Source organism: Cervus elaphus, chromosome 24 (assembly GCF_910594005.1).
Source record: "Cervus elaphus chromosome 24, mCerEla1.1, whole genome shotgun sequence".
NCBI lineage: Eukaryota > Metazoa > Chordata > Mammalia > Artiodactyla > Cervidae > Cervus > Cervus elaphus.
This window is the reverse complement of record NC_057838.1, coordinates 50,243,691-51,391,917: the sequence shown is the minus strand read 5'-3', so window position 1 is coordinate 51,391,917 and position 1,148,227 is coordinate 50,243,691. Positions and strand designations below refer to the sequence as shown.

The window sequence follows — 1,148,227 nt, the reverse complement described above, 5'->3', positions numbered from 1 at the left end:
AGATCAAGGAAAGGGAAAAAAATATTGCTGGAGACAGTGCATTGTTTACTTCATGATATTGAAAAAGACAAGGTTTTTGAGAAATTAGCATTAAGTGCATAGACTGTGTCGTTAGACCTAAAAGACAGTTTTTTCCTCAGTTTTATTAAAGTATCATTGACAGACATCACCATATAAATTTAAGGTTTACAGCATAATGGTTTGACTTACATTTATTGTGAAATGATCACCACAATATGTTCAGCTAACATTCATCTTCTCACATAGATATAATAAAAATAAAAGAAAGAAGAGAGGAAAAAAATTATCCTTGTGATGAGAACTCTTTGTTTTACTTTCTTAACAACTTTGCTATATATCATACAATAGCATTAGCAGTAGTCATGTTCTCCATTACAACTCTAATACTAATTTATCTTGTGACTGAAAGTTTGTACCTTTTGAACACCTTCCTCCAGTTCCGCCTCTCCCAAACCCCTACCTGTAGTAGCTACAAATTTGATCTTTTTGTATGAATTTGGTGTGGGGTTTTTATTGTTTGGGTTTTTTTTTAGATTCCACATATAACTGAGATAGAATTTTGCCTCTGTCTGACTTATTTCACTTAGCATACTGCCCTCAAGGTCCATCCATGTTGTCACAAATAGTGTTTTCTTGTGTTTTTAATGATTGAATAATATTCCATTGTATATATATCCCTATATACATATGGATATGTATGTATATAAAAACTTCTTTATCCATTTCTCCACTGATGAACACATAGATTGTTTCCATGTCTTCCTATTGTAAATAATGCTGCTATGAACATGGGAATGCATATATCTTTTTGAGTTAGTGTTTTCATTTCCTTTGGATACATTCCCAGAAGTAGAATTGCTGGATCATATGGTAGTTCAATTTTTAATTTTTTGAGGATCCTCCATACTGTTTTCCATATGGCTATACCAGTTTACGATCCCACCAACAGTGCACAAAGGTTCTCTCATCACATTCTTGCCAGCATTTGTTACCTGTTGTCTTTTCGTTGATGTCCATTCTAAAAGGTATGAGGTGATACCTCACTGCAGTTGTGATTTGCATTTCCCTAATGGCTAATGATGTTGAGTACCTATTCATGTATCTGTTGGCCTTTTGTATGTGTTCTTCGGAGACATTTAGAGGACAATTTTATGAAAACTTTCTGTGGGTTGTGCCATAATAGCACTTCTTCATAGCAAGTATCTTTACTTGAAATTACAGTCTCTATTTACTTGCCTTTCTGTTTATCATCTATCACCTACAAATAAAATGTGAGCCTCTGAAGGCAAGAACTTTGTTTTTGTCTTATTCAGTGGTAAGCAATCAATAAATATGCTTAAAAGAATGACTATATTATTGCTACCAAAGCAAACAGGGTAAGTACTAGAAGGGCCCAACATTTGTATTGGGTTGGCCAAAAAGTTCATTTGGCCAGCAAACTTTTTGGCCAACTCAACACCACTCGTTGCATTCAGCTAAGCCATAAAGTAATGCTCAAAATTCTCCAAGCCAGGCTTCAGCAATATGTGAACCGTGAACTTCCAGATGTTCAAGCTGGTTTTAGAAAAGGCAGAAGAACCACAGATCAAATTGCCAGCATCCGCTGGATGATCGAAAAGATCGAAAAGAGAGTTCCAGAAAAACATCTGTTTTCTGCTTTACTGACTATGCCAAAGCCTTTGACTGTGTGGATCACAATAAACTGTGGAAAATTCTGATAGAGATGGGGATACCAGACCACCTGACCTGCCTCTTGAGAAACCTGTATGCAGGTCAGGAAGAAACAGTTAGAACTGGACATGGAACAACAGACTGGTTCCAAATAGGAAAAGGAGTACGTCAAGGCTGTATGTTGTCACCCTGCTTATTTAACTTATGCAGAGTACATCATGAGAAATGCTGGGCTGGAAGAAGCACAAGCTGGAATCAAGATTGCCGGAAGAAATATCAATAACCTCAGATATGCAGATGACATCACCCTTATGGCAGAGAGTGAAGAGGAACTAAAAAGCCGCTTGATGAAAGTGAAAGAGGAGAGTGAAAAAGTTGGCTTACAGCTCAACATTCAGAAAACTAAGATCATGGCATCTGGTCCCATCATTTCATGGCAAATAGATGGGGAAACAGTGGAAGCAGTGGATAACTTTTTTGGGGGGGCTCCAAAATCACTGCAGATGGTGACTTCAGCCATGAAATTAAAAGACACTTACTCCTTGTAAACAAAGTTATGACCAACCTAGACAGCATATTAAAAAGCAGAGACATTACTTTGCCAGCATAGGTCCGTCTAGTCAAGGCTATGGTTTTTTCCAGTAGTCATATATGGATGTAAGAGTTGGACTATAAAGAAAGCTGAGCGCCAAAGAATTGATGCTTTTGAACTGTGGTGTTGGAGAAGACTCTTGAGAGTCCCTTGGACTGCAAGGAGATCCAACCAGTCCATCCTAAGGGAGATCAGTCCTGGGTGTACATTGGAAGGACTGATGCTGAAGCTCAAACTCCAATACTTTGGCCACCTCATGCAAAGAGTTGACTCACTGGAAAAGACCCTGATGCTAGGAGGGATTGGGGGCAGGAGGAGAAGGGGACGACAGAGGATGAGATGGCTAGATGGTGTCACCGACTCGATGGACATGAGTGTGAGTAAACTCTGGGAGTTGGTGATGGACAGGGAGACCTGGCGTGCTGCGATTCATGGGGTTGCAAAGAGTCGGACACAACTGAGCAACTGAACTGAACTGAACTGAAGCCATAAAGTGAAGCAGCAAAAGTAACCCAGCAATAACTTCTGATTATCACAAAGCTTAGGACCATCCTGATGTGTAAAAACCCTGGTCATCACACACTCTGCTGCTTTAGTCAAACACTCCCAACAGCTCACAGGACCTACAAAGAAATCTTTACCATGAAAACAATTTCAAAACTGGAAAGGCCTAGAGGTCTGAGTGTTGAACCCTCTACATAATTCATCTCAGCCATATATTGCAGTTATAATGCAGACTTTTGGAGAAGAATCTTAGGGGTATTTTTTTAACTGGAAAAAATCATATCTAATAGGAAAATATAGTATTGGAATAAAGAAAAATGATGCATTGTTTTTGTAACAGGAGTATAAAAAGGTTGGGAAACTCAGCTGTACTCAGATGTTCCTGCCTCCTTCACAAATTTCTCACCTCATAATCACTCAGCTTTTTGACTGCTATTGGAGAATTCTGATTGTTAATAAGAGCCACCTGAAAATTCTAAAATTTTCCCCTATCTTTTTCTTTAATTCTCTCATCATATTTATCCATTTGTTGTTCTGTATTAGATATATTCTCTGGATAGATTTGTTCATCAGATATTTAGAGAGTAGTCTATTCCCTATAGTTAGTGAACATATGCATGCTGTCTCCTTTTAACTATGCCTCATAAATAATCACATTTAATCCTTCTTAGTGCCATCCTTTGCAATCATCTTCCAGTTACCTAGAACATAAGGTGCATAAAACTAAGCTCAATGTCCAAGCTGTGATCTCACTAGGGTGGCTCAGAGATAAGCTATGATTTTTCATCACTCTCCTTCAAGAAATTATGCCTCTAAACATATTCCCCTGGTTTCACTGCAGCTTTAAAGGCATTTCTTCATTCTAGAGGATAAAATCCAACCTAAGCATTTCTTAAAAATTAAAAAGTATATTTCCTTAGTAGAGAATTTACTTCAGAATGGGATACAACTACAGTTCAGCTTATTTTTTCATGGATTGAGGGTTCCTCTGGGTCAGTCACTATGCAAGGGGACAGGAGTCACCAGATAATCAGACGCAGTCCCTGGTGTTATATTTCATTGGAGGCCATAAACACATAAATAGGTGAGCATATCAATATGATACAATAGAAGTCAATACCAGAATGAATCAATCCTGCTACATACAGTGGAGGAGAAAGGGGGTTCTAGGCAGAAGCAAAGATAGCATATGGCAAGTGCCAGAGCTCAGACACAGTAGATTCACCAGGCCCAAATCTAGAATGGAGTTAGGGCAATGGGGAAAGAGGCTAGAAGTGTCCCAAGGGTCAGCTTATGGGAGTTGGATAGGCATCCTTTTTAATTTGCCATAAGAGCAACTGAGAGCCTTGTAACTATTAAATAAATTGCTAGACTTGGAGGCAAAAGAAAAATTGAATTTGATGAATACTTATTGAGCACCTACTGCGTATCAGGCATTGTTCTAAGTGCTAGGGATACAGCAGTAAATAAGTCATAAAAAACATTTCCTACTTTATGGAACTTCTAGTGGAAAAGATAGACCATACACTAGTAAAAACAATTCACGATATGTCATAAATTTTGATTTTTTTAAATGCTATGAAAAATAAGCAGTGTGAGGGACTAAATGATGGATGGCCTTCTCTTGGATAGGGTGGTCAGGAAGGCCCCTTTGAAGAGGAGTCACTTGAACAAACATCTCAGTAAAGTGAGGAAGCCAACCAGGAGAGAACCTATGGAAGAATGTTCCAGGCAGAGGAATCAGTGTAAAGGCCTTAAATAGGAAGAAGCTTGACAGGGTGAAAGAAGAGCAGGGAGGCCCATGTGGCTGGAGGAAAATAAATGAGAGGAAAAGTCATGAGAGATTAGGTCAGAGGTCACAAGAAGCCAGACTGTGTAGACCACGGTAAGGTCTTCAGGGAAAATGTTGAACTATTTCATAAATATATTTGCCAGGCGGTATATATGGAATGATCTATTAATATAAACAAAAGGACTATGTGTTACAAAATTGTCACGATCCATAATCACTCATCCAAAATTCTGTGGACAGGTCACTTTTGAAAATTAATGATTTTTTTCTTTTTCTTTTTTTTTTTGTTATTTGAAAGGTAATATATGCTCATAGTACCTAGTGTTTAACATTCCTGGAACAGTCTTGGGATAGCACCCTGTCATCAAAGATTAATACTTCTGCAATGAAACACATACAGGATAAACAAACACTATAAATACCCCCATTTAGGTCAGCCTTTTGGTTTTCAGACCTTTTTGGAATTCAGAATTACAGATATACGAAATTGTGGATTTGTGCTTACACGTGTATGGAAAACTGCTGCTGCTGCTGCTAAGTCGCTTCAGTCATGTCTGACTCTGTGTGACCCCATAGACGGCAGCCCACCAGGCTCCTCTGTCCCTGGGATTCTCCAGGCATGAATACTGGAGTGGGTTGCCGTCTCCTTCTCCAAAGCATGCATGCATGCTAAGTCGCTTCAGTCGTGTCTGACTCTGTGTGACCCTATGGACAGCAGCCTCTGTCCCTATGGACAGGCTCCTCTGTCCACGGGATTCTCTAGGCAAGAATACTGGAGTGGGTTGCCATTTCCTTCTCCTGAAAACTTCTGAGAGCATCCCAAATGTCTTTGAACAATGATTGGAGCAATAAGATGGGATTGGTGGCATAAGTATCTTTTATTTACTTTATAATGTTTGTTTTTTGACTTCTGAACTTTCTTTTTTAACCATACATTAGTTATGTCATTGAACTAATACTTGTTTAAATTAAAAATAAAATGTGGATGTTAATGTTTTTGTTCATGTAGTTTTTGGGTAGTCAACAATATGGATGGCATGAAGGGAAAATACTTTAAACAAAAATGTAATAGAAAAGATTTCAAATATACATTACAAAATTGCTTTTAAATTTGAGTATTTTAGTCATGACATTCGCTTTTACTGTGTCCTCTGTATGCTCTTATATTTTCATTTTTAAATATATTTATGGAGAGAGTCATAGTATCAAGATGATTTTGTAAGGGATAGGAAAAATCTGTTTTAAACGTATTTTTTAAAATTTATGGTAAATCATATTTCCTCATGTTTCAAGAAGTTTCTTCTGTTTCCATATAGAACATGGTCCATTCTCAGGACTTGTGGTTGTTTTTGTTTTGTTTTTAAAGCAAATCTGTGGGGGTTTTGTCTGTTTTGATAACAGAATGTCATGCTTGTGATAAATACTTGCCTGAAAGAGATTTATAATGTACAAGCCCCTAAAATATTTAGACATTTTAAAATTGCAATTTGCAACCTCCCTATTTCCTTCCACTCTCCCCCAAAAATTCAGAGAGATGTATTTAACAGAAGCCGTGTTTCATGGTGAATGTTATTGGCTGTGTGACTGAAAACTGTAATTAGCCATGCCTCACTGATTCATACATGAATCGTTTTGAGGTTTTTTATTCCACTGGAATGTTAATGAACATGAATACAAAATACTCTGATTTTCTTTTTATCTTTGTAAAGTACATATGGTAAGGGGGGAAATTATTTAAAATAATTAATGAAAAAATATTTGGTGTATATAACTAGATCCTTTATTTTTTTGAATAGTAAATAAGACTGCATAATTTATTGAAGCCTCTTCTCTATGTACAATGACTTTACATACATTAATTTAAAAAACTTCAGGACCCCTACCGTGTAAATGTTAATAAAACCCAGGAGTCCTAACTTTACTGACCCTTCACTTTAGTTTTCAGATGAGACTCTAGCCGACTAAGGTGCCTCTACATCTTTGTCAACAAAATATTCATGAAACCAACATTCAGAGTTCAGATGTCGTTTATGAGTAGCATTCTCTCATGAACCTAGTTGAAAATAAAAGTAATTTAGGGAAAATGATATTTCATCACTGCCTTAATCTAGGAGGGATTTTCTTATTGAGAAAATTAAACCAAACACAAACTGGAAGTATGACTTAACTGGGCCTGCTTCTGCATTTAGGGTCACCAAAGCATACTGTAAATGGAAATCAGATTGCTTTAGAATCCAAGAACAAACTCTACTTTTGACCTTTACAAAGCTCATGATGTATATGCCCACAAAATAAACAAAATAATTTCAAAGTAAATTCGTTGAATGCACCTGACCTTTGAAACAGAGCAGATGATGTTAATCAGATTTGTACAACTTTAATCTAGCTCAGCCTCCATCTCTCCATGTAGTTTTTAAAATATCATAAAGAAGAGTCTCACAAAAGGGAATCTTTCAAATCAGAATAGATTTAAAAATGGAACAGGATGTACGACCTTGCTTCAAACAATGAAGTACAATTCAGACATGTAAGCAAGTGAGCATTATGACGGTAAACCAATATACTATGCTCTTGATGAAAAGTGATTTTTTTAAAGATATTAACCTAAGAACACTGTAGGCAGTTCTCCATATTATGATAAATACAGTTTGAGTCCTGATGATGTATAAAGTACCTTTGGGGAACTTTGAGTTGAAAATGGCCTGCATTTATATTATATTTATATTATATTTATTATTATATATATTATATTATATAATATATTTATATTATAAAAAGGTGTTCCATCTGATCGTTGCATCTGTTTTTCCCCAGCCATATCATTTCTGCGTTTTGGACCTCAAATGTTTGAGCAGTGGCTTTTCTACATGTTGAGTAACTTGGTAGATGCATGCTTATCTTCCCGAGATTACCTCCTTTGGGTAACCAACCCTGGCCTGTAACACAGTAATCCTTCTTAATCCAAAGTGTCTCTAGTGGGACTAATCACATGTGTTCCTTCCCAAAGGAGCAGGTGAAGGGGGTATTCAGAGGAAACAAACTTGGCCAAACAAACTACTTGGCCACACGATTGGTTAAGAGATCTGCTTATGGCCCAAGCGGAGCCAATTTCTTCAGAGACCATTTCATCAGAGACCATGAAAGATGGGCCCTCCTTTTCTTTGATCACAAGTTATACCATATTTGCTATGTGGGGCTGCTGGCTATCTTGCCCACCTAGGAATTAAGTCAAACAGGGACACACAGAAATGGAGATGAAAAGAGCCCAGGTGGTATTGCATCCCAGACTCCATCTTTACCTAAAGCTACCCCTTGGATTTGAAAGTTAAATGAGACTTGTCTTATTGAAGTTGGTTTGTGTTACGTTTTTGTTACTTGCAGCCATAACTAATTCATAAAGTTCAGCTTATAGATAAACTCTTAAACTAACCAGAAAAGGAAAGTGAAATGAAAGATTAGCAGATTGCTTTAGAAAGTCAAGAAATCCAAACATCAACCTCTGCTCTACCAGCACCAAAACTGTGCAAGAAACACAGTGTAGTCATCTGAAGAACTGGAGATATTTAGCCTAAAAAAGAAGATTCAAAAATAAATTTAAAAAATAAAAAAATTTTAAAATAAAAATTAAAAAGAGAAGACTCAAGATGTTTTTGCTGGGCTCAACCATGAGAAGATCTATTTTGTGGAAAGGGAGTTGAATTCATTCTGTAGAGTTAAAACTCAGACCCACAAGTGCTTGTCACTGAGAGGAATTTTCTATTCAACATGAGGGATAAATTTCTAACAACAAAAGTTATCATGGAAAACATAATGAGACCCTCTACCAGCAACAACACTTCTTTTGCTAAATGAGTGGTCGGACAAAGTGACATCTAAAATCTTGTCTAACTCTGTGATTCCCTGATTCAGTCAAGGTTTGGTCATGATGATTATATTTGTAATTTGTCATAAATCACCTCAACCTTTCAGCAAATCAAAAATCAATGAGTCAATTCTACAAAAGGAGGCATAGAGGAAGGAAAGTGTCAGAGAAGATTTCCTTGAGGGGATGATACTTGCAGTTTTAAATACAAATGGGACTTGGTTTATATCACACAAACCATGAAACTATTTGCCCCTGTAATAGTTTACTTGAAAATATTAAATATATATATATATATAATGAAAATATATTAAAGAATACTATTGTAAATAAATAATTTTCCATGTCTTTTCTTAAATTTTACTTACTTATTTATTTATTTTTGTCTGTGCTAGGTCTTCCTTGCTGCCTGGGCTTTTTTCTTCTAATTGCAGCTAGCAGGGCTATTGTCTAGTTGTGGTGCTTGGGCTTCTCAATGGTTGTGTCTCCCATAGTGTGACGCAGGGGCTTAGTTTCTACGCAGCATGTGAGGATCTTCCTGGACCAGCAATCGAAACCATGTTTCTTGCATTGTCAGGTGGACTGGCAGAATCCACCACTGAGCCACCAAGGAAACCCTCCTGTGTCTTTTGAGTATGTTTTGAGGCATATGCTGCTGCTGCTGCTGCTAAGTCACTTCAGTCGTGTCCGACTCTGTGCGACCCCATAGACGGCAGCCCACCAGGCTCCGCTGTCCCTGGGATTCTCCAGGCAAGAACACTGGAGTGGGTTGCCATTTCCTTCTCCATTGAGGCATATAGCTCCCTATAAATAAGCATTAACAAAGCAATTATTTCTAAACCCTCTCAGCCAATGAATGTGAGCCTCCACTATTGCACTTTACCATTCAACTTTGAGTAGAGTACCAGTGTTTTGAGTACTAGAAATTTATTTTATATCCTTAAAAGCATCTTTGACATGCAGTGCTTAACCATACGTAACTGACAGCACCATGCTAAAATGCAAGGACTGAAGTTCAGGGTGCCTTCAAGAAGTGTTTGAGAAGACAGAATCAGGCAAATTGGGACTTACAGATATCTTTTTGGCACTATGAAGGGAAGTGTAAACTCAGCTGTAGCCAAGGAGCTTCAACAAAAATTTTATGAAAGTTACTTAGAAGAAATTGTTGTCGGAAGGCACATTGAGATTCAGGAGTTTAACAGAGAGCAGAAGTGTAGCTGCCATGTGAGGGCTGGAACAGGTCTCCATGGGGACCATGATAAGAAGGTCTAGTACAGTGCTGATCACAGTAGCACACTTTCATTTACAGAAATGGAACACTCCATCCATCTCCTGCCTTCTCTCTAAACAGGCTTTGTGAGTGCCGCAAACGAAGAGGGGAAAGGCATTCAAGAAAGAGTAGCATGTGGAAAAGAAAAGAAATGTGAAGCTGGCATTTTAGAGAACTGTAAATAACTTAATTTTACTCAAGAGGAGGATATGGGAAAGAGGGTGAAAATGAGACTGGAAATGTAAGCAAAAGATTATTATGGAAGGGCTGATAAAATTCCCTAGACCAAGGACTTGACCTGCTAAAGGATGGGGGACCAGTGATTGGCCTTAGTATGCAAGTGATTCGATGAAGTTTGAATTTTAGGGAAAAATCTTTCTAGAAGCACTGTGAAGTCTTAATTAGAATTGGGATATGGCTCCAGGAAGATCGGTGAGGAAGTCATTGTTAACATTTAGACAATTTTTTGACCTGACAAATGACTAATAATAATGATAATAATAATACTCACCTCAGTTAGCATAATAAATGGGTAAACTTCCCAAAAGCTATTTGAAATACGCAAGTCAACTAAAAACTTTTTTCTTGTGATTAACCAAAAGATCATACCCTCTGACCCAATCATGCTATTTCCGGGAATTGACAGTTAAGAGAATAGAGGTGCAGACAAAATTATATGCTCAGTGATGTTTCTTCTCACAGTTTTCTTTCTGAAAAATTAGAAATTATTTTAATATTCAACAAAACAGCAATGGTTAAATAAATGAAATAAGCTACTGTCATTTAAAATGTTCAACAAAACAGCAATGGTTAAATAAATGAAATAAGCTGTCATTTAAAATGTTTCTAAAAATGTTCAATGACATGGATAATTGCCGAAGGAATACTATTAAATGAAAGTTCAGAGAACAAGATTAAATATATGGTATAAGCTCAGTCTTCAGAAAATTATATACATTTGAAAACTGGGAAACACATAAAACTGTAATTGCTGCTTATCCTCAGGTGGTGAAATTATTGATGATTTTCATTTTGAACTTTCTATCATTCTGTATCTTTGATTTACTCTCATGAACATGTATTACTCTTGCAAACAAGTGTAAGGTTGAATCGTTTGAAATCACCTTCTGTGGACTGAAGTGTACCCCCTAAGCCATTCATATGTTGAGATCCTACACCTTGATGTGATGATATTGGAAATCAGGTTTTTGAGAGATAATTAGGTTTAAATAAGATCATAAAGTTGAGGCCTGCATGATGAGATTCAGTTCAGTTCAGTTCAGTCACTCAGTCGTGTCTAACTCTGCAACCCCATGGACTACAGCACGCCAGGCTTCCCTGTCCATCACCAACTCCCAAAGCTTGCTCAAACTCCTGTCCATCGAAGCAGTGATGCCATCCAACCATCTCATCCTCTGTCATCCCCTTCTACTCCTGCTTTCAATCTTTCCCAGGATCAGGGTCTTTTCAAATGAGTCAGTTCTTTGCATCAGGTGGCCAGAGTATTGGAGTTTTAGCTTCAGCATCAGTCCTTCCAAAGAATTTTCAGGACTGATTTCCTTTAGGATTGACTGGTTTGATCTCCTTGCAGTCCAAGAGACTGTCAAGAGTCTTCTCCAACACCACAGTTCAAAAGCATCAATTCTTTGGTGCTCAGCTTTCCTTATAGTCCAACTTTCACATCCATACATGACTACTGGAAAAACCATAACTTTGACTAGATGGACCTTTGTCAGCAGAGTAATGTCTCTGCCTTTTAATATGCTGTCTAGGTTGGTCATAGCTTTTCTTCCAAGGAACAAGTTTCTTTTAATTTCACGGCTGCACTCACTGTCTGCAGTGCTTTTGGAGCCCCCCAAAATAAAGTCTGTCACTGTTTCCATTGTTTCCCCATCTATTTGCCATGAAGTGATGGGACTGGCTGCCATGATCTTAGTTTTCTGAATGTTGAGTTTTAAGCCAGCTTTTTCACTCTCCTCTTTCACTTTCATCAAGAGGCTCTTTAGTTTTTCTTCACTTTCTGCCATAAGGGTGGTGTCATCTACATATCTGAGGTTATTGATGTTTCTTCCGGCAATCTTGATTCCAGCTTGTGGTTCATCCAGCCCAGCATTTCACACGATGTACTCTGCATATAAGCTGAATAAGCAGAGGAGGGGACTTCCTGGTGGTCCTGTGGTTAAGACTTCATCTTTCAGTGCAGGGGGTGTGAGTTTGATTCCTGGTAGGAGATCCCACATACCTCTCAGCCAAAAAACCAAAACATTAAAAAAATGAAACAGTATCATAACAAACCCAATTAAGATTTTGGGGGGAAAAAAGGAAAAAAAGGAGAAAAGGAAGAGACACCACAATACTTTCTCTCTGCATGCACTCAGAGAAGAAGTCACATGAGCACAGTGAGATTATGGCCACCTACAAGTCAGGAAGAGATCCTCACTGGAACCCAACCATTCTAACACCTTAATATTGCACTTCTAGCATCCAGAACTATGAGAAAATGAACCACTATTGTTTAAGCCGGTTAGTCTATGGTTATGGCCACTCAAGTTGATGAATACACTGTTAAAACTGACTCCAGAAAATGGCAATGCCATATATGACTCAACCTACTTAAAAGAGAAATCAAACAAGAGATAGTCATTGAAAATGCCCTTGAAATGGATGCTAAGGATCAGAACTAAAGCAGTAACAATAAAGATGAAAATGCAAAGGATATTAAGAGAATCTGTAATTTCATGATGGAGTAGTGTTAGTGAATAAGAACATCTAGAAAATGAATCCAAAGTTTTACACTAAGAAACTGGGTGACAGCAATGGTATTCAAGACAAGGAGTACTCAGAAAAACTGTTTGGGAACTCGCCTCTAAAATGCCCCACAATAAGTCCATAAATCCAAAATAACTCGTTTAACAATAGAGTTCTAAACATGTAAAAACTGATTAATCACATTAATGCTTGGACACATGACAGAAGAAAGGAGAAATAGAATGCAATGGACTGAATGTTTTTGTCTCTCCAAAATTCATATATTGAAATCCTAAGTCTCAGAAAGTAGGTCCTTTGGGAGGAAATTAGGACATAAGGGTAGAACCCTCCTGATTGGGATTAGTGCCCTTATAAAAGGAATTCCAGAGACCTCTCTAGCCCTCTCTTTCCATCATGTAAGGTTACAGAAAGTTGGTAGTGTGCAGACTGGAAGAAAACCTTACAGGACCCAACCATACAGGCTTGTAATCTTGGACTTACAGCCTCCAGAACTGTGTGAAATGAATTTCTGTTATTTATAAGCGACCCAGTTTATGACACGTTGTTACAACAGCCTGAACTAAGACACAGAAAATGTAATAAAGAGAATCAGTCCATTTAAGCCTGAGTATATAGACCATGATGTCTGGTCTCTAGTATGGTACTAAAATAATCCTATAAATACATACACACACAAACACACACATCCCAGATTTTACAAAACTAACTCATATTCTTTTCATCCCAGGGCTCAATGAAAGATAGAAGGAATTTGTGAATTTCTGGAATACACAGTAGGCCTGATGAGAATGAAATCAGAAAAGTCTGGGGTGCTCTTCAGAGATAACTTTATTAAAAATTAAAAAATTCTAGCCAAATGTAAGCAAAGGTTCACAAGAAACCTTTCTGTCTCTGGGTAAAACCACAAAAGCTGAGAAAAAAGAGGCAGGAAGGCCACCAAGTTAATCCACTGCCCATCTAAGGAGGGATTGGATCTTGCAACTCTCATTTGCTAAAGTCTAGTTTCATTTGACCTCTCTTCAGCCACCCAGCTCTCATAGCATTTGGTTCAAAGACTACCTAATTAGGTACAACAAATAAGAATTTCCGTTCCAGAGTGTGACTGGTTTTTCTTTATTTTATATCATTTCATAATTCACTTTGATATTCCTTGTACTACTTCCATAAAATTTGCAGCTTTCAAATAATGGAAGGTAGTTAGCATTATCATGTACATTCCATTTAACTAAATCATAGTTGGGCAGCTTTAACCTCTTTTAAAAAGAGATAGAAAGGTTATCTTTGACCTTCTATCTTAACTGTAATTAAGATATCATCTCCAGTGTTTCCCTCTAGCAAATCAATAAATAAAATATGAATTTATACAACAAATTCATTCATACTGAAAAGTAAATAACAGTATTTTTCATCATTCTTTTGCAGTCAAACAGAAGGACTCCTGGCTGTGTGACCTTTAGAAAAACATTTAACCTTCCTATGCTTTGGCTTTCTAATCTGTGATAGGGCAATAGTTCCTATTTTTAAGATTGTTTGAGGACCAGTTGAGATTATATGACTCTCTTTCTACAATACAAGTAGTATTATCTGTAATATCTCTCAGGTATGAATAAAATTACTTGGATTTCCTTTTTCAAAAAGAGTTAATATTTCATTAGTGCCTCATCACCTAAAACCCTTATGAAAAGCTTTTGTCTGTTGAATTCTTTTTAGATTTTGAATTATGAGCAGCTACTGAGTTGCAGCTTCCCAAGATGCAGTGGGCAGCATCATGATAGGAGGTGTGCAGAAATATACATGTATGCACATGTGCATGACTCTATATACATATACATATATTTGCATATATGCGAAAACACCAACAATGGAGTGTGGTGAAGAAAGACAGATTTATACTGAAGCAGATTCAGTTCACTTCAGTTCAGTCGTTCAGTCTTGTCCGACTCTTTGTGACCCCATGGACTGCAGTACTCCAGACCTCCCTGTCCATCACCAACTCCCAGAGTTTACCCAAACTCATGTCCATTAAGTCAGTGATGCCATCAACCATCTCATCTTCTGTTGTCCCCTTCTCCTCTTGCCTTCAATCTTTCCCAGCATCAAGGTCTTTTCCAGTGAGTCAGTTCTTCATATCAGGTGGCAAAAGTATTGGCGTTTCAGCTTCAGCATCAGTCCTTCCAATGAACACCCAGGACTGATCTCCCTTAGGATGAACTGGTTGGATCTCCTGGCAGTCCAAGGGACTCTCAAGAGTCTTCTCCCAACACCACAGTTCAAAAGCATCAATTCTTCAATGCTCAGCTTTCTTTATAGTCCAACTCTCACATGAATACATGACTACTGGAAAAACCATAGCCTTGACTAGACGGACCTTTGTTGGCAAAGTAATGTCTCTGCTTTTTAATATGCTGTCTAGGTTGCTCATAACTTTCCTTCCAAGGAGTAAGCATCTTTTAATTTCATGGCTGTAGTCACCATCTGCAGTGATTTTGGAGCCCAAAAAAATAAAGTCTGACACTGTTTCCACTGTTTCCCCATCTATTTGCCATGAAGTGATGGGACCAGATGCCATGATCTTAGTTTTCTGAATCTTGAGCCTTAAGCCAACTTTTTCACTCTCCTCTTGCACTTTCATCAAGAGGCTCTTTAGTTCTTTTTCACTTTCTGCCGTAAGGGTAGTGGCATCTGCATATCTGAGGTTATTGATATTTCTCCTTGCAATCTTGATTCCAGCTTGTAATTCATCCAGCCCAGCCTTTCTCATGATGTACTCTGCATATAAGTTAAATAAACAGGGTGACAATATACAGCCTTGACGTACACCTTTTCCTATTTGGAACCAGTCTGTTGTTCCATGTCCAGTTCTAACTGTTTCTTCCTGACCTGCATACAGATTTCTCAAGAGGCAGGTCAGGTGGTCTGGTATTCCCATCTCTTTCAGAATTTTTCACAGTTTGTTGTGATCCATACAGTCAAAGGCTTTGGCATAGTTAGATTACTTGTATATTTGTCTATTTGGTTGTTCTGGTTTGGGGAAGACATGGTTATTCCTGTATACAGCCATTGTTGTTTAGTTGCTAGGTTGTGTTTGACTCTTTATGTGACCCCATGGACTATAGCTCACCAAGCTTCTCTGTCTATGGGATTCTCCAGGCAAGAATACTGGAGTGGGTTGCCATTTCCTTTTCCAGGGGATCTTCCTGACCCAAGGATTGAACCCGAGGCTCCTGCTGTGTCTCCTGCATTGCAGGTGAATTCTTTACCACTGAGCCACTGGGGAAGCCCCGTATACAGTCATAACTAAGAACAAAAATGGTTCCTCTGTGAGCTGCCCTTTCTGCTGCCAAAGCATCTATTGCAGACAGTTTATTCCTTTGTCTCTTCTCTTTACAGTCTTATTTCTCATTTCCCTGAAAGAAAGCTTGAGCTACATTCATGAGGGGCAGAAGAGTGAACTAGGAGAGCTCAGGCTCTGAAGCCCCTTTGATTTGTCCTCAAAAACAAACACTGATACTTACTAGCTATAAAACTGTGGCTAAGTTGCTGACTTTATCTGAACTCAGTTTACCCTTTTGCAAAATGGAAATAAAGAGACAACTCACCTCCATACAATTATATTGAGTATTCAATGTAATAACATATGTGAAACACAGGGCCTAGCGCACAGTAAGCCCTTAATGAAAGGTGGTGGTGGTTGTTGCATGAGACAGGATTTAGGCTCCAGCTGTTACAATGAATAACAAAGACCCAAATATAACAAAGACTTAATTAAACAAGACAGAATTGTATTTCTTCTCACACAAAACTGACATGAAAACTCTGTGGCTCCCCCCCCCCTTTTTTTTTAAGGTGGAAATACACTTTTATTCAACATAGGTTCTTAATTGCTATTTTGTAAATTTATAAAATCTTATTTGGATTTTATAAATTTCAGCCTTTATACCCCTCCTTTGTCTCTCTTTTTTAAAATTAATTTTATTTTAATTGGAGGCTAATTACAATATTGTGGTGGTCTGTGGCTCCTTTTATCTTGTCTTTTTGCATAATGAAGTGGTAGCTTCCTTCTCTGAGTTCAAAATGGCTACTCCAGTTTCTGCCATCTTGTCCACATTTCACAAAGGGAAGGTGAAAAAGGTTGTGTAGTCATGTGTTCATCTATTTTTCTAACTATACATTTTTATGTAATAAACAAACAAAAAAGTGACGTAGAATAACAATCAGTCATCTGTCATGGATTCTGCACCTGCATGACAAGCCATCACGAACGGCACAGCCAGGATGGCTTGTCTCTTTGTTCCACAATGTCCAGAACCTCGTCTGGGAAGAATCAAGTGTTGGGGGTGAGTCAGTGGGTAAGGGTTTTAGTCATCTCTAGGGCTTCCTAATTCACATCTCTGACAGTGGATGCTGGCTACCAGCTGGGACCTCAGCTGAAGTTATTAGCCAGGACACCTCCATGTGGCTTCTCTTTGAGTCAACTATACACTTCCTAAGTGTATAGTTGCTGTGTTCTAAAGAGAGCAATTCAAAGAGAACCAGATGGAAGCCTCACCTTTTTTATGATCTTGCCTCAGGCATAAATAAATAGCCATACTTCCACTGCAGTCACAAACCTGCCCAAATTCAAGAGGGGGAACATAAAGCCCACCTATCAAAGGGCAGGGTGTCAACGTCACAGTGAAATGAGATCATAGAGATAGGAGATTGTAGTGAACATTTTTGGGAATACAGTCCCAGACAATCAGCCTGTGAATGACACAGCAACTTTATGGTAGTTACTATTTGTTCATTCATTCTTTTAACTGATACTTTTATTTATTTATTTAGCTGTGTCAGGTCTTAGTTGTGGCTTGTGGGATCTTCCTTGCATCATGCCAGATCTTTTACTCCAACACATGGACTCTAGTTGAGGTACACAGGTTTAGTAGTTGCAATGCATAGGCTTAGTAGCTTTGCCAGCATGTGGGATTTTAGTTCCCCAACCAGGGATCAAACCTACATCTCCTGCCTTGCAAAGTGGAGTCGTAACCACTGGACCTTAAGTTAAGTCCCTTAACTTATATTTTTTGAGTGCCCGCAATTGTGAGGCACTGTTCCAGGTTCTAGGGATACAGGGTGAACAAAACCAAGTCCCTGCCCTCATGGGTAAATACATTCTAGTGGGAGAGACAGACAATGAACAAATATATAATAAACTGTTGAGTAGCAATGAATGCTGCAAAGAAATTAAAACAGAGTGAAGGTATGGAAAATGACAGCATGTAATGTTATTAGATAGTGTGGTAAGAAAAGACTTTCTAAGGAAGTGACAGGTGGACAGCGACCTCAGCGGTTAGATGGACCAGCCATGCAAGAGCTGGGAGAAGAAAATTCTAGGCAGAGGTCACTTCCCAAGTAAAGATCTGAGGTGGAATACGTTTGGCTTCTCGTGGCCCAGCAATGTACACATATACACATGTACTTCTCATAGTACATAGACACATGTACTTCTCATAGTACACATAGGAGTGGAATATAAAGATTCTGTAGATGAGAATCAGAGCCTACCAACAAGAAGTTTGTTTTTGTTTTTTTTTTAAAGCTCATTCTGGCCACTATGTGAGAGACTAAGTGTGAAAGTAGAGGTCATTCTAGTAGTCCAAGCAAAAGGTGGGAGGGTCACCTTGGAGATGAGAAGAAGTAGCAGATTTGGAATCTGTTTGAAAGGTAGGGGCAACAGGACTTATTGATGGATCAGGTGTGTGGTATGAAAGATAGAGGAACATAGAGGATGACTATTAGGTTTGAGGCTCTGGTTTGCAATGGAAGTCTCCATAGCACATCAAAGCTAGAGGCAGTATCATACAGTGGCAGTATCCTATGCCTTGATACAGAGGCTCAAGGTCAAAACATAAAGATTGAGACAACCCCGCAGTGACCTTGAGTTCCTTCCATTCCCACCAAGCAAGGTCAGAACCAGCCCCACACACTGAAGTTTAGCTAGCAGAGGGAGGAACTACGCCTCTTAGATGAGGAGAGAAGAAGGAAGCAAAGGAGTGGGCTAGGAGTATGAGAGACTATTTTTGCAGTAGCAGTGGCACAAAGGAGTCAGGCCACTCCCAGAGCAAAGCACAATGGAGCCCTGCAGAAATCAGCCCTGGGAATTCTCTCAGAATCATGGCCTTTGCTCCATTTATGCCAGGCACCCAGGGGGCACTCCATAAACACCATTGACCACAAAAGTGATGTTGTTGACTGGGCAGCACTGCCACTCATTTGACCAATTATTTATGATCGTTCAGCTGATTTCCCACTCTGGTAATAGTCTTCAATTTTACTGCAAACACAATTAGGGCACCCCAACACAAATGCTTTACCACCACAAAAATAGATCTTACCTCCCACTGGATACCTTTATGCACTAAATTTGTGGCTAACAGACCCACTATCAAAGTCCCAGGCAGTGTTCTCCTGCCTGCAGATGACGATGGTTGTAGGAAAAGTCAGTAGACTGAGGTCAGCCATACCAGTGTAGGACGGAATCTACATTTTCATTTTTAGCAATCTTAGTCCATCTACTTCTTTCCCACCATTTTATTATAACCTCCTAATATATATACACATTTTTTTCTTTCATTTCAAATACCAAATCTCAACTGATCCAGAATGGCAGAGTTCTTACTATTTTTGTGCTCTCTGTATGTCTTTCTCTTATGTTTCACACTCAAGTCAAATTGAGGAGAAAAAGTTTGAAATTATATAATTCTTTAAAGTCATAAAACTGAATCTTTTTCTTTGGAATGTCTCTTTCTCCCTTTCCAGATTTCCTCCTAGTGTTTATTTCCTTGGTATGCTTGTGAAATGTTTCTTTCTTTTTGGCTGTGCGTGGGCTTTCTCTAGTTGTGGCCAACAGGGGCTACTCTCTCTAGTTGTGGTGCTCAGGCTTCTCATTGTAGTGGCTCCCTTTGTTGCAGAGCACAGGCTCAAGAGCTTGAACTCAGTAGTTTTGGACCATGGCCCAGTTGCTCCAAGGCATATGAGAATCTTCCCAGACCAGAGATCAAACCTGTGTCCCCTGTATTGGCCAGCAGACTCTCAACCACTGGACCACCAGGGAAGTCCCTGGAATGTTATTCCTTGATGTCAAAATATATTGCAGCTTAGATCCTACACTACCTTTCTTGACCAGCCATAACTGACAAAAAAAATAGAATAAGACAAGTGCAGATCCAAAAGGCTGGCTTCCCTTTGGGCTAGAGTGCACCCACCCATTTCTACCCCAGACCCTTTAATTCACAGATAACTAGGGAAATCAACCTCCTAATAATAATTCCAGAACACATTTCAAACAAGAAAAGAACTGTGAATTCTCTAAAACGTAATATCTAGGGCCAAATGGAAAAAAAAATGGGGATAATCCAAAAACTCTCAATTGGCACAGCTAATCAATATTTGATTTATATTTCTTTGAGACATTTAAACCATAGATTTTCTTCCCTTCCTTTGAGATTTCTCAACAAACTCTGCAAAACTACCCTATGTGTGACAAATAATCTCAACTATTTCTCCAGGATGGATGGTCTAAGCTTCACTAGTTCTCATTTAACTGTTTTTGGTTTATTTTTTAGAACGATAATTAAGGAATACCTATCTCATCAAAATTGGCTTATTAGTATTTGTGAGTGAATAAATAGCTGATTGACTCTCTAAACTTAGAGACTGAAAGCTTAGTGGTTTTAACAAATTGAGACTCTAATCCTTACCCTCGCCTTATTTCCCTCCTACCCTGGAAGTAACTCTTAATCTGCTCTACTAGAGTCTCATTGCCCTTTAAACCATGTTTCAATTTACACATTAGTCGCATGTCAAAATAATAGCTCATTGGAAAAGACCCTGATGCTGGGGGGGATTGGGGGCAGGAGGAGAAGGGGACGACAGAGGATGAGATGGCTGGATGGCATCACCAACTTGATGGACATGAGTTTGAGTAAACTCTGGGAATTGGTGATGGACAGGGAGGCCTGGCATGCTGCGATTCATGGGGTCACAAAGAGTCGGACATGACTGAGTGACTGAACTGAACTGAACAGAACTGAAGAAAGAAAACAGAATCAAAGTATGATTTCCACAGTCTGTTGTAGTTTTTAAATATGTTCATAATGTTTCGATTGGGATGGACTTGTGACTCACTTTCAACAAAGAGAATATGCACAAATGTCTGTGTGTGACTTTCTAGATCAGGTCATGAATGTCATTGCCGCTTCTACCTTGGATTACTTCCTTGGGAAGCACCCAGTTGCCATGGCATAAAGTCACTCAAGCAGCCATGAAGAGTATTCCAAATGACAAGGAACTGAAGCTTCTTATGAACAGCCATGTAAATGAACCATCTTGGAAATGAACCTTCCAGCCCCAGTCAAGCTTTCTAATGGCTGCCGCTCTGGCCAGCGCCCTCATTGCACCATCATGAGAGACTGTGAGCCAGAGCCACACAGCAAAACTGCCCCTGAACTTCTATCCCATAGAAACTATGAGATGATAAATATTTATTGTTTTAAACTGATAAGTTTTTGGATAATTTGTTATGCAGCAATAGATAACTAATATAATGATTATTTCACTGATGCATTACCTCTTCCCTATTTGATCATGCATTCAGTTCAGTTCAGTTCAGTCGCTCAGTCGTGTCCAACTCTTTGCAACCCCATGGACTGCAGTACGCCAGGCCTCCCTGTCCATCACCAACTCCCAGAGCTTGCTCAAACTCATGTCCATCGAGTCGGTGATGCCATCCAACCAACTCATCCTCTGTCGTCCCCTTCTCCTCCTGCCTTCAATCTTTCCCAGCATCAGGGTCTTTTCCAGTGCGTTAGCTTTTTGCATCAAGTGACCAAAGTTTTGGAGTTTCAGCTTCAGCATCAGTCCTTCCAGTGAATATTCAGGATTGATTTCCTTTAGGATGGACTGGCTGGATCTCCTTGCTGTCCAAGGGACTCTCAAGAGTCTTCTCCAACACCACAGTTCAAAAGCATCTATTCTTCAGTGCTCAGCTTTCTTTATAGTCCATACATCTTACAGTTACCTTTCTATAAGCCCCTCTAGTCATGACAGTTGACTATGGCACAGAATATCTGTGCAACATTTAATTGATTAAAAAGTATATGCAAATCTGTGTATTTGTTAAATTAGAAAAATATATATTTTAAATATTTATTTGGCTGTGCCAGGTCTTAGTTGTGGCACCCAGGATCTTTGATCTTCCTTGTGGCATGCAGGATCTTTAGTAGTGGCATGCAAACTCTGAGTTGCAGCTCATGGGATCTAGTTCCCCAACCAGAGATTGAACCCAGGCCCCCTGCATTGGGAGTGCAGAGTCTTAGCCAATGAACCACTAGGAAAGTCCCCTAAAATATTTTTTAATTATCATCTCTCTGATAGAAAATCCTAATAATAATTATTGTTGTTCAGTAGCTCAGTCATGTCTGACTCTTTGCAACCCTATGGATTGCAGCAAACCAGGCTATTGGTTATCAATGTGTCGGAGGCAATTATGTTATATTTATAAATTCTATATAATTATACATTAGAAACTACATTATAATTTTATGTTATATGTTATTAAATTTTTATATTATAAAATTATTTCATTTCACACTCATCACAGCCTTTGCAATTGGCGTCTTTATCCACATTTTATAGAGGAGAAAATTAAGTCTCAGAGAAGTTGAGAAACTCAACTGCTTAATAAATGACAAAGTTGGAACTCAAAATCATATCTTGGAAGACCACATTTCATGCTCCTTTTTTATGACCACCTGAAGATTCCTACTTTAAACTCTCCACCTGATGAAAGAGTAACCCAATACATAATATGTGACTTTGAATTTAAACACATAACTTATCAGACAAGGTAACTCACAGTCTTACAATAACACAGTAATCAAGAGCCTAAATTATTATATTATTGTCTTCATCCAGTTAGATTATTTTTGCATCCTTGTTAATGAGTTTGAACATATCAAATGAATGTGGGAACTGTTCTTAGCTGCCCCCAAATTTACCTCTTGCAGGAAAGAAAATTCTTTTACACTTTTAATGAGCTTACTGGTACCACTGTTAACCAATTTCATTCTCTATTACTCTCATATAGACTATAAAGATATTAGCAAGTTGTTGGGAAAAATTAATTCAAACATCTAGATCATGAATGATAAAATAATGTTTCTTTAGAAATCTATCTCAATTTCTGAAATAAGCTATATGGAAATGCACTAAAATATATGGATGTTTTTTTCACCATCAAAATGATCCTTCAGTTAATTCTGCTCAAAGCAAGAATAAAAGTTGAGATGCTGGTTAGAATATTTTTTTCTCAAACTACTCTATTTTTTTTATATCAAGACTGACAATTAGCAATGGTTTCCTACATTCACTATGTTCACTGGTGAATTATTTTCTATAATTTATAAAAGAAGTAACCCAAAATGAAGTATTTCTAGAGAGCTATATTATTGTGTTTGTTTTCCTAACTTCACATTTTTTAATTGAATCAAAGACTAAATGGATTTTTAAACTTTTTCAACAATGGATCTCATTGTCTTACATTTTTATTCACACAATTCTTCATACTAGCAGATTTTTTTCCGTTCATATTTTCAGTTTGACACTCCAGACTGTTCAATTTGTTGAAAGACAGAAGACTTAAGAAACACATTAATTTGTTTTTCTGAAACTGTGGAGCGCCTATAGTCTCCTTCTAAAATATGCATAATAAAAAGTACATTAGTATTTCTGGGAAATAAAAAAAATTTCCAAGTTTAGCTATTAGGCAATTTCTTCTGCATTTCTCAGTACAGGAAAAAAAAAAAAAAAACTTAGTAACTGGAAGATCAAACTAGGAAAACCCAGTTATTGTATAGTAAATCCCTCTTCCATTCTACTTGCAACTGGTCATTTAAGGACATATACCATATTACATTTTGCTCTGGATTATTTATATAAATGTCTATTTTCTTCCCCAGAACATTATAATCAGTGTATAAGCAGGGCTCTTCTTTCAAAAGTTTGGATTTTCTTTAGATCCTAACTGATATGTAAAATTAAATATCTCTCAAATTAAAAAGATCGTTTTTAGACATTTAGCCCTGTAGGATTTCAGATGCAATGTTAACCAAAAAAAGAAATGGAATTGGTCTCTATGTGAAACTTTTGAAATTTGTTACTTACCCATTCTTCAAGTCTCTATGGTAGATTAAATTATTGGTTCCAGTTCTTCACTCTCCTATGATAGAATTAACCACGTAAGTGTACATTTCTCTTTTGTACATTTCTCTCCCACTGTGAGTGAAGCATGCTTCTCTGTTGTGTTGATATCACATTTGGGTCATTGGCATACTTGCTTTTGCCAGCGAAATGTTAGTGGGGGTCATAAATGTGGTCCCATAAAATTGGCTTGCTTCTTACATTCTTGCTATCCATCATGTAAGGAACATTCTAGGGGTAGATTCTGTTTCAAATGAGGATAAAAGAAATGTGGAATAAATTTGCACCCAATATGTAGATTGGAACCAAGGTCAGCTAATGCTGACCAAGCACAGCAGAACCTTAGCCAAATGTCAGTACATAAGCAAAACAAAATTAAATGCTTGCTATTATAAGTGCTGAGATTTGGGAGAGCTTGTTACACAGCACTATCATAGCAATAACTATCTGTTACAGTGTCCTCCCATTAGTTATACTGTCTTCATTGAAAAGATTAATAAGTTAATACATTTCAAGCCCTCAGTATGTATTGTTTACTGTTATTCTGTCTAGCCCTAGGTATAAGTGATAAATTGAGAGACACCAAACCCCAAATGTGCAAAAGTGTGTTGCCGGCTGCGCTGCCCAAGTAGGACTATCCACACTTACTCATAGTATGATGTAGTGCATGGCGCAGCTAATTTCAGAGACAAATGAATTTTATTACAGGCAAACTGAGATGTAGTACAGAAAACAAAAATCTAAGTACAACCTCAATTACTGAGAAGTGACTTTCTTAAAATTACACGCAAAAACATTTTGTAAGGGAAATAGAGTTAAAAGGTGGACATTGATATGACTTCATCTAAATAGCAATTCAGCTTCAATAATCTAGCTACAATAAAATGAAGAGTTAATTTCTATTCCTGCTGTGCCCAAAGCCCAAAGATTTATCTCTATAGTTATCTCGGCATTATTTTAAAAGCGAAAATGTTGGAAACAATATAAATGTACAATAGGGAATTAATTAAATAAATTTTGATATAGATATAGAATGGTATAGTACAAAGCCTATTGCAGAAAAATGTTGCATAATATAGACACATACCCATTAATATTGCTTAAGTGAAAAAAACTATAAAATGTTATTTATGGTTTGATTCCAAATTTTTAAAAAAACATACATTCAAAATGTGAAAAAAAATGCTCAAGTTCATGCCTTTATGAAAAATGCAAATTATAACTAGATAAAAAACAATTTTCACTTACTGGATTTCCAAAGATCCAGAGGTCAATAACACATTATATAAGAGGTTAAGAGAGACGGTATGTTCATCCATTGCTCATGAGAACTATAAATTGCTGCAGTTTTTATAGAGGATAACTTGGCAATATCCATAAAAATTACAAGCATATCTAACCTTTGATTCAACTATCTAAATTCTAGAAGTTTGTCCCCAAATACACTTTTATTATGTGCAAAGTGATATATACAACAGGTATTGTAGATTGAATTGTGTCCTTCTCAAAAATTTCATATTAAAGTCCTAAACCCACTACCTCAGAACATGACCATATTTGGAGATAGGGTCCTTAGAAGGTAACGAAGTTAAAATGAGATCATTAAGGTGGGTCCTAACTCATTATAGTGCATCCCTGTGGCTCAGTTGGTAAAGAATCTGCCTGCAGTGTGGGAGATCCAGGTTCAGTCCCTGGGTTGGAAAGATCTTATGGAGAAGGGAATGGCTTCTTGCCAGTATCCTTGCCTGGAGAACTACATGGAATAGAAGAGCCTGGCAGACTACAGTTCATGGGGTTGCAAAGAGTCAGACATGATTGAGCGACTAACACTAATCCATTATGGCTGGGGTAAAAACAGGAAATTTGAACACAGAGGCACACATGGAAGGAAGATGATGTGCAAAGACATAGGGAAAGATGGGTATCTACAAGCCAAGGAGAGAGGCGTGGAGCTAGATCCTTTTCTCAGAGCCTTCAGAAGGAACCAATGCTGCCAGCACTTCAATTTTAGATTTCGAGCCTCAGAACTCTGAGATAATAGATTTCTATTGATAAGCTACCCAGTTCACTGTGCTTTGGCCCAGCAGCCCTAGTAAGCTAATGCACAAGATCACTCATTGTAGAATTACAAAAACAGAAGATTGGAAACAACTTAAATAACCATTAATAGGGAACTGACTAAATAAATTATATATCTGCATTATATATGTAATGCTATACATCATTTTTAACAGAAGACATATTGTATTAATATGGAAATATCTCTAAGATAGATTATAAAATGAAAAAAAACAAGGCACAGGACAATTTGAATATTAAGCTACTATTTGGGTTGAGGAGAAGGAAAATATATACATAAAGTTATTTAAATCTGCTTAAAGTATCTCTGCAAGAAGAAAGAACAGAGAACATTGGAGCCTCCATGGAAAGGAGCTAGAGAACTGAGGTTCTGAAGGAGGAAGATTTTTAATTTTCTAACATTTTTATCTTTTGAATTTTGATCCACAAAACTGATTCAGATACAATCCATGTGTATGTGTGCATGTGTATACTATATTAGAGAAATTAATTGAAAAATACAAGCATGTAATCTTAAGGCAGTGAGATGCAAATGTTTTTAAAATTCTTGTCTTCTTTTTACTTAAAGTACTACCCTGGCAATTATATAAATGGCTATATTTTTAAAATATTATGTCACTTTAAAATAGGAACATACAAACAATAAGAAGAGGACTGTTTTGTTTTGCTTTGCTTTTTAATCAATATGGTAGCTGGAAGTACACTAATATAAGTACTTTAGGGAAAAACCTCCCAGCCATATTTTGGCCTGAGAAACAGAAAACAAAAACAATATTAAATAATTGTCATGGTTATTATAAATTCCACTTGTACTAAATCAAGGAGAAACTTTTTCTTTCAATAGATACAAGTACAACAACACAGCTTAATTCATTTGCTCAAAATACATAAAGTGAAAGTTGCTCAGTTGTGTCCGACTCTTTACAACCCCATGGACTATACAGTCCATTGAATTCTCCAGGCCAGAATACTGTAGTGGCTAGCCTTTCCCTTCTTAGGGGATCTTCCCAACCCAGGGATCAAACCCAGGTCTCCTGCATTGTGGGCAGTTTCTTTACCAGCTGAGCCACCAGAGAAGCCCAAGAATACTGGAGTGGGTAGCCTATCCCTTCTCTAGTGGATCTTCCCGAGCCAGGAATCAAACTGGGGTCTCCTGCATTGCAAGCAGATAAACCATTGTTCATTAGGATGCCACTAAAATAAAGCTGACATGCATATACTCTGAAATTTAGTCTACTTAGCACTACTTTTTTTTTTTTTTAGCACTACTTTTAATCTAATACAACAAGTGTAGTAGTAGTGAGAGTTGGACTATAAAGAAAGCTGAGTGCCGAAGAATTGATGCTTTTGAACTGTGGTATTGGGAAGACTCTTGAGAGTCCCCTGGACTGCAAGGAGATCCAACCAGTCAATCCTAAAGGAAATCAGTCCTGAATATTCATTGGAAGGACTGATGCTGAAGCTGAAACTCCAATACTTTGGCCACCTGATGCAAAGAACCGATTAATTGGAAAAGACCCTGGTGCTGGGAAAGACTGAAGACAGGAGGAGAAGGGGGCGACAGAGGATGAGTTGGTTGGATGGCATCACTGACTCGATGGACATGAGTTTGAGCAAGCTCCGGAAGTTGGTGACAGACTGGCATACTGGAGTCCATGGAGTCACAAAAAGTCAGACGCGACTGAGCAACTGGACTGACTGACTACAAGTGTGAAGAAATAGAAGTCTTACCATATGTAAAATACATTAACAAACTGTATCATATCTGATTGTCTCTCAGAAGAAAGAAATAAAATCGAGGGCAGGTAGTTGAGCCCTTATCAGTTCATTAATGAACTAGCAAACTCTTCTGTATAACAGATAACACCACAGGGCCCACAGTGCTAAAGCCAGCAGTGATACAATTGTACATGGAGCAAAACAGTTCCCACAGGCACTCTCTAAGATAAACCGTGAAAAAGAAAACTCTGAATAATGTGAATTTTAATATTGACTTTGAAAAGATTTCATTTTTCTATAGGATAATCTAGGTCAGCAAAAGACCTTTACAGTTTTGCTAGTATTAAAGGTCTATAGAAGGAAACTGCTTTTTTTTTTTTTTTAAAGACGGCACGATGTGTATTCTCTTGATTTTACAAAGCAGACAACATATCATTCATGGCCTCATATTTATCTTTAATATGCAGCTATTCAAAAACGAGGTAGTCCAAATGGGTTTTTCATTTGCTGGGTTAGAAATAAAATCTTGTCAAACTCAGTAGAGAATTTACAGAGCACTAGGTAAGATTAGTTTTGCATTACAGGTAGATTTAACGTCCCAGTTTCTTGAGTCAGATCCAAATGCTTCTCAGTTCTTCTTGTCCCCCTATAGCAACTGAAATAAAATTCTTGGTTGTATTTCAAACGAGAAATATGTATTGATATTTGATACTGGGCTTCCCTGGTGGTTCAGCTGGTAAAGAATCTGCCTGCAGTGTGGGAGACCTGGGTTTGATCCTTGGGTTGGGAAGATTCCCTAAAGAAGGGAACAGCTACCCACTCCAGTATTCTGGCCTGGAGAATTCCATGGTCTGTATAGTCCATGGGGACACAAAGGGTAGCCTGTATAGTCCATGGGGTCACAGAGTTGGACACAACTGAGCGACTTTCACTTTCACTTTTCTCCATGAGGATAACAGAGCCAAAATCATGTTTCCATAACTCCCAGTATTATGAAGAATATTGAAGTATCTGGACTGTGCATAATCCCAGAAATCACCTTGAGCAACAAGAGGAAGACTCTTCCAGTGCACTTTGTCATGGTTTTAAAGCATGTGTACAAGTTTTTTGACACTCTTCCCTTAAGAGATGAGGGTCTGGGTCCCCTCCTCTGAATCTGCACTGCTCTTAGTGATGTTGTACACACAAGAATGCTGTAGATATAGTGCTGCACACTTATGAGGTTAGGTCGAAAAGGCCACACAACTTCTGCTTTGTTTTCTAAGGATGCTCATTCTGGGAAAGTCAAGTGCCATGTAAGAAATCTGACTGCCTCTGAGATCACCATGCAGATGCCATGTGTAGGCAAACACAAGGTAGACAAACTTGCTGAGCTCCCAGGCAGTAGTCAACATCAACTGCAGCTGGATGAATGAACCATCTTGGATGTCCTGCCCAGATATCTTTGTCCCAGCCAACAACTGACTGTAATCACATGAGAGATCCCCAAATAATAGCTGCCCAACTCAACCCTTCCCTATTTCCTGACTCACCCAGTAATGAGCAAAATAAAATGATTGTTTTATGCTACTCAGTTTGGGGGAAATTTATTACAAGGCTGTAACAGTCAGAGTACTGCTTTACACAAACTGAAAAAAATAGATAATGGTTCAGGCTTTTAGTGTGTATAAAATCTAGGATCAGTAATCAACCTTCATTCTCTAAAAAGCAGTTGTATCTTTCCAGCTCTGATGCTCCTGAGTTCTCAATATTCCATTGGTACTCAAATCTAGAGTTTAGACTGGGCTAGAAAAGATTGGGCTGAGATGCCAATAACTTCAAGAACAACTATTGGTCTCATTTACCAGCCAATAAAATTGATTATACATGAAAGCTGAACAAATGCTACTTTAGCAAGAAATCAGCACAGAGGAAGCCATCGTTCAGGATATGCTCAAGGGTCTAAGAATATTGACTAGCTAGAAATACCTCACTTGAGCAGAGACATTACTCTCATGTCTTTTCTTATCACTTAACGTTTTCCATTCTCTATCTATATTATTCAAGGTCAGAATAAAGTTGGGGGATTTTTTTATTGGCCCCAAAGTACAGCCATTTCTAAGTACACAGGGCACATCTAGAGATGGCAGAGTTTATGACAAAATTTAGATAATGGCTCATGGTTCATCCATATAAGTGTTTGTTGCAGGACATTTAAAGCCCCAAACCTAGATTTATCCTGCATAAAAGTGGGATGGCTAGATAGATTCAATGAGCTTCACTTCTCACTTGATTTGCCAGTGAAGCTAAGAACTTCCAGAGATGGGTGAGCATTTTTAAATGATAAATGACAAAGCACCTTGGCCACATCCATTTAGATAACCTTTATACAGCGCTAAAATGAACTTGGGCAAAATAGACTGAATTTTACAGTTCTGGGTCCAGTTCACTTATGACATTTGTCTCATCATAATGATAAATTTTCAAGCAGATAAGCAGAGGAGCCAAACCTGTGTCTCGGCTACAAAGCAATTTTAAGAATCTTCCCTGAGTTGTAATATTCTGTATGAATGATGTACTGCTTCAAAGATGTTCTCTTGCAAAGAAAATTCAGATTTCTTCTTTACAGACATTTTAATGATTTTTAGTCACATAACCTCTTTTTAGATCACTTTTTCGACATATAATGTGAAATTCAAGTTATTGGTTAAAGACCTTATTCAAAATTATTCAAAAAAAGAGGTTAAATTTACAAATCAGTTTGGGTAGTTTCTTTGGTAAACTTGCAGATAAAGAGCCCTGTGTGATACATGCTAAGTCACTTCAGTTGTGTCCGACTCTTCGTGACCCTATAGACTGTAGCCCGCCAGGCTCCTCTGTCCATGGGTTCCTCCAGGCAAGAACACTGGAGTGGGTTGCCATGCCCTCCTCCAGAGGGTCTTCATCACCCAGGGACTGAAACTGTGTTTCTTGCATCTCCCGCATTGGCAGGCAGGCTCTTTAGCACTAGCGCCACCTGAGAAACCAGGTGATGTGATATTTATTACCTGCTTACTGCCCTTAATAACTCATTTATTGAGTGCCTATTGGATGTCCTTGATAACTGATGAAAGATGAACATATACTGTGTTTTCCCGACCTGCATTCACCTCTCCTTACACTGGCAACAGAACCCTTATTTTTACTGGGGGAAATTACCCTTTCTTCATTCATATGCCATACATTTTGCATGGCGTAGACCCTGCTCCATCCCCTCCATTTCCACATGTAGATATGTATATAAGCCAGGGCTTGCCAATCAGAATATTGGGAGTAGTGAGGGTATCACAAGTGGTTAGTGATAAGTAAACAGTTCCTTCAGAGGGGTAGATGCAGGTGAACACAGGATGAATTCCATGGAGTGTGGAATTCAGGGGAGGGGTGTGGAGAAAGGTAAGGGATGGTGGCCTTGGATATCTGCTGAGGAGTCTGGAATATGTGCTGGGAGCCATGTGACAGCTTTCGACAGGGAAGATAGGAGATCGTAGATGTGTTTTTGTAAAGTAACTCAGTCTGCATTGTGGAGAATGATTTTTAGGGGCCCAAGATAGAATCAGGGAGACAGTTGGGGAGAGAGCTGTAGTTGTCTCAGTTGTGATCATTATGTGCTGAACCAAGGTTCTGATATAATGGGGAGGAAGAGAAGAAATGTTGAGGTGGTAAAAGCCGGCTGTGATTGACTAAGGAGGGGAGTGAGCGGAGGAAGTATACACAGGCTGCTTATTTACAAACCTTGAATTTGTTGTCAATCTCTTGGGGTGGGACTCATGTGTGGTTCTTTTCAGTATCTCTCATTTAGGAAGGGCTTGTTTGAATCCAATATAATGGGGTGTTTAGGAGACCAGATTCCAAAGCCAAATAGCCTGTGCTGAGTCCTAGCTTTGCCAATTACTGATTGTGTGACTTATGCCTTTGATGCCTCAGTTTCCTCATCTGCAAAATGGAGGAGATACCTGTAGCTACCTCACAGAGTAGCTGGGCATATTGAAAGAGCTATTCCATGTGTAATACTTAGAAGAGTTCTGGAACATAGCAAGTACTCTACGAGTGTTATCTATTATTATTAATATAGTGTACTTGTAATATGTGACTCATTGGTAAAGAATCCACCTGCCAAGCAGGAGACATATGTTTGATCCCTGGGTTGGGAAGATCCCCTGGAGAAGTAAATGGCAAGCTACTCCTGTATTCTTGCCTGGAAAATTCCATGGACAGAGGAGCCTGGTGGAGTATAGTCCATGGGGTCACAGAGTCAGACAACACTTAGTGACTAAACAGCAGCAGCATATTTTCAATAAATATTATAATAACCAATTGACATTACCCCCAAACACATATATTCCAGGGGAAAATAAAAAGATGTTTTTTGACATGATGTTTATCTTGGTTATCTGCTTCTTGGTGCTGAAAGTTACAAGTTACTTTCTGCATATACATGTATATATATTATTATTATTATTTTAGCAAGAAAAAAAAATGACAGAATGAAAAAATAGCTGCTAACAGGCCAGAGTCAAATTGGGAAAAGCAAGAAGCCAGAAGGCAAAAGCTGAGGCACAAGCTATTTAATATCTTTATTAATGATCTGAAGCACAAAGTAAATTGTACATTATTCTTATTTGCAGAAAATCATAAACAGTGAAAAATAGATCAACAGTACAGAATAATCTAGAGACCTTGGAGAGGCACACACGTTTAAGTGTGATGAGTTCAATTTACAAAAACATAAAACAATACACTTTGGGGAAAATACAGTGAAGCACAGACATAAACTGAGAATTCTTCTAAAGAGCAAAAAGGCTTAAGAGGATTTGGAGATGAGAGTTGATAACAAATTCACAAGAGCTTACAATGTGCTGCTAGTAGCAAAAGAAAAAGGCAGGGGAGGTAAATAGCAGAGGAGAAGTGTGAAATTACTGAAACTGAGAGAACAGAATAATACTATGCAATAATCTAAGTTATTCCAAATCTCCCCATGATTTTCCAATTTCTGGTTTAGAAAAGTACCTAGCAATATATCCCTCACTATGAAAATGTATGTCTTCATCTCTGTATTCCTGAAATAGCAAGGGAACATAAAAAATAAGCCTGAGCAAATGGAAATAAACAAGACTCTTTTCATAGCGGAAATAGGGCTCCCAGATATTAATGAAACTTGTCCTTTAGTTTAAGGAATTTGGGTGAAAAATAATGTAGCACTATTAGAAGCTAGTTAATGTCTACAAAGATGTAATTATTATAGACATTGGGTTTTGCCATCATTATCTATAAGGGAAAAATACATTGCCTTCATTTATTTATGTGGTCAGCAAATTTTATTGAGAAATAATATAAATTATAATGAAGCCAGATGTTGTACAGTGCATAGAGATCAAAAATGAATGACATATAGTTTTTCTGTAAGAACCGTGCCCTTAAAGCTGTTCAGCGTAATCCCATGTGGTGAATCTACTGCCAGACATACAGACAGGAATAGAGCTTTAAAACTGCATGGTGGGGACAGCAGCACAAAGCTAAGGTAGGAAGTGCTCTAAGCAGCAGCAGGTCTAGGCTGAGAGATGTGAGAAGTAACACTGAAGAACCACCAGCTCCTTAAGGAGTCACTGAAGAGTGTTAAGCCAGGAAGGATAAGAGCAGTTTGGGGTTTTATGGGGGTCACTCTGAGCCAGCATGGAGGCTGAATTTGAGAGAAACAAGTTTGGAGATAAATGACATCTAAGTCCCCAGGTATCGGGTATTACGAGTAACATCTGGTGTTTTTACCTGTGCTGTGTCCATAGTGGACACCTTCCTTTGGTAAGAGCAGCTTCATTTCTCCTGGGGAAGATCTTCCCCACTGGCTTCAGGCTTGATGAGGAGATGTGGGCAGAAGACTCAGGCTAGGCTGACCATACTCATCCTTTCTCTCTCCCCGGAATTTGAATCATGAGGCAAGGGACAAATGAACTGAAAACAAAGGGAATTTCTTTACCCCTACAGCAATGTCCTCACAAAACTCTTTTCTTTCTCCTACTTCCCCCGCACTCCCTTATTGCCTTTCTGTGCCCCTGCTGGCCCCTGCATAGGCCTCAGCTTTTCCCCCTGGATTCTGAGACCTGCTTCTTTAAGTTTTTGGTTTCAGTTAGCCAAATTCCCATTCTGTTACCTGCAACTAAAGGAGATAAACTAATAAAGGTCTGAGAAATAGTTAAAATAACCAGGGCACAGAGGCTCCCCTGGTGGCTTGGTGGTGAAGAATTTGCCTACCAATGCAGGAGACACAGGTTCAATCCCTGATCTGGGAAGATTCCACATGCCACGGAGCAAGTAAGCCTGTGTGCCACAACTACTGAGGCTGCGCTCTGGAGCCTGGGAGCTGCAGCTACTGGGCCCATATGCCACAACTGCTGAAGCGCGTGTGCCTAGAGCCTGTGCTCCACAACAAGAGAAACCACTGCACTGAGAAGTCTGCACACGGCAGCTAGAGACTAGCCCCTGCTTGCTGCAACTGAAAAAAAGCCCATGAAGCAATGAAGAGCCAGCATAGGCAAACATAAATAAATAAATAAAATTATTAAAAAAGAAAAAATAAGCAGGGCATAGTTTCTATGTTTCAAACTATTCTTTATTAAGAAGTAGGGCTAGGAATATACATATTATACATATATAGTTATATATATATATACACACATATATATAGCTATATATATATATAGTTTCTAAAAGAGTATGTACAGTTTCTAAAAGAGCATATATATATATTATATATATAATATATATATATATATTATTTCTGAAAGAGTATGTACCAAATTGCAAACATTACAAAGTTCTACAACTGGCAGAAAAAAAAATAGCAAGCATTCATAAACTATTTCAAATGCATCATCCCAAAAAATTATTTGTGAAATTCCTGTTTTTAAGGCACAAAGTAATTTAACTTTCAAAGATATGGGTTTTTCCAGCTAGCATTGGAAAATGCTTAAAGCTCTACTCCAAATGCCTTAAAAGCATATTGAAGGGACATGTAAAATCAAGGCATGATATTAGAACTATTGAACAGTGGGCTCCCCAAGCATTTTCCCTTAGGGAAAATAGGTAGAGTACTTAAAATTATTTTTTCCATTAGGTATAGAAATGAATGAATTTGAAATTATTGAGTATGCAACACTGCAGCACAGAGGAATAATGTTCTGGAAGTCTTACTTAAATTACTGACATCAGATATTTGAAAATGAATGACTATGAAATCTGCCTACAGGTAAGACACCATGTATGCAATTATTCGTTCAATTTCAAGTAGAGAGACATGCTTTTAAAAGCTTAAAATGAAAAGTTTTTTAAATTACATTAGCCATTGTAAGTATAATTGTACAATCATGGACACAGGGCCCTTCTCTTTCTCTAATAATTGGATATTTTAAAGTGAGAGTCACCCCCACTCAGGAGTTAAGTACCAGCAAGATATGTAACATCTGAGTACACTCTTGTTTAAAAATCTTTAAGGATTCTCCATTTCCCTCAGAACTAGTTCACACTGTTTATATGTAACTTTCAAGGATGTCTGTCAATTAACAAGATCTTTCAAATTTCCAGCTGAGGCATTGACCAAAATGTGTTCAATCCTACTCTACTCTCTGCCCCTGGATCCTTTTCTTGTGCCACTGTTTCCATCTGTCTGTCTGTACAAAGCCAGTCAGTCCTTTAAAGATCACCTTTGAGTTTATCTCCTCTACAAAGATCACTGTAGCCATCAAACCGCCCTGAGCTCTTCTTACCAATCACTGGTATGGATCAAACATCATTTTGTGTCACTATTTTTCTTTTTTTCTTTGATCATATCATGTGACATGTAGGAACTTACTTCCCCCAACCGGGGATCGAACTGATGCTCCCTGCATTTGAGCACGGCATCTTAACCACTGAACTACCAGGGAAGTCTGCTATCTTTCTTGTTACACGTTCACCTATCATTTCCGTGACTAGAGCATTTATTCATTCATCAAATATTGCCTGAATTCCTACTCTGTGCAGACATGGTCCTTCATACAGAGAATCCAATAGTGAGCAAATAAGATATAGATACAAAAAAAAAAAGATATAGATACATATAATCTGGTTGGGGAGAGAGATGGGAATTGATTTTTTTTATTACTCAAATAACCAAACAGTTGAGAAAGAATTTTATTGTATCCATGAAGATAACTCTAGATTCAAGTGACAAAATCTTCACCTCAAATTGGCAAAAACAGTTTGGACATTTGCCACCTCTCAGGGGACATCTGACAGTAGGATGACTCCACCTGCTTGCAGGTGTCTCAGCGCTGCCTACCTCTTTCTGTGGTCTCCATCCACCAGCTGGCAGGAGAGCAGCATAGGAGCTGTTGGAGGCAGCTCATTCTGGTCAGCAGAGGCAGAAAGATACTGTTTCCTTCTGAGTCCTCTCCTTAACAGCAAGAAACACTCCCTGCAGCCACCTGGCACACATCCCTTTCCGTTTCATGGTCCAAAACTTGGTTATGCACCCATCCCTTAACCAATCCTTGTCAAGGAGATTCACTGTGAGATGGGAATAAGGTCATACTCACCTGAGTCACACAGGGAAGGGCAGATACCTGAACAAAATTCAGGCTTCTTTACCAAGGAAAAAGTTTTAAATGAATGGTGATTAGGCAACTATCTGTGCCTGATGGCAACTATCTACCAGCCACGACTCGGTGCCATGACAGGAGGAAACGTGATGTCATGAGAATAGCACAGAACAGGACATAGACTGCAGGACTGTGGACTGAAGTGGTCAGATTCACGAGAGATACAGGAGGTAAAGTTGACAGGCCTCAGTGAATCGGACAGCACGGTAAGAAGGATAGCAGCTTCAGAGATGACTTCCAGTCTTCTGGCTTGCATCTACCTGGAATAAGTCAGATAGAACTGGGGCCATTTCCCAAGCTAGAAAACACTGGAAGACCAAGTTTGGAAAATAACTTAGTTATTTTGTTGTATGCGTGTGCCTTATTAGCCTTTGAGACATCCAGGAAATAATGTCCATGAAGCAGTGCGGTGTATGCATTTGGAGTTAGGGGAGTGATCGGGCTGAAGAGGTAAATTTGTGAAACATCTATTTGTTACAGGCCCTTGAAGCTGTGGGCATGAGTAAGATTTTCCAGACAAATAAAGCGAAGAGAGTAGGGGAGGTGACTCAGGACTGAGTGTGGAGGAGCCTCAGTGTTTAGTGGCCGGAAATAAAAACAGCTGAAGGGGGATAGAGAAGGAACTGCCAGAAGGCAACAGCACATGCCCTACGCAGGACGCGTATATCGTATTTCTTCACTGACTATGGTTACTCTTTCCTGCTGCTGCTGCTAAGTCGCCTCAGTCGTGTCCGACTCTGTGCGACCCCATAGACGGCAGCCCACCAGGCTCCGCCATCCCTGGGATTCTCCAGGCAAGAACACTGGAGTGGGCTGCCATTTCCTTCTCCAATGCATGAAAGTGAAAGTGAAGTCGCTCAGTCGTGTCCAACTCTTAGCGACCCCATGGACTGCAGCCCACCAGGCTCCTCCGTCCATGGGATTTTCCAGGCAAGACTACTGGAGTGGGGTGCCATTGCCTTCTACTCTTTCCATTTAAACTCAATTAATGATCATCACAATTAGCACCTTTGAAAAGTACTGTTATGCTCAAATTATCTCCACTATACAATTTAGCACTTCATTTTACCCATATGCATTACAGCTGTATAGAACTGCACATCTACTGCATGCTTCTGTTTATTTCCCAGCCAGACAGTGAACTCTCCATTGGCAGTGACCAGCTCTTATATTTTATTTCCTTTGTTCTCAAGATTATAACACAATTTTCTTCCCACAGAAGTCATTCAGCAGATAATTAAATTAATTCTAACACATCCCATACGTTTCTTTTTATTTTATTTTTTGGCTGTGCTGCACAGCAGGCAGAATCTTAGTTCCCCAATCAGAGATGAAAACTGTGCCCCCTGCAGTGGAAGCATGGGCTCTTAACCCATGGACCACCAGGGAAGTCCTTCTTGTACATTTATAATGTCCTTCATTCTAGGCTATGGAAAAGCCTTACTCTTCTTGTTCTGAGTTTAGTACCAGGCCTACCTGATGGTACAATGTAAAGAACTAAGATGAGCAACCAACCAGTCTATCTCTCATGCATACCCATCACATTCCCAATATCAAAATTATCAAAAGGCATTTTTTTTACTAACTATGCCTTTGCCATTTAATCTGCAGCTTCTCATTATTTTTCTAATAGAATGGTTAATAATTTACAAAGTACAAAAATGAAGATTGTGCCTTCCAAGAAACATGACCCCTCCCTTTTTTAACTTGATAAGAATTGCTAATAACATTAGACTGCTGTCAGTCAAGCTACACCATTCTAATTTTATGCTCCTAAAATGCATTAGAACTCATTTCTTCTCTGTCCCTTCAATGGCCAACTTTTCAAATTAATTTTACAAACTCGATGCATAATGACTCTAGGCCATCCCACATTTAAGAAGCTGAGTCTTAAACACAACCTGTGGTCATTCAGTCAACATCTGTCCACTTTGGCATCTCCAGTGGAGACATAATAAAAGCAGTTGTCTCAGGAACCTTAGAATCATTTTAAGTAAAGTAACAGGAAAATCCCTATTCAAATGGGCAACATAAAAATGTCATTGTCTGAATATTAAGAGGGAAATATTTTCACTCCAGTCATCAGGAAAACAGAGGAGACATGGTAAGGTCAGCAGTGAAGAAGAGTTAGTGACCACTGCTATCAGGTCTTGCCATGAAAATAGCCAAGCCAGAAACTCCAGAAGAGTTCTTGCCAAGTCTGTTGAAATTCCATAGCAATATCTCTGACAGTTTTCAGTAGGAAAAAAAAACAGAAAACTGCCCCGCATTTTCATCATTTGTAAGGACACAAACACAAAAGCGCAGGGTTTGTTATTGATGCTTTGTTGTTTTTCGCTCCCTAAGCCGTGTCTCACTTTTGTGACCCCATGGACTGCAGCACGCCAGGCTCCTCTGTCCTTCATTATCTCCCAGAGTTTGCTCAAATTCATGTCCACTGAGTCTGTGATGCCACCCAACCATCTCATCCTCTGCCGCCCCCTTCTCCTTTCACCTTCAATCTTTCCCAGCATCAGAGTCTTTTCCAATGAGTCGCCTCTTCGCCTTATGTGGCCAAAGTATTGGAGCTTCAGCTTCAGCATCAGTCCTTCCAGTGAATATTCAGGGTTGACTTCCTGAATATTGACTGGTTTGATCTCCTTGCTGTCCAAGGAACTCTCAAGAGTCTTCTCCAGCACTACAATTCAAAAGCATCAATTCTTTGGCACTCAGCCTTCTTTATAGTTCAACTCTCACATCTATACATGACTACTGGAAAAACCATAGCTTTGACTACACCAACCTTTGTTGGCCAAGTAGTGTTTCTGCTATTTAATACACTAAGTTTGTCATAGCTTTTTTTCCAAGAAGCCAGCGTCTTTTAATTTCATGAATGCTTTGTACCAACCTGTACATTTACCTGCTTTGTATCCTAAAGTTCTGTGCCCAGTAGGCTATCAGTTAGGCTGTCAATCAATCTGCACACCAATATTGAGAGCCTTCTGCAAGTCCATGTGGAGAGGAGGCAAGGCTGAGGAAGCAAGCTTTCCAATCTGGCACCTTTCATTAAATTCCAGAGTCACTTGTCTTTGTCTCTGTATTAAAAGAAATGATTTCATGTCCAGTCCCTCCTTGAAAAAGTGACAGAACTCAACTATGCAATATTCATTAGCTCTTTTTGGCAATCCCATTAAGCTAATGGAAAATCAGGTACATTTATATGCAATTATTAGATATTGAAAAATTAGAAATGTCCAACTTCTCTTTTTATAGCACACACATATTTCCAGGTTTCACTCTATGATTGTGAAATAAACACATGCAGCTGAGACATGTCTATAACCCATTGTAGAACTGGCAGGCTTTCAGTTTGCTGCATTTACATGCCATGTGACAAGCAGTCAGCTGGAACTGCTTTTGTTGGTCTAACTTTCCTGTACTTTTCAAGCAAAGCTATGCAATTACTAACCCCAAATTTATCCATAGTAGAAGGTTTGAGGGGTGTCCTGAAGTGGGGAACTGTGTACCATTTCTATACTTCTTGTCATGGCCACCAAAAGGGCAGTGATTGAGAGACAGGTCTGCATTAGTGGTTAACAGTGCTCACCTTGGAGATACCTAGGGTCACCCAAGTGACTTAGAAGCATCTGCTTCATGTGTCTGAGCCTCAGCCTCTTTATCTGTAAAATGGAAATAATATTAGTGTGAAAGCCAGGCACATTAGCTTCAGGAACAAAAGTTAAGAGGATGCCCAAAACTCAGACATCAAGGAAAATCACATTTTAATCCAATATTTTAAGAAATCAAATTGAAAGTCTACAGCCACATGCTTTTTTTTACTTAATTTATTTATTTTAATTGAAGGATAATCTCTTTACAATATTGCGTACAGTCACCTGTTTTTATACATAAAGTTTTATTGAAACAAAGGCCAGCATTAGAGTGAAACAAGTGAGTCAGGGTCATGCAAGTCCAGGCTCAGTTCTGTCTTTATTTAAAATGTTGACATTTTGTTTGGCATGATTTGTAGACATTGATTATGGGTTTTTTAAATACTGTCTTAAAATATGATTTATCTCAGTTACTGTTTTTCAACACTCACTCACTTGACTGTAGCCCCAGTTGTCACTAGCACCCACCCCCTGGTGTTACTGGAAAGACTGAATGAGACAGTGCCTCTAGATATTGGCTGTTGGCCACTCTTGTGACCCATTGTTCTGTTCCTCCTCACTCCCGATCTTCTTCGTCCACCCCAACTACAGTGCACAGGGTTCAGATGTGCTGACAACTCCCCACCTCAGGTGCCCAGCCTCTCTCCTTCTCTATCTGAGGCTTCTCTCCCACAACAGAGGCGCTTACATAGCCCTGAGTGAGACATTCAGAGATGCCAGAAATTTAATGCCTCCAAAGGGAACCCTCAACCAATGAGAACAGCTGGTTGGTGGACAAATAGGCCATGGGGACTTCCCTACCAGTTCAGTGGTTAAGACTCCATCCACATTTCCAACGCAGGGGGTGCTCACTTGATCCCTTGCCAGGGAGCTAAGATTCCACATGCTGTAAAACATGGCCAAAAACAAAAAATAGGTCCTTCATTATATGGAGGTTTCTTCCTACAGGCTGTTCACAAGTAGGACTAGGGTGAAACAAGTGAGGCACTGTCTCAGGAGCAAACTTAAGGGGGTACCCAAAAACTCAGTATCAGGATAGAGTTTTTCTTTTTTTTTTAATTGAGGTATAATTGACATATTAGTTTCAGGTATATAAATAATCATTAAGTATTTGTACACATCACAAAATGATCACCATAAGTCTAATTAATATTCCTCACCATGCATAGTTACAAAAAATTTTTATTCTTGTGATGAGAAGTTTTAAGACCTACTCTCCTAGCAACTTTCAATATGCCTTGCAGTATTATTAACTATACTATGCAGCGCATTACATTCTCCGTCTTATTTTATAATTGGAAGTTTGTACCTTTTGACAGCCCTTCACTCTTTTTTCCCATCCTTCACCATCTCTGACAACCAACAATCTTTTCTCTATATCTATGAGCTTGATTTTGTTTGGTTGTGGTAGTGGTTGTTGTTTAGATTCTATATAAAAGTGAGATCATATCATATTTGTTTTTCTCTGTCTGACTTATTTCACTTAGCATAATGTCTTCAAGTTTCATCTATTAACACATATGGTGAGATTTTATTTTTATGACTGAATAATGTTCCATTGTATGAATATACTGTAACTTCTTTATCCGTTCACCCATTATTGGACACTTAGATTGTGTTCATGTCTTGGGTACTTGTCAATTATGTGGCAATGAACATGGAAATATATATATCTTTACAAGTTAACATTTTTGTTTTCTTTGGACAAATACCCAGAAATGGAATTGCTGTTTCCCAGGTGGCACTAGTGGTAAAGAATCCAGCCACCAATTCAGGAGACCTAAGAGACACTGGTTCGATCCCTGGGTGGAGAAGCTCCCCTGGAGGAGGGTGGGGCAACCCACTCCCTTATTCCTGCCTGGAGAATCCCATGGAGAGAAGAGCCTGGAGGGCTACAGTCCATGGAGTTGCAAAAAGTTGGACATGACTGAAGTGACTTGCCATGTCCCATGGTAGTTCTATTTTTAATTTTTTGAGGAACCTCCATATTTTCCATAGTGACTGTGCCAATTCACAATCTTACCAATAGTACACAAAGGTTCCCTTTCCTCCACATCCTTGCCAACACTTGGTATTTTCTTTTTGATAATAGCCATTCTAACAGGTGTAAAGTGATATTTCATTGTGGTTTTGACTTGCATTTCCCTGATTATTAGTAATGTTGAAAATATTTTCTTCACCTGTGTGTCTTCTTTGAATAGAAGTTTTTAAAATATTTATTTATTTGGCTGTGCCAGGTCTTATTTGCAACATGCAGGATCTTTAGATGCAGCACACAAACTCTTACTTGGGACATGTTAGATCTAGTTCCCTGGCCAGGGATCGAACCCAGGCCCCCTGCATTGGGAACTCAGAGTCTTAGACAATGGCCAACCAGGAAAGTCCCCTTGAATAGAGTTTTAATGCAATATTTTAAAAGTAATGAACCATAACATTTAAGGACAGAAATTAAGATTGATTTGAGGTTGGTGCAAGTCTTACACTCCACATCCTTTCATCTCAATCCTGAAAGTAGAGCTAGAAATTTAGAGTTTCAGAAGTAATATAAGAAAGAAGTGAGGAGAAATAATGAGGGAAAAACTAAGCTCCAACATGCCAGGGATTCTCTTCATTTTCCAGTCCCAACATCATAACACATTTCCCTAACAACAAACTACTCATTACATGTGAAAATTATGACTGCAATGTTTTTGCAAAGCAGACAATGAGGTGTAATCAAACACATTTAGCCCCCAAAACATTTTTTCCCTTCAGCCAAAAATCCTTTTTTACTTCCTTGCTAAGAGAAGAAAACAAATTCACATACGTGAAGCAAATGAAAGGTCTCCATGTGTGTTTTAATTACTTAGTTTCTCCAATTCAACCTAGTTTTTAAAGAGAAGCCAAGTAGAGCCTGTCAAGAGCACGTATGGTATGCCTAGTTCAGTGGATGTTGAAAGTGCTAACTCTTTTCTTGTTTATACTCAATGCCTGACAACTTACGAAAACCTAAACATAAGATTTTCCTCTCCACAATCCTTCACAGTGGCACAAGATTTTAATATTTTTCTTGTTCTCGCCAGTTTTACCTCACTCTGACATGGAGCCAAGTGCTTGGGAAAAATCAGTGCTTTTGCTGCCAAGGAGATCGGAAGGGCTGTTTGGAACAGAGATGCATGGGAAATGTAGTTTGTTTTATATTTACCTCTAAGGTTTCCATAAAAAACATGTTATCTTAAATAATCCTAGAGGGCTTGGAATGTAAAACATATATATGTGTTTGCTCTGTCAGAAGTGCGGCATCTTTGACTTCTTCTAGATCTTAGCAGTTTCCTGGGAGAACCTACATCCATTCACGTAGCACCTCACTGAGCTCTTTCTATTCAACCTGGGACATAATCTTCCTTGCTCCTCCACTTGTTTTCCACTGCTGCTGCCTCCATGATTATGACACAACCAGCCAGCATTTCTTTCAACTCAGGATATTAGCTTCATCCTATTTGCATCTAAAATCTGAAGACACATTCCCGGGAGAATCCATGCAGAAAGCACTGATGAAAGTCAATAATAAATAAGACTAGTTGTGATGGCCCACTAAATTCAGCAGTCCTCTGGTAACCTTCCTGAAAATAAATGCAGGTTGTAAAGGGGTGTTTTTTTCCCAAATAAATTTCAAAGTATTTCAGTCAAACACTCAATAAGATATTAAAAGATGAGCAAGATTTGGTTTTTCTTCTTCAGCAAATATCATATACTATTAAGCTACATTAACTTGGTATAAAATGAATCCCATTTTAATACAAGTTAGATATCAAAAACAAATCCTTTTTTCTTTTTAGAGAAAGGTGAACTTTTTTTTCCCATTTATATTTATTAGTTGGAGGCTAATTACTTTACAGTATTATAGTGATTTTTGCCATACATTGACATGAATCAGCCATGGATTTCCATGTGTTCCCCAACCCTATCCCCCCTCCCGCCTCCCTCTCCATCCCATCCCTCTGGGTCTTCCCGGTGCACCAGCCCTGAGCACTTGTCTCATGCATCCAACCTGGGCTGGTGATCTGTTTCACCCTTGATAGTATATTTGTTTCAATGCTGTTCTCTCTGAACATCCCACCCTTGCCTTCTCCCACAGAGTCTAAAAGTCTGTTCTGTACATCTGTGTCTCTTTTTCTGTTTTGCACATAGGGTTATCGTTACCATCTTTTTAAATTCCATATATATGCATTAGTATACTGTATTGTCTTTATCTTTCTGGCTTACTTCACTCTGTATAATGCGCTCCAGTTTCATCCATCTCATTAGAACTGGTTCAAATGAATTCTTTTTAATGGCTGAGTAATATTCCATAGTGTATATGTACCACAACTTCCTTATCCATTCATCTGCTGATGGGCATCTAGGTTGCTTCCATGTCCTGGCTATTATAAACAGTGCTGCAATGAACATTGGGGTACACGTGTCTCTTTCAGATCTGGTTTCCTCGGTGTGTATGCCCAGGAGTGGGATTGCTGGGTCATATGGCAGTTCTATTTCCAGTTTTTTAAGGAATCTCCACACTGTTCTCCATAGCGGCTGTACTAGTTTGCATTCCCACCAACAGTGTAAGAGGCTTCCCTTTTCTCCACACTCTCTCCAGCATTTATTGCTTGTAGACTTTTGGATAGCAGCCATTCTGACTGGTGTGTAATGGTACCTTACTGAGGTTTTGATTTGCATTTCTCTGATAATGAGTGATGTTGAGCATCTTTTCATGTGTTTGTTAGCCATCTGTATGTCTTCTTTGCAGAAATGTCTGTTTCGATCTTTGGCCCATTTTTTGATTGGGTCATTTATTTTTCTGGAATTGAGCTACAGGAGTTGCTTGTATATTTTTGAGATTAATCCTTTGTCTGTTGCTTCGTTTGCTATTATTTTCTCCCATTCTGAAGGCTGTCTTTTCACCTTGCTTATAGTTTCCTTTGTTGTGCAAAAGCTTTTAAGTTTAATTAGGTCCCATTTGTTTATTTTTGCTTTTATTTCCAATATTCTGGGAGGTGGGTCATAGAGGATCTTGCTGTGATTTATGTCAGAGAGTGTTTTGCCTATGTTCTCCTCTAGGAGTTTTATAGTTTCTGGTCTTACATTTAGATCTTTAATCCATTTTGAGTTTATTTTTGTGTATGGTGTTAGGAAGTGTTCTAGTTTCATTCTTTTACAAGTGGTTGACCAGTTTTCCCAGCACCACTTGTTAAAGAGGTTGTCTTTTTTCAATTGTATATTCTTGCCTCCTTTGTCGAAGATAAGGTGCCCGTAGGTACGTGGTTTTATCTCTGGGCAGTTGGAAAATTAGTCTTAAAAGCAAGTGATAATGGGCTCTAACCCTATATGCAAAGCAGAAAAAGAGACACATATTTACAGAACAGACTTTTGGACTCTGTGGGAGAAGGCGAGGGTGGGATGTTTCGAGAGAACAGCATCGAAACATGTATATTATCTAGGGTGAAACAGATCACCAGCCCAGGTTGGATGCATGAGACAAGTGCTCGGGCCTGGTGCACTGGGAAGACCCAGAGGGATAGAGTAGAGAGGGAGGTGGGAGGGGGGATCGGGATGGGGAATACATGTAAATCCATGGCTAATTCATGTCAATGTATGACAGAAATCACTACAATTTGTAAAGTAATTAGCCTCCAACTAATAAAAATAAATGAAAAAAAAAGCAAGTGATAAATTAGTGTTATAAAAGTAAAATCTGAAACTGAAGAAATTGACTAGATTTTTTTAGAAGATTGAACAAACATGATCATATTGGAAAAACTTGTATTGGTTGCTTAGTTTTTGTCCTGTCAAAATCAGAATTTTGTTGTTGTTGTTGAATCTGTGCATATTATGCAAATTAGCCAAGGGTTTTGTTTTTGTTTTCTTTTAATTAGCTGGTTTAACTATCTCTTTACAAGCAGCAAAGCATTATGTGCATGGTGAGTGTTCTAATGTTCCTTAGTTTTCTCTGGGAACCTTGTGAGAATCTGGGAAGTGGTAGAAAGCTATCCTGGTGCATAGTAATAATTAGTAATAATTGAGTACTAAGATGATGCTGTGAAAGTGCTGCACTCCATATGCCAGCAAATTTGGAAAACCCAGCAGTGGCCACAGGACTAGAAAAGGTCAGTTTTCATTCCAATCCCTAAGAAAGGCAATGCCAAAGAATGCTCACACTAGCACAATTGCACTCATCTCACATGCTAGTAAAGTAATGCTCAAAATTCTCCTAGCCAGGCTTCAACAGTACGTGAACCATGAAATTCCAGATGTTCAAGCTGGACTTACAAAAGGCAGAGAAACCAGAGATCAAATTGCCAGCATCTGTTGGATCATAGAAAAGTCAATAGAGCTCCAAAAAATATCTACTTCTGCTTTATTGACTACGCCAAAGCCTTTGACTGTGTGGATCACAACAAACTGTGGAAAATTCCAAAATAGGAATACCAGGGCTCCTGACCTGCCTCTTGAGAAATCTGTATGCAGGTCAGGAAGCAACAGTTAGAATTGGACACAGAACAACAGACTGGTTCCAAATTGGGAAAGGAGTATGTCAAGGCTGGATATTGTCACCCTGTTTATTTAACTTATACGCAGAGTACAGCATGAGAAACGCTGGGCTGGAAGAAGCACAAGCTGGAATCAAGATTGCCAGAAGAAATATCAATAACCTCAGATATGCAGACGACACCGCCCTTATGGCAGAAAGGGAAGAACTAAAGAGCCTCTTGATGAAAGTCAAAGAGGAGAGTGAAAAAGCTGGCTTAAAACTCAACGTTCAGAAAACTAAGATCATGGCATCTGATCCCATCACTTCATGGCAAATAGATGGGGAAACAGTGGAAACAGTGGCTAACTTTATTTTGGGGGGCTCCAAAATCACTGCAGATATTGAGTGCAGCCATGAAATTAAATGATGCTTACTCCTTGGAAGAAAAGCTATGACCAACCTAGACAGCATATTAAAAAACAGAGACATTACTTTGCTGACAAAGGTCCATCTATACAAAGCTATGGTTTTTCCAGGAGTCATGTATGGATGTGAGAGTTGGACTATAAAGAAAGCTGAGCACCGAAGAATTGATGCTTTTGAACTGTGGTGTTGGAGAAGACTCTTGAGAGTCCCTTGGACTGCAAGAAGATCCAACCAATCAATCCTAGAGGAAATCAGTCCTGAATATTCATTGGGAGGACTGATGCTGAAGCTGAAACTCCAATCCTTTGGCCACCTGATGGAAAGAACTGACTCATTGGAAAAGCCCCTGATGCTGGGAAAGATTGAAGGCGGGAGGAGAAGGGGATGACAGAGGATGAGATGGTTGGATAGCATCACTGTCTCAATGGACATGAGTTTGAGCAAGCTTCGGGAGTGGGTAATAGGCAGGGAACCCTGGCGTGCTGCAGTCCATGGGGTCGCAAAGAGTCAGACACGACTGAGCGACTGAACTGAACTGAATTCAGTACACTCAGCACCTTCTGTGCATTACCTCATTTCATCTTTCTAACAACTCTCTGAAGTAGATAGTACTATATTTTCGTTTCACAGATGAGAAAATTAAGAACTAGGGAGGGAAAGACACCAGCATATGCTCACCCAACAAGGAAGGGGCAGAAGAGTGAGTCACAGTCAGGTCCACAGAATAGCATAAGCCCATGTTCTTATATTCTGTACTCAATTGCATCTCTGTTTTCCTTCATTAATTCTCAAGTAGGTATCGATGGTGAACTATAAATAAACTGTGTGCTATTTGGACTACAAATAAATAGGAAATGACAAGCTGAGAAGTATTGCTGCTCTGTTCCCTTTCCCTCTCTCTTCTGCTTTCCCACTTAAGAAACCCAGCCAGGCCATCTACTGCATGCCAATTGTGTTGTCACTCCCTCATATATTTCCTTGAATGGTTGCTGGAAAGTAAAATGAAATCATCATTCGGGCACAGAAAGGCAATTTAAGTGTAAACAGCCCAAATAGGTAATATTGATCAAGGGAGCTAAATGTAACATGTATAACATGAAATACTGTACATGGGAGGGTTAAAAAGATGAAAAGCAATCACCCAAAGTCTAACTTGCACACAAATGCAAATTATTCTACTCCTTAAGTGTTCATGGAAGAGTGGATCAAGGAAATAATGCATTTTTGCTCTCAAGAAGCTCAGACTCTTGTTGGAGAAACAAAACTCTCCTGGATGAAACTGTTAAGGGAAAAAAAAATTATTCAGTCATAGTTCAGTACCAATAATAAGTGTTTCAGAGGACTCTGGGTAAGAAAGAAAATGTGGTTAATAATTGGCCTCAGTCTTCTAGTTTCTCCAAGAAAACCCTAAGTAAACCTGGACTCCCGCCAAGAGGTGATGGAAATCAGTCAGTGCCTGCTTTCAAAAATGGCATTTCTCTGCCAGAAACTTCAGGTCAATAAAGCACTAAGAACATCCTGTTGTGACTCTCCAAATGGTTGTCTTCTCAAGATTTGCCTCCACAAGTGGCACCCAAGGAAATAAAAGCAACTATGAGTGTCATCAACATTAAATAATAATATGGCCAGGTTCGTGGTGGTGCTGGCTCTGGTCTCTAGCACCTGTGGGATTTGGACATAGACCAGGGCATCCTGCCGCACCTTCTAGATGGCTCATGAAGGCAGGGTCTGTGTCTGGCTCGCTCCTCTGCCCCCAATGCCTGAGGCATTGCCTGGCATACAGGGGGCTCTCAATAAATCAACCAAATGAATAAAGCTACCCAATCCAGTGGAAGACTAAAGACTAGTTTGGGGACAGTATTCACTTCTATAGATTCTTCCTATGTCTTTATGATTCTTATTTCAAGCAGAGAACCAGACTTTGGGCTTTCTTGTCTCAGGGGAGATCTGAAGGCAGCAGCAATTCCTATCTTGTGTGGAAACCCAAAGTCACTGAAATGATTATTGTGGGTTTTCTGGAGTTGGAGGGGAGAGGGAAGCATTTGTCAGAGATGATGGGGAAGAGGACAAATGTTGGGGATCCTTTGTTTGGTTGGGATATAAAGCCTAACCATGACAGCATTCTGGGAGCACTAAGATCTCAGAGAGTCCTACTCTGGGATGCTTAAGCAGGCTGGAAGCTAGGTGCCCAGGTTCCACCTCTGCCGCAACTCTGGTGCCTTAGCCTGAGAAGGTCCTGCAGCATAATAGAATGGTACCCCATGCTCTCTTTAAGACCATGGGAGACCTTTGCACAGCACCCTTGGTACAGGGTGGTGGGAGGGAACATGGGGGAAAAAACTGTTCTGGTAATGACTGAGGCTGAAATTGGACCAACTATGGCAGGATGAGAAAGCTTAAGCAACGATTTAAGAAAATCATGGAATGCAATCATTCTTCCACATGTGAGATTATAGGTGGCAGGTCATGACTGCCATAGTCACTTGGTACACAAATTGCAAGCATGTGTAAAGTCCTCTGCTGCTGATGCACTTCTCACTTGGTGAAGCCTGACAAGCTGATAAAAGTCACTTAGCAGGAAGAGCAGCCACGCAGAACTGCGCTGGGGCATGGGGATGCCATCGTCAGCTCTGCTGTGGGACACGGCTGCCGGGGGCCTGGCTTCAGTCTCACAGGGCTCCAGTTTGGAGCATCAGGGCAGGGTACCCCACAGGAGGGAATTTATGCTTTAGCATTGCAGCCATTCCACTGCCTGATGATTGGCACCTAATTAATGCTAATAATGAGGCTTCCCAGGCCTCTCAGTGGTAAAGAATCCACCTGCCAATGCAGGAGACACAGATTTGATTTTTGGGTTGGGAAGATCCCCTGGAGAAGGAAATGGAACCCACTTCAATATTCTTGCCTGGAAAATCCCATGGACAGAGGAGTCTGGCAGGCTACAGTCCATGGGGTCTCAAAGAGTTGGACACGACTGAGCGACTAAACAACAACAACAACAATTAGTGCTAGTAATAACAACACAACCAACAACAACGATGATGAAAATAACAAAAACAATAATAGTGATAATGTTGCTGAATTCATACTCTTGCCAGGGAATGTACTCATCTCTTTACATGATCAGTAAGGTGAAAAACAAAAAAAAACAAAACCCTCTTATGTTACCACTTTACAAAGGAGAGGAGTAGTTTTATCTCCACTTTGAAGACCAGGAAATGGAGACTTAGAACTGCTTTAAACTCACCCACAGTCCCAAATAAGCAGATAGTAGACCTGGGTTCGATTCCTGGGTCGGGAAGATCCCTGGAGAAGGAAATGGCAACCCACTCCAGTATCCTTGCCTGAAGAATCCCATGGACCGAGGAGCCTGGTAGGCTACAGTCCACAGGGTCGCAAACAGTCGGATATGACTGAGCAACTTCACTCAAAGACAGGATTATGATCCAGGCAGTCTGATTCCAGAGCTCCTGGTTTTAGTTACTACAGAAGATGCCTTTGCTTTTAGTATGCAGTAATCAACAAATAAATAAATGTTGATGTTCAAAGATGACCCCAGGTTCAGTGTAACGTACTTTGCAAACTACAAAGATTGACACAGGTCAAACATGCCATGTCCCCTGATTCCCCAGTTTCCCATGAAATGCTGGTGAGAAGGCAACCACTATCCACCTTATCTCCCTGCCTCCAGGTAAACTCCCTTTGGTCTAAAGGAATACTGTTCTCTATCCAGACACACACTGCAGCAACCAAGGGGGCGTTCTTCCTCCTATGAACCAGACCACTCAGCTTTAGAGATTTCCAAGAGGGGCTGGAGTGTGGGCTTGGGGTAGTTCCCCTGGGAAGACATATCACATCTGCAGGAAGGAGGTAGTTTAAAGTGCAAACTATAACATTTTATATTAAAATATAAAAACTGCAATATTATTTATTTATAAAAATAAAATATTTTTTGAAAAGTACAAATCACATACTGCTTTATAACATATCCTATGTGAACGACCCTATGGAAAGACTCTGATGCTGGGAAAGATCGAAGGCAAGAGGAGTAAGGGGTGGCAGAGAACAAGATGGTTAGATGACATGACTGACTCTCATTTGAGTGGACTCTGGGAGATAGTGAAGGACAGAGGAGCCTGGTGTGCTGCAGTCCACGGGGTCACAAAATTAGCGACTAAACAACAACAAAAACAACAAGAGCTAACACCTCTATGAGAGGAGCCCTTATCTTAGTTTGGGTCCTCAAACTAAGACTTTGTGTGAAAGTAAAGGAAATGGCAACCCAATCCAGTATTCTTTCCTGGGAAATCCCATGGACAGAGGAGCCTGCCAGGATACTGTCCATGGGGTCACAAACTGAGTCAACTCAGTTGGATGCAACTGAGCAACTAAACAACAAGGGAAGAGGAACCCTTATTTAAATTTGGGTTCCCAAACTGAGAATTTCTGTGAAAGTGTTAAAGTGTTTCATGACTAGTAGGCATGGAGAGAGAAATGAGAAAGCAGAGTAGGGAAGGGAAGAAGAGGAAAGAAGATTGTCATATAAGCAAAGCCTCCTCTCAAGGAGGTGGTTCACCCCTCAGAGAAGCTCTGGAGATCATGTATGTCAGTGATTCTCAAAGTGTGGTCCCCAGACCAGCATCATCAACATTGCCCAGGAATTTGTAAGAAGTGCATATTCTCAGGTCTGCACCCCTGGTTGCTAAATGAGAAACTCTGAGGTAGGACCAGCATGTTGGATTTTACCAAGCCCTCCTGGGATTGTGATGTACACTAACGTGTTGGTCTAGGACACCTCAGAGTTGTCCGGATCGGGCAAGGGAGCCAAGAGTGTTCAGACCTCACAGCTGTTCATAATTAGTTCTGTGCTGGGTGGCGGAGTGGAGGGAATGTGTAGTGGGAGAGAAAACCCACCAGCAGCAGGTGGCAAGAGATTCAGAGAGACTCGGGGTGGGGGAGGTCCCTTCTTTTCAAATTGGTCAGTGAGGCAGTGTGACTTGCCCAAGGCCACACAGTTTATCAGTGCCAAAGTCAAGATTCAAGTCTACTTCCATGTGACATGAGAAACACTACACTGCTTTCAGAGGGCATGAATGAAAAAATTGATGGGCAGATACCACTGCATCGGCTCAGGGGCCCCTCCTCTTCTCTCCCCCGCCCCCACCTCCACCCCTAGCTCTTTTCCTCAAGTAAACACTCTCTATGAATAAATCAGTCACTTAAGTTTAAACTATCAATGAAGTAAGTAAGTGTATCTACCTGCCTATCAGCGATAAAGCTGCATCCCTTATTTAGAGTCTGCCGTGGTCTCTACCCTATCAAATTGGTGAAGGAAGAAGAACTTTTTTCTTAGTTTGGAAGTGTGAAAAAGACATTCTAAATACAATACCAGAAATAGAAAGGCTTGCCTTCTAGTCCTACCTGTAGTGGGACCTATTTATATACTGATGAGAGGAAACATGTAAAATGAAGATTATATAAATTGGTTTTGCAAGTAATCCAATATAGCTGCTTGGAAAGAATCATGATCTATGAAGATTTTCTAAATAATAACCTTTGTAGTGCTAATGTAGCAGCAACCGAGGAAACTGGGAGAAGAGTTACTTCATAAATGTGGATTATTGATTGACAAACTGCATGAAACATGTAGTGCAATTTTTCTCAATTTGGGTTTCATAGGCACCCCAAGAGTTCATAGACTTTACATTGCAGTTCACATGTTACACAAGTATTTTATATTTTCACCTAAATTATAGTCTAAATTGCTATGACGTTTCCTAGATGAAAGACAGTTTAATAGAATTAGATTCCAGTTTATCCGTGGTGTTTCTGTAGGCAGCATCCCAAGATTTTCATCTATATTTTCTAAACAGAGTCCATACAATACTCAAGCATGGGAACCACTGTGTGGTGGCTTAGACAATTGCTTCTCAAACTGTGGTCCCTGGATCATCAGCATTGGCATCTCTAGGGGATGATTAGATATGTAGAACTCAAGGCTCCCTCCTGCATCCACGAATCAGAATCTGTACTGGGTTCCAACCCAGACAGTGCAGGGGTTAGATCCAGCTCCAGCACTTAACAAATTTTTATTTAACCTTTTTCAGGCTGAGGCTGTAACTGAAGATAATAATGTAAAATCCTATTTCATATGTTTGCTTTGGGGACTAAATGAAAGAATGAACATAAAAGTGTCACTCATACAGTATAACCCAGTGCTCTCAATAAATACTAGCTATTGTATTTTCATCAAAACAATAAGAAAGAATAGAAAAATGCTTTATCAGAAAAGTGACTTTCTACTTCAGCCAATAAAATGACGCATCTCCAACAATGCTTGTGGCTGACATTGCCTTCAGTGTTCGAAGAAGAAATGCTCAGATTTCCTACTAAGTTGTTAATGGATGATAGACTCAATATTGATTTGCTTAATGGCAACGTGAAACCTAATAGCTTATCAAATTCTTGGTGTAGTGAAAGTAGATTTCCAGAAACAGCATTTAAGCTCTGCTTCATAGAATGCTCTTGTTTGATGGAGAAATGAGGAGAGTAAATTGGAAGTTCTCTTACTGGCAAACTCACATTCAAGACAAGTCCATACAATTCATATTTACATCTTTTCTTCAAAACCCCTGCAATATTGACTCATTTTAAAACATGACGTCAAGTCAGATTCAGTGTGACTGAAATTAAGCCACACGGACAGCCTCATCATGTCATTAAGCAACTTCTCACACAACTTGTCCTTGTAGTCATTGAACAATTGCTAATTTCCTTGCTTTGTGAGGAAGCCTGTGTTGCTTTCTCAGAAGGCTCATCCTGGTAACAAAGGAAATTGTGTATGACGGTGATAGAAATGGTCACAATAGTAACTTTTGTAAGAATAGTATTTCATTATTAGTCACACTGTGCATTTAAATTTGTTTTCTTCTTCAGCATGCCATTTGTGTTGGTGTTGGCTTCCAATAGCTCAGCTGATTTCAGCAGTAAAGGGCTTGGTTGGAACTTTGCTTCCTTTTCTAAAACCAGGCTGATAAAAAAAAAAAAACATGAAAATATCTCTAACTAAAAAAGGATTTTAGACCAGTCTGTGATTAGAAGCTGAGCATCTTAAAAGCTGAGATAGAAGCTTTCTCTTCTTTGTATCTTTCAGTCTAACCACCATGTTTACTGGATGAACAATGGAGAATCATTGAAAATCTAGGTGCATGGGCTTTCCAGGTGGTGCAGTGGTAAAGAATCTGCCTGCCAATGCACGAAATTCTAGGTGTATTTTGACATTATTTTCATCTTTTTCAGAGTGCATAAGAATTATTTTAATATTTCACTTTTGCAGGGTTACAGGGGAATAATTCAGTAAACAAATTAGCAATGCTGAACGTAAAGGTGAAGATGTTTAAAACAAGCATCTTTATTCATCAAACACTAAAAAGTCTAAGGGTTTGTTCTAGATTAAAAGGAAACCAAAGAGACATGATAACTAAATATAATGTGGGATCTTCAGTTAAATCCTGGATTGGAAAAAAAAAAAGGTGGGGGGTCGGGGTTATGACCCAGAAAGGATATGACTGGGACAACTGGACAAATCTGCATATGCACAAAATACTAGATGGTCTTAAATTAAGGTTAAATGTCCCAAATATATAGTCATGGCATATTGTCCATTATGGACGAAAATTTCCTTGTTCTCAGAATATGACTCTTGAAGGATTTGTTACAATGTCTGCAGCCAATTCTCAAGTGGTCCAGAAAAATTATGTATATATACATATATACCTTACACATACACACATGCACACACATTTACAGAAAGATGTATTACAGAAAAACAAAGAAAGCAAGTGTGGCAAAGTGCTAACAACTGATGAATCTAGATGAATAGTATAAAGCTGATTGTTGTACTACACTTACAGATTTTCTCTTAGAAACAAAAGGTAAGGGTGGGAAGTCCTTGATGGTGAAAAGCTTCAAATCTGTAGGGAGAGAAATGACCAAAAAAACCAACAACAACAACAACCAAGATCTGGTAATTGGGTAACAGTAGAATATGATGATCTGAAAGTATAAGAAATCATACAAAAGATTTGTGGAGACAAAAGTATCCACATGTGCTCGCTTCGGCAGCACATATACTAAAATTGGAACGATACAGAGAAGATTAGCATGGCCCCTGCGCAAGGATGACACGCAAATTCGTGAAGCGTTCCATATTTTTTACTAACGCATATATATGGAATTTAGAAAGATGGTAACGATAACCCTATATGCAAAACAGAAAAAGAGACACAGAAATACAGAACAGACTATTGAACTATGTGGGAGAATGTGAGGGTGGGATATTTCAAAAGAACAGCATGTATACTATCTATGGTGAAACAGATCCCCAGCCCAGGTGGGATGCATGAGACAAGTGCTCGGGCCTGGTGCACTGGGAAGACCCAGAGGAATCGGGTGGAGAGGGAGGTGGGAGGGGGGATCGGGATGGGGAATACGTGTAAATCTATGGCTGATTCATATCAATGTATGACAAAACCCACTGAAATGTTGTGAAGTAATTAGCCTCCAACTAATAAAAAATTAAAAAAAAAAAAAAGTATCCACATAAGATGAGTCTCCATAGAAACTACATTAGATCCTAAATATATATTTTATTACACAGAAGAAAACACCTTAAAAATAACAGAACTAAACTGAGATAATGTAAGACTTCTTATGGAAGCACCAGAAATAGTCATATAGTCATTCAAGACAAGAGAGAGGAATAGATATCTTGGACTTGTTTTCTTAGATGAGGAGTCCATAGACAGAGGACTGGCAAAGCCTTCAACCACTCATGTCAAGTGACTGACATCAATTGCATAACCTCTTGCAAAAATGCCTAGTCCCACGCAATCACTAAACTTATTAGCTCATAAGCTTTCTAAACAGAAGAAAAGATCCAATAAATCAATATCATTTCTCAAATTCATCTTAATAATGGATGTAAATCTGACAAATGCTTCTTCTATTCATGTCTGTTCTTGTAAATTGTTTTCAGATTGAAAAAAAAATGATCAGTCTATTTCTTCTTTCAGTTACATTTTTCAAAAATCATTAATATGCAATATAATAGACTGGTAATAGGTATAGGCTCTGAAGTCAGGCTATTAGAGGTTGAAATTTACTAGCTATCAGATCTTTCAACCTGAATCTTCACATCCTTATCTGTAAAATGGGAAAGAGAAATACCTGGAATCTCACAGACTTCCTGTGCTAATTTAAAGTGATGCTTTGGGGACTTCCCTGGTGGACCACTGGTTAAGAATCCGCCTGCTAATACAGGAGACATGGGTTCAACCCTGGTCCAGGAAGGTTCTGCGTGCTTCAGGGATCTAAGCCGGGGTGCCACAACTACTGAGCCTACACTCTAGAGCCTACAAGCCACAACTACCAAAGCCCACATGGTGCGGACTATAGGCTTTGGAAGTGTGCTAGCATCAGCTAGCATTTATAACTCATTTCAATGCATCTACATTCACATATTTTCTAAGGCAAAAGACAGGAATATTTAAGGGCGACACAGGGACCCTGGTGGTCCAGTGGTAAAGAATCCGCCTTCTGGTGCAGGGAACTTGAGTTTGATTCCTGGTCAGGGAACTAAGATCCCACATGCCTCAGGGCAACTAAGCCTGCGCACCACAGCTAGGGAAACCTACCAGATGCAACAAAGAGCCTGCACATTGCAATGAAGACCTAACAAGAAAAAACAACAAAAAAATATCTCTACACATAGCAGAATACCTTGCCTGTGGTAAAAAAGACTAGCAAGAATACTAACTCATAATTATCTACCTGGCTGCCATATAGAGTGGGAGAAACTACATAGGCTTTGGAGTTTTAGAAACCTGAATTTGAATCTCTAGTTGCTTCTCTTTCGCTATGTGTTCTCTGGCAACTACTTAAGATCTTTCTGGTTCCATCTCCTCATCTGGAAAATAGGAATAATATCACCTTCCCTACACTGAGATGACAAACTGTACATACAATGCCTGTCCTACTGCAGGCAATCAGGAAATAGAAACCATAATCATTCTCATTCGACCAGCCTACTGAGCAGAAAAGCTTATCCAATAACAAGTATACAAAATTTTAATAATAGTAATATATCAGATAGTCTCAGATATAGTCCATAGCCACTGCAAGTGTTTATTAAAGATCTTGGTAACTGACTTTGTAAACACCGTAATTGTTTCATTTTGCTTGGGCCCGTTTTTTAAGTGCACTCATCACAAGGGTACAGCTTGATCAACTTTTCCAGAATACATACATACACATCCATATACCCAACACCCAGGATCTTCATCCTATAGAACACATTCAGGATCTTCAGGACCTTTCCAATCATTACTCAACCTCAGGGGTAACCGCTACTCTGACTTCTGTCTCCACAGTTCAGTTTAGCCTATTCTTGAAACATGTAAATGTAATGGTACAATGTGTGCCCTTTTTTTGTAGTAAACAGTATGTACCCTTTTTAAAACACATTCAAATTCCCAGCATGTTTCTAATGAGGTATATCCCTGGGCTCTTCCCCTTTGTATTATTATTTTTTTACTTGTAATTGGAAACCCCTTGTCTTGGTTTCATATTCACTTGCTGTTTGCTTTCAGATCAATTTTCTGGACATGCTTTGAAATTAATGGAATGCATCCAACCATCTTTCAGGAACTAAATGATAACTACTTGTGTTGTTCTATTGAAAGGAAAAACATGGGTGTGGGCATTCAAGTACATCCTCTAGAAAAAGAACATACAAGTGGCTGGTGGGTGCTATTATATAACCAACAGGCATATTCTGTTATACAAGGTTTAAAGAATAAATGTTTCCTTTTGGGGAAAGGAAAGCAAAAATCCAGTTGTGTAGAGTTTGGGGAACAGAATTCACAATATGAAGAAGATATAACTCCAGGAGATGGCTGAAAGGAGATGACTTAGAGAAGCAAAAGAAGCAAGAATTATGGCAAAGCCTTCTAAATATAAAATAGGATCTTATGCCCAAGAAAAAAATAAAAGGCTACTTTTGTGAAACCAGGGTTGAGAGCATATTATGAAAGATGCAAAGTATAGTGAATATGGAACTACTCTCTTGTCTCTGCCTTTAACACAAAGAATGAAGCAAGTAGGAGCTCGGCAAGATAAATATTAATGAGTCTCTGGGAGTATCAAGAAACGGAATTAATAAGAGGCAGGTAAAAGAATACTTATACAATTTAAATATTTATAAATCAGCAGAGCTGGATGAGATTCATTTGAACACATTCAACAAACTGGCTAAGGCAGGACATACTTCCAGGACTAGTGTTTGTCGGTGGAGACTTATGTACTGGGGAAATTTAAGCAGGCTGATTTAGTGTTGAAGATAAAGCAACCAACAGCAGATCCAGGAAAAAGTGGGCTAGTTAACGTATCCAAACTACCAGTTAAAACCTTAAATGAAACCATAAATCAGTCCATGAGCACCTTGAGGAAAATAACATAGTAAGTAATAGCCAGAGAGGTTCATAAAAAATAGAGCCTGTCAAAGCAACTTAATCCATTTTTGGATATGCTAAGAAATTTGGGGAAGGTAATGGATGTTACAGACGTCGTTTAGGGAGGCCCTGCAGATACCACCAGACCATTCATTCTGGACCTATCTCGTTGATGCCGTTGCTGTTGTTCTCACACTTCTCAGCAGTGAAAGGCAGTGTCACTTGCACATTTAATACGTGGGGATAGGACTGTCATTTACACCCTGTGATACCCCAGCATGGAATTTAGTTATTGGGTAAATGCAGTCTGCATCTAAAAGTACAGAGTAAATGAGAATGAGAATGAGAGGTAGAGATTATACTGGAACAAACTGGACTGACATCTTTTGGAAGAATTGTGTGTGTGTGTGTGTGTGTGTGTGTGTATGGTGTGTGTCTGCAATTATCAGCATAACTGAGGCAAAACCAAATGTTTTTCTTTGAATTCTCATATCATTATAAAAAACATAAAAGAACGTTGAGAAAAGACCCTATTAAAAAAAAATGTGCAGATCTGATCATATCAGCAGGTCCTGCTGAAAGCAAACATTGACTTCTCATTTCTCTTAGACCAGAATGCTTAGCCTGCCCAAAAGGTCTGCCTAGCTGGCCTGTACTTACCTCTCAGCCTTCCTTATTCCCTACTCCTCTTCCCCCTCCTCCTCCTCCTTCTGGGCTAGCCAGTTCCCCTGGCCATCTTTCAATTCTTCCAAGGCAACATGTTATTCTTGCCTCTGGGCCTTTGCAGAGTCTATCCCTTCTTTCATTTACTTATTCATTCTTCAGCTTTCTACTCAAATCTCACTTGGTGGAGTGGGAAACTTTTTTAACCTCTCAGACCATATGGTTCCCACTGTAGTTTGCTCTGATAAAATTATACATCCTTTGCAGAAGTGTTTGTTTTTGGAATGTTAATTTAATACTTATTTTAAATAATTAATATAGTCCTTCCCTGCTAGACTATAAGCCCCACAAGAGGAGGGACTGACTAGGAGTTTTTTTCAAGATTGTATCCCCAAGACCTAGTACAGTATGAAGCACAATATCTGTGATCTGATAAAAGAAAAAAAAACTAGAAATATATACACAGAGGAGTTCCCTTCATAAAGAGTTAACTGGAAAGAACATCTCTCCATCCTGAATATTATAATATTCTCCAGTCTTCTTTTCAAGTAGAATAATGGGGAAAAGTCTTTAATGAGGGTCTTGTTGACAGAGGTGTAAAAACACGAGGCAGTGAAAACTCAAATTGTTGAATTCTACATTTGCACATTATATTTACCTCTGATGTGTTCCAAAATTTCATTTCATGGTGATAATGAATCTGTGGGAAATTAGCATTCTATCGCTCTTCACATAAGAGTGTTAGTGAAGGTTTTCCAAGCCCCGTATCATGCAGGAAACGAAATACTTTTCGGGTAACTAACTTTGTAACACATCCTTACTGCTTCAACAGTGTTCATCTTTACACCTTGGAGGGATGGAAACCTAGAATTAGAGAGAGCCATCAAGTTGGAGACAACACTTTGTTCCAAAATCAGTCACTGATGGGGAATTTTCTCCTTTTAAAATAACGCTTGGATTTGAAATTTTAAAAAAAATATGAATTTGTAAGTTCATAAGGAACCAAATGGCTGTATGTGAGGTTTTGATATAGTCAAGGTCACACAGAAATTAGTGATCCAGCGGAGACTAGAATTCAGGCTTCTAGATTCAGTCTATTGTTCTTTCACTAGTTCCTTCCTTCATTCAGCAAATGAGACCTGAAGGGCTCCCATGAGTCTGGCACTGTGCTAAGCACTGTGGAGACGGAGATGAAGGATCTTTCCTTGTAGAATTGAGAAGTCAGAGAAAGCAGGCAAGAAGGAATGATTTCAGTACAGCTGTGATAAATGCTGCTTGGAGCTGCATTGGCTGGAGCCCCAGGCTGAATGCTCTCGGTGCTTCTCTGACTTCAGCTGCGACTGTGGTGGACAGCTCCAAGCCTGCTGGCGGCTTCCTGAGCAGGAGCTCGCTTAGCAGGGAGGGATGTGACCGCCCTGAAGGGCAGCCCTCAAACAGAGGATGCTGCAAGTTGGTGGATAAATGTCCCATCCTTCAGAAGGACAAATCTGAGGGGCGTTCTACGCAGTGCTTCAGAGTCCCCTGGAGACTAAGCCTCAGAGGCCACAGCAATAACCAGCTCAGTAATGTACCTTTTCTGGCTTTTTGTCCATCCGTGGCTCACTCTCTCCATTCCTCCACTCCTGCTCCCCAAGATCACCTTCCAAACAAGCTCCCTGCACCCAAGCCTTTGTTTCAGGCTCTGCTTTTAGAGGAGTGGATACCACCACATAGTAACAGTGAATGAGCATGTGAACAGGTTAGTGAATGCAGAGGAAACATGAGGGCCAAGGTTGCAAACTGCAGCACCTTTTGTTGGCTGTCCACAAGGTCACTGTCTACAGTGCATTGGTTTGTGTGTGTGTGTGTGTGTGTGTGGGTGTGTGTAAACCTCCTTGAAGATCATGTTAAGTGTTGAGTGTGGGGATGTAAGATTGGAGCATCCAGGTCAGAGGTGAATTGCTCTCCTGAAGAAACAGATACGTATGTGTGGGAGGAAGAAGATTCAGGAGCAGAGAAGGCTGGGCTGGCGCACCCGTGGCCTAGATAGGAAATGGATGGAGAGACAGAAACAGTGAGCAGAGGAGAAGGTGTCAAAGATCTGGGTATTGAGGACTGCTTTTGGTAGGAGTGTTGTGGTGTGGTATAAAATCCCCTGACCTTTCCCCAGGCATAGACTGGACACTGTGTGCCTCCCAAGCTGTTGGGACCACGCTCACAGGACATGGTTGCAGAGTCACTTCTGTGACTCCACTCTGAGCTTGTGGGAATAACTGTTGCTTACAAGGATCCCTACCAAACAAAGGCCGCTGAATGAGAAATCAGAGGACAAAGGTGGAATAAAATGTATGGTGAGAGCTTTTCCTTAGGCTTTTCTGTGAAAACTAGTGCTTATTTGCAGGTCATGCCTTACAGGACTGGAATAAAGATTTAGCCTCAGGGAAGTAGTCCCAATCAACTGAAACTGGATCTGGTCATTCCCCTACAATGCTTTCTGTCATATTGAGATGCTATCTGCATCGGAGCCCCAGCACCCAGCATGGTACCTGGCACACAGTGGTACTCAATACATATGTTTATGAAACACAACTGGAAGAAAAGGAGGAAGGGAAATAATCAGTAGTTAAACAATTAATGCATCATCAATCAAAAGATTTTAACACTGAAAAAAAAAAAAAAAGATTTTAACACTGGTGGAAACTCAGGATCAATGCACAGAACCCAGGAAATCAAATCTTCTGAGGACAAAGACAATAACAATTAAGGATCTCCTTGAACCCTGCGGTTGGAGATGGCTATGGGGACTGAGGAGTAGGTGGAGGAAACACTGTTCCTGTGAAGAAGGTAGAAAAGGTGATTTTCTTTTCATTCAGAAAACATCAGTGGATAAGACGATGCTCTCTTATTGGTAACGAGACATGGGCTTCTTTCCAGAGAGTGACAGAGATCCTTCCAGCAAATCTTGTTGTCTTTGATGTGAGCTCTGCTGAGAAAATACCTTCCGCTGAGCAAGGATGGGAGAGAAATTTGAAGAAGGTGTTTTATGTTCTCCTTGCATCTTTGATGTACACAAAGGATTTAGTCCTGGAAGATGAAGACTTTATCCATTTTCTTCTTGCTAAGGAGAGCTTTGTTCCATGTTTCCCTGTTGGGTATGATCCTGGTGAGCAGGTGACAGATAATTATAGGATTTTCTCATTATCTAAGTAACCATTACACAAGTTCCCACAGGCAACATGTTGCAGAGAAAAGCAAAAGTCATTGTAACACAAAAATATTTACTAATAAACTTATCATTTATAATAATACCTCTGACTAAAATGTGCCCTGTCAATTACAAATATCCATGTTACACTATAAATTCAAAGCAAATTAACTATGAAGACAATCTCAAACTCTTTTAAGGGATACAGTTTCATAAAGTCAATCAAGTGATCTGGGAGAAGCACTCCAAGTACAGGCAAAGCTTTTGGCAAATGACAAATCAGCCTACTTAAACCAGTTACCGTCTGGTGGGGGGCAGGCTGGGGGGCGGAAATAAGGGGGATGACACAATAGCACTTCAAAAAGAAAATAATTGAACAGCAGAAAATGATACCATTGGGGAAACTGACAAACCCAAATATGTACACCAGATGATCTCCATTATGAACTTATTGCAAAACTTAAACATGAAGTGAAAGATGTCATTGAACTGTTATAAAATTTGTGTTGAAAATTATGCCCTCTAAACTCCTGATTTATTCACCTTAAACATTAGTTCATACTTGTGATTATAAACTTTAAAATTATTTATCATATTAAAGTGGGGTTTTAAAAAATAATTTATTTATTGGGCTGTGCCAGGTCTAAGTTGCAGCATGTGGGATCTAGTTTCCAGACCAGGGAACAAACCTGGGCCCCTACACTGGGAGCATGGAGTCTTAGCACTGGACCACCAGGGAAGTCCTAAAATAGAGATTGTTAAATGATTAAAGTAAAAAAAAAAAAATCTTTAATTTTTTCAAGTTAGAGTTTGAATCAAGTCTTTTGCCCTTGCTATTTACTTGAAAAATTGGCCCCTGTATTAAATGGCTTTACTTTTTGTAGTCTATTCCAGGTATCAATTATCCTTGCAGGAAGACCTCCTCTTCTCATGAATCTCTCTCCTTCTTCCTCCTGTAATGTGACTCCCTTAATCAAGTCCACCATTGTTTCTCACTTGGATTATTATTAATACAATCACCTCCTATGGCTCCTGCCTCCTGGCTTGCCCTTCTCCAGTTCTTCCTCCTAGTTGTAGCCATATGGCGGTTTCTAAAATACAAACATGAGGATGGCACTCCTCTACTTGCAGTCCTTTTAGGCGGCCCATCTGCCCACTGTGTGCACGTGTCTTAGCATATCTTGCAATGCCTCTTTCCAACATCCTCAGCTTCATTTCCAGCATCCTCTTCATTTCAGCTTCTCATCATCTCTAATGTACTATCATGCCACAGATCTGGCCGTTGCACAAGCCTAATGCCTACTCAGCTTTCAGTTCTCACCTTAGAGGTCAATTCCTCCAGGAAGCCTTCCTAGATCACTTGGGTCTGATGTGTCTCCCTTGTGGTCAGTCCCACAGTATCCTGCACTAACTGTACCGAAGCCCTTATGAAACAATATTATTATCAGTAATGGATGAGGGCACTGGAACTGATACTTCAAGAATCTACAGCTCAGCATCTGGCCCAGAGTACACATCTTAGTCCCTGTGTGTGTGTGTTAGTTGCTCAGTTGTATCTGACTCTTTGTGACCCCATGCACTGTAGCTCACCAGGCTCCTATGTCCATGGAATTCTCCAGGCAAGAATACTGGAATGGGGTGCCATTCTCTTCTCCTGGGGATCTTTCCAACCCAGGAATCAAACTTGGGTCTTCCACATTGCAGGCAGATTGTTTAACATCTGAGCCACCAGAGAAGCCCACTCTTGTCCTTAGTGTATGCTTAATTAAAGGAATGAATGAATAAGTGTAGCACCAAGCAAAGCAAAACAAAACAGTGTCATGAAAGCAGTAAAGCCTTGCAATTAAATGAGACATTTCCAAGTCTGGTAGGTAAAGAATATGAAAGTTAAGACATCAAAACTCTTCCCAGAGGTAATTTCTGGGAAGTATGATTGGGACAGTGCAAAAAGAGAATTTTGTTTTTTTACTTTATATACCAAACAGTTGATATTGCTATAAGAATGCATTACCAGTATAACAGTTTTTTTTTTAATAAATGCCCATAACCAAGTATTTACTGTTAGTTATTAAATAGCCTCTGATCTTCTTGTCAGACATGACTTAGAGACTAAAAAACAACAACAAAATCTTCTTGTTTTTTTAATTTTATTAGAGTTGATTTACAATGTTGTGTTAATTTCAGGTGTACAGCCAGGTGATTCAGTTATACATATACATGTATGCATTCTTTTTCAGATTTTTTTTCTCATATGGGTTATCACACAATATTGAGTAGAATTCCCTGTGCTTTACAGTACTTCCTTGGTGGTTATCTATCTTATATATAGTAGTGTGTGTTCATTTGTAAGTCTGTTTCTGTTTTTTAAGTAAAAATTCATTTGTGTCATTTTTTTCAATTAGATTCCACATATAAGTGATATCATATGACATTTGTCTTTCTCTAACTTACTCCACTTAGTATGATCATCTCTAGGTCCAATTGTGTTGCTGCAAATGACTTTCAATTTTTATGGCTGAGTAATATTCCATTGTGTATATATAACACATCTTCTTTATCAACTCCTTATCAATTCCTCCATCGATGGACATTTAAGCTTCCATGTCTTGGCTACTGTAAAAATAGTGCTAAAATGAACACTGAGGTGCACATATCTTCTCAGATCATGGTTTTCTCCAGATATATGCCCCGGAGTGGGATTGCTGGATCATACAGTAGTTTTTAGTTTTTTGGAGAACCTCTATACTGTTCTCCACAGTGGCTTTACTGATTTACATTCCCACCACCAGTGTAGGAGGGCTCCCTTTTCTCCATACCCTCTCCAGCATTTATGTTTGTAGACTTTTTGATGATGGCCTCCTCTTCTTAATTTGAATAGTTCCATTTGTTAAGCTTTTTCTAACAAAAGAAAAAAAGAGAAAAACTTTAAAATGAAAGCTATCCTAAAGAAACGAAATGTTCTGAACATTTTTAGCTTACCTGTATAAAATGTTTATATAAAATCTTCACGATTTCTGCTTGTCATGGAAAGTTTTAGGATGTTCTGAATAATTGTGTGTAATGAAAATTTAATCTTGTTTCTTCAAGAGAGTGCAATTGACTTAGGGGGAAGAATATACATTTGGAGGGAAGGAACTTTTACTTTTCACTGTATTATTATTCTGTACTATTATTCATTATTATTATCATTCTCTACTATTCAAAAACTTTCTAAGAAGCTCCTATTACCTTTATAATAAAATAAAAACTAATTAAAAATTTAAAAGTGAATATTGGCAAGCATTTTATGAAGCTTTTAAAAAATACATTAATATTCCTGGCAACTTTGCAAGGTAGATATAGTCAGCATTTTAAAGATGAAGAAACCTAGGCTACAAGAAGTTCTGTGACTTGTTTAAGGTCAAAGTGGTAATAAGGGGCAAACTGAGGGCTCAACCCCAAATCTAATTATAACACAAGATATAATTCTTTAAAAATGTAATACACTGTATCTTCTTGTTTTATTAAACAAGTAAATAGTAGTTTGCTAGAGGATAAGTGTATTACTTTAGGGATGGAGAGAGATTTATTTTCTTAGTTTAAGGCAGTAGTAATGCTTAGGGATTCAAAATAAATGTTTTCCTTGACCAAGGTACCAAAGAGGAATCATATTAGCTGCCAAATTGAAAACAAATTTCCTCCTAACATTCTTATTAGTATCTTAAACCTTATCATATTTCCTAAATATTCTTTCTCATCTTTACCAACAACAAAGCCTTAGACATAAAGCCTTAAATATAGGAAGCAATCAATATTGACTTTAAATTTGTTAAAGTATAAATGTGTGTGTTTTTATGTACATGTATGTGTGTTTTCATACAAGTATGTATTTGTATAGCATAGAAAATATATATACCAGATTTAAATGTTGTTATACTTCACTAATGAAATTATAAATGTTTTAATTTCTCTGGAATTTCCTGTATCTGTTAATTTGTCTAAAAATGGACAATTTACTAATTTGTAATAAGAAGAAAAAAGAGTGGGGATTGTTACACAAGATAATGAGATTAATTATAAAGTCATAGTAATCATGTATACTGGCTCAGGAATAGACAAACTGACCAAAGAAACACAATACAAAGTGTAGAAATACACACAGAAATTTGATATATGAGAGGTAATATGATAGCCATGTGGGATCAGGGGAGGAGGCGAAATCATTCAATAAATTGAACTGGCAAAAAAAAAACATTTATCCATAATAGAAAAATATGATTTTGGATCCCTAACTCAAATCATACTCAAAAGTCAATTACAGACAGAGTAAGGACTTAAATGCCAAAGGGAAACAGAAAAGATTGAGAGAAATTCTTAAATTAGATATAAAGAGTGCTAATCATTAAAGAAAAGACTGATAAGCTCAATTCCATTAAAACTAAGAACTTATGCTAAGAATACCCTAAAGAAAGTGAAAAGGCAAGTCATAAGCAGGGAGAAAATACCTGCAAGGATACAAACACCATATTAGTCAGGGTCTCCAACAAAAAGGAGATGTGTGTACATAGGAGATTTATGACAGGAATTGGCTCACACGATTATGGCAGCTCAGAAGTCTCACAATCTGCCTTCTGCAAGCTGGAGACTCAGAAAGGCTGGTGATGTAATTCAGTCTGTTCTTGAGGGCCTGAGTACCAGGAACCTAGATGCCTGAGAGCAGGAAATGATGGATGTCCCAACACAAACAGAGAGCATATTTTCTCTTTACATCTTTATTCTATCTAGTCCCTCAAAGGATTATGTGATGTTCATCCACCCAAAGAGGGTGATCTTATACTCAGTGTATGCATTCACATGCTAATCTCTTACAAAAACACCCTCACAGACACACCCAGAAATATTTTATCAGCTATCTGTAAATCTTTTGGCCCAGTCAAGTTGACACATAAAATTAACTATCATAACCACCAACAGATTAAAGTACAAATATATCAAGTACTTCTACAAACCAATAGGAGAAAGCAAACAAATCAATAGAAAAGCAAGAGACATGAACAGACATCTCACAGAAAAGGAGACATTTATGGCCAATTAATACAAAAAGAGGCCATCAACCTTATTAGTAATCAGAAAATACAGATCAAGATCAAAATACCACTTTATACCTAATAGCTTAAGAAAGGGGCTTCCCTGGTGGCCCTGGTGGTAGAGAACCTGCTTGCAATGCAGGAAACCCAGCTTCAATCCCTGGGTGTGGAAGATCTCCTGGAGAAGGACACTGCTTTTAAAAAAACAACGAGAATACCAAGAGTAGGGGAGGATGTAACTCAACAGGAAAGCTTACACATTCTGGTGGGAGTATACATTATTACAGTCACTTTGGAGAATAATTTCATATTATTTGGTAAAGCTGAACATTCATTTATCTCCAATCCAGCATTTCTACTCCTGAGTGTGAACTCCTGAGAGAAAATCCTCTTTGTGTGCCCATGAAGATGTGTTTGAGAAGGTCCACAAGAGAAGAACTCTTCATAACAGCAAAAAAAAAAAAAAGAAGAAGAAAGAAAGGAAATTACTAAATTGCCCACTGATAAGAGAACAGATAAAAGTAAGTATCTAACATAGCCATCTGGCACATAGTAAACAATCAATAAATGGTAGCCCTTACCATTAGCCCTGAGTATGAGTTTCATCATGCTAAACACAGCAATAATAATACCTATTTTACAGTAACATATAAAAGATTAAATGAGAAACAGATGTAAGTCCTTGGCACACAGATAGCATTTGACAAATGTTACTGCCTCCTTACGGATCTGGGTGAAGTTTGGGAGCTATCAGCTTGGTGACGGAAGAGTGTGCATATGTGATGCTGCCCGGCAAGGCCTACCCTTAGCAGGCTTCCAAGGCTGCCTGTTTTTGTCTTGAAACATAGAGTATGCCTACTCCATGTCTGGAAACCACCTTCTGACGCGGTATTTTATACTATTGTTTCCATTGTACTGAGCCTTGAGAGGTAAGATGGCTTGCCTCAGGTCATCCAGCTCAGAAGCAGATATGGATTTGAATTCAGACTACCTGATCCTCAATATCAGCACCCTCTGTGTACTAAGTCGCTTCACCTGTGTCTGACTCTGTGTGACCCTATGGTCTGTAGCCCGCCAGCTGTCCATGGGATTCTCCAGGCAAGAATACTGGAGTGCACTGCCATTTCCTTCTCCAGGGGATCTTCCCAACCCAGGGATTGAACCAAAGTCTCTTACTTTTCCTGCTTTGGCAGGCAGGTTCTTGACCCCTAGCACCACCTGGGGAGCCCACCAGTACCCTCTATCAGTTTCCAAATGCTACCAGATCTCAACATCACCTCTAACAGAAAGGCAACATAATCTCAACTGGCAGGGATTCCAGAACCCTTCTTCTAGTTCCAGTTCCTGTCCCCACCTGAGGGGGACAGTGTGTGTGTGTCTGCCTGTCTGTCTGTCTGTGTTGGGAAAGGGAGAAGACCCAGTCTTGACAACCAATGGGTGACCCTGGAGCAACTGTCAGGTCGGAAGAGCAGAGGTCACAAATGGTTAATGGCATTATTCCCCGAAGGGCACCAGAAAGTCAAGTAAACCATTCTTGACCTTTCAGAAGCTATTATGAGGAAAACATAAAGAAACAATTCTGTGGGCTTAATGAAGGAACGCTGTGAAAAGTGTAATGGGCTATTTATGAACATCTCAAAAGCATCATATAATTTGCCACAATTGGCAGTCTATTCTCCAGCAAGGCCAAGCAGTGTGTTGCTCCTTTAGGCCCAAAGTGCCTTGGCAAAGCCAGGACCCCACCTCCATCCTTTCTCTAAAGCCGAGGGTGTCTATGATTTAATTTCTGAGGCTTAAACAGCAGCTGCTGAAACGAAATGTAGCACTGGCTCATTCATTTCCCCCAAGTGCTAAAATATGTTTTTTGCTTCAAAATATAAGCCCTATTCTGGTGTTGGGTTTTTTTCCCACTACACACACAGAGTTCTTCTTTTTAAAGTTACATTTTCAAGCAATTAGTTTATTCTATCGACTCAGCTCTTCATGACTTTGGTGGGGGCTGGTAGAATAGTGAGGTGGTAGAGTACTTCATTATTTTTAAAAATGGTTATTGGCCATGCTCGGCTCTCATATTTCATTCCCAGTTTCATAAGGGCATTTAGTATGCAATGTCTCCGAGTAAAACCATCAGCTGCCACATTAGCACAATGGCTCTTTGGAGTCGTAACAGTCGACCACAGAAATGATCCGTGGGTTACATAAGTCTATAAGGTCCAATACACTTACAGTTTTTAACCCTTCTCCATTATTTATTCCTCATTAGGCTTCCCCCTCCCTTTTTTCTGCTCTTAAATACAAATGCAAAATTAACACCCAAAGCCAGGAAGAGATACACCAAAAGTATGTTTAACCAGAGCTAAGAGAAGGCTAAGAAAATGATTCTACAAAAGCAATGATTTTCAGCTAACTCTGACCTTCAGCCTATGTTGTGTCCCGGCAGAGTTTCTGTTCACATTTCATATTGCCTCCCAAATAGAGGAATAGGTGACTTTGGATGCCAGGATTTCTAGCTTTTTGTAGTCTGTTCTGCAGTCTGGGGAACTGTTGTGTGACTTCAGTCGTGTTCCTAAGGTGACTATTAAAGATTTGAGTCTATTTCAGATTCCCGGCTGTTCTAAAACTGAGTGATAAAGGTAGGAAGCAAAACTGGTAACTATGTATTCTGATAACATGAGCATTTGTAATCAACTTACTTAAAAGGTTAAAAATGGTTACTGGCCGTGTTCAGTTCCCAGATAGAAAACTTGGTCTTAAGATGCCAGAGATCAGTGGGCAGAGAGCAAACTGAAACATCCTCAGTGGCTCGAGCTGGGCCAGGACTAAGAGTCCAGGTTTGCTGAAGCCATAAACAAAGGCAGCAAAGTGATTTAATAACAGAAACATGTCCCAGACAACTGTCACTGCCCATATTTGATCTAGATAATTCTTCACCAGTTGTATAGCCTTGCCCTTCACTTCTGACACCAGAGAATAGATTGTTTTCTTAGAAATGGAATATTCAAGTGAAAGGTATTTTTAGACATCTGTAGAAGTGCATCCACTAGGAACAGAGGGTTGACCATCAGCATTTATCATCTCTCCCTGTCAAAACCCAATACATGATAGTGAAAGAATGAACCCATAACCAAGACAAGCACAGAAAGGAGGCCATCAGTGAATAAGGGACCTGGAGAAATTCCTGATGAATGGGTTGAGGGTAGGAGACTGTTGATGGACGAAGGAGGAGCAAGGGAGTTGCTACAGAGTTTGCAGGAGGAGACACCGGAGAAGGGAGACATGACTTAGGGGAGCCCTAAAGAAACCACAGTCAGGATGGGCTGAGTCAGCAGAGGCTAGGAATGAGAAAGAGGTTGACTGAAAGTATTTTTGGAAGGACTATTCCCATCGGCTCCCTCTCTCTCTTTCCCCCTTCCCAATCCTGCTGCAAACAGAGCAGCACTAGGTTGATGGGGCAACTGTGGCTCCCACACTCCCCGGCAAGTCCTCCCGTCCCCAGGCAAGGAAAGCTGTGTGGCCCTCCTGCTGCCACTTTCCAACTGCAGTATTTTGCCCCCAGGCTGAAAAACTAGAGATTCTTATCTAAAGAAGCTGAACAACTGCCTAAAGAGGAAGAGATGCTTGGGCAGATGCAGGTCCTACAGTACAAAAGTACCTTTTGGCATTTGGGAGCCTTGCTTGGAATCCACGCCCACACTGCTGAATTCATTCTCTCCCTGAAGTGAAATCAGCCCAGCAGGAATCCTTGTCCTTATCCTCAGAGCTTCCAGGAAGGCTGCCCATTCAAAGGCTAACAGTACAGAGACCTACCCAGGCCACAGACAGTAGTCATCCCTGAGTTCATCATCAGCGTCATCACCATCATCAAACACTTACTGAACACTGACATCACTCTAAGATCAAAGTGTTAGTCACTCAGTCGTGTCCGACTCTTCGCAACCCCACGGATTGTGGAAGCCCACCAGGTTCCTGCCCATAGGATTCTCCAGGCAAGACTACTGGAGTGGGTTGCCATGCCCTCCTTCAGGGGAATCTCCTGACCCAGGGATCGAACCCAGGCCTCCTGCACTGCAGGCAGATTCTTTACCGCTGAGCCACTGGAGAGGCCCAATAGAACTGTGGCAGTGTTTTTTTTAAAAAGTGTGCTCCCTTAAAAAAATTAAACACAGAATTATCAACTGATCCAGCAATTGCACTCCTGAGCATACACCCGAGGGAACTGAAAGGAAGGGCTCAGGCAGATACCGGCACAGCCATGCTCACAGCAGCATTACTCACAACGGCCAAAGAGCAGAAGCAATCCAAGTGCTCACTGTCTGAAGAATGGAAGAATAGAATATGGCATACACATACAGGGAAATACTACTCAGCCTTAAAAAGGAAGGGCATTCTGGCATATGCTACAACCAGGATGAACCTTAAAAACATGACACTAACAGCCAGCCACAAAAGGACAAATATTGCATGACTCTGCTCACGTAAGGTACCGAAGTATTCAAATTCATATAAACAAAAAGTAGAACGGTGTTTGCCAGAGGCTGAGGGGTTCGGGGAATAAGGAGTCACTGTTTAATGGGCACAGAGTTTCATCTGGAGAAGATGAAGTCCTGGAGATGGGTGCTGGTGATGTCTGCACAGCACGGTGAGTGTATTTAACACTACTGAATCGTATATCTAAAGATGGTAAGAACGGTAAACTTTATATGTATTTTACCAATAAGAAACCTAACAACAAACAAACCCACCCAAAATAATACAATTATTGAAATGTGGGCTCATCTGTTAAATATATGAGGTATTAATAGATGAAATAATATATATTGCTTTAAAATCATGTGGTGAGGGGAGAGACTGAGGAATGTAAGGGAAATGGAGGGTGAGGGATGGGGAGCTGACACAAGACTGTCCAAATACAAAATCACCGTTAACTGTGATGGTATATATGGGTGCATGATATGTGTATACTGCTTTGTGTATGTTTGAAGTTTTCCATGAAAGAAAACAAACAGTTCATTTCATCTGACACACTGCATGGTTTGCAGGATCTTAAGTTGCCTGACCACAGACTGAATTCATGCTTTTGGTAGATAAAGCACAGAGTTCTAACCACTGGACAACCAGGGAATTCCCTTGAAAAATCTCATCCCAGTAGATAACAGGACAGTAGCTGTCATCATATTTATTAAACTTTCAAATAGAGACAGGGCCATGGAAGGAAGCTTTCCTCTCAGCCCATTCCACGATGCTCCTGAGAACATACCCAACTGCTCACCAGTAAGGATTTCACCCTCAGGGTCCCTTAGAGAACTCTCAGAACCTTTACTATCAGCAGCTGCCCACCCAAGGTGATTTCAAGGGTTGGGAGAAATAAAAAGTATTTCCTTCTAGTGAACTACCATGTACAGAAAACTGTTTCATCCTGTAATACAAAAAGGAAAATGGCAGAGAAGGTCCACATCAAGAATCTTACCTAAAAGGTACATCTGCTTCATGTCACAGGACTCATCAAGTCAACAGAAACAACAAAAAACATATTTAAACTATAAAATTAAGGAATCCATGTTGCTGTGAATGTATTTTTTCTGAGCTTTCTCTCTTTTTCACACACACACACACACACGCACGCACGCACGCACGCACGCACGCACGCACGCACGCCATCTGCCTTGGCCAAGCAATCACAATGAGTTGGGAACTGGTCACATAAGCAAATACACGCTCTACTCCTTGCTTCATTTATTCATGGTTTAACAAGTATTTGCTGAGTACCATTGGTAATTAAGGCACAGTATCAATACTAGGTGCTAGGTGAAGTGCAGACCCACTCAGACCCTCAGAGCTGATATGAAGATCAATTGAAATAAAAACATTTGAGATCGAACAGATCCAGAAAGAAGCCTTTATCTATTTAGCTTTGCCCGGTCTTAGTTGTGGCATGAGGGATCTTTAGTTGTGGTATGCAAACTCTTGGTTGCAGCATGTAGGATACAGTTCCCTGACCAGGGGTCAGCCCCACACAGCTTGAGGGCGATGTCTTAGCCACTAGACACACCACCAGGGAAGTCCCCAGAAAGACTCCTGTTTTGAAGCTTCACTTACCTGATTAAAGGCAGACACTCCTGGAAATGAGGCTGTCATAAATACCCTCTGGGGCAGCTTCACTCTGAAGAAGGAAACTTAGAGCGGAATTGCCACAAATCTTCTCTTGGGGTGGTTTTACTAACTAGAAAGAAGTGGGAGGTGAGTACTTGCACCTGCATTAACAAACATAATCACAAATTTTCTATCTCCCATTTTGTCTCCTAAAAGCCCATCTGTCTTTCCCAAAGAAAACTCATTTGTTCTTCCCATTAAATCTTTTGTCTCCCCTCCCTTTCCCATTATTCAGCAAATATATAAACCCCTATCTTCGGCTGTTTGTTGAGTCACATTTTTTCTGTTAACTCCCACATCTATAAGTGAATAAAAATCTGTCTTTTCTAATGCTAATCTCTGTCAGTTTAATTCACAGGCCCTCAACCACTGAATTTAAGAGGGTAGAGGAGAAGTTTTTCCTCCCTGACAGTGACAAAGACAGAAAAATTCTGGCTCTCATGGAAACTGCATTCTATGAGGGAATATACACAGAAGGAGCAAATGCACAAATATTTATTTACATTTTGTCATTATTGCCTAATCAAATAATGGGTCAGTTAAGAGTTGGGTTCACCTAGTTAGCCTCAGTACAAGAAAACAATATGTTAATACTGGAGTCTGTTCTGATCAGTTGGTACCTATACCTAAGGATGGGTAAAATATGTACATCATCATGGTCTAGAAAAGCCTCTCCAAGGAATGATACTTAGGCTGAGTCCAAAACCATGAAGAAAAAAACAGTATTAGGAGATGCGGGGAGGCGCATTCTGAACAAACGGAGGAAGGGAAACATCACATGGGACATGGCAGTGTTTGTGTGTGTAGAGGTCAGAATTTGTGAGGGTTACCACCGAAATCATGATCCTCTGTGATGGGTGAGGGATAGAGGGTGGGAGAAACTCACACTTACAGACAAGTAAAGAGAGATTTAAAGTTAAATTGAGAGTAAAGTTGACAGAGGATATCCAAGATCAGAAGATCAAGTTAAGCATTAAACAGTAAATTCAACAACAAAGACCTGATGGTAGCTACTGACATCAATTAGAAAGTAGGGGATTTCCCTGATGCTCCAGTGATTAAGACTCCATGCTTCCAATGCAGGGGTTGTAAATTCAATGCCCCTACACCCCCTAAGAGGGGACTAAGATCCCACATGACTTGTGGTGCAGTATAAAAAAAAATAGAAGTAGAAGCTATCTTACCCCATAGAAACTAGGGAGGGTTGAAAGGCTGGGGGGCAGGGACGAGTCCTTATAATTGTTTTGGCCACTTCCTCCCAAGGCCTTACAATTTCATCCTATAGTTGGCTTGAATCCTAAGGAGGGGCCAGATGAAGCTGAATCCACAGGCAGAAATATAAAGTTCAGGTGCATTTATCAAGCCATGCAATATGGTTCACAAACATTTCACCCACTGTTGTGTTTTGGTTTACTTTATAGGAAGAATATAGAAAGGCAGATTCACACATTAACTTCAGGACTCAAGAGAAAGAATATTAAAAAGTAAAGTTTCATCAAGTAAATAAAGTCCTGATTTCCCCTGGAGACAGGTCCTAGAAGCCTAGACTGTAGGCAGGGCTGCTTTATGCCATATATTTACATGCAGCATTGGGACAGAGGCCACAAGAACACAACTCCGTTGTTCCTAGAGTTCGGTTCATAGTTCTTCAGTGAAGACCTGGGCTTACTTTTTCTAAAGGAGAATGAATTTTATGTCATCCTCCAGGAAATGCAATATTTAAAGTTAACCTTATCACAGGAGGAATTCCTGGGAAAATATAATAAAATCCAACAGTTGGTGGATTCAAGCTGGAGGTCACCCTAATTAAGACAGTAAAGAGTAAATGGAATGCAAACAATCCTATTTCACACTGAACAATTCAACGTGGGGAATCATTTTAACATAATGACTCAAGGGTAGATTACATTCCCCCATGCATAGGCACAGCCCCCATTGACTGCCAGAGGAGACACTGATGCATATCCAGAAACAGTTTGAGACCTAGAGGCTGGTGAAATAAATTGTGTGAATCAATTTAAAATGCAGCCAGATGTTTTTTTTTTACTCCAAAAATGAAAAGACAGGGGTGGGATGGGGGTGGGATTCCACAGAGCCCACGTGGCAGAAGGCTGAGGCATACCCAGTTTTAAAGTCAGCCATAAATTGGTGAACTTGACCTCTTTTCCCATCTTGCCATCTTTTTATTCTGTTTAAGGAAGAATGCACATTAATAAACTATTTCATTTTTAAGCATTTTGGGAGGCCTCTTCATTTTAAAGCACTCTGAGGAAAACAGAGATGGACTGACCTGAATGCTGATCTCAAGAAGTTCAAAACTTGGCTAGTAAGAGAAATGATCTGTATGTGTACAAGATTAAACAGGGAGACATTCAGAAAATAGTCACAGATGTGTGAATAAAGTTGCCTACAGGGATTTCACGGAAGCCATTATTGTAGTGAAAAACTACTCAGTAGAGAGTAGTTAAGAGTCATACTTTTTTAATCACTCCCTATTACCTTTTCTTTTGGCCGCACTGCTTGGCATGCAGGATCTTTGTTCCCTAACCAGGGATTGAACCCTTGCCTCCTATAGTGGATGCACAGAATCTTATTAAAAACTGGACTGCCAAGGAAGTCCCAAGATTGATACTTTTTTTTTTTAAGTACCTATTATTAATGATGGAATAGTTTGCAGCTACTATATTACTGTAGGAAAAAATAATTAAGGACTGGAAAACTGTTGATGAAATATTAAGTTTAAAAATAGCTAACCAAAAAAAAAAAAAAAAAGCTAACCAAATACTATGTACACTACACTCCATTTTTGAAAGAAAAAAAATATTTTTGTTGACGCAGTCCAAACACAGGTTGGAAAAGAATTTCCAGACACACAGCATTTCAGAAGGGAGTGAGTTTATTAAGAACAAAGAGCAGCGATAAGGTGGGTACTGCGAGCACAGTGGGCCAACCTCCTCACAGACCAGGAAGAGTCGACTGTTTTCGTGAGATAATAGCCAATTTTTATAGCCTCAAGACAAAGAATTTTCCTCCCGGAAGCGTGGCATTAGGTGATTTGTTAAGGGGCTACAGCATGTTCACTGGAGTGGGCATCTTTGCCTAATTAGAGTCAGGAAGCTTATTAGGGATGATCAGGGGCTTTTAGCAACAGTTACAAAGGGACTGAGTTAGCTTTGGAGGTGACTTGGTTCTGGGCTCCATTTCTGTGGTCTTGGTACAAGGCCTCACACCTTGGCCTGGGGAAGGACTCAACAATTTTTACATTGGTTTCTTTGTACAAGGAAGAAACAAGTATTTATTTAGAGAATATTAACAATGCATGTCTTCTGGTGGTATCACTGAGTGGTTGTTTCCTTTCTTTTTACTTTTTAATAAAATCATCTATATTTTCGGCAATAAAAATATATTATTTTTGAAAATTAAAAAAGAAAAAAAATCAGAGTTATAGGGACAGAAATACAACACAGAGGAATTTACAAGAGGGAGAAAATGTCAGTGTGTTTCAACAAGGGTCCTCCCTAGTGGAGTTGCTTGAGCCAACAGAATGAGACCCAAGTTCAGTTCAGAAGAAAAGGTAAGTTCCAATCTTAGATCAAAGAACAAAGAGGGGTGAGCTCTGGCTCTAGAGCACATGCCATCCAGAAGGGCCTGGGTAGGGCTGCTTTATAGAGTTCTTGTTCCTGGGGACGGGGCAAACTTCTTGTGGCTTGGGCGCAGAGGAGGGCACAGGCAGGCACGACTGTGTGGCTTGTGGGTCCAGGTTACAGTGCCGGGCGCAGCGTCTCTGCACACAGCCCATGCTGCCATCCTGAATTGAGCGTCCCGTGACTTCTGCACACCCTCAGCTGAGGGGTCGGCACAGCCATTAAATGCCAGGAGCTCTGGTCTGAAGTGCTGGGGGCAAGGCCTCTGCATGTGGCCCCCTATGAGCTAGTGAAACTAGACTAAGCACGAAGGAAAAGAAATAGGAAAAAATGTCAGATTTTATTACCCAAATTCTACTTTTATTTTCTGGAAATTGTTAATGGGCTTTGCCAATGACAAATCCCTCATGTGGCTTTCGTCCTGCTCCTAATTCTTGAGGGGCTCTGAAGTGAAGCGGTCTCCCGTAGCTGCTTCCTGCAGTCAAATTTTTCCTAAAGACACTGGTATCTAGCTCTATAGCATGTCTGCAGAGCACTCTGACACTATGCTCACTGCCAGGCCCTTTATCTCCCTGGCCACATCTCTGTTGTTTTCCAGAAGAGAAACTTCAGATTACAGAGAGGTTTGCAGAAGCAGTTAGTCAAGAGTGTCCGTTGTTGCCCAGGGTTCTCTCTCTGGAGTTTGGTGCTTGGTGGTGGCGGGACAGCGGGGGGTTGTCTCTTCACTCAAGTGCTATGTCCCCACGGAGTGAACCTCAGTGGCTTCAGGACAGAATGGGTGATGGGATCACAAGTGGAGCCCATTCCATCCAGGAGTGAGCAGGTCTTGCCGGCCGATGGTTTGTCAGGTTGGAAGCCACGTGGGGCCAGACTGGTGGGTGCCAGAGCGCCTGGTGACCGTATTCCGTGAGCATTCATGGTTTCTTCTACCTGGAGGATACACCTGAGTTGTTCCATTGCAACAGCTCTTCCTTCTCTTGGGCTTGGGTAATGGGCCTGCCACACAGGAGTTTAGAATATCATTCCCCTACTGATCCCTTAGGTCTTTTGCTAAAGCTTCCCCAAAGACAGTGTGGGAAATTTTGAGCACTTGAGACAGGACTCTCCAGTGGTACTGTTGTTTCCCTGTGTGTCTGACTCCTGCCATTCAAAGGCCAAAATGTCTTGTCACTCTGGGCTAATGGAATACAGAAGACGATGTCCTTTTTTTTTTAAGGTTTTTTTTTTTTTTTTTTTTACTTATTTTCGGCTGTGCTGGGTCTTCATTACTGCAACAGGGCTTTCTCAAATTGTCGGCTTCTCATTGCAGTGGCTTCTCTTGTTGTGTGGCACAAGCTGTGGGCACTTGGGCTTCAGTAGTTGTGGTACGTAGGCTCTGGAGCACAGGCCCAACAGTTATGGCACATGGGCTTAGTTGCTCCACAGCATGTGAGGTTTTACCGGACGAGCAATTGAACCCGTGGCCCGTGCCCTGGCAGGTGGATTCTTAACCCCTGGCCCACCAAGGAAGCCCACAAAGGCATTTTTTAAATGTAACACAGAATACCAGGTCCCTGTGGACCGCAGAGCAGCCTGTAGGGTGTAGATTGGATGTATATCCTCAGTGGCTTTCAGTACCATCCAGTATTCCCCACTGCGTTTCCTTACAGGGAGAATAAGGGTATTGCAGGCTGATTGCCATGGTCTGATAAGGCCCTAACAGGGGCAGTGCCCAGCAAAGCCTCTTGATGGAGAAGGTACTGTTTTTTATTGGATCATGAATGTACTTCTCCAGTTACACAGATCAGAAGTGGTAAGTGGGATATGTACCTAGATGAGCCCGCCTTCTCCATTGGGAACCTGCCTCAAAAGGAGGTAGGTCCTTTGTACTTTTCCTGGCGGGTTGTTGGACCCTGGCTGGTAATTAGTACTGCTTTGTGTAGTTGCTTAACTGGGCTACGGCAGAAGGGACTTGTACGGAGGGAATCCCTGGGGCCTAGGGGCCAGGTTGGGACACAGGAAGGAAGAGGGTAGGGAGGGAAGAGCAGGAGAAGGCTTAATGAAGATATCAAGAAGGATCTCAGGGGGAGGGTCAAGCACCGCTATTACTGCAGTGGAGGAGAGCCCACATCCCTTTGGATTTTTTTTCTGGTGTGCTGCACAGCATGTGGGATTTTAGTTCCCCAGGCAAGGACTGAACTCACAACCTTTCCTTGCTTTGGAAGTGTGGAGTCCTAACCACTGGCTCACCAGGGAAGTCTGAGAAGGCCACTGTTCTGAGGCCATAAAAAAAGACAGACATAGACAATTTCATCCCATTTTTTGTCTTTGGCATAGCAGGTCCAACTGAAAAACAGTGTTTATTAGAGACCCATTAATGGACCAACTTTCCCCATCTCCAAGCCCCATACTGGGGCCAAGTGGTAAAACATAGGAAGATAAAATGTTTTGGGGTTGAGGGTAATACTGGAAAAACTCCAGTTCTGCAGGATACACCCCAAGGGGCTATCCTTTCGTATTGAAGACATTTGGTTTCCCATATCTTAGATGTTCTGTTTTTGATATGTTTCCAACTACTGGTTAAGGGCGGGGGCAGCTAACGTTATAAGATTTGGCCCAAATAAGAATTTAGGTTTGTGCTCGCTTTGGCAGCACATATACTAAAACTGGAACGATACAGAGAAGATTAGCATGGCCCCTGCGCAAGGATGACACGCAAATTCATGAAGCGTTCCATATTTAAAAAAAAAAAGAATTCAGGTTTGATCAGGATGGGGAATACATGTAACTCCATGGCTGATTCATGTCAATGTATGACAAAACCCACTGCAATGTTGTGAAGTAATTAGCCTCCAACTAATAAAAATAAATGAAAAAAAAAAAAAAAAGAATTCAGGTTTGGGAAATTTGGAACCGGCACCAAACTGTTAATGGATTCCTTGAAAGACGCTTCCAATATAGGAAGTGTCCAAATGTCATGAACTCCGATATAACTGGGGTCTCTCCTGAATGTATAATGGCACGTGCTTGAGACAGGCAGAATGTCCCACAGTAGGTGAGACAGGACTGCCTCTTGGCCAGAGCAGCTTAGCCACATTAGTTCCTAACCAACTTGGTCTGTTAGTGGGTGGCACACATGTGAGAAGTGGGGGTCTTCTCTTTCCTCCTTTTAGCCAAAAAGGAGGAATTCATGGACTTCCCTGTGGTGAGAGCTAAAAGTACATGGAGTTCCCATGCGACACTCACCAGATCACTGGGGCAGCTGGTATTCTGTGTTGATACTGGGAGATGTACCTGTGGAACTTTGGTTGATAAAGAGAAAGGATCATCCCAGACAGGGAGAAGAGGTCAGACGGTGGATGTTTTCTGTTCTTGCCAGAAGCTCACAGTGTTTCTGGATGACGGGGTTCCTGGTCTTGCAACCAGCTCACAGGGCTCCCCAGCTCACTTCAGTGAAACCAACCTGACCAGAAGAGGTCAAGTTATGGGCGAACCTACTTTGGGAACCTTTTGCATTCAAGCGTCCCTGGTGCCTTTTCTTCAACTCAAAGCCAGCGTCCTTGTTTTGTTTTGTCAGGCGGTCCTAATTACCTGGGATTTTCCCAGTCTTATCTCCTAGCTCACAGGTCTGGCCACCTTCCTTTACCAAACTGAGACTGACTATGGAGAATGCTATTGTTGGCTCCTGGAGGTCTGCAAGGTGGGCAACAAGCCCCGACGTGGCAACTAGTGCCTTGTGCAGAGGACAGCACTACTGGTGAGGCAGAAGCAAGACTGCCATGGCTCCTCACGCCCACAGGTCCCATCATCCCCAGGTATCTTATCGCTGGGAGGCCAGCCAGACGCAGCAGGGAGACATGCCTGAGTTTCAGTCTCTGACCCCCAACAATGCCACAGTATGATCATCTCAAAGGAGTGCAGTCCAGACGACTCTAGGGGCTATGCTGTATGAGAACCACACCTGGGTATCAGGCTGCTGGGCAGAGTTGTTCTGAACTTGGCTAAAGACTGTTGCTGTTCTAACCTATCAGAGTGTACTCAAAGACCAGAGGCAGTCATTCCCAGGCGAACCTTCAAAGCCTACACCATCCACGGACTAGAGCCGGGAGCTCCAACGAGCCCAGAGCTGAGTGGATCGGTACAGATGAAAAAGCCATCTGGGTTGCCACAAGTTGATCCTTTTGGGTCAGGTCCCAGGGTCCTCCTGTCTGGTGTCATTCGAGCTAATAAAACGAGTCCAAGTTCCATTCAGAAGCAAAGCAAAGTTTTATTCTTTGATGATCAAATGGAGAAGTGCAAGCCTGAGCTCAAGAGAACATGTTTTTTCCAAACGGCCGTTGGCAGGGCTGCTTTATAGGGTTCTTATAGTGGGGAGAGGAGGATGGAGTTCTTGTGCTGCTGCTCATGGCTCCAGATCCAAATGATAGGTGCAGCATCTCTGCCATCTTCAAGTGTTGCGCACAGCGTGTCTGCACAGGGTACACCAAGTTTAAGTGTTAGGCGCAGCTGTTTTGCACTAGGAACTCTGGTCTGAAGTGCACTTGGCACCCTGTGAGTTAAGTGAAACTAGATTAAGCACAAAGGAAAAGAAAGAAAAAAAGGTTAGACTTATTTTGATTTCCCAGATTCTATTTTAATTTTTTGGAAATCATTAAAGACCTTTGCCAGTGACAAGCTGAAATGGAACTGGGAATCAGGGATGGAACTGAAGGATGTCATGTTGGAGCTGGTTCAATGAAGGAGAGGCAGAACTGAAGGCAAAATGTCCAAAGTTGATTTCTCTCACCAAATTTCCAACCACTCCTGTTCTGTGGCCTTACTATAGCAGTAAGTAGGCAGGGCCACCGTGCCACAAGTGTTAGAGGGCACCATCTACGTTGAGTCCATGTACATACTCCTCGAGTTGTACAACCTATATAGCCCAGTGGAAAAACTAGCTCCTTTTAGAAGTTACGGCATTGCTCTTACATACAAGCAAAAAGCAAAAGAAATCCAGCCAGCCAGCCAGGGAAATTCCAGTCACTTTATTGGTCTAGATCTGCAGAGACTAGGATTCCAATAAAGATGCCTCATGGGCATCAGGCAGAGACAGGCTTACTGGGTACGATTCTGGACTAGTCTCCCCCAGCCCCAATTCCACAGCCAGCTACATAGGCTGCAGCGTTCCGAGCAAAATGAAATGTGAAATCCCTTCCCTTTCCAAAAAGCAGGGGGAAAATGCAAGTTATTTGAAAAGACTCAGAATATACCACTGTAGGATAAATATAACTTTGAGCTGAAAACATCTGAGAATCAACAGATGCAGGAAGAAGTTTTGTTTGTGCTCTCATTTTCTTTCTAAAACAGAGGCTTCCAAAAGAACTCAACTGCCAAAAACCCTCCTCCAAGGGACATGTCCTGTATCAGGGGCAAACAGTGACTCCTGTCGACTTTAAGGAAAAATGCACACCGTCAAGGGTTGTGAGTTTAACTTTCCTGCAGGGGCCTTACGAACAGCTATCACCTGGGAAACAGTCCCCCGTTCACTCTGCTCCAAAGAGGCAGGGAAGCAACCAGCTTACCTATGTTTCTGGGCTAGTGAAAACATGCAGTCAAGCATTTTTCTCTGTAAAAGATTATAGCCAGTTACAAAAAACAGACATCTCAAGTTAATAAGTTTAGTGCTTTTGTACATATGGCAAGATGCACAAATCTGGGTTCATTAGAATACTTCCTGAGATACACATCTAACTTTGGAAGGGGCTGGTCTTCCAAAACACAGGGTACCTCATCTTGTTTTTCATCCTAAATTCCTCTCAAGGGGCTTTGTTGGTCAGCAATATGATAAGATGAAGTTAATAATATGATAACTTAATCCTATAGAACTGGGTACAAGCAACCAGAACTCTTTGATCTTCTCACCTCCTGTCACCAGGTGAGAAAGATGGCACTAGGGTAAGAAATTGTATAAACAGGCTTTACAAAAACAAAGCTAACCTTCTATTAATTCCCCCCCCTCCATATATTTCTCTGTGCCTACCATTTACTGTCCCTTGAAATCCTAACCCTTTTCCTTGTAAAGATGGTATATACACCCCAAATTCTATCCATTTCTTCATTATAGTTTTCTGTGCACTTCGGTATATGTATGTGAATAAAGATCTATCTTTCCTCTTGCTTAGCTTAACCTGTCTCTTGTCAGTTTAATTTGCAGGCCTCGAAGCACTGAAGCTAACAGGGAAGAGGAAAGGTTTTCCTCCCTCCCAACGATATTAAAACATAAAACTCTTTCTTCCTTCTTTGGTTTCTCTTTTGCTTTGTCATAGTGTCTTTAGTTGCTTCTTAGTGCTACTTTATATAAAGAAATTTAAAATTTAAATTATTAACATGAATTGTACCATTTACCTTTATATTGTACAGTGTAGTTTTAAGTGCAAATATAACTGCATTTGTGCAAAAATCACTGAAATTATACAATTTATATTTTGTAGCTCATTCATGCATATGTATTTTATTCTTATAAGAACAATGGAAGAGCTGCACAAAAATAACTCAACTGTTTTATATTTTACTTCTTAATGTTCACATATTCTATTAATACCAATACTCTCTACCATGACTTATGGATGACTAAGGAAGGACTGCTAAGAAAAACAACTATGGATTGCTCATCTTTCCCTTTCTTTTTCTGTAATTTTTGGAATAAGTGGTTGGATGATACAGAGAAGTAACAAGAAAAAGAAAGGATATGTTAGGGTTCCTTGGTCACTTAGGTCTCTTAGAATGCCACAGCCTTCTTTCTCTGTCAGAAGCAAGTTCGATTTGAATGAAAAATGTGGCCTCAGCCTCTACTTAGTCATAGATGTAAACCACTTACCTTGTAATGGTGTTGAGTCTCACTGAACTCCCACACATCCTTGGTCCATCAGGATTCTGTGTTCATGTGGCTCGTCTGGCACTATGTGCAAACGCATGGCAAGAAACTGAGGACTGCACACTGCACTATCCCCTCTGCTCATGTGTGCGTGCCCCGGTCCCCACGGACTGCACCTACAAAACATAAATTCAAATGTACAATTATTAAGAATTTTCAGGATGATTTCAGGGCCATAGACAGTTAAACCACGGGGCCCTTTTCAACAGGGCACCCTCTATAACTGCACAACTACATGTGGCTAGTAGTTACCATGTTAGATAGTACAGGTCTACAATACATAAGGAATTCTTTCAATTCAATAACTCCTATTAGGTTCAATACCTGCATTAGGAAGATCCCCTGGAGGAGGAAATGGCCACCCACTCCAATGTTCCTGAAGGGATAATCCCATGGACAGAGGAGCCTGACAGGCTACAGTTCATGGGGTTGCAAAGAGCTGGACACGAATGAGTGACTGAGTATGCACACAATGTCAGTTCCTGTAGGAAAATGGGTAAAGGATATGAATAGGCAATTTACAAAGAGAAAGTACTACTAAGATACAAAAAGATGCTCAAAATTATTACTAAATTCAAAAAATCAAATTAAATCCATGAGCCCAGAAAAATCACAAAGTTGGACAATGCTAAATGTTGGTGGGGATACAGGTATAAGGTGTCATCATTAGCTGGGGGTTGGGGAGGATGGACAAGTGCATACATTATGAACAGTGACTTAGTCAAATTAAATACATGAGAGCAATTAATTCTGCTGATAGCTATTTATCCTAAAAAAACAGACATTTCTTTTTGTGTTGATTGTCTTCTCCACTTGACTATAAGCTCCATTGAGAGCAGGGACTTTATTTAGGTCATCCAGCTCAAGTGGTAAAGAATCTGCCTGCAATACAGGAGACAAAGGAGGCTAGTGTTCGATCCCTGGTCAGGAAGATCCCCTGAAGGAGGAAATGGCAACCCACTCCAGTATCCTTGCCTGGGAAATCCCATGGACAGGAGAGCCTGGCAGGCTACGGACCACGGGATCACAGAGTTGGACATGACTATGATTCAGAGCACATACCCTGTCAAGTCCAATGTAGGGATCAGGGCTGGCACACAGTAGATGCTCAATAAGTACTTGCAAAATGAATGAATGAACGCTGCAGTCATTACAGAAACCCAGTGAAGCATGAGTTTTACAAATGAAGAAAATGAAGCTCAGAGCTACCATCATGATTCCAACATCGTATGTGCAGCTGGAGGCAGAGTTGGCATTAGCAGAAGGTCCAAAAGGCTGACTCCCAGGCATCATCCATTTATTATTTCAACATTTCTTACTGCATATCTCAGGGAAAATCAGCCTACAAGTAACTGGAGAGAGGAACTGCACAATCACAATTTCAGGGTTTAAATTTGAGCCTATCTCAATATAGAAAAAGTCTACTAGGTAAGGCTTTCCTCTAATGCCTTCCTGAGTTCTTGAGTGGTGCCTTTTCCAAGAGTTGCTACTTTTTAAAAAAGACGAAAAAGGGATACAAGGAAAGGGAAAGATAGGAAGCTATCTAATAGACTTAAGGTTTTAACTTTACTGCACATATTCAGCCATTCAGAAACAAAACAGGCAGACTCAGACAGAACCAATTCACAGCTTTATGTTACAGCTTTAATGTTAAAAAGGGTTAACATTTACCCGCCAGCTTGTTTGCTTTTTGCCTTTCACTTTCTCTCTGTAGTTTTGATGAGTTATCTTTTGAAAATAGTTTGAGTACTTGCTTCAGTTTTCTCAGCTCTTTTTGGCGATCCTTCCCTTGGCAGGTCGCACCTTATTTGGGTCTAAGTACTCACTCTACACCTTCTCCACCCGCTGTTTCATGAATCAAGTGTTAACTAAGTTTGTAGCAAAACAAATCCATCTGGAAATTGGCATTTATATGATGTGTTCCTAAAACTGCTGTTTATTATTCCTGGCGTGTGCGCGTGTGTAAAAAAACTCAGAATAATTTAAAGCAGGAAGTGCTGAAATGGCTGGGTGTGCATTTAGAAGCTGGAATGCATGCCATAAGGGGAGGGCATACACGGAGAGCTCTAAAGGTTGAATGACTATCGTTGGTATCAGGCATGCTAAATATTTGACCATTTTAACTAAACACTGTTAGTCTGAACATGTTCTATCTTCTCTATTTACTAAAGGATTATTTTCCAATTGCAAAAAGGATTACAGTTATACCAAGTCAAAATACATAGCCTCTTTTCTTCATTAGTTAATTTATTTATACCCAGCCCTGCTTATGGCAAGAGGATCTGAACTAGCTCAAACACGGTGTGATGGACTGGATTATCTGGGGAAGCATTCTTTTCCTATACTGATTCCTACTTCCAAATGGATAACAGTACTAAAATTAATAACAAAATAATGATTCAGAATCACTAATATCCTCTGAGTGCCTACCATGTGCCAGGCTCTTTGCCAAGTACTATCCATATATTTTCTCATGCAGTCCTCACAACAAACCAGGAGTAGACACTACTTTTGACTCCATTTCATTGATAATAAAATGAAGTTTAGAGAAATAGAGTGAGCAACAGCATTTATTATAATGTAAGCAGTGAAGATGGGAATGAATGCAATCCTGTTCCAGGAGGTTTCCTCCCTACCAGCCCTATTCAGTACAGTCCTGGTTGAAGATGTCCTGGCTGGAGAAGAAGTTCATAATCATTCACTTGAATCCAGGGGACGCTTACTGACAGATTAGAGGAGAAGGACAACTAAGGCTGGAAGTACAGAGACAAACTGTGTGGTTATCTCAACTTGCTCATATCCAGGAATGAGCAATATAACACTGTGGGAATATAATGTGGGAATATAACAAGTTCCCACACACAGTTTTCCCCATGGCATCTCTCTGAGATTTCAAATAGTGAGCACATCTATTATACTGACCAGTCTATCCCCTGGAACATTTGTGTTCGATGGGTATTTGTTAAATGAATAAATATACCATTGGGTTCACCAACTCAGAAAAGAAACCTTCCTAGGAGGTGAGTGTCTAGAGATACTACCTTCAGGAATTAAAGAATGGAGCAGGAAGACAAGTGAATTTCCCTCTAGTAGACAACTTCTAAGAATAAATGTTTCATATTTCAGTTTCTGTGGGTCAGAAGCATCCAATTAATGCCTGTATTCCGGACCCACAGAAGTTGTGAAATATGAAACATTTATTGTTTCAAATAGATAGGTTTCAGTCTAATTTGTCATGCAGCAATAAATAACTAACACTTTTCCTGATAACTTCGACAGTAAAGAATCTGCCTGCAATGTAGGAGACAAGACCCAGGTTCAATCCCTGAGTCAGGAAGATCTGCTGGAGAAGGGAATGGCAACCCACTCCAGTATTCTTGCCTGGAGAATCCCAGGGATAGAGGAACCTGGTGGGCTTCCCCAAGCATGGGCTTCCCTGGTGGCTCAGATGGTAAAGAGCCTGCCTGCAGTGTGGGAGATTCAGGTTTGATCCCTGGGTCGGGAAGATCCCTGGGAGAAGGAAATGGCAACCCACTCCAGTATCCTTGCCTGGAAAATTCCATGGACGGAGGGGCCTGGTGTATAGTCGTGGAGTTGTAAAGAGTTAGACTCGACTGAGCGACTTCACGTTCACTTTCCAATGTAACAAGGACTATGAAAAGGAACTGAAGCTATGGAAATGGTATAAGACCATTTATAACTGACCTGTTTGTTATTTCCTGGCTGATTTACCCAGAGTAATTATCTGTAAACATCCTTACAACAGAAAGGGACAATGTGCTTATTTTCAGAGGCAACAAAAGGGAGAGGAGGCCTCAGGACCTTCAGTCCCATCCCACAGTCAGTCCTAGGAAGAAAGGACACTCAAGAAAATGAGCATGTCATCACAGCTTCGGAAAGGGAAGATAGCCAGGCATAGGGAGTATGTCCAAGAGTAACAATTAACTCTATGGAAAAATTCATCCTGGTTTCCAAATACTCTTTAACCCTGAAGTTGGGTGATGTATCAACTGGATTAGGTTCAGCTATGTAAAACAGAAAGCTCTCAAGTAACACAGGAAAACGAGCTTGCTTCTTGGTTACCTAGAATTCTCACATAGGACGAGGTCATTTGAGGACTGGTCTAGCAGCTCAGGGATGTCATGCAGGTCCAGTCTCCCCCCATTCATCCCTGAGGAGATGCCAAGAGGGCAGCCCCACTCTCCCAGTCCAACATGACTGTTTCATTTCTGTGTGTACATTGTCATTCTTACAACAGGATGGAGAAAAGGGCAAGGAAGAGCATACTCATCCACTTCAACAGACCTCCTAGAGTCCCACGTGACTCTTCTGTTTATTTCTTATTGGCCAGAACTTATTCATGTGGATGCCGATAGCTGTAAAGGAGGCAGTGAAATGTGTCCAGATAAACATCAAGGTTCTGTTACTAAAAGCAAGGGGAGGCCAGAAGTAACCTTTGCTATAGGTAACAGGACTGTCAGAGCAGCAGATGGCTTGTTAATTCTAAGATTTCTAGGATCTGACACATTTCACATTTTCAGTTCTCTCTCTCGCCTTTAATTCTATCAAACAAGACTAGACACCACTCTCTTTGCCCTTCCATCTTCATACCTCTGCCTCTGCTGGTGCTGCTGCTGGAGTCCCAGCCCCCACCATCCATATTCATCCAGCAACACTGTCACTTCTCCTGTGATTCTTTTCTCAATCTTCTCCCTCTTCTGAAAACTCACAGCACTGATTTGTACTTTTATCCACTTACTAGAGGAAATAAATATTACCATGTGCTTTTCAACTACTAGACACTCTTGTCGGGAATGCAAGTATGAATTAGGTAAGGACCCAGCCATTGAAAGAATGTTTGGTGAGAACAACTGATAAATGTTTGCTAAATGACAAATGACTAATCTGCCTTGAAGCCTCATGCCAAGAATTGATTATATATGGTTTTCATAGTCATATGCATTATGAAGGATGAAATGTGGCCCATGTGCATCTAACCGAATGGGATTTCTTTAATACCTCCTGTGTGTTTGGTACTGTGTTTTGCACATGACTCGTCCATCCTACACTCACATGTTTAACAATGTGGCTGACATTATGCAAGGTGCTCGGCATAAGAAGAAATGCCTGATCCTTTTCCCTTAGAAACTCAGGGAATAGACAAATGAACAGATTATTACAACCTGTTGCAATAAAGAACTAGGCTGGAGACACCTATGGAGTGATAACAATATGAAACCTAGCCTATAAGGGGCAGAAAGCCCCCATAAGAAAGTGGCATTTAAATCTGAAAGATAACTAGAAAGTGGCCAAACTCAGAAGAAAAGGGTTGAGGGAGCATCTCCTCCAAAGGCCCAGTGGTGAACAACAGAACATGGGGCATTTATGGCACAGTAGCATGGAGAAGGCAATGGCACCCCACTCCAGTACTCTTGCCTGGAAAATCCCATGGACGGAGGAGCCTGGTGGGCTGCAGTCCATGGGGTCGCCAAGAGTCGGACACGACTGAATGACTCCACTTTCACTTTTCACTTTCATGCATTGGAGAAGGAAATGGCAACCCACTCCAGTGTTCTTGCCTGGAGAATCCCAGGGACGGCAGAGCCTGGTGGGCTGCCGTCTATGGGGTCGCACGGATTCGGACACGACTGAAGCGACTTAGCAGCAGCAGCAGCAGCAGCATGGCCCCACATCAGGATTCCAGGTTGGGACCAATAGGAGGTGAAGCTGGAGGTGTATTAGGTAGACAGCTGTATAAAATCAGTAACGAACTGTATTTGATGTGAATAACGGTCACCCAAAGTGTGTCTTAAACAAAAAATTATATTTTTCTATTTAATTTTTAACTTTCTCTAGCATTATTGAGGTAGAACTGACAAATAATTCATATTTAAGGTATACAATGTGATGTTTTGACATAGATATATTATGTGAAATGTTTACTAAAATCAAGTTAAATAACATATTCAACACCTTACATAGTCACCCTGGTCTTTTGGGTGAGAACAATTAAGATACACACTGCTAGTAAATTTCAAACATACAATAAATACATTATTATCAACTATAATCACTCTGTTGTACATAAGATCCCCGGAACTTACTATCCTGTATATCTGAAGTTTCATATCCTTTGGCCAATTTTAAAAGCTTCAATTTTTTTTTTCCCTAGTATAATGACTCCCAGGTTAGGCAGTTTAGAACTGATATAGAAGCCTGATGGTGCCACAAGGGACTCAGGGCCCTTCTGTCACTCAGCACAGCATCCTTAGGACATACTTAATCCTTGTGGTCAGAGGATGGTCATTCCACCTTCAGCATCTCCTCAACCACCAGAAACTAGGCAAGAAGCATGAGGCATTTCTCCCTCAGAGCTTCCAGAAGGAACCAAGCTTGCTGACACCTTCACTTTGGACTTCTAAATTCCTGAAACGTGAGAGAATAAAGTTCTGCTGACTGTACAACTGAGTCTCTGGTAATCTGTTACAGCAGCTAATACAAGATTTAAATAAATGTTAAGGAGACTAAATCAACAAGACTGAGTGGGCATGAAAAAGATTCCCTGCTTTCTGGTTTGGCCAACCAGGCAAATGGTGGTGCTTTTGCTGAGGTGAGAAAACACAAGAGGAAGGACAGAATCGGAAACACAAAAAAAGGTTCAGCTGTAGACAAGTTGCTTTGGAGACGCCTAAGGGACACGGAGGCGACAGGTCGGGATGGAGATTAGATGCAGCAGCACCTGAAGCCATCAGAGCGGATCTTGCCTGCAAGCTGCCTAAGACTCTTCCAGAGGGATGAGACTTTCACGTGTGAAGTGATTCAGGAACACCCGAGACAGTGTGTACTAAAATGCCCAAATGTGGAGCATAGCTATTTCAGGAGGCCTGAATTGGGGAAAATTAATGTAAGGTGGAAAAAATGGCCCATGATTCTATACTAATGAGCAAGGTTGTTTCATTTTTATTATTAATTGGCACAAACGCACATTAGCCTCTGACCAAACAGGCTGTACCGACTCGAGAGGATGGTTTTCATCATATGTGTGGATGCTCGCAGAATGTTAGAACCAGAGAGGACACATCCTGTTCAACCTCCTCCCCTCACAGATGGAAAAGCAGAGACTCTGAAGGAGAAGCACTTGCCAAAGTCAGTAAAGAAGATCAAATAAGATCCCAGCACAGGCTTGACCTCCACCCTGAAACTCACTTTAGAAAACAAATTGTGAAAAAAAAAAAAAAAAAGAAAACAAATTGTGAAAAACTTTATCTGAAGGAAAATGATGCAGGGTTTGATGTATAAAAGTCGAATGAGGAGGAAAATGAGCAGATGAAAATACTGTCAGGCTCCAGAGCCAGAAACACCTGGTTTCAAACCCAAATGTAATCAGGGCATATCTGTAAGAATGCTTTTGGGTTTTTTTTTTTAATCACAAAGATAAGATGATTATTGGTTGGCACAACTGAGTAAGTCCAGTGGCAGGGAAGACTTTGAGTGTGGTTTAAGCAGGGCTCCAGTTTTGTTTCTGCTGCTAAGTTTTTCTCTGCCCTTCGCAGTTTCACTCTCAGACTAGTTTCCCACTGCAGCTGTACCTGACTGCATCTCACCACCCAGAGCACACAGCAACTGTACAGAGGTACACTGAGGACAGAGAGCAGGGGTGGTCCACGCATTAACTGTAGACAATCTTAAAACAGCAGTAAAACCAACAAAATTAGATCTATTATTATCATTACAACACAGAGGCCTTTTGACACAAGGTGAGTAATGAAGTGCTCCTCCCACCTAAGCCAACTGCAGCCACACCCAATGCGTGGCACCCCAGTGTAGCTGTGCCCCAGAATTTCCAGCACAAGTCAAGAGAGCCATACTCACTGTAGATTAAACCACCTGCCTACTCCTAAACCCAAGTGTGGCCAGTGAAAGTATGGATGTGCTGACTGGCCTAGTGTAAGTTACAGGCTGATTCCAGAGATGGAATCAGCTTTCCCAAACTCCTAAAAGTTCCCAGTTGAAACCTAGAATGGGTGAGATGGGGAAAGATGAACAGAGGCTGGTGAAGAAGCCATCAGATGTTCACCACACCTTGTGACCTTAAGAAAGGTCACGAGTCTCAAATATGTGCTAGATACTATCTTAAGAGTTCCACATGTAGGTATCAATACATTCTAACCCAGGATAGCTATTCTGATTATCTCCACGTTATCAATCACAAGCCTAACAGAAAGCAAACAGCACACTTAAGTTAAAACACTTTGACAAGGGCTTATTTGCAAAGAGACTATTTACAAAGGTGTAGGCTGTATGTGATCACGATGGCATGACCACTCACCTAGAGCCAGACATTCTGGAATGCGAAGTCAAGGGGGCCTAAGGAAGCATCACTACGAACAAAGCTAGTGGAGGTGATGGAATTCCAGTTGAGCTATTTCAAATCCTAAAAGATGATGCTGTTCAAGTGCTGCACTCAATATGACAGCAAATTTAGGAAACTCTGCAGTGACCACAGGACTGGAAAAGGGCAGTTTTCATTCCAATTCCAAAGAAAGGCAATGCCAAAGAATGCTCAAACTACTGCACAATTGCACTCATCTCACATGCTAGAAGAGTAATGCTCAAAATTCTCTAAGCCAGGCTTCATGAACTTCCAGATGTTCATGTTGGATTTAGAAAAGTGCGTGAACCATGAACTTCCAGATGTTCAAGTTGGATTTAGAAAAGTAAGAGGAACGAGAGATCAAATTGCCAATATCCGTTGATCATCGAAAAAGCAAGAGAGTTCCAGAGAAACATCTACTTCTGCTTTACTGACTATGCCAAAGCCTTTGACTGTGTGGATCACAACAACCTGTGGAAAATTCTTCAAGAGATGGGAGTACCAGATCACCTGACCTGCCTCCTGAGAAATATGCATGTAGGTCAAGAAGCAACAGTTAGAACTGGACATGGAACAACAGACTGGTTCCAAATCAGGAAAGGGGTGGGTCAAGGATGTATATTGTCACCCTGCTTATTTAACTTATATGCAGAGTACATCATGAGAAATGCTGGACTGGATGAAGCACAAGCTGGAATCAAGATTGCTGGGAGAAATATCAATAACCTCAGATATGCAGATGACACCACCCTTATGGCAGAAAGCGAAGAACTAAAGAGTCTCTTGATGAAAATGAAAGAGGACAGTGAAAAAATTGGCTTCAAGCTCAACATTCAGAAAACTAAGATCATGGCATCTGGTCCCATCACTTCACGGCAAATAGATGGGGAAACAGCAGCAGACTTTATTTTTCGGGGCTCCAAAATCACTGCAGATGTTGAGTGCAGCCATGAAATTAAATGATGCTTACTCCTTGGAAGGAAAGTTATGAGCAACCTAGACAGCATATTAAAAAGCAGAGACATTACTTTGCCAACAAAGGTCCATCTAGTCAAAGCTATAGCTTTTCTTTTTTTTTTTTCATTTATTTTTATTAGTTGGAGGCTAATTACTTCACAACATTGCTTCAAGTAGTCATGTATGGATGTGAGAGTCGGACTATAAAGAAAGTTGAGCACTGAAGAACTGATGCTTTTGAACTGTGGTGTTGGAGAAGACTCTTGAGAGTCCCTTGGACAGCAAGGAGATACAACCAGTCAATCCTAAAGGAAATCAGTCCTGAATATTCATTGGGAGGACTGATATTGAAGCTGAAACTCCAATACTTTGACCACCTGATGCAAAGAACTGACTCCTTGGAAAAGACCTAATGCTGGGAAAGATTGCAGGCAGGAGGAGAAGGGGACAACAGAGGATGAGATGGTTGGATGGCATCACCGACTCAACGGACATTAGTTTGAGTAAGCTCTGGGAGTTGGTGATGGACAGGGAAGCCTGGTATGCTGCAGTCCATGAGGTCACAAAGAGTTGGACACAACTGAGTGACTGAACTGAACTGAATTGAGGCTGTGTGTTAAAGAAGGAAATGGCAACCCACTCCAGTATTCTTGCCTGGGAAATACCAAGGACAGAGGAGCCTGGCGGGCTATAATACATGAAGTCACAAGAGTCAGACATGACTTAGAGACTAAACAACAAAAGCAGCTTGTTGAGTGTAGAAAACTATGAAGGAGCACGCAGGGACCTAAGAATAGGAGCAACAGAGCTGTCACCACCCTTAGCCCTACAGGGACAAGGGGAGGAAGGAGTTACCGGAAGCTGAGAAAGAGAGGAAGATGTAAAGAGATGGTCCCAGAAACTTGACAGAAGCCATGGCATTTGGCTAAAAACACAGTTAACCCAAGATTCACAGCAAGAGAATCTAGGAAGTAAATAATCTCCCCTCATTCCTCTTCCTCCCAGCCATGGTGGGGGCTGTGTGCTGGTCAACCTAAATAGGAAGCATAGGATGCCACAGCCTGCCGATGACAGCAGACAGTCTCCTGGGTGGAAATCAGAGCAGAAAGGGTGAAGAGTAGATTTGGAGGGACAGAGAAATAACATCTAACCCATTCCATTTTACAGATGAGGAAATTGAGACTGGAAAGTTTAAGTTATTTTGTGTGGTCCAGAGCATATACTTTTTTTTTTTTCTTTTCTTTTTCTAGCTTTACTGAGGAATACCTAGCAAAGAAGAGCATATTCTTTTAATCACTATACTATGTAATCTCCCTGAGCAAATAAAAAATCCAGGCAGAGTGCCATATACATAAAACATGCTTCACAGATGTTATTTTTCCACTTCATTTTAGCCTCCACTGGCAAAGAGAAACCACTGATAAAATCAGAGTGTCCAGATCTTCCCCCCAGCAAACCAACTAAAGCTCCCTCCCAGGGAGTCAGCCCACATCTCACAGTCCACACAGTTCCAAAGCACCGGGGAGGCCACAATATAAATGTAAAAGACATGCTGCCTTTCCTCTCTGCATTTCTAAACTAACTTGAATCACTGGCTGTACCACAAAAATAAATCAAAACGTGAGAGTCTGTGAACAGTTGCCATTCAAGGTACAGTTGAACTGTTACACGATGTACAGGGTAACCAGAGGCACACAGACCAGGCAGACAGGGTGTCTGACAACGTGCGCAGACGCCGGCAAGCAGCGCCTGCACGGGCCCGCTCTAAGAAAATCAAAGCATTTGACTGGCTTCTTCTTAATCCAATTCATGCTCTTGCTTCACTCTTGTCAGGAAGGTGGGTGGCAGACATTATTTATCATTCCAGTGTCACCAGTGGGCTCAAAGAGTGACATGATTTACCTATCATCAAAGGAGTTTTCAAAACAGCCCAACTCCATTTGACACATTCTTTTCAGCAAGCCAAATATGCTGTCGGTCCATACCTTGAATGTGTCAATATTATTTGCAAGCGACACCCACATCCCCATCCCATGTGATAGAGTTAGGTTAGTCATTTGAAAGAGTTGATAGGGAGGTTATTCAGAAAAGAGGAATGCTGGAAAATTTGTACTTTGGGGGCTACGCATCACATGGATGAGAGGCTGATAATTATAATGCTGATACGTACAGGAGATGGCTGCAGAGGGTACCTCAAGTGAGTGTGCGTATGACCCCACTTAAGGCTCAAAAGCACCCCAAGAAGGGGTACTACTGTCTCTATCATTTTACAGAACAGGAACATGAGTCCAGAGAGATTAAGTAACTCACCTGGAGACAGGGTCGGACTCTTGGACATGCAACTTTAGAAGGGACCAGCATTTGGTTCAGGGCTCCACTGTAGCCATCATGAAATTCCTAATAACTTCTGAACAAGGGGACCTGCATTTTTATTTTGACCTGTATTTTATTTACCAGGCCCTGCAAATAATGTAGCAGGCTCTGCTTGGAGGCATCTATCCTATAAATACCTACAGGTTGTCCCAAGAAGAGGGGGATGGCAAGATGTTCAGGTCCCTGGTCTCACGAAGCTGCCATTCCACAGAGGGAGAAAGATGACAAAGGAACAGCAAGATAATGACAGACGGTGAAGACTGCTATAAAGAAAGTAAACAGGGGGGTGAGATAAAGTAAACGTGGATGGGTAGGTGCTACTTCATGTAGGGGGATCACCTGTAAACAGGTAGCACTTAATGAGACCGAGACTGAGAAGGAGCTAGCCTGTCAGGACCCAGAGCCAGGCTCAGAACAAGGGGGTGCAAACAAGGGTGAAGGAACAAAGGAAGCAGGAGCGGGACACATGTGCAGGGGTCCAGGAAGAGTCCTCAGGGACTTCACTGGTGTGACGGGAGCTCAAGTGTGGATAGTGAGAGGAGAGGTGCAAGTTGAAGTGAAGGATTAGGCAGAAATCGTATCATTAGGCTTTTTAGGACAAGATTAGGAACTAGGATTTGAAGCTCCTGCACTGTGAGGTTAGCAAAGCATATATTAATCAAGGGCATGAGACAAGGGGATGCAATTTTAAGATCACGCAGGCTATTGTGTGGAGAACAGATTAGATGAGGGCAGGAAACACAGGAGTAAATCACAACTATAAGCCACCAGCACACATCATGGCTTCCAACAGAACCAGTTAGACAGAATGGGAGGATTTCAGGAAGGGCTCCAGAGAATCTACATGAAACTGAATCACATTTCATGTGCATGTGTGTGTACTTGCACACACATGCACACTTATAAGTCATCTGGAGAATCCACGTATAATTGATTCACATTTCATATGAGTATAAAGATAAATTTTAAATAAAATGTTAAAAAAACAAAATATCCACAAATATATCATATTCCAAATTTACATTCATTAACTTGTGAAGCTGGATTAACTCAAATTTGTATATTAACCTGAGATTTAAAATTCCTTTGCTATCTCTGCTTATTAGAGGAGTCTCCTAGGATTACATGATGAGATAATTAACAACACCATCACTATTTAAAAACATTATTAAGTGCTTCCTAATACTGTATGACCTGAACAAAATAAACAGGATGCTGCTGGGACCAACAGAAAATTGTATCTCTTATCCTAAGTTCGCAATTTCACATTTGGTGATCCTGAGCTTATCACTGGCTATTTTTTAAAAAGTAAGATGCTATGTATTTAAAGGCATATATTTGTTTTGTATTCTTAAAGAATGATTTCTCTATTTAATGTTGACACAGCAAATGATAACACTGACACATAAGGCAGGTCCATTCCTAAAGTTGCACATATATTCACTCATATAACCCGAAAATAGCACAAAGACTCTATTATTAGCCCCCTTTTCACAGATGAAGAAACTGAACTACAGAGAACTTAACTCTTCATATTAATAACCGAATAGCAACGTTGCATGTGTGTGCTCAGTCGCTCAATTGTGTCCAACTCTTTGTGACCCCATGGACTGTAGCCTGACAGGCTCCTCTGTCCACGGTATGTCCAGGCAAGAATACAGGAGTGGGTTGCCTCTTCCTCCTCCAGGGGATCGCCCGACCCAGGGATGGAACCTACGTCTCCTGTGGCTACTACATTGGCAGGTGGATTCTTTACCACTGAGCCACCTGTGAAGCCCCAAATAACAAGGCAGCACTGCTTATAAGCAGTCGTTTCAGAAGAAACACTCAGGTAGTCTAGTTGTAGAGTTCATGCTGTAAAGTGTAGGTGGGAAGATACGGGTGGTAAACTACAGCCCAGAGGCCAAATCTGGTCCTCTGTTCTTGTAAATAAAGTTTTATTGGAACAGCCACACTCACTGGTTTACAGGGTGTTCAAGCTTGTTGTAGCAAACCTGATTTCGCTACACCAGCAGAGGTGGACTGTCATAGCAAAGATAATATGGTCCAAAAACCCTAAAGTACTTACTACCTGGTCCTTTCTACAGGAAAAGTTTACTGAACCCTGCCCCAAACTATACTGCATGTGCTACTTGTCAGGCGCTGTTCGAGCACCAGGGACGACACGCACATAGAACAAATGAGACTCCTGTTCTCATGGGGCTTATAATTATATAACGGATTTTGTAAGATTGTATGTGTGGGTGTGTGTGTGCGCGCATGCGCTTGTTTGTATATGGACACACGCAGGGGAGCAATAGTCTGCTGCTATAAATTTTGACCATCCAAATACAGATGATCCCTTACATTTTATGCCTTTGTTTTTAAAAAAAAAAAAAAAAATCTAGTAGTAGCAAAGCCTTGGGTGTCTTAGAATTGCTTTGAAAGGGAAAACAACTGATATCATTCTAGGGCCTTCTGTCACAGGCGAGTTACAAAGAGCATGGCTCTGACACAGCAGAGTGATTCTCATGTATAAAGTACACCTGCCTATTAGAACTGTACAGCTGCCTTGTTCTTGACAAGTATGCCAATAAAAGGCTAATTAATAAAAACAAAGATTGCTAAAATTGATAAATGTTTATAATAACCAAATCTGAGCTTGCAACTGAAAAAGGAAACCTGGCTAGTACTGCAGGAATTAAAATATTTCTCAATCAAAACTCTACCTGCAAGATTTATTTTTTCCTTACACCCTTAGTAAGACGCTATTAAGATTTTGTGATTGTCAACATTACCATGGCAACCTGTTTGAGAAGGGATGCAAAAAGATGCACTTAAGGCTTCTCTATAGCTGATACTCACCAATAGTGCTCATCTTTGATTAAAAGGGTGAAGTACAAATTCTTGATGTAACCAGTATCCTATGCCAAAGAACTTGCTCTTTTTTTTGGCACATTATCAGATAATTAAGAAATTCATTGAATTCCTAATACGAGCTGAATCCTGGTAAAATTTCACACTTGTAATCAAAACGTGGTGAAAATACATCGATAGAGAATAGTTTGCTGATCATATTATCATAATTGTTGATTGATAGATGACATTAACAGTCTAAACACAGATTTTCTTCTCTCTTTAAAACTGCATTCTTAATTCTAACATGTGGCCTTACCTCATGAATTTTGAAGCCACTCATCTAGAATTTGTGATTCAAATTCAATCAGAATGTATTGAGTTCCTACCAGGTGCCTTCACAAGCATCTTTTATTGAATTCTCTCAGCTATACAACCATTCTTGGAAGTAGACATTATCACACCTATTTTGTAGATGAGTAAATAGAAGCTCAGAGAGGCTAAGTAACTTGCCGAAGGTCACCCAGTGAGAGAAGGGCACAGCCAAGAGTCAAATACTACTCTGTTTATGATACTTTCAGGCCCAAGCTAATGTCTATCATTCATTCCTCAGCATTGTTTTCTTAATAGACTATTGATTATATATAGGACAGAGGAAAGGGCAGTATTAAAATAAGTGAGACAATTATTTTCAAGAAGCTCAAGCTCTTTAACATCTGACACCACTATTCAAATCCCTACATGTTTGATGATTATAAATAGTTCTCTTACTTATTAAACCTTGAAACAAACTGTGCCGAATATTCTTCAGTCGTCCCTTCAGACACACCCTCCATCATTTTCCACCCTATTCCATGCTAGGGGAGGCCTTTCTTGCCCTCTAGCTTTCTTGCGGGTTCAGTCAATGGACAGCACCACAGAAGATCAAAGGACAGAAAGCAAGTCAGGGTATTTATTCCCCTACCTTCCTACAAGTTGGCAGTGGCTTCATTCCTTTGATAAATGTCAAGCACCTTCCAGGCCACTTTATCCTCGAGCTGTAGTTCTCACCAGGTTTCAGCAGAAACTGTCTACTTCTGTGCCTCCAGGCCTACAGGGTAACAGTACTTTCTTGCCACTGCTATCCTGGGGTGCTTCACCATCCCTTGTGAGTTTCCTTTAACCCAGCCTTTTATCGACAGTCCCTTCACTGACTGCTATTCAATCAAGGCTCTTCAGGTAAGACCTTCGATTGCTCATTTAAGATCTTTCCTCTTTTCTAAAACAAGCATTAATGCTATAAATTTTCCTCTCAGCACTGCTTTTGCTGTGTCCTACAAATTTGATATGAATTCTTTTACTCAGTTCAATGTTTTATTTCCCTTGAGGCATTCTTTTTCAACCACAGATTATTTAGAAGTGTGGTGGTTTAATTTAAAATCGTTGGGAGATTTTTCTGTTATCTTTCTGATACTAGTTTTCTGTTCCATTTCTGGTCAAGTTCATTCCACATGGTTTCAGTGCTTTTAAATTTATTGAGGTTTGTTTCATGGCCCACATATAGTTTATTTATTATATGTACCATGAGAACTCAAAAACAATGTGTATTCTGCTTCATTGGATAGTGTTCCATGTATGTCAGTTAGATTACTGGTCAGTGGTGATGATGAGTTCTTCATCCTTGCTGATTTTCTGTCAAGTTGCTCTATAAATTTCCAATTATAATCATTGATTTGTCCATTTCATGTCTTAGCTCTATCATTTTTTTTTTTGCTTATTGTGCAGCTCTGTTGCTTTGGCACCTCAGTAATCACCTGGTGGATGGGGCTCAGTCCCTTAGTCCATTTTCATAGGTGGGAATAAGGATAGGACAGTAATTTTTCAGTACAGCAGCTGTTTTCTAAAAGATTTTTGTCTTGCTAGGCTGCCCTTTTCCAGTCTTTTGGGTAAAGAAAGCAGGCTTTTGTTGGGGTTCAAGTTGCCAGTTTCTTTGGCAGCCTGTCTGGGATGTGGGGGACAGAATAAACAAATACCCAAAACCCAGGGGACTCACTGCCATGTTATTATTTGGGTCCTGAGGTCTCTAGTCAGTTTGCCTTTCACAGTATTCTTATATATTCTGTATATTTGTAACATAATACATTATAATAATGATTATACATATATATATGTAATTTACAATATATGTAGTTAGTATTTATATAAATGTTAAATTACCTTATTTCTAGGATTTTTAGTTATACTAAGCAGAAGGAATAGGACAAAATATGTCTATTCCATCTTCCCTGAAGCAGAAGTCTTCAGGTCAAGTAGTTTGAAACAGAAATTTTAATATGGGAAACTAGTTACAAAAGGTTGGATGAGCTGAAAAGCTAAACAGTGAATAAGGAGACCACCCAAAGATCTGCAACAGCAGAAAGTGGCTTCTACCATAGGACTAGGGGTACACATAGAGTAGGTGTTGTAATCAGAGCCTAAAGGTTGCAGCTGCCCAATGGGAGACTGGACCACAGAGGGAAAGGACTGTCCAACAGAGAGTCTGAAGGAGCTGGAGACCAGTTATGGACTACCCCCAACCCGAGGAAGAGACAGAGGGAGAAAAAATACATTGGCTTCTCCCCTGACATCTCTTCCTCAATAGCCAAAACAGCTGGAAGCCCCATGTCGGAGGAAATGTCATTCACAGGAGTTAGAAATCTTGGACACTGTGTAAAGAAGGGTGAGTCAGGGGGCAAATATGGAGGCAAATAGATGCCTGGCACAAAGATGAATATAGTTATTTTAGAGATGCCTTGGATCTGAAGTCAACAATCCTTAAGAGAAGTATGTGCTAATTGCAAGAACATAGTAAATATCTCAGAAGCTATAAGTATATATTATTGGGTAGCCTGTGTGTGTCTGGAGTAGGAGGAAAACCAGCCTAACATATCCTAAAACATCCAGATTATTCCTTAAAATCCATCCACTTTACTCTGGCTATAATGTCGTAGCTTGAAAGATAAGCACAAATATTTATTCTTGTGACTATGCTATCTTTAGACTCTGGTGTTCTGATAACTGGGGAAAAATAAGCCCAAAGGTATTTCTGTGCCCACCTCAGTAATTATTCTTTATTGGGCCAGACGTCTTGTGATGTGTTTTGTTTTTTCCATTCATTAGTGAAACTAACTACCTGCATGATAGTTTTCATGCACGGAGATGATCTGAGTAGAAGCTGGCTATGTTTCCCTTTCAGTTGGATACATGAACTTAAAAAGGGCACTAGAAAATGTTCTGTTTGAACAGGGAAAAGTTTAACAAATAGATGTTCCATGCCTATGAGTAGATCAGTCCACAGACAAGACCAACAGATTTTAGATGGACAACTACCACTGCATCAGCAGTGTTAATTTGGTGACAATCCATGTGAAATGTCTTGGAAAGGGTCTGGTAGAAAGTTTAATTCAGCAGAACCATAAAGTTAACAATGAAGAATGATGAGTGGAAGAACTTTAAACCAAATGTTGTAAAGAATACATTCAAAGAACCCATTTTAACGAACAACTACTGTATCCATCTAAATTCTTATCCTTTCACTATATTTTGAGAATATATTTCTAAACCTGGGAGACTAAATCAACATTCCTATATGATTATTTTATAGCTCAGACTTCTTGTTACACTTCTCTCAACTGTGTGTGGGGGGGGAAGGGTTGTGTAAGAGAACTTATGTACAAGACAATAAGCTCTCTCTATTCTCACAAATGAGTAATTGCCTTGACTGTTTTTCCCAGTTAGTATAGCAACCTAGAGCTGACTATACTAGTGTTAGAAGACCAGTACATAAATTATCCTTCAACTGTCATTCAAAACAAATATCAAGACAGAACTAAATATCAGGCAGGGGGAAAAAAAAGCATGGTATGCATGGTTTAATAATAATATACAAGGATAGCCAACACAGTACTTGAATAAGATGGAGGTGACAAAAGTCAATTAAAATCCTGAGACAGTTTTTGAGATTTGGAATATTAATTAGCAAAAGCAACAACAGAATACTGGCATAAACAGGCACATATTTTGAAATCTTGTTTGTAGTTCAAGAAGCCTTTTTTTAAAGAGCACTTGAGAGACTGAAAAGATGCATCTAGAAAAGAAAGCAATTAAAATAATTCAGAACTGGAAGACTTCAGGTCAGTCTGGCACATGTAATACAAAAGGATATGGTGGTCAGCAGGGCATACCAGGAAAACTGCTAGGACAGCTATTTCTGTGGGACCCGATAGTGTTTATTTTTTTCTGGCAAAAGCCACTTTAAAAACACAAATCTGAGAAAGTCCGTTACAAGCCTATAGTGTTGTAAACCATTATGAATTGCCTCTTTCAAGCATAAGTGAAAGAAAGGCCATTTCTGCTCTGGTTAAGCAAATCATATTTGTCCACAATAGGATTAGAGATGCCACACACTGGGTAGTTTGGCTCTATTTCTGTGACAGGATGTCTACCCTGCAAAAAGAAAAATAACTAACATCTTTCAAGAGCCTTCTTGTATACCAAGAACTACAGTAAGCTTCTCAATGCACTCATCCTTCCAGAATGTAAACTACAGGAAGGCAGGGAAACGTGCTTGTCTTAAACATTATTGCACTCTTACACCCAGCACATAGTAGGAACTCAATATATATTTTATCAATGAATGGCATTTTTTTCAAAAGTTGAATTTTTATGTGTTTATCACTTCTGCAATCAGGAAAAAATAAACTGTGGTTTACTACCTCTTGATAGTCATGCCTTTGTGTAAGTCCCTCTCCTTGAGGGTGGGCTGGATCGACTGGCTCACTTTTAACAAGAACACAGTGAAAGTAATGGAATGTCACTTCTGAGATTAGCTTAGAAAATGACTCTGATTTCTGTCTTGTCCTCTACTGCTCTTTGGCTTGCTTATTCTGATGGAAGCCAGCTGCCATGCTGTGAGTCACCCTACCGAAGGGTCCATGTGACAAGGCCCTGAGGGAGGCCCCTGGCCAACAGCCAGTGAGGAAATGAGGCCATTAGTCCAGAGGCCCCTGAGGAACTGGATTCTGTCACCAATGACATGAGAGAACTTGGAAGTAGACTCTCCAGCCTAAGTTGAGTCTAGAGATGACTGCAATACTGGCCATGAAATCTTTTGAGACCCTGAGCCACAGTTACCCACCCAATCCATCCCTTAATACCTGACACACAGAAACTATGAGATAAAAAGCACTTGTTTGAGCTGATAAGAATGCATAATTTATTACATAGCCATAGACAGCTAATATATAAATCTATAGGAAAACATCTTCTGTCACATTTTCCATTTTCTTCCCCCTAAGGCAATGTCATTATCTACTTTCTGCTCTTCATGGAATTACTTCTGTCTCTCAAAAATTGACCTGGCAATGTGGTAACAGCTGCTCCTTCCAAGACCAAAAGATGGAGGCTGTATTACAACTGAATGTTTTCTTATTTTAATATGGTACCCTAGCATATTTACAAAGGGAGTTTTAAACAGTTCCTGGAAAATTATAATTAAATCAAAGTTCAGAAGCTACTTTAAAATCCATTAAGTTTATTCATTAAAACACTGTACATATCACAATGATACTAAGTGTTAAAATTGATCTTCAGCCTCCTTCCTATTGAAGTTAAAATAGGTTCTCCCTATCTAGTTCCATCTATGGTGTAATGACATCCATCTGTTTTCTTCCTAATAGCCAGACAACAGCTGTACAAAAGAGTCCTAAGGATTCACACCAATTCACCATTCCATTCTAAATATAGTTAACACTCTGTTGTCTGGCCCCCAAATTCCAATAATATGTATACATTACAGCTTACTTGCACGTTGCCAACGTATAACCCTTTAAATTCTGTAAGATAACATCTGATACTACAATGAAAGCATAATAATTTAACCTTTGAAACTGGAAGGGTCTTATGAGTTGCCATTATGAATAGAAAATATTGTTTTATTTCATTAATGTGGGTCTCTTATAATGTAGCTTTATCACAGGCCTTTTGCTTATCTCCCTGAACTATAGATATTCTATTTTATCCCCCCGGGACTATCTGACATACAGTAGAAACTCAGAAATATATGCCTAATGATTTAATACATGAACTCCACCCTCATATCTTCATTCAAAGATATTTCAGCATGGTCCTAGCTCTCAAGAAGTGACAAGACAGGGGAGGAAATACACAAATAACAATGACAAACTGAATAAAGCAGTAATAAGAACTGCTTTGGGAACTATTCAAAATGATATTAGGAATTTATTAAAAACACACAAATCCCTGGACCCCAGCCTCCAGGTGAATTTCTAATTTCATATGTGAGGGAGCTGCAAGCAAACTTTTCTTTTCATTTTTCCTCCCTACTGTTTATTTATTTGTTTGGCTTCATTGTGGGATCTCCAATCTTTGTTGTAGCACGTGGGCTCAAGTTCTCTGACCAGGGGTAAAACCTGGGCCCCCTGCATTGGGAGGATGGAGCCTTAGCCACTGGACCACTGGGAAGTCCTAGCAAATTTTTTCTATAAAACAGCCATAGAGTAAGTCTTTGAGGCTTTGCCAGCCATATATTTCTGTTGCAGCTAATCAAAGCTACTACTCTAGTGTGAAAGTGTCTGTAGACAACAGATAAGTGAACAAACATGGCCATATTCCAATAAAACATTATATGTAGACATTGAAATCTGAATTTCAGAAATTTTTCATCACACTGTTCTTTAATGTTTTTAACCATTATAAAAATATAATAACCATTCTTTGCTCCTGGACTATACAAAAACAGACAGCTGGCCGTATTTGGCCTTCAGGCCATAGTGGAAAACCCTTGGCACAGATGAAAGAGCACAAACTCTGGAATCTTGGTGATCTAAATCAGTATTCCACCTCTGAGCCTTTCTAGCGGGGGACTTGGGCAAGCTACTTCCCCATAGGCACCTGTCTCTTCACCTGAGAGATGAGAGACTTCAGTAATATCTAATTCATCCATAGGATGACAAGAAACTTGAAGACCAAAAAAAAAAAAGAAAAGAGGGTAAAAGGCCTGTCTGCTAAAACAACAACTGTGCTACTTGAATTATCATAGTAAACATGTTTTCTTTTAACATGCCAATCAGAGAACTAATTTGGACATGGGATTTAATTAAATGCAGTTGGCTGCATCACTAATAAACTCCTCTCTCTTCATCATATTCTATTACACAGTAGTCACTTCTTTTTGGCATTTGTTATTGTAATGTGATGAGACCTCACCATACGTGTCATGGAGTGCACCAGGCAGCATCTTTTATTTTTATATGACTAGGTTTTAATGGGATTTTACAATTTAGCTCTAGGATGTCTAGCTTGCCAAATCATTCAGCAAATGCTAAGGAAATTGTCTTAACTAGCATACTGCAAGTAAATGGTTCAATTTAATATATCATAAAAATAATAAAAAGAGGAAAATAAAATGGATAGGAAAAAAAACCATTTTGGAGAAAAGCCTAGTTTTCTACTGAATTAAGATGTTAAGAAACACAGTTTATCTTTTATTTCTTCCATTTATAGAGGGAGAAGCATTATAGCTACTGTGATCACGATTCCCTGCAAACCTCTCCCCTCCCAAAAGACACGTTCTTAGTTTAATCACATTTACTTTACACCAGGCCTGACAAGTAGTCAGTCACCCAGCCTCTTTTCAAAATCTTTCCCTGATAAAGAGGAGTCTTAAAGGAATGCTTTAACTCAAGGAAATGAATATCTAAATAACAGAACGTTAAGCATTAGACTACAAGCAAGTATGCAGTGGTGAGGGTAGTGAGACAGTACAGTTACAGGTAGAAAGTAAGCCCACTTCTGTTATTTGCGGGACCCAGGGAAGGAGCACAAACGGAGAACACATAGCATGTTGAAATATTTAGAAATTATAAATCAAGCAGCATCTCACCCAAAGTACTAGGCCCAATATCTAGGTTTCGCCCTCCAGCCTGGATATTAAAAGCCTGCTGGACTGTGTAATAGCACAGATATGCTGGGCAAGACAGGACGGAACCTAGACCTCGGTTCCCACCCTGGACTTCTGAGTGGTAACTGGACTTAAACACCATTAGAACTCATGATCGAGTTCAGCAAGGCCACAGGATACAAGATCAATGTGTAAAAATCAATGATATTTTGAGATACTAGCAATGAAAAATACAAAGCCAAAATTAAGAAAGCAATTCCATTCACAGTAGCATCAAAGATAAAATACTTAGACATAAACTTCTTAAGTATCAAGTGTATACTCTTTAGGAAACACTTTTGAAAGAAATTAAAGAAGACCTAAGTAAATGGAAAAGACATTCCGTATTCAAGTATTACTAAAGTAAATACTGTTAAGATAGTAATACTGTCTAACTTGGACAGATTCAATGCAATCCATATCAAAATCTCAGCTGGCCTTTTTTGCAGAAATCGACAACTTGGTCCTACATTTCACATGGAAATGAAAGGAACTCAGAATAGCTAAACCAACTTTGAAAAAAGAAGAGCAAACTTGGAAGATTCAATTCTCAATTTCAAAATTAACTATACAGCTATAGTAATCAAGACAGTGGTAATAGATGGACAGATGTATAAAGCAATAAAATAGACTTAAAAATCCACAAGTGTAACCTCAATTGATTTATGGTCAGTTGATTTTTCACAAGAGTGCCAAGACAATTCAATAGGGGATATACTTGTCTTTTCAACAAATGGTTTGGGGATATTCACCAAGTAAAGAGGTTTAATCCCCACAATCTAGAAAATCTGACTCAAAATGGATTACAGAACTAAACATAAGAGGTATACTATGAAACTTTTAGAAGAAAATATAGAAGTAAATCTTTATGACTGTGTTAGGCAAAGCCCTCTGAGATATTACATCAAAAGCACAAAAAAACAGAAGAAAAAAACAGATAAATTAGACTTCATAAAAAATTAAGACCATTTGTGCTTCAGAGGACACCATGAATAAAATGAAAAAGCATGGACTGAGAAAAAAATACTTGCAAATCATATATCTGATAAAGGACTTGTGTTCAGAATATATAAAGAACGCTTACAAATCAATAATTGAAAAGTAATGCAATTTAGAAATGGGCAAAGATTTTGAAGAGACATTTCTCCCAAGAAGGTATACAAATGGCTAATAAGCATTTGGGAAAATGCCCAATATCATTATTCATTAGGGAAATACAAATCAAAGCCACAATGAGATACCATTTCATACCCACTAGAATGGCTATAACCAAAAGACAGAAGAAAGATAATGTTGGAACCCTCAAACATTTCTGGTGTGAATATAAAATAATGCAACCACCATGGAAAATATTTGGCACTTCCTCAAAAAGTTAAACATGGAGTTATCATGTGACGCAGAACTTCTACTCCAAGGAAGCCAAGAGAAGTAAAAATACATGGACACACAGAAACTTGTACATGAACGTTCACAGCAACAGTATTCTTAATAGCCGAAAGGTGGAAACAACCCACATGTCCATTAACTGAAGAATGGACAATGGAATATATGACAATAAAAAGGGGTGACATAGCTGTACGTGCTATGACATAGATGAGCCTTGAAAACATTACGTTAAGTGAAAGCAGTCACAAGATACCATATATTGTATGATTCCCGAAACAGGCAAAGCTCTAAGGACAGATACTACATTAGAAATTGTCTACTGCTGAGGTGGCTGGGAGGAAATGGGGAGTGACTGCTAATAGATACAGGTTTTGTTTTGGTGTGATGAAAGTTTTCTAAAGTTGATTGTTGTGATGGTTACACAACTGTGAATACACTAAAAACCACTGAATTGTACATTTTAAATAGATGAGTTGTATGATACGTGAATATATCTCAAAAAGTTGTTTTAAAAAAGCCCAAAATTATACCACCCAGTTATCTGAGGAACATGGTCTGTCTAGACACCTGCTTATTTATGTATTCATTAGATCATCAGATGTTTACAATTGCCCACTGTGTACAAAGTGTGAGACTGGGACTTTCTGTGGGCATGAAACTCGGTGTCTTGCTCACCCCTGTCCCTCGTGTCTAGAACTGTGCCTAGCGCAGAGACTGTGACTTTCTCCCAGCCCCCACCTCCCACGCTTGTGAGATTTGTCTTGCATCCTCAAAGGTCATTCTCTTCCTTAGTTGCCATACATTCAACTGTTTACTCAACTTTCTTACAAGAGTGAAAAGAAAAAACAATCTTCGTGCCTGGATATTTGTCATATGTGGGATCATTTAAAACTCGGTTCTTCTCTTGCTTGTGTCTAACAGTGGAACCAGCAGAAACTTTGGGGATGTCCACTACAGCACACGGGCAAGGCAGTCAGAGTTACTGGACACTCAATAAACTTCTCTTTGTTTCCCAGAGAATATGAAGGATGGTAATGTCCTCCTCTCGTTGGAAGGCTGAGCACCACCAAGTAGATGAGGTCCCTTGACCCCCACACTACACACCCAGGCCCATGAGTTCTCAATGTTCTTTAACTTAAATCCAAAGACAATCTAACTGATCTAGGGTAGAAACCAGAAAACTTTTTCATAAAGGGACAGACATCACACATTTTAATTTTTTTTTTTAATTAGTTGGAGGCTAATTACTTCACGACATTTCAGTGGGTTTTGTCATACATTGATATGAATCAGCCATAGATTTACACGTATTCCCCATCCCGATCCCCCCTCCCACCTCCCTCTCCACCCGATTCCTCTGGGTCTTCCCAGTGCACCAGGCCCGAGCACTTATCTCATGCATCCCACCTGGGCTGGGGATCTGTTTCACCATAGATAGTATACATGCTGTTCTTTTGAAACATCCCACCCTCACCTTCTCCCACAGAGTTCAAAAGTCTGTTCTGTATTTCTGTGTCTCTTTTTCTGTTTTGCATATAGGGTTATCGTTACCATCTTTCTAAATTCCATATATATGTGTTAGTATGCTGTAATGTTCTTTATCTTTCTGGCTTACTTCACTCTGTATAATGGGCTCCAGTTTCATCCATCTCATTAGGACTGATTCAAATGAATTCTTTTTGACGGCTGAGTAATATTCCATGGTGTATATGTACCACAGCTTCCTTATCCATTCATCTGCTGATGGGCATCTAGGTTGCTTCCATGTCCTGGCTATTATAAACAGTGCTGCGATGAACATTGGGGTGCACGTGTCTCTTTGAGATCTGGTTTCCTCAGTGTGTATGCCCAGAAGTGGGATTGCTGGGTCATATGGCAGTTCTATTTCCAGTTTTTTAAGAAATCTCCACACTGTTCTCCATAGTGGCTGTACTAGTTTGCATTCCCACCAACAGTGTAAGAGGGTTCCCTTTTCTCCACACCCTCTCCAGCATTTATTGCTTGTAGACTTTCGGCTAGCAGCCATCCTGACTGGCGTGTAATGGTACCTCATTGTGGTTTTGATTTGCATTTCTCTAATAATGAGTGATGTTGAGCATCTTTTCATGTGTTTGTTAACCATCTGTATGTCTTCTTTGGAGAAATGTCTGTTTAGTTCTTTGGCCCATTTTTTGATTGGGTCATTTATTTTTCTGGAATTGAGCTTCAGGAGTTGCTTGTATATTTTTGAGATTAATCCTTTGTCTGTTTCTTCATTTGCTATTATTTTCTCCCAATCTGAGGGCTGTCTTTTCACCTTACTTATAGTTTCCTTTGTAGTGCAAGAGCTTTTAAGTTTCATTAGGTCCCATTTGTTTAGTTTTGCTTTTATTTCCAATATTCTGGGAGGTGGGTCATAGAGGATCTTGCTGTGATTTATGTCGGAGAGTGTTTTGCCTATGTTCTCCTCTAGGAGTTTTATAGTTTCTGGACATCACACATTTTAATCTTGAGGGACACACATCTAGTCTGTGGCTACTTTTTACTACAACACAACTTAAACAAATGGGAATGGCTGTTGCTCCAATAAAATTTTATTTATAAAATCAAGCAAGGGCCCTAGAAGCCTAGTTTGCCAATTCTTGGTCTTGGGAGCTCTGCACTGTCTTAAAACCAATACTTCTAATGTGACAAGGTACACAGGTACACCACCTTGTAAATCTGTAAACCACCTTGGTATTTTTCTCCTATCCTCCCTGGAGTGGAGGCGAGCCTTTGTATTTTGGAGAACTCAGAGCTGGAATCTTTGTTTTTAAAAACCTTCATATCACACAGCAATATAATGATGTTTATAAAATAGCTGATATTTACTAAGTGCCAGGCACAATGGAAAGTAATCTTTAAGACAAATTATCTCATCCTCACCACAACCTTCGGCAGTAGGATTTATTATCATTTCCAATAGCTAGAAAACTGAGGCTTAGGAAGGTCCAAGGCAAAATAGCTGTGGAAAAAGTTAACAATTTCAGCCTGGGCAGAGCCTATGATTTTAACTACTACACATACTGGGATGCGAGAACCTCACTGTGGCCCAGGCATAGATTTTCAAACACTGAAGGGAAGGAAAGTAATCTGATCCCTTAGACAGCTGGATCCTCCTAAAATCAGGGAAATGGAAGGGCTCACTAAAGACGAAGATGCCCCATATTCACACAAACCCATGGGTAAGCAAAGCTTTGATGGGGTGAGTATACAGGACTGAGTATCAAGCTTAATGGTATTGAAAGATGGTATGAAGCTCCAGTATCGAAGTCTGGCATGGCAAAAGGGGATGAGGGGTATCTTCAGAGTTTCCCTCCCTCAAATGAACCCAGGTTAGGGAGAAGTGTAACAGTCACTACTAACTGGTTTTTCTGGACACTGAAGTGCCTGGGACCATTTTCCAGCCCTGAGAAGAGGGCTGAAAACAATGCTGATTAAACATCATGCCAACTAGATTGCTGAGGTCTGAGTTAGACCCAGTTTAGTTGGGCAAACTATAGAAATATGTTTCCTTATAATGAAGGATCACAGAACAAATGCACACTACAAAGTTTGGGGGTCATGAAGATGAATGATAAAGAGATGTTATCTGGTGACTGAACAAAAGGTAGAAGGTTTAAGTTTCTTACATGAAAGAGTCAAGTAAGTCACTGGAGGAATTAGCTTTGATGAGGTAAGGAGGTGATGTGAATAACCTATTTCAATCTTCATGAATCATACCAAGAAGTTATTCAACACTGTCCTTAGCACTCAGACCAAACTTGATTTCTGCTTCTGTGCTAGACAATATTAGAACCAAACTATAAATAACTTAAGTCATTTGCTCCAAGGAATACCTGCTCCTGGAAGATAAGACTCAAGTAACTTACAAAGTCAAACATCGTGCTCATCAACATTTGCTTTAAAATTTCATCTTGTACCCACCAACACAAAATAAGTATCCCACAAAACTCAGCCCAATTCCAATCAGTTTCCACCTTGCAAGTCTTGCCTTAAAATCATCCAGAGCTCTATAAAATAGTCTTCTCTGATCTTACCTTTCTAAGAAACTTGTAAGATTCTGTGACAGTGTCCTCCCTACTACAGTAATTCTAATAAGTTAATTTTGCTTGATCAACAGATGTTTCTGGTGGTCTGCTGAATCTTCAGTCAACAATCCAAAATGGATAAATTAAACAGTTGTAGGAAATGAGTGTTGTTACATTTAGATATGGCTTCCCTGATAGCTCAGTTGGAAAAGAATCCACCTGCAATGCAAGAGACACCAGCTCCATTCCTAGGTAGGGAAGATCCGCTGCAAAAGGGATAGACTACACACTCCAGTATTCTTGGGCCTCCCTTGTGGCTCAGCTGGTAAAGAATCTGCTTGCAATGCGGGAGACCTGGGTTCAATCCCTGGGTTGGGAAGATCCCCTGGAGAAGGGAAAGGCTACCCACTCCAGTATTCTGGCTTGGAGAATTCCATGGACTGTATAGGACATGGGGTCCCAAAGAATCAGACACAACTGAGAGACTTTCACTTCACTCTCATATTTAGATATATTAAAGTCATCACCTAAAAACAAAAATGGCTGAAAGAGTAGTGAGGAAGAGCAGAGGAGGGGGCAACCGCATTTCATGTTCAGTCTTTGATATATGAATTTGTTTCAAAATGCGTGCATATTACTCTGATTGTTGTTCAGTCACTCAGTTGTGTCCAACTCTTTACAACTCCATGGACTGCAGCACACCAGGCTTCCCTACCCTTCACCATCTCCCGGAGCTTGCTCAAACTCATGTCTCTTGAGTAGGTGATGTCATCCAAACATCTCATCCTCTGTCATCCCCTTCTCCTCCTGCCTTCAATATTTCCCAGCAACAGGGTCTTTTTGAGTTGGCTCTTCACATCAGATAGCCAAAGTTTTGGAGCTTCAGCATCAGTCCTTCCAGTGAATATTCAGGACTGATGTCCTTTAGGATTGACTGGTTGGATCTCTCTGCAGTCCAAGGGACTCTCGAGAGTCTTCTCCAACACCACAGTTCAAAAGCATCAATTCCTCAGTGCTCGGCCGTCTTTACGGTTCAACTCTCACATCCATACATGACTACTGGAAAAACCATAGCTTTGATTATATGGACCTTAGGAGGCAAAGTAATATCTCTTTTTAATAATATGCTATCTAGGTTGGTCACAGCTTTTCTTCCAAGGAGCAAATGTCTTTTAATTTCATGGCTGCTGTCACTGTCCACAGTGATTTTGGAGCATAAGAAAATAAAGTCTGTCACTGTTTCCATTGTTTCCCCATTCTATTCTGGACCAGATGCCATGATCTTCATTTTTTGAATGTTAAGTTTTAAGTCAGCTTTTTCACTCTCCTCTTTCACCTTGAACAAGAGGCTCTTTAGTTCCTCTTCGCTTTCTGTCATAAGGGTGGCATCATCTGCATATCTGAGGTTATTGATATTTCTCCCAGCAATCTTGATTACACCTTGAGCTTCATACAGCCTAGCATTTTGCACGATGTACTCTGCATGTAAGTTAAATAAGCAGGGTGACGCACTCCTTTCCTTGACGCACTCCTCTCCCAATACTGAAACAGTCCGTTGTTCCATGTTTGGGTCTAACCGTTGCTTCAGTTACCGTTGCTGCATACAGATTTCACAGGAGGCAGGTAAGGTGGTCTGGTATTCCCATCTCTTTAAGAATTTTCCACAGTTTGTTGTGATCCACACAGTCAAAGGTTTTAGCGTAGTCAGTGAAGCAAAAGTAGATGTTTTTCTGGAATTCTCTTGCTTTTTCTATGATCCAACGGATGTTGGCAACTTGATCTCTCATTCTTCTGTCTTTTCTAAATCCAACTTGTATATGTGGAATTTCTTGGTTCACGTACTGTTGAAGCCTAGCTTGAAGGATTCTGAGCATTAGCTTGCTAGCACCAGCATGTGAATGAGTGCAATTGTGCGGCAGTTTGAACTTTCTTTGGCATTGCCCTTCTTTGAGACTGGACTGAAAACTGACCTTTTCCAGTCTTGTGGCCACTGCTGAGTTTCCCAAATTTGCTGGCATATTGAATGAAACATTTTCACAGTATCATCTTTTAGGATCTGAAATACCTCAGCTGGAATTCCATCACCTTCACTAGCTTTATTTGTAGTGATGCTTCCTTAAGGCTCACTTGACTTCACAACCCAGGATGTCTGGCTCTAGGTGAGTGATCACACCATCATGGTTATCTGCATCATTAATACTATACTTTATGTATAGTTTCTCTGTGTATTCTTCCCACCTCTTCTTAATATTATCTGCTTCTGTTAGGTCCATACCATTTCTGTCCTTTATTGTGTCCATCTTTCCATGAAAATTCCCTTGGTATCTCTAATTTTCTTGAAGAGATCTCTAGTCTTTCCCATTCTTTCGTTTTCCTCTATTCTTTGCATTGTTCACTTAGGAAGGCTTTCTTATCTCTCCTTGCTATTCTTTGGAACTCTGCATTCAGATGAGTATATCTTTCCCCTTCTCCTTTGCCTTTTGCTTCTCCTCTTTTCTCAGCTATTTGTAAAGCCTCCTCACACAACCATTTTGCCTCTTTGCATTTCTATTTCTTGGGGATTGTTTTGATCACTGCCTCCTGTAAAATGTTACAAACCTCTACCCATAGTTCTTCAGGCACTCTGTATATCAGATCTAATCTTTGAATCTATTTATCACTTCCACTGTATAATCCTAAGGGATTTGATTTAGATCATACCTAAATGGTCTAGTGGTTTTCCCTACTTTCTTCAATTTAAGTCTGAATTTTGCAATGAGTTCATGATCTGAGCCACAACCAACTCCCGGTCTTATTTTTCCTGACTATAGATCTTCTCCATCTCTGGCTGCAAAGAATATAATCAATCTGATTTCAGTATTGACCATCTAGTGATGTCCATGTGTAGTTACCTCTCATGTTATTGCAAGAGGGTGTTTGCTATGACCTGTGTGTTCTCTTGGCAAAATTCTTTTAGTCTTTGTCCTGCTTCATTTTGTACTCCAAGGCCAAACTTGCCTGTAACTCCGGTTATCTCCTGACTTTCTACTTTTGCATTCTAGTCCCCTATGATGAAAAGACATTATTTTGTCAACAAAGATCGTGTAGTCAAGGCTATGGTTTTTCCAGTGGTCATGTATGGATGTAAGAGTTGGACTATAAAGAAAGCTAAGCGCTGAAGAATTGATGCTTTTGAACTGTGGTGTTGGAAAAGACTCTTAAGACTCCCTTGGACTGCAAGGAGATCCAACCAGTCCATCCTAAAGGAGATCAGTCCTGGGTGTTCATTGGAGAGACTGATGTTGAAGCTGAAACTCTAATACTTTGGCCACCTGATGCGAAGAGCTGACTCATTTGAAAAGACCCTGATGCTGGGAAGGATTGAGGGCGGGAGGAGAAGGGGACAAGAGAAGATGAGATGGTTGGATGGCCGACTCAATGTACATGGATTTAGGTAGACTCCAGGAGTTGGCCATGGACAAGGAGGCCTGGAGTGCTGCGGTTCATGGGGTTGCAAAGAGTCGGACACGACTGACTGACTGAACTGAACTGATGATGAAAAGAACATCCTTTTTTTGGTGTTAGTTCTAGAAGGTCTTGTAGGTCTTCAAAGAACCATTCAATTTCCACACTTCAGCATTAGGGGTTGGGGCATAGACTTGGATTACTCTGATACTGAATGGTTTGCCTCGGAAATGAACCAAGATCGTTCTGTCAATTTTGAGGTTGCACCCAAGTACTGCATTTTGGACTCAATGTTGACTATGAGGGCTACTCCATTTCTTCTAAGGGATTTTTGCCCACAGTAGTAGATATAATGGTCATCTGAATTAAATTCACCCATTCCCGTCCATTTTAGTTCACTGATTCCTAAAATGTCACTGTTCACTCTTGCCATCTCCTGTTTGACCACTTCCAATTTACCTTGATTCATGGACCTAACATTCCAGGTTCCTATGCAATTATGTTCTTTACAGCATCAGACTTTACTTTCACCACCAGACACATCCACAACTGGGTGTTGTTTCCACTTTGGCTCAGCCTCCACTTTGGCTCAGCCTCTTCATTCCTTCTGGAGCTATATCTTTGCTCTTCTCCAACAGCATATTGGGCACCTACCAACCTGGGCGTTCATCTTTCAGTGTCATATCTCTTTACCTTTTCATACTGTTCATGCGGTTCTCAAGGCAAGAATGATGAAGTGGTTTGCCATTCCCTTCTCCAGTGGCCCACATTTTGTCAGAACTCCCCACCATGACCCATCTGTCTTGGCTGGCCCTCCAGGGCATGGCTCACAGTTTCAGAGTTAGACAAGACTGTGATCCATGTGATCAGTTTGGTTAGTTTTCTGTGATTGTGGTTTTTATTCTGTCTGCCCTCTGATGGATGAGCATTAGAAGCCTGTAGAAACTTCCTGATGGGAAGGACTGGTTGTGGGGAAAACCGGGTCTTGCTCTGGTGGGCAAAACCATGTTCAGTAAATCTTTAATAGAATTTTCTGCTGATTGGTGGGGCTGTGTTCCCTCCCTGTAGTTTGGCCCTAGCCCAAACTATGGTAGGGGTAATTATATATTAAAAAATACAAAACCATTTAAAAATATTAGTAAACAGTAAGGCAGTGGCTAAGAGGCAATTTCCCTAACTTTTGTATAATATCAGGAGAGCTGACATTCTTTGTTCTGAATTTAGCCCTGAAAACATAATACTGAGCTAACAAATAAACATTACAAGTTATGTCCATTCCTGTTACACAAACATAAAAGTCACAGTATAATAGGCATGTTTTACAGGCAGAGATGAGGCCAAGAAAATCAAAAAGATAATTGAAAGAGTCCATATTACCCTTCATCTCTTGCAGTGGGACTTCCTAGGTACTATGTCTTATGAATTGACCTAAACAAGTTTGGGACTGGGTTCCCCTTTGCCTGCCTACTCCCAGCAAGAAAATATCACAAAGGAAAAAGTCATTTTTCTTGTAGGACAGACCATTTTCCTGAGCCCCAATTATTTTTTAATCTTAAACCTGAGAGAGGAAATTACCTTTTTAGATCGGAAACTGTAGTTTCTGCCTAGCTCCACTTTGAGTTTACATATGAAGTACATACTCTGCTATGAGGTGGTACTGGGAAGGCTGATGGGAGAACTGAGAGGGGGTTATGGAAGTCATTTAAGGGATCTCAGCAGACCAAATGCAAATACATTGCAGTTCAAAGAATAAATAAGTGTGTGAAAAACTTCCAAAGTCCCTGCTACAAAAAGTCCCAATATAGTACTTCACACATAGTGGGCACATCATAAATCTTTGATGATTAAATGAATCAACAAAATGTTTTAAATTTTTTTTTTCATATTTAGAAAGCATTTTATTTTAGTTTAAATATTTTTTTTCCTTTTTCTTTTCTTTTCTTTTTTTTTTTTTATTAGTTGGAGGCTAATTACTTCACAACATTTCAGTGGGTTTTGTCATACATTGATATGAATCAGCCATAGATTTACACATATTCCCCAATCACACTTAAGCATTAGAGTTTTCTAAGCCTTTTAAAATTTCTTTTAAAAGTTGAGAAAATATTTATTTCTGAGAAGTATCATAACACTATCTTAGGGAGATACAAACTCCATATACAATTTTATTTAAATACACACACACACACACATATATATATATCTCACTCCATAAGTAGGAAAAATCTCTAATGCAACAATCCAAAATATTAACTGTAATTTCCTTTAGGATTAGACAATATTTTTTTATTTTTACTTTTACATCTTTTAATTTTTCTATATTAAGCATACATTCTTTGAATAAGAAGGGAAAACTATTTTAAAAAGAAAAATATTTCTATAGTAACTCTTTACTTAGCAATGGAACTAAGACCTTCAGAAACATACTGGATTGACCACTTTGCCTATCAACAATGTGCTTAACACCACAAGACAACTTTTTTTTCCCTCAAATTTTTTCTCTGCGTGGTGAGGAAGTTCCTAATTCACAGAAAAGGAACTTGCAACTCTACCTCCAAGAAGAAACCAGAGAAGAAAAAAGCTCCATAGCACAGAATCCAGGAAACAATGAGGAACTTGTTTAAGGCAGCATATACCTGACACAAGGGAGCTCTTAACAATCACACAGGGTTGGAAACATTGTCAAATGATCTCATTAGTTTTATTTCATCTGTTCCCTAACTCATGAAACTCATAATAGTATATTTCATATTCAGTTTCTATAAAAAGAAACTTTCTTTAAAACATAAATGGTAGGTATCATGGAATAAACAGATGCTAACAATTACAAGAATAGTTAATGTTTCTGCATGCCTGCTATGTTCCAGGCACCATGCCATCTATTGTGCACACCATGCATGCATTATTTCAATTAATCCTCAGTGCCATGAAATAGGTACTATTATCCATCACATCTGGAGATAAGGAAACACAGAATAAGGAACTCACCCCAGATCACAATGCTGCATGGAAGAGGAGTCTTCAAACCCAGGTGTAACTGCATCTCATATTCCTAATGATTAAGAGTCTTAGTTATTTACTATTATTTTTCTCTTCTTGTACCACAAAAAAATGTTCAGAACATGATATTAGACATTTCTTTCCAAAAACTGAGGAGAAAAAACACAAGGTTTAAGCATTTAGCAACCTCGAAGTCGCTGAGTCGTGTCCGACTCTTTGCGACCCCGTGGACTGTAGCCCACCAGGCTTCTCCATCCATGGGATTCTCCAGGCAAGAATCCTGGAGTGGGTTGCCAGTTCCTTCTCCAGGGGATCTTCCCGACCCAGGGATCGAACCCAGGTCTCCCACATTGCAGGCAGACACTTAAACCTCTGAGCCACCAGGGAAGCCCGTTTATCCCTTTATCCATGTTTTCTTCATTTTTTTTTTCAAGAAAGTGATGCTTTGAGGGATGGAAACATGCTAAAATTATTCTTTTTAATCTGAAAAAGTTAGCTGTAAAATGATACATGATCATTTCCACATCATTTTTTGTCTTATATTTTATAATGAAAAAAATACATGCCTTGGTATTTCCACCATTCTCAAGGCATCCGATATAGAGAACTGTGTAGGCAGAAAAATACTCCTTCTGATGAATTTACTGCTTCAACTTAACATTTAGAATGTAGTGGAAAGAATCAATAGGCATATACTCTTCTTGGGAGCCGTAAACATTTATTTAAACAAACTCAATGTTCCTTTTGTGTATATTCAACACATAAACAATTTGAAATTGACTAGAAAAGGAACTATACTCTTAAAAATCTCAGATGAAACACTAGTGAATGGGAGAAGAACTATATGACAAGAGCAGCATTTATACACTGCAGGAGCATGAGTTTTTCTATTACCTGATATTTGTACAAATGTGGTAGGTCAGTTTTGGATAAAATGTTAGAGCAAAGAGCAGTAGTTCACAACCTCAAGGCCCTAAAGAAAAACAGAAACTCATTACCTCACATTTCAGGGAGTCTGCCTGCTCTGGCATCTGAGAATCTATACTTGACAGGTGTCCCCTGGGATGGGGATGCAGGTGGCACATGATTCATACTTCCAGAAATACTGCTATGAATAACAGCAAATAAGAGCATGGGCTCCAGAGGCAACTGTACCAGTCTGAACCATGGCTCCCCACTCAGGCACAGAGTGTCCTTAGTTAGGCAGCTTAATCTCTCTAAACCTCAGTGTCTTCATCTGTGAAATGTGAGGACAGCAAGAGTATCTTCCATACTTGTGAGAATTTTTAAAAGGATTGTACAATATCTTATCTATCTTGAGATACACACACACACACACAGAGAGGCAGAGAAGGGAAGAAATTTCCCATACTGCACAACAAAAAGTAAATGTTCAAGAACTGTATCTTGCTGATATTAAATTACTGTTCTAAAAGAGGAAGCCCCAAAGCTCTAAAACCTGTGTTGTCATGCTCTCTACATTTCTCAATCTCCTCTCGGGGATACTGAGTCACCTTCATATTTTCTCTTAGTTAAATCTTCCGTGAGTATTAATTCTAACTCGCTTTGATTGTGAGGTGCCAGCATTTTGTAAAAGCACCATTAGGCATTCAAACAGTTCTTTCCATATTTCAAAATATTAGAAAATCAGGACAATCTATGGCTCAATTTAGCCTTACTTGGTACAATAATTGCAACTGGTCTCCCTGGATCCAATTATGCTATGAGTAAAATAAATCCCAGAGCACAAAAAACAGATTAACTAGTGATCAAAGTACTGTGCAGATATTTTCTACCAAGATTATTCTATATATTGTTTGATTTGTAAAGGACACACATATGCACACAAGAATAGACACTCAACTGTTTCTATTATCTTTGAATAATACAATAGCTGCATTCCATTTCTAAATCTTATAGAATTTTTGCCTAAAACATTTTGTTATAATTTGTATTATTCAGCAGAGAGGGTAAAAATGTTTTAATTTTTATTGAAATTCAAGTTTCCAGGGGAATTTGTGTTTTTGACCTTTTTATTGATAATATTCACGCAATTAAACGCACAAATCTTAAGGGCACTGCTCAGTGGATTCTAACCAAGTTAACACATTCCTGTAACCACTAGTGAGGCTGAGATTTAGAAAACCAACACCTCAGAAAGCTCCCTTACTCCTCGAAATCACTACCTTCCCCACAGTTCAGTTCAGTTGCTCAGTCGTGTCCAGCTCTTTGTGACCGCATGGACTGCCACACGCCAGGCTTCTCTGTCCATCACCAACTCCCAGAGCTTGCTCAAACTCATGTCCATCATGTACCTTCCCCACAGGTAACCACTAGTCCGACCTCCATCACCAATGATCAATTCCATTTGCTTTGGAACTTCAAATAAATGGAACCAGAGAGTGTGCATTTCCTCTACAACATTAAGTCTGTGAGATTCATTCATATTTTTGCTTATAACAGTAGTTCATATTTTTATCATCAATATCTAGTGTTTCACTGTATAGCTGTGTCACAGGTTATCTATGGACATTTCTGTTTGGGGCTATTTTGAGTAAAGTGACTCTGAACATTCCTGTCCATGTTTATTTAGCACATATGTGTACTTAAACTGCTGGGTGGTAAGTTGGCTTACGTGCAGTACTAGCTTACACTGTCAAAAAAAAGTTTACAATGATGATCTTAACAATTTATGCTCCCACTGACAGAGTATGAGAGTTCCATTCACTCAGCCAATTTTGCTATTGTCTGTCCTTTCCATTTTAGTTACATTGGAGGATGTGCAGTGGTACTGCATTGAGGTTTTAATTTGCATTTTTCTCATAAGTGATTACATTGATCATCTTTTTCTTGTCTGTATTGGACATCTCAATATTAGCTTTAAGTTCCAAGTTTTTGCTTATGTTTGTACTGAGTTGTCCACCTCTTTTTATTTTTAGTAAGTTCTGGGGCACTAAGGACAGCTTCAGATTTACAGAAAAGCTGATATGAGAAAGATGGAAAGTGATAGGATATGCAAACACTAAAAGAAAGGTGTTTACCTGTAACAGTGGTAGACAAAGTTTGATCCAAGAACTATTACTAGAGACAAAAAGCATCATTTCATAATGATTCAGAGATAATTCAAAAGGAGGATATAACAATGTCAAATTTGTTACGCCTCATGTCATAGACTCAAATACACAAAAATGAAAACAGATATAAGTAAAAGGAAAAATAGACAAATCCATAATCATCATAGAGATTTTAATACATTTTTCTCAAAGAATTTAGTAGAGATATAAAATATTTGAGCAATACAATTAACAAACTTGCCTGTGTACATATGTTTGTGTTGTATACCATGCACCAAATACAAAATATACACATTCTTTTTCAGGTGTACATGGAACATTTATTAAAATAAACCATCCACTGAGTCATAAAGCAAGTATTAACAAATGTCAGATTATTCCTTCCAAAACCCATAATCTCTATCCAATCATAAGGAAACTATCAAAATGAAATTCAGGGACCTTCTACAAAATACCAGCAGATACTTCTCAAAACTATGAAAGTTATAAAAACAAAGAGGACTGAAAAATTATATGGACCAGGGGAAACCAACGAGACATAATGACTAAATACAGTTTGTTAGCCTGGTTTGGATGATGCAAGAGAAAAACAACAGTATAGTTCTTACATTTAAGGCATGTCTCTTGTAAGCAGTATACAGTGTTATTTTTCACATCCACTCTGACAATCTTTGCTTTTAAAAATATCTCACTCATTTACAGTTAACATAATTACTAACATTGGGTTGACCGAAACATTCATCTAGGTTCTTCTGTAAGGTGGTACAGAAAACCCAAATGAACTTTTTGGCCAACTCAATATTTGCATTTTTGTTTTGTTTTTTAATATTTGCATTTAAACCTACCGCCTTACTATTTGTTTTCCATTTGTCCCGTCTCTTTTGTATTCTTTTTTTTCTGCTTTCTTGTGAACTTTCTGACTACGCGATTAATTTTTATCATTCCATATTATTTTTTAATCAGATTGTTAATTATACATTCTTTTTTGTTTATTTAGTATTTACCCTAGATACTGCAACATATATCCAGGACTTATTACTCTACCTTAAATTAGTAACCATACCACGTCCTAGATAACGCAAGAATCTTACAACTCTTCAATGACCAATACTCCTCTCCTGCCTTTTGAGCTACTGTTGTCATGCATTTTAATTCTGCACATAGTTTAAACCCACTGAACCTTATTGTTTTATAAAGTCAACATTTATTTAGACTTTTAAATATGTATTTACTTATTTAGATACATTTATCTTTGCTGTTGCTCTTCATTCCTTCCTGCATTTCCACCTAAGATCATTAACTTTCTGCTGAAAAACACCTTGTAGTGATTATTTTAGTGTGGGTTTTCTAGTAACAATTTCTCTCCATTTTTATTTGAATGAAAATGTCTTTATCTTACCTTCGTTTTTGAAGGATATTTTCACTGGGCATAGAATTTTTCTTTGGCAGTTATTTTCTTTCAATTGTGTATGTACACATCACTCTTTATCCAGGAGCTCTCATCATTTCTTTTGAAAGGTCAATTGTCAGTTTACTGTTGCTCTTTTAAAGGGAATTTATCTTAGATTTTCTCTTTATAGGTGTCATCACATTTTGCTATGATACTTTGTATTTATTTTGTTTGAGGTTTACAGGCCTCCATGAATCTGCAGTGTTATCTTTCTTTAGTTTTGAAAGATTGTGGCCAGTTTATCTTCAAACATTTCTTCAGCTCTACTGCCCCTCTCCTTTATTTCCATTCATTTTATTCTCTGCACTTCTTACTTAGTATTTTCTACTCTTTTATTTCCCATTCATTTTATTCTCTGCACTTCTTACTTAGTATTTTCTACTCTTATTTCTCATTCATTTTACTCTCTGCACTTCTTACTTGGTATTTTCTACTTACCTATCTTCAGCTCACTAATTCTCTATTCTGCTGTGTTTAATCTGCAGTTAAACATATCTTTTGACTTTTAATTATTTCTGCTCTACAACTTCTATTTGGTAATACTTCCACAGATGCTAACTTTATGGTAACAGTCTCTATTCTTTATCTACTTTCTTTAACTTAATAATCCTATTTATTTCAAAATTTTATTTTTATTAACCACAATATCTGTGTTACATACAGGCCTATTTTTCTTGTTATTTCTTTATTGTTTTTCTTGGTCATGCCCTTGGCAATAAAAGCACAGAGTACTAACCACTGCACCACCAGGGAATTCCATAAAAGCCTATTTCTACTGTCAATTTTTTTCTCTTAGCTTTTGTCATTTGGTCTTATTTCCTGGCATAGCTGGTAATTTTGGGTTGAATGCTGACATTAAGCATGAGTGATTTCAGAGACTGTGGATGATGTTATATTTCTCCAGAGAATATTTTATTTTCTTTTGCCTGACAGGCAGGAAACCTTAATCCAATCAGAAACTGAAATAATTAGAGGTGGTGTTTAAGACTTTGTGAGGCCTCATCTATTACTAATTTACCTCTATCATCAGCTGTAATACTTCAGAGGGCTGTTTTAAAAGACTGAGGAATTTACTGGGATATATTCTCCTTGGCAGTTTCTAAATTGTAATGTTTGTCTCTCCTTAGAATCAAAAGCTAAGATGACCAAAAGCTGTGATTATTTTTTTAGTCCCTTAGCAACTACTTTTTGGTGTTTCTTAGCCTCTCACTCCACTCATGCCCAGCTTAAGAATTAGCTAATTCCTTGAAGGGAAATTGCATAGAGAATTCTGGATCACTTCTCTCAAGTTCCCATTTCTTCAGATTTTTGGCTCCTTAAATCTTGGCTATCTAAATAGCCTTGAAGTTAAGTTTGAGGTTCCCATTCCAGTAATATTGCTGTCTCTGCTTTCCCTATTTCAGTTTCCAAGTCTTACAAGGCAAATAAACAAAGGTTCTAAAGGTAAAAGCATCAGTAAATGCAGGACTCACTTTATGCTTTTCCCTTCTTTTTGAGATGATCACTCTTCAAGTTTTAGGCACCTTTATTGTCTGATGGCTTCAAACAGCTGTTATTTTGAATTATACTGAGATTTTTATCACTGTTTTCAGTGGGAAGGTCAAACTAATGCTAGAGAATTTGGTTTTAGTTCACCTTACAACTAACTCAACCACTAACAAAACTGAAGTCAGCCTCTGAATAGGGTGATATCATATCCCAGTTTGTGTGGGATGGTTCTGATTCATGGCTTTTATTCTGTAACAGTGATTACCTGTGCCCCCTTTCATGTTCAAAAGTGTCCAATATGTGCAGTAAATTATACGATCACTTTACCTTCAAAGGTGATTTTTATCCTTTTTCCTGCCTCCATTAAAATAACTATTAATTACTTATAAAAGAATGCCATGATTAAACAACTAAAAAACAGATATTTCATATGTATTGTTTGTATGACTGTGAAGAAAGCTGAATGCCGAAAAATTGATGCTTTTGAACTGTGGTGTTGGAGAAGACTCTTGAGAGTCCCTTGGACTGCAAGGAGATCCAACCAGTCCATCCTAAAGGAAATTAGTCCTGGGTATTCATTGGAAGGACTGACACTGAAGCTGAAACTCCAATACTCTGGCCACCTCATGCAAAGAGTTGACTCATTGGAAAAGACCCTGATGCCGGGAGGGATTGGGGGCAGGAGGAGAAGGGGATGACAGAAGATGAGATGGTTGGATGGCATCGCCGACTCAATGGACATGGGTTTGGGTAGACTCCAGGATTTGGTGATGGACAGGGAGGCCTGGCATGCTGCGATTCATGGGGTCGCAAAGAGTCAGACACGACTGAGCAACTGAATTGAACTGAGAATTAGCATTTCTTCTACTTACTTGTATGTCTGACACATCATTCTGAAGCCAAATAAACAAAAAAAAAGGAATTTTTATTTTTAAAGATCAAGGAGATTTCCATAGATTCAATAATCAATCCCAATGTCTAAAACCATAACATCATGCATGTAAACATAAACATACATATAAATACAATGTGTTCATTTGCAAAAATCAACTTTTTTCTATATGTATCATTTTCATCGTCTTTCGGGACTAGAAGAAACCGTAAGATGACTGAACTCTGCCATACATTCCTTTTACAGAAAAAGACACTGAGGTCCCAAAAGTTAGTTTAGGATGACCTAAAAGATTTGTCCAGCATCACAGGTATATTCTGAACTGTCTTGGCTTCTAGTTCAAAGTAGTTACACTACTTAACCCAGTGTTTGTGTATCAGCAGAACCTTCCTGCTCCTATAACCACCAATACCTCCCATTCCTATATACTAGTATACAAGGATAAAAAGACTTGGGAATCCTTCCATGTTGGGATATTAAGGGCAAGATTTGGACCTTTCATACTAGGATATAAAGGGCAAAAGCTCTTCCTATGAATTTCATAAAGTAACCATTTACATTTTATTCACTTAGTGTTTGCCAGATTACCTATTGAGTAGCCCCCAAGGATTTGGAATTGCAGATGGTTCATTAAGATTCTTCATTTATTTCAAATAGAAGAATTCACAGAGTACATGATTTATTAGGTAGCTGCAGCAGACACATCTGGTGCCCTGAGTCACATCCACTTACACTTATGCCTGATTTTAGCCAGGCTGAAGTAGATAATTCAATGCAAGCTTAGATCTGTTTCCCTGACAGCATCTCACCTACAGCCAACTCTGAGTATCCTTACTTTCTGTCCTATGACTCTCTTGCATGTTGGTGGGAGTTTTTGTACATGCATGGAAAGAGCAGGGGCAATCTTAACCAATGAACAGGAGTTAGTGAAGACTTAGTAAATAAACACTCCTGCCTGCAAACTATTGTAGACAATTCTGAGACTCATTCTTCTTAGGATGTTCATGTGCTTCCCAGGATGTTTCCGTGGAATTAAGCCCTGTTGCCCAAATATCACCCTTATGTTTCTCCTTTTTCTTCTCTCCAATCTCATTCTTCCTGCTCCCTCATTCTTGCCCCCTCCCTCAACATCACCTCTCAAATATATTCACACACACGTCTTTGTGTCAAAGCATGCTTTTGGAGGAACCCGTTGGAGAAGACTCTTGAGAGTCCCTTGGACTGCAAGGAGATCCAACCAGTCCATCCTAAAGGAGATCAGTCCTGGGTGTTCATTGGAAGGACTGATGTTGAAGCTGAAACTCCAATACTTTGGCCACCTGATTCAAAGAGCTGACTCATTTGAAAAGACCCTGATGCTAGGAAAGATTGAGGGCAGGAGGAGAAGGGGACGACAGAAGATGAGATGGTTGGATGGCACCACTGACTCAATGGACATGGGTTTGGGTGGACTCCAGGATTTGGTGATGGACAGGGAGGCCTGGTGTGCTGCGGTTCATGGGGTCACAAAGAGTCAGACAACAACTGAGCGACTGAACTGAAACTGAACTGAAACTACATAATGTTCACAACCTATAAATTCTTCCACTTATAAAATGTCCCTATTTCAAACCCCTCTCAACTTCAGACTCACATGTGAAGACTACTCCTTAGCTTCTATTTCTATGCCAGGTCTTCCTAGACAGTAAAGGATAACTATAATGAATGTGTTCTATTACAGTGCCATCTAGTGGCAAGGATGAATCAAAACTCATGGCATCTAAGTGACCATCCTGTAAATACTAAACTTAAAAGGGTAATTTCATATTATACAAGAAAGATAGATGTATTAAAGAGCAGGCAATCTTACAGTTCCATTGAAGGTCAAAAAGATAAATGTTTGTGACAGGGTATTAAAAGGTTGGGATAATTTTATGATATGTAGGTAACACAAGCTAAAACACTGATAAAGATAATGAAATCTCATGCATGAAAAGGCAAAAGCTAATCGCCAACAAGGTCAGGTAGAGGTTTACCTCTGTGTTTTGATTTAGCTGAGCACAAAGCCATATTAAACATACAAAGTTGGTTCACACAGCATAGAAATCTGCCCCAACAGGCAGTGCTTAAGAGATCTCAGGACAGAAATCAGAAGTAACACTAAATAATGATTACAACAATAACAATAACAACAACAGCTACCATTTAAGGAGTACTTACTATGTTCCAGTCCCTATGCTAAACATTTAATCCATGTGGGCTCATTTAATTTTTAAAACAGCCCTATAAGGTAGGTACTACTGATACCTTCATTTTTTAGATAAAGAAAAATAGGTTCAGCAAAATTGGTGAAGTTCTCAAGGTCACAGACCCAGTAAAGAGCAGACGGAGATTCAAACCTAGTTTTGCCTGGCTACAAGATCTGTTCTTTTATCCAGTTCACATTTCACGCTGCATCAGAAATGATGACCAATTTTATGCCAAGTACATTGTGGGTGATTGTTATCAATAACAACCTCCCATTTTACAGACAGAGTGATGAAACAGGCATGGTTAAATACTGCTCTAGGCCACCTGGACATCAGTGACCTGCCTGAACTAAGATTCTTTGGTCATTAGACTCTAGTCAAAACACATATTCTTTCTCTTGACTGACTTCTGTCAGCAATTAATTTATATCCCTAAGCGAAAGATCTGATGGCCTTATCTTAGATTGTGTAACTAAAAATGCTATTATTAGATAAGATACTCTACGGAACTATGGAAAAAAATCTGTCCTAGAGAATTTAATTGTGTGCCATCTTCTGGCAGTGAGTTTCATAGTTCAACCAAGTTTTGGATAAACTAGAACTCAACGGTCAGGATTTATGGTCCCAGTAGTTCATCCTAACACAAGAACCAGGGACAAGATGGACTTATCATCAAAGGGCATATAGACCTTGATCATGGCCAAAAATAGAATCTTCTCGGTTCTACAGGCATGTCTCACGGAAGAAAGAAGAGTATGCGTTTGGATTCTGCTGAACAATCATCAGTACAGCCTTGGCTAAGATATTCAACCTTTGGGGGCCTTAGTTTTTCACCTTTGAAGGAGAAAAATGAAACTAACTTCACAGAGTGGTGGCGGTGGTAAATTCAACCAACAATAACATATGATACATAGTAAAACTTAAATGGTTTTCCTTTTCCATCCTTTCTTCATTTCATAAACATGTTTAAGCTGCTTAAGAAAATAGTCTCAAAAAATGTTTTCTCTCTTCTTCCTTCCTCTGGTTCAAAGAAGAAAAGTTCTTGCAGCAATCTGAATAGTGTAAGGACCTAATAAATAAATACTTCTGAAATACATGGGCTTGCCAGTGGAGGAAAATTTAGCAATATCTAACAACTTATAAAGGCAAATACTATTTGATCTAACAATTCTACCTGTAGGACTCTATCCTACACATAAATGATTTATGGGCAAGGCTATTCACTGAAGGATTAATTTAAACAGCAAAATATTTTTTAAAATCTGAATGTCTATCAACAGAAGATTGCTTACATGAATTATGGTACATGGTACATCAATACAAGGGTACAATATGCAAATGGAAAAAAATTACAGGATATATTTTTAAGTAATAAAGCAAGGTATAGAACATTATGCATAATATACTACTACTGTATAAAAAGAGAAAATAAATATAAATTAGTGTTTGTTTGCATGTGCACAAATTCTAAAAAGACATCCCAAAAATTGTGGTTTCTAGTAAGCAAGGTGAGAGAAAACTGGATCCATGTGTGAAAAGAAAGATTTCACTGTATTTCACCTTGTTTAAATCAGTAGCAAAAATTTAATAAATTAACTACATTTAAAACATGTTTTGTTTGGGCTTGTACCCACTTCCAACAGCTAGTAAGATCTTAAAGTCTGCCTCCTTATCTCATATAGTTTACAATAGAGAGATGGAAAAACTGAGCCATAAACTACCAGATTTCCCCATAGTTTTTTTAAAACGTGAATTTAGCAAGATTATAGAACATAAGGTCAATATATAAAAATTAATTTATTTCTCTATATTAGTGACAATTAAAATTTAAAACACCATTTGTAATAACATAACAAACGTAAACACTTATGAGTTTAAGGGGGAAAAAGTACAACCTATACACTGAAAACAATACAATATTGCTGAGAGAAATTAAAGAAGGCATAAATAAATGAAGAGGCATACCATTTTCATGGATTAGAAGATTCAGTATTACTAAAATGTCAGTTCTCTTTAAATGAATCTAGATTCAACAATCCTGATCAAAATCTTATCAGGATTTCTCTTGTGGAAACAGACAAAGTAATTTTAACATTTATTTGGAATTTCAGAGCTTAGAATACATCTTTAAAAACACTAAATTGAAAGACTCTCATCTGATTTCAAGACTTACTATAAACCTACTGGAATTAAGACAAAAATAGCAAGATAATTCAATGGGGGGGATAAAAGAGTTATTTCAACCAACTGTGCTGCATCAAAAGTATACTGTATGGGAAAAAATGAAATTCAACATCTGCCTCACACTATTCACAAAATTTACTTGAATTTAGTTGAAATGAAAGACAGACCTAAACATAAAACTAAATGATGATACTTCTAGAAAAAAAATGTAGAATACCTTCACAAATACCTCACCTTTTGAAGTAAGCAAATATTTCTTAGATAAGACAATGGAAAAGCATTAATCATTAAGAAAAAAATTAGTGAACTAGGCTATAACAAAATTTAAAACATAGCTTTTCAAAAGATCATGGAGAGAAACTGAAAAGGCAAACCTCAGATTGAGTGAAAATATTTAACAAAGATCTCAAATAGAGAATAAAGGTATCAATGAACTGCATACTTTACTAAAATGATAAACTGTATGTTATGAATATTTTAACAATAAAGGCAAAACAAGGAGAATATATACAGCACTCTTAAATCTCAATAATAAAAGATGCTCAACTTTATTAGTGACCAAGAAGATGTACATTAAAATCACAAGAAATGCTACTGTACTCCCCATAGGATGGTTAAAATTAAAAAGACTGACAATACCAAGAGCTGGCAAGGATGCAGAACAACTGCTACTTTCATACCTTGTTGCCGGGAATGCAAAATTGCACAATTTCATTATGAAAGGGTTTAGATGTTTCCTTAAATTTTAAATATGTATCTAAACCAAGTTTTCTCAGACTCAACACTACTGAGATTTTTGGTCAGATGGTTCTTTGCTATGGGAGCTGTCCTGTGCACTCCAAAATGTCTTGAAGTGTTCCCGGCCTCTATTTGTCTGATGCTACTAGCACCTCCACATTCATGACAAAAATGCCCCCAAACACTGTCAAATGTCCTCTAGAGTGCAAAATTGTCCCCAGCTGAAAACCACTTAGCTATTCTATGGCCAAGCCACTGAACAACTTAGTTACTTATTGAAAAGAAAACATATTTCCAAAAAGAGACTTGTGCATAAAAATCCGTATCATGTTTTTTCTTAATAACTAAAAAAAGAAAACCAGAAATAATCCAAATGTCCCTTAACAGGTAGGTAAATGGATAAGAAAATTGTAATACATTCATTCATACAGTAGACTAACTCATGAATAATGTTGCTATGAACACTGGTATACAAGTATCTGTTTGAGACTATATTCTTAATTCTTTGGGGTGTTTACCTGGACGTGGAATTGCTAGATTACACAGTAATTCTTTGTTTAACTTTTTGAGGAGTCTACAATAACTTTCAAGAATATAAAGGGATCTGAGATTTTTTAAAAGTTGAGAACTGCTGTCCTAGAACATTCCAGCTTTGCCTGCATAATTTCTGCTTGTATATTCAACATAAAGACAGGTATCATCTGCTGTGTTATGAGGCCCTCCTATGTGTAGCTTATGCATACCTTCATCTTGGCTCTTGGTATGCTATATTTTAATCACTCTCCCCTCTCTAAACTATATATTCTTTAAGGCTGAGATTCAGGTCTTTTCTATTTGTGTGTATACCCAATGTCTGGAACGTAATAATGCACAAGAAGTATTTGTGACATATTTTTGAAGGAAATTAAAGATGATTATTTGAAATGTTCTATAGAAGAGGATGGATAAAGATTTCACTCATATGTCATCTCTAATTGCCTAGTAATGGCTGCCTGCAGGTCTGTGTTGAAAAGGATCCTGGGGTCATCTACAGGCTTAGCAGGAAGGAAGGCAGAGACTAATTAGCAATGTTACTGAGATGTGGAAAAATTCATACTTACACTAGATGCTAAATCCCCTCTCAGTTCTAACATTCCATGTAGGAAAAGCAATTATTTTTGCCTTCAAATCTCATCCTTATTAATTTAGTCTAAAAATCTGATACCTCTTTTATTAGTAAATTAAATGTGACAATGTTGCAAAATCCACTAGATAAGAAACACAAATATTCCCTTTCAGTCTGCATCCCTACCCCTGGATCCTGTCAAGATCAAAAGCCCCTTATAGAATTCTTCATGGATTTTTACAAATACATCAACACGATTTTATGATAATATGAGGTTGTTAGATTTGAAATGACTCATACTGCTTTCATCTGGGGACTCATGCCTTACCCAAGTAGCATTCAGAGAAAAATATATACAGCCTACGTTTTCATTTTATTTCTAGTTTCATGTCTTTGGTTTTATTTATAAAAAGCTACACATTGCTAGAAAATGAAAGTCATTCCACTGTATTATTACATTATTTCTTCAATCTCCTTTTACAGATGGACAGCTATTGGAGTTAAAGAAATTACTTGCTAAGATAAAAAAATAATAATTATGAGTTAGAAATCAGAGGATACATTTGAATGGGGAATCCGAAATCATTATGGCCTCCATTTCAGGAAAAAATGGGGGGGAGAAATCTATAAATTAAGTGTGGGTACATTATCATTCACATAGTTGACATGTTGATAAATCACGGTATTAATTTAATGACACTGACCCAAAGATGTTACTCCCAGAAAGAGCCTTTCATTTGTGCTGTTTAGATTTCTGCAAAGATGACTAGGCCTCAGAGAATGAGCAATGTACTTATCTTAAACTCACCCTGTATGGTACAGAAACACTAAATGAGGAATTGAGAATTTCATGACAATCTAAATGATGCTACCTTCATAAAGGAAAATTTTTTTTTCTAATTTCTTGAGGATAGGAAAGAGCAGCAGGAATGCTTTTTCCATATGCATATGTGTGCAGAAGAGCTAATAAACTATGACTGTGATAGAAAACAATTTTGCAGCCAAGGCACAAAAAAATACCACCTTGAATTTTACAGCACTTTTTGCTTTTTAAAAACATGCTCACATTCATTATTTCATTTTATCCTCCCAAGAAACCTGTGAGGTAGGTAAGTCAAGTTTCATTATCTCCTAGATTTATCTAACTCTTGCCACTACTACTTTATGACATGGTTTGTGAATCCAGAGAGAAGAATTCCTTGCATTACAGTCATAGTAAATGACTCAGAAGAATTAGAGAAATGAATTAACAAATATGCATTACGAGGGACAGGGATGCTCTTTCTTAACTTGGGAGTTGACTTTCCCTTATAAATATTCTACCAGTAAAAAATTAGCAATAAATACATTTGTCCTGGTGTATTGCAGTGGGGATTTTCAGACAAACCACAGTTGAATTGCCAGCACAGCACAGGGGGATAACTATATAAAAAGTGACCCCCCATGACTATGTGCAACAAAAGCAATGACTCTTAATTTCTTATCCTCTTTCTCTTTTTTCTTACTTAACCCTCTTTCTGGCCTTTAAAAGATCAAAATCTAAGAGAAGAGTAGAGGAGCATTTTAGGTAAGACAATGCAATGAATAAAAATTGCCACTGTATAGACAGAGCCCATGATTCTATTTAATGTAAAACTACTATACATATTATTTATTCCATGCCTTATTAGAAATACAAATGAACAGCACTTATTTAATTCTAATAATATAGCAGGCAGACTAAAGAAATTTGCTTATAAAAATACCACCTCAAAGTTTGTTCTTCTATCACAGTGAGGATGGGGAACACATGTACACCCATGGCGGATTCATGTCAATGTATGGCAAAACCACTACAATATTGTAAAGTAATTAGCTTCCAATTAAAATTAATAAATTCATATTAAAAAAGAAAAAAGAAAAGCATTTCTTTAGGAGTTGGGATAGAAAGAGGTTTTGGTCAGCTCTGCTTATCAGTATAGCCCGTTCACTTGTTTATCTTCAAAGCATTTCACCTCTGTGTGTAAAGTAGAGGGGCCACTGCATTCAGAGGTCTCTGCTCTAGACCCCCTAAGCTCTGACCCCCACAATTCCCTCTCACCAAGTTCATATCTGAGATGAACATGGCTAAGAGACTGTCTATACTGGGTCTTAGAACCAAACTCAGTTTTTCTGCTGATGGCTTATATTTTTTAGAGGCAATGAGAATGTTATGTGATCATACTATATAGTAAGACACAAAGTTAAATTTGACAATATTCCAGGAAGCCTTCATGAACTGTTGTTTTTACCTGTAGTTGAAAATATCTAGCCAAAAGGTTTTCCTGCTCCTCCCCATCAGCTCAGTCTGGTTAGACAATGCTGTTTGGACACAGTGCAGCTAGAACTTTGTTCTTGTTGGCAGCAATTCACCCCTAAACAATGAGAGGGGAATGCTATCTTCTCTCCCTTCCTCACCCCTGCTATGCTTCAGAATCTAGTGATTAAGGCCTGGGATTTGTGTTCCAGCACCTCTCCTTTCTGACTTTAGAAAATAATTTATGTGGGCATTAGTTTCCTGATTTGTAAATGAGGATTCTGAAAGGCCCTGCCTCATAGGGGGTTGTGAGAATAAAATGAGGTCATCCTTAGGGCAGAGTGCCCAGAATGTTGTAAGTGCTCAATGTTAGAAGGGTACATTTATATAGTTAAAAATGTGGTTTTTCTCGATCCTGACAGCAGGCAACCTTAGGAGAGGTGAAATTTGTTGTTGTTGTTCAGTTGCCTAGTCGTGTCCAACTCTTTACGACCCCATGAACTGTAGCATGCCATATCGCACTGTCCTTCATCATCTCCCACAGTTTGCCCAAGTTCATGTTCATTGCATTGGTGATGCCGTCCAGCCATCTCATCCTCTACCACCCTCTTCTCCTTCTGCCCTCAACCTTTCCCAGCATCAGGGACTTATTTTCTGACACCTTTTCAGACAGGGTCCAAGGTCAGTATGTATCTATAGTGTTGACTTCTGAAACCATGCTAAAATATAACACTGCTTTTTTATACCCTTATGTAATCAATTCTTTCCTATCTCAATCTTCCATTGTACCTCACGTTCAGCTACATGTCATTCTACACAATTGTCCTGTTCATTATTTTGTCCTATCTCAGAGAATGGGCACGCGAAGAATGGAGATCTTATACTTAATGTTAGTTTCTGCTACTCTAGCTCCACTAGAAGTTCTTACACTGATTACCTAAGATTTCCATGGTGCCCATAACCAAAATATTTTTCAGTCCTGATTTTCCTGGATCTATTTCTCCATTGTACCCAACTGACTACTTAGGGTTTCTTGAAACCTTCAAGAAGCTACTTTTACCTAATGCTCCTCCTACCTCCCTCCCTATTTTTTCTTCGCCTTCTCTGCCCAACGACCAAATATCAGTATTCCCATTGGGCAGCAGCTTAAAAGGAAGAGGCAGTTCTGTCTGTGCTGATGTAGACAAATTTCTAAAGTATCTCATGAACTTTTAAAAAGAGATGCTTTCACTTATCATTGGCTTTCTATGCTTATTTTTATATAACCCAACCATGTATATTAGTTTTGTGGGGCTGTTATGACAAAGAACCATAAATTGGGTGGATTAGCAATACACAAATTTATTTTCTCATAGTTCTGTAGGCTGGAAGTCTGAGATTAATGTGTCAACAGGGTTGGCTCCTTTGGGGAGGCTCTGGGGGAGAATCTCTTGCTTGCCATCTTCCTAGCTTCTAGCCCTTGCTGGCAATTCTTAGCATTCTTTGGCTTGTAGATTCAACACCCCAATTTCTGCCTCTGTTGTAATATGGCATTCACCTCTGTGTGTGTCTGTGTCCAAATTTTTTCTTATCTTACAAAGACACCTGTGACTGTATTAGGATCTTCCCCCTCTGATCCCGTATGACTACATCTTAACTTGATGACACCTGCAGAGAACCTATTTCCGATTAAAGTCACTTTCACAGGTCCTGGGGGTTAGGATTTCAACATATCTTTCTGAAGAAAACAGTTCAACCCACAACACTATGCTTAACTTTTAACTGGTTTAAAATGTTAACAGAGGTAATCCAAGCGGTGGGTTTCCACAACTCATTTTCAATTTGTCTTCTCTGTGTCTTGTATATTTTTCTTAATCTAACAAATATTACACATATACACGCAAATATTGATACCTACATATGCATGCATATATACTGACATAAAATAATTAGTACCTTGTAACTTTCTATCCTTGGGTCACCTGGGTCTCCATTCTTGGATCCACTTCCTTTCTACTCACTCAGCAGTTTCATCCATTCTCATGAATTTAGCTCTGGCCTGTGCACTGAAGACTCCAAAATCAATGTCTCTAGCCCTTTGAAGGGTTTCAAATATGTATCATTTAATATGTCCACAACAAAATTACCACTGGCTTTTCCTTTCTTGTCCTCCTTCTGTCCAAACCAGACACCAGGGAGTCCTCCGAGGGCTCCTTGTCCCTCAGCTCTCACATCCAATCAAGCACCACTCCGCTGGTTCTTTCTCACTGACATCTCTCAGTTCAAGTGATCCTCTCCATCCAACTGCCGTTGCCTAAGTCCAGGCACTCATGATCTCTTACCTGGACTATGAAATCGCTTACTAACTGCTTCCCCTGCATCCAATTTTAACCCTTTAAAACCATCACTTTCAGGTTAGGCAGAGGTAGTTGTACACGTGTGTGTTAGTTGCTCAGTCTGTCTGACTCTTTGCAACCTCTTGGACTGTAGCCCGTCAGGCTCCTCTGTCCATGGGATTCTCCAGGCAACAATACTGGAATGGGTAGCCATGCCCTTCTCCAGGGAACCTTCCTGACTCAGGGACTGAACCTGGGTCTTCTGCACTGCAGGCAGATTCTGTACCATTTGAGCTACCCAGGAAGTGCCAGAGTCAGATATATGAAATGCAAATTAGACTACATTGCTTTGCTGCTTAAAACCTGTGTCCTCTAGCTCCTGAGTCTGCACACAAGACTCTCCATCACTGTCCCCCCGACGCCTGTAGCCTTGTCTCCTGCCTCTCCTCACTTCCCACACTCACTACTAACATCAGACGGCTTGGTAGTTCTGCTTCCCACTCCTCCTCTGCTGTGCTGGTCCCTCGGCCAGCAAAGTCCATCCTTTCTCTTTAGGATGCATTCCCGGTGTACCATGTCTTCCGAGAAGCCTCGTTGAAACCCAGGTCAAGGAGTGTTCTTAGTATGTATGACCAGAGCACCCTGTGACATTGCTCTTTTAATCTTTCCCATATATATCAAACGCCAAATTTTATGTCTGTCTTTCTGACTGTAAGCAGAACAATGAACACCAATTATTTCAACCAAGTGTCTACAGTGTCTAGTCCAGTGCCTGGAATGAAGGAGAGGCTAAAAAAATGATGGTTTAGTGAACAAAGGAAGGCGTTTTACTATTCGGGAATTTCCACAAACAATTAACAAAGGAATAAATTACCATTTAGTTTTATGTTAATAAAACTTATTAACACTTATTTTATACAGAACAGGGTCTCTTGACCTTGGTACTATCTCAAAACACTTATTTTATACAGAACAGGGTCTCTTGACCTTGGTACTAGTGACATTTGGGCTCAAATGTCTCTATTTTATACACTTATTTTATACAGAACACTTATTTTATATAGAACAGGGTCTCAAAACACTTATTTTATACAGAACACTTATTTTATACAGAACAGGGTCTCTTGACCTTGGTACTAGTGACATTTGGGCTGGATAATACTAATACTAATACTAAGCATCACAGAACGTTTAGCAGAATCACTGGCCTCTACACACTAGATATCTGTAGCTCCCCAATTCCAAAACTATCCCCTAGTATCCCCAGGTGGGAAAGGAGGGACAGAATTAACCCAGCTAAGAGGAACTAGTGTAGATTGATATTTAGTATAGATCTTAAATTTTATAACATCTGTGAAGGCAGGATTTCCCATAACATTTTATTTGATCCCAAGGGATATCAATTATTCTTTGTAACAGGAAATCTGCCACTGTTTATTATATGTTTTTAAAGGCATTTAAATCAACTGTATGTAAAACTTTAAAGCATTTTTCCAATATAATTACCTTGTAAAAAGATGAGATCATGTCATTTGTTGTTCTATAAAAATATAGGTTTGCTTCAAAAAAAAAAAACATATATGTGCTAATTCTCATTTGGAAAGAAAAGATGCTATCCTCTGGCTGTGAGAGAAGGAAGGAGAGAGAGAGAAAAGGTATAAGGGAGGTGGTGAGGGAGAGGCTTGTTTTAATTCAAAATTCAGGTGTTTTTTTTTTTAATGTTAACTCCCAATTTCCTTTGCTCTCTTCATGATTCTAACCCACTGTTATTGACCAGGGTGGTCAACATTAAACAAAGAACAGTGAACTCGATTACACAGCCTAGTCAGGCAAAGGTCAATCCAATATTCCAATTGACAGAGTTTCCAATATTCAGAGTATTCTACTATTCATAAACACCCTGAACATGAAAACTGTACGAAAATAGTTTAGAAATTCTGAGGCAAGGGGAGCACCTCCTATGGCCAGGAACTATAGATTTTTTTTTTTAATGAGCCACAGATATGAGCTCTCTTCTCTGAAGGTTTATGGCCTAGTAGGTGGATATAAAAGTTAATGAAACAGTCACAATGATGGGGGTATAATTAGAAACTGAATAAGTGCTATGGAGGAAAATAATTGAGGAACATGACCTGAACTTAGGGAAGTGACACAAGATCTGAAGAAGGAATCGGAGGAATTAACTAAAAGTGACAGAAGACAGCCAGCTGCAGGTGGAGGGGGTAGCATAAGTAGGTGCCCTTGGCAGCAGGGAGCACGTCAGAATGCAGAGAGAACAGAGGAGCCTGACGGAGCTGGGGAGCTTGGCCAGGGCAGCCAGGTAGGACCTACTGGGCCATGTCAAGGGTAGATAAGATACAAAGGCCATCAACTGACATAGATGAAACAAATCATTCTGCTGTGGTGTAGAGAATGTATTGGTAAAGCAGAGCAGAGAGGATGCATGGAGACTAGCACCAGCATCTTACCAAATCACTATTTCTTGAAAGCTCAGGCAAAAGAGTTGCAGTTTTACAGCAGGGATGAGCCTTGAAAACACGATGCTGGACTTCCTTGGTGGTACAGTGGATAGGAATGCACCTGCCGATGCAGGGGACACGGGTTCAGTTCCTGGTCCGGGAGGATTCCACATGCCGCAGAGCAACTAAAGCCCATGCACCAAGAGTCTGGGCTCTGCAGCAGGAAAAGCCACCGCAAGGAGAAGCTGATGCGCTGCAGGCAAGAGTGGCCCCTGCTTGCCACGAGAGAAAGCCTGCACACAGCAACAAAGACCCAGTGCCAACAAAAATAAAGAAAACACAATGCTAAGTGGAAAAAGCCGGTCACAAGAGGCCACAAGTTGAATAACTCCATCTACATGAAATGTCTGGAATAGGTAAATCCATAGAGACAGAAAGATCAGTGGTTGTCAGGGGCTGGGGTGAGAAGGGACAGAGGAGAATGCTAGTGGGTACCGAGTTTCTTTATGGGAAGATAAAAAATGTTTTAGAAATAGATAGTAACAAGGGCTGCACAACTTTGCTAATATACTGAAAACCAATGAACCGAACATTTCATAAGGGTGAATTTTATGGCATGTGAATTATATCTCAAAGCTGTTACCAAAAAAAAAAAACAAACAAACCTCCTATTATGCCATGGGAGAAAACAACTTCTAAATCTCTAAGCAAAAATAAGGTAAAGAACTGACTTTTTAAAGTCTTTAATTTTAAAGTCATGTTTTTTAAAATGCTTCTTGCATTCTAAAATTCAATGAGCCAAAATTTAACAATTATATTGAAAAAGGCATTTAAACACGAACAGCTGATCAATGATTTAGAGAGAGAGCCTTATAATTCCAAAATAGTTTTTTTTGTTTGTTTTTTTAATCTAAAAGCACCAGCCACTGGGAATTAGATCAATTGGAATTTTACTATTTTTGTCAATTCAGTCAAATAATGGATTTTAACTTTCAGCACGATTTTAATTTTCTACCCAGACAGCCACTTAGCAGATAGGTGATATCAATCCTGATTTCCAACTTCAGCTTTCTGTATGAATTTAATGGGGGAAATAATTGTGCAAGAATGTGTTTTAAAATACAAATCTCAACTACCCTATTATTACATTTACAGCTGATTACCATGTGAATTGCTTTTATGCTATGCTAGAATATCACTAATACTGCTCTTTCAAGGAGTACAGTATGAAGTAAAGGATGTATGCAACAGCCTCTAACAACGATGACACTGGCTAACACTTAGTTTTAAATTCACATTTACATTAAAATTATTATCTAAGAAAAAGTAACATGTGGGGCATTTTCTACACCAGGACTCTTTTTGGTATATGTGAAAATACAACTCAAAACAACACAGTGGAAATACAACACACTGACTTTCTTAACTGCAAAGTTCAGTGGTGATGCTTCCATCAGGCACAGCTGGATTCAGGGCTCCCAGGCTGGTTTTCTGACAGACTGGTTTCATTTTCAGACCCAAAGGTTGTCCCTCCTGATGGCAGGATGGGAGCAGCAGCTCCCCCCGATGCTCTCCCGCATTCTTAAGAGAAGACTCACTGTGGCTGCCAGGTTCTAACTGAACCCTGCGCTCAGTCTTGGACCACCCACCACACACAGCAGGATGGAGCATGCTGACTGACTCACGCCCAGGTCACACACACAGAATCCCATTCCAGCTGTACAGACTGACAACAGGGGGAGAATGAATCCTAGGTCACACACACAGCCCTGCAGGACAGAATCCCATTCCAGCCGTACAGACTGACAACAGGGGGAGAATGAATCCTAGGTCACACACACAGCCCTGCAGGACAGAATCCCATTCCAGCCGTACAGACTGACAACAGGGGGAGAATGAATCCTAGGTCACACACACAGCCCTGCAGGACAGAATCCCATTCCAGCCGTACAGACTGACAACGGGGAGAATGAATCCCAGGTCACACACACAGCGCTGCAGGACAGAATCCCATTCCAGCCGTACAGACTGACAACAGGGGAAGAATGAATCCTCCGGGTAGGGGTTTGGGGGTGGGAAACAGCAAGTATTGCTACTAGAAAGAAGGATAATGGAGACTGGAAGGGAAAATAACAAATGTCCCCTTCAAAGATGGGGCCATTTCCAGTTAAAGATGGGCCAACAGATAGGGCATGGGGAGGCAAACTGACAATGAGTTGGGAAGTACAGTGGACCCTTCTGAGGGTATCATCACACTGGTTTCCCTCTCTGAGAATTTTTCCATTTGCCTCATGGTTTGAACCAGATTCCTTCTATTTGCCCCTCCACAGCCACTCTGCATCCTTCAAGCCCTGCTTTCTATTCCAGAAGCCTGAACTGAAAGGATGACAGAAACAGTTTCTGGACCCTCTCTCTGACTTTTTGGTTGGGGTTGTTAAGTGGGGAACACCTGCAAAAGATCTAAGGGAAGGAGGAAGGGATCCTTTCAGTCTTATTCTATCCCTCAACCAACCATCATAGCTCCTCCCGACCCCTATCTTCATGGAGATATAACTGAAATGTGACACTGTGTAAGTTTAAGATGGACATGATGATATGACACACACATCTATATTTCAAAATAATTACCACAATAAGGTTAGTTAACATATTCCCCACCTCACATAATTACCTTTGTTGTTCTGGCAGTGGTAGTGAGAACACTTAAGATCTACTTTCAAGTATACAATATGGTATTATTAACAACTGCCACCATGCTGTACATTTCATCCCCTTTTATGACTGCCCTCTATACACAAACTTTTATTCCTAGCTCTGGTAACCACTCCCCAGGTTGTCCTTTTAGGCCTAGACATGATCAGGACTTCTAGAATACTACATTATTCTTTATGAGTTTTCCTAAACCATGCCCAAAGCTTTGAAAATTGTCCCATAATTAAACCCTCTTTGAATTAGCACATTTGAGTGCACCATCTGTTTCCTGCTGGGACCCTGACAGGTAAGTAATAAACATTGCAGCCATATTCCTTAATGCATGACCTCAATTTACATATTATTCTGAATTCTCACATTTGTTCAGTGAAATAGGCATTCTTAATCCTATTTGATCTAAAACGGAACAGAGGCTCAGAGAGGTTAAGTACCTTGACCAAGATCCCAAAGCTACTAAGGGACCCAACAGACACTAGTCTAATTTCTCATTCTGCATGTCCAAGATACATCATCTGTGGCCTGGATCATGACTTCCACTCTTGCCTTCTTATAGTCTTTCTCCTCACAGTAGCCAAACACCACCCAATAGGTCTGCCAAGGTTGTTACCACATGTCAATGAAATAACAAGCAATAACAGTAAAGTGCCTTACAGATTTAATAAATTAGCTCACTGAATATATATGTATGTGTGTGTATATACGTGTGTATGAGTGTGTGTGTGTGTGAGTGAGAGATCGATCCTCCGACCACTTTCAGAATCAGACTCCTTGAAGATGGAGGATGTGGAGGAGACTTTGGAGGAACTGATTCTAGGGATCCAATCCTTCTGTACTCAGCTCACCCATCATCTTCTCCTGGAAGTCTTTCTGATACCCCTAGAAGGGTGAGATACCCACTCTAGGCTCCCATAGTATTTATCCTACCCCAGCATTTATCCCATGTTATATAATTATTATTTGCTTTCCTTCTTTTATCCCACATTCTGCCCCATTGTAATTGCCCCTGTGTTTCTCCCTTTCTAGAATACAAACTTCTAGAAGGCAAGAGTCATATCTATTATTTCTGTATCCCTAATGTCTGATATATACCCTTAGCTAGGTGCTAAATAGGTATCTGTTAAATGAGTGACAATATACTTCTGAACAAAACCCATGACAAGGAGTTTCCCAAGATGGGCTGTCAGGGACAAGATTGAAGGGATTCCCTCAAGAGGAAGAAGAGAAACTGTGACTGTTGAGATGACATCTAAACTCTAAAATTACATGATTCTGGATAATAGAGCTCCACAAATTACAGGAACTATGTTTCTTTCAAGGGGTAACAGTTAATAATTTTAAAACCACCTCATGTCATTTTTGCTAACACTGATCAAATAACAAAAGATAACTGTAAATAATAAAACCTAGTTTTTCACTGTTGAAGAAAAAGACTATAATGAAAAATCTGATGGAATTTTAATAAGATCTTTAATGTAGTTAACAGTATAACACCAATGTTAATTTCCTGGTTCTGATCACTACATTACAGTTATACAAGATATTAACATCAGGAGAAGCTGGGTGAGGGATAATGAAAACTTTTTTTCAATTTTCTAAAAAAATTTTTAAATTTACTTTTGACTGCACTAGGTCTTTGTTGCTGCACATAGGCTTTCTCTAGTTCTGGAAAGCAGGGGCCACTCTCTAGTTGGGGTGCTCAAGCTTCTCATTATGGAGGCTTCTCTTGCTGCAGAGCACAAGTTTTAAGGCATGGATTTCAGTAGCTGCAGCTCAGCGGCCCTAGAGTGTGGGCTCAGTAGTTGTGGCCCATGGGCTTCATGGCCCTGGGGCAGGTGGAATCTTCCCAGACCAGGGACTGAACTATGTCCCCTGCATTGGCAGGCAGATTTTTAACCACTACTAGACTACCAGGGAAGTCCGAAACTTTTTTTGAACTATTCGTAAAACTTTTCTCTAAGTCTAAAATAAGTTCAAAATTCAACTGTCTCTGGTACATTCTTTTAAAGTCATACTCTAAGAATCTAACATAGGTGATAAAATTTCACCAAGAAGTACATGGGGGTGTAACACCTTAACAGCTTTCTGTGTTACTCAGGATGACAGAATTTTACAGTTTAAACTAAATCTTGGCAGTCCCAGTCCATTACTCTACTCTTGAGGGAACCCCCTCAGTATTATCCCTGACAGCCTAAAGCCTTTGCTAAAATGTCTCCAAGGACAGCAGTGTACCTCTATCCTAAAAATGAATTACTGGAAGAACAGCTTGAATTGTTGGAAAGATCATCCTCCTTTTACCCACCAAAGTGAAATTAGCCTCATGTTGACTCTCTGGACCCCACATGGTGACCCTTCAGATTCAAGAAAATAGTCAGCATCATTCCAACCTGTGGTTTTTCTTCTTCAAACAAAACACCCCCAATCCCTCTCCAGATGATATAATGATGTTTTAACAGGGGCCACTGATGCTTTGATGCAGTCATTTCTAAACTTTCTTCTCAGCCACAGAACTCCTCATCAAAGAAATTCTCAGGTAGAAGTGAAAGTTGCTCAGTCATGTCCAACTCCTTGCAACCCCATGGACTGTAGCCTTCCAGGCTCCTGTCCATGGAATTCTCTAGGCAAGCCCCTCATGTAGAAGTCAGTATGTAAAACAGATAAAACTTCTCTGCTAGAGGTAGTAGGTGAGAAGACCTAGGGTTATCTGATCTCCTCACCCCTTCCCTTCCCTAGTGGTCCTTAAAGCACAACTGTTGGAACATTTAAAACCTCCAGAATATAAACTCTTCCTTAAACCAAACTCTTCCTTAAACCAAAGGTATGAAAGAGCATGGGCACCTCAGAAACCAAGGCAGGGGTATAGGGAAGATGTTTTGACTACATGCTTTCTATTGTCTCCAATTATACCACATGGACAATCCCTGACTTACCTGTTGGGCCACAAGTGGTAATGATCATGACAATAAGAACTAAGACTTTATATGTATTAACTGAAGAATCCTATGATACAGATCTTAGGCATATCCCATGTTATAAATGAGAAAACAAAGGCCTAACATAGATAAACCAACTTATTCAGTAGAAGTGGTAGAACTGGATTTATAACCTGTATCTCTCTGACTCTGAACTATGCCCTTAACTGCTGTATTCTCCTGCCTCTCAGGAACAGAAATCTTGAAGGATTATGGGACTCCAGCCTACTCATCTAGCATCCTCACCTATACAATCGTCACTTTACAACCTGGAATCATCCTGGAGTGGATTCACTAGGGAATCCATTGTAAATACTCTACTCCTGACATCAAGCCTCTGCAATATAATCTGTCTCCCTTTCTTCAGACATATTTCAATTCTCAATTTAACAATATCATCTTGGAATCTGAGGTCCTAAGGATTAAGCATTCTTGGAATGGTCGGTCCATACATAAGGAAGGGTCATCTATAGATACTCTTATGCTAATGCCCAGCAGGGAAATGGTTTGCAAGGAACCCAAGCACCCCATGTAGTTCTGACCTATCGCTGTTTTATGCTTTTACACAGGGCAGATGCTCGGTGAGCCTCAGTATTCAGACTCTCCTCCTCAGGTAAGGGCTGGGATGGTGTTCATTTGTTGTAAATGCCCTCCTGTGTTTCCTTTCGGTGGAAACCCCCTACCTTAACACTTCAGTATTTGGCGTTTGCATCATCAGACCTCACTTTCCAAGTTCCACCCCAGAGCACATACTTTGCTGAGCCCAGATAAATAGCATACTAACAGTTCCATGTGATCCTAGCCAGACCAATAAGACTCAATATCAAGACGTGTTGGAACCACTGGAAAAGACATGTCTTTTCCCTAAGACCTCTGAGTTAAGAGATTATAAATCTAGTAGCCATCTTGTTACCAGGAGACTACCAGCTCAATGTTGAAACCAAAGAGAAGAAAGCAAAGTCAAGATATGAAACAGATTTCAGAAATCTTCACTTCAGACACCACATCCAGCTGTGCTTAGGGATGGACTCATTATATTTATGTGAACTAATAAATTCCCTTTGTAGTATAACCCATTCCAATTGGAAGTATGACCTTTGAATTCTCTATAAGCCTCTCCTGCTCATCCTTTATAAAATTATAACCTTCACCATACCATGGTGCTCCCTAAACCCCTTCCTACACTTATCTTTTTTTCCTAAGCACTTATCTAATACACTACAAGCTTTACTTATTTGCCTCATTTATTTTCTGTCTCCCCAACTAAACTCCATAAAGGCAGAGCTTAGGCCTACTTGTTCATAGCTTACCTTGAAAGGAATGACCCCAGAATATAGCAGGTACTCAATAAATATCAATGTTTGTGAAATGAGTGAGTGAGAGAACCTGGAAATCAGATAGTTCTAAATGGTTTATATGGAAATTCTCTTTGAGCATTATCAAGTCAGGATGGAAGCTTCCCCTGTGACCAAACATGAGGCAATTTCTCTTCTAATTTCAAATATATATTTAATAAGCATGTATGGAGCACTTATAGCTCATCACTGTGCTAAACACAAAGATAAATACAGTCCCCACCCTCCAGTAGCTTCCAAAGTGATGCTACTGTCTTGCATAATAGCCAGTTGGAGAAGCACCAGCTTTCAAGTATGAACATCCTTCCAGAGGAAGGCAAGGTAGTCTCTGGCCCTCTCCTTCTCCCTCTCCCATGTTTATAGGGTGATCTACAAACTCGAAGTGAAGATTCACAGATATCCCAGTTTGGAAACTGTGAGACAAGCAAAAAAGGGAAAGATACAGCTTAATTAAGGAGAGAAGAGGAGAAATAATAATAATAGAATCTCATCAAGAACAGTGGAACTGACTGTCGCTCCTCATGAGGACTGAACCGGACTCCTCTGGGACCTAAGACACCTTAGCCCTCTGGTTATCCTGTGGTTTCCTCAGCGTCCCCTAGAGTTCTGCTGTTGGCAAAACTCAGCCTTTCTTAGTCAATCTCTGTTTCTCTTGGTTTGCTTGCTCTCACATTCACGCCCTCTTTCCCCTCTTCTTTCCCCCCCTTTTCTTTCCTCATTTCCTTCCTTTCTTCCCTTCCTCCTCCCTCTCACTCCTACTCTTCCTTCCTTCCTTCACTTGTTTGAGTTATAACTGACATATTTTAAAATTCAGCTTGCTGAATTTTTACATATACACACATCTGTCAATTTATCATCACAATTAAAAAGTAAACATATCTGTCATTCCCCAAATTTCCTAAATCTTTTCTTAATCCTCTTTGCCTCTCTCTACTTCCTCTAGCCATGCCCATGCAATTGCTCACAGACAGTACAGGTTGTGGTTTCTAAACTTTCTTATAAAAAGAATCATGCAGTATGTACTCATTTGGTTTCTTTTACTCAGCATACTTATTTTGAGATTCATCCATGACATTGCCTATAGCAATATTCCATTCCTTCTTCCCTGTGGCCTGACAGTATTCCACTACAGGGACATACCACAGTTTGTTCATCCATTTACCTATTGATGGCTATTTGGATTGTTTTTAGTTATTTGACTAGCAATGAATAAGATTTCTACGAATATTTGTGTACAATCTCTGTATAAACACACATTTTTGTTGTGATTCAGTAAATACCTGGGATTGGAACAGCTAGGTCTCATAGGAAGTGCTTGTTTAAACTGTTAAGAAACTGCTGCTGAACTCTTTTCCAAAATGGTTGTACCATTTTACATTCCCACCCAATGTATGGGAGTTCTAGTTGTTCCACACCCCCACCAACATTTGTTATTTCAATCGTTTTTTAACTTTAGCCATTCTAATCAGTGTGATGCTACTTACTTGTGGTTTTAATTTGCATTCTCTAGTGAATAATAATGTTGAGTATCTTTTCATGTGCTTAATTGCCATCTGTACATCTTCATTGCTGAAGTACACATTCAAATCTTTTGCCCACTTTATTAGGTTATTTGTTTTCTTATTGTGCTTTGAGAATTCTTTAGATATTTTGGATATAAATTATTTCCCACGTATGTGATTTGTTAATATTTTCTCCCACTCTGTGGTTTACTTTCTCATTCCTTTACAGTAGAAGAAAATCATAATTTGATGAAGTCCAACTTATTACTTTTATTATGGTTCATGCTTTTGATGTTATATCTAAAACATACACTGAACTCAAGGTCACAAGGTACTCTTTTTTTCCTCAAAGAAATTTTACACTTTTTGGTTTTACATTTAGGTCTATGGATCATTTTCAGTCAATTATTGTATATAGTATGAGGTATGGTTTGAGGTTTATTTTGTGGCACATGGATATACAATTGCTCTGCAACAATTTGTTGGAAAAACTGTTCTTTCTCCATTGAACTCCCTTTTGAGGGGCCTTTGTCAGAAAATCTATTAATCAGATATGCTTGGGTCAATTTCTGGAGTCTGTATCTACTTCATTAATCTACTTATCTACCTTGGCTTCAATACCACACTGTCTTGATTATTATAGCTTTACAGTAAATCTTACAATCAGGTATGTTAGTTTAATTCTATTTTTTTTTTTATTTCTTTTGGCTCTTAAAACAATCTGCTGGAATTTCAAATGGGATTACAAAGACTATAGTTTAATTTGGGGAGAATCAGCACTTTAATAATGAATCTTTCAATTCATGTTATGGATTCTCTCTTCATTTTGTGTACCACCTGTAGTTTCTCTCAGCAATGTTTTATAGTTTTCAGTATACAGATCTGTAACATCTTTTGTCAAATTTACCCCCTAAGTATTTCATTTTTCCAATGCAGTGTAAATAGACTTTATTTTGTAATTTTAATTTCCAGTTGTTTGTTGCTAGAAGAGTTTCTTTTTGTTTCATTTCTATTTAGAGCAGATCTTAAAAAACCAAGCCATTTCTTAAGGCACTGGCCCAAGTTGTTGTCTGAGATGTGGAATGAACCCAGTCTAGTCAGCTACAGCTAAGAGTGCAGAGTCATATGGTACAGATCAGGTACATATCTTTGCTCACCTCAGGGATGGTCCAGGGTCACTGACCCTCACCAGGATTGGCCCTTGGTGAACCCATTTCATACCCTGTGTTAAATGACCACAAACAAATCAGTAAAATGATGAGAACTAAATGTTAATTCTGTCCTTTTAAATTTTGCACAGGAAACTTATATGGCTGTTTGGGAGGGCCAGCAAAAAAAGAATCTTGCATTGGAAGTCAAGTATTTATTTCTGTTGGCATCTCTAAATACAACCATATGGTCCTAGAGGCCAGAATGTTACAAATTCCACCTACTACAGGAAGATCTAAATTCCTAGGAGACCATATGTCTAATGATGTATCCCAGCCCCTTAATTTACACTCTCTTTTACAATAAACTCTGCTTTAACTGGTCTGCTAAGCTTAGAAGGCAGCAAAGTCCAAGGGATGCCCAGGGTAAATGGCCAGACTTAGAACTTTGTGACCATACAACTGCCCACCAAAAAAGGATATCTTGAGTCAAATACAATTTTAAAGGAAGGCATTTTTAAGCCGAGTTTTCTTAGTGAATTATGTTTTTCAGCACATGCTTATGCCTTTTTTTTTAATTCTCATGCATTCATTCATTTCTTCATTCAGCAGTTGTCCATGTAAAGCTAATGTGGATCTCAATACTACGGTGGCGGTAGGGGTGGGAGGTAACACCAAGATTCATAATGCAGGATTCCTGTTCCTAGGTAGGGAAACACACAGACCAGTACAACATGAATAAAGATACAAAGTGGAATATTTGGCACCGTGATTTGTAAAATATAAGGCAGTATTTCAATGTCTGTTATTTCACAGCTCAGAAGCAAAGACAGCACTGTAGAGAGTTGAGAAAGGCCTTCTGGAGAATGGAGGGAGACATGACCTGGTTCAACAGATGCAGAGGAGTTCCTTAACTGGGTGAGAGGACAATGTCTACCCAGTTCTCCAAAGAGCTCAGTGTACTGTGCTGGAGGAACACTGAGAGGAGGATGTGGTAGAGGGATGTGATCAATCACATGTTCAAAGATGGCCACACTCCTCAGCAGGAGACAGAATCTAATTCTCTCCTTGAATGTGAGTGGGCTTTTGTGACTGTTTCAACCAGTAGCAAATGGCAGACACAATACTACTTGGAAGATTCAGTCATAAAATTCCATGTCTGCCCTTTTCACCAGAACACTCTTGCTAGAGCCCTGAGCTACTGTGGGAGAACTCCCAGAGCCCTGAAGGTGCCATGCTACGAGGAGGCCCAGTCTACTTGATCCACAGACTGCATCGAGAAACCCTGACAAAGAAATGTCTAGCTGGCCCTCAGATGCTCTGGTCCCAGCCACCTCTGACTGCAACTGCATGAAACACTCGCAGCCAAACTGCCTAGCTGGGCCTTTCCCAAATTACTGACCCAGAGAAACCATGACAAATAAAGAAACAGCTGTTGTTGTTTTAAGCCACTAACTTTCAGGGTGATTGGTTACACTCAGTAATAGATGATCAGAACAATGAAGTAAGAAGTGACGTGGCTGCTTTTATTTTTTGTCCTTTCATGTCAGATATGGGCTGACTGGGATTTGATGACAAGTCTGATTCCACAGTGCAAAAGAGGTAGTTAGAATACACCCAACAGTAGAAGTAGTATCTAGATAATTGGTCAAGAAGATGGTAGAGGAAGAGGCTTTACAAAGCTTTGGGGACAAGACAGAACCACCACTGAAGCAGGTTGGCCTCACACACAGGAGGCAAAGGCAGAGAATCCACTACCCAAACCCATGCCAAGATTACACGAAAATAAGCAAGTGAAGCTTGAGGAAGTGTGACCTGACACTGAGTTATGAAGATCTAGTTACAGTGTTTCTCCCAGCAAGGGATACAGAAGGATCTCAGAGCCTGGAGCAAGATGGGACCTTTGACACCACCTGTGTGGATTAGATGGGAGTCAGATCAGGGGAGGTGCCAATCAGTTTATTTTGTTTCCAGTCAGCCCAGATTAACTGCCTATCCCACTCTACCCTACTTCTCTACTTGGAGAAGGAAATGGCAACCCACTCTAGTATTCTTGCCTGGAGAATCTCCATGGACAGAGGTGTCTGGAGGGTTACAGTCTATGGGGTCACAAAGAGTTGGACATGACTGTGTGACTAAGCACCACTCTACCTATCCTCCAGCAAAAGGAAAAAAAAAGAGGCCAAAAGACCAAGTAAGAAAGTAAGTCTAAGAAAAAAAGAAGGTACTATGCAAAAAGGGAAGATATTATGGATGGCATTCTGGTATAGTACACATTCTCCAAAAAATCAAATTAGGTAACCTATATTAATTTGGCAACATGCATCAAAACATTTCAGGCAACATGGCCAAAAACATCTTTAAAAGAATAGAATGCAAACATTTAAGTAACTGAAGAATGATCAATTTGATCAAATGTTTACAACAGCTACATTCACACCTTAAAAGGGGAACATTCAACAATCTAATTGTCCAACAGATTAGCAAAATTACAGAATAGTATGCAACCTGTTTTGAAAATTACATTATACAACATGAGAAAACACTACCAAAATGTTGTTTAGTGTAAAATTTTTCCTCAATAGCACATTCTGGGCCTGTTCCTTTAAAGATACCTGTAAGAATTCCTCATACCAGTTGGTACTCAAGAAATGTTGGTTCCCTAAATGAATTCTATAGTTAATTTTCAGTGAGGACCTATTACATGCCAGGCATGGTTTTATGTTCCCTCCACATAATCTCTTTCACCTCCACATAATCCTAGGAAGTAGATACTATTACCATCCCTGTTTTGAATGGGTGAAAATAGTGGCAGAAGATTAAGAAATATGCCCAGTAAAATGGTAACACTGGGGCAGCTAGGGACACACAGTCTGGATCCACAATACAGTATTGTCTCTTAAGCTAGAAAACTCCTAAAATAAGTAATCTTTGAAAAACTAAAATTTAGTTTTGTCCCCATCAAGACTTTATTTACCCTCAATCATCAAGAAAAAAAAGTAGTAGTAATATTCACTAGGTCGCATGATTATTGGCAACAAATCTTTCAGAACTAAGAGCAGAGGGAATGGTAACCAAGATTCCAGAATGAAGAAGGAGAAGGTGGAAAGATCCAAGTATATTCATTATTTACATGTTTTTCATTTTCTTCACTGGCCTGGGGAAATAGAGAAAGCAGAAGGAAGGAGGATAAAAAGGAAAGCAAATCTGTTACTAGGTACTTTGGAATCATTACACAGGAAAGATATCAGTAAAAACATTTTAAATGCATTATCTTGGGGTCTTCTACTTGCAGATTCATTTTATCTCCCTACTTATCTGTATGCATTTGTTTCAGCACCGATTACACTGGCGTAGTTTGTCATAAATTAATTAGGTCTGTTCAGGAAATTTTAAAAATCTTACCACCAAGAATTAAGATGAAATGAGAATAAAGAAACAGCTGATCACCGTCCCCTCAAGAGACTATCTCATGCTGTTTCTCAGTTGTTTCTAGACTCAGGTTAAGACCCCCAACTCGAAAACAGGATTAGTGCTACATGCACATTTGCCGCTTGAAATGGGGATGGCGCCAGCAAGTCGCTATTTCCCTCTCACACCTCCCCATTTCTCTGTCAGCATTGGGAATTGGGACCGACTTGAGGTGTGGGTGGTGGAGAGTGGTAAGTATTAACCAAAATTACCCCTCCCTCAACTTCTGCATGGCACTCACGCATTATTATGCCACCCTAACGCTCTCCATACCGTCCAAGGGGAGAGCATATGGAGCCTTGCAATATATTTTACTTCATTTCTCCCTTCATTCTCACACTCAGAAAGAAACAGGTAAGGTTAGATAAAATTGCTACTTAATAAGGTGTTACTGAGTGTGTAATTGCTCCCAGAGTGTTTTTAGAGTGATAGTCCGCCGGTAGGAGCCAAGTTTGCTATAAGGAAGCTCGCTAAACTGCCCAACGACTGCAATTCCATTCATTTGTGGTTGAGGAACACACCAAAGATTAAGCAGTATCTTTTACTAAAATACTTTTCCTCCCACCTCATTTCAAACAGGTCAGCAAATTCAGAAGTTCAAGGTTTCAGTCCTTAAGTTGCGAGGGAACAGGTTCTGAAGTCATTGCTAAAGTGACTTCAGAACCTCCTTTCTAGCAGCAGAAATTTACTAGCAAGCACATGTGATCTTCAACAGGGCTGCAAGCAGAATCAAGGCACTGTATAATTTTTTCAGAGCTTAAGAAATCTTAAAGATCATGATTGCGTTCACGTGCCCTATTTCACAAAGTAGGTCACCCAGCTGGAAGTGGATGTTAGTTCTGCTGTTAACTTACTCCTCTTCCTATTTTCTCCCCAACAGAGACATGGCAGACCCAGAACAATGTCGTGGTGGGCGGAGGGATGGGCAGTCTGACTTGGCAGGTAGGCTTCTGCTTAAATTGACACAGTTCTCACTTGGCATTAAAGTTTCTCTTGATGAAAACCGTGCCAATTTCAGAGCCTCAGAAATGGTTTTAGCCCTTCCCCACCCTCCCCCACACATACCTTGTAGCTTTAAGCCTTTCCTTCAAAGCTCTGTCCAGAGGGTACCAGGTGGGGACTGTCCAGACCTCCCCATTCTCCTGCTGGACGCTCTTGGAGGTGGCGTAGAGCTACCCTACAATCCCTGAGTTTTGGTTTCCTCTTGAATGTGTCTAAATTGCGCAGTTCACATCAAGGTGTTCATCAGAGAAGCACCGCCCGGAAACGGCAGCTGTTTCCTCACTTCCGGTCATGGGACTTTCACTTCCGCAGGAGATAACGTAGCTAATCACGTCGCGTTCACCTGCTTTCCCAGCGTCCTTTTCAAAGTGCTTTGGTCAGGAGTGCAGGAAAAGCAAGGAAACTCGCTGGTATATCTGCATGTCTAGGTAACGGAGTCTATGAGAGGCCTCAGCTTTTGCGGACTCCTGTCAATTTCCGGGGAGTCAGATGGATTTAGGGACTAGGACTACAGCCTCGCCACCCACCATCTTTCCAATCACTCTAAAATCTTGGAGGAGCTATTTTTTTCTGCTTTGGGAGTTTTCTCCAGAGCCTCCACTCTGGATTTTATTACTTTAATTTAACCTCCTTTGTTCTGTTGCTTTAGGTGAATTATTTTTGCTTATTTTTACAGTGGCACTCGAGGCTATACCCCCTGCGAAAGTTCACCAAGGTCAGGACCCTCCTGTTCATTTCATCTTTGCAAATGCCATGGACAGTGTCTGGAGTAGGTAGGCAGTCTACAGCTATTTGTAAAAATGAGTAATTGTGAGGTATTCAAAGGATATGAATATCTATTTTTTTAGTCTCCACAAAGTGAGCTATGAAATTTGAGAGGGGGAAGGGGAGGAGGTGGTCTAGTGATTTGCTTTGTACATTTTACTGTTTACATTTACTAATATGCATAATTAAACACTGTGTGTCCATGGAAAGAAAAAAAGTGATAAGTCATGGTAATTGGAAAGGCCTGATTACAAGTCTCTAAGAGTGAGAATGTTCACAGAGGGATCATGAGTTAGCAATTCAGCTGTTGCCTTCTAGTTCTTCATTTATAAGCAGCAGAAAACTTTGAGTAAATAGCTCAAGTGAAAATGGGAGGTGGAGGTTCACTGTAATGCTGCAGAAATCTCACAGAATCCAAGAAGAGGAAACAAAGCTTAGTTAAACTGTATGCAGATCAGAACAGGGAGAACAGAAAAACCAAGATTTCTTGACAAGAGTTTTCTCATTTCTTCATCTCAGAGTCAGCGCCTTCACCTTTCTCACACTTAGCTTCCTCTGTCTAGTCATCTTAGGCAATATCCAGCAGTGATATCCTCAGATTCCAGATTATCTGGGGACTCTAGTGCTCATCTTCTATGACAACCTCTCTGAGAGGGTATGTGAGCAGCCCAAATCATCTGACTTTTTTAGTGTTGCCTTAGAAGTCATAGATAGGTGGCCAGCCAATGGAGTGGCCATCTTCAGGTCAGATGTTCACCTCTAGTCCAACCTGCAGGCAAGGAGGGCAAGGAAGGAGGAATATATATTACCTAGAAGGCTTTATGAGTAGATTAGACTATGAAACATATCTAGTAGTTTTATATTTCTAGTAGTCTATGAATTCCTCAGTTTTAGAGGTGGTGTTCTATTCTTTGTATGCTTGGCTGGTACATAGTAAATATTCAGCAACTATCTGATGAATGACTGAATGATGCATGGATGAGACTGACTGTCCATTAAATTCTTTGAGATACCATGAGACACACAAGAGTATTGATAATCAAAAAAACACAAAGAAAAAAGACAATAACAAGGGTAGACAAGGATGTAGAGAAGCAAACCTTCATACATTACTGGTGAGAAGATAAAATGATGCAACTTCTTTGTAAAACAGTTTATAACTTTCTTAAAATATTAAATATAATTTAACATATGACACAGCATAGTCATTTCCAGGTATTTAACCAAGAAAACTGAAAAAATACATCCATATAATGGCTTGCACACAAGTACTCATAATAGCCAAGAAATAAAAACAACCAGTGAGTGGGTAAATTAAATATGCCATTTTCATACAATGGAATACTATAAAAATGAAGTGCATATTATTAAGTGTTACAATGGAGGTGAACCAAAAAATATCATGCTGAGTAAAAAAAGACAATTACAGAAAACCACATATTATACGATTCAATTTATGTGAAATATTCAGAAAAGACAAATCTGTAGAGACAAAATAGATTAACAGTTGCCGAAAGGTGGGGACGGAAATAAGGAGCAACCGCAAATAGGCATTTTTTGGAGAGTGATAAAAATGTTCAAAAATTAGATTGTTGTGATCATCACACAGCTATAAATTTTCTGAAAATGATTGAATCATACATTTAAAATGAGCAAATGTTAGGATTTGTAAATTATACCTCAGTAAGCTTTTTTTAAAATCCATGGAAGAAAAATTGGCCATATAGGTTCTGTAAGATAAAGCCCTTTGGCTGATCCTTAATTATATTTTTCTCTGTTTTCTGAATAGTCTTGCACCCAGTCTTCTGCTGGTTTCACATCTTCCTATAGTCTGGCTTGTACAGAAATGATCGTAGCAGAATCAGAGTGGACAAACTGGTTTGAGCGGACAAACCATTCATTTGGGGCTATAAGGAATAATGAAATTGTGTTGAGATAACATCACTAACTAAAGCTAAGATAGTATTTTTTATTGGAATATAATTGCTTTACAATGTTGTGTTAGTTTCTGATTTTACAACAAAGTGAATCAGCAATATGCATAAATATATCCACTCCCTCTTGAAACTTCTTCCACACCACCTCCATTGACTGTGGTAGCTTCTTCTTCATCTTCATGGCCCAGATGACCAGTAAAACCTTTCCCTACAATATAAATAATTTATTCATCTGGGGAGGTATTTTACACACTGTTATTATACGGACCATTTCCTTGCTCCAGAAAGTAGAAGCAGCTGGTCATTTCAAGCATCCATAGAGACTATAATATAATTGCCTAATACAGAATGCCACATTACTGTATATAGAATGCACATTACATTCTTCACCAATATATATCATGATGCTTCTATAATATCTTTAACATAAATAATCTTTCCATGTAGAAGAGTTTAAGCCTGAAGATGACATAAAGATGTGAAAGTAAAAGTTGCTCAGTTGTGTCCAACTCTCTGTGACCCCATGAACTATACAATCCATGTAATTCTCCAGGCCAGAATACTGGACTAGGTAGCCGTTCCCTTCTCCAGGGGATCTTCCTAAACCAGGGACTGAACCTAGGTCTCCCCCATTGCAGGTGGATTCTTTACCAGCTGAGCCACTAGGGACATATAGATGTAGAAACAATCAAAATATTAATCAGTCACCATTCATTCCCTGAGTGGTAAAGGAGGATGATGTTGAGTAAATACTGATTTTAAAAATAGCAATATCACATCTAGATATTTTATAGATACTTTTACAATTCAATTTTTAAAATTACTCTTATCCATTCAATTGGCTGTAATTCCAATCTTGCAACTCAAACAGTGCTTGAATACATGATTTGAAAGTAAAGAATTACTCAGTTGTTCTGTTCTTTCCACCCTTTGCCACAGAGTGTTGTGCTCTAAATTTTTTTATAGTTTTTCGTAATTTCATGGATGAATCATAAATTATGCCAGGTATGATATAAAGAATATTGACATTTTTTTTTCTTTTTGGTCACAACACACAGCTTGCTGAATCTTAGTTCCCCTGACCAGGAATTGAACTTGGACCATGGCAGTGAAAATATCAATTCCTAACCACTGAACCATCAGAAAATTCCCTAAAACTGACTTTAAAAATAAAACATGTTGTGAATGCCCTAAACAAGTTGATTAGTTGGGTTTTAAAATTTTTAATGCATATGTAATTCTGAAAGAGATGGGAATACCAGAGCACCTGACCTGCCTCTTGAGAAACCTATATGCAGGTCAGGAAGCGACAGTTAGAACTGGACATGGAACAACAGACTGGTTCCAAATAGGAAAAGGAGTACGTCAAGGCTGTATATTGTCACCCTGCTTGTTTAACTTATATGCAGAGTACATCATGAGAAATGCTGGGCTGGAAGAAGCACAAGCTGGAATCAAGATTGCCGGGAGAAATATCAATAACCTCAGATATGCAGATGACACCACCCTTATGGCAGAAGGTGAAGAGGAACTAAAAAGCCTCTTGATGAAAGTGAAAAAGGAGAGTGAAAAAGTTGGCTTAAAGCTCAAGATTCAGAAAACTAAGATTATGGCATCTGGTCCCATCACTTCATGGGGAATAGATGGGGAAACAGTGAAAACAGTGTCAGACTTTATTTTTTGGGGCTTCAAGATCACTGCAGATGGTGATTGCAGCCATGAAATTAAGAGATGCTTACTCCTTGGAAGGAAAGTTATGACCAACCTAGATAGTGTATTAAAAAGCAGAGACATTACTTTGCCAACAAAGGTCCATCTAGTCAAGGCTATGGTTTTTCCAGTGGTCATGTATGGATGTGAGAGTTGAACTGTGAAGAAAGCTGAGTGCTAAAAAATTGATGCTTTTGAACTGTGGTGTTGGAGAAGACTCTCGAGAGTCCCTTGGACTGCAAGGAGATCCAACCAGTCCATCCTAAAGGAGATCAGTCCTGGGTGTTCGTTGGAAGGACTGATGCTGAAGCTGAAACTCCAATACTTTGGCCACCTCGTGTGAAGAGTTGACTCACTGGAAAAGACCCTGATGCTGGGAGGGATTGGAGGCAGGAGGAGGAGGGGACAACAGAGGATGAGGTGGCTGGATGGCATCACCGACTCAATGGACATGAGTTTGAGTGAACTCCAGGAGTTGGTGATGGACAGGGAGGCCTGGCGTGCTGCGATTCATGGGGTCGCAAAGGGTCGGACATGACTGAGCGACTGAATTGAACTGAACTGAAGTATGCATACATAAAGATGCGTTCAATGTGTATGTTTGTATGTTCTTTACTCAACTGCTCCAGATGGTATGATATGGGTCCCTCTAAGATTTTTTTCTCTGATGGCCAAATTGAGCCAGTAAATGTTTGGTTAATTCCTATGATGAGCCCCATAAAGGGCAGTCACAGATAGAAAGGATAGTTAAGGAGGGAACAGATAGTTAAGGAGATTTTTTAAGGCTTAGAGTAGAACCTAGAGTCAAATAGAACAGAAAAGGATTAGCATCAAAAGAGAGTGAAAACCCAAAAGTATTGGTCTCAGTCGCTAGAAATGCACAACAAAAATTCCCCCAAAAAACAAAAGAAAAAAACAAGAGTTGAGAATTCTTAAATGCAAAGACAAATAATAAAATGTTTCTTAATTAACCAGAGCACCTTGAATATATTGATTATAACTTAGTAAAATAATGAACTTGTACATCATAAATCAAACAGAACATATTCCTTAAGGCATGATGCATGGAAAACAATGGAATGAACTTATTAAAAAGTTCATTACAAAAACAAAAGTATTTCAATGGTAAACTGATTATACTTCCTGTTTATCATATGATCTTCCCAAATGAAATAGATCTTGAAACACATTTTTCAAAAGCCTAGATACTGATCTTCCTACATTAATGGAAAATGAAGAAAGGAAATATATCAATCAAGCCAAAACATTACATGACTTAATGTCTTAGGGACATAATGGAATTAGAAATAAGTCTGTAATTGAGGTGTCCGTCTTTAAGGGTTAGTATTCAAGATATTTATCTTTATCTTATTGTGTTTAAAAGATACCTGAGTTTAAAATGAAAGAGTTGGAAATAATCACATTTTTTGAAAACAGAAACCACTTTTAAATAGTATGGGAATGGAGGAATAAGTATTTGAGAGTTTGTATACTGTAAAATGGCACTAATTTGGGTTAATGAGTATAAAGCTGGTCTAAATTAGTAAAATGTGAACATAAAAATATGTGAAAAGAAAACGTTTTTCTAGTACATGCCCTTGAAATGAAAAAATACTAACAAAGTACTGGGCCTGATATTAGCGCTAGTTTAATTGGTATATGAGACACATTTGTAACTGTGCATTAATAGCTTCTTTTCACCTGTATTAATCAACAAGTTTTTACTAAGGTCCTTACTCCATGCCCACAAAATGCTGGGCAAGACATCAGTGAAATGTAAGAGAACTTTGTAAACCTGGCTTTCTTAGGGATGATTTATTGAGTAGCCCACCCAATCAGTCAAATATTTATAAAACAGAGACCCCCCAATATTATAAAAGAAGCTATTTCATAAGCATTGATAATCATTGGCATTTGTTGCACGTGTACTACCCTTCAGTGGTACTTACAAGAACTGTTATGGAGCAAACAGTCCTTGAAATATTTTTAGTCACTTGGTGTCTTGGTGTCTTGGTGTCTTCTTCAACTACTGCTTGTATGCCTTTAGGAACAACCCTGCTCCATTCTAATTTACTGCTTACACTCTCCATTATAATGGAAAACTGCATAGTTTCCCATTTTATTTTCATCTTAATAATTTTCATTAGTTTAATCAAATCATGATTTAATTATTTACTGATAAGTTTATTTTTATTTATTTTCAAAGTAATAATTATAACGATAACAACAGATATTCCTATATGATACCAGCCTCTATGTTAACCTTCTCTGATGAACATCTGACTTTTGTCTACAGGCATCCATTTCCTTTTCTTTTGAAAATAGCATTTAGATTTCATTTTGCTTGATTTAGGTGAGTGGACTTGTGATACAGGTTGGCCTTCTCAAGATATCCCATCTCCCCAATTATGGTCATTAGTCAGGGCTGAGCCAGATTGATCCAAGAGATTTGCTCCCTGTCTTGATGAAACTTTCTGGAGGGAGATGATCTCCTTCTACTATGATGACTAGCTATAAAAATAATAATGAAAACTTGGAAAGTCTCATGAAAATGAAGCTAACACAGAAGAAAGCAAAAGCTAGATATGGAAAAAGAGGCTGAATCATGACAACATTAAGTCCCCTGGATTCAGCTGTACCTGAAATGCACTCCTAGAGTTTTCAGTTATATGAGCCGTTATAACCCCCTTTGGGCTTATGCCATTTTGGGTTCTATTTCTGACCCTTGCAATTATAAATACCTGCTTAATAGACATTCTCTATTTCATTTATTCTATCATTGTCAGGAGAAGATGTTGTATCAATAATTCTCTATATTTTAGGTATCAGAAATCTGAGCCTCACAGAGATTAGGAATTTTGCCCAGTGACCCAGCCATTATGTGATATAGTCATTGCTGCTGCTGCTAAGTCGCTTCAGTTGTGTCTGACACTGTGCGACCCCATAGACGGCAGCCCACCAGGCTCTGCCGTCCCTAGGATTCTCCAGGCAAGAACATTGGAGTGGGCTGCCATTTCCTTCTCCAATGCATGAAAGTGAAAAATGAAAGTGAAGTTGCTCAGTCGTGTCCGACTCTTTGTGACCCCATGGACTGCAGCCTACCAGGCTCCTCTGCCCATGGGATCTTCCAGGCAAGAGTACTGGAGTGGGTTGCCATGTCCTTCTCCAGATATAGTCGTTAGACAGACTCAAATCCATGAGTCATTAGACAGGCTCAAATCCATGTCTATCTAACACCAGTGTCCATGTTCTTAACCCCTGCAGCCATCTGCCTTCATGCTTCATTTCTCTGTCTCTTTAGCATTTAACACAACTTCTGACATATACTCAATGTTTTGTCAATGTTTTATGAACTAGTTGGCATTAGAGGAGAAAGGAACAGACTTTCCTACCTAATGGACAAAGGCATATAATAAAATAGCATGAAAGAAGGTAAATTGGAGAGTGGAAGATTTAAAGGAGTGAGGAATGTAATGAGACAGTTTGACTACAGCAAAAAGTTTTGGAGAATTCCTGGAAACTGGCCCAGTTAAATCCTTAAAAAACAATTGATTCTCAAAAGTGGGTTCAACATTTACGCAAGCTAGCTTATTTATCTGATTCGTTTACTTTATAACCCCACACTTCATAGATAATACAAAAAAACAGAATGGCTAAATTTGCCCAAATTCCTAACAAGTAAAATCAACTTATTCTTCTCCATATTTAAGATAAGCTTTCCACTCTGTTACTGTATTATGACATAGCTTTTTTTTTAAACTCACACTAGTTAATGATCCTGAAAGAAGCTACTTTTTGCTCATGTTCCGAAGGCTGTGATGCTTATCTGAGAGCAGGTCTCTCACAGAGTTGAAAGGGAACTCATCCCTCAGATATGCTCTGTGGAATTGTGTAGCAAGATAAGAAACAACCTCTTAGATGGACATGTAGACAGGTCTGTCCTAATTAAATAATACCCCATGTAGCCTCTGGTTTAATCATATCACCAAATGCAACACAAATATCACTTGCCCCAACATAAAGACAGATATGTGAGGACCAGCGCTGTGACATGAGGAAAGAATGTGCAGTGTGAGAATGGCTGCTAAATTATATCCATGTCATGGATCTCTGCCAAGGATGGCTGAGAAGCCTTACCTATCTGGTTCACTCATCCTTTGCAGGTCTAAGTCCATTAGGCAGATGATGGGGGAGTGAGACTAAAGCAAACTGAAGATATTAAGGCTCCATACATCCATGAAAATGGATGATTGCATGGAGATTTCATCCCAAGTGATAGCCTGGAAGGCAAAGTACTCATTGAAAAACTCCATAAATTGTCCTTATTATTTAGCATATGTAAAATATGTGTAATCATACTTGTAGTTTCAACTCACTGAAGCTTGTTGTAGTCAAGCACTTTGCTAAGCATCCTGCATTCCTTATCCCATCCTCATGACTGTCCAAGGGTTTGTTGCTGCTGTTAATCATGCAGATTCCAGAGCTAGGGAGGATGAGGCTCAGTGAAGTCAGTAACTTATCTAAGGTCACACAATTCATAAGTGATGGGGTTGAGGTTCAATCTTATGGCTGGCTGTCTCTAGAACGAGGATACTTATTCACCATATTATACAGCTCCTATGAAAGACTGCACAAAACATTAAAGATATCCTCTGGAACGTAATTTGGTTCAATTGCATTCCTTTTACTTTTTTTTGTTGTGGTAAAATATACATAACTGATGCCTTATGTGTCTAGAACATGAATCATCAAACTTAACATTTGAAGGCCAAATCCAGCCCTCCCCCTGTTTTTGTATGGCCTATAAGCTAAGTATGGCTTTTGCATTTTTATATGGTTGTAGAAAAATCAAGGGAAGAATATTTCACGACACATGAAAATTATATGAAATTTGTATATAGAGTCCATAAATAAAATTTTGTTGGGAAGCAGCCACACTCTCTCATTTACATCTTGTCTGTGGCTTCTTTGATGCCACTGCAGAACTGAATAGCTGTGAGAGAGACCACCACACACGCAAAGCAGAAGATATTCACTCTCTAGTATTTACAGAAAAGTTCACTGACTCCTGCTGTAAAGTAAGGTCACCGCCAGCCTCGTACTGTTGTGTGAGCCCCCCAAATTTAAGCTAATGGGAGTTCGATCTCTATCGCTTTCAACAAAGTGTTTCCCCCAAAATATCCTCTTGATGTGAAGGATGAGACACATGAAAGTTAGAAGGACCAAGTGACTGGCTTGGTCATATAGTTGGTGACAGAACTGAACCTATATCCTCTTAGCCCGCTGCTGTCTAGGCTGGCTTCATGGGTGTACACCCGTACAGTTGCCCAGGGTCCTCCCTCCTCTCACTGAGACAGTTCTGCACTTGGATTCATGTGCTGTTATCTTTTTAATTAATTAATTAATTTGGCTGGGTCAGATCTTAGTTGTCGCCTGTGTGGTCTTAGTTGCAAAGCATGGGTTTAATTGCCACTCAGCATGTGGGATCTTATTTCCCCAACCAGGGCTCAAACCCACGTTCCCTGCACTGGAAGGCGGATTCTTAACCACAGGACTGCAGGACGTCCCTTTGCTGTTGTCTTAATCTTGAGGTTCTTAATACATTTCAAATGAGGAGTCTTGCATTTCATTTTATACTGGGCCCCACAGATCATGTCATAATGCCACCCACATGGCCTTCCAAACCCTACAAACCTTACTGTTTCCTAATCCTATTCTATGTCCACAGTACAATTTTCAATCACCTGAGCACATTCAAATTAGAAGAAGTCACAGTGTAATGCCTCTACGTTTTAATGCCAACATAATTTATATATAGTTGAAAAAACACATTTTCCTACCTTTATATACAAAATTATGTTTCTCCAGGATTCAAGTAAAATAGCTAAACTTTGATTTTTCATGTGGTTTAGTCATTCTCATCACCATCATTGTTTTGTATTTATTTTTGTATTTCACTTATACTCTGAGAGTGGTATGGCCCAAGAAATGGATTCAGTGATTCTACAAGTTCATAAATTGTAAATACAGTTTCAAAAATTGTGCCTGTTACGGAAGCATCTGTCTGCAGTGATACTTAAAAGGAAAACATTTATAAAGTGCTTAGATATCTCTGTAGCAGGGCAACGTGTGGGTCAAGAAATTTACAGCGCAGGGCAAATCACAAGCCTTATTTGCCTAGTCAAACATAAATCTCTCGTCCAAAACAATTGGGGCCACACACACACAAAAAAGAACCCAAGAAATGTAAGAGAAAGAACAAGTTAAATTACATAGTACAATATTGTCCTCCATTTTTTCAAACATTGGCCTATTCAGGCCATGTTAGGTTTTTATGTTTCTCTTTCTCTCTCTCTCTCTCCTTTCTTTCTTTCCTTATCACTTTTGCAACTTTTACCATTATTGTAAATTACCAAAGTAATGTAGGATATTTTTTAAGTAAAGGTAAGGAAAAATAAGAACATAAAACCACCCATGGTTTTACTACCCAAAATAGCCATGGCTAACATCAACTTTTCCATTGCCAGTGTTTAGAAGATGTCCTTTCTAATCAACTTTCTATACACAAAACTTTAGAAAATGAAATCTCACTGTATACACCATTAGGAATGGACTTGTGAGCATTTCCCGATGTCTTCATTCTTCTTCTTCATTGCCATTTTAATGACTACAATGTATATCACTGTGATAGTTAATTTTATGTGTTAGCCTGTCTGGGCTAAAGGGATGCCCAGAGAGCTGGCAAAACATTATTTCTGGGCCAGTCTGCGAGAGTGCTTCTGGAAGAGATTAGCATTTGAGTCAATAAGCTGAGTAAAGAAGATCTGTGCTCTCCAGTATGGGTGGGCAATCATGCAATCTGTCGAGGGCCCGAATAGAACAAAAAGATGGAGGAAGGGCAGATTTTCTCTTTCTCTTCTTAAGCTGACTCATCCATCTTCCCCTGCCCTCAGACATCAGAGCTCTTGTATCTAGGGCTTTCAGCCTTGGATTGGGAATTACACCGTCTGCTCCCCTGGTTCTCAAACGTTCTCCTTCAGACTAAATTATACCACCAGCTTTCCTGATTATGCAGCCTGAGATAACATATCATGGGGCTTCTCAGCCTCCATAATCCTGTGAGGCAAATCCGACAGTAAACTGCCTCTTACATATCTATATATACCCTATTGGTTCTGTTTCTCTGGAGAATCCTAATACAATCACTTATTTAACAGATTCCCAATTGATGGACATTTGGGTTGTTTCCAATTTTCAGCCATTCGAAACAGTACTGCAGTGTTCAGTATAGTACTAATAGCTATGTCGATAACTATACCTGTGTTTCTTTTTCTCATTTCATGCACTGTGCTATGCTAAGTCGATTCAGTCATCTCTGATTCTTTGCGACCCTATGTACTGTAGCTCACCGGGCTTCTCTGTCCATGGGATTCTCCAGGCAAGAATACTGCAGTGTGTTGACATGCCCTCCTCCAGGAGACCTTCCCAACCTAGAGAGCGAATCTGCGTCTCTTACGTCTCCTGTATTGGCAGGCGGATTCTTTACCACTAGCACGACCTGGGAAGCCCCTTTGTTTCACACCAAAGGCCGAAAGAAATGACCCTTAATCTATGTAATCAAACAAGTTTTATTTTGGCAACACTATTGACAAGGTAGCTTGGATGAAAGTATATATTAATATAATACTAAACAGTTGCATAACATAGTACCTACCTATAGTACTTGCCCAACAAATGGTGGCTGTTAAGAATGCCAAGGTGAAACTTCCTGATGATTCAGTGGTTTAGGACTCCACTCTTCCACTGCAGGGGCCGAGGGTTTGTACCCTGGTCTAGGAACTGAGATCCTGTATGCAGTATGGTGCATCAAAAAAAAAGCTCCAAAAATGGGTAACCTTTCTGACATCAAACTCAAAGAGCCACTTTTCTCAGCTGCCATATAAACTTTGACATAGCATTTTTAAAAAGCAATTTAAATGATTGTGTTAAACCATTCTTCAGGAAACAGGTTCCATTAATTTAGTATTTATGTGAAAAAAAGATTTCCTTCGCTCCACCTATATTTCAGTATCATCCTCCTCCTAATATTTCAAGATTAAGATGAATCTATTCTTAACTCAAAGTACATACAAAACTTACAAACTTATGGGGACATATTACATGCAAAACAGAGTTCACTATTGCTCTTTTTTTAATGGATTGTGATACTTTTAGAAAGAAAAATCCAGTCACATCAATAGAAATTAATAAATGAGGCTTAGGATTTTCACTTTTAATGTTAAATATATCTAAAATATTTTATTATAACTGACAGATAATTTTAATTTTTGAATTGGATTAAGCATTGTTAGTAAGAGGGCTAAATGTCTTCCCTATGTGGTTCAATATCCTACAAAGGACTTATGTCTTTTAGACTTTCAAGTAACCAAGCTTTCAACCTGGCAAATCTTCATTTAGATGTTAGCAAAGACTTTCTATAATCACAGGTTTCTGATGAATGTCTAAAGTAATCATCACTTTAGGCACATTAAGAACTAGTTTGGAGGGTACTACAGCCTAGTGATCAGCTTGTCTGTGTGCATGCTAAGTCGCTTCCGTCGTGTTCAACTCTTTGCGACCCTATGGACTGTAGCTCACCAGGCTCCTCTGTCCATGGGATTCTTGAGGCAAGAATACTGGAGTGGGTTGCCATGCCCTCCTCCAGGGGATCTTCCTGACCCAGAGATCAAACCCACATCCCTTATATCTCCTGCATTGGCAGGCAGGTTTTTTTTTTTTTTCACCACTAGAGCCAGCTGGGAAGCCCAGTAGTGCTCAGCTTAGGGCCTGGTATGTAGATAACAGTTAAATTTTTTATTAATGAATAAATGAGTGAGTCTATGTCACCAGGTAATGCCCTTGACCACTAACATCCAGGAAAGTTTTTATTCCTTCTCTTTATTTATCATCACCATTGATTCATAACTTCCCTTGGTTCTCTCATCTGTAAAATGGGGATAGTAATACTGCTTTGCATAATTGTTGTGGATATTCAGTAATGTAGTACCTGTGAAGCACCTGCAGCAAGCTTGGTACTTGATAAGCCCTCAACAAATATTAGCTGTGTTACATTAACAGTAGGACAGTCATCATCATTATCATTAACAGCATCATCATCATCATTCTGGAATGCAAATGCCATCTGTCCTGCTCTCTTTGCAAGCAGGTTTGAGTCTTATTTTCTCTCTGAGAAGAAGGTTATTCGACTACAGTGGAGTTTCCAATACCTTCCCCACCTAAGGGCATGATGTGGAAGAGAGTCAGAATGTAAGAGCTGGAGGAGAAAGGGAGCCCATTATCTTGGGAAAAGCAACAAGTTCCAGAAAACCTTGGCCTAGTGTATGGGGAAAATGAACTTAGTAATTACAACTGTTATGAAACTTTCTGTTTTATAGAGCTACAGGCTAGAAGTGTGCAATAAAACAACTCTGAAGTATCAAAACATCACTTTGGGTGGACTGCCAATGGATTATAGACATGACTTTTATATTGAGAGGGATTGTCTGGCATTGAATCGGAAGAACTATATGGTTTGAGCAGCAGGATATCAGTAGCTAGTTTCGGCTTAAATTTTTAAAAAATCGAAAGTGGCAAGTCAGTACAGCGTAAGCAAAACCTAAGAGATTTGTTATGTACAGTGTAAAGTAAGAGAGAGTTCTATAAACATCCAACTCTGGAGGAAAATGCTGAAGATTTTTATTTAAATCATTTCTTTCAGCACACTGAAACTTTTCAAGGACTTAATTGATTTTTCGGGAGACATTTAACATTACAATCTGTAGGGGAATGTTTGTCAAGTTAATTTAGGAGGAAATTTATCATAAAAGCTCATTTTTCTAATTATTGAGGGGAGAGTAAAAAAGATTGCATGTTGGAGAGAGACATGGCAGAGGCCAGTTTAAAAAAAAAAATCTCTCCAGTTTCCTAACACAAAAGGAGAAAGGAAGTGCAGAATTGTCCTTCACTGAAAGCCACACCTGTGAAAATTAATGAGAACATGGCATTGTTATGTCTGTGAACTACTGATATTTGATAACACCTAGTTCAAAATGGAAGCAAAAGCATGCACAAGTTTTAGCCATTATTTGGGCAGCTTCCAAAATTTAGCTCGCTGCTCCCTCTCCTCAAGACAGTCTACTGATCCACTTGCCATTCAAGTTCTAAAGTCATATTTGCAGCAACCATGGCCATTTCTTATCCACAAGAATGAAACATATACCAAATATACAGTAGGGAGGCGAAATAGAGTTATGTCTTGGCATTCTTAGAAGCCAAGTGTTCCTTGTTTAGTCAGGTAAATTACGAAATAGAGGAGGTTATTAGTACTAAAACTGAACACGAACAATCCACCATTTCTCCCTGGAAATTTTCAAAATGGTTTTTGGCAATGAGTTACTCTATTCTAACAAAGAGGAGAGTTCTGGGCCTTGTAAATGATGTTGTTATACCTGTAGGAAGCCATCTTCAAGAAACAGACTTTTATAATATTAGCACATTTGAAATGTTATGATTGGAGTCTAGTCCACCTTAGCTGGTTAGTTCAGTCGCTCAGTCGTGTCCGACTCTTTGCGACCCCATGAATTGCAGCACGCCAGGCCTCCCTGTCCATCACCAACTCCCAGAGTTTACTCAAACTCATGCCCATCGAGTCGGTGATGTCATCCAGCCATCTCATCCTTTGTCGTCCCCTTCTCATCCTGCCCCCAATCCCTCCCAGCATCAGGGTCTTTTCCAATGAGTCAACTCTTCACATGAGGTGGCCAAAGTATTGGAGTTTCAGCTTCAGCATCAGTCCTTCCAGTGAATATTCAGGACTGATCTCCTTTAGGATGGACTGGTTGGATCTCCTTGCAGTCCAAGGGACTCTCAAGAGTCTTCTCCAACACCACAGTTCAAAAGCATCAATTTTTTAGCACTCAGCTTTCTTCACAGTCCAACTCTCACATCCATACATGACCACTGGAAAAACCATAGCCTTGACCAGATGGACCTTTGTTGGCAAAGTAATGTCTCTGCTTTTTAATATGCTATCTAGGTTGGTCATAAACCTAGGGGGTTAAAAATGGAAGGCTTTTTATGTGACAGTCTTGTATACCAAAATGTCCTACAACCAAACCTGTTTGACTGGAGATTCATCCATTGACTTCCCAGTCTTTCCAGACTGTCTGAATGACTGCTTGATTGCAGCTAATTAGCTCAGCTTCAGCCAGTACATATTCACGTTTCCAGCCCAGACTCTTCTCTCAGTGTTGGGGAGAAAATAAGAATTCTCTTTTTAAACTCTGACTAATCTCGCTGTTACCAACCTTACCTCCTTGGATCAATCCTCCACAGTGCCTTCAGAGATACCTTTCTAAAATATAAATCTGATATTGTCAGGACTCTGTTTTAAAAATCTTCAGCGGCAAACCACTTTCTTACTGGATTAAGTCCAAAATCCTTATAATAACCATTTGTAAAAACCTATATTCTGGGCATTTTATAAACATTTCATTTAATAGCATAACAATTACAGTATTTTTATAAACTACTAAGCAATGATTTTTTAAATTTCTCTTAAATGATGTGCCCTGTGACTTTTCATCTAATGAGTAAATGGCTTCGGTTTTTCATGAGTGGAGCAGATACAGAGTAGAGCAGTGGATTTCAACCGGGGATAATTCATCCCCCAGAGAACATGTAATGTTCAGACATTTTTGATCTCCACTACTGGGAAGGGATGACTCGTCTCTAGTGAGTGGAGACTAAGGATGCTTCTCAACATGCTACAGTGCATAGGACAGCCCCCCACCCCGACCCCAACAAATTATTGCCCAGTACAAAATGTGGTTAGTGTTGAGGCTGAGAAACCCTGAGCTAAAACAATAAAATATATTGCTCAGCTATGACCATGAAATTTGGGTTTGGAGTTTCATGCTACAAGGGTGGACCTCAGAGGCTAATGGTTGGGTCCCTCTGGGAATTTCCCTTTGCTTCATTCAGGGTTACGGTGAACACTAAGGAAGGAGTTGAGACTATGTTGCTCCAATATATATGGCACCAATATATATGGTGGGTCAGAATCTCCAGATAAGTCAGGCAGGAAAAGAAGGCAGTGTGCCTGCATGTTCAGTCTCTCAGCTGTGTCTGACTTTTTGCGACCCCATAGACTGTAGCCCACCAGGTTCCTCTGTCCATGGAATTTTTCAGGCAAGAATACTGGAGTGGGTTGCTGTTTCCTCCTCCAGGGAAAGAGGTCAGAAGAGTTAGAAAAAAATTAGAATGGCAAAGGAACATCTCATATGGGTGGGGGGGACTCCTCACTTAACACAGTTAGGAGCATTCATTGCTGTAGGCTCTTATGAAGAACTTGGGGGAACTGAGAAGCCATCCCTCTGAGAGCATGCAGTGACAAATTCTGCTCTAGCTAATGGTCTGTTTCTACATTCTTTGCCATTTAAGATTCTTACATCCTCCAACTTCATCTGTTGGTGTTTCCATTAATCACCGTCTCTTTAGGACATGACGCACCAGTGAAACAATGATTTTTGGAAGCTAGGCTGAGTTGAGAAAAAAAGGCAGTTCTAAAATCTCCTTTTAATGTATCAAAGATTAAGCATTAACATTGGACTACACATTTTTAACAGAAGCCATAGGAACCTGGAAATTATGATATGACATAAGGAAATTTCCCAGCAACCCAGACAGGCAATGAGGGGATTTTCATAATAGGGGAATCTGGAACTAATGTGGAGATAGAGGAAAGGAGGTCAGTGGTCAGGCACAAGGGTGACTTCCCTTCAGGATCAAGAGCTTGGATGGTTTGGGTGAAAGGCAGTGAAAATGCCAGAGAGCATTAGGTGGGAGCTGAAAGTTTCAGGGATTTGAAACCCAGTTCCTTCTTGTCATTCTGGAAGGAGATCATTTTCAGCATTCTTCTGACAAATGTACAACAGTGGAAGAAAAGAAAAGCGTGGCAAGGTGGTGGCAGAGATGGCATGGGAGGAGTCCAGATGTGTCCACATGCACCTGGTGAGGAATACAAAAGGATAACTAGATTATTCTCCAAGGTTGAGACTCAGCAGTTCAACAAGAGTTGACTTTATAGAAGAGGCTAGGAGCGGACAACCAGACCAGGCACTCAGATGCAGGATGTTGCTGAGATTCAGCGGACCTGCATCAAGAAAGCACACATCAGCATAGGAAGGGAGGAAAACACACCAAAGAAAACTAACCAAAAAAATAAAACAAAAGTTTTACCATCTCTCAACTTCAATGACAGTTACCAAGTGGGACCAAGGAAATCTTCACGAACCCAACAAAGTCCTGGAAGGACCAGCCTTGTGGATTTGCAATCCAGGAGTCAGTCCATGACAGTGCATGTAATACATATACACAGGCACCAGCTTAGGAGAAAGAGGAAGAAAGGTAATGTTTTGAGAGAACCAGAACTGAAAATCTATCCAAATGTCTAAGCAAAGTTAAGCAAATGGGCACTCGAGAATTTTAGATAAATTATGGGAAATAAAGAAGCTATTTTCTTGGTATATCTAAATTATAGTTGTTAAAATGTTGATACTCATTTCAGTAGAAAGCTCTACAGATAGAATTATGAGGAAACTGGAGCACAAAAAAATAACCTAACTTGCCCAAGTTCAAAGAATCAGTATGTGGAGGAGCTCTAACTCCAAAGACAAAGGATATTTCCACTGTGCCCTCCTTTAACATAGCATCTCAGCAGACCCTTGGCAGTCTGGCTTTATTTACCTCTACAATCTTCATAGTCCCTTTGTTTCAGTCACGGGATTATTTCTGAAACATGACATGCATTTTTCCTCCTTCATGCTTTTAAACAAGTTTTCCCTGCTGCTTTAATGGACTTCCAAGCTACCTTTTTTTTCTTCCCCCTGTTGATTTTCTCTTCCATACAACTTGATACCTTTGAGTAGGCTTGAACCCTCTTTGTTGGCTAAAGGTGGAAAGTATTGAGAAACCTAGATAGTATATTGAACATCAGAGACATCACTTTGCTGACAAAGGTCCGTCTAGTCAAAGCTATGGTTTTTCCAGTAGTCACGTGTGGATGTGAGAGTTGGACCATAAAGAAAGACGATCACTGAAGAGCTGATGCTTTTGAACTGTGATGTTGGAGAAGACTATTGAGAGTCCCTTGGACAACAAGGAGACCAAACCAGTCAATAAATCATAAAGGAAATCAGTCCTGAATATTCACTGGCAGGACTGATGCTGAAGCTGTGAAGCTCCAAAACTTTGGCCACCTGATTTGAAGAACTGACTCATTGGAAAAGACCCTGATGCTGGGAAAGATCGAAGGCAGGAGGAGAAGGGGATGACAGAGGATGAGATGGTTGGATGGCATCACCGACTCGATGGACGTGAGTTTGAGCAAGCTCCAGGAGTTGGTGATGGACAGGGAAGCCTGGTGTGCTGCAGTCCATGGGCTCGCAAAGAGTTAGACATGACTGAGTGACTGAACTGAACTGATTGAGAAAAAAGCTGACAAAACTTAGTTCCCCAAGTCATTCCCAGAGAGGACTGCTGTCTCACCCAGTTCAGTTTCCTCTGGGCAGAGGCTGCCATGTCAGCAGACAAGACCACCTACGTTGTTTTCAATAGCTTCTACCATATCAGCAGAGTCTGCAGATCTGGTGAGTTCTCAAACTCAGAGAGGTGGATCAGTCATCCTGTTTAAAGCTCCACCATTCCCTTGATAGTCATCCTGCTTCTTCTGGATCACATGCCTCCTCAATTTCTCCCCAGCTTTCCTTCACCATGAAACTAGCCAGCCCACCAACAATTTCTGTTTATCTGTTTCCACATGGCCTTTCTCCTTACAGTGTCAGTAATATGACATGAAAACCCCTCTAACCAGGACAATCAGAAATGTGTCAGTCAAATCCTCTGCTTCACTTGGTTTATTTCCCTCTGGCTCATCTCACTCTCATGGTCACAAGAATCTAAACACCCCGCAACCTCTTCTCCTACTGACCTTCATGAGGTCTTCCTACAACTACTTTGATCAACTCTTGTTCTCCTAAAGCCAATTAGGTTAGTACAACACTTTCCAAAAGAACTTGCTATGGTGATGGAAAATTTTGTGTCTGCACCATCCAGTATGGGACCCACTAGCCATATGTGGCCACTGAACCTTTGAAATGTGGTGACTGTTATCAGGAAACTGATTTTTTTATATTTTAATTAACTATAAATATAAATAGCCATCTGCAGCTGGTGACTACAAGACTGAACAAATACAAGATTGGAACCTCTTTGACCAATGTAACATAAAAAATATTTCCTAGCATATATTCAAAGCACTCATGATATATTTATATAGGCACTAGCCAAATATATCTTACATACTTAATACTTAACCTACAATATTTTCCTTCCTCCAATACAGTAAATTTTCCTTTTCTTCAACGATAACTATCAGCTATTCAGTTCAGTTCAGTCGCTCAGTCGTGTCCAACTCTTTGAGACTCATGGACTGCAGCACGCTAGGCCTCCCTGTCCAAACTAACTGGAGTTTACTCAAACTCATGTCCATTGAGTCGGTGATGCCGTCCAACCATCTCATCCTCTGTCAGCCCCTTCTCCTCCTGCCTTCAATCTTTCCCACTATCAGGGTCTTTTCAAATGAGTCAGTTCTTCACATCAGGTAGCCACAGTATTGGAGTTTCAGCTTCAACACCAGTCCTTCCAATGAACACTCGGGACTGATCTCCTTTAGGATGAACTGGTTGGATCTCCTTGCAGTCCAAGGGACTCTTGAGAGTCTTCTCCAGCACCACAGTTCAAAAGCATCAGTTTTTCGGCACTCAGCTTTCTTTATGATCCAACTCTCATATTCATACATGACTACTGGAAAAACCATAGCCTTGACTAGACGGACCTTTGTTAGCAAAGTAATGTCTCTGCTTTTTAATATGCTGTCTAGGTTGGTCATAACTTTCCTTCCAAGGAGTAAGCATCTTTTAATTTCATGGCTATTATAAGTAAGCAAAAATTATCCCCTAAGCAAAGCTTCCCTGTCACCACTATGGATGCAGTCATCACTCTAAGACTCAAACATCATTTTATATGTATGTATCTGTCACAGAACTCCTCACAGTGTATTAGATCAGTGTTTACATTTTGATTCCCCCCATCTCTAACAGAATGTAAGCAATGATCTTATATGCTGTCCCACCCCTCCTGTTATAGGGTTTCCCTGGTGGCTCAGTGGTAAAGAATCCAATTGCTAATGCAGGAGACAATGGGTTCGATCCCTGGGTCAGGAAGATCCCTTAGAGAAGGAAATGCCAACCCTCTCCAGTATTCTTGCCTGGGAAATGGACAGAAGAGCCTCGATAGAGGAGCCTGGCAGGCTACAGTCCATGTGGTTGCAAAAGAGTCAGACAAGGCTTAGCGACCAAACAACTACTATTAGAACGTGTTCTCTCAGAAAGAGAAGAGAGGCTTTTTTATTCCTCTTGGATTCACCAATACTTAGAGCAAGTGTGGACATAGGAAACATGAAACTCTCTGATGAGTAAATGAATGAAAAATAACTAAAGGCAAGATAGGTAGAAAGGTTATGATTTTTTTTTTTTTTTTTGAATGAACACAGGAAGGATAAAATCTAGCTGGGGCAGAGATAATTAAAGTATCATCTGTTTTATGTCTTTTTTTTCTTCCACATTTCTTTTTATGGGAGTCACTGTGATCTATTTGAGAGATGATGTAGAATTCTAATTGCCAATGAGAGCTCTGTGGAGGCCAGCATTAAACAGTATTTGAGTTGTCACTTAGCAAATGTTGGTAATAGATGGGAGACAACATGCCTGGTGGAACTGTTCTCACCACGGTTGTTATCTGCTACACATACCAACCCAAGACATTTCTCTGCAGACTTCTGAGTCACAGTTAATATACTGGAGTGTTACCATCACTCCAGCCCCCTGTAATCCTTTTCTCGACATCGCTTCAGTGGTCTTTTAAATGCAAGTGGTATTGGGTCATGTTCGTGATTAAAATCCACTGCTGCCCAAACTCCTTAACATGAGTTGCAAGACCCTGTGTGATCTGATACCCAACTCAGCTCTCTACCACTCTAGCCTTTTTTAGCCTGTCTTTGCCGAGTTCTTCTGGCCTCAGAGCATATGCTGTTTCAATTCACGCTCCCTAGAATTCTCTTCACTCTCTTTTTTGCCTAGTTATTGTCAGCTCGGACATCACATTTCTTGATGCCTGGACAAGGCTTATTATAAATCACACCTACCTCTCCATATTAAAAACACTCATCACTGATGGTTTTACATTGTATTTGTGAGTATTTGATACAAGTCAGTCTCTACCTCCAAATGCTTAGATCCACGGAGACATGAGTATGTTTACTTTTGCTCCTAACACTGCCTGGCACAAAGTGGACACCCAGTAAATGTCTGTTTAATGAATTAATGAATGATTAATACAAAAAAAAATCTCCCTTAAGAGCATAAACCCAACAATTAAATATTGTTAAAGATCACGACTCAAGTGCCTAAAGATCACAAAGGTTAGGTCCCTGATAAAGAAAAAAAAAACATACCAATCGTGGCCTGACTTTTTTCTAGTAAAAGACAGTAATGACTCTCAGGCAAAGGATAAGGTTCCAAGATCACTTAACAGATTCTGTCTTATTCTAGGAAGTGACTCACCTGTGTGTGCATGCTAAGTCGCTTCATCCGTGTCCAACTTTGTGACCCCGTGAACTATAGTCCACCAAGCTCCTCTGTCCATGGAATTTTCCAGGTAAGAATACTGGAGTAGGTTGCCATTTCCTACTCCAGGGGAGCTTCCCCACCCAGGGATTGAACCCACTTCTCTTATGTCTCCTTCATGGGCAGACAGGTTCTTTACCACTAGTGACACCTGGGAAGCTCTCACCTAGAGGTCACTAAATCAACACACCACATCACCATCTACAGTGACCAGACAGATGCTTCCAGGGATAATTAGAAGCACTGATGTTAAAATATCCACAAATTTTCATTGTGGAATTCACTTCAGGTGTCAAGGATATGGACCTTTTAGCTTAAGTGTTTCCTGATCATTAGAACAAAACAAGAGAAATGGCAAATCCCACTTTTCACATTTTGCATCTGGTTTTGGATATACTATGAATTTTGTAAACATACAGTAAAACACATTGATTACTTACTGACAGTCACTCATTCACTCATTCATCAACTATTCAGTGACTCATTAATATTGCCCAGCCGTGGTGGACACACAGGGACACTATGTCTGGTCTCATGGTGCCTACACTCCAGTGGATGATAACAGCTAACGTTTATTGAGTGAATGCTCTCATTCCAAGCACTGTGCTAAGAGCTTTATATGCATTACCTCATCTTAATGTTTCTGCAAATCATGTAAGTTAATATATGGGCATTAAGTTAATAAGTGGGCATTTTTTTGTTTGTTTGTTTGAAGACTGCCTAGAATCCACAGTTCTTAACAGCAACTGTTTCTCTTGAGAAATTATTCTTCCCAGAGACATTCTCTAGTTGGGACCATTAGACAAAGGCGCCATCCTCCCCAGCCAAGTGTCAAAATGTAACCCAGACTTCTAAACCAAGCAAGTGCTCCCTCCCTGGAATCTGAATATTGGGCAGGGAGAGAGTGAGATGGAAAGGGGCTGCATTCAAACCAGACTTCTTTGATTTAGACATAATTTGGGCTTCCTTCTTCTTAATGTCCTATGCATGCTGCCTTCAAATCCATGATATCATCATAATTAACTCTTCTTACATAAGTTAGAGCCAGTTTCTGTTGCTTATAACTCTAGAATATTAGTTATCACTGAAAAGTTGACAAGATGGGTTGAGAAATGTATCCAAGTTCATACAGCTGCAAAATGGTGGGGTTAGGACAGAAATAGAACTAGAACTCCTGCAGTCTGATTCTAGAACTCTTATTCTTACTGGAAATTAAGGTGCTGTCCATAGGTGCCGTGGCTCATAGGGTAAGTTCCAGCAGTTTCTATGCTGTCCTGTCTTGATCGAGGTTTTATTACTGTACCACCATCAGCTCTTAGTGGAGTCTCTGCCTCGCACCCTTGTTTGAGTGTTTGAAGGGACTTCTAGAGCAGAACATGGAGGTTTCCTCTATGCAATAGACTGGTGGACATTTGTGAACAGGACTAGCCAGAGTCTCCAAGACACAGACTCCTGTCACTTCAAACTGGACACAGCAGCAGATGAGCTGGCCACTGGTAGTCGGTAGTTTCCTCTGCATAGCACCCAAAGTGACCTTGGAACAGAATCAGCTACAGGTCTAGCTGATTCTAGCTGAATGGAGCCTCCCTCTCCTTTCCCCTGCTCCCTAGCCAGAGGTTTATCAAGTTCTAGGGAGTAGAGAAACTCGCTCCGAAAACATGCACCTAAAATCTTTGAGCCATAAGTCTCTTTCTCTGAGTATTAAAGTCTTTGCTGCAGCTTCCAAAGTGAGTGAGTCAAGCCCGTGGGAAGAAAAAAGCCTTGGAGAATAGCAAGGAGGCACAGGGGGAGGAATAACTACCAAGCCAGGGTTATAATCCTGCCCCATGACCTTAAGGACCTTGTCAACTCATGAGAGGAAGAAACATACATAAACACATTGTTGGAGTCCAGTGAAGAATCCAAGAGCACTTCTTTGGCTGTGTTGGCTGTGGATTTCTCATGCATACAATAACAAGTTTCTGGCTTCCCCGGCACATATGCTTGAGCAATGTGTTGCTGTGTCTCTGACAGTTGGTGACATTTCCTTTGCAGTCAGTCAGCAAGATTCATACAGAAGCTGTGTGTCCAACGAAGAAATCAACATCCTGAGTCCCATATTGGCTGTTAGTCATCATTTGTACCTCCATCCAAAACACACTCATTGAACACCTACTGTGTGCTCAGCCCAGGAGAAACAAAGACGGATCTGAAGCAGTTCCTGCTCCCTCAAGGAGATGACACATGTACTTAAATAACTATATTACACAGTGATATTATTAATTAGAAAAACTGCAATTAACATTTAATTGTGCCAAGAACTACTCTAAAATATTTTGCGTGCAATATTTCTTTTAACCTTCATAGTTGTTATGCTATTATACCATTTTATAGATGAGAAGTATGGAGAAAATGTGTAATTTCCCCAAGATCATACTAGTACAATAAGAATGGGGGCAAAGTACTTCTGGATTCCGGGGCAGAGATGTTTGTCACATAGAAGAGTAACAGGAAGATTTTGTAGGGAAGACAGTGTGTGAACTGGTCCTGAAACTCTATCATCTATTAAGCTGGTGTTAAGGAAACATGATCATATTTCTATTGTGATTCCTACCCTCAAGAATCATTGTTAACCTACATTCTTCATCTGAAAATTTCTTTTAAATCTGCTGGTACTGACAACAGACTTAACATGAAGGCTTTAGACTTATATTGATCTTTTTTTCAAAGCTTGAAAACGTTCATTCTATTGTTCTGCTGTGTTTGAGATCTGAGAATTCAGTAAATTGATTAAAAAATTAACACAAAGTTAGAAGATCAATTGAAAAACTAATACCTTGATGGATTTATCTATTGGCCACAGGGCCATTCAACAATGAGGATCTTTCCATCGGTGAGACTCTGGACATAAACCAATCCATCACTTCCAATTTAAAAATGAAAGAATGAAGACACATAGAAGTAAAAGAGACTTGTCCAAGGATACACTCAGACTTTATATAAGAGCCAGGACTGGCACCCTTGCCTTCTGATTTTTAATCCAACATTCTTTTTTATTAAAAAACAGTAACTTAATTTACTGAAGTATAATTGAAAGACATAAAATCATATATTTTAAAGTGTACAACTTGATCCATTTTGACATGTGTATCACCTCTGAAAGCATCACTAGAACAGACATAAATATTTTCATTGTCTTCAGAATTTTTCTTATGCCTCTTTACCCCTCCCTATACCTCCATTCCCAGGCAACCACTGATCTACTCTCTATCACTATAAGTTTTCTTTTTTGGGAATTTTATAGAAATGGAACCATACACTATGTGCTTTTTTTTTTGGTTGGCTTCTTTTACACACATAGTTACTCTGAAATCCTTCCACGCTGTATGTGTGTCCATAGCTCATTCCTTTCCAGTGCTGAATAATATTTCATTAAGTGACTATAGTGCAATTGTTCAGCCATTCATCTGTTAAGGTACACTTGGGTTGTTTTTTATTATGAGCTGTTGTAAATAAATCCATGGTAAACATTCCTGTACTTACGTTCCTGTAAGTGTTTGTATGGACATATGCATTCATTTCTCTTGGACAAATACCTAGGAGTATGGTGGTTGAATCGTATAATAACTGTGTTTACCTTTTTCAGAAACTACCAAACTGCTTTCCCAAAATTGTACCATTTTACATCCCCACCAACACTGCATGTGACTTCTACATGCTCCCCGTCCCCTCCAACATGTAGCACCAATTTTCTCTTCAGTATTATTTTTATTAGCTGATAATGATTCCCATCACAACTGACTAGTAAAGTCTTTAATGCCCAAGTAGAGGAATACCTTTCAGCGTCTGAGTTCTGACATGATTTTCTTACCCCTCGCCCTTTTCATTTCTCTCCTCATTGGTTTTGGTAGGATAGCCTTTGCTCAAATTGAGTAAAAAGAGTAGCTTTTTTTAGAGGAAAGGTCAATGTGAAAAAGAGAAAGCTCTGACTTTCTTAGAGGTGCTCCCCTTTGGTGAATATGAAAGCTTGCTCCCTCAGCACACAGGAAGAGTTTTGCATTACCACCAGACTGGAGCTAGGAAAAGCTCACTGACCTGAGGCTAGGAGTCTAAAGGGTCCAATGACGAGAAAAAAGAAGCAGGGAGACCAATGAGAAGGCTCTCCATATTCCATTCTGGTAGGATCTTTACAGACCAAAAGGTAACCACCTCTTTCCTTCTGGATGTCTTCTCTTGGTTATCCCTGTAAGAAATCCATAAATACCTAGCATTAGTTATTGAATCATAACAATTACTACTAAATTAGCAGAGACCTCATGCAGGAACTGTACTAAGAATTTCACATTCAGTATCTCATTTTCTTTCTCAAAACAACCATGCGAGGTTGGTACTCCAAATCTTATTTGACATATGAGGAGAGTGAAACAGAGATGTTAAGTGACTTGTTCATGATCATCAACCTAGTAACTGAATAGAATTTGAACCTAGTTCTGACTGATTTCAGAACCCAAGTGCCTAACCACTCAACCACCTTTTTCAATGACTGAATATGGATGTTGTGAACATAAGTGAATAGTAAATGAGTATGACCCCCCACTTCCAAGTCTAACCCTCAATGAGTTTATTCTGTAGTGTCATGGATTGATTGCAGGCATTGCATGCCAAATATTCAAGGAATTTCTGCAATCCTTAAATGTTTGCCAAGAATAGGTCCTTCATGCTTTCTAAAAAATTCTGGAGGGAAGGGAAAATCCATATTTAGAACTTCAGTTACTAGCTGCATCGATCTTTTCTGCCTACTCATTCAAGCTTATATTTCAGAAATTGCTGTAGTTTTTTCCGCTCTGTGTACCCCTGCCCACAATGTTCAGTGATTCTCCACTTTTGATATACGTATCTCACCTGGGGAGCTTGTTAAAAACAAAAATGCCAGGGCTTCACATTCTGAGATTCTCATTCCATAAGACAGGTTTTGAACCCAGCATCAGTATTTTCAACAGCATCCTACCTAAATAGAGAGGCAATTGTTACTTTGTAGCTGCCATTATCCATTTCCTAACCTAAAATCAACCCAATTTTATTTGAGAGAATTACTTCTATGCTGGGCTTGATCCCAGTGGGAGGGTAAATCCAGGCACTCACTCTCATAGAAGCCAAACCCCTTTTCCCATCGGTTGGTTTTGCTAAGGAATTTTCAGGTAAACTAAGGTTAGCCAATCATGTGGCCTCTCGCAAGACTTTGAATTTTCAGGGAAGAAAAAAAATGGAAATGTTGCAGCTCAACAAAGATGTCCTGTTCCATCCAAGAGTTTCCTTGAACCTAACTTGTCCCACATCCTACTTGCCCAAATATCTTTTCAACAAATATTTCCTGCTCAAGTTACCCAATCAGTTTCTGATTCTTGCAACTAAAGTGATACTCTGTTAGTATCACAACTTTCACAATGCAGGTTGTGAAAGAATTCATAGAAATATTAGCAAGAGGAGAAAAGAGAGTTTTTATTCACTTTCCAGGAGAAGAAAGGGACAAGACTCATAGAGTGGCATTTGCACTAAAAGGGGGGTTTGAGTCTTGTATTGAGCTTCAAAGGGCAAAATGCAGGAAAGGGGGGTAGGTTCATCTCTATTTTGGTCCACAGTAGTACTCAGCTTGCTGTGTCCCTATAGCAAGTCATTTTTTGGAGAATAGACTTGCAGTCTTCAGTAATTTTCTAGTCCATGAATGTCTGAAAGAGGCTTGATGGTGACTCTTGCCCTGTTCTATTTTGAATAATGTTAGATGCATTGACATGTGTGTGTTAGTCATTCAGTCTTGTCCAACTCTTTGCAACCCCATGGACTGCAGCCCTCCAGGCCCCTCTGTCCATGGGCTTTTCCAGGCAAGAATACTGGAGTAGATTGCTGTTTCTTTCTCCAGAGGATTTTTCCAACCCAGGGATCGAACCCAGGTCTCCTGCATTGGATGCAGACTCTTTACCATTTGAGCCACCGGGAAGCCCAGGGGTCTGCATATTCCATGATAACTCTGGAAAGAGATCCAAAGGCCAGCCTTTGAGAAATATGGCCTTTCATTTTTAGTACTTCTCTACTTGGTCATTTTGGAAAAGGGTGTGTAATCAGTTCTGGCTATCTGTAGCCATCATTCCCACATGAGTAAACTTGTCAAATCTTTTCAAAAATAAAAGGATACCCAATGTTCACAATATTTTAATCTTTTTTTGTTGTTGTTGTCTTTGTATATAGTAAGGATCCTTTTTTTTTTTTCTTTTGCCGTGTTCACTCTTAAATAAGAACTCCAACATGCTGTTCTTAGGCTGACAAACTCACACTCTTACTAGCTTTTCTCTGTTTGTGCACATCAGGAGCTGCTATTATGCTAAAAGTACAGAAACCAAGTGGACATCTGACAACCCACTAATTAGCTAGCTGGTGGTGTGTTGATGTAGGCCATGACCTCTAGGAACTGACTGCAATGTGAAGATCTATAGGAAAGCATGGAAAACCAAAAGAGTCATGTTATTAGCAACTCCTCATGAAATGATGACATTCCAATGATAACAATAGATGCTAATTGTTCCCCAAAGGAAGTTTCTATGGTAATGAGCACATGGTCACAGATTTTTGGCTAAAGAGTTAGTCGTTGCAGAACAAATTGTAGCAGAAAAGAATAAGGACTGTGACCCTCGTTTCCCCCAGCTAAGGCGATCTTCTTTACTTTTGTGTTATGTACTGTTGTTAACAAACTAGTTCCGGAGACCGCAGTTATCTTGCTCTTCAGAAGAATGAGCTTCTGGTGGGTTGTGGACCTCTGAGGTTTGAGCAAGGGGCGGGGTGGGATGTAATTATTTATTTGGTAGTGCCAGGCCTTAGTTGCAGCACTGGAGATCTTCAATCTTCATTGTGGCATGTGGGATCTTTAGTTGTGGCTTGAAAACCCCATAGTTCTGGCATGCGGGATCTAGTTTTCTGTTCAGGGATCAAACCCCAGCCCCCTGCTTTGGGAGCACAGAATCTTAGCCACTGGACCACCAAGAAAGTCCCCTCTGAGGTTTTTGACTGGCCACCATCTTTATTTTTCCCCTTCTCTGACAGTGACATCCACATATGCTTCTGGGAGACCACCGTTTGCCCATCATAGTCTGTGTTTGTTCAGTGAAGGTAACACCAACTTATTATTTCCAAGAATGGGAATAGAACCTAGGCCTGGCTAGTCAGGGCATTCAACTTCCCTGGCCAAAGTGACTGATTCAAGATAGACAGTATTGCACAAGACAGACCAGTGACCCTCTTGGGCTAGAGCCTTTGGGAAGATGGTGCTTTCAGCTGAGTTCATTAAGCTAGTTAGACCCAGGCCATTTTTGCCATCAGGAAGGGAGAGCCAATTTCAGAATCAAATCAACTCAGAGAAAAGCAGAACCAGGAGACTGAGAAAGACATATTCCTGATATCATTGTACGAATCATTGAATCCAGCCATGACTGAGGTAGCTCTACCACCTGGCGTTTTCAACTACACCAGCCACCAAATTCCTGTTTAATTTTGCTTAAGTTATTTTTTAAATGGGTCTGTGTCACTTGCAACTACAAAAATCTTGAGTAATTCACGTGAGAAGCAATATATTGACCCCCTCCCCAATAAAGACTATTTGATGAAATTGTTCTTCTATCCATCTGGATCTTTCTGAACTACTCTTTCTGGTCTAGGGGGAAAAGTGGTATAGGCATAAGGGAAGGACAGGAAGCTCTTATAATTGAATTCTCCTGCTACAAACACTTTCCCACACATTTCCTAAGCTCTTCAGCAAAATCTTGTTTCCTTGCCTTCCTTCTGCACAATGTTTTCAAATTCAGAACATATGCTGAAACATTCCAAATGAACTTGACTTCTGCTGTTTCTCTCTCTAAACGAAAGCATTTCATTTTGTGTGAATGACTGGCCTCCTCATCACCTGATGCCTTTCTTCTGGTTGTGTTTTTCTGTAAGAAGCTAGAACAGCTTCCTATGAGGCCAAGGTCATTAAACCCATCATGGCCACCCAATACCTCAGGCAAAGTCTCCATCAGAGTGAGTCACAGAGAGAAGACTCAGAGAACACAGGTCAGGGTCACCTCCTTGTATCTATCCTAATGTGCACATTCCACTTCTTAATGCATTCACACCCCAGGGAGGGACACTAGATCTTTGATATTTAATGGCTTTTCTGATGTGATGAGATGAACTAGTGAGTAGTCCAACATGCCTCTCTAGTATGAAGTTATAAAGTCAGTTTGCAGCTCATCACCATTCTTGACCCCTCACAAGTAATTTTTTGCCATATCCTGTGATTTCTGTGAAGAAACTTAAAAGTGAAGCTCAGAATGCTTTAATGAAAACACAAGCGGACTTTCCTCATGATCCAATGGCTAAGACTCCTCAGTCCCAATGCAGGGGTACCCGGGTGCAATCCCTGATCAGGGAACTAGATCCCACCTGCCGCAACTAAGAGAGCCTGCATGCCACAAAACAAAGATCAAAGATCCCACACCTGCAACTAAGACCCAGCTCAGTCAAATAAATAGATAAATATTAAAAAGAAAAAAGAAAAGAAAAAGAAAACACAGGGGATTTCCATACCTCTGGACAACAGTTTACTTGGCCCAAAGAGCATCTGCTTTACATACATAACAAAAATAAAATCTAAAACCTTGTGGAGAACGACTACAGACGAAGAAAAGATTGGGGAAATGTGAAAGAAAAAATAGTAAAATCTGGCAAAAACTGGACTGGGAATACAAAGAAAAAGACAAATTAGAAATCATGCTGGAGTTTGTTGCTCAGGAAGCTAGACATAAAGTAGAAAATAGCCATAAATTAGAGCTCACAAATTTAAAAGTATTGCTTTCATTTCTTTTACAAAAAGAATGCTGTTTAATTGTAGAAACAGAAATTCCCTATAATCGCACTGCCCAAAGATAAACACAATTAAAACTTTAGTGCATTTCTTTTTTTTTTTTTTTAATTGGGGTATAATTACTTTACGATGTTGTATTAGTTTCAGCTATACAACAGTGTGAATCACCCGTATGTGTACATATATCCCCTCCTCCTTTGCCTCCCTCCATCCCTCCCCTGTAGGTCACCATGGAGCGCTGAGATGAGCTCTCTCTGCTATAGAGCAGCTTCCCACTAGCTGTCTATTTTATACACTGGGTAGTGCATTTCTTTTATAACCAGACTTACACACTGGTTTAGAAAGCTATGATTATGTTAGCATTATTTATTACAACCTGTTTGTTTAAACATAACATTTTATGATCATTATTCCACATCATTAAAAATTCTAAATGCTACTTTTAAATTTTATTTTTTCAGCTAATTATTCAACATCTCAGATATTTGAAGAGGCATAAGGAACAATGCCATGAGCACCCTATACCCACTCCCCAGCTTAAGAAATTAATTATTACAAACTCAGTTGAAGCTTTCTGTATAAACTTCTGGAGTAACATTCCTATCTTCTCTCCACTAAGTATGGAGTTTTTCTGGGTGCATAATGTTCCCTCATAGAAATGTATCATAACCTCTACATAATCAATGTAGCATAATAAACCATTATTTTTCTTTTAAATTTTTTAACTTTTTATTTTGTATTTGGGTATAGCCGATAAAGACTGCTGTGATAGATTTAGGTCAACAGTGAAGGGACTCAGCCATGCATACATATATAGCCATCCTCCCCCAAACTCCCTTGCAATCCAGGCAGCCACATAACCTTGAGCAGATTGTAATGTACTGTACAGTAGGTCCTTGTTGATTATCCATTTTAAATATAGCAATGTGTAATGTCCATTCCGTGGATGAACCTAGAGATTGTTATATTGAGTGAAGTAAGGCATACAGATCTATTCCCTGGTGGCTCAGAGGTTAAAGCATCTGCCGCAGTGTGGGAGACCTGGGTTCGATCCCTGGGTCAGGAAGATCCCCTGGAGAAGGAAATGCAACCCACTCCAGTATTCTTGCCTGGAGAATCCCATGGACGGAGGAGCCTGGTGGGCTACAGTCCACGGGGTCGCAAAGAGTCGGACACGACTGAGCGACTTCACTTTCACTTCAAGGCATACAGAAAAGGAGAAATATTGCATGACAACACTTATATGCAGACTCCAGAAAGAAATGATACAAATGAACTTACAAAACAAAAGCTAATTAACAGTCTTAGAGAAGGAATTTATGGTTGCCGTTGCTAGGGAAAGAATGGGGGTAAGGGACAGTTAGCGAGTTTGGAATTAACCAGTTTTTTATTGCTGTTTTTCACAATTATGTATATTAGTGCAAGAATATCATTAAATATACATTTTTTACGTACACATGTGTCATTATTTCAGGCTTCTCAGGTGGCACTAGTGGTAAAGAACCCGTCTGCCAATGTAGGACATATAAGAGATACGAGTTCAATCCCCGGGTTGGGAGGATCCCCTGGAAGAGGGCATGGCGACCCACTCCAGTGTTCTTACCTGGAGAACCCCATGGACAGAGGAGCCTGGTAGGCTATTCAGTCCATAGTGTCACAAAGAGTCGAACATGACTGAAGTGACTTAGCACTCACACACGTGTGATTATTTCCTTAAGACAAATTCCTAGAAGTAAAATTGCTTTTGCCCAATAGTAAGAACATTTTGCTCCATATTGTTAAGTGGCCACCAAAAAACGTTCGGACTCAGTACACCCCATCTCACCTGAGCATTGTCTGAAAAAGCTTATGAGATAGCTGCACATGGAATACTGGGTAAGCATCATAAATTTTGTTTCTATACTGTCTTTTTACCTGGCCTACAGAGTGTCTGTTTCTGGGCACAGGTTCTATACCCAGCGCTGGAGATACCAAAGTCAATAAAGGTCTGTCAGTTTAGCAGGGAACAGCGCTGGAGTGCGAGGCAGATGTGGGTGCTGGAGAGGCCGCATAGCAAAGTGATTAGAGCACCGCTGTGGCAGCCAGGCTTCCCACTCGGGCAAGTTATTCTGCTTCTCTGGGTCTCAGTTTGCTTATCTATGAAATATAGGGACAACAAATCAAACTTGTCCAGTATAACCCATAAATCTAAGTCTGAAATTGAAAGTGAGAGTTGCTTTGTCGTATTGGACTCTTTACAACCCCATGGACTATACAGTCCATGGAATTCTCCAGGCCAGAATACTGGAGTGAGTAGCCTTTCCCTTCTCCAGGGGATTTTCCTAATCCAGGGATCGAACCCAGGTCTCCCACATTGTAGGCGGATTCTTTACCAGTTGAGCCATAAGAGAAATCCAAGAATACTAGAGTGGGTAGCCTATCCCTTCTCCAGGGAATCTTCCCAACCCAGGAATCGAACCAGGGTCTCCTACATTGAAGGTGGATTCTTCACCAACTGAGCTATGAGAGAAGCCCCAGTCTAAGTCTAGAAAGACACAGTGCACAGTCCCACTTGATTGAAATGCATGTTACTAATTCACATACAGGGGCTTCGCAGGTGGTGCAGTGGTAAAGATTCTGCCTGTCAATGTAGGAGACATGGACTCTTCGCTGGGTCAGGAGGAGTCCCTGGAGTAGGAAGGAGCAACCCACTTCAGTATTCTTGCCTGGAAAATCTATGGACAGAGGAGCCTGGTGGGCTACAGTCCATGGAGTGCCAAAGAATTGGACACGACTGAGTGACTGAGCACACACACGTACACAACTCACCTACATGCCCAGCATCTTAGGAGAAAGTAAGGGACCGAAAGGAAGGGCAGAGTAGCAGGTCAGAAAATAAAAACAAGAAAGGGAAGATGGGCAGGGAGGAGAGCAACAAGATTTCTGCTCATGGCACAAAAATTCACTTACTCTACTAAGTTAGGGGGCCCAGGAAACGCCCCATGACAGTTCTCCTGGGTCCCTGCCTGTGTGGCACCCCCAAAGCAGATGAGCTAAATGCTTCATGACTGTGATCCACTCTGCCTGCCTGAGGCTTCCTCTGAGCCATGCAGAGGCAAGTTACTACAAGGGCTTTGGATCCCATGAAGAGGAGTGTGTACTCTGCTGACAAGAAGAAAGGAAAATATGCCCTCTCGTTGCACATCCAGTGTAATCTCCCACGTACCATCACATAGAAAGAAAGCAGGCTGAAGACAATATGCTGCATGTGATCTCATGTATATACATGTGAAACTATCATTCATTCATTCATACAGTAATTCATTCAAAAGTCTTTATTGAGGCCTTGTTATGTGCCAGGCCCTGTACTTCCTGCAGAATATGGTCACTGTTGTAGGGGAGTTTCCATTCCAGTGGCTGAAACTGACATCAATATCTTATATACGTGAGACCACTTGAATTTTTTCTTATGTAACGATTAGGTATTACTGGGCTAATACAAACAAATTTTTTTTTTTTGCTTTTGGAATATGAATAGTCTGCAGCAGCTATTAAGACAGAGATAGAAGAAACAAATGAAAACACAAAACAAAGCAAGAAATAAACCAGATCATGGGGGTGAGAGAGGGGTTCAAGAAGGAGGGGACATATATATACCTATGGCTGATTCATGTTGACATATGGCAGAAACCAACACAATACTGTAAAACAATTATCCTCCAACTGAAAATAAATAAAAATAACTGAATTTAAATAAATAGATAATCCAGGTCAAAGAATACTAGGAAAAAACCCACAATTGAAAAGAAAGCAGGCAGTTTAGGAAGGACAGGGGATTAAAATGAATCTGCTGTTGGTAAGAATCTTGTTTAGTGATCTATTCTAGACCAGCAGTCAGTAAGCGTTTTCTTTAAAGGGCTTGATTGTAAATATTTTAAGCTTTTCGGGCTACCCAGTTCCTGCTGAACTGTTAATATTGTACTCAACTCTGTCATGGAAAGGTTGAAGCCAGTCAGCAACAATACATTGATGGATTGGCTTGGCTATGTTCCAAAAAATCTTTATGAATGAACATAGTGATTTGAATTTCATATGATTTTCACGTGTCATGAGATATATTTCTTCTTTGAATTTTTTAACCATTTAAAACTACAAAAAAATCTTTCTTAATTCCTGAGGCAGATTTGGTCTATGGGCCATAGATTGTCATCTGCTGATTTAAACAATAGCCCATTCCATGGGTACTCCAAAATACTTTGACCAGATCCCCAGCTGGTGACATCTAGATCATTTCCATTTTTCCCTATTACATGCAGTGCTGTGATGAGCATCCTTATACATATACCTTTTGCATCCTTGAGTGTGTAAATAACTATCTTCTGTCTCTGAATCCATGCCTGTGTCCCCAGCAGGAGCCCATCTGAAAAAATTATATGGGAGGGGTTCTTAAGACAGTCCTGCTGAGCTCCAAATGCTAAGGATCATAATGGCTCTTTTATTCACTAACCTAATAATTCCATTTTTAAAGGGCTGTCAAACTGCCCAACATGAGTTATTTCCTGTGAAACCTGCTGCTCGTTTTCAGAAATCCATCGTCCTCTGTGTTTGCAGAATTGTCAAGATGGCCTTCACAGTTTTCTCCAGGAGGCTGTCAGAAACTTCAAGTCCACTCTCCAGTCCTCCCTGCCTCACTGAGAGACCCCTACCCACAGCGTCTCTCACCAGGCTCCTCACCCTGCCTTCATTTTAAACATTCAGTCAGCTTGACATGAGATTACCCTCCCACTTGCACTGTGACTCAAATGCTTGGATAGGTGTTTGGTACATTTGTAGATTTTTTCCCCCAACAGTCCTCAACTTCTACTTACATATATACAGCAATCACCATCGTGTCTACACAGTTTTCAATTTTTTTCCCTTTGTTTAAATCACTTTGTGTTTTTCTTTCCAAAAGGTATATTTTAAAATTATTTTTGCAAAAGGAATACCAGCTTGTTGTAAGAAAAACAAATGCAAGCTCATTAAACTTCATGAAAGTATTAGTTGCTCAGTCATGTCCAACTCTTTGTGACCCCATGGCCTGTAGCCCACCAGGTCCATGGAATTCTCTAGGCAAGAATAGTGGCATAGGTTGCTATTCCCTTCTCCAGGGGATCTTCCGGACATAGGGATTAAATCTGGGTCTCCTGCATTGCAGGCAGATTCTTTACCATCAGAGGCACCAGGGAAGCGCTCACCTTCATAAAATAGAATGTAAAAATTTTCCCTTCTCTGTCCCACCAGTAACTCCCAACCCCAGAGGCAGCCATTATTCTCAGACAAACTGGGGCTTTAGCAGGATAACTCCTTATCTTTGTGAACTCAGACAAGTCACTTAACTTCTCTGAATCTTAAGGTCTCCATTTGTAAAATAGGAGTGATGATTCCTATTACCACAGATCTGAATCATACTTGTGCAGTTTAACCCATAGTACAGTGCCTGACTGCAGGGAATGCTCAGGAAACAGTAGCTACGTTAGTATTCTTGATAGTTACAGCCTTACGTTATCATTCCTCTGCAAATGTGGTCATAATTTTTCAACATAGCATCTGATTTTTAATGCAGATGGCATCATTCTGTGTGTGTGTTTAAAAAATTGTCAGTTAATTTATCTGGGACATCTATCTCTATTTTGGCCCCATCAGGTCTTAGTCGGGGCTTGCGGGACCATTCTTTGCAACGCCTGAACTCTCTAGTTGCAGCAGGCAGCCTCGGTATTTTCGGTACTTGGGCTTAGTTGCTCTGCAGCACGTGGGATCTTAGTTTCCCGACCAGGGATCACCCCAGCGTCCCCTGTATTGCAAGGTAGATTCTTAACCACTGGGACCACTAGGGAAGTTCCCTGGGACATCTATCTTCTACTTTTTAATACATTATAGAATACCAGTGCATCCATTACTGGCTTAATCATTTCACTATTGACAGTTATTTAGGCTTTCAAATTAGGCTCTCAGTGCTGAAAGGAACATTCTTGAACACAAAGGTTTGAGTTTCAGTGGGAGTGTTTTCTCAGTGGAATCTCAAAAATGGAACTGTTGTGTCCATTTTTAATTTTAATAGTTATGACCCAAGGCAGTCATCTGTTTCGCTCCCAGAGTATTTCCAGCTTTCTGCCTTCCAAGGCCTCATGGGGCTGCACCTCCTGGTCCCTCAGCCAGTAGAAAGGCTATGTGACTTGATCGGTAAACTGTGAGTGCAAGGGACACATGTCATCACCATTCTATTGCCAGTTTGAAGCCTTGCAGCCATTCTTTATCTTCTGCCACAGTGACCAGCAATGTTCCAGATAGTGGCTGCTTCACCAGCCTGAGTCCTGTAGTGAGGACAGTGTGGGACAGAGCCTCAGCTGACTCACCAAGAACACCCAGAATCATTGAGAGGTAAATGTGTTGTTTCAAACCACCGTCATTTCGACTGTTGGTTACTGTGTCATAATCTGATTGACACATTGCCAAATTTCTCTATGTAAAAGTTTTTTTTTTTTCCAATTTACACTTGTACATAAAGTAAGTAAAAGAGTCTCATTATTGTGTACTCCTTGTGCAATTTTTCTTAATTTTACCAATTTTTCTTTTTGATTAGTCTTATTAGATATGAACAGAAAAAACGGGGTTTAATGCCTTAGACACTTACCAAAGCTTTATTAATTTCACCCCCTCCTTACTTGTTAGCAAATCCCATTTTTTTCAAAAATACCCTACATGCTAATATGTAACTAAAAGTCCTGTTCATACACTTTAATTGCCTTTTCCCTCCACATTGCCTAATTTCCTTTGTCAGCCTCATCTTAAATTTGCTAGCCTTAATAAGTGTGTATCCCATCCATATCTCTCCCCACTACCTTGATTTTCACAACATATTTTCCCCCCATAGAGAAATGAGGAGTCACTCTATTTTATATGTGACTGTCTTGAATGGTCCTTTTGAAAAATTCACTCTAACTCCATACCTCTTACCATTAGTCTTCATAAGATGGAACAAATTTAAGTGTGAATCCAGACCCTGGCAACTCTTTAAGAACCAGCTCAAATGCCACCCACTTCTTTAAGCCTATCCTCTATCATCCCCAGCTCAAGGCAAGAACTCCCTCTATCATCCCCAGCTCAAGGCAAGAACTCCCTCCTCGAAATACCCGTGATTTTTCTATATCTCTTTCAGGTCACTCACTTTGTTGAACTGCAATTAGAAAAGTCTGCTCTGTGAACTGACCCTTCCTGTGTCCCTTTTGAAGCACATTATTCACTTACATGTAAGTAAGGTATTTTGCTATCACTGCATTACAAAGTTGCATTATTGAGTAGCAGCTCTCACTAAGAGAGAGGGAAGGCAAGTGATCAGAACACAAGTGCGAAGGCAGGGTCTTCCAGAGAGGTATTTGGGAAAAGCCTCAAAGCTTTAAGATATGAATGCTCTCTCAAACTCCCAGGACATTCTTGTATTTGTCTCATGGAAATTATTCTACTGATAAAATCCAGGAAGAGAAGAAACAGAGGGTGGATTTTATAACCATTGGTGTCTAAACAAAGTCTCCACCTGGATGTGTCTACCTCTGGCTTGGGAGGATATAGTACCAATGTGAACTTACTCAGGCCAATTTGCTTAAGTACAAACTACTAGGTTTATTTAATAGAATGTAAGTTCCAGGAAGGGACATAATAGTTGTTCAGTAAGTAGTTTTTTGGTTGGAGTATAGTTGCTCTACACTGCTGTGTTTGTTTCTGCTGTACAGTGAAGTGGGTCAGCTATGTAGATATACATATTTCCTCTTTCTTGTACCTCCCTACCTCTGCTATCACACTCTTCTAGGTCTTCGCGGAGCTTCGAGCTGAGCTCCCTTTGCTATATAACAGGTTCCCACTAGATATCTGTTTTACACATAGTAATGTATATATGTCAACCCTACTCCCCCAATTTACCCTCTCATTCCCCCACTGTGTCCACGTGTCCATTCTCTACATCTATATCTCTACTGCTGCCCCACAAACAGGCTCATCTTTCTATATTCCTTACATATGCATTAATATACAGTGTCTGTTTTTCTCTTTCTGACTTCACTCTGTATGATAGATTCTAGGTCTATCCATATCACTACAAGTGACCCAATTTCCTTCCTTTTTATGGCTGAGTAATATTATATTGTATATATACCACATCTTCTTTATCTGTTTATCTGTCAGTGGACATTTAGGTTGCTTCAGTATGTCTTTTAATAGTTAGAGGCAGGTAAGTATAAACTGCCTCCCCCAAACCTTGCTGCAATAAAGGTATATCCAGTACTAAGTTCAATCCCACAGACATTTATTAGATAAGTATTTATCAGCAAAGAGGCACAAAACAGTCAAATAATCTCTATGCTTGATAACATCCCTGCTCCCTGTTCTTTAATGTGTTCCAATCATTCTTTGCATGACAAATTCTCTTGAGATAAACACACGTTCTTGAGGAAAGATTCAGTAAGCTTCCTAGAATCATCAGGCAAACAGAATCATCTCACTCAGTGAATGGAGATAGGACCATATTAGAGTCAAACCACAGGCATCATTTTGAAAGTTGAAGGATAAAAGACTCACTAGAGTTGTAAGTCTTCTTCATGTGAGATTGAGAAATGTCTCTAAAATATTTTAGCCAATCTACAAATCTTGAGCACCAGTCATTTTACTCGTGAAGACCCACTTCTAACATTGTTATACTAATTAATGAGACCTTTGGTATTGGTCAAGGATAAATATAGTTAAAGCACTTGTGATTAAATTCATCTGGAGTGCAGTCTTATGAAGAAATGCAAACTGGCCAACTCTGGAACACATTCCCAATCAGAGACTGACTGCCCCTAGGGTGTAGCTTAAACTAATCAACCACATGCTTAGATCATACTATTTCAGCTAGCATAATGTAAAATCAATTACAGGCACCACAACACAAGGGGTCACTCATGTCAGATTCTCAAGCACAGAAATTAGAGTGTTTAAACTCAGCTTCCGAAACCAGGAGGAGATGAACAATAGGCTCAGTAGGCACCTCTCTGTTTGTCTCTGGTCATATTAGCTTTTGTGACTGTGAAATAAAAAGGAGAATTTGATACACCAGGAAGACAGTTCTCCTGATAGATTGACTGTATATAATGGAAACAGCTAAGAGTGAGCCTCAGCTCTCTAGATTTCTCAGACTTTATCCCATATGTTTCTTCCCACCCCCACCACCCCATCTCATCACAAACTCTGGAAGATTTCTAACACACGGCTCTAAAACTGGGGATACAAGGCAGTAGATGCTTTATTCCTTCTTCATTTTCTGTAAGAAGGATGTAACGGAGAACAGACCTTCTGTTGGCCCTTCACTAAACTTGCTCCTTCTCACCCCATGTGCATCTCCCCTCCCCAGCACAGATGCGAAGTTGATGTCGAGGTAGAAGAAGTGGCTCTGGTGCTCCTCTCCCCTCATCACTCCTCACAATGAAGGATATACTTCTTATGTCCATGGTATTTTGTGCAACATCTAACTGTACCCCTAAAATTCCTCCACCAAGCCAAAGCTCAACATTTTAAGGTGCAAATGATTGCACATGGCTTTCTATTATTCCTTCAGTATTTACATAATGGCTTTTAAGTGTTTTTAAAATGTGTTTTAGGTCAGTGTTAATGGATAAAAAAGTGTTGAGTGGTAAGGCTCTGAGCATGTATCTAGATTTTTTACAGTACTTCTTATGGAAATAATTTCCCATTATAAATCTTTGCACTGTTAAGTTGCATTTTCCCCAAGATACAGACTTGACATGTGATACAAACTCCCTGTCTTCTCAGGCAAGTCGTCTCTCCCCATCAGAGTGTAACAAGAGCAGGATCTACACCTCTTTTTTTTTACACCTCTTTTTAGCTTCGTGTGTCCAGCTTCTAGATCAGTGTAGGTCCTGATAAAATCAGGATAAAATCAGTGTAACACAGCAGGCCTTCAATATGAATTTCTGGGCTTCTCTGGTGGCTCAGTGGTAAAGAATCCGCCTGCCAATGGAAGAGACTCAGATTCGAACCCTGATCCGGGAAGATCCCACATGCTGCAGGGCAACTAAGCCTGTGCACTACAACCTTGGGCTCTAGAGCCCGGGAGCTGCAACTAAAGAAGCCTGTGTGCCTAGAGCCCACGCTCTGCAACAAGAGGAGCCACCGCGACGAGAAGCCCCAGTCCCTGCTCTCCACAAGTAGAGAGAAGCCCATGCAGCAATGAAGACCCAGTACAGCCAAAAATAAATAAATAAAAATACATACACGCCAGTCAGGATGGCTGCTATCCAAAAGTCTACAAGCAATAAATGCTGGAGAGGGTGTGGAGAAAAGGGAACCCTCTTACACTATTGGTGGGAATGCAAACTAGTACAGCCGCTATGGAGAACAGTGTGGAGATTTCTTAAAAAACTGGAATTAGAACTGCCATATGACCCAGCAGTCCCACTTCTGGGCCTACACACTGAGGAAACCAGATCTGAAAGAGACACGTGCACCCCAGTGTTCATCGCAACACTATTTGTAATAGCCAGGACATGGAAGCAACCTAGATGCCCATCAACAGACAAATGGATAAGGAAGCTGTGGTACATATACACCATGGAATATTACTCAGCGGTTAAAAAGAATTCATTTGAATCAGTTCTAATGAGATGGATGAAACTGGAGCCCATTATACAGAGTGAAGTAAGCCAGAAAGATAAAGACCAATGCAGTATACTAACACGTATATGTGGAATTTAGAAAGATGGTAACGATAACCCTATATGCAAAACAGAAAAAGAGACACAGATGTACAGAACAGAATTTTGGACTCTGTGGGAGAAGGCGAGGGTGGAATGTTTCAAGAGAACAGCATTGAAACATGTATATTATCTAGGGTGAAACAGATCACCAGCCCAGGCTGGATGCATGAGACAAGTGCTCAGGGCTGGTGCACTGGGAAGACCCAGAGGAATCGGGTGGAGAGGGAGGTGGGAGGGGGGTTCAGGATGGGGAATACATGTAACTCCATGGCTGATTCATGTCAATGTATGACAAAAACCACTACAATATTGTAAAGTAATCAGCCTCCAACTAATAAAAATAAATGAAAAAAAAAAAGTGACAGACTATGAAGCATGATAGTAAATTGAAATAAATCAGCCACATTGATCATGAAAAATAAATAAATAAATAAAAATACATAAAATTATAAAAAATATGAATTTCTAGAGTAGGTGGATGGATACTTATGTGATCATGAGCAATTGGGGGCTGTTTTTGCTTAGTTGGACTGTGATTCTGCATATAGACTTACCTTTGTTCTGAAATTATTTTCACAGTTCAACATGTTTAACTGTATCCTAAGTGCACATAGAAGTTAAGAAGTGTGGTTTATTGTATTTTTCTCCAATACTAATTCTACATTTTTATAGAAGTATGGTAAGCATTATGTCAACCCTACATTATTTTTGCATAAAATTAATTCAGTGTAGTTGCCATTTTTTAAAAAGACTCCAAACTGTGAGGAGAATTGGTAGCTAAGCAATTTTATAACTAGAGGAAACCTTGGAGATTATTTAGTAATACTGGTTTACATCTATTGTGTACTGACTATAGTAGAAGGCTTTGTGCTAAATACCTTACAAGCAGGGTCTCATTTAATCCTTTTTCTTTTTGCCTCAGACTCCAAAACAGCACTATTACTGATAATATCCTTATTGAAAATGTTCATGATAAATTTTTGCATTACTTTTGGTTTTTAAAATACAGTATTAAACCATTATTTGTCTTGACTGCTGAGTGTTTGGCATCCCCTTACATTTTGCACTCTATTCCTGGCAACAACCTTAGAAGGTGAGGACTATTATTTCTCCCTTTAGAAATGAGAACCCTGGAAATCAGACTAGTTACAATTGCCCAAGGCTTATAGGTGCCAGTAATGGTGGAACCAAGATTGGAACCCACATGATCTACACATATCAGCTCTCAGCCACATAATTTCACAGATGGGAAAACTGAGAAGCAGAGAGGCATAAGAATATTTGGAGTCACGTGACAGCTCTGCTGTCAAGCCAAACTAGAGCCCAGAGTTCCTCCCCTGTCACTGAAATATAGCATCATGAGCCATTCACTGTAGATGCATTGTACTTATTCTCTATGCCACACCAGGCTGCAGAATTTATTCTCTCAATAACTTTACTAAGCATCTCCTAGCTACTGCACTCTATTTACATGGTATAATGATGGCTGACTTCCTCGGCAGAGAAGCTAGGAAAAGGAAGTCTTGGAAGGCATTTGCCCATTACTAGAAAAAGGAAGTCTTAGAAGGCATTCATTTATTCATTCACTCTACTGTGTGATACACAGTGGAGTAAGATTCAAAAGGTTCATTGACAAAGGACACAGATATACAACTGAAAATTTGGCATAAAGTATGATGGCATCACCAAATCAATGGACATGACTTTAGGCAAAGTCCGGGAGATAGTGAAGGACAGGAAAGCCTCACGTACTGCAATCCTGGGGTTGCAGATTCGGACATTACTTAGCAACTCAACAACAAAATGATAAGCACAACCATGGAAGGGTTCAAAAGTTCCGATTCTGTCCAGAATCTGAAGTTGAATAGCTTCAGTAAGTACCTTCAGAATTTAAAACACTGTGCTAATAAGATTAAGAGAATGTAAGATTCTCTGCCTTGGAGGAATTTATAGTTGACTTGAAGAAAAAGATCATATGTACATATGTCCTGTATGTACCCGATCTCTAATTAGGTAGTTGACACTTTTAAGAATTCTTGCAGTTTATAGCACTTACCTGTCACGCAGTCATTCATTCTTTCCTTCATTCATTAAGAATGTATTGTGTAAAAAAAAAAAAAAAAAAAAGAATGTAGTGTGTGCCTACTTGTGTCAGGCGTTTTTTTAGGTATTGGGGATACAAGCATGAATCAAATGGGCAGAGCCTCTATTCTCAAGAAGTTTTATAAACAAAGAAACTAGCTTTGTATAACAATGAATACCCAGGGACTACCCTGATGGTCCAGTGATTTAGAATCCACCTTCCAATGCATGGGACACAGGTTCAATCCCTGGTCTGGGAACTAAGATCCCACATGCCACGGGGCCCCTAAACCCAAGCTCCACAACTAGAGAGCCCTTGCACTGCAACCACTGGACGTGCATGCTCTAGAGCCTGTGTGCCATAACTAGGGAGAAGCCTCTGCACCACACTGAAAGATCTTGATGCCACAACTAAGACCCAGTGCAGCCATATTAAAAAAAAAAAAGCAATAAATACCTAAAAATGGGCAAAGAGACAGTGTGGTCAAGGAAGTCTTCTCCAGGCATTGATGGTTGAGCTGAGGCCCAAATAATAAGAAAGATCCATCCAGTGATGATGTGGAACAAGAGCAGAGGAAGCAGCAGATACAAAGACTAAGTGAGACTGACCGTGGCTGTGCCAGTAGGAGGATGTGAGTCGCTTGGCCAAGTGCAAATCTTTGCAACCCCAGGGACTGTAGCCCACCAGGCTCCTCTGTCCATGGGATTCTTCAGGCAAGAATACTGGAGTGGGTTGCCATTCCCTTCTCCAGAGAATCTTCCTGACCCAGGGATTGAACCCAGGTCTCCTGCATTGCAGGCGGATTCTTTACCGTCTGAGCCACCAAGGAAGCCCTTGGTAAAAGCAAGGAGGAAGATAAGGTAAAAAGATAGACAAGGACCAGACCCCATGAGGCCTCATAGGCCACAGTAAGGACTTAAGATTTTAGTCAAATTTATCCATCTTATAACTGTTCAACATCTACCCTCCACACCAGAAAATAAGATCCCTGAGGACAGAGCTTTGTTCCTTTTATTCTCCATGACATTCTCAACACTCAGAGTAAGAAATGGATAGAACTGGTACTCAATGCTTATTTGGGGAAGAAGGAAGAATAAGCAGAAGTAAATCATTTAGAAATTGTGTCATTATGATTGAAATTGTGGACACCTATTCCCCCCCTTTAAATGTTTCTTTTGACTTATTTATTTTTAGCATTTTTTCCCCTCAAATGCCAACTTTAATCATCATCTGTGTCTCCATGTGCAAAAATGATACAAGACAGTTCTTGTAGGGTAGTAAGGTAAGTGTGCTCACTGAAAAGTCTAAGCCTTAGCATTTGACTTAAGTAAGAAGATGCATGGTCTGCTCCAACATGAGGTTTTAAGAATCTAGCAAATATTCAACCCTATGTATAATGGCCAGGCTGTTTGAGCCTAATGCAGTATGCATGATGGTCAATACTCACCTTAGAATTCCCCACCAGGCTGGATGAAAATTGCATGGGAATCTTCTTCCTCTTAGTTGTCCTGCTTTCTCCTCCTTTTTTTTTCACAGTTTTGATCCCTAGCAAACATCTTGTATGCAAAGTTCTATCTTTGCATCTGCTTCTGGAGAACCCAACTGGTAACATTCCAGATGCTTGGGCCATTTCCTAGCACATGGATCATAAACATTCAAAAACATTATTATTATTATTATCATTATTATTATTATTGGCCCTAATGAAGGCGAGAATAAAACTGCTTGCTTGTACTCAATATGATTTTCTACAACGGTACTGAGATTAAATTTTTTCAGCAGCGTTGCCAGGAATTTTGAACCTAATTCATCTTCACTCTCTCTCTTTCTCAGAGTGCATGTGGATTCATTTATTTATTCTAAACCATGACTGACTACTATGGGCCACCCTCTGAGCTATGCCAGAAATGAGAATAATACAACCAGCCTTGCAAGGCATTTTAATTGGCCTCAACTAGACACTAAGGTGAGTGTGGGACTTACTGCCCTCAGTAAGTGATCTTGTAAATGTTTTTTATCCCTGAAACATGGACCCCAATGAGGAATGGAAAGGAAGCAGGGGTTCTACAGAATGTGATAACAGTAAATTATTCTACCTCTGTTGACACAAAGAGAAAAGTTATAGTCAGCCAAGATAGATACATCTTTTACCACCTCCCTTGGTTTTCTCTCAAGTTTATGCATAGAGGAAGCACATAATTCCCCAAGCAGATGGAAATTCTGGTTTCAACTATGGCCAAACTGATGAAGAATAACATGGAAATAGGCAAGAATATAGAAATACAGTGGGAAGAAGAAAAAAAAAACACTTCAAAGGCAACCAATTATTTCATTCTATCATTTCATAAGCATGCTGGATGCAAAGGCCAGCTATGATGCTGGCTGTAAGAGACACAGAAATAAATAAGACAGCTCTTAGCCTCAAGAAACTCAAGGCTCTTAGACACTGAGACCTATATAGACTTACACTGTAGATTTCTAATGGGTGTGTAAGAGCATCACATATGCATGAATATAAGGTAAGTTTTCATTTTCTCAAATGGTTATCCACCAAAATGAAGAGAGTTGACATGTATTTGAGTCCTTATCAAGTCTCTCAATATAGGACATGTGCTCAAATATTTTAATTTAAAGAACAAATTATTAAAACAGAACCAACTTCAACAATGTTGGTTTGGGTTGATTATGGAGGTCACCTGAGAATGTTTTTTAAAACAAATTAAAAGACAGGAAAATTTAAGACAGATTTAGAAAGTATTCCTAAATGTATAACTTCACAAATCCAAAAGTTATATTATTTATAAACAAGTCTTTGAGAATCCATTTTAGAAAGCAATTCAGGACTTTGATTTCAGCAGGGCAGACACTAAATAAACAACACTGCTGAATGAAACGGGTAAAAAGCTGGATTAAAAATATAAAAACCATCTGTTTAAGTGCTTTGCTGGACTGGAATGGAAAGACAGATTCTCCAGAGGCCAAGAACAGAAAAGCAGGGTTCCTGGGAAACATTCTTCTGAGACTATAGACACTGATTTTTGGCAATAAAAGCAGTTCAGAGTGAGTTCCTGAGGGGATGGGGCCGGGGGTGTAGAGGGGTGCTGATTTGGTGTACCAGGTGAAGGTGTATAAAGTAGAGACCCAAACAGCCTGTACTTTCGGTGCAAGGAGCAAGGAGAAATAAACCTGTGTACTGAGATGAATTAGAAGAAAACAGCTCTGGGTGAGCAGGGAAAAAGTTCCCCTGAGAGTCTCTAACTACAAGCCAGCCTTCACCTGGGTTTGCAGTCTGCATTACACCTGTGTGATCCAGCAACACTTCCAGAATAAAATTAAACACAAAATAGGACAGGATAATTTAAAAAACTGTGTCTTTTCATCCTTAAAACTACAATAATTTTTTAAAAAACATTCAGTTTTTGTTACACAGGTATACTTAACTATCATATTTTTTTAACTATCATATTTTTAAAAAACAGAAAATACAAAAAGAAAAAAAATATGTGAACAGTTTTCAGGAAAAGCTATGCATTCATCTGAATGAATAAGAAATCATAGAGAGTTTTAAGGACGGCAGCCAAAGGTAGCTATGACAGCAAAATGTTGAAAAGTAGCTTCACATAAAAAATAACTGAACTATTTTCCTAACTGTCTTTTTTACTTTTTTTTTTTTTTGCCCTTTCATGTGAGAAAAATGAGATAAAACTTTTGGGGATATTTTGGAGCAAAGTGAAATGATGCTTCTTGTTAATTTGCTAAATTAATAAGAGTTCATAGTTTTCTTTAATTATATCAATATTCAGGCTCACCAGAAATAATAATAGACTTATCTGGGCACTGGGGAAGCATTTAACACCAGAAATATCTCAAAAGCTTGTATAAGACAAATGAAGAAGAGGAAAAGAAGTTAGATCCCTACATGTATTCAGGCCACCAGGGATAATTAGTATAAAGGGAATAATTACCTTGACATATCCGTGTTTTCCTCTGATAATTGCACACTTTCAGATATTCAAATTTACTTTATTTGTTCAAAGAGAACCAGTGAAGGCCATAAAGCACATTATTTAAATAATCAGGCTCTGAATTTCAACCAAATGGATTTTTTTTTGCCTCTATTACATGTTTTGCCCACCCTTCAACATTTTTTTTACAGACATTCCTAATATATATAATTTCAAGTAATTCAGGCATCACCATAAACTTATCTATTGATGGACAATGAAATGAGGCTAATGTTCACCAATGCCTAAACAATTTGTAGCTCTATTCTGAGGACATAGCTTGAAAGTCTGGATGGAACTGTTTTAAATCCAAAATCAAGAGTCTCAGCATGATTCCATTCAAACTATAAAAACAGGTCTGCGTAGTATTTCATTAAACACAAAGATAGTTCTTTAATGAATTAAGATTAATCTTATCTTTCTGATGGATGTCTTCAATAGGAAAAGCTAGAGCCCACCCTCTTAATCGGGCTCTTTGTGTGTGTGCTCATTCGTGTAGAACTGTTTGCAACCCCATGAGCTGTAGCCCACCAGGCTCCTCTGTTTATGAGATTCTCCAGGGAAGACTACTGGAGTGGGTTGCCATTTCCTCCTCCAGGGGATCTTGCCGACCCAGGGATCGAACCCACGTCTCCTGCATATCCTGCATTGGCAGGCGGATTCCTTACTACAAGCACCACCTGGGAAGCACTTTATCTCTAAGGCAGTCTAAAATAGGTTGGTGGATGACTGCTTTCTAACTAAAGCCAGACATCTGACCACACTCACCAAAACTTGCCAAAAGGTGTATTGCACTGCAATCTGGGGAAGACCATGAAATGAATATGCCTTGAAATAGAGGCAGTTTGGAGAGAACATATTTTGGTTGCCTTCTCCACATACCTTCTAGCCTTCTCTCTTTAAAAACAAAAACAAACCCACAAACTTCTCAGTCATGAGGTTTGGCTGAAATTGAACTCTCCTAAGAATCTAAAGACAGGCTGTTCAACCTGTGCTTCCTTCTCCCAGCCGGAGTGACTGGTTTTTTGGAGGAATTCTGAGAAGAAAGTGTCCTCTCTTTTCTGGAGAAGCTACTAAAATAATTCTTTCTCCTCTCTGCTAAAACAGAAAAGTGTGGGCCGTATCCCTGCTTCCAGCCTTTTGTGGACATCTTTAAATGAAAAGCCTTCCCTGGCGGGCCAGTGATTAAGACTCTGTGCTTCAATGCAAAGGGTCATGGGTTCAATCCCTGGTCTGGGAACTAAGATCCCACATGCCGTGTGTCATGGCTAAGGAAATATGAAAGAAAAAGAGGGGGGACAAAAGAAAGTGAAGATGGGAAGGACAATATGGAGAAACAAAAAGAAACTAGGCCCCTAGTGCTATGAGTGAACTACTAGATCAATCTATACCTGAAGTTTGCACTACTACTTTTCAGTTAAATAAGCTGGTAAATTCCCTTTATTGTTTAAGCTAGTTCAAATTGGACTTGCTGTTACTTGTAACCAAATAATTGCAAGTAACAGATACTTGTAATCTAATTAATTATTAACAGAAGCTGAAACCAGACTAGAAGAACCTTAAAAAAAACCCACAGAGTTGAATAAAATTATCCAGATTCAAAGCTTAGACAGTATAAGGCATTTTACTTGACAAGCAAATGTAGCCTGATTTTTAGAAAACTTTACTTTATTACAATGAAAAGATTTTAACACTAGCATGTAGAAAAGTCTATTACTGCTTATAAAATGGCACATTTTGTTAAAACATTTTAGTTCACTGTGGAAAAAAGAGCTGAGGCTAATACCTAAGTCCATTCACAATGCACGGGCTGTGAAGAAGAAAAAGAACAAGTGTATAATTTCCTCTATCATCTCCATGGAAATTTGCAGTCTCCTTCATGAAATGTTTAATCCAAGAACACTATTTTGTTTTGTTTTTAAGAAGAAAGATAAGAATTCACAGAGATATTCTTTGAACAACCAAGATAAAACAAAGACTGTTTTGTTTTTTTGGGTTTTTTTGTCTGCTTCGTTTTTCCCTTTTCCTACTGAATACCACCAAAAAGTAACACATTTAAAGGGAATTTCTTTGACATATCGTATACCAGGCTGTCTGGCCAGTGTCCACCACCTGACCCCTTTTCTCTATCCACCTGGTTACCACGCCGGATTCCTGGCAACTGTGGTTAGCCCTGCCCACTCTTGTTGTTCAGTCACTCTGTCATGTCCAGGCTCTTTGCAACTCCATGGACTACAGCACGCCAGGCTTCCCTGTCCTTCCCCATCTCCTGGAGTTTGCTCAAACTCATGTCCATCGAGTCAGTGATGCCATCCAACCATCTTATCCTCTGCTGATCTTCAATCTTCTCCTCCTGCCTTCAATCTTTCCCAGCATCAGGGTCTTTTCCAGTGAGTCAGCTCTTCGCATCAGGTGGCCAAAGTACTGGAGCTTCAGCTTCAGCATCAGTCCTTCCAGTGAACACCCAGGACTGATCTCCTTTAGGATGGACTGGTTGGATCTCCTTGCAGTCCAAGGGACTCTCAAGAGTCTTCTCCAACACTTCAGTTCAAAAACATCAGTTCTTCAGCGCTCAGCCTTCTTTATGGTCCAGCTCCCACATCCGTATGTGACTACTGCAGAAACCGTAGCTTTCACTATACAAACCTTTAGATTTAGTTTATTAGTCCTGAAATGCATGTCCATTCCAACAAGTCAAGGGTCATCTTTAGAAATCTGACTTTGGAACTAAGAGAATGTCAAGTTAATTTCTTCCCTGTGACTAGTGCAGAAACCTATAAAATCAGTAGGACTGAGTGGTCATTCTTAACCATACAAACTGGAAAGTTAAGAAATCAAGCTTACAGTCACATACTACAATAAGAAGAATTCAAAGAACAAATAGTTGCTGAGTGCTTAGTAAGTAGCAGGCTCTTTGATAAGTCCTTTGTGTGCATCACTGCTTATTGCTAAGAATCACCTTTGAGGAAGCTGCTATTATATCCATTTTTTTCAGGTGAGCTCACAGAGTTAAGTAAACTGTTCAAGATCAGAGTTGTGTCAGAGCAAAGATTCAAACTCAATCTGTCTTCAGAGCATTTGCTTTAAACCACCACATCCCTTCTCTCGTTCCATTTTGTGCCTGTTTCAGATGTGTGTCTCTCTTTGCATGCTATAAAAGTCACTCAGTACTTCTGTCATAGACTCTCCCATTTTCTTTAGTTTAACGTGGCTTCTGTTTCATGCAGCCAAAAATGTCTTAAGGAGCACATTAGTGACAATCAGACATCAAACATTTATAGTTCCTAAGAAGTTGATAAACAGTGAGTAAACAGATAAATGAACAAATTAATGTCTTATTACCAGAAATCCCCCTTTGCTGCGGGCTACTGGACACTGTAATTCACAACAACTTCAGACTCAGATTCTCTGAGCAGTGCTTCTTATTTGTGCCCTGTATAGAGCAGATGCTCCATCCCTGGGCATTTCAGTAGTAGGTGGATAATTTCTTGGAAATTAATCAAATTCTTCATGTTCTTAAGAGGTGGCGGAGACGATACCCTCCTCTGCAGTCTTGACATTTTGAAGGACAGATGCAGGACTCAGTCAGTAGTTAGAATCCAGGAGGAAAAAGACAGGTTAAGTTTTTGAAAAATAAAACCATCTTACTTATGGCAAGGTTAACTCAAGGCTGAGAATTGAGCTTTGGAGGCAAGCAATTCTGATTCTGAACTCCCACCATCTCCACCCCTCGCAGCTTTCTGACATTAGATAACTTTCCTAATGTTTCTCTAACTGTTATGCATTTTTAAAGTATTGCTTTGGGAATTTAAAGAGTACGCCAAAAAAGAACAAAGAAAGAAATAATAATGAGCAATACTTACCCCAGAACTAATTGCCACTACATCTTGGCTTGGGGCTTCCGGGGTGGTGCTTGTGGTAAAGAACCTGCCTTCTAATACAGGAGATGCAAGAGATGGGGGTTTGATTCCTGGGTCAAAAAGATCCCCTGGAGTAGGAAATGGCAACCAACTCCAGTATTCTGGCCTGGAAAATTCCATGGCCAGAGGAGCCTGTGGCCTACAGTCCATAGCGTCGCAGAGATTCGGACATAACTCAGCACATACACAAACACACACACACATCTTGGCTTATTTGCCCCCATTTTCCATGTTTGCTTTCTAGGTTAGTTGGTTGACTCAAAAAAATCACAAAATGATGTTCACAAAGAATGATATGTGTTTGATATAAAGAATATAAACAATGCAGGAAAAAAAGAAGGAAGTTTATTTTAATCACACTAAATTTCACCATCTAGAGATTATTATTGTTTACATCAGGTGAGCAATATTATGGACATTTTTCTATGTATGTACACTGAAAGGTTGGCTATATAGATAAATCGTTTGAAAAATACTTTATTAAAATCAGATAGTTTCAATAGCTTTTAAATAAAATATTTGATTTTATTTGACTTCAATAGAAAAAATAAACTAAGGGAGCATTAGAGGAATTATTATAAGTAATTTTTAACTTTTAATTTTCTTAGCTTAAAAGCCTCAAATTCCAGGTGATACTTATGTAAATATCTCTACACTCCCTCACATTTATGTTTCCTAAATTTCAGAAGAAATAAGACTTTCAGATTGTCCCATGGTATATTTTTTTTAATTATGGCAAATTGTACATACCATTAAACTTACCATTTAAACCACTTTAAAGTATACAGTGGCATTTAAAACATTCGCAGTGTTGTACAACCACCACCTCTTTCTAGTTATAAAATATTTTTATCACCTCAAAAAGAAAATCCCACAGCCATTAAACATCCATTCCCCACCCACCTCCCTCTAGGAGGAAGGATAGGCTCTCCCCCAAATATCTCCTCAAAATAGTGATGGACACAGGAAAGTACAGAAGCCCCTTTCCTCAATATTGCTGGTTAATAGGTAATATTAATAATTCAATCTGACAAATATTAACTCATTTACTAAGTGGTCGTTGTGAGCCAGGCACTGACTCTGCATTTCACACAGTTCTTGAATCCTCACCATAACCCTACAGTTCAATAGGCAGTATGATCATCCCTTTCAAGTTAGAAAACAGGCTCAGAATGGGCTTGCTGCTTCTCAGCAGGTGGCCTAAGTAACGTTTAAATACATGCTCAGTCTGATGCCAAACCCATGCTCTTAACTCATACACTATCGGCCCATAGCTGAACTTCCCAAAAAAAGCAAGTTTTCAAGCACAATACAAAAATGAGTTCAGGAGAAGACGCCTCTGAGAAACTAATTTGAGTATATTGACAAGGAAGAAGTGACATGAAATGTCGTTAACCCTGATACGCCCAACCCATGAGCTTCACCAGAAGTTAGATGGTGCAGGTCAAATTGCATTGTCTCCAAATACATAATACCTGACATAACAACGTTCAATCTCATCTCTTTCCAACATATTTCAACATAAATAAAAACAGATGTAATCATGCTATCTTTTAATCATTTAAGCCACATTCATGGACCACTACTCTGTGCCAGGCACTGTGCTGGGCAGGTGACACTTTTAAATCTGTTGAAAGATGATTTATCCCACATATTTAACTATTAGATATGCTGTAAGTTTCAGGAAGACCAGTTGTAAGTTTTATGAGGACCACTGAATGTGCTATAGTCACAGCTTTCTTTTTGAGGGGCTTGGTAATTAGATACTAGGAATGAAATTAAAGAGGAATTTGAGTTAGTATTTAAAACTCTTCTCAGTATCTCCATCAATATTATTGTAATTTGATTAATCCTTATCCCTTTTCTAATGCAAAAATTAAATGTCAGCTATGCCTAAGAATGTCACATTAAAAAAATATCAAGTCAGTATGGAATAATTCAAGCTTGTTATCAGAATGAGACTACACGTACATGTTCTTACACCCTTGTTGTGGAAGGCAGAATAACAGCTCCCAAAGATGTCCACATGCTAGTCTGTGGAACCTGCAAATATGCCATTTTGCATGGCAGAAAGGACTTTGCAGATGCGATTAAGGGTCTTGAAATGAAAAGATTGTCCTGAATTATTCAGGTGGGCCCAAAGTAATCACAGATGTCTTCATTAAGAAGGAGACAGGCAAGTCAAAGAGATTAGTACATAAGATGAAAAAAAGAGAGGTCGAAGTGATACAGGGTCATAATTCAGGGAAGCACACAGCCTCTAGAAACTGGAAAAGACAAGGAAATGGATTCTCCCCTATATTCTCCAGAAGGAAGGTAGCCCTGCCAACACCTTGATTTTAGTACACTGAGACTGATTGTGGATCTCCAGAGCTGTAAGAAAATATTTGTACTGTTTTAACCCGCTTAATTTGTAGTAGTTTGTTACAGCACCACTAAAATCTTGCAGACATACCTTTCTGAATCATATGATGGTTAGCTTTTTTTCTGATCAGAGTATAGTTTCCTTACCATGTTGTGTTCATTTCTATTGTACAGTAAGTAAATCAGCTATACAAACACATGTATCCCCTCTTTTTTGGATTTCCTTCCCATCTAGGTCGCTACAGAGCATTGAGTAGAGTTCCCTGTGCTATACAGTAGGTTCTCATTAGTTACCTATTTTAGACATACTAGTATGTATGTATGAAAATCCCAATCTCCCAATTCATCCCAACCCACCTTTTTCTCCCTTCAGCGTCCATAAGTTCGTTCTCTATTTTTACTTTGCAAATAGGTTCTTCTGTACCATTTTTCTAGATTCCATATATATGCATTAATATATCATATTTGTTTTTCTCTTTCTGACTTACTTCACTTTGTATGACAGTCTATAGGTCCATCTATGTCTCTGCAAATGGTACAGTTTCATTCTTTTTTATATATTCCACTGTATATATGTAGGGATGGTTAGATGTTAAATTACCTCTGAATGTACGGTCATCATTTTAAAAAAGAAAAAAAAAGGTGTCTTTTCATACTAGTCTTTTTAAATCTTGAGAAAATGAAATATTCCTTTTGTGAAGGCAAAGAGAAGAGGAAGGCAGAATGGCACAAGGTGAAGTCTTACCTTTCAGCGAGCTCAGGACATTGTCTATAAAAATGGGGATTCCATGAATTTAAAAGTGTAACTCATACAAAATCTACAAAAACCGCTACTATGTGGTCCAGTTTCAACACAGACTCATATTCAAAGAAACACAACCAGATAAAAATCACAATTCAGAGCAAGTAAAATCATGATGCAAACTTTCAAGAAGATTATAAAGGAGAAAATTTGTTAATAACTTCTCAAAAATTTTCTCAAAAATATGTAGCCGTGGCTCCAAAAATTGTCCTTTTTATCTTTCTACTCCCTAAAATTGTCCTCATCACCACTCCATCACCTGGTGATGCTCCCGCTACCCTCCGGGTCTCAATCCTTAAACACGTATATCTGTGATTCTCAAGTAGGGACCAGGGGTGCCAATAAAACACACTATGATGCATCTGACAGCCTCCAGAACAAAGAACTATTTGGCACAAGACATCAAGGTGTCAAGGATGTAGATGAGTCTCTCCATCTCTTGATTTTCTTTTCATTATGGAACACCTGGACCCTGCACTAAAGAGGTAGCTCCTTAACCAATGCAGCAGCCTTCCTCTTTTAGAAATGGGGGGAGGAAATCACCTGTGATCTCTTATAATTCAATATATTTTCTTTATCCCTATCCTATAAGGATAAATGCAGGAGCAAATATAAAGTTCCCAGCATGGTCACTCAAACCATGGATGCTAATGGGTGCTCAAAAATGATTAGTTCCCAACCCTTTTCCAGAAGGGAATGAAGAATCCAATTTATTCTTAATGTGGTGTCCCCAAGATAAAAGCATCTCCCTACTGTGTCCTCCCACTCCAAAGTCACCTCAAATTTTTGAATATTTAAATTATAGACACTGTTCATCTGCTAAAAGGGAGTAATACATTCCCCAGGAGAATTATGTTTTAGAAATAAGAACATCAGAAAAACAGCAGAGAAGAGGATTACTGAAATCCGGTGTTCGGCTGCTGAATACTGAAGGCTTCAGTTAATATGTTTCAATATTTAAAATAAACAAAAATTTTATCAAGTTGCAGTCACAATGCATAAAAAGGGAAATGACTTATACCTGTCTTCAAAAATGTCTCATTTTTATTGTGATGACCATGAAGCTCTTAAAATTTGTCTTAATATATGGAATTTCAGTTTCTCTGTATAGATTTTTTTTACATTGAAATCATATATACATATCATAAACTTTACCATTGTAACCATTTTTCAGTGTACAGTGAGTGTAGTGGCATTGAATGCAATCACATCATTGGGTAAACATCAACATCATCTATCCTCAGAACTTTTTTCATCTTATAAAACTAAAACAATAAATCCCCACTTCCCCTCCCCCAGTCCTGGCAGTTACCATCCCATTTTCTGTCTCTATGAATTTCATTGTTCTAGGTACCTCCTATAAATCAAATTATACAGTATTTGCCCTTTTATGACTAGTTTAATTTCACTTAATGTCCTCAAGTTTTATCTCTGTTGTAGCACGTGACAGGATTATATGTGTATACTACATTTTGTTTATCTATTCATTCATCAGTGGACACTTGGGTTGCTTCCACCTTTTGTCTATTGTGAATTATACTGCTAGGAATATGGCATTTTTTTTAAATGCACGCCACAATGATTGTGTTTATATTTGTGCATGTTTAAGGAAAGCTATGACCAACCTAGATAACATATTAAAAAGCAGAGACATTACTTTGTGAACAAAGGTCCATCTAGTCAAGGCTATGGTTTTTCCAGTGGTCATGTATGCATGTGAGAGTTGGACTATAAAGAAAGCTGAGCACTGAAGAATTGATGCTTTTGAACTGTGGTTTTGGAGAAGACTCTTGAGAGTCCCTTGGATTGCAAGGAGATCCAACCAGTCCCTCCTAAAGGAGATCAGTCCTGGGTGTTCATTGGAGGGACTGATGTTGAAGCTGAAACTCCAATACTTTGGCCACCTGATGCAAAGAGCTGACTCATTTGAAAAGACCCTGATGCTGGGAAAGATTGAGGGCAGGAGTAGGAGGGGATGATAGAGGATGAGATGGTTGGATGACATCACCAACTCAATGGACATGAGTTTGGGTGAACTTCAGGAGTTGGCGATGGACAGGGAAGCCTGGCGTGCTACGGTTCATGGGGTTGCAAAAAGTCAGACACAACTGAGCGACTGAACTAAAATTGAAAGTATGAAATTCAAGTTTTACTTTTACTGGCTGGTAATATTGCAAAAAGTTAAGTTTTCTGAAACAAAATTAAACAAAACAGCATCAACTAGAGATGACATAATTACAGTAAATTCGAGAATATCTGTATAGTATTTTAAGGGTTAAAAGGATGGTGTTCTTTAGTGAGTCTGGCCACATGCAACTCTGGGTGAGTAACTTCACCTTCCAATAATAGTTTTTATTTTTTATTGAGTAGTTACTAAGCAGCAGATTTTTTCCAGAGTTTGTTGTGGTCCACACAATCAAAGGCTTTGGTATAGTCAATAAAGCAGAAGTAGATATTTTTCTAGACTCTCTTGCTTTTTCAATGATCCAACTGATGTTGGCAATTTGATCTCTCTTTCCTCTGCCTTTTCTAAATCTAGCTTGAACATCTGGAAGTTCATGGTTCATGTACTGTTGAAGCCTGACTTGGAGAATTTTGAACATTACTTTACTAGCATGTGAGATGAGTACAATTGTATAGTAGTTTGAGCATTCTTTGGCATTGCCTTTCTTTGGAATTGAAATGAAAACTGCCCTTTTCCAGTCCTGTGGCCACTGATGAATTTTCCAAATTTGCTGGCATATGGAGTGCAGCACTTTCACAGCATCAACTTTTATAGCTCAACTGGAATTCCATCACACGTCCACTATCTTTGTTGGTAGTGATGTTTCCTAAGGCCCCCTTTGCATTCCAGAATTTCTGGCTCTAGGTTGGTGATCACACTATCGTGATTATCTGGATTGTGAAGATCTTTTCTGTACAGTTTTTCTGTATATTCTTGCCACCTCTTCTTAATATCTTCTGCTTCTGTTAGGTCCATGCCATTTCTGTCCTTTATTGTACCCATCTTTGCATGAAATGTTCCCTTGGTATCTCTAATTTTCTTGAAGAGATCTCTAGATTTTCTCGTTCTATTGTTTTCCTCTATTTCTTTGCACTGATTGCTGAGAAAAGCTTTCTTATCTCTCCTTGCTATTTTTTGGAACTGTGCATTCAAATAGGTATATCTATCCTTTTCTCCTTTGCCTTTCACTTCTCTTCTATTCACAGCTCTTTGCAAGGCCTCCTCAGACAACCATTTTGCCTTTTTGCATTTCTTTTTCTTGGGGATGGTCTTGATCCCTTCCTCCTATACAATGTCATGAACCTCCATACATAGTAGGCTTAAAACTCAACATTGAGAAAACTAAGATCATGGCATCTGGTCCCATCTCTTCATGGCAAATAGATGGGGCAACAATGGAAACAGTGACAAACTTTATTTTCTTGGGCTCCAAAATCACTGCAGATGGTAACTGCAGCCCTGAAATTAAAAGATGCTTGCTCCTTGGAAGAAAAGTTACGACCAACCTAAATAGCATATTAAAAAGCAGAGACATTACTTTGCCAACAAAGGTCTGTCTAGTGAAAGCTATGCTTTTTCCAGTAGTCATGTATGCATGTAAGAGTTGGACTATAAAGAAAGTTGAGCACTGAAGAACTGATGCTTTTGAACTGTGGTGTTGGAGAGGACTCTTGAGAGTCCCTTGGACTGCAAGGAGATCCAACCAGTCCATCCTAAAGGAAATCAGTCCTGAATATTCATTGGAAGGACTGATGCTGAAGCTGAAACTCCAATACTTTGGCCACCTGATGTGAAGAACTGATTCATCTGAAAAGACCCTGATGCTGGGAAAGATTGAAGGCAGGAGAAGAAGGGAATGACAGAGGATGAGATGGTTGGATGGCACCACCAACTCATTGAACATGAGTTTGAGTAAACTCCAGGAGCTGGCAATGGACAGGGAGGCCTGGAATGCTGCAGTCCATGGGGTCACAAAGAGTCAGACATGACTGAGCAACTGAACTGAATAGAAATAGCAGATGTTGAAGTAGACATTGATGTGCATTAACTCTTGAAGTGCTATGAGAAATACAGCATTATTATCCCCATTGTACTAAGCCTAGCAGTTGAGACCAGTAGAGCCATACTGCCTAGGTCTAAATCATAGCTCCTTTACCTACCAGCTATAAAACCCTGGTCAAGGTGATTAATTGTGCACTAACTTCCTCAAAGGTAAGATAGAAATGATATTATCTACTTTAATATTCTGTTATAAGGACTGAAACAATGCATGTGAACTCTTATCTCAGCACCTTGCATGTATTTAGTACTCAAAATATATCACATGTTAATATTTGCATCTACTCTTCATAGAGTGAATACAATATTTGCAACCTACTCTTAATATTAGCTTAATCCAAACATAATTAAGAAATGTTGGGATTCTCAAGGTTGATATTTATGTCAAGCATCAGTCATCAAAGTTGTATGAAATTCTTTTTTTGGTAAGCCCTATACCTTTGGATCTAACCTAATAAGACCCTACTTCCATCAAACAATATCATGCCCTAATTCCCTCAACCCTATTCAACAGAAAGGAAACAAGACCAGTATATGTGTGCAGTGTTAGTCGCTAAGTCATGTCCAACTCTTTGCGATCCCATGGACTGTAGACTGCCGGGCTCCCCTGTGCATGTAATTCTCTAGGCACAAATACTAGAGTGGGTAGCCATTCCCTTCTCTAGAAGATCTTCCTGACCCAGGAATTGGACCCAGGGATCAAACCCAGATCTCCCACATTGAAGCAGATTCCTTACTGTCTGAACCAACCGTTTGGATACATGTGCAAGATAAAAGCTTTTCATATGGATTGGATTCTGCTGAGTTAGTAAGCTACTCTTTGAAAAATAATTTCCACTCCCTCCAGTAAGAAATACCTAGACACTTCCCTGGTGGTCCAGTGTCTAAGACTCCATGCTCCCAAAGCAGGGGGACTGGGTTCGATCTCTGGTCAGGTAACTAGATCCAACTTGCCACATCTAAGACCTGGCACAGCCAAATAAATTATTTAATTTTTTTTTGAAGAAATTCCTAGACGGCCTCTGTACAGAGATGACTCTTGATCAAGTGTATCAATTGCTTCCTATCTCTTCAACAGTATGAATGAAAGAGCTGGCATTTTGAAGTTTTACTCACCAGAAGAGCATGCACAAAGCCTGCAACAGATGGATTTAACACCCTCTGACTTCCCGAATCCTAGGCCTTTTCATGTGCCATTTCATCCATCAGGCATATCCTTCCTTGCTGTGAAACTACCATCTTTCAAGGCCCAGGTCCAACACCATGCTCCTCCATGAAATCTTCTAAAGCCTAGCAATTTGTAGGGTTCTTTCTCTGTTCAGCTCCAATAGCATTAATTCTTGCATCTCTATTGATCTTTATCATATACTTCCTTGCTTGATTTGCAAAGGTCTAGGAAACTTGCCTTTTTCATCTCCAGAATCCTCATAGTGCTTAACTCCACATGGTACAGATGCTCAACAAACATTGGCTGGTGGATACTATCTATAGGCCATCTGCAGCTAGGTGTACCTGTGAGATTGAATCAGGGAATTTATTGCATTTATCCCATTTATGTACCCCACAATCACCCTCCGAGTCACTGTTAGATTGATTTATTTTGACCAGATTATTTGATTTGGATTATTTTCACACTGTTTAAATCTCCTTGGTCAGAAAAATGTGAAAATGAGAAACGCAGAAAATCAGGAGCATCTTTGTTTCCCCGGGTGGGAAAATCTTCTCACGCTTGTTTCAGTGCTATTCTTAATGACTTAAAGAATGGAAAAACAGACATCGACTGGATGACTTCAATAGTATGCTGTGAAGTTTCCTGAAGATAAATAATCAAAAAACAGATGATTTCAGAAGTCATTATGAATACTCTCAGTGGACACTGAACTGGGCCAGATGTCATTGCAAATAAACAAGTTTGGATAGGAAGACTGGTTGGAGATACTCAAACATGGACCAATACCAATTTGCAACTTCTGTGAAGAGAAAGTGGATGGCCTTTTGGATTTACCAAACCTGTTTATAAAAACCCATGAGGCAATGAATTAAGCATAAAGAATTAGAGAATTGGCAAGATATAAAAATCCATTGGCTGATGCTACCCAGAACTGAGGAGCTCACCTTAAGTGTTGAAAGTTGTCTCTCTACTTTACCTTGAAGGACTGAGTGATACATAATACGAAAGGAAGAAAGTCACACGCAATCAAAGATGGGAGTCATCAGATTCAATATAAACAAAGATGTCAATTGGCAAGCAATATTCATCTTGAATAATTAAATCTAGAATTGGCTGAAGGCAGATTCCAAGTAATTCCTTAATGTAAAACCAAATTCACTGAATAACCTCCAGGGAACTTCCCCATGTGTTAGATGGAAATCAGAGTCCCAGGATTCTGGACACGGCTCTTGGAAAGAAAACAAGCTGGCTACATTTCTGATGTTATCACCATAGAGTCCTGCCCACATGCTCAGTGGGTTAGATGCCCAATATTTCTTTTTTTCTCAAGTTAAAATTGTATAAGTATGAAATGATCATTGTACTTTAACCAGTTCAGCATATTCTATTAAAGACATTCGTACTTGAACAGTTTATAAAACTTAACAACAACAACAACAAAACAGATAACTGGGCTTCCCTGGTGGTCTAGTGGTTAAGAACCCACCTGCCAATGCAGAGGACACAGGTTTGGTCCCTAGTCCAGGATGATTCCAAATGCTGCGGGGCAACTAAGCCCATGCAACTACTGAGCCTGTGAGCCCCGGCTACTAAGCCTGCTTGCTGCAACTACTGAGCCTGTGAGCCCCAGCTACTAAGCCTGCTTGCTGCAGCTACTGAAGCCTGTGCACTCTACAGCCTCTGCTTCACAACAACAGAAGCCACTGCAATGAGAAGCCTGCCCACCACAAGTAGAGAGTAGCCCCCACTTGCCACAATTAGAGAAAGCCTGAACACAGCACCAAAGACCCAGCACAGCCAAAAATAAATAAATACATAAAATTTAAAATGGGCAGAGATTAAAAGAGATTTCTCCAATGCATCTACATTTAATTTAAAAAACTGTTTGTCAATTCCTATCAAAAAGAAGACAAATTTAAAATGGGATCATGTTGAATTTATAGATGGATTGGTATGAATTGACATCCTAACAATATTTAATGTTACAACCCATGAACATGGTATTTGTATATCCATTTATTTAGGTCTTTAAAATATCAGCAATATTTTCATTGTAAAAGTCTTGGATAGCATTAGTAGATTTTCAAGAAGTTTATGTTTGGGAGCACTCCTGTACATGGAATTTAAATTTTATTTTTTATTGGCAACCCTGGTGGCTCAGATGGTAAAGAATCTGCCTGCAATGCAGCAGACCCAGGTTTGATTCCTGAGTTGGGAAGATCCCCTGAAGAAGGGATTGGCTACCGTCTCAAGCATTCTTGCCTGGAGAATCCCCATGGACAGAGGAGCCTGGCAGTCTACTGGATCACAAACAGTCAGATACAACTGAGCGACTAACACTTTCACTTTTTCACTTTAGCATATAAATGCCCTATTTGGTCATGATATCTGATCCTTTTTATATTGTCACTTTCAATTTGCTTATTTTTGATAAGAATTTTTGCATCAACGCTTCTGAGGGATATTGATCTGTAACTTTTTTTTAGTAATGTCTCTCTCAGGTTTGAGTATTAAGGTTATGCTGACCTCATAAAAGGAGTAAGGATGTATTCTCTCCTCTTTCCTGAGAGAGATTGTGTAATAGTGGTTTTATATCTTCCCTAAGTGTTTGATACCATTCACCAGTGAAATCATCTGGGCTTAGGGAGTGTTTTATTTGTGGGAAGAACTTTGATAATGAATTTCATTTCTGTAAGAGAAATAAAACTATTGAGACTTTCTGCTTTGTCTTGTATTAGTTTAGGTAAATTGTATTTTTCATAAAATTGTCAGTTTCATCCAGCCTGTTGAATTTGTTGGCATAAAGTTATTTATAATATTATATTATCCTTTTACTGCCTGTGGGATCTGTAACAAACACATTTATTTAAATCCTGATGTTGATGATTTGTGTTTTGCTTTTCCATTGATCATTCTAGCTTGCGTGTCATCAATTTTGTTGATCGATTTTATATAAAATCGATATATATAAAATATATAAACAATATAAAATATAAATATTTATATATATAAATATTTTATTTATATATATAAATAATATATACATATAATTTATTTATAAATATATAAATATTATATATATAAAATATAAAAACAACATAAAAAGACTCAACTTCTTGATTGGTTAATTCTCCTTATTCTTTATCTGTTTTTAATTTACTGATCCCTTATCTTTTATTTTCCCCCTTTTTTAGTGCGTATGTTAGTCACTCAGACATGTCCAACTCTTTGTGACCTCACTGTCTGTCCATGGAATTCTCCAGGCAAGAATACTGGAGTGGGTTGCCATTCCCTTCTCCAGGGCATCTTCCTGACCCAGGGATTGAACCCAGATCTCCTATACTGGAAGAAGACTCTTTACTGACTGAGATATAAAGGAAGATCCCCCTTTTTTCTTTAGTCTAGCTACTTGTAAATATATAATTTTTGGTCACTGATGAAAAGTGAAACTGAAAGTCATGTCTCACTCTGCAACCCCATGAACTACACAGTCTATAGAATTCTCCAGGCCAGAATACTGTAGTGGGTAGCTTTTCCCTTCTCCAGGGGATCTTCCCAACCCAGGGATCGAACCTAGGTCTCCCACATTGCAGGTAGATTCTTTACCAGCTGAGCCACAAGGGAAATCTAAGACTACTGGAATGGGTAGCCTATCCCTTCTCCAGTGGAGCTTCCCAACTCAGGAATCAAACCATGGTCTCCTAAATTGCAGGCAGATTCTTTACCAACTGAGCTATGAGGGAAACCCTTTGGTCACTGATATAAACATTTAAACTTTTATCTTTTCTTCTAAATGCTGTTTTGGCTTCATCCTACAAATACCTGTTCAGTTCTGTTCAGTCACTCAGTAATGTCCGACCCTTTGTGACCCCATGGACTGCAGCATGCCAGGCTTCCCTGTCCATCACCAACTCCTAGAGCTTAATCAAATTCATGTCCATTGAGTTGGTGATGCCATCCAACCATCTCATCCTCTGTCGGCCCCTTCTGCCTTCACTCTTTCCCACATCAGGGTCTTTTCAAATGAGTCAGTTCTTTGCATAGGGGGCCAAAGTATTGGAGTTTCAGCTTCAGCATCAGTCCTTCAATGAATATTCAGATTGATTTCCTTTAGGATGGACTGGTTGGATCTCCTTGCTGTCCAAGGGACTCTCAAAAGTCTTCTCCAATACCGCAGTTCAAAAGCATCAATTCTTCAGTGCTCAGCTTTCTTTATAGTCCAACTCTCACATGCATACATGACACTGGAAAAACCATAGCTTTGACTATACAGACCTTGGTGGGCAAAGTAATGTCTCTGCTTTTTAATATGCTGTCTAGGTTGGTCATAATTTTTCTTCCAAGGAGCAAGCATCTTTTAATTTCAGGGTGCAGTCACCAGTCACTGTGATTTTGTGCCCAAGAAAATAAAGTCTGTCACTGTTTCCATTGTTTCCCCATCTATTTGCCATGAAGTGATGGGACCAGATGCCATGATCTTAGTTTTCTGAATGTTGAGTTTTGAGCCAACTTTTTCACTCTCTCTTTCACTTTCATCAAGGGGCTGTTTAGTTCTTCTTCGCTTTCTGCCATAAGTGTGGTGTCATCTGCATACCTGAAGTTATTGATATTTCTCCTGGCAATCTTGATTCCACCTTCATCCAGTCAGTAACAAATACCTGTTACATATTCTTTATCATATAGTTCAAAATATTTTCTACCTTTCTTTGTAATTTCTTCCTTGACTCATGAATTATTTATAAGTATGCTGTTTAATTTTTGAATATTTAATATTTTCCTAGATATTGTATTGTTATTAATTTTAAATTTAACTCCTCTGCAGTCAGAAATCATCTTTGCATGATTTAATTTCCTATACATTTATTGAGACTTGTTTTATGACCTAGCTTATAGTCTATTTTTAAGAATGTATAGTGAGACCTTGAAAAGAATGTGCATTCTGCATTTCCTTGTATAGTATCCTATTATTAATCAGACCAATGTGGTTGGTAGTGTTGTTATTCTACATCTTTACTAAATATTTTGGTCTAGTTTTTGTGTCAATTCTTGTGATGGAATATTAAAAATTAGGCCTATAGCTATAAAATTATCTTTCTCCCTTTAATTCTGTCCTTGTTCCCTCATGTATTTTGAAGCATAGAAATAAGAAACAGCAGGATATAGTTCAGAAACCTTCATTCAAAGCTGGGTAAGACTGGGCATGGAGCAATGTTGGAGCTATTAATTTTCATCTTTATTAAATAATGATTGCATGGGTAGCAATAATAATATTATCATGCTGTTCCCAGCTCAGCCTGTAAAACTTTATTACAATAAAAATAGTGTTATCAGGAGAATCTGCAGGCACTTCTAGAAAAAAATAACATTATATGGAGTTTAAATGAGATTCTTTATAGAAGATTATCTTAAAATGTATAAACACAAGTAGGAGTTATAATCATCACCATCATCATTATAAAATCATAGTCCTCTTCTATCCAATTCCATCCTAAAAAAGGTTATGTTCTATCAAGAATTTAGTATTCTTAAAGTTTATTAGAGTCATTTTTAAAACTCTTTAAAGAGTCATTATAGTGTTAGTCAAGAGGAGTTCTTTTCTGTGAAAAAAAGGGGGAGTGGAAGATAAAAATATTCTGAAAATTGCAAAAGGTACATTATATGAATATAATATTTGATAATAAATTAAATAAATTTATACATAAGCATATGGAAAGCTGAGGATATATTGATAAATTAATAAAAACAGTTGTAGAACAATACATAATGTTGTTTTTAAAAAAATTCATGTCTGTAAATGCATATGTATATTTGTATAGGCCTAGATCAAGAATTAGTGTTTCCTGGTAGGTAAACTGGTAAAGAATCTACCTGCAATGTGGGAGACCTGGGTTCAATCCCTGGGTTGGGAAGATCCCCTGGAGAAGGGAAAGTCTGCCCACTCCAGCATTCTGGCCTGGTGAATTCCATGGACTGTATAGTCCATGGGGTCGCACAAAGTTGGACATGACTGAGCAACTTGCACAGATCAAAAATTCAATTATTAGCTGTGGGCAGCTCTGGGAAGGGGCCTTTCAGGATGGAGAACTGGCTGGGGTGCAAGGGGTGCAGATGAGAGAGGGGCACTTTTCCTTTTAACTTTCTGTAGTTTTAGATTATTTGTGTTCTTTCTTGCAGTGAACATGCGTTGTTAAACAATATTTTCTATTTAAAGATTTGAACAGAGTCTTTAGGGTTTTCTATATAGAGGATCATGTCATCTGCAAACAGTGAGAGTTTCACTTCTTCTTTTCCTATCTGGATTCCTTTTACTTCTTTAAAATTAACACACAGAAATCCCTTGCATTCCTATATACTAACAATGAAAAAACAGAAAGAGAAATTAAGGAAACAATACCATTCACCATTGCAACAAAAAGAATAAAATACTTAGGAGTATATCTACCTAAAGAAACAAAAGACCTATACATAGAAAACTATAAAACACTGATGAAAGAAATCAAAGAGGACACAAACAGATGGAGAAACATACCGTGTTCATGGATTGGAAGAATCAATATTGTCAAAATGGCTATTCTACCCAAAGCAATCTATAGATTCAATGCAATCCCTATCAAGCTACCAACGGTATTTTTCACAGAACTAGACCAAAGAATTTCACAATTTGTATGGAAATACAAAAAACCTCGAATAGCCAAAGTAATCTTGAAAAAGAAGAATGGAACTGGAGGAATCAACCTGCCTGACTTCAGGCTCTACTACAAAGCCACAGTCATCAAGACAGTGTGGTACTGGCACAAAGACAGAAATATAGACCAATGGAACAGAATAGAAAGCCCAGAGATAAATCCACGAACCTATGGACACCTTATCTTTGACAAAGGAGGCAAGGATATACAATGGAAAAAAGACAACCTCTTTAACAAGTGGTGCTGGGAAAACTGGTCAACCACTTGCAAAAGAATGAAACTAGAACACTTTCTAACACCATACACAAAAATAAACTCAAAATGGATTAAAGATCTAAATGTAAGAACAGAAACTATAAAACTCTTAGAGGAGAACATAGGCAAAACACTCTCCGACATAAATCACAGCAAGATCCTCTATGACCCACCTCCCAGAATATTGGAAATAAAAGCAAAACTAAACAAATTGGATCTAATGAAACTTAAAAGCTTTTGCACTACAAAAGAAACTATAAGTAAGGTGAAAAGACAGCCCTCAGATTGGGAGAAAATAATAGCAAATGAAGAAACAGACAAAGGATTAATCTCAAAAATATACAAGCAACTCCTGAAGCTCAATTCCAGAAAAATAAATGACCCAATCAAAAAGTGGGCCAAAGAACTAAACAGACATTTCTCCAAAGAAGACATACAGATGGCTAACAAACACATGAAAAGATGCTCAACATCACTCATTATTAGAGAAATGCAAATCAAAACCACAATGAGGTACCATTACACACCAGTCAGGATGGCTGCTATCCAAAAGTCTACAAGCAATAAATGCTGGAGAGGGTGTGGAGAAAAGGGAACCCTCTTACACTGTTGGTGGGAATGCAAACTAGTACAGCCACTATGGAAAACAGTGTGGAGATTCCTTAAAAAACTGGAAATAGAACTGCCATATGACCCAGCAATACCACTCTTGGGCATACACACTGAGGAAACCAGATCTGAAAGAGACACATGCATCCCAATGTTCATCGCAGCACTGTTTATAATAGCCAGGACATGGAAGCAACCTAGATGCCCATCAGCAGATGAATGGATAAGGAAGCTGTGGTACATATACACCATGGAATTTTACTCAGCCGTCAAAAGGAATTCATTTGAACCAGTCCTAATGAGATGGATGAAACTGGAGCCCCTTATACAGAGTGAAGTAAGCCAGAAAGATAAAGAACATTACAGCATACTAACACATATATATGGAATTTAGAAAGATGGTAACGATAACCCTATATGCAAAACAGAAAAAGAGACACAGAAATACAGAACAGACTTTTGAACTCTGTGGGAGAAGGTGAGGGTGGGATGTTTCAAAAGAACAGCATGTATACTATCTATGGTGAAACAGATCACCAGCCCAGGTGGGATGCATGAGACAAGTGCTCCGGCCTGGTGCACTGGGAAGACCCAGAGGAATCGGGTCGAGAGGGAGGTGGGAGGGGGGATCGGGATGGGGAATAAGTGTAAATCTATGGCTGATTCATATCAATGTATGACAAAACCCACTGAAATGTTGTGAAGTAATTAGCCTCCAACTAATAAAAAAATTTAAAAAAAAAAAAAAAAAAAGATTTGAACAGATCTTTATCCTGTGACTCTCACTGACCACTCCGTCCAACTAAGTCCCGAGTCAGTGTTGCTCTGACTAGGGAGCCCTATGTGTCTTCCTCCTTCATGCTTCTGTAGAATTTGTGATCCCCTGAGCCAATTTAATTTAATTAATCTAACAAATGACAGCACAGGAGAAGGTTGCTTTAACAATTTCATTTAAACGGACCTAGGCTCTTTCCATCTTTCTGCTCTGCCATTTCCAGTGTATCAGTGACAGTGTTCGTTCAAAGGTATAAGAAAGCTGCTACAGGAGAAAACAGCAACAGTGTCAAAAAGCAGGAAGAAAGATATCTTTCAATCATTTCTTTCTTCATCCCAGAAAATATCCCCAGAAAATATAATATAATTTAAACAATATTTTTTATTTGCACAAATAACAGTTGATCAAAAATGTGGAAAATATGCAAACATAAGTTAAATTTTCTAATATTAGGACAGAGCAGAATCTTGAATAAAAACAAAGAGGAATTCTTCAGTGAATTTACCTCTAAATTCCAAGGCTAGATAAGATTACTGGAGTATTTTTTTCATAAGTACATGAAAATAATCTGCTCTGAAATTAATGATAATTATACATTGTAACCTGTTTGTTTTATTGAATTTTTAATCAAACTTTAAAAAAATAAGCAAATACAGAGTTACCTCCTGAGCATTGCGGCAGAAAAGCAAACTTCTCCTGTGCTGTCATTTGTTAGATTAATTAAATTCAATTGGCTCAGGAGGTCACAAATTCTACAGAAGCGTAAAGGAGGAACACACATAGGGCTCCCTAGTCAGAGCAACATGGAATCAGGACTTGGTTGGAGTGGTCAGTGAGAGACACAGGATTTGCTTGCAGACTGAAACATCTTTAAGCAAATTCATTTTATCCCAATAAGCTATGCCAGCCTGCTCAAGTGTGGTCGATTAAAATGTAAAGTGATTAGGTAACAAAAAGTGCAATTACCACTGTGTCAAAAAGCAGACAGTTTTAGCTGCCAACCTAACAGCCATTTTCCTACCCTTCTTTCTAGCCGGCAGAGCCTTCCTGTTTTCCAAGGGAAGCTGAAAATCCAGATGTTTAATATCTGAGCCTCTTTGAAGTTAACGTATATTGTAACTCAGCCCTGTCCAGTAGGACTGAAAGGGGGATATTTTCTGGGATGAGGAAAGAAATGATTGAAAGAAATCTTTCTTCCTGCTTTTTGATACTGTTGCTTTTTGCTACTGTAGCAGCTTTCTTATACCTTTGAATGAACACTGTCACTGATACACTGGAAAGGGCAGAGCAGAAAGCTGGAAAGAACGTAGGTCCATAAATCAGCTAGAAAACTCCACCTTGAAATCACGTACTTCCATACTTCTATTTTGCTTTGGGAGATAGAGTAGTCTGTGGTCAGATTAGGTGTTGAGCAGAAACTGGGGGCAAATAGGAAAGGTCAGGTGTTATCCACCTCTTTGACACAGCTTAGAAAATGGCTGCATTATTGCAGCAGAGGTATCAGATATGTGAACAAGGAAAGCTCCTGAGTCACCCATTGTAGTCTAGGAAGGTACTGGAGACAATGCAGCTGGAAATGGCAAATGAAATCCCCATGGGGCAGCCTGCTTCCCATCCCAAAACAGAGTTGCATTTACAAGGGGGAATTACATCTGTCAGGCCAATCAGGAATGAGATATAACCTACTTACCTGGTTGTTTAAAGCAGATGCCAGATCCATCCAATATACCTCTGTGCAAGTCATTCTTTGTGCAGAATTTCTCACTGTTGTCTTCAAGACCACACATCCTCCATGGTTTCACTAAGAATCCTCACAGCCTTCTTCTATGGTCCTGAAGATCTCTGTACCTCACTGTTACTCCAGCTGATGGCTCTAACTCCTGGGCAATAATAATATAATAATGAAATAGCTAAGGTTTATGGAGGACTCATTCCATGCCAAGTGATATTTTAAGTGCTTTAATGTGTGTGTCTCTGTGTGTACGTTTAGTCTCTCAGTCATGTCCAGCTCTTTGCGACCCTATGGATGATAGCCCACCAGGCTTCTCTGTCCCTGGATTTTCCAGGTGAGATTACTGGAGCAGGTTGCCATTTCCTTCTCCAAGGGATCTTCCCAATGCAGGGACTGAACCTGCATCTCTTGTGTCTCCTGCATTGGCAAGCGGATTATTTACCAGCTCACAATAATTCAATAAAGAGGATTCTATATATGTGAGGAAATAAAGGTGCTGAGTAACCTGCCCAGCTCATATTTAGAGGGTAGCAGAGCTGAGCTACAATCCCTGGCAGTTTGGCTCCAATGCCTGTATATCCCGCCCCTACACAAAACTGCCTCGTAGAAATAAGCCTATTTCAGAAGGAAGAGGCGGAAATGAGGAATTAGTCCAAAGAACAGATGTGTAGGAAGTCAGAGAGGCTCCAAATGTAAGAAGTAACATGGGAAAAAATGACTAACAATGTGAGAGACTTTCCCTGTATCACCAAATCATTCTAAGCGCAATCCTCCGTTATTTCCACTTTTTTCTGAAAAAGCAGAGAAGGCACCACTGTAGTCAAAATATCTCCCTCACCAGCTTGCCAAGGTCACCAACGTCTTCTCCCGAAACTCCTACTTTTATGCTGTCCATCCCTTCATTACTCTTTGTTTAACAATGTATTTATCATCTGATAGACTTCAGGTGTAGGGTGCTGTTTTACTTATTGTTTTGGAGACACTAGACTGTGTTACCCTTTTGTGGCATATGACAAGGACTTGGTTTTAGTTTTCTTAAACACAAAGGAGCCACAACAGTGAGAAGATATATAAGAAATGTCCCTTTTTCCTAGTGTTTGTCTCACCTAAGCTCACAGTCAACATAAGACTAGTCCCCAAACATTATCTCTCTCCAACAACACCCAATCACATCCACTTTTCCTAGTGAGAATCCTGAAGCAACAAAGAGACTAGATCAGAAGTGGTTTCAGAGAACTTCTCTTAAGACAGTGATTGTCAACACCAAGTACTGTTAGGATCACCTGGGGAGCTTAAAAAAAAGAACAGAGTGGATGCCAGTCCCAGGTCAATCACATCAGAATCTTTGGAGGAAGAACCAAAAAACAGAGTCCAGAGATAAATAAGGATAGAATTGACCAAGCCTATACATCTGTAGTCAATTGATTTTTGACAAAGGTGCTAGGACCATTCAATGAAGAAAGAAGAGTCTCTTCAAAAAATTGGTCCTGGTAAAATTGATGACCCACATGCAAAAGAATTAAGTTGGACTTTTGACTCATACCATATACAAAAATGAACTCAAAATGGATCAAAGACCTGAAGAGCTAAAACTATAAAACCTAGAAGAAAACAAAGGAGTAAATCTTCATGACTTTGGATTTGACAATGTTTTCTTAGATATGACACCAAAAGCACAAGCAACAAACATAACCAAAAATAAACTGAACTTTATCAAGAGAATGAGAAGACAACCCATAAAATGGGAGAAAATATTTGAAGATCATATATGTGATAGGAGTTTATTTAATGTCCAGAATATATAAAGAATACTTATAAACTCAACAACAGAAAGACAAACAACCCAATTTAAAAATAACAAAGGACTTGAAAAGATGTCTCCAAAGAAGACATACAAATGGCCAACAAGCACATAAAAAAATACTCAATGTCATTAGTCGTTATAGTAATACAAATTAACACCACAATGAGATCACATCCTCTAGATTGGTCACAGCTCTTAGAAAAGGAAAATAAATGTTGACAGGAATATGAGGAAATTGGAACACCTGTTATTGTCATTGGGAATGTAAAATGCGATAGCCACTATGGAAACCAGTTTGGTACTTCCTCAGAAACTTAAACATAAAATTGCTACACGATCTAGCAATCCAATCCAAGGTATATATCCAAAAGAATTAAACACAGATATTCAAACTAATATTTATATGAGAATGATCACAGTAACACTGTTCATGGTAGCCAAAGGGTGGAAAGAACCCAATGTCCATCAACAGATGAATGGATAAACAAAATGTGAGCGGAAGTTTACCCAGTCATAAATAGGCATGAAATACTGATACATGCTACAGCATAGATAATCTCAAAAACATACTAAATGAAAGGAGCTAGACACAAAAGATATATGCAGAGTAGGCAACTCCACAGAGACAGAGAGCAGATCAGTGGTTGACAGGAGATGGGAATATGGTGGAATGGGAATTTACTGTTTAATGGGTACAGAGTTTCCTTCTGGGGTGATGAAAATGTTCTAGAACTAGATAGAGGAGACTGTTGCACAAGATTCTGAATGTACTAAATTTGACTAAATTGCACACTTTAAAATAGTTAATGGTTAATTTTCTGTTGTATGAATTTTACCTCAATTTTTTTTTGCAGAATTGATTAATGTCCAACAAAATCATAAAGTGTACCCTTTATGGTCCTCTGTTCTACCAGATAGAATTTAATTTCATCTGGCTAAATCCTATCAGATAAAAATATACAAAATCTCTTCCTCCTATGAGTGATGAAATGTCCCTGACAGTGTAAAGTCAATCTAACACTGAACTAAATAACATTCAGGAACATCTTTCCTATTTCTAAATTTTAGATATTTTTTTTTTGCAGACTTACATATAGAGTCTGCATTATCAGTTCAGACTTCACCCTAATGAGAGTTACTTTCACCTTTGGAGAGGGGTGCCTTTTTTTTTTTTTTTTTTTTTACTCAACTGGCCTCATTCAGGGCCTCCCCAATCAATTAGAAATGTTGAACATACTGAAACTGGGAAGGGAAAGTATTAGTATCCAGATATTTTTCTTCCCTAAGGATTTCTTCACCATCTTTGGCTGCAAAGAATATTATCAATCTGATTCAATATTGACCATGTGGTAATGTTCATGTGTAAAGTCTTCTCTTGTGTTGTTGGAAGAGGGTGTTTGCTATGACCAGTTCATTTCTCTTGGCAAAACTCTGTTAGCCCTTGACCTGCTTCGTTTTGTACTCCAAGGCCAAATTTGCCTGTTACTCCAGGTATCTCTTGACCTCCTACTTTTTCATGCCAGTCCCCTATAACGAAAAGGACATCTTTTTTGGGTGTTAGTTCTAGAAGGTCTTGTAGGTCTTTCTAGACCTGTTCACCTTCAGCTTTTTCAGCTTTACTAATTGGGGCATAGACTTGAATTACTGTAATACTGAATGGTTTGCCTTGGAAACAGAGATCATTCTGTCATTTTTGAGATTGCATCCTAGTACTGCATTTCAAACTCTTTTCTTGACTATGAGGGCTACCCCATTTCTTCTAAGGGATTTTTGCCCAGAGTAATAGATATAATGGTCATCTGAGTTAAATTCACCCATTCCAATCCATTTTAGTTAACTGATTCCTAAAATGTCAATGTTCACTCTTGCCATCTCCCATTTGACCACTTCCAGTTTGTCTTGATTCGTGGACCTAATATTCCAGGTTCCTATACAATATGGCTCTTTACAGCGTTGTACTTTACTTCAATCACCAGTCACATCCACAACTGGGTGTTGTTTTTGCTTTGGCTCCATCTCTTCATTCTCTCTGGAGTTATTTCTCCACTGATCTCCAGTAGTGTACTGGGCACCTATCAACCTGGGGAGTTCATCCAAAGTTGGAGAAGCTCTATACAGTCAGCAAAAACAAGACCAGGAGGTGACGGAGGCTCAGATCATGAAGTCCTTATTGCCAAATTCAAATTTAAATTGAAGAAAGTAGGGAAAAACCACAAGGCCATTCAGTTATGACCTAAATAAAATCCCTCACAATTATACAGTGGAAGTGACAAATAGATTTAAGGGATTAAATCTAATAGACAGAGTGTCTGAAGAACTGTGGATGGAGGTTCATGACATTGTACAGGAGGCAGTGACCAAGACCATACCCAAGAAAAAGAAATGCGAAAGGCAAAACGGTTGTCTGAGGTGGCCTTACAAATAGCTGAGAAAAGAAGAGAAGTGAAAGGCAAAGGAGAAAAGGAAAGATATACCCATCTGAATACAAAGTTCCAAAGAATAGCAAGGAGAGATAAGAAAAACTTCCTCAGCCATCAGTGCAAAGAAATAGAGGAAAACAGTAGAATGGGAAAGACTAGAGATCTCTTCAAGAAAATTAGAGATACCAGGGAACATTTCATGCAAAGATGGGCACAATAAAGGACAGAAATGGTATGGACCTAACATAAGCAGAAGATATTAAGAAGAGGTGACAAGAATACACAGAAGAACTATACGAAAATGATTTTCATGACCCAGATAACCTCGTTGGTGTGATCACTCACCTAGAGCCAGACATTCTGGAATGCGAAGTCAAGTGGGCCTTGGGAAGCATCATTACGAATAAAGCTAGTGGAGGTGATAGAATTCCAGTTGAGCTATTTCACATCCTAAAAGTTGATGCTGTGAAAGTGCTGTACTCAATGTGCCAGCAAATTTGGAAAACTCAGCAGTGGCCACAGGACTGGAAAAGGGCAGTTTTTATTCCAATTCCAAAGAAAGGCAATGCCAAAGAATGCTCAAACTACCATACAGTTGCACTCATCTCACATGCTAGCAAAATAATGCTCAAAATTCTCCAAGCCAAGCTTCAGCAGTATGTGAACCATGAAATTCCAGATGTTCAAGCTGGATTTAGAAAAGACAGAGGAACCAGAGATCAAATTGCCAATATCCGTTGGATCATCGAAAAAGCAACAGAGTTTGAGGAAAACATCTACTTCTGCTTTATTGACTATGCCAGAGCCTTTGACTATGTGGATCACAACAAACTGTGGAAAATTCTTTAAGAGATGGGAATACCAGATCACCTGACCTGCCTCCTGAGAAATCTGTATGCAGGTCAAGAAGCAACAGTTAGAACTGGACATGGAACAACTTATTTTTACCAAACTATACAATTAGATTGAATGGTTCTTGACTTGGTAAACGTTGGACTATTTCAGGAAAAAAAAATGTCAGAATGTATTTTCTTTTTGAGTCTAAAGTTAAAAGTAAGATTTACTTTGCATGCACCATTAAAGGTGATAAATCTTCCAGCTTCAGTTAAGAACATAGCAGCGTCAAATGTCATAGAAATTCTTTCTTTATGCCACTTATTTCATTTTGAAATTTAAAGTAGCAGTTAAGATCTTTTTACAAAGGTCATGGAGTTGATGAACATAGCTTCTGGAAAGATGAGGAAAGCTACAAAACCAGGGCTAGTCATCAGCTGCCATGCATCAGTACCCAGTGTGGGGTTTCACATAAGGTATCTCTTCTCTTCCAGCTTCCCAGGTGGCTGAGTGGTAACAAATCCGCCTGCCAGCACAGGAGACAAAGGTTTGATCCCTGGGTCGGGAAGATCCCCTGGAAAAGGAAATGGCAACCCACTCCAGTATTCTTGCCTTGGAAATTCCATGGACAGAGGAACCTGGTGGGCTACAGTCCATGGGTTTGCTAAGACTTTGGGCAGGTGTCCATTCTAATTGATCAGGCATCTCCAGTTTCAACACTGAAAATCCAACATCCTGGAAACCCTTTTAGTTCTGGGGAAACTGGGACAACTGTCACCCTAATGAACCATTTCAGCAAAACCCAACATTATTAATTTAAAAGCATCTCAAGTCCACATTTTGTATAAACAGTTGATCCTCTTCAGGTTTGTAATACACCCCAGAGATTTCTTTTTTCAATACTCAAGACATATTTAAGACAAGAATGGAAATCACATGAGTATCATGTCAGAGAAGCCTGGTAGCAGAAAGACTAATTTGCATTGGTATTTATAATGGAGAAAATTTACATATTACTTGTGAAATTAAAAATAAAGATTGTTTTAAGAGACAGATTTGGAAATATGCCTAAAAGTTGTTAATCTGTAAGAAGTATAAAATAGAATTTCTTCTGAAGCTGAGATGTGTTATTGATTTAAAATTTGAATTGTACTGATTGGAGTAGGTGTAAATTTACATAGTACAAAAGTTCAAAGGAACAAACAGAAAATGAGCAATGAAACATCTTTCCTTCCACCCTTGTTTCCCAGCCATTCCACTGCCTAAACAATTGTTATTAATTTCTAATAATTGTCCAGAGATATTTTGTGCAAATATAAACAAAGAAATAGAATTTTTAGAGGGTAAAATAATTACTGAAGATGAGATCAGAGCAGTGCAGAGATGCTGAGTTTGGAGTTGAAGGATAGGAGTTAGCTAAGCTGAAAAAGGCAAGGAAGAGCAAAAGAACAGCATGCATGAAGGGACAGGGTATGAAGTATCTTGGTGCACTTAGGGAGCTGCAAGCCGTCAGGTCAGAGCTAAGGTACAAAAACAGGGGCAGCACTGAGAGATTAATCTGGAGAGCCTGCAACGCTAACACAATTTTTTCATGATGAAAGTATAATTTTCGTTTTAAATTACTAAGAACCAAAGAAAAGCAGCTTAAGTCTTCTAGGCGGTTGGGGTGAGGGTCTTGATAGGCAGTTCTCCAAGTCCATTTTGTACAAACCTCTGGATGATGTTTTAGATAGTTGGGAGGGGAAGGATATCTACATTCAAGACCAAACTGAGTTTCTTCCAAGGCTGATACCCATCTCTGTTAAGCGAACCACCAGCAAAGCTTTGGCAACGGTAGACATCAGAGGGAATCATTTCAGCAAGGGCCCCTACTTACATGCAGAGTGCCTTGACAAACACTGTTTATCTTGAGAGTGTTGAAAAATGCTGCTTTACACAGCTCCCATGAGCCCTGCCTCCCACAATCGTAGCTCAACAGATGTCATAGCTATGATCTTTTAGAAGGTGTTCTCTGTGACTGAAAGTCTCCATTTGAGAAACTTAGGGGACACTATCCTCACTTGTGCATTCCCTCTGCATGTCAATAGACTTCTGGCAACTGTGAACATGTTCCCAGTTACTGAGCCAATAAACAGGGACTCCTGTTCTAGAGAGAATGACTTGCACCATTGCATAGTAATTTCTAAGAAAAAAGAAAGAGTTGCCACAATGCAATGCAGGAATTCCTTAACCTGGCTCTTGAAAACTAAAAGCACACCACACACAAACCCGTAATTCAGAACATTAAAAACACACAACGCACACAAACCCATTATTCAGGGCACCAACTTTGAGGTATTAGCTCAGAATGGAGGATGAGCAATAAGTGTTATCTTTTTAAAAGAGCACCCCTTAAAAAAATTAAATAAAAGAGCACCCCAGAGATTATAATGATCAGTCAGATTTGGGAGACTCCATCTATTAATTCAAAATGGGACAATCCTCAAACACTCTTTTGTAATCATGGACTCATTCCAAATGATCCTGATTGCACTAAGGGTGTTGAAAGGTATCTAATCACTTAGGTTGTGAGACTCTATAACTTCTTGGCAATTTGGTAGTCTCCGCAGCAGAGGAAATGGCCAGTGGAGAAAAAAGTACTTATAGAAACCCACTGGTGATGGGTCATTGAATTGTATTGGTGTACCTTAATACAGTAGATGTGTTCCAGAAAAAAGAGTGTATGAATTAAATTTTTATAAGTGGAATTTTTTTCAAGTGTACTACAAGACCTAAAGATTTAAGGGGATCATGTGGGGGCATTTTTCAAGTCAGTATTTTATTTTAAATGTAGTATATGCTCATGGTTTTTTTTTTTTAAATCCCACTTATAGGAGAGAGGAAAATAATATGAAAAATAATATCACTTCTTTCTCTTCTTACTCTTCCCAAATAGTCAATTTTAATACTTTCTTGTTTTCTAGCCACTTCTGCTGCATATTTCAGTATGATTTTATAGAATATTTGCCATTTTAAAATTCACCCATATGTGATAAACTCCACTCCATGTTAGGACATAGAGAACCCTCTCATTCTTTCAACTGCTGAATGGATGTACCATGTACAATCTATGTTAGTATTGCTCTACCTAGGGAAATTTGGGTGATTTTCCCTCTTTCTCCTCTTTGTCTTTCTCTGTCTTTCTCTCTCTCTCTCACACACACACACAGAGCAATGCTCCAATAAATATCCTTGCCCATATATGCAAGTACGCCTCTAGGATAATTACCAAGTGAAATGGCTGAGTGAAAGAGCATGTACATTTTACATTTGGTAAATGTTCTCAAAATATATTCTTCAAAAGAGTATACCTACTTCCACTGCCATCAGCAGTATATGGGTCCCTATGCTCCCACTTCCTCTCCATTTTATCAAATAGTTTCATCTAGGTCATTTCATTGGTGAAAAATAGCATCTCATTCTTACTTTACTAGTATTTATTTTAGTATGAGTGAAGATGAGTGTTTCTTCCTATTTTTACTGGCCACTTAGATCTCCCCTCTACCCCGGCCCCAGTCTATTGAGAATTCTTTTGCAAAGACTCATTTTTCAAAGTGATCCTTCAAGCACCATGATTTATTCCTTTTTAAGTTTCAGTCATCACAAATCAGCCTGAATAAGTCAGTTCCTATGGATAACTGCACACAGGTCACTCTTATTTTGAAAAAGCCATTATTTGATCCTATTCACATCCCATTTCTCTCCTTTGCTTTGCTGCCAAGAGGCTGGTTCTTATCTCCTCTCCATCAGTACCTTCCTCAGTCCCGAAGATCTGGTGTCTCTCCCCACCACTCTATTGAACGTGCTCTCTGGAACATCACCAAGGGCTTCCTTATTGCTAAACCCACAAACTCTGCTCAATAATCATTCTCCTTCATTTGTAGTGGCACATGGGTACTCCTCTGCTCCTTAACCTCTCTGGACTTCAAATTCCTCAAGAGATACTGATAACACCCTTTCTGTCTTGGGTTTGTTCAGAGGTTTAAACGAAAACGTATGAATGTGCCTCATAAGCCATACAAAAACTACATAAATAAAAATTGTCATTACTGTTTGCCTGTGCCCCTGCGTTTTCCTTCATAGGTTTAGCTGTTAAGAGAAGTCGGTCTCCTGAGGCACTCCCCTAGATCCCTCTCCTGTTCTCCCCCTCCCTCTGACAAACTGACTTTTATTAAGCGCCTACTGTGTGCCATGCAACATGCAGGGTGCTGGGGAAACAGCACTAACCACTTATGGGAAACGTTCGGTAAGTATTGACAATGTGCCAGTGGGGTTCTTAGAAGCCCAGAGGGATAACAATGCTTAGTCCTTATATTAAGTCTCAGAGTCAAGTATTATTTTACCGTCTTTCTTCTTTTTTTAATTTTTAACGATTTCTATTTATTTATTTATTTTTGGCTGTGCAGGATCTTTCTTGCTGCGAGGCCTTTCTCTCGTTGTGAGGAGTATTGGCTGCTCTAGTTGCAGTGCATGGGCTTCTCATCGTAGTGCAAACTCTAGGGAGTGTGTGCTCAGTAGTTGTAGCTGTGTGGACTCTAAAGTCCGTGCTTCAGTAGTTATGGTGCACGGACTTAACGACCCATTGCTATGTGAGACTTTCCCAGATCCGGGATTGAACACGTGTCCCCTGCACTGGCAGGCAGATCTACTGCACCACCAAGGAGGTCTCCTTACCTCTGTTTTAAAGTTAGGAGTCTGAGATCCAGAGAGGTTAAGCAACTTATCTGAAGCTACACAGCTAGTAAGAGGAGTAAGTATTTAAATGCAAATCTCTATGGCTGTTCCATATAACGGCCATTACCCTGCATCCTGTCTTATGTGGCTATAGGTGGGTGAGATCATGTAGATGTTTAATGAGATGATGTAGATGGGAATGAGATGTTGTTGTTGTTCAGTCACCAAGTCAGGTCCAACTCTTTGTGACCCCATGGACTGCACCCCATGGACTGCAGCACACCAGGCTGCCCAGTCTTTCACTATCTCCTGGAGTTTGCTCAAATTCATGTCCTTTGAGTTGGTGATGCTACCAAACCATCACATCTTCTGCTTTTGCCTTCAATCCCTCCCAGCATAAGGGTCTTTGCAGTGAGTTGGCTCTTCGTATCAGGTGGCCAAAATATCGAAACTTCAGCTTCAGCATCAGTCCTTCCAATGAATATTCAGTGTTGATTTCTTTTAGTGTTGTTTGATCTCCTTGCAGTCTAAGGGACTCTCAAGAGTCTTCTTCAACACCACAATTTGAAAACATCAGTTTTTTGACACTCAACCTCTTGATGGTCCAGCTCTCACATCTGTACCTGACAACTGGAAAAATCATAATTATATGGACCTTCGTTGACAATGTGATGTCTCTGCTTTTTAATATGCCATCCAGGTTTGTCATTGCTTTTCTTCCAAGGAGCAAGCATCTTTTAATTTTGTGGCTGCAGTCACCATTGGCAGTGGTTTTAGAGCTCAAGAAAATAAAATCTGTCACTGCTTCCACTTTTCCCCCTTCTATTAATATTTGCCGTGAAATGATGGGACCGGATACCATTATCTTAGTTTGTTGAATATTGAGTTTTAATCCAGCTTTTTCACTCTTCTCTTTCACCCTCATCAAGAGGCTTTTTAGTTCCTCTTCACTTTCTGCCATTAGAGTGGTATTATCTGCCTATCTGAGGTTGTTGATATTTCTCCTGGTAATCTTGATTCCAGCTTGTGATTCATCCAGCCTGGCATTTCACATGATGTACTCTGCATACAAGTTCAATATCAGAGTGGCAATATACGGCCTTGTCATACTCCTTTCCCAATTTTGAAACAGTCCGTTGTTCCATGTCCAGTTCTAACTGTTGCTTCTTGACCTGCATACAGATTTCTCAGGAGGCAGGTAAGGTGGTCTGGTATTCCCATCTCTTGAAGAATTTTCCACAGTTTGTTGTGATCCACAGTCAAAGGCTTTGTTGTTATTCAGTCGCTCAGTCATGTCTGACTCTTTGTGACCCCATGGCCTGCAGCACGCCAGGCTTCTCTGTCTGCTTTAGCATAATCAATGAAGCAGAAGTAGATGTTTTTCTGGTATCCTTTTGCTTTCCCTATAATCCAACAAATGTTGGCAATTTGATCTCTGGTTCCTCTGCCTTTTCTAAACCCAGCTTGTACATCTGGAAGTTCTCGATTCACGTACTGCTGAAGCCTAGCTTGAAGGATTTGAGCATAACCTTACTAGCGTGCAAGATGAGCACAATTGTATGGTAGTTTGAACATTGTTTGGCACTGCCCTTCTTTGGGATTGGAATGAAAACTGACCTTTTCCAGTAGGTGCTAATGAAGGTAGACTCTTAATAGCAAGAATGTCAACATGGTCAATTCAAGGAAGAGCAGATTCCAGACAAGATTGGCAGAGCTGGTATACAGGCCTGGGATGGTTGGAGGGGAACTTTGACATTCCAAATGAGCATAACAGCAGCACTACATGATGATCAGCTTGGACCACAGCCATTACCTGTTTCCTTCTCTGCCACAGGAGTCCATGACGATTCTGTCTTGTCCACTCATGTATTGGCCTCTCACTGGAGGGAACAACAAAGGGATCAGATGTCACACCACAGTCCCGAGTCCCAAGAAAGACTTTTGAATTAGGTGCCTGCAGGCAGAGAGAGCAGGCTGCTTTTTCAGGGGAGAAACTTAAGCACTTTTTGTGTGGATAGTATTCTCTTGAAGCAGGCACTCAGAACTAGGGACTCTGGGTCATTCTGCAGATTCATCTGCTAGGTCAAAGAGAGACAAAATTCATTGGCCAGCCACCACTCCAAACAATGAAAAAACTACTTAGACGTTGCTATACAGTTCTATCAAGGATACACAAGTCCTGTGGCACAATAATCCAAGTGCGATTATGATACTGATGGCTGTAGCCATTTCTCATTCAACCTAGAACAGCATGAATTGTACAACATGATACTTTTTAATGCGCCACGGAGAAAAAGGGCTTCCCAGGAGGCTCAGTGGTAAAGACTCCACCTACCAATGCAGGAGACACAGGAGAAGTGAGTTTGATCCTTGGGTCAGGAAGATCCCCTGGAAAAGGAAATGGCAACCTAGTCCAGTATTCTTACCTGGAGGATCCCATGGACAGAGGAGTCTGGTGGGCTGCAGTCCTCGGGGTCTCAAAGAGTTGGATACAACTGAGCATGCATGCCACAACTCAACAACCAAGAAAAAGCACTACTACTTAACTTGCTGTGTGCCACCGATTGTGAGACACAGCCACATTTCTGAAAAGGTTAAAAATGGGGAAAAGACAATGTACATCTAAGAATTGACAAAATTGGTAATAGTAAGAACAGCTAAAATGTTAGCGGGCATTCCGGCTGGGCAGTCTGGCAGGTGCTTTGGATAACTTATGTTATTGCATCTTCAGAAGCTAGTGAGGGAGGCCTTACACTCCCTCTTTCACAGGTGAGGACACCCTGTGAGGCTTCGAAACACCCACTTCACACACACCAGAACACAGACACGGCAGAACCCAGACCTGTCCACACCCAAGCGCTCTTTCTGTCACCACCCTCTGTTGGTTTGGAAAAGGTCAGTGTGTCCTTTGCAATGCCCAGCAGACAACGTGGCATCTCTGAGACCAAGTTGGAGAAGGAGTGGTGATGGGAACAGTGCCCAGAGCTGCCACCTGCCAAATGAGCCTGGGACTTATGGCAGATGACACATGTGGCTTCCTGAAGTTTCCCCAAGGTCATCTAACATGGAAGAACACGAGAAAAGTTCAAGATGAGTTATGGAATGTAGTTTACTAACAGGCCACGATGAATCTCAAGCAGTGAGCTGACAGTGAGGGTGACAGCGAGCATGGTGGGTGGAAGGGACTCAGCCCTTCCTAACTTCATTTAATGAAGCTGAATTCTGGAAGGCTAGGAGCATCCACAGACAAGTCGGGCTGGTCAGATAGGAAACAGGAGGAAGCACGCTCCTTTTGAACATGTTCTCTGAGACACTTCGAATGAATGCCCTAAAAACAGTTGGCTATAATCATATTTGCTTCTATTATTAAATCTCCTACAAACTGATACTTTTGAATTGTGCTGGAAAAGACTCTTAAGAGTCACTTGGAGTGCAAGGAGATCCAACCAGTCCATCCTAAAACAACCCTGAATATTCATTGGAAGGACTGATGCTGAAGCTGAAGCTCCAATAGTTTGGCCACCTGATGCGAAGAACTGACTCATCGAAAAGACCCTGATGCTGGGAGAGATTGTGGGCAGGAGGAGAAAGGGGCAACAGAGGATGAGATGGCTGGATGGCATCACTAACTCAATGGACATGAGTTTGAGCAAACTCTGGGAGATAGCGGAGGACAGGGAAGCCTGGTGTGCTGCAGTCCATGGGGTTGTAGTCAGTCATGAATTAGCAACTGAACAACAACAGCACTCTGAGCTCACCCTCTCCACATCCTTGCATGGAGCCCCTCATCCTCACTGTTACAGCTGAGGAAATGGACGAGAACAAAGTCATCCAAATAGGGGTCACAGGGAACTAAAAGTCAGTCCCCCTGGCTGCCCAGAACCATTCAAGCCAGTTGGTCTCTTGAGGGGAAAAAAAAAAAAAAGGCTAGATATTTTTACAAGGGAAATCAGTTCCCTGATTAATAAGGGGCAGGAAGCCCTCAGGCAACTCTCCCAGCAGACCTAATCTTAGGGATCCCCTGGGGAATCTCATTTAAATTGCTGGTGCTTGCACCCTCTCCTCCCATGTACACTACATCAAATTATCTAAGAATAGATCTAAAATTTGTATTTTTTTAAAAAAGTTCCCTTGGTGATTCTTCTGAGCTGGATAGTTTGGAAAACCTTGCCCCGAGGGCAGTTCTTGTTTCAATAGTTGGAGGGTCATTGGAGTAGGGTTACCCAGGGTGGGCAAATTGATGGAATGCATACTAGTCCTCTGGACAAATGGAAAATGGAAGGTTGTTGGTTCTCTTTTTTTTTTTTTTTCCAGTTTTATTTATTATTTTATTTTTGGCTGTGCTGGGTCTTTGTTGCTGGACGTGGCTTTTTCTAGTTGCAGCTAGCAAGGTCTCCTCTCTAGTTGCAGTGCATGGGCTTCTCAGTGCTGTGGCTTCCCTTGTTGTGGAGCACACGTTCTAGGCACATGCGCTTCAGTAGTTGCAGCTCTCGGGCTCTGGAGCCTGGGCTCAGTCGTTGTGGCACACAGGCTTAGGTGCCCCGCACCATATGGGATCTTCCTGGACCAGGGATTGAACCTGTGTCCCCTGCATTGGCAGGTGAATTCTTTATCACTAGACCACCAGGGAAAAATCCAGGTTGTTGATTCTTTACCATTATTTTCTCTTTAAAAAAAGTCTTCCAGCCAATTACCTGGACATGAGTGAGGATGAGTTGTACCCTTAGTAGCTACAGCACAAAAAGAATATTGAAGATTGTGAATCAGGGACTGTTTTACTGGCTACCGTTACTCTTCATGAAAACAGTTGGTAGTTGGTATGTTCTGTTATTCTTCCAATCTTACAGATGAGAATTCCAAAGCCCAAAGAGCCTCCTGGTGAGGAGTCAAGTACGAAAGAAGCGAATGGAAGCTGAAGAGATAGGAAGGAGTCTAAGCTTGAAACTGTCATTCAAGTAAATCCAGTTTCCGTCTGGAAATCTTATCTCAGGCTTTTTAAAAATCACTGGGCTTTGAGTTAAGAGGCATAAACCCTACTCTAAAGTAAATTAGCTTCTAACATGTTCTGCCATTTTAATTCACTTGAGAAAAAGTGACCAAAGCCCCAACATGATCAAATATTCTAAATTTTCTTCAAGTGTCACCTGATGAATTTTTTTTAATTGGCCCACTGCCTTATCATCCTTATTAATAAGAATGGAGAAGATATTCATTGCACTTCATCTATACCCATTTGTGGTTCTAATTGCAAACTTACAAGAAAGAGCATCAACTTCTACACAAAGAACTTTAACTTCTATCCAGACAAGGCTACTCCATCCTTCTGAGTGTTGTTAAAATAATTCTTTAGTTCTGTTGATTGAAATTCAGTGTGCAGAAGAATCCTTGTGCAGTTTGTTTAAAATGCACATTCCTGGGCCCCAGATCCTGCAATTTTAATTCAATAGCTTAGGTCTCCAGTGAAGCCCAGAAATGTAATAATAAACTGCCCAGTTGAATCTCACAGTGAAGTGAAAAGTGAGTGTTAGTCACTCAGTGGCATCCGACTGTTTGCAACCCCATAACTATAGCTCACCAGGCTCCTCTGTCCATGGAATTCTCCGGGCAAGAATACTGGGAGTGGGTTGCCATTCCCTTCTCCAGGGGATCTACCTGACCCAGAGATCAAACCTGGGTTTCCCACCTTGTGGGCAGATTCTTTACCATCTGAGCCACCAGGGAATCCCTTAATGAGGACCCATTTATGAGAGTCTGTGTTAGTAAAACTTGTTTGTAACTGCTTTTGACACTTACTGTTTCCTCTCACTCCAAGGAAGCCTGTTTTTACATTCAACTCACAACATGTCAGAGGTGGCATGAGTTTGAAGAACAGGTGAATTACCAGCAGAGTGATTTATGAAGAGAAATAACTCCCTCATTTAGGCAAATCAGCTCCCCCTTGTGGAATGTGTTCTACGGCAGGTTCAGGCCTCATAAAGGAACCATCGGTTCTGGTTCTGTGTTGATCCACACAACTCAACCATGAATATTCTTATGGCTGTCGGACCTAGAATTATGGGAAAACCATTTGGTTTCCAATGTCCTGCTGGAACAGGACACTGGACTGCTTGCATCTGATTTGATGCTTAGAGTTCTTGTTTCACTGATGACATGAATAGAAATTAACTGAATTAGCCAGTCTCCAGTTTTCATTTGCACAAACTCACTTTGAATTTAATTCTGCAATGTCTGCTTTCCTCAGAACCCTCTCTTTTTAGAGGTAAAATCCCTAGATAAACAAACCACAAACAAAAAGCTTTTCCCCTTGGCTATTTCCAAAGATAGATAAGCTAAAAGAATTTCATACAATAGGTTCCGTCATCATTTCTCAAACCAGTATTTTTTTTTCCAAAATCGCTTAATTCTATGATAATCTCTTGTAATGTGGGTTTGCTGTATTATTTAAGATTATTCAATTCTGCAATGGAAAGTAAGAGAAGCAAATAGGGAGAAGAGATGAAACTAAACATAGAAGCAAGTATCTTATGAGCTACATTAGACATAGATAAACGAACTAGAGGAATATACATGCTAAACATAGACAGGAATCGAGAGGAAAAATCTAGAGGCACCAGATATTCCTGCTATACACATAAGGACAAGATTTTTTAAGGGTATTGTGTAGGAAATTACACTGATGCAGTTGCCTCCAGGTACATGAATCATGCACTACTCAATCTGTGAGGTCTTAATTGCTTCCTATTAATGACACTCATTCTGGTTCCAGGGTTTCTGCCCCAAAATAGGTTTTCTGCTCATCTGACTTTCTGGAGTACAGGTGTTGACCAGGGGTACTTGCAGGCATCTCAGAGCAAGTGTGTGTCTTGTCCCTGGTACCTTTCATTTTAGGGTATTTTATTCAAACCTCACTTCTGGGGCTCGTAAACACACCTTCGCCAGGAAGACTGCTGTGGCAGAGACAGAGGGAGAAGGAGAGCGAGAGTAAGAGAGAATGAACGTGCAAACGAGGTGTGAGCCTTTCAGCTCTTGGGTACCCTATATTATCATGTTAATCTGTCCCATTTTGTCCCCCTTGCTTTGCACTGTGTTTTTTTTTTAATATTTATTTTTTACTTCTTTATTTATTTGGCTGCACTGGGTCTTAGTTGAGGCACATGGGATCTTCGATCTTCACTGCAGCAGGTGGGATCTTTCAGTTGTGGTATGCAAACTCATTAGTTGTGTGCGGTATGCAAACTCTCAGTTGAGGCATGTGGGATCTAGTTCCCTGACAAGGGATCAAACCCAGGCCCCCTACATTGGGAGCTCGGAATCTTGGCCATTGGACCACAGGGGGAGACCCTGCAATGTGTGTTTTAAATTGCTTCAATAAGCCACATGATTTGAACATCTTGCTTGGTATATGAGGCTTTTAGTTAAGTACTCTGTGAGTTAGCTTGCCTGGCAGTTTGTTTGGAGACTATCATTGCATCCAGGTAATTTCCCATAAACATCTGTTGTTTCTATATTGTCTGTAACTTGTTTCCAAACATGTCAGTAGAGACATTAAGAGACATAAAGACAAAGGGGACTTCCCTGTCAGTCCATTGGTTAAGACTTCACCTTCCAATGCCGGAGGCATGGGTTCAATCCCTGGTCGAGGAGCTAAGACCCAATATGCCTCAGGGCCAAAAAACCAAAACGTAAAGCAGACACAATACTGTAACAAGTTCAATAAAGACTTAAAAAAGACAAAAAAGTATATGTGTTATCTATGTGCACTTCCCAAGGTGTGGTGAATTACCATACAAAGTACAGTAAACAAGAATCCACACTCAGTTGGCAATGAAGGATTTTAATCAGGAAGCAACACACTGGAAAAGCCCCTTCACCCAGAGCTTCAAATATCCCTAACTGAATCCACACCAGAAGTTTCATTAATTAACATAAGAGATGTTAAAAATAAGTTCTTGTGTGTGAAATGATGTGAAGTTGGCAGGAAATTTTGCACAGGCAATTCATTCTGGCGTGGATGAGGTATAATTATCTGGTGAGCCCAGAAGCCTACCGCCCCCTGAGTGACACCTGAAGTTTATAACTCAGTTCAGTTTTGTGTCACCCAGACCGACTTTCTGGAGGATTCTTTCATCCAATTCAGCTGGAAGGTTAGTCGATCCTGCCATTGCAACAAAGTCACATTTATCTCGGAATAAACCTTTCATGTGAAATACTATTAATATCAGTGGGCCTAAAATGACAAAGGACGGGGACTTGACTGAGTTCAGAAGGCTCAATGTGTGATTATTTTGTTTCTACTTGTCTCCAGCCACAGAATTAGATCTGAGGTTTGCCATTGTCTTTTTGTTCAGTCATATTGTCAGGAAGAACTAGAGCCCTCACCTACTCTAATTATTGGAGGTTACCAATATCCATCAAAAAGAACACATGAATTGTGAACAACCAAATTGACTCAGGTTAATTAGAGACATGTATTAGGGTGGCAGAGGATGAGATGGTTAGGTACCATCACCAACTCAATGGACACGAATTTGAGCAAACTCTGAGAGAGAGTGGAGGACAGAGGAGTCTGGCTCGCCATAGTCCATGGGCTCACAGAGAGTCGGACATGTCTTGAACAGTAGAAAAACAACAAATTAGTTATCTAGTGCTATGTAACAAATTACCTCAAAACTCAGTGGCTTAAGAAAATAAGCATTTTATATCTTTCCATTTCCACGGGTCAGGAATTCAAGAGTGGCTTAGCTGGGCAGTCTTGGCTCAGAGTCTCTTACAGAGGTTGTTGTCAAGATGTCAATCAAGACTGCAGTCACCTGGCTGAATCTGGCAGGTCCACTTCCAACGTGGCTCACTCACATGCCTGGAAGGATGGGACTAGATGGTGACAGGAGACCTCTCTCCATAGGAATCCCTGAGTGTCCCCAGGATATTGAGGATGACTCTCCCAGAGTGAATGAGCCAAAAGACAGCAAGGTGACAATGACAATATCTTGTACAATACAGGCGTAGGAATCACACATACGGCCACCACCACATCCTATTCATTAGAAGTAAGTGATTAACTGTACAGTACAAGGAGCTCGCCTCAGTGCTCTGTAGTACCTGAATGGGAAGGAAATCCAGTAGACAGGGGATGTGTGTATACAGATAGCTGATTCACTTTCCTGTAGAGTAGAAACGGACACAGTGTAAAGCAACTATTTTCCAGTTAAAAAAAAAAGTGAGTAAGTCTGTCCCACACTCAAGGGGAGGAGAATTAGTTTCTACCTTTTATAGGGAGAAGTGTGAATTAAATTGTAGACATATTTGAAAACCTCCACAAGGCACTTACTTGATCTTCATCTTTGCAAGTCTAATAGTGTTTGTTCTATCCATGTTCACACAATAAATATTTATCAAGCACTTACTGTGTGCCAGGTTTTGCCTTAGAAATTAGGAATACATCTCTAAACAAAACAGATGAGGTAGGAAGTGAAGCAGGGTGGAGGAGACCACAAACCCATGTTTAAGGAAAGGGAGGTGACAAGTATAAGAATATGTAATAGTTGTTGTTCAGTCACTCAGTCATGTCTGACTTTTGTGACCCCATGGAATGCAGAATGCCAGGCTTCTGTGACCTTCATCATCTCCCAGAGCTTGCTCAGACTCATGTCCCTCGAGTCAGTGATGCCATCCAACCATCTGATCCTCTGTCGTCCTCTTCTCCTCTGGCCTTCAATCTTTCCCAGCATCAGGGTCTTTTCAAATGAGTCAGCTCTTTGAATCAGGTGGTTAAATTATTGGAGTTGCAGCTTCAGCATCCATCTTTCCAGTGAATATTCAGGATTGATTTCCTTTAGGATTGACTGGCTTGATCTCCTTGCAATCCAAGGGACTCTCAAGAGTCTTCTCCAACACCACAGTTCAAAACCATCAATTCTTTGGTGCTCAGCTTTCTATCTTTCTTCCTTTCTTTCTTTTTCACCAGAAGCATCTTCCCTTTATTTTAGTTTATTAATAGGATACAGAGTGCAGGCACTTACAGTGGTCAAACCGAGCGAGCGAGAAGGTTTGCTCACGGAGAGGCCACCTGGAGCCTGACCCATGGGGGAGGCCTGGGTGGGAACCCAGAGGCCCCCCCAAGCTTCCCTATCCCATTCAGCCCCGAACCCAGGCTGCCCTGGGAACCCAGGAAGATCAGCTTTCTTTATAGTCCAACTCTCACATGCATACATGACTACTGGAAAAACCATAGCTTTGACTATATAGACCTTGGCCAACAAAGTAATGTCTCTGTTTTTTAATATGCTGTCTAGGTTGGTCATAGCTTTTCTTCCAAGGAGCAAGTGTCTTTTAATTTCATGCCTGTAGTCACCATCTGCAGTGATTTTGTGCCCAAGAAAATAATGTCTCTCACTGTTTCCATTGTTTCCCCATCTATTTGCCATGAAGTGATAGACCGGATGCCATGATCTTAGTTTTTTAAATGTTGAGTTTTAAGCCAGCTTTTTCACTCTCCTTGTTCACCTCCACCAAAAGGTTCTTCAGTTCCTCTTGATTTTCTGCCATAAGGGTGGTGTCATCTGCATTATCTGAGGTTATTGATGTTTCTCCCAACAATCTTGATTCCAGCTTGATTCCAGCTTCATCCAGCCTGGCATTTCACATGATGTACTTTGCATCTAAGTTAAATAAGTAATCAGGGTGACAATATATACCCTTGATATACTCCTTTCCCAATTTTGAACTAGGTGATTATTCCATGTCTGGTTCTAACGATTGCTTCTTTACCTGCATACAGATTTCTCAGGAGGCAGGTAAGGTGGTCTGGTATTCCCATCTCTTTAAGAATTTTCCACAGTTTGTTGTGATCCACACAGTCAAAGGCTTTAGTGTAGTCATGAAGCAAAAGTAGGTGTTTTTATGGTATTCTCTTTGATCTGATTCTGCTTTCTCTATGATCCTGTGGATGTTGGCAATTTGATCTCTGGTTCCTCTGCCTTTTCTAAATCCAGTTTGAACATCTGGAAGTTCTCGGTTTACATACTGTTGAAGCCTGGCTTTAAGGATTTTGAGTATTACTTTGCTAGCATGTGAAATGAGTGCAATTGTGTGGTAGTTTGAGCATTCTTTGGCATTGCCTTTGTTTGGGATTGGAATGAAAACTGCCCTTTTCCAGTCCTATGGCCACTGCTGAGTTTTCCAAATTTGCTGGCATATTGAGTGCAGCACTTTCACAGCATCATCTTTAAGGACTTGAAATAGCTCAGCTGGAATCTCATCACCTCCACTAGCTTTATTCGTAGTGATGCTTCTTAATGACCCCTTGACTTCACATTCCAGAATGTCTGGTTTTAGTTGAGTGATCACACCATCGAGGTTATCCGAGTCATGAAAATCATTTTTGTATAGTTCTTCTGTGTATTCTTGCCACCTCTTCTTAATGTCTTCTGCTTCTGTTAGGTCCATACCATTTCTGTCCTTTATTGTGCCCATCTTTGCATGAAATGTTCCCTTGGTATCTCTAATTTTCTTGAAGCAATCTCCAGGCTTTCCCTTTCTATTGTTCTCCTCTATTTCTTTGCATTGTTCACTTAGGAGGGCTTTCTTATCTCTCCTTGCTATTCTTTGGAATTTTGCATTCAGATGGGTATATCTTTCCTTTTCTCCTTTGCTTTTCACTTCTTTTCTTTTCTCAGCTATTTGTAAGGCCTCCTCAGACAACCATTTTGCCTTCTTGCATTTCTTTTTCTTGGGGATGGTTTTGATCACTGTCTCCTGTACAATGTTATAAACCTCCATCCATAGTTCTTTAGGCACTCTATCAGATCTAATCCTTTGAATCTATTTGTCACTTCCACTGTATATCGTAAGGGATTTGATTTAGCTCGTACCTGAATGGCCTAGTGGTTTTTCCCTTTCTTCGATATAAGTCTGAATTTTGCAATAAGGAGTTCATGATCTGAGCCACAGTCAGCTCCTGGTCTTATATTTTGACCGTTTAGAGCTTCTCCATCTTTGGCTGCAAAGAGTATAATCAATCTGATTTTGGTGTTGACCATCTGGTGATATCCATGTGAAGAGTCATCTTTTGTATTGTTGGAAGAGTGTTCACTATGACTAGTGCGTTCTCTTGACAAAACTCTATTAGCTTTTGCCCTACTTCATTTTGTACTCCATGGCCAAACCTGCCTGTATCTTTTGACTTCCTACTTCTGCATTCCAGTCCCCTATGATGAAAAGGGCATGCTTTTTTTTGGTGTTAGTTCTAGAAGGTCTTGTAGGTCTTCATAGAACCATTCAACTTCAGCTTCTGCAGCATTAGTGGTTGGGGCATAAACTTGGATTACTGTGATATAGAATGGTTTGCCTTGGAAACAAATCAAAATCATCCGTTGTTTTTGAGATTGCACCCAAGTACTGCATTTTGGACTCTTTTGTTGACTACAAGGGCTACTCCATTTCTTCTAAGGGATTCTTGCCCACAGTAGTAGATATAATGGTCATCTGAATTAAATTTGCCCATTCCCATCCATTTTAGTTCACTGATTCCTAAAATGTCGATGTTCACTCTTGCCATCTCCTGTTTGACCACTTCCAATTTACCTTGATTCATGAACCTAATATTCTAGGTTCCTATTCAATATTGTTTTTTACAGCATTGGACTTTACTTTCTCTACCAGACACATCCACAACTGGGCATTGTTTTCCCTTTGACTCAGCTTCTTCATTCCTTCCATAGCTATTTCTACACTCTTCTCCAGTAGCATATTGGGCACCTACTGACCTGAGGAGTACATCTTTCAGTGTCATATCCTTTTCATACTATTCATGGGGTTCTCAAGGCAAGAATGCTGAAATGACTTGCCATTCCCTTCTCCAGTGAATAACATTTTGTCAGAACTCTCCACCATGACCCACCCAATACATGGGTGGCCCTACATGTAGTGTAATAATAGGGATGGGTGAAACGGAGAATATGTAACCTATTCACAGAAGGCATTCTCTACCAAGTCATATGGGACAACACGGGCTCAGTCTACCCAGATCTTCTGATTTTTCAAGAGACAGTGAAAAATAAAGACCTGTGTATGAAATTTCCAGAATTTGAATGTTAGTAAATAGTTCAAATGTTATCAAAACACTCTGAGGGAAAAAAGTCAATGGACCTAATTCAACCACAGTTTGCCATTATACAATGTCTAAATGTTTACTAGAAAACAAAATTTCTGGATGACATGAGCAAAAGTAGGGATATGATACTGTTGCTGTTTAATCACTAAGTCATGTCCAACTGCTTTGCGACTCCATGAACTGCAGCTCACCAGGCTCCTCTGTCCATGGGATTTCCCAGGCAAGAATAGTGGAGTGCGTTGTTATTCCTCTCCAGGGGATCTTCCTGAACCTGGGATATAGTAATTGCTTGATAGATTTTTATTGTATGAATATGTATAGAACAAGTACCATTAGACTTGCAAACATGAAGATAAAGTAAGAAAGGACAGGATGAGCAAGGTCTAAATGATAAAGTAACACTTTAGCTAAGGTGGAGAAAGATGAGATGTTCATATATAAATCTCAGATAGACAAAAGTATTCACAGAAAGCTCTGCTGTCATCTTAGTGTTACTAATGAGCTTGTACACTAATAGATGCCTATATTTTTTAATGTTATCATGTTTTTAAGGCTTGCCACAAAGATCCTCGAGAAATAGAGTAGAAACAAATGGTATCTGGAAGAAATTGAAATCTTCTGCATTTCAATAACATGAATTTACAATCAAGTATACAATATTCTGGATAATTTTTGCCCTTTCCTTTTACTGAAAATAAAGCAATTATGGTATTTTTTAGAAATAGATGGAAATAGGGACTTCCCTGGTGATCCAGTGGTTAATTGCTTCCAATGCTGGGGTTCCTTGTTTGGGAACTAAGATCCCTTATTTGGGAACTATGATCCCATGTGACTTGCAGCATGACCAAAAGTCAACAACAATAATATAATATACCCCATGTATGTCAGCTAGGAGCAAGGACCATATTATACATTTCTCTGGAACTAGTTCTGAGCATAACATGTAGTATTTCAACAAATAATGAATGAACAAGTGAAAACTACTCTTTAAAAATAGATGGAATTAGAAGTAGATAAAGATATAGAGATACAGATACGTCCTAAGCTCAGATTCTTGATTTTGGTGATTTAAATATCAGAGCTATTGGAAATTCTCTGGTCGTCCAGTGGTTAGGACTTAGCTGGGGGCTGGTTCAATCCCTAAGATCCCAGAAGCCACAAGACATGGCTGAAAAAAATAAAAATAAATAAAAAAATAAGAGCCATTAATACTCTTGCATGATCAATGTCCTTGTCATTCTTTTCATCTCCAAAATTATTTATTCTGTTCTAAAATGCAGCTTACAATTAAGAAATAGAAATAATGATGTAGCATGTCTTGCTTCAACAATGTGAACCATGGAGCCAGTAAGATTTAATCTACCAGGATTTCAAATTTAAATAAGAAATCATTATGATTGACAGTCTATAAATGAAGCAGAGTGGGTGTGGATATTTGGTTTAGAAGGTGGTGAATGACATCTACAGATATAATCACAGGATTAAAATCATGAGGGTATCAGTTAGAATTTTAGGTTTTAGCTTCAATTTCTTGGTTCAATTTTAACCTTTAGGCAGATTGTTATATCTCTGTAAGGTTTTTACTTTTTAATTTGCAAAATGGAGATAATAAGGTGCACAATTCATCCCATTGGAGAGATAATGAGGTCAAGCAAGTAAAGTTCTGCACATACTATCAATGCTCAAGATATGTTAGCTATGGCTATTGCTGGGCCGTTTGTCTTCCATATGGCCGCCTCCTGGGAAGGAAATCAACCTGCCTTGTATAGCTCTTTCTTACCCTCAAAATCCACAGGATTCATTGTAGGCCTCAATTTGAGCCAACAGCTGCTTTCTTCAAAGGCAGTTTAACATCACCAGGTGGGTGTTTGTTAAGTCCCTGAAAAATTACCTTAATGGTCCTTGTACAGGTTCAAATCCTTGGAATTCTGTCTGTGACCTCTTCTCTCAGAAAGGGTAAATCAGTTAAATTCTCAGCTTGTTTGCCTGGAGAAAAGAATAAAAAGTCACTTCCCCAACTGTGATATTAATTAGTAGAAGTAAAGTGTTTTGAAAATGCAGAATATGGTTAATTTTCAAAGGGTAAAACATAAATGTTAAGTGCAAAGGAATTTTATCATATTGTGGAGGGAATGTAACTGTTTTGACACTTTTTTTTTTTTTTTTTTCAGCAAAACATGGATGGCAGTGATAATGCTTTGCTTTTGGGAGTCAGGATTCATTTTGAGCAGAGCCAAGAAGAGCCTTGGAAGATGAGGCAAGATTTTTTTAATTTATTAATTTCTTTGGCTGCGTTGGGTCTTAAGTTACTGCACGCATATGGGATCTTCATTGCGTCATCCGAGATATTTCCTTGTGGCACATGGACTCTCTTGCTGTGGCCCTCAAGCTTAGTAGCTGTGGCGAATGGGCTTAGTTGCTCCAAGGCATGTGAGATCTTAGCTCCCAGACCAGGGACTGAACTTTTATCCCCCGTATTGCAAGGTGGATTCTTAACCACTGGACCACCAGAGAAGTCTCATGAGGCAAGTTTTTAAAAATTGGAGGGGAAAAAAAAAGCACTAGGAATTTTACATAATTGCTTTATCCATGAGATCCCTTTTGTAAAAGTGAATTTTTTTTTTTCAGTTTCCAAAGATTCCCAGTACTGAATACCTCTAGCTTTAAATATGGGCATAATAGCACTCAAATTTCTTCTTTGTCACAAAGAGGCTCTCTGTTGAGTATTAAATTGCTCATTTTACTTGTGGAAGTGAGGGTCCCTGAGTCACCAAGTCAATGTAATAGATTTTACGAGCTGGTTTAGATTGGTGAGGTGTTCCAGAATAATGACTTGCTTAAAGAACTATTTAGCCTTTCAAAATGGAGGCATTATCCATTTGACCAATAAAGTGCACAAAGAAATCCCGAGTGAGGGAATCATTGCCATGGCACACACACGTAAAACAACTGTTGCATATGAGCAAGGAAACTGATCTGTTTTTATTTTTTAAGCGTGCTGATTTTATTATACCAGCCTTTAAAAATCCCCTGTAGAATAAAAGAGCAATATTGTCCCCATTGACTGGAGGAAATAGGGGCTTTTGGGCTTGGCGACTTTTCCTGAGTTTGTGATGGAAGCTAATGAGAGAGCCAAAATTAGAATCACTAAGTTCCTGCATACTCTCGCCTGACGCTGGCTCTACTGAACCCCCACCACTCCCCGCAAAAGCACTTCACTTTACTGTTTCCTGTTTGGTTTTGGAGGAATTCAGCCCCTCCCTATTCTTTCTCCTTTTGTCTGACCTTCCGAAGACAGGAATATTCATCAAAATCTTCTCTCCAAATGATCTGGTTGGCATTAACCACTTTCAGATTTACCATAAAGAACAGGCTGGCGGCTTGCCAGAACTTGGTGAATTTGTTTCAGAGAGACAGTGTGCCTTCAAAAAGGGACAGTCCATGATGACAAGGGGTGGGGAATGGGTTTTATGAGAGAATGAAATTAGCTGAGGAAAGGAAAATAAAATCCAAAGAAAGCCTGGAAGAGGAAGTATTAAGGAAAAAGAAAAATAGTAACTGGTGTTCTCTAGTGATTGGGAACAGAGCTGGAAATCAAAAGATTTAAATTGCAGGAAAGAGGTTAAAAGAGTAGGAAATGTTCGGTTTCCTGGCTCAGTGAAGAAAGGTGGATAGCTTGACGATGATAATGCCATCAGGACTTAGAGAATTTGAATGCAATGCTGCCTGGGGCAAGAGGGCGGACTAAGTGAGTCTGGTTGAGCCACAGGGTTTCAGGCAGTGAAAAAAGTTGAAAGATGAGAGACCAACAGAGGCACAAGGATCTTGGTCAATGCAGTCTGGTTTAGCACCCCTGAATGGGGCTCAAGCTTACATTTCTTTTTCTTTTGACTTTTAATTATTTATTTATTTGGCTGTGCCAGGTCTTAGTTGTGGCACGGCAGGATCTTCAATCTTTGTTGTAGCTTGTGGGATCCTTAGTGGCAGCATCTGAACTCTTAGTTTTGGTGTGTGGGATCCAGTTCCCAAACCAGAGATTGAAGCCAGACCCCCTACATTGGGAGAGCAAAGCCTTCACCACTGGACCACCAGGGAAGTCCCCAAGCCCACATTTCTAACAAGCTTCCAGAAGACGCTGTTGCTACCGGTCAGTGGATCACATTTTGAATAGCAAAGCCCCAGAGCTACACTGTCATATGGAAATATAATGTGAACCGCATATGTAATTTATGGTATTCTAGTAGCCGTCTATGGGGTCGCACAGAGTCAGACACGACTGAAGCGATTTAGCAGCAGCAGCAGCAGCAGTAGCTATCTTACAGAAATAAAACAAATTAATTTTAATATATTTTATTTCACCTAATTTATATAAAATATATTTTAACATGAACTCAATATAAAATTATGATAAGATTTTTTTCCTCTAGTAAGTCTTTGGAACCTGATATATATTTCACACTGACAGAACATCTCAATTTGGACCAGCCACATGTAGCTGATGGCTTCTGTTTGGAGCAGTGCAGGTCTAGCCAAACTTAGCAGAAACTTAGCCAGTCCAAAGGCTGAGAAAAACTGTGCTTTCACCACCAGAACCCACTTAAGTAGGATCCAAGAATTCCCAGAGCCTTAATGAATTCCCTGCTATGGAACAAAAGTCCTCAAAATATGATCATTCAACAGGATCTCCTGAGGACAGGGTTAAAATGCAGATTCCTTGGCTTCACCACCAATTATTTTTTTTAATCTTTTTATTATAAAAATGTTAACAGGGGACTTCCCTGGCAACCCAATGGTTAAGACTCTGCGCTTCCATTGCAGGGGATATGGGTTGGATCCCTGGTTGGGAAACTAAGATCTCCCATGCCACAGGGTATGACCAAATTTTTTTTTTTCTTAACTGTGAATATCTGTGGCCTGAAATAGAGACACTGGAGTATCAGATGTCTTCTGCCTTTGTGATGCCATTGATGTGTCTATTAGAGAAACTGAGTTGCCACCCCTCCTTGACTTGGCGGGTTGCTTCCCTTTGGCATTATTTCGCCGTCCTTCTATTTCCCGCATTTCCTGAAAGTGGGCTTTCATTGCTGAAGAATTCATGAGATGCAGGTCCCAGAGATTCTAACTGGGGCAGAGGTTCTCACTCCTGGCTCCACATGGGAAACAGCACAGAGCTTTAAAAATGTCATATGCCAGGGACCCTCACCTAGAGCTTCTAATGTCATTGGTATGGGGTATGGTCTGCACATAAGGCTTTTTAAAAAGCTTCTGATGGTTCTAGTAGAGCAAGGGTGGAGAACCACTAGATGAGACTAAGTGACTTGAAAAAGAGTCAAGGGCTCTGTGAAGATCTGGAAACAGGCCTTCTCTCCCTTTTCACTCTGATCACAACAGCCTTGCAAGGTTAGCCTCAGAGACTGCTCCATGCTAAGAATTAGAGTCACCTGGGGAACTGAAACTACTCTCGAAGTCCAGATTCCATGACCAGAGAACCTGATATAATTGTTCTAGGATGGGCTCTGGTATCTTTCAGGTATCCCTTGCTTTAATGGTGATTTAATGCATAGCAAGCATTTAATTTAAATATCTCCCAGGATTTAACGGTTTTTCTAATATATAGCAAGGTTTGAGCTCTGAGACAGTGCTCCAATTGTAATGAGCATATCAATCAACCGAGGATTGTGTTAAAATACAGATTCTGATTGTGCAAGTCCGGATGGATGCCCAGGTTCTTCATTACTATTGAACCCCCAGGTTGTGTTGACACTGCTGGGACCAGTTTGAGGAGCTAGGGTGTAGACGGAAAATGTCTACTATAGAACCAGAAAGAACTGGCTTTGAATTCTGCTTTTGCAGCTTACTATTTTGTGTGGCTTTTAGTACTTCACCTCTCTGAGCCTTTTTCCTCATCTATGAAATAGGGTTCTGTAATGATACCTACATTTACCCATCCCATGCCAGATGTTCAGGAAACGGGACCCTCTTATACTGGCTGACATCAACAGCACAGGAACCTAGTTGGATGTTGAGTCTTTTTCCAAGCTCTTACCCACTGATGCTAGATCAGAAATTTGGGGAAGTTTGTTTGCCTTTCAGTTGATTCTTTGTTTGAAATCCACACTGGATTTCACCAAGGACTCTTACCTTTAGACCTTTGCACATGCCGTTCATTCACTGTGCCTAGAATACTCTTTCCCTGGTGACTCAGATGGTAAAGAATCCCCCTGCAATGTAGGAGACACAGGTTCTATCCCTGGGTGGGGAAGATCCCCTGGAGGAGGATCTCCAGGGGAGAAGAACACCCCTCTGCAGTGTTCTTATGGAGTGCTTAGTAGGTGCCAGACAATGTACAAAGTGCTTATACATGATCTAATTTAGTCCTGACTCGTCTCAGTCATGTCCACCTCTTTGCAACCACATGGCTTGTACCCTGCCAGGCTCCTCTGTCCATGGGATTCTCCAGGCAGGAGTACTGGAGTGGGTTGCCATTCCCTTCTCCAGGAGATCTTCCCAACCCAGAGATTGAACCCGGGTCTCCTGAATTGCACGCAGAAATTCTTTACCATCTGAGCCACCAAGGACGTTCTATGGACAGAGGAGCCTGGCAGGCTATAGTGCATGGAGCCACACAAGAATCTGACACAACAGAGGCCGGAATCTGTATTGCTGTCCTTGTTGCCAGGGTTTCTGCTTGGCAAAGTGGAATTTCAGGTTATCCATGACCTGTCTCTTCACTTCTAGTCCTCCTTACCTCGAATTGGTTTCCCTCCCACTCTGCTTTCCCCAACACTCTGGATGAATTGTCTTTATGTCACCGTAAATCACAGCCGGCACCACGTGTTTCTATGACTATGCTGAAATAAAAACCCTTTTCTCATCATCTGCCTGACTTGCCCCCACATCTGAATCTCAGCGGGTTCTTCATGCCATGACTTTCAGGGCTCAGAACACATGCCAAAAGGAAGGCATCTATCCTGAGTCTGAGGGAGAAAGCCTCCTGTTAGCATCTTATGAACTATGAGTTCAGATCCTCTATTTTTAGCCCCATGGAACAGTTTGGAACCCGATAAACCACATGACCGTGTAAACTAAAGTAAAACCACCTCTTTCTCACACTTACAAAAAAGTTTATATTTTTTTTTTCTGTTTTCTAAAGTTGACAGACCAAAAAAAAAAAGTTTGCTGTGGCTTTCTGACTTTACAAATGTGTCTTCCAGAGGCTTTCAACATTGTTCTGAGTGTTAACAGTTCACAATGGAAACTGATTAACACCATTAATAGTTTTCCAGCTCAACAGCCCTCTCCTGTCTGAATGACTTTTAATATTTGTTTCTTTCCATGTGCTCCCCACTCAGGTACCTGACTTCCTCTCAATTTCAAGTTTTCGTTGTGTCTTTTGAGGAATCAAATAAATTAAAAGATTTTTTAATTTGTTTCCCAGTAGAGATGTCCTATGCTAAGTAAAGTGACTCAAAATGCATTTTCTTTTCAAATTAGAGGGGAGAAAAAAACACTCTCCCTGTCAGTATTTTCAAAGCAAACTATTCACTGATTCAATAAGCAATTATTGGATGTTTGCTGTGTTAAGAATGTTGTGCTGAGTGCTAGGGAGGGCACCTACAGAGATGAAAATAATGCAAATAAAGTTTGTCTCGAAGGACCTGAAAATCTAGGAAGGGAGAGAAATCTACATATATGAGCACCTATAATATGAACACAAAGTGAAAGATGTTTCTCAAAGCCTTCCGAAGTCCTCTGAGATTTTCCTTGTACACTCTGTTTACAATGTAAATGTTAACCTTTGTGTTAGTTTTGTTTGTTGTTTTGAAGGGAGCCCTCCTACACTGTGGGTGGGAATGTAAGTCGGTGTAACCACTATAGAAAACAGTATGCAAGTTCCTCAGAAAACTAAAAATAGAACTACCATACGATCCAGCAATCCCACTCCTGGGCATGTACTTGGACAAAACTATAATTCAAAAAGATACATGCCTCTCTATCTTCATAGGAGCACTGTTCACAATGGCCAAGACTTGAAAATAACCTAAATGTCCACTGACAGGTGAATGGTAAACCATTGTGTTTTGAGTACCTGCCTCACCTATGTCTCCTTGGGAGGGCTGTAAGGACTCTGAGGTCACAAGGCTTATTTCACTACCTGTCTGGTTTAAGCAGACTCTAAGGTGCTGGATGAAAGAATGGGGCGGGGGAGGAGGGACGGGGAGGAGAGAGCGCGCACTAGTGGCGGAGCGGGGACCTTAAGGGTAAGAAGCTGTTCCTGTGCTCCAGACATTCAAAGCTTCTCTGAAGAGGGAGGTAAAATTTAAGTCAGATTTTCAAGCCTGGGAAGAATAAAATTGGCTAAAAACGAGGGAAAAGACACTCAGGCTTAAGAAATGATATGAGGAGAAGAATGGAGGCAGGAAAGTCAGGGCTCATCTGAGGAATAATTCCTAAATTTGCTGCTCCCATTAAACCCAAGATAGAGACATTAAGAAATGTTAAGAGGGGGATTAAGAAGTAGAAACCCTCAGTAGCAGAAATGCCAGTGACTGAGCTGGTAAAAAGCCTGTTGGCTATCCCTCTTTCATTCATTAACCCAACCTGTTTAATTGTACCTATTGAGCCCTAATTATATGCATGTTGTTGTCCATGTTCTGAGGGCTCAGTGGTGATCGATTCAGATTTGTGAGTTTCCTGTCTGCATAGGACTCATGCTCCACTGAAGTAAATAAACCAACAAAACCAGACACATATATCATGTGCTAATTTACTGTGAAAGAGATAGTGTGCAGTGACAGAAAGTGACCAGTTTGACGGTGGGCAGGGAATGACACTTTAGCAATGATTAACCTGGACCCCACAGCTGCTGCAAATTATGATTTTGGGTGGATAAAGTATTTCTTCTAATCACTTAAAAAAAAAAAACCCCAAGTCATTGTTTTTGGTTGCTTTTCCCAGCTCTCTGCTATTCCAATAACAGAGCAAAAAATGATCTCTTCTGAGAGCTTGAAGAAAAAAATGTCCAAACAATTGGCCCGTTCATTCTGTGGATCAACACAATTCCTGTAGGGAAGAGGAATCCAGAAAATGGAATCTTGTTTAACCTTGTTTAATCCAGTTCTTCAGTCTTCCGTCATGTATCTTTAAGGCTCTTTTGCCCACCCAAATTGCTAATGTGGGAAGAAAGACACCTTCATTACTGAGAACTCAGACATGATGGATGATGATGTAATGATTGATTTGCCATTGCTGGAAAACTGAGCTGTACATGTTAAAACCTCATTGGAGAGAAGCAAGATTAAACAAGAATGTGGCTATTAATGTGGTTCAAAGAAACATGAAATACTGTGCCTTTAGAAGCTTTTAATGCATACACAAATGTATACTTTTATAAACATACTCATAAATACTTAGTTATCAGTCATTCTATCACTCATGTATGCTACAAATACTACTGAGCACCTACTAAGTTGAAACAAAAAATGTGTATGATGTCGGAATATAAAAAGAAAAACAAGGGACTTCCCTGGTGGTTCAGTGGCTGGGACTCTGTGCTTCCAATGCAGGGGGCCCGGGTTCAAACCCTGGTCAGGGAACAAGATCCCATGTGCTGTAACTAAGACTTCATGCAGTCAAATAAATAAATAAATAAATAAATATTAAAAAAAAGAAAAACAAGACAGTGAGAACTTGGTTTCACAGAATGCATGGCTTATAACTGAGGTATGGCATACACCCAGCAGTCCCCAACCTTTTTGGTACCAGGGTCCAGCTTCATGGAAGACAAGTTTTCCATGGACCAGTGGGCAGTGTTTGTGTGTGTGTGTGTGTGTGTGTGTGTGTGTGTGCACTCATGTTGGGGAAGTGGCTTCCAGATGGCTCAAATGTATTGCATTTATTGTATACTTTATTTTTATTATTGTTACATCAGTTCCACCTCAGATCATCAGGCATTACATCTCGGAGGCTGGGGACCCCTGACATGGACAACAGTGTATAACATAATCCCAAATTAAAGAAATGCTGGATGGAAGACAGGTATCTATAATTTCTGCCTGTAGGGAAATTTTATTTTATTTTAGTAATAGCAAGTTGATTTTTCTTCAGGGAGCAACAGCCCCCACATCGTCTGTCCTTGTGGACTGGATCAATTTGGCTCTCACTTACCCTCATGCCCCCTGTTATCGATGTCCCTCACTCTGATAGCAGTAGGCACATGACCAGGCGGAGCCAGTAGGCATATTCCATCCTTTGGCTGAAGGGTGGCTTGGTCCAAAATTCCAGGAAGACAACGGACTCACGTTGGTCAAATGCTAGTCACTTCCACCAAAGGGAAGGCCAAGTTTAGAATAAATCCAGCCTAGAATAAGAGAGACAAAAGTTGGAGAGAGGCTAATTCTTTCTGACATTGGGTAAGCCCTTACATTCATTTTTTTCTGAAGTCAGTATTTCCTGAACCACTTTTAAAAATATTATTTTTATTAAATTTATATACAGTAAATTTTACTTAATTTTTGGTGCATGGTTCTATAAGTTTAAACACAGGCATATATTCACATAAATGCCAGGACAATTAGGATACGAAACAACTTCCTCACCTGAAAAACTCACTTCCTTATGCTGAAACCCTCTGTATAACCCTCACCCCTGGCAAATATTGATTTGTTCTCTACTCCTACAGTCTTAATCATTCCAGAATGTTACATAACCATACAAATACAACTTTTTGAGACTAGCTTCTTATATTCAGGATAATGCTTTTGAAATTCATTCAAGTTGTAGTGTATATTAATAATAGTTCATGCCTTTATATTGCTGAGTAATCTTCCAGTAAATAAGTAGGGTGACAATATATAGCCTTGACGTACTCCTTTCCCAATTTTGAACCAGTCCATTGTTCCAAGTTAGATTCTAATTGTTGCTTCTTGACCTGCATACAGGTTTCTCAGGAGATAGGTAAGGTGATCTGGTATTCCCATCTCTTTAAGAATTTTCCACAGTTTGTTGTGATCCACACAGTCAAAGGCTTTAGCATAGTCAATGAAGCAGAAGTAGATGTTTTACCGCAATTCCCTTGCTTTCTCTCTGATCCAACAGATGTTGGCAATTTGGTCTCTGGTTCCTCTGCCTTTTCTAAACCCAGCTTGTACATCTGGAATTTCTCAGTTCATACACCGCTGAAGCCTGGCTTGAAGGATTTTGACCATAACTTTCCTTGCACAAGTCTTGCCTGATAGTTCAGTTGGTAAAGAACCCGCCTGCAATGCTAGGAGACCCAGGTTCAATTCCTGGGTTGGGAAGATCCCCTGGAGAAGGGATAGGCTACCCACTCTAGTATTCTTGGGCTTCCCTTGTGGCTCAGCTGGCAAAGAATCTGCCTGCAATGTGGGAGACCTAGGTTTGATCCCCAGGTTGGGAAGATCCCTTGGAGAAGGGAAAGGCTACCCATTCCAGTCCATGGGGTTGCAAAGGAGTCAGACACAACTGAGCGACTTTCACTTTCTTTTCTTTGCTTGCATGGGAAATGAGCACAAATGTATGGTAGTTTGAATATTCTTTGATATTTCCCTTCTTTGGGACTGGAATTGAAAACTACCCTTTTCCAGTCCTCTGGCCACTGCTGAGTTTTCCAAATTTGCTGACATATTGAGTGCAGCCCTTTAGGATTTTAAATAGCTCACCTGGAATTCTGTCACCTCCACTAGCTTTTTCATAGTAATGCTTCCCAAGGCCCACTTGACTTCATATTCCAGGATGTCAGGCTCTAGGTGAGTGACCACACCATCATGGTTATCCTGGTCATTAAGACATTTTTTGTATAGTTCTTCTGTTTGTTCTAACACCTCCTCTTAATATCTTCTGCTTCTGTTAGCTCTGTACCATTTCTGTCCTTTATTTTGCCCGTCTTTGCATGAAAATTTCCCTTGATATCTCTTGATAATTTTCTGTTCATCTACTTCTTTGCATTGTTTATTTAAAAAGATCTTATCTCTCCTTGCTATTCTCTGAAACTCTTCATTCAGTTGGGTGTATCTTTCCCTTTCTCCCTTGCTTTTCCCTTCTCTTCTTTTCTCATATATTGGTAAAGCCTCCTCAGACAACACTTTGCCTCCTGCATTTCTTTTTCTTGCAGATGGTTTTGGTCACCACCTCCTGTACGATGTTACAAACCTCTGTCCATTGTTCTTCAGGCACTTTTCTACCAGATCTAATCCTTTGAACCTGTTCATCACCTCCACTGTATAATCATAAGGAATTTGATTTAGATCATACCTGAACGGCCTAGTGGTTTTCCCAAGTTTCTTCAATTTAAGTCCGAACTTTGCAATTAGGAGCTAATGATCTGAGTCATAGTCAGCTCCAGGTCTTGTTTTTGCTGACTGTATAGAGCTTCTCCATCTTCAGCTGCAAAGAATATAATCAATCTGATTTCGGTATTGATCATTTGGTGATGTCTATGTGTAGAGTCGTCTCTTGTATTGTTGGAAGAGCGATTCGTTATGACCAGTGTGTTCTGTTGACAAACTCTCTTAACTTTTGCCCTGCTTCATTTTGTACTCCAAGGCCAAATTTGTCTGTGACTCCAGGTATCACTTGATTTTGTACTTTTGCATTCCAATCCCTACCAGCAACGGATGAGAGTTTCGTATGCCAGGCATCCTAGCCACCACTTGGTATTGTCAATCTTTTTTTTTTAAGTCATTTTAATAGGTGTACAGTGGTACCTTATAACTTAATTTTCATTTTCATAATCGATTATAATGTTGAACAACTTTTCACATGTTTACTTGTCATCTATATATCCTCTTTGGTGAAATGTCTATTCATTTGTTTGCTCATTTCTGCTTGTTTCCTTGTTGAGTTTTGAGAATTTTTTAAAAATCCTAGATACAAGTGTTTTGTTAGATTATGTAATTTGCAAATATTTTCTCAGAATCTTTAGCTTGACTTTTCATTCTCTTAACAGTATATTTTTTTATCTTGATGACAAGTTTTTTATTTTGATAAAGTCTTATTAACCGTTTTTTTCTTTTTATGGACTGTCTTTTGGTGTCTTATTGAAGAATTCTTTGTCTAACTCAAGATGGAAAAGATTCTGACCTCTAAATTTTTTATTATTTTATGTTTTACCTATAGATTTATAACCCATTTTGTTGTTTTATTTTTTAATTCAAGTCTAGTTGATTTATAATGTTGTGTTAATCACTTCTGTAATCAGCAAAGTGATTCAGTTATGCATGGATACACTTTCTTTTCTTTTTTATATGCTTTTCCACTACAGTTTTTCATAGAATATTAAATATAGTTCTCTGTGCTATGCAGTAGGACCTTGTTGTTTATCTATCCTATATTAAAAGCATACATCCACTAACTCCAATCTTCCACTCCATCCCGCCCCTGATTTCCTCCTCCAACAACCACCATTCTATATTTATAAACCATTTTGAGTTAATTTTTGGTTAAGGTGTGAGGTTTAGACTGAGGATATTTTTTTGCATATGGATGTCCAATAGTTTCATTCCATTTGTTGAAAAAATTGTCTTTATTACTGACATTATATTAAATCGTCTTTGCAGTTCCGTGAAAATCAATTTGCCATGCTGATGTGAGTCTATTTCTGGGATCTCTGTTCTATATATTTTACTCTTCTATGGGTATATACCTCCACCAATATCATATTGCCTTTATTAGTATAGTTTTATAGTACATCTTACAATCAAGCAATGTGTGAATTTCCAACTCTATTCTTCTTTTTCATCATTAGTTGCCTGTTCTGTTTCATTTTTTCCCTGTAAATTTAGAGCCACTTTGTCTGTATTTACAAAAAGTCCTGCTTGGATTTTGATTGGAGATGCATTAAATTGGTAGTTTGGGATTAAAATATACACACTACTATATGTAAAACAACTAAGCAACAAGGACCTATTGTATAGCACAGGGAGCTATGCTCAGTGCCTGTAGGAACCTATAATGGAAGAGAATGTATATAAGAGAACTTATATTTTTTACATATATGTATAACTGAATCATTTTTCTGTACACTTGAAACTATCACAGTATTATAAATCAACTATAATTCAATAAAATGTTTTTAAAAATGAAAAATGTTAAAGAAATGCATTAAATGTATAGATTTGTTGAAAATTTACATCTTAACTGTAATGACTGTTCAAATCCATGAACATGATATGTCTCTCATTTATTCAGCTCTACTTTGATATCTTCCATTGGCATTTTGTAGTTTTCAGCATACTAATTTTGCACATTTTGTTAGCTTTATACCAAGGTATTTCATTTTCTTAGATGTATCATCAATAAGTTTTTGAATATCAGTTTTCAGTTATTCACTGTTTATGTGAAAACATAAAAGTTAATTTTGTAGGTTGACCTTGAATCCTAGAACCTTTATAAATTGATTTATTAGCACAAGAAACTTCTTTTGTAGATTCCTTGGGCTTCCCAGGTGGTGCTGGTGGTAAAGAACCCACTTGCCAATGCAGGAGACATAAAAGACTCAGGTTCGGTCCCTGGGTTGGGAAGATTCCCTGGAGGAGGGCGTGGAAACCCACCCCAATACTCTTGCCTGAAGAATCCCATGGATAGAAGAACCTGGCAGGCTTAGTCCTTAGGTTCTCAAAGAGTCAGATACAGTTGAAGCAAATTAGCATGCACAGGGGACCCTTATATAGAGAAACATGTCATCATCAAAGTAGGGACAGTTTTATTTCTTGCTTTCTAATATGTATGCCTTTTTTGCAGTGTCTAAGATGTCTAGAATAATGGTGAATAAGAGTGATGAGAGTGGATATCCTTGCCTTGTTGCGTGTCTTGAGGGCAAAGAATTTAGCCTCTTACAATTTACTCATACAAAGTATGACTTAGTTGTTGATTTTTTTTGTAGATACTCTTTATCAGGTTATGGAATTTCCCTTTTTCCTAGTTTTCTAACAGTTTTCTTTTTTTTAATCATGAATGGCTGTTGAATTTTGTCAAACCCTATTTCTGCTTTAATTAATATCACCATGTAGTCTTCTTTAGTCTGTTAATATGATGAAATATAATGACTGATTTTTCAAATATTGAATCAGTCTTATATTCCTGGGATAAATTATACTTGAAAATGGTATATTATTCTTATTATACATTGCTGGACTTAATTTGCCAATATTTTGAGTAAAGTCCCATTTTTTTGTTTAAGCCAATTTGAGTTGGGTTTCTGTAACTTATGAGTCCTGACTAGTATTTATAGGTTCAAACAAGTACTGTGACAATTCCTAAGAAAGTACAATAATTTCTGAAAGTTGTGAATAGGAAAGCTTACACAAAAGAGTAAAGTTCTCTCCTATTTCACAAGCAGTGAAGATAGAAATTATATAGTAAAATTAAATCACTGTGTAAGTTTCTATAATTGTTTTAGTAAATATTCCTAGACTTACATCACAATACTAAATTGTTCCTAAAGTTTAGAAATAGTTTTATTTTTGAGATTGTACATGTAGTATATACAAGTTATAAGAAATTTAAACAACAAAATGTAAAAAATAGTATATATACATTACCTGCAGTATTATTAGTTTATTATATTATCACATAACCACATTAATACAATTTTATATGTACTGTCTATAATGGTATTTATCAAACATTGCTGCAAATTAGAATTACCTAGGAAGTTTTGAAGATATTGACATCTGTGATCTAACTGTAAAGATCAGGGTTGTGACCTCTGACTCAAGACTTTTGAAAACTCTTTCAGTGATTCTAATATGCAGCCAAGTTTGGCAAACACTGCTTTAGAACTTAGTTCTTATGTGTATCCAGTAACATATGCATATGTTTGTTACCGTACAAAAATTGAATCAGATATTCTTTAATGTTTGCAACTTATTTTTTAAAAATTAAACATTATTGTCAGATAATTGTATTCTGATACATAGTTATAACAAATAACAGAATTCCTCAAAGTATAAAACATAGTTTTATAATATGAGCCGACAATTCCATTCATTAATATATACCCAAGGGAATGAAATATATGTCCACACAAAAATCTGTGTACAAATGCTCATGACAGCATTATTCATAACAGCTGAAACGTGGAAATGACCCAAAGAGTCATCAACTCTTGAATGGATAATCAACTGATGAATAGATAAAATACGGTATATCAAGACAATGAAATAATATTCAGCCATAAAGAGAAATGAAGTACTGATACATGCTACAAGGCAGATGACCCTTAAAAATATTATGCTAAGTGAAAGAGGCCACACACAATAGGTCACATAGGGTATGGTTGCGTTTATATGAAATAACCACAGCAGACAAATCCATAAGACAGAAAGCCCGTTGGAGCTTGCAAGAAGCTAGAGAAGATAAGGTGATGGGGGATAGGGAGTAAGTGCTTTATAGGTATAGGGTTTCTTCTGAGGTTGATGAAAATCTTCTAGAATTAGATAGGAGTGATGGTTGAACAACTTTGTGAGTATACTAAAAGCCAGTGAAGGTGACTTGCACATTTTTGAATTTAAAAATTTATGATATGTGAATTATATCTCAATAAAGCTGTTGTTAAAAGGTAGAACAGAAAAATAATACTGTGAGGTCTCAGATACCCTTTACCCAGTTTCTCCCAGTGGTAACATCTACTAAAACTATAATAATATAATGTTAGAACCAGGATACTGATGGTGCTACAGTCAAGATACAGAAAAATTCCGTTTGCTATCTGTATATTCTCTTGGGTGAAATGTCTCTTCATTGCTTTTGTTCATTTTCTAATCGGTTTATTTGTTTTTACTCTGGAGTTTTGAGATGTCTTTAAATATTTTAGATACTAGACCTCTGTTGGATATATGGTGTGTAAATATCTTCTCTCACTCTGGACCTTATCTTCTGAATCTCGTCTTATGAGTTTTTAGAGAGTAAAAGTTTTAAATTTTTGATGAGGTCAAATTTAATCAATTTCTCTCTTTTTTTTTGGATTTGGCTGTTGGTGTTGTTTCTAACAACTCTTTCCTTAGCCCTGAACTCTGAAGGTTTTCTCATTTTTCCTCCAAAATTTTATACTTTTATATTTCACACTTAAAGCTATGATCCATTTTAATTAATGTTTATGCAAATTGTAAAGTTTAAGCATAGGTTTATTCTTTTTCTAGATATATATAATTTTTTAATGGAGGTACAGTTGATTTGAAATGTTGTGTTAATTTCCGCTATTTGGCAAAGTGATTCAGTTATACGTATACAATAACTACATTCTTTTTCAATATTCTTTTTCATTATGTTTATCACAGGACATTGAATGTAGTTCCCTATGCTATACAGTAGGATGCTGCTGTTTACCCATTTTATATATACTAGTTTTCATCTACTAACCCCAAGCTCCCACTCCATCCCTCCCTACCTGCCCTTGGTAAACACAAGTCCATTCTCTGTGTCTGTAAGTCTGTTTCTTTGTTATTAGATAAGTTCATTTGTGTCATACTTTAGTTATATATTTATAATTTATATATATATAATTAAATTAAATTTATTGACTTTAAATTTAATACAATATTATATATATATATGTATATATAATTAAACTGTGGATATACAACTGTTCCAGCCTTTTGTTGAAAAGACTGTCCTTCCTCCATTGAATTACTTCTGCACATTTGTTAAATATATCCTGGTCTCATCCAGTAGCACTTTCTGCAATGCTGGAAATGTTCTACACCTGCACTCTACCATACAGTATGTTCTATGTGTGTCTGCTAAGTCAATTTGGTTGAAAGAATGGTTCAAGTCTAATATTTCATTGTTGACTTTCTGTGTGGATGGTCTATCCATTGGTGACAGTGGCGAATTTAAGTTTCCTACTATTATTGTATTGTGTGTTTTTTCCTTGAAATCTGTTAATATTTATTTGCTCAGCGTATTTAGGTGTGCCAATATTGGATGTGTATATATTTATGGTGGTTATCTCTCTTAATAAGTTGACCCCTTTGTAACTATATAATGATCCTCTTTGTGTCTAATTACCATTTTTTGGCTTAAAGTCTATGTTGTCTCAGTATAGCTACCTCTGCCTTTTTTTGATTTCCATTTGCATAAAATATCTTTTTCCGTCCACTTACTTTGAGCCTATGTGTTTCCTTAAAACTGCAGTGAGTCTTTTGTAGGTAGTACATAGACAGGTCTGCTTTTTTAAAAAAATCCATTATCCAGTCTTTAGATTGGAGAATTCAGTTCATTTATATTTACAGCAATTACTGATAAGTAAGGGTTTCCCTCATAGCTCAGTTGGTGAAGAATTTGCCTGAAATGCAGGAAACCCAGGTTCGATTCCTGGGTCAGGAAGATCCCCTGGAGAAGGAAATGGCAACCCACTCCAGTGTTCTTGCCTGGAGAATCCCATGGACAGAGGAGCCTGGCAGGCTACAGTTCATGGGGTCACAAGAGTCAGACACGACTTAGTGACTAAACCACCATCACCAAGGAGTTACTGCTTCCTGGAGAGATCAGCAGGTAAAGAATTGGCCTGCAACACAGGAGACAGGAGATGCAGGATTGATCCCTGGGTTGGCAGGATCCTCTGGAGTAGGGCATGGCAACCCACTCCGGTATTCTTGCCTGGGAAATCCCTTGGACACAGAAGCCTGGCAGGCTACGGTTCATGGGGTCACAAAGAGTTAGAAACGACTGAAGCAGCTGAGAAAGCACCCAAGGACTTACTAGAGCCGTATTACTCTTTTCTGTAGTTATTGCTTTCTACCTCTGTTGCCGCCTTTCTCTGTGATTTGATGATTTTGGGGTAGCAGTATCCTAATTCTAGTATTAGGATTCTCTTCTCTTTACTGTTTGTGAATGTATTGTAGATTTTTGCTTTGTATAGTAACTGTGAAGCTTCCATGAAACATCCCATAGCTGTAATAGTCTCTTACACACTGGTAAGTACTTAATTTCAAACACATACAAAGACTCTACCGTTTTATTCCCTTGCCCTTTGTGGTTTCTTTTTTTTTTTTTTTGGTTTGGGGGTTTAGTTTGTTTATTTCATTTTTTTGAATGTCAAAATTTACTTCTTTCTGTACTGTGTATTCATTAACAAATTATTGTAGCTATGATTATATTGAATACTCTTTTCCTTTAACCTTTATACTAGGATTAATTGGCTAACACTTTAGCAGATTACAGTATGATAGTATTCTGAATTTGACTGTATACTTACCTTTATCAGTATGTTGTATATTTTCATGTAACTAACTGTCATCTTTCCGTTTCAGCTTAAAGAATTTCCTGCAGCATTTCTCTTAAGGCGGATCTGGTGGTGATGAATTCTCTTAGCTTTAGTTTGCCTAAGAAAATCTTTCTGTCGTCTTTACTTCTGAAGGACAGCTTTGCTCAGTGAAGTACTCCTGGTTGGCCAGTTTTTTTGTTTTTTTCTTTCAAAACTTTGAATATATCAACTCATTCTCTTTCAATGTATAAGATTTATGTTGAGAAATCTGCTGGTAACCTTATGGGGGATCACTTTAAATTACAAGATTTTTTTCTCTTACTGATTTAAAGATTCTTTTTAAAATATATTTTACAATTTTATTATAATTTGTCTTGGACAAGTTCTCTTCAAATTGATTTTGTTTGGTTTGTTTGGTGACCTACGAAGTTCATGAAGTTAGATATCCAAATCTCTGCCCAGATTTGGAAAACTCTCAGCCATTATTTCTTTAGGTAAGTTTTCTTTCCCCCTTTCCATCTGGAACTTTAATAATTTGCAGTTTGCTTCTTTTGCTAGTATTTCATATATCATATAGGCATTCTTCATTCTTTTTCATGTTTTCCCCTTTGCTTCCCAATGATTGGATAATGTCAAAGTTCCTGTCTTCTGCCTCAGATTCTTTATTCTGGCTTGATCTATTCTGATATTGATGCACTCTGTCACAGTTTGAAGTTTTATTCGTCGTATTCTTCAGCCCTGGAATTTCTGATTCTTTTTTTTTTTTTCTTTCACGATTCCTATCTCTTTCTTAAATTTCTCACTTTGTTATTGTTTTCCTGACTTCAGTGAATTATCTTTCTGTATTTTCTTGTAGCTCACTGAGTTTCTTTAAAATACCTATTTGAATTCTTAATCCAGTACATTTCTGATCTCCATGTCTGTGGCTTTGGTTATAAAAAGATTATTGTGATTCTTTGAAGATTTCATGTTTCCTTGATCTTTCCAAGTTCCTTAATGTTTTTATTGCTGTCTTTGCATTTCTAGTGGAAATGGCAACCCACTCCAATACTCTTGCCTGGAAAATCCCATGGATGGAGAAGCCTGGTAGGCTACAATCCATGGGGTGGCAAAGAGTCGGACACGACTGAGCGACTTCACTTTTGCATTTCTAGTAGGAGACACCTTCTCCAGTCTTTTCTAATTACCCATTCCAGTGTGTCCACACACACTCTCTCTCTCTCTCTATATATATATATATATTTTTTTTTAATTTAATTTTTTTTTTCTTCTCCAATGGTATGCTGTAATTTCTCCTCTGGAAACATGAACTCCCATATAGGCTTTGTCATTCATGGGAGATTTTCCAAGTGTTTTCCAGGAGTTCCCAAATGTCACTGAGAGGGGCTGGAGTGTGTTCACAGGCTACTTCAGTCACAGTCAGGACTGAGGTCGGACTATACACTGCCCAATTCATGGCACCTTCCAGGTGCCTTGGTGTATAGTGCTGGATCCCACAACCCTTTTGTGGATGAATGCCAAATTTTCGTTGTTTGGGGGTACAAAAATGAGGAATATCTTGTTGCCACTACAAATGTTTCTGTTTTTAAAAAATAAGTTCCTCATAGAAAAGTGCAAATGTGTTAGAAATGTAAAGAAGAAAATAAAAATCAGTGGTAATTTTACCAGCCTAAGATAAACATTTAAAATGTTGCAGTGTATCTTCTCCCAATCATTTTATATATATAAAGTGTCTTCGTAAACATCATTTAAATGGCTGTGCAGTAATCTATAGTAGGTATTTCAACATACTGTTATACACAACTTGGATTATAAATATTTTTGCAAAGAATATCTTTGTAAATATTTTTGAGGCATTTGTGGTTATCTCTGATCGTGTGTGTGTGTGTGTGTGTGTGTGTGTGTGTGTGTGAGTGTGCGCACTTTGTCACTCAGACGTGTCCAACTCTTTGCAACCCCATGAACTGTAGCCTGCCAGGTTCCTCTGTCCATGGTATTCTTCAGGCAAAAATACTGGTACCAGTTGCCATTTCCGACTGTAGGGGATCTTCCCGACCCAAGGATCTAACCAGAATCTCTTGCATCTCTTGCATTGGCTAGCGTGTTCTTTACCACTGAGCCACCTGGGAAACCCTGTCTCCGATTATCTCTGTTTTAAGTGTACTAAGTTTAATTTGGGGTCAAATGATATGAATGTTTTTGATACACACTGACCATTTGTCTTTCAGAACATCTACAATTTGTCTTCCACTGATATATAGGAGTACCCTTTTCACTGCATGTTACCAAAATTTAGTATTATTAAGGAATACCTTATTTAAGAGCTCCCCTGGTGGCTCGGCAGTAAAGAATCTGTCTGCAATGCAGGAGATGCAGATTTGATCCCTGGGTCAGAAAGATCTGCTGGAGGAGGGCATGGCAACCCACTCCAGTATTCTTGCCTGGAGAATCCCATGGACAGAAGAGCCTGGCAGGCTACAGTCCATGGGGTCTCAAAGAGTCGTATATGACTAAATAGACTGAACATGCACACACACACCTTTTTTTAAACAAATGTTTGTTTATTTATTTGGCTGCACCAGTTGGAGCAAGAGGGATCTTGTTGGAGCAAGAGGGATCTTGTTGCAGTATGAGGGATCTAGTTCCCTAATCAGAATTGAACCCAGGTCCCTTGCATTGGGAACCAGGAGTCTTACACTACTGGACCACTCAGGAAGTCCCAGGAATACTTTACATGTAAATTTTCTTCCTTGTTTGCTTTTTTAAGAGGTTGGGTTGCCGAGATATTTTATAGGTCTGAAAAATCAGTCATTTCAGAAAAAAATGGGATTCTTCTTCACTAATAGAAAAATATTAAACAGAAAGAACTAAACCCACGGCTTTCACATTATTTCATATTTTTTCTGAAATTGTGGAAAAGATTACTACAGCTATATGAAAAATATTTTAGGGTTTAACACATTCAATGTCAAAGCATTATTGTGAATAGCAGCATAATATTCCACTAAACACGTAAATAATTATTTAATTGACCCCCCCCACACACAGTTGAACATTAATTTTTTTCTACTCTTTACCTGGAAATACTGTGATGAGGCTTCTGGTTCATGAATTGTTCTCACCATCTGTGATTACTCTGGATCTATGATGTTTGTGAGTCATGTTATGATTTTTGGCTCTGACTCCTTTAGCATTTGGTCTGGTAACTAGGTTTCAGGACTTATGTCTGAGCTTAAGTTACTCCAGTGACTGAACTGCTTTAATCCTCAAATCCTCCTTAGCCTCACATCAAAGTACCTAATCTCTCAATCCTTTACTTTTCACCTATTCCCATTGTTCCCTTAAAATAGGGATAATAATCTTTCCAATCTGAAAAGACTGTTGTCAGGAAGTTTCTTTCCTGACTATCCCTTTGTTCTCCTAATGTGATGGAAATCAAAAGGGAGTCCTGCCTCCATCACCAGGTTGGTCAAGTCTAGTATTTTGGTCCAGGCAGTTATGGGACCCAAGAGAGGGATATCAAAATATATCCAGAGGAATCAATATGGACACTGGGGAAGATCCTTTTTTGAGAACAGGAGTCACAGGAGCCAGTCAAGGAAATCAAAGTAAGGGAAAGCAGAACCATGAGATCTTAAGCAGGAGCATGGAGGCATCACTGGAGCCCATGCATCCAGTCTAACCCAAAGTCTCGAGTTTGCAAGCAGTGTCAAATCGATAACTTCCTTTCTTGGCTCCAGTTGACTTGTTTTAGGCTTCCTGCTCATTAAAAAAAAGAGCCTCATCAGTCATGTTTGCTGTTAGTATTGAATATGACTTCTGAAATAGTATATTAAACTAACCCCACTACTTGTTTATTCTGTTTAGGCAGCTGGATATAGAGTTTTATGTAAGAATGGATATCATTATTATTAGAGGACTTTGAGGTTTTTCTTTGTCAGTTTTTTCAGAATAAGCAGTTATGCTAAGTCTAAATTTCTTTTCTCCTAAAATGAAACATCGCCTCAAAATGCAAAGTCAGAGTGACTAGAATAGGTTTTCTGTACAATTTTGCAAACATTCATTTGTGAGGTGGAAAATATGGTCACAACTGTGATTTGTCTACACACAAAAACCATTTAAGGGCTCCGTTTAGGTTTCCTAGAGTTGCTGTAACAAAGCACCACAAATTGGGTTGCTTAAAACAATACAAATGTATTGTCTCAAAGTTCAGGAGGCTCGGAGTCCAAAATCAAAGTGTCAACAGGGCCATGCTCCCTCTGAAACATGGAGGGGAAATCATTCTTACCTCTTCCTAGTTTCTGGTATTTGCCATCAATCCTTGGTGCTCCTCAGCTTGTAGATGCGTCCCTGCAGTCACACGGCCACTTCTGCCCATGTGTTTGCACATCGTTTTCTCTCTGTGCCTATCTGTTGTTGTTGTTGCTCAGTCATGTGCAACTCGTTGTGACCCCGTGGACTATAGCCCGCCAGGCTCCTCTGTCCATGGGATTTCCCAGGCAAGAACACTGGAGTGGGTAGTCATTCCCTTCTCCAGGGGATCTTCCTGACTCAGAGATCGAACCCCCATCTCCTGTGTCTCCTGCATTGGCAGGCAGATTCTTGACCACTGTGCCACCCAGGAAGCCTACTCCCCGCAAGGACTACGGCCTATTTCCACCTTCCCCTGCATCTGGGCTTTTAGACTTGCTTTGACCAACAGAATGCTCTGGAAGGGACTTCCCTGGTGGTCCAGTGGCTAAGACTCCGTGCCTAGGTTCGATCCCTGGCCAGGGAATTAGATTCCATGCACCGCAAGTAAGACCCAGTACAGCCAAATAAATAAATATTTTTTAAAATGCTGTGCAAGTGATGTAATGCCACTGCTAAGTCTCGATCTCAAGATGCCTTGCAGCTTCCACCTTCTGTCCTGCTGGCCCGAGAGTTCTGTGTGAACAAGTCTGAGAGAGGTTACTGGAGAAGTCATTGGCTGAGATCTGAGGGGCCTCAGCCAACAGCCAACACAGTTGGCAGGCATGTGACTGAGGCTATCTTGTCCTGTGCAGACCTAGCTGAGCCTCTGGAAGCTGGTGCCATAGCTGCATGTGTGACCTCAGAGACAACTAGCAGAGCTGCCGAGCTGAGCTCAGCCCAGATTACTGGCCTACAGAATCAAGAACAAACAGAATGGCTATTGTTTCAAGTGACTAAATTTTGGATTGATTTTTTTTTACACAAGAAAGACATGATTGCTACTGTAGGTTGGGTGTCAGAAGCTGGAGTCTTCTGTTGTTTGCTATGTCAATCACCTCAGGTAAATTACTTAATTTTAAGAGCTCCTGCTTTTTTCTCTATAAAAAAATATAAAACGTGGATATTTCACTAATCTTTTGCCATAAGTCCCAGGTTTCAAGTTTTTAGTTCCAATTGAATAAAAACCCAAAGTAAAGAGGTAAAAAGAATAAGAGGAATTTAGCAGCTTAAGAAACTGAAAAGTCCAGCATCTGACCTGGGTTTAAGTAAGATTAACCCAAAGATACAAGTGATGATATCAGAAGTTTGTTGGCCCCAAGCACTCCCACACCCCACCCCACTTTCCTCTGTGTCAGCTTCACCCCCAGCAGGTTCTTCCCAAGCCTTCCTGCTTCTTGAGGCTGAAGTTCATCCAGCTTGGATAAACCCAGGAGGAAATTTGACTTTCACTGGACCAGGTAGAAACAGGTGGCCATATCTAAGTCAGTCAGGCCAGAAGGTTGAGATGGTCCAAACAGTCAAGCTGGGACAGGCGAGGTGAGCCAGTGAGATGGAGAGGCAGAGGGTAGAGATGGGGGGAAGAAGGGGTTAGGCTTTCCAAGACCATCTGGGAGATTAGCACAAAGGAAGGTGGAATGCATTTCTTAGAAGAAAAGAAATGGGAGCTGAGCAGGTAAGAAAATAACAGATGTTCACTCCTTATTTCTAAAGCTTATTAAGAAGATAACAGTAATAGTTTATGTTTATTAATTGCTTATTAGGAACCTGACACTGCTCAAATTATTTTGTTCTGTTTAACTCCTTCTAATCTTCTCGATTTAAGTGTAGGTGTAGTTATTATTCCCTGTTGACACATGAGGAAACTGAGGCACTGAAGTGATGAAAAGTTAAGTGGTTAAGTTGCCCACAGTCAAGCAGATATAAGTATCAGAACCCAAACAGATTGGCTTGGGAGCTGTTGCCAACTATCAGTCTGTACCCAAAACAGGGGCTTTCCGAGTGCTCCAGTGATAAAGAATCCATCTGCCAATGCAGAAGACACAAGAGATGAGGATTCGATCCCTGGGTCAGGAGGATCCCTTGGAAGAGGAAATGGCAACCCACTCCAGTATGCTTGCCTGGAAAATCCCATGGACAGAGGAGCTTGGAAGGTTACAGTCTGTGAGGTCGTAAAGAGTTGGACACAACTTAGTGACTGAAGATGCAATACTCAAAAGAGATCAACAGCACTATGATAGGAAGAATTCTAAGATGATCCTCAAGATTCTTACCCCTGGTATATAATCCTCTTCTTATATGGGTGAGACCTGTGAATGTGAAAGGATAGTCACTCCTTAATTAGGTTACATCATATGGCAAATGTGTTGGAATTGTCATTCCCAAAATTCCTTCACAGCAAACTGGAGGGAGATTCTCTTTATTTATTTTTTTAAATTAATTTTTACTGGAATACAGTTGCTTTGCAATGTAGTGTTAGTTTCTACCATACAACAAAATGCATCAGCTATACATATACATATATCCCCTCTTTTTTGGATTTCCTTTCAAGTTACCACAGAGCATAGAGTAGGATTCCCTGAGCTATACAGTAGGTTCTCATCAGTTATCTATTTTATACATAGTATCAATAGTGTGGCTTCCCTGGTTGATCAGTGGTAAAGAATCCACCTGCCAATACAGATGACCCAGTTTCATTCTGTTTCATGTCTCAGTGACATTCCACTGTATATATGTATCACAGCTTCTTTATCTATTCCTTTCTTGATGGACATTTAGGTTGCTTCCATGTCCTGGCTATTGTGAATAGTGCTACAGTGAACATTGGGTTCATGTGTCTTTTGGAATTACAGTTTTCTCTGGGTATATGCCCTGTGGTGGGATTGCTGGGTCATATGTTAGTTCTTTAATACTTTGGCCACCGGATAGGAAGTGATGACTCCTTGGAAAAGACCCTCATACTGGGAAAGATTGAAGCCAAAAGGAGAAAGGGGCAGCATCTAAAAAATTAGATGGCATCACCTACTCAACGGACATGAATCTGAGCAAACTGGGAAATAGTGAAGGACATAGGAGCCTGATGTGCTGCAGTCCATGAAGTCGCAAAGAGTTTGACATGACTGAACAACACAGCAACAAATACTAATTCTATTTTAAATTATTTTAAGGAACCTCCATATGGTTATCAGAAATGGCTGTATCAATTTACATTTTCACCAACAGTGCAAGAGGGTTCCTTTTTCTCCACACCCTCTCCAGCATTTATTGTTTGTAGATTTTTTAAATAGTTCTGACAGGTGTGAGGTGATACTTCATTGTAGTTTTGATTTCCATTTCTAGTGCAAATTGATCAGTTGAGCATCTTTTGATGTATTTAATTGACCATCTTTTCATGTGTTTGTTGGTCATCTGAACATCTTCGAAGAAATGTCTATTTAGGTCTTTCATCCATTTTTTGATTGGGTTGTTTGCTTCTTTGATATTGAGCTGCATGAGCTGTTTGTACATTTTGGAGATTAATCCTTTATCAGTTGCTTCATTTGCAAATATTTTCTCCCATTATGAGGGTTGTCTTCTCATTTTTTAAAAATGGTTTCCTTTACTGTACAAAAACTTAAAAGTTTAAGTAGGCCCCATTTGATTATTTTTATTTTCATTTCTCTAGGAGGTGGGTCAAAAAATATCTTGCTGTGATTTATGTCAAAGGGTATTCCTGCCTATGTTTTCCTGTAGGTTTATATATAGTGTTTTACATTCAGGTCTTTGATCCATTTTGAGTTTATTTTTGTGTTTGGTGTTAGGGAGTGTTCTAATTTCATGCTTTTACATGCAGCTGTCTAGTTTTCCCAGCACCACTTATTGAAGATTCTGTCTTCTCTTTATTGTCCTGTTGGTTTTAAAGAGGTAAGATGTTACATTGTTAGGGGGCCATGTGGCTGGGACCGGAATGCAGCTTCTAGCTGAGACATACTTCTAACCAACAGCTATTAGAGCAAGAAAATAGGGACCTCTAAACAACTCAAGTCATAAAATGAAAGCAAGAAACTGAAATCTGTCAATAATGTGAATGAGTTTCGAAGAGGATCCTGAACTCCAGAAGAGAACCCCTGGCCAACATCTTGATTTCAGCCTAGGGAGACCTGGAACAGAGGCACCCAGTTAGGCTGTGGCCAAGCTTCTGATCTACAGAGCTGTGAGATAATAAACGGATACAAGATTGTTTTAAGCCACTAAGTTGGGGAATAATTTATTACCAAAACCAGCACCTTCTGTCTGCAGCCTTATTTTCACATGGGGTAGATAAGCACTCCCAGGGCTGTTCACACCTTTGTTGGCACTCACAGGCTCCTTCACACCAACCACCCTGGAGTGCTCTCTGTATGATGCAGCCCCTGACATCACCTGGGGCGAGGGGGTCGTAACCAGCAGGTGAGAGCATTGTCGGGTCCACTGCCTGTCATTTTGTGCTGCTAGCACTTGACAGAATGTCTGGAGTGTACAAACTGTTCTGTAATTGGTTGTAGAATGAATGAAAAGGCTTCTCATGTGGTATGCCTGTAACATTGTATTTTATTATGGAAACTGATGGGGCCTGGGTTGTGGGTGGGTGCTTCCAAGAGCAGTTTCTGGTATACTTCAGCCTAGGGCCACCATAGTCATCAGCCCAGACCTAATTAAATGTTAATTTTGATTGTGGGCCTTCTATATTTTAAGGTTAGTGCTAATTCACTCTCCAAACCCATGGGAAGTTTTCCCTACTCTGAAGTCATTTCTCCTCATCCCACATTTCAGTGTCTTCTCAAACCATCATTTCTTTGCCTTTCACGTCTATGGAGGCAGACAGACCTGAATATCTTAGCTTTGCTTCTCACTGGCTGGGGATCTGTTATTTTACGCCTCTGTGCATGGTTCCTTGTCTACAATGGGGAGAATAATTCTTACAGCTCTAAGAACTGTTGTAGGGTTTTGAGGGAGTGAATCCTTACTTTGGAAGGTCCACACACGTCATGGGCCTCCTCTTTTTGTTCATGGCTGTGTCCCCAGTGGCCCCTTCCCTTCCTCAACAATTGCTCAATGAATTTATAGAATGAACAATTTAGAGAAATAATTTAGCACAGTACCTAGTAGATGGTACGCATTCCACAACCAGCAGTTTTTATTATGTTATTTTGCAGAGGAAACTCACTTGGGTATGTCTATCCAGGTCTTCTGTCCCGATTCAAATTCCAGAGATTTCCCCGTTTTATCACTCAGTTTTTAACGAGCTACTCAAGACACGCAGGGGTCCTATGCACCTCTCTGAAAGCTCCTACTGACCAGTGGACAGCCCTTAAATACAACACCCCCAAGAAAACTGAACCTCTCTGAGCATTTATGGGGGAGTCGGGATTCGAACAAAAGCAGGAAGGGCCAATTGCCAAAGCAAACAAACGACTCATTCTCCACCCTGGGGGAGAGTGTTCACCCCCGTTTTGCTAAAGATAGAGCGCGGGCCCTCCCTGGGAACTTCCTGGCTTTTATTAGTTCGTAATCCCAAATGTAACTTTTCAAAGGTTTTTCTTTTGGAAGTGTGGGTGTGAAAGTGCTTCCCTAATAACATCTTGCGGGAGGCTCTCGAACATCTGTACTTTTGAAAACCTAGCATCCGGTTGGGCTGTTTGGGTGGGTGGGGGACCCTGCGGGGTGGGATGAAGCAGCAGGGGCAAGTTAACAAGTCTAGATGGCGTTTAAACAGAGGCAGAAAAATTAGGCAAAAATTACAAATGGCTAATTACTTTGGCTCAGTTACACGTTTAATCAAAAGCCTGCCTCCCCCACTTTTAGCACTGGCGTTAAGAGGGGAAAATAGGGCGCTTAGAAGTCTAAGCGATAAAGATCTTTCTCTCCACGAACTAAGGGACGAAACTCATTACAGATAAGCCCTGTACTCCCATTTCCCTCGCAAGCCTCTCCACAATTGCTAAAGAGGTTGCCGCTCCCCGCGTAGCTGCCAGGAAATCGGTCCAGCCCCGCGGCGCAGCTTTCACCCAGCCGGGGGTAAGAGGCGCACTTCCTGCGTCCTCCCCGCCACCAGGCTGGAGTGCGGGAACCTTCCCTCCTCCCGTGGGGCGGCGAGTTGGGAAAACTCGGCCACTGATCAGCCGTGGCGTGGGGAAAGGGGGCGTGGGGCTCGAAAAGGCTGGATCTTGCAAGCCTAGGATCGGTATTCCTCCCCTCCCCCACCCCTCCCCAGCCGGGAACAAGGCCAATGGAAGCCCGAAAAGGAAAAAAAAAAAATTAAATTGCAAAGTGGAGCCGGAGTGCAAAGGCCGCTCGGCTTTGTTTCCTGGCGGGGGAACTCGTCGGGCTGGGGGCGCGAGCAGGGAGAGCAGGGGGCAAGCAGGGCGCGCCCCGCCGTGGCGCGGCCAGGGCGAAGAAACCCAGCATGAAACCTTGCCGCCCTATAAAAGCAGCCGGCCGCCCCTTCCTCTCCTCAAACCCGAGCCGGGGTCCTCCCAAGTCTCACCATCCGCGAGCAACGCAGACGAGGGCGGGGGGAGACCGAGTCAAGCCCACTCAAAGAGTGGCGTCTTTAAGAGCTCGAAGGACGGGAAACAGGCAAAGACGCCGGCCCGCGAAGGCAGTCGCCCTCCTCCCTCTCTCCGAGACCCGACCAGAGCGGGTCCCCAGTCCCGAAACTGCCCCTGCCGGCTCAGCAGCGCGCGGGGAGAACATAGCTGTGGGAAGCCCGAGAGGCGGGAGCCCCGCGCTGCAGCTTTAAGAGCTCGGGGCGCGCGCGCCCGCGACCGGCAGCCCGGCTGCGCGTCCCCGCCGCCGCCGCGCGCCCACTGCTCGCGCGCCGCCGCGCGTCCCCTGCTCGCTCGCTCGCCGGCTTTAAAGTCTCTGCCAGGATCCATGCTCACATGTTACTTCCTGTATGGAGGCATGGCTAGTTTGCAGCCCCGCGCTCCCCGATCCTCCCCAGCTCGCGCCAGAGCCACAACTTTCAGGAGCATGGACTGAAGGCGCCCTCGCCCCTGCGCCCCTCTGAGATCCTTTGTGTTTTCCTCGGTTTCCTCCGGCTGTTCTATTTTGGGGGCTCTTCGCTCTCCCCCCGCCTCTACCCTCCCCTTCCCCGCTTGCAAACATGCCTCCTTCCTTCCCGGGGCCCTGGAAGGAGCTGCCTGCCTGAAGCCCGGAGACGCCGCGCCGCGCTCAGCCCCGCCGCCGCCCGCCGGCTCTCGGGCTCCGCTGCCGACTCAAGTTGGGGATCTTCGGCTACTCGCCGCCGTCGCCGGCGGTCTCTGCCTGCCCGGGGCTCCGGGCATCGCCGCCGCCCGCCGACTCCTCGCCCTGCCCGCTCGACTCGCTCCTTTTTGAACATAAAGCAGCCTTTCTCCGCCGAGGATCGTCCCCAGCGTGGCTCCGCGTTCTCGGCCACTTTTTGAGATTTTCCGGGGGGCGCTCGGCGGCTTCCCGGATTCCAGGGGGGACTCGGGCCGCCGAGCGCGGGGGCCCCGTAGAGCAGGCGAGCAGGCGAAGAGCCGGGGCTTAGCGGAGGCTCACACCGAGGCAAGAACTTATTCAACAAGTTTACCCCCCCTGCTTTCCTCTTTTCGATGTGCGTTTTCGGACATGCGGAGGTTACTGGAACCGTGTTGGTGGATTTTGTTCCTGAAAATCACCAGTTCCGTGCTCCATTATGTCGTGTGCTTCCCCGGTGAGTGCTGACCGCCGAGGGGACGCGGCCCTGGCCAGCGCGCAAGGGGGAAGCTGAGTTGCCGCCGGGGCATGGAGCTCAGGCGCCCGTCCCGGGGACCCCGGAGAGGGTTAAGTGGGGGTCGAGCAGCCGGGGAGGAAAGAGGGATCCGCTCCGCTGACTCTAGCGGCGTAATTTAGGGAGGCTCGTGATTGGGAAGGGTGGAAGCAAAGAGCTGGCCGGGGAGAGGAACGGGGGCCGCAGGGGTCTATCTCTCGCTCGGCTTTGGGGGCCTGGGGGAGCCGGAGTCGGGAGAAAAGACTCGTTCGCTGCTCCGCCGCTGTGCAGGAGAGCTAGAGCTCTGAGGCTGTTGGGGAGAGTGGGGCCATGGGGAGGATGCCTCTGTGGGTTTGGGGGGATGCTTCTCTGGGTTTGGGGGGGGGGCCCTGGGTGCGTTCTCCGCTCAGGAGAGGATTGAAGGAGCTCAGAAGGCGGGATTGGATTTGTTGCTCCGCGACTCTTTGGAGGGGCTGATGTTCGGGGAGTGGAAGCTGGAGGCTGGCCGTGGAGGATTGGGGATGTCGGGAGCAGCCTGCGTTCGGGTCTCGGGGGTCAGGGACGACCTCAGCTCGGGGCTGGGGCGCGGGCTGCGCTTCGGTGCTGGCGCGAGGGAACCTTTCTGGCGCGGGGACCTGGGCGCGGTGGGAGAGCAGGGAGCAGGAGGTTTAGGGAGATCCGTGACTCCTCATCCCGGGCCCGCGGCCCCCTTTGCTTGGCTGGGCTGCTCGGGTTGGGGCGTGGGGGTGGGGGGCGGGTCGGCGGCTGGGTTGCTGTTCGCGCCCGGGCGGATTTTTTTCTGTCTCGAGCCCTGCCTCGCGCGCTGCCTACCTGCGTCTTTGCCTTTTTGCAGGCTGTTTGCAGCTGGCGGACCCACACCCGCACCTTTCTGGTGGGGTTAAGACAGGAACACTGTTGACCATTGATGAAGATAATAAATCACCACACGCAGGGTGTGCAGCTCGGCGATCCTCCACTTCCAGTCCTCCATCGGCCGACCCGCCGCCTTCTTTCTGCTAGGGGAGGGCAGAGGCCAGCTGCCTCCCTCTTCCCTCTTGCAGCCCCCTTTACACCAGGCTGCAGCCCTGAGCTCCCTTGAATCTGTCCGACCCCCTCTCCCCGGTGGAGGCCACGTCCCCTCTCCTAGTCGGGGAAGGGGTGGGAAGAAGGGGACCATTCATATTTAATCCTTTGCTCTCCTAAGGACAGGGAAGCCCCCGTTTTTTTTGCCTTCTCATCCACCAGCTCCTGGATATTCGGAGGTGGGGGTTATCCAGAAAAAAGGAACGTGCCCCCCCCCATGTTTGTGGCCCCCCCCCCCCCCCCCCGGTTACAGCCGCCTGTCCCCTGGTGGCCCGAGCGCAGATTTTGGTGCAACGGGTCCCCCAGCTGCGTCCTGCGCCCTGGAGCAGGGTGCGGGCGCTCTTGCTTGCTCTCGGGGATTGGCAGCGAGGGTCCCCTTTGCAGGCAAGTGGGTGCCTCGAGGGGCAGAGAGGCAGAGCGCGGTCTTTTCTTCGGCACCCCGCTTTTCCCTCTGCGCATCCTCCTGTCCCTGGAACCGCACAGAACAACTGCCACAGTCCTGAATCCCAGCTCGGATGCGGAGCCAGGACGAGTGTCCACACTCGACCCGAGGCCTGGGTTTGTCCACCAGGCTCCTGCCTCCACAGGGGGCTGGCGGCGGTTTTGACATTTACTCCTAAACATTCCCTCCACCACTCCTCAGTATTTGTGTTAACCATGTGCCCCTTCTAGACTCTTCTTTGCCGTGGACTTGCCGGCAGAGTGGGCTCAGACGCACACACACTGGGGTTTAGCTTTGTAAGGGTCACGCTTTAATGGGGGCAGCGGGAAGCAGCCAGAGAGCAGCCTTGCGAAATACAAGGGATTTCTGATTCCACTTCTGGCGTTCACCTTACACTCGGGTGTACAGTCAGTGGGTCAGCCGGGATTTTTCTTTTTCCTGATGTCTGAGGAAGCCTAAAATCCAAAATGGGACCGCCAGTGATGCCTCCTGCTTCGGGCTGGGATAGTTTTCATCTTCCACGTTTCCTACGCATGCCCTCGCTGCGAGGTAAACAAAGAGCCCATTCCGTAGTCCGGGAGCCAAAGGGTGTCTAAAAGGGAAAGGGCAGCGGTGCCCGGGGAAGGAGGGCTGTGGTTTGGAAGAGTGCCGCCGGAGAGGGTGCAGCGGCAGGCTTTGCAACCAAAGTTAAAATGTCAGAGCCTGAGACGTCGGCTTTCGGTTTTCCGAAAGTGTCGCGACGCCGCTGGACCTCAGGGGGCGCCCCCGAGCCACCTGTCAGGCTCCCGCCACCTCCGCCCGTCGGACTCGGCCGCCTCGGTGCGGTTGGGGCCGTGGTGGGAATGGGGATGGGGCGCTCGGCTGGGTCTAGAGGCTCCGCAGCTGTAGATGCGCCCGGGAGCGGAGACGCGGTCTCAGCTCCTCCCGGCTGCTCCTTGGGGCTCTAAACCGCCCAGGAGCGGTGGGGACCTGAGTTCGCCTTGGGACGCCCCCCTCAAACCTGGAAAGCGTTTAGTCTGGTTGGTACCAGGGATAAAGATGCTTCTGCTTAGGGATAGGGTCCTCCTTGTAACATCTTAACCAAAATCCCTTGTTATTTTGGCTTCCCTCTCAGAATCGCGCTAACTTTTCTGATAACGTTTTGTTCTCAGCTCCTGTTCAGGATACAGGGTAGGTGTAATTTGGAAGCGTTTTGGAAACATCGTCCTGGCGTGAGTTTTCCTCCAGAGGATGGGAAACAGTGGCTTTTAGTTTCTCAACAACGGTGTGGCAGCCATGGGACCCACATCACCCTTAGTGTTTCCAGTGATGTTTCCCACTTTGCAGAGCATAAGGGTTATCTACATGGTGTAGTGCATAGTATCTTGTTTTCTGACATCTTAAAAAAATACTCATAGGGAAAATTTTATGAAAATGGAGAAACTTAATGGGCCCCTGAGAATCCTCTGTCCAACTGTAACAATTACAACTCAGTTTTTGCTCTTCCATTACCCACCTCCCCAATACCCCATTATTTTAAAGCAAATCTCATCCATAGTTCATTTAGGCATTTGGTATATATCTCTAATCATGGGAATTTAAGTGCATCTTACAGCATATACATTGTTACTTGAAAGGGTTAACATTTTGTGTATTTTATATTCTTAAGCTTTCAAAAGAAACTTACAATTTCTTTTAAGTTGATTTCTCTTTCCATCCTCAGAAATGCTTCTCTATGATTCTGGCATGTTTTGTAGGATATTTACACCTAGGAGGTTGATACTGGAAATGTTTTAGATGGATAAGCTCTGCTGTGTACCTTGATGTGTCAGACTCAGAGGATCTGTGATTGATGTCCCAAGAGTCTCCCTCTGAGCTGACTCTTGGTATATTTGCATGTACATGCTTTGGTCCTGGTGGCCATCCTTCATGGCCTTATTAGAAACATGCAGAAGTAATGTTTATAAGTCAGCAGTCTTGCTCTTGAGGGATGGAGTGAAAAATCATGCACCTCCAACTCCTTTCCCAAAGTATGTGGTTTGAAAGTGAAAGATCTTTGTCCAGCCTTGAAACTGGGTCCCTTTGATGCAGTGATGGAATGGAATAAAATCTTTGCTGTTTCCTTGTAAACAGTGTTCATGTCACAGAGTTGATTAAGTTAGAATATTAGTACAAATAGACATGACAGAAAGAAGTAGGGAAGTTGCTCTTGGAAGCAGAATGGTTATTGGGAAGGCTGGCTGAAATGAGAAAAAGAACTAACCAATTGTGAAGCTCTGGGTAACTCCCCTTAATTATGGGCCCATTTTCACAGAGTAAAAGATAATGTTTACATGAGGCAGTACAGGGAATGCTGATCATTTAACGTAGCAAAATAAAACAAAAACTCTTTCTGATTTCATCTATTTCTATTCTGAAAAACTCCCAAGTTTATGTGGTATAATCAGTTACATATCAGTGCACTAATTGAAATGAAGCCTCTCACCTCTCATGAAAGAGCATTTAAGATGCCCCAGAGCAATTGCTGTTAGGGATCTCCTACTTCCTTACCCTTCCTCCTCATTTTCCTAGAAACTTCTTAACCAAAAGGACAATCTGGACACGTCAGCCAGACCTAGGGTGAGGAAAGAAATTAAACATTGCTGGTGCTTTGTTGTTTTCCTATTTCCTTTTATGGTGAAATTAAAAAAGAAAACCTGAATACATTCAACATTTTAGTTACAGCATGCAGGACAATGCAGTGTCATTTTTAAGCAGGATAAAGTTGTAATAGGGGTGTGTTTTCTGAGTTGCAAAACTGAAAAAAACTGTGATTAACACTTATATCCTAGGGCATATCTTTCGTAGAGTCACATTTCAAAAATCAGTTTATGGTAGAAATTCACAGCATCTGAAGTTATCTCAGAAGGGCTTGATCCCCCACCCTCCCCCCAGTATAGGCCTTGCTATGCTTCGGTTATAGATTGAACATTATTAGGTGATGCGTGGTAATGACCTGAAACTTCACTTTTGATTGTCTGTGTAGAGAATAAAAGGACTGTGTATCCCACAATATAAAGGAAGCCAAGAAAATGTGCCTGCCTCCACTTTCAGTTCTCCCCTCTAAGCTTGATTTAGGCAAAGCTGGTAACTATGCAGGGAGGGCCTCGGGAAAATGAGACTGTTCTTCTGAGAGGAGCCTGCCCCCCACAGGCAGTGAGAGCTGCTTGAGGAATTCTGCGGCTGTTGCAGAACCAGAATGAGGCACTGGAACCAGAATGAGGTTGCCTGGGCACACATTAGGCCCTCAGTAAGTAATCCCAAATGATTAAATGATCTGATACCTTTGTTTGCCTGAGAAATGGAGGTGACTCTTTTGCTTGGTATAAGACCCAGGCCCAGAACTATGGCAGTGTTCTGTGCCCTCAGAAGATCAGATGCACATGTGAAAAAAAGTTACCTGTTACAGACTGCTTTGACTCTTGTATTTTTTAGTTTCCATGGAGGTGAGCACACATCCTTCTACTCTATCATCTTGAACCATTCTTATTTATGTGCAGTTGTAACCTAAAAATCACTTGAAAAATCATATATATTTTAAATACCCTGTTTACTTCTCCCTGCTTTCTTCCTACAATTCCTTTTTCTTTAAAATTTTCAAGACCAAGGATTTGTTTATGTCTTAAAGAAAAAGGTCTGAAGGTAATGTAGGTGGATTTCATTTTCAAAATGAAATGTGATGACCGAAATATAGAACAGGTAAATTTGTGGGTTTTCTCCTCTGATGAAAAGGGTGGTGAGGTTTATCAATGATGGATGTGCAAGATTGCTTGAGGTAGCTAGAGGGCTCCGTGTGCAAGTCTCCTCCTGTAGGGACACCTCTAATCGGAAAGGCCATTTCCTTGGTATCATTCATAGCAAAATGTTTGGTATTTTGACAGAAAAAAAAAATCTATGGGAGTTGGCTTGTCGGGCCTATTGCAGGCTTGGAATTTTTTAGGACTACATACAGCACTTGATATGACTACTTTAAAAAACATTGTGAAAAGTGTTTTTAGGGCTGGTTAGGGGAGTGCCAGTCAGCTCACCAGGTTTTAGATGTGCCTGATTTCTCTTTTCGAAGCCCTCTTAACTGAATTGGGTAGTGTTCGTGCTGTACTACCCACCCCAGTATTCTTGGGCTTCCCTTGTGGCTTAGCTGGTAAAGAATCTGCCTGCAATGTGGGAGACCTGGGTTCTATCCCTGGGTTGGGAAGATCCCCTGGAGAAGGGAAAGGCTACCCACTCCAGTATTCTGGCCTGGAAAATTCCATACACAGACTGTACAGTCCATGGGATTGCAAAGAGTTAGACCCAACTGAGCAACTTTAACTTTCCCTTTCATTTGCCTGCTGTACTTGGGGTGGACGATGGTCGGCAACTTCCACATTGAAAGAGAATCACTGGGCTGTTTTATCTGCTTATGGAAAGGAGAAATCTCAGTTCATTTGCTTAGTTGTGTCCAACTCTTTGCAACCCATGGACTGCAGCATGCCAGGCATCCCTGTCCATCACCCGACTCCCAGATCTTGCTCAAACTCATGTCCATGGAGTTGGTGATGCCATCCAACCATCTCATCCTCTGTCATCCTCTTCTCCTCCTACCTTTAATTTTTCCCAGCATCAGGATCTTTTCCAATGAGTTGGCTCGTCATATCAGGTAGTTAAAGTATTGGAGCTTCAGCATCAGTCCTTCCGATGACTATTCAGGACTGATTTCCTTTAGAATGGACTGGTTGGATCTCCTTTCAGTCCAAGGGACTCTCAAGAGTCTTCTCCAACACCACAGTTCCAAAGTATCAATTGTTTGGTGCTCAGCTTTCTTTATGGTTCGATTCTCACATCCATATGTGACTCCTGGAAAACCATAGCCTTGACCAGAGGGACCTTTGTTGGCAAAGTAATGTCTCTGCTTTTTAATATGCTGTCTAGGTTGGTCATAACTTTTCTTCCAAGGAGCAAGCATCTTTTAATTTCATGACTTCAGTCACCATCTGCATGATTTTGGAGCCCCCCCCCCCAAAATAAAGTCTCTCACTGTTTCCATTGTTTCCCCATCTATTTGCCATGAAGTGATGGGACCAGGTGCCATGATCTTAGCTTTGAATGTTGTTAATACCGTTTCTTTCCTTTCTAAATCAGGTAGCTGTGGAAAGTTGTTTAAAATATATCGGAATATCATCTCAAGACAGTTGGGCTCTGCCATTACTGCCTGTACTGCTTTAGACGAGTTACTTAATCTCTCTGTACCTTGCTTCCCCCCCCCCCACCCCCTCTCTGCAAAATGGCATCGTGAAAGGACCTTGACTTCCAAGGTCTTCATGAAGCTTGGAATGAGCATGCCTGCCAAAGGACTTAGCTCTGTGCATGGTGAACAGTAAGTGCTCAATAAAGTAACCATGTTTATTTTTTGTGTATTGAAGAGAGTTGAGTAGGAGTATGCATAAAGGAGAAAATTGAATTAAAAAAAGACAACTGTATATAAAAACAAAACCTTTTTCAAAAAATTTATATGAACTTGCTTGATAGGTTTTGTGCCTGGATTTGCTCTTGAGGGCAAGCTAGGCTGGCACGGGGACATTTCATGTATACTTAGTAAAATGGTTACATTTTGAGGTTTAAAGAAATGAGACAGCCTCTGTTAAGTGTGCGATACCTCCTTACTCCCATCTCAAAGGAGGTCTGTTCTTTCCCTGCTTAAAGATGAGAAATGATATCCGCAGGCTTAAAATATACCATGCGAATCTTCCAGGTCCTTGTGTGGTGTTACCCATTGTAGAAAGTGTTGCTTGGTCTTGCACCCAGGAATGCCCATCCCCCCCCTTAAGGCCTCTGTACTGTGTGGTAATTAAGGAGGATGATCTACCTGTGACTCTCATTTCTGGATTTTAGTTGTGTGCTACTACTGGGAAGCAAGCAGTAGTCTTTGGGTGTTGCTTTTATTTTGTACTTGACAACTTGAACACATCATGCCCTTGTCTCCATATCTTCAGACCTGCAGCGTATACAAGAGAGAAGCATGCACTGTGTGTGCAAAACTCCTGCCCTCTAATCAGGTTTTTTCAGACAAATCAGCATGATGGTTTTCTGACCAAACAACAGAATACAATTTAAACTACTCAACTTAGCTATTTCGGGGCTGCAGCAAAGTGACACAGTTGGCTGCTGAAATTTAGCAACTAAGAAAGAAGCAATGAAAGCATAGTTCATGGAATATGTAACACTTCCATATGAGAAAATAGAACAACTGGTCTTATTTTTGGGTCTGTGATACTGTTTTCTTGAGGAGGAGGAAACAGGTTGCCAACTGATACTGCAGTGGGTATACTTTTGAGGAATTCATAAGAGTTATTAGATGAATCTAAGAGGTATTTGATTTCTGACACCATTGCAGCCACATGAATTTCACAGTGTACTTAAATCAGATAAATTCATCAGTGTAGAATAATTTGGACAGGAGACATAGCTGTTAGCCATTTACCAAATATAAAAGCATAATCCAGATTAATGAGGAAATATCATTGACTTTTCAAGAGTCAAGTTAGTCCTGAGTCATCAAAAGGCTTTATTTTCAAAGCAATAGTTATTTATAACAAATGAGTTCTGTTCTTTTTCTTTTTTTAAGTATCACTTTTCCTGAAGTGTTTAGATTAAATGAATGTGGAGGTTAAGAGCTGGCCATGGCCTTGGCTATGTCACCGGTTAGCTGGCATGTCACTATGCCACTGGGCAAATGCCTCAACATCCTGTTGAAGTGGGGTTGGGTGGTAGTGGGGATCTGTGAGTCCCAGTTATACACACCTCTTATTCAGGAGCTATACCAGGACCTCAGAGGTCCAGGTTGAAATTCTATGTTAATTCTAGGTTATGTTGCTATGTTGAGAAAATGGCCTCATTTTTTTAATCTCTAAAGTGGGGACATTGGTTATAACAGCCCACACTCACCAAGCACTTGCCATAATCTTGCTGCTGTGTGTGAGTTTTTTATATTCCTTTAATCCCTTCTGGAAAGAAACCATGAATATCCTCACTTAAGGATGAGGAAACTGAAACCAAAAGGAAGTTGTTGCTTGTTCAAGGTCACCTTTGTTCTTAGTGAGGGTAGCCAAAATGTCTCTTTAATTGTCTCTCAGAATTATTTTGAATCAGAATGATTTCTGTTCATTTGGAAGATGTTTTTCCTAATTCCACAGGAAGGCAGATTAAAAGACCCAACCTTTCGTATTTCATGCTTTTGCTTTTCCCATAGAAGCCAAGTACCATAAACACTGGGTGAAATAAAGGTGTCTTCCTGTATTTGCTACAATTAAATAAGGAAGTAATGCAATTACTATAGGATTTTATTTGGTTACATTGAAGAGATGACCTTTCTGCAAATTACTTTAGCTTCTGAATAAGCTGATAATAACTGTGGATAGAGTGAGTTTGTTGGTGGTTTTTCTGACTCCTCTTCAAAAGGATCTAAATTGGTTTAGTTTATAATTCGAGAACTTTTGTTTGGGGCGCTAAAGATGGTTGTGTTATAATAATGGGGTATTATTATCATCCCATCTATCATTTAAATGTGGGCTGCAGGCTCGAGTTATGACTTCAGGAAAATGTCTAAGGGAAGTTGTACTTGGCTGGAGAAAGTTTGGGTTCTGGATTTTTCCTCTGGAGTTAGAACTCGCGATGGAAGCCCGCCAGGCCAGCTGTGGAATCTGGGCAAGACCCTAGGTTTCTTTGGGGTTGTCTTCCTCACCCATAATGAACTGGCTTCTAACATTCTTCTGGAATTTTAGGGATTATTGATTCCACACTGGATGGTTTCAGAGGTTGTGACTTCAGTGCTACGCTTGAGTCCAATGACCAGTCCATATTATAATGTGATTTGTCAGGGGTCCTTCTGTTTAGTTTTACTCTGACCGTTGCTTTTTAAGGCACTAAGAACCCTTTCATTATTTCTCAAACCCTGCTGCAGAATATCCTGAGGGAATTAGCAAATGGGATAGTGAGTGGATCTTGGTTAATGAAATGCCTGTAAGCTGTTTTTTTTTTAAACAGGAAACCTCATTTCTCCTGGAGTCCTTTTTTTTTTTTTTTTTTAAAGATTGGAAGTTTGCTCATGCTGATGAAGTTATGCCTGGCTTTTAAAACTTACTGAATGTGATTTAGGATTGGGAGAGTGGTGGCAGGGGTCTTTAAAATGAAACACCCAAGCTAGTTCCAGAGCATGCTCTGGAAAAGAGGAACGGAGAAGGGACCCAGTCATTCGGGTTGTCTGGAACTCTGCAGGAGGCATCTGGCATTTTTGGCTGTACTGTGTTGAGAAAAAGGCTGAATTAAAAATTGGAGCATTTCTCATTCATGTCATCAACAAGTGTGTCCTGAATACCTACACCAGGCACTGGGGAGACCAAAACAGATGGAGAGTCCTGTCTTCACAGGGGCTTCTCGTAAAAAATCTAGGTAACTCCTGGAAAATCGGCAGGTACAGCAGCCTAGGGAACGTGTCTTCCTTCGAGACAATAGTAAGCTGGAATTAAATGGTGGCTGCCCCTTGAGAGAGGGGCACTCACCTGGCCCGCAGTGGTTATTTACACTACTCAGCTGATCCCTGGAGGTGTTTGCCACCAGCATGCCTGATTTCTAGATTTCTACCCGAGGGACACTCTTTAAAAAAAAAAAAAAATCTTTTTGCTGTTGCTTGTTGGGGGTTTTGTATTGCCCAGATGGGCTGTGTGTAATTATGTATGTGTGCGCATGCGCTAGCGCGACGGAGCCCATCATTGGCTGAAGCCGTGACGTCATTCCCGTCTGTCTGAGGTCCAGCCGTCCCGGCTCAGTAGTTTTTTGGCTCTGCGCGTAGGCTGCTGCTTGGGTGCTTCATCGTAATGGGGCAGATTCCCTGCTGATCTAAATCGCAGTTGGCTTGTTCAGTTTAAAAAAGTTACATTTCTTTTTTTACAAAAGTTTCACTTTGAAGAACTAGGGCCCTTGGTCACTTTGTTGTTACCAAACCACCCAAGACGGGGATGATACGGGAAGGCCAGTGACCGCTACAGTGGAATGTGAGTAAAGTAATATTGGAGATGTCACCTTCCCGAGGAGCTTAATTTTTTCACATAAAATCCCTGACCCAGTAATTTTTTCACACGTGACAGCTATGCATGGATTTCTGATACATGACAGAACTATCAGGAATCTTAAGTTTTCCAACAGCTACATAGGAAAACCTGGACTGTGGATGGAGTAGTGTGTATGGCTTTTGATGTGAGCAGCTGGAAGGTTGAGGAGGTGATTTCTTCACCCTAATTCCAGCTCCTTTTGTCATTATAGTATGCCATCTATGTGAATTGTTCTCTTATGATTTACAGCCAAATTAGATTCTACTGTTTGCCCTCTGAGGGTAGGAATTCCATCCTTCCTCTTGCCTACTGAATCCTCAGTGTTTAGGTGGTGGTAGTTATATTTGACCACTGATAAAAAGTGAAAGTGTTAATCATTCAGTCGTGTTCAACTCTTTGTGACGCCATGGACTGTATGGGTTGTCTGACCATGGAATTTTCAAGGCAAGAATCCAGGAATGGGTAGCACTCCAGTGCATCTTCCCAACCCAGGGATTGAACCTGGGTCTCCCATGTTGCGGGTGGATTCTTTACCATTTGAGCTCAGTTTCTCTGAGCAAAATTAAAAAGTTAGAAAAATTGCAAAATTAGAAAAATTACAGGACATTGTATGAGACAGTGATACCCTTGTATGTGTTTTCTAGAAATGTCACATTGTATCCTCTTAAGAGACATGTTACTCAAACTCAGCATCTTTATTAAGAGAATTCAGAATGTATATAATATATGTTGTCATGATGTTTGAAGTCCATCTTTGAAAACAGAAGCTAAATGCATGCTGTTACTCATCACCAAGGTATTTATTGCTGAAAATGACATATTCTAATTAAAGGTCAGATGTCTTACGTGGCAGCAGGACTAGGTTTTGATGGTCACCAATCTTCTATTTTCTTCTCTTGTGGAATAATTTAGGCTAAATTTTGTGAATTTGGTGATCATTTGCATCAGAAATGCCCTTGGCTGTAGGGTTGGCCCAGAAGAATTGGGCAGTCTCATTTCTGCTTTGGTTATCCTGGTGTCAGTGACACTAGATATGTAGAGGACAGCAGAGCTTCCTAGAGCTGAGTGTAGATCTGTTGCTTGGTAATGGCTTTGGGCAGATTGGTCTAGGAGGAGGACCGAAAATGACCACTTAGGCTTACTTGCCAGGTACTGGTTGACTATCCTGTCAGTTACCCTTGATTAATCAGATGTTGACTGTGCATCATGTCATTCCAAATATGCTTGCTGCTACTGCTGCTGCTGCTAAGTCGCTTCAGTCGTGTCCAACTCTGTGCGACCCCATAGATGGCAGCCCACCAGGCTCCTCCATCCCTGGGATTCTCCAGGCAAGAACACTGGAGTGGGTTGCCATTTCCTTCTCCAAGGCATGAAAGTGAAAAGTGAAAGTGAAGTCGCTCAGTTCTGTCCCACTCTTAGCGACCCCATGGACTGCAGCCTACCAGGCTCCTCCGTCCATGGGATTTTCCAGGCAAGAGTACTGGAGTGGGGTGCCATTGCCTTCTCCGTCCAAATATGCTTAGGCAGAAGTTAAGTTTTCTAGAACACATTGCTAGTCGATGCCTGCCTTCTTTCACTCCTCTCCCAACTATAGTTTTTTTCTCTTCTAAAACTAGTCATTTTCTCAGCTTACATATGTGCAAGGGCCGTGTGTGGAGGGTGCGGAAAATCACTTGACAGTTTTAGGCATCAGCCCCTCATTTTCTCAATTGGTCAATTTGTGCAGAAGCTGCTGAAATTGTTTTATGTGATAGAGGGTGGCCAACTCCTGCATGAGAGTTCTTCCTGAACACTTTTTAGGATATGCTCTTTAAAAGAAAAACACCTCAGTTACTGCAGTGAATTAACTGACTTGAGGGAGCTGCTGGTTCCTGAGGTTTCTGCCTTCACTCGAGATGCTGAGTGGAGGGAAAATTGATTTTTGGAGAATCTGGGGGAACTGTAAGCACTCTGACCAGATAAACAAAGCAGTTTGTGGAAATAACTCTCAGATGCCCGGGGACATTTAACAGGATTTTGAGGAAATGAGACTTGAGATGGGTGGATTCAGATGCAAGAAGCCAGTGGCAAATGCATGTAGAATTGCACAGATCTGTCAGTCAGGTTAACTGACTCAAGTTAGTGAATCTTAGTTTTGGCCTGTACTAACTTGGCCCTGAATCACCTACTTGATTGGTTTTCTCATCTGTAGAATGGAGATAATGAGAGTTTCAGTCTCCCAGAGTCCTTGTGAAAATGGAATAAAATTCTGTATGCAAAGCACCAGGAAAGCATTAAGCACATAGGACAGTGTAAGTGGTACCTTCTCTTAGTAGCTGTTGGTTAAGGTTTGTGAAAGAAGCACTTGGCATAACTATATGTCAGTTAACCCCATCCAACCCTGAGAAAAGAGGAGGGCTGGAGCTTGGGGAGAACAGAGATCCCCAGTTAATGAAGTATTGCAACAGAATTGAACTTTGCTTTCTGGATGATACCATATTCCTTCTCTGCTAGCAGAGTAGGCAGTGGATGAATTAAGGTACACGTGGTCACTCAGGAGCATTGTCTGTTGACAATCTCTGTTAGCTAGCATCTCTGTTAGCATGAGGCTGTTCACATCTGTGGGTAGGATGTGCGTGCCTTGTGTATCTGTTAGTATGAGGCTATTCTCATCCCCTGAGTGTGTACAGATGGGAACATTCAGTGACGGTCTGTACTGTGCTATGTGTGTTTTTCTCTTTCCTGCCCCTGTGTTATTTTGTAGTTTTTTCTACCCAGGGATTGCAAATTGATATGTGAGGCCCTTCATCGTTACCCGTAGCCATGGCAGATATTGCTCATTGATCACAGAACTCTTTCTTGCTAAGGCCTGAACTGGGTCTTAGAGTCCTTTGCAAGGGTTGAACTGGGAGAGGACTTTAGTGCCTGTACCGAGACATATTAGCCAACCTGTGAAAGTAGTGTAAGGAGAGGCAGATCTAGGGAGCTTTTTTATATCCTTGCAAATACGTTTGCTGCTATATAAGCAATTTTAAAGCTATATAGCTATTTTGAAATTGACCAAAAAGAGCAGGTATTGATAGCAAGTACCTTGTGCAAAGGTTTCCTGATCCATGAAATTGATTTGGGTTTGTATTTGACTTACATTCATTTATTTAGCGGAAAGGAAGTCCAATCTCTCGGCGGTGGTTACATCATATTCTGATGGGTAAGCCTTACTAATGGAGATTTGGGGATCTAAAATTAGTTGCTTATTTTTCCTTTCTTCAAAGCCCAGAGGTTTTGCATCATATTATGGCTTTTGTAGGACTGTTTATATTCCAAAGCAACACCTTTCTGAATTCTTTGCTATTTAAGTAAGTGTTAAGTATAGGCTTGGTGACAGCAGTTTTTAAAACTGTGACTGAATAAATGGATCCTTTCCCTCCGTTGTTTATACTTGCTAAAGTATCTTGTGTTTACTGTGAATACATTCATTGTTCCCTTTAGGCTAGCTTGTTTCTCAAAATTTGAGTGGTCCTCTGACCAGTATTGTTTCTGATAAGGAAATTGGAGAGTTAGGATAAAAGGCAAAAGGAATTCTTTTGTGAAGTTGACATCAGATAAATTTGTGGTGTTTTAATGCACCAAGTATTAATACTTGGGTGACACCAGGTGAGCCCATATTTGTTTCCTGGATGTGGATTTCCCCCCCAGAGATCCCTTCCAATGTTGTTGTTTAGTTGCACAGTCATGTCCAAGTCTTTTGCCACCCCCTTGGACTGTAGCCCTCCAGGCTCGTCTGTCTATGGGATTACCATTTCCTTCTCCAGGAGATCTTCCAGACGTAGGGATCAAACCCGCGTCTCCTGCATTGGCAGATGGATTCTTTACCACTAAACCACTTGGGAAGCCTTCTACTGTTGTACAGTTCAGTCAAGTTGTGTCCGACTCTTTGTGAGCCCATGGACTGCAGCACGCTAGGCCTCCCTGTCCATCACCAACTCCCGGAACTCACTCAGACTCATGTCCATCGAGTAGATGATGCCATCCAACCATCTCATCCTCTGTAGTCCCCTACTTCTCCTGCCTTCAATCTTTCCCAGCATCGGGGTCTTTCCAGTGAGTCAGTTCTTCACATCAGGTGGCCAAAGTATTGGAGCTTCAGCTTTAGCATTAGTCCTTCCAATGACTATGCAGGACTGATTTCCTTTAGGATGGACTGGTTGGATCTCCTTGCAGTCCAAGGGACTCTTAAGAGTCTTCTCCAACACCATAGTTCAAAAGCATCAGTTCTTTGGGGCTCAGCTTTCTTTATAGTCCAACTCTCACATCCATATATGACTACTGGAAAAACCATAGCCTTGACTAGATGGACCTTTGTTGGCAAAGTAAAGTCTCTGCTTTTTCATATGCTGTCTAGGTTGGTCATAGCTTTTCTTCCAAGGAGCAAGCTTCTTTTAATTTCATAGCTTCAGTCACCATTTGCAGTGATTTTGGCGCCCAGGAAAATAAAGTCTGTCACTGTATCCATTGTTTCCCCATCTATTTGCCATGAAGTGATGGGACCGGATACCATGATCTTAGTTTTCTGAATGTTGAGTTTTTAAGCCCAGCTTTTTCCCTCTTCCTCTTTCACTTTCATCAAGAGGCTCTTTAGTTCTTCTTTGCTTTCTGCCATAAGGGTGGTATCATCTGCATATCTGAGGTTATTGATAGAGCTCCCGGCAATCTTAATTCCAGCCTGCACTTCATCCAGCCCGGCATTTCTCATGATGTACTCTGCATATAAGTTAAATAAGCAGGGTGACAATATACAGCCTTGACATACTCCTTTCCTGATTTAGAACCAGTCTGTTGTTCCATGTCCAATTCTAACTGTTGCTTCTTGACCTGCATACACATTTCGCAGGAGGCAGGTCAGGTGGTCTGATATTTCCATCTCTTGAAGAATTTTCCACAGTTTGTTGTGATCTACAACAAATCATAGGCTTTGGAGTAGTCAATAAAGCAAAAGTAGACGTTTTTCTGGAAGTCTCTTGCTTTTTTGATGATCCAGTGGATGTTGGCAATTTGATCTCTGGTTTCTCTGCCTTTTCTAAATCCAGCTTGAACATCTGGAAGTTCATGGTTCACATACTGTTGAAGCCTGACTTGGAGGATTTTGAGCATTTCTTTGCTAGCGTGTGAGAGGAGTGCAATTGTGCATTGTACTGTTGAGCCTTAGCTGATTTAACAGTATGTACTGTTGAGCCTTTGCTAATTTACTGTGAAATGTCTGTGAAGCTGTGCTATCCAGTATGGGACACCCCCCCGACCCCGCATCAGCCACATGTGGCCGTTGAGCACTTGAAATGTGACTTGTCCGAATTGAGATGTGCTTTAAGTATGAAATTCACCTTGTATTTCAAAGATACATGAAACAAGTAGGTGTGTACTTAATTGCTCAGTATTTGTAGGTCAGGAAGATCTGGAGAAAGGAACAACAACCCACTCTGATATTCTTGCCTGGAGAATCCCCATGGATGGAGGAGCCTGGCAAGCTGTAGTTTATGTGACCCTATGGACTGTAGCCTGCCAGGCTTGTCTGTCCATGGGATTCTCCAGGCAAGAGTACTGGAGTGGGTTGTTACCCTTCTCCAGGGGATTTTCCTGACCTAGGAATTGAACCTGGGTCTCCAGCATTGCAGATGGATTTTTTTACCATCTGAACCACCAGAGAATCCCTGAAACAAGTATGTATAATATTAAAATTTTATATTGTCTATTGAAGTGATGATATTTTAGATATATAGGGTTAAATGTACAACATTTAAGATGAATATCACTGCCTTTTTATTGTTTCACATGAGTATCGTAAAATTTAAAAGAATATATGTGGCTCCCTTTCGTGGCTTGCACTGTGTCTTCATCGGATAGTGCTGGTCTAGGGCGTTCCTTCAGACTTTTCCTGACCTTTCACAAGAGCATTTCATAGCTGTCGTCCGTGTGTGACAGCAATCACATCTTCCATTCCTGCCCCTTGAATCCACAGGACCAAGAGAGACCCTTGTCATTGATAGAGCATTTCCTTCTGAGAAGGACTGTCACTGGGAAGCATTCGCGTCTGGGTGGTATCAGGATAGAGGGCTGGGGCTTTGTTGCCTGACTGTGAGAGGGGGTAATAGTCCCTGCTCCGAGAGCTTGTTGAAGGAGTAATTGAGGTAAGTCATGGAATGCATTTGACACAGGCCTGGCAAACACGAAGCACTTGAAAATAATGGCCATTATCGTTTTAGCTCCTGAGTGGGCATTTAGCAGAGCTCCAGACTTCTGTGTCTCCCCTTTCTGGTTTCTAGCTGGTGATGCCTTGAGGGACCTCTGGAGGGTTACAAACAGGCCTGAATGCTTTCAAGATGCCAGCCTCTGCTGCAGAGGAAATCTAGGACTGCATAGAGTTGAGCATTCTGCATGCTTGCTAAGCAGTTCAAAAAGCAGAGGGGACCTTAGAGATCTCTGGAGATTGCAGGGGTCCACAGAGGTCTGCAGAAACTCCCTGACAAGATTGCTAATGGGTCACAGTGCCCATTGTCTCCTGCTGGTGGGAGAAGCCATCGAATCCTTCCTCACACAGCCTCCCAGGCTCTTGCATCTACTCTCCTGGATGTTTGGATTTACTGTGGCCCAAGTTCCCATTTTTAGCCAATCTCATAGCAGATCCAAACACTGAACTCTGCATATTACCAGGGAGTGGTCCAAGCTTTAACACAGCTGTGGAATTGTTGAGATGGATTGGGTGGTCGTCTCTGCATTGGTACAGTGTAGAGACGTCCTAAATGTCTCTAGAGGATGTTTGATTCCTCCTTCCAACAGACTGTTAAAATGAGAGGCTCATATACGGATATAAGAGTTGGACCATAAAGAAGGCTGAGCACCAAATAATTGATGCTTTCAAGCTGTGGTTCTGGAGAAGACTCCTGAGAGTCCCTTGGACTGCAAGGAGATCAAACAAGTCAATCCTAAAGGAAAACAACCCTTAATATTCATTGGAAGGACTGATGGCTGAAGCTGAAGCTCCAATATTTTGGCCACCTGATGCCAAGAGCCGACTCATTGGAAAAGACCCTGATGCTGGCAAAGACTGAGGGCGGGAGGAGAAGGGGATGACAAAGGATGAGATGGTTGGATGGCATAATCAACTCAGTGGACATGAGTTCTTGCAAACTTTGGGAGATAGTGAAGGATAGAGGCCTGGCATGCTGCAGTCCATGGGGTCATAAAGAGTAGGACACGACTGAGCTACTGAAGAACAACAAATTTGCCCACCTGCTCCTTAATTTGGATGTGGAAAATAGGGTGACTGCAAGAAACGAACATACTTGTATCAGAAAGCTCAGGTCTGCCTACAAGGGTTTCTAGCCAGGGTCCTGCATGTCCCTGCATATCTCCAGGCCAAGAATTTGGGCAGGAGATGCTGCTGCTGGGGAGCAGAGCAAGCAGTGAGCTGGCTGGGAAAATCCATCCCTGTTTATTTGTTCTTTCGGGTTGTGGATGGGGCCACTTCCTTCCCAGGGGACGATGGGCAGGGTGGACACATTTGGTGCAGCTGATGAGAACCTGGGCTTCAGTAGTAAGTTCATTTACAAGGGACAACCAAGGATGTTGAAGTCTTCAAGCTAGGGTGTTGAAGGGGTGTCAGTGGCGCTTCAGTCCCTATCCCCGCCTCCCTCCCGCCCCCCATCCTGCCTTGGAAACCCAGGGGAGAGATGATGAGAGCAGCTGTATGTACCCACATGGGAAGGGAAAGACAAGGAGCTCCCTACGGACCTTTTCACTCTCTTCAGCAGAGCCAGATTTCAGAGTGACTCTTAAAGGCAAAGAGCCCTCCAGACCTTTCTGTCCGCACAGAGCTTTCCTGTTTCCCTTGCTGAGTTGAGGCAGGTCCGTCCCTTTTCAGGGATGGTGTGATCGCCTGTGTGTGCGGGTGCTGACAGCTGCCCACTTCCTTGTCCTTTCTCTGGGTCTGGGAGTTTTATTCCTGGGTAGTATTTCCTGCTTCAAGCCCTGATTTATTTTCTTTCTCTATTTTTTGTCTGTGCTGGGTCTTTGTTGCTGCGTGGGCTTTTCTCTAGTTGTGGACACGAGTGGGGGCTTCTCTTGTTGCAGAGATGGGCTCTAGGGTGTGTGGGCTTCAGTAGCTGTGGCTCCCCAGCTCTAGGGCACAGGCTTAATAGTTGTGCACGGGCTGGTTGGCTCTGCAGCATGTGTGATCTTCCTGGATCAGGGATTGAACCTATCGTGTCTCTTGCATTGGCAGGTGGATTCTTTACTACGGATGCCCCAGAAAGCCCCAAGCCCTGATTTCTAGCATGAACACCCTTGTTGCCCAGCCAGTTTTCCAGGGAAGAGGGAGGGGATCTTGAAATTCTGCTATTACTCCTGCAGATGTGTTTACAGTGTTGTTGTTGAGTCGCTAAGTAAAGTCCGAATCTTTGCAACCCCATGGCCTGGAGGACACCGGGCTTCCCTGTCCTTCGCCATCTCCCGGAGCTTGCTCAGCCTCACGCCCATTGAGTCAGTGATGCTAAGAATGGTATGGCCATTTATTAAGCACCTACTACCAGCATGGTTAGCATCATGCTAGGGGCTGGACCCATCTAGTTTGAAATTCATCCTTGTGCTTCCAGGTGAACACATGGAAGTTTTGCTTAATTAAGAAACTTACCCAGCATCAGATACCTTTGAACGTAGTGGAATCAGACTTCTGCCTCCAAAGCCAGCGATGTTTTTCCTAACAACTTGTTATTGATACTCAGATGGTAAAGAATCTGCCTGTAGTGTAGGAGACCCAGGTTCGATGTGTGGGTCAGGAAGATCCCTTGGAGAAGGGAAGGGCAACCCACTCCAGTATTCCTGCCTGGAGGATTCCATGGACAGAGGAGCCTGGTGGGCTACAGTCCATGGAGTTGCAAAGAGTCGGACATGACTGAGTGACTAACACTTTCATTTTCACTGTTATTGATACTTATTCATACATAGATGACTACCTCTGCACATATGAATAGCACTTACTGGATTGAACTCGGTGTAGTTTGAGACTGATATCTGAGTTCTGAAAAGGGGAAAGGCCAGGTGAGTGAGGACTGAAGGTCAAGTTGGACAGATGTCTTCATTCTTTTATTCTTGGCCACTGTACGGGATTCACTCTGTGTGTATCCTGACGGAAGGTGGATGAAATGCTAGATTGCATTTTAAACTCAATAAATGATTATGTGTGTTAATAGAAGTAAGGAAAAAAAGCTTTACTGGGTAAGTGTATTTTATTCCTATGGCTAAGAATAAGAAAATAAAAGGACTTATAAAGACTTTTATTTTCTTTTGGCCACAGAAACCTTTCAGGAGTTCTTGGTAAGTTACCTTGGGTAACAGGATATAATTATACTTTTTGTCTGCGGAGGGCATGTTTGCAAGTTAGTGTGTGATTTGTACTTAGTTTCTGGAGGTTTCTGAGTAGTTAGAAAAGTATTGTCTTTGATGGAGGTAAAGTATTTGTGCCTCCTTCATTGTTGTCTTAGCCCAGAGCCTGGCAAACACACGTTCTCATCTTCTGATTGCTCCTGGGCTTCACACTCCTGCTTGAATGTTTTTGTCTATGATGTTTGGGGCACCGTCTGTAGTCAAGGGAGCCATCATTTAGTTGGGGATGAAGTCTTTAACTTTTGCTTCTTGGTGGTGGGTCCTTTGAAAGTCTGAATAGGTGGACTCTGTGAATAATGAACTCGCCTCACCGAGTTCTCTGCCAGTTCTGTCCTAAAGGAGCTGTTGTAAATCTAGAGTCATCAATTCCCTGAGAGAAAGTTGCCAAGGTTTGTTTTTTTCCTGCTTGCTTTCTTGCCACACCTGTTAATTAGTTCCAGACACTAGCTAATCAGCCAGCAAGCGTGAAAGCTCAGGGGTGAGAAGGAAGGTCAGATCAGCTTTGTCTCCTTTCCACCAAAGCCCTTGTTTTAACAGAAAGGTTTTGCAGTCTCCTTTTTCCTCTGCTCCTGCCTCGGTGTTTGAGTCATTTCTGAGTGCAGGGCTATAGACAGCTGTGGGGCTTTTTCCGCTGTGATGTAAGATTTGTGCTTAGCAGTTTGGGAGCATGTGACCACAAGAATGTGAGCAGGAGAGAGCAGGGGCAAAGAATGCAAAGGGTAAATGAGAGCACCCAGAATTGTGTCTTTTATCTTGGTGGGTGCTGTGTCCCTATCTTTTTAACTGGGAATGCTGAATATATAAAATATTCAGGTATATTGCAGTGTATGTATGTAAGTATATGTGCTCAGTCATGTCCGACTCTGCGATCCCATGGACTACAGCCCGCCAGGCTTCACTGTCCGTGGAATTCTCCAGGCAAACATACTGGAGTAGGTTGCCATTTCCTCCTCCAAGGGATCCGCTTTCTGATCCAGGGGTGAAACCTGCATCTCCTGGATTGTAGGCAGATGCTTTTACATTGAGCCACCAGGGAAGCCCATATTGTAGTATATCAGTGTTAAAAATCACAAGGGTATCAGTAGATTTGGGCCGAGTGATAAATTTTTTTTCAATACATTATTTCTCATCACATTAGAATGACTCTGAGATGGATACTCCTTGTCTTGGAGGGCAGAGAGACAGTAAGAGATGGATCCATTTGGCCACGAAGGCAAAATGGAGCTAGGTAGGAAGTAGCATAATTTGAACTCAGCAAGCCTTTGCCTGTGTTTGACAAGAATGGGATCAGTGTCGAATTAAACCATGTACTCCTGTGTCACTGAGATGCTGGGAAACAAAGGATCAATAGACTCACTCTTGGGTGAAATCAGTGACTTCTGGACTTTACTGTTTTGAGTCCATAGATACAAAAATGAAGGCCTGAGCTGTTCAGTGGGGTGGTATGTTCTTTAACTTCAAAAGGTGGACATCCTCTTGCATGGTATTGCAAGGAAAGTTACAGGTTCAAGTCAAATGTAAATGGAAACTTCACATGTATAGATAGCACTTTGCTATTACCGGGGTTCTAAAAACGTGTGCAAATTGGGAAAATAAAGTGAAAGCCCCTAAATCCATATAATAGAGCTCTGGAATACTGATTCAGTCCCTTAGTGTACAGAAGCAAAAGAGGAATGAGAATGATACCTTCCTGGGAGTAGGTACTTTAAAGCCTGGATACTATTTTATATATATATATATATATACCCAGGGAACTGGTAAGCAGAGGCAGTAATGAGCTGGTGAAGGTGGTTGACTAGTTGACAAAGTAATGCAGTTCTGGCACTCGGATTGGGTCTACCTTGTATCTTAGCTACTTCCTTATGGCATAAAACCAATACTGACTGTCATCTTCAATGTGGACACTGTTGCGATTTGAGAGGCTCTCAATGTTGGATGCATTGAATGGATTTTGAATGCCAGGCTTAGGCATTTGGGCTTGAATTTGGTGGCGCTAGTGGTAAAGAATCCACGTGCTTGAGTTGGGAAGATCTCCTGGATTAGGAAATGGCAACCTGCTCCAGTATTCTTGCTGGGAAGATTCCATGGACAGAGGAGCCTGGTGGGCTACAGTCCTTAGGGTCACAAAGAGTTGGACAAGACTGAGTGACTGAACAAACACCCATTGTTGTCTAGAGACTGTAAGTTAGCACATGGAACAGCTGGATGACTTTCTTATGGTGATCCTGTGTACTGAGACTGCAATGTCATCTTGCTTTGTCATGGATCGTCTTTGTGTCCTTAAGCCCGTATTTCCTCATCTACGAGATAGACTAATGATTGCTGTCTCATAGAGTTGATGTGAAAATTGGCTCTGACCCTAGCAAGCACATAACTGTCATTAGTTGTCATTTATTTATTTGTTTTTGTAGCAAAACAAGTAAAGTGTTCATTAGGAGGAAACAGTACATGTGGGTAGACACATGGGCTGGCTCAAAGAGAGAGAGTTGCCTTATTATTATTGTGCCCTTGTTTTTGCCTGCCCAGCATCCCATTACCATTTCTTTCCCTCCTCTTTGGGTATTGATCCCTCCTCCATGGTCTTGAGGGGACCCTTTGCACATCAGGAATATCCTGTATTTCCCTGGTGGCTCAGACGGTTAAGTGTCTGCCTACAATGTGGGAGACCCAGGTTCGATCCCTGCGTCGGGAAGATCCTCTGGAGAAAGAAATGGCAACCCACTCCAGTACTTTTGCCTGGAAAATCCCATGGAGGGAGGAGCCTGGTAGGCTATAGTCCATGGGGTCACAAAGAGTCAGATATAACTGAGTGACTTCACTTCTGCACATCAAGGGGCTCTGTCTACCCCCATTTGAGGTCCAAAAGCCAGGCTAGGCCAGTCATATCTTCTTTCCCTGGAACTGGACACTTGAGGCAAATGACACGAAGGTCTCTCTCTCACTTCCTCCTACCTGAAACCCTGAGCTACTCTGTTCCTTGTCTTTCAGAAGCTGAATTATTTGATGGTTGATTGTATTCTTGGAGATGTCCACTTCAGTTCAGTTCAATTGCTTAGTCATGTCCGACTCTTTGCAACCCCATGGACTGCAACACACCAGGCTTCCCTGTTCATCACCAACTCCCAGAGCTTATTCAAATTCATGTCCATTGAGTTGGTGATGCCATCCAACCATCTCATCCTCTGTCATCCCCTTCTCCACCTGCCTTCAATCTTTCCCAGCATCAGGGTCTTTACCAATGAGTCAGTTCTTCACTTCAGTTGGCCAAAGTATTGGAGTTTCAGCCTTAGCATCAGTCCTTCCAATGAATATTCAGGACTGATTTCCTTTAGGACTGGCTGATTTGATCTCCTTGCAGTCCAAGGGACTCTCAAGAGTCTTCTCCATCATCACAGTTCAAAAGTATCAATTGTTTGGTGCTCAGCTTTCTTATAGTCCAACTCTCACATCCGTATATGACTACTGGAAAAACCATAGCTTTGACTAGACGGACCTTTCTTGGCAAAGTAATGTCTCTGCTTTCTAATATGCTGTCTAGATTGGTCATAGCTTTTCTTCCAAAGAGCAAGTGTCTTTTAATTGTATGCCTGTAGTCAGCATGTGCAGTGATTTTGGAGCCCCAAAAAAAAAAGTCTGTTTCCATTGTTTCCCCATCTATTTGCCATAGAGTGATGGGACTGGATGCCATGATCTTAGTTTTCTAAATGTTGAGTTTCAAGCCAACTTTTTCATTCTCCTCTTTTACTTTCATCAAGAGGCTCTTTAGTTCTTCTTCACTTTCTGCCATAAAGCTGGCGTCATCTACATATGTGAGATTATAGATATTTCTCCCGGCAATCTAGATTCCAGCTTGTGCTTCATCCAGCCCGGCATTTCTCATGATGTACTCTGTATATAAGTTAAATAAACAGGGTGACAGTGTACAGCCTTGACACACTCCTTTCTCGATTTGGAGCCAGTCTGTTCATGTCTAGTTCTAACTGTTGCTTTTTGATCTGTATATAGATTTCTCAGGAGGCAGGTCAGGTGGTCTGGTATTCCCATCTCTTGAAGAATTTTCCACAGTTTCTGTGATCCACACAGTCAAAGGCTTTGGCATAGTCAATAAAGCAGAAGTAGATGTTTTCTGGAACTCTCTTGCTTTTTCTATGATCCAGCAGATACTGGCAATTCAATATCTTGTTCCTCTGCCTTTTCTAAATCCAGCTTGAACTTCTGGAAGTTCATGGTTCACATACTGTTGAAGCTTGGCTTGGAGAATTTTGAGCATTACTCTGGTAGTGTGTGAGATGAGTACAATTGTGTGATAGTTTGAACATTCTTTGGCACTGCCTTTGTTTGGGATTGGAATGAAAACTGCCCTTTTCCAGTCCTGTGGCCACTATTGAGTTTTACAAATTTGCTGGCAGATTGAGTGCAGCACTTTCACAGCATCAACTTTTAGGATTTGAAATAGCTCAACTGGAATTCCATCACCTCCACTAGCTTTATTCGTAATGATGCTTCCTAAGGCCCCCCAGACTTCTCATTGCACAATGTCTGGCTCTAGGTGAGTGATCACACCATCGTGGTTATCTGGGTCATGAAGATCTTTTTTGTATAGTCCTTCTGTTTATTCTTGCCATCTCTTCATAATATCTTCTGCTTCTGTTAGGCCCATACCATTTCTGTCCATTATTGTGCCCATCTTTGCATGAAATGTTCCCTGGTATATCTAATTTTCTTGAAGAGGTCTCTAGTCTTTCCCATTCTATTGTTTTCCTCTTATTTCTTTGCATTGATCACTGAGGAAGGCTTTTTTACCTCTCCTTGGTATTCTTTGGTACTCTACATTCAAATAGGTATATCTTTCCTTTTCTCCTTTGACTTTTGCATCTTTTCTTTCTCAGCTATTTGTAAGAAGATGTCCAAGAATCTTTCAATACATTGTATTTCTGCTTATGTTAACCAAAGATTGATTTGGGTCATTTTCAATCAAAGGACACCAGGATCAGCTAGAAACTACATCAAAGGGAAGGTAACTAGGTGCATTGAGAAGGACAGGAACCATCTCCCTTGCCTGCCAAAAATAGTCCTTTCATAATGGCTTCATTTCTCCCTTTGATTTTTTGAGTTCATTCATTTTGAGCTTTTTATCTCTAGGAACAGGAGGACTTTTATTTTGGTGCAGAGGACAGCCTCTCTTGAGGAGACATGCTGATAACACTTAGCTTTAACTGCATCTCTTGATTTTATTTGTAAATGAGAATCCTAAGGATCTGTAAGGAAATGAGTAAAACTTAATTGAACAACATTTAGAGCTGAAATTTAAAAAAATAATAAAAAGAGTCCATAATGGTAAGAGGCCCTGGAGGATGAGATGAATGGAAAATGGTGCATCTGGGTGTCTGTTCTGCCCGCACCTAATCCTGTCTATCACGTTTTAACTACAGCTGAGACCGGAGGTTGGCCTAGTATCTGATGGCCTCTAGAGTTTGTCTCTTTTATCATATCTTGTCCTCACTCACAGTTTCCTTTGCTAGCGTTATTGGACAGCAAGTGTTCCAGCCTAAATTAAAATCAATAGGAAGCAATTTCATTTGTTTTTAACTATGGAGACAAGTGCTTCCAGCAGAGTACTGTACTTCCAAGTAAAGTTCAGTTATGTTTTGGTTTGGTTTTTTTCGCTTCTTTCTGGCTGGAGCCCAAAAGGCATTCATTTTTCAGTGTGGGCTTTGCTAGTGTTGCCCTTCTTTGATTTAAGGCCTTGTTACCATCATCGTCTCTTTAAAACTGGGATTGTTGGCATGTGAATTACTTTTGTGTTTTATAGAGTCTTGGCAATCAAAGCACCGCTGGGTTTGTCCAGCTATTGCGCGGGAGCTTGTTAGAAATGTTAGTCTTCAGCCGCACCCTAGACTAATGGAACTGGAATTTGTCTTTCAGCAAAAGCTTCAGGTGACTTGGGAGCACCTTGGAGTTTAAAGACTGCTCTCTGTTTGAATGAGAATGTTATTTTCATCTACCTGGCTTTCATTTTTTTTTTTTCTTTAATAGAAATGTAATAAATGTTCATTGTAGAAAATAGAATTCATAAAGGCACATAGAGAAAAAAGAAAATCATGTCTAACTTCAACACATTTATTTACTTGTTGGTCTACAGCCTTTTGGTGGGTTGTTGGTATCATTCTGTGAAAGATGTTAAAACGTCATAAATTCAGCATAAAGCTTAATTCTTAGGAAATGAAAGATGAAGTTCCAAGTTCTCCTTTGGTCAAGGACAGGAGATTCTTAGTGAGAAAGAGCGTCTCTACTCTCTAACCTGTATCATTTGTTAGGGACCAGCTATGTGCCAAGTACTGCTACCTGCCTATGGGACCCACATTTTGGTCATCAGAGAGTAAGATGACAATTTAGACACTGACTGGACTTTTGAACCCTAACATGCATTTTCTGGACAGTTGAGACCAAGGGAATTATTAATAAGGCTTGCATTTTGCTTCACTATCGTCCTTCTTATTTATTTATTTTTTGGTCTTGTTTTGCTGCTGTGGATTTTGAATTACTTGCCAGTTTAATTGCTTTCATTAGGTGATAGGTTCCTCTGATTGAGCAGACCTTTCCATCCGAAAATAGCTAGGATTTGAAACTTTAGGTCAGGAAGGATAACTTCTCCAGCAGGGGAGGGGGAAAACGGTGGTTGTCTTGGCAGCGGAAGCTTGCTAATTACGCTGCCAGTTGTAGTATCTATTTCTGATGGAGGCACTGGAGACCCAATTAGCAGGTCATTCTCATGTGAGGGTTTTGGAATTGAACTCTGGTGTGGAAGATGGTATGGCAACCAGCGAGCACCTTCTCAGTGCAGGGGAATTGGAGATGGGTTTAGATCCTGTTGCCTGGGATTGCCACAGGTCACTGATAGGAGAGAGAAGCTCTGCTGTTCCTTCTGTCCCTCTGAACCAACAGGTTCTAAAGTTGTGTTGTCTGCAGGGCCGCCAGTGCACAAAAGTTGCTACTCTTAAGAGAGGCCGCCTTCCCGAAAAGGAACTGGCCAAGTGATGAGAGGAGGCCAGGAGAGTCGTGAGAATCAACAGACTGGAATTAAAGGAACAGGACCTGCTGGGGGACAGTCCTTTGGGTCTGGGTTCCCATTTGTCTTGGGTAGGGGGGTGGTAAGGGAAGGAGACTCCCATCCCTGGAAGGAATCTACCTGGATTCTTTGACTAGAGTTATTATGCAAATAGAAGGACATCAAGAGACAAGACTGTGGTAAGGGAAGGAGACTCCCTTCCCTGGAAGGAATCTACCTGGATTCTTTGACTAGTGTTATTATGCAAATGGCAGGACATAAAGAGACCAGACTGGGTAACAATTTTCTCTCCTTGTTTATTCCTTTATCATTTATGGGGCCAGGTATCCCCCAGGTAGGTCTGCTTGCTTCCACCCCTCGGCCAACAGGAGGAGTGTAGAAGGAATGTGACTGACCTGGCTGGTGGGTGCCCCAGACAGAGTGGTTGTCTGTGATGGCCTCACTGTTAGGGTTGAGGGTATCTTGACTTGTTTTTGGTCTTGTAAAGAATCCGCCTGCAATGCAGGAGATCCTGATTTAATTCCCGGGTTGGGAAGATCCGCTGGAAAAGGGTAGGTTACCCACTGCAGTATTCTTGGGCTTCCCTGGTGGTTCTGCTGGTAAAGAATCCACCTACAATGTGGGAGACCTGGGTTGGGACCATCCCCTGGAGAAGGGAAAGGCTACCCACTCCAGTATTCTGGCCTGGAGAATTCCATGGACTGTATAGTTCATGGGGTTGCAAAGAGTCAGACATGACTAAGCATCTTTCACTTCACTTCACTTTAGTCTTGTGAAGACATGAGACACCGTCTTGATATTAGCTGATTTATACTTGTTAGCTGATTTATAGGAGTTGGTGATGGGACAGGGAAGCCTGGCGTACTGCAGTCCATGGGGTTGCAAAGAGGCAGACATGACTGAGTGACTGAACTGAACTAATAGTCATTTTTTGTTGTTTAGTCACTAAGTCATGTCCAACTCTGTGACTCCGTGGACTGCAGCATGCCATGCTTCCCTGCCCTTCACTGTCTTCTGGAGTTTGCTCAAATTCATGTCCATTGAGTTGGTGATGCTATCTAACCATCTCATTCTTTGCCATCTTTTTCTTCTTTTGCCTTCAGTCTTTCCCAGCATCAGAGTCTTTTCCAGTGAGTCAGCTCTTTGCATCAAGTGGCCAAAGTATTTTTTACAGTATTTAATACATAAAAAATATTTACAGTATTAATGGCACATGTCACCTTCCATAGGCAGATTTTTGCCTTCCATTTTGTAAAATAGAAACAACAGAAATCAAATAGACATGCTCTTTATATACTGTCTTTAGGCAGAGAACTTGTTGAAATCATTTATTCTTGGTCCTTAGATTTTTAAAGTTTGAAATGATTTCAGATTTCCCAAGAAGGTACAAAAATAGTAGAAGGAATTTCTGTATCTCTTTCTGCCCAGAGTATCCAAACATTAAGCTTAGCACATTTACTTTCTCTTTAGTTTCTTATGGACAATTTGAGAGGAAATGGCAGATACGTGTTTATTTATATATATGTATATATACACATACATGTCTATGAATGCTTAGTTCTGTTTTTTTTTCCTTCAAGTAGCCTGGTGCTGGAGACTCCTGCAACAACTAGCAGTTAACAGTTCTTGTTTAGCTGCAAAGTTGTGTCCGACTCTTTTGTAACCCCACTGACTGTAGCTCGCCTGGCTCCTCTGTCCATGGAATTCGCCAGGCAAGAATACTAGAGTGGGTTGCCATTTCCTTCTCTGGGGGATCTTCCGGACCAAGGGATCCAACCCGAGTCTCCTGCCATGTCAGGCCAGTTCTTTACTGCTGAGTTGCCAGGGAAGCTAGTTATAGCTCTACAGACAGGAAAAACTTGTTACGTGATAGGAGTCTCTCTAATTCGTAGGATTTCTTCTAATACAGGAGTCAGCAAACTGTAGACTAGACCCAAATCAGACCTGCTCTTTGTTTTTGCCCAAGCCAGTGTGCTAAGAATGTTATTTTACATTTTTGAACTGTTGAAAAAATTAAAAAAATAATTTGAGACATGAAAATACGTTATTCACATTAAATGTTGGTAAATCATGTTTTATTGCAGCATAACCACACTTGTGGGCTTACAAGCAGGAGCGTACTGTCTGACCTGCAGGCTTTAACTATTTAATGTATATAATACATAAACTCTGACCCATTAAGGCAAAAGTTTGTGAACTCCTCCCATAATGCCACGTTATTAATGAAACTACCACTTGCTGAATATGTTCCAGGTCATGAACTTAGACCTATGCAGGTATTAATTTAACCCTCACCACAACCCCATGAGGAAGAGGTCTCCTAAGATACCTCCTTCCGGGATATTATGTCCATCCAAAAATGAGAACCTTGGAGCTTTGAAGAGAGCAAAATTTGCCCCAGTTACATAGTGAGATGAAGGGGCTGAGGTTTGAAAGCAGCTGCTCTGTACCTTAGGTCTTGGTGGTTCAGGCTCACTCTGGACTTGGAGAATTTGGGTGATTACTGGGATGGGTTGGGTGTGGATGCAGGTAGCCTGGGCCACTAGACTGGTCTGTGCAGTCGGGATAATCTTCCCCATTGCTGTGTCTTTGGCATGCTGGGCATGGGGCAACTGCTCGGTGTGAAAGGATGGATGAATGGATGGAGAGATGATGCCCAAACCCAGCCTGGAAAGCGGAAGTGGAATACGGGGCTATGGTCAGAGTCAGTCATTAGATTTGTCAAGAACAGCCTCTTCAAGGTGGTCTAGATAAGTGTCTCATAGCCTTAGGACATTTGAGGCAGGAAGTTGAGGAGGTAGTGAGAGATGAGGCTGGAAGCACCAAGGGTGTCAAACCTAAGGTTTCCTGCATATTCAAGTGAGTGGTGACCGAGGACAGCACAGTCCTTTGCTAATGCCTGGGTGTAGTGTCTGTTTCAAGGGCTGGTGCCTTCTCAGGATGCTGACATCTTATGTTTCTGATAGAAATAATAGGCCAGGAGCACGGGGCATCTACTGTTGGCTCTTGAAACCCCTGTCCTTTATTTCTTTCTTTAAAAAATTGCATATAATATATGAATATGTTTTTTCTTAGAACATTTCAGCCAGATCTTTAATCTGTCAACTACTTGTTATCCTGCCTTCCCAGAGTGTGAAGCTATTTTAATAGACTTCCATATAGTTATAAAAAATATATGGACTTTCCAGGTGGCGCTAGTGGTAAAGAACCCACCAACCAATGCAGGAGACATGAGAGACTTGGATTTGATCCGTGGGTTGGGAAGATCCTCTGGAGGAAGGCATGGCTACCACTCCAGTATTCTTGCCTGGAGAATCCCATGGACAGAGGAGCCTGGTGGGCAACAGTCCATAGGGTCACACATAGTTGAACACAACTGAAATGACTTAGCATGCAGTCATGCATGCAAGAATCTGCCTATGATCCAGGAGAACCAAGTTCAGTCCCTGGATTGGGAAGATCCCCTGGAGAAGGGAATGGCAACCCACTCCAGTTCTCTTGCCTGGAGAATTTCATGGACAGAGAAGCCTGGCAGGCTACAGTCCATGGGGTCACAAAGAGTCAGACATGACTGAGCAACTAACCCTTTCACACACACTTACAAATGTATAGATTATTTTTACATAAATAATACATTGTATGTATCATGCTGCTGCTTTCTGGAGGGATTCAGCAATGATTTAAAAAAATTTTTTTCATGGATGATACCTGATAATTTTAACACAGTCCTGTTACTTGCAGCATGGGATTCCATTGTTAAGAATAGGCTGCAGAGCCTATTCTTGCTGGTGGTCCCTGAAGTCAGTTGACACAGAATAGTCTTTATGGATATCTCTTTGTGCGCATGTGTCAGTATTGGCTTAGGGCCAACAGAGAATTAGAACTGCGGGGTCATAGGTTCATAGAAATTCGGGTCTTGATAAGTTCGTCCCTCCCCCTGGTCTTGGACACCCTAGGGTATGATTCTGTTTCTTTTTCTTTTTGGAGGTTGAGAGGGCAGGAAGGTAAGCTTCTGTGGTATTTGCAGGCCAAGTGTGCAGGAGTCCAGGGCTGTCCCCTGTACTATGTCATTGGCCTCTGGATGGGTTTTCTTCCCTCGGTTTGTTGTGTTACAGAGGTGTGTCACATTTGCCTGGGCATCCTTGCCTTCGTGCTGACCTGTTTTAGCAAGAGGGGCCCAGAGCTGCCCACCTCCGGTTCAGTGGTGTGAAAACTAGTTGAAGTGGCAGTAGAAAGGGGGGGAGGGCAATGAGGGGTGTAGAGCAACTAGAAAAGAGCTGCAGGTGACAGGTTTTGAACTTGGCAGTGCACGCGTGATCTGTTCCTCTTTAGAAATGCCGTGCTTACTAAAGCACTATGACGCAGTTGCGGGGTGGGAGTGGTATATAGGCTTTGGAACTGGATATCAGATTTTGTTTGAATCCTGTTTTTCTGTTTAACCAGTTAAGGTAGTCATCCTGCTCTGAACCCGAGTTTCCATGAGGATCCTTGAGAATTATTCCTCAAGGGTGAGATTCTAGAACATAATGGATGTGAAGGGCTACCCACAGTTGCCTAACATTTACTAAGTGCTAACTGTTGATTCTGGAGAAGGCAGTGGCACCCCACTCCAGTACTCTTGCCTGGAGAATCCCATGGGCGGGGGAGCCTGGTGGGCTGCAGTCCATGGGGTCGCGAAGAGTCGGACACAACTGAGCGACTTCACTTTCACTTTTCACTTTCATGCACTGGAGAAGGAAATGGCAACCCACTCCAGTGTTCTTGCCTGGAGAATCCCAGGGACAGGGGAGCCTGGTGCGCTGCCGTCTATGGGGTCACATGGAGTCGGACACGACTGAAGTGACTTAGCAGCAGCAGCAGCAGTAACTGTTGATTCTACGTTCCGTCCCAGTTACTGAGCTTGGTGCTGAGGTTAGAAAGGGTAATTTAGACACATAACTAAATGAGTGAAGTGTTGAAAAAAGTAATGAAAGTGTTAGTCCCTCAGTTCTGTCTGACTGTTTGCGACCCCATGCACTGTAGCCTGCCAGACTCCTCTGTCCATGGGATTCTCCAGGCAAGAATACTGCAGTGGGTAGCCAGTCCCTTCTCTAGGGAATCTTCCTGACTCGGATTGAACCCGGGTCTCCTTCATTGCAGGTGGATTCTTGACCGTCTGAGCCACCACGATGAGCTCAAAAGAGACAGGGAAACCGCTTGGAGTTTCCTCTGTTAGAGGCACTGGAGGAAAAAAAACAAAACAAAACATGTCTGAATCTTCTCTCTCTCTGCAGCTTAAACTGTGGTAAAGCAAGTAGATTCTGCAGCATACCAGTTTTGTTTTTATGTGAAATTTATACATAACCAAAATGATTTTAAATTATTTTCTCAGTCATTGTAAGAAACACCCATCTTGGGGGAAAGGAGATGGATCTGTCCCCTCTTGTGAACTTGATACACAGGTTGTCTTTGAGAATCACCTTCTCTTTGTCAGTACACCCCAATAAAGCTGTAGGGGATGGTGGAGGAAAAGAAACCACCCTCTTATACCTCCCTGAAGCCTGATTGGTTTTCTGTAGCCCCGCAGTAGATGCTGGGCAGGCAAAACCAATATAGGATAGTTATTCTAGATAGTTCCAAGTCTTCAGAGCCAAAGTGTCATTGTTTGACCAGCAGCATCAACATCACCCAGAAACTTGTTAGAAACGCGGTTCTTAACCGTCTCAGCCTCCACTCTGGATCTGTTCTTAGCAAAACTGCCCAAGTGATTCCTTAGCACATGGAAAGTTTTGAGCAGACAGGGCCACTTGGCCCCCATCTATATATTCCTTCTCTGCCGCATTTACCCACGTAACCATAGGCACCTCTGTCCCCCATCAGGACAGACACCTTTGAAATCCTAAAACTGTGTGTGTCAGGAAAGGCCCAACTGGGGTGAATTACTTTTACGAAGCCCTGCACTTTGCTTCACTTTCCCAGGTGGCCCAGTGGTAAAGAACTCATCTACCAATACAGGAGACGTAGGTTCAATCCCTGGGTCGAGAATGTTCCCTCGAGGAGGGAATGGCAACCGACACCAGTAATCTTGCCTGGGAAATTTCATGGACAGAGAAGCCTGACAGTCTGTGGCTACAGTCTGTGGGGTCACAAATGAGTCAGACACAACTTAGCGACCAAACAACAGCAATACTTTCCTTCGGCTCAGAAATCAGCATTTCCTTTGTCGACTAGATAAAAATAATTAAATTACCAAAAAAGCACAAAAGGTGGTCCTAAGTGTCAAAAAAGAGCTGTAGTGGCATAGGTTGCAGTCACTGCTTCAGACTTAAAGGTCTGCTCCTTAAAGGTAAGCTGTGTGTTTATACAGTTGTTTTTTTCTTAGCTAAACGAAATGGGATTTTGAAAATTGGGGATAGATGAATGAGGTCTTTATAATAATCACTTGCATTTACTCTTCAGTTCTTGTTCTTGCTCTCTTCATTTCCTTTCAGATGGAAGCATTTTTAATGAGATAAGTTGGAAAAAGGGGGTCAGGGAAATGAAAAGAGAAAAATTCTGCTGAGCTTGGTAGCTGTTCTCAGTCCTTAAAGTGCTCGAAAAGTAATATTTTGTTGCTACTAAATCTAATTAATAGCTAGCTGGTACTCATCAAGACCTCATTTCTTTCGACCTGGAAGGCAGTTGGAAAGATACACAGATCTGTGTATTATCACAGCAAATGAAGTCTCTCTTTTTCCCTTAATGACTTAGAGCTTTATCGGCAATGTCGGCACCAGATAGACAGCTGAGTTTAAAAAATAGAATGCATCTCAGGGTGTTCACTGTGGCATGTAATAAAATGGGTATTGATAGAATTACTTAAAAAAAAAAATACAGTTTTGAAATCGGAGTCTAAACTGTATACCAGGCAGCCCTGATTCTCGACTGAGTCTCCAACTTCTTCCTGAATATTTGGATCAACAAGTCTTTGGGAGCCTGTTCTCTGCCCAGCGCCGACTAATCAGAATGCTGTGGACTAAAATGGATTTAAACACAAAGAGAGGGTGAAAACGCTTATCTGGGAGGAGGGGGGCCCGGCCGGGGGATTACAGTGCCCGGCGCTGCATCTCTACCAGTGTGGGGTGCAGCTGTGGGCTGTTAGTGGCGAGGGCATCTCCTCCATTCTGAGCAGACCACGTATGAATTGATTGAGCTGATGTGCTGCTGGCTCCAGTAAAGCAGCTCAGGCCCTAATTGTAGCGATCAGACATGGGGAGTCCAGGCAGAAGAGAGGGGCAGCGATTGCAAATGCTTATTTCAAGGGCCAGAGCTGCTTCCGAGGGCTGCCTGAGCACCCCGTCTTCACTCACCACCTCCCTCATCCAAATCAATTATGTCTGTTGAAGCACACCCAGGACTGGATGATGATTCGTGTTTGTCAAGTAGAGTGTTACTCAGTTTGGCAAATATTTGTTGTTAAGTATCTACTTTGTGCCAGGTCCTTGGTGTAGCAGTTTAAGCCTCAGATCCACCATTTGGTTTGTCACGAGAGCACCGCCAACATCCATCCGTGCTTTGCATGTCCGTAATTTATACTATGGTAATAATCTGGCAGCCCTGCTTTCAAGCCCGACTCTTATCAATAAAGCATGACAGAGAAATCTGCACAGTGTGTTTGGGGAAATAGCTTACAGGAAGAAACACGATGTTACAACAAAGTTGGCCTGATCCAAGCATAGCTAAGGTCTGACAGGGACAGGGAATGGTTACAATTAATTAAAAAAAATTTTTTTTTTTTTTTTTGGTTAAATCATTTTTAATCTGTTGTGGGAAAATGGAAGTTTTTCTTAATCCAGATGAACAGTGAGAACGTCTGTCTGTTTGCAGATGTTTGTCATTTAGTTCAAACACACAGATGATAGTCTGCATATTTTGGTTTCCATCTGGACATGCTCCGTGTGCCTGAGTACAGAGCACAGTGATAATTTCCCACCTCCCTGGACAGCACTGAGGGAGGCGTGGGGTATTTCTTTTGTAGCCTGAATGTAGCTTTGCCATCTGTGTTACGGTGGACGTTGGGATCAGCGCAGTCATTAACATGTGAAGACTTTTATTCATTGTTTTCTTACTTTTTGCCTATAGGGAGGACAGTCTGATTATATAGTGTTACTGCTCAAAGAAATTAACAGTAAAACCATGGAAACACTATCATGTGTCTTTCCTTACAATTGGGCGTTCTCCACGCTGTGTCAACAATGTTGCAGGTCCAGGAAGGGGACCAGAACCTTTGGTAAATGGATATTTCGTATTGCTACTTGAGGGAACCTATAAGAGAATTTCATTTATAACTTGGTAGTTTGGTCCTTCTACTAAATGAAGTAATATCATATTCATAAGCTATTCAGTAGAAGGCAGAGTACCATTTATATACACACACCAGCTGTGTAGCTCTTGGTGGAACTATGTTTAAAGATTTCCATGTAGGGTTAGATTTGAGTTTTAGTCTTGTATCAGTTTCATAGGTTTGGGTAGCTGGTTACTATGAGTAAGAAGTCTAGTTAATATTCTCCTCAAGATAAAGGTTAGAAAATTTATTTAGTACCATTGTATTCTTTAGCACTATCTGAAAATGAAAATATTTTTTAAAAGAAAGCATCTTTTGTTTTAATTTATACACCGTCAAGGCAAAACCTATCCACCAAGGCAGGTGGATAATTAGTTTTGAAAACAAATTTGAACAGTCTCCATCCAAATTGAATGTCAACAGGTATGGCAAAAGGTATGATTTTTACAACAATTTTCAGTAACTCTGGCCAAGAAATATCTCAAGACAAAGTTTTCTTCAAAAGTTGCTTAGTTTGAAATGCTTGGGGTTAAGGCAAAAATTCATCTCTGGTCTCCTCTTTCTTGAATTCCCCTATAATTAGTTTCAGCTTTGTTTTCTCTCTGTATGTGAAGACACTAGATACCACATTTAGCTTAAAAATAAGTGGAATCTTGAAGTTCACATTACTTGTGTGATTGTGAAACAATATACACATTCATTTCTACAAGTTATGGGATTACTTTTGAAAAAAGCAAAAGACCAAACTTACCAGTGGATTTCAAAGTTTTTTTTAAAGCATAGAATGCTTCCTTCAAATTTCATTCTTGTTGAAGCACAGACTATGAAACACATAAAATGCCTTATGTATTTGGCAAATAATTGGGAGGCTGCTCATGAGACCCTTGCCATCTTAGAGTTTACAATAGGTATCGGGGTTTTTTTGTTTTTTTTAAGAATTTTTATTTATTTCTTTTTGACTGCACGGGCTTTCCTTTCTCTAGTTGTGGTGAGCGGAGGCTACTGTTTTGTTGTGATATGCAGGCTACTGTTTTGTTGTGATATGCAGGCTTAGTGTGTGAAATCTTCCCAGACCAGGGATTGAACCTGTGCCCCCTGCATTGGCAAGTGGATTCTCATCCACCACCAGGCAAGTCCCAGTATTTGTTTTTGATATTATAGGCCAGCCCTTCCCTTTTTTTTTTTTGATGGAGGTTAGTGAGGTCTAAGGTGTCTGATACTCATCAGATTAGTGAGTGAGTGGTAAGGTGGGTTTGAACCTCACAACTCTTAATTGCTATTCCTGATTATTTCCTCTTTGACAGATAGAAAGGATGATGAACAAAAATGATAATTGGACACATACAATTTCAGAATCTCAGCTGTTTTTCAGAATTGAATAATTTTCTCAAGGGTTTTATGCCATTTAACTCAACTTTTAGTAACTATTTAAGTGATTGATGTAAATGGTATAGAACATTTAATGTCAGTTTTCACTTTTCCCCTGGTCTGTTAGCGGTAGGTTACTGCTAACTGTCCACCTTGTCTAAGGCAGCCAAGTTCATTTGTTAAAAGGTTTGATTTAATCTTTTTACCATGTCAAATCTGGTATTATGTCATTGTCCTGAATTTAGAAAATTTGTTTTAACAGCCTATGTGTTGTTTGCTTATAGCATGTTTATTTAAATCAATTAAAATGGACAAATTTGCAAGGACATTGAAGATCCTGTATGTCCTTGATAAATTTGTGAGCCATTTAATTGTTTTATTTTAGCCTTATAGTGATATTTATGTCAAAATGCATAGACAGAGTGCTTTGTGTTAGTAATTAGAGTCATTTCCCTAATATGAAACTTACCCCTCAAAGCCTTTGGAACCATTATCTTGGAATATAAAACATAACAAAACATTATTCTAGCATGGGAAATCCACTTAACGGGCACAGTTATTGCCATAGTTTGTTTTTCTTTACCAACTAAGATAGGCCTTTGGAACCAAGGGACATTGGCTATGGGAAGGACCACTGGCATGCAGTGAATAGAAATTTTGCACATGCTTGTTTTGAAACTAGGCTGCTTCTGTTCAAGGTTGACTGGTCTCAGTGGTAACAAGCTTAAAATGAAATAATGCCTTTTTACCAACACCATCTTGATTCTTCTTGTATGGACTGCTTGAGCCAATGTAACACATAATGTAGAGCAAAACAAGGAATCGATAAAGCCATTAAGCGGCTCACTGTCTGGCCAGGAATGTTGATGAATGGGTTTTCATTTCCCCTTGGGTGTTTTTATTCACCACGGGAAGAAAAGGAGTGGGCCAACAAAGTAGAGAAATTGAGAAGAACGGCTTTTCTTGCTTGAGGGAGGCAGTGCAGCTCCCATCTCTGTCTTGTTCCCTTGGAGACGCCTTTCTCTTCTTACCTGGGAACCAGGACATGGGGTTGCTCATCGTGTGCTGCCCCCTTCCTGTCTCTCTCTTTAAGGTTTATTAGTGATGATAGACTGGAGTTATGTCAGACACGCTCATTAACTCATGAATCAGTTAAATTGGTAACTCCGCTTAGAGTCACAGGACCAGTGCCCAAGAGCTTGGGTGCAATGGCCTGTCGTGGGACCACAGGAGAAAATGTCAGTTGGGTCGTCGTATTCATTTGCTTGGGCTCTAGTGAAAGGGTACCACAGTTTGGATGGCTTACACAGTAGAAATGTGTTGTCTCATTGGCTCGAAGTCCAAGCTCAAAGGGTGGGTGGCATTGGTTCATTTTGAGGGCTGTGAGAAGGATGTGTTCCCTGCCTCTCTCCTAGCTTCTGGTGGTTTGCTGGCAGTCTGGCATTCCTTGGCTTGTAGAAGCATTGCCCTGATCTCTACCTTCGCGTTCGCATACTGGTCTCCCTGTGTGCACATTTCCCCTTTTTGTAAGGGTGTTAGTTGTATTGGATTAGGGTCTACCTAATGACTTCATCTTTAAAAAAAATTAATTTCTTTTATCTTTAGTTATTTTTGGTTGTGCTGGGACTTTGTGTCGTGGACTTGGTTGCTCCATGGCATGTGGGATCCTTCCGGACCAGGGATTGACCTGGTGTTCCCTGCATTGCCAGGTGGTTTTCTTAACCACCGGATCACCAGGGTAGCGCCATGACTTCATCTTTAATTACTTCTGTGATGACTCTTTCTCGCTGAGCACATATTCTGAGGTACTGGGGAATTCAGTCCTGGGGTTGGAATGTATGAATTTGGGGAACGCAGTTCATGTGGTAACATGGCTGGTTTTATGTCTTTAAAATTTCAAGTCAGAGTGGTTTCAGTCAAGCCATCTACAGACTGAAAATGAGTAAGCATACACTGAATTTTACATTTTTTCTAGGGAAAAAAGCACACAGGTTTCACATAACCTGTGTTCCTTACTATAGCAAACAAATATATTCATGTGTATGAAGCTAATACAGACTTCAAAGTGGAATAGAATTCAGTAAACCCTGTAGATGAACAGGAGCACTCTAGAATCTTCTCACCTGTTTTTTTCCTGGGTATCAAAAAGCATAATAGTTCTAATCTGTAGTTGCTTGCATGAAGGCTTTGATTTACTTTATTCATGTTCAGTAGGGGGGACAAATGTTGGTATTATGCAATATATTTTCAATATTATAACATGAAAACACGCACTGCACTTTTTGGGTGATTTCAAGGGAATTGACAAGGATAATTCTGACTGTTGAAACCTTGTACACTGACTTTTGAATGTAACCTCATTACCCTAGCTGGTAATCCATGCTAATTAAGTGAAAGTTTGATCATGATGGGTGTTTTTCTGATGGGGGGGCGGGCAAAAAAATGTCTTAAGATCGAGTGTTTTCAAGTCTGCCATTAGCAGTGGAACTTATTTTGCAAATAGGGCAGACAGCTCACTTGCCTGTGTAATCGTGTTTGGACCCCACAGTAGCCCTGTGAGAGCAGATACTGTAATGATGAAGCTGAGGCTCACGTTGTCCAGGAGTTTTTCCTGGTGGCTCAGTGGTAAAGAATCTGCCTGCAGCACAGGAGACTCAGGTTCGATCCCTGGGTCAGGAAGATTCCCTGGAAAAGGAAATGGTAACCCACTCCAGTATTCTTGCCTGGAGAATCCCATGGACAGAGGCGCTTGGCAGGCTACTGTCTGTGGGGTCAAAGAAAGTCGGATACGACTGAGCGCCTAAGTATGCATGCAAGCTGTCCAAGATCAAGGGCCTTGGCAACAATGGTGGGATTCCAGCCAGGGGTGCACGATGCACCAGGCTCATTGAACCCGTGTCCCTCTGTGACTGTGTTAATGGGATGTTCTTAGGCCTCTGTTTCAGGCTCCCTTCGCCTTTCGCCAGCCTGTGCTTGCCAGAGGGACTGAAGCTGTATCCATCTTGCTCACTCATCAGAGTGCACAGCTCGTAGCTGCCGCGGTGATGGATCACGGTGTTCAGAGCAGGGGAAGACCGGCTTCCTCATGGTGCATTCAGTCAGGCATGCGGCTGTGTGGTAGAATCCTGGAGCATGCTGGGCTGGGGCTTGCGGCGGCCGCCTCACATACACGGGCCTCTGATTTTCTCTGTGTGTCCCACTGAATAGTCCATTGTTCATCAAGGGGAGGGGAAATTGATTTCTAATTACTCCTGTATTGGTTAAAACCCAAACTGCCACAAATGCTTTATGGGATCAGGGAGAGGATAGGCCCTGGGTTTTAGCTGCACTAAAACCTGCTTAATTAACCAAACACTGTGCGTTACCATCTGACAGCAGGTGTGACCACTCTTCTGCAGAAGGGCTTGAGTTTGAAGATCAAACTCCCCCCAAAAAAAATAAAATAAAAAATAAAAAATAAAAAAAAAAACAAACTCCCGAGGGCCAGGAGTGGTTGAGACCTGTGAGGGTGGAGGATTTATGCTTTGTGTGCTTCCCTTCTGCTCTGTGCATTCTTGGCCTGGGGTCAGGGAGCTGCTTGTGTAACCTGGGGAGAGCTGGTGGTGAAGTTCTTGGGAACTTTGTGAGCTGGTTGTTAAATACAGTCTTATAAAGCACAGTATTACGTAAAATTTACAACCAAGTCATACTTAACAAAGTAAAAAATACTCCTCACTTCATTATTTCAGTTTAAAATTTTATTTATTTTTGGCCATGTTGGGGTAGCTGTGAGGGTTTTTCCTCTAGTTGCGGAGAGCAGGGGCTACTCTCGTTGCGGCGCATGGGCTTCTCATTGCTGCGTCTTCTCTTGTTGTGGCGCGCTGGCTGCAGGTCACGAGGGCTTCAGTAGTTGAGGCTCCTGGACTCTATAGAGTACAGGCTCAGTCGTTGTGGTGTGTGGGCTTAGTTTTCCTGTGGCACGCGGGATCTGCCCCGATCCGGAATTGAACCTGTGCCTCCTGCATTGGCAGGCGAATTCTTTACCACTGAACCACAAGCGAAGCCCCCTAAGTATCTGAATGCGTTTTATTATTGTCTGTGCTCTTGAGCTTCTCTGTCTGGCGTATCTGTGGTAGAGATGCTGTCTGACGATGTGCTGCTGTAGACCTCTTTCCTGTTCACTCTTAGTGCTGTCGCGTGAGCAGGGTGAAATGAGCTGTGGTGGGAATGTTTACACGACGGTCGTCAGCAAATGCTACAGGGGAGCACTGTATTGAAGTTTCAGCTGGAAAGGCAAGAGATCGACACAAAGTAGCTCAAGTGGATAGAAGACCTTATTGATGCCATACCGTAAGGGTATACCAGGTTCAGGCGTGGCTGGATTCAGGTCCTCCATCCATATATCAGGCCTCTCTTTTCCTTTTTAAGTAACTACCCTGTTTGGGCAGTTCTTGTGATGTTGATAAATGGCCACCTTCAATCCCCCAACATCTGCAGACTTTGTTGACATAGTGCTCCATATTTCATTTTTTTTTCCAACAACAACAACAAAATTTTGTCCATGCTGCATGTCATGTGAGATCCTAGTTCCCCAACCAGTGCCCCCTGCATTGGAAGCACGGAGTCTTTAACTACTGGACCATCAGGGAGATCTCTCTCTCTATTTTTTTAGGTTAATTTTTTTTATTGAAGGATAATTCCTTTCCAGAATTTTGTTTTCTGTCAAACTCAACCTGAATCAGCCATAGGTATACATATATCCTCTCCCTTTTGAACTTCCCTCCCATCACCTTCCCCATCCCACCCTCCTAGGTTGATACAGAGCCGCTGTTTGAGTTTGCTGACCCATGCAGGAAATTCCCGTTGGCTATCTATTTTACATATGGTGATGTAAGTTTTCATGTTACTCTTTCCATACATCTCCCCCTCTCCTCCCCCTCCCCATGTCCACAAATCTATTCTCTATGTCTGTTTCTCCACCGCTGCCCTGTAAGTAAATTGTTCAGTACCATTTTTCTAGATTCTGTATATATGCGTTAGAATACAATATTCATCTTTCTTTTTCTCACTTACTTCACTCTGTGTAATAGGTTCTAGGTTCATCCGCCTCATTAGAACTGACTCAAAGGCGTTCCTTTTAATGGCTGAGTAATAATCCATTGTGTATATATACCACAACTTCTTTATCCATTCATCTGTTGATGGACATCTAGGTTGCTTCCATGTTTTAGCTATTGTCAATAGTGCTGCAGTGAACAATGGATGCATGTATCTTTTTGAATTTTCTTCTCCATATTTTTACAGAGAAGAAATCTTCCTGAGCCTAGATATCATGCCTTACTCTTAATTATCAAGACTTGGGTCACATTTGGCTGGACCAACAACTGGACAGGCTCAGGTAATGTCCTCAGCACTGTTGACTGAGGTAAAAGGTAACTCCCCTTACCTTACCCTGTTGGAATGGGTTTCTCTTAGAAAAGACGGGTCTTTGCCAAAGGGAGAGAGAAGGAGCATTGGACAAGTGAAAGTTCTGCTTTGGACCCTGGAGTGACAGACACATCCTGAGTGAATGACCCTGATAAAATTTTGGGGGTCTGGACTTGGAATTCCTTATCCCTCCTTCCTTAGCACCATTGCCAGTGAAACAGAAATGGTTTGGACAGCGCCTGTGAAATACAAGCTTTGAGTAACGGACAGTCCCTGGTAGGTTTTTATTTTTGTGTAAATCCTCCATCTTCTTGACATGGGTCTCCTTTAAAGACTTATAAACACTGTCCTGAGAAAATGCCACATGGATTCAGAAGTCGGATCAAGCTATGTTCTTTGGGATTCATTAAAGCTGAAATGCCTGGGGCCAAATCCTGGCCAGAGGGATCAAACGTTGCACCAAATCTGAGGCTTCACAGAGTGGGAGCACAGCGACATGCTCATTTTATAGGATTTTTCTTTGCCATGAAAGGGCAGCTCCACAAACTCTTTAAATCTTACATGACTTTGTTTTCAGGGGGTCTGAGAATGTAGCTGGACATTTTTGATTAGGAACCTCTCTCTCATGCTTCTCCTTAGAAATAAATTCCCTGTGAGTCAGCCTGTCAGTTCAGTCGCTCAGCTGTGTCCAACTCTTTGCAACCTCATGGACTGCAGCACACAGGCCTCCCTGTCCATCACCAACTCCTGGAGCTTGCTCAAACTTACGTCCATCGAGTCAGTGATGCCATCCAACCATCTCATCCTCTGTCGTCCCCTTCTCCTCCTACCTTCAGTCTTTGCCAGCCTCAGGGTCTTTTCCAGTGAATCAGTTCTTTGCATCAGGTGGCCAAAGTATTGGAATGTCAGTTTCAGCATCAGTCCTTCCAGTGAATATTCAGGACTGATCTCCTTTAGGATGGACTGGTTGGATCTCCTGGCAGTCCAAGGGACTCTCACGAGTCTTCTCCAACACCACAGTTCAAAAGCATCAGTTCTTTGGTGCTCAGCTTTCTCTATGGTCCAGCTCTCAGTCAGTCAGTCAGTTCAGTCGCTCAGTCGTGTCCGACTCTTTGCGACCCCATGAACCGCAGGATGTCCAGCTCTCATATCCATACATACCAGCCTAGAGGCGGACATTATTCCTCTTGATGAAGTCACATTTGAGGAGGGCCAACCTGGAAAGGGAAGAAGCTGGATTCTTGTTGATGTGTTTGAGCTGCTGAATCTACCTGAGGCCTACCCTTCCAGTGGACTTTATTTTATGTGACATAATAATTCTTTTTCTGGGCTCCAAAATCACTGCAGATGGTGATTGCAGCCATGAAATTAAAAGACACTTACTCCTTGGAAGGAAAGTTATGACCAACCTAGGTAGCATATTTAAAAGCAAAGACATTACTTTGCCAACAAAGGTCCGTCTGGTCAAGGCTATGGTTTTTCCAGTGGTCACGTATGAATATGAGAGTTGGACTGTGAAGAAAGCTGAGTGCCGAAGAATTGATGCTTTTGAACTGCAGTGTTGGAGAAGACTCTTGAGAGTCCCTTGGACTGCAAGGAAATCCAACCAGTCCATCCTAAAAGGAGATCAGTCCTGGGTGTTTATTGGAAAGACTGATGGTGAAGCTGAAACTCCAGTACTTTGGCCACCTCATGTGCAGAGTTGACTCATTGGAAAAGACCCTGATGCTGGGAGGGATTGGGGGCAGGAGGAGAAGGGGACGACAGAGGATGAGATGGCTGGATGGCATCACCGACTCGATGGGCATGAGTTTGAGTAAACTCTGGGAGTTGGTGATGGACAGGGAGGCCTAGTGTGCTGCGATTCATGGGGTCGCAAAGAGTTGGACACGACTGAGCGACTGAATTGAAGTGAATAAATTCTTGATTGTTAAATCAGTGCTGGTCAGGCTGAGAAGTTGACCAGGGAGAGGGCCTTAGTCCATTTCTAGACTCAGTGAACTGATGGTGATAAAGGTAGGGCTCTAAGCCCCGCCACCATCTTCCATGATGCTGGGCTGTGCTGTCACTGATGTGAGGTTAGGTGCTAAAAGAATGTCTCATCCCTTTACTCTGACCCCTTGTTGTTGGTTGCCTGGCTCTGTCTAGTGTTACCTAAATAATACTGCATCCTTTTGTTGAGAAGGATGAACTCTGGGGGGAAGGGGAGCTTTGTCAATCACATCCACCAAGCAGGAAGGAGGTTCAGAGTGAGAAGTGGGGAGCAACACTGTATGTTTGCCACGTGGTCAGATTCAGCCTGAACACGTTACTGAGGTCTTTGGCCTCTGTAGAGGGTTTGATACAGGTTAATATAATAAAACTATAATAAAATATAAAAACTATAATAAAACTTTTTCGTTCGTGAAAATTATTCTTCAGGTTTATAAGCCTTCATTGTGGAAAGAGCCTCACCCTTTACGAGTCCATGGACTGTAGTCTTCCAGGCTTCTCTGTCCATGGAATTCTTCAGGCAAGAATACTGGAGTGGGTTGCCATTTCCTTCTCCAGGGGATCTTCCTGACCCAAGGATCAAACCCGGGTCTCCTGCGTTGCAGGCAGATTCTTTACTGTCTTTACTTTACTCTATACCCAAGGAATGACTGAGTTGTGTTTAACGTAATCCAAAAAGTTTCGGGCTCTTGGAACAGTACAAAACAGAAAGAGGTCCCTGTCTGACCTTTACTGTGAAGGTAAATCGGCTGGAAGCGTCCCCACCATCTCTAAACAGTTCAGATGTTTCTTGTTCCTTTTTCAAATAAGCAGTAACATTGCGTTTTATTTATTTATTTTTAAAAATACTTGTTCATTTATTTGGCTGCACCAGGTCTTTGTTGTAGCATGCAAAACCTGGGCTCCCTGCATTGGGAGTTCATAGTCTTAGCCACTGGATTACCAGGAAAGTCCCTAACACTGCGTTTTAGAGAAAATGTTTTCTGATTTTTATCGGTTTCTGTAGGTTATTCTTCACACTCTGTTTCCAATTATTTAAAAATTAAAGATAGTCGTTCTACTCAAAATAATATAGGTAAGCCTGGTTATGTGCAATGGATTTTTCACATTTAAATGTTTTGATTTGACCTGATGTGGAAATGCAGTGAGGTGTCAACTCCCATCTGTACCACCTGGTTTTGAATCCCGGCTCTGTCACCTGCTGGCTGTGGGAGCTTCGCAAATTGCTTAATTTCTTTTTGCCTCAGTTTCCTGATCCGTAAAATAAAAGCAATTATAGTGCTGACCTTGTAGGGGTGTGCAGATTAACAGTTTAATACATGAGCCCATTTAAAGTGCTTGGACCAGTGCCTGGGACACTGTCAGGGCTCCGTGTATTTGGTACTAGCCATCATCACAGTAATGATAATAAAATCTGCAAGACTGCTGCTGCTGGCTATATCATCAGGTTTTGTTAAGAGATTTTGAAAGACCTGAATCGCTTGGTAGATGTAGTGTCGCTCTCTCTTAGATTACGAGTGATTTATCTCTGGATATAAAAAATTGCCCTGGGAAGCGAGCATGGGAGAAGGAGTGCCCATAGGGCAGGGAAGCTGGTCCACAGCCAGCAGTCCTCATAGCAGATGGATAAAGAGATTATGTAGTGTGTTTGCCTAGATGGATTTGGCTGTACTCGGGGTGATGGTAAGTATAGGAACTGATTGTTACTTAAGAGCTCAACACTGAAGCATGCAGCATTTAATAAAACAAACATTTGTCTGTTAAATGGCTGTTCCTTTCAAAGGTAGGTCATTTTCTCATTTTATTCACTTAAATGTTACTTAGAATTACCTTCTCATTTTTTTTCTCTGGATGGCAAAACCAGTATGAGTTTTTGAACAGAAATCCTAGTCTCCTTGTAATAGTTGAAACGTATGGGGTTGAGAGCCGACAAAACCTGGGTTCCAGGTCTGAAGACATGTTCTGCCATGATCTTAGACAACCTCTTTAGGGCTCAGTCTCTCATCTGTAAAATGGGGATAACGTGTCCTCAGAACCTTGATGTGCTCATCAAATGGAATCCTGTATGTAAAGAGACTCACACAGTGCCTTCCTTGTCAAATTTTTTTTTGAGAAAATAATTTTTATTAAATTTCCCCCCCCCCCAAATACACTGAAGAATCATTCAGTGCTGCCGGCATTTGATTCAACCCTGGGCTAGAAGTCTACCCATTCCTTTTCAACTGGTCCTGTGATGGCAGAACCTGTCATCTCACCTCTATTGTTTACTATGATCTCTACGTTATCTTCAGAATAAAGGGCCACACTGTCTTTTCTCTGATGTGACCTCTGTTGTCACATTACCACTGCTGGATGTACCTTCTTTCTGAGCTCTGGTTTGCTTTTCTTGAATGTGACCATCACCATGTCACCCACACCAGCAGCAGGAAGTCTATTTAGCGTCCCTCGATCCCCTTCACAGAGATGATATACAGATTTTTGGCTGTTGTGTTGTCAGCACGATTGATCATGGCCCCAGCCGGAAACAGGAAAGTGTTAGTTGCTCAGTTGTGTCCGACTCTTTGTAACCCCATGGACTATAGCCCACCAGGCTCCTCTGTCCATGAGATTTTCAGGCAAGAATACTGGAGTAGGTAGCCATTTCCTTCTCCAGGAGATCTTCCTGACCCAGACATCAAACTGGGTCTCCTACATTGCAGGAAATTCTTTACCTGCAATGACAAACACTGGTCTACTGTCTCCTTTCTCACAGTCTTCAAGCTAAGAACGGTTCTTATATTTTTTTAACGGTTAGGAAAAAGTCAAAGAATAATATCTTGTAACACAGGAAAGGTTTACGGAATTAAAATTTCAGTGTCTGTAAATAACATCTCATCGGAACCCTGTCATGCCCGATCACTGATGTATCTTTCCTGGTTACTTTCAAGCTACAAAGGAATGAGTAGGTACAATTGCAAAGCGAGGCCTAGAAAGTCAAAAATCTCTACGTGGCTCTTGACAGAGTTTGTGAATGCCTGCCATCTGAGCCACCAGGAAAGCCCCAAAGAAATTGGGAATTTTGCACCAGAAGACTCACCATGTCCTTGCTTTGACATCTTGAATGCCAGAAAGGGACAGAAAGTTTCCTTATCATTAATTTCATCTTTTTTGCCGCTTTATTTCAAACCACTGTCTTTCTACCAAATCAGCAAACTTGGAAGCTTTGCTGGGAATTTTATGTACATTGTGCCATTTTTTGCTGACTTTTCTGAGAAGGGAGCCTAGTTAGAGGGCAGAGAGCAATTTTTCTTTGATATTTTCCTAGTTTGAAGATGTTTTCGACCGATTTGTGGGTGAGTTACGGCAGGCATCTGCAAACTCTGTCAAGAGCCACGTAGAGATTTTTGGCTTTCTAGGCCATGCATCGCAACTGTACCTACTCGTCCTTTGTAGCTTGAAAGTAACCAGGGAAGATAACGTCAGTGATCAGGCATGACAGGGTTCCGATGAGATGTTATTTACAGACACTGAAATTTTAATTCTGTAAACCTTTCCTGTGTTACAAGATACTGTTTTTTTACTTTTTCCTAACCATTAAAAAAATATAAGAACCGTTCTTAGCTTGAAGAGTGTGAGAAAGGAGACAGTGAACCAGTGTTTGTTGACTCTAGCATTAAAGTTTTGATAAGTCATGTTATAATGTGTGCAGTGATGAGGGCTCTAGAGCTTGTCTAGACAGTGTCTTGGAATCAGAAGCACCTTTTAGTAATAGTCATGGCGATTCTGCAGTTTGATCACTATTTTCTCCGATGGCCTTGGTCCATAGTGAGGTGCCCGCCTGTTTCTGATTCAGGGTACATGTGGCCTCTTTCCAGTTAGGAAAATTAGTGCTATGAGCCCGGGTAGCTGCTGGGCATGAATTGTCTGATTGCCTCCCTCAAAAGTTGTTAACTTCCCCACTGCTTTTGAAAGGAACTTCAGCTTTATTCATTCTCCAGCCTGTTTTGTTCCTTGTTGTTTTTTTTTTTCCCCCTCCTGTCTTCTCCACATTAAAGGTGCATTAATGTATTCTCAGAGCAACACTTTAGAGTTTTTGGAATGGGCAGTGAGCAGTTATATCCCATAACAGCAGGATAATCAATGGAAAGAGATAGATTGCCAGATTGTAAATCATGTGAGAGAATTTGATGATATCAGCTTCGGGGGGAATGAGATCTTATTACTTGTTCTGAATTCTCTGGTTCCTGGAATTAATTTTTTTCTTTTTTTCTTTGTAATCATTTGATGGAATAGCCTTTGCTGTGAACCAGAGGATGACAAAGAACAGGTCAGCTGTCCTGCACACGCTCTCCTTTCCTCTCTATCTGTGCTCACCCTGGTAAAATTTCAGATCTGGAATGTGAAATGCTATTACTATAGCCATGGTCGGCACTGCAGAGTGGAATAGACTTAGGCTGTCAGAGTTGAAAGAACATTTTTTCCTCCATATTCAAAAGTGAAGAAAATCACACCCTTCACACTAGGACACTCAAAAATCTAGCAGCATTCTAGCAAATGCAGTTAACCAGCAATAGAAAGCAAAGGACTTTTTTTTCCTCCCCATTTTTAAGAGAAGTAGACTGTACCTTTTACTTTCTGACTTAATGCAGAGAGATAAAAAAATGCTAAAGACCTTTTTTTTTTTTTTTTTTTAAGACCTAAACCAGAGACATTTTGGAGTCTTTCATCTCGCAAATCCAACTTCCCTCTTTAAAGCAGAGCATCAGGATTGCTTCAATATTTAGGTATTAATTTTCCCTTGTGGCTCAGTCAGCTCTTTGAAAATGAATTTCTCGGCAGTGCTGTCACAATTAAGGAAGACATGCTGAGGTGAAAGGGAATTTGTGTGTTTCTTAGATTGGAAGGATGTGTTGAGTCAAATGAACATTCTTTCAAGGTTAAATTATCTATTTAAAACCCTCCCAATTACAGTGCCAGGTATAATCTTTGATGAGATTCAGGCAGAACAGATGACTTAATCTGTGGGAGAGAGATTCTCTTTGTAAGGAAGAAAGCTGTGAAATCATAATGAAGTGGACATTGTTTATGATTGGGGAAAACAGTTACATAGATTGAACGTGGTGTAGTCTCAGTAAACCTTGAGCCTTCATTGGGTCAGTGGAGGCCTCATAATACAAAAGGATGGGTGGGTTCTTTGTCCTGTTTTTTCGTTGTTTTTCTTTTAAGAATCAGGAAGTGATCATCATCAGAAAACCATCAGCAGTATACTGTGACCTGTATGCACTCTGACCCAAGGAACCAGGATGTTATATACAGTTTTGTTTAGAAGGTGGACTCAAAACCTGGCTTTCTAAAACAATTATCCAAGTCCTACTGGCTTTACCTCAAAAATAAATCTGATCAGAGCTCTTTATCTCGCTGTGATATTGACTTGGTCTCGGCCACCATCCTGCCTAGGAGACAGCTTTCTAAGTGGTCTCCCTGCTTCAGAAGCATCTTCCGTGAAACATGATAAACCCAGATTCTCACCTATGTTCGTGTTTTCCCTTGCATTATGTTGTACTCATCCCCATTCCCTCCCTCCCTCCCTCCTTCCAGTTTTGTGGCTAGGATGGTCCTGAAGTTCTGGCTCCATCCTGTCTCTGCATCCTGACAGATAAGTTTCCTGGGGTTGCCTTCATGTAATACTTTCAAAGTATAGACCCTGGAGCCACGCTGGTAGGTTCAGATCCTGGTTGTGCTACTAACTAACCTGGATGAGTTACTGAAACCTTTGTCTCAGCTTCCTCATCTTTAAGTTGGGTGTAACACTAATTCTACTTGAAATACTTAGTAAAAATTCTGCAAAAGGTCGTTGTGAGGAATAAATGAGTTAAAATATGGAGAGCACTTAGACCGTTGCTTTGCACTCAGTGAGACTGCATAAGAGTTAGAGGATGATAGCATTTTGTTGTACAGTCAGCATCATCATTGTCTTCTCCACCCCTAGGATTTTTGTGTGTTTGGTCCTTCTCATGTATATCTCAGCACAAGTGTCCTTTCTGAGTTACCTTCCCTGTTCACTTTCTGAAAGTGCTCATGCCTTCCATAGCCACCTTGCACTCGACCCAATACAGTTTAAAAAAAAAAAAATTTTTTTTTTTTTTTCAACCATAGAAGAAAAGACAGCCTATAGGATGGGAGAAAATATTTGTAAACAGTGCAACTGACAAGGGGTTAATTTGCAAAATATAGAATCAGCTTACGTAACTCAATATGGAAACGCAAACACGGACTTGCCTGGTGGTGCAGTGTGTAAGAATCTGTCTGCCAACGCAGGGGACATGGGTTTACTCCTTGGTTCTGAATGATTCCATGTGCCACAGAGCAACTAAGCTAATGTGTCATGATTTCTGAGTCCACACTCTGGAGCTCCCGAGCCACATCTACTAAAGCCCACATGCTCTAGAGCCTGCTCTGAAATAAGAGAAACCACTGCAATGAGAAGCTTGCATACCACAATGAAGAGTAGCCCTCCACTCCTTGCTCCATGTAACCAGAGAAAGCGGGAGCAGCAATGAAGACCCAGCATAGCCAAAAATAAATAGGTAAACAATTAAATAAAAAACAGAATTCTAGTTAAAAAATGGACAGAAGACCTGAATAGACATTTCTCCAAAGAAGGATTACAGGTGGTCAAGAGGCAGATGAAAAGATGCTCAACATCACTAATCATTAGAGAAATGCATAGCACTGGTTAGAATGTCTACAAACATTTGTCTATAGAATTTACTGTCTACAAACAGTAAATGCTGGAGAGAATGTGGACAAAAAGGAGCTCTCCTACACTGTTGGTGGGAAAGGAAATTGGTGCAAGCACTATGGAAAACAATGTAAAGGGTCTTTTAAAAACTAAAAAGAGAGCCACCATGTGATCCAGCAGTCCCATTCCTGGGCATGTATCTGTAAAGACAAGAACTCTCATCCAAAAAGACACATACACCCCAGTGTTAATAGCCACACGAATGACTAAGACTTGGAAGCAACCTAAATGGCCATCAACAGAAGAATGGATAAAGAAGACTTGGTACATCTAAACAGTGGAATATTACTCAGCCATTAAAAGAATCAAACATTGCCATTTGTAGCAGCATGGATGCACCTAGAGAATATTATACTGAGTGAAATAAGTCAGACAAAGACAAATACTGTATGATAGCGCTTAAATGTAGAATTGTAAAATAATACAAATGAATTTACTTACAAGATGAATACCCTCATAGACATAGAAAACAAAGTTACCAAAGGGAAAAGGGGGCCATGGGGGACATATGGGATTAACAGATACACACTATGTATAAAATAGATAAACAATGAGGATTTACTGTATAGCACTGGGAACTATATTCAATATGTTATAATAACTTCAGTTGGAAAATAATCTGAAGAAGTAAATAAGTTTGCTGTACCCTTGAAACCAACATAACGTAAATTAATTATACTGTAATTAAAAAAAAAAAAAAGGGCTTCCCTGGTGGTTCAGTGGTAAAGAGACATGAGTTCAATCTGTGATCCAGGAAGATCCCACCTGCTGGGCAGCCACTAAGCCTGTGAGTTACAACTATTGAGCCTGTGTTCTGCAGAGCTCAGAAGCTGCAACTACTGAAGCCTGAGTGCCTAGCCTCCGCAGTGAGAAGCCCGAACACCACAGCTAGAGAGTAGCCCCCACTCGCCACAACTAGAGAAAAGGCCTCACAGCAGTGAAGACCCAGTATAGCCAAAAATAAATACAATTTTTAAAAATAAGTTGCAACAAATAACACTTTCCCACCTGCAAACCAGTTTGAATTTATTGCCAACCCTGTGCACTGTCGTCTCTGAATACTTGTATGTATTTCCTAATACAAGGATACTTCCCTTTAGTGCCATACTATGCTCCTCACAACTGAGAAAGTAACTTTGATACAACATTATCATTTAAATATTGGACCTCATTCAAATGTGCCCAGAATCTCCCAATTAATAAAGGAGCCATTTGAGATCCTGTGCCAGTCTCCTTTCTTTCTGGAAGAATTCCTCAGGCTTTCTTGGACTTTCATGACCACTATTTTGAAGTTAACAAACCCAATAGTTTTGTAGACTGTCCATCAATTTGGGTTTATCTGAGGACTCTTCACCAGTAGATTTGGTTAATGTGTCAGGGCAGAAATATCACTGAAATAATGCTCTGTTCCTTTCATTGAATCTTAATCAGGTGGCATGTGATTTCCTTATGTCCCTTTGCTGGTGATGTTGATAACGACAACATCTTCCAGGCTTCTCTATTGTAGTTACTCCCGCCCCCGCCCCCTGGCCTGCCTTTAAAGTCTTTATTAAAGTTATTACAATAGTGCTTCTGTTTTACATTTTGGTTCTTTTACTTGGAGGCATGTGGGATCTGAGTTTCCTGACCAGAGAGTGAGCCCATACCTCCTGCATTGGAAGGCAAAGCCCCAACCACTGGACCACGAGGAAAGTGTCTTTCCTCCACTTGAAGGCCATTCTCTTTAAACTTTCGTACTGTTTATTTATACATCAGTTGGAAGTCATGAATTTCTGTTTCACTTAATGGGTTACTATCTGTTACTATTCTTATTTTGATGCTCACAGCCGCCCCCACATTTAGGTAGTGGGTGTTCCTTCCGGCTGGTTCCTGTGTCCTTTTGACATGTGTTGCTATCATTATTTCAGTGCTTCCTTACTTTCTGGAACAAGAAGTTCTAGGTTTATTTTGTTTGGCTAAGGTGTTGAGGAGCCATGGAGCTCTGATTCCTTTTAGAGGACAATGAAATTGACAAACCAAGAACTGGGCATTATATGGAAGTTCACTGCTCCTGAGATGTTACAGTTCCCAGACCCTCTTAGTGGACATAAATAGGGATTGTATATGTCTATGTATGTGGGGCTTCCCACTTGGCAGTAGTGGTAAAGAATCTGCCTGCCAGCACATCAGACATGAGAGATACGGGTTTGATCCTTGGCTCCGGAAGATCCCCTGGAGAAGGGCATGGCAACCCACTCCAGTATTCTTGCCTGGAGAATCCCATGGACAGAGGAGCCTTGTGGGCTACAGTCCATAGGGTCACAAAGAGTCAGATACAACTGAAGCCATTTAGCATGCATGCACAGTAGTCTTATTCATGCACACACATTTACATCTATGTATTACTGGGTTTTTATGTATTAGGAACCACAAGTTCACTACCTCCGATTCCATTTTGGGTTTTTATGTATTAGGAACCACAAGTTCACTACCTCCGATTCCATTTTGACACCACCTGGCTCAATTTAGTTTTCTCTTTTCTGTAACTCCTTTTCTCTAGCAGTGAGAAACTCAAACTATCTTGAATATAGTTAGTTATTCAATGACTTGCTTCCTATGTTGGGCCACTCTTCCATATAGACACCCTTTTTAACTGTCAGATACCAATAATCCGTCCTTTTAACTCAGATACCAATAGTCCATCCAAGTCCTTCACCCTACCCCTTTCCCTCACTCCCCTCTGTCCCTCAGACCCAGAAGCCTCCTTCACTATACTTGGGCTCCCCTTGTGAACAGATGGTGCTTTCATGGAAAGAAAATGATAGCGCTATCTCTTGACAGAGAGCAGCCCTATGCCAAGGTACTCAGCTTGGCAAATGGAGGATGTGGGCTGCATTTCACTACTCTAGGTTGACCTTTGTCTTGTCCATCGAGTATCCAAGTTTATATGGCTCTTGAGTCTCCTCTGGGCTCCACTGGATTGATGGATGGTGGGCTCCTAACCCACTGCTGCTATTCTCAGAGATTTGCTGCTCTGCTGAACCGAGGAGATTTGATTACTGGAGGATGTTGGCAGTTTGAGAAAGGATTTTACTGGTAGCTGACTTCTTGCCTTTGGCCCTGAAAGACAAGAAATTGGTTGGACAGACAAAAAAGAAAGTTGATGCAAAGAGAGAACATGGAGATGGAGGACTTTTGGAGACTTGGTAGAGGAATTGAGTGCCTGATCCTAGTTTGTGTCTGAGGCTTGCTGCATCCCTGTTTTGGTATTGAGCGATAGCCCTATGTTCTTACACTAAATTCACTCTTGAAGTTACATTACCTCAATGCAAGTCTTGTGTCCAATCCCCAAGTCAAGGGTCAGAGACGTTCTCTGTGGAACTGCAGACTGGCAAAGAACCTGGATGCAGGGGTAAATTATCCAGTACACCATGAAGAGGTCAAATTGTTCGCCAAAGGCTAACCTGTTAATAAGTGACAGAGCTAGGAATCAAATGAGGTCTGTCCAGTTAGGACGTCGGCATTTAATCACTCTTGTATCGCTTCTGGATATAATAGTCAGGGACTTGATTAGCATGTGGGTTTATGAGGGTGTGCAGGCAGTTTAAAAGGGGATTCCTCTCCTTGCTCTCTCCTGCTCTCTTGTTTGGAGGAAGTTTACTTTCAAGAAGATAGCGTTAGTCAGATACAGAACTTCTTCCAAGAACCAGATGGCCTTCGTTTCTTTCTTCCTGATTAGCTATATAAAGCTAATTGTCCAACTGAGAGAGGCTTAATTTTACAGGCTTACATGGGAGGCGTGCTTATCGTTTACAGCTTTTCACCCCCTCTTGACTTCCTTGCCAGAGGCTCTGCTCCAGCAGGGAGACCTGAACCTAGTGTTAATGAATTTTGGAAGTTGGAGTTTTACAAAGAGTCATCACATACTGGATAGATGTGAGAGCTGCTGCTGCTGCTACTAAGTCTCTTCAGTCGTGTCTGACTCTGTGCGACCCCATAGACCGCAGCCCATCAGACTCCCCCGTCCCTGGGATTCTCTAGGCAAGAACACTGGAGTGGGTTGCCATTTCCTTCTCCAATGCATGAAAGTGAAAAGTGAAAGTGAAGTCGCTCAGTTGTGTCCGACTCTTCGAGACCCTGTGGATTGCAGCCCACCAGGCTCCTCCATCCATGGGATTTTCCAGACAAGAGTACTGGAGTGGGTTGCCATTGCCTTCTCTGAGATATGAGAGCACTTCTCTTTAATTCTGTGGGTTAAAAGCTGGCACATGTTCTTCTGAGGTGGTTCATTCTATGTCTTCTTTCATTTGTCTCGTTTTAAGTGGCTTCGACTGATGGCTGGAGTTTGTGAGGTGGTTTTCAGATAGTGCCTGCATTAATGTTTTGTAGGCAGAGGGTTGATTGTACTGGAGACCATATTAAGGAGTTGTAATATAAAAATTACACCAAATTATAAACATGCAGGGGCACATTATTATAACTAATTGCTAAGCTTACAAAGAGGCCAAGTGGTACTTGGTAAATCTTATTATTTAGCATGGTGGAAAAACTGTTTTCCATCAGTGGAAATATTATACTGAAACATGGTGCCTTTTATGCAGAGTAAAGAGTGTAGTGGCTGGAATGCAGGATCAGCCATGTGCTGTGTGAAAGATGGCAGGCTTAGAAAAACTATTTGTATTTCTGGCAAATTGTCTTAACATAATCCTTATGCCTTTCTCATTTAAAATATGAAAGTTAAAGTTAATACTGAAGTTACATCCATTAAGAAACTGGTAAAACAGTTAAGTCTCCCAAGCCTAGAATCTACTGTGGGGGTGTGTGTATGTGTGTTGCTCACATAGGTATTGTGAATTCACATTGCATTCCCTTGTCAGGATTTGCCATTTTTAATTAAGACTAAAACATGATGGGGTATTCTAAATGAGGCCTGATTATAATTGCAGATGGCAATTGAGCTTTTGGAAGCTGGTTTCTTTAACAGTTAAATAAAAATTGTCTTTTCTAGTATTGGTTTGTAGAAGTTCAGCAGTGGTGATTTGGGGAGAAAAAAGCAAAGACTTTTACAAAACTCTTCATTTCCATTAAAGTGAATCTCACAGTAAATCCATCTTCTGTTAAGTGGGTTTGACTCTGAAAACATTTTTCTGAGGGCTTTTCTTGACAGTTGATTAAATAAAAATTTTTGGCCCATAAAACTATACTTTCTGGGGATTTTCTGTTGTTGAATATGAAAAACTGTGACAGATATTTTCCAAGTGTTCTTCTCTGGGTAGTTATTGATCCAGTGCAATAATGTGGTAGATTTTTTTTTTTTTAAGATAAAGAGTATCTTTCACTATTCGTTGACCTTTACTGATAAAAATTAGCCTAACCATCTTCTATTTGGTAGGCAAACTTGACATTGTTCAGTGTCCCAGAAAGGTCTATAGTTGTGATAGACATTACTTGAGTATGCAGTGGATTTTCATTTCTTGTTCCCTGTGTAACCAGGCGTTCACAGTTTTGTCCCCCCTCCACCTCCACCTTTTTCAAGGGGACATTTGGTAATGCGTGGAAACAGAACTGGCAGGTAGTGATACTGTCCTTTGCTTGGTTGAGGTTAAGGGGCTGCTAAGGGTCCTGCAGTGTACAGGCCAGCCTCCCACAGGGAAGAATGATGTGGTATAAAATGTCAGTAATGAGGCTGTAGAGAAGCCCAGCATTAAGCAGAAAACTTACCCTGCCTTTGTTCCCCACTGTCAGAATGGGTATGGGTTTTCCACGGACCAGCTTTCCTGGTGGCTCAGATGCTAAAATCTGGCTTCAATCAATGGAGGTGACCCGGGTTCAGTCCCTGGGTTGGCAGGACCCCCTGGAGAAGGGAATGTCAATCCACTCCAGTATTCTTGCCTGGAGAATCCCATGGACAGAATCCCATGTAGCCTGGCGGGCTACAGTCCATGGGGTCACAAAGAGTTGGATAGGACTGAGACAATAACACACATACTCCATCTTAACCTCCCATTGCAGTACCAGTGGGTAGTGCATTAAAATAAACATGAATTCTTAAGAAATAGTATTTCCTGGAAGAATTCATTAAGGAAGTTGCAGGGAGTGATGAACCAGGTATGTGTGGCCTGGAGAGAGCCAGAGTTTGTGTAACCAGCCTTGGGGACAGTGGATTGCTTTGTCTCCTCTTGGAAGTCTCCCTTTATTAAAGTAGATGTCACCCTTAAATATTAACTTAGAGGTGGTGGATTCATCAAAAGTTGATGATGAAAACATCTTAATGAACGACATCACACAACTATGTTCCTCCTTCACAATGAATTCTGCCTAATGAAGATTGGCTGTGTACAGCCACCACTGCTTAATTTTGTTGCATTTTGTGTACACAGCTCAGAAAATTAAGAGACCAGAGAACTAGTCTTGAGCAGAATAATAAAAGGACTTTCTTGAATGGCAGCACGTTTGATGTGTGGTTTTTTTTCTTTTTACCCCGACATATGTGACTGGAGGAATAAGAGAGGAAGATGTCATGGGACTTATAAACAGCTGATAACAACAGGCTTCATTTACATTTTGTAGCTTGCATAGCCCCCCTGCTCCTTCAAGCACATGTGTAGGGAATTGAAATTGCAGTTTGCCTATTATGTGTTGGCAGTAATCTTTCCAAAAAAATTTTATGTTTCAAAATTAGGCAGCCAACAGCAGTAGCCAGTGATATATGGAGCTATTGATGTGAATTGAATTTGCAGAGGGAAAATGGGATTTGGTTGCAGTATGAACTCGTAATGAGGTGGCCCCACAGATTTGTAATGGTCAGCCATTGTTTGTCAGCTAGGAATCAAATACCTTTCAAAGGAAGACTGAAATAAAACTTGAGTTCTCTCTCTCTCTCTTTTTTTTTTTTTTTTAAACTAGCTAATGGAGTGGTTCCAAAGTGATGTCACTTAGTTTGGCTCTTGAGGGCACAGGAAGTTAACAAATTACCCTTTTAATAGACATGTGGACCAGTGGTCTTCACTGACCTCATTCATTGTCTTGTAAGAAAAAAATTGGACCCTTGCCCTCATTATATGTATATTTATTTTTATCATTTATGTATATGTGTTGTTACACTAAAACATTATATAAATTATAAAATGTGAGACACTGTAACACAGGAAGTAAAAACATTTATGGGGAAAAGTTTGACTTTTTCTTATCCCCAAGGAATCATCTTACATCCCCCTGGGTGGCTGGCGCTGAAAACGACAAGCACTGGTATCGCCTTAGGTGACATTGTCAGGTGCTGAAGATTGAGCTGCCTTCCTTCCATTTTGCAGGCGTCTTGTTAAAATAAGTAACTTAATCTTGAAACTTTACTGTGATTGTGTGGTGTGTACTGCAAATGGAATTGGATTAATATTAAAGATTCAGAAGTGGTTCTCCTCCCCAGTTGTGAAGTGTGGAACAGAAATAGAGTAAGTCAGCTAAAGCTGACCTCATGTTTTATCTGAATTCTATGCCTTAGAAGTTTACCTCCTGATTTATCTCAGTTATTTTCCTTTTTTTTTCCTTTTAGTCCCTACCTCCTAACTTCTTTCCTTTCTTTCCTTTTTTTTTTTTTTTTTTTGGTGCCAGGGGAAACTGGGACACGGTAATTCCAAATATATTTCTTCTCCGAGAATCAATTAGATTTTGTGGTTAAGAGTAGAGGGTTTGGGGCTTCACTGGTGATTCAGTGGTTAAGACTGTGCACTTCCACTGCACAGGACATGGGTTCAACCCCTGGTCAGGGAACTAAGATCCTGCAAGCTGTGGGTGCAGACAGAAAAAAAAAAAAAAAGAAATAGGAGGTTTCAAGTTAAAATAATTACAGCCAATGAATAAGTGGATGTAAGAATTAATGGATTTACCCCTTAGTGAAAACTGTGTTGCTTAGATGGTTTTGGTGGGCAAGCTGGTAAAGTCCTCTGATTCTCTTGTTTCTTTTATCTGTGAAGTGGGGATCATGGCCAACCCCTGTAGTTTTCTGTAGTGTTAAGTGAGGTGTGTGTGAAATAGCCGGCACAGGGCCTGGCATAAGGTAAATGCCCATTTATTTATGGTGTAATTATTCTCAGCAGTTCCTGTTCTTTTTGGAATTCTTGCAAGTATTTCTTGAATGTCTTCACTCACTCTGACTAACACTGATTTCCCCGACCTCTGTCTGAGCTGGCTGAGTGGTGCAGTGTAGCCGGGCACAGTTATCACATAATTCACCTAGGTGTTCTTTCCCTTTCCTTCTCCCCAGGTAAATTCAGTTTCTGGAGGGTGGAAACCATGTCTTCACTTCACCCCTTTTCTTGCCTCCCTCCCCAGCACCAGGCTGAGTGAGTGATCTAGGAACTCAAAACTGTTAATTGTGAGGGGAGAAGGCATGTGTGGAGTCAGAAGACCTAGCTTTTGTTTTCATCAGAAGACCTGCTTTGGAATTAGAGAAGGTGAATGAGTTGCGGGGAGCTGAAAGAAGCATTTCAGAAAAGAGACTCTGCTGATTGCAATTAGTGCTCAGCAGAAGTTGGTACAGTTCTGTAGTTTCCTGTTGTCAATCACTTTGGATGATAATTTTTTTTTTTTTGCTATTATTTTTAAGTGACAGATTGCAGTACATATTTTAGGACCTGCCACCCACTTTGATATGAAAGATTATGTTGTTAGAATTTTAGACAGTGCAGGTAAAGACCTAATTTTACTAAATAACAGAGACTTGAGAATCTTATAAATTGCTTTCCTCTTGCCACGGAAAGTGTTTTTCTCTGATTTATTATGCAAATTATGGCAAACCCTAGAACTGAGCAAAGTAAAAACTTTTCATGTCTTTTAGAGTCTGTTTTCTGGTTTTGCTCATTCTGTGATGGTCTTACCTTCATAGGCAAGAAGTATAAATTGGGTGGACTAGTGAGCAAAGATAAAGGACAGTATATTTTGGTTATTTCCAGTTAGCAACCAGCCTCTTTATGAATCAGATTAAGTGCCTCAGTCACTTCCTGTTTTTCAGGTTGTCTTTAGGAAGACAAGTACCCTAAGTACAATAAAACCAAATTAATATTTTGCTACTTTTACAAAAAGTGGTAATATTCTTGTTTCCCTATTAAAGAATTTCAGGCGTCACCCCCCAGAGGGAGAGGCTAAGTTTCCACAATGTGTCTTAATATCAGGGAATTCTCTCATTCACATATCATATTGATAGAAGGAGGTTTTCCTGATGGCTAGTAATGGGACGGCTTCTGAGGGACTTAGTCAAAATTTGGCTTTGGAAGGGCACTGCAGGTTTATTCTAAGGATGAATGAAAAATGAGATCACCGACTTGGGAATGGCTGGAACCAGGACAGGGAGCTGATGACCAGTGGGTCTTGGAAAGAATTGGCACCTCCTATGTCTTGCTTTTAGGGAAGATGCTCTGCTCAAGATTAAGATCCATTTCTAGGAGAGGTTCTGGTTTGCTTGGCTGGGCAGGACAGGATGCCTGCATGGATATTGCAGAGGAAAATTGGGGGATCATGGCAAATAGAAGGGGGAAAAGTAGAAGCAATGATGGATTTTATTTTCTTGGGCTACAAAATCACTGTGGATAGTGCCTGCAGCCATGAAATTATTAGGAAAATTAATAGAAGACTCCTTGGTCTCTCCTTGGTTCCTTGCTCCTTGGAAGGAAAGCTATGACAAACCTAGACAAGCATATTAAAAAGCAGAGACATCACTTTGCTGGCAAAGGTCCATACAGATCAGGCTATGGTTTATCCAGTGATCATGTATGGGTGTGAGAGTTGGATCATAAACAAGGCTGAGTGTTGAAGAATTGATGCTTTTGAATTGTGGTGCTGGAAGAGACTCCTGAGTGTTCCTTGGGCTGCACAGAGATCAAACCAGTCCATCCTAAAGGAAATTAGTCCTGAATAGTCATGGGAAGGACTGATGCTGAAGTTGAAACTCCAGTATTTTGGTCATCTGAGGCAAAGAGCTGACTCATTGGGAAAGACCCTGATGCTGGGAAAGCTTGAGGGCAGGAGGAGAAGGGGACGACAGAGGATGAGAAAGTTAGATAGCATCACTGACTCAATGGACATGAATCTGAGCAAACTCCAGGAGATAGTGAAGGACAGGGGAGCCTGGTGTGCTGAACTCCATGGGGTTGCAAAGAGTTGGACACGCTGAATGAATGAACAACAACCTGGACAAGTGAGTGGAAAGGACCATGAGGTTAACTATGCCGGAGATGTCTTTCTCTTAAGGTTATCCTCACTGTGGCTCCAGTCATAGAGTGGATTGCCAAATGTTGGAACAGGAAGGGCTCCAAGCCCCTCAGGGGAATGAGTGGGTGACTTTTTCAGGGGGGCACTACAGCTGTGAGTGATGGCTCAGCTTGGTTTTTGTTACCTTTGCATCTAGCGTCAGGCTAAAGAATGTAGTTTCTTTTTTTTTTTTAATTTTTAATCTTTTTTCCATTTATTTTTATTAGTTGGAGGCTAATTACTTTATAATATTGTAGTGGTTTTTGACATACATTGACATGAATCAGCCACGGATTTACCTGTGTTCCCCATCCCTATCCCCCCTCCCGCCTCCCTCTCCATCCCATCCCTCTGGGGTAATGTTATCTGACATTGGGGAAGAAAACCTCTTTGAGTTAGCAGAGATTGACAAGGTAAGTGGATGGATTGCCTATAAATGCAAGCCTTCTACAATTGGAAAGGTGCAGTTAAAGAAGAGGTGAAGAAAACTTCCAGTTGCTGTTTGTAGAAACCAATAAGCCAAGTAAAGGACTACCTGTGAAAGGCTTCACCTGTTTGAGGATTATAAATATTACTTGACTAAACAAACATCCAAGGGATTAGTAGCCGACAGGGTAGGTGTATTCCTAAATTTTACTGCCAAGCACTGAATGAAGCCTCTAGTATTGGGTAGGCCAGAAAGTTCACTTGGGTTTTTCTGTAATGCCTGAGTGAACTTTTTTGCCAACCTGGTATTTATGCAGAAAACACTGATGTTTGAGGGCACATCTGAGGAGCTCTTGGTCATGTGGCTTTCTTGGATACTCAAGAGTGCTCACGTTACCCAGAAACTCAAAAGGAGAGGCCACTGAATTCAGGAACCACTTCTGGGATCCTCAACTCACTCTTAACTCTTTTTCAGTTAGGATTACTCTTTCATAAGGTTTTGGGTTTTTGAGGGTTGCAGCATAGCATGGGGGTTCCAGGTATGGCCCCACTTAATGGTTGTGAACTTGGGCAAGTTTCACCTCTCTGGGCGTCTGATAGATTTGCTTAATCAAGAGTCATTCTCTCCTTCCTTCTAATTTATCTTTGTACTATTGGGGATTGCAGTAAACCTAATAAGAACCCCTTCATTTCTTACCTTCCCCTGCCAGTAAGGATGATTGATGAGTTACAAGTGGAAGTTGTTATTTGGGATTTCCAGGAAAGTTGTTCTGAAAGGATTCATTCATTTGGGAAGTGTGTGCTTTTTGATATTTCATATTTTGCATTCCTAATGTGAAATCCAGATGTGATAGCTTAGAGCTGCAGCATCCATTTTAAGACCGTGAGGGAAAGGCTGAGGGAATTGCAGAGACTGAGATGTCTTTCCCTGCAGGGCCCTACCTCCAGACTTGTTATATGAAATAACTCTTAGGTCTTTTAAGTCTCTAGTGGGTCTCTGGTAGTAGCATCAGAATATAGTTCCTGCCTTCTGCACTGTTTGTGAGAATGTAAATTGGTGCAGACACTGTGGAAAACTGTATGGAGGTTCCTCCAAAATGACAAGAGTAGCTGTGTGATCCTGCAGTCCTTTCTGGGCATATATCCAGGGAAAGCTGTATTTTGAAAAGATACGTGCACCCCAGTGTTCACTGCAGCAGTATTTACATAGCCGAGACATGTACACAACCTAAATGTCCATTGACTTAACAGCATGGTACTTGTATACAAAGGAATACTATTCAGCCATAAAAAGAAGGATATAATGCCATTTGCAGCAGTATCTATGGACCTAGAGATTACCATACTAAGTCAGAAAGAGAAAGGCAAATACCATATGATATCACTTATATGTGGAATCTAAAATACAATAAAAATGAGCTTATCTATGAAATAGAGTCACAGATACAGAGAACAGGCTTGTTCCCAGGAAGGAGGGGACATGAGTAAGGGAAGGATTGGGAGTTCAGGCTAAGCAGATACAAACTATTATATATAGAATGGATACCAGTAAGGTCCTACTGTATGTTACAGGGAACTATATTCAATATCCTGTGGTAATCCTTAATGGAAAAGAATATGAAAAAGAATGTATATATAACTGAATCACTTTGTTGTGTACCAGAAATTAATACCACATTGTAAATCAACTATAATTCAATAAAATTTAAAAAAAGGAATATAGGTTCCTGCTATTAAACCTCAGGTTCCCTGTCTGCAAAATGAGATAGTAGAACTTATACTATGGGATCATTCTAAGAATGTAATGATAGCAGGTGCAAAGAGTTGATTGTTACCATCATGATTGACATGCTATTTTTGTTTTGAAATTACACTGCTAGTATTATCACATATGACATACCTGTTACATATAGGTATGTGAGTTTGTTCGCTAAGGTTGCTGTAACAGAGAACCACAAACTGGGTGGCTCAAAGAGCAGAAATGTAACTGTCTCACAGTTCTGGAGGCCAAAAGTCCTACATCAGGGTGTCTTCCCACAGTCGGAGGGCTGTGACAGAAGGATCTGTGCCAGGTCTTTCTCCTTGACTAGGAGATGGCTGTCTTCTCTCTGTATGCATGTCTGTGTACAGATACCCCTTTTTTTATAATGGATTATAATGGTCATAATGGATTAGGGCACTCTAAAGAACTCATTGTAATTTGATCACCTCTATAAAGATGCTGTCTCCAAACAAGGTCATTTTGTTAGGTATGGAGGATATATCCAGTATATCCTTTGCGGGGTGGACATGATTCAGCTTTTAACAGTACATGTGTAATGTGTTATCAGTGAGGTTTCAGTCTCTCACCCTTTTTCTGATAACAAAAACTCTTGAGCAAAAAAAAAATCAGATATTATTTATGAAAAATTACCCCCCAAGTGTCCTTTTTTTGCTAATGACTTTTAGCTTACTTATTTCTAGATCCTGAAATCAGCAAGGGCTTCCAAATTCATTGTCGGCTTTGGGCAGTCGTTTGTTTGTTCTTACAACTCTCTTGGATTTGGGTGTTCTCTTGGGTAGGTTTCAAGCTCATTACTGAGAAATACAGTAGTCTACTGTGCATCAGTCCAGAGTCTTTGGAATGCCTTAGAATATTTAATTTTTAAACATGTATTCTTTCTTTATGTGGCTACACTGTGTCTTTGTTGCTGTGTGTAGGCTTTCTCTAATTGAAGCCGGTAGGGGCTACTCTTGAGTTGCTGTGCGCGGGCTTCTCATTGTGGTGGCTTCTCCTGTTGCTGAGCGTGGGCTTCAGGGTGCTTGGGCTTCAGTAGCTGTGGTGCATGGGCTTAGTTGCCCCATAGCATGTTGGATCTTCCCCGACTGGGAATTGAACCCATGTCTCCCTGCACTGGATTCTCAACCGCTGGACCACCAGGCGAGTCCTAGAACAGAGTATTGATGTGGCTACAGTCATACCCATGGGCTGGTGGGTGAATTCGTGTGACTGAGATGTCCCAGAGTGTCCCCTGCTGTGTTTCAAAGTCTCGATGCCCCAGGCTACAGCATCTATAACAATACCCGTGAACGACTTCGTTTACGCCGTAACAGAGGACCTGTTTAAATACTATTCTGAGCATAATTATTTAAAAATGCTGACGTTTCCACCATTGGAGAATTGCCTCAACTCTTTTTAAACCTGGAACTCAGTTAAGCCAGTGTTCTTACAGCACCTTTCTTTTCCTTTGCAAATACTTCAAGCATTTACCTCTGGAGCGAAGCAGACTACTTTGTGTGTTACATAAATAATTTTCCTGTCCCAATAGGGTTTTTCTTTGAAGCTCACTTTTAGGTGACTTTACGTGATCGGAGAGGATTGTCTTCAAATGAAAGGCATAACCGAAGCACAGTTGAATAGGAATCTGTAGAGTGGGATTCAAATATAAGGTAAAATCGATGACATCCATTATTGTTTTATAAATGAGTTACTTTTATGATGGCCTAGTTCTTCGTAAGGGCTTCCCAGGTGGCTCAATGTTAAAGGATCCACCTGCCAATGCAGGAGACGCAGGTTTGATCCCTGGGTCTGGAAGATCCCCTGGAGAAGGAAATGGCAACCCACTCTAGTATTCTTGCCTGGGAAATCCCATCAACAGAGGAGCCCTGTGGACTGCAGTCCATGGGGCCGCAAAGAGTTGGACACATCTTAGCAACTAAACAACAGCAGCAAAGTCCTCAATAAAGCCTTTTTTAAAAATGAAAAGTGCATTTTTCAATACTCTTAATTGTCCATCCTGACAGCAGTCAAAAAGAAGGACTGCTCTTATCCCCTTCCTTAGCATTTACAGTAGGCGTTGCTTACTGCTTGAAAATCTGTTTTTGCCTGCTGGTTTGCCATTAAAAAGGGGTTTTGTAACCTGAATTCCATTTTTTAATTGAACGTAAAGTGTTAAATTTTCCATATTGGCAGGTTGTGGAATAGGTAGGTGACTTGAATATGGTCTGTTTTTCATTGGGTGTTACTGTTCAAAATCTGTGTGTGCAAGGAACTGGGAACGGTTTGCATGTGAGCAGGAAGACGATGATACTGGGGTTAGTTCTCGGCATCCCCCCAGTTACTAAGCTTCTCAGACTAGGGAGCTCACCCCGGGGAGGAAGACCACCCCTCTTTAACTGATGTGCTGTGTTTTGCTGCTGGGTGCCAATGTTCCAGCAATATCAGGAGTAAAGACTTGGTGGAGGGGAGGGGTGTCTCTCAGATTGATGAGACATTAAATTGTCAGTTTAATTTATATGATCCATCTCACCACTTAGGATGTATTTTTGGAAAAAAAAGAGTAAATGGAATCAGATCAAGCTTCTCCATCAGATGCTGAGGATAGAGCGTGATGTAAAAGGACAGACCTGGCATGCCATGAGCAAAACTCAGAATGAGGGAAATTTTATACTTTAAACCACCCACCTTTGTTCAACAAATACTGGCTTGGCCAAAAAGTCCGTTCTGGTTTTCCTGCAAGGTGTTACAAAAACCCTGAACAACCCTTTTATCTAATTCAATATGTTGAACAGTTTAGAGAGTCAGAGAACCTTTGGATTAAAAGAGCTTAAAGGAACGTAGCAACCAAATGCAGTCTGTGAACTTTGGGAGTTAGCTCCTGACATGATCAAATCGATGTTAAACTTTTTCTTTTTTTGTTTTTTGAGATGGAAAATTTTGAATTAGATATTATCTGACTTATGTCATTATTACTTTTTTAGGGGTAGACAAGATAGGAGTGTTGGAATTATATTTTTTAAAAGTCTTATCATTTAGTGATAGATATTGAATTAGTTATGGGGTAAATCATGATGTCTGGAATTTGCTTTAAGTTAATCCAGTCGGAGCAGGGAGTGGGTCAAGGTAAAAAGAAATAGGATTTTCAATATATGATCATTGTTGAAGGTAGGAGGTAGGTATTTGGGGACTCTAATATTTTTGAATGTTTGAAACTTCCATAGCAAAAAATTGAGTTGTATGAATGACCTACCTGTCTTCTATTCTTCATGATGGCTGATGACTTTACAAGACCTACTTCTTTTTAAGTTTTCTTGGGATAATGAATATTTTAATATATAACCTTTTACCTCAAAGTAATCCAGATATAAATATGGTCACTAACTGCAGCAACCCAGCCTCCAGGAATTGACAGGTTTTGCTTAATGACCCATTTTCCTTCATTTGAACTCAGCCCTGTGGAATAATAGGAATGTTTTATTCATCAGACTTCACTTTTTATAAATTTTCAGATGCCTTGGTAGGAATTAGCAGGTGTTTAATTATCAATGGGAGGATTCTTTATTTGCTGAATGCAGTGGAAGGTCATTAAAAGAAGTTGGAAATATGGAAAAATCAAATGGGGGAACTTGCTGGGGGTAGGGAGTGAATAAATGTTCTCTTGTGTCCTGGGTTTATTAAGGTCAAATGAGGTGCGGCTTAATGTTTTGCAGCTTCATTGTAAACTGAGCCAAAAGGAAAGTTTTTCTGCCCTTTGGTCCAACAGTCCTGTGTGAAGAGAACAACAGCTACAGTGGAACTCTGCCAAGTTTTTTTTTTTTTTTTTGAGTCATACCTTAGACCTTACCTTACGATGGTTGAGATAAGCCGGGATTTATGTACAGATTTATTCCCTCTCTCAGTGTTGAGGCACTATTTCCATTTTCTTTCATGCTAAGTGGTTTTTTGTTGTTGTTCTTCTGTGTGTGTGTGTGTATGAAGTACCCACTGTGTAATCAGCTCTGGGCTAGGCACTGAAGACCAAAACAAACTGAAATTAAATTTTTTTTGCTCTTTTCTCTTAAGTTGATTGTAAACTCTCTTTTGCTCCTTCTCATCTCTCCCCATTGCTATCCCCCCATTCTCTTGTCTTAGTTACTTTTCTCTTTTTCTGGCAACATTGCCCTTGCAGTTTGTAATGACTAAGTTTGTAATCCCTTACCTCACTTTGTAATCCCTAAGATGATCAATTATTTGGGTCTGGGATAAAGGTGTGATTAAGTTGAAGCAGTTGAGAGTTGGGTGGAGAACTATCATGTATGCGCTCTGACTGCGTACCAGGTACTACCCAGAGAAATACCTCCTTTGTGCCATCCCCAAATTCTGCAAGGTTAAGAATCACGCTCGTTTTATAAGGAAGGAGAGGAAGCTTAGGGAGCCTGAATGACTTGATCAGTCCTCATGACTCCTGAGTATCTCTGCTGGTCAATGTGCCCTTGTCCGTGCAAAACGGTGCTTTTAACCAACTCACCATATATGTTTCCCAGGGCGAAGGTGATGAGGGCAGTTTTTCAGTGAAAGCTCAGCCATCCGTTTTCTCTATGATGTCGCTTCGTATTGATTCTGTATGGGAACTTGAATGGCAGGGAGAGGGGTCAGGCTTTTGTGCTTTCACTTTGGACACCTGCTGGAATTTCAGGTTGGCCTAAATTGATGTTTAACTGAAATACCTTCTGGACAGAACAGGGGCACAGGAAGGACAGACAGATACTGGTGACTTGGTTACTGTAAAGTAGATTGGCTAGCTCCTTGTTTGCAACACTGCTTTGTCTCAACCAGAGAGTTGAAAGGGTCTCCATGATGAGATCTTTGTGAACATATAAGATGCTTATGAGCCTTAGGCAGTGCTGAAAAGCAGTATCTTCTTTTCAAAGAATTAAAAAAAAAATTATGTATTTTTAAATTTCTTGGCTGCACCATGCAGTGTGTGGGGCCTTAATTCACCAGCCAGGGATCGAATCCGTGTCTTCTGCATTCGAAGCACTGAATCTTAACCAGTGGACCACCAGGAGAGTCCAACAGTATCTTCTTAAGGCTTGCAACGGGTGGTAACTTTTGTGGTCTCTGGTAAGAAGGAGATAAAAAGAGTAAAGGCTTCCTGAAGAGTGTTTTGAAGGCCTGGGGTGTTGTGAAGTGTAGTGAACAAATTCTAGTTGATCTAGAAGCTCTCCACGTTAACCAGTGTTGTGAGTATGCCATCTTCAACTTTGGGCTCCTTCTGCCTTCAAGACCTCTTCTGTCAGGCTGGTGAGGAGCTTTGTGCCAGGAATGAAGCCTGGTGTTGGAGCAGAACGTTTGAAAACAGTTAGATGGAGAACAGCAATTTCAAGTAATGGACAGTAAATCATCAAATTGGAGAAGTTACTCCAGCTTAGATGCTGTGCCCGAGGATGCCAAGCACAGGCTGATGACGGAGATGGGCACTTAAGTAGTGTTTCTTGGCCACGGGGCAGCAGGAATTGGTCAGCTGGATGTGTGCTTTAAATGGATGGTGTTATTAGTAGGAAATAAAATGATGGGGAGAGGACTGGAGGCTTGCTTTCTGGACCTTACTGCAAATCTTTTCGATGGAGTTGTTGGCTGGAGTAGATTTTGAGAAAGTACTCATTTAGATAAGGAGATTGTCATGCTCTTTATTCTGAAAGAGTTTACTTGAGCTAAGTCACTTAATATGAATAGATTCCACTGTACTGGCAGTGACGTTCGTATATGATTTAAAAAGCAACAGAGAAATAAAACTAACCTCTCTTCAGTGTTTTAGGTATTAATCTGCAAGATGTCTCTTTAGGACTATAGTATTCCATGCTTTCCTATTATAATGACTTTTTTCCCAAGTCAAAGATTCTTTGTCTTGTCATCCACCCCCAGTCACAAAAAAAAGTTACTGTCTTGTTTTTCTTTTTTTGGAGAGTTCTTTGGGGGGTCTTTTAAAAGATTGATTCAGTGGAAGAAATTTTCCAACTCAGTTGACATTTTTTGCAATGTGTTTATAGTTTGGCATGGTTGAAAATATGTATCCTGTCAAGTTTCTTTGACACCAAGGGTAGAAAGAAATATTAGTGTACTTTCCCCAAAGTGCTCTAGTAATTGTCCACTACTTAAGAAATGTATCTTTAATGTGAGAGGAGAATATCTTGCCGTTTGTGATGACGTGGATGGACCTTGGGACCTTGAAGTGCATTGTGCCAAGTGAGATAAGTCAAGCAGAAAGAAAAGGACTGTGTGATATCTACTTGTATGTGGAATCTAAAAAAGCCCAAGTTTAAAAAAAAAGAAATCTGTTTAAACGGAGTTCCCTGGTGGTCTAGTGGTCAGGGTTCTCTGCTTTCACTGCTGTGACCCAGGTTTAATGCCTGGTGAGGGAGTTGGTATCCTGAAAGCCACGTGGTCAAAAAAAAAAAAAAAATCAGTAAAAGCTCAAATTCTTTATCTCAGTTAGTAATACCCTAAAGCAGTAGCCCTGTGATATGGAGAAGGAAATGGCAACCCACTCCAGTGTTCTTGCTTGGGAAATCCCACAGACCGAGGAGCCTGGTGGGCCACAGTGTGAAAAAGAGTCAGACAGAACTTGGCGACCAAGCCTGCATACATATAAGTCCTGTATCTCAACTTACATATAAGAAACCTAAATCATAGAAAGGAAGCAACTTGCTTGTGGACACAGAAGTATTATACCCAGGTGTTAAGAACCCAGGACACAAACTATTTGTGTCAGTTCTTTCTCTGACTTAAATCTTTAACCACTGTGTTATCCTCCTGTCTGATAGATTCTGGCTTCCTTGCATTGTCTGTTTTTTAGACATTCCCCAGCGTTTCCTTTAGACTGGCTAAGTACTTAACTGTGAAATAAGTTATGAACATCAGATCAGGGATTTTATAGAAGATTTAAAACATGAGGCACCACAAACTCTTTGCCTCTTTATAGTCTAGGTTCAAATCTAATGATTCTAGTTTTCTCTATCTAGAATGCTTGTTTCACTTGTTTCTTTTGGAAAATTGTTAAAAGTTTTAATTGACGCATAGCCTCCTCTTTGGATCCTTTTATGATACCCTAAGATAAACAGGTTCTTATCCCCCATTATACATGACTTCGCTGAAACATAATTGTTCTAACAATTATTTTCCTGAAGTTTGTCTAAGTTCTATGGAGTGTGAGAGGCCCTTTTTAGTTTGCATAGCACAGTGGTTCTCAGACTTCAATATACATCAGAATTATCCGGGACTCTTTAAACACAGATTGCTCACTCCCTCCATTCTTCCCACTCCTCCCCCCCACCCCTGAGATTCTAACTCTGTAGGTCTGGGGTGGGATGGTGTTTCTCACATCACTGTTGTTGTCTCTAGGCTGGGCTGAAATCTGAGAATTGCTCACCTACCAGCAGATACATAAAACCTTGTGAGAGAAACACCCGGCTGTAGATGGATATTTATTCCTCATAACATGTTGCTCATGAGTTTTCCGTATGAAAAGGATGAGCTATTAATAGTATTGATCACACATGCAACTGATTCCTGCCCAGCGAGAAGGGGCCTCAGGAAAGACTGGACGCACACTGAGTTTCATCTTCGTCTCCAGTCTTCCTGCCCCGTTATTTCCAACTGAATAGAACGTGGAAACGAGTGTGTGCTCAGCTGTGTCCTCCTCCTTGCAACCCTATGGACTGTAGCCCATCAGACTCCTCTGTCCGTGGGATTTCCCAGGCAAAAACACTGGAATGGGTTGCCATTTTCTTCTCCAGGGAATCTTCCTGACCCAGAGGTTGAACCTGTGTCTCTTGTGTCTTCTGCATCAGCAGGCAGATTCTTTACCACTAGCTCCACCTGGAAAACCCAAGAAACTAGAAAGATAGACTTCTAACTAAGAAAAGAGGAGTTTCAGACTTCTGTGTCTTCTGCTTTGTGTCTGTAAGTACTTCGATGCATCTGTCTGTTTGCATAATTTTGGTGGGGTGGATATCACTCAGTAGGAATTGGATTTTAAACATTTTTTGGAAACCATTAGATTTAAAATAATTGTGCCTACATGAAATCAAGTTAATTATTTGGTGTTTTTCAATAAAATAACTTACTTTTTTTTTTTTTTTTTTACATTTTGTGTTTTAAAAAAATAAGTATAAAAGCCAAATGCATAAAAACAGAAGAATGTTCTGATTACCAGGGTATGAAGGTGGGGGGATAAGACAGATGTTTAAGGATACGAGGTTACAACAAGTAATAAATAAGCCCTAGAGAGCTAATGTACAGCATAGTGACTACAGACACTATTTTACTATAATCAAGAAACTTGCCAAGATACTAGAACTTAATTATTCCTAAGATACTAAAACTTAATTATTCCAACCACTAAAGAAGAGATAATTATGTAATGTGATAGAGGTGTTAATTAGCACTGCAATGATAGTCATATTACAACATATGTGTAACAAATTTATGTGTTCTACACCTTAAATTCACACAATGTTATATATCAAGTATGTTGCCATTAAAAAAGATTATGTCTTTAAGATTAACTGAAATCCAAATCTTCAGACTGTAGGGTAGGACCTGTTATTGTCGCTGAGGAATCAGAGCTAATGGTTCTGGTTTTACTCACTTGAAATTGATTAGTTATTCAAAAAGGGTAAATGAATAAGTCACTAGCAGCTTTTGATTCTCAGATTTGTTAAATGAGTATATTGTTTTCTAAAAATTGTGTTTGCTCTCTACAGACAGACATTGCCAACGTTTTCAATGTGCCCCCTTTTAAAAATTTTTATTTGGTTGTGCTGGGTTTTAGCTTCTGTATGTGAGATCTAGTTCCCTGAGCAGGGCTACAACCCAGACCTCTCCTGCATTGGGAGCTCAGGGTCTTGACCACTGGACCACCAAGGAAACCCTTTGTTTTTATAAACAGTTAGGTTACTATCAGAGTCTTTATTCTACTTATGTGTTATGGAGACTCTTATTCAATAGAGAAAAGGAATATTGTAGACACATGGAAAGCATACCCTTGGTTATTCAGTGATATAGTTAGTGGTGGTATAGCTTTGAACAAGACATGAATCCGTCCTTTAAACAATTCATAGTGTGGTGACAAAGAAGGACAGGTAAATCATCAACTGCAATAAAATGATACAGATGCTCTGCTTGTAGTCTAGAGTGGAGGCAGTAGAAATCAGTAATAGGGAGTTATCAATTCTGCCAAAGTGAGATTTGAGTCAACAGTCTGAACATCTAGAAGAGGTGATACGATACATAGATAACGCTTACAATATTGAATAAAAAGTGATGTGTTAAAAGAGGTAGACAATTAAAGTGCTCTGTGTTTCTCGAGAAAGAAATTACTTTTGTTTTAGATTAAGGATGCCTCAGTACGATTAATGATAATTTTGCTGTACATTCAGCAGCAAATTTCAGGTGGCATTGAACTTTCAAAGTATTGCATTGGATGAAATGTTCATTCACATTTCTCTGTATCATTGTATGGAAAAACCCAAATGAACCGTTTGGTCAATCCAATATATCATCTGCTAGTTCCACAGAAAATCTGGGAGGCAGTTGAGACATATTAGATATTGGCCCAGAGAGGTAGGGTGACATACGGAGCGTCACACAGCAGGTGATTACACAAGCCTGTGTTTTGAGTTCAGCATTTCTGACCTTTATTCCACAAAGAACCAGAGTTATCACATCATGACTTCCATTGTTCTCCTCTCCCCTCCTTGCCCAGAGCTTCAGCGGATGAAGCTTTCACTCTGGATCTTGGCCTGTAAGGCTCCATATGATGTGGCTCCTATTTTCTACTAGGACTAGCCTTGGACAAGCTCCCGTGGCTCCTCCCCGCCGACCCTGTGTTCTGGCTGTTTCAGGAACATACCAGGCTTGTTTCCACCACTGCATTCTTATTTATTTATTTATTTCTTTTTGGCTGTGCTGGGTCTTCATTGCTGCTAGGGCTTTTTTCTACTTGGGACAAGCAGGGGCAGCTTTCTGATTGGATGGGTGGGCTTCTCGTGGTGGTGGCTTCTCGTTGTGGCTTCTCGTTGCGGAGCACGGACTCTAGGGTGGGGGCTTCAGTTCTTGTGTTACGTGGGCTCAGTAGTTTCGACGCCAGGGCTCTAAGCAGCTGTGGATGCACGGGCCTAGTTTCTCTGCAGCGTGTGGAATCTTCCAGGACCAGGGAGGGAACCGACGTCTCCTGCATCGTAAGGCAGATTCTTTACCGCTGAGCCTCGAGGGGAGCCCCACCACAGCTTCTTCGTTCTTACACGTGATTTGCTGCTGCTAAGTCTCTTCAGTCGTGTCCGACTGTGCGACCCCATAGACAGCAGCCCACCAGGCTCCCCCGTCCCTGGGCAAGAACACTGGAGTGGGCTGCCATTTCCTTCTCCACTGCATGAAAGAGAAAAGTGAAAGTGAAGTCGCTCAGTCGTGTCCTACTCTTCGCCACCCCATGGACTGCAGCCCACCAGCCTCCTCCATCCATGGGATTTTCCAGGCAAGAGTACTGGAGTGGGGTGCCATTGCCGTCTCCGTATTATTTTCTAGTTGCACTGAAAACCAACTCCACCCGCCTTCTTGCTTTGGTTCGTTGTTAAAAACCTCAGGGAGACTTCCTTGACCTCTGCATTCTAAAGCTCCCCCCAGCTCCTCATCAGCCTCCATCTTTGTTTTCTGTGCTACTTTTGTGACACTTAGCACTATCAGAAGTTTTAGTTTTCTGTTCATCTGTTGAATGTCTTGTATTCCCAACTAGCATGTGAATTTCATAAAGTGGGTTGGCAGAAATTTTTTTTTTGTTTGTTTTGTTCACTGATGTTTCCCTTGTGGCTGGGATATAGGAAATACTTGGTAAGTGTTTATTGAATAAAAAAGAGTCTTTCATTGCTTAAGGTATGATTGGAATAGTTTTCCACGATCCAGAAATGAATATCACTGAAGTGACTTTATAATTTTCTGTTTATAGATTGGAAATCTGGAGTTTAACTAGGATAAGTTTGATGTGAAACACAAACTTTTAATTTTTGAATTGTTCATTGCTAATGTATAGAACTCTGATTGATTTTTGCATATTCATCTTGTATCCTGCAACTGTGTGGAACAGTTAGCTCTGATAGGTTTTTTTTTTTTGGTGGATTCCTTAGAATTTTCTGTATGCAGGATCATGACACCTGCAAATAGATAGTTTTGCTTCTTCCTTTCAAGTCTGGGAGCCCTTTTTTTTCTTTCTCTTGCCTAATCGCCCTGCCTAGCACCTCTGTTGTAGAAGTGAATCAGCGTGGCCCCTGGAGTAGAAGTGGGGTGGGAGCAGACACTCTTACCTTGTTAGCGTTGGTGGAAAAGCATACAGTTTTTTGAGTATGATGTTCTCTGTGGGTTTTCCATAGACCTCCTGTATCAGTTTGAGGAAGTTCCCTTTTATTCCTCTTTTGCCAAGTGCTTTTATTATGGAAGGGTGTTGGATTTTGTCCAATGATTTTTCTGCAGAAACTTAAACGTTTAGACTAGCACTCTTCTTTTTAAAGCACCTCTTGTAAGATACTTGCTTGACCCCCGCTCAGCAGAGGTTTAGGAGTTTGCACCTTTCCTCCCGTGAGCGCCCTGTCTGGAACATCATTTGTCATGGGCTGCACTGTCCAAGAATGATGGCCTGTGTTGCCCTCTGGGAGCAGTGCTAGTGATGAGATGTTTCCCTATATGTCTTGGAAACAAACGGCTGGACGGTGATGCCATATCCGATGTGCATGCGCTGCCATGTTTGTTTTGCGGGTGTTATCACACTGTCAAAGCACTGTTGAGTGAGCGGATTCCGAGCTGTTGATATAGTTCAGACCTTGGCAGTTCTCTAATCTCCTTGAAGCTTTAGTGTTTGATTGCATTCCTTTGCCCTGCAAATAGTCAACGGTTTAAGTGATCTCAGAGAGAGAATATATCTAAAGCCTGTATTTATAATAGACAAGGTTCGACGGAGAGTGGAGACCTTGTAAAACACGCAGATGGACTTCCTGAACGAGTAATAAAGACTTAACTTCTACTTGATAGATCCTGTCAAACAGCCATATTACAGGCGTGATTGGGTTGCATGAGACTTAAGTTCTTGATGGTAAAATAACATCCAGGAAAGTGAGATGGTGAAAAAACAAGCTGTCAAGCCTGAGCAAGAAGGAAAAAGGAAGATATACATATAAGTGTGTCCTGATAATTTAGTAAGATCAAAAGTTTGAGCCACATTAGTATTTTTGTTGGGAACATTCCACTGTCCAATATGATACTATGTCTTCATTGTGGTGTTAAAAGAGCACTAATATTTTTTAGAACTTTTGGATATTTATTGGAAAAATATGTATATGTTGGGATCTCTGTTGAGGAGACAGTTCTGTCCCTTATAATTAGTGAATGCTATTGGGTGGTATGTTAATTTTAGTTAGAAATTGTTATATAGTTGATGTGGTGGTAATAAAAGTACTGAGAGGTTATGGTGATGGCTCATAAGGTTAAAATTAAGTGAGATGCTCTGGGAAAAGCCTCATCATCATGTTGTTGGTTTTTATCAACTGTCCAGTCTTGCTTTATGTTTTTATTGACTCCATTTTTTTTCCCCCCATGGAAGATATATTCTCAGCTTGGATCCAATTTTTTTTTAAATCAACTTTAAAAAAAATTTATATTTTAATTGGAGGAAATCCATTTTATAAAACAAAAAACTGAGTTTTGAGCTGATTGCTTCAGTAAGGTCATACTGTTATATGGTTGGAGTATGGGTGTGAGCCCAGGCAGCTCCTTCATGGCCCAGTGATAAAGAATCCACTTGCCACTGCAGGAGATGCAAGAGACTTGGGTTTGACTCCTGGGTCAGGAAGATTCCTGGAGAAGGAAATGGCAACCCACTCCAGTGTTCTTGCCTGAAAAAATCCACGGACAGAGGAGCCTGGAGGGCTCCATACAGTCCAGGGGGTATCAAAGAGTCGGACATGACTGAGTCCGTGCACACGCGCAAATACACACAGAGCTTACCTCCACATTTAGTACTTAAAAAATTTTTTTTATTGAACTATAGTTGATTTACAATGTTATGTTAGTTACAGATGTACAGCAAAATTGTTGTTATACATATATAAATATATTTTTAACATTCTCTTTTGTTATAGCTTGTTACAAGATAATGAATATGGTTCCCTGTGTCATACAGTCTGTTCTTGTTAGTTACCTATTTTACATATAATAGTGTCTGTATTTTAACCTCAGACTCCTAATTTATCCTCCTCCCCTTCCTCTTTGGTAACCATAAGTTTATTTTCTATATGTGTGACTCTTATTTCTTTTTTGTAAATAAGTTCATTTGTATCATTTTATCAGTTTTTACAATTCCACATAAAAGCAAAATCAGACTATTTGTCTTTCTCTGCCTAACTTATTTTACTCAATATGATAATCTCGAGGTCCATCCTTGTTGCTGCAAATGGTGTTACTTCATTCTTTTTTATAGCTGCATATGATATCCCTCTGTGTGTGTGCTTCACATCTTTATCCTTTCATCCACATGCAAAACTAAACTGAAAATGGATTAAAGATTCAAACGTAAAGCTGGACACTGTAAAACTCCTACATGTTTTGTACTTAAACATTCTTAATTCAGTGTCTAATTCTGCAGTCACTTAGGTGTCATCCATGACAAATACTAGAATTTTAGTATTTTAGAGACAGTTTCTTCTGGCTTGCAGCCCATAATTGAAATAAATACCTTTGGTTGTAGCCTGACTGAAATGTCCAGTAGTCTCTGCTTAAATTCTTTCAGTGCTGAAGAACTCACTACAGCATGTTGGTGATCTTTTTTACTGTTGTGTAAGTTCTTTCTTACTCTGAGCCAATCTGAGGGTCAAGTTAGCTTTCTTAACAATTATAATATATTGCTGTCTCTGTTTAAATTTATAGGCAACTGAATACTCCAGATTTCTTTTTTTGAAGAGGGGTGTAGTTTAGCTATATTGACGTAGAATTTACATGCCATGTAATTCACCCATCTAAACTATTTTTCTTAAATTTACACAGTTGTGTCACCACTGTTGCTTTTCTGTTTTAGTTGCTCAGTTGTGTCTGACTCTTCGTGACCCCGTGGACTGTAGTCTGCCAGACTCCTCTGTCCATGGAATTCTCCAGGCAAATGTACAGCAAAATGATTCAGTTATACATATATATACATATATATACATAAATATATATGTATTTTTAACATTCTCTTATATTATAGTTTGTTACGAGGTAATGAATATAGTTCCCTGTGTCATATAGTAGGTCCTTGTTACTTATCTATTTTATATATAGTACTGTATAAAATACTACTGTAGCTATTCCATTCTCTAGGGGATCTTCCTCACCCAGGGATCGAACCTGGGTCTCCACACTGCTGGTAGATTCTTAACCATCTGTCCCACCAGGGAAGCCACCACTACAAGATTCAAGTTAAGAACATTTTCATCACCCTCAAAAGAAACTGTTCACTTTTTTTCAGTCATCCATCCTCATTTTCCCTTAATCCCATCTAGCTCTAGGCAGCTACTAATCTGTTTTATTTTTATAAATTTGCCTATTCCAGACATTTCCTAAAAATGAAATCATAAATATGTGGCCTTTTGTCCCTGACTTTTTACACATAGTAGAATGCTTTTCAAGGTTCATCTGTCTTGTTGCATGTATCAGAACTTTATTCCTTTTTACGGACAAATAATAGTCCACTCATGAATATACCATGTTATGTTTATCCATTCATCACTTGATGGGCATTTGAGTAGTTTTCACTATTTGGCTATAAAGAATCATGCCGGTATTAACATTTGTTCCAAATGCTTTTTTGACTGAACAGTCTGGTCTTTTAATGTTTCTGGACTGCATTTCTTATTGATCAATCTGAATACAGTATTTTATATGGTTAAAATCTCCTATTGTTGGTTTTTGGTCAGGTTCCACTTTGCTGGATTCTTTGACATTTTGGTTCTTTGATTGATTGTGTGATCTATTCATTTCAACCTTTGTATACTGTCTGTTCTTTAAATTTCTAGCCTCTGGCCTCATCCAAATCATAGATCAAAATAGTGTTCAGTGTCGGGGGGCTTCTCAGCCACATGACTTGTTACTGTGGAGGACGTAACATCTTCTCCAGCCACTGGTCTGTATGCAAATAGGGAAACAAAAAAATTTACCTAGAAGAGTATTTATTTATTTTTTGGCAACGTTGCACAACATGTGGGCTCTTACTTTCCTGATCAGGTATTGAACCTGGACCTCCTGCTTGGGAAGCATGGAGTCCTGACCACTGGACCACTATGGAAGTTATGGAACTGGTATTCTTTTATGCTAAGATGAAGTATTTAAGGCTGTAAAAATGTCCTTTTTTTTTTTTCCAGCACCAAGTTGTTCTGATATGACGGGTTATCTGTGCCAATTTCTTCTATTGAGTTGTTTCACATTCCAGCTCAGATGAGAATCTGAGCCCTGACACTCGCACCGTTTATTATCAGAATGACCTTGGGCAGGTTACCTGCAGTTTACTTTGGTATGTTTTCTCATCTGGAAAGTGAGGCCAGTAGGAGCGCTTATTTTACAAGGTCACTGAGCGAACTGCGTGGAAGGATCCTAACCAGGTGTTCAGCGTGTGGGGGGCAGGTTGGTAGGGGCTGTGTTTCAGGGAAGAAGGTGGAAGGTAGAGAACTTTCTGTGGCTGTCCCAGTGCCAGAGCCGGAGCCACACAGATTAGGCAGGTCCTGGGCTTGGGAGCCTCTTTCCCTTAGGACTTAGGTTTCTGAAGGAAATGAAGCTGTTGGTGATCGTGGAGCACACACCTGTGGACCTTCTGATTTCCTGGGAGTTGCCCAGATTCCGAGGCTTTCCAGGTGACTTAGCGGAAAAGAATCAGTCTGCCAATGTAGGAGACATGGGTTCGGTCTGTGGGTTGGGGAGATTCCCCTGGAGGAGGGCATGGCACCCTTCTCCGATATCTTGCCTGGAGAATCCCCATGGACAGAGGAGGTCACAAAGAGTTGGACACGCATGCACGCAATCCCAGTTTCCACACGAGCCCCTCCTCAGCGGCGCTGTCCGGCATTTTCGTGTGTGTGTTTATCATCGTTGCCTTTGTGCTGCAAAGATGTCAGTCACATCTGAAACTCAGCTGGTCACTGTGTTCAGAAAAGCCCTGCACTAGAACACAGTCCAGGCTTGACCGAGGATCTTATCTGCTTGTGATGGTGATAAACCAGGATAGCCACCTTATCCTTCAAATCTGAAACTGTTACTTAGTCACATTAGAATAATCTCGTTAGGAAAACTGTATATAATCTCTGCATTGTAATTGGATTTCAGTTATCACTTGGAACTCTGACTCAGTCTTGTGGAGTTTTAAGGACATAATTTAAAGAAGACATTCCTGGTTGCCTTTTATTTATTTACTTATTTTTTACCATGCAGAGCATTCTTCTTTTTTCAGATTTTGTTTTTCATTTATTATTATTAGTTGGAGGCTAATTACTTTACAATATTGTAGTGTTTTTTGCCATACATTAACATGAATCAGCTGTGAATTTACATGTGTTCCCCATCCCGATCCCCCCTCCCACCTCCCTCCCCGTCCCATTCTTCTGGGTCTTCCCAGAGCACCAGCCCTGAGCACTTGTCTCATGCATCCAACCTGGGCTGGCGATCTGTTTCACACTTGATAATATACATGTTTCGATGCTATTCTCTCAGATCATCCCACCCTCGCCTTCTCCCACAGAGTCCAAAAGTCTGTTCTATCCTTTTAAAACACGGTTTCTTGTCCTTAGATTTGTCAAACCTTCAGCCATAGTTTTGTGGTCCTAAATTACCATTTGCAGATATTCATATAGCCTGGTCCTTTGAGGGCTTAGAAAAATCAAAAAGCCTGAGGGAAGAGAGGCATCTTTTTCCTGATTCTCTTTAGATATTATCATGGAAATGATTCTGAGTTTTTTGTTTTTTTTTTGTATCCAAGATTAAGAATATTTAAATTAATATATGTAGATGTTTTCTTTCTGTTTAGTGAAATGTCAGAACTGTACAGAGAGTAGTATTTCTCAGATTTACATACAGACCCCTTATCAAAGGGGGAAATACTTGGCAAGAACCCTGTGAATTTATCCAGTCCCCACAGACAGAAGATACTTGTTTTATGGCGTTGAAATGTCTTTTGACTGCCATTTATCAGAGTTCTTGCTTGGTTTGGTGTTCATAAATGGGGATGCTTTTTTGTTTTTTTTCGATTGTTGTAGAAATAAAAGTTCTTGAACTTGTTTTGAAAATACCCCAGTGGTCTTTCGACCCTATTTTGAGAAACACTGCCCAAGAGATCAGCCTTTTGATGGAAAGTGAGGGATCTGATTGTTTCCGGGAGGTTGCAGGCTGTACATCCATGAAACTCTGGTTATAAGATGTGTCTTTTTCTGTGATTTTGTAAACCAGAGGTTTTCAAGTTTGCAGGTAATTAAAACATATTTAAATGCATATATGTGTGTGTATAATATAAATAGGTATTTATCAATCTCAATTATCAGTCTTATCCACAACCAACATTCACATTTTCTTTGAGTTCAGTGGTTCAGTCGTGTCTGACTTTTTTCGACCCTGTGGACTGCAGCGCAGCAGGCTTCCCTGTCCATCACCAACTCCTGGAGCTTGCTCAAACTCATGTCTGTCGAGTCGGTGATGCCATCCAACCATCTCATCCTCTCTTGTCCTGTTCTTCTCCTGCCTTCAGTCTTTCCCCCCATCAGGGTCTTTTCTTTACATTCCTGATGGTCCTGTTGTACTCTCTTTGTATTCTTTCCTAGCCCTTTGAGCTGCACTGTTCCTCCGTTGCTTTCTGACACAATTCTTTCCTTCATACTTGCCTGGTTGAACATGTGACTCTGAGGCTAATTGAGAGGAAAGAAATGGTGACTCAGCTCTGGGACCTGTGAATGAGGTAACTGTTTTAGTTTCTTAGGGCACACAGCAAAACTTCAAACTACAGAAATCTGGAAACGTGAAGTCAAAAGTCAAGGTGGTGGGAAGGTCCTGATCTCGCTGAAGGGTCTCAAGGACAGTCTGTCGTTCGCCTCTTTCAGCTGCCTGTGGTTGTCGCATCCCTTGACTTGTGGCTCCATCTCTGTCTCTGTGGTCTCACTGCCGCCTCCTCTCCTGCCTTGGCTTCATTCTTCACATCTCCCTTGGCTTCACTCTTACAAGGTTACTTGTCAGGGCGTTTAGGGCCCACCTGGATAATCTGGGATAAATGCCTCTTCTCAAAATCCTTAACTTAATCACATCATTTGCTAAGTAAAGTGATATTTACTCTTTGACCATGTAAGGTGACGTTTCCAGGTTCTGGGCGTTACTCTGTGGATTTATCTTCTTGGTGGTGGGATAGTACTATTCAGTCCACTTCTGTAGACCCCAAACACTGGGTTGTTTTAGCTGACAAAAACCACCACTTGTGTATGTAACGAGTAAGCTGAAAGGATATTTTATGCAACACAGGCAATAGAGCCAGTATTTTATAATAACTATAAATAGAGTATAACCTTAAAAAATTGTGAATCACTATGCTGTACACCCGTAGCTTACATAATTTTGTACATAAACTATATTGCAATTAAAAAAAATACAAACAAGAAAAGGATCAGTGTACATTACTGGATGCTCAGTGGAAGAATATCACTCACTCTTGAGAGCTGCCACTTTTCCTTCCAGGGATCAAGGTGATGCGTTGGTCTCCTGTTGCATCATTTTCTGTTTTTTGTTCAGTAAAAACTTAGCATGTACCAGGCTCGGGGGTAGGCATGGGGGGATGCCCTTCAGAGCAGTCGAGATGCTCTGCCTGTCTTTAATTGGGTCTGTATTCCTCTGGAGACGCTCATTGTGTTGCCTCCTACCACTTGCCAGCCTTCTAGACATTTCTCTCACCCTGTCTTCCCCTCTCAGAGTGTCCTGCCCACAGTCCACGATTGACAGCCTCGTTTCCCGGTTGAGCGCTTCATGTGAACATAAAAATTCATAGCAGCCTTAAGGGAGGAAATGAAGCTGAAGCGGTTGGTGGGCAAGGGACAGCCATCACGATCTTGTCTCTCCCCAGAATGAAAGCTACCCTCTGGAGAAATCAAGAGTTGGACACGGGGTTTATAACCTGGGTGTTTCCAACACTAAAAATAGGCCTTCTCTCTAGTGTGTGAGAAATATGCGTTCATCATCTTCATCTTCATTGTCATGTTCATCATGTTCATTTTTCTCTTCCTCCTGCTGAACACAACTTGTTAAGCATATTTTGGGGTCAGACTCTGTTTTTTTTTTGTACAGTATCATATTTAATCCTCATATGACCCTGCAAAGGGGCTACTGTGATCCCGTTTGACTGAGGAGGTGGACAAGGATTAGAGGAAAGAAGTCACCTGTTGACAGATGCTTGTGATGCATGTGTCTGCATTGTTTGGTTCACAGCCTGAGATTTATCATTAAGTAATCCTCCCTCTTTGTTCATTTTGGGTTTCAGGTTTTTAGGAAATGAATCTTAACACAGAAATAGGGCCTCTGTCTTTGGAGTTCCTTTCCTCCTCCAGTGCTTTAAGTGGGAAGGTGTTTGCAGATCAGAGAAGTTGATGGATTGCGTGGTGCCCCTTCACTGTTTGTGGCGGGGGGCTCTGAAGAAGATAGTGTGGAGATTGGCAGGAGATCGGGGGAAAGCTCTGCCAATTTCATCTGGAGAAGGTCTAGGCAGGTTTTCTGATTTCCTGAAATTGAAGACTTATTTGCAGAGAGGAATCTGAAACTTAGCTCTTTGGCCATCTCCTTGGAGTATCCTGTTAGCTCCGAAACACCCCTGATTCTAGTGAAATGAATAAAATTCCTGTCTACCCTCTTCATTTCCCCACCTTTTCTCAACTATGTAGAGAACACCCACCATAAAGCATTATTCCTGGAACTGAGGTATGACAGTCAACAGAGACAGATGGAAACCTTTGCCCCTTTGCGTGCTTATGTGACTGTGTGTCTATGCTCAGTCGTGTCCAACTCTTTGAGACCCTCTGGACTGTAGCCCGCCAGGCTTCTCTGTCCATGGGATTTTCCAGGCAAGAATACTGGAGTGGGTTGCCTTGTCCTACTCCAGGGGATCTTCCTGACCCAGGGATCAAACCTGTGTCTCTTGTGTCTCACGCATTGGCAGGCTGATTCTTTACCACTGTGCCACCTGTGAGCTGCCTTTATGTGCGTGGGACGAAATGAAAACCTCAGGAGAGCGGGAAGCCACAACACATGGCTATCCTGTAGAGGAACAGTGCATTGTGAGTGGTTGGTTAGCTAATAATTCCATATATTAATTTGACGAAGAGAGACCTTGCAAATGTTTATTCCTCTTTGCTTTCTTCTGTGCCATCCTTTTTTATTAATTTTGAAGGAAAAGCACTCAGTTTGTTTTGACTCTCATTTAGGTAAATGTTTCCAGTTCATTTAAGACTTAAAATCGTTTCTGTTTTGACCTGCTCCAGATAGGCTAGTGGTTCTTGTTTAAAAAGATGGTCCTTTAGTATTTATATAGAAACTTAATCCGGTTTAGGAGTGTCAGCAGATGCCCCCTGAAATCTGACAGTGATTAAGAAAAAAAAAACCAATTTCTTTGTTTGGTTTGGGAAGAGTGGAGCCCAAATCTAGAGGCATACTCCTGGGCTGTTAGAATTTCGTTGCTTATGCCTCTTAGAAACATTAAAAGCAGGAAGTAAATTCTGCCTGCTGCACAGAGCTGAGATTTAGGATGAATGGGTCTAATGTTGTTTTGCATTTGTATTTAATGGCTCGGGCCCCTTCCTGTGGGCTGGTGTACATTTAGCTAATGAATGCTTTTTGAGAAGACCTGGTGGACAGTAAGGAGGTCATGGCCAGCCTCCCCGTGGAAGCCCCAGAGAGGGATCCTGTGGGCTGGCCGCGGAAGCCAAGGAAGGCCTTACTGTGGCGGTGTTTTCATGCTCCCACTCGCCTGTATTGTTAGTTTATAGAACTCAAAGGAGCAAGGCAGAAGCCCGTGTGCTGACCCTGAGTTATTAAGTCCGCTCCTCTGGCCATCTTTCACAGCCTCGGAGCTGCCGTGCAGCCGCAGAACCTGACCCTGTGATGGGCTGTGGGTCGTTCTTGCCTCGGGCCCACCAGCTCTCGATTTGTAAAGCCCTCGTTAAATTGCGTGGCGGCTGTGGATTCCATTTTTCCCATGTGCAGTTTGTCACTGCGCTCTGCTCTGCTGCCCTCCTGCGAGGACTTTTCTCTGCTGGCCTCTGGGGTTTTCTGTGGGGTTTGTGATGCCTGTCTCCGGTTTGGGGTGTAGCCCAGGGTTCTCTGAGGGTTCCGGCAGAGCCATGGAGGAGCGGGCTGCTTCCCAGGGCTGGACTCAGCCGGGCCCGTGTCGGGGGGAGGTGGCCCCCTATGTCTGCACTGTGCTGCCGGGCGCCGCAGAGAGAGAGTCCCATGTGGATTGCATGTGTGTGCCCTAGGCTGCCCTTTGTGGTGCGTGTAACCCTGCAGGACCCCCTGAGGCCGCCCTGGGACAGGCCCTTCCCTCGTCCCCTCTGCTTTAGCTCCTCTCTGAAGTTCTTAGATCATAGTATCAGGCACACATTTCCTGAGTTGTTTTACAGATGCTAACCGCCACCCCCACCAAGTGCAAGAAATAAACTGTTTGATGACCTTGAGCCCCCAGACCTAATGGAGACAAAGCGTTGATCATGTTACTAACCCCCTGTGACACCATCAGCAGTCAGAGAATTGTGCACCAGCTGATCACAACTCCTGGGCCCCTCTTCCCTCACTTTTCCTTTAAATATGCTTTCCTGAAACTCAGGGGAGGGTTTAGGATTTTTGAGTATTAGCTGCCAGATTCCTTGTCCTGGTGAAAGTCAAAGTTGCTCAGTCATGTCCAATTGTTTGCGACCCCGTGGACTATACAGTCCAAGGAATTCTCCAGGCCAGAATACTGGAGTGGGTAGCCTTTCCCTTCTCCAGGAGATCTTCCCAACCCAGGGATCAAACCCAGGTCTCCCACATTGCAGGTGGATTCTTTACCAGCTGAGCCACAAAGTAAGCCCAAGAATACTGGAGTGGGTAGCCTATCCCTTCTCCAGGGGATCTCCTGGAGATAATAAATGCTACACTTTCCTTCTCCACTACCCGGGGTCAGTAGGCTGGCTTTCCTGTGCTCAGGAGAGCAGACCCAAGTGACTTAAATTCAGGTGTTTCCATCCCGACCTTTTGGGGAACCCCTTGAACTCCAGATTTCACTTCACAGTAATGAGGCTTTGATTGGAGCTTCTGATCGTTCTCGGTGTAGTGGAAGCTTAGATGTGCATGTATGTATGTATTTTAAAACTTAAGAATAGCTCCTAATATTGAGTAACTGAGTTGTGGTTGAGGGGATGTTTTCCTCTATGAAATTAGTGTAGCTAAAAATGATGAATGATTCAGTAACAAAAATTGGGGATGGCCATTTTGCATTCCACTAAGGAACTGATCTAGGCATGGGGCATCAGTGTGTAATATCACAGAGGGAACAGAATATGAGCCTTTAATGGTGGAACACATTAACCTCTTCAGAAGTACTTTTGCAATACCCTGCTCCTCCTGCCATAAATAAAAACAAAACACCTGGACCTGTTCAAGTGTCCAACTACCAATTTCCAGGAATTAGAGAGGACTGAAAAACACGGTAAATGACACTGCAGGAATACAATAGGCAAATTCCAGACTAGCTAAGGATCTCGATTTTTTAATCAAAAAATTGCAGGACAAATGAAGAGGAAAACCTGTAAAGATTTAAAAAGACATATCAATGACTCTGAATAGACCTTACTTGAATCCTAATTCAAATAAATTAACTAGTAAAAACTAGGCATTAGAAATGGGACAGTTTTAGGGAACTATCTTTAAATTATCAGGGGGTGATAATAGTTCTGGTCTGTGTATTTTGAAAAAGCCCTGTCTTTTAAATATTTTTTGGATGAAATTGTATAGTGCAGATTTTTTTTAGAGAATCTTTGCTGTGTGTGCTCACTCATGCCCAACTCTTTGCGGCCCCATGAACTGTAGCCCACCAGGCTCCTCTGTCCATGGAATTTTCCAGGCAAGAATGCTGGAGTGGATTGCCAATTCCTCCTCCAGGGGATCTTCCTGACCCAGGGATCAAACCCACAACTCCTGTGTCTCCTGCACTGGCAGGTGGGTTCTTTACCGCTAGTGCCACCTGGGAAGCCCATAATTCAGATAGGTGGCAGGTAATACTCAGGAGGGAATATATGTAGGCATTGTGGAACATGATTGGCTATGGGTTCATGATCTGTGAGGCTGGGCCTTGAGTATATGGGGCTTCTATTTATCTCAGTGTTGGAAATTTTTCATAATTGGAAATAAAAAGACAGATATGATAAGATCTCTCCAGAAAAGCTTTCCCTAGTATGAAAGCCATATGTGTTCATTTTAATAAATGCAGATAAAATAATCTTTGAGTTAGTTGCTTTGAATATTTTGGTTTATTTGTATCTGTATACGTGTCTAGGTTTTTCTTTTTTAGGTGAAAGTGAATACTGTTATCCTCCGTTATAACCTGCTATTTTCAGTGAATTGTTTATTTTCCATGTTGTCCTAGGTCATTAATTACTGTTCTAAAACTTTGAAAATTGACTGTCAATAAGTCTTTAATGCTTGTATGATGATTTTATTGAGCAATTTTTTATTGTTAAATGGTGCTTATGATTTTTGTATTATAATGAGTGCTGTAATTAAAATTCTTCTAACCAAATCTGAGCACATATCTTTCTTTCCTTAAACAAATTCCTTGGAAGTGCTAAGGCAATATCTATCCGTCCCCAGTGTTTCTGATAGCTTTTGCTTACATGTTTTGCATGTGAAGTGTTCTTAATTTTCTTCTGGATAAATTTCTTTTTTCTTCCAGAATAGTAAGCTTCTTGAATTCAGGCCCCATATTTTCAGTATCCTTGTATATGATAAACTTGTCTAGGTGTCCGAGGATATTCACACAACTACTTTTTCCCTGGATTTTCAAAAGAAGTAGTATTCTTATTGGAGCCTGGCAAGGAAGCTGCCATTTCTGTTAGTTACAAGTGGCCGTGTAGCACCTATAAAATGTACTGAATATTCGATATTTTCATCCAGCTAAAAGCAATGAGCCCCAGCCTGTGTTCTCATATGTGTTCATCTGGAGGTAAAATTCCCTTTGTAAGAAAGGAGCATTGAGAATGAAACTGCAAGATGACTCTATGGTGCTCATATTTCATGCAGGTTTGGAAAAAGACTCACTTAGTGTTTCAAATCGCTTTGCGTTGGGTGGCTTGGGTGCAGCCAGCTGCTAGGGTGGTTTAGAGACTTTGTCGAAACTTTTAGTTTGTGATCAGAGTTCTGCCCCTTGCATATCTCTGTCCTGTTTTCTCCTTTTCTCATGCTGGTCTGAATGTGGGCCTTGGTCATCCTGGGAAGGATGGATATGACATTGGTTTGTGTTTCCAAATTCCCCCCAAGATCCTGTCCATTTCTCATCTCTGCAGAAGGGAATTTGAGTAACTGTAGCGTGAGGTGTTTGGTTTGGAGGTGGGAGGGTGTTGAGAGAGGTTTTTTTTGTGCCTGTAAACAACAGAAACATTATAGGAGGCTCATTTTATTTTTTAATTTTTATTTAACAAATATTAAAAAAATTTTTTTGACTGTTCCCGTCTTAGTTGTGGCAATGGGATAGTGATCTTTGTTGCGGCTGGCAGGATCTTTTAGTTAAGACATTTGAACTCTTAGGTGCAGCATGTGCGATCCAGATCCCTGACCAGGGATCGAATCCAGGCCCTCTGCATTGGGATCATGGGGTCTTAGTCACTGGACCACCAAGGAAGTCCCATGAGTCCCATTTTAAAATATGAAAGGCAGTACCATCCAGAGATGAAGTCACTCATCTAAAGTCACAGTATTGATGGTGAAAGCATGACCCCCAACCAAGCCTTCTGTGAAGGGAGCCCAGCAGACAGGGGGTCCTCAGGACCCCTCCTTAGCCTTATAAACCCCTTGTTGTGGATTCTGTCAAAAGCCTCAGAGGACAGTGGTCAACTCTAGCATAGTGGTAAAAAGCAAAGGCTGTCATGTACATAGAACTGAGTTTGGAAACCGGCGTGCCACATGCAGTTTCGTGATTTTGACAAGACACATGAACCCGTGCCTCAGTTTCCCCATAGTAAAATGGTGGATAAGAATTGGGCCCACCTCACCGGGTGCTTGTGAGGAGTAAATGAAATAATAAATGAAGTACTGCGTGTGTTTAAAGTGATTAGAGAGATGCCTGGTATGTAATAATGGCTTTATAAACAATAATTATCGATATGGTGGCTTTCTGATAAGCATTTAAGGCATCTAATCTAGCACTGGGGACTGTAGTGAGCATATGCATGTTACATGGTCAGTTTGATTGTATTTTATAATACTTTAGTTTATCCCTTCCAGATCTGCTGGGACACCGTTTCTGCCTGAGTTGACCATTTACACCCTGAAGAAAAGAAGAGATTAGGCTCCCAATCCCCCCAACCCTGCCACCATCCTTGCCCTTCAGGCTCTGTAAAATCAAATCTATTATGTATATAGCACCTACCCTAACAGATAATCACAATCACATGTAAATTATGTTGCGCACCTACAGAGATTCAGCAGATGTGTGAATATTTAGTTATTAATAACTAATTGGGTGCTAATTATGTGCCCTGGAGTTCTTGGAGCTGATAAAGAGGTGTCACCTACTCTGTCAGGCCTCTGTTCAGCTCTGGAAAATCATTTTTGGCAGATGTGCTGAAGTTACCTTTGGGCTTTAAGTTTCGAATGTTGTCTCCCACAACTCTTGGTTTTATCTTTTTTTTTTTGGGTTGTGACATCTTCCTTTGAAATTGATGTGGCTTCCCATGAGCAGAGATTCCATGACCCGTTTCTGAAGAGAAGGGTCGCTGATTTGTGACCATAGTTTTTCATCTCTTAAGGAAAGGGGGACCCCCATGAACTATGAGTCATCCCGAGGAAGAACGAAAAGCTACTGAAGGGAATTCAAGGGTGATTCTAAAACCCAGTGGGTGTTGGTGTATTTTGGGTAAATGACTATTTTTGAAGGGCCTTGATCTTAGATCTTGTAAGATCTGGCTTCAGCACTGAGGATATCCATCTCATATATGCCCCACACCAACCTCACCCCGTCAGTAGTTCCACTTCCATCCCAGTTGGTAATAGTTTGGCTTTCATTAACTGGAAGTTAATGACATCTTTCAGTTAGGAATCCTAGATGCGGAATATGATCCTTGCTATCTTAAGATTTATGGAACCATATAAAATGAAAGGATGCTGTGAATGAGATAATCTTTGAAAATACCACCTTCTCCCCCCCTTTGTCTCTCTTTGCTTGCAAGCTTTACATTGCTGGACCTTTTTGCCTCCTGCTTTGTACAGACAAGGTAGTCATTTGTCTTAAAGTCAATCCAACGAGAGAAGAAGGTGTTGCGTTCTGGTTGACAGAACCTGTTTGCTGCTGGGAAGTCGTTAGAATATTAAGTCAGCCTGGTTTGCTCTGTCTTTTAAAATTAGCTTCATAAGCACACACGATTGAAGAGACTCCTGAGCTTGGATATTGCCTTTCCTGTCTACCCAAGTAAGAGCATTTAAAATAATCGAAGCATTTCTAGGCTAAGGATAAAAACTGTAAAAGATATAAGGAAAAACTGAAAATGAAAGTACACAAATAGAAGCCCAGGCTTAGCAAATATTGACAACAATTAACACCTCTTATTGGTCAAGTTGGCAGTAAACCCAGTGTTTGGGTTGAACCGCAGAAAATAATAACTACCCAGCTGGGTTGTGGTTGATGGTTTTGTCCACACTCCACATCCCTGTTCTCTGTTGTGTTTTTGGCTGCTTGCTCTCTGAGATCACTTTCTTGATGGGGCTTTCCCCATTCTATGAGTCCTGCTGTAGGCATCGTCTGTGTGATGCTCAAGTTTCCAGCCTCCCTTGCAGCTAGGGTGGGACATGTAACCTGGACTCAACCAATGACAATGACATACAGCTGTTCTGGACTTTGGATCTGTTGCTAGTTTTGCAGAGACGAAGAGCAGGGGAGGAGTCATCGGTTTTGTCAGTGACTACAACGGTGGTGGCAGTGGAGGGGCCTAATTGACTTCACCGGGTTGGTTCCGGAGCTTGGTTACCTCTCTCTCACTTTTAAAAAATTGTCTTGGCGCAGCATGTGGGGTCTTAGTTCTCCTACAGGGATCGAACCTGCACCCCTTGCACTGGAAGCGTGGCATTGTAACCACTGGATTGCCAGGGAAGTCTCCTGAGCTTGGCTATTGAGCCCAGGGGTTGGCTTGTTTTTTGTTTTTTTTTTTTCTATAAAAGGCCTCCTAATAAATATTTCAGGCTCTGTGGGACATACAGTCTTTGTTAGAGCTAATCAATCTTGCCTTTAGAGCATGAAAGGGGCTATAGACCATGTGTGTGTTTGGCTGTAGTTTGCCAATCCCGAATCATGCCTGCCCAATGATCCTGGGAGATGAGCTACCTAATGCTTTCCATAAATTCTTTTTCTTAGATTGGAGTAGATTTATTTTGCTTGCCTCTAGGATATGCATTTTTACTTCCAGATTCCTTAGTTCTAATTTACTGTGTGTAGGGGCTGTGAAATCCTACCTGCTTTACACAGACACAAATAGGACTGTCCTATCTCAAAAGAGATGGCAGCTCTTTGAGAGTAAAATATGGCTCACTCCTGATTCTCTGCAGTACATAATTTAAATCTTAATTGAAAGTATTCTCTTTGCTCAAAGCTCTGGAATTACACATCCAGAAGTACTTCCATTCAAGCTTTTTCCCCTGCAAGGGTCCTGGATACACAGTACCCGGTCTCCCTCAATGGTACATTCTTTATAACTGTAGTATATCAAAACCAAGAAATTGACACTGTCACATCCACAAACTTTATTCAGACTTCAGCAGTTTACATGTACCCAGTTATGTCTGTGGGGTGCGTGTGTATGTGTAGTTCTCTGCTTTTTTTTTTTTTTTAATGGCTGCACTGAGTCTTTTCTGCTGCTCACAGGCTTTCCCTAGTTGTGGTGAGTCAGGGTTAGTCTTCATTGCTGTGTTTGGGCTTTTCATCACAGTCGCTTCTCTTGGTGTGGAGCATGGGCTATAGGGGTTGGGCTTAAGTAGTTGTACCACTCAGGCTAAGTAGTTGTGGGGCATGGGCTTTGTTGTTCCATGGCATGTGGCATCTTCCTGGACCAGGGATTGAACCTGTATCCCATGTGTTGGCAAGCAGATTCTTAACTGCTGGACCACTAGGGAAGCCCAGTTCTTTGCCTTTTTATCGTATGCATAGATTCATGTAATCATCACTACAAGTAAGGTATAAGACATTTCCACCATCACAAAGATTCCTTCTGTTGCCCTTTACAGCCACATGGAGCCCACCCTTGACCCCTGGCTCTCAGTTACCTTTTGTCACTTCAAGCATATTGGATGAATACAGTTGTCCAGTATGTCGCCTTTTGGGGTTGGCTGTTCACTCCACAGTAATTCACCTGACCGCCAGGTTGGTGGTCCTTTTTTTTCCCACCTCAGTGATATTCTATGGTACAGATGGATGTAACTCAGTTTGTTCAATCATTCATCTGTTGAAGGACATCTGGGTTTTTCTAGAATTGGACTATTGCAAATAAAGCTCCTATAGACTTAAGTTTACAGTTTTTTTGAGTTCAACCTAGATGTTTGTTTCTTTGAGATAAATGCCTGAGAGTGCAATTGCTAGGTCAGGTGGTAAGTGCGTGTTCAGTTTTATACAAAACCACCAAACTCTTAAGAGGCACGTGATAACTTGAATTGGCAGTTTTCAAAATGTTCTGTCTTTCATTTTCCTCTCTTTCAAGCTATTATCTCAATTAATTTTCCCAAATAGTGATTGCAGTTCTCCTACATCACAGATACTATACTAAGCACCGTAACTATACTATCTTATTTAATCCTCATAATAACTCTCCAAAGGAGGGTAGATACCATTACTTCTCTAGAGAGGGAAACTGAATCAGTGTGTAGTTAACTTGTTCAAGTTCATCCAGGTCATCAAGAGGCAGATTCAGCAGCTCACATTCTGTCTTGGAGTCAGTGTTGTTAACTGCCTTGCTAGAATGCCTTTCTAAAGTGCACCGAATGTTCAATGTACTTGATGCATTGAGATGTTTCCCAGAAAGTGTCCTGATTCTTTTCATGGCCTTTTTGGTGCTAAGTTGCTTCAGTTGTTTCTGACTCTTTGTGACCATATGGACTGTAGCCCACCAGGCTCCTCTGTCCATATGATTCTCCAGGCAAGAATACTGGAGTGGGTTGCCGTACCCTCCTGCAGGGAATCTTCCTGCTCCAGGGACTGAATCTGCATCTCTTGTATTGTCTCCTGCATTGCTGGCAGATTCCGAGGTAAGTCTTGGATGGCTTACACTGAGCCACTGAGGAAGCCTTTTTGGGGGCCCATTATAGCCTGGCCACCTACTGACACTCCCTTGCGCCTATACACGAATCCTTCGCCATTTTGAATTGTATTTGCCCATTTGCTTTTGACATAAATGAAGCCCAAGGCATTCCACTAGTTCGGAAGTGGAGGCTTAATGTTTGGTCTAATGAATCCTGCTACTTGATCACTTGAGAAGGTCTTCACGGTGGAAGTCATGAAGAATTACTGTTGGATGGTGTCGTGAGCTACACTGAGAATGAAGACTTTAAGAGATTAAAATAATCCCAACACACTCCTGCAGCCCGTAGGTTTGTTACCCATGTGATCCTGTTCCGTGCCCAAGCCCTCATATCTAGCTATCAGTACCTAAGTACAGAAGAGTCCTTGGCTTACCCAAGGAACCCATCTTTTCCTTGAATGCCTTCATGTGTTTCACGCACAGTTCTAGGCTCCAAGGATCCAGCTAGAAGACCGTTAGCCTGCCCCTCTCAGGGTGCATACATTCACCCCAAGAAAGAGCCATGGAAACTGAACAGTAAAAGAGAATATCCAGGGAAAGAAGGAAATGTTCCCAACTGCTTATGGGATAGGAGACATTTTCTTTTGGAATGCACATGTTAAAATACCTAAATTCCTTTATCCTGAGAAAAAAGGCTTTTTATTTTGTGCCAGCAGCTAAATGCAGGGTTTTTTTTTTATTGGGATGACCCCAGGCTAACAAACCAAGAGTATGCCTGCATCTCCTCCGAGTTCTGCTGCTCAGCCCACACTACTGATCACCCATTTGGCTGCGATCTGGAGTACACTGCTTCCAAAGAGAGGGGGTGGAAAATGTTCTCTTAGGTTCTGTTACTTGGTATTGGAAGAAGAATGGCGTATTGTTTGACTCTTTCTCCAGAGACTATCTTCATGTGCTTCTTGTGTATTTCAAACTCCAAATAGAAAGAGTCCTGGTGGCCATGGTAAGTGAGGGCTTGGGTAGTGCTTCTCCACTTTAGATTCTGATCGTTGTTGAAGCAGTAGCCCTGTCCTTTCCTTGAAGTTCCACAGCAAGCCCACAAGCTAAGAAATGCGTGCAGGTTTAATATAGTATGTATAGTGATGCTAAGGACTAGTCAGGTGTGAGTTTACTACCAAAGTTAAAAAAAAAAATAACCTAGTGGCAACTTTGGGTTCCATTGGAACAAAAACTAGGGCTTCATTGTGCTAAAATGTAGCACCAGGTTCTTTGGTTGTATCTTGACTCCTCTCAAGTAGTTTGTCCTGTTTTATAGATTAGCAAAGTGACTTAGCATTTTAATTTTTCTGCTCAGGATCATATAGCTGGTGACAGGGCTTGTATGACTAACTGGAGGAGCCCTGGCTTGGAGTTTGGACCTTGCTTTGTGATGTCCTTAAGCCTGTTATTTCAACCAGCAGTTGATGTTCTGGCTCATGAAAAGCAGATTATAAATAAAGATCACCCTTTACAAAAAATAGCCCCCAAATCCTAATAAACACGACACTGGGTTTTACTCCTAAACTTAGTAAGTGGCATCTTTGGTTTCTCATGATGTCTCCTTGTTCTTAATTCTCTCTTTTCTTCCCAAAAGAAAAAATTAAAGCTTTTAAGCACCAAGGGTTACAATGCTGAGTAGTTGTGTTTTTCCCAGTAGAAAAGCAGTGATACAAAGTGAAAGGATGAGGGGCAGAGCTGCATGCTGCTGTTGAGAAATGATCTTTTGATGCATCTGAGTCATAAAACCGAATCAAGATAGTTAAGAGTGGAGGCTGCATATACCATAATCCTAAAAACGTTGAATGCCAGTGAAGGATTATGGTATTGGCCACTGCCACGTCCCCAGGAACATCAGCTGGAATGTGTAACACAAGATTTTTGTCGAATGAGACTAATGTTTGAAAAGTGTGGTGGAGAGTTCTGTGCAAAACTGCTGAGAAGCAGCCTCCCCGCCCCCCCCCCCCCCCCCAAAAAAAGGAGCTCATGAATGATTGGGCCCTGGCCAGGAAAAGGGGAATTTGGCACCTAATTTAACAGGATGTGATAGGTCTCCAACTGTTGGATGCATCTGTAGTTTTCATGAGGAACACCATGGGACCTCAGGGTGATGACTGTGCCAGCAAGAAGTTTCGTGTTTGAGCCCATGTGTTTCTAACCGGCAGTGTTCTTTTCTGCCGAATAGTTTCCGAGCACTGGTGTGAACATATAATCAGATTAACTAAACATCTTATCATCAAATGTGCAGTCAAGTTTTATTTTAAAATTTATTAATGCCATCATTTTCTGCTGCTTTGTGCTGACTCTTGACTTGCAAATGCGCTTCTTTGTCAGATGTGTCCCTTTGCAAGGGCCTCTCACCACTGTTTGGCTTTATAAGCTTGCTTTTTTTATTTACTCTGTGCTGTAAACTTAAACTACCAATAAAAGTTTTAGGAATCCTATTTACATCTGAACAATGATTCAGCAACTTGAACATACATTTTTTGCCGTGGAGTTGTCTAGTAAAAAGTTTATATGATTCAGCTCACTCTAATGACTTAGAGGAGTTATACATTTATCTGTGTGTCTGTTTATATTTCCTTCCTCATTGCCTTATACTTTTAGGACCCTATTCATCGACCTCAATTACACAGGTGTAGGTGGACAATCTCTTTCTTTTTATTTTTAAAGGAAAAACACAATTTCTATTTGTTTCCAGATGTGTGTGTTGGCTGTAAGATAAAAATCCCAAAATACTTAGCAGACCATCTGGTGTCTTGGTGTTGAGTTTGTTGATTAAGTCCTTGAGTACTGATTTCTATTCTTAGCAGAGGTAATCTTACCCCCCTTTGGATTTCTACTTGAGAAAAGTTTTTTGTATTTTGTCCTATTGTTAATCTTTTTTTAGAACTTGCATAAACAGTTTTGGTGGTAGAGGGCACCAGCCTTGTTTACATGTTGGTGCATTTCCACATTTCCCAATTGACTGGTGATCGGATATCTGAAAAGGCCCAATGAGGCTGGAGGATTAAGCTCATGGGACATAACTTTCTTGAGGAGATGGCATCTGGTCTGTATGGGAATCGCCTTTCCCTGGATTCATTGGCATTGAGCTTGAAGCTAAGCAGTTTCCATTCACCCACCTGTTGGAAGTTTGGAGGTATGTACGTTGAACTTCGTGGGTCACTTCTTAATGTCGTGGCTTTTGTGTATCTTGGACGGTGTTAAAAGCTTCATAAACATCATCCCCTGGAAGTCATATAAGAATTAAATGAATAGTGCTCTCATCCTCGTTTTGCAGATACAGAGTGTGTTAGCTGTTGTTAGAGCCGATCTTCACGTCTCCATGTGCCTGGCTTTGCAGTTGGAATTTTCTCTCCAGTGCAGCTCCGTGTTCTCTTGGATGGGACACGTGCTGAGCCCCAGCTCTGTGCTGTGGACAGTGGTTAAGGGGCCATAAAGGAACAAATGTTTCCCATCTCTGTCCTCTGTAAAACTTGGTCTGCTGGTAATGAAGCATTTTAAGGACAGTTAATAATAATTTTTCTTTTCCTCTTTCTTTTTGGGATAGGCCTTTAGACTCCCCACAGAAAGATTTTCATCCTAAAAGTCTCAGATGGAGTTCCTTAACCTCGGCACCATTGTTATTCTTGCTGTTATTGAGTCACTTAAGTCATGTCTGACTCTTTGCAACCCCGATGGACTATAGTCCGCCAGCCTCTCCTGTCCTTCACCATCTCCCGGAGTTTGCTCAAACTCATGTCCATTGAGTAAGTGATGCCATCCAACCATGTCAACCTCTGGCGTCCTCTTCTCCTGCCCTCAATCTTTCCCAGCATCAGGGTCTTTTCCGATGAGTCAGCTCTCCGCATCAGCACCATTGGGGTCCAGTCATTCTGTGTTGTGGGGAGCGGCCCTGTGCCTTGTGGGATTTTTAGGAGCATCTCTGGCCTCTACTCAGCTGATGCCTCTAACACTTCCCCTGCCTCTCAGATGGACAACCAAAAGGATCTCCAGTCACTGCCAGATGCCTCCTGGGGACAAATGCCCCCCATCGGGGAACCACTCTTCTAAAGGAACTGCCAGCTATTTGTCACTGGGTGAAGGGTCAGAAGCCTGTTTTGGCAGCTGCAGAATCTCCCTGTCAAAGGAGGGGAGATTTACGGCACAACCTCCACATGTCATGGAGGTAGGAATTATGTCAGCCAACAAATTCGTATTTATACTAGAACATTTTATAAATATGAGATGGGGAAAGGCAATTTTTAAAAAAGTACTTGTAAGTAAAACACAGAGGAACATTTAAGAAATCATCTCACCATCTAGAGATAGCAGTGGCTTGGCATTTTGCTCTTCATCTTGCTAGTGTTCTATCTGTATGTATTATGTCTAAGAAAGACATGGTCTCCAGACAGGCATAGGAGGGATATATTGTCCATGGTGTTTTGCTGTCTACTCGTTCACTTTATGTTGTGAACACTTCTCATTTAAGTCTGCTTCTCCAGCAGGGTTTATAATGGATAGTACACCTTCTCAGCTATTGCTCGTCATTTTTTAACAGCTGCAATAGTAATCCTCAGTTAATGGAACAATGTCTATCTTTCTGCTGGACATTTAATTTTTTTCAGGGTTTTTTTTTTCCTTGCTCCTAATAATACTTTCATTTATTCCCCAAGTGTTCATTTATAATGTTCTAGGTACCAAGCATTCCTATTTTAGGTACCCAAGAGAGAACAAGAGAACAAGTGAACAAAAACAACCTCTGCACTGAAGGTTCTTACAGTCCAGCTAATATTTGTAACTAGGCGTTGTATGTATCTTCCTTTGTTTTGTTGGGGTTCACTGTGCCCTGTGCTTCCTGCTAGACCTATATGTTGTCTCCCACTCTGATTTCCTTTGCTCTTCTGGACAGCAGCTTTGTAGTGTAAGGGCTCAGCCTCTGTGAAAGGGAAGCTGTAGAATCTGCTTGCTTGTGAGGTTAGAATTAGCCTTGGCTCAGACTGCTCCCGGTTTTCTAGTGAAATCCACATGAGTCAGAACCTACGGGAAACAGCATGTGTATGCTTGGTTGACTGGGGGAGCTGTCAGGAAACATGTAAGGCTAATTAAGGAATTCAGTCAGTTATTATTACACAGAGAGTGACTGAATGGTGTCTTTCTTGACCTGCTTTTCTTGGCTGGCCTCATGGGAGGCCCCGTGCAGCACGGGAGAGGCATGAAGAGGGTGTGAGGTTGCATGCCTTTCCTGAGTCTTTGACCTTGGCAAATAACTTAGTCTCTTTGGGCCTTGCTTTACTCTTGTGCCTCTAAGAGTTGTTGCTAGATGTGGATCAGATGTGGGAGTTGCATTTGGAATGGGGTCTGGGAAGTGGTGATCACTCGAGAAAATGGAGACTGGTCTTGTTCCCATTCCACCTTTGGAGAGCATTTTGCATCACCCTGTGAGTACCTGCTGTGGACATGCTGTAGAGAAGGTATTTGCCATTCTTTCCTTCCTTTTCTTTTTTTTTTTTTAAAGTGGACCATTTTTTAAGTCTTTATTGAATTTTTTACAACGTTGTTTCAGTTTTATGTTTTGGGTTTTTTTTTTTGGCCGTAGGGCATGTACGATCTTCCCTCACCAAACAGAGATTGAACCCACACCCTCTGCACTGGAAGGAGAAGTCTTAACCACTGGACCACCAGGAAAGTCCCTTGACGTGCATTCTCATAGATCAACATAGGCGGAATTCTGTCCATTTTTGCTTCATCTATTTTGAGGCTCAGTTGTTAATGAATATACATTTGTAACATCTTTCTGGTCTATTGACCATTCTGTCCATGTGACCTAGGGCCTGATTGGCTTTAACTTCCAGCCTCTGACAAATAAGGCTTCCTCCATGCTTTGTTATCAGCTTGTCTAGATGTGAGGCAGAAGGGACCCTGATTGCCTAGTAATCCTGCAGGTGGGATGGTTGAGTCTCTGAGGCCCGGTTGGTCCTGAGTTTCACATGGCATGTTGTTGTTCAGTCACTCAGTTGTGTCTGACTCTTTGTGACCCCATGGACTGCAGCACGCCAGACTTCCCTATCCTTCACCATCTCCCAGAGCTTGCTCAAACTCATGTCTATTGAGTCAGTGATGCCATCCAACCATCTCATCCTCTGTTGTCCCTTTCTCCTCCTGACTTCAATCTTTCCCAGCATCAGGGTCTTTTCTAATCAGTCAGTCTTCGAATCAGGTGGCCAAAGTATTAGTGCTTCAGCATCAGTCCTTCCAAAGAATATTCAGAACTGATTTCCTTTAGGATTGACTGGTTTGATCTTGCCGTCCACAGGACTTTAAAGAGTCTTCTCCAGCCCCACAGTTCAAAAGCATCAATTCTTCGACGCATGGCATAGCACTGCCTTAAAGACTGTTCTCTTTCCCTCCACTATTTCTCATTTCATCTCTGATGCTCCTCTTACCAGCATTTCACCACATTTGTAAGTTACATTTTTTCACATATTTGTTTACCTGTTCATGGATCTTCCTTTATCCTGTAGATTAATATAAGATTGACACTATCCGTTTTGTTCATTTCTATACTGTATGCTCCTATAACAGTGCCTGACACCAAGTAGGTGCTTAAAGATATGATTGAGTGAGTGTTATTATTGAAACATCTCAGTGAAGAAGGAATGTCAGTTCTACTCAGTTGTTTCCCTTGATGATGTATTCAAGTTGATATATGCTAATGCCTGGGTGCACAGTTCGGTTGTTTCACTCTTACTGGTGGATGCCATTTATTTCATCAAAGGGTTTCCATCCGCATCCCACTCCTAATGCAAAACGTGAGGTGACACAGAAGTGGTCCAAGTTTTAGGGATTAGAAACGTAGAATTGCATTGCTTGTGTAATCTCCAGTTTATATATGAATGATTTAAGAGCTGATTGTTCCACAAAACTGGAAGCTAGCAAGAATGCATTTTAAGGAACAAATCCTGTGGTGAATGGGTTTCCAGAGCAAAGAGGAGGTACTAGTGCCAATTACTTGACATTAATGCTGGCCGTTCCCCTTCGTTGACATTATTTTAAAAAATTAACTTTTAGGAGTTTCTTCTCCAGGTTCAACCTCCTAATAGTTCACCCTGATTTTGTTTGATGAATCTAGTAGAATTCAAATTCTATGTGATTTTGAAACATTAATTTTTTGTTTTAGATGAATTGCCTGGATGGTGTTCAATATTCCTGTGTATTGAGGATATTTTTTTTTCTTTCGTTTCTGGCCTCACAGACTTTAATTTTTTTCATTATTTATTTGCTTTTTGAAACACTATTTTTACTTATTCTCCAGATACTATTTACAACCTATTTTATACCAGGCACCCAGGGTAGAACAGTGAACCGAACAGATCCCGCCCTCATGGTGCTTATGTTCTATTTAATAGTACAAGCTCACAGCCAAATCATTGTCTGTATCTTGGATTTGTTTTCAGAGAATTCCTTGTGCCCTCTTCTCCCTTAGATGTGCTTTCTCCCTTTCCTCCAGCTTTTTTAGTTTAAAATGAAATCAGTTGATTAAAAATGAAATGAATACAGGAGACTTTGAAGCAGTTATTCACAACGGCACATTTGGATTTTCTCTTCTTAGTGAGTGTGGTTCACATGGGTGCTGAGAGTGTTGTGCGGGCCTCCTTGTCCTCAGGCCGATAGACAGCAGTCGGCAGTGGAGATGCCTGTGCTTTGCTTTCTGAAAAGTGGGCCGCTGAGTGGTGGGGCTCTACTTGGCTTGGCCTTTCTGCTGCTGGTATGTGAGTGTGAACTTCCACAGGGGTTGCTGTGCTGTCCTGGGCACATACAATGAATACCCACCCTGTGGACATCTCCATGAAGAAGATGTTTGGGAAATACAAAAACTCCGGGCTCTGTAATGGGATGGAAAGTGGACCTAACTTGCAGGAGCTGTGAAAGCCTCCAGGACAGGAATGTTCTAGCCTGGACCAAGTGGGTTACCAATTCCTCCATCTTCAGAGCTGGGCTTGCAGTTGGACCTTGTGAATCCAGATGTCCCCCACAGGAAGGTGTCCAGGGGAGTCTCAGGAACAAGTACAGGGTTATAGGAGGCATTGTGCTATCCTGATCAGGAGCTTGGACTGGCCCTTCAGTCAGGTAGCTGTGGATTCAACTTCCAGTTCTGCCATTAACTATTTTCTGTGATCTTGGCAAAGCTGGAGGACACTTAGAGCTCATCTTCTATTTCTCCATCCCTCAATAGGGGTCTAAATGTCTAACTTAGCCACCCTGGTTTCTGTGGCCCCCTAACCCACCCCGATCAGTCACTCTTGTGATTTCAAGTTTTATTTATCATTTATAGCCAAGATAGGTGTTTGTTGTTGTTGTTGTTGTTGTTGTTTATTTCTCCAACTTGGACATAAATTCTTTGAGAGGCAGGGACTTTATTCACTTTTTTTTCACTGCTCTATCCCAGCACGTAATAGATAAAATATTTGTAAAGGAAAGAAATGTTTGCTAGAGGCTTGTGGTCATTATGTTGTGCTCCCTGGCCCATGTTTCTTTGCTGCTTCCAAGAAAGGATCGTCTTTAAGTAAGAACTCAGCCTATGTCTGTGTTTTAGACATGGATTCTGCCCACCATGTCCTTGGTATTTAACTTCTGAGCCTGTCTTCAGACCAAGAATGTAACACTCATTCTCTTGGCCTGCTCTGGAGGATGTCTTTGGGAGTAGTCGCTGACACTTCTCTGTTTGAGTTCTGCTGTCTTTTCTCCTGCCACTGCCTCATTTCTTGCTCCTGTTTTTCTGACATTGCCCCACGGCCTGGCAGGGGCACCCTGGGACTCCTGCAGCTTCAGAGACCTGCTGATCCCTTATTTTTAAGGGTCCTGAGCTGTGACCTGATGAACATCAAAGACAGAATGCTGGTGGGTTGTTTTTTTTTTTTTTTAACTCCACAGCTGTCAGTTTGATTAGATGTTCTCAGGGCTTCATATAGGCATCGAAAATGTGTGTTTTCTTTCATCAACAAAGGCAATGAGTGTGCAAGACCAAACAGTGCCTCTCACTTGAGTACTTTCTAGTTCAATTTTCGATAGCTCTTGACCGACTGCATTCTGTTCTGTTGGAGAGGAAGATGGTTTGATGGTGCTGAGTACGTTCCTTAAAGTGAAAAAGGCTTCGCAGATAGTTTCTCCAGGCAGTGGAGCATAGAAGAGAGGAGAGTTAGAAAATAGGAACCTGGGTCCTGGTTTTGAGCAGTCACAGCCTCCAACTCCCCACCCTTCCTAAAAAAACCCTCAGGCAGATAAACATTAAAAACAAACAAACAAACAAACAAACTTCTAAGTGTCAAATTCTTCCTCTGTCTGGAGAGTGGACTAAATTCTATACAGTTTGGCACTAGATTTCATTTTGCATATTCCTGGTGGTTAGCAGGTACAGACTGCCTGGAACATTATGCTGAGAAGGATTCTGAAGTCACTATCTGAACCTTGGGGGAAAGTGCCATGATTGACTTATTTCTGGTGACTTTTTACCTGAATCAAATGATGCTAGTTTTTCATAACTGGATGTCATGTAAAATTTCTTTTAAAAAAAAAAAAAAGGACAAAAACCAAGTTCATTTAATTGGAAGAACTGAGTTGATTTTTAAAATAAGGATAGGTGTGAGTTATAAGGGAGCATGTCAATATGGTGGAAACCTTGAACATAGTCTGAGAGAGAATGAAATTCTGGAAACATTGAGTAGATGAGTGTTAACTTTACTGACAGGATTGTTTTGGGGTTTTTAGGACAGGTGGGAGTTTGTGATTTCTAAATGCACGTTTGCGTTCTCAGTCGTGTCCGACTCTTTGTGACCCCATGGACTCTTACCCCGCCAGACTCCTCTGTCCATGGGATTTCCCAGGCAAGAATACTGGAGTGAGTTGCGATTTCCTACTGCAGGGGATCTTCCCACCCAGGGATTGAAGCCACATTTCCTGCATTGTCAGGCAGATTCTTTACCATTGAGCCACCTGGGAAGGCCTTTTCTAAAGACGGTGCAGAGGCATTGAGTTGTGTTCAGTTTCTTTTTCGACTGAGGTTAGATCTGAACTCAAAGCCTGCTTAAGCACTCTCTAAGAGGCCTTACATACAGAGTTTGAACAGCGGTGAGGAAGAGGGGTCAAAAGCGTGCGCTCTGAAGCCGGACTGCCTAATGAATGCTCATGTACCTAGTGAGCGATCAAATTATTTAACTGCCTGTGCCTCAGTTTCTGCTTAATAAATATGGACAAAATAGGCATGCCTACCTAGTGTTTAGTTACAACCCAGTTCAGTTAGCTCGCTAGTCTCCTCTGTCTGTGGAATTCTCCAAGCAAGAATACTGGAGTGGGTTGCCATTCTCTTCTCCAGGGGATCTTCCCAACCCAGGGATTGAACCCAGGTCTCCCGCATTCCAGGCAGATTCTTTACTGTCTGCGCCACCAGGAAAGCCCACATTCGACCATATGTTGACAGTAATGAGGATTATTGGACATAGGAAACTGTAAAGGATTCATTAAGCAGGTTTGAACATCCCCCCCTCCCCCCACTTTAAAAAAGCTGGCCTTACTGATTGCTGATGCTATTCTGAAGTCTAACGTTTTATTTATTTATTTATTTTTGAAAGTTGGCCTTTTTTGTTGAAAGGAATTGTTTCTGGATGGAGTAGTTGCAGGTCTTGACTTTGGTGAATATGTTATTTCTCTCCTAGTTTCTATATGCTCTTTCTTGTGCTTGTGTATGTCTTATTTATCTGGCTGCCTGAGGCAGTTCAGAATATGTAAGCATTTATGCAGCTGAATATTTCTGAGAATTATGGCATCTTTGGTGAATAACTCTAGGCTGAGACATTTTATTATGCTATAAATATCAAACACTAGAAATTAAAAAATAAGTTTATTTCATTTTCGTTTGTAAATCCTACCCCCTTTATTTTGCAGGAAATAAAATACTTTGTTTGCAAATCACTTTGCTTTTGTTGTCCTTTCGATAGAGTGAGTAAAAGGTAGATATCCATTTGTGCATAGATATCAATATTCTTATGTAAAGAATTCAGTCTCAGATGCATAAAAACTCAGCACCTATGAAATAGTTCTGAAACATGACTGTGGAAAAGAGAATGATGGTTTAGGAACAATGGTCTGTCATAAAAACCAATCTCTTCCAGTTTCTTTTCAAAACACCAATAATTTAAATTTTAATAAGTATAGGCCTAAAACCTCATTAAGGGTGATCTTCTTTCCTTGTAATCATACACACCTTGCTGCAGCTAACTTTTAATGAGATCTACTTAGCAGACCAACCAAAGAAACCAGTTCTAAACTTCTAGGTCTCAATTTCTGGTTAATAGACTAGAGTTTTCCTGAAGCTCTAATATCTTCTCATCTTAGGGTTATAAGTTTACAGTCATCTTGCAATATGTCCACAAATTCTTTGATATTCTTTGTTTCAGGAGCTGAAGTTAATTCTCTTCTTATTGAGTATGGACTGGACTTAGCGACACAATTCTAAGGGAAAGCATATAGGTGATAGTACCTTTATAGATTCGGTCTCTGAAGAGACTTGCTTTCCTTGGTCACTCACTCTGGGGAAAGCCACCTGATCGAGGATACTCAAGCAGCCCTTAGAGACGCTCATGTGGTGAGAAGCAGGCCTGCTGCTGATAGCCATGTGAGTGTGGAGTGCATCCTCCATTCAAAGTCAGCCACTTAGACTACAGCCTGGTTGACACCCCGACTGCAACCCCGTGAGAACTCCTGAGCCAGAGCCACCCCCACCCCTGCCTCAACTAAACTGCCCTGGAATCCATGACCCACAGAAATGTGATGTTTGTCATTAGAAGCCATTCTGTCCTGGGATAATTTGTTACACAGCAATAGATACATAATACAAGTTAACGGTTGGGTCACATAGATAAGAACAATTGTTCATTACTGAATCCATAAGCAGATTCCTTTCCTTGGCATACTCTTTAAATGGAAGCCAGCAATGGTGGGGACCCTGGGAAAGTCCTTTCTAGAGCCAGAGTGGAGATAGTTTTGGGGTCTGATTTGGTACTTTGCATGCAGAATGAAGATCTCTTCCAATTGCAGTTTTTAAAGATCCTCCATCTAAGAGATGATGGTGACTTGACATGTCTGGCTGTCAGTCTGTAGGTAAACAAGGGCAGGCAGAGCAGGTGCTCTAGATGCAGAATACAAACATTGGCTTCTGGTTTAGCTTGAAGTCTCCAGTACCTTCTGAGGTGACGCATTTATAGAGTTTTCAGTCTCATTGGAAATAACAAGAATATTGACATTCCACTCAGACTTGAGTATGAAATCATGTGTTGCCACTTGAATTGTACTTGCCACCAAGAGCATGATGTGTCTGTGTCATTAACTTCTGAATGTCTGGTGTCATGGAATATGGAATGGACATCATCATGTGATTTTGAGCTGATGATATAATCTCTTTTAGCCTCCATCTTCTGCTGTGTGTAATAGGGATAACTAATTCCTATCTCACGAGGTTACTACAAGGTCTGGAGACCATGTGTTTAAAGCAGGTCCTGGAATGAATGGTCGACAGGAGGTAGGCATATATTTCTCAAAGTCCTCAAATTAATTGTGGTTGTGTTGGTCTGAGAATGAATGTGAAACTGGTCATGTTGCACTTTCTGCTTTGGCAGAATGCGTCTGGGTATTTTAGTTCCTTAAATTGTCAGTGATGAGCTCAGAAAGTGAATGGATGGATTTGATTTCATATATGTATCATATTAAGTGGATTATTACCAAGCTTCCACTCCCCAGGTTCCTTTCAGTTGAGCTGATGTCACACACCCATCTCATTTCCAGCTCTGAGTCATAGTTATCCAAAGAAAGGGACATTCCTGGGCCTCATTTATGGGACGACTGGGATCAGAGCTGTCAATACTGATGGACCATCTCCTGTTCTTATAATCTTCAGTCCAAGAGGCTGCCCAGATAATTTTCCTTTCACTAATATTGTTTCAATCAAGTGACCTCGTAGAAATCTTGGATATTCAGTAAAAACAGTTCTACTTTTTTGCGGTAGATAATACTTAACGAATGATAGTTTCAGTTTCAAGGTTAAAAAAAGGAAACATGGAAAAATAGTAGGAATTTTCTGTCTAAAGGGTTACAAGAAGGTTAGCCAATTGGACAAACACTATTTTTGTGTTAGGTATGTTTGTTTTGGTACTTCTGGTGAATAATTTTCTGGTAATTCTTAGCACTACTATTAGTATTACCCGTTTGAATGGGGATTGTCATAGGGGGATTTGTATTTAATGTCAGGTTTATTTCTTAGTATCTATATATTTTATTAAATTATCATTGACTTACAATGTTTTGGGTGCACAGCAAGGCAATTCATCATATGTATACACATTATATACTATGTTTGAAATTATTTTCCATTATAGGTCATTGCAAGATATTGATTGTACTTCCCTGTGCTATACAGGAAACCTTTGTTGCTTGTTGCATATCTATATTTTTTAAAAATTAGAAATCTAGCATCCTATTCATACTAAATAAATCAAACAAGTGGAAACAAAATGTCAAATTTTTTAGTTAGAACAAAATTGGTAAGTTTTCTAAAATATATATAGTACATACTATTCTCTGGGGGCCCAGTTGGTAAAGAATCCACCTGCACTGTAGGAGACCCAGCTTCTATCCATGGATGGGGAGAATCCCCTGGGGAAGGGGAAGGCAGCCCACCCCAGGATTCTTGCCTGGAGAAGCCCATGGACAGAGGAGCCTGGTGGGCTACAGTCCATAGGGTTGCAAAGACTCAGACACGACTAGCAACTAAGCATACAAACACATACATATTATTTATACGTATGTATACAAAAGCTTTTCTACTATTCTCGATAAAGGCTTGGGAATGTCAGATTTCGTTTTGTGTGTGTTTTTTTTTTTTTTTTTTGGTATTGCAGTGAGGTTAGGGGTGAAATTCTAAGGAAAGGAAATCTTGTGTAGTAGGTGGGGGTCATCTTGATTTGCGAGCTCTTACCTTTATACTGTTTAGAACTGGAGAACCTTGGAAGAGGTAAGAAATGTGGATCCAAGAAAGACATTGTCTGACCTGCAGTACTTGTCTGTCTCCGTGTTTTCACAGTCCTCTTCCTGGAAATGTGGTTTTCAATCTACTGCAAAAAGCCAGAGAAATAGGTTTGTTTTAGTCGGTGGTTCTTTTATAAAGATGTGTATACCTTTTATGGAAGCTAAGTTGCAAGTTTGGTCTGAATTCAGACTTTAAAAGTATAAAGCAAAGACACTGAGTTAAAACACACAAAGACATGTTTAAAGATTTTATTTTTCTAAAAATCAAATGTACAGATGAAGCTCTCTTACTGGGAATTTTGTGTGTGAATTCGAGAAGTCCCCAAAATCACATCAAATAACATTATATTGGAAAGGATAGAAGTCTGGTTCTTGAAGTCTCACTTTTCTTTGCATTAGTGGCTAATTACACTGGGAACCAGAGGCAGGTGGCTGTGTATCTTACTTGGTAAATAAAGAACGAGGTTAACCTCTCTCCAGAATGCTTGTGGCTATTGAGTTTGGGCAGAAAATCCTATAAAGGAGAAGGAGCTGCAGAGTGTAATAAACTCCCAGGAGCTCGATAAAACCCCTGTTCCTCTTATGCTGGCTGGTCAAGATCAGGGCACCACTGCTGAGCTATGGAAGGCTCCTTCCTTGTTTGAAGGTGATGAGTTTTCTCCCCTCCCGCTATCTGTCTGAATTACTTCTGGACCTGATGGAGATGGGGACTCTCTGTTGATAGCAGTTCAGAGACTCTGGATATCTTATTTCTCTGAAGTTAGACCTACCAGTCTTCATTTGCCAAATAATTTTCCACCTCTGCGAAGAGTGTGTAGTAAACCTGCCAAGGATGTTTTCGGTTCTCTGCTGTTAGTTGCTTTGGGTCCCTGGTGTCTGGAGCAGGCAGACCACCCTCACCTCTCTCGGCGCCATCTTTCCTGACGTCTGCCAGTGGACCAAAGGGAAACCAACTTTGTAGAGTTGTTATGTAGGTGAAATGAAGTGATAAGCACATTGTACTTGATAAGTGATTTATACCATTATTGGTTTTCTCAAAGACTAAAGCAGGGTTTCTCAACCTTAGCACAATTGCTATCTTGGGCTGGGTAATTCTTTGTAGGGGAGCACCATATGTATCATAGGATGCTGAGCAACCTCACTGATCTCTTTCCACTAGATTCTGGTTGGAACCTCCTTCCCCCTACTTGTGATACCAAAGATAGTTCCAGACAGATTTGGTTATGATCACCAATGAAAAGGTACTTTGGAAAGTCTGATGTCAGATTTTTCCTTTTGATCCAAAATGGTGTAGAAGTTGGAATGAATGGATGACTTTCATTTACTATTACCTCCTGTATTTAGTAAAGAAATTCTGTAATGGTAATATGTACTCATTCATTGAATTGGTGATTTAAAAGGTGATTTTATTAATACTTAAGCCAAGCCATCTGCTACTTCCTCTTGCTTGAGTTAAACTAGCATTAATTGCTTTGGGGTGGACTTTGAAAATAATAGGAGTAATGTTCTCCTGTGACTCCAAATAGTACTAGAACAACTCAAATCCAAAGCGAATCATAAACATCTTAAGAATAAGTTCAAAAGGTAACCTCATTCCCAACAAACTGAAAAAAAGTTAGTTCTGCTTGACATTTTAACCTCCACAAATCTCTTTTAAAAACTTGTTTCTCAGGTGTTGACATAAGGATGAAAAGAAAATTTCCAGCTTCTCCTAGAAAGTCTGGCATCTTTAACAGGCATAGTAGAAATAAAAGTATATGTATTTGGTACTGATTCCGGGATAAAGATATTAGTAACATTAAAAATAATGTTTATAGTGAACTTTTTGGTACTTAAAAATGTGCCAGCTTCTGTTTCTGTATTGATTCTCTTCTCAGAATAATTCTATGAGGTGGGTTCTGTCTTGGTGGCATCTCTCTCTGCATTTTATAGACAAGGAAACCAAAGCAAAGAAAAAAGTAACTTGCCCACACTTTTAACTATTAAGTGGCAGCTTATATCTTTAACCTCATTTCTATGAATTCTAAGACTTGATTCTCAAGACCTGGGGTTGGCAGATCACAGCCAGTGGGCAAATATCTGGCCCCCTGCTTATTTTTGTTAATAACATTTTATTAACGCAGCCATACTGTTTGTTGACTTCCTGTCTGTGGCTGTTGTCTTGCTACAGTGGCGAAGTTGAGTGGGTACGATAGAGGCCTTGTGGCCACCATCTGGGTTCTTTACAGAAAAAGTGTGCCCATTCCTGCATGAGATCAAGACTGTTCTCATCCACTGATGTGGTCCATAAGGGTAGGAAAATGAAAGAAATCATACTTCTATTAACTTTTAAATAGGACTTAACTAACATTCATCTTATACATTGAAGGTCCAAATATTTGGTGTCATTGTTAGTGTTATGGTAGATGTCAAAGTGTTTATAGGCTGCATCTCTTCTTCAGGGCATTCCCACCAGTTCTTTCTGGGAGAGGGGAAAGGAATACATAGAGTTAAATATGTGAAAAATGGGAGAGAGCTTGGCAAAACGTATAGAGAGACACTTGTCAGTGAGTGTGTAATTAAGGCACTGCAGAAATAGGAATGGGTGTGGACAGAATTGCTTTGCAAAATTTGAAAATCGCCCTCTTCAGTTTTCCATTCTTCTTTGGGCTTTTCTGCAAGAGCTTCAGAATAGAACCTGATCGCCTGTGGAGTTTTTTTTGGAAAGTAAATGGCAGCCTGAAGGGTGGATCTTTATAACACCATGGCTCAAGGTTGGGGGAGGGAGAGACAAGAAATGAGTTTCCTTTATCAAATCAGAAATTATGCAAATTTTACAAAAAGTATTAGAGGAAATGTGTAAAGCTTTAATTGGTTTTATGGTTTTATCGCTTTCTTTAAAAGGTTACTTTGTGAGCATTACCCTCTGCTGAACATTGTAGACACTTCCTGAAGTTTAATGAGATCTTTTAGTAAAAGCACAACAAATGTGACTCTTCAGTATTTTCAAGAGACGATATTATTTTGGGTTAAAAGTATGTTACGGGAGGCTTCATTTACCAGGAGGATTCACTCCACCACACAAGCGCCTCTTTATCTGAAATTACTATGAGCTGCAGCAATAAGGCTTTCTGCTCACACCTAATTCACAGAATACTTATTTAGTATATATTAAATCAACGGTGGCCTGATTTTTTTGGCTCCTTTATTACGCTGAATTTTACTTAATGTAGAAATGCTTTATAATTATAATTCTGTCCCCTGGTAAAACTAACACTGTGCGTTGCATTCTTATTATTGACAACTCCTCAGTCCTTGTGAGCGAAGGATTCTAGCCACTCTTTTGAATTGGTTATTTGCAATTTTTATTTTTGGTTGAAGGGGGGACTCATCAAAACCGCTCTTGTGTAGATCAAAACAGAAATAAAAGTGCAGAAATGTTTGTTTCAGCGGAGATTTTTTTCCTTTGCCTTCCTTCCTCTGGGATTGATGGATGGTGTTTGTAGTTTAGAGCTTGAGATGTTACGGGTCACTCGCTGAGGCCCAGAATTGAGTCAGAAGGACCAATTCCAAACAGTGTGGCGTGCTTGGGTGCTGGTCTTGTAATTGAGAGGCTGGAAGGAACACTGAGCATCCTCATAGTAATGACCGCACAGTGACACCTGCTGCCTGCCCATGGCTGTCAGCGTCTGCAGGGACTCCAGGCCTGTTCTCACGCCTGTCACAGCCTGACCACCACAGTTAATTGCATTTCTGTGTCTATTTCAGATAGTCAGTCTATTTAAAAGTTTACTAGGAGACCCCAATACTTACAATATACTGTTGAATGTAAGAGTGTTTTGACTGTTTCTTCTTTGAATCAAGAAATTCCTGCTTATAATCAGTTACATCGTATAGGTTTATCACAACATTTTATAGAACTTTTTTGATGTATGTGACCTTCATTGCTGCAGAAATTAGACAGACTGGCCCAGATTGAGAAGACACGTGTTGTGTCCTGGCATCACAGGTGACTGGTTGGCAATGAAGAGGTGGCAGGTGGGGCTGGGAGGTCCCACGGGTCAGAAGGTGTTTTGTCTGGGAACGAGTGCAGGGGTGTGCGGCCGCTCCTGCTGGCGATAAGGTGCTTAAAGCCTCAGTCCGGGAGTCCGGCCGACCTAGACTTCTGTCCCAAACCTGCCTCGCTGGCTTGTTTGACCTTGGACAACTTTATTCAGCCCCTTTCAGCATTAGTTTCTATTTCAGGCCATTTGGGCTGCTGTAACAAAGATACCATCAACCGAGTGGCTTATGAACAAGTTTATTTCTCACAGTTCTGGAGGCTGGGAAGTCCAGGGTCAAGTTGACCTGTGGCATATGGAATCTTCCTAGACCAGGGATCAAACCAGCATCCCCTGCAATTGCAAGGCAGATTCTTAATCACTGGACCACCAGGAAAGCCTTGGGGCCTCAGTTTTAAGGGCACTAACCTATTTACTTATTTATTTTAAGGGCACTAACTTAAATCATGAGGGCTTTGCTCTCCTGGCTAAATCCTCCTCCCCGTAGTCATACTTCCATCACTCGGGGGGTTAGGATTTCAATATAAGACTTTGGGGGGACACAAGCACTCAGAGCATAGTCTCCTCGTCTCTTTGTTGGGGTTAAACACCTGCCTCATACAGTGTCTTGGGAAAGTGTTAGTAATGAAAAACTATACGGGGTCTGCTTTGCAGTAAATGCTCTCTAAATGTTAGCTTTTTAAATTTGAATTTGAAGGATTGGGACTTAGTCTGGAGGTTTGTGGCTAATCTTCAAATACTTGGGAAAACCCACAAAGGGGTTGACTTATCCTAAAATCAAGTTCTTCTTGAAATTCTTTCAGGCCAGCAAGGCATCATCTAAGGATGCCAGAGAATTAACTCATTCTCAGCGGTCTCAAAATGTCACCATGGCTTTCATATATACCAAAGTTATTCTTAAGAACACCTTGCTTGGGAGGAGTGCGTTTTGTAACATTTGTTTAAATTATGCTACAGAGCTTTGTGGACTTGTAATCTGTGTTCAAAACAGCATTATCTGCCCCCATATTGATCAGCATTACATATTTTACTTGCTTATCTCTGCTTGCCATATGGTCAAACTCCAAAGCTAGACCTTGAGGAGACCTACTAACTCATTAACCTCTCTGACATGAAAAATAAACCTTCCTGAAGAGGACTGGCTGTGGGAGACACAGGATTTAAAATCTCTTTCAGGCGTAACGCATGTTCCTGAGTCCCAGTCAGAGGCATTAGCCCTAGTGCAAATTCTCATACAACAGGCACAAATTTGTGATGGGCGAGTCTATGCTGCCATTTAAAAACGGTTGCTTTTTTTTTTGAGACATAATTAAGTAGAACAGCAGAGAAGACCCTCTCCGTGATGTTTCTTGTTCTCATTGTGGTTGTTGAAATCTCACCCATCTCTGGACTCACCCTTACCTGGGGGAGACATGAAAGAAAAACACTGGAAGAGTGGAAGAATTGGGCCAGGAAAGGCAAGGTTCAGTTGACTCCAGTTGAGAACTTGATGGTCTCCAGGCTGAAGTGGGATCCTGGAGAGACTTAGATGTTCATGGGAAGCCATTTTTTTCTTAGTGATTTGATTATTGTTTGAGGTCTTAGAATTTTCCTTGACATGGGGTGAAAGCTTTTCAGAGAACACTTATTTCTTAGAGCACCTCATAGTTTGAAGAACAAAAGTTGTCAGTTGTCTCTGTGTAAGTTGCTTAGTTGTGTCCGACTCTGTATGTAAAGCAAAAGTTGTCCCTGCTTCTAAAGCTAGTTCTTCCTACTTTCTCAAAGGAACTAAAATTTCTGTGGAATCATGGCTTAGTCAAGGTTCTTTCTAAAACTCTGAATTTTTTGGTAAATAACCAAGAACTTGAATGATTCCAAAATACTAGATTTGAGACTTTTCAAAGATGGGATCCCATTGTGATATTTCAGCCTGCTAAATGAGGGCAGTACATGATAGATGTTACTGTGTGGGCATGCTCAGTCATGTCAGACTCTGCAACCCCGTGGACTGTAGCCCGCCTTGCTTCTCTGTGCATGGGGTTTTCCAGGAAAGAATACTGGAGCAGGTTGCCATTTCCTGCTGTAAGGGATTTTTCAAACCCAGGGGATGAACCATTGTCTCCTGAGTCTTCTACATTGTCAGGTGCATTCTTTACCATTGAGCCATCTGAGAAATCCTAGTTGCTATAAGTCAGCATTGAGTGCAAACTTGGCTTTAGGTATCAGACTGAGTAGAAAATAAAACCTTAAAAAAAAAAAAGAAAACCTTATGTGATCATCTTCTTAAATATGGAACTCTGAAATAACACTTGATTGAATGGGAAATGTTGACTTGAGTAGAACAATCTGGATACTGATTCTTATTACCTCCTCTTTCAGTGTTGGGTTTTACTATTACCTTACGTAGCTAAAACCAGAATTATTTGTTGTTGTTTCATTGCTAAGTCGCTAAGTCATGTGCAGCTCTTTTCAACTCCATGGACTGTAGCCCGCCAGGCTTTTCCATGTATGGAATTTCCCAGGCAAAAATATTGGAGTAGGTTGTCATTTTCTTCTCCAGAGGATCTTCCTGACCCTGGGATTGAACCTGAGTCTCCTGCATTGGCAGATAGATTCTTTACTGCTGATCTACCAGGAAGCATAAATGCGTACTCTATTTTTCCTTTTTTTTTTAATTAATTTTTATTAGACTATAGTTGTTCTATGATGTGTTAGTTTCTGAGGTACAGCAGAGTGAATCAGTTACACATATACATGCACCCACTGTTTTTTAGATTCTTTCTCCATATAGGTCCATATAGTATTAAGTACGGTTCCCTGTGCTATACAGTAGGTTCTTATTAGTTACCAATTTATATATACTAGTGTGTATATATCAGTCCCAATCCCCCAATTATCCCCCATCCTTTCCCCTCTGTAACTATAAATTCATTTTCTACATCTGTGGCTCTATTTCTGTTGTGTAAATGACATACACTATTTTTATGGTGTTGAGGTCGAAAGAGAAGAGTCCTCATTCTTCCAAAAAGTTAAATTGATGTGGTGCTGGTGTCTGTTTATTTAGCACCTCTTTGTTGCACACCTGATTGTTGAATTGGTTGCAAATGAATTTAAAATAATTTTATCTTGACCTTTAATTTCCTTTCTGCAGTTTCTCTATCACCTTATGAAGTAGTTGGAGAAGTCCTGGAATGCCTTTCAAACTCTGAATGGGAGTGACTGTTTAGAAGTTGCCAGCGAGTGTCACTAGGTGATAATTCTTCTCTGTGTGCGTGCCATGGTTACAGTATGCTCTTTTTTCTCCCCCTCTAAAAGAACAATTATATTCAAGAAATTTTCTGGTGCATTTAAAAACAGCTGGGTGAAAGTCGTTTTAAATCCCCAAATCCAACACATTAGTTCTTTTATGCATTTAATTAAGCAGAAGTTAAAATAAATTAGAACAGAAGACATTCAGTGCTGATTGTTGAATCAACAAAGCAAGAAACAGCCTAGCATTACCCGACCACAGATGTCTGTCACTCAGCGCTGTTGCCCTATAAATTTGCATCAACTCTTTAACATTTTTTGAATAATGATTTCTTTGCTAGTAAAAACTGGCACGTGATGTATAGCAAGCAAGGTTATTTATACAAACTTTATTTCTGCATTTGCGTTCTTGCCTGTGTACGTACTATTTTTTTCCACTTACAGTACGTTTACATTGCTGGATCCTTTTTGGGTGGGGGAGGGGGAGACTAACCTAGAATGGTAAGGTTTAGAAGACTTTGCAAATACATAAATAAGATATATCAGTACATTTGGATTATTACTAGTGGAGATGACTGCTGAGATTGTTTCCTTTTTAGTATTAAAATATTCTTAAGGACAAGATGAATTTGAGTTTGACTTTATAATGTAAGTACTGTATGATTGGTTCATTATGGGAGTAGTTGATTAAAAACACACCAGCTGGAAACTTAGCCCTATTTTCTTCTTACCCATAGCCCTATATTCTCCTTACCCATAGCCCCATATTCTCCTTACCCATAGCTATCAGTGTTACCATTTGGGTGACTTTTTTTTTTTTTTCTAATATATATCTACTTTTGACTTTTTAAAATACAAGATTATGCTTTATAGGCAGCCTTATATTACCTTTCCCCTCCATTTAATAGAGTTTCACAGTTGATATGGTATCTGGTATTGCCTTTCAAATAATTGAGGGGCGCCATGAGGGTATGTCTAGTGTTTCTGCTGAAACAAGATTTAGGCTTGATTTTTCAAAAACTTTCTTCAGCTGGGTAATGGGTACATAAAGATTTATTATACTCTTATTTTGCACAAATTTTGAGTTTTCTTTAATATAATAATTTGTGTGTGTGTGTCAGTCATAAACATCTTCCCAGGTCTATAGATGAAAAGTGCTGTCATTCATTCATTTTAACCATATGTGATGCTGTTAACAGCATAGACCCTAATTTGTAGCATAGTTATAATGTAACCATCATTGAGTTGTTAGATCACAGTCTTAGGGTCATTCTTGCAAATGGATTCAAACTTGTTTGGTCATTCTCTTAAGAATTTATTGGTTAAAATTTTATTTTTTTCATTAATCACCAAAGAATCTTAAGTTCTGACAACTATAAAGATGAGCACCAGAAATCTTTATTTAGAAAAGTTATTAAAGTTTATGAAATTAGTACATTCTCTGAAGGCTTAGCTGTAAATCAATTGAATGTTACAGTTTCTCTCTCTTGCATACGCACACATATACACACGTGTGCATGCATGCATGCCCACCAAATAATTTTTATTTCCATTGGTCTTATTAGCCTTGGTATATTTTAACAGTGTGTTGCAGTTGGCTCCCCTGGAAACATTTATCAGGTCCATGGAGATTGGATAGTTTATGGGTGGTATTTCATCTTTGTACTGTTTATTCATCACAAGCTACTAATTCCCACTTTTCTACAGAGGGCTATTCTAGGCCTTCCCTGGTCAGAGGGTAATAGTGCAGGAATAGAGACTGAGTAACTTGTGTGTACATGGGTCAGCCATTTTTTACCTGTTTCCCCTGTTAGTGATTGAGAATTCTGAGTGAGGAATATCATGTCTTCCATGAACCTCAAAGTTAATTTGGATGAGAATATATTGTAGCGACTTTCCTGGTGGGTCAAACTGTGAAGAATCCACCTGCAATGCAGGAGACACTGGTTTGATCCCTGGGTTGGGAAGATCCCCTAGAGAAGGACATGGCAACCCACTCGGGTATTCTTGCCTGGGAAATACCATGGACAGAGGAGCCTGGCGGGCTACCGTCCATGGGGTCGCAAAGAGTCAGACATGACTGAACAGCTAAATATGCCTGGTGGTCTGGTGGGTGAGAGTTCACCCTGCAGTGCAGAGGATGTGGGTTTGATTCCTGGTCAGGAAACTAAGACCCCACATGCCCCAGGGCAACTGAGATCACGAGGCAGAACTAGCAAGAACCCCGCGTGCCACAGCGGCGATCCCACTTGCCACAGCTAAGACCTGACTCAGCCAAAAATAAATAAATATTTAAAAAAATATTAATTACTACTTCATACATGAGCTTAAGTATGGGACAGACTCTGTGCTATATATGATACTTGCTTCAACCAATTGAATCTTCACAACAGTCTCAGAGGCAGTTTCTAGTCTTCCCATTTTTCAGATGAGAAAGTGAAGCTTAGAGTGGTAAAAAGCAACTTGCTCAGTGAAGGTGACGCTGCTAAATACAGATGTTGGAACACTATGCATGCATGCGTGCTAGGTCGGTTCAGTCGTGTCTGACTCTGTGGGACGCTATGGACTGTAGATTGCCAGTCTCCTCTGTTCATGGGATTCTCCAGGCAAGAATTCTGAAGTAGGTTCCCATGCCCTCCTCCTGGGAATCTTTCTGATACAGGGATCGAATCCGCATCTCTTATGTCTACTGCATGGGCAGGCAGAATCTTTATCACTAGTGCCACCTGGGAAGCATGTAGTGAACCCATTTGGTAGTCTGAATCAAAATCTCATTGGATCTGTGGTGAAGGTTTGGTTGATGTGTATTTACTTACTAATTATAATGTATGCAAATGGAGTGCCCTGGATGTTAGCCCTGGGATTAAAATCTGCCCTGTGATTACCTGTCTAAAAGTTTCTTTCGTATTCATGCCTCAGTTGCTAAATCTTAGCCTCATTCCATCGTCATTCCCTCTTGATTTGGAATAGATCTGATTTCTAAGGTGCAGGGTCCCAGAGTGGTAGAGTGGCTTGCTTGTGTGTGAGCAGTTTCCAAAAACTGGCAGCCCCCTTTGATGTGGAAGACCTAGAACAGACATCAGTTATAAACAGTGTTTATGATTACTGGGCCATGGGATGGGAGGGGAAGGGAAGTGACCGGCAGAGTTTTGAAAGGTAGCTTCTGTTCAGCAATTCCTCCGAATTAAAATTTATGAAGGCCGTTTGGGAAATTCAATACCCAGAGGTACAGACACCTCGTTTGGAAACACAGCTAGCGGTGCATAGGGCCTGAGCAGAGCCTCGTGTAGAGCAAATGGGATGCTTAATCATCATTAGACATAGGGTGCAGGCCAATTGGTCCATTGTGGCTGTGGCTGGGAGTCGCTGAGTCCTCTGGGGCAGCTTCCAGTCATCGTTACGCCAAAGCCATGGGTGCCATTGACCGCCCCAGCGCTGAATGAACATGGATGAGGCCTGTAAAATGCCTGTCTTTTTGAAAACCAGTAGCTGGGAAAACCATTCAGAATGCCTGATGGGGTAGCCTGGTGAGTTTTTAAAAATGGATGAAGGGGTAAATAAATGTTCATGTTTGATCCAGGGAAGAAGTCATCAATGTGTGTTTTAAAACGCGCATTATACAGAGTGAAGTAAGCCAGAAAGATAAAGAACATTACAGCATACTAACACATATATATGGAATTTAGAAAGATGGTAACGATAACCCTATATGCAAAACAGAAAAAGAGACACAGAAGTACAGAACAGACTTTTGAACTCTGTGGGAGAAGGTGAGGGTGGGATGTTTCGAAAGAACAGCATGTATATTATCTATGGTGAAACAGATCACCAGCCCAGGTGGGATGCATAAGACAAGTGCTCGGGCCTGGCGCACGGGGAAGACCCAGAGGAATCGGGTGGAGAGGGAGGTGGGAGGGGGGATCGGGATGGGGAATACGTATAAATCTATGGCTGATTCATATCAATGTATGACAAAACCCACTGAAATGTGAAGTAATTAGCCTCCAACTAATAAAAAAAAAAAATTAAAACCAAAACAAAACAAAAAAAAAAAACGCCTGCTCAGTAGTCTAGCTCTTTACAAATAAAGCTGTCCGAGCCACAGAGAGAGAAGAGTTAAGAACAGGGAGGAGCCAGGTGGGACTAGAATTGTCAATTCTAATGGGATTGATGGGATTTCCCTGCATCCTCCTCTTTATTTTGAAAGAAATTATGTCCATTGTATCTTTTCCCTTTCTCTTTGGGTCTCTGAACTTTCTAGCTCCAAGTATCATTCAACAAGAGGGACACCTCCGAAATAAAAAGTTCACTGACTCAGAACCTGAAGTGCATCTCCTATCTGGGCTTCCAAGTTTCTCACTTTGTCATCCCATATTTTCAGAAAAGAATTTCCTGAGCTATTTTGCAATCCTGTTATAACCATGTGCCACTTTGGTAACTATTGAAAGTAACCCTTTGTTAACTATTGAAAGTAACCCTTTGTTCTTCCACTTTCTGTTGGTAGGTTGACTGAAGCTTTATTATTTTTATGTATTTAAAAACTCTTATTTTCTTTATTTATTAGACTGCACCTTGTCTCAGTTGCAGCAGGCAGGATCTTCTAGTTTTGGCACACGAACTCTTAGTTGCGGCATGTGGGATCCAGTTCCTGGACCAGGGATTGAACTTGGGCCCCCTGAATTGGAAGCGTGGAGTCTTAAACCACTGGACCACCAGGGATAAAGCTTTATTTTTGTTTTCCAAAAGAAAATGCCTGTCCTAGAACCTACTGTACTCGTTGAGACTGTATTTTCCACCCCTAAGTTACAGATGCCTCTGAATGTCCACTCTTCAATACAAATCTCTGTATTAGATTTTTTTTTTCTTTTTTCTTACTCATACACTTTTCTGGAATAGTGGCTTTCTTTTCTCCCCCTTTAATGAAGACAATCATCGCTAAGTTAAGTTTAAATGACTAGGAGAAGGAGAGAGATTCATGAGGACCCGATATTCACCAGGCTGATGTGGTTGTAGAGTCTGATAGAAACACTGCAAGACTGTGCCATAGTCAAATTGGATACTGTGGAAAGCTTGCTGCCTTAGGGATGGACGTGTATGAAAAGTCCCAAACGGGTACATTAATTGATTTTGATTACATGACTCCAAAGCTCTAGCATTTCAAACTGTTTTCAAGCTAATGGCTGCTGCATTTGGTAGGGGATCCAACTGTGCGTTGAGTTCATTATAAAAGGAGCTCTTGATAACTCATCAGGACGACAGGATGAGTGCTAGGTTTTTTGAGGAGTTGTTTAGTTTCAGTGGAGCTTGTATTGCTTTTCCTTAAAAGATTCTATGCGTTCTACACCCCTACCACCAGCCAGATGAGTGTGACTGTGGTTGGCACTCGAAGAACCTTAACAGTGTGGTTGCAAAGTTTCTTCATTAGATTCCAGCTAACCTCTGTAATCAGAGGTTCACTAGGTTTAATCGAATTCAATGGAAAGTTTAGGAAGATCCCCAGGAGAAGAAAAAATCCTTGACACTTTGGCCCCTTCATCTTGTCCCACTTTTCCTCAACTGCCCCACTACTGGAACATTTTCTCAATTTCGATTGTCCCCTTAAGCAATGTACTAATTAGACATTACAATATCCCAGCCTCTCAATCCCAAAGCAAAACTGATGAACACAGCAAACCACAGTATTCGGGCTGGAAAAGAACAAAGACGTGCCTGCTGCAGAGATTTGAAGCCAGAGTCAATACTGGGAACCTGAGTAGGGTGACCATATGTCCTGCTAATGCCAGCTTGTGCTTGTGTAATTATTAACACTCCCTCCTCTTCACACTCAAAGGCATCCTGTTTTAGCTGATTATTTGGTCATCATAGGAAAGGGTGAGGGTGAGTGAAGTAGGCTGCCAGGGGGTGGCAGGATGTGGTGTATGGATGGGTCCTCATCTGGGGGAGGGTGTGGTGGCGGCTGGCACTCCTATTGACCAGCAGCGCCCTGGCTGGTTGTATACCCAGTGTTGCCCAGTTGAGTCTCAACAGAAGTCAGAAATCTGGATTTTTAGGCAAAGCTTTTAAAGATTTTAAATTGTTGGCAATTATTTAGCTTTATAGTTAATTTTAATTACAATTATTCAACTTTGTAATAAACTGTGGGGCAGGCAAAATATGGGGGTGACCCACTGGCTGCTTTTGAAGAAAGTCCTCCATTTCCTTCAAAAACCGAAAGGAAAACAAAGCAAAACTCAGAAAACCACCGACACAGGTGATGAAGAGGGAAAAAAGAAGACATGGGTAGATACCAGCCCCTAATACGGGATTCATTGGTGAGCAGACTTTTCCTGTACCTATTTCTGATCATTAGCTTCTGGTACAAAAGTGCTGGGTGGCAATGACTAGAGATGCAGGATGCAGAAGAATGATACTGGTACCCGTGTGGCTTTTGGTGGCAATGTATAACCTGCTGGGTGATGGAAATTTGTACATGGCATATGTCAGGTGCATCATGGAATGTGTTTAGTGGGAAATAAAAGTGGAGTAGAAATCATTATTTTTCAAATGTGGCCATGGCTTGTAGGTCATGAGTTTTTGTTTCTTCCCACAACGTGTTTTAGGTGAACAGCTTTGATTTTGTGTCTGGTTGAGTTAATCTTATATCTTTATGTTCTTTAAAAAAAATGTAATAATGTCCCAGCTTCCCTGGAGCCATTTCTGTCTTTGTGAAATAGGCGATTTAAGGTCCATCCCGTCCTAAAAGCTTTTAGCCCGTGAAAAGCTTCTTTTCTTGCTTTTAAAACCTTTACTCTATGTTTAGAATAAATGGCATTCCTGGATCTGTTAAATAGGCAGTTAATAATGCCATAGAAGCTGCCCATTGTACAGCCAACCATAAAACTTGCTCCGAGGGCAGGACATGTATTGGAATATTCTGTGATAATCAAATGCTGAAACATTACAATCAGCCGTGACCCTACAATCTGCATTCTTAATTGCAGTCTTCATTTACAGTGGCGTATTGATCTGCATTTAGTAGTTTGTCCTGAAGGTTGACTGGATTTCCGTAATCTATTCATGTCAGAGTGCCTGCTAGGACCAGCTTTAATTCCGCTCCTTAGAGGCATCCTTGTCATAGGGATAAGTCTAGGTTTGTTTCACCTTGATATATTTTCTCATATATGGTAAGTTCTCTGGGGATAGGTTTTCATTCCTCTTTCATAAAATGTGGATTATAAGCACTCCCGCCCCATGCAGTTTTTTATTAATTTATGGCTGTGCTGAGTCTTCGATGCTCCGTGGGCTTTTCTCTCCTTGGGATGAGCGGGCGCCACTCTCTAGTTGTGGTGCGTGGGCTTCTCCTTGTGGTGGCTTCTCGTGTTTTGGAGCACGGGCTCTAGGCCAGTGGGCTTCAACAGTTGCGGCACACAAGCTCGGTACTTACAGCTCGAGGGCCCTCAAGTGCTCAGACTTCAGTAATTGTGGCCTGTGGGCTCTAGAGTGCAAGGTCAGTAGTTGTGGTTCACAGGTTTAGTCACTCTGCAGCATATGGAATCTTCCCACACCAAGGATTCAACCATGTCCCCTGCATTGGCCGGTGGATTCTTATCCCCTGTACCACCAAGGAAGTCTGAGGTTTTCTTCTTTATTTTAATGAGGCATAAATGAGCTAACTCATATAAAATGTTTGATATGAGAACATAGTAAGCATCAGATAAATGGTAGCCGTTTTGATTTCTCTTACCCCAGATTTAAATGTCTTTCTTTTTTAAATCTTGAGTTTTGGGTTAATACTTTTGTTGACCAGCAAGGAGAGTTAAAAAATGATGTAGATTTCATTTTCTTGATTGTTGAAATACGAGCTAGTAATGAAAATAAGCAGAACATATTAAGAAGAGGTGGCAAGAATACACACAAGAACTGTACAAAAAAGATCTTCATGACCCAGATAACCATAATGGTGTGATCATCCACCTAGACATCCTGGAATGTGAAGTCAAGTGGGCCTTAGGAAGCATCAACACGAAGAAAGCTAGTGGAGGTGATGGAATTCCAGTTGAGCTATTTCCACTCGTAAAAGATGATGCTGTTAAAGTGTTGAACTCAATATGCCAGCAAATTTGGAAAACTCAGCAGTGACCACAGGACTGGAAAAGGTCAGTTTTCATTCCAATCACAAATAAAGGCAATGCCAAAGAATATTCAAACTACTGCACAATTGCATTCTTGTCACACTCTAGCAAAGTAATGCTCAAAATTCTCCAAGCCAGCCTTCAGTAGTCCGTGAACTGTGAACTTCCAGATGTTCAAGCTGGATTTAGAAAAGGCAGAGGAACCAGAGATCAAATTGCCAGCATCTGCTGGATATGCCAAAGCCTTTGACTATGTGGATCACAACAAACTGTGGAAAGTTATTCAAGAGATGGGAATACCAGACCACTTGGCCTGCCTCCTGAGAAATCTGTATGCAGGTCAAGAAGTAACAGTTAAAACTGAATATGGAACAACAGACTGGTTCTAAATTGGGAAAGGAGTACGTCAAGGCTGCATATTTGTTACCCTGCTTATTTAACTTACATGCAGAGTACATCATGTGAAATGCCAGGCTGGATGAAGCGAAAGCTGGAATCAAGATTGCCGGGAGAAATATCAATAACCTCAGATACGCAGATGTCACCACCCTTATGGCAGAAAGCAAAGAGGAACTAAGCCTCTTGATGAAAGTGAAAGAGAATGAAAAAGTTGGCTTAAAACTCAACATTCAGAAAACTAAGATCTTAGCTTCCAATCTCATCACTTCATGGCAAATAGATGGGGAAACAGTGGAAACATTGAGAGACTTTATTTTTGGGGGGCTTTGGGACTCTAAAATCACTGCAGATGGTGAATGCGGCCATGAAATTAAAAGACACTTGCTCCTTGGAAGAAAAGCTATGACCAACCTAGATGGCATATTAAAAAGCAGAGACTTTACTTTGCCAACAAAGGTCCATCTAGTCAGAGCTATGGTTTTTCCGGTAGTCATGTATGGATGTAAGAGTTGGACTATAAAGAAAGCTGAGCACTGAATAATTGATGCTTTTGAACTGTGGTGTTGGAGAAAACTCTTGAGAGTCCCTTGGACTGCAAGGAGATCCAACCAGTCCATCCTAAAGGAAATCCGTCCAGAATATTCTTTAGAAGGACTGATGGTGAAGCTGAAGCACCAATCCTTTGGCCACCTGATGCAAAGAACCGACTCACTGGAAAATACCCTGATGGTGGGAAAGATTGAAGATGGGAGAAGAAGGAGACGACAGAGGATTAGATGGTTGGATGACATCACCGACTTGATGGACATGAGTTTGAGCAAGCTCTGGGAGTTGGTGATGGACAGGAAAGCCTGGCGTGCTGCAGTCCATGGGTTCACAACGAGTTGGACACGACTGAGAGACTGAACTGAACTGAATGAAAGCAAATGACATGAGATTTGAAGGACGATTGAAATTCAAATATAGACTGTGAATTAAATTATGGCAATATTTAAATTTCCTGAACTTGATAGTTGTACTATAGTTATGTAAGAGAATGTGCCAATTCTCAAGAAATGCACTGATGTATTTGGGGTTGAAGGGATATGATGCCTGCAGCTTGCTCTCAAATGATTCAGGTAAAAAATGTGTATGTAGAGAATATGAAGCAGGTGCAGCTAAATGGTGACAATGATGGGTGTGGGTGAAGAATGTATAGGAGTTATTTATCCTATTCAACATAAACTTTTTTGGAAACAGTGAGACAGTGCAAAAAACATATAGTTGGAACTTATTCACCAGGTAAACCTATCGGTTCAATTAAGTTCTCTTAGAGCCTCCCGTCAAAAAGTGGTTTCTACAGTAAATCCTTGTTTATCTTATATGTGATAGTGTACATCTGTTAATCCCTTACTCCCAATATGTCCCTCCTTTCCCCTTTACTCAGCTGTGTCTGATTCTTTGTGACCCCATGGACTGTAGTCCTCCAGGCTCCTCTTTCCATAGGATTTCTCAGGCAAGCACACTGGAGTGGGTTGCCATGCCCTTCTCCAGCGGATCATCCCGATCCAAGTATTGAACCCGAGTCTCCTACATTGCAGGTGGATTCTTTACTTTCTGAGCTACAAGGGAAACCCTCACTTAGTATAATAGTCTCTAGATCCATCCGTGTTGCAGCAGATGGCATTGTTTCATTCTTTTTTATGGCTGAGTAGTAGCCCATTGTGTTTTTATACACACACCCCCCCATCTTTTTCCACAGCACAGGCTGCTATAGTAAATATAATAACCTTAATGGAAAAGATTCTGTAAAAGAATGTATATATAACTGAATCAAACGTTGCTGTTCACCAGAAAGTAACACAATATTGTAAATCAGCTACACTTCAATTAAAAAAAAATAATGAAAAAAAAAGTGAGTTCCTCCCTATTAGAGAGCTTTCTGTCCTGCTCTGCTTTCCTACCCTTCAATTCTTCACTCCTGGGTACGGTTATTTGAAACGCGGAACTTCTTTGCCCAGTGGTTAATGTTCCCGCTGTTTCATTTCCAACTCCAAATCATAGTCTTTTGTTCCTGACTTTATAATCATTGCCACAAGTGGCTAATTGTGATGTCACAAACAGGGGATTATGACTCAAATGAGGAAAAAACGGCAGGGGTGGATTAATTTCTAAGCAACCAAGAAGATTCTGTTTGGTGCAAATACCCTAGGGTAATAAAATTGAAAACCAGAAAAAAGGCAAGAGGAAGACAAAGCTGAACATATGTGATCTATTAGCCAAATTGTCTTTGAGTGGAAAGCTTTTTTTCCCTCTTCCCCTCCTTACTTAATTTTCCATGTGGTGTGAATAGCTCCTCTATGGCAGATAAACGGATTTGTTTTTAGGTCTAACGAAGCTCAAGGTGTCTTGCTGACTAATTACGGGGATGTCACACCTGGGCTGAAAAAGCGAGTCATTATGGAGCCATCGAGGTGTGTTTATTTTCCGTAAAGTGGAGTTGCTCTTTGCAGTCTGCATCGCAAAAGTCGGGCTATAAAGATGAATATAGTGGCTGCAGACAGCTGGGCTGAGCATTGACAGCCGCCCCAGTCTGGAAGCCGGGGCGCTTATGGCCACAGCAGAATGAGCATAACACCCTTCGCTCAGGCTCAGGACAGTTTTCTGAATGGGTGACATGTAAATGAAGCGCAGATAACAGCTGTTGCTATGGATTGGCCTAGAATTAGTAGTCAATTCTCCATGGAACTGTAATTTTCAATTCCAAGTCAAGGATGTATTTTTTTCCCCCTTTTAGGAAATGTGTGGTTCCCATGCTGTTTGGTTAACCAACATCCAAATTCTGTTGCAGATGACAGTTAACAGCTCCTTTATCCCTGGGGTTGTTCGGCTGTCTCAGGAGTACTCTTGAAATTTGTGGCCTTTTTAAAAACCATGGTTTCAGTAGCCAAACTAAACTGGAAATCCCTTTGAATTTTTTTTTCCCGCTGCTCATCAGAGGACATCATGTTCCCTTCTCGCGTCTGTTACGGTCTGTTGTGCTCTTGGAGCCCTCTCTCCAGTTAGGACTTAACCCTCTTCTGAATTTTGGAAGACTTCTTGAAAAACACTAAGAAAAGAGTTGAGGCTCCGGTTTGGCATTGAGTGAGCCAATAAACCCACATTTAAAAAACATGGTAAATTTAGTTATAAGAAAGACTTCCCATTTGAGTCTAGGCATTTAATAATAACCTTGCTGCACAAAGTAGGAATTATGTGATTATTATCTTGGGGCTGTGATTAGAATATGTTGTTATATTGGTGACGTTTAAAAACCTTGTAACTTCATCCATGGTTTAGATGAAACTGCCCTGTGGTACCAGCAGACACGGCATGACTTGGTCTTGTCGTCCTCACTGTTGTGACTTTCCCCGGGGACAGAGCAGCCATGAGAAAGCCAGGCCTCCACTTGCCACTGTTTTCTCCTGACTTCTGCAGTGACTGGAGATGTTTTCTGGATTTTTCCGATTGGCTCAAACAGAAGGGTCGCTTTCTGTCTTATGAGGCCATGGCCATCTCTCCTGTTACTAATGTGGGGGTGTGGGTGGGGTGTGGGGGTAGTGGTGGTTTTACCTGCTGTTTCCCTGTTAGCATACCGTGGTCAGCATGCAGGGCTGTGTCTGTGTGTGTCCTTTGGGAAGTGGCCGGCTGTTCTTTCAAGTGAACCTATGTTTAGTTTTTCCTTGGAGGATTTTGTTTGGAGCGTTTAAGTCTCTTCAAAAATACAGTCATTTGAGTGTGGGTTTTCTGTGAGCCAGTAGTTACCCCACTCCAGTGACTTTAGGAAAAACACAGGAAACATGTTCAAGTCCAGAGGGGCTCTTTCTGCACGTGACAGGAGCTTCCAGACTTGGATCCTATTGTGGGAAGTCTCACACCAAGTACCGCAGGAAATGGACGAGTCATGAAAGGGGTGGCCTCCCATCCGGGAGTATTCACAGCTCTGAGTGGGAACCCAAACTAGACCATGGGAAACCTCTCAGAACAGGTTCAAAACCAAGAGTCAGCAAATGTGGATTAATGTAGATTGCCTATGAGATTCCAGGGACTTGAGGATTTCAGTTTTTTTGAGAAGGATTCCTGGAGTGGCTGGGTTTGGGTGAGTGAAAGTGAAGTGGCTCAGTCATGTCCGACTCTTTGCGACCCTGTGGACTTTAGCCTACCCGGTTCCTCCGTCCATGGGATTTTCCAGGCAAGAGTACTGGAGTGGGTTGCCATTTACTTCTTCAGAGGATGTTCCTGACCCGGGGATCAAACCTGGGTCTCCTGCATTGTAGGCAGACGCTTTACTGTATAGGCCACCGGGGAAGTCCCAGGGTTTGGGTACCAAGTTTTTAAAGACTTTGTAGAAGATAGTGAAGATGGTCATGGTGTATGTCACCAGAGGCGTGAGTTCCTTCTCTGCCGTTGACTGAACCTGAGACACATTATTTAAATTAAGTCTAGTCTTCTGGAGGTGATTCTCTCTCTCTCTCTCCCTCTCTTTCATTTTGTCTCTGTTTCCCTGTTTGCACTCCCTCTCTTGTTTTCTTTCTTGAACGCAAGAGTACCTACCTGCCCCGTAAGGTGATTTTGATGATCACTTGGGCCAGTGCCTGTGATGAGTTGGGCAGAGTGCCTGCGCTTATTAATTGAGAATTTGGCATTATCAGTGGATGCAGAAAGTGGGCAAGATTGGGAAGCTGGCATGTATAAACAGGAGTGCTCATGAAGAAGGCTGAGACTGAGAGCCCTATTGTGGAGGGCGGGTTAGCTTGGTTAGACAGGAAGAGCTGATGAGGAAGGTGAGGAGGGTTTGATGTAGATGAAGAGGGTGCCTTGATGAACCCAACAGGGTACCCTATTTATGTCAGTTCAGGGGTGTAGTTGCTGAGTTACTGGTGCAAAGAGTGCACAGCAGGAGAGGGGGAGTTAGTTTGTGACAGATAAAGGGACAGAAGGCAAGACTGAATAGGGAGAGCCTCCAAACTCACTGCAGACCTGACACAGTGCCAGCCCACCCCATGGGAAACTCTGGAGAAAAGCTGGCTCATTGTTTATTATATGAGAACGGCTTTGGGCAGAAATGGAGAAGGCAGTGGCACCCCACTCCAGTACTCTTGCCTGGAAAATCCCGTGGACAGAGGAGCCTGGTAGGCTGCAGTCCGTGGGGTCGCGAAGAGTCAGACATGACTGAGTGACTTCACTTTCAATTTTCACTTTTATGCATTGGAGAAGGGAATGGCTACCCACTCCAGTGTTCTAGCCTGGAGAATCCCAGGGATGGGGTCGCACAGAGTCGGACACTACTGAAATGACTTAGCAGTTGGGCAGAAATGACCAAGCCCCAGTACCCCCAACCTCTGTAGCCCCTTGTCTTGGCCCCAAAGTTGCTTGGATCTTGAAGGCATCTTACAGTTGAGTAGCAAGTTTTTCCTTGACAGGGTTTCCAATTGGCAGGCACCCCCTCCCAACCCTCCCCGCTAACTGTAGCTACTCTACCATCTATACGGGAGTCTCTGTTCTGTCTTAGTTTCCATCTTGTTTATCTTCTTCACAGCCTTTTATCATCAACTGTAATAAAAATTCTGTACGCATTCTCTCTCCTACCAGAGTGTGGCCCCGTGCCTGTCTAACTGGTTTCCGGCACACCATATGGGCACAGAGTGAACATTTCTGGGCAGCCAGGCATCGAACAGGGTCAGGTGTCCTATTGCCATTCTCTCTTCTTTGGGCTTGGAAGGATTACTTACTGGTTGTTGGACGCAGCCATTGGGAACTCTGGCTGAGCTTTATGGGGCCATGGTTTGTGGTTGTCTCATTTAATTCTCCCTGCATTCCAGCATGGGGAGGGACCAGCGTGTAGTTGTTTAGTAGAAGGATACATGCATGTGTGACCACTTTATGGAGGAGGAAACTTGAGTTTAAGAGAACTTAGATATTCAGACTCTCCAGGGTCACTCAGCTTCCGAGTGGCAGAGATGGGACTTCAGCTCTTTCTGCCTGTGAGTCCAGTGATCTGCATTGCTCTGCTGTCTTGAAGCAGATGGGATTGGGAGTTAGTGGAGGGAAGTGAAGGAAGTTTTCGTCCACACCAGCGCCCTGAACTTCTCATTGTTCTCTCTGCTTGCATGCATAGCTATTCTGCTGTGAATAGTTGGTGAGACTATGGGGATTTGGGTAACCTGAGGTGTCACTAGCAGAGATTTGAGATTGGTATGGTTTCTATGAAAGCATTAGGCTATGTTCATCACCATTATACATACAAATGACCTTTTATCCAGCAACTCTGCCCCCAGGTGCTTTTCCTGCATGTGATGTCCCACAAGTGCAAAATGACTAATTTCAGGGTTATTCATTGTAGCAGTCTTTGAACTTGAAGAGGTTTATAAACAACCTGATAGCCCATTACTAGGGGCTGTTTTAATAAATCGTCATTGCTTACTCTGTCAGTCATGTCTGACTTTTGCCACCCCATGGACTAGGCCGGGAGGCTCCTCTGTCCATGGGATTTCCCAGGCAAGAATACTGGAATGGGTTGCCATTTCCTTCTCCGGGACATGTTCCTGATCCAGAGACTGAACGCACGTCTCCTATACTGGCAGACGGATTCTTTACCGCTGAGCCACTGGGGGAAGCTCGTTTTATTAAATTGTGGTAAGCTAAATAATGGCATATGTGTTGCTGTTAAAATCAGTTAAGTAGCTCTATATGAATACATACATATGTTTATCCAAATACCCCTATCTTTATTTCCCTGCATATCTTGTTAATTGGTGTGGGGCGGGGGCCAGGGTGGGGGTGGAGGAAAGCAAGGTCCATAACAGTACTTGGGTTGGGTTACTTTTCCCTAGCATCTTGGCAGTTGGTGTTGCCATGAGGGGTGTATTGGAAGGAGGTGAGGGAAGAAGAGAAAGTATCCACTGTCGATTTTGACTTTGACTTTTTAAATATATGTGTGTATGATCCATTCAAAAAATTCAATTAAGAAATCTGCCCAAACTAACCTACCCAAAATGAATTAGGTATTGACCATTAGGACTAGAAAGAAATCATATATAGTTGATCAGTTAGACATTGACATAAAAGGAAAGCTCTCTTTATTTCCTGTTGCAGGAAAAGCATCATGGAGATTTTCACCAAATTTGGAGGAAATACTCGGAATAATTCCATTTGAAAATCTTTTTATCTGGCTTGTCTGGAATTTGCTCTGGGGGGCCTTCAGTGGCACCTCAAACTGGAATGTAGCCGTTTGCTAGGGTGCTCACAGACCCAGCTTTGCAGTAGAGCGTCATGTGCTAGCTCTGTTTGTGTTAGCTCTGTTCAAGATAACAATGGTTAATAATTCTTCCGGGCTGGGTGGGGCTGTCTACCATCCAGATGTGTCTCTCAAGACCATAAATCAACTTTGGGGTGGACATTAGGGAACCTGGCCTGACCTGAGTAGATGTGGCTTTGGGACCCTTCTGTTTTTTTTTTTTTTTAATTTTAAATTTCTTATTAAAGTATAGTTGATTTATACGTATATGTGGGGGAAGTTGCTCATTGGAGGGACTGATGTTGAAGCTGAAACTCTAATACTTTGGCCACCTAATGCGGAGAGCTGACTCATTTGAAAAGACCCTGATGCTGGGAAAGATTGAGGGCAGGAGGAGAAGAGGACGACAGAGGATGAGATGGTTGGATGGTATTACCGACACAATGGACATAGATAGGTTTGGGTGGACTCTGGGAGTTGGTGATGGACAGGGAGGCCTGGCGTGCTGCGGTTCATGGGGTCGGAAAGAGTCAGACATAACTGAGCGATTGAACTGAACTGAACTGATGGGGCTTCCCTTGGAGCTCAGCTGGTAAAGAATCCTCCTGCAATGCAGGAGACATCGGTTCAGTTCCTAGGTTGGGAAGATCCCCTGGAGCAGGGCATCACAACCCACTCCAGTATTCTTACCTGAGAATCTCTATGGACAGAGGAGCCTGGTGGGCTACAGTCCATGGGGTTGAAAAGAGTCAGATACTACTAAGCGAATAAGCATAGCACAGCGAAGCATATATATATACATACAGGTAAGCCTGGCATGCTGCAGTCCATGGGGTCAGAAAGAATCAGACATGAGTTAGCAACTGAACAACAACAAAACCTTTATATATGTGTGTGTGTGTATACACACACACTTTCTTTTTATACTCTTTTCCATTATGGTTTATCATAGGATATTGAATATATCCTATGTGCTATACGGTAGGACCTTGCTGTGTTCCATTCTATATGTAGAAACTACATCTGTTAATCCCAATCTCCCATGCTATCCCTCTTCCAACCCCCTCCCCATTGGCATCGGCCAGTCTGTACTCTGTGTGGGACTGCTTTGAAAGTTACTGGTTGATGTTACTTTCTTCTCCCAAACAAAGTGACTGCGATGCAAGGTAAATGAAATCCTGAACTTTCCTATTTATACAAAAGTATGAAAAAGAATGAGAAGTTAGGAAAGCGTGAATTATTTCTTAAGTAGGACTTCACAGCTTCATTGGTCATAGAAATCTTCTTATTAACACATTAGACAAATTCTTTAGAGGCCAATTTGCATTCACTTAGAGAAACATTTGCGGGGGTGGTGTATACTATGCAGCCATACCTGCTGCTTTTCGGGAAATCAATTTGTTAAATAGCTCTCAAACTATGACAGCTTTATGGTAGGATTATGACTTTTTTTGTTTCCATGTCTCCTCAAGGGCTAACAGAATAAGACAGTTTAATCACATGCCATTATGTGGATAGGGGTGTGGGAAGCTGAGATGAGCCTCCAGAAGTGGAATTTGGTACCTGGCTATTACAATCTGCTTCTTAGCAGGAGTGGTTGAAGGACAGCTCCTTGATAATTACATGGTTTGGGGATGTACCCACTGAGGCCCTTCTTCTAAGGGGGTCTGACCTTTCTGAGCTGTGGCTGACATCAGCTTCTCTACCCGGGGCCCATGGAAGTGGGTGTCAGGGATCGTGTGTTACTGATGCCAGAACCTTAGCTTCTGTGTATCTGTGGACGTGCTTAGTCGCTCAGTCGTGTCCAACTCTTTTGTAACCCCATGGACTCCAAGCCAGGCTTCAGCAATACATGAACTGTGAACTTCAGATGTTCAAGCTAGTTTTAGAAAAGGCAGAGGAACCAGAGATCAAATTGCCAACATCCACTGGATCGTCGAAAAAGCAAGAGAGTTTCAGAAAAACATCTCTTTCTGCTTTATTGACTATGCCAAAGCCTTTGATTGTGTGGATCACAATAAACTGTGGGAAATTCTGAAAGAGATGGGAATACCAGACCACCTGACCTCCCTCTTGAGAAACCTGTATGCAGGTCAGGAAGCAACAGTTAGAACTGGACATGGAACAACAGACTGGTTCCAAATAGGAAAAGGAGTACGTCAAGGCTGAATATTGTCACCCCACTTATTTAACTCATATGCAGAGTACATCATGAGAAACGCTGGGCTGGAAGAAGCACAAGCTGGAATTAAGATTGCCGGGAGAAATATCAATAACCTCAGATATGCAGATGACACCACATTTATGACAGAAAGTGAAGAAGAACTAAAGAGCCTCTTGTTGAAAGTGAAGGAGGAGAGTGCAAAAAGTTGGCTTAAAGCTCAACATTCAGAAAACCAAGATCATGACATCCGGTCTCATGACTTCCTGGCAAATAGATGGGGAAACAGTGGAAACAGGGCTGACTTTATCTTTTGGGCTCCAAAATCACTGCAGATAGTGAGTGCAACCATGAAATTGAAAGACGCTTACTCCTTGGAAAGAAAATCATGACCAACCTAGACAGCATGTTAAAAAGCAGAGACATTATTTTGCCAACAAAGATCCATCTCGTCAAGGCTATGGTTTTTCCAGTAGTCATGTTTGGCTGTGAGAGTTGGACTATAAAGAAAGCTGAAGTTCTGTGACATCCACCTATGTATTTTATCCTCCTGCTGTACAAAAACCTCAATATTTATTGATGTCTTATGTAACACAGGACAAGGAATAATCATTAAGTGAATAAATGAAGGTTATAAAATGTCACTGTAAAAAAAAAAAAAAAAAAAAAGAAAGCTGAGCACCGAAGAATTGATGCTTTTGAACTGCAGTGTTGGAAAAGACTCTTGAGAGTCTGTTGGACTGCAAGGAGATCCAGCCAGTCAATCCTGAAGGAGATCAGTCCTGGGTGTTCATTGGAAGGACTGATGCTGAAGCTGAAACTCCAATACTTTGGCCACCTCATGCGAAGGGTTGACTCATTGGAAAAGACCCTGATGCTGGGAGGGATTGGGGGCAGGAGGAGAAGGGGATGACAGAGGATGAGATGGCTGGATGGCATCACTGACTCGATGGGCATGAGTTTGAGTAAACTCCGGGAGTTTGTAATGGACAGGGAGGCCTGGCGTGCTGCGATTCATGGGGTCACAGAGTCGGACACGACTGAGCCACTGAACTGACTGACTGACTTGACTGCCTTGGAAAATAGTTATCTGACCTCAGGTCACAAAAGGGCTGTGTCCTGGCCAACCTAGGAAGCAGGTCTCCAAGTGGCAACCTCGACTCTGTATCCAGGAGTTTGTCATCCCAGCTGGGGATCTTTGAGGAATCAGAGCAGGTAAAGCATGAGCTCATCTGAGGCCCCGATTCCTTGGCCGCCTCCATCTTTCCAGTGACTCTCCAGTGACAGAGGCTGCCAGCCGTGAAAGTGGTCTTGAACTTTGTCAGTGATTAGCCATGCAGTGGGGAAGGCCCTTCGTGTTTTTCTCTGGCCCGGGGCTCTTTGATGGATTTGTTGTCGGTCAGTCGCTCAGTCGTGTCTGACTCTTTGAGACTCTGGACTGCAGCATGCCAGACTTCCGTGTCCTTCACCATCTCCCAGAGCTTGCTCAAACTCATGTCCATTGAGTCAGTCATGCCATCCAACCATCTTATCCTCTGTTGTCCTGTTCTCCTTCTACCTCAGTCTTTCCCAGTGTCAGGGTCTTTTCCAGTGGATCGGCTCTCTGCATCAGGTGGCCAAAATATTAGAGCTTCAGCCTCAGCTTCATTGGTGCCAGCTAATCTGGCTACTCACCGAAAGGGATGTGGGCAACTCCAGGTCCAGTCCTCCCTCCCTAGTGTTTTCCATACAAAATGACATAACTCTTACATTTGCAGAATTCAATTGTGAGTGGCCTTGTCAGCTGCTACTTTAAATTCTGTGTCCTTTCCCCTTTTCTGGGTCATCGCCTAGTAAATGGCAACATTGCCATACTCCAACTTTCTTTTTCTAGGTTGTTTTGTGTGAGACTTGTCCATAGCAGAAATTGTAGGATGGGTTGACCTTGACTTTTGCCTGCAGAATTCATGGACTGTCCTACCTCGATTCTCGGTGCATCAAGGAAAATATCCTAACGTGTTTGGTGTAATCTTTCACTTTACTGAGAGAAGGAAGATTGAGGGGGTTTGGCAATGGACCCTGCCATGGGTTAAGGAGACCGTGTTGGTGCATTAGACCTTCCTTAGCCCTCGGGTCCTGGGTCCTGTTTGAGGACTCCTATTATCATAATTATCCATCACTTTTGGCTTTATGTTCTAGGAATGAAAATTATATTTACCATTAGCCTTGGGAATATGTTTTGCAGTTCACATTTGGAGCTCCTGTAACAAAGATCCCTAATGCCAGCCAGAATTGATTTGATGATTGGCATTACCTATTTGGGGGAATGATTAATTTAACTCTATCATCATTATCTGTCTATCATTGATAATATAACTCTATCATAATCCTGTAATAAAGTGTTGAAACTCTGTATACATTCACACACATGTGTGTATACACACACACACACACACACACACATATCATGACAGTTTGTTTACTGAATCCTAGAAAAACTCTAGAAGGATTTTCAGTAAGACTGCATGCATATTTATGACAGTTTGTGGCATACATGAAATTCGCTTTGGAGGGGGCATTGGGAAAGCACCCCCAAATTAATAGATAATCAGGTTCGTCTAGGGCAGCTGGAATGGAATGAGACTCAGTGTGAGGCTGATGGTGACTGCCCAGCTAGGAAGAGTAGATCTCTGTCATGTGACGTTGACACCATAGCATCCTTGGAAATTTAGGCACCAAAGCTGAAGTGTCAAGGGCAAATGTGAATTATAGGCATTGATTTACATTGTATCTACTTCTGTCAGGGGGCATTTCTGTGTTGCATCAGAAATTCTAGTCTTTCGATTTATTGACAGTGAATAATTTTCTCAAGAAATGTGGGAGAACAAGCTAGTACAATAATCACAATGATGAGAGAATAGACGTCTGTCTCCTTGTAGAGTGTACTTATTCCATCACTGAATTATTTGATCAGAGAACTTGAGGATTTAACCAGCTTTTAATTATTTTTTCTGGAAGGATTTTGGGAAAATCAGTTTGTGTTCTGAAAAAATTCTTCAGCTATGAAGTGCGGTTAGTAGAGTTAGAAATAGGATTCCTCTCAAATGCTTTGGATTCAGCTATGAAGTGGGGTTAGTAGAGTTAGAAATAGTATTCCTCTCAAATGCTTTGGATTGAAAGCACATCAGCAGAAGGATCATCAGTCAGGGAAGGGGCACGCCTTCTGCTTGCCTGTTTCCTGCCTCCCTCGGCACAGTCCAAACCCTCCCCTGAGTTAGGTGGTAAGGGAGAACTTCACCAGGCTTTCTTCTGGCATTAGTCCCAATCAGGCAGTGGACTTCGCTTGTTGTGACATCTTGATCAACTTCTTATTGTTTGTAGCAGATGGCTTTGAATGCATATGTGGTGGTTTGGGTGGTTGCTATGACTTTTTTTAAGTGCCAAGATTCCTTGGTTCTTCCAGGAGACTAAAGCCAAGAAGGGAGAGTGAGATGGCAGAAACCCATGAAGGGGCAGAGTCACATGCCTTTTTTAGTGTTTATTTCAGGGTAGCCCATCAACCCATTCTCTCCAGGACAGGAGGCAATTGCTTCACTGTGCCGTGCTTGATGGGGACACGTGGTACGTATAACAGCTGTTTCAGGACCTTGTCTTTCTTGTTTTCCATCTCTTGGACATCTGATGCATGCAAAGTGGAGGAAATGTGCGAAAGAGTGGAAGGTGGGTTGAGCAAACACGAACAAAACCAGGCAGAGCCTGGGACCCTAAAACCACTCAGTGTTTTCACTCTTCAGGTCCATGAAATGTTGAATTGATGCTTCCTTCTCCTAATCACCACTCAGCAAGGCCAGCATTGTGCTATTTGCAGGCTATACATCTTGAGAGAAAACCGTGCACTCATAGTTTCTGGTCGTTGACTCCAGTTCTCTTTGAAATGCCCTTCAAAGTATTTGACCGGAAACAAAGCTCTTTGAGTTAGAACAACCCTCTGTTGGCTTTTTAGCTTGTGTCAGGTTTTTGCTAGGAAATATGTTTTTTAAAGGAAATTAATAGATGATACTCAATGCCTGGCTGTTTTAGATTTCAGCACCATCTTCCTCGAAAGCCGCATTAGTATTTTTTTTTTTTAACCTTAGATGAAACTGCTTAGAGAATGATTGATTTTTGTAGAATATTGCTGTGTTTTTACATTGACAAAAGAAAAATCACTCTATCTGTCAATATAGGAGTGATTAAATAAAATATGACACTACAAAAATGTGCAATATTAGGCACTTTCAAATGATATTAATCTGTGTATACTGACTAGGAAAAATTACTGTATTGTTGGATGATAAAAGAAACTTGTACAATATAGAGTATAGAGTATGATCCTATTTGTGTTTTAAAAGGGTTGTAAAGACCAGCCTATATACGTACATGTATTTCTGTGTATTTGTATATGTATTGTAATCATAGACAAATTTCTGTGTATATATTTGTGTGTGTATTTGTAAACACTTAGCTATAAACTAATCTGTGTTCTTTCAGAAACATGAAAGAGCATTGAGTAGAAGGGGCAAAATGTGGCCAACATGCTTCGTTTGAACCTATGTACTGTCCTAATGTTGTGCAGTGAGGATATATTTATTCACCATTGTTGTTGTTCAGTCGATAAGTTGTGTCTGGCTCTTTGGGACCCCATGGATTATAGCATGCTAGACTCCTCTGACCTCCACTATCTCCTGGAGTATGCTCAGATTCATGTCCATTCAGTTGGTGATGCCATCCAACCATCTCATCCTCTGCCACCTTCTTCCCCTTTTGCCTTCAGTTTTTTTCCCAGCGTAAGAATCTTTTCCAATGTGTCCCTTCGCAACTGATGGCCAAAGTATTAGAGCTTCAGCATCAGTCCTTCTAATGAATATTCAGGGTTGATTTCCTTTAGGATTGACTAGTTTGATCTCCTTGCGTCCAAGGGATTCTCAAGAGTCTTTTCTAACACCACAGTTCAAAGGCTTCCCTGAAGGCTCAGTGGTAAAGAATCCTCTGTCAAGCAGGAGAAGTAGATTCGATCCCAGGATCGGGAAGATCCCCTGGAGAAGGAAATGGCAGCCCACTCTAGTATTTTTGCCTGGGAAATCCCATGGACAGAGGAGCCCTGTAGGCCACAATCCATAGGGTTGCAAAGAGTCGGATGCAACTGAACAACAATATATGTATATACTCAGTTCAGTTCAGTTGCCCAGTCGTGTCTGACTCTTTGCAACCCCATGGACTGCAGCATGCCAGGCTTCTTTGTCCATCACGAACTCCCAGAGTTTACTGAAACTCATGTCTATCGCATAAGTGATGCCATCCAACCATCTCATCCTCTGTCATCCCCTTCTCCTCCTGCCTCCAGTGTTTCCAGCATCAGGGTCTTTTCCCGTGAGTCAGTTCTGTGCATCAGGTGGCCAAAGGAGTTTCAGCTTCAGCAGCAGTTCTTCCAATAAATATTCAGGAGTGATTTCCTTTAGGATGAACTCGTTGGATCTCCTTGCAGTCCAAGGGATTCTCAAGAGTCTTCTCCAACACCAAGTTCAAAAGCATCAGTTCTTCAGCTCTTATCTGTCTTTATAGTCCAACTCTCACATCCATACATGATTCCTGGAAAAACTATAGCTTTAACTAGACAGACCTTTGTTGGCATATAAATTCTGGAAGGTATCCCAACAAGACAAATATTGTCAGTAGTTTGTCTTTGGTTACTATTTGGGTTCCCACGAGGAACAGATAGATTACCAAGTATTCTGGGGCAATTTTAATACCTTGAAGGGCAGGTGGGGCTTTGCAAAGAGCTGGTAGGTATATTGAAATAATATTAATAAAGAGGAATAATCTTTGAAGTCTGACTCATAAAGAATTTACTTGGGGGAACAGAAGTGGCATATTACTTCATGTACAGATTGAAATACTTTTTAGGTTATGAAGACTACATAAGAAGGATAAAGAATGAGCATTACATGCTGTATTAACAGTTATTTTTCCTTTTGTACATTCCAGTGCCAAACTGTACATAATATATGATTAATAACAAATTTTCTTCTACTCATATATAGTGTCCTCTCCTTAAGGATTCAGCTGCCCTTCAGTATATATGGTGGCAGTCAATAGTTTGATACAGAGTTTTGTGTTGTACATAAGTCACAAAATAACATTTTTAAAATTTGAAAACATAGAGAAATGGCAGTTTGTAAGACACAAGGAGTTGAAATTTAGGTGGTGCTAAAGATCATGCCTTATGGAGTTGGACAAATCATTGGTCAAGTTTCCCTTATACAATTTGTGATACATTCTTGTAATAAGGTGTCAGCTGGAGGTTTTCAGCTATGAAGTGTGATTAAAAAAAATCACTTAACTGTATACAGTTGATGTGAGTATTAAGTGAAGTAGTGTCCAACTTAAGTACAGTTTATGGCAGTGTTGTTGATAGCTATTAACCTGCTATTACCGTGGAAATGATCAGAAGTGAAAAATTCTTGGCAAATTTTAGCTACTTCTGTGTAAGCACATCTAAAACTTTGAGTATGGTGTACATTTTATTCAGTATCTTCACAGCCCTTTCGTTAATCATTGTTTTTATAGCAATAGGATATGATGTGAGACTAAGAATTTTTATTAATTGGTTGTTATTCCTTGGAATCAAAATGAAGAAAAGATTAACAGTGAAAGAATATTAAAAATGCAATTTTCTCATTTGTTACATTAGATGATTCAGTTTTATGAAGAGGTAGGCATTGTATTAATGTCCAACTATTTAGCAAGATGTATAAATGATTAATATATGAGAAATTCTGAATTTAGTACCTGTCCAAAACTTGTTAGAATAAATGATTTTTATGTTTCCATTAGCTTTTGTGAAGGGAAATAATATATTTTATGTTAGAGAATATTCAAATACTCCTGCTCATTACTCATGAGATGTCCTAAAAGTTGGCAGTGTATTCCTTATCGGCTAATATATTCTACACTCTTATGGTGAAATGCCTAGGTAACGTGTTTGAATTGAATATACATGCATTATTTCTATTGTCTGTTAGCCAGGATCCAGTAGATTAAGCAGGCATTTTCTTTCCATTAAGCGGCTGGATTAGAGTGCTAATGAACCCCAAAAGAAGGTTGATCCTTGAAAGGTGGGCTAAAATATCCCAAGAAAAGAGACAGATGTGTAATCTTCTGCAGAACAAAGATATTAAAAACTGTCTGTGTTGGAGTTGGTGAGGGAGAGGGGGAAGACAACAGTGAAATCTAACTCTGCTTGGGCTCCTGTATGGATATGAGGTAAAGGAGGCAAGCTGTTCAAAAGTAAGTGAAGTTTGAATTGTGTAGGAAATGACCCAGTTGTGCTTGAAAATTCTTTCTGCTATAAGATTAATAAACTGTGAAGACCTAGGTAAAATATGGTTATTATATCAGATAATACTGTTGTATAATAGAAATTTGCTAAGAGAGTGGAATTGCATGTTTTTTCTCCCTTATAAACACACACAGACACACACACACACACACACAAATGCATATTTGAGTTGATGGATGTGTTAATCAGCTAGAAGGGGGAGTCCTTTCACAATGTATATGTGTATAAAATCACCATGATGTACACATTAAATATAATTTTACTTGCCAGTAATAGCTCAGTGAAGCTGAAATGAAAGAACTGCTAGGTAAATATAATTTTTCATGATCCTTACTCCAGCCTTTCCTGGTAGCCTGTGTTTTCCAGTCTCTTCTTCTCCAAACTAGATATTTGAAATGAGGGAGAGTGATTTTTCTTCCTTCCTACTAAAGTTGAATTCTACCATACTGTTTAACCATATATTATACTTTTTAATTCAGTACAATCACATAAATATCACTTTCAATAGTTAATATAAACACTTTTTAGAATGTGTTAAAAGGTGGAGAGGAGAAAGAAAGAAACAGTAAGAAGCTAGGATATTTATAGTTTAAATTACCATCAATCCATTTTATTCACACACAGAGACACACAGACTTCTGCCTACACACTTCTACCTACATCTTTCTGATGACTAATTATACTCATACATTCCAAGTCCACTTTTTCTGATTTCACTTTTTCTTTCGTCTTCTGATCCAGAATTGACCAGAGTTTGTTTTTTACTACCTTGGTGTTTAATATTTAGGAATAAAATTAAAGCTGGTAAGGGATGATATAGGAATGGATTTTCTAAAATTCTCTTACATATTGAAGCTCTAGTGAGATTACATATTATTGAGTGACAAAGAACAACATGTTTGATAAAACATCAAATTAGTTAAGAGTGTGTATTAAAAGTACAGTTTACCCTTGAACAATGCAGGAGATAGGGGTACTGACCACCTCACCTCCACTGAATATCAGCATATAACTTTACAGCTGGCCCTGTGTATACACAGTTCTTTGTATCCACAGCTCCTCATTTGTGGGCCAACTGTAGATCATGTAGCACTGTAATATTTACTATTGAACAAAATCTGCGCATAAGTGGACCCATGCAGTTCAAACCCATGTTGTTCAGGGGTCAGCTGTATTCTTATTATGTACCTACTACTGGCCTAGAACAGTGTCAGTGGAAATAGATATTTGGTTCTGTAATCTTTGAAAGACAGCCTGTAAGCTTCCACAGAAAGTGAAAAATACACATAAGTTATTGTATTTCCCACTTATGGGAATGGTAGGAAATACATGTTCCCACTTATGGGAATTTATCCTGTGATAAATAAACCTGCATATCTGCACCAAGATTTACATTCATTGATGGTAAATGCAGCCCTTTTGGGGCTAGCATGAACCTTGAAACAACCTGAATATACGTATTTGGGATTCTTGCTTCTGACCTACTTGTATATGGTGTGCCATGTGTAGCCATCTTGAAGAATAGAGGTGACTATGTAGGTATTGGTTTAGAAGGATTTCTGAGTGCCTGGTGCTGTCAGAACCCCTGCGACCCAAATGGCTGCACCATCTCCACACCTGGCCCTCAGGAGAGCAAACCCAAGTCCTCCAGGGCAGCCTCAGGAGCAAACCCCAGTGGACAACTCATATGCAGAGGTGGAAATAAAATCACAGTTGAAACCACAGGGCAGTGTGGCTAAGGAAGAAGATCCCAAACGTTCCCGCTGTCTGTACGAGCTACAGATTAAATCCACACGATCAACTAGGCAGACTGTCTGTGGAATAAATAAAAGGTCACTGAGAGCTCCCACACAAAAAAACTCACTAGTTCTGGTAGCTGTGGACATTGGAGGCAAGAACACACAGGAGTAGGACCAGATTAGAATCTGAGCTGCCCCCATAGCAGGTCCAGAGATCAGCACAGTGTTGGAGGGCATCCTAGGGAGGTTAGGTGGACGGTGACCCCCAGTGAGGGAAGGACTCTGACAGCAGTGATTCAAGATAAACATTTATTATTCTTATGTTTTGACTTTTCTGTTGATTCCTTTGTATTTTTCTGTGTTTTTCCCCCTTCCCCGCCCCTGTTGTAGTTGTTGATTTTATTGGCACTATGAAATCTAATTAAGCTTTTGAGCTTTTGTTTTTTCCTCAGTCACATTTTTTATTGTTTTTATAAACCTTTGCCTCTATGTTGGGCTTTTGCAGTTCTGGGTACTGTTCCTTTTCTTCTTTTTTTTAATTTTAGTTTTAAATTTTTTAACCTATTACTATTTTTTCTGCATTTATTTTTTGTTTGCATTTCCTTCTGTTCTTTTCCCCTTGCAGTTAATCTTTAATGTATATAAATCTTCTTCATCTACCTTTATTTAAATTTGCATATCTATTCTTTCTTTCTTTTCCTCTCAACATATTTGTTATATTTTCATTGCTTTATTTGTTTTCCAGTTTTTGCTTTAGTCAGTTTTGTTTGGGTAGATATAATTTTTGGTTTCCTGTGTTTGCCAGATCAGTCTATTGTATTTTATTTTTGTTGGACTGTTTTGATTTTATTTATGGATGTATATGTATATGTGTATATTCAGTCACACTTTTTATTGTTGTTATAAACTTCTGCCTGTGTGTTGGGCTTTTGCAGTTCTGTGGAGTTTTCCTGTTTTTTCTTTTTTCCTTTTTTCTTTCTTCTGTTTTTTTTTCTTTTCTCTTTTGAAAATTTTAATTCTTTATACTTATTATATTTTTTCTACATTTATTCCTTTCTCTGCCTTTATTACTGTTCTTTTTCCCTTTCAGTTAATCTTTATGTAAATCTTCTTTATATATCTCTAACTTTGCATATCTATTCTTTCTTTCTTTTCTTTTCTCTTGACATATTCGTTAATTTTATTTTCATTGCTTTATTCCCCACTTGGCACTTTGCTTTAGTTTTGTTTTCCAGTTTGCACTTTAGTTACTTTTGTTCATAACTGGTAAATAATAATTTTCGATTTCCTTTGCTCACTAGGTCAATCTACTGTACTTTATTTTTGTTGCACTGTTTTGACTTTGCTTATGGGTGCCTATGTATACATGTACATTCCATTATTTTAATTATTATTTGGCTGATTTTGTAACTGCCATTTTCCTGGGGTTCATCTTTGGTTCTTGTTTTTGGATATTTGTGTTAATCTCACTTAATGCCATAACAAACCACTTGTGGAATCTTCATCCCTGACGAGGTCAAGCCCTGAGCCTTTGGAGTGGGAGCATTGACTCCAAGACCCTTGACTACCAGAAAACTAACCCTGCTGCTGCTGCTGCTAAGTCGCTTCAGTCGTGTCCGACTCTGTGTGACCCCGTAGATGTCAGCCCACCAGGCTCCCGCGTCCCTGGGATTCTCCAGGCAAGAACACTGGAGTGGGTTGCCATTTCCTTCTCCACTGCATGAAAGTGAAAAGTGAAAGTGAAGTCGCTCAGTCATGTCCGACTCCTAGCGACCCCATGGACTGCAGCCTACCAGGCTCCTCCGTCCATGAGATTTTCCAGGCAAGAGTACTGGAGTGGGGTGCCATTGCCTTCTCTGAACGAACCCTAGGGAGTATGAAATAGTGAGAACTCACACAAAGGAAACCACTTGACTACAAGACGTGGCATCACCTAACCACCAGTAGCACCTGTGCAGGACGCCTCATCTAAACAACAAAGAAAACAAAAATACAAACTTAATCATCAGCAGACAGAATTACCACCTCACTCAGCCTTGTCCATCAGAGGAAAAACAAACAAAAACTCAGCACAAATCTCACCCTATAGGAAGCTTACACAAACCACGGGACCAACCTTAGGAGGGCAGAAACCAAAAAGAAGAAAGAATTCAACCTTGAATCTTGGGAAAAGGAGACCTCAGACACAAAAAATTAAATAATGAAAAGGCAGAGAAATACTGCACAAATGAAGCAAAAAAGTAGAAACACAGAAGTCCAAATAAGTGATGAGGAAACAGGCAAACTACCTGAAAAAGAATTCAGAATAATGATAGTAAAGATGATCAAAAACCTTGAAAACAAAAGGGAGAAAATGCAAGAATCAATTAACAAAGACTTAGAAGAATTACAGAATAAACATACAGAGATGAACAACACAACTACTGAAATTAAAAATACTCTAGAAGGAATCAGTAGCAGAATATCTGAAGCAGAATTACGAATCAGGAAGCTGGAAGTTAAAATGGTGGAAATAACTTTTGATGAGCAAAATAAAGTTAAAAGAATGAAGAGACCTGAGGATAGTCTCAGAGACCTCTGGGATAATATCAAACAAACCAACTTTCGAATTATAGAGGTCCCAGAGGAAGAAGAGTAAAGGAAAGGGTATGAGAAAATTTTTGAAGAGATTATAGTTGAAAAATTTCCCCAATATGGAAAAGGAAATAGTCAATCAAGTCCAAGAGGCACAAACCGTCCCATACAGGATACACCCAAGGAGATACCAAAACACATACTAATCAAACTAACAAAGACTAAAACACAAAGAATTTTAAAAGCAGAAAGGGAGAGGTAACAAGTAACATATAAGGAAACCCCATACACTTAACAGCTGATCTTTCAGCAGAAACCCTGCAGGCCAGAAGGGAATGGCAGGATATATTTAAAGTACTGAAAAGGAAAAATCTACAACCAAGATTACTGTAGCTGGCAAGGATCTCATTCAGAATTGATGGAAAAATAAAAAGCTTTATAGACAAGCAAAAGTTAAGAGAATTCAGTACCACCAAATCAGCTTTACAACAAATGTTAAGGGACTTATATAGTCAAGAAATAGAAGACAAGAAAAAAGATCTACAAAATCAACCCCAAACAATTAAGAAAATGGCAATAGGAACATATATATCAATAACTACTTTAAATGTAAATGGATTAAATGCTCCAACCAAAAGACACACACTGGCTGAGTGGATACGAAAATAAGACCCATATATATGCTGTTTACAAGAAACCCATTTCAGACCTAAAGATACATATAGACTGAGAATGAGAGGATGGAAAAATATATTCCATGCAAATGGGAAGCAAACGACAGCTGGAGTAGCGATCCTCTTATCAGACAAAATAGACGTTAAAATAAAGATTACAAGTGATAAGGAAGGACACTACATAATGATCAAGGGATCAATCAAGAAGAAGACATAACAATTGTAAATATCTATGCACCCAACATAGGAGCACCTCAATACATAAGACAAACAATAACAGATATAAAAGGAGAAATTGACAGTAATACAATAATAGTAGGAGACTTTAATACCCCACTCACACCAATGGACAGATCATGAAAATAGAAAATTAATAAGGAAACACAAGTCGTAAATGATACATTAGATGAGATGGATCCCATTGATATCTTCAGGACATTCTATCCAAATGCAGAAGAATACACCTTCTTTTCAAGTGCACATAGAACATTCTCCAGGATAGACCACATCTTGGGTCACAAATCAAACCTCAGTAAATTTAAGAAAATTGAAATTGTATCTGTTCTCCAACCACAATACTATGAGACTAGATAGCAATTACAGGGGAAAAAACAAAGCAATGCAAACACATGGAGATTAAACAACACATGTCTAAATAATCAACAGGTTACTGAAGAAATCAAAAGGGAAATCAGAAAATTTCTAGAAACAAATGACAATGAAAACACGACAGCTCAAAACCTGTAGGATGCAGGAAAAGCAGTTCTAAGAGGGAAGTTTATAGCAATACAATCCTACCTCAAGAAACAAGAAAAACATTGAATCGACAACCGAACTTTACACCTAAAACAACTGGAAAAAGGAGAACAGAAAAACCCCAAAGTTAGTAGACGGAAAGAAATCATAAAGATCTGAGCAGAAATAAATGAAAAAAGAAATGAAAGAAACAACAGTAAAGATTAATAAAAGTAAAAGCTGGTTCTTTGAGAAGATAAAATTGATAAGCCTTTAGCCAGACTCATCAAGGAAAACAAAAGAATCAAATCAACAAAATTAGAAATGAAAAAGAAGTTACAACAGACAATGCAGAAATACAAGGGATTATAAGAGACTATTGTGAGCAACTATATGGCAATAAAATGGATAACCTGGAAGAAATGGACGGATTTTTAGAGAAGTTCAATCTTCCAAGACTGAATCAGGAAGAAATAGAAATTATGAACAACCCAATTACAAGCACTGAAATTGAACCTGTGATCAAAAATCTCCCAAAAAACAAAAGCCCAGGACCAGATGGCTTCACAGGAGAATTCTGTCAAACATTTAGAGACGAGCTAATGCCCATCCTTCTAAAACTCTTTCAAAAAACTGCAGAGGAAGAAACACTTCCAAACTCATTCTACGAGGCTACCATCACCCTGATACCTAAATCTGACAAAGACAACACAAAAAAAGAAAACTACAAGCCAATATCACTGATGAACATAAATGCATAAATCCTCAACAAAATTAGCAAACAGATTTCAGCAAGACATCAAAAAGCTCATACACCATGATCAAGTCGGGTTTATTCCAGGAATGCAAGGATTCTTCAATATATGCAAATCAATCAATGTGATTAACCTTATTAACAAATTGAACAATTAGAACCATATTATCATCTCCACAGATGCGGAAAAAGCCTTTGACAAAATTCCTAGATGTCCATCGACTGATGAATGGATAAAAAAGTAATAGTACATATACACAATGGAATATTACTCAGCAATAAAAATGAATGAATTTGAGTCAGTGATGGAATGGATGAGCTCAGAACCTATTATACAGAGTGAAGTGAGTCAGAGAAAGATAAATATCATATTCTAATGCATATATGTGGAATATAGAAAAATGGTACTGAATATTTTATTTACAGGGCAGCAGCGGAGAAAAAGACTTATAAAGAATAGACTTATCGACTTGGGGAGAGGGGAGGAGACGGTGAGATGTATGGAAAGAGTAACATGAAAATTTACATTACCATATGTAAAATTGATAGCCAATGGGAATTTGCTGTATGGCTTAGGAAACTCAAACAGGGTTGTATCAATCTTGAGGGGTGGAATGGGGCAGGAGATGGGATAGAGGTTCAAAAGAGAGTGGACACATGTATACCTATGGCTGATGCATGTTGAGGTTTGACAGAAAACAAAATTCTGTAAAGCAAATATCCTTCAATATCCTCCCCCCCCAAAAAAAATTCCTGCAATTGGCATGAGGCTTCCTGATGTCTTAAAAGTGTTGTACTTTGTGGTCCAGTTATATCACTTGCTCTGCTGCTTAACTTAATTTCTAGGTCTCAATTTTCTTGCCGTGCGAAGGAGTTCCTCTGACTGAAGGATTTCTCTGTTCCTTTGTCATCTCTGAAATCCTGTGCCTGTGGGACCCCATTTACCCCCTGCATTTGAAACATTGCTTTCATATTTCAGATTAATAATACACTATTATAGTAAATACACACTGAATTTAAGTACCCATTAATATATTTCTGGTTCAAAAACAGTAGAGAGAATGAGTGATTGAATATTATTTTGGCAAGAGAGTTGGATATAGGGATTTAAGGAAAAACATTTTGTGAACGTTCTGTTGAGTTGTGGGGTTGAGTCTGTGGGGTTGAGTTGGTTGGAATATAAACACAGATTCTTTTTGATGGAAAACATTTAATCATTTTGACTGTGCTGGGTTTTTGGTTGCTGTGTGCAGACTTTCTCGTGTTGTGGCTATTCTCTGGTTGTGGCGCTCTGGCTCATTGCGGTGGCTTCTCCTAGAGCGCGGGCTCCAGGACATGTGAGCTTCAGGAGTTTGTGGCTCATGGGCTCAGTAGTTGCAGCTCTCAGACTCTAGAGCACCGGCTAAGTAGTTGTGGCCTACAAGCTTAGTCGCTCTGCTGCCTGTGGGATCTTCCAGGACCGTGGATCGAACGGATGGCCCCTGCTTTGCAAGGTGGATTCTAACCACTGAACCACCAGGGAAGCTCAGACACAGAGCTTTTAAAATAATACTTCTCAGGTCTTTTGAGGAGAAGCCTCATCACGTGGTTCTACTGATGTTGTAGAACTTATAACTCGCCTAGTGCTTCTCTGGTTATGATAAACATTTTTTGTTACTGTAGAGGGCTACACATGGACATCTTAAGTGCATAGCCGTTAAAAAAATTCAAACCACGTGCCCTTTTCTTTTTTCTTTAGCAGTAGAAGGAAGATTTATTGACCTTGTTAACTGTGTGCTAAGTTGCTTGAGTTGTGTCTGACTCTTTGCCACCCTATGACCTGTCGGGCACCAGACTCCTCCATCCGTAGGGATTCCCAGGCAAGAATACTAGAGTTGATTGCCATGCCCTCCTCCAGGTGATCTTCTAAATCCAAGGATCGAAGCTGCCTCTGTCTCCTGCCTTGGCAGGTGGGTTCTTTACCACTAGCGTCACCTGAGAAGCCGAATCTTGTAAGTAGTACTTGCCAAATGTGTACAAACGACATCTTATTCAAGGCCAATATTAAAACTTTTCCTCAGAGATCAAGAATGGTAAAGGATTCCTATTATCACCACCCCTATGACTTTCTCCTTCTCCTAACTTTGTTGTGGTGTAATTGGTATAAAAAAAACAAAAACCACGTGGTCATTTCTAATGTGATAGTGTCCTTCATTTCATAAGGCTTTCTCACTCATGGGTTGTATCGACCAAGAGATGCAGATGGTTGAAAGCAAGAGAAGAGTTTTATTTCAGGGCTTAGAAATTGCAGAGATACAGATTTGGGTAACATAAAAAAGAGTATTCTGGCGAAGAGAGTCACAAAGACTGTTTTGTCATAAAGTTGAAGAGTTATAAAGGTATTACCACAATGTTGTTAGAGTTGTCTGGCCATGATTATGATGGACTTTGATGCAAAAAGGGGAATCTTTGTCCTTCAGGCATAGGCTGTCAGGAGTTATTTTAGGGTAGAGGTTCCAATAATTACCTGGAGTTTCTAGAACATTGAGCAAATGTTCTGGATGCCTGCGTTACACAGAAGTGTTCAAAGTTTGCGTTTCCATTTAGGCTGAGATGTGCGTAAATCATGCTTCGTCAGTGACCTGCTGGTTCTCTGTTAGGGAGCTCTCTCAGCAGTACTGATTCTCATTTTGATTTTCCTTTCACAGTCGCATGGAGCCCCTACCTGTATGTGTAGACTAGGCAGGAAGCATGACTGACATCCTATGCTCTCATCAATGGAAAAATGCCTTTTCCTGGCTTTTGCTAGTGTAGGGCGGTGTACAAAAAAGAGTTATCTTTTTTTTCCCCAGAGAGTGTTTTGAAAAACTAGCCTGTTTAGTGTTTTCATGCTTGCCTTGTTCATGGTTGATCTTGGAGTCACACCTGGTTGTGAATACTGCCTGCTCCAGTGATACAGTCCTGTGATCTGAAAGTGCCTTCACCTCTGAGCTTTCAGTGTTCCATCTCTAGTGGGAAGGTGGCAAGCTGCCTTCATGCATTTGCTGGAAGAGTTGATGGGACCCGTGGAAAGTGGGTGACACAGTGTCTGGCACGTGGGATATGGGCAGTTATGATTGATCTGCCGTTGCCACCGTCATTGTTGTGGTCTGTGCATGGGCTGGAAAAGCATTTCCGGACATGAGGCAGAATGAGAGAGGAATACAGTTCATTAGAGTGGGAGATGCTGTTAGAACAGCGAGCCAGCTCAAGGGAAAGCCAACCCCTTTCGTGAACAAGTCGCCAATTTTTATAGCCTCTAGACAGGTAGGGGGGCCTTAGGTGATTGGTTAGGATGCTCCAGGGTGGGTCATAGGGTGTATATTTTGCCTAATATGGGGTCAGGAAACAGGATGGTATAGATCCAGAGGCTCATAGCAACAGTTGTTATGGGGTTCGGTCAGTTCCAGAGATTTTTGTCCCGTGACCGTGGTTCAGGGCTCCACACCTGTGACCTTGGGGTGGTGCTGCAGAGTCATCATCATCATCTTTTTCTGGAAAGGGCCAGGTAATGAGTATTTTAGGCTTTCTCTGCCATACTGTCTTAGCACAACTGCTGAACAGCCATGGATGATACCTCAGTGAATGGGTGTGACTATGTCCTAGTATATTAAAAAGCAGAGACATTACTTTGCCGACAAAGGTCCATCTAGTCAGAGCTGTGGTTTTTCCAGTAGTCATGTATGGATATGAGAGTTGGACTATAAAGAAAGCTGAGCACCAAAGAATTGATGCTTTTAAACTGTGATGTTGGAGAAGACTCTTGAGAGTCCCTTGGATTGCATGGAGGTCAAACCAGTCGGTCCTAAAGGAAATCAGTCCTGAATATTCATTGGAAGGACTGATGCTAAAGCTGAAGCTCCAATCCTTTGGCCACCTGATGGAATAAGCTGACTCATTGGAAAATACCCTGATGCTGGGAAAGATTGAAGGTGGGAGGAGAAGGGGATGACAGAGGATGAGATGGTTGGATGGCATCACCGACTCGATGGACATGAATTTGAGCAAGCTCTGGGAGTTGGTGATGGACAGGGAAACCTGGCGTAGTGCAGTCCATGGGGTTGCAAAGAGTCAGACATGACCGAGCGACTGAACTGAACTGATGTCCTAGAAAAATTTTATTCATTAAGAATATTTGAAATTCATATGAAACATTTATAAAAATAGACTGGATTTGGCTCATATATACTGTGTAAAGAGACGAAGGTGTTTGTCAGTAACACCTTACTTACAAAAGCAGGCAGATTAAATTTGGCCCATGGGATGTGGTCTACTGATCCTTTGTAGTAGTAGTTCTCAAACCTTTTAAACTCAGGAGTCCTTTATAGACTTTAAAATTAAGGAGGACCCCTAAGAGCTTTTGTTGATGTGGGCTGTTTCTATTGATATTTACTGTATTAACATTTTAAATTGAGCTATTTAAAAGTTATTAAGTCATGAAAATAACACCAATAAAACCATTGCATGTTGACATAATTTTCATGAAAAGCAACTATTTTCCAAAGCAGGAAATGTTACTGGGAAGAGTTTCACTGCTTTACATTTTTACAAATCTCTTTAATGTCTGACTCAATAGAAGACAGCTGGATTTCCGTAACTGCTTTTGCACACAATCTGTTGTGATGTTCCAAGCCATATAGTTTCTGAGAAACTCCCAGTCTATTTCCTGAAAGGATCTTGGGAACCTCAGGGGGCCATTTTGAGACCCCCTTTGTTTCTTAAAGGATACTTGAGAATCATTGTTCTATTGACATTGTTAAGAGGAATTAAATTAGGTATTACCTTATAAGCCCAGCTGTTTTTACCGGTTATTTCCAAGTTCCTTTGTCATCTTATTCTGAGCTGGAAGTGAAGGCTGCAGTGTTTTCCCCTTCCTCCTGTCACAGAAAGCATATTTAAGTCATGTGGTAGGAGTTTATGAAAGCGGGCTTGCTTTATTTTCTGAAATGATTGTCACCTTAGCTTAAATTGTCTGCTGCTGCATCACAATAGAATTTTACTACTGTAGAGAAACAAAAGCCTGCAGATAGTCTGAATTCATTGGGAGTAAAGAGGAACAAAAGAGAGGAGCTTCAGAACAGGAAAAATGCCTCTGATGACAAAGAAGCCTCCAGGAATGATTTGCATAAAAGTGAAACACTTGAAAAGCTCCAAGAAATTAAGGTTAAATACAAAAAGAGATTCAACCCTAGAATGGCTGCTTTTGAAATTACTTTTCAGGATTTTCAAGAGCAAATGTTTTGTACATCAGTGTTGAGGGCCCTTGAACTCTAGGGCAAAGACACCTGTAACTGTGGATTCTTTGGGGAAGAGAGTGTGTTTTCCTGGTCTTGGAATGAATCCTTATTTAGTTAACTTGGAAAACCTTGAGAGTATTCATATCTGTTTTGTCCGTATTCCTCTGTGCAGCCACTATCGCTCAAGGGTTTCCATTTGCTTGTAAGCCTTGACTTTTGAACTAATTAATAAGTTTTGAACTAAAATTAATAAGCATTGCTAAAACCATTCTGTGAAATGTTAATAAAATCCCTTAAATGTGAGGTTTTCGTTGTAAAGGTAGAATTACTTTGTCCAGGGTATTTTTTTGTTGTTGCTGTTCTTAGATGTTTGTGAGTCAATAGATTGGGAATAAAACTGCAAATAAGCTGAGAATGTTCAACAGTGAGGTTGCTTGTAGCACTGACTAGACAGAAAAGATGATTAAACTAATTCAGCACAGGGCTAAAAGCCTGTACCTAAATTGCCTTTTCTTTATATTTAGCTCAACTTTAAGGGAAATTTATAACTAAATTGGGCTCAATGAATTCCCTGGTTGCCTAATTTTATTAGACATTATAACATACTTCTGTTTAATTTACCTCTTATAGGCACTGATACTTGGGTAAGAATATGACTATATATTCGGGAGATAGTTAACTTGACTGGCTTTGGAGGTTGAACTCTAGTTCAGTTCAGTTCAGTTCAGCTCAGTCTCTCAGTCGTGTCCGACTCTGTGACCCCATGAATCGCAGCACACCAGGCCTCCCTGTCCATCACCAACTCCCAGAGTTCACCCAACCCATGTCCATTGATTCGTGATGCCATCCAACCATCTCATTCTCTGTCGTCCCCTTCTCCTCCAGCCCTCAATCCTTCCCAGGATTAGGGTCTTTTCCAGTGAGTCAACTCTTGGCATGAGGTGGCCAAAGTATTGGAGTTTCAGCTTCAACATCAGTCCTTTCAGTGAACACCCAGGACTGATCTCCTTTTAGGATGGACTGGTTGGATCTCCTTGCGGTCAAAGGGACTCTCAAGAGACTTCTCCAACATCACAGTTCAAAAGCATCAATTCTTCGGCGCTCAGCTTTCTTCACAGTCCAACTCTCACATCCATACATGACTACTGGAAAAACCATAGCCTTGACTAGATGGACCTTTGTTGGCAAAGTAATGTCTCTGCTTTTAAATATGCTATCCAGGTTGGTCATAACTTTCCTTCCAAGGAGTAAGCGTCTTAATTTCACGGTTGCAGTCACCATCTGCAGTGATTTTGGAGCCCCCCAAAATAAAGTCTGACACTGTTTCCACATCTATTTCCCATGAAGTGATCAGGCCAGATGCCATGATCTTAGTTTTCTGAATGTTGAGCTTTAAGCCAATTTTTTTCACTCTCCCCCTTCACTTTCTTTTTTTTTTTTTCCCCCTTCACTTTCATCAAGAGGCTTTTTAGTTCCTCTTTACTTTCTGCCATAAGGGTGGTGTCATCTGCATCTCTGAGGTTATTGATACTTCTCCTTGCAATCTTGATTCCAGCTTGTGCTTCTTCCAGCCCAGCATTTCTCACGATGTACTCTGCATATAAGTTAAATAAGCAGGGTGGCAATATACAGCCTTGACATACTCCTTTTCCTGTTTGGAACCAGTTAGTTGTTCCATGTCCTGTTCTAACTGTTGCTTCCTGACCTGCATACAGGTTTCTTAAGAGGCAGGTCAGGTGGTCTGGCATTCCCATCTCTTGAAGAATTTTCCAGTTTATTGTGATCCACACAGTCAAAGGCCTTGGCATAGTCAATAAAACAGAAATACATGTTTTTCTGGAACTCTCTTGCTTTTTCTATGATCCAGCGGATGTTGGCAATTTGATCTCTGGTTCCTCTGCCTTTTCTAAAACCAGCTTGAACATTTGGAGGTTCACGGTTCACGTATTGCTGAAGCCTGGCTTGGAGAATTTTGAGCATTACTTTACTAGCGTGTGAGATGAGTGCAATTGTGTGGTAGTTGGAGCATTCTTCGGCGTTGCCTTTCTTTGGGATTAGGATGAAAACTGACCTTTTCCAGTCTGTTATAAAAAGCTGGGGGCAGAGGGGTGCGGGCAGCTATGAAGCAATCCTCTGTTGTTCCAGAGTGTTCTCCTTTTGGGTTTTGTCTTCTCAGTGTGGGGGGATAAAGTACCCTCATTTTCTCAGACAGGTTTAGCTGTGTCACTTTCATTTTATGTAGCCTCCCTTTCCCCGTTTGTTACATCTGTTCTTGTATTTCCCTTTGCCTCTGTAAATGCTGCATGGTGTGCTTTTATACTCCACAGGAAATACATGTAAAACATGCTGACAACTCTGGTAGAAACAGATGCACATCCTCATTGTTAAAGCTACAGCTGTAAGCTTTGCCTCCAGCCGGGTCCAAAGGCCTTGCCATATAGGGAACCCCAGCAGTCAGCCACCCAGTGCAAACAGTGCAGGAGGGTAAGGCTCCTGGTTTTCTGGAAACGTGTGCAGTGGAAGATTTAGGTTGCTATTTACCCCCCTTCCTACTCCTACCCTTCTCTTTTCCCTTCAGTCTGTTTACTGCTGGTTGCATGTTTCTCCCTGTGTGTTGATGGCACCCTCCACCATCAGACCATATGGGCTTTTTCCTCTCGTGATTAATCAGTCTGCATACTGGGCAATCTGATCTCTGGGGACTTGTTTCCTCATGGTCTTGTCAGAACATGCAGAATAGCAGCGTGAGACTTCTCACATTTGCACCCACTGCTAACAAGGTATCTGGCAATTCCTCAGCAGCAGCACTTTGATCGTAGGGATAGAGCTGCAGTTGGAAGAGTCTGGTCTCATTTCACAATCTCTGTTAGGTCTGAGTTGGAAGTGGACCTGGTGACATTTCCTTATTTATGGTGTGTTTCTAGTTGCATATAATTATCACAATAGTATATCTATTCTGTTTTTGCTGGGTTTTGTTGTGAACCAGAAGATCAGGGTTTAAAAAACCACAGCCCAAATTCAGTGGGCTAGTTCTTACTGCTGCAGTATATTAATGACCTGATATAAGTGCAGAAATACCTTTAAGAATTGTTATCTATCATCATAATGATGATAGAAATCATACAGCCTATGTGTGCTGAGGCATCATGGTAAAATTTCACTTGTCCTTACCCTAGTCACAGTCTTACCACCACTTGATAAGAAAGGGGAACTCTAAAATGTTATCTCCATTTTTGAGACTGGGAATTTGAGGCCCTGGAAGTTAAGTATCTTGCTTTCAGTATCTTAGGTAGTAAGTAATAGCTAGATTTTTTCCTTTGTCCTTTTCTTTAAACAGTTAAAAGTTAGTTTTGGAATTGACTTAAAACATAGGTTGACATGCAAATCAACTTATATATTTATATGCAAATTAATGTTTCTTTGCAAATATACATTTATATGCAGATTGATTTAGAACATAAATTACTACTAATCATAATATTATCATTATAGACAATATATTATAAATACGCACTGTGCTTAGTTGCTCAGTTGTGTCCCACTCTTTGCAACCCTGCCAGGCTCCTCTGTCCATGGGATTCTCCAGGCAAGAAGACTGGAGTGGGTTGCCATGCCTTCCTCCAGGGGATCTTCCCAGCCCAGGGATCAAACGCAGGTCTCCCACATTGCAGCTGGATTCTTTATCATCTGAGCCAAATATGTAACATAAAATAAAAAATATTAATTAAAGTATTTAATGTATGTGTGCCGCACACTTGATGTATGTGGCTGGAGATATTCATGTAGGCGAGTTAGTCCGATACCGTTTTCAGCTCCCCAGCCACAGCAGGTCACTCCTTTTCACCCCCAATAAAGTAACTGCTGTTCTCACCATAGGTAAGATTTGACTCTTCTAGAACTGCAGACAAATGGAACCACACAGTATGTTCTCTTTGGTGTCTGACTTCTTTGCTCAGTATAGTGCCTGTGAGTCATTCATTTTGTGTGGGGTCCTTTGTTCTTTTGTGGTTGTCATTGCTCATTCATTTCTGACTCTTTGTGACCCCATGGACCGAAGCACGCCAGGCTTCCCTGTCCTTCACCTTCTCCTGAAGTTTGCTCTAACTCATGTCCATTGAGTTGGTGATGCCGTCCAACCATCTCATCTTCTGTCACTTTCCAGTTTTTAGGAATCAACTGCAAAGAACATTCTTGTAAACGCCCATCGGTGCACATTCATAGGCAATATCCTTGAGTTCCTACCTTTGGGAATCATATGGTTGGTGCAGAGCTTGGATTTGAACCTTGGTCCTTTATCCTCAGAGCCATGGCAATGTACCACTGCCCTTTGCTGCTCCCCATAGTTTAAAAATCTCCTGAGGTGATGGAGTTCCGGTTGTTCTGGTGAAAGCTTGGCGAACTGGTCCTTTGAGATGTGAGAAGACAGAAATCTGTTTCCTCCTCTCCCGTCTGCTGTTGCCACAATCTCACAACTTTGCACCAGACGTTGGAATTTCTCCCTACCAGGCAATCTATCCTGTTCTCTGCAGACACTAACTGGCTGTCCTATGATTTAATTCAGTCTGCTTGGAGATGGCATCAGATGCCACAGGATCAATGCTTAGTCCCACAAGCCAGATCCTCTTGCTCCACCACACACACACACAGACACAGACACACACTTATCAGATGACAGGTGGGCCCCCAGGTTACCCAGAACTTCTGTCCAACTTGACTACAATATGAAGCTACTCACAACCCCTTCCTCTGATTTAATCGTTTCCTATTTGATACTTTCAAGTTTTGGTCTTGAATAAGACTCTTGAGAGCCCCTGGGACAGCAAGGAGATCAAACCAGTCAATCCTAAAGGAAATCAACCCTGAATATTCACTGATGCTGAAACTCCAATACTTTGGCCACCTGATGGGAAGAACCAACTCGTTGGAAAAGACCCTGATGCTGGAAAAGGTTGAAGGCAAGAGGAAAAACGGAAGACAGAGGGTGAGATGGTTTGGATGGCATCACCGACTCAGTGAACATGAGTTGGAGCAAACTCCGGGAGATGATGAAGGACAGGGAAGCCTAGCGTGCTGCGGTCCATTGTGTTGAAAAGAGTTGGTGCGACTTAGCGACTGAATAAGAATGGCTCACAGAACTTGCGAAAAGATTTACTTACTGATTACTAGTTTATTACAAAGGATGTATTACAGCTTATAAATGAGGAGTCAGGTTAAGAGATAAGTAGGGTGTGGAAAGGTCCTGAGAATATCAGCTTCTGTCCCTATCGAGTTTGGAGGCTTGTCTGCTTCCTGGTTCTTGGTTCCATCCTGGCTCACCAACCAGAGAGCTGTCTACCTCCTCTTCTGGGGATTTTATTGAGGCTTACTAAAAGTCACCTTATTAACATAAGCTCAGGTGTAGTTGAAAGGGACTGGTTATGAATAGCAAAACACTGCTTTCATCTTTATAGCTTTTATCACTTAGGAAATTCCAAGGGTTTTAGAGCTTAGTGTCAGGAACTGGGACAAAGACCAAACCTCTATTTGTTATTATAGGTCATAACATCACAGATGTTTCTTAGCAACTTGTGTTTGCCCCACTTTTACCAGACCATTAAACTGTCTATCATTTTCAGTTTGTTTTCAACCTGATGCTTTTTTGTAAAATAAATAAGGAACACGAGAGGACGGCATCTTATCAGTATTGCTTGTTTAAAAGGTTTTGAAATTTCAGTTACAATAATGTCCAATTCCACAAGATTAGAACTACGTAACTGTGTTTCACTAGACTGATGCTTTTTCTATTATGACTTTATTTTATTTAATAGTAAGCCTTGGGACTAAATGTTGAGTGATTCATTTTCAGAAAGGAGAAAGGATGTTTCTAAGACATTCTCTGATGGTGGGAAAGATTGAGGGCCAGAGGAGAAGGTGTTGACAGAGGAAGAGATGGTTGGGTGGCATCACTGACTCAATGGTCGTGAATTTGAGCAAACTTGGGGAGATGGTGAGGAACAGGGAAGCCTGGTATGCTGCAGTCCATGGGGTCACAAGGAGCTGGACATGACTGAGCGACGGAACAGCAGCAAGACATCCCACGGATTGGGGGACTTGACATCATCCATCGTATGATCCCTTTTTGCCAGTTGGTTGTGTGGCCTTGTGACAGCCACTTCCCCTTCCTTTTTGAAATAAGGTGTATGGCAGTCTTCTCTTTGAAGTATTTTTATTTATTTATTTTTGGCACTGCTGAGTCTTTGTTCTAGTTATGGAGGTGACAGTGAATAGTCTTGGTTACAACACGTGGGCCTCTCTCTGCGTTAGCTTCCCTTATTGTGCCGCACGGGCTCTAGGGCACAGTCTGAGTAGTTGTGGTGTACGGGCTTAGTTGTTCCGAGGCCCGTGGAATCTCTCCGATCAGGGTTCGAACCCGTGTCTCCTGCTTTGGCAGGTTAATTCTTTACCACTGAGCCACCAGGGAAGCCCCAGATATATAGAATTCTTCACCTTGCCTTGGTGGTTCAGATCCCTTTGGCAATCTGAAGGGTGACTCTCTCCTTTGAAAAACAAATACGAATTTCTGTTAAATTTCATATGAGCTTGTTCATGCATATTTGCTGAGGATTTCTTGATTATACAGGATATTTCCAATTCTAATGTTAGGTGGAAGTTCACCTCTCTGCATTTGAAGGAGAAATCTTTTTTTGTATCAGATGTTTTGTCTGGGGGATGGCAGTATATACTGTCATTACCAAAATGAAGGTGATATTCCATAGTCACCCAGTAACCAGTGTGAACTGGATGCAGTCGTTGGTCCAATGTTAAGAACATCTGTGAGGACTGCTACTCCGAGGCAGCCTTGTGCTGGGGTTGTGGAAAAGCAAATAAGCCATACTTCAATCTTGTCTCTGAGGATTCCTGTTGCAGTGAAAGGGCCTGACTTGGTGAATGACTGCTGGGAGGTCAGGCGGCACCATAGTCAAGCGCACAGGTTCTGGAGGTAGACACAGGCAGACCAGACTGGCATCTGTGATCTACACGGGCCAGTCATTTATCCCTCTCTAGCCTCAGTTTGTTAACCTGTTAAAGAGTATGATAACTACCCACCCATAAGGATGGTTGAGGCTTTACACGAGTCCATCCCGGGGGACCCACCCTTAGTAGTGTGACACTCTGGACCATATCGTTGTTTGGAGCCATTGTCCTGCACATTTTAGGATGATGAGCAGCATCCTTGGCCTCCGCTCACTAGGTTCCTTCATTTGTAGCAGTCAGAGATGTCTTTAGGCATTAGCTTTCCTGTGGGGTGAGTGCCTCTCCTCAATCCTTTGAGAACCACTAGTCTTCCCTTACGGGCTTCTCACGTGGCTCAGCAGAAAAGAATCCACCTGCAATATAGAAAACGCCGGTTCGATCCCTGGGTCCGAAAATCCCCTGGAGAAGGAAATGGCAACCCACTCCAATATTCTTGCCTGGAAAATCCTGTGGACGGAGGAGCCTGGCAGGCTACAGACTTCGGGGTCACAAAGGGTTGGACGTGACTTAGTGATTAAACAACAACAACACAAAGTCTTCTGTTAAATTCAGTTTTCTTTAATGCTTTGGAGGAATTGTTAGTGACACTTCCTTTAAAGGAAAAACTCCTTTGAATAAGTCATAATCCTTCCCTGATGTCCTCTTGATGGAAACAAAAAGAAAATGCTAACAAAGCCCAGGTAACAAAAGTCTGTCTGTACCCTGCTGACTGAATTATTGATGCGCCCTATGAGATGAACCACATTCATTCAGGTGGGATTAGTACCCACCTGCCTCTTGGCGAACAGTGGTATCACCTGGCGCCTACCCCTGGCTCCGTGTGTAATGTGATGGTTTCTGCGACCTGCTCATTTGCAGCCCAGCCTCCTCGGCATCCTGCAGACAGGGTTCATTCTTGTCCCTTGTCCTGGCTCAGAACAGACCTCCTAAGTCATGAGAGAGCCAGGCTGCTTTGCTGAGAGCACTGACCTGTTAGGGGGTGTGGGCACAGGTGACAGGCAGTGGGTGAGCTTAGCTGACACACACAGCAAGGATGGGGTGGTTGAGACACAAGCGGTGTTAACCACCACACACCCCAGAGGCATCAAAGTGTCTGGGGCACCTGGGGCTTGGAGTTGGTGAGGGTGCCTGTGATGGGTGTGAAGAATAGGTGGAAATAACACTGCTGAGAAAGCACTTGGAGACTCAGGAGTGAAATAGCAGGTTCTGATGGGTTTTGGTTGTTGAGGGGGTGGGAGTCAGATGTTGCAAAGTGCATGAGTAGATTCAGATTCTTTCTTTAATTGCCCTTTCTTTGTTCAAGGATATTATTTGGTTTCTGGTTTTGGGTTTTGTGGACCAGTTTAAGGTAAAATTGGAGGACTGATGTTTTACATCAGTAACTAGTTTTTAAGATTGTTCAATAAGAATGTTTAAAGGGGAAAAAAAGTTACTATGTATTGTCATCAGCGTGGCACAAAGGAAAAAAATGTCTTGTCACCAAACAAGTAGGAGGAACATGACTATAGAATAAAGAGTTATTTCTGTTGAACAAATACAGGATTATGGAGCGTTGCCAGTGGTCCGAATTTTTTCTTCCTCCACCTCGGCCAGGTAAAGATGTCATCATAGACTGCTCCATTTCTTTTACTGCCTGAAGGGGGGACTGGTTTATTAACGAACCATAGTGTTTTTTATTTGCCAGTCTTGTTGAAGACTGGTGGTTGAGCAGAGGCTCTGTGGCGCCCCGTGTATTTGAGCCAGCCTGGGTCAGGGCATTCATCTCTCATTTTCCCTGCCCTCCTCTCTCTGCCCTTGTCTTTTGCCCTTTCTGGAGCTGCCCTGGCAAAACTGAAGCAATACACAAGCATCCCTCTGCATCCCAAGATGTCGCAAGTCTCTCTCTGCCTTCGCTTCCCATTGTCTGTATGTACCCTCTGGGACAGGTCTGTTGTCAAGGAGCGAGTCCCCTGGTGTCCTCCCCACCCAGGTCTGGAGAGGGATGGCTGATCTGAAAGCCTAATGCAGTCAGGATTCAGTGCCTGTAGCCTGTTCACGTTCTGAAATGCTTTGGGCACTGAGGCTTAACAGAGAACTTTTAGAGTTGGGGGTGAAGTGAAGTGAAATGAATTCACTTAGTCGTGTCCGACTCTTTGCGGCCCCATGGACTGTAGCCTACCAGGCCCCTCAGTCCATGGAATTTTTCAGGCAAGAGTACTGGAGTGGGTTGCCATTTCCTTCTCCAGGGGATCTTCCTGACCCAGGGATCGAACCCCAGTCTCTTGCATTGCAGGCAGATGCTTTACTGTCCAGGCCACAAGGGAAGCCCAGAGTTGGGGGTACCTGTGATTTAAAAAAAATCCATTAAAAAAATCCCTGGTTGAATGCCCAGGGTGCAGCTGCGCGCTGACCCCTTGAACAAACATCTAGTAGGAACTACCTCTGCAATCCTAACCAAGGCCCTGACCTGTGTTTTTTAATCGTAATTAGATGATATGTAGTGATGTGGAATCTCTAAAACTATACGCAATGGAAGACCTTAATTTCTTGCTTTGGATAATGAGCATAGAAACAACATAAACTCAGTTTCTTTCCTTGATTTGTTTTTTTTTTTTTTTAGTTATTTGCATGGCATGTGGGATCTTAGTTTTCAAACCAGGGATTGAATCCTGGCTCCCTGCATTGTGGGGGATAGAGTCAACCACTGGACCCCAGGGAAGTCCCTCTTTCTTTTATTTTTATCTTTCTGTTTTTAACAGAGTATTAAAATTTTTATTTTTATTTTTTTTAGTTAAAAAAGCAAAAAGCAATCTGATTATTTTCCAGTTTAAAGAATACTAACAATAGACAAATACAGTTGCCCAGCCCCTCCTAATTCCAGACACTTCTGAAAAATAAATGTGAGTTTTGTGCATGCACTGTGCTTTTACATTCAGAAAATACCTAATTTTCATATTACATAAATCATATATGTGTATTGTTACACAATCTGTGTGTTTCCTCCACTTAATATATCTTGGAAATTGCAGAGGTCATTCTGTAAATAGTGTCCGCATCTTTCTTAACTGCCGCATTTTATTCTACAGTACAGATATTCCATGATTTATAGAGCACATAGCTGTTCAGAGTTGTATGTTACAAATAATGGTGCAGTAAAAGATTGACTTAGTACATGCATCTTTGTGCACCTATGTATTTTTATCTGTGATTAAACATACAGAAGATGAGCTGTTATTAGAGGGTATTTTTCATTTTCTAATGTATATCATACCTCCTCCAAAATGCTATGTCACCTTATGTTATTTCCTCAGCAATGACTGAGAAGACCATGCTCCTTTCTCCATATTCTAGCCAAATGGTCATCGAAGTTTGTTATAAAATATTGAGTCACTGTGGTGTGGTGACTTGAATATTGTTGATCTGTAAGAATGCAGCAAGTGTTGTGGTTAGGTCATCACTTGAGCAGTGATCCCCCCCTCCAGGACTGGCTGTGGATCTCCAGCGACACTTTCACACCCCAACAGGTAGATCGTTAATTCACCAAAACCTTGCTTTGTTGGATCTTTCCTAATGGGCTGGCTCTTAATTAAATGGAGCAGTATGTTAAGTTTAATTCACAACGGAAATCAGTCTGGGTTTCTTAAAATGTCTTGGAAACATACTATTTTTCATGTGGTTACTTCTAAATTGCCTTTGAGGGCCTTGCCCTAAGAATAAAAATCATACTTTGTGATAATTTTAGAAAGTGTCACTAAGTCTGGCCAGTTTGAATTCTAAATCTGTTGGAGGAAGTAAACACCCGTGGTGAGACCATAGTAAAAACAAAGTAGAAGGTAGGTTATTTCCTCAATAAGCCAGTGGATGGCTGGGCTCTTCTTGTTTCCATTCATTGTTTTACTCTTTTCCTGCAGCCTGATGGAGTCAGAGCTATTGTGTTCCCCACTTTGCAGATGAGTCCACTGAGGCAGACAGGAAGCAGCCTGCATGCTGGGGATACAGTTAGTAAGGGGTAAGCCAGACAAATGCATGTGATGAAAGTCTGCCTAATTCCAATTCCTGACCAGGGATCAATAAATGAGACCTACCTCCTGCTTTTTGTACAGCCCACCAACTAGGAATGGGCTTTTTATTTTTCAGTGGTTGCATTTTCAGGGATTAAATAAAGGCCTACATTGTCTTGATTTTGCCTCTTGCCCCATAGAGCCTAAGATGTTTAATATTTAGCCCTTTACATGAAAATTTTGCAATTTCTTCTCTTGACTATTAGTCCTTAACTACCTACGACTGAAAAGAAATACTTTCACTCAAGTGGGGAAGTTGGCTAGGCCATTGGTTCTCAAATATTAGCATGGGTCAGAAGCACGTGGTGGGTATGGGGTGAGTTCTAACACAGATTTCTGGGCCTCTCCCTGAGGTCTGCAGTGGGACCTCAGAAGTGGGATTAACAGTTTCCCAGGGGTTTGGACTCTGCTGGGCCTGGGTCCAAACCAGAAGCACTGAGCAAGGGGGATGGAATGGAATTAGGGATGTCGGCTGTGGAACTGTGGGTGGGTCTCAGCCCAGTTATTTGCAGTTGCAGCCCCTCCAAATTAGTGCCCTAGGCTTGTAGACTGACAAAATGTGCATTCAGCAAAGAAGGCTTCTCTGTTGACAAGGAAGAAATTTAACCTGTGTTGGCAACAGCTGTCTGATAGTGGAGATGGAGCTTCAGAACTTCAACTTTTTCATTCACTTAATGATAAATATTGTTGAAGATACATTTAAACATCTTTGTTATTTAAGTGATAATTGGTATCAATTAACTGATAATTTGCTATTTGCTAAGCTCTGTACAGAACTTTTACAATAATCCTATGAGGTTAGATGATAGTATCGTCACTTTAAAAGTAAGGACGGACTTCCCTGGTGGTCTAGTGGTTAGGACTCTGCTTTCACTACTGAAGACATTGGTTCGATCATTGGTCAGGGAACTGTGATCTTGCAAGCCACGGGGTGTGGCCAAATGTAAGATGTAAGAAGGAACTTCCTGTCACAGTTGTGGCAAGTGGCCACAGATAATTTAGACTCTTGTTTACGATACAGCTTCCCCCCTTGCATTCACCCTCCACCATGGCTACCACATGAGAATCCTGTCTATGTCTTTCAGCTTAGAAAAATGTTATTGTGGGGGGAAAAGGGCCCATTTAGCAAAATGTTGTTAGTGTTATCCTTTTCTTAGAAAAAGCTTCTGTGACTACCTTAACCATCACAATTGTTTTTAAAACTTTGAATTATGGAAAACTCTGTACTGAGAGAAAATACACCATACACTCAGTTTACAGATGTGAACATGTTGTCACTGTTTGTATGGTCAGGCCACTCATGATGGCTGTTCTCTTGCTCTCTGTCCATCCGTGGCCCACCCAGTGTCTGCTTCACCTGTGTCTTACACACTTGATTGACCTGCCTGGGTACCTGCCCCAGGCCCCAGCTGCTGATTGTTCCCATCAAAGGGGTGGTGAGCTGCACGCTTCCTTACTGGTTGCCCTGGTAACTAATGAGCCCACCTGAAGTCAGTATCAGTTCCCTTATCACTGGTAATCCAGCCGCCGCCTCCAGCCCTCTGGGAGAGAAGCCTGCCGCCATGTTCCCGCCGCTGTCTTGCGCGAGGTGAGGTGTTGCTGAGACATGTAAGCTCCCACATTCACTTAACTCCTTATGTTGCTGTTGCTGACTCTGGGCTGTTTTCTTTGATCTTGAAGCTGGGCTAGCGTAGGATTTTCCGGTCTGCGGGGTGCAGCCCAACACAGTTGTTTAAAAGATTTTTCTTTTTTCAGGAGTTAACACTAGAGAATTGTTCCATCCCTAAACATCTTTTCTCTTTCCTTTCCTACCCAAAATGATGCCTGGTTTTGTGTATGCGTACTTACAGATAACTAGCCCGTCAGTCGTGTCTGCCTCTTTGCAACCCCTTGGACTGTAGCACAGGCCAGAATACTACAGTAGGTTGCCATTCCTTTTTCCAGGGGAACTTCCCAACTCAGGGGTTGAACCCATGTCTCCTGCATTGCAGGCAGATTGTGTACCATCCAAGCCTCTAGGGAAGCCCATGCATACTTATATATGTAGCAAGACTAAAGAAATGTAAGGGAAGTCGTATGCTGAAGCATATGACATTATAGTTGGTTGTGTGTTGACAATTTATTGAGTAAATACTCTGAGAAATTAGATGAGTCATGTTTTATGATGTTCTGGGGATTTGAGGCCAGTGTATTTACAATCTTATACCAACTTCAGGAATTCCTATCGGGCACCACAGATCCTCCCCTTTCATGATAATATTTTATTGTTTTGATTTTCTGGTGTCTTGCAAATTCCTAGAACGCATGTCTTTGGGTTTCGGATCTTTAAGTTCTTATCAGAATTTTGACAGATCCTTTGAAGCAACAAATGTTTTTGACTCTCTGTGGGTACCAGGCATTTTGCCAGAGTGGGGCAGATACTGGAGAGAGTGAGACAGATAACTAACCCTCCCCCATCGAGCCTATATTCAGGTGATTACAATTTTCATCTCTGTTCCTCCAATTTATTGTAGTATGAGTTTTCTAGAAATTAGTAATGAAAGTGTATTAGTCCCTCAGTTTTGTCCGACTCTTTCCCACCCCATGGACTGTAGCCCCTCCAGGCTCCACTGTCTGTAGAAATCCTCAGGTCAGAATACTGGAGTGCGTAGCCGTTCATCAGTACTTACAATCATTTCTGTTTGTGGCAGGCAGTGTCCCAGTTTTTGGTTCATAGAAGGTGGTCACCTTATCTATTATGTGGTAATGAGGCATCTACGCTCTTATTAAATGCCTTGCAAAAGTTATGTGCCCATTTCCCTTTGTTATTAGACATTGTGCTAATTGCACGGGTGATTTAAATGTTAAAAAGGCATTAAAGCACTTGTTGTAATAATTAACAAAGGATTGGTAGGTTACAAATGAATGATAATGCCATATTTTAAAAATACAGCATTATATATATCTCTGGAAAGTGGTATATGTTATGAAACATTAATATTCAAATGAGAGATTTGAACTGAATGCTCTCTAAAATCCTTTCCAGTAAGTTCTTCCTGGTGTTTGAAAGTAAGAGCTTCATATGAATGGTGTCACACTTCTGAAAACCTCAAGGAGAGGCCACAGCCTGCGTTTTGAACCTTGGATAGTGGTCTAGAGATTGCTGATTCTCTTCTTTCTCAGATATGGCGACTCTGTTTTTCTCAGTGAACACAGAGCTACATGGAATAAAGACCAGACTTCTGCTGTGGTAGTTAGGTGTGATTTTAATTTTACTTTATTTGAATATAAGTGGAAATAGCATGCAGTTTCCAGAAAGTTCCCTTAAAGGGAAAGAGGCAAGTCCTTAATATCTTCTTCTTTGTTGTCGGCCTGAATGTGGATGTGATGGCTGGATCTTGAGCATTTTCTTAGGACCTTGAGGTTGGTATTTCAGGTAGAGTCACAGGATAGAAGCAATACAGGCAATGCTGTATACACAGTTCTAGTGTTCTTGCAGAAGGGCCTCTGGCTGAGAAGTTGATTAAGGGACTGAAGTTCAGTCTAGGCTCTGCTTCTCAAGGAGTGTACATGGAGAAAGGTTGGACCTTTCTCCTTTCCACAAAAAGATCATGTGCTTAGAAATCTGTACCTACGGGCCTGCTTTCAACGGGAGGGGTACCTTTTTTCTAGTTTATTCAGAGGTACCACAGGAGCCCTCTTACTACGGAGTGTCGCCTCATCTCCAGACCACCCTGCATGCCATTCATGGTAGACAGTAGTAACCCTATAGCTTGTTGAGCCTTGCTTGGAAAATTGCACGGGCAGAGGAGCCCGGTGGGCTACAGTCCATGGGTTCGCAAAGAATCGGATACTACTGAAGAAGTGAGCAGCAGCAGCTTGTCCAGCCACTGTTGTTTTCACATTTTCATCACTGGTGAGAGTGAAAGTCGCTCGGTCATGTCTGACTCTTTGCAACCCCATGGGCTATACAGTCCATGGAATTCTCCAGGCCAGAATACTGGAGTGGGGAGCTGTTCCCGTCTCCAGCGGATCTTCCCGACCCAGGAATCGAACCGGAGTCTCCTGCACTGCAGGCGGATTCTTTACCTGCTGAGCTACCAGGGAGGCCCATTGGTGGTACTTGGACCTCAGTCTGGTCAATAGATTACTGTCTTTTCCATTGCATGGATTTCTTTGATTTTTGGGGGTCTATGTTTTGCTGATTTGTGAACAAAAGACACCACCTCTGGGCAATGTATGTTGATTGAAGTGTTTGTTTTTTTTTTAAATGGAGATACAATTGCTTTACAATGCTGTGTTTCTGCTCTACAACCATGTGAATCAGCTAAATGTATACATACATCCTCTTCCCTTTGAACCTCCCTCCCACACCCCTAGGTCATCACAGAGCACCAAGCCTAACTCCCTGTGCTATATAGCCCCTTTCCACTAGCTGGCTGTTTTACACATGGTAATGTATGTATGTCGGTGCTACTCTGCCCAGTCATCCCATCCTCTCCTTCCCCCACAGTCCATAAGTCCTTTTTCTATGTCTGCATCTCTGTTCATGCTCTTCAAAGAGGTTCCTCGGTGTTGCTTTTCTTTAGATTCCATATATATACGTTAATAAATGATATTCGTTTTTCTCTTTGACTTCATTCTGAATGGCAGACTCTAGATCCTTCCACAATTCTACAAATGACCCAATTCCATTCCTTTTCGTGGCTGAGTACTATTCCATTGTATATACGTACCACATCTTTATCCATTCATTTGTCATTGGGCATTTAGGTTGCTGGTTGAAGTGTTCTGCAAGGTTATCAGGAGCCCACAGAGTAGAGAGGCAACTGGAATAATCAACACTGGCTGTGGACTTGGAGTGAAGAAATTAGGGGAGGTTAGGAACTGCGTGCTGCAGGTTGGCACCCTTGGAGGCGGGCGTCTGGTCAGAGGTGCAGGTCCTGTGGTCTGGGACGATGAAGTGCAGCCTTGCCTTTTCTCCCTCAGGAGCTTGTTCTTCATTCAGAGCTGCCCTGAGAGCAGGGTGTCCACATGGCGAGGTGTGCATCCCGTGTCCTGGCTCTTTCCCTCTGGCTCCTGTACTGGGCACGTGCTCATCTGGGTCAACTATATACCTACAGTAAGGGCGCACACTTTCCCCCAAAAGAACTGAAGCTGCTGCTGAGCTGGGGGATGGATGATGGGTATCAAAAAGAAATAAAAGGCAAAAAGAAGAGAAAGAAGTAAAAGAATATAATGACAGTGTGTGACCATACCACCGTGTGCTCTGTAAAGCAATGGAATGTATACTAATTTCCCACCAAGGGCCTACTTTTTGGTATTTAATTTCCCACCCTCAGGAAGTGAGTGCTAAGTCTGTTTGTATTCGCTCACAGCTCCATTGGCTGATCCTGTGTGACTGCCTGCTATGCTCAGGGCACTGTGTCAGATACGAGAGGGATGTGATGACGTAATAGATGGAGAGGGTCCTCCCTGTGGTGATGTAGCCCTGGGCTCCCTAATATGCATCTATGTAATGGTATCATGGGGGTAGAGGGAAACAATTACATGTAGGATGGATTGACAACAAGGTCCTTGTATATTCAATATCCTGTGATAAACCATAATGGAAAAGGATATTTGAAAAGAATACATATATGTATGATGGAGTTAGTTTGCTGTACATAAGAAATTCACAGAACACTGTGACTCTACCATACTGCAATAAAATTAAAAGGCAGAATCACGTGGAAACTGAGGAAATGGCTTTGCTGTCTTGGCTGCACTGCCATCTGCCACTCCCCTTCCCTTTAGAGCTCTTCAGGGAATGGTTTGTTTGCTCTTTTCCCAGAAAAGGGGCTTCATTCTCAACTCTTAAGAGTCTTAAGTCATCTTGAGCCCTGTGGAGGTATGTTTCTGGCCTCTGAAGTGCTATTTTGTGGTAATTTTATGATTTTTCTTTATGAATAATTTACCCGGAGAGTCCTAATATCTTTGGAAGCCAGTGAATTTTGGTGTTTATCAAGGAAATGTCTCAACCTGAAGAGAGAAATCAATTTCTTATTACAAAGCAAAACAAAACATATGAGGTCATCTATCCTATGGGAAAGCAGTATATTTTGTAAGCGTTTTTTATTATTATTAAGTCAGGACCTCAAATTATTGTCCCTTCTTATAAAGACATTGTATATTTGTTAATCTCATTTGTGTCCTCACTGTTTACTCTATTTAGGATTATGAAGCATGTTATATTCACAGCATTTTAGGGCTGAAAGACCAGCTTGTGCTTAATTTGTAAAAATATTTGCCTAATCTTTTTATAAAAAAGTTCCCAATAATGTTGACTCCATAACCTATTTTGGTGACTTCTTTGTCTCAAGCTCTTCTCCCCTTTGTTGCAAGAGATAAATGATACTCCTGTCCAATTTTCGTAAATGTTTCTTGGAATCACGTGTTGTAAGAAGTTTTTATGCCTCTTCAATCAAACAGTCCAGTGTAGCTATTTTTCTCTTCCTCCTCTTATTCATCTCTGAATGCCCAAAGGAAAGTCAAATAGTAGTAGTAATAGTCATGGTTACAACTTACTAAGTGCCTCCCAAGCAGTGCATAACCCTGACCATGACCCAGTGAGATATAGTCTGTTGTTATTTCCATTTTATAGATGAGGAAACTAGGACCCAAGTTCCCTGGACCAAAGGCAAGAAGACTCAGAACTTGAGAGATCTCTGCCTCAAAACTAGTTCTAGGGTAAATCAAAATCACTCCTCCTTATGAACAGTAAATTGTTACATACTTTACTTTTACGCTTGAAGGAAAAACATGGCTGTTATTTTAAGAAGTGGTTTGTAATTTTTTAATGGGTATTAGAATATATTAAGCTCTTGTTTGAATCAAAACACAATTCATAAAAAAGTAAGACTCAGAGAACCATAACAGATTTAGAAACGTCTTCATTTTCTGTTTGTGTGTTACATTCAGGGAAGAATTTGTTAATGACATTACTTATTTTATTAAAAGATTCCTTTCATATTCTTAATTGTGCTTCACTTTAGCCCTCTGCAACGGCGGGGATAGAAATGAATGGCAAAATGTCATGTAGGTTCTTACTGTGTGCTGGGGAAGTAAGGATTCCACATATCATATCCACTTTAATGCATTTTCGGTTTTTGTGAGTTGAAATGGTGTGATGTCTTGATACCATCCTTTAGCTTTAAAATCCTGGACTCTTTAATGTTTTTTATGGAGATTGAAAAGGAAAGCAGGGAAGATGGAAATTTTGCCAGTATCTCTGTTGCTCTAAAAGAAGTCAGAGAAATTTGGTGTGTCCTGAATAGTAGCTTGGGGACGAGATTCGTGCTTAGTAACTTTTCTTTGGCAACTAGAAACCAGGTCCTTCAGAAGACAGAGGGCAATGACGTGGCTCAGAGGTTTCTAGGACAGCTTGATGAGCTCGCCCAGGCGAGCTGGATTTTCTTTTTTCGTTTCTTTCTTTTGAAAGGCTGCATGGCCCAGCGTGTAGGATCTTAGTTCCCCCACTGGGGATTGATCGTGCACCCCCTGCAGTGAAAGTGGCCATTCGTAACCACTGGACCCCCAGGGAAGTCCCGAGAGCCGGAGTTTGCAGCGAGGTTTTGATGTCCTTTTGGCCTGGTGCTCTGTCCCTCTCATCCTGGCCCATTTGTAATAGAAACATGGAATTCAATACTATTGACTGGGAGCAGTTGTTGAATTGTGATGTGTGCAGTTAATTTGAAGCCCGGGTCTTAAGTTGAACGGGGATAAATAATCAACATTGAATGCTTACCTGTTACAGCTTTATTGGTTTTATAAATTGTCCCCAGCGATCCCTCTTGAATGGTACAGATACCAGCCATCCACCTGGCTTTATGGAACATTCTAGAAATCCTTAACCCTCATTTTAGGCAAGGATCTCTTTTTTAACTCTTGTAAAAGCTTTCACAAACAGCGTGAATTCCATATATGTACTGTTACGTTGCTCTGCCTGCTGCTGAACCATAAAATCTTACCATGGAGAGAGACAAAGGACAGTTGAGTATGATTCATACACACTTTGGGAAAAGACTTTCTTTGTTCACTGGTGTTGTATATGACACTAGTGTTGTATATGAAAGTGTAATCGAGGCACGACTCTTAAATTGAAAGGAAAAGAGTCCCCAAGTTCTCAAGCATTCATCAAGGGGCCTTGACCTTGGAGTTGTGGGAGTGACTGAGGTGTGGAGGCCTTTTCCTACGGAAGCTGCTGGGGAGTGGTGTCTTCCAGAGCTCATGTCCTTTGTGCTTTGTGGTTGCTATAGGCTCTTCTAGGTCTCCGTGACCCTGCTGTCCGCCTCGGTGCACCATGAGATCAGGGCTTTGGTGGCAGGCTTGGTAGTGCCCAAGAAAGGGAACCAGAAGGAGGTGGAATAAACCTCTGTGGTGGCTGACTTCATTTTGTTTCCTTACACTTTTTATCATCTTTTCATGCCATTTTCTCTTCAGAGCGGTTGTGTGTTCATCACTTCAGATCTGAAGTATTGTCTCTGAACTGAGTCTGTGTGTGAGGCTTGGGGAAGTTGGAGCTAACAGTTGAGTTTCTCTGTTGTCACTTTTTTAGAAAAAAACAATTTTATTTATGATTGTGCCTGATCTTTGTTGTGTTGTGGTGTATGGGATCTAGTTCCCTAACCAGAGATGGAACCAGACCTCCTGCACTGGGAGCACGGAGTCTTAGACAGTGGACCACCAGGGAAGTCCCCTCTCTGATCATCACTGTAATGGATCTTTATTGAGTGACAGAAAAGTCTTACAGGGGCAGGGAGAGCCGCAAGTTCTTTCCTTTTTTGCTTCTTTTCTCTCTTGTATTCCTTCAAAAACTCCAAAATGTCTGTCGCTTCCTCATTACTGCAGTGTGTCTCAACTGGGGGCCAATTTTGTTACTCAGGATACATTTGGTGATGTGGAGCCATTCTGGGTTGTTACATCTTGGGGGGGAAGTGAAGTCACTCAGTTGTGTCCAACTCTTTGTGACCCCATGGACTGTAGCCTACCAGGCTCCTCCGTCCATGGGATTCTCCAGGCAAGAATACTGGAGTGGGTTGCCATTTCCTTCTCCAGGAGATCTTCCCAACCCGGGGATTGAACCCGGGTGTCCCGCACTGCAGGCAGACGCTTTACCATCTGAGCCGCCAGGGAAGCTCATCTTGGGGGGAGGGGCTTGCTAAATCTAATGCTTAAAGGCTATCAATGCTGCTTAACATCCCACAACGCCCGGGACAGTCCCCAATGAAATAATAGCCTGCCTCAAATGTCATAAGTGCCCAATCGAGTAACCCTGCTCTACTGAAGCGTCTCTCTGGCCAACATATGGGCCTGTCTTGCCTGGCCTGTGTTTCACTTGCTGGTTTATCTGTCTGAAGTATATCAAAATACATCAAACTGGTTTCCTAAACCAGTTTATCATGTTTGTTTTAATTTGGATTGCCAATCCTTTAAACAAGGCCAAACTAATCATTGTCCCGAAAGAATCACAATTTCTAAATTAGTGTATTCAGAATTAGAGATCTTACTCTGTTCGAGTCATGCCAATTATGAATCATCTAGACAGAGATGCTTCAACAATCCACAGTGAACTTCTCCAGCATATTATGGGTTGCTGAGTAAGAGGAGAGATTTTGCATTTCTAGTGGTAGTCCAGCTAGAAGGTGTCATCACTCGGGTTCATCACTTATGTGCCAAGCCGTGGACTTTGTTACATTTCTGGTCTCCCTTGCACCACACCATTTGTTCCATTGGCCTTACCTTGGCTCCTAACTTCCTCCAGAAAGCTTTCTTTCCTTCCTGAAGTTTAGAGTCATGGCTCCTCCCATGCACCTACGCTTTTGGTGACATGACTCTTGACTCCTTGGATCGTGATGGCCGGCTGTTGACTTTGAGGGCCAGCCCCTGCTACCTAATTCACTCCTGCCAGACACATAGAAGGGCCTCTGTAAATACTTGTGGGATGACTGAACGGAGGAAAACTGAAAGCTAGCCGTTTGCTTTGTTACAAAAAGAAGTGTACTAGGGAAAAAAAGTAAAAACTCAGAGCCAGAAAACATGTGCTTTGGTGTTGGTTCTCTGATTCTCACTTGTCAGACAAGTGGATAAATAAGTGGGTTGAATGAAAGGATTCTAAATGGGGAGCCTTTGTGTTTCTCATGAGCACTGTCTTGTGTACAGTGCTGTCACAATGAAAGTTGATCTGCATCATTAGAAAGCAAAAGGCTGTCTGTGTATCTGGAATCACAGCAAACAGTGTATTGTTTAAACATCAACTCAGATCTTGTCACTCCTCTGAATGACACGCCTCTTCCAAGCGACAGTTCCTACCATGAGCATCAAGCCTCTATGCCGTCCGGTCCCCAGCCCCTCTTTGCCTCCCCCCTCCTGCCCTTACTTCTCCACCTCACTCTGCTCCGGCCACACTGGCCTCACTCACCCATCATCACGTGCGCCAAGCACCCTCCTACCTCAGTGATTTGTAGTTGCTTTTCGTTTTGCCTGGAATGATCTTTGCCAGCAAGACCTGCATGGCTCCTTCTGGACTACCCGTGGGTCTGTGTTTGGGTGTCCCATGTTGGGATTGAAGGCAAAAGAAGAAGGTGGAAGGTGGCAGAGGATGAGATGGTTGGATAGCATCACTGATTCAAGGGACATGAATTTGGGTGAACTCTGGGAGATGGTGAGGGACAGGGAGGCCTGGCGTGCTGCAGTCCGTGGGGTCAGTCACAAAGAGTAAGACACGACTTAGCCAGTAAACAGCAGCAACCCATGTTTGGAAGGCGTTCTCTGGACACTCCATCTCAAATTACAGCCACTCCCCAGTCATCTTATTTCCTCTCTCTGATGTGCTTTTATCCTCCTGAGCTTCTTTTGGCATTCTATCGTTTTAACTTATTTCTATCTCTTTCTCTGTCCCCTCCACCTCCAACCTCCTTAGACTATAAGTGCCATGATTCCATTCATTTTTATTGAATGGCAGCAGGCAAATGTAAAAGTTTACGTATCACAGTGAACTCAACACATGATCACAATTTGAATATACCCATGTAACTAGCCACCAGTGACTCGGTGATCAAGAACCTGCCTGCCAATACGGGAGACACGGGTTCGATTTCTTGGTTGAGAAGATGCTCTGGAGAAGGAAATGGCAGCCCACTCCAGTATTCTTGTCTGGGAAATCCCGAGGACAGAGGAGCCTGGCGGGCTACAGTCTATGGGGTTCTGAAAGAGTTGGACACGACTTAGCGACTCAGCAACAGCAGCAGCACAGAAAACCCCATTCATTCCTCTTTCTAGTCACTCCTTTCCATTTTCAGGGCTACCACCACCCTGAATCCCTGGAAGGGAGTTTTCACTGCTGTATCCATAGCACATGGTGGGCACAGAGTCAACACTAGTTGAGGTTATTGAAAACACTGGGAGAGAAACCTGTACATCTAGATTTCTAATGCTGGTCTCTAATTGTAGATTAATCTCAGTCATTGGAAAATGCAATTAGAGGCTTTTGTACTATCTATTTGCCAGACACTGGCTTCTATAACTTAGCCTGTTAGATGTGTCACTTGTTTCTGCTGTGTTGGCCTTGATTATTTAAGTATTTTACCTGTGATCTCTGTAAGTTCACTCTTCCTGCTCGTAATTTTAATTTACTGTCTATTCTGTTTGCTAGGCACTTAATCAGACATCTCTCTGGTGATTGTCTTAGAGGATTATTTAACTTCTTCTGGCCTTTCAACTACATTGTAAATTCAGCCAAGCGTAATAAATTTGTACCAAAACTTGCCCTCTGGTCTTGATTCTTTCCTAGCTGAAATTATTGCACATTTCTGTTCCTGGTTACTGGCCACTATCCGGGACCCTGGGAGTGTGGGTTTCTCTTCCAGTTGGTTGCCTGCCTTAGGATTGCAGCCTGTACCGTAAGTAGTGTCATCAGATTTGATTATACTGGTAACCATTTGAGATGTGATATTGAGTTTAAGGATGCAATGGCTTCTAAGAATTTTGGTTAGTGCTTCCTCTAAATGTGTATGTGCCTGCAAACTCAAGAAACAGTATGTCATTAATGAGTGAAGTTATTGGGCCTTTATCCCAGCAAATAGCAGAGAAGTGTCCAGAGTTACTCATATAAAGCAACGTATCAGCTGGCTCGGGGGCTTGACTGTCCACTGGATGGGATATTATGCAGTCATTAAAGATCAGGAAGAAAAGCAATATATTTTAGGACCAATTTTGTGTTCTCTTTTTCTAAAGCCATGTCTTGTGTACTTCCGTAAGCCATGAAATGCCCGGAGTACTTGATTCTCTTAATATTCACAGCATACCCCCTGGTAGGGCTGTCCTGTAAGCAAGACCCAAGTATCACTTAGAATGCTCTCAGCTGCAAGTCAGGGGAGACTCAACCCTGAGCAGTGAGAAAATATAGAAAAGTGTTACCATTCATACTAGATATCCAGAGATGGTAGATTTCCAGGTAATCAATGGCCAGCCACTGTTCATTGTGAATGCAAGTGGTTTCCATCTTTATGCTCTGCCACCTGTTTTTTCCCCAGAGATATTCTATTCGAGGTGGAAAATGGAGCTGTGATAGGCCTGTTTGGACCACCTTACCCAGAGTTGAGATTTAAGGCAGCCTCTGTGAAGCTCACAGCTGAGTGGTGGAGGATGGACTCAGGCTAGTGATCATGGGTTCTGACCTGGAGGAGGAAGAGGGGTGAGGAAGTTGGGGGAACACATGGGTCTTCATCCCACCTGCTGGGATGAGAATTGGGCATTTGGAGCATTGTTTTTGAGTGAACTCAAAAAGTGAAGAGTGAACAACTTCAGAGTGAACCTGTTAGTGTGATATTGTGATTGGGGAATTAATAATAGTAAATTCTTTAATATCTATTTTGGTTAAATTTTAAAATTTAGATGTCTTAAAAAAGGATTTAGTTTACTATGTGGCACACAGATTCTTAGTATGTTAACTGTGTAAAGGTGCTAGCCTGCAGATAGTAGCATTGTTTTACTTTAAATGATTTGGGGGATAGAAATGGGAATTTAAAGATTTGGGGAGAGGGTTCATGGGGTTGGGCGAATTTGGATAGGAGTTGGTTTTGTAACATGTCCCTGTATTAAAACTATCCAGTATTCAATCTAGGCCAGATATTTAGGTCTTTGCTTGTTTTCCTTTCTTCATTCTTTTCAAGAAATGTCTCTGTTGTAGAAATTTATATAATGCATCCTCTAATTGTTACATTGTTTAAAGGCCTGTTAATGTGACACCCTCATATTTTATTTCCAGTATTTTGTCAGATGATCAACAGAAAATTTAAAGTAATGGTGGCTTCTTTACTTTCTTCCTATTACAACATCATTAGTTTTCATGGTTGGATTATCTGTGAGAATGTATTTCCAAGAAGTTGCTAAATGTCTATGCTCTTACCTGTCCTGACTCCTTGATATCACTATTGTAAATAGGATATGTGTACATTTTAGGGAGAATAAGAAAAATGAAAACTCTCATGGACTCACTGGTCCCAAACATACATTTTGCCTGATATGATTTCCTTACTTCCATGTGGAGTTATCAAAATGGGTTGGTTAAAAAGCAAAAAGTGTGGCCATTGTTAGACGATCTGTCAAAAGTGTTCACACGCTAAACACAAAAGCGTTCAGTTCAGAAATAACTGCAGATTTACAGAACAGTGTGAAAACAGTACAGAGAGGTTATATGTATTCCTCTCCAAGTTTGTTCCATTGGTTCAATCTTACATAATTATAGTGACAGTATCAAAAAGAGGAATTTGACATTGGTACAAGGTGTGTATAGTTCTCTGCTATTTTATCAGTGCAGATTGCTGTAACCACTACTGGAATAAGATACAGAATGATTTCATCATTACAAAGATCTTCTTCATTCTGTCCCTTTACAATCTCACAGTCGTCCTCCCCCACCATCCCCAATCCTCCAATCTGTTTTATATTTGAAAGGCAGCTATGCTCACCGCTATACCACCAGTGTTTGTGTTTGTACTTCTGTATGGTTTTGTCATTTTGAGAATGTTATACGCCTGGAATCATATAGAAGGGACCTTTTGAAATTGGCCGTTGTCACTCAGCATAATGTCCCCAGTCACCATCCACGTTGTTCTGTGCACTGATTTTTGAGCAGTATTCCTTCATGTGGATGTACCCAAGTTTGTATAAACATTCACCCTTTACAGAAGATTTCCCCCCCCCCCAAATTCCTGGTGGCTTCTGCACAAAGTTAAATTATTAATAGTTGTGTACGGATGTTGGTGTAGACATTAGTTTTCACTCTTCTGGCCTAAATATACAAGTACAAATGGGGAATGTATTTATTTATATTTTAACAAAACTGGGAAACTGTTTTCCAACAATACCTGGACCATTCCGTATCCCCACCTGCCGTGCGTGAGAGATCTGTGGTTCCTGCATCCCCACCAGCTCTCAGAGTCGTCACTGTTTTTCATTTCAGCTTTTCTAGTAGGTGTGCACTGGTTACATCATGGCTGTAATTTGCATTTCCCTTATGGCTAATGGCATGGAATATCCTTTCATGTGCTCATTTGCTATCCTCTGGTAAAATATCTCTTCGTGTCGCTTGCTCACTTTCTAATTGGATTTTGTTTTTTTTTTTCTATTGGGTCTTGAACATCTGTATGCATACTCCTGATGTCACTTGTTGTATGTGGATTGCAAATATTTTTTCTCTGTCTGTAACCTGTCCCCTCATCCTTCCCACAAACCCCTTAGTAGAGCAGATGCTCTTAATATTGAGAAAGTTTAACTTACTCATCTCTTTGAATCCTACTTTTGGTATCATATCTAAGAACTCTTCACTAAGCCCCAGGTCCAGAAGATCATCTCTTATTCTACCCCCTTAAAAAGTTTTATATTTTTACATCTAATGTTAAAATTTATGATCTGTTTTGAGTTAATGTTTGTACAAAGTATGAGATTCAGGTCAGTGTGATGCTTCTTTTTGTTCTACTTTCTCCTCCCTTGTCTTCCTTCCCCTCCTCCTCCTCCCTTTTCTTCCTCCTTCTCAATTCTTCCACCTCCTATTTTATTTTCCTTTATCATATGCACATTTAGTTTATTTAATGTTATTTTTTGAAAAAGACTATGCCCCATATATTGAATTACTTTTGCTCCTTTGTCAAAAATCATCGACTGTACGGTGCTGGTCTCTCTATGGGTTCTCTTTTCTGTTCTATTGATATATGTGTCTCTCTATCTGTTAATACCACAGTATTGATTACTATGGCTGTATAACCAGTCTTAAACTTGAGTGGACAGATTTCTCACACTCTTCTCCTCTCTGATGATTGTATTCTCTTTAGAAGACTTGATTCTCTGTCCTCCCCCTTTTGTTGTTGTTGCCTGGATTGATCACTGTGATCAGTGCAGATGACTTGAGTGTGTCCGTCCCCCTAACCTCCTGGGAAGTCCTGACTTTAACGTGGCGTATTTTATCCTGAGGGTTACTTCCGATGGATTAGTGATGTCTGCTTACAGTCTGGTATGTTTTGTTCTCTTTCTGGAATCCAGTTGTGCTGTGAAATGTGAGTGCTGTCTGCCTTGCATTTAGGATGGGCACGTGGTCGAGGCAACGCTGGGTGTTTGTCTTCTTGGTATCAGATAAGGCGCTGTTGAATCTTAGCTGGAGAAGAGCCAGAAGTTTATGACCATGGCTGAGGTGGGTGGTGGAGGGTAGGCCTTGCCCACACATTTAATCTAACTTAAATATTTCCAGTGAATCATCATCCTTTATGACCTTGTAACATAAATCTGAGAGGAGTTGTAGTTCTTATCTTCAAACTGCAGCAAAGTTTCATTACTGTGGCTTATGTGTAGTGGCTTTGTCTTCTGGGCATCTGGTTATCCTTCTGTCTGCTGTTTAAAATCCCTTTCAAGTGAAAGGATCTCTTGATTTATGACTTGATTTTTTTTACCACTCCCCCACCATGGGTAGAGATGTACATGGATTAATGGTTAAAAACCATTCATTGTTAGAGTATAGCAAGAAAAGTTGGATGAATAATTTTAAGGGAATGTACTCTCTTATCTCACTTGTCTTAAGGGTTTTTGTATTGAAACTATACAACCATTAAATAGGAAGTACCATCATATTGCTAAGCATGATTATAAGTAGACAGTTTTCTACTTAGGATGAATAAGATGTTTGTAAAACCATTTTATAATCTATTATAGGCTAGTGGTTGAATTCTGTTGTCTTTAAATTAGGATTGTTCATATTTATTTGCATGGCTAGAAATCTTCTCTATTGGACTCTCTTATTTTCCTGGAGATTCTGATGTGTTAAGGGGTTCCACATACTAAGATTGAGGTGTAGAATTTAATTTTAATTTTCTGTAGCATGTTTCTATTTACAGTAGTTTGGAAATGGAAGAGAGGAAAGAGGTGCTTGGAGTCCTAGCTACTCAGAAAAGTGGTTTAAGGCATTGCAGTATCGAATTATGATATTAATTAAAAAAGTTAAAACCACGACTCTTATTCAAATGGAATTAACCCATATAAAATTCAAATAATTAATGAGACAGTAATATGGCCAAGCTGGTTGGAAGGGCATTTGGAAGCAGTATTTGTAGCTCACAGTGAAAATGTGATTGCTACATTTGATTCAATAGTAGTCTATTTCCTACAGAGTTATAAAACCATACCCTGTTTCTCTTTCTTGAAACTGGTTCCCAATCTACAAGTTAATCTGTAACTTCACTGAGCCTGGTCTTTAATTGTAGTGAATAGCAAGTCAAACAATTATACCTTCCTGTAGAAATTAAATCATTTTGAGATGACTTTGTTAAATACAACTCCAGTGACATTGAGAGGACATTCTGTGTTCTCTTTACCTTATTTCCACGTTTGGGGTAATTTTTTCTCATCAGCTGTTTGTGAGGTATTGTCGCACCATGGAGGCGGACAATGCCTGAGTTTTATTCACTTTCCACTAGTGTGGATGGCTAGTCCACCTGTCCTAAGGGTGAAGCCATTTACAAGGTTGTAGTTGAACTATTTGTGATATTTTCATTACTTTCCCCCTTCTCTATTGACTTATGGTACTTTTGGTCTTATCCCTGTCCTCACTTCCTTCTTTCACTCTGTTAGAAAGCATTCATGTCTTTCATGTTGACTTAGCTTATTGTTACTCTTAGAAGAATGGGTTATTGGAGAAGATTGAAGTATAGAGTCCCGAACAATTGACTTCCTATGCTGTCCTGGACTTGGGCATGACTTTGCCATGTCCTTTTCACCTGTGTTACCTTGAGCACGTCAGTTAACCTCTCAACCTCTGTTTTGGTCATCTAAAATGGGTTGAACAGTGGTGCTTACTTTGTAGGGATATTGTGAGAATTGAAAGACGAAAGGATAAAAATGGTGCTTAGCACTGTAGTATGTGTTTGATTAAGATGATCTCTAAGTTAGCTGTATACAGACATACATATATATATTTTGGGGGGTATCTTGTTGTTTTATACACTAGATGTTCCCTAAAGGGTTTGCAAACTGACTCACTTAAAAGCATCAGGGGGGCACGCAGTAACTTTCTGAAAATGAGACACAGGAGCAGGAACAATTGGCCTCCCAGCTGATGAAAGATTAGTGATTGGTGGGGATGCTGGTGGAGAGTCCTGAAACTGTGTCTTGGGCCAACTGTCGTCATATGGTTCTGTATGACTTGATTTTAACATTTTGAAGGGGAGAAGTAAAGCTTGGATTGTCACATGTCCTTTTCGTTTTGTAAATGTTGGAGCTGATTGACATACATGAAACATTGAACATTGTGTTCTGGGCTGTATGTAGTGGGCCACCAGTTTGCTGTGTTTGCCTTTGGTTACTTTAGATTATTCCACGAGAAAGGTAAAATTGTTCACAGTAGACCATGTCAGAATTTAAAGTGATCACAGCATTTTCGTAGTCTTCCTGCCCTTTTTTTTTTTTTTTTTTTATGAGACAGTTGCATTTGGGTGGAGTCATGTGGCCCATTAGTGGTGGTACTTGTAATTTTTATGAAAATAGACTATATTTGTCCATATTCTTCCACTTTGGGGGTTATAAGGTTTAACACATATTCATTTTTGAAAGATTCGCCACACATTTAAAAAAAAAGGCATTGATTATTGAAGCAGGGGTGGGAAATAAACCAACATTGTAACAGTGGTTATAGTTATTTTTATTTTCTTGTTTATGGTTTTTAATGTACCCTCTTGTCTGTTTAATGTACTCTGCTCATTAATGTACTTTGCCTAATGTGCTTCTACGACAAATATTTACTGCTTTTATAATCAGAAATAGCAATAAATGCTATTAAAAAAAGAATATATGATGGGAATGCCTTGACGTGTGATAATATGATTATTGATCAGTTTCACGGCCCCAAGATTGTTGCTAGCAAAGTAATGGTTCATTATTTCATTTGCTCCTGGAAAATGATGGTGCATCTGATTGTGCTATTTAGGTATGCTTAGATGGGTCTTCCTAGGCCTGCAGTGATTTTGTTGATGGAATGGGTTTGTGGTTACCATGGGGCATGTAAGTTGCTGGACCTGCTCCTGGGCAGCTGGCCTGCAGAGGAGACCGTCTGTTTTGGCAGAGCCGAGGGCTGTCCTACTGGGCTGTAGCCCACCAACTGTTGCAGCCACAGTGCCTCAGCTGTTGTGCTTTTTTACACACTGTTATTAGCCATGCAGACCTTTATGGTTCAAACCAGGCCACATCTGTTGTCAGTCCCATGACCTTCAAAATCCAAAGCGGAAAGAAATGCAGAGCACACTTTTTATCTGAAGGCTTTCTGCGGACATGTCAGTTAACAGGGCTTAGTTAAAAATATTTTTCTAAACTTATTTTGTAAAAGATTTTCATTTTCTTTGCCCACCTTTAGCAGTGGGTTTTTAAATTAATGATGATTTGAGCAAATTAGTGCTCCTTAGAGTGTGGTCTGTTGATCTCCTACATTTGATCCCACAAGGAGTTGGTAAGAAAATTTATTCTGGAGCCTCACTGTAGACCAAGAGAATTGTGATCTTAGGGGTGTATTCCTGCACCAAAACTTAAAGCCAGAGATTTGGACTTTTGGCTTCCCTGGTGGCTCAGATGGTAAAGAATCTGCCTGTAATGCTGGAGACCCGGATTTGATCCCTGGATTGAGAAGATCTCCTGTAGAAGGGAATGGCTACCCACTCCAATATTCTTGCCTGGAGCATTCCATGGATAAGAGGAGGCTGGTGGGCTACAATCCATAGGGTCACAAAGAGTAAGACACAACTGAGAGGCTGACATGTTCACTTTGGGCTTTTAGGATTGTGTGACCCCAGGCACCTCCTATTGTGTCGAGGTAGGCATGAAGTTAGAAAGCCAAAACTGAGATATAGGCAACTGGCCACCCTCAGGAATACCAAGACTTCTTAGAAAGTTTGCTTTTGGATGTAAGCTTTTGGGAATGATCCTAAAGGCATGTGCTGTGCTGTGCTTAGATGCTCAGTCATGTCCAACTCTTTGTGACCCCATGAACTGTAGCCCGCCAGACTCCTCTGTCCTTGGGGATTCTCCAGGCAAGAATACTGGAGTGGGTTGCCATGCCCTCCAGGGGATCTTCCCCACCCAGGGATCGAACCCAGGTCTCCAGCATTGCAGGCAAATTCTTTACCAACTGAGCTACTAGGCAAACGCTGACAGTCCTTGTAGAAAGAGCAACTGTATTACCAGGGTGAATATAGTGATTCATTAGTTACATTTTCCAGAAATAGTAATGTCTAAATTGAAATTGTTTTCTTCTCTGTATATGCTCTGTGTCCTCTCAACTTAGTTCCTTCTGAAAAAGAGTGGTCCAAATGCCATATTCTATTTTTTTTTCCTCTATTCTTCAGTGCCAAGGCATCGGACCTCCAGGCATATTCATGAGCCCTACATTTGCAAAGCTAGAGCAGTGCAGAAACCAGGGGACCAGATCCCTCTATAAAAATACATCCACCTCAACGCCCGATTGGGTTAGCTTCTTACCCAATAGAAGAGGGAAAAAAGAAGCAATTGATTTCCTCTAATTTGTGGGACTGGGGTCGGTAGAGAGAAGGAAAAGGGAGGGTTTCACTGAATGATTCTAGGTCTCCTTTTATCTTGGGGGCAGGAGTGTTAAGAGAAAGTAAGCAACATGTTTCCAACAGTTTAGGTGGAGATTCATTTTATACAGTATATTCAAAATATCATTGTGACATGTATCCCAAACAAAATATTAATAAGATACTTTATAATAATTTTTTTCTTACTAAGCATTTGAAATCCTTTTGTGGGTTTTATAGCACATCAGAGTTCAGGGTTGCCCCAAGTAACTCCTGTATTTGACAGTATAGTTGGAAGGGTTTCTTCTAATCCCCAGTTCTCAGTTCAGATGTGAACATATGCCTTTGTGGAACATCCTATATTTCTGTTGTAGCGAGAATGAGTTGTTTTCTCAGCATTTAGTTAGTGTTAGGGTAATGCCTTCCTGTGTAGGCTGTAGTGTTAGAATTCTCTTTGCAAGCTCTTGTAATAATTTTCAGGAAATTATCACTTTTATCATAGTATTTTTAGTTGCAACTAGAGAGTTTTATAGGAGATTCTTTCAGTGTGAAATCTCTTAAAGGACAATAGAAAATACACTGTTTCGTCTGGGACATAGGTTGGGGCAACTGCAGTATCTTGAGGGGTCCTTGGAACAGAATGTGTAATATGACAATGGACCTGGTTCAAAGGTCACTGTAGTAGTCCAAACATGTTCTGTGTTAATGTTTAGGTCTCTCAAATTTTTTTAAAAAAAGAACTAAATAGGCACCATCTATTTCCCTTTTACAGGCCCTCAGACTTTATAGGGAGGTCTCAGTGGAGCTTCATTTTTGCTATTCTGTCTCTTTAAAATGTCTGGGTTTGAATTCCTTTCTCTGTTCTGTGCAGTGTAATGTGACTTTGACAAGGTTCTTAACAATTTTGTGCCTTGGGAACTAGAAAGCTGGGAGGATTTACCCCTCAAAGTTCTGCTGAAGATTAAATGAGATCATCCAGCTGAAGAATGCAGTGTCTCCCAATACATAGTTAAGTGCTAAAGAAATATTAGCTATCTCAGCGTCTTTATTAATTATTTTTGTTAATTTTAGAGACTTAAAGCACTGCAGGAGGAATTATAGGAATGATTTTTTTTTTTTTTTTGATGTTGGGATAGAGGTTAAAAAAATACTTGTTTCTGAAACATATTAACAACCTTTTTTTTTTTTTTTTTTCCCCACTTCCACAGTATCTTTAGCTCCACTCCCCCATTCCATTACTGTTTTGTCCTGGGTTTAGCATGGTTCTACTCTGGGTAAAATTATTTTAATATGAACTCTCTGGTTATAGCATCTCTATTAAAGGCCCTTCTCCCATACTGAGTGAAGGGAAAAGTCCTCAATGCATCTCACAAAGTCCTTTCTCAGAAACATTGGTTCCTGAATAAAACCTGAGAGGTCATATATGATTTCTACATTGCCTAAAATATTCAGCCTCTTTGGTTCCATTGTGGGAAATAATAGAAAAATGGTTTGCCTGACTGTGGGGTGGTACAAAAGGAAAACCTGAAGTTTCTGCCAGCTTCTAACCCCACCCGTTTTTCTCACATTTTCACTTACTACTCACTCACTGATTTTGCAGAAGTGATATTTAAGAATGACTGTGTTTAATAAACCTCTGCAAGCAATATTTAAAGGAATGTTTATTTTTCAAAATTCACTCAGGATTTCTGTAATCTTCAGGCCTGTAGTTCTGGTACATGGTTTGTACCAATTTGTTTCAGGGTGTTTTATTGCATATCTTTCTCATCTGCTGTCTAAAAATGAAAGGAACTGTTTGTTCCATTCAATTTGCCTGATAGGGGAGCCTCCAAAGATACAAAGTTGCCTTTCGGCATCATTATATTAAAAAAAAAAAAAGAAACTGTCTTCTTATTCCCCCTCCTAACCCCACTTTGACTATATTGCAGAGTCATAAAAGGATTTACATTGAGAGTTGAAATTGTCTCCTTGAAATTGATTTTATTCAGCTTCTTGTATACAAATAGTTAGGAGAGGAGAACAGAACTGAACTTTCAATTTTGAACTTAACTGTTCTAAAGTCATAAAACTGCTTTTCCATTTGACTCTTCAAATGGATCTTGCAGTATAATTGGTCAGAGTCAGACGTTTTAGAAAAGGCGCAACCAGAAATGAAAACAAGAATAAAATTGCTTATTTAGTAGCTGCCAGTTGTTCATCAGAAGCAGACTTTTGGCTAAATACTTCTTTTTCCTAAAAAAGCAAAATGAGTCTTTTTCATAGCATTAGTTTGAAGCCATTACTTATAGAGCTAGTTAAAGCTGATTTAGAGATAAATGCTTTAGCCATCTTGATGTGATCTGATGAAAATTTCCATGTGGTTAGAGTTTTTAATTAAATCATTTTATTTAAGATTATAATAGCCCTTTTAAATTATTTTCCTTGAGACTTGCTTTGTGTTATTTGAAGTTAATAAGTCCTCTTGAAGCAAAGCAGAATGCACGATATTTCTTCTGATGATTTCTTTCTGCAGTAGAGAAAAAAGCAAACCACATTATTGCTGGGAAGGAAGTGAAGCTAATGCCTAATACAAATGGAGATAACAGAAAGTGCTTGCAGCCCTGGGATATTCTGAGTATCAACATTAAAGTGGGCGCCTGGGCAATACTACCCTATTGCTTGGGTAATTTTTTTTCTCTTAAATTTCAGGAAGTAGAAATGGTCCTGTAGATGGACTTAGAATACCGAAGAGAGGAGTATTTTGGCAATTTATTGCCCTACCAGTCACCAAGTATATTTGCCCCTGAAAACTTTTTTATAACTATAGACATTCCTGTACAGTTCTTAAAGACAAAATTTCTGTACTTGTGCAAAGATGAACCCCTGTAGTTTAATTTATTAATTATTCTTCACTTGGGCTCCTCACTGTCCTATTGTTCACACTTGTGGAAGAGACAGGGCTCTTTTGGTCATTGTTGTGACAGTGGAGTGTGGCTTTTGATTTTATTTTAAGGCCGATAACATAATTTATTCATTAACTTGAGGTAAAATTGGTATATAACGTGAGTTTCAGCTATAGAACATTACCATCCTGTGTTTGTATATACTTCAGAGTGATCCCCACCATTAGTTGCCATCCATCACCATGAAGTTCACCCCCACACCCCTATCCCCTGCCCCCGTGTTCCCTCCCAGCCTGCTTTTGTATCTGTGATTCTTGTTGTTGTTTTAGATTGTTTGTTCATTTGTTTTGCTTGTTAGATTTTATATGAGTGAAATCATAGTGTTTTCTCTTTTTCTACCTTATTTCACTTAGGATAATACCCTCAAAGTCCATCCATTTTGTTGCAGATGGCAAGATTTCTCCTTTTTTTTTTTGGCTATATTGTATTCCATCAGCTTCCCAGGTGATGATAGTGATACAGAACCTGCCTGGAAATTGAGGAGATGCAAGAGATGCAGGTTAGATCTTTGGATTAGGAAGATCCCTCTGGTGTAGGAAGTGGCAGCCTGCTCCAATATTCTTGCCTGGGAAATCCCATGGACAGAGGTGCCTGGTGGGCTACAGTCTCAGTTCAGTTCAGTTGCTCAGTCGTGTCCGACTCTTTATGACTCCATGAATGCTACAGTCTGTGGGGCCACAAAAAGTTGGACATGACTGAGCGATTTAGCACACAGTCTTCCACTGTGTATCTGCTACATCTTCTTATCCATTTATCTATCAATGAATGCTTAGCCTGTTTCCATACTTTGGCTGTTGTAAATAATACTATGGTGGACATAGCGGTACATATATCCTTTCAAATTAGTGTCTTCTTATTCTTTGGATAAATACCCAGAAGTAGAATAACTGGATCATACGGTAGTTCTATTTTTAATTTTTAGAGCAATCTCTGTATTAGTTTCTATAGTGGCTGCAGTTTACAATTCCACACATAATATATGAGTTCCCTTTTCTCTACATCCTTGCTACCACTTGTAATTTGCTGTCTTTTTGACGACAGCCATTCTGACAGGTGTGAGATGATACGTCACTGTTGTTTTGATTTGCATTTCCCTGATAGTGATGTTGAACATCTTTCCACCTTTTATCTGCCTCTTGACTGTCTGTATGTCTTCTTTGGAAAAAAGTCTGTTTGGCCTCTGCCCGTTTTTTAAATTGGGTTCTTTTGTTGTTGTTGAGTTACATGAGTTCTTTATTTCTGATATTAATCTTTATTGAATATATCATTCACAAGTATCTTCCCTCTTTCAGCTGGTCACCTCTTTTGTTTCACGGATGCGTCCTTCACTGTGCATAAGTTGTTTAATTTGATGTAGTCCCATCTGTTTATTTTTGCTTTTGTTTCTCTTGACTTTGGAGTCATATCTCCTCCCTTAAAAAAAAAAAAAAGAATCTTTAAGACCAACATGAAGGAGATTACCGCCTCTGTTTGCTTGTAGGAATTGTATGGTTTCAGGTCTCACGTTCAAGTCTGCAATCCAATTTGAGTTGATTGCGGTGTATGGTGTAATATAGTGGCCTGTTTTAATTCTTTTGCATATGGCTGTCCGGTTTTTTCAGCACCACTTTTTTGAAGAGACTTCTTTCCCCATTGTATATTCTTGGCTCTTTTGTTGTAAAGTTAATTGTCCATATCTGTGTGGGTTTTTTCTGGGCTCTTTAGGGTTCCATTGATCTGTGTGTCTGCCTTTATGCCAATATAGAGGGTTTTTTTTTTTTTTTTTTTAAAGAGAATCATTTGGGGAGGCAGAGAGAAGCCAGTTGGGCTTAAAGCCACATGCTTGTCCATGTTTAAACAATGATAAAATTGCTTAAAAAAACATTCAACCACCTTCAGTGTCCCTAGTAGGGTATTGTATACCTCTGTAAGCATAATATAGGCAGGTAATTTTTTTCTTATACAATACTGAGAATATAGTTATGCACTTTTTAGCTTTAAAAGAAAATATAGTGATAATAAGTATTCTTACCTTCTTTTCCTTCACTCTTTGTAAATAGGTGTTTCTGATTTGCCTCTAATTAATTACTTTTTGCTAATTGGACATGTGAAAGCAATTAATTGCTTGATCAAACTAGTGCAAATCCTAATTCAGGTGAAAAGGGGCAAAGGGGAAATTTGTAGAAAGTAATAGTAAAATAAAACTGAAAATAAGCCAAGTAGGCTTTTGGTCAGGTGTATGTGAATATTAGGCTACTATTTGTTTTAAATTTTCCCTCTGTGAGCAACCTTTTCCCACCCCCCCCCCCCCACCCCTGACACAGCTGCAAATGTAGATTTTATGAATGATTTGTCTTCGCTCACCCTGGGGGCCTAGGTGATGAGCCACTGTTTTCTGCTCTTGCCAGTATCCCCGCCAGGGCAGAGTCACGTTTTCAAAGCATACACTGACGAAAATGTTACACAGTTAGATTATGGTAATGGTTGCACAGCTCTGTAAATATACTAAGGCCCATGATGTATCAAGAAAGCTGTTTTAAAGGAAGGCACGTGTGAGACATTGATTGCTCACTTGGAGTCCTTCATTGCTTTCCCAGACTGACTCAAAGCTCATCCTGCAGGGTCTTGCACGTGTTCCTCCTCCTCCTCCCCCTCCTCGTCCTCGTCCTCCTCCTTCTCCCCCTCCTCCCCCTGCTCCCCCTCCTCCCCCTGCTCCTCCTCTCCACACCGGCTCACCGAGCTTCAGCCAGGCTGGCCTCCGTACGCCACCCTCCTTCCTGGCTCAGCATCCTCATCCATGTTCCTCCCACCCCGCCGCCACCAATCTTGACCTCAGCTAAAGTGATATCTCCTTTATTGATTGATCCTTTTACTTTCCTTCCCTACTAGTATTTTTCCCTATTGCATCATGCTTCTTTCACTTAATTTTTGTATTTGTTTTACCATGTACACAAATGATAATTTATGTATGGATTGATGGAACCTGCTAGTGGAAAGAAAGCTTCAAGATGGTGGGGGTAATGTTCAGTTCAGTTCAGTCGCTCAGTCGTGTCTGACTCTTTGCGACCCCATGGCCTGCAGCATACCAGGCTTCCCTGTATGGTATGTGTTGTTGAGTTCCTTGGTGTTGTCGTTATTCTGCCTTGGAAATTTCGACCTGCCTTACCATGTTTGCTAGAAATCTTCCTTCTGGCAAGAAAGGGATAGGAACTACTGAGACAGATAGTGTGGAGGTCCAGTGGGTGTTTTGTTGCCTAGCAACGCAGAACTCTTAGACATAGACAGCTGGAGGCCACAGGGTTTATATAGTGCCTGTAACGTGGCCGCAGAGGCACAGGGTTCTGGGTTCACTAGGCTAGTTAGGTCTGACCACACCGTGACTGGCTGGTGTCTAGGGAGAAGCTGTGTTGTGCTTGGAATGCCCTCGGTGTGTGTTCCCGGAGCCCAGGGGCTTAGGGCTTGTGCCTACAGCATGTTTTCTACCATCTACCGTGGTCAGGAGTTATCTTGGTGGGTATTTTTGTCACTGTGGAGCTTACTCCCTCCAAATTCTGGAAGTGTGCATTATGGCACATTTGGCTAAGCTTGATAAGATGTGCCATAGTTTTAAAATGGACACCCAACAATACTTAGAGTTTTTTTCTTCGCTGGTTTCTTTTTGTTCTATGAAAAATACCCATCTCATTGAATATTTTTCATTCAATATTTCATAGGGACTATCTGGAGAAGGTCATGGCAACCCACTCCAGCATTCTTGCCTGGGAAATCCCATGGACAGAGGAGCCTGATGGGCTACAGTCCATGGGGTCGCAGAGTCGGACACGACTGAGCGACTGAAGATGAAGAAGATAAGTATATATATGCCTCAGCTATATAAAAGGTCCAAATTCTAAAGTTTATTCTTTGTTTCTCGGGGATAAAACGTTGTCAGGCAGTCCCAGCTATAAATTTTAAACAAAAGAAAATATGAATAAAGGAAGCTTATTAATTAGTGTCTCAGTTTGTTTCCGTAACTGAAATTTTTCGTATTTCTTTCTGCTTTAATGTAAGAGACTTTCTTTTTATACACAAATTACCAATGTTTGTATAATTGTAATTGGATATTTTCCACATCATGTTAGGAAAATCACTGTACTTTTTTTCTGGTGGAACTATCAGAACATGATTGTATCTCACACAATTGGCAATAGTGGTGGGAGGAAGTGGCTTTGACAAATTTCTTTCTTTTGAAATTGTTAGGGTTTTAGTTTCCAGAGGCCCATGGAGAAACTTTATCACTTGTGATGCTTATTTAGTTTTGAGCAGGTGGAGTAACTATTAATTCACAGATGTTGTTATGAATCCTAAAAGTCAAGTTTTGTGAAGCATTGTTGTAGCATAGGGTCAGTTATGCAGGCTTGAGAGGAATGTCTGGTTCAAGGCTATCTGTTCTTAACAAAAGTTACATGCCTTTTCTGAATAATTGTACCTAAGCCACAGGATTATTGGAAGAAGTATGTGAATCACTGTGTTGATGGTAGTTTTAGTAGTGCCTTTTTCATAGACAAAGACTGAAGTTAGTAACTTATTGCTGAGTTAGGCCATGGGTGGAAAACCCAGATGCCTATAGAAACTAGATAAGAAATATACATCATCAATGGGACTGAATGGGGTCATGATTCTTCTCTGAAGATATACTCACTGCTTATATAGCACATTTTTTTCTGTTTCAGAACAAAGTTCATATTTCTCATCAATAAATACAGATACTAGAGTTCTTTCTCAGATTTTCTCATGTTGACAAGTAAAACACAAATACATGCATACACCTACAGTGGGTGAAAAAACATCTGAGTCCATGGCTGTATTCACCGTGGTGGACACCAGTTGGGATGGCTAGGCTGAATCTGCCAGTTCTGTTGATCACTAAGGATTCAAACAGGTGGCACAGTTGTAAAATGAGAAGTACAGATTTGTGGCAGTTGACGTGATTACAATATTATCTATGCATGATCTTCCCAGGAATCTTGTAGAAACTAGAGACTTGATTCTTGGAGAACTAAGCAGTAGTAAAATGGACTGGGAGGGTTGGTTATTTCTGTATGATGTTTGAAGTCAGGAGTCCAGTTCTTTTTTAGGAGGGTGCCTCTGAGCAAGAGTGAACCGTGATATTTTTCAGATTTTCATCACACATGTAATGAGCCCCCATTTAAATCAGTTATTTAAGTGTACCTTTTCTCGGATCTACTGTGAAGTGTGTTCTTTTATTTCTGAACTTTTAAAAACTGTGACATAGTTGATTGCAGATGAATCACTCTAGTTTTTTGGGTTTCTTTTAGCTCTGTCAGATTTAAAAGGAAAAAATATCTTCCTTTTTTTAATCAGTGTTATTTTAGCATAAAATGCGGAAGAGAAGTTTATTATTTTGCCTCTCTACCTGTCTGAAGCCATTTTTACAAGCCTGTAAAAATGTTTTCTGTTTCCCTCTAGGAAACTATATTGCTGTGTGATTTCGTCTTTCTTTGAGCTGCCTTTGAGTTTTAGTAATCTGTTTTTCTTAAAAAAGTCATGGCTCTTTATTAGGCTCTTTATTAGGTATCTTTATCACTTTAGATGATGAAAAATACTTTTTTTGTTGTAGTTGGGATAGTAGGTACATTTGAATGTGATAAAATAGGTAATCTACTGTAATAGAATCTATTGTATTTGAGGTTAGCTCAGTATCACAAACAACTGGAGGGAACATTTGTAATGCAGCAGTTACAAAGGAATGCACTTTTTGATTCTACTTTTTGGGAAGCTCACTAAGTACTTTTCTGCAATTAATTGAAATACAGGCACAAAAGGAGATGAGAGCCTGATGGAATATTTAATTACTTTAACTATAATTTGATACTTTTGCCCATTGTAGTCACAAAAAAGATAAAGATTTATTCATTTTAGACTATTGTGTGGGATTTAATGTTGTTAAATGCTCTCAAAATTTAGAGACGATTATACCTGACAGAGATTTCACCATCCTTGAGGGATCTTTAATTTGTTTGTTGTATGAGCAGTTATAATAGATATAAACAGCCTGCTTAACTGATTGTCTGCCATTCTGGAAATAGACATTCTGCATTTGAAAATGTGAGTGCATATTACTTATATTGTAGTGGGCTTCTTTTTGGCAGTAACTCTGGCAGAGAATTCGGACTCTTAATATGAGAACCATCCATCCATTGTCCTAAGTAGTTTCCATCCTGGCACTGGGGAACCAGAATTTCTTTGACGTTTTCATTTTTGGACAGAAGCTGACCAATTCTCCCGGGCTTCTAAGTCCCTTTAGAATTACCTAGAACTGGACATATAGTTAGGTGGAAATACCTTCAAGTGTCACTGCACTATTTTGTTTTGGATACAAGATATGTGACTGTGGTGTAGATGGAGTTCAGGGCTGTTCTCTTCATAAACAGACTCTGCTTTCACCTTGACATAACTACCATCACACCCCTATTCCACTATAGGAGATCAAAAACAGACATTAGCTGTACTCTGTAATTTCTGTTCACATATTTGTAATTTTGAAAGAGAACATTATTTATCAATCCGTAACTATTTTTGTGTAGCTTCAGTGATCTTTCTCTCACAGGGAAACCTATGGAAAGACATCTATGTCAGGAACGTTATTTAATGTGTTGTTAAATGAGCCAGTCTCTTTATGTGAGAAATATTCAGCCAGTAAGTTAACATGGCTTGAAACTTCTTTCCCCTCTCAAGTCAACATTTCTGTAAAACACTGAAAGTAAAGAATGACACCAAATCCTTCTGAAGATATTGTTAAGGCAGATGGGATACACAGCTGCCTTTATATTCCCAGAATAAAAACATTTATTGTTACAAACTCTGTCCGGTGGCTGTGGGAAATTAAATCATGCACATAGGAAATCATTTTGTTGATATCTTCTGTTGTAGGTAAGCTCTTAGGATATTTTTGTAGGAAAGGATTGGGCCCTTGGGTCTGGAAACATTTTTATCTTTTTCGCTTTAGGCTGGAAATGCGGTAGGCTCTGTAGAAGTTGTGAGAGGTGGTAGAGTTTATGAACACTCCCTGATGAAAAGACCTGTCACTCAGTCAGCTTTCTGCATAACAACCAGCTTAAGATTTCCCCCTGCTGAGTGAGACATGGGAATCATTGGCTAGTTAACGCTATTGGTTTTGAAATCTCTACGTTTATCCTGTCAGCATTGAGAGACACATTCTCCTGGGTGATGGGAGTAGCTGGACTTTCCCTTGGTAAAATCGTATTCTCATATTATTATTATACTATCCAGACTCTTGAAAGCTACCCAAGTTTGATAGTCCTCATGTCCAGGTTTGCTATCTGTGTGTGTCGGTTCAAGTGTCATCAGACACAACCTCTTTCAAGAGGAGTGCATAGCAGGGTATAGTGTTGGGCATTCTTTCTTTCTTCTCCACCTGTTATATCATTGTGAACCCCATTTCCTGAAGTATTATAAACCACTGCAAGCTCTCCTGAGCTTCCTGCTCTCAGATGACTTCACCTCCATAAGCCACAGTAGGCTTGGTGCTGCAGAACTTGGAAGAATATGAAATATATGTTTGTATAACACCAACCCCTCCCTCTTGATAGTCACCTGATAACCATAGGTAGATTTACACTTCCTGTCTGTTCTGAGAAGTAAAACTGGATATTTTCATAAGCATGCACCATTTTTAATTGTGTAATTAAGTTGCTGACATAAGCAAGTAAGCAGTTTCACATTAAGGTAAGGATCCGTAAAGGCATGCATTTACATAATTTAATTTTCTGCACAGAAGATATTGAAAATCAATAGCATGATTCATAACCTCACCATATCATTGCCATGCTGCCGTTGGTTGGCTGTTGGAGTTTAGAAGAGTGCAGAGAGTATTAAAATTGATTGAATTTGGCATGCTGATTCTGTATCTTTACTTGGGAACCACAGATTGTTTCTTTTTGTAAATCTTTGCTCCTTGCCAATGAGATGTTAGGTTGCTTAATATACTCTGTATACAGTTTTTGACTGCTGTTCAAATAATTTTTAAAAGTTGCTTTTAGGGAGCACTTTGTCATATGATCAAAATACATTTGAAAAAGGGACTTGAAATTGTGTTTTCAGTAATGCGGTACAAGTAATACATGATTATGTTCTCATGAGGGGGAGAAATCACACACTACTGACATAGATGGAATAAAAGGAAAAACTAAATATAGTTACCTTTAATGAATAGTTGATGTGTTAAAAGAAATCTGGTGCTGGGGTGGTAAAGATCTTTGCCACCTGGTTCATTTCTGAGATGCTTCCTAAAAATTGCCTTTTAGATACTCCAGCTAGTTCCTTCTAGCTTCGTGTTTTAGATGTTTGTTCTTTCTGATAGTTGAGCAGTGATTGAAAAGCGAGACAATAGGGAAGAAGACAGTGTTTTTGCTTATGGCTCATGAAAGCACACATTAACACACACACACACACACAGACTGTAGACTCTAACATAGGCATCATCAGTTTTTCTGGTGTTTATGTATTCATTGACTCACTCACTCATTACTGAACGCATCCCATATATTAAGCTCTGTCATGTGAGGTAGGCTGAGAGCTCTTTGTCTCAGGGACCTTGACACGCTTCATAGGTTATACAGCATGTCCTTCCAAAGCAGGTCTTCCTGCCGTTTCTCACCTTGCTGGGTTCAACCTATGTCATTCCTAAGTACTTTGGGGGATGTGATGACCAAGTTAACCCACTCTCCGTGGGATGGCCCCGGCCTCTGTCACTTCTGGTCTGTTGGTCTTTATACAGCAAAGCCATGCCTCTTATTTTTGGCCCAAGTGAGACCCCCTTTAGACAGGCAGTCCCACTCCCCAGAGCAGATGCCTTGCACTACTTTGTGATGTGTTTGGATGGCTGGGAAAATAACTGCACTTTGGGGTGTGGGTTCTGTCCCTTCACAGAGTCAGGGGAAGCATCTTCTGATGTGTACCTCCCTTGTGTCTTGAGTTGGCCATGTCTTTGTAGACGTGCTTTGTCACTAATAGTTTAGTGGGCTTGGACCCCTGCCGGATGTGAGACCCTAAAGCCTCTGGCTTGTATGCAGTCAGGTAAAGAGTGTTGGGACTACCATCCCCTTCTAAGTACTTGGCTAAAGTACTTACCTGATGAAGCTTTGGCCTCCGTAGCGCCACATTGCCGGCAAGATGGGTAATGCAACCGCTGGTGGGCTTTGTTCTTCTTTGCTGCTCCCTGATATTCTCAAAGGTTCTGAGAAATAAAGGGGTTTCCCAGGTAAAGAACCTGCCTACCAATGCAGGAAATGCAGGAGATGTGGGTTGATCCCTGAGTCAGGAAGATCCCCTGCAGGAGGAAATGGCAACCCACTCCAGTATTCTTAGGGTTTCCCTGATAGCTCAGTTGGTAAAGAATCCACCTGCAATGCAGGAGACCCCGGTTCGATTCCTGGGTCAGGAAGATCCGCTGGAGAAGAGACAGGCTACCCACTCCGGTATTCTTAGGCTTCCCTTGTGGCTCAGCTGGTAAAGAATGTGCCTGCAATGTGTGAGACTTGGGTTCAATCCCTAGGTTGGGAAGATCCCCTGGAGAAGGGAAAGGCTGCCCACTCCAGTATTCTGGCCTGGAGAATTCCATGGACTATACAGTCCAGGGGGTCACAAAGAGTCAGACATGACTGAGCAACTTGTACTTTTTACTTTCCAGTATTCTTGCCTGGAGAATCCTATCATGGACAAAAGAGCGTGGTGGGCTACAGTCCATAGGATCACATAGAGTCAGACATGACTGAATCGACTTAGCACGCACACATGCTTAATGTATGACTGACTGAGAAATAAAATACCTTCTAGCCAAAAAAAAAAAATTGGGGTACTGGGAGTGGAGACTGTGATTCTAGTGGGTCTGGTATAAAGTGTATAAGTTAATATCTTTCAGGATAACCTTATTCCTTCTTTTATTTTTTATACCTGGTTCATTTGTTTGTGAGCAGAATCTGGTGGAACTCTGATTCAGTTCATATTTGTCTTAAGTGCTCAGGTTGATGCCACACTGGTGTGATTCTTGCAGTAGGCCATTCATTTCTTTGGCCAGTTCTTTACTAACATTAAAATAGGCTTATTTAACCTGGCAAGTTATAGGCTGTGAGCATGAGTGGACAGTGTCACGATGTACAGGGCCTAACGTCCAGCTCCACAGGGAAGTTTGTGGTTCTTATTGCTGGCTGAAAAACAGAATAGCCTGGAAAACTTTTAGCAACAACAACAAAAAATACTGCTATTTTGATTCCACACCTTAGACTAAAGATGAATCTCTGGAGGCAGGGTCCAGCACATAGGGTCTTTATTTTTTGTTCTGTTTTTAAAGCAGCTGGGGTTGAGAGAGCTCTAGTCCAACAATAGCATTTTCTGCATGGAAAAATTGATTCTTGGGTGTTGTATCCTGTTTGAAGGCCACCAAGGTCACATTAATGACATTGGGGGGAAAGGGAGCATTGGTAGGTAATTGGTCATGTAACTATAAGCCTTCCAGGGGTTGATTTCAAATTGGCTTTGTCCTGAGCTTCAATATTCAGCAGAATTGATCCGTAGATTTTACATTTTCTGGCTTGGTTCCATTTTGAGCACCTTTGCTGATCCTGTGTGTGACCCTCAGCCACTCCCATGAGGCTTCAACTTTTGTCATAATACCTTCAGTAAGAGAGAGAAGACTCTCTCTGACTGCCTGGTGTCCCCATTCCCAAACATCTATATCCCTGAGCTAAACATACCAACCTCACAGGATTGGCATAAAGAATGACACCAGGTGCTCTGAGCAAAGCACCTTTTTCAGCTCTGGGCATGTGGTACTTTTTAAATACCTGATAACACAGTGGAAATTTGTTGCAGTGTCTCTGTTTTGGTAATCCTCATACCCTACTCCGCCGGCTAGGTCACAAGTCATGGATGGGATAGCCAGTCCTGTTTCCCTGGCATCTCCAAAGATGGGCTTTGTTTGACTTACACTGCTGAATCACTGCAAACCATGCCCCTGACCCCATGGAATATATGGGAGTGGGGGCACGGTTTTTAGTCATTTTCCTGGGACAAAGAGGAAGGGTTATTTGGGCGTAACTATTTAGACAAGATTGGGCTTGTTCAGGGTGGTCTGGCCATAGACCGGGAGTAACTATTTAGAGTGAATTAACTCTTAAGAAGTGTAGTAAACAGATACATAAAATGTCTCCCATATATACACAGAAATAAGCTGAACAATTAGGAAACTTTTTAATGGTATTTGGCTATGTGGGTGAACCTCAGTTTCCCTATCTGTAAAACAGAGCTAAAAATACCAACCTCTAGGGTCATTATGAAGATAACACAAGTTACTATGAACAGACCATGAAGCCAACCAACTAGTTTGCTTCAGTGGAGGAAAAAAATAGATGAAGAGATGGGAAATTTTGTTTTTGATCGCTGGAAGCTTAGAATGACCAACTTCCTGAGATTCTGAATGGCTCGCCTGCAAGAGCATAGGATGGATCGGGATCATATGTACCTAAACCTTCATCATTCTTATAAAATGGTTAGTAACTTAGGTTTTGACTCTGTCATTCAGGACCAAACAGCGGGCATACATGACACCCGGTTTACTTTGCTGATGTTATGTTTGGATTTTGTAAGATTCCCATTTCCCTCTAAAGGGCTTGTATCTGTGGAGTAGCTCTTGTTCAAGCTTTATTCCTTTTAAAGCCAGTCTTGGCAATTGACATGGAAGCAAAAAGTGTAATGCTTACATATTTCCTGATTTTCCTTCATGACCATCACATTGTGAACAAAATTAATGCCATCATGGTGAGATGATGATTATTATCACTACTCTGGCTAATTTGAATAGAGAATGTATTGTGCTTTCCTGGTGCCTTCAGAGTCTTAAACTGAATATATAGTTCCTCTAAGCATTTTCCTTGCTTTTCAAAGGCACACTTGATTTTGTTTGGGTGCATTTAAATATTAACACAGACAGCTGGGATGTATTGTTTGAAGTGTAGTTGCAATTCATTTTGGATTCTGGGCACCTGTGATGCTTGTCTTCTGACACATCAGTGCAGTCAGGTGTGGGCTCACCACAGAAGAAATTTGCATCCATGAAGTGGCTAGGAGGGGAGGGCTTTTGAACACTGTAGCAGGCAGATGCAAGCTCTTGATAATGGGGTAGAAAATTGGATTCATTTTGAGTTTTCAAAGAAATGCATCATTAAACAGTGCCTCTTTTCTGAGCATTGTTGGCCTTGGAGGGTTTCAAGTTTCACATCTTCAGATATAATAGGTGACTCTCTGGGATCCAGAGTTTGTGGAGGACTGGTTCTTACCATGGGGTGGCCCCCAGGCCTGAGACTGTGCTGTGTTTGGATGGTAGAGGCCTGAGCTTTGTGGCATGCATGCTTATGTTGGATTCCTTGATCTGCTGTATACTCCGTGTCACTGAGCGTTCATTCCTCCATCTGTAAAAGAGATGGAATGACTCCTTGCTCAGTGAACATTCAATAAGGCTGGAAGCACTCTGCACCTAGGATATAGGCTTATACACACAGTTGGAACCGAAACTGCAAGTTCCAGGTCTACTAGTTGTTAAAGTTACTCAACTACTCTAAGCTTTAGTTTGCTTATCAATAGAATGGGCCAGTTATTGAAACACTGCATCTGTTGCCTGGTGGTGTGTTGTAAATTATATAAGATAATGCATGTAAAGGGTTTAGTGCGCCTCGGGTTCATGGTAGGGAGAAAAGTTTCACGGTAGTTAAGTCAGACAGTGACGAATCTGCCTACCAGTGTAGGAGACCAGGATTCGAACCCTGGGTCAAGAAGATCTTGGAGAAGGGAATGGCAACCCACTCCAGTATTCTTACCTGGACATGCCCCTGAACAGAGGAGCCTGGCAGGCTACAATCTATGGGGTCACGAAGAGTTGGACATGACTGAGCGACCTAACACATACACAAGCTATTGTTTGTATTAATGATAATCCTGGTGATCTGTCGAGGTTCTGCTGCAGTTGTTCTTCTGTAACGTCAGCACGTTCTATTCAGCTACCCCAGGGTCTGTGCTTCTAGGCGGTCCCAGGGCTGTGTGCATTTGACACCCGTCCTGGTGCAGCGGGCTGACGGTTTTGACTCACTGCAGCTCTCCTGTCTTGCAGCGTTGACCGAGGGCTACGTGGGGACCCTGCACCAGAACAGACAGGGCAGCTCGGTGCAGGCGCAGATCCGCAGGCGCAAGGCTTCCGGCGACCCGTACTGGGCCTACTCGGGTAAGTTGACTTGCTCCCATCGCGATCATGCGGGTCAGTTCACGTCCCATTACACTCGCTCAAAGGCACGCTTTTAATCAGTTTCACGCCTGATTTCTGTTTGTTCCAACCTTTTGTAGTTCTCTGAAAGTTGAAATATTCAAGGCTGTTTTTCCTTAATATGATAAGTACCTTAATTTATCTCTCCCACCTGTTTCTCCAACCTGCCTTTTCCCCTCAATTTGCATTTATTTCTGAACTTTACTTGTTAATGAGTTATTGTACCAAACTTGTAATTTTCTGAAAGACGTGGCCTTTTCTTGTCTCTTCCCAGAGGCTGTGATTTCAGAGAGCAGAAAATATAAGCCTTGTCTTGAGCTACTAAATATCTGCTAAATATTACACAGCCTCACGTATCAAAATGACCTATTATGCTTTAATCTAAGAAATGCAACTTTATTTTCTAATAAGATCTTTCTAGTTTTATATATTTCAGCCCACTGTGATATTTCTGTAGCTCTTTTCAATTTTTATTTTCACTTTTCGCCTTCGAGTCAGTGAAGAGAGAGTACACATTGTTACAACTCTGAATACTAATTTGGAAATAATTTTCTTACATTTTAAGGGGCAAGAGAAAAAATATCTGCAAGAATATACAGGCCTTTCTGGTTTATGCATCTAACAACTGTCAAAAAGAAGATAGGTGGATTGTTATTTCTAAAAGAGATTTTGATGCTCAGAAATATATGGGAAATATATTTTTAGCTAATTAAGGAGGAATTCTTGAGCAAGACAGACCACTTTGGAAATCCCTGTAGCACTGAATAATTCAGATTTTTTTATGAAAGTGCTTGGAGGCACAGAGTATTAGTCTCAATAATAAATGTATGCATTTTCTATGTTGTTGCTTGTAGAACTGAAAGGTATTATTGTCATTATTATACCCTGGTCTTAAACCCTGAGTTTCTACCTGCAAATCTTGTTACATTTATGTCAGTGTAAAATTTATAGGCCTGATCTTTAATTACACCTTATCTATTGGCTTTTTGCATCCTTTTGTCTATTGATAAATCTTCTGCCCCTCTAGGGAGAATAGCCTATCTGTTTTGTTTTGCAAGGAACAGATAGTGATTCTGAAGTCTTTCATCACACCCCATTCCTTGTGATTAGAAGTATCTAATTAGAACCTTTTTGTCACCATTTCTGATAAATGAAGGAAATTGGGAGATGAAAGCCGAAAGTTACATATATATGGCTTCCTGGCAAGAAACCCAAAGAAAATTTATCATTTTGTTCTCTGTGCTTCTGATAGAAGTTAAGAAGAGGCATAAAGTGGCCTGCTGTTTACAGTTCATCAATTTTGAAAATAATGCTGTTGGGGGATTGGAAATTCTATGACATCAGCATGTACAGTTGCAGATGGCAGTGACTTTTCCCCTTATTTAGTTAAGACTGGGCATAATTAGTAGTATGATCTTTGGGGTGGAGACGTGGTTGATCTTCTTAACTCTGGACTTGATGAGTCTCCATTTTGTATTTCTGGAATGCATTGTGTCTGGATTTGAAAACTTCTATCGGTGGAAAAGCTAATAGTTTATCTTCAGTGGGTTGGCATGCTCTTCATAAAGAATCTGGTAGTCTTGGGCTTTGCAGGACATGTGGTCTCTGTTGCTGCTCTTCAACTCTGTTGTCAGTGGAGAGGCAGCCATAGGTAGATGGACAAACTAGCTGTGTCCTCATGGAAATTTATTTATGACAGTGAAATTTGAATTTATTATAATTTTCATGTGTCAGGAAATCTTATATTTTAGACTTTTTCCCCTCAACCTTTTAAAAATAAGAGAAACCATTCTTACTTTGCAGACTGTACTAAAATTGGTGGCTGGTGGGATAGGGTCCACAGACTATAGTTTGTCAACCCTTGTTTTAGCTGTGTTTTTTTCTGGAGCCAAGATAAGGCAGTTATTTGAAGAATCCCTTAGAAGGGTATAGACTGGCTTGGAAGAATCACCGAAGTAGCTTGCTAGGCATAATGGGAAAAACAAAAGTAAAAGGAGAAGAAAAGCATAAGAGAGTAACCAGTTGAGGTTTATAGTCATCTTCTTGAACATTCCGTGATATCAATTGTTATTTTCAGCGAAGTGATGAAATATTAGTTTTCACATCAAGAACTCTTACGGTGTTCTTTGGCACTTGAACTGCCAAACAAAAGGTCATTATTTGTAGAGGGAAATGGTTTTAAATTGAGCAATAGTGAAGTAGTCCACTTCATGAGAGAGGGGTTTAATGGTCCAAATGTTAACCTCATGACTTTAATTCACAAATCTGTATTAGTTCTTCCTAAGATAAGGCACTGGTATACTTTGGAGAGGGGGCAGTGTTGTGTGTGACACTGTGAATTTTCAAGTCACGTATGTAGACTGTGGCTCAAATCTACCATTAATACCTCTTAATATCTTTATGAGGTTGGGAAGACATTTAACTGCTTGGAGCCTCAGTCTTCCCATCTTTGAAAAAGGAATAATTAGTAGCACTTCCCTCATAAAGCTGTTAATGGGAATGAAATGAGGTGTGTGTGAAAAATTTAACAAATTCCAGGCATAAAGTGCCTAATGTTACTTTTTGCTGTTTTTCACACTATTAGTACTTTTGCTACTGGTTTACTGTTGTTATTGGAATTCTGTTTTAGGTACTATGATTGTTACTGGGAGATCCTTAGGTAATACTTGGAGCTCAGCAAGCTAAATTCTATCAGCCATACTTCATAAGAATTGCCCATTTGAGATTTTGGGAATGAGGGTTCAGCAAACTAACTGTCCTCAAGTTCAGGGCTTGGCAGACTACCAACGTCCACCTGTATTTGTGTGTAAAGTTTTATTGGAACACAACCGTATCCATTTTGTTGGCTATTGTTGATGGCTGCTTTCATGTTAAGACTGCAGAGTTGAGTAGTTACTACACAGAAATTTGATGAAGAAGACTAGACTATTTTCATCTAGCCCTTTGCAGAAAAGGTTTGCCAGCTCCTGATCACACTGGTACAGCCTGGGGTTTTGAGCAGCTGTTAGCCTGACTCAGAAACAAAACTGTGTGGAGATTTGGAACATGTCTCTCTTTTTCTTCTGGCCTTGTATTTCCCTTGAGCTGAAATGTCCCCAGCAAATGTTCTAGTTAGCATTCACAGTGATTCTTGTGTTCCTGCTTTTGAAAAGTTCCGGGAAGAATACAGATGAGGAAGTGATATGTTTTAGGAGGGGAAACAGGGAGAGGAGTTGGTGTTGGTGGTCCTGGGCCCCCCCCTGGGTTGTGGTGTCCTTCCTCATCATTAGGTTGCCTTTGGGTACAGGGTGGCGTTTGGTGAATGATGCTGGTCTGGTTATTCTGGTAGCAGCCCACCCGGTCAGCCCACTGGTCACTTGAGGAGAGGTACGTAAGTAGTTGAGCTGTGGAGAACTTGTTTTTTTTTTTTTTTTTTTTTGAGAACTTGTTTTAAGGATACTGTCATGATCGTGCCACGTTAGGACTAGCTGAGTGATTTCAGTGTCACTGCATCATCTTGGATAATGTCTGCGTCCTATTTATATTTGAAAATGATCAACAACCTTACTTCATAGTCTCATCGTATGATGCCACTGTGAACACCAGCAGCTTTTGGATCGAGGACTGTTTATTGAGGAGCCTGGAGACTGGTGTTTCAGTCCTATTGCACCCATCTGAGGATAAACTGTCTCTCTGGTTCTTAGTTATTTCTACTCTAAAAAGGAGTGGTCATAATGTCTAGTTAATGGTGAAAACATCGTGCATAGGAGAAATGAAACAGAACATAAATGTAAGATTATTATCATTGACTGTTAATAATAATGTAATTTCAAGATTGCTTTATATCTTTGGATGTATTTTCCTTATACCAAGAACAGGAAAAAGGAGGGGAACACCCTTTGATATATTTCATACAGAATTACACTGAGAAAAACAGTTAACAATAATTTAGGTGTCTATTGAAAATATTGAAACGCCTGCAGTGCAGGAGACCTGGGCTTGATTCCTGGATTGGGAAGATCCCCTGGAGAAGGGAATGGCTACCCACTCCAGTATTCTGGCCTGGAGAAATCCATAGACTGTATAGTACCTGGGGTCACAAGCAGTCTGACACGACTGAGCGACTTTCACTTTTTTTTACTTCTCTTCTGTTGGTTTTCTTGATTAAAATACAGATATTTTTTCTGTGTTATTTGATGTGATGACAGCTCATGAATTTTGGAGTTTGCCCAGAACTTCTGTAATTATGACACAAAAAGTAACACATGCTAGGTAGGTCATTGTTGCTGGAAAGGGAACTGAGAAACAAATTTGGAGCAAGTTCAAGTAGAAATTTGAAGCATTTTTATAAAGCTTTCTGTTTTCTCTCCACCCCCTCAAAGACTTAGGGAAAAACAGGTGGTGGGTTTCTCCTCCCACGCTGTTTTAACTTATCCTCTTCGGTGGTTTTCTTCATTTTTAATAATCTTCATCTCATGTTCCTTTTGTGTAGATAGATTCTGTGAATCAATACAAGGGGGGCATTTCTCACTTTTAGAGGACTCCAAAATTGAGACATGCCTTGACCAAAATTCCTTGAAAGAAGTGTCTGGTGCTGCACTAGGTGGAGGTCAAGCAGGATTGCTCTAAGAGGCATTGAGGGACGGGATTTCCAAGGGCCTTTCTGATTGTCCTGGGGTTTGATGACTTGCTCAGCTGTGAAATGGAGATAAAAGGACATACCTTGTATGGCTTTGAGAGCTAGCAGTAATATATGTAATCATCTGGTATGGTTGTTAATCACATGGCCACCCCACTATACTATGCATATGAAGATCTTGCTTTGTAACATGCGTGTGTGTGTATGCTTGTGTGTGAGAGAGAGAAGGAGAAAGGGAAGGGGAAGAGGCAGAGAGAGAGAGATTTCCCGAACTAAATGTAGTTTTTAAGGACAAAGATTATAGCTTATTATTTCTTGTTTTTCCTGCTGTGTGCCAGAATATCTCCTCTTGTATATATTTGGAACATATTTTTCAAGTAGGTGAATGCATGGATGGATACATGAATTCATACCAGAGTCTGTGCTCGGGAACTCACTAAGGGGATCTTGCCATGAAATTCAGATAAGTTAGTGGGTGATTTACAAAAGGTTTCACCGTTGGATCCTTTTAAGTAAGGAGCTCCCCTGGTGAACTTAAGACTAATTAAATTCCTAAAATAACATTTCCATGCCTATTTTTAATAACATCTATACAGGCTAAAGCAAAATACACAAATGCCTGCCTAAGTCTGCTTTTGTCATTAGAAGAGTGGAAGGCACTCTGGAAACTTACAGTTTAATGTTAATATTGTCATACTGTTTGCCCCTCTCCTGATAACCTCTTCCAAAGTCTCTTAAGGGAATCATTTCCCCAGAGACATTCCCTTTGCAGTAGAGACCTTCTGATCTGATGGGACCACACTGTTGATATTGATACTCCTAAGTCCTGGCTCAAGGGTATGTCTACCTGACCCCACTCTCTTAACTCATCAGTTTCCTATTTATTTTTGACAGCGAATTTGTATCTTCTTTACAATTCTCTAGGAATCTATTTGCAGTTTTAAAGTAGAATTTATTGTGTGCCAGGTGGTGTGGTGTAGTGGGAGGGGCCAGAGAAATTCCTCAGAATGGCTCTTGCCAGGTTCCATTAGAGATGGACAGGTGTTTTCCAGAACGAGCAGAAGCCTAGAGGCATAAAATGACCTAGCCTTGACTGGGGAGCTGGAAGTACCTCAGTGGGTCTGGGGACGTGGTCAAGTGAAACAAGTTAAGGGAATGGTGCAAAGTATGGGAAGTCGACCAGGAGGGCTCTAGCAGAATTCTGCTGGAGACCTAGAGCATCTTTCTGAGGGAGTCATTTAAGAATTTTATGGTGAAAATGGTCTAAGTTGGTTTTACGTTTGAGTGAGACCTCAGGTTGTAGGATTAAGGCTCGGTCAGCAGGGGAAGAGAGCAGAAACTATGAGAAATGTTGAGGTTGTATTGTCAGGAATTTGAGAGATGAAAGAGCCGTGGGAATTGATTACATTTTGTATATGAAAGAGAAAGCAAAATGAATTGTCTGGGATGTTCCCCAGAATGATTGAAGAGGGCATTGCATTTAATTTAAATGAGTGAATGAGGAATGGTGGGCTGGTTGTAAAGATAAATTTGGACTTGAACCTATTAAGACATGGTATAGTATTTTGTTCATATTTCTTACACCCTTTAAACTTTATGTTCCTTGAGCAGAACCTTTGTCTGTAATTAATCTTTGTATCTCCCTATTTCTACCTTAATGTTTTGAAATAGAAATAGTTTGTAGGACAAAGTACAAGCTATTTTTTCCTGTAGGTACTTGTTGTTTTTTTTTTTTTTTTCTTTTTGCACTTGATCTGTGATTACAAGGATAGACAGAGTGAGAAAAAAACACATGTGGTCACACACTAATCAGGACTTTATGTATAAAAGAGAGAAATGTGGTGCCATATGCTTAAGGTACCTTCAACATTTTTTAATGCAGACTTTGGCTTTTTTCTCTTCCATCGTTTGAACGAAATTATTCTAGTAACTTAGAGATGTGTTCTTTATCTTCTTTTTAACTTTGTTCTAATCTGTGCTACTTGAGTTCAAACATTTCTTAGCATCTTCTCTCTGGAGGTGGTTTCACAAGTGCTTGTAAAGCTAACAGATACTATTGTATGTTGTAAGAGTACATCAATAAACTCCTTAGGGTCCTTGTGACCCTTGGCAAAAGCGTATTAGAAGATGAAGTTTTATTCAATGCTGGATTGGTATCAAGTGCTGTGTAACAGTGATAAAAGTTTCAATTGTTGCTATGATGACATATTTAAAACATGGGTAAATGGAAGGCTGAAAGTTTGGGTTTTAAATCAGCCTTGAAGGTAGCAGGTTGATGGAGCCTTTTTTTTTTTTTTTTTTTTAAGGACTCTGGCATAATCTATGAAAATATTGAATGTTGATAGTCTTTGATCTAGTGCCTCTGCTTCTAGGAATTTGTCTTTCAGAAACACTTGTATGTATCCCCAGTGTGCCATTGTGAGCAGAACAGCCTAAATAACCATTAGTAGGGACTTGGGTAATTTTAGTACATCCTTGTCATGAAATGCTTAGTAAAGAGGTACCAACATGAATGAGGCTGAGCTCTACAAGATGTATAAAATAATTTGGGTAATAAGGTCTCATCACTAAATAGAACTAAGAAGTTGAGAAACTGTACGCAAAGGTTAATTGTGATTATTAGTGAGAAATGATGGATACTGCCTTTTTACATTTATATGTATACAATATTATATTATCTTATAGAATTATATCTGGAATATTTTATTTTATTATGCCAATACATTCATAATATTTCCTAAAATAATTCTTGTATGGTAGATGGCTGAGTTTCATCAAATTTAGCCAGTTTTCTTTGTAACTATTAATATTTCGAGGGGAGAGGAAGAAGAAGAAAAAACTGCAAAGAAAGCCAGAAGGAAAGGAAAAGCCTTTTTTTGTCTCTTTAATTGGCTATATCTACATTTTTCAAGTGAAACATTTTCACTGACATTTCAAATTTTATAAGATGCTGATATGAGCCGTGCAGAAATTAATGCACTGATATTGATGCAGTTTGAACATCAAGATTTATTGTACAAAGCAGTAAATATTGATGCAGGCAGAGGTAAGGTCAATATTTGCTTTGATATAACATAAATCTTAATATTTAGTAATCTTTACATTTAGTGGGTCTACAGAAGGCATACAGAGAATTATCTACAAGTATGTATTTTTCATACCTGTGATGGATCAAAGTCAGACATCTTTTTTCCTGGTCATAAATTTGAAAGGATGATACTCTCTCCTTTAAAACTGATATCTTTGGGGTAGGGGCCTGGTGAGTATGGGTTAGTAGAGAAACATGATTAATTTAAAGGTTCAAAGGAATAGCATACCTAGCCTTACACATGCATAATGATTGGAGAGCCAGTGATTTGCAATGTGCTGTGTGATTTACTTAAAGGCTACTCGTTTTCCTTTGTAACCTAACAAAACGTACTCATTTATTATATATAATTTGGCTCGTAAAACCCACTTGCTGACTGTATAAAAGAGAGGAACGTTTCTGTCATTCCCTTTGGATATTGTTAAGTTTTGTTATGTGGAATTTTTTGGCAAATAAGATGTTATTCATATATATCTTGCTGAGTAACATTTTATTGGGTTTCCCTTGCAATCAATAAGATGAACTACACCCTTATTCCTTATCTTGTCTCTTCTCTTGCTGAGGTGAGCTTCACAAAAGTAAGGGAAAGCTTACTGAATTTCATTAGGTTTTGAATTTTTATCAATAGTATTGCCATTATGTGGCTGGAATAAGTATCTACTGTGTGCCTAAAGAGGGCTATTCTATTTGTTTATATATAGACAGGAGCTTAGTTTATGGGGTCAAGTTTAATCTTGTATTTGAACAAAAGTGTTAAAGGGATATATAGTCGCGTTGTGGTGAGTCCACTGTGAATATTGTTCCTGTCTGATACCCATGCAAAATGCTGTCGTTGGTCTTCAATAGTTTGTTAAGTGATCCTAAAATTAATCTCACTTCCATCTCTCAGCTGCTAATTTCCCATGACCCTATTTGAGATCAATAGCATTAAACATAGTACATCTTCTTGGTTGTCTTTCTTGCTATTAAAAGTTAACCTTTCCTCCATTTAAGTTATATTAAACTCTGTATTTTATCATGTAATTAAGACTTTGTTTAGGTGAAAATAAAACAAATCAGTAGTAGGTATATCATGTGGAACCTTGACTTCTTGACAAATGCTTTCTGGTAACTTTAGGAATCCTTGCTTTTCATTAATAATACTACAGTGTGTAATAAATAGTTTTCCCTGAGTGTAGTATTAAATGTGATTTTTATGTCATGTGAAAAATGACTCTACTGTGGTATAAGTACTTGACTTTAGCATAATAAAGTCATTTCTTCTTAAGTTCTCTATCAAGGAGAAACTCACAATTTAGTGCTAATAGGTCTATAATAATTGTCTGTCACTTGCCAATATCACTTTTTAAAAGAAACAGGTCTTGCCCAGGGCCTTCACCTGGAAGAGTATTTTAGAATTTGATCCTGTGACCTTCATTATATCCTGGTATCCCTAATTTATGAAAGGCTGTGCTAGTTTTCTGTTTTGATGCGTTAAGTTTCCTATTAATTACATATTTAAGATTTTATAAAAAGTTAGCCAGTTTAAAAATAAAAGTTAAAAGTCAGCAATTGTACAGCTGGGTGTTCCAAGATCGCAAAATAAGTCTTCTCTAGGAGAATGTTATCACCATTTTGGAAGGATTGAAAAGCCTCTTAAATGCCATACAATCAACCTGAATCTCTGCTGAGAAAAAAATCATGAAGGGTATCAGTCAGTTCAGTTCAGTTCAGTCGCTCAGTCGTGTCCGACTCTTTGCGACCCCATGAATTGCAGCATGCCAGGCCTCCCTGTCCATCACCAACTCCCGGAGTTTACTCAAACTCATGTCCATCGAGTCGGTGATGCCATCCAGCCATCTCATCCTCTGTCGTCATCTTCTCCTCCTGCCCCCAATCCCTCCCAGCATCAGGGTCTTTTCCAATGAGTGAACTCTTCGCACGAGGTGGCCAAAGTATTGCAGTTTCAGCTTCAGCATCAGTCCTTCCAGTGAACACCCAGGACTGAGCTCCTTTAGGATGGACTGGTTGGATCTCCTTGCAGTCCAAGGGACTCTCAAGAGTCTTCTCCAACACCACAGTTCATAAGCATCAATTTTTTGGCGCTCAGCTTTCTTCACAGTCCAACTCTCACATCCATACATGACCACTGGAAAAACTATATAGAGATCCTTAAATTGGCTTAAAAATTTAGGAGATTATTTAGTGTTCTAATTTTAAGAAGTATAACTCTGTGTGTGTCCTGGCTCTGGTACAGCCATGTAGATGATTAAAAATCCTAAAAACCCACTGGCCCAGTCCCTCTGAATTTCCCCTTCATCTCTGCCTCGGCCACTCCTCCTGTCCTGGGACCTTACAATTGAATACCTGCCCTGTGTACCATCCATTGTTAGTGTTCATTGCCTCTGATTTGTTAAACATTTTACATTATCATCCCTGCAACCATGATGGAGTGAATTTCAGACAGTGAATGTGTGGACTGTGGGCTGTTTTAAGTTATGTGTTATCCTTTGTGACCCACTTAATGAATTTTGTTTACCTTGAGATCTTCACTGAATTTGGGAAGCCACTGCATCCAAATTTCCTGTTTGTGTTAATCCACATTCTCCCAGTCTGATGGCCATTCCCTGGGAGGAAAATGAGCTTCTTCTTAAAACTGCATGAAAATTTGCTGCTCCCAAAGGTATTATTTGGTTGCTCTGTCCCAGTTATTGTTGGCCTCTTTCCCTCTTGGAACCACTGTGTGTCTGTCCCACCCTTCCCCCTAGTTCCAAGTGTTAGGACAGCACTCCTCCTTTGAGCAGGGTGTACTTGCCATTAGTACATTTCGTATTGATTGGTTGTTGAGAAGCTTTAGCAGGAAAATGAAATATGAGTCTCTAGTAACTAGACTCTATGAGGAGAATCTGCAAAGATGAGAGAGAAGCCATTTGTGGTGTGTTTCTGCTTCTGGGGCTCTCTGTGATAATGGGAGGTATTTTTTCCTCACTGTTGCAAAGTGCACAGTCCACACTCTCCTCTCGGGAAGTAATTTTGACACTTAGGGAATGTCCTGTGGCTTTTATATTCTTACACCACCTCCTAATGAGCTATCTTTATAACATCCTTTTTGTGTAAAGTTTGCTCTTTCTCTCACCATTCACTAGGGTGTGAAAAGGACGTTTCAACACTTATGGCCGGTTGGACCATGGACCTGCTGTGCCAGCAAGAACAAGTCAAGATTAACTTCTATTGTCCTGAGGATTCCTGGCTGGCAGTATTACCAGGATTTTTCTCCCTAGTTCATACTGCAGTCATTTCCAGGGGCATATTTGTGTATAAGGATTTTCCTTTGTATCGGTTACCACAGTTTAGCTTCTGGAAAAGACCTGCGCGGACCTGCGCGGACTTTCCTGTCTTAATAGTAAGAACAATGTATCTCTAAATTTATGTCTCTAGAGGGCAGAGCACTTTGTACTCTGCCCTTGGTAAGGTACACTCCATGTTGTTTCTGTTATACCAACCTTAGCTGGGAGAGTTGGTACTTTGAGTCCCTTTCCTCATGACTGTAATATGACTTCCGCAGTTCTGGAGGTCAAATGCTGACATATAAAGTCCAGAGAAGGAGAAAGTATCCCTTTCTGGTGTCTCTGTTTAACAGCAAGTAAAATCTGCCTCAGAGCACCCCTCCCTTGGACTATCAACCCTTCACCTCATTGGTCAGAACTGAATCACGTGTTCAAGATTCATCTAGTCATTGGCAAGAGAAATGGAGTTAGCTTGATTGGCTCAGACCAGTCAAGGTGTACCTAGAGGAAGCAGGGGGCATGCATGGCAGTTGGCTGAGCAAGCCCTTGTTGTCTTTTCAGGTCTTGAAAGCTAAGCAATCTCACTGAACTTAAAGGGAAGGAGTTACAGGGAAGACATTTCTTTCCTTTTGAGCTGAGTTCTTGATTTCAAAAGTCTGAAGTGGTTGTAAATAAAGTAGTAAACTTCCATGAATTAGGGAGTCTTTATAACATTCAGGGTTGTATTGTCTAGTTAATCCTGTTACCACTGGTTATACCTGGCTATTTCCTTTTAATTAGAATCTAATGAAAAATCGCACTAGTTGAAATTCGAATTCTTTATATCCACAAATAGCTAATGGCTACCTTTTTATACTGCCCAAGATATAGAACTTTTTCATCTTTGCACAAAAAACTTCTGGACAGTGCTATTCAGAGGAGTTACACATTACAGGCAAGGCAGCAGTTGACATTTACTGAGTCTGTCTCAGGCACTCCGGGGAATTGGTTTGTCTCTGTTGACTGCTGTTCACACCAGCCCTCTGAGTTCCCCCCATTTTACAGAAAAGGAAGTCTCTGTGGGGACGTGGCTTCCCAAGGAGCAAGTTAGAGCCCTCTCCTGAGTAGTGACCCCTGTCTGCCTGTCCCACGCTCCTAGTCACTGGAGCTCAGTTTGGAAGTGGGACAATCTGATACTTGCATCCGTTCCCCTAAGTGGAAAGCATTAGGTGCAGATGTTCATTTAAGATCTTCCTGAAAAACTGGCATATGCTTCAGGTGTTTAAGATTCTCAAATTCAGGAATGACCCCATAGACCTCGCTTAGCTTTGTTGGTCTTGGGGATTTATAGCTCTTAAGCATGAATTTTGCCAAGGATCTGTATCTTTGCCTAAAATAAGAACCGACAGTGATTGATTTGTGTATGTGTGTGTGTTCTCTCTGGAGTTCAGCATATTGAATTTTTCACTGAAAGGGTGTTGGTCAAAAACTGGCTACAAGGCATGCTTAAGTCCAGGTTCTAGGGTCACAACAGAGAATAAAATACCCAAAATTCCATTTTTACTTGGTGGAGACTGCCAGTGTTAAATGCACAAAATAATATGTAATCTCATCAAATAATACTATAAAAAAATACTCTCAACTCCAGCAAAGGGAAGCGAGGCCTACGTGGGGCATTCCTGAATTGAGACTCTTATGTATGTTTGAAAAGCATGCAAATGTCTTGGATCATATGCACCTTTTTTCAGGAAGATCTTAAATCAACATCTGTACTTAATGCTTTCCACTTAAGAGAATGGATGCCAGTATCAGGTTGTCCCACTTCCAGACTTGGCTCCAATGACTAGGAGGGTGGGCCGGCAGACAGGTCATTGCTTGGGAGCGGCCTCTAGCTTGCTCCCCAGGAAGTAAGATAAGGCCAGCAAGATTCACGACCTGGAGAGAGGTGCTATTTCAGAAGGGGAAGCTGGAGAAGGTCTCTTTGATGAGGTGGTATTAGAGGGGCAACCTTGCATGTAATGACCAAGGCAAGTACATACTCAGGCCAGGCAATGAAGGCAGAAGCAAAGTGGAGAGAGCGTGGAACTTGAAAGCTGACCCTGTTGCCTTTAGTTGGGACTTACTCTAGAACTTCCAGTCACCCAGGGTGCTCCTTAGTGTCTCACCATGCAGAGAGTCCCCACAAGAAAGAGTTATCTGGCCCCAAATGTCATAGTGTTAAGGTTGAGAAACTGCATGTTGTAGGCTCGCCAGAGTTCCTTGCTTTCTTAAAATTCTGTCCCCCATGATGCTGTAAGAAAGAGTTGCCCCTTTCTAGCCAGCTACAGATCCATTTCCTGAACAGAGCAAGTATTCTATGATGAGCTTGTGGCAGGCTGTGTTGTGCAGATTGCCTAAGGTATTACAGGACCAGGTGAGTGGCATGTTGTTCAGCCCTCTCTGAAGACTGGAGAGGAGAAATAGAAAGCTTGACAAGTTGACCATTCTGGAAATCTTTGCATGAAATCATAAAGGAATGCATCACAACTCTGGTTGTGGTGAAAAGCCCACATCTCATATTGTGTGGAGGCAATGAATGATAGCCAGGCTGCAATAAAGAGGTGATGAAATTGCTTTCATTATTACTGTTGTAGTTTTGAGGTCCCTGGTGACTATTCCATGTGTCAATCCTTTGACCTAAGAGGCTGTTAGGAAACAATACCTGTCTTAGTATTGCTAACCATGAAGGACCCTCCAGAGTAGCTGATCAAGCTGCTGTAGCATCATGAGAAAATTTAGTTACCTGGTGTGAATCGTGGTAAGTCACTTCAGAGTTGAGCAGGGCATAGTACACTTTCTTGGGTGATCACTTTTAACAAAGGGAGTGGAAAGGAAAATAGAGCTGTGAATGATGACAGACAGGTAATCGTAAACCAGCATTTTGTCAAATGTCAGCAGCTAAATATTTTACTTATGTACATGTTTTAATAATGACCACAGGTTCCTCCTAGAAAGGATTCCTTACCTTGTGTGTAGGGCCTAAACAAAAAGTATGCTGTGTGTAGGGGGGGTATAAGAGTGTGTAATGTGTCTGTACATGTCACGGTGCCCTTAACTTTCTACAGAGCACATGGTTATTATCTACTTGCTGTGTCACAAACCCTCTTGTTCATGTTTAGATATAAAGACAGATTCGTGTGGTCACTGCCTCCAGGAGGTCAGAGCCTCTTTTCTTCTCTGTTTTGAAAATGAAATCCATTATCAGTGATAGTCAGTTACTTAGAAGGTTGAATATACCAACGTTGAATATATTTATCCTGTTACTTGTATATTGCTATAGAAGTATTACTCTCTACTGAGAGCTTGAAAAGGTGTAAGGTCATGCATACACCAGGGTGACCCAGAAATACTCTTTTTTTAAATTGGAATGATAACATCTTACCCAAGTATTTACATCTCCGTTTCAATTGTGTTCAGACTTGCATTATTGCAGCTCCCTCCATCTCTGATTTAGGATTCAAATCCAGATGCCTATTTATGGTGAAGGTCATGTGAGAAGCACATTTATTCCCAAAGAAAAGTTGGAATTATCATTGTGTCTTTTTCCTATCCTGGATTCTCTCTCATACCCAAGACTAACTCCAAAGGACTTTGTCATTACTGTTAACAGGAGACTTTGTTTTTGGAATATTCTTTGACTTTTAAGTTTTTTCTCCTAGATTTTTGAATCTAACAGCTCTGATTGATGCCATCTTTTCCAGGTCTCCAACTATATATAAAAGGGGTAGATTTGGGATTTCCCATCCATCTGATGGAAATGCAGACTAAGTTATAAAAGGACAGTATGCTCCTATGACAAATGTATTACATGTTTTTCCCATTTAAAAATGCTTAGTACAAAACAGCTGTTTATTATTAAAATTTTACTTAAAATAAGAAGATAACCACATTCCATTTTTTAAAATAAGTAATTTTTTGTAGTAAGAAAGGAACACCATGCTCTTTTACACTATCTTTTCTTGGCTTATTCAAATAGCATCATGATTTCACTGTAGTAAATTATTTTTCCTAATTTCATCATGCAGACGATGACAAAATGCATAGATTCTCAATTAAGTAATTTGTCTAAAGGTAGCTGCAACTGAGTGCTGCCCTTTGCAGAATATGTTTTACTGGATCTTAAAAGCATTTAAGGTATCTTTTTTCATAGAAATTGCTTGACATTTACGTATTTTAAGTGATTTTCATGAATCAAGTGCAGCTGTAATATAAAAGGTAGAAAATATACACTTTCGGGGTTCAAAGACACTTCAGTGGGTTGTAGAATGCTTAAAAGGCAAGTTCAGATGAATATTTGGTATTTGATTTTGAGCTCTCATTACAGAACAGAATAGATTTATGCAGTGGGAGGACAGGAAAAATAATAATGAAAAATATATTAATTGATTTCAGATTTCTGTCTGTAAAATCCTGGTCATAAATACAGTTATTACAACCCATGTTTATGGTCTTGAATTTGATAGAGAGAGAGTTATTCATCTGAAAAGCCAGCAGTCCCACCATTTATCACAATGGATTGTGAATTTATATTTCTGGAACTTACAGGTGTGATGTATGTCTCTTTTTGGTCGGGACATTTACTGCAGGAATTAATTTTAGACATTGGGAGACTTTTATGACCATTTCAACTGTTAGTTACTTAAAGATTTAAATAATTTTACTGATTTCTTGGTGTTAGCCTTTTCAAGTAGAGTTTCTGTGAACAAAAAGAGTGTCATCAGTATGGAATCATTTGAGTATCTCTGTTTCCCTCTGAACTGAGTCTCATTGTAAGCAGTCTTTGGCAGAGGGCCAAGTAAAGGTGATTGTTCAGAGTTTTCCCCAGTCTGTGCCACCTGTGTTCAGTAGGTGGTTAAAATGCTTTTTATGGCAGGAAAGTCCTGGTGGCAAGAAAGGTCGGGAATTGCTGAGGTGAACATAGTAGTGCAGGTATTTTTACTGAAGGATTTGTCAGAACCTTGAATAACCACTCTTACTAAAGAATTGGACACATCTCCTTCATTGTGCACTCATACGCTCCATTAAGAAGGGAGGGGAAGACAAAAGAGGCAAAGGGGCCTGGGGTGGGGAGTATGTGGGTTGGAGATTGGCTCTCATGAGCCAGATTAGATTGGGAGAGAAAATGAATAGCAGGTTCTCAGACTGGAATGGTAGAACACATTTCCATACCTTGCCCCAAGGGGCCCCAGGAAGAGGCGGTGCAGATTCAGTCTTGATTGAGAATCACTGCTGTGCTGTGTCACTCAGTCGTGTCCGACTCCTTTCAGCCCCATCAAGTGTAGCCCGCCAGGCTCCTCTGTCCATGGGGATTCTCCAGGTAAGAATACGGGAGTGGATTGCCATGTCCCTCTCCAAGGGATCTTTCCAACCCAAAGATCGAACCCAGGTCTGCCATGTTGCTGGTGGATTCTTTACTGCCTGAACCACCAGGGAAGCCCAAAACATAATAATAATAGGTCATAACAGGATAGCATATCATGGAATTTTTAGGTGGTAAAATTGACTACCTGACAAGCTTTTTAAGATAATTGTGAAAAGTTCCTTATTGCAAGTGGGTGACTTTAAGTATTTCTTACCTTTTTTGGGGGGAGGGGTAACAAATGTGGCATGGATTTCATTTCCCTTTGATTTCTGCCATGTCAGCCTTGGAAAGCAGGGATGAAATTGATTGTAACTCACACTGGAGATGAAGAACAATGATTAGTTGCTGAATTAATCCCTGGTTTGAAAGATCCCTTGGAGGACAAAGTGGCAACCTGTTCTGTCCAGTTTTCTTGCTTGATAATCTCATGGATGGAGGAGCCTGGCTGGACTGCAGTTCATGGGGTTGCAAAGACATGACTGATCATGCACACACACTTATATGTTCACCCCTGATCTGTGTAGTTAAAATATGTTGCCTGAATTAAATCACAACAGTAGACAAGCCCATACCATTACTTATCTGAGTATGTTGGCCTGCATCATATACAACCACGTATACATACACTTTTTGGTGGGTCTGATAGTGGACCTGATTTTTTGGATGATTTTCTTAATTTTGCATACAGTTTTTCCCCCCTGCATATAATCTCATTCCATTCAGAACATCTCTAATTTCGGTGGAAATGGCTTCATAAAGAATTTAAAACGAGCTGTGATTTGAGATCTTCTTCTAAAAAAAAAAACGGAAATTAGATTTATCCAGGTTAGAATTTTATCTAGAATTATAGCTTAATAACTCTTAATATTTTCTAATTCATATTTGAATGCAATTAAAAGTTGGCTTTTTAATTTTGGGAGTGTAAAGGGAGCTTTTTAAACTTTTCTTTTTGCCTGCCAGGCCATCTTTTTTCTTGGCATGGATAGGAGTGCCCTCTGTCACACCTTTTTTTTTTTTTTTAAACCTTCTGCCCTTGGGTCCTGGGCCTTTAAACTCTGTTGGCAGAATTTTCTCCCTTCCCCATTTCCTTTCCCCTGGACCCTGAGGTTATCACTTTCTCTGACCCTTGTTCCTTTCCTAAGACAGCTGCACCTCAGTATTGGCCGTGGTCTGCTTTACTTCTACTTGTGCCTCATATTTGGGGAGGTTGATGCAAGGTGGGGAGACTCGAGTTCAGTGAAAAGAAAGTGAATTCTTTTCTCTCTTTTACACTGTACAATGCCTTTTTAAAAAGCATAACAAAGCTAAAATAAGATGCATTATGATGAAACTTTTGACTTTTGACCATAATTAAGCTTTTAGTTCTCATAATGTTGAGTGGAGGCTGGAAAATCTGCCAAACCTCTTATTCTGTGTTCAGCTTAAGTTTGCTCTGGCACCTCAGAAGGAAGAAAAAAAGGGTTGCAGAAACTGGATGATTTTATCTTGTCCTTTTTTATAAAAGAAAAAATAAAAAGCTTTGTATGCTTTGAATGGCATATTAATTTCATATTCTGGTAGTTCTTTGAGTTTTGTTTAAACCATGCAAGCCGATCATATGTGACTTCTGTCTGTGTGTTAATGCACATTTAAAGACCCTTAAGGTGCTAGGGATTAGTTAGTACTTGAATCCTTCAGTTTCCCTCATAACTTATTTTGTTTTGCAGTTTAGTTACCATGGAGGTGAGATATAAATCTAATACCAAAAATAATTATTGTACCTACACAACTCACATTTGCCACCTTGGCTTAGTGCGTTCTTTGCTACTTCAGTGAACTGTTTTTGGAACAATGTTAAAATGACACCATATTCCTGTTTTCTCTCTTTCTCCATTTTCTTTCCATTTTCTTTCCTAAAGGATTGGGGTAGCTTTAGCAGATAGAAAAGCTGTGATAACTGCTTTAACTTTTGTTCACACACACACATGGTTTTCTTTTTTAAACATTTCATTTTTGGTAACATTCTGTTAATCTCGAATAGATAACTTATCTGGATCAATACATAAAAATTCATGTTTTAAAAAATAACCTGATGAACTTCCCTAGTGGTCCAGTGGTTAAGAATTCACTTGCCCAAGCAGGAGACATGGGTTCCATCCCTGGTCTGGGAAGATCCCACATGCCGTGGGGCAACTAAGCCTGTGCGCCACAGCTACCAACCTTGTGTTCTAGAGCCTCTGCTCTGCACCAAGAAAAGCCACCGCAGTTAGAAACTCCACTGCAATGGAGACGTGACCCCCACTCGCTACAGACAGAGAAAGCCCGTGCACAGCAATGAAGATCCAGCACAGTCAAAAATAAATAAATAAATTTATTTAAAAAAAAAATAATGTCATTCTCTCATATAGATGTAGACACACCATAAGTTATCTGAACATTTCCTTACTGATGAGCATTTGCATTGCATCCAGCTCTCTGACACCACCATAGAGCCCCCAGTATTAATCCTGATATGCTAGTGCTTTTGGTTTTGTAAAAGAGGGTGTCAAAAATAGGGCTGCTGGATCAGGGAATATGATATTATTTTTTTCCTGTGCCCTTTGGTACTTGGCTTTTAAGATTTGATTCTTTATCACAAAGAATGGAGGAAATGAGTGGAACAGCTCCATAATACAGAGGCTGAAAATAAGTGAATTGATCAACCATGAAAAAACTGCTTTTATTGGCAAACATCAGATATTGGTTTGCAGAACAGGCAGTTGCTTGTCTTATCAAGTAGATGTCTTGAGGGCTAGTGTAGGGTAGCGTGGCAGGTTTTTTTTTTGGGGGGGAACTGAATCTATGCTATAAACTCTTTGAAAGGGTTTCGAGACAAATGTAGTCAGATGGAAACTATTCAGAAAAAAGTGACAAAGTCTTTACAATAACAATTACTTCTGAATTAGAGACTTAGGAGATGGAATTTTATCAGATATTAGAGAAATTGAAGTGATCCAATAGTTTGCTTGTTTTATTGTATGCTGTTCATAGCTTTGAAACTATTTTTTACTTGAGCTGAAGTAAAGGAGGGAGAAAAAGGAAAGATTAACCTATTAATCTTTTGATTAGTTGACCTACCTATTGATCAGTGATAGCAAAGTAATAAAGAACTCCAGTTTGGTAGAAAGAAATGGTGGAAAGTTCCAGGGTTGCTGTTGAGTTGGAAGTTTGATACGTGTAGCCAAAATGAGAGCCTTTGGATTGAAGGTGTTTATTGGAAAAATATTAATTTATTGAATATTACTTTTATATATAGGTGTTTCAGGTGAATGATGTCTCTTAATTTCTTCCATAAGTCCTGAGGGGAGGGCATGGTTACTATCGTGACTTTCAGGTTTGAAAAGTAAAGAGTTAAGTAACTTGCCTTTTGCACATGGCTTTATCCTCAGATCCTAGAAAAGGACTTGTTAGCACATGGTAAAAATTTGGTCCATGAGTTAAGAAAACTTCAAAGCTTCTACTTGTCCATCCATGCCAGGCTTCGAGAGTGTCTAAGAGATCACAGTCCTTCCCTAAAGTCGACCACACAGAACACAGCAAAAGATGACACTGAAGGTTTTTTTCCCCTCAAAACCTGGTTAATTTTCCAATGCAGAGTGTGAATGAGTTTGACCAAGAGGTCTCCACAGTGTGAGACATTCATGCTAGTCTGGCCAGGACACTGGGACAGGACCAGACAGCATCATTATTCATTTATTTGCTTCAACTAATCCTTTTTGCAGAAGACAGTTCAGGTATATATAAATGTCTCACCTGGAGTCTGTTGCTGGCACTTGGAAATGTGGCTCTTTCTGTAAGTAATGTGAGAGTCGGTGCTGGAGCTCTTGTGTGAGTTTCACCAGAGCAGCACCAGACCGCACCTGGGGCTCATCGGTTTCCTATTCTTAACACTGGGGGTGTCTTGACCACTCTCTTGGGAGGTTTCAGTGTTAAAATCGTTGTTTCATAATCAGCGTCAATATACTCGACACCCGGAATGTGACATGGGTTTGTGCAGGCAGCCAGCAGGGAGTGAAGTGAGCTTGCCTGCCCGTGTCTGCTCCCTGCTCCTGTCCACAGGTGACTGTTGAGCCACTCCTCAGGTGATTGCGAAATCACAGTCCTGTAAAGGTTGTTAAAAGAAGATTGAAATAAGGACCTAAGTGACCCAGGGATGGCATTGTATCTGATCTTGTCTTCTAGTGAAGAATTTATTCTTTCATAATTTAATTGTCCACCTTGTTCCAAGTTGGGCTCCTTTTCTGTGCCTTCTGTAGTTCTCAGTTCCCAGCAAGTCTCCTCTCCCCTCACCCCCAATTAATCATTTTCATCAACTTGTCATTGTGTCTGATGGTTTTATTCCTTAAAGAAAATGCTTTCAACTTTTTAACTTGCAAGACTGTAGGAAAACCTGTGAAACAGCATGGATATGGCTGCCTCATTTCCGGAATGTGGATATGTCTTCTTAAAAGGAAGGACTTCCCTGGTGGCTCAGTGGTAAAAAATCTACCTGCCAACGCAGGAGACGTTGGTTCGATTCCTGGGTCGGGAAGATCCCCTGGACAACGAAATGTCAACCCACTCCAGTATTCTTGCCTGGGAAATCCCATGGACAGAGGCACCTTGCGGGCTATAGTCAATGGAGTTTGGAAAGAGATGACTGAGCGACTCAACAACAACTTTTTAATAATACTAAAATAGTGTTGCTGGAGAAATGTTTGGGAAATCTTCTTTTTGATACCTTAGCTGATATAAAAAGATAAGCTCAGTCTTACCAAAGGCTCACCAGTCTTAAAAATAGCTTCACATATCTAGCTCATTTCTGTGTAAAACAAACACTATAAGATCTTGGCTGAGTTGAAGGTTCTGATTGCAGTGTATTAGTTTGGTCTGGATCCCTATGCGTCTCCAGTCGGGAGTGATGTGGAGGCCAAGAGATACTGTTTGCTAAGGGAAAGTAGTATTAGACAGTACTGTATTAGTATTAGAAAATCAGATAGAGTATTTTCTAATATTTTTATACTACCAACTTACTTTTATCAGTTTTTTCCCTTTCGATGAATTGGTCATGAAATTGACTTGCCTCCTTAAGCGGTTAGATGATTTCTGTTAACCCCAAGTGCCCATTATGAGTGGAATTTTATGTTATTTTATTTTTTTTCCTAATCCAAATTTTATTTATTTTTTTATGAGTGGAATTTTAAATTTAGTTTTCTTGAAAAGGTTGATACTGACATAGGTCCTTCCCCTGTTGCCAGAGGAGTAGAAATTCTAGGTATCACTTGGTGGTTATGGGAAGGACCAGTTGTGTCTGTTCCTTTCTCTTGATCAGACTAGTCCCTCAGACTTAAAACTCAGCAGCTACCATGGAGAGGGAACCAGGAAGCTACCTTCTGCCTTGGAGCCTTACGAAGGGCCTCTCCACATTTTTGCTATGCAACAAATCCTGTCCCTTTAACTGGATGCTGCAGTTTTTTGATGTTCTGTGGTTGTGATGATCTGTAGCCTTATATTTTGCCACTCTTTCTCTATACTTCATACTTCAGCGCCAAGAGCATTTGTCATTCCTGAACATTCTCTGATTTTTCTCTGCAGCTGAATCTTAATTTACACAGATTTTTGAATCTGAAATCACTTTTTTTAAATTATGTCTTAAAATCTTCCCTGTCTTATGTATTTCAAAAACCACTTCTTTGCCTAAATGTTGCCAGATTTTAAAATTTTAATCCAATTTGACCTAATGACTACATGCTTATTATTTTTGCACTGACTTTTTAGCTAGTTATTGACTGGACTGCTTTGCTTTGCATACTTATTTGTGAAGTTCTTGAGAGGCAAGCTTCAAGTTTCCTTCCTCTTTGAAAATTTGCTGGGCCTGGCTTGGTACCACACATAGAGAAGTTCCTAAATAAATATTTCAAGGACTTTATTGAATTAGGTGTCTCTGTGGAACACAGAAATAACATTTCTTCTAATCAATAAATAATAAAATATTTACTTGGCAGCTTTATTTTGTAAAGATCCATATAAGTGCTGTATAGTAGAATTCTTTTTGATGATGGAAATACTCTGTCCTGTCCTAACACAGTAGCCAGTAACCAGAAGTGGCCATTGAGCACCAGAAATTTGGCTAGTGTGACTCAGAAACAGGATTTTAAACTTAATTTAATTAACTTTAAATAGTGGCTATTGGCTGGTGGCTACTGTCTTGTACAGCACAGGCAGAGAAATATTTTAATTTGGGTCATTTCCTCTTTCATTTCAGCCATCTTTATTAAACACCTATTAGGTAAGTGATACTTTTTCTAGACTGTGAAGATACCAGGTACGTTTATTAATTCCAGGACTCAGGAAGCCCTTGAAATACTGCAGAGAAGCTGACAAGATCCCTGCGGTCATTAATACAGGACACAAAGTGTGAAGCTGTCAAGATAGAATTGGAACATATAGAAGAGGGTTCTATAAATGTATGGATCATTTGTAGCTGAAATCATGAAACTGGGCAGTACTGGAGAGGTCAAGGTGGGCACCACAGAGGAGGGTCCCTGGAAGTGAGCCGGTCTACTAGGACACAGCGAGAGTGAATTAGTGATCTGTTTCTAGATGATTGAAACATTGTAGATGTTCCTCAAGCAACCGATTAACTGTATCCAAAGAAGACTCCCATAAAAGTCCTATTACTTTGTCCATTTCTTTGTCTCTAAGTTGTAGCACTTAAACTTCCAAGGCTTCAGGTACCAGGTGTACTTAGCGTATATAGTTGACCCTTGGACAACCAAAGGTTTATCTGAGTATAATTTATAGTTGGTCCTGTGTGTCAGTGGTTCCTTTGCATGCAAGGGTTCAACCAGCCATGGGACCGTGTAGTTCTGTAGTGTTTCCTATTGAAAAATGCTCACCTGTCAGTAGACCTGGAACGGTTCAAACCACCTGTTCTATAAGGGTCAGCTGTAATTGAATCTAATACAGTACCTGTCATGTGGAAGGGGCACAGGAAACTCATTTCTTCGCTAATTCACTCATTGATATACATGTCAAATACCTGCTCCAGTCCAGGTGCTGTGGCTGCCTTGGAGAACATTGACCATTTTGGTCCCAGGTTCTGTGAGACCCACTTTGGTGGGTCATTTGGTCAAGAAATTCCTGAATATCAATAGATAAAACTGATCTCCTGTAGTCATGAAGGAAATGAATGGGCTTGTGATAGACAGAAGCTATAGGTAATCTATTTTACGTAGACAGTGAATGAAAATCTCCCAATCATGTGATGCTTTAGGGAGAAAGAATTCCAGGCTAAAAGAGCCAGTCCAACAAAGATCATGTGGTAGGAGAAAGTGCATGGGTTGCTCCAGCATCTTGTTGAAGACTGTGACACTCTAAAGTAAAGGAGATTGGCATACTCTGAGTTGAGGCCCCAGAGGGAGGGAAGGAGACAGGCAGGAGCCAGATTCTACAAAATCTTCTAGGATGTATTACAGAGAATGAAATCCTAAGGAATCTGAGAAATCATTAAGAGTGGGCAATATTTATATTTGCTTCAAGAAGATTTACTTACACACTCAAAAGGATAGAAATGTGCAGAGTCTTAATTGATCTTAAGATTTCCTGTACACTTGTGGTCCCTTGTGTTGCTATTTTGAGGTAGCCTCCTCTTGGCCTTAGATGAAGATCTGTTAAGAAACTGCACAGAGTTCTACATTCTCATGGGAATGCTTGAAGCTAAGCAGACTGGGGGAACATCTGATGAATCCTTGGAGAAACAAAAATGGAGGGCATAATACTGCACAAGTAGGTTTTGACTCCTGGTCTAATTTTAAGTGTTAGCCCCCTGTGAGAGGCAACAGTTGCCCAAAAGAGTGATTGTCCCTAACTGCCTCCCTAATTACACATCCCTGCGTTGGAAGCTGAAGACCTGGTGCTTGGCACTGTATGTCATGGGTGACTCGTCCCTAGAGAGAGGAGACTAAACTATGTCCCAGGGATGAGCCTTTTTTAAGTCCTCCAGGCAGTGGGGATGCTGACAGGGGGAGTTGAGTGATGTACATTATGTAGAAGGACTTTACAGGTAGGGAGACATGAGCCAACTCAGAGAGTACCCATCCCATCAAACCTTCTAGCTTTAGGAAGATTGATTTCTGAACTTTTCTTATTTAAGCCTTTGTCATAATCAGTAGAGTATGCCAAGAAGTTGAAGTAGCATAGATGCTGTTGCGTTCTGTTCATATTCCCTCTTCTCTTTTCCAACCCCCCGTTTTTTGTTTTGCTTGCTTTCCTTTTTTTGGCATGCTGGCGTGCATTTTACCTGCTGGCACTTGCCAGTCTTTGCTTGAGGGTTCTCCAGGGCCACAGGAACCTGCGCATGATAGTTGAGAAGGGCTGGGGAAATTGTGCCCTGGAGCCAATAGCTTTCCACCATTGATTGATCAGATTTGAATAATAACTCCCTGTCTCCTGGTTCTGGTTGTTTCCTGGGTCACCTTTCAAATGAAGTACTACTACTTGAGTCTTGGCTTCAGGGTCTCTTTCTGAGGAATCCTAAACTAAGAAGATAGTAAGAAGAGTTGACACAACTTCACGGCCACAAGACTTCATTACCAGATAAGGAAGTCACATATGAAACCAAGGTTGAATTTGTCTGAAAAAGACAAAGTCAGGATTATTATATAAAGTATAATCAGGTCATGAGAATTTGCTTGAAATTAGTCATTTAATCAGTAGCTCTGGGTGATGACAATCAGACTTTGCTTTGTCATTTTGCAGGAAGGACCTTTTTGTAAAGTGAAGCTGAAAGATAGAATATTGAGTGGGGGACAGGCAGACATTTAGGTGCTTTGTGAAAACTTTGGGAGTGCTCCATTCCATGGAAGCTGTCGTGAGTGTCCTGTGTGAGACAAGTCAGAGGCAAACTAGATTCTACTTCATTTGGTCTACAGATTGTGTGTCTGTCTTTAAACTAGTTTCTACATTTTATTTAAAATTTAAAAAAGAAAAAAAATTTTCCCCCACAGTGTGGCTTATGGAATCTTAGTTCCCCAAGTGGGAATTGTCTGGCCCCTGCTGTGGAAGCACAGAGTCCTAACCACTGGACTGCCAGGGTATTCCTGGTTTTCCAATTTTTAAAAACTGGGGATTTTCATTTAAAAGGCCACTCTTAATATCTTCCTCCAATGAAAATCACAGTGCACACATTCTAAATGGAACTGTAAAACTGAGACATTGTGGCCACATGGAACCCTCATTCCTGCACGACTGTAATGCTCCTTTCTAGTCCCACCCTGCTGCTCAGTCATTTCTTTCACTGTGCCTTTTCCATTATCTGTCTGGCCTAGGGAGATAGTTGAATTTGCATCCATGATCTAAGAATCTGTTTTCAGTTCATTCACTATTTGAAAAACTTAATTCTTAAGGCACTCCTGCCAATTAGCTTTCAATATGAAGATAAAAGATCTGTGAAATGAAAATGCATCTCTGTCCATCCTCTTTGTTTTAGAGAGCGATCTACTTAATGGTGTGATACTGTGAGTTAATAGGGTTCTGTTAATGAAAACGTTGGTTAGCCCAGAGCTCTCCCAGAACGTGCCTCTGGAAGGAATGGAGGGGGATTTTTGTTATTATATAGCTCCTAGAGTGTCTAACTTGGGTCTCTGGTTAGTTAATTTCAGCTGACTTAAGAGTGTCTGCCAAAAAGCTGAGGGAATGTGTAGATATTAAAAAGATTTGGATAGAAAAGGTTCTGTGATGACCTCTGTAGGGAGAAGGATGCTGTTGCTGTTACATACTGGGAAATTCATCTTTCATTTCCTTCTACCTACATTTAAAAAGTTCATAAACCTTTAGGAGTGGAAGAGCCAGTGAAATGGAACTTGCATAGTGATTCCTGCAAAATCGGTTTACTTGTGTGTGCCTTTCAGTTAAACCATTGAAGGATGACTGGGTTTATGAGCATTCAGAGTCTTGTGTTTTTTAGGAATAAATGATAGGGGGAAAAAAAAAAAAACCTGTAACTTCAGTTTGAGGACTGTCCTTTGAAAGATCATTGTTTCAAGTCTGTTGTGTTTTCTGGAGACTGATGAGGAATATTCTCTGTGGAATAACAGATTTGGGACACATATCATTTCTTCTCCTGTTGTGGTTCCTTCATTGAAGAAAATTTTGTCTATCATGATGGTAAGCTTTTTACCAGCATGATAACAAGACTTAGTTATAAATATACGCAAAGAGTTGATTTTCAACTGAATTGTGAGGAGTGTTGATTACTTCAATTAACTGAATTAGTTAATAACTATTCTTCCCATTTTTCTTAATAAATGTAATTTAAATCTGTCAGGGCTTTGCTTATCAATAGTTGACCAGTGGTACCTCTAAGTGAATATAATTCCAGTTATGAGCAAAGATGCTCACATCTTTGTAGGTAATTTGTAGAAGTGCTGTGTTAAAAGGGAAACATTCATTCCAGCATCACTTTTTAGGACTTGTACAGCAAGGGGCCAGGTCCTCCGTGCTTCCGTCTTTCTTTCACTTTCATGAAAAAAATTTAAAAAATATTGTTATAAATATTGTTATTTACTTGGCTGTGCCAGTATGTCTGTGGTATGTGGGAGCTTTAGTTGTGGCACATGGGGTCTAGTTCCCTGACCAAGGATCAAACCTAGGCCCCCTGCATTGAGAGCACAAAGTCTTAGCCACTGGGCCTCCAGGGAAGTCCCTAAAACTTGTTTTGCATTTGCTACGTCAGATGTTTATTTTGCAAACCATCACTAGGCTAATTTGACAAAACCATCAGTGCTAATTCAATAATAGATGATTACAGTGCTTTATGCATCAGCTGAATCATGTGTTAAATCAGTCAATAAATTGAGTGTGAACCATCAGCTAGGCTTCCCACTCAGGGGGGATGAAAGACAGACATGAGACAAATAATGTCACCACACATTGATTTAGAGGAAGAGTTTGGTGTGTAGTTAAACAAGAGTGTAGCGTGAACCAGAAACTGTGAAGTGTTAAGGAATAGAGAAATCAGTGGTGGTAATTGAGGCAGAGTAGTCTAGAGGGACAAAGATCAAAGAGAGTACTTAAGAAGATGTAACCTAGTTGACCTGGGTCATCACAGAGCTCTTGCTTGCCAGTGTGATATTTTAGCTCAAGGTTATATCCAGGATGTGCCCTTTCTTCCAGGGTAACCGTTACATGAGTGTGGTTGTTTGTATCATTTTGTAATTCACTTTTTAAAGTATGTATATACAATCCACTTTATGCTAACCACTGTCCTGGATCCTCAAGGACTTAATGGGTGTTCACTGTAGTTAGGGTGGGAGAGACACAGGGGACAGTTCACATGCTGTTATGTGATAAGTGCAGTACTATGAAAGTGTATATGGCGTTTGGGACTGAGCTAGAAATTGTCCTAAGGTGTTAGATGGTGGACAAAGAAAATTTGTGGGTAAGAGGGTGATTCTTGTCCTGAATCACAGGGAATAACTGGAGGTCACTTGGCTGAGAAAGATTGGATGAAGTGTGTTGGCAGTTGGGAATGAGATTATTTTCAGTGGGATAGGAGCTGTTTGCAGCATATTTGTTGCAGTGGACAAAGTGTGAGAATGATGTGGAGATCAGAGCTGGCCAGGTTCACACTGGGGAGACACAGACATGCCCCAAGCCCTGGAATGAATTTGAGGGCAGGCAGTGGAGGTCCATGAGCTTGGATTTCCAACCAGGAGCCTTCTTGTTGGGAGTCTTTGTGCCCTGTCTTGAAATTTGAAATGGAGAACCAAGAACTGAATCTGTGCAGGAGATTGACTGGGTTAATTTGGGGTGCTAGCAGGGTGTCCTATTGGAAAAGTCCAGCGGGCCATTGGCTCTTTGAGCCTGAGGTTTGGGGTGGGATGAAGATTTGGGATTAGTTGAAGTCATTGAAGGGTAATTTATAGAGCAACATTCCCTTTGAGAAATACTGATTTTTAAGGAGCCATTAATGGATGAGAGACCTCAAAAGAGAAGGCTAGAGAAGAGTGAGATTGGAGTGTTGGGTGAGGCACAAACTGTTTCAGAAATTTTAAGGAGGAGCCTTAATTGATGCCACTGGAGCCTGACTCATAGGAGTCTGCCTCCTTTTCTGAGCACTTAACCTGCACGGCAAAGCTACATGATATTGGGGGGCTGGTGGTGGTGGTTTTTATTGGTCAAGAAGTAGCTGCTGCTGCTGCTAAGTCACTTCAGTCGTGTCCGACTCTGTGCGACCCCATAGACAGCAGCCCACCAGGCTCCCGCGTCCCTGGGATTCTCCAGGCAAGAACACTGGAGTGGGTTGCCATTTCCTTCTCCAATGCATGAAAGTGAAAAGTGAAGTCTCTCAGCAACCCCATGGACTGCAGCCTACCAGGCTCCTCCATCCATGGGATTTTCCAGGCAAGAAGTAGCTATTCTCTAACTAATAGTTTTCTAAATGTGTATCATCATAGATAAATGTTTTTGATTCTGCAAAGGCATGTTTTTAACCTCAGAAGTATGTCTCTGTGTGTGTGTGTGTCTTTGTGTAAAAGGTATCATAGGTTATTCCTGGAAAGGGTGCCGTAAATAGAGAAATTGAGGCAGACTTACAAGCTGCCATCTGTGTTTTACCGTTAGCTTTTATGAGGCACAAAACTAGGTGTAAGTTTGTTGATCTTCATAGTTAATCATTTTTAAGTTTCTTGTGCTTGGTACTGGGAAATCAGAAGCTTGATAGTATCATCCGGTGATCATGATCTGTTTCTTCTACGCACCCCCCCCCCCACCTTTTTTACATGTAGAAGCAAATATCATTAACAGCCAAAATGACCCATTTGCTCTCATTATGAGATACAATTCTTTTCAAGAATTTAGTATGCATATCCTTGACCTTTTTTTGGAATTAAAAATTATCTTGAAAATTTACCTCTCCATCTGTAATTTCTGTGGTGTGCTCAAGAACAGCTTAATAGTCTGAAAACGGATGAATTTAAAATTAGAGAGTTGAAGGTCGTAACCCAGCAGTGATAACTCAGCTAATGAAATATTCATTTCCAACTAGGAAGTGGCGCCGTATATCAATATGTTGTCAGTGTCTGTCATTGTTACGTAGAGTGCAGGTATATTTATGCATTTATAAATAGCAGAGGGGAAAAAAAAGAGGCTAATTACATGCAAAACTGTGATGGAAATTTTCAGGGCTGTGCTTCTAACAGGCAACTGCAAACCATTTTTCCAGGCCACGTTTATGAATTAAGTATAGGTTCTGCACATTAACCTCTGCTGTATTTGGTTTGCCGAATGATGTAATTAGACAGAGGACAATTCAGGAGATACACATGCTTTTTTAGGTCATATCCACACCAGGGGTTTGTTTATACAATCGTAAAATGAAGTGCAGAATTTACCACTTACCTCAGAAATTTAAACGAGAAACCCTTTGGGTTGAGTAATCTAGAAAATTGTAGAAGACATATATTTATATAATTAGCTTTACCAATTAGGAATGAATTTAGTTTAGCAAAAATCAATGTAATTATCCAGATAATTCAAGCTAATTAAAGTCTTTCCCAAATCCTTAGATTTTCATTAGCTGCATATTTCTGGTAAAAGCAGATTTTTGGGTGTTAAATTAGCTTTATAATTTGTGCCAGTCTCGCTGTATTTTGTTGTAGACCTGGCTTCAATTGATAGTGCCCTTTTGAACAACAGATGTTCTTCAGGGAGAAGATACAGTGGGAAATATAAAACATTACCCATCACATCAGAAGCCTGCTCACCCTCATATTGATAAACCTTAGAATACAGCAGCATCTTTACATCAACATATACACAGACAGCAATAAAGAATTCATTAGAAGTCATATAAACAGGAGTGAACACATATATAGGGTTGTGATAATATCCTAGTGAACAGACTGTTTTACATACACACACACACACACACACACACACACACATGAGCATTTACTGGAAATGAACTCAATCTCATCAAACCCCTTCTCTTATTTTGATTTCTGTACTTCCCTTGGCCTGGTGGGAGCCTCCCCTTTCCCCCCATTGTGGCTACCCATTACCCTTTTTTCCTGTAGCCCCCTCTCTAAGCTGACAGTGACAGCCAGTAGTTAGATTTATAAATAAATGCCACCTTAAATGGATGTCCTATATAGGTTCCCAAATCATATGTGCCTCTAGCCTTTTCTTCCCATCCACTGTGGAATTTCAGAAAACATACTTTTCCCCGGTTATCTGAGGGAGGTGGAGTAGGTGGTGTCAGATGTTCTCATCATCTTGGTTGCTCATAAATTAAAAGAGGAAAATTTGCCTCGGGCAGTTGTTACTTTATTTTAGCTTCTGGAAATTTCATTTTGTTCTTTTTCTTCTGTCTTGTTCCCAGCTTCTAACATGAGAAGAGAACACAGCTTGTAGCTTGAGCTCACTTTGTGACCAGGAAGGCACATAATACAACCACACGAAGTTTTGTGCAGTGTTGGACTATGGGTTGACGTGATGGCTAAGCCATACAAAGTATTTTGTTATCAGTTAGTCACTTTCTCTAGTTGTGGTCCTTTCTCTTTGGAGAGCTTTAAGAAAAACTGTAAAATGACCACTTGGGTTTGTCGTAATTGTTGTAGGAATTCAAGGGTGGTTGGAGAGTCAAGGCAGGGGAGATCTGGAAAAGAGGAAAGAAACGCACCCCATGGAGCGAGTGTTTGGAACAGACAGGAGTGTGATTTTTGGAGGAAAGGGCTGCTTTTCCTTGCATGGTCCTTCTCTCTTTATATTTGTATCTAATGATTTTTATTTAAACATAAGGAATGACATCTGCCTATCAAGTTTTTGAATTATAATATATTTTAAAGTAATTATTCTCTGTCTTATTATGTCAATTTAGAATATGCTAAATCTGAGGAAAATTAGCATGTTGTCTTTGAAATGTCCCACTGGGAATAGAAGTTGTTCACACTGTACCTGTGCTTAAATGACAGGGAAGAAGGATGTGCTGAGTTCTTCCTGCTTTACCACGGTGGTAATGTTCCAGGTCTCACTGCTGGCTTTTCTAAGCAAAGTACAGTTTCAGCTTTTAACATATTTCCCTAAGGGGTAAATAGTAGGTAATCTGATGTGCTCCCTACCCCTGTCTTGCCTCTCCCTCTTTTTCTCTCCCCATAGTAACCACTAGGTTGTTCTCTATTTATATTCCTCATATTTCCTCTTTATGATTAAAGTTACAGAAAATGACTTCGGAAAGAATCTAGCAATGAGAAAAACTCTGTACAAGGAATATTGAATTCATGCTGTTACTCCCTTTTCTGCCTTTTTTCTGAGCAGACCTGATTTGGTCTGCTCAAAACATTTTCTCAGTTTGAGAAAACTCCTCTGTGTTTAGGTTCAGTGGATCGGTTACCTCATAGGCGTTTGAAATGGTGGAGGTTCCTAGTGGTATCATTACTGTTTGTATCTGCAGTGATCTGTGGAGTAAAATGTCCCTGTGATCACGAAACTGTGCAGACAGTAACCAAGTCACTGGGATCTGCTTTATTAGCTGCTTCTGGGGGGCACATAAATGCTTCCTCACTGACCCCATGGACTGTAAATGTCTGCCTTTGCCTGTTATGGACCTTAATGATCATTCCTTATTAGAAGCCTTTCATTTTGATGTGATGGACCCAACGATATCACAATGGTTCCTATGGAGTTGTTAAAGTCGATTTGTTCTTCGAAACTTCTTAAAAAGGCCGATTTATTGACTCGATGAGCTGTAAAGCTACTTCCATCTATGATAAGAATTACCGTTTTAGGCAGGCATTCATGCCCACTATGGCTGTACCTCGTTACCCAGTGGAGGCCTGTTAAAGTCTTGAAAGTAGGCTGTTTATTCCCCCAAGGACATTGTCTCCACTGTTGTACTTGTTTCTTGAAGATGGTGCCTGAAGTGCGGAAGAGTACCAACAAGTGGCTCTGTCTGAGAAAAATAAAGATCTGTAGTGGTTTAGTTGCTCAGCGTGTCCGACTCTTGCAGCCCCATGGACTGTAGCCTGCCAGGCTCCTCTGTCCATGGGATTCTCCAGGCAAGAACATTGGAGTGGGTTGCCATTTCCTTCTCCAGAGGATCTTCCTGGTCCATGAATCGAACCCAGGTCTCCTGCATTGCAGGTAGATTCTTTACCAACTGAGCTACAAGGGAAGCCCTAAAAATCTGTAGCAATAATGAAAGCAACTGTAGACAATAGCTCCCAGTTTCAGAGACTCCTGCTCCTTACTTCTTGTGTCTTAAGAATTGGCTTGTTGGCCAACTTCTTCCCTTTCCCAGTTTAATAGCTATTTATCCCCATGGTTCAAACTCTTTATTTTTCAGCTTCAGAGGGTGCAATCTTAGTATCAAGGCTGGGATTCACATTTCATGCCACTTATATTCATAATCAATATTTTTAACTACAGAAATGGGAGTATGTAGTGTTTCAGAGGGCACTGCTTGTACTGAGACAATCAGAGTATTACAGTTTGTGATTTGGTAATACATGAACTGTTTTAAGAAATATATTCCCTAGTAAGATCTCATGTGAAGTGAAAGTTACTCAGTCGTGTCCGACTCTTGGCAACTTCATGGACTATACAGTCCATGGAATTCTCCAGGCAAGAATACTGGAGTGGGTAGCCTTTCCCTTCTCCAGACGATCTTCCCAACCCAGGGATCGAACTCAGGTCTCCCACATTGCAGGCGGATTCTTTACCAACTGAGTCACAAGGGAAGGGGTCAAGACTCCAGGTCATTTCAACCTGCCTGGTACTTTCCAGATCTCATAGCAGGTCTAACAACTATGTTAATGTAGAAGTTGTCATGAATGCACATGACATTTTGAGATTCCTGCAGCAGCTGTCATGTGAATGGTTTCTGATGATACATTCTCAAGTATGTACTGCTAAAAGTACTGTGGTTTTGCTTAGGTTCGTAAATTGAAAGAAATGCTTAATTCAGTAGTCCATGTGATGTTGTTGAGAATAAAAAGAATTTTTTTTTTCCTTCCGAGTTCTTACTACAGGTTGTTCTAGACCAAGGTCACAAGCTTTTCCTGTAGACAGCAACATAATAAATATTTTCGACTTTGTTGGGTATATAGCCCCTGCTACAAGCTACTCAGCTCTGCCTCGTGACAGCAGCCAGAGACAACACCTCAACCAATGATCATGGCTGTGTTCCAATAAAACTTGATTTAGATAGACAGAGATCTGACCTTTCCCCATGGCCATTGTTTGCTGCCCCTTTTCTGGAGGAAATTTCTTCTTGCCAAGACTCACTTATCATCACCTTTGGTGACAAATCCTCACTTTGGGACTTAATCACTGATACTGCTGTTTGTGATGCACATGACTTTCTTATCGTTCCTGTTTGGGTCCTGTGTCCATCTTACATTTCTTTTGCACTACATTCAATTTAATGAACATATGCCTCAAGCCCTGCTGTCTCCGGTTTCTTAAAATACAAAAAGATGACTAAGACATACTCTCTGCCCTTACAGAACCTTATACTAGTTGGGGAGATCAACACATAAATGGGTAACTTTAGTGTCATTATTGCTACAGTAGCTGTGCATAAAATGTTACTGGGTCCATGAAAGGACAAAAATTAATACCATATTTCTTCTTCGGGTGACTTCTCAGTCCTTTGCACTTAGTCCTTTTTATAGGAAAGAGTTTTATCTTTTCATGGCCCAATGTATCGGAAAATCAATCTATATCCAAATAAATGTTTTATTTGAAAAGAGCAGAGAGTTTAGAAATCATAGGTGTCTAGATTATGGTCATGGAGGATTATTCACAGATAGTGATAACAGATTACTTTGGATATACTTTCAGAAGAGTAGGTGTTAATTTTAGGTTTCTCTTTCAAATGAGGAGAGGTAAAGATCACATGTAAAACACAGTCCTCTGTGTATACTACCTTGCTTAGGATCCTGTTCATCAGGTTATTTAGGACTTCGCTTTGAGCAGCTCTTTCCTGTTACTATCAGGGTCTCTGTGGCCACTGGGTGTTTATCTGCTGGGTTTAACCCCAGTGGATGGTGCTCACCTGAGTGTGAAGAGTTCACAGGCTACACCTGGGCTCCGTGGGGTAGATGTGTAATCACTTGGCAGGTTCTGTCCTGGGCGGCGGGGGTGGAGGATGGCTGCCCTCGCCCTAGCTCACACCTAAACTGCAGGAAGCCTGAGGACTGAGTGTTTTTCCATTGATTGAATAAATCTTTATCCACTGAGGTTTGGGGATGTACTGCTGCGTGGTGGGCTAGTAGACTTTGTATGGTAAGGCCACTCAAACGATGGCTGTTCTCTTGCCCTCTGTCCATCCCCTGCCTGACCAGTGCTAGCTTCACCTGTACTGAGAAATGTGACTGGCCTTCCTGGGTACTTGCCCCAGGCCCCAGCTGTGGACTGTTCTTATCAAAGGGGTGGGGCGCTGTGTGCGTCTCGACTGGTTTCCATGGTAACTAAGGAGCCCACCTGAGGTCAATGTCAGTTCCCTTATTACTGGTAATCCAGCCTCCCCTTCCACACTCCTCAGGGAGTGAAGATGACTTTGGCCGCCGTGTCCTGCCCTCCGGGTACTGCTTGAGGTGGCGTGTCGCTCCAGGACCTTGCTTCAGACCTGTAAGCTCCCACATCCGTTTAACTATTGATGTCTCTGTTGTTGTCTCTGAGCTCTTTCTTTGGCCTTTAAACGGCGCAGGCGCAAAGCTTGTGGACCCGCGGGGTGCAGCCCAACAAGTTGCTGGTTTCTTCCCTGCGTTCTTTTTGTCACAAGCCCAGGGTCCATGTGAGATCTATCTTGTCTTCCCAGCTATCCTAAGACCCTATTTATCATGAACTTGCAGTTGAATGAAAGGTGCTTTTGTCCCGTGGTGTGGTTTAAAATCACACTTGATGGCAAAACGCAGGCCAGAAGCTATTTTTCTGAAAATATCAACATTGAGTTTGTTTCAGCTTCAAGAGTTAGAATAAGAACTATTGTGGAGAACAGAATTGCTGCTGATATGATACTGACCTTCCTAGTTAAACTCTGGATCAAATATTTCTTCTAAAGTGATGAATATATAGTTTCTATACATGAGCCTGCATGCTAAGTCACTTCAGTCATGTCCAACTCTTGGTGACCCTATGGACTGTAAGCCTGCTGGGCTCCTCTGTCCATGGGATTCTCCAGGCAAGAATACTGGAGCGGGTTGCCATGCCCTCCTCAGGGGGTCTTCCCAATCCAGGAGTTGAATCCATGTCTGTTACGTCTCCTGCATTGGCAGGCGGGTTCCTTACCAGTAGCACCCCCTGGGAGGCCCTATATGTTTACATGTACAAGTGACTGAATGGAGTACTGGGTCATTACAGCTACTTACTTTGCCATTGATTTCACAGTTTCCTTCACCGAGACAACTTCTCGGCCTCTGAATGCCTTCCATCTCTAAAGTACTTTGGCTTCTCTTTTTTTTTTTTTTTTGGTAGTTTTTTTCCTGGAATTCAGTTACTCATGTTGTGATTTAATTATTTTATGTAGGGAAGTATGTCCAAATAAGTCTTTCATCTCTTCCATAAATAGGTACAATGATTGATCTGTTAAATCTCTGTATATCAATAAGATGAAGATAAGGTAAAATCTGATCTTTTGATCTGTGGTATATTACCAAAGGAATTCTTGGTTGAGGTGAATTATAAATCACCACCTCTTTTTTCCTCTTGCTGTGTTAAGATAAGTCATGGATCATCAGTTTAAAATAACAGTCCAGTCAAGTCCAATCAGTTGTTGTAAATTAACCTTGAAACAGGGGAAAGGAGTATGATGTGATGGGATTTTTGTTATTTGATTTTACTTATGTGCATGTATTTATGCAATTCATCCTAAACTCTTAGATCTCTAGATTTGGGGGTGGCTCTGAGGAGCCAGAAGCCAACATTTTTTTAGTGGGTTGGATGAACAAAGTCAGCATTTATGTGGGATGCTTAGAATGTCTTGTTTCTTAGATTTGTAATTCAGGTTTGCTCCCACAGAGATTGGAGATGATTTCCTATTATAAAGATGAGTTCTTTGAGACATGTTCCAACCTTTGATTCAACATCATAAAGTAATTGGAGTAACTAAAACAATCCTATTGCATAGATAATCTGCTTGAGGCAGAGATTGGACAGGTATTGGTAACAGTTTCAGGTTCTCAGGACAGCTTAATTCAGAATAAATGTATCTGTAGTCAATGATCATTCTTCAAACTGTAGGTCTGTGTGCTAGCTGTGATGTTAAGGCGTTCTTCTGTATTCAGAGGTATTTATTACTGAATTTATTTTAATCTTATCCCATTTTTTGGATTTAGTTAATGATTTGCAGAGCTGTAAGAGAAGAAGGAAGCAGGAAAGTACATATTTAAATGCATCTTCATGAATAATAAGCGAGATCCTGAGTTCTAGAGGCTGGAGTGTCTCAGTCATTAGAGCTCATCTTCTGCTTGGGTTGCTGTGGTCTCAGAGGACAGAGCTTTGGGGGGCCAGAATGATAGGATCTGTAGCCTTACAGTTGGTGCAGTGTCTCCAGAAGGGGCCCTGGTAAGGACAGGTATGCTGAGCCCTAACCCCGTCCTCAGCTCTTGAGACTTTCTGGCTTCTTTCAGCCTTGAGCCTCCCCTTGGTGACCTCCTGTGGGCACATGTCTTGTTTCTCTCAGATCTTGGCCCTTGCCACCAATGAATTCAGGAATTTGCGTTCAGATCTTAGATGTGTTTTAAACATTCTCTTTAACTCTTTTTTCCATGAAACACTTTTCTGTTTTCTTCTCCCAGCCCACAGCTTACCATTCATTCATTAAATAGCATATTGAAAGAAAGGTGTTGAGTTGAGAGTGGCACAAGAAACTAGTGGAGGACCAGTCTCTGGGATTGAGTGGGCATCATTGTTGGAGTTATCTCAAGATAATGTCTCTTTTGGTCCAGTCTATCCATTCCCTAGGTCCCTTCTCCATCCCACCCTCTGCGCAGTTCTCATCTGGCTGTCCATCACAGGGTTCTGAACAAGTGTGGGCCACTTAACTAGCCCAGTCGTAGTTGACACATGTTGTTCCCACCTTTGCTACCATATTATCAAATAACTCAGCGAGCTAAAATGATTCTATTGCATAGATAATCTCCTTGAGACAGAGATTAGGCATTTGTATTTGTAACAGTTTGGGATTCTTGGGACTACTTTATTCATATTAAAAGTATTTTGTTCTGGTTGTATGTCCCAGGTGAGACTGATAAGTGTCTCACTTTAGTTGGCTGGATGGACTCCTTACAGAGAGTTTATCTTCTTTTGCATGTGTTTATTATCCAGAGGAGAGTGTGTTTTGGTTTTGGCTTTCTGAGGTCAGCTTCTCGGTCTGAAAATTACAAAGAAAATCTGCAGCCTCTTGAACCAGCTGTACCTGAAGGCTCGTATCTTCAGGTTCCAATTTAAGTCAGTTAATTCCCTTTATCTCCTCTTTATCCACTTATATTCATGTCCCTTTCAATCAGAAGCTACCGAAGTATTATACTAGGGAGAGGGGCACACAAAGTCACTGATTTTGAAAAATAGCAACAGGCTAGTATTCCCAGCACAGGACTTTAACCTGCAAATTGACAGGGGTCCAGATACTGCTCTCTGGATGTGGTCTACTTGTCTCTGCTGTGGCTGCCACCATCACCACCACCCCACCCTTCTTTGCCAGTTTCCTTTTGGCTGAAAGGATCAAAATTAATTCCAAGTTTGGCTAGGTTATAAAAAAGAAACTGTGAGTCATGTGCTCTCTTTCTCCCTGCTGTACAGAAATAAATACCATTTTGATTATTAAATTGTAGCAAAACGGATATTTTCCCATGGCATGTTGAAATTGTTCCCACCAGATAATGTTTGTGGAGTGAACTGGTGGTCATGGAAGGGGTGGCATCTTCCACAGTGGGTAATGACCCAGTTTCCATGTATCTGCTTAGTGCTGGAGGCTCACTTTTGTGTTCCGTTTGCTCAAGGGCCTCATGGCTCTGTGAGCACAGAAGATGATTTTAGTTAAATGCTTTTATCTAAATCCTATCTTTTTTTCTTTCTTTCTTTTTTTTTTTTTTTACGACTTTCTACTGTTTTTTTTATACTCACCCCCATTTTACTATTTTAAAGAATCAGTAAAATTTATGATGATTAATTATTATGAACATGTCTTCGGGGTATCTTTTTTTAAAGGACATGTGAGATTTATTGTTAATTTAACACTTTTCCTTGTCTTTATTTTTCTGTTGCCATCTGTTGGTTTAAATGTTCTCAGACTGTTGACAGTCCCAGTTTTCCCTCCATACATTCTCTGGCCTTTGGCTTTCCTTTCCTGACATAATAGGTCAGGTTTTCAAAAATCTGGCCCCTGTGTAACTTGACTTTCTCCATAGTCAACACACTGCCTATGCCTTCTGAAGTCTTCCATCTCTTAGGTCTTTGAGCAGATGTTAACTGTTTAAATATTTTGTTGTTTGGGTGTAAAGAAAACTGAAATGTAAGACGTCAGTGATAGCATGCTTTGCTTATACCCGAGCAGATTGCTGCCTTCAAATTAAACATGCACACGTATTTAAAACATGGAGAGCTCCCCTTATGCATTTTAACCATAATCTACAGGTTGTATACTCTGAAAAATGAGTTAAATCCATCCGGTTATAATGGAGATTTTGTTGCATCCAGAGGATATCTAAAAAGTGGTTTGTTTATTCTCTGAATTGGTTTACAACAATGGGCCTTTCCTGGTGATGAATTCAGACTTCCCCATGGGAATGAGAAAGGAATTTGGGTGTGGTTTATACTCTGGTTTATGTATTAGTGATGGTATTTGGTCATCACATGAATGGCTAAAATAAATGAGTAGTAAGTCATTGACGTATAATCAACTGGGGATGCGATGTTGCCCTTGGTGTAGTGGTAATGGCTTGAGTAGGATCAAGTGACTAGCTTCATGGTCTGCCTGACATTGTGCACAGGGTCCCATTGAATCCTCCAGACAGCTCGCTTGTGTTGATCCCTTTGATGGCCCCGTTTTAGAGATGAGAGAGCTGAGGTGAGAATGGTTAGCTAGCTTTTCTAGGTCATACAACTGAAAAATGGTGGAACTGGGGCTTTAGCCTGGGAGGTCTGAGTCCAGTCTTTGCATTGCACTTCTGTGTGGTGTAGACTTGAAGAGCATAGGCTGCTAGGGTGAGAAGGAGTTGGAGCCTCTCAGTGTTAGGTTTTTCATCTGTAGAAAGTAGATGGAAACAGTAGCTGCCTTCAGAGTGAGGTTAAATGACAAAGTACAGATGCCTGACTGGTAAGTGCTCAGTAAATACTAACTATTATCATTGTAATTAAGGCTATTGATTAGTATTGTCTATAGAACTAGATATATATTGTGCGTCCTCCTGCCGAAACCCCACCCCACCATGATGTAGAGGCCCCAGGATAGTAAAAGTTCATTATAGCTTTGAGTGTAATCATATCTTCAGGTAGATAATGCATCACTACCTCTGTCATACATGATATATTAAAATATTGAACAGCAGTAGATTTCTCCTTAACTTTATTCAGATTTTGTCCTTGGCCTGTTCGCCACCAGCCAAAATGAGGAGAAATTTGTAGCTTGGTCCCTCAAGTTGAAAGTGGGCATTAATATTAGCAAATTCCCTTTAATAATCATCACATTAAATTTGATGACCAGAGGGGACATCCTTATAGCTTATAACTGAAAATAATGTCTCTGGGAGACGAGGGAGCGTTTCCCAAATGTTCACCACTGAGCAAGATTAAAGAGACCAGAGACTGGGGCGCCCGATGGCTGGTGTTATTAATCCAGTGGTCCACAGGCAGGTAACCGGCTTTGGGTTTCCTGAGCATCTGTGGCCCTTTAATCTTCACTGCAGAAATAGAAAACAAGGTTGTAGAAACCTGTCCTGGAGCAAAGATTATTGATACTTTTTCCTCTTACATGACTCAAAACAAAAGAGGGCTGTGATAAATAATGACTCTGGTTCTTGGGGTTATTGAAGAGGAATCATTAAATCCAGCAGTTTGGAGAGCTGATAGCTGTCCATTCGAGAGCCTGAATGGGTAGAACCTGGTTCCTTGGGGCAGATGAAACCATGTAATTGCTCAGAGAGGGTGAAGGCCTGTGTGGCCTCTGGGTGAGAAGTGAATGTTTGGCGAGGTGGCTGAATCCTCTCTCTTTCCAGTGCAAGCAAAAGTGTTAGTTGGTCTAATCGGACTCTTTGAGACCCCATGGACTCCTTTGTAGCCCGCCAGGCTCCTCTGTCCATGGGGATTCTCCAGGCAAGAAGACTGGAGTGGGCTGCCATGCCCTCCTCCGGGATCTTCCCAGCCCAGGGATCGAACCTGCATCTCCTGCACTGCAGGCGGATCCGTTACCGCCTGAGCCACCAGTGCAGCCCAGGTTTGATGTGAATTCTCAAGTGTGGCCTCTCCAGAGCACTCTCACCTACGTACGTCACTTGGTGTCATTGCCATCACCTTGTTTATTGTTTCTGTCTCTTACTGGACACCAGGGTAAGGACTTTGTCTCTCCACTGTCTACTCGGAATCACTACAGGGCCTGCTGACACTTTGTTCTCAAAAGCGATTTGAATGCTAGCATCAGTGATTGGTTTACTTCATGATACCACTGTTTTCTCCCAGTTGAAGGGTTAGTTTTTGGCCCCGCCTTCGTAAGTGTGGAAGATAATCAGGTTGAAGGGCCATAGGAAAAGGCAGAAGGCACATCCCTCTTCTCTCATGTTATTAGAGACCGAGGATCACACACTTGTTCTTGTTACTCTCCGTGACTAAGATGTCCATCATCAACTCTTGGAGCCTGATTTCCATTTTATCCCTGAATGGCAGAGATGATGTTTACCATGTTGCAGTCTTCCCTTGAGGACTAAATGATGTCATGGATTTCATTGATGCTGAAGTTTTCCTCCCTTCTTCTTCACCTTTTAATATCTCTGAAGTCAGGATGTAATTTCCACCTAGTAGTGTTTGAAAACTATTGTCTGGGGCTTGTTTTTTTTTAACATCTGAACGTCAGTGGAATTGGGATGGTGTCTTCAACTTCATGAAATAAGGTAGTTACTGGAGGTGTATCACGGTTAGATCTATGAATGTTTGTTTCCTTATCTTTGTCCTCAGTAACAAAGGAGAAGAGAACATGGGTACAGACATCACTGAGAAAGAAAGGCACCTTCCTGTGGAAGGAGAAGCACAGGCCTTGGAACTGGGAGGCTGGTTCCTTCGCGGTATCAGCATTAGCTGTAGATGGTAGTCCTTACCCGTCCCTCTGCCTGGTTTTGTCAGTCAAGGATCTGGCTTTGCAAAGAGGTTCCCTCCATAGTGCCACTGATTGCCACTGGCTCATTGGAGCTGTTTGTTCGGACTTGTGAAGCCAAGCCCCAGGACTGTAGGCAGATGTCAGAATTGTTCAGTGCTGGCTGCCGTGAGCCTGATGTGCAGAAGAGCACTTAAGAGCAGCCAGCATTTCCACTCGTGGGTTCCCTGGTCTTTAGCTCTAATCCGTAATGTCACAAAGACAGAGAGATGAGTGGGGCCCTGGGGCTTGAAGAAGGAGAAAAGGAAGAAAGGAAGGAGAGCAAAGAAAGAAAAGAAAAGCAGGGTGTATGGAATTTTTCCAGCATAAAGTACAAGAAGTCAGGAATTTTGAGACTGTCTGCTGAATCTAAGCATGTAGTAGTTTGGTTGGGACACTTGTTTACTTACTTTTTTCTTTCTTATTTCTCTGCATTTTAACACAGAGATAATTGCATGAACTATTTCTTATAGGAATAAACTTTTATTGTCTTCTTTTTCTAAAATCTTACCCTGCCCAGTCTAGTGTGGGGCTTCTAAAGGGTTTGCTGACTGTGATGTGGGAAAGAAATGTTTCAGATGATTGTTAGAAGTAATGAACACAACTGGAAATGTACATTCTAACTCAACATTCTAGACCCCCTTCTCTCCCATAAATTCCCACCAAAATACTGTATGTGACAGTAAATGACAATTAGTTAATTTTTTGGGGGTAGTTAAAGGTTCATTAGGCGTTGAATTAGTGTCAGTCATAAAGTTACTGTGCCAACAGAGGTGCATAGAAGTCAAAGCTACAGTTTTTCCAGTAGTCGTGTATGGATGTGAGAGTTGGACCATAAAGAAGGCTGAGTGCTGAAGAATCGAAGCTTTTGAACTGTGGTGTTGGAGAAGACTCATTAGAGTCCCTGGGACTGCAAGGAGATCAAACCAGTCCATCCTAAAGGAAATCAATCCAGAATATCCATTGGAAGGGCTGATGCTGAAGCTGAAGCTCTGATACTTTGGCCACCAGATGCAAAGAGCTGACTCGTTGGAAAAGATTCTGATGATGAGAAAGATTGAGGTCATGAGGAGAAGGGGTGACAGAGGGTGAGATGGTTCGATGGTATCACCGACTCAATGGCCGTGAGTTTAAGCAAACTCCAGGAGATGGTGAAGGACAGGGAGGCCTGACATGCTGTCGTGCATGGAGTCACAAAGAGTTGGATGTGACTGAGCAACTAAACAACAACAACCACCACATGAAATTATCAGGGTAGTGTTGGTTTAAATCATTTTCAACTTATCGCCCTTCCTTTGCGGCTTGTGTACAAAAGCTGGCCCAAGTGGGAATTAAAAAGTTTCAGTCCCGTTACTTTTTAAAAAGCCCATTGTTGGCCATACTCCTAAGACATTCAAAGTGTTGTTGATTTAAAAATTTTTTAATCTTTCAGTTTTACCTTTGTATTGGAAAGGTCCCGTAAGGAAGGTTGTTTGTTTTCATTTTTAAATGTGTTCAGTTGATAGTTGGCTCAATGAAAAAGTGACTTAAATTACCAGCTTTTATGAATGAGTGACTAGAGAATAAAGCTGTCAGTGGAAGAGCGTGGACGCAGGATGGGTCTTAGAGTGCCTGTTGATAAGGCAGTACTGTGTAGTCAGGCCAGCCTCTGCGCCTGAACATAGTTCCCCAGTCCTAGGACTGAAATTTGGGAGGATTTCTTGACTTGTGTACTTTCTTCCAAGTTTTAGGGACAGTGTTATTCAGTCACTAAGTCATGTCCAAATCTTTGCAGCCCCACGGACTGTAGCCTACTAGGCTCCTCTTTCCATGGGATTTTCCAGGCAAGACTGCTGGAGTGGGTTGCCATTTCCTTCTCCAGGGGATCTTCCTGACCCAGGGATTGAACCCATGTCTCCTTCACTGGCAGGCTGGTTCTTTACCACTGAGCCACCAGGGAAGCCTATTAGAGACATAAACAATTATTAATATAAACATTTTATTTTAGAGTACTTTTAGGTTTATGGAAACATTGAGAAAATCTTTCACAGGGTTCTCAAATACTCCACATCCAGTTTTTGCTGATAATATTGACCTATTTATTTTACCATCACTGTTGAGCCAAAGTTGATCCATTGTTGTTAAACTCTCTATTTAACTCAGATTTTCTCACTTTTTACCTAGTGTCCTTTCCTGTTCTAGGGTCCCATCCAGGATATCGCATTACATTTAGTTGTCATGTCTCCTGAGCTTCCGCTGGGCTGTGACAGTTTCTCAGACTTTCCTTGTTTCTGATGATCTTGACAGTTTTGAAGAGTACTTGTCAAGTACTTTGTAGAATGTCCTTCAGTTTGGGTTTGTCTGGTGTTTTCCTCATGATTAGATTGGGGTTGCAGATTTTTGGGTGGTAGGTCACAGACGTAAAGTACCATTTTCATTACTTCATATCAAAAGTGGATTCTATTAACACTATGACTGTTGATGTTGGTGCTGGTCACTGGCGGTGTTTGTTAGGTTTCTTCACTGTAAATTTATCTTCCACCCCACTACACACACACACACACTATACTCTTTGGAGAGAATTCAGTCATGGCTTTAAGGAGCTGGGTGTTTTGCTCTACCTTCTTGAGAGTGTCTTCTCCCCCTCCTGAAAAAAATGTGTATTGATTAATAAGGAGTTAATTTGATTCTTAATTTGAAGAATACCTAAAATGAAGAATACGTCTTCATTTCAGAGGTGGTATTCTATTATAGTTAAGAGTGAAGATGATGAAGCCAGACCAGTGGGATGTGAATTTCGTCTCTGCTATTTCCTGCCTGTGTAATAGGGGTCCTAACAGAAGCATAGCGGCCACGAAATGAAATACTCTATGGTGCAGTGCTTAGCCCAGGACCTGGCAAATTCTTAACATGTATTGCTTAATAAATACCATTGTGATTATATAAACAAACTAGTTTCTACATGTCTGGTCTTAAATTGATTTCAATGTGTTTTTTCATAAAGGCAATTTTGTAGTAGCTGGTAGGATTTCTAGGTGAGTTGAAGACAGGTGACAGGCTGCTGCAGTCCCAGTTTCAAAATTGAGAACAATCAAATAAGAAACTGTGGTTTAAAAATATCCTGAGCCCTGGTAGAAAATAGAGTTTTCATGAGAAGGGGAGTAGGTGTGGAGACTACATAGACTCTGAGAGACGCATCTCAGCGCCTTTGCTACTTTAGAGGTTGGTTGGTCTTGATGAACGAGCCTCCAGAGCCTGCGAGTTCTCTGTGAGGTTGTCCCAGCTCTCCTTCCCGTCTCTCAGGATGGGTGTTTCAAGCTGGAGGAAGGAAGTAACATTTCCCCGTGGTGTTAGGATGCAGAGAGGACTGACCTGTGCTGTGGACATAACTCTGTAACAGTCCCTTTATGGAAAGAGAAGGATCAGAAGGAAACCACAATGTGTTCAAAGTTCTATTTGAGGTGTTGCTAGGTGGGAGCCCCCGACCCTGCCCTGAGGGTTTCAGTGTCCATCTGGGAAGTGACTTTCTGATGAGGTACAGAGTGTGTGACCAGCTGTTCCTAGAAACAGAGGCACTGGCAGCCCAGGGAGGTACTTGTGAGGTGGGAAATGGTTCCTGACTGCTTAACATAGCTTCAAGAGCATGTGTATTTTCATGATACTTTCCAGTGGTCTGTACCTGGAAGGTATAAATGTGTATGCGTGTGCTCATCTCTCAGTCTTGTTCAACTGTTTGCGACCCCATGGACTGTGGTTTGCTACAGTCTGGATTTTCCAGGCAAGAATAATTTAGTGGGTTGTCATTTTTTCCTCCCGGGATCTTCTCCCAAGGATGGAACCCGCATATTTGTGTCTGCTTCTTTGGCAGGTGGATTCTTTAGCTCTGACCCACCTGGGAAGCCCATAACCACCCATAGACCTTCCAGATACAGATCAGTGGGAAAGAAGGGGAGGAGAGGAGGAAGGTGTTGGTTTTAGGAATCCCCCATTGACAAGGTAAAGCAGAAACTCAACCCAAGTCAGTTTCAACAGTACAGGAAAAAGATAAACTTTGTTGTCCTCAATTTTCATTGGTTCCAGCTGCTCAGGCCCATGGCGAGAGATGCTGTCTATTTCTGTCTCTGAGCTCTGCCACCCACGGTGTCTGCCTTATCCTGATGCAGGCTCCCCATTGTAATGGCAGTGTTGCTGCCCACAGCAGCTGGTTATCTTAGGCTAACTGAAGTGCATCTGCAACCTGGAAGGCGAGGTGTAACCTTGAAAATAAATTTTTAAACTATGAAAATGATCAGTAACACACAGAAGTCAAGAGAGCAGTGTCCCAGTCCTCAAAATCATTATGCAGCTTGGGTGGAGATGGTTTTAATCATGAGGCCATGATTTGGATAGGGAAGGTGTGGCCAACCTAGATAAACTTTAGGATTGTCACCCAGACATGTTGAAATTGGTATCAGGAAGGTGACCGGAGGGGGTTGAAGCCCACCACTGTGTTCCTTCCACAGACACTGGGTAAGGCCAGCCCCACTAGATGTGTCAGGCTGGGTTTGTTTAATACGCGGTGCTGCAGAGGAAATGGCCCCTGCTTTCTCTTTCTTGTCCATGTCTGCATGCTCGAGAAAGTTAACCATATTTTTGCTGTAGGCCTAGGTTTCTTTTATCAGTAGGAATCAGTATATACTTTCTGATGGAAGTCTATTAATCCAACTTTAATTATTAATTAAAACTCCTTTTCTGCCTCAGAAATGATATGGTTTGGGTGAATAATGATAGGAGTCAACTGATGGTAGCCCTTGATAGAAACTCCCAGTATCTGATTCCATGACCATGTGGCTCTTTGGCGTGCCACTTCCTAGGACATCGCTTTCACAGAGGGATACGTGCACATGGCCATGATATGAGGCAGGTCAGGTAGACTTGGTGAGTGATGGGGGACCATGGGATCGGAAACAGCCAGGCCCGGTCTAAAGATACTCACGTTTAGGTTTGCTCAAGACTCATGCTGGATATAAAAACGTATATGAGACTAAATTCATGTCACATGCCCTTGATGTATTCCTCTTCCCCTTTATAGGAAGCTGTTAATGATCTGGTCCCTGAGAAGGAGGCCAGCTGGGGCTCACAGGCCAAATTCATCTGCCTGGTTTGCAAATAAAATGTCACTGAAACACAGCTGTACCCACTTGTTTATATATTGTCCATGCTGCTTTGGCACCGTACACAGAGAGAGAGTCTGAAATATTTACCGTCAGGCCCATACAGAAAGTTTGCCGATTCCCATTGTAGAACAGTGCTTCCATTAGGAATCTCATGGGAACCATAAATGTGAGTCACATTTGTAATTTAAACTTTCTAGTGACTTCATTCAGTTCAGCTCAGTGGCTCAGTTGTGTCTGACTCTTTGCGACCCCATGGACCGCAGCACACCAGGCTTCCCTGTCCATCACCAACTCCCGGAGTTCACCCAAACTCTTGTCCATTGAGTCCCAACCATCTCATCCTCTCTTGTCCCCTCCTCCTCCTGCTCTCTATCTTTCCCAGCATCAGGGTCTTTTCAAATGAGTCAGTTCTTCTCATCAGGTGGCCAAAGTATTGGAGTTTCAGCTTCAACATCAGTCCTTCCAATGAACACTCAGGACTGATCTCCTTTAGGATAGACTGGTTGGATCTCCTTGCAGTCCAAGTGACTTCATTAGAAAAGTAAAAAAGAAAAAAAAAAGTGAAATTAAGTATAATAGTATATTTTATTCAACCCAGTATTTCCAAAGTATTATCTTTTCAACATATCATTGATCAAAAAATTATCAGTGAGATGTTTTACATTCTTTTTCTTGCTGAGTCTTGGAAATCCAGTGTGTATCTAGCGCTGTAATGACACCTCAGTTTGGACTAAGCCACATTTCAAGTGCCTGATCGGCCATAGCTCGCTTGTGGCCACCATATTGGATAATGTGGTTCTAGAAAGTATGTTGGAAGCCTTTCTCTGAGCCTGCTGCAACTCAGCAGTACCTTGTCAATTTATGTTCATGTTTTATTGAACAGTTGACGAGGTGTTTTTCCTGAAAGGATTTTTCTTATTGCTTCCTGAATATTGGTTTTGTACAAGAACAGTGTGGCAATGTGAACATTCATTGGGTTGGCTAGGCTCTCTTCACTGGTGATATGATGTCTGGGAGTGGCTTCCTGGTGCTGGTAAGTCATTTCTTCCTCAAGAGGATTCAAAAATATCTATTTGTCTTAGATCTTCTTGATCTGTTAGAATAATTACCACACATTTGGGAAATTAACAGTAGCAACGCTAGGGTCTTTTTTACTTCCTCTAGGATGTAACCGTCAGGTATGAAAAATCTGCCATGGCTGGATCCATTTACTGTATTAATCACTACCTTTCCCTTGGAGTTGATTTATGGTTCAGTGGGAAGTTCTGGAAAATGCATTGTGCAGCCAAGACCACATTCATTCATGGAGAATTTAGAATACACATTTGAAGAATAAGGACAGTGTCCAGGGCCCTTAGGAAAAAGTGTTCTCTCACTTAATTTCCCATGAACTTTCTGTAAGAACCTTGAACTTTGTCCTGTGTATTAGTTTTCTAGCATCTTACAAGAGAAGGGGAGTAGTGTTAATTATTCCTGGCCAACTCACTATAAAAGGTACCTTTGGATTTACCCCAGGTTGCCATTTACCAAAGCAGCAGTTTTGAAGCCTAGAATTTCCCTCTTTCCTGGTGTATAAAGGCTACATATCTCTTGGCATTTGCCTTTTGGGGGGTTTCCATTTTATGTTAGCACACACTGTGAAGAGTTTGGCAGATCATGTGGGTAAAGATAGGTCTGTTGCTGTTTTTGGGACCAAGCGTACTTGGTGATGGCGGTGGAGGCATTGGAGATCCCCAGAGACTGGGTGGATCTGCAAATACTCCTCAGCAATGCTAGGAGTGGCCTAAGTAATGTTAAAAGGGACTATCTCGTTAGCTCTAAAGTCTTGGTTGTCAACTGGGGCCGTTTTCTTTCCAGGATGACGTTTGACAATGTCTAGAGACGTTTCTGGTTGTTCCATCAGGGCTCGGGCTACCAGCATGTACTGGATTGAGGCCTGAGATCCTATACATCCGCATGGTACAGAACAGCCTCCCGCAGCGAAGAAGCATCTGGCTTGAACTGTCCCTAGTGAGGAGGTTGAGAAGCCTGGCTATAAGGATGCTTTCTAGGGTCGAGCTGTGGCCTGTATGTGTGTTTCTCCTCTGTTTTTCTGTTTCTTAAATATGCTAAAAAGTGAAAAGCCACCAACTATATCCATAATAAATTTCATCTTAAAGAAAATCCCAAGTCTACTTTTCCTGCAAAAAGGAGAGGGGAAAAAAACACACACACACAGAAGTGGCCCCATGGTACGAGTTACCCACGGATGATATTAAATCTTTCCCTCTGAGGACTGTTTTCTTGGTTGGGGTAATTAACAGAGCCCAGAAAGTCATGAAGTCTCTTCCAAAGGGTGTCACAGATTTGGTCCCCTGATGAGCCAGCCCACTAAGAAGTGTAACGGTACAAGCTGCCATTATACCTCATGATGTATGTATTTTCTGTTTTCTAGAAGCAGTGTTCTCTAGTCATTCATACTAGAGGAAAACTCATACTTTTTTCGTTTTAATGTGTGCTTTCTTGTGAATGGTAGGTGTTTGATAGAGAAAAGGGGGAAATGAATTTACAAATGTTACTGTTTGCAAAGTGTGACATGACCTTTTGTTTTTAACCTTGTGGAACTGTGCTTTCTATTAAGCTCTCAATCTTATTTTCTCTTTGCCATTTCAGACGAGACCACAGACCATTTTGCAGATTTTGATGCATAGTAAGAAGATTTGGTGGGATGATTGCTGAAGTTCTAGGATAGACTTTTGGACCTATTTTTTTTTTTTTTTTTGAATGGACAAGTATCAGATGTGCTAAGTATGGTGTTATGTGCCTGGGTGTCTAGTACGGCTTGCATTCAATCTTTAGCCTGTGTTCATGGGACAGGGACAACTTCAATGATGCTTCAGTATTACCATTTTGTTCTTTCAGGAGGGAGGGAGGCAGGGAGAGAGAGAGAATCCAATTATAGCAAGAACACTTGATTGAATAATCTTCGAGTGGACTTTGTGGGCAATAGTGGTGTTGGGTAGAAACAAAGTTGGGTTTCTAAAGTTAGTGAATGTGTCCATCTGTCAGAACAAGTGCATGTGGGCAATCTCCTTCCAGAATAAATCAAAGCCTATTTGCAGAAGATAGGTTTAAGACTTTGTTTCGCCATCCTCCTCTTCCAAGTTCTAAATACATATGCCCTGTCTGTTCTGGGACTCATTTAAGATGCAACGAGTGGAAAATTGAATTTAATGATTAAGTCCCTTTGATTTCTGAGTCGTGGAAATTCTTGTGATTTTTGTGCTTCTGGATTTTCAGTGCATCTTAATGAGTATCTCTCTCTTTTTTTTTTTTTCTCCTTAAATGATCTTAAAAATATGATTGAATAGTTGGTGGGTTATGCTGGTTATGTTCATGGCCTAATGAAGGAAGAGGAGGTGAGAAAATAGTTTTCCATGAGCCCTGGCTGAATCAGAGAGTGGTAATTATTCTTTAAATACTAAAATAGAGTTTTACTTATTAGAAGCATAAAACCAGCATCCACCATCTCTCTGATTTTTGCTGTTGATGTAATTTTAGGAAATTGAATGAACCGAGATGGAAATTAGGTTTCATCCTCAGCGGCTTGTGTACCCCGAGTTCTATTAGGTTTAACAGGAGTTTTGCAGGTGGAGACACAGCAGGACCACAGCTTTTATCACTTCATAAAGAGAGAATACAGGATCATCCCCTTTATCTTGCTTTTAAAAAATTCTATTTTTTCTGCACCCAAGTTATTTATCACCTGCTTGGAGCGGACAATTCAGGATATTGTGTTTTGAAAAAGAAAAAGTGAAGCCATTCAAATTCCTGTTAAAATGAATGGCATTAGCTGTACATCACTTTCTCATTTCTGAGACTCCTTATAAATCACAGAGAGAGAAAGGGCATTCTACCATTGGTCAGTGGGAGAATGGGAAATTTAATAGTTTGTCAAAGATTAATAAGAAAGGATTACTGCTTGCAAAGACCCTGACTTAGTGAGCAAGTTCGTTTTGAAGTTCATCAAGCTCATAAGCAGATGGAGAGTTTAATTAAAGTTACTTGTCATTACTCACGTTTGCTTCTCCTCAGGCCCTGGGACAGACGTGTGTTAACTGTGCCAGTGTCTTTTTCAGAACTTAGATTTGACCTCTAGAGGTGTGGGTTTTTCTTTTTATCCTATTTGCATGCTTCTTGTGATGATTTAGGAGCTGGTGACTATCTCTTAATCTTGATCACTTCTCTGTCACAGGTGTTAATCAGTATAAGTCCTAGCGGTTTTAACTTGATTAACGTATGTTTTTATTATTTTGTTTTATTTAAAAATTTTAATTTTTATTGGAGTATAGTCACTTTATAGGGCTGTTAGTTTCTGCTATATTTATAACAGACCAGATGTATGTGTAAATATGTGTGTGTGTACATATGTTTATATGTGTGTATTTGAATGTTATTGGTATGAGATTTACTCTTTCAAACTCTGAACTGAATATTCAGACTGTTTATACCATTCTTACAAGCAAAGCTCTTTCTGTCTTTCCCTGCAAGCGGCTTAGAGAATGACTTTATCTGTGAGGAGGCAGTTTAGATCTTGTGTGGAGCCAGGAGCACTTTGACATATGGTTCAGCAAAGGTGCACAGGCTTAGGTGGTCAGCACTTGCGGTGCTTCTCTTAGCGCCTGTTTATCAGATTATTGAAAGGCAAGCTGCTTTCCTCAGAATGTGCTCCCCAAGTTTATGTAATCCTATCCAGACAGCTTCCTGATATCTGAATATAATTAACTCTTAGCACGTGTTACCGGAACTCAGAGTGGATTCTTCAGGGTCAGGGCTTTTGTGTGGAAGTAACCAAATATGCAGGAGACATGAGAACCCTTGTCCTGACCTTTTCAAAACTGTAGTTGCTGGAGACAAGAGCCAAAAACGATAAGAGAATCCACTGATTTTTTTTTTTTTTTTCCTGCACAGTTATTTTCAAGCAAGTAGGTACAAAAGTGTTAGTGGTTAAGGTGTAGAGTATGCTAGAATCCAGGAGTTCTCAAGTGTTGCACCCCTGGGGACCTTTGTAAGTGATACCCCTCCCCCATTCCATAACTATGAAATCTGATGTTTTTTTTCCCCGAGCATCCCAGAAAATTTGTATGCAGGTGGTCCCTTGGTTTGATTTGGGAACCCCTAATACAGGTTATCAACCTCATCATAACGTTCTCTGGCAAGAATTGATTTCTTTGAATGTAAGTCATTTAAATTCCATAATGCAATATTGGATCTTAGAGCAGATTTAATTATGTAACACAGACCGCTGTTTTTCACAAAATACGCAAAGTGAGGCCTGCAGTCTTTGGAACATATGGAACATTGAGCACAGATTTGTTGGCCTAGATAACATTGAATTAAACTCTGCCCTTTCTTGCCCTCCCACACAGAAATTGGGTAAGGTATCCCAGTGAAGGTTATCCTCAAGCCCAAGCCTGTTATTCATATCTGGCCATGAAAAGGGCTTTTAAACTTGGTTCCTCTCCATCAAAATGGAGTATTTTGATCCAAGTGGTTTGAGTTAGATCTTTTGTTATCTTAGTTAATGAAAACTGGGGTGTTAATATAACATTGACTTAAAAAAAGTTATTTCTTATGGAACCTCTTGGGTTTGAATCTTTTTATTCCATTAAATGTATAACCTTAGGCAGGTAACTCTACCTTACCACACCTTGTTTTCTACACTATAGAGATGAGGGTAATAGAATTTGTAAAGATATCACAGGAATAAATAAAAGAATGTGTAAAGCATTATCTTCTGCATAGAAAAGACTCAATATCATCTCTTCTTACTGTCCTGGGGGGTGTGGAGATTATAGAATGAATGTGTAGCTGATCATACTGTAGTCTGGAGCCTGCAGCCTCAAATTTCGTGTAAGGTATAGTTAAATTACCGTAGTACAAGTAAGAAGGACTGAAGACTGTGAAGGGAGAAGAAAAAACTGATTGCACTTTTTATCAAAGGAGAATGCAATTGCTTATGGTTTTTGCAGCATCTTGTGAGAGGTAGTGACTTTCATCTTTGTGATGTGGCTTTCTGAGTTAAGCCCAGAGGGAGTGGTCTAAAGGAGTAGGATCATTAGAAAGATAAACTGGTAGTGGAAATGATGTCATGTATTAGTGTCTGGTACATAGAAGGTACCCACGAAACAATGGTTGAAAAGTGTGGGCTTGAGGAGAGAAACTTGCATTGAGTTTTCGTCCTATGATTTGTGTTATGGGTGTGTTAACACTGACCACCTTGGATTGTATGGAGTAAGTAAGTGAATACTGTATGTAGCGTGTGTAGCAGGCCATTTGGTGCATCGTAAGCTCTCAGTACCAGTGGTTAGTCATATAATTTTTCCCAATTGATGTGAAGGGAAATAGAAAGACATCAGCTGGCAAGATAGATGTGCCCTGGATAATGAAGGCATTTTAATACTGACTTCAGGAGTTTAGGTTTTGTTCACTTGACAGGTAGGAACTAGGGAAGCATTTTGATCACATGCAGAGACCTTGATGCTCTGTGCTCTCATGATTTCAATACAATACCTGGGAGAATATCAGAGAAAGAACAGTTTCTTTCCACAGATATCTTCCTGTCAGGAAGTCAGACCTTCTCCAGGAGCCCCATTGAACATTCCACCTTGGGTCCCTTCTCCTTGGGATTTTATCTCCTGCCCATCTCATAGCTACAAAAGAGGTTCCTGGAATGTGGTGAAGCAGCTGGTGGTATCTGCCCCTAATGGTATGTTGTAGCCCAAAAGTGTGCTCAGTAGGAGATGCAAGAGAAAAGAAGAAAATACCATTGATAAAGAGCATATGGGCGGTGGTAGAGGGTTGTGTAGATGCCTGGTAAATTCAGTTCCAGACCCAGAGTGAGTTGAGGGGGAAAGTAGGCTATCCAGGAAGAAGTGGTCCACAGGCAGTAGAAATTTTGGATTTGAGTGCACAGCTGCAAGTATTGATCTGGAAATCATTCACTTGGAAGGTTACAAAGAAATACCAAGATTCCCAAAGAAGAAGAGATGAGAGAGGGATGGATGAAAAAGAAATAATAAGCCTAAGGGAGTGATTTCTTTTTAGGGGGGCTTCTCAAAGGCAGTGACATTGCTAAAGGGAATCTTCATTTAATATTTGTAAAGAAAAAAAAAATCCATTAGTCCCAATCTCCTTTGAGACACATACCCTCAGTAAGAACAGGGATGTGCGAATTTTACAATCTGTGCTAGAAGACAAGTTTCTGGGTCTGGGGGTCCATTCCTAGACTCAGGTCTTTGGGCAGATTTCTCCTGTCATCACTGTCTAGATAGAAATTCTGTTGTTGCCACGGAGGCCTCTTTACAGACCATACTGGCAAGTGACAGAGCCACTGAAACTAATTGGAATGAGTGGGCATTTATTATGATGTATTATAGGGAATTCAAGGACAAAGAAATCTAGTCACCAAGAAGGACTATAAGTAGATCAATTGAAGTTGCTTTTGTGGACTATATTACTTTAGGGTTCTATCACCAAGTGAACAGCAGACAGAGAGAGAATGAGGATCTGAATGGCACCTGTCAGCCAATGAATGGATTATTCCTGCGTCCCACGTCCTCTTAGTGTATTTCCATGCACCTGTGGTGGAAAATGAGAAGCTGTCAGCAGGAGGGCAAGCCCAGGTGAATTGTGCAGATCTGATTATTATGTGTGGGCAGAACTGATTGTTGGTGTAGACAGGATGCTCTCTTCCTGTAACTGCCCTTGCAGCCCCTTGGCTAAGTGACTCTGCTAGGCCTCCAGGTAGGTGGACACTTTTCTGTCCCCTAGACTTTGGACTGGACTTTGTCCTGTGGGATATACTGGAAGCATGTGGGTAGAGGGCTTCCATGTCCTTGTGTGATGTTTCTTGGTCTCTCTGTCCTGCCGCCTGCCTTAAGTGGACCATGACCCAGGTTGCTGCTGGTCCCACAATGAGAGATATAGGGGGCGTCCTGGCCCCGACCTTTAGCTTTGTGCATCATGATGTCACCCAGTGTACCTGAACCCCAGTGAGCAAGAAAGCAGCCTTCCTGCTGTCCACTGCCATACTTCTTTTCTTTTTGGGGGAGTCACACAATATTATTGGAACAGAAATGTGACCAGTTCAACAGCCAAGTTGACTAATAAAGTATCTGTTCTTTGTTCAGAAAACTGAGGAGCGGGTGTGGTCAGCCATGTGGAAAAATGAATCCATCTCTTTCAAGGTCACGTAACCCTCTCTCTGTTTGACCGACGCTGAATTCCAGCGAAGCCCCGGCATCAATCACGCCTGTTTTCAGTACTGCGAGATGATCTGCTTTTCCACAAAACACAACTTTGGCTTTCGTTTTCTGATTAACAAAGGCTGGTATGCATTATTAGACTTAATTTAAAGGTATAATCGGCTGTGCCAGTCAGATAAGGAAAAAAAATAGTACCATGGACCTTTTCCAAATTCCCGCAGGCTTCAGATATAAAAACTCCCTCCAGAGTGCTGACTACACACCTTGCCTGTTATTACGGCCTGGATTTGTTTTGTTCCTCTGCCAGAACCAGAATATCATTAGGTTACAAATCAGATCTAACGGGTTAGATTATTGTTCATCTTGAGCTGTATGCTTTCTCTCCATTAGTTGTGGCGTAACAGAAGTAATTTAATTTATTATTAGGCCGTCTTCAAAAGAAGCTTTTATTTCACAGTGCGCGAGGACATAGTGGCGAGAACCATGAGTCTTTCCTCAGTGTCTCGGGAGGTATAAGTGCTAGCACAGAACAGATTTTGAAATGCTTGTGGTTTTGCAGGATGAAGAGATGTTTGTACCCTGATGGAGCACATCCTTGCTGCAAAGAACAGATTTCTTGGCAGATTCTTTTTGGTGGTTTTTGGTTTTTTTTTGTTTGTTTTGTTTTTAGTGTCATAGCAATGACATTAGATTTATTGTCCTCGAGGTAATTGAGCAAGGGCTCCTGCCATTCACTCATTCATTCGCTGTCAGTCCATCTGTTAGCCATTCAACAAATAACAAATATTTATCCTCCACCTTCATTCCAGGGCACGATCAATTTTCCTTTTGTACATAATCATCTGTCATACAAGGTTGAAGATTATTCAAAATGGATATGGACATTTTACAGTACAATGAAAACTCAGCCAGTTTTAACTCAGATTTGTTATTAGATTTCCTAAGCTTGCATATAATGCCTTGAAGAGCTGCTTTGTTCAGTAGAGGTTGAGGATTGTTCTGCAAATATGTGTCTTTGCTCACCAACTTGAACTGAGATTCAACATTAAATTTCTTAAGTTTTCAGGGAGCTCAATTAGCTGCTTTCCACAGGACAGGGAAGCCTGGAGAGCTGCAGTCCATGGGGTTGCAAAGAGTTGGACACGGCTGACTGAGCAACAGCGACCACAGTACAGATTCTCAAGAGGCATCGTGCGTGCGAAGTCACTTCAGTCGTGTCTGAACCTTTGCGACCCCTTGGCATCTCTGTTCATGGGATTCTCCAGGCAAGAATACTGGAGTGGCTTGTCATTTCTTCCTTCAGGGATTCTTCCTAATCCAGGGAATGAACCCACCTCTCTTACTTCTCCTTCTTGGCAGGTGGACTCTTTGCCTCTAGTGCCTCCTGGGAAGTCCCGGAGGGGCAGCCTCATCACCTAAATGGTCTGGGTCTTCAAAGAAGTTCTGTGCCCTCAGGGCTCCTCTGATAATCCACCTTCTGTAGTCCTTCCCAAGTTGGTCAGAGCCTGGAGTTAAATTGGGTGATACAGATAAAAGTGTGAAAGTGTTTGAGGTCATTGAAGCTGATAAAAATGCTGTGAACAACAGTTTTGTTGGTTTGATGAATATTTAATGTGCACCTACTGGTTCAGATACTGGATTCATTTAAATGTGCATACCTGTTTTATGGTCTTAAATGCCCCATGCCTTATGGAGAAATTTAAATTTTAAATCCAAAAATCAGTATTGTTACACTCACTGAATAATTGCTTAGATTACCTTAAGCAACTTTTCATCCATTATTTAGCAAACACCAGGGTCTTGAGACACTAGGACAGGTTAGTATGGTGTAGGATATAAACCTTCTAGAAGGATAATAAACCTTCTAGAATGAGTTATTGCATGGGGCTCAACTTAATGGCAGAGGATGGGGAACAAGGTTTTAGAAAGAGTGAGGAATAGAAGAACTAAAATCTGTGTGTGTCTGTGTGTACATGTTTACTTCTACTGATTTATTTTTCAGCCATCTTAGTTTTGAAGAGATCTGGATGCCTTTAAAATAACAGTAGTAGTTCTATTTGAAGTGTTAATAGTCATTTATTGAACTAATACTGTGGTCCTGGCCCAATGCTATATGCTTTACGTGAACTATTTTGTTTGATTTATCCCACCAATCTTATGATGAAGGGGCAGTTAATATTCTCACATGACAAACGAAGTGTTTCTTTATGTCCCAAACATTTACATAATGTTTTAGTATGTGCCAAGCTTTCTCCTAAGTGCCTTTAAGCTATTACATTAATCCTTACAGAAATCCTATATTATTTTTAAAGACAATGAAATTGAAGTGGAGAAAAGTTAAGGGACCTGTCCAAAGTCACAGTTAATAAATGATGGAGGAGGATTTGAACTTGGGCCTTCTGGCTGTGGAGTGGGCTCCTCAACTGTGTCCATCGTTAACTAGCCCTGCATGGACATCGCCCCAGATGTGTTCCTGGACCATCTTGCACAGGAGCTTGTATTCAGTGGTTGTTTAGTTGCTAAGTCGTGTTTGACTCTGCGACCCCATGGACTGTAGCCCGCCAGACTCCTCCATTCATGCGCTTTTCCAAGCAAGAATTCTGGAGTGGGTTGCCATTTCCTTCTCCAGAGGATATTCCTGACCCAGGGATTGAACTGGTGTCTCCTGCATTGTGGGTAGATTCCGTAGCCTGGAAAGACATTTGTATTCTGTAGCCATTACATTATTCCAGCTCTTGTATAATAGAACAGATTCAAGGACGGACTTTGCTTGTTTTTAACAGAAAGCAAATCTGAAATTCACCAAGAGTACTATGTCTAGTGGTAACTTTACTTCATTGAGATTTGATCTGCTGTGGTTCAGCCTCGCTTTAGTTGCCCCATATGTTTTTTTACTTGGTTTTTGTTTATCTTTTAAGATCTGCTCTTAAAGTCTATTCAGACCTTAGGGAACTGTGAGTTATGTGGAAGGCTGCTTAAAATTGTTAAGTTCGGTTTAGCTACCTAGGGTGTGTAGTCTTTTATGTATAAGCAAGAGGGGAAAGATGTACATATGTAAAAACTTAACATACCCTCGTGGAGTATCTCTCTTCTTTTCTACTTCTGTCTTTTTTTCTCTTTTTTTACACCGTCATTTATTTATCTAGGATGATTGGAAGGGACTCTGGAAGAAAAATTTCATTGCATGACTGCTTTGTGCTAAGTATATTGCCAAGTGCTTTGTGTGCCTGATCTCATCACCCCAGGCAGCAACTCTGTGAGGGAGCTACAGTTTTCATCCCAGTTTTTTCTAGATGCTCAGACTTAGGCCAGTAGGGGAGACAGGATTCAAACTTACATTTGCCCAGCTTCAGATCTAGTATATATTCCCCTCTTGAAAGGCTATTTCAGACTCGAGTTCTGTGACCTGCCTCCTAGTTTGGTTATTAATGGCTTTTGGTTTCTCAAATTTAGTTTTATTATTAAAAGAAATCCCATTGCTTCTTTTTACTGGTTGTAATCCCATTTCTACTGCAGGGTGGAGATGGGCATTACATTGCAGTGCAGATTACCATTTCCCAGTGCCATCTCTGATTTGAGCTAACAGGAGAATATGAGCTTATATTTTGTAAAGATTTAGGAATTCAGATGATGGGGCCTCATTGTTTCACTGAGCAAAAAGGAGTGTATCCATTCCATATTGCCAGAGCTTGTTGAGAAACCATATTGCTCTTGTGATCTTGGTCATTACCAGACACGATGAAAGATACTGTGGCTTTTATTAGGTTTGGAGAGGCCAATTCATCCATCCAACAAATATTTATAAAGCTCCTGTTACATGCTGGGCAGTGTTATAGGCACTGTGAATACAGACGTGAACAAAGCAGATCACTTCTTTAATTTGCTTCGAAACATGACTAGTGCTTAGAAATTCTAGAATGTTCATCTAATTATTTTCTCATTTATTTAATTGCAGTTTATTTCATAAGGATAAAGAATCTGCCCACAATGTGGGAGACCCGGGTTTGATCCCAGGGTCGGGAAGATCCCTGGAAAACGGAATGGCAACCCACTCAAGTATTCTTGCCTGGAGATTTCCACAGATAGAGGACCCTGGCAGGCTATAGTCCATGGGGTTGCAAAGAGTCAGACAGGACTGAGTGGCTAACACTTTCACTTTCACACCTGTTTCGTAAACTCAGTGGTTACTGACCATCCTTAACCCCTGAAAATATTAATGCAAATGAAGATCATTCAGTAGCAGAACTAATGCCTTTAGTTTGCTGGTGTTCCTTGCCTGCAGTCAAATAACTTTTTAAAGTTTGTTATGAAATCTATAAAGATGACTTCAAGATTGTCTATGGAAGTTTTTACATGTATCTGGTGAGGAACTTGAGACCCAAGGATGTGGAGTTCAGATAGCAAGGTAGCTTTACTTTAGTTCAGAGGAGAAATTTTGACTTGTTGCTGTTTTGTGTCTTGGTATTCCTGAAAAGAATTCATAGTATCAGAAAAATGGCAGACTGTTAAGCTGTATCCCATGAAAGGTACAATATTAGCTCTACTGGTGTTTAAGGTTTAGGAGGCCAAGTATTCCTTGGACATCTCCCCAGAAAAATACCATTGTGTGCCAGATCTCATTACCCCAGGCAGCAACTCTATCAGGGAGCAACAGTTATCATCCCAGTTTTATAAAGATGCTAAGACTTAGGCCAATAATGGAGATAGGATTGAGACTTATATTTGCCTAGTTCCAAATCCAGTACCTTTTACCTCTTGCGAGGCTGCTTTAGACTCAGATTCTGTGTGCTCCTTGCTAGTTTGGTTGTATATTCAATTTATTTCTATATTATTTGAAAATGGATTGAAGAGGGATATAGATGGCTGGTTTTGTAGTGACTTTGAGAGATGATGAAACTTTGGTTGAGAATGGTAATGGGATAAAGGTTAAGCAGGTTTGAAGGCTGATGTCTCGGTGTGCTGATTAGAACAGTTTTACTTGAAAATGTGTATGGAAATGGAATTGTTTTTTTGGGGGGAATTTTTTTCACAACATTAAATTTAATGCCCTGAAGTTTTTTGGTAGGTACATAAGGGTTTCATTAGTTGATTCCCTTGTGTGTTTGTGTATTTCATGATAAATTTACAAAGGGCTAATGATAATCTTAGAAAAACTCATTGCTAAATCTTTTAGGTTTAATCTCTAAGATAATTTCATGTTGAAAAGCAAAAAGAATCATGGAAAACATGAGGAGGTGGCGGTCTTTGGTTTAGCGAGAGTTGGAATGTTTTAGTGTGCTTTTAGTATTTCTTAAAAATACTTTCTTAAAAAATGAGTTTATAAATGAGTTTCTTAAAAAAACTCATTATAAATTGAGTTTCCAGTGAATTCTGGGAAGTGACACCAGTAGTAATAGTTTTTAAACCTCAAACTTCTCCATGAAAAAAATGCACAACTAGGAGAGCTGACATAGAAACCCACAAACAACATTTGCTATAAAACTAGGATCTACGGTATCTTTGTTAGTCTCAGAGTATGTGTGGATGAGACAAACCAGTGACAGCTGTAAGACCTCTGTGGGAATTGGCCCTGGAAGGGAGTGAATGATCCGAAATCCCCCAAGTCAACTGCAGATCCCAAAGAAAAGTGTGATGAGCCCATAGGAATTATGTAGAAAAGCTGAGAGTTGTAACAGGCTCTCTCGTTCTAGGGCGAGGGCAAGGAGACTGGGAAACAGTAAGGTCTGGTAATCTCTCAGCTCTGTTATTTTATAAACTAACATCCTGAATGTCCCTTCCAAGGTAAGAGTCAGCATCAAGGGAGAAGTGCTGGGAGGAGAGCCCAGAGGGAATAAAATGGGGCATTGAGGGTCAGGGGGAAAGAGGGTTTTGGTAAATGTGTGGGCATTGAAAAGACAGATCTGTGAAAGCAGAAGGTCACAGCTTTTGACACTCTTTGTGACAGCACTTCTAGTCATTTGAATGAGAACACAGCTACAGACCCTCCCCATATTTGGGAGTATTTATTTTACAGAAAAAAAAAATGGGAATAGGATAGTAACGCCATACAAAGTTATAATTAAAAAGAAAATAAGGAGCAGTACTCACAAGAGCTGAAAACTGTATACCTGATCTTTTAAAATGGGACAAAGTATTAGCATGGTGGAAGTGTGAAAGGTCATTATATATCAGTATTAGAGAAACGGAAATGGCTTGAAAAGAAAGATGGGAGAGTTTATGAAAAAAGTACAGATAAAACTGATTTTTAGAAATTAAGAGTAAACTAGAAAAATAGGCAGGAGCAGGTAAACGGAACAGTTTATACTTTGAGAAAAGTAGAGGAAGATGAGATGACATGTTTTAACAGTTAAACAAAAATATAGTAATGAAAAGAATTTAAGGAAATATTGTATAGAAACTATCTAAAGAAGTACCAAGTATGTATAACAGGAGACCTATAAGATGAGATTGAAATTAAGCAGGAAAAAACTAATATAAAAAACCATTAGAAAACTTTATTGAAGAAAGAATCCTTGAAGCTGTGTATTGAAAGGGCCACTTTGTTCCTCATGAAATCATCTCAAATCATCACTGAGATATAATATAGTTAAAGTATGGTCTTTAATGCAAGGAATACATACCTTTGAGCTTCCAAGCAAAAAGACTTCATCGCTATAAGGAAGAAAATTAGGTTCTCATGAGACTTCTTTTTGACAGCAGTGCTTTATGCCAGATAAGCAATAGAACATCATAAATAAGATAATCATGGAAAGAAGTGTGAGTCGTGGAAGTTATAAGTAACCAAGCAGATCTTCAAGTATAAACCAGCGGACATATTATTGTGAATGTGATAGAAATGAGGGAATATTATTCCTCTGAGCTCTTCCTGGAGAGTTTAGTGAAGTCTTAGCTTCTTTGTGCTCCTTGGTTCAGACAACCTTAAAGTCTGAAGAAACGTGGATGAAATAAGTATACCCAGGCAACTAAATGGACTTCCTAGGTGGTGCAGTGGTAGAGAATCTGTCTGCCAATCCAGGAGATGCAAAAGGGATAAGTTTGATCCCTGGGTTGGGAAGATACCCTGGAGGAGGGCATGGCAATCCACTCCAGTATTCTTGTGTAGATAATCCCATGGACAGAGGAGCCTGGTGGGCCATAGTTCATAGGGGTCTCAAAAAGTCCGACATGATTGAGAGGCTGAACACACCCCCATAGGTATCTAATGGTCAGCAAAGAATCTTTCTCTTTTAGAAGTACTTCAAATAATAAATCTCAGCTCTGTCTTTAAGATTACTAGAATTGTAATTTCCAGGGGATTCAGAGAGAATTGTGCCAGTAGTGATATAGTTTTACCACCCCTGATAAATTTGCAGATGTAGGCAATGATCATTGAGGGCCTCTATCATTATAAATATGGGAACACCTAAACATGATGTACTTCTTGATAGATAGATACAACTCTATCAATGAAGTAGTCTTGCCAAAAATGAAACTTTAGTGTGATCAAGCCTCTAGGTCTGTCATTTACAGAAAATAAATAGTGGTAACAAGTTAAATGACACCATGGGGATGTAATCAGTAAAACTGGCAAAATTCAGAACATGGAAACTTTACAAAAGACTTAGGTCTTAAAGCACAGTGGATAAAGGAGATAAAAGGGAAACTTATAGGTTAAAAGAGATTTAGGACGGCCTCAATTTATGTATGGACCTTTTTTGGATCCTGGATCAATCCAGCAAACTGTAAAACAGAGAAAAAGATCTATTATAACTGGGAAAATGTGAATATTGGATTTTGTTTTGAATTGGTCATTCGTATTTTTAAATATTTTATTATCTTTTGGCTTTTGTTAGTAGTAGTGAAAAGAGTAAATTTAGGGGGAAAAGTCTGGACAACCACTTAGAGATTATAGGCTTTTGGTAGATGTATTAGAGTGAACAGAATCAGTAGGATGCGTATAAATCAAAGTTAAACCAGACAAATGAAAGTAGAAAGATTTTTTAATATAGGATTGGCTCACCTGATTATGGAAGCTGAAATGTCCCATGATACCCAGCAGAGCCTCTGGTGTAAGATCCATCTGAGTCTGAAGCCTTCAGAAGAGCAAAATCCCAGCTCAGCAGTCAGGAAGAGCTTGATTTCTTGTTCCTCGGCCTTTTTATTCTATTCAGATCCTCAACAGCTTGGATGTTGCTCACCCACATTGAGGAGGGCCATCTGCTTTACTCAGTCTGTGGATTTAAATGCTAATTTCATCTAGAATCACCCTTATGGACACACCCAGAAAAAGTGTTTCGCAAATATCTGGGTAATCAAGTTGACATAAAACTAAAGCATTTTTATTTCTCATCCCCATTGTTCATTTTGTCCTCCTGGCTGTAGGTGATCACACAATAATTCATTGGTGTTGAATCACTGTGGTCCTCAGAAAAGAAAAAGCAGGTTTTGCTATTCAGTAAATTGAGGCTCCTGGTGCCTGGGGATCTCTCCAGTAAGAGCTCCAGTGTTCACCTTCAGGGGTCCATTTTTTGCACTTCCTCTGTTAAGGTAGTGGGAAATTGAATATGAGTGAAATTTCCTATCTTTTGTGCACGTTTTGGTGAACACTTGCTACCTCTTGCTACTTTATTTTATTTTGACTCACTGTGGACATATATGGGCTTACTCCCTTTTGTACTCCAAGGATGTCAAATATTACTTTCCTTAGTTTTTTTGAGTTTATTTTTTATGTTTATTTCTTTATTGATGTGTAGTTGATTTATGTTGTTACATTAGTTTCAAGTGTGTAACAGTGAGTCAGTATTTTAGTTATACTATATTTTAAAGTTTTTATGAAATACTGGCTCTATTCCCTGTGTTGTACAATATAGCCTTGTAGCTTGTTTATATGTAATAGTTTGTACTTCTTAATCCCCTGCTCTGTTTTCTTCCTCTCCACTTCCCTCTCGCCTCTGTCTGTTCTCTGTATTTGCGAGTCTGCTTCTTTTTTGTTACATTCGTTCATTGGTTTTATTTTTTTAGATTCCATATATAAGTGATAACATGCAGTATTTGTCTTCTGTGTCTTTCTTGGTCAGAACTTTTAAATGCCATTTTTTTAAACGCCATTTTTAATAGACTTTACATTTTGTACTATTCATCTCAATGTTGGTTTACTGTAGCTATTGAGGGCTACTTCTTCGCCTTAAGAATCTTAAGTTGTTCATAAAAAGTAACACTAATAACAAAATCATACTTGTTTCATTTTCATTTGTTCTCCATAATTTCTAAATTGCCTACTCTTCTCAGATTGACAGACAGCCTGATAAGTTTTACATTTTTGATATTATTTAAAATTCTGGAACGTCATATTTCTTTCCTTTTGGAATGCCAGAAAACTGGAGATTAAGTGATAAGCGACTTGTTATGAAATAAAATCTAAAGGGAGAGAGTTAGATTGAATCTAGGGGGACTTTAAAGAGGCAGGTGATGAGGGAGAGACAAATGTTAAAAGGTGTAAACATTAGGAGTAGTGAGTTGTGAGCAAGTTGGTGAATGAGGGGCTTCCCGGATGGTGCTCATGGTAAATGGGTTCGATCCGTGGGTGGGGAAGATCGGCTGGAGGAGGGCATGGCAACCGACTCCAGTATTCTTGCATGGAGAATCCCATGGACAGAGGAGCCTGGAGGGCTACAGTTCATAAGATTGCCAAGGGTTGGACACAATGGAAGTGACTTAACATGCACCCTCATGTGAATAAGGAAAGCTATAAGTGATGACAGAGCTAATGACCATAACGATAGATAACGCTGTCCCAGGAAGGATGCTCAGACCTCCTGGATTTCATGTACCTCTGTCAGATTCCCACCATTATTTTCTCCATTGTACAGATGAGCACATGGAGGCACTGGGATTTATGTAACTTGCCCTGGGTAGGCTTAGCCAAGAGGTCTGGGCCATGAGTCAGTAATGTTACTTCCTCTTACACATCCTAGTGAGGCGTCCAAATCCTTCTCCCAGGGATTAAGTGCCCTAGACAGGTTAAGCAACTTCCCTAAGCACTTACGTTTCCATCAATGGCAGAGCCAAGAAAAGCTTCCTTGTTTTCTGACAGGGAAGCGTTATTTTGACTCTTCTCAAAGAGTTTGTTTGTGGAATAGCTCCTTTAAGGCCACATTCTTGTCTTCTCAGTACAGTTTCTTTGACTTCCTTGCCAGTTTGTTACTGTTCACGTCTTCACTTTCCATCCGAGTTCCCAAGTAGGAAGTCAGTAACAGTTGGGTTTCACACAATAATAGCAAAAGATAAAAGGTAATCTGAAAGTAATCTGGCCTGTTGGGAAGGCCAGCTTGACTTGAAAAAGTTTTCTTTCTTGTCCCTGACTCGAGGCTTAACTTTCCCTTTAATGAGGAGTAACGTGTTCCTGGTGTCCCTGAACTTTATTTGTGATAACTCACCAGTGGGAGCGCTCACAGGCAGCACTGGTGATGAATGTTCACAGGGACCTTCTGTAGAAAAGGAAAGAAGGAAATCTTTTCTGTTCTCACAGGGATCTTTCCTGTTTGGAAAAACCAGAGGGACAGAAAAAATAAATGAGGCACTCGAAGGAAAGGAGCTTCATTCTTGAGAAAGTTGTATTTGTGAAAGTGCTAGTAGCCTAGAGATTTTCTTTCCAATTTAAGCACTGAGCAATTTTCCAAGGTGAAGTTATTTTTCATATGGCCATTAATCGGGTATTTTTGGTGCAGCTCATTGGTGCAGCAGTCTTTACTCTTCTAGCTGTACACAGCAGGAGAATTTCCTCTATAACTGTGTCCTCAGACCTTCCCCCCCAAAAAGGAGACAAGGAAAAAGGGAGTATTGGTTTTAGACAGATCCTTTCCATGGCTGAGGGTGTGTCTCTTCAGGGAAAGAGAACAAAGTTGTAGTGGGCAAGCCTCTGTACAGTATTTTTTGTGCTACGTTTCCTAGTTAGGACTTTTCAAGGCATATTATTATCCTGGGTAGAGTATTTTATAAAATGCCTTGTACTTCATCCCATTTTGTGCACTTTGCTCCTGAAAGTTTGGCTACATTAGGAGATGGATGGCATTAGAGTTAATGACGAGTTGTACAAGGGTTATTAATTAATGGAATCTTATTACTCAATGCAAAGGCAAGTAGAGCTTAATGGGCTATGCATTTCTGGTGTGAGAAGTATGTGCAATTAAAATGGAGTAAATTTGAGCTTAAGAAGAGTGATGGGAAACTAAAAAGTTGTGGTTGTTTATTTTTATATTGTAGACAGCAAAACAAATAAAGATAAAACAAATTAGAACATCCCTCCCCCCCCAAAAAAAACCCTGCTTATCATGAAGATAAAATTTACATGGATTTACAGTGGAAGTAGAAATTGATAAAGCAGGACATGTAGAAATATCTTTAGCACTTAGATTTGTCTGTGCAGCCAATTTAGTGATGATATGTATCTGTGGGTTTAAAAAATATTTTTTATTTAGTCTTATATTTTAAATTTAAGTTTAACTGTGGTATAATTGACAAAACTGTAAGATACCAAGTATATGCTATGGCAATTTGATATATCTATAATATATCAGCTTTTTAATGAGTCTAAAAAATTGACACTTGTGAGATTTGGGACAGAGGACCATGAATCGTTTTGCAAACCAGACCAAGTATTCCTGTTGAATAATTTGAAAATATTCCCGGACTTTTTTTTTTTTATAGAAAATACTTACTTCTTAAATGAACATGTTCATTCTGTCTGGGAATGGGAAGTGAGGTTGAACTTTCGTATTTTAGTTTCCTTGGCTGGCAAGATTGTACTTCATAAGACAGTAAGCAGCTTTCACCCTCAAACCATGTAGAGCCTTCTACCACCAGGCTGCTCAAGTAGGACAGTTAAGTCAAAGCAAACCAAAATTTACATTTAAGATGGCTCCCCATGCAGTAGGAAAAACCTAGTTGCAAGTTTGTTCCACTGTGAGAGTTTTCAGTGTCAATGGGATGCTTAAGTAAAATTGTCACTTCTCCACAATCAGTTGCATAGGAGATAAGCTAAAACTCCTTAACATGCTCATGCTCATAAGCTATACAGTGTCCAGCTGGCTTCTGTAAATTTCATGACCTACTTAAAACAGAGCCAGAACAGTAGAGGAGATATGCTCTTGGACGTTTGATTTCATGAAGTATGGCCCAGAGTCTTGTGCTGAGGTATGGACAGTGACAGAATGGCAGACAGATGTAAACCTTCCAGAGTAGTGATAAGGGGACATTGTCCTCCAGCCCTGGCTTCCAAAGTTGTCTGCTCTAAGAATTATGTGTGAGATCATTCAGAACCCTGAAGATGGACCAGGAAGCTTACTTCCTTTGTTTCCAAGGTCTGGAGAGATTCTGGGGTGTTTACCCTTCTAAGTGTCTCAGCACTTTTAGAAATCATCAAAGAAAAACCCAATGAGGTTAATATTTCCTCAGATATTATTTTATAGCCCAGAAAGTTAAATGCTTAAAGTAGAAGGCTAGTCCAATGGAATACGGAATAAATGGGACAACTCCAGAAAAATGCAAATAGATCCTTACGATCATCTAAGAGGTGAGTTTTCTTCTGGTCATGATCCATAGAAATAGTAAAGACTCAAACATACAGGGAGGCATGGACATTTAAGTATTTCATATATAATTGTTTGGTTTTACAATATGTATTAAGAGTTAAAATTGTTTCTTACGTAGGAGACAATATTATGTGGTAGCTAAATTTCACAAAATTTGAGTAAGACCAAGATTTGATGTCATTTATTCTATTCCTGATTCTATAATATTGTGAATAAAATGAAGATAAAACTAAGAATTTTGTAAGATTCATAGAAATACTCTGTGTAAATTGCTTAGTGTGCATGGCACATAGAGTGCTTAAAATTTCTTGGCCATCATTGTCATTAACAAGCGTCTGTATAGTTTTCAGAGGATAAATAGGTTTCTGAAATTTTTAGAAAAATCTTAATTATTGATGAATGTAGTTTTTGGATGGCGGGGCCTGGAGAAGCTTCTTCATTTGTTTCTCTCCTGAAGATTCAGTTTGTATATGCTAAAAATATTGGTCCCTTTTCTGTCAAAGGGACCTGTCTCCCCAGTGATGAGTTGCATATGGTGAATATCAATGTATTGATATTCAAGATTTGAATACATTCAAATCTTGGAGGCACCAGGATATTAACCTGCAGTGATGCTAAGTGGATCTGACATGATCGTGACACGGAGGTCATTGATGATTAATGTAGGTCACAAGGGATCACAGGGAAATGCATTTGTCCTCTCACCCGACCCTCCCACCCCTGCAGATGGTTTTGACAGTAGTTTTGGGATCACCCAAAACTGTGTGTTTCTGCACATCTTCTAGAACTTAAGAATCTGATGTCTTTACTGTTTTTCCCCTTTCCACTGTGGCTAAATGTTTCGTGTTTATGTTAATGTCAGCCTGAACTTAAGTAAGATTTTTTTATGGTGATAAAAATACTTGTTATCCTATCACTAGTTTGTTCTCCCACCCTGTATAACCTTTTCTGTAAGCAAAGATGAGTGACTCCACATACCATCTATTTAGGTACGCTAGGTTTGAAGTTCCCGAGACACATACTCAAATATGAAAATTTCTGGACATGAAAATGTTAAGAAATTGGTCAGTTCAGTTGCTCAGCCATGTCCAACTGTTTGCGACCCCATGGACTGCAGCACGCCAGGCCTCTCTGTCCATCACCAACTCCTGGAGTTTACTCAAACTCATGTCCATTCAGTCAGTGATGCCATCATATGATTGCAAAACCTAACTTGCCCTGAAATTATTTGGTGACTGAAGTAGTAATTACTGTGCTTCAAGAAATATTTTGAGCTCTACCGCCCTGGGCAGATGGTAGCGCTACATGTCCCTGGTCTCTTCCGAGGTGAGTGTGGTCTGCCCTCATATCTATCTCATATATCTGCCTCATATCTGTCTGTCTAGAAGGCTCTACCTTACCTGTCTGTTTCTTGGTATTAGATTACGTAGCTATCAAAATAATATAAATATTAATATCAAGTAGATAAAATGCAAAGATTTTGTCTTCTGAAATAATACCTTGTCACTGGTAGTTCTGTCATTGTAGAGCTAGTTTAGGGACCCAAGGAGATGCTGTCTATTTTGTAGAATTGTTTCAGGGACAGAGTTCATGCTGTGCTCATTTTACAGTACCTTAAAAACATCTTTATTAAGAGATAATAAGTGGTGTATTATCTCATGTAGTTCTTGAAGAGAGATGTTTAGTCTTACTTTATTTGAAAGTGTTAGGTATTGTTCTTACCACTGAACTATGTTTTTCCTTCACTTGTTTCCTTAAATCAACTCGTGATCCTTGGATCAAGTCAATTATGCTCAATTGCCTTATGTTCCACGTATGGTAATTAGTTTTGTTTTGCCGTGAATACTGAGTCACTGCTACATTTTTGCCGAGAGTATGTGAATTTACTCTTCTAAGTGCCTTTTCTCTGTGTATCGAGACACATTACATGGATTTTACACTGCAAGCATTTCTTGTGAAATAAAATAACTGTCATTCATATTTTAGAGGTTTAAAAGCCTAGGATTTCAAACAGGTAAGTCACTTTTCCATCTGCAGTGATCCAACCCGGGTGACATGGTAGGAAACATATTTAATATATATCTACCTGTCCCTCCTTGCCGATAGCCACATGTGTTGTATAACTGTAGGTACCAGGCATAGTCGGTTGCATCTGGGAATATATAGATGAAGAAGATGTAAGTCCTCTCTGTTCCACGGGGAGAATTCAGACTAGAGTGAAATGAGGTAGAGAAGGTTTGCACAGTGCCTGGCAGATGCTTCGCACCAAATAATGACCAAGAGAATTTCAGCTCGCAACAGACAGTTGCCACCCCCCGGCAGGTGTTTTATTTAGCCTCTCAAGGAGCCACTGTGTGAACACAGAGGAGGGAGTGACTGCGTGTGCAGTGTGTGTGCACTGTTGGGGTGGGATGTATTAGAAAGGCTTCAAGTAGGATGATACTGGAGTTGAGCCAGTGGGAATTGGCTTGCTGAAGGCTTATGGGAGAGAGAGTGACAAGTCTTGCCTGAAGTGACAGCAGCTTCTTTGAAGGCCCAGTGGCAAAGATTTTGTGAAAAAAAGATGAACTGTGGTTGTCACTTCCCTGAGGAATCTCTTTATTTGGGCCAACATCTTTTGTATTTCTTTTGTTCCACTTGGTCATGGGTGTAATATAGTTACTTATGTGATGGAGCCTCAACTCAGAAGAGGTCAAGGCTCAGAATGGACCATTTCTCCAATACTATGAGGATTATGTTTTGTTAGTATCTGCTTGCATTGATACAGATATACAACCTTAGCACACGCGCACGTGTTTGTGTGTGTGTGTGTGTGCGCGCACGCGCGAGCATGCATGCATGCACATTTGATTGAGGAAAAACAGACTTGGTATGCGGTAAAGAAGACATTTGGTGTTTGTTCAGACCCATTCATCCCAACAAAGGAGAAGATCCGTGGTATCCTGCATAAAACCTGAAGCACTAAATAATATCAAGAGAGCCTTTCTGAGCCCGCCACGAAAAGTACATTAATGTCAAGGAAGTGTCGAGGAATTCCCAGAGAGCATTGTAGTTCAATAATGACCACTATTTATCACAGACGTACACTCTGTTTGTTCACATTGGGTAATGAATGACCTTTCTGTCTCCACGGTCAGGGCCAAACGGGCCCGCGTTGCCTCTGGTGCAGGCTGGGGGCCATTCATCACACCTCACTTAGCTTACCGCTGCCCTGAGCCATACCACCAGGGAAAATATTCCTCAGGCTTGAAGTATCATTCCAAAAGAAAGTCTTTGTGGGTTAATCACTTCAAAGGCCAATACTGCCTGACCCTCCCTACTGCCTTTGTCTCTGTCTTATAAACAGAGACAGATTTGACTAGAGTTTGAATAAAGTCACTGGATAGTGTTGTCAAGAAGCGAGTCTTAGCTCACCCCAAAAGTCCATGTCCACCATGAATGACCCTTGCAGAGTTTGCTGTTTTGTTTTGTAGGGCACAGTTGCCTGTAAAGATTTTTTTTTTTTCCATTGAAAATTTTTATCCACCTTCAAAGAATAGGGCTGAAGTCCAGAAATTTGCTTAGTAAATTTAATTAGCTGGTTTGTCATGACCCTGAACTTGGAGAAAAAGGCAGTTTTGCTTGTGACTTATTTGACTCTGTTGGTTATCCATACAACTAGGAAGACCATTCCTTTCATTATAGTTTGATAAGTTCATGACGGTATAGTTCAGAGAAGACAAAAATCTTTGCATGGGATGATCATACAGTGCAGTGTGAAGATAGCATCTTTCTTATACAACAGTAATTGTCCCCAAAAGTTAGATTTGCCTCAAAGCCTCGTCAAATTTACTCACTTAAAAATGTATTTAAAAGCTGCTTCTGAGAAATGCTGTGATGTCACCTGGCATAACCCTGGAACACTGCCATTCCTGAGAACTTGAGTAGCAAATCAGAAGTGTCATAGTTTTGGAAGCCTCCTATGTGAATTTTAAAATGGCTAGGCTTTGGAGTTGTATGCTGTGAGCTGTGTTTACTCTCTTGTAGTGAAGGATGCTATCGTCTTTTAGGTTAATAATGTTTAATTTAGTTGTGTGGCTACATTTCAAGTGTAAAACAGGAAAGAAAACATACATATTAAATACATGTGTCTGTACATTTTTTAAAAATGGAAAGTGGAGAGTCTTCTCTAGTATTGCTGATCCTTGACAGATTTGTTGACAATTTTGCTCTCTTTTTTTGACTGCATCGTTTAAAACTGGTATGGCTCTCCTCATCAGAAGCTAAGAGATAAGCTACATCATGGTTTGTAGAGCCAAAGTGAAATTTGTGCTTTGATTTTGCTTGGTGGCTTCTTTTCTGTTTTAAGATTCAGTGAGAGCATTTAACACAAATACTTCTAGTTCAGCCTTTGAAGCCTTACCTTTCTCTGTCTGGTATCCTCAAGTTTTTGAAGCCTGTCAGGAGAGGGGTGGACATTTAGTGGTAAAGTATATATTTTTTTAATGATCTGTATACTTAAAGCTGATGTAATACCATTTATATATCTATCATATTTTAATGGAGATATCAAATTCATAATACTCCTAGCTGATGTTATAGACTTTTCCACTGCAATATATTAATAATATGTGTAAAACATTTGCTTTACAAACTTTATGAGACAGTACAATACCCATTTAAGATGAAGAGAAAGAATAAGATGATTAAGACATCTAGTAATTAAATGAACAATTTTTAAGTCATAAAACTTGCATAAAAAACAGAATTTTTACCTATTAATACTATAAGCCTATCACAAACAGAATGGGCCTTTTGTTGCACTTTTTATTTCAGGTGACACCTGCTTTTTACTCTATATCACTTCTCTTGCTTCATGCTCAACCCAGTTGAGAGTGAAGTCAGACCATTCATTCTTCTTTCATGAGTCTCATTCATCTGTTATCCTTTTGTGTTGTTAATCCAGGTGCTACATTTATAAATGTTTCCCACTTGGAAATATCAGGAATGGGTGAGTTGGGATAATGCCAGTGACCATTGAAACACAAAGCACTACCAAATTTAGGGTGTTTTTTTGACCTCTCTTTTATGGGAGATGACAGTTTTGAAACTTTTTCATCATTGAAAAAAGGATTTTTAATAGGAATTGTTGATTCTAACAGTGTGTGTGTGTACATATACACATGGAGACATACATCAACACTGATATGATGGATATTGATGGTGGTAGGATTTTTCTAATGGTTTAGGGTAGGGAAACTAAAAAAAATATTTATTGAGGGAGAAAAGAGGATAAATTCACTTTTAATTGTTTATAACTGTTCCAGGTAGAGTTAAAAAAAACAACGAAATATTTTAAAAGATATTTCCAGATGAAGAATTTAATTTATACATTGATTTCTTATAAAATATCCCAGAAAAAGTCAATCAAGAAATGATATCTGCCAAAATAAGTGTAATCATGGTGTTCAGCCTAACAAGAATTAGGAGGTTCTTTGCATGCACAATTCCATGCAAATGAATTCACATTTCCATCTCGTTGTTCTGGGCATATTCTCTCCACAGCTGTGCTTTTAGTTTTGACATGGTGATAGAAGCTCCACTTTGAAAATTATTGGATTTTGAAATAGGGTTTGTAATTTGAATTTCCTGCCTAAAATAATGTCTATTTAAGAAAAAAGTGTTTATGTGCCAGGTATTGCTGAAAACCCCACACCTGTCCTAGCTCAGATAAATCTGCTAGCAACACAGAGGCAGGTACTGTTACAGTCTCCTTTTTGGTGAGTCTTCAGGCTTAGAGAGGATAAACATTTGGTCTGGTGCTCATAAAGCTGGTAAGAGACGGGTCTGAGTTTGAATCTAGGCTTTTCTGGCTTTAGAGGTCGCCGTGTAATCTGCTGCCTTCAGGATTCAGGCCCTTATCTCGCATCATCCCTCCTGTTTCCCCCAGTGTCCATATAGGTTAGGTGTTATCTTCATTCTACAGCTAGAAAACTGGGACGCAGAGTAAATCCACTGAGTCTAGGGAGTTGGTGGTATTCTGATCTTCTCTATTTTCCTGTTTCTTCTTGGGGGATAGATGGAGTAGAGTTGGATGAGGTGTAGGTGAAGTGCCTTGATTGAAAGTTTTAAAGTGAATTCTGCACAAGAGACTGAATATTCTGTAGGGCATATACCTTAGTGCCCGTAATTTTGCAGGGCAATTTGCTGCATCTGTCAAAACTAGGCACATCCTTTTGGTGTAGCACATCGAGTTAAAATATTGCGGAAGAAATCGCAAGGGCACTTACTAGCTTTTTACTGATTTAATCTAGTTTTTTTTCAGAAATTTAGGTTTTATGCTCAGGTAGTGTTGGTGATGGTTCTACACTAATGCAGAGACCCTGCAAGGTTGTTTGCAACCCATGTATGCATCCGCCGATGTGACTTTTATCCCCATCCCTTCTCTTGCATCCCTTTGTATCTCTTGTCTTTAGCATGGCAGTGTTTTCCGTGCAACCTCATCTATTAAAATATTGCTCTGCTTAAATGTTAGGTATTATTATTCACAAGGTTATGGGTTTTCCTAAGTTCTTACCTCCATTACCGGTTCAGTTAGTAACTGCTTATAACTACTTAGATTAGTGAAGTGTGAAGGTCAGTTTTAGGACTTCAGAAAGTAAGTAAACATTATAGATAGCTTATTATATCCTTTCTTTTAGCTTCTTTGTCAAAAAACTGCATTTGCCTTGAAAGGAAATTATTTGTTATAGCATCTTCTTTTGACATGCTGCCTCTCTGACAGCATCTCCTTCTTGACAAAAAACATCTCCTGCAGTTAAAATTGTTTGGATGAATTTTGATAAAAAATAAAAATTGGTCTTAGTGTCACCTGGAGTATTTTTATTGTGAAGTTTGTTCCTGAAGATTTCTTTTTTGGTCTTAAGATTATTTCTCTCTCAGAAATATTCTCCCTGGTAGGCGGGCAATTTAAAGAACTTTCTTTACTGTTGAGCTTAATTTATTTAGAAATCTGGTTCTGATACATGTTGCTGAGTTTGGTTGCTCATCCTGAGATTTTGAACAGTGGACATATCAGGAATCCAAGGCTCATGGCTTGGGTGGTTTTATTTCAGCCAGATTGTATTTTCAAGCCTTAATTTGTAGGCTTACTTATTCATATTTTGGGCTTTCTTTCCTACTAGCATAACTTTTGCCTGTGTTTTCCATCATTAATTCAACTAAATACTATAGTCCAGCATCATAAATATCAGGTCTACTGAAAGATTATTTGCCTTTGTGTTCAGAATTATCTTGAGAAGTTTGGCAGTTTCCTGATCTCTATCGCATTGGGTGAGAGGATGTCTGGCATTTGGTAGCCCTGTTGCTGTGATTCCACCTCAAAGTTTTCTTGGAAGAATAGGAGTGAGATTATTGCATCAGCTTCTGGTCAGCCCTTCCTGCATCTGATGTTCTATGGTAGAGTCAGTTTTCTCAGTGAGGCAAGTCATGTCATTGCCACCATCCAACTCCTTGAAGGTCAGGCCTTGGTGGAGCTTGAACTCTACCTCAGTGGTTCTCAAAGTGACTTACCATCAGGATAATTTTGAGCGTGTGTGAAAAGTGCAGGTACTCTGGCCCCACAGCAAGCTCTTTGGATGTTTTCAAGCATTATTCTTAGATCTGTGACTGGGTCCTTACCTGCCCAGGCTTGTCTCCTCTTTTCAAACCTCATTCTCTGTCTATGACTATTAATCTTGTCTGTCTCATCCACTAGCCACTGACCTTTCTAGTTTAGGCACCCCTGACTTACCCCCTTGTTTTTGCCCCTGTAGCACACTTGGAAATAAATGTCTGGAGGGAATGTGGTTTGAGATTGTAATATTCTGAGTTGTAGGGTTGGTGATCAGGGGTGGTAGACTTAATTCCAGAACAAGCCACTAGGTTTTCATCTCTCCTGCCTGCCAGCCAACTTCATTTAAGGTTAGTGAGACTAAGTATGCGTGTGTGTGCTCACTCAATCATGTCTGGCTCTTTGTGACCTCCATGGAATGTAGCCTGCCATGCTCCTCTGTCCATGGGATTTTCCAGGCAAGAATACTGGAGTGGGTTGCCATGCTGTCCTCCAGGGGATCTTCCTTATCCAGGGGTTGAACCTGTATCTTCTGCATCTCTTGGGTTGGCAGGCAGATGTGCCACCTGGGAAGCCTGTTATTGAGTATAGCAGCTACTATTTATGACAGTTATATTGTCTTCTAGACACATTTTTAGTTTCCAACGATGAATTCTTCAGTTTTGGGGAATCCACAAAAATAGGTGAGGAAACTGCAGTCAGGTGCATGCATCTGCTTGGACGGCCACTCCAAAACACCGCAGATGAGGTGCCTTAAACAGCCGATTTTGTTTTCTCACAGTGTGGGAGACTGGAGGTCCACGGTCAAGGTGTGGGCAGGTTTGATTTCTCCTGAGGCCTTTCTCCTTGCCTCGCTGGCTGCTCTCGGCTCACTTTGTCCTCTTACTTCTTTCGTCTATGTGCCTGCTTCTCCTTACAGAGACACCAGTCCTGTTGGCTTGGGGCTCCATCCTGATGACTGCATCCTTAATTATTTCTGTAAATGCTCTATCTCCAAACACTATGATACACTGACTTAGGGCTTCAACTTATGAATGGTGGGGGGGTGGCAGAATTCAGTCCATAACACCAGGGGAGGTTAAATGATGGGCCTGAAATTCTAGATACCGTGAATGAGAGGGAACTGGACCAAGAAGTCGGAAATTTACCAGAAACCTTCTGGGAAATGTACCAGAAGCATTGTCTTCAACTTAGTGTGAAGCAGTTACTGTGGGAAGGTTGTACCGTTGGGTGGCCTACCTCCAATCCATTGAAGAATTGTTCTTTATATTAAATGATTAATTCTAGAGGTTAGATCTGACTGTAAATAAGGGCATGAAAACTGCACAGGTGTATATGTGTGTCTGTATTTGGTCTGAATGTTCCCTTTTTGTTTTAATTACAAAATAACATTGTCAGATTTAACCTAGTAAGTTTTAGCATGCCATTGAGTTTTCCACGTTCTTGAATCAGTTAAACTGCTTCTGCAAACTTGCCTAAAACGATTGGAGTGCCTCAAGTGTCATATTCTGGCCTGTGTGGTGATTAAAACCAGTCTTTTCCTTTAAAACTCTACATAGGAGTTTATGACTTCAAATCCCTTAAGTAAAGATTATCCTTTAAGTAAGTAATATACTTAAATATGCTGATGTGGACTAAACCTTTTGAGGCAAACCAAGTTAGAAAAACTTTTTAAAAATAGCTGACCCAAGTTTTATTTCAATAGCATCATAATATTTTATATCATGTGACTGGTCAAAAAAATGAGAAATTGAGTATTCTTACCATTCTCCCCAAGGTTTTTCTTTTTCATTTGCTTTCTTCTGCTAAAACTGTCATTTGGAATTAGTTCTTGTCTTGTGTTTCTGTAAATAAAATTGATAGCGTGTTATTAGTGTCTTTGTTTCCAGAAATCTGAGAGATTGCATTTAAAAGGGAGCTATATAAAATCTTAAGCTTTTCATGCTTAACGCTTACTGGGTTGGTCTTTAAAAAGTGAACAATAGTGTGAAGTTAGCACATATTAATTAAAATGTCTGGAAGACTAGTGCTTTATGAATTCAATAAAGACGGAGAGAAGGATGCAGGTTTCTGATATATGTGTTACTATCAGATAATTTTTAATGTAAGCAGATCTAAAACCAAGAAGGTCTATCTCTTGTATAAGATAATAGCTTTCATTTACAGGTTTTAAAAAGCTGAATTGTGATACAAAACATCATTGTAAAGAGAAATAGGATTTTTTTGTTTCACAGGAAACTGTCATTTTTATTAGTGGCAGGAGAAGCTTACCTGATGTGTTAACTATATTACATAGCTCTTGAGTTGATTATAGCTGAAAAATATTTGCTGTTCAATTGATCTAAGTTTGGCCTCTTTAAAATGACAGTCAGCTTCTTATTTCAGATGCATTGGGCATGAGGATATTGTTCAGTTTCTTTAAAAATGTCCAGCTTCTCCTGGAAGCCTCAGATCAGCATGGAAGATAAATGCAAAACCAAACTTAAGTAAAACAGTAAATATTCTCCAGCTGCCAAGAGTGGAATTTCTAGGGTGGACCAGCTCCAAGAACTTCGGCCCAAAATGTAAACTGAGCTTGATAGAGTTGGGGCTTGAACTGAAAAGATAGGAATTTGCTTAATACAGGTTTATAGAAGCAACATTACTTTTCTTGTTTGAAACAACGCCTTAAAAATACTTTTGATGACGTTTAAGGTTAGAGGTAATGAGTGCTCAATACAGAAAAGTGGAAAAGAAAGAAATATAGAGAAATAAAAAATGCCAATAAATTTTATTGAGGAAAAAGAATTGCTTTTGCCAATTTGTGGATTTTTTGGCAGTTGCTTTTTCCTACCAGGTACTCTTTCAGCTCTCATCCTCCGACTCTTAGATTTTCTTCATTATAAAATCACCCTTCTCACACATTTGGATTGTTTTGTAGTCCTAATGCGTCTTAGAGTTGTGTGTATTTTATGTGGTGCTATTTCTTTTTCCTCCCCCAAAAAGCTGCTATTAAAACGACTGAATTTTAGAATTCATGGAGTCTTAGAATTTAGGGAACAGAGCACACATATATTTATAGCCACACTTAAAATTTATATGCACGTATATATTTCAATGTGTACCTGCATTTTCCCCTTGATATTGTGCATGTGCATTCCCTAGTAGTATTAAGGTCTTACCAGCACTTTTAACAGCTCAGCCTTATTACTTTGCATGATTGTGCCTACAGTGATAAGATTCAGGTTTAGTCATTTAGGTTGCTTTTATAAGGTTAGGCTTTTAAATGTAATTAATTTCGTTAAGGATGTTCTTCGTGAATTCTCTGTCTGAATATCTGTGACCTGTTGCATTGGCATTCTTCCAGTTACTGAATCTTTCAAGTTTAAAATACTGGAGGTTGTAAACTCGTGTTACCTAAAAGGTGAATGCCTGAATTATGATTTGGGCAAGTTTATCATATTTTAGGGCAACAAAAAATTAGGCTTTCATCTCTTAAGCTAAGTGACTTAATATGTAATGAGGATGATTGCTTTTTATTATAAATAATGTCAGAATGTGAATTGTGTAACTTTTTTGCTTTGGTCATGCTGATTTGAGCATGGGATAAAGAATCTTTTATTGAGGACAGAATTATTGATTGCATAATGCTATCCCAGATATTTTGTAGGTGTGAGTGAATGAGAGAGAATTATTATTATTATTATTTTTTTGAAGTTGCCATTGGAGGAGGGAGGAATGGTGTTGAGGTAGAGAATATGTTAGTAAACAAATATAGACGATAAAGATAATTTCAGATAGACGTTTCTGTCTTTTTTTTTTTTTTAAGGATACCTTTTATTGAGCATTTCGCTGAGTAGAACAAATAGGAAAATATTAAAAAAAAAAAATCCACTCATGCATTGTGACTGTTGAGAAGCGAAAACAAAACATCTTAAAGAGGTATTTTATGTGTATCTAAGATAATGCCATTATATTAAGGAGACAGAAGGAGAAGAGGGTGGCAGAGGATGAGATGGTTAGGTAGCATCACCCAACTCAATGGATGTGAACTTGAGCAAACTCTGAGAGAGAGTGGCGGACAAGGAGACCTGGCCTGCAGTCCTTGGGATTGTAAAGAGTTGGACACGACCTCACAACTGAACACTGACAACAAAAACTTTTCTTTGGTTTTCCAAGTCAGCTGCTGGTTGAATGGACATGAGTTAAAATGAAGACTTCCAGTGCATGCTCTGGGAGGAGAAATTAAGAGATAGTTGCTTCCTCTACAGTAATTTTAGTTTAATGGAGTTTCTTTCTTTCAAAAGAAAAGAGAAAAATAAAATCTCTGCTGTAGGTATAAAGCCATTACTGAGACTAATGAGGCATTGAACTACAGGGTAGACTCTGTTTTAAACCTTTTTATTGATTTCTTTTTTTATATATATATATTTTTTATTGATTTCTTTCGACTGTCAAGTTAAAGGAGATGTGATTAAACTTAGCCCTCTTCACCACCACCCTGTTGCCCCCAAGAAGTGTTTTCATGCTTAGGAAGTGGCACCAAAAAAAGAACAGTTATGTGTTTCCATCCACTGGCAGTTTGCTAAGTGAAATTAACTAACAGTAAGAGACTGCCATGGAATGGTGAAGTTTCTTGGGTACCAGTAACCCCTTAACCAAAGGACTAGAAGTGGATGTGTGACATGGGGAAGGGAACTCACTGTGGGTGGAATGCTCACTTTTCTTGCTGCTTCAGTGTGAGATTGACTTAGGAGCTGTGATCTACTTGAAAAGCTACTCTGAGGTCCTGGGGACAGCCGCAGCCAGAGCCCAGGGGAAATTCTAGAGGTATTGTTGGGGTGGGTCAAGTATTTTTTGTAGAATCAAGGAAGGCAAGTGTGGACTGCTAACAGAGTTAGAGTCAAAGACTGTATAGCTGGGTGGAGGGGGAGGGGTGCCAGAGTCCGCAGGAAGGGTAGGACCAACAGCGAGACTTTTGGGATGCTCAGAAATAGGCTGACTGCCTGCCAGGCTGGTGGCTTAGGAGCCTGGCCTGTGTCCAGTGTCAGGGTGGACAGAGGCATGAGATGGAAGACAGGGTAGATTGGGAACCCAGATACTGGATTTCTTAAAGCTAGAAATTAATGTGTGAATTCTTTGGAAATCCAGGGAAAGTACCACCATGACTTTTTATCAAAATTGACAACTGATTCTAAAATTCATTGGAAACATACAGAATCAGAATAGCCAAAACAAATTTGAAAAGGAAGAAGAGTCAGAGGACTCAAACTACTTGATTTCAAAACTCTGCGTAAAGATTCAGTGACTAAAGCAGTGAGGCCCACAAAAACCTTATTGAGACTGTTATGCAATTGGTAAAAACCGGAAAGAACTCAATTGTGCATCAACTGGTGAGTACAGACTTCGTGGTGTATCCACACGGAGAGATCCAGCTCAGCGGTAGAAAGGACCACACTGCAAACACACACAGCGGCATGAATGAACCTCAGAAACATCATGTTGTGTGAAAGAAGCCAGATGTAAAAGACAGCATACTTCATGGTTCCCCTTCTATAGCATTCTAGAGAAAATAAAACTATAATGGAAATCGTCTGGGTAGTGTGCAGGTGTTAGGGAGAACATTGACCACAAAGGCATTAGAACATATTGGGTTATGGAAATGTTGTATAATTTGATTGTGGTGCTGCTTATACAATTTCCTTTTTTATTAAATAATCAAATTGTACACTTAAAGGGGTGAATGTTATTTTATGTAAATTATACCTTAAGTTGATATCAAATGAAAACGAGAGATAGGTAGACAGACTTCCAAACTTTCTTCTTTGAATGTATCCTTGAACGGAGGGTTTGGAAAAATGTTTCTTTGAAGCGCTGTAAATTATGAATTTTATAAGCTATCCATGGTATGAACATAAACTGCACTGTTACTGTTCTTTTCCTGCCTTTTATGGCCTTTCAGTGCCTGGAATTGATAACTTTGGGAACTTTTTTTTTTTTTAAGAAACATTCAACTTTTAGGTGATTTTCTGCTTGAGTACCTGGGGTGTCAGGTGTTAGCGTCAACTAATAATGTATTTCACTGGAGCTCTGTTAGAGAAGATTTTAGAGTAGTAAAGGAAAAATCTTTTCTAGTCAATGGAATCCTGCTTACAAAAGAAATAGTTTTGGTTTGGTAATTAAAAAGAGAGGAAAATTGCCTTGGGGATAGATATCATGGATTTGGGGAGGACTGAACAATTTGGGAATTGCCAAAGTTCTTAAAATATCTTACATACAAGCACAATCAGCAGTTCAGCTTCTTCACCAAAACATTTCAGTTACTTTTCCCTACTGTAAGTTGTCTCAAAATACCCCCCAAAGTTAAATACTCTCTCATATTCGTTTATAGTTCTCTCAGTTCCCATTTGTACATGAGGCTGTTCTAGGCCCTGCGGGTATGTTTTATTTACCTAGTAGCTTTTGCTTTGTCAGTACTAAATATAGGCTATACTTTTTATAATGTGATTGCTTCATATTTATTTTCTTTCTTTCAAATTTCCTTATGGTGCATGAACTGTACATTTAACCTAGCCATTTCCAAACATTGGTGATAATGAAGGAATTGGAGGCTTATAGAAATTTAAATGGACACATGGCGCCAAACTGGGTTTTCTTTGCAGAATAATTCAACATGAAACTGGTATAAAAGAGACTTTTTCTCTAAAATGGAGAAGTGTTCTAAATCATGCTGGAAGGACAGAGTCATAAGAAAGATTTCTTTAAATTTCATTTCATGAAATATAACTTAGATTTCCACTTGCCTTGCAAAAGCTTGAGTATATCTTAATACAGTAGTGGCTCTAACAGGTTCTTCTATCATTAGTTTCACAGACTAAAATTTGTTTTTAATGCATGCAAAGTTAGTCTTTCAAGTCTTGGTTCTCATGAACACACCCAGGCTCCTCCTGTCTTGTAGCTCAGCTTCCCCCTCGAGCTTGGAGCATTGTAGACGCCAGTTCAAGAAGCTGTGCACATCACATTAGCTTTCTATAATGCACATAGGTCAGTAATAATGAAAGAGTTTGAGAAATGCACTCGATTTGGATCTGCAAGAAGAAAAGGAAACAGGTTTATTGTAGCAGTGGATGTCTCTGCAGCATTTAAGTCAGTGCCCAGCACACACTAACATAAATTGGGTTGCTTTGATGAGGACCCTGAGAATATTGCCTCTCTGGCTCTGGAATAAAAGTGATACAGAGCGAGGGTACATTTGGACCGTTTTCCCTTGAGTACATTTCTGGTACTGACTACAGTCAAGTGTGAAGATTGAGCCGAGGAATGCTGCTGACCAGGCTGGTGCTAGGAAAGATTGAGGGCAGGAGGAGAAGAGGGCGATGGAGGATGAGATAGTTGGATGGCATCAGTGGCTCAGTGGACATGAATTTGAGCAAACACTGGAAGATGATGAAGGTCAGGGAAGCCTGGCATGCTGTAGTCCATGGGGCTCACAAAGAGTCGGATAGGACTTAGCAACTGAACGATAACAACAGGCTGGTGAGAGAAGGTACAAGTGTGTCTGTGTGTATATTTGCATGCATGTGTGGCAGAGAATCTAGCTCCTTGAAGCGTGTGGCACTCTGTAGAAACAGTAAGAAATTTTACTACTGCCAAGTGACAGATGCACACAGAATTGATGACTCTTTGGAGGAGCAGGTTGCTCACCTTGACTTGCTTGAATTGAATGTGATGTAGGGTGTGATAGCATACTTAAAGGCAGGCTTATTTATCTCTTGTCCTGTTCAACAGTGCATTGTTTTCTATAACACGTTTGTCCAGAAAATTTAGAAACCACAATCCCATAAACAAAACATTTAAACCTTCCACTTTTGGTTCACCCAGGGAATTCCATTCACAAGTGTCATGGGATTGGATGGTGACCCAGGTTCTCTTGTTGTGTGTTTCCACCATCTATACTGACGATTGTTACGTAGTATTTTGCCTAAAATTCTTAACTCTTAGAGCTCTGGTACAAAAACCTATATTTCATGTTTGTTTTACATCCTATTATTGGTTAAATGATGTGTTAGGTTTGCCAGATCCAATATAGGACATACTTATTGTTGTTTAGTCACTAAGTCATGTCTGAGTTTTGTGACCCTGTGGACTGGAGCCCGCCAGACTCCTCTTTCCATGCGATTGCCCAGGCAAGAATACTGGAGTGGGTTGCTACTTCCTTCCTGACCCAGGGATCGAACCTGTGTCTCTTGTGTTGGCAGGTGGATTCTTTACCACTGAGTCACCTGTAAACCCCAGGATATACTTCGTAGAAGAATAAAAAATCATTTGTCATGTATCAGAAGTTCAAATTTAACTGGTCATGTGTATTTTATTTACTAAACCTGGCAAACTAGTTCCATCATATGATTTAAAAACAGATTTCAAATGCTTTGATACTGTGGGGATAACTGAATTAAATATTGCAATACTGAAATGTTAAGACTGTATAAACTTGGATAAGCCTCTATCTCATTTGTTTCTTCATTCCTAATCTTACTACAATTCCTATCACATAGTAGGTGCTCAGTATCCGTTTCTTTTTTTATAAATTTATTTTAATTGGAGGGTGATTACAATATTGTGATGGTTTTTGTGATACATCAACATGACTGATTAAAGGAAAAAGCCCTTCATTCGTTTTGTCATCCTGTTTCCTTTAGGTTTGTAGCACCTTCCCTGGTAGCCTATTTTAACCATCTTGTGGGTGGAGGTTGTTTCATATTATTTTTGTTTGTTTTCAATGTGTGAGTGACTTGAAAGGCACCTTTGTACATAATGCACAGTTCCGTGAAAGAAGAGTTGCCAGTCAACGGTTTTTAGTGGCTGCATAACCACTGAGAGGGGATTTTTTTTTTTGGAGAGCAGCTTGTGATTACCATGTGGAAATTTAACACGAAGAATGTTAGACTATAGATGTGAACAGAAAACCTAACAGTGAGGCGATTAAACTGTGGGGTGGCCTCATAAGGCAAACTGTGGAGACTGTTGCTTTAGTCAGTTGGAGGCAGTGCCTCCAACTGGGAAGCTGTCTATTGATCTTATTATCTGGGGACTTGAAATAGGGTTTCAATTTTCCCCTTGAAAAGCCATGATGTTGTTTGTTTTCTTTTTTTTAAAATCACATGTTTCATCTTTAAACTCTCATGCAAAAACCATTACTTGGGCTAAACCTTTCTTGCTAGAAATATCTTCAAGGAACACACTTGACATAAGGATGTGTATTATAGAAGGTTAAAAAAGAAAGTGTTTTTGTTCTCTGTGTTAAATGGCAGGGGCTCTTGGCAAGGTGAATGCCTTTGGAACCTATGAAAATCTTCGTATAATATAGTCTTTTCCATTTGTTTTACTGGTAAATTAGTGTGTATTAATAGGTTGTATGAAATCAAACGGCAGCGTGGTTCAGTGAGAGGGTTTGGGAATCCTAGCAGATGTGAGTTGAGAACTCTTCTTTCGTTTTGTCACCTGAAGCAAACTGCTTAACCTTTGAAAGCCTGTTTGCTCATCTACTAAAGTAGGGACAATAATAGAAGTTAATGAAATTGAAGTATGTCTGTATAATGCAGTACTCACTTCACTGTCAAAGGTCTGAGAAATGCTGTAAAATTTTCAATTGCTCTGTTTTATTTATACACATACTGTTCAAGAGGTAATTATTGTTACATTGTTTAAGACCCAAAGCTCCAAAAGCAAGTGATTAATCCTGATAATAGCAATTAATATCTGAGTGATGCATTATCTTCCCCTAAGAAGCAGCTAGAAATACAGTCATCCATGTGGCTGTTGTGTGTTCCTGGACAGTTTCAGCAGTTAAAGTGTAAATGGAAGCAGCTGCTGTATCAGCTCAAGGCATGGGCTTGTGTGAAGTAAGAAAGCGCCATGTGCCTAAATCAAGTCCTGACTTACAGGCTCTGTGTCCTTGGACAGAGGACACGTATTTACCCTCTCTAAAGTTGAAAGTGAAAGTCGCTCAGTTGTGTCTGAGTCTGCAACCCCATGGACTATACAGTCCATGGAATTCTCCAGGCCAGAATACTGGAGTGGGTAGCCTTTCCCTTCTCCAGGGCATCTTCCCAACCCAGGGATCGAATCCAGGTCTCCTGTGTTGCAGGCGGATTCTTTACCAGCTGAGCCACAAGGGAAGCCCGACTCTAAAGTTAGGCTTGGGTAACTGGTGGTGACGGTGCCGCCTGTGCATTGAGCTTCACATAGTGCCCGGGATACAGTAAGCCGTGCGTGAGGTCAGTACAGTGAAAGAGGAAATATTCTAGGCCTGTGCTGTCCAATACAGTAGCACCTAGTCACAGGTGACCTTTTAAATAGTAACGAATTAGAATGAAATAAAAATAAGATCCTCAGAAAACCATAGTTTGAAAAGACACATGTATCCCAATGTTCATTGCAGCACTATTTACAATAGCCAGTACATGGAAGCAACCTAAATGTCTATCAGCAGAGGAATGGATAAAGAAGATGTTGTGCTTATATACAATGAAATATTACTCAGCCATAAAAAGAAGAAAATAGTGCCAGTTGTAGCAACATGGATGGGCCTAGAGATGATCATACTGAGGGAAGTAAATCAGACATGGAAAGACAAATATCATATGATATCCCTCATATGTGGAATCTAACATAAAGAGTGCACATTTACAAAACAGAAATAGAGTTACAGATATAGAAAGCAAACTTAGGGTTACCAGGAGGTAAGCAAGGGGGAGAGATTAATTGGGAGATTGGCACTGGCATACGAAGCACTACTATATATAAAATAGGTAGCTGTTATGGATAGTAAGAGCCTGCCGTGAAGCACAGGAAACTCTATGCAGTACTCTGAAATGACCTATGTGGCAAAAGAATAAAAAAACGAGTGTGTGTGTGTGTGTGTCTGTGTGTGTATACATACCTGATTCACTTTGCTGTACAGTAGAAACTAACTTCGTAACAACATTGTAAATCAACTATACTCCAACAAAATTTAAAAAAATTAAAAAAAGATCCTCAGACTTTTGGTTTGAATTGCATTCTCCCCAGATTTATTGTGTTGGGGTCCTACTTAGCACCTCAAATGTACTTATTTGACAATAGTCATTGCAGGTGTAGTTAGTTAAAATGAGATTATAATGGAATAGGATAGCCCTTAATGCAGTGTGACTAGCTTCCCTATAAAAAGGGGAATTTGGACGCAAATGTATACACAAGGAGAATGCACGTGAACTTGAAGGCAGAAATTAGCGTGCTACTTCTACAAGCCAAGCAGCACTGAAGATGGCCTACAACACCACTGGGAACTAGTAGAGGTGCTGGGACAGGTTGTCCTCACAGACCTCAAGAGGACTCAACCCCATTTGCTCCTTGATTTCAGACTTCTAGCTTCCAGAATCATGAGACAGTGAATTTTAGTTTTTTAAGCCAACTACTTTGTTGTTGTTGTTGGATCATAATTTACGATGTTGCCGTTTGTTTCTGTTGTACAACGAAGTGAATCAGCTGTATGTATACATATATCCCTTCCCTCCAAAGCTTCCCTCCCACCCCTCTAGGTCATCACAGGTGTAGGTGAGCTCCCCGTGCTATATGACAGCCTCCCACTCGGTGTCTGGTTTACACATTGCTACTTCTCAAGTTTTCCCATGCTCTCCTTCCCCCTCTGTGTTCACATGTCCACAGACTTCTACCTCTGCATCTCTGTTCCAGCTCTGCAAACATTCATCTGTGTCATTTTTCTAGAGTCTATATATATGCTTAATGTGCAGTAAGACCACCCACTTTGCGATACTTTGTTACACTCATCTCACTTGCCACTTCCAAGTGGCACTTCCACTGAGTCGCCACATGTGGCTGCTGCATTGGATGGTGAAGACACTGAGCGTTGCTGTCATTACTGAAGGCGCTCTTGGGTAGTACTCTTCAGGGGATTCCATGCTGTTCATAGTTTAAGCAAAAAAAAAAAACAAAACAAGGTATGAAAGGTTGAATGAGTTATATGAAGTACGGTCCTTGTCCTAAAATTCAGGGCAAAGCATGTAAGTGATGTAAAAGTTAAAAAAGAAGAAAAAAAAAAAAACCTCTTCTTAAATCTGTGCTGGTCAGACAGCCAAGTATTCATGGGGACTTCCTGTTCTGGGGGAGATGGAGAAACCGGCCAAGGCAGCCTTGTCTTCTGTGCAGGATGAATTTCTGATTCTGCTTCCCTGGTTAAACTCTTACATAATTGCATTCTAAATATAGAGCTTTCCTTTGTATCCAGCTCTACTTTCCCCCCTTGTTTTCTTCTGCAACTGTATAAGTGTTTGCAAGATGCTTTGCGTCTCCCTGTCCTCCCCGCCCCCCAATCCTCCCATGAGCTGTAAATAGACTGGACAGATGAGGGTTTGCTGCTCCAGTTTTATAAGTGCTTCACCATGTGGAAGGGTCACGGAGTCCTTCCTAGTTCCCAGCCATGGCTGAGGACATACTGTGAAATTCTCATGGCCCCTTTACTTTGGCTGGCGAGTGAGTGCCTGAGAACCTGTCTGGGGGTAGGGCTGGCAGTGAAAAGCCTTCTTGGAGCAGAGGTGAAATCTTCCCTGTGGGCTCTGCCCTCCATCCTGGAGAGGATTTGAATTGACTGGCAGTGGTTGTGACCTCTGGTGGGGCAGAGTCACCATCCTTCCTGCAGTCCGTGCCCTCTTTTCAGGAGGTTATGCCTTGGATGCTGGGAGAGCTCTGAAGGTCCTTAATCCAGGGAAATCAGATTGTGTACCTGATCTCCCACCTGCTCCTTTCGACCCCGAAATGCCTCTGTTGGGAAACTTGGCCTTCAATGAGTCAGAATTAAAGGAAGATGCTGAGAAATGTTTGCATTTTTCACCTTTTCAAGTTAAGGATGTTCTTTTGAAAGTGGGGTGATACTTCAGTGTATTTTTAAAATCCCTTTTATAACAACTAATGTCTTGAAAAATTATTTTGTCTTTTCATATTACATTTGTTATTTCAGGCCACTTTTCTCATAGCTTTTGTTAAGTTGAAGTCATTGCTATAATGAATATGGAACGTAAAGTAATACCCTTTCCTAAATAGCTCAGTATTCTCTTTCTTGAGTTGTTCTATACTCAATCTATTACTCTATTTAGGGGAAAAAACTATGTATGTGTGTGTGTGTTATATAAAACCATCATCATGCCGTACTGTGTGCCAGGCGTTTTGCTCAGCTCAAGGCATTCACTTTAACCTTTAACAATAAATCTTCTAAAGAGGCAGCTATAATAATTATCTTAAAACCAAGATGAGGAAACTGGCATTTAGGGAAGTCTCATGACAGATAACAGGGCTTCCCCAGTGGCTCAGTGGTGAAGAAGCCTCCTGCAGTGCAGGAGATGTGGGTTCCATCCCTGGATCTGAAAGATTCCCCTGGAGGAGGACATGGTAGCCCACTCCAGTATTCTTGCCTGGAGAACCCACAGACAGAGGAACCTGGCGAGCTACAGTTCATAGGGTTGCAAAGAGTCGGACATGACTGGAAGCGACTGAATACGCACATACACGGAACAGATCCACTGGCTCGCGATCAGCAGAAAGCTTATCCGACATCACAGCATAGCCCCCCACTCCCAGAGAGCTTGTGAACAAGCAACTCCATTAAGTATTGTTGAATTAAAAATTATGTTTGTTCTCGGAGTCTTTGGAATACATGGGGGCCTTTTTGCAGTCGGAACAAGCCCATTTCCTTTCTCAGTGGGAAACACTCCAAGTATTCCTCTTGAAACAAAAAACGCCAAGGATTATTTTTGCAGACTTCTGTAGAGTGGTTTTTGGACAACACCCTGGAACAGGAAACCACAGTTTCTCCTAAATTTGTACAGGATGGAAATAGATAACATTCTTTAGAAAACCACTGCCACAATTAGTGCTTTCAAATCAACATAATGGTGGATGGTTCAATTTATACATTTCTTACCTGGATAAAGTATTGGAACCTGCTGCATGAGAAATTCATGAATATTTTTCCGGAGCTTTATTTTATAAACTGGAAATGCAGCGAAAAGATAGGGGTAGTTGAGGGAACGGAGTGGGGTATGATTTAAACCATTTGAAAGCATTCCCTGGAAAATGGATTTGAAATAGAACAGGATGCTGTAGCATAAGTGATGAGAACACAATTTGCTGTGACTTTCCTAATGCCCAGAAGCTGCTTATTGTTATTGAAAAGAATGAATGAACTCAGTGAAATAGGAGGCCATGATATGTGAGGGACATTTACACATTAAGCAAAAAATGACTGTCCTTAGACACTGAATTTTTTTTTTTTTTTATGAAGATACAGTAGCCAAAACTCTGCGTAAGACATATGGTAGGTATACTCATAGGCTTCCCTGGTGGCCCAGCAGTAAAGAATCCACCTATAACACAGGAGACACGGTTCCATCCCTGGTTTGGGAAGATCCCCTGAAGGGGAGGACATGGCAATCCGCTCCAGTGTTCTTGCCTAGGAAATCCCATGGACAGAAGAGCCTGGTGACCTATAGTCCATGGGGGTCACAAAGAGTCAGACACGACTTAGAGGCTCAACAACAACAGCAAGGTATTCCCATGACAACTCCAGAAGTATTGGGGTTACTGAACTATCTGACCTCAAGTCTTCATGCCTAGAGTCATCTTTCCATAGTGGTTGGAACTCCTTTTACATTTGGAGTCTGTTTCTGCAACGTTCTGATAGCTTAATTGAGCTTTTTCAGATTACTATACTTTTATGATTAGTTTTTAATTATTGTAAGCAACACATGGTTATATACTGGTGACAAAAATGGAAATGATTTGCACAAACCTCGTTCCTTGATTCGTTCCCTAATTCCAGGCCCCCCTTTTTGTCCTTCCTCTGAAAAGCTCTCAGTTTTGTAAATACTGCTGTTTTGCTCTTAATGTGTTATGTGAATGTCCTCATATCTCTTTGGAAAATATTTAATATCTTTTTTTTAGCTGTGGAAGGTGTAATCTGTATGATTCTGTGTATGTTTGTGTAAATATTATGCTTTTAAAATCTTTTCCCCCTGTTTGTGCCTTGCATATGTTGTCCACATTGGTTCATATTTGTTTGCTTCATGTTTTAAACTGCTCCATAGATATTTTCTTACTGTGGCTGTTTCCTGGTGGTTTATTTGCTTATCCACTACTTGATGTTTACATTGTTTCTATTTTATTGACATTAAGAAAGAAAATTGACTGAACATCTGTCTACCCTGCCCCCTTGTACACATGTGCTATTGTTTTGGGGAGGCACATTTAAAATTTTGGTAAACACTGCAAAAATGAGACCACCATCTTTCAGCAGTTTGGGGGGACTGTTTGCAAAGTGAAACGTGCCTTTGTGTGAAATAGGATGCATTTAAAAGTGGATCTCAGCTCTGCTTGCCTGTAAGATGCCTGATAAAGGAGCTCCCGTGGGTGCCTGCCGCTAGGTTTCTCAAGAGCTGACAGCATCTGTGAGCTCAGGTCCATGTAAGGCGGGCTTTTCACAACGCAGACAGTGTCTGTCGCTCTTTCTGCCCGCTCACTGAGCGCAGTGCCCTGGCTGGTACACATCTGCTCCGTGCCGTCACCACCGTGCCCACAAGTAACAGGAAAATAACTCGCGCTGCATCGAGTCACTGTTGCAAGCAACAGAAGTCTACTCTGGCTAAACTTCAAGAAAGATGACTTTACTGCAGAAAGATAAGGGGCCTGGTGAAAATTCTGGCAAAGGTGAAAAAGTCCCTCAAAAAGTAATAATTTCTGGGATGAATCTGCTCTAGACTTACTTGAAATGTCTGTGTCTAAAAGACATTGGTTGCATGATGGGCCTAGAGTAGGAGAAGGTGTATATCCTGCTTGCACGGCCCATCAAGAGAAGACCTAGCTGGGAGAAAAAAAGGTACACAGAAGGAAATCCAGCTACTTTGAGCAAAAGGCAGAACATAGATGCTAGGTGGCCAGAAGACACCCTATCTGCTGCCATTGAATACCACACACACACAGAACAATTTAGTTTTGACAAATATATTTTATAGCTTATGTTATCAATACCTACCATTTCACATTCGATTTTCACATCTAATACTTGTTTACTTGCATAGCTGGGGAACTGCTTGTTTGAAATAAACATTTTCAAAGAATTAGACTAAGATGAAGTGCATGTAATACATTTGAATTTTTAAATGACTGAGAACTGGCATTAAGTGGCTTGGAATTATTAGACTCTTTTTGCTGGATCTGTGATTCTTTATTTAAAATGATAGAAAACAAATGTTCTGATTGGGATTCTGGCAGAGCTAGCATGCTCAGTTTGTTCTTTTCTTTTGTCCTTTGATGGCATAATTTTGAAAGTAAAAAATTAGAAAGTGTGGTTAAGAAATAATAATTGTAAATTGGAGCCACTTAATTGTCTCCTATTTTATGAGTGGGATTATGTAGGTGGGATGACACTCAGAAATTGTGATGTAATAAATGTTAGTGCTTTGAAGTTACCAAGTTTTCAGATAGTTTGTTGCACAGCACTTGGTAGTAAATGTAGTAATGATACAACTGAGGCTATACTTTTGGTTGATGGGAACATTTCTGATGATTTTGGGACTTGGTTTTAGAGTTTAACAAAACCATCTGTGTTAACAGCCTTCTTTGTAAGATGTTTAAAAGAAAATACTAAATATTCTGTTTTCTCTCTCTGCCACCACCATTTCCTAAAAATACCCTTTGAAAAGGAGCGTTTTACACGTTGCCCACTGTGCTTTTCCAAGAGGTCTGACTTTCTCTTGTTCTGGTCAATTCCAAAGGACTGTCATGAGGATTATTTTGACGTTGCTTGAGGGTCAGTCATGGTGGATTTTCTTCCAAGCGTGCTGTACAGAGAGTATAAGATGGGGCCACAACCTTGGATAACAGTTGAAAGACTAAATTGCTCTGTGTGTGTGTGTGTTTTAGCTTGCCCTACTAGGGGGACTGTATTAGTGTACTATATGTTATATGTATGTGTGTGTGTGTGTGTATTTATATATGTATACACACATACATTTATGGCATTAAAAATGTGTAGACTTATCAAGAGCTATTCTGAGTGGACAGACATTGGTAAGACATAAACCGGTCTTGTCCTGTATATAATCATTCCCAGTGGTCAGTACTTACCTGAGGTTTAAACCAGCTGCCAGGTCAGAGTATTACTCTGTGGAGAACCACATATCCTAACAGTCTAGGATGAGGGATGTGTAGAGAAGAGGAATAATGTCAGAGCAGTGGAGAGGGACTTGCTGTATTTCTGGTTTCCAAACTAGCCGTAGGTATATTGGCTTTAGTGGTTAGTTGCTTGGTCACGTCCGACTCTTTGCGACCCCGTGAACTGTAGGCCACCAGGCTCTTCTGTCCATGGAATTCTCCAGGCAGGGATACTGGAGAAGGGTTTCCATTCCCTTCTCCAGGGGATCTTCCCAACCCAATGATCAAACCCAGGTCTCCTGCATTCTAGGCAGATTATTTAGCGTCTGAGCCACCAGGGAAGCCCATATCTACCTTATGCATATCTAACACTTTTCAGATTAGATACTCCATTTGTTCTAGTCTTTTTCCCCCTTTGCTGACCGAATCAAATATTTGCATTAATTTTTCTCCTGAAGCTGGGAGAGCTGCTGGTGTATAGAGGTATGGATTTCTTTTTTTAAAGATGGCTATGATTTGGCTTTTTCTTGTTTTCATCTCATTGGAAGGAGAGCACAGTCACTGTACGGGTCTCAGTTTTGGTAACAAGGCTTTCGTTGCCTGTGTTGTGCCCAGACCCATGTTTAGGGCCCTTAAAACACTGCTAAACTCTCTGGTCCGTACTGACATGAGCACCTAGGCAATGAGAGTAGTAAGATGAAAAGCTTTCAGTGGACACTGAACTGTTTTTGTTGTTCTTCTCTGCTGGGTTTTTGTTCTGCACCGCCCCCCACCCCCAGACTTTTCTGAGATTCACGGATTTTATGATCATCTCGTTGCAACTTACACATCAGCCTTTTGAAGTTAACCTCTTCCTTGTTTTCATGGTATAGATGGAGATGCTCTCATCTTTCTAAAAACAACAGGATTCTTGCCCAGGCCTGGTGGTTTGCAGAGTGTATCCTAGAATGCTCTGACTCTTTGGAGTCTTACAGAATTTTACTTCCTTTATTTTGGTTTTCTATTTACAGCTTCAAAGCTCAGTTTGAAAGAGCGTTAAGAAGTTCATGTTAAAGGAGACCTGAGAGTTCTGTAATGTTTTACTCAGGGAGCTACAGTAATATGACAGGCGAGGCCTTTTAAAAGTAAAGAACATACGTAATTATAATAATTTCTTTTACTTCTCATGTTCTTGGTTTGAATAGTGCTTCAAGCCTCACAAAGGGATCTTGCTGAGGTTAAATGCCTTGGGTTGTTTGAACAGTGTCTGGCAGGGGGTTAGCAGAGAACCTGAGGCAGAATTGACAAGTATTAAACCAAGGAAGCTTAAGGGGAGACTCTTGCTGGATCTTCGGGTGTTGTAGAGCCTGGGATTGGGCTTACTGTGAGTTATAGGTAAGCAAATATCTAAATATTCCTCTGGTCTCACCGGGGTTTCCACCTCTTTCTGTTCCTAGAAGAACTTACAAAGTTCCTTTCCTCCCGTAACTGTTTCCTTGGTTGCTTCAGTATCAGATGGTGGAGGTTCTAGTGACCACAGTCTCTCTACTTCCACAGAATGTGAAGATCAAGAATTTTTTAATTGTGGAAATTCCATTCCTGGACAGTCTTAACAGTTGGGACTCCATGCTTTCACTGAGGTTGTAGGTTCAATCCCTGGTCAGGGAACTAAGATCCTGCAAGGTACATTGTGCACCGCCCCCCCCCACCCCAAAATACCTAGAAGAGTTTTTAAATTGAAAAATATATTTAAGATAAAATTTATCATTTAAACAATTTAAAATTGTGCAGTTCAGGGGCTTAGTTCATTCATGGTGTGGTGCAGCCAGCACCATTATCTAGTTCCAGAACTTTTTCATCACCACAGATGGAAACTCCATACCCATTAAGCATCCATTCTCCCTTTCCTACTCCCCCCTGCTCCTGCCAGCAACTGACTGACTTTTCAAGAATTGTTGAAGGTAATTGAAAATTAAAAACATTTATCTTTTTAAGCTACAGCATAAGAACTAGCCCAAAGAACAAATCTGAAGTGAATCCCACCATGTAACCCACAATTTCAGTTTTCTTTTTACCACCCTTCTTCCCCCAATCTCAGTGCTAAATGTTTTGGAATGTGTCTTTCACACTTCTTTTTTTTTTTTTTTTTTAATAGCCTGCACACACATGTATTCACATATCTTTGATTCATTTCCTTATTGCTTATGAATATGGGATTGTTGTATACACATCTCTCTGCAACTAGCTTTATGTATATATATACATATACATATATATATATATATATATATGGGCTTCCCTGGTAGTTCAGACAGTAAAGAATCAGCCGGCAATGTGGGAGACCTGGCTTCGATCCCTGGGTTTGGAAGATCCCCTGGAAGAAGGCATGGCAATCCACTCAGTATTCTTGCCTGGAGCATGCCCATGGGCAGAGGAGCCTGGCAGGCCGCAGTCTATGGGGTCGCAAAGAGTCAGACACAATTGAGTGGCTAAGCACAGCAGCATATATATATTATGAACATCTCTCCAGTCTGTTGCAAGCAACTTGAACTCATTCACTTTGCAGCTCTGTAATATTTCGTAGTTTGGATTGTCCATAAATGACTCACTCATGCTGCTCTTCGTGGCCTTTTGAAGGTTCAGTAATTAATTTAAAGAAAGTCTTGTGAGAAGGGCTGGGCAATTGCAATTAGCCCTTTTTGTCTATGTGGACACTAAACCTCAGAGAGATTAAATTATTTATCTTATAGAGTCACAGACATATTACTGCTCTATGACGTGATTACTCAAAGTAAGGTCTTAAGAATCTAATTCCAGTGAGTTTTCTCCATTACTGAATGCTGTTCCTTTATTTTTTTAGAAAATAATGCCCTTTTTCCATTGTACATTTATTTTCTGGTCAGTTCCCATGCTACTCCCCTATTCTGTGTGTCTAATCTTTCTTCTTTACTCTATCTGCATAGCCTTAGTCATTTAGTATTTAGCAGTTCTGCAGTTGAAGTGCAAAATACCTTAATTACTCCAGAAATGCTATATTGTAACATCTTATTTAAAATTCAAATAAAAGATTCCTTAAAGATTCCTTAAGGAATGTTATATAATTAAAGGAAATAGACCCAGAGAGCTTATGTGACTTTCAGTTCATGCAGCTCTTCAGTGACCAAGGCAAGACTTGAACTCAGTCCTCCTGAAATCATATCTCATCATGGATGTCAGATATGCATCTCCCACGCCAGTTCCATGGACTGGAGCACCACATAAGAAAAATTGAGACTTTGATCAATTAATGATGCCTGCCATGAATGGGAGTGGAGACGACCAACTGTGGTAGACATGCCATACACCGTGCCCCAGCATGCCACACTGACAAGGATGGTTCTTAAGTATGGCTTGAAAGTTGAGAACCCTTATTACAAGTAAAGGGTTGCAAGAGTCAGCTTGGGAGACCAGTCACAAAGTCAAGTTGAGGTCTTATTCCTTACATGGATTTTGGACCAGTAGGCCAACATGTGCTTTAGTGTTTGTTTGTTTGTTTTTTTTAATGAGCATTTGAATTATAAACTGCTCCTGGGGGTTGTTATTGTATCTTTATACTAGTCTTGACAAGAATAATGTAATTCCTAATATTTTAACCCTGTTACTCACTACATTGCTGTTGAATGTTGGATTTGTGAAATTGGCTTTTTTATTTTTTGTTCTGCCATCGTATATGGCTTTCTTTTGCCTTTGGAAGAGAGGATATACTGGTTTTAATTAAATCCGGGTGTCTCAACATCAGTGCTATGGGTATTGGGGCTGGGTAATTCTCCCTTGTGAGGGGGTGTCCTGCGCACTGTAGAATGCTTTACCAGCATCCCCAGCTTCTACCTATTAGAAGCCAGTATCCCTGCACCTCAGGGATCCTGTGAGTCTCTCCAGACATTGACAGGTTCCTCCGGGAAAAAGATCACCCCTGTATGATAGCCACGGAGTTAAACTGATTCATGCTTGAAATGGGTTGCAATACATTTTTTAAAAGGTTAGTTTCTCTGTAGACCATTTGTATTTCGGGTGTTGGAAGTGACAGGAAAGAACGAAGGAAAATAAACACTCATTATCTTGAAAAAGACAGTGGGATGCTTTGCTTCCCTATAGAAAGAAATAGGAAATCTTCAAATACAGAAGCTCGTTTTTTAACAATAGGTGGCACACTACTACCAAAAGCTACTTCAGAAAGTTCATGGAGAAGATAGTTGAATGAGTAAATGTATTTCAGTCCATTTTTATTAGCAATATCACCAACTCCTTTTATTTCTTTTCAAAGGATATGCAACTTTAGCAGTGCTTCTACAGCCAAATTTATTCCTGGAAATGAATACAAATTGGCCACTGAGTGGGAAAAATCCAACCTATAATAATATAGTATTTATAATAAAAAGATTGTATCGTCATGGGTAGTAAACCAAATTAGCTTTGATATGTCAGGTGTTTTCTCAGTGTGGTATAGAAAAAGACATTTTTTGTCTTCCCTATGAGATGAGGCATTCTGTCTCATTTTTGAAACAGATAAATGAAGTTTTACTCACTTTTAGCATTTTGAGTTAAGAAGCTCTCTAATACAATACGTGGCTTCTGTTGAAAACATGTCATGAGATGCCAGTTGAGGTTAGCTGAGTTGCGGCACCTTAATGCCCCTTTTATGCTAGTAAAATAGCCTTAATTTTAATTATGATGCTGTTGTGTGTAATTGGATCTGACTATAAATTCAATTTTAAAGATAATAACCATGGTACATATATTTTGCATGATAGACTAGCTCATTACACACTTCCTTTTAATAAACTGCTCACTAATAAACTTAAGAATAAAGACTATTCTTTCCTTTTCCTGGTTTAGCAAACATGACTTTCATTGTTTTGTATATGCAGGTCATAATGAGAAAATAAGAAAGTAGAGACAAAAAATTTTCTGAATTAATACTGAAATTTTTGTGGTGGTGTCTTATGACTTAAGGGTTGGTTTTTAAAAACTTGAAGTGGAACAGGTTAGTCTAATGTAGACTCTCAGAAAGAGCAATAGTTTTCTTTTGCAAAATAATTAAGAATATTTTAACATGAGCCTCATAGCTCCTGGGATCTTAGTTCTCTGGGCCCTAAGCAGTGAAAGTGTTGAGCCCCAACCACTGGATGGGCAGGGAATTTCCAGTATTAACGTTTTGAATGTTTAAAGATGCTTGGGAATTGTTGATCATCAGAATTGATCATTTATTATGCACCCACTATGTGCCAGGCATTAAGGCCTTCAGGGCATTGTCTCACTGTAATCCATATAATAATTTTGTAGGAATGTGGAAATTGAGACACAGGGAAAATTATTAAATAGCTCATGTTACAGTGTTATCTGAATCACAGACCTGAGATTCAAACCAGGTTTGATTTAAAATTACCTTTTATCTTAAATCATGGAATATCACAATAAGGAAAAATCAGAGTCATCATGAAATAAAATTATACTTCTTCCCATAGCTCTGCTGTGTATACATCTGATGAAAGGAGAGCTTCTTGCTTGAATCCCTGGTAAGGAATCCATAGTTTTGGTTGCTAGGAGTTTGCTTGTCAACCAATGAAGTGGTCGCTGTTCAAGACTCTTGTTTTGTTTGTTTTTTAAATAAGGGAAATAAGAATGGGAAGCTGGTGAATGGCAGGCACATTGAAATAGTTATAAGAACTAATGACCTGAACCCAACAACAGCTTGTCTTATGTCCTTAGTTTTGATCAATAGAGCATATCATTTGTTAACTAGCATATCATTTTTTTAAAAATGTGAACCATTTTTAAAGTCTTTATTGAATTTTTTTGAATATTATTTTGTTTTTTTTTGGCTGCAAGATATTTGGGATCCTAGCATCCCAATCAGGGATCAAACCAGCACCGCTTGCATTGAAAGGCAAAGTCTCAACCGCTGGATCACCAGGGAAGTCCCACATTTCCTTTTAAAATTTCATAAACTTTGGAACGACACTGAGGTTTTCTGACTTGTACATCAATCCATAAAATCATGCATGATCGCTTTGTCATGTTTCTAAAGATGGTGAGATAATAGAGGAGGAAACATTCTATGCTTGTTTCTGAATGAAAGTTGTGCCTCAAGGTAAGGATGCGAAATTGAAATCGTTGATATGAGTGATGTCAACTCATAATGAGTTGATATGAGTGCTAGACTGAGAAGGAAATCCTTCTCTTAAATTTTATCATGTCCTCCAGTCATCATATTTTATTTTGCTGACAGTTGCTCTTGTCCATTTTTGCTGCCATAGACTCTTAGATGATTCCTTCTTTGCCTTTAGCAAAGGGGGCAAAAAGGCTTTTTTTCCCCCTTCTAGGACTTAGAGGTACAGCTGGTGTTTTTAAATAAAAAATTTTGAGGTAAGTGATACTTCATGCATTTGTAGTTTCTTCCATTGGTGACATTTTGCAAAATTGATGTGTAATTGTACACCCAGGACACTGACATTGATAACAATACCTGTGTCACATTTAGTGATAAGATTTTCTTGTATTCATTTGTGTGTGTGTGCGTGCATGTGTGTGCACAATGTGTGTTAGTGTGTGTGCATATTAACATCCTCCATGATTTTATCACCTTTGTAGGTTTATGTATCCACCACCACAGTCAACAGTTGCAACCCCACAAGGATCCCCGGTATTGCCCTTTTATCCCCACACCTACCTTCTTCCTAGCTTCCAATCCCTATCCACCTCTAATACAGCTCCATTTCTAAAGTTTTGAACATTTTCAAAATGTTATATGAATAGACTCATACAATAAATCACCTTTTGTTTGGTAGTGGCTTTTTCTACTTCAGTCTGACTTTGTAGTGAATCCCCCCAATTGCTGTATATGAATAAGTGGTTTCTTCTTATCGCCAACTGAAGAAAACATGGACAGCTATTTTAAAATGGTCCTTTAGAAAACCAGCTTTTATTATGATAGTTTCAGTGACCTAAGGTGTCAAAGACAGATTGTTTGCTGTAATTGTCATTCTCCGGGGTTTCCGATGAGCAGCTTTTATTGAGCCCCCCAAATTGGCACAGACATCACTCTTCAAAGCTTTTGTCAAACTGGGGGCCCACAAACAAAACCCTTCGAAGACGCTGATCAAAGATAGCAGTGTCGGAGTCAGTCCTTGAGGGCAGAAGATGCGGTCTGCCTTTGACTTTCTCACCATGGTGCTTTTCCTGGAGTGTTGTCCTTTGTCTTCAAAGCTTTGGAGAAATCCTCCAGATAAAGGAAAACGATGCAGGGGTCAATGAAGAGGCTTGCCTTTGTTGTCATCTATGTGGAAAGTATTGTTTTCTGCTATTGGCAAAGTAATTTTCATCTCTAGGTGAGCCCAGATCAGTTGCAGTGATTTTCATAAGCCTTAAAAGAAGGCGTAGACTGATGTTATTTAGAGATGGAAGAGGAGAGGAGAACATGTGGCTGGAAACGCCATTGGCTTGGCGTTCCTTCTGGAGACTGGGTTCACTCCTCGGCAGTCCTGGCAGTTAGCGCATGCCGATGCCGGTGGGTTTTATCACACTATTTAGGTTTCTGCCGTGTATCCTCATGATTGGAATGCACTAATGGTTTTGACATTCATTGTCTGCATGTACAGTCATGTGTGACTCTTTGTGACCCCATGGACTATAACCTGCCAGGTTCCCCTGTCCATGGAATTTCCCAGGCAAGAATACTGGAGTGCGTCGCAGTTTCGTCCTGCAGGGTATCTTCCCTATCCAGGGATTGAACCCACATCTCTTGCATCTCCTGCCTTGACAGGTTGGATTCTTTACCACTGAGCCACCTGGGAGACCCAGAGATCCATTATGTGTTTTCAGATGAGACTGAAAGAATCTTCTAGGGGCAGAATTAAGATAAGACGTAAGCAGAGGCTGACGGGGTTTTTGTACTTCGAATTATCATGTAATAAATGTTGTGAAAACTTTTTTACATTGTCACCTAGAAGAACGGTCTTTTTTGAACTTTGACTAAGGAACCCTAATTAGTATTAAAAGATCATTGCTAACAATGTGAGTGTTTCCCAGACTCTGATTTGTTTGTTGGTTTATTCATCCATTCATTGACTTTTGGCCACTGCGCTGCTTGCAGAATTGTAGTTCTCTGACCAGGAATTGAACCTGGGCCCATGGCAGTGAAAGTGCCAAGTCCTCCCCACTGTACCACCAAGGAATTCCCTCCCAGACTTTTGAAAGAGTGACGGAATACAATTGCATTTTGCTCATTAAAATCTGTTGCAAAGCATTTCCCTCCTGTTGGGTTAGTTTTTATCTGCCATCAGGCCAATTTGTATTTTAGGAAATACTCCAGGTATCTTAGCGGAGAGTTTTAATTCCCCCCAGTTATGGAATCCATATGTGATCCTATATGGCATTTAACCCCTTAAAATCTTATTTGCCTCAAGTGTACAGTAAAAGATTAGGTTTCACTAGGTGACCCCTAAACTCCTCTTCAGTTCTAGCAGTGAAAGTAAATCTGTGGGTATAAAGTAGAAGACCTACTGGGCTTTCTCTGCATTGAAGGTGATGAGATGATATGGTTGGCTGAAATTCTCTGTGGAGATCCAGGAAGTGCCCCTGAGCAATGGAGCCAGTCCCGTCAGATTGCTGGTGCTCAGCTTCAGACATGGGGTGGACATGTCTGATGATAAGTTGGCAATGACCTGATGCTGTGGCTTCCCCTTTCTTCACCTCTGTCTTGCATGACCTGTGCATCTGCCTTGGTGATGTCAAGGAGAGCTTTGAGGTGGTGGGCATGTAGATGTTCACTATAAAACTTCTTCCAATTTTATATGTTTGAACATTCTCAAAATAATAGGAAGGCGGGAAAATGTAGTGGGAATTTTATTGCTGTAACTTTGGGACCAAAGCAGAGTGTGTATTTAGGCCCAGGTCCTAATAGCATAGACTCAATTCCTGGCTATTGCGTGCTCATCAGGGCTCACCTCTGGAGAGACAGGTGTCTCCAGGGCAGGGATTTGTAGTGGGTGAAGGATGCCTCCACGTTCCCTGTGTCTTCCCTGCCAATCTGCTGTGTAAGGCAGCACATCCCAGCTTCCCATTGTGGGGCTCCAGAACCCCTGTGTTACCTTGAGCAACACGACTCTGGGGTCCCAAGATAGGGCTCTGCTTCTGCTTGCTCTTTTCAAGCCTTGGGGTGAGTCTCCCTGCCCTGGGATGCGGGGGGGGGGGGGGGGTCCATCATTAAATTCTGAACACATCATTTAAACATTTAAAAGAAAGGTCAGATTTGTATGTATAGTGAACCTTCAATTCAGCTGTTTTCCACTTTCACTAGAAGAGAGTTCAGCAGTATTACCTGGAATGAACCTCAGAGGTGCCTTACATATTTAGCAGAACTCATTCATCTATATCAACTCTGAAGAGGTTGTCCAAGGTTATTTGCATGCTGGTTAAGAAGAAGGGCAGTAAGATCGAGGTAGCTCAAGGTCCCAACCCTAGGTCGTGCTCTCCCCTAAGTTAATGGAACTTTAGACAAATCAGTTAACTCCTTTGCATCCCTCATTCTCTGTTGTAAAGTGGGGAGAATAAAATCACTTACCACGTGGGATGTTTATGAGAACAAAACCAAACAGCCCTTCCTGTGGCACTTGTCATTGATAAGGATCAGTGAATGTTTGTTAGGGTGGTAGAATTCTTCCTGCCACATAATTATGGCCTATTCTTTCATCTTACTCCTTTATTTATTCACCCAGGACTTCAATTCAGTAGCCCAGAAGACAAAAGTGTCCCAGTGTCTCACAGCACTGTTGGGACTTTGGCTTGTGATACTGATCTCTAAAGATGTCCATCTTTGTCTATCGATCATTCTATTGATCAGTGGATCATGCTCCCCCTGACATCTGACTGCCGGGCGTGGAGACCCTCAGTCTTAGAATGCTGCTTAATTGTAAGCAAATCAGTTATACTGAGCATCTCGGGGATTCAGGGGGAATTAAGGCAAATCCCAGGGGGATTAGGGAACCAGAGTCATTTGCTTGTCACTTGATTTTGCTCTAAAAAACGATCAAGTTCTACTTTGTGTAGTGAACTGAGTCTGTTTCAGCTCTTGATTTTTCACCTTGTAGCTATAATTTTCTGGCTGCCATTGCCCTCTTAAAATCTGGTTCAGCAGTCACCCGGAGTGTTCAATAACCCAAACGTTTTAAGGTTTTCTCTTCAACATCTGTGCTCTGCAAATTGAGAGGAAACGACAGATTCGAAATACACTCTGAAGGAGACTCCAGGATCCAGCTCCTTGTAACATGCAGCGTCGGTTTCCTTTTCTTCCTAGACTACTCCCTGGTGTTCCTCTCCATACTATTCCAGTGGTTCTGCAGGAGGTGTCTTGTGAGGTTTCGGTGTCTTGGAAGGGCCGTTTGTGTCAGCTTGCCAGTGTCAAATTGTCATTTCCTCGCCCACCCCGTCTGCCACCCCAGCCCTGTCCCCTCCAGTCTACAGGTTCATAGCGGTTTCCAGGTATCCAGAGACCAGGGATCATTTTTGTTGATCACTGGGGATGATGATGCTTTTTGTCCAGAAGCAAGCCGGGGGACTGCATCATGTATGTGACCAGTGAATCTGTGGGGTCAAAAGCAGTGCAGCTTAGAATGTAACTTGATGTAACCCTGTTACATCAACTATCACCACAACAGTGATAGTAACAGTCATAATAAAGCAGCTACCAGTTAGATAGCTACATTGTTCTCATCATCTGTAAAAGTCACTTCAGGAGAGTACTCTTATTTTTCTCCTTTTCTAGCTGAGAAAGCTGAGTGCTAGAGGTCTCAGTCTGAAGCACATACCTAGTGAGTGGTGAAGCCAAGATGCAAACTGAGACCACCTCTGCCTAGCGTCAAGTGGGTACTGACTGTGCACCATCCCATTACTCTCTGCAGTGGAGTAAGTGGGGCAAGGCTTCCTCCTGCTCCAGATGGCCTCTGACCTGATCATCATAAAATCATCCTGTGTCGGACTAGGGTACCCCCCCATGCTGGCAGGCAGGTGGCAACAAGCTGCTTCTCCATGAGCGAGGCAGAGCGTGTTTGCCTTCTCATTGACTAAGTTCTCCTGCTTTGTTTGCTATGTCTGCACATTGTACCACTGGGGCCGGATCTCTGAGCTGAGCCCATTACCCCAAGGATAAAGGATATCTCCTCCGATGGCCATGTAGCCAGGACAGCCACAGAAGGCCTGGGGTGTTGTACTGGGGTTAGTGTCTGTGGAGTTAAGTCAGTGGTGATCCAGTCTTCCTTTGCCAGACGGAGGGACTCTGGTTTGTCCATAGATATAATCTTCAATCGTATATGGCCAGCATAAGAATATGGTGACCTCTGATGGGGCTGCTTTATAAATGAACCAGGGAGTTCACCTATCCCTGCTTCCATGTGCAATGGGTAATTCATGCAGCGCCATTCCCACTCCATCCAGGAACAGGCTGAATTTGCTCTGTCCACTCTTTAGGAACTCTGCCTCCTGTTGCTGTCACCGGCTGTTAGTTTATTACTTCACCCTGCTTATTAAACACCTGTACTTCCCTTTCCCCACTCCTGATACGTGTGAAGATGCATTCTTCATTTTGCCCCTGGTCATACACACTTTTATTTGCACTCGACCCTGATTGCATTCCTTAACTCTCGTGTTATAGAGGGGCAGAAGGTGGTGTTGGTTTAGGAACTGGAAGGCTTCTGACCCATCCTGTCCAGACAGGTGAGGTTGAGACAGGGGCTGAGGACCACAAGGAAGAAGGGCAAGCACATCCCCATCTTGGAACACCTGGCTGGAAGTTAGCACAGAGAAGTCAGCATCGTTCCTTCCTGTAAAAATTACACTTCACAGGGTTTTCCCCTCTTCAGAACTGGATGCTGCTTTATCCTACTGGAGACACGTGTTTGTGGGAAGAAAGACCACAGCAGCACTGGGCACCAGGTCATAGGAGGCTTGGATGTGGGATTCAAGTCTTGTTGGCTGGGTGGAACATTAGCCTCCCAGCCAGGCATCGTGCTTCATCAGATTGCCCAGGATTGGGACAGCAGCCCTACCAGATGGCCTCCTGGCCCCAGAAGTTCCTTCTGGAACCCATCAGGGTGTTCTTGTCACTGTGATTCAGCAGCCGCAGGCTTGATGGCGTCCCCGCTGGGGGCCTGACATGGCTTCTCCCCCCTGCTGCCTGCAGCCTGCCTCCATGGCCAAGGAGTGGCTACACGTGGAGACATACCAGCGGCCCCCGTTGAGCTGACTTGGTTGCCTGAAGTGAGAATGGTTAAATGGGTAACTGATGGAAGGAAAGCCAGGGGAGGCAGTCCCTGCTGGGTAGCTGGTTCACTGTGAGGGGATGTGTGTATGGAGCAGGCGCAGAAGTGGGTGACCTTTGTAGAACATGAGCCTGTCCCCTTCTCTTCTTTCCCTCCCTTTTGTTTTATAATAATAATAACTTTCATTCCTCACTGCTTTTTATGAACCACACACGATAGCTCTTTTCATCCGTTACTCATTTGATCTTTTGATGACTCTGATCTTCCTAGGAAAACTAGGGAATCAGGTCATTTTGGGGAGTGGCAGAAGTGGGCCTTGGGTGGGTCTAACTCCCTGACAATTCAAGCCTTTACCCTGCAGCTCTTCCCCATCTCGCTGTGATCCCTCTCCCCCTCCCTTCCTCAGGGATCTCCCTAGAGCATTCATCCTGTATCAGGCTGCTGGTGGAGTTCATAGAGATAGGGGAAATAGCCCTTCTCTTAGTGCATGGGTGTGTTGTATGTGGCTGTTTGTGACCTCATGGACTGTAGACCACCAGTCTCCTGTGTCCATGGAATTTTCTAGGCAAGAATATTGGAGCAGATTGCCATTTCCTACTCCAGGGGATCTTCTCAATCCAGGGATCAAACCCTCCTCTCTTTCATCTCCTGCATTGGCAGGTGGATTCTTTACCACTGCACCACCTGGGAAGCCCTTCTTTTAAAAAACACTCGCAGTTAACTTGTCATAGGACAGACACGTGCTTCTGACCCACGGAAGATGAGAGACAGGCCAGGGCTGTGTGGGGCTCGTTGATGAGTTCCTGCCTGAGCCTGGGGCCTAGAGGTGGGTTGTAAAGGTTGAGGCTAGTGGTCTGTCTTCCACTGAGAGTCTGAGCCCTTGTGTCCTTGCTGGATTGAGCACCTTTCTCCCAGCAGCCTAGAGCATGAGACATAGGAATGGTTGCCTTCTTCCATGACTGTCCTGTGGTTGTGGTTTAACAAGTAGACTTGGCTAGTACACCCCGGTTTTTAAGATCTCCTGTTCTACTTAAGCTTCCTCCTTCTGCCCTACCCCCATATAGTCCCTTCACCAAGGAGAAGAGAGGGTACATGTCTTAAGACCCAGGTTTGTGCCAGGCTCTGGATTGGACATGCAAATTGTTAGTTGTCTCATATGATCCATTACAAACTCTGTGCAGTGAGTCATGTTCTGTCCTACCTGATGATGGAATAGCCCCAAGATCAGAGATTGTCAGCTATCTTTTTATGTCACTTCTTTGCCCACAGTCCTCGTGGGATTCCTTTCCTTTCTCAGAATTGATTCCGCAGTCCCTAAGTTTTAGAAGAAAAGGTCTTCTGTGGCTGTACCCCTGGTGGGCTTGCTGATTTTGCTTCTTTCTGGTCACCGCCCCCCGCACCCTGGCCTCCCTGCTGTCTTCTTGGGTGGCCGGGCTCCCCACCCAGGGCTTTGGATTCCAGCGCCCCCTCTTGCCTTCCTGGTTCCCTCTCCTGTTCCTCTCCCCACCTTCTGGGCTCTCACCTCTCCCTGTTATATTTTTCCTGTGTGAGTTTGAGTCTGAAGGTTTTGCTGGGCAGAGTGAACACATTTGACCTGTAGAATTACCCTGAGGCTAATTTGTAACAGAAAATTGTTAGTAAAGATATGGGGCTTTTTTGGTTGTTTAAGTAAGCACAAGTAATGCAACAATTCAGGGTCAAGGTCAAATGCTGTTTCTTACAGTTTTCGAAGTTTCTAGGGCCAGGCTTTCTGGAACTCATGTTATTTCGAATTCCTTTGGGCTTTGTACCTCATTTTTAATTCAGCAGGCATATTTATAACAAGGTCTTATTTGATGACTTGCTTAGAATTTTTTAGAGATTTTAGGAGCATTGTAGGATCGCTGGCTTTGAGGTTGGTTACCTCTAGGAACTGGTAAATTAAGCCTATTCTCTCTGTGGCTTCCCTGTTTTGCTTAACCTGAGGAGGATGGGGTTTGGTCGTCACTATGGCTTTTTCTGCTGTGGGTTTTATTTTTGCTCTGATGTACCTGTTATTGGGCTCCAGTAACTCCTCAGCTCTAAAATCACTGTGGATGGTGATTGCAGCCATGAAATTAAAATGGTCCTTGGAAGAAAAGCTTTGACCAACCTAGACAGCATATACAAAAGCAGAGACATTACTTTGCCAAGAAAGGTTCGTCTAGTCAAAGCTATGATTTTTCCAGTAGTCATGTATGATGCATGCAGGTGAGAGTTGGACCATAAAGAAAGCTGAGCGCCAGAGAATTGATGCTTTTGAACTATGGTGTTGGAGAAGACTCTTGAGAGTCCCTTGGACTGCAAGGAGATCCAACCAGTCTATCCTAAAGGAAATAACCCTGAATATTCATTGGAAGGACTGATGCTGAAACTGAAGCTCTAATACTTTGGCTACCTGATGCAAAGAACTGACTCATTGGAAAGGACCCTGATGCTGGGGAAGATTTAAGGCAGGAGGAGAAGGGGATGACAGAGGACAAGACGGTTGGATGCCATCACCAACTCAGTGGACTTGAGTTTGAGCCAACTCTGGGAGATGGTGAAGGGTAGGGAAGCCTGGTGTGCCGCAGTCCATGGGCTTACAAAGAGTCAGACGCGACTGAGCAACTGAACAACAACAAGAACATGCTTGCGTATAAAGTGAACTCACTTCCATTGTTCAGCAATGACACGTGTGCTGAGATGCAGGTCACAACCACACGGATGGATGCTGAGACTGTTCCTGGTCCCTCATAAGGATTCCCTTGCACCCCTTCCTTATCTGTAAACTCCCCTCTCCCTGAGGGAAGCACTCTTCTCATTTTTGTGGCCATTGATGAGTTTTGCCTGTTCTTGATCTTTCTACAAATGGAATCATACCATATGTACTTTATGTTTCTGGATTTTCTTTCTTCGTGTCTGTGAGATTTGTCTATGATGTTACTTACGTAGTCTGTTGTCTCTTTTCCTATGTCCTGTTTTATTGCATGTTTCTACCACAGTTTACTTTTCTGTGCATCTTGTTGATGGTCATCTGGACTCTTTCCAGTTTATGACTGCAATTAGTAGATCTGTTGTGAACTTAAGTTTGCTTTGGTGAACGTCTGTATTTTTATTTTTCTTGATACATAAATTAGAATCAGGCTTCCCTGATAGCTCAGTTGGTAAAGAATCTGCCTGCAGTGCAGGACATCCTGGTTCAATTCCTGGGTCACGAAGATCCACTGGAGAAGGGATGGGCTACCCACTCCAGTATTCTTGGGCTTCCCTTGTGGCTCAGCTGGTAAAAAACAGCTGATATAGCTTTATCCAGGTGTGTATATATTACAGCTTTTACAGTTTAAAGCACTTAAATATGTAGTTCTAAAAGTGAAATACAAGTAACTTTAAATGAGGGAGTAGACTAGATGTTGTATATTGTCTTATTTAATTGAAAAAGTGTTATAATTTAAGATCAAGCAATTGTACATGTAAAATATAAAATTCTCGGCATTGTCTTTTACATCATTTTAGGAAAAAAGTATCTATATATGCTACTTAACAATGGAAAACTCAGAGTCAGTCAAGTATATTGTGTATTAAAACTATTAACATGTATTTCCAGCAAAAGGCAGGAAAACAATGTTATTGTGTCTATTTATGCTACTATATAAATAACATTGTTTTCCTGCCTTTTGCTGGAAATACATGTTAATAGTTTTAATACACAATATACTTGACTGACTCTGAGTTTTCCATTGTTAAATGGGAAACATGATTCTTACTTCCCAGTTCTGTGACAGTACTATACAAACTGTAAAGTTCTTTTGAAATGTTAAAATAGAATTGTAAAAATTAACAATAGCCAGGTTGTCTGTGCCTTACATTGTGAAATCAATCAAGTCATTTACAAAAAGATCCCTTAATGACTATGAAATCTGTTTTAAAACATTGCTGTTTTGAAATCAGCAGTGAAACAGAATTACAGATGAAGTTCAAAGCAGAGGTTTTAGGAAAAGAAGGGCATCGTTGGTTCAGATTGCCAGTCTCTCTGTACTTCAGTTTCCTGGCTTATAGAATGGAGGGTCATTAAGTAGAGTATCTTGAAGGTCCCTTCAGGGCTCCAGTTTCTTCTTGCTTTCTTTTGTTGTTAAAAAAGCATAAAAGTGCTGACTCTCCACTGGGTGCTTGATCCTAGTAGGGAAAATATCATCCTCTGGGCCCAGTCGGATGACGGGATGGATCATTTGACAGAATCTGTAGTGACTTCCATGAAATGAAGAAAGTTTGATGTGTTTAAAAAATATTTGCTCTGTCTCTCTTGCCAGGACTGAGCTGTCATGTTCGGATCTGTTGGGTTCCAGCTAAGTTACCTTAAAAGTGACAGGTTTGCACGGGGGAAAAGGGAAGAGACCGGTTTCTCGCTCATCTTACGTTTTAGAATTCATCTTGTGTCCCGCTAACCGATCGATTCTGGGGTAGGAGTCGTGGTCATCAGGGCAGCCAGTTCTGGGAATCGCCGAGGCCTTTTAGAATCGTGGCTCCCAGGCAACACCGCCGGCTTGCGGTGCATTTTGCAGGAGATAAATGGCTCTCTCTGTCTCGCTTTCCTTTCTGTGTCTCAGCACAGCTGTTTAACTTTAAAGGCCACAGGCAGTCAGATTTCAGGGATCTGTATTTTATACCTGAGTGTTTTCGCTCAGCATTTCTGATGCCCAGCTCAAAGCTCTCGACAGCTGAAAATACCTCCTCACTCTGTGTAAGTGATAAGCAGACAGCGAATTCTTGGATCACAGAGCTTTCTCCATAAACTTCATTTACTGTTGGAACCTCACTAAGAGAAACACTGGTCAAAAGGTCTTGCTATGGAGTAGATTGGGCCAAATAAATATATTTCCTGTGGAAGTAACATGCACGTGTACTAAATGCAGTGTCTGTCCTGCAGTGGGTGTTTGAAATGCAGTATTGTTGATTTGGGAGTTAGGATGAATTGCTTTTGTCGTGTTCGGCTCCGTGACTTGCTGGCCTTATGATCTTGGACAAATTACTTACGCATTTTGAGCCCCAATTTCTGCATCTGTAAAATGGCATCACACTTCGTTTTGAGGCTGGTTTGGTGATTGTGTCAGTGCTTGGCTTGTCTGGCCCTTCCTTCGTGCTCACTTGGCGTATGGCACAATCATTCCTGAGGTGTATCATTGTATACGTGTGGTGGTGGTAATTTAGTCATTAGATCTTGTCTGACTCTTTGCGACTTCTTGGGCGGTAGCCCGCCAAGCTCCTCTGTCCATGGGATTTCTGAGCCAAGAATGATGGACTGGGTAACATTCCCTTCTCCAGGGAAGCCCCCGTATGTGTGTGAAGGGTCACAACAGTTTCTCCTCAGTGAGCTGGGCCAGGGTGTGTGTGAGCCTTCTGCACATCTAGACTGTGTGTTCCCAGAAGAATCCAGAGGTCGTGGCACAAACGGAATACCCAGCTTGGTGAAACAGCTATGTTTGGAAAGAAAGAGCTTTTCCTTGGAATTATGTTTCTCATTTGCAGTTCCATCTTCAGAAAATCTGAGGCATTTGTTTTGAATCAGAACCATCCATCTCTGGACTGACGAAGAGTTAAAAAGTGAAGTAATTGAGTTGCCAAATGTATCTTATGTTTTCTTCCTCTTTCAGAAGAGGCATTGGATGGGAGCAAATGGATTCCACCATTTGGGGAAGCTCTTCACTAAAATTGAAGATTTCTCTGCTTTTTGATCAAAAAATTCCATTTGTAGCTGAGAAAAACTCTTGATACAAGTAGCCTGGGTGACATGTCAGATACTCATCACAGCACAATTTGTGATGCAGAAAACTGGCTACAACCTCAGTGACTCTCACCATGCAATTGGTAAATCCATGTGTTACATTCATGCTTTGGGGGACCAGGCAGCTGCTGAAACGAGTAAATAAGACGCATCGGTCAACTTGAATAAACTTTTAGCTTTACCTGTAATATTTCATTTCTTTAATGTTAAAACAAATCTAAAGCAAATACTATGGAGAAGGAAGTAGCAACCCACTCCAGTATTCTTGCCTGGGAAGTCCCACGGACACAGGAGCCTGGTGAGTTATAGTCCATGGAGGCCGCAAAAGAGTTGGACACGACTTAACGACTAAACAACAAAACATCAAAAGTAAATATACTGAAATATTGAATCTTGTTAAATAGTGGTAGTCAGTTGTATTTTTTTTGGACATGAGAAGCATTTTTCAACTTTAGGTAGCTGGTAGGAAAAGAAAAGTACAGTAGAATGGCTTATGGGTTGCATTTGGCGTTTATTTTATGTTATAAAATATTATTTCTTTCAGGAAAGTAAATTGGGAATGTGCGGTATAGTGATGAATGTGGGGGTGTGTTTCTGGGAGCGCCGAAGGAAGGTAGATTTTTCCACCTCATTTCTCTTACTTATCAGGCAGACGTTTTTACCGATTAGCTCTCTAACCTGACTAAGAATGAGTGACGTTTCCGAAGGCAGTGTAGATGAGCAGCGAAGTGATCAGGCCGCCGAGTCAGCTTTTCTGGGTTCACGTCAGTTCCCACCCCTCCTGACTGCGCAGTGAGAGGAGAGAGCCTCGGTTGTCTTCTGTCTTCTTTGCTGCCTCTCTATCAAACAGTGTCTAGGAGAACAGTGGTCATAAATGGGATTATTTCTGGTGATTCAAATCCTAGACAGCGTTTGACACAGCAGAAATGTCAGCTGTTTCTGTTACTATGGTTTTTGGTGGCAAAAGGCACTCTGAAACCAGTTGTAGAGCCTAGCAATGAGAGCTTTGGATCAGACCGTCCCAGCCACAGGAATGCAGAACCCTGAGCAGGACGCTTTGCTCCATCATCTGCTCATCTTGGCAGCTCAGGAGCTCCCCGGCCAGTGTCATCAACAAGGGCCGTTCCCCGTTTTCTGTCTATTTCAGGCCTTGAGATGTGGGCTTGGCCTGGCAGCCTGTGCTGGATTCTCTCGACCACCTCTGGGAAGCTTATCTCCTCAAGTTTGACTGGGTCTCATCACAAGTTTTTCTTCCCAGGATTTTATCTACCTTATGCAGATTGGTTTTCAGTGTTGCTGTTGGGTTCTGTATTTACTATCTCCAGGCTAATTTCACATTTATAGGGACTTCTGGGATGGGGGTGGTTTTTGGATCAGAGAGGTAAATTGTCTTCCTTTTCACTTAAATATCTACAATACTTTTTTCTTTTTGTCCCTTTCCCTTTTTTCCCTACCTTTTTCTTTGACTATGCCAAGACTTTAAGAGGTGTACCGGATCAGTAGGAATAAAAAATTGTTGCCTTTAGAAATTCTCCTTCCTCTCTTCCTTCTGCCACATGCCCTTATCTAAAGACGGGAGATTCAAGGTGGATAAAGATCTCATGAAATCTCTTGCTCTGGGTTTTGATCCCTCTTCTCCTTTACTTCCTCTCTTTTCTGTGTGTAGAAATCATACACCAAAGCACAAAACCCGCTTAGAATATGGAGTGTTTGCAGAGGCTGCAGCCCTCTTTCTCAGCATCCCGTTTCAGCAACTGACACTTGAAAAAGTGGTTCCTATTGAAACCATGCAGGGAAGCGTTTCAGAAGGGCCCTGGGATTGCCTGGGGATGGTGTCAGGAGTACTTGAGTGCCATCTGCGAGGCAAAAGATTTTGAGAGAGAGAGGATCCTCATTTAAAAGAATCATAATGTTTCTAATGATAACTACACCAGCTACTTGATTAATCGGTAAATGTCTATCTTTGTAAAGGAGAGAAACTGGCAAGTGTTTCAAAGGGAAGTTACCTCATGTTTCGAAAGAAGTGTTTGCTCTGTATTTGTGTTTGGGTGTTTGGGTAGTTAGTGATTCAGACATCTATCAGATGGAGGGGTCCCTGCTTGGAGGTGTGCCTTAGTGATACACACGCACACGTTTCACAGACTGGCTTCAAGCCTTTGCCAAGGGTCTTTCCATTCTTACGAGTGCCATCATTCCTTTCTAGGGATGTAACTGGAGAGCAAATCTTGCAGATGGTTGACTTTTTTTCTACTCCCTCCATGTACCTAAAATCAGTGTGAAGTAGTGGCCTGATGCCCCCTTGATACAAAGAACCAACCCAATGTGAGGGACATGAGTGGCGATGGGGAAACCTTACAACTGAAATCCATTTCCTACTTTTTTGAAGTCTTAACCATGATTCATTAGAAGCAGTTTTTCTCAAAAAAAAAAAAAGGGGGGGGGCATTACAAATAATGGTAATAAATGTGAGCATTCAATAACCCAGTGTCAATGAAAGATTCTCTTAGAATTAGAAACAGTAATCAGGAAGGATATAGTATTACTTCTATGGTATTCTTGCCAAAACAGCATAATGTCACTCCAGTCCTGGGATTCTGTTAGATACCCCAAACTGAGGGTCATGCTGTGGATCAGATTCTTCCATTGAGATGGTGAGAGATCAGGAAAAATGGAGAAACCGTTAGAGACGGGAGGAGACTAAGGAGGAATTACTGAATGCAATATGGGATTCTAGAACTAGAAAAGATATGAATGAAAACCTGGAATATTTCATGTAAGGTCTGTCTTTCAGTTCATTGTGTCTTCCCAATGTTAATTTTCTGGTTTTGATCATTGGAATGTGGTTATATAAGATGACATTTGGGGAAGCTGAGTGAAGGAAATGATACTATTTTTGCAACTTTTCTATAGTTCTAAAATCTGTTCAGTGTAAATTGGTTGCTTTCAAAAGCAGTAATTATTGTCTAGAGTGAAACAAGTTAAATAGTTTCTGTTGTTTGCTCATCCAGATATAGTTTAAATACCATTTCATATAAATAGTTCACAAATGTGTTAGTTTTATGAATTATAAAACCATGGAAATATTAATTCCAAATATTAAATGGCAATTTTTTTTTCCCCTGTGGAGTACATTAGGAAACTTTTTGTGTTTAGTACTTGGAATGTGAAAAAATTATAGAAGTAGCAGGCTTAATGTGAAAAATTAAATAATGAAAAGTAGAAACAAGTGTTCTTACTCAATTCCTTTTCCACTCTGCCTTACTTACAGCTCACACCTCCCTTTGTTAAAAATAAGGTACAAATTCAGGATTTCAAGTTCACCAGTGTCTGTCTAGGTAATATGGATTAGAATGTGATCACATTGTTAAAGCCGTTCTATAACTTACCTTCCTCTTCTCCCACCTAACATTAATTCATGGCTTTCTTCAATAACCGTATTTCTACCTTATGTCATTTATTTGCTGTGAAGTATTACTTCTTTTGCATCTTTTATAATAATGTGTTTTGTTCAGCCAGTAAGTCATGTCCAACTCTTTGAGACCCCATGGACTGTAGCATGCCAGGCTTCCCTATCCTTCACCATCTCCTGGAGTTCATTCAAACTCATGTTCACTGGGTCAGATAATAATGTGTCTGACTACTTATTTATTGGAATTTCAGCTGTCTTCCAGTTATATTCGTGAAGTATTAACATCTTTTCCCCTCTGTGTATTCTTATTTTTTTAATATTGAGAAAGGTAACTTTTAATTCAGGCCTACATTTTCAAATCAGAAAGAAAGTCTGGGCTTTGCCTTGTGCAGTCTTTGTATTCCTTTTTAAAACTTCTTTTGTATCTGAAGTGTATCTAAAGTGTAAATTCCTAGATATCAAATGCCAGGGTCCAAATGTAAGAACATTTTCCATTCAGTCTACCAAGAAGAAAAGGCATATTTAAATGATGTGATTCTTCGCTTTTATGTAATTTTAGTCCAGTGTGGACCCACCAGAAGCATAGACGCATGACTTTGTGTTTGTATCTTTATTGCTATTCCTTAAGTATTGAGGTCGTGAATGTTCTGCATCAGTGGAGAGGTATTTGACAATGCTAACCTGGCCCTCAGAAGTTAATTTTTGTGTTTGTGAACTTTGGTACAAATGCTTAGGTCCCCAGTAGGGGGTTAATATGTAAACTGCAGAGAAACCACACAGGTGCCTAATTTTGGTTGTTTTGTAGTTTATCATTAAGCCAGAAATGGGGAGGAAACAGCTGACCAAACAGCTTGCAGAAATTTATCATCTTTGAGTGTTTGATAAAAATATACTAAATAGAATAATGTTCAGTAGTTGTGTGTAGGCCTTGGTAGTAAAAGCATTAATTGTTCAATTGCATGTCAGAAACACACTCAGGGGATGTTAATGTGTTTACATATGGAAACTTCTGATGCAGTGGGGTGGAAACAATGAAAATATTGGCAGTTAGGAGAGAATGTAAAATGAATGCTAGTGGGTGAAATAAAATACCTCTTCGTTTCCAAAATATTTAAACATTGAGCAAGCTGTGTGTTTGTAGAATTTATTGGATTAGCAGTGACAACTTTCAACATGAGGAGGACCTTATTTTGAATATAGAACGCTGGCATAATTACTGAAAGTACAGTAAATGTCCCGCTCATTCTTTCGGTTTAATCGTAACATAATTAGCTCCTTGCACAATAGAGTATTTAATTTGAAACGCTGCCAAGGCTTATTAAGTGAGAGAAGTACTTCCTGAGATCTCTGTTGTTAAATTTGGGACTTTCTATAGGAGATAATTTGCACCCGAAGTGTCAGGGTATCAGAATTGTTGCACATATTCTGGCATTTATCACCAAAACTCACTGAAACACTTAACATTTTCAGTTTTATTGATGGAGCCTTTTATGAATATTGGCGAATTTGCTGCATCTCGTGGAAAGAAATTAATTTTGGGAGTCCTGACAAGCCTGAGTGATAGATCCCTTTGCCCTGGAGAGCCTTCTTCATTCCGTGACTTGGGTAGTGATGATGAGCCAGTAGGATTTCATTCTTTTTTTCTGCTTTCAGTTCTCTTTAGTGGTTCACTGTAGAGTTAGTCATCTTATAGGAAATACAATATGTGAACACCAGTTTTCTTTGATTTGCATTTCTCTTTTTGTTCTTACTTGACATTTTCCCTGGACTTGTAAAGCACAACAGAATTATCCCACATTTTGAAGTTGGAATGCAGGAAATTTAGTTGCCTTGTCAGTTTGTAGATGTATCGAGTGACATGGTTTCACCAGATCTTTTATTCTATAAGATCACCAACCTATGTATCAGAATTCCTTGGTCTTTTCAACTACTACCATATAGTAATAGAAAAAAGTCTAATTAGGGTTATAAAAACTGCAAAGTAGCCAATGTAGGTTCACCACGAATAAAACCTGTGGAATTTACCTCATTTCCTATTTTGATAGGAAAGAAAGCAAACATGTGAAAATTCCTTATGAAAACCATTGGAAAATGTGGTATTTACATGGTGATCAAACCATTTGAACCTTGATTAGTAAGACAATTAAAACCTTAAAGGACAGCTTTCTTCATAGGCTTCTGGGCTATCTAACTCTGTGTCCTCAGAATCAGTTCCAATTAAAACACTGGAATAATTTAAAGTCTAATGTGTGAACAGGGGATGTCTGTCATTTTACTTAGGTCTTTAATTGGTTTTTATGATTTCATTGTAATTTTCAATGCACTAGTGTTATACTTCAGTAAAATTTATTCTGAGAGATTTTATTCTTTTTCCTGTTTTCAATTTCATTTTCGGACTGTTCATTTCCAGGGTATAGTTTTATATATTTATCTGGAATGCTTCACTCATTTATTGGTTCTGATCATTTCTTGGTGGTTTTCTTTGAGATCATCTGTATGTAAAATTGTATCTTCTCTGACTGGAGGTAGTTTTACTTCTTCCTTTGTGATCTAGATGACTTTTATTTCTTCTCTTGTATGATTGCCTTGGCTAGAACTTCCGGGACAGCATTGAATAACAGTGGTAAGATTGGCCATCATTGGCTTCCTTAGGTATTTTAAGGTACATTTTTTTTGCTTCCCAGATTGTTTATATAATCTTATGTGGTATTTTTATAATTATTCTTGTTAGAAGGAAACAAACTCAAAATAATTTATAGTTGAGGATGTAGAAGACTGAACTGGAGGTTGTTTTCACTGTAGCATACCCCCTTTTTCTGGATTTGACCTGTTCTGTGTTCATGTAAAAGTTGACCTGGTGGTGATTCTGGTGACAGTCTATTTTTCTGTATGTCTTCATTGTATTGTACTGTAAAAAAGAGCATAACAGTCTCTGCTTTATTACTAGAATGGTCACATCAGGCATACTAATCAGGATTTAAATATTCATTTAGTCAGCAAATGTTTATTGCATACTTACCAAATCTCAGGCATGATTGATATTCTGGAGAAATAGCAGTTCGTAAGAAACTTAGAGGCTATTTGCTGGAGGCAGACTGATTAACAAATTGATAGATATAAAATGTGCTTTGTCTGTTTGTCTCCTCCTCACCCACCACCTTTTCTAGAATTTTTATTTTCAGGTGCATACAGGAAAGGCCATGTGGCATGGTGAGAAGGTATGAAATAATGTATTGTGAGGAAGAGCCAACAGCATCAGAAAGGGATTGCCTGCTGTTTAGCCAAGAGTCTTGGGATGTGGGTGAGGAGAGAATGAAGTTACCTAATAGTGGTTACAAGTATTTGTCCTCTGGGTGCAGGAACATACTGATCAGCTTTCAGAGTGGTGGCTAATGGGTGGATGTTAGAGTGAGACAGATTTTAGTATCTTTAAATAAGGAGATATCCACTGGGTCAGTGTCTCTTTGGCTGCAACCAGTTAGATGGGTAGCCACTGACTGCTTTAGATAAAGCATGCTTTTTCTCCCCCTACAGTTCCTTCCATTCCTTATTGTCTCCTTTTGACATGTCTCACTCATTCGTTACCTTCTTGACATCCTTGTCATGTTGTTTTATAGGGGGATTTTTCTAGCTGTTCAAATGGTCCGTGGGCAGAATAGGGAGGAGTTTAGTGGCAGTAAGAGTAATAGCCTCTTTTTCAAAAGAATATTTTAGTTACCATTTTTCCTGGAAATACAGAGTTGACTAGATTGATTACTTTAGGTATGGAGTTCTTCACTCAAATACTTATATACAACACCCTTGCTCCCCAGTATACACAAGTGAACAGAGAATTTTAATCCAGATCTGTATCCTCTTGACTTTCTTTTCGTTTGCTTAGATAGCTCCCAATGGGCCTCTTAAGGACCATGGACACAGAAAGTCACTGGTTCTGATAATCCCTGGAGATCTGCATTCCTCTACAGTAGTCTTCCTCAGTCTCACCATTATTGAATGTTGCTGGTGTTGTTCAGTCGCTCAGTCGTGTTGGACTCTTTGTGACCCTGTGGACTGCAGCACACCAGGCTTCCCTGTCCTTCATCATCTCCTGGAGCTTGCTCAAACTCATGTCTATTGAGTCAGTGATACCTTCCAACCATCTCGTCTTTTTTTTTTTTTTTTAACCATCTCGTCTTCTATCGTCCCCTTCTTCTCCTGCCTTCAATCTTTCCCAGCATCAGGGTCTTTTCTAATGAGTCAGCTGTTTGCATCAGGTGGCCCGCCAAAGTATTGGAGCTTCAACTTCAGCATTAGTCCTTCCAGTGAATATTCAGGGTTGATTTCCTTTAGGATTGACTGGTTTGATCTCCTTGCAGTCCAAGGGACTCTCAAGGGTCTTCTCCAACACCACACTTCAAAGGCATCAATTCTTCATATTGACATTTCATTTCAGTTCAGTTCAGTTGCTCAGTTGTGTCTTGACTCTTTGTGACCCCATGAATCACAGCACGCCAGGCCTCCCTGTCCATCACCAACTCCTGGAGTTTACTCAAACTCATGTCTATCAAGTTGGTGATGCCATCCAGCCATCTCATCCTCTGTCGTCCCCTTCTCCTCCTGCCCCCAATCCCTCCCAGCACCAGAGTCTTTTCCAGTGAGTCAACTCTTTGCATGAGGTGGCCAAAGTATTGGAGTTTCAGCTTCAGCATCAGTCCTTCCAATGAACACCCAGGACTGATCTCCGTTAGGATGGACTGGTTGGATCTTCTTGCAGTCCAAGGGACTCTCAAGAGTCTTCTCCAACACCACAGTTCAAAAGCATCAATTTTTCAGCACTCAGCTTTTTTCACACACCAACTCTCACATCCATACATGACCATTGGAAAAACCATAGCCTTGACCAGACAGACATTTGTTGGCAAAGTAATGTCTCTGCTTTTTAATATGCTGTCTAGGTTGGTCATAACTTTGCTTCCAAGGAGTAAGCGTCTTTTAATTTCATGGCTACAATCACCATCTGCAGTGATTTTGGAGCCCCCAAAAATAAAGTCTGACACTGTTTCCACTGTTTTCCCATCTATTTGCCATGAAGTGATGGAACCAGATGCCATAATCTTAGTTTTCTGAATGTTGAGCTTTAAGCAACCTTTTTCACTTTCCTCTTTCACTTTCATCAAGAGGCTCTTTAGTTCCTCTTCACTTTCTGCCATAAGGGTGGTGTCATCTGCATATCTGAGGTTATTGATATTTCTCCCTGCAATCTTGATTCCAGCTTGTGCTTCTTCCAGCCCAGCATTTCTCATGATGTACTGTGCATATAAGTTAAATAAACGGGATCACAATATACAGCCTTGACGTACTCCTTTTCCTGTTTGAAACCAGTCTGTTGTTCCATGTGCAGTTCGGGTCCATTTAATTCACTGATTGGGCTTCCGTGGTGGCTCAGTGGTAGAGCATCCACCTCCCAGTGCAGGAGATGTAGGTTTGATTCCTGGGTCAAGAAGATCCCCTGGAGAAGGGCATGGCAAACCACTCCAGTATTCTTGCCTGGAAAATTCTATGGTCCGAGGAGCCTGGCAGGCTACAGACCACGATGTTGCAAAGAATTGTACACAACCGAGTGACTAAGCACGCATAGACACAGTTCGCTGATTGGAGTGGAGGCTGTCCTCTGTGCTGTAGTATGTTTAGCATCATTGGTGGCCGTCGACCCACTAGATGCCAGTATTTCTTGCCTCCTCAAGTCATGATAATCCAAATGGTTGCAGACATTGCTATTGTTCCCAGGGGCCAGAGGTGGGTGAGATGTAAAAATTGGTCCTGGTGGAGAACCAGTGGGTCTATATTAGTTTAGTTACATCTTTTCAGTCTGTAATACCCAGTTGAGGATATTTACCAGTTTTTAGTGATGAAGCATCAACTTTAGTAAAAGACTGATGATGGGTTTGATTCCTCCATGGTTTATCTTTAAAATGGATTTTAGTAATATTTTTCTCATAGGACTCATGAAAGTAAATACAAACAGAGCAGATGGTATAGAACTTGGAAATAGAGAACAAACACTATAATAGATGGTTTTGTTAGTGTATTTCTAATTTGTGTGTGTGTGTGTTTATAAGCGATTTCTAAACATTCTTGTAACTCCTTTGAAAGAAATGTTTATTTCAGGGTTTTAATCCTCATTTTTGTTACCCACTCCTATGAAATACATTCTTACAATCTCCTACCCCCAACCCCAGTCAACGTGCAGATAACAACAGGCACATATAAAAGAACTACTGCTTCCCCCCTGCTGGGAGTAAGGACTCTGTGTGGTGGGAATTCCACATTTGGTTAACTCCCAGGTACACGGCACTGGTACCGATAATGTCCCTCCTTCTCAATAAAGTACATGCCAAATCTTTCATTTCCTGAGAACATAAGCTGGGAGCAATTTTCCGAATGGAAAATTTGTTTGGCATTTTGAAACATAATTAAAGAGCATCTGGGTAACTCATAAATTGTGGGTCAGTCAACTGCATGTATTGTTTCCACAATGCCAGTGACTGACTGGCTGGAAAGCTATTTCCCCTGAACTTAATGGCTTGCTTAGATGGATTTGCTTTCTGCAAGGCTAGGTTTGTTAAAATCGCTTTATACCCTTTAGGAGGCCGAAATGTCCTGGAAACTGTACTGTCCTGATATGACATACTTTGAAACTACACTAATGCATTTACTGTGGCATTACTCCTAATTGAATTAGGTAGATGAGTCATGGATCTTGATATAGATGTAGGTTTGACTTGATCCAATCTTGGTGACACAGCATGAAGTATAAGGGCTTTCAAGCTGTGTGCTACTTGTCTCATCTTTATTTTTTTCAAAAGAGTTTAGAAGCCCCACACATTCCCATGGATGTCAGTATTCATAAATTGTGAATTCATGTGCTTCCCTGGTGGTTCAGCAGTAAAGGAACCCACCTGCAATTCAGGAGACATGCCAGGAGATATGGGGAATGAAATGGCAGCCTGCACTGGTATTCTTGCCTGGGAAGTGCCATGGACAGCCCTTCGCGTTGTAAAAGAGTCATACGTGACTTAGCAACTACGCAATAGTAGCAAAAATTGTGTATCTAAGTACCTTGCAGCTCACACTGGTTGACATCTTGGTTTTCAGAGTGTTTCCTCTCTGGATTCACGGTGCTCTGGGTTTCCCTCTGTTCGAATCCCCGTTAGTGTTGTAATGGCCAGTTCACTTGCTTGTCTTTCCCATTGTTGTTGGGAATGGTTGGTTTTGCCTGTTTCTGTGTCATGCTTGTACGCACAGGAGATGTTTGCTGATTACAGGAGTGACCCAGCCTTCTCTGGCTCTACTTCCTGACTCTGTTCCAGTGCTTGGCCTCTGTCTTCCATTTCATCTGCTGCCATCTCAGGCCTCTGCCTTTGTGGCTGGGCAGCTTCAGGAGATGCTTGATGGTCACTGTAAGGCCAGGCTTCCTCTGAGCAGATAGAGCTCACTTTATAACCTTCAGCTTTCTGAACTTGTCATGAAAGCTGCTCATATCCATGGGAGGTCACCAGCTCATCCTTGGAAGTCCATTTGGACAGAGGTTTTGAGGCTGGACCAACAGTTGTATCCTTCTTGAGGATTAAAAAAAAAAAAAAGAAAAAATAGTTTTTAAAAAAATTTACTAGTATAAAGGTAATAGAACCTTTTGGGGTAAAACAAAAAAAAAAGAAAAATGATATGAAACTTACATGCTGAATTATATTTCCTGTTTCCTGTCTTCTAATCAAGTCACCCCTCAACTTCTCTCTTTTCTCATTAACGTGTCAGACTGTTTGCCACTTGTCTACTGGCAGGGCTTCTTGTGTTCCCAGTTGTTCTTCATTTAGAAATTCAGCAGTCACCTTGTTTCCAAGAAAGGAATTAAGGTGGTTTACAGGGTAAGTGTCAATAAACATTTCATAGGGACAGAAACCAATGTCTTTGAGGGTTAGTATATAAAATACAGCCAGAGATTATGTCAATATAAAAATGCATGTTATAAAGTTTGAGATACCTGTTATAGGTACATATGCATGCATAGATACCTGTTACTGGTTACAGGACTTAGCTTGTTATATTCTCTGTAATATTCTTACTGCCTTCAGTTTTTGGTGATTTGCTTTTGGTGACTCAGGTGGCAGAAGGCAATGACAGTGCCTGACATCTTCTGGACACTTGCAGCTCCGGCTCTCCTCTTCCCTACGTTGTTTTGGGAGTTGCACGTTTTTTCTCCTGCCTTCCTCTTTTCATCCCCCTCTTCAAACTGACCTATATGATTGATAAATTGCTGTCTATGTTACTGCAGTCAAATGCTGTAGGAGACAGAATATTGATTTAGTAACTGAGTTAAAATTGGTGTTTTTCACTTGCCACGAAAGCATATGATGTGTCAGCTGCATGTAAATCAGCTTTACGGTTATAAAATGCTGGATCTGCCCTAGAATTGAGTCTAGGGGGCAGACTGCAAAAGGTAAGAAATGAATTAATTAAACCAGGGGTCCCCAACTTCTGGAGTCTAATTACCTGATGGTCTGAGGTGGACCTGATGCAATAATAATAGAAATAAAGTGCACGGTAAATAGAATGCGTTTGAATCATCCCCAAACCATCGTCCCTTACCTCTTTGTGGAAAACTTGTCTTCCTTGAAATTGTCCCTGATGCCAAAAAGTTTGGGGTTCTTTGCATTAAATGGTTAGAGATTGTCGTGAGACCTTTGGAGTAAGACAGTTCTGAGACAATTGGTCTGTCTTGAATAGAGGTTGTAGAAGGTCTTTTCACGGCGCATATAAGCTGAGCCATGAGGTGGGCATGTTGTCTCTGGCAGAAGGAGAGAGAGCAGTTTACACAAAGGCCTCGATCCAGCCTGGCAGTAGCTTGATAAGTTTGAAGAACTGAGGAATGTCTGTGTAATTGGAGTAGTAATTTAAATGCTTTTGGAAAATTCAACATTGTCTTTAAAGGCATGCACTTTTTGTGTCTGGAGGCCCTCATCTCTTTTTGGTTTGAAAAAGCAGATGTTTGTTTATACAAGGCTACACCGTGCTTCAAAATTTCCACATGCCACTTCTAGTAAACTCTAAGGCACTGATCTTCAAATTTGATTCCTGACAGATTCTAAATGCTCCTAGCAAAAGAAAACCCCAGGGGAAAAGCATGGTTAAGGTTTGGGAAAGAGGGAAGCTGAAGTTTAATCGGAGGACCTGCTCTTCTGCCCAGAGCCGCTTATAAGATCTGTCCTGCATTTGTAGTTGGTAAATAATCTTGACAAGGGATGCTTGCTTTCATTGTCGGCTAGAGCAAAATGTCATTTATTTCCATCTGCCAATTCAAAAACCATGCTCTTTTATGAAAATGCAAGCAGATGAGGTGTACAGGTGCGGTTTTTGCTATCTTTTCAACCAATTTGTAAATTTCATAGATCACATAACACCATAAACTGTGACGGTTTTGCTTAAAACCAGCAAAAATTTATTTGAAGTTTTGCCTGTAAAATCTCTATTCTACTGTACTGTTTCCGAAAACACTTGCGTGCGTTTCTTTTCAATATTGTAGAATATTTGGAACATACCCCAACAGTTCAAGAAGGAAAAATGATTACCTGTTCTCCTGCTGCCAAGGGCTAGCCATCATTGGTGTGTTTTTTCCTAGTTTCTTTTTCTGTACATGCATATTTACATTAATTTATGTAAGAACTCATGCGTGTGCAGTCTTATTATCCTTTCTTGTTATCCTTTCACCCAGCTTTGAGATAAAAATCAGGTATCAGATCAAAACTGTTTAATCAAAAGCAATGCTGACTGGATGTCAGCATTTGTATCTGCAGTCATAGTTAGTGGAGCATCTTTAAACTTCATATTAAGTGCAAATCTTAGGACCATGAGGAGTTGGGGCATGCAAGGAAGAGCTAGACAACACCGCAGGAACATGTCGCATAACTCATGCCACTTAGAGAAAGGGAACTAAAATGGATAAGCTATCCTCAAAGTTAGAGACCCTGTAAAATACTTGACTCTACTTCCTTGTTGGTATACAAGTTACTTCTCCTTTTACAGGAGAATTGTAGGTGAGGGAATTTGATGGAGAAGTTGCTACTCTCTTATAGGGATGGAGTGTAAAACTATTTAAGTTCAGTTGAGTTCAGTTGCTTAGTCGTGTCCGACTCTTTGCGACCCCCGTGAACTGCAGCACACCAGGCCTCCCTGTCCATCGGCAAGTCCCGGAGTTTACTCAAACACATGTCCATTGTGTTGGTGATGCCATCCAACCATCTTATTCTCTGTTGTCCCCTTCTCCTCCTGCCTTCAGTCTATTTAAAGATATACATAAAGGTCCGTCTAGTCAAGGCTATGGTTTTTCCAGTAGTCATATATAGATGTGAGAGTTGGACTATAAAGAAAGCCGAGCCCTGAGGAATTGATGCTTTTGAACTGTGGTGTTGGAGAAGACTGTTGAGAGTCCCTTGGACAGCAAGGAGATTCAACCAGTCCATCCTAAAAGAGATCAGTCATGGATGTTCATTGGAAGGACTAATGTTGAAGCTGAAACTCCAATACTTTGGCCACCTGATGGGAAGAGCTGACTCATTTGAAAAAACCCTGATGCTGGGAAAGATTGAAGGTGGGAGGAAAAGGGGACGACAGAGGATGAGATGGTTCGATGGTATCACCGACTCAGTGGACAGGAGTTTGGTTAAATTCTGGGAGTTGGTGATTGACAGGGAGACCTGGCAAGCTGCAGTCCATGGGGTCACAGAGTTGGACATGACTGAGCGACTGAACTGAACTGATAAAAGTAAACATTTCCTGACTGTCCTGGTGATTCAGACTCTTTAAGTGTCCAGTGCAGGGGGCACAGGTTCAGTCCTTGGTTGGGGAAGTTCCACTTGCTATGCAGTGTGGCAAAAAAAAAAAAAGAGTAAGCATTTTCTCTTGGAATTTTCCAGTTTTAATGTGATATTTAATGATTGGCTAATAGTTCATTTGCTTACTGCCATTTTGACCATATCTTTTTAAGGTAGTTTTCTTTTATTGAATATATATATATATATATATGTATTTTTGAGATCCAAAGGAAACCATTGCAAAAATAGATGGCCTAGAGTAAATAGAAGAGTGATCAGAGACACTTAACATCTGATGTTGGTTGTTCTACATCTTCGGTGCCTGCTAGAGCTCACCTGTAGGTGTTTCGATCCACAGGAATGAAAGAGGGAAAGGTTGACAACTTGAACCACAGAAACAGAAAGCTTGTAGATTATTTGACAGTAAGACATGTGGTTGGGGGAATATTTCCCGGTTAGTCAAGAACCACAATCATCTTGAGCTTTATTAGCTACCCTTTCTATTTTCTGTTTCTTTTCAGATTTGTGTTTTATAATCTTCTTCCAAATAGAAGGGTTTTATTTTCTGCTTAATTGAGTGTAAGCAATTGATTACATGTTTGCTTCATAGACTCTGAGTGTTGTGGTATTTTTCTGCCATTAGAGAATTGATAAGAGGACTGGACTTCTCTCTCTTTTTTTTTAAGTGAAGTTTTGATTAGGGATGAAGTCCAGCAGTGCTCAGTGTTCATGGATGATCAAGCAAACTGATGAAGCATCTTTCGTGCTCTGCTAATAATAATAAGGAAAATTTAAAAAAAAACCTCTCCAACTCTACTTTTCTGATTTCCTTCCACTTAAACATTTCCTGGAAGTACTATTTTTAAAGTATAAATAACCATAGCATCTTATTTTTCAGTGCCATCTTTAATACCCATTTCAGCCTGCTAAGACAAATTCAGCCCTTTCTGAGGGAAGGTAAAGAAAGTGAAAACAGATCTGCAGGATGAACCTCTGCTGTGATTTCTAAACTGCTGGCAGTCTTTTCTTTGCCCTAACCAGGAGTCATTAAACCAATTTTAACAAGACCTCTAGACACAGCGAAACGCTAAGAATCAAGAGTCCAGCAAAACTTTAGAGGATTTTCTCACTGAGCGATTTCCCAATGCACTGTTTACAAACATGTCCCAGTCTTGAAGTGTATTCAGATTTCTTAAGGCAAAGATGGACTAAAAACACACTCATCAGAAGAGACATTTACTTACCAATTAATGAAATTGTGAGGACTGTGGATGTGAGCTGCTGTTTAACCTTTTGTTGTATTTAGGGGTGGCTTTGAGCAATAATAACATTACATGGTTGAACTACTGCTGTTTTGCAAATTGTAAGCCAAGTGTTACCAAGCTTTAATTATGGATGATTGCTTTCGGTAAGCCAAAGAGAAAGAAAAGGGGAAAAAGAGTGAAGAGTTAAATCATCCATGTTTATTTAGGCCAGAAAAACCGGACCTCAGAGTATTTTTGCATATATTTTTCCCTCTTAAACAAAAATTAATATATTACTTATCTAAATATTGCTGAGGTCACATTCCTGGAAATGCAAAGATGTTAAAGGAACATTACTCAGTCTAATTTTTCACAAGAACAATGCTATAGATTGAATTCAAAAGTTCTGTAGATTATCAAAATGAATTGATGTAAAATCAAATCAGGGACATGTGTTAAAAAAATAGAAGCAATCAGAGATATAGCAGGTACATGTTTTGTAACTGAGTAATTATTCGTGTCTTTTTCTGTGTCCTTGAGAGTTTTGGAGACCTTTTGTTTTTTAAAAAAAAAAAAAAGAATCGTTTCAGACTTCAAAGAAGTTGCAACAGTTGTGGAAAACCATTTTTGTATCTGTGATCCAGATTAACCGATTTTTTAAAAATCATTTTTTTCCTCTGTATGACACTGTGTGTATGTATGTATTTTATATAGCTAACAATATGCCTGAATAGTTACAAATAATTCATTACTTATATCCTAGGAATAAGAATTTTTTTGTGCACCAATAGTAAATTATCTAAATTAGGAAAATTTGGTGTTGCTATGACACCATTAGGTTCCCTGGTGGCTCAGTGGTAAAGAATCTGCCTGCCAATGCAACCCACGTTTCACCCCTGGATCAGAAAGATCCCCTGAAGGAGGAAATGACAACCCACTCCAGTATTCTTGCCTGGGAAATCCCACGGACAGAGGAGCCTGGCGGGCTGCAGCCCATGGGGTCACAAACGAGTCGGACACAACTTAGCAACTGAACAACGACCGTGACACTATTACATAAATTCACTGTCCGTGTTCAGATTGTGCTGTTTGTCCCTATTGTATCCTTTGTTTGCTCTCCAGGACAGAATCATACATGGCCCTTTTTTGTCTTGTCCCTGTAGTCTCCTTTAATCTGGAGCAGATGAGGCTGACATTTATTTATTTATTTATTTTTTAAAATTTATTTATTTATTTTTTTCAGTGGGTTTTGTCATACATTGACATGAATCAGCAATAGATTTACACGTATTCCCCATCCCGATCACCATAGATTGAGGCTGACATCTTAAAGAGTATAGACTAGCTATTTCTCAGAGTATCACGCAAATTAGATTTCCCCCAGTGCTTCCTTTGATTATATTTAGGTCATGCACCTTAGGCAGGAATTATCATAGGTGATGCTGTGTTTTTTGCAGTGCGTCTCATCACAGCGCACAGTGACGTGGATTTTCAAAATTTAAGATGAAATCTTGTGACCATCAGATCTCTGAACTTTAAAACTACTCCTTTCCTGAGTTATTTGTCAAATGATATTTTGCAGCTGTATTAATATGCTATTTTTCATTAAATGTTTCCCACTAGTTTTAATATCCACTGAAAATTGCTGATACTGCTATGAAGGTGGCCAAATGGTGGTGGTTTCTAAGTCTGTGATTCCTTCATATTTATTTCTCTATGTTAGTTGGCATTCTACTAAAAGGAGGTACTTTCTTCCCCAGTTATTCCCCACTTACTGACGTTTATCATTAGGACTCATACATTATTTCTTTATTGAGTGGGATATAATCTATTACTGTGGTTATTTTGGTGTTGAAATTGATTGTTCCAGATTTGACCAGTGCGATCGCTTTAAGCTGATTCCTTTGTTGTTTGTGTGTGTCCATATTGTGTCTGATTTGATTAGGAAAGTTAAAATTTCACACAGTAGAGGCATATTTCTATACGATGTAAAGACTTAACCTTTATCATGTTGTTCTGTTCTACCAGTATTTTACTTTGCTAGTTCAAAAGGCTGTTATTATTTTTGGTGTGTTTGTTGGAGTCGTTAGCTGATTTAGACATTAGCGTCTACTTAGAGTTAATTAATGTTGTCTTAAAGTGGATTTTTCCAGTAAGTGGATGATTCTTATGAGGATGGCAACATGCTCTGGCCCAGAAGTCAGTCATGCTCTGCTCAAGTATTTCCATAATGAACCGCAGATGTGACTTTGTCTGTATTTCCTTCTTGTTATTTTAATATTTAGCTTATTTCCCTCGTCACTTCTGCAGCAGACCCAGATTCATAATCTAGATTTAATTAAAAAAAAAAAAAAAAACCAGAGATTTCTGATACAGACGCATACCTGCAGACAAGTTACAGAACTGAAGTCTGAGAAAGCGCGTGGGGAGGATTCTCTGTGAAGCACGTGGCATCATTTCAGCCAGCGCACTGCTGAGGTGCCGGCACAGCCTGAGATTTTGCACATAACTATTCCCATGCTTTCTGAAGAAAGATATTTTCAGTTTCTCGCGCTTCAGCTTTTCTGCAGGGTGTATGGGGCCAGCTGTTGCATTCTTTTTAGTAGCAGAGTATGATTTATTTTGCCGTCTGAAGGTCAGACTTGAAACTCAATTGCTCTCCTTGAGGTATTTATTGGATGGGAAATAATCTATAGCTTGATATTTAAGGTTAACCAGATCGCCCAATTTAACTATAGAAACAATGTAGCAAAGGATGCAGTCATTTCTGTTCTTTGATTAATCTTGTCTGCTTTTTCAGTGGATACCTGTCTTAGCGTGTTGGATAAGCCAATCATTCAGCATTTTTCCACCCAAGGTGATGGGTGATGGCGGTATTTGTGGGGGTTTGTGGCCTTTTTATTGTAAGGTTTTGTCAATTTTTAAGCCCTAACTCAGTAGCTCTGTCGTCTTTGAGCTAAGACATCTGGAAGCTTTAACAACAGTGAAATTACAGGCATTCCTTAAGATAGCTGTGTTACTCTGCTTCATCCCTTTTTGTTCCAAATGTGCAGAGGGTTGAAATCCAGTCTTCACAAACCCTTGCATTTGAGAAAGGGTATTTGGTATAAAAATGGGCTTTTTACAGCTGACTTAGACTCAAACCCTGTTTTAGCCATTGAGTTTCTGACAGAAGACATAGCTTACATCAGCATGGGGAAACAGGAGGGTGTTTCTGCAAATTGTGTTTGCACTACCAGTACTTTACATCAGTGTAAAATGATCCCTCTTTGTTTTATAATTAGTTGTGTTCCTTTGCAGACTTTGACCAGTTTAATATCATTACATTTGTTATTGAAAATTCAGTGTTTTTATGGATAGAAGCTGTTGACTTCCAATTTCTGTTTTATCTGTTTTAAAAAACATAAAGGCTAATCTCCCTGTGGCTTTTCTCATCCTTCATTCCACTGCGCATTTGATCTCAGCTGGCTCAGGTCTACCCCCTAAGCAATCTTTTTCTTATGTTCTGAATGATAGGAGTCTACATGGGTTTTTTTATGTGCAAACAGTTTACTTTTTGTCTTACAGTAGAAAAGACAGGTCTGCAGGCTAAAGTCTTAGTAGTTTTTTGGTAAGTCAACTTGACAATGCCCTAATGGTGGTGAACAGATACATGATTTAGAGAATGAAGATCTAGGTCAAGAAATGTTCTTATGTAGATGCCTATATTCTGGAAAGAGCATGGGGCGACTGAGAGCAATGGAGAGAGAACCAGAAGTTGGTTTTAAAGTGGAAAAGGCATATTCATCTAGAATCTTAGGGAGATGATTCTAGTACAGGCCAATATGATTTGTAAGCCTACAATTTATACATCTGGTACTTAGTGAAACTTTTTTACCTTACTATGCAAAACATTCACTTTTTCACTTTAATGAAGATTGTTGATATAAGATGTTCACCCACGTAAGTGTCAATCCTTCTGCAAGCTAACACTTTTTAAAGAACAGTTGTGTGACTTCTCTAAAATCATTGTTATTTTATTTTATTTTTTTGGCATAAATGAATTTAGCTGAGTTTTCGAATAATTTCATAGCAGTCGCTATGAAAATAATAATAACTTTGTTTTACTGGTGTGAATGAATAATGTGCTCAGCGCTGTGCTATTTTTAAGAAAAAAATTTACTGGATCTTTTCAATAGCTTTATGAAGTAGTATTGTTATTTCCATTTTACAGGGGAGAAAATAAGCCTCAGAGAGCTCAAGGAACATTTTCCAATCCGTCTAATTAGTTAAAGTAGAGGAAATTAGATGTCCGTCTCACCCTGTGTGGTTGTAACGCTGACGGAGTTTAACCCTGTTGTTGGTTATCAGTATCTACATGCATCAGTTAATGGGATAAAACCTTAAGCTCTGTTCAGTTTTTAGTAAGATGGTCTTAAGGATTTAGGCTGGCAGGTAACTAGGAGAGGATTTAATACAGAATAAGAATCAGACCTGATGTGTTCAAGGCATCCAGTCTCAGTTTCTAAGTAGCAAGGGAGCAGATGGAGTTGCATTTGGACTGTTACTTTGGTGGGTGGCACATTGCTATCGCCACCTGCTGATGAAGTGCAGATGCGTGCTGCTGGGAGCTGTACGCTGCAGGGGGCATGGGGAGGGGAGTTCTAATTGGAATGCTCAGAGTGTGGAAAATTTAAGAACTTACTGAAGTTTTAGGAGGTGTAGCATGTTTTGGGAAAGGATATGTGTCTACAAGATGCTGAAAGACGTTCTAGTACATGCTTGAAAGAATCAAGAGCTACAAAAGGCCAAGATTGTAAAATTCAAATTCCTTTGCTAATAAGCATAATAATAGCATCTTTGATTACCAGCTAGTATTCAACTGCATAGGTAATAACTAATTTGATCCTCATAAGAACCCCACAAGGTAGGTGCTTTTGTTACCTCTTTTCAATAGTCTGAGTAAATAACACCCAGAATGGTTAGATTATACCAACTGTACCTGGGAGAACCATAACCTGGCTTTGGTGCTTGAGTTCTTAACCAAGTTTCTGGATTCAGCTGCCTGATTTGGTTTGATGTTTTTGCTAAGAGTCACTTGAAGACTGGGTGGTATTTCCTGTAACAGGAAGGTTTTCTTTCATCCAATTAGTTATCCTGGTGCATTTTTGAGTCTTAAGATAGAAACATTTCCTTTTAAACCTTGAAGCAGCCATGCCTGTGTGTTCACCATTTTATTCTTAGTATCCAGCGCTGCCAGCCCGTCAGTGGCGTGTGATAAATATTTGTTTGCCAGACTTTGAATTCTGAGCTGAGGCATTTAGTTTGCATCTTTAGGGTCCAAAATAAGCATTTTATTTATATGGACAACTCTTTGGGAATGTAATTGCAAAACTGTTAGTCTCAAGTGTTCTGAACTGCTTTGATCATAGAAAAGGTGTTTGTCTCATAATTAAGGTTATCCCTAATATAAGAATATTAGTGAAGTGAGTTACGTGGCTGATAAAGATGCTTAGTGGGGTTTTTCACAGAGAAAGCAAATGACACTGTTTATGTCATGAGAAATGGGCAGCTCTTACTGAGTGCTGGAAGAGAGGAAACGAAGCTAAAAGAGTTATCCGATTTATCTTGAAAAACATGAAGAATAAGAAGTGTTTGACTTTGTTGGTAGCTAAGAAATAAAAAGATAGTGGGGCGAGAAAGGCAGAGAACTCATTCGCAGTAACAAATACAGGTTCTTTGACACCCCATATCTTATTTATTTTCCTAAGAGCTCTTAGAAAGAAGAACAGCTATGTTCCTTTACATGTAATAACTGAGACTTACCAAACATATTTTCCCAATGTCACTCAGAGCAAAGCTGGAATTTCGACTTGGGCTTTGTGGCTTGGGAATCAATGTTGTTAAAATAATGGTCAAAAAGAGCATCATCTTCTTGGAGTTGAATCAGAAGATGGAGGACTTAGAGCCACCTTTGTCCTGGAGGTCACCTCCACTTGTTAGCTCTAAGTTATTGGCTATAAATAGCTCTAAATATTTGTCCCCATATTTTACATTGTATGTGAGTATTCCTGTGGTTAGACCTAACTCAGGTATCCCTCCGTGGCAAGGAGTTTAAACTCAGCACCAGTGACATTTGGCCCCCATTATTCTTGGTTTGTGGGGGCTGCTCTTAACCTTGCAGAGCGTGCAGGCATCCGTGGCCTGCCACCCCCCAGAGGCCAGTAGCACAACCAGCCCCGCCCTGGTCCCCAGCTGTGACAACAGAAATGTCTTCAGACCACTGTCTGAAGGAGAGACCAAGAAATGGTAAGCAAGTGTTTAAACAGGGTCCTGTGACTTCGTGTGTGTAAAGTCGCTTGGTAGCTTCTTCACTGTGGTTCTTTTTGAGCACTACTCTGATTTAGTTGGTCCAGGCAGGAACTAAGGAAACTGCAAAGTGATTTATGTGGGTTAGTTCTTGATCCTGTGTTTGGAAGCAATGCCCCCAAAGAGTTGACTCTCACATCTTTTCCTACAAGGCGTTTGTGCTTCCAGAGTGCAGTACCTTTGTGGGTATTTAAATGCTTTTCTCCCTGTCCTTTTAATCTTCCTTAGATCTGCCAGCCTGTCTTGCCTCTGATTAAGTTTACAGTTCAGCTAATGATTTGCTCCGAATTCCCCAGCTTGTAAAATCGCATGCCGTGCATATAAATGTGTAGGATTTTGACCTTACAAACCAAGTAGCAGTTATCGGCATATCTTAAGACAGAGGAGGCCACCATTTTACTTTGAAAATATCACCACAAGGACGTTTTATGTTAGGAAGTCAACTTTGGTGTTCCTAAATATCTGTGTGGAGCTTTCTTGGTAGCAGGTTAGGGCAAAATTTTAGTATGAATAGAGGTTGAGACCATTGATTAAAAATGAGACCTGGGATTCAGTGATGTGCTGTGACTCACCTCCTGTGGCTGCAGATAAGCAAGAGTTGCTTCTCTGGGTGACTTCGGCTAGTTTCTAGCATTCAGTATTCTGCTAGCAAAATCTCAGTGGGAAGGGTGTTGTATTGGAAGTGATCCTTCGCCTTTAAAGGGAGTCCTTGGCTTTTCAAAACACACTCTGGGCTTGGCTTTGATGAATTTTAAAGTGATACTCTTCATGTTTCTAAGTCTATATCTTTTTAAAAAATTTAAGCCTGTATCTTTTTTTTTTTTTAATTTACATATCTTTTGAGATTGAAGATTCACATGCAGTTGTACAGAATAATACAGGTAGACCTCGTCCATGTTTCAGTTGCTTCTCCGAAAGGTAACATTTTGCAAAACTGTAGTGTATCACAGATTATTGACATTATATCATATGTGTGTGTGTGTGTGTGTTCTGTACAGTTTTATCATCTGTTTAGGTTTATGTATCCACCACCATAGTCAAGATGCTGAAGAGTTTCAACACCCTTGAGATCTCTTCTGTTCCCCTTTTATCAACCACACCCAGCTCCCTCTTATCAACCACACCCAGCTCCCTCTTACCTCCTGCCCCAGTTGCTGGCAACCACTGATCTGTCCTCCATTTTTAAAAAAATGTATCACTTCAAAAGTTACGTAGTTGGAATCAGACAGTGTGTAAGCTATGGATCAGCTTTTTTCCCTCAGTAATTTGGTGGGATATACAAATTGTGTGCATCAGGAGTTTCTCTCTTTTTACTACTGAGCAGTGTAACAGTGTAATGGTAGTGTAGATATGGGTGTTAGAGTTCAACCTGTTACTTGGTAAAGCACATCTGGGCTTATTACAGTATCTTTTATAAATAAATCTGCTGTGCATATTCTTGTAGATGTTTCCGTGTGGGCCTCAGTTTTCATTTTTCTGGGATAAATGTTCCACGTCTGCAATTGCTGGCTTGTATGGTCATCACATGTGTAGTTTCATTAGGAACTGGTGAATGGTTTTCTAGAGGGACTGCATCATTTTACATTCTTTATAGCACCGTATGAGTGGTCCAGTTTTTCCTGCATCCTTGCAAGTTTTGCGTTGTCCCTGTGTTTTATCTTATCATTCTAATAGGTGTGTAGTGATCAGTGTGGTTTTCATTCGTATTTCCCTGATGGCAGATGATGTGGGTCATCATTTGCTGGGCTTGTCTTCCAATCTGAGTGGTGTCTTCACTGCAATATCTTTTCATATCTTCTTCCCAATTTCTTTTCTAATTGGCCTTTTTTTTTTCTTTTTACTTTGAATTTTGAGAGTTCTTTATGTATTCTAAATGTTAGTCCTTTGTTGGATTTGTGATTAGTAAATATTTTCCCCAGTCTGTATCTTGGCTTTTTATCCCTTTGTATGGGTTTTCCTTCATAGAGCATACGTTTTTATTCATCTTGATTAGCTCTAGTATGTCAGCTTTTTCTTTTATGGATCATACTTTTGATTTCAAGTCCACTAACTCTTTGTTTAGTCCTCGATCCCAAAGGTTTTCTTAAAAGTTTTAGCATTTTACCTTTAGGCTCGTGATCCATTTTAAATGAAATTTTGTGTAAGATGAGGGGTTTAGGTCAGTGTGCTTTTTTTTTTTTGCCAATAGGTGTCTAGCTACAGCACATAATGCGTGTGAAAACACCATATACTTCCTTAATCCTAAGTCTTTGTTAAAAGGAGTCGAATGTATTTCTGTGGGTCTATTTCTGGGTCCTCTCTTCTGTTCCATTGATGTATGCATCTGTCTTTCCCCAGTGCCACACAGTCTTGATCACTGTGACTCTATTGTAAGTCTTAATATCAGGCGGAGTGATTCTTCACTTTTTATTCTTCTTTGTCAAGACTTTTTTTTTAGCTCTTCTAGGGCTTGTGCCTTTCCATATAAATGTTACAATAAGCTTGTTTATGTCTGCAAAAACTTTGCTGGGAGTTTTATAGGGATTTCATTAGCACTATAGATCAGTGTGCGGAGAATTGACATTTTTACTATGTCGTGTCATACAGTCTGTGAACACAGTGTGTCTCCATTTGGTTAGGTTTTCTGTGATTTCTTTCAGGGCCATTGGTATTGTTAGCACACAGACCCTGTACATATTTTGTCCAGAGTGTACCTAAGTGTTTTATTTACTTTGGGATAATTGTAAATGGTATTATGTGCATTTCTGTTTGCTCAGTGTTAGTATATAGAACTATGTTGTATTTTTCTATGCTAATTCCACCCCCCCCCCCGAAACCTTACTGAATTCACTTATTTCTAGGATGTCTTCTTTTGTACAATCTTGGGGCTTTTCTATATGGACAGTCATCTCATCTTCAAATGGAGATACTTTTCTTTCTTCATGTTCTTTCTGTCTTTCCTTCTTTTTTTTGTGCCTTATTTTAGCAGCTAGAACTTGGTACCATGATATTTTAGCAGCTGGAACTTGCATTACCTTGCATTGCCTTGGTCTCAGTCTTAGAATAAATATGTTCCGTTCTTTATCCTTAAGTATATGTTAGCCGAACTCCCTTATTTTTTGGTATATGCTCTGTACTACATTGGGGTAATTTCCCTCCATTTCTCAGTTCCTGAGTTTTTATCATAAATGCATATTCAATTTTGTCATGCCTTTTCTATGGCAATGAATATGATCACACGATTTTTTTTTTTTTGGTTTAAGTTTATTCCATGGCCTATATATATATATATATATTTTGGATATTCAGTTTCACACTTATTTTCGTGACATTAGGCTTCAGAAAGGAAAGTCACGAAGCCTGCATCTTCATCAGCGTTGCACAGAGGTACACTTGCTTCATTGTTCGCCTTTGTGCCTCTTCTAATTCTGTCTTCATCTTGTTCTGACTTTATCTTTGTTTCTCTTGTCATATTTATTCAAATTACGCTTCAGATAGTCCAAGCCAGAAAAGTTGAAGGAGGTACAGTTAGCTTGAGACATCTGAATCCTTTGAGTTCATACTTAAAGCGAGCCTTTCTGATTTGACCGTGAAAATGGGTGTGACAGGTTTCACGGCGTTGTTTCTTCCAGTCATTGCACCTCTTCACTATGTGATTTTTCCATGGTTTCTCTTTTTCTCAGCGGCTGAAGCTTGTGGGGAAAAACTTTTAAGTGGAAAGAAGGACACTTTTTTTTTTTAATGTTCCCTTGCTGATGAAATAATTAAATACAGAGGAAGAAAGACTCAAAAGAGAAGTTTAACAAGCAACAATAAAGAAAAAGTGTTTTTGTTGTTTCTGGGTTTCAGTTTGAACCTGAAACCTGGGAATTAATATTGGTATGTCCTGGGGCAACTTGTTTAGCCTCCTACTATTTTTAAAAATCTGTGAAGTGGGGCATCTCTCAGAGGGTAGGTTTAATGAAATAATGGAAGTCGCTTGTGCTGCCTGGTTGAGGAGCCTTGTATGCTCACTTGAAACGGTGCTGAGTTCTGGTCACACTGTGCTTGCTATGTGTGGAATCAGTGAATAATTCTAGCAGGGAGGAAGAATGAATAGGAGAGGTGGTCACAGAATGAATGCTGAAATGTAATTGCTCCTTTTATCAGGTCAGAGGCTCCTAAGGGACATTATTTCCAGATAAAAGCCAAAATACTTGAAACAGTTGTTTTGAGAGGGAGCGTGTTGAACGCATGTGACTTGAAAGCGATTTCGAATGCCTTTGCTTCTTGAGAGGGAGCTGCCCGTTTCTGCTTTGGCAAGGTCTCAAAGTGGAGGTGTGGTGCTAGTGGTAAAGAACCCGCCTGCCAATGCAGGAGCCATAAGAGACGCAGGTTCAAAATCTGGGCTGGGAAGAGCCCCTGGAGGAGGGCCTGGCAACCCACTCCAGTATTCTTACCTGGAAAGTCCTAGGGACAGAGAAGCCTGGTGGGCTACAGCCCACAGGGTGGCGAAGAGTCAGACACGACTGAAATGACCTAGCATGCACACACAACTTGATTATAATGGTGCTGATTGTTCTCAGCTGCTTTGCAGGATGAAGGGGTGAGCCTTCCGAAAGAACCCCCAGCAGTGGTTCCCCCACTAGGTTGCCCTGCAGACTCATCTGGGGAACACCTGTTCCATGAACAGATATTCAGAATCTGCTTGCTGGATTCTTTAGGAGGAAGGCTTGGAGGAGGGCCCAGGATGCTACATATACTACTTGAGACAAAGATCCCAAAAAATTATGAAAGAAAATTAAAAGGAGGAGAATGAGAACCACTGGGATGACATCATCATTAGACATTTAGCAGCTGTCATAGCTTCATAAGTTCCATTACCAATTTTGTGTGCAATCCTAGGAAAACTGCTTAACCTTTTTGTACCTTTCTTTTTCTAAATTATTTATTTGGCTTCACTGGTTCTTAGTTTCAGCACGTGAGATCACATTTCCTGACCAGGGATTGAACTCATGCCCCCTCCTTTGGGAGCATGAAGTCTCAGCCACTGGACCACTAGGGAAGTCCCTTTTGTAACTAGCTTTTTGAAAGAGGAGGCATGAGGGATAAAAATTTCCACCTACTTTACATGGTTGTTGTAAAGAATTACTTAAAAAAAAAAAACAAAAACAAAGACACACACAAACTGGAAGCGCTTTGCAAATAGAAATTGTTCTATACATGCATTTTAAAAGAAATGTGATTTTCTAACACAGTTTTAAACACAAATAGTCTTGTCAAGTGCATCAGCTCAAATTACAAGTATCCAGTGACATGGTATCATGGTGGCCAGAACCCAAAGTTTGGAGACATCAAGGAAACAGGCTAGGGTGGTAATGTCTTCCTTTATTTCTTTTGTCATTAAAAAATAATGCTGATGCCAACCTCTAAAATCTGCATTTTCCCTTTTGGTTTGTTTTGTATTCTTAATAGGCCACTCCCACCAATTTGAGAATTTAATTGGAAAAATAAATGACTTCTTCCGTTGTTGCTGTGATGTTCATCCTCCCTCCCCCAGTCTCTCAATTAAAGGCTTGCTCCCCCTGTCACAGACACAACTGTGGATCTGCTAGAAGTCTATGAACGGGTGCAGTGTCTCTGAAGTGTTGGCAGAGACACTCTTAGTCCCGTCCCCTGATGCAAGCTGTGTTCTCCTATCATTCATTCATCCTGGCATGAGAGCTTGAAAGTGCTCCCCTGCACATATGCCCCAGCACTTTCCCCACACCACCCCTTTCTCTCATAGTAAGGCAGTGGGAGCCCATCAGTGCAGAGGAGCAGAAGTTACATCTGGGATTTACAGATAGTAAACTCATTTTCCACCCCCAAAATTGCTGGCAGAGTTGTTGAGGTTACACAGGAGGTGTAACACAGACAGGTTAGACAGGAGTATCCGTAGGAATTCAGAACACATTGTTTTAGACGTTTGTCTCTATATTCATGTCCTGTAGTTTTAAAAAGAAATGTAGGTGGCAGTATAGAATACTTGCTTTGAGATTGGACTGGCTAGTCCCAAGAGATTTCACCTTACCAAGCATCCTTTACCTCCTCTTTAATCTGGGAAGGCTACCAGTAATTATCTCACAGAAGTGTTTTGAAGATCAATGGAAATAAGCATAGAAATTTCTTCTTTGGAGGCTTGGTGCATATTAAGTGTCCCACATTGCCAAGAAGGCATATCTGCTGATAAATGCAGTGATCCCTTATAGAAGTGCAAAGTAAGAGCATGTGGATCTCAGAGGTCGGATTGGTCTGTCTTGAAATATTGTTAAACCCAGGAACCAACAAATGTATCTATGTGTATTTTTTACATTTTTATAATACTTTCTCTTGAATTATATTTTGAATATGGGGGATGTGTGTTTGCAGTTGTCAGTACAGATGGAAACCACAGAGAGTGATGCTGTTGTATGGATCGTTTTCACATTGTGTTTATAGGCCAGTGAGCATGAAGGTTGGATTGGTAAGTGAAGAGCTGCCTCTATTTTTGACTTTTCTTGTCAAAAATGTTATCACATGGCTGTCCAATCAGTGGATGTCTCTGTTGATAGCTGAGGTTAGGAAAGTGTTACCAGTTGCTCCCTGTGGGTGCGATATGTATTTTGATCAGGTAGAATTAGAAGGAAGAAAACATTAGAAAGTAGTGCTTGAGCGCCCTTGCAGAAGGTAAATCTGCAGTGTAGGTGTACAGTCTACGTGCTCCCCAGTTTCTACTGGAGACCCCTCAGCCTGCAGAGAAATGGTCTCCTGTTGCACTGTCCATTGAGACGGCAATAAGTGTGAATAGCAGCCCAGAATCTTCAGTCCAGGAAGCTTAGAGACTTTTCACACTGTCTTGCAGATAGACCCGTTTGCCACCTGTTCTCCCACGGTGACCACCTGCTACTAGGGTCTGAACCATCCTGTTTTAGACAAATTCAGGGTCCACTTCGCTAGAATACCTTCTCTTTCTTTTATGTTTTAACATGGATATCATTGCCAGATATTTGCTTCATTAAAAGAGCAAAAAGAATCTACTTAATAAAAAATGACATTTAAAAATAATGTTTTGTCATAGTTGTGATCACCCAATTTTAATGCCTTTTTTTTCTCATTGGAGACTTTTCTCTTGTGATGAAACATGGCAATAAAGAGCAAATTGCAGGGATAGTTATAGTTTGGATGGTCATGTACACACTACTGTATTTAAAAAGGACAGCTAATAAGGAGCTACTGTAGGGCCCAGGGAGCTCTGTCCAAATGTCATGTGGCAGCCTGGATGGAAAGGGAGATGGGGGAGAGTGGATACATGTGTATGTGTGGCTGAGTCCCTTCACTGTTCTCCTGAACCTATCACAACATTGTTAATCAGCTATATCCTAATGCAAAATAAAAAATGAAAAACGTAGAGCAAAGTAGATAACAAGGTACTGTATTCTTCTATCAGCTTGGCTTGGAAAGACTGAACAGGTTGACACTGGTTGGTTGGTTATCACCCAGTAGGAGTTGTCCTTATCTCTCCCACCATGAGGCCCACCACATGCAGAGCTGTGAGCTTGCTCTGGAGGTCTGGAGAGAGCCTCCCTGTGTTTTCTCGTGGGCTGATTAGAACTGAGGAAGATGGCATGGCTGTCAGGGTAGCTTTGGAGAATCTTTGTGCCTGCTTGGAAGGAAGCATGTGGTCAGAGAATAGACAAAGAACAGCTTTCCATAGTGTGGCTGTTGACTCACTATTGACTGGTGAGTTTTGCACTATGCTTATTTCCATTGATCTAATACCTGTGGCCTGCAATGGAAGTAAGTGGATATTGAAACACTCTGGTCAATAACATTTGGAAAACAGAAGAGGTATTAATGTATCTCTGGTCAATAATGTGTTAATACTGCAGCGCTGAGAAGCATAGTGCAGAGGAGTACATGCCTGGACATGTCTAGATCCAAGGGAGCAAACTTAAATTCATGGAGCCTTAGTTTCTATAACCTGTACCTTGGGATTTACTAATCCTTTTACTGTTTCATCAAATTAGTCATTAACTATACTTACATTTATTCACTGTTTTTAAAACTTAACCACTCTTTTATGTACCACTAAGAAAGAAATCTCACTACTAATTTACCTATGACATTTCAGTGGATGGCTTTCCCTGGTAATTCAGATGGTGAAGAATCCACCTTCAGCGTAGGAGACCCAAGTTCAATCCCTGGGTTGGGAAGATCCCCTGGAGAAGAAAATGGCAACCCACTCCAGTGTTCTTGTCTGAAAAATTCCATGTACGGAGGAGCCTGGCAGGCTACAGTCCATGGGTCGCTAAGAGTCGGACACGACTGAGCCACTAAACACATGTTGCCAAGGATTCCGTCAGTTCTAGAATCGGTCCTGATTTCAGGGAGATAAGGATGTGAGTTGTAGAATGTGTAAGGAATCATATCACAAATTTGTAAGGACCATAATAGTTAAGACATTTCTCATACGTTACGAGTATTAACACATAGCGAGTGCTAAGTCATCATTAACTTACTGCTCTGTCCCAGTGGGGTTTTCTTCCTTATCGGTAAATCTTTTTTGAGTGTGTAATACATGCCTGATGTGTTCTTTGTATTTTGCACCTATCAGTGAACAAAGTAGACATAAACCTTTTAATGGTGCCACTTGCAGTCTTCCTTGTGGACAAAAAAGGACCCTCCACCTCCTTAGCAAGCAGCATGGTTGACCCCGAGCTCAGCTCTCCTTTTCCACCAGAAAGAGCTACTTTTCTTGGTCATATCCTTAGGTTGAATGAGGTAGGTGTTTTTGTTAACGCACCATCAGCAAGTCACACCGAATTACAGCAATGAATATTCTCTGGTTTCAGCAATGAAGTCCATGGCCTTCTGGTTGGGTCATATGGCAGTCCTGCACTGGCTCAATTATTTTTATATTTTATTAACAGGAAGCGTGTCATTAAAATCTGAAGGCCCTCTGCCACCCTGTTTCCTTTTTATGTGTATGTGTTCTGTCTTCTCACATTTCTGGACTGACTTAAACTTGTCATCTGGAAAGATGGCTGTCATTCAGGTACTGGCAGGAAGAGCAGCTTCTGGAAATAGTCTTTTTCACATCTGGGTGTTCAGTTTCCCCTGCTGGTTCTGAGAGAATCTGATGAGCTTTGGATATTTTTGTCCCCCATACCCAGGACAGATCCAGCCTGGGCTGCTCTCTGCCTCTGCCCCGGCAGAACCTCATTCTGTTCTTCCTTGTCTTCAACACCCAAGTGCAGCGGTGGGACTCTTCCTCAGCCTCAGACCTGCCAGTCCCCGCCATTTGGAACTGGGCCCTGCTGTGATTTTAAGTCTCCATTCAGGAGCTGAGTAGTTTTTTTTTTTTTCCCCTTACCCCACCCCCCGACCACCGCAGGATTCAAGAGACTGTGAAAATCTCATGAAAAGAAAAAATTTTGTGCCAAGGGAAAGAAGTGCAAACACCCTCTGTCTTCTGCCTCTGAAAGCAGGGCCTGTGGTTTCCGCTGTGTGTTTTTTTTAATGTCGTTTGACTAACCATCTCCCTGCAGGCCCAAGCAAATGTGGGCAGTGCTGATGCAGCCTCCCAGGATCCTTTGAGACCTACTGTGATACAGTATTTTGCTGTTTGCAGCATGACTATAGATTGCCTCTTTTAGAGGATTTAAGACCTTCCTGTCAGATGCCCACAGGCCTCCGCCTCACATCTACCTAGTTTGGTGGTCAGCTTTCTAACTCCTACATAATCCCCAAGCATACAGCTGGGGTTTCCACTGCCTTTAAATTGTTACTCAGAATTTACTGTAGTCTTTTAAAAAAGCCAGCCCCTAGGTGGTTTACAAAGGTGTAAATCCAGTCTGTAAAAGCCAGGAAAGGCATATATATGCGTATAGTTGGCATTTAAATATATGTATATGTGTGTATATATATATATAGGCATTTCACATATGTATGTATTTGCAGTTGACAAAAATCAACCTCCTAATTTTACACTTGGTTTTCATCTCAGGCAAGTAGATTGTTAAATATTACCAAAGTATAAAGTGATCTTTGATTTTAATCAGAAAGACTTTCTTTTTGATGCTCAAGAGCAAAGTTGTAAATGGGTGGAAAATTGTACATTTGGTTCCCGCCGTCTACCTTTCCCTGCACTTTGATGAAGGAAGGGCTTTTATCAGCACTAGGAAGACCTCAAAGAAGCTGCTTTTTTTTTTTTCCTTAAAGGAAAAGACTCCTCCCTGCTCAAAAGGAGCTGTACTATGCTGCTACTGCTAAGTCACATCAGTCGTGTCTGATTCTGTGCGACCCCATAGACGGCAACCCACCAGGCTCCCGTCCCTGGGATTCTCCAGGCAAGAACACTGGAGTGGGTTGCCTTTTCCTTCTCCAGTGCATGAAATTGGAAAGTGAAAGTGAAGTCACTCAGTCTGTCCGACTCTTTGCACCCCATGGACTGCAGCCTACCAGGCTCCTCCGTCCATGGGACTCTCCAGGCAAGAGTACTGGGTTGGGTTGCCGTTGCCTTCTCTATACATAATTGAAAATCAGATGTAATCATTTGAAGAGGATTTTGGCAATCTCACTGCAATGACCCGTATAGTATATGTTACAGTCATGTATATGTTACTCGAGGAGAGCTAAGCTGGGCATGTCTACTTCATTAGGGTCAACTGAGGTTAGAGAAGTATAGGGGCTTGCCTGTGATCATATGGCCATTAGCCCTGTGAACCCAGGACTTCAAGATTAATTTCTGCTCCTTTAAATAGTCTTTCCGTGTACTTTCCAGGAGCCAGATTAGAATCTTCTGTCCAAGCACTTGTCTGGTGACTGATTAGTTCTTTTAGGATTGCTTCCCCTTCTGTCTTTTGATTCTGTTTGTTCAGTCCTCAGGATTCTTTATCTGCCTTCCACACTTAATTTCCCAGATTGAACTTTCATCTTCTCAGGATGTAGGTGGTTCTTTAAATAACATTTGCTTGCCATAGTTTACTAGTTCATCCATTTCTTTGTCATACACTGAACGTTAATCCCCAGAACGCAAGTGCCTTAAGTGAATCTTGGAGAATCTTTTCCAAGCTTTGGCGTTTATCTGAATGAAAGATCTATACATACTGAGATGAAGCCTACAGAATTCAGATATTTGCCCACTTGTAGTTGATTTTCAGTTTTGCTATTGTGGGTTAAACAGAGGTACTGTCAGGGAACTTTCAGTGCTGTCAGTAGAAGTTAAAGGAAGAACCAATGATTCTTTACTCTTTTCTATGTCCATTTAACTGTCCAAATACTTGCCTAGAAGAAGTGAAACATATTTAATATTTGAATACTCACTTCATATATTCATTGTGTTCAGGAAGCAAATCCTCTGTGTTTCGGAGGAAATATGCTCTTCAGAAAGAACCATGTGAATATTAATTTTCTCATTAATGTGTTTAATTTTAGAGAGCTGTAAATGTACTTAGCTTTATTTCTTAAGTTTTCATTTAGCTTCAAGGTTGCATGTGTAATCATTAGAGTTGGAAAGGATTTTTCTTCATCATGGAGAAAATAAAGTTTTAGAGAAACGAAATGATATTTGAAGAAAACATTTTAGTACCTGAAATTTTTATATTACGAGATTGTATTCATAGTAGTCAACCTATTTGAGTGAGGTTTTTAAAGGTCTGACTACTGTTACTTCTGGCTTAAACATTTTAAGAAAAGTGTTCAGCTTTCTCTTTGGAAAGAGCTCTGTTTTTCTCCCTTAATAGGAAACAGAATTGACTGATCCACTAAGTGATGTGGTTGCATGTTTGAGTTGGACAATTGAAAACACACACAGTTTGAAATGATACAGCATTTTCTTGAGCAGTTGTTTCTGGGGAAGCCTTGTCTGTTGCAGTGTGCTCCCGCCTTCTCAGTTTCCTTCTCTTCTCCTTTCATATTAATGGTCTTCCACAATAAATACTCATTATAGAATACGCCTGGTTTGTATTGTTGCTAAGAAAAACTGAAGAGTGAGTCTCAACGACTCATTTTAAACCCAGCAATTGGAAAGCCTTAATCCTAGATTAATGCTACAAGTATTTCCTCTTTCTCTGTGCTCAAGGAAGTGAAAGTCGCTCAGTCCTGTCTGACTCTTTGCGACCCATGGACTGTACAGTTCATGGAATTCTCCAGGCCTGAATACTGGAGTGGGTAGCCTTTCCCTTTTCCAGCACATCTTCCCAACCCAGGGATCGAACCCAGGTGTCCTGCATTGCAGGTGGATTCTTTACCAGCTGAGTGGCAAAGGAAGCCCAAGAATATTGGAGTGGGTAGCCTTTCCCTTCTCCAGCAGATCTTCCCGACCAATGAATCGAACCCAGGTTTCCTGCATTGCAGGCAGATTCTCTACCAGTGGATCTGTCTTTCTAGCAGGGCCCGATTTACCCTCCTGATTCTTCTCACCATTGCTCTGCACACTGACCCCCTGCTGAGATGAAATCTGCATGTCATCTTTGAATGTGTTTATCTTTATTGTAGGTCATTTTATTAGGCAAAACTCTCCTGAAGGGAAGTGCAAAAAATCACTTTATTCTATGAATTTATATTTCCAGTTTTGATGGCTACTCCAACACCAGGTAGAACCATAAGCCAAGTACAGATCAAAGCTCCTGTAATTAGAACACAGATGATCACTCTCCACCCTGGAAAATTCTGAGCTGCTCTGATTTTATTTGAAATCAGACTTGTCTCTGGAAGTTCTTTCTCAACTGTAGTAAAAGCTAAAGAACTTGTTTCCTTTCTAAGTGTTCAGCAGGGACAGGTTTGAATCCATATTTAAAATCAGTATCCTAGAAATGGAAATCTGTTATGATACATATGTTGGGGAGGGTCACAGGCTACATTTGACCTCAATTCTGGGTGTAAACTTTGGAGGGCATGGTTAGAATCGTGAGTAATTTAGGATCAGCATTTCAATCCTGTATTATTTAGTGACTCAGCACAGTAATAAACCCTGGAACCTTCTGCTTCTGTGTTTCTTCTCTGCAGGAATTAAGGGCAGATAGGAAGAAAGCAAACATGAATTAATTTGATTTTTATGTGCTTAAGCAGACATAATGAGAATCTGTTGGTGTGGCAGAAGTTACCACCAATCTACATAAAAATGAATAATACTGACATTAAAAGACAGAGCATTAATTATGTTGCTGTGGTTGCCAACTTAAATCATTTCAGGGGCTCATGCTTACACACGAGGGCCCCAAGTCCCTGAATGCCGGACACCGTGTGGAAGCTGACAAGGCATGGGCCCTGAAACGTTGCCCTGCAGTGTGACACCCCATGACACGTGACCTGGGCTGTTCCTCTCCTTGACTCTGCTTCGTGCTTAATACCATCTTGTCTCAGAAACTCTGAAAAGGCTTTGGTGTTTTCAAAGAGTAATATTGAAATGGATTTTCCCACCCCTTTTGAATAACCAGGTACTTTTAATAGCAAGGCTATTCTTGGCATCAGTCCTTGGACGATTTTGTGATAACTTTTTGAGCATGTTGGAGCTCACATACTCTGCGAAAAATCAGAGATCAGTTACCAGATATTTCAGATTTCCTGTTAGGAGGTCAAGGAAATGATACAAGTTACATAAATGTTTTCTGAGACCATAAAGGAGCTGTTCTCTTAGGCTAAATGTACCCTTTCTAGCAAGCTAATATGAATCTCTGTCAACTCAGCTTTTTACATTTTTAGTACTGTGCAGTTTAGATGTGAAAGGTAGTACAGTCATTTAAAAAAACCTCAAATTGGTAAGATTTATTAGAAAAGTACAGTTGCTAATATTAGTACCATGATATTTATCACTGGAAAAGATTAAAGCTAATTTCAAAATAATTTAGAAATTTAGTTTGTAAAATTTGGGCCTATGATTCAGGAGGCGTCAAATACTTTATATTGTGTTATCATCCTCAGTTTGTGAAAAGTTGCTACATGTTATATTCATTATTTTTTTCCCTTCATTTCGATTGCATTTTTTCTTTTCCGAAGAACCTCACTAGTAATGGTTTTAATTCACCTGAATGTTTTGTGTTTAGAACTCAATTTGTTGTTGTGCAGTTTCAATCAGTGTCAGCTTTGAAAATTTATCTCCACTGTTTTATGTACATCGTATTTGTTCATTGTTTCTGATTGCCGTACAGTGTTCCATGCAGCCAGCCATCCCATTCTGCTTACCCATTCCCACAGGAAAAGTCCCCTTGATTGTCTATAACTTGTGTTTTTCATTCACAGTGCTGCCATGAGGATCTTTATACCTGTTGCCTTATGGACCTTTTATGTATAAAGATGTGTATGTATAGAGGTACATGGCAACACCAACTCGATGGACTTGAGTTTGAGCAAACTTCAGGAGTTGATGAACGACAGGGAAGCCTGGTGTGCATGAGTCCATGGGTTCGCAACGAGTCAGACATGACTGAGCGACTGAACTGAACCTGTGTGTGTGTATGTGTGTGTGATGGCTCAGCAGGTGAAGAATCTGCCTCCAATGCGGAGACATGGGTTTGATCCCTGGGTCGGAGAGATCCCCTGGAGGAGGAAAATAGCTATATGTGTGTGTGTGCATGTTTGTACTTTTGTGTATTCATCCATCCAAAATGGGCTTCTTGAGTTTTACTATTGAATTGGGTTATTACCAAATTTCACCACAGTCTACTTGGTCCCTGGCTGGAATGACCATGCTGCTGCAGCTGCTGCTTAATCACTTCAGCTGTGCCCTACTTAGTGGGACCCCATGGACTGCAGCCCACCAGGCTTCTCTGTCCATGGGATTGTCTAGGCATGAGTACTGGAGTGGGCTGCCATGCCCTCCTCCAGGGGATCATCCTGACACAGTGACTGAACCCAGGTCTCCTTTATTACAGTGGGATTCCTTACTGTCTGAGCCACCATATCACCCTATTATACTTTCATCCTTTGTATCTGGAATTCAGTGAGTATACCAGTAATTTGCCTGATTTTCTAATGGTTACCAACCCAGTGGGTATAAAATGGTAACTCATTCTTTCGCTTCTCGCTTCCTTTTGTTGATCTTGAGGTTGAACATCATTTTATATCTTTAACCATTACATTTTCCCCTCTTGGACATTGCTTCCTTAAGTCTATTTCTGTTTCAAAATTTGTGTTTCCCTTCCTTTTTTTGTAGTAGTTACTGTGTTTCCCTAACTGTGTTGAAGAAGCTGAGCATGCAGTCATCCCTGCAGCCCTTGGGGCTGACTTTGTGGCTGACTCTGTGGCCGCACGATACCCCTGAGGTTAACCCGAGCCCTCCTCTTTGCCTTGAACAACCTCACGTCTTGCTCTTCCCGCATAGCAGCTCCTTCCATAAGCTCCTGCCTCCCTGCAGTGCAGCCCAGCAGAAGTGAGCAAACCCTGTCAGGTCCCTGCTTGGCTGAAAAGCTCCAGTGGCTCCCCTTGGCTTTTAGGGGAAAGGTCTGCATCTTGGCTGGGTCTCAGCGTCCCCGCTTGTTTAATCCTTGAGTCTGGTCATCCCCATGCTGGTGTTGCAGCCCCAAGAGGCTCCTTCCTTACCCTTCCAGGGTCTTCTCCGGCCCCGCCTGCTGGGCCCTGTACTCCCACTGCTCAGCTGTTCCTCCTTGGTAAGCTCTCCTCCCGATTTCTCACAGCATCTCCAGGAAAGCCCTCCTGTATCCTCATACTAGGTGAGGTCTCTCCAAGTCCCCCCATTGCAGCCTCAGCATCCTTCTTTGAGACTCCTTCTCCTACCTCTACCTATATCTAATCCTTTTTCTGCTTAAAGACAAAAGGGTGAGGACAGAGGCATTTGGGAATTTCATGAGGTCAGTACCCGTGTCTTTGTTCTTTTCTGTTGTTTCCCAAGCATCTAACTTAGCACTTGAGACACGGAAGCGCAATTAATCTTTGTTGATACAGGAATAAAAATGGATGCACATTAAATGCAAATTTCCTGACTCTGGCTTCATGACTCATTTTCACTAAACATTTGGATAGATATATCCGTTTGAGCCTTCTTTCAATGCTGCTTTTTACATTTACGATATAAAATACCTTTAATTGCATTTTCCTTGTTGATCGAATATGTTTACTTAAATACATTTCTCTGTGTTATTAACACTGTCAACAGGTTTAATTTTTAATAGGGTTGTGTGTGCAGAATATTAGCTTAAATATCGTTACGTACGGTGCTGCTGTGTTACAGTTTGTATAATTGTTCCCCTATTTTGAAGCATTAGGTTGTTTTCAATTTCATTACTCTATAATGAAATATAATATTTCTTGGTATAAATTAATTTCTTTTTTCCCCGAGTTATTTCTTTGGAATTACTGTTTTTGAATAGCTCTTATTAAAGGCTGCTAGATCATTAAGAAAGATTGAAGTTGGTTTCATTGCCAGGCAGTGTGTACCTGTTTATCTAGAGCTCCACCAAAATTGAGTTTTATAATTTCATTGTATTTTAATAGCTCTGAAGTGTAACTCTAAAGCTGTTTCAATTTACATTTCTTTCTCTGCTGTTAAATCTGTGCGTTTTTCACCAGGGTGATTTACGCCCTCTCTTTCCTCTATTCACATTGTTGGTATGCATCCTTTGATGTCCTCCCAAAGTAATCAAATCTCTTCTTTCTGTGAGTGGTGTAAGGTACAGGTAGTAAGGACCCCATTCTGATTACTGTGTTTTAGAGTGTTTTTGGAACCTCTCAGGATATATTTCTAAGAATATTCTCTGATACTTTTCAAAAATATGTAACAATATACAGTCAGCTCTGGAATATGCTCCTTCTTTATGAATAATTCCCATTTAAATATAGTCATGGCCCCTTAGCACTGCTAAAACTAAACCCAAACAGTAGGGCTTCTGTTCATTTGGGTGAGAAATTTTCCCCTGAAAAGATAGAAATTCATATATCAGAGAGTGTGTTTTCTTGGTTCCCTTTTAAATGTAAAAATTATTTATGGATTCGCATTCCATAGTATCTCACCATCGTTTAGAATTAGGCTTTGCTTACTGAACTCAAACTGCAAAGCTTCACTTAAGCATGACTCAATTACCCTTTAATGTATCAAGAAAAAAAAAGGAAAAGGAAAAAATCCATCGAAATTTGTCATTATGATTGATTCTGGTGCACAGAAGACTGGCAGTCTTTTCCAAAACTTTCATGGTTGTTTTTTTGATCTTTGCCTTTTTGTTTGATATACTTGAATAATCTGCATAGTTTTGATATTTAATTCCCCTTATTCTTGTCAGTTGGGAGCTAGGTTTGGGAGGTTGGCATTTCTTTATTCTCCATGCAGTTAGGGGTTTCTTCTAAAGCATTTAAATTATGCAGAGCCTAGAGTTATTCCAAGAGTGGTTTGCTAAGGGTATTTTGGGTTACCGGGAGGAAACGGACTACGTGGATTTGAAACAAGTCATAACTTGACGGTTAGGTTTGAAGTTTTGTTTTTTTTTTTTCCCCCAGCATTTAAAAATATTTCTTTTTCTTCTAGTTTCTTTTCTCTTTACTGATTTCTCTCAGGCTGAAAATAACATAGACTTTTGCATGTGATAGAAGGGCTGCCGTTGACAGCTGGGCAGGATGTTCACCGTGCAGAAGCAGTGTCCAAGGGCAGATGAGGGGTGCATTTCAGAGCACGGGGCACTTTTCCCCACCTCATACAAAGACACTGTGTGAAAGTATAGCCACCCTACAGATAGGTGACTTCAGCAGCTGCTAAGAGTTTTCTGGGTATTTCTATCAGGGTTTCTTTTCCTTTGTCTTTTTGCAGTCTTGCTTTCATGATCTTCCAAGAAGAGATACCCAGTGGTCTGGACCTTATTTTTGTTGGTTTGTTTGTCTATAGCATATTCCTCAATAAGTCAACACTTTGACTAGATTCTCGTCCTGTTCATCTGAGTTCAAAGGAGTGTCCTTCATTATGTTACTAACCTCTGAGGGAATTCTCTCAGCTTTCAATTCTTTTCAGTGCTTTCTTGTCACCAGTGGGAATGTCTGGTTTTTTCAAAGACATGTAAAATGAGAGGTATGGTCTTACGAGAAAAGTTTGGTTCTCAGAGATTAGCCCAAGTCTGCTAGAGAGTTTCCTTTTGTGTCTGTGCTATAACAAAAAGAAAACTTCCTCTTTTTCCAGGCTATTTGGGTGTATTTCACAGTGGGAGCACAAAGGCTCCGGTTTATTCCCTCTCTGAGTCCAAACAGGGGTGGTGGAGCTGCCTTGCTTCTCATCGGAGGCATTTCAGTCCCCATCTTCAGTGGACCAGGACTCAGGCAGATGGTTCTGTTACAGACGTTAGGATCAGAAATCGGATGAAGGTCAAGATAAAGATGCCACTGATGGCTGACTTTTAACGTCCTATGACTCACTTTTCTTGTGTTGGAAGGAGTTCATTTTACTTGACATATCATTTCTTTGTGATTTTGCATTGGAATCATATATAAGGTTCATTGATGTTCTTGGAGATGCGTCTTTTACTCTAAGACCCAGTTCAAATCAGTGCCCTCCAGGGACTGAAGATTTCTGCTCCTTGCTCATTTTATAGACGTGTGTTGGGGACTCTCAGCTCTGTTCGGGAGTTCATTGCCATCTGGTTGTCATCACCGTCGAGGTCTCCTTTCCTGCTGTAAAGACAGCCGTGTAGGAGGGAGGTATCTGCCCATCCCCTTGTTTTCCTGCTTAAGCATCTGATAGTATCCTTCCTAAGTCAGAATCAGCTTTATCATCATGAACAAAGATGTTGTTCTGAAATGACATGAGTGTCTTTCTTTTTCGGAGTGAACTACCTGCCTGATTTTATTAGCTCAGTATTCTTTCTAGCTTAATACCAAGTAAAAGATGGATCCTCAAGAAAAGATGTGTTACCTTAATATTTAAATAAGTTATACAAAGATAGGGCTTCCCTGGTCGCTCATACGGTAACGAATCTGCCCGCAATCTGGGAGGCTTGGGTTCGATCTCTTGGTTGGGAAGATCCCCTGGAGAAGGGAATGGCTCCCTACTCCAATATTGTTGCCTGGAGAATTCCATGAACAGAGGAGCCTGGAGAGCTGCAGCCCATGGGATTGCAAACATTTGGACATGACTGAGTGACTGATACTGTAGAGAGATAAGGAAGTGTGTATATATATATATATATATACACACACACACACACACACACACACATGCACATAAAAAATTGCTACCTCTGCCCTGAAGAGCAGAAGGGGAAGGGTGGGGAGAAAGATGCAGGCTTTATAAGGGATTCATCTTGGTTTCACCAAACATGACTAGATTCACTCTTTTAAAATGAAAATCTGTTTCTTACAAAATAATTTTTATGTGGACAGAATTTTAAAATGCATTTTAAGATAAAGAGCTCTGTAGATTAATCCTGCCTTCCCTGCCCTTGCAGAATGTTCTGAAGGAAGGCAGTCTTTCTCAACCACTTGGGTTTGTTCTGTGTTTACAGAGTATTTCAGAATATCTCTCATTTTTCTCTTGTTGGCTGGAGCATAGCGGTGGTGGGGGAGTTGAACTGAAATCCTGATTAATGTATTTGTGTTTCTTTACCATTTTTAGCAAGAGACGGCTTCGATTGCAGGAAGGCGATGTTGTTCTGTAAATAGAGCTGCGGAATATATCTTATTTGTCATCATCTTATTATTCCTTGGCCTGTTTCTAGAGATTTGCACAGTAAAGTTTGTGAATCCTTCTTCAGAAGCTATAGTTTTGGCCTTTGCCGAGTGAGGCTTAATAAGAACTCCCCAACCCCAGCCCCACAAGTTCAGGGAGTGTTATTTTTCAGATAGTATGGAAATTGAAATTAATTTTTCAATGAGAGCACTACATCTTAGGGGATGTTATTCGAGTTTACCAAGCTTCATTTATATTATCATTTGATTTAAAGTCAAATACCTGAAACTGAATGTAGCACAGTGGCAAAGAATCTGCCTGCCAGTGCTGGAGACAAAAGAGACGGGGGTTCGATTACTTGGTCGGGAAGATCCCCTGGAGTGGGAAATGGAAACCCACTCCAATATTCTTGCCTGGAAAATTCCATGGACAGGAGCCTGGTAGGCTACCGCCCATGGGATTGCAAACAGTCAGACATGACTAGGCGAGTACACACAGACACACACACGAATCTGAATAATATAGGAAATCCCATATAGCGACTGTGAATTTAAGGTAGCTTAGGTTGCTTTCACAGCTCCTAAGAGAACAGCACAAATAATTGCAGCCCACTCTTGAATGAACTGCAGTGTTCTATCTAGTGTCTAGGTCTGTGTGACTTAGCACATATAAGGGGAAAATTGTCAAGTAAACTATTCACCTGTTGATTCGTATGAATAGAATATGTACAGAAAGCACTGTTAAGTCAGATGAGAATATTATGGCACTTCAGTCCCTCAGCCCGAGTTGAATCAGTTGCATTTGACATGGAAGAAATTTTAATTAACCCTTTAGTCAGGAAACTGAAGGAACATTCTTCTCTTGAGCTATTAAAAGCTGGCTCTGTATTTTCTTTGTTGTTGTTGGCATTTGTAAATTGAGCTTTTACCATGACCTAGACTTCCTTTGGGCTCTGTGTAGAGCGCCATAGTATTTCATGAAAATATAGGTTGATTCAGAACTAGGACAGTGTTGGAAATCATTTTAGTTAGAAGATTATTATAGGTGTAAGTTAATTTTGAAAATCCTAATTTTAGTGCTAAGTGGCACCCTAGAGACCATCTATTTTGACCTCCCCCTCCAGTGTTTTTTATAAATGAATTCTATAGGAGAAGCCGTGACAGAACTGTGCTGAGAAGAAAATCTCCTGTTCAAATTAGGCACCTTCTTTTGTGCCCTGTAACATGAAATAGTGATCATCTAGGTTCCGGATGGAGTTCTGTAGATGTTGTCTAGTTATTTCTCTTTAAATCTGTTTTGGGCGAAAACTCCCATGTAATTGCTATTATATGTTTCAGTACATAATATATACATTATACATCTGTATATAATATATACATTTTAATCACTAGCTTATGTTGACTCCATACATGTTCAGAATCCCTACATATATTTAACTCTACCTCCTGGTCTGGGGCAGTATAGGCACTTTTTTTTTTTTTAGTATAGGCACTTTTATCATGCCCATTTTTTTAAATGAAGAAACTGAAATATAGAAGTATTAAGTGACTTGCCTTGGCATGTGATGGATCCATCTCCATTCCAGATCTCAAGCTTTTAAACACTAATTTTAAACCTCTAGCCAATACCCTGATAAGTTTAAACATTCTGAAATTTTAAAATTTAAGTCTAAAAATGTTTTTAAATTCTGACAATGTGATGTGAAAATAACAGAAGCCAGAGTGATGGTGAAGGATGCCCTTTCCTGTGGAAATCTTTCCTTGTGTTCTGATCCATTCGTTCTCCTTTTAAGCCTTTGACCTGTCTTTGCCCCAGTGACGCTATGGAATCAGCCGTCCAGGCTGATGGCAGATGTGTTTGGGGTCAAGGTGGCAGCCGATGCTTTCTGGGTCCCCTGCAGCTGTGCAGACAGCCTGAATCTGTGCGGTGGAGGTCTGCCAAGTTAGATGCGCGAGACTCCTCCTTATGCTTCAGGAACTCACACTTTCCACAAACCTCCTGCCCTGCAGCGGCTCACATCAGTGCATTGCTATGTCAGGCTGAATAATTCGCAGCATTTAGCACTTAAATTGGCTCATTGCAGACAATCCAATTAGAATAAAGTCTATTATCGTTTGGGTACCTTGGAATGAAATGGAGTGTTTAAGGGATGAACATGCCACGTTGCCTGGCAGTCGCTCTGCGCCCAACTCATCTTCTTTGTCTTGCAGGTTCTCTGCGTCTTGCTAAAATGACACCCTGCCTTGGTGTGAGCCATGTATGATGTCTGGTAACACACCTTCCTCATACAAACTTTCTCTGGATGTGTTAATATCAGGAGGATCCCGAGAGCTCCACAAACACCTCTTCAAATAGCGGTTATGTGTGTCTTGCTAACAAGGGCTGTTTAATTAAGGTTGCTTTTCGGATTGAAGTCCACAACCCAAACAGACATTGGTCCAGGAGGTGGTCACACCCTGAAAAAAGACATAAAAGCTTTAGTGATCAGTAAAATTGAGGCAGGAAAAATTTGAGTAATACGCAGTTTATAGCAGCAGTTCCCAAACTTTTTGGCACCAGGGACCGGTTTTGTGGAAGCCAGTTTTTCCACAGATGGGACTGCGGGTGGTTTTGGGATGATTCAAGCACAATACACTTAATTGTGCATGTTGTTTCTATTAGTATTATATCAGCTCCACCTCAGGTCATCAGGCATTGGATCCAGGTGGTTGGGGACCCCTGCTTTATAGAACTCCTGTATTTCCCCTCCTATACATTGGCCAGTGATGAATGAGAAGCAGGGAAGTAATGAGTAGAGTCAGTGTGGTGGAGACATGATTCAAGAAAGAAGCTTGACAGAAAGTCCTTGCATTGGGTGCAGAGAGAAAGATGGTTTCTAGGTGTGGTGGTCGGTTTGTGGGCAGAAATTTTGATGTCAGCAGCAAAGGGTGTTGTGTTGTTGGGAGACTCACATGGAGAGAAAAGTTGTTCCTAAATGATGATGTGAGGACACAGATGTATTTCTACTCATCAGGTTACAAATGAGGAAGAAGTCAATTTTTGACTGAAGATAAATATTTTTTATTAATGTATTTATTTTTAATTACCCTCAGATGCATGCTAAAAAACTTGGATTTGACATTCAGCGCCATCATTTTTTAGTTGTGTGACGTACCAGCTAGAGAGATAGCAATGAATCTTTCCCAGCTTCATCTAATAAGGAGTATAACATCCCTCTGTACATAGAATAGAGAAGATAGGAAATAGTATGTAAATGCCATATGCCTTTAGTAAAATCTGCAAATGGCTATCTGTTTCAGCCATGAGCTCAGAAATCACATGGACAAGGAAGATGCCTGGAATAGAGTCCTCTGCCCCTTTAAGGTTTTGAAAAGGCTGTACTTGAATTAGTCACCATGAATGGATTGGAGGGCAGGAGCGGGAAATGCCCTGCCATCCCCTGAATATGGCAGTGATTTAAACCATCTCTCTCTACCTCTCCTTCCTTTTTGTCTAACATATACTTTATATCGCTGGCCAACTGATTCTCATTGATTCCTTTTACACTGTGAGTCAAAAAGCTACCTCATTTCCTGGGGAAAGCCCAGTTCTCTAAATATCCTTTTATCCTTCTGTGAATGCTGTTAATGACTTCTTGAGGAAAACTCTATGGCTGTGAGAATGGGACTGGGAAATTTTGCAGTCTGCTCCGACACTATAATAGGTGAGTTGCTTTTTCACTTGGTCCCCAGTGGCGGAAGTGCTCCTGAAAGGTCAGGGCATTGGTGCTTGTAATTCTTGTGATCCCCTGCTTTTGAAGTTAGAGACCTGAACCAGAAGGGTGCTGTCCTTGGTAATCAAGGCTTTGGAGCTGCAAAGAGACTGTTTTTATAGGAAGTCTGGTTGACAGATAATCACTTCTCTTGCTGCATTCCAGGTGCTGTGTGGGAGTCGTTGGAAAGAAATGCAGATGTGACGGGCGGTGTGTGGTCACTTGGGAGAGTGCTGTAGGCCTTTCCAAAGGAAGGGGTGTAATGGAAATAGCAGGACACCTAGAGAATGGTCAAATGGTTAGTTTTAGTGTATGCCACAGCATCTAGAAAGCCAATAAAGAACCAGATCATACCCAAGTTTCATTTATTCGTGGACCTACTTAGCCACTACTCAACTGTCATTAATTAAACAAGGAGGCCATGAGACTGAGGTGGCGCTGAGGCCCTAGTGGCCTGTGTAACAAACCCAAAGCCAAACCTACACATGCCTCAGGGTTATGAAATTGACACCTAACACCAACCAATCACAAACTACTAGCTGGGCTTCAGCCAATCAGTAATTTCCTTATTTTGTTTCTACTTTTTCTCTATGAAAGTCTCTCCTCAGCTCCTGCCAGTGAATATTGTCCTGTATGAGTTGACTTTTGATTAAATAAACTCTTAAAAAATTTTTTATGCTTCAATTTATCTTTGAATACTACCCACTCACCTAGTGTAAGAAGCAACATTTAAAGAAGAACTTTTCGCCATGCAGCACGTGGGATCTTAGTTTCCTAACCAGGGATCTAACCTGCACCCCCTGCATTGGCAGAGCTGGATCTTAACTACTGGGCCACCAGGGAAATCTAGGAAAGCAACTTTTTTGAATAAAAAGTGGTTACCCTTGGGACTTCCCTGGTGGTCTAGTGGCTGAAACTCAGCACTCCCAACTTGGGGACCTCAGGTTTGATCCCTGGTCAGGGAACTAGATCCCACGTGCTGCAGCTGGAGTGAGTGAGTGAGTATTGAGTGAGTAAGTTTGCGTGTTATTGTCCTGGGACTCAAGGAGAACCCTTCTTTGGAGCAGACTCACTAGCCTGCACTTACTAGTTCCTGTCTGGATCATGTTTCCCTCTTCACCCTGTACCCTGACCTTCACCACAGGGCACGGAACTTATTCTTTCACTCAATTCTTGTCTCTGTTCAAACTTCACCTTCCCCGGAAGGCCTCACGTAAGCCCCTGTAAGACGGTACTCCTGTCTGCTCTCTGTCCTTTTCTGCACTTCCTTTAATTGTCTTCAGGGAGATTACCCCACCAGCCATTATTACCATGTTCCACTCTTAGAACTTAACCCTTTGAAACACGTTTTCTTAGTGCCTCGAGTTCAGTGGGAACTGATTACATTTATTTGTTACTTAGTGCTGACACATCAGCTCAGTCCATTTCATGAACTTGAGCCCTTTGAAACACTTTCTTTCTTTCCCCTAAACGCCACAAAACCAAGCTTGTGTCTTGAAGGTGCTTAAGTTGTGACTCTGAGCCGTGTAATGAGAAATCACGGCTTTAGAGTAGTGCTCGCTGTGGGCTCAAATATACATGATATTTACTGCTCCTGGGTATTTCTTTACTTCCTGAGTGAAGCTGCTAACCTCCCAAAAGGAAAGGCCTCACATCGAAACTGTCTATTTCTTATTCATGTTTCTTTGAGGAAGAATGTTGAGACATAGCCTGCCATAGATTAATGATCCGCTATGTATTACTGAGACGGGTGGGACAGATTGGGAGAGTAGCGTTGACGTATATATACCACCATGTATAAAATAGATAGCTGGTGAGTAGCTACTCAAGACTTTAAAACATCTATACTCCAATTAAAAAAAAACTATCTATTACTTGTAATAACTTTTCAGGCACAGGTATATAATACAGCGTGGGGGAGATTCCTTTTTGATAATGTCAGCAGTGTGTAGGGAAAGATAAAAGTAAAATTTTTAAAAGTTAAAGGTTGATAAGTAATGCATTTCAATGATTTCTATGTGTTCTTTAAAAATAGCAACAATGATATATCGCTACCATCTATTGAGTATTCACGTCAACAAATGTGTAAGAGAAGTGTTAGTATTATGTCTATTTTATGGATTAGAAAACTGAGGCCAAATTATTTACCCCCATCCCTAAGCAGGAACTCCAGCCAAGTTCCAGCTCTATAGTGCATGGTTTTTGTTTTGGTTTGGTTTTTTTTTTTTTTCCTTCTTCATCATTGTGCTATTAGGCTACAAAAATACAGTAAAAGGAATGTATCAACTGCTAATTCTGTCAAGAGATCTCATTATCTTTGAATATAACTAGTAAGCATCCATTTCCATCATAGCATTTTGCAACAAGGTACTTTTATAATAATGTTCAGAGTTCTCTTTAAGGCATCCTCTGGTGGCTCTTTTGCTGTAGGAAGTTGGGCCTTTTATCACCCTGGGATCTCCTACTTCTTTTTCCTTTTCTTCCTTTATTCAAAATTTATGTTTCCTCTTGGGCTCACAGAAGGCTGCCTACTATTGTGTGTTCTCTCTGCTGTGGACTCAAGTTGGCTGGCGAGCAGGCCGTCCATCCTGCTGTTGGCTGAGGGACTTGCGATCATGCAAATTCTGACCTGGACTTCCAGGCCCCAGGCTGTATTGCTTCTGGATACAGTGCGTCCGGATTTGGCAGCTCCATTCTGTCCTGCCTGTAACTGATCAGAGAGGAAGGAAGTGGTATTTGTGGAGGATGAAAAGCAGGTTATTGCTATTAATAGGATGTTATATTAAGCACTGTCATTTTTAGCATATTCTAAAGACTGAATATTGAAGAGCCAGAGAAAGGAGCAGAGACTTGCAGATATCTTGATTAAAACATTGGAGCTTCATTACAAATTGTACAACTCATTGCATAGCGCCTATGGGCCTGGTACTGTGCTCCGAACCGGCAGATAGTAGTAAACAAGATAGCTAAGGAGTTTATTGTCCAACAGGGGAGGAAGCTATTGAAACAGTCACGCTGGTGAAATGCAGGACGGGATGAAGCATATGGGGCGGTGATTTAACGATCTAGGCCAGGGGTCAGCAAAATTCTTCCGAAGAGGGCCTGGTTATAAACACTGGAGGCTTGGAGAGCCATATGGCCTCAGCTGCAACTTGTCATCTTTGTCACTGAGGCATAAACCTAACCATAAACAGTAGACGGATGGGCATGGTTCTGCTCTAATAAAACTTTATTTAAAAAAACGGACTTGGCCTATGGCTCGTAGGCTTTGTGACCTTTTTATCTTAGGCTCTCATGTGGAGTTCACTCTGTGGTCTTCTGCACGTGACCTTTCACCTCTGTCCTTGGCTTTCAGATGGTTCCCTCGGCCCCCTGTAGCCCAGACTCGCATGGCAGAGGCTGCCACAGGAGCAAAGCTGGGAGGGACGTCCAGCCGACTTCCCCATAAAAATCATTGGCTCAAGCTGGACCCTGGGCCTACCCTACACCCATTTCTAGCAGAGAGGACTCCAGTTCCTGGGACTGGGTTGGCTCCAACCTGACTCAGCCCTCAGGTTGATTAGGTTGCCGCTCTTTGATAAGACAGAGAAAGCTGCCAGTTGGGAGCCCACAGTGTTTCCATAGTTACTGAGCTCCCGGCTATGCACAGCTTGATCTTTGGACCAAGGGCATAGGCATTTCCTGGAAGCTTGTTGGAACTGCAAGAACTTGGCACCCCACCCAGAATCAGAATAGAAACTGCTTTAAAACAAGAGTCTCAGGTGGTTTGCAGACACTTTCAAGTTGGAGAAGTACAGGTCTACAGGGTCAAAAAAGGCCATTTTGAGGATGGTTAAACCAAGAATGGGCGATGGAGTGGAATGAGTATTTGTGGTTGGTGAATCTCACCTTGGCTCCTGTTTAAGCACCTGAATGTGCCCTTATAATTCCAGTTTGTAACGTTATTATGCATTTAAACTCAGTGCTTTTTATGGCGTTCAGTGTTCAAAGTGGACCACAATTATTCAGAGGACCTATCTCATTCCTTCTCCCCAGGAATTCCTAGCAGTGTTCATGGTGGTATGGGATTGAAAATAAAATCAAAGTGGAGAGAATAAAACAAGATTTGTAGACGTTGTCATTGCTTCTGTTTTGACCCACGTTATAGTGCATATTGGTGACATGCCGTGTCTAGCTTTTATCTTGAAAATAATTTGCCATCTTTCATGACCGGTCACTGCGTGAATTCATGTGACCATCAAGTGTCTGGATTCTATTTTTGACTACAGGAAACTCCACAGTTAAGCAGCCGAATTGCATTTCAGGATTCTGTTTCTATTTTTTGTTCTGTCCGTTTGATCTTTTCCATCGATAGGCACGTTACCTTCCCAGGCATGAAGAAGAAAAAAAAAAATCTTTTTTTTTCTAGCTTTGTTCTATTCAACATGCTGAGGGCTTCCCCAGGAAATTGAAGCCTGTCTAACTGGAAATATGGTTGGCTGCCTGGTACATCTGTTGGATCCGGACAACAGTCTGTGCCTGTTGTCGTCTTTCTAAGACTCGCCCCACTTTCTAGAACTCTCAACTGACCCTTGGAATTCCATTAGCCCAGTGTGCTTTGGGAGCTCATTGTGGGGAGAGGCCTATTGAAGACTCTTTGCCAAGCGGGCAAGTCTCCCACTTGGCTGTTTGGAGAAGGGTTATATCCTGTACCGTTGAAGCAGGATGAACTTGGCCATGAGTGTCAGCCAGAAGCCCTCTATCCCATTTATGCGGCGGTGCTGGCTGGGATCTGAGAAGTACATGATTTCATTTGGGAGCTGACTGTGGTTTGCTGCTAACCATCTGAGTCTGCAAAATGATGCTTTTTGAGCATGACCGGGACAAAATAACCCTGGGGCTGTATTTGGTGTGGTTTGTCGATTAGGTTTAAAAGCTCACTATAGGATTTCCTTGCTTTATAAAATTGAGGCCTCCTTTAAAGTTGTGTCATTTCTATGGTTTATAAATCGGATTATCTTCCTCTTGTACTGGCGGTCGTTTACATTTAATAGAAACAGGAGATAAGATTCATCTATAAAGATGTCATAATTATGGTAAAGTTGGGTGTTTTCACTTCTCAAAGTGCAGTGTACTTGTAGTCAAAGAGAAGAGGCCTGGGAGGTGGTGGGTGAGGGCCCTTTCAGAAGCCCTCTGTACCTTGGGTGTTCTTTCTCTGTCGGCCACCCATCTGATTCTGATGGAGAGTTTTCCATGTAGTTGTAGAGGAAGATAAATTAGCCAGGTGATAGATTGCTAGCCATCCTTCTTCTGATGTAAGGAGTGTGAGGCGAGAGGTTAAGTGACACAGTTCATTTCTCAATGGAGGACAAAACAGAGGGGCATAGCTCACTCTAGTGCCTGCACCCTGCTGCTTACGTTGTTGCCTCTCGACTCTCTTTCCCCCTTCTTTTCCCTGAGAGCATACCCCAGAAACCTCGGAGGCATGCTGACGTAGCCTGCCTGGTCTCCCCTACTCTAAGGCAGCTCCACCGTGAGAGCTCAGGAAAGCCAGAGGGGGCAACTGGCATGTATATGTGTGAACCACACCGGATGCGACCATTTTCCATCTCAAGTGAGCATAGATTGAAACCCAATCATATTTCCCAAATTAAACTTGTCATTTTGCCTCCTTGTCCCCCCCCCCCTTTTTTTAAATCCCCGACTTTCTATTGGGCAGATTAAATTACATGAATTTATTGAAAGAAAAAATCATAGCAGGTGTCAGACTGCAAGAGGAGGGAATTTATTTATCTTTCAGGAATGGGACCAGTGTTTCCTAGACCCGGTTACTGATAGATGTACACGATAGATGTTGTTTGGTGGTCTCCATAAAACGAAAGCTTTTTTTTTTTTAAATCACCCCTGTGATAATAAAGAGTAGGAGAAGACCACGACACTGGTGCTTTCTTTTTTTTTTCTGCATTTTAGTTTTTCCTTCTATTTAAAAAGTTTTAGATGTGTTTTACAAATTACAAAGACATTGGAGATAAGGAGGCTGAAAATGCCTTATCTCTTTTCAAACTTGATATGTTTTTATAAAGGTATCAACTGTATTGTGACAGTCTTCAGATGTAATCAAGTGACATTGAAGTATAAAACAGTGTGATTGCATTAGCACAGTCTTCTCGATTAAAGGTGATTTTCTTCTTTCTTTCTTGCCCTGCTGAAGAAGTTTGGCAGTGGCGACATTTGTGGTTATCACAATAGGGAGGGATGTTGCTCCTGGCACTTTGCGGGTAGAGGCTGGGGATGCTGCTGAAAGTCCTACGGTGCGCAGGGCAGGACCACCCCCCACACACACACCAGTGAGTTAATATGGCCAGAAATACTAATGCTGATGCTATTGAGAAACCTTGCGGTGTCACAGCCAAAACCAAATGCTCTGTCTCTGAGCTTTCGTTCTTTCACGTGACATTTATGACATTACCAAAAGCATGTCCGGAATGCCACATATCACAGGGAAAAAGCATTGTTTTCTAACATAATAAGCATGAGACTTCTGAGCCTCATTGTTTCCCAAAACTTGTTCTCTCTTTAGGGAAGGAAGACTGAGATTTGCCTTTTACGTTCTGCATTCCTGGTATATTGTGAGGCCTTATGTTTACGTTTTTTAGAATAACATTGGTTTACCAGGTGGACTTGGCAAGATTTCTTTGGCCATAGTCTATTAATTCAGTGATTTTCCCAACAAACCCACATATTCTGTTACTTCAGTGATTTTCCAGTGAACCCATATTTAGTTCTAGGGTTCCTTTCCCAGACTGGAAATCAACACTTCATTGTAAAAGGAACACACCATTCTGGTTCCACATGCTTTACATCGTGAACGTCCTCTGAGAAAAGCCCATTAATTGAGCCAAATTGTCCTCTGGATGTGGGTTTTTCAGTGTGGATCCCTGCCCAAAAGGTGATGAATTAAATTGTTCTGCCCATTACAGTTGTGACCTGAGATGAACAGACGTGCATTTGGAAAATGAGGCACAGGTTGTCTTTCAGGCACTACACGAACTCTATGTCTTCAGACTCCGTGCAGGTATCACGGCTCCTCTGGCCCTTCGGCTGCAATGTCTGAGGAGAAAGATCGGTGGGTTCTTTGCAAAGTGACGTCCTTTTGACCTTGAACAGCATTGACATTTTCATATGTACAATTTGAACTGCCTGATTTTTATTTTCTTTTGGTATGTATCCTATGGGAACAGATTCATGTATCCCAGTTTCTATTTAATAAAAGGGCATTGAGTTATCAGTAATAGAATATCAACTTTTAATTAAAATTATGCCCTTTCTTGCTCTGGGTGCATAGATATTGACACGTGATGATAGTATAACAGACAATGTTTTTTTTTTTTTTTTTTAAACGCCTACAGATTGCTTTTAATTCTCCACGATCTGGTTGACAATTGCCAGTGTAAGTATTTATAGAGAAAGATAAAGATGGAGCTACCTACACTGTATCTATAAATACAGCTGAACATACAAAAAGTGATGGTGACAGCCATCTTGGCTGTATCAGATGTGCGTGTTTCTAAGATTTCAGTGTAGAAGATCTGTATTTATATAAATTAGTTTTTGTGTTTTGTATGAGTTTTTCCTTTTAAAGGTGAGAAAATTTGACCAGTGACACCAGAAAACTAGTTCCAACAAATTTCATCTGGAAGAATGTTGATGATTTTTGGATGATCAAAGTTCTGGCTCTGTGTGTGTGTGTGTGTGTGTGTGTGTGTGTGTGTGTGTGTGTGTGTGTGTGTTTTTATCTTCCTCTCTCTTCTCAAGAGTGTCGTGAAGAATTAATAGCCCAAGGATGATCCTCTCAGTTCACTTTGGGGTGTAGGACTGGATGTTACCAGTTACCTTTTACTTTTGACTTATTCCTAACAACTATTTTCCTTGTCAGATGGCTAGAGATACAAATTTTAAGCAAGACTGGAGGAAGAATGTTGAAGGGTATTTGAAAATCAAAATACCTCACAATTCTGAATGGACCGTGGCCTGTGATTCTTTCTGTGTGGGGCTGGATGTCATCTCTGGATGTTGCAAAATTTAGGTTAAGGTATAGGGGTCGTAGTGCTGTTGAACCACTGCAAATGGGACGTATAAGAGAAGGCATGCTGTCTCCATGCGTTGCTGGGAAAGGATCTGAGGCCTCTGGGTACCCAGTGAATCTTGCTATCTGGCTCCTGCCATACGTACCCGCTCCCCGCCGACTTAGTCTCCCATTCATTACCCGGTCTCTGCTCTCCGTCTCTCAAAGTTGCTGCTCCTGGCTCTTGCCAGTTGAATGTCTTCTCACCCTCAGCATCTCCTCTTAAAGGCTTGTTCCTTGTTGTAGCTGTCTCTAAGTTATCTTGTTGACTTTTTAGTCGCTGCAGAATTATTATTATTTTTTTACAGTTTTGTATCAGGAGTGTTAATTTTGTGAAGGAAATTGTTGTGCTTGCCTGGTTCCATCTTCTATTCCTCCTACCTCATGGAGTGAGCACTCCTTAAAAATCTAGTGAGTAGATAGATACACTTTTACCCCAGATCATTTCTGTCATAATGATTTTAGCATCTAAAGGAGTAGAAATCTAGAAATTCCCTGGTGAACCAGTGGGTAGGTGCTCTGTGCTTTGATTGTTGAGGTCCTGAATTCAGTCCTGGTTGGGGACGTAAGAACCTGTAAGCCATCTGGTGCAGCCAAAACAAACAAACAAACCAAAAATAAAAGGAGTAGACAACCATTTTTCTGGAGTTTTGCTTGACAGTGTTTGATAAATAGACTATTGTTAAGCACAATTTGGGTTTCCCAGGTGTCTCGGTGGTATAGAATCAGCCTGCCAAGCAGGAGACACAGGTTTGATTCCTTGATTGGGAAGCTCCCCTGGAGAAGGGAATGGCTACTCACTCCAATATGCTTGCCTGGGGAAGTCCATGGATGGAGGAGCCTGGCGGGCTCCAAGTCCATGGGGTCCCAAAGAGTTGGTCACAACCGAGCAACTAAATTACAAAAGCACAAACTGCAGTTTCATCCCATTTAATGCTGGGAGGTGATCGCATGTCCACAGACACTAGGTTTCTGCCCTACTTAGTTCTGCCCACTGTGTCCTCCATATATTCCTCTGGAGTAAAGTTCAGCTCACTGCATCTTTTGGAAAGGCTGTGGTGTGCCTGGCTCCAGCTGGGTTGTGGCTCCAGGCACAGGTCCTGCCTCTTCTTAGAGCTGCCTTCCCAGCCACCTCATGACCAGGCTGTGTCCTCATTTTTCTCCGCCCAGGAAGGACAGTATTTATGTTCCACCTTGATTGCATTTTTCGGGAGCACCAAAGCAGCAGTAAAGTCTGTGCTATGTACTTTGTAGTAAAATCCCCACTCACCCCGACCAAAAACCCAAACCCAAACCAAAGACCATGGCAGGAGATTACAGAGTGATGACTGCGGTGGGACTTCCCTGGTGTTCTGGTGCTTAGGAATCAGCGCTTGCACTGTAGGGGGCGCAGGTTCCATCCCTGGTCAGGAAACTAAGAACTAGCTTGCTGTGTGAAGCATCCAAAGAAAAATGAGTGATGATCATGTAAATTCTACTCAGTGTTTCCCTCCCTGTAGGTTGTTGGGTGAATACCATAACAGCCTCATGGTGTTCTGTTCTTATCGCCAAAGGGAAAGCTTTCAGCCTAACATTTTAACATTCTTGAATCATGGCTCGTCTGTGTTGCTGTCTTTTCTTATCAATTTGCAACATTTATTTATCTTAAATATGGCAATTGTTCTTCATTTGTGTTTTTGATTTTTCACTTTTTGTTTTTGCTATTTGGAACACATTTTTTGTGGAAAGCATTTCCTCTGCCAAAAGCTGCTTCCTCCTTTTAAACGAGTAAGATCAGAATTACTCTTCAGGTCAATTAAAGAGCTGTTGCTAAGTGGCTGTATGATGGGGTCTACGGATGTGGTGCTGGCTTGCTCCTTTTTTTTTTTTTTCCTTTTAAATCAGATAGTTTGGTAAAGCTTTGTTGGCCTGAGAACTGCATCTCTGGATTGGATATTGCATAAATTCTTGTTACACAGCACTGCATGGAATTATCCCAATGTGGGCATTGGTGTTGAACACAGCCGACCATAAAATTCCATTTCGTTTCTGTTGCATAAACATGGGATCACAAATAGTGTGATTATTTCTGGCAGCCTCAGGCATCTTAGCTAGGAGGAAGATGTAGGAAAATATGAATACTTAAATGTATTATGAGCTTCCCAGCATGAGCTGACCAAGTGCCTTTGGCACTAGCCTTTAAAAGGGTCAAGTAGAAAAACATCTAATCCCCATCATTTGCTGAGTTCTGACCGTGCAAGGCACTGTTTTCATGGTTCATTTGCCTTATCACAGCTGGTCCTCACCTACTGTGTTAGATTCTTATTTTATAACTGAGGGGATGGCGGCCCAGAGAGGTCAAGAGACTTGCAAAAATTGTATGGAAAGAGAAAGAGGTAGGATTTTCATCCATGTTCTTTGACTCCAGAATTTACAGCCACAAATGTAATGCAGTAGTCTTGGTCACAAGGTCAGAACTAGTTGACTTTCCTCACCATTTCTTTGATCTTTATTGGCTTTCTCTTGGAGATTTCCAGGGGGTATCATGCCCTGTTCTTTTCCTCCTCTCAGTATCTTCTGAGGGGCAGACGGGCCCTTAGACCGAGGGGGAAATCTTATCTTGACCAGATCAGAGTTGAAAGCAACCCCCTCACTTGCTGTCTTTCTTTATGTTTATAGAAGCTAATGTACATGATGGCTATGCCGTCTGTCTGGAGAGCGGACTGCCAATTAGGAAACCCATATGGCTAAGGATTTGTGGTCAGACAAGCAGAAGTGTTTGAGCAGAGTCTCTGCTGCAGTGCTATGATTGGGGTTCCAGAAGCAAATAAATATCTGCAGGAAGGCCAGTCAGGAATGATAAATGTGTCACACAGGGGAGGTAGAAGACAGGAGATTGATGGAGCCCTAGCCTGTATGGTAGGGTGAGTGCTCTTTTTAAGTTAATAAAGTAACAAAGACAAATTTTTAAAAATACCCTAGCAGATCTGAATGTTGCTAAGATCCAAGTTCATGCTTTCTGAAGAAATAATGCTGGCCTGTGAAGTCAGAGACTTTGTCTTTTTTTATCCTTTTTTGCTCACAGTTAGTAATTGCACACGGTACTGTGTAGATGCTCATTAACTACATTGTTAATTAATTGTAAGCTTTAGTTTCCTCATCTGTCAGATGCCCATCCAAACTAATAGTTTACAGAGCAAGATTGTTGAGGCGATAAGCTGTATGGAGTACACTCTGCTTATAATGTCCTGTGAATGTAAATGATAGTTGAAATATTGGCTTTTAATAATAGTTTCCACTCACTGATTATTGCTTCCTACCACATCACTCTTTGCTTTACTTGCTAGCAATAAACTTTTGGAAGAAGTCATCCGAGTCCAGCCAGGTATGATTCCCTTTGACGGTGGTCACTCCCACCCATTTCCTGCTGCTCTTTTAGTCCCATTGTTTCTCTCCATTTTGGAGGGTGTTTTTCAGACTCCGTATCTCACCCGTAGTAGTATGATAATCTAAGAGATTTCCCTCTTGTCTCCTCAGTGATGCCCGTGTTTTCTTTCTTTGGCATTTATATCAAACATGTAATCAGTAGATCATCTAGTTTGAAAATAGTCTCCACTGTAGAAAATCACCCCATTAGATATCTGTGCCATCAAGCCCAGGGAAAAGCAAATTTCCTCTCGGCAAGTTAACCACATGTGGGTCAGCCTGGGGTCCCATCTCTCACTCCTGCACCTGTGTTTTCGTGCCTGAATATTTTATGGACTCAAACATGCAGTTATAATTACCTCGCTTGTGAGAACATTTAGCTTGTTCTACTGGGTGTTTTGAGTCTCAGTGATGGGGGAAATGTATGCAAGTTACATATCCTCGTTAGAGCTTTAAAAAAAAAGGTATCAATCTTAAACACAGCTTTCATCACATTAAGTTCTATATATGTATATATATGTGTGCATGTATATGTATTTATATAAATTAGAATCTCTGACATTACATATTCTGCTGAATATTCTGAATGCCCCTTGAGAAGGATGCTTAAGTAATGTACAGACTGAATTATGTTCTGGCATTTGCTCTGAAACTTGGATTTTCTAGTACTGGTCTGTCATTCACAAAATCACAGTGTCTTTTCTAGGCATCTGTATTTGGATTTTTGTTCATCTGTTATAACAGTGGCCCTAGTAGCAGTGATTTAAACAGTCTAGTGGATTTCATTCTCACGGAATAGTCTGTGTGTGTGCTAAGTCACTTCAGTCGTGTCCAGCTCTTTGCAACCCTATGGCCTGTAAACCACCAGGCTCCTCTGTCCTTGGGATTCTCCAGGCAAAAATACTGAAGTGAGTTGCCATGCCCTCCTCCAGGATGGAATAGTCTACACCCAGGCAATGGAATGTTGGTATAGTGAAAGTGTCAGAGACCCAGGCTGCATCTATAGTGAGTCTCAGGATCTCCGGTGGTTGCCCCAGCTCCTGCCCTGCCATTATGTGTCCTCCAGCCAGCTGGAAGGTGTGTAGGGGAAAAAGAAGGTCTGAGGTGTACATGCTGCTTTCATGCTTGTCCTTTGATCATACTTGCAAATACATTCCTAGCTGCATGGGATACTGGGAAAAGTAGTCACGAGCTTGGGTGGGTAAAACTTAGGAGATCTATTACTCATTTCTTTCAATTAAGTTGACTTCTCCAATCTTCTCACTGTGAGGAGCCTGTTGAGTGACATGATTGCTGGCACGTCATCCATGCATGTATTGCTTGAATGAATGAATAACATGGAGCCCAGAGCCCATCTCAGGTTTGGAACTTCCTGTGTGGATTTCCACACAAATCTCTTCCATCTCCTTTTTATCGCTCTTTCTATTCCAGGGTTTTATAGAATGCCTCCATCCCCCATCCCACGTATGTGTCTTTACTTGGTTTAAAGACAGCTGCCAAGTGCAACTCCCCCCCTCCTCCAGGCCCAGCACCCACATTTCTTTTAGCTGTTACACATTTTCGTAAGCATTTCCTGAGGTCCTTCCGCCATCCTTGTCTCTCACCTCCGAGTACATTCCAGTTTTGCTCATTTCTCATTTAAAAGTGTGATCTACAGAGCGGAGCACAGCTTCTCAGCTTTGCAAGTAACAGATGGACAGAAAGCGGTCTGTTTCATGTGCTTTTGATGGACACCCTGTCTGCTCCAAACTCTTGACTGCCGCTTCTTTCCATGTGGCTCAGGGTGGCAAAGATACGCATGTGCATGCATACCCACCCACACACGCGACCCTGCCAGAAATACACATTACATAACCTCCCTAGCACTTGGAGGCAATGAACTCGCTGGACCCTTCTCTAGAAGCTGGAAGAAGTACCATTTAAGCAGCGCAGAGAGTCTGGGCATGAAAGCTGCTCGGTCAGTGGTGCGTTCCATATCACTCTTCGTGTAATGGCACCCGTGTAGGGTTTTTGCTGCTGATTTTGTTTCCTTTTTCCTGCCCTCATTCTTAGATGCTCTCACATTCTCATCTTCTTAATGTTTTGATTTCTTACATATTTGCAGAATGTCTCAATTGTGAAGAGTTGCTCTTTATGTATATCTTAAGATTATACTACTATTTGCCACCCTCACCTAACCCTGAGTAAGACCTGGACTTTGGTCTAGGCATTTCATTTAGAATGTTTAGTAACCTCCTAGTGGAAGGGATAGCATTTCCATTCTCTCAAAAGAAGACTCAGCCTGCTGCTGCTAAGTCGCTCAGTTGTGTCCGATTCTTCGCGACCCCATGGACTGCAGCCCACCAGGCTCCTCTGCCCGTGGGTTTTCCAGGCAAGAGTACTCGAGTGGGGTGCCATTGCCTTCTCCGAAAACTGAGCCTAAGCAAGGCAAATACCAGCCCAGTTTCTTCTTCTTTTTTTTTTTTTTCCAGAGATGAGATTCAGTACCAAGAGGTCTGATTCTAGGCCTCATGCTTTTGATGATCATTAAGCTCCACTGTATTCACTCGCAGCTTTGGAGCTTAGCTTTTACCAGGGCACCCCATGGCTGTCATGCTAGTTCGTGCGTATTAAAGAAATGATAAATGAAAGCCAGACAACAGTCACAGCAACCCTTGCTCTTCCCCGGTGAGCATACCTATACACACATGTATGTACCCACCAGTCAAAACAGAACTGAGCCTGGTTCACTGGCGATACGAAGGAGGACCGGACTGGAGAGCTATGTGTTGAAAAGGCCTGATTTCCATGGCCCCTACATTGCTACAATCACATCTCTCTGCTCTTCCTTAACATGTCTTTTTGAAACGAGGGTAATCACATTTGACCCTTTTTAACACTGTGATGGCTCTGAGTTATCTCTCAGAGCTCTAAATTCTGGAAGTGGAAGTCATGTAGTTTATAGCCAACACGTGAAGAGAATTACCAAAAGCGATAATGGGGAAGGAATACCTTCTGTGGTTTTTTGAACCGTCTTCTCTAAAGACAGGGCATTGTTGCCCCCTGTCACTTCGATGAGATACCCAATCATAAGAAAGCGCTCAGTATTTCAGCTGCAAATGTGTTTCCTTGAAAGATACAGAACTTGGAGGACTTCTAGTCTATGAAGTTCAGCTCAGTCATGTCTGACTCTTTACAACCCCATGGACTGCAGCATGCCAGGCCTCCCTGTCCATCACCAACCCCTGGGGCCTAGTCAAACTCATGTCCATTGCATCGGTGATGCCGTCCACCCATCTCATCCTCTGTCATACCCTTCTTCTCCTGCCTTCAGTCTTTCCCAGCATCAGGGTCTTTTCCAATGAGTCAGTTCTTCACATCAGGTGGCTAAAGTATTGAAGTTTCAGTCTTTCCGACGAATATTAGTCTTTTCAATGAGTATTCAGGACTGATTTCCTTTAGGGTGGACTGGTTGGATCTCCTTGCAGTCCAAGGGACTTTCAAGAGTCTTCTCCAAGACCACATTTCAAAAGTGTCAGTTCTTCGGCACTCAGCTTTCTTTATAGTCCAGCTCTCACATCCGTGCATGACTACTGGATGTAGCTTTGACTAGATGGACCTTTGTTGGCAAAGTAATGTCTCTTCTTTTTAATATGCTGTCTAGGTTGGTCATAACTTTTCTTCCAAGGAGCAAGCATCTTTGAATTTTATGGCTGCAGTCACCATCTGCAGTGATTTTGGAGCCCCCCAAAATAAAGTCTGTCACTGTTTCCATTGTTCCTCATATATTTGTCTATGAAAGTGACTGCCTTTTTGAAAGTCAGCAAGTGGAGGGATTGAATATGGCTGCAGATTTGACTTCCCTGCCAGTTGGCTTTAAGGAAGAATTACCATCCATTTCACTTTGACTCTGGTTTCACCACTGTTGCAGACCATCTTTCTGAATACCAAGGGTGCTCCGACAGGGCTCGTTGCTTTCTCCCATCACAGACATTTTGAACTGCAGTCCTTATGTCAACTAAGCCCAGAGTCTGACCCAAACCACCCTTAGATACTGGTTGTCAGATCCAGAGTCTTCTAAACAATTTGAAATATCCTTCTCCTCACTGAGAATTTAAAACTGATTATAGTTCCATTCTTTAAAACAAATGCTTAGATACGTAAACTCAACTTACCTTTGATGAATGCAACTGAAACAACACCCCTTTATGAGTTCTCTGTTCACATCTTTGTAACTTAGAAACTTGGAGAAATTTTCACAGCTTTTTGCTTATTTTAGAGGCAAGAAACATGCAGTCAGAGTGATCACATTTTTAGATTCATAACAGGTGACAGCAAACAGAACTGCTGGTGCCACTTCCAAGGCCCAACCCCGGGATATTTATTAACATCTTTTGAGTAACGTCTTAAAATTATCTATTAGGCACAATTTTTCACCCATTCTGACAGATTACTGGTGCTGCCAAGAAGCTTTTAAGCTGTAAATGAAAAGAAAAGACAATCCTGCATTTGATCTTGATTTTTTTTCTTCCTCTTCTTTGAATTATCTTTGAATAGTCTTTTGCTGTGGGTGCTTTTATTGAAATTTAAGAATATAATACTATCTTTTACTTCTGTGTGGACTTAAGATTCCCCACTGTTCTAAGGCTGCATTTGAAGTTCTCTATCTTGCGTTGATAAAGGTTTTAAAAGTATTCTTCATTTTAATCGAAATTTCTTCTCTCTGTAGTTAGCCAAGTCTGAGTGGCTTGTGCTAACAAAGATTTTTTTTAATATGTTTGTTTTCTTGGATGTATTTTCCCTCTTTCTAGGTCTCCTTTTTTTTTAGCTTCCAAAATTTTCTCCAGATTTGCTGAGATAACTGGGCGGTCTGGGTATATAAACTTGTGTGTGTATCCATGAACCTTGAAAATGGGTTTTAACAAAGTATTTACATAGTCTTACCCTGCGAATTAGAGACTTTCTGATCTGGAAAAGAACTTAGGGTATGTCTCATCTATTTCCCTGGAGTTTTATGTAAATTGAAATTTATTATGAATCAAGTTCTATTTTAGGTATTCTTAAGGAATCTATAAATGCCAGTAGAGAAGGGAAATTGATTTAACATTCGGGATGTGATGAATATCTGTGATGAATATCATAGTGTTTGAAATGTGTAAGTGCTCTCCTTATATTGGTTATATTTTCCTAATAACCTTTCAGAAGTGCTGGCTAATGAAAGCTGTTGCCAGTTCTTCGTTTAGGGTGTGGTCAGAGTTTAAAATGGAAAATGATAGTTTTTATTATCATGGTCTATTTTTCTAGAAGAAACAAACAGGTTATCTTCTGGGATGGGAAGAGATGTTAGCACAGCTTAACGTTTTCATCATTCAATGTCTGGGTGTTGCTGGTGTCCAGATTTATGCTTTGGGCACAAAAAGCTTCATATGTGGCTTTGTATTCCCGTTGTGTTTCTGTGAATGGAAAGTAAATTCAGACATCAACAATAATTACTTGAAGTGGCCCGCTCCAGTTCAGTGTAAATGTGTCATTTCAGTTATTACACGTGGAAATGACCGAGGCTGGTTGCAAACCAGAAATTGGTACTGGTGCATGTCCATGCTCACCATTTTGGCAGTGGTTTGAATACTGTGAAGACTACACCACACTGGGTGTCACACTGGCAGTGGGATTTGGATGGGTTCTTTTTGCACAAATTAAGGAAGTTTTAAAAATAAAACCTTGTTTTCTGGTGCAGACACCTTGTAGTTACACTGGGATTGCAAAGCTCAGTGCAGTAAGGTGACATGAGATGACTCCAAGCAAACCTTAGACAAGCTCCTTTCCTCCAATCAGTCTTACAAGAGGATGCTTACATTGCACAATTGAGTAAATATGTGCAGAGCTCATAAAAAGTCAAATGTGATTGAACCTAAAGAAAAAGCCAGTGCTTAATGAAATTGCAGTGTGAAGGTATACTGCTTAATCTAGCCTCAGAGCAAAATGCCAGGCAAAATACACAGAAATTGCTTAAGACTTTATATGATTTTTTTGAGTTCTCGGCATGTAAAAGAAATAAGGCACTTCATTTTAGAGAAAGTAATCTATACTCTGTTTCTGAAATCATGGTCTTCCAGTTTTTATTATTAATATTAATAATAAATATTAAACAGGTTTTTATTAATAATGAAATGTTTTGAAAGGTTTGTTTAACTTTCTTCTGCTTTAAGATGAGGGTCCAAGTCATACTGACTTTTATTAAGGAATAATAATTGTTCGTTTTGGAATGTTAAATAGCAACCTCTAGCTTGCTGCTTAATGAAGAATTGGAGTTTCTGCTCCATGTGCTTCCCGCTGACCTCAGTGCCTATGGTTGGTGTCTACATGATAGATGTGGAGATAGAACAAAGGAAAATGCTGGAGACCTTTTGAATTGAATGAAATCTGGACTGGGTCCACATCTTGTCTTCATCACCAACTTGTTTTTAATGTGGTTTTGTTGCTTAATTCCTCTGTATTCCCTGTAGCTTTAAAATAATGCAAGTCATTTTATAGGAAAATACTGCTTCCCTAAGTGGCATGGTGGTAAAGAATCCATCTGCCAGTGTAGAAGATGCAAGAGATGCAGGTTCGCTCACTGGGTCGGGAAGATCCCCTGGAGAAGGACATGGCAACCCACTCTAGTATTCTTGCCTGAAGAATCCCATGGACAGAGAGGAGCCTGGCGGGCTGCAGTCTGTGGGGTCATAAAGAGGTGGACAGGACTGAGCACATACAGTGCACTGAGGAAATAAATCAGTTAGGTGGTAGTTTGTTAGGGCACCAACTGAAAGGCCACACATGAATGAATGAAATTTGAGTGACATTGGACTTCAGAACTTCTGGTTCCAAAACTTTGAGAATACTTTGAAAGCAGTTCTGAGATGTCATTCTGATCAATTGGTGGCTTTTGACCTAATTGTTAGTGTACCTGATTTGGCATTTCCTCATATACATCTTGTGAGTCTTTCCGGTTTTATTATATTGATAGAATTATACATTTTTCTCCAGACGAGACCAAATTTTATTCTTCTTTTTTTTTTTTTTTAACTGCGTTCTCTGGATTCAGCAGATGCTATTTGCTGTATATGGTGGTGAAACAGATGTGGTCCAGTGGAAGCAATTTTGCACTTGAGGTTGTGCAGATTGGCATCCTAATCCCAACAGCAGCCATTGGTGCTACTTGAGTGAATTAACTGACAGTTCTGTACATTGATCGTGTATGACATGGGGAAAGAAAAGTCTTCAAACCTGTTGAGTGGGTCAAAGATGACAACCCACTATGACTGTAGGAACCATTTTCCGGTAATTCCCTAACGTGTCATTTATATAAAGGACTTAGCCTCATTCTGAAAAATAAAACTTTATAATTTTAAAAATAGAAGAAAAAGAGGCTAGTGATTTAGGGGTGCCATAAAATGATACTTTGTACTGAAATGATTGCTTAAATTTAGCCAGCAATCATTCCCCCCCTCCCCCCACCCCCACCTTTCTTTTTCTTTTTTAGAATAGTTTCTAAATTGTCCATCTTGGACATATATGGTTCTTAGTTTGACTCATACTTTAGTTAATACTTTGTTTTCAAAGAAATGTTTGATGTGTTATCCCACAGGTAAAAACAGATTTTACTTTATTTTCTGAAGTAATCATAGTACTTTGTATCATGAGAAAAATTAGTCAGAGCCAGGGTGGTACTCTTCTCTTTGCCTGGACATGTGCTACCATGTTAGCTGTGGTCCCCATCTTTACCTGCTGAGCTCTGAGTAAGAGGCCACAAAGCTAATGGTTATTTGTAACCACACATTTAGTGTTGTTTTCCAGGTAGCAGGACTAAGAAGTGAAATACCTGTGTTTTTCATATCCTGTTTAGTATTTGCCATGACCGTCTTCACTCCTCTTAAGTTCACTTTATGGTTATTTTGGTCATTGTGATTTTGCAGATGTTGTTAGTAGTTTGGTCATTTTGAGTTTGCAGATGTTATTAGTAGATAAAAAGCAGGTTCAACTAATGCTTATTGTCTGCTTTATGCTACTATCTCATTCAACCACCCAGTCTTTGAAATACATAATTATTTCACGTTTTTTAAGAGGTGAAGAATTAAGGCTCAGAGAAGATTGTGAATGAGTCTGAATGTACACAGCTCTAAAGTAGAAGAGTCAGACAGGTTATTTTTTGTCTCTGTTGCACCAGAGAAACTCTGCCCCCACATCTTGAACCAAAGAAATGGTCATGGAAAACAATTATCCTCCAATTAAAAATAAGTTTTTTTTAAAATGGTCAGTTTTCATTTTAATGTTAAAAATAAACCAGAAAACATTGCTTTTTTATTAACTATGGCTTTTTTTTTTTAACTATGTTTTTTAAAACAACAATCCTTGGTATGGAAATGTGACTTTTTCCATAAAAGTTAGGATGAGCTTTCTTCCCAAAGCTAAATGAGGATGGGAAATAAACAGTGAAATCTCTTTGGAGTAGACATTTCAGGTTTCAAGGCTATTGTTTGCTAGTCGGGAGAGGGGCAGTCTTCATCACTGGAAGGAGGAAACTGGTGCTCACAGATTTTTGTCATGTGGCTGAGAGTGGATCTGCTCACCAGATGCAGAATGTTGTCTTTGCCTTGCAACCCAGTGGGTCATATGTGTATAGGTCATTGCGTTTTCGTTTCGTTTTCACCCCCGCCTCTGATGTTAACATTCCAGATTTGCAGAAAAATCCCCATATAAAAAAGTAGATATCTTTAAAAAATGATTATTTGTAGTATGTAGAGAACTGAATTTGGGGATGGGGTTTGGCAGGTTTTGGCCTAATAACCACATCCTACTTGGCATTTGGTCATATCATTTTATTGTACTAAGCCTGCTTCCTGAAAATGCTAAGAAAAATATGTAATATTGGGTTGGCCAAAAAGTTCTTTTGGATTTTTCCTAACCATCTTACAAGACCTGAACGAACTTTTTGGCCAACCCAATATTACAGTCCTTCCCTTGTAGGGTTACAAGGCAATACTAAGGAACACAAAGCAATTAATAATTTTGTAAACTGTAATTGTGTTTATTTATGGCCGTGCTGGGTCTTTGCTGTGTGGGCTTTTTGCTAGTTGCATGAACTGGGTTACTCTCTAGTTGCAGAACATGAGCTTCTCGTTGTGGCGGCTGCCCTTGCTGCGGAGCGTGGACTCTAGGGTGCGCAGACTTGAGTAACTGCAGTATGCGGGCTCAGTAGTTGTGGCTTCCGGGCTCTAGAGCACAGACAGGCTCAATAACTGTGGCACATGACCCCATTTGCTCTGCAGCATGTGGGATCCTCCCAGATCAGGGATGCAAACGATGTCTCCTTCATTGGCAGACAGATTCTTTACCACTGAGCCACCAGGGAAACCCCAATAAATTCTTAATAAAACATATTTTCATCGTGTCATTGCTTTGCCACCACCATCGTCATGCCCTAAAATATTTCATTGTCTTGATGGGATACTTGGAAATTTTTCATACCACTCCCTTTGTGGGTCGTCTTAAACAAAGCCGGAATGAAATGAGAAGACCTAGACTCTCAGAGGATTGGGTAGCTGATATTTAGCTCGTCGGGTGGAAATGATCACCAGTCACCAAAAGTGGAAAACAGAGAAAACCAAGAAGTAAGAGTTTTGGGGGGCGGTCTCAAAGGTGCGATTATGCAGTATATTTCCCCCTTGTTCACATTTAATACATTGATCAATGGCTGTATGTCTGGAATACAGCAGCAAACAAAACATCATATTTCATTGGTAATAGCTGAGTTTCACCTGAGCATTACTGACATTTTGTGGCTTCTGTCCTGTGCTTTGTAGGATGTTTCATAACACCCTTGGCCTCTACCCACTTGCCAGTAGCATCACCTCCCAGTTGTGACAGTCACATCTCTCCAGACATTGTCCAAATGTCCCCTGGAGAATAGAAACACCCCTGCTTGACAGCTGCTGAGTTTCATGATTCACACTTTTCATGTACTAGTGATCCTGTCACGGGGGTGCATCTTGAACAAGTGATGACCGACCCCCTGTGAGTAGGATTGGTAGAGGTGATTCCTCATGGTGCGTAAACGGAATTCTGTGCTGGATGAACACAGTGCTTCAGCAGCAGCATCTTTTCCTTTCACCCTGGTCTCAGAGCTCATGGTCGCCTGGCTGCAGGCGAAGTCTGGAGACTAGATTAGGTGAATTGAAGTTCCTCTCAGTTTGAAGAACTCTGTGACTTTTTCACAGACTGACTCTCCCTTTTCCAAAGGGTCAGACACACAGTGGTCAGTTGTCTGTCCAGCCTTTGAATTCATCAGGGAAAATGACTGGGATAGTTGTCAGGCTCTATATTGCCCAAGTATAATCCTGAAAAAATTGTTTTTCAGTGTATTCCTGTGAAATGTCATAGACTGGATCTGGTTTAAATCCAGTAACAGGTTGGATCTGGTTTAAATAGTTTTTACTTGCGTGATGTTGCATTTATCTGTGTGAATTTAGCTACTGAATGAAAACTTTTGGGGACCCAGATAAGATGGCCAACTGTTGTCCCCCCTCCACACCCTACTTCCTCCACCCCCTGCTGGAATCCTTATGGTGTTAAAGCTGTTTTGTAAAGTGCTCCCTGAGTTCTGTCCTACAGAAGTGAGTAGACTGAGGAAAAAAAGTCATTACATTTAGGGGTGTGTTTCCCTTTCTTCTTTAATTCACCTACCTTGTCTGTGAAACATCCCAGCAGTGGATGGCAAAGGGCAGAGCTGACTTTGTGACCATTAAACGGACTGTCAGTACATGTTTCAAGGCGTACAGTCTTGGCTGACAAGCTGTAAGCAAAGTACCAGAAACATTCTAGTTTAGTAGGAACTCCTGAATTCTTTACAAACATCTGATGACTTACCTGATCCCGCTGATGGGGAAGGCCCTTGGAAGGAAAACTTTAAATTGAGGCACATCTGGGAAATTGTGGGAACTGACCTGAACCACAAAGGGTTCATCTACATGTTTCTCTGGGAAACTATGATGATATATGATAAGCGTACATTTACTTACTTGTAAAAATATTTATTTATTTATATGTATTTATTTATTTGACTGTGCTGGGTCTTAGTTGCGCCATGCGGAATCTTTATCTTAATTGTAACACTCAGGACACTCAGTCTTCCTCATGGCATGTGAACTCTTACTTGCAGCCTGTGGGATCTAGGTCCCTGACCAGGGATAGAACTTGGGCCGCCTGCGTTGGGAACACAGAGTCTTAGCCACTGGACCACCAGGGAAGTTCCATTTATTTTCTCTATTCAAGTAGAGTTGCTAAATTAACAAAGTTTGCAAGAGTTTTTGTTTGTGGCCCACCTAATGTTTACCCAGGCGCTGTCCTGAGAACTCTGAATGTAGAATTAACACTGACAGCACCCATAAGGCTAGTCTCATCAGTAGGTAGACACGATCCCCGATTCTGTCTCAGAAATGAGGGAAATGAAACACAGAAGCATGATGTGGCTTGCCCAAGCTCTGCACTTAATAAACATCACCGTTGAAATGGTCTTTCATCTGTCTTGCCAGGTTTTTTGATGGAGTCATTCATAACTATTTGTACTCTTCTCTCACCCCAGGTACCCAACCAATAAAGTATTACTTAGAACATTGGACTTGTGATTCGGTTACTGAATATTCAGACAGCACCAAATTAGGAACTCATTTTACTGGAAGGTTTTTAAGACACAGCGGAGTGTTAGTATTTTGTGTCTGCTTCCTCCAGTCCCAAAGTCAGCTGCTCCCTCAGTATCAGTAAATGGAATCATAGGAGATAACACGTTTGAGATTGTCTGTCTGTCAGGTGTATCATCAAGGCTGTGCTCTGAGTCAGTTCCCAACTGGCTGAGCTGAGACACAAAATACAGTTTTTCATGTGATAAATAAAAATGTTAATTCCGGCTCTGCCTCAGAGGTTTGGAGTGGGGAATAGAAAAGGATTTCACATAGGGAGCGAGCAAGATTTAATTTAGAAATGATTTCATACAGATCTTTGTTATAATTAAAAAGAATGAAGGGAGAGTGTCAGGCCCCCAAGCCCACACTTTTTGGGGATCTGTTTTACAGGGAGTCTACTTCTATCTCCAGACAACTCCCTATTGCAGGGATATCTGTGCATTTTCATCCAGATGGGATATTTATCTGCAACTAAGACAAGCACAGGTATATTCCATTGCCATGCATTTAGCTCTGTCTCGATTTTATAATTGAGAGGCCAAAAATACCTTGCTTAGTAATTAGTATCGCTTTCTGCATCCGCGTGCTGTTTTGGCACTGCTGTCTCCTGTTGCAGAGACGTGAAGACATCTATTTACTTTCAACTCTGGAAGACCTTTCCAAGTGCACGAAATATGTAGGACACAAGCTTTCTGAGGTTGAGTGCCTTTCGGTACCTCATCTCTTCTAGAACATTTCTACCAAATTATTGAAAATGAGTGAAAACATTTGAACAAATTTAGACATGGTATGATGAGAAATGACAGCTTCTAATAAAGGAAAGAGTATTCATCTAAAAATCTCTTTTGGGGGGAGGTGTGCTCTGGTGAAGTCAGGCAGGGTTTCAGAGGTTTCCAGCAGAGATTTAGTCCTTTAAAGACAAGGCCTAGGTTTCTTTTTTAAAAAATCAGCAAAGTGGGCTGACTGGGATGATAGTGCTTTTATTAGTGGTGATAATTAGTCCAGCTTAATTATGTCAGCAATCAGGGTTTTGATCCCCTGCTAATTTGTGGGCCTGTAGAAGGAGATAAACTTTTGCAGACTAAAGATCAGTTTTGCAGCTGGCCTGTGTAATGAACATCTCTTCAAAGCATATAGAATGATTGTGTAAAAATTCACAACCATTTCCAAAACTGCCTCACAGCACAGAGTGGACAGTTCTTGATTTGTTGGTGAGGAATTACAGATAAAATATACAGGATACCGGGGATGGGTTGATTTGAGCGGGAGGGTTCTGATCAACAGTGCCGGGGCAGTGGAGGATGAGAGATTGAGATCAAGTGCAAAGAGGTTCTTAGTGAAGGAATTTGGGTGATGTTTAGAGAATCTGCAGATTTGGGATGACCCAGATGAAGGTGAGAGGAGGTACATGTATCCTTTTGGACTTGTGCAGGAGTGTGTAACAGAAAATCCAGGACATACTTCACTGGAGCAAAAATGGCATGTGTTGACTAAAGTAACTGGAACGTTCGGGACTGGGTCTGAGTGGGTTGAGACTCATTCAGCTTGAATGGGTCTTTTTGTCTCTCCTGGAGTGGCTTTCCTTGTGGTGGCCCCTGGCCTCCATAGACTGAAATCATCCTAACGGCTTGCAATAGCAGTGTCATGGGAACTTGTTTCTCTGGTGTTTCCTGTGAAGGTCTCATCCGTGGACTCCTACATCTAGAGGGATGAATGTGTCTATTTATTAGCTTTGGATATCTGTCTGCCTGCTTTTTCAGAGGACATCAAGACTTTGGTTGCCTTTTTTGAGAAAAACTGAGTATGGATTAAGGAAATAGTTGCCCAAAAGGAAATCTGAGTGTGTCATCAGAAGGGCAGGAATTGATGCAGGCTGCGTATGAACACCAGCCATTTTGTAGGGAATCAAAAAAGAAACTGCAGTCTGATCATTCATTCATTCCCTCATCCTTTCAACACACACTTATTGGGTACCTATCATGGCCAGGCATCATTCTAGGCGCCCGGAGTCTAGTGGTGCACAAAACTCCCCTAAATCCTTTTCTTTGAAGAGCTTATTACATTTTCATGCTGTTGTTGGAAGAGGCAGGAATGGAGTATGTTCTCCAGATATGGAGTGGTGGTTGCTATAGATACAGTAAAGGGCAGAGGGATTGACTGCTTCTCAAGTGGCCAAAGTAATCAAGGAAACAGGAGATGGGGTGTATTAGAGACAAGGAAAGAAAGGATGGAGGGAGGGTTGAACGCTGCCAAAGAGGAGGCTGACATCGGATACCTCAAGTATTTTATACAGCACAGAGGGATTTAGCATAAGTATGTAAAGAGCCCCTTTGTTAATTGGGAGTGAGAGTTAATGTATTTACCTTTGAGGAGGCAGTCATGATACTGTGTTATTTTAGATACTTTGCCTGCCTTGGAAGAAGAACCAAGTTGATGATCTAATAGCTTGTTACCACAGTTAATGTCTATGATTATCTTTGTCACAGTGGGAATATAGCTGTCAGGGAAAGAGAAAGGCATTTCTTCTTCACTTTCAGTAAGGGAGCTCAACTTGCTAACACTCCAAAGAAGATGCAAAGGTAGTTCCTGAAATATATAAGCAAAATCATGCCTTGGGGCATTAACATGTGGTGGTTTTTAATGGGAATGTCCAAAAGGTGTCACCAGTGACCCGATTTTCCCCCCAAATGATCTTTTCTGTTTAAGAGTCTGACACAAGGACTTAACAGCAGCAACAGAATGAGTGTGATAGGGGGCTTTTTATAACTGAGAAAAGAATCAGATTTAAATGAGCATGTGGAAGAATAAAAAGAAGACAGTTTTTCTTGTTGATGGTAAAAGAATGAGACTTCTGTAGCTGTTTTTTTGAGGAATGTACAAATATGAAGGGTCTGATACAGGCTGATAAGGATAGGAGCATCAAAAATCAAGTCTGTGGAGGGGAACTAGGGATAAGGTATCTTTGAGGGGGAGAAACCATAGTTCAGGTGAGGCTTTGAGTAACTTGAACCTGGTGCCTCTTGCTCCCAAGAGCCTGGAGTATCTTATTTTATGCTCAGCTCACCCTGCCTGGAAATCAGTGTTTTCCTAATGGTACATATGAGCTTCCCTGGTGCCTCAGCTGGTAAAGAAGTTGCCTGCAATGTGATGCAAAGAATCTCCCTGGGTTCGATCCCTGGGTTGGGAAGATCCCCTGGAGAAGGGAACGGCTACCCACTCCAGTGTTCTGGCCTGGAGAATTCCAAGGTCACAAAGAGTTGAAAACGAGGAATTTGCAATGGAGAGAGGTTATGGAGCTAAGTTTCCACTGGTGACAAATGGCAGTTCAGACAGAGAAGGTCAGGACATTTCTTCTTCCTAAGCCTTTGGGTTTTAGCCACTGCCCTGAATTTCTGAAACCATCTGGTAAAGTTTGCAAAGGTGATCAGGTCCCGGCCTTTAAGGATTCCCTGAATGACTTTGCATGGTCAGTAGGATAAAGTCTCAAATTGCTTCACCTGGATTACAGAGTTTTGTCTGAACCTGCTCCGTTATGTGGTCCCCACCTTGGCACGAAGTTGTTCTCTCCTTCCTGACCTTCGTTTTGCTCCCACCTCTCTTGTATTTCCAGATTACTGTCATCTCGTTTCCTGCTATGCCCTGCCCTTGTGCTTTCAGCTCTGTTATGAGGAGGATGCCTCCAATTGTATTTTTTCCTATTCCTCACTGTGGGAGTTTTAGGGGTATTCCAGTCTTGCAGAAGTTGTATCTTGTTATTTTTTTCCACATAGTAGATACTTGTTGAAGTGAATATGGAAAGAAAATATATCAATGGTAGGTTTGAGAGGGTTTGTAATCGTTGGTATTTCTTTTCAGACTAAAGCCCCAAGAAGAAGTTTAGGAGCAGCAATCTTGCTTTAAATGGTTTTTTAGTAATATTTTCAAAAAATCATCAACTCTACGTTATTTTTTGTATGTTTGTATCAGGAACTGATTACATTTGCTTTCCTGTGCTCCTAGTAATTGGATGAAAAAAATCTTCATTCACTTGGGAAATCTTGCTGTGTACCTGAACTGGCTGATTCAATCCTTGCAGTTATTTCACCATATTTATGCTTGCCAGTATAAATGTGAGACTGGGTATTTTTAGATCTTTAGGTTTGTTTTTTTTTTTTTTTTCATTTATTTTTATTAGTTGAAGGCTAATTACTTTACAGTATTGTAGTGGTTTTTGCCATACACTGACATGAATCAGCCATGGATTTACATGTGTTCTCCATCCCGATCCCACGTCCTGCCTCCCTCCCCATCCCATCCCTCTGGGTCTTCCCAGTGCACCAGCCCTGAGCACTTGTCTCATGCATCCAACCTGGGCTGGTGATCTGTTTTACACCTGATAATATACATGTTTCAATGCTATTCTCTATCGTTAATATTAGGAATAAAAATTGGAAAGAGAGCTCAGGTGATACATGACATGCTATATTCATAAACATTTTCATGTTAATAAATACCATGTCCTGAGATAAACCATGGGGACTTTGCAATAATTCTTTGTCTTGTGGTATAGACAAGGAGTTCTGGTATAGGTGAACCCAGGAGTCTCCAAACCATATCATTTTTCCCTTCCAATGCACTAGTTTTGTAAAACTTGCAGGAACTTAGATCCGGATAAAAACTAATTTTCTTCAGTAGTAGAAGAGGTCATGGATTGTCCCAGTAATCATTGCTAGGTTTTCATGCACACCCATGCAGGATTTAGGACTGTTCTTTTTCAGCTAGTTCTCATCTTAACTTTTCTATTAGAAAAAAATTTTCTTTCCTCCCAGTTGAACTCTTTCTCCTAGACACTAGAATTAAAAGTGCCAATCACTTCTAATCCAATCTGTCCAGTGTTTTCTATGAGCCCTTTTCTGTCACTGTTGAGGAAGGGCATTGTTGTTTCCTAGTGGACTAGGGAAGCCCTTCAAGCTGAAGCTTCTCATGGTCTTGGTTTTGTAATAATCCTAGCTCTTCAAAATTGGCTTTGTATTCCCATTTCTGTAGCCTCTATCAACTGTATCTTTGTGCTCTTTTGGAAATCAGTTCTTTCACTGGTGCTGCAGACTTCACATCACGGCTGTATTTTTCTTCAGGCAGCCTTTTCAGAAACACTCTTCATCTTTGTGTGGTGGTAGGAATTCTTCACATGCGTACATCTGGACCATTGGCAGCAGGATGTATTCCTGTCTATCCTCTTTGATCTTCCAGAGAAGACCCCGAATATTCCTGTGTACATGCAGTGTCTGGCTGTAAGGCAGTCTTCACACAGTGTTCACAGGGGAAGGTGCAAGGATTTCTTCTTGGCAACAGTAGAGTAACTAATGGTTTTGTAGGAAATGCCGAAGGTCATTACTCTGTTGCTGATGGGGTTGCTGATCTGTTCCATGACTGGTATTAACATATAGCTCAAGCCCAAACCAAAAATGCCGGCGTTAGAATGCTGCCATGCCTTGGATCTCCGAAGTGGACACAGGTCATGCTTGGCAGCATTAGGGAGAATGGTAACCCCAGGACCCGAGGAGACCACTACCGACCTCATGGGCCCACCTTGGCACTTGACCTATCAGTCGGGATTTTAAAGTTTTTGTGGCAGTTTTGCTTTGAGCAATACAAGGAGGACTCTTGGCAGTTTTGTGGCCTGGGAATGCACAGAAATCTGGAGCAACTGTTAAAAGTGAAACTCTGACCATGCGACTCCTGTGTTGACAACCTTTCAAGTGATTTTTCCTTCCGTCCAAGGATCCATTCCAACAGTGAATTTTCTCTGCGACATCACCCTGCCCGCCTCCCTTGCCCTACCTCGGGTACACAGTTTCCCCTGGGAGCCTTTCATCGCCCTCTAAGTCTGGTGAAGGCCTTTTCCCTCCTTCCAGCCTTGTGTCTCCACTGTCACCTGGTTAGAGTCTAACTCAACGTCAAGGCTCAGCTTAGATTACTTCCCTCACTTCCCATCAGGCCAGAGCGTTTTGCTCGTTCTCCTAACACTGTACATTGTTGTTCCGCTGCTGATGGTCAGGGTTTGCTTGAGAGGAGCAAAAACAGAAGGAAAAGAGATGCTGGCGTAGGGATTCAGGCCAAAGGGATGGAAAGGCTTGTTCTTGTTGACTTTGTTCTTTGGTAATTAAAAACCTGGGCTTCACTTGAAAAGGCTACATACTACATGATTCCAGCTATATAACATTCTGGAAAAGACACAACTGTACAAACAGTAAAATGATAGACCAGTGGTTACCAGGGCTTAGTGGTTGGGGTATAGATGAATCGTCGGACCACAGAGAATCTTTTTAAATGTGTTTATTTGGCTGTGCCGGGTCTTAGTGGTGGTAGGCGGAATCTTTGCCATTTAGTGGTGGCAGCTGAACTCTTAGCTGCAACATGTGGGATCTAGTTCCATCACCAGGGATAAAATCTGACTTCCCTTTATTGGGAGCACGGGGTATTAGCCCAGTGGACCACCAACGAGGTCCCAGGGCAGAGAGGATTTTTAGGGCAGTGAACACATTCTGTATACTGCTCTAATGATGGATGCGTGTTGTTATACATTTGTCCAGTGTCAGATTTGGGCACGTTTATTTACGGGTGATGGTAGTGTGGACAGAGTAGTCCGAGCAGGCAGGGTGTTGAATTGATCCTAGGGTCCCTGGCTCTCAGGACTGGGAAAAGCTCTGAATACCATCTTCTCCCATCACAGAGATGTACTGTGTAAGGTAAAATGATAGATAAAAGCAGGGTTGGCCCGTAGAGCTTTTCTTTTTAATGAAGTAAGCAATAGGGACCTGCGAGAGATTGATGCGAGAGACATTTCTTGCAACCCTGAAAAATGGCACTGTTTGGCAGGCAAGATTGGAGGGGGGAGCCCAGACTCAAGAGAGGCAAGGGGGAGAATTTTAAGATGGAAGATTTTTCAGAGGCTGACACTCATAAGATACTTCCCTTTATCCCTTATGAAATCCCAAACTATACCCATTATTCTTTCTTGAGCTCAGATATAGCAGAGGTCCACTGGAAATATTTTGTGGTGAAATGATGGGAATTCTGCTGCATAAAGTAGAAGGATCAGGGGATGTACAGGGGAGGACATCTCAATGAGGTGTGGGGCCAAGGGCTTAACAAATCAGATGGGGAAGGAGATGGTGAAGAGAAATCAATTCCAGTAAAAAGGGATGCATGTGTCAGAGTTTGATTGAACAACACCAACATATCCTGGGAAACTGCCCTCATAATGGTCTGATCAAATCAACTTGTGATACACTGTTATAATCATAGAGTATTACTTCAATTTAATGACCATGCATAATGACATCTCCCAGCAGTTAATCTAACATTAACCCCCATCCTAGGTCTTAGATATAAGCTGTAGTTTAGGCTGAAAACATGATGGATAAGAATTACTGACTGTTCTGGACCTATGTATATGTGTCATATCATTGAAGTTTATTATTATTTTTTTCTAGTTCCATCTTTTTCAAATCTTTGTCACTGAGAGCCAGTCTTTATTGTTTGTGACTCAGTAGGCTGTTAGATGTTTTTAACTAGAAAGTGTTAATGACCATTTTTTTTTATGAGAAGTAAATGTTGTATAAATTGAATTTTAATGTTCTCATTGTCCCAGAGGAAGATGAAAACCATTAGCTAATGATGATGGTAATGTTCAGATTGTTTTTAATTTTAAAATAATATTTATAACCTGTAATACTATGCTGTCTCATTTTGGATTTAGGAAAAATTTATGAACATCTACGTATATGTATGTGAATTAGGCACCAGGAAGAAGATGGCTTAAAAGTATAACTATAGTTTAAATCTATTTATATGTATGTTTTGAACTTGAGCAATATATGTATCTGGCTAGAAGCCTGCCTGCTCAATTATAACTAAATGTCTGATTCCCCTACAGTTACCCATTATTAAAAATATCCTTGTCTTAAATTTACTTTGGTGGGGAAATGTACCTGTTATCATACTGTGTTACTCTGGGGAATTCAAGGTATGTATTATGTTTCAGTTCTACTGAAATAATAGCATTTTCAGGCACACACACATCTGTGTGTATATACAAATGTGCTTGAGAAAGTTCTCCTTTAACAATAGCTGATGTTAGTATTGTCTGAAGATGAATATGTTTTGCTTCATGTCACTGTGGAATATCCCAGAATTCTTGTTTTTTTCTTCACTCCTAAAATAGGTAACACAACATAATATGTTATGCTCATTAAAGAGCAGAATTTCAGTTTCTGAGACAGAGTTGCCAAGTTCATTATTTCTTTGGAAAGGAATAAATACCCTCTCTTAGTTTAACCTGCGAAATGAAAGAGTATATGAATTGAATGAAATGTATTTATTAAAAAGTTGAATTTTTTGCCTTACAGTTAATCTTGTATGTCTTTATTTCTAACAGACATGTGATCACCATCCGCCCAACAGTGCCATGAGGAATTATGTTTAATTTTTGTTCAATTAATTATTTACATTGCTTCTATCCTCATGGCACCCAGCTCTCATACAAGTACACATCAACATACGTGCTCACCATGTGCTCAGACATTTGTTCCAAAGGGAAAGAAAGAGAAGAGACAAGGTTTGATACTGATAGTGCAGCTATATGCAGAATGAACTCAGGGCCTTCTTGCTGAAACGTTTGATTCAACTTACCATCTGTGTCTTTCAGTGTCGCTACTTATTGAAGAAATAGTTAATGAGGATCCAGTAGATCATAGTCTAGTTAATTCAAGTGATCTAAAAAGGCTGGTCATTTACCAGTTTCTATTCTAAAAATGAGTTGAATATTCAACTCAATGGATGCATCAGGCCCTAAATCTAGAGATGAAATGTAGGAGAATGAAATAACCTAAGGATGATGTAGTGTGGCACAAAGGACTGTTACTGGTCTGTTAAAATGAAAGAATATGTTAAGAAAGACTTCCACATCCATATGTTGAAGTTTTTGTCACCATTGGAAGAGGAGGAAGACCTGCCTTTATCTTCAGAGGCATCTCAGGACAAGGAGACAATTCTGACCAGACTAATTATGTGACACCCAGGAGGGGGTTTTAGTTATTGGCTCTTTAGCTGTCTTTCTTTGTCCTGGAATAGTGAGCGAGTAAGTTCTAAATTGCTTCGGTTGTGTACGACTCTGCGACTTCATGGACCGTAGCCTATCAGGCTTTGGACATGGGATTCTCTAGGTAAGAACACTAAAGTGGGTTGCCATGTCATTCTCCAGAGGATCTTCCCAACCCAGGAATCAAACTGTTGTCTCTTGCACCTCCTACATTGGCAGGTGGGTTCTTTATCACCAGTACCACCTGGGAAGGCCCCCTAGAATAGTACCTCAATGCATCTGTCACTCCTTCTAACATTGATTAATGAAATTGCTTTGTGTCATTGCCATTTCTATGATTTGCTTCCTTTATGCTGTTAACTTGTTTAAGGTAAATAGGAAGTTGGGTTGAGAATCTGTTAGTATTCCACATTAATATTAACTTCAAGTCTGTCCCTCATATCAATGAATTACTACAAATAAAAACTGGTAACGTGATGTATGTTGTTTGTCTATAAATATCACCTGAAACAGAGAGCAAATAAAGCCGTGTATGTTTAACTGGGAAGAGTTGAAAATTAATGCAAAATTAAAATATTGTCACACAGATTAGTAGAGGCATCCTCACAGTCAGTCAGTCTCTGATGCCGTTCCCTTTACTGTGAACACTGAATAATAATTATTTTATGAAGGTAGTGCATTGTAAATATTTATAAACAGAAATGTAAAACAGTGAGACCACAGTGAATAAATTATTTTGAAATATTTTAAAATCCAGTTTTTATATGCTTTTTTAGTAAAAATTATTCATGGTGATCAATATTTCTTTCTCACTTGCCATCTGCTCTGCTTCTTTGGCTGTGCAGTTCTAGGTGAATGATGCACTGTGCTGTATAATGCACTCCACCAATTTATTGACTTGGATGCTGCATTTTTACAGAGAGCATGCAAACATGTAATTGCTGAACATAAGTCTTCTGGGGTAGGTAATTGCCAATTCTTCCCCATCCCTGGGAACAATTAGGTAATCATTACATTTGCCATGAAATGCCTGTCTCCTCTCTTAGTGCAGGTGGCAGTCAGTAGCTTCTCTATTAGGAAGGTGGAAGAAATTCACTCCTCATTTTCCTAGAATGCACATGCATGGTCCAAAAGAATTGGATGTATCCTGTGTGTTGCAGGCAATTTTGGTATTTTTTTCTGTTGCATCTGTTTGTAAAGAGGCCCCATTTTCATGCAATTCCATTTTCATTGATTTTCAGCAGCCAGTTTTGCACTATTGAAAATCACCCCCACCTGAAAGCCTCAGATAGGGTCTTTGGGCTGGAACAATGGCACTTAGGTGGTTTGGCCACCTCTTTCTTAATCTGAAAGCAGATGTCTGTAGCCAGTTAATAGCCTGTGACTCTTGTTCTTTCCTTTCTTTTATCTGGCTTAGAGGATTTGCCTTAATGAGGTTTATGTGTTTTGCTGGGTTGTTGGATACACTTTCCATTCCCCCAAGCAAACCATTGTCAGCTTTATTATTATTATTTTTGTTTCTGCCTGCCATTGGGCTGGCTACTAATTTTTAAGGAATTTTCTTGAATCTGGTAAAATGATAGCAACACAATGATGTTTCCTGTGTTTGCAGACAGATGAGGGTCAACGATTTTTTATGCTTCCTCTCCTGTGAAGCCATCATTGATTCTCTTAGTTTAAATAACTAGCCCTCTTTTGGATTCTTCCATAGTTATGGATTTTGTTTTTCCCCCTCTTACCTTCTTCCATGAGCCTGACCTGCAAAAGTTGCCTTTATGACCATCTCCCTACTGCATGTCAGAGTTTTCTGAGACAGGAACTGACTCTCATTCATCTTTGCTTCGCTCTGCAGAACACAGAATACATGCTTGATAATTGCGTGTTAAATTGGAGATGGTCAAATTTTCTAGACTGAATGCCCCCAGAATCCTCATTGTACCAGTCTAGGATCACTGGATGGGATGAATGAAAACCTACATCCACTGTCTTTGGGCAAAGGTAGGGATTTATTTGGAGGATTCAGGGGTTTCCCTCAGACACAGGACTGGACAGTAGATTTGGCCAGGACTCAGGATGGAATCCCGTGGATAGAGGAGCTGGGAGGGCTACAGTCAGTGGGGTCACAAGAGTTGGACAGGACTTGGCGACTACACCACCACTGCCACCCCAGGATGGAACAGAGACCGTTTATGGGAAAGCCCGGCCAACTCCATTCTCTGTCTGTCTGTGCGTATCTCTTGAATGGGTGGTGTTGCTGTGTTGTGATCTCAGCCTCTGTGGAGTCTGTCTCTATAGTTCTTGTTTCCTTCCTGGACCAGTGGAGCCCAGAATAATTTTGCTCTTCTTTCAGCTTTTTTAGAGAAATACACAGAGATGTTACTTTGCCAACAAAGGTCCATCTAGTCAGAGCTATGGTTTTTCCGGTAGTCATGTATTGATGTGAGAGTTGTACTATAAAGAAAGCTGAGCACCGAAGAATTGATGCTTTTGAACTGTGGTGTTGGAGAAGACTCTTGAGAGTCCCTTGGACTGCAAGGAGATTCAACAAGTCCATCCTAAAGGAAGTCAGTCCTGAATACTCATTGGAAGGACTGATGCTGAAGCTGAAACTCCAATACTTTGGCCACCTGATGCGAAGAGCTGACTCATTGGAAAAGACCCTGATGTTGGGAAAGATTGAAGACGGGAGGAGAAGGGGACGACAGAGGATGAGATGGTTGGATGGCATCACCGACTCAAGGGACATGAGTTTGAGTAAACTCTGGGAGTTGGATGTGATGGACAGGGAGGCCTGGCGTGCTGCAGTCCATGGGGTCGCAAAGAGTTGGTCACGACCGAGCAACTGAACTGAACTGACGGGTCATTCATTTCACGTCTGTTTTCTGCCGATCCCTACCCTGTTTCCCAGCTCTCCATGCTGCTCTTAGGTTTGTCTTTTGTATCACAGCTTCTGTTCATACTCTCCCACATGTCCAGAACACTGCTCCATCATCTTTCATATAGAAGATGTGTTTATTTATCCATTTCTGGCTGCACTGGGTCCTCGCCACGGCACACCGGCTTTCTCTCTAGTTGTGATGAGCAGGGGCCATGCTTGAGTTGTGGTGTGTGGGCATCTCATTGCAGCGGCTTGTCGTACTGTGGAGCATGGGTCCTGCAGCCTGTGGGCTCAGTAAGTTGTGACTTCTGGGCTCTAGAGCACAGGCTCAATCGTTGTGGTACACGGGCTCTGTTCATCCCATGGCATGTAGGATCTTCTTGGGTCAGGGATTGAACCCAAATTGTGTTCCTTGCATTGGCAGGCAGACCCTTCATCACTGAGCCACCAGGGAAGCCCCACTTCCTTGTCTTTACTTGACCATCCAGGCTCAGCCTAAATGTCACCTCCTGAAGAGGCCCTGTATTATGTCAAGTCCCCCCCACCCCCAAGAGTTTTACTTCACATTCAGTAATTTCAGATTCTTTCTCATAAGGTGCGTTTACACATGAGTGTACTTGGTTACTTGTCCTGTGCCCTTCTCCCCTGCTAGAAAGCAAGCTCTTGAAGGCCCAGGCCATCTCTGCCCTGTTCACCGTGGGTCCCAGTGTTTGGCGTGCACTGGGCGCCCCATCGATGTGGCTTTAACATGTGCTTGGCCAGCTGCCGTCTGTCTCTCCGAGGTGTGACACAGCCTCTTCTAGAACAGCTGAGCCTGAACTGTGCATCAGGCCACTGGTATCAGGGTGATGGATTCCCTGTTTGTGTAGTCGGCTGCCCTGCCACGAATCCAGCACTCTGTAATGTGCATAATAGAATCATTGAGCTTTTGGGGTTGTTTTTCTGCATCATTTGATAAAGTCATAAACTTAAGTTATGAAGTCAACTCTAGAGACTAAGTCTAAGTAAAACAGATCAATGGGATCTGTCTCAGGAGCCAGAAATTTAATACACTCCACTTGACAGCCAACTAGAGTCATTGTTTTTGCTTCCCAAATGCAGGGCTAATCGTCCAGATATGACAAGGGTGGTTTGTATTTCTGCTGAGCAAGGTAAGCAGTTTCGTCTTCCTTGCTTCTGGGTCAGAGGATGAGATGGTTTGGGCCTACTGCTCTTGCTGGTGAGGAATAACCACTTGGTATTAGGACTTGGGGGGGTTTATGAGTCCCTATGTTTCTGATTCAGGTTGCCAAGTATCCCAGCTTCTGAACTGTTACAAGTAAGGGCAGCTAGTGGTGTGATTTGCCCACTACAGACTGGGTTCAAATCCCAGCCCCTCCACTGATCAGCTTCATTATCTGCAGCAAATAATTTATCAGCCTCCTTTCTTCATTTATAAGCCTGTCTGTGCAGGGATCTAGTTACAGATTCAGATGATTGGTACCATCAACACAAGGCCAGCAGTTGAGTGTTGTGTAAGCTTTGACATCACCACCAGCATCATCTCTCAGAGAGATCCCTAAAAGGAGACACAGCTAATACCTGGAAGGAGGCCAGGAGGTACAGGGTGATACTGAAATGGGTGTATATATTATCTTGGGCAAGATAAATATTTATAAATATGAATTCATTTATCACTCACTGCTTTGAATTTATCTTCACCTATTGTTTCTGAATGATGCCTTTAGGGGTTGATTGTGGGGACAGACCTCTGCCCTATTGTCCCTCAGCTGCAGGGATCTCTTATGGCTGAGATATACACGTGGTCATCTTAAAATCCAACAATTCCCTTGACTGTGTAGAGCAAAAGGAGACCATTTTATGTCACTTGATTACCCACGTCAGACTGGGTTCTTTTTCCTTGGGGCAAGTGTGACTTGATGCTTTGTTTTGTCCCCTAAATGTTACTAATCACTTTTAGGCACATCATTTCTCAAGGGTTAGACACTGTTGGTTGAAGTCTTGTTCTGTACACTGTTGTAAAAATAAACATTTAATGGGAAAAGCCAGTCTTGCTTGAAAGGTATTAAAGTTTTTCTGGGTCTCCCTCATTTAGTTTCAACAATGGGCTGGAGATGAAAGGAACGTGATCTGTTGAGATTGGTTGTTCTCAAAGTGTGGTCCCTGGGCTAGCATCACCTGGGAACTTGTTTAGGAAAAAGAAAAAGAAAAAAAAAAAGCAAAGCGCATTTCCAGATTCTTGCCCAAGGCTTCTAAGTTTGAAATTCTCAGACTCTTTGCTGTTCTGGTAATGTCCATAGAGCTGGAGTTTGAGCAGCATTATTTGGGCCATCGCTTGTGACCTGATATTTTCCACAGTCTTCAGTCTTCTCTGGTGTACACCCAGCTTTACTCCCTGCGTTAAATGATCTCCTTTGTACTTGGAGGTGTTTTTGTCTGGGGACTGGTTTGGGTTTTAGAGCTGGGTTGCCTTGTGCGCTGATTTACGTTCAACTTCAAACAGATCCGACACCTTAAGCTTTTCAGTCCCCTGAGCTTCTCTAAGCCTGAGAACGAATTTCATGGTGAGAGGGATTTATCTCTAAGAGTCTGTTTAGTGTTGTGGAAGACTGTTGACAGCTGTGTTCACTCTCAAGACAAGCTCTGGATAATAGACTGCCTAAAGACAGTATATTAATTTTATTCTTTCAGATAGAAGAGAATCAGATCTTCCCAAGTACCCTGGAGAGCTGGGGTTTGGATGAGGCACAGTTGGCTGGGAAACCTCAACTTTGCTCCTTAAACTGCAAAGCTTAAATGAACTCTTTTAACCTCTCTGAGCACAGCTTTGCTCATCTGTGAAATGGGTATAGTACAACCAATATCAAATGGTGAGAATTCACTAGTATGCATACAGGAAATATCTTTACTTCAAGGTTCATTTTTTTTATGTTCACCATCAGGCTCTTTATAGTCAAAATTGGTGAACTTATTTCTCGATTAATCAATAAGCAATATATTTCATAAATCCTACATGACTCATTTTTGTTGATGTGTTTTGAATGCTTACTTGGTACTGGGCACTATTCTAGAAGCTAGCATAACACAGAGAAGTAACTATTGAGACAAGATCCATGCATTTATGGTGCTTCCAACTTAGTGAGGGAAAAGACAATAAACAAGCATAAGAATAAATGAATGTTGTGATTTTACTTATACTCTCAAATAGCATTGTTTACAGTGCTTTAGCAACAGTAGCTTGTTCAAAGTATCCAGGAAAGGATCACTTGCCAGGAATCAGCCATGTGGCATCTGCTTCGGAAGGAGCCGACCACAACAGTTACTGTGTGATCTTCTCAGGAATGTAAAACTAAGTCCGTGAAATGGAGCAGACAGTTTCATTCTGTCATCATAAAGTGGTTCAGAGACTTTCCCAACAATATCGCCAAGATGGCTTCATAAACATAAACTGTGACTTAGGGTAAGATTAATCAGTAGTCATCACTGAGGTGTAAAGTGGTGAATGAGGTAGGAAACACCCAGAGGAAGAATTTCTTGAATGATCCTCCCTATAGTGTCCACTCCTGGGCAGCGTTGTCATGTGTATTTATTGTGGGGTTATGAGTTAATGGTCACTGCATCTGCATTTTTGCATAGCAAAATGTTAGTTGGAGATCAAAACCCCATGTCCAACGTTGCTGAATTCCAAACATCTGAGCTGCCCTTCACTGTAGGAGAAAGTGATAATGACCTCCTCCGCATTGCTCCAGGTGCCTCTGAAGCCAGTAATTCTCCATTCATGTGTGTCTCCTCTTGTCTCTATTGCCTCAGCCTCCTTTCTCCACTCTTTATTGTGGCTTCTTTGTCTGTCCTTGTTGTGTCATGGCTTTACACAAGTGGCTCAGCCTGAGCTTGAGGCTTTGTTCTCTGTGCCTTTTTAAAAAAACTTTTTGATGATTTGCTGGGTAGTTCCAACCCTCATTATTGTCATTTGATCGTCTATCCTTTCATTGCCCTAGAATTTTAGAGGAAAATGCAGTCTAGATTACTGTCCCACAGAATTATTTGGCCTTTATTTTTATTTATTTATTTTTTAAATTTGGCCTTTAAAAGAAAAAAAAAATTCAACTCAAACGAGATAGTTGTGTAGTTAGTAAGGAATCTAGACCATGCACAATGTTCATTTGACACTCTTGGAAGGGACTTGCATCGATGAGTCGAGAATGTATGAATTGTTTGCATGTGGGTTCTTTCTCAAGTATCTGTAGAGATAGTTTTATGTTTGCTCAGTCATTTTGGGGGCCTGCTGTGTGTTCTGTATCGGGTATTAATGTTCAGGGAAAAGACCTTGATGCTGGGTAAGATTGAAGGCAAGAGGAGATGGGTTCGACAGAGGACAAAATGGTTGGATGGCATCACGGACTCAATGGACATGAGCTTGAGCAGGTTTGGGAGATGCTGAATGTCCGGGAAGCCTGGCATGTTACAGTCCATGGGGTCACAAAGAGTAGGACACGATTGAGCAACTGAACATAACAACAGATGGTCAGGGTACTAATAGTTAATTCTTCACATGTCATATGCTCAGTGTTTGCAAGGCATCATTTTGAGAATTTTGCTTCATTATAGCACTGTGGGTTAGGTATTGTTACCATTCCCATTTTACAAGTAATAGAACTGAAGTGCAGAGAAGTTAAGTCACTTGCTCAGGGTCATTACCTATCAAGTGGCAAAGTTGAGGTTTGGTGGTCTAGCTCTAGAATTCATGATCTTTACCCTTAAGCTATGCATGGCTTCTTTTCTTATTGAGGTGTTAATGTTAGTTGCTGGGTCCTGTCTGACTCTTGGTGACCCCATGGACTGTAGCCCTCCAGGCTCTTCTGTCCATGGAATTCCCCAGGCAAGAACACTGGAGTGGGTGGCCATTTCCTTCTCCAGGGGATCTTCCTGACTCAGGGATTGAACCAGGGGCTCCTGCATTGCAGGCAGATTCTTTACTCTGAGCCAACAGGAAGGTTCTTTTTTTTTTTTTTTTTTTCACTGAACTTGTCATCTAGTTGAACCCATCCCATACAGTTTTATTTCCAGGACTCAAAGCATACCTTTCTTCCATAACAAAAACAAGTTGTTATTCCAGCTCTGCATTGCCATAGGTTTCAAATTAACAGAGTTCAGAGGAATGGGATTTAACCATAGTCACCATGCTGCCCCAGCTGACATATGACTTACGTGTCAACAAGGTCTTCCATATTGAGTGACACTTACATGTGATATTTGGTTATCCGGTTTAAATCAGGAAGCAGCTTGCATGTTTAACTACCTGCGGCTGAATTTTCCAGTGTCATGGGATGTGTCAGAACCAGTGGAGCATTACGAGTTAATTACCTGTATGCACAGTGGGCAGTGCTGCAGATGGGCAGCCCCCAGTGAGAGGAAGATGAGAGACTTTACTTGAGATACCTGAGACTGGGCTGTTACTGAGTCATCTTGATGAGCAGAGAACGGGGCATGTCAAGAGGGCTAGGTACGCCTTGTTCTGACGCAGTGTTGAGCCTGTGAACCAGTGTCTTACGTAGGTGTGACGATGTGAGGCTGACTTCTGGTGGCACTTGTACAACTGGTATTTATAATGCCACTTATAATGCCACATCAATTCCATATGAAGAAATGTGTTCCGAGCAATATAGCTTCCGATTTAGTTCCCACTCATCTATTAGTTTGCTTCTCACTTTATTCAGTCAAGAAGGATTTACTAGGTGCCTGTTATGTGCCAGATGCTTTTACTACCCTCTTGGGAATAATGAGAAGCAAAATGGGCAGGTGGCTCTAGAATTTTTATATAAGGTTCAGCCACTACAGCCTGGGTGGAAGTTGGAGTTATTGGAGTTTGTCTTGCAGTAATATTGGTGTGGCAAGCACTCTGCTTTTATTCAGCTTGTATGTTTGGTTTTTAAACAAACAAATATTTGTTATTTGTTTCACTGTGCTGGATCTTAGTTGCACATGGGCATGAGGAATCTTTAGTTGTGGCATACAGACTCTTTCAGTTGTGCCGTGTGGGATCTAGTTCCCTGACCAGGGATCACAGTTGGGTTCCCACAGTTGGGAACACGGAGTCTTAGCCACTGGACCAGCAGGGAAGTCCCAACTTGTATGTTTATTTAGGTGATCTTGGCGAGGTCCACAGGCAGAGGTCTCTTGTAGCTATTAGTGAAGTGAAGTCTGCCATGACAGTTACAGTTGGGTTGGTGGGAGGCTGGAGTTGTTATGAACAATATAGGTTTAAATTCTTTTATGAGAATGAATGACATTTAAGAGTAGTCCCAGAGGAAAGCAACATGATTTTCTGCAGTTTATGACCAAGTAAACTGACCTAGAAATGGGGACCAAGGAAGAATTTCTTGATTAAAGTCTCTTCAGCTGTAATTTTTACATGTGGCCCAGAGGCTAGGCTGAGCTGGGCCACTGGGACACCAGATACCAGTTCTACCACGAATGTCCTTGGCTAACCTGTATCCACATTGCTGGTGGGGAAATGGGCCTGTCGTGGCGACTTCTGATTGCCTGTGATTTGATTTCTCACGTTGAACTGTAAAACCTTTTTAATAAACTAGGCAGAATGGAGTGTTAAAAATCTCTGTGAGAAAAATTTTATTATTACTCATTTTATCACTAAGACCTTCAATTCATCTCAGCCTTTTCAGCTCCCTAATCTTTGCTCTACTTGTCAGAAGTGGTAAGAAATATTAACCCACCATAGGAATGGTCTCAAGCCTCGTTTCAAATGTTAGTAATGCATCAACCCCCCAAGCTGCATTTTAGATGTCTAAATTCATTCCCTCATTGGGAAGAGAAGGTAGATCGTTTAAACACAAAAACGGACTAATGATAATTGATAATCATGACCTTCTGATCAGACACGAGTGCCATTCTCCTGGATTTAGTGCACGTGAGTGCTGCCAAACACTGACTAAATTTAAATTTCACTACTTGAGACAAATGCTTTCCATGTTAATTAAGGGAGCCATGTTTATCTCTGACTAATGTTATAGAAAAATGTTCTAAGGAGTGGAGTTCATGGATCAAAGTCATTGGATGTTTTTAAAGATGGTGATGTAAAAGGGTGCATGTATTTTGTGAATACATAGGTATTTACATGTATATAAATGGCTTTTAGATTTTCTCTAGTGAGCATGTCAAAGAAGTATTTCAAATAGCAATAAAAATGCTATATGACTAACATTCAGTATAATATCATGGTCTTCTTGGGGAATGTTTATGTTAATGTTTCAGGCATGCCTTACTGGAAGTTGAATTTGAATGAGGAGAAATTGTGCCACGAAGATACCTTTTTCTTTCATGAAATAACTGTTTCTACCATAAAGCTAAGTGGTTGATGCCATTTTGATCCTGTGAAAGTACTACATTTAGCTAATAAAATGGCCCGGACCCTTAAACGTAAAGTGTGTTATCTTATCAAAGCTTTGTGGTTGTTTGTAGAGTCATGGTGGATATTTAATTTTATATTGTTTTATCTGCCTTTCAGTATCTCTTCTCTTGCTGAATGGCCTTCCCAGCTATGTTTCAGAGCTATGTTATATTCCACCAAATGATTATAGCCTCTCGTTTTTGAGCCAGGAAGTTTGTTCTTCCTTTTAGCATTACGAATCAGGATATGAAGTCTATCTGTGCATATAACCCTCTTCTTTTATTAAATTGGGTTTTCTTAGGTTCTTAGATTCCCACATAAAGACCCACTAGATTTAAATGTGAAAATTGTGAAGGCATTAAGTACATATTGTAAGAATTCTTTCCAAAATATATGTGGTGCCACTGGAATTGTCTGAGGGTACGTCTAGCCTTGTACTCTTGATTAGTGGTAGTTTTCTTGTGTGAGAAGATCTGTTTGATAAAGGTTCTGAACATGGTAAAACCAAGGTGCTACCATTTTTGAGTTGCCTTTGGGCTGTTCACTGAAGCCCTGTTCCCTGTTGAATGGGAAATAAGGAAGGCCATGGTGAAGGATTATGATGCAATAGTACTTCCTAGCATCAGTGGTGCTGTTTCAGGGGATTATACAAATGTGTGGTAACAATTAATCCACCTTCAAGAACATGTGATAAGAGGGCAGCAGGGGATGAGATGTCTAGATAGCATGATTAACTCAATGGACATGAATTTGATCAAACTCCAGGACAGAAGAGCCTGGCGAGCTAGCATGCAGTCCCTGAAGTTCCAAAGAGTTGGACACGACTTAGCAACTGAATAAGAACAACTAAAGAACATGTGCAGGGTAATTAGTTTCATAACCTCATTAAACCCTTAATTTCTTCTGAGACATGGTGTCTGTGCCACACATTATTGAAAAGTAGATGTCATGTGTGACTGAGTACAAATGAATCATAGATTCACTGGAATTTGTATTCCTACCCAATGTGACTTCTTCATGCATCAGTTTCCACATCTGTATAATGGAAATGCAACTATATTTGACACAGGATGGGATGAGGAGTAAAATGAAATGTTGCAGGCCGATTGTCTGGCTGAGTGAATGGTTCACTGCCAGCAGCAGCCACGTAGTATTAATGTATCTATTGCGGCAGTAGTTGTAGGCACGAGAATGTGTTTTCTATTCAGGCAGAAAACTTTATTCCTCCACAGAGTTCCAGTATACCTGGATGCAGAGCTCAGTAAAAATGAGCCCTGAAGAAAAAAAACCTTGAATGTGATATTTGCAGCAATGAATGCATAATGGGGACAGTAAATGATTATCAGTGTGTTATGAGCAAGTTAATTATTCTTCTTGGGGAATTTTAATTATTTCCACACAACAACAGTTGGGCACACAGGAGTCCAGTACTGAATTGTGTGATTCAAGTTACCTTTCTCAGAAAAAGCATCAAGGAAGATGGGAAAGGCTTTATTCAGAGGAGCAGGATATGGGCAGATTGGTTAGTGGAGGGTGTTCAGAAAATACAGTGAGAAGGTGAGATGAGTCTGCGCTTCACAAAGGACAGCACGTAGGATGATCTTCCCATAAACATGCTGCAGACTCAGTGTCCTTCGTTTCCTCCGTCTTGCGTGTGCTTCGGGGACCCTGGTGAGCACATCTGGCCATTCAGGACTGAGACGTGTGGCACTGTCTCCCTGCAACGGCCAGCCTGTGGAGCTGAGCACCTGGCCCAGCATGCCTCGTGACTCTGATGGCGAAGAGAGATACCTGGATGATGCCCTTCCCCTTGAAAAGCTGCAGTGGGGATATGGAACTCACCCATGTGCCTTCTCTGTTATATGTGTAACATCGATTTATTTACATGAGTGTGCAAATTAATATGAAATCAGGGAGGTTGTTTTTGAGATATTTCAAAGTAAGCATGGGATAATTGGGAAGCTCTTCTGTCTCAAGCCATACACAGATTCCTGTTGTTTCCTTTGAGCATGGATAATCGTTCATTTCTCTTTAGCCATAAATTTCTTGAGCAAGTTAATGAAGCGCTGAAATGCCACTTTTGGGGGAATTTTCTGAGGTATATCTCCCAATTGCTGATGTTTATAATGTCAACTCAGGTTACCTTGATTGACTGGAATGGGATATCTGGGTGACTTCTGGGATGGTGTTGAGAAGCTACATCTCCCATGAGGAAAAGGAAAGAATGATTTTAATTCCTTTGTAACATCCTGCCTTCTGTCTGTGTTTCAGAGTTAGGGAAAAGACCATTCTCAAGGAATTTTCCTTTCTCCCTTGTCTTAAAAAATAAAGAAATGCAGCAGACAGAGAGGAACATCTCTTTTTAAAGAGGCCTGAAGAAAACACAGTTGTCTTATCATCAGATTGGTCTTAATATTTGCTACTTTTTGGAAGCCAATTTAATAGCTTCATCTGCTATGAATAGTAATACTTGAAAGACTCCCAGTGTGTTTTGCTTGGAAATTTTAGTTGTTAATGTGCAACAGATTATACATGAATATGGACGGGAAAAATCACCTTTGGGATTAGAAAGAGTTGTTTGACATAACTAATAATGGTCGATCAGTTCAGTTGCTCAGTCATGTCTTACTCTTTGCGACTCCATGGACTGCAACATGCCAGGCCTCCCTGCCCATCACCAATTCCCGGAGTTTACTCAAACTCATGTCCATTGCATCAGTGATGCCATCCAACCATCTCATCCTCTGTTGTCCCTTTCTCCTCCCACCTTCAATCTTTCCCAGCATCAGGGTCTTTTCCAAGGAGTCAGTTCTTCCCATCAGGTGGACAAAGTAATGGAGTTTCAGCTTTCAGCATCAGTCCTTCCAGTGAATATTCAGGACTGGTTTCCTTTAATATGATTTGATGGATATCCTTGCAGTCCAAGGGACCCTCAAGAGTCTTCTCCAACACTGCAGTTCAAAAGCATCAATTCTTAGGTGCTTAGCTTTCTTTATAGTCCAGCTCTCACATCCATACATGACCACTGGAAAAACCATAGCTTTGACTAGATGGACCTTTGTTGGCAAAGTAATGTCTCTAATTTTTAATATGCTGTCTAGGTTGGTCATAACTTTTCTTCTTTTAATGTCATGGCTTCAGTTACCATCTGCAGTGATTGTGGAGTCCCCAAAAATAAAGTTTCTCACTGTTTCCATTGTTTCCCCATCTATTTGCCATGAAATGATGGGACCGGTTGCTGTGTGTGTGATCTTAGTTTTCTGAATGTTGAGTTTTAAGCCAACTTTTTCACTCTCCTCTTTCACTTTCATCAAGAGGCTCTTTAGTTCTTCTTCACTTTCTGCCGTAAAGGTGGTGTCTTCTGCATATCTCAGGTTATTGATATTTCTCCCAGCAATCTTGATTCCAGCTTGTGCTTCATCCAGCCAGGCATTTCACATGATGTACTCTGCATATAAGTTAAATAAGCAGGGTGACAATATACAGCCTTGACATACTCCTTTCCCAATTTGGAACGAGTCTGATTTTCCATGTTCAGTTCTAACTGTTGCTTCTTGACCTGCTTACAGATTTCTCAGGAGGCAGGTAAGGTGGTCTGGTATTCCCATCTCTTGAAGAATTTTCCACAGTTTGTTGTGTTCCACACAGTGAAAGTCTTTGGCATAGTCAGTAAAGCAGAAGTATTTGTTTTTCTGGAACTCTCTTGCTTTTTCAGTGATCCAGTGGATTGTGACAATTTGGTCTCTGCTTCCTCTGCCTTTTTTCAAACCAGCTTGAATACCTGGAAGTTCATGGTTCATGTACTGTTGAAGCCTGGCTTTGAGAATTTTGAGTATGACTTTGCTAGTGTGTGAGATGAGTGCAATTGTGTGGTAGTTTGAACATTCTTTGGCATTGCCTTTCTTTGTGATTGCAATGAAAACTGTCCTTTTCCAGTCCTGTGGCCACTGCTGAGTTTTCCAAATTTGCTGGCATATTGAGTGCAGCACTTTCACAGCATCATCCTTTAGGATTTGAAATAGCTCCACTGGAATTCCATGACCTCCACTAGCTTTGTTCGTAGTGATGCTTCTTAAGGCCCACCTGACTTCACATTCCAGGATGTCTGGCTCTAGGTAAGTGATCACACCATCATGATTATCTGGGTCGTGAAGATCTTTTTTTGTATAGTTCTTCTGTATTTTCTTGCCATCTCTTCTTAATATCTTCTGCTTCTAGGTCCATACCATTTCTGTCCTTTACTGTGCCCATCTTTGCATGAAATGTTCCCTTGGTATCTTTAATTTTCTTGAAGAGATCTCTAGTCTTTCCTATTCTATTGTTTTCCTCTTTTCTTTGCATTGATAAGCAAGGAAGGCTTTCATATCTCTCCTTGGTATTCTTTGGAACTCTGTGTTCAAATGGGCATATCTTTCCTTTTCTCTTTTGCCTTTAGCTTCTCTTCTTTTCTCAGCTATTTGTAAGGCCTCCTCAGACAACCATTTTTCCTTTCTGCATTTCTTTTTCTTGGGGATGGTCTTGATCACTGCCTCCTGTACAATGTCACGAACCTCTGTCCATAGTTCTTCAGGCACTCTATCAGGTCTAATCCCTTGAATCTATTTGTCACTTCCACTGTATAATTGTAAGGAATTTGATTTAGGTTATACCTGAATGGTCTAATGGTTTTCCCTACTTTCTTCAACTTAAGTCTGAATTTGGCAATGAGGTATTTATGATCTGAGCCATAGTCAGCTCCTGGTCTTGTTTTTGGTGACTGTATAGAGCTTCTCCATCTTTGGCTGCAAAGAATATAATCAGTCCGATTTTGGTGTTGACCATCTGGTGATGTCCATGTGTAGAGTCTTCTCTTGTGTTATTGGAAGATGGTGTTTGCTATGACCAGTGCGTTTTCTTGGCAAAACTCTGTTTAGCCTTCTACCTGCTTCGTTTCATACTCCAAGGCCAAATTTGCCTGTTACTCCAGGTAACTCTTAACTTCTTACTTTTGCATTCCAGTCCTTATAAGGAAAAGGAAATCTTTTTTGGGTGTTAGTTCTAGAAGGTCTTGTGAGTCTCCATAGAAGAGCATAGACCTGGATTACTGTGATATTGAATGGTTTGCCTTGGAAACGAACAGAGATCATTCTGTCATTTTTGAGATTGCATCCAAGTACTGCATTTCATACTCTTTTGTTTATTATGATGGCTGCTCCATTTCTTCTGAGGGATTCTTGCCCACAGTACTAGATATAATGGTCATCTGAGTTAACTTCACCCATTCCAGTTCCATTTTACTTCACTGATTCCTAAAATTTGGTGTTCATTCTTGTCATCCCCTGTTTGACCATTTCCAATTTGCCTTGATTCATGGACCTAACATTCCAGGTTCCTATGCAATATTGCTCTTTACAGCATCGGACTTTACTTCCATCACCAGTCACATCCACAACTGGGTATTGTTTTTGCTTTGGCTCCGTCTTTTCATTCTTTCTGGAGTTATTTCTCCACTGATCTCCATTAGCATATCGGGCACCTACCAATGTGGGGAGTTCATCTTTCAGTGTCCTGTCTTTTTGCCTTTTTATACTGTTCAATGCAAGAATACTGAGGTGGTTTGCCATTCCCTTCTCCAGTGGACCTCCTTTTGTCAGAACTCTCCCCCATGACTAGTCCATCTCTGGTGGCCCTATAAGGCATGGCTCATAGTTTCATTGAGTTAAACAAGGCTGTTGTCCGCGTGATCACTTCAGTTAGTTTTTGTGATTGTGGTTTTCATTCTGTCTGCTGACTGATGGATAAGGATAAGAGGCTTATGGAAGCTTCCTCATGGGAGAGAGTAACTGAGGGGGAACTGGTCCTTGCTCAGTAAATGTTTAATCCAATTTTCTTTTGATGGGCTGGGCTGTGTTCCCTCCCTCTTGTTTGACCTGAGGCCAAACTATGGTGGAGGTAGTGAAGATAGTGGCGACCTCCTTCAAAAGGTCCCATGCACGCACTGCCCCACCCTGTGGCAAGCCACAATCAACCCACGCCTTCTTTGGAGACTTCTGGACAGTCATGGGCAAGTCTGGGTCTGTCTCTTGTGGGGTTACCAGTCCTTTCTCCTGGATCTTGGTGCACAAGATTCTTTTTGTTCCTCCAAGCGTCTGTTTCCCCAGTTCTGGAATTGAACCAAGGTCTCCTGCATTGCAGGCAGATTCTTTAGCAGCTGAGCTACTGGGAAAGCCCAAGGTAGATTAGTACTGGTTTCTTAATTGTAATTTTTTAACGTGGATGTTCAGTATTTATTTTAAACTCTCCCTGAAAATTCTAGTTTCTGTATCTGCATCTTAAAGGCATATTTATTTCTTGGCTTTGAGCTTGGTAGGGCTGAGTTGGTAGGCTTGGAAGAAAACACAAAGTAAAGGAATTTGGTCCAAGTTCAAATATAAGGACTCTACCTGCCACTTAGACTATATAAGAACTTTTACCTCCCACTTAGGCTAAATTTCTTGAAGTATTCAAAAACTCTAAGGTTCAAAGTCCCATGTTGATTAACTTTTTATTTTCTGTCCCTTCATTAGTTCATTAAAATGTCAAGGTGGCTTGAATGTTAGTGAATAGTAGTTTCAAGGAGCACTTGGTTTCCAAAGTTTAGGTTGCTAACTGTAGACTCCTGATCATGGAAAGTCATAGCTGGGTCTATCTGAGCAAAGGGCAGTTGAGGAACCGGGTCCCACTGGGAATATATCCAACCATTCAGTGAAGAAGATCTTTTCCCCATTTGACAGAGGTAATGTTAGGAATTCAGTGTTTGTGCAGTAATTTCCTGTATGTATTACCCATGTTTCTGGTTAAAGAACAGGATTCAAATTCTAGTCATCTTACTTCCATGAATTTCAGTGATCTGGGTATTGTATATGAACGAAAAAGAAATCTGCATTTTGAAACAGAAGGAAATTGTAGATTGATGAGTACCAGTTCATGAACAAGTTACTTCATATTCAGTGTTCCTAGAAGTTTGATTGTGTTGTGTAATACAACAAGGGAGATGTCACGTAGGTAGATACCCAATTAAAACTTCCACTTCAAATCATTTGATATAATGGAAGTGATGTGAAACTGATTTGTGGTGTTTGTTGGTTGCATAACGCTGTAAATTTACTAAAACAGTCATTGAACTGTATACTTGAAATGGTTGAATTTCAGTGTATATGTTATATACCTCAATAAAGTTGTTTAAAAACTGTCTATTGTAAACTAAGACTACATTGTTGTTTATATTTGTCAGGCTATTTCTTGACCTGTGTATATATAGCAAGGCACCTAACAGGTGTTTCCCTGTCCTTGTAGAGTTCATATTTCAGAGGAAATGGTGAATAGACAACAGACAGTAAATAAATGAAATAAGTATGTTACAATATGAGAAAATGAGTGCTACAGAGGAAAAGATAAAGAGAGAGCACATAGGCATGAAGGATGCAATTTGAGTGGCAGGACGTTGAAAAAAATGATGCAAGTTATGATCTCAAGAAGGTGAGGGGTTACTTGTTACCTTAGATAGGACAGCAGTAAAATGCTTGACATGTTCAAGGGACAGGCAGGTGGCCTGTCTGGCTTTCATAGAGTCAATGCGGAGAGAAGCGGGAGCGGTGATCAGGAAGGTAATTGGGGGCAGGGAGCAGATGTGTGTGGTCTTGCAGACTATTTTCTAGGTCTCAGGCTTTTCCCTCTGAATGTCAAAGGATGCTGTTGAAGGATTTTAAGCAACTGAGTGACATGACTGGACTTACGTTTTAGTAAGATCACTGGCTGCTGGGTTGATATTAGAGCAATGAGACAAGGTGGAAGATAGCCACAGCAGTCCCTAGGAGAGGTGACAGTGACTTGGACCAGAGTGGTAGCAGGTGGAAATGAGGAGAAGTAGTCACCTTCTGGATCTCTGTAAAGGTAGAGGCTAGCATTTGCTGCTGAATCTGTTGAATACTATCAAGAAGGAATGAGGAAGGACATCAAGGGTTTTGCCATGAGCGTTGAAGATGCTTGTAAGATAGTACAGGCCACATTGTGCCAAGTTTAGGATAGAGGAAAGCTTTAGAAACTTTTAGGTTTATGCTTGTAATACATGAAATGGGTTCAAGACATGGGTTTTGTGATCAGTTGTCCCCAAGGGCCTGCAGCTTCTGCTGAGCATCTCATGAAGGTTTGGAACAATAGCCATCCCAGCTTGCAGGGAACTGTTAGGCTGAGGTTAGCAGAGATTCCTTTATCCACCCCTAGTCTCAGATTTACACATGCCCACTGGGGTTCAGGACCTTTTTCATTATCGAGAACTTCAGGCCAAGAGCAGTGCAGGTATTATGTTTTACTGGTTATTGGCTTTGATTGTGTATGAACAGCCAGTGCAGTAGTTTATTTGATTTCATTTGCTATCCTGGAATTATTTCTCTTTGGGATCTCACCCAAGGGTGGAAACAGCCCTAATAACACATAGTGCAAAGCAAATTCAGAATGGAATATTAAGTACAGTACTTTAAGTGATCCTTAGAACCACAATAGTTTAGGGGTTCGGTCCTGTGATCCAGTAAATATGGTTAAGAGATTGCTGCTTAAAGAACTAGTCTGTTCTTTTGGAAAGTTTTTTTCCTTATTTTTCTGATTAAGGTGTTTTTGGAGGGATTTGGAGAGAAAATTTGAGTGCTAATAAATGAAAACATCCTCTTTTACCTAGATATTCAAAAGGTCTACATTCCTTCCTTAGAAGGTGGTCCCACAGTTGACTATAAAGCTTGCAAAAAGAATGAAAGCTGATTACAGCACATTCCTCCTCTTTGTCCAGCCTCTTCTGAAAATGATAATTTTATATTAAGTCTTTGCCTGCATTAGCAACTTTATCTGCAAGGAAGGGACTTCTAAAATGCTAATTAAAGAGCTTATTTTTCACACCCAAGAGCCTATTGTTTTGGAAACCACTAAAACATTCTCTCTGGGATGTAAGGTCCCCAAGTAAAAAATTCCTGCTAAGTCCATTATGATGATGGCCAGAACTTGACTTAAGCTTGTATTGTTCATGGTTGGAGTTCTAAAAATGCAAAAGGAAAAATGTTTGTTCTGTCTCCTGCTTAATCCTATGCTGAGGATCCTAAATTCAGTTTCTTAATAGTCATATTTCTTATGCATCTTGTCAAATACAATTCTTCATTCAGTTGTCTGAAAAAATAGTTTCTCCTCTTTTTTTCGTTAAGCATTTCATGTGTATAGAAAGTTCCCGATATAACTGTGAAATTGTACTCTGTCTTCTTAATAATGTACCTCAAATGTAGTCAGAAGGAAATTTTTTTTCTCATGGTATTACTGGTACTAAATCACCTAGTTGAAGAATTATAAGACCAACACTGCACAACCACACCTTAAGCCAAAGTTCGTTCATTTCATGCACATGTTTAACGCAGTTATTTGCTTTGATACCTTTAAAAGTATCCTTTAAAGTGAGTTGATAATGTTTTAAAAATCTTTTATTACCTGAAATTGAGTAGTCCCTCTTTATTATGCAAAGATAAGTGATTTTTCTTTTTTTAGATGCTCATGTAATTTGCCCATCCCATTCCTTCAGTGGTAATCTCTCAGTGTTCATGGCATTAGTCTTCTCGGGTTTAGTAGGGTAATTCTGGGATGTTAGACCTTTCTGTGACCATGGTTGCTTACTTAGTTTCCCTAATCAGCCTGCCTAGCTTTGGACCCCACCTACAGACACATGGTTTTATTGAAGAATGTTAGTACTTTGATAATAGCATTTTCTTTGCTGACTATGAAGAACCAAGGTCAAAGCTACTAGTAGGCTATTCAAAATATGTGGAGCAGATTTTTGGACCTGGACACATAATCTCAGTTGAAATTGACCTCCAGATTTGGCTAACGCCAGAACTGTCTAGAAGTATCCACCTATTCAAGTATTACTGTATCAGAATATTTAAAGAGTTGTCTGTGGAGCCATCTAAGTTTGACTTCTGGCTCCCACTACTTACTTAATGGTGACCTAAATACCAGATAAATAAACCTTTCTAGGTGTAGTATCTTCATCCATAAAATGAAGATAGTATTGTCAGGAGCAAATAAGATAATCCATGGATTCTGATTGCTTGTCAGTGGCCCGTAAATGTTAGTATATAAAGAATGCATTTGAAGTGAGGGTTAAAAGCTGCTTACTAGGGGAATCATCTTGAGCAGATTAGAATACTCTCTGACATTCCTCATAATATTGGGTTAGCCAAAAGTTTGTTTCGACTATTTTATAACACACCACAGAAAAACCTGAATGAACTCTTTGGCCAACCCAGTATATAATGAGGATAATAAGGATAATAGTGAAGTTTATTGCTTACATTTGATTTCAGGAGATGATTCTTGAAAAACACAATGTCTTTAGTGACAGTATCAGTTCTTCATACTGTTCCTGGCTATTTTCTGTTTCTTATTTTCAGTTTCCTTGATCCCGCTCTGGAAGGTGCTGATATGAGAGCTCAGAAATATTGGTTTTGTTTTATTTTTTCAACTTTTTATTTTGTGTTGAAGTATAGCCTGTTGAGAATATTGCGATAGTTTCAGGTAGACAGCAAAGGGACTCAGCCATCTTTCTCCCCAAACCCACGTCCCATACAGGCTGCCATGTAACATAGAGCAGAGTTCCACGTGCTATATAGTAGGTCCTTCTTGGTTATCCATTTTAAGTAAAGCAGTGTGTACCCGTAGGAATATGGGTTATATTCATTTCTTAAAATTTTTTATTGTAAGATAGTTGCTTTACAATATTGTGCTGGTTTCTGCCATACATCAACATGAGTCAGCCACAGGTATTCATGTGATGTGTATGTATTGTTTTTAGTGAAGTTTTCTGGTCATTACGTCCATCTCTGGGCTTTGGGTCATCATTTTGTAATAACTGTTTCTATCATTCTTGGTCAAAAGTGGGCTACCACTTCCTGCCACTTCAATCCTGAAATGAAAGTCTGTTTCACCTGAAGATAAATTCCTTGCTATTTTTCCTGTACACTTTTGTTTTTCACGGTGACCACTTTCTTTGCTGTCAATATAAATAGATCCCATCTGTCCCTCCTACAGTTGCATTTGTTTCTTCCTCATCACTGATCAGTTCAGTCCCTCTAAGTATAATAGTGATTCCTAAAGTTGATGAGATTTTCATCAGAAATCTTATTTTGATCACAAATTTCTGGCAGAATGGGAAACAGAGCTGGCCATTTTGTCATCTCACTGATTTGCTGCTTTTGTATATTCCCGTTCTGTGCCCTGTTTCTGTCATGCAGCCTTTAGTTACCCACTGCCTGCTCTTCCTAGGACGGGTAACAAGGGTGAGGAAATTAAAGTATGTCCTGCCCTCAAAGCACTCTGTGCAGATACTTGCAGGAAGGTCTTTGTTCGCACCTCTCCCTGTTTAAAGCTCTGCCACATGGCGAAAACATTGCTGAATTTTCAAGCACAACCAACACAGGCTTCTGTATTTCAGAGAGAAGCCTTGACATGCTATCTCTTGATATTCTTAGAGTTAAGAAGGAGAAATGAGGATTCTCGGTAGATTGAAAAACTCTTCCCGGGGAATTCTGGATAATGCTCCACTGTAATGATGGAGAGTTCTATCTTGGGCCCTGGCCTTTTGAGCATTTTTATCATCGACTTGACAAAGGAGATGGATTTATTAAATTTGCAACTGGCATGTTACCGGGAGGCCTATGGCTGAAATTAGATGACAAAATCAGGATCTCTCCAGCTCCTGTGAGGCAGGAATGATGGGTAAAAATTCAATAGGATGTAGGAGAGAAGCAACAGGCACTTCAGCCAAAACAAAGAGTTACAGTTGTGCAGACTTGGGTTCAAATCATAGCCTCAAGTACTTGCACTCTAAGTAAGCGAATCTCAGTTTTCCTCTTGTAATAATGGGTATATTAGTGGTATTATTAGTATATTAGTATTATGATGGAATAATGGAAGATAAAATGGAATGATAGAATGATGAAAACAATTATTCCAAAATGGTGAATGAAAGACCAGTGCTGGACTTGGTGAGTAGAAAACTTCATGAAAAATGAAACCCATATTCCTATAGGTACACACTGCTATATTTACAATGGATAATCCTAATATACCATAGGGTTTTCCTGTGGGTTTATGACATAAAATTACAGTGAGGACCATGTGACTTCTCAGTAGTATTGGCTTTTTCGATAGTTGTCTCAGGTTAAAGTTGAAATAGAAGTTCTGCTTTCACATGGATCTGACTCAACAGTCACATGAAGAAGACCTGTGGAACATTCAAAGCCGTTGCTCTAGGACAACCCAGAGGGATGGGATGGGGAGGGAGGTGGGAGAGGGGTTTAGGATGGGAGGACACATGTGGACCCATGGCTGATTCATGTTGATGTATGGCAGAAAACTGCCACAAAGTAATTATCCTCCAATTAAAGTAAGTGAATTAATAAAAAAGGAAAAAGACTTGAGGATCTGTTTTGCCTACAGAATTCTTCAGTCTTTTTCTTCTCAACCTTATTTTCTGTTACTGCCCACTGCCTGATTAGATATTTTTACACGATAGTTTTTGTAAAACACACTCTCTTTTGTAGTAGTTAGTACTGTTGTCAGCTCTTGGTACTGTTTGTGACTTGTTTCACTGTTCTCAGAACAGTTTCCTGGATCGCACTCTTGAAGGTGCTGCAATGGGAGCTCAGGAAAATGGATTTTATTTTTAATGAGGTTTTAAATATTTTCCCCCAATCACCCCTTAGCATGTGAAATTTTAACTTTATAGATGACATCCTCTTAATCACCCCCATCTGATTGCACACATACCTACATGCCTGTGCTTTAAACATGAAAATAGTAATATATTTTCCCGCAAAGAACAAACTTTTACCCTCCTGGGGCCCCTGTTAGAATGATGCCATCATGTTTTAAGACCTTCAGGACTTCCAGAGTCCCTCAAGAATACTCTTAGGTCAAAATCTCAGAAGTGTGTATCCAGAATTTTAAAAAAAAAAATTGTTGTTGTTAAATAAAGCACTACATACATGTATCCTCAAAATAGATATCTTTCTAGATCATATTAGCATCTTTTATTCATGTGTAAGTAATTTATTTCATGTTTGCTGCTTAGGTGTTCATTTCAGCCTTCCACACACATTCATGTATGTGCATCTTTTGACTCGCATCCTGGAGCCAACCACCATTTACAGTTTAGAAAGCTTCTTTGTAATCTTTGTTTTTTGTCACTGGTTTTAATTTTATTTAATTTTTTTCTGTACATGATCTGATATACTTCTGCAGTATTTGCTCTGTAGTAGTACCACTGAATGGTATCAGGTACTCCTCCATGCATGTTAAGTTTCTATGTGTACTTAAGTTTTCCTGTTAAATCGGTTAGAATATCACAAAGGGCATAAAAGAATAAGTAGTGAAAAATATCCTGTTCTTATTTCCTCTTCATTTACTAGTATTATGCTTTCTGAAATATGCTTCCGGGGGTATTTTATATACCTACAGTAAGAATATATGTGTATACGTATATAGTTATATACATGATCATTTATTTTCTCATTTTTTAAAACATAAGCCCTCCTGGACCCTCTGTCTATGAAATTCTCCAGTAAGAATACTGGAGTGGATTGCCATGCCCTCCTCCAGGGATCTTCCTGACCCAGGGACTGAAGCTGTGTCTCTTAGGTCTCCTGCATTATCAAGCAAGTTCTTTACCACTCGTACCACCTGGGAAGCCCCTAACCTTAACCTTAGCTTGTATGAATACAAGTATACCTGAAGAATTAACACCAGGCTCAAAGGAGTGCACATTTTTCCTTTCAGTGTACATGTGTGTACTAAGTTGCTCAGTCATTTCTGACTCTGTGCGACCTTATGAACTACAGCCTGCCAGACTCCTCTGTCCATGGGATTCTCCAGGCAAGAATACTGGAGTGGGTTGCCATTTCTTCTCTCGGGGATCTTCCCAACCCAGGGATTGAACTCACGTATCTTGCATCTCCTGCATTGGCAGGGGAGTTCTTTACCACTGGTGCCACCTGGGAAGCCATATCCTTTAAATACTTATTATCCAATTTTCTTTTATGAAGATTGTTTCAGTCTTTCTGTGGCATAAATGAATATACTTACTCGAACACATCAGTGTATATTTAAACATCTTGGTGTTTCCAGATCGAGTGAGTAAACGAATGCATCTATACCATTTTAACTTGTGTTTCTTATTATTAGTGTGGCAGAGAAGCGCTTCCTGTGTTAAGGGGCCATTTGTGTTTTCCTTTTTTATTTCAAGTGTTGATTCATACCTGTTGCCCATTTTTATGTCCGGTTTTGGATTTATCAGTTTCTAGAACCCCTTAGTATAATAAAGACATTTTCCTTTTTGTGGTTTGAATTGCAAATGTTTTTGCAGATCGTTTATTTTTAGTTGTTTCTTTTGGTGCATTCTGCTATCATAAAATTAAATATTTCTTTAATATATTTGATTTTATTAGTCTTTCTGATGCTTAGGATTTTACATATGTAGAAATACTTTTCCTACTTCAAACTTCCTCACGACTGCTTCTTGTACCTTTACTTATTTTAAATATTTAAAACTTGCAGCCGTGGGGAGTTTATCTGAGAATAAGATTTGTCTACTTTTGAACTGTTAAGTATGGAAGTAGTTTGCTTAGCAAGCCCCTACTGTTAGATATTTACATTATTGCCAGTTTTTTCATTTTGTAAACAAAAGGCTAGATGGTAAATATTTTAGAGGGTTTTTTTTGTTTGTTTGTTTTTCTTTTTTTTGGTCTCTCTTAAGACTATTTAACTCTGGAGTTACAATCTGGAAAAAACCATGGATAATACATATGTGAATGGCTGTGACTGTATTCCAATAAATCTTTATTTACAAAAACACATGGTGGGCTATATGTGACCCGTGTGCCATAGTTTGCGAACTCTTGTTTTATATCGTGGGTTATTCCCATATATCCGAAATTGACTCCATGGTCTGTCACTATGTGAGGGCAAGTTTCCTAGCTGCTGAGCTTCAGTTTCTTAACCTGAGAAGGAAAGAAACATATATACGTGACACAAGTTTTTGAAAGGCTCAAAGAAGATAAAATATAACAAGTTTCATCACAATGCCTGGCATGTAGTGACTATTCTCCGAATGGAATCTCCTTATTCATGTCATTTGATGGCTGTATACTATAAAATGTCAGTCAGTCCGTTTTAGTAGGGCTGGGACTAGAGTGTCAAAAAAAACTCCATAATCAAGAGAAATTACATTTTAATGCAATATTTTCCATTACTGGTTTTTACTTTTGCCTCAGACTCCAGTAGGACTCTGTACAGGACTTTGTTACTGACAATATCTTTAATTTTTTTTTTTTTTATATTTTGCTCATCATAGGTTTTTTTTTTTTTCATTCACTTCAAACTTTAAAATACTTCATTGGAATATTATCTATTTTGATAACTGAGTTTTAGCTAGTGCTTCACCTTAATGCTGGCCCTTTTGATGCTTATTTATTGAGTGCTTTCTGTGTACTGAGTGAACCAAGTAGTCAATTATCTAACATCATGGAGGTTATTTTCTCATGAATTGTATACTCAAAAGAGAAATGCACGAGGTCAAGGAAATACAGCTTGGATGAGGGGGCTATTTTAAAAAGCTAAGTTAGCAGAGTGTCCTGTGATTTGATGAACTGAAAGGAGTTTATGTTCCTTTTTTTCACTGTCGCTTCTGCTGATTTCTCCAGGTTTTCCTTATAGATCCCCTTCATTGGATGTTACCCACACTCTAAATTGATTGAAATAGAGGAGAGTGTAAGTTGAAGTGAACTGTTCACAATGTGTCACAGAGGCATAGAATCCATCATGTTGTTTTGGCTTCACCTCATAAATGTGGCACTTTATGTCTAGACATTTCCGCAGATGGCACTCAATAGTTAATACATTTTGGAGCATACATTCCTCCTTTTATAGTTGTTGCAGGAAGGGTGTGAATCATCCTGTCTTTATCCTCTGAAGTGCTTCCCAGACCCACACACCCCATCCACCCCAGCTCAGCTGTTGAGTGAACACCTCATAAAATGATTTTTAATTCCTTGTTCTTTTCCTCTCAGCCCTCATATCATGGGGTTGGTCTGTACATTCTTAGCCCTTGCGAACGCCGAACTCCTAAACTGTGTCTGGGAATGTTTCCCTGTTCCTTCTAATGATGGGGATTTCTCATAAGCTAAAGTAGCTTCTGTTCCACAACACAGTGTGAGGCTAGGTACTTACTATAGAGTGAAATGGTGTGGAAAAGGCCTTCCACTCAAAGACAGGAAGTCCCAGCATTGTCTGAGCCAGACTGAACTAGACCCTAATTGTCTGTCTTGTTTGCCCCACCCTGAGATGAAACTGTGACCTTTGGGAATCATGCATGGTCACCTCGGCAGGCCTTCCCTAGGTAGTGACTTGGTTGTGGCTTGTCTCTTAGGCCGAAGACTTCTGAGAGAGGCATCTGGTCCCATTAAGTCAGGGATTCCTGTCGTGTGACCTCTGTGTTACCCACTGTGGATTTATAGCCAGGGACTTCAGGACCTGTTCCCTCTTCTTTTGTCTAAATGAGATCTTAAAAGCCTTACCAAGTTTATCCTCTCCTCTAGGGAGAGAGAAAAGGAAGGGCAATCAGGAGATACTATCCTTATACATTCCATCCAGCATGCGTTCCTGATTTTTATCTTTATAATTTGACATTTTCTTCCTAGTGATGAATGTGGAAAGCACTGAGTGATTTAACTGTTGGTATTTTTAAACTAACATTCTGATTATCTCCTATATTTCTTCAGTCACAAATAGCAGAAAGCCTAATCAAGAAGTTTTGACTACAAAGACACTTAAAATTAAGAAGTCTAGAGATAAAATTTGAGTTTCAGCATTTGTTTGGTCAGGTCCTCTCCCTTCTCCTCACTGCCTGCCTTTTTCCTTGTCAGCTTTGGCCTCCACCTCATTCAGTCTTGGTTCAAAGTCAGTCCATTCCTTGCCTCTTCTCTATTCCCATTCAGGGAGTAGGTAGGTTGTTCCCTCAGACTCAGAACAAAAATCTGGAGCCTGATTTTGAATGTTGTAGTTCGGTTGCTAAGTTGTGTCTGACTTTTTGTGACCCGATGGACTGCAGCATGCCAGGTTTCCCTGCCCTTCACTATCTCCTGGAATTTGCTCAAAGTCATGTCCATTGAGTCAGTGATGCCGTCTAACCATCTCATCCTCTGCTGTCCCCTTCTCCTTTTTCTTTCAGTCTCTCCCAGCACCAGGGTCTTTTCCAGTGAGTCAGCTCTTTGCATCAGGTGGCCAGAGAATTGGAGCTTCAGCTTCAGCATTAGTCTTTCCAATGAATATTCAGAGTTTATTTCCTTTAGGATTGACTGGTTTGGTCTCCTTGCAGTCCAAGGGACTCTCAAGAGTCTTCTCCAGCACTATACTTCAAAAGCATCAATTATTCATGCTCGCCCTTCTTGATGATTCACCTCTCACATCTGTATATGTCTCCTGGAAAAGCCATAGATTTGAGTATACAGACCTTTGTCGGCAAAGGTTAGGTTGAATCCTATCAATTCAGTTCAATTTAGTCACGTCCAGCTCTTTGCAACTCCGTGGACTGTAGTACGCCAGGCTTCCCTGTCCATCACCGACTCCCAGAGCTTGCTCAAGCTCATATCCTTTGAGTCAGTGATGCCACCCAGCCATCTCATCCTCTGTCATCCTCTTTTCCTTCTGCCTTCAATCTTTCCCAACATCAGGGACTTTTCCAATGAGCCAGTCCTTTGCATCAGGTGGCCAAAGTATTAGAGTTTCAGCTTCAGCAGAAAAGTTTCAGCTTTTCTTCAGGATTGACTGGTATGATCTCCTTGCAGTCCAAGGGACTCTCAAGAGTCTTCTCTAAACCTCCCGCCTAAAACATTTCCTCGGACCCGGGAAATCCCCCCTACTCAGTGCTTTAGTCCTGGATTAAGGCTCCTTTCTGAGTCAATCTCTTGTCAAGGACAATGGAATTAAACTAATGGCCAGAGAAGCAATCAGGTGCTATTTTTGGAGCCCTGGAACAGGGTCACATCATCCAGAATTTAGTTTTGGTTGTGGTTTCCAGATGGAAGTATAGATAATCATGCTTACCGAGCACTGTTAGCATGTGTCATGTACTGATGGATGCACTCTGTGTGTGATTATCTGTGTCATCCTCACCAGATCCTTGTGGTTACTTTCAGGACTGTACACAGTGAGAGTGAATGTTAGCTAAAATGTCAACAGAATTTAATATGTCTGTTTCATTCTTTTAGATGTTACAGGAAGTATTCTTGTAATAGTTAGAACTCTTTGGAGTTTTAGAGATGATCTGGGATCAGCAACATGAATGCTTTTTAGTCCTTCCATTTTTCGTGTATACAGTGTTTTAACTTAACAACACGTAATTAGCTACCAGGGGTGGAAAATGCACCATAAGAATGCACCAGAAGAATTATAAGTTAAGTCCCATAAAGTTTTTTAATTAAAAAATAGAATAGTTTAAATACGTGCTTTAGATTTGGGAGAAAAAACATTAATTATACTGTTAGGTTAAAAAATGAATATACATTATTTTTGGATTGTTGCTGTTGGTTAAAAGTAGACACCAAGATGCCTGGATCAAGGTAATGCTTTTAATGTAAATTCCTTGAGGGAGGCATTAATAAGCATATTTGACTAGAAACAGCATATAACATGTATATTAGTTTTGTTTTTAATTAGATTTAGACAGAATTCATTATTTTTAATGGCTTTTCATTAGTGAATAGAAACCATTATTTGGATATGTTATTAGTAAAATAAATTCAAGGTGTATGCTTATTTTCTGCAAAAAATCTCTTATGTATTTAAAGAAACCATTGTTTGGAATACAAATCATGGACATTTGAAACTCTTTGCTTTTCGACAAAAGTATGATTTATATGCTCCACAGATAGTACTTTTATCTCTCTTTCTCAGCTCAGGTATTAATAGTGAACTATACTGAAGTGAGATGTTTTACTTACAGTATACAAAGGTTTTATTGCTAACCAGTTATATTTGCTCCTCTTAGCTTTTCAAGTAATATTGTTGGAGATGTGGAGAGGGTTGAGATGTGTCTCTCAGATTTTTATTTTTCTGTGAACGCATTAGCTTAGTTTGGGTTCAGAACGTATGTGTATCAACCAAGTTCTTTGAGTTAAATATGCCTTAAAGAAGCAGTGCACATTAAGCAGGATCTCAGACATGAACCCAGATTTACAGTATTTGCCATTATTTTCACATGGGGAATTGTCTACCTTAAACAGGCCAGTTGGAATTAATCTCCAGTTGTGTGATTTATTCAGCCTCCTATAGAAATATGTCTTCTTGGTGCTAGTCCTACTGCATTGTAAGCATCTCAAAATGAGAAAATACAGTGACTTGTTAATGGTCCACCCTGGAGGTAGAGGTGGGTGCTTTTCATGCACAAATGAGCCATAAATTAAGCTAATAATGTTTTTCCTTAGCTATAATTTGTCCAACTTTTGAAGGTTTTTATGTAGCCTTAAATAATGAAATATCCTTCTTTAGGCCCCCTCTGTTTTCCTTTGGCATTGCTCTGTGCAAATTTCTTTCTTACAAAGAGAGTATGACAATAAGCACAGCATTATCTGTAAATCAATATCCATCTCCTTCATCCACTAGGCCGTAGAGCTACCCCCAAATATATAACAGTAAAGTCAGTAAAATACAGATATTAAAATGTAGCCCACTTAAGAACAGTTAAGTTTTTTTTGCTTTCTGTGAGTTTGATAAATATGTCGTCTTCTTTCTTCCAACCTTTATTCAGAGCTCATGGGTTTTCTGACTAACTTCCGTGTTTGGTTCCATTATTCAGTCTCAAATACCACATTGCAGTTTTGGTCTCAGCTCCTAAATCTTCTTTGGTCTGTGACAGTTTTTTATTGTCTTTCCTTGCTTGTCATTACCTCAAGGTTTTTAAAGGAATATTGGTCAAGTGTTCTGTAGAATGTTCCGTTCCTCAGTTTGGGTTTGTCTGATGTTTTCCTCGTCATGGGAGTTACGGATTTTTAAAAAAGAATCCGAGAGTGGTTCTGTACCCTTACTTACCACACCCTATCAAGATGTGCGTGATAATCCGTGATACTGAAGGTGGGGTTGACCTCCATCACTTGGCTGAGGTGCTATTTACCGGGCTTCTCCATTGAGAGGTTGCCTTTCCCCCCCTTTTCTGCCTTATTCTTGGGAAGCGAGTCCCTAAATGCAGCAGGTGCTAGGGTTAAACTTCATCTCCTGAAGGGGTCAGCAGTACTTTTGACTCTTGGCCTCTGTCCATGCGGGAAGCACTTGGACCTAGTAAATTTCTGTCCACTTCTGGTGTGAATTTCTCTCCTTCAAGTGTCTCTCCTCTCTCCCTGTGGAGCGCATAATGCCTGCCTCCACCTACCTTAGTCCTTGCTTGGGTTATTTCCTTCATTATATATGGTCGGGTTCTTGAGGGATTGCTATGTATTTTATAACACAATAACAGTGACAATAATAATACCAGCCACCACGTATTGAGTTTCTATTGTTTTTTTCTTATGCTGAGTATCTTCTGTGGGTTATCTCATCTGATCCTCATAACCAGCCTTTGAGGTCAAATCACTGATGTTCCCCATTCGTTGTACAGATGAGCTAACAGAGGCATCTGTCACATCTCCACCCCCAACCACCATTTCTTAGAACTGAGCCTGGTACTGAGCATTTTGTTGAGTCATTGTTGAAGTGACTTTGGTGATGAAGTAATGAACAAGACTAAGTTTCCTCCTGGATTCACCTTCTTTGATTAGAGAGCTCTGCTAAAGCATAGGAAAAATGAACATCTTAAAAATGATCATATCCCAAAAGGTTTTGAAAACAAAGTTTTATCACATTCCTTTCTTTTAAAAAACTTTCATTGCTGTTGGTGGACTTGTTAAGTTTGCACATAGATTCTATCCTGCACATCATGTCTTTGCTGATACAGCGTTACTGTATCACTGTTCAGATTAATGTCTTAATGAATAAATGAGTGTTTACTTTGAAAGCTGACATCTTGAGTCCAGGAAATGAAGACTTAGGAAGAAATCAGCAGATAGAAGTGTAAAATTAAAACCAAAGTAATGACAGAGAACACGTCATGAGAGACAGACCTGTGGAAGATTTCTTAATGTTATCTTCCAATTCATGTATTTGTGGTAAAAATATGTATACTAGGAGCTCATTGTCTATCTAGTTCTATGCTAGAGAGTAGAATCAAGTCAAACAATGTAGAGAAGGAACCTGTTCTCATAGAGTAATGAGCTGGTGAGGAAGCCAGACACTAAAGAGTAAATAATTACGTTCATGATAAGATGTCCTTAGGCAAACAAGAACCCATTGCCAGGAGAATACAGAACCCTGTGCATTTCTCACGAAAGCCTCCTTGGCAAAGGGATATTTACACTGAGGTCAAAACCTTCAACCAGGAGTTTCAGATGTATTCGTTGAATTTATTAAAAGGAAAATACTGGGAATTCCCTGGCAGTACAATGACTGAGACTCCGCACGTCTACTGCATGGGGCATGGGTTCGAGCCCTGGTCAGGGAATTAAGATCTCCCTTGTGTCCAGCCAAAAAAAAAGAAAATATTTTTCATTCTAGATTGAGGAGAAGTCACTGTTAAATTGCCTTGGTACTAATCTGTTGGCAGTATGTCTCAATCAGATCTAATTCATACCAGACTCTTAACAGGTAAACAGGGAGTTACTCTTGGCAGCCAAGCTACCCTGCAGTTTCTACCTCTGAGCCCCATGCCTCCCCATTTTGAGAAGATAGCCTTGCATATTAGATTGTCATGTCCGAGTTGGTGAACTGCTCTAAATAGGTCCAGCTATTAAAATGCAGATATTCTAAGAAAGAGTCAATAAGAGGAAACCAAAATGCACATGACTTTTTCTTCTTGTTTTAGGTGGGTAATCCCAGATCTGAGAGAGGAAGGCTTCTTGCTGATTGCTTTCCCTCCTTCAAACCTAGGTTTCAGTCAACCACAGTGGTTTGGTTTTGTTTTGAGTCATGTTTTTTGCTTAAAGGCATTATTCAAAGTTTTGAAAAACAAAGCATTCAATGCTATGAGACTTGTGCATCTGGAAATGATTAATGATATAATTCTCAGTCCTTTATAAAGTGTCTGAACACTGAAGAGATTTATACAGTGTGGAACGGCCGTGGTGCTTCAGCGTGAGAATAGGTAATCGATACCTGCAAGCTTGAAAAAAGTGTTCTATTTCCTCCACTAATGACATAAGGGGTTTTGCAAAGCAAGGGTGTCTGGAGCATGAAGCACTCCAGAGAAGAATTAATTTAAAATCTGAAGTGAAAGATCAGTTTCAATTAAAATTGCACTTGAGCATTTATTGGGTAGAAGTGTGAAAGCAAGCATGGTAGTTGGCTTAAATCTTCAGATTTTTACCAGTGAATAAATGAATCTTACTGATATGAACCCTGATTATATTTTTATAGAGTGTTAACTTATATTTCACCCATGCCTGACAGGTTATGAGAAATACTGTGAATGGCAAGTATCTATGAGAGGTTACAGAGTGGGTTTTTTTTGTTTTGTTTTCTTTTTTTTTTTTAGTAGGATAACTACCAGGTGTCTAGGTGTTTTTACAAATGATGACTTGTGTTCTTCGTTCTTTGGAGTCACATGTGTTAGAATTTATTTTTTACCATGTATTTTTTTCCCATTGAGTGTAGTTTTATTGTAGTAGTGAGTTTCTGAAAGACGTTATATACATACATAAACACAGACAATATTCTAGCATTTCAGTTTCCATATTTCCAACATACAGGCCCAGTTGTAGCTTAGCCAGAATTAACATGGTGCTCAGCTATCAAATACATCAACAGCACTTTATTCAATTTTTTAAGGAAACTTTTTGGAATCTTTTTGGTATGTGGAAGAAAATCTAGAGCAAATAGGATAATTGGAGCCATTTCCATCCGCTTTCCTCTCCTTTTTTTCTTCAACTATATTTATGCAAGGTGAAACATACACAAATGCACACTCTGTCCCTTTGTGACTCATCTCACACAGTCTTAGGGAATTTGACCAAGAAGTGACATGACATGAGGAAACAGCCCTTGACAGTTCCTAATGTAGTTGGAATCCTACAGTAAAGGAAGTGGTGATGCTAACTTTTTGCAGAAAGTCTTCTGGCACTTACAGTTGTGAAACGTGTCCTGAGGTCGCTAAATCTTTGCCCGTCAGTGAATGTGTTCTTTCTGATCGTCTTTGGGATGAGGGTTAGGGAAAAGGACCCAGGCATAGAGTGAGGCTGAGCTCTTTGCCAGAGAGCAAGCATTTGAATCGTTTTGGGGGCAGCTTTGTCAGTTACTTTTGCAGCCATGAAGCTTCCATTACTGTGACTGAAAAGGTTTTTTGTGGTCACCCTTTTGTTCATGGTACCCCTATTTGTATCTGCTGTGAGCTGTATCAGACTTAGGGGAATGGGGAAATCCATGGCCAGTGAGTGTGTGGTGGGTGTTGGGCACAGGTGTGCACTCTTCCTTGGGAAGAGGGAGACCTAAGATGTCCTCCTGTCTTCCATCGTGCAAGGCTAAGTATGGAATGAGACAGAAAGGAATGGTTTCATGGATGAGTTGATCACCTAAAGTCGCTTTGGCCATTCATCCTCTTTTATTTGATATGTGAAGAAATTTAAAGCTTAAAAAGCCCCGCTAGGAATACAAGTATGTGTATATGTATTTATACACTAAACTGCATTGATTGAGAAGCCTCAGGTTTATCTTCTAATTATTTTACAGTTATTACATGCTGCTATATATAAAATAGATAATTAAGAAGGACCTATAGTATAGCACTGGGAACTACTCAATATTCTGTAATGACCTCTATGCAAAAAGAATCTGAAAAAGAATATATATGTATATGTATAATTGAATCAATTTGCAGTACAACCTGAAACTAACACAACATTGTAAATCAACTGTACTCCAATATAAAATAAAAAATTGAAAAATTATACTGTTTAGACCTATTATATATCTGGTTTTCAAACAAAAAATGTATCTTAATCTCTCTAGTAAATGATTTTTTTTCTAGTTGACTACTTCTGCTTTGTCGTGTCATGAAGGTTGTAAAATTTTCTCTCCCTATGCCTGCTTGACACTCATTAGGGTTATGCATGACAGCTGCATTCTCTTTGTCTATTTCCATGGAATATGTCCCTCCAAAATCTTTATTTATATGAATGAGTCTAGTCTTAAGGTAGCTTTGTATCCCCATCTCCTATGACAGAGAGGGGCTGAGAAAGAGAAATGAGTGCCTTAATATCTAAGTGTTCAAACTGGCTATAGTGAAAAATCTCACAATTAGCCAAAGGAAAACCATATCCTATTGAGTACATTGTTTGTAGTGACTCTCATCTAGGGCTGTGTTGCTTTTAATTTTTTTTCCAGTTCAGAAATTCCTAGAAACATAACAAAAAGTTGTGTTTCATATAATGTGCACAATAGCAGAACATGCTAAATTGATGAAGGTGTTTTCTTGTGAATAAATGTTCTGTTTATTTTAGGAAAATTATTTTTAAAACAATTTTTTTAAAATGTGAATAACTCCGACAACCCTTCTGCTTAATTTTCTTAATTGGGTAATAGAAAAAAATGAGCAAATATTTGATTACAAATCAAGAAGCCAAACTATCTCAAGTGAGATTTTTTACTTACATTTTCTTGCCCTATCCAGCAAGTGGCTTGGGCTGAGCTTTCCAGTGCAGTAGCATCGTTAGGGTGGGGATACATAGGAAAATGTATCTTGGCAGATGAAGTGCTTGACTTTTGTGTGTCTTATTCATTCCATCCGTGCCCTTTGAGCCACAGGAATTGAAATCTTGTCTTCTCTTAACAGGTGCCTACGGTCCTGAGCACTGGGTCACGTCCAGTGTCAGCTGTGGGGGCCGTCAGCAGTCGCCTATAGACATTTCGGACCAGCATGCACGTGTCAGTGAAGAGTACCAGGACCTGCAACTTGATGGCTTCGACAATGAGTCTTCTAACAAAACCTGGATGAAAAACACAGGGAAAACAGGTAAACTGCATCTTCTTTACCTGTCTGTAGGACAACATGAAATGTTTCTGGTGTCTCTGGTCTGTACCTTAACCATGACTTGTTCATTTAGTTGTGCACATTACTATAGACAACATAAAGCTGAGTGAGAGCTCTGGAACTGACCCTCGGTTTAAGAACTGGTTGCTTGCTATACTAGCTGTGTGATTTTGGGCAAACTGCCTAATCACTTTGTGCTTAAAGATTTTTTTTTTTTCCCAATGTGACAGGGTAAAAATATAAAGATAAAAATGTATACGGATAATAACATATATGTATCAATCTCATAGAATTGTTAAGATTTGAGTGGGTCAGTCCATGTAAAGTATATAGAATGAACTTTGAGACCTCTGTTCTAATATGGCCATATGTAGCTATATTTAAATTTAATTAAAGCTAAGCAAGATTAAAATTTATTCCCTTAGTTTTAATAGCTGCGTATAGTTTTGTTTTTGTTTCCTGTCTTCTTAGGGCATCTGTTTGCAATGTTGGAAAGCAGAGGAGACACACATTAAGATCTTTGTATTTTGGGGGTAGAGGCGTAGGGGTCACCTTTATTTTTTTCAGCTTTGTTAATATACAGGACTTCCCAAGTGGTGCTGGTGGTAAAGAATCCGCCTGCCAGTGCAGGAAATGCAAGAGACACTGTGTCGGGAAGGTCCCTGGAGTCAGAAATAGCAACCCATTACAGTATTCTTGCCTGGAAAATTCCTTGGGCAGGGGAGCCTGGTGGGCTACAATCCCTGGGGCTGCAACGAGTCAGACATGACTGAGTACCTGAGCACACATTAAGATATAACTGGCATATAACATTTTGCCATTTCATTTTTATTGGTCATTTCTTTTGCAGTGCAGAGCTTTTTATTTTGGTGAGTCCCATTTGTTTGTTTTTGCTTTTGTCCTTTGTTGTCTTAGTGTCATATCCAAATTATCATTGACATGACTAATGTCAAGGAGCTTTCTCCCTATGTTTTCTTCTAGGAGTTTTATAGTTTCAGGTCTTAAATTTAAGTCTTTAATCCATTTCAAGTTACTTTTCATGAGGGATGTAAGGTACTGGTCCAGCTTCATTCTTGTATGTGAATGTCTCATTTTTCCAACACCATTTATTGACAAGACTATCCTTTTCCCATTGAGTATCCTTGGCTCTTTTGTCAATTATAAGCAAATAGTCATATGTGTGGGTTTATTTCTTAGACTCTAGATTGTATTTCATTGGTTGATGTGTTTATTTGTATGCCAGTTCCATACTGTTTTGATTATCATAGCTTTGGAGTATCACTTGAAATCAAGAAGTATAATGCCTCCAGCTTTGTTCTTCTTTCTAAGGATTCCTTTTCTTGTTCAGGGTCTTTGGAAGTTTCATAGGAATTTTAGGATGGTTTTAACTTTTTCTGTGAAAAACACCATTGGAATTTTGATAGGAATTTCAAAGAACCTGTAGATCTCTTTGGGCAGTATTGTACTAGCCACATTTCATGTGTTCAGTAGCCACATTTAGCTAGTGACTACCGTAACAGGCCTCACAGTCAGAGAACATTCTATCTTTACAGAAATTTCTACTAGACATCACCGTGCCAAATGCACAGATGGAAATGCATTTCTTATCTTCCTTGAGAATTTGATTTGTTAATATTTGTTTTGTATTACAATACAGATGAACACTGTCTTAACCCTTTGTGTATCAGACCAGCAGTTTGATCCTCCGGCTTCCTTTCACCTACCTCACCTTTCACTTAGGGTCCATGAATATGAAATACCACATTTTCAGAATTGCTAATGCAAAGTGCTTCCCTCTTAATCACTACCATGCAAATAACAGTTACAGATTGTTGATGGAAGTAGCAGAGATTGCCTTGCTGTGCCCCACTGTTTGATTTGAAAATAACTGCCTGAGTGTTATATTACATTTGTGCCTAGTGTTAACTGGGATTCTGTGATGCTAAAGGTATTTTTTCTTATTTTTCTGCTCTTATTACCCAACCCATTAAAACTGACTCACTCTCTCTCTCTCTCTTTGAAACAATCCCTTTGTAACCAAGGATATCAGTACAGAGCACTCTAAGCAATCCCTCCAGGAGCCTTGGCTGCGAAGCCCTCATGCGAAGCTAAAATGACTTCATTATCTGTCTTTTGGTCCCATTCATGTTGTGGGTCACTGAGATGCCTTTAAAGAACACCACCACCACCTAAGTGGCTGCACGTATTTTCTTTCTCTGAACCAGCATTTGTCAGAGAATTTTTGTGGCTGATTGCTTTGGGTTGGTCTGACTTGATCTTAGAATTGTTTCCCACTCAACACAGTGGTTCCTGGCTTCGAGCTCTTTTTCATAATGCGCCCATAAACAGGTCTTCGAGCATTATAGCAGGCTACTTTCTCCTGTACCTTGATTCATCCGTTTGAGCAGCTGCTCGGGACAAGCTTGTATACCAGTGATATTATTTATACACCCCTTTTCACCTGCACCTTTCTACTCCCTGAGTTTAGATGGTGTGTTTACAGCTACAACTCAGATTTTCTCTAACACTAGCTTTGCTGTGTGTTTCAAATGTGAGTGTCCTTTGGAGATCCGTGACGGGAATATCACTCCACAGTCAGTCTGAATGTGGTGGACCAGAGCCTTGCTATGCTGGGGTAATCAGATCTGGGGGATGAGTGCCACCTTGGTGCCACATTCCGGAAGCCTGCCAAAGGCAATTTGCTGGGCTCTCCTGATACGGTTTTCTACTTGACTTGAAACGCTTGACAGCCTTCTGCAAAGATAACATGTTTCAGTGACAGCTTTCAGCTTGGTATCTCCAATGACAGGTTTTAGACAAGTGTGGGGTTCACTCAGTGCAAGTTGATTCATGACCTTGGTCTTCCAGAAGCTTATTATCAATCTCTGTCACTCTGCTGGCCTCCAGAGTGATCCACAAGTTGTTGCCTATCTGTGGGCGCATGCGCCTGACTTGAGAGCACAGCCATCCAAATATGAACGCATCTGTCTCTGAAATTCAGAAGTACGGCTTTCTGAGAAGCAGAAATAAATCTTTGTTACTTCTCAAACTGTGCTTATGACTTCGAAATTTATGACATTATCCTAGACAGGCTAATAGCCCATAAATAATCAACCTAACATGATTCCATAGGAGTGATTTTTTTTTTAAGTACCAACCATTTTAAAAAAATAATTTATTTATTTTAATTGCAGGCTAATTACTTTACAATATTGTGGTGACTTTTGCAGTAGATTTACATGAATCAGCCACGGGTGTACATGTGTCCCCCATCCTGAACCCGCCTCCCATCTGGGTTGTCCCGGTGCACCAGCTGTGAGTGCCCTGTTTCATACATCGAACTTGAACTGGTGATCTATTTCACATATGGTAATATACATGTTTCAATGCTATCCTCCCAAATCACCCCACCATTGCCTTCTCCCACAGAGTCCAAAAGTCTGCTCTTTTTATGTGTCTCATTCGCTCTTGTGTATAGGGTCGTCATCACCATCTTTCTAAATTCCATATATATGCGTTAATATACTGTATTGGTGTTTTTCTCTCTGACTTACTTCACTCTGTATAATAGCCTCCAGTTTCATCCACCTCATTAGAATTGATTCAAATGTGTTCTTTTTAATAGCTGAGTAATATTCCATTGTGTATATGTATCAGAACTTTCCTATCCATTTGTCTGCTGATGGACATCTAGGTTGCTTCCACTTCCTAGCTATTGTAAACAGTGCTATGATGAACATTGGGGTATGCAGTGTTAAATGTAAACATCGAATTGTATTTTCTGTTCTCTTAAAAGACTTTTAGTGTATGTTTCTCTAGAAACTTGGGTGCTGAAAAACCTGTCTTGTTCCTTTTTTTTTGTTTGAATATGCATGAACCTAGGAACAGCTTTATTCTGTTCTTAAAATGTCAGATGAGTTCATAAATATTCCAGCATTTTTAGAGAAATGAAGATCCATTTGCTTTGTCTATTATGCCTGGATCATATAAATTGAGTGGAACACAGTACAAATATAGGGCAGAATGCTGTGTATCTGAATTAAATGTGGGAGTTGATAATATCAACAGTGAATAGTATTGATAGGCAAGCTGGATAATATTTGTTAAAAAAAGTACATATCATTGTACTTTAGTTTTATAAGATTTGACTGTTTGGGGAAACTGAATAAAGGGGACACAGGACCTCTATATTATTTCTTAAAACTACATGTGGATCTACAGTTATCAGGAAGATTAAAAGTTTAATTAAAAAAAAAAGTATATCATGAGCCACATTGTCTTTGTTATCATCATTCATTTTGGATCTAACTTTCCTGCCTAGATGCCAAAAAACCTTATTTTTCTTCAGTCATTAATTTTTGAGCCCCAAAAGTCTTTCCTTGAAACTTGCACTTCTACAAAATAAATTCAGGAAGAGATACTCATTTTTTCTGTTGGAAATTTACAGGTCACTTATCTGTAAAATAGACTGTCTTTTGGATATTAAAATATGAATACAGAAAGTTAATATTTAAGGTGGCCTGTTACATACAGACAGTAACTTTCCCATAAAGCAGTTTTAATGTTCATATCTGTCTTAACCTGTGGAGAGGACCATATATCCAATCCGGCATAATCAATAGAGCAATGTGGTTGTCCGTAGTCCACTTCTCGAAAGTTGTCTAAAATATCTTTAGAAGACAGATAGCATCTCTCTGTTTCTTTCCGAACAGCCATAACTCTCTATTGCGCCAGTTTTCATTTGATTTCATCTAAAGTTATTTCCCTTTCTTTCATCTTTGTAGAATGAAAAGATAATGCATTCAACAAGAACATTTTGAGATAATCTTGCTGTTCCTAGCATTAGCTTCTAACTAAATGATTGGAATTTAAGATGTAGATAGTGGTTCTGGCCTATGTTAATAAGCCATGGTCTCCTGTGAGTTTTAAGTATTTGGAGGGTGTTTTTTATTTTTTATTTTTCCACCTCTTTTTCTTTTACCTTACACTAAGGACAGATGGTAAATGCAGTTGCCAAAATGCATGTTACTACTCTTTCCATACTTCATATTGGTTTGCTCTATTTTTTCTTTGCCTACATTCTTTCTTATTTGTCTATGTATACCTGACATAGATGGATTCAAAAAGTAATTGTTAAATTAATAAAAGTAGATCAACAGTTGGGAAAGTCTGCATAGGTAAATTGTGGAGGAACCATGTCCTAATATGTTGCTGAGCCCATATAATTCAGACAAAGATTAGGATACCGTTGCATCTACTTTATTTCACCTAGTCCTTGGAGCTTTTATGATACAGCAGTTCCATAAGAACCCACAGACTTAAACTAAGTCTCAACGAACCATCTCACTGCAGGCTGGTGTAAAGAGAAAAATACAGCCTTAAAAACAACCTCAGTCATGTCCACATGCTAGTTCCATGACTGAGCATGTCACCCTAGCTCAGTGCAAGAGAAGCATCTGACGCTGCTTCTCTTTTTGCTCACATGGTAAGCCCCACTCCACCCCCAGCCAAGCGAGTGTCTGACCAGGAAGGACACTCTGCATTCATTGCGGTTGCTGCTTGACCAACTGCTGCCTCCATGGTGCCCTGAAAGTCAGTGTTTTGACGAAGGTTGGTGGAGAAACTGACGCGAGCCTTACTGAGAGCCGTCATGGGCTCCTTACAGGGTTTCCAGTGGTGATTTTCATGATGCTTGATTTCTGTCCAAACTCACAGACTTCTGTGCTCAGCCCTCACTCAGGAGGGAGTTCCATAGTTTCAGCATAACTGTCCGGGTGTCACATGCATAGAAAAGCCTTTAACAACTCTGAGATTCGTAAGGAATATTCTAGGAATTCTCTGTGTGCTTGTCTTCTTGACTCTCAATATTTGCGCTTCCTCTTCTTTTACTTTGTAGCCTATTTTTGTCTGTTCATTAGTATATCTCCACATGTTTTTTTTTGTGTGTGTGTGGTTTTGCTCTCTCCCATCTTTTCTCTCACATCTCCCTGAATTTCCCCTCTCCTGTAACAAGACTGGCTCTTGCCTGTTGGTCTGTCTTTACTCCCAGCTTCTAACTTTGTCCCCTTTCTCTTCCTTCTTCCTGTTGTCCTTATAGCTAGTCGCAGATGAGAACCACGGTTTGAAAAGGGGTTTTGTTTACTCTGTGTACAGAGTAGAGAGTCCAGCATTGATGGTGAAAATCTAAGTATGTCCTCATTCCAATAAAACCTCTATTCCTGGCATGTTGATGTAGGACAGGTTTTTGGTACAAGTGAAAATACACAGTGATCTCCCAAGTCCATGTTCTTAGGGTTTCCAATTTGGCTTGGTAAGAAACTGTTACTTATTTTTATTTTTTTTGTTACTCCTTTTTATTCTATCACCCACCACCCTATTGCAGTTATCTTAGTGATCCTTGATAGGTACTGAAGAGGCACCAGCATTGGATCTTTTTCCCTGGGTCACATTTTCTTTTAAGCTGTGAGTTTTATTTATGCCATTAATGAGTTGGTCATTTTGCTCACAAAGCGGCTGCCAAGGTTAGAAGCCGAGCCTCAGCCAAGTAGACAGATGTTTGAAAGCATCTGGGTGTTCAGCAGCATTGACACTGGGCCTGCCCGGCCCTGTCTTTGTAATACCCTGCAGCACCTCTGGTTAGCTCAAGGTTGCCCAAAAAAGACAATTTAAGTGTAATTAAGAAAAAATTCCGTTCTTCTTTGGGGGATGCTAAATGTGCTTTGGCTCTTCACTTTTTAAAGTTTCCTGTTTCAAATATCCAGATCCCTTATTATTTAGCCATTAAAAAGAGTGAAATGGTGCCATTTGCAGCAAAGTGGATGGACCTAAAGATTATCATACTGAGTGAAGTCAAAGAGAGAAGGAGAAATATCATATGACATCCTTTATATGTGGAATTTAAAAAGAAATTACACAAATGAACTTACAAAACAGAAGCAGACTCACAGACTTGGAGAACGAACTTAGGGTTGCAGGGGAGAGGGACAGTTAGGGTGTTTGGGATGAACATGTACACATTGGTGTATTTTAAATGGATAACCAGCAAGGACCTCCTGTATAACACACAGAAATCTGCTCAGTGTTAAACGGCAGCCTGGATGGGAGGGGAGTTTGGGGGAGGACAGCTACTTGTGTACGTATGGCTGAGTGCCTTCGCTGTTCATCTGAAACTGTCACAACATTGTTAATCGGCTATACCCCAGTACAACAAGAAAAGTTTTTAAAAATTCAGATATCCAGATTCTTGGATTCTTGTCAGCCTGTTAGTGTTCAGTCTTGCCTGAACCCTGCAATTCAAGTTGGAGCCATTTCCCTAGGTCTTTCCTTGCAAGTCACACTGTAATCTCTGTTCCTGCCTGCCAAGCTCCAGATCCTTCCTGTTATTCCCTCAGCCCTACCCCTGCGCTCAGGTAGTAGCAGCTATCTTCTGAGTAAACTGAAGCTTAATTTACCAGTCACAGAATGGGCAAACCAGCGCTTTGTTGCATAACTTGCCTCATGTAGGTTTTGAACTTGGAGGATAATTTTTAAAGTCCACTTTTCTGTGTTTTAGGGCACAGAACCTTCTACTGGGTTGTCATCCAACATATTTTATGATTAAAAGGTCAGCTATTCTGCCTTGTCCATCTTGCTTAGTTTCAGTTCAGTTCAGTCGCTCAGTTGTATCCAACTCTGCGACCCCATGGACTGCAGCACGCCAGGCTTCCCTGTCCATCACCAACTCCCGGAGTTTACTCACACTCATGTCCATCGAGTCGGTGATGCCATCCAACCATCTCACCCTCTGTCGTCCCCTTCTCCTCCCGCCTTCAGTCTTTCCCAGCATCAGGGGCTTTTCCAAGGAGTCAGTTCTTCACATCAGGTGCTGTGGCCTGTTTTCCCCACCAGCTATACACTCTGTGAGGGCGGGAGATAATACCTCATTTAAAATCTTTCCTTTGCTTCCCCAGTAGTTATTGGTAAATATTAGATAAAGTAAATGCGGATGCCTATAGGGAAGTCAGTAGAAGATTAGCACTTGAGCTAGTGTGTCTTGACCATCAGACCAGGGCGTTTCTCTTTTGACCAGGAGCCCTAAAGCATTCCCTGATGCACACTGGAATTGTGGGTGGTTGGGGGTCTCAGCATTAATGATCCAATAATGGTAGTCTTTTCCCATCTTGTAGTGTTGAAAGCTGTTTAACAAGTGGTGGAGGTAAGATACTGAGGAGCTTATTTTCCTTCTCACATGGATTTTTTAAAAACTTTTGGCATCTGTTGCTATTTAGTCAGATTTTAGTAGGAATACTTGCTTTAGGCCAGCATTATTTAGATGCATTGAGTATAATTTATTAACCGTTAATAGATGTCCTGCAAAGAATGCAGTGAATGCCTGGTCCTCAGTCACCTCGTCAAATTCGGAAAGTAATTCCTTATCCATGGTGTGACTTGTATGTCTCCCCTGCCCCTATGCAGAGCATTGTTACATTTTGGGAAGCCCTGGACACAGGGGGAATCTATGAAAGCTGTGGATGCTCTTCCTGGAAGAACTATTATAAACAGTAGTTATACAATGCCATCTATTTTTCAAATATAATCTTGAGGTATACAGTATTATAACCTGACATCTAGGTATACTACAAGGTGATCAGCACTCCAAGTCTCATTTATCATCAGTCACCGTACAGTAGATTCCCTCCACACATTTCACCCACCCCTGGTAACTGCACCTCTGATCTCTGTATCTATGAGTTTATTTCCATTTTAGTTTGCTTTTTTTTTTTTGAGTTTCCACACATAACTGAAATAATGCACATCTGTCTTTCTCCTTCTGGCTTATTTCACTTAGAGTAATATCTTCAAAGTTCATTCATATTGTTGCAAATGGCAAGACTTCTTTCTTTTTCATGGCTGAGTAGTATTCCATTGTGTATGCATATCCCACCTCTTCTTTATCTATTCGTCTATCTGTGAGCACTTAGGTTGTTTCTATATCATGGCTGTTTTAAACATAGAGGTTCACATACCTTATCAAATTAGTTTTCATGTGCTTAGGATAAATGCCCAAATGGAATAGATAGGTCAAATGACAGTTCTGTTCTTACTTATTCTTACTATTTTCTATAGTAGAAAAATTCCCACCAGCAGTGCACAAAGTTCCCCTTTTCTCCACACCATTGCCAATACTTATTTCTTGTCTTTTTGGCGATTGCCGTTGTAACAGATGTGAGGTGATCTGCACCATGATTCTGTTTTGCATTTTCCTATTTATTAGTCATGTTGAACATCTTTTCATATGCCTGTTGGCCATGTGTATGTCTTTTCTGGAAAAATGTCTACTTCGATCCTCTACCTAATTTTCAATCAGATTGTTTGTCTTGTTGTCTTTGAATTCTGTGAGTTCTTTGTATTTAACCCCTTATTGGATATACACATTGCAAGCACCGTCTCCTATTTAATAGGTTGCCTGTTCTTTTCTTTTGGATTGTGTTTCCTTTTTTTAAAGATGTGTATTTATTTATTTTACGGCTGCACTGTGTCTTCATTGCTTTGTGAGCACTTTTCTCTAGTTGCGGCGAGTGGGAGCTGCTCTCTGCTTGCGGTGTGCGGGCTTCTCCTGGCAGTGGCTTCTTTTGTTACAGAGTACAGGCTCTAGGCGCACGGGCTTCAGTAGTTGTGACTCCCGGGCCCTAGGGCACAGTTTCAGTAGTTGTGGCATATAGAATTAGTTGCTCTGCGGCATGTGGGATCTTCCCAGAATGGGGATTGAACCCATGCCCCCTGCATTAGCAGGCGGATTCCTAAACATTGAGCCAGCCAGGGAAGCCCCTGCTTTTTCATTTTGATGATGGTTTCTTTCTCTGTGCAGAAGCTTTTCACTTTGATATATTCCCATTTGTTTAATTTTGCTTTTGTTTTTCTTGTCTCTGCAGTCAGATCCAGAAAAGAAGGAGTAAGACCCATGTCAAAGAGTTTACCACCTATGTTTTCTTCTAGGAAGTTTATGGTTTCGGTCTTATATTCAGGTCTTTAATTCATTTTGAATTAATTTTTGTATATGATATGAAATGGTAGTGTTCATTCTGTTGTATGTGACTGCCCAGTTTTCCCAACACCATTTGTTAAAAAGTCTATCATCTCTCCATCATATGTTCTTTGCTCCTTGTAAATTAATTGCCCATATATGTATGGATTTCTTTCTGAGCTTTTACAATGCCATCTTCATGCAGTAATGTGGTGAATGAATTACTCTTCTGGGTATTCACCCTATGTCAACTATTGTGATCCCACAACAAACTTGTGAAGTTGCTGTTGGACTGTTCCAGTTTTACAGAATAGGAACTGAAACACCCAGAATTTCAGTAACTTTGTCAAAACTGGATAGTGGCAGATCTAGGACTGAAATCCAGACCGAAGCAACTCAAGAGTCCAGCTGCATTTATGTCCCCGTGCTCAGAATTTTACCTCCTATTTCAGGAGGGCATGGGCCCCCAAATCTGTGAGCAGCTGTTGCTGTGGACTTTGGACTCCAGGTTAGGGATCCTGAATTTGAAACCTGAGGCTTCTTCCACTTCCTCCACCATTCTGTTTCGACTTCATCAAAATCCATGTTAGCAGCTGAACAGCCAGAGGGCCTCGTTCTATAAAGTCCCTCCTAGGTAACTTACCTGCCTCCTCATCCTCCTCCTAGCCCATCTTTTTCCAGTCTTTAGCTGTTGCTTGCTACCTTCTTTGTTGCTTGCTACCTTCTTAAATGTCACCTTACCCAGTTTCACTTTTTTGTGCTATTGTTTCAAAATTTAAATTAAAATGTATTTATTTATTATTATCATAGTATCATTTACCTGTCATACTATGTTACTGTTTTGCAGTTGACTCCCTTCATCTTAATTAAAATGAATTGATTTTAAAACAAAATATTTTATCAACACCTTATTGCAAAAACCCATGCTATTTGACATGTGATAGTTAAGTCGCTCAGTCGTGTCTGACTCTTTGCGACCCCGTGGACCGTAGCCCACCAGGCTCCTCCATCCATGGGATTCTCCAGGCAAGAATACTGGAGTGGGTTGCCATTTCCTTCTCCAGGTTGACATGTGATAGACGTATGTAAAAAATTATGCCTATAAGCTGTGAAAATAAATCAAAGGTACCAAAGTTATTACTTTCTAGCTTAAACACTTCTGGTAAAAGGAGGAAATGAATGAGTATCATTTGAAGTGTGGAGTGCATTTTAGACATCAAATTGAGATTTCTTGTCCATTGATAAGCCCAAAAGGATACAAATAATGGAAATACTTTTTTTACTCGATGTTATAGTAAATTCAACGTAGCTGCTCAACACGTAACATCTCAAGTATTTGGGCCACGTCTACCTTTGCTGTTTGTTGTTTCTCCTCAAGGAGAGTTTTGTTTTGTGGGAAAAACAATATTGCTTTAGAGTGGAACTCTGTCTGAAAGTGAAAGTACGGGTGTGGTCACCCATCTGCACGGTGCATAGTTTGACAAGAACCCACATTGACCGTGCAGTTGCTGAATTGCTGGCGCTGTGTTCAGCACTTCTGGTGTATGATTTCCTTCAAACATCAAAACAGCCTCCCCAGGTGTAGGCACTGTTGATGCCATTTGAGCAATGAGGGAAACCGAGACACAGAGAAGTCAGGTAGCTTGCCCAAGGTCACCCAGCTTTTAAGTGGCAGGAGAACATTCTCACCCAGGTGTGTCCGTCCTCTGAGCTCGAGGCTCTTGCCACATTCTGTGCGCTGCAGCAACTCCCTTTGGTACATTTTGTTGTGAAACAGAGCTGTGTTATCTGTGGTCAGCAGAAACTTGTTGCACCGTGGCTGGGCAAGTTCTCTCTTCCCAGCGTTCCATGTAAACTAAAATGTAAGCCGTAAGCTGCTTTCGGAAGGTGGGGGCAGTAAGTGCTTGTAGCATGCTGTGTTCTCTAGTGAGAGATACTGTAAAATGAAAAATGAGATTAGTCTTTCAGGTTGTACGGTTGCCTAATTATGCTTTTAATTATTCATGTAAAACAAGTAAAATGACCCCTGACAGAGACATAAATGATTTAGGTAAAATCAAATATTTATAAGATGCTGCTGAGTCCCTGGATGTATTGTAACAGATGCACTCCAAATGCTTTGCCTCCGTCCTTTGGATGCAAAATGGTTATGTATAGAATCTGTAACCGGCTGATAGTCATCAGCAGTGTTTAGGACACTACTGAGCTAATTCATAGGTATTTTGGCTTTGGCACACAGGTTCAGTGTAATAGTTTATCTTCTAAAATATACTGTATCCTAGTGATCACCAAACGACAACCCCCTCCTGCTTGTTCTTACCTTTTTTTAATGGCTGGGAAACGAAAAAAAACAAAAAAAGGAGAAGAATATTCCATAATCTGTGAAAATTATATCCAAATTGTAGTATGGATAAATTTTTATTGAAACAAAGCCTCACCTGAGCATTTACTTACTGTGTTTCGCTGCTTCTGTGTTATGAACACTGTTAAGTACTTGAAACAGGAGCCATAGGACCCACCAATCTTTAAGTATGTCTTATCTTAACCTTCTACAGAAAAAGTTCGCCAACCCTTGTTCTAAACCATGCTAGCAGAAATAAAGGTGGAACAATGCTGTAGCATATTCAATCAGCCTAAGAAACACTTTTATTTCATCTTATCCTTTAATCTCTATTCTACTAATTGAATATTTTTCAGAAGTTGGAGGAAAACTGCCTTTTGAATGCAGTAAAAAGGGATTTACACAAACAGGTTTCCTTCACTTGCTTTTAGTGCTCCCTTTATATAGAGAAGTGCTGAAACTAATTATACTTGTTTTAGAAATGGGTCATTAGTTTAGTCCCTATCTTTTATGGAGACCTAATTTTCATGCTGGATTTCTAAGACTCGAACTGGGATCTCTTTAGGAAGAGCAGATGATGAGGGTATGAAAGGTTTTCCTTGCCTTAAAAAAGCTTAGCTTTTGACCACAAACCATTTAATATATTGGTTGGAACTTAATGTGTATTTAGCAGCCAATAAGTGTTTGAATGAATGAATTCATTTCAAACAAAATGGAGGGGGAAATACATGACTTACAAAATGAAATCTTTTTTATCCACTTGGGTATTCAATTCCTTCTGGAAAAATAATTTTTCTGCTAGTCTAAGTCCATGTTTTTTGTTCTTGATTTCTCTTTTCCAGGCTTTAAGGGAGAGAGATGTGGTTTTGAAATTTAGGATTTGAATTGATTGACGTTTTTTCAGATGGGCTAAGCAAAAGTTTCTTAGAATTAAAAGAAATAGTAAAGTGAAACTACTAAACTGCAGTTATTTGAGTGACTTAATGAGAATTTTAACTGCACTTTCCTGGATACCATATCAAATATGAACACATTCCCCAACCCTGGCTCTCTTCGCTTTATTGTTCCCTTAATACTGGTTTCTTGTTGTAGTCACTAAGTCATGTCCGACTCTTTATAACGCAGTGGACTGTAGGCCGCCAGGCTTCTCTCTCCGTGGAACTTCCCAGGCAAGGATGCTGGAGTGCGTTGCCATTTCCTCATCCAGGGGATCTTCCTGACCCAGAGACTGAACCTGGATCTCCTGCATTGGCAGATGGATTTTTTACTACTGAAAAGCCCACCTTAGTATTTGTAAACCCTGCAAGTTTTATTACCTGATACGTTGCCTAAGTTTTCTGATTAAAGAAACATGTCTTTTGCATCCGGCTTATGTGTATTTCCCATCTCGTTCCAGAGTGAATCTTGGGGTGGCAAGATTCAGGTGAGGGAAGTGAAAGTGTTGGTCACTCAGTTGTGTCTGACTCTGCGATCCCATGGTCTGTAGCCCGCCAGGCTCCACTGTCCATGGGTTCTTCTGGCAAGAATACTGGAGTGGTTTGCCATTTCCTTCTCCAGGGTATCTTTCCAGCCCAGGGATAGAACCCAGGTCTGCTGTACTGCAGGCAGATTCCTTGCCATCTGAGCCATTAGGGAAGCCCTAGGAATCAGTGTTTAAGAAAGAGAAATAATTTTGATCATCAAGCAGATTTAGGAGACCTGATTCAAAGCAACTTACTCTGTCATTGTCTGTGGTTTGTGTTTGTTTTTTCTTTTCCAACTATGAAATGGATAAATTCTGAGACCATTCCCTGGGAATTTTCAGATGTTAGAATCAACTGACTGTTGAGAGCATTCTTTACCTAGAATGTGCTAATGTATGCAAACTGATGTATTTGACTTGTGTTTTAACAGGTACATGAGGAAATAATTCACATCATATAACCATGAGCTTTATTTAATGCAACAGAAGATATCTTTTAAGTTTGGTTTGGAAACTCATTGTTTCACCCCCGCACCCTATTTTTCACAGTTGCCATCCTGCTGAAAGATGACTATTTTGTCAGCGGCGCTGGCCTGCCTGGCAGATTCAAAGCTGAGAAGGTGGAGTTTCACTGGGGCCACAGCAATGGTTCCGCCGGCTCTGAACACAGTGTCAACAGCAGGCGGTTTCCCGTGGAGGTGAGTGCAACCTGAGATTTCAGGGGCAGCTGTGTCTTGGGCCTTGGCATTAACAGAGAGCTTTGTCTTTACCCCCCAGACATTTTGCGAGTGAAACTTGTACCGTCCTTTCCTTTGTGTCTGGAGATCCTACATATACAGCATGACAGAGGGATAACTGTTCTCAAATTTCTTATCTTTGTTTAATGGGCACAGCATATAGAAGTCACAAACATTGTGGTCTGAGTCGACTTTAACCCTTGGTGGATGATTTCAAACCCTTGGTTTCATTTGACACGATTTCTTCTCCCTGTCCGTTTCTGAAACCGTGCTCTCTAAAAGTGAAATTCTGTCTTCGTTTTGACCTTTTAGAAAAGCGAAAAGGTAGTTGATATGTGAAGGGGAGTCTCAGAACCATCTCTCAACGGGGAAGCTGCTTGAAAGGTTTGTGTACTGCTGAGGAAGATGCTGTGGCCACTGGTCATATGACTCACTGTTACCTTTTTGGGATTGATGGTGTCATTTTGCCTCCTCTGTGTCAGTTTTCTCAGAGATCCATGCAGAAGAAAGGGTGGGTGCGTTAGGTCATGTGTATCCTTTCGATGAGAGAGGGAAGGAGCAGTTCTCCAAGCTCTTGTTTTAATCTTTGGTGGGGACAACGCATCTGCTTCATTGCTAGCCTCATTTTTTTTATATCTTTAATCACAGTCAGGATGTAAATATTCTTTCCTGGGGACAAGCACATTTGTTGATTATTTGGATGCCCACATGGTAAGCTTTACAAATTTGTGAAAGTAGTAGGTAGGCTTGTACCCAGGCCTGTGACTGAACTCAAAACATGGAATGGCAACTCTGTTAGTGTTTTATGACTTCAGTAAGTCATGACCTACTTGGGTCATCTGATGAATATTTTCAATCCTTCTCCATAGAGAAAAAATATAAATGTGTATTTGCATGTAATCTGTAGGGTTTTGTCACTCACCCTCACTCCTCCAGCACATTCATGGGCCTTTTAGGTAACCTTGAAGCTTAAGTGAAAAATCCCTACAAAAGGTGGAGATGGTCTCTTATCCATGATTGCTGGAGAAACCAGTGATCACCATTCTGAGAAAGTGCTGCATATATATATATTTTTTTTTTTTTTGGTGTTGTTGAGCTGATGAATTCACAGTATTAAAAATTCTTTCTGCATTACTATTCCTCTATCATGGGACTTCCTGTCCTAGTCGCATTAATGTTATGCCTTATGAGTAGAGTTTCTACTTAATGGGCTCTTTTTTCTCCCTTGTATGTTGAATGAATCATTTCTTAGAAATCTTAGCTTGATTTGTACTTGGAAAACTTGATTCCTAGAAGCCAAGTTGCATCAGGTTTTGAAGTTTGGGGTTTCTCTTTTGCTCCTGTTGGCCAGTTGGCATTGGCAGTTTAGCCGAAGGGAAAGTTTCTGTCCAGCTAGGTTTGCTTTAAAGCTTCTTTATCTTAGAATCGGGTTGCCATTTGTCTAGTTAATGTTGATCTGGACAAAAGACCTGTGCTTGAAAGTTGGGGAAACTTAATTTGGCAGCTGTCTTGGAAAAGAAAAACTCTGGAGAAAGGAACTGGAAACTCCTGCCTCATGCTGAAATCACATTTCCTAGTGCCTATTTCCTCTTCCTGTTCGATTCTGGAAAGATGAATAGACTAGATATGTATTCTTTTGAAAATTTATTGCTTTAAATGAATTCTTTTAACTCAAAAAGGGCCATGAAATTTAGAAACTAATTAGAAATGGCAGCTACAATGCCCAGACTTACTGTTTGACCAAGCTCTTTGAATTTATTTCTTCTCAGCAATGTCAGATGGTAAGCTGCCTATATTAATTGGGTGCTTCATTGAAACCCATCTGGTTCCTAGCTTGTTTTTCTTTTTAATGTGATAAATATGTTAAATTACTTAGTGGTTGTAGTTGGAGGAACTTGAATTTCAGAGATCAAAGGTAACAGGATCGAATTTAATTGTAAAATACGCACAGAAATGTTGCTCATTTTTGCACAAGAATTAAATTGCTTTGAGTTCCTGATTAACACCAGGTCTTCCTGAGATTTTTATACTGTTTGAACATCTCAGACTTGGTTTATATCCTTCCATATAACTACACTGCTTTTCAAGAGGTTAAAATGAAAGGGAGAAAATCATAATGTACCACATGGTAATTTATCAGCATTGGGGATATTATTGGTCTTTTATAGAGAACCAGAGAAGGAAGAGCTATTGTGGACGACTGGGCTGGGATTGGTCAAATACAGCATTGATTCTCCACTGGAGATAGCATCCTCCCTTCCAGAGGACATTAAACATTTTCCGGGGACATTTGTGGTTGTCACCGTTGTGGGCAGTGGTGTGCTGTCAGCATCTGGTGGACAGAGGCCAGGGATGATGCTAAACATCCCAGTTCATAGGATCCACACTGTCACTATTGGGAGGCTCTCAGGAAGAGAAAGCTGTGTGTGTAGTGGAATCCAGCCGTCCTTTACTTGTGTGGCATCATTTTAAGTAGATTTGCGTAAAGAAGCCTCATGGCAGAGTTGGTTTTTAGAGAGGAAATTGCCTCTCTTGCCTCCTGGGTCAGTCTTGCTGGTCCTGGTTCCTTTAGATTCCATTTGGAATAAAGTCATGACCTTGAGTATTTCCTATTTCCTCAGTTGCCTCGGCCCCAGCACTGCAGGTTGGATTTTAAGTTTATGCCCCATGAGATTCTGGATCTGCTCCCTGAGGGTAAACTGCTACAAACCCAACCTTGTATGTTTTGCTGCTTCCCAGGAATTCTTTGAGGTCATCTGCAACAACTTTGTACACATTTAGAAATTAAACCTCTCCGTGTTTTCCTGGCTGAAATCCTGGACTCAGCCTTGTCGTTCCTGCACTTAAAAACATCCAGCCTAACAGAAAAAATAAATGTCCTTGTTAAAACAAAACAAAAGCCTTTCAATAGTGGCATTTTTTACAGCTCAGTTAAAATTAGAAAAGAAAGTAAAAAATCAGATGACGAGGCTAGGAAACTAGACCCACTTTGGGTCCTCAGATGCACTCACCTCCTAGTATTCAGCTTTCTCTCTTGTCTAGAAGCAAATTTGTCTGGTGTGCCTTCTGTCATGTGAATGCTGGGTTATAATGATGAGGCAGAGAGCCTTTTCATCGAGATAATTATACTCGAGTCACGACACAGATATTGACCAAACACTCACATATACAGGTTTGTAATATTGGTTGTGAAACAGTCTCTGAAGGAGAAGGGCATTTTGTCATGAGATGGAAGACATCAGTGGAGACAGGTATTTATTAAGAGGGAAGAGATTCATTGGAGCCTGCCCAAAGAACAGAGGTGTGCAAAGGCCCTGAGACAGGTGATACCTAATTGCTTACAGGTACCTTTAAGCAATTAAGAGAGATCAGTTGGGATTTTGATAGGATAAGACCCTCCCCCAAACATTGTTCACTCACTAATTTCCGAAACCTGTGAACTTATTTGTTACTTTATCCAGCAAAAGGGACTTTGCAGATGTGATTAAGCATCCTTAAAGTCAGAAGGTTTAGAATATTCCTATGATTAGGACAGGGGTTCTGTTTGAGTTTTTCTATGGTACTCCACTTTGTTTTACCTGTCTAATCAGCTATCTGTGATGGCTCTGTCCTGAATACTGTCCCTACTCCATACTCATTCCGTTTTAAATAAAAGTTCATGTAGCACTAATAGAAATTGAATCATGCCGTGTTTTCGCTAATAACTGAAGTTGGAGTTAATGCAAAGAGAAACCTCCAGATGAAACCCTCTGAGAGCTCCATTAAGGTGGAGGTTCATTGCATGCTTATTTTCTGAGGTAATTAAAATCTTGTTTATTACAATAAGAGATCATGGGAGTTGTTGATTCAGACTTATCGGTGCTTTATGAGTTGAAGTCTTCAATAAGCTTAAATGATCCAAATTGATTGTGTATGCCCTTTCCAGTGGAACTCACAGCTGGTTCACTTCAGTTCAGTTCAGACCATCTTAGCAAGTGAGTAGAAGCAAAGACATTTTTCCTAATACATACCGTGCGCACAGTACCATATGGCGCAGGTCTGCAATGCCTTAGCCGAAACCCTTGGGACCAGCTGTTTTAGAATTCAGTATCTTTTTTAGAAAGGCATGATGGTGCATATGCCATATATATTTACAGAAGACACATAGTGGGGTCTGGAACTGTACCCCTTGAATGCATTTATATTTTTGCAGCATGCAGATGAATATTCACACAAGTAGGAAATATCACTATTCTAAATGGCTTCCCGTCTCTCCACCTCTGATTTTACTGCTGAGTTAGTTTTGCACCACAATTATATATGTCAATAATAACAACACCTTTGATCTCGGAAGCTTTTGAGGTTTCATAGTCACTGATAAAGGATTTATGGACCTACATTTTAAAAATCGGTCCACAGTGTAGCACTGGTTTATGTTCCAAAGAGTATAGGTTATTTCCACCCGTGACACAAGCACACACTAAATTCTTTGTCTCCCTGATGGGCTGTGTGTGTCTGGGTCCTCCTCTCATCCTGCTCCCTGCTCTGCTCTGCCATGATACCATACAACATTCTTAGTCAAAGTTAGGTTTTGTCCAGGGGGCAAGAAGGTGCTAGTGTTAGCCTGACCTCAATGTGTGGTTCAGTTCCATTTTAACGCTCTGTTTGAGCCTGCGTTCTCCTCCAGTATCCACGTCTGTGGATATGTTACCTGGATCTACTCTGTATTCATTCTTGTCTGCCCAGCACCTACCTTTGTGCTTAGAGGCAGACTGATGATTTTCCTTTCGTTTTGTGAAGTGAATTTTGTTCTTCCAGGGCTTCTGTCCTATTCTGGTTGGATAGTTGACTTGCCTTAAACCCCTAGGCTATGTCCAGGTAACTCACATCTGCCTTCCTTCTCCCAGGTAAGATGCTAAAAACAACCTAAAGGGATGACAAGAAAAACAGTGACATAATGTACAAGTAAAATGAATCGTAGTTAAGATTTTGGAGACATTGGAACCCAGATTCTCGAGTTCTGACACTACACTTCAGCCGGGGCATTTAGCATCCAGGAAGCTCAGCTGTTCCACCTGTAAGATGGGTGTGATAAGAATACACTCACGCTCTTGGGACACACACAGGGGCTTCACACTCCGTCACCATCTCTCCACTCATACAAGCGTGGCAGCTACTACATAACTCAGATGTGGACCAGTCCGGCCAGGGTTCCAAGTGCCATGTGGAGTCCTAGCTTCAGTAGCGTGACATTCTAGAACAGGACTAAGTGGGCCGAAGGCAGTTTGCCCATTACTCTTGTGTGAATTTCTTTTTTTCTGCTGGAAATAAAGGTTGACATATGAAATGCTTTCTTGAAGACTTACTGTATACAGTGGCATTGCAAAGGCTATTAGAATTCCTCCGTTGAAATGTGTTTGACAAGTGACAGTGAAGTCGCTTAGTCATGTCCAACTCTTTGCAACCGCATGGACTATAGCCTACCAGGCTCCTCTGTCCATAGAATTTTCCAGGTAAGAGTACTGGAGTCGGTTGCCATTTCCTTCTCCAGGGGATCTTCCCAACCCAGGAATCGAACACAGGTCTCCCACATTGCAGGCAGACACTTCACTGCCTGAGCCACCAGGGAAGTGGAAATGTGTTTACCTTTGTGTAAATTGGTCTTTTTCTGAACTTATATAACTACTGTCTCCTTCCTTTGTCAGTGTAAGTTAGACATATCACTCTTTCAGAAATGAGATTCATAACTTTCTCCTCTCCTCCCTCAGTCCATTTTCCTTGTAAGAAGTTGAGTCCTCTTCAAATAGATGTTTTTAAGAGGACAGACAGGATGATTTGGATTTCTGTCATGTTGAAAACTATAAAACCAGCAAGGCTTGTTCACAAAACAGTTGTTTAGTGTCTTTATAAACTCGATGCTGTCTTGCTTTGTCATTACAGAGAACTGTCATTAAAGGGAGATTGAGACATTTTCTACTAAAAATAATTTTTGCAGTACCACCCTTTTTCTTTGGCCTTGCCTTATTCTTCACATACATTCCTGCAGTTGTTACAGGTTCTTGAAAAAGCTGCTTTGTATGCAGAGATTCCTCAGTAGGTGGAGCGCAGGACGGGGCCTGGTTTCCTTGTCTTGCCCCATCCTGGAACATAGAAAGTATTAAAGAAATTGTTCCCCGGTTGTCTAGTGTTGGCTCTTCGGAGATGTGTCCAGGCCTGTTTTTCTTTAGTGGCTTCCATCACATGGCAAGAGAAGTGGTTGGACTTTAAATAATGACTTTATTGAAATAAGGATTCCATGAAATATTTAATTTCCATCTGGCTGATTGTTTTTAATGCGTATGTCCCATGTTAATTGGATTTCTTTCCCTGGTGGCTGCAGTAAAGAATCTGCCTGCCAATGCAGGAGATAGAAGTTCGATCCCTTGGTTGGGAAGATCTCCTGGAGAAAGAAATGGCAACTCACCCCAGTATTCTTGTCTGGGAAATCCCACGGACCAGAGGAGCCTGGTGGGCTAGTCCACGGTGTTGCAGAAGAGTCAGACATGACTGAGGGAGCACACATGCGCGCCTGTGTTAATGAAGAAGAACATTTGAGGAGGCCCCAGTACTTAATGCTTATCTCCAAGGACAGAGGAGCCTGGCCGGCTACAGTCCATGGGGTCGCACAGAGTCGGACACGACTGAGTGCGTAAGCACACACAGTAGCTAAAGTATGCTCAGTGGAGAAGCTCCGGCCTGGCTGTACAGAGCCGGAGAGGAGATTTTGTGAGATGGAAGCAGTGTCGGTCCCCTACGTGAAGATGTCTGGGGTGTCTAGCAGTCGTCATCATGCGCTGTCGTCCTGAGATCTGAACTTGACTCTGGACTGCTTGGTGCGGTGTCTCTGTTGCGTGTGGTCTGGTAACTGATTACATTGTACTGAAAAGCTCAGACAAGCAGAGGATATGCTCTGAAAAGCAACTTGGTTAAATTGGAAACATTCTCAATATAGAAAAGTGAAGACACCATGGGGGTGGAGAGGGTGGCTTGGACAACCAAAAAGAAGACTTAGGGAGGCCATGATGGTGCCAGAGGTGGTGCTGCTGTTACTGACTCAGGTCCCTGGACTCGTGGTTCAGTAGAAAGTGATAAGGCCACGGGTGGAATTCACACAACCCGTCACTGGCAATAGTGCTGAGGGAACCCGAGGAGTTGGGCTGGTTCCTTAAAAGGGGTGAGGGTAAGGGCAGATTGGTGGGTCAGGCTGGAGGGTTGGTTAGGTGGTCTGCCTCCCCCTGGGCTGCTGTGTGCACCTTGCTTTTGCTCTTGCATCTCAGAAATGGCAGTTTGGTTTTTGGCCCTTTGGTATCTTACTGGTAATAATTGTTCTGACTGGGACTGCTGCATTCATGTGGTTATTTTTATTTATTTATTTTTTAATTTATATTTAAAAATTTTTTTATTTCTGGCTGCACTGCATCTTCATTGCTGCACATGGGCTTTCCCTCATCGCGGTGAGCAGGGTCCACTCTGCTGTGGTGCCCGGGCTTCTCATGGCTGTGACTTCGCTTATTGCAGAGCTCGGGCTCTAGACCGTGTTGGCTCAGTACTCACTGCCTACAGGGTTAGTTGCTTTGTAGCATGTGGGGTTGTCCCAGACCAGGGGTCAAATCCCTGTCTCCTGCATTGACGGGTAGATTCTTAACCACTGGAAGTCCCTGGTTAGTTTTAGACCCTTATAGTGTCTTTGTATTTTGTTGCTTGAGGAGACAGTTGTCCAGGTGCAAACACTGCAGCTAAGGGTCCCAGGTTCCAACATGTCTCACTGGTACTTATGACTGTGTAACAGCGATACTGCAGACACCATTTAATAAGCGTTACTTGTGTCTAGAATGTTTCAGATATTTAATTTTCTCATGTGCCTTATGAAGGCGGAGCTCTCATGATACCCATCTTACCCGTGGCACAACTGACCCTCTGGGATGCTAAATGGCTTAGCTGAGGTTTACTGTTAGTACTCCAGAATCTTAATGATTAAGATCATTCATTTTGTTCGATAAGTTATTTCACTGTTTTTCTTATCATCACTTTAGGTTGTTTTTAGTATCACCAGTAGAAATAGTTTTGTTGACCTCATAACCACTGTTTATTGTATAACAGGAGAAAAAAAAATCAAAGAACTTAAAATGTCCAAAGATGATTGAACCAGCAGTAAAACATACAGTAAAAAAAAAAAAAAGAGAGAAGAGAAGTGAACAGAAAATGCCATCAGCTCCTTGCCAAGAGATATCTGTAGCAAGTACTACATGTTTTATCTGGCTTGACCACTTTAGTGTATTCTTTATCATGTAGAGAGAGACACTGTCTGATAGAAAATATAATATGACCTATACATTGTAATTTAAAATTTTGGGGAGTCACTTTAAAAGAGGTAAAAAGAAGTGTTTTTATTTGATTTTAATAATTCATTTTACTTTCTATAACTTATATAATAATAATCATCACTGATACAATTTTAATCATCTATTATTTTTACCAAATACATTAAAATTTTGGGCTTCCTGAACAATACTAGTGGTAAAGAATCCACTTGCCAATGAAGGAGACACAGGTTCAATCCCTGATTTAGGGAGATCCCCTGGAAAAGGGATAGGGCTACCCGCTCCAGTATTCTTGCCTGGAGAATTCCATGGACCAAGGAGCCTGGTGAGCTACAGTCCATGGGGCAGCAACGCGTAAAATTTTACTATTTCAATATGTCGTTGTTGTTTTTCAGTTGCTCAGTAGTGTCTGACTCTTTGCAACCCCATGGACTATATGGCTGCTTCTTCACCATCTCCCGGAGCTTGCTCAAACTCATGTCCATTGAGTTGGTGATACCATCCAACCATCTCATCCTCTGTCGTCCCCTTCTCCTCCTGCCTTCAGTCTTTCCCAGCATCAGGGTCTTTTCCAATAAGCTGGCTCTTTTCATCAGGTAGCCAAAGTATTGGAGCTTTAGCATCAGTTCTTTGAATGAATATTCAGGGTTGATCTCCTTTGAGATTGACTGGTTTGATCTCTTTTCAGTCCAAGGAACTCTCAAGAGTCTTCTCCAACACCACAGTTAGAAAGCATCAGTTCTCTGGCACCTTCTTTGTGGGCCAACTCTCACATCCGTACATGACTACTGGAAAAGCCATAGTTTTGACTATATACAGACGTTTGTTGGCCAAATGATGTCTCTGCTTTTTCATATGTTGTCTAGGTTTGTCATAGCTTTTTCTTCCAAGGAGCAAGCGTCTTTTTAATTTCATCGCTGCAGTCATCATCTGCAGTGATTTTGGAGCCCAAGGAAGTAAAGTCTGTCACTGTTTCCATTGTTTCCCCATCTCTTTGACATAAAGTGATGGGACCGGATGCTGTGATCTTCATTTTTGACTGTTAAGTTTTAAGCCAACTTTTTAATTCTCCTCTTTCACTTTCATCTAGAGGCTCTTTAATTCTTCTTCACTTTCTGCCATAATGGTGGTGTCATCTGCATATCTGAGGTTATTGATGTTTCTGCCGGCAGTCTTGATTCCAGTTCGTGCTTCATCCAGCCTGGCATTTCCCATGATATACTCTGCGTATAAGTTAAATAAGCAAGGTGACAATATACAGCCTTGATGTGCTCTTTTCTCAATTTGGAGCTAGTCTGTTCCATATCTGGTTCTAACTGTTGCTTTTTGACCTGTATACAGATTTCTCAGGAGGCAAGTAAGGTAGACTGGTATTCCCATCTCTTGAAGAATTTTCCATAGTTTGTTGTGATCCACACAGTCAAAGGCTTTGGCATAGTCAATGGATCAGAAGTAGATGCTTTTCTGGAATTCTCTGGATTTTTCTATGAGCCAGTGATTGGTGGCAATTTGATCTCTGGTTCCTCTGCCTTTTCTAAATCCAATTTGTGTATCTGAAAGTTCTCTGTTCACATACTGTTGAAGCCTGGCTTGGAGGATTTCAGCATGTAATCAAGATTAAAACCTGAGATATTTCACGTTCTTTTTTTTTCTTTAATCGATGTATATTTTAGACTTAAGAGATCCTCTCAAGTCAGACGGGTTGCATTTCAGAGGTTCAAGATCCATGTACAGCTTGTGGTTACTGTACCCACAATGTGCAAGACATGAGGGCACCAGACCTCAATAGCAAAATTTAGATAATAAACTGGGGCTTCCTTGGTAGCTAAGCTGGTGTAAAGAATCTATCCTCCTACAGTGCTGGAGACACCAGTTCGATCCCTGGGTTGGAAAGATCCACTGGAGAAGGGATCAGCTACCCACTCCAGTATTCCTGGGCTTTCCTGGTGGCTCAGACAGTAAAGAATCTGCTTGCAATGCGGAATACCTGGGTTTGATCCCTGGGTCAGGAAGATACTCTGGAGAAGGGAACAGCTACCCACTCCATTATTGTTGCCTGGAGAATCCCAGGAACAGAGGAGCCTGGTGGGCTACAATCCACAGGGTCGGAGAGTCGAACAGGCATGAAGCAACTTAAAACAGCACACACAGTTAATAAACTAGCCAACAGAGTGGCAGGAATTCTTTAAGAGAAATCTTTGTGCTGAATTTCTGGTAATTTTTGCACTTCTACTCCCCCAACAATAAAACAGACTCAGTAGTTCACTTTTGTGTTGGAATCTGAGTTGGTTGTTGAGAAGCCTTCCCCTGGATGTGATACAGAATTTCTTTTGTTCCTTTATAGACTTTCAGGTTGTTTCCCATTGTTTAATTTTACAACATTCATTCCTGGGTCTGTGAACACTATTCTTCTCTGAATCTATTTCCAGGCTGAGGAAGTCCAATAAAGCTTGCTGGGGAGACCTTTGTGCCCTGGGGGCAGGGATGGACTTCAGGCAGACAGATCAGATGCATTGTAAGTTCAGGTCAAGCGGATTTGTGGACATTGGACTGAGAAACACCTACCATCTCAGACAGACATCACTATCATTTTTTCTTTTCTTTTTTTTTTTTGATCCTGTCAAAGTTTGAGCAGGAAGGTTTCAAGTCATCTTAAATCTAAAGCCTTTAGCTAGTTCTTTAGTGTCAGCATCACTCACAAAAGACAGTCGGAAACATTTATAAGGAATAGAAAGAAGTCAGGATTGAAAGAAAGTCTGTTTCCTCCCTCTCCTTTAAATCCCTGGCACAGAATTTCATTGCATCCCCCGTTAACGAGATGGGAGCAGATCTCTACAGCTTCCGGCTCCAATTGCATGGCCTGGCACCCTGTCTGTGCAGCAGAGATACCAGTCTGGGTGCATTTCCTGTGATGTACTGAGGCCAGCTGGGCAAAGTCACCAAAACCCCATTTTAGTTAAAAATGCAAAATTTTATCTCCTGAATGTTTGAGGATGTCTTAGAAGACTGGGCTGTAAAACTCAGGTTAATACATGAAAGATACCTGGGTTAATAGTGAAATAACTTCTAAATCCCAGCCCTTTCTATTCAGACTGAGCTTCGGGTTTTTAATTTCCCTATTAAAACCTTTACTGCTTCAGTTAATAAAGTTAAACATTCATGGAATCTTCTTAATTTATGCCTCGGTGTTGGCCATTCTCTGATCAAGAAAAGCTCAGGGTGAGAAAAAAAAAAGAACTCATCCTGTGATTTTCTGACATTGCTCATGCTGCCTCTGACTTTAATTTTGCCTGTCTCTATCTCCCTGTCTCTTTCTTTTTTGTTTTCTTGTTTTTCGTCACCTTATTTATGTTTATTTTTCTGGCCAACATGGGCTGAAATATCATAACTATACATAGGCAGTGCCCTTAGAAAAATACACACTTGGTCTGTTTTCTAGATTGTTGTTGTTTAGTCGCTAAGTCGTGTCTGACTCTCCGCGGCCCCATGGACTGCAGCACATCAGGCTTCCCTGTCCTTCCCCATCTCCTGGAGTTTTCTCAAACTCATGTGCATTGAGCTGGTGATGCCTCCAACCACCTCATCCTCTGTCACCCTCTTCCTTCTTGTTAGTGGGTCTAAATGTATAAAAAGTGATCTGTGGTCAGATAGATGTAGGAAATCCTGCTTGTTATGTCTTCCTCTTATATTAATAGCTTGAGAGTCAGCTAATATGCTAATACTTGAGGAATATTTCAGTAGAGTAGCCTGCTTAATTTTCATTTGACTTGGAATTTCCCAAGCTCAGGTGACCATGGAACTCTTCTTACTGGTGCCTTCTGAGAAACTAATGAGAATAAATTCTCGGGGACACGCAGTGTCACATAGTTCCAAGGACAGCTCCTTTTGATGTCTAGCTGCTAGCTATGTAATGTTTAAATAACTTCCTTTATGTGTCTGAATTATCATGAGTGTTTGCTTGTTAAGTTAGTGGACAGAGCCTTCTCTACATGGACCAGAAAATGCCCTGGTCTCAAGGAACCTTTATTTTAGCAGGTGCTATGGCCCTGAGACAGAAGCTTGCCTCTCCTGCTTGAGCAAGCAAGGGGCAGAGTGATAGGAACAAAGTCAGCAAAACAGTCAAGGTCCTGATGATATGAGCTCTCGTGGACCGTGTGAAGCTCCGTGACTTTTTCTCTAGGTGAGTAACCAGAGGAGCGACTTTATCTGGCTTATACTCGAGAAGGATCTTCCTGGCTGCACTTGAGTGTAGGGAACAGAAGTCAGAAGATGATTGTAGCATTCCAAGAGAGAGGATCCTGGCGTGTGTGTGTCATAGATGGCACCAGTGGAAAGAGGCTGAATTCTGGTTATTTGACGAAAGAGTGTGTTAATCAAGGGAGATACATAATATTGATGTTATCTCAGGAGAAAAAGTTTGTATGTCTTGATTAGGGGAAAAAATACAATTTGAGGAGAGAAAACTGTGGATCAGTCACTGGTCTGTAGGGTTTTCTTGTATTTCATTTAGCTTTTAAATATTCTTTTATATCTTTCTTGAATGTTTTATGGTATTCAGATGGTGTTTGTATAATAGGTGTTATATACCAGTTTTGAGTATACACTATTAAGTTCAGTTCAGTCGCTCAGTTGTGTCCGACTCTTTGCGACCCCATGGACTGCAGCACGCCAGGCCTCCCTGTCCATTGCCAACTCCCAGAGTTTACTCAAACTCATGTCCCTTGAGTCGGTGATGCCATCCAACCATCTCATCCTCTGTCGTCCCTTTCTCCTCCCGCCTTCATTTTTTCCCAGCATCAGAGTCTTTCCCAGTAAGTCAGTTCTTCACATCAGGTGGCCAAAAGTATTGGAGTTCCAGCTTCAACATCAGTCCTTCCAATGAACACCCAGGACTGATCTCCTTTAGGATGGACTTGTTGGATCTCCTTGCAGTCCAAGGGACTCTCAAGAGTCTTCTCCAACACCACAGTTCAAAAGCATCAGTTCTTTGGTGCTCAGCTTTCTTTATAGTCCAACAGACACATCCATACATGACTACTGGAAAGACCATAGCTTTGATTAGATGGACCTTTGTTGGCAAAGTAATGTCTCTGCTTTTTAATATAATGTCTAGGTTGGTCATAACTTTTCTTCTAAGGACTAAGCATCTTTTAACTTCATGGCTACAGTCAGCATCTGCAGTGATTTTGGAGACCCCCAAAATAAAGTCTGTCACTGTTTCCACTCTTATCCCATCTATTTGCCATGAAGTGATGGAACTAGATGCCATGATCTAAGTTTTCTGAATGTTGAGTTTTAAGCCAACATTTTCACTCTCGCCCTTTCACTTTCATCAAGAGGCTCTTTAGTTCTTCAGTGTCATCTATATATCTGAGGTTATTGATATTTCTCCTGGCAATCTTGAGTCCAGCTTGTGCTTGCTCCAGCCCAGCATTTCTCATGATGTACTCTGCATTTAAGTTAAATAAGCAGGGTGACAATATACAGCCTTGACATACTCCTTTCCCAATTTGGAACCAGTCTGTTGTTCCATGTCCAGTTCTAACTGTTGCTTCTTGACCTTAACAGGTCAAGAAATCTTGACAGATTTCTCAAGAGGCAGGTCAGGTGGTCTGGTATTCCCATCTCAAAGAATTTTCCAGAGTTTGTTGTGGTTCACATAGTCAAAGGCTTTGACTTAGTTAATAAATCAGAAATAGATGTTTTTCTGGAACTCTCTTGCTTTTTCGATAATTCAGCGGATGTTGGCAATTTGATATCTGGTTCCTCTGCCTTTTCTAAATCCAGCTTGAACATCTGGAAGTTCACAGTTCATGTGCTGTTGAAGCCTGACTTGGCAAATTTTGAGCATTACTTTACTAGCATGTGAGATGAGTGCAATTGTGAGGTAGTCTGAGCTTTCTTTGGCATTGCCTTTCTTTGGGATTGGAATGAAAACTGACCTTTTCCAGTCCTGTTGCCACTGCTGAGTTTTCCAAATTTGCTGGCCTATTGAGTGCAGCACTTTCACAGCATCATCTTTTAAGATTTGATATAGCTGCTCAACTATTTCAAATTCTGTTACCTCCACTAGCTTTGTTCATAGTGATGCTTCGTAAGTGTATTTCTAGGTATATATTATTAGGTATACACCAAGGAAGAGCGTAGCATAGAGAAATGATTAAACATGACAATGATGAGACAAACCCCATCCTGGAAGGCTTCATTTGAGTTAGTAGCTGTGGAGTGCTGCAGCAGAACTGGAACATTCTAAGAGTGTGTTCGATATTCCCCATTCCCCTTATTATGTACAAATCTGCTCCTTCTATGAGGCAGGAGATCCTTAATCCATCTGCTTATTGTCTTTGCCACTGTTGTCACCCAGGTTTCAGCCATCCCCATCTCTGACTTCGACTATTGCTGTAATTTCTTCTAAGGTCCGTCTTGCCCACCCACGCCTCTCCGTAACAATCCACTCCTTATTCAGTATCAACGGTTTTAAACCCTTGAATTGCATTACATTTTTTCTTTAAGATCTTCCAGTGGTTTCTGATCCCATGTTGAACAAATCCCAAAATCCTGCCTCGCCTTACAGACTCCTTCATCTGGCTCCTACCCTGCTGACCCCTCTGCTTTCACTGGCTGCTTCCTCAGTGGAGGATATTCACTCCCTGATTATCCCTTTTCCTTGCTCATTCCTTCCCTAATCCTACCCATTACAGCTAACATTGCATGCTCATTCCCCTCCCAACTCAGCCACTTTGTTTCCTGTTTACCCAGTTTCATTTTCTTCATAACGCCAGTCCCTTTTTGAAATTGGTTATTGTTTTATTTCCTTGTTTAATAACTTACCACTGCCCCCCACCCCTGTATGCTGCATGTAAGCTTCTGGAGGGGAGAGGAGTCTGTCTGTCTTGTTCACTGCTTCATCTTCACGCCCATGGATACGACCCCAGAAAAGGCTGAGCAGAATACATATTAGGAAACCAACATCCTCATATTGAATCTTCATCTTGTCCTCTCAGTGACTTCAGGGTGAGGCACTCTAATCCCTGAGAATAAAAAGTTACAATTCATTCCTATAAAGGACAAATAAAGAAACAAATCCTACCCTCCCCTGTCAGACTACCTCTTGTATTAAGGATGTGAAAGACCCAAATGAATTAGTTACACTCCCCAGTAAACACGTTCATTCTGTTGCCTCATGCTGCTAGGCTGAGGGCTAGTCATACAGCTTGGAAAACTGATTTTTTTAAGTCTCTTCTTCCAGAGTGGAGCTCTTATATTAACAACCATTACATCCACATATCAAGACAGATTGTTCCAATTAGTCAGTGAGGTCCAGGTTTTTGAGAGCTGTTAATATGGACATGAGCAATTACTGTAGCAGAATTAAAAAGGCGTGCCTTTGGGAATTTTGGATTGAGATTATCAGTTTCATGCATGAACTAAGGCAGGAGCCCTGAGAATTAAGTGTAGCATTTCTCCACCAACTTAGGCGCTAGAAGGTTCTCCTGTATCCACACACAAGGATTATGGGGTTGCCAGTTCCCCTCCTCTGCCTCACTCTCGCCCGCATCCCGGACCAGTGCCTTCCTCTGTAATTGTCTACAACCAGACACTGTGTTGAGCATTAGGAGATTTTGTAGTGAACAAGATAAACAAGCCCCTTGACTTCAGGGCACCTGAGAGACCAGCAGAGAGAATCTCAACTGGAATTTACATTAAAATCAAGTCGGCATTTTTTAATATTCCTAAACCAAGTTCAAGTGGTTTCCACTCATTCCTAATTAATGGTAAGTGAAGGAAAAAAAGATTAAACAAAAATGCTTCATTGATGGTCAGTATTTCTACATTCCAATAAAATGTTGTGTATTCCTCCTATGGGCATCATGCCTCTTCCCTGTGCTCAGATGCTCAGATGCTCTGTCTCCTTTGTAGAGTTTACTAGAATCCTGTAATGGAAGCCAGCACTAGATTTGCAGTTTTTTAAAAAAAGAAAACGATTTGTAGATCCTGGGGGTAATGCTGCCTCTTTTAAGAAGGCCAGTCTCTTTGAATGATTGTGCTTCTCCAAGTTTATCTTAAGGTTTGGTGTCTAAAATTCTTCTATTTGTGTTCAAGTATTCCTGCCTCTTCAAATGCTAATATAAGGGTAAGAACAAAATATGAGAGTTATATCTGTTGAACACATGAATAAAACTAAACAGATCCTGCTTCAGAGGTAACGCAAAAAGAATAAGATGCAAAAGAGGGCTCTTTGCTTCCAATGCAGGGGACGCGGGTTTGATTACTGGTCAGGGGACTAAGAACCCACATGATGCACTGTGCTACCCCAAAAACAGGAAAACAAAGGTGGACAGGGCTGGATACCATGCTTTCTGTGGGAGAGGGAAAGTCCGGATACATGAATGGGGCTGTGAATTGGAGAGAAAGTGAAAGTTGCTCAATTGTGTCCGACTGTTTGCGACCCCGTGGACTTCTCCAGGCCAGAATACTGGAATGGGTAGCCTTTTCCTTCTCCAGGGGATGTTCCCAACCCAGAGATCAAACCCAGGTCTCTGGCACTGCAGACAGATTCCTTACCAGCTGAGCCACCACGGAAGCCCAAGAATACTGGAGTGGGTAGCCTATCCCTTCTCCAGGGGATCTTCCTGACCCAGGAATTGAACCAGGGTCTCCTGCATTGCAGGTGGATTCTTTACCAACTGAGCTACCAGGGAATGATTGGAGAGAGGAGGCCTTCAATCCAGTAGTGATTAGACCTGTCTGTCAGTGAGCCAGCCACACCTGGAGAGCAGATGATCTGAATGAACAGGGGGGTGTGCAGAGTGTGAGAGTGAGTCTCAATATTTGTGAAGGGAGTCTCAAATTGAAATAAAAAATTACCTTAGTACTTGGGAGTCCAGAATGGAACCAAGACCGATAGCAGCTGACCCTACTAAAGAAACTGGTTACAACTCAGGCACAGCACGCAAGCCAGAAGCAGGTACCTACCATGGCTCCCTCTTTATCAAATAATTCGGGGGGGGTGGTTTCAACATCTAATTTTCTCAGTCCCTTCTGGGAACTTCAGAGTCAGATGGTGAGAGGCAAAGGCTATTCTCCCAACTTCTGCCATCAAAAGCTGCACCTGGGATGATAAAGATGGTTAACTTTGCAAAAAAGTACTTCCTGTGTATACTTAGAGCATTCTTCACACATTATGTCATTCAGTCATCACTTATTAAAAATATCCTTCCATGAAGGCAGCAATTAATAACAGGTATCTCTATTTTTCTGGTAAGAAAAATGAGGTTAGAGGGATCCCGAGACACATCCTAGTAGATCCTGAAGTTGTCTTGGTAGAAATCATCTACGAAGGCTAATAGTCTGTTTAAATGCCATTTTCTACTGATCATAGAATGATCCCTGTTAACATGTTGATGTATTTCCTTCCAGTATTTGGGAGGAGGGTGAGAAAATATATAACTATGGTCAGTGTGAAAGTGAACACAATCATCACCTGCTTTATTACTTCACATATTGTGAACATTTTCCAAGTTTTGAAATATTTTTCACTCCTTAAAAAATTTTAATTTTCTTACTTGTCATTGCTACAGTCTACCAATTTTTCATAATTAATACATTTTACTTTAAGATCTGGGGGGAGAAAATAAGCAGAACAGTGAACCTAATTTAATGTCATTTCTGAGACCTTTTTTTCCGTAAGTGGAAACAAGTACAACGGCGGTATATTGAAAGCATAAAAAATATTTCTTTTCTGACTATGCAAATAGTTTTGTAGTTTTTTTATTTTCAAGGTAATATATGTTCATTATAAAGTAATTGAAGCAGTAGACTAGTTAAGAAAGAATGTGTTTTTCTGGCAAACACGTAGCACTCTTTAGAAATGCCAATATGATGTGCATAGTTGTTTTTTTTTTTTGTACATAGTTTTATAGGCTCGTTTCCCCTTCTAGATGAGAGAAGTCTCCCATTGACAGTAAGTAGCTCTCCACATCATGCTATTTAAATGCTGCATAGCTTGGGTTCTGAGGGAGAGTATTGGAGTTCAGATCTCATCACTGCCACTTTATAGCTTTGTGACTTTTGGGAATCTACTTAACCCGCTCCTGTGTCTGTAAACCAACATTTAGTACTAATATCTATCTGACAAAGATTTTTTGGAGGAATTAGAAATACTATGTTTACAAAATGCTTGGTTTAGCGTCACACAGTAGGATGATAGGTAAATGTTTGCCTCTCCATGGTGTGAATGTGACATTGTTTAGTTTAGCAATGCTTTGTTGATGGAACTTTTGGCTGTTTCCAGTTTTCCCTGTTAGAACCATCATAGCTATATAAAAGCATGTATTTGAGATTAACTCAGGTTCTCTAGGGACCAGCTATGTGACATGAATGTGAAAGACTGGAATTGTCCTAAATGCTATTTGGCTTGTTGACATTTGAAAATAAAGCAACATGAGACAGAAATTTTGGCTTTTTCAAAAGAAGCTGAAAATCTCTGGTTGAAAAGCCCCCAATCTCTGCATTTATGTGGATACTACGGTCTTTATGTAAAATGTACTCTCTTGGTCTTCACAACTTACTGGTGGGCTAGAATTGATCGGTTGAATTTCCTATGCAGGATGTTTAATCTCAAAGACCAAGTTCCTTGTGTTATAGTTCACTCTGCCTTTACCTTCATGAAATAAGAATATTCAGGATGCTATAGGAAAAGTTGATTTGTTTGTTATTATATCATGTGGCTTTATATATAGTTTCTAAAACTGTCTATAATAATAATAATTAGTTTCTCTCACCAGAATGCAGTATATGAGTTCCTAATATTGGCTAATAAACTTCCTGAAATTCCATGTGAAATTTGTACATTTTCATGTCTTTTTTTAATGGACTGCTTCCTTCAGACTCTAGTACTGTCTTCTGATTCTCTTTCTGACCCTCATCCCTGAAAGAGTGAAGAATTTGGAAAGCAAGCAAGATTTTTTATAGGACATTTGTTTTTTGCTTTCTTATGTTTTGAATATATAAAACTTGCATAGTTTTATTCATAACCTCATTAGTAGTCTCATGGATTTTCTACAGTTTTGAAAATTCACAGTGAAGGCAGACATGAGTGGCTATTCTGCCACAATCTAATGGACAAGGACCATCATTTTCTCATAATTTCTATACTCTCAGCTCCAAGCACAGAACACTGGACACCATTGGTGACCTATGTAAATTTTTTGTAAAGTTAAAGAATGGATCCATTGCTCTTTATCTTAGTTAATACATACAAGGAGTCTTCCAGCTTAGGTTCACAAGAACTAGCTCACAAAACCTGTCTTTTAGTCAAAGCTAGTTCTTGGTGCACCAGCATCAGTGCCGATTGGGATTGTGTTTTGACATAGTGAGTGGCAGGCACAATGCTTGTCCCTTCCATTGACTCAGCAGAGGATGGAAAGTTGAGCAGGTCCTACTCAACCGGCTTTGTTCAATTTAAGTAGATTATAGAGTGAACGATGGAGGAGAAGAGGACAGGCAAAGAGCTGGAATTTGAATAGGAGGTTTTGACATGTCTAATGTTCTTATGAATGGGAATGGAACCTTGGTTTTTGGTGCTAAGTAGAAAGATTGGCTATAGAATTGATAGTCTTGGCTGGATTAGTAAGTTGATTTGCTAAGAACTAGAATGATGCACCTTTTTGGTCTGAAATTCACCTGGCAACAGCTTAAGATAAGAAACCTAGTGGCTCTAGTACTTCAAAGGCATTTTGTACATAAGCTAAGTGGATTTTCTATAGAACTACTATTTCTACAGAAATAAAAGCTAGTATTTTCCTTAATAAAAGTGGGTAATTGATTTCTTGGTGACATATTGCTTATCTGAAGCATTTTATTTTTCCTGACTGTTCTTTTTTGAAAATGTGTTCTTTAACCTTCTCATTGCATATTTATTAAAATAATATGATAAATTCAAATTAAAAGGAACTTGTTACTTAGAAAAATACTTCACTAATTAATTAAATTTAACCTCCAATGGCTACAGTTTAATTTTACTGATACATATGTTTTGGTTAAATTACCTGTTCTAAATAGTTTAATAAAATAGGAAAAAGCGGTAGTACTTATTATCTATTCAGTGAACTAAACCTTTCTGTTATATTTACATGTAACCCTGAATCAACCTCAGTAATAAATGTATTAGTAAGCAGATACTGAGGTTTTTATCTTTATGGTCTTGTTGACAATATCAGGAAATCAGAATTTTCCTTGGCTAGAGATGGGATTGATCAAAAGTAGATGTATGGTGACATTTACATCAGCTGTCTGTTAGCACTAGTAATACAAATATATATTTCCTCAGTGTGTAGCTTTTTAGAAATTCACCCAAAGACCTCTGTCTTTTCCAGTTCTCTTTGCATCTTCTTGATAAGATTTCAATAAGCATTTTTATTTTAAAGTTATTAGTACATGGTCCATGTGGTTCAGAATATTTCTTATTGCTATGCGTTTATCCAAGTATTATTTTTAAATAGGTATTACTTTTCCCTCTTCATCATCCTTGTGTACTTCTATATATAAATATATTTTAAAGAAAATCATTTCCAGCATAGGTTACCTAATATAACTGAATTTTCTGAATTATAGAAGTATCCAAAATCTGCCCTTTTTTCTTTTTGTTTCTGTCTTTTTTTCTTTTACTAATATGGAAACCCAGAGAAGCAGAGTGTTTTGAGATCCCAGGAACAACTTTGGCAGTGCCAAGACTTGAATATGAAAAGGTTAAAACATATAGTCCTGGTTTATGGTAGATTTAAAGAAGGTGCTAGTTTCCATGCTGTTTTAGAATATAGTAAATGCTGAATAAATAATTGTTTTATAAAATACAAACAAGATTACAAGTATTGTGTAATAATCCTTCAATAATTGTGTTATGAATCATGTTCCTAATGGAAAATATTTAAATCTTCATTGAAAAGCAGATTTACCTGAGGTCATATCATAATTGCCTTCACAGATACGAAGAGGTTCAAGGAAGTCCAGCTTTGGTCATTACTGGAAGGATGAATGAAATGAGGTTACTTAGAGAGTGTCTGTGTAGTGTTACCAACTCTTTCTAGACTCTTACTGTTATCTTTTTCCAAGTCTTTTTGGTCTTAATTCAGTATACTCGGTTTAACTCAACGTGGTGGTGGTAATGAATTGAGCTTTTTTAAATATCAAGTCACTGCTACTGATTCCCATCTCTTCACTTTTCCATAATGTGATTAATTTTGGTAAATTTGGTAATAGTTATAATAAAAGTTCACTTTATTATCTTTTGGGTGTTTTAGTACTAGAAAAACACCAGCTAACATCTAAAAAACATTTGACTCTGTTACTGTCATTAAAGTCTGAATACTAAATACTAATACTAAATACTAATACTAAAGTCTGAATGAAGCACTAGATTTAAAAAAAGAGAAGAAGACACCTCAGTGTACTTTTAAGTAGAAATGGAATGAAACGTAGACTCAAATTAGAGTTGATCAGAGTTTCATCAGCTGTTTGTGGATTTTCCAGCTGTTTACTTTGCTGTGGAATCTTTTGATCATTTCGTTGCTTGTTACCCTTTATATCAAGTGAGTATTTGAAGAAAGTGAATAGTTTTGGCTTCAAGTCTTTGCTTTCTAACCCGGAACATGTTCTCTGATATGTAAAGGTTGATTAGTTAATGAATGGATTTAAACTTCATAGATCTGATAAATGCTTTAGATTTGAATTCATGTTCATGTTTAGCATCAGAAACAGGGCTTTATTTTGTGTAATTCAATGTAAGATTTTCTTATTTCTCAGTGTCAGATAATGGGAAATTATTTTCCATATTTTCAGTAATAATCTAAAAACAGGTTGCTACCTTTGTCATTTAGACCTCACTAGAGCAATATCCTGCTGTGGTTTATTGTTGTTCAGTCACCAAGTACTGTCCAACTCATTGCGACCCATGGACTGCAGCATGCCAGGCTTCCCTATCCTTCATTATCTCCTAGAGTTTGCTCAAACTCATGTCCATTGTGTTGGTGATGCTATTTAATTATCAGATCCTCTGTCGCCCCCTTCTTCTGCTTCCCACAGTCTTTTGCAGCATCACAGTCTTTTCTAGTAAGTCAGCTGTTTGTATCAGGTGACCAAAGTATTGGAGCTTCAGTTTCAGCATCAGTCCTTCTAATGAATATTCAATTCAAGGTTGATTTTCTTTAGAATTGACTGGTTTGATTTTACAGTCCAAAGGACTCTCAGGACTATTCCCTGGCACTACAGTTCAAAGCCATCTATTCTTCAGTGCTCAGCCTTCTTTGTGGTCCAGCTCTCACATCTATACATGACTGCCAGAAAAACCATAGCTTTGACTATACAGACATTTGTCAGCAAAGTGATATCTCTGCTTTTTAATATGGTGAGTTAGTCATAGCTTTTTTTTTTTTCCCCAAGGAGCAAGTGTCTTAATTTCATGGCTACAGTCACCATCTGCAGTGATTTTGGAGCTGAAGAAAAGAAAATCTATTACTGCTTCCATTGTTTCCGCTTCTATTAGCCATGAAGTGATGGGACTGGATGCCATGATCTTAGTTTTTTGAATGTTGCGTTTCAAGTCAGCTCTTACACTCTTCTTTTCATGCTCACCAAGAGGCTCTTTAGTTCCTCTTCTTTTTCTGCCATTAGGGTGTTATCATCTGCATATGTGAGGTTGATATTTCTTCCAACAATCTTGATTCCAGCTTGTGAGCCTTTAAGCCCAGCATTTCACATGGTGTACTCTTGCATATAAGTTAAAATAGCAAGGTGACAGTATACAGCCTTGACGTACTCCTTTCCCAATTTTGAACCAGTCCGTTGTCACATGTCTGGTTCTAACTGTTGCTTCTTGACCTGCATTCAGGTTTCTCCGGAGACAGGTGAGCTGGTCTAATAGTCCCACTCTTTAAGAATTTTCCACAGTTTGTTGTGATCCACACACTCAAAGACTTTAGTGTAGTCAATGAAGCAGAAGTAAATGTTTTTCTGAAATTCCCTTGCTTTCTCTATGATCCAGCGGATGTTGGCAATGTGATCTCTGATTCCTCTGCCTTTTCTAAACCCAGCTCTGGAAGTTCTGGGTTCACTTAGTGCTGAAGCCTAGCTTGAAGAATTTTGAGTATAACTTTGCTAGCATGTGAAATGAGCACAATTGTACAGTAGTTTGAACATTCTTTGGCATTGCCCTTCTTTGGCATTGGAATGAAAACTGACCTCTTCCAGTCCTGTGACCTTTGCTGAGTTTTCCAAATTTGCTGACATTAAGTGCAGCACTTTCACAGCATCATCTTTTAGGATTTTAAATGGCCCTGCTGAAATTCCATCACCTCCACTATTTTTTCATAGTAATGCTTCCTCTAAGGCCCACCTGACTTCACACTCCAGATTGTCTGGGTCTAGGTGAGTGACCATTCCACCGTGATTATCCAAGTCATAAAGATCTTTTTTGTTTTTTCTATAGTTGTTCTGTGTAGTCTTGCCACCTCTTCTTATTCTCTTCTGCTTTGCTAGGTCCTTACTGTATGAGAGCTATCGTTGTGAAGTATAAAAGCCATGCTTGTGACCCCAGTTAGAAGGGAGACATTTATGTAATAGGTTGGGAGGTAGACCAGAAGGCAGTGAAGTTAAACACTATAAAAGGGAGCAGGATGAAGCACTAGAAATTTTTAATATGTGGTGTCTTAGCTGTCACTCTCCATCTCTGCTTGAGAGAAGAACTTATTATAAAAAAATTATAGGTTTGAATGTGTATATATAGCAATAAACATATTGTTGATGCAGATGTACCGTTATTATGGGGAATCTTGCTTTACGTTTCTCTTTGGCATTTGGAAATTCAGCTTTGCAACCTTGGCGGAAAGACTGGGACTCGGGAATGTTTGTTGTTTATGTTTTTCTACCTATAATTATTTTTTAGGAATTCTCAATTCAGTACAGTGGAAAGTCATTTTTTAGTTCTTTTCATGACTGTTTTTCCTTTGTTTTAGTAACCAAATTTTCATCTGTATTTTTGAGTTGATATGACCTGATTTTAAGACTTCAAAAGGGATCCAAGGTTTTGTTCTGTTGACAAACATGAAATGTAACTGTTCTCAAGCAATTTTTTCCCTTTGAATTCTTTCCAATTGACGTCAGTTATTCTACTGGGTTTTCTCTTGAGTATCTACCTATCCTTAAAGATCATCCAGTTTCAAAACAGCTCTCTTTTGAACTAATGTAAAAAGTATAAATGTTTTAGCATAAAGACACAATAAAATTAATCTGATTTGAAAAAATTGTTGGATAGGCTATGTGTAGACTTCAATGATAACCTGACTAAATTTGATCAGAATTGTAAGAGAAAACCTAAAGCGGTGTCCTCATCAAGTATTGGCTTGTAAAAGGCAAAATCATTTTTATATTCTTTTTTATATTTTACTGATACATTTCTAATCACAAGTTTTGCAAAAAGTTAATAAAAATTGCAGTGCTTTATTGCCATGATGCTTAAATGATTTCTTTTTCAATAAAGCATATGTTATTAAAGAGAAAAATGATTTTGTAACCCATGCATTAAGAGATGCAGTGCCATCTGTCTTAAGGCTTGGTAATCAATGATGTAAGTGAGGCTAGTTTATTTTTCATAGATTTACTGGTGTCACTGCATAAATAGCCATAATGGAATTGATCTCTTAGGGCGAAGCAGCTTTTATCACATACTAGGGTTTGATGATAACTGTATTAAACATTGGCCTTTGATTATTAGGCTTCCCTGGTGGCTCAGATGGTAAAGAATCTGTCTGCAGTGTGGGACACCTGGGCTCAGTCCCTGGGTTTGGAAGATCCCCAGGAGAAGGTTATGGCTACACACTCCAGTGTTCTTGCCTGGGAAAGCCCATGGACAGAGGAGCCTGGCAGGCTACAGTCCATGGGTTCGCAAAGAATCAGACATGACTTGACGACTAACACTTTGATTATTCTTAGTCTTTCTTGGATACAGAGGTTCCAGAACTTCATGGTTATAGATTGAAAATGCACATTTTTTACGTTAATTACTAGTCTTTAATACTACTTCCTAGACATGTCCTTATGTTGCATGTCTCTCGACTTTTCTGTAACTCCGTGAAGTGCTGTGGTGTCCCTACCGTGGCCATCTCCATGGTGTTCACTTCAGAGGCACAAAGAATGGAGTGGTGAGTAAGTGAATAATATTTGAACTCAGACGTGTGTGCCTGGGTTTCAGGAGTGCCTTCACTGCTACTTGTATGACCTGAGCAAGTGACTTGATTTCTGCAGGCCTCCGGTTTCTCATTTTAAAAATGGATATGGGAATTTCCCTGGTGGTCCAGCGGTTAGGTCTCAGCGCTTTCACTCATGGAACTGGGTTCAGTGATAAGCTGGGGAACTCTGATCTTGCACGCCATGCTGTGCTGTCAATTAAAAAAAAAAAAAGATATGAAAATCCTACTGATAAGATTGTTGTACAAAACAAAGCAAATATGTGTTGATCATACTTGGCAGAGTGCCTAACATAGGGGCAAAGTGAAAAGTGAAAGTCGCTCAGTCGTGTCCGACTCTTTTTCACCCCATGAACTATACAGTCCATGGAATTCTCCAGGCCAGGATACTGGAGTGGGTAGTCATTCCCTTCTCCAGGGAATCTTCCCAAACCAGGGATCTAACCCAGGTCTCCCACATTGTAGGCGTACTCTTTACCAGCTGAGCTACCAGGGAAGCCCCAGAACATAGGAACAAATAAGTGGTAAAAATTATTAATATTGTTATTGCTTCTACTACTATTATTATTATCTGCTCTTATTATTTCTACTACTGAGTCAAAACAAGACTTATTCACAGTAATCATCTAGAGGCCGCATATGTGTTTTATTCTCATGAGAAAAAGGGGAAAAAAAAGTAATTCTATTTTATTCCATTTTCCTGCGGTTGCAGTGTTTTTTACCATGTGTGGCTATTTAATAGGGTAAATTGGGGATGACTCTCATTGTGTTCATCCAAAATTGTTTCTCTGCAAAAGATTAAAAAAACAAAATCACCAGTGAATAAAGCAGTAAAGGCCTCCCTTCTGTGCAGATCTAGGTCTGGAGAACATTGTGAGGGCGAGGGAAGCTGAGTTTCGTCCACTGCTCCCAGAGCAGTCCTGCCTAAACTGGCCTCCACAGTCTACACTTTATTTTGGTCATGGAAGGTGACTGACTGGAAGCTTCACTTCTGTTTGCTGGCCCCAGTGTGCCTCCTGACACCCCTACCCCTTCTGCTGGAAAATGGAATTCCTACCCAGCGAGCTTGTATCTGAGGACATTGTCTCCTCAGACCCCCAGTTAGCAGTCAGACTGAATGTTGAAGATGTTCGGGATCCTGGCTGAAAGCAAGTGTGCTTGAAAATCATCTGTCCCTTACCTGGAAAGCCTCTATCCCGTGGTAAACTTAATTTCTCCAAATATTTTCGAGTGCCGACTCCTATTTTAAGCCAAGCAGCTGACAAAAATTTGCCTGTAGGCTAGCTTCATCAGACTGTAACCTAGTCTGAGGCCCAGCCAAAGAAAGAAACTTCTTTCACAAGGAGAGATTTTTCAAATCTGTCAAAACATGTGCCCCAGGTCCTGTGTGAATTTATTTTTTTTAAAGGGATTTGCTAAATGGTAACCCAGGAAATGTGTGTGTGCGTTTTTAGGACAAGGCCAGTGGTTAGAAGAGAGGCACGTTTTTGTGTTTCAGTAAGTAATTTTCCTTGTTATAATAAAAAATCACATCCCTTGTTGGAAATCTGGTCGGTGCCCAAATGCTCCAGGCAAGTGTTTTCAACTCGTGATTATTTATTCCCCGGATCTGTTTAGATGTGCTATGTGTGAATCAGCCCAGCCTGCATTTAAGGTTTGAAAAATGTTCTTTAGGATTCCTTGGTATCAAAGCATCCATTAATTACTGAAAGGATAAGCTAGTGGTTTACGGGAAGCCTGAATCTGCGTGGCTTTTTGTTCTGACAGGGAGAAATGGAGTCTTCCAGAGAAAGGAAAACCACTTTTAAAGTTATCCTTTTAATATCCTGTTGAAAGAGACGTAATTTTTAGTTATAAAGAATTTTTTCAAAATGATCTTTCTGTAGTGACATCCACATTATACTGGAAAATATTCCTGTGTTTCTGGCAACGATATGCTAATTACTGCCTGTACATTTTTAATCTGTCATATTCTAAGAGGGAAGTGACTCTGACTCCAAACAGGTGAAATGCATGACCAAACACATTACACGATAGGTGGTTTCATTAAATCCTGTTGTGAATTCAGTGAGAAGAAAATTCTTCAGTTGATCAGAGGAACAGGAGTACCAAGGTATTATGATTGCATTTCCAAATATGCACATACCTTACTATTCATTGTCAAATTTTGTCATGATAATCTAATATACTGCTTTGGGAGCTTCAAAAAAAGGAAGACCTGTCACAATTTGAAAGGAAAACATTGTCATAGATGGTAGTTCTGTTAGTACTCATGGGTTGCATAGAACAGAAACCTACTGAGGTCAACTTAAACATAAAAGGATAGTTTATTATAAAAACATAGGAGTGTCTCTTGGAATTCAAGGGCACAGATGTGACCAGAAAGCGGCTGAAATTTCTGCTTTGTGTCTCCATGGTTTCTTCTTTTGTATCTTCTGCTCTGAGCAGGTTCTCTGAGTCTCTCTGATGCATTCTGGTTCTTGATACTTGCTGAGTTTGTGGATGATGGGTTGATACTCACCCATAATCCTTTGGGCCTAACACCAGAGACCCAGAGATGACAACGTGATTGGTCCAGTTGGGTCAGGAGGTCCATACCTTTTCTAAATCTCAAGGGTGGTGGTCTTGCAGTAACTCTCTGTGCCTCATCTGAACTCAGTCTAGCAAGCGTGACTGACCTGGGTCTGCATTCGAGTCAACCAGGAGACACTGCTTATTATTTAATTCTCACAAATCCATCTCCCATCTTCAGAAGCTTCAAACTAGCCTCCTTAGAACAGAAGAGAAAGATATCTATTATTTAAAGACGGACTCATTATCGAAAGGTTACCAGGGATGTCCTAGCTGCAATTCACATTCCTAGCACGCCCTTAAGAACTGCTAAAATATTAGGTATTATTTATGGACGAGTCAGAATAGCAGCATGTCCTCTGAAGGGATGCCTAGGTTATTTATTTATTAATTTATCTGTCTCTGTTGGAAAACTTACCATCTGGATGTTGTCCACATTGAAGAAACACATAAATTAAAATCTAAGGCAAATTGACTACAACATGGGTGACCTTGAAACCCCTCTCATGCCAGCCAGCCACTTCCTGTGGTGATTGCACTGAAAGGCGGGAGAAAAGAGAAGAAATACAGACACACATAGTTGTCTGCTCCTATTTATTCGGTGGGATCAGATCTTCCTTGTTAAGACCTTGCATTTACTTTAAACTTTGTATTATAGATAATGAGAAAACGTGAAGTATGAATACCACGCTAAGGTAACACTCTGGCAGCAACACAATGCCTTTTCTCTTGCCTGGCCCCCCTTCCCCCTTCACAAGGCATTGTCCAATCTGATTTTCCAACCTGCATTTCCAGCTCTGCTTGAATGACTGCATAAATTGCTTTTATGATTATCCTTAAGGTCTGTGAAAGTATACAAGTTTGATGAGTAAATACATTGTTTACAATGCTTCTATCATTTGTGTATTCTGAGCTGCTCTCTTTTAAATTGCATGAGGTTTTTGGGGAAATCATGTGTATCCAAACACAAGTTTAACTTTTTGCAGCTACGTGTGCTACATAGAGAAACAGTTCTTAAATGATGAAAGGGGGCTTACTGTCAGTCCAGTGGTTAAGAGTTTGCCTTCGAAAGCAGGGGATGAGGGTTCATTCCCTGCTGGGGAAGCTAAGAACCCACATGTCTCATGGCCAAAAAATCGAAACACAAAGCAAAAGCAATATTGCAACAAATTCATTAAAGACTTTAAGAATGGCCCACATTAAAAAATAAGAAATAAAGTGATGGAAGAATTTTCCCTCTGTTTTTAAACTTAAGTCACTTTCATTTCTTTTATTAAAGTCCATCTAGACATATTACGGCCCCCCAAAAATTTAGTTTATTAAAAAATGTTTTTGTTGTTACTGATATTTGTATGAGAACTTAATTTCACCCTCAGTGTCAAAATTCTCATCGATTAATTAACTGTAAGAACAGCCTAATTGAAATATTTCTTTAGGGAAATGTTAGGGGTAGGTAAGAGGACATAATATACATAAAACTAATTAACATTTTCCAATAGATGGTACATTTCTATAAATCAGAACTTTCAGCCTAGGGATTTATTGTGGGATTGTGGTTAAATAGGGATTAGTCAGCTTGAGCATGTTTCATAATGATGAGTAGAAGGAATTGGGTTTTTACTGTAAATGCCATCATTGATCAATCAGTTGACTTTCAAACAAGTCTTGAGGAGGCACAGGTCTTTGAGTGGTAGTGGGGAGTCAAACATCATAAAATCTAGTTCGGGATACCAGACACTGTCGTGAACAGTTAATGCATAGCAAACGGGGTGAAATAAAGAATGTTGCATTGTAGACAAACCCAAGGAGATGATGTGAGTGTCTATAGGGGGAGTAATTGTGGAAAAATCTGAACAAGACAAGGAACTGTCATTGACTTCTTTTCAGATGAAGGCTACTTGACCTCTGGAATGAGGCAGTAATTTAGACTGAATCCCACTGCCTTTGTGATAGTCAGCCAAGGGGCACGGAGATTGGCTAAACAGCAGTCTGTGCTGGGTGAACAAGGCAGAACTAGTTGTTGTTTAGTTGCTCAGTCATGTCCAAATCTTTTGTGACCCCCATGGACTGTAGTCTGCCAGGCTCCTCTGTCCATGGGATTTCCCAGGCAAGAATACTGGAGTGGATTCCCATTTCCTTCTCTAGGGGATCTTCCAACCCAGTGACCAAACCTGTGTCTCCTGCATTGGCAGCCAGTTCTTTACCACTGAACCACCAGGGACACCCCGGCAGAAGTGGAGTGAGTGAAAACTGCTCATTTCATGTCCAACTCTTTGCGATCCCATGAACTATACAGTTCTTAGAATTCTCTAGGCCAGAATACTGGAGTGGGTAGCCTTTCCCTTCTCCAGGGGAGCTTCCCAACCCAGGGATCGAACCCAGGTCTCCTGCATTCTTTACCAGCTGAGTCAGAAGGGAGGCCCAAGAATACTGGAGTGGGTAGCCTATCCCTTCTCCAGTGGATCGTCCCAACCCAGAAATCGAACTGGGGTCTCCTGCATTGCAGGTGGATTCTTTACCAGCTGAGCTATCAGGGAGGCCCTGGCAGATGTAGTACTCATTAATAATTGTACTTACAAAGCATCAGGTGACCTATAGTGGAGGAAAATGACACGAGTCATCATCTAGCCGAGAAGCTCAGGGACTCTTTCCTGAGAGGACTTCCATATTTCCTGAAACCTGAAGAATGTAGAAGAATGGGTGAGGGGAGCCTGGAGAATGGGATGTTGTAGGCAAAGGGAAGAACAAGTGAAGGCTCAGAGTTTAGGGAGAGAATGACATAGATGAGGGGAAAAGTCCAGGACAGCTAGTTGAGTGGACGGAGTGACAATGTGTTAAGAAAGAAGCCTAGAGATGTCAACAGAGGGATTTGACATTAATGAATTTGGATTATATCCTAAGGAAAATGAAAATCCTTTCAAGCGCTCTGAAGAAGGGAGTGATGTGATCAGCGTTATCTCTTAGGTAGCGACTAGGACTGTGGTGTGAACGGTGCCCTGCAGAGTGAGGTCCCCTGGGGAGGCTCCTGAGTGGTAGAGGTACATGATGGTGGATCTGACTGGAGGCAGAGGCCTGGAAAGAAGTGGGTTGATTTGAGCACTATTTGGGAAATGAGGTTGACAAGTCTTGGTGTTGGATATGGAGAGAAAATAGATGATGTCAGTGTTTAGGTTTGTACATGTGAGTCCGAGACAGTGCTCTGTTGAAACCGTGGGCCCTATGGCAGGGGCGGGATGTGTTCTGGTCTAGAGGTACAAGGTGTATTCGACTGGATGTGTTTAAGAAACCTATTGGTTAGATGGATCTGCCACTCAGGATACAAGTCTGAACCAGAAATAAAGATTTGAGAGGCATTTGCACCCATGTGGAAGTGAATGGCTTGATGCTGATGAGCGTGACAAAGAGGCCATTATGTTGAATGAGAACCAGTCTTCCCAAGCCGGCAGCCTTCAGGACACACCTAAGGGAAGAGGTATCTTCAGAGGAGACAGACATGTCTTGGACCAAGAAGTCAACAGAAAACCTGAGCATACACATATGGCTAGGGACAGACACATTTGTTCTGCGAAACACGGGACCAGTCCATGGTGTCAGGTAGGAGTAAGAAGTGGGACAGAATTCAATTACAGGAAAACTTAGTGGTGACCCCCACCCCGCCCCCAAACAGTTGCTTTAGACTTAATCAGTATGGATTTAAACAGAAATATTCAATGTACCACTGGCTGAACCAACCTGAATAGTGAATACACAATTACAGGAAAGTCTAAAGGTCCCAGTGGCCACAGTGGCAACACCGGTAGACCCTTTGTAGCCAAGGAAGGAATGAAGCAACGGGGTTTTATTGGAGAGTGTTCCAATTTCACAAAAGTATTGAAGGAAGGAGGGAAGCAACAAATCTGATTTAGTGAAGACATTTTCCTTGACAGCAAGATTTACTCCTGGGTTATAAATTTGCCATGATAGAGACTAAAATGCAGTGAAAGTTAAATTTCACCTATATCTCATTCAACGCCTAACGTGATTTAAATGACAAGATTTCAGAAGTGACATGTAGCCTTGGATCTAAATATATTTTTTATGGCTGGAAATCTTAATTTCAGATCAGTGAAAAATCATGACGCCTCTTCATGTGTAAGAGACTTAAAAGAGTGGAGCGTTAGGCCGGTGCAGATGGTTTTGTCAGGCGGAACTATTAATGCTAAGGGGAGTCAGATGGCAGAATTTGCACAGGCTTATCTATAAATTCGCTCCTGCAAGATAATATTGAAATGGTTGAATGACCGACCTAGTTCTAAGATAGAGACACGATGAGTTCATCTTGTTTTAATCTCACATTGGATGTTCAATTTGCCCATGACATGCTGGTGCGGATATCCTATAAAAAAGTATTACGTGTGTGTGACCCCCGTTCCTGCCTCCCAGCCCATCTGCATCTGGAAATACTTTTTCTCTTATTATTTCCGCTCCAGTTTCAATGGCCTTTTTCCTTCCAAGGGGTTTGCTTCTTTCTGCCTCAGGACCTTTGGACCTTCTCGCCTGCCTCCCCCTTTAAACGTCTCCATTCACCTTGTCATTCTTGGTGGAACCCTTTTCTCTCACTTCCTTCCTGAGTTCTAACGTCCCTATTATTTATTAATTTTTATTATTGTTGTTTTTAACCATTCCACATGGCGTGTGGAATCTTAGTTCCCCACCCAGGGATTGAACCTGCTCGCCACACATTAGTATCATAGAACCTTAACCACTGGACCACTGGGGAGATCCAGTTCCCTGTTATTTACTCTCATTGTCCCCTGAGCTTTCGTGAGTGATGGCACATTAGGGAGGGAGGGAAGAAGGGAGAGAATTTGGTAGCAGCCAACCCTGACTTCTCTTGGGTTTTCATGACCCTTCTTGTTAACTAATGATTTCCATAGAGAAGATGACGTTAGGAGTCGATGTTTATTGGGTGCTCATTGCGTGCTGAGCATAGGGATTATCTGAATTCTCACAGGAACCCTTCAGTGTTGGTACTCTCCTCCTGTGTGCTATCTGGGGAAACTGAGGCACAAAGAGGGTACGTCTCCCAGCTAGTAAATGCACTGAGTGCCATTTCAGACCTTGTGTGGCTTCCTCGATGAGGTCTGATGGTGGAGTTTTGTTTTTTTTTTTTAAAGGCGACTACACTCAGCCATGTGTTGAATTACTCGGCAGGAGGTGTTTTAAGCCCCTCTCTCTTCTGGTGTTTCGAGCTCTTCAAAGTTATACTTGCTTAGCAGTTGATGTCCATTATAATTCTCTGTCCATTAGATTGCTCTGTTGTGATGGTGACTAATCCAGTCAAGTGATTGAGACAAAGAAATTCCAGCAGTCAGCGCCCCCTCCCCTGAAAGAAAGTTTAAAAATATCCATCCCAACAGAAGAAAACTATGAATGATTTTAAAATAAATAAGATCAACGCCATGACTTTGCTGGGTTTTCCAGATGATTGTCTGCGGTGGACTTGGCCAGTCACTGGAGATGCCGGTTCGATAAATGTAATGGGAGCAATCTCACTCTATTACTTTTAAATTAACTTAGTCCGTGTGGTTGTCCTCGTCCGCGGCTCACTCTTGGGGAGCGGGACAGTACCATATTGATTCAGCTGATGGATGAGAATATTAAGCGTTCACAGGCAGTATGAGGGCCCGGCATCGTGGCCTCCACTGTGTGCAGACCCCTCGCTTCTGAGTAAGTCAGTGCTGCTGGATGATAACAGAACAACCGGGGGGTAGATTTAAAGTTAAAAGCTTAACATCAACGCTTTGCTTGCACATTGAAAATGACAATTTTTAGACTCTGCATTTGGGGACTGTACTTCTCTTGAAGTACAAGTCGAAGCTAGAACAAAATGACGTGAATTCCTGGTCATCAGGCAAGACTGATATTTCACAATCTTCCCAGCACCTGAAAACAAGAAGGTAGCTCTTCCAAACATAAAAGCCAACCAAGACAGTTCGGCTTTCACACCCAGAGAAATGACCAGGGTGGGGTGGGTGAGATGGTGTAAAGATTCTTCCAAGACATTGCAGAGTAATTGTAACAATAAAACATTAAAGTGTCAGGAGGGGAGCTGACTAATTGAATTTGCCTTCATTTTTCTCATCTATTTGCTTTTGGTCCTGTCTTCACTGTCCTCTATTTAAAAAAAATAATCCAAATTGTCCTGCTTTGCCCAGTCCCCAGCATTCTCTCTGATGTCTTTTATTATTGCAAAGTGACATATGTGAAACCTTGCCACTGACATTCATAGACTTATAATCCCGCTCCTTCAATTGCTTTATTAATGCCTTGGCTTTTAGCATAGAAGCCAGCACATTGAAAACCACAGAAAATTTCTGATGATGACAGTGACATTTGTCATTCTCTAATGGAGAAGTGGTAGCTTCCAGGTGGAAAGCTGGGGAGTGCGTTCAATGCAAAATTCCTCCTTTTAAATGCATTCCTTACTGAGAGTAGCTGTTCTCTCTCACTGGAGTATTCTTAAGCCTCACACAGTTGTAGGTGCATGTCTGACAAATTGGTGGGAGTGCTGTTAATAATTTTTAACTATCGATTTTATGGGTGAAGAATTGATGCCATGTTAACACATTATTGACTGGGGTATTTGTGCAGAAACCAATGCCTATGGCCAGGGATTTGTTATGTAAGTGAATATTGAAACACTCTGGTCAGTATTCAGGGGACAAAAGACATACTAATATGTGTCTGGTCAATAGGTTGTTAGTTCAGTGATATATTTAACATAAGTGCTTTCTGTGTGTCAGACACCATTATATACACTTGGGATATGTCAATAAATTGACAAAAATTCTTTTGCCCTACATTCTAGCAAAGGGTAGGGAGACCAAAAACAAACAAACAAAAAAAACGAATTATCATATGTTAGAAGGTGTTAACTATTAAATTTGGGGAGACAATAGAGTAAGTAATGCAAGTTCATTGAGCCAGGGATTTGTTCCTGCTTGTGGGTTACAGCTTAAGAGGCCTCATTGCAAAATTGACATTTAGGCAGAGGCCCTGAGGGAAGTGAATCTGATCTGGAGTATCTCAGAACTCTCACAAGGAATTCCAGATTACGTGGGCAAAAAAAAAAAAAAAATCCACATTGGAAAGTAATAAATCCTGGGTCACTGGAACCTGAAAATGCTTTCTCTTTTTTCCTTTTCAACTTGAGTTCTTTTTCCTTCTGTCCAATCCCTGGCATTATTTGGGGACAGTGGCCCACCCTCTGCCCCCCACCCCACTGACAGGAATGGGATGATGAAATCCTGAGAATTCAGAATGTGACCTTGGTGTGTGACATTCACAGATTGTCAGGAAATCCACTCAAGAGTTAAACAGATGGGAAGGGGTGTTGGCTTCAGGCATGCTTTTGCTTCACTTTTATTGGCGTTCACTGTGATTCACTGACCTGATTCAGTTCTAATGGTTCACTTATACATGCAGCTTATTGGGAAGGAAAAAGATAAAAATGTCCCCAGAGCAGTTTTACTGCGATTTTGGTCCAAAAAAGGAAACAGTGTAAATAAACAGCAAGAAAAGCCTTGTGCTCGGGAACAAGCTGAGAGACAAATGCAGGGTAATTTGTACCATCCTCTGATTAAATGGCCATGAGCAAATCCTGGAGCCTCCAGGGCATCTCCTTTCCTCTTGGCTGGGCAATGAAAGGGCTTCCCAGGTGGCGGTCATGGTAAAGAATCTGCCTGCCAATGCAGGAGACTCAGGAGATGCAAGATCTCTGGCTTGAGAAGATCCCCTGGAGGAGGAAGTGGCAACCCGCTCCAGAATTCTTGCCTGGAAGAGTCCGTGGACAGGGGAGCCTAGCAGGCCACAGTCCATGGGATCCCAGAGTCAGAAATGGCTGAGAGACTGAGCATATGTGGGCACAGCTCTGCACTGAGATAACTCTGGCCCAGTTGCTACTACTCCCCAGCACCCTGAGTACCACACACATAGTGTTCCCTGATGTACCCAAGCCAGTTACTGTGCTTCAGTTCAGTTCAGTCGCTCAGTTGTGTCTGACTCTTTGCAACCCCATGAATTGCAGCACGCCAGGCCTCCCTGTCCGTGACCAACTCCCGGAGTCCACCCAAACCCATGTCCATCGAGTCAATAATGCCATCCAACCATCTCATCCTCATCCTCTGTCGTCCCCTTCTCCTCCTGCCTTCAATCTTTCCCAGCATCAGGGTCTTTTCCGATAAGTCAGCTCTTCACATCAGGTGGCCAAAGTATTGGAGTCTCAGCTTCAGCATCAGTCCTTCCAATGAACACCCAGGACTGATCTCCTTTAGAATGGACTTGTTGGATCTCCTTGCAGTCCAAGGGACTCTCAAGAGTCTTCTCCAACACCACAGTTCAAAAGCATCAGTTCTTCAGTGCTCAGCTTTCTTCACAGTCCAACTCTCACATCATACATGACCACTGGAAAAACCATAGCCTTGACTAGATGGACCTTTGTTGACAAAGTAATGTCTCTGCTTTTTAATACGCTGTCTAGGTTGGTCATAACTTTCCTTCCAAGGAGTGGGCGTCTTTTATTTCATTGCTGCAGTCACCATCTGCAGTGATTTTGGAGCCCAGAAAAATAGTCAGCCACTGTTTGCATTGTTTCCCCATCAATTTGCCATGAAGTGATGGGACCGGATGCCATGATCTTAGTTTTCTGAATGTTGAGCTTTAAGCGAACTTTTTCACTCTCCTCTTTCACTTTCATTAAGAGGCTCTAGTTTTTCTTCACTCTCTGCCATAAGGGTGGTGCCATCTGCATATCTGAGGTTATTGATATTTCTCTCAGCAATCTTGATTCCAGTTTGTGCTTCTTTCAGCCCAGCGTTTCTCATGATGTACTCTGCATATAAGTTAAATAAACAGGGTGACAACATGCAGCCTTGACGTACTCCTTTCCCTATTTGGAACCAGTCTGTTGTTCCATGTCCAGTTCTAACTGTTGCTTCCTGACCTGCATACAGGAAGAGGCAGGTCAGGTGGTCTGGTATTCCCATCTCCTTCAGAATTTTCCACAGTTTATTGTGATCCACATAGTCGAAGGCTTTGGCATAGTCAATAAAGCAGAAATAGATGTTTTTCTAGAACTCTCTTGCTTTTTCAATGATCCAGCGGATATTGACAATTTGATCTCTGGTTCCTCTGCCTTTTCTAAAACCAGCTTGAATATCTGGAAGTTCTCGGTTCACATATTGCTGAAGCCTGGCTTGGAGAGTTTTGAGCATTAGCTTACTAGTGTGTGAGATGAGTGCAACTGTGCGATAGTTTGAGCATTCTTTGGGATTGCCTTTCTTAGGGATTAAAATGAAAACTGACCTTTCCTGTCCTGCGGCCACTGCTGAGTTTTCCAAATTTGCTGGCATATTGAGTGCAGCACTTTCACAGCATCATCTTTCAGGATTTGAAATAGCTCAACTGGAATTCCATCACCTCCACTAGCTTTGTTCGTAGTGATGCTTTCTAATGCCCACTTGACTTCACATTCCAGGATGTCTGGCTCTAGGTGAGTAATCATACCATTGTGATTATCTGGGTCGTGAAGATCTTTTTTGTACAGTTTTTCTGTGTTTTCTTGCCACCTCTTCTTAATATCTTCTGCTTCTGTTAGGTCCATACCATTTCTGTCCTTTATTGAGCCCATTTTTGTATGAAATGTTCCCTTGGTATCTCTAATTTTCTTGAAGAGATCTCTAGTCTTTCCCATTCTGTTGTTTTCCTCTATTTCTTTGCATTGATTGCTGAGGAAGGCTTTCTTATCTCTCCTGGCTATTCTTTGGAACTCTGCATTCAAATGGGAATATCTTTCCTTTTCTCCTTTGCTTTTCACTTCTCTTCGTTTCCCAGCTATTTGTAAGGCCTCCTCAGACAACCATTTTGCCTTTTTGCATTTCTTTTCCATGGGGATGGTCTTGATCCCTGTCTCCTGTACAATGTCACGAACCTCCGTCCATAATTCATCAGGCTCTGTCTGTGTCTATCAGATCTAGTCCCTTAGATCTATTTCTCACTTCCACTGTATAGTCATAAGGGATTTGATTTAGGTCATACCTGAATGGTCTAGTGGTTTTCCCTACTTTGTCAGTTTAAGTCTGAATTTGGCAATAAGGAGTTCATGATCTGAACCACAGTCAGCTCCTGGTCTTGTTTTTGCTGACTGTATAGAGCTTCTCCATCTTTGGCTGCAAAGAATATGATCAGTCTGATCTCAGTGTTGACCATCTGGTGATGTCCATGTGTAGAGTCTTCTCGTGTTGTTGGAAAAGGATGTTTGCTATCACCAGTGTGTTCTCTTGGCAAAACTATTAGCCTTTGCCCTGCTTCATTCCGTACTCCAAGGTGGAATTTGCCTGTTACTCCAGGTGTTTCTTGACTTCCTACTTTTGCATTCCAGTCACCTATAATGTAAAGGACATCTTTTTGGGGTGTTAGTTCTAAAAGGTCTTGTAGGTCTTCATAGAACCATTCAGCTTCTTCAGCGTTACTGTTTGGGGCATAGGCTTGGATTACCGTGATATTGAATGGTTTGCTTTGGAAACGAACAGAGATCATTCTGTCGTTTTTGAGATTGCATCCAAGTACTGCATTTCGGACTCTTTTGTTGACTATGATGGCTACTCCATTTCTTCTAAGGGATTCCTTCCCACAGTAGTAGATATAATGGTCATCTGAGTTAAATTCACCCATTCCAGTCCATTTGAGTTTGCTGATTCCTAGAATGTCGACATTCACTCTTGCCATCTCCTGTTTGACCACTTCCAATTTGCCTTGATTCATGGACCTAACATTCCAGGTTCCTATGCAATATTGCTCTTTACAGCATCGGACCTTGCTTCTATCACCAGTCCCATCCACAACTGGGTATTGTTTTTGCTTTGGCTCTATCCCTTCATTCTTTCTGAAGTTATTTCTCTACTGATCTCTAGTAGCATATTGGGCACCTACGGACCTGGGGAGTTCCTCTTTCAGTATCCTATCATTTTGCCTTCTCATACTGTTCATGGGGTTCTCAAGGCAAGAATACTGAAGTGGTTTGCCATTCCCTTCTCCGGTGGACCACATTCTGCCAGACCTCTCCACCATGACCCGACCATCTTGGGTGGCCCCACACGGCATGGCTTAGTTTCAGTGAGTTAGACAAGACTGTGGTCCTGTGATCAGATTGGCTAGTTTTCTGTGATTATGGTTTTAGTGTGTCTGCCCTCTGATGCCCTCTCACAACACCTACCGTCTTACTTGGGTTTCTTTTACCTTGGACGTGGGTTATCTCTTCACGGCTGCTCCAGCAAAGTAAAAGAAGTGCTTTATTTTTTCCCCTTTTTTTATAGTTTTTATTTTTGTCACAGCTTTATTGAAATATAATTCACATACCATACAATTCACAAATTTAGAGTGTATAAACTGAATGATATTCAGTATATTCAAAGAGTTGTGCAACCAGTTAACTATTCAGGCAAAAATAGGTATGACGTATGGACACATGCTCTAACATCGATGAACCAGATACTAAGAGAAAGAAGTTAATTGCAAAATACCATGTATTTTGAGATTCTATTTACATAAATTGTTCAGAATAGGCAAATCTACAGAGGAATGCTTTTTTTAATCCTGGGTTTACAGATGGGGTTGGTGTGGAAACTCGGACAACCTGGCACCATAGGGCAGGCAAGAATACATTCAGTTATATCCAGTTAAATCCTTTTTGTTGACATGATGCTAGAACTGGTTCATGGAACTGGTCTCTTGATGTTCTCCTTCTTGATTGGCTGGTTTAACTTCTCAAGCCCTCCTCTTCTCTTACCTTTCATCTACGTCTCCTTGCTGATGTGTCCTCTTTACACAGATGTCCCTTCCCTTCCTCTAAAAGCCTGATGAGTTTAGAGCTCTTTTACTGAGGTGTTGGGGAAGGCTGCCATGCAGCTTATAGGATCTTATTTCCCCAGCCAGGGAATGAACTCAAGCCCCTGGCAGTGAAAGCACTGAATCCTAACCACTGGGCAACCAAAGAATTCCCATATAACTCTTTATAAAAAGTTGGTCACCTTAGCCCACTGTAATTTTCTCATAATGTTTCTGGAAAATCTTAATTGCTTTTGCTGACTACAAATGTACATGAAGAAAGACCAGTACATGCATGTTGTTGTTATTTTTCTTTTTTTTGTAGCTACTGGCAGTGCCTGGCAGAACTCAATATGTACTTGTTGAATTTACCCAGATCCTCCTTCAGAAGTGTTTGTCCAGGGTCTCTTATGTGTCAGGTAGTACTTGGGAGCAAGGGCGCTCAATGCAACACCACTGACGTTGGGCATGGTGGTTCTCTGCTGTGAGGGGCCATCCTGTGATCTGAAAGATGTTAGGTGATATCCCTGGCCTTAACTCAATAGGTACCAGTAGCACCTCTTGCAAATGTTGACAATTAAGTGTCCCCCAGCTTTGCCATGAGGGCAGAATCACTCCCTTGTTGAGGGACCTGCGGTCTGGATGCTCAGTTTACACAGACCTGCTCTCATGTGCCAAAATTAAACTTTTCATCTCCAGTCCAACTTCTCATTTATCTAGAAACTGTTCCAGGTGGAACAGTTGTTACTGAGTGTCAGTGAGTGAGAGTCGGTTTGGGCGGTCATAAGCAAATACCAGAGACTGGGTGGCGTAGACAACAGACATTCATTTTTCACAGTTCCAGAAGGCTGGGACGTCCAAGGGCAAGGTAGGGTTTATTCTCTGACCTCTTCTCTTGGTTTCTAGACAGAATCCATTTCAGTCAGTGCTCCCAGGGCCTCTTCTTCATGCACTCAGGGAGAGAGAACAAGCTGTGTGGTGTCATCTTCCAAGGGCCCTAATCTTACTACAAGAGCCCCACCGTCATGTCAGCATTTGACACTGATCACCTCCCCAAGGCCCGTCTCCAAATGCCATCATATTAGGAGTTAGGGCATTAACATGTGAGGGAGACAGACGATCAGTCCACAACACTGGGCCTCAATATGTTGAAAGGATAAAGAAGGAGCATGAAGTCAAATAGATAGAAGGTCACTCATGTTCCAGCTTATTTAGACATGTTATCTAACCTTTCTTAGCTTGTTTCCTGACCTGCTATTAATAAGTGGGGATAAAACGATTTGCTTCATGGGTTTGTTTTGGAGATTAAATGGAACAATCTAAACAGTCTCATTTCTACCAGGAAAGGGATATTTGGTCTGTTCTCTCTTAAAGTCTCCTCATACATACCCTAGGTGGATGATGCAGGCCTACCTTCAAAGTTCGAAAAACATATCAGCATTTTTTTGGAGTTTGTAGTATTTGGTGTAGTCTTTGCATAGCATTTTGTTAAATGTATTATAATTTATACAATGAATAATTATGCTTCATTTTTTGGTCACCATAACTGTTACACAAATAAATGGGGCAGAAAGAAAGTGATGGAGAAAGAGGAGGAGTGCTTAAATGTGCTACTTGAGCAAAAAAAATATATACACACACACACATATATATGCGAAAAAGAAGCCTCTGGAAAGTTTCTTACCATATCTGTAAGAAACAGAGTTTTCATGCAATAGAGGAAAAATCCATTTTCTTCTAATAAAGCTGTGGAAACAAGATGAGTAATAGCAACGTGACAACATAGGGTGTTTTCCAAATACCCTGGTGTTTGTCCCACATTTTCTTTCACTTCAGGCAGATCATGGCCTTGTACACAAATTTGAACTTCAGATCCATTTTTTGTAGACATGAAGAGAGTTTGTGTACAGAACTGTTATTCGCCATCCTAAGGAATTAACTTCATAGACAATGGCTAAACAAATGTGGCTGTATGTCGGTCTCAGAATACATTTGGGGCGATCCGCTATGCAGGGACTCCAAGAGCTGTTGAGCCTTTAAATGTGCTTTATAACAATCTCTGTCTGCTGCCAGCACGGCTGTAAACGCTTGGCTCCTTTGCTCTGTAATAGTTACAGCACTTGCCTTTTTTTTTACCCAGATTTAGAACAGGGCTAATCATTAAGTATGTTTAATAAAAAATATCTTCCTAGCCTCCAAGTGCCTCTATGTGTTAAATATTTTAAAAAGTTACTGCACTCAGTGAGACACTCTTGACATTAAATAGATTTAATAAGAAATTGTTGGTTTCTGATGGTTTTCAGTGTTAAGTATTTTTTATAGGTAGTTACTTTTCCAGCTGACAGCCAGCTCCAAGTCTTCAATATTTAAAAAGTTGCTTTTATAGCTGCTTTGGTGCATCTGTGTAGAAAACGTAAGATGAGCATTGCCTCTAAATTTTGAAAGACTCCTCTTAATGAACATAAGAAGAAAGCATTTTCATTTTCTAAGCATGTTTATATTTCATACACCAAAGTAGATTCCAAGTTGCACACATTGGAGACAATTTCCCCCCAAATATCAGTTTTCATATCTTGTAAGTTGCCACACACAGCGGCGCACTTGAAGAAATGTATTTATCTAGCGTTGAGTACCTATGGGGAGTGTGCTGTGGGTGATGATTAAGGCATATAATTCTGTTTCCCATGGAAGCTCTGAGACATCGCAGATAAGTTAATCTGCCTTCACAGAGTTTCTTCCAACTTGCACATGCTTCTCGTGAGTAGATATTTAAGGTAGAACACAGGGCAGTCAAGTACCGGAATTCAGAGCTCACTCAATGATCGCAGAGAAAGCTGGGCCCACCCCTTGGATTCTGTTTTGAGAGCTTCATGCTAGGTCTTTATGGTGTTCAGCTCAAAGTTAGGATGAACTCTCTACAGACCGTTGTTAAGTCGCTAAGCCATGTCCGACTCTGTGACCCCATGGGTTGTAGCCTGCCAGGCTCTTCTGTCCGTGGGGTTCTCAGGCTGGAATAGTGGAGTGGGTTGCCATTTCCTTCTCCAGGGGATCTTCTTGGATTAGTGATCAAACCCGTGTCTCCTGCATTGTCAGGCAGATTCTTTACCACCGAGCCACCTGGGAAGCCCCATGTTTATAGTAGCTGTCAATAATTTTGGCAGCTTTGATGGGTTAGCTGACTTCGGCTAAACCCTGGCGTTGTTCTGTTGCAGGAGGCAAGTGTAGAGAGTAGACATAGGGGATGGTGATGGAAAGAGCGAGCTTTGAGACCTGACTGTCCACTTTGCTGAGTGTGTCTGAGTCAAGGCACTTAACCCCTCAGTATGTCAGCCTATTGCTCTGTAATATGTGAGTAATGATATCTGATTCTTGTGGGTTTTGTGACTATTAAATTAGCTGATGCATACTGAGATTTTCTATTCAGTACCCACAGTATATTGTGTTTGTTATTTACTGTTTTATATTGTGTTTTTGCCATTGAATTGCAGAGTTCATTCTTTGCATCCATGCTTCACAGAAAGACTGACTTGCAGACTTAGGAGCCTCTTCAGTGCCAAATTTGATCGCTCCAGTACACACAACTTTGTCACTTCTCTTATAGGACTTGACGAACATCAGTATATTTTCCCACATGTGAGCAGATTGGTGTCAGAAGTTTGTGATGATACCATGCGTGAATTCTAGGGATATATAGGACGCTCAACCTGAAATTAACAAAGGTCTGAGGATGTCTGTGGAGATCTTCCCCATTGTGAAAGTTGCTCAGTCGTGTCTGACTCTTTGTGACCCCATGGACTGTACAATCCATGGAGCTTTCCAGGCCAGAATACTAGAGTGCGTAGCCTTTTTCTTCTCCAGGGGATCTTCCCAACCCAGGATCAAACCCAGGTTTCCCGCATTAAGGACAGATTCTTTACCAGCTGAGCCACAAGGGAAGCCTTCCCCTTTGTAACGCAAGGAAATTCTCCAAAATCTCTTCCCTCTGATAAAACATGTGACTCCTTTTTCTTCATGTTCATATTTCTCCCACTTTGCTTAAAATTTGCCTTTTTGTCATTTTCCCCAGTATCTGACACTCTAGGATGTTCTTCTGGATTAATGTGGTGAGCTAAAAAGATCTCATTTCTGCCTGCAAAATCTTTCACTGGACCTTTGTGCTCAGATGTGATGTGGTGGTGAATATGGAGATGGTACCTCCCTTGTGTTGACAGTCATCCTGTGATTGGTATGATGCTAAGTTCCTGAGCTCGTAGGCTCTTTTTCATTCTGTATCATCACCATCCCTCCTGAATGGGCAGGCTTTAGTTTACCCAGGACTTTAACCCAGGAAGTGGTGAGCTCATATTAGAACCCAGACCCTACTTCAGCTCCTGCGGAGGAGTGGGGGGCTGGCGGTCACTGAAAATCCTTCTGGAGCTCCTAGGATTAGGGGTAAGCTCAGATTTAGGCAAAGTTGACCTGGAACTTCCCCTCCAGCTATGGAGGTGGAGTCATGAACAAGGTTTCCAGCACTACTGTGGCCTCTCCTAAAGCCATGTCCAGGGGCCGGCATGGAATAAATCTGGGCTTTGGAGGTGGGATTCCAGAGACCATTTGCCTTCAGAACAAGTCCAAGGTGGCTTACCATTCATATGTTAAAGAACTGTGATTTCTACAGTGTGTCCTTATGCTGAAAACCACGCTATGTTTAGCCTTTCAGGTCATTTAACAATGATTCCGGGTCTTGAGCTCCCTTTCTATATAAGTGATCTGTAAACATGTTGTTCCTTTGCCCCTGCCCAAAACTTCCTTCCTCCTTCTCCCCCACCTCACAGAGCCAGCCTTCACTATTGCTTTTCCTCTGGGTCTGGCCTTACTTGCCTTGTCCTTACACCTTTTATCTTCAGCTTCCTATCTGGTACCTCTCTTCCCTGGTGCTGTTCTCCTCTCATAGCCTCCTTCACATTTTGCGGGAAGTGCTCATTTCCTCCTTGTCTTTCTCAGAGATCATGAGCTTCCTGGTGATGCTAAGTCTTATGGCATCTGTTCATCGCTGTGTGCTCAGCATTTAGCACCTGCCTTGGCTTAGTCAGTATCAGTTGCCTGTTTGAATGAATTCATGTCACATTGGCACCTCAGAACCACTTCAAGGAGCATGGAATTAAGGAACTGGCATTATGACTTTTTATCTTTTGACCTACATCTTAAAAGGGTCAAATTCTCCTGTTACATACAAGCCATCACAGTGTAGTAAAAACACATTTCCTGTTGAAAGATGCTCTTCAAGGGTACACTTTGTTTCTAAGTGATGTGTCAAGGAAGTTATTGGACTAGATGTAGATGATAAGTTCATCAGTTTGAAATGTTCATTTTTAAAAGACAAGGCATAAGGAAAGGCAAAACTCATTTTCCTCTTCTATTTAATTTCATCACATAAAAATTATCTCAACAAATACAAGGAAGCCCAATATGTTTTTCCATTAGGCTTCTCTGTTTATTTTGTAGAATCAACTCTATGGATGTACCTCCAGTGTTTTGTCATCTAGCATGCAATATTGTTTATTTTCATATCCTATTTTCTCTCTCCAGCAGCACATCAAGACTTTTTAAATCAACATTCAATTATCACCAAATGACTTTTCTGCCTGTTTTGAAATGATTTTAATGTGGCAATGTTTATTTTATTAAAGAGTTTTTATATCTGCCTTGGGATAATGCAATTAAAATTTTTCCTTTTACGCAATTTCTACAGAACCCTTTGCATGAGAGAATAAAGACAGTAGAGAAGGAAAATGGTTTTGGTTTATTTTAAAAGGGCAGTTAAGATGTCCTCTGTTTTTAAAAGTCTTTTTTTGGCCCTCTGTTTAAAACAGCCTATCAGTGGATTATATCATGCACTTAAGATTTAAGGCATCTTGATGTAGGTATCCAAAAACAAGCTTTAGTCACGGCTCAAGTTCTTACGTTCTGCCAGCTTTACTATTGGGACCGTGATAGCCTCCTGTGGGTTTCAAAAACAGTAAAAGACCCAACCCTTGTCCAAGGGGTAGTATAATTTCATTAGAAGAAACTACATGAAGGAGAAAAAATAGTCTTGGGAAAGAAGTTTTGAAATCTTCATCAGAAGCTATTAGAAAACAAGACAGCTTTTCAAAAATCTTACTGGGCCAGTGCAGATGGGTAACACACAAAAAGAACTAGAAGCAACCAGAATGATTACGATGGACAGTGTCAGTTTTCTTGGATTAAGGCACTTGGAGGCTCATTTGCTCCCAATAAGAATGGAGCCAGGGAATCCCCTGGTGGTCCTGTGGTTAGGACTCCACACTTCCACCGCAGGGGGCATGGGTTCCATCGCTGGTTGGGGAACTAAGATCCTGCATAGTGCAGTCCAAACAAATAAATAAATAGATAATCAGTTAATTAAAAATGATCATGGAGCCAGCACCCTCTAATCTGGCAAGAGCTCCTCCCATTTCCTTCTCTTCTCTCTCTGAAAGCTTTCTTTTTCCCAGAATCTGATTATGAATGCACATCCTCAGCTCTGCTCCTTACTAGCTGTGCACTCCTGAGCAAGTCATATAGCTTCTCTGTGCTCACTTTCCCCATTTTTAACATCAAGGCAATAGTGACGCTAGAGATCACTGTAGGATCAAATGAACTGTCACATTTAAATCAACTAGTTCAGCATTGGCCACACGGTAAATACCCCCAAAATCTTAGCCATGGCTATTAATAAAAAATAAAAATAATCACTGACATATATTATGCGGCCATATTGTCATTGTTGTTAATATCTCTCTAATCCCATATATGTCATTGCTCAGCCCAAATGCCAGCTCATCCATTAAGCTTTCCCTCTTCACCCACTGGAATTAATTACCCTTCTGTATTTTATACTTTTTATGTATGTTTATTGTGGTCCTTAGTACTTGATGGATTTTGTTAGGAATGTCCTAGAAACTTGGGACCACTTCTTATGCATCCTTTTAATCAAGCCTGACCACAGTAATTATTTTAAATTAAGCAGCATTGTGGTAGCGGGAAGGATAAAAGATCGTGACCTGCATGAGTGTTTTAGATGGCTTTCAATGCCAGACTAGGGAGGTGGTAGTATTGTGAGGTGAAGGCAGCTATTTCCTGAAACTCAGGAGAGTTGCTCTGGAGGCTAGCTACTTTCACTGAGCTGTGTGTTTGGATATTTGCTTAGATTTCAGCTGTTGCTTTTCAAATGATGCAAACTCTGTCCTAGGTTGAATATTCGTTATGCAGTTCAGGAAGAAGTTTCCCCCAGATGGAAAGCCTTGAATTATTGATGCAGTGTTTATCTCTGAGTTTACTTCCCATCACAACCAATTAAGGCTATTTGGTTTCATTAAAAATAGCATTTTCTCATTTGGGGAAACATTTTATCTGAAATTTAAATTTACCCAGTTGGAAGCTTCAAAGCTGGTGTCAAGTTAGCCATACAGCCTTTAGCCAAGAAACAAAAAAAGGAAGCATGAGTTTTTCTCCTCGCTGGACTGGTTTTTTTCTTCCTTAATTCTTTAAGACTTGAATTACATAAATCCAACCTCATTTTGTCTAGTTTTTAGATTAAAATCTCTACAAATCAGAAAGCATATAAATGGCTTACATGTATAAATACATGTAAGTATATTGCATTCACCCTGAAAACTGCTGTTTTCTGTACCATGTCAAGTGCTCTTAATATGAGTTATGATAGTTGAATACATGGAGAATGGTATCAGTCTCTCAGCACTTATCATTGTCCAGTCATCACCTTGAGTAAAATGTGTTTGGTCTTCTCTTCGTAGGTCATGATCTGTATAACTCGTGATTCTGAGCTCCTCCCCCTCCCGAGTTCTAGCAGTATTCCATGAAAAGGCATATTGAAGCTTTAACATTTATAATTCAGATTTTGCATTCATTCGTAGACACCATATTTGAAATGAGACTGAGTTACACTTTGGAATGGCCAAGAGGAGCACAACAGTAAGGCCCAAAACTGTAGTGACCATTTGGCGAGGTCATCTCCAGGACACTGCTCTAGCTGGGCCACGAAAGGCTCAGGTTTTTCATCAGGAGGCAGTTGATTCCCATGACATGCTCTGCTCCCTTGCCCTCCGCTCATGCAGTGGTTACGTGAAGCAGCATCTGACTGTCGTGTTGCCACTGAAGGCCCTAGTGTCAGCCGTGGGATGCTCCAGTTAGCTCTCCACGCTACCCTCTTTGCACTCAACGTTCTGCAGAAGGCCAGTTATTTTAGGGAAGAATGGAAGTAGTGTAAAGCTCACGTTGGATGTTGTTGGTGATTAATATCAGGCTGTCTCCCACGAAGATTATCTAGTGATGCACGCCCATCTACCCTGCCCTGTCCTTCAAGGAACACATGGGGATGAATTCTACAGGATTCTTCAGTTTACCTCCCTTTCATGTGACTACCCATTTTCTCTTTCTTTAGGGAGGAACCCATATTTGCTGGATTTGCAAGTTTCATCTCAAAGTTAAATCGGTCTTTCTGTTTAATATATTTGGTGGGACCCAACCCCGTTTACTTCTATGTAATTGCCCTATTCTGAATTTGAAAGTAGCTTCTAGAGTGCAGGAATGATTGTCATTTCTTGGTTCACAACTTCCTGTTGTTTACACAGTATCTCCGATGTCTTGCTCACAGTTCCAGACTTGCATGAAGTTCAAGTTTTTGTAAGACTTTTGTACTCCATTCAGCTGTCACCTTATGTAACATGCATTTGCCCTTGTCTTTAATGCTGGTGTCAGTGCTGAGTTCTTCCGAGATAGTACATGCCTCAGGATGGTAGGACCCCTTCATCCCAGATGTAAATCATCCAGCAGAGGCCTTTGAGTTCATAAATGCAGTAAGCTTTTTCTTTTTTCCTACCCTTCCTGCTCCCTCCCCTGCCTTCTTAAAACAGATTTCAGGTTTAGATTTACAGAAATACAAAAAACCAGCATGGTTGTTTAGCTCCAGTCTGCAGTTAAAACAGTGGGATGCATAGCTAACTTCACTCATTTTTTTTAGTGTGCATTAGTAACCTGACACTACATTAATTACTATATTTCACATTGGAAAGCTAAACATGCTTTTCATAGAAGCCTGCTGAAAGTAAGACAATTACCTCTGCAAGCCATCTAAGAGTGTTTCATATTTAATATAGCATGTTAACAAAATCTGCTCCAAGAAAAAAGATGGGTGAATTATATACTGATAATAAAAACCCTGCTTTAAAAAATAAATTTAAAAAGAAGAGAAAGTGGAAATGAATGTTGCTCTCTCCCAGGAGGCAGCATCTACACAAGTCAGAAGAAAACTAGTCTGGTTCAGGTAGGTTGTTGTAACCTGCCTCTTTGGCAATTTGTGGCTTTTCTTCTACTTGGCTTTGACTCTAATGGGGTGAGGGTGGCCGGTAACAAAACAGTCTAGAGCACATCCTTATTTCTCCTGAGATACAGACTTTGTGACCTCTCAGCATAGATGAGATAGGTAAAAAGGAAATCCTCTGTCTGTCAGTGGAAAACCGCAGAAACTATTAATCACTTCTTGTAAAGTTGAGATGAAGGAAAACACTGTGATGTTATTATCAGGAAGAACAACCTTTTATATACATTTACATCTTCTTACTACCTTTTTAATTTACTACCCAGTTTATTTTAATGCCAGGAAATCCCTCGATCACATGTAGACTGAGAATGAATGAGACAATGTATTAAAACACTGTGACTGTCTTTAGAAGATGTTTGTGATCCTTTATTCTTCATCTGGAATCAAGCAAGTTACCTGCACTGCATAACTGCTGTGTCATCACATTTTTATTTGCTCTGTAAAGTCGAGCATGTTTTTCCCCCTCCCGCAAGGAGCAAAGTCAGAGAATATGTATAATTCAAAAATTGATCCAGTGAAGGCACATAATTTTCATTTAATTAAGGACTCTGAATAAAGAAAGTTTGAGATAAGGTTGAACAAGTGGCCAGCTGCCTGTTTCTCTCTCTGGCCCTTTCAAAAGGGACACGATGTATAACTGAGGATTTCGTGAACTGAATGAGGAAATATTAAAAAAGGAGAAATGACTTTGACACAAATTTGAAGATGATAATCTTGAGAAAGAGTGAGTAGGTAAAGATTCTGAAAAGTATTTTCTTTAAACCAGACTCTGGGAAAATAAAGTGTTCTCATTGTTCTTTTGTATCCTTCAACTAATGCGTGACTCAAACTATTTCCTGCCCATTTGAGCTCTAGGTAATGCAAGCTACGTGTATGCTCTTTTAAGGTTTTAACCCAGATTACGCAAACCTCTCTTGCTTTTGAAAATGAGTTGTGGTGTATCATTTTTCAATTTCCAGATAAATTAATAGGTATGTAGCCTTTTGACATACTGAGTAGAGAAAATTTTTTCAGAAATAATTTTGAAAGTCCCAGTTTGGTTATTTCCCATTGGATGTGTTTGCATGGCAGTACACATATAATGGAAGTTTACTCTGAAAGGTGCATATTGTTTCCTGTAATCAAATGCATTTTTACTTGGTCACTTTTCAAGTGATGGGTAGGATTTTCATTGTTCTTTGCCCATTAAAGTCATCAGCTGGAATGGAACAGCTTGATAAGTTGCAAAAGACGCTGAGAGGTAATTTGTTTTTGAATTTGGCTAAGTTTGGAATACCATAACATGTTGATGTGAAAGCTTTCAAGGGAAATGTACATGTAAAACATTTTGAGTTCTGCAGAACTCAGCCTATATGATAAGTCCAAGCAGGCAAGAAAAATATTTCTGAGCTGTAGAGATAAATTTGGAGGAAAATTAAAATTTGTTGGTTGAAGTAAAGTGGTGTTGCAAACTAATTTTCATGTGGCTCTTATACATGCGCGTGTGCACACACACACACACACTCATGTGCTTGTGTGCCTAGTTGTGTCTGACTGAGCATACACGGAGTGTGTCTGGCTCTGAGACTCCATGGACTGTAACTCGCCAGGTTCCTCTTCCCATGGATTTTACAGGCAAGAATACTGGAGTGGGTTGCCGTGCCCTCCTCCAGGGGATATTCCTGACCCAGGGATCCAACCCGCAGCTCCTTCCTTGGCAGGTGGATTCTTTACCATTTGAGCCATCTATCTATCTATCTGTCTATCTATCTATCTATCTATATATATATATAGAGAGAGAGAGAGAGCGCAAACACCACACTATGCAGCTTTGGTTCCCTGACCAGGAATCAAATGCATGTCCCCTGCAGTAGAAGCATGGAGCCCTAACCATTCTACCACCATGGGACTCCCTTAAGTCACTCACTTTCTATAGAATCTCTCTCACTTGTTTCTCCCAAGCCTCGAAAAACATCCAAAAATGGTGTTTAATTGGGGAATATTAGAAATAATTGAAGACGTGACTAAATTGACGGCAAGAAGGTTGTTAAAGATGCCAGTGGATTGAAGAGTTAAGCTTGTTGAGTGTTTTAGTGGACATCAGTAGTCTCAAAAAAGGATAATAACTAAATATGGAAATTGGTAAAGAAAAAAAGGGATTCCTAGAGATTATCATACTAAGTGAAGTGAGACAGAGGAAAACAAATATATGATTTTGCTTATATGTGGAAGCTAAAAAAATGACAGAGATCACTTTATTCATAAAACAGGAATTGACTCACAGACATAGAAGACAAAGTTACGGTTACCAAAGGGGCCGGCGGGGAGGGGTAACTTAGGAGTTGGCTCTAGGTCCATCCACCTCGTTAGAACCGACTCAAAAACGCGTTCCTTTGTATGGCTGAGTAATATTCCATTGTTTATCTGTACCCCAGCTTCTTTAATCATTCATCTGTTGATGGACATCTAGGTTGCTTCCGTGTCCTAGGTATTGTAAACAGTGCTGCAGCAGACACTGGGATACGTGTGTCTTTTCAGTTACGGTTTCCTCAGGGTATCTGCGCAGTGTTGTGATTGCAGAGTCATATGGTACTTCTGTTGCTAGTTTTTTTAAGGAACCTGGAGCCTGTTATACAAAGTGAAGTATGTCAGAATGAGAAATACCGTATATTAACACATATATATGGACACACACACACATATACATACACGTATATATATGGAATCTATAAACATGATACTGATGAACGTATCTTTAGGGCAGCAGTGGAGATATAGACATAGAGAACAGACTTCTGGGCACAGTGCGGGGAGAGAGAAGATGGGATGATTTGAGAGAGTAGCCCTGAAACATAGACATTGCCATATGTAAAGTAGGTAGCCGGTGGGAATTTGCTGTATGATGCAGATGCAGGGAACCCAAAGCTGGTGCTCCGTGACAACCTAGAGGATGGGACGGGGAGGGAGGTGTGAGGGAGGGGACATATGTATGCCTGTGGCCGATTCATGTTGATGTGTGGCAGAAAGCATCACTGTATTGTGAAGTAGTTATCTTCCAATTAGAAATAAAATAAAAGACTATAAAAAATTAGGAGTTTGGGATTAAAATATGCACACTGCTATATATAAAATAACCCACAAATATCTACTGTATAGCACAGGGAACTCTGCTCAGTATTCTGTAATAACTAGGTTATTAGAGAATGGGAAAAGAATTTGAAAAATGAATAGATATATGTGTATGTATAACTGAATCACTTTGCTGTACACTGAACACAATGCTGTAAATCAACTATATTTCAATAACTTTTTTTAACGGAAAAATGGCAAAACAAAGAAACCAAAAAATGGATTAAACTGTTCAGCTTCTAGCCACTCTGAGGCTTTGTGTACTAAAATAAACATGTATCCTCAATAGAAAAAAAAAGTTCAACAGGTAAAGCACAATAGAGACATGTAGAAAATAATAGAAACACAGACATACAGGGACTTGAAAGACAGCCTGGTGACCTTATTTTTTTACGAAAATTGAGGGACATGACTACTAAGTGGTTTTCACCATTGTGTTAGTATTGCTTTGGTTAGGAACCACAGGATCCATTCCCATTTAGCTTAAGAAAATTATGGGGATTTAATGGCTCACTTAACTGAAAAGTCCAGAGGTGAAATTGATGTATCGCAGTGAAGACAAATGACCACCACGAAGGTGTTCTGTGACCTAGCTCCTCCTCTTGGGCAGGCTGTCTCCTTGAGGTTGCCTCCTTCAGCTCCAGCATACCCTCCTAGGTTCACACTGAATGGGAAATCCTGTCTGAGTATTTCCTGGAAAGCACCTCTCCCCACCATCACTAATTTTTCCTGTGTCTGAGTGGATCACATTTCCATTCCTCTAGCCTGGGTGTGTTTCTTCTAAAGACAGGGAAGAAACGGGTATCCAAAGAAAGTTGGAACTTGGTTAACAGAGGCAACGGTCACACCTCCTAGTGTCCTGAAGGTAGCACTTCGAGCTACCTCGAGGCAGAACTGAGGCTCACCTCTGGCTCCTGACTGTGTCAGACTGCCATTCTTTCCTGGGACCATTAATCTAAAACATATTTGAGTGTCATCCACAAGCAAGATGTAGAAAGTAGCAAGAGTCTCATTGCCAAATTGATTCTAGTGTGGATCGGAGTGTCACAAGGGCACTGATGTCCAAAGTTGTTTGCCGTGGGGCTTGTCTGGCACGGCTACTCTGGACCTAGTAAATCAGAATCTCTGGCACGGGAGCCCAGAAATGTGCTATTTCAGTGAGCATCCTGATGACACTGATAAGCAGCCAGTTTGGAGAACTATTGTGCTAGGAAGAAGTGCTCTAAATATGAATACATATCTCTAAGGGTCATTTGTGGATTATTTCTGTCATACCTGCAAACTGTGTTGGAGTTTCTCAAAGCGAGGAGTGCGGAGTTCCTGATTTACCACATTAGACTCTTCAGTTTTCAAGGGCCCCTGCATGCGTGCTCAGCCGCTCAGTCATGTCTGACCGCAACCCCATCGACTGTAGCCTGCCAGGCTCCTCTGTCCATGGGATTTCCCAGGCAGGAATACGAGACGAGGTTGCCATTTCCTTGTCCAGGGCTTCTTCCCAACCCAGGGATCTAACCTGCATCTCCTGCGTTGGCAGGTGGATTCCTTGTCTCTGAGCCACCTGGTAAGGCCCTTCAAGGACTCCTACTCTACACCGGTTGGAATTTCTACTCTTGAGTTCAGGGATCTGTATTTTCTCTAAGCTTCCCTGGGGAGTTTGAATCCATGATAAAACTGTTCCCCCAAATGGGCTGTGCAACGCTGACCCGTTGAGGCTGAGACAGAGTGTGTGTTCTTTTTATTTTTGTCAGTTCAAAGGAAGCTTTACTAATACCTGATGTATCCATGGCAGCTGGCACTCACACGTGGTCTGTGTGCCAGGCGGTCACATGCCTCACGTGGCAGGTATCCAACGGAGAGAAGAGGAGTGCCAGAATAATGAGCATTCAATTGCCTTCAGCATATTGCAGTCCGTTGCGTTTTATGTATGCCTGTATAACTGAATCTATGTGTTAATATTATGTTTGTAACTGAATCCTCACTCCCAAAATAGGCAAATGGCCTAATCAGCATGCTGTCAGCCTTCTCACAGGTAAAAATTAAGATCTAATCAGATCTGACATGAGAGCTATAAATTATCAAGACAATTTGATATATGCTTTTTTTGTCCCTTATCATTAGCCATCAACCTCATGTGAAATATATTTTCTGAAGTATTATTAAATGGTGTGGTTGTGTAATATTTTGAAATAATATTTGTTTCACCCTTACTGCATCCATTTTTTTTTTTTTAATTTCTACCTCTGTGCATTAGAATGAGAGCATCGTGTTTAGTGCAGTAATGCAAGCCTGTAAATTATCAGTAAACAGAAGTATTGGGAAAGCTTGCACACACAAAATTTCTATCAGTGGGCTGGGCGTATGACCTAAATAGAAACCACTGCTTTGTAAAAAAGAAATAGCTAGTCTTTAGAGCTCTGGCTCCCATAGTATGGTACATTTGATCAGCCTTTCATTTCCTTATTGCTTGGCTTTAAAATAAAACTGCCATTTAGTGTTAGATTTAAACCATAAGGAAAATAACTCCTCTGTCTTCACATGTTCATAAATTGCCTTCACTCCGTCAGATTTATTTGCATATTTCTTTGCTCTGTTGGTAGAACAGAGGGAGATGCCCAGAGTAGCCAGATCAGCTCATATAACACATTAGTTTTTAAAGTGTTCTTTAGATCAGAGTCTCTTAAATTCATTGGTTTTTCCAGTTGCAGTACCATTTGACAAATGCTGTGTTCATTTGCGTTCCCTCTGGCTTTGAAATTTTTTTTCTAAGGGTACATCAAACTCTTGACAGATACTTGAGTGTCATTTTTCTCGGTTTAATATAGACGGTATTCATATTTATAAATGCAATTGCTCTCCAAAGGAAATCAGTAATTTGTAGGCGATTATCCGTATTTCAAACTTCACTGCCTTGCTTTTACTACATGTGAAACTTCTGTAACTGGTGCTTAATATTCCGAAGGCACAATTTGTTTCCTGTCAGAAAGATAAGCGTGACTTCTTTTTCACACCTGTGGTGTTGCTCAAAAGCATGCAATGAGCTGTATTCAGGGTTCTTCACTGGCTCTCCAGAGAACGGTGTCCATTCTGAGATTTCTTCTCATTTAAATGTAAACAGAAATCTCAACATCCCTGATACTCTCCCTCAACTGTACACTTTTAAAGGGTCTGGAGGTTCAACCTGGCTGTTAGATAATTTGGCTTCCCAGCTCTGCCAAGAAAACTGTTTATACAGTGCTGAATTTTAAAATTTTTAAATTTTTCTATTGTGATATAACATACCTGTAGTCAAGTTGTCAAGTAATAAGTGTTCAGCTTGTTGGATTTTACATGTATGTAGGGTTTTCTGGTGGCTCAGCAGTAAAGAACCTGCCTTCCAATGCAGGAGACAAGGGTTCAATGCCTGGGTAGGGAAGATCCCCTGGAGGAGGAAATAGCAACCCACGGAAATCCCATGGACAGAGGATCCTGGCAGGCTATACCCTGGGGGGGTTGTGAAAGAGTCAGATACAGCTTAGTGACTAAACAATGATAACAACCAGGTAACTACCATCCACAACAAGATATTAAACTTTTCCATCACTCTTAACATCTGCTGAGTGTCTCTTCCTGGTCAGTAACCTGGTCCTTACCCTTAAGGGCTCCTTCAGGGGGTTCCCTGGTGGTTCAGATGGTAAAAAATCTGCCTGCAATGCAGGAGACCTGGGCTCGATCCCTGGGCCAGAAAGATTCTCTGGAGAAAGGGAATGGCTACCTGCTCCAGTGTTTTTACCTGGAAAATTCCATGGACAGAGGAGCCTGGTGAGCTGCAATCTGTGGAGTCACAAAGAATCAGATATGACTGAGTGACTAACAGTTTCACTTTCTGCTGACTTTGGGCCTTTCTGCCCCCTTTTGCCTGCTCATGACCAAAGTTAATTGCTGCTGATACCCTAGTGCTTGTTGGGTTAGAATGGTATTTATTATTGGTACACTAAACTTCTAGTTTCTATAGTGCTGAACCAGGGAAAAGCCCTGTCTGCCTTCAGAATCTTCTCGTGGGCTTTCAATAGTATGGATGGCATCCATTATTAGTTGGCTAGTAATTTAAATTGTAACTTTATCTTCTGTCTCCAGTTGGTCCTCAGTGTACATGCCACCAGCTCAGAGTAGCTTGTTAAGATATTAGTGTCTGCAGATTCATTTGTAACAATCAGTCAATGTCATGAACTTGCTGATGGTAGTGGGGGCCTCCAGGCAGAGAAATGTGGGCCAGATAATTTGATGAAGAGGAAAGAATCTGGAAAGTCTGCCATTCTTCTGGGTGTCTCTTGACTTCACCTGGTTACCCAGGAAGATTAAGGAGGAAGGGGCAAGGTTAAAAGCAGAGATTGAGACAGCTGCCTAACCACACTTCTCTTTGGGACATTTGAATTCCTTGAGCTTTATGGAAATGGAAACAAAATGGGAATCCCTATTATGTCTGTCACAGGTGGCTCACTGGTAAAGCACCCTCCTGCAACGCAGGAGATGCCGGTTCAATCCCTGAGTCAGGAAGATCCCCGTGAGGAGGAAATGGCAACCCACTGCCGTATTCAAGAGCCTGAGAAATCCCATGGACAGAGGAGCCTGGTGTGCTACGGCCCAAGGGGTCGCAAAGAGTTGGACAAGACTGAACACAAACACGCATGCACCCATTAATTCACAGTCTTAACAGAACCGCGTTATTTTTTCAAATTGTTAACCATGTGACGACACACGATAGGGGATTCAAAGATGAAAAAGATGCGGTTTCTTACTGTTTGGTTCTTAGACAGGAGAGGCTTGTGTTTTGCCAAATCAGTCTATAGATGACTTTTCAAGTCTGAATTGGACACAGAAAGTCATCCCTGCCTCTGGAGTTCTGAGGGGAGGCTGGCATATTTCTTAAGAAATACTTTACATAGCAGGTAACACTTTATTTGAATCTTGAAAGATGATGAGTAGGAGTTTTGCAGGTAAAATTACATCTTGAGCTTTCCTGATTCTGGTTGTTCTGGATTGATACCCTCACATCATAAATTGTTGTTGTCGTTAATATTGTAATTAAGGCCCAGTTATGTTTCAAGTATTAGCAGAATTGAGTCCACGCTTTCACTGCATTGCAAAATTTAAAGTGGTAATTAATATAAGACTATTGTTATAGCATTACACTTGTTTTAAAGATGACATCATACTTCTTTACATTTTGGATTAGAATTGCAAAATGTGTTGGGAAAAAAAAAAAGACGAATGTGTCCTAGAAGTGGAGCTTCACCAGTTCTAGTCACTGTTGGTGGGTGTTCTGATGTGAGAAGAGTTCCTGCCTGTTGAGCATCTAACATGGGCTAGTCACTTGGCTTCGTTTGTCTCATGTGCTTTTCACAGCAGCCTCAAGAACTGGATACTGTTACGTTTAATGCCACTTAACAGATATTGAAAACTGAGACACATGCAAAGGTCGCTGTATTGGCTTTCTAGGGCTGCTTTAACAAAGTATCATAAGCGGGTGTGCTTTAAACAATAGAGATTTACTTTTTCTCACTTCTGGAAGCTACAAGTTTGAGATCAAGGTGTCAGCAGGGTTGGTTCCTTCTGAGCACTTTGAAAGAGAATCTGATCCGTGCTTCCCTGTTGGCTTCTGCGGGCTTGCTGGCCATCTGTAGCATTCTGTGACTTACAAATGCGTTACCCCCCTTCCCCTTCACACGGCATTCTCCCTGTGTGTGTCTTCATGTCCAGATTTTTTCTTTTTTGTAAGGGCACAGTCATACTGGTTTGGAACCCATTCTCGTGACCCCATCTTCACTTGTTTGTGGGCAAGGACCCCTTTTCCAAATAAGGTAACAGTCACAGGTAGGATTTAGAATAACAGCATCATTTTTTAAAAGACTTTTATTTACTTATTCAGTGGCTGCGCTGGGTCGTTGCAGCGCACGGGCTTTCTCCTCTTGTGGCAAGCAGATGCTCCTGTCTAGCTGTGTTTTGCAGGCTTCTCATTGCAGCGGTGTCTCTCATTGAGGACAGTGTGTCCGTAGTTGTGGCGCATGGGCTTAGTTGCTCTGCGGCATGTGGGATCCTGAAACAGTTCCAACATGGAGTCAGAATTGGCTCTTCTTTGCAACAATCTTAGTTCCCCGACCGGGGATCAAACACATGTCCCCTGCATTGGAAGGTAGATTCTTAACCACTGGACCACCAGGGAAGTCCCCACGACATCTTTTCTGCCCATAGCTTTACATGAGTTCACCCAGGTAGAATGCAGTAGAGACAGTAATCCAACTCAAGTTCACATTGGCTCTGCAGCCCAAGGCTCTGACTGCCTCGTCATCATGCGTTAGCCCCATTGTTTGTCCCCAAGTGCATCATATGCTTCTTAACTCGGCAGTCAGTAGGCAAACATCATGATGTGAACATTTTGTCCAGACAGGATTGATTTGGGAATAGGCAGGGGAAGAAATGTTAGTCCAGTCATCTTGAAATTGGAAATTTTTGACCAACCTTCTGTGTCTGAGGAGCTTCTAGCCATGGTCCACTGAGTCTGAATAGAACAGATAAAGTCAACCTTATCAGAGAAACTTATGACATTTTGGGCTGGATAATTCTCAACTACGTCATGTACATTGTAAGGTGTTTACTAGCATTCTAAGCCTCTACCTGGGCTTCCCGGGTCACGCAGTGGTGAAGAATCCACCTGCAATGCAGGAGACTCAGGTTCAGTCCCTAGGTTGGGAAGATCTTTGGAGGAAGGAAATGGTAAATCACTCCAGTATTCTTGCCTAGGAAATCCGGTGGACAGAGGAGGCTGGGGGGACATTGTCCAAGGGATTGCAAAGAGTCGAACACAACTTAGTGACTCAGCAACAATACAAGACTGTACCTACGGCAGGTCAGTAGCACCCAAACTACATTGTGTCAGTCTGAAATATCTGCAGACCTTGCCAGGTGTCCTCTGGAGAGCAGCATCAACCCTATTTGAGAATCAGTGGTTTACAAAGAGAGGAATGGCATTATGGATAAATGGTGCTGTCCTGGCACTTGCTGTGTTGTGCCTAGACTTCGTCTTTATTTAAAGGGGTTGCTGGTGGAGAGCATGGGGAAGACATCTATTTTTGTTGCATTTACAGCTATTTTGTGCTGTCCATGGACATGAGAAGGAAGACAGCAGGCAGGGTGGAGAGTTGAAGACCCAGTGCACATTAAACATGCTCTCTGAACAATACGATGATTTTTCAAGCAAGCAGGTTGTTTTGGAATAAATTTAAGATTAAAAAGTAAGGGTCTTTCATCTGAACACAAGGGTTATCCACATTTTTAGAAAAACGCAAATGATTCTGATGGCAGACCTGAAGTTAATGTTTTTTCCTTACTCTTACGGGAGATGTTTGCAATTAAGATCAGGGTTTTGATGGGCCCTCTGTCTTAGAGGAAGGGATAGTAAACCCTGGCCATATCTACAGGAGAGTTTGTGAGTTTTTTTCTGGGTATTTATGGTGAGAAGCCACAGCCATTCTCAGCTGAACACAGGAGTGTTCTTGGGAAATTCTGACTTAAGGTTCATCTCATCCTTCATCCTCCCATTGCCACTCTTTTCTCCTGTTCAAGAAGATGGAGAGGCTTCTCGGGTGGCTCAGCGGTAAGGAGTCTGCCTGCCAGTACAGGAGACATGGATTCATTCCCTAATGTGGGAAGATCCCGCATGCCTTGGAGCAAGTAAGCCCATGTGCCACAGCTATTGAGCCTGTGCTCTAGAGCCCAGAAGCCACAACTACTGAAGCCCACGTGCCCTAGAACACGTGTTCCTCAACAAGAGAAGCCACTGCAGTGAAGCCCGCAGACCGGAACGAGAGAGTAGCCCTTGCTCACTGCAACTAGAGAAAATCCTGCACAGCAGCAAAGACCCAGCATAGCCAATAAATAAATAAAATTATTTTTTAAAAAAGAAGAGAAAATGGAGAACTATAACTCTTCTTTTAGGAGAAATGCCTCTTTGTGGGTTGCTTTGCCAGGGTACCCAGAGAACCCTGTTTCCCAAGATGTGCTGGGGTATCTACACCCCAGGGTTGCCAGGCCCCCACATCAGTCGGTGTGTTTTCTCTTGTCCCCCAACTGTGAACACAGTTGTGTACACTGGTAACAGTTCATAAAACTGGAAAATGAGCTCAGAGCTTCACCGCCAGGAAAGCCAATTCACAAAGATAACGCTGCCAGAGCAGGACCCAAAGAGGTTCACAGCTCCGAGAGCCCTGGTGCTGATGGCCTGGAAGCCCAGTAGAATGGCTCTGCAGAAGGCAGAAATCCATCTGCTGTGCGGTTAATGTTCCAAAAAGGTAATGCCCAAGAGCTCCAGATGGGTGTTAACATGCTGTTTAAGACTCAGAAAATTGAGAGAGCTGTATGTTCTACACCATCCTGTGCTCGCAGACTGAGAACAAAAAACGGTATTTCCGTGCAGCACAAATAGACAATCATGGGGAGGAATCCGTGGGTAGGAGTCATTGAGCCAGCATGTTAAAAATACTTGAGGTGTAGGTGTTTGAAGAAATAACAGAGCCCGATATTCCAACCTTTAGACCAGGACATGTGCTGTCTTAAGGTAGAATACAGTGGGCTTCCCAGGTGGCTTAGGGGTCAAGAATCCCCCTGCCGTTGCAGGTTCCATCCACGGGCTCGGAAGATCCCCTGGAGAAGGAAATGGGAACCCACTCCAGTATTCTTGCCTGGAGAATCCTCTGGACAGGGAGCCTGGTGGGCTGTAGTCCATGGGGGTCGCAAACGTGTCGGACACGACTTACCGACTAAACAACAGTGCTGTGAATAAAAATATACCCCTCTACCAGTGACCCCTTTAAATACAGCAATGCATGTGTGAACGTATTTCCCTGGGCATGCAAATCCCTATGGACCCAGCCTTTAGAAACAGGATGGAAGATTCTGTTTACCTAGCCATGTGTCTGGTACAACTCCATCCCTAACCTCTGCTCAGTAACTATGAAAGCAAGCTAAGTTACCTTACGGTGAAGAGAGACCTTGATGACCGATGACATTTGGCTGGATGTTCAGTTTCACTGGGTCTGTTCTTGAATTCTAAATCCTTCCCCTCTCCCCGATTTTGCTAGTGTCCAGAGTCCTGTGACCTCTGCTGGTTCTTGTTCTTGGCTTACGTTTGTGGCCCTGGGTTGTTTCTGTACCGAGTAGGTGAAGACTGGGCTTCTGCCGAGCTGCAGTGCATGCCTAGCCGCTGATGGTTAGCATGACTCTACTAGGCACTTAGGACCAGGGTGAGTTCAGGGTGCTCACAGCATCTCACAGATAGGACAGAACTTTAATTGGAAGCAAAGCAGTTGGTGAGACAAAATCCGTCCATGCTCCCTGAAGAAAGAAAATAGAGCCCTAGTGATCAGAGCTGACTCAAGCTGAGATCCTTCAGTGAGGCTTTTTGTGGTTGGGTGTGCTCTGTGCTGTGGCCATGAGTGGTCATCACACCAGGAAGAGTCAGGGGCTGCACAGTAGAACAGGGCACATCCCAGGTGTCTGATCTGTTGGGGAGCAGCAAGGCTGGGTTCCCGACTGCTCACCAGCTGTTCCTAGAAGCAGTTTCTACACTTTTCTGCATCTCCCCTTTCCTGTCTCTAAAATGAGGACAGAAGCAGTAGCACCTCCCTATAAGAGTTGTTATGACAGAAAAAGTGCCCTAATTTTTGTAAAGCACATGGCCCGGTGGCTGTTTCACAAGTGGAGCACACAAAAGTATGGGTGATGACTCTGAGACATGGAGTGTCTCACATCCCTGTTTCTTAGGACCTCCTCCTGTCTACCTCCTAGCAATCATCTTGAAAATAGCTCAAAAGGGTGCCTCTAAAGGCTCTGAAACACTCTAACAAACCCCCATCATCCATAAAAAAAAGCCAGGAAACAAGAACTCACTGATCTTCCAGCTGTCACCCTTGTAAGAATGTGGACTGAAGTCTGGTGGCAAACAGAGGACTTGCTTTAAAGCATCGTAGAATCTCTTGTTTAAAATGAGCTGAAAAGCCATCTGGTTAGAAGGATGAATCTCTGCTAGTGGATGTCAGGAGATGGTTACTCTTGTTTGAGGGTAGTGACCAGATGGAAGCACATGGGGCTTCTGGGGTCCAGAAGTGTTGCATGAATGCTCACTCTGAAACTTCACCAAGGTAACTTACAAGTGCATTTACTCTGGGCACTGTTCTGCATGAATGTCAATACTTCGTAAAATTTGATGACGCATCTTGTCCTCTGTATGTTGTTTGACTCCTGTTTAAGTCTTTCTCTGTTGTTGCTGTTTTTTGTTTATTATCTTAAATACTTACAAAAGAAAGTTTTCTCATTGAAACAATCTTTAAGCAGTACTGAACATATGAAGTAAAAATGGAATCCATTGTGTCATCTCTGCATTTTTAGTTCTCAAAGGTAACCATAGTTGTGCTTCTTATAGATTGTTCCAGTGTTTTCTTCTTCCTCACTATTGGTGTTTCTGTGTTTTTTCCCTTTTCTTGAACAATCAGATGAGTATGTACATAGTGTTCCATAACTTCAGTTTTTGACTTAATGGTATATCCATGGGCATCTTTGCATGTCAGATATAGAATAAACATCATTCTTTTTAAGAGCTGCATAATATTCCACAGTTTGCTCCCAGTTTATTGAGTCATTTTCTCATTGATTGACAGTGAATTTATCTACATTTTTTAATAGAAGTAGAGTTGCTTTACAGTGTTGTGATTCTGCTATTCAGTGAACTGAATCAGCTGTTTGTATACATACATCCCCACCCTTTTGGGCCTTCCTCCCATCCCACCCCTCTAGGGCATCACCGAGCTGAGCTACCTCTGCTATAGAGCAGCTTCCCACTGCCTGTTTTACACATGATGCTGATGATACGTCAGTGCTACTCTCACAACTCGTCTTCCCCTTCCCTTCTCCCGCTGTGTCCACATGTCTGTTCTCTATTCCTGCCCTGCAGACATGCTCATCTGTCCCATCTTTCTAAATTCCATACATAGGCATTAATATACAGTATTTGTTTTTCCCTCTCTTACTTTCTTTACTCTGTATGACAGACTCTCAGTCCATCCACATCTCTATGAATGACCCAATTTCATTTTGTTCACATTGAGTAATATTCTACTGTATATATATATATATATATACACACCATATCTTCTTTATCTATTCATTTGTTGATGGGCATCTAGGTTACTTCCATGTCCTGGCTATTATGAATAGTGCTGCAGTGAACACTGGGGTGCATGTGTCTGTTTGAATTATGGTTTTCTCAGGGTATACGTCCAGGAGTGGGATTGCTGGGCCATATGACAGTCCCATTTTTAATTTTTTAAGAAGCCTCTATACTGTTCTCCATAGCGGTTGTACCAGTTTATATCCCCACCAACAGTGCATAGGGCTTCCCTTTTCACGACATCCTCTCCAGCATTTACTGTTTGTAGATTTTTTTGGTGATAGTCATTCTTACTGGTGTGAGGTGGTACCTCATTGTAGTTTTGGTTTGCATTTCTCTAATAATGAATGGTGTTGAGCATCTTTTCATGTGTTTGTTGGCCATCTTTACGTCGTCTTTGGAGAAATGTCTTATGTCTTATTTGCCACCCACTTTTTTGATTACCTTGTTTTTTTTGATATTGAGCTGCGTGAGCTGTTTGTATATTTTGGAGATATATATTTTTGTCCATCTCTGTCAATTGCTTTGTTTGCAGATATTTTTTTCCCATTCTGAATGTTGTCTTTTCTTTTTGCTTATGGTTTCCTTTGCTGTGCAAAAGCTTTTCAGTTTAATTGTGTCCCATTTGATTATTTTTGTTTTTATTTTCAGTACTGTAGGAGGTGGGTCAAAAAAGACCTTCCTGTGTGTTCTGTCAAAGAATGTTTTTCTTATGTTCCCTGTAGGAGTTTTATACTGTCCCATCTTAGCTTTAGGTCTTTGATCCACTTTGAGTTTATTTTTGTGTATGGTGTTAGGTAGTGTTCTAATTTCTTTCTTTTACATGTAGCTGTCTAGTTTTCCCAGCACCAAGTATTTTGCTGTTATAAATCAGACTTCTTGAACTCCATGAATCTTCCTAGTAACATACACAACTCTGCTTGAATCCCAACTAAAACAGCCAATTTTAAGCTCCTTTTGATTTAAAAGTACCTTTCCTCCTCAAGATTTTGGGCTGGAGTTCTGTGGGGAAGACCCTCTTCGGTGGCTGAATCTCAAATGGGAAGATAATGAATCAAGCTTCCTGGATAGACTGCTGGGTGTGTTCACTGTTACATTATGTATTATAAATTCAAGACAAGTGAAACAAGCATTGAGGCATAGTTACACTTAATGTATAGTCTCTCTGGATGTGTTCTGGTATTAGCTCATCAGAGTGGGGCATGAATGGAGCCAATCAATAACATGATTATTGACTAACACTGTCTCCCATAGACTCTTGGTTTCTTTAAGACCTAGCTTTGATATTTTGTTGTTTTTGTCCCATCCTTTAAACTCTGTCTTTATTCCAAATTATGAACAGTTCCCTGCAGAGATATAGCTATCAGAATCTCAAGATGTTCTCATTAATGGAGTTATTAACCCCCTTGCAAACCAGCAAGACATTCCCTGGCTTGGACCCAAAGCCTGGAAAACATTGCCTGGCTTTCTCTTAATATTGAGGTAACTAGTTGACTGCCTGAAAGTGCTAATTTTTTTTTTCCCTTTAAAATGCAGTACCTGATAAAATGCCTGGGTAGAGGAACTGGTTGTTATTTGATAAAGCAAGTTTCTTAGAATATTAATGTTAGAATCTAGTTGGCAGTATATAGGTGTTCACAGTAATATTCTTCAACTTTGCTCTTATGTTTGAAACTTCTTCATAAAAATATGTTGCGAGGGGGAAAGAATATGGAACAGAATGGGAAATGAGAAAATGTAATCAATAGAGGACTTGGCTCTAAAATCATACAGTCAGTGAATTTAGTACTACATAGCGAGCTGAACAGAGACATGTATTTTTTAAAAGGATTTTCATGTAATAATTATCATAGCCAGAGTAATAATGAGGGAGAAGTTATTAATGTCATCCATAGGTTTTGTGGTGTTTAATCCTAACATCAAACCTGTACACTTAGAGTCAGTCATCAAACCTCTTTTTAAGTCATCATCATTGAAATTAACCTAATAACATCATCTCAGTTTTTCATATTTAGAAACAGGGATCTAGAAAATATTAAGTGATTTGCCTCTGATTGTAACACAACATGAGGCAGAGTTTGAACTGGAACTTAGATGTTCTAATCATATCTGTGTTACTCCATCATGTGTTTGCTCTGATTATAAGATCCCCAAATTCAAAATCATACTCTGGGGAATTCATGGAAAGGAGGATCATTCAGCAAGAATATTATGAACGACGATCAAAGCACTGTTGGTGGCAGAACTCTGTCCTCATTACCACCGAGGCCTGCAGCCATTTCCTAAGAGCTTCTTCCTAAATCACTGCTTTCAGGTTATACTCAGGCCATCAGCAGAGCCATGCTTTGCCCAGCTTTGGGCAGCCTTGCTTTCCTCCTTAATTTGCTGGTGTTTTCCTGACCAAATATACAGTCTGTGAGCATTAGTACTTTGTGTTTACTAGGTGTGCACACTGTAATTTTATGGCCAGGTAGGTGGGAAACTATTAGTCTAAATAAATATACTTTTCAACAGAGCAGCTGTGTTAAGTGAATTGAATAGTCTGTGTAGGTCAGAAACAGTAGCTCTATCTTTTTATTTTTTTTCCCTTCCTCCTTTGGAGTGTTACTGAACTTGAATAGTCGTGATTCACTGCAGGCAGAAATAAATGAAGAGTGGATAGTGTCAGAGTGAAGTCAGGAATAGAGCAGGATCATAGCCTGCGTGACGCTGTGCTGTCTGTCGCTAGGGGCTGATGGATTCATTCCTTTGGAGCACTTTGCTGATAACACAGATTTTCTGAGTTTGGTCCCCCAAATGAATCCATTAGCTTCACCTTCCCCCTCTGCAGTAGTGATGGGGATTTTGATTCTGTTCTTTTCTTTTTCAATTCTTCGCTTTCCTTTCCCTCATTTTGAGGAACGCCCCCCTGCCCCAACACAGAGAAACTATTATTTAGAGCCAGCAAGTATTTTAAACCATTGGAATAGAACAAACTACCTTCCTTGGCCCCAAACCAATCCAAGTCCCCTCTCTAGAGAAAACCACTGTTACTAGTTGGTGTTGTTTTCCAGAGCCTTTTCTTTCCTTACTATTGTATATCTGTGCAGATGCATTTGTTGTTCAGTTGCTAAGTTGTGTCAGACTCTTTGTGACCCCATGGGCTGTAGCACGCCAGAGTTCCCTCTCCTTCACCATCTCCAAGAGCTTGCTCAGACTCATGTCCATTGAGTCGGTGAGGCCATCCAACCATCTCGTCCTCTGTTGCCCCCTTCTCCTCCTGCCTTTGGTCTTTCCCAGCATCAGGGTCTTTTCCTATGAATCAGCTCCTCGCATCAGGTAGCCAAAGTATTGGAATTTCGGCATCAGTCCTTCCAGCGAATATTCAGGGTTGATTGCCTTTAGGATTCGCTGATGCAGACAGATACACAACAAATATTTTGTTGTGGGGCTTTTTAAAAATCAAATGTGAATATATCCTGCATCTTGACTGTCTTCATTACTAATAAATCTTCAAGAAGTGTAAATGTCAGTGCCTACTTGTGAGTTTCTTTTCTCCACCCCATTATTTATCTTATCAGTTCTCCTATTTATGATGCATGTGAATTTTTTTTCCTGATGTATATGGGGCAAATATATGTACTTGTCTGTCTTTGTATTTGCTACACTTCTGGCAAATCTTAAATTTTCTTAGTCGAGGGTCTCCTTAAATCATAGAAAGGAAAATCATTGGAAAAAAAATGAATTAAGATTCTCATTCTTACTGATTATCAGGAAAATTAAAAAATGAAAACAGAAATGTTCACCCAATGTGTAAAAAATAAGGATCCGCCAATCCAGTCTTAGCAGTGGTGTGGGGAGATGGTATTCTTTTCCATTACTGCTAGAATATAAAAGGTGTGTACCCTTTTCAGGGGAAAATTTGAACGACTTCTAGGGATCTGTCTTAGCAAAAAGATTTTGTGCTCATAGAAGCATATTCACTTATTTTTTGTATCAGTGATTCTTACCGTTTCTGGCTTGTAGGACCTGTGAAGATTTTGATGAAAGCCATTGACCACGTGGCATCAGGACTGAAAATGTGGTAATAGGTATAACCATAAGAGTTTATCTGATGAAAAAGGTAGACAGTGTCCAGTGCACACACGGACAACCCTTGGCAGTATCTCAAGGGGTGTGCAGAACCCCAGTTTATAGCTCCATAAATTGGTTCCCCCCCCCCCACCAGTTATCTACCCAAAGCTGTTGTCTATAAGGGAAACTTAAAAATCAGAAAGAGTTTGAATAGAGCAAGGCAGTGCATTTCCTCCTGTGCAAGAAGTAAGCTCATTCCTTTAATGTATTCCACAGTCATTTAATAAGTAACTACTGTATTCTTGGTCCTGGGGCCGGTACTGCCCAGTGGGAGAGGTCCCAGCACATCGGACCTGGAAGAGTCCATTGTAAGGGCACCTCATGAGCTGTGCTCAGGCGCTCAGTCATGTCCGACTCTTTGTGACCCCGTGGACTGCAGCCCGCCAGGCTCCTCTTGTCCATGGGATTCTCTAGGCAAGAATACTAGAGTGGGTTACCATCCCCTCGTCCAGGGGATCTTCCCAACCCAGCGATCAAACTCGGGATTCCTAAGTCTCCTGCATTGGCAGGTGGATTCTTTACCCCTAGTGCCACCCTTCAGTAAAATTAAACAGAAAATCTGAGTAGCAGAGAGCTGCTTTAAGGAGCAGATGTTCTAGTTCAATTGACCCAGCTAATCTAAAAAATGCCTCCTGTGGAGATTACCCTTAGAGCATAAGAGGGTGAGGTTTTGATTTATAGAAGTCTGAAAAGCTTTGGAAACCATCCATATTGTCTCACATGTCCGTTCTCAGACATGTTTTGCATAAACCTGTTTCTTTGGGAGAGCTTAATTTGGCAACATTTAGCTGCAAAGGGCATAATGCAGTTTTCTGGGTAAAAGTGCACAGCTTCTCTTTGTGTGAAGCTTTCTGGCAGACTTTTGGCTGGGAGAAAGGGAGGAATACAACTAATTCTATACCTGTGCTAATTTTATTTAGCTTGACTGCAGATTCACAGCATCATCATTTCCCCAGAACCTATTGGGGGGTAGAAAGTACAATATCAGAAGTGAGGACAGAACCATAATGGGAATTTTGGGTGAGTCAGTAACAAACTGTATTTCAGGTTTCTTATATTTCAAAATGGGAGACATATTGCTGATTCCTCGTTGGTTTTGAATGATTTATAACCTTTTATTTGTGGTTGAGTGTCGCAGTCTATGTTGTCATGGAAATTCTATTGAATTTATAGGTCCATTTATCCAAAATGATTTTCCAGACTTCATTTCATGGTGAATCATGTGGCTGTTACTCCCAAGTACAAAGCAATTTCTAAAAAGTTTCACATTACAAAGAGCACAAACACTGAGGTGGTTATTTTCCTGTTTTTGAAATACAAATGAGTTCCAGATGCACCTAGGGCTCCCCACCCCCTCCGCTGTGTCCAGGGCATTAAGCTCCACTGCATTTCAGAACCAGGCTTAGGTACAAAATAGCAAGCAAGAATAGGTTGTTTTAATAGAAAAGAAGGTTATTACAGTCACTCCAGTAGGTGAAAGAGGTCTTAAGTTACTGGTTTATGGGTAAGGGCAAGACCCTGCAGTCTTTGAGCCCCATTATAGCAGACTCGGTCCTCCTCCCTGTAAGGTCAGTAGTAGGAAGGAGAAAGACTATCACAGAGCTTTCCCATAGCCATTGACTAGCCTTCCTGTGGCAGTGGGTGTAAGCATGGTTTGTGCACCTCAGCACTACTGACATTTTAGGCTGGATAATTAGTTGCTCTGGCGAGGAGTATCCTATGCATTGTAGGGTGTTTAGAAACCTCGCTGGCCTCTCCCCAGTAGACGCCAGCAATAGCATCTGACCCCAAGTGACACCAACCGCAGATGTCTTCAGACATCGACAGATGTCCCCAGGGTCCAAAAATCAGCCTGTTTGAAAACACTACCCTAGAAGCTTTGTACCAAGATCCTAGCAATTGCTAATAGGTCATGCTCATGGCTTATGGGGATTCTGGTCAGGATGATCTACCAAGAGGACTTTTAAAGTGTGGGCTCTGGGTTTGAATCCCAGCTTTATTTCTTAACAGAGAAGACATAATATCTCAGCCTGAATTTCCTTTTTTTAAAAATGGGGATAATAATAATACTTTCCCTGGTGGCTCAGCTGGTAAAGAATACACCTGCAGTGTTGGAGACCTGAGTCTGATCCCCGGGTTGGGAAGTTCCCCTGGAGAAAGGAAAGGCTACCCACTCCAGTATTCTGGCCCGGAGAATTCCATGGTCTGTATGTATAGTCCATGGAGTCGCAAAGAGTTGGACATGACTGAGCAACTTTCACTCACTCACTCACCCTCCATATATGCTAAGGATTGAAGGGATGAATTCATGTAAAGTATTGTAAAGAGTTGGATACGATACGTTTCGGCAGCCCTCTGCTGCTGCCTCTTAGCTTCGTTCTGCAGCATCTGCCTCAAGGGGTTGGGTGGAAAGAAGCAGAGTTGGGCCCATGTCACTGTTACTTGGTCCTAGGCAGGCGTGATTCTGCACACACCTCCGGTCATCCACCCTAATTTGCTCTTTGAAGCAAATCAGTTCTCTGTAGCCATACCCCCCTGTTGGGAGCAGCCTCTGTTGTATGGAATGGGTACAGAACAGGGAAACAATGTCACCCTACTCCTTTATTATAGGAGAAGATTATACTTTGTTTATCCCAGTTTCAAAATTACAGCTATTTCACTAATTTTATTTCTTTTTCTTTCTTTAATGTAGACCACTTTTTTTGAAATCTTTATTGAATTCATTACAATATTACTTCTGTTTTATGTTTTGGTTTTTTGGTCGCAAGGTTTGTGGGATCTTAGCTTCCCAACCAGGGATCGATCCTGCACCCCCTGCATTGGAAGGTGAAGTCTTAACCACTGGACCCGCCCTGCCCGGGGAGGTCCCTAATTTTATTTCTTTATTAGAGAAATATATATATATAGAGAGAGAAATTCACAGATGATCAGTGTGCAGCTGAATGAATTTTCACGCTCTTTGAACCAGGCCGCAGATCAAGAAAAAACACTTTCTCACCGGCTTCTCCCCAGGACCCCTCTTCCAGTTACCACCCGCCAGGTGTTGGCTTGTAACTGCAAGAGTTTTTCCTGATTTTGTACTTCATTGCAGCAGGATCACAGAGTGTATCCTTTCTGTTAAAAGAAAAAAAATCAGGTTTCTTTGTCTCAGCATGGTTTGTGTTTGTGAGGTGCGTTCATACTCTTTGTTGTGTGTTCTGTTAGGTCGTCCATTATTGACTGGCATCCGGGTAATGCCCAATTTGGGGTTATTGAAAACAACCCGTGCACTAATGTATTTGGGTTTTTACCTTTCCTTTTCCCGTCCATTAACTACTTTTTAAAGACATTAAATGATGTCTTTAAAAACAATTCATTAGGGGGCCTATCATATGTCAGCTATTGTAGGAAGCACTTTACTTATTTTATTTAATCCTCAATGTAGCCCAATGACCTGTTTCCGATCCTCAGTTTCCTGCTAAGCTGCCAAGGCTCAGAGAGGGTGACTAACTTCATCTGGGTCACACAGCTGTAAAATGGGAGAGCTACAACTTACTCCCTCTTTCTGGAGTCCATGATAAGGGACCAACTGTAGCCAGATGCTTAACCTACCTCATTTGTGTCCAAACTTAATGCTGAACTTTTAAGAAATAGCTCACGAATCACACGTAGGAAATCCTTCACTGATGGAAGCAAGAGCCTGAACTTTTCCCTACCAGGAAGCAGCTGAAAAAGTTAAATGTGTATTTGACTAATCAGATGCAGAAATTAAAAAAAAAAAAAAAAAACAACTAATAAATAGCATAAACAAGTTACACACAAGAGACTTTTGAAAGGGATTCCCTAAAATACCTTGATACCCAACTGTATAGGAGTCATGGCGCTACGGTGCACGTGGGGTTCTTCTTCTCCAAAAATCTGTATTCCTGCTGTTTACAGTTGAAGATAATTCCATATTACAGGGCAGGGGAAAAAGGGGAAATAATTAAGGATTGGCGCACTCCATGGTTAATGATATTTTATAAAGCAAATGCTTCAGAATGTTTATTTAAATGCTGCCTTGCCTGTAAAGATGTTGAATGCCATCTATTCTTTGGGTCAAGTTTCTTCTAAAAATATTCTTGGAATGAAGGCTGTGTGAAGCCCACACACAGGTTTCTTTGCTATGCCTTGTGGCATCACTCATTGGGATTGTTGGCTGGTCCCTGGAAACAATTTATTTTCACCTGAATTTGCATCTCTCTCCTGGTCTGAAGAAAGTAATAAAGATACATAGTAATAAAAACTGAGGGCTCTGGAGTTTCTTCTTACTTTTCCCAAGCATGCAGTAGTGTTTCTTTATCACAACCATCCCATGAGGTATGCATTACCTCTGTTTGACAGAAGGGGACAGTGAGCCTTGGAGACCTCAGGCGTCTTCTGTATACAAATCAGGTCTGATTCTGTGGCCCATGTCGTTTGGTCTTCATTTTATATCACCCAGTTGTGTTGTCTGTCAGTTTCAAGGATGTTTTTCTGTAGGTCGCAGGAGTGTGAACTGGGTTGTAATAGGGCCTCCATTCTCCAGGGGAGAACCTTGTTAGAAAGAGATAAATGAAGAGGATAAAGCTCAGAGCTCAAAGAAACTCAAAAAAGAATGAAGTTACAGAACAGTTTTCTAAGGTGAAGCACAGAGACATATAGATATATTGGGATACATTTTGCTTAAGATCAGTAGTGACATTTAGGGTTGTATTAGAGTTCACCAGAGAAATGAGACCAATGTGAGAGGGACTGAGGTTTTGTTTTTGTTTTTTTTTTGAGACTGAGGTTTTAAGGAAGTGGTTGTGCCTCTATTTTGGGGTTGGGCAAGTATGAAATATGCAGAGCAGGCTGGAAATTTCAGCCTTGTTGAAGAGTTGACGTTGCAGGCTGAAGACTGAAGGCTGGAAACTCGGGCAGAATTTCTCTGTTGCAATCTAGAGGCAGAATTCCTACCTCTTCCTCCAGGTTTCAAGTGATTGGATGTGGCTCCCACCATATGGAGAGTCTCGTGATGTAAACAGCAATCACATTTATTTATTTATTTATTTTTTAGCAATCACATTTAAAACAAGACCTTCACAGCAACATGTGGAATACTGTTGGACCAAACAAGTAGGCAGCATAGCTAGGGCAAAGTCAACACATTAAAATTAACCCTCACAGGGGATAAAAATATAATCATGACGCTTTAAAAAAAAGTTACTGGGAGTAAAGACTGTTGATTGATACAAATGAAAATACCTATATCATAGTTCTGAATTCAGAGTATTCCTTATATATAGTGTACATAGTGGGTGTTTATAATTTTTCTCACGATTTAGGCGACTAGATTTTCTTTTGTTGGATCATTAAAATTTCAGGCTAGAGTTGCTTAGGTAGAAAACAGTTTGAAATTCCTTGCAGATTAAAGAGAAAGGAATGTTGCCGGTGTTTAGCAGAACCGTACCTGGTTCCACTTAGTCATTTCATAATGATTGTGGGTTATATTGCACCTTCTTGAACATTTTCTCCAGCAGTTTTAAGTCCATTCATTCTCTTAATATCCTTATCTCTCTTTGCTATTCATGTCACTGTATAATTGTTTTCCTGGAAATAACAAGACCCTCAATGTAATGATTGTGACTTTATCATTCGACTGTCCTTGCTTCCAGTCATCTAGAGTCCCCACTCATTTTATTCATTCCACAAATGAGTTAATGGAATTTACAAGAACAACACTGTTCAAGACAAAGTCTTTAACTAAGCAGGTAGCCTTCCTGCCCTCATCAGTCTTGCTGTCTGATGGTAGTGACAGAATGAAGGAATCATTGAATGTGTGTGATCTGGCTCTTCAGTCATTAAGGTACAGCATAATCTAAAAATAGAGTAAGAACTTGTTATCCTAAACTTTGTGACATAATCACTTGCAAATCATCCAACAAGTAGAACCAGCAGATCATTAACTGTGTTTGGATTTTTTTCTTTGTCTTTACTGCACATTTTTATCCTTGGGTGACTTTTTTGTCCACTACTGTGTTCTCAGCTGGCTGGCTACTTGGTAGCCCCAAACACGATCAGAAAAATACATTTCACCTCTTCAGTCCTGTTACGTACTGCCTCCTCCGTGAGTTTTTATTCTGCTGTTGCTCTTTCCGTCACCATCTTTACCTCATCGTGTTTACGTCTCATTTGTTCTTTTCCTGTAGCTTTTCCTATGTGTTCTTCTGTTAAGGATGAACAACAGTATCCTGGAAGTGTCTGATGAATCTACCAGTGTATTGCCTATCCTCTGGGCTGTCTGCATGTCATTTCCTTAATTCATCATGAATTTTTCTTGGTTCATATATGTGGGAGGAGAGCACATTGGAGAAATATGTGTTCTGAGAGGAAATTAAAATGTAGAGCTTTCTGAACCACCAGGGAAAGTTCTGTTGGGTTTCCCACTCTTGCATTGGAATCATTTCCTCTTGCTGCCATTACAACAGGCATATGAGAGCTGACTTAAACAAACCGCTACAACATTAGAAAATAGGAAGTCCAACTTCGGCAAAATCTCCCCTTACCTGGTCCATGCCCTGTGTTATTCTATATTCATTTAATGTATGCCTCACATGACCCTGAACCATTTACTACCTTATGCTTTATTGTGGTACATTTACATATGACTCAACCTGAATCTAATTATGCAAAACCACGAAACTGACCCTATTTCTACTTAATAACTGGCCTGCACCCTTCAAACTACCAAAAAAAAAAGAAAAAGGCTGAGTAACTGTCCCAAATGAAAGTTGGGGGTCGGAGGGGTCATTATAAAGAGACGTGGCAACTGAATGCAAAGTTTGATCCTCTTTTAGATTCCTGGACCAAGATACAAATAATGATCTATAATGGACTTTATTTGGGCACTTGCCAAAAGTTGAAAATGGACTGTGAAAATGATTAATAGTATTATATCAAAGTAAAACTTGCTAATTTTAATAATTTTACTGTGGATATATAAAAGAATATTCTTATTCTTAGAAACAGTACACTTAACGTATGTATTGGTAAAGAGGCATATTTTCTCTCACTTACTATTAAATGATTCAGGGGTAATGTTTGTGGGGAGAGAGGAAACATGCAAATAAGGTAAGATATAAATAATTGGTGGTCCGGGTAAAGGATATAGGGAACACTTAATAGATTTCTTTATTGCCCAGTTTCTCAGGTCTTTTCTTCAGCTTCTGTTCACCATGTTTCTTCAGAAGGAGGATTTCTATGCAGTCAGCTTCACTTTAGTTCTTATGATTAGAAAGAACACACTTTGGGGAAAGCTGAAGGAATGCTCCGAACATGGCACTTGCAAGCAGATGTAGAAAATGGATGGGCTACCCAAAATGCTCAGTAGCTACCAGGACCGTTCCCAAAATGTTTTTGTAAAATAAGTTTCCAGACTATGCCTGGATTTGTCTCATCAGCGGTAACAACAAAATAATTTGAAGTCCAATCCCTCAGCAAAACTCCATCTACTTACTTTCACATTTAAGATATCTTTAAAAGTTAACAAAATTCAGTAGACTGCGACTTGAGAGAGATACTGATGGCAAGGAAAATTGATATTTCAGACCTATGGCTGCTGTTCTCTTTATGAGACATTTTATTATCCTGATGGGTGGAGCCATGATTCAAAGACGTTTTCTAAAAATGAATTTTCTCACCCAGTTGTAAATGAAAACGCCCTTGAAGAGGTCTGAAAGTATTTTGTATCACACACTATTCAGGTGATGCATTAAACAATGCCGCCCCTGCTCCTGGACTGAAGAATAAGAAAACCTTGTGTGAACTTCATCTGAGGGTCTGGGTTTTAAAAGGGAAGTGAAGTGTAATTTTCTGAATATACCTATGCAGAGTTTCTTTCCTGGGTTAGTCTCATTGTCCCCAGAGCAATTCACCCAGTATTAAACTATTTTAATCTGCATCTCATTGAATTCATTTTTCTCAGAGTAAATTCATGATGTCTGTAGCTGTCCAGACATAAAGGTAACACATTTGTAAGTGGGTGGTGCTAGCGTCAATGGAAATTCACAATCTAAGGAGAACAATTCTGCATAAGAAAGTATAATCTCCAAAAGAATCTACCATTCTCCAGTCCACTTGGGTGTCTGACTTTTCCTAGGAAGTGTCCTGATTTGGGCTCCCTGATCACACCCTTCAGGGGAAAAAAATGTCGGCTTGTTCATAACGTGTGGGTGAATTCAGTCAGCAGGACTCTTCGCGTTTGACCTGTATTTCAGCTAGCCTGTCTGACTTCCCCTTTCCCACTGGGTAGTTATCATTTAACATCAAGTCTCCATATTCCATCTGGGGTGTGGTTGTTCAGAAAATAGCATCATGTCATTTGGGAAAGTGGAAAAATAAAGGTCATAGACGAGAACCAATGATAGCAGGAGTTTTGATTTTCTGTAAGGGGTAGGAGTGATTCAAGAAGATTCAGTGGAATTATACTTCTGTTAGAAATCTTAAGATGCCTGCCAGGTGTTAATGTGATGGTGATGGTGCTTTGTGGACCTCTAAGGTCCAGGCATAGTGCACACTCTGTGTCCTATACTGACATGTTTAATCCCCACTCTCATCTATACATAAGGAATAATGCTTAGAAATTAGTTTACTTGCCTGGGATCTCACATGCAAGTAAATGAGGAAGCTGGAATTAGGGCCCCAAGTCTTTTATTCTTATCTCATACATAATCTCTCAAGAATACTCTGTGATCTGTTTTTGTTCTCTGAATTGTATTAGATATCAAGGAATGTCCAGGCATTCAAATTGTATAATGATTTTAAGTTGATTTACCTTAAAGGATGATAAGCCCTTGTCAAAGGTCAGAGAAGGTATTCAAGGTGGGGATGAGAACACCAGGATTTTGCACTCTTCACTGATGTTTTTGTCTTAACCAAGTGAGCATCAAGTTTATGAAGCACTTTCTTCACGTGTAACTTGAGTGTAGTCATTTCTGCCCAGCCTTCACGGGGATTGTTAGATGGATTAAGTGAGATCAGAAATGGGATGGCTTTTTGCGAACTGTAAAATCAAGAATATTATTATCATCATTGCCGTTAAATTTTTGTGGATTGACTAAAATAGCCCATATTGGCTATTTCTTAAAGCTGAGAGCCCCCATCAAATTCTTATCATCAAAATGATACTTGTCTCTAAAGACATGTCCATTTAAGCCTTTAAAATTTTAACATGTGAACTGAATCTCACAGCCTTGGTTTTCTACCTTAGCGTGTTTTAACTCCATTAAAATCTGGCTTCCTAGTAGAGACCGTTCACCATGACATGAGTATTAGGTAATAAGATGTTGGGTGTTATTTTTGTGTGTGACCTAAAGTCATCGTAGTTATGTGAAAAGACATGTATTTTATTGATATCTACTGAAGTATGTTGGGGTAGAATGATAAAATGTCTAGGGTTTGCTGTCAAATACTTTAGCAAAGAGAAATATGGATAGATGAATACATTGGTCAAAATCTTATTATGTTGGGGAATCTGAGTACACTGTACTATTCTCTCTACTTCTGCATAGGTTTTCCTGGTATATTCTCCTAATATGTTTTTTATTGTTCTTTTTACAGATGCAGATTTTCTTTTACAATCCAGATGATTTTGACAGCTTTCAAACCGCCATTTCTGAAAACAGAATAATCGGAGCTATGGCTATATTTTTTCAAGTAAGTTAACAATGGCTCAAATACTTCAACCAGAGTTCTTTGAGTATTTTTTTTTTAATTCACCGAATTGTTCCATGTTTAATGAATACATCTGTTTTCTAGTTCACACCTGTCTAAATGAAAGATATTTCATATTGTCTAATGTGTGATTTAAAATGTAAATAAGTATGTTTAGAAACATAATGAAAAATTTTGCATGAATTATTCTGATTTTATTGCTACTTGACTGGTGCACAGATTGAAGAACACATTTATCATCTAAGTTACTTCACTCCTGAAGCGTTTTGAACAGGTTCCTTCAGCATATTAAGAGGCTGATGTTTTAAAAAAAAAAGTGGTTTTCTTTGGAGCAACTTTAAAATTTGACATTACTTGCAAGTAGATTAATAAATCGCATCAGTCATTTCTCTAAAGAGACTTCATTTCTACCCCCTCGTTCCCCTCCAGAAATCCCCATGGTAACTAAAATTTTTATTGAGACTGTTTCCACGTTAGTATGTTTATGATCTCCCAGACTCTCTTTCTCTTTTTTGTTGTATTTGTATTAAGGAGTTTTCCTGGCTCATGTGTTGGTTCCATATCTAGAAGTGAAACCGTTGCATCCTCCCATAGATAATACTGTCCAGGCTTCTTAGTGTTGATCAGTGGGTGTCTTAACCAAGTAGCCTGGAGGAGACCTGGTGCTTTTTTTGTGTGGGAAGGTAATCTGAGTAGGAGGTGTATGGCTTGTCTTTCAGTCTTGCAATTTGCCTAAAGACCACTTACAAGTCTTCCTTTTACCAATGAGTCATCATGGGGAAATTATGTCTTTCTGACAACTCAAAGGAACATTAAAGACATCAGAACCTTCTTCAATATGTGTCTTTAACCTCCGCCTTTTGAGGCAAGCTTCTTTGTCATTGAGATGGAGCCACTCTTGTGTGGAGCGTGTTAATTTCACTGCCCTTTTTAGTGAGTGACACAGAATGCACAATTCTCTTTACTGTTTGTCTCTCTCTTAATACCCCTCTCCCTTTCTTTTCTTGGATAAAGGCTCAAAGGGGATGTGATTTTTGAACAATTGAAAAGCCTAATATCCTATCCAAACTTCAGAAACAATAAGAGTGGCGTTCTACAGCATTGGTTATGACACTAATTTTCATACTAAGGTTTCTGACCTAGTACTGAGCCATGAAATCATTTCAGTGAGTCTTGACCAGCATTTTTAAAATAAATAGAATAATACAGAACAGAAAGTATTCAAGTGTACCACACATAGTAAGGGTAAATAATTTCTTTGAACTTGTTTTTTCATTGCTCATACACAGACATGCAAGCAATTGGGTCATTATACTAAATGTGTTTCTCATTGTGGGTGATACTGAAATATTTTGAAATATTTTGTTTACATTGTATATTATGATAATCTCCTCATTGTTCCTACTGTTTGCCCAGGCATTTCTTCCCCTGATTATTTTCATGAACCACAGAAGAGCGTAGTGTTCTAAAAGCTTACTCAGTAGAGTCAAAAATACGTGCATTTGAATCTCATCTTTTCCACTTAACTGCATAATGGTGATGTAGTTGTTTAAACTTTTTGTTTTATTTTATTTTTTGACCACACCATGTGGCTCACAGCATCTTAGTTCTCTGACCAGGGATCAAACCTATACAATAGGCATTGAAAGCACTGAGGCCTACCCCTGGACTGCTAGGGAATTTCTAAACTTTTCAACCACAGCATTGTTATCTGTGAAATGAGGATGGCAACTTCTGCATCATCAAGACTGTAGTCGTTAAATGAAGTCCCTAGTGTGGGTTTTGGCACATCGTAGACATTTGGTAAATGCCAAAGAAAATATGTACCCATATCCAGCCACTTCTGTTTCTATGAGGTGGAGACCCCATGGTGTATGTGTCTTCTCTGCATAAACAGAAGTCTGTTCTGGGCACAGCCCTGCTAGCAATTCAGTTGGGTTCTGTCATAACCCCTTGTGTATCTAAAGTGTGATAGATTTGTGGTTGGCATTACTGGGGTTGCTTGAACTTCTCAGACTGTTTGTACTTGTGTATTTGTGAGCGTGCTCTCAGTCATGTTCAACTCTTTGCAGCCCCTTGAATTGTAGCCCATCAGACTTCTCTGTCCGTGGAATTCTCCAGGCTAGAAAACGGGAGTGGGTTGCCATTTCCTCCTCAGGGATCTTCCTGACCCAGGGATCAAACCTGTGTCACTTGCATCTCTTGCATCGGCAGGCAGATTCTTTATCACTGGGGCCACCTGGGAAGCACTTACATAGTTTTACTTACTTTTTATCACGCTCCTCTTAGCACACTGTTTTTCATATTGCTGGATCTCTACTCCGGCAGCCCTGCCTTCATACCTACCCTTTCCTCCTTTTCTGTCATGCCCACCCATGCCTCATCCAACCTGGTTCTATTAATACTTTATAGGTCACCTTTTTTTAAAGGAAAATAAAATTTTTAAATGTTATTTATGAGTACTGGAAAGTCTATTTCACAGCATGCTCTACCCAAAAGGCTTCTATTTTTCCAGCTCTAGAAAGTCTTCTTAAATATAAGACCAATTAGAGTATGGGCAGGAGAGGCACATTGGTGTAGAAACCAGCAAAAGACCTCAGTGTGAAATCTATGCTTTGGATTTTTAAAGTATTTCCAGGACACAAGTGCTTGTTCACATACATAGAAATATAATGTGTATTTCATCTGGTTAGTCCTCTCAGTTTTGGCTTGCTATCCTGTGGACACAAAATAGAGGGCAGTTAATAAAAAATAGAATAGTTGTTTTTCTTTTTTTTAGATAGCAGCTGCATGAAGCTACTTTCTTTGTTTTTCTTGTAAGTTCACATGCACATTTATACATCTGAGTTCACACTATGTCATTGCAGTGGAAAGAAGATGATATCATTGCTATTTTAATTTGGCAGTCTTTTTAGAACCTGTATTTTGAGATCTTTGTGTTTTGAATCTTTCTAATAAGAATGCTTGATTTGGGACTTTGGTATTTCTCCCCCAGGTAAAGAAATCTTGATGTACATTTCCAAATTCAAACCTAGTACCTTCCATTTTGGTCTTAAAGAAGTATTTATCATTCTCTCGGGAATGATTTGATGACATGTATGGTATCACTTACTACATTAAATAGATGTGGTAAGTGTAGTCACCTCCTGCCCACTAGAAGTGGGTCATAGTCCTATGTGATAATGGCTCGAAAGAGGTGAGAGGAGAAGGTCTCCTACTTATGAATTGGCTGTACGCTGCTCTGGTGCCCATAAATGCTCAGATTCATTGTTGAGAATCACAGGATATGAATGACCTACAAGTGCATGTCTAGGCAAGGCTAAGTTCTATGTAGATGCTGTGGCTTTGATGCCAGCTTGCTCTACACACTAAAATAATTTTCCCAACAATTTCAGTTTTTCATTATCTGTGTTTCTTTTTTTCCCCCTGATCATCTGCCTGTTACTCCAAGGAGTTTTGGCTGTCTTACTGCCTTTGCTATAGTTAGGTATGATGAGGTTCTTAGGTTTCCAAAATGCCAAAGCACACACACACCTAACAGACACATGGTCGACCAGGGAACATGTTGGCTGAGTGCCGGTGGTCCTGTTGTAGCTCATAAACATAATGACGGATGCTCCATCATGCTTACAATTATTTTCTTCAGTTAAACGTGGAATATTTCATATAAGATTTCCTGATGATGCTGTAACAATGGAGATCTGAGTAGTGACTGTCTCCTTTGGAGGGGGTGTGGATTTCCATGATGATAACCCATTCTCTAAGCACTTTCCATGACTTCACTGTCAGCATGACCTTGATTTCATGACCCCGACCTGGGCCCCAGTAACCTTGAATAGTGCCTGACATCCTTTGGTTGCGGACAGAATTGAAGGTCAGTCTCACTGTTGAAATGTAGTGATCCAGGTTTCCCCTGAATGCTTTGTGTGAACACCAGTAAAGGCAGGATCGCCTCCAGGTACAGAGCAGAGCAAATCATGGCAGCCCCACCAGGGTTTACGCTTTGGGGCCCACACAGTGCTAAAAGGCACATTCATTTCATAGATAACTACTGCTGAGTGGAATGTTAGAGTTTTCCAACACATGTCACTAAATGCATCTGGAGAAAGAATACCCTTTTCCAGTTCACACACCTTTGGGCTAATGGCCCTCTGGAAGATAAAGGAGAAAGGAAGGGTCAAGTTTGATTTAAAAGGATTTTCTAAATAAAATAGGGTAAAATAAGAAATAGGCGAGGGATGAAGATACTTGTTAAATCACTAAGAGAATAAATAGATGCTTGTTTAGCTAATTTATTAGTACAAAAAATGAGTATTTTCTGTTTGTTAAAATAGAATCTTCTCTGTTAGCCTGTTTTGGAGTCCTGTAGAAATGTAAAAAGCCAAAAGTCATCAAAATGCGCTTTTAATGTATTCTCGCATTTGGATAACACGCTCTTTAAAGAAGAAGGATGAAAGCCTGTGTTTATAGGACAGTTAGAATGACAGTGGACTGATTAGGCAATTTGTTGATGATACTTTGTTTTGAAAATAACTCAAAAAGGTTTAATTAATTTTGATATAAAGTTACAAATCTTCCTTGACAAGTTGAGGTTTCCTCCTGGTAAACATTGTAAATTTAAAACGTAGCAAGTTGAAAGTGCGTTTAATACACCTAACTTACTGAATGTCAAACCATCATATCTTGGCCCAGCCTACCTTAAATGTGCTTAGAATATTTACATTAGCCAGTGGTTGAACCCGTTTATCTAACACAAAGCCTGTTATTGTTAACAAAAAGTATAGCACAGCCTGAAGTTTTCATTGTCTCATGGAATTTACTGAATACTGAGAGGGAAAAAAGGAAGGGTCATCTGATACAGAAAGGTTGTATATGTATTGGTTATTTACCCTGTGACCACGTGACTGACAGGAAGCTGTGGCTCACTGCCTTGCCTATCATCAGAAGACAGTTTATCTTACCATCTTCCTAGCTTGGGAAAAGACCAAAATTCGAAATAATGTGTATCACTTTCACAGCATCATCAAGTCAAAATTATAAGTTAGGGACTCTCTGTATAGAGCAGAGACTACTCAATTCCCAGAGTGACCTTATGTTTAACTTGACCTGTATTTTTTTTAGATCAAGGATCTTCTATCATTGCCCTTGAAATTGGGTTCTAGTTTGATTTTTCTGTCTTGCAATCTGTTTCTTCATCATTTCTCTTTGAACTGTTTCCTCCATTATCCCTATGAGCATCAAAATGCCTTGAACCATGCAACCATCTTAATGACTTTCAATCTGTTACTTATAGAAGTTTGGGATTCCCACGCTTGTAAAATTTTGATTTTATAGGTTTGATTTTTGTGGGGTTTTTTTTTTTTTTTCTCTTGAGGAAGGACATGATTATCTTTGAATATGTGATGGCAAAGGAATCTCGTTTGTATTGCTACCCAGTTACCATTGTTATTTAAATGCCAGAAATTTTATTTATATTTCCTGATTCTATTGAACTTCAGAATTATAAATGCATGATTCTTTAAAAGCATCTACATTTAGAAACTTTTCTCAGGTGGTTTTCTTTTCAGCTTCTTTGTTAGACCTTGTTGGGTATAATCACTTCTGAATCTTTGCATCAGACACAAAGAAAATTTTTATCATGTCTGCATCCAGGGGCCCAATCAATAGCATGTTTCTTATACATTTAAGAAATAAGTTGAGGTATTTATAGGTTGTCTTATAGTATTTCTTTTTGACAACCTGTCTTCAGCAACTCCATTGAAGCTTTTTTCATTTAATACTAGCTTCTACTTCTTCCAGGAGCATTGAGCCCCTTTGCACAAGTATTTTTTTTTTCCTATTCAAATTTCTATCCACAGACTGACTGCTGTCATTGGATTTTTGCTAAGGTCAGTTGCTCATGCATTTGGACCTTCCTCACTCTGTCCTAGGAGAAGACAATGGCACCCCACTCCAGTACTCTTGCCTGGAAAATCCCATGGATGGAGGAGCCTGGTAGGCTGCAGTCCATGGGGTCATAAAAAGTCAGACACAACTGAGCGACTTCACTTTCACTTTTCACTTTCATGCATTGGAGAAGGACATGGCAACCCACTCCAGTGTTCTTGCCTGGAGAATCCCAGGGATGGCGGAGCCTGGTGGGCTGCCGTCTATGGGGTCGCACAGAATTGGACACGACTGAAGCGACTTAGCAGCAGCACTCTGTCCTTCCTTCATAGTTGAAAGCAAACTTCAAAACTCAAATGTTTCCCGAGTTACTAACCCATTCTTTATATCACTCAGTGGTGCAGACTGCTTAATTATTTTTCTCCATCTGGAGAGGCTTAGTAATTAAATGAAATGGCAGCACCTGGGATTATTTATAGACGTGAAGAAGGCAGGAGGAGTTCTTGATGACTCATCCAGGGCTGGCAAGGAAGGCTTTTTCTCCACTTCCCTGGGTCTCCCCCCACCAAAGGAGCTGTGATTTGTCCTTCCTCTAACCCACTGCTTTTATCACTCCATCTCCCCGTCATGCTGTGGTTTCAGTCGGTTTCTTCTGACTTTGTACCGTGAATTCACTGAGGACTGGGAGCCTCTGCTTACTCATCAGGTGCATCTCTTGCGGGTGACTCCCATTGTGGGTTGGTTGTGCAAGTACTTAGGTGAATTCAGGGCAAACATGTTCAGGCTGTCTCGAGTCTTGACTGGAAAGGCGCACGCTGATAACCTGGTAGTGAAGAAGTGATTAGAAACCGGCATTAGGGAGTGTTGTTGTTTAGTCACTAAGTCGTGTCCGACTCTTTTTGCGACCCCTTGGACTGTAGCCCATCAGGCTCCTCTGTCCATGGAATTTTCCGGGCAAGGATATTGGACTGGGTTGCCATTTCCTTCTCAAGGGAATCCTCCCGACCCAGGAATCAAACCCGCATCTCCTTCTTGGCAAGTGGATTCTTTACTACTGAGTCACCTGAGAAGCCCCCGAAGGAGTGTAAGACCTGAGAATACTGGACTACAGTCTTGTAGGTGGAGGTCCATGTCTTGTTCTTCTGCTCCCTGTCCCACCATCCACCTTTCTCTAGCCCTCACTTCAGTGTCTTGACCTCACTTGTTGCTCAGGATATTTGTAGTGGATAGGACTAAGTTACAGGAAGCTTTTTAGGATCCCACCACAAGACTGATGATTTGGGTTTTGGAAAAGCACATGCCTAGGTAACTGCCTAAGCTTCAGCTGAAAAAGGTGATGGATTTACAGAAGCGTAAGGCTTTTGAAATGGTGAAGGACACTGACCATGAAGATTCTCAGACTGCTGATCCATTGAGGAGGCAGTTCTAACCTGGGACTCCACTGCGTCTAACATTACTCTCAACTGTATCTCTGCTTATGCCTGTAGTTGGGAAAAGCATCAGGGCTTGAAACTTCCTAAAAGGTACAGTGCATTCAGAGGCCTTAAAGGAAAGTGTTAGTGCCAAGAATATCAGGGTCTATCTATATCTGAAATTGTTATTATAAAGTTTCCCACTGGGAATTCCCTGGCAGTCCAGTGGTTAGGACTCTACTTCCATGGGGTGTGGGTGGGTGGGTGTTCTATCCCTGGTCGGGGAACTAAGACCCCACAGGCAGCAGCATGGCCAATTAAAAAAAAAAATTAAGTTTCCCACCAAAATGATTTTATCTCAGTAGATGATGGGTGGAGAGAGAGGCTTTTTTGCATTGTTTAGCTCTTTTTCATTCTACCATGACTCTTTTTCTTGTGCATTTCCTTCCTAGGGTTAGTTTCTTTGTATTTCAGTGCATCTGTATGTATGACTTTTTTCTTGCTTCTGCTGTATCTCTGCTTGTGTTGACTCATTTTGCTCATTCTGCGGTGCCATTCTTCATTTGCATGGCGAATGTATCCTCAGAACTGTAGCTTGCCCTCAAAGTAGTTAGGTAACCATAAGCTTTGAAAAGAGGTGGCCTTTGAATTCTTGCTTTACTGGTAGCATTATTTTTTCATTGGGAGGTAGGGGAAGACAGATCAAAATAGGTAGATAAAGTATTGAGAAAAGAGTACAAGAATTGTGTCTTTATATATCTGTATAATTTCAGAATGATAAATAGTTAATTATAAGAGTATGAATTTCCTATTTGTGAGTTTTAGAACTGGAGTTTCCTCCATCTTTCATTTTCCTCCCATTTTTCTACAAAGCACAACACCAGTATAAACCACCCTTTTTTATTTATGGTGACCAGCAAAGTCACCTTTTCAGTTTGTTTGTTTTTTTAGCCATCCTGAGAAATAGTTTTTCTTTGTTTGATGAACAGCACATTTTCTATAATGGCTATAGATAATTTTCTTTTTTTTTTTTTCCCTTAAAGACTGGACCTATGGCCAAGGTGAAATGAATGTCTCTACCCCATAGAATGAAGGGAGAAGGAAGGGTGCAGAGAGACAAAAAGAAGGAGAAGGAGAAAAGTAAGGAGTGAGAAGGGAAGGAAGGAAAAAAATATTAAACCCACTACCAAACACCCAGAAAAAAAAAAAAAAATCCAAGAACTATTTTTGAGTCAGAGACTGAGTGAATTTGTGTCAGGGACTCGTGATGGATTTTTACAACTTCTTCCCTAGACTGCTTATGGGGATAATTGAAGTAAACTAATATGATTCTTAATTTATCCCTTTCCAGTCGCTGCTGTTTGAATATCATCCTTCTCACATTTTCCACATCCTTGGTTTTATCCAGTTATAAGTTCAGTTCTTTCACTACATTACCTAGAAGTGTAATTTTGGAATGTTTTCGGCTAATTAAGAGACTTTTTTAAAAAATACAAATGCAAGAATTAAAATACATATGTTCCAATTAAACTATTTTAACAGCTAATTGATTTCACAAGACCTACCATTAAGTGAAGGCCAGAGTCATCGTTAATGTTCAGGTGCAATTGTGGAATAGATGTGTGGATGTACAACGTTGCATTTAATGCCCTATGAGATGTTTTCACTACATCTCCTGTCTGCAAATGGCCTATAATTCAGATTTCCTCTTAGTGGACATTATGGAGGACTATATTTGGTGAAGCGTTACATAATTAAGAAACTTTGAAAAAAAAAAAACATGTGAAAATCTTCTTTAATTAAATCATTGCACTTCAAGGACAGTCACCAAGTTCTTTGCCTTTGTACATCACTAAATGATAGTTTAGATTCTACCATTTACTTTAGAACTTAGATGTTTTGGCCAGTCATCGAATCTGATTGTCATAGTCTCAGATGAAACACTAGGAACTCTATAGTGATCCCATTAAAAGGACAGAAGAGAGATTGGCTGTCTGAGAGCGAAGTGGTTGGCCACGGTCCCATAGCTCTTTGAAATCTACTAAGCTAAGAATTCTAGTTTTGTTACTCTGAATCCAGTTGTCTGATTTTTCTTAAGCTCTGATTTCCCTGAAGTAGGTGTATATACCTTAACTATTAATAATTAGATCTCTTGGGACAACTCTACACACAAAGCATCTTGCATCCCAAGGTTAGAAGTGAGTGACAACTCTCTTCTTTTCCTTCTTTTTCCTCTAGGTAAACTAGTTGAAAAGATGCTTCATAAATAGAATGCAAGCACGACTAATAAAAGTTAGTGTTTATCACAGACTTAATTCGTGTAATCTTCACTGGGACCCCTCTCAAGGTATTATTGTATCCATTTTACTGATGTACAAGGTGAGGCATGGAACTTCTTTCAGTATAAATTACTCAACATCATATCAGCCAATAAATGTTGGAGCCAGGATTTCAACAGCAGTAGGATATCTCCAGGGTCTGTACTCTTTATGTAAAACTGAATCAGATAATTTTGCCTTTCTGTTGGAGAGAGTAGAGAAAGAAGTGTATATCATTGGTACCCGTTATTATATATGTATATGTGCTTCAGAACCTCTCTTAATTTTTCTGGTACCCAAAAGTTATTTTCTCGTAACTTTAAATTTTGTCCTTACGCTTTTTGCCCATAATTAAAACCTTTGATCTCATTCTAAATTCCCTTAGACTCTGTGCCTATAATTATTTTATAGATTTGATGACTGCTTTTTTTCTTCTGCCTTTTCCCTTTTATGAAAAGGCTATAAAGGGAATCCAATGAATGGTATGGTTAGATGAGGATACTGTGAGTGAACAGAGTTAAGATTTGAACAATCCTTTGTTAACTTTTTTTCATGGCAGTGGTTCTTTGAGGGAAGGGTGCAAGGGATTTTCCCCCCAGAGGACCTGAAGCCATGCCTGGCCACACTTCAGTTTGTCCCATTGGGGTAGTGATGCTACTGGAATCTAGTGGATAGAAGCCAGGGATGCTGCTCAGAATACTGCAGTGCACAAGAGAGCCCTTCACAGCTCGGTTTGATCTGGCCCAAATGTCAGCGCTCACACTGAGAGACCCAGCTTTGTGTGAGGAACCAGAGGGTTTCGATCTCAATCGATGTGGGCTATCTGGGGTTATTCTGCCAGCTGATGGCTGTAAGAATAACTAAATCATCCCATGCCTGAGAAGTCCCCTAGGACTCTGGTCAACCAGGGTTTAGTTGACTGGATTCTAAGATAAGACTTAAAGACTTAGATGTTTGCAGGGAAGGAATGAAAATGCAGATAGAGATAACGGACTTGCGGACACAGTGGGGGAAGGAAAGAGTGGGATGAATGGAGAAAATAGCATCACCGTATATACACTGCCATGTGTCAAATGTATAGTGAGAAGTCACTGTATAACATAGGGAGCCCCGCCTGGTGCTCTGTGATGACCTCGAGGGGTGGGACGTGGAGAAGGGAGGGAGGCTCCCAAGGGAGGGGTGTATGTATAATTATGACTGGTTTGTGTTGTTGGTGGGGCAAAAACCAGCCCAGCACTGTAGAGCAATTTAAATCCACCCTGCTTCTATGTACTCCAACCTCACCTCAGCCCCTAGAAATTAAAGAACCCAGGGGAAATGTGTTCCCAGGCACTGTAGTGATTTGTGAAACAAGCACTGATTTAATAGTACATTCACTTAGACCTAGAAAAGTAAACAAAGGTTAAGAGCATGGGCAGATGCCTTTGAACTAGACTTCAGTGGGAGCTGGTTTGAAAATCTGAGAGATGAAGGAAGCTCCCCTGGTGGAGGCTGTAGGAGACTGTGTCTCCGTGAATCACAGGATGCTCTTGTTCCCATGGTCCCCGCGCTTTCCTAGGGCAGGATGTTAAAGCTATTAACGTTGGTTTTATTTCAGAGATCTGTTACGGCTTCTCTCAAAAGGTTTTGACTCTTTGGCCATCTCGGCATTGTCCCAGAGGAGTGAGGAACTGTCTTGAGCTGGATGAATCCTATTGTTACTCACCTGTGGTGCTGCTAAATTGAGTTGTCCAAATGAGAAGCTTGCAATTCTGAGTTCAGGGTTTACATGAAAACTCCTGTTTGTTTTCTTTGTCTGTAGCATCTTAATATATATGATACAAGTGCACTTATCTGAAGCCCAGAGCTTTTGTTTCTCTGTGTGTTCTGGATGATGCTTACCTGTCTTCTGTTAATATTTTTTGTTATGGAACGTGCTAAATCTTCATTGCTGCCCAGGCTTTCTCTAGTTGCGGAGAGCAGGGGCTACTCTCTAGTTGAGGTGTGCTGGCTTCTCATCGTGGTGGCTTGTCTTGTTGTGAAGCTTGGGCTTTAGGTGCGAGGACTTCAGTAGTTGTAGCGTGTGGGCTCGGTAGTGCTGTACTTGGGCTCATTACTTGTTACGCATGGGCTTAGTTGCCCCCAGCACATGGGATCTTCCAGGACTGGGGATCAAACCGGTGTCCTCTGCATTGCAAGGCAGATTCTTAATCACTGGAGCACCAGAGGAGCCCTATCCTTTTTTTTTTTTTTTTTTTAGTATTTATTTGGCTGCACTGGGTCTTATTTGCAGTATACGGGATCTTTAGTTGTAGCATGTGGGATCTAGTTCCTCGACCAGGGATTGAAACCGGGCCTCCCTGAATCAGGAAAGTGGAGTCTTAGCCACTGGACCACTCGGGGAAATTCCAATACCTGCCTTACTTGAGCATACGTTTGACCCGTACTCCCAAAGCACTTGTCTGGTATACCACAGGGATTCAATGTAAAGACAAACTGTTTTGCACAGCTCTTTTTAGTTGGTAGAAATCCATTCAACTATTTTTCCATGATGTGGTAAGAAATAAAGAAGAAACTTAGTTTTATTTATATGAGCTGCTGCTGCTGCCGCTGCTAAGTCACTTCAGTCGTGTCCGACCCCATAGACGGCAGCCCACCAGGCTCCGCCGTCCCTGGGATTCTCCAGGCACGAATACTGGAGTGGGTTGCCATTTCCTTCTCCAGTGCATGAAAGTGAAAAGTGAAAGTGATGTCTCTCAGTCGTGTCCGACTCTTTGCTACCCCGTGGACTGCAGCCCATCAGGCTCCTCCGTCCATGGGATTTTCCAGGCAAGAGTACTGGAGTGGGGTGCCATTGCCTTCTCCTATTTATATGAGACTTTTCCTCATTTCCCTAGTATCCACTTCTTCCTCTGTCATCTTGATCTTGGTAATACTGTCTGGCCAGCTGTGATATTTTTGAGGAATGCAGTCCTGTGGTTTGTGAGAGAAACAAAAGACTATTTGGAGAACTTCCATAAAGCTTTAACCCTCCTATCTTTCACTTGCAACAAGTAAGCACCCAAATGTGATACAGTAAAACACACAGTATTTGGGGTATCTATTATTTTTTATTGAAGTATAGTTGATTTACAATGTTGTGTTAATTTCTGCCATACAGCAAAGTGAATCAGTTTTCCATACACATATATATCCACTCTTTTTTAGATTCTTTTCCCACATAGGCCATTCCAGAGCACTGAGTACAGTTCCCTCCACTGTATAGTAGGTTCTTATTAGTTATCTGTTTTATATACAGTAGCGCGTATGTGTCAATCCCAGTGACCCCCTTACTTACCGGTAACTGTGATTTTGTTTATACATTTGTAACTTATTTCTATTTTGGAGATCACTTTGTTTTCTTTTTTTTTTTAGATTCCACATATAAGCACTATCCCATGAGATTTGTCTTTGACTTTCTCCCTTAGTATGACTGTCTCCAGGTCCATCCTTGTTGCTGCAAATGGCATTATTTCATTCTATTTTTTTTTTATGGCTGAGTAACATTTCCATTGTTTCTTTATTAGGACTGCCTAGCTGTCTTTTGAGAAAGATATTAGCATTGAATTCCCCTACTTTGGGTTTTGTGGGAGTCCTAAACATACCTATACATTGACTTGCCTGAATACATTTATATAGCAGATTCTATTTTTCTCAGTCCTTTGAGTTCTCTGAATATGTATTAAGTTATGTGATTTTTATGTTCATGCAAATTCCTAGGTTGCTGCATATAAAATCATAGAGTTAATTAATGTAGATCTCGCTTATTTGGCATCTGGGTTTGTCCAAAGTTGAGGTAAGCTGGAACTTACTTAAAGCATTGATTAGACACATAAGTATTATAGATTGCATTGCAGTGAGAGGAACTGCTTAATCTGTGTCTATCAACTGAATATTATCGACCAATTTTATGTAGTATTCATTTGATACCAATCTTTTGGTTCTAACAGAGAACTCTTACATATCATACAAATGGGTTTGGTGAGGAGCACTCTTAAAATCACATCAGTGTGAGCCACATATAATGAAATAAAAACCTCTGTCTCTAGAGACCTCTTCATGGACCCCACCCTTGTGGTGAAGGGGCTTGAACCATAAAAAAGGCTGATACAGAAGCTGAGCACCAAAGAATTGAGGCTTTCAAATTGTGGTGCTGGAGAAGGCTCTTGAGAGTCCCTTGGGCTGCAAGAAGATCAAAGCAGTCAGTCCTAAAAGAAATCCACTCTGAATATTCATTGGAAGGACTGATGCTAAAGCTGAAGCTCCAATGCTTTGGCCACCTTATGCGGAGAGCCAAGTCATTGGAAAAGACCTTGATGGTGGGAAAGATTGAAGGCAAAAGAAGAAGGGGGCAGCAGAGGATAAGATGGTTAGATAGCATTATCGACTCAATGGACATATATTTGAGCAAACTCTGGGAGATACTGGAGGACAAAGGGACCTAGTGTGTTGCAGTTCATGGGCTGGCAAAGAGTCAGACACAACTTAGTGACTGAACAGCAACAATTTCTAAAGTGAAACCCAGTTCAGACTCTTATTTCTGAGTCTTTTTTATCTGTATTTGTGAGGTCTTACTTGACTTTCTGCAGGGTTTTCCCAAGCAGCTTGGCGTCCTTGAGCACCATTCTGATAAGGTTTCAATGAATTATTTCTATTTTTAGGCACCTCTCCAATGGTGGCTGCCAGGCACTAGTTCTTTTTTTTTTTTTTATTTGACTACTGATTATCAGGTTTAGTGCCAGATGTCTCAGGAATGCAAGCAGCTAACTAACACACCGTCAATTAACTAGATCATTCAGGAAAGGAAACGAATGTCTTGGGCCACATCTGAACTTGGCGACCTGGCTACCCTCCTTTTTTTTTTTTTTTCAAATGGCAATCAACCTAAAGCTTTGGTTCCTCTCTGTTTTATGTTGTACAGGTGAAAGATGTCCTCATCCCACTAAAGTGCTTCAGACGGGTAAAATTCCAAGACTTCTGAAAAAGAATTACAATTTCCAATTCTCTATGAATATAAACAAACAAACGAAAAATAAACCCAGCAGGTGGTAGTTGTGGATCTGCCAAGCATTGTACATGCATTGTCTCTTGTAATGCTCCTGACAGTCCTCTGAGAGGGAGCTTCTGATGCCAGAACTTTTCTCCGATGCTTAGATTTCCTTTGATTGTGAAATCAATGTTTAGGAAGAAATTTTTTGGTAAGGGTTGGCATTTTGGAATGATAATTCAATCCTAAAATTTAGGTTTGCCCCTCACTGGCCTGTTCATTTGGACAAAGCTGTTCCTTCTCTCGCCGCCTCAATTTCTTTGTCTGTAAAATGGAGATGCTGCTATCCTGTTGATTTGTCATGAGCTTCAAATAAAATCGTGTCTAGGAAAGTGCTATGGAGCAGAATTTGAACCGCTCTATAAAATTTGTAGTATTTCAATGACTGTAAGTAAGTAATCATTTACATGATATTGATAATGAGTAACAACTAGAGTCCAGGTGCTAAAATAAAAGGTAATACTTTGTTCTTTTTTTAAAAAATGAACTTTCTATTTTGTATTGGAGTATAGCCAATTAACAATGTTGTGGTAGTTTCAGGTGAACCCTGAAGGGACTCAGCCATACATATGCATGCCCCCCTCCAATCCAGGCTGCCAAATAACATTTAGCAGAGTGCCCTGTGCTATACAGAGGGTCGTTTTTGGTTAACCATTTTAAATATAGCAGGGTGTACACGTCCGTCCCAAACTCCCTAACTGTCCCTTCCCCTCATCCTTCCCTCCCTGCTCCCCGGCAGCCATAAATCTGTTCATTCTCTAGTCTGTGAGTCTGTTTCTGTTTTATAAAGTGAGTTCATTTGTATCATTTCTAAAAGGGAATACTCTGAATGATTGCTTCCCTGTACCCTGAAGCCTGGCCCAGAATAGATACATTAAAATAATCATACTGCTTTGGGCATATCAAGTATATGCATCTTCCCAGGCTCCTTGTGTTTGGTGGAGGGTGCTTCAGCTCTCTGATTACCTTGACTGTGAGACAAGGTTCTGAAGTCTAAGTGTTGTTATTGGTGCTATAATTCAGGAGGAGGTAACCAGATTCAAATTTCCTCAAGGAGCATCTACACATCTCTCTCATTCCTTTAAAGAGGAGCTAAAGTAATTACTCCTAACACCTTGGATGGTGAAATAAATAGTTATTTAATTGGAGCAGGCAGTCAGCTGGGGGAGAAACAAGGAACACATTGACATGGGCCCAGATGCCTGCACATGGTGAATGGGGGGTGCTCTTTGGAAGTCAGAGGGACCCCAAGTGACTGCTGAATTCCTAGTCATGAATTTCACTCCAGTGTCAAAGTTGTAAACAAGGTATCCTTTATGTGGCCTTATTTGTTCTGGAAATGTATCCTCTCTTTGGAGATCCTTCGTTATTGTCTGCTTGGTTAGAGACACTGCCAGCAATAATGATGTGATTGCCGGAGGCTTCTTAATCCTACGGCATGAGAATGATACCATGGCAATCCACTTCATCCGTCCCCATGGTCACTGTGCCATTCATTGGGTTATGAGTGGGAGGTGCTTCTGCATTTTGCGGCTCTAACTCTCTTTTCCTCCTTGTCCAGGGGGATATGATCGGCCCATACACATGTCCGTCTCTCCTCTCCTGTGGCTGTTCCACTGCCTTCTTTGTTCATTACCTTTGCAAAGGTGCAGAGTCCACATGGTGTCCCATGTACTGTGGGCAGCATGGTGTCCAGAGAACTGAATAGACTATGGACCCTGTCACATGTTATCAAGGATGTGACTCCATGCACACACACACACACACACACACACCTGTAAGCTCTTTAAGACACGAACCTTTCTCTGTTTGCTGTTTCAGTCTCACCGCATACCATAGAGGTGTTGTGCTGTGTGCTCAGTCACTCAGTTGTGTCTGAGTCTTTCTGATACCATGGACTAGCCCGCCAGGCTCCTCTGTTCATGGGGTTCTCAGGCAAGAATACTGGAGTGGGTTGCCATGCCCTTCTCCAGGGTATCTGCCCCACCCAGGGATCGAACCCACATCTCTTGGGTCTCCCGCGTTGGCAGGTGGGTTTTTACCACCAGTGCCGCCTGGGAAGCCCTCAGAGGTACTGGACACAAGCAGAAGTCACTACTTGCAAGAGTCTGCTTTCTGCCTCTCAGTTTTCTCATCTGGACAATGGAACAGATTGAAAGAGACCTACCTTTCAGGATTGCCGTGAGGACTGTGTTCGTGAAAATACATGGAATGAACTTGTGCGTGGTGCAGGGTAGGTTCTCAGTAAATGTGAGTTCCTGTTGTAATCTAGGCAGTAGCAGGTATCATTGTGTATGCAGTAACAAAAACCGGTCACCGAGAGCTGCGATCATGTGGAAGGAAGAGCCAAGAACCCACATTGTGTGAGAGAGGAAAGGCGTTGTCCCCTGCACTGGGGTCATGACTCCTTATCTGTGGTTTGTTCTTCCTCTTCCTCTCCAAGCTCAGGGACTGGCAAGAGCAAAGAAGCCTGTCCTCCCCAGTGACTGCACAGTGGGATCACTGGAAGAGCTGTGACTCTCCTGGTATTTGGGGCCCCCTCCCAGGGTTTAGATGTCATTGGTCTGGGCGGTGGTCTGAGCAGTTGTCTTTCTCCCCACCCTCGCCCCTGCCCTTGCTCTTGTGTAATTCTTAGATGCAGTGCACAGCCAGGGACTGGCCCCCGGGACTCCCTTGCATGCATGCTCATTCTCTTAAGTCATGTCTGACTCTTTGCAACCCTATAGACTGTAGCCTGCCAGGCTCCTCTGTCCATGGGATTCTTTAGGCAAAAATACTGGAGTGGGTTGCCATGCCCTCCTCCAGGGGATCTTTCTGACTCAGGGATCGAACCCTCATCTCCAGCAGCTTCTGCAGTGCTGGAGAATTCTTTACTGCTGAGCCACTGGGGAAGTCCCCGGGACTCCCTTTGGTCCCCTGAATTGTCCTCACCCCCTCCCACCTCCCTCCACCCCCTGCATTCCCACTGAGACAGCTGATGATTCACTGGGGCCTTACTTGACAGTTTCCTTAACAGAGCATGTTCTCTGCTATGACACCCCCAGGACCCTCCCTCTCTCACATCCCAGGGTAGCACCGGTCCCACTTGCATTGTGTTCTCAGTTTGCAGTGAACAGTTTCAGGGTGGGTGAACTGGGTGACTCCACCTCATCCTATCACCCAGGATGGCGATGATCTCCTAGGTGTAGAGGAGCCTTGTCATCTTTCCTACCTCCTAGTTTGTGCCAGAAGAAATGTGGGTGTAGAGTTGTTAGTGATGAGGCAGATGGAAGGAGACTGCAACAGAGGATCAGGTGAGTCTACAAGCTTCCCCCCACCTGGAGAGGATGAGTAGGCAGAGCAAGGCCAAGCTGATGCATTAACCCAGGCGCAAGGCCTTGGGACTGTTGTCTTGGGCTGGCTGCTCAGTGTTGGAGACCAGAAGCCCAGCCTTCCCCTCCGGCTGGGGTGTGGCTGTGGGAACTGGGAAGACAGTGTAGGGAGAAGAACTGAGCTTGCTTTTCTTCAAATAGTTGTATTTAGGGGGGCTTCCCTGACTTGGGCGGACTTCCCTGGTAACTCAGACGGCAAGGAATCCACCTACACTGTGGGAGATCCAGATTCGATCCCTGGGTCAGAACGATCCCACGGAGAAGGAAATGGAAACCCACTCCAGTATTCTTGCCTGGAGTATTCCATGGACAGAGGAGCCTGGAGGGCTACAGTCTTAAAAGATCGCAGAGTTGGACATGACTGAGTGACTAAGACTTTCACTTCTTTCCCTAACTTAGACAGGGGCTTGTAGAGGGGAGCTAGAAGCAGAGTTCCAAGGAAGAGAGAGAGCAGTTCCCCAGGCCTTTCTGGATGAATCCTTGTTGGGACAGATCCCCGCTTCTGGCAAGCCCGGAGGAAATGGAGAAGAGAATAGGGCTAGGGTGCATTTTGTCTCTTCATCCTCCAGCTTACTGCCTGTTACTGATCACATTAGGGAGGAAAGTCGTCTGTTTGTCTGGCCAGTCCATACCTGTTATCTTCTTTGATGCTCAGACCTGTGAAGTAAGAACTTGCGCTCCTGACTGACAAATGATAGTAAGGAACAGACAGTTTGTAACTTGCCCTCAGTCACACAAATACTAATGGAAAACGGTGGGATCAGAACCTATTCTTCCTGCTCTGGAGGCTTTTCCTGTCTTGCCAACCTCATTTGGATCTGCTCCTTCCATCTGCTCCACCTCCCTGCTTTTTCTTCCCAGGAGTGTGGACCTGGGGTAGGACCAGTTCCTCAAAGCATTTCTGCTCAGCCCTCGAGGTGGGCTCTGTGGTGATAGCACTCAGGACATCAGGTGATGAGAACTTTCAGGAAAAGACTTTATTGGGGAAATATATTTTGGAGTCACTTCTGCCAGCAGCTCTCTTAACATTTGGAAGATGCTAAGGCTGGAGAGCTAAGTGTTTTCCCTACCTGCCTCCAAAGCACATGATTTTAATTGGCTACCCATGGAACTCTACTGCAGGCCCATCGACATTGGGTTTTTATGCTTGTTGCCATGCAGCTCCCCGAGTGTGGTTGCTTCAGTGGAAGATTATGGATGTTCTCCGCTCGGCTATTCCAGGCACTGGCAGCGTCTACTCCAGATCTCGGGAGCCGAGCCAGACCTCCCCCCAGCCCAATGTCCCCACTGATGCCACGTGCAGGGCTGATGCTGAGAAGTCAGCTCAGACCCTGGGCCAAGAAAGGTGTTTGGGTTGGGAGACTTGGGGAGGCCCTGGGAGTTCTCAGTTGGCTGGGGGACCCCTCAGCGTGACTGAAACTTTCTGGAAGCCCAGAAGCAGTCCTGCTTACATCTGGGCTGTGGTCTGCCAACAGGCTTTTCTTTTTCGACATTTCTGGATGAGAAAGGCTGTGACCTGCTGCAGAGGAGCATTTCCTTCCACAGGCTGCCTTAGCCTAGAGGAATGAAATCCACCTTCGGTGCGTTTATCTGCCAGAATAGCCCTGCCGTAATCATCTTCTCCTCTCCAGCTTTACACATGATAAAGTGCTGCCCAGCCTTCTTCTGTCGGGTGAATGTGTAAAATCGGCCCAGATTCCCGGCAAAGTACTGTGCCTTCAATTACCTCTTGTTATAAAAGCTTCATTTAAAAGTTCTTGGGCCATAAAACAAAGCAAGAGAGCAGTGTTTACCATCGCAAGTTGTTAAGTAGATGATCTTGGTGTCAGAGGGCACTCTGGTAGGCAGCGATGGTATCAGTTCTCGAGCATTTCCAAGCCACACCCCCTGTGTGGCCTCCAGTGAGGCAAAGGCAGGATGCTCTACAAAGAGATTCCTGCAGCTTGTCCTGGATGTCACCTCACTGTCAACTTCCAAGGCTTTTCCGGCTGTAAAAAACAGTATTGGGAGACATGCCTGATGGTTGAGTGGTTAAGAATCTGCCTTCCAATGCAGGGGACATGGGTTTGACCCCTGGTCGGGGAACTAAGATCCCCCATACCTTGGGGCAACTAAGCCCATGAGCCGCAACTAGAAAAGCCAGCATGCTGCAAGAGCCTGTGTACTGCCACAAAGACCCAGCAAGGCCAGAAAAATGTTTTTTAAGGCAATATTGGAATGTTACACCAGTACAGTGGATCATGTAGTATCTTGAGTTCTCATTGGAAGAAGTGTGTTAACTGTCTAGACCTTTCCAGCGCATGTGTATAGAATTAGCTGATCTCTTTCAATGTTCACCAAATATCCTTGTAGCCCAGCGTGGGCCAGGTGCTCTGCTGAGCACCAGGGCTGCCTTGGTGAGGACACACCCATGCAGCCCTGGTCCTTGTGGACATCCCAGTCTGTTCGGAAAATAGATATTAATCACATAAATGTGCTTTGTATATGTGCTGCCGAAGCGAGCACATAATCATATAAATGTGATTTGGATGCAGGATTAAAGTTGTGTTGAACTCAGTGAAGGAAAGAGACGTTCAGTGCTTTGAGAGCATGTCTCAGGGTCCAGGCCCCATTTGGGGGTCAGAAGAGGCTTCCTGAAGAAGGTGTGATTGCCCAGAATTTCACTAGGTCAAGAAGCTTCAAGGGAGTAGTAGTGTGTGCCATGGCCCCAAGGCAGGAGAACAGAATGCCAGTGGACCTGAGAGGAAACCACAGGGCGGGGAGCTGGACCCCACAGAGCCCAGAGGCCATCTCCTCTGGGGTTTTATCCAGGGGAGCCATTGAGAAACTGGCTGGGGAGCCTGACTTGTTAGCCCTGTGGCGCTGACTAGGAAAGCTGTGGCTGGGGGACAAGCTGGAGAGAAACCCAAGCACGATGCACTGTCATCCATTTGTCATAAAGAAAAGAGATGGCGGTGGCTGGGACCTGGGGAAAAATGATCTCTTTCTATTACCAAGACTGTAGGAATTTTATGTTCTTATGTAGGAGGAAGAAAATTAGTTTCAGGCTCTGGGAGAGTGCATTTGAAGCAACTTGGTGACGAAATGAAAAGAATACTTCTGGGGTAGGAAAGCAGGTCAGAGGGGTTTTATGAATGCTGCTCACAATCAAGTTGGTAGTAACATCCTTGTTGTTGTTTGGAGGCCGGCAATTTATCTGCATTCACTTTTCACTGATCGTTGCGTTGGATGTTTTTTTCCTGTTGTGTGTATTTCTTGTTTTATGTGCATTTTGCAAGGGTATTGAATGGGCCTTCTGTCTTCATCGGGTTCCATTTTAATTTTGGAGAGCTGGACAAGGGTCTGATTATAATGATCAGTTCATGTGTGTGTTTCGCCATGCCCTGTCTCTGCAAATACAAGCTGACTGCTTTCTATTGTGAAAAGTGAATTTCGCAGCCATATTGTTAAACCCATAAGCCTATAGACCGAACTTCATGGGAATTTCATTAGTGTGTTTCTACAAATAGTCTTCGGATGTCTAATATATAAAAATTAGGGATGTCATTCAGAATGTCATGTTAGCTCTTCACCCTCTGTTAAACGACAGATGGATGACCAGACTGAAGCTTCATTATAATTATCAGAATAAAAGAACAAATTAAGTGAGCGGTCCCAAGCTACAGTGGCCTTTTAATCCCAATCAGATTTTATACTCTCTTACAGTTTACAGTTCCAAAACCTTCCATTTTGGTTTTGTCAATAGCACAGAAGGATTTTTAAACAAACACAGTTTACTAGCTCATTTTAAAAACAAAGCAAAGAGCTCTCCATCTTAAAAGTGAAATGATAGAGCTGAGCTGGCTGAAGACGACACCATTAGGAACCCACTGTCAGAAACAGCAGGAAGCCCCCTAAGGAAATCAACCCTGAATATTCATTGGGAGGACTGATACTGAAGCTCCGATACTGTGGCTCCCTAATGGGAAAGATGCTGGGAAAGATTGAGAGCAGGAGGAGAAGGGGGCAGCAGAGGATAAGATGGTTAGATAGCATCACTGACTCAATGGACATGAATTTGAGCAAACTCCAGGAGATAGTGAAGGACAGAGGAGCCTGACATGCTGCAGTCCATGGGACTGCAAAGAGTTGGACATGACTTAGTGACTGAACAACAAGAAGCAGAGGGTGAACTCAGGTTCTCTTTGAACCTGGTTGCCTTGTTCCACTTAGTCCTGTGAAGGATATACTGGTTGTAAAACATAATGGTACAGAATTGAGTTACTAAAGGATGGCCTTCCTGGTTCCTTTATAAAGATCTTGCTCATGTCGTCTTCCAGCTGAGAAGTGAGAATATGATTCCTATTAAATGCTGTTCAGGATGTTCTGCCAAAGCGATATTGCTTCAAACCTGGGGCTGGTCCAGCAAATGAAAACCTAAATAAACTCCGTAAGAGCACCCAGTGTTCTTTGAAGGACTCCTGGCCTGAGTGTTTCCGCATAAATAAATGAACACTGGGTGAGTAATGTTGCATTTTTGACATGCTCTTGTTATTGCTCTGTAAGTACAAATTAGAAGGTCATGTTCCCCTAGCGGCAAAAGCGAACCCCCTCCACATTCCTTTCCCAAATTAAAAGTACCATAGCAGAGTAGGATCTGTCTTTTTTATTTTTTATTGAAGTATAATTAATTTATAATGTTTTGCCAGCCTCTCCTATACAGCAGAGTGACTCAGTTACATACATGTAGACATGCTTTTTTAAATATTCTTTTCTGTTTCGCTTTATCACAGGGTATTGAATATAGTTCCCCGTACTATGCAGTAGGATGTTGTTGTTTATCCATTCTGTATACAATAGTTTATATCTGCTAAGTTCAGAGTCCCAGTTCTTCCCTTGAAAGCAAGTTTTCTAGATGATATCGCTTGTATGAAATAAACTGCACTCCGTTTTTGGTACTGTTGGTATCTAGAGTGCTCGGCAAAAAGAATTTTCAAGAAACCCAACAGTCCAGTAATTAACCTCACTATATTTTGGGTATTAAATAATAATGAACATCATATTATATCTTCAATAAATAATAAATATGGACTAATGTGGTCAGAAAATATCTAAAAACTAGAAATTCATCTTGGTAGAGGATCTTTTCTATGCAATTTCTATTCTACTATTCACTATTCTAAACTAAGTTAAACTACATTTACTCATTTTTAATACAGAGAGGTGGTGTTGATTTTCCTCTTCAGTCTTCTTTTAATTTTTCTATTATTTTTTTAGGTACAGAAAGTATATTATTTATGTTTTTATAAATATTTTAATGGATAACAGGCATAGCCAAACAATCTCATGAAGAACTCTCTAGAAGAGGAGGCGTTTGTGATTCTCAAAAGCACTTTTGGTTAAAAAAAGTTTTTTCAATGTACAATATAATGCTAGGAAATTAACTTCAGTCATGAAAATAAGCAGTAAATATCTCAGAACAATAATTACTGTCATTATACCTTTCCAGGTTCAAGTGGTCACTATTTGGAGATTTACTAATCCTAATTAGAGATGATCTTCATAAAGGATAATAAGCTTTTGAGAGATTACAGGCTAATTGGTAAAAAAAAAAAAAAACTACAACAAATATTTTATTATCAATTCACCTTTCTACAAAGCATGACAATTTATCACAAGTGTTTACTTATATTGTTGGTTCTTAAGTTGGTAAATAAGGCATGGTGGATCCCCTCACACCCTTCATCCTGGCCCCAGCTTTTCTTCTGGTCATTTTCTTAGCAGGTTTTGGGAAAGAAATATAGGAGGTCATGTGACTTGCCCAAGGTCACAGAGTTAAAACTAGCACCCAGACATTCGGCTTTTATGCCTGTATCCTTTACTGCCTTCCAGGAAGGCTGATGTTTCTATAACTGTTGGCCTTTTCTTAGGTTCCATGGATGGATGGGTTAAAAGAATATTCTGGAGGCCATGCCAAGTGTCTTTGTATATAATCTCAGGAAAATATCAGTCTTTGATAGTTCCTAACCTTCCGTGCTTATATCTCATCCCTAACAAACGGTAGAACTGAATTGAATGCTTCAACTCAGAGGGTTGCAGCCACAGAATGTGTTCAGACTTTAGGGATAGCTGAATTAAGATATAAGATGTCTTAGAAACAAAAGTGCATATCTAAATGTCACTGGACAAGCAAATCCCAAAATGATGAATTTTTATGCAAATGTAGAATTTGGACTTGTTTGAGACAGGAGGTAGTTCTGATTGCCACCAGCCTACAAATACAGCTGTGTTTCCTGATTTACTTATAAAATTCCCACAATTGGGAATTCTCACCATTAGTGCTAGAATTGGTGCCCTTGTCTAGGATTTGACTGTATAAGGAGAATTTGCTTGTACTTGTGAGTCTGACTGCTAACTGCTATAGTTCAAAGTAGGGTTAGTTTAGGATTTTTATAACCATCTTTCTGCTTTTACCACAAATTCTGATAGAAACAAACCCTCAGTATGGAGTCTGGTTCTTTAATTCCTTACCACCTATCACTGTATATACTAGTCTTTCAAAATGGTATGTTAGACCTGAAATTTAATCCTAAGAAAATAACTCAAATGTCAGGAAAGTTTTGGATACAAAGGTGTTGATTACACTATTGTTTTTGATAGTTAAAATTGGTGGAACAGGTCCATATGCCCAACATTTTGGAAATGATTAAATGAGCTCATCCTGAAGTTGGAATATTATATAGCCATTAAAAGTTATGCTGTATGGGGAGTTTTAATGACATCAGTCACATTATTGCTTAATACTATTTTGATAAAATGGCAGTATTGTAAGTGAACAAAACAATAAAGACTAGCAAACATATATATGGTACCTGTTACTAGGAGTACATCTAAGCACTTTATATGTATCATCACTTTGAGGTAAACACTCATAGTACTTGTGAAGGAAATACTTTTGGTAACTTTGTTTTTAGATAATAAAAAGCTAGACACCAGCTGTTAGGTCACACATCTAGTAAGTGGAGGAGTGGGGTTCAGCCCCTTAACTCAGCTATTACTACTGCTCTGCCCCATGTAATATTCCTAACACATGATGTCAGGTGCTGTAAAATGTGTTCACATGTGCGTGGAAAATTTGGAAGGACGAGTGACCCAGTTTCCAGCATTGATGACCTGTGTGGTGGGAGTTTGTGAGGTTTAATCCTGGTCTAGTCTTTTCTGTATCTTATAAGGAACATGCGATATTTCTGTTCTTAGAACATAATGCAGTTTTTAAAATTTTTACTTATTTACTTATTTTTAGCTGTACTGGATATTCATTGCTTTTTCTTGTACTTGAGCTTTTTCTAGTTGCAGTGAGTGAGGCTACTCTCTAGCTGTGATGCACAGGCTCTGGGACATGTGGGCTCAGTAACTGAGGTACATGGGCTTAGTTGCTCCACTTGACATGTGGACTCTTTCCGGACCAGGACTCGAACCCTTGTCCCCTGGATTGGTAGGCAGATTCTTTTTTTTCCCATTTATTTTTATTAGTTGGAAGCTAATTACTTTACAATATTGTAGTGGTTTTTGCCATACATTGACGTGAATCAGCCATGGATTTACATGTATTCCCCATCCCAGTCCCCTCTTCCACCTCTCTCTCCATCCCATCCCTCTGGGTCTTCCCAGTGCACCAGGCCCGAGCGCTTGTCTCATGCATCCAACGTGGGCTGGTAATCTGTTTCACCCTTGATAATATACATGTTTCGATGCTGTTCTCTCGAAACATCCCACCCTCACCTTCTCCCACAGAGTCCAAAAGTCTGTTCTGTACATCTGTGTCTCTTTTTCTGTTTTGCATATAGGGTTATCATTACCATCTTTCTAAATTCCATATATATGCGTTAGTTTTTAGTTTACTGTATTGGTCTTTATCTTTCTGGCTTACTTCACTCTGTATAATGGGCTCCAGTTTCACCCATCTCATTAGAACTGATTCAAATGAATTCTTTTTAATGGCTGAGTAATATTCTATGGTGTATATGTACCACAGCTTCCTTATCCATTCATCTGCTGATGGACGTCTAGGTTGCTTCCATGTCCTGGCTATTATAAACAGTGCTGCAATGAACATTTGGGTGCACGTGTCTCTTTCAGATCTGGTTTCCCTGGTGTGTATGCCCAGAAGTGGGATTGATGGGTCATATGGCAGTTCTATTTCCAGGTTTTTAAGGACTCTCCACACTGTTCTCCATAGCGGCTGTACTAGTTTGCATTCCCACCAACAGTGTAAGAGGGTTCCCTTTTCTCCACACCCTCTCCAGCATTTATTGCTTGTAGACTTTTGGATAGCAGCCATCCTGAGTGGCGTGTAATGGTACCTCGTTATGGTTTTGATTTGCATTTCTCTGATAATGAGTGATGTTGAGCATCTTTTCATGTGTTTGTTAGCCATCTGTATGTCTTCCTTGGAGAAATGTCTGTTTAGTTCTTTGGCCCATTTTTTGATTGGGTCATTTATTTTTCTGGAATTGAGCTGCAGGAGTTGCTTGTATATTTTTGAGATTAATCCTTTGTCTGTTGCTTCATTTGCTATTATTTTCTCTCATTCTGAGGGCTGTCTTTTCACCTTGCTTATAGTTTCCTTTGTAGTGCAAAAGCTTTTAAGTTTCATTAGGTCCCATTTGTTTATTTTTGCTTTTATTTTCAATATTCTGGGAGGTGGGTCATAGAGGATCCTGATGTGATTTATGTCGGAGAGTGTTTTGCCTACGTTCTCCTCTAGGAGTTTTATAGTTTCTGGTCTTACATTTAGATCTTTAATCCATTTTGAGTTTATTTTTGTGTATGGTGTTAGAAAGTGTTCTAGTTTCATTCTTTTACAAGTGGTTGACCAGTTTTCCCAGCACCACTTGTTAAAGAGGTTGTCTTTTTTCTGTTGTATATTCTTGCCTCCTTTGTCGAAGATAAGGTGTCCCTAGGTTCATGGATTTATCTCTGGGCTTTCTATTCTGTTCCGTTGATCTATATTTCTGTCTTTGTGCCAGTACCATACTGTCTTGATGACTGTGGCTTTGTAGTAGAGCCTGAAGTCAGGAAGGTTGATTTCTCCAGTTCCATTCTTCTTTCTCAAGATTACTTTGGCTATTTGAGGTTTTTTGTATTTCCATACAAATTGTGAAATTATTTGTTCTAGTTCTGTGAAAAATACTGCTGGTAGCTTGATAGGGATTGCACTGAATCTATAGATTGCTTTGGGTAGTATAGTCATTTTGACAATATTGATTCTTCCAATCCATGAACATGGTATGTTTCTCCATCTGTTTGTGTCCTCTTTGATTTCTTTCATCAGTGTTTTATAGTTTTCTATGTATAGGTCTTTTGTTTCCTTAGGTAGATATACTCTGAAGTATTTTATTCTTTTTGTTGCAATGGTGAATGGTATTGTTTCCTTAATTTCTCTTTCTGTTTTCTCATTGTTAGTGTATAGGAATGCAAGGGATTTCTGTGTGTTAATTTTTTATGGCAGGTGGATTCTTAACCTCTGGACCACCAAGGAAGTCTATAATGCAGTGTTATATAAGTGAGTACATAGAAGCCTTCTTTATGTTTCCCAGAATCTCCTTGCCACTGAGTGAAAAGCCATCCCTATGCTGGCTTTTCCATGTCTTCGTTTCTGAGCAGTCAAACCACAGTAGTTAGGTTTCCTCTACCATGACGTGCATTGCATCAGTCAGAGAGTGCCTCTGGCCATATACCAAGCAAGTCTGCCTAGACATTTCTGTGCTTTTCAATAATAAGCAAAAATTCAAGGGGCACTTGGGAATGTCTGATCAGAATTCTGGATCTCTCAGTTCCCATCTCATAATTTTTTAGTTTTTTTGCTAAATGCACTGGCATTTTAGCCATGGGATAAATACTAGTGAAGACCTCGTGGAATGAATAATCGGAGGCATTTTTCAGTGGTGCACTGTTTCCATTGAACGATGGGCAGATGGGTTGTTTATGCTCTTTCAAATACAGCCTGTTTTTTGTTTTTGTTTTTGTTTTGCTGGTGAAAAGTAGAACCAGAGTTCTTTTGTTTCTTCTTTTTTTTTTAACTCTATCTCTCTGCTAAGCCATATTTAAATGTTTTCCTCTGTAAATTAATTTGCAATGATAAAGTAGCACCCCAAATGCTAAAGGAATCTATTAAAAGGCATTTAAGAATACATGTGAAAATATTTACCAAGAAATTGTGATTGAGGATTTCCTTCAACATATTTGGAAGAGGGTAAGGATGTAAATGAAAGGATTGGTCATGAAGCATAGTGACGAGGACACAGGGGCTCATTAGAGGACTCTTTCTATTTTTGTTTATGTTGAAAAATTACCATCCTAAAAAAGTGAAGCAGAGGCTTCACTGCCATCTTAGCGATTCTACTGCATCATGGAAAACAACACATTCAGTTTGAAAGGCAAACGTTCAGGGAAGTCACATAGAACTTTAATCTGTAAGATGCCAAAACAAACCATTGAAATGTGATAAATTCTGACAGTCTATCACACTGTTTGCATACAAGGCTCAACCATGCCAAAGAATAATTGACTGTTTTTTTTTTTCCAGTTCAACTAATCTTATGAGAATAGTTTTAATGAATTTTTATATAAGTTCAAGTTGTGCTTTTGAACTATAAGCCTTTTAGAAACTCTTACTCCTATCTGACCTGCGGACTTTATAAAAGTATCTGAAATGTTCACCTTTTTTTAAAAGATATTAAAAACATTCTTTTTCATATTGGCGTGTAGGTGGTTAACAGTGTTGTTAGTTTCAGGTGTACAACAGAGTGATTCAGTTGCATGTACATATACGTATATCTGTGGTCACTTAGATTTCAGACTCTCCGCCTCCACGCCACTGTGTGCTTCTTCAAAAGTAGCAGCACTTTCCCCTTACCATTCTTATCTAGACCTTAGCAGTGGATCTCTAATTACCTGTGAATAAAATCCAGATGTTCTAGTCTGGCTCAAACTTACCCCTGCAAATGGGCTTTTTTCCTCCTACCAGCCATTTCTTACAGATCAAACCACACAGGCACAAGAGAATAGGCTATTTTAAAACCCCTGAAATTTGTTTCTGAACAATTTCTAAAATATTTGTGTGAAATTGTACTCCCACCGAGTACATAGCAGTGCTTATGTCACCATACACACATAAATAGTAGGTATTATTATCTTCCAAAATACCTTCCTGTGAAATAAATCCTTTTTCTTAAAATTGTCTCTGAAGATGGGCCTTTTTCAGATTTTCATTGAGATTTCTTTTTCTCAATTTAATGTGTATTTATGTCTTTCCCTACTGTATTATTACTATATTCTATAGTAATATTTTATAGCCGAATAAAGGTTCATTATTTGTTCTCAAATGTAGATTTTTTGAGAGGTCCTTGTGTGTGACCCATTTCTCACCCTCTGTACATGGTCTTGAGCTCACTGCCGGGTGGGTAGTTAAATATCTGTTTTCCTGGTGGCTCTGACAGTAATGAATCCACTTGCCAATGCAGAAGACCCTGGAGAAATTTGATCCCTGGGTTGGGAAGATCCCCTGAAGAAAAAGTCATGGTTACCCACTCCGTTATTCTTGCTTGGAGAATCCCTTGGACAGAGGAGCCTGGTGGTCTATGAGGTCGCCAAGAGTCAGATGTGACTGAGCGACTAACACTTTCACCGTCACTATTCACTTGTTAACATCTTTCTTTTGGAAGTCAGAGGAATAGAATGGGGTTTATTAGGAGTCGGAAATTCTTTAATACTCCTCAGGAGGAAGTATTTTCTATCACTACTCCTGAGAGGTGGCCAGTGGAGGGGTTCTGCGAGGGCAGTGGCTATAACTTGGGAAGAATTCCCCTTGAGATTCTGAGCTTTGCTTCCCATACCAGGAACCTCGTGTAGGCAATGGGAGTGTACTATGCTGCAACTTGAACGTTGGTTCTTTTACATGACACTTACCAGTAACATCTCTCACGCTCATGCCATCACCTAAATTGGAGACTTAGTATGACTGACAAGTTTTGATAAGACTTCTTTAGCTAGAAGCTCTAGATTATTTTAGTGAGTTTTTAAAACCCATTTCTCGATGTTGGTACTAAAAATTAGAAGTCACATCATCATCTTTTTTGTTGTGTCTTTTGATCCCATATTTGCTAGTATTCTACTTCCCTTCTGTCCTCTGTCATTTTTAGTCCTATAAAAATTTTTAATAGGCATTTTCTCATAAATTCTGTTTCTCATCACATTTATTTTGTAATTCTAGCTTTTGAACTGTCAGCCTAAAGACTCTGGTCTTTCTACAGCATGCTTGGACTCTTTTATGACACGGGGAAGCCAGCCTTCTGCATGCTGGCTGTGCTGAATAGATGTCCATTAACTCAGTCTTAATGAGACTTTGTAGCCCTCAACTCTCGCCAGCTCCCCACCAACTACAGTGTTAAGCAGGGTTTTACCCATCTCATCCCACACATGTCTACACTGAATTCTTCTAGAGGAATAAAATAAGAGTGATACACTTCAAACACCTGAAATTCCAATCTCATTTTTAAAAAAACCTTTCATGTTCCCATGGTCTGAGATGTTCCTAGTAAGGCCAGCCCTAGAAAGGACTATTTAATTACCCCCTAGTTTTTTCCCTCTCCTCGGTTCCCATGAAGAAAATCAAGCCTATAATGTTTTCTTCTTTTTGATATCATTTTGTGACAGATGGTGAATAAAAGCAGTGAGCCCAGGCCAGGTGGCAGAGGGTCTGTGTCTGCATTTCGATGACACCTGTCAGTGGAGAATCCAGGAACATAGACATTAATCCTGTCTGGGGACAAAGGCAGAGAAAGTAGGCAGCCTGGGAAGCCCACCAGCTGAGGAGCTGTATTGGGGTCCCAACAGCTTAGGTAATTTTGATGTGATTTTGTAGTCAGATCCAAATTTGTAAACAGCCTGCATAATGCAAGAGTTGCTCATAATTTGAATCATGTTTTCTCTTATGTAATTTTCTTATAATCAGGTGCAGTATCCTGTTGGAATAAAATCATCAATGAAAGAGAAGTGCAGTCAGCTTTGTGCCATTGCTTCTAATGGACCGACATTGTTACTAGCTCAGGTTCTACAATGTTGGGTATATCTTTGATTCTCCAGCCTAGCTGTTCAGAACTATGCTTTGGCAGAGAGTAAGTTGGAATTTCGCCCCTAGACATATCTGTTATCAAGTCAGCATGTCATTTTCAAGTCAGCTGGACTGTCCAACCTAAAAGGCTCCTCTTGCAAAGTTCTGTCCCTAACTTCTTGCCAAGCTAATATCCTGGAAGGTAGCATGGAAACAGAAGAGCTGCCGACTTTGAACTCTTGCCATTATACCCTTTTCTAACATAAGGGAGGAAAGGAAGAGGATGCTTAAGTTTTCTCTGTAATCAGCTATGTCTTTTTATCGACCTCCAAGTACTCTTATTCCCTGTGCCTCTGACTCTCTATCTCAAATCATTTTTATGTATGTATAATTTTAGCCACTTACACTCTCCTAAATGTCACCAACAGTGCGTTCTAAGACTCTCAAATTATATCAAAGCTTTTCCAACTTGACCTGATAAAACGGATTCAGCATGTCTCTGTACTCTGACCGTAGGGGAAAGAGTATAAGCTGTGCCTGGTTTTGAATCTGAAGGAAGTGATGTGACTTATTTGTCTCACAAGAGTTATTTGTATGGTTTCCTCTGCTTCAAAGCACACATCACACCGGAGCCTACGCTTTCTTTAAAAAATATTTTTTAAAAACGTTCTTGGCTGCACTGAGTCTTTCTGGCTGTGTGCAGGCTTTTTCTAGTTGCAGCTCGTGGGGGCTACTCTCCAGTTGCAGTGCTCTGACTTCTTATTGTGGACTGGGCTTCAGGGCTTGTGGTGTGCAGGCTTGGTTGTTCCACTGAAAGTATAATCTTTCTGGACCACGGCTCAGACCCATGTTTGCTGCTTTGTAAGCTGGATTCTTAACTGATGGGCCACCAGGGAAGCCTAAGACTACAGTTTCTGCTACATAGAAGGAAGCCCTATGTGCTTTACTTCCTATTGAATTACAAAATGCACCTTTATGGCAACACTACTTTGGAATCTTTGTATTCCAAAATGGTTTTTTTTTTTTCATTATTATAAATGGCAGAAGGACATGGCTGTGGTGCTCTGTCACCCAACTCATGGACTCGTGGTGAAATGACAGTATGAGAGAGAGCATGGCTTTCCTTTCATCCTGGACTACTGTGATGTGCACTTACTGTCTTCGTTTGCTTTGTTTTGTGAACCAAATTCAGGCATGAAATCCTATAGCATTGGAAGTTCCAGAATCATACTCTAATAGCCAGAGTTAAGTTGCAGCTCTACATGCTACTGAGAAGTCCGACCTAAAGGGCTTTTGGTCCTTTGCCTCATTTTCTGGAAATCGGCTTCCCCTGGGTTAATTATCTTGGCTTTATCCAATTGCTGATTCACTCATTCACATAGTAAATTACATGAGATGGCTAGTATGCAGCAGGCACTGTTAAAGTTTTTTCATGACGATGTCAGTAGTGTTTAGTGGAGAACGGAAGAGTGCTGGTTGTGTTTATGACATCAAGAACCATTTAAAAAATTTTTTTATTTATTTATGATGGTTGGCTGTGCTGGATCTTTGTTGTTGTGCTTGGGCTTTCTCCAGTTGCAGCAGGCGGTAGCTAGTCTTCATGGAGCTGCTCCAGCTTCTCCTTGTGGCGGCTTGTCTTGTTACAGAACACAGGGTCTAGACCGTGTGTCTAGACGGCTCAGTAGTTGTCACACACAAGCTTAGTTGCCCAGTGGCATGTGGGATCTCTTTGGACTAGGGATCGAACCCAGCTTCCTTCATTGGCAGGTGGATTCTTAACCACTGGACCACCAGGGAAGTCCTACAGTCACTTATAATGGTGTACTTGAGCCCAGTTCTCTGCTGCTTTTTTAGACTTGCTTTTGATGGGAAACAGAATTCACTTAAACACTCCATTGGGAAAAGTCCTCCCAAACAGTGCTTGTGAGAGTGAAATCTAGAACTGTCTGCCATGCCACTTGTGACCATGGATCCAGAATTGTAGAGCTTTATGTATTTTTGTTTTTAACCAGAAAAATCTACTGCTAGGAGTTTATCCTGAGGAAATTAACATGGATATGTACCTAGCCATAAAGATGTTCATTCAGACTTTAAAAAAAAAAACATAGTAGTGAAAGTTTAAAATAACCCCTGTGTCCAGTAGTGGGATGGGTTACATGCATTATAGTCTATCTGTGCAGCCACTAAAAGTGCTGTTGAAGAATAGTGAAACTTTTTTTTTCCTTACATATACTTTTCATACACTTGGGAAACATAAAGGGGGCACCTGAGAGTTCAGCTCCACTGTTGATGGTCTGGTGACTATTGGAAGGTGACTTAATATCTAGTATAAGCCTGAATTTTTCCTTATCCTTAAAATGGTAATACTTTATCAGTTAAGTAGTATCATTGTGAAAATTAATGAGAGAATTTACCTAAAGTGCTTTTAGCATGGTGCTATGCTGTATTCACTTGATTTAGTTGTGTCACACTCTTTTTGATTCTGTGGATTGTAGCCCACCAGATTCCTCAGTCCATGAGGATTCCCCAGGCAAGAATACTGGAATACGTTGTCAAACCCTCCTCCAGGTGATCTTCCCAACCCAGTTATCAAACTCACGTCTCCTGCATTGCAGGCGGATGCTTTACCCACTGAGCCACCCGGAAAGCCCTATAGCACAGTACTTGGCATTTAATACATGTTAAGAAATAATTATGTAACTAGAGTTTTAAGGGAAAACACCTTAATTAAAGAAGTGTGGTCATTTGGGGCTTATGAGTACCTACATTTTATACCAAAAGATGTAGAAACTTTATTGTTAGTAGAACTGGGAGGATCCAACAATTCCCCACAGATATTTATGGCTGGAGTTTCACTAAAACAAAAGAATATGATTTAGTTGTCATCAGTGGGAAAATTCATTGTATTTCTAGGGCATGTGTATTAGCAGCAGTGGCCGAATAGCTATATTAAATGTTCTGGTGTGTGATTTGGGTTAATTACTGTCATAGTTTTATTAGGCTTTGACATGACTTTTTTTCCCCAGCAAATAAAACACAAGGAAATTCAAGATTGGTGTTAACTGTCTTGCTGCAAATGAATTTCTAATGTAGACAACTGAAATCAACAGCTGTAAAACCACACTGTCCATAAGAAGGTGAAGATTTCCTCATTTAATGTTGAAAGCCTCTTTTTGATTTTCCCTTCCCCTTGAATATGTGTTGGGCTTCCCTGATGGCGCAGACGGTAAAGAATCTGCCTGCCATGCAGGAGATCATTCAGGGGTCGAGAAGATCCCCTGGAGAAGGGAATGGCAACCCACTCCATGCAGTGTTCTTGCCTGGAGAATCCCATGGACAGAGGAACCTGGCGGGTTATGGACCATGGGGTCACAAAGAGTTGGACATGACTGGGAGACTAACACTTGAATATGTGTAATACGTTCTGGAGAGAGGTATGGTGAAGTTACCTCTGAGTGGGTAAGAAAAGAATTAGACTCAAAGCCTTATATAACCTATAATGGAAAATAATCTGAACGGTATATATATATATAAAAAAAATCTGAATCACTTTACTGTACACCTCGAACTAACGCAACATTGTACTATAATTAAAAAAAAAGTTCTTTAAAGAAAATATCTTAAAGGGGCATAGAGTAGAGCCTCTATCTGGGTGGATTCAGTATTTCCAATTTGTTCAGCTGATCCTACAACCTTTGAAGATGAGGTGGAACCCTTGACATGTGTTTTGGACCATCAGGAACTATTGACTTACCTAGTAACAAGTGGTCTGTTGTTCACACTACAACTTGGATCTTGGGCTCTTCTCCATTCTCTGTTTTTGAAACGTTATTTCCTGTTGGCTGCACTCACTCTTTGTTGTTGTACACAGGCTTTTTTCTGTTGCGGTGAGCAGGGTTACTTTTCCTTGTGGTGCTCTGGCTTTTATTGCAGAGCACAGGTTCTAGGTGCTTGGGCTTCAGTATTTATGGTATACTGACTTAGTTGCCTTGTAGCATGTGAGATCCTCCCGGACCTGGAATCAAACCCATGTTCTGTGCATTGGCAGGCGGATTCTTTACCACTGGACTACTAGGGAAGTCCCTTCAATTTTCTTCATCTGTTAAGTGAATCCTGTACTATGTGATTAATTAGGATACAGCAGTGAGCATGGTAGATGCAATTCTGGCTTTCGTGTGAGAATTTCTGGTACAATTATTTTCTGTAGTAATAGTCACAAATGTCAGGATTATTGCTACCTTTCTTATCAATGTCAGAGTTATATCACAAAAACAGATCTTTATTATAATATATTTAAAATACAATCCCCAAATTTGTCTTTCATGGTCACCCAACTGAATCTGAGTATTACATAATATTGTGAAAATATATTTTGCCCAGGTAAAGTTACATCCTTTATTTGAAAACTGAAAAGGAGGTGATGCAGGCAGATTTTCTACCACATCCATGGTTTTGCCATCAAGAACACAGTTGGATAGAGATGGGAAGGGAGGGTATTCCTGACTCACGGTGGGTAATTTTTTTCTTGTTTAACGTTAGCTGTGCTCGAGCATCAGGGTGAGTTAGCCTGTTGGTGGACTGTCTCAGCAGATACCACACACCAAGGAGGGAAGTGCTGAGAAGCCTGCCTCAGACAGGAAAGTCAGATCAGTGTGGATAGAGCTCCATTAGGGATGCACTGACTGATTGTTCTCTTTCTTGGGGTGTCATGATTCTCTTCCGGTCCTGGTCCTGGTTTCATTTGGTCCCCTGTGACTTTGAGAGATGTCAAAAATGCCTTTAGTAAAGCTGTGTTTTCCCTAAAAGCAGATACCTGATCTGTTTCCTGGAACGTAACTCTTTGCAATATAACCATTTCATGTTGAAGATCATGTTAATTTGATTTATTTCGTAGCACTGAATATTTTGGGGTGTACAGCTTATACCCACTCTCCTTTCTAAGGGTTCGTATGGTTTTATGAGAAGAGTATAAAAATTGATAGTCATGTAAGAACTTTATTGAAAAGAAGAATGGTAGCTGTCTGGTTCCTTGATTATCTTCACTAGAAATATCAATGTCAAGCTACTCTCAGCATTAAGAACTTGATTTCCTGTATCGAACCATGATCTCTCTCACCTGTAAATTAGAAGTGTTCAAGATGTTCCAATTAATATTGAGAGAAGGAGAAATGTGAAACAGCCAGTTGTAGAAATGGAAATTATAGGCTTATGGTTGCTTATATCTCACTGTGCACAATGGACATGCCTGTGATGGATTATGTCTCAATAAAAATTTTGTCAATAGAATTAGATTATTAGGTGCATCATGGGAGCTTACTGTTCCAACCGTTTGTATGGTAAATTATTTATACCATGTAGCATACTCCCGTAAAATGATTAATCACCTCCAAATTTCAGTTGCAATTTTATGTCCCCATGTTTTCATAAAAAGGAAACTTCTGGGCCAGAAAATGTATACTGATATGCCTACAGCATAAAAAATGTATATGAAATACAATGTATACTGTGATGATAAAGGCAGCTTTTTATAATTCAACCAAAATGTTTCTAACTTCCAGGCAATAACCTAATAACTTGAAGAAATGTTTGTTTCAGCTTTAAATAACATTATATAAAATGGATTAAGACTTCTCTGGAGATAATTTTCCATGTGAATTGAGTTTTCAGTAATATATGATACATATAGTAAGTTTTCCTAGCTTACCCTGTAATGAAGAGAAAGTGCAAAATATATTTTCTCTTGTCTGAACACAGATATTTCCTCTAGCAGCTGGTACACAAACCAGTGTCCTGGTCAAAGATAAAACACTGCAAACATGTATGTGTTTATTTGTTCATTCATTGATTACAAATCCACTGAGCAGGTTCAGGCATTGTGCCAAGAGCTTGTGTGTGCTAAGTCTCTTCCATTGTGTCCGACGCTTTGTGACCGCATGGACTTCTCTGTGACCCACCGGGCTCCTCTGTCCATCAGATGCTCCGGGCAAGAATACAGGAGTGGGTTGCCATGCCCTTCTCCAGGGGATCTTCCCAGCCCAGGGATACGACCCGAATCTCTTAAGTCTTCTGCATTGGCAGTCGGATTCTTTACCACTCGTGACACATTACTCTTTCCCAATTCTTTTACAGGGAGAGAGTTTTTCATCAGCATTTTATAAAATTTTTGGCATCTGCTGATGAATCCATGGAAGCTTCTAGCTTCTCAGTCAAACTCTTCCAACAGTGAGCCGTTTTCCGGCTCTCAGTTACAAATCCACTGTTCTTTGCCTACTGTGATACTTGAGCTAAGCCCTGCGAACATTTCTCCTTCAGCTAGTGCAGTGGTGGGTTTTATCGCTAGAGGGAGCCAGGGCACACCACACGGTGAGAGTTTCCCCTCCTGCTCCGTGGTGGAGTGGTGGGCAGCTGGGTAGCAAGAGGGCGGCCCTGTGGCTCTCTTCATAGCAGCTGTCACAGCAGCTCCAGCCCACACCTTCCAGCGACTTTCTTCACCTCTAGGTGGGCTGCTCCTTTAGGGCAACCCCAGCCCACGTAATTCCTCAGCAGTTTGTCTGCCCTAGGCTGTGCTCCTTGGTTCTGTGTGCTTCCCCCCCCCATCTAACAAACTGTGCCTCTGGAGGCTGTCCAGCCAGCTCTCGCTTCTCTGCTAACCAGACAGCCAGTGTCCTGGGCTGTCGCTGGCACACACTAGCAGGCTGCATGCTGTGGGTTCCAGATCATGTTCCTGTGACATCCACACCCTCCCCAAGAAGGTCTCCGTGCCAGCCGTCTGAGTTCTTCGTTTCCTCCTTGCCCACTCTCTATCTGGTCTAAAGTTAGTGGCTACTTTCTGCATTTGCTTCCCCTATTCCCTTTATTAGAGTCCTTTCTCTTCCCCCCACCCTGCCTCTACCCTCCCCCTTTTCGGGAGTTAACCATCTTTTAGTTGATAGCGATTCTTTATATTAAATTTTCCATGTTCAGATTACCAACATGGTCTCTGTCTCCTGAGTGGACCTTGAATGAAAGGAAAGGAACAAGCAAAAAGCCTCCTGCAAGAAGAATTACTTGCTATTAAACTGCCAGCCCGTGACCAGTACTGTAGTTTCTTTGACCTTCTTTGATATTTCTGCTTAATACCTAATTTTATTCTAGTGTGGCTTACATCAGACTTTCCAGAATCAGGTGCAGAATATTCCCACCAGTATCACTCCTCTGAGTACGAAACAGGTAAATACCCTTTTATGCGTTTATAGTATGAAGGCATTTATCCACTCAGCAGGGATTTATTTAGCAGCGCCGGCGTACTTGGCACTGGTGTAGGTGCTTAAAAAAGGCATGATACTCAGGTCCTGCCTTGCAAGTTTGTCAGGGAGACAGGACCTGGGTGTGTGAAAAGTTAACCAACAAAGCAATAGGGTTTGCATTAGCATTTGTATTGCTTCATATTTCTAGACTAAGTAATGTTACAGAACAGCAGTATTCTATTCTGTACAATCCATTCACATTGCTAAGCGTGTGAGCATTCATTTGTCTTTTCAATTGTTTCCTGTTTTCTCTACACCCACAGTAGTTGCTGGGAGGAGTTTTAGGGGCTGCAAATTGGTAGGTCCTCTGTAGTCAATGAAAATAGTTTATGACACTAGATGTTTGAAACGGTGTCTGAATATGCACACTTTGGGACTTCAGGAAACATTTCTTTCACTGTATAAATTACTAGAAGCCAGCTGCGCAGGATGAGGCAGGAGTGCTGGGTGGGATCTCATTGGTTTGGGGAGTGTGGAGCTCTGTGTGAGGTGATTCTACTTTTGAAGCCTTTATGCAGACAAGATACATGAAGCCAGATTGGGAGTCTGGTATCCCGTCAGAGATGCACAGTCTGCAGAGTAATATTTAAGATGTTCCCTTCCCAGAGTTGTCCTAGTGAGTCCCTTGAGTGGAATGGTGTGTTCTTCTCTGTGCAGTTCTTGCAGAGAAGTTAAATCACACAGGCAGTGCCTTCGCAGGCTGCAGCTCTGAACCATTGCTGAAGGTGGTGCTCTGAAATTGACTCAACCAGCCCTTACTGGCATATACCTGAAAGAGCAGTAGTCTTGGAAGATGCTTGGCCTTGATTGAAACCTAGGCAATGTTTTCTAGTCTAGACTATCCTCTTCTTCTCAGAGACAGTTTAGTTTTCACATCAGAAGCACTCTCTAATAAGTCCAGAAATGAAAGGAACCTGTCATTTTCCAACATGGTATGCCTTAAATATTGCTCACCCTTTTTTTTCTCTTAAATATCTGTTGTCCCACCAAGGTTTTCTTTTCCCTATGTGAATTTGGGAACTTGGCCACTTTTGCATATCTCTCTTTAAAGAAGCTTCCACCTACCTTTGTGTGTGTGTGTGTACCATATGGCTTTTTAAGAAAATATTTGCTGATTGATTGATTGGTTTTGCTTGATTTCTTTGGCTGCATGGGGACTTAGGAGCAGCATGCAGCGTCTTCAGTCTTCATCACAGCACACAGACTCTTTAGTTGCGGCATATGAACTCTTAGTTGTGGCATATGGAATCTAGTTACCTGAGCAGGGATTGAATCCAGGCCCTCTGCATTGAGAGCACAAAATCATAGCCAATGGCCACCAGGGAAGTCCCCTCATATGGCTTTTAAAAAAGATTTTTCATGGTCCCTACCACCCTTAAGACTTTGAAGGATTGGGTAAATGGCCTTGGGGCTAGAAGGGAAACCATACATATGGGAAAGAGGAATTACGACAATGTAGGCAATGCCTTAGGATATGCCGGTAAGACCCCTCTACCACCTATTAGTAGGTGTGTGTTGGTGGTTCTGATGTAGTGGCTAAATTGTGTCCGACTCCTGTTGACCCCGTGGACTGTGACATTTGGCCAAAACCACTTTTTCTCTCCAGGCCTTAGTTTTTGAATCTGTTACAGGAGAGTGTTGATTTGTTCTTCATAGAAGGTTGTTGTGAGCAAAGTGAAATAATGACCACAGAGCACTAGGTGTACTGTGAGATACATTGTAACTTCAGTAGATACTGTTTTTTATGTTGAAAAAGAACAGATTGTGGCCGGTATTTGGGGGTGGTTCTCTGCAGATCCTTCCTGGATGTGAGAGAGGCAGTGACCAAAATCATTTTGAACTGGGTTGGCAGAGGCTCTGCTGGTAAAATGGCAGAGACTGTAGGTGTCACCAGGTTAAGCCAGATACATTACCGTGTCGCTGAGATGGGTGTATCTGTGTGTGGGGGTGGGGGGCGGTGCTGTTGTCTGTGAAGAGGGATCCCTGAGGAACAGGCAAGAAAACAGCAGCTCCCACTGCAATTGCTCCCCCAGATTGGCATCGCATGTCTACCCTGGTCCCATGTGCTCTGAAGGCTCTTCCAGCGGTCAGTTTAGGGTGCATTTGTTTAGGTCTTCTCTGCTTTTCACCGTAAACCATGTCACCTCCAGCCCTATCCCAGTACAGAGAATCACATACATCACAATTCATAGGTGAAAAGTAACGATTCCTCTCCGAGAGCTGATTTCACTCTTGGCCTGTTTGGGCAAACAGCATCTGATGCTCTGCAAATCATTGTCTTGGTTTTCCTTGCCCAGGTCAGGGGGAGGCTGGGCTCGCTTTCGTCCACTGATGTTTTCAGTAATGGCATTTTCTGCCCCAGCCAGGTCCACCTGGGAGGAAAGGGGGATTATAGATGAGTGGTGCAGGCGTGTGACCTGCTGTCAGCCACCCAAAAGTCATGCTCTGGTTTTACAACCCCTGACCATGTGTCAGAATGACTCCATTTGGTCAGAAAGAACCAAAATGGAACTTTGGTTCTATTGGAAACAGAAACAGCACTGCTGCCACCACTTACCCTGGGCTGTCTTTGCCAAAACACTTGCTTGCCATAATATAGGCATATATGTTTTTCATTTATCATTTATATACTTGATATAAACACACCAAATTTGAAATGTATGCAAATCAGGATCACAAAATGCACATATCAAGTTTGATGAATATACAAATCTATCAAAGTTGGTATCTACATATGTATCAACATTCAAATACAGTGTTTTTCCAGAATGTGAACAGATTTTTTTCTAGTTCTTTTTAGAATCATGTTGTACAAATTTCAAGCAGCATGAGGTTCCATTAAGGAGAAGGGGAAAATGGTATGCCCTTGATCCCAACCTCCAGAGAGAATTGCTGATGTTTGCTCTACCTTCCATCTAAAGTTTTAAGAACATTTGTAAACAAGCATCTCCCAAAGAGGATGAAATTCTACTGCAAAGTGTTTTTTACCCTAATAATATATCATAGTCATGTCTTGATGCTGGAAGACACATGTTTTCCTTATCCTTTTTAAGCTTCATAGTGTTACACTGAATGCAGTACCATAATCCATTTAACCAGTTTGCTTTTAATGGATTTTTTTAGTTGTTTCCAATATAATGAACAACATCAAAGTGTTGTATTCATATCTTTTTGCCTTTTCTCCATGTATTCAAGTTTGTTTTTTTTTTCTTAGGAGATTCCCTGGGTCAGTGAATGTGCCCAGAATTCATTTTGAAAAGGTGTGACCAGATTATAACACTCAAATAAGCATGCCGTGCTCCTTTGATGCGTTTCTTATCAACATGACGCATTTTTGATTTGTTATCAACATGAGGCACTTTTTATTTGATTTTCCAAGTATATTGTATATATTGTACTATTGTTATACAGAAATAGCCAGTGTTGGAGTGAGTTACTTAAAGGAAAAATGATTGCATCTGTTTTCCTGACAGCAGTGAGAGGTAACTTAATTCACAAGATGGTTGTGCTGTTATTGAACCTCTTTCTTCCCCCTTGGTAATTGTGTATCTATGTACTTCATATGCCTCAACTATTTACGTTATATAAGAAAGTCAGTAGGAAAGTTCTGATTAGAAATGAAAGAAATATTGACCTATAAATATACTAAGTTAATATAAAAAGTAACTCTTTTAAGCCAAAATAAATATGGCAGTTTACTCAGTTGGGCTAGTATTAGTGATGATAGCTTTGCTAAAATGGGATTGAACTGAATGCTCCCATTGTACAGAGGCACAAAGCTTGTGGATTTTTAGGTCATCAAGAAAATACAGATTTTTCAGCCATCTTGTCTGTCTCCTTTCTTTATTGTCCTACCTCCCAATTATTCCTTACCCCAGTGGTCTAACTTCCAGCCAGACAGAATTTTTTATCTCTCTCTGTCTTCCTAGGAGGTAGTATATATAATATCTAAAATTCATAGATAAACGTCCTCTTGGTTTATCATCTCAATACTAATGCAGTTGACCAAAGATCACAAAGAAAAAACTTCCTTTCCCTCAGGAGATTATAAAGAATGTTTATCTTTGGCACAGACTCTCAACTAAGATTTTGTTCTGTAGTTTTGAATATCAACAGAGTTTCAAAGGGCTGGGAATCATAAGCAGGTGGGTAACTGCTTTGTGAAAAGTGATTGATGATGGAGCAAAGACTGTGAAACTCATGCTTGCTCTTCACTGAACCCAAGCAAGAGAAATTATTATTTTATTATTATTCTCTTTATTCTGTAAGAATTTCACCTTAGATTATGGAGTGTAATTGTGCCAGGCACAGTACTGGTGGTTCCAAGGCACATTCCTGTAGTGGGAGACTGTAAGTGAGAGAGATGTTCAGAAATAAGCTTACTGTGGGATTTCCCTACAGGGCCATTGGTTAAGACTCTGTGCTTCCAATGCAGGGGGAAGGGGTTCGATCCCTGGTTGGGAAACTAAGGTCCCACATGCCATATAGCATGGCTAAAAAAAATTTTTTTTAATTAATAGAGTAAGAATGATAAAATGTTTTAAAAAATAAGCTTACTGTGATTTTTTAATTGTCAGTTTTACTGAAAACAACTTTTCCAGGTATATTGTGTATATTGTACTATTGTTATACAGAAATAACCAGTGTTGGAGTTGCTTACTTAAAGTATGCCTGATTGCATCTGTTTTAATGACAGAAGAGGTTACTGATGATTCTCTTCGAAGTTGAAGGCATTGAGTCTCAAGGTTAAGGGACTTGCCCACGTCAGTCAGGTAGCCTAAACGCTAAAGTTCTGCCCAACTCTTGTTACAGTCCCTGAGCTTGACAGTGATGCTCTCCTGACTGCCGTGGTCAAGGCGCTGATTGAGAATCGTGACCTAGATACCATTTGAACAAAAGTCAAATTCAGTGTCGTTTCTGTGCTCCCTGCTTTCCTGAAATATTATACCCCACCCTGAAGTGCTTTCTTGACTGAAAACCTTCTTTCCATAAACTGCCTGAAATTGGTGATGGTTTATATGACAGAGAAATAATTGCCCACTGAAACAACAGAGTATTGGATACGTAAGGAATCATACATTAATATGATTAAATTCTCTGTAGTAGGGAATAAGAGCAAACTACTCTTCCCTGGAACTTGGGTGAATCTCACAGATAAAATGATGAGTGAAAGTGGGTGAAACAAGTTCAGTTCAGTTCAGTCACTCAGTCGTGTCCGACTCTTTGAGACCCCATGAACCGCAGCACGCCAGGCCTCCCTGTCCATCACCAACTCCTGGAGTCCACCCAACCCATGTCCATTGTGTTGGTAATACCATCCAACCATGTCATCCTCTGTTGTCCCCTTCTCCTCCTGCCCTCAATCTTTCCCAGCATCAGGGTCTTTTCAAATGAGTCAGCTCTCCGCATCAGGTGGCCAAAGTATTGGAGTTTCAACTTCAACGTCAGTCCCTCAAGAAACTGGTGTATAATTCCATTATTGTACATGTGTAATATGGGGCTGCCTGCTGGGAGGGGGTCATAAAAGAGCCCTCTGGGGTACTGGAAATATCTGTCTTCGTTTGGACTGAGATGTGTCTCTATGTCTGTGAAAATCCATACAACTGTGCACTTAAGATTTGTGTACTTTACTATTTTGTGTTACATCTCAGTTAAAAATCAACCTAAAAAGTAAATCACAGCACATATTTCATCCAGGGCCCCAGTGTCTGTGAAGGGTGATTTAAACTATGGACCTCTGCATCTCAGAGTCGATGCCTAATGAGACCTCTTACTGGCATCCAACTTATGTGCGGATCAGTTATCTGACAACCTTGAGCAGCTTATACACAGGAGGTAACTTTAAAATACTGAAGTTCCAGAGGAACCAGTTTATGCATCGCTCCACCCATATCCTGAAGCGCATATACTGCATTCACGAGGGAACTCTCCAAGCAGGCTCTCCCTTCTGGTGACACCTGGCAGGGATACATACACCCTGAGACTCTGGCTTTGTGAGAACCTTTGTCACCCAATTATAATTCAAAAGGACCAGCTTTAATCATAAAAGTTACATTTGAAGCAACATGAAGGACTAGAGATTGTCATACTGAGTGAAGTAAATCAGAAAGAGAAGGAGAAATACCATGACATTTATAACGTGCGGAATCTTAAAAAGAAATGAAACAAATGAACTTACTTACAAAACAGAAGCAGACTCATAGACTTAGAGAACACACTTGTGATTGCCAGCAGAGGTAGGAGGGCAGCAATAATTAAGGCGGTTGGGATGGCCATGTACACAGTGCTATATTTAAAATGGATTACCAGCGGGGACCTACTGTGTAGCATGGGAACCTGCTCCGTGTTCTGCGGCACCATGGGTAGGAGTGGGGTTTGGGGGAGATCGGATACACGTGTATGTATGGCTGAGTCCCTTCACTGTTCACCAGAAACTATCACAGCATTGTTATTCAGCTGTACACCAACACAAAATAAAAAATTTAAAAAAAAAAACACATTTACTAAGGCTTAGATTGTTTTGGAGAAGGCAGTAGCTTTTCTGAAGATTTTATCTGAAGTTGTAAGAAGGCTGGAGTGCCTGAAGGGGACCTCTGCAAGCTCACTGACAGACCGCTTTCCGTGGCTCATTCTCCACGCTGTTCTGCCAACAGAATTATCGCACTGCGCCTCACATCACAGTGTGGAACTCTGCAGACTTAATTTTCGAAAACAACCCTCGCATTTCTCAGTGCACTCTTAGCCTTTGGAATGACTTTAGCAGTGATACCAAGATCTGAGTAACACACCACCTGTGAAAATCTCTCTCTAGATTTGGGGCGATTTTCATGTGGTGTTTACAGATAGACACAGTTCATCTACGACATCAGAAAACTGGGGCAGTTCCACACCAAGCCTCCCTGCTTGGAAGTTAAACCTTTTGTGACAACCATCCGTCAGTCAATCATTCCCCCAAAGATTTTTTAAAGGCTTCCCGATACAGTGCCTCTTCAAATAAAACAAAAGTCAAAGTCTTGTCGACATAGTGCTAGTACTGTAACTGCTAATACTCGAATCTTATACCTCCCAGGCTGTGAGGACATTGCAGATAGATATTTTTCGTTCTTTTCTTTTCTTTTTGCTTTTGTTCATGTGATAGATATATCCACACTCAAATATATTCTAGTTCAATCATTGGCACTTGTCAGATGCTTAGTATTTGTTGAATGTATGAGTTACTGAGTGAATTAATGAATGAGTATAGTTAGATGGTTGAAGGGATGAAGTTTATTGCTTATTTATTATTCAGAATTTATTTAGTTCATATATGCTTGGCACTGTGTGAAGTATTTTACGTGGGTTATCTCATTTGACTGTCTCCACAGCTCTGTTAAGAAAATACTGTTAGTATCTCCATTTCATAGATCCAGGAAACTGATGCTTAAGGGAGGTTAAGTAATTTATTTGTGTAAAGCTGGGCTTCTTTAACTTTCTATAAAGCGCTAGGTAGTCAATGTTTTTGGCTTTTCAGGTCATGAAGTTTCTGTGCCAACTGCTCCATGCTGTCTTATACTGCAAAAGCAGCCATGGGCAGTTTGTAAACTGATGGGCAGGATTGTGTTACAATAAAACTTTATTTACAAACATAGATGGTGGGATTGTCCCAATGGCCATAGTTTGCTGATCAGTTGGAGTTTGCTGACCCCTGTCACATCTCGTCATTGATGGCACTTTGATTTGAACCAAAGCAACATGACTCTGAAGACCGTGTTTAATTAGGAGTAAATTGCAATCTGTTAAAAAAGAAAGCGGGAAACTTGCTTTAGCTGTCCTTTACTAATTCTCCTCTTCCTCCTATTATCATTGCTATTGAATTTTGTTTTTTGATTTAGCTTTCAAAACCTCCTTCAAAGAAAATAAAATGAAAGCCCATCTCAGTGAAACATCTGATTAAGTCACTTAACCTCAGGTCACACAGCCAACATACAACCAGGACTTGAATCAGAAATCCCAGAGTTGTCTCAGCTCTCTAGATACCCTGGCTAAAGTTTTCTTTAAACTCTTTCTCCCTTTTTTCTTTCCCCTTCTTCACCTCTTCAATGACTACATGTTTTGCTTTTCGTAAAACAGACATTGTTAGTGCCTACTCTGTGCACTAAAATGAAGCTGGTAATAGAAAATCAAATTAAAGAATGCATTAACCAAATTTTCAGAAACAGGGACCAGATTGAAATAGAAAGGGATTTATTTGGGGTTTGCTGGGACTGTAGCCTGAGAGACACAGATTTATGGAACACTTGACTTGTGTTCCATTGGGCTAGAAAATGAGGCTTTTAAAGGCAGAAAAACATCATAAGGTTATAGTTAGTTACATGAGTTGTTAATCAAGAATTATAACTGGAGCTGGCAAGAAGTAAGGGTGCTTGTTAAGCAAGGATTGACTGGGGTCCGAAATGGTTCATAGTTTAAAGGAGAGACCTTGAGACCAGCAGGTTGCAGCTGACTGGTGTTCTGAATAGGCCTGGTGGTGTCCATTGGTCTGGTACAGTTCAGAGAAAGTTTAAGTTCTCAGCGGTACAGTGATGTGTCTGAGACCAGATTCTCAATGACAGCCCCATTACACTTTTGCATGCCTAAACTGTGGTTATTCCATTATAATCTCAATTTGTCATTGAAAGTATGAGCCCTGCCCTCAGGGAGACAGTCAGGAGAACAGTTAGAAAATAGGTGTTTTAATAGGTCATTAAAGTAGAGTAAGTGCTATGAGAGAGCAGGTGTTACAGGTGAAACCTCGGTGACACATGGAGGGGGTGAGGACCTCTGACCTGCTTGAATTTCTTGGACCCTTCATCCTAGGTTGGCTCTGATACACTGACCACCTGGGCTACACCTTGACCTTCATTCAGGTATTGACAGGCAGAGAGATTGGTGCTTGCAGGGAGCTAAGCAGAGTGGTGGTTAACAAATATATAGGATGGGCCAGTTTGGATGGGTGCTCAGGGAAGGTTTCTTGATAGAATCAGACTTAACCAAGGTCTGAAAAGTGAAAACTGTCCTGCATAGAGCTGAGTGAGGAACATTCTCAACCAAGGATCAGTGGGGCAAAGGCCTGAAGGCAGTGAAATATTCAGGGTATTTCAAGAAGAGGAGGGAGGTCAATGAAGCTGGACTGTAGTGAACCATGGGAATGAGAATTAAGACTTTGCAATAAGAATCTATAGGTGACCTTGGCCCAGATCCTGGTGAACTTCTAAGCAGGGCTGTGTTGTCATTGGATTTACTTTTTAAAAGATAATTCTGGGAAATTTCCTGGCAGTCCGGTGGTTAGGACTCCATGCTTCCACTGCAGAGGGCACAAGGTTGATCTCTTCTGGGAGAACTCGGATCGTAAAAGACAAACTAAAAATAATAATAAGTAATAGATAATTCTAACTCGTGACTCTCAGAGTCACCTAGAGAGCTTTTAAATACCCAGAAGCCCAGACCACAGCTCAGGTCAGTCGGAACAGCTGTGGTTGTCTGTTTCTGTTCTTCTCTGAAAACTGATTAGAAGTGATAGCAGTGGGCTGCCAGGGGAGAACCATTGGTGTAACTGCTGTACAGAGAAGGACTGCCTGGAGGGTGCAGTAAAGAAATCAGGGAAACCAGTTAGGTAAGGCAGTCAGTGTTTGTTTAGGTTCAGGGTGGTGGTGGCCTGGGCTCGAGTGAGATTGGAGGAGCTGGAGAAAGGTGAACCAGCTGAAGTCGTGTTTAGGAGACAGAGTCTTCTGGACTTTCTGATGCATCATCATAGGTATGGAAAGAAAGGGAGGAGTCAAAATAATTCCGTTTTGGCAATTAATCTACTGGGTTGAAAGATACCATTTTATTGCATTGGAATTTTGACATGAAGGTGAAAGGGTCATGATCGACTGAATTTAGCTTCAGTTCAGTCGCTCAGTCATGTCCAACTCTTTGCAACACCGTGGACTGCAGCATGCCAGGCTACCCTGTCCACCACCAACTCCCAGAGCTTACTCAAATTCATGTCTATTGAGTAGGTAATGCCATCCAACCATCTCATCCTCTGCCATCCCCTTCTCCTACCTTCAAACTTTCCCAGCATCAGGGTCTTTTCCGGGTAGTCTGTTCTTCACATCAGGTTGCTGAAGTATTGGAGCTTCATCATCAGTCCTTCCAGTAAATATTCAGGACTAATTTCCTTTAGGATGGACTGGTTGGATCTCCTTGCAGTCCAAGGGACTCTCGGGGGTCTTCTTCAACACCACATTTAAAAAGGATGAATTCTTTGACGCTCAGCTTTCTTTACAGTCCAACTCTCACATCCATACATGACTACTGGAAAAACCATAGCTTTGACAACACAGACTGTTGTCGGCAAAGTAATGTCTCTGCTTTTTAATATGCTGTCTAGGTTGGTCATAGCTTTTCTTCCAAGGAACAAGTGTCTTTTAATTTCATGGTTGCAGCTTCCCTGGTAGCTCAGCTGGTAAAGAATCTGCCGGCAATGCAGGAGACTCCGGTTCAATTCCTGGGTTGGGAAGATACACTGGAGAAGGGATAGATACCCACTCCAGTATTCTTAGGCTTCCCTGATGGCTCAGATGCTGAAGAATCCGCCTGCAATGCAGGAGACATGGGTTCGATCCCTGGGTTGGGAAGATACCCTGGAGAAGGGAATTTAGCTTGGAACTGCCCAAACTGTTGGTGTGTCCGCAACCCAAAGTAGAGTCTTATTTGTATGTTTGTGTGTGCCTGGTCATGGTACCTCTTTGGGGGCAAGTAAGGCTATATCTACTTTTGTAAAGAATCTTGGACATACTAGTCATTGTGCTAAACATTAATTTAACCACACTCTGAGGTTATGGGGGAATAGTCTTATTTTACTCATGAGGAAACTGAGGCACAGTGAGATGATAATTAACTTTCCCACGAGCATGAGTCCCATTGAGTGACTAAGCACTTAGTTCAGTTGGTAAAGAGTCTGCTTACAATGCAGGAGACCCGGGCTCAATTCCTGGGTCGGAAAGATCCCCTGGAGAAGGAAATGTCAATCTGCTCCAGTATTCTTGCCTGGAGAACCCCATGAACAAAGGAGCTGCCAGGCTATAGTCCATGGGGTCACAAGAGTCGGACGACTTAGCGACTAAACCACCACCACCAGCGCCACGAGCATAAGGCTATTACGTGGAAGAGTTAAGTTTCAACCCTGGGTTTACCAACCTAGTCTCCAAAACTCTGCTTAGTCACAGCACTAGTGTTAGAAACCCAAGTTGCTGTTTCGGGTAAGTTCATGACATTCAACTCCAGGAGACTTATTTGCATTGTTTTTAAGGAGTGACTTATTCTCAGGCTATTGTCAACAGCTGTTTGTATAAAATAAGCTTCATCCTGGTTAAATGTTACCTGCACTTACCCCACTGGGGCCATTTTTTCCAACTGAGATGCTGGAGGAATTCAAAAATCCTGAAGTACTGTTGCTTAAATAAGTAGACTACATGCTCCGTGAGGAAGTCATGTTATTTTCTCAAAGGAGAGAAAGTTGGCCCAGTGAGGCAATGATTGCTGGAAACAAACTTTCTGTTTTTCCCTTTTGTTCTGCTACAAATGGCACGTTCTATCAATCAAGGCCTGCTGGGAAAGATTTTTGTCTTTCCTTTTTGCAGTTTAATTTTATCCTCTGCTGAACTCAGGTGCATTTTAAATACAAAGCCGGAACTGTTCAGTTACTATCCATCTGTGTCCTCCTTCAGATGGGGCTGGCTTTTGTTGAGAGATATCACTTACTTAGAGGGAATTTCTTTAATTTATGAACTCGAAGACATTTGTCCACTTAAATAATCTTTTTGTATTCCCCACCAAAATGTTGTTTAGCAAAGGCTCTTTAATCAGACACTCTGACAGCTTTAACGATGTCTGCTGAAAGCAGTTTTCATCGGTTTATTGGTGGATGAAGCAGGATGTCTAGAACAGTTCAGGGGTTGGTTTTAGAGGACCATGACAAGGAACAGGCACCTTAGAGTCACAGGCACCGAAGCCCTCCCGTGGGCATGTGGTTCGGAAGAAATGCCCTTTGAGGTATTGCTTGGGAGAGTGGATTGATACTTAATCAATCTTCAGAGACTACACTATAGGAGCAATCATTCAGTCTTCCAAACAAAGCACAAAGTAGAAATACCCCCTCCAAAGGAAAAAGAAAAAAAAAAAAAGGCATCGGGATGTGTAATTAGTTTGCACTTGGCTTGCTTGCCATGACTCAGAAACAGCAGCTGCTCACACCCATGCATTTCGCTGTGCCCCTTGCCCAGGAACAGATTTCATCAAGAAGGCATTAGGTTTTGTGCTGCCACTTACTGGTTTTCTATGTTTGTTTAAAAAAAAAAAAGGTACTGAAAAGTGTTCACTCACAATGCGTTATCAATGACTATTGACACTGTTTAAGAATTGCTGATTGTTTTTTTTTTTTTACCACATTTTCCTGGTTAGAACTTAGATTCTAAACATATTGCTTCCCCTTAAACTCTAGAGCTGTGATGTAACATAGCAGCTTAGGTCTGAAAGGGATAAGGGTTTACTCAGAAGGGTGGGAGCTGCATTTTAATTGTTGGTGCAGAGTGAGGACAGTGACAAAGTGTGGATTCTTTAAGGAATCCTGGGCGCTCATCCCATCTATGTGAGTTTGACCTAGACTCTCAGCTCTGAAAGGATAAGCATCATGATTTGTCCAGTATCCCAGTGCCCTGTTCTTGACATGTGCGGATCTACTGCTGTATCACAAATTACTAGAAGTTTAGAGACTAAACCAACACATATTTGCCATCTCACAGTTTCTGTGAGCCTTCTGCTTTCATGGTTTCTCAGAAGCCTGCAGTCAGGGTGTCAGCCGGGCAGGTGTCTCATCTGAAAGTTCAGCTGGGGAAGGATCCATTCCATCCTCACTCGGGTTGTTGGCGGAATTCGGTTCTTCCAGGGCTGTTTTCCTGAGGACCGCAGTTTCCTGCCGTTGCTTGCCACACCTGCCCCTCCAGCATGGTTGTGTTCTTCACAGCAGAGTAGGGCCTGGTGACAGTCTGCTAGCAAGATGGAGGTTAGAATCCCCTGTTGCCTGATCACAGAAGTGACTTCCCTTTGCTTTTGCCTCATTCTACTGTTGTAAAATACAGTAAGACCCCTACAATGTTCAAAGATGCAAACATCCCACTGTCTGCCAGCTGACATACTGTAGTGTTGTAATTTTCAAGGTATTGTAAGATTGAGGCTTCCCTGGTGGTTCAGTGGCAAAGAATCTGCCTGCTAATGTAGGAGATGCAGGTTCGATCCTGGGGTTGGGAAGATGCTCTGGAGAAGGAAATGGCAACCTACTCTTCTATTCTTACCTGAAGGATCTCATGGATAGAGGAGCCTGATAGGAGACCATCCATGGGGTCACAAAGAGTCAAACACGACTTAGCCCACTACACAGCAACTACAACTGTAAGATTAAAGATGTTTTCTTTACTTTTGTGTTTGTTATGTATTGTTCGTAAAGTATTATAAAACTATTACAGTTCAGTACTATATAGCTGATGGTGTTAGTTGGGTACCTAGGCTAACTTTGTTGGACTTACGAACAAATTGGATTTGAAAACACACTCTCGGAACAAAACTAGCTTGTATATATAGGGGACTTCCTGTAGGCCACTAGATCAGCCTGGCCTCAGAGAGTGGAGACTTCTAGGGTCTGAGTACCTAGAGTGGGGATCATTGGGAGATTCGTTATGAGTCAGCCTGTCACAGCATACAACAGGCACTCAATGCGTGTGTGTTGAGTAAATGATCGTAAGAGGTGGGTTCTGATGATTTGAGCTAAAGAGATCCTGTCATTTCCCCTCTCCCCCGCCCTGCCATCACATATGTAACTATAAGATGAGCAAGGTTTGTTTTAATAATTTATATATGATACCAATGTGGTATTTATATAGTCTTCCCCCATCCTTCATAATGCCATTCGGATCTTTGGTTACTGGGACTTAAAGTTTATCCAAAATGATGACCTGACCTATTCCTAAGGAGGAATCTCTTCAAGGAAAGGGTCATATGCTTTGCCTCCTCATGTTTTTCTTGCTGCATACATGGTGGGGATTTAAAACAGTCCCCACATCCTGCTTCCTGGGTTCTGAGTCTTTTGTAAATGGACTGCCCTGAGCAGCTTTTTGCTTCAAGGGAATGGAAAACCAAGGGTGAGAGTTCACATTTAATGTGTTTTAGTTGAAGTCACTTGCTACATGTGGAAACAGTCGGCTCTGCTTTCTCCCCAGGCCTCTCATATTGTTGGAGCTCTTCAGTGCATGGCAGGATTATGAGCAAGAGAAAGTCAACATTGTCCAACATTGTGATACCAAATCAAGAGAAACTTGCAGGCAAGGCACTGAACCTGAAATAAGCTTCTCTTGCCCCAGGCTTCTCAATTTTTTTTTTTTTGTTTGTTTGTTTAATTTCAAAGGTCATGAGAACATCTGTGTGAAACAGTAGCTTAAGACTCTGGGTCACAATTTGCTGGCTTGGAATTTCTCTTTTGCTTCTTCCCAGTACAATAGCAGCCTTTACATTGAGAAGACTGGCAGGGGTAGGACAGGCAGGCTCAGGGACACCCCCCACCCCCACCACCCCCACTATCTTCTTGGCTCTGAAACACAATGCATTAAAAAGACAAAGAAGGACAAAAATCACCATGTGGGCCCCTGTGGAAATCCCATTTGCCAGGTGCCCCTGTCTGCCCACTCCTTCCCTTTCTGCTGCTTTGGCTTTGAAACCGAGTGTTGAGTGAGTCCACAGCTAGAGGAAATGGCACTGCAGACCGAGCCCAGGGCAGTTGGATTCTCATGAAAATGAGAAATCGCCTATATTGACAGTAGGCATGCTTGCTGCTGGCAAGATCTGCAGTCATGCAGATTCGCTCCTGGGCCTCCCTGTCACCCTGCCGGGTTGGCTTTTCCGGTAATAGAGTCCTCCAAGCCAAGTCTGACAATTAAGTGGTCAACCCTCTGGTGAGCTGGGAGGTGGGAACAGAGGGATAGAGAGTGGTCAGTTTAAGCAGACCAAGAACTTTAAATTTATTTCATCTGTAGCCTTCTCTGGCCATGCACCTCAATTCTCTGGAGATGAAGAAGTTGTGAATTGACTAGTCTCCATGAATATTATGAATTAACAGGAAGTAAGCCCGTGTCCATGCTCAAGGGCCACTGGAAGTGAGGAGGGTGAATTTTATTAGCATTTATAATTGTGTTGCTTTTTCATATTAATCCCTTCCCGTGGCTGAGGAGTTAGGAATTTTCTCATCTGCTGATGGAAACCAGTCCCAGGAGTGTGTCCTGTCAAGTGCTGGAAAATAGATGATGATACGGGGCCGTGACCTTTCCCTCTGACAGGAAGTCTTCCTTCTCTGGTGAGACACCTCTGTGATGTTTTGCATATCTATTAGATTAGGCTTAACTATGAATCTGGAAATTTTTGATTTGAAGTTAATCCAAGCCTCCTGCTCAGGAATTCTTACTTGGTTACTTGCCACTGCTTGATCAGGAGACTAAAATCATTCATTTCAGAAGTCCTGCAGCCTTTCAGAGCTCTTCTTCATCAGCCATGACTCCTTCTGGGTTGTGTCTCTGTTTTCTCCTTGACTTTATTCTATGGCAGTGTGGGGTGCCAAAGGCACTTGAATACCTCTGATTCCACTTTTTGCAATCCCACTGCATCAGTGACAGTCCAGAGAGAATCAGAGAGAGTAGAAAATGTTATTGTGATGTCAAAAGGGAAAAAGAAATTTCTACCTTAGAAACTGAGAGTATAGGGTGTGCAAGAAGAAAAGTCATATTTGTGAGTATTAAAAAGGAGAGTCAAGCCAACAGTGATGTTTTCAATATAGATCAGTGTTACATAGATCAGTATAGTTCAATATAGATCATTGTTTCAACAGTGTTGGTAGTTTTATGCTCTTATCTTCTTGAACGTGGATATATTCTGAAATTATTGACAGGCATTTAATTTATTAATGGCTTCCCTATTGGCTCAGATGGTCAAGAACCTGCCTGCAATGTCAGAGACCCGGGTTCGATCCCTGGGTCGGTCAGATTCCCTGGAAAAGGGAATGGCAACCCACTCTAGTATTCTTGCCTGGATTATCCCATGGACAGAGGAGCCGGGTGGGCTGCAGTTCATGGGGTTGCAAAAGAGTTGGATACAACTCTTTATTAATAAAAGAATGTGGTCGGTGCTCTGTCTCTGGATAAGGCTTAACTTGGAATGCAGTTTTGTAAAAATAGCCAAGTTATAAATGTTTTTTGTCAGGAATGTCTTGAGAACAACTTGAACTCTGGTGCGTGGTACCCAAGGTGCTGGAGTCAAAATGGAAGAAGCTGCAGCATCCTTGCTATGTGGCTCTTTAAGTGATAGCTGTGGGTGAAGAGAAGAATCAGATCTGAAATCTGATCTCCTAAGAAATGCCTAACCTTTTCTTGATAAACATTTTAGCTTCCGAATTCACAGTTACCTGCTAACCATCATTGTGGATGGATCATCATTGCTGCAATTCAGGAAGGACATGCAGAGCCTCTGGGCCTGCTGTTTGTCACTTTCCCCCATAGCTGTGGTTAATGGTGTAGCCATTCGCCCTCAGCAGGCATAAATCCTTTTTCCCACATGAGGGTATTGGCTGGATATGACGTTTATAGGACTAACGGAGCAGCTGGCGATGTCGGATTCAAGGCAGCTAGGTTGTCTTGGCCATCCTATTCAGCAGATGGCCAGGACTTGATAGATTGAAGATTATTAGGATCCAAGTCAAGGGCCGCATGGCACAGTGGATGGAAAAAGTAAATGGCAGCTCGTCCCCGAATGCAGACACACGCTCTCTGGCAGGGCCTCTCTACTTCCATGTCCTTTTGCTTCCAGCAGGGATAAATGCATGTCTGCCTGTAGAGCCTAGATTATAGAGAGACATCTCTGGAGATTATCAGTAACTTGGTTACTTAATTGACAGCTGGCTGAATCCTTACAGCTGTAATTTAGAAAGAAAATTTTACGAAGTTTAGGCGTCATCCGTGTTAATGTAAATTTGCCCTTTTGCCCAAACCTACATGTCATGGTTTCCTGGATTGCTGATATCCCTTTGTCTTCTGGTTATATCCAAAGGTATAACTTAAAAGCTTTAATTCAGAGCCCTCTGTTGCGTCCGCCTGCTGTCCTTTTGAAGATGACTCAAAGCAGCCATGAAAGCTGCTCCAAACTGGGAGTGCCCGAAGCTGCATTTTGCAACGAGAGCAGCAAAGGACTGCTCTCAGGGAAAGCAGTGTCCATTTCTCCTCGTCCATCCTAGGCTCATTTGTGCAATTGCTGCCTTCTCCATATTACCACATAACTTCTTTGACTCTAAAGTGGAAGGAAGCAAATTTCAAAAGCCAGAAAAACTACTCGTGTGGTTTTAGCGGGAGCGGCATATTACAAAATGGAGTGGATGTCAAATAAATTTGCATCTTTTGAAAATTGAACTCAAGGAGGTATTATTGCTTTTAGATCCAAGTGCATTAAGAAGTCTCAGGGATAAGATGGCTAGTGTTTGACCTTCATTTACATTTGAGTGTTTGGGTCAGGTTGTTACCCAGTCCTATGCAGCCCATATGGAATGTTGCATTTGGACTCAGCGTTATACCCCAAGCTTCATACATTGCTTTCTCATAACTTGATGAGATTGGGGATTTCCCTGGTGATCTGGTGGCTAAGACTCTGAGCTCCTAATCAGGAGGCCTGGTTCGATTCCTGATCAAGAAACTAGATCCCACAGGTCACAAGTTAAAGATCCTGCCTGCCACAGCTAAGACCTGGTGCAACCAAATACATAGATAAAATTTTAAAAAATTAGATTTATCATAAAAAGAAAAACCATGAGATTGTATCACCATGTCACAGATGAAGGCACTGAAGCTCTAAGATTTCCATCTTCTCCCATCCCTTGGCCTCCTCTATCCTGGGCAGAGATCAGAAGTCACCTTGTACACCTTCTCTGTAGGCATATTTCAGAGCTGCCCAAATTGCTTAGCTCATGTCTCTGAGGTTTTTTTAAGTGGCACATTGCTTGAAGCAGTGAGTGGAAGAGATTATTTCAGTTAGTCTTATGCCTTCCTGGAACAAGCCCACTTATTAATCTGCTCTTAGGATTCTAATCCCGATTTTTAAATCCAAGACATGAACTGGAAAGTAGGTTCTGTATTATCAGTAAGTTATTTTGACCAGCCAGTAATCTTCCTTTTTCTCCCTCTTTCTGTCTGTCTTCTAAACCTCAACCATATAAACCAGCAATAGAGGCTGTGTAGGTAAATGGACATTGTAGAAGACTTTTCATTTTGGGGATTGCTTAGAACCTATGGTCTGGCTCTTGAGCCTGAATGAGACCAGTCTTGAGTAATCAAAGACAGAGATAGTAGAGTCAGAAGCAACCAGAAATTGAAGGCGAATTAGGGTGCCAGGTAATTTTTTTTTTCATGGGCTACAACATTATTGGTGGATGTAAGTCACAAGGAATTAGAACACTTTCTTTGAACTTTCACATCATCTGATAAGCCTAAATGCATTAAAGAGTTCCCCTCATTACAGAACATACCCCTATTATTGGGATCAAAAATCAGAGTATCCAGGGGACTTTTTGGTGGTCCAGTGGTTAAGACCCCATGCTTCCAGTGCAGAGGGCACAGGGTCCATCTATGGTTAGGGCACCAAGATCCCACATTCTGCAGGGTGTGGCCAAAAAAATAGGAAAGAAAAATCAGAGTATCTGTTAAATGTTGCCACAGTGGAAGAGGGGTAACACCATTTTGTAGAAGCACATGAGTTGATCAAGTTGATTGTAAATGTTGTGTCTTGTGATGTGAGATCTCATTGAGAAACCATCCAGACAAGCCATAAATAAGCAAAGTGTATTAATTAAGAAAATGGTTAAAAAAAAGAAAGAAAATGGTTGATATTACAGCCTGTCCCCCATCTTCCACCTCTGTACACAGTCATGAAACTGAGGTAAATGCTGCTCTTTAGTAAATGATCCCAATTAGCTCATTGGTGCTTCTGGTCAAGGCCAACTTGGCTGGTCTTTGCAGACTGCAGTTGGTCCTTCTAAGGCTGGATGGTCTCAAATAGACTTACTCTCCTGTCTGGTCATTGGCCTCGGTCTAGGATGGCTTCAGCTGAGACTGCGTGTGTCCACTCCTGTGGTCTCTTGTCCTCTCTTATGGCTAGCCTGGCATTCCTCACCTGGTGGTTTCCAGATTTCAAAGATTAACAAGACAGTATAAACCCTTGCACCTGACAGCCGGTATAAGCCTTTCTCTGCATCGTGTCTGGTAATGTCTTTTTGGCCAAAGCAAATGTGGTCATGCCCAGTTTCAAAGAGTAGAGAAATTGACCTGCACTCTTGACGAGAGGAGTAGAAAATTACCTTTCCAGTGTGTGTGACAGGGAAGTCAGGAGTTGGTGGCCATTTGCCATTTCCCACATACGTTAGAATAACTTTAAGTAGTTGAACTGGCATTAACATGTTCAGCAGCCTGAATCTGGACAAGGGAGAAGGGGGACCATGTTTTTGTCTCTAACTTCAATCTGATACGGGGTGTTTGTCTGGAGTCTTGCTTTATTCTATCACTCTTAAAGTTCGGCCATTCACTGATAGACTCATATCTTGCATTCTTGAATTGTATTTCCATTTTGGTTAAGTTTTAAGATTTTTGATTAGTCTATGCTGTGGTGCAAATATGATTTTTTTTTTTTCCCATTGTGTGGTGTTCTGTGGATGTTTGCCTTTTAGGAATGTTTTGATCTACAACCAGTGTATTAAACCCCTGGTTTGAGCTTCCCCTCAGGCTGTTTTGGAGGTACACTCATGACAGCTTCTGGATTTCTACCATTGTGCTCTGATACAGTGATCCCTTTTTTTTTAATACTTGTAGTCTTTTTGATGTAGTGCCAAATTCCACCTCATTTTATTAGTCTATAAACATAACCCCATACACAGTGACAACTGTGTTTGAATTTAGTCATAACTCAGGGCTCCAGACATTAATATGTAATCACTGTTAACTCAGAGCATCCATTCTGTGTTTCTGTCTCAACTTAATGCGTGGTTGGAATCATGGGCTAGTTAATTCCTTGCATTTTTCTGAGTGTTATTGGATGTTGAGCAGCAGCCCTGCCTCTGCCCCCTTGATGCTCAGAGCCCCACCCCCGCTACCCTTACTCATTAACAACCAACAGTGTCTGCAGACATGACTACATGTCCCCTGGGTGGGGATGGCGAGTGGGGGATAGGTAAAAATGCCTCCAGTTGAACCACTGCTGAGGTGGAAGAGAGAAAGGCATTGCGAAGTATGACTTCTTATTAGAGAGCAAACTAGGATTGGCAACCAGACTTGCAAGGGAGGAAGAGGTGCGCTCATTTTTTCAGTTACCTTAAAATTTAACCTACGGTGGCCCCGGATTCCCCTGGACTAATCAGGAAACATCAAGTTGGATCTTGCTACATGCTGAAAGGTTCATCAATATCTCAACTTCATTATATTAGAAGTGGCTTAAATGTAAATAACATCCCTGAGACAAAAAGAAGTTTCAGGAGATACACTGGTCTTGGATTTGGAGAAACTCAGTTGGAAGAAGTTCAGTATACACAAAAGCAGAGAAAATCATATCATGGCCCTTCTGATTCTCATGCCCTAAGATCCTAAATGTGATTAATGGCCAGTCCTAATTCGTGTGTGCCCTGCTCGCTTCCCCTGCTACCCATTGCTGAATTCTTTGGAAGCAAAAATCATTTCATTTGTTGCTATTTCAATATGTGTCTCAAAAAAAGAACTTAAAAACCAAAATTATAACGTGCTGGTTAAATTTTAATCTTCTGGAAAAGAGAAGATTGAGAGTTATACTGAGCAGTATCAGAAGTGAAGGGGAAAGTATGTGAGTCAGGATCAAAGAAGCTTGACATTTGAGGGGATTAAAAACTCCAGGAGGAGGAGAAGGGGTGTTCCCTGGTGGTTTAATGGTTAGGATTGGCGCTTCCAGTGCTGTGGCCTGCATTTAGTCCCTGGTCTGGGAACTGAAATATCCGGCAAACTGTGCAACATGGCCAAAATTTAAAAAAGAAAGAAAGAAAAAAAAAGGTAAAAAAAGTAAGCTCTAGGGGGGAATCAAGGTTGGAGACATTGTCTCTTTGAGCTCCTTTCCTCACTGTTTCCGCTGCCTGAGTGACTCAGAAATGCCTCTTTGAGTATAAGTTAAGGCACATGGGACTGGGATCCTTAAAAAGGAGAGAAGGCTGGCAGGGAACAAATCCATTTTCAAAAAAGAAGAGAAAAAAAAATCACAAAAAGGTATTGAAATATTCGGTCAATGATGGATTGCTCTCTGATGACTTTCAATGAATTTTTAGCCAGTTGGGGTCTACTTTTAATAAAACAAAGCAAGGGGAAAGTCAGCTTGCTTTTTAAGATCTTGCTGGGACAACAGTGTTTCTCTCCTGTTCTGATGTATTCTGAGAAGTTTCTCTCTTTTGATTTAGCCCTCCTCACTTGATTTTATGATGTCATAAATCTCCTGTGTTTGGTGAGAGGCATGGTGTATGTGAGACCCAGGCAGCTTGCTCGATAGCATCCCCCCCCTTCTCTTTAGAAGATTAAATTGAGACCCTTGTGTCTGATGCCAGAACAGATTTAACCAATCGTGTTTCCTTTACATATAGGTCAGTCCACGGGACAATTCCGCACTGGATCCTATTATCCATGGGTTGAAGGGCGTCGTCCATCACGGTAAGGCAGCTGCGAACACTTCCCTTTGGCTGGGGTGGGGAGGGCTAAGGTCTCCACCTGAAGGAGCGGGTTATCTTGCAGAGGACGGAGCGTGACACCCATTCCTCATGCCCTGATGGTGAAGGGCATGAGAGCCATTATTTGATGGGTAAAGAGCACACCCATTTATTACCTGCAAATGGATCTGGGTTAACAGTAAGCCATTTGTTTCTCTTCAGGTACCACTCAGAATGCATATGTTATAAATCAGAACCTCTTAAGAGGTACCATTCATACACACTGAACCTGCCACCTGCCTCATAGCTATCCTAAATTGATTCCCTTTTCAAGTAACTTTTCATTTATGAATTTCTTGATTTGCCTCTGAGATTTGGGGGAATAAGTTTAAGTAACCCTGACAAGTCATTAAACTTTGCTGCGTGTGAACAAGTACCATCAGCTACTGGAATGGAAAATGCTGGGCCGTGTTCTGTGCAGTAGACATGTCTTATCCTCAAGCATAAAACTGGGAGAGAAAGTAAGATAGATGGGTTCTGTCTTACCCAACCTTTTTTTATTGGAGGAATTTCCCTGCAACTTTATTATTGGCGATGCATCATTACCTATGACATCAGGATCATCTAATTTCAAAAGTATCCTGTCACGGGGAGGTGTGGAGTCGAGAACTAATGTAATGATTTGCAAAGTTTTAATAATCTAATTAGAATTCCAAAGACATTGACAGAAGTAGCATTAGTAACCATAATAAATCTCCCCTTCACCTCTATGGCTGTGATAAAACATCTTCACACCTTTCTGGGAGGGTGTCTCTCCACATTAGCCAACTCTGCCGAGCTTAACAAACATCTGACCTGCTTTCTCTCAGGGAAACAAAACCAGTTTTCAGTGTTCAGTGGAAGCAAGTAGGATTTGGGATTAATTCTTCTGCTCTTAGAACTGTTCAATCGTACAGCAGGTAACAAGAATAAACCTAGTAAATGTAGAAAAGTAGGATGAGTTGAAAACACCCCATTGAGGTCTTCACTGTAGGAAATTTCCAATGCTTCTCCATTTCTGAAGAAATCTCCTCACACAAAATTGGGAAGTAGGTGGTATGGACAGTTCCCTTAGGGAGCAAAACACTTTTGCCAACTCTTAGGCTGTCTGCCCCTTGAGACTTGACATTGATAGCAGTATAGGAGGAGATTTGCATTGTACTCTGAACAGTTTCAAAAATTCACAGGATGTTGGTGTCATGGGCAGCATGCTGTGTTCTCTGAGCTATTTCTCAAAGGATACCCTAGAAATCTCCATTGATGAAACAGCTTCTTGAAATTCCAGCCCATTGTGTAGATGATGAGTTTGGGGGGTTCCAATATACTGAATGATGGACAGGCCTTCCTTCCCCCTGGCTCTTGTTGTTATAATGCAGTCACCCCACAAAGAACTCTAGAATCTCTGAAACAGGGACCTCTTCTTCAGCCTAAGAGGAAGTGCTCCATCAGCTGTGGCTCTTGAATGGGTCTGTGTCACCTGTCACTGGTTCCACCATGATCAGTGAAGGAGATTCCATATGTTGGAGAGAAGCAGTAGGCTTCGTTTAGCCCCCAAGTCCCCAGATCTCAGCAAACGCACTGCATTGTGATCCTTTGGTTCAAGAGCTGCAGGCTGGCATGATCGTGTTATCCTTTGTCATTCTCCACAATTACCCTCTAAGAGGCTGTTATGTGTAGGGATGTGGTACTTCTTCTGGCAGGGATGCCCACGATGTGGTTTCAACTCTGCCTCCTAATTTAAAAGTCAGAGGAGACCTGCGAAAAAGAGCTGCAAAGGAAGTTCACTTCTTCTTCTTCCTTTTTTTTTTAAAGTTTTAGAACTCAGCATTCATGTCAGTGTAACTCAGAAGTCATTATCCCCTGGAGGAGTGGACAGATTTCTTCTTTGACACACAAGGGAATGTGTTTCTTTTGTCTCTTAAAATCTGGAAATGCTCTTTTTTTTTTTTTTTAACTTTTTGTATTGGGGTACAGCCGATTAACAATGCTGTGATAGTTTCAAGTGAACAGATAAAGGACTCAGCCGTACATATACATATACCTATTCTTCCCCAAATCTGTTTATTAATCATTGATATTTGACAGGAAGGCTTGAGCATTCCTATTTGTGAGTATGTTTGGTTCAGCTTTAGTCTTCTGGTCAAAGTCTGCTCTTGGTTTGGGCACACGTGGCTGGCGTAGCTCTAGGGCTTCCTTGAATTATTCATCATGCCCAGTTGTGGAACTCGGATCAAGGTTTCTAATGTCTGGCTTTTATCCTGATTATGTTAAGTAACATATACCACAAAGGGCACCCACACGTGTGCCAAGCTGAGGTGAGGAACCGCAAAGTCACTTCTGCGAACGGAGGGACCTAGCCCGGGAGGGAGTCCCAGCCATTCTGGGAGAGGATGCCTTTCATGTTCCAGCACAGGTCTCATCAGGGCCTTGTGGTGGGGGGAGAGTGTGGGCTTTGGAGCCGGACCGGCCTTGGTGGGGATCTCGGCTTTGCCACTTCCTAGCTGGATCAACAGCTGCCTCTTGAGCCCCTCTGAGTAATTTCACTTGTTTATTCCGCAGAAGTGTTGCATGCCCACTCAGTCTAATCGCTGGACTGATGCACTGGTAAAGACAGAGACAGGCCAGCCCTCAGGGACCCAGGAGGAGGTGAATACCACCCCCTCCCCCTAGCCTGCCCAGACTGTCACCCCTTCCAGTCTTTGCATCTGCTGTTTGTTTCCTCTGCCAGATAAGTTCAACTCAGAGCCCAGGTGTCTTCCTCTAATTATTTCAGGTCTTGGTTCAGATCTTGCTTCCTCAGACAATTCTCTCTGTATCCTACCCAACTCCCCACTGGCTCCCTACTCCCATCATTCCTTGTCATCTCATCTTAGGTATCTTTCTTTGAAGCTCTTAAAGGTATCTGAATTAACGTTGTTTATTTACTCCTGTGTGAATGTGCTCAGTCGCTCAGTTGTGTCCAACTCTTGGCAACCCTGAAGTGTAAGCCCCCAGGCTCCTCTGTCCGTGGGATTTCCCAGGCAAGAATACTGGAGTGGGTTGCCATGCCCTCCTCCAGGGCATCTTCTTCACCCAGAGGTCGAACCATCATCTCTTGTACCTCCTGCATTGGCAGGAGGTGGCACTGAGCCCCAGGGAAGCCCATTTACCCTGTATTATCTCCTAAAGTGTTAAGCTTCATGGGAGCAGAGCCCATGTGTATTTAACATCCTCAGGAATGTTAGCCAAAAGAGTGACTCAAGTAAAGATGCAAATAGGTGAAAAACATCAAAATATAAAATTGGAAAAAGAAGAGGAGGAACTAAAGGCTGCATAGACTTTGCTTTCATTGGGAAGAAAAAGAAGTAGGATAATATCTTGGAAACTTGGATTTTGCCCTCTGTTCCTGGGTGTGGCTGACTCACGTTTTGATAACTCCCATCACTTCTGTCATTCTTTCAAAAGAGAAGAAACATCTGAAATTGCTTTTTTTAAAAAAGTAAAAAAGCTTCTCTTGGAACTAGAAGTGTTTTGAGTTGAAGGTCCTGTGAGGGATTTGAATGCTCTGTTAATGTGATGAGACATAAATAATCGTGCCCTTCACAGAGTGTCTGGCTTGGGAACGATGATAGAGACATGCACAAAGAAGAAATCAATACGGATTTCTATTCCAGTTCACCATTGTCTTTTATTTCCTCAGCTCTTGGAGTCTTAATCTTAGAATGTTAAGTTCTCGTTAAGTGAATTTTTTTTTTTAATAGGAAAAATCTTACCTATTCCTCCAGCTGAAATAGCAATGAGGAATCTGGTTCCATTAGCTAACCACTGGCCTGTGGCCACTAGTGTCCCCCGTGAAGCAGATGCCAAGATTGATTTCAAGGGCAGGCCATGTTTTGGTAGGAAGTGACTGCCTGGAAAGGATAAAGAGGAGACGGAGCGGGAGTGGGTGGGGGAGAGCATTAGAACCCCAACATAGGTCTGACACCTCCAAAGAGAGGGAAGCTAGGAGGACTGGCTGAAAGCATCTCTGAGGAAGTTTCGGCCGGGCCCTCGGAGAACCCCAAAGATAAGGCTGCCTGTAAGAAGAGTCCTCTATGTGCAGGAGTGACCCCACCTTACCTGATGTGGTCACTGACTAGAACATCCTAACACGACCGGTCTCCCTGGAGGCACAGCGGCTGACAAGCCTCCTCACAGCAGCTTGTCTCTAGAAGGAAGATCTTAGGGGTTCTCCCGTGACTGGTCCAGCCGTTCACATTTTCCTTCCAAAGACGTTTTCCTGATCACCTTGCCAAAAAGTTGATGACTTGTGCCTCTCACTTTTCAAATGTGCAGAGCTTCTTACAGGCGCTGTTTGCTCCTTTTGTGCGCACTTATTAAGCACCTACAAGTGCACCATGAAGCCACGCATAGAGAGCACAGTTGAGTTTATAGGCAGTCAGGAGAGACATAAGGTTAAATATGTAATTACAGACTTTACTCAGATTTGGGATTACAGAGCAGGCATCTTAGACAAAATGACCCCTGAGACCTAAAGAGTTCATAAACATTGTCCAGGCAGAGAAGGGAGCCTAAGGTTTCAAGCAGCACCAGCATAGAGGTGGCATGTTTGAGACTCTGAGCTCTGAGACCTGGCTTCTCTCATGCTGGGGAGAGAGACCTGGAAACCTCTTGGCAGCGGAAAGTGTGCTCTCTTAAGGGTTCATTTTTCTATGTAAATTGTGATTTTTACAAACTTGAGAGGCGTGAAGAAATAGAATGAAGAGAGGTGATTTGCCATTGATTCTGGTCCTGTCTATCCCTTGAGCCACAGATTGAAGCACTAAACTGTATCTAATCAGAGAATTTATTTACACTACCACTAGCATCTGCTGGAAAGGAAAGAAATTGTGAATAATATTCACTGCACTGACTCAGTCATTCACAATGCTTTTTGTATGTAAGAACCAGGGCTTGTGAGCAGCCACACCTGATAGAAATAATTGGTTTCAAAGAATTAGTCTTAATTCTAATTTTTTCAAAACCCACTAAAAAAATAAACTTGTATCTGAATTGGTATAAAAGCCGGAATTAGTATAAAAACAAGTATAGTAGTATACCCTTATAAGTACTTTGTACCCAATTGACCAGTGCTAAGAAATAGACACTGTATAATCTTTCAGTAAAAAGGGATGTTTTATTTTTCTTTCAATTTTCAGATTGTCTGCTTTCTATTTTTCATAATATTTACCCAAAGAAAATCCAGCAGACTCGACATACACCTAGTCTAGAATGCTGTCAGGCATCAGAAGACAAACCATTCCCTCCTGTCAATCATCTAAGAAAGATTTGGGTTTTTTGGTTTGTTTTGGAAGGAACTTTGATAGTAGTGATAGTTTGATTGTTGACCTTTGACTGTCTTTTTTTTTTTTAATTTGGTGTTTTTTGACATTCATTTTTATTTACTTATGTATTTGGCTGTGCCGTGTCTTAGTTGAGGCATGCGGGATCTTTAGTTGTGACATGCAAGACCTTAGTTGTGGGATGTGGGATCTAGTTCCCTGACCAGGAACTGAACGTTGCATTGGGAGTGCAGAGTCTTAGCCACTGAACCAGCAGGGAAGTCCTGAGCTTTGACGGTCTATTTCTCTTTTGTCATCCCCTTGCTCTTTGTGATTTCTTCTTCCACTGAATGTGCTACTTTAATGAGCAGGAAGGTATCGACCTCATTCACAGGAAACGTAAGGAAGACAGTTAGAAATTGCCTCAGCCATCAGGCACAACGAGACGGCTCTTCTCTCTGTCTTCCCTTCCCGCACACTTCTGAGAAAGTTATCAGTGAAAGCGCACATACATTATCACCTGAGAATGCCTTTCTACTGGTGTCACACGATGAGGCTCCTACAGGCTTTTCTTGTTAAAACTCAGCACAGCGGAAGTTGAGTCTATGAGAGATCAAAACTTTCTTTGCAGAACGCCTCCCCTAACTGACTAGTTTATTCACTGGGCTCACTTAGAGGGTATTTTTTACTCGTCTTCTCTCCTGCTCTGGGATACTCATCATCCACTCACCGGGTCTATGGACGAAGTCCAAGAATAGCTAGACTCAACCTAGGCACCTCGCAGAAAGGGAAGTGAGGACATAAATTCTGCAAATCTATGTGACTGCCAGCCAAGGGTTTTCATTCAGTGGTGAGATCTGGTGTGTTCTCCATATTTGTTCTGTTCTCCACATCCTACCTGCGAGGATTGAGGCGTCCATGATCGACACTAACCTGGAAGAGACTCCAGTCCTGAAACAATCTGAATTCCTTCTAAAGTGGTGGGTAGGCTGTCTTGTCAGCTGCCACTGCCACAGATAGACTGTTTAAAAAAATCTATCCCTGAGCACAGCACTGTTGACACTCTAGGACAGGTACTGTGGGGACTGCAGATGGTGCAGCCTTTCTAAAGGCTGTTGTAGCCTTCCCCTCTGAGCCAGCAATTCCGCATGTAGGTATGTACCCAAGAGAAATGGCCACAGAAGCATTTGTACACAGGAGCTTTGTTTATAATGGCCCCCAAGTGGAAACAGCCCAGATGTCCTCTAAGAGGAGCCTAGATATACAAGGTTTGGTCTATTCATAATGAGGGAATAGTCTACAGCAATGTAAAATGATGAACTTGATTCACACAAAAATGAAAGAGCATGTGCTGCATGGTTCTATTTATGTAGAGTTCAAACGTAGACAAAACTAATCTTGGTAATAAGAGGCAGAATAGTGGGGTAAAGGCATACATACATTAAATGAGAAAGGACCCAAAGAAATCTCCTGGGCAATAACAGTATTCTAGATCTGGGAAATGATTAGATGTCATAAGTATAATATAAACATTTACCATACTGTCCCCTTAGATTCGTGCATTTGACCATTTGCAAACTAAAGAATAGCACATGTTAATTTCTCAAAGATATTACATTCACAAAGATCAAAAATAATCTGGCACCATGCTCCAGGTAGTCAAATATTAAAAATCCTGACCATATCAAGTGTTGGCAAGGATATGAATGCCAGGAATTCTCAGGTCTCCTGGAAATGGTTTGGCAGTGTCTAGTCGAATTGATTCAATAGTTGCACTGCTGTATATGCCCCCTAGAAAATCTCAGATAAAAGCACACCATGAGCTGTGTATGAGAATGCGGCATTCATTGTTTTTCCTGACTGCCAAAACCCAGAAGTGCCTCTGATGCCTGTTGTTAGCAAGCTGGATAAATACAATGAAGTGTGGTCACACAACAAAACAATTCACCCCAGTGAAAAACGCATGGAGTCTTGCGTCTCTCGCCAGCATGGGCACATCTGAAAACCGTAAAGTGATGCAGGAGCCTGAAGAATGCACAGGATGTTCTCCAAATGTCAAAAAAAAAAAAAAAAGGTAGGGGTGGGGAACCAGAAACCAACACAACATTCACAACATTGTAAAGCAATTTTCTACCAATTAAAAAAATAAAACTTTTTTAAAAAAGAAAGGGAAGGCCTATTCTGTTGTTTAGGACTGCACGTGTAGGTGGTAAAAGTATAAGAAAAGCAAATAGTGATTATCTAAAAGCAAAGGGTGGTGGTTACTTTTTGGGGTGGGGAAGGAGAATGGTGAGGACCTGACCCTGGGAGGGGTGGCAGGTCTCTTCATGTTCAGAGTGGTGGTCAGTCCAGGGTTCACTTTAGGATTATTGGTCAGCAGGACGTTTATGTCTGTGCTCCTGTCTGCATGTGTGTTAAATTTCACCATCAGAGAAGACAGTGATGAGCATTAGAAAGTCAGAGATGCAGACAGTGCTTTCTTCTGGGATATATCAAGTACCAAGTGGCCTCACAGCAAGCAAACAGCGTTTTTGTTTTTACAAGCTTTTTATCATAAATACCCCTGACACGTAGTTTGTTCTCTCTACAAATTGATTGCAAGACCCAGGAAAGAACTGTGGCTATCGCGGGGTTGTATCATTGAGTGATGACTTTGGAAGCCATAGTTCCTTGTGGAATTCAGAAAAAAGAAATCAGAAACCAAGGGGATGGGGTGGCAGGTGACAGGTTTGAAAGCAGAGACTTCTCACCGCTAATGTGCTGGTACATGCTGGCTCTGCACCAGGTCAGGGTGTGATTTGCCCTGCAGCCATCACTAAATCCTCTGGAAGCCTTCTGAGATTCAACTCTCACGTTCCCCATTACCTAGAAAGGCAAGGAAAGCAGGCAGTACCTGGGTGACTTGAACCAAGGTCTTCGTGACTTCAGACTGCCTCTTGTTACTCCCAGGCCAGCTCCTGCTCTGTTCTTGGCCAGCGTTACCATTTGCATCTTTTAGTTGATTGAAGCCCATCATATAGACTTGTTGAAGGGGCAAGTGAAGAGATACTTGAGGACCATATTTTCATCATCACTCCAGCACCATTTTGATTATCCTTGAAGCAAAGAGCTTAGCCTGAACTTTCTGTCCAAGACTTAATGGCTGAATCTCCTGAAAATATCTTGCATGGACTTTGGAAGAAGACATCCTAGCACAAGGAGCATTGGTAGCAAAGTATACTAGTTGGAAATGGCTGTCTGTATTATTATAATCCAGCAGCAAGGAGATGGAGGAGAGATGAATTGATGTGATTTGAGGGGTTCTTGCCTGTTTTGTGTAAGTGAACTTTAAACCCCTTTGATCATAGTGTCCATCCATCAAATGCTTAATAAGTGCTAGTTTGGGTGTTGAGGGCGAAATGATCAACTAGATATCCTCTGCCTTGGGAAAAATTTTAATCTCGTGAGGATTTTTTTTTTTTTTTTTTGGTTCTTGCCATTCTTGTTGTTGAAGGTCAAAGAGATTATTATTTGACTGCAGAGTCATCTCATGTGTTTGCATGACTATAGTTGGCACTTTGAAGTTGGTTCTCTTTGTCCCTGAGGTTTCACCTGGGGGCATGGTGATTATGAAAGTATCTGCCTCATATTAATGATAAATGCTTTAAGACAGGGAAAGTACTGAGAAGGGTGCCTGGCATGTGTCCACTGTCCTTGAAATCAGAGGTCAGGAAATACAATCTGTGGGCCAGATTTGGCCCACTGCCTTGTTTTTGTAAGTAAAGTTTTATTGGAACACAGCCACACCCATTCATTTACTTACTGTCTATGACTCAGGCTTCCCTGGTGGCTCAGACAATAAAAGAGTCTACCTGCAATGCAGGAGACCCAGGTTCAATCCCTGGGTCTGGAAGATCCCCTGGAGAAGGGAGTAGAAACTCACTCCAGTATCCTTGCCTGGAGAATCCCATAGACAGAGGAGCCTGGTGAGCTACATACAGTTCATGAGGTCACAAAGAGTCTGACACAACTGAGAACTAACACTTTCATGACTGCTTTTACACTATAATGGCAGAGTTTTATAACAGAGAGACTCTTTGGCCTGCAAAGCGTTAAATATTTACTTACTCGCTGGTTCTTTACAGAAGAACATTGTCAACCCTGCCTTGTCTAAATGGTAGCTATTCTAGGTCTACTAATAGTGTTGCTTCATGCAGTAGTATGTGCATTACTTACCATTTGATACACTCTATAGAGATGGGCTTCAGTTTAGATTTTGCCCAAATTGCTACATCATCCAAATATATTTCAGTGGAAGTAAAGAGGGTTCTGTTTTAATGTTAACCTTCAAGAAAGAAATCATTCAAATTTTCTCCCTCTTGAACGGAAAAACCAGTACTCTATTATTTACAGGCCACTGATAGTTTTGAACATCTTAACACGCGACAAAATTTCCCCTTTGAAGTTTATGTTTCCAGCATCTAATTACATGGAACTTTCCTGAAGTGTGCTATAAATACGCAGCACCCTGCTCTGGACTAATTGGCTTATGTCTGTTGTGGATCCGGGAAGGGCAGATGCTTATCTGAACCCCCTTTGATCTCAAAATCTTCTAGAAACAGGCCCACTTAAGCCATTTCCACAGTTTCCTGGATTTAGGTTTGTCAGAACCACCACCATAGATGTGGGCTACTTCCATGTCTTGTCTTAGCCAAAGCCAGGAAATGGGATGCTGTGGGCTTTGATCACTAGTAACGCTGTTAACAATCATTGAGACAGAAAAGGCCTTCAGAAGTGATTCCTTTTAGGTTAGATTGGAATTTGGAGGCTCCTTCTCATTTAACCAGGCTTGCTTCTCAATATGTCGTCACAAGAACAGGATTGTGGGAGCCCAGGGAAATGCCCTTTTCCTGGTTGTTTCACTGGGGTGTGGAGAGCAGAGACAGTTTTAAAATGTCTCCATTGTGTCCCGCAGAAGCACTTGGTAAAGTGCCTGGAGCTCCCTGGGGTGACTTTGCCACCCTAGTCTGTGCACGTCACTTTGGTATAGTAGAAGCAGGGTCATGTCATGGCCAAGGGCAGACGCTCTGGGTTTGAGTTTCAGTTCTGCTTTTGACTAGTTGTACAACCTGCACAAATCACTTCATCTCTTTGTGTTTAAATTTTCTTAACCGTGTAAAGTGGTAATAGTAACACCACTTACTGGTTTGTCTCACGGAGCCAATGACTTACTGTACATACTTGATCCTGGTACACGGTCAGCACCCAGCGTCAGCGGGTATCACTGCCCTCCCCTGCCCCAAGCGACAAGTTACTGTTGTTACTTGGGTTTTTTTTTAAATTAATTAATTTATTTTTAATTTGTCTGCACTGGGTCCTAGCTGCAGCACTTGGGATCTTTGATCTTCATTGCAGCATGCAGGATATTGAACTCTTAGTTGCGGCATGTGGGACCTAGTACCCTGACCAGGGATGGAACCTGGGCCCTGTGCATTGGGAGTCTGGAGTCTTAGGCGCTGGGCCAGCAGGGAAGTCCCTGTTGTTACTTGTTGATGTGAGTATGGTAGAGGCCATGAGGTGATAGGAAATGATTGTGGATCTCTGAGTTCTGCCCCATCACCACCTGGCTATTGAAATAGAATGTGTGTTGCTTGACTTAGTTGGGTCTTGCAAAAATAAAATTAAGTGATGGAGAATATGGTCACAAAGTTGATTTGGGATAGCCGGTCCCTTTGAGGTCAGGGCATAGGGGAGTGGACCAGGGGCCAGAAAGAGGCTGAAAGAAATGGGAACCTTTTATCTGTTAACCTCTTGCTGTGTGCTGAGCTCTGCCTTGATGTTTTAAACATAGAGTGTCATTTAATCTCGACAGTAACCCAGGGAGATATGAATTCTGAATCCATGGTACAGATGGGTAAACTGAGCCTCATAGAGCTGTCTCATTTGTCCCAGCTCATGGCAGTGGAACAGTGATTTGAACCCATTTGTATTAGACTCAGATTCATTCTGCTGGACCAATTTTCATTTCCATCCTCGACTGTCTTCCTAATTATTGTCAAAATCACTTAACTCTGGGTTTCTGCCTAGGTTTCTCCTCTGTGAATTAGGTCATTGACTGAGTGTCTAAAAGAACATACACACCATGTCAGTTATGGCCACCAGATCCATGTCAGGGAGAGAGGCAGCCAGTGAAACTGTTAACTGGTAACATTGGGTCTTTGTTACTATATAACTATATGATCTCAATGTCATGTTCATTTTAATTGTTGCTGGGACTCTGAGCTCTTTGTGTAGTTTCCCTTTGGAAATGTTAATGTCAGCATGTGCTTCACTCAAACACCAATCCTTAAATCCAAATATCACATTTGGCCATCTGAAGCTGCCAATAAACTCAAGGAGGTTAGATGTCTTTGAACCTGGGTAAAGTGGCTGTTAACCTTGGAGGGCCACCCTAGGTCCTTGAATTCAGGAGTCTGATTATCAGGTGAACACCCTCCTGTGCAAGCCGCGCTTGCTCAGACCCTGCAGTGAGATGCCATCATGGGAGCATCTCAGATTTTCTCAGGCCATGCCTGTGGTGAAGGCCGAGGGGCGTGTGTTAAAGTCTCCGCCCGCTGACAGAGACTGTTTCAGAGGCTCCACAAGCCTGTGTCAACATGTAGTCTGCTCCATTTATGCTTGAACAGGATCGCTTGTCCCCATCCCTTCTAAACACTCTGCCCTTCACACAGGAGCAAGTGTCAGCAAACTTCCTCAGTGAAAGGACTGATGGCAAAATTGTTTAGGCTCTGCCGGCCATCCATTGTGTGCTGCAACAACTCGGCTGCCCAGTTTTGGCCTGAGAGCAGCCAGAGACAATGGCATGGCTGTGTTCCAGTAAAACTTTATTTACAAAAGCAGGTACTAGACAGGATTCGGCTTCGGGGCACAGTTTCCCCTGCTTCTGAATTGGAGCTCCTTAGTGACTTGGTTTGATCAATGTTTTCAACCATGGGTAATGGACCTTTTCTCTCAGGTACAGTCCTGGGCCCTGGGGATACGATAAGAAATCACAGTCTTGGTGTAATAGAGGTTCCAGTTTGCTTTAAAAAAAAAAAAAAAAAGCTACTGTTAACCAATTACACAGATTGTATAGCTATGACCATTGTTTAATTAGCAACTTGTTGCCTTTATTAATGACTTTTGAGGTTATGATTCATCTTACGATTGATGGGGACACGAATATGAAGAAATCTAGGATTTATTGGTTGTTTAAAATACACCAGCGGCTGTGTTTGGTCCTTCATTCTCTTTTCACCGTGATTGGGCATCTGCTCTGTTCTGGGCAGTGTTTTAGTTGCTGGATGTACAGGGTACCCAAAAAAGATGAGGTATTTTTCTCTTGTGGAACTATCCCACTCTTGAGAAGAGACCAACAGTAAATAAACACAGGAAGGAAAAGATAACGGAAAGGTGAGGAGGAAGGTGATGGTCAACAAGGGAGAGGGTGGAGAGATGTTGGGCTGCAGAGTTAGGTCCTAGAGGGCCTCATGGCGTGGTGTGAAGCTTGGATTTTACTGTAAATGAAATGAGAAGCCACTGGAGGATTCTGAGCTAGGCAGTGCCAGGAGTAGATTTGTGTCTACGAGGTTAAATGAGTTCTTCAGTCTTCAGAGAGGTTTCTTCACCTGATCATGTTTGTATCTGCTGCAGGCAAAGTGCCCAGAGACATGGAATCAGGTAGTAGAAAGGGATACCCAGACTCCCTCACACTTCCCTGTGTGATCTTGGGTCACTCACCTTCTCTCTCTGGACCTCATTTTCTTTATTTGTACATGAAATAGAACCAGCATCCTTTGAAACTCTGGAGAACCCCGCAGTTCTCTGTGGTTCTTGGTGACCCCTCAGGGATCCCCTTGTTGTAACCTCAACGTAGTACTTGTTCCTTAAAATCACGACATGAAGCCTTGCTGAAGCTACACCTTGAAAATGGTCCAGCTTCACTTGGTTGCCCCATCTTTGCCATTTTATCCTAATTTTTTTTTTTCCATCCTCCTTATAGATGAGAGATGACATGTCTGATAGTCACCATCCAGTCAGATGGAGCAAGCTTCATTTCTTAGATCATGAAATGAGTTCCTTGAGTCCCTCTGCCACCATCATAATTATAATGTAATGCTCTCTAACCTCCGTGGGGGCTTCTGGGTGCCAAGCTCCTGAAATCCTGGCGTTCTGGCCCTCAGGCCCTTTCTCCCCATTATGAGTTCCCATTTCTTGTTCCTGTTCGGCAGGCCCTTCTGTCACCAGCTTGTCTGACCCATCACCGCTCCCAGATCACACAGTCCACACGTGCCTAGTCCAGGCTTTACCCAGAGCTGCTGACTTCAGTTGAGTGTTTTGGCCTCTTCACAATTTTTAGCCAAATTCCAGATTATCCTTAACCAGCAGCTGGTTTTTTTTTTTTTTTACCCCCTCCTTGAGTTGTCGGATTCGGGCTCTTGAACTTTTCTTCCAGTCTTCCTTTTCCTCTGCTTCACTTCACCACACACCATGCAGAACCCCTTTGCAGTGGCCTTTCTCTCTGCCCAGAATGTCCTCCCCAGGTAGCCACATGGTTCGTTTCCATCTTCAGGTTTTTCAATCAGAGGCTTCCATCTCAAGGGGTCTGTGCTTAAAACCCCATTTTCAGAACAATAGTCAGAGAGAGTCACCTGATTGAGAAATGTGTCATTCAAATATAAGTAAGTTGTTGGCAGCTGAATTTGGTCTCAAAGCCAGCCATGAATAGAGCAGTGGGAAAAAAAAATGTTTTAGGCTGTGTGGAGAGGCAGTGCAAAGGCCCTGGGGTGGTGTGATCATGGAGTAACCAGAGGTCCATGTGGCTCAGCCTAAGGGTCAGAAAGTAGCAGAGGATGAGGCTGCAGAAGGCAGAGGAGCCCACTGACACAGCCCTCTTAAAAACTGACTTCTCAGCTGTGATTAGCATTATTAAATATGCAGAATCTCAGTCCCCATTCCCAAGCCTACTGGCTCAGAATCTACAGGCTTCTACAATATAATAGGCGTCCCAGGTGATTTGCATGCACATTGATTTTGAGCAGCAGTCCTCTCACATTTAGCATCACCCAATCCCCAGTTTTTGTCCAATGTCATTCTCTCTGTGCCTTTCCTTGTATGAAGCAGAAGACCAGTCCTACCCCAGTGATTTTGAGCTTTTAGGGAAAAATAAATCGCTTTTCCTTATAAAAAGTTTTGGGAAACACTGAAGAAACCAGTCCTTAGGCTAAATATCGAAGTTTGGGCTTTATCTTCTTAGTTTATTCATATACGTCCCTCAAATAGGTTGAGTTCTTGTTTTGAGGGTTTTCCTCCCTTTGACACCATCACATTCTGTCCGTACTCTTTTTTACAATGCGACGCTCTGTTCATTGCGGTGTGTGCGTATGTTTTCAGTATAATTCCGTAGGTCTTGATTAGTGCATAGGTCTGCTCCCTGTGTTGATTGTTCATCATATTTTATAAAGGCTTTCTTTTTTCCTATATAACCAAAGCATTGAAAATATTAGGTTATTAACACACTGAAAAACGCAATCAATCAGATGATTATCGTCTAATGTTTTAATGATCACATTTTTAATCCAATTATGCATGTTTGAATCTTTCAAATTTTCTTTAATTAAAGATTGCCTACTGGCACTGCTATCAGAAATAAGAAATTGAACAGAATTGAGCCAGATATAATTTAATGTTGAAAGGAAACTGCAAGGATAACTGGGCCTCTCTGCATTTAATGGTTGACCATGACTTTAAAGCCCTCATACAAAATTTTCTAATTGATAAGAAAAATTTAATCATCTCCGGATATACTCCGTTTGCATTCAAATAAGGTATTTCTTTTTCTAAATAAACCTCCCCTAACTGATTATTCATATTGTCGTTCAAAATGCTTAAAAATGAAAGACAGAGTTGGGTGAAATGTAGACTACTTAATACAGTGTGTATTTAATAAAAAAGTCATACATTATTCATTTTTGCAATTTGAATAACTTTGAATTTAGCATCCCTGTTCCTCATCTTTTTCTTTGATGAACAATTAATTATTAAAATATAATATTGTCTGCATACAGCACTGGGATCCTTGAAAGTGGAATATGAGATTCATTCCTTTTCAATTCTTTTATCTAGTAATGCACAGTACCTGCTTATTATGGTATAATGGAATGAATGGTGGGATAAGCAGAGTGTTTCAAATATTTTTCTCAACTAGTTAAGTGTCTGGGACAGCAATGTTTCAAATTCAAATTACTAATTAGGATAAAAGTTGGAGGCAGAGTGTCCTGATCTGGATGGCTTTAGAGTCACACTGCCCTTTTATAATAGGATTCATTTTAACAAGTACTTATCTGTGCTTATTCTGTGCTTTCCTAAGCTCTTAACTAATGCTGATTCATGTAATACTCTCCTGATAAGATAAGCCTTCAGATGAGTCACTATTATAATCCCATTTTACAGATGAGGAAACAGTTGCAGAAAGATTAAAGTAACTTGTCTTAGGTCAGGCCTTTAGGTAGACTCATTAGGTTTCAATTCCAGAGGCCTGGCTCTAGCAGTTCCTCCATTTACAAGATGTACATTTATAAAGATTTTCTTAGGGAGTGTAAATTTTTAGATGAAAAGTGCGTTCTTTATTTCCAATGGCTATACTCAGGAACTCTCGGTCTTGGGTCCAGCCAGTTAAGTGCCTTGTGGCTTTGGAGGGCTTTGTGGGCAGTGCTAGAAATACTGGGTACCATTTCTAAAGTTATTTCTAACAATTAAGCATTATGAGTGCCCCATCTTGCCCATCTTGCGCTCCTATGGGACTGAGCAAAAAACGGAATTTTCAGAAATAGCAGTAATAATTAATGTTTGAGTTGAACTTAGAAAACTCAAGGGAAAAAGAAAACAACTTGGGAGTTAATTCTGTAATGTATGTTCATAGAAGAAACTCTCATTAATGATGAAGGCCCCTGAACATGTAGCGTGGCCCACCCCCACTTCTTGCTGTGGCTCTAGGATGGCTTTCTAGCATTACCTCCGCTCCACCCTCCAATACTTCGCTTAAAATCGGGAGTGCGCACAATGCGACCCAATGACCAAACCGGTGTCACTGTTTTTGTATGGCTCCTGAGCTAAGAATAGGTTCTCATATGTGAACCTTAATTAAGCAAAATCTTATTCCTGCCTTCTCCCCCGTCCTAAAGAATTCCATTCTTCCCCTAAGCAGATGTATATTTTTTTAACCGTCCTCAGTTGTTACTAGCATTTTGAACATCGTTAATAAAGTCGTGGAAATGTGTTTGTTATATAGCTACCTATGTACCATCTTTGGTTTTGCCTCTTGGCCTGCAAAACCTAAAATATTACTGTCTGGCACCGTCTCGGAAACATTTGCTAGTCCCTGGCTTAAAACACAAACTAATCTCGGCTGCAAGCCACTGTGTTAATAAGAACGTCATGTTTGTTAGTCTGATTAATTGTCACTCCTGAGGGGTAAATAGCCTCAGTTTTCCCATTTTACAGATAGGGGAAGTAGCTCAGAGAGGTTAAGAAGTTTTCCTAAGGCCACACAGCTATTGAATATCAGTTGATTCTGAAGCTCATGCTAGAGCTTTGGCAAAGAAAACTGTCACTTACAGTGCTCAGACCAATGGAGACTATATCAGACATGCTGTGCCTTTAAGGCACTAGTAATTCTGTTTAAAAAAAAAAAAAGGAAAACACATGCAGAAACATTCAAGGAAGTACATGGCAAAGTATAGGCTTAGTAGTTTAGAGGAATAATAATAGTAGTAAGAATTAGAGTGAGAATCCTATCTGTCATTTATGAGATGTTTACTCTGTTTCCAGCTCTTTCTGAACTCCATTCTCATACTGATTTATTTAATCTTCACAACAGCCTGGGAAGGTTTAGTAACTAAGATCACACAGTTCACAGATGGAAGAGTTGGGATCTGAACCCAGTAGAATGAGAATCTGCTCGTTTCACCAGTTTCTGTAGGAATGGAGAAGTGAAGATGCCGATGAAGTTTTCAGCGTTCCGTGACATTTCCTGCTCACTGACTTAACTGTTTCTGATTCTCAGTGGTATCCTTGAAGAAAGAATCCAGTCCCAACCTCTGTATTCTCCTTAAGTTTTTGACCTTGGGTTCATTATTCCCCTTTGGTTTCCTATTTGCCCAGCTGTAAAATGAAAGAATTGGACTAAACGGGTGGTCTTCCAAGTGTCCCTGGGGTTTCCAGCTCAGCTTCAGCCTTGGAGGCTGCACTCTGGCTGTTTGACTTGCCTGGCTCCTGTGTAAGATGGGGTTTGAAGAAAGGGTTCTTGGGTTCCCGAAGCCAGTGACCCAGGGGGCTCTAACAGTAGCGACAGTGGTGGTAACAGTAAGTACGGAAGCCCCTCCCTTTTTTGTCCATCACTAGGTCTACCTGCCCCACCAATCATCTTACTGCACCTTTTTTTTTTTTTTTTTTAATTAATTTTTAGGTGCTTTGCAATGTTGTTAGTTTTTGTTCTACAGCAAAGTGAATCGGCTATGTGTATGCCTACCTCCCCTCTTTTTTGGATTTCCCTCCTGTTTAGGTCACTGCAGAGCACTGAGTTCCCTGAGCCGTAGGGTAGGTTCTCTTCTAACCAGTTAGATTGGAACCTGTGTCTAAAGCCCTTCGGTTGATTTAGGACAGAGAAACACTGCTGTATTTGTAGCAGTGGTCCTGCCTACAGTTCCCATTAGTCCTTGCCGAATTCAAGAGCCCGTATAGGAATGTATATGAGAGTCCAGATTCCCTTGAAACTGTGAAATTCACCTTTTGAAATTCACCCACCTCTGATTGGCGGGGCCGGTTTTTCTGGCTTATCTGTCTGTATTCTTTAAAGCCGCAGCCTCTTCCCAGAGGTGGGTGCCTTCGATGGGGGCTCTGCTGCCCCGGGCTTACAGGGATTGTCCTGTCACTACCTGTCTGCATACGGCGTGCTTAGCTGCAACCCTAATATTAGGTCAGGCCCCTCGGGGAAAACTCGGAAGATTTTCCTGTCCTTCAGTCTAGAGCCCTTGATCCTCAGGCAGGTTGGTGTGCTGCGGTGTGATGCCAGGTTTGTGTACGACCTTTAGAGAAATGAAGGTGGCAGTTTTTGATGCCAGACCCTGCACCCCCTGTGTTGCCTGAGGCTTTGTGTTGACTATTTGCACAGCCCAGGAAGTCCAGAAGCAGCAAGCAGAGGCCAAAAGGGTTCTTCTTCCCAGCCAAGCCAGTCCCGGCCAAGCACGCTAACAGAGATTTCCCCTATCATTAGGTGGCTGGTAACCAGGTTAAATTAAAGCCTAGATTTGCCAGCGGGTAGAGGGGTGACTCTGTTATTTCTGGCCTTCTATCCCGCAGAAATTGCTTTTGTCGTTTTGATTACAGCACCCTATGATGCATTTATTAGCTAACATTTAATTTTCCCCTTTAAAAAATGAACTGAAAACCTTTGCAGAATCTGCCAAAGTTTCTGAGCCTCATGAATAACTGCTCGCGCTTTACTCTTCACTGGTGACCCAGGGCTTATTGATTTAACCCCTCCGTGCCTTAAATTCTACATCTGGAAAATTGGAATATTCAAAGTACATACTCTAAAGGTTTATAAAGGGAAAGGGTGTGGTGATGGCCTCAGGCTAATGAAAGCCTGGATTCCAAACTCCGCTACATGGTTGTACATGACAGGACTGTGCATTGGAGATGGTAATAGTAATCCCATGATGTCATGCTTCATAGGACTTTCTGAAATATTAAATAAATCAGTCTTTGCAAAACTCTTAGAACAGGGCCTGGCACATACAGTAAGTGCTGCTTAAATGTCTGCGGTGTGCTGTGGTAAGTCACTTCAATCGTGTCCAACTCTGTGCAGCTCCATGGACCTACAAGGCTCCTTTGTCCATGTGATTCTCCAGGCAAGAATACTGAAGTGGGTTGCCCTGCTCTCCTCCAGAGAATCTTCCCAATCCAGGAATCGAACCCTCCATCTCTTACGTCTCCTGTGTTGAAAAGCAGGTTCTTTACCACTAGCGCTACCTGGGAAACCAGTTTAAATGTCTGCAACATGTATATACTCAGAAGAGTGCTTGGTATGTTGTAAAAGTGAAATAAATACTAGGTTTTGTTTAACAAATCTCTCTACCAAAAGGAAATTTTCATTATTCTAATATAGTTGATTTCTGTTGGTTTTTTGCCTTGACCCTCATTTACATAGACCTCTTGAGTCTAAGGATAACACATTTGCCCAAATACTTATATTGGTTGTTCTAAAGGAAAAGGAGGGAGGAGGTGTGAGGCTGCAAAGAATACTCCTGTAAGTCACAGGTTGTGTCCGTGCAGTTACCTGAAGCCTTGAAGTCCCCAAGAAGTGTCCAGGGGCACTTGTGGAGGAGGCCATCAGGGAGCTAAGGCAAACTGTTGGCAGGTCTGGGCTTCCCAGGTGGCTCAGTGGTAAAGATCCGCCTGCCAGTGCAGGAGACACGGGAGACGAGGGTTCAATCCCTGGGGTGGGAAGGTCACCTGGAGAAGAAGTGGCAACCCACTCCAGTATTCTTGCCTGGAAGATCCCATGGACAAAGGATCCTGGTGGGCCACGGTTCATAGGATCACAGAAGAGTCGGATATGACTTAGTGACTAAACAACAGTAACCTTATTATAGCCCTAAAAGGATTGAGGGAAGAATTCCAGACTGGACATTTGAATAGCCAGGTAGAGGTCACAACCCTCTCTGACTTATGAGAGAAGCTAGGTGATCTACCATGTCTAATGGGGAGAGTTATAATATAGTCCCCTAATCTCTTGTGCTGTTCCTTCCTGCCTCAGGGCCTTTGCACATGCTGTTCATGCAGCTTAAAATGCTCTTCTTTTCCTGTTCAGTATTCACCTAGTTAACTTTAGCTTCTTTAGCTGAGTCAGAATTGTGCAAGCTCTGGTGTCAAGGTGCCTGGGCTCATAGCCCAGCTCTGCTACATAGGAACTGAGCTCTTCTCTCCCTGTTTTCCTCACAGAGTTATTGTGCAATATCAGTCTTGGGTCTCAGCTTAAATGGCATTTCCACTACCTAAGAGAAGAACCCTCCACTTTTATAAAAAGAAGAAGCCTATTTTCTGGGCCATCATTTTATAACTTCAGGGCCCATGCCTTGGTTTGGTTTCACTTTGATTTGAGTAAGCCTTGGATGAAGCCATAATGAAACCATTACCAACTTTGGAAAATATAGTTTACTGTTGCCTTAGTTTCCTTTTCCTACTTCATCACATGGGTGTCCCAGAGTTTGTTCATCTGATTGTTAGTTCATAAGTATTAGATGGAAAAGGGGTCTATGATGCAACAAGGGTGGGTATAGCTGAATCACTTTGCTATACACCTAAAACTAACACAACATTGTAAGTCAACTATATTTCAATAAATAATGTTTAAACATTAGAGCCAATATGAAAAATGGACTTAGCACAACTCTGCTATATTTAAAATGGGTAACCAACAAGGACCTACTGTATAGCACAGGGAACTCTGCTCAATGTTACGTGGCAACCTGGATGGGAGGGGCATTTGGGGGAGAAAGGATACATGTGTATGTATGGCTGAGCCCCTTTGCTATTCACCTGAAACTGTCATAACGCTATTAATCAGCTGCACCCCCAATATAAAATAAAAAGTTAAATAGAAAGCCTTAGTTAAAAAAATATAAAATATCTCATTAATCATTTTAACTGTGATTAAATATTGAAATAATATTTAAAATACAGTGGATCAATTAAAATTTATGAAAGCTGAAAAAAATTGGAAAGGAATGAGGTAAACAAAACCACGTCTGTTTCTTTCCTGCAGGACTCAATGACTCAACTGTGCTAATGTTTTGTCTGTTTCCTGGGGAAAGAGAGAGGGGTTGCAGTGTTGCCCACTGCTGTTCACCATGGAACCTGTTTTTCATGAAATGCAGCGCCGTGCGAAGTCTCGGAACACACCCTGGGAGACGCTGCTGTGTTTTCCGCGGCTCCCACCACCAAATGCTTGTGCTTCTCGGGATGTAAACACGCTCACGTCTTGTGACGGGGCACCCGCGTGCCGAGGGTTTTGACTGTGTGTCTGCCGCCTAGAAGGACTTAACCACTGTGCTTTTCTTTTCCCTTTTCTCCCTTAACAGAGAAAGAGACCTTTCTGGATCCTTTCATCCTCCGGGACCTCCTGCCTGCATCCCTTGGCAGCTATTACCGGTACACAGGTTCTCTGACGACCCCACCGTGTAGCGAAATTGTGGAGTGGATAGTGTTCCGGAGGCCCGTCCCCATCTCTTACCATCAGGTAGCTATTTAGCCCCCAGAGGGCTTCCATACTTAACTTGTTTTATGTTGACTTAACCCAATGACATTGCTAGAATATAACCAGGATAACAATTTTGTTTTTTGGTATTCTTTGCTTCTCACTGGTTCTTTACATTCTTTCCAAGAAACATATTTTTGCACCCAAGAGTTGTAAAATTTAAGACATGCTTGCTCAGCCACAAATGAACTTAGTTGAAGAGAATTGCAGGCATGAAATCTGATACCTTGTAAGTATTCAGTCTTGAGCAGATAAAAGCCACCCTCTGTGAAGATGAGACCTTATGCCAGCAACTGTTGAGCTCTTTATATGCGTGAACTCATTTAGTCTTCATGAGCAGTCTTATGAGGTACGTGCTGTTCGTACCTTCATTTTATGGAAGAGACACAACAGAAGTGATCTGATCTGCCAAGGTCACACAGCCAGCTGCGAGGCCAGGATGTCTGACCCCCAAGCTCATGCGCTGAGCTACTAAACCTCCCCAAAGTTCAGAAAAGAGAAGTTGGTATACATGAAGAAATGAAAGAAAATAAAATGCCACCGATGGAGCTCTTTCTGTGTGATAGGCATTTTACATGCAATCAACTTAGTTGCAAAACAGTATTGAGAGTTAGGTATATTGCACACAGGTTGTACAAATAAGGAAAACATCATGATGTGGAGAGGTTGGGTAACATGCCCAAGGATTCATAGTCAGTGAAGGTTGAAGCCAGAAAACCAAGCCTGAGTTTGTCTAATTGCAAACCTGTGTTGCCAACCCCTACATTGAACTGTGTCTCTCTGAGTGTGGCCTGGCAGATGTCAATAGGAAGGTGGGCTTAGGCTGAGCTCTTTACTGTGGGTAGGAATTTGGTGAAATGGGGATGAGATTGGGGGGAAATATCAGATAAAGAGGATCCACCAGGGGGTGAGAGGACTTGCTATCACCTCACCCCATGAGGATTAATAGATGGAAGGGGGAAATATGATTTTTGATGAAAAATGCAATGTGTATTGCAGTAAAAGAAGAGTAGATTTCTCCTCCATAATTTCATAAAATAGAACCAAGAACGATTGGTCGGATTTGTATGACGGTGGATTTGAGCTGTTGACCCAGGACTGTTTGAAAAATGGAACATTCTTATCAGAGACATCCATACAAAATGCATCCTTAAAGTTGGTCAGCTAAGAATACAGCTAATCCGTGGCTGATTCATGTCAATGTATGACAAAAACCACTACAATATTATAAAGTAATTAGCCTCCAACTAATAAAAATAAATGGAAAAAAATAAAAAATTTTAAAAAAACATTAAAAAAAAAAGAATAAAGCTAATGTAGAGGAAGGGGGAAGTTTTGAAATTACATGATAAATTAATATAATGGAAGAAGACACAGGCAACAAGATTAAGAACCTGGCTGACGTGGGAAATAGTCCAAAGATTTTCATAACAAGGGCAGAGAATACAGTAAACGGAGTGGGAGAAATAGGATTGGATTGTGCCCTGGTCAGGGCTGTTTGGGGTGTCAGAAACAGAAACTCACTTAAAATAGCTTCAGAAGAGGGAGTATTTGAACGAAACCAGAGGTAGGGACATCCTGAGATGAAGACATCATGACCAGGACTGTTACGAGCAAGTGAGGCACAAGTTTTACTCTCTGTCTTTTAGGGGCCAGCTCTTACATCTTAAGAGTTTCTGCCACAGCTTTGTGATTCTGTCCTTTTGCAAAACTCTGGTACCATCTCTCTCTCTCTCTGTTTGAGTGTGGTCTTCTTCGGAGGGGATTGAAGCCTAATAAGGTTTGTTGTTCTTTTGCTAAGTTGTGCCCAACTCTTTGCAACCCCATGAACAACAACACACCAGGCTTCCCTGTCCTTCACAATCTTCCAGAGTTTGCTTAACCTCATGTCCATTGAGTCGGTGATGCCATCCAACCATTTCATCCTGTCGCCCCCTCCTCCTCTTACCCTCAGTCTTTGTCAGCATCAGGGTCTTTTCCAATGAGTTGACTGTTCACATCAACTGCCGAAGTATTGGAGCTTCAGCGTCAGCATCAGCCCTTTCAATGAACATTCAGAGTTGATTTCCTTTAGGATTGACTGGTTTGATTTCCTGCTGTCCAAGCAACTCTGAGGAGTCTTCTGCAGCACCACCCAGCTGCCAGCTGTTAGTGGTCTGGATCTTGTATCAAGTATTCAGGAAGATAGATCTGAGTAGAAGTTAGCCAACAACAAGTTGGATGGCCTTGGTCTTGTGTCCATTTCTTAATAAATCAGCAGAGGGGCTGGTTGTGTCCGGAGACATCAGTGTTTGTTGCCATTCTGGGCGGGGAGGGAGGTGGGAATGGAACAGATTATCTAGAAGGACCTATGTGAAGGAGAGAGAGCCCACTAGAAAAAGTAGGTGCTGTGGGACCAGAGGAAACAGATTAATTTGGCCTTACTACAGTTGGCAGACATTTTACTTTCAGAGTTTTCTTTTTTTCCTTTTAATTCCATTGTGATGAAAAAAGAAGGACTAGCAATTTGGTTGCTGAACAGGATCTGCTGGCTTTAAGGAGATAATGAAATGTAAAACAAATTTTCTTCCTCATGGTGAGGCCAGCATTGTTTTATTAAAATGTAAGAAAACTGCAGTCCAAATATTTATATCCTCAAGGTTCGGGGCGGGGGACAGAGCTTTGAAATGGGACCCTTTTTGTCTATCAAGATAAATGCTTTTGTCTTCAAAGATACAAAGGCTTGGGATAATGAGGTTAGAAAATTCAAGTTTGGCTTTTTTTGTTTTGTTTTCTTTGGAGGGTACCGTGTGAGGGGGAGACAGAGAGAGGTAATTGTTTGGCTGAGGTGAAATAGACCTTTAACACATACTGGGTTTTATTGCAGTTTGGTGAAGCTTAAACAAAAGACAGAGTTTTAGGCTTGGATGTCTTGTCAAGTATTTGTCAATGAGAAGCATTTTGACATTTGGGAACTGGGTATCTTAAAACGTGCTTTGTTAACATCTTTTTATGCTTCTACTCTGCTACTCATACTCTCAAAGAGAAATAATGGAAGAGTTTTTTTTTTTCCTGCGATTTTCAGTATATGGCCTCTCTGTAGATACTATTGTTTCAAGAGAATAGTGAAGAAATAAATTAGTCATACTGGCTCCCCCGTTTCTTGCCTCCAAGCCGTCTTTAGATAATGCTTCACTTGCATCAAGCACAGCTTCATATATCCTTTCCTGTTTCCCAAGGGAGGAAGCACCTCATTTTCTTGTGGCCACCCTGGTTCCTCGCTGGTGAGCTGAGTGGAGGTCACTGCTGTGTCAGTCCTCAGACAGGAAAGTGTTAGCCATCCAAGTATGACCGTTTCAGCCCTTCCCACCTTGAGCCTGCCAACATTCTTTCTGAAGTTAGCACAGAATGTTCATTTCAGACAGGCAAATGGCCAATTCAGAGAAGACAAGTAGGCAGAACTCCATGTCTGCTTCTGTCAGGAAAAAAATAGCCTTCCTAGTCATTCATCCTTCCTTTTCTCCAAAGACTCTTCTCTTGTACAGGGTGGGGACCTGCCAGCCATGAAAAGCAGAGCAGGTTCACCCTAAAATAGAGTGCTGAGCGCTTACTGTTGACTTGTATGATGTGGATTTCCATGATGTGGATGTCTTCCTGAGTAAATATGAGCCTCTTTTGTGGGTTTCCTTGGGCATTCAAGCCAGCCCTGCAGCCAGTGAGCTCTGACACTGGCTTCTGTGATTTGAATGTGGTGTAGGTAACAGAAGCACGTTGGTTGGCTTGGTTGGTCAGCAGTCAGCATGGCTTGTGTGGCTCCCCTCAAGGTCAACTGTAAATATCAGGCAAAAACCCAACCGTGATTTGTCACCCAAACAAAACAGCGGCACCCTCAGTCCTGGCCTAGGAGGCCAGAGGGACAGGGACCAGCACATTAAGATGGGTCCCTGCCTTATATTCATGATCAGTCAGGGAACGTGATAATTTTTAGTCTACTATCTAGGATGTGTTTCATTCTGTAACAGTGGCTGTCAGATGGTGATACTTTGGCCATTGGAGACTACCCCAACCTTCACTTTCCAAGACTGTTGGCTTCTATAGTTTGAAATATGACACTGCATATAATCTCCCCTAGCATCAGTTTTGTTGAAGTGCTTCTTGGAGGTTCTATCAAAAAGACTGTTTTATTTGCATGACTTCTAAAAAATGGAAGATAGTTGATTTCTTATTGGAGTTCATAGTTGATTTACAATATTGTGCTAGTTTCAGATGCACAGTAAAGTGCTTCAGGTATATATATATTTGTCAGATTATTTTCCATTATAGATTATTACAAGAGGTCCAGTATTGTTCTCTGTGTTACATAGTAAGTCCTGTTACTTGCCTGTTTTATGTACAGTAGTTTGTTAATCCCATACTCAAATTTATCCTTCTCCTACCCCACTTTCCTCTTTGGTAACCCTAAGTTTGTCTTCTATGTCTATAAGTCTACTTCTGCTTTGTATATATATTCATTTGTATTATTTTTTATATTCCACATATAAGTCATATCATATAATGTTTGTCATTTTCTCTGTGACTTACTTCATTTAGTATGATATTCTCTAGGTCCATCTATGTTGTTGCAAATGGCAGTATTTCATTCTTTTATATGACTGAGTAATATTCCATTGTGCGTTTGTGAAGGGGGGCACATCTTAAACTGGTCCTCTATTAATGGGCATTTGGGTTGCTTCCATGACTTGGCTATTGTAAATAATGTTACTATGAACATTGGGATGCATGTGTCTTTTCAAATTAGTTTTTGTCTTTTCCAGATATATGCCCAAGAGTGGGACTGCTAGATCACATAGTAGCTCTATTTTTAGTATTTTAAGGAACCTCCATGCTATTTTCCATAGCAGTTGTACCAATTCACACTCCCACCAATAGTATAAAAAGGTTCCCTTTTCTCACATTTTGATAATAGCTATTCTTACCAGTGTGAGGTGATACTCATTGTAGTTTAAATTTGTGTGTCTATAACAAGTAACAATATTGAGCATCTTTCATGTCTTCACTGGAGAAATGTCTGTGTCTTCTACTCATGTTTTGATTGGGTCGTTTGCTTTTTTTGATGTTGAGTTGTATATTTTGGAAATTAACCCTTTGTCAGGCACATTGTCTCCAAATATTTTCTCCCATATCATAGGTTGTGTTTTTGCTTCATTGATGGTTTCCTTTGCTATGCAAAAGCTTTTAAGTTTGATTAGGTTCCATTTGTTTATTTTTGCTTTTGCCTTGGGAAAGCGACCTAAGAAAACATTGCTACAATTTTTTTTTTTTTATTGAAGGTCAAGTTTAAATTTAATGACTTTGGTATTAACTACACACATACTAGTAAGTGCTAAGACTTAAAATCTTCCGGTTCAGTTGTGACTCCAGACAGGATCCAGAGAAGAGTTCTAAAAATCTCTTCTCTGGGTTTTATGGAGACTTTCTTTACCCTCCTGTGTTAGCCTCTAATGGCACTGCATCAGCCTTAAAAGGGCACTGGAAAGGGTGAAACATTGCTACAGTTAATGTCTGAAAATGTTTTGCCTATTTTCTCTTCCAGGAATTTTATGGTGTTATATCTTATATTTAAGCCTTTAAGCCATTTGCACTTTTATGTGAGGGTGTGTCCTAACGTCATTGATTTACATGCAGGTGTCCAGCTTTCCCAACACTAGTTGCTGAAGAGATGTTCTTTTCCCCTGTATATATTTCTGCTTCCTTTGTTGTAGATTAATTGACCATTGGCATATGGGTTTATTTCTGGGCTCGCTCATCTGTTCTGTTGATCCATACATCTGTTTGTATGCCAATAACATGCTGTTTTGATTATTGTAGTTTTGTAATATTGTCTTACGTCTGGGAGGGTAATGCTTCCAGCTTTGATTTCTGCCCCACACTCCTCCAGGATGATTTTAGCAATACAGGGTCTTGTGTAGTTTCATATAAAGTTTAGGAATATTTGTTCTAGTTCTGTGGAAAATGTCATGGGTTATTTGATAGGGATCATGTTAAATCTATAGATTGCTCTGGGTAATCTGGCCATTTAAACATTACTTCTTACCAGTCCACAAGCGTGGGATATCTTTCCATTTCTTTGGGTCATCTTCAGTTTCCCTTATCTGTGTCTTACAGTTCTCAGCAGATAGGTCTTTCACCTAATGATTAGGTTTATTCCTAGATATTTTGTTTTCTGATGCAATTTTAAAATGGGTTTTTGCTTGTTTGTTTTTTACTTTCTGGCATTTCATTGTTAGTGTAAACAAATACAACAGATTTCTGAATATTAATCTTGTATCCTTGTACTTTGCTGAATTCATGTATTTGTTTTAATAGTGTTTATGTGGGGTCTTTAAGTGACATGACTTTTTTTTATTTCAACCAATATTGTCCCTGTCACAAAGAGTAGAGCAACTCTTCTGAATTAAGACCATGTTCCATATGGAGCCAAACTGTTCCGTTTTTGGCTATAGTCTTCATCCAAGTTAATCAATTAATCTACTAACTCTGTGCCTAAACTTCCGTCTGTAAAATGGAAATAATAATAATACCTACTTTATGGAGTCATTATAGAGATTCATTGATGGAGTGCATGTAGGATATGCTCAAGACTAGTGGGCCCCACAGGAAGTACTCAGAGATATTAGGTGGGTTTCTTTGTTGCCTTTTTTTTTTAATTGCTGAAGCCACTCAGCACTGTCCAGTATCAACAAACAAGCCACCTATATCACTTTAAATTTTCTGATAGCCACACTAAAATATTTAAAGATAAGCAGGTGAAATTAATTTTAATAATGTGTTTTGTTTAACCTCATGTATCCAAAATACCATTATTTCAATGTGTAGGACTAGCCACATTTCCAGTGGAATGGCCATGTGTGACTGCTGATGGTTGGGCCTCTCATATTTATCTATCCCAAGGCCATAACAACTGATGAATCATGTAATTCAAAAAGTTTCTGTTCCAACACTACACAACGTGCAGTGATTTGAATAAAGACTTTCTTTTAATAGTGAGTGAAGATGCTATTATTAGCTCATAACAGGTAGGTTTCATGGTTGATTATGGTTTAAATCCTCTTCTTTCTGTAGAAGGCCTTTCTATAATCACCTTCACCCAAAACTGTCCGTAGCTGCGGAGAGAGAGCACATCCGCAGACATGGAGCATTCTCAGATTTTATTTTTATAGCCATGGTTCAATAAGTAAAACTGTGAATGCTCCAGGCTACTGGGAATTTCATATTCCCTCGTTATTATCTTGTTTACTCATGCGGCAACCAAACCATACATACCTCTTTTTTTTTTTTTTTTTTAATTCCCATACCTCTTAAATGTATGACAAAACTCACGTCCCCATGACCTTAGGTGTGACATTATAGATCCTAATGTTTACCCTGGAGTTTATTATTATTCTTATAATGGACTCTGGCTTTGTTTAATTGCCCTTCTATATCCAGCCTATAAAGTATTGTGCACATCAGCCTTTCAGCGGTTGGTAATTACATTACTTTTGATTTTCTCTCATTTGCCCCCTTCAACCATGATAGTCCTCTCTCACATCTTATGGACCAGATCTTACAAACAGTATGAATAGTTTTCAAATTTCCTTTGACTCAAACTGACAGATTAAAAACTAATTATTCTCTGTAATATTTTTACAATAAAAACTTAAGTTGAATTGATTTATATACACTTCCAGCCAGCACATTTGCAATTCAAGGTTAAAATTGTTCTTGAAACAGCACCAGTTAAAATGCAATTACAACTCCCCAAGCAGGGATAAAAGAAGGAAATGTTTTACATGTTCACTTCAAAAGTTAAAAAGTCAATTTAATATTATAGAAATGAAAACTTTCATTTATTTTCCCTAAATGATAAAGAGTTCGTTAATTATATTCAAGGTAAATCCAAGTGTGTTTATTACGTGCTTCTGGAAAAGAATAAGGGAAAGAAAGGTACAGGCTTTGTGAGGTGAATTCTGTTTTCTGTTTGCACCTCCTATCTTGTTCATAGTTCCTGATTCTTCCTGTGTTGGGTTGTAGGCTGTTTCTTTCCAGAGTGCAGAAAAATATGAATAGATGTATATTGCCCGCAGTGAAAGGGCAGTAGTGGATGCCCAGCCTGGTAGGGTCTTTGGAGGGCAGCTAAAAGGAACGGTTTAGGGACTTCTGTACTAACATCAAATTCCATTTGTCCACTACAGTGTTGCTCTTTCAGTGAATAATACTGAAGACCTGTTGTGCGTGTGGCATAAAGTGACTGAAAGTGTGTAAAAATAGAGCCGCATAGACCCGGGCTCCTAATCCTCACTTCACCCCTCAGTTTCTGTGTGATTCTGAGCAAGTGACTTAATGTCTCTAAGCCCAAGTTCCTACCCAGTCAAAACAATATAATACAAAACAGTAAAAAACGATGATAATGCCACCAACAGTACTGGATTTATATGAGGATTAAGTAGGAGAAAGCAGATAACATTCTTAGCACAAAAATTGTGCCTAATCAATGCTCAGGAAATGTTAGTTTCTAGTGTTAGTGATATCCTAATAATATTATGAATAATGTCACTGTAATGTTGTTATTTTGAGCCAAGACTAAGTTAGGAACCAAAGCAATGTTTATGAAGTGCTTGACAAAGGTACCTGGCACATGAGTTTGATAAGATGCAAATATTCATGATACATATACATAGACACATTGCATATATACAGTGTATATATAATGACATTATACATGTAACTACATATGTATTGTTTACTATATATATGTATATAGTGTACATTGTTAATATATATGAATATATATACTATAAGAAAGAAAAGGAAAAAGAAGCTGCAGAGAACTTCTCTGGTTGTTGCAAGCTTAGCACACAATCATAGTTACTACGTTCTTCACAAAATAATAATAGTAATGACAGGTGGCACAGCAGTAAAGAATCTGCCTGCCAGTGCAGGAGACGCAGAGGACTTGGGTTTGATCCCTGGGTTGTGAAGATCCCCTGAAGGAGGAAATGGCAACCCACTCCAGTATTCCTGCCTGGAGGATCCTATGGACAGAGGATCCTAGTGAGCTACACAGCCCATGGGATCACAGAAGAGCCAGACATGACTTGTGCACTGATGCATGCACTAATGACAATAATATTTACTGAGTACCTTTTCTGTGTCAGGAATTATTTCAGGCAGGAAAATGTTTACTGATAATACCTGTCTAAAGGTGTTGGACCAAGGTGCATTTGAGAAGATCACTGTGTTAGCTAGATCTAGAAGAATGTAGTTAACTAGATCTAGAAGAACTGAACAGATTACACACCAAGTCAGAGGTGGACCAATCAGAGGCCGGAGAGACACAGCTTTTTAGTTTGTTCTATGTCTCGTGCATTACATGGGGCTGCCTCGTTGCCCAACTCTTCGAGGCACCTTCCTATTGTCGCCTGCCCTGTGAATGGCGGCCCATGGAATCCAACAACGTCAGGGTCCCGGTGGTCAGGTTTACCTTTAGCAACTGTGGGTTTCAAGGCGAGGTTAAGGACTGAGGGACAACATGCAGCAGCTGTGTGATGAGCTGCAGAAGCTGTCTGGTCCAGATGACCGCTGACCTCCTGCCCAAGTGAAAAATATAGGTTCCCCTTGCCAGTCTGGGGACCATGGAAGCTTCCACTCAATGACCAAGCATGCCCATCACCAGCAGAAGAGGCCACTGGCAATTTTTATCCAACTGAGAGGAGTGACACAGTTTCCATAAATGCAGCCAATACCGAAGGACATTTGATGAGCCTGCTAAGCTTGTCCTCCTTTTTTCTCCTTTTATGCGACTGTCAAGAGAAGCTATGATCCAGGTGACAATATAATATCGCCCAGGTCGTCAGTTCACTCTCAGAACCATCACATCCCTCCTTTGAAATCTTCGGGCAAGTTGAGTTAATGACAAGGATGTGGCTGAGCTTTTAAGCCATTGAATGTCATTAAACTGTAAGAGCAATTTGAGCGAAATCGCTTCTGTGTTGAATTCAGAACCTGCCTCTTTTTACAGTTATATGACTAATTCTTTCCTGAGGCATCAGAAATAAACTTTTCAGGAGTACTAAATGAGAGCTGCGAAAGAAACAAGTATTCAAGAGAATAAACAAACCTTGGAGTCACATTGCTGAGGGTCTCCCAGGCCATCCTTTCCTGGCATCCCAGAGATGAAAGAATTTGAAGACAGATGGCTGTCCCCTCTAAAAAATTTCTGGTCTGACTTGCTCTGTATGACAGCCCACTCTTCTTTAAAAAAAAAAAAAATCACCCTAAAGTTAAGGAATTCCTCCCTCTATTCAACTCACGTCTCTTAAGGCTTTAATGCAAACCAATTTTCTCTTATTTGGCCATCTCTGGATGTGGATAAGAGCTGGTCATCATCTTTCACATACAAGGCCTTTAATCAAATTACTCCTTACTCACCTTTTCTTCAGGCGAAACAATTCCTCTTCCTTTAACCTTTCCACAGGAGATTGTGCTCCTTCCCTTTCATCTTGTTGGTTGGTCTTTCCCTTGACTGCCTCCAGAAGCTCTTTGTTAATTCCTTTCATGTAATTTTTAGGACTTATTTTCTCTGAGAAAATCCTGAAGCTCCTCTCACTTTGAGACGCTTTCAGTTCTGATTTTGGTAGTCTCTACCAAGTGTGTGCACCTTGCTCGGTTGAGTTGATTTTTCCTTTTAGCACCTCCAATTATTTTCATCTGAATAGGTCACCTTTAGACAGAGTAAACAGTCCAGTTTTCTTAATTATTCTGCTTTTATTGCCTCTCTCCCTTCATGATACATCAACAGGGGCCATCAGAAGGAAGAATGGAAGAAAGACAAATTCTAAATAGCAACCATGTGAGTTGTTAGAAGTTCTATGAATTGTAGAGACCTAGAGTAAAAGGGGAATAACAGGCTACTTTTGCATGAAAGACCACCTTGCTTCTATTCCCTTGAAAGAAAAGCAGAAAAAGTTTCATTGTTTATTATCACTTTCTACGTGCAGGAGAATTGGGAGAGGAGGTGGAATGATAAGTGAATCTGTATACTTACATAATTTTTCTTGACGGTGTAAATTCAGTGCCTTCTCATGCAAAGAGAGGAGTTTCAGACTGTAAGCCAGTCATTTTCTGTCATTCTGTGAGGCTGTTAGAGAAACACCGGGGTTCGGTCCAGGCTTCAAGACGCCCATCCAGAAATCCCGGTCCCAATTCTCTTATTATCCATTGGCTTAACCACCTCCTGATCCTGTAAGTTTAGGGCAGCCACTCCATCTCAGCTTGGAAAGTGGTTTTCTAATACCATTTCCCCTTGTAATTCTCTCCTGCAGAAAGCATTCTGATTTGGCATTCAAGGAGTCGGTTGGGCCAGAAAGCATTTGTTCAGTTTCTCTATTTATTTCATTTTTAACCCCAGCTCAAGGAGTTGGTATTTTGGTGGCTGGACATTTTACGTTACGCTCCATTTCTCTGGTTACAAGAGTATCTTTGTGGTCTGTTGAGAACAAATCTCTGTCACTTAGCCCCTGTTCTATTCCTCCTATATAATAGAGTGATCTTTTCTTTAAAAAAAAAAAAATTATTGGAGTATAGTTGCTTTACAATGTTGTGTTAGCTTCTCTGTACAGCAGAGTGAATCAGCTCTACTTATACATACATCCCCTCTTTTTAAGTTTTCCTTCCCTTTTAGGTCACCACAGAACATCGAGTATAATTCCATGTGTAGATGCTCATTAGTTACCTGTTTTATGCATAGTAGTATATACATGTCTCCCAGTTTCCCAATTCATCCCACTGCCACCCTTTACCCCTTACTGTACATACATGTATTCTGTACCTCTGTGTCTGTTTCTGCTTCGCAAATAGGTTCATCTATACTATTTTTATAGATTCCCTATGGCCTTTTTTATGCCATGCAGAATGTTGAGGGCCACAAAGAATCCTTTTTGATAGTATAAATAGGATCCTGGAGCCCTGAATTTTTCTTTGATTTCCCCTAAAAGTTTAGATAGCAGTCTTGAGGAAAATGTTTCCTAGTAATATTGATAATAATGACACCTAATCTTTACCATGGGCTTACTGGCTGCTTCATAGATTTTAATCTTTTTAGCAACCTTAAGAAAGGCAGTACTAGTATCATATCCATTTTATAGATGAGGAAACCTGTGTTACAGAAAGCTTGAATAATTTGCTTATGATTACCCATCTGGTAAATGTTGAACTTCAGTAGTTTAACCTGCACATCGTGGGCTTGTCAACTTGTGACTTAGTAACTGCTGAACTCTATCCCTAGTATATAAGGAGGTACTTAGTAAGAATTATTGCTAAATTGTGAATATTTCTAAAGTTCTTCTGTTCCTGGAACTGTTTTAATGACCACGCATGGATAATCTCACTTACTGCTGACCCAAACCCTATCCGGTCGATGTTGCAGTAATTCTCACCATTTTACCAAGAAAGATTTGAGGCTCAAGAGAAGTTAAACAACTTTCTCAGGGTCACAGAGTGGTTGAGCCATGGAGCTAGAATTCCAACCCAGGAAGTCTGAGTCTCAAACTTAACAGTTTCACTATATAACTCTGTGCTGCTTCCTGTAATACTGAAGTTCTTGCCAGGGGTTGGGGTGGGGTTGGCTGGGGGGGTTGCTGCAGAAAGACCCAGCCTCTTGTCTGAGACACGAGCTACAAGAGTTCTAAGCACCTTCCAATGAAGTGTTTTCCTTTTCAGTTGACAGAAAGGAATCCACAGCCAGATAAGCCCATTGGCAGTGATTCCAGCAGGCAACCTGTGTCTGGCTGAGTTTGTCCCACTTGACTTCGGGTACCTCCCACCACCTTGTGTTCTCATCACCCCTCCTGGCTTTGGACCACGTAGCCTTCTAACCAAATTTCTTTTTTCTCCTTTTCTCTGGTTCTGTGTTCAGCTCGAGGCTTTTTATTCCATCTTCACCACGGAGCAGCAAGACCACGTCAAGTCGGTGGAGTATCTGAGAAATAACTTCCGGCCACAGCAGGACCTGAATAACAGGGTGGTGTACAAGTCTGCCGTCCGCGACGCCTGGAACCACGACATGACCGACTTCTTAGAAAACCCACTGGGGACGGAAGCCTCTAAAGGTACATTTGGATTCAGCGCCCTTGCCCAGAGGAAGATTTCCTTATCATAAATTATTTTAAGTGAAAAGGAGTTCAGAACCAGCCAAGAATTGGAACTTGGCATTAAAAACATGTTTCTCTGCTAAAAGAGACTTGTCTGGGTGATAAATAGAAGCATTTGTGGGAATAACTTCAGTTAAATAGATATGTTCAGAATTGCCCTTTTGACTAGCGACGTATCAGTCCTTCTCTCTGTAATTTGACCTTGTAGCGTCAGCACTAAACTCGTTGATGTCTTAAAGCTTTTTGGTGTCTTACTTTTTAACTCTTTCCCTGCTGCAATCAGGTGTTGGTCTCTGAGCTCAAACATCAGGCCCTCAGACTTGCTTTCAACACCCCGGTCTTCAGCTTTCTTACTAACTTCCATCGTAGGCAAGAAGTCCCCCTCCAGTTGTCCACCTTCACCAGACATCACGTAACCTTTTAAATCTATTGTTAAACAGTTCGATTCCCAGATCTGAAAAACATAAGTTTCATAACTTGCTTGTGTCCTAATCGTTTTCCGTTTCTCCTTTCTCATGGGAAACGGTCATGAATTTCTCTCCCAGGAAATTGGAAAGTCTGATTCTACCCTCACAGCCCAACCTTCAAGCTCTGTGATTTGTCGTAAGATCACGGAGCTCAGGAAACCCTTGGAGGAATAAGGCTTGTCAAAGTCCCAGTATTTGGAAGGGAGGAAGGAAAAAGAAGGTTATTTCCTTTGGGTTTGAAGAGGTGGGTCTTGTCCAAGTCAGTTCTCTCCTTTGAAATAGTGAGCTTGGATGATGTGGGAAGCGCATGTGTCATTTATTGACATTGACAGTAGACTGTGGTATTTTTAGCATCATAAGTTGTATGCAAGGGCTTTATTTCAGGAATATATACCCCTACCCCCAATAAAAGGAACCAGTTTACTGGCATATGACCTTTATAGGAACAAGGGGAGTGAGTTGATATTCCAGAAATAACTGCATTGACATGCCTTTTGATGATAAGAATGAGCCCATTTTCCAGCCTCGTGTATCTGCAAAAGAGCTGAAAGAAGAGGAAAGGGAGTTTTAACAATGTGATCATCTCCTTCCTGTCGGTGTAGTTTTGTCAGACAACTGTGCAGAGAAGCTAGTCTGGCCAGGTTCCGTCAAGACATACTTGAGAGTCAACAAATTTGGGGCTGACACTTTGTCAAGGGCATCATTTATCAACTGGGAACAGCAGGAAGGTTGAGAAGCATGCAAACCTGTAAAATATCTTGGATTGGACTGGCATGAAGAACCTTATTTGGCTTTTTTTTTTTTTTAATCCAAGTTAAAAATAAAGCAAATGGCCAAACTGTAAAGCTTTCTCCCAAGAGAACATGCTTGGGGAAAGGACGACTCTTAGGGCTGACTATGTTGCAAGAGGTGGGGCATTCGGAGGATGGGGAATTTTTATCACAAGTCAGTATAGGATCTGGTAGCTTGGAAATGCTGATGTTATGACAGTTACAAAGTTCTTTCCTAATAAATGGGCTTGAGCATCTGATATACCAGCTGTGCAGAGAGGGTGCATAGTCCTCACCCAAGGAGATTAGAGAGGACACTGGTTTCCATTGTGTTAAATTGTCAGAGTGGGCAGGATCCTCCACTGAATGGGCTTTCTCTGATTTTGAGCAGAACCAAGGACCCATCCTTAGGTAGAGGGAATTAGTTCTTCATCTTATAAGGTTACAGTGATCGTGGTATGCATCCATTGTTGACTCCTAAGATGTCTGAATATTAAAATGTTTTGTGATCTTTCTAGAGACAGAGATGTAGACACAGTCTTCTTTTTAATCTTTTTAACATAGTGTTGGAGTGTAACCTACAGAAAAGTGTACACACAGTATGCATACAACTTGGTGACTTTTCAAAAACTCAATATATTTGAGTGACACATACCCAGATCCAGAAACTATCATCACATCAGCTTCCCAAAGCACATTCTTCTCCCCATTCCTAGTCACTGACCATTCCCAAGGATAACCATGATCATAGTCTTGCCTTCTGATCAATTACGTATAAACAGAATCAGTTCACCAAGTTCTTTTGTATGTCTTGCTTCTGTTGCTTTTTACTGCTTTGAAGAGTCACCTGTGCTATTTCACATAGTTGTAGCTTGTTCTTGTTGCTGAATTTCAGTGTGTGACTGTACCTGAATTTATCCATTTTAATGTACATGAATTTGTAGATTATTTTCATATGTTGGTAATTATGAATTTTTTTTAAATTACTTATTTGGCTGTGCCGTGTCTTGGCTGCGAAACACGGAATCTTTTTAGTTGTGGCCTGCGAACCCTTAACTGAAGCATGTTGGGACCTAGTTCCCTGACCAGGGATCAAACCCGGGTCTCCTGCATTGGGAGCATGGAGTCTTAGCCATCAGGGAAGTTCTTGAACATGCCTTTTAATCAGCATGTGGACGCATCTCTGTTGGGTATGCACCCTGTTGTAAAATGACTGCAGCCTAAAGGAAACATGTGTGTTTGGATCTGATTAGATACTGAACAGTTTCCCAGAATGACTCTATGTACCACTTTACAAGTCTGTCAGTGATGTAAGAAAGTTTTCTATTTTTGTTTACACTTTTTTCAAGGCCTAATTCACATATCATAAAGTTCTGGGGTACTGAATGTGCAATTCAGTAATTTTTATCAAACTTACAGCTATGCAGCCATCACCACATCTACTCTTAGAACATTCTCTTCACCCCAGCAAGTTCCTTCATGTCCGTTTGCGGTCAGTTCTTTCTCCTAACCTCAACTCTGCCTTTGACTTTAGGACTTTAGGATTTATCCGTGTTGTAAATCAGTAGCTCATTTCTTTTTGCTGCTGAATAGTATCCCTATTTGTTTTTTAAAATAACAGCTTTACTGAGATTTAATTCACATACCATATAGTTTATTCTTTTACATTGTACCCTTCAGTGGTATTCTGTATTCACAAAGCTATGTGATCATCACTAGTATCTACTTCAGAACTTTTTGTCACCCTCAAAAGAAATTCCATCCCTCTTAGCGGTCACTCCTTTTTCTCCTATGCCTGCTTCCTGCCCAGGCCCAGGAAACCAATAATGTGCCTTTTGTCTGTATGGAGTTGCCTGTTACGGAGATTGCACATAAATGGAATCCTCCAATTCTTGACTTTTTGTCTCTGGCTTCTTTCACTTAGAATCATTTTCAAGATTTATCCATATTTGCACGTGTGTCAGAATTTCATTTCATTTTATGAACAAACTATACATCATTGTATGGATATACCACATTTTGCTTATCCATTTGTCAATTGATAGATCCCACTTTTGGCTCATTATGAATATCATTGCTTTGCACATGCATGTTCATATTTTTGTCTGGATGTATGCTATCATTTCTCTTGAATATAAACCTAGGAGTAGAATTGCTGAGTCATAGGGCAACTATGTTTGCTTTTTTTTTTAAGAACTGCCGAACAGTTTTCCCAAAGCAGCTGTACCAGTCTACATTCCCGTCAGCATCATGTGAAGCTTCTGATTTCTCCACATCTTCACCAACACTTGTTATATATCTTTTTTGTTGTAGTCATCCTAATGGATATGAAATAGTATCTTTCTAGTTTTGATTTGCACTTTCCTGATGACTACTGATGTCCCTGTTTGGTTTTTAAATATTTATTTATGTGTTTATTTACTTGGCTGTGCCAGGTCTTGGTTGTGGTTAGTTGCATCATGTGGAATCTTTAGTTGTTGCAAGGTCTTTTAGTTGCAATGTGTGGACTCTTTAATTGCAGCATGTGGGACCTAGTTCCCGAACCAGGGATCAAACCCAGGCCCCTTATATTGGGAGCGCAGAGTCTTAGCCACTGGACCACCAGGGAACTTCCTTCCATCCCTTGCATTTAAATGATCTTTCTATTTGTTTTAAATGTCGTAGAACTATGGTCCACATGACCAAATGCTCCTCCTGGTATTCCACCAAGAAAACTGAGGTATTTCCATGGCACCAAAGGCTGAAAGCCAGTCACCAGTGCTGGCAATTATCAAGAATCCTGGAGGGCTTCGATTATTGAGCTTAGTGATCTGAGTAGAGAAAAGCCAATACAAAGGAGGAGCCCCTTTATTTATTTATTTTTAGCTGTGTTACATCTTCATTGCTATGTGGACTTTTCTCTAGTTGTGGCAAGTAGGGGCTACTCTCTAGTTGCAGTGTATGGGCTTCTCATTGCAGTGGCTTCTCTAGTGAGAGCAAAGTCTCTAGGCCATGTGGGCTTTCATAGTTGCAGCTCCAGGGATCTGGAGTGTACACTCAATAGTTGTGACACCTGGACTTAGTTGCTCTGTAGAATGTAGAATCTTCTTGGATTAGGGATCGAACCCATATCTCCTACACTGGCAGGTGGATTATTTACCATTGAGTCACCAGGGAAACCCAGTAAGCTTTTTTGATTAAGGACCAGGTATTGGGCCACGTGATCTCTTGTTGCAACTTCTCAGTTCTGCCTCTGTAGCATCAAGGCAGCTGTAGGCAGCACATACATGAGTAGGTGTAGAAACTGTCTTCTAAAAAAACTTTATCTGTAACAATAGGTGGCAGTCCAGATTTAGCCACGGAACAATAGTTTACCTACCCCTGCTCTCGGGGATGGCTCAGACTTAGGTGAAGAAATCCAATCTTAGGCGTGTTTGAAGGTATTTTCATGGTGGCCATGACTGTGAAAGTGTCCATGGCTTGGTTCTGCCTTTCCAAGACACTCCAAGAGGTTTATTAGCTTGGTAACCATTCACTGGCCAGTCCACCCTAAGATCTGCTCATCTTCCACTCCAGATGTGTAAGCAGAGCCTCAGTAGACTGAGCCCCACCTCCCTCATTCCCTGGCTGTGATCATCAACTGGTGTTCATTGAGCAGCACTGTGGAAGCTGCCTGATTAAGGTGCCCCCATCCTGCCCTTCTGTCAGGATGATCCGACATACTGGAACAAAAAAAGCAGAATTAAGCTTTCAGACCCAAGCAGGAGATGCATGGCCGCACATGACACCCAAAGAGGGGGAGAACTCATCCTAATATTGTATTGATGCCTGAGACAGACTTATAATGGATATCATCTGTAAAAAGATATAAAGCTTGTTTCCAGGAAATGGAAACAACATTTAGACTCAGTGGATTGTTCACGGGACATCCAAGTCACCACTCTGCCCTTTGTCAGTAAATAACTTGGATAGACTTTGAGATTTAATGGGCTGTCATTTTAGTTGCTCTTAACACGTCCCGAGCACATGGAAAGGCACGTCAGTGATTAAGTGCTAAATACTGTCTATTGTGAAGACTTTTGGAACAGTGAACAGAGAAAAATAACTTTCCTTCCAACAACATGAAACATATGGTTTATTAATGTAACGAAACCTGTTCAAACCACAGTGGAATCAAAAGCACTTGATCTGATAATGTGATTTGATGGCTTAATTAAAGTGACACTGTGTAATGTAATAAAAGCAAAGGAAGAGGACAGTGAGCTGCCAGGGTCCCGCCCAGGCTCCTAAAGCCACTACCATCGTTTTAGGAGAATGATTTTTGCTTTTTTTTTTTTTTTTTTTTGCTGAATGAGGAATGTCTTTGTTAGCTGTATTTTTAGTGCTAAAGATTGCTTCCTATCTTGGTTAAAAGGCAGTTTTTAAGGACATGTACCAGTGTGAGAATGCCTAAGTAACTAGCCTATTTTAAATCAGAACACATTGAGAAAGAGCATCCCGTTTTCCACCCAAATTAGCAAACAACGAAGTAAATCCATGGTTGCTTTTCAAAAGAATTTGACATTGAAATCATGGCTTTCTGCTATTTTGGGAGAAAATATTAATGTTGTTCTATTTTCAGTTTAATCATTTTCACTCACCAGATTAATGAGCTTGAATCACTTTATCTTCATAAAAGAAATTCTGATATGAGCACTTAATTCCTTTGTAGGCAGCTGCCCTCCCAGAAACTTTTCCCCAAAAGTTACCTTGGTACTTCTAGAAAGTTTCAACATAGAGAAGTATAAGGAAAATAACATTTTAAATGCAGCCCCTTAGAAGATTGTTACCTGTCTTCTTTTAAAAGTGGCTTCCCTGGTAACTCAGGTGGTAATGCCGGTAATGCCTCTCCTGGTAATCCAGGAGACCCCAGTTCGATTCCTGGGTCGGGAAGATCCCCTGGAGAAGGGACAGGCTACCCACTCCAGCATTCTTGGGCTTCCTTGGTGGCTCAGTGGGTAAAGAATCTGCCCACAGTGTGGGAGACCTGGGTTCAACCCCTGGGTTGGGAAGATCCCCTGGAGAAGGGAACAGCTACACACTTCAGTATTCTGCCGTGGAGAATTCCATGGATGTATATAGTCCATGGTGTCACAAAGAGTTAGACATGACTGAGCGACTTTCACTTTTACTTTTTTTTAAAAAGTATTACTAGCTGTTACTTTTTATTCTTGGAAGTGATTAAGAAAGAAGTAAAAAGAAAAAAAATAAGGCTGGTTTTTTAAGACTCTCCAGCATCCTGGGTTCTCATACTTTTTTTTTTTTAATTGGAGGGTAATTGCTGTTCTCTTGTTCTTAGTGGCTCAGTTGTATCTGACTCTTTGTGACCCCATGGACTGTAGCCCACCAGGCTTTTCTGTCCATGGGAATTCTCCAGGCAAGAATGCTAGAGTGGGTTGCCATGCCCATCTTGAAAGTGATTAAGAAAGAAGTGAAAAAACAAAAAGGCGGCTGATTTTTTAAGAATCTCCAACATCCTGGCTTCTCATACTTTTTTTTTTAATTGAAGGGTAATTACTTTACAATATTATGGTTTTTGCCATACATCAACATGAATCAGCCATATAGATATACACGTGTCCCCTCCCTCTTGATCTCCCCTCCCACCACCCTGCCCACGCCATCCCTCTAGGTTGTCACAGAGCACTGGCTTTGGTTCCCTGTGTCATAGATCAAACCCCCACTGGATATCTACTTTACATATGGTAATGTATATGTTTCAATGCTGTTCTCTCAAATTCTGGGTTCTCATACTGTTGAAGGTTATGCCATGTTCTATCAAACACTTTTACATGCTCAGATATCCCATGATGATTAATTTTATGTGAATAGGTAGAGAGTTGGTATAAGTTTCCTTTGATTGGTTGGCATGAAGTTGATAGTTGACATCTAACTTAGCTTTAACTACTTTAGGCTTATGTTTGTAGGCAGTGAATTTCTTTTCATGTCTCAGGCAACTTCATCTACAATGCAGAGCTTTCTCTAGGAGCTATGCCTGTTGCACCTATGATTTAAAAGGCTACATAGGGGTTTTCATGGACCAGATGCTATACTGACCTTTTCCATTCATATATGTTTTATTTAATCCTCAAAACAGCCTCTGTCAGGATTCACATTCATTTATCAAATATTTGTTGAGCATCTACTATGAACAGGTATTAGGCAGTAGACATAAGGCTGAACAAGAGAGAAGAGTCTCTTATGGAGCTTAAGTTTTAAGGCGAAGAAAGAAACGAACAGGTCAGCCAATGATAAAGCTCCAGTATTCTGCAGATCAGATCCGGTGGTTTGCTGGGAGTGGCAGAGTGTAGTGAGGCCATGGGGAAGCAAGCTTCCCTGGATAGAGTGACTATTCTATTGCTCAGTTTTGTCTAACTCTGTGATCCCATGGACTGCAGCACTCCAGACTTTCCGGTCCCTCACTGTCTCCCGGAATTTGCACGTCCATTGAGTCGGTGATGCCATCCAACCATCTCATCCTCTGTCACCCCCTTCTCCTCCTGCCCTTCAGTCTTTCCCAGAATCATGGTCTTTTCCAACGAGTTGGCTCTTCGCATCAGGTGGCCAAAGTATTGGAGCTTCACCTTCAGCGTCCTTGCAACGAATATTCAGGGTTGATTTTCTTTAGAATTGACTGGTTTGATCTCCTTGCAGTCCAAGGGACTCTCAAGAGTCTTCTCTAGCACCACAGTTTGAAGGCATCAATTTTTCAGCACTCAGCCTTCTCTGTGGTCCAGCTGGTGGGCTAGTCTACGAAGTTCTGAGAGGGAAAAGTCCTTTGCAAAGGCCCTTCCTGAGGCATAGGAACCAGTGAGGGTGAAATCTCGAAAGACCTTCCTTGGTAAGGGAAGACTTAAGACGATGTTCTTGTAACAGTGCGATGCCTTTGAAGGGTGCTAAGCAGGGCTGCGGGACCATCTGACCAGGTTTTTAAACCCACTGCTGATGGTTAGGTGAGGAATGTTTGCAGTGGACATGGGGAGAAATTGGCAAGACGGCAGGAGGCTGATAGAAATACTCCTGGCAGAATGATATTGGTTGGATGAGGGCGATCCGAGTGAAGGTAAAAGTCATCTGTTAGGGTTGCATTTTGTCATAGAGTCTCTAATATTTACTAACACTTTGGATGGAGGGCTGCTGGGGGCAAGCAAAGAGAGAAATGCAGTGTTACTGTTTAACAGATGAGGTATCTAAGATTCCGAAAGAACAGGTGGTCATCCAGAGCCTCCCAGCAAGGACGTAGAGCTGAGACGTGAACCCAGATCCCTTTGTGTTCAGATACAGTGTTCTTTCTATTTCACGAGGGACTTCAAGCTCCCATATGTATCCACAAGCAGTGGCCTCTGGTTTTAAATGTCACCAGGTGGCTTGAGCAGCACAGTTTATTACTCTTTCTCTGAATGAAGGAGCTTTAAAACTAAACGTCCTTGCGGCAATCAGATACCCTTCCTAAGGATCAGGCTTATCCTCCTGAAAGGAATCACTGGACTCTCTTTATCCGCTTGGCTTACTTTTGACAGGTTATCTTGAGTCTTCAAGGCAGGGGCTACTGAGGCCTTGATCACTGGGTTGCTCCCAGGGAGGGTCAGGGAACGCACCTGATGGGGATGGTAGAGCCTCCTAGACTGAGGATTTTGTGCATCCTTGAATCAACAGGACCTGACACAGTTCCTAAACCATGAGCAAACAGTTACTGTTCGTTGAATGAATGAATGGGGAGATGATATAAGGCCGGTGGGTACGAATGTAGATTTTGAGGTCAAGTACATTTGGACTCAAATTCCAGGCCACTCGTTTACTCCTGCATGTCTTTGCTCTAGTAAATATCTAAGCCTCCATTTCCTTTCTGTAGCATGGAGCTAATAATCACATTTCCTTCCCTGACTTTTAAGTGAGACAGTGTACCTCAGCCCAGACACTGTCAAGGCATTGGTACGTTTCTTTTGTAGCACTTCTCAACATCAAAATTTCACATTCACTTGTGTATTTTTTTTCCCCTAAGACCTAGCTCTCCCACTACCTTATAAGCTCCATAAGTGGTAAAATTGTTCTTTTGTTTTGTGTTGGTTTTTCTTTGTTACAGAGAGGGTGCAGTGCTCACTGTTAGCTCCACAGGAAATGTTGGAATGGATGGATGGATGGAGCTAATCTATACATGCCAAGTGGCCAGGAGTAAAAGAATTCTTGCTACAAGAGGTGGCACAGTTGAGGCATTTATAATCTAGCCCAGACCAGGTGCTGTAATGGGGGGAGCATGGCCAGGCACTTGGAGTAGGGTTCCACACCTCTCCCAGGCTTCCCCAGTAGTTCCACGATAAAGAATCCGCCTGCAGTGCAGGAGATTCAGAAGATGCATGTGCAGATCCCTGGGTCAGGAAGATCCCCTGGAGGAGGAAATGATAACCCACTCCAGTATTCTTGCCTGGAGAATCCCACGGACAGAGGAACCTGGCGGGCTACGGTCCAGTGGGTGGCGTAGAGTCGGACACAACTTAGCCACTGAGCACTTCACACCTTTCCCGGGACCTGAACTCAGAAAAGCCTCTAGGATTTGGAAAGGCATGACTCCACCATGCAAAGAAGGCTTTCCTCTCAGTCCCAAGGAACAACCACGCTACCCAACTCCTCCACCGCTGCCAAAAGCAGAGGAAGGAGGCACCGAATGAATCAGACGCTGGTGTCAGGATGCGCCCAGGCAGATCCGCTTTATGGTTTGGAAGCTGTTGAGCTGGTACTGGTACCAGATGCTAGCGGCCGTCTATCGTTTTCACACGTTATAGATATCCCCTAATTACTGAATCTTCTGTCTCCAGGCAGGTAGGCAGAGTTTCACCTTCAGGGCCGACATAACCACCCTCCCACAGCTTCAGCTTTTCTCTGCCCTCTAGAAAAAAACCTTCCCTGACATTGGGTTTGTTTGTGTGGGTGCTGTGGTGCTTGTGTACCGCAACCTGGAAGTTAATAAAGGCCACCAGCATCCTTCCTCCCAGAGCAACACACTTCCCTTTTCTGTCGCTAACTAGCAGCTCACAGCCCGAGAAGCAGGAGGTGCCGAGATGCTTGCGTGCGTCCCCACGGAGTCATGCGAGGAAGGTAGCTGGGAGACAGATGATTTGTCTGCTCTGTTCTTCCATTCATTCTTCCATGAGCAAACACAGGCTCCTTGAAGCTGATTTTTCTCTAGGTACAAGGAACATGGCCTGAACCCTTGGCTTTTTCAGGGCGTAAGCAGGGCAGTCACTCCCCAGCGCCCGAGACTATGTGTAAAGACACTGGGCGGGAGCCCACGGTGAGGCCTCTGGAATCATTGTTTTCTCTCGCTTAAAAAGAAAAAAGACTTATCTATTTATTTGGCTGCACTAGGTCTTAGGTGCAGCCCATGGGGGTTTTAGTTGTGGCATGTGAACTCTTTAGTTGTAGCATGTGGCATCTAGTCCCGTGACCAGGGACCCAGCCTGGGCCCCCTGCATTGGGAATATGGAGTCTTAGTCACCAGGCCACCAGGGAAGTCCCCATCTTTTCCTCTTTCTTTCTAAGCATAGCCAGGGGTTGTCACAGTTCCTGGCTTCACTCCTGGGTCCTCTCGGGACTGGCTTTGTGATCCCAAAGCACTGGCTTGGACCCCCATGAGCGTCGTGGCCTGTGTCACATGTACGTCTGTGGGAGAGAAGGTGCTGTCTGCCCATCGACACAGTGCTAACAGGTATTGTCTATGAAGTGGACGGAGCCCTGTGGTTTCCATGCAAAACTGGCTTCCGAGAAGAGAGGAGCCTTCTCCATGAGGAGTGTACTGAGCATCTCAAACTGTTGGTTTTCACCTTTCAGCTAGAAGCCCAGCTCCTCGGCGCATATGGATCTGTGTGCCCAGGGGTGGGGATGGGGTAGCTAGGAGGCAGAAGTGGGCCTGTTGCTCCCAAATGCTGGGGGAGTACTGCTTGATTGCATCCTGGTCTCTCCAATGTAAGTGGCATTTCTGATCTCTTGGGTCCTCTTACCCAAGGCCAGGTGGGGTTGCTTGAGGCCAGTCCTCAGGTGTGGAAGACCCTGAACCAGACCAGAGAGGGCCATCCTTACCAAATGACCTGTTGGTACAGGTGCCACATCTAGGGATTGAAACAAGGTTGGAATTCAACCAGTGGAGCACATCCAGTGGCTTCCTTGAGCCAAAACAAGTAAGAAACGCAGGTGCCAGGAATCAGATTCAGAGCTGGTAAGGTGAGAACCAGAACACTCCTTTTAGATAGAGTCAGTACCTGAGTGATACCTAATTCTAAGAGGAAAGCTACTTTAAGGACCAAATTCAAGCAAAGGAGTAAAGCACTGTGACTTATAGAGTCATAGTCATCTAGAATCAAAGATGTAAATAAAAGCCTGGCTAAACACATCAGTGTGGTTCACTAGTTGTTCTGTTGACATGGCCATTGGGATCACTTAAAGAGATAGATCATGGGGTCTTAGATCTTGGGTGGTGTTTAGAAAAGTCTCCCAGTACTGAGGACAGCTTTTCTTGTTCAGTCGCTAAGTTCTGTCTGACTCTTTGTGACCCCACGAACTGCAGCACTCCAGGCTTTCCTCTTCTTCACCATCTCCCAGAGTTTGCACAAACCCCTGTTCATTGAGACGGTGATGCCATCCAACCATCTCATCCTCTGTTGCCCTCTTCTCCTCTTGCCCTCAATTTTTCCCAGCATCCACATCTTTTCCAATGAGTCTGATGTTTCTTCATGATAAACGAGACTGTAACATCATGTCAGCCGTGGAAACTAGGAGGCTAGTCAAGAGAAGGCCCAGCTTCAGTCTCAGGGCACTGGGCATTTGCCCACCTCAGACCTGCAGCCTGCTTTCTGGTACTGAGCCTCCGTTGCAGCCCATGACTAGAGCAAGACTGCAGGTGAAGTTAAGAGGTACCACGGAGAAAGGATGCCGTGTTCAGTTAAAGGTCCGCTGTGCCCTTTTGGCTGGCAAGCACAGCACATTATTGTTGGGACGGAAGGAAGGGCTCTTGGGCACATGGAATCCAGCCTTGCACCCAGGGTCTGAGAGGCAGCTTTTCTTAGGCAGGACTGGGATGATGCATCACTCTGAACTTGGCCACCTCCCTCAGCGCCAAGCTGAACAATGCTATTTCCTGCACAGGACAGAGGTACCTCCCCTGGCCTTTAGCTCTCAGAGGAAGACGGATATCATGCAGACACAAAGACTCCAAGGAAGAGGGAGAGGTCCGGACGAGCAGAATGTGGGAAAGTCAAACCTGCGTGTTTGGAGGACTCTGGCTGCTGCTGCTGGGTTTTGTTGTTGTTGTTGTTTTCATATTTGTTTACTCATTTACTTCGCTGTGCCAGGTCTTAGCTGCACTGCACGGAATCTTCAATCTTGATTGTGGCATGCAGGATCTTTTTTTATTTGTGGCATGCAGAAGTTTTAGTTGAGGCATGTGGAATCTCGTTCCCTGACAAGGAATCAAACCTGGGCCCCCTCCATTGGTCATGTGGAGTCTTAGCCACTGGACCACAGGGAAGTCCCCTGATGTGTTTTGAGCCTGTGACTCCATCATACGCACCGTGCAGACAACCGATGGGATGAGGAAGTTTTCTGGCTTGCTGTCTCCCATAGTAGTTGCCACACAGCTTCTGGTACTCAATTGTTGACCGAAAAACTGAATTGTGTTAATGCATCAAAGCTTGTTCGAGGGAATAGGGAGGATGCCATTGGGTGATGAAGAAAAGAACCCTAAGGGTGTGTTAGGAAAACTGCGTTCTCCCTCCTGGGTAGGTTCTACACCTCCTGGGTGTTTCTCCTTTCCCTTGAGGCAGAATCCTTCATTCTTGGTCACCAAAGAATGGGGTTTCCCCACGACAAGTAATTCTCTGCAGCACCAGCTGAGTGTCCCACCATGTAACCCAGCTCTCACACTGCCTGGCCTCTGGCCCACAAGACTGCTCCCACCCTACTTCAGACGCCAGCCACCAAGGAGCAGATTCCCAGATTACCCATAACTACTGTCTGATTTGGTTACAAACTGGGGATTCACATTGTTTTCTCCTCTGCTTTGATTAATTTGCTAGAGAGGCTCACAGAACCGAGGGAGACGTGTTTGCCAGTTTTTTGACAGGTGTGACCAAGGTGGCAGATGAACAGAGGTGACGGGAGACATGGGGTGAGGTCTGAGCAGGTCCCAGCACAGGACCTTCTGTCACTGCTTTTGGGTGCGTTCACCCTCCCAGGGTATGGGTATGTTTTCCTCTCTGTTTGAAGAAAAGAAAACCACTAACTTAAAAAAGGTAAATCCACCCTCGTGTTCATTGGATTATTTACAAATACCCAAGATATGGAAACAACCTAAGTGACTATTGATTGTGGTTGTTCAGCAACAAAATGTCATGCCCAACTCTGCGACTTCATGGATTGCAGCACGCTAGGCTCTGCTTTCCTCCACCATCTCCCAGAGCTTGCTCGAACTCATGTCCATTGAGTCGGTGATGCCATTCCAACCATCTTGTCCTCTTTTCTCCCCTTCTCCTCCATCTTCACTTTTTCCCAGCATCAGGGTTTTTTCCAATGAGTTGGCTCGTCACATCAGGTGGCAAAAGTATTGTAGCTTCAGCTTCAGCATCAGTCCTTTCTGTGAATATTCAGGGTTGATTTCCTTTAGGATGGACTGGTTTGATCTCCTTGCTGTCCAAGGGACTTGCAAGAGTCTTCTCTAGCACCCGAATTCAAGATGAATGGATAAAGAAAATTGTGTGTGTGTGTGTGTGTGTATATACACATATATATATTTAATATATATTTATTTATTTGTAATGGAATAGTATTCTGCTGTAGGGAAGAATGAAATCTTGTCAGTTGAAACAGCATGGGTGAACGTTCAAGGGCTTCCCAGATGGCGCTAGTGGTTAAAAAACCCACCTGCAGGGAGCGGGGATCAGGATGGGGAACACATGTAAATCCATGGCTGATTCATGTCAATGTATGGCAAAAACCACTAGAATATTGTAAAGTAATTAGCCTCCAACTAATAAAAATAAATGGAAAACAAAATAAATAAATAAATCATTTTTATGCAGATGTTAATTACACCTTAAAAAAAAAACAACAACCCACCTGCCAATGCAGGAGACATAAGTTAGCTGGGTTCGATCCCTGGGTCTGGAAGTTCCCCTGGAGGAGGGCATGGCAACCCACTCCAGTATTCTTGCCTGGAGAATCCCATGGACAGAGGAGCATAGCAGGCTTTGGTCCGTAGGGTCACAAAGAGTCCGACACGACTAAAGCAACTTAGCATGCACACGGGGGTGGACTTGGAAGGCATTATGCTAAGAGAAATAAGTCAGACAGAGAAAGATAAATACCATATGATCTCATTTATATGTGAAAACAAAAACCAAGGACATAGATACAGGGAACTGACAGGGGTGAGGTTTGGGGGTGGGAAAAAGAAGTGAGCTAGTTTTTGTTTGTTTTGTTTTTTGGTTTAAATAAATTGAACAATTTTGAAAGGAAATTTTTGAAAAGAGTAAGAGATGTTTCTAGTATCACTTGGAAAATTACAAGGTTTTAGGAGCTATGTGCCAGGAACCCGTGGCAAAGACCAATATATATATATTTTCTATTGTAACAGGTTAGAGTTTGCATGATTTAAGACAGCATAGATTTAAAACTTGAAAACAGTTGTCCTCATGCTTGGGGGAACTTGGGGTCTCCCACATCTTGAGAAAGTGGTCCTCGAGTCAGAGCTGGCAGGGATGGACTCAGCTCCACAAACTTACTTCCTTTGAGACCTGGGTCTCCACCATCCTCCTCCTCATTCTCTGCTTGCCAAGTCATGGTAGTATTCTTCCCAATTTTCCCACCTCAGGGACTTTGCACAAGCTCTTTTTCTGTCTTCCATATGTAAATTTCCTTCCTTCCTGCTCATATTATAAACACCTAATCATTGTTCAGATTTCAGTTCAAGTATCACTGTGCTTGGTCAGCTTTTCCTAACCAGTCTCTCAAATCTAGGTCATAGTTCTTTATTAAACCGTTTTACAGAGTGACTATGACATTTTCCTTAAAAGCATGTAATCACATACTCCTTACTGCTGGGAGTATTTAACCTTTTTGATGCCATGGACTCTTTTAGCCATCGGGTGAATCCCATAGACTTCTAGACTTCTCATACTGATGGTTTTCGATCGATTACTGAAGAAGCCAATTATCCTCAGATAATATGAAAGTAATTTTTAATTGTAACATAATAATTGATCTGTTTCTTGATGAAGACATTCAATTATAAAACCTTGCAGCAGATCTAATAACCATTATAATTTCAAAATAATAATGAACATGAAGGAAAATTTGAAGTATTAGCAATAACTGCAGTCAAATAGGAATGTATCTGATTTCTATTGGTGATGTCACACAGTTTCTGCTGACACTACAGCAGTTTCCAACATTTGAAATATAAGGAAATGCTAAATTGTAGTTAGAGATTAGCAAAAATAAAAATGTATTTTTTTCCATCCAAATTAACACATTCCTGTGGATTCTATCCAGAGCCCCTGAGGAGCCCCAAATTAAGAAGCCAGTTTTAGCTGGGGTAAAGCAGTTAATGTCTGTTTCCCCTCTGGGCTGTAATCTCCAGACGATCAGAGGCCGTGTCATCTTGTGTTCACATTTATTCCTAGTTCCTGCCGTATAGTAGGTGCTTAATAAATATTTAACAGTTGCTACTTCTTATAGCATCCTGGCGACATAGCAGCCAGTGTGTGCTTGCACGTCTCATAGATTTATTCCTGATGCTTCCACCCAAGCTTTATCGCTAACCACTCCACTTGCTGTGTCCAGAGCCGAAAGAGTCTGACTCCAGAGTGACAGAGTGAGTGAATGACCCTCTTGAATCTCAGACTCTAAAGCAGAGGTAATGATGGAACCAGCAGCCCCGCAGAATGACCTGAGGATGTGATGATGTAATTTGTGAAACGCACAAACTCGGCCCGGAACCAGGCTCCTCAGAGAGGACCCGTTACTGTTGCAATGTTGTTGGAGAACAACACAGTCAAAGGCCCTGGGGTGGGCACTCTGCACTACCGCTCCTGTGTCCAGCCTCCACGTGATGGCTTGAGGGGACCACAAGCTTAGTTTGTATTTCTGATGGAGGGGAACTGTACTTGGGCTGCGCCCAGTCTTGAAAGTGAAAGTGAAGTCACTCAGTCGTGTCCGACTCTTTGCGACCCCACAGACTGTAGCCCACCAGGCTCCTCCGTCCATGGGATTTTCCAGGCAAGAATTCTGGAGTGGGTTGCCATTTCCTTCTCCAAAGGAGTTGGAGGCTACACTGAAAATTGTCAAGATATGCACACTCTCATCTGTCATTGAGAACAAAGAAAACCAGAAAGAAGGGGTGGGAAGAAAGCTTTTTTGCACAGAATATTGTTAAGCAGGGGGCTTTCCACTTAGCTCTGTGGTAAAGAATCTGCCTACCAATGCAGGAGACACAAGTTCAGTCCCTAGGTCGGGAAGATCCCCTGGAGAAGGAAATGGCAGTCCACTCCAGTATTTCTGCTTGGGAAATCCCATGGACAGAGGAGCCTGGCAGGCTCCAGTCCATGGAGTCAGACACGACTTAGCGACTAAACAACATTAACGAGGGAGGAGGCGCAGACCTGAGGCTGGAGCGGGGATGTACTGTGTCTGTATGGGACATTTTCCACCTTTCAAGCCCTTTGAATAACCCTCCTGACCTCTTCAGTGCCCTTCTGACCTCTTCAGCACTGTCTTGCAGATGGGAGAACAGACCTGGGAGGTGTTGATGGAGAGAGTATGTGTGATCACTGCACCTATCTCCTTGGTATGGAATACGGCAGGCTGGGGCCAGTTCTGAGACCCCCTCCCACTCGGGGTGCACAGCCCAGCTCAGTGGCTTGATCTCTCTGAATGCCAGTGTCTTCATTCATCTTTCGGGGAGAGGGTGGCCCTGTGGACCATCTGAGAGGAGGGCACGGAGCCTGACCCCTGGCGGGCGCGTGGCACCTCCATCTAGGTAAGAGTCCCGGTGTTGTCCTTCCCCCAAGTGCCAGGGCTGGGACCCTGCTTTGACCTGGTTCTGGCACTTCGCCCATGTGGTTTCCTCACTTTCAGGAGCTCTTGGGCAGTTTTGGGGGAGGTGACCCCCCCCCCCCCCCGCAGAGTACCACGATGCCAGGTTTGAAGTCCTACACGATCAGCTTTGGGGGACTTCATGTTTACCCAGACCTTTTTGATACAGCCCTTTAGAAACAGAAATCCTTCCCCGAGGCCATTTCTTTGGAAATTTTCCCTAAAGCGCTCCATATTCAAGGGTTCTTGAGTTAGGCCAGGCGAGAAAGCAGTGACAGGCATTAGGTGGTCTGAGGCTAGGCTGGTGGCTGAGAAGTTCCCACCTGCTCACGAGGACATCATACTCCTGCTCTCCCTCCCCTGCCTCCCCTGCGGTCCTCCGCTGGATCTGTGTGATGTCACCCCCATCCGGTCCCCACCCAGTCCCCACTTCACAGGAGGCAGCAGTCTCTTGTCCGTTGACAAGCTCTGTGAGAGAGCAGATGGCCCAAATCCCTGTGTTAGAGCTGTGCTGTTCATTTGACGCCTGATCAATAATTGCCTGTTGCCTCAGGTGCAAAACTCGAAGGGTCTGGTGGCGGGAGGAGACGTCCAGGGAGGATTTCAAATCCAAATCATGTAAGGCACTTGGAACTTACACTGGCTTTCACAGAGAAAGTCTCCCACTAGTTTATCTCTAAGGCCCCAAATGAAGAGGATTGGGGGTGGAAGGGAGAATCTCTCATATATTTGTGGAACCGCCGAGAAAATATCCCTGACGTTGATTGAGAATCAGAGGACCTTGGGTGCTCGGCTAGAAGCCTCTTCATTATGTAACGAGGGCTGGGATCATAATTAAAGGTGGTTTAGAAGGAAGGTAGAGATTCTCGGAGCTGGCGCCCAGCATCAGCCAAGATGCCTGTGAAATGCAATCAGACTCCAGTGGGAAGGTAATCAGACCCCCAGAAGGGGAGGCTGATGTCAGGAGCACCTCACAGGGGATGGTTGTTCAGAGAGCCGGGTGTGGTGCATCCTGCATGGTTAAAAGGCTTTGATTTTGTACAAAAGGATGAATCAGGATTGGCCGACGCCCTGTGGTAGGTGCAGTCGTGATGGTCATCACCAAGGGCATAGGGCATCTGCTTCCTGCCTAGGGCCAGGCAGCTGTGAGTGAAGGCAAAGGAGGGCGGTGGGAACTGCAGCAAATATGAGGGCACAGCCCCATCTGAAGGTGGAGCTCTGGGAAACCACTGCTGCGTGTGGATGCAGGCCCAATTGAAAAGCTGGTTCTACATGTAAAATATACAGGTTTTTAACAACTTACAGACCAGAGATGTATTAATACATCTCTTGTTTCCCAAATGTTATTGGCCGAAGTGTTTCGATATTTGCTTACATAACAAATCACCAGCCACAGGTGTTAGTTTCTGCAAAAATCCCCTGGTCAGTAATCCCCAGGTGGGCCCGGCGGTTTGTCCTTGCATGTTCCACTGGGCCTTGGGCCCTCAGCTTCTGGCGGAGCCACAGTGGCCCCTGTGATCTTTACCCCAACCCTGTGAGGAGGGTATGGCCAGATACCAGCCACCCATTTTGCAGATGAGAACACAGGGGTCTGTAAAAGTCTGGCTCCAAAGTCCACTCTTTATTCATTATCCCAGCTCTTCTAAGCTGTCCCTTCTGTGATGTACCTCAGTGCCACTTGTATCTGACGGATAGTTGGAATTTTGATGGAGGTTTTGTAGGAAGGAAGGGTGTGCGTCCCTGAAAAGGCCGGCGAAGTGTGGAAGCACACAGCCAGAGCGTCAGAGAGACTGGGTGGAGCTGGCCCGAGAGCAGTCCGTGAGGAGGACGGGGAAGGCCGTGAGGCTGGAGACATCGGAGTGGCCACGTCACAGGGGACCTGTGGGCCGGGGCGAGACCAAGGAGTCAGTTCCATCCACGCCATTCATTCAGCCCACATTTACAGGGAGCCCACTGGTTGCCAGGCTCTGATTGGGTGCCAGGGAGAGTGTAGTAAACAGAAGTGTGCAACCTCCTCATGGAGCTCACATTCTAGCAGTGAAGTGTCATTACTCACTGCAGGCAGGCCCTGAGGTCCGTGGTAGGAAGCACTCTGTGGGAAGGGCGCCTCAGGCTGGGAAGGGGGCAGAATCCAGTGCAGAGAACACACATGCGGTCAGTATGGTTGGATGGCATCACCAACTCAATGGACACGAGCACACCCCAGGAGATAGTGAAGGACGTGGAAGCCTCGCGTGCTGCAGTCCCATGGGGTTGCAAAGAGTCGGACACGACTTAGCCACGGAATCACAAAATGTGTTTCAAACAAAGATTTAGCCTCCCTTTAGTTTCTGTGTATGGCATCAACAAACCATTGATCCACAGGCCAAAACTCTCCCCACCAGCACCTTTTGTGCACCCAGGAGTTGAGAGTGGTGTTCATAGGTTAAACAGTTGAAGAAAATCAAGAAAGAAGAAGATATCATGGCACATGAAAATGGTACGAAATGGAAATGCAGGATCCATAACCAGTTTCATTGGAGCACATACACGCTCGTCACGTACAGATGAGCTGGGCTGCTTCTGTGCTTCGAAGGCAGAGCCACGTAGTGGTGACAGACGCTACATGGCTGGAAAGGTCAGGCCTACTGCTGTCCTGCCCTTCACAGGGCAAGCGTGCCCACCCCTGTCCTAAGTCCTCCTCGTGATCTGCAAGTGCTTCCTCCCAGTCTGGCCCAGAACATCCACTGTCTCAGGGAGGAGGAGAGCAGAAGGGCAATTTCTGCCCCACCTGCTCTTCCCATAGGCTTAGCTGGGGGTCCTCAGCCTGCAGGCCCCTGACCTCTGCTTCCATGTATATCCTTTGACAAGCTTGCATCTTTGGAGGCCCCTTCAGTTATGGCTCAGATGGTAAAGAATCCATCTGCAAAGCAGGAAACCAATCCAGGGGTCAGGGAGATCCCCTGGAGAAGGGAATGGCAACCCACTCCAGTATTCTTGGCTGGAAAACTCAATAGAGGAGCCTAGAGAGCTGTAGCCCATGGGATCACAAAGAGTCAGACACGAGTGAGCACCTAACATTTTTTTCAGTTACTGAATTCTCTCCATGGCAGGTGGTCCCATTAGAGTGAGGCCAGACCTGCCTGTTTTGTGAACTTAAACCAATATTTTCTAGCCCTTTAAGACAGTGGAATTCTATACTGTCATCAAAACAGCAATACCAAATTCTTTTTTTAATATATATATTTATTTGTTTATTTGCCTATGCTGGATCTTAGTTACAACATTCAAATTCTTAGTTGTGGCATGTGGGATCTAGTTCCCTGAGCAGGTATCAAACCCAGGCCATCTCAGCCACTGGGTCACTAGGGAAGTCCCCCACATTCTTCTTGATAAGACAATATTTCTATGACTTACTGAGTAAAATAAAACGACAAGAAACTCACTCATAGAGCCACAATGCTTTATATCCCATTTATGTCAAATTGTATGTATATGTTTTTGCAAATGTACAAAGATGTTGGATCCCCAGAAGGTTAACAGTAGTTATCTCTGGATACTGAGATTATGGGTGATATTTTTAAAACTTTCTTCTTACTTTTTTGGATGACTTTGGTTGCTTTTTAAAACATTAACATGAATCATCTTAATCAGTAAAGAAAAAGCCAGCTATTTTAATTTCAAAGAACAAATAAGAAGAATGGTTGCATCCGCCTGTGGGTGATAGAATTATTTATGTGGTTGTGATGTAACTGGTAGAGACACATGCATTCCCATACGGCTCATCCCTAATTGGATCTTCAGAATAAAGGAGATAAGAACATGGGAGAAAGTGGGAAAAGATCTAGAAGTCAGAAAATCTGACATGGTCATCATTGGAGGGGACAGTCTTTCCAATATGTAAATCTCCTTGGTTCATTATTGGTATTTGGATAGATGGGAATGCAGATCTTTTCCTGGTTCGTTCCCGCCTGCCCCCCAACCTTTACACTCTAGAGAAACTAAGCCACGTAGGGTTTTTTTTTTTTTTTAATGATGTGTTGGCGCCACCTAGTGTCAGCACCCTGTCATCTCACCCCTGTCTCCGGAGGAGCCGACCATCACATTCTTTGTTTGATGTCCCTGCTCTGGTGGCATTTGCGCAGCAGGCAGCGAAATGCCTCCCGGGGTTCTGCAGGGCAGTGGGGATGCCTCATTAATTTATCCCTTCCTTCCTGTCTCAGTTGCACAAAGCGAATCTGTCCGACTGAAGCGGGGTTTGGCAGTTGAAGAGCAAAAAAAGGGATGCCTCCCTGTCAAAACCAGTCTCCGCTTTTCTCTAGCAGCTAGCTCCTTAAAGCCTGTCCCTGCTTTTCTGGCAGGAAAGCCATCCTCCCCAGGGCTGCCTTGGGCTTGGGGCTCTCGTGTAGCAGATAGGGGACTCTGGCTCGTGTGGGCTGCTTGGCTTGTAGTTGGGCTCCTGGGAGAAGCCAACACCAAGCTCCAGTCCTCCAGGGCTGCCTCCCTCCTGCTTGCCACGGCGCGGTGTCATCCTGCCTGATTCCCTCGCCCCCATGCCCCTCCTCGTCCTGCGCATCATCGGCTTTGCCTGTTTGCTCTAGAACTCGGTCCTGTATGCCTTTTCTCTCCCAGCTCGACGAGCACCCCCACTGTCTGCAGCACCTCCTCCCAGGCCTCTCTCCTCCTCTCTTAGCCCCTCGGGGTTCTTCTTTGCTCAGCTGAAGCTCCAGGGAACTTTGTGAAGTGCCCACCTTACCTGTGTGGTTCTGTGGTTCAGATCTTGCCCGTGGCTTCTGAGTGCTGTAGGGTAAAGGCTGGAATTTCCCTCTGGGCGTGCGAGGCCTCCCACCTTGCTCCCTGCGCCCTGATTCAGCCCCACTGCCTGTCTTTGGCTCCCCCAGGCCTTCTGCCTCCTGAGGTCCCTTGGCCCGCCCTCCCTTCCTCCCCTGACTCCCACATAGTGAGTGTCCACTCAGCCCTCAGTGGGATGTGTCTTCTTCAAAGGGCCCTTCCCCAGACCGCGTCGCATGAGTCAAATCTCCTTAAAAAGTGCTTGGGACATGCAGCACGGCTCTCCTCCCCTTGCCCGCCCTATCCTGGTGTAACAGTAACTCCACACGTGTCATTCTCTGCTGAATCGCTGTCTTCCCCCCTTTAGACCAGCGGTTCTCAGCCAGGGGAGGTTGGCCCCCTGGGGACCTTTGTGGTTGCTTTAACTTGGGAGGAGAGCTACAGGCATCAAGTAGGTAGGCGCTGGGATGCTGCTAATCATCATACAGGGCACACGGCAGTCCCCAGGAGCAGAGACTCTTTCGTCTGTCCTGAGAGGCCACTGGATTGCTCAGCTATAAAAAGGAAGGCATTTGAGTCAGTTCTAATGAGGTGGATGAACCTAGGGCCTATTATACAGAGTGAAGTAGGTCAGAAAGAAATATATTGATTATTAACACATACACATGGAATCTAGAAAGATGCAACGACGATCCTGTGTGTAGGAGAGCAAAGCAGACACAGATGTAAAAGATGGACTTTGGGACTCAGTGGGAGAAGGAGAGGGTGGGATGATTTGAGAGAAGAGCATTAAAAACATGTGCTTCCTTGGTGGCTCAGATGATAAAGAATCTGACTGCAATGCCAGAGACCTGCATTTGATCCCTGGGTTGGAAAGATCCCCTGGAGGAGGGCATGGAAACCCCCTCCAGTATTCTTGCCTGGAGAATCCCATGGACAGAGGAGCCTGGCGGGCTACAGCCCATGGGATCAAAAGAGTCAGACACAAGTGAATGACTAAAGACAGCACAGCGCCTGCACGTTGCCATATGTAAACCAGATTACCAGTGCAAGTGTGATGTATGATGCAGGGCACCCAGAGCCAGTGCTCCATGACAACCTGGAGGAATGGGGTGGGGAGGGAGCGCGGGAGGGCTTCAGGGTGGAGGGGACACATGTATGCCTAAGGCCTGTTCAAACCGATGTATGGTAAAAGCCATCACAACATTGTAATTTTCTTCCAATTAAAAAATAATAAATTCAAAAATGTCTTTTGAGAAAAAGAAAAACCCTGTCTCTTGAGTGGAAGCCCCATGGAGGCAGGAACCATGGCCACTGTGAAGGAGGATGTCTGCAGAGCCAAAATGCCATTGAAAGGCTGACTCAGCACTCTTGGCCCTTAAATGGGCTTATCCATAGACAGGTACAGAACCACCACATCCCTTCAGAACTGCCGGCCACAAGGAATAAGTGGGAGGATTAGCCTGACTTTTCCTTGTGCTTTACCTACATCAGGATAGTTATTCAGAGTCCTGCTGCTCCCAAGAGAGTCATCCTGACCTTTTGTGCCTTTGCTTTAAAAATGATTTGAAGTCCCGTTTTTAATTTTGTTTACACTCTGGTCTATTTACAGTAAAATTTGATCTACTAGTTTTAGTCGAGACCTTCCACAAGTCAAACGGCCTTGGTTTCTAACAAACATTTTGTTGTGGAAGCAAAGGCCAGATGACTAGGCAAGATTAAAAGAGGTTAACGCATTATAACAGCTGAATCTAACCTGTGATGTGGGGGGAAAGGATTGTAGACAACCTTTTGGAGACAAGTGGGGAAATTGGAATGTGCACGGTGTACCAGATAATACCAAGTTAGTGTTTGTTTTCTTAGGTACGAGAGTGGTCAGCGTGGGCTGCTATGTCACACACCATAGACTGGGTGTCTGAAAACAACAGAAGGTTATTTCTCACAATTCTGAGGGCCGGGGGGTCTGACATCAAGGTGCCGGACTCGCTCTCCGGTGAGGACTTGCTTCCTGATGCACAGGCGGCGGATTTCTCGCTGTGTCGTCATGTGGGGAAGGGGTGAGGGAGCTCCCTGGGGTCTTATCGGGATATTGATCCCACTCTCGGAGGCTCCCCCATCACGACCTACTTGCCTCCCCATGCTCGACCTCCTGTTACCATCTCGTTGGACATTAGGTTTCAGCACATGGATTTAGGGGCACACAGATACTCAGATCCTCGTCATTACAGAAGAGAATGTCCTTATTCGTGGGACATACAGACCCAAGTATTAAGGAGTGAAGTTCAGAATGTATATACCTTGTTCTCAGGGATAGAGCAGGAAAATGTGTGTGTTGTGTGTCTGTCTGTGTGCTGTGTGTTGTGTGTCTGTGTTCTGTGTGTCTCTGTGTGTCTGTGTCTCTGTGTGTTTATTGTGTGTCTGTGTGTGTGCGTGTCTGTGTGTTGTGTGTCTATGTGTGTGTCTGTGCGTGTCTGTGTTGTGTGTGTGTGTTGTGTGTGTCTGTGTGTTGTGTGTGCATGCCTGTGTGTTGTATGTGTGTATGTGTGTGTTGTGTGTGTGTTGTGTGTGTCTGTATGTATGTGTTGTGTGTCTGCATGTGTGTCTGTGTGTTGTTTGTGTGTGTGTGGTGTGTGTGTCTGTGTGTTGTGTGTCTGTGTGTTGTGTGTCCGTGTGTGTGTCTGTGTGTTGTGTGTCTGTGTGTCTGTTGTGTGTCTGTGTTGTGTGTGTGTGTCTGTGTTGTGTGTGTTGTGTGTCTGTGTTGTGTGTGTGTCTGTGTGTGTTGTGTGTCTGTGTGTTGTGTGTGTCTGTGTTGCATGTATGTGTGTGTTGTGTGTGTCTGTGTGTTGTGTGTCTGTGTTGTGTGTGTGTGTGTCTGTGTGTTGTTTGTGTGTGTGTTGTGTGTGTGTCTGTGTGTTGTGTGTCTGTGTTGTGTGTGTCTCTGTGTGTTGTTTGTGTGTGTGTCTCTGTGTGTTGTGTGTCTGTGTGTGTTGTGTGTCTGTGTGTTGTGTGTCTGTGTGTGTCTGTTGTGTGTGTCTGTGTTGTGTGTGTGTGTGTTGTGTGTCTGTGTGTTGTGTGTGTGTGTCTGTATGTGTGTGTTGTGTGTGTGTGTCTGTGTGTGTCTCTGTGTGTTGTGTGTGTGTGTTGTGTGTGTGTGTGTGGTGTGTATGTGTGTGTTGTGTCTGTGTGTTGTGTGTCCGTGTGTGTGTCTGTGTGTTGTGTGTCTGTTGTGTGTCTGTGTTGTGTGTGTGTTGTGTGTCTGTGTGTGTGTGTTGTGTGTCTGTGTGTGTGTGTTGTGTGTCTGTGTGTTGTGTGTGTGTGTGTCTGTATGTGTGTGTTGTGTGTGTGTGTGTGTACAGAGAGAGGAGGGGAGAGGGAAGACAGGTGTGGGGCAGTGTTAGCAGCGGGGGCTCTAAGTGGCCGTCGGGAGCTCGGGGCGCGGGGCGCGGGGTGGCGCGGGGCGCGGAGCCCGCGCTGAGCCCGGCCGCGTGTGTCCAGTCTGCAGCTCCCCGCCCGTCCACATGAAGGTGCAGCCGCTGAACCAGACCACGCTGCAGGTGTCCTGGAGCCAGCCGGAGACCGTCTACCACCCGCCCATCATGAACTACATGGTGTCCTACAGCTGGACCAAGAACGAGGACGAGAAGGAGAAGACGTTCACCAAGGACAGCGACAAGGACTTGGTGAGACCTCCGTGTTCTGAGTCAGGGCGTCCGCGGCGAGGGGGGCCCCGTGTGTCTCCTGGGGTGCTTCCTCTGTGACGTTCCAGCCCCCTGCCGCCGTCCTGGTGAAGGCGGGTACCACCGCGGGCAGCACTGTGATGCCACGGTTCCCCCGCCCTTAAACTTGCCGGCCACACCACCAGAAAAAGAGTTAATCTGTTTGTAGTTAGGCCCTTTAAAACTGACTACTTTTTCTTTTGTTATTAAAAAATAAAGACGGCAGAACGCCTCCCCGAAGCCCTCGTCATCTGATAGCATTATCGTAAATGTTACGTGGGTTACACAGTTGTACAGTGGGGCTGGGCGCGGCGCGAGCACTGTCAGTACTAGCTGTTATCCTCACTGCAATTATTCCCCCTCTGCCTCCGTCCTCCCCACTCCTACTCTTGTCAGCCCCACCAGGCAACCCTCTGCAGTCCCCACCGCTCCCTCCTGTCACATGTCATCTGCCTCACACCCTTCTACCTGCAAGACCCCGGCGGCCACGCCGTTTCTAACCACTGTTCTCAGGCTCTTAGACCCTGTAACACCTGACTTCACTTTTGAGCAACACATGCCCAGTTCCGTGTCTCATCTTACGTGTGCATAAATATTTAGTGGCCAGCCCCCAACAAGGCCCTTGAGAACAGATGTTTGCAGAAGCCAAGTCTTCTTCCCCTAGAAAAGCAATCACTCCAACCAGCGCTGGTCTTCACATCTTTGCCCAGAAACTCAAAGCGACACGTTTGGGTGTGAAAGTCTGGCGTTTATCGTTAATCAAAAGAGGTCTTTGGGATAATGAAGCCCATCATTGTATATGTACATGAAAAATGTAATAGCACCGAGTGGGATTCTTAATGACTGTTACTGCTTTTTTTCCTTCCAATACAGAGTCCCCAGGGCCCGTTCAATCACTTACAGAATAATACTTTTCGTATTGCTTCAGATGACGATTCTTTTACTTCATTTCCATTTATATTTTCAATTTCCCCACTAGACGTTGTTATCTGGGTCACATTAGGGAATGATGAGCTTCATGAAATCGGAGAGGAATCTGTTGAAAGGCACCCAAGGTTGTGATGTGTTTTAACCTTTTCTCTTGTCAGGACCAGAAGTCCGGGAGGGAGGTTTCTCTTTCTGAGCTAAGGGGGGCTTGCATTAATCAGCAAAAACTAGCTAGGCGCTTATTCGGTTTCTTATACTAAGTGGGAGATAATTAAACATGCAAAGATGAATAGATACCGGCTCAGAGTGAATTCTAATAAATCCCTGCTTAGAGGAAGCGAAGATTTTTGCTCTGCACAGAAGACAAGGTCACAGGTTTAGAGACTGAGGCATAAATGAGTTTCAGAGAAAGAGAGAGATGTAGAGAAAAACATGCTTTGACAGCAAGTTCTTTTTTTATAAGGATTTCTAGGGGTGGTTATTTTCTTTTGGGACACACAAAATTAATTTTCTTAATTCCTCAAGAAGTCGAGAGTGCTGACTTAGTGGCAGCCAAGTTTTTCTCCAATTTAGAATTCTTGTGGCCAGAAACATTTCCCAAACATTTTCCTGGCTTTTGCCAGCATCCTCCCGACACACACACCCTCACTGCCAACCTGGGGGAACAGGTGTTATTGCCTGCCTTTTCCGAAAGGTAGGCTGAAAGTGAAATAACTGGACCCCAACCTCCCGCTCTCCCCAGGAATACATTTGCTAGGCAACAGGCAGCAGGCACGGCCACAGTAACTTGTTAATGCCTCTTCAGAGGTTTTCAATAGCTACCTTGGGGAAAACTCACTCAGTGGTTAAGCTCCCAGAGCTGATTTCTGGATCTGGCCCAGAATTCGGTGACGAGACATTTCATCATCAGGGAGTCTTTAAAAATCAGTTGCTTTTGCTTATTTGTTTCTTTCGGCAAGCAAGCCCTGACAACTTTTTAGGCATTTTCCATTTTCTGATTTTTAAAAGTCTCTTGGAGTAAAGCTTTGCGGGATGGGGATCTGGATTTGGCTCCTGACTTGGGACCAGGGATTGGGAAACTTTTCTCTTGAAAGAGTCAGAGAGTTAAGATTTTAGGTTTTAAAGGCCTCTGTGGGCAACTACTCAACTCTGCCACTGAAGGGTGAAAGCTGCCACAGCAACAGGGAAATGAATGGGTGAGGCCTTGTGCCAATAAAACTTTATTTACAAGAAACAAACAGCGGGCCGGATTGGGGCTGTAGGCTGTCACTTGTGAACCCCTGTGTTAGACCAGGGCCGTGGTGTCTATTGTGCGGTGAGGACTACCAATGTACAAGGCTCGCTTGACCTCTGTTGTACAGAAGTCCCGAGAACCCTGCGAGGGAAATCTTACTCTCTCCACTTAACAGCTGGAGGGAGCAGAGGCCAAAAGACCCTGAGCAGCTGACTCAGAATCACACAGCTGGTGAGTGGCATGGCACAGGTACATCCCTTGTCCTCTGACTTCCCGTCAAGTATTCTTCCAGCTTCGTGCCTTGTGTTATCCAAGGTCAAGGTACAACAGTGCCTTTAAACTGCAAAGAAACAGTAACGCGGAGACTTGGTTGTGGCTGCTCTCAACTCTGCATGGCCCTGGAAATTCAGGACACTTGATGATTCTAGACGGTAAATCATTATCGTTTACAAGGTAGAGCAGTTTTGATAGAAGTCCCAGCCTCATGGGTACAAACAGGGCTGAAGGCACGCTCCAAGACAGGGTCAAGCATCTGTGTCGAGACTGGTGTTCCCTTCTCTTACTCTACGTATTTTTGTGTTGAAAACATATTCCCAGGTGAGGTTACTTCTGAATGCTTGTTCCTTTCAGAGCGAGCCTTTGGTCAGTGAGGAAGCATGATGTTCGTTGGGCTTTGCCATGGTACCCAGAAACCTACACGTGATGCTTAACAGTCTTTGATGTTCGGCTTTTGGATGTACGGTGTTCTCTGGCCTTTAGCACCAGCTCACGCCTGTCCTTTCCTCACCCTGCAGAAAGCCACCATCAGCCACGTCTCACCTGACAGCCTTTATTTGTTCCGGGTCCAGGCCGTGTGTCGCAACGACATGAGGAGTGACTTCAGCCAGACCATGCTCTTCCAAGGTGAGGAGATGGCCTTCTCGTCTGCCCTGGGCCCTTCTCCTTTGGGCTTTGTCTTTCTTCCTGCTCGGGTACTTGCACGTGAGACTACGAACCTGGCCTAAACATCAGCGTGGGCTCTGCGGTCACACCAGAAAAGCCTGGGTCATTTAGACCTGTGTTTTAGGTAGGGGGTTTCACAGGCCAGAGGAGGGGAAGAAGGGTGAAGTGATTATTTTTAAAAATTACTGTGATTTTCCACCCGTGGAGATCCAAGCATGTATCTACTACTGTGTCAGATCATAGAATCATCTTCTAGTCACGTGGAGGAGTACTGTCTCTGAATTTCCAGCATAATTCAGTTAGCTGATTTAGGGTCTAGTGGAATGTTTCAGGTCAGCTTTGGGGCATGGCAAGACGAGAATTCACTTTGGTGAAGAATTTAAAGGAACTCTTAAAAACTTTGTCATCAAGATGTCGTTACAGATGTCATCTTTAAATGGAATATTTTTTAAGCCAAAATAAATGTAAAATACCCATGAACAGTAACAAAAAATAAAAACTTTGCATGAAGACAGGATATTCTCTATCTTACTTGCACAGGATATTCTCTATCTTACTTGCCCCACGATCATCTCAGTCCTGGTTCCAATAAAACTTGATTAACAAAAATTGGCAGCTGGCCTGTGGGCTCTAGTTGGCAGACCTGGTTTTGTGCAGGGCACAAAGACCAGTGTGGAGGGAGCGACCAGGGCACCAGGCTTTACTCTGCCTGTCTGATGTCCCCCTTGGGAAGGTTACTTACTTCCTAGATCCTTGGTTTCAGAGACACAAACCAGGCCAGTGCTTCTTAACATTTGTGAGTTATGTATCTGGGATGAAGGCTTTGGACATTTTTCCTAGAAAATGCCAGAAGTTTGCGTGTCACAGCTTCCAGGGTCTCAGAAAACCTGTAGATCGTAGATCCGTCTTCACTGTCTGGAATCCTGTGAGCAGTACACGTTCATGGGCCCCTCCCAGACTAATCATCTCGGAATCTCAGAGGATGAGGCCCAGGAATCTGAATTTGAAGCAGATGGCTCAGGTACCAAGCATGCACATGAGAGATGGAGAAGTTGCTGACTCAGAGCCGGGGCCCTGACTTGAGGGCCCCAAGTTGAGTCCTGGCTGCCACTTAGTCTTTCTGTGACTCTGAAAATGTTGAGTAATCTCTCTAAGCTGCAATTTCATAGTCTGAAAGTGGTAGTTAGGGGAGTACTGCCCCCATGGGGTCCTTGTCAGTGACAGGGTGATGCATGTTACGTAATTAGCACAGAGCCTAGAACCAATGCTCAATATCACCTTAGTGTGAGGCTTAATTATATAAAAAATAATATGTGATGAACCCAGAGTAGGAACCCCCTCAGCTGAGATTCCATCCACGGATCCCTTCTAGCTTTGCAGGTTTGCATCTAGTATTGAAAGAGCCTTTGCTGACATTCACATCAGCTCGTTCTTCCATTTAAATGACTTGAAATTAGCACAGATGTATTTTTTTCACAAGTAAATCACACTCAGCGTTTGTCTACCTGAATGTATGGGCCCATCTGCTTGTGTTGAGCAGAGGCCACAGGCCAAGGCCAGGTCTGTCTGGGCCAGCCCACGGGAGCCAGCAGGCGAAGCCAGAGTGTGAGCTCGCTGAGGCCGGGGCCCGGCAACTTTGGGCACATAAATCATGATTAGGCCGCTCATGCGCTCTAACTAGGAGCCCGGAATCTGCAAAACTGCCTTTCCTGATTAATAGGCCCCTGAGCTCACTGGCTTCTGCACAGACTTTGAAAAATGAAATGTTTGTAATATAATGCAGTTCCCAAAAGCCTCGTTAGCTGTAAGTTCCGAGCACGGAATAGTTAAAATGTCTGATCACGGTGACTCCTTAAAGATGGCAGTGCCTCCTTTGCCTGAAGACTTCCCTTGCGCAGGGGTGGACGTGCATTCACTCATTTTCCGTATCAGCGTTTGTCCCTGCATGTTGACAGAGGGACACACAGTGGCTTTGGGATCTTCCCTGCACCTTCCAGTGGGCAGTGGAAAAACGAAATCTGCTGGTTAGCTAGCACACCTTTTCTGGTGAGCCAGCTAGGAGCTTGTAAGCAGTAGAGGCCAGAGTTCAAAACAGATCAACTTATAAGAGTTCAGTGTTAAAAGGGGAAGAAATAAACTTAGGGAATTTCATGGACACTTTGTTAAGAATAATTAGGTTTCCCCTTGATAAAGTTTGCCTCTGATTTGGCGGCATGAGAAAGCCATGTGGAATATTTTCATTATTATAGTAAATAACATGGGCTTCCCCGGTGACTCAGTGGTAAAGAATCTGCCTGCAGTGCAGGAGATGTAGGATACGTAGGTTTCATCCCTGGGTTGGGAATATCCCCTGAAAGAGGAAATGGCAACCCACTCCAGTATTCTTGCCTGGAACATCCCATGGACACAGAAGCCTGGCGGGCTGTGGTCCATGGGGTCACAAAGAGTCGGACATAACTAAAGCAGCACAGCACAGCACTGCACATAGTAAATAACACAATATTTATGTCCTGTATGACACAATAAATAAGTTATGCTTACTTTACTGTAGTAAGTATGATAATAATAATGGTGATCATTGTCTGTGGAGTGGCTCCCAGTTACAGAGCGTTTGGCCCTAAGTCATCTCATCTGACCTCGTGGCAGCTTGTAATGCAGATTTTATTTTCTAGAGGGGGAAATGATGTTCTGAGCAATCGAATAACCTGCCCCCCCCCCAAAAAAAAATCATTTGACTACTAAGCAGAGTCCAGTTTCTTATTCCAAAGCCTAGTCATTTATACACAACAGACCACCCCTAAAGCATAAATATTATGCTGTTAAAGCATAAATATTAAGCCATTGTCTTCAACAAACGGCTCAAAAGATTGATTGCCAAGTGTTCAAAAGGTTTTTTGCAGGTCTCAACTGTCGTGGAAAATAAGGGCTTGTAAGCCTTCTCTTTAAGCCACAGACCCATCAGGCATCCTGGCCAAGCCATCAGATGCTCTCTCAGAATGGTTTAAAATAAATAATTAAAATACATAGGAAAGGAAACCAATTGCACTTAGATACAGTTGTCAAAATATTTTAAACATGCAAATCGGCAACATAGTCATTGCTGCACTTCTTTTATGAAAGTATTAAATGACAAGTGGTGGGTCTGTTAGCGATGGTGATTTCTGAGTAGCAATGAACATAAATGATACTTCAAAATAGCTCCAGCAACTGTAAGGCAGCAGGAAAATATCCCATTTCAATCACAGACAGGGCATCCAGGATGGTCCTGCTAAATAGAGCCGAGATTCCTAGCTTCCGTTCCTCTTGCAAGAAGAAGCGACATCTCCCTGACAGCTCAGTGGAGACACTCCTTTTTCCCCCATCCCTGAATTCCACCAGGCCGATGGACTGGTGATCTGAAAGGCCCTGTAGAAGCTTCCTAGTCATCACGACTAGAACTGACCCCAATGGGAATTGTTCAAGATCAATGAAAAGCAGGCACAGTGATGGAGTGGCCACTGAGTTTGTTGGCCTTAAATTAAGGCCTTTGTAAAGGGCAGGAAAAGCAGATCCCTTAGGAAGCTTTCTTCCTGTGTTAACAAAGGGAGGTGTGTATACCTGTCTGAGGCAGCACAGTATTGATCCCGAAGCAGCTCACTGATGGTGGGAGGTTATATTTAGTGCCAGGCAAGGACTGTTTGCTTCCTGGGCTGCCTCATCTGACCTGGTTGTATTGACGTGTAGATCAGTCTATTCCCCACAGTTGTCTCTTTACACGTTTCACTTTCCAGCTGAGCAAAGTGACTATATCGTTAAGTTGGGGGTTGCAAATGTAGACGCCCTGTGGCCCAGCAGGGAACCACATACAAATGAGGGGGGACCATCATGGAAAACTGGAGAGGTGCCCTTTGAAAGGGGTGATAGATGCTTAGCCCCTACCAAATGTTGTCCTCCAGGGAGGTGAACTCGGTTTTGCCAAAAATTGTGATTTTTTTTTTTTTTTTTTAGGATGAGCAGAAAATTGGGATTTTCAGGTTAAAGCTGCTGTTTAAAATGTTGACAGTGAATTCATTGTTGTTGTTGTTGTTTCTTTTTCAAAAAGCCTTCAGGGCAAATAAAAAATAGTTCAAGTACTTGCCCCACTTCTAATTTAGGTAAAAACTCCAGCAGATACAAATGTTATTTATTTGGGAATTTAGTGGGTTTTTGCACCTTTTTCAATGCCATGTATGTGTGGGAAGCAAATGCTTATTTTGTATAGGACTATTGTTTTTGAGATCAGCACAAAAAAGGGAGTCTGACAAATAGTTAGATTACAGTTCTTAAATTTTTTAAGGAAGACATAAAAAGTACTAGTTTCAGGTAAATTGTAATAAGTTTAGGATGCATATTATAGCCCCTGAAAGGATACTATAAGACATTATCACCAAAAAAAGACAATAGAGAGTAACAATGGAGTAATACGAAGTTCAAAAACAGACAAAATGTTGACAAAGGTCAGAGCGGTCGTGAGAATACCTCCATGGAGGCATGGAGAATGTCTATATTTTAATATGAGGGCGAGTTATACAGCAGTAAAAATTAATTTGACTCTACACTGAAGATTTGTGCATTTTGCTGTATATAAGTTTTATCTCAATTAAAAAAATGATTACAATTTTGTAAAGTTTTAAACTAAGAGCTTAAGACAAGAATCAGAAACTGTGGCCCACAGATATGGCCAGATACGGCCATCTGCATGTTTTCTGATGACTCACAAACTGAGAAGGGTTTCACATTTTTTGATAGTTGGGCAAAAAAAATAAAAAGAGTATTTATAACATGTAAAAATTATGTTTTTCAGATTTGTGTAGGTAAGTACAGTTTTGTTGGAACAACAACAAGAAAGTTCTGCTGTTTACAGTATAATTTCTTTGCTTCTCAGCTAATACCACTCGAATATTCCAAGGGACCAGAATTGTCAAAACAGGAGTGGTAAGTAGAGAATGTAATTGCTTTGTCACGGGTGGTTGGTAATTTTCATGCATTTAGAACTATCACCACAAGGTGGCAGTATGATGTTGTCAAACTGCTCAATGAAAAGTGGTTAAAATACTGAATAAATTAACTATACACTCTGTATAATTCAGTGCAATACATTATTTTAAAAAGCTGTGCAACAGAGTTAAGCCAGCAGTGTTATACTGTATTGTTTTTGTCAAGATAAAATTTTTTAATGATTTATAATTTGTGAGATCATAGGATGTAAGAATGCAAAGGAGTAAGGACAGGCTAAGATTGAAAGGTTGTTATTTGACCAAAGTTATATGAATTTGCACATGTCTGGAGCCTCAGTATCTAAATTTTCTCCTTTCTAGTACGACTAATAATTGTAGTAATAATTGCAATGTTGGTAATAACAAATCCTACAATATATTAAGTTTTTCCTGGGTTTCAGGCACAGAGTATTAGTTTATTTACCCCTCACGGCATCCCACAAGTTTGGTATTACTATGACTCCCATTTTATGGATGAGGAAGCTGAGGCTCAGTGAGTTAATGTGCCCAGCATCTCCCAGAGAGCAAGTAAGGTATCATGCTCAAGCCAGACTGTCTGACTGCTCTGTCTCCAGTGCCTTATCGTGGGTGGCACCTGGCGTTTCATTGACCAACTTCAAAACTCATCGTTTGCTAACTTGATCATCCTTAAACTACAGACTTTTCAAACTGAAACTTGAGACAGTGGTGAAATCTAAGTAGTTCTGGCTATATTACTTTGAACTACATAAATGATGGGATGGAATTCTGGATTCCGCATATGAGGTTTCAAAAACTAAAATAAGTCAGAGCAGCACTTATATTTGTAAGATACCATGTTCAAATACAGTCCCTCCATGAAGCCTGATTTAGCAGGATGGGAAGAAAGACCTGAGACTTATACCTAGTCAGCCACACCTCTGCCCCTTAATCTCTCTGTGCCCCATTTTCCTCACCTGTAAAGTGGGATGATGTTCACGTGTGTCCCCGGGAGAGCCTGGGATGCCCAGGCACATAGTTGGAGCTTTTTAAATGGAACTCTTACTGTCATCTATACAAGCATGTATTTCGCTGTGATTAAATCTGGAGAGTCTGAAATCAGATACAGCGCCCGACACAGGGATGCCGGTGTAAACCAGCTCCCGAGGCCTACAGTGTGGAGCGCGGCCTGACTTCTGACCTGGCTACTGCAGACACGTACCGGCCACTGTCCTCTCTCCACCCACTTCCTCACTTTAAGATGTGCAGCTGGGTCCTGGAGAGCTTCTGTAGACCTCAGGGCTGCGAATTGTCCACAAGTGCCACAATGTATGCAGGAACTCCTGCCTCCTCCAGGGTCACCCCAGCAACACGTGACTGTCCGGTGTTGCCTGTGTATTGCTTATCTGATGTTTGTCTTTCAGACAGGGTTTCCCAGGTGGGTAGAGAACCCAGTAGCACGAACGCAGCTTACTTTTTTGCCACTTAGCCTCCTCCTCCTGAGCAATATCAGTGAAAAGTTGAAGTTGGGTTTGATACGTAGATTACAAATTTTAAGTAATTATAAAAACATGAAGAGTGATGGTGGTCAGCCACGGATGGCCTGTTGTCAGCTTTGGCGCCAGGCTTTGGGAGACCCTGAGAATAAAGGTGAAGATGAGTGGAAGCCCTTGGAGGGTCGTGTCCAGGGCGTAGTTCCCAATCCCAGTGACTGACACTCAGCTTTCTCTTCCTCCCTCCCTTCCCCGCACCTCCCTGGGCAACCCCTTCAAGCCCACAGCGTCGCCGGCCTCTTCAGCCGACATGGCCCCCATCAGCTCAGGCTCCTCCACCTGGACATCCTCCGGCATCCCCTTCTCCTTTGTCTCCATGGCGACCGGGATGGGCCCATCGTCCAGCGGCAGCCAGGCGACCGTGGCCTCGGTGGTCACCAGCACGCTTCTGGCCGGCCTGGGCTTCAGCGGCGGCGGCATCTCCTCCTTCCCCAGCACCGTGTGGCCCACGCGCCTGCCCACGGCCGCCTCGGCCAGCAAGCAGGCCGGCAGACCCGTCCTGGCCACGACCGAGGCCTTGGCCAGCCCCGGCGCCGACGGCGATTCGGCGCCCAGCAAGGACGGCGAGGGCGCGGAGGAGGGCGAAAAGGACGAGAAGAGCGAGAGCGAGGACGGCGAGCGGGAGCATGAGGAGGAAGGCGAGAAGGACTCCGAGAAGAAGGAGCGGAGCGGGGTGACCCACGCCCCGCGGGCGCGCAGCCACACCCAGCCCACCGCCGCGCCCTCGGCCCCCGGCACCGCTGCCCAGGAGGGCGCGCATCAGACTACACCCGGGCGCGAGCGGGCCCGCACTGCCAGCCCCACCGCCCGGCCCCAGGACGCCCTGGACCCCCGCTCGGCCACCCCCACCCAAGTGCCCCCCACAGTCCCAGAGGAGCAGGACGAAGACAGTGACCCCGCGAGGCCCGAGGTGCCATCCAGGAAGCCTGTGCCCCCCGGGGACCGATTCCCCGAGGACAGCAGGTTCATCACTGTTAACCCAGGTAAGCGGCCGCGCCTCCCGTGAGCATTCACGCTGATGTGAACAGTCTTACCCTTGAAGAAATATGTGAGGGTAGAGAGTGAAGATCCAGAGAGTGCTTAGTATTCCTGGAATTGTGTGCCTGTGTGTGTCTCTTTTTATGTTCTTCTGGTAAAAATTACTTCTTCTATTAAAGTGGCTGGACTAAGTCTTGCCCTATACTTGCTTGCTGGTAAAGTCGACTTGCCTCAGAGTAACTCCAGGCACTTCAGCCACACTATGAGGTAAATGATGGAAAAAAACATCCATCTTAAGAAATGTATTCTTTCAGATTTCTTTCCTTAGGCTTTTATCCAGCCCCTGTGTTTCTGGGCTGTCTGAGCGGTGCCAGTCGCTGGCCGGGGTGCTGACCGAGGTGAGCGTGATACCTGCAGCTTGACGCTCAGAGGGTAAAAGAGGAGCCCGAACGCAGGGAAGTTAGGAGACAGAAAGGTTGGGAAGCAAGCAAGCAAATCCATGGGCAAGCCAGAAGCCTAGCTAACTGTTGTTGGAGACTGTGAATGGTCACAGTAAAGCCAAGAAACAGGGTGATGTCAAAGAAAATAATCAGGAAGAGGGCAGGGAGCTATTTTAACCACCAAGGGCCACTCGGGGGAAGTGACTTTATGTTAAACCTAAAAGGGTGAGAAGCTCCAGCGTGGGGAGAACTGAGATTAGTTCATCCCAGCCTAAGAAATAGTACCCTATTTGCTCTGTGAATTGTACATTTTATGGATGATGACCCCAGGGCACGGCTGGCCTGCCCTCCGCGGGAAGGACATGATCCCCATCTTCCTGGCCAGGGGTGATTTTGTGGCTCTGTCCTAGGCTCACATGTTATTGAAATATCCCCTTAGTTTTTACAAGGGAGTCCTGAACATGAGGGGTTGTTATTGTTGTGAGGGTTTTCTTAATAAGAAAGTCTCTCTTTTGCCAGACTACAAGATGTTTAGCAACAATTTTTTTTTCTTTTTCTTTTTTTTTTTTTTTGCATCTAAGCTGTTGTGGAGTTATAAGAGTGCAAAAAAAAAAAAAAAAGCAACTGGTAAATATTTATTTGCTTTTGCACTTGTAAACATTAAAATTCATCTAAAGCTGAGACCTCGTATGTTAAGATACAACTTAGAATAAATTTTCATGTTTTGAATTACGTTCCTCCTTAAAGCTGGTATGGACTCATGTTTTGAAGTGTGGGTCTGCTGTGGGTGCTGTTCACTTTGTCCCAGTTTTAGGGGAAGGTGCAGAGTAGTCCTCTAAGGATCAAGTAAAGGAAATATCAAGCCACTTGGGAAGCTGTTTGCAGCTCTTCCTGCAGGAGCAGTGACATTCCCTCCAGGAACTGATGTGGAAAAGTTGGATTTCTTGTGTTTGGAAATATTAAAAGAGATATTTGTGGAGTACCCACTGAATCCCAGGCGCTGGACTAGGCATTGGGGATAGACTCTAGATCTAGTCAGGCTTGTGTCCTCCTGAGGTTTATTTTCTAATGGAAAACCTTGAGAGTGTTCCAGTAAATAAACGCGTTAACATCAAGTGCTGGAGTTGGGGTCAGGGACAGTTTTCATCCAGTGGTCGAGGAAGGGCATCTGAGTGGAGACCCTGGTGGTGAGAAGGAGCTGGCTAGGCAGTGACTCATGGAAGAACCTTCTGGGCTGTAGGAGCAGCAGGTCCAGAGACCCTAAAGTGGGGGCTAATTTGGATCAGTCAGGGAGCCATCAGAGGGCCAGTGTGTCGGGACCCCCGAGATCAGGGATGCAGGATGAGTTAGAGCAGAGCTTAGTTCAGGAAGGGGTTTGTCAGCCATGCTGAGGCTTGGGTTCTAAGCCATGTGGAAAACCAGTGGTGGATTTCCCCAGCAGAGTTACTCATCTGATGAACTTTTTCAGAAGGTCATTTCGGCCTCTCTGTGGACGTTTAGGGAGGCAGGAATGGACACAGGAAGCTGAGTTAGGAGGTGATGACTGAGGCAGTTTGGACCAGTGTGGTTTCTCCACAGACAGTAGTGGACCTGGAGTTGATTTTCAGGCTTGAACAGTTTCGCCTGCAGACTAGGGGCTCTGGCAAAGTAGCCTTCTCAGCGGGCTCCTCTTAAACGTTCCTTTGTCCACACTCCTGAAAAGCTCTCCAAGCGATGAGCTTGAAGCTTTGGCAGTTTGAGAGACTGGTGGAGGGGGGGGTGCCTGGGATTCAGTTCAGGTGCACGGAAATGAGTCCTTGCAGTGGCAGTCAAGTTCCTGATTCCAGGGAGAGGGGAGCAGAAACAATTGGTAAATCCTGCGGAGGTTTCTGCCTTCAGGTACAGGAACTGTGCGTCTCCAGCGTCAACCCTGCACGCATCTGAGTGTCCACGGTCTTGGCAGAGTAGCTTATGGAGTCAGATCCTCCCAGGAGGCTCTGCCCTTTATTCTCACAGGGTCTGCAGGCCAGTCTTGGGCTCAGCATCCTCATCTGTAGGTGGACGTAACTAGAGCCCTTAGTGCTGAGGGCGGTGCAGATAAACGGAGTCACCCGTCTTGTCAGTGACACGGGAAGAGGAGCTTTATGCAGCCCGAGGCTCACATGACGGCAATGGCGACTATGAGGCAGCCCTTTGCGGGTCTCCTGCAGTCTTCCTGGGACTTTAAAGAGCAGGTGGAGATTGTGGTCCCCAGTGAGCTGGCACTAGAAACAATCTCCAGAAACTCCAGTCTGTCCCCAGCACTGGTAAAGCAGAGCATCTACCTTTCCACCTTTATCTCGATGGGGAAGTCCACTTCTTCCCAAAGTCAGAAGGGTCTTCCTTTAGAATTTCGGGCAGTTTCAATTTGAGAGTGGTGGTGGGGCTGGGGCTTGGTTAAGCCAGACATGAGCAAACTTATTCTGCAAACAGCCAGAGAGTGGACATTTCCACATTTGTGGATTGTAAGTCTTTGTTGCAACTATACCTCTTTGCAAGGTGGCACGTAAGCAGCCTGAAACACCCCATAAATGGGCGGATGTGGTTTGAGTTCTGGTAAAACTCAGCTTTCAAAAACAGGCAGTGGGCCTGATTTGATCAGCACGCTATCATTTGCTGACCCCTGTGGCTTTACACAGAAGTGTGTGTGTCGCTCAGTCATGTCTGACTCTTTGGGACCCCATGGACTGCAGCACACCAGGCCTCCCTGTCTCTCACTATCTCCCGGCATTAGCCCATTGCCCATTTGTCCATCACGTCCATTGAATTGGTGATGCTATCCAGTCATCTCATCCTCTTCCACTCTCTTCTTCTTGTGCCTTCAGATACTTTGGCCACCTGATGGCCAGCTGACTCATTGAAAAAGACCCTGATGCTAGGCAAGACTGAAGGCAAATATATGTGTTGGTTGGTTAATATATATGTTAACCATATGTGGCCTGTTGGTTAATAAAAGATATAAGTAACTTGAGGGTAAAACCCCACATTGTGCATGACCCCCAAGGTCTCACTTTGCCTCGATCCATCTTGCCCTTTTCTCCATCTGCCTCCTCCAGCTTGGTGTTTATTTTTTTAAACGAAATCCCCATCATTTTAATGTTAGTGGTGACTTCTTTTAAAGACTCTGGATGTACATTTGTGTAAATCTGTTCCACATTTATTTTTTCTTCATGTTAAAAACAATTCTCCCAGTCGATATTTAGTCTCTTCAAAAAAAAGCGTTAATGTTAAACAAATTGTGTTATTTTTTTTACCAGCCTCTCCAAAAGGCTTATTTAAATCCCCTTGATGTTTGATAACATCTTTTCAAAAAATCCTATGAATAGTATCTTCAGTATTAACTTGCAGGGAAGAAGAGAGAACGATTCTCTAGAAGAAAGGGGCCAGTTCAGGCACATGCAGAAATCAGGCAGGTAACAGCCAGGGTCCCTCCCTCAGCAGCCACAGCCCAGATGTGGTGAAGACACCCCCAAAGGCAATACAGTGTTCTCAGGGTGGAACGCAACATGCCCTGGCGGTAGCACCTCAGGGTGGGCACAGTCTACAAACTCATCATTTAATGCTGGGGTTTTCCCTTTTTCTTTCCTTATATCTGGGAAACTCCTTTTTCAGACTGCATCTTGCTCAGAACCCCATTATGTAAACACTCATTCACCAAAAGCTGGCTGAGTGCCTCCTCCAGTTCAGGGGTCGGGAGAGTATAGTCTCCAGACCAGATCTGGCCCTTGACTGACTTTGGTCCTAACCCTGAGCTAGGAATGGGCTTCCCTGGTGGCCCAGTGATAAAGAATCCCCCTGTAATGCAGGAGACTGAGGTTCGATCCGTGGATCGGGAAGATTCCCTGGAGGAGGACATGGCAACCGACTCCAGTATTCTTGCTTGGAGAATTCCGTGGACAGGGACCTGGGAGGCTACAGCCCACGGGGTTGCAAAGAGTCAAAAGGACACAGCTGAAGCAGCTGAGCACGTGCATAAGTCAGAAATAGACTGAGTTGGTCAGAGACTTGGAGCTGCTCTTCTGCTCTGACTCAGAGTCGGGGGTGCTAACCTCCAGCCTCCTCTCTCCTTTGGGAAAACCTTGAGTACCTCTTGGGAACACTTAGGCTCTAAGGAAGGCCAGCTTGAAAATCTTTACTTCTAGAAACAGTTGCATCACTGCTTAATATTTGTTCCATGCTAAAAGCCAAAATGTGATGTCACTTACCCTACACAACCCCAAGCGGCCTCCGCTGTCCTTGTGGCCCTTAGACCAGTGAGGAAACCAAGGCGTGCATGCTAAGTCGCTTCAGTCATATCCAGCTCTTTGAAACCCTAGGGATTGTAGCCCACTAGGCTCCTCTGTCCATTCTCCAGGCAAGAAGAGGAGTGGGTTGCCATTCCCTCCCCTAGGGGATCTTCCCCAGCCAGGGATTGAACTAGAGCCTCTTATGTCTCCTGCATTGGCGCCACCTGGGAAGCCTCAGGAGACCAAGGCTCAGAGCTTAAGGAATTTGCCTGAGCAAGACGTGGTGAGACAGGGGGTCAGACACAGGCCCTGAGCCCACCTGGTGCTGCTGGCCTCCTGCCCTTGGGGCTTATTCGCCAAGTGGGCAAACCGGGATGGTTTCAGATGAATTATTAGGTATTAAGCGAGTATTTGAATGTGTCCTTGTAAAAAGAAATCATTTTTTCACTTTTGGCACAGACTCTGAAGATCACCTAGAGATGAGCTTGTTCCCTTTCCTCACAGGGATATTTGGCGATATCTGGAAACATTTTCAGTTATCACGACTGAGGCTGGGCCTGCTCCTAGCGTTACATGGATGCTACTGGACATTCTGCAGGGCGCAGACCAGCCCCACAACAAAGAATTTCTTGGTCCAAAATGTCCATCGTGCCATGGTGGAGAATCTCAGATTTATAGGTTGACATAAAATTCCTTTTCAAAGAGGTTTACTTGGGAGGGGAAAATAGGAGGTAATTTAAGGTCAGAAGTAAGTAGTAATACAGGATCATGAAGACAGAGCAGACGTCACGACTGAAATTTAGCTGGGGTTTGTGGAGGGGGGAGATGCTTCATGCTTGGTTTGATTGGTTGGTTTTTTGGCTCTGCTGGGTCTTAGTTGTCGTACGTGGGATCTTCAGCCTTCATTGTGGCGTGCAGAATGTTTAGTTATGGCATGCAAACTCTTAGTTGTGGCACGTGGGGCCTAGTTCCCTGACCAGGGATTGAGCCTGGGCCCCCTGCACTGGTTTCACAGAGTTCTAGCCCTGGCCCAGCAGGGAAGTCCCTGCATGCTTTACTTAAAGTAAATTAGACCCAGCACTTGCATGGACTGTCTTCGCAGTTTTCAGCCTGGCTGGTTCTGTTGCTCAGGCTTCTTTTGTGAGGAGAACTTTCCTACATCATATGGCTTGCCCCAGCTCCTGACTGTGATTTTCCTGCAAGTGTTGGAAAGAACTCGCTTGGGTGCCCTGAAGGCTCCAGTGTGGTTTAGTTTCCTGCTAGAAAGTGTCTGGGTCCTTGGAAGTTTCTGTTCCTCTCTGAGTGATCTCGGAACTAGGACAGATTGTATATCTCTTGATGTAGAAAACCAGACCTCCCCAAGAACAAGCAAGTTTCCAGAGAGGCTGGAGCAAAGGATTCCAGTTCTAAGGGGCTGTGTGTCTGACAGGAGTCCTGATTAATGGCAGAGACACATGATGTTGCAATGAAGTGTCTATGGTGGTGATTTCCGGTAGGTCGGGACCCAGGACCTGCCGTGTTTATGGAACTTGAATTAAATTGGGGTTTATCAAGTTCCTTCAGTGTTCCAATGCCTTACTGAAATACAGGTGACACTTGCCTTGTTTTGAGTCTGAGCTCTGTGAAAAGTGGTAAGGGGGCTTATTGATGACAACTCCTAGTGGTGATGTAAATGGAAAGACATGGATGCTCTAAGTTGAGCTCAGACATGGTCATGGGAACATGAAACCCATGTCCCGTTGCAGGAGAATATATGTATTTGTCCTCACAGTCATGTCTCTGCAACAGCGGTTTATCTAATGCCAGCGCCTCAGAAAATAAAGACAAGTTTTGTGGCCCTATAAAAAAAGCAGCTTTCCTTTCACTTCACAACTGTCAGGGGTGCTGGCACAAAACTCAAAAAACAAACCAGAAAACAACAAGTGTTGTTGAGGATGTGGCAAAATGAAGATTGTTGTGCCCTGTTGAGGGGAACGTCAAATGGTACAGCCACTTGGGAAACGGTATGGAAGTTCTTAATAAAACTAAAAATAGAATTGCCATATGATCCAGGAATCCTGTTCCTGGGTATTTACCCAAAAGGATTGAAAGTTGGGTCTTGAGGAGATATTTGAACTATCATGTTCATAGCAGTGTTATTTATAGTGGCCAAGTTTCCAAGGAATGGAAACAACCCACGTGTCCAATGACTGATGAATCGATAAACAAAATGTCATATAAACATAGAGTGGAGTGTTGTTCAGCTTTAAGAAGAAAGGAAACCCTGTCACAGAGCTACAGCATAGATGGACCTTGGGCCAGTCACAACACACACACACACACACACACACACACACGAGTCCACTTACATGAGTTACCTGCAGTAGGGTAGTCAGGTCATACAGAAAGTTGAATGGTGATTGCCAGGGGCTGGGGCTGATGGGAATTGTCGTTTCATCGGTACAGAGTTGCAGTTTTGCAGATGAAAAGCAGATTTCTTTGAAATCAGTTGAGCAACAATGTGATATGCTTAACCCTACTGAACTGTACTCCTGGAGATGGTAAAGATGCTAACTTTTATGTGTGTTTTACCGCTATTTTTTTTTTTTTTGAGTAGCACCTTAATTCATAGCTGCAGCTGGTTTTGAAGGAGTGGCATTATCCAAACACCATCTAGTTTTTCGTGACTTAAACCCAGCTACAGATTTTGAGTGTGCAGGTTGTTCTGCTCTCAGTCTCCCTTGAAATGTGGCTGAATCCACCTTTCCCCAGCCCCTGAGAGTGGCCTGTCAGGATCCAAGCCCCTTTCAGTCTTGACCACGTAGAGGTTCTTGTCCCGAAGCAGAAGTTGAGCCCTTCCTGCAGGGTAGGAAGCATCTCCTACGGGTCCATCTGATATTTCCCTGCCTGTAGCATTTATAGTACATTGTACTCCGTTTTTATTTGCTTCTACTGGGATGAGAGCCAAGCCAGTAAAAGGCAAACAGCATTAATTCAGTGATGACATATGCCACTGAAAACTGTTTTTCTTTTCTTTTTTTTTTTGAGAAAGCAGAATGGAGGCAGTTTACTCAGATTCTTGTGGATGCTTAAATAAAAGAGGAAGATGATCTGTGGGGAGGTCATTCACCCTCCCCCCGCTCTACACACAAATGCTCAAAGAAGATTGTATATTAGCATTTTGCTCTACATTTCCACTGGAAGATGTTTCTGAAACTGGATCATTCTCTGAGTCCCAGGCCTGCCTGGCCTGACATCTTCTGACCCTCCTAGCAGCCCCTCATCTGCACATCACATCCATGGGAGGAGAAGGGGGCATAAATTGATATCCCCTTCCCATTTTTATCCTCTTAGAACAGCAAGATGCAGCCTGGAAAGAGTATGAAAAGGTTCTAGGTTCACAAAGAGGAATGGCCCACACTGTAAAGATGGAGCAGCAATCTGACTGACTTCTCATTGGTTGAAAACTCAAATCATTTTCAGGATAAAAGCTGGGTTGGGAAAGCTGCCTGGTACAGCCTCTCTCGTGAGCCAAGTTCGTGTCTTCAGAATCCTGGTCAGGAGTTGGATTAAACCGTGATTTTTGCTTTTGATGATAAGGCTTTTGTAAAAGCCCCAGGTGTATGCGCGTGCGTGTGTCTTCCTGCTGCTTCCTTGGGTCAGAGTGCCATACTGCAGATTGAAATTCAACTGGCCAGAGGGAGCTGGCCGCGGGAGTCAGGGGCAAAGAAAGCAGGTCTTCTGCTGCATTAGGGAGCAGTGAGGACTGTGGCAAACCAGTGAGCCATAGCTTGTCTTAGAGAGTATGCTCCTTTCTTCCAGCTGATGTTTGCCATCTGGGAATTCAGATCTGTGATATGGGAGAAGATTTGGGGTAGTTTTTTGTTTTGTTTTGTTTTAATTCTGATTTTTTGCGGAACTCTCTTGTTTGTGAAATCTTGGCACCTACCTCACAATTTAATAATTCCCAGGGGAAGGGTGCCAACCCACACATCTGTGGGCTGCCAGTTCACACTGCCCATGGCCGGCAGGAATGGCTGGGCTAGTTCTGCTGGTAAAACCAGACCAACTGGACAGATCAGAGACGGAGGCAAGAAGGTGCTGTTGTTAACCCAGCGGTCCTGCACTTGTCCTGGTGTCAGAGTTTGGGCATCACAAAGAGAGGCAGACTCTCCTGGAGCTGGACACCCCAGCTCTGCTGTGCCATTCAGGAGGTAACTGGGTTGTAAGTGAAGCTCTGAGTACGAGTGAGCTGCTCCTAACTGTTCTGTTGTTCAGTCGCTCAGTCATGTCTGACTCTGCAACTTCATAGACTACAGCATGCCAGACCTCCCTGTCCTTCACTGTCTCCCAGAGTTTGCTCAAATTCATGTCCATTGAGTTGGTGATGCCATCCAACCATCTCATCTTCTATTGTCCCCTTCTCCTCCCGCCTTTGATCTTCCCCAGCATCGGGGTATTTTCTACTCCTGACAGTTTGGAACATCTCATTTTATCACAGTCAGCAATGTTGCCTGGTTGAAAGGAAGAAAAGAACGAATGTTCTCTGGACGCGGGTACTGGGCTGAATGCTTGACTGCTCAGGGCCAGCTTTCTGAGGATGCAGCCCATGTGGTCACAGCCCCGTGCCCAGAAGGCCCTGTGTTTACATTTATGTTCTGCTGTCACCTCTTGAAACTCTTCAATAATTTTTGAAAAAGTGGCCCCATGATTTCCTTTTGCATCTCGCATAGTCTGCTTTGCGTAGGTTATCTTATTTAATTCCCCTAAGTCCCTCGAGAGGTGAGCATTGTCCTCTGTTTCCCTTTGATAGAGGAGTGACCAGAGGCTCAGAGACAGTCACTTACCCAAAGTCACAGAGTGGAAAAGGCCTGAGGCAGGATTTGTAGTCAGAATTTGCAATCCTGGAGGGCAGGATCTTGGTTTCTCTGAAAAGTCAGTAGTATGTTCTAGTGTTTGGGGCCTTGGTGTGGGGAAGATTGTTGGGAGACCGAGGGCTTGGGGGGAAGAGTGTAGACCCAGTTCAGGTGGCAGGTTATGTGTTCCTAGTTAATTTCTAGTAGTTGACTGTTTGATGGCTGCTCTGGGGGACCTTAGAGTAAGTAATAAGAGAGCGCTTGGCATTACATGTGCCATAAGAAAAGTGCATGATGACAACCACCATGGCGAGGATTAGAGGATTTACTTAGTATTTGCTCAGTGCTGGGCACACGTCTAAGCATTCTGCTTGTGTCTTGAGTTTTCCCACCACATCAGGAAAATAGGTTCTTTTCTCCCCCTTTTATAGATGAAGAACTCCAGGCCCCGGGTGATGCAAGTTATCAGTTAGAGGTCATGTAGAAAGTGGCAGAGCCAAGGTTCAAGCCTGTAATCTTAACTGCGCCTTCCAGAGAGCACAGACCAGGGGTTTGGGGAGACTTCACAGAGGAGCTGATCCCTACACCTGAGCCAGGACGGAGGGATCAGCAGGAGCTTCTGGGGACAGGATGGAGCAGTGTTCCCGGGCTGGTGAGCTCAGCAGGGTCAGCGGTCGACAGGAGGGATCATGGCCCAGCTGGTCACTGGATGGGTGGATGTGGCTGGAACCCATTGCAGCGGAGGTGGGGTAGCAGGAGATGATGGGGTGGGGGCCGCTCACTCATGGAGGACCTTGCTGTCCCCAGGGGCAGTGCGGGATTCCTCAGGAGAAGATGCACTTGACTCTGTGGTCATGGAGTGAAGCTCCAGACTCCTGGTACCGTGAAGACGAAGCGGGACTCTGAGTGTTAACGTGCAGTCAGCTTTGTTGTGCCCAGGTGGAAATCCAGAGGCACTCCTATTTTTGCCTGGCTTTTAGGTAAACAACCTCGGCAGATCCCGCTGCCCGTCGTTAGGCCAGGTGAAGAACAAACTGCTGTCAAAATAATCCTTAGCTTTTTCTCTCTCGCTGCCAGCTGCTCCTGGTCTGAGTTCTCCTCCACAAATGCCACCATTCAAGGGGCTCTCTTGAGAGGGACTTCAAATATGTTTACTCCTTCAACCTCTCAAAAAAAAAAAAAGAAGAGTGCTCACACAGGCATGATGAAATGTTAGAAACAGCTCCGTTCTGAAATCTGAGGGAGTTTTGGGCGAGGGTCATTTTCAGTGACTTGAGGATGAGCAGGACAGGGACTTTGCCTTCTGCCTCCTCCCCACCCCTGCCTAACCATGCAGTAGCCCGGACAGGAAGCCTCTTCTGTGAGAAGGAGCCGAGAGAAATAAGACACTGGCTATACCAGGGCTTCTTGTGGTGGAAAGTGAGTTCCCTGGTCGTAAGGCGTTTCCGTCAGCCCTCCTGCCATATTTTCCATGAGCGGCACCATCCCCGCTTTGAGATTCCCCACCACCAGCCACATGATTACCTGGCTGGGCTGCCTCCTGCTGGAGCCCTGCAAAATTCTTATTTGCAACTCTGATTCTGTGGCCGGTGACCAGAGGTTCGCAATGAAAGCATGATACATAGAGAGAGATTGTACATCTGACACTTGTCCGCCTCAGCTTACAATCTTGCAGGACATGTCCTCTGGCCTAAAATCAGTTCCCTTCATCCAGCCTAAAAACCCTGGCTGATGGGGCCTCCAACTCTCCATTTTGGATCCCCCCTCTTCATTCTCATACCCCCTCTACTTCAGCGCTCTCTCTCCAGAACACATCCGTGCTTGCCCTTGACCTGGCTAACTCACCTTCATCCTTCAACTGCCGTCTGAACATCAGGAAGCCCCACCAGAATCCCTGGGCTGAGCCGACTGTTCCCCTGGACCCCATGTGCTGCCCCTGGCATCACTTTCATTTATTCCAATTGCTTGTTCATGCGTCTGCTCCTCTTCCTTTAAATTCCCACCCCACAGACGCAGAGTTGTTCCCGTCTGATGTTTTCTTGCCTCCGCAGCCCGTCTCACCATGCCGGGCATGCAGTCGAGACTTGTCAGATAGATGCCTAATGGAAACCTCTGGGGCATGCTATTGTGAGAAATGGGCTAGCACAGTTAGGAAGGCTCTTTATAAATCTCCGATTGCCCTGCTGAGGCTTTTCATCAGAGTGTGCCTGCCTCTGTCTTGTCACCTGTGAGCTGGGCATACGTCTGGCCCCGCCTTTGCATGAAACAAAGGAGGGGATCAAGGTCAACGACTTTTGAGGAAACCCAGGAAAAAAGGCTGTAACCCATTTCTTCCTCACTCCAGGTCTTGCCTCTTTAATCATCTGCTCCCGGGGCCAATTATCTCTTTCCTGCTCAGCCCACCCCCTCTCTCCTGGAAACCCAGCCTGATTAGCCCTTCACGTAGTCCATCCAGCACAGGGGAGCTTGGGGCTGGCTGAATGCTGGCCTCATTTTTGCAGAGCAGGAGGAATCCTCGCTGAGCCCTGCAGCCAGCAGTGGAGGTGTCTGTGGGCTTCTCCCTTCGATCACAGGGAACCTTTGCTTTCTCCCCACATGCTTCTCCTGACCTTCTCTGTGCCCCTGGGCTCTTCCCAACCCCACGCTGCCCTCTGAGCTTCCTGCGGACCACCTGGAGATTTCCAGGCATCGACCCCACTCTTCACAGATTAGGTTCTCACCTGAGTCTGCTGGGAACTTGTGAAGATCCTTGGGACCTGAGAGAGAGGAGGAGGAGCTGCTGGGGTAAGAGGTGCTAGCCGAGCCAAGAGAATCTTCGACTATTCCGCAAGCTTCCCCTCTTAACCCCCAGACTGGCTACTGTTGAGGGGCTGATGTGTGCTGGGAGCAGAGAGAGATGGGGCTGCCTGTCTGAGAGCCTTTAGAAGGATGGGGTGAGGGGGCAGGTGGGAAATGGGATCAAAGGAAAAGCTTTTGAACCAGATTTGAGGGAAAAACGGGGTCTCTGGAGATCTGGGTGGTGGGAGCTGATGGGCGGAGCAATCTGGGTGCTTTTGCTTGGGTGTGCTATTGTTCAGACTTTGAGAGGCTGGTTGAGATTCTAGGGTGAGAGCACCATTGCTCCAACTTGAGTCCTGCTCCTTCCCCTTAGCCGGGAGACTGGGGGATCCACTCTTGGACAGTTGTCCCACCAGGACTGTTAGGGAGGGTGGTTTCCCACAGCAGGACTAGAGGAGGGGGTAACGGATGCTAAGCAAAGAAATACACACCCGATCAGTCACAGACGGTTATCTCAGCAAAGCCCATCTTTCCTTCCCTCCCTCCTGCCCCGGCAAACCTGCCCGGCTCCCCTGTCCATTTTCCAGAAGCGGGTTCAGTGCTTCGTTCAGACCTGAGCACATTTCTTCAGTATATCCAGAGATCACTCAGGGTCAGTAGCATTCTCAGAGCGAGGCTGGGTCTCTGGCATCGGCTCAAGTCTTTTCAAAAACATCTGGACCTCTTATCTTCAAACCCATCCCACTGGCAACTACGGGGTGCAGCCTGCAGAACAGCCCCCGCCTGGCTTGGGACTCCCCAGGAAACGGCGAGGACAGTGGTTTGCCCTTCATCACCGGGCAGCCCCGTTCCAGGAACCACCCAAAAGTGGAGCAGAGTTCTCCAGCACACTCAGGCTCCCCTGGCTCCCGCGCTCTGCTCGCCTCAGCCCTCTAACTGGCACGGTTTCTCTTTGCAGCAGAGAAGAACACCTCTGGGATGATAAGCCGGCCTTCCCCGGGGAGGATGGAGTGGATCATCCCTCTGATTGTGGTATCAGCCTTGACCTTCGTGTGCCTCATCCTTCTCATTGCTGTGCTTGTTTACTGGAGGTGAGTCGCCAGGCCGCCCTGGCGTGGGCTCGGGTTCCACCGTCAGCACGTGCCCAGTGAGGGGGGCTTAACCAAGGGGAGGGGACGCCCATGGCCTCCTCACTCAGAAAGGTAAGGCAGCTGCAGTGCTTCTTGTGTTACCACCTGGGAGACCCACTTTATCTGCAAGAAGCTGGCGATACAGAGCCGCTGTTGAGATTAAGGCACCCATGATGAGCTCCTAGAATTTAGTGCCAAAGAGGCTTTTGCTCAAAAATCAGGGAGATGCGAGTTCAGATACCAGCCCTGCTACTTGCTGGCTACAAATCCCATTTCCCATTTTGAGCTTTAGTTTCTGAACCCACAAAATGAGTTAATAAGTTTTTGAGCTTTCCCAGTTTCTCTGAGACCGTGCTCCACTTTGTCATAACCACATAATAGCGCCTCTTGACCTTAAAATTTTTTTCATAGCCTTTTATTGAAAATTCAGTGGTAGAACATTTATCATATTCTGTGGCATTTAATACACATAAAGATGTGTAATACACATAAAGATGGCTGATGGTAAGTCATCCTTATACTAGCATCATCCTTGAACTGGTTCTCACTGCTTCCCGAGGGAAGCCTATTTGAAGCTTCTATTTAAAAGTTGTGTGTTTTTTCAGCTTCACACTGTCAGCCAGTTTAACTGAGTGAGATAGGCTGGCCCACTTGGCTGCCCTGGCAGGCTTCACCTCTCAGACTGATGTAGGAAGCTTCTGCCCTTTAACAAGCTTCATCAATAATGAACAGGGGTCATGTTCCCCCCACTTCTGTCTGTTCACTCAATGAATTTTGAGCCCCTGTTGTGTGCCAGACACTCTTCTCTCATGGAGCTCACATTTTAGTAGAGGAGACAGGGAATAAGTAAAGCAAACAAGATGATGTTAAGTATGCAATGAGAAAAATCAGTCTGGAAGGTGGAAGGGGATGCTGAGGCTTTAGGGTGAATGGTCAGAGTGGTGGTGGTGGTTGTTGCTTGGTTGCTAGGTCATCTCCGACTCTTTGCAATCCCATGACTGGAACCCTCCAGGCTCCTCTGTCCGTGGGATTTCCCAGGCAAGAATACTGGAGTGGGTTGCCATTTTCTTCTCCAGGGGATCTTCCCAACCCAGGGATCAAACCTTCGTCTCCTCTTGGCAGGCAGGTTCTTTACCACTGAGCCACCTGGGAAGCCCTCAGAGTGGTTAAAGAAGGCCTTATCCCTGGTAAGGGGTATTTGTCCAAAGGAGTCAAATGGGCTCCATCTGGGGCAGGTTCCACGCAGAGGAAACAGCATGTGTAAAGGCCCTGAGGCAGGAATGTGCCTACTATGTTCCAGGAAGAGCCAAGCGCTGTGGCTGGAGCAGATGAGTGTGGGAAGAGAGTATGTAGGAAAGGGTATCAGGAAGAAGCAGGATAAAGGGGAGTTGGGTCATGTACAGCTTTGTGAACACTTCAGATCGCTGGAACACATTGCCTTTTACCATGACAGAAGGACTGTTTGGTAGAGAAGTGTTGTGATTCAGGATTCCTTGGCTGTGTTGCAAAGACGCCTGAAAAGGAGCAGGGGCAGAGGCAGAGAGACCAGCTAGGAGACCATGGACTTGTCCAAGAAGGAGTGACGGTGGCTTGGATGAGGGCAGCCATGCAGGTTGTGAACTGATGGACTGTAGATATATCCTGAAGGTGGGGTCAACAGAATCTGTGAACAGATGGTGTCCCTGGGTCTGTTCTCAGTCGGAAAGGTCAAGAGAACAAGGAAGGGTTCATCTGAGGCCTTCCCCTGGCGTTTAAGGGTAACCGTGATGCTGTTCGCGCTATAGACCAGCTAGGTGATAGCTGACGTTGTGTTTCAGGGTGAGCCTAGGAACACTAGACTCACATCCCTGTCACCCTTTCTCTGGGACATGATGGCTTACAAACAGATATTGTCTGGAGCCCACTGATTGGTACATCGGAGGCTGCCTAACATGATCTGCCTAGGGTTAAACTGAGCGCCTAGAGGTAACGAAAGGTCTGCACGCCCTCCCCTTGTCTCTGTTTAGCGCTGTGTGGTTTTAGTCACAGATTCTCCCCGGGAAGGAGCAGAGAGGGCCCACCGCTGCCCCAGGCTTGGTAACCCTAGCAGCTCCAGTGTGAAAAACTTGCTGTTCCCAGTAGTTCTAGCACAAACCTCAGTGTTATTTCTGCTTGGCCCACCTTGGTTCTCTGCCTACCTGATAAGGATCATGCTGGCCACTGAGGACCGTGGCTGTTTGGCCAAGCAGATGTGGATACCAGGCTGACCAGACAGACGTGTTGATGGCAAGCTGCTTACCGGAAGGGGCTGTGCAATGTCATAAAGAGAGCTTTTAAGGCCCTTCCCTTCAAGATGTATTTTCCCCATGAGAAATTCATACTGTGTATACTTTTGAAAAACTCAGTGAGTCTGAATTGCACATACATATTGAATAATATATTATTTCATGTTTAAAATATGTTTATAATGTTTTGTACATGTTATTTACATGTTAGTTAGTTACTATTAGTTGCTCAGTCACGTCCAACTCTTTGTGACCCCATGGACTATAGCCTGCCAGTGTCCTCTATCCATGGGATTCTCCAGGCAAGAATACTGACGTAGGTTGCCATTCCCTTCTTCAGGGGATCTTCCTGACCCAGGGATCAAACCCAGGTCTCCTGCATTGCAGGCAGATTCTTTATCATCTGAGCCACTAGAGAAGCTGATATTCATATTACATGTGTATATTCAAAGCTTGGTTTAAAGTAACGAGAGGTTTAAACCTCCTTCAGTAGATACTGCCTATGAGTTGAGGTGTTTTGTTGTTGTTGTTGTTTTGGAAGGGGGAGTTCTTTTTGAATGTGTGATTTTCTTTTCTTTAACAGTTTTATTTATTTACTTTTGGCTGTGCTGGGTCTTTGTTGCTATGCGGGCATTTCTTTTGTTGCAGCGACTGGGGTTCCTTTCTAGCTGCAGTTTGGAGGCTTCTCCTTGCTGTGGTTTCTCCTACTGTGGAGCACAAGCCCTAGGGCGCACAGGCTTCAGTAGCTGCAGCGCATGGACCCCGTAGTTGTGGTTCCCAGGCTCTAGAGAACAGGTCAATCGCTGTGGTGCACGGGCGTGGTTGCTCCGCAGCACGTGGGGTCTTCCCAGATCAGGAGTCAGACCCGTTGCCGTGCGTTGACAGGCGGATTCTTTACCACTGAGCCACCAGGGAAGCCCTGCCTGTGAGTTTTTACCAGACTCCTCAATGCCAGTACACAGGAATGAGTGCAAAGGAGAAATGTCTCTCAGGACAAGCAACGTGAAACTGAATTAGCATCAGGACAGATGAGCTGGCCAAACATGAGAACAACCTAGAGGGAACAAGGATCTTTTTTTTTCTTTTTCAAATATTTTTTTTTCTTTATTATTAACGTGAAAGAGAGATGTGTTGGGAGAGTACACAGAGAAAATGCATACATGCTGAAGGGATGGGTGTTCCCCTCTAGCGATGCGGTTTTGAGGCTGAAACAACAGGGCTCCTCTCCTGCCTTTGAGGCACCGTGAGAGCAGATGGCTGGCAAGCAGACTTGACATAAGTAGAACACAGAGGCAGATGAGGACCTCCTGGAGTGTTTCCTCAGGTGGCAGGCCTGACGCTGAGGTTTCAAACCAACTCGCCATGGTGGCAGTTTCCATAAACGAGGACTGAGTCTTCGCAGCTATTGCTGTGGTTTCTGTGTGTTCACTGAGGCTGGACTGCACGGCCCAGAAGTGTAACCCTTCACTCCCATCGGCCAGACATGGTCGCACAGCCCCAAGAACACCGGGGAAGTGGGAGCGTTCGCTGGTATTCTTGGAGCACCACCAGAAGTGTCCTCAAATGTTGGCATTATTGGGTTGGGTATTATTGGGTTTCTTGAAAAGGACACCTTTGGAGGCCAAATACTAGTTTTGTTACATTTGGCCAAAACTGAAAAATATAGGATGCGAAGCCCAGGTGGCTCAGCGGCAAAGAACCCGCGTGCAATGCAGGAGACACGGGAGATGGCAATTCCATCCCTGGGGTTGGGAAGATCCCCTGGAGAAGGAAATGGCTCCCCACTCTAGTATTCTTGCCTGGGAAATCCCGTGGACAGGGGAGCCTGGTGGCCATGGGGTCTCAAAGAGTCGGACCACAACTTAGTGACTCAACCCGCAAAAAGTACAGGTGGAGACCTCAGATATTTTTGTTCCACTGGAAGGTGTACAGAGGTCCACTGGGGACTATCTGAGCAGTATTTTCACAGGTATCAACAGGGGTTTGTGGGAGAAATTTGTTTTGAAACATGGTTGGCTGAGATGTTACTAGTAGTTCCCTCTCAAATTCTCCTTGCCAGGGTCCGCCTTGAAGAGATGTAGTCAAATCCCTAACAATGCAAAAGTTGCTGCAAAGCTAGAAATCAACATGCAGAGCATTTGGGGACAGGGGACAGAGTGGTGGGGCGGCTAATAAGGATTAACTCCAGGAAAATCTTGCCTCCTTTTACAAGGGGTGCCCTGTGTGTGCCTTTTAAATAGTGCAGCCCACGTCAGCATGCGACAGTGCAGAGCTGTACTCGTTGCTGTTGAAATGAGGGAGAAGAAATCAATTCCGTACTTTCTAAAGTGTGCCATTTTGGCCCTGTTCCTCCAGACAGTAACAAAATGCACCTTTTGAATGACTACAGTCACAAAGTACATTCTGAGAGCCCCAGCCCCCGTCTCCCCAAGACAAGCTGTTTATATGGCACTAATGTGCTGGCATTCCTGAAAAGATTGGGAGCAGCCCAGCTGCTGCCACTCAGAAACAAGAGGAAATTTTGGAGAAGGTTTCTTTGCGATTTGCATCTCTTAAGGCTGATGCTGGGGAAAGAGCTGTATATAGGACGTCCAGTCCATATGCTAGGGCACGCACCTTGTTTGTTTATTATCTTGGAATAGCTTAACACCGTGTAAGTAAGACATTAGCGTCCACTTAGAATTTTCAGGATTGGGAAGATATTTTTTTATTTTTTTTTCCTATAACCTTGAAGAAAATTGCTTTGAAGGTAGCTCTTCTCTCTCTGATGAGCAAAGAAAGTCTTACCCCTGAAATGGCTTCATACATCTTAAGGTCTAAACAGCCAAGAGTCTTTTACTGAGTATTCAGCATATCACACATGTGCTACAGGGATTTCATTGCCACGTAATTAAACATTCAAATCCTAGGGAATTATTACATCCATTTTGCAGATCAGAAAACTAAAGTTTGGTAAAATCACAAGTGAGAGCATTCATCTCTAGTGGCTACTGGATTTGAACCCAGCCAATGTGACTTCGGGTGGCACAGGGGTAAAGAATCTGCCTGCCAGTGCAGGAGATGCAAGAGATACAGGTTCAATCCCTAGTCTGGAAGATCCCCTGGAGTAGGAAATGGCAACCCACTCCAGTATTCTTGCCTGGAGAACCCCACAGACAGAGGCGCCTGGAGGGCTCCAGTCCATGGGGTCACAGAGTCAGACACGACTGAGTGACTGAGCGCACAGCACGGGGTGACTTCGTTGCATTATTTGGCCTAGATGAGGAATAGCTTGTCTGGAGGCATTCACTTCCTTCCACAGTCTGTTTTTATAGCTCATTTGCTTGTTGAAAAGATCTTAGGTTTGGACTTGCCAAAGTCGCAAAGGAGAAAACTTGAGGACCAGCTCTATTTTCAGGTGTTTAAGAAGCAGAATAGATTTTGATGCTGAGTAATACCACCTACCTGTCCTATTCTTCATCCCAGCTCATCAGTGCTATCTTACCTTGATGACAAATTGAGCATCTCATTGACCATAGACCATTGACCATCTCATTGACCAATTGTAGCTTGGGAGAGAACTTTCCAGAAGTGTAAAACAGCTTTACTTCTCAGGTTCAGAGCGAGCTGAGCTAAGTACAGAGACTCCAGAAGAGCAAACTGGAAAGTCTTAAGTGCGAACTGTAAAAAGTAACCCCCGTTGGTTGAAGTTTGGTAGTAGAAGGATTTCACTTTCTGTTCTGAGAAATCCACATCCCTCTTGAGCACATGACTGAGGCATCTGTAAATTCCATGGTACATCAGTCCATACCAAGTTTAGCTTCATAGACAGGTGGAAAACGGTCTCTCTTTTTACTCTCATCTTTAGACTCCCAGAAATTTTGCCCTCTGTCAATGCCTCCTCATTTAGAATGCTGTTCGTGAAAGCAAGTGTGTTTTGTTGACACGGCAATTTTTCTCTCTCCTAGATGTCTGGGGGAGACAGTGTAATAAATAGGAAGGAACATACACTGCAAATGTGCGCGGGGTTTGAGTTGGCATGACAGAGGCTCCGGCAAACAGACAGATGCATGTGAGGTCAAGTGTGGGCATGTGCCAACATCCTTCTTGCTGGAGGAACGGTTGACCACGTGTGCCCAGCAGAGCTCGGGTCCCTCCTGGGGTCCACAGTCGCAGCAGCAACACTCAGCACTGTGAGCCGGGTGCAGGCTCTCTGCCCATCTGCTCTAGCGGCGGGTGCTTCCAAGCCTGCTCTCCAGTCACTGGATTTGGTTTAGACATTTGTCTCCCACCCCCATCCCAGGAAGGTCACAAAGGAGCTGGTGCAGTAGCAATGATTCCTCCTGTGCGTGACTATGAACAAGCTAGCAAGGAGGAAGCATGATAATAATAAGTCACAATAATAATAATAATAATATTAAATAATAATAAGCACAATAATATTAAGTCACAGCAGCCAATAGTGGTGAATTAGCATAAAGCAAACGTGACATGATTTAATCCTCACAGCAGCCACGGGTGTTGGCCACGGTTTTAGGGACTGTTCCTTCCTTCCCATTGGAGGAAACGGTGTCCAGAACGGGAATGGACTTGCCCAAGATCATAAGCTAGTACCTTTGAGAAGTGCAGTTGACCTTGTTTTTTTTGGCTGTGCCATGCAGCATGTGAATTCTTAGTTCCCTGACCAGGGATTGAACCCATGCTCCCTGCAGGGGAAGTGTGGATGGAGTCTTAACCATTGGACCACGAGGGAAACCCCTACAGTTGACCTTTGAACAACGCAGGTTTGAACTGCAAGGATCGACTTATACTTTGAGTTTTTTCTAGTAGTCAACACTTCAGGACTATGCAGTCTGCTGTTGGGTTGAATCCATGGAATCACAAATGTCGAGGAACTGTGGATACAGAGGGCCAAGTACATTGTATGCAGATTTTTGACTGTGCAAAATGCTGGCACCCTTATCTCCATGTTCAAGGGTCAGCTGTACTCAAACCTAGGCCTTTGTTTTGTTTTATTGACCGAAAAGACCCTTTACAGGTGGCTCATATATTCCTTCCTTCCTTCGTTTATTTGAAGACATATCTTAAGCAGCTAGTTTGTGTCAGGCACTGGAGATATGGCGAGAAGACAGAGGTCCTGTCTCAAGGAGCGTGTAGGCGGTCTTCCTGGTGGCTCTGTGGTAAGGAATCTGCCTGCCAATACAGGAGACACAGGTTTGATCCCTAGTCGAAGAAGATCCCACATGCCTTGGAGCAGCTAAGCCCACGCGCCACAGTTATTGAGCCTGTGCTCTAGAGCCCAGGAACCCCAACTAATGAGTGGGTTGGGGGTGGGAACCCCAACCCCATGTCTTGCAGCTACTGAGGCCCACATGCCCTAGGGCCCTTGCTCTGAAGCAAGAGGAGCCACTGCAATAAGAAGCCTGCACGCCACAGCCAGAACATAGCTCCAGCTTGCTGCAACTAAAGAAAAAGCCCACGTAGCAACAAAGACCCAGCACAGCCAAAAATAAATAAATAAATGAAGTTACATTTTAAGAAAGTGTGTAGGTTAGCAGGATAGATGAACAGGTAGAAAAAGGTTGTCCCAAGTAGAGGTTACAAACTGGTGGCCTGTTTTACTGCTTTTGTGTAGCTGACCTCTTCTTTTTAGAAATGAGAATTACTTTGAAAATGGGAAGATTTTGTTGAAAACTCCCACTGTCTGGATTCTCATGAGAAACACTGAGGTGTGAGGTCGCTGTTCTCACACTCTTTCATGGCACTAGTGGGCTGCACAGACCTGACCGTGGTCCCCTGCTCACAGGTCTGCCCATCTCTGCCCTGCCCTCGTATGTGCATTCCCAAGGTCAGTGGTGATGAAGGGAAACTGTGCTCTGGGAAGTACTTGACCATCGCCAGAGCTGGACAGAACGGAGTCAGGGACGGCTTCTTGGAGGAGATGTTTGTCTCTGATGTTCATAGAACTGAGAAGAAGGACAGGTGTTCAGAGTGGAGGAAACTGTGTGTGAGCTGATAGAGTGGCATGTGTTCTTGTGTTTGGTACTCCTTGGGGAAAAACACTGGGACTGCCCTTCCTCTTTGCAAAATAAAGTCCACTATCATGGGCAGCCTCAGATTCTTTATAAGGGAATCTGGGGCATGTACAAAGGCACTGGGTCAGTCTGAGCTGCTCTTCTGCGTCTCTCATGTGAGGGAGGGAATGAGGATCAAAATATAGGTTTACTTGCAACTTTTCTCAAGTCTGGAAAAAGCTAAGTTTCCAAGTCATAATTTTTGGTGGCTTTGTGTGATCACCTTTATCATTTTGGAAACAAACCGCCCTCAGTTTGTTTCCAAGCATCATTTTTTTCTTTTATAATCTGATAACTGCTCATGTCACTCACCTCTGTCCAAAATATGTACCTGTAGCCATAGTTCAAGAAGGTTTTAATGTAATCATTAGGAATAATTGTTGCAATCCAGCTCTTCAAAGCCTGACAGTGTGTGGAGCCAGTGGGGAAAAGAAAGTGCGTTTCCTGATGCTGAAACGTGGCTTGCCTCTGAGGATTTTTTTCTAATTACTCGGTTGTGTCTTGCTCTGAGATGCTAAAAGACCATGGGGGTGGGGAGGCTTTAGAGACCCCAGCTGTTCCTGAAGATGGTCACCTGCTTCTTTTTTTTTTTTTTCTTTTCTCTGGACAGCTGTGTGCAGGGGAATCTGGGTCACGTGGCAGATCCCAGGCAACTTTTTGCTCAGTAACTGTTTCCCAAGTGGCTACTCAGGGCCCTTTCAGAATTCAGGAGACCCATCCGTTGTTATAGTAACCAGCCCCCCTGCTGTCGAGTTGGCCCTGAGATGCCAGCCGAAGCTCTTGGAACCAGGGAACACGTAGTCACTTAGACAAAAGCAGGGAGAAACTCACCACTAAAGATTGCCATTTATGCACTGTGATACTTAAGAGACAGGACTGAGTCTGTGAAGAAGTGAATGGATACATTTTTCAACCTCGCTAGCTTTGCAGGAAAGGGAAGCTCCTAGACATATTCAGTGTCGGCTACATCACCGGTGCCTTTCTTTGGATTTCTCAGAATGAAGAGTCCTCCCTCCCAGGGTTGATGAGGTCTGTCTTGTTGGGTTTCTCAGGTAGCCCCCTCGATTATTCGGGATATTAGTTTTGTAGCATTTGCTTCTCAGCGGAGTGTTGTCAGTTTACAGGGTGGGAGTTTGAAGCGCCTGCGATTGTGTGTGAGGAGAAACTGCGGGGATAGCCGGCTCAGCTCCAAAATTCCTGAAAGAGTGAGTCTGGCAGAATTCAGAGTAGGGCTAAGGGTTGAGAAGAAGTCTAAATATTTTAGGAAGCTGCAAATTTCAAGTTCTTATGAAAATTTGCAAAAACACTCCCAACACACTCGTGATTCCCCGGGATTAATGTTGGTAGCCGCGCTGTGTGTGTGAGAGAGAGGTTTTGAGGACAGTTGTTGCAGTTCCACAGTGTGCTCAATAGAGGGAGACAAGGAGTTCTGAATTATAGCACCCTCCCCCCTCCACTGCTTTTTAATCCTTTTCCCAAGTTTTGACTTATCCCTCATTTGGTTTCGGCACCAAGCTCTTTTACCCACCATCAAGGCTATTAATTATCAACATAAAGGAAACCTTGTATTGATGGGGAGGAAAAAACTAACAGTTATGCATTAGCGAAAGTCCATTCCGAGAAGCTGGAAGCCACCAAGACAATCAGAAGTTCACAAATGTTCTTTGAAATCACGTCCTGAATGCAGAGTTCTGCATGAGATTAAGAAGAACTTCCAAAAAGGAGAACGTTTCCATATCCTTGTTAGTCTTTACTGTTCTATTAATGGAGTTGAGAAAGAATAGAAAATCCTTTCGATGTGAAATCCTGTAGCCCAGGTGGTTTGGGGGTTACATATAATTAAAGTGACACTTCTCAGGGTGACCACAGTGCATCTTTTCAAATACTAGAGCCAAGCCTCCAATGCTCTGCTTATTTAAGTGTTAAGAGGAAATTAAATGTCAGACCTAGTGTATTGCAGTCACTTGCCCACTGCTACCCCACCCCCGTATCTGAGGTGCCCTCGTGTGATTCCACCCCCTGTATTGTGAATCAAAGTGTCTTTCCAGAGATGAGAGACATGCATGGGGAAAAGACCAAGCCCAAGACCGGTCTCACAGCACCAGTTCCAGAGAAATTTGTGGCAGAACTGAGGTTCATTCAAATGGTGCCCAACCTGTTCCTGCCAAGTTGTGTTTATCCCAGTGGTGTTTTAAGCCATCCTATTTGCCAGAGGAGCTTGTCAAAGGTGGAAGGCTCATCAGAAGCTGTTATTGGGTCGGTGGTATCCTTACCTTCTGATCACAGTGGGGGTGATAACAGATTGCTAGTATCTTAAAGACAGCTTTTTAAGAGCAGAATTTCCCTGTTTGCATTTCTTACCTCAGTTGTGAAAAACCTTAAGAAGCCCAGTTATCTTTGTGGGTAAAACCCTTCTCTTTGGAGCATGCCCCCAGCGAGGTCCAGTGGTGGGGTTGGCCTGTGAAATGGGAGGGAGGGGTGGCCGATTGAAAGTACTGTCTTCTACACCTGTTCTCTTCTGTTTTTTGTCCATTTAGAGGGTGTAACAAAATAAAGTCCAAGGGCTTTCCCAGACGTTTCCGTGAAGTGCCTTCTTCTGGGGAGAGAGGAGAGAAGGGGAGCAGGTGAGGGGCAGTCAAGCTGAAGGTGGGGAGGGGGTCTCCTTGGCCGGGACTGGCTTGCCGGATTTTTGTTCTGTTGCCATGCGGAGTCAAGCCTTCCAGACAGCGCAGTGCTGAAACTCACCTGTTCTACCCCAGCTCCCAAAAGGATGGCTTGCAAACACCAGTGCGGCTGGCGGGCAGCGGGTAGCGATGCCAGTATGTCCCGTGTGTGCTTGCTTTGCCTGATTTTGCCGTTGGAGGGGGATGTTTTTTATTTCTAGGATGGGGATATTCTATGTTTATGTGTTTGTATGTCTGTTGCATCCCTTTTCTTTCTGAAATTTCAGATGTTTGCATGTTTGAGAGCTTTAAAACCACTTTATGCATGCATTTAGCCTTATGAGTGAAAGGTATCTTGTAGAAACCTAAATTTGTCAAAGAGTTAAAGAAGAAGGGCCGGAAGAAAAAGAGAGAAATAAATGGGGTTACAGCATGTTTTTTTCCATAAGAAGGCTAAAATTCAAATAAATAGAAGAGTTTTTGATGACTTGAGTACTTGAAAAAATTATTGTCCTGGAGAGATTTATAATAAACGTTTAGAAGTCAGGGTTATGTAATCTTAATCACCACACGTAAGCCCTTGATACTTTCTGTAAGGCTTATCTAGGCAAACTCTACTTAAGATGATAATTAATACTTTAATATTAAATGGCCACTTAGAATAATTCACTAATCAATGTTTCGTTATGAGTAGACCCTTGTTCCTTTTCAGTGAACCAGTTTATTGAATTTATATTCAACTTTTTGCATGAACTTATTTGTCTCCATTGGTGTGGGTAAAACAGATGATAAGATTAAATTGTAGCTATGTACCCACTATAATCGGGGATAGCTGTGAGATCTAAGAAGGTATAGTATAAGAATTGTGGAAGATTAATGAGAAATTCTATGATCTATCTTCTTTTAACCTGAACGGTGCAATTTTGGGCTTTTAGAGAAAGGCAGTAACTGCTAACTGGTAATGCAATTAATCTTTCTATCATCTCTTTTTCCTTATTGAAGTCTTTAATTTTGAATCCCATTTTCAACACTTCAAGAGTAAAAATTGAAATAGAAACCCCTCTGTATAAGTTTTAGATTCAAAGGTCTAGCCTTAAGAGAAAGACCTTGGACCTCACTTAAATGACCAACTTTCATGCCCAGCTCATTATAAATATAATGTAGTTTTGACTCTTAACACTTTAAAAAGCCATCATCACCTTGTGAATGGCACAAAGATAAATGCCCATCCAGTTTCTAAGTCCTTTCCAGACACCATGCCACAGCGAGGTGGACTGTTACTAGCTCTAGTTTTTGTACTTGGCCCCGAATGAGCGAGTGGGCTCGTTAGAGAGGCTATGTTTTGTTATGAAGCACTCAGTCCCTCTGGTATCTTCTCTACCTCTGAGTGCCAGAAGCTTGGGGGAAGAACAGTTTTATGTAGGTCTAGAAGTTTCCCGAGGACTATCTTGGGAAACTGCAAGTATTTATAGAATTCACCTACTTGTGAATCATAGTTTTGACTTTACTTTTTTTTTAATAGTGTAGCAGCTAAGACAGACCTTGGCTCAGGGAGCAATAGCTTCTAACTGTAGCTCTGCCTCTTTTGTGACTCTATGACCTTGAGTTATTTACCTAAGCTCTCTGAGCCTCAATGGACTCCTCCAGAAAGTGGGTCTGTGATGGTTCCTTGTCATGGAGTTGTTGTGCGGAGTAAATGTAATAGGTATAAAATGCTGACTGTGTGAGATCTATTACACCATTAGAAGACAAGGAGATCGAGGCTCTGAGAAGTTATTTGTTAGGGCCACGCTGCTCAGGCGACCCAGTGGGGACAGACCCCTCTGTGGTCTGAGTCCTGAGCGATGACCCTTCTCACATGCCCACGTGCCTGTGCTAACCACTCCCTGGTGAAGACCTGGGCCCCATGCTGACCTGATCTGCAAGTCTCTGCTCTCCCTCCTCCTGGCTACCCCACCATACTCTCTCTCTCCCAGGCTGCTGCAAGAAGCTGCCCTTCCATCGGCCCCTCTGGCTCCGACCTTGTCTCCTTTGTCTAACCTCACTGGCCTTAACACTCCTCCTCCTCCTTTGTGGGTGAGAGGGCCCCGGGCAGTCCCAGAGTGGACACGATCGCCAATGCAGGACCAAGGCTGTAAGAAGTCGTTGTTGATGATACCCTCCAGAAAGGAGAAGAAAAAGCAGTGAAAATCAGATCCAAATATTTACTTTCTCAAACAAGTTGTACGTTTAAATTTGGAATAGGTAATAATTGACATGGTTCAGAAAGCAAAACGTATGAAATTATCTTTACCCTGAGATCACTATCTCTTCACCCAAACACCCACCTGCTTCCTGCCCCGTTGTAGACAAGTAACCATTCAGTTCAGTTCAGTTTAGTTACTCAGTCGTGTCTGAATCTTTGCGACCCAGTGGACTGCAGCACGCCAGGCTTCCCTGTCCATCACCAACTCCCGGAGCTTGCTTGAACTCATGTCCATCGAGTCAGTGATGCCATCCTCTGTCGTCCTCTCCTCCTGCTTTCAATCTTTGCCAGCATCAGGGTCTTTTCCAATGAGTCAGTTCTTCACATCAGGTGGTCAAAGTATTGGTGCTTCAACTTCAACATCAGTCCTTCCAATGAGTATTCAGGACTGATTTCCTTTAGGATTGACTGGCTGGATCTCCTTGCAGTACAAGGGACTCTCAAGAGTCTTCTCCAACACCACAGTTCAAAAGCATCAATTCTTTGACACTCAGCTTTCTTTATGGTCCAACTCTCACATCCATACATGACTACTGGGAAAGCCATAGCTTTGACTACACAAACCTTTGTCGGCAAAGTAACATCTCTGCTTTCTAATGTGCTGTCTGGATTGGTCATAGATTTTCTTCCAAGGAATAAGTGTCTTTTGATTTCATGGCTGTAGTCACCATCTGCAGACATTTTTGAACCCAAGAAAATAGTCTCTTGCTGTTTCCATTGTTTCCCCTTCTATTTGCCATGAAGTGATGGGACTGGATGCCATGACCTTAGTTTCAGGTTTTTCATCTCCTTTTTCACTTTCATCAAGAGGCTCTTTAGATCCTCTTCACTTTCTGCTATAAGGGTGGTGTCATCTGCATATCTGAGGTTATTGATATTTCTCCTGGCAATCTTGATTCCAGCTTGTGCTTCATCCAGTCCAGCGTTTCGCATGATGTACCCTGCGTATAAGTTAAATAAGCAGGGTGACAATGTACAGCTTTGACATATTCCTTTCCCAGTTTAGAATGAGTCAATTGTAGCATGTCCGGTTCTAACTGTTGCTTCTTGACCTGAATACAGATTTCTCAGGAGGCAGGTGAGGTGGTCCGGTATTCCCACCTCTCTTGAAGAATTTCCCACAGTTTGTTGTGATCCACACAAAGGCTTTGGCATAGTCAATAAAGCAGAAGTAGATGTTTATTTTGGAACTCTTGCTTCTTCTATGATCCAATGGATGTTGGCAATTTGACCTCTGGTTCCTCTGCCTTTTCTAAATCCAGATTGAACATCTGGAAGTTCTCGGTGTTGAAGCCTGGTTTGGGGAATTTTGAGCATTGCTTTGCTAGCATGTGAGATGAGTGCAGTTGTGCAGTAGTTTGAACATTAGTTTGTGCAGTTTGTGCAGTAGTTTGGCATTGCCTTTCTTTGGGATTGGAGTGAAAACTGACCTTTTCCAGTCCTGTGGCCACAACTGAGTTTTCCAAATTTGCTGGCATATTGAGTGTAGCACTTTAACAGCATCATCTCTTAGGGTTTGAAATATCTCAACTGGAATCCCATCACCTCTACTAGCTTTGTTCATTACCTAGCTTTGTTCATTACCGTGCTTCCTAAGGCCTACTTGACTTCGCATTCCAGGATGTCTGGCTCTAGGTGAGTGATCACACCGTCGTGGTTATCTGAGTCATTAAGATCTTTTTTGTATAGTTCTTCTGTGTATTCTTGCCACCTCTTTTTGACATTGTCTGCTTCTGTTAGGTCATACCATTTGTGTCCTTTATTGTGCCCATCTTTGCATGAAATGTTCCCTTGGTATCTCTAATTTTCTTGAAGAGAGCTCTAGTCTTTCCCATTCTATTGTTTTCCTCTGTTCTTTGCGTTGATCACTGAAGAAGGCTTTCTTATCTCTCCTTGCTATTCTTTGGAACACTGCTTTCATATGGGTATATCTTTTCATTTTCTCCTTTGTCTTTAGCTTCTCTTTTCTCAGCTATTTGTAAGGCCACCTCAGACAATCACTTTGCCTTTTTGCATTTCTTTTTCCTGGGGGTGGTCTTGATCAATGCCTCCTGTATAATGTCACGAAGCTCCATCCATAGTTCTTCAGGTACTCTGTCTATCAGATCTAATCCCTTGAATCTATTTGTCACTTCCACTGTATAATCGTAAGGAATTTGATTTAGGTCATACCTGAATGGTGTACTGGTTTTGCCTACTTTCTTCAATTTAAGTCTGAATTTGTCAATAGGGAGTTCATGATCTGAGCCACAGTCAGCTTGTTCTTGCTGCCTGTATAGAGCTTCTCTGTCTTCGGCTACAAAGAATATAATCAATCTGATTTGGGTATTGACCATCTGGTGATAACCACGTATAGAGTCTTCTCTTGTGTTTTTGGAAGAGTGTGTTTGCTATGACTAGTGCATTTTCTTGGCAAAACTCTATTAGCCTTTGCCCTGCTTCATTTTGTACTCCAAGGCCAAACTTGACTATTATCCCAGGTACCTCTTGACTTCCTACTTTTGCATTCCAGTCCCCTATGATGAAAAGGACATCTTTTTTGGGTGTTAGTTCTAGAAGGTCTTGTAGGTTATCATAGAACCGTTCAGCTTCTTCGGCATTATTAATTGGGGCATAGACTTGAATTACTGCAATATTGAATGGTTGGCCTTGGAAACGAACAGAAATCATTCTGTCGTTTTTGAGATTGCATCAAAGTACTGCATTTTGGACTCTGTTGTTGACTTTGAGGGCTACTCTGTTTCTTCTAAGGGATTCTTGCCCGCAGTAGTATCTGTGGTCAAGAATTAAACTAGGTCATCTGAATTAAACTCTCCCATTCCAGTCCATTTTAGTTCGTTGATTCTTATAATGTCAGTGTTCACTCTTGCCCTCTTCTGTTTGACCACTTCCAATTTACCTTGATTCATGGACCTGACATTCCAGGTTCCCATGCACATTGTTCTTTACAGCATTGGACTTTACTTCCATCACCTGTCACATCCACGACTGGGTGTTGGTTTTGTTTTGGCTCCGTCTCTTCATTCTTTCTGGAGTTATTTCTCCATTCTTCTCCAGTATCATATTTGACACCTACTGACCTGGTGAGTTCATCTTTCAGTGTCCTATCTTTTCACCTTTTCACACTGTTCATGGTTACCATTAGTACTAGTTAATTGTCTGCTCTCAGAGATGGTTGTATATGTGTGGGTGTGTGGATATATGTGAATTTACTCAGTATATTCCCTTATCTCCTTTTACAGAGCAGAATACTACATATGCTATCAGAAACCTTTGTTTCACATCACATGATTTTTTTCTCTATGCACATGTAGTTCTCATTCTTTTTTTACAGAAGCACAATTTTTTTTTTTTTTTGTATAGTTGTGTTGTGATTTATTGCACCATTCTCCCATGGCGGTCATTTTGGTTGCTTCCAAGTCTTATTATGACTGACAGTAGTGTGGTGAATAACTTGATATGTTCTTTTGCAAGTTGATAGATCTATTTCTAGTGTAAATTCAAGACACTGTTTGTATTCTGAGCCACATGCTTTCATGACTTTAATAGTGCCCGTTTGCCCTGCCCAGGGCAAGGCAGGCTTCTGCCAGCAACGTGTGAGCCTGCCTGTTTACCCACAGCTTCTCCAGCACAGCATGTTGTCAAATTTTGGTGTTTTTGCTAACTTCACAGGTAAAAAGGAAAAATGTGTCTGAGTGTATTTTATCAGTGAGGTTACATATCTTTCCTATGGCTCTGCCACTTGTATTTCTTTTACTGTAAATTGTCGATCTTTTGCTCATTCTTTCTTTGCATTGCTGGTCTTTTTCTAATCAAGAGAGAGATCTCTTGTCAGCAGTACAGGTTGCAAATGTATTTTCCTAACCTGTACATTGCCTTTTAACTGTGTTCATGCTGCTTCTTTGATGTTGATATAATCAGATTTATCCATAAAGTCTTCTTTTGCTTTCTGAGTTTTGAATTCTCATTAGAAAGTCTTTCCCCCAACCGAGGTTACTTTTTTTTTTTTAAGGTACTTTTATGGCTTCAAATGTTAATGTGAAATTCTTAAATCACTTGGAATGAAACCTGACTGATAGTGTGATGTCTGAATCTTTTTTTTCCCCCAGATGGTCCCAAATATTTTAAAAGTACTACAATCTGGGGCTGTTTAGTGGAGAGGCACATAACACCTCAGTCGATCCTTAAAATAGCTCTCACAGCAAAAACCTGACGGACTTAGTTCAGTCACTATGTTCACGAAATAAGTACTTGGCAAAGGTTTTTACCAGGCCACTTTATGATACAGATACTCAGTCATACGTGCAGTAAATGAAATGTGAATTTGCATTTACTGGCTCCTGCCTGAAATAAGCTGGACTGTCCTGTCCCTGTTAACCCTTTCAGTCAGTGGGGTGTTGTGTCAGTCTCTTGCAACAGTGGGAAAGATAAGGTGAAGAGTTCCTGAAGCCTCAGTTCAGAAATGGAGAACATCCAGATCAGCGCACTAACCGAAAAGGAGTGGACTTGAGGCGCTCTTTCTGGGTATCAGCCGGGAGTATGGCAAGGACTGTCGAGTGCTCACTTTCTTAAAACCAGCTGCAATGTACACATTGCCCTGTTCAAGTTCTGGTCTTGCCAAAATATGGTTCATGAAATTACCTTTTCCTCTCGTATCTCCCGGAAAACGTTACCAGTACTTGAGGGTATCTGCAAGGGTCTCTGGGCAAACTTAATGTCTAGCCTGGAAGTTTGCTGCTGCTTCTCTGTGAATTATTTGTTAATTTTCTCCCACCTTCCCAAGATGTTAATTGCAGGCAGTTTGTATCCTCCAATAAAATTCTCATTGCAGAAATCAGAGTCTTGTCCCTTCCGGCCATAACCAGAGTTGGATGGGACATCTCTCCTATCCACATGAGATCCAAACTATTTCCAAACATTTTCTCCTTGTTTAATATGTTTGCTCTGTCACCCCCCCCCCCCCACCCATCATTTCCAAAACAATTTTGTTCGCTTTTCTCTTCCTTTCTCCCATCATCTCCTCCTCACACCAGACAAGCCCCACTGATCCAGGGTATGACAGTCATCTGTCCTAGGATGCCTGGGAGCACCCTCATGTGAATTATGCCATTAGATTATGCCCACGAGGATATTAGTATTTGTCAGACCTCAACATCCCTTTGGAGGTTTAAAGAATATGCAAATAAGAAGCACAGGTCTGAATTCCTTTTTTCTAGAAGATGCCTTCCTGAAGAGATACTCTGAGTATAAACTGAGTTTTACAGAGTGATTTCAGATGCAATAAAGGGAACTTAACGCGAGTGAGTGGTTGCACATGAAAGCGTCTCAGCTGAGAACTGACACGGGCCTGCTTTCCAAGGCGGGACCCCTGCATTATTTCTAGCAGACCCTCCTCTTTGAGGAAAAAGCCCATCAACTCCCACAGCCTTTCCCTTCTATTGTTGTCTTTGTCGGTTCGATTTCTTGAGATGTTTTGCCATAATAAATCAATCCGTGTCTTTTTCACATAGCCCTCAGTCATCTTCCTCGAAGGCACATGAATGTGCTCCCACTTTCTATTTATAAGTGGCTCTTATTCACACACGGTTTACTACAGCAGCTCCATTTACAAAAGTAAATATTAACATGATTTCTGTGCTTGACGGCATGAGAATGAATGAGATTATTAGCAAGCATGCCACCGTGACATTAGGTGAGGGCAGTATACAGATCAGTTAAGATTACTTAATTAATATTCAACAGCAGCTCAGCCACCCGCCTGTTCTAGCCTCCAATTAGCATTTTGAGCTGCACACCATGGACAAACTCCTTGTCAGTCCGATGTGATTACAGAGCCATTGAAGTGAATTTGAAGACAGTCACTTGGTTCCTAATCCCTGTGTATCAGTATTTGGTAGTTTTATAATCCCGGGCTTCCCTGATAGTTCAATTGGTAAAGAATCTGCCTGCAATGCAGGAGACCCTGGTTCAATTTCTGGGTCGGGAAGATCCCCTGGAGAAGGGATAGGCTACCCACTCCAGTATTCTGGCCTAGAGAATTCCATGGACTATATAGTCCATGGGATTGCAAAGAGTCAGACACGACTGAGTGACTTTCACTTTCACTTCCATAATCCCAGGTTTTCATAGGAGTCTGCATATTGTCCTGTGGTCACCCATGCCCCATCAGTTATAGTGACGCTGAGGGAAGTGTTACCATAAGCCGAGGACCCTGAATGAGAACAGGGTCTCAAGCTCACCAAAGAGATGTCCAGTTTGGCCCAGGTGTCTAGAGGCTTCAGAAAGTCTCGTATAAGCAGATCCAGATGTCTGCCATCAGCGGCAGTGGAGTTCCAGACAGCTACGAGATAGAGTCTTCCTGGACTGGAGGTTAGCACTTAGCTTTTGAAAAGTATCTTGTGTCTAAAGTATCTCGAGCTTCCTGTTAGAGGGGCAGAAAGAGATCTGAGTAAGGAAATTGTGAGGACGTGTCAGAGGCTTATCTGGGCGGGTACCCAGGAAACCAGGAGGAGCAGAAAGGAAAGCCTTTCTGCAGAAGACTGGTCCTTCTGGGTGATTCTTGCAAAGAAATGCGAGGCCAGGAGGGAGAACCTGGAGGGTTCCTGCTTATCTCTGTAGTTTTGTTTGAATAGGAAGCCTCTGTAACTTGAGTCTGTTTATTAACAGTGGGCACCACCAGAGCAGCTGGGTGTGTGTGTGGGGTTGAGGGGGGAGGTTCATTTGTCAAGAGGGACAGTTAAACACCCCAGTCTGTCCTGTGCTGGCAGCATGCGTGTTCCCATGGGGAGCTCTTGGGACTGGCATTGATGGCTTTCGCATCTCAGTCCATATCTGCTGCATCTTGACGGGAAGATGTCCTTGGTACATAGGCTGTGCTGTCTCGAGAGTAGGATTTTTGATTTCTGAAAAACTGTCTCTGCAAAGTATCTGCCTGGCTTGAAAGACTGGAAAATTGTTTTTAGAAATTTCAATCTGACACCCATTGTTCGCGACTGTAAACTGAAAACATCTATGGGTTTTTAAAAGCCCAGCTGATCCATACATACATACCCAGTCCTACCACGAGGCCTTCAGACCCTGGATGGGTTCTGGGCCCCAGGTAGTGGGGTGTGGTCTTGAAACCAAGGAGTTTCTAGCCAGGATCCATGTGCATCTGATCACATGGAGAGAAATGTAGGGCACCATCCTCTTGACTTCTAGTCAAAGCTTGCTTATACATCTTAAAACCCAGGAGCCCATGTTGGTTTTCTCAGAAAGGATGAATGAGTGGAGAGTAGTATAGAAAGCCTGTTTCCACTTAGCTACTTAGAGCTTCCTGTAAGATGGACCACCTTTGGTCAAAAAATAGAGGCAGTTGGCTTGTATTCAGGGGCTGTGTTGTATGAGATGTGCATACGTTTGAGTGTCAGACTCTCCAAGGTGAGAAATGCTTACTCTGTGAGAGGCTCAAGGAAAGTGGGACCCACAGACTCACATCTCCCGTTTCATTTTCATTCTGATCCAGCTCCCACTTGAGTTGAACTGAGGAAAAGTCTCTCCTGCCAACTTGGAATGCCTCTTCCTTACATCCATCTGGGAGCATTCAGTGAACGTGTGGTGGAACTCTTTATTGTGGTACTTGCTTCCTAGGGGTGGGTTTTAGAAAGCCCTCTAACTCGATTGGTTTTCATTGTTCAAGTGGCAGGACACTTGCAATTGAGGACATCACAACATCATGAACTACTTGACAGTCAAGTTCCTATCTATAACTGGAATTCCTTCCTGGAAACTAAAATTTATTTTGCTGGCAGACAAGCAGAGCCATAAAGCCACAAAGGTGGCTTAAACGGTAGCTGTAGGAGGAACAACTTTCATTTGAGAAATCTAACTTTTTTCTGTGTGCTCTGAAACTTGTTTTCCATACAGTGGCAGCACACGTGGTCTCTCTTAGAGAATTCCATGCTATGTCTGAGAACTTAGGTTCTCACAGAAGCAAAGCAGGAAGACTTTCCGTGGTTTTGTTCAAGTTATGTGCAATACAGTTTTTCTTTCTGTGTTTGAGATGAGCTTGTGTTAACATCCTTGAATTCTTAATCCTATTTCATTTTCTCATACAGGACCCTTTAAATTCTAGAGTCTTCACTGGGCATTTTAAAGGTGCCCGCCACCCAGGATTGTTTTATTTCTTTAGGGCTTTCTTAGGCCTGGAGACTCTCGGGAACCGTTTTTTCTCTCACAGTGGTCCTTCGCCAGAGACAATCACTCCCGAATTCGGGGACAATCTTTGCAGAAGACATAGATCTGTGTACCCACCCTGGGTCTGCCCAGCTAGAATCACCAGGAACGGGGCTCCCCAACATGGAATTTTAAAAGCTGCCCAAGGCAAAGAGCTACGTGCTACTGAGTGATAACCACTACTTGATTGAAACTTCAGTGGGGAGTGTTCTTGTGTGTGTGAGAGAGAGAGAGGGGCTGACTGACTTCAGGACCCTCCAAAACTAAGGTGAACTTTAAAAATTCCTAAATTGAATGTAAAATAGATAGCCAACAGGAATTTGCTGTACGGCTCAGGAAACTCAAACAAGGGCTCTGTATCAACCTAGAGCGGTGGGATGGGGAGGGAGATGGGAGGGAGGTTCAAAAGAGAGGGGATACATGTATACCTATGGCTGATTCATGTTGAGGTTTGACAGAAAACAGCAAAATTCTATAAAGCAATTATCCTTCAATAAAAAAATAAATTACAAAAAAAAATACAAAAGAAAAAAAATAGTAGAAAGTAAGGTTAAACCAAGTAATTTTATTTGCCTTTTTTGTTTGTTTTTGCTCTTAGTAATATGAGTTGTGAAGTAAGCCTTTTCTCCTCTTTTGCTTAGCTGGTTTCCACATCTGAAAATGACTTAGCTAGTTCAGCATGGGAGTAAATACTATATTTGTAATCTTAAAGGAAATAAAGAGATTATTAGGGAAAAAACAGATTCCCAAATTAAGAAGCACAGAGTATCAGGGAAATACTTGCTGAAAGGTAGATGAGGGGAAGTAAAAGATAACTAATTTAGATAATTACTGAGCCAGTCAGGGTCAGTGGGAAAAAAGAAAAGATCTGTTTTCAGGTTCTTAAAGCAGTCATGGTGGTAGGGGCAGAGAAAAAGGAAAGAAAGAAAAGGGAGAAGAGACGAATAAAAAATTTATGGTGAGTATCCAGGGGACTATAATTTGTAGTTAAACTTAAAAATGTTTTTTGTTTTTTCTATTCCAAACACGATTGAGTTTATTTCCCTGTTCGAGGTACTGGCATAAAACAAATGCTCAGTGTGAAGAAATAATGTTATAGGATGGCTCTTGATCCGAAGAATCTGTTTCCTTCAAGGAGAGATGTTAGAGTCAGTAACTTGAAGGAGAACTGAACCTAAATAGAACTTTGAAATTGCATGCTTGGTGACATACTGAGGCATTTTCAGAAATTTTATCTCCATTTCCCTGAACTCAGAATTAGAGACAATACAGCTTCTTGGAACCCATCACAATTTAGATATTTAGAGGCATTAAAACTCGCACTTTCTTTTCATCTTCTCCAAAATCACTTCCCTTCACTTTTTTAATTCCTGGTTACTACTGACGGTTTAAAAAACAAAAAAGAAGAGGCAAAAACCCCCCAAAAACGTCTCCTGAGACTTCTCTGAGATGAGCAAGTCAAATAAAATGTCGTGTGGTAGTGACTCTGAACCAGCCACTTTTCTTAGGTGTTAAACCCACAGTGTAGAATTTGTACCCACAGAAGATTCATCTCCACGTGGTCAGTGGTAGTGGAAAGGGGGCCGGAACCCAGCAAAATTATCAGTCTCTTGACCACAGTAGGCCCCCCCCACCAACACTTATTCAAGAAATAGGAAGTTAAACATCTAACAGCGTAGTGTGTCCATAAAGTGGAGATGTAAGCAGGCTGAGGATGTCAGTTCATATTTGTTAGCAAGGAGATTGCATAACATGATCTCATTTTGTTAGAAGACCTGTCTGCCTGGCGGCATGTGGGTGAGATTCCAGCAGTGGCCCCTGCTGGCTCTCCTCGTTCCGCTCTTGCTCTGTACTGCGTTCATCATGCAGCAGCCAGAGCGTGCGCTTTGAAGGGGGTGAGGGAGAACGTTCCAGTCTGTGCATTAAAGCCCTCTGTTGGCTTTCCATCGCTCACAGATGCTAACAAAGTTTATGGCCTTGGATCTGGCATGACCTGCCTCTTGCCCACCTCTCTGGGTCTACTTCTGTCCCTGCGCTTAAGTATGCCTTCCTTTCAGTTCCTGCAGTGGATAAGCTCGCTCTGCGCTCAGGCTCTTTAACCAGCTCCTGATTTGCCTGGCATGGTCTTCGCTGCACCTTCCCGTGACCCTTCCTCCTTAATCGCGTCTCAGCTCTGAGGCCACCTCGTTAGGGAGGACCCCTCCCTCACCTCCCCCGTCAGTTATCACCACCTCATCCTGTTGTATTTTGTTCATAGCTCTTGATGCTTTGTTTGTTTACTTGTTTGTGGTTGATTTCCCCGAAAGAACATAAGCACCACGGGGGCGAGACCTTGTCTATCTTTTGTTTATCGTTCTGCTCCCAGTTTGTCATTGTCAATGATCAAAGAACAGTCACTAGATGAGGAAAAGTGTGGAATGATACACCCCACACATAGCAGTAGTAAAGATTACTAAGAGAAGGACGAAAGTAACTTGGATTTTTTTTTCTCCTTTTTTTCATTTGTATCAATAGTTCCTAATTTTTCTGCAGAAAAGTTGTGTGCACAACATAATTCGCTAAATTACTCAAATGCTTAGCCAGGCTCAAAGGAGGTGTTTTTAAAGCTCCCAGAAAGAGAATGTGTTCTCTGAATGCACCATGCTAAGCAGTGGGTGCCTAATAAATGCTCCCTGGGTCCACAGAAACCTCTTTTCCGAGGGAAGACGTTTGCCACCGAGTTCTGTAGCTGGGTGCCCACCCGAGTCCGTGTGAGGGTGGAGAGCACGGTGACCTGCCTCGGGGTGCCGGTGTAGGGGCCTCGGTCCCGGAGCTTCTGACCTTCATCCGCAGAGTGTGCTCTTCTCTGGCAATCCCAGAGTTCTTTGCCCCAGGGAAAATCCTTTATGAACAGCCACACTTGGAGCATGTGATGTGCTTCAGTCCATGCTGCTTTTTTCAAAGAGGACCTGGAGCCTCTGGCCTCACGTGTAACTGAGGGTCTGAGCGAACCGTCTGCCTGTTTTCTTCCAGGAAAAGAACCTGCCATGTCAATTCGTGCTTTCCAAGTCGTTTGATGTTAACAGTCACTTGGCCAATGAGGATTGTTTTGACTAATGCTTTGTATTTTAGAAATCTATCAGGTAGTGTAATTATGGTCTTAGAATAGTTAATTCTTTGTTGTGTGGTATCTTTTTTGCACTTTTTTTCCCCCCTTTTTGTGCATAGTTCAAATATGAGCTGGTAACCTGGGCCATTCATTTCACTATCATACAGTACTTTTTTGGGCTACTAAATACTTCAGTGGTCCACTATCTTAAGAAAAATAGATACTCCTCAGCTATGACGCTGGGTGGTTACGGCTGTAGCTGGTTGGCAAAGTCTCCATCCTCCGTGTTTTAACTCTAAGGTTACATTCTGGAAATCTGTGTAAACTGGGGACAGGGACATGGAGGTGGCAGGCACGGAGAAATAGAAAGTTTGATGAAGAGCTTCAACAGAAACTATTACCTAAAATCACAAAATCATGGGTTTTTTTTTTTCCACATGAATCTGCTTCATTTCACATCCAGTAGAAGATCCCGTCACTACCGTAGCCCTAAAATACTTTGTACGTTTCATGTCCTTGTAGCTTAAGCCAGACTGACTGTTCCTTCCAAATTTAGGGGTAGACAGCTAGACGGTGAGCAGTTAAAAATGTGTTCTATTATTTATACTACAAATGCCAAGCAGTTCATAGGAAAAAACCATTGTTCAGTGCTCTGCGAGAGCAGTCCCATGAGATGTGTGCCAGGAGAGGGAGTGATTTATGTTCCGGAGCCTCTCATGGCAGGGAGCAGCCCTCCAGACTGCTTCCATAGCTGTGCCTGGGCGTGCAGTTGGTTAGAACTACTTCCTGTCTGAACATAGGCGCTGCTTAAAGGAAAACATTTCCCACTGAGACTTGTGATCCTTCTTGATTGTGCGTAGCTATAACAGCTCCATGGAAACCTACAGTTCCAATAATCTGCAGAACTCAGAGCCTTCCTCACTCCCACCAGATCTCCTGTACTCTCTGAGGTTCCCTGGTATTTCCTCTTCTCCCCAAACCCCTCTGCTTTGGCTTCATAGAAACATGAGACACCCAAGAGAATCATCGCAAGAGTACTTGCAATCAGGAGAGCCAAGACAACTCCAAAGAAAAGTTGACTTACTCCAGTGGTAGGGATACCCATCGCCTACCCCCGAAAAAGTGAAGCTCTAGTTGGGTGTACACGGGGCCCTTGGGAGACGCCAGAGGAGTGGCCTGGGTCCCCGGGACCCCAAGCACCAGAAGGCTGCCGCCTGCTTGTCTCAAAGACCCAGCAGTGGGGCCAGCTATTGTGAAGCCCCTCTGCCAGATGAACAGGGACCCGTCTCTGGTCACAATAGCCATTCACGCTGAGCAGCCTCATTAAATATTCAGCCGGTGCTTCCGGCAGCTCATTAGGGCCGCAGTGAGCGGTGACGTGGCCGCGGGAACACCGAGGGCCGGCCGGCGGCAGCAGGCAGAAGCTGAGCGAGCCGCCGATGGCTTTTCTGCTCCCTGCCTGTCCAGTGATGACCAGTGTCTGCTCCCTGCTTTGTCTCAAGTCCAGGTAAAAATCAGACAGAACCCCTGACATGCAGACGACACTCGACAGCGTTGGGTGCGGGTCTCTGATGTGGTCTGGCCAGGGTGCTTGCCCCTGGAACCCCTCTGACCCCCGTGGAGAGCTGTCTGGGGCTCGGGGTGGGGGCCTCCGCTGAGCGCTAACAATGAGGTGCTATTGTGTGCTTGGGCCGTTCGATGACTGCATTTGGGAGGGTTCGAGGTATGGTGTGAACTTGGGTGCTGAGAGGTTAGAATAGCGAATAATTCTTCCTCTGGAACAGGTTGAATTGGAGAAAATTGTGAGCTAATCCTTGCAGTTCACACAGCAAGTTTCCTCAGTTCACGCCAACTTTTCATGTGTCTGAGTGGCTCATGACTAACTTCTGTCCCTTTTAACTCTCAGGATGGGTACAGTGTAATAAAAAGTGGATATTCTTCAGCTGTGGGCCGGGGGGGGGGGGGGGTCCTTCCAATCTGCTGGACATCGTCCTCCTGTATCTTGTTCCTTTCCCATGGGTGTGTACTCAGTGCTGGGTGAAGCAGAAAGCCGGGAGAGTCTGAAAGAATTGAAAGATGGTGAACTCAGACAAAGTGTATTTCTCTTCTCTCACTGTTTGTTTCTCTCTTTCCTGCACAGAAAATGTTTTCAGACAGCTCATTTCTACGTGGAAGATAGCAGTTCACCTCGGGTGGTCCCCAATGAAAGTATTCCAATCATTCCTATTCCGGGTAAGTAAGACACGACTCCTGTTTCCAGTGGGCTAATTGTTTATCTTTTTTGTTCCCAGTGTTTTGTGACAGCCATGACAAAATATTATTTTTATAGTCTTTTCAAGCTCGCCCAGTCTAAGAGAGCCTTAACTAAGGGTAATTTAATGAAATCTTTGCTCCTTTACATATCTTCCATGTAATGAAATCATCTTTCAGAGAACAGATGACTATGAGTTCACATGATGTAGAGTCTCATGAAGAAAGGGAAGAAAGAGTAGAAAAAAGGGGAAAACATACTTATGTATTTGCAGTCTACTTGGACTCAATTTTGTTATGACAGGCAGTGTGTGCTTGCTTTAAAAAAAATTGAAATATTGTTACATATATATTTTAAAGTTTTATCCTAAGCTTCCTTACTCTGAAAATAATTACATGATGGTTGAAAGTTTTCATACTTAGGCCTCTGTATGGGGGTCTAGAGAGATGTTCTTGGTCTGGTATCTGTTTCATTTGTCCTTGGTACAAATAGGGAATGCTCAGGTGCTGTTGGGGTAGGGATTGGTGAAAAGTGTTAGTCACTCAGTCATGTCCGACTCTTTATGACCTCATGGCCCATGGCCCGCCAGGCTCCTCTGTCCTCGGAATTCTCCAGGCAAGAATACTGGAGTGGGTAGCCATTCCCTTCTTCAGGGATCTTCCCGACCCAGGGATCAAACCCAGGTCTCCTGCATTGCAGGCAGGACACTAGTGAATCTTAGCTGATGCCACAGAGGGGAGAAGTTCGTCAGTGGCTTAACTCTGATAGATGGTGTGAGTGATTTGAAGGTGGCCCCCAGTGTTTTTTGCATTTCTCTGGGGGCTCAGATGGTAAAGAATCTGCCTGCAATGCAGGAGACCCAAGTTCGATCCCTGGGTCAGGAAGATCCCTGGAGAAGGGAATGGCTACCCACTCCAGTATTCTTGCCTGGAGGATTCCATTCCACCAGGACAGAGGAACCTGGTGGGCTACAGTCCATGGGGTCGCAAAGGGTCAGACACGACTGAGCAGCTAACACTCACTTCTTCACTTCTCCATCATTTTTATTTGCAGTCCTCCTCCTGTTGTGCCAGAATCGAGCGTTCTTCCTCTGGGTTGCATTCTGTACTTGGAAACACGTATTTTAATTGTGTACATTCATCCTTTTGCATTTTACAATGGAGTAGTACAGCCTATTAACAATGTTGTCATGGTTTCAGGTATACAATAAAGCGACTCAGCCATACATAATACCTGTATCCATGCTCCCCTAAACTCCCCTCCCATCCAGGCTGCCAGGTAACACTGAGCCGAGTCCCCTGTGCTGTATGATAGGTCCTTGTTGGTTATCCATTTTATTTAAATATTTATTTTACTCATCTGTCTGCACCAGGTTTCAGTTGTCGGATCTTTAGTTGACACCTGGGATCTAGTTCCCTGGCCAGGAGTTGAACCCGGGTCCCCTGCATTGGGGGCACAGTCTTAACCACTGGACCACGAGGGAAGTCCCAGTTATCCATTTTACATATAGCAGTGTGTACACGGATCCTCTTGACATCATTCTTTTGTAAGCAGAGGTGCCGTCTCCCACTCCCCTGCAGACCCTGGATCCCAGCTGTCTGCCTCCTTCTCTAGAATGGTTTTTTTCATCATCTAGTACACCGTACTTTTTACTTGGTTTGTGGTCTCCCCCAACTACAATGAGAGCTTCCCGAAGGCAAATGGATGTCTTCTTAGTGCAAGAATAAATACCTGGCACGTGGTAGGCGTTCTCGAACTCTCTGGATGAATGATGAACATGAGCAAAGCTTCCTTACAGTTCTTTCAAGACCTTTGCCATGAGGCTCGGAGATGCAGTACTTTTCTGAGTCCCCAGAAGGAACGCTGCTGTTGTTTGCACGTCTTCTCTAGCTATGGTTGGGGACTGGTTTGGCCCTGTATGTCTCTATAGGTTAAGACATTAGATATTGCTGGAATTGGCTGTGTTCTCACCATTCTGTGAGCTTCTCTCACTAAAGCTTGTCACACAGCAGTGAGAGGGTAGCAGAAAAGTCTCTGGGTAAGTCCCCCACTGGATCGTTCTGTGGCTGCTAAACAATTCCCATACAGATGGGTAGGTTTTGTGTTAGGTTTGTTCTTCTCCACTAACCCTCACCCTTTATTACATTCTTTGCGTCTGAGAGGAGGCAGACAGGAACCAGCCCCCCATCCCCATGGAATAAGTTTTGTTGACTCTACCGCATTTGTGCAGCAGTGCGTGTATAATCATTTTCCTCTCGCATCACCTAGAATATGTGTTGACCTCTGGAAAATGCCCGAGGCCTCTCCCCTCTGAATTGATTCAGCCAACAAACACAGCTGTTTCGTAGCTAAGCGATTGAAATCCATTTTAAAAGGTTAAGTGGTGAGATACTTCTTGCACTGTCTTTGCATTTTCAGTTTCTTTCCCCCTGGATAGGGAATCAGAACACCAAGGATCTCACCCTGCCTCCACCATGAAACCTAGGTCAATGACTTGACCTCTCTGAGCCTAGTTTCCAGAATCTGCAAAGTGAGCAGGATATTAAAGATTGCATGAGGTGGTACACGTCAGGGCAGTTTGGAAACATTCATGGAAGCCAGAGTTGTCAGCTGTGGATGCTCTCCTTCCCAAATCGTGGTATCATTCCTCCCAGCACTTGTGGACAGCAAGCATTTGCACAGTCTCCAGGTTAAGACTGTCCCAAGCACGGATCCACATCCACTGGGTACAGCCGGCTTCACTGTGTTCTTGGGCTTGGACTTTAGGACTTTTAGTTCCCTGGAATCCTCAGAAAATGTCATCAGTCATGGCCACTTTGCCACACCTCTGAGTAGGTGTCTTAGACCAGAAATGCTCTTTGAATGTTCTCTGCTTCATTTCCTAGCAGCAAGTGAAAAAAAAACCTTACAATCCAACAGCATATCTATTTAAATGTGAGAGTCTCACTCACTGATGGTAGAAATACGTGAAAGGAACAATTCCACGGTGTAAGATTCTCCACTAACTGAGAAATCCACGGAATCCAGTTGAACCTCCCTTGTCGTAGTAGATGCATCCTTTTTTTGAAATAAGATATTTAATATAGGTCCCTGTGCTATATAGTAAATCCTTGTTGCTTACCTAGTTTATTAATGTTTCGGCCACGCCACAAGGCATGTGAGGTCTTAGTTCTCCAACCAGGGATCAAACCCTTGCCCTGTGCGTTGCAAGTGAAGTGTCCTAACCATTGGACTGCTAGGGAAATCCTAGTAGACACATCCCCTTGATGAGCTGTGACACATTTGTGAGAATGAATGACTTTAAATGCTGTAGTGTTAGAGGACTTACCTGGAGAAACCAAACGTGAGATGGCTCTTCTAGGGTTTCCTCAGGTTTTTATAGATAGCAGTAGCCTTCCGTGGGGATGTGCCTAGACAGAGAACTTATTTCACCCTTCACTGAGAAGAAGTTACCTTATATGACCTTTCTTTAAAAATCTTTCAACCAGATCACAATCCCTTATTTTTCTTAAAACTACACAGTCCTATTTAGTAAATTTGTAACATAGTTTGTAATTTCATTAAGTTTCAGCACAGTTTTTCTTTAATTGAGACCTCCTTAGTATCCTTTTAAATGATTTACCTTAGGAATTATCTAATTTTTATCATTTTTTTTAATGTGGACCAGTTTTACAGTCTTTATTGAATTTGTTACAGCACTGCTTCTGTTTTGTGTCTTGGTTTTTTGGCCATGAGGCATATGGAATCTTAGTTCCCCAAACAGGGATCAAACCTGTACCTCCTGCACTGGAAGGCGAAATCCTTTTTTTTTTTTTTGGATTTTAACCCCTTATTTTTATTTATTTTTTATTTATTTATTTTACTTTACAATATTGTATTGGTTTTGCCATACATTGACTTGAATCCACCATGGGTGTACATGTGTTCCCCATCCTGAACCCCCCTCCCACCTCCCTCCCCATCCCATCCCTCCGGGTCATCCCAGTGCACCAGCCCCGAGCACCCTGTATCATGCATTGAACCTGGACTGGTGACTTGTTTCACATATGATAATTTACATGTTTAAATGCCATTCTCCCATATCATCCTGCCCTCACGCTCTCCCGCAGAGTCCAAAAGACTATTCTATACATCTGTGTCTCTTTTGCTGTCTCACATATAGGGTTATCGTTACCATCTTTCTAAATTCCATATATATGCATTCGTATACTGTATTGGTGTTTTTCTCTCTGGCTTACTTCCCTCTGTATAGTAGGCTCCAGTTTCATCCACCTCATTAGAACTGATTCAAATGTATTCTTTTTAATGGCTGAGTAATATTCCATGGTGTATATGTACCACAGCTTTCTTATCCATTCATCTGCTGATGGACATCTAGGTTGCTTCCATGTCCTGGTTATTGTAAACAGTGCTGCGATGAACATTTGGGTACACGTGTCTCTTTCAACTCTGGTTTCCTCAGTATGTATGCCCAGAAGTGGGATTGCTGGGTCATATGGCAGTTCTAGTCCCAGTTTTTTAAGGAATCTCCATACTGTTCTCCACAGTGGCTATGCTAGTTTACATTCCCACCAACAGTGTAAGAGGGTTCCCTTTTCTCCACACCCTCTCCAGCATTTATTGCTTGTAGACTTTTGGATAGCAGTTGTTCTGACTGGCGTGAAATGGTACCTCATTGTGGTTTTGATTTGCATTTCTCTGATAATGAGTGATGTTGAGCATCTTTTCATGTGTTTGTTAGCCATTTGTATGTCTTCTTTGGATAAATGTCTGTTTAGTTCTTTGGCCCACTTTTTGATTGGGTCATTTATTTTTCTGGAATTGAGCTGCAGGAGTTGCTTGTATATTTTTGAGATTAATTCTTTGTCTGTTGCTTTGTTTGCTATTATTTTCTCCCATTCTGAAGGCTGTCTTTTCACTTTGCTTATAGTTTCCTTTGTTGTGCAGAAGCTTTTAATTTTAATTAGGTCCCACTTGTTTATTTTTGCTTTTATTTCCAACATTCTGGGAGGTGGGTCATAGAGGATCCTGCTGTGGTTTATGTCGGAGAGTGTTTTGCCTATGTTTTCCTCTAGGAGTTTAATAGTTTCTGATCTTACATTTAGATCTTTAATCCATTTTGAGTTTATTTTTGTGTATGGTGTTAGAAAGTGTTCTAGTTTCATTCTTTTAGGAGTGGTTAACCAGTTTTCCTAGCACGACTTGTTAAAGAGATTGTCTTTTTTCCATTGTATATTCTTGCCTCCTTTGTCAAAGATAAGGTGTCCATAGGTGTGTGGATTTTTCTATTTTGTTCCATTGATCTATATTTTTGTCTTTGTGCCAGTACCATACTGTCTTGATGACTGTGGCTTTGTAGTAGAGACTGAAGTCAGGCAGGTTGATTCCTCCAGTTCCATTCTTCTTTCTTAAGATTGCTTTGGCTATTCGAGGTTTTTTTATTTCCATACAAATTGTGAAATTATTTGTTCTAGTTCTCTGAAAAATACCATTGGTAGTTTGATAGGGATTGCCTTGAATCTATAGATTATTTTAGGTAGTATACTTGGTTAAGATTTCGCCTTCTGATCCATGAACATGGATCGGAAGATGAAATCTTAACCACTGGACTGTCAGGGAAGTTCCTCTAATTGTTTTTATGTCTAAAAATAGTAGGATATTTATAGAACTAATATGGAATACTCTGCCCACTGGATCTCACTTATTTGTCCATATTCGAAACCTAACAGGAAGACTTCTAGGTCCTAGATGTATCAACTTAAGTTATTTCATCATTTGAACCCCTCCCTTTCTATCACTGATTTTTCAAAAAAGATATTTCCAGACAATGACTAGTAAACTGAACCATTACACAGTTTTGAAGTGTGGGCAACAGAGATTGAAAATTCAGCTACTGAACTGTTGTAAAGTCCCTAAGTCATCATTATAAAATGTGTAACATACTCTGATCCTAGAACTTACTTTGCATTTAGCCTTCCTCAGAAAATATCATCATCATCTAATATTTATTGAGTATTTATTGATCAAAACTATGTGGTTTATGTTTTTTTTTTTTTAACATCAATTTTAGGGAAAGTGGTGCAATCCATACCCCCATTTCACAGATGAAGAAACCGAGGCTCAGAGATATCCTTTAATTTGCCCGAGGTTGCATGGATAAATGGTGGGCTAGCATTGGAATTCTCTGTGTGACTTCAAGGCACAGATGCTTAGAAATGGCTCTGCCACCTCTTGGCATGTTCCTCTGACAGTTCTGATACCTGAGGACTTCAGCCTCATTTGGATTTTGCTTCCTTAAATCAAGGCATCTTCAAATACATGTGACTGTTCTCTTAAAATTTTTTCTGGATTTTCTTCTTTCAGTAGCACTGACCACTTGCTTTTCCACTAAATTCTCCTTCATCCTCCATGAGAGCATTTCATCATTCTTCTGCTAAAGTTTCCTCCATATCCAAAATTAAAAAAAAAAAAAAATTTCCTCTGTTTCCTAGTCATCTTTATTCTTTTCTTTCCTAAGAAAATGACTCCCGCCCCCCAATATCTCCATTCCCTGTGCCAAGTAGGAATTTGTGATTTATTTATTTACTTTTTATGCTCCAGGTCTTAGTTGCCACACATGGGGTCTTCGCTCTTTGTTGGGACATACTGACTCTTCTGATTGTGGCATGCAAGCTCTTAGTTTCAGCATGTGGAGTCTAGGAGTCTAGCTCCCTGACCAGGGATTGAACCTGGGCCCCCTGCATTGGGAGCGCAGAGTCTTAAACACTAGGCTGCCAGGGAAGTCCCAGGGCTGTGTGATTAAAATGACTTGGAGAACGGCTCAGAAACATGTTGAATATTGAATAAATTTAGACTCTAAATCACCGACTTTTGGATGATTCTGCTGTGGTGCAAATTCACGGATAAACAGCTCTGATCTTGAAATCCCAAAGCATAAGTAGAACCAGCAAGTTACACTGGCTCTTAAAAAAATATTATAAAATAGACAAAAGGTTAAGGAAAGCTTTGCTAAATAACCTTTTGATACTCATCTCTTGGAGACAGAGGTTTATAGGAACCTTTGAGGAAATTTGAGTTATCAGGTTTACTAGCTCTAACTGGAATTTAGGAATTTAGACTCTTCATAGTGTCCTGATTTAATTGGCAAAGATAGTGCTGTAAGAATGAAGACTTTTTTTTTTTCACCTAAATCCTGTACAGTGTGGAAATTATAAACCCAATGTGGCAGCAAAGGTTGGTTAGCCAGGCATATGAGAGAGAACTCCTTATGCAAACATTTTACCAGACAGTTCCAATCACTAGAGAAGTGACATCAATTCTTTTATTAGGAAATTTTTTTTAAAAAATTCGTTCATTTCTTTGGCTGTGCTGGGTCTTAGTTGCAGCATGTGGGATCTTGAGTTACAAAATGCAGGATCTTTAGTTGTGGCATGCAGACTCTAGTTCCCTAACCAGGGCCTGAACCCAGGTCCCCTGCATTGGGAGCAAAGAGTCTTAGCCATGGACCACCAGGATAGTCCCTGTCATGAAATTTTTTAAATTTCGAAATCTGCTCTGTGTATAATGCTTGAGAAAAGTATGCAGTCTTCTTCCAGATAAGTTAAACTGTGACTTCTTCAAGAGAATTAAAGGGGCTTTGACTCTTCATACATCCCACTAATGGCTTTTCAAAATCAATTGTTCCATGCTTACTGATCTCCCATTGTTGCTCTGGGAAGATAAAGCATAATTGAATGTAATGACCTACCTATCAGCCCCGTTCTAGTAGTCTGTCTTCTAAGATATTGAAGTAGTCACAAACTTGTGTCCTTTAAGATCATCATCTTTTTTATTTTGATCACGCTGTGCAGTTTGCAGGATTTCAGTTCCCCAACCAGGGATTGAACCGAGGCCATGGCATTGGATCCATATTATTATTAAATTGATATTAATATCTGCAAGTATTTTTAAAAATCTGTTTCCACCTTTGGGGTAATCTTTTGAAACACCAAGCTTGCGTTATATTTTCACTGCAGTTATTAATTAAGGAATTACATTTTCACTCTAGTTATTAATGAAGCATTATATATAATATGTCATCTACAAATTATATTCAGTGTATTATGCTACTTATTCTTTTAGACTTTCATCATATGTAGCTTTTTAAAATCAGAACTCAGCTCATTGAATTAGCCCGTTTATAGAGCATGTTGAAAGGGCTTTTGCAAATGTGCCTATTGTCAAACACAAATGTCCTTATAAATGTTTTTCTCTGGAAATTAGAAAATCTAACTTTCTAACAAGAACATTACAAAACAAAATGTTGCTGCTAACCGTTAGTTTAGAAATCCAGAAATGATTCGTGCCTTTCCCGCAGTTAAAACACATCTTAATAATTTGAAGGTCACTGGCTTCAGCAGGGTGCCAACACATAAAGGGGTTTTAAACATGCAGTTTAAACCCTTGGGATTAAACCAACCTTGTTGGCATATTTTATTTATACAGAGATTATCTCCAAAGGAGATTCATTGGTCTTTTGACTATAATGAAGCCCTTTCTTTATTGACTTCATTGTGTCATAAATGAAAAGAGATTTCTTTTTTATGGCAGGAAATAAAATGTCCTCATCTCCACAGCACTCCTTGCATCCTAAGAGTCTGATTTAGACAAAAATCTATTGTGTCCTAAATCAGGAGCTAGAAATCTCGATAATCGTATTTACTGTTTGCTTTATCTGCTTAAGTTGACACAGGTATTACCAGAGAGAGAGGCCTGAACTTGGCTTCTGAGATGAGAGGCTGATCCCTCCTCAGCCAGGATGAGTTCTCAATAGTAAGGTCTGTCCACTTACAGGGGTGCTTAGCAGTCCCTGAAAACAGCCCAGTCATGGGGCTTGGGGTCAGGGGGATGCCTGCGTGTGATTGAACTGGACCCAAGTACTGGGCTCTCCCTGCCCTCATGTAGATTTGGTTGGAATAGGGTTGAATGAAGTTCGCACAGGTTGGCCTCAGTAAGTGACTGAAGGCCTTCTGGAATGTTCGTGGTAAATTTATATGTATGCCACAGCCTGCCAGAGTAAACACGCAGCGATAATTTTCTGAAACAGACGTGAGGCCAGTCAGCCCCATAGCGAAGCATCTTGGAAGGCAGGAAGGTAAATACCATGGTATTTTATTTACCTGGTATCTTCAGGGTGACCAGAATATCAGTGTGAATTTTCCAGGTAAACCAGAGTTTAAAACTTTGAAGCCAAAGTGATTCATTTCAGCCCATTTTTGTTGGAGAACTTCAACACGTATTGTAAGGTTTTTTGCCCTCTCACTGTATATGTTCAATTTAAGACCTAGAGAGGTCACATTAAGGCCCAAGAAGCCAGCTTTGGGCTCAGCCTGGCCCAGCCAGTTGATGACAGTGGACCTTGGCCAGGTTCTTTGTTTCTCCTAGCCCCTAGATCATAGGATCTCGTATGCATAGTGATTCTCACCTCATAGTAAATCATAGCTTTATGCACTTACTAAATGCCAAGCTCTCTGCTAAGTACTTATGTTTTCCAGTTTGTTCTGCATAGCACTCTGAATTCGCTGGTTCTGATTTCCAATTAGATGAGGGACAGCAGTCACAGAGAGGTAAGGTCCTGTATTACCAGGCCTGCTGATTCTGGCTTTTTCCACTTACTAGCTCTGTGTACCTGATGCACAGGAAGCATTCCGGCCGTACCTGATGCTCAGGAGGCATTCCAGCCGTGGTGAGAATAAGAGCTACAGAGTTAGACAGAGTTGCAGGCTAAAGACCCTTCGCGCCCTGCAGGGTGCTAGGCAAGGCCCTCTGCAGCGCCCCCCTGTGGTGGGCGTCCAGGGACCGCCTCAGTGCTGACTTTTTTTCTTTGGAATTTCAAAGGAAAAATTGCTGAGTTTTTCCTTTTGGTTTATCTGTTGCTCCTTAATACTAACAGCCTGCAAATTTAGCATGGGTGAGTTCTCTCTAATGGAATGGGTCTGAGCATGCAAGCACAAGAGAGATATAACCACAGATTTTAGAAGCAACTTTTTTTTTCTTGCTGTTTTTATTGAAGTGTAGTTGATTCACAGAGTGATGCAGTTATATATACACACCCATGTATATGTATTCATTTTCATGTTCTTTTCCATTATAGTTTATTACAAGATATTGCATATAGTTCCCTGTGCTATATAGTAGGACTTTATTGTTTATTCCTTCCATATATAGTAGTGTATATATGTCAGTCCCAAACTTCTAATTTATCCCCCTCCTCCATTCTCTTACCCCTTAGGTAACTGCATGTTTGTTTTCTGTCTTGTGACTTTGTGTCCATTTTACAAACAAATTCATTTGTATCACATTTTAGATTCTACGTGTAAGTAATATCATATGGTATTTGTCTTTTTCTTTCTGACTTACTTCACTCAGTGTGACAATCTCTGTGTCCATCTATGTTGCTGCAAATGACAAAATTTTATTCTTTGTTATGGCTAAGCAGTATTCCCTTGTGTGTATATGTATGTGTGTGTGTATATATACCGTTATCTTCTTCATTCATCTGTCAATGGACATTTAGTTTGTAAAAGCAGCTTTTCTTTATGCATTTCTCCCTATTTTTTGCAGATTTGCATTTGAGGTAAACATTAACCAGCTCTTTTCTCCCTCTTGGAATCTCTCACCTTCATACTTTGTTTTCAGTAGAGGTTCAGCCTCTTACAATGCTCTGCTTTTGATGCGTACAAACCAGAAACTATTTTCAGGCTTCATCAGAAGTGGTACATAAGGATGTTTTGTTGTGGACTAACCAAAATGAAGGACCTCTAATGTGCTCGATTTAATTCCAACCACAAAAGGCTAAAATCTTGGGGAAAAGTATAAATAATATTATTTAAGACCAGCAAGCCCACTTTTCCTTATCCTCAACTGACTGTATCAAGTATTTTGTAATAGGGTAATGTAGTGGTGATAGTAGTTATCCCATTTTTGCCTTATTTAAACCTTTGGTTTCTGAAAGGTCTATACTTAAAAATATTGGCACAAAATTATACTGTGTGGTAACATTTTATTAGATTAACTGACACTCTGCCTAATTTCTTGCTTTTCTTTGCACCCGTGGTCTGAGAATGAAGGCGGTGTGTCCCATCACATGGGAGCACAGGCTTTGGGCTTAATACACCAGGATTCGAATGTCAGCTCTGCCGCTTAGCAGTGGTGTCGCTTTGGACAAGTTGCCTCAGGTTCCTTATGTGTAAGTTGAAGATGATGGCATCCTCTGTGCCTGGTCCTGGTGAAGATACGTGTATGCAAAAGGCTGAGCATAATCCCTGGCAATCAGTAAGGGCTTCCTTCACATTTCTTTCAACTCTATCATTAGACATTTCACTGTTTCATAGTAACCCAACATCTAACCTGTAGTCAGTGAAACCATCTTTGTTTTTGTTTAAATCATTTTATTTATTTGTCTGTGCCAGGTCTTAATTACAGCACATAAGATCTTCAATCGTGGCATGCGAAAACTCTTAGCTGTGGCATATGGGATCTAGTTCCCTGACTAGCCCAGGGATGGAACCTGGACCCCTTGCATTGGGGGATGCCGAGTCTTAGCTGCTGGACCACCAAGGAAGTCCCAAGACATCTTCATTTTGATTCCAGCTCTTTTCCTGTTCGTTATGTTTCTCCCCAGTCACCAAGTTATCAAACCCACCCGTTTTCAGACACTGGCAGTCTTCACCTTGTCATTTCCCATGGTTCTTGCTCTCACTTTCTTCTGTTCACTAGAACACGTTGCCCTTGAGCAGACACCATCTCACTAATATCTGGCTGGGTCCTAGGGGCCCAGCAAACACCTCTTCCAGTGGCTTCCCCTTCATTGTGACCTAGACGACAGCCGCTCTCTCCCACCAGAAGCACTCTTTGCCTTGGCTCCGTACCCAGCTGCCACCGCCACACACCAGGCTTCAGTTCATCTTTCCAAGCTTGTGTTTTCAACTCTTAAGATGAGTATGAAAACAGTGTCTATTTCTTAGGGCTGCTGGGAGGAATGAGTACATGTTAATGCACATAAAGGGCACAGAAGGTGCCTGGTCCAGAGTTAGTGCTGCTGATAGTTGGGACATTTATTAATGGAACTCGGCTGTATAGGTGGAAATAACATCTCACAGATGGGTATCTTCTTGTAACAGGCTCTCTGCAGATCTCAACTGAGCAGATAGGTCTACAATGCTGTCCTAATTGCTTGGCCTTCTGGCTAGTTAGAGTAATTTTATAATTATCTGGCTCATGTTGAGAGAAATTTAATAGAAGACCAGTGTAAGAGGAAAACTATTAGGACTTCTAATTAGCTTCAGCCTTATATTTATCTTAATATCAAAGGAAAAAAGATTTACGACCCTTCAGTTTCATTTATCTTGATTGAAAGACAAAAATGTGTTATCTGGGTGGTCACTGTACCACGCATGTTTGTGTGTATGTATCTTTCTGTTTGGTTGTTTGGTAGTTTTGTGATGTTACTGGTGGTGCTTGGAAACCTAGAGGATTGTGATGAGACTTCTTTGGATAAAGAACCAAATGTGAGAGACTAATGAGTCGTGTATTTCCATATGCAGTTCATGAACTGAGCTCTGCTAGGTTTTGCTGCCTCTAACCATGGGAGGAGTGGACCGACTGATTTATAGGCATGTATAGTGTTAGCTTAGATAGTATAGTTGAGCATTTTTAGGAAAAAATAATAAATTGTTAACCTTAAAGTGATTTTTTTTTTTTTTTAGTGACTTGAGCAGGACTCTGCCCTTTAAAACACTGTGGTATGTACCTTGGAGTAAAATAACTCTGAAGCTGAACTAGAGTCTTATTTTGAACTAGAGTCCATGTACTTAATCATGGCATGCATGCCTGCTAAGTCGCTTCAGTTGTGTCTGATTCTTTGTGACCCCGTAGACTGTAGCCTGCCAGGCTTATCTGTCCATGGGATTCTCCAGGCAAGAATACTGGAGTGGATTGCCATGCCCTCCTCCAGGGAATCTTTCTGACCCAGATTTGGAACCCACATCTCTTGATATCTTCTGCATTGGCAGGAGGGTTCTTTACCATTAACGCTACCTGGAAGTCCATGTACTTAATCATGGCACCTGAAGTTTATTGGGGATTTCCAGTTCTAAACTATCATTACAGAATAAATGTAGCCTTCAACATATTACACTATTTTTTTTTAAACTTATTTTGTACTGGGGTATAGGTAAAGAATTCACCTGCAGTGCAGGAGACGCAAGGTCCATCCCTGGACGGGAAGATGCCCTGGAGGAGGAAATGGCAACCCACTCCAGTATTCTTGCCTGGAAAATCCCGTGGATGGAGGAGCCTGCTGGGTTACAGTCCATGGGGTCCCAAAGAGTCAGACCCGACTGAAGTGACTTGAGCACAAGTGCACATAGCCGATTAACAGTTTTGTGATAGTTTCAGGTCGGCCCAAAGGGACTCAGGCATGCAACCTATTAAACTATTTACCATGTCACTCCAGTTTAGGAAACAGTGTCTTTCATGCAATGTCTTTCATTTCAAAATAAATAGGAGAAAAGTGTTGCGTGTAGTCTGTAGGCTGGAGTGTTTGTGGGGCCAGGTTGTGTCCCATCTTATTTATGTCGCCTCTTGTTCAAAGATGAGTTTATTCTTGGGTTAACCTCTTAGACACCCTCCAGTTTTGTACACATTAGTCCTTTTCTCAACTTAAGATCTTTTCTTTGCCACTTGATCTTTATTATAGAATTTGCTTACTTCTAAACATTTTAAGTGAAGTGATCAGATAATTTGGGAAATTTTTCTTGAACTGTGCATTCTGCTAAATATTCCGGGGAAGGATTTTGGCTCAGCTCACTTTGTTAATGCCGGTTACATCATTATGGGCGCTATAGATTTCTTGGGCGTGCAAAATGATTGCATATTCATGAACATCTTCAATCCTGAAATATTTGTAAATAACTTGGCAATTTTTTTTTTCATAAGGAGGCCTGTTAAAATGATTAGGTCTTTAATGGTTCACGCAGAAAGAATTGGTACTTACAAGGCACCCCCTATTTGATGTCACATTTCTGCACTCAGCAGTTTGGATTATGAACGTTTATAAGTCACCTTCCTTAAACAAAGTATATGAGAGACACTTCTTTTCCTCTTAGGAATGATTCAAGTTTGAAAATGTCAATAGATGCAAAAAGCCACCCTTAGAGCTTTGCTCTCTCGAAAGAAAGTCGAGAAGGAATGACATAGTCAATGTTAACTGTCACCAGATGAAGAGAAATCAGATTGTCAAGCCTGGATCTATAACATTCTTGCCAAAGTAGGACCTCATTTACACATACAGATCTTCATACCCTTTGCTAAGAAAAGCATCTGTGGCAGTTTAGATGTTTGTGCGTTTGCCAAAGATCTTTCACTCTGAATAAAGTAAATGTCATGTCTGTTGTTTATCTCAAATTCAGCAGAGTATTTTTAAAAGGAAATATTTGCGGGGGAGGGGCAAGAGAAGGAGAGGAGGGGGATTGTTGGGCAGCTCCAATGAGTGGGGTGTGGTTGTTTTCCGGCCGTCCTCAAGGTGCAGAGTGGAGCTGGGTAAATCGGTGTAAAACACTCATGAGGCTGACAAACTGAAACCGTCTTTTTTGAAGTGACAGCATTACAAATAAATTAGAATGTGGAGTCTTCCCGAATTTGTACCTAGTTCTGTCAACACCAAAAGAAAATCCGGTTAATTCCATCAAACTGGTTGTTTGGCATTGTGTGGACACAGCTGTCTCGCACGAAAATTGTGAACACGTAAACGTAGATGGCAGTGTACCCAAAGCCAGCTGGTACAATGGCACCTGTCTGTGACTGTGATTGTGTATAAAGATTGCATAGACTTCAAAGATCAGAAACAGAACTGAGTTGTTCCAACTTCAGTCTGGACCCCACTGAATAGCAAATTCTTGAAAAACCTAGGTCGTGATAACATTTCTTAACAAACAAGTACACTTGGTAAATTCAGTTTTAGTTAAAAGTATGATGTGGTGATTTAAGTACGTAAATTGCCTTGAATATGAAAACTAAAGGTAATTCTTTACAGACCATTTTTAAAACCATACTTAGCTTTTAGGCATTCAGAAATCATAATGAGACCCCAATGTCAAGTAAATCCAGAGAAGGCATTTTTCTGGAAGACGTCTATTTCAGGTGATACAATTATATCACTCTTTGCAGAAATCAAATACCTGTCTTCAGGAATTCCCTTATCCGTGTCATTTGTTTCTGAAAGGACTCTGTGTGACTCTGAATATTATTTTATTCCCACAGATGACATGGAAGCCATTCCTGTCAAACAGTTTGTTAAACACATCGGTGAGCTCTATTCTAATAACCAGCACGGCTTCTCCGAGGATTTTGAGGTATGCTTCAAAACCGGACTTTCCAGAAAGCTAACTCTTCTTTTACGGGGATTTGTGTGTAAACTTAAAATGAATGTATCTCGAGCGTCACAAAAGCAGTCACCGAGGAAAGTGGGAACTGGCTCTCTTTGCCTTACACTGAGCGTTCTCACGGGCCTTCCTTTCCCAGTGCAAGTGAGGTGAAGGAGAGCTGGTTGCACACCTCCTGAACGTGCACTTCTGTGAGAAAACAGGCTCAGTGGCAGGAAAGAGGCAGACTCGGGTTCTGTCCTCTGCATTCTCACTGGGACAGCGGTCGTCGTGCAGAGGACAGGCTCCTAACTCCACATCCGTTCTGGGGGGCACGCGGTGTAGGGGAGAGCGCAGGTTGTCAGTCTGAGGAGTCAGAGGCCGGCTCCACCAGTAGTCATCTTCATCGTTCTGGAGTCAGTCATTTCACCTCTGACCCCGTTTCCTCATTTCTTTATGATTTTTTTTATTTATTTGGCTGTGCTGGGTCTTTGTAGCATCACAGGCTTTCCCTAGCTATGGAGAGCAGGGGTCACTTTCTAGTTGAGATACACCAGCTGCTCATTGTGACAACTTCTCTCATTGCAGAGCACGGGCTCTAGGGCGCGCAGGCTTCAGTAGTCGCGTCTCCCCGCCTCTAAAGCACAGGCTCAGTAGTTGGGGCACACGGGCTTTAGCTATTTCACGGCACATGGGATCTTCCCGGACCAGGCATCGAACCCGTGTCTCCTGCACCGGCAGGCGGGTTCTTCGCCACCGAGCCACCACAGGAGCCCCCCCAACCCCCCGGCCTTCATTTTTGAAAATGGCAGTGACCTGAAAATGGCAATCACCTCTTACCCCAGCCTATTGGCAGAAACGAATGATGAACATCCCGGAGAGTGCTAGGTTAACAGTTGAGCCCGTGCAAAAGTGGACTGTTCTTGTTTTCGCGATTGTTAAGCCGTGGAGAGGAGACACGGGTGAACACAGCCCCCTGATTTTGAGAGCTGGCGTGCAGGAAGCAAGGTAGAGAGCAGCACGCACCCCCCTGCCAGCTCCGGGTCCCGTGCCAGCTCGGCAGTGACAGGGTGTCAATGGGGAGCTATTAAACAGACTGCCCTTTTCTTCACTGAGCCGCATCTCTGGCAGCTTGAGTGGTGCTGAGGGGGCCAAGTTTTCGTGGCAGCTCAGCTGTCTTCTAGCTTTGTGGGTAAGTCAGTTCCTTTCTGTCTCATTTCTCCTTTAAAATGGAAATGACGCCGAGGGTGCTAACCTGCCCACCTCTTTTCACAAAACTGATCCAGGGGCTCGCTCGCAATAATGGAAGGGAAGCCCTTGGAGATCACCTAGGAGCCATACGGCTGGGAGGCTCAATTATTTTCGCACAGAGAAGGAGCGAGAAAAAAGAAGACCAGAAGCCCTGTTTCTATGCAAATTTGGGAGTCCCTGAAGGCCATCCTAAAGGCAATTATATTGACAACTTGTTTTAAATGAAATCCCTCTCCTAGCTCTTTGGTTCTTTGTTTATTTCTGGAGCAGAAGCAGAGCAAAGGTGGTAGAGAGAAGGACCCCTCTGATGTATTCTGCAGAGTCATATGTTTCCTGGAAAAAGCAAAAAAAAAAACATGTCAAGTGCTTAATGCGGCTATTAGATGCTGACCCAAAAAAAGGTGCCTGTCCAAGTACGGAGCACATGGTGTGAAGTCAGACATTTTGCATTCATGAGGACAGCACATGTGTGGGGGTGTTCGAGTGATTTAGTTCAATTGACTGTTGGCTGGATGACTGAGCAAGAATATTGAGGCATTTAACAATGTTGATGGTATTCCGGACAAACATTCATCCTCTCGAGACGAGAATTTGATCAGGATGATCAAATGCAGCTCCAGTTTCTCAATTATTTATGATTTGAGACCCCAGTGCTATTCATCACAGCTGGTTTTGACACCATTTAATTATTCAAAATAATCAGCTACACCTCTGTAAACTGGCTCTGACTTAAAATGGGCTTCACTGCATCAAAATCACGCCTCTTAACAAATCCTGGGCATCTGCACCCTATTTCTACCCTAAAAAAAATTTACTGCAGCTGTAGCTTTTGTCACCTATATTGAAGTCTGTAGCTTATCACCTGGTATGTTTGGGACTGGAACGGGGGTGGCTTTGTTCTAGCATTGTTATTTCACAGGCTGCGCTGGTTTGAAAGGTTTCGAATCAGGGCTCTTCACCCTAGCAAGAACATCCTTTCTTCCAAAAAAAATAGTAAGACAGTCATGCAGAGAAGGAAATGAGACAGTAGAAAAGCCTACTACTATACTGTCGGTCTCCTGATTTAGGAGAAATTTGAAGTATTTTAAAACCGTAGTAGTGCTCCTTTTGCATAGCTCTGCTAAAAAGGAAAACGGTAATAGCATCTTTAACAAACTATCAGGGCTGTTTTTTTTTTTTTTTTGGCTGCACCATGCAGCTTGATCTCTGTTCCCTGCCCAGAGACTGAACCCAAGTGCTCAGCAGTCAACACTGGGCCACGAGGAGATTCCCCTACCAAGGCTATTTTATAGACAAGAGATAGTCATAGACTGTAAAAAACTAATAATAAGGTCAGGACAAGAGATGTTGCATAATTCAACAAGAATAAAACAAAACCCTCATCGTGTTAAGAGTAGAAACCTCAACTCCAGATTTCCAGGTCCTTTTATGTGGAGTAATTACAGCCGGTGTCTGCTTGGCACCATTGCTCAGATTATTTCACTCATTCCTCAGAAATAACCCCCGTGAGCTGTGAGCTGTTTTGTCCCCATTTTTCAGATGAGGAAGACTGAGGCATTTGTTAGTTCAGTAATGAAGTGGCAGCAGTAGGACCATTTTCTGATCAGTAAGACCAAAACTTGCTGATTCAAACCCACATGTTTAAGCCTAAGGCCGTCCAGACTCTTCATTTAAGTAAGTAGTATCCTGTAGTGAGGAGAATTAACCAAGATGATCAGTGGCTGTCTAAAACTGATCATGCAGCTGACGGACCAGTAAATTCCTTGGGAAGAAAAGTAGAAGAGGGAGGTTAGAATAAAGGAGCTACCCCACCCGCCACCCCATCCCACAGCTAAGAGTACTGGGAGCCCAGTACATGATCTTTATTGTCTAGAGCCTTCCCAAAGGGCTGAGAATCTGACTTACAAAAATCTTACATAACTTCTGAATAGAGGCCTGAAATTAGTCCAAGAATGAATCTTAAGATTATAGAAAAAAACCACTTAACAGTTAATATCTGCCCAGGTTTTCATTCAGTTGCTCAGTCATGTCCGACCCTGTGCCCCCATGGACTGCAGCACACCAGGCTTCCCTGTCCTTCATTATCTCCCAGAGATTGCTCAGACTCATGTCTGTTGAGTCCATGATGCCAGCCAACCATCTCATTCTCTGTCGTCCCCTTCTCCTCTTGCCCTCAATCTTTCCCAGCATCAGGGTCTTTTCCAGTTTGCCCATGAAAAGGCGTTGAAGCCAGTCATTCTAGAGTTACTGACTCCCTGCTATTCTTTGGATGTGGTATAAGGCACAAAGATGGACTGGACTGAGAACTTGCCCTCAGAGAGTTCATTCTGGTTGGGGGAAACCAAAGTGAACACAGCTAATGCAGAACGAGGGCAAAGCAAAAGAAGTGCCAATCCAGGAATGAAGTTCTGCCAGGAACGCAGAGGAGAAAAGCTACTAGGAATTTTGATTGGGTTTTTCGGCAAAAGTTCTATTATTTGCCCCATCTTGTTTTCAGATCGTGGAGGGAAATGGGAAAAAAAAAAAAATTGGTGAATACCTGTCATATGTTCAGAATTTTGCTGCTTACAGGAGAATGAGAAATGATTCGCTGGTAATTTTGAGTCTTTGTCTAGAGGTGATGCTGAATGCAAGCTCTTTGTCCTTGTCAGATAAATTTTGGAGGCTGTTAAAAAGCTGGGGACATTATACGTCTAGCAGATTTTGCAGTCCCTGGAAATAGCATCAATCCTGGTGTCAGGATAGTGTTCAATGACTATTCCCTAGGCTACCTCAGCTGACTTCAGCCTCACTCTTCCCCCGCCTCCCAGGTCATAATCAAGGAGGCTTCCAGAGGCTCGGTGCTAGCATATAATCTTTCACAGTCAGCGGAGCTGTAAGGCCCTGTGGGTCAGCAGAGTTAATAGGCAGGGGTCAAGAGTATCACAGGCTTACAGGTGGAGTGCAGAGATGAGGCCAGAGGTCCAATACCTCCTTGACAAGACCCTTTGGGGAATCGAGTCTGTTAAAATTAACTCCAGCTCAGCTGAATTTGGGCCAGTTGCTCCTCTTAAATCCAGAGAACAAAGCTTTGTCCACCCGAGCCCAGGCACCAAGGGGCCAGTGGCCACAATTGCCTTATGTAAGATGCAGAGTTCCCTTGATGCTGATGACACATACCAGGGAGTTCCTGACAGAGGTGGAAAACTGCAGAAAGAAGGCTGCCTGCAGGCTGGCAGTTTCCTGAGCTTCAGTGACAAAATGCCAGTGTGGGTCTTATATGACCCAAAGGAACACGTTGTAAACCCTTATCATGAGAGAAATCATAGGTGATGAAGTTGAGGTTTTTAAGTTGAGGCTCTTACGAAGAGTGAGGAAAAACGTGTGTTAGTCAAGTTGTACAGGGAAAAATAATTCTGTTTTATAGACCAGCTATAGGATAATAGACCCTGGGCTAGTTGCTTCAGAGATGGGTTGATATTCTGGAGGGTAAGGCAGACACTTGAGATAAAGACATATGGATTTAGAGGGGGATGAAGAGGAGCACAGGCTTTCCTGAGTAAGGAAAATTGCAATGAAGCAGAGAGCAGGAGGTCGTACAGGCTGTTCAAAGGGCACCGAGTTAAAACTGTCCGGCGTTGGGAACGAGGAGGTACATAGCTGGGGGCCCTGAAACCCTGACTCGGGGGTTTGGAATCTCTCTAAGAGGTGTCTGAGCAAGAGAAAAACACAGGTAAGCAGCCTTTGAAGAAAACCAATATGGCAGTAGTGGTCCCCTGAGCAGAGGGGAGGAGAGGCCGGAAGATGGTGTGACCAGTACCTGGTGAGGGCCAGCTCCACGTCCGACACTCAGCACGCGCCTCGCTGCGGGCCTGACTTATGCTCGGGCAGGACAGGCCCCTGAACATAGCCGAGCCTGCCTGAGCTCAGACACTACGGCTGGTATACACACTCGGCCCAACACTTGGTCACCAGGTCCAAAACATTTCCTTCTCAGCTTGCTTCACTGTGAAGCTGAGTAACCTGAAAGATGTCTAGATCTATTTCGGCTATTTTTTTGTTGTTGTTTAAATTAAGCTTCTGAATGGGAGGACAGGAGGTCAGCACGTGCCTTTGGACAGCCTCCTGCGTCTACAACTCCAAGCAGGAGGTGATGTAGCCCGTATCACCTCCGAAGAACTCTGTATCTGTCAACTTGGAGTTTCCTTTTTTCCCTTTTGGTTCATTTTTTTAAGTTATGCTTTGTTGCACATCTTTTCAGTTGGCTGTTCTTGGTGGTGGTGTGTCCTGGTGATTTCGCAGTCTTCATTTTGAGAATTCCAGCTCTGTTATAGAGACAGTAAAGTGCAAACAAGCTTAAATCTTAAACTTTTTATCTGGGTACTGACTAAGTAACTGTACTATACACATTCCATTGGCCAGTGTCTCTTCAAAGGGTCTTAACACCTATTAAAATCACATTAACTTGGAAATGCCAGTTCAGCTGGAGAAAAAGCACTCCAGGATCGGATGATATTATCAGCGTCTAAATGAACCAGGCGGCACTGGAAGGAATTACAGATGACATTATTATCCACAAGACAAAATCAGAAGGCCGTAGGCCAACCCCTTGGGTTCTCGTAAAATCAGATTTAGCATTATTTATGACCATTCTTTGTTTTCTGTCATTCACATAATTGGAAAAGTGAAATAGAGGCGACAGATCAGACCAAGGGTTTTAGATAGCGCAGACTTTGATTGGCCATATTGAATGGCCGCTTTAAACAGTGCAGACAGCTGCTCCCACACAGGCTTGGCCAATTGCATTAGACGGTAATAGAGGCCCCACCTCAGTCCAGTGAGCGTGGTCAGAGTCACACAATGGGAAAAAAAAAAATATCAATAAGGCGAATCTCCAACTAAAGTACTCAAAGCTGAAATCTCAGCACAAGATATCTGAACAGCTCAGCCCAGAAGAGGTACATGCCAAAGGTATGACCTTCAGAACCCAGGAACCAAAGCATGTCAGCTTATTTCAGAGATTTGTGTACAGGCTGAATTAATGTCTTCCGGAATACAAATCCATTTTCAAAGGTTTTCTGCCCCCGAAACTATTCAGAAGAGCACGCCTGGGGCTTTCAAGGCAGTCCTGAATGGCAGATATTCTGAGTGCGGCTAGCATTGCTCCTGTTCCTGGAGATGTTAAAACAGCAGACTCATTAAATTACGCTCACATTTTATGTCTGTTTTAGAGAAAACAGCCAAAGGCAGCCTTCAGGCCTTTTAAACCAGCATTTGCCAAACTGTAGGTTATAAACCATTTTAGATAGAATAGCAGGTATCACAGTTTATCACATTTAGTCAAAGTAAAAAAAGATAACGCACTGTCATGAAATACACACTTTCTCCAGAGAGATGTATTGAATTAATGGATGTGGCTTTTCTTTCTTTCTCTCTCTCTCTTTCCTTCCTTCCTTCTCTCTCTCCCTTTTTTTTTTTTTAATACATAATTTTGTGTATTTATTTTTGGCTGTGCTGGGTCTTCGCTGCCGCACGGCCTTTTCTGTGGTTGGGGGGAGCCAGGGCTGCCCTTCGTTGCAGTGCTCTGGCTTTCCTGGTGTGGCTCCTGGGCTCTAGAGCCCGGGAACTGTGTGCATGGGCTTAGTTGCTCCGTGGCATGTGGGGTCCTCCCAGACCAGGGATCAAAGCCACGTCTCCTGCATTTGCAGGCAGACTCTTTACCGCAGAGCCACCTGGGAAGCCCCCTCTTTTTCTTCCTTTCGTTCTTTCTCATTCTTCCTTCCACTGGGGGTGCCTCCGATCCTGAAAAACTGAGTGTACACCCTCCAGGAATCAGGTGTCTGTGAATATGGTGTTGAATACGTAGTGACCTGTTGTTTTTTGCCTCCGTTCTTTGATCATGGTGAGCCCCTCGTACGTACTTTGTGAATATAAGACAGCCGGTCCCTTATCGGTTTCCCTTGCATGGTGAACGTGCTCTGGGCATCATCCCTACCTGCCGTGCAGCTCCTCTGTGAAGAAAAGTCTGCACACTCGTGAACTCCGTTGCATCTGTCACATGTCAAAGGTTTCCCCGGTCCCCTCGTGTCGCTCTGCCCTGCTCTTTGTCGCAGCTGTGCGCTGCAGATGACTTCCTTTATTAGTTAGTGCCAGTGGCTTCTTGGGATTTGAAGCATATGGTGTAGAAAAATTTAGCTTTTTTAGCAACCTTTTATTAGGCTAATGGATAATGTTTCTATCCATGGCAAAGGTAATAGAAGAAGAGAGTTGCTTCTCCCATGACTGTTTTTCTAAAGAAGGATCATGTAAATAAAATTAGAGTTAAAAATCAGTGCATCAGAAAACAGAAAAAGAGACACAGATGTACAGAACAGACTTTTGGACTCTGTGGGAGAAGGCGAGGGTGGGATGTTCTGAGAGAATAGCATTGAAACAAGTATACTATCAAGGGTGAAACAGATCACCAGCCCAGGTTGAATGCTTGAGACAAGTGATCAGGGCTGGTGCACTGGGAAGACCCAGAGGGATGGGATGGAGAGGGAGGCGGGAGGGGGGATCGGGATGGGGAACACATGTAAATCCATGGCTGATTCATGTCAGTGTATGGCAAAAACCACTACAATATTGTAAAGTAATTAGCCTCCAACTAATAAAAATAAATGAAAATAAAATTAGTGCATCAGAGCCATATGTGGTTAAGTCAGATATGACAGTTTTTAGGTTCTATTAGTGTCATTTTAGGGCTTCCCGGGTATCACTGGTGATGAAGAACCTGCTTGCCAGTGCAGGAGACATAAGAGACACAGGTTCAATCCATGGGTCAGAAAGATTCCCTGGAGGAGAGCATGGCAACGCTTTCCAGTATTTTTGGCGTGGAGAATCCCACAGACAGAGGAGCCTGGTGGGCTACAATCCACGGGGTCACAAAGAGTCAGATACGACTGAGGCAACTTAGCGCGTGCACACACACACTGTCTTTTCAGGGCTGAGGATAGTCACTTTGTTATAAAACAAGGCTGTGCTGACCATAATATAAGCATATTGCAAATCACGGTAGAGATTATTCTTCTGTCTGGAATATTCCTGTTCATCTTTTTAAGACCCAGGTGAATTATGTCCCACCTAAACCTTCTGTGTTCCTATCCATTTCTTCAGGCCTCTCTTCTTCTAATCACATTTGACTATCATCATGTTTTTATGTTTTTCTCACCCATTTGACTGCAACATATTCAAAAAGAGACACTATTTCTGTAATCCCCATGCCTACGTCAGATCTGGAGCAAAATGAATGGTTGATGAATTAGTAAAGAATGAAATCCTCTTATTTTGTTTTCATCCTTCATACATCTGTTATGAATATGTTAGTATTCATTTCTGAAGTTGAGTTTGGGGAGGTGATGGTGGCCGGTGACTGGGGAGTGAGTAAAGGCTCTGGGCTTTTGGGTGTCTATAGATTCTTTCTTTTGGCTGTTGTTCAGCATCTAAAAGCATGTCTAAAAATCTTGGTAATCTTCCTGTTTATTTCCTTCTCTAGGAAGTCCAGCGCTGCACGGCTGATATGAATATCACTGTAGAACATTCCAACCATCCAGATAACAAGCACAAAAACAGATACATCAATATTTTAGCATGTGAGTAATAAACTTTAAACTATCCTCAGCTGCAAGGAAATGAAATCTTCCTGCTGACTCATTACACTTGCAAGTTTACCCCTCATTGGCCTGTCTTCTTCAACAATGTATAAGAAGAAGTGGGGACATCCTCTGCCCCCTTAGTGTTTCATGAAGCTGTCAGATCTCTGCTGCCATAATCAGGCGATCGAAGAAAATGTTCTGAGCTTTACTGTTTTTACATGAAGTGATTTCATATCCAGGGTTGGGAACCAAACTTTAATGTCATGTAGTTATCCTAACATTGTTTTTAACCAGTGAGAGCCAAGCCTTTTGATGCAAATGGAAATACTGACAGCTGAATCGAGGAAGTTGAATTTCAGAGCAGTCTTTCAAAGATTAGGTAACTGGTTTATTCCAGTCCTTGTGGCCTATGTGTTTAGTCCTGTCTAAAACATTTCCAGGGCCATGAGTACCCTGGAAGTTCAGGAGCAAATAAATAAGAGTTCTTCTTACAGAGCCTCAAGGATGCTAGGAGGACAGGCCACTTCTGTGACTGGAAGGCCACTTTTCACAGACACCAAGACTTGACTCACTGGTCGAAAATACACACTTCGATATTAAGGGCAGGAGCACAGATGTTTATGGTTAACATATACTATGATAAGGAACGCAGTACATACAATTTCATGTAATAGTGCATTTAAAGTTACACATTACTGTAGATGGATTTTTAATACTACTTAGTGAGATATAATTTATATAACATACAAAATTCATCCATTTTAAAGATAATTTGGTTTTAAATTTAATTTCAGTGGTTTTTAGTATAAAGAGTTGTACAATCATCACCACTGTCTAATTTTAGAATATTTTAATCGCCCCAACATGAAACCCCTTATCCATGAGCAGTCACTCCTAACTCCTCCTGCTCCCAAGTCCCTGGAAACCACACCTCCTTTCTTTCTCAGTGTATTTGCCTATTCTGAGTATTTCATATGAATGGAATCGGACGATACGTGCCCTTGTGTCTGGCTGCTTCTCCTCCGCATGATGTTGTTAAAATAGACACATGGAGTTGCTTTTATGCCTGAATAATGCTTCATAGTGTAGATACACCATGTTGTGTTTATTCATTTCTCATTTGGTGGACATTCGAGTTGTTGCTACTTTCTGTCATTAATAATGCTGCGATGAACATCTGTGTATAAGGTTTTATATAGACATCTGTTTTCAGTTCTCTGGGGTACATACTTAGGATTAGAATACCTAGGTCATGTGGTAACTTTATGTTTAATATTTTGAGGGACTGCCCAGCTGTTTACCAAAGTGGCTGCACCATTTTACATTCTCAGCAGCAATATATGCAGGTTCTAGTGTTTCCACATCCTTGCCAACACTTGCTACTTTGTTTTTTTCCCCGATAATAGCCATCCTAATGAGCGTGAAGTGGTATCTCACTGTAGTTTTAGTTTTGCTTGGCATTTCCCAATGATTAGTGATGTTGAACATTTTTTCATGTGTCTATCGGCCACCTTTCTGTCTTTTTTAGAGAAATGTCTATTTAGATCCTTTGCTCATTTTTATATATGTTTACTCATCTTTCTATTGAATTCTTGATAAATTCTAGATACAACTATCTTATATATATAATTTGGAAATATTTTCTTACATTCTATGTGTCGTCTTTTCACTTCCTTGATAAATATCCTTTAAAGTACCAACTTTTAAAACCTTGGTGAAACCCAGTTTTGTTTTGTTTTTTTCTTTTGTTTCCTATGCTCTTGTTGTCATATGTAATGAACCAGTGCCTAATCCAAGATCGTAAATATATACCTGGGTTTTTTCGGTCAGCATCTTCTGGTCTTAGCTCTTACATTTAGGTCTTTGACCCGTTTGAGTTAATTTTTGTATACAGTGTGAGGTAGGGGTCCAGCTTCATTCTTCTGTATGTTAATATCCATTTGTCTCAGCACCATTTTTTTAAAAGTTTCTTCTTTCTCCCCATTGAATTGTCTTAAGCACTCCACAGAAAATCAATTGACCATAAGTGTGAGGGTTTATTACCATACTTGCATTTCTTTTCCACTGATCTTTATGTGAGTGTCACACTGTCTTGATTACTTACTGACCATGGCTTTGTAATAAGTTTTGAAATTGGAAACTGAATCCTTCAACTTTAGTCTTCATTGTCAAGATTCTTTTGGCTATTTTGGATCCTTTGTTTTTCATATGAATTTCAGGATCTCCCTGTTACTGCAGAAAGTGTAGCTGGAATTTTAATACAGATTATGTTCATTCTGTAGACTGATATGGGGAACACTGCCATATTAATAGAATTAGCTCTGCCAATTTATGAAGATAGGGCATCTCTCCATTTATGTAAGTCATCTTTTATTTCTTTCAGCCATGCCTTATAATCTGTGTGTTACAAGTATTAAGCTTTCATTGAATCTATTTCTAAGTATATTATTTTTTTTTGCATGGAATTGTTTCCTTCGTGTTTTCAGACTGTGGGTAGAAATGTGATTTCTGTATGTTGACCTTGTATCTTACCAACTTGACTGAGCTTATTTATTAGTTCTAACAGTTGTTTAACACTTATTTCTTATCTTTTTGGTCATAGCCATTCTAAGAGGTGTGAGATGCACATTTCCCTGAAGATTGGTGATGGTTGAGCTCCTTTTCATGTGCCCATTGGCCATCTATATGTCTTCTTTGGGAACATATATATTTAGGTTCTCTGTCTATGTTTTCATCGATTGCTGGTTTTGCCAGCTATTGATTTGTATGAGTTCTTTTTATATTTTGGTCATCAACCCCTTGTCAGACATATGATTTGCAAATACTCTCCCCCATTCAGTAAAGCTGCTTTTTCTTTTGTTGATGCTTCCTTTTGCTGTACAGAAGCTTTTAGTTTGATGTGGTCCCACCTGCTTATTTTTGCTTTTGTTGCTTTTGGTGTCAGACTAAAAATAATCACTGCCAAGACCTATGTCAAGGAGCTTTCTCTTCTGTTCTCCCCTAGGAGTTTTATGATTTCAGGCCTTAAATTCAGTTTCAATCCATTTTGACTTAGTTTTTATGTATGTTGTACTATAGTAATCCAGTTTCATTCTTTTGCATATGACTGCCCATTTTTCCCAGCCCCACTTATTGAAGAGACTGTCCTTTCCCCATTGTGTGTTCTTGGCTTCTTTGCCACAAATAGATTGATTGTGTATGTGTGGGTTTATTTCTGGACTCTCTAATCTATTTCATTGATATATGTGTCTGTCTTTATGCAAGTACTTTTCAAATTATTATAGCTTTGTAATATAATTTGAAACCAGGGGTGTGATTCCTCCAGCCTTCTTTCTCAAGATTGCTTTGGCTGTTTGAGTCCTTTTTGGTTCCATACACATTTTAGGATTGTTTGTTCTGTTTCTGTGGAAAGTGGCATTGGAATTTTGATAGGGGTTGCTCTGAATCTGTAGATTGATTTGGGTAATATGGACATGTTAACAATAGTAGTTCTTCTAGTCCATCCATGAGCACAGCCTATCTTTCCATTTATTTGTGTCTTCAGTTTCCTTTTAGTGTTTTAGAGTTTTCAACATACAGGTCTTTCACCTCATTAGATAAGTTTATTCCTAGGTATTTTCTTCTTTTTGAGACAATAATAAATGGGATTTTTTTCTCAATTTAACTTTCTGATAATTCATTCTTAGTGTATAGAAATTCAGTAGATTTCTGTGTGTTGATTTTGTGTGTTGCAACTTTACCAAATTCCTTTATTAGTTCTAACAGTTTTTTCATGGAGTCTTCGTAGTCTTCTATATATAATGTCATGTCATCCGCAAATGGTGACAGTTTCACTCCTTCCTTTCAGTTTGGATGTTTTTCATTTCTTTTTCTTGCCTAAATGCTCTGGCTAGGACTTCCAACACCATGACAAATACAAATGGCAAGAATGGACATCCTTGTCTTGTCCCCATTCTTAGAGGGAAAACTTTCAGCTTTTCATCGTTGAGTATGTTAGCTGTGGACTTGTCTTATATGACCTTAGGGTTTCTGTGTACAACCTTATGTCATCTGTGAGTATAGTTTTACTTCTAGAAAAAGGTTTAAAAGAACTGAAAGTCATCTTTTAATAAGAGTATTTGTTTCAGTTATCTGAGAGAATGAAGAGGAGAAAAAGAGAACAAGGAAGAAGAGTCAAGCTTTACTTTTCTCATCAGTCTTTGGATGGATTGACTTGGGAAGCGTTTGTTGACCAACTCAGTCAAGGCTCACCTCTCTGAGATTGTGAGGAATTGTGCATCTACAGACCTCATATCTGACCACAGAAGTCAGGCAGAGATATACACATATATATGCCTCACATATGTCCACATCACTCTCTCCACCATGGCAACCTCTACTTCTAGTGACCTCACTGCCTTAGCTAAAAGTATGTGGCAAAGAGGGAGGAAGTCAGAGCAACTCTGTGTGATGTGCTCAAGGGTCATCATACTTTGCCAGAAAACCACCATTTCTGGTTAGATGTGTTTGTACTTTCACAAGTTTACTTGAGGTATAATTTTCACAAATTCAAATTAGATGTTTTATTTTCACAAGTTCAGAGAGTTAGATTTTGGTACTATCTTGGCTACTTGGTCAGATTCTGGGCACATCACCCATCACTTTGGCCTTCCCCTATACTAATGCTTTCATATAGCAGAGAATAGCATGGAAGTGTCATGGAACAAGTAGAATTAGTCCATGAATGTGCTGGATACACAATATAGGAAGAGCCTTTTCTCATGGAACCATCACACCTTTCAAAGCAGACGTGTATGCCACCTCCAGTCTTTTATCTTTTTTAGCCAGTCTTTTACCTTTTTGATTGACTATGAAGGATGCACCTTGAGTATGTGTTCTTATTTGTCTTTCTGTGAAACAACAATATAAGGCTACAAAGAGTTTGAATCCAGATGCCTTAGGAGAATATTTTCGTGTGGGGCCCCTGTTTAGATTCAACAGGCAGCCCCTGTTTAGATTCACTGCAGTCTGTGCATTTCTCAGCACAAAAGCAGTTCACAGTTCAAGAATGTGGAGGGCTTCCCAGAAGTGCATGATGTAGTCTGAGGTCAGTAATGTCCACGCTAATCCACTCATTGGACTTCTTTTCAAGCTAGCCTTTTATGATCATGATTATAAACAGGAATGTAAATCAGCTTTTGCCCATTCTCTTTCTAGCTAGGGGGGAAAAAAAAAGTATGACCTCAGCTTGCTTCTGTTTGTTACCTTATAAATACAAGCTCCTTCTGTTGGACAACCAGAGGCACGTATCAGCACTCACCTTTTGTTCACAGGCAAAGGTTAAGTGGGTCTTGAATCTGATCATGGACTTCAGATGCCCGTGATGAGATTACTCTGAGAAGCAAGCTCCAGTTCCCTCAGTTACTCAGGGTGCTGGGGAGTCCAGCTGAGTGGCATCACCCAAAAATTGATGTTCTGGATTTGATATAAGAAGCACCTTTTTATATCTGTATCAATGGACAGAGGGGATGGAACATAGGTATTCAAAAATCTTGGAAATTTCTTTTAAAATGTAGGATATGGGAGTTTCAGAGGGTTGCATCTTAAATCATTTTACATGAATTAATAAGGACCAACATTTCATTTCTTGCATATCAGCCCTCACAGGTCAGAGCATGCGGTGGGAGTGTCCCCGTGATATGGAGATGGGTTCGAATGCTGTAGCTTTGACGTTTTAGTTTGTTCTTCTGCCCAAAGGTTTCTCGGGGCGCCCTGGGAGATGCCACGTTGCCTCTCTGCTTTGTTGTGTGCTTTAGAATGCTGCTAGTTTCTGAATCATACATTTTGTTTTCGCTTTTTTTTTCTTTCTTACCCTCTATAGATGATCACAGTAGGGTGAAGTTAAGACCTTTACCAGGAAAAGACTCTAAGCACAGCGACTACATTAATGCAAACTATGTCGACGTAAGTCGGAAATGTTTTCCTAAACCTGTTTCTGATAAATGAAGAGTGCTGCTGAGACGGTTGAATGTGTTTTCGTACTGCACGGAGCGTTCATGGAAAACGCAGCCTACTCAGTGTGGAAGGCACTTGAATTGTTTACCCGCTCTGTCGTGTTGCTCTCATCTTACTGTGCGCTGTGTCTTCTTTGAAGGGTTACAACAAAGCGAAGGCCTACATCGCCACCCAGGGACCGTTAAAGTCCACGTTTGAAGACTTCTGGAGGATGATTTGGGAACAAAACACTGGAATCATTGTCATGATTACAAACCTCGTGGAGAAAGGAAGAGTAAGAACTTTTACTCATGTACCTTCATTCAAAAAATTACTTGGGGAGCGTCTGCTGTGGGGCAGAAACTTGGTAAGGCCAAAAGAGTTAGAGAAATGAGAAGTGTCCTCCATGCCAGGAAGGTGGGCTCTTACCAGAGTGGATTAAACATGATGATCAAGGTGAACAGGGTATCTTTAGGTGTTAATCTGTCTTTCTGAAATAGATTAACAATACATTTATAAAAGGCTTTTAAAAAAAAGATGAATAAGGTATTAATTAGGAGGATGCTGCAAAATGCATGGATGTATTCTATAGTACAGATATCTTTTTAAAGAGCTAATGTTTGAGGTGAGATTTAAGCAATGAAAGAGAAGGCAGGACATTCTAAGTACAGTGGATAGAAAGGAAAAAGTAGGGACGGTGGAAGAAACAGTATATAGTCAAGGAACTACTAGTAGTTCAAATCCAGGGGAGTAAAGACTGCTTCAACACCTCGACCATCACTAAGAGAATCTTTTTTTAAGATGATGAGTCATATTTTAACTTATCGGATTTTGAACTTACATTAGATATTAATTAATTAATGGGATGGAATAGAATAAGGTTCCAGGCTCTAGTCCCTTACTCAGAATCACTACTGCCTCACTTCGTGGAGTCAAAATTGGTGACCAGTTTTTAACACAAAGGCTGTCACAGTTATAAGAGATTTCCTTTTTTCCCCCCTTAGTGTATTTAGCCACATATGGTATGGCATATCAGATCTTAGTTCCCCAATGAGGGATCCTGCCTGCACCCCCTGCATTCCAAGTGCAGAATGTTAACCACTGGGCCACCAGAAGTTCCACAAGAGACTTTCTTTTACCTGTAAATGCAGGCCAACCTCCCAAATGACACTTAAACTTCCTTGGCAACATATCATACCTACATTTTGTATGGGTCGAATATATAGGACTTTTCTTAGACCCTCTTTAAGGTACATCATGAGATGCAGGATGGTATTCCTGCATTCCTCAAATGATCTAGCCCACATGTGTCCCAAGATTAACCTCTGCAGGGGTCACAGCTGCCTCCCAGGACTTAAGCCCATTCATTCCTGATTTAGTCAGCCACATAGTGATAGTACCTGTGTTTCAACACTGCCGTTTGAAATCACATTACCAACAGTGGAATTGTGGTATCGATTGCAGTTATAATTTACAACTTTATTAATCTTTTTTTGCAGCGAAAATGTGATCAGTATTGGCCCACAGAGAACAGTGAGGAGTATGGAAACATTATTGTCACCCTGAAGAGCACAAAAGTACACGCCTGCTATACTGTTCGTCGTTTCTCAGTCAGAAATACAAAAGTGAAAAAGGTACTGAAGGGGTTGGGTGGGCTGCCAGGGCGTCTCTTTTTAAACTAGTATGAAAATCACGGTGCGACCAAGGCCAACTCTCATAACCAACTTGGTTTTTTAAAAAAAGTATTTTTGAAACGTTTTCTCACAACTCTCTTGATTGACATCAGTGTATGGTGTGAAAGATATTGGCAAAGCACATAATAGAATTTAACTGGCCTGATTGAGTTCTTCAATCTCTTCATGAAGGAGGCTTCATTTGGGGTGGGGGAGGGACCAAAGGTCCTCTGAGGTTTTGGTAACCAGCAAATATGACAGCATCTGTTTGGTAATTTAGCTTTTTAAATATACTTTTCTGACAGCTTTAAAGCATTGTTTCCCAAAGTGTATCCCAAGGAATACTAGCCCTGCAATATGCTTGCAAAACTCAAATTCTGTGATTCAGTAAGTGTGGAAAATGAGTACTACATGAGCCTGAATTCTCCCTTAAAAATTTACAAGGAAAACAAGTACCCAGAGTGCCAGAGTAAGGAAATCGATGTAACTTTGTCGTGTTTCCTAATGTGATTTAACAATAAAAGTACCATTACCATCCTGAGAATCACACTTATGGAAATGCCACTTTCAAGTTTTCTCAGTTTCTCTTGTTGAAAATCCACTGTCCCATTGAGACTCATAGATCACTGTAGCAGTACTAGGAACTCAGGACAGATGCTCATTAGGACAATGTGGAGTGTCACTTACTCTGTGGAGGCTTCGGTAGGCAGCTGTTGGTAGCAATGGCTCCTCATTTATTTTTCTAGGCTTGGGCATCTTTGGGAATGTGATAAAACTGTCTGCCCCAGAAGAATTCACATTTACTCAGGTTTTCATATACAATTTCAGTGGCTCTGAAGCCCATTCATGGTCCAAGGTTAACAGTCCTTTGCATGTATAGTTTTCTTCCCAAGAACGGCCGAAGTATTATAAAGATCAGTAGCACTGTCTTTATCTGTGTTCTCTCTACCAGAGTTGTGAGTTGGTTCAAGCTAACCAATAACCAGTTTATACTCATGAAGTATAACATCCATTAGTCATGCAAACACCTCAGGTATTTAAATATGGCCCACTTGCTCTTATTTTAGAAATAGCTTAGGTCAGAGGAGGATATCAAATAGGAATGTCAGGTGTTTTGCACACTGACAGTAGTAACTGAAAATGAGGAAGAAAAAGAAAAAGGAGAGGCGACTGGAGAATTAATAATCAAGGACATCCAAGCCCTGTAGCACGGGGCCAAGCACTCTACAATGTTCAATGTCGATGGGTTAATGTCCCTGAATCATCAAAAACATTTTTAAATTTTACAGGTATTGATGATAATAATAATAATAAAACACGTCACAGCAACTGATCTGTTTGAGGAAGATGGTCAACCAAAGTGGTTGAAATGTAAAACGTTCAGCCACTTAAAGGAAAACAACTCTAAAAAATTCATCTTGAAAGGGACAGATAAATTGACTGTTGCCCTGGACTCTAGAGGTTGAGAAGGATCTTCCCCACACTTCCCGGAGGTTGCACAGCACCCGCCCTGAGGCTCCTAAAGGATCGGCCTAGACAGCGGAGAAGGAATGGGAGTCCTGGCACACAGTCAGAGGAGCTGGGGCAGGAAGTCAGGAGATGGAAGTTGTTTAGTTGCTGAGTCGTGTCAGACTCTCTGCGACCCCATGGACTGCAGCCCGCCAGCCTCCTCTGTCCATGGAATTTTCTAGGCAAGAAGACTGGAGTGGGTTGCCATTCCCTTCTCCAGGGGATCTTCCTGACCCAGAGACAGAACCCCGTGTCTCCTGCACTGGCAGGTGGTACCGCTGAGCCATCAGGGAAGCACCTAGCAAATAGAAACCTTGTAGGCAAATTACTGAGCTCTTTGGATAGGTGCAGATCCAGAAAAACGAAATACGAAGCATTCATTCTTGGTGCAGACTGAAACCATATTCTCTTCTATGAGGTATCTGAGCCTTCTCATCCCGCTGGGTCATGTCCTCATCTGTGGCCTGAGAGGACCACAGAGAGGATGTCAGCATTAGGGCAAATGGGAACAGAGGTGGCGATTCCTGCCGTCCTTACAGCATCTTCATCTAGAATGCCCGCTCTCGGCTTAAAGACATCCTTTCTTGCCTTTCTCTCAGGGTCAGAAGGGAAATCCCAAGGGGCGGCAGAATGAACGCACAGTGATCCAGTACCACTACACGCAGTGGCCCGACATGGGGGTTCCGGAGTACGCCCTCCCGGTCCTGACCTTCGTGCGGAGGTCCTCAGCCGCCCGCACGCCGGAGATGGGCCCTGCGCTGGTGCATTGCAGGTGAGGAGCCGGCGGACTGGGAAGAGCAGGGGCTGTGGGCCTTGGGAACCGGGGCCACTGTGGGCCTGCCGCTGCTTTGTTTGACACAGAAATAGAGTCTTCCACCCAAAACTGGGACCGGCGAGACTTGTCAGGGTTAAAGGAGGTCACTATAGTCCTCGAACAGTAAGAAAGCAGCTGCTGTTTGTGAGGGTAAAACAGAATGAACTCTTAGAGGGTAAGTCTCCAGTTTTTATAATACCATCTCATTATTGATAAAATCCAGTGTTATTTTATAAGGCAGTTGTTGGTAGCTCCTAATATATAAGGAAATGGCAACCCACTCCAGTACTCTTGCCTGGAGAATCCCATGGACGGAGGAGCCTGGTGGGCTACAGTCCACGGGGTCGCAAAGAGTCGGACACGACTGAGCGACTTAACTAACTAACTAATATATAAAAACCATAAACACAAGATTAGAACTCCCCACACTAGAAACTTTGTGGCTTTTTGTTGTTGTTGTTTGGTGTTTAATTTTTACTGAAGTATAGTTGCTTTAGAGTGTTTGTTAGTTTCTGCTGTAACATCAAAGTGAATCAGCTGTATGTATACATTTATCCCCTGTTTTTTGCATTTCCTTTCCATTTAGGTCACCACAGAGCATTGAAGAGCTTTTGAGTTTTTGAATGTGGCTTTTCTGTAGGGTTCCTTCAAAGAATAGTATTTATTTTCTGGGTAGAAGGCTTTGAGCTTATCGGTACTATATAAAATACCTTTGTAAAGCACGTATAAAGCTTGTTTTCCCTTCTAAACTACCTTAAACAACCTTAGTAAATAGTAACATTAATGCTCAGTTGTGTCCGACTCTGCGACCCCATACCCTCCAGGCTCCTCTGCCCGTGGCATTTCTCAAGCAAGAATACTGGAGTGGGTTGCCATTTCCTTCTCCAGGGGAATCTCCCCAACCCAGGGATTGAACCCATGTCTCTTGTGTCTCCTGCATTGGCAGGTGGATTCTTTACGCTGAGCCATCTGGAAATCAACCTCAGCTGGTTGTTTAAAAATGCTTTTATTGTATTTTTAAAATTTTTTTATTGAAGGATAATTGCTTTACAGAATCTTGTTGTTTTCTGTCAAACCTCAACATGAATCAGCCACAGGTATACATACATCCCCTCCCTTCTGAGCCTCCCTCCCGTCTCCCTCCCCATCCCACCCCTCTAGGTTCATACAGAGCCCGTTTGGGTTTCCTGAGCTGTGCTGGATGGCTTGGCTCTGGCGTTCAGACAGATGTTGCTGCTTCTGTGATGTATGTTACACGGCCGCACAGCTTCCCTGGCACGTCTTTGAGGCAGCTCCCCTAACAGGTGCCCACAGAGCAGCAGGGGTCGAACCTGTCTTCTGTTCAGAGTGCCATGAGAACGCTCCATTTTTGCTAATCCATTTACAATCGCTAAAATAGAAGAGAGTCTACCAGAGAGCTTGTGTATCAGCAGAGTTGTGTCAGACGGGGAACCTGCTAGAGGGATAGGGGCAGAGATTCTGCCAAAAAGAAGTTTGTTGTTCAATATGGCAGAACTCGGGTCTCCCTGGGGGTCTCTCCTAGTCCACCTCTGGATTATGAAAGGAAAGTATCCTTTTCAGCAGGAACTTGCCAATACTGAGCCCACTGGGGAGTCTGGAGAGCAGAAAGCGGGTGTGTTGAAAGGACGATGGGCTCCCCCAGGATCGCTGGGGGAGCGGGAGACCCAAGTGATGCCTCCGTGGGAGTGGTTCTGGTGTGGGCATGCGGCTGCCAGGAGGGATGCCTTGGGCTCCCTGGCATCATGGACTTAGATCCTTTTGCTTGAGCTACAAGGAAGGCCAAGAAAGCTCGTATGTAACTTACATATATATATATATTTTTTTTTTTAAGTATACATAGTCTCTATTTTCATACAAGGTATGAAGGTAGTCTTCCCTCCACATCAAGACTCAAGAGGGAGGAAGGACCCTCTTGTGGTTTGTGGATACCCTCCATACATCGTAACCTGCGCCAGGTCCCCCAAACAATGGGGTTACTTCTCAGGGCCTCAGAGGCCCGGAGGCTGTCTCTGCAGTCCGTGTGCCGGGCCCGAGCAGCAGGGGTGCTAGCTGAGCATCTGCCTCTCTTCCAGCGCTGGTGTGGGCAGGACAGGTACCTACATCGTCATTGACAGCATGCTGCAACAGATAAAAGACAAAAGCACAGTCAACGTCCTGGGATTCCTGAAGCATATCAGGACTCAGCGCAACTACCTCGTCCAGACTGAGGTGAGGAGAGACGGCTGCCCCCGTGGGCTTCCCGTGAGCTGGAGCGGAAGGGTGAGGGAGCGTCAGCAGACAGGGCCGGGAGGAACCCACAGGGGTTGGGATGGGAAGCTGTCCTGACGAGGATATCTGGTCGTTCCCCACTTCTGTGCGGATGTGAAATGAAGCCGGGACACTGTACCTAGTGCTGTGTGTTTGCTGCTCTGGGAGTTAAACTCTCTGGCCCCAGAGGATGGTTCTAAAGCCCTCCAGGGAACACGCATTTCCCCGCTGCGTGTTCGGGGCGTGGTGTGGAGTACAGAACCAAGCTAATGCAGTCCCTGCCCTCAAGTCGCCTCTGGCGGATTAGGAAGTGAGCACTGAGGGAATTCACAGAGAGGTCCCTGCCCGGGAAGAGCTCCCTGAAGGCAGAGTTCCTGCAGGAAACAGGTGGTATAGCTCACCTCGGTGGCCGTCTCGCCCTCTGCCTTTCAGGAGCAGTACATCTTCATCCACGATGCCTTGTTGGAAGCCATTCTCGGGAAGGAGACTGAAGTGTCTTCCAGTCAGCTGCATAGTTACGTTAACAGCATCCTCATCCCAGGAGTCGGGGGCAAGACACGGCTGGAGAAACAGTTCAAGGTAGTGCTTTGAATGCATTTCTCTGGGCAAAAATCAAGGAGGCAAAGAAATGCCTTGAGTTGAGGGGTCGTGTCTTTTCGGCATGAATGTTTAGACTGAGATGGATGACTTGGTGTCCTCCTGAGATGTAATACACGGGAAAATCAGGGAAAATCAAGCTGCGGCTTGTTTGTAGCTGTCTGAGTACAGAGTGCTGCGCTGCATTTTCTTCTGTGAAGTTTACAACTTACTTGAACGTAAACACTTGCCCCTGGCCACAGTGACATAATATGTTGTTAGTTGTTTCAATCAAAAAAAAAAAAAATCCCCTGTATTTTTTCTGACCTAATTTATCTTACCCTTATGAAGAACGGCTATTTGTTGACATTATCTTAAAAGCTGAGCTCTTTGAAAGACTATCCCAGTGGATGATTTAAAAACTAAAAAAAGACTTACTAAGCAATACTAGAGAAAAGGTTAATTTTTCCTAAATGGGGTTTTATATCTTTGATAGGGGCACAAGGTGGGAAGACAGTTAGGGTTATACGGAATTGAATGAAATAAGGTGAAGAGAGAGACTGTAAGAACTATTAAAGTAATTAAGTTCAGAGCAGCTCAGCCATCTCAAAAGTACTGAATGCCTCCTACTTAGTAGTCTCTCATTAGACTTTAAAATCTGTCTTTTTTGTACATTGTTCTATTTCTCATTTTGTGTCAAGATAAAAAGAAGGAGATGAATCGCTGCAGTTTTCATTTTCATGGTAAAACTTTCCATAGACACTGAAACCTTCCTTTGAATCTCAGCTGAAGAAATGAGACTGTCAAGCAAATGATAACAAGTGACATGAAATGAAAAATAGATTAATTTCACCAGGTTCAGTCATAACAACTTTACATTTCCAGGTCTCCTTTTATAATGTCCTACCCACTCTAAAAACCATTCAGTTAATTAATAGTGAGGACATAGTGTCTTATTTCGAATGTTGAAAATGCATTCTTAAAAAATTATTATTTCTTTTTTTAAAAAAATCATTTTTTATTGGGGCAGAGCCAGTTAACAATGTTGTGATAGTTTAAGGGGGACAGCAAAGGGACTCAGCCATCTACAGACACGTATCCATGCTCCCCCAGACGCCCCTCCCATCCGGGCTGCCACATAACATTGAGCAGAGTTCCCTGGGCTATACGGTAACTCCTTGTTAGTTGTCTATTTTAAATATAGCAGTGTTGAGTACCAATATTTTTTAAATTCTGCCTTTTGTTTCTGAAACATTTGTTTATACCTTGTTTTAAAAAATTCATCAAAGGAGAAGGGGTTGTTTATTCTTTTACAGGTATAGAACTTACCTAGAAAGAAAACACAAGAAACAGAAACTCAGGCTGCCTCCAGGGCCCTGGACAGTGTAGAGCAGGAGACCATTCCCATACACTCTAGTAGAGAGCGTATGGGGAAAGTCCACATGAATTCAGTAAATCCACATTAATTCAATAAATACTCCTTACACAGAGCCTGCCATCAAGAAGCCTTAAGGCCTAAAAGTGAGTAAAACAAGATGCAATCCACCGAGCCAGCTGAGGGAAGTACTACTAGTGAGACACAAAGTGTTCTTAGAGTGCAAAAATGTTTAAAAGTCATTAGTTATCTGATTATTGGCGTTTCTGCCAGATCATCAAGCAGATGCTATCAACTATGGCTTTGTTTTTGTTCTGTTGTCTTTCCCAGCTTTATTGAGATAGAATTCTAAGTTTAGGGGACACAAGGTATGATTTGATGTTTATGTACATACCAAAAAATGTTTGCCACAGTAAGTTAACACATGCACAAATATAGTCCTTTGAATGAGGACGAAAATGTTGCTTTTCTTTCAGCTGGTCACACAATGCAATGCAAAATATGTGGAATGCTTCAGTGCTCAGAAAGAGTGCAACAAAGAAAAGAACCGGAACTCTTCAGTCGTGCCATGTAAGATCTTAACATCGGTTCAACTTGACTGTGTTTGTTTCTTCTTGAGATTTTATGTGTTAGGTAAAGAGGCAACCACCACCACGGGGAAAAGTTATGCTTAGCACAAATTGAACAGATGGGAGGGGTAGCTGTCAGCACCAGGAAGTTGCTGTGTCTACGGGACAAGAAATCTAGCTTCAGGTTCCCCTCGAGACTGAAGAGTTAGGCTATTTCTACCATGTCTTAGCTTTAAACCCTAAAAAGAAAGGTAAAGTCATTATCACTGTGGCATGAATACTCTCTTAAAAAAGAGAGTCCTGGTTTAATCTGTCCAACTGGAACTACAATTATTAAATTATCTTGTCAACTGAGACCAAGACACTTGATAGGTGGTGACCACTGTGTAAGTAACTTGGGACTCAGCAGAGGATACTGTACGTATGCTATAGAAACAGACATAGGGAATCGGTGGAGAGATTCTCTTGATCGACAAAGGCCAAGATTTTCTAAGTGCTTCCTGAACAGAAAGATAAAGGTAAGGGGATGCAGAAGGGCAGAGTGCAATATGTTGGCCTAATTGTAGGAACATCAGACCAGGGTCAGCAGTGACCTCAACTCCTCTTTCGTCTCTAGCTTCTTTGTGACCTCCTGAGAAAATGTCTCCCACAGTTGCATGTTACTCCCATAATGCCTGTGTCCTTCTGGGCACATGCAGATGGACGGGTAAAGTTTTCTTTTACATTCAGTCTTAGCTGATAATGCTTTAGCTTGGTTAACAACATAGGTTTAGTCTTAAAAAGAAACAGGACCCAAAAAGAAATAGGAGCCAAGGGACTCTATGGCTCATCAGGTAACTCTGAGAAGGAGCTGGCTGGTGTGTGGGTAACCACGGCAAATGTGTTTTTGTTTTTTCTGTCATAGCTGAACGTGCTCGAGTGGGTCTTGCACCGTTGCCTGGAATGAAAGGAACTGACTACATTAATGCTTCTTATATCATGGTGAGAGTCAACAGTTGGTTATAAGTAAAGTCGCTTACATTGAATGGTGCTAAAGAGCAGACACCACCTATGCAGCTTTGATTTTTCAAATACTTTCTTGGTGTGTAATATCAAAATTGGAGAGATTTCTGCATCTGGAAACCTTTAACAAAGGATACCTAATCCATGAGGACACAAAAATGCTTAAGAAACAAGCTTGTTAAGGAAGTCATCGTCTTACTGATTTCACCCATCTAGTCTTGGAGTAAATGTTGAAATTACTGTTAAGTAAAAACAGCAGGGGGAATAAGAAGTGAATAGAACACAGAGAGAAAACTGTCTCTACATGTTAGCAGAAGTATGTATAAAAATTAGCCAAGTGCACTGAAAGCCTCTTTGGATTGTTTCAGTGTGGTTAGCACCATGCTGGTCTTATTTCATGAATGTGTTTTACTACCGGGGAGTTAGAATAAGACACTCATAATCGCTGGTTTTTCATCTTCCTAACTAAAGGGCTATTACAGGAGCAATGAGTTTATTATAACCCAGCACCCTCTGCCGCACACCACCAAGGATTTCTGGAGGATGATTTGGGATCACAACGCGCAGATCATCGTCATGCTGCCAGACAACCAGAGCTTGGTAAGTGAGGCACACCTGCTCTGCATTTGTGAGGCCGCGAGCATTCATGACCTTACGACAGGGCGGTAGTGTCTGCATGAGCTGGGGAGGGAATGTAGACTGCTCATTTCATAGGTCTGCTCCAGTCCTTGATTCCTGATTCCTGGTGGTAGAACCCCTCAACTCTACTGTACACTGTAGGTGACAGAAGGTTTTGAAAAAAAGTTCTTTTTCCAACCTCACTAGTCTATGAACTGACACTGATCTCTTCGTTGCTATACGTCACTGTTGAAAAACAAACGAGTAATAATAGCAGTCAACATGTATTGATTATATATGACCTTGTTTTTACATGTATTAACTCATTAAATCATTTCTACAACTTGATGACATAGGTACTGTCTTCACCTCCTTTAGGAGCTCAGAAAACTGAGGGAACTAGTTTGCCTAGGGGCATATACAAATAATTACAGCCATGATTTGAGTCACTTGTCTTATTTTGTTATTGTATATGTCCAACCCCACATCATAGAAATGTTTCCCAGCCCCCCACAAAAAAAATCAGTATCAAAAGTACTAATAATGTATCATCATTTCCCCCCACTCCATAGGCAAGCCAGATCTGTTACAGGGAAGGAGAAAAGGAGAAACTTTTTTGGTTGGAAATTAACAGTGCTTTTTAAAGACCTCAACTAAGCTACTAGTTCTTTCTCCTCCCTTTAGTCCTTCCCTATTGAGGTCTCCAGACTTTCCAGGTGGATCAGAGGTAAAGAATCCACCTGCCAATGCAGGAGACCTGGGTTCGATCCCTGGGTTGGGAAGATCCCCTGGAGAAGGCAATGGCAACCCACTCCAGTAGTCTTGCCTGGGAAATCCCATGCACAGAGGAGCCTGGCAGGCTACAGTCCAGAGAGTCACAAAGAGTCAGACACGACTTAGCAACTAAACAACAATTGAGGTCTCTAAGACCCTAGAGGAGAAGGGTGAGCACGTTTATGAAAATAAGTTTTAAGTGATACCACTGCACTCTCGTTGCCTCAAGTTTTCAGTCAGTTGGGTCTTCAGAAGTTACTACGAGGACATGGAAGCACACAGAGTAAAAACAAAAACAAAAATGATCTGCTTCCTTGAGTGTCAGGAGTAGTGAGTTTTTTAATCAGAAAGAACAGCATGTGACTGAACCCCTAGTCTTGATGACATGCGTTTGACTATGTGCCCAGTCAGTAGGAACTTCACTTCGTCGCTTTCTGCTCCAGCTTCAGAATACCAAGACTGCTTCTGTGTGATAGAATGGCAACAGAGTTGAGAATCTTAAGCTAAAAACTGGAGTGTAAATTTTCAAATTAGCTGGCAATAGGGGTCTATTCTGTTTGGCATATGGAAATTGGAGGCATTTAGGGTTGTTAAAACGTGCATTTGTTGGATGAGTCAGTGTTTTTTGTTATCCTCACGGAACAGAGGACAGTCACTGAGAGCGTCGCTACCCACAGGCTCATTTGCATGGGCAGGCGAGTGGGGGCCTGGGTCCGGTGAGTGTGCTGTGCGGGCAGGGGGCTGCAGGGCCTGGCCCGTCACTGCCGGGTCTCTCTCCGGCCCAGGGAGGCGATGCTGGAGTCCGGCACGTCTGCGCTCATAGCTCAGAGGTGGAAAGTCAGATTCAGTACCGAGTAGCATTTTCTAAGGGCTTTCCTGCTGGCTGAGTCGATAAAGAATCTTCCTGCAGCGTATAAGACCTGGGTTTGATCCCTGGGTCAGGAAGATCCCCTGGAGGAGGACATGGCAACCCACTCCAGTATTCTTGCCTGGAGAATCCCATGGACAGAGGAGCCTGGCGGACTATAGCCCATGGGGTCGCAAAGAGTCAGACATGATGATGGCTCTGCATTTTTTGTGTGCTTTGTTATTTATCACTACTGTAACTTTACAAGACCATGATTCTGTGGATGGTCCAAAAGTCACTGTGGCCAAGGCATCTTTGCCTTATCCATAAGCAAAATGCTGAACTCAGTGGCACTGTTTCTTTGTAATAGTCTGTCAAGTGGAGCCATTATTCCCTAGTTTACTGTGATGTGTCCAAAACTGGTTTTCTGCCTTTCTTTCACCTTTTTGTCAGTTGCTCGGTTGTGGGGTTTGTGACCCCATGGACTGTAGCCCACCAGGCTCCTCTGTCCAAGGGGTTCTTCAGGCAAGAAGACTCGACTGGGTTGCCATTTCCTCCACCATTACTAACTCCTTTTGGCAGTTGTTAGGCCAATTAGAGAATTTCTAATTCACATATCATCATAATAGTTATTTGAGTTATATAGTTTTATTATTCCCACTTTTCCAATATGGAAATTAAGGCTTAGTTAGATTATTCAGGATCATATCCAGTCCTATGCTTAATCTGTGTATTTGGTCAAATTTAGAGGCCTTGTTCATCATTATGTCTTTGTTGTTGTTTTAGTTGCTAAGTGGTGTTTGACTTTGTAACCCTATGTAGCCAGCCAGGCTCCTCTGTCCATGGGATTTCCCAGGCAAGAATACTGGAGTGGGTTCCTATGCCCTCCTCCAGGGGACCTTCCCGACTCAGGGATCAAACCCACGTCTCCTGCATTGCAAGTGTATTCTTTACTGCTGATCCACCAGAATATCTGGTAAACGGGTCTTAATTCCACATCCTAGGGCACAGTGTATTAAAATCCAAGACAGTTACAGACTTCTTTTGTATAGACTAAACCCGATTGCTAATCTGTTTCCCCTTATGCTGAGCTTTAAAAATAAAAATGTACTTGGCAATAAGCTATATTGAAACTTGAAAGGGTGATAAGTCTTATTGGACTGTTGGCTCATTTCTAATGCAACAATGTAAGATTAAACAAAACCTTGCTTTGAACATTATTCAGAATTATTTCTGACTTCACTAGTATAGTGTCTAGGCTTTTTCAGGAAAATGCCCATAGAAATAAATCTATATATTACAAGCAAACTGTAATTTGCCATTTGAACTGATGAGAAAAAGGAGACAAGCCTCATCATAATGATTGTATTTCTCAGTCTCCAACCTAGGCAACGGTTATCTTTTTCTTAGGCATTCATAGTTTTCAGGGAGAGAATTCAAGTATCAAGCCTGAATATTGTATTAGTTTCAGATGTATAGCTAAGTGATTCAGTTATTTTTTCTGATTCTTTTCCATTACAGGTTATTACAAGATACTTGAATATTGCTCTGAGCTGTAAATTATTATTGCTTATCTATTTTATGTACTGTAGTTTCTGTTACTGAATATTTATGTTTGCTCTTAAAATAGATAAACATTTAAAGCTTGCCTGATTCAAGACTGAAAGACTTGAAGTCTTAACATTGACAGCTTAACTTCCCTTTTACAAAGCACCTTATACTTAGAGCCAGCATGCTTATTTATGGACCCGAGCCTTGGTGTTTTCATCTACAAAGACAGAAGATAAAAACTGCCTTCCCTCACTAGTATATTAAGAAAAGTACATAAGATAATGTTTACAAAAAGTCTTTTGGAAAATGCTAGTCAACTGTACAACTCTTAGTAACATAATCCATAGAACAACAATTAGTGTATCTTAGTTGCATTAAGCCACTGTGAAATAATAAAATTGATAGGATAGGAGATCATATCTCCTTTTTTATTTTCACACTTACCATTACACAGCATTTCTCAGCTAGGGGTTAGACATCCCCTACAGAAGGAGCCTTTTTGGTTGTTAGAGTAACATAGATGAGAGGTGTCAAAAAATAGTGATTGTGTTTTACAATAAAATACAATAACCACTGACTGCAGCATGATGCAATATGGGTATATCAATAATTCTATGAACCCAACTTACAAGATGATCTGGGAATTATGGAAAATTGCAAACATTAAGAAATTGGTAAGAAGATTCAAGAACAAATGGTTGACAGCCCTGCAATTAATTTTTTTCTTCGGTGCCTGTAGGCTGAAGATGAGTTTGTGTACTGGCCCAGTCGAGAAGAATCCATGAACTGTGAGGCCTTTACCGTCACCCTTATCAGCAAAGACAGACTGTGCCTCTCCAATGAAGAGCAAATTATCATCCATGACTTTATCCTTGAAGCTACACAGGTAACCTCAACCTCAGGTCCTTGGTAACAGCTGTACCTGGATCCTGGGTGATTCTAAGTCACAATGAAGTAATCTATGACCCTGATTACAGGCCCAGGCAGGCATCTTGCGTATGACCCAATTTTAAATGTGCACACTTCCTTTTTTGCTTCCTTCAAGTATTTTCTTTTTCCAGGTGGAAGGATGAAATGTAGCAGTTCCTCTGATTGAGCGTGCATACAAATGGGCTTGTTGACCTAATTATAAAAACAAGATACTAGAGCTCTGTAGTTACTTTGCCATCAGAAATGTAAGCCTTACAATATGTTGCAGAGGGGATAGTATTAAGACTATACATTAAAAAAAGAAAATACACAACATTTTGATGAGTAATTAACTACCTTCCTATGGAGTGGTTAAGAGGGGAGCTATCTTATTCAGTAAATTAAATACTGATGTCCTTACCCCTTCCTTGTTTTTATTTTTATAGATAAGATAGAATAGGATATAAAGTCTTCTATAGTTTGTTGTCCCTTAAAACGTTTGCCCGAACAGGATTCTATTTCACTATGATAACCTCATTTGTTGCTTCCCTGGGGGCCTAGCAGTAAAGAATCTGCCTGCAGTCCAGGAGACACAGGTTCCGTCACTGGGACAGGAAGCTCCCCTGGAGAAGGAAATGGCAACCCTCTCCAGTATTCTTGCCTGGGAAATCTCATGGACAGGGGAGCACGACCAGAGTTCATGGCATCAGAAAGGATTCGGACACAACTGTAGCAACTAAACTTCCACACCACCAGCCTCATTCGCTAACTGTCAGGCAGACCTCCCTAGTCTTTCCTCCTCAGAGCAGTTTGGGTCTCCTGGCAATGATGGCATTCTTCAGTTATCTAGACCATGTACTTCCCAGGAGCAAGTTCTGTTAAAAGACTATAGATAGGATGAGGTGAAGGATGACCTGTGACTCGTGTCATACTGGTTGCAGGATGACTATGTCCTCGAAGTTCGACATTTCCAGTGTCCCAAATGGCCTAACCCGGATGCCCCCATCAGCAGTACTTTTGAGCTTATCAACGTCATCAAGGAAGAGGCCTTGACAAGGGATGGCCCCACCATTGTGCATGATGAGTATGTACCAGTTTTTTCATTTTCCTGTTGCACTGTGATAGAAGGAGGGAGGAAAGAGAGACTTTACAAACCCTCTCTCTGTGTGTGACAATTCCAGGGTATTTCTAATGTGCACGTTGTGGTTTCTAGTGCACCTGTGGAAAATGTTATGCTTTTAGTTTGTCAAAGGCTTCAGGTTCTCCTAGAGTGTAGGTTCATCTTTCTAGATAGGACTGTTTATTAGCCTACCACAATACATCTGCATGCTTTCCTAGGTTTTCTGTTTCAGAAATGCAAACTAGACAATAATTTACATGCTTACATTTATATTAATTTACATGTCATAGTTTATATTATCTTTAAATCCTTACACTGATTTTCAACAAACACTAGGTAGAAAACCTTTTAAAATATGTTTAGCAATCAAAAAGTTATAATAATATTTATAGTTTACAATGTGTTTTGAAGTTTACTGTCTCTGGAGGTTTAAAGGCAAAGCATGATTTGCTTCTAGCTCAAAGCTGCTAAGTGTCTGAATGGAGTTCAAACCCAGCGCACTCTCACTTTAATGAGAGGGACAGGGTCCTAGATATACCTAATGGTGTATGAATATCTGCAGTCAAACTTCATAGATGGGACTTGACTTGCAAGACAGTGGCAGATGGTTTCAAATCTCACAAGCCTCTAGCCCAAGTTCCAAGGTAGGTAGCTTCCTTAGTCAGCAAGTTGTTAAGCATTTACTATGTAAATTAAATTACCACCCTCTCTGCTAGTGTCAATATTAATATATTTCACAGTAAAGCTTATAAAATAAGCCTTTGCCTTGACCTGATGCTGTCACAGGAAGTGAACAGAGACTTCTGGCTGAGGCCAGTACTGTCACCAGTTTGAAGCAAGCCACACGATTGGCTCCTTCCAAGGAATCTGATGGTCTTTTTAAAATAGTGACTATTTCAAAATGTTAGCCTGCCTCTTAATTAGATTAAGAAGAATTAAGAGGCTACAGTCTATGGTGTCCCAAGAGTTAGACACAAGTTAGTAACTAAACCACCACCAGTAAGAAAGATCCCTGGAAATGTGACAACCAGCAGTACTGTTTAAATGACACAGACAGCCTCAAAATAACTAGGTACTTGCGCCTAGTCTATGCAGCTGTAGGATATAGCAGAAAGTGAGGACTGCTTCTAGAGTGCCCCCCCGCCCCCAATCTGGGTTAGCTTTTCAAATACCTTCTGGATTTTACCAGCTTTTAGCAATTCAGACCGAATTCTAATGTTGCTGCCCAGTTTTGTGATGGATTTTGCGGTACTAATAGTACTCCAAGGATCTGCCCTTAGTCAGGAATGCAGCTGATCTTATATTACAGAACGGAGAAAGGGGGAAAAAAGTACAACTTTAACAAAACTGTTTGATTCATTTATCTATATACAGCTTTGGGGTGGATTGTCTTATGCAGTGATTTTCATTTTACACTACATGCTGCATATGTTCCCTCTGGACTTAGACCTAAGAGCAAGCTATATCTGATTTAAATAAGAAAAGAGCAAGTTAATCCTGTACTAGTGCATCTTCACATGTTATATAGGTGAACTGGATGAAAAGCCCCTGAAGATCAAGTGTTCATTCATTTATCCACCATCTTTAAGACAGAAGTGAGTCCATTAAAAATATTTTTCTACATGACTTGATCAAATTTGAAGTTTTTAAGTAGTTGCTAGCTCTAGTACACCACTCTGAATGCCAGTTACCTTTCAGTTTCCATCTTACTTGCCTTTTGCACCCCTAAATATCCCTTCCTGCTAGCCTACAGACACCTCAAGTCTAGTATCTGTAAGTCCAAACTCACCCTCCCAGCCTGCTCCCATCCACTTGGTTGTACAAACCAGAAACACATCAAAGTTCTTCCTTGTGCCCCTCACCTCCACATACCATTGGCCCCCAGGACACTTTCCAAATCCTTCTGCAATCTGGTTGAAGTTTACTGCCCCAGCTATCATCCCAGTCTTCCTGTCCTCTCATTCAACACACACCTCAAAAGGCACTCTCTGTGAAACTGTCTCTCATTCATCCCAGAGGTGATCCTTCACAGACAACACATCTTTACCAGTGCCATTCCTGTTCATCATATCTGCTTCTCACTGCTTGTTTACATGACTGGCAGCCCCACACTGCAGAGGCCAGCAGTGCTAACTCATTTGTCCCATTCTGCACAGAGTGAAGTCCCATGCCTGACACACAGTAGGTAGTAGATAAATACTGGTATGAGTTGGTACTGTGCTTCAAGCTAGGATGACTTACCCATTATTCAGGATATGTGCTTATATATGAACTTTCCCCGGAGAGCCTTGTTTTTGTTTTGATTATTGTTATTTTACCTGCCTACATTCATCTGTGGACTATAAAGCTAATTTACAAAGTTTTTAAACCTCTGTCAAAAAATAGATGGGGGCAGGCTTGGAAAGAAGGCCTGGGTGCTTCCACTGACAGAGTTAAATTTTTAGCGCACAAACTCTGTGATATCTGCCTGGTCCTCACAGCTGTGTGCCAGATGAATGGAGTTTCTAGATAAAACTATCTCTAAGGGTAAAACTTCCTCAATGAAAAGTAAGCTCATTCTGTTTGAGCACAGGTTAAAGGCAAACTCCTTTGTTCTCAGCTTCCTATGTTCATCTGCTCAAGACAGTTCTATCCAGAGACTGATCTGTATCATTACTGGCAAATGTTAAACACAGGGCCTATTTCCCTAAGAAGAGTGTGGAACACAGTCATGGTGTAAGAAACACCGTCTTATGAGACAGTGGTAGATTAGACCTTCACTTACATAACGAAAAGCTAGTTTCTTGTGTGAATACTACCCACCCTGTTGGATGCTAGAGTGGGCTGATTTCATTCAGCAGTTCTCAGAGTGGGATCTGAGGGTCCCTGATTGGGAAGGGTGGTGGGGTGGTTTCTTAAGACCCTTCCAGGTGATCTAAGCAGACACAACAGTTTTCAGAACAATACAAAGGTACTGGTTGCCTTCTTCACTCTTATTCTGTCTTGAGTGTACAGTGGAGTTTTTCAAAGCAACCTGACCCAGATGACATCCCCACTCTGACAGCGAAGGGAATGTGTACTTGCATGGTTGTGTGTTTCAATGTTTTCTCAGCTCTGATGTCTGATACAGTAAAGACTGACAGCTAAAGCCCAAATAAGCAAAAGCTCTTTTAGGGGGTTTTCAATAATTGTTAATTTTGACCCGAGACGGTCTGTAGCAAATGCTGAAATATATGGACTACTTTCTGTACCAGCTGCTGTAAAGACACCCCCTCTCAAGTTAGAACTAATTGAGTCCTTCTTTTAATCTTCAAAATCACCCTACGAGCGGAGTAATTTTAGGATCCACTCTTCTTGTGTGAGGAAATGAAGGCTGCAAAGGTATCTGGTTAGTAAGGGTCAGAGCCAGCACCAGCTACTAATGTGTAAGGTCCAGACTAAAGTGAAAACATAGGACACCCTTGCTCAAAAATTATTACCAGTAAAGAATTTCCAGTTAAAGAAACAATCCTATTTACCATCACATCAACAAGAATAAAATACCTAGGAATAAACTACTGCACAACTGCACTCATTTCACATGATAGTAAGGTATATAATGCTCAAAATGCTCCAAGCTAGGTTTCAATAGTACATGAACCGAGAATGTCCAGATGTACAAGCTGGATTTAGAAAAGGCAGAGGAACCTGAGATTAAATTGCCAACATGCATTGGATCACGGAAAAAGCAAGAGAATTCCAGAAAAACATCTACTTCTGCTTCAATGACTATGCAAAAGACTGACTGTGTGGATCACAACACACTGTGGAAAATTCTTCAAGAGATGGGAATACCAGACCATGGTACCTTCCTCCTGAGAAATCTGTATGCAGGTCAAGAAGCAATAGTTAGAACCAGACATGGAACAACAGACTGGTTCCAAATTGGGAAAGGAGTATGTCAAGGCTCTATATTGTCACCCTGCTCATTTAACTTACATGCAGAGTACATCATGAGAAACGCTGGGCTGGAAGAAGCACAAGCTAGAATCAAGATTGTCGGGAGAAATATCAGTAACCTCAGATATGCAGATGACACCACCCTTATGGCAGAAAGTGAAGAACTAAAGAGCCTCTTGATGAAAGTGGAAGAGGAGAGTGAAAGAGCTAGCTTAATACACAACATTCAAAAAACTAGTATCATGGCATCTGGTCCCATCACTTCATGGCAAATAGATGGGAAAACAATGGAAACAGTGACAGACTTTATTTCTGGGGGCTCCAAAATCACTGCAGATGGTGACTGCAGCCATGAAATTAAAAGATGCTTGCTCCTTGGAAGGAAAGCTGTGACAAACCTGCACAGCACATTAAACGGCAGAAATGTTACTTTGCCGACAATGGTCCGTCTAGTCAAAACTACGGTTTTTCCAGTAATCATGTATGAATGTGACAGCTGGACCATAAAGAAGGCTGAGCACCAAAGAATTGATGCTTTTGAACTGTGGTGTTGGAGAAGACTCTTGAGAGTCCCTTGGACTGCAAGCAGATCCAACCAGTCCGTCCTAGAGGAAATCAACCCTGAATATTCTTTATAAGGACTGATGCTGAAGCTCCCATACTTTGGCCACCTGATGTGAAGAGCCAATTCATTGGAAAAGACTCTGATGCTGGGAAAGATTGAAGGCAGGAGAAGAAGAGGACGAGACCATTGGACGGCATCACTGACTCAATGGATATGAGTCTGAACACACTCTGGGAGATGGTGATGGGACAGGGAAGCCTGGCTGCTCCAGTCCATGGGGTCACAAAGTGGCGGACATGACTAAGCAACTGAACCACAACAGCTAACACCATACAAAAAATAATTCTAAACGAATTAAAAACCTACAGGCAAGACCAGACACTATAAAGTTCTTAGAAGAAAACATAGAACATTCTTTGACGTGAGTCACAGCAGTATCTGTTTTGATCCATGTCCTGTATAATGGAAATAAGAAACACATGAGACCTAATTAAACTCAAAAGCTTTTGCACGAATAAAGGAAACCACAGACAACAAAAAGACAGCCCCCAGAATGGGAGAAAATACTTGCAAACTCTGTAACCAACTAGGGATTAGTCTCCAAAATATACAAACAGCTCATGCAGCTCAATATCCTAAACCAAACAAACAAAAAGTGGGCAGAAGACCTAAGTAGACATTTCTCAAAGGAGACATACGGATGACCGACAGGCACATGAGAAGATGCTCAGCACTGCTCATTATTAGAGAAACGCAAATCAAAGTTACAGTTAGGTAGGTCTCACACCAGTCAGAGTAACTTGCCTTTATTTTCTCATCTACTTCCAACAGTCTTACAAGCTTGCATTGCCATTATTCCAAGATTAATTTATATTCAAGCTTTAACTCTGTTTTCCTTCCTGCCGTAATGATTTTGAAAGGAAGCCTCACTTCCTTCATAGTGACAGGGTTTTTACCCCTGCATTGTCATCTTGGTTATGATTTTTAAAACATCGTATAAGCAAAACAACAATAATTGCAATTATACGAACTAGTTGCTTTCAACAATAATTATATGAAGTAGTAAACAGTGTAATTAAATGGCAAGAGGCCATAGGTATTATACACCCTGATGATACAAGGAACCCCAGTGTCTCTTCAAATGAATATAGACAGAGCTACTTGAAAACATTCCTCTACATTGGGACCTTGCTTTCATTTCTTTGAGGCATTGACAGAGGAAGATGAGAATACATTTTAACAGCTAAGAGTTAAAGAACTGTTGCTCTCAAGGGGCCCTTTAAGAAAGTGGTAAACTACCAAACCAGTGAATTTATATACTATTCTTATATTAGCTAAGTTATAAATTACCTGTGTCACTTTCTCACCAAGTCTTTGTAAAGTGAAGTGCAAATGCGTGAGACTTGACAAACACCCTTTAATCCTACTGAATTCCCTAACTTCTGAAAAAGGATGGCCTTTTTCAGTCTTTCAAGACTGATACTTTAAAGTATCTGTGCATTTGATTGATTTGACCTAGTTTCTAGTCGTGTTTAAAGTCTCATTTTGTAGGAATTTCCTTTTATTTAGGTACTTATTTAAGAGTGGCTAAGTATTAAGGAAAGACAACCCAGGCAAAGGGCAGAATAATCCCACATGGAGTGTGCACTGCATAATAAAACACATAATACCTGACTTTCCTAACTAATGGCTGTGGTTAGCTTGAAGAGGAGAAGGAAGAAAGATCCTTACAGTTCATTAGAATAGATGAAGCAGAGATTAAAAGGTTAAATATTGAAAAAAATTAATACAAATGATTGGGGTGGAGGAGGTGGGGAATCCCAGCTATGCTACGATGAGAAGGTAAACCCAGTTCATTTTAGAATCTGAAGAAAGACAACATGATGAACAAGAAGAAAAAATACACTGAATCCGAGTTAAAAGAGCAGTCATAATTGTTATAAAATAATATACACAGAGATCTAAAGAGTTAATGAAATGAATCAAAAACACTTATTATGAAATTGGAACAAATTAGAGGCTAATAAATGGAAAGGTTAAGAGATGGGCTATAGTAGAATGGACAAAGCTGCAATTAAGACTCAGATATGGAAGTCAGATACAGAAGTTCTGACATCAGGCTAAGGGATGATCTATGGAGAGACAGATGAAAGAGGAAGGGAAAACGCTGATAAAAAATCATGGCTGAAGATTCTCTAACCACTGAATAAAGGGGTGAGATATTAAAATGCATTATCAGGATACAATGAATAGTAACATTCAGAGGAAAGATCTGAAAACCGTAACTAACAAGGCTGATCCAGTAGTGACCTGCAACAGCATGTACCCCATCAGCAGAGGAATGGATAAAGAAGGGGTACACACACACACACACACTGGAACACTACACTTGCATTAAAGAGAATGAAACAATGCCATCTGCAGCAACATGGATGGACCTAGAGAGCATCATACTAAGGGAAGTAAGTCAGAGAGAGAGAGACAAATGCCATGTGGTTTCGCTTATTTGTGCAATTTAAAATATGGCAGAGATGCACCTACCTGCAAACCAGAAAAAGACTCACACATAGAGAGGTCAGACTTGTGCTTGCAAAGCAGGAGAAGGGGAGTGGGAGGGGTAGGTGGAGAGTTTGGGGTCTGCAGATGCAACCTGTTATACAGAGGACAGATAAACAACAAGGTCAGATCGTATATACCACAGGGAACTTTCTGGCATAAACTCTCATGGAGAAGAGTTGAAAAAAAAAAAAAAGAATGTATACATGTGTTTAACTGAGTCACTCTGCTATACCGCAGAGGTTGGCACAACATTATAAGTCAACTATACTTTGTTTCTAAAGTTCTACTTTTTAATTTAAACATTTCTAAATTAAATACATAAATGTTAAAGTCTGTACCCAAGAGAAGGAAGGACATTCCAAGTACAGGGGCGAGAAAGACAAAAGCAGGGACAGTGGAAGAAACACAGTGTATAGTGAAGGAACTACTAGTAGTTCAAATGGGGGCAGTAAAGACTGCTTCAACACCTTGACCATCACTGAGAATCTCTTAAGATGGTGATTCATATTTAAACGTTACTGGATTTTGAACTTAGAATAGATGTTAATTTAAGCTGGAATAAGCATCCAGGCTACAGTCCATTACTCAGAATCAGTACTGCCTCACTTTGATCATGGAGTCAAATTAGTGACCAATTTTTAATACGAAGGCTTTGATCGTTACAAGAGTTTCTTCAGACACAGATGGTTTATTTATAATTACTCACCATAAATGGAACTTGACTATATTGTTTAAAAAAAAAACTGGTAAATTACACAAGGCAACATTCATTGATTATAATGCATTATTTAGAAACCAACAAAGAAATGAGACCCCGAATTGTTACACCCAGACCCTGAAGTCCTTACATCTGCTATTAGAGATAACTCATAGGTTAAAGAGGTAGTGAAAATAGAAATTACGGATTCCTAGAACTAAATGATGCTGAAGGCACTACATTTAAAAACCTAACAGGACACATGCTCAGAGGGGGAAAAAAATGTATAGCCTAGGTTGCATATATTGGAGAAAATATTTTAGAAAAAAACAAAAAAACTAAGCTTTCAATTGGAGAAGCCAGAAAAAGAACCAAATATATCCACAAAATGTACTAAGAAAAGCAAATAGTAATGAAATGGAAGTAAGGATGAGATCAGCTTCATTGCTTGAATTTTGTTAACAAGAGATACAACTTTGGAAAATGGTGAAAAAAGCAGAAAAGGCATAATTTATCATTGGGGAAGAAAAAAAATCTACCACTTAACTGTAGTCCTCAAATGTTTTAAAAATTGTTATTTAAGTGTGATAAAGATGATGTTTATTTTTAAAGTCCTTATCTTTTGAAATTTTATACTGATTTATTAACGAATAAGAAATCTGGGGTTTGCTTCAAAACACATGTGGCAGAAACAGACATGAAACAAGACCAGCTGCAAGCTGGTGATTGTTTTAGTTTAGTGACAGAGCCATGAGGGTTACTGTACTTTATATGATTTTTAACCTATTAGTAAAATACAAATGTTTTAAAGGAAATGAAATAAACATTTTTTTAACATTTTAAACTATTTATACTACTATACCAATAAATTGTTAAGCCTACCTAATCATAATAAACGATACTTAGTGAACATATGGCACTTACCAGTCTCTGTTCTGAGCCCCTGATGTGTATCAGCTCCAGTTAAAAAAAAACCCTCGTCTCCCAAGCTATGACCCCAATTACTTTACCTGGATGTGCATTGTTTATTCAACCTCAAAATGGGGCTATTAATAGTACCTGGATTTTTCTGAGGATTAAAATCATTGGCACATATAAAGTACTTATAAGCCTGGTACACAGAGTTTTCAACCTGTCAAGGCCCGCTACGTTTTGACCAGGCTACGCCTGAACCAGGAGCATACGGAGAAAACATGTAATGTAACCTTGATTAAGAAAACAGACAAAGCTAACACCAGAATGGAACAGTATAAGCCATTGTTACTTACTTGAATATGGGTACAAAGATCTGAAGAAAATGCTGTCAAATAAAACCCAGTGTGTTATACTGAAAGAATTACATACATCATTTAAAAAGATTCCTCCCAGAAATACAGAGCTAGTTAAATTTGGTACCAAAACCTGCTCTCAGTGAATTCAGGATTTTAGGAACTTTTTTAAACTTATAGATGTTTGAAAACATACAATAAAATGACACCCATTCATAATCCCCATCCCCAAAAGAAAACGCTGTTAGCAAACTGAAAGCCAAAAGCATTCTCTAACTTGTTAAATGTCACTTCTCAGACGCCTATAGAAATACTTTTACTTAATATTAAGAAAGTAGAAGTTTTACCATTAACACAACATGGTACCTCTTTACAGTGTCAGAATGGAAGATATTGATATCCTATCCAATGCAGTAAAAGCAAAAGATGTAAGAGGTATAAAAGAAAGACATAATTGGCATTATTGGCAGATGATGGTGCAGCCAACTAACCTAGAGAAGCCACAGATTATTAGAACTTAAAAAAAGTTCTACATGGCTGAATACAAATGCACCATGTGAAATCAGTAACTTCCCTATATATCCACTGAAACCAAACACTGATGTCCTAAAGAGAGGCCATTCTTTGGAGCAACAGAACCTATCTAGGAATCACCCTAAAATGACATTGGCAAAAACTATACAGAAAACTGGGCTTTCCTGGTGGCTCAGTGGTAAAGAACAAGTGTCATCTTCATGCTAACCTTTAATCTCTCCTCTTGTCAGCATTTCATTCATTTCTGTGTTCTAGAATAGGTATCAATACAGTCTCCCTAGCTTCTATAGAAATACGTGATGGTGACTTCATTCCAATATATTCAGTCTTTTAGCGATTCTGAAATAGCTTTTTCTTTTTTTTGCCTCCCCAAGGTATGGCGCAGTTTCAGCAGGAATGCTGTGTGCTCTTACCACCTTGTCCCAGCAACTGGAGAATGAAAATGCCGTGGATGTTTTCCAGGTTGCAAAAATGATCAATCTGATGAGGCCTGGAGTATTTACAGACATTGTAAGTCCTGTGTTTATTTGCAAAACCTGTACAACATCAGTTGAAACTCAGCCTCACCCTGTACAACAGTAGTTCTCAATGGGGGTGGGGGTGGAGTAATTTTGCCCCCAGGAGATGTTGGGCAATGTTGGAGACCCTTTTTTAATGATCACCACTGGGGATGGAGTTAGGTGAGTGGAGCCCAGGGACACTGCTAAACATACCACAACACCTAAGATGGCCCTCTACAATAAACGATTCTCTGGCCCACATGTCAAAAGTGCTGAGCTTGACAAACTCTGCTTTCTAGAGTATATAGTGTTTTCTGACGATAAAGTACAGATTTCATATTATCTTAGTGGACCATCAACACTGAACTCATTCCAAGGTAAGAGAGATGAAAAGGACACGAAGCAGCTGTAGGTTTTGATCGTAAAGGATTCCACAGATGATTCTGTAAGTTTCTTAAAGAGCGTAGACATATTCCCGTGTCTCTAGTGTATTTTTCACAGTTACATTTTTAATCAGTATTTTTACCTGCAGTGAAATGAGATGAAGCTGTTCTTCGGCTCCAAAACCATCTTCCTCTCGTTTTCCAGGAACAGTACCAGTTTGTCTACAAAGCGATGCTCAGCTTGGTCAGCACGAAAGAGAATGGGAACGGCCCCATGACAGTGGACAGGAACGGCGCTGCCCTCACCGCGGACGAGTCGGACCCTGCCGAGAGCATGGAGTCGCTGGTGTGACTGGAATCGTGAAAGAGTGCTTCATTTGTAAACCTTCTGAAGACTGAGAACTTTTTTGAGGCCTTTTTTTTGCCAGACTCTAGGTCTAGGTTATATGATAACCCAGTTACTTTTTTACACTGATAAAAGTTTTGATATTTATTTTTTGCCATTTTATGTCTTAATGGTATCCTACTGAGCATATGCACCTCTGTTCATTTCCCACAGTGAAACGCGGTTTTACCTAGTTTGCACTATCTGATCAGTGTTACTGCCTATAATCTGATACTAAAGCAAACCCTGACGTGACATTCCACGACACCATACATGCTACTTTTTAATTCAGTATAGTGAAGGTCTTTGTTAGGACAGTGACTCTTTTTTTTTTTTTTTTTTAATTATTATTACTCTTTCTAAAGCAGCTGCATCCTCCTAGCAGGCAATGCTGTCCTTTTCCTCAGTCCTCTCCTATTTTTTAAGGCACTGTTCAATATTTCTGTATGCCTTCTGTGTTTTAATGGAGTGGATGAGCACTGTTTTCTTTTAAAGAATAGTGGGGTGGGGGGGCTACTCTGAAGGTCTGTCAATGTCACGGCCTTGAGAGAGTCCCATTTGTGATGGTGAAGGTGTCCATTAAGAAACAAGAAGGTTTAAGAGTCATCTGATGTGAACATCATCCTAGTTTCAAAGTTATATTCCTAGCTTTAAAAAATGCCCAACTGTGTCAAAATAAAGGATATCTCTGTATTACAGTTTTCACAGTAGCTATGTGGACAGTGTGTGTTATTTCCATTTTGATTCTCTCAAATAGTTACATCACTGCCCCCCAAATCAGGGCCATCTTTTACAAGAGATGGCAATATTTTACGAAACTCCAGTTATGAAGCCCTTCAGTGAGTCTTCATTAATGCCTCATGGTTTATAATTTCATACCTCTTGGCAGGTGGAATAATGCAAATCTTGGCAGGTGTGTAACTTTGAAAGTAGTCATAGAAAATATTCCTATTACTCATATAGCAATCTAATAAAAAAACTACCTATAGAGTTAATATTCTTACATTCTTTTCTTTCCTTTTTTTTTGCCAAATATTTCATGATAAAGTTCATTAATTCCATGCATTCTTCTATTTAAACTGAAAATTTTGTATTAATTAGCAAAAAGTCTTGGGACTATCTAGGTTCCTCCACATGGAGAAATCTGACTTGAAGAGAGACAATTAGAATTTTGAGTGAAAGGTAACAGTGACATTTTCAAAGAGTTCTTAGCAGCAGGAGACAGCTTTGTATGCTTTTATGTATTCTAGCTTCAAAAACAGGTTCACTTAAGTAAAAGAGACTGCTCATAGGAACACAGAGCCGAAGGTGGCAATCTCCCAGAGCCACATTCACCCTGCCGTCTATCATGGGAAAATCAGGAGCACTCACAAGAAATTTCAGTTCAGCAAGTTAGAAAGATAAGCTACTTACTGAGATCCATTTCTTCTGCTGCACATTTGCTTTTGAGGGGTGACTTCTGTCAGAAGTTAAGCCATCACCAGGACTGAGCCTGTGAAGAGGAAAAGGGTTTTGGTTATTTTTATTTTTTTATGTCAATAAACATCAACCAACAGGTCACACTGGCTATGACCATACTGTCTGGCTAGGCATTAAAACATCCGTGATAAGCGGCACTGAGACTCTGTTTATCCTGAGTTGGTTTTCTATGAAGTTTGTCAAAGCGGAGCTGAAAGGACCAAAGCTGCTGAGGCCTCCTGGCCCGGGATTTCTAGCACACGGGCCAGGTCAACCACGTTTTCCTAAACGACATAACTTGCCAGGATTCCTCTCATCTTCCCATCGCGCAGACTCAGCCACACGGGGTAGTCCACCATTCACGAACTGTGAGGGCTTGCTGGAGAGAGTGTGGACAGGTGAGCCCAGTCTCCTCAGCTTTATGTGGCGGAGGACACAGACACACTCACCGTCCCTCCGCTCCTGCCAGAGGTGAAGTGCGGAACCTCTGCCTAACACCTGAGGGAAAAACCCTGACCTCCCGAACACTACCACGACTGGCTGGCTGAGGGAGATGAGGAAGGGGAAGGTTTCAGCCTGGTTTCACCTCAGCACCGCAAGAGCTAGGCCACCGCCGTCCATTACGGAGGTCGCTTCTGCTGTACGGAGCGCTGACGTGAGCTGACTCTTCTCAGTAGATGGCACGGGGGGGACCTGACTTTCAGAAGTAACATTCAAGTTGGGGTTTGTGGTCCCTGTAATTTTTTCAGACACATGGCAAGTATTCCCTTCTGGGCTATTTTTGTTTTCAGTCACTCACTCGTGTCCGCCCCTTCGCAACCCCATGGACTGCAGCCCGCCAGGCTTCCCTGTCCTTCACCGTCTGTGCTATTACAGAGGGTCCAATTCATGGAAATTCCTACCCTCCAATTCTGTGACCATCTCTTCCATGGGTATCAGAATCATGGTAAAAGAGAGAGGTCGGAGATAAAGCAGAAACATCACAAGGATGGCTGAGAATTTCTCTGTGAGCATTCGAGTGTCTATAGTGGGCCTGAACCAAAGTCTACAAACCCTAACCCACTGAACCACAAGCAACTGCTGTTTGCCCATCTTGCCAAAATGGCCCAAACACACTTTGCGGAGGGTGATTATAGTCAACAGCTCCTCACTTTTGACTATAAGTGTATCCTACTATTCTTCATATGGCACTGGCAAATATATGCTTGTATCTTTCCAGAGGCAAAGAGTTTCAGAGATGGTGTTTTCTTTGAGACAGAAGCACATGGCTTAACTAAAGAACAAGGTTATTAGCCCATGCACTCAGGAGGCAAGGAAATAGCTATTGCAAATTACTGTGTGCCATGTTAGAAAAATGAGCCTTTAGAGTGTATGAGTTCTAGGTAAGCAGAAGGCACACATTCAAAATGAATTAAAGATCAAGACAAGCGGCCATGCTGGACATCAGAGAAAACACACCTTATCGCCACCAAGAACCTTACCTGCATCTAAAAGTTAAAATCCTTTCATATTTTAAAAAAAGGTTTCCTTCTGAAATTCAGGATGATTAAGGTGAGGTGAATTGCTTTTCCTAATTTTTATGCCTTGGAGCTTTCAGAGTCAATTTCAAGCTGGAAAGTCCAGCAAGGTCAGAGATGTTTATGGCATTTAGGGTCTGGTGGCTGGTGGTTTTAGCCCGGAGTGACGTACTGAAATCAACAGATAACCTTAATTATTTTATAATGACACAGCACAACTGCCTTGTTATGAATTTTCTTAAACACATATATACTGTATTTAAAACTTAAAATATAGATAACCAATTTACCAAAGACACATACTAATTGTAAGCAAAAAATTTTAAGAAAGAAGCCCAAACTCATCATAATTTAGGAAATAATAATCAAAACGTAGTTTGTCTTAAGAATCTAGCAAGTTATATTGGAAAATGCATTTCCAACTCCTAAGTCCTAAAGTTTATGTTCAAATGGTGCCAGTGAATTTTTATATGAAGGGAAAATGCCTGCTTTTTTTTTTTTTTTTTAAAAAACAGCTGTAATCTCACTTGCCCCTTTGCGCTTGCCCATAGCTGCCATCTAACATACAATACTGGCTTCACTTATCTCTAGAAAGAAGGCATGCAACAAATCAGAAGGAGTTGTAAGAATGGTATTTGGCCTCTACTTTGTCTTAGCTGTTAAACTGTTTTTAGTATTTTTGTTAAATATTTGCAAAGGGAAGCATTTTCTACAGAGGATAATTAATTTCAAGAAAAATAATCTTGAGTTTTAAGTAATAAAACATCTCCAGAAAAGGAGACAAACGATTTTATAAAATGTCGCAACTCTCCAACATTTGGGGTGGTGACTCCTTTTTTGTTAGGACATTTGAAACTAGCAAGTAGCCATTGTTTCTTAAAAAAAGAAAAAAAAAATTCAGCCTTTGTGTGGATTCATGTTTCTTTCACTTCATTTTGAAATAGCGAAAATCATTAAAACTGTAAATATTTTGTTGCTTGGATAAGCATCTTCTGGGAACTTTGTATCTATGGTATATAATCATAGAATTTTATATTTTCATATAAAGCTAATTTTTTTCTAGTTTCAATTCTGTCATAGTTTTTTTTTTTCCTTTGTGGTGGATATGTGAATTCAACTTTCTGTGTATTGAAGTAGCAAGAACCATCTTTGCATTCCAAAAGAATCCAACATGTGTTATTTCTTTGAGGCAGTGATTGTGACAGTTGGGTTTTCTTTTTTAATTTCATTGACCATTTGTGCAATAGGAATTAGACATAATTAGTCACACTGAATACATTTGTTGCATTGACCCATTTGGATAAAGTGCTGTTTTTGTTTTTTTTTAATTTGTTCGGGGGGAGGGGTTTTGTAACCTGAAATTTTTCCCTTTTTTCTTCTGTTTAAAAGTATATCAAATCATTCTATTATAGTGTTATTTAATATGTAAATTGTATTGCTATACATAAAATAAAGTATGGTTTTTGATGTATTCATTAGTGCTGAGCATTTCTAAGAAAATACCAACATCCAATAATATCAGATTACTCGTTTCTTTTAATAGGTCACATTTATACCCATAGACCCTTGGTCTTAGTTTTCATGGTAGTAAATCATTATTAGAAGTCATCTTCACACAGACAGAAAACCACAGAAATGTCTTTTCTGAGTTCTTCCTCCTTTAAAGAGTAAACAGTAATATTTTACCTGCATGTCAAATGAAACTTTGCTCACTTTATGAACCTGCTGCTAAATTATAAGTAGAATTATTGTCTTATCCAAGGTATCAACAAGATTTGGAGCAACTCCTCCCTCTAAACATTTACTTTGTAGAATGAGAGACATTTGTCGGCAAGACTGCAGGAGGATCTATGAAATACATACGTAAGATCCTGTAACTCCTAATGAGCAGAAATTTTGCCATCTCCAAACACGAGTCCCCAGCTGGGCAGCTTGGGTCCACCATTGTCTGAACTTTGAGCAGCACTACATCAGGAATTCAGCTCCTCACTGTGGCTCCAATTTTCCTTTCCAGCAGGATAAAAACTGATGGTTCACTCTCCAAAAGTAACTGGGAATTTAACAAGCAGCATATTAATCCCTCTTGTGGTACCTACAACAATCTGCACAGAAGAATGAAACTCTCTACTGATGTAACCCTTTGAGTGTGCGCTCAGTTGCCCCGTCATGTCTGACTCTTCGTGACCCTATGGACTGTAGCCTGCCAGTCCGTGGGATTCTCCAGGCAAGAATACCAAAGTGGGTCGCCACTTCCTTCCCCAGGGGCTCTTCCCGGCCAAGGGATCGAACCCCCATCTCCTGCATCTCCAGCACTGGCAGGTGGATTCTTTACCACTAGCGCCACCTGGGAAGCCGGGTCTTCCTCAAACACCCACAGGGACTCAATCCTCTCTGTCACAGAGTATACCAGTGGTCACACACTGTTGACCTGTAGATCATATTCACTCTACAGATATATTGAGGCCATCATCTTTATCACAGTTATTAGTGTCCAACATCTAAAAAGTGAAGACTTTTTACAGTAAGATTCAGATTTCAAGCTCTTTTCGAAAACACACGTGGTTTTCGTTCTCCCTGTTCTCACTGGGGCGTCATGAGCCGTAGAGGCGGCGCTGTTGCCCCTTTTAGGTGATGCATGTTCTCTCCAGTTCACCAGCGCCTATGCCTGTCCCACTACATCAATCTGCCCACCACCAGTCTACCTTGCCTGGATCCTCCGAGCAGCTGCACATGAATTTTCAGACCATCATCTGCTTCAGGCTGGTAAATCGTCAACCAAAAGGAGCAGTGAAGGATTTATACTGGTCTTCCATCATTAAAATAATAGGAAGCCAGCAAGGGGCAAAGAGGTGTTTTAAGAGGCAGGAGGTATGACTGCTCAAAATAATTAACAAATCTATTCTCTACTCCATGGCTTTTAAAGGAAATAAACCAAGACAAGAAAACTTCACTTTTGTTACAAAGAATGGGGCAAAGAAACGAGGGCCAAAAGCCACTGGTCCAAAACCCCATTTTCAAACAGTTACGTTAGACTGTTGAGCACATGAATATTTAGAAACAAGTCACTACTAACCAAGCCTAGATTCAGAGACAGAATTGAAAGCACTGTTTTTATATTTCTGCCTGTTTTGGTGAAATAACACAAAGGTACTAGAAAATGACAGGAAATAGAAATAAAGAACCAACAAGGTAAAACTGACTTTTGTGATCATGCAGTTTGGCCACAAGGACAGGCCCACAGTTTATTAGGATCTAACAACTGTATTTGAACTGTGGTGTTGGAGAAGACTCTTGAGAGTCCCTTGGACTGCAAGGAGAGCCAACGAGTCCATCCTAAAGGAAATCAGTCCCGAATATTCATTGGAAGGACTGATGTTGAAGCTGAAACTCCAATACTTTGGCCACCTGATGTGAAGAACTGACTCATTTGAAAAGACCCTGATGCTGGCAAAGATTTGAAAAGACCCTGATGCTGGCAAAGATTAAGGCAGGAGGAAAAGGGGACGACAGAGGATGAGATGGTTGGATAGCATCACTGATTCACTGGACATGAGTTTGAGTAAACTCTGGGAGCTGGTGATGGACAGGGAAGCCTGGCGTGCTGCAGTCCTTGGGGTTGCAAAGAGTCAGACATGACTGAGCAACTAAACTGAACTGAAAAAGAGAAACGGGTGTTTTCCTCGCAGGACTGCTGCAAGGAGTGAATGAGAAGTTCTTGAGAAAGTCAGTGAATACTAACTTACATACCTAACCTAAAAAGTTTGCTTTAGTTTTAAAAAAATTGCTTAGCAGACCTTTCTTCAACCACGAAATACAAAGTCAACTACCTTCACTTACTCAACTAACAGTAGTGGTGAGGAATTTCCTTCACTGGTAAGGAAGCTGAGCACTTCAAACCGGATCAAGGAATCATGGGACAAAACCGGATGGTGAGTGTGACCCAGACAGATTCCTGTCCAGAAACGGGAGTGGCAGAACAGATGGTCACGGTGCCCGAGCCTGAGTGTCTAAGCTTCTAATGGCTGAAATCTCCATTCCAAGGAAGTTTATTGTTTTCTTAAGAACAAGCTTCATGATTTCAGAAGAGTGAAGCCAAAAGCTTCGTATTTGTTAACATCCAACACCAAGGGCAGAATATTGTGTGGCCCTATTTTAAAATTGAATGCTGTTTCCCCCTCTGGTGACAGTACCCTACCTCAACCCTCAAGGCCTACACACTAGTATACCAGTGATAATTCCTTTTTCCTCATTGACTTTTATCCTCTTTAGTTCCCACTGCTTTCAGTTTATCACTGTCATCATCAACCATCGTGTTTCCTCACCCCAGACCTATGCGGCCTCTGATGATCCTACTGTGAAGAAGTGACCATAAATTAGAGACCTTTCCTTTTTCTTTACCAGATTCTTAAAGCCTATAAATCACATTATTTCAGAGTATCTGATTATATATGCCAGATAATCTGTCCCTCTGCCAAGGCTTTATTGAATAAATAGGAATAAATAATTAGAATACATAATGAATATTTATAGTTGAACTCTTGCTATATTTCACTGTAATTGTTTTAAATGTACACCTTTACCTCTTTCTGTTCACATGTTTATATATATATCTCCATATATATATGCACAAACACACATATATGAATAGAAACTGGAATTGTTACTATCTGATAATTCAGAGAAGATATTTTAATCTCTGTATTTTTCTGCAACTTTAGAACTTCACGAAAAGGTTATCAGGGAAAAAAATATTACTTTCTATCTCACTGAACAGAACATCTCATACTGTTCAACCTAAGTTCTCTTATATGAATATAACCCCCTGGAGGGAAAACAGTCTGGGAAATAATTCTAAGAAATTTAAAAAATATTGATGCTTCATGCTTTAATTTTAAAAGTCTTGAGAGTTTATAATTTTATTCATAACATTTAAAATCTTATTTCAGTATTAAATACACTTTAATTCCATGAAAAAGAGAATTAAAAACACATATCCTAATACTTAATATTTTCATGATTCATGAATCCTGTAAATGTCTCAAAATTTATCTTCTAAAAATAATATGAGCTGTTACAATAGGATATTAGGTATGAAACACCATTTTTCATAGAAAGATGCATAATAACAATGTAAAATTAAATGAACTTACAAGTAGGATTGATTATTTCTCAAGACACCTTTTGGTGGGACATAACTCTCAACATTGCCTAAGAATATTGGAACTGTTTTTTTTTTAAAAAAAGGAATATTTGAACTGTATTTTTTGTTGGGCTATTGCAACAAGTTGCGTAGGATTCTTCTAAGTTTTAACCAAACCAATAATCAACTGTTTCCTACTAGAAAAAGCATGTGCTATTAGCGGTTTCACTTTTTCAATACTTTCTGTGGGTGCAGACATGAGATCACCCAGGCCATGTTTTTCTAAAACCATCCCCTGACTTTCAAGAATTATCCCAGGAATTTTAATGGACAAAAGATATATTTTTTTAACACCTCCCACAGTAAAGAAAATAAAAATAAACATAAACAAATGGGACCTAATGAAACCTAAAACCTGCGGCACAGCAAAGGAAACCATCATCAAGACAAAAAGACAAGCCTCAGAATAAGAGAAAATATTTGCAAACGAGCAATGAAAGTGGGGTTAATCTTGAAAATTCACAAAGTGATCATACAGCTCAACACCAAAAAAATAAATAATCCTAAAAAAATATAGGCAGAAGACCCAAACACATTCGTCCAAAGAAGACATAATGACCAAGAAGCATATGAAAAAATGCTCAGTATCACTAATCACTACAAAAACACACATGAAACTGCACTGATGTATTCGCCTAACAAGGATCAGAATGGCCATCATCAGAAATTCTATGAACAATAAATGCTATAGAACGTCTGGAGAAAGAAACAGACCCTACAAAGTTCTGGGAACAGCCAAAACACAGAACACTATGGATATTCCTTAAAAAAATTGAAAACTGACCTATCACTTGACTCTATCATACCACCTGGGGGCAGATATTCAAAGAAAACACAAAAAATACATGCTGCCTGCTAGTCTCTGCGGTCATGTCCGACTCGTTGTGACCCGTGGACTGTAGCCCGCCAGGATCCTCTGCCCATGGGGTTCTCCAGGCAAGCTACTGGAGTGGACTGCCATGCCCTCCTCCAGGGGATCTTCCGAACCCAGGAACTGCACCCACATCTCTTATGTCACCTGCATTGGCAGGCAGGTTCTTTACCACTAGCACCACTTGGGAAACCCACAAAAAAAATACACGCACCACCAATTTTCCTTGCAGCACTGTTCACAATAGCCAGGATGTTGAAGCAAAACAAAGCACCAACAAAAGAATGCATAAAGAGGTGGTACATATATACAGCAGAACATGCATCAGATATAAATCAAGAAATGTCCTGTGGTAGGTAACCCAAAATCACTCAGTACAGGTCAAACCTTCAATAGACCAACCTCAAGGGGTGAACATGAATGAAAACTGTCTTTTCCCTCCCTCCCTCCGTGTCACTCTAAAAAAGAGAAAGAAAAAACACACAGGAAATTTTGACCGACATCATTATCTATTACGGAACTGCAAATCATAACTACCACAGGTATCACCTTGCACTGGTCAGAACGGCAATCCAGACAGTAAATACAGACAGTAAATACAGACGGCAATCCAGACAGGCAATACAGACAGTAAAAGTGGGAGATGGCATGGGGAAAAGAGAACCATCCTGCCCTGATTTGGGGAACAGAAATTGGTAACAGCCAGGATAAAGGACAGTATGGAGGTTCGTTAAATACGTTAAGTTGGGCTACCACAGGACCTGGAATTCTCACTCCTCAGCCTCCACTTGATGAGAAACCATAACATGAATCGACACAGCCTCCCCGTGGTCACTGGAGCACTATTTACACTGGACGAGACATGGAGGAACCAAAACGTTCACCAATAGACTGATGGGTACAGAAGACGTGGCACATGCATATAATACACATACCATGGAATACGCCTCAGCCATAGGGAAGAACGGAAGAATGCCTTTCTTTTGTTCACACGAAAGGAAGGACACACGGATACACTGAGAGATGATCACGCTAAGTGAAGGAAGCCAGAGAGAAAGGCCGGGTAGCCTATGCTATCACTTCCGGGTAGAATCTAAAAATTGGTATCAACAACTCATTTACAATCCAGAAACAGTCTCACAGTCCTAGAAAACAAACCTCTGGTTACCAAAGGGAAAGGTGGGACGGAGGGAGGCATACATTAGGAGGTAAAGATGAATATACGCACAGTAACATACATACAGAACACCATCAACAAGACCTACTGTCTGCTTGAGAAGACTTCAGTGTCCCTTGGACAGGAAGGGGATCAAACTAGTCAATCTTAAAGAATATCAACCCTGAATGCTCACTGGAAGGACTGAAGCTGAAGCTCCAACACGTTGGCCACGTGATGCTAAGACCTGATTCATTGGAAAAGACCCTGATGCTGGGAAAGATTGAGGACAGGAGGAGAAGGGGGTGGCAGAGGATGAGATGGTTGGATGGCATCACTGACTCAATGGACATGAGTTTGAGCAAATTCCTGGAGATACTGAAGGACAGCAAAGTCTGGCATGCTGCAGTCCACAGTGTTGCAAAGAGTCGGACATGAATTACCGACCAAACAACCTCATCACCAACAACTGTAGAGCACAGTGAACGCTACTCACTGCTCTGTGATCACCTACATGGAACATGAAACCAAAGAATACATAGATGCGTATGGATAACTGCATCAGGGGATTTAAAAGACACCCGAATAAATCCACCGGACTCCATTATAAAATAAAAAATTAATGTGCAAAATTTTTACAAATGCCAGCAGGATACCCCTCAGGCCTGAGTGACCTGCCTCCTGCTCATCCCTGGAGTATGAGCAGCCTTGAGTCCCAGGTGGGACCGGGTTGGCCTGAGGGAGCTGGGGAGGAGGTGCCAGGAAAGGAGCTCCCCTCGGACCTGGAATAACTGCTCCCCTGTGGTTGGGACCCCAATCTCCAGATCCAGGCTGACCTCCTAGAGCTCACTTTTGCCAAAAACCGATGGACCCAGTGGGCAGGAAGAGCTCTGCAATGTCACTTGGTCTCCAAGTCTGGTGGTGGTGTTCTGACCAATAACCTCCATCCACAAAGTCTCCATACCTAAGTACCAAAGCACCCTCAACGGCACAGTTTGGGGAAGGCTTGGGATTTCTCTGAATGCTGCAGGGGAAGGGAAGCAAGTCATGAGACAGGAGCCCTGGCACGTTCCACTCTCAACTAACCCTGCATCCTGACTTTCTGCAGGACTCCCATCACCAGAGGACCCGAGTGGGGCAGGGAGAAGTGCTGCCGCCTTGTGGATATTTTCAGTCATTACAACCTGAACACTGGTGCCTGCAGCGATTCAAATTCACAAGGCCTGCGGGGCTGGAAAGGACACCTTCCCTGGGGTTGCAAACAAAAAAGCAACTCAAAATAAGGCCAGCCTTAAGAGACCAATCACAGCGATCAACATTAACACACTGTGATTTTTGTCTCCATCCTTACCCTGCCCCCCAAAAAAAGAAAAAAAAAATGGAAGGATGCTCTACATTGCTAATTATTAGAAAACAGCAAGTCAAAATTACCATGAGGTATCATCTCTCCCTGGTCAGAATGGTCATCCTCAAAGGACTACAGACAGTGAAAGAGGGAGACAGCCTGAAGAAGATGGAAGGCTCCTACCCTGTTTTGGGGAATGTAATTGGTAACACCCAGGATAAATGACACTATACAGGTGCATTAAATACTTTACATTGGGCTACCACGGGACCGGGCATTCTCACTCCTCAGCCTACACTTGAATAGCAAACATAGCATGAATCCATACAGGCTCCCCAAGTTTCCAGTAAACCTATTTAAACTGGACAACATAGGTAACCAATCAAAACCAAAATGTCCACCAACAGACTGAAGGATACAGAAGATGTGGCGTCCACACACACACACACGCACACACACCATGGAGTACAAGCCTGCCACAGAAAGAATGAAAGAATGCCTTTTGCAGCAACACAGATACACCAGGTAAGGATTGTACTAACTGAAGGAAGCCAGAGAGAAAAGGCTGGGTAGCCTATGATATAACTGCCAGGTAGAATCTAAATACTGATACCAAACAACTCATTTACATCCTGAAACAGCTTCAGAGTCGCAGAAAAGAAAACTCTGTTAGGAAAGGGGAAAGGTGGGGTGGATGGAGGCATACCTTAGGGGGTGAAGATGACCATATATATGCACAATAATATACATGTGGAACAAGACCTATGGTAAAGCACAGGGAACTCTACTTAACACTGTGATAACCTACCTTGAAAAGGAAACTAAAGAAGGATACATATATGCATAGGTATGACTGAACCAGGGGTTTTAGAGGACACTGCCAATCCACTGGATTCCATCATACGATAAAAAAGTAACATGTAAAAATTTAAAAGGCCAGCAGTACTCTCCTCAGGCCTGGGTGACCTGGACTGCTTGCACATCCCGGGAACCTGAGCAGCCTCGGGTCTCAAGGTGGTACTGGGTTGGCCCGAGGGAGCTGCAGAGGACGTGCCAGCAAAGGAGCCCCCTTGGATCTGGAGTGATGGGTTCCTGTGATGGGACCCCCATCTTTAGATTCAGGTGAGCCCTCCGGGAGCAAATCCATGCCTAGGGCACTTTAAAAAATGATGGACCCCATAGGCAGGAAGAGCTCTGAAATGTCACCTGGTCTCCAAGCCTCCCCAGGCCTGGCACATTGCTCGCATCCACAGCCCTGCAAGGGGACTTTCTCAAGGGCTCCAGGTGCAGGAGGAACCCAAGAGGGGCATGAAGTGCTGCCGCCTTGTGGACATTTCCTGTAACTACAACTTGAGTACAGCAGCCTGTGGGCAATCCAAACGCACAAGGCCTGTGGGGCTGACTGGAAAGGACACCTCCCTCAGGCAATGGCCTGGCTTTGCTAACCAAAAAGCAACTCAAAACAGGGCGAGACTTAAGAGACCAATCTCAAGGGGTCAACTGTAACACACCCTGTCTTTGCCTCCATTACCCCTGTGTCCCTCTCTCTCTTTAAAAAAGAAACAAACAAAAAACCCATAGGAGAGGATGCTCTAATCGCTAATTATTAAAGAAGGGCAAATCAGAACTAACATGAGGCTATCACCTCCCACTGCTCAGAATGGGCATCCTCGGAATGTCTACAGGCAGTAAAAGTGGGAGAAGGAATGGAGAAAACTGAACCCTCCTAACCTATTTTTAGGAATGTAAATTGGTAAAAGCCAGGAAAAACAACACTATGGAGGTTCCTTAAAATACTTTAAATTGGGCTATCTCAGGACCTGGCATTCTCACTCCTGGGCTTCCACGTGATGAGAAACTGTAATATGTATGGACACATGCTCCCCACGGTTCATTGTAGCACTATTTATCCTGCATGAGACACGGAAGAATCAAACTGTTCACCAACAGACTGATAGATACAGAAGATGTGGCACATGGATGTGTACACCATGGAATATGCCGCAGCCACAGAAAAGAATGAAAGAATGCCTTTTGCAGCAACACAGATATACCATGGGGTGATCACACTTAGTGAAAAAAGCCAGAAAGAAAATGCCAGGTAGCCTATGATGTCACTTCTAGGTAGAATCTAAAAATTGATACCAAACAATGCATTTACAGACCAGAAACAGTCTCAGAGTCAGAAAACAAACCTCTGGTTTCCAAAGGTGAAAGCTGGTGTAGAGGGAGACATCTTATGGGGTGAAGATGACCATATGTGCAGAAATATACATATAGAACACAATCAACAAGACCTACTATAGAGCACGGGGAGCTCTACTCAAGATTTTGTGATTACCTGCACTGATATGGAAACCAAAGAAGAAGACATATATATATATGCATGACTGAATCAGGGGTTTTCCAGGATACTGTAAATCCAATGGTTCCATTATACAATAAAAATTAACATGCAAAATTTTTAAACTGCCAGCAGTATTCTCGCGCCTGGGTGACGTGGGCTGCACACACATCCCTGGAAGCCTAAGCAGCCTCTGATCCCAAGGTGGGTCTGGGTTGGCCTGAGCGAGCTGGGGAGGATGTGCCAGCAAAGGAGGCCAGCTGGGGAGGATGTGCCAGGTCCTCTTGGACCTGGAGTGATTGGTCCCCGGTGGATGCGATCCCAATCTTCAGATTCAGGTGGGCCTTCCAGGAGCACATTCATGCATAGGGCACCAAAAGAAAAAGATGTATCCGCTGGGAAAGAAGAACTTTGAAATGGCACCTGGTCTCTAAGTCTCCCCAGCCCTGGCACTTTCCACTCTAATCCACGACCTTGCAAGGGTACTTTCTGTAGGGCTCCAGTTGCAGGAGGAATTCAAGCGGGGCATGAAGAAGTGCTGCCGCCTTGTGGACATGTCCTGTAACTACAAGTTGAATACAGGTGCCCGTGGGTAACAAACTCAGAAGGCCTGTGGGGCTGGAAAGGACAGCAGCCTTCAGGCAATGTCCTAGGAGAATGTGTTGCTGCAACAATTTAGGGACTACGCCCCTAAACAGCAGGAAGTAGTTATGGAATGAAAACAACGCCCCTTTCCCTTGGCAACATAATTCTCCTAAAAGAAAAGAGGGGAATGAGAGAGTCATTTCCTAGGCAGGTTGATAAGAAGTCAAGGGGTCCCCAAGGAGACAGAGGTCTGGAATATTCAAGGAGGAAGAAAGGACAAACTTTTTACTTTTTTTCCTCTACATTCCTTAGGATTATATAACAATAATGTATCCTGCCTGAGGACAGTCTTTGGATTAAACCCTCTGGCTAATTCTGTTATCTTAAAACATAAATTATGGGAGTAGGTCTGGTCTTCACAAGGATGTATCCTGCCTGAGGACAGTCTTTGGATTAAACCTTCTGGCCAACTCTGTTATCTTAAAATGTAAATTATGGGAGTAGGTCTGGTGAGGTCTTTACAACCTCCAGATATTCTTTGGATTCATTGGAGAGAATATAACTCTGTTGCTAACACTAGCAAGGGGGTACTCTTTCTAGCCCCTTCTGATGTCTATGTCAGAAGCTTTCTCTATCTCCTTGATACTTTAATAAAACTTCACTGCACAAAAAAAAGAAGTAATAAATAAAGCAATTCAAACCTGGACCACCTTAAGAGATCAATCTCAGGGATCAACTTTAACACACACTGATTTCTGCCTCCTTCCCTCCTGTCCTTTCTCTTTAAAAGAAGAAAAAACACCAAATCAACACAAGAAAGGAGCTCTACACTGCTCATTATTAGGGAATGGGGAATCAAAACTATCACGAGGTATCCCCCTCACTGGTCAGAATGGTCATCCTCAAAAGACTACAGACAGTAACCGTGGGAGAGGGCTTGAAGGAGACAGAGGCTCCTACCCTGTTTGGGGGAAGGTAAATTGGTAATTTACATGTCCCGGATAAAGGACACTATGGAGGTTCCCTATACTACTTTAAATTGGGCTATTCTTACTGTTCAGGCGCTCGGTCACGTCTGACTCTCTGAGGCCAATGGACTGAGCCCAGGATCTTGCACTCTTACGCCTGGGCCGCCACTCAGACAGTGAACACAATAGTATGAATCGACACATGCTCCCCGAGGTTCAAGCAGAACTGTGTACACTGTGCAAGACGGTAAGCAACCCAAACGTCCTCTGACAGACCGCTGGCCACAGCAGACAGGACAGCAGACATGGTATACACACACACCAGGACTTCCCAGGTGCCGCTGGTGGTAAAGAACCTACCTGCTGGTGCAGAAAACATAAGAGTTTGAACCCTGGGTTGGGAAGATCCCCTGGAGGAAATCATGGCAACCCTCTCCAGTATTCCTGCGCGGAGAATCCCACGGACAGAGGAGCCTGGCGGGCTACAGTCCACAAGGTCACAGAGTCAGAGGCAAATGAAGTGACTCAGCATAGCACACGCCTCAGCCACAGGAAAGTATGAAAGAATGCCTTTTGCAGCAACAGGGATACACCTGGTGACGATCATCCTAAAGAAGGAAGCCAGAGAGAAAAGTCCGGGTAGCCTATGATACCACTTTTGGTACAATCTAAAAATCGATAACAAACAACTCATTTACAAAACAGACACAGCCTCACAGTCATCGAAAACACACCTCTGGCCACCAAAGGAGAAAGGTGAGGTGAGAGGGAGGCACATCTTGGGGGTGAAGATGAACGAACGCACAGTAAGCTGCATAGAGAACATAATCAGCAAGACCGATTATAGAGCACAGGCAACTCTGCTCAAGACTCTGTGATGATCTACATGGGATGGGAAAATGAAGGAGAACACATACGTGCTTATGTCAACTGAATCAGCGGTTTTCCAGGCCACTGTAAGACCACTGGATTCCATTGTAAAATAAAAAATAACATGCAAGAATTTTAAAGTACCAGTGGTATTCCCCTCAGGCCTGGGTGATGTGCTGAGATCCCAGGAGCCTGAGCAGCCTTGGGTCTCAAGGCAAGACTGGGTTGGACTTGGGGAGCTGGGAGGATGTGCCAGCAAAGGAGCCCACGCTTGGACCTGGAGTGATTGATCCCTTGTGGATGGGACCCCCAATCTCCAGATCCAGGCAGGCCCTCCAAGAGCTCATCTATGGCTTGCGACTCCATGGACTGTAGCCTGCCAGGCTCCTCTGTCCATGGGATTCTCCAGACAAGAATAATGGAGTACATTGCCATTCCCTTCCTCAGGGGATCTTCCTGACCCAGGGATTAAACCCGGGTCTCCCACATTGCAGGCAGGTTCTTTACTGTCTGATCCACCAGCGGAGCCCCAACCGCTCCCAGGCCAACAAACGGTGGTCCCGCTGGGCAGGAACAGCTTTGAAATGCCATCTGGTCTCCAAGCCTCCTGGTGGTAGGGCTCCCACCAGTAGCGTCCTTCCCCAGAGTCACCCCACATAAGTACCACAGCACCTTCAGCAGGGCAGTGTGGGGAGTGCTTGGGATTTCTCTGAGCAGTGCAGGGAAAAGGGATGAAGTCATGAGATGCGAGCCCTGGCAAACTGCACACTCATCTACAACCTTGCAATGGGACTTTCTCTAGGGCTCCCATTGAAGGAGGAATGCAAGTGGAGCAGGAAGTGCTATCTCCTTGTGGAAATGTCCTGTAACTGCAACGTGAATACAGGTGCCTAAGGAGATCAGTCCTGGGTGTTCATTGGAAGGACTCATGCTGAAGTTGAAACTCCAATACTTTGGCCACCTCATGCGAAGACTGACTCATTGGAAAAGACCCTGATGCTGGGAGGGATTGGGGGCAGGAGGAGAAGGGGACGACAGAGGATGAGATGGCTGGAGGGCATCACCAACTCAATGGACATGGGTTTGGGTGGACTTCAGGAGTTGGTGACGGACAGGGAGGCCTGGCGTGCTGCAATTCATGGGGTCCCAAGGAGTTGGACACGACTGAGCGACTGAACTGAACTGAAGGTCAATTCAATATGCCAGTGAATTTTGAAAACTCAGCAGAGGCCACAGAACTGGAAAACGTCAGCTTTCATTCCAATCCCAAAAAAGGGCAGTGCCAAAGAATGTTCAAACTACCCCACAATTTTACTCATTTCACACACTAGCAAGGTAATGCTCAAAATCCCCCACGCCAGTCTTCAACAGTACATGAACTAAGAAGTTCCAGAGGTTAAAGCTGGATATAGAAAAGGCAGAGGAACCAGAGATCAAATTGCCAACATCCAATGGATCACGGAAAAAGCAAATGAATTCCAGAAAAACAGCTACTTCTGCTTCATTGACTATGCTAAATCTTTAACTGTGTGGATGAAAACAAACTGGAAAATTCTTAAAGAGATGGCAATACCAGACCACCTTAACTGCCTTCTGAGAAATCTGTATGCAGCCCAAGAAGCAACAGTTAGAATCAGACATGGAACAATGGAGTGGTTTCAAATTGGGAAAGGAGTATGTCAAGGCTGTATATTGTCACCTGCTTATTTAACTTATAAGCATAGTATATCATGTGAAATGCTGGGCGGATGAAGCTCAAGCTGGAATCAAGACTGCTGGGAGAAATATCAATAACCTCAGATACACAGATGACATCACCCTTATAGCAGAAAGCAAGAGGAACTGAAGAGGCTCTTGATGACAGTGAAAAAGGAGAGTGAAAAAACTGGCTTAAAACTCAACATTCAAAAAGCTATGATCATGGCATCCAGTCCCATCACTTCAGGGCAAATACATGGGGAACCAGTGACAGACTATTTTAGTGGGCTCCAAAATAACTGTGGTCAGTGCAGCCACTGAAATTAAATTTAATGGTGCAGCCGTGAAACTAAAAGACACTTGCCCCTGGCAAGAAAAGCTATGACAAACCTAGAGAGTGTATTAAAAAGCAGAGATATTACTTTGCCAACAAAGGTCCGTCTAGTCAAAGTTATGGTTTTCCCAGTAGTCATGTACAGATGTGAGTGTTGGATCATAAAGAAAGCTGAGTGCCGAAGAATTGACACTTTTGAACTGTGGTGTTGGAGCAGACTCGAGAGTCCCTTAGACTGCAAGGAGATCAAACCAGTCCATCCTAAAGGAAAGTAACCCTGAATAGTCATTGGAAGGACTGATGCTGAAGCTCCAGTATTTTGGCACCTGATACAAAGAGCTGACTCACTAGAAAAGACCCTGACTCTGGGAAAAATTGAGGGCAGGAGGGGAAGGGGACGACAGAGGACAAGATGGTTGGATGGCATCACTGACTCAATGGACATGAGCTTGAGCCAACTCTGGGAGATGGTGAAGGACAGGGAAGCCTGGAGTGCTGCAGTCCACGGGGTTGCAAACAGTCAGACACGACTGAGGGACTGAACAACAGGCAGTTCAAATTCACAAGGCGTGAGGGACTGGAAAGGACACTTTCCCTCAGGCAATGTCCTAGCATTACTAATAAAAAACCAAATCAAACCAGGGCAACCTTAAGAGACTGATCAGAAGTGGTCAACTTTAACATACACTGACTTTTGTCTCAGTTCTTACTGCCCTCTCTTAAAAAAAAAAAAAAAAAAGAAATCAGCATAAGAATGTTCTACATCACTCACTATTAGAGAATGGCAAATCAAAATTATCACAAGGTGTTACCTCTCACTGTTCAGATGGCCATTCTCAAAATGACTTTGGACAGGAAGAGTGGAGAAGGCTTGAGGAAGATGGAAGGCTCCTACACTGTTTTGGGGATTGTAAATTGTTAAAAGCCAGGATAAAGAACACTATTGTTGCTGTTCACTCACTCAGTTGTGTCTGACTCTTTGAGACCCCATGGACTGCAGCATACCAGGCTTCCCTGTCCTTCACCATCTCCCAGAGCTTGCTCAAACTCATGTCCATTGAGTTGGTGATGCCATCCAACCATCTCATCCTCTGTCGTCCCCTTCTCCTCCTGCCTTCAGTCTCTCCAAGTATAGGGACTTCTCCGATGAGTCAGCTCTTCACATCAGGTGGCCAAAGTACTGGAGCTTCAGCATTAGTCCTTCCAATGACTATTCAGGGTTACTTTCCTTTAGGATGGACTGGTTTGATCTCCTTGAAGTCCAAGGGACTCTCAAGAGTCTTCTCCAACACCACAGTTCAAAAGCATCAGTTCTTCGGCACTCAGCCTTCTTTATGATCCAACTTTCACATTCGTATGTAACTACTGGAAAAACCACAGCTTTCCCTAGATAGACCTTTGTTGGCAAAGTAATGTCTCTGCTTTTTAATATGCTGTCTAGGTTGGTCATAGCTTTTCCCCCAAGGAGCGAGCATCTTTCAAATTCTTGGCTTCAGTCACCATCTGCAATGATTTTGGAGCCCAAAAAAAAATAGTCTCTCACTGTTTCACTTGTTTCCCTATCTACTTGCCATGAAGTGATGGGACCAGATGTCATGATCTTAGTTTTCTGAATGTTGAGTTTTAAGACAGCTTTTTCACTCTCCTCTTTCACCTTCATCAAGAGGCTGTTTAGTTCCAATTTGCTTTCTGCCATAAGGGTGGTATCACTGCATATCTGAGGTTATTGATATTTCTCCCTGCAACAGATTCCAGCTTGTGCTTCATTCAGCCTGGCATCTCACATGATGCACTCTGCATACAAGCTAAATAGGCAGGGTGGCAACATACAGCCTTGACGTACTCATTTTCCAAGTCTGACCTAGTAGGTTGTTCCATGTCCGATTCTAACTGTAGCTTCTTGATTTGCATAAAGGTTTCACAGGAGGCAGGTAAAGTGGTCTGGTATTCTCATCTCTTTCAGAATTTTCCAGTTTGTTGTGATCCACACAGTCAAGGGCTTTAGCATAGTCAATGAAGCAGTGGATATGTTTTTCTAGAATTCCCTTGCTTTTTCTGTGATCCAACACATGTTGGCAAGTTGATCTCTGGATTCTCTGTTTTTTCTGAATCCAGCCTGAAAATCTGGAAGTTCTTGGTTCATGTACTGTTGAAGCCTGGCTTGGAGAATTTTAAGCATTACTTTGCTAGTGTGTGAAATGAGTGCAACAGTGCAGTAGTTTGAACACTCTTTGCACTGCCCTTTGTTGGGACTGGAATGAAAACAGACCTCTTCCAGTCCTGTGGCCACTGCTGAGTTTTCCAAGTTTGCTGGCATATTGAGTGCAGCACTTTCACAGCATTATCTTCTGGGATCAGAAGTAGCTCAACTGGAATTCTATCACCTCCACTAGCTTTGTTCATAGTGATGCTTCCTAAGGCCCACTTGACTTTGCATTCCAGGATGTCTGGCTGTAGGTGAGTGATCACACCATCGTGGTTATCTGGGTCATGAAGATCTTCTTTGTACAGTTCTTCTGTGTATTCTTGCCACCTCTTCCTAATATCTTCTGTTTCTTTTAGGTTCACACTGCTTCTGTCCTTTATTGTGCCCATCTCTGCATGAAACGTTCCCCTGGGGTCTCTAACTGGAGGTTCCTGAGAACACTTTACACTGGCCTACCACAGAACCTGGCGCCCTCACCCCGCAGCCACCCCTTGGACAGTAAACACATGAACTGACACACGCGCCACAAGGTTCAAGTAGGGGGACTTCCAATGAATGAGACAGGCGAGCAACCAGAACATCCACTGACAGACTGATGGATACAGAAGATATGGCACATACATACACTGTATATACCATGGACTATGACTCGGCCGTTGAAAAGAACGAAAGAATGCCTTTTGCAGCAACATGGATTCACCGGGTGATGACCACAAAGTGTGAAGGAAGCCAGAGAGAAAAGGCTGGGTAGCCGATGATATCACTTCTGGGGAGAATCTACAAAATCAATGCCAACAACTCACTTATGGACCAGAAACAGCCTTATAGTCCTAAAAAACAATCCTCTGATTACCAAAGATGGAAAGGTGGGCCAGAGGTAGGCATATCTTATGGGGGAAGATGACCATATACACATTAGTATACATAAAGAACACAATCGACAAGACCTACTCTAGGGCACAGGGAACTCTACACGCTGTGACCACCTGTATGGGACACAAGACCGAAGAATAATACGTATATGAACACACGTAACTGACCAGGGCTTTCACAAGATACTCTAAATCCACCGGACTCTATTATACAATACAAATTAACATGCAAAATTTAAAGAATTGGCAATGGTATCCCTCTCAGGCCCGAGTGACCTGGGCTGCTTGCACATCCCTGGAACCTGAGCTGCCTCAGGTCCCCAGATGGGAGTGGGTTGGCCTGAGGTAGCTCAGGAGGATCACCAGGAAAGGAGCCCCTCCTTGGACCTTGACTGATTGGTCCCAGTGGATGGGACCCCAATCTCCAGATCCAGTCGGGCCTTCCTAGAGCTCATCCACACCTGGAAAACCTAAAAAATGATGAATTACTACAAACTGCCAATGGTATAGCCCTGAAGCCTCGGTGACTGACCTCTTGCATATCCCTAGACCCTGAGCAGCGGTGGGTTCCTAGGCTGGATGGCACTGAATCAGAGGGTGTTAGGGAGGACAGATCAGCAAAGGACTGCCCTTTGGAGGAGGAGCCCCTTGTGGCCTGTGGATGAGACCCCAATCTCCAGATCTAGGCGGTCCCTCCTAGAGTTCATCCATGCTTAGGGCACCCCCAAAATGGTGGGTCCACTGGGCAAAAAGAACCTTCAAATGGCACCTGGTCTCCAAGCCTCCCAGCGGTGGGTTCCCACCAGCAGCTTCCTTCCTTGGAGTTGCCCCATCTAAGTACCACAGCACCCTCTTAGTGCAGTTCAGGGAGACCTTGCGATTTCTCTGGGGGTAGCGGGAGGGGGAAGAAGCCATGAGTCACCAGCCTTGGCACAGATTCTTTACCAGTTAAGCTACCAGGGAAGCCCAAGCCTCAGCACATCCCACTCCCACCTACAACCCTGCAACAGGGACATTCTCTGGGGTCAGCTCGTTACCCTAGTCGGACAGGAAAAGGTGCTGCCGCCGTGTGGTCATTTCCTGTAAGTACAACTTAAATAACAGAGCCTGCAGGCAATTCAAATTCACACGGTGGGCCCTCAGGCAGAGCCCTGGGTGTGCTAACAAAGTGAGGTCACTCAGTCATGTCCGACTCTTTGCGACCCCATGGACTGCAGCCTACCAGGCTCCTCCATCCATGGGATTCTCCAGGCAAGAATACTGGAGTGGGTTGCCATTTCCTTCTCCAGGGGATCTTCTCAACCCAGGGATCGAACCCAGGTCTCCCGCATTGCAGGCAGACACTAACAAAAAGGCAACTCAAAACAGGGAGAGCCTTAAGAGACCAATCTCCAGGAGAAAACTTCAATGCACACTGTCTTTTGCCTCCATTTCCCTTGCCCTCTCTTTTTCTCTAAAAAATAAAAATAAGTTAAATAAATTGACACAGGAAAGGATGCTCCAGATCATTATTAGAGAACGGCAAATCAAAACTACCATGAGTTATCACTTGCCACTGCTCAGAATGGGCATCCTCAAAATGCCTGCAGGCAGCCAAGGTGGGAGAAGGCATGGAAAACGGAACCCTCCTCAGTTCAGTTCAGTCGCTCGGTTGTGTCCGACTCTTCGCGACCCCACAGACTGCAGCACGCTAGGCTTCCCTATCCATCACCAACTCCCAGAGTTTACTCAAGCTCATGTGCATTGAGTCCATGATGCCATCCAACTATCGCATCCTCTGTCGTCCCCTTCTCCTCCCGCCTTCAATTGCCCAGCATCAGGGTCTTTTCCAAGGAGAACCCTCCTACCCTGCTTCTAAGAATATAAATTGGTAAGAGTCAGGAAAAAGGACACTATGGACATTCCTTAAAGTACTTTATACTGGGCTACCTCAGGACCCGGCATTCTCACTGGTGGGCCCCCACGTGATGAGATTCCATCACATGAATCCACACACGTTCCCTGTGGTTCACTGTAGCACTACTTACCCTGCATGAGACATGGAACAATCAAACTGTTCACCAAGAGACTGAGGGAAACAGAAAATGTGGCACATACATATAATCTATGTAACATGGAATATGCCACGAACAGAATGCAAGAACGTCTTCTGCAGTAACATGAATACACCGGGTGATGATCACACTAAATGAAGGAAGACAGAAAAAAAGTCCGGGTAGCCTATGACATCACTAACACGTAGGATCTAAAAGTCATTTATGGACCAGAAACAGCCTCACAGTCTTAGAAAACAAACCTCTGGTCACCAAAGGGGAAAGATGGGGCAGAGAGAGGCATACCTGACGGGGTGCAGATGGACACAGACACAGTAACATACATACAGGACACAATCAACAGGACCCACTGTGGAGCACAGAGAACTCTCCTCAACACTCTGTGATGACCTATATGCAAAAAGAAACGGAAGAGGAATACATATATGCACTTGTATACCTGAACCAGGGGCTTGAATTCACTATTCAATAAAAAACTAACACGCACATTTTTTAAAAATGCCACCAGCATTCCTCTCAGGCCTTGGTGACCTGGACTTTTTCACATCCCTGGAACCTGAGCGACCTTGAGTCCCAAGGACCCCAAGACTAGGTTGGCCTGAGGGAGCTGAGGAGGATGTGCCAGCAAAGAAACTCCTCTTGGACCTGGAGTGACTGGTCCCCTGTGGATGGGACCCCAATCTTCAGATTCAGGTGGGACTTCCAGAAGCACAGTCATGTGGAGGGCACCGAAAAAAAGATGCATCCACTGGGAAGGAAGAGCTGTGAAATGTCACCTGGTCTCCAAGTCTCCTCAGCCCTGGCCCTTTCCACTCTAATCTACAATTTAGCAAGGGGACTTTCTCTTGGGCTCCAGTTGCAGAAGGAATTCAAGTGGGGTATGAAGAAGTGCTGCCGCCTTTTGGACATGTCCTGTAACTACAACTTGAACATAGGTGCCTGTGAGAAATACAAACTCACACGGCCTTTGGGGCTGGAAAGGTCACTGCTCTCAGGCAATGTCCTGGGTTTGCTTAAAAAAAAAAAAAAAGGCAATTCAAATCAGGGTAACCTTAAGAGATCAATCTCAAGGGGTCAACTTTAACACACATTGATCTTTGCCTCTGTCCCCACTGCCCTCTTTCTCTCTCTTTAAAAGAAGAAAAAAACCAAATCAACGAAGCAAAGGATGCTCTAAATTCCTCATTATTAGAGAATGGCAAATCAAAACTATCATGAAGTACCATCTCTCACTGGTCAGAATCAGTTCAGTTGCTCAGTCGTGTCCAACTCTTTGTGACCCCATGAAACGCAGCACGCCAGGCCTCCCTGTCCATCACCAACTCCCGGAGTTTACCCAAACCCATGTCCATTGAGTCGGTAATGCCATCGAGCCATTTCATCCTCTGTCATCCCCTTCTCCTCCTGCCCCCAATCCCTCCCAGCATCAGGGTCTTTTCCAATGAGTCAACTCTTCGCATGAGGTGGCCAAAGTACTGCAGTTTCAGCTTCAGCATCAGTCCTTCAAATGAACACCAGGACTGACCTCCTTTAGGATGGACTGGTTGGATCTCCTTGCACTCCAAGGGACTCTCAAGAGTCTTATCCAACATCACAGTTCAAAAGCATCAATTTTTCGGTGCTCAGCTTTCTTCATAATCCAACTCTCACATCCATACATGACCACTGGAAAAACCATAGCCTTGACTAGATGGACCTTTGTTGGCAAAGTAATATCTCTGCTTTGTGATATGCTGTCTAGGTTGGTCATAACTTTCCTTCCAAGGAGTAAGTGTCTATTAATTTTATGGCTGCAGTCACCATCTGCAGTGATTTTGGAGCCCCAAAAAATAAAGTCTGACACTGTTTCCACTGTTTCCCCATCTATTTGCCATGAAGTGATGGGACCAGATGCCATGATCTTAGCTTTCTGAATGTTAAGCTTTAAGCCAACTTTTTCACTCTCCTCTTTCACTTTCATCAAGAGGCTGTTCAGTTCCTCTTCACTTTCTTTAATAAGGGTGATGTCATCTGCAAATAGTCACCCTCAAAACGACCAGGACAATCAGGGGGAGAGGGCTTGAAGAAGAGGGAAGGCTCCTACCCTGTTTTGGGGGAATGTAAACTGATAACAGCCCAGATAAAGGATATGATGGAGGTTCCTTAAAATACTTTAAATTGGGCTACCACAGGACCTGGCATTCTCACTCCTCGGCCTCCACTTGGATAGTAAACATAAACATGATATGAATCCACACATGTTCCACAAGGTTCAAGTAGAAGTATTTACACTAGATGAGATAGATAAGCAACCAGAATGTCCGCCGACAGACTGATGGATACAGAAGATGTGGCACACAGATATAATATATATAACATGTAATCCATAGAAAAGAATGAAATAATGCCTTTTGCAGCAACAGGGATACACCAGGTGATGACCATACTAGGTGAAGGAAGATAGAGAGAAGAGGCCGGGTACCCTATGATATCACTTCTGGGTAGAATCTAAAAATCGGTACCAACAACCTTTTTATGGACCAGAAACAGCCTCAGAGTCATAGAAAACAAACCTCTGGTTACCTAAAAGGAATGATGTGGTGGAGGGAGGCATAGCTTAGGGGGTGAAGATGGCCGTACGCACAGTGGCGTACGTTAGAACATAATCACTGAGCTCTCCTGTACAGCACATGGAACTCACACTTTGTAATCACCTACATGAAAAGGAAACCAAAGAAGAATATATATACACATATTTATGACTGAATCAGGGGTTTTAAAAGACACTGTGAATTCACTGGATTCCCCTATACAATAAAAACTAACATGCAAAATGTTAAAAGTGTCAACAGTTATTTCCCTCATTCTGGGTGACCTGGGATCCAGTCCCATCCCTGGAGCCTGAGCAGCCTCGGGTCCCAAGGCGGGAGTGTGCTAGCCTGAGGGAGCTGGGCAGGATGTGCCAACCATGGAGTGCCCCCTGGGCCTGGAGTGACTGGTCCTCTGTGGATGGGACCCCAATCTCCAGATCCAGGTAGGCCTACGAGCACCTAAAAAATGGTGGACCTTCTGCGCATGAAGAGCTGTGAAACGGTACCTGGTCTCCAAATCTCCCAGTGGTGGGGTTCCCACCAGCAGCTTCCTTCCACCGAGTCACCCCACCTAAGCTCACAGCACCCTCGGGAGCAGTGTGGACAGACCTTGGGATTTCTCTAGGGGTTGCAGGGGAAGGGGAAGAAGTCATGAGACATGAGGCCTGTGACATTCCATCTAACCTACAGCCCTGTAGGGGAGTTTCTCTCTAGGGCTCCCGTTGCCTGAGGAACCCAAGGCGGGGCATGAAGAAGTGCTGCAGGCTTGTGGGCTGTTTCCATAACTACAACTTAAATACCAGGGTGCTGTTCAGTCACTTAAGTCATGTCTGACTCTCTGCAACCCCACGGACTGCAGCATGCCAGGCTTCCCTGTCCTTCACTGTCTCCCAGAGTTTGCCCACACTCATGTCCACTGAGTCGATGACGCCATCCAACCATCTCACCCTCTGGGCAATTCAAATTCATAAGGCCTGGGGGGCTGGAAAGGACACCTGCCCTCAGGCAATGTCCCAGGCTTGTAACAAAAAAGCAACTGAAAACAGGGCTAGCTCTAAGAGGCCGTCTCAAGGAGTAAACTTTAACACACCCCGACTTTTTGTCTCTGTACTTCCTGGACCCTGGTTCCAAAGCTAAATCTTCTTTGGAGATCAAGAATCCGACATTGTTCACGGTAAGCTATCATCTGTGTGTGTGTGTATATATAGGTGTGTATGTGTATACCTTTCTATATATAAATATATATTTATATGCACACACACATATAGCTTGAGATGTGACTCAGTCATGAAAAAAATGACAGAATGCCTCTCCCAGTAACATAGCTGGACCCGGAGATTATCGCACTAACTGATGTGAGTCAGAGGATGGCAAATATCTTATGACATCAGTCATATGTGATTTCTAAGTTTAAAAATGATACAAATGAACTAATGTACAAAACAGAGGGGTTCACACATATGGAAAACAAACTTCTGGTTCCAAAGGGGAAATGGTTTTGGAGGCACAGTGTGGGTGGGTGTGGGGATAAATTAAGAGCTTGGAATCAAGATCCTCTCACTAGTCAATATGGGCTAGATAATCACCAAGGACCTACTTCTGCAGCAGCAGGAGATCTACTCAATATTCTTCAATAACCTATAAGCATAGGGTTATCAGAAAGATGGGGATCTATATGTGTATAACTGAATCACTGCACTGTTCACTTGGAAGAAACACAACATCGTAAATCAACTATACTTCAGTATTTTCTTAAGTAATAAAAAGAAAACAAAAACGATGCCAAGAAAGACCATGAAACCACCGTTTTTCTGTCTGTCTGTTTTTTTTGCAGTACCAGGGGGTATGAGAGATCTCAGGTCCCCGACCAGGGTTGGAACGGATCACCCCTGTAATGGAAGCACCAAGTCTGAAGCGCTGGGCCACCAGGGAAGTCAGAGTATTTTTCTCAGTCAAGTCAGTTTTCTCCATTTTTTTTTTTCCCCATGAAAACATTCCCCTTTTGAAAGACAGGATTTTCCTGAACATCTTTGGATAAGGCTCACTCTACTTAAAACTGTCCCTAGGAATGACTTCAAAATCTAAATACAAATACTTGTTGTTAGGTCACTAGGTCATGTCTGACTCTTTGCAACCCCATGGACTGCAACATGCCAGGCTTTCCTGTCCTTCACTATCTCCCTCTTTTAAACAATTACGCCAGAAATAAGTGAATTTCTTTTCAGCCATCTAGGGATTAAAAAGTGTTACACGTTTGTGCTTCCAAGCGATACCTCAAACTCCAACAGACTTGTTAACTCTCTTGGAAATCCTTACAATGTGCATTTAAAAACTTTTTAAAATTAAGTTTAGACTACTCACTTTATCAGTCACTTTTGAGAATTAAATTTTGTAAGTTTCAAAATGAAAAGTGGATACTCAGTTCTTTTGAGTCTATAAAGCATGAGAAAATTAGTTCACAAAGCCTAATAAAAAGCTCAGGATACTATTTAAAGATTTATTGTCAAAACTGTACCTTTATTTGCATGCTTAATAAATATATATATATATTTTTCCCCCACATACTAGTTTATCCATCCTTTCAGGTCGTTATTCAGAGATGAGAGAAAATACTATCTTTGAAAAGACATGAATCAGAAATTCAAAGAATAAATCAAAACTAAAATATACCTGAGCCTTATATGTGGTAATTAAAATATACTACAGCCTTGCTGTGAAGGAAACTTTAGTCCATGAGATCCAACTATGTTCTAAATTACACAATTTCTGTTTATTTTTTTACCACATGGAACAAGACTATGTGGGAGACAGTGTAATAAAATAGATCTGCTTTACCACGACACCCACTCAAAAAAGAAAATCTTGCATGCCGTGGTGTCTCTCAATTCTGAACGCGCATTCATATGCATTTTTTATATACTTGGGCCCTCACGAGTATCCGCTGAAGTTGAGAGAGATGGTAATGTTTTCTCTGTCTGGTCAATGAAGAAACAGTTCTTAGGCAGGAAATCTGGAGCTAGAAGCCGTGTTTTCTGATTTGGTGACCTGGCTGTTTTACCACACTGCCTCTCTGGCAAATATCAGTGCCCGGTTCCTCAATATTTCTGTTATAAAGGTCAAACCCTTTAGTTTTATTCACAACATAAACTGGGTTAACATTTGTACAAGGTCTGTGGTAGGAAAATGAGCTATTTTTAAACTTCTTCTGTATGTGTCATGTTTAAGGTTGACCTACTGTGAGTCAAGGTAGAAATTTTATAAGGATATAGTTACGTATAGCAAAGTTGACACTGACATAAATTAATATAAATTACATTTTTTTCTTCACAGAATTTTCTGTAAAATCTCATAAGTGCTATCAATAGATTATGTTTAAACCATCAACGAAAAGAAAATGATAGGCTTAAAAAAACTGAAAAACATTCCCAGATGTCAGAAAAAAACTTGTCTTACACAAACCGATAAAAAGTTCAAATGCAAAACTAGATTACAACAAAAACTACAAGGGAATATCTTGATTTCAACAATGCTGAAGTACTTTAACAATTTAACATATCTTCTGTGGTATGTCTACTGAGAATTATTTCTCTACCAAGAACTTATATACTAATATGTGAAACAAAAAAATTATATAAGTAATTATTTACTCTTATTTCTCTAAATCCTTAATTATTTGACATCAATGCAAAGTATTACTATGACACATCTCCAGGATTTTATCGTGAACATCAAATATTAACACGAGAGTGTAATTTCAGAAAGGATAACTTTCTAATAGATTTTATATCATAACTATTCCACATATAAAATCACACCATGAATTTAGTAAGTCACTTAGGTGAGTGTAGTTGTGCAAAGCATGTTTAACATATCATTTTTAAATAGTAGCATATAATACAAATTAAAAAAAAAACAACAACCACTGGGGTCAGTGGCTACAATGATGGGCAACTACATCGAATGCACAGCACTGAGGCACTTGAGTCAGAACTTCGCTTCTGCACCGTTTTCCAAACTTGAGGCGTCTCTTCTAGCACTCAATATCAAAGTGGCTGCCTAGATCTTCTTTATTCATTTATTTGACAATACTGTTATGTGGTGTAGGGCTAGCGGCTGTTCTAGGTACTGAGGAATCAGCGGTCAGTAAGACAAACTTCCTGCTCTCATCAAATTTATATTCTAGTGGGCAAGACAGACAACAAACAAGTCAGTCAATATAGCAGCTTTGTGTGTTTATGTCTATATGTTCACACACACATGTCCGCAAATATACATCAGGGAGAGGTAAGTGCTATAAAAACTATAGAATAGAAGATGATGGTGAAGGGATTATTTTTAACAAGGTGGGCAAGAAGGGACCTTCTCAGGGAGTGACATATGAAGACCATGAAAAACTGTGGAAGATGTTCCTGGCAGTGAGAACTCTGAGGGCAAAGGTTCTTGAGGTAGGATTGGGTTGGCTGGCATCAGCAAGATCACAGTAAATGAGGGCTGATCTGGTCAAAGATCAAAACACAGGTAACCAGGCCTGACAGAGCAGGGCCGGGGGAAGGAGCATGGATCGTCCTTGAAGGGCAACGAAAGATCACCTCAGGGTTTGAGGATGAGAGTTACAAGTTCTGATTCATGTTTTGAAAAAGAAAAAAAAAATCCCACTGTGACTGGAGAGAAGATTGAAGAAAGGAAAAAAAGTAGAAAGAAAAACTAACGAGGAGGTTTTCATGCACTAGTCTTTAGTACTTGCGTATTTGGACCCAATGTAGGTAGCATGTGCTACCCGCAACAAATTACTTCCAAAACCTAATTTAAGGTTATTCTCTGAAAGTGAAGTTAGGAAGAATCAAACTGCAAAGGATGGGGTAGATATCTGTAGCTATTACTCAAGAGAATGATAGTGAAGGTGAAATTTAAGACTTTTAGAAAGCTCCCCAAACCTAATTTTAAGAGAATTGAAGAGCAATCTCAAGAAAGTATGGTTAGATGACAACCATAACTAAAAGATCCAACATGTTATTTGAAAAATGGGCTTACAAAGTGAGTGGTACATACTGAGCCATCAGACCACTGGTATGTGGGTGCATGTGTGTGTGTGTTTTGTTTTTTATTCGAATTAGTTGCTAATGCTTAAATATTGAAAAATTTCACATTAAAATTCAAATTTCTGTCTTCACTTAAAAAAAAAAAAATAGAAGCTCCGCTAATTTATATTCAAGCAAGGAAACATGAGCAGCAACTGCATCAATCATTATAAAATTCTAACGGAAACTTCTGTATAATAAATGGATAAAATTTTGGGGGTAACATAAGACTGTTTTTATGTTGCTTAAAAAGAGGAAAAGAAACAAAGCATTTATCATGCTGCCAAGTTATATTCAACAAGCATTCATCAAGAAACTATTATAAACCAACACCTGTTATTAGTAGTGTGCAGTCTGGGGAAATAACTCCAACAGCACTGGGGACTCTACAGCGGGATCACATCTCTTATTACAAAGTCGGCTTCACGTGTATCCTACCAACTCAGGTGCTCACGTTCACGCTCAGGTGCCTCAGTCGTGTCTGACTCTTTGTGACCCTGTGGATTGTAGCCCTGCAGGCTCCTCTGTCCATGGGATTCTCTAGGCAAAGTGCTAATTCCAGGACCTGAGCTGTTCGAGGCTACTTTGAACCTCTGAATCTTCGTGTCCGGGGCTTTCCAGGTGGTGCTGGTGGTGAAGTTTCCTCCTGCCAATGCAGGAGACATAAGAAACACGCAGAGGGCTGCTCCTGTTTTGCTCTAAAGGAGTCACGGTTCGCCCTGAGTTGGTTGCTTTTTCTCCCTTGACCTTTGTGCTGCCAAGGGTTGTCTCAATAGAGCTGTGCTGTTTCAGGGGGCAAAGGAAGCAATCCTCAGCTTACGCTTTCCTTATGTTTTACGAAAACCGGATTTTTTTCAAAGCTAGTATGTCATAACTCTCTTAATTAAGCAGCTGACAATTCCTCTTTCAGTGTTTATTGCTGAATACTAGCATACAGCACAGTCAAAATCCCTTTCCCTTCAAGGGTGAGTGTCACTGTAAGACTGTCTTGTCACTGCTAACTCACTCTGCTGCAGAGAGCCTTAGGGCCCACTGGGGCTGCCAGCAAAAGGGAAGATTTGCTTTCCACCAGTTTGATAGAAATTTCATACCAAATTCAGCAATATACCTGACCTATGTTTGTTTAGAAGTCCTTTCTATGAATCTTTTTGAAGATTAAGCACTTTTGCAAACCACCAGCTTAACTGTCTATTAAAGACTTAAAACACAAAATTAATGATCTCATCACATGTTAACAAAGAAGTTCAATCAAATTGCTGTGATACAACCAGAATTATGGCTGACAGATTATACCAGGACATATAGTAACATTTACCCATAGAGTATAATCTTAGAAGGCTTATCATTCCTTAGAAAACACTTCCCATGTAACTCAACATACCGAATAAAATTAATTATATATTCCTCCTTGAGGTGCCTTAAGGGCTCTCTAATGAACCTCAAAGTTAGCTGGAACTCAAAAGAAATTTAATTAAAATTTGATATTTGGGAAGTTTGTCAAAAGTTTCAAAATACTTGGTCAAATAAGACCATTGGTGACTGTATTTCAATACAGTCTAAAGTTAATGTACATATGGCACAAGATCTAGTACTCAATTAATACTTAATAAATGGATGACTAAAGGGTAAATAAATGTGGTGAGATTGGTTAATACTGCTATCGCCTATGTCTTCATTAGCAATCTTGTAAAATTTGATGTTGCTGTTCTGTCACTAAGTCAGGTCTGACTCTTTGCAACCCCATGGACAGCAGCACACCAGGCTTCCCTGTCCTTCACTATCTCGAAAAGTTTGCTCAAACTCATATCCATTGAGTCAGTGATGCCATCCAACCATCTCATCCTCTGTTGCCCCCTTCTCCTCTTGCCCTCAATCTTTCCCAGCATCAGAGTCAGCTCTTTGCATCAGGTGGTCCAAGTACTGGAGCTTCAGCTTCAGCACCAATCCTTTCAATGAATTTTCAGCACTGATTTCCTTTAGGATTGACTGGTTTGATCTCCGTGCTGTCCAAGGGACTCTTGTAAAAATAATGGAGCCCAAATTTCGCCAAGTTGCTCCTCCCAATGTGGATCTTTGTTTAGTGGTTGAAGATTTTGGAGGAAACCTGAAATGCTCATAACTATAGGTTCAAACCTCCTCTGAAAATACATATTGATATTATCTCCTCTTGGGAAACGAAACCTCCTTCAAGTCACAGCATTTTAACGCAGTGCTGACTGCATGGAAACTTCCCAGAAGTTAAAGTTTCTGAAGCAGTTCTTATGCTGGCAACAAAGGAGAAGTCCTTAATTGGTAGAACACAGACAACTATTTTCTGACAAGGAGGAACATTTCAAACCTGTATGTCAGGAGGATATTACTGAACTGCAACGCTAAAGCTGATGGTGATCTCCTTAGGAAATTGGTCTCAGCCTTAGGAACGACTGCCCTTTTGAAGTAAAAAGACCAACATCTGACATAGTTTGCAATCCCAACATCCCATGCTATGAGTCACTACAAGATTGATTCCTAATCCAATGTTTGCCTTTTTTTTTCTATTATAAACTTTATAAATGCAGAAAACTTGAAAGAAGAAAACAAAATCACTCACCATTCAAAGAAAGTCAGCATTAAAATCTGGAGTATTTCTCACCTGTCATTTTTCTATGTGTATTTTAGCATAATTATGTTTGTGTATTACCTGGAAAGATTTTACATTCTGATTTTTTCCAATTTAACATGATGATATAGCATTTCTTCATATTTTCTGCAAATTGTCCACATATATCAACAAAATCAATTTATCTAATTTTAATCTAAACTCTGCCTGATCTACATAAAACTCCTTTTTACTCAAAACGTATATCCTACAATCCTACTATATACTGAAAACTTTCCCCTTTCTTTTCAGTAGCTTTAACTACATATTTAACTTAGAATCCTCAATTCTAAAACATCTTAATTTTTAGTGAAAACCAAGAAGCAAGTGATTGCGAATTGTCTGTCATACCAGTATTTTCTGATTGTAAACTTATGCTTTAGATTTCCTCTCCTAAGAAGGCAAAGGTTAGTACACTCAGATTTGCCCAGTAACCAATGTTCTAATATTTTACCCTATTTGAAATGACCCAGATAGTCAATGAATTCTTGCCATTTAACTTAATTCAGTTTCAATTTACCAAAATCTGGAGAGGCTCTTTGTGACAGACTTAACGTTTCATTATATCAAGTTACTGATATTTTCTTGCTGACAAGTTTGCAACAGATATAAGGTCTTACTTCATCTCTAACAAACCTAGGTACAACAGTACCGCTACATTTAGCAAAACAACAAACTCAAGCTAGCTTCAATATGAGATATCAATTCAGTACTCAATATTTCTCACATCATGAGGACTGGAAATTCATTTTGGCCTATTTTCTAAATATTATCAAGTATTTAATTTGTAAGTGCTTACTTTTGAGTCAGTTAATAGAGCTCATTTGCAAATTAACTCAAAAGTATTATAACCAAAAATGATCCATTTCTGGAGAATGTACCTCAAGGGACTGCATTCAGGAAACAAATTTGAGTTTCCATAGCATGCACATTAACACACAAGACAATACAAACACACAAAGAACAAAATCTAATTCCTGCAGGACAAAAACAAAAGGGTGAAGATCAACAACTTCCTCAATTTTTTCAAAGATTCCTCTTAGTAATAATAAACAACGTGCAAATGGAAAGACAGGAAATCATGACCACATGTGTCTTGGCAATTCACCTGACAAAAACAAAACCAGAAATAACAGCTGGAATAAGTTAAATTTACTGAGTTGACTTCATGCTTTCTTCTAGAAATATTTTTATTTTCTCGGTATCAGAATTCTGAAAAAAGTATTTCATCAAGCCAGCTTTCTCAAACTGCATATGCAAAAAGAACCAGTTTTGGAATTTCAGAAGTTTCATCTTAACCAAAGTCCATCTCCCCTCCTCCAGAGTCTAAACAGTGGCCACACAGTGTAAAGAAATCTTTTTTCTTATACCCTAAGGGAACTATAAGATGAAATAGAGCCCTGATTATCACAGCAGGTGTTATCAAATAACAACAACAACAAATGCAAGGCAAAATAGTCTCCTTGATAGCTCCGTTGATAAAGAAACCACCTGCAATGCAGGAGACCCGGGTTTGATTCCTGGATTGGGAAGATCCGCTGGAGAAGGGACAGGCTACCCATGCCAGTATTCTGGCCTAGAGAATTCCATGGACTGTGTAGTCCATGGGCTTGCAAAGAGTCAGACATGACTGAGCAACTTTCACCAAAACAGTCTCTCAGGATCACAGTTCCCTAGAACCAGAAAGGGAGATACCCACACACTGTCAAGGGAAAATGCCAATCAATGTTCCACCACAGGCAAAACCCAAAGCCGTAGGGAAGGATACGTGGTGTTGTCACATGCAAGCTCCATTATTCAAAGACATCTCAGTCAGCCAGCACAAATACTGATTCACACACATACAAAAGACAAACAACACACATGGTCCCACACACAGAAGGACAAACTGGAGGCTCACCCCAAAGCGACCCACACACAAACACCAACACCACATAACCTACAGTCACAGAGACAGGAAATCACAGGAGGAGGAGTCTAAACCCCACTTCCCTCCTCGACAGAGGCCTCCAAGCAGAGAGGCCCAGCTCTCAGAACAGAAGGGACTCACTTCCTGCAAGGGAAGCAGCCCAAATGGAGTTGACAAAATTCCTAGCCCTCACAAGCCTGATTGACACCAAACGTGGACCACAGCTCTGGACCTTTCTCAGCTCCAAAGAGTCTCCTGCCTTGGGGTGGCCCGGCGCCTGTCAGGGAGAGTCCTTCCTGGTTCCCTGGAGCAAAATGAACTCTGGCAGCTGCTGGGAACTTGGGAAGGGGCCGCCCCTGCCTGGGATCAACCTGCCATGGGCACGGATCTCCTGGCTGGCTGGCCTGCTCTGTTATGTAAAAAAGCCTATTTTCAAAGACAAAGCAAAGCAAAAATGATCCCAAATGAATACGCTGGGATATCTGTGCCAGGTTTTGGAGTGGACTTTTATGGAACACCTTGTTTATGAAAATAAGCTTTGCTTGTATTAAAAATTTCCAAGACGTTAAATATGTAACAGTTTTCCCAGTGGCAGATGGCTTGAATTGATATTGGTAAATAACTGTACATAAAATAAAACTACACTGAATTAAATGTTAGCAAAAATGGCAAAATAAAATACAGGCTCTATACTACTGCACAGGTGTATGCCATATTACCAGCTGAAAAAATCTTGCAATTACAGGCTTCCACTATTTATTTCATTTGTGTGCAATTACATTTTATACATGTTTGTTTAGTAATATCGATCCAAGACATCATTTTGAGAAATATAATTAACTGGACGGTAGAACAGAATGTGTGTGTGTTTTACTGTTTTTGTATTTCTGTATTTCAAACAAGTTGGTCTATGTTAGTTGTGTTTAACTGCCATCTAGAGTTAAAATGAATCCATTTCCTTTCCCCTCTACTACTCTTCAAAATTTTAGGCATATGAGCCAACATGTTTAACCCCTTCATCATAACAAATATTCTTCAAACAACAAAACTGTAAAAGGATAACTATTCAACTTTTCGAAGCACTATTAAATTTCTACTGGCTGCAAATATTTTAAGTAAAAAATGAGGCTCACATTTAATCTAATTAAAACATTATTTCTGAATGGATAAACAAATCAATGAGCAACTAATACACATTTAGACTTGGGGAAATACAATAAAAACTTTAACTTTCTATTTCTATATACATAGCCTATCTGTATTTTTTTCAGAGTCTGAAAAAAGCACTCATATATAAAGATATTATAGAATTATTCCATTTTTATATCTGAAAAATCTGATTATGAAAATCAGCCAAATTCCAAGTGTATATTTATCTAATTAACATTTTTTATATTCTTATGTTAAAAGTGGCATCCAGGGACTTCCCTGGTGGTCCAGTGGTTAAGACTTCTCGCTTCCAAGGCAGGGGTGCAGATTTGATCCCTGGTCAGGGAACTAAGATCTCACAGGCTGCATAACACAGAAAAAAATAAATAAATAAATAAAAGCGGGGTTTGTATTCAAATCTGAGGAGAAGGTTTGCAAGAATAAATTGTCAGTAAATTGCTCAGCTTTCAGCTTAAGAAAAACATGATTGAAAAGCAGTACCACCTAACCTGACACCTAAGCAAGTAGATAAAGAACAAACAAAACCTAAAGTTAGTAGAATGAAAGAGATCATAAAGATCAGAGCAAAAATCAATGAAAGAGGAATGAAGGAAAAAATGGAAAAGACCAATAAAACTAAAAGCTGGTTCTCTGAAATGATAAGAATTGATAAACCTTTAGCCGAACTCAGCAGGAAAAAAAAGCAGGAGAGGGGCTCAAATCAATAAAATTAGAAATGAAAAAGAAGTTGCAACTGATGCCACAGAAATACAAAGGATCATAAGAGACTACTTCAAGCAACCATATGCCAATAAAATGGACAACATGGAAGAAATGAACAGATTCTTAGAAAGGTACAATCTTCCAAAACTGAACTAGGAAGAAATAGAAACTGTGAACAGATCAATCACAAGTACTCAAGTTGAAACTAGTTTAAAAACTTCCAACTAACAGAAGTCTAGGGCCAGAGGGCATCACAGAAGAATCCTACTGAACATTTAAGGAAGAGTTAACACCTATCCTTCTGAAAGTCTTCTAAAACTTTCCAGAGGAAGGAACACTGCCAAGCTCATTCTATGAGGACACCATCACCCTGATACCAAAACCAGACAAAGATACCACACACAAAACAAGAAAATTACAGGCCAATATCACTGATGAATATAGATGCAAAATCCTCAACAAAACACTAGCAAACCAAACACAACAATATATTAAAAGGATCATACACCATGATCAAGTGGGATTTATCCCAGGGATGTAAGGATTCTTCAAATATGCAAATCAATGTGATATGGGTGTTTTCTTTTTTTCAATCTGTACCAAACACATTAAACCACAATAACTTCTTTGACAATATTTTTACAAATCATTAGGTCCTGAAACTAAGAAGTTCCAATGAAGTAAAAATGCCAGCTTTGTTCTTTCAAAAGGAAAGTACATAAAGTTTTCAAATAGATACATATACCAAACAATAATGATGAAAAACCAGCTGGAGCAAATAACCTTGAAAGGTCTGGATTAACACAACGGCACTGCATTACAAAAAGGTGGACTACCTCACCAAGTAGTCAAGCACGCATTTAAGAAAGTTTTCAACTGCTTAATCAATACTGGACTAATTATAAAGCTGTTACAGAATTTATAAGAGCAAAATGGTGGGGGTGGGGGGAGGTGGAGATGGAGAAAATAACAGGCAGGCTCTGAAAGAGAAAATTCTTACTTCAACAAAAATTCGAGTTAAACAGTTATAGTGAAACTTGTGAATGAATTAAAAGCCACTATGAAATCAAGGAGACAGGACTGAAGCGAGGGGATTAAAAAGGCCTTTATAAATTATTCACAGCTATGAGCACGTTGCTTTGAGGCAGAAGAATCACATGAGCTTTGAATCACTAAAACTTGGGAAGTAACAAGTATACATTTCTAGGTACACAATATACAAATAATTTGCTGCAAATTATCATGTATGCTGTCAACTTTAAAATTCTAATACTGCTTCAAGTGAATTTTTGAACTAGTGAGGTTTTTTTATTTGATATCCCCCAACCCAAGGAATAAGCAGGGTGATAATATACAGCCTTGACGTACTCCTTTTCCTATTTGGAACCAGTCTGTTGTTCCATGTCCAGTTCTAACTGTTGCTTCCTGACCTGCATGCAGGTTTCTCAAGAGGCAGGTCAGGTGGTCTGGTATTCCCATCCCTTTCAGAATTTTCCACAGTTTATTGTGATCCACACAGTCAAAGGCTTTGGCATAGTCAATAAAGCAGAAATAGATATTTTTTCTGGAACTCTCTTGCTTTTTTGATGTTCCAGCAGATGTTGGCAATTTGATCTCTGGTTCCTCTGCCTTTTCTAAAACCAGCTTGAACATCTGGAAGTTCTCGGTTCACGTATTGCTTAAGCCTGGCTTGGAGAATTTTGAGCATTACTTTACTAGCGTGTGAGATGAGTGCAATTATGCAGTAGTTTGAGCATTCTTTGGGATTGCCTTTCTTTGGGATTGGAATGAAAACAACCTTTTCCAGTCCTGTGGCCACTGCTGAGTTTTCCAAATTTGCTGGCATATTGAGTGCAGCACTTTCACAGCATCATCTTTCAGGATTTGAAATAGCTCAACTGGAATTCCATCACATCCACTAGCTTTGTTCATAGTGATGCTTTCTAAGGCCCACTTGACTTCACATTCCAGGATGTCTGGCTCTAGGTGAGTGATCACACCATCGTGATTATCTGGGTCGTGAAGATCTTTTTTATACAGTTCTTCTGTGTGCTCTTGCCACCTCTTCTTAATATCTTTGGCTTCTGTTAGGTCCATGCCATTTCTGTCCTTTACCAAACTCATCTTTGCATGAAATGTTCCCTTTTATATGCAGAGTACATCATGAGAAACACTGGGCTGGAAGAAGCACAAGCTGGAATCAAGATTGCCAGGAGAAATATCAATAACCTCATATATGCAGGTGACACCACCCTTATGGCAGAAAGTGAAGAGGAACTAAAAAGCCTCTTGATGAAAGTGAAAGAGGAGAGTGAAAACGTTGACTTAAAGCTCAACATTCAGAAAACTAAGATCATGGCATCTGGTCCCATCACTTCATGGCAAATAGATGGGGAAATGGTGGAAACAGTGTCAGACTTTATTTTTGGGGGCTCCAAAATCACTGCAGATGGTGACTGCAGCCATGAAATTAAAAGACGCTTACTCCTTGGAAGGAAAGTTATGACCAACAGAGACAGCATATTAAAAAGTAGAGATATTACTTTGTCAACAAAGGTCCGTCTGGTCAAGGCTATGGTTTTTCCAGTGGTCACGTATGGATGTGAGAGTTGGACTGTGAAGAAAGCTGAGTGCTGAAGAATTGATGCTTTTGAACTGTGGTGTTGGAGAAGACTCTTGAGAGTCCCTTGGACTGCAAGGAGATCCAACCAGTCCATCCTAAAGGAGATCAGTCCTGGGTGTTCATTGGAAGGACTGACGCTGAAGCTGAAACTCCAATACTTTGGCCACCTCATGCGAAGAGTTGACTCATTGGAAAAGACCCTGATGCTGGGAGGGACTGGGGGCAGGAGGAGAAGGGGATGACAGAGGATGAGATGGCTGGATGGCATCACCGACTCGATGGACATGAGTCTGAGTAGACTCAGGGAGTTGGTGATGGACAGGGAGACCTGGCGTGCTGCGATTCATGGGGTCGCAAAGAGTCGGACACAACTGAGCGACTGAACTGAACTGAAATGAACCCAAGGAAAAGGCATATGCAAATATTCAGTGGAACTCTCTAGGACTGAGCAGAGCTCTGTCAGCATGGCCTTGTCCTCCCATCTACAATGTTGGCACCAACTGCGATAATGGTTTCTCACTGCAAAACTCTTTTCCTGCGATGGACAGACTGGATCTATCTGATAGCTAACTGATAGTTTTATCTGCTTGGACAAAGACTGACAGCTTACTCATTGACCAAAGATCCCAAAGAGGTATCTAGTTGTAAATTCTCTCTGGACAAAACCCACCAGGAAACAATTTGAAGCATTTCAGATGTACTTGGACTGTATAAAATTTTTCCATAGTAAAATGGACAGTCTGCATTTATGGAAAAAGATTCTTATGATTCTCATTCAAAGTGAACAAAAGCAGAAATACAGGTAAGCAGACCCACTTTTCAAATTTCACCTGGGACTTCATGAAATAGGAAGAAAAACCAACTCCACTTCAGGCATGAGGTCTCTATTTTTTTTTTTAATATTTGGCTTCCCTCATGGCTCAAAAGGTAAAGAACCTGCCTGCGATGCGGGAGACTCAGATTCAATCCCCAGGTCAGAAACATACCCTGGAGAAGGGAATGGCAACCCACTCCAGTATTCTTGACTGGAGAATCCCATGGACAGAGGAGCCTGGCAGGCTGCAGTCTATGGGGTGAAAAGAGTCGGACACGGCTGAGCGACTAACACTGACACACAGAATAAGCCCAAATGAAGTCTAAAATGACGGCCTTTGTACAACGCGTAACAGGATTTACTGTTAGTAACTTGGAGTCTTTGAAGTTGTCAAGGATTCTGAAATTCTTTCAATTATTTCTTACTCAACAGCATGTCCTGCCTTTTTCATCATCAAGCCTTCCTCTTTTGTTGTCATTTCTGTTCTCCACTCATCAGTCTCATCTACAAAAACACTCCCTCTCTTTATTACTGTCAATCCTCTATTTTCATATTCTCTGGTACCAGAAATGAAACCTTTAAAATAGGGGGGGAAGAGGGGAAAACACTCTTCTCAATGCTTCCTTTCTATTGGCCCTCATTCCAGGTGTGTTCTCAAGCACACACTCCTGTGCCCACTGAATCCTTCATACAGAACACTTCACACCCCATACACCCAATCACAAAGACAGACCTCCAAACTCCGTCCATTTGCAAAGTCTCCAAATCCCACCCACTTTTCAAACTCCACCACAGTCTCCCAAAATGCCATCGAGACTATCCCAAGTCAAACTCATCTCTCCTGCCTTTTCTAGCTCTCTCAATATCCGAATGATATATTTTAATTACACATTCTCAAGACAATATACATAACTACTTCGAATACTAACATCAAACAAGCTGGAATCCATTTATTAGCAGTGGGCTCTAAAGTCATTTAAGTTAGTCAAAACTAAGTCTCGGTTTTCTCAACTATGAACTCGGGGATAGTAAGAGTTTGGCACTGTTGCTGATGGTGTAGTTACGAGGATTAGAAGAGTAATTCATGCAAAGAGCCTACTACAGAACATGCAGTCAATAGGTATTAGCCATTTTTATGCTGTCAATCATCATCCTCTAGCTTCGCATATGCCTTAACAGCCCAGCCAGACTCTAGGCCCTTGAGGGCAGAGACTGCATTTTACACATGCTTAACAAATGCATCTTTATAACTAAATCACACGTGTTAGTCACTCAGCTGCATGCAACTCTTTCCGACCCCATTGACTGTAAACCCAGCAGGCTGCTTGCTCCATGGAATTCCCCACGGACATGAAAGGCTAAGGGGATAATTATGGCATACTAATGCACAGAACTAGTCTACAGCTAGGAAGCAATAACCACCACATATTTAGAGAAGGCCTCATTATGGACCAAGTGATACTTAGTAGGTTATGATAATTTTCATGGCATGCCATGAATACCTCACTCCAGAAAGTACCTAAACTTACACAGCAAACACAGAAGCTGTATGTTAATAGCTAGCCTGTGAATTGCCAGAGATTCTTCTCCCCAGCCAGGCATCTCACAGGATCAACCATGGATTATATCAGGAGGAGGGGACCTATCATAGCAGATCTTTAGGCAGAGAGTAAAGACTGGAAAATAAATTCTCTCTAAGTGTCTGTGAGGTAGCCCTACTTATATTCTCCTAAAAATTGCAAGAAAATTTCTAAAGCATTCCATAGTTCAATGCCAAGGCAGGATATGACTGGAAGAAACTGGATTCAAAGGTCAGAGACCTGGATTTGACCCAGTTGTAACAGTACGCAAGCACTATGCAAGTTTACATAAAGGAGAGAGGTGAGAAGTTTGTTTTCAGCAACATACCAAAGCTTTAATGTGCTGTCTCTCAGCTCCCTACTTCATGCAACGCATTACCAATTTAAGAAAAATTCTTATTTTTTAACTTCAATAAAAGATAAACAAGAATGCCTTCTAACCATGCAATAACTCCATTATATTTCTACAACACAAGACCATTTAGAGGTCTATTTTTTAATCTTTACTAAGTAAAGCTAAAGGTATATACTGTCATCCTGCTTATTTAAGTTATATGCAGAGTGCATCATGTGAAATGCCAAGCTGGATGAAGCACAAGCTGGAATCAAGACTTCCAGGAGAAAAATCAATAACCTCAGATATGCAGATGACACCACCCTTATGGTAGAAAGTGAAGAACTAAAGAGCCTCTTGATGAAAGTGAAAGAGAAGAGTGAATAAGCTAGCTTAAAACTCAACATTCAAAAAACTAAGATCATGGTATCTGGTCCCATCACTTCAAGGAGAATAGATGGGGAAATAATGGAAGCAGAGACAGCCTATTTTCTTGGGCTCCAAAATCACTGCAGATGGCAACTGCAGCCATGAAATTAAAAGAAGCTTCCTCCTTGGAAGAAAAGCTATGACCAACCTAGACAGCATACTAAAAAGCAGAGGCATTACCTTCCCGACAAAGGTCCATCTAGTCAAAGCTATGGTTTTTCCAGTAGTCATGTATGAATGTGAGAGTTGGACCATAAAGAAGGTGAGCACCAAAGAATTGATACTTACAAACTGTGGTGTTGGAGAAGACTCTTGAGACTCCCTTGGACTGCAAGGAGATCAAACCAGTCAATCCTAAAGGAAATCAATCCTGAATATTCGTTGGAAGGACTGATGCTGAAGCTCCAATACTTTGGCCACCTGATGTGAAGAGCTGACTCATTGGAAAAGACCCTGATGCTGGAAAGATTGAAGGCAGGAAGAGAAGGGGACGACAGAAGATGAGATGGTTGGATGGCATCACTGACTTGATGGACATGAATTTGAGCAAGCTCTGGGAGTTGGTGATGGACAGGAAAGCCTGGCATGCTGCAGTCCATGGAGTCCCAAAGAGTCAGACATGACTAAGCAACTGAACTGAAGTAAAGCTAAAGTCCTAGCAACTGAAGATACAGCTATCTTACATTATGATGAAATTTCAACAGGGGGAGTTATTTAATCCATTCATTCAAAAATATTTACTGAGCACCTATAGTCAGGTAGTTTCAACAGCTCAGTAAATAAAAAGAGACAATTAAAAGGAAGTTCAAATTCTAGTTGGAGGTGCCTAGTAAACAAACGAACAAGTGATTAGAAAATACGTGGAATGATACTATGTTCTGGAGAGAAGTAAAGCAGGAGAAGGAGAAGGGTGAAGAGACAGACTTGTGATCCTCCACTGGAGGTTCAGGGACTTCTTCACTGAGGAAGCAGCACTGAAAGATGAGAAGTGAGTCTATGTCAGTATCTGGGGAAAGGGCTTTCCAAACAATGAAAACACACAAGTACTGTAGTCCTCAAGCAGGAGATAAATTTAACGTAGGTATTCTGGAAGAAAAAACAAAATTTAAACACCTAGAATGGAGTCCTAGCTCTTTGCCCTTCACCAACTCAGTAACCTTCAGAAGGAAAACATTACCCCTCCTGAATCTCAATATTTTACTCTGTAATTAAGGATACTACCATGTAACATACAAAGTTCTTTCAATGGGAATATTTAAGAATGTACTTTACAACACCAAAGGATTATTACCAAATGTTTTTGTCCCGAGGGCTGTGGGAAATCTAATGGAGGCTCTGATAGCTTCCAGCTACAACTTAAATCAATGATCAAGTTTGCTTCCTTGTTTGTCAAATGCGGAGAATGGCATCTATCTCACCAGGCCTTGTGGGGACTGAGTTAATGAGATCATCCACAGAAATACAGGAACTGATACGCATATTTCTCAACAAGTGAAAGATCAGCATTATTATCTCTATGGGGGCTGCCCTACAAGCAGGAAGAGCTCTGCTGTCCGGCTCAGCATCAGACGCCCAGGGTGAAGCGTTCTGAAGCTATTCCTTGGGCAAGTGTGGACCTGATTGGGCTTACGTGGTTAGTCACTTCAGTCGTGTCTGACTCTGCGATCCCATGGACTGTAGCCCACCAGGCTCCTCTGTCCATGGGACTCTCCAGGCAAGAATACTGGAGTGGGCCACCACTTCCACCTCCAGGGGATCTTCCCAACCCACGGATCAAAGCGCCTCCCCTAGTCTCCTGCTTTGGCAGGCGAGTTCTTACCTCTAGCGCCACCTGGGAAGCCCTGATTGTAAAGTCTGTTTAAACACTTTGCAGGACTCACTAAGTGTGTTTCTCTCCTCCACATTCTACTGTGATGTTCTGGCTTGTAAGAAACCATTTTCATTCTCTAAAGTCTTTTCAATACATGCAGGTACGCTTAAAAGAAGCTCGAAATTAAGCTACCACCAAAGTGATTTTCCACCCAGTTTGTGACGTCTTCACAGCCCTTCTTCGGAGCCGCCTTACTTCACCAGCGTTTGGTGCTAGACGCGCTCCTTTTATAAGTACGTGATGACATCACTTCGCATCGCGCTTGCGCAGCTTGGTGGCGTGGCCACGCCCACGCCTGCGCGGAGACCTAACGTCCGCACAATCTGTGGCGCGCCTTCCCGGAAGAAGTCAGTACGGGGCTCGGTGAGTGAGGTCCAACAGTAGGACGGCCGGCGGGTGAGTGCCCCGAGTGTCCGAAGGACAGCTGTGCGCTGGTGGCAAGGATGCTGTTAAAGGGGAAGAGGTAGGGTGACGAGGAAAGTTCCCGAGCCCTTCCAGAGTAAGCGAGAGTTGCAGTGGTTGGTGAGCTGATGACTCCGAAAAGCTGCAGATCTTCGGCTCAGAAGGCAGACTTTTTCTGAAGTGTTGATGCTGGTCGCCACAGAAAAGAAGTTACCATGGACTCACTTCCAGCGATTTCCTTGACACTGCATTCGATACTGGGAGAAAGGCCTGAGGTGATTTCGTCGGAGTATCTGTAATTCGACCCCTTCCTGGCTAGCCTGCGCGCGATTGCTGTCCGCGGTGCTGAAAACAGCGGTATCTTCAGGAAGAAACCCGCTGAGGGCAGGGCAGTATATTTCCATTTTCCTCGACTTTGCTCAGAGACCTACGCTCTGTGTGTGTGCTGAAGGAAGAGCTCATTTTTTTTTTTAATCAGTGCTGGAAACGCAGGCGACGAGCAGACAACCAGTATTAGTTTCATAAAATTTAGGAAAGCCAGTGCTTCATTCTAAGACTGAATTTTCATTCTTTTTTTTTTTTTTTTAATTATATTATTTTGGCTTAGCTGCATTCTCCCTTTGTGCAGTCAGGAAACTTCGGTCCTTGCACCCAACCAGATGATTTGCTTTCAGACTCACAGCCATCCAAGTAGTTCACTAGACCTCTGTCTGTATTGGCCCAGGCACTTCTACCAAGGTGAGCTTGCTAATGGTGTACAGTGTTTTGTGAAAATGGGTTTTCCCAAACTCCGCTAATGAAGAGTCCAGAGCAGCCAGGGTAAGGTGAAACCACTTTAAGATACTTTTCTCCACAGTTAGGCATGAAAAATACTTCCCCATCTGGAAGAGAGATAGTAGAACTGGGCAGTCTTCCAATAAAGGAAAAACCATGAGTTTCCAGTTGGTTTTCATACTTGTTTGTCTGTGTGTCTGAGGGATGGTATTTCTCTGAATTATACACAGTGGATTTTTGTTTTGTTTTGTTGATTCAGTAAAATGTTTACTAGTCTTGGTACCAGCTGCTTGTTTTGAATTCTGATTAAGGTTAAAGTGTGTGTGTGGTTGGGGGTGGGGGACAGGGGAAGTATGCTGTGTTTACCTGTGTCAGTGTTCTGGATTGCATATGGCATCTGGAAAACTATGCATTGTGAGTAAACATATGTAAAATGAAAGAATGCATTTAAAAACATCATCACAGCCCAAGCTGTATTTTTCCCTTCTGAGACAGAACCAATAGATTGAGATGCTGAATGATCAAAATGTTGCAAAGCTAAGGCCATGGGGTAGAAATAACTTTAAATGTCCTTACTATTTAGCAGAAAGCTTATCAAGGCAGCTTTGATTAAAGATGACGTCTCTGCTCACTCAAGAAATTCGCCTTTCTAAAAGACATGAAGAAATGTAAGTTGTTGTTGTTGTTTTAAAAAGGCTAATCTCAATGTATGCACTGTACTGGCTTTATTAGTGACACTGTGTGCACAGGAAAACTTAAAAATCTGTAAGTGTGTCAATTTTTGTGACACTTGAGAGATTTTGGTTTTAAGGAGTGTCATTACCCCTCAAGAACAACAAAGATTAAAAGGTCTGATTATGTTTTATGTCTTTCATTTCTTGTTACTAGTATCTAGATAAATTCACTCTCCCCCTTAGCCGCTCTATGCTCTACACTGCACTTCAGTGAACTTCTCTAAGCCTTTTACCAAGACCAGCTTTCATGAGTGTGTGACCTGTATAGTCACAGGCCCTGCACTAGATTTAGCCTAGGAGCCACATTTTCATTTTGCACTGGGCTCTGCAAATTCTATGGCCAGTCCGGCACTGTTCTTTAGTATTAACCCTTCTCTAACCGCTGTTTGTGGGCTCGCATGTATTGCTTTTCTTTAAATACTTACCAGCCTCTCTGCCTTGGCCTTCTAAGGTATTTTTCTTATGAAAATGACTTTTCAAAGACCTGGCTTTTTATTTCTACTCTCAAGAACAACCCTGTGCAACATACTGTTTCCTGAGAATCTCCTCAACTCTTTGAGAAACAGTGAGACTGCTACTGTACCATTTGTGTATGTTTTCTCATTTGATCACTTAATAAGACTCAACACTTACAAAAGTAGCATTTAACCATGGAGAAACTTTTGAAGTCCGTTATATATAACCAAGTGGTTTGATAATTTATTTACAACTTTCTACATCTTCAATTAGTTTTACCATGTTGTGAGTATGCATGTGTACACACAGCCTCTCACTCATATATGGAACTATCATCTTTCTCTTGGAAAAAGAGGAAAAAAATATTTTTATTGCTGCTTCAAACATATGGAAGTTTAGCACAATTCTAAATGTGTAACATAAGATTCAGGGGTACTGAAGTGTTAAGCAGAAGGTTTTGTATAGCAAGTCATACCAATGTCTGTGTGGGGAGGTATATTTAAGTGTGTGTACAAAGGGGTATGGATTACAGTTTGCATTTGCACTAAATATTTTCCAACACTTTAAAATACTTTCAAGACTAGAGAGGTTAAAAAAACACAAGTGTGTACTTACAGTGTAAATATGAAAATAAAAATAATTTCACTGAGACTGAAGACTTCCTGAACTACCTAAGTTGTTCACTGTCTTATTAACTGACATATAGTAACTGGCTTTAAAAGTAGGTTGAACTGGAAGTGAGGTGCAATTAAGAAATGATTTATATTGGCCAAGCAATAAAATGTTTCTTTTTAAAATCGTTACATAATCTTCATTTTTTTGTAGAGTATCACAGAGATTAATGTTACTTCAACGAATGGAGAATAAACCTGAAGATCAAAACAAGGGAAAGGCCTCTCAGACACAAGCAGCTAACGCCGCTTTACAAAGGAATGTTAGTCTTTTAAAGGTAAGATTCTCTGAATGAATGAAACCTATTTTCCCCACTTTTGCAAAAAGGTTTTAATTCAATTCCATTACTTTGATTTATGTAATTCCTTTGAGTAACAAATAGAATTAATGATACACTACTATTTAAATTCATGTTAACTAGACAAGAAGCATGGATTTTCACTTATTAAAATGAGAGCCTTGACGTTTGCTTAGGCTAATGAAAAATCAATAACTTTAGAACTTTAAAGCCATCTTTGTACAAGAAGTAACAAATACAAGACATAGCTTCTGGGGACTTCCCTGGCAGCCCAGTCGTTAAGAATCTGTCTTCGGATGCAGGGGACATGAGTTGGATCCCTGGTCAGGGAACTAAGATTCCTCATGCTCATATCGCAACTAAGACCTAACACAACCAAAAAAAGAAAAAAAAAGACATAGCTTCTATCTTCCATCTTCTTTGATTTGTAGGGAGATTCTGAAACACGATAAAGTACCTATCATATGCTCGAAACAATTTGATTTTGCCCTCCTGGGGCCACAGTCAATATACAGATTTCGTATCTGAGGTAACAGATTTCCCAGGATCTTCTTTGATGGTGATGGAGGAGGTGGTCAAAGTATGTGACTGCGCAGGGCCTCACCATTTGGCCAGTGTGCCCATTTGGAGTAAAATCATATGTGTAACATTTTTGGCTGCTTGCTGTACTTTGCTTCCAGAATTGTATGGCTTCATCCATAATTAAAACCCTAAAGTTTGCTTCCATTCGAGCTTCCAAGAGATCCTATGACTAAAACATTTGGTAGTAAGGCTATATTATTTAAGTTATAAAGCAGTGTTTTCAGTTTTTTATTGTTAAATATTTTCATCGATAGGCATGATGTAGTTCTCTTCTGTCCTCACTAGAGGATAAAGGAAGAGGAAAATTCAGTTATCTTCTCAGCTTCTGGCAGTTTGATCCACAGTAATTTAAGTCACAGCCATAGTGCTACCAAAGCATTCTATATTGCCATATGTCTTACTTGCCCAATGGTATTTGCAATATTTATTTTTAAATGGAAATATATAGGGTAATCTAGAAGTTGCTCTGAAAAGTCAGAAAATCCAAATTGGAAGTCTTCACGGCTTGCTTGCTACTTGTTACGGTGAGTGCAGGTAATATCGGCGAGTGCAGGTGATATTGTCTTCCTTTTAATGCCCAAGTATTTGATGAATGCCCAGCTCTTTACTCTTGAGCTAGTTTTGAGCCGAAAGTGAGAGTAACAAAGTAACTACAAGTTAGGTCCTTTACATCAAGTAGCTTACAGGCTCTGTTCATGACCTAAAATATATGCAAAACAGAGACCCTGTATGATCAAACATTAATTACACGCTGTGGAATACTCAGCACTTTGCTGTGTGCTCAGTCGCTCAGTAGTGTCCTACTCTTTGTGACCCCGTGGACTGTAGCCCGCCAGGCCCTCTGTCCATGGAGATTTTCCAGGCAAGAATACTGGAGTGGGTTGCCACGCCCTCCTCCAGGGTACTCAGCACTTTAGGAGTGTTAAAGTACTTAGCACTTTAGAAGTGTTAAAAACTCTTGGAGAGCTAGAATATTCTATGAGGTCTCAGAGAAGAAGCTAAGCTAAGCGGGAAGACATTCTATTGAGTTCTCAAGGACGAGCCAAGACCAGAAGAATGAACGGCCTATTAATGTTCACGGGATCCTAAGCTAACTGGCTTGGAAGGCCCCAGGAAACAGGCTGAATTGTGAGATGAAATGAAGTTGAGACTTGGTATGTAGAGATAATATAGTGTTGTGAGCAAAAAAAAAAAAGGAAAAAAAAAGCAAGACGTAAACACATGAAAGAGTTTTTAAGAAAGATTCATTCATTTGCTATTTAGCAAAGTAATTTCAAAAATGGAAAGATTTAAGGAGGTAGCTAAGAAATCACTGTCATCTAAAAGGAAGGTAATGAACCTAGTTTCATAGTCTTGAGAAACCAGTTTGGTATGGTGTTTTTTCCCTTAATTATCAAAATAATATACTCTTATTATAAAAAAACTTGAAAGAGCCAAGATGGAAAACCTTCTATATCATCTGCCTGTCCAGAAATTAGTATATTTTTCTATATTTCCTTTCAGCTTTTTATAAACATTTTTTTAACTCTCTTACATCCCAGGTAAAGTTACAGATGCAGTTTCCCCCTAGTTTTTAACATGTGTGCTTAGTCACTTTGAATAATTGGATATGCAACCTTTTTTTGTCCTTCTTTCCCTCATATATAATTTTTATATACGAGGGATATAATTTTAGTGACTCTCCCACAGACGTTATTGTTAAGATAAATAGGACTTGATTACAGAATTTGAGCTGGGAAAGACTGTAAAAAGCATATAGCTTTAGATTCTTATCTAAAGTCTTTTTTGTTTTGCTTTTTTGTTTTTTAGCATAAAAACTTTTCCCACAGATGTAAAATAAAGGTCCTCCCCGATGCTTAGTGGTAAACAACCCACTTGCCAATGCAGGAGATGCAAGTTCAACCCCTGGGTTGGGAAGACCCCCTGAAGGAGGGAATGGCCATCTACTCCAGTACTCTTGCCTGGGAAACACTATGGACAGAGGGCCTGGCGGGCAACAGTCCACAGGGTCACAAAGATTCAGACAGGACTGAGCACACACAGCAGAGAAAAGTGGTCCTGCTTTGGCCCAAAGTCCTACAGTCCCTTCCTTGACTGTACTGCTGGGTCTCTAGAGAACTGGGAAAACCACTGATCTGGGCGAATCCCTTAATTTATAGAGATGAGAAAACCATAATGTATCACTCCTAACATCCCTTTGCAAGAACAGATTAAATAGGATTTCCTGGGCAGTTCAGTGGTTAAGACTCTGTGCTCCCAGTGTAGGGGGCACAGATTTGATCCACAATCAAGGAATAAGATTCTCCTGAACACACACACACACACAGATTAAGTTAGAGCAGAATAGGTACTTAAGTACCAAGTGCAATTGAAAATGGTGCCCTTAAAACCTGGTAGCACTCCTATAATATAGTAAACAAAGTAAGGATGACTGTATACTGTCCATTATCTGACCTTATTCCCATGTTCTGAACAGTATCATGAACACTAAAAGGGCATGAGCTTTAACTTTAAGAAAGAAAGCTATAACACTAGCATCTTTCAATGACATGTCTTTATACTTAAGAGAAGCCAAGGTTGTTTCAAAACTAGTATGATTTGAGTAAAATTAAGGGGTAAAACATAAACATATAAAAATCAATAGCAATCCTATGTATACAGGTGGAAAATAGAGATCACATTCACGTTAGCAATAAAATTATAAAATACATACTTGGGAATGCTCTTAACAAAGGATCTGTATGACTGCTATGAAGATAATTATTACACTTCAGTGGCAGTTTTAAGGGAAAACTTAAATGAAGACATAAGCCTTAATCCTGACTGGGGAAACTTATTTTTTCTAAGTCATCTGTCACAAAATTATTTTTAGATTTAGTAAAATCCCAACAAAAAGTGTCTTTAATTGCATTTGGATAAATAAATTAGCACAAATATCAAAGACTGATTTTAAAAGGGGAATGAGAGTAATCCCATCAAAGATTCAAACTTAGTAAAAAATGTATATGAATGTAAGTAGTGAAGAAAATTCATAGTAAGGGTTTAGTCAGTAAATGTCATGGAAGACAGTGGATTTTGAAAACTGGCTCAGTGATTTTTTTTTTTTCTGTTACCGTTAATACAATGAACTCTATCTGCCTTTAAAAATCAAACATAAATGGACTTAGAAGCCTGAAAATATTTTATTCTACAAATATTTCCATGATAAAAACCGCCCTCTCTCCCACCTTTTCCTCCACAAAATTTAGTTTAAACCCCAAAAGATGCTTTTTTGGCAACAGGTCCATCTCTTGTGAGATGGACCAATAGGACAGAGTGAGGAAGAACGAGAGTGTCCTCCAGCAGGTCAGACACACAGCCGGTGCTCTCCTTCAGGGACGTCCTGGAAGCCTCCACGGGGCAGCTGGCAGTCACAACTGCCACCCAGGATGGCCAGTACTTGGCGGCCCAGGTCTCTGCTCTTTCCTCTCACATTTCTCACTTTCCCCAATGCGTATGTTTAACACATGTCTCTGCGTTCTTTGTACCAATGACCCTTACACTTCATGTCTTTAATATCTTATTTTTTGTATCCCAGAAATTGCCACTCCAGCAGCTTAAAAGATTAAACCCAGCCCAGCCGCAGCTCGATGGGGAGGGAGGGATGTAGGCAGGGAGGAGCAAAGACAGATCTTGGTACATGATGCTTTGTGCTCCTTCCTTTTCCTTTTCAGGAGTCAATTTGTTTATACAGGCTCCCGAGTCATGCCACAGAGTAACAGTTATACTTTCACCCACTGGAAGCTTGTTTTTTAATTGCTATGAAAAATCTCACAACTATGCAAAAGAAGGGATAGAAGAATATTTCCATGCACTTATCACCCACATTCAATCATTGTCAGAACACAGCCAGCTTGTTTTGTCTATACTCTTCACCTCTACCCCCTCACATCACTTTGAAGCTAACCTTCAGACACTGCATTGTTTCACCTGTAAATATTTCTGTACATCCCTTTATTTCAGTGTCTGTCACTAAAAGATAAGGACTGTTTTAACCAAAATCAAAATGTCAGTATCAACCTAAGAAATTAACAATAAACCCTCAAATAGCTAATCAGGTTCCACATAAAATTCAACTTGTAATTGATAGAGGTTTCCTAAATTTCTCACAGTTCTCCCTGCTCTTTTATCCCTGCTTTTAATATATTTGTTAAAGGAATTGGGTCATTTGTCCCGTTGAGTTTCTGGGTATCACTACTTCCATCACTGAGGTACTCATTTAACATGTTGCTCTGTTTCCCCTCATTCCTTTTAATATAATTGACAGATCTAAATTGTGTTGTGTAACAGAAATGTGGTGCAAGCCACATATGTAATTTTAAATTTCCAAGGAACTAATTTTAATAATGTCAACCTGAACAGACTAAGTAAAATGTTAAGACTTCAAACATATTTCAAATTTAATTGCTATAAAAAGTTAGTAAATATTTTATATTCTATTTTCTTACTAGACTCTCAAAATTCAGTGTGTATTGTACATCACAACACATCTTAATTCAGACTTGTATATTTCAAGTGCTCAGCAGCTACTTGAGGCTAAGAAATACTTCATTAGCAGTACAGATTATAGAGAGGCCTGAGCAGATTCAGATTCTATGTTTTTGGGAAGAACACTTCCATAATGCCAGCTGTCTCTCTTTTTTTGGAATGTTAGGCATTGATGATCACTGCCTAAGTATACTCATTAGGGGTTATGAAAAGCAATATTCAAATTCTTTTATTCCTTCTCATTCAACTGCTGATTAGTTATATTAAGAGACACTTGTCCTCATCAATTATTTGATTACACTGAGGTATATTTCATAGAGGAATAAGCATGACGAATGCTTGATTCTATTTAGTTTTCAGAATAATAAGTTGGCTCTCTACTGTCCTGCAAAAGTGACCAATTAGGTGTTGTTGGTTTTGGTTGGTTTTTTATATTGTTTTGTGTTTTGTTGCTGTTGTTTTTTGAGGTGTCCTGGGTTGGAAATGTTTCAATCCATTTCAGTATTTATTCCCGTTTATTGTCAACTTGTCCCATTTTAAACAAGTGGGAACCTCTTCAGATTAGCTCCTGAATGCCTCTGCTGAGATCTCAGCAGCATGACAGTTTCCTTTCTGTTCTGATGAAACATTCCAGGCTCATCATGTGCATTTGTTGCTGAGACCTGGAACAGCCACTGTTCCAAGGAGCCCTGGATCCTTTTGGTAGGAAATATGTTCAGAGCCCTCTCTCTGGGCAATGGTGGTGTTTATTTTGACCTTTGTTTTTTTGTTTTTTTGTTTTTTAAAAGATAAGAGCTCCTATCAGAAATTCCAGGATTCCAGTTTGCAAGGCTTTTAACTTAAAATCATAGATTTTATACCTCTAACTTCTTTTTCTGAAATCCAAAATCTGTTCCCAAAGAAGTTTCCAACACCAGCACAAGTACTTCTGTACCTTATATCCTATGATCCAGACAGCACTGTCACTGTCCATGTGATTATAAAGAATCGTTTTCAGTAAGATGCTTTTACTAAGATTCTTTTTGTCCTTAGAGTGTATCTCACTAGGGTTGCTCACTCAAAATATTGTGTTCTAAGGTCACTTGATATATTTATTCTCTGTGTAGCTATGCCACCTACTAGATAGCAGTTAGATCTGTTTATCTTCAAGCTGTAGGGACTGCTTTGTCAGCTGTTTTCTAACAATTTTAAATGATCTAGTGACAAGTCTATACAACAAGACAACAAGGGAGTCAGGTAAAGCTGGCCAGCAAGCCCCTGTTTTCCTCTTTCTTCCTTTTCTTCCCCTACCCCCTTGGGTACTTTTTTCTTTTTCTTTAAAGTTTCTGATTTATACTCAGGATTCTTTGACCCTTCAGCCTGTATTTACTTAATGAATATTTCAGTACCTAGTACATACCCTGCACTTATTAGATTCTCAGATGCTTAAAGGTTATATAAGACATAGTCCTTTCCTTTAGGCAGCATATAGTGAAAAAGAAGGTTCTTATGTCGAAGGATTAAGATACAACTTGCTACAGAAGGATGCTGTCAAATTGCTGAGATTCTGAGTCAGGCTAAGGAATGCCTGCTTGATCCTCTGTGTTGTGGGTACCAATTTATCTTTTTTTAAATCTAGGGGAGGACATATGTAAAGTAGCTTTTAGCAGAACTAATCAATTCCAAGTATGTATTAAAGTACAATATGGTCTAGGCATGAGTACAAGTAAGCATTAAGTATTTGTTGAATGAATAAGTGTAATCAGAAGGCCACAGCATTAACAATCACATGAAAAGGCCAGAGGAGACATCCTGAAAGAACAATATAGGGAGCGCTGAATTTTTAAATGGCAGGAATAAGATTTGGAATTACACGATACAGCATAGGTATCTGAGTGGATAGAATTCCCACTAGTACACGTTTAATACAGTCAGTGGAAAAAGATGAGTTTAGTTTTATCAGGTTTAGAATTAAGGGCCAGGAAGAGAAACTAGCCATCCTTCTATAATAATAATTGATACTGAATCAGAGACAATCTTGGAGGCAGAAAAAGTGAAAAGCTGGGGCCAGATGTCTCAAATCTTAAGAAAGCCCACACTGAGGATTAATGAGAGAAAAAAAGAGCCAGCCAAGGAGCAGAGGGGGAGGAGGAGTCCGAGAGGTAAGCAAAACATTGAAAGAAGTGAAATATGACTTGAGCTACGGAAGAAGTTCTCTCGAGGGGTGATAATCCCTTGTCCAAATGCTGCAGAGATGACAGCCGGGTTTGGCGGACTTGGGCCTGCTTTTCCAGGCCATGCGTCCCTCTCCTCCTGTCTGCTCTTTCCACTGCAAATCTGCTCTTCTCTACAAGATACTCAGTATTCTTATTTCCTGATCTTTAAGAAAAATATTTAATCTTGCCTATAGGTCGCAAAGAGTCAGACACGACTGAGCGACTGAACTGAACTGAACTGACAGGTGCTAGCAGCACCTAGATCTCCCAGTTCAGGTAACTTTGTAACTGTTCTTAGAATAATGGTAACATTGGGATTGTGAGTTTTGTTTGATTCCTAGATGTATAAAGCGGTTTTTCCAGAACCCTGTTGAATCTCAGTGTAAACAGAAGAGTTGGTATCCCGTGTCTGTTGTATCATTGACATCAAAAGCCCTCTAACCTGCATGTTGGTCGTGAACTGCTGATATGGGATAGAGATGCTAATAGATGAGCTTTTTATCCCTAAATCATTTTCTTTCCCCTTCAAATCACCTTCCTCCAGACAGCAGGTGCACTAATGGCTGTGCAACTTTGGGGAGTCCCTTTAGGGAATTTCCTGTTTTTCCCTTTTCCATTTCACACCCATCCCTTGCTCCCGCCGCTGCCATCTGCTATCTCTTTTCTCCTGTTCAGCGTTGGCTTCTTCACACCCCACTCCCACGCCCTTTTCCATCGCTCTCCTTCTGTCCAACAGCCCTGTACTCAGATCGCTCCTGTGCTTCTACATGGAGCAGAGAACTTTTTCTTTTCTATCAACTTATTAAGCTGAGAGACAGAATTTACACAGCCTTCCCACCGGTGGCCCTGTGAACTGGACAGACCTGAGCAAGCATGAGACAAGAGAGGTGCTGATTTGGGGAGAATTTACTACACGGGGCTGGAGTATCTCTCTAACAACTTGTAAAGTCTTACATTTCTGGGCATGAACTTTATGTACAGATCTAGATAAAATCGTTCCTGAAGTATGAATCAAGCTTAAATACTCTTGTGTTTCTACATCCATAAGAGAAAACATAAGTATCTACATGTTTAAGTACTTAGTAACACACAGTGCTTGAATGCCATGAGCTGAAGGATATACTACCTCGCAATAAAATTTGCCTTTGAGATTAGCTTAGAAATCTGGTACTAAAAGTCTAAACAGCGTAGCGAAAGGTTCTTATTGCAGAGTACTCAGGTACCTCATGGACCTTTTAAATATAGGGACTATTTGCCTATGTATAAAATTCAAATATGAAGTCCTGCATAAATGAAAGGTGTGTCATTAATATACCATGTGCATGATCTAGACAGACTAGAACTCTTCCACTTTGAAGATTAGCCTAGTGTGGGTCTGAGGATCTGATTGTTTTTAGTATCGGAATATTTGACTATTTTATCCATCTGGCTGTTTTTAAAGGATTTTAAAGCTAAGTTAGTCCTCTGAGCAGTTTTAGAGGAAGTTCTTTTTCCAAGAATTATTGGCATTTACTAACTACTTAAAATGAAAAAGGCAGAACTTAGATGTACCACTCCCATCCCCTGCCTTTTATTTTAAAATAAGAAACACTTGCTTCTCTATTTGCCACTGGTTAATTAAGCAGTGATCAGTTCTGTGTCAGCATCATCTCCATGAGTTTAAACTGTGTATGCAGAGAAGAGTTGAAGCAAGAGATTAGAAATACATAGCTATTGCTATTAGAGGTGCTGTGTGTGTCTGTGAATGTTTTGAAAAATGCTTCTATCTGTTTCAGGATATAGAAGCAGCAGAAAAGTCTCTACAGACCCGGATTCATCCAGTTCTACCAGCTGAGGTGGCTGCTCTTGAGGTGAGAATCTTAAGGAACAAATGTCCAACAAGAGACTCCTATTCTGTCAGTGGTGCATTTTAAGTGGCTCTGTGTATTTCCCAGCTTTCTGCATCCAATAAAATACACAAAATGTACCCGATTGATCTCTCTGTCCACAGTGCCATACCTTGTATGATGTAGTAGTCTGTAAGTATTTTGGTTTTAAAAAATTTTTACGTCAAGTGAAAATTTTATCAAGACCTTGTGTCTTTTCACCAAGTCACTTAGAAACTACTCTCTTGTTAAATCCTAACAGACAATATGCACTAAATCTTAAGATGACAGCCTCACCAAAATGCTTTTCCTGTTGGCTGATGTTACAAGTAGCAGCTCAGTCTCTTCACCGAAAAATGCAACCAGCGCTATTTAAATGCATATTATCATGCAGCACAGCGTGGCTTTTGTCTGTTTGATTTTGCTCTGTTCAAGAACAGATTGAGAAGATGGCTGGCAAAAATAAACCATAGTTGGTATATGCATGTATGTGTGCCGAAAGGGAATTTGCTACATATAAAATAGTTTCACTATATTCTTAATGACCTTTTTCTAAGTGCAGTTTTGCTTGCTGCCTAACCAAGGAGGTGAACAGACTCAAAAATGAAAGGCTGAGAATTTGCCCCGCAATCTTCTGTGTCATCTAGGGCAATAAGAAAAGGCAGTGATCAAGGACAGAAAAAACTCCTGTTCAAAGTTGTGCCCTGGGCATGTCTTTTTCTTTGTTGAATTTTCCAATACCTTACCCTGGCCTGGACAGGGCCAAACAATGGGGGTTAATCCAGCCGTGAATGGCGGAGAAACACCCAACCACAGGCCTCGGCTGGTATTTTTCTTAGCTAGTCTCGCACAGCAGGATGGCCCCTGTTTTAAGTACGTCAGGCTACTTCTCAGACCACATGCATAGACGCCTAGATAAATGGAGGCCCATACCATCTTCAGTTTGCAGAACTCCCGTTATCTTTTTTTTTCAAATGACAGTATTTTATTTTTTTGGTCATGCAGCACATGGAATCTTAGTTCTCTGACCACAGGTCGAACCCAAGCCCCCTACTGTGGAAGCGCCGCATCCTAACCACTGGACCACTAGGAAATTCCTCCCACCCCATGCCTTTTTATTGCTCAGAGTGTGTCCCCAGTGCTATCTAACTCTTTGAATTTCCCAAGATGAGACTGATAGTGATGATCTCATATAAAATGCCCTCCTATGACACAGAGTTTTTGGCAGCTTACTTAGGACAGTCAACCAAGAGACCACCCAGCTCATGGACAGCTATCCAGTGATGCAGTTGGAGCTTCTGTAGCTTAAGGACTGCTCCAACCAAGGCAGAAACACAGCACCTCAATTTCCAAGTTATTTGAATTAAAAATAGCTAGGTGATGTTGGTATTATTTTGTCATTATCCAAAAAAGTGTGGGAAGAAGCTACAATTTGCCACATCAAGTGCTGTTCTAAAAGATAGAGTGGATACGTATTTTTAATGTTTCTCCCTCATACAGTCAAGGGGTTAATTCACCCGAATCCTGTTAGCATCCTCTTTATATTTCAGTTCCTGATCTCATCCCAGGTCACTTCTTTTCCTGTTAATTCTAAGGCAGTTGTTCACAGTGAATCATTTCATTGTGATAATTATAGTATGAAGAGTCATTTGGTACGGGATTAGAAACATTAAACAAGAACTTTTAATGATTTTTGTGGCCATAAATGATACTACTGGGAATAATCACATGATTGGCCACAAGAGGGCGTGTAAAATCACAATAAAATTGTAAAACCTGTAATTCTGCCAGGCTCTGGTTTTACTGAGAAATTTGAAAATTAACACTAGTAAGTAGCCAGATTTTTTTTTCTAAAATTAACATAAAATATTCTGCAGAGGAAGTGCATTCTACGTATGTGTGTGAGTGTGTGTGAGTGTGTGTGTACACGCACACACGCACACTTAAGGGAATAAACATTTAGACTATTATGAAGAGCCAAGTTCAATTGCTTGATATGCTTTTTCACTTTTGGATGTTTTTTTTTTCTCCCCCAGACTCTTTACTGGGCATCAGTAGAAGAATATATTCCCAAATGGGAACAGTTTCTTTTAGGAAGAGCACCGTATCCTGCTACTAGTGAAAATGGAAATGAAGCAGAAGATACCATTCAAAAGAGGGCGCAGCAATAGCTTCTCCACATAGTATTTCAGAAACCTATCTAGTAAAGCTGTATATTAAAGAGTATTCAGGTCACTGCGGGGACTTTAGGAGTAAGAGAGATTGCCTCATTACGTCCTCTGCGACAATGAAGGTTTGAGAATCTGCCGGCAACTTCCAGGTTATCACTGGAAGATCTACTGCCATTTCAGTGTCATAAACTTGTCTTCTACCAAACTCATGGAAGTGTTAAAAGCTGATATTGGAAAATGGGCTGTTGATTAAATAAGCTGCTGAGTGTTGTGTGCTGTTTTGTTTTTTTTCTAATCATTTCCATGATTCTCATCTAAAGAGTGAATACCAGATTATACATTTTCTAGAATCTTACTTTTCAGTTGTTTTATTAAGAGGATAAGGCACAAGATCCAAGAGGTTTGCTTACATTTTAGTTTTTTAACAGGTGAAAAGACAATGACAACTGCTTTAGTATAGTAACACTGATTAGGAAATGAGTCATAGGATTTCGTCCGTCCCTCATAGATAACTGATCCTGTAAAAATTCTGGAAGAAAGAAGTAAACTGTTAAGTGTTCAATAAGCAGCTAGTTTCAGCAGGGCTCAGACTGGGTTCTGAAAAAGAACTAGTAGAGCTGAGAATGGTCACTGGATTTTGAGTTGATTATTTAAAGAGCACCAACCTGTGAATACAAGTAAACTCCTCTCTTATCTTTTCATCTTTAAATCTGCCCTTCCCTCTCCCTTCTATTTTTGTTATTTCTCAAACAACTGTCAGTCAGAAAGCTTTGGGTCACAACCCTGAACAACCCTGAGACTGTTCAATCCACCACTGCTGGAGAGCTCAAACAAAAAAAAAATTCTAATTTTTCTAATTATAAAAGCAGCCCCTGCTTAGTAAAGGGAGTCCACATTACAATGAAAGACTTTCCATTTCAAACTGGTTTGTAGTTTTATAAGATGACAATAGGACAAGCTGGAAAAAAAAAAAATCCATTGTGCTGATAGGTCCTCTAAACTACCATCTTGGAAATATCCTGCTGAGTGGGTGTTGGTGTGGGTAACAATAATGTTGTTTTCATAATATGTGCTGGCAGATGAGCACACTTCTCTCCAGTGCTAACAGTTGTAATTAAGGAATAAACAGCACAGAGTGTCAGTCCGATGACAATTTCATCTATAGTGTCACAATACAAAATGTCACAAAATATTAGAACTGTTACATAACTATAAAAAGGATCGGCTTAAAAGCCGAAAGCCCTTTAAAAAGCAAGACAGAGAAAGGAAGAAAAAAGAAAACTGGCATAGAGACCAGAACAATTTTATACCTTCTCAAGAATGTTCTGTCACGAAAATAAATTGATATATATTTTTTTTCCTGTTACATTACAGTTTGGTTTCTAGCCATCCAGTTGATTTAGCAGGAGAATGCAGGGCTTTTTAGCAGCTTCGAATTGGTAAACAGATTTAGATGTAGTAGGGAGAACATGAGGAAGTTTTTTTTTTCTTAACATCCAATCTTTCCCAGCATATGCACATAAGAAGGTGAATGAAGCAATGTGAAACTTATTTCTCTTTAGTCAAGTGAAAAAAAAAGGCTAACCATTTGTTGAGATGGTAAAATATTGTGTCAAGCAAGTAGGCACATTCCAAAATTAAACAGTGGTTGATACGTGAACGTCCTCAAATATTTGAGCATTACGCTTCCTTTGAGTTCTGTAAATTAAATCACCAGTAGGTTAGATTAAAATACAAAATGAATAGCAATGTAACCATCTCAGAAAAGGTTGAGGTTTTTTCTCCCCCAAATTGATTAACTTGCTAAATTGTGTTTTCAATAAACCTAAGTTTAATGTTCCCCAGGTTATGATTTAGGGCAGAGGGGAAGGGATTTCTGGGCTTTGACTGTTCCATTTCCCCCATTTCTAGTTAGTACCTCAACAACTCCCAGAGAGGACTTTATTCCTGGCCCCCATAGAGCTTTTCCCCAGGCCCCTCCTTGTAGCCTGGAACAGATTGCACCACATGGTGTATGTTAAAAAAAAAAAAAATCCCCAAAGGGACCTGGATACCCCCATTAAAGGGCGCTATAGTCTTCATGTCAAATTAGCTTTAGATAGGAATTTCCAAGTATATTTTTTCTGTAAGGAGGGGAGAAATACCATATCTAATAGAGATTTTGTACATAATTAGTAGGAAAAAGACAAAGAAAAAGAAATGTCATCCATTGAGTCTTCTTCCTCACTAGTCAGTGCCCTTACATATACTATATTGTATATCCACTAGCCTTTATGAAAACTATGAGTTTCTTTTTTTTTTTATCTTCAGAATAATGGGGTTTTCTAAATAAAGCTTGTTCCAAGAATTTTTCATAGCCTTTCTTGGGTTACTGCAAATGCATAAATATTCAAAGCTCATTCAAAGCTGAAACACTTCTAGTGTATGATATTATTAAGCTACAAAATGCTAAAGATCAGAAGGAGCTGTAGCTTTTCTCCGAAATATTAGTTTTACTAAAGTACTCAGGGGAAAGCCTAATACTCTGGAAACCAGACATCTGCTCTTTCCCATGCGTAGGGAGCGGTGTGAGTGAAAGTGATGTCAAAGGACAGGTTTTCTCTGCCTTCTATACAAGGTGTTTTAACTTGCTAGCTTAAGATTTAGATGAGAATTAAAATAATCTTTAACAGTCTTTACCATTTTGTATTCTCTGCTTCATTCTCCTTTTTCTATTAAGAAAAAAGGTGTGTGGGTATATTTATTTTTTGATTCAAAATTAAATTTATTTGGAGATTATTTTATCACTTTTGAGTCAACTGGAGACAGATTAAGGGTAGAGTGAGGGAACATTTATGTGAAAAACGAGGGTACACAGTCATTAATTTTAGACAGGAGGAAGATATTAGCATTAAACCCACAGTACAGTGGGTTATATTGTGTAAAATTTAATGCACAAGGCCATGAATTTGTCTTATCTACAAAATACATTCTTTTCCTTCCTAAGTCTATTGTCTTTTTACTCTAAGCCAATTCACATCCTTTTATTTTTATTTTTTTTTAAAGAAATCCTCTTGTTTAGAACAAAAAGTTCTAAATCTCCCTGAAGAGTTTTCCCCCGCTTTTCAAGAACTGCCCAAACATAATACCTACACGACTTAAAACAGTCTTCATTTCAGTAGTCTATTTTGACTCTTCCACTTTAATTAGGATACTAAGTTTATTTTTAAGAATTGCTGACCAAAATCTCCTCTTCAGAGAAGGTAGTAACTAGATGGTGAATTCAAACAGTAAAAGAAAGTCTGTGGAAAATATGGAGAAGGGGACGAGGAGAAAAATTACTCTGAGAAAGCTTCAAATTGAAACAAGAAAGTGTGTCTGTGCCTCTCCATTTGGTGGTGGTTTTGTTTCTAATTTAGAAGTCAATTTGTCTACATAGGAAATTTAATTCCCTACTGCTAATAAGAGAACAGTTAAGAGTTTCCTGGGACAAACATGGAGACATGTCAAACTTCAGCCATTGTGGAGAGGACTGATTGGTGAATTTGACACCTGGCATTGTGATCTCCCTTTCTAACTGGAGCTGAGATTATATCCTTAGTAAAATCCAAGACAAGGAAAACCAGTCCAACATAAAAGAGGCTAAAAAATGCTTCCGGACATCATCTTACCTCTCAGAATCAAGTTTCCTTGCTTACAAGAGAAAGGACTGGGTTTCCAACCTGTGATAATGTTTTAAAGTTCTTGCTATTTTAAAAACTCTTAATTTGTGTCTCAGGCAGAGTCTGAGACTGTTGAAGTAGTAGCCTCATCACAGTGCAAATCAATAAAAAGTTGCAGAGAGGAAACAATGAAGGGTTCTTATTTTAGAAAGCAGGAATGATAGTTGCTCTCATCTTGACAACTATGATCCAACTGAATCATTTAACCTCCAACTTTATAGTTAAAGGTTTTTTTTTTAATTACTCTTTGATAAGTCTAAGCTATCAATGTTGAAAAATTTCTGATGTTTTACATAATACCACTTTGGAGACAATCCTATTAAATTAGAAGGAAGCAAACTTACACTTATTTTGTCTAGTCTATCTCTGGCTTCTTTCATCTCCCAATAAGTATTTTTTATACCTTGTCTCTTTTTACAATTACAAGGTCTATAATACTTACAAGCATATTTTTGTACTAGAATGTTTTACTCCAGGAAAACAAATACTGAGTTATTCAAAAGAAGCCAAATCTAGAGCCTTTTAAAATGATATCCAGTAAACACAATGCTTGAGCATCATTCATGCATTCCCTAGACCTTACTGAATGCCTACTGTGTAGTAGGCACAGTTCTAAGCACCAGGAATATAGCAATATACAATACAGCCAAAAAACAACAAACCTGTCATGGAATTTACATTCTGGAATGGGCAATGGGTGGAAGGAGTTGAAGATAGTGAAACAAAAAAGAATACATGATCTTATAGATGACGATAATGTCTAATAATGTATGAACTTCTAAAATGTCTTCTCTATGGGAAAAAAGAAAGCAAATGTCATATTTTTTCACAGGAAATATGACTGGAATAGAGACTGCCCCCATTCCCATTCATAGATCTTGAGTTAGGGCTGTCCAGTGAAGCAACATTTCCACTGCTACTAATTTGGAAATGATGTAATCTTAATGGATAGGGAAGTAGTTGTTGAAACATACAATCTACCAGGACAGAATCATGAATAGAAAACCTGAACAAACCAATGATAAGGAAACTGATCAGTAATCAAAACCTCCCAACAAAGAAAAAAGCCCAGGACCAGATGGCTCCACTGGTGAATTCTACCATGTATTCAAATAAGAATTAAGGTGAATCCCTCTCAAACTCTTCAAAAAAAAAAAAAAAAATCAGAGGAGGAAACATTCCAAAACTCATTTTACAAGCCCAGCATTACCCTGACATCAAAGCCAGATAAGGACACCACAAGAAAAAAAAAAAAACTTAGACCAATATCCCTGATGAACACAAGAGACAAACATTTTCAATGAAATATTAGCAAACTGAATTTACCAACACATTAAAGGGATCATACACCCTGACTAAGTGGGATTTATCCCTGTGACACAGGGATGGTTCGACAAAAACATCAAAACTGTGATCTTGTATTCATGCTCAGTCAGTCTTTCCCAACTCTGTGCAACCCTGTGGACTGTAGCCCATCAGACTCCTCTGTCCATGGAATTTTCCAGGCAAGAATGCTGGAGTAGGTTGCCATTTCCTACTCCAGGGGATCCTCCTGAATCAGGAATTGAACCTGCGTCTCTTGCATTTCCTGCATTGGCAGGCAGATTCTTTACCACTACACCACCTGGGAAGCCCCCAATAAATGTAATACATCACATTAACGGACTGAAAGATAAATATACACACACACACACACACACATATGATCATCACAATAGATGCAGCAAAAGTATTCTACAAAATCCTTTCATAATTAAAAATCCTCAACAAACTGGGTAGAAACCTCAACATAATAAAGGCCATATACGATAAACTGACAGCTAACATCATACTCAATGGTGAAAGATTGAATGCTTTTCATCTAAGATCAGGAACAAGAAAAGAAAGCTCACTCTCACCACTCTATTTAAACATAGTACTGAAACTCCTAGCTAGAGCAATGAGGCAAGACAAAAGAAAAAAAGGCATCCAAATCAGAAAGGATTAAGTAAAACTGTGCAATAAGCACATGATAAGTATATGATATGGCCTATATATATATACACACACACACACAATTTCTAAAGACTCAACTAAAAAAGTCTTAGAATTAGTTGATGAATTCATTAATCAGTAAATGCAGGATATACACATATACAGAAATTAATTGCATTTCTACACATGAACAGCATAAGATCTGAAAAATAAATAAAAATTATCCAATTTGCAACAGCATCAAAAATAATAAAATACTCAGAAATAAATTTAACCAATAAAAGACTGAACAATGAAAACTATAAGATTTTGCTGAAAGAACCTTAAGAAAATACAAATAAATGGAGAGTTATCCTATGTTCATGCATCAGAAAAATTATTTAAAATGTCCATACCACCCAAAGGCATCTATAAATTTGATGCAATCTCTATCAAAATTCAAATGCCATTTTTCACAGAAATAGAGAAAACAACCCTAAAGTTTTTATGGACCCACAGTTCAGTTCAGTTGCTCAGTTGTGTCCAACTCTTTGCGACCCCATGGACTGCAGCATGCCAGGCCTCCCTATCCATCACCAACTCCCGGAGTTTACTCAAACTCATGTCTATTGAGTCGGTGATGCCATCCAACCATCTCCTTCTCTGTCATCCCCTTCTCCTCCTGCCTTCAATCTTTCCCAGCATCAGGGTCTTTTCCAATGAGTCAGCTCTTCGTATCAGGTGGCCAAAGTACTGGAGTTTCAGCGTCAGTATCAGTCCTTCCAATGAACACCCAGAACTGATTTCCTTTAGGATGGACTGGTTGGATCTCCTTGCAGTCCAAGGGACTCTCAAGAATCTTCTCCAACACAACAGTTCAAAACCATCAACTCTTTGGCACTCAGCTCTCTTTATAGTCCAACTCTCACAACCATACATGACTACCGGGAAAACCATAGCCTTGACTAGACGGACATTTGTTGGCAAAGCAATGTCTCTGCTTTTTAATATACTGTCCAGGTTGGTCATTACTTTTTTTCCAAGGAGCAAGCATCTTTTAATTTCATGGCTGCAGTCACCATCTGCAGTGATTTTGGAGCCCAAAAAAATAAAGTCTCTCACTGTTTCCATTGTTTCCCCATCTATTTGCCATGAAGTAATGGGACTAGATGCCATGATCTTAGTTTTCTGAATGTTGAGTTTTAAGCCAACTTTTTCACTCTCCTCTTTCACTTTCATCAAGAGGCTCTTAAGTTCTTCGCTTTCTGCCATAAGGGTGGTATCTTCTGCATATCTGAAGTTACTGATATTTCTCCCAGCAATCTTGATTCCAGCTTGTGCTTCATCCAGCCCAGCATTTTTCATGATGTACTCTGCATATAAGTTAAATAAACAGGGTGACAATATACAGCCTTGACGAACTCCTTTCCCGATTTGGAACCAGTCTGTGGTTCCATGTCCAGTTCTAACTGTTGCTTCTTGACCTGCATACACATTTCTCAGGAGGCAGGTCAGGTGTCTGGTATTCCTGTCTCTTCCAGAATTTTCCACAGTTTATTGTGATCCACAGAGTCAAAGGCTTTGGCATAGTCAATAAAGCAGAAGTAGATGCTTTTTTGGAACTCTCTTGCTTTTTCGATAATCCAACAGATGTTGGAAATTTGATCTCTGGTTCCTCTGCCTTTTCTAAATCCAGCTTGAACATCTGGAAGTTCATGGTTCACAGACTGTTGAAGCATGGCTTGGAGAATTTTGAGCATTACTTTTCTAGCGTGTGAGATGAGTGCAATTGTGCGGTAGTTCGAGCATTCTTTGGCATTGCCCTTCTTTGAGACTGACATGTAAACTGACCTTTTCCAATCCTGTGGCCACTGCTGAGTTTTCCAAATTTGCTGGCATATTGAGTGCAGCACTTTCACAGCATCATCTTTTAGGATTTGAAATAGCTCAACTGGAATTCCATCACCTCCACTAGTTTTGTTTGTAGTGATGCTTCCTAAGGCCCACTTGACTTCACATTCCAGGACGTCTGGCTCTAGGTCAATGATCAGACTATTGTGATTATCTGAGTCGTGAAGATCTTTTTTGTACAGTTCTTCTGGGTCTTCTTGCCACCTCTTCTTAATATCTTCTACTTCTGTTAGGTCCCTACCATTTCTGTCCTTTATTATGCCCATCCTTGCATGAAGTGTTCCCTTGGTATCTCTAATTTTCTTGAAGAGATCTCTAGTCTTTCCCATTCTATTGTTTTCCTCTATTTCTTTACATTGATTGCTGAGGAAGGCTTTCTTATCTCTCCTTGCTATTCTTTGGAACTCTGCATTCAAATGGGTATATCTTTCCTTTTCTCTTTTGCTTTTCACTTCTCTTCCTTTCACAGCTATTTGTAAGGCCTCCTTAAACAACCATTTTGCCTTTTTGCATTTCTGTTTCTTGGGGATGGTCTTGATCCCTGTTTCCCACACAATGTCATCATGAACCTCCGTCCATAGTTCTTCAGGCACTCTATCAGATCTAATCTGAATTTGGCAATAAGGAGTTGATGATCTGAGCCACAGTCAGCTCCTGGTCTTGTTTTTGCTGACTGTATAGAGCTTCTCCATCTTTGGCTGCAAAGAATATAATCAATCTGATTTCAGTATTGACCATCTGGTGATGTCCACGTGTGGACTCATCTCTTGTGTTGTTGGAAGAGGCTGTTTGCTATGACCAGTGCATTCTCTTGGCAAAAATCTATTAGCCTTTTCCCTGCTTCATTCTGTACTCCAAGGCCAAATTTGCCTATTACTCCAGGTATTTCCTGAGTTCCTACTTCTGTGTTCGAGTCCCCTATAATGGAAAGGACATCTTTTTTGGGTGTTAGTTCTAGAAGTTCTTGTAGGTCTTCATAGAACCGTTCAACTTCAGCTTCTTCAGCATTACTGGTTGGGGCATAGGCTTGGATTACTTGATATTGAATGGTTTGCCTTGCAAACGAACAGGGATTATTGTGTCTTTTTTGAGATTATATCCAAGTACTGCATTTTGGAGTTCTATAGTAATTAAGACAGTATAGTAAAAAAAAAAAAAAATGAAAATAATAACAGATACATGGACCAAAGAAACAGAATCAAGAGTTTGGAGGTAAACCCTCACATATACAGTCAACTAATATTTCATAGAGGAGCCACGAACACTCATGGGAAAGGATAGTCTTTTCAACATATGGTAAGAAAACTACATAACCATATGAGAAAAAATGAAATTGGACTTTAACACCACTCACAAAAATTAACTCAAAATGGGTTAAAGACCTAAACATAAGACCTGATAAAACAAAACTCCTTGACATTGGTCTTGGCAATGATTTTTTGGATACAACACCAAAAGCAGAAGCAGTAAAAGCAAAACAAATAAACAAGCATGACTACATCAAACTAAAAAAAACTTCTTCACAAAAAAAACAAATAATAAGCAAAATGATGAGGCAAACTGCGGGAGAAAATATTTTCAGACCATATAATGAATAAGGGGTTAATATCCAAAATATATAAAGAACTCACACAACTCAATAGTAACACCACCAAAAATAAGTAATGCTATTTAAAAAAAAAGAGGAACTTATGACATTTTTCCAAAGAAAGTATCTAAATGGACAAGAAGTACATGAAAAAGTACTCAACATCACTAGTCAGCAGAGAATCAAAACCAAAAATGAGGTATCTGTTAGAAGGGCTACTATCAAGAAAAAACACACACACAAAAAAGCCGCAAATGTTAGGGAGACTATGGAGAAAAAGGAACCCTTGTAGACCAATGGCAGGAATGTAAGTTGGTTCAGCCGCTATGAAAAATAGTTTGGAGGTTCCTCAAATTAAAAATACAATTACCACAGGATCCAGAAATCCCACTTCAGGTACACAACCAAAGGAAGTGAAAATAGAATATCAAAAAGATATCTACATTATTCACTGAAGCATTATTTACAGTAATCTAGATAGGAAACAGCCTAAGTGCCCATCAAGAGACAAACAGATAAAGAAAACATGGCATAAGAAACATTTATATGTATAACTGATTCACTTTTTTGTATACCTGAAACTGGTGAAACACTGCAAAACAACTATATGCCAATAAAAAAAAAAAATAGATACCAACAGGGACCTACTGTGTAGCATAAGCAACTCTACTCAGTACTTTGTAATAACGTAAATTGGAAAAGAATCTGAAAAAGAATAAATACATGTATATGTATAACTGATTCATTTTGCTGTACATCTGAAGCTAACACAACACTGCTAACCAACTATATTCCAATATACAATAAAAATTAAAAAAAAAGAAAATTTGGTATACACTGGAATATTTGGTCTTAAGAAGGAAGGAAGTCCTGTCACTTTTGACAACATGAATGGACCTTGAGAGTGTTATTCCAAGGGAGATAAGTCAGACAGACAAAGACAATATTGTATGATATCATTCCTATTCAGAATCTTTAAAAAGGCAAACTTATAGAAACAGACAGCAAAATATGGTGGCTGGGGTTTGGGGGAATTGGAAAGATGTGAAAGATGAATGAGTTCTGGAGATCCAATGCACAGCAGCATATTGATTACAGTTTGTAATACAGTACCTAATACTTCAAAACTAGTGACAGTCTAGATCTCAAATGCTCTCATCACACACAAAAAGAAGCAATAGTTACATAACAGGAACTAAAGTTGTTAGCTAAAGCTACAGTGGCCCTCATAAGACAATAAATAAATCAATTCAACATGTACATCTTAAATTTATACAATGTTACAGGTCAATTATATCTTAACTTTGAAATGTGGCTTATCCATAAAATAGAATATTATTTGGAAAGAAATTCTGACACATTCTACAACATGGAGGAACCCTGAAGACATTAGTTGAGGTAAGCCAGGCTGAAAAGGACACATGTTGCATGATTCTACTTACATAAGATACGTAGAGTAACCAAAGTCACAGAGAACTGAGTGGCTCCCAGCAGTGGTTTTGTGTCTATGAGACTCCTTATAAACAACATTCTCGCCCTAAGCCTGCCACTAGCTGCCACTCCGTTCCCTCCGGGGTTTGAATTAGAGCTTTCCGCGATGGTTCAAATGTCCTGTGTCTGTGCTGTTCCAAGTGACAGCCACTAACCACACGTGGCTACTGAGTATTTAGAATGGAGCTAATGCCCCTGAGAAGCTAAATTTGTATTTAAGTTTAAATTTGTAGAAATAAATCTTTAAATACGTCTGTAATAACTTTTAACTGTTTTATGAAATCTGAATAGAAATCAGGTATTTCCAATGAAAATTATACACTGGATTTCAAAGACAGCATTAACAAAGCATTGTTTTTATCTTGTTAATAAATTTTGTATTGATGACATATTGAGATACTTTCAATACAGTGGGTTAAATGTATTACTAAAATTAATTTCACTTATTTCTTTTTATTTTGTCTAAAGTAACTGCTAGAAAGTTCAAAGTTCCATACGGGTCTTACAATATATTTTACTGAAGAGGATTAAACTAGACAATTTCTCAGAGCCACAGCAATTCCCTGAATCAGGAGCTTTATAAACAGTTTCTAAAGTCCACTCTAATATTTAAGAACAAAGACAATAATTACTGAATTGGGGGGGGGGGATTTAAAATAGTTAGTGGACATTTCATACTTCCAACATTTCACAAGTGAAAGTTTTTTAACAGCAGAGGAGAATACTATTTTATCCTCAGAGTTGTATTTAGACACATTCATTTTTAGAATCTTAAGTCCAAGTGCAATGCTAAGAGATACTAGATGTTCAATAAATATGTTGCATCAATATTAAAACGAGGACTTGCATTTTGACCAGACTCCTAATTAAGGTACATCTGATGAGATTATTATTATTAAAGATCAAATGGCAGGAAGCCTCAACCCAGATAAAATAATTTTGCATTGATTTTCCTATGGTGCAAGGTAAAAAGAAGTTGGCTACTGAAATCAAAGCTCTATTTTTCCTCAGAACAACTTAGTAATCATTGGAAGCAATATTAATACTTGGTGATAACAGCATCTTTTATAGGAAAAGTACATTATTGACTACTATTAATCATCACCTTGCAGATGGTGAAATGGAAGGACTGTGACATTAAGTGACAGTCTAAGTCACGTCAAGGGTTCTCTTATTATACCTGGGTACTCAGCACTGTTAGTTTCTCTTTCCCATATTCCCATTCCCACACCTACAGGTTCTCCAGAGGAACCACAGAGAAGCAATTACCAGTTAAAATTAGGTGGAAAGGAAACACTGTTTTCACAAAGCACATGTTTCAACTTCATAAACTAATAAAGTCTGAGTCCAAAATGGGATTAGCATCATTGTCACTCACTAGTGAAAGGCTCCAAGCAAAGCCCTTTGTGTTAACCTTTATTTGAAATTCTCTTTGTTTAAAACAAGCAGATACACCAGGTTCTTGAAGTGTCTTACTCCGCTGGTATGGCAAGACCAACGTCAGGAAGTATGGTGCTGTTTTTGTATCAACTGTACCTGCCCGCTCATCTAATGGAACATATTTTCCTCACCACTCCCCTACAATGCTCATCCAATTCAGACTCTCCTCTCACCAGAACAAAGCCTCCTTTATCTCATCCCCCTTTTAAAATGGAATTCGGAGTGAAATTCAGTTCAAGAAATAATTATTACTGAGACCCAGAATAGCCTAAGGATTACGGATGGAGACCGACAACACGGCTGCCCCGGAGCCTCCTGTCTTTAGGGGGATCACCTGGGGAGAGAGAGAAAGTGGAGAGTGCTAACAAGACCAAGGTGGGACTGCCAATGCAGTCTGAGGAATGGCAGGGGATTAGGGGGATGGCAGGCGTGGGGAGCTGGAAGCTGGGACAGAGAGGAAGCCAGGGCTACATTCTAAGCAGCTCTGAGCAGAAGAGCAGAAATCGGCCAAGGCCCTTCCAGCCTTCAGAGAGCAGAGAAGCAAAGGCCACATCTCTCTCACTGTACCCAACCTTTATCACCGTGGGGAATCTCCACTTCATCACGTGATTTTTTCCCCAGCTCTCTCCACTGAGACTTCTCAAGTAAAGTCATCACTGTCCTCTGTCTCACCAAGTCCAACGTGTGTCCTAAGTATGCATCTTCCTCAATCTTTTAACAGCATACGATACATTCCCTCCCTCATTCCTGAACTCCTTCTCCTGGTTTCCAGAGCCCTGGCAATCCTGTCTACTGTCTTCTCCTTCCCAGTCTCTGCCTCCAGATATTGGAGGAGCCCTCAGCTCTTTCTCTGACCCTATTCTTCTCTCTATTCCTCCAGTGATAACACCCAGTCTGTGGGATTAAGCATGCTCCCTCAAGGCTAGAGCTAGTGTTAGTCACTCAGTCGTGTCCGCCTCTTTGCGATACCATGGACAGTAGCCCATGGTCTCCTTTGTTCATGGAATTCTCCAGGCAAGAAAACTGGACTGGGTAGCCATTTCGTTCTCCAGGGCATCTTCCCAGTCCAGGAATTAAACCAGATCTCCTACATCACAGGCAGATTCTTTACCATCTGAGCCACCAGGAAAGCCCATTAAGGGGACTACTCTCAAATATATATTCCCAGGTTTTTTTTTTCAGTTTAATACCAACTCAACACCTACAGCTATTAGGTTGTTGCAAAAGTAAGTGCAGTTTTTGCACTGTTGAAATTTGCCTTTGAGATTGGAATACATTCTTAAATAAATGTGGTTATGTTACACATCATTTAATGCACATTTCTTGCTTTATGGGTTTTTTTTTGGCTGAAAACTTATTACTTGCTGTTTATTTTATATTTATTTTTGACTATGGAAATGATGTTAGACAAAAAGCAAATTCTAGCAATTTTCTTGAGTTCAAAATGGGTTGCAAAGCAGCGGAGACAATGCATTTGGCCCAGGAACTGCTAACGAACGTACAGTGCAATGGTAGTTGAAGAAGTTTTGCAAAGGAGATGAGACCCTTGAAGATGAGGAGCATAGTGGAAATTGACAATAACCAACTGAGAGCCACCATTGAAGCTGATCCTCTTACAACTACATGAAACTTGCCAAAGAATTCAACATCGGCCATTCTACGCTCACTCAGCATTCAAAGCAAACTGGAAAGGTGAAAAAGCTTGATAAGTGGGCGCCTCATGAGCTCACTGAAAATCAAAAAATATCACTGCTTTGAAGTGTCATCCTCTCTTATTCTGTGCAACAACAATGAACCATTTATCTACCAAACTGTGTCATGTGATGAAAAGTGGATTTTATACAGCAACCAGCAATGACCAGCTCAGTGGTTGGACTAAGGAGCAGCTCCAAAGCAGTTCCCAAATCTGAACTTGCACCAAAAAAGGTCATGATCACTGTTTGGTGGTTTTCTGCCTGTCTGATCCACTACAGCTGAGTCCTGGGAAAACCATTACATCTGAAAAGTATGCTCAGCAAATTGATAAGACGCATTGAAAACTGCAACACCTGCACCCAACACTGGTCAACAGAAACAGCCCAATTTTTTTCCATGACAACGCCTGACCACACATCATCACACAACCAACACTGCAAAAGTTGAACAAATTGGGCTACAAAGTTTTGCCTCATCTGCCATATTCACGTGACCTCTCGCCAACTGACTACCACTTCTTTAAGCATCTGGACAATTTTTTTGCAGGGAAAAATGGTTCTAAACCAACAGGGTGCAGAAAATGCTTTCCAAGAGTTCATCAAATCCCCAAGCACAGATTTTTACACTACAGTAATAAAGTTATTTCTTGTTGGCAAGTATGTGTTGACTGTAATCGTTCCTATTTTGATTAATGAAGATGTGTTTGAGCCTAGTTATAGTGATTTAAAATTCATGGTCCAGAACTGCAATTAAATTTGTACCAACCTAATAGTGGCCATGTCAAATGGAATATTTCCTAGAGCTCTAGATTTGTCCCCTCAAGCCTGCTCCCTTCACAAGTCTTCTCTACATTCTAAGTGTCATCAGTATCCTCAAGTAGCTCACATCACTCTTGGAGTCACCCTCATCTCTGCCTTTTCCCCCTCGTACCATACATACACATGTATCATCCAATACCATCCATCAGCCACTCACGCCAGCTCCACCTACAAAATGCATCCTGTATCTCACTCCTCCTCACGACCTCCAATGCCGTGACCCCAGACACGCTTGCCTGGGCGTCTGCAGTGCTTCCTGCAATACGCGCTCGGCTGTTCTCCATGCTGCCACACTCGGCCCTCTTCCCACCACCAGAGTCACCTAAAAACCACTGTCCCAGCCGCAAACCTCCATACCCTGGAAATAAAAGCACCCTGATCGTGGACCTCAATGTCCTTCATGGTTTGGATCCCGGCTACCTCTGTGACATCATTTCCTGCAGTCTGCCCCTTGGCCTCTGGGCTCCAGCCACACCAACATCCCTCTGAGCCCTCACTTTCCCTTCAGCGCTTCTACACTTGATGATGCATCTCCTGGGACAGCTCTTCTTTCCCTCACTGCGCTCAGGTCTTTGCTCAGATCTCCCCTCTTAGTAAGGGCTTTCCTGGCCACCTTCTCCCTGCCTTATGCCCACAACCTTCATCACTTCGTTCACCTCGTCTCCACAGGACGTGACATTGCGCCTCATACCATTAATACCCTGTCTCTGTCTCCCACTGAAATGCAAACCCAGGGAGGCAGAGGCCCTTGTACTGTCACCGCGCTGTCTGCTGTAGGGCCTGGCACCTAGCAGGCACTTGAGGGATATTATTTTAAATGACTTTAAGGAGAAAGAAGTTAATACCTTCCTTCTGCTTCAAGTTATACTTGAGCAAAGTATACCTCTGGAGGAAAAAATCGGCAAATAGCCAGAAACAGAGAGAGAGCAGAGAAGCTACAGCAGAGAACCAGGGTCCAAACAAGCAGCAGCCAGCACGGAGAGCCAGAGGCAAAAGAGGTGCAGAGAGAAAAGTGCAACTGCCACCCAAGGTAGGAAATGATGCCAAGTCTTGAGAATAATCCTGGACACATAAGCTACACCAAGATACCATTTCTTACTCATCAGAGGGGAGCAAGTAACACAGAATGGTATCAGTAAGTGGTAACAACATGGGGAAAACATCCTCTCGGACGCTGCTGGTATGAATGTAAAGAGGGGCAGTATTGCCCCTTTGCAGGGCAGTTTTTCAGTATCTATTAAATCCCCAAATTCATACAGCCTATCATCCGATATTTTCATTTATAGGCTAGAGCTGTTCACACAGCTCGACAGTGAGGCATATACAGGAATCTGCCTGGAGCTTGGTTTGTAGTATCTAACAGGTTAGGACCAACTTGGACATCCTCGGTAGAAGAATGGAGACAAGCATGCTATCTACTCATATAATGGGGTATTATACAGTCGTTAAAAGGCACAAGCTCGATCTACATATAACAACATGGATACCACTCTGAGACACATTTCTAAGTGGAAAAGGGAATATGCAGCCATTATTCACGATATCACTTCTATTAAAAATGTGTACATACAACTGATGAACATATTTGCAGAGCAGCAACAGAGAGACAGACGTAGAGAAGAGACGTATGGACACAGCTCTGGGGGAGGAAGGAGAGGTGGGATGTATAGAGAGAGTAACATGGAAACGCATATTATTACCATATGTCAAATAGACAGCCAATGGGAATTCAAACCGGAGCTCAGTGACAATCTAGAGGGGTGGGGTGGGGAAGGAAGTGGGAGGGATGTTCAAGTGCAAGGGGACGGTTAAACCTAGGGTTGATTCATGCTGATATTTGATAGAAACCAGCATAATACTGTAAAGCTAGTATCCCTCAATTAAAAATAAGCAAATAAAAAATAAAATAAAAAAGGCTTGCGGATAAGAATCAAAAGTTAAAATATTTGTAATGTTTGTAAATACACTCTATGAGACACGCTTGTAATATAATAGTAAATGATAAAAACAGAATTTCAAATCCTATCTACATACCATATTGTTTAAATTTTAGAAATGAAATACAGAAAAATGGATTTAAGAGGCACTCTAAAAAAAAACGTATACACATAAGATTACTACATGTCTCACAAGGATATAATGTTTTTTTGTATGCTGGAGGACACAAAACCAAGTAAATTGTCCAAGGGGAGCTCATCTTTATATGTAACACCTTAATATCTTACAGGTAATTTACAGAGAGAACAGTTGTTGTTGTTTAGTCGCTAAGACGTGTCTGACTCTTTTGCGACCCCATGGACTGTAGCCCCCCAGGCTTCTCTATCCATAGAGTGGGCTGCCGTTTTCTTCTGCAGGGAATCTTCCTGACCCAGGGACTGAGCCTGCGTCTCTTATGTCTCCTGCACTGGCAGGCAGATTCTTTACCACTGAGCCACTAGGAAAGCCCACATATACATTTTATTATTTTAAGAACACCTATGGGCTTCCCTGGTGGCTCAAGAATCTTCATGCAATGTGGGAGACCTGGGTTTGATCTCTGGATTGGGAAGATCCTCTGGAGGAGGGCATGGCAACCCACTCCAGTATTCTTGCCTGGAGAATCCCCATGGACAGAGGAGCCTGGTGGGCTACAGTCAGTGGGGTCACAAAGAATCAGACATGACTGAGCAACTAAGCACAGAAGAATACATAGGTATATATTCCCGGAGCAGGAAGATTGAGGCAAGTGTAGCAGTAATTGAGACGAGGGCGGCTACCTGGGGCAAGCACTGAACAGGCTAGTGTACCAGGCTAAGTCTTGCAGACTTCATTCAAAGATTCTACACCATTCATCCATTTCTCCAGTTTAATTTGTAGCTTTGACAACCAAGAGAAATTTCTCAATAATTAGGACTGACCCTACACATTTTTAAAATGTATTTGAAATGATTACATTGTATTGCAGCCTTCTACAACCATCACGCCTAAAGTCCCTTTTATGATGTATAAAAGTTGCCCTGCTAAAAGCATTATATTCTTTTAGACGTCATTAAAAAAAAACAAAAACAAAAAAACCAGAGGCTGAATATGGCACCTATTAAATTACCCTTCCCTATCTCTCTGAAATTCCAGGAAAAAACTGAAGTTGAAAGAAAAATGAGGATGCTTAATTAATTAACTGCTTTATAGTGACAGCATTCAGTCTATTAGTCAGCATGTCATTCACCCAAACTTGTGCTGAGCTCAATGGCATTAGGTATTCAGACTACATTGATGAGCAAGGACAATCCCCACTCTCATGGAATTTACAGACTAGGAAGGGAAAGGTATTAGATATATTACTGCAACAAAGAATGTAAAACTGCAACACGAGCTGACTGTGGCTCAGATAATGAACTCATTGCAAAATTCAGGCTGAAATTCAAACCACTAGGCCATTCAGGTATGACCTAAATCAAATCCATTATGATTATACAGTGGAAGGGACAAACAGATTCAAGGGATTAGATCTGACAGAGTGCCTGAAGAACTACGGATGGAGGTTCATAACACTGTATAGGAGGAGGTGGTGATCAAAACCATCACAAGAAAAAGAGATGCAAGAAGGGAAAATGGCTGTCTGAGCAGGCCTTCCAAATAGCTAAGAAAAGAAGAGGAGCAAAAGGCAAAGGAGAAAAGGAAAGATATACCCATCCGAATACAGAGTTCCAAAGAATAGCAAGGAGAGACAAAAAAGCCTTCCTTAGTGATCAATGCAAAGAAATAGGGGAAAACAACAGAATGGGAAAGACTAGAGATCTCTTCAAGAAAACTGGAGCTACCAAGGGAATATTTCATGCAAAGATGGGCACAATAAAGGACAGAAATGGTATGGACCTAACAGAAACAGAAGATATTAAGACGAGGTGGCAAGAATATACACGAGAACTATACAAAAAAGGTCTTCATGACCCAGATAACCATGATGGTGTGATCACTCTACCTAGAGTCAGACATCCTGGAGTGTGAAGTCAAGTGGGCTTAGTAACGTGAATGGAGAACTTCCTGATGTACAAGCTGGACTGAGAAAAGGCAGAGGAACCAGAGATCAAATTGCCAACATGTGTTAGGTCACAGAAAAAGCAAGGGAATTCCAGAAAAACATCTACTTCTGCTTTATTGACTATGCCAAAGCCTTTGACTGTGTGGATCACAACAAACTGTAGAAAATTCTTAAAGAGATGGGAATACCAGACCACTGTACCTGCCTCTTGAGAAACTTGTATGCAAGTCAAAAAGCAACAGTTAGAACTGAACATGGAACAATGGACTGGCTTCAAACTGGGAAAAGAGTATGTCAAGGTTGCATATTGTCACCCTGCTTATTTAACATATATGCAGAATACATCATGGGAAATGCCAGACTGGGATGAAGCACAAGCTGGAATCAAGACTGCTGGGAGAAATATCAATAACTTCAGATATGCAGATGACCCCACCCTTCTGGCAAAAAACCATGAGGAACTAAAGAGCCTCTTGATAAAGGTGAAAGAGGAGAGTGAAAAAGCTGTGTTAAAACTCAACGTTCAAAAAATGAAGATAATGGCATCTAGTCCCCTCACTTCATGGCAAATAGATGGGGAAAGACTGGAAACAGTAACAGACTTTATTCTCTTGTGCTCCAAAGATACTGCGGACCATGACAGCAGCCGTGAAATTAAAACTCACTTGCTCCTTGGAAGAAAAGCTATGACAAATCGAGACAGCATATCAAAAAAGCAGAGACATCACTTTCTAACAAAGGTCTGCATGGTTATAGCTATGGTTTTTCCAGTAGTCATGTACGGATGTGAAAGTTGGACCATAAATAAGGCTGAGCGCCGAAGAATTGATGCTTTAGAACTGTGGTGCCTCAGAAGACTCTTGAGAGTCCCTTGGACTGCAAGGAGATCAAACCAGTCAATCCTAAAGGAAATCAACCCTGAATATTCATTTAAGGACAGATGCTGAAGTTCCAAGACTCTGGCCACCTGATGCAAAGAGCCAACTCACTGGAAAAGACCCTGATGCTGGGAAAGACTGAAGGCAGGAGAAGAAGGGGATGACAGAGGATGAGATGGTTGGATGGCACCACCGATTCAATGAACATGAGTGTGAGCAAGCTCTGGGAGATGATGAAGGACAGGGAAGCCTGGTGTGCTGCAGTTCATGGGGTCCCAAAGAGGCGGACAGAATTAAGCGACTGAACAACAAAAACAATAAATAAGTTCTACAAAAGAATGACCCGTGGTGTTTTAAGCACATAATGGGAGAATATGACTTAAGAAGGTCACAAAGTTTTTCTGGAGAAGTAGAGACTGCGATTTAAAAGAAGAAAAGAAAAAAAAAAAAAAAAAAACTATGTTCTGCAGCAGTGGATAAGGCAGTTAATTCCTCTTGATAAATGGAACAGCATATGTAAACACCCTGTGGCCCCACATGCAAAATGCTAAGATTTCAAAGGGCCTTTGAGGACACAATAGCTGAAAAAAAATGGTTTTGTTTGTTTGATTTTTGCTGTTTCCTAATTTCTTTACCTGGAGAAAAATGACGAGAATATAAAATTGATATATCATGTAACTAAATACTTGAGCTTGTCATCTTGCTCTGAATCATGGTTTGTTTTTTTTTTTTAAGTGCCAAACAAGGCTTTAAATCCACTGCTTCAGAATGAGACTACAAACCTGAGGCTGCTTCATCTTCTCTGGTCTGAGTTACTTAATCAAGCTCCACAAATAGTCAGTTCAATAACCTCTTAGAATGAGTAGCCTGTATATTCATAATATAAGAAAAAATCTTATACCTCATGGTGGGGGCAGGTGGGTGGAGAGCCAAAGCATTTCTATAGCTCCATATAAAAGACACAAGCAATTGATGGCTGAAATTTTAACTCTGGGCTGCCTCCTGGCATTTACAGAAACTGACTGTCAACAAGAAGAAAAGTTTGTTCTTGAGTTCCCAACAAGCATCAGTCAATGCCCTCAAGAGTAACTTTCCAGAATGTTCTTGACTACAACCCATATTAAGAAAGCTATTTCTCATTGAGACTTCCCACAGATATATAGACACATAAATAAAAGTTTTATGTTTCAAATAAGCCAACTGCAAAAAGATTTTTTAAAAAAGAGTTCATTGGGGCCTATGGTCAACTAATCTATGACAAAGGAGGCAGGAATATACAGTGCAGTAAAGACAGTCTCTTCAATAAGCGATGCTGGATGGAGATGCAGATAGGGAACAGACTTATGGACACAGCAGGCGTGGAGGGGTAGGAAGGAGCGTGTGGGATGAATGGAGAGAGTAGCATGGAAATATATACACTAACATATGTAAAACAGATAGCCAGTGGGAATTTGTTGTATGACTCAGAGAACTCAAACCAGGGCTCTGTGACAACCTAGAGGGGTGGGATGAGGTAGGAGATGACATACATATGCTCACGGCTGATCCATGTTGATGCATGCCAGAAACCTACACAATATCGTGATTATTCTTCCATTAAAAATAAATTTTAAAAAGGTAAGTGGTGCTGGGAAAACTGGACAGCCAGATGTAAAAGAATGAAATTAGCATACTCTCTAATGCCACACACGAAAATAAACTTGAAATGGATTAGAGACCTAAACACAAGGCTGGATACTATAAAATTTTAGAGGAAAATATAGGAAGAAGACTCTCTGACATAAATCACAGCAAGATCTTTCTGGATCCACCTCCGAGAGTAATAAAAAGAAAAACAAAAACAAACAGAAGAGAACCTACAGAATGCAAGAACATATTTGCAAACCAAGCCACTGACAAGGGATTAACATCCAAAATAAACAAAGAGCAACTCAGTATCAACAAAACAAACAATCCAATCAAAAATGGGTGGAAGATCTAAATAGATATTTCTCCAAAGATGACATATAGATAACCAAAAAGTACATGAAAAGATGTTCAATATCTAATCAACACTAATTATAAGAGAATGCAAATCAAAACTATAATGAGGTATCACTACATACTGATCACAATGGGCATCATCAAAAAAAAAAAAAAAAAGAATCTACAAGCAGGAGTTCCCTGGTAGCACAGTGCATAAGAATCTGCCTGCCAATGTAGGGGACATGGGTTCCATGCCTGATGGGGAAAGATTCCACGTGCCTTGGAGCAGCTGAGCCATGTGCCACAACTCCTGGAGTCCGTGCACCCTGGAGTCCAAGCTTCACACAACAGAGGCCACCTCAGTGAGAAGCCGGTGCACCACAACTAGAGAAAGTCTGCACGCAGCAGTGAAGACCCAGAGCAGCCAAAAATAAATATAATAAATAAAAAATAAATGTGGTAGCCTGTGTACATGTCAAAAATATTTTTTAAAAATATATACAAACAATAAGTGTTGGAGAGGGTGTGGTGAAAAGGGAACCCTCCTATTCTATTGGTGGGAATGTAAATTGGTGCAGCCATTATGGAGAACAGTACAGAGGTGACTTTAAATGCTAAAAGCAGAGCTACCATATGATCCAGCAATCCCACTCTTGGGCGTATGTTTGAAGAAAACCGTAACTTGAAAAGACACATGCACCCCAGTGTTCACTGCAGCACTATTTACAACAGCCAGGACATGGAAGCAACATAAATGTTCACTGACAGAGGAACAGATGAATAAGATGTGGTACATATACACAATGGAATGCTATGAACATTCAAACAACAAAATAATGCCTTTTGCAGCAACATGGATGGACCTAGACGCTGTCATACTGAGTGAAGTCAATCAGAGAAAGACAAGTATCATGATGATTGCTTATATATGGAATCTAGGGGAACAAAATGGTACAAGTGAACTGACAAAACAGAAATAGTCTCACAGATGCAGAAAACTAACTTCCTGTTTCCTGGGAGAAAGCGGGGCGGGTAACTTGGGAGGTAGGGATGGACATACACACACACTTCTATATAAAACAAACAACCAATAAGGACCTACTGAGGGCTGCCCAGGTGGCACAAGTGCTAAAGAATCCACCTGGCAACACAGGAGATGCAAGAGGCGTGGGTTCAACCCCTGGGTCAGGAAGATTCCCCTGAGCAGGAAATGCCTGTCTGGAAAATTTCATGGGCAGAGGAGCGTGGCAGGCTACTATGCACTGGGCCACAAAGATTCAGACATGACCGAGCGCACACAAGGACCTACTGGGCAGAGGGAGCTCAATACTCAGTAACGACCCACATGGGAAAAGAATCTGAAAAAGAGGAGACACATGCAAATGTAGAACTCATTCACTCTACACCTGAAACTAACACAAATTGTAAATGAGGGACTTCCCTGGTGGTCCAGTGGTTAAGATTCTGTGCTTCCACTGCAGGAAGCAGGGGTTCGATCCCTGGTTGGGGAACTAAGATTCCCACATGCTATATGACGTGGTCAAAAATAAATAAAGTTTTAAAAATAAAGCTTTGTATGGATGATGTCTCAAATGTATTAAATAACATTATTTTAATAAATATTATAAATTAATTATACTCCAGTTAATTGTTTTTAAAAAAGAGTTCACTGGGGAAATTAGAATATTTGGGTATTTTAGAGATTGGCTATTACATATTAACTGTTAATTTGATTAGGTTTGGTAACAATTACATTGTGGTTTTGTAAGAAAATGCACACACTTAAAAATATATATACATCCTGAAATATATGAGAGTAAAATGAAGTAATGTCTGGGATTTACTTTAAAATATAATTGGCCAAAAAAGAGATAAAACTGGTATGGCACAAATCTTGACAACTGTTGGATCTGGGTGATGAACATATGTGAGTTTATTATATTATTCTCTCTACTTTTGTATATGCTTGAACTTTTTCATAATAAAAAAATTAAGTTCAAAGGAAATGAATCTACTCTTACCCTAGCTATGTATAATGCTCTTTCATATTTCTGGTTTTTTTTTAACTAAATAATAGAAGGGGGAAAGAATGGTGGTGGTGACCCTCTAAGTTAATCTAATGATGCTCTAAAGGTTTGTGGTACATGGTTTGAGATTTCTAGCTACCTGGTCTTTGCTCTGCCCATATGGAATCATTCTATCACAAAAGAGACATCTTGGTCACTTGAATCCAAATCAAAAACAAAAAGCCTAATTCTATTCAATGTTTCCAACTTCCAAAAATGTAATGCTTCCTGACATTTCCATAGTTGTCTATTTAAGTTCAATGTAAATAGCTGCTGCTACTTTGGGAGTGCCTGATAATGTCTATCACAGTACAAGGATGCATGTCTCTCTGGTGACATCTAAATGTTGATCTTGTAAATTCTACAGCAACACATAATGTAGTACAAGGATATGCCAAGTAGCATCAAAAACATTTTTTTTTCAAAAGCTGGGTTTAATATAAATGTCAAATCAACTCAGAGGAAAACAAATTACAAAATGTATTCAGATGACTTCAGCTAATTAATTATCTCCATTGATAATATTTTGAACTTTGGATGCATAGGTTATCAAATGCATCATTTCTGTTGTTAGTTATAATTGCTAACTTACACAACACAGTGATTGTATATGCTGCTAAAATGTAAGACAAATTATTATTTTTTTATGTGGGAATTTCCAACATTAAATTTATATATACCGAATGTTTTTATTGTACTGAGATATGGATTGAAAAATCCCAAAGATAAATATATTACACTTGGCCTTCCTTTTGATCACCCGGGGGGAAATCACCCATCAGTTCCAAAATGCCACTGTGACTTTGTGAATGTGACTGGCTATCTAACATTTATAACACTGCTTCCTCCACCTGCTTAACTGCAACTTTATTTTATTCAAATATCACCTTTTCCCAAACCTCAAGCATTTTAGGGAAGCTGGGTTACATAAACCCTTTTATCTAAACCAGTTATGGCAACCCCCTTCTCCCTGCCATTGATTGGTTTAGGAATGAACATGTGATAAAATTCTGGCCAATAAAATGGGAGAGTAAGCCAGTTGGGGAGGGGGGGTGGTTCTGGGAAAGTTTCTCCTGCTTCTCTAAGAGGTAAAATATCATTCACTTGGACATTGTCAGAGCTGCACATGAGGCTGGGTCCCCTGCAGCATCTTTCTACCAGCCTCAAAGAGAACTTCATCACATAGAGGAGAACCAATCTAAGACAACCACACATAAAAAGACTTGAGGCTCCTACCTCTGACCACCTTACAATGTGAAATGGTCAGTTTCCTTACCCTTTAAGCCTCTTGCATGTTACTTGCAGCTAAGAGTTCCTAAATGATACATAAGCTTTTTTAGTATTTTAAACTAAACTTCCTATCTATTACTTATTAAGTAAACTGTGAGCTTAAACTGAGTGGATCTGTGTGACTCCACAACAGCTGATCATTTTAGCTCGAAACACAAGTTGGGATGGGATCAAAGAAAAACACTAATGTACCAGTCTCTAAGAAATTTAGGAGTACTCTAGCCAACAGGGTGAGGCTGAGTAGAGAGAAGAAAAGATCAACAACAAAAAAATTGGTGCCTAGGTTAATTCTATTAGAACAAGGGGGCAAAAACTCAAACGTCTGAATTTCATATATCATGGATCTCAAAATGTCTGGAGGCATGACTATAAGGTGTCAGCTGCAAGTGAGAAAGATCTCAGCTAATGATCTCAGACTACATGGTACTGTGTGGTGTATCAAAGCAGGTGACTTCTGAAGTTAAGTATCAACAGAGGGAGAGATGCTGATCTAATCTAAGGGCTGGAGAGAGAGAAGGAAAATGACTGAATTTTGACAAGAGATCCTTTTGTGGGAAAGGGGATGCTAGGCCACCCTCATTTCGCAACTGATGAGAAACGATTAGCTAGGCAAGGAATGGGCAGAAGTGCTGTATCACTCTGTCTTCACCAAGGACTCTTTATAATTTTTAGAAAGGCATGCCAGGTGCAGGAAAAAGTAGGTAGCACTTGGTTTTCATTAAGTTCAGGAGGATAATGTGAAGATAACTGTTTTGATTCAAAAAACATCTTGAGCTCCTTGAAAGAAAGGAATGACGTCATTTCTAAATGGGAATTATGTATTTTATGTAAAGGAGTTATATGCTTGGCTTATGCTATTTAAAGCAAAATGATCACAGCATATGTTTTGTTTTTTGTTACTTAAGTGACTTTCAATGTTAGAACATCACCCAACACATAGTAGGCATGCAGATTCTGGTTGAAGAAATATTTCTTGAGTATTTACTAGAAAAAGTTGAAAAGGTGGAACATTTATTCAGCCAAACATAGGGGCAAAAGCTTTCTTAACATATAAAACTTCTAAATAAATTTTAAATCTTTTCCTTTTTTTGTGTGTGCAAAATACACCTTTTAGAATAAATTATTTCTATTATTACTTCTGGGTTTTTTTTTTTAAGCTGACAGTTTTTTAAACTAGCAAATATATTTTTAAACAGTTTCTAAATCTAAAGAAAGCTTGATAATTAGGTGTAAGTAGCGATGTGAGTGGCAATTCTATTTAAACTCTTTAAAATCCATTCTACACTTGTTAGTATTAATACAACATTTGATTTTTAGTAGAATTTGAATGGAGATAATGTATAGCTATATCTGCCTGTGACAGAAGCTATCATGGATTTCAAATATGTTTATTATTTAAAATCCCATAAAATAAATCTAATGGTTCAACAGGGATTTTCATTAATAGGGACAAGACTTTATAAACCACATTTGCAAAGTGTACAAAGCACATTTAAATCTAATCTGACCCACACATGTACAATTTCTTAGAAGCTTATCAAATCCAAGCCTTTGAAAATGCATACACTGTAACAGATTTTTCAAAAACATGATGGAAAATATATACCACCCAGCTAAACACTCTCTTGATTTAGAATCGAGGCCTATATGTTTCTATTTCCATAGTGACTATTGCTGTGGAATCGACATGTTTTAATTTAGATTTGAGATTATAAACATCGTTTGGAGACAGAATTTATTTTCTCTCCTACAACTTCTGAAAATTGATCAGTCTAAGTGCTACAGAACAGAAGCAATTCTGAAGTAAGATTTAGAAATTATTTGGCTTAAGGGGCATTTTTTTATTAACAGAAGATGAGTTTTTATGAAAATTCATGGCTTTTTAACCCTTACAATTTTTTCATGAATGTTCATACTTTGTAAAAATACTCTAAAGAAGGGATTTCTAACAGGCCTCTCTCAGAAGCATTTAAACTGTGCTAAGATGTAATTATTTTGTTTTGTTTTTTAAATCAAGGTCATGAGATAAGGATTCTGCAAATATTTTTGCCTAAATTTCTTAAAAGGTTAAAATGGGACTTTTCTTTCCTTCATTCCTCATCTGAGAAGGGTATTCAGAATGTGACTCACATTTAGCAATGTAAATTAGCAACTCAAATGACTAATGAAAAGAGGAGAATGAATTATATTCTTTTTAAAATCCTTATTTATTTTGCAGGTGGGAGAATTGATGCATGGCAACTTTCATCCTTTCTGGTTAGCTCCTTGCTTCTGTCACGCCTATGTCTCCTCAATTCCTTTTTTGGCCATACCCCACAGCGTGTGGGAACTTAGTTCCCTAGCCAGGGATGCAACCTGCACCCCCTGCAGTGGAAGCGCAGAGCCTTAACCACTGGACCTCCGGGGAAGTCCCTACTCTTTTTATTAATGTCTTCCATGAGCTTTCTTTTTCTTTTGGAACCCCTACTCTCCCTCTGCTCAAGAAGCTTATAAATGAGGATGGGCAGGGGCGAGGAAGGCGGTGAAAGCAGCAGAGGTTGCCAAGTGCTAGGGTGGAGAGCAGCTCAAGATGCTGGCGGAGAAGAAAGAGCAAACCCAAGGACAAAAGTGAACCCCGGGAGAAAACGAGGTGAGCAGGAACACGTCCCAAGAGCTCTACGAAAGGAAAATGTTTTATACCCTGAAAGGAAGGTCTACTTCTGCAAATAAACAAAAACAAACTCAGACAACTTCCCTTCACATGGTTCGTATGACCCACACAGCCCAGCTGCTACAGAAGCAGCTGCCAGTCCACACCTTGGGACCTGCAGGGACCAGAAAGCCATACTAATTAAGGTCACTCTTGAATTACAGCTTTTAGTTTTGGAGAAATAAGGTTGAAAAATGCTTCATAAATCCACCCTCTTCAACAATTTCTGATTTTTTTGTTCTCTCTGAAGAATAAAGTTAAACCAAAAGTTTATACACCCCAGTTCATTGATAGAACTGCTCCATCCTCAGAAGCCAGCTTCTCAGCCCAGAGATGGTCTTCAATGAAAAGAAACTGCGAGTCCGCAGAGGGGAAGCCAGGAGAGATGTCAAGGAGAGGAGAAAAAAGATAGCAACACATTTTGTTTCATTCATGATTAGCCAGACTCACCAATGATAACTGAAAGTTAAGGCTTTGCAGTATTACTGCAATATTATTTCTCTCAAAGACTATGAAGTGTTTGCTGAAGGTGTGTGTGTGTGTGTGTGTGTGTGTGTGTGTGTGTGTGTGCGCGCACACACGCACCAAGTCACTTCTGTCATGTTTGCCTCTTTCAACCCTATGGACTGTAACCCACCAGACCTCCTCTGTCCATGGGATTCTCCACGCAAGAATACTGGAATGGGTTGCTATGCTCTCCTCTAGGGGAATTTTCTCAACCCAGGGATCAGAATCACATCTCTTACATCCCCTGCATTGGCAGGTGGGTTCTTTACCACTAGCGCCACCTGGGAAGCCTGTAGTTTATTCAAATGTCTGGCACACTCTTTGAAGGGGCTGCATTTACTATCCAGGGACAGATTAATTCATTCTTTGATGTGATATTCAATGAATGTTTGCTGGAACCCTGAGGGCCATGAAGAACAATGGGGCAGATAAGAAAGGCCAAGATAATCATTCATTCCAAATTTACTAAACACCTCTTATGTGTTATGTGCTATTCTGGGATCCAAGGAATACAGCAATGAAGAAAATACATAAAAATCCCTGCCCTAATAAAGAAGGAAAGAGAAGAAGGAAAAAGTGGGAGTGAGTGTAACGCTGTGGACACAGAAAGGAAAGTTTCACATTTCAAACTGACTGGCAGGGAAGGCCTTCCTCAGAGAGCAAGAAGTGAGTAAAGACCTAGAGAGAGAGATAATCCATGGGGAAAAAAAAGTTTCAGAGGAAGGCATGGCAAGTGCCAAGGTCCTGAGGCAGGGGCTTGCCCAGCATGTGTGAGCAATATCAAGCAGGCCTGGAGTGAGTGAGGGGGAACAGGCTGACGAGCTCAGACGCCAATTTAAGGGGATGGGTGCGGGACCTTGAAAGTCAGAATTAGGCTTTCACTCTGAGTGGTAAATGATATTTACCCATTCAAGGGCTTTAAGCAGAGGAGTGACGTGATCTGATATCTTGCAGCAAACAGTTATTGGGCATCTCCTGTGGGCCAGGTGCTGTGCTAGTCCAGACATGTGGGTGCAGGGGATGTGCCACCATCATGGAAGACGTGGTCCCTGCCCTCGTGAAGCTTAGACTGGAGAAAGACAGAAACACAAGCAAGAAAACCAGCTGACAGAAATGGCTAGCTGTGATCATTCTGAAAACAAAATCCAGGTCCTTGCATCACTGCATAATGCTAGATGAGGTTAGAGAATGGGTCTAGGCATTGAGGAAGACATCTTCAAGGAGGTGATACTGGAGGTAGGTGAGTCTTCAATGAGACAGAGGAGCTAAATATAATGATGGGGAACAGAGTACATCGGGCAGTCCATGCTAAGTCACTTCGGTCGTGTCTGACTGTTTGCGACCCCATGGACTGTAGCCTGCCAGGCTCCTCTGTCCATGGGATTCTCCATGCAAGAATACTGGAGGGGGTTGCCATGTCCTGCTCCAGGAGATCTTTCCAACATCAAAAGAGGGGACTGTATACTCTAGAGCCCGAGATATGAACAGGTGTGGCTTGTTTCAAGGACAGAAAGACACCAGGACAGCTAGTCCACAAAGCATGAAGGACAGCAGACACAGGATGGGATTGTAGCCTCAGGCTGCAGGCAGACCGGAAAGTGCTTGAGCCCCGGGGATGTGATCTGAAGACGACATTGGTGATCCAAGGAAGAAAAATGTCAGACATCATCCAAGAGCTACAGACAAAAAGCTGTGAGTTTTCAATGAGGCACGTGGAGGAAGGAAGTTATGTTGAACTGAGCTTTGAGGGGGCAGAGAATTGAGGCACGCGAGCAAGGGAGAGGACCCTGTGAAGGCGGGAAGGGCACAGAAGGAGTGAACCCTGTCATCAGCACTCGCCCCAAAACAGCTGGGCCCCACTGCAGTCTTTGGGAACTCCCTTTTCCCCTAAATAAAAGGGCATGTGCCCAGAAGCTTTGAGAGAAATAAAAACTACTATTCACAAAATTCCTGAGCATAGTAAATGCCAAACAAATACTCATTCTCATGTGTTAGTCATTCAGCCGTGTCCAACTCTTGGCTACCCCATGAACTATAGCCTGCCAGGTTCCTCTGTCCATGGGATTGTCCAGGCAAGAATATTGGAGTGGGGAGCCACCCCCCCCCCTTCTCCAGGGGATCTTCCCAACCCAGGAACTGAACCCGAGTCTCCTGCACTGGCAGGCAGATTCTTTATCATCTGAGCCACCAGGGAAGCCCATGAGTTCGCATGATAGAAAATAAATGCTGCTGATTTAAGTTCTCGTCCCCTAATTAGAGACGAGGGAACCAGCAACAGTTATCTTCCGAACTTTGTATATCCTTTTCAACACTCGATTTTTTTTTTTTTTTAAGGAGGAAGTACCTAGCTTCATTCAGACCTAGATTTGATGAGCGTGGAACTGGGCACGGGACATACATGGCTGACAACCCCACACTGTGGTCCTCCCAGTGAAAACAAGAAAGGAAAAATTAACCATGACTTAATACAAGCCCACCTAGGATTGAGGAGGTGGAGTGAGGGGAGCCAGGGCTCTTTTCAAGGATAAACATCACAAAGACCAGACCCACCCCCAATGTCACTATCAAGTTTATGCTATGTACGTCCTTCCTTTCCAAGAAAGACCTTTGTGACGCAGGCTATGCTCAAAGGATGAGCAGGAGCCAGCCACAAGAACAGTGAGGGAGAGGAGGAGGCCACTTCATAGCTGAGAACAAGAAGCACAGGTGCAAACTATCAGATGTGGGGAAGACTTCAATCAAACAAAACCAGCCACAATTTAAAAAAAAAAAAACAAAAAACTCATGGGGAAATGAAAATCTCTTCTCTCTTGCAGGCACTCTGGCATCTATTTTCCCAGAGGACGGAATACCTAACACTGACTTCTGAAGCTATTGATTTCCCATGATGCAAGCAGAAGTGATGTGAGGAGTACTTTAAGCACAGAGCTTCCACTTGTGAGTTCCGAGGAGCAGCCCTCGAGGGACGCAACTGCAAACAGCAGTGCATTCTTCTTCCAACACAATATTCCTTTGCAGTAGATCGTCAGTGGTCTTATGTCAATTTTAAAGATTTGAGAGAAAGCCATCGAGACCGCGCATCTTCTTCAAATTAATCTTCGGCCTACAGTTTTAAATCCCACGTTTACTCTGACTCACTCAAGACATCCAACTCCGCTCTGCTCTCCTCCCCAGAGAGAACCTGCACATGTTATCACAGACGTGTAGTATGTGAGAAATTTATGTGAGAGAAAATTCAGGCCAAGAGGACAATTTATCTAAAAGTCATGCATTTTCATGAATTAGCCACAAGTCAGAGCATTTTGACTTTCCACATTTTTTTCCCTCTGTGAGCTCTGGACATGACAGAAGTCGGCTGGCACCTTCTACTTATTACTATACAACCCAGCTGGTGTTAACCTGTACGCGGGTTTCTGGGTGCACACTTCACAATATTCAAGACCGAAGCACTAACTTGAAACCTATTAAGACAAATCTGATCAAGGAAGCTGTTCTGTTTTCTGGCATCTCTTGGACAATGTCAGAATATAACCCACTGTCCTTCCTTATGGTTACCAGGAAGCCTAGTGTCTGTCACCATCAGTAACTCTTTCTGTCAGGAACCCTTTCTCTCAGTAACCTAGTAGCCCATCTATTTTCCTCCCATATGTTACCCTGACTTAATATTTTTATTGACTACCTTATTAAAAAGTGGTTTTGAGTGAAATTAGATTGATTTACTTCTGGAAAGGGACAAATGATAAATGATGGTTTTTGGCTCTTAGGTCCACCAGGTTTTAGGGTCCATGTCCTTCAACAAACAAGGCACAGACTTCTAGGTTCAGACCCCAGGAAGGGAATCCAGCCTTCTTCCATGGTACCGCTTGACCTCAGTCAGTATCTTCCTAAAGTCTACATTGAGATGTCCTCTTTTTCAGTCAACCACACTTAAGTTGTTCCTACATCATGGGAGTACTGCAAAAAATAGCTAGATTATATCCTAAGAGCTCATTCTTCTTTATTGTTTTGGTGGGGAAGAGGGGTATCTTATTGTTTCTCCTAAAGTTCTATTGAGATAAACTGACACAACGTTATATCAATTATAAGATGCATGACATGCTGATCTGATACACGTATATTGTGAAACGATTACCGCTACAGTGTTAGCTAACACCTCCATCACGTCACACAATTACCATTTATATTCTATGGTGAGAACATTGAAGATTTGTTCTCTTAGCAACTTTCAAGTATAAAATGCAGTATTGTTAACTAGACTTACAGTGCTATCAGATCCCCAAAACGTATGAAACTTCTAACTGGAAGTTTATACCCTTTGATCAGTATTTCCCCGTTTCCCTCCCTGAGAAATTTTCCTAAAGCTCATCATGGTGGTGCTGTATTTTTAACTTTTCCCTGAGTTCCTTGGCTGAGCCTCAGCCCCACCTCTGAAGACATTTTTATTCTGTATATAAATATGATGTGTGGATAGGGTTATAGAGTTTTCTTCCTCCAAACTTCTTTCACGTCGCAAAGTAGGACATGTCTACTTGAAAGATTCTCACAACCAGAAGAAGGGATTTAGGCAGACTATAAAAATGAAGCACATGGAAAACCGATCTTGAACTTCAAAAGTTCTGTTTTCTAAGGATTACAAGGAGAAGGTGAGTCATGGGTGAGATTACTGTACTAGTCAATATTTTTGGTTATAAACTACAGAAGAGAATTCTGGCCAATTTATGTGGAAAATTAATTCATTGGAAGGTTATGATGGAGCTAGCAGAACAAAAGGGAAGGTTGTAATAGAAGGTTTGGAAGGGCAGGAATTAGGGCAACTCAGGATATGTAACAGGCTGACCCTCGGGTCTCCTTGAAATGAATGAGGTCCAGTCATCTGTAGTCTTGTCCCTCTGCTCAAGAGTTGAATTCCAAATAAATCATCTGCATAATTCAACTTAAACTCCACACCTGTCCCCTGGCTGGTGGACATGTCCCGGGGGAACTTCTTCACAATACCAAGGATCTGTGCTCAGCAGAGAACAGCAGCTCCCTCAAAACAAAACCAGAAGGCTGATAACCAGGAGGGAAAGCAGACAATGCTCAGGCGAAAACAAACAATGCAACCGTGCTTATGCTTATGAAGCATCATTAGCGGCAGTCACGGGCATGAGGACACCCTACGAACCTCATCATTCCGTGAGCTGGGTGACAATTCGCTCTGTCACTCCGCTCTCCTGACACGACGGCCAGGTCTCTGACTTCTGTGACTTCAGGAAGTGAGAGAAAAAGACTGGTATCCTGGAAAGCTCTCACCCAAAAGTCTGTTAAGAGTCTCAAGTTCCTAAGACAAGCAACCACCTCCTTGTGGAAAAATATGGCCTACCCAATATAACTGTTAAACAGTCACATTTAAGTCAAGGATGTGTTGCTTCGGTGATTCCATCTGGAGACTTGGCTGAGAAACGCGCGCTTTAAAAACATGGCAGCAGTATCTCTTTCTATAAATTTTTTTTTTTAACTGTGATCAATTACCGTGTCATTCAGTGGGAAAATGATATGTGGGTCAATGGCCTATAGCACTCACTGCCCAGGGGTGCTTTTTCTTTTGTGTATCATACCATGGAAAACCCTTTTACCAGGTCCCAAGCAGATTTTAGCGGTACCAACCAGTGGATAATTAGGAGCTGTGGGGGAGGAGAGGCATTGAGATTAAGTCCAAGTGGATTAACTCCAGGGGCCAACTTGAGTTGTGTTGATGATTCTCTTAGCTGGTGCCTGGATACAACAGGGTCTTGAATGGTATCATGACTGGTACCGACTACTTATTTCAAGCAGCCTTCTCCCACATACTTGTTCTATCAAGTCACCCTCTTTGATTTCCTTCCTGGTGTTTACCAGCATCTGAATTTGTCTCCTGTTTCCTGGTTTCTTCATCACCTGTGTCCACCATTAGGATGTTAAGATCCACAAGGTCAGAGTCTGCCATGTTCATGGCTGTATCCTCACCACGACCGCTGGCACATAGTAAGCCTTAAATAAATGTTTTAGGACTGAACTGTTACAAGATGAGGGTGCCAGTGGCTGCCCGGAAGACGGAGCAGGTAACCTCCGTGGAAGTTCTTAGCCAGCTCATTTTCGTGTACCTACTATGTGCCAAGCATTGGGCACACAGCAGTGAACAAGGCAGACAGCCTTGCCCTTGTAGTGCTTACTTTGCTAAAGACCTTGCAGGGCCTTCCCAGGGCTTGCAGGGCTCAGTGGTAAAGAACCCCACATGCCCGTGGGCCACAACTACCGAGCCCACGTGCTGAAGCTGCTGAAGCCCATGTGCCCTAGTGCCTGTGCTCCGAAACAAGCGAAGCCGCCGCAATGAAAAGCCCGGGCAATGCAACTAGAGAGCAGCCCCTGCAGCAACGAAGACCCAGCCCAGCCCAAAATAAATCAGGTTACCAAAAAAACAAAACATTGCATCACGTATCTCAAAATTTGAAGGGTAACAACGGTAGTATTAGCAAGTAGTAGTCAGAGTAGAAAGCTATAATTTACTGCATGTCAACTATGTGCCAGCCACTTTACACATATTATCTCACTTAAGTCCTTCTAACAACATTGCTATTGGCAAAGAATTTAAAGATGAGGCAACTGGGTCTCAATGTCAGAAGCTTAGTCACGCAGCTTAGTCTAGGGTACTCCACAAAGTCAATGATATTTGATCTATATTCCCTGCTTTACTCAGAAATAGGCAGGCTTCAGCAGCCAGGCAGATGCTGACAGGGTGCTAAGGTACCAATCTTTGCCCTAAGACACCTCAAACTCCAGCAGAACACTGCATTGGACCACGTGGGAAATTAGAATGCCAACAGTCCCTCCCTCTTAAACCACATCATTGATATGTGGTTTGTCTTTTGTTATCTGAACATTATTGACCAGGGATATATCAATTTGTTTTAGACAGTGATACAATTAACATCACTAGAGCTGTGATGTTTGTTAGAGCTTAAATTCATCAAAGGTTCATTATACAACTTACTATCACTATCACATTCTGCTCCGTTAGGTTTGTTTCCAACTCATGTATATTATAAACTCAAGTTTATTACTGAAAAATTTTCAAAAATGGCACATGGTGAAACTTCGAGTGAAGAAGAATTTTTCGGTGAATTTCATGAGATACTTTCTCTGATAGTTCAAGTGACACATACACTAGTGTCTCTGAAGAGGACAGTTCTTCAGAATATAGTTCTAATCAGGTGACCTCAATATTAGACCGAGAGAAAGACAAAAACCTTAGTGATTGACTGTTACGGGAAGTGAAAAGGAAACTCATGGTACATGAGAAGACTTTACAGGTGTGTCAGGTATAATTTATTGGGTGTAATACTTCACAAAGTGTTAATTAAATAACGATTAATTTTTGGTTTGTCAAAATAAAAATTGCCAGCCACAAGCAGTAGTTTCAGCAAGAATCACCTGGTCAATAACGAGTTAAGGTGATAATCACATTCCGGTGATAATCATCACAGTCATTTACCTAAACACCTGTAACGGATCAGGTGTTTGATTAGCCCCACTGCATTGAATCCTTATGGCCCACGTTATTGCACCCATTTTGCAGAGAAGAAATCTCAGGTTCAGAGAAGGTAAGACTGTAGCGCAGTTTTACAGTTGCTCAGAGGCACAACTAAATTTCAAAGTCACACTTCTCCATATTAAACCCAGCCACACCCAACCACATCTAGACGCATCAACTCACCGTCCTTCCACCTGCGGGCTTTCACGTGGGCTGCATGAGATGGCTCTTCTTCCATTTCTCCATTGGTAATGCCTCCTGCCTGCCGACGACTCAACGCAGGGACGACTTTCTCTAACCAAGCATCTCACACTTCCCTTTTTTCTGCCCAATGTCCATCAGGAGTCGCAGAAGTGAGAGCTGGGAGACTCCATTTTAGAGCAAATAGCCATGAAGTCCCTGTGTGCCTTGGACTTCAATCATACCAGAGTCCAACGGGGTCTTTCCGGGCTGCCTTTCGAGTCCTCTCCCACTCCACCTCTAATACTTTCAGTACTGGAAGGTCTGAATATCGTAACAAACATGCATAAACCACAACACTGTAACAAACACGTGTACACAAGTCCCCAGACTTGGGCCGAGTCCCCTCGTGAACCCCAGGAGAACGGCTTCCACCTTGACCCACACCAGGACGCAACTTGCAAGGCTCTGATTGGGTCACGTGACCGGCCCTGAGCCAGTCACCGTGGCCAGGGAGACGCCGAACTCTGATTGGTCAGGCCTGGGTCACGTGCCCACTGTGGGGCGGGACCCACCTTAACCATACAGATGCAGAGTGGAGGGGAGGTGGTGTCTCAGAAGGAAATGTTGAATGTTGTTACCAGAGGGGAGAATGATGCTCAGCAGGCAAAAGTAACAGATGTCCACTACACACCCCACCCCAGACAGGACTGAATGCCGAATTTCATCTTCATGACCAGGTATCATATGGGGATTTTTGTTGTATGTGATTTCCACCCCTACTCTATTATAAAGGGCTTCCCTGGTGACTCAGAGGTTAAAGCGTCTGCCTGCAATGCGGCAGACCAGGGTTCAATCCCTGGGTCGGGAAGATCCCCTGGAGAAGGAAATGGCAACCTACTCCAGTATTCTTGCCTGGAGAATCCCATGGACAGAGGAGCCTGATGGGCTACAGTCCACAGGGTCGCAAAGAGTCGGACACGACTGAGCGACTTAACTTTCACTTTCACACTTCTCTATTATAAACTCTGAGGCAGAGGCTATGTTCTTCTCTTCCTTGTAATTCTAGCGCCCAGCATTGTGTCTGACACATTGGAGGTGTTCTTATCATATTTGTTGGATGAATGAGTGTATTAATTTATGAAGCCCTCCAGAGAAGGCAATGGCAGCCCACTCCAGTACTCTTGCCTGGAAAATCCCATGGACAGAGGAGCCTGGTAGGCTGCAGCCCATGGGGTCGCTAAGAGTCGGACTTGACTGAGCGACTTCACTTTCACTTTTCACTTTCATGCAGTGGAGAAGGCAATGGCAACCCACTCCAGTGTTCTTGCCTGGAGAATCCCAGGGACGGGGGAGCCTGGTGGGCTGCCGTCTATGGGGTCGCACGGAGTCGGACACGACTGAAGCGACTTAGCAGCAGCAGCAGCAAATGGTGTTATTGGGGCTTCCCAGGTGGCACAGTGGTAAAGAATCCACCTGCAGATGCAGGAGTCACGGGTTTGATCGCTGGGTTGGGAAGATCCCCTGGAATAGGAAATGGCAACCCACTCGAGTATTCTTGCCTGGAAAATTCAATGGACAGAGGAGCCTAGTGGGCCACAGTCCTTTTATCTTCTAAAGGCAGCATCATTGTGAGGTGGAAAGAACACAGGTGCTAAATCAGTGTTTCTTAAGGGTAGTTAGGAACCAACTGCTTCAGGTTACAATGCAGATTCCTGGGCTACAGAACAGAACTGTCCACCCAGCATCTCAGTAAATTGAATTCAGGTGCCTTTTTCTTTTTTAAAAGTTTCTTTTATTTGAATGCAATTGCTTTACAATGTTGTGTTAGTTTCTGCTGTGTGATGAAGTGAATCAGCCTTATGCATACATATATATCCTCCCTCTTGGACCTCCCTCCCACCTGCACCCCCCATCCCACCCATCTGGGTCATCACAGAGCATGAACTCAGCTTCTGTGCCTTATTGCAGGTTCCTACTAGCTATCTATTTTATATTAATACATGGTAGTGTACATATGTCAACCCTAATCTCCCAATTCGTCCTACCCTCCTTTCCCACTCTGTGTCCACATGTCCATTCTCTACATCTGCATCTTTATTCATGCCTTGGAAATAGGTTCATCTGTACCATTTTTCTAGATTTCATGTATGTGTGTTAATCATGGTATTTATTGCTCTCTTTCTGACTTACTTCACTCTGTATGACGGACTCTAGGTTCATCCACATGTCCACAAATGACCCTATTTCATTCCTGTTGGTGGCCGAGTAATATTCCATCATGTGTATGTACTACATATTCCTTGTCCATTCATCTCTTAATCAACTTCCAGGTTGTTCCCATGTCCTGGCTATCATAAATGGTGCTGAAATGAGTACTGGGGTACATGTGTCCTTTTGGATTATGGCTTTTTCAGAGTATGTGCCCAGTAGTGGGATTACTGGATCATATGGTAGTTCTATGTTTAGTCTTTTTTTTTTTTTGGTTCCATCTGGTCTTAGTTGCAGCACATGGGCTCTTCATTGCATCACACGGGCTCTTTCATAGTGGCATGCATGCTTAGTTGCCCTGCAGCATGTGGGATCATAGTTCTCCGACCAGGGATCGAACTTGTGCCCCACTATCCCAAAGCACACTCCTAACCATAGGACCACCAAGGAAGTCCCCTGTGTTTAGTTTTTAAGGAACCTCTGTACTGTTCTCTGCAGTGACTGCATCAATTTATGTTCCCATCAGATGCATTTTAAACAAAAATGTAATTTGGTTCTTGTATACCTTCCTTTTAAAACCATGACCCATGTTTAGACAGAATCATCTTAATATGAGTCCCCAGTCCATTGCTTTCCAGTCATGTGAACTAACAGAAATCATACCTTCTCAGCAACTAGGTTTGCCTCTCTTTAAAATGGGGCTGAGAAAACTTACGTAATGAGTATGTAATGAGAAGTCAACAAGATAACACAGGTAAAATTTCTTTAGAAAGCTCTGCCTTCATGTTTTGCTACTTGAGTTTTTCTAATAATTACTGCTAACTTCTGGAATTCTTCCTGTGTACATGCCAGGTGCTATTCTAAGTTCTAATTATATGTGTTAACTCATTTAAGCCTCACAACAGCCCTGTGAGAAAAAAATTTTTTTTTTCTTTTTAAGGTACAATTGACACAGAACGTTATATTAGTTTCAGGCAGGATAGAAACTATTCCTATGTTGCAAATGAAGAAACAGACAAGGTAGTCTTCCCTGAGGAGTATCTGAGCTAGGATTTGAACTCAGCTGTTTTGATGCCAGACCCCAGGCTCCTAACCACTCACTGGATTTTCTCCTTATAAATAAGAAGTTATCTCTTCCAAGGCAATTCATCAACACCCACCTTGTGGGGGCAGGGCAAAATGAGGACAGTGAAACTCCTTGAGGAAAAAAAGAACTCCAAAAATGACCCAGGACTGAAAAACACTAAAGGAGAGAAACCACAAAGATCATGTGTCAGGTCACATGGCCTTCACAGGATGCCCTGATAAAAAACAAATTATATCAGATTCTGATTGATCTACAATAGAAAAGTCTCACTTTCTCCTCTGTTTCCTGAAATCTACCTTTCTAGATTGTATAACACCTCTGTGCTTTGAAAATCAGAACTAGTCTTTCATCCTAGATGACTCTTTTTATTTTGAATTGGTATACTTTTTCTTCCCCATTCTTTACTTCTAGGCACCAATACATTTTTTTCATGAAGCGTGAGCAAAGCCTGAAGTGCAAGCCAAGGCCTCAGAAATGTGATCGCTGTTACCAAGGATTTGAGAGTAAGAATACAAAACCTAGAATCAAGATTTCAATGCTGCACTCTAGTATCTGAGGTGGCACGGGTCCCACGTCAAATATGGAATAAATAAGGCATTAAGCAACCGCACAATTTGTTCTGGGTTCCTTAGCTGGAAGTTGGGCTTCCCTGGTGGCGCAGACACTACAGAATCTGCCTGCAATGCGGGAGACCTGGGTTCAATTCCTGAGTAGAGACGATCCCCTGGAGAAGGAAATAGCTGCCCCCTGCAGTATTCTTGCCTGGAGAATTCCATGGACAAAGGAGCCTGGCGGGCTACAGTCTATGGGGTTGCAAAGAGTTGGACATTTAACACACTCCTTAGTGGAAAACCCCGTCACACACCATTAGGTTCTCTTTACCTGGCTTTACTGAACACTGAGTGTAAAAGAACCCCAAACACTTCCGCTGTTGGGAATGTCTGGACATTTATGTTTAATTGGGATGTAATATGCATCTGAAATAGACAGATATGTTGACCTACTTTGTTAAGAAGTGGAAACATTAAAGTGACGCAGCCTCTTAATGCCAGATGAGCTAGGAGAAATAATTTAAATACTTGATCACCTGGTCCACAAAGCCGTGGGTGATGAGTGTCTTTCTCTCCACTTCTGTGCCCTGAGTAGAATTAGGAAGGCAGTCACCTGGGGGGTGACAGTTTTGAATGGTAACCAGGAGGGAGGGTAGAAGAACTGAATGTGAATTAGTGACATCTGGCATCCCGGTGGGTGGGAGTGGGGTGGGGGTGGTCTATAGCTCTAGAAGAGAGAGAGGTATAGTTCGAAGAATGCTGGGAGCTAATAACCAGATTACCAGAACTTGTAGGGAGTCCTCAAAGGCTAGCCTGCTACATTTTTTACTTATGAAAGAAACATCCAGAGGGTGGGTGGTGGGCACCAAGAGCTTCAGATCAGCGCCACCAAAGGTGTGTGGCTCGTGGTGGAGTTTGCTCTGTGCTGGCAAGCCCACCTTTCTGCCTAGCTCTTCGCTCTTGGCTGGTTGAGTCCTGCCTCTGTCTGTCCAGTGTCCACCAAGGGGCCTGGCGGCGGCTCCCTTTTCTTGGGCTCTGTACTTTCAACCAGTTTCGAGCAGCCCCATTTCAGATTGGCCTTTTTATGTTTGATATAAAGAATAGTTGTTGGCCAATTTCATCTTTTCATCGCTGTTCTCTAGGCCTGAATCCAAGCAGTTTGTCAGATGCTCATTAACTCCCCCTTTGGCTCTTTCTAGTGTGTCTCCTAAGCTCATTGTGCCAAGAACTAACGCTTTCTTTTACACGATTCTCTTTCTCTGCTCCATCAGGGAGACAAATTACTTTCCAAAAGGGATCGCCAGGGATGGTTTAATGAGAATTTCTTTGGGGCTAGGCATGGAACGCAATGTAGTTAACATTCGGTGGACTTAATTGGACTTTTCTTTTCTGCCTCTTTTTAAAAAAATCTGAAGCTATCCTGTTAATCTCTCATTTGTAATCAATTGTGTTGACTAAACAAAAGTCTAGGTCGTCTTTTCTTCCTGTCCCAGACAATCCTTTGTTGCCTCTAAATGCCTCATTCTTGAGTGATCCTGGTCGCGTAGATGGGCCCGATTGTTGACAGTTCATTATTGCGCTTTTGTCCATTAATCTTTCTTGCTGTGTTTTGCATGTGCATGCCTTAATGAGCTCCGTTGGCAATTAACATGTTTCTAGGAGCAAACTGGTTGCTCAGACGTTTGAGAGGGAAGTGCAGGGAAAAGGGCAACGCAGCTGCCTTGAGGTTGTTTATTTCCCAGCGTTTTCTCAAGACTCCAGTCCTCTCTCTGGCAGCAACCCCCCCCCCCCACCCCTCACTGTTATTCACTCCCCAGCTCATTCACCACCAGCACACCTGGATGCCTTGTTGCTGTGATTCTCGGGCCTGGCACAGGCGACTCCCTATCCTCTTGTGAGCCAAACAGCAAAATGGGGACCTTACAGACACACTTCTGCAGCCGAGGCAAGAGTGAGCACAAGTGCCCCCCAAAATGCGTCTGGATGCTGGCAACTTCTCTGTGTCGCTCTTTGCAGAGAGGAACCTCTTACCCGCCTAAGGCAATAGGACTGTACAATCTGTTATGTACAAGGCTGTGGCTTTGGAAGAAGGAGGGTTTTTTTTTTTTTTTTTTTTTTTTTTGAGTCTTGCTGGCAAGATTGCTGAAGTGTGAGCAGTCATGGACAGAACAAACATCTTGTAGGGGAAAAGATAATTGGAGTCTTTTTTGTGTCTGTGACAGGATTCCCCTCCCCCGCAATTTGATTTTTTTTAAATATTTTTTAAGGGCGGCCTCTTCAATTTAATCAAGGTTAGAATATTAATATGTGGCTGATGACTACCTTGTTTAAGTCATTTGTTAATAATGCAAACTACAAGTCATGCAAACAGCTTAATATTAAGAGGCAAAAAAAAAAAAAAAAAACCCACCAAAACCCCCAGAAAATAGAACCTTTCACCCATCAATTCCGATGCATGGGGAATAACCTAGAAGGATCTCAGTGAGGACAGTTACTTACACCAGCTTAGCGTTGGCGTCAGAACCTGCACTGGCTGTGAAAGGTGTTTAGTCATACATAGAGAAGGTTCCTTTTCTCCTCACACTACTTTCCAGGTGAAGAAATCCTTTTTTGAATCCCCCCCAACTGAAGGAAGCAGGTATCTTAAACTGAGGAGGAGGGACTTCAGGCAAAGCAGCGCTAAGCCCTATAGATATGGAAGAACTCTGTTTATCTACAATTACCGCCAGATGTGAAATAACACCTTCTCAGGAGAGAGCGATTGACAGGCGCTGGTGTGAAGGTTAAGTAACAATCAGGTTATGAGGGAAAAACCTCAAGGAGGTTGGAGTAGTCAAGTAACTCTGCTCAGGTTCCACTCAGAGCTCTGATTCCTTACCTCTCCCCGACGGCAGAGAGAGATGAGCGGTCCAAGAGAGAAATGCCTCCTGTTCCACGCATTAGTATTATCTCATTTGCAGTCCTTTGCAAACATGGGGCATCTTCAACCTTCTTCAGAACCGTCACCTGGAAATAAATGTCTCCAGTTTATGAGATGGGCAACCCTTTTAGTCCTTCTCCTATGAAAACATTACAGAAGAATTTCTTCAGAGAACCATTCTCTCATTTGATGGTTAGAAAGTTATTTCCCTGGATGGGAGTGCCCCATCTATTTTTTATTTATCTTTTCTTCTTAAGAAGAAAGAGGAGAACCGAATCACCTTTCCTGAATGCAGGCCAACTTTTTAAACCCAATTCTCTAAGAATTCTCTAAGAGGAGGCTTCTGCACTAAATTTTGTGGTGTCTGCCCTTTGCCCAAAGTTCTGGAACTATTTAGGAAGAAGATGGGCTTGCCCTGGCCAGTGTCTGGTCTCCAAGAAGCCCCTCTGCCAAGGATCCTTCCAGAGATGCAAGAAGCAAAGGATTTTTGATTGAGACAGTCGGAGGGCACCCAAGAGCTCCCAGAAATGGGGGAGGGGTGTGTATCTGTGAGGCGGGGCTAATAAAACCTCGGGAAATAAAACTGGGATAGGATCGGACTCCTCAAAGCAGCCCGCAAGCCCCCTGGGGATAGATGTCTGGGAAGAGCAAGGCGCTATTTCCGTATCTTTAGCCGCCAAGTCCTCCTCGCCCAATGTGGGGTTTCCTGGGGTTTGTGGCATCCACCGAGATTTCGGAGTTAAATCTGCATATCCCTCTGGGTCCCAATCTCCCCTCAGCGAAATGCAGCCAGAACGAGCTAACATTTAAATTCCTCCTCGCTTCCTCGCCCCCCTCCCCTGGCTGCGTCTTCCCAGACTTGGGAGGGGGAGAGGAATACAAAAAAAAAACGAGGACGCTCTCCTTTCAGGAAATGGAATTCTAATGTACACGTTCCTATTTCTGAATCGGAGGTACTAAAAATACCCTTGCGACAGCCTGAGGAAGCTGTCGCTGTCCTCTGTGCAAACAAAATCGACAATTCTCCTTCCCCGCGCAATGGGTCTGCGAATCCGGCGGGGGTTGGGGTGAGGACCCAACCTTTGGCTGTGACCTGTACGGAGCTTGCACCCAGCAGCCGAACGTCTTCTCCCGAGTCTCAACTGGGACATTCCTCCCCCACCAACGAGGACTGAAGGCAGTTGTGATTTTCTAAAAGCCTTGACTCCGATTCCTGACCCTACCTAGTCCTGGGTCCCAGGTCATTTGGTTTTGATCTCTGCCTCAATTTCTCCATCCTTCCACAGGGTGAGAATAATCACCCCCCCAGCTTGCGGGTTGTGAACGTTTGAAAGAATATGGTTTGAGTGGCGTGGAGCAAGTGCTCCGGCAATGTGAGCTTCTTTGATTGTGGGAGCCCCTGGCGCAAGCAGCGCTAAGCGCCTACTGTATACCGGGCTCTGGCATAATCCCCACTCAAGTCACTTTCAGACTTACTTGGGGGTTTCCTTTTGCATCAACCATCTTTCCCTCCAAATACCCTCTACCTGCAGTGGGAATCCGCGTGGGATCAGCGCCCAGACGCCGCCGCCCTAGCCCTTGCAGTGGCGAGGCTGCCTGGAAGCCCACTCCCCGGCCCCGCGCCACATTTCCTTCGGTGCTGGGGAACATTGTTCCAGAAAACGTGGGCTGAATCGCGGCGCGAATATTAGGGGCGGGAGGAGAGGGCCCGGCGCGCCGAGCCAGTAATCCGAGCTCTTGATTATCCAGATTCGGATCAAACGGGGCGGCGGCGGCCGGCCCCCTCCTGGGAATGATTAGATGATTAATGTAATGCTGTTTGAAGGGTCTCTGTTTTCTCTCTTAATTTGGGTCATTACTTAGAAAGCAAGCGTGAGATCATTTCATCAGCGTGCTCGGCGGCGGAGATAGCTATTCAGGAAATGGGCTAACTGCGCGGTAATCAGAACTCGGGGCGGCGGTGGCGGCGGCTGCGAGCTGCGGGAGCGCGGGTGCGCCCTCCCGCGGCAGGGCGCACAGCACCCGGAGGCCGGCGCCAGACCACAGCGCGGGCCGCGGAGCCCCAAAGCTCCGGATGGGCTGGGACACTTGGCCCCCAGTTCTCGCCGCCAGGAGTGATTGAATGGAAGAGTGGCTCCCCTTACATCACCCAGACAAGAGGGTGTGCCCAGAAGCGCCCCGGCGCGGGCAGTGCCTCTGCCATTTACCCCACTGTGGTGCGGCTCTTTGCTCTAGGACACGCACCTCAAACCTGCTCTCCAACACCTAGCCACTTTTAATCCCTTCTTTTTTAAAAACGCACCCAAATATGGCAACACCCAGAATCCCTTGGTCAGAACAGTTAGCAAATAAAAACTTGGTACAACGTGAGGGCCGTTGCAGGCCGTTGCATCCTTGGTTCCTGGGGGGATCTGAACACGTTAGCGTGGCAGGAGGACCGATCTGGCCTCACCCTGGTCCCAGTGCCCCCAGAAGACGTCGCATGTGGGCGGCCGAGAAATGCTAAAAATGCCTATTTCTTTTTCATTCTTTAGGGTTGCTGAGCTGACTTGCGGCGAGGGGAGAGGGGGGAAAGAAAAGACGCACTAAGGATTCTGTTTATTGAGTTATATATGTATATATTCCGTGTTCGTGTGTACAGGAGAATTTACATGGCTGTATAAAGATGGCTGGGGGCGCCGCGCTCTTCCGGGACGTTCACGTGACAGGCTGGGGTTAAAACCCACCGCCGCCGGAGGAGAAGCCAGAAGCCGAGGCCTGGAATTAAATACGTTTCGGCGCGCTGGGTTTAAATAAGTTTCCCGAATATACAAAGGTGGGGAGCCAGGCGTTTGCTGCCAGTCATCGAGGAAACGTTTAGCTTTCCAAAAATATGCTGGTTTCGATAAATAGATTTTAGCCTTTCTGCTATAGCTTTTTTTTTTTTTCTCTCTCTCTCTCTCCTTTCTCTTAATTTTAGAAATAAGTTTATACGTGTGATCTGTTTGGGGGTTGGATAGGACTGGAAGGGAGGGTGAGGCAGGAGCTCTCAGCTCTGCACTGTCCGAGTCAGGTCCTTTGTGGAGGGGGCGGCGGGGCCCACGCTGTCGTGGAGTTTGCGCACGTGTTTCTTTAAGTCAAAGTTTCTGCAAAACCCTTTGCCGCAAGTGGCGCACGTGAAAGGCTTCTTGTCGTTGTGGGTGTGCATGTGGAAGGTCAGGTTGTAGACCTGGTGGAAGGCCTTGTTGCAAATGGTACATTTGTACTGCTTCTCGCCGCTGTGGGTCAGCTTGTGATTCTTGTAGTTCCCTACAGGAGACCAAAAACAAAAAGGGGGGGGGGGGGATAAAGTGGGACGGGGAGGGGCCGGGTGTCCCGGGGTTGGCTCAGGTGCCCGCGTAAAGAAGGCGACGCTTGGCTAGGCAGGCGCGACCTCTCCGAGTGAAGAAGTTGTCAAACTTCGTACGCGTCAAGCCCCGGGCTCTCACTACAGGATGGAGGGCCGAGTCCCGCGTAGCCGCCCCGCGTCCCAGCCCCACCCGGGCCTGAGGCCCGAACAGCATCCCTCCCGCTGAGCTCCGCCGGCCCGGAAACTTTTGTGCTGCCCAGAGAGACGCATGGGGCCCTTGTCCGGGCCGCCGCCTCGCTCGAAGAAATTCGCATGAACCCCGGCTTCATCCCCTATTATTATTATTTTCTTCTTCTTATTTTTAAAGTTACTCCCTGTGGTCCCCTAACTACCACTTGGAGATCCAAACGTGCCTGGAAAAATCCAAGCTGAGTGCTGGAGACAGTAGCGGTTTCCCCCAGTCTAAACTGTTCCCAGGAGGTGGGTTACGCCTCGAATTTTTTTTTTTTTTTTTCCATTTTCAAAAGAATCCCGGGTACAAAGGGACGCTTCCTCCACAGGGCGATACCTTGTCTTTCTCCAACTTCCTTTCCCTCTACCCCTTTCCTTCCCATCTCCCAAATTCACAGTCTCCCCGTGCAATCAGCTTGAGTCCAGCGAGCTCTACTAATCCAACCCGGAGAGCTTCCACCGAAACCCCGAACAACCCGATTCCAAAGAAATGCTGCGCCCGAGCCCGCGGCCCTCGCGCGCTCTCTCTCCAGATCCTTCTTTGCCTTCCCGCTAGCGATGACCTGCCGAGTCCCAAGGGGAGGTGAGGAGAGGGCCTCGCCCGCACGTTACCTTTTTGGTGAAAGCCTTTGCCGCAAAATTCACAGACGAAGGGCTTGTAGCCCGCGTGGATGCGAATGTGTGTGTTGAGCGTGGAGCTGCGGTTGAAGGCTTTGCCGCACTGGTTGCATTTATGCGGCTTTTCCTGCGGAGAGGGGCGTGCGCATCGTGAGGCTGAGGCCCCGGCCGGGAGAAGCCACCTTGGGGGGCATCTGGAAGGGGCACGCCGAAGGGACAGGGGCCTCTGGTGGGGGTTATAAGGGGAACCCTTGGCCATTCTCTCCCCAACCCCATCACTTAGTTCCGGGTGTTGGGTACGGGTCGGGCTGGACCCGGGGCCCACGTACCTGGGTGTGGATAATTTTGTGTCTGCAGAGCGTGCTGGCCTGGCGGAAGCCTTTGCCACAGACTTTGCACACGAACGGTCTGGCTCCGGTGTGGACTGGCATGTGGCGGGTGAGGTTATAGTGAGCGTTAAATACCTATGGAAGCACACACGGGGGCCTTGTGGCTGTCTGTCTGAGAGTCCGCCTGGCAGGGCCGTGGGGGGCGGGCGCGCAGAGACCACCTCCCCCAACCAAAAACCCCCTTCAGAAACCACAACCCTTTTCATTTTGTAAAGAGCTTCCCAATCCACTGTTCGTGCCAGTCCTGTGAGGCCGCTGACAAAGGCATTCCCATTTTATAGAATAAGAAACTGAGGCCCAACTGTGCCCTCAATTCGGGTAGACAGCTACTAGGGAGCTCCCAAATTTGAGAAAGGGGCTGTCCCGGCTGCCCCTCAGGGAAGCAGCTGCTCACCCCTCCCAGCCCCCCAGGACCCCGAGCCTCACCTTTCCGCACACCTCACAGGTGAAGTTTTTAGGCTTGCCGTCCGCTGAGCCCCCAGGCAGCTTGCTGTGGCCCTTGACGCCGCCGCGCTCGGCAGTCAGGGCCGAGTTCTCCTTCAGCACCTGCTCCAGCGGCGCAGGCAAGCGCTCCTTATGGGCGTAGGCGGCTGGATGGGCAAACTTGTCCGCGGTCAGGCCGGCCAACTTGGCGTTCTCCAGCAAAAAGAGTTTGGGGTGCGCAGCCAGGGCCGCGGGGGCCTGTGTGTTGAGGAGACCGGACGGGAAGAGGTGACCGCCGAGGAGCTCAGACGGCGGGTACGTGGCGGAGTCCAGGTAGTTGAAGTAGTAGAGCGAGCCGCTGGCCGGAAGCCCCACCGCCTGGTTGATGACCTGCGGCTTGATGACCCTGCCCGCGGGCAGCGCCGACGGTACCAGGCCCAGCTCGGCCTTGCAGCACACGCCACAGTTGGTTTTGCACAAGCCGCTGGCGCCGCACACCGGGGCCCCCCCACCGCCGCCTCCACCTCCTCCTCCGCCGCCGCCGCCGCTGCCGCCCGCCCGGAGGCTGCTTTTCCAGAGCTCAGAGTAACTGAGCAGCGTCTTGGACGGCATCTCGTAGCCTAGGGGCTGGAGGGGGATCATACAGGGCAGCGGCGAGCAGAGGTTGAGCAATTTCTTGCCCTGGCCGCCCTCCGCCTCCAGTGCCCCCGGCCGGGGCTCAAAGGGCGCGCGGGGCTCCGACGTCTTGGCCATGATGCGCTCGATGGAAAAGGCCAGAGTCTTGGAAGTGGCCGGCGACGCTCCAGCGCGCGGGCAGGCCGGGGGCACCATGGTCTCCAGGGAAGCCGAGCTTGCCATGGCGCGCCGAGCCGAGTCGTACCGGACTGGGCCAGGGCGCAGCCTCTCTCCTCTAAGTCTGCATTCCGGAAAAGGCAGGGAGGGAAACCGCAATTTAATAAGCACCTTGTCGGGTCCAGGTCACCCATTTGCATTCAAATGAACAGGGGCAGAACAAAGTGCACCCAAGGGTACCAAATTACCGCCCATTAACCCGCCCGCGAAGGAGCCCACCAGCCCCTGCCCCGGGACTTTGAAAGGGGGGAAAGGGGGAGGGCTTACAGAGGAAGGAGAGAGAGGGAGAAAAAGAAAGAAAGAAAAGAGCCTCAAATTAACCCCCTGAGCCGCTCCCTGGACCCCGGCCTCCGCCACGCGTGCTGGGAGCTAGATAGTGAAGGGGCAAAGTTAAAGAGGACCGGGAGAGCCACCTCGCATTTACCTCGTTCCCCCACCGCCAAGGAGATGCGGTCCGAGCCATGCAGCCTGTCTCCTCTGTCACATTTTGATGGCAAACATCTTCCCCTCCGCGTGAGATCACTGTCTTTTACATTCAGCTGACATCACATGAAGTCACTTGAAGTGGAATGACATGGGCGGCGGCGCGCTCCTGTAGCGGCCCCTGTGTTCCACCGCGCCTGCCGGCCGCTGCCGCCACCGCCCCTCAAACTTTAAAAGGAGGCAACTGGCGCCCGCGCTCCCCTCGGGAAAGTGCGAGCGGTTCGCGAATCGGGAAGGAGGGGAGAGACGGGAGGGGGAGGGGGAGGAATCGTGATGGTTTTGCCGGTGGAAAAAAAAAGAGGCGGGGGGGGGGGGGGAGCCCAAACCCAGGCAGAGTTCCGTGCGTGATTCACAACTTTGGGGGCCTATAGGTTTGGGGGACACGGAGAGGGCAGGGGTTCCCGGGCGCGCCGCCTCAAAGGGACCCTGGGTGTCCGTCTAGTCACCGAAGTATCCCTTAGCCCTCTGCAGCCGCGCTGGGCATCGTGCTAATAAACTGCCATTTACCCACGGAGCCGGCGCCAGCCCCGAACACGCGCAAATGATAATTACCTCATTAGGATGTGGCGCAGGGACGCGGGCGCCGCGTTTGGAGGGGGGAACTTGTTAATGGGGAAATATTAATTTATGCAAAAACAACCAGCTCGCCTTGGCTGGCGTCGGAGGTCGGGAGAGAGCTCCCGCAGCCAAAGGACGACCCCGTAGCGTCCGTAGGAGCAAGGCCGCCCGCCCAGATCCTGGGGGCTTCGGCGCCTGGAGGGTGCGCGTCCCCCTCTCAGACTCGCTCTCCGCCTGCGGCTGAGGGAGGCTGCACCCCGAGCGGGAGGGCTGTTTGAGAGCTTGATTGATCGGGATCGCTGATTTGTGATCGGGTTTCTGAGGCAAAGCCCGACTCCGCTGCGGGTTCAGGGCTGCGAGCAAGGAGGATTCCGAGGGCAGGTCTCCCCGCTGATGGGTACTTACTGTTTGTATAATTGAGACGGTCCAATCTCCACCTGTTTAAGGAGCAGATTGAAACAGCAGAACCTCCCCTGGATCCTATTAAAACGTTTTTCCTCCTAAGGCCATTCAGTCGAACCAATTTTCCGAAGTGATTCATAGAGCTGAATTCTGCCAAGGCAGCTCTTTCACTTTTAGCCACTAAAGCACCGCGTGGAACCGGGTTTTGTGTTTTTCTAAAATAAAGAGAAGGATTATCAGAGGGGAGAGGGAGGAGGACTGAAGGGGGGCGGGCAGAGACTTAGTGTGGCCAGAGGTACACGCAGAGGGAAGAAAAAGGCCCTTTTCTAGACAGGCCCCAAGTAAGTTCGGAGGAATTCAGCGTTTTGTGCCTCTCCACAAAAGCAGCGCGCTCCACGCTTGGTTTGGAGGGGCTGAATTCATCTGTTTGCAGACCATTCCACCTGCGTATCACAACAAACTGCTCAAAGACGCTCCAGCACTTTTAACAGGCCGGGTGCTCTTGGCGACAACAAAAGTGATCAAGGTTGAGGGTTCTTATGGGGAGGGGGACAGCGGCTAGCAAGAGAGCGAGGGAAAGAATTACGTTTAGGAAAGGAGGAGAAGGGGGATTCTGGGGTTAAAAAAAAAAAAACTTTTGGAGGGTTTTGTTTGCTGGACAATTATATCTTGCCTGCCGGCTTTTGCAAGACCAGGAGCTTTGTAGCAGCAACTACAGTTTCAGAGGATTATGGTTGGTATAATATGAGCGAACAGGGCTGAGGGTTTGATGCTGTATTCTCTCTCCAAAGGTGTAAGATCTTGTGGCGCTCCAGAGAGTGCTGGTGGGAAAAAAACCCTCTCCCTTCTCACTCAAGAACACGTCTTGAGGGGGCTGAGTGCTCCATCCCAGGCCTCTCTCCTGCTAAACATCCCAGGAAAACCAGCAGGGGAAAAAGACAGGAAAGGACTAGTTTTAAATTCAGGCAAACCACTCGTTTCTCCCCTTTGGAATTTCTCTTTCCTACCCACTCCCCCTCTGACGTGTAACTGCAGACATGATATGGATGTGGCAGGTGAAAGAAGGAAAAGTGTACCTTGAAGGCTAGGAGAGGGAGAAGAGAGGTCGGTCTCCGGGGGAAAGTGTCCTGGATGGCCACTGCCGTGGTTTAATTCTTCCACCCTGCCAAGCCTGGAAACTACCCCTAAATACAGCAGTCTTCAATCTGTTATCCAGCATTCTGTGCCCCCCCCACCCCCAACTTCCAAATTTCAAAGCGAGAAAGAGGCTAACTCCTCTGGAAGAGAACATTTCCATATAGCCTATTTAATTTAGATGTTCAGAGAGGCAGAATTCCAGACTCAGTATGCCCCCATCCCTATTTTAATGTAAAAACAAGACAGATAAACTACCCCTTATCCCACCCCACCACCAAACAGGAAACGATTTAAATCAACAACTCACCCTGACATTGAAACAGTATCAATAACACCCGAAGGTCTCACAACCTGAATTTCTATCCCGACTTTCCTGTGGATCCTGTTCAGCCACCAGCACTTGCACCCCAACCCCCTTTCCAGTTTGGGTAATTGTTGATCTCGGCAGCAGCTCGAAAGATCTGCTGGTCTGAAAGCTCCATCAGGCTGAAAGGCTTCCAAAGACTTCCCATGAACCTGCCTTGCCATCCCTAGTGCTTTTTGTAGCTGCAGAAGCCATCTCTCTCTCCCCAGTATCACAAAGGAGTGCTACCTCCACAGAAAGAAAACATTTGGGTAAAAACAAGTTGCCCCTAATGTGCCTCTCTTTCCAAATGTTGGGTGAATACACTGGCTTTTATGAAAGTATTTAATTAGCTTCCACAAACTTCTCCTTCCCTGCCTGCAGATTATATTGAAGTGGAGGGTTGGAAACTATTTTACACCTTGCCACTCACATGTTAATTAATCTCTATCTAACCCTAATTGCAGTTTATTCAAGCACCGCTCAACAGCTCACCCACACAATAAACAGTGATCCTACTTTTATACATATTACTTCACGTTAACACATTGAGTAATTAACTCCAGTACCAACTAATAGTGCAAACAAATATTTTCTGTAAACGAGATGATTTCAGGCAGAATAATAGAGGACTGGGGAAACGTGGCACTCGGTGGAGGCAATGCTGAGATTTCGATTTGCTGCTCCCAGCCCTCTAAATTCATTCTCAACCGCAGCATCTTTTTCCCCCTGAGGCTGAAATGCTTTTTAGAAAGGGGGGGGTGGGGAGGGACAGTATGGAAATGTGACAATTTTGGGGGAGTTCTTGGAGGGGTTCTTCAAGAATAAGGACAACTTTTTTCCACCCACACATTTTTAGCGAAGGAAAAAAAAATCTGGAGTAACTCGACAGTAAGGGCAATAGGAGGCTAGCTGGAGAGCAACTATCTCAGGGATGTGGATCCGTTCATGACAAGTTTTCCAAAACCTCCTTCTCTAAGCAAGTCCTGTCCTTTTAAGCAGTGGTTCTAGGAGAGGAGTGAGCAGTGACTATCCAGATAGAAGAAATCCCAGGCTCTCTCCCAATCCAGACTAGCATACATGTGGCTCTGAGGTGCTGGTGCCTTGGTCTCAGCCCCAAACAAGGCACCTGACCTGGAGGCCCGCGGCCGCGGCACAAGCAAGGCCCACTAGGCCTCACTCAGCGCGCCGCTCTGCCCCAGGGGCCAAATGACAGGTTGCCTGCCCGCAGTTCCGGAGCACCCGGGCCAGGGGCTGACGGCCTTGCTGGACGGCGCGGGCTGCAGCCCTTCGAGGTCGGCCTGTGAGCCCTGGACCCACCGTGGGGTCCTGTTGGGCCCTGTGGCCTCAGCTTCAGGCCCTTCTCCTTCTGGGCGCCTCCGCCGAAAGCCAGACGCTTTCGTCTCGGCCCATCTGGCCCACGTTTGGGCCTCCACAGCTCTGCCGCGATGGAGAAACACTGCCAGGGTTAAGCCTGACGCCTCTCGGCGGCCGGCGCTCTTCCCACGCTGCAGAGCGGGGTGCCAGGGCCCGGTGCTCCGCAGCGCCGCTGGGCCTGACCCGGACCGCGACCTCGGGGATCGGCGGCTGTGGGACGCCGCGCCTGGAGCCAAGCCGCTCGCACACCACTGACTGCGGATCTAGGCTCAAACAGGGACCGGAGCGCAATGTTTTAATTGAAATCGCAGGTTTAAGCACAGCTGGCGGCTGTCTATTGATTTTGCAGAGGCTTCTCTTGTGGGAAGCATATTAAATATGACTGGCACGGCTAGAGTCTTCCTCTCTCTACCCCCTCCCTCGGGCCTTTTTATGGTCACTAAGCCGAACACTGTTAAGGATGACTTTTGTTTTCAAAAATGTCTTAATGCCAGAAATCGCCCTCACTTTAGAATAAATTACTTAGCAGACGCCTTCCCAGGGTGTAGACAACCTCAGAGGAAAACCCCCCTCTGGAGCAAAAGCTCACACGTTTGCATTACTTCTGAGATGGCAGAGGGAAAAGGCAAGCATTTCTGCTCCACAGAAGTGTTGCAATTCCAGCCCTGGTGGCTTGTGTCTCCTGGTGCTAGATGGCAAGAGGCACTGTTTTTTTTTTTTTTTTTTTTTTTTCTTAAGTATTACGATTATAATTATTTCCTCACCCTATTATTAGGTTGCAAGACATAATATAGTGTCCTGTGTCCTCTCCTCAGGGAGCTGAGTCGCTTGGGGGCCACGGCAGGCTGGAGGCTGCTGAGTTTGGAGAAACACCCACTGGGCAGATTTGATATTCTTTCTCACCGCTGCCCTGAAACTCATTTGGAAACAAACAAACAAACAGAAACCAAATCAATCGAATAAACAAACCCAAACCAAACAAACTTCATGGTTTAAGGAGTCTCCCTCTCTTTCTTCTTCTTTCTAAAGGGATATTTAGGATCGGATTTACCCGGTGCTGCGTTTAATCGCTGAAAATAGATTAACTTCTGCAGAGAAATTCTTCTGCGATCTCCTTTTTTTTTTTTTTCCAATCCCCTAGGAAGCATTTTATTGAAAACATTCGAACCGGCTTGCCAGCGGCGGGCTTGTCCAAGGCCCAGGGGCCTCCGCCTTTAGTGCCCGCAGTGAGCTGGATTAGTGCGTCGGGGAGACAAAAGAGGCCCTGATCCCCCGGCCAGGCAAGGCCCGGAGCGCCTCGGTCCCGGTAACGCGTACCGCGCGAGCACAGTCTTGGGCCCGGGCCTCCAGGGACAGATGGGCCAGAGCCGTCTGCATCTGCCCGCGTCCTCGGGGATGCTGCGGCGCCCACCGCCAGGGTGGCGAAGCGCCCGGCCCACTGCACCCGGCTGTTTCACAGCGCCCCTCGCATCCGGGGACTGGTTTGCAAATCTCAGCGCACCCACAGACTGGTTTTCACCCTGCAAGAGGAGAGATGCCTATACATCAAGGGCAGCCGGCTTTGCTGCCAAGGAGGGAGGGGGATGGTGCTGTGAACCTATTACAGTTTCCAGGACCCTCTCAACCCCCACCTCGATCGCTGCAGAGGACTTCCACCTCTTCTTCCGAAATCAGGGGCAGTGTGCGCACTCTTTGGCCAGAGGGAACCTCCCCAGAGAGCAGATCTGCAGCCCCTACACGCAAGTTTGGTGTGCTGTCCCCTCTGCTTTCGATGCACATATAACCACACTCACGCATATATATGCACATGTAAGTATATTGTATGTGTATGTATATATGTTCACTGCTCTCCACAACCCTTCACTTAAAATGCCTTTTGATTAGTACTCTGAATCCAATACCTGCATGTCGCAGTTTGCCAGCGGACCTGTCATTTCCTGAGCCAATAGTGGGGGCAGGTAGTCATCTTGTAAATGCCTTTTTTTCTTGCCACGCGATTTCCAGGTGCAACTCAAAGGAAACAATAGTTTACAAAGAACGATTATATTTTATATATATTTTACACACTATGTACATACATATAAGTGTGCATTATATATATACATATATATGAAATAAAAAGGCATTTTGGAGGAGTAACAGACCCTGTAGCGCGGATGCTGTCGGATTTCTAACTCCCTGGGAAGACGGCTTAGGATCCTCCGCGTTATTTAACTTGGCAGCTAGTTAAACTCCGCGGTGGAGCCTGCCCAAAGGTATTAGCGTTAAGTGCTAAGAGCTGGAGTTAAGCCGGCAGTGAAAAGGAGGGACCGGAGGGGCCAAAGGGGTGAGAGGAACTGATTCTAGTTTCGCCCAAACTTCTGGAAGTCTGCCGGGCAGAGTAGGTCTGAGTTGGATGGCCTGTTGGATAAGAATCCCGAACTCTGTGATCGCTTTACAAGCGAATCTCTCGGTACTGTTTTCTTTGCTTGGTTGGTTTGGTTTGGCTTTGCTAGGTGTGCATAAGAACGGAGTTGTTCTTTCCTGCCCAGTTTTCTTGAGTTCTTACTAGTTCACGCGAATCCCATCTTCTCCTCACCTAGGTAAAGACTTCCGCCTGCGTGCTCACCTCTGGAGTTTGCAGTTGGGCTTAGGTAACAAAATAGGAACTGTAAAAGTGCTAAGTAGCACTCCACCAAGAATGAATAAATCTCTTTCTGCTTCCATCCCTGTCTCCCTCTCACATACAGACCCTCCCGCTTTGGGGGTTCAGCTAGGGTGGCCATCAGTAGATGACTGCTTATTACTGAGGGCCTTTTACATGCCAGACCCAGTAGTAGCTAAATATCCACTCTAGTCAGTTCTCAGTTTTGTCCTATAAAGTCAGTACCTACAGCCAATGTGCCCATTATACAGATAACATGTCCAAGGTCACATAACTGGCAAGAGACTGTTTTGAGAACCCATACTACTAAGGACCGTGCCAAAAAAAAACCACAAAAATCACCACCTAGACAATTAGCCTGAGTTGGCTGGTGGAGTGTAAACTGGGAAAATTTGGAGTAGAGTGTAAACACTTGGAAAATTGGTTGGCAGTAACAATTAAATTTGAATATGTGCATTCCTTATAATCCAGCAATTCCACTCCTAAGTATATACCCAGCAGAAGCATGTACTTAAGTTCACAAAAGACAGGCCCCAGAATGTTCACAGCAGCACTGTTTGTAATAGTCCTATGTTGGAAATTTCCTGAATAACCATCAAGTGTGGCACCCATAAATAAATCAAGATAAAATAATATACATCAATAAGAATCAACTAACCACTACTACACTAAACATGTCAATGAGTTTCATGAACATAATACTGACCAAAGCAGCCAGATCCAAAATACTACACACTGCATGATTTCACTTAAGCTTCAAAGTAGGCAAAATTTGGGGTCATAATGGGAGCTTCTGGGGTGCTGGTAAGGGTTTGTTTTCTGATCTGAATTTTGGTTTGTGAGTATTTTTTGAACTGTGCACACTTACTATGTGAATGTTTTGTATATGTTTGTTATACTTCAATATATCAGTTAAATACACTAATCTGTTCACATTTTAATATATCTATTATAATATCTCTTAGAGTCAAAGTGTTATTCACTCAGTCACGTCCGACTCTTTGCAACCCCATGGACTGTTGCTGGCCAGGCTCCTCTGTCCATGGAATTCTCCAGGCAAGAACACTGGAGTGGGCTGCCATTCCCTTCTCCAGGGGATCTTCCTGACTCAGGGATTGAACCTAGATCTCCCACACTGCAGGCACATTTTTTACCATCTGAGCCACTGGGGAAACCCAGTATCTCTGATTTGTTAAATAAGTGGATTATCAGCCTGAATATATCTAACTTACTCCCTGTCCCCAGTTTCCCCCAAAGATAATGCTCCTTACATGCCTCTTGAGTAATGTGCCTTGCATTTCTTCCTTTGGACCAGACAACCACATCAATTAATTGGGCTCTCATAAAGACTTAAAAATAAGCAGCTTCCAGACTTCTAAGACAATTGTCTTTGGAGCCTGGGCAGTGGATCCAACTTCCCAGGGAACCTGCAATGGGCTCAAAAATGCTTAATCAGGGGAGTTCATTTGAAGCATTCTGCTCACCCAAGATCTTAGCATAGGGGTGGCAGCTTTGAACTTGGACCTGTACCCTTTGCTGCAGGTGAAGCAGGTAAAGAACCCTTGGCCAGGAACTGCCTCAAATCTTCCAGAGACACAATCTGGCAGGTTGCGCTGGGAGATGGAGATCTGGCTGAAGGTGGCAGGATGGGATATGGGATGCTGGTAGGGACTAGCATTAATAGAAAGCCTTGGCAAATCCTTAGAGCTCAACTCACTGTTCCTGGCCCAGAGGAGTCCAGAGGGAAAAAAGTCTTGGCTGCCTGGCAAAGTGACCCAGTTAGCAGAAGGAGCAGCCCTGCTTTAGGAGAGGGTGGGGAAGTGTATTTCAGCAGGAAAAAGCCTTGGGGCACAGAAATCAAGTACTTGACAATTCCTTTGTGTAAAGCCAAGGTGAATTCTACCAGGGGTGATGGTTGCAAATCTGATCTCAGCACTTTAAGAAAGAAATCTTAAAGAACCTACAACTAAAGCAATTAAAGAGAGGGTAAGGAGGTAAGCTATAATTAAGACAGACTAAAAAGATAAAAATTATCTAGCAAGTAGATGAGATAAGACCCAAAAGTGATGTAGTGAATGAATTTAGTTAGCCTTATCTATCTGAGACTTTCTGTACTGGGTACTTACAAGCTACATGCCAGAGATATAGTGCTTACCAAGATAGACACAATCAATACCCTCATGCCTCTTGAAGTCAGTTTGGTTGCTCAGTCGTGTCTGACTCTTTGTGACCCCATGGACTGCAGCATGCCAGGCATCTCCTGGAGCTTGCTCAAACTCATGTCCATCGAGTCAGTGATGCCCTCCAACCATTGTCCCCTTCTCCTCCTGCCTTCAATCTTTCCCAGCATCAGGGTCTTTTCCAGTGAGTCAGTTCTTCACATCAGGTGGCCAAAGTATTGGAGTTTCAGCATCAGTCCTTCCAATGAATATTCAGGACTGATTTTCTTTAGGATGGACTGGTTGGATCTCCTTGCAGTCCAAGGGACTCTCTAGAGTCTTCTCCAACACCACAGCTCAAAAACATCAATTCTTGGGCACTCAGCTTTCTTTATAGTCCAACTCTCACATCCATACATGACTACTGAAAAAACCATAGCCTTGACTACATGGACCTTTGTTGGCAAAGTAATGTCTTTGCTTTTAAATATCCTGTCCAGTTTGGTCATAAATTTCTTCCAAGGAGCAAGCATCTTTTAATTTCATGGCTGAAGTCACCATCTGTGGTGATTTTGGAACCCCCCCCACCCAAAAAAAAAAAAAAAAAGTTTCTCACTGTTTCTTTCTCCATGTATTTGCCATGAAGTGATGGGACCTGATGCCATGATCTTAGTTTTCTGAATACTGAGTTTTAAGCCAACTTTTTCACTCTCCTCTTTCACTTTCATCAATATGCTCTTTAGTTCTTCTCTGCTTTCTGCCATAAGGGTGGTGTCATCTGCATATCTGAGGTTATTAATATTTCTCCTAGCAATCCTGATCCCAGCTTGTGCTTAATCCATCCCAGCATTTTGCATGATATACTCTGCATATAAGTTAAATAAACAGGGTGACAATATACAGCTCTGATGTACTCCTTTCCCAATTTGGAACCAGTCTATTGTTCCATGTCCAGTTCTAACTGTTGCTTCTTGACCTGCATACACATTTCTCAGGAGGCAGGTCAGGTGGTCTGGTATTCCCATCTCTTTAAGAGTTTTCCAGTTTATTGTGATGCACACAGTCAAAGGCTTTGGCATAGTCAATAAAGCAGAAGTAGATGTTTTTCTGGAACTCTCTTGCTTTTTCAATGATCCAATGGATGTTGGCAATTTGATCTCTGGTTCATCTGCCTTTTCTAAATCCAGCTTGAACATCTGGAAGTTCATGGTTCAAGTATTGTTGAAGCCTGGCTTGGAGAATTTTGAGCACTACTTTGCTAGTGTGTGAGGTGAGTGCAATTGTGTGGTAATTTGACCATTTTTTGGCATTCCCTTTCTTTGGGATTGGAATGAAAACTGACCTTTTCTAGTCCTGTGGCCACTGCTGAGTTTTCCAAATTTGCTGGCATACTGAGTGTAGCACTTTCACAGCATCATCTTTTAGGATTTGAAATAGCTCAACTGGAATTCCATAACCTCCACAAGCTTTGTTCGTAATGATGCTTCCTAAGGCCCACTTGACTTCGCATTCCAGGATGTCTGGCTCTTGGTGAGTGATCACACCATCATGCCTCCTACATTTGTTCATTCAACCAATACACTTACATCAGTACCTTCTATAAACTAGGCTATGGGCTCAGAAATGGAGAAAAGAAAATGGGCATGGCTAGGGTAGTGCAAGATTCTCAAAGAGGGCAGAGTTTGAGGGAAAAAATAAAAAGCCTACCCAAAGAACCAAAACATAACCAAAGAACTCCCTGACGGGGAAGTTAAAAAATTTAAAAGCTTCTCACTCCAGCAGAGGCCACAGGCTGAACTCATAAATACCAGTTCTCCAGAGGCATTTCCATGATGGGTGGGTAGACCCCTCTCTGACAATTTATCATCTGGTGCTTTTTTCCAGAGACAGAATTTTCTGGTTTGGATGGAGCATGGCATTTCTTAGGATATTAGGACATAGCATGAAACTCCTTTCTGGGCTTGTAAGGGCTGAGTGTCTTTGAACCAGAGAATGGTTCTAGAATCAGATCAGGTTAGAAGCCTGGCTTGTCTGTGAGCTGTGGATCTACAGGCAGGTTACTAAACATCTTTCAAGTCTGAGTTGCCCACTTTGGGCAGGAGATGAACACCTATTTGGTCTCAGGGTGGTGAGGACTAAATGAGAAAATGCAGAGACAGCTCAGCACCCCTGACTGGCCAAAGGAAAGCCTTCAGGGAACATTTGCTATAATTATTATTTTAAGTGTTGTTATTTGTAGATGTGGTCCTTCAGTCTGATGAGTGGTGAGATGGGAGAAGACAGCCACAAACTTTTACTTTGCTCTGTACTTGTTTTACTTCTTTTGGTAAATAAAATGAGGTGGTTTTTCCTCCCCTGATTTAAAAAGTAAGCAGTGGAAAAAATATTGGAAAAAGCAGAGAATTACAAAGAGGCATATTAAAATTATATTAAAATTGTACCTAATCCTATAATTCAGAAATCACAGACAATGCTTTGGTATACATTGTTTCTTTGCTTTTGAATGGCTGCCATCATAGGATATATACTGTTTGATAATCTCCTTTTCTATTTAATATAGTATGAATGTTTCCCTGGTCTTAAATAGGCAACTGAGTCATGATTTTAATGTCTCCATGGCACTCCACTATCTGGCTTTAACAGGAGTTAGACAGTCCTTTGTCGTTCAATATGTAGGTTGTTCACAAAAAAATTTTTTTTCCCTAATAGTTCCATCAGGAACATTCTCACACATTAATTTTGTGCATAGCTAATTCCTGTAGGATAAATTCCCAGAAGGAGAAATACTGTGGCAAAAGATATGCACATTTTTAAAGCTTCAGATACCAAGTGACAAATTGCCCTTCCAAGACGGGGTACAATGCCTCCTTCCCAGCGTCTTCACTAACATTGGGCATTGTCATCTAAAAAACCCTGACCAATCCGATAGTCCCCATATGGTATTTATTGCATTGCTATTTCTGCCTATCTGTTCCTGCCCAGGGCAGACTCAGGTGCCAAATTATGAAGAACTTGGAATGTAGGAATGCTGGTACAGACTGGGGTGACAGAAGAGAGCAAGAAATATGGGAAAGGATGTCCCAGAGAGAGAACCATCCAGAGAAAGCAGGGAGGGACAGCGTCACATATTTTGGGGACATCCAAATGGTTCTAGCTTGCTTTAGGATTTGAGCGTTTCCTGAGAAGCCTGCTCACGCCCAGCAGAAAGTGAGCTGCTGCCTTTCTACTGCTTCTAGACCATCTGTCCCTTCCCCAGGCTGGCTTGCCCCTAGGTCCTGCAGGTGGGTGCCAATCTGTAGCTGAAGGTCCAACCCTGGGAGTCCTGGGCTAAGGAGGCTAATGTGGTCTATCTCCCTCCCAAAGGCAGCTAGACCAGTTCAAAATCTCTCACCACGCCCAGAAAAAGAATCAGAATCTCCAGGCCAAGGAAATGACATGAAATGAGAAGCATGGTCCTGCACATGCGACACAAGTAAGGAGATTCTCGAGCTGAACTTGAGCCTCTCTGCAGGCAGAGAGCTGGATGATTTTCATTACCCCTCTACCTTTCCTGGTGATTAAAAACTAACCAAATCTTAACAGAAGTTTTCAACACACACAAAACAAATACCGAAGAATATAATGAATCCATACACAGTCCCAGTAAGACCAATCCATGGCCAATCGTGACTCATTTACGTCTCCATCCACTCATTCCCTCACATCGTTCTAAAACAAGTCCAAGACATATTATTTCGTCATCCATAAATAATTTCAGTACCATCACCTAAGATATTAACAATAATTTCTCAACATCATCAGATGCCCAGCATTTCAATTTCTGATTTTTAAATAAATGTTAGAATTTTCAGTAATCTTTGGCTTAAATTATGATTCAAAAAAAATCCATATATTACAGTTGGTTGTTATGCCTTATAAGTCTCTTTTAATTTATAGATTTCTCTCCACCTCTTTTTTCCCCTTGCAATTTATTTCTCTAATGAAAAGTCAGATTGTGTTGTTGTTGTTGTTTTTCTTCTATAGAGTTTTCTTTCACAGTCTATATTTTGCTGACAATAGCTACAGTTTTGGCAATTTTAAAAACTCACGTCTTAAGATGTGGTCCTCACTGCCACTCCGTGAACCTTCCTTTGAGAGCAAACCTTTGCTAAGTCCTGAGGTCTGTGTCCCCCTGGAGGGCAGGGCCATCTCTTGTGCAGTTTTCTCACTGCAGCCACTTGCACTCACCGCTTGGACAGCAGGCACATCTGGTTGGCTGGATGAATCGAATGCCTGAAAGAATTACGTTCTTTTCATCACATTTCTGCCGGGTACATCCCTGAACTCGGCTTGCAGCCCTGCATTTTATACTACATGTATTTTTTCCCCATGTGTGGTTTGTGTCTAAGGACAGGAGAGACCTCATGCTGCTTTTAAAAACACAGACCTTTTCTCTACTGCCACCTATAAGAATGCTCCACACAGATCAAGATTCTGAGTTATGACTAGTTCAAAGGCCAACTGACTTTTCATCCTCTTCGGTTCTGGAGTGTATACTGGTGCTTTCATTCTCCTTATATTTTAAAGTGTTAGTCGCTCAGTCTTGTCCGACCCTTTGTGACCCCAAGGACTATAGCCCTCCAGGCTCCTCTGTCCACGGGATTCCCCAGGCAGGAATACTGGAGTGGGTTGCCATGCCCTTCTCCAGGGCATCTTCCTGACCCAGGGATCAAACCCGCATCTCCTGTACTGTAGGCAGATTCTTTTACCATCTGAGCCACCAGGGAATCTGGCTGTTAACTGAAAAAGGAAGCCCTCTCAGACTTTTCCTTGGATATTGAGAAGATATTTAATTCCAGAATAAAGATTTCCTTTAGAGCTGCTGCTCTCTCCCACCCACACCTCCATAGGTCCCCTGGGGGTGGCAGTGGAGGTGGTACGAAGTTCTGAAGAGGGGAAACTTAACGTTCTATAAATAAGGGCTTGCTTAAGGAATGAAAGAAGAGCCGTAGCAAGGATGTCTCTATCCCTCTTGTTAAATTAAATTGGAGCACATGCTTATTTAACATAATCAAGTGTAGGAAGAATTCTCCTTCGATTTCCTCGCAGATTAAATTTTTCACTTAGGACACATAAAGGAGTAAGTAAATTAATATCGATCACCTAGGATCTTATTGGTGGATCAAGGTTTTGTGTTTCTAGACTGAATGACTTTAATTGCTAACACTTACTGCATTCAAGTAATGTAACATGTATGCCATGAAAATCAAGTCTCCCACCTAAATCTCTGGCCTCTTTCCCCAGAGGCAACTACTTATTACGGTTTCTTACTATGTGCCAGGTCCTGTGAGCTTAATAATTATTACCAGTTACTGTTATTATTGCATAAATAGTGTGAACTTGTAAAGCAAGTAGACCGGCTATCTTCATCTTCAGATGAAGTAAATGAGACTCAGGGGTTATTGGTAATTAGCCTAAGGCTGCATGTTTTTGGTTTTGTGTTTGTTATTTTTGGCTGCACTGTGCAGATGTGTTCGCACTGTGAGGATCTATGACCAGGAATTGAACCCATGCCCCTGCAGTGGAAGCACTGATCTTTTTTTACCACTGGACCTCCAGGGAAGTTCCACAAGGCCACATGTTTAGGTGAGAAGCAGAGGCAACACTCAGAGCTAGCCAGCATGGGATCCTACACCCGTGGTTCTTAGCCATTAACCATCCTGTCTAGAAACACAAAATTATGACCTGCTGATATCCTCGAACAGTAAACTGTAGACTATCATTTGTCAAACTGTTTTTGCCAGTTTGATGGTTTGAATTTCTTTCAAAAAAATAAAACTCTACAGCTTACATGGTTTGTATAAGAAAGGAAAAGACACAGTTCCCATTTTATAGGCAAGGAAATTAGGAAGAAATACAATGGATAAAGCAAGGAGTGGGATGGGGAGGCAAAAGATGAAGAGCTTTGGCATAAATTTTCAACTTTTCTCTGTGTGTGCGTGTGTATGTGCATGTGTGTGTATGAGTGTGTTTATGTGTGTACAGTACGTAAACAGTAGACACCTCTGACAGTCTGGTAAGACTATGGACCTCTTCTCAGCATAATGCTTTTAAAGGCATAAAGTAGATATAACTGCAAAGCAGACCAACCACATTGATACACAGATAAAAATCAATGTGTGGCATAGTGATATACGTGCTTCCTTTTCAATGCATTAAATAAGATCTGGTGGCAGGTGTAATAACTAAGGAAATTTAGAAGTACTGATGAGTGTAAATGATATTTTTGAGATACTGCAACAACTGTAATGTGATATGAAAATATCTCTGATTTCTCTCGGTGACAAAGTCACAGATGCTACTATGGTTTGCTGTCTCTCTCTTTTTTGATTCTTTCTTCTTCAAGTTCACAGACCTCTTGAATTCTAGCCCAACACTCCAGGTTCAGACTCTCTCGCCTGCAAGAGGACATGAGCAAAGGCTAGAGAGCAAAACTCAGCCTTCCATCCTGCACCTGCTACTACTACTGCAGTCCAAGTCCACATTTTTCTTGTCCAGATGATGCTCTGCTGGGACCCTGTCAACCGCAGATTTATTTAAATGAAACTCCTTTAAACTATTTTTAATTTGAAAGAGTATTGAGTGCATTTGGTTAAAAGAGCCAAACATAAAGCAGTATGCACTGAAAAATACATCCCCTCTCCCAGAGGCAGACACTGCTACCAGGTTCTTCTGAACCCCTCCCGTCCTACTCAGGGCTCTTGGCCGCCAGCAGCAGAAACTGAACAGAGAAGGAGCTGATGCAGTAGCTCAGAGAAGCCACTGAAGGCTGGGGAGCCAGGCTCAGTCAGGAGTCAAGGGACAAGTTAAGTGAGGCACAGACACGAGCGCCCCGGAACAGTTCTGCTTGGGCTGCTGTTGGCAAATGCCTCGTCGCTGGAAACACCCTGGTCTAACCAGCAGCCACACTGAAGGGTGTCTGACGCTGCTGTGCCTTGGGGTCCTTCTTTTAATGAACACACTGTAACAATAGGTCATGCTTAGGGTATTGTTCTGGTTATTTCTGTTTTACACAGGAGAAAACCGAAGCCTAGGAAAGATTAGGTAATTTGCCTGCGGTCACATGGTAGGTATGCCCACCGGCTGGCTGAAATCTGAACCAAGGTGAGCCTGACTCCAGAGCCTGAGTTTGACTCCAGAGCTCTTGATCTCAACCTGGTACTCCTTCGTGCTGTAACAGTCGCCCGAGGGTCCAGAGATCCTGCAGCCCCTGCGTTCACCTTTACTTACCATTATGTAGAGTGGTTTGAACCCCTATCCTTTGTAATGACAGGATCTGGGGCCCCTCTCCATCTCAAGGATCATCTCACATCCGGGGAGCAAAGGGGTGCTTGTTTCTCATCCATTCCTGAGCCAGTTCCCAGTTCTGCCCATGCCCTCAGTTCACTATGTGGGAGGCATTCCCCTGGGATAGATACCTCCTTTTCCTTGCATTTTCCCAAAGAAATATTAATCCTGTGTGTACAGCAGTGTTGTTATAGAGGTGGTGTGGTGGCAGAGGTAGATGCAGTGTGAGCTTATTCTTGTTTTTGCAGTGGATGAGTTCCAATTTCAGACATGTTAAAAATGAAAAGAAAAAGGTTTGTCTTTGAATCAATGAAATGTTAAGAATTGATTTCACTTAGAGAAGAAATGGATCAGAGATGGTTTTATTTCTTTTCAATGTAAGAAGAAACCATTTCCTTGGTTGGGAGATCATTAGTCTAGGTTAATCTCTCCAAAATTATTTTATCAGAGATATCCTGAGTTCCAGAGAGAAAGACATCTCCCCTGCCTGCCAAAAATCACTTCATAGGGGTTCAACTTATAGTATCACGAGACCAGAGACTGTCGTTTAATTAAAGCGTCCTCTGAAGAGTTCAAACTTTCCAAATACATTACGATGTCAGTATTCTCCATATGCTCTGGAATTTTTAGTCTATAATCTTGATGTTTGGTTTTTTTTGAAGGGTGGTTTTTATTTAAAATGAAAGTAATTGCACTAAAGAACACGGTGGAGGAATTTATTGTGCTCTAAGTTCCATTCCGGGAGGTGACTGGGGAGACTCAGTGAGGTGCCTAGTTCAGGGCCATTCATATAGTGACATCAGAATTTGAGACCTGGTCATACCTTCCACCTAATCTGTACTTTTGTTTGCATGAAATACTGGCAGGATTTGTCTTTTTATATTCCCTTTGGTTTTACACGCATTCCAAAATTTCCAACACTTTCTCTGAAATCCGTACTATCTTCAATCATGTTTCCTGCTTGGAGATTTAAGCAAAGCCTTGTTTGTTCTTTGCAGTTGTATTCTCTACCCAGGAAACAAGCCAACTTGTTTCTGATGGACAGAGGGAAATATGCCAGCTTACCCATGTTTACAATTCCTTTTTGCCATCACATCATCAGTTCTTAGGAAATAAGGAAATTTTTTATTGGGGTGCTCTTGGCTTTTTGTTGCCTTTGCAGTCCTCTCATTTGTAGTCGAGTGTATTAAGTGTGATCATTTTATCCCTCTGTTTGCTGGTGAGTGTGATTAAACGGCTGTGGAGTGTTCTTCTTTGACCTTTTCAGTATCCTGTCATCAGAAGAGAGGACTCCGCTGGCTGGCGGCAGTGCCGCCAGTACTTTTCCCCTTTTCTGCTTAGTTACCACAAAGGCAGATTTACAACTTTAGATGAAATGCATAGTTTCATAAGAAGGGAAACAGATGATAATTTTAGTATTTAGATGGATAAAAAAAAACAACCTTGAATAAAAGATGAATATTGATTTTTAAAAATTTGTTTACCCAGAATTGCAGAATTGTGCATAATGTGATTTCAGTTCAGATTTGTTAATCATGTGCTGATGGAAACTGGCCACAAAGAACACTTCTTTTGGCTTTAAAAAATTTAAATAAAATGAACTTCTTAAAATTTATGCTGAAACAATAATGATACAACCCTGGCTGGTTGATTTCCTGAAATTTTTACAGAACTCCAAATTTATGACAGCCTATTCTTGTGTGCATCAGAAGTTTGGGTCATCTTAGTGACAAGGTGGATGGTTTTCCTAAGGCTGTTGAGATTCTTCATCTTTTTTTTATTTTGTAATTCTTTCTTTATAGACAGAGGATACTGTAATAAATTCAGTCTACACTTTCTTAGTTATGATCATACTCCAGTATGCCTCTCTGATGTTCTCCCATTCAACCAACATTTACTGAATGCCTACTATATTCCAGGCACCTGAATGGCACACACAAATAGACGTAGAGTCCCTGACCTCAAGCAGTTGGCTGTCTGTCGAGGAGACAAGACACAATAAAAAAAAAAAAAAAAATCAGTATAGTATAGTGCAGTTAGGCTGGGATTGAATTTGGGGTGTTTCAGAAATTCTTCAGTCACATTTCAGACAGTCTCTTGGGTCACTTCCACAGATGGCTCATTTCCACCATTATGTTTTGATTCATCCTAGATTTCCTCCTGGAATTTTAGTTTATCTTATTTTGCTCTTGTTTCTTCTTTGATTAGACAATCTCCTTAAACATAGCACAACCATTAAAAGTAATACAGAAAATCTGTATGTGCAGACATGGAAATGATCCTTCACTGATAAATGAAAAATATGATTTGCCTCAGTAGGCTCAGGCTGAATCCCATTTGTGAAAATATATTTCTAAATATATATATAAATATATAAAAATATAAATATATCCAACTGGATATTGGATATATGTATTATATATATAAATATATATCCAATATACTTATATATAATTTGAACATATTTGGAAGAATATAGGCCCATCTGTTAGCAATGGCTACTTTGGGGAAATGGGTTGGGGAAGGAAGAGGCTTCAACTTCGTGTTTCATAGAATTCTGCTCTATTTGATTTTTTTTAACTTAAAAATTTTTTTCTTTAAATATTTTGAAAAAGTAAAAATCCTAGTTAGCTCTTTGTTATGCAGACCATTAAACCCAAACTAAATGAAACTTGAAACCTTAATGCACCCTTCCCATCTGAATCTCTTCTAACCTCCTGCATAAATCTTTCCATGAAGCCAGGTTCCCATAACACACCAAGCATATTCATTAATGTCTCAAGTCAACATGTATTTGTTGAGCACTTACTATGTTCACTGGGAATCCATCAGAGGAAGGGGAAAAAAAAAAAAAAAGAACAGCTTCAGCCAAGTGGCACATTCCTCTCACCTCCCTCTGTTGCTCTGGACCATGTCTCTTCCTATCCTTTCTTTGGGCTCTTCCAGGCCCCCTCCTCCAGGAAGCCTTCCTTTCCTTTTCCCTCCTCTGAATCTTAAGAGTATTCACTATAAGTCTTTTGAAGAGTCATACTGGCTAGACTAAAGGTTCTAAGAACAGTAATGTGACGATTTACATTTTCATACTTTCAGTCTTCATTTATTAATCATATATGGAGTGACTACAATAAGGATAGAGCAGGGAAGTTGGCAGGGATCACATCCTCTGGCAGTGGAGAAGAGCTACATGAAACATGTAATGATGCAAACAGCCCCTCCAAGAATAGTGTAATGAACAGTATGAAAGAAAAGGAGAGCGCGTCATGAAGATATATACCGGGAACGTGGATGCTGGACTGAGGGTGGGGTTTGGAAGGGCTTCCCTGGGGAAGTCAAATTTATTTAGCTGGGATGTGAAGGAAGAGATGAAGTGCTTAGGGGAGGGGCCCAGATGGGAAGCACCATGGTGCACGGGAAGTAAGAGATGGCAGGTTGAGCTGTAACCTAGAGAGAGAGGGGAGTCAAGTTAACAGGAGTCTGGTGGGGGAGGTGAGGATCCGATCGGATATGACCTTGTATGTCCCTCAACTAATTTGGGCTTCATTCTATGGGCAAAGGGAGCCACTGAATTCTTTTAATTGGAGGATGGACAAGATCACACTTACCTTTTAGAAAGGTCCCACTGGTTAATGAGAGGGAATGGATTAGAGAGCAAGCCCGGCTGTTTCTAGCACTGGCCAGATAGTAGGACTCAACTCTCTGTGGACTGATTACTAATAGAGTGAATGCTTTTCCATCAGGTTAACACTTCCCTCTAAATCTCTATGTCTCACCATCCATCTGGCACTTTTTCCTACAGCCTCTTCCCTACCAGTGTTCATATAACTCTAAGATTTTCCTCTTTTAAGAAAAGGGAATAAAACTTAAACATGCAATTTATGAGAGGCTACCCAAACTGCTATTATATGTGTTAAAAGGCAATCAATTCCATTTGTGTTATCACTGAACTACAATTATAAACCACTGCACCACTTACCAGAATGATGAAAATTAAAAGTACTGACAATACTTAGTACTGTCAAGGGCAATACCTATGGTTGTCAGGGACTTTGATTCTCTGCTGGTAAGACTGTAACTGTTCTTGCTCTGTGGAAAACTGGCAGTATATCCTAAAAATGAACAACATATCTTTACCTTCTAACCCAACAAC

At 41.3% G+C, this 1,148,227-nt stretch overlaps 3 protein-coding genes, 1 long non-coding RNA gene and 4 other non-coding genes across 12 annotated transcripts; 4 read left to right on the top strand and 4 right to left on the bottom strand.

The window, feature by feature from the left end:
* Positions 1–54,842: 54,842 nt before the first annotated feature.
* On the top strand, positions 54,843–54,949 carry LOC122683399. Its single transcript, XR_006337736.1, has one exon. It is a non-coding gene; the product is annotated as a U6 spliceosomal RNA (small nuclear RNA).
* Positions 54,950–79,566: 24,617 nt separating this feature from the next.
* Positions 79,567–79,673, top strand: LOC122683330. Its single transcript, XR_006337682.1, has one exon. It is a non-coding gene; the product is annotated as a U6 spliceosomal RNA (small nuclear RNA).
* A 1,569-nt stretch (positions 79,674–81,242) lies between these two features.
* Positions 81,243–152,781, bottom strand: LOC122682952. The gene is made up of 3 exons (XR_006337573.1): positions 152,670–152,781; positions 83,787–83,959; positions 81,243–81,399 (listed from the first exon to the last, which is right to left on the bottom strand). It is a non-coding gene; the product is annotated as an uncharacterized LOC122682952 (long non-coding RNA).
* A 123,378-nt stretch (positions 152,782–276,159) lies between these two features.
* PTPRG (protein tyrosine phosphatase receptor type G) lies at positions 276,160–1,023,874 on the top strand. Of its 3 annotated transcripts, none has more exons than XM_043885370.1 (30): positions 276,160–276,933; positions 475,486–475,596; positions 698,812–698,991; positions 713,365–713,513; positions 790,965–791,060; positions 851,237–851,303; positions 872,799–872,956; positions 885,909–886,101; positions 911,744–911,928; positions 914,920–915,028; positions 919,971–920,020; positions 921,814–922,576; positions 935,830–935,959; positions 946,853–946,939; positions 962,666–962,757; positions 978,077–978,168; positions 986,942–987,038; positions 992,902–992,984; positions 993,175–993,309; positions 994,514–994,648; positions 996,796–996,968; positions 999,104–999,239; positions 999,711–999,857; positions 1,001,706–1,001,799; positions 1,002,703–1,002,779; positions 1,003,272–1,003,400; positions 1,007,330–1,007,476; positions 1,008,441–1,008,583; positions 1,018,535–1,018,670; positions 1,019,249–1,023,874. In XM_043885370.1, the coding sequence occupies exons 1-30, from the start codon at positions 276,849–276,851 to the stop codon at positions 1,019,393–1,019,395; spliced, it is 4,326 nt and encodes a 1,441-aa protein (XP_043741305.1). In that variant the 5' UTR covers positions 276,160–276,848; the 3' UTR covers positions 1,019,396–1,023,874. The 3 variants fall into 3 exon arrangements, with proteins under 3 accessions (XP_043741305.1, XP_043741304.1, XP_043741306.1); XM_043885369.1 differs by having other exon boundaries at positions 276,161–276,933; positions 935,827–935,959; XM_043885371.1 differs by lacking the exon at positions 946,853–946,939 and having other exon boundaries at positions 276,161–276,933; positions 935,827–935,959.
* TRNAE-UUC lies at positions 576,170–576,242 on the bottom strand. Its single transcript has one exon. It is a non-coding gene; the product is annotated as a tRNA-Glu (tRNA).
* LOC122683379 lies at positions 878,361–878,483 on the bottom strand. Its single transcript, XR_006337725.1, has one exon. It is a non-coding gene; the product is annotated as a small nucleolar RNA SNORA26 (small nucleolar RNA).
* A 41,571-nt stretch (positions 1,023,875–1,065,445) lies between the features above and the next one.
* C24H3orf14 (chromosome 24 C3orf14 homolog) lies at positions 1,065,446–1,079,565 on the top strand. 2 transcript variants are annotated; one of them, XM_043886750.1, is made up of 5 exons: positions 1,065,446–1,065,763; positions 1,066,386–1,066,467; positions 1,067,815–1,067,938; positions 1,077,039–1,077,113; positions 1,079,165–1,079,565. In XM_043886750.1, the coding sequence occupies exons 2-5, from the start codon at positions 1,066,415–1,066,417 to the stop codon at positions 1,079,297–1,079,299; spliced, it is 387 nt and encodes a 128-aa protein (XP_043742685.1). In that variant the 5' UTR covers positions 1,065,446–1,065,763; positions 1,066,386–1,066,414; the 3' UTR covers positions 1,079,300–1,079,565. The 2 variants fall into 2 exon arrangements, with proteins under 2 accessions (XP_043742685.1, XP_043742684.1); XM_043886749.1 differs by having other exon boundaries at positions 1,066,383–1,066,467.
* Positions 1,079,566–1,124,405: 44,840 nt separating this feature from the next.
* FEZF2 (FEZ family zinc finger 2) lies at positions 1,124,406–1,129,186 on the bottom strand. Of its 2 annotated transcripts, none has more exons than XM_043886329.1 (6): positions 1,129,098–1,129,186; positions 1,128,076–1,128,335; positions 1,126,803–1,127,715; positions 1,126,317–1,126,451; positions 1,125,982–1,126,114; positions 1,124,406–1,125,098 (listed from the first exon to the last, which is right to left on the bottom strand). In XM_043886329.1, the coding sequence occupies exons 3-6, from the start codon at positions 1,127,655–1,127,657 to the stop codon at positions 1,124,839–1,124,841; spliced, it is 1,383 nt and encodes a 460-aa protein (XP_043742264.1). In that variant the 5' UTR covers positions 1,127,658–1,127,715; positions 1,128,076–1,128,335; positions 1,129,098–1,129,186; the 3' UTR covers positions 1,124,406–1,124,838. The 2 variants fall into 2 exon arrangements, with proteins under 2 accessions (XP_043742264.1, XP_043742262.1); XM_043886327.1 differs by having other exon boundaries at positions 1,128,076–1,128,209; positions 1,129,098–1,129,152.
* Between the last annotated feature and the right edge of the window lie 19,041 nt (positions 1,129,187–1,148,227).

Excerpts from the sequence above, each read along its gene's own strand:
- PTPRG (XM_043885369.1), top strand. The coding sequence starts at position 276,849 with ATGCGGAGGTTACTGGAACCGTGTTGGTGGATTTTGTTCCTGAAAATC. Across the intron at positions 996,969-999,103 it reads CCTGCGCTGGTGCATTGCAG|CGCTGGTGTGGGCAGGACAG; the intron begins GTGAGGAGCCGG and ends CCTCTCTTCCAG. Across the intron at positions 1,001,800-1,002,702 it reads GAACTCTTCAGTCGTGCCAT|CTGAACGTGCTCGAGTGGGT; the intron begins GTAAGATCTTAA and ends TTTCTGTCATAG.
- C24H3orf14 (XM_043886750.1), top strand. The coding sequence starts at position 1,066,415 with ATGACGTCTCTGCTCACTCAAGAAATTCGCCTTTCTAAAAGACATGAA. Across the intron at positions 1,066,468-1,067,814 it reads TCTAAAAGACATGAAGAAAT|AGTATCACAGAGATTAATGT; the intron begins GTAAGTTGTTGT and ends ATTTTTTTGTAG. Across the intron at positions 1,067,939-1,077,038 it reads GGAATGTTAGTCTTTTAAAG|GATATAGAAGCAGCAGAAAA; the intron begins GTAAGATTCTCT and ends TATCTGTTTCAG.
- FEZF2 (XM_043886329.1), bottom strand. The coding sequence starts at position 1,127,657 with ATGGCAAGCTCGGCTTCCCTGGAGACCATGGTGCCCCCGGCCTGCCCG. Across the intron at positions 1,126,452-1,126,802 it reads CCTGTGAGGTGTGCGGAAAG|GTATTTAACGCTCACTATAA; the intron begins GTGAGGCTCGGG and ends GTGCTTCCATAG. Across the intron at positions 1,126,115-1,126,316 it reads ACAAAATTATCCACACCCAG|GAAAAGCCGCATAAATGCAA; the intron begins GTACGTGGGCCC and ends CCCTCTCCGCAG.